This window comes from Lissotriton helveticus, chromosome 1_1 (assembly GCF_964261635.1).
Source record: "Lissotriton helveticus chromosome 1_1, aLisHel1.1, whole genome shotgun sequence".
Lineage (NCBI taxonomy): Eukaryota > Metazoa > Chordata > Amphibia > Caudata > Salamandridae > Lissotriton > Lissotriton helveticus.
Window position 1 is genome coordinate 1,702,127,690 of NC_136057.1, and position 1,076,380 is coordinate 1,703,204,069.

General features: G+C 46.4%; 6 protein-coding genes, 1 long non-coding RNA gene and 4 other non-coding genes across 14 annotated transcripts; 3 read left to right on the forward strand and 8 right to left on the reverse strand.

Annotated features, from left to right (window-relative positions):
* Positions 1-123,341: 123,341 nt before the first annotated feature.
* UTP3 (UTP3 small subunit processome component) lies at positions 123,342-125,605 on the reverse strand. Its single transcript, XM_078689007.1, has one exon. It carries the CDS (start codon positions 125,451-125,453, stop codon positions 123,936-123,938), a length of 1,518 nt encoding a protein of 505 aa, XP_078545133.1. The 5' UTR covers positions 125,454-125,605; the 3' UTR covers positions 123,342-123,935.
* A 1,052-nt stretch (positions 125,606-126,657) lies between these two features.
* HERC4 (HECT and RLD domain containing E3 ubiquitin protein ligase 4) lies at positions 126,658-130,134 on the forward strand. Its single transcript, XM_078689008.1, has one exon. The coding sequence runs from the start codon at positions 126,787-126,789 to the stop codon at positions 129,931-129,933; it is 3,147 nt and encodes a 1,048-aa protein (XP_078545134.1). The 5' UTR covers positions 126,658-126,786; the 3' UTR covers positions 129,934-130,134.
* Positions 130,135-171,128: 40,994 nt separating this feature from the next.
* LOC144774021 (uncharacterized) lies at positions 171,129-709,544 on the forward strand. Its single transcript, XR_013600087.1, has 3 exons — positions 171,129-171,185; positions 358,673-358,745; positions 709,420-709,544. It is a non-coding gene; the product is annotated as an uncharacterized LOC144774021 (long non-coding RNA).
* Positions 332,747-355,536, forward strand: ZBTB39 (zinc finger and BTB domain containing 39). Of its 3 annotated transcripts, none has more exons than XM_078689011.1 (2): positions 332,747-332,854; positions 347,010-355,536. In XM_078689011.1, exon 2 carries the CDS (start codon positions 347,126-347,128, stop codon positions 349,223-349,225), a length of 2,100 nt encoding a protein of 699 aa, XP_078545137.1. In that variant the 5' UTR covers positions 332,747-332,854; positions 347,010-347,125; the 3' UTR covers positions 349,226-355,536. The 3 variants fall into 3 exon arrangements, with proteins under 3 accessions (XP_078545137.1, XP_078545135.1, XP_078545138.1); XM_078689009.1 differs by having other exon boundaries at positions 332,753-332,919; XM_078689012.1 differs by having other exon boundaries at positions 332,807-332,915.
* Positions 402,361-410,523, reverse strand: LOC144774011 (uncharacterized). The gene is made up of 2 exons (XM_078659053.1): positions 407,642-410,523; positions 402,361-403,957 (listed from the first exon to the last, which is right to left on the reverse strand). The coding sequence occupies exon 1, from the start codon at positions 410,318-410,320 to the stop codon at positions 408,338-408,340; it is 1,983 nt and encodes a 660-aa protein (XP_078515179.1). The 5' UTR covers positions 410,321-410,523; the 3' UTR covers positions 402,361-403,957; positions 407,642-408,337.
* On the reverse strand, positions 489,913-590,363 carry ACKR5 (atypical chemokine receptor 5). 2 transcript variants are annotated; one of them, XM_078689013.1, is made up of 2 exons: positions 590,133-590,363; positions 489,913-492,953 (listed from the first exon to the last, which is right to left on the reverse strand). In XM_078689013.1, exon 2 carries the CDS (start codon positions 492,938-492,940, stop codon positions 491,801-491,803), a length of 1,140 nt encoding a protein of 379 aa, XP_078545139.1. In that variant the 5' UTR covers positions 492,941-492,953; positions 590,133-590,363; the 3' UTR covers positions 489,913-491,800. The 2 variants fall into 2 exon arrangements, with proteins under 2 accessions (XP_078545139.1, XP_078545140.1); XM_078689014.1 differs by having other exon boundaries at positions 489,913-492,974; positions 590,133-590,301.
* A 148,859-nt stretch (positions 709,545-858,403) lies between the features above and the next one.
* Positions 858,404-877,712, reverse strand: ATP5F1B (ATP synthase F1 subunit beta). The gene is made up of 10 exons (XM_078689015.1): positions 877,542-877,712; positions 875,073-875,255; positions 874,707-874,881; positions 867,330-867,451; positions 866,889-867,073; positions 862,616-862,774; positions 862,207-862,329; positions 861,306-861,518; positions 859,466-859,667; positions 858,404-858,653 (listed from the first exon to the last, which is right to left on the reverse strand). The coding sequence occupies exons 1-10, from the start codon at positions 877,627-877,629 to the stop codon at positions 858,556-858,558; spliced, it is 1,548 nt and encodes a 515-aa protein (XP_078545141.1). The 5' UTR covers positions 877,630-877,712; the 3' UTR covers positions 858,404-858,555.
* LOC144780867 (small nucleolar RNA SNORD59) lies at positions 862,407-862,478 on the reverse strand. Its single transcript, XR_013600823.1, has one exon. It is a non-coding gene; the product is annotated as a small nucleolar RNA SNORD59 (small nucleolar RNA).
* Positions 867,144-867,215, reverse strand: LOC144780863 (small nucleolar RNA SNORD59). The gene has a single exon (XR_013600820.1). It is a non-coding gene; the product is annotated as a small nucleolar RNA SNORD59 (small nucleolar RNA).
* LOC144780858 (small nucleolar RNA SNORD59) lies at positions 867,523-867,593 on the reverse strand. Its single transcript, XR_013600819.1, has one exon. It is a non-coding gene; the product is annotated as a small nucleolar RNA SNORD59 (small nucleolar RNA).
* On the reverse strand, positions 874,958-875,028 carry LOC144780853 (small nucleolar RNA SNORD59). Its single transcript, XR_013600817.1, has one exon. It is a non-coding gene; the product is annotated as a small nucleolar RNA SNORD59 (small nucleolar RNA).
* Positions 877,713-1,076,380: the final 198,668 nt, after the last annotated feature.

A 1,076,380-nucleotide genomic window follows, 5' to 3' on the forward strand; every position in this document is an offset into this window, starting at 1 on the left:
GAAACGTGGGCTAGCTACTAACTCAACGAAAAGTACACACACAGGATTATACATTGTGAGCAAATCACTTTTCCAAGGTCTCAGGCTTGTAAGAGTAAACAATAATTTGCACCCGATTTTTGCTGTTCTGTCGTGTTCGTGTATATTCTCAACTGTATAGGTTATACTGCCCTCCAGTGGCAGGTACAGGAATTGCAATTTCTTAGAGACCGTTTGTGCATTAGAAGCAGAGCCGACTTTTGGCATGGGCGAGCTGGGGCCAGAGCGCCTATCTTCAGAGGAGCTCACGGAGCATGTTAAAGTTATTCTAATCATTTTTAACATGTTGCATTCGCTGTATTTAAAACAATTTCAGACCATACCCACCCATTCATCTTTCACCCCCTGTCGCCACAGCACACACAAACAACCCCTCTTCACCACAACAAACAATTTGGCACCAGCCTAACGAAGCTAAGCTGTGGGTGATTCAGGTGATTTGGGGAGGGGCAAAATGTTTGTGTTCATAGGCCAGTTACCAGCAGCAGCGAAGGCAATAGCTGCTGCCAAGCCAAGATATATCTTTAGGTGGAAGCCTACCAGACAGCTGAGCAGTCTGCTTTGCTAAAGACATCTAGGGGACTTTCTGAAAGCTGCCCTAGGAATGCATTTTGCCCATTGCTTACCATTAGCTTTCTGTTTTGTTTACTGTATCTGCCCGCCAATGTTCGATTTCTGTCAACCGGCCTTTAATTCAATTCAATTCAAAATCTTTATTCAGATAAAAATATATCCATAAAAGAACAGGGCAAATAGCAGAATAATGGTAAACAAATCAACAATAAGATCAATTCAATTTCCACTTAGTTTATATATAACCTGTATCATAAAAAGATGAAAAGACTGATCTGAAGAAAGTAACCGTATATTTTTTAGCAATAATCGTGAATATAATATTAATATAAAATCAATCATAGCAACCTTCATAAAGTGCATATTGTGTTACGAGCATGTACTGCAGCTTTCAAGAACATGCCTACACGATAAATTAATTTATCCTCTTCCAATTTGATGATTTTTATTTAAGCTTCTTTATGGTGGACAGGGGAAGTTTTTTTGAAAAATGGTATCAAAAACCATTTTGCATATTTTGAGTAAAAATTACAAAAAAATAAAAAGTGTAACATTGTTTGCTCACTTCGGTCATCACAAGGGCATGGCAATTGATCAAGATTGGCAATATGCTCCAAGGGGAAATAAAGTAGAAATTTCACTTTGCCAGACGGAAAAGGAGTCCTCGCTCCCAGCGGCCTATTGGTTATAAGAGGTAACTGGATGGCAAATGGGAGTCAGCCTCGATAGACATATACCTAACAACGGATGTTTTCTAAACCTCCTTTTTGTGTCTTATTTTACTGTAATGTGCATATAGAGCCTCCCGAATTACTTTTTTATTTATGCCATCTAAATCAGTAGGGTTTAGAAAGACGTGCACAAGATTCACACTGCTCAAGCTCTCCCTCACTGTGGCGAGCCATGGTATTTCCCTACCCTTCTCGCACTTGAGACAATCTATTATTATATCTCTGGTAAGGGTTGCTGCCGGGTTTTTCCATATTGCAAGGCAAAATATGGCAGGGCGAGCCTTTATATAATCTTCAACATAAAACAATTTCAATTCGCTATGGCAAACGTATTGTGATGCAGAGATCGGAGCACCCATGAGTTTTCAACAGAATCTATTTTATTTGCCCTGAATACTGTTTCTTTTTGTGACGCCCCAGGCCTCTGCGCCATATGTTGCAATAGGGATGCAAATTTTCGTGATGGCTAAAACTACCTCTGTCTTTTTGGGCTGCGGGAGGCCTAAGATTGAGTTAATAGCTTTAGAAAACTTGATCCTACTGTGCACCACATGATCAGCCCAGGAACCGTAGCTGCAAATACCAGCCCCAAAAGTGCAAGTGCGTTGTAAACTTTGGTTGTCTATAATAATAGAATTTAAAAGAGGCTTTTTCGGTCCACAAGCCATATAAATGATTTTGTTTAAATAGTGCATAAGTCTAAGCTAGCTATAAAATATAAAAAAACCCGCACTAAAACGCGTAAAGCGTTGGGTCTGTGACCCATTAAAACTGCATACAATAAGGTGGGGAGTGTATTGCAATTGTTTTTACGGACATCACTTGAGAGTGTTATCAATGATTTATGTAGATCATTAATATATAGGATAAAACGGAGAGGGGCCAGGACCAATGTTCCCTCAAATTTTTCCTTCTTATGTGCGGCAATAGAATGTTGGTGTGCACTCTTTTATTGCCTGCGTGCGCAACTGAGTGATAAGATGTGCAACAAGGCAAGTCAATAAGCTACCACTTATAGGTAAATAACAAGCATTGGCACTGTCAATAAGCCTTGCTTTTTAATTTAAAGTGACTTCTTAGTCACTGATTGGTTTAAGCACTGAATAAGTCATCACACATACACCCTCTCAATCATCCTTGCGCTTGAGCATCCTTAAATCACTTATTCATTCTTGCATTCACCAACTTACACAACCACAATACAGCACATACACAAGTTGAGACACATTTGCAAGATAAATTGAAGAATAAAAGTAAAAAAATACAACATGCTATCGGCTAAAAATGGCAGACACGTGTGCAATAATAAAGTTAAACAAAGCAGCTCATTTCTTGCCCTCAGTTTGAGCCTTCTGTGCTCATTTATTGCCCCCCATCTGTGCCTTCTCTTGTCGTTTCTTGCCCTCTTTTTGCCTTTTCTGCCCATTTCTTGCCCTCTGTTTCTGACTACACTGCTCGTATCTTGCCCTCCTTTTGCCTCTTCTGCTCGTTTCTTACCCTCGGTTTGTGCCTTCTGTTCTCATTTCTTGCCCTCTGTCTGTGCCTTCCCTGCTCATTTCTTGCCCTCTTTTTGCCTTTTCTGCTCAATTCTTGCCCTGGTGCCTTCTCTGCTTGTTTCTTGCCCTCTTTTTGTATTTTCTGCTCGTTTCTTGCCCTTTTTTCCTTTTCTGTTTGCTTCTTGACCTCTGTTTCTGCCTTCCCTGCTCATTTCTTCCCCTCTTTTTGCCTTTTCTGCTTACTTATTGCTCTCTGTTTTACTTTTTCTGCTCATCTCTTGCCCTCTTCCTGCCATTTTCCTCCTTCCGCTGCCCAGCGCCCATCCCTCCCCCCAGGACACCTTCCCTGGCAGAGTTCAGAAACAAACTCTAAACATGGCTTTTTGATGAAGGCCTTGCATCCCAGCACCAGGACCGGACTGGCTACCGGGTAGTATGGAATGCTGCTGAGCTGGGGGCTGATTTCGTTCATGGAGACCTGCGTGTGCTAAACGAAATTCGGTTTGTTCGAATTATTTTGAAGCTCACGCAGGTCTCCATGAACGAAATCAGCCCCCACCGCAGTGAAATCAGCCCCCAGCTCGGCAGCATTCTAAACTGCCCGGTAGCCAGTTCGGCCCTGCCCAGCACCCAGATATCCTTAGGGGTGACAGCACTGCACACTAAAAATGCTGCTTGATTGATTCAAATAAAGATACTGTAAAAAAGGTTAAGATTGTTTGAAAAATGTTGATTTGCAAAGTTTCTAATGGAGGTGAGTGGGAGAACTTGGTGAACCGGTTTGTGGGCAAAGGCAAGAGCCTATTTTTTGGGAAGTCCACTGCCAGTCCTTGCTTTCTGGCTCACGTTCCGAAGTACTTGACGTTTGTTTTTATAATCAGATAAGTAATATTACAAAATCATTACCCAAATGCCCCTAAATGCCTGATGACCTTTTAAGTACTTAGTGCCTGGGCAAGTATTTTCAGTGGCCACTTAGAGTGTACTCTCTGCTAAGCCTAAAATGTTTGCCTTATTTGTTCATCTTTTGCTTTGTCATGTGCATACAGTTGGCAATAACCTAGTGCACTAATAAAAGATATGAAAAGGGCACTCACTTGTTCCTAATCTGTCTTCAGCCCCAAAAACCATGGAACTAGCCCTGCTGCTGCTGTGTGTAATCACTGCCTAAGTGTCAACAGCACATACTGCAGAGCTCCTGGCAGTTTAGAGAAGTGGAATGAAAACCTTACATATTGAGCAGTTTGAGGCAGGAGACATAAATGTGAATGTCAGCATGCAGTAGAGAGTATTTTATGAGCCACTGCAGATGTAACTGACTAACAATAACAGCTGAAGGTGCTGTACTTGAAGGAAATATCTTACAAACAGTAAAAGCACATGTGAAGCCAGTGACGCCACACAGTGCAAAAAAAAGAGAAGAACTGGAGAAATCAGGAGGTGGTCTGGTCGGAGGCAGTGATGTAAGGTGCAGCACGCTGGTGAAGAGCGTTTAACAAATCACTGCAGAAGTGAATGGCCAGGAAAAATAGCAGAGGTAGCTGAACCGAGATCAACCAGCAGACCGACTGATAAAGCCTCAGACAAGCATGTGTGATGCCGCAGCCAGACACAGAAGGAGAAAACAAAAAGGTGGAGGCAGCTATGCCAAGTACTACGCATCAGGCGTTAGGCTAACGCATTTCAGTGTGGTGATCCGCATCACCGCACTGAAATGCAAAGTCATGCATTATACCTCCTCAGCTGAGGGCTGCTATAATTATAAAGCACCATACAAGCTGCAGTGGCAGCACACGGTGTGCGCTGCTGCCGGCAAACTAAGGCTGCCCAGACTCTATAACTAACACTTTTCTTGGAGTCAAAGATTGCTACAAGTTTGAGACAGTTCTTGACGATATTTTCCCGAATCTGGCCAGGAAATTATATTTGCAATGGCGGTATGGCACTCTTCCGCTAAGAGGCTTCACCAGTAAATGGAAACAGCACTCTCTGGAAAATTGTCCCGGCTGCAATTGTAGGCTTGAAGATGAATTGCACTTAGTTTTCTTCTGTCCTGCCTATACTACTGCTAGAAGGTTTTGGATAATTCCTCTCTGTAGAAATCTAGGGTTTGTCAACTGCTCCGAGGCCTTCAGAATACTCAAGACTGACCTTTCAAGTGCAACTGTCTTTGCAGTGGCCAAATTTCTCGAGGCAGTTTGGCACAAAAGATTGTTTTTAATTTCTAGGGCATTTTAATCTTGATTCAGACAATGTATCAGCCAGTGTAACAACTTACATGTTATTTATGTAAGATTTTTAGCTGTAATGTTAAACTGCTTTTATTTTTTATAATTCGTGATATTACAGATTGTTCATAAATAACTAACCAGTTCTGAACCACTCGACTGTTTTAACACCTCAGATTATTGTCTATGGGGGCATTGTCCTTGAGAACCACTAGCTTGCACCTGTGTGTTATCCCGCTTTTGAAGTAGCAGTGATGTCTGATTTCTTACTTGTATCGATTTTATGTTGTATCTTTCAGGGCAAAATTGCCGAAATAAAGATTAACGAACGAATGGCCAGGAAAAATAGCAGAGGTAGCTGAACCGAGATCAACCAGCAGACCGACTGATAAAGCCTCAGACAAGCATGTGTGATGCCGCAGCCAGACACAGAAGGAGAAAACAAAATGTGGAGGCAGCTATGCCAAGTACTACGCATCAGGCATTAGGCTAACTCATTTCAGTGTGGTGATCCGCATCACCGCACTGAAATGCAAAGTCATGCATTATACCTCCTCAGCTGAGGACTGATTTAATTATAAAACACCATACAAGCTGCAGTGGCAGAACACGGTGTGCGCTGCTGCCGGCAAACTAAGGCTGCTCTTTGGGTGAGCTATAGCTTTCTTCAGCTGTACAGAGTGGTGTGCTACAATGATACAAAGTTACAAATACACCAACTCGCCGCGATATCCCTGACATCATAAGAGGACGGGTGACAGCCCAAATGCTACCTAGTGTCTTGACTGTCAAGTGACTTTAGGCAGGCCTGGCTCCAGCTTCCTGGGGCGGGAGCGGGTGGGCCACCACGCAGATCAAAGTTGGCTTATGGAGCAATCGTGATACCGACCCCAAAGCTGACTGCCGCAAACAATAATGGCTTACTTTTAGTAGCTTGCACACCTGCGGTATCCGGCAGCTGCTACCAGACCCGGCCCGACCAGCGCCATCATGGATACATGTATGTAATCAGGGCTGAGCAGCAGAATCATTGCCACGGGACTGAGCCAGTCATCAGCATAATCATTGCTCACGGCCAACGGGTTGGCCAATTGCTGTTGTCCGTGTTCCCAGTCAGGTCAGTGTTTATTTTATATTGATATTTCCTCTTTGCCTGTGTTCCGCTGCGCCTTGGGTGTCTCTCTGTGAAGCCTTGGGAAAGCGGGTATCTCAAGCGGTTTGTGGCCTGTTTTATTTCTTGGTCAAGGAGCCTCCCCTGTTTCTTGACAGCGGCAGGTCTCTCGTCCTCACAAGCAGAGGGAAAAAAGTCAGAAGCAGCACATGAAGGTGGATTCTTCACTTAGTTAATCCAGAAACCCTCTGTCTGCCCGGCCGGCCAGATCAGCTATCACATTACGTATAGAAGGGGGGTCCCAGTATACAGTCTGTGACAGAGGGAAAAATTAAATAATCATACATGTAAATACACACATAAAAATTGTATGGAGTAAAGCACACTGTTATTTAATCACAATGTGCAAAGGGAAACAAAGCATATATCATTAGCACATTTAGATATAGTGACATTTGTGCCCCAAGGTGTGAGAGAGTACAGAAGTGCAAGTGAAGACAAGATTTGTGCAAACTGTCCTGTGTAGACAAGAAGGGAGAGACTAGTCTTTGACTTCACGATGCTTATTCCTTGTTGGTGTTATCAGAGGGCCAACAGTCAGAGGAAATAAATGTGCAATACAAATTCTGACACGACCATGCTCATTTCGCATCAATATATGTCCTCAGTTTGGGATGGCGTAAGCTGGTAAAGGGGAAGTAAGAAAGTTGACGTTTCGACCCCAAACGTGATGCTAGGTGACGGTGGGACCTTAGAGCGGGGTCTTCATCAGGACGGTGAAGGGAAGGGGAGGGGCTTCCGGTATCCTACAATAATGAAAAGCAGTGAGTATAAAAATTCGTGAATGGGAAGTGAATTATAAAAATACGGAGTGTCAGAAGACATTTACCGTGAAAGAATCATCACTGGGAATGGGCCATCGGTTCCAGAAAACGGGGAGAAACGATCTGTAACACATTAAAAAATGACGGGCATTGTTGTCATTAAAAAGGGGGAGCCAGTCATGCTGAAGATTAACGTTAAATAAAAGAATGCACTCACGAATGATAGTGTCGATGTCAAATCATAGGGATATGGTTCAGGTGGATCAGGGCTGCCGCATGGGTCAGTCGTAGCTGCATATGAAAAATAAAGGACACGGAGGAAGCAACATTGTAAGGGGTTTACGATAGAGGTATTGCTAATTAGTGAGACTCTACGGGAGATGTCCGCAGTAGTAAGCACTCGCTTTAGGTAACGTTGGGGATGCGTATCCGGGAAAGGTAAGAGGATATGAGCTTGCCGCAGCCGTGGTCGGTTATGTCTAAAACAAAGACAAGGAGCAATAAGTTGGTGGTTCTCATAATGTATGGCTGTAGCGCTATGATAACCTAACGGACACAATTGTCAACAGCATACCTGCTTACAAAGAAGCTGCCTTCAATCAATCAAGGGGTCCGGTGTAAAGCCGCATAAATCAGCAAACGCATTGTGGCTCGACTGTGTTGGTTATATGGACAAACGCTGCACGCGTGTACGTATTGGGAGGGAGGGGTGGGGGGGGTGAGCCGACACCAAACCAAATTGAGTGTGTGAAAAAGGCCGCTTTATTGAAACAGGTGCATATTCACAACAGTACAACCCTGGCAAACGCCTTACAAAACGAAACCTCACTAATTAAACTCTCACCTTAAAACCCCAAACGTCAGGCCCGCCCCTAATACGTCACAAACCCCGCCCCCACCCTGCACAACATAATTACAATTCAACAATATAAAACCTGCATAATCATTTACATTATCCCAACCCAAAGCATAACATCACATTCCCAAATTGTCCACCAACAACTTACGTTAACCAAAACAGTGTAACCACCCCACGAAACATCTCTTTAAACTTCTCCAGCCATAGCCCCATTTTAACAGAACCCAACAACCTTCATGTCCCTGCTGGCAAATAACCCCCAATTTCCGCCACCCAGAAAAGAGGGGGGAGGAAGAATTACACCCCTCTCTTTCTGCCCCCCAAAAACAACACAACTAATGACCGCCTAACTTCAACCAATAAAATTCTGAATTTTTAAACACCTGGAAAGGACCTCTCTCAATTCTAACAAATATAAATCCATCCCAAGTCGAGACAGATGAACTCCATCGCTGCGAAAAAACTCCAAAGTGTCATAACGAATGTCTTTATGAGACACCCGCCCAAAACCTAAATCTCTGCAAAAACGGGAGACCTCCAAATTTAATTTTCTCCGCGCTTTGTCCACTGCCCTAGGCTTAATCGCACCCCTCCAAGACCTACGGGGGACCAATTCGGTCCACAAAACATGACAGCCAGACCACTGTTGTTTTATGAGGGAAAGATCTTTTTTCATAGTTCGCAAAAGAACCACCCCTTTTACCCCACAGAGATCGTTTTCACCAAGGTGTAGAAGCAAGACATCCGGACAAATACCACCCACCAACCAGGAATTCAAAGCAGGAATAAGTTCCCTCCAAATCATACCCCCCTTTCCCTTCCAAACAACATTAAACAACCGATGATTAAACCCAAGCGTAAGACCAAAATAACTCTGTTGAGCTTGAGCTTCCGCACGCCTTATGAAGGAATGCCCCACAATCCAGATCGTCATAACAGAAGAACGGGGGCCGGCCACAGAACCTGAAAAAAGAAAAGCAGCATCAGACGTTAAGGAAACTTAGTAGACGCAGGCGCAGCACTAGGATCCGTCCGCACATAGCGCTGAAAACAGTTGGAAGACCAGCGCCCTAAAGACATAATATCCTGTTGCGACCATCCCCTATTGTGCGCTTCCGTTGCCGCCCCAATGCGGAAAGAATGAGTACCATAATGACTTTCATCCAAACCAAGAAAACGCAGAGCTTTTCGCAAAACCATGCGTAGTTGATATTCAGTCACCCTGGAACCACCCAAATGTTGAAAAACAGGGGCATCCTCAACCGCCCCCGAACAAGCCCTCCACCTCCTAGCCCACCTCAAAGTGCACGTCTCAGAAGGAGAAGATGCCTCCAGCCAAATACCCTTCCCTGTGCTTCTCTGATCAGTTTTCGCACGAGCCAACCAAATGTGTAAACCTCCCTTGGAAAATTGAACATCCCCCCACCCCACCCCAGCAGTAACTTTAGAACCTAACAATTCCGACACTCTAAAAGCACCGAAGAACATCCACACCATGAGGGTTGAAAAAAGACAAACCTCAAGCTCATCCAAACAAACAGAAGGCAAAACCTGCAAAACTCGGGCCAAAGTCTGCCAAGACAAAGGTTGACGAACCACCCGCTCCCTTCCCCGCTCCCTGGACCAACCTTCCAACATACGTTTACCAACCTCTCCCGCAGAAGGAGGATAGCCCCACAGCAATTTGCCCATGAACGCAACACCAGCTAATTTACCTGCAATCGTCACACGAGATAGACCTCTATCCATCAAGTGAAGAATAAACTGCACTACATCCTCAGAACGTCTCCAACCAGGTACGCGCCAGCAAGCTCCAGACTCTAAAAACTCTTTCCAGGCCAATTCATATGCTGTCCTAGTAGAAACTGCCAAAGAACCTACAACCAACTGTAAGACCCTGTCTCGCCTACAGTCCAAAGATGTTCCGGCATGGGGGTCGGCGTCCTGTCCGCCTCCGAGGCTAGCCCATGGAATCTCTCCCACTGTGAACGAGACAAAGCATCCGCAATGTCATTGTCCACACCAGGAATGTGCAAGGCCTTAAAACTGATGTCGTATTTTAGACACCCCAACACAAAAACCCTCAAGAGCTTCAAAATTTGTGCATCCCTGGCCGACTGTCTATTGATAATGTCTACCACAGCCTTATTATCAATGCGAAACAGGACTTTTTTGTGAGCAAGCTCATGACCCCACAAAGTCAAGGCAACCACCACTGGAAACAGCTCCAGAAATGCAATACTCCTGCCTCCATTCTTCCACGCCGCAGGCCATTGTTCTGCACACCACCTGCCTTGCCAGTAAAGACCAAAACCAGCACCACCTGCAGCGTCAGAAAAAATCTGAACTTCCCAGACCCAATCTTCTTCCCTGTGTAAAGGAATCCCATTGAAGGAATGTAAAAAGGCCACCCACATCCGCAGATCTTCCTTAACTCCTGCTGATAAGCGAACATGATGGTGAGGCAAATAGTGTCCCGATAGAGCCCTACCTAGACGCCTGCAAAAAGTTCTACCTGCCCTGACCACCCTGCAAGCAAAATTCAGATGTCCCAACAGCACTTGAATCTCTTTGACTGTCACCTTTGACTTAAGCAGCATGGAATGTAAGAGGTCCAACATTTTAACCTTCTTTTCCACCTGTAAATGTGCTTCCATAGCATGAGAATCTATCTCAATACCTAACAAGCATTTACAATGCAATGGTTTTGCCTTTGTTAAAGTTAGAGCTATTGGCATTGCTCTTGACACTCTGAAGCTCCACTCTGAAGCTCCACTCTGAAGCTCCACTCTGAAGCTCCACTCTGAAGCTCCACTCTGAAGCTCCACTCTGAAGCTCCACTCTGAAGCTCCACTCTGCACTCTGAAGCTGCACTCTGAAGCTCCACTCTGCACTCTGAAGCTCCACTCTGAAGCTCCACTCTGAAGCTCCACTCTGAAGCTCCACTCTGAAGCTCCACTCTGAAGCTCCACTCTGAAGCTCCACTCTGCACTCTGAAGCTCCACTCTGCACTCTGAATCTGCACTCTGAAGCTCCACTCTGCACTCTGAAGCTCCACTCTGCACTCTGAAGCTCCACTCTGCACTCTGAAGCTCCACTCTGCACTCTGAAGCTCCACTCTGCACTCTGAAGCTCCACTCTGCACTCTGAAGCTCCACTCTGAAGCTCCACTCTGCACTCTGAAGCTCCACTCTGAAGCTCCACTCTGCACTCTGAAGCTCCACTCTGAAGCTCCACTCTGCACTCTGAAGCTCCACTCTGAAGCTCCACTCTGCACTCTGAAGCTCCACTCTGAAGCTCCACTCTGAAGCTCCACTCTGAAGCTCCACTCTGAAGCTCCACTCTGAAGCTCCACTCTGAAGCGCCACTCTGAAGCTCCACTCTGAAGCTCCACTCTGCAGCTCCACTCTGCAGCTCCACTCTGAATCTGCAGCTCCACTCTGAATCTGCAGCTCCACTCTGAATCTGCAGCTCCACTCTGCACTCTGAAGCTCCACTCTGAAGCTCCACTCTGAAGCTCCACTCTGAAGCTCCACTCTGAAGCTCCACTCTGAAGCTCCACTCTGAAGCTCCACTCTGAAGCTCCACTCTGCACTCTGAAGCTCCACTCTGCACTCTGAAGCTCCACTCTGCACTCTGAAGCTCCACTCTGCACTCTGAAGCTCCACTCTGCACTCTGAAGCTCCACTCTGCACTCTGAAGCTCCACTCTGAAGCTCCACTCTGCACTCTGAAGCTCCACTCTGAAGCTCCACTCTGCACTCTGAAGCTCCACTCTGAAGCTCCACTCTGCACTCTGAAGCTCCACTCTGAAGCTCCACTCTGCACTCTGAAGCTCCACTCTGAAGCTCCACTCTGCACTTTGAAGCTCCACTCTGAAGCTCCACTCTGAAGCTCCACTCTGAAGCTCCACTCTGAAGCTCCACTCTGAAGCGCCACTCTGAAGCTCCACTCTGAAGCTCCACTCTGCAGCTCCACTCTGCAGCTCCACTCTGAATCTGCAGCTCCACTCTGAATCTGCAGCTCCACTCTGAATCTGCAGCTCCACTCTGCACTCTGAAGCTCCACTCTGAAGCTCCACTCTGAAGCTCCACTCTGAAGCTCCACTCTGAAGCTCCACTCTGAAGCTCCACTCTGCACTCTGAAGCTCCACTCTGCACTCTGAAGCTCCACTCTGCACTCTGAAGCTCCACTCTGCACTCTGAAGCTCCACTCTGAAGCTCCACTCTGCACTCTGAAGCTCCACTCTGAAGCTCCACTCTGCACTCTGAAGCTCCACTCTGAAGCTCCACTCTGCACTCTGAAGCTCCACTCTGAAGCTCCACTCTGAAGCTCCACTCTGAAGCTCCACTCTGAAGCTCCACTCTGAAGCTCCACTCTGAAGCGCCACTCTGAAGCTCCACTCTGCAGCTCCACTCTGCAGCTCCACTCTGAATCTGCAGCTCCACTCTGAATCTGCAGCTCCACTCTGAATCTGCAGCTCCACTCTGCACTCTGAAGCTCCACTCTGAAGCTCCACTCTGAAGCTCCACTCTGAAGCTCCACTCTGAAGCTCCACTCTGAAGCTCCACTCTGCACTCTGAAGCTCCACTCTGCACTCTGAAGCTCCACTCTGCACTCTGAAGCTCCACTCTGCACTCTGAAGCTCCACTCTGCACTCTGAAGCTCCACTCTGAAGCTCCACTCTGCACTCTGAAGCTCCACTCTGAAGCTCCACTCTGCACTCTGAAGCTCCACTCTGAAGCTCCACTCTGCACTCTGAAGCTCCACTCTGAAGCTCCACTCTGCACTCTGAAGCTCCACTCTGAAGCTCCACTCTGCACTCTGAAGCTCCACTCTGAAGCTCCACTCTGCACTCTGAAGCTGCACTCTGAAGCTCCACTCTGCACTCTGAAGCTCCACTCTGCACTCTGAAGCTCCACTCTGCACTCTGAAGCTCCACTCTGCACTCTGAAGCTCCACTCTGAAGCTCCACTCTGAAGCTCCACTCTGAAGCTCCACTCTGAAGCTCCACTCTGAAGCTCCACTCTGAAGCTTCACTCTGAAGCTCCACTCTGAAGCTCCACTCTGAAGCTCCACTCTGAAGCTCCACTCTGAAGCTCCACTCTGAAGCTCCACTCTGAAGCTCCACTCTGAAGCTCCACTCTGCACTCTGAAGCTCCACTCTGAAGCTCCACTCTGCACTCTGAAGCTCCACTCTGAAGCTCCACTCTGCACTCTGAAGCTCCACTCTGAAGCTCCACTCTGAAGCTCCACTCTGAAGCTCCACTCTGAAGCTCCACTCTGAAGCGCCACTCTGAAGCTCCACTCTGAAGCTCCACTCTGCAGCTCCACTCTGCAGCTCCACTCTGAATCTGCAGCTCCACTCTGAATCTGCAGCTCCACTCTGAATCTGCAGCTCCACTCTGCACTCTGAAGCTCCACTCTGAAGCTCCACTCTGAAGCTCCACTCTGAAGCTCCACTCTGAAGCTCCACTCTGAAGCTCCACTCTGAAGCTCCACTCTGAAGCTCCACTCTGCACTCTGAAGCTCCACTCTGCACTCTGAAGCTCCACTCTGAAGCTCCACTCTGCACTCTGAAGCTCCACTCTGAAGCTCCACTCTGCACTCTGAAGCTCCACTCTGAAGCTCCACTCTGCACTCTGAAGCTCCACTCTGAAGCTCCACTCTGAAGCTCCACTCTGAAGCTCCACTCTGAAGCGCCACTCTGAAGCTCCACTCTGAAGCTCCACTCTGCAGCTCCACTCTGCAGCTCCACTCTGAATCTGCAGCTCCACTCTGAATCTGCAGCTCCACTCTGAATCTGCAGCTCCACTCTGCACTCTGAAGCTCCACTCTGAAGCTCCACTCTGAAGCTCCACTCTGAAGCTCCACTCTGAAGCTCCACTCTGAAGCTCCACTCTGAAGCTCCACTCTGCACTCTGAAGCTCCACTCTGCACTCTGAAGCTCCACTCTGCACTCTGAAGCTCCACTCTGCACTCTGAAGCTCCACTCTGAAGCTCCACTCTGCACTCTGAAGCTCCACTCTGAAGCTCCACTCTGAAGCTCCACTCTGAAGCTCCACTCTGCACTCTGAAGCTCCACTCTGAAGCTCCACTCTGCACTCTGAAGCTCCACTCTGAAGCTCCACTCTGCACTCTGAAGCTCCACTCTGAAGCTCCACTCTGCACTCTGAAGCTCCACTCTGAAGCTCCACTCTGCACTCTGAAGCTGCACTCTGAAGCTCCACTCTGCACTCTGAAGCTCCACTCTGCACTCTGAAGCTCCACTCTGCACTCTGAAGCTCCACTCTGCACTCTGAAGCTCCACTCTGCACTCTGAAGCTCCACTCTGCAGCTCCACTCTGAAGCTCCACTCTGAAGCTCCACTCTGAAGCTCCACTCTGAAGCTCCACTCTGAAGCTCCTCTCTGAAGCTCCACTCTGAAGCTCCACTCTGAAGCTCCACTCTGAAGCTCCACTCTGAAGCTCCACTCTGAAGCTCCACTCTGAAGCTCCACTCTGAAGCTCCACTCTGCACTCTGAAGCTCCACTCTGCACTCTGAAGCTCCACTCTGCACTCTGAAGCTCCACTCTGAAGCTCCACTCTGCACTCTGAAGCTCCACTCTGAAGCTCCACTCTGCACTCTGAAGCTCCACTCTGAAGCTCCACTCTGCACTCTGAAGCTCCACTCTGAAGCTCCACTCTGCACTCTGAAGCTCCACTCTGAAGCTCCACTCTGAAGCTCCACTCTGAAGCTCCACTCTGAAGCTCCACTCTGAAGCGCCACTCTGAAGCTCCACTCTGAAGCTCCACTCTGCAGCTCCACTCTGCAGCTCCACTCTGAATCTGCAGCTCCACTCTGAATCTGCAGCTCCACTCTGCACTCTGAAGCTCCACTCTGAAGCTCCACTCTGAAGCTCCACTCTGAAGCTCCACTCTGAAGCTCCACTCTGAAGCTCCACTCTGCACTCTGAAGCTCCACTCTGCACTCTGAAGCTCCACTCTGCACTCTGAAGCTCCACTCTGCACTCTGAAGCTCCACTCTGAAGCTCCACTCTGCACTCTGAAGCTCCACTCTGAAGCTCCACTCTGAAGCTCCACTCTGAAGCTCCACTCTGCACTCTGAAGCTCCACTCTGAAGCTCCACTCTGCACTCTGAAGCTCCACTCTGAAGCTCCACTCTGCACTCTGAAGCTCCACTCTGAAGCTCCACTCTGCACTCTGAAGCTCCACTCTGAAGCTCCACTCTGCACTCTGAAGCTGCACTCTGAAGCTCCACTCTGCACTCTGAAGCTCCACTCTGCACTCTGAAGCTCCACTCTGCACTCTGAAGCTCCACTCTGCACTCTGAAGCTCCACTCTGCAGCTCCACTCTGAAGCTCCACTCTGAAGCTCCACTCTGAAGCTCCACTCTGAAGCTCCTCTCTGAAGCTCCACTCTGAAGCTCCACTCTGAAGCTCCACTCTGAAGCTCCACTCTGAAGCTCCACTCTGAAGCTCCACTCTGAAGCTCCACTCTGAAGCTCCACTCTGCACTCTGAAGCTCCACTCTGCACTCTGAAGCTCCACTCTGCACTCTGAAGCTCCACTCTGAAGCTCCACTCTGCACTCTGAAGCTCCACTCTGCACTCTGAAGCTCCACTCTGCACTCTGAAGCTCCACTCTGAAGCTCCACTCTGCACTCTGAAGCTCCACTCTGAAGCTCCACTCTGCACTCTGAAGCTCCACTCTGAAGCTCCACTCTGCACTCTGAAGCTCCACTCTGAAGCTCCACTCTGAAGCTCCACTCTGAAGCTCCACTGTGAAGCTTCACTCTGAAGCTCCACTCTGAAGCGCCACTCTGAAGCTCCACTCTGAAGCTCCACTCTGCAGCTCCACTCTGCAGCTCCACTCTGAATCTGCAGCTCCACTCTGAATCTGCAGCTCCACTCTGAATCTGCAGCTCCACTCTGCACTCTGAAGCTCCACTCTGAAGCTCCACTCTGAAGCTCCACTCTGAAGCTCCACTCTGAAGCTCCACTCTGAAGCTCAACTCTGCACTCTGAAGCTCCACTCTGCACTCTGAAGCTCCACTCTGAAGCTCCACTCTGCACTCTGAAGCTCCACTCTGAAGCTCCACTCTGCACTCTGAAGCTCCACTCTGAAGCTCCACTCTGCACTCTGAAGCTCCACTCTGAAGCTCCACTCTGAAGCTCCACTCTGCACTCTGAAGCTCCACTCTGAAGCTCCACTCTGAAGCTCCACTCTGAAGCTCCACTCTGAAGCTTCACTCTGAAGCTCCACTCTGAAGCGCCACTCTGAAGCTCCACTCTGAAGCTCCACTCTGCAGCTCCACTCTGCAGCTCGACTTTGAATCTGCAGCTCCACTCTGAATCTGCAGCTCCACTCTGCACTCTGAAGCTCCACTCTGAAGCTCCACTCTGAAGCTCCACTCTGAAGCTCCACTCTGAAGCTCCACTCTGCACTCTGAAGCTCCACTCTGCACTCTGAAGCTCCACTCTGAAGCTCCACTCTGCACTCTGAAGCTCCACTCTGAAGCTCCACTCTGCACTCTGAAGCTCCACTCTGAAGCTCCACTCTGCACTCTGAAGCTCCACTCTGAAGCTCCACTCTGAAGCTCCACTCTGAAGCTCCACTCTGAAGCGCCACTCTGAAGCGCCACTCTGAAGCTCCACTCTGAAGCTCCACTCTGCAGCTCCACTCTGCAGCTCCACTCTGAATCTGCAGCTCCACTCTGAATCTGCAGCTCCACTCTGAATCTGCAGCTCCACTCTGCACTCTGAAGCTCCACTCTGAAGCTCCACTCTGAAGCTCCACTCTGAAGCTCCACTCTGAAGCTCCACTCTGAAGCTCCACTCTGCACTCTGAAGCTCCACTCTGCACTCTGAAGCTCCACTCTGCACTCTGAAGCTCCACTCTGAAGCTCCACTCTGCACTCTGAAGCTCCACTCTGAAGCTCCACTCTGCACTCTGAAGCTCCACTCTGAAGCTCCACTCTGCACTCTGAAGCTCCACTCTGAAGCTCCACTCTGCACTCTGAAGCTCCACTCTGAAGCTCCACTCTGCACTCTGAAGCTCCACTCTGAAGCTCCACTCTGCACTCTGAAGCTGCACTCTGAAGCTCCACTCTGCACTCTGAAGCTCCACTCTGCACTCTGAAGCTCCACTCTGCACTCTGAAGCTCCACTCTGCACTCTGAAGCTCCACTCTGCACTCTGAAGCTCCACTCTGAAGCTCCACTCTGAAGCTCCACTCTGAAGCTCCACTCTGAAGCTCCACTCTGAAGCTCCACTCTGAAGCTTCACTCTGAAGCTCCACTCTGAAACTCCACTCTGAAGCTCCACTCTGAAGCTCCACTCTGCACTCTGAAGCTCCACTCTGAAGCTCCACTCTGCACTCTGAAGCTCCACTCTGAAGCTCCACTCTGCACTCTGAAGCTCCACTCTGAAGCTCCACTCTGCACTCTGAAGCTCCACTCTGAAGCTCCACTCTGAAGCTCCACTCTGAAGCTCCACTCTGAAGCTCCACTCTGAAGCGCCACTCTGAAGCGCCACTCTGAAGCTCCACTCTGAAGCGCCACTCTGAAGCTCCACTCTGAAGCTCCACTCTGCAGCTCCACTCTGCAGCTCCACTCTGAATCTGCAGCTCCACTCTGAATCTGCAGCTCCACTCTGAATCTGCAGCTCCACTCTGAAGCTCCACTCTGAAGCTCCACTCTGAAGCTCCACTCTGAAGCTCCACTCTGCACTCTGAAGCTCCACTCTGCACTCTGAAGCTCCACTCTGCACTCTGAAGCTCCACTCTGCACTCTGAAGCTCCACTCTGAAGCTCCACTCTGCACTCTGAAGCTCCACTCTGAAGCTCCACTCTGCACTCTGAAGCTCCACTCTGAAGCTCCACTCTGCACTCTGAAGCTCCACTCTGAAGCTCCACTCTGAAGCTCCACTCTGAAGCTCCACTCTGAAGCTCCACTCTGAAGCGCCACTCTGAAGCTCCACTCTGAAGCTCCACTCTGAAGCTCCACTCTGAAGCTCCACTCTGAAGCTCCACTCTGAAGCTCCACTCTGCACTCTGAAGCTCCACTCTGCACTCTGAAGCTCCACTCTGCACTCTGAAGCTCCACTCTGCACTCTGAAGCTCCACTCTGAAGCTCCACTCTGCACTCTGAAGCTCCACTCTGAAGCTCCACTCTGCACTCTGAAGCTCCACTCTGAAGCTCCACTCTGCACTCTGAAGCTCCACTCTGAAGCTCCACTCTGCACTCTGAAGCTGCACTCTGAAGCTCCACTCTGCACTCTGAAGCTCCACTCTGCACTCTGAAGCTCCACTCTGCACTCTGAAGCTCCACTCTGCACTCTGAAGCTCCACTCTGCACTCTGAAGCTCCACTCTGAAGCTCCACTCTGAAGCTCCACTCTGAAGCTCCACTCTGAAGCTCCACTCTGAAGCTTCACTCTGAAGCTCCACTCTGAAGCTCCACTCTGAAGCTCCACTCTGAAGCTCCACTCTGAAGCTCCACTCTGAAGCTCCACTCTGCACTCTGAAGCTCCACTCTGAAGCTCCACTCTGCACTCTGAAGCTCCACTCTGAAGCTCCACTCTGCACTCTGAAGCTCCACTCTGAAGCTCCACTCTGCACTCTGAAGCTCCACTCTGAAGCTCCACTCTGCACTCTGAAGCTCCACTCTGAAGCTCCACTCTGCACTCTGAAGCTCCACTCTGAAGCTCCACTCTGCACTCTGAAGCTCCACTCTGAAGCTCCACTCTGCACTCTGAAGCTCCACTCTGAAGCTCCACTCTGCACTCTGAAGCTCCACTCTGAAGCTCCACTCTGCACTCTGAAGCTGCACTCTGAAGCTCCACTCTGCACTCTGAAGCTCCACTCTGCACTCTGAAGCTCCACTCTGCACTCTGAAGCTCCACTCTGCACTCTGAAGCTCCACTCTGAAGCTCCACTCTGAAGCTCCACTCTGAAGCTCCACTCTGAAGCTCCACTCTGAAGCTTCACTCTGAAGCTCCACTCTGAAACTCCACTCTGAAGCTCCACTCTGAAGCTCCACTCTGCACTCTGAAGCTCCACTCTGAAGCTCCACTCTGCACTCTGAAGCTCCACTCTGAAGCTCCACTCTGCACTCTGAAGCTCCACTCTGAAGCTCCACTCTGCACTCTGAAGCTCCACTCTGAAGCTCCACTCTGAAGCTCCACTCTGAAGCTCCACTCTGAAGCTCCACTCTGAAGCGCCACTCTGAAGCGCCACTCTGAAGCTCCACTCTGAAGCGCCACTCTGAAGCTCCACTCTGAAGCTCCACTCTGCAGCTCCACTCTGCAGCTCCACTCTGAATCTGCAGCTCCACTCTGAATCTGCAGCTCCACTCTGAATCTGCAGCTCCACTCTGAAGCTCCACTCTGAAGCTCCACTCTGAAGCTCCACTCTGAAGCTCCACTCTGAAGCTCCACTCTGCACTCTGAAGCTCCACTCTGCACTCTGAAGCTCCACTCTGCACTCTGAAGCTCCACTCTGCACTCTGAAGCTCCACTCTGAAGCTCCACTCTGCACTCTGAAGCTCCACTCTGAAGCTCCACTCTGCACTCTGAAGCTCCACTCTGAAGCTCCACTCTGCACTCTGAAGCTCCACTCTGAAGCTCCACTCTGAAGCTCCACTCTGAAGCTCCACTCTGAAGCTCCACTCTGAAGCGCCACTCTGAAGCTCCACTCTGAAGCTCCACTCTGAAGCTCCACTCTGAAGCTCCACTCTGCACTCTGAAGCTCCACTCTGCACTCTGAAGCTCCACTCTGCACTCTGAAGCTCCACTCTGCACTCTGAAGCTCCACTCTGAAGCTCCACTCTGCACTCTGAAGCTCCACTCTGAAGCTCCACTCTGCACTCTGAAGCTCCACTCTGAAGCTCCACTCTGCACTCTGAAGCTCCACTCTGAAGCTCCACTCTGCACTCTGAAGCTGCACTCTGAAGCTCCACTCTGCACTCTGAAGCTCCACTCTGCACTCTGAAGCTCCACTCTGCACTCTGAAGCTCCACTCTGCACTCTGAAGCTCCACTCTGCACTCTGAAGCTCCACTCTGAAGCTCCACTCTGAAGCTCCACTCTGAAGCTCCACTCTGAAGCTCCACTCTGAAGCTTCACTCTGAAGCTCCACTCTGAAGCTCCACTCTGAAGCTCCACTCTGAAGCTCCACTCTGAAGCTCCACTCTGCACTCTGAAGCTCCACTCTGAAGCTCCACTCTGCACTCTGAAGCTCCACTCTGAAGCTCCACTCTGCACTCTGAAGCTCCACTCTGAAGCTCCACTCTGCACTCTGAAGCTCCACTCTGAAGCTCCACTCTGAAGCTCCACTCTGAAGCTCCACTCTGAAGCTCCACTCTGAAGCGCCACTCTGAAGCTCCACTCTGAAGCTCCACTCTGCAGCTCCACTCTGCAGCTCCACTCTGAATCTGCAGCTCCACTCTGAATCTGCAGCTCCACTCTGAATCTGCAGCTCCACTCTGCACTCTGAAGCTCCACTCTGAAGCTCCACTCTGAAGCTCCACTCTGAAGCTCCACTCTGAAGCTCCACTCTGAAGCTCCACTCTGAAGCTCCACTCTGAAGCTGCACTCTGAAGCTCCACTCTGCACTCTGAAGCTCCACTCTGCACTCTGAAGCTCCACTCTGCACTCTGAAGCTCCACTCTGAAGCTCCACTCTGCACTCTGAAGCTCCACTCTGAAGCTCCACTCTGCACTCTGAAGCTCCACTCTGAAGCTCCACTCTGCACTCTGAAGCTCCACTCTGAAGCTCCACTCTGAAGCTCCACTCTGAAGCTCCACTCTGAAGCTCCACTCTGAAGCGCCACTCTGAAGCTCCACTCTGAAGCTCCACTCTGCAGCTCCACTCTGCAGCTCCACTCTGAATCTGCAGCTCCACTCTGAATCTGCAGCTCCACTCTGAATCTGCAGCTCCACTCTGCACTCTGAAGCTCCACTCTGAAGCTCCACTCTGAAGCTCCACTCTGAAGCTCCACTCTGAAGCTCCACTCTGCACTCTGAAGCTCCACTCTGCACTCTGAAGCTCCACTCTGAAGCTCCACTCTGCACTCTGAAGCTCCACTCTGAAGCTCCACTCTGCACTCTGAAGCTCCACTCTGAAGCTCCACTCTGCACTCTGAAGCTCCACTCTGAAGCTCCACTCTGCACTCTGAAGCTCCACTCTGAAGCTCCACTCTGCACTCTGAAGCTCCACTCTGAAGCTCCACTCTGCACTCTGAAGCTCCACTCTGCACTCTGAAGCTCCACTCTGCACTCTGAAGCTCCACTCTGAAGCTCCACTCTGCACTCTGAAGCTCCACTCTGAAGCTCCACTCTGCACTCTGAAGCTCCACTCTGAAGCTCCACTCTGCACTCTGAAGCTCCACTCTGAAGCTCCACTCTGAAGCTCCACTCTGAAGCTCCACTCTGAAGCTCCACTCTGAAGCGCCACTCTGAAGCTCCACTCTGAAGCTCCACTCTGAAGCTCCACTCTGAAGCTCCACTCTGAAGCTCCACTCTGAAGCTCCACTCTGCACTCTGAAGCTCCACTCTGCACTCTGAAGCTCCACTCTGCACTCTGAAGCTCCACTCTGCACTCTGAAGCTCCACTCTGAAGCTCCACTCTGCACTCTGAAGCTCCACTCTGAAGCTCCACTCTGCACTCTGAAGCTCCACTCTGAAGCTCCACTCTGCACTCTGAAGCTCCACTCTGAAGCTCCACTCTGCACTCTGAAGCTGCACTCTGAAGCTCCACTCTGCACTCTGAAGCTCCACTCTGCACTCTGAAGCTCCACTCTGCACTCTGAAGCTCCACTCTGCACTCTGAAGCTCCACTCTGCACTCTGAAGCTCCACTCTGAAGCTCCACTCTGAAGCTCCACTCTGAAGCTCCACTCTGAAGCTCCACTCTGAAGCTTCACTCTGAAGCTCCACTCTGAAGCTCCACTCTGAAGCTCCACTCTGAAGCTCCACTCTGAAGCTCCACTCTGCACTCTGAAGCTCCACTCTGAAGCTCCACTCTGCACTCTGAAGCTCCACTCTGAAGCTCCACTCTGCACTCTGAAGCTCCACTCTGAAGCTCCACTCTGCACTCTGAAGCTCCACTCTGAAGCTCCACTCTGAAGCTCCACTCTGAAGCTCCACTCTGAAGCTCCACTCTGAAGCGCCACTCTGAAGCTCCACTCTGAAGCTCCACTCTGCAGCTCCACTCTGCAGCTCCACTCTGAATCTGCAGCTCCACTCTGAATCTGCAGCTCCACTCTGAATCTGCAGCTCCACTCTGCACTCTGAAGCTCCACTCTGAAGCTCCACTCTGAAGCTCCACTCTGAAGCTCCACTCTGAAGCTCCACTCTGAAGCTCCACTCTGAAGCTCCACTCTGAAGCTGCACTCTGAAGCTCCACTCTGCACTCTGAAGCTCCACTCTGCACTCTGAAGCTCCACTCTGCACTCTGAAGCTCCACTCTGAAGCTCCACTCTGCACTCTGAAGCTCCACTCTGAAGCTCCACTCTGCACTCTGAAGCTCCACTCTGAAGCTCCACTCTGCACTCTGAAGCTCCACTCTGAAGCTCCACTCTGAAGCTCCACTCTGAAGCTCCACTCTGAAGCTCCACTCTGAAGCGCCACTCTGAAGCTCCACTCTGAAGCTCCACTCTGCAGCTCCACTCTGCAGCTCCACTCTGAATCTGCAGCTCCACTCTGAATCTGCAGCTCCACTCTGAATCTGCAGCTCCACTCTGCACTCTGAAGCTCCACTCTGAAGCTCCACTCTGAAGCTCCACTCTGAAGCTCCACTCTGAAGCTCCACTCTGAAGCTCCACTCTGCACTCTGAAGCTCCACTCTGCACTCTGAAGCTCCACTCTGAAGCTCCACTCTGCACTCTGAAGCTCCACTCTGAAGCTCCACTCTGCACTCTGAAGCTCCACTCTGAAGCTCCACTCTGCACTCTGAAGCTCCACTCTGAAGCTCCACTCTGCACTCTGAAGCTCCACTCTGAAGCTCCACTCTGCACTCTGAAGCTCCACTCTGAAGCTCCACTCTGCACTCTGAAGCTGCACTCTGAAGCTCCACTCTGCACTCTGAAGCTCCACTCTGCACTCTGAAGCTCCACTCTGCACTCTGAAGCTCCACTCTGCACTCTGAAGCTCCACTCTGCACTCTGAAGCTCCACTCTGAAGCTCCACTCTGAAGCTCCACTCTGAAGCTCCACTCTGAAGCTCCTCTCTGAAGCTCCACTCTGAAGCTCCACTCTGAAGCTCCACTCTGAAGCTCCACTCTGCACTCTGAAGCTCCACTCTGCACTCTGAAGCTCCACTCTGCACTCTGAAGCTCCACTCTGAAGCTCCACTCTGCACTCTGAAGCTCCACTCTGAAGCTCCACTCTGGCTGAACATAACAGTCTGCAGTTTCACACGTTACATTTGTGTTAGCTGCATTACGTCATAATTTATTGTCAAAGGCTGGTTCAAATATGTTCTTTCAATGTTTCAAGTCACTAGTCAGCCCACTACCGAGCAGACTGACCCGGACCCAGCCCAGTCCATCCAGGGCTTTCAGTGGCATTCATCACAGTGTCTCACCGGAAGGCGGGCATCAGAGAGAAGCGGGAGGGGGCGGGAAAGGGGGAGGAGAGACGCTGACGACGGCCGGCCGGAGCAGAAGACGGGCACCAAAACAAGCGGGAGGGGGCAGGAAAGGGGGAGGAGAGACGCTGACGACGGCCGGCCGGAGCACGAAGGCGGGCACCAGGAAACAAGCGGGAGGGGGAGCAAGGGAGGTGCCGGCAATGCCGGAACAGAATCGGGGGCGTTCCCGGCGTCGCGTGACGTCGGCAAAAGCCAAAGAAACGCGGGAACGCCCCCGAATCTGGTCCGGCATTGACGGACAGGCCCCTCGTCCAATGGCTAGGCTCCATTTATGGAGCCAGCCAATGAATGACGAGGGCCGACCCAAAGCCACACTACAGAACTCATCAGGATTTCGCCTGCGCGAAAAAGATGCGCAGAGCGCATCTTTTCGCCAGGCAAAACCTAAAAAGGACATGGTCGCGCATGGGCCCATTGTCTTTTCTGGAGCCAACGGTACACCTAGGAAATCCATCAGAGTCTGGAATGTCCACAAAGCATTCTGACATGCCGAGGAATTGGGAGCGCCCACAAAAAAGAAATCATCCAAGTAATGTGTTACTAGCTGGTGTCCTGAACAATCAGTGAAAAACCATTGGAGAAAAGTGCTGAAAGTCTCAAACAGTGCGCAGGAGATGGAACAACCCATTGGTAAGGCCTTATCAACATACCATTTCCCATGAAACTGAATCCCCAAAAGATCCCAATCCCCGGGATGTACTGGTAGCAAACGAAATGCAGATTTAATATCGCATTTTGCCATTTCAGCATCAGGGCCGGCAGTCACAACCAGAGCCATGGCCACATCCACGGAAGAATACGACACTGAAGCAGCTTCTTTATCAATAAAGTCATTAACCGAAGAGCCCTCCGGCCATGACAGGTGTTGAATTAAACGAAATTGCCCAGCCTCTTTCTTTGGGACCACACCAATGGGGGAAACAATGAGATTCTCCAAAGGCCAATCATCAAAAGGACCTGCCATTCTCCCCTCTCGCACTTCTTTATCCAATTTTTCTTGCACCACAACTTTATGTTCATCAGCTGACAATAGATTTTTGGACCACCGCCGCAGCCGCGGTCCTGTATAGCCAAGCCGAAAACCCTCCCGAAAACCATCTAGCAACAACTTACGAGCATCAGCATTCCCATAACCCCTCAGAGCCACTGTTAACTGCCCCAACTTAACCGGAGTATGAGCCTTTGGGCCCAGCTCCTTGAGTGCTTTTCCCTCCCCTATGAGGCTGCGGTTGCTGTGCAGGACCAGGGGCGTTGGTAGACTGTTGTGACCATTGTTGACTCCCCGGCCCCCGAAGCCCCCAACACTTGGCCAAAGCATGTTTCCTCCCACACTGAGAACACTCATGCCTGAACTTACAATACTCTCTGGGGCAGTGACCTCTGTTAAAATCCCAACAGGTCCCAGTGGCAGGTTGAAGTGATGTGGTTGTACCCACCCCTCCCCGGGTGGGCTTCCCCTGAAAGGGCCGGTAAATTAACGGCAAACCGCTGGCCGTAAAAATAATTTTGCCACCGGCCGATGCACCCATAGTGTGTTGCCACAAATCCGTGTCCAACTCCCCCCATTTCGCCTCAGGATCCCAAGCCAACCGCGCCCGGAATTCCTCATCATACTGTGCCCATGCAAAACCACTACCCGTTATCTGCGCTTTTCTAATCACGTCCATATACTTGAAAATGGCAACGCAGCGCTCAGGGAATTTTTCGCAGTAGACACTAGCATATATTAGAAATGCCGCCGTCCAATACTCTATCGTCAGAGGAACCTTGGGACGCTTAGCCAGCTCATACTCTTCCTCCTTAGACCCCTCTTTGGAACGAACCTCCCTGTGCAATAATTTCAAAAGCTCGACATATTCCCCCTTCCAAATTCTTTCTTTAGTAGCTAACATTAAATGAGCGCCCAAAGGTTTCGTAACGCCCATGTAAGGTAATTTCTTTATCTTGAGCTCCTTGCTATGTGGGGGATCTTTACCTACCTCCATGGGCTCGGTACCAGTGCTAGAATCCACCTTCGAACCCACACCCCCCTCACTCGTACCTACCCCCTGATCTTTTACATAACAACCCTTGTGAAGCTTAACATCGAGACCTACTGAAACTTGGTCGCTACCCGTACCCACAGACACCATTGTTGGTTTGGCCCGTGGCACAGAAAGCTCACCTGGTTGCAAAGAAGGAACTTGAGCCGGCCGCACTCTCCATGCCAGATGCTCCACATCATCGACCGTCCGAGGAACACTCGCCGAGGGGCCGCTCTCTCGAGTAGGTCTGGAAACCGCAGGAATCGGACGCACCACTACAGGTGCCTGTAAAACATTATCAGAAACGTGAAAATGCCCCCCCCCCTTGAGCCCTCATCACGTAACTCGCCCTCCTCAGGGCTGTCGTCATCATAATCCAACACTAAGGATTCCTCCAACCTAGGAGGGGCCAACACCACTGACGGACTCTGGAAAGCAACATGGGCCTTACCAGCCCTGACTGAGACACGAGGCGGGGGAGCCGACTGAACCCGTCTATACTCCCCCAAACGTTGACCACTCGTACACAACTTATCCAACGACAAATCTCTGTCATGATGAGATAGGGACGTTGGGGCCAGCGAGGACGCGCCGGACCTGCTTCTGCTGACCCTGCTGTGAACCTGAGAAATTGAAGTAGTGGCCAGCGAGGACGCAAATGACCTGCTTTTGCTGACCATGCCATGTCTCGAGAAAACGACGTTGGGGCCAACGAGGTCGCGCCAGACCTGCTGCTGCAGACCGCACCAAAATCCTGAATAAAGGACGTTGGGGCCAACGAGGTCGCGCCGGACCTGCTTATGTTGACCGCGACGGGATCCCTCGCCGGTACGGGGTATGCCGCGCCAGGCTCCACCCTCCCTTCTCCTCGGTGCTGCTGGGCCGCCCCACACCCTACCGAGTCTGCCGCTCCACGACACTCCCTGACCTGTGAAGAAAAAGGCTGGACTGATGTGCCGGAAACCTTACCACGAAAACTCCCAAACATATCAACGCCACTAGCTACACAAGACCTAGACTCCTGAAATCGTGTTTGACCATCCTGCTGAAAAACAACCTCCTTAGCCTGAACAGACAAACGCTGTCGGGGAGGAGACGGTTCCACTTCCTCACCCCCACTACTCCACTCCAACAATTCCTGGACAATCTTAGACGCAGGACCTAACACCTGTCCCCTACGTCCCTCCTGCGGTGCCTCAGACGATGCCTTTTCCACCCTCACAGAAGGTCGACCGCCCACAGGCAAACCCGGAAACTGCAAAGTGCCCCCAAAGCCACTCAACATGTCAGTCCCTTTAATAGGCGCCACACCGCCCGCAGCACGAACCCCTTCTGCCCAGGAAGGAAACACATTCAGACCCTCCCACGACCTGGCACCCACCTGCTTATTGCCACTCCCTTGCAAAGGAGAAAAAACAATACCCCCAACAGCAGGCTCCAGGCGACCGTCTCCAGACCCAGAAACAAGTGACTGAGTACCCAACATAACCTGACCAGAAGGCTGACCAATATAAACCTCCCCTACCCTTCTTTCAACCTGCGCCCACTCCCCTTCTCCCACAGATCCACTGAGCACAGAAACCACCTCCCCACGAGTAGACACAGGAGGAGAAAACAAAAGAGGGCTAAAAGGTACAAATTCACCCCCAGAAACCCAGTGCTCGGCCTGCGCCCCCACATGAACATCCTCAACCAAAAACAAATGCTCTTTTGCAACCCGAGCTGGAGTAGAAAAGCGTGCACCCCCGGCCCCTTCCTGCAACGGCAACAACTCTGCTTTATCAAAGCTACCATGAGCTTCCTGAGTCGCCTGATCTACAGATTGTACAACCGGCCTTTCAGCCGGTAACATCAAACCCCCTGTGTGTGTGGCGACATAAATCCAACCGGCGCATGCGCTCCAACCGCCACTACAGCCGGTGACTTCACAGTCCCCTGCGCGTGAGGGGAAAGAAATTCAATCTGCGCATGCGCGCCAACCGCCGGCTCCCCTGACTGAACCATGGAGGCAGAAGCAGAGCGCTTCCTGCCTCCGCGCTTAGCGGCCCGCTTGCTTTGTGCAGCGGGGACCGAAAGCGCACGAACCGGAGGCAACACGGGGGCGAGGGAAACCAATGCCCCCCCTTCCCCCACTCCCGGCTGACGCAATACACTCGCTACGGCCGCCGAATGGGCCACGGATCCAGGAGCCGCTCCCCTAATGCGCGGGCGGCCCCTCTCGCTTACCACATCCCGGCGGGACCGTTTCGGTGAAATACAAGCCGCGACCACCGCGGAAACACCGGCTGAGGCCCGTCGCTGAGGACGCGCCGGCCCAGCTGCATCTCCAATAACAAGGTCCAAGCGTCCCGCCTCGCTCAAAAGCCGGATGGCTTCGAGCACGCGATAATCCTCCTGAGACATAGTGAAATCTTACACTAAAATTCTACACAAAAATTTTTCCCACTAACTAAATGAGCTCCCGGCCACCAGGTCACCTAGCCTAAAATGGTGGCCGGGAGGAGGATACATCAGAATATATGTAATTGGGCTCCCCTAGTAGCATAAGAGGAGCCCAAAAGAAGCCCAAAAATAGCCCAACAGTTGTTTTCAGCCCAGACCCCCCCCCACGCGCCCCTCCCAAACAGCCCGGGGGGGGACCTCCCTTCGGTCGGCTGCCCCCCCCAAGCCCCCCATCTAACGCAGGATGTGTATGATGATAGTAGAAAGACTTCACCGGGCATGCCGAGAGAGCGGCGAATAGTGAAAATGGTGCCCCATCACAGTAAACTTAGAAAGAGTTGGAGAAATATTGACACAAATCAATTAAAACATGAAAATAAAGGTATTACATCAAATATCCGATGGATGCACCAAGGTTATAATATATCAAAAGGGGCGCGCACCTCTCGAAACACGAGGGTGAGGGGTCCGTGTTGAAGGTAAACCATGATGAAACAATGTAAATAGTGCACCAATCCTAGAATATATAACTTTGAGGCTCAGAGACACGCATCTCTCATACATGAGGATGAAGGCATCACAATGTTATTGATAGTGGCTGGGTAACGATAGAAGTACACAGAAATCATACCATACATACATTGTGGTGGCACGCCCATTCTCAAAACACACGCGGGTGTGTTACCCATGGTTTAAAAAAACAGTCATGTGAGGGAACCATAATATGGACAGCAAACATAGTGTTGGTCACATAGTCTCTAAAAGATAGCTGGCAGGTAAAAACTATCTTTGTATGGGGCCAAAATATTATTAGGTCTCGTGACCTTAAATGCGCGCAAGCGCATTGAGGAACGAGAATTCAAGTGCTCAAAATGCTCATGAAACCACCAGCTTTTTGCTGGCGTTTTCATGCAGTTCATGTGTGAACCACGTGTTCAAACATGAACGCGCATCAGCCTCCCTCCATTTGCCGCACAGCACATCAAAGGGCTTCGCCCAGCGTGCGCTCTGCTGCTTCTCGGCTTCTCCTCCCCTAACTTCCTTGCATTTCTCCTCCCCCTCCCCAGCCAGCTTCCCCCAGGCCGTGTTCCCTCATCCCTTGCACCCCCTCCAATGATCGCACGTCACGACCAGAAGATTTGTTTTTTTAGAACAACCTCGTACAGCTCCTGCCTTGACTTTTCTTGCTCCGTCTCTTCTCCAGTGTCTTCCTTCTTGTCCATGTCTCCATGGTCTTGTTATCTGCCTTTTTTTTTACCTCTACTTGTAATTGCACACATGTCACTTTTTCCTCTTGTAACGTATCGCTTGCTACCTCTTGTATTTTGTTTGCTTTTGGCACATGCACAATTGTCATCTTTGCCTCATGCAATGTAACGTTTGCTTTTGTAACACGTCCACTTGTAATTTTCTCCTCATGTAACGCTACTGTTCCCATTGTGAAGCGCTTTGACACCTTCGGGTAAAGTCCGCGCTATATAAAAACGCATAAAGTAAATAAAAAAATAAATCAAATCTATTCTCCCTTTCAACAGCTGTCAACGTCTAGCCTCCTGTCACTGCTCTTTCGTGTCCATGTCTCCTCCATTCACCCTCTCTCTACTCTGGCTTCTCCAGCGCCGTCGCATCTTTCTTAACCTCCCCCTCTCGCTTGAACTCTTTCTTCCGTGGTCTACTGTTCGGGATCTTCAGGATCTCAGCGTTCCCAAATCCCAAGTCTCTGTCTCCCTCTCTGAATAACAACTCCACGCTTGCCCCTGTTGGTGGGTCTCCCTCTTCGGGACTCCAGCATCTGTCTCCTCACCTCTTCCCGCCCTTCAACGCTCCTCCCTTTATCTGGCCTCACACTGTGTCGCTCCGAACTCCGCACTTCCCTGCCTTTGCATCTCTATCTCTGCCCCCCCCTCACCCCCCACCCCTTGTGCTCTTAGCCTCTCCTTCCCAATTCCGTCCTGCCCTCCAGGTACACCTGGTTCTCACTCCACAGAGTCCACACACCCCTCTGCCACCTCCACTCACCTCACCCACTCCCGCCGCCAGGGCTACAGATGCCTACAGGCCGAGCAGAGCCGGCCTCACGTACACACTCATTATCTGAGCCCAACATGGCCACTCCACTAAAGCAAATACCTCCCCATCTATAAATATTCAACATTTTGGTATCTAACTACCAGTGCAGGTTTGACAACAGCCAAACAATTCCTACTCTGAGTGTGCATCAATCTTAGCACACTTTTCATGAAGAAGTTTATTAAGAAACGATAAAGCCTTGAAAAAGCGACTATTGAACATTGCGTGTTGGCTTTTTTTTATTTTTTAACACTAAACGGACCCTGAAAAATATCTGATGAATATAGATAGGATGCTTTGAACTGTTATTTTTCAGAGGAATAAAGAAGCTCAAAAGAACAAGCATTGGAAATGCAATAGGTCTTGCAATAACGCGAGTCTGAACTATTAGCATGGTAAATGATAATGCCCTTTATTTTTGCGTTCTGGTTTTTGGAACATAAATAAAAGGCTTTGTCATTTACAAGGCCTATAGCTTAAATTTGCGTTAAAACGAGACCTATTGCATTGCAAATGCTTGTTTGGATAGTGCAGCCTATTGTGCATGACTTCTTTCCAATTCATTAAGTCCATTTTTAATTGAATCGAAGAATTACAGCCATTTGGATTCTCGAATGTTTAGGATCATGTTAATGTCCCCACCTCTAGAGCCGAGCGTTACTTCTTCTAGAACAATCCATTTCAGGGTGTCAGGAGTGTGGCCCAATCTCTTGAAGTGTTCAACTAGTGGGGCGCCAGGTACTTTGCATCGTATCCTACTGCAATGTTGCAGTATTCTGAATTTTACTTTTTGCTGGGTTTGTCCCACATATAGTTGGTCACACAGACATAGAATCGCATATATTACGTTCATTGTGTTACAGTTTGTGTGAGATTTCAGGGTAATCTTCCGTTGATTATGTGTAAACTCCTTACATTGTATCGTCATTGGGCAGGCTTTACAGGATCCGCATCTGTGGTGTCCCAGAATAGGAGGGAGGTTCCACATCGATAGTACGGTGGTTGGCTCTGGAGGTTCAAGGAACGAGTGGACTACTTGGTCTTTAATGTTCTTCGCTCTTCTATATGCATGAAGAGGAAATGCATTTTGCTGAATGTCATCTGAAATGAGTGCCCAGTATTTGTTCACAATCTTTTTAATAGCATTGCTTTTGGTTGAAAAAGTTGTCTCGCAAAACATCCTCTCACTGGTGGAGTCACTTCTATCCCTTGGTTGCAGGAGGTTCTCTCTTGGGCTCTACCATGCACGTTTCCGTGCTCGTTTGATCAGTATAGCAGGGTAGTCCCGTTCCAGCAGGCGATTAGTTAGTTCCTCCGATTCTGTCAAGTAGTCTGTCTTCCTTGAGCAGTTCCTGCGTAAACGCAGGAACTGACCAAAGGGTAGGTTGTCCCTTAGTCCCCTCGGGTGGTGGCTATTGTATTGCAGCAAAGAGTTCAGTTCTGCCGGCTTCCTGTAGAGAGTGGTTTGGAGTGCATTGTTGTCCTCAAAGATTGTGATATCCAAAAAATAAATGTGTTTATTATTAGATTGTAATGTAAATTGGATATCCGGGCTTCTTTCGTTCAGGCAAGAGTGAAAGCACGTTAGATTGGGTGTTGTTCCTGTCCAAATAAAAAAAACATTGTCTATATAGCGGACCCATAGATCTATGTTGTTGCTGAATGGGTTCTGGACACTTAACACGTATCACCTCTCGTAGTAATCCATAAATATGATCGCCAGATCTGGGGCAAATGAAGTGCCCATAGCTATGCCCTTCGTCTGCAGGAAAAACTTGTTCTGAAAGATTAAAAAGTTTCTCATCATGGCAATTCTGAGAAGGTCAATGATGAAATCCGCGGGGACCGGCACTGGTGCTCTTCTTTGGTTGAGTGCTCTTTACCAACATCTAATGCACATAGTTGCGGGATGCTCGTGTATAGGGACACGGAGTCACATGTTACCAGGAGCTGTTTGGTCGAGTCAAAAGGGCGTTCGTCCACTATATTGATCGTTTGCATTATGTCAAGAAGGTATGCTTTGGTGTTCTCAGCAATGGGTTTAAGGAAGTGATCAATATATTTACAGAGAGGTTCCAGCATGGAGCCACAGCCAGATATGATCGGCCGGCCAGGTGGATTAGTCATGCTTTTGTGGATCTTGGGCAGCGTGTACATAGTAGGAAGTCTGGGATGGCATGAATTTAGAAATTGGAATTCTTGATCTGTAATGAAACCTTGGTCTCACCCTCTTTGGGTAATTTTTAGGATCTCTTACACCAGGGTCTTTAAATGATCAGCAGGTAGTTTTTGGTAACTGACCCCATTTGTCAGTTGTCTGTAGGTTTCCTCTTTATACTTATCCACATCCTGTACCACAATGGCACCGCCTTAGTCAGCAGGTTTTATGACAACCTTCTTGTTGTCCTTGAGAGCGATCAGAGCTTTCTTTTCGGCAATGCTAATGTTAAATTTAGTATACTTGTGTTCACCCAGAATCTTTTCCACATCTCGAGAGACCACGCTTTCATATGCTAGTATCTTACTGGTCATGGCATACGTTGGTGGGAAAAATGTACATGGTAGGCTCAATCCAGTCTGTGATGTTCTCTGCTGCGTTGTGGAGTTCTTAAAGTAGTATCGTAGGCAGCTTTTCTGGAAAAAGCTGTAAAGTTCAGTTTTCAAAGCAAATCTATTCGAGGGTGAGGTAGGAACGTATGATAAGCCTCTACTTAGAACTTTGATTTCTTCATCCTTTAAAATGTTGAAATATTTATGACCGGGTTAGTTACCACCGGTACACCTTCCTCCTGGTGGATATCTCTCTATGGCTTTCTGGTTGGAATGTGACCTGCTTCTGGACACTAGCTTTTGCATAGGTGCGACCTATTGACTTTGCCAAGGCTTGTTTTTTTGATGTGGCCAGCCAGGAGCTTACCTATGAAAGGTCCCCGTCTGTCTAATTTTATTCACCAGCAGCAGCAAGGGTGTCAGATTTCTTTCCGCCCATGGCACACTCCGATCAAGGGCTGACTCTGTAAAGTATACATTCGCATATTGGCCCAACTTGAAATTTCCGTTACACTGTTCTGCACTCAAAGAATACTTTTGGTAGGCAACTGCAGGTAATCCATCAACTGTAAAATTAGTACTATACCATCCAAATACACACTCAAAGGCCACACTTTCACAGACTCCACACGCAAAATTGTGCTGATCGCTTAGAACGAACTGCCTGCAAAACTGATTTTGACTGAAACTGAAATGCAGGTCCTACCTTGTCTATGCCAATGGTGAACCGACCCAGTCAGTTCTGCTGCACTGAGTCGGACACAGCAAGGGCTCTGTGCCAATGACATTTTTGACGTGGAAAAGTGCAGTTTAGGTTCTTGGATAACTAGTAGTAACCCCCTGAGCAAATAAGTTGGTCATTTCCATGCTCATCATAACAGCCAAATAGTACAAAGGTCATCTGTGGATTACAATGAAAATTATTTTTGGATGCCTATGAATCTAAAATCACAGTGCTCCACCCTTATCTCAAAAGTTGCACTCACTTGGGCTGGAGTACTTTTCAAAATAAATTTTCTGTTTTTTGTTTCAACTTTCCTAGACATAGTATCACACCAAATATTCAAACCTGCGCATCCTTGGTGACCTAAACACATGGTTGCACAAACCAAATATGCCCCATCACAGAACAATCCTTACAGGTCTATTCACCGTCAATCTACAACAACTCATTTCCACACCCATTGCAGGACACACCTTATATGTCCTCTTCAGCAACCCAGAATTAGTCTCAGTTCAAAGGATTGAATCCAGTAAAATGGGCATCGCACCACTTAGTTGCCTTCAATAAAAGATTCCACAACTAACCTTAGCTAAACTCAACCTACCACCAACTACTTCTAGATCTTGGAACAAGCTGAACAAGGAGGACCTAGAAACCCAATTTACCTCTAGCAGGCATCTGAACACCATAAACTCAACTGAGAAACTCTATGGGGGGCTCGATGCGGCTATTTAATACATTTATCCCACAGAAAGCAATGCAACAGAAAAAAGCCCCTTGGATGAATGGAGAGTTAAAAAAGATAAAACAAATCGCAATCCTTTAAATGACACAGCAAAAATTGAACACCCTATACATAATATGCCTATATAGGTTAAATAGAATGTACAAATGCTGTTCAAGTGATTAATCGAAAAAGGCTACTACTCTAACAGAGTCTACAATGCAAAATGTGTAAGACTTGGAAAAAAATACTACCATCAGAATTTTCCAACCAAAAAAAAGCAAGGAGCCCACCCTAAATTTTAGGACTTTTATAATAAACTGGCAAGTCATTACATTAGCAAGGCAGACATGTCGGGTTTATACTTAACATACAAAAAACCACCTGCCCCAAGCCACTTCAAACAAACAGCTCCAGTAGAAGGGGAATAACACTTCTGTTATCTTTTCAAGAACTGTCAACAACAGAATTCCTGGATTTTGTGAAAGCTGGCAGAGCAGCTAGCTGCCCCTCTCACACTTGTCCCCTCATAAATCTTCAAGAACATCCCTCTGTGAACTTCAGCAGCTGATCCAGCTGAAAACTAGCAACAGGTCTTTATCAACAGGCCTTAAATAGGGCGTGGATACGCCCTAAAGAAAAATGATGTGGTCCCTTAAGCCCCCAAACAGCTCCCAACAATTACAGCTGCATATCAAACTTACCATTTCTTCACAAGAGTAGTATTCACAGGATGCAGGCTGCCGGCTGAGTATGCCGTAACCACACCCCACTTCCTCTTCCGACATCAGCCGTTGGATGCAGCTGAGCCGTTGAGCTCCACGAACACGCCAGCGTGAGACAGGAGACGGGGAACTGGAGCTGCACAGGAGCGGAGCGGAGCAGCGCGAATACCGGTGTGCCTATCTGCCCGTTTGAACAGCCCTGATTTATCAACTTTGGGGTGCCTATCCTGCCTGCACTGCTATAATGGGCTAGCAGCATGCTGAAATCATTCTGGCTCCATATTTACCTGAGGCAGTTTACCGGCTAATCTTCATGTTCCACGAGCCTGGATACTTCTTGAGGTGCAGGCGCATGTGCTTCTCGGAGTTGTAGCCTTCTTCTTCCTATTGTTCTTCACTTACACCATTGTTTAACTAAAATTGAAGAAAATATGGCTCAGGTCCCGGCACATCTTCTTGAAACAGAGACTAGGATTTCGCAATTGGAGGACCAAGTCTCAACTATGAATAACAAAGTCGCCACCTTCCTGAGCCACGAACAGCATTGAAGTATAAACTGGAGGAATTAGAGAATCATTTGTAGACGCTCTAATCTCCGTATTCTTGGTATTCCGGAGGGCCTCGAGGGGCAGCAGACTCTACAATGGATTGATGTGTTTATTTTTAAAAATGTCCTCCCGGAGTTTAATGGTGATCTGACTTTTATGCAAGCCCATCGGGTGCCAGCAAATATTCCTCCCAACTGCAAATTTCCATGGACTATCCTTGTTAATTTAAGGGATTTCAGGGTTATGGAACAAATTTTAACGAAGGCTATAAAACAGCGACAGTTCACCTAAACAGAAGTCCCACTTTGTTGCATCTTCCCGGACATGTCAGTTTCCGCAGCCAAAAGGAGGAAAGAGTTTGTAAAAATGTTACATCTTTTCAAAGAGCAGGGAGTGCAGGCAATGATTGCCCAACAGAGCAAGTTAAAAGTGCTAATCAAAGGCAGATTTAATGTATTTTGTAATGTCCTGGACGCGCAGGAATTACTGCAACAAATTTCGTTGGATAAATCCTAATGGCCTGGAGACTTTATAATGTCATAATGTCAATTTAATGTCAAAGTGTTGATGTTATGACTTTACAAATGTTATTAATCACTTATTTTGTCCTGCTTTTCTTTCCTTCCTCTAGTACATTTTGTAGACAGTTTGGCATATATTGCCTTCTGGGGTTTCTCTTATGTCTCTTCTGCTTTTCTCTGTTCTTTTTTTCATTTCTTTTCTTTTTGAAGGAGGGGGGTTGGGTGACCGGTAGCACTGGGCACCAAGTCATAGTGCCAGTCAAGGGGGGGGCCTGTCAGGTGTGAGCAGGGACGGCAGTCTGCTCATGGGGGCTTCGGGGGAGGAGGATGGGGTCACGGGTTGGAAAAGGGAGCATGGGGCAAAAACTAAATCCATTTTTTAAATCCAGACACATCCATTCATTATTAATAGACTCATACTTAACTAGACCTCGGATGGGGCCTTTGACGGTTGTCGTAGTTTTTCAGCACATCTCTGTTTATGTTGTTAGGCTGCTTGGATACTGTCTTGCCTGCTGCTAATGGATTAAAAGGAAATGTTGAAAGTAGTTTCTTTCAATGTTAATGGTCTCAACAATAAGAAGAAAATGCCGGCCATTGAGGCATGGATTAAGACCGAAAATCCAGCAGCCATTTTTTATACAATAGACTCATAGACCAGCGGGGAAGCTAGCAGATTTTCCAATGTTTAGGTCCTGGGCAGCTTTTAGGGGCTTCTCCTCCTCCTCTGCATCTCATTGGGGTAAGGCGATTTTCCTTAGCAAAAAACTTCAGTAGTTAATTTTGTAAATGATCAGAGCAGAAGGTGGTGTTGGGCCACCTGTAACTTAGGGGGTAAACTTTTAACTTTCGCCAGCATATATGCCCCAGTAGAGGATAATCCCAGCAGCAGGATGTCAGACTTGTGTCTGTGGCAGCAGCATCCATTTTGTGATGCTGAGGCTCTGGTTAACTTTAACCGGGATGGAAGTAACATGTATTCTCCCTCTAGAAGGGTGGAATGCTACCTACGTCGCCAGAACTGGCGAGGGGGTAGTATTCCAAAGCGTATGACACCTTACACAACATGTTTTGATAAAGCCAAACCAAAGTTAGCATTTAACCGTGAGGTTCATAATGCACTTAAGAGTATATGGTATGGCAATATCCTAGAACAGCTATAAGGACAGGGTTCCGAAAGCTGCAGACAGGCTCAGCTCATGCTAGAGCACTATCTCACATAAAACCAAGCACTCTGCCTCCAGGATTGTTAAGGCCTGCCATAGGAGTGACTTATAGGTGTATATGTGTCTAGATATAAGGTTAGATATAGGAATACTATATCTATGCAAGGGGTGATTACACGACCTTGCCCCAGCTGAGTGATCAGCCAGTTGTGTCAGTTTGGATGGCCAGCCAGGGGTGGCAAAAGATATGCTGCAGCCCCTGGTAGGCCTTGGGTGCACCTTTGCCCTGGTACCTATGGTACACTGTACAGGGACTCATAAGAGTGACCCAAAAGCCTTTGAGATTTTTGAGCAATTTGAGTCGCTTGGCAAATACAAAATCAATTTTAAAAAAAATGAAATTATACAGTGTAGTTGTGCACCTACGGATCTACATCTCAATATCCTCCCTTGTCTAAACACAAAACCAAAAAGGTATCTGGGGTTTACTTTACGGCTCGAATTTCTGAATTATATGGTTTAAATTTCGTCCCACTTCTGCAAAAAGTTCAGGATTTATTCTTCCGATGGAATTCTCTTCCATTAACCTTTTTGGGCAGGGTTGCATTGATTAAAAAATCTGTTCTTCTGCGGTTTAATTTCCTTTTCTCTGCGATTCCCTGTGTTTTAATGGCTTCTTGCTTTGTTAAATTAGAGTCTATGTTCACATCCTTTTTGTGGGGCAATAAGGCCTTTCAAATTGCACTTAGCACATTATATGAGGAGCTGGAAAATGGTGGATTAGCTCTCTCTAATTTTAGGGATTATTATTTTGCATACTTTGCACAATATATGTCCAGGTATAAGCCAGAGTTACAATCAGGTTTTCATTAAGGGGGGCTAATTGGTGACAGGTGCTATTTTTTAGTAAATGGCTACTTTATAGAACTCCACTTTTTCTATCTAAGGTGTACCCCAATCAATCTGGGCAGGGCTTTCGTTGCCGTAACCATCCTTCTGCCAATTGGACATACATCATATTACAATGCCCCTTGATCCAGCGGTTCTGGAATTATATTTTTCATTATCTGGCAGCTGAATGCTTAATTACATTAGCTTTGAATACTCGGCTGATAGTGTTTGGACCTTCTTCTTTTAGATAAGGTGATCAAATTATTATATATTACAATGGCAGTTGGCAGATCACTTTTGCTTCAGAGATGGCGATCGATTCTTATACCATCTAAAAATTAATGGGTCCGGAAAATGAATCAGGTAAAAAAAAGCGAACAAGCCTATGCACTGCGAATTGGCTGGCTTAAGAAGTTTGAGAGGGTTTGGGCAGCCTATTTTGATTAGATCTCAAAATTTTGCCTATCTCTTAGGAGGTATTATCAGCATGTTTGACTCCTATGTATGGTAATATGAGCACCTTAATTTACTATACTACACCTCATACTTTATTGTAATAGATAATTTAATCAATATAGGATGAAATAGTATTTATTTGCCATACTTGCTGTTTTTTCTGTATGTGCTTAAAGGTTTTTAGGGGTTAATCAATTGTTTAGTATATGTTAATCATTGGCACTGGATGCTGTTCTAAGATATTATGTGTTTCATTTTATGTTTTTTGGCTTAAATGTATATATTGTCTCTTTTTTACTGATTTTACGACTTACTGTTTCCTGGCCTTTGGTGTTATTTAACAATTTTGTACTATTCATCATATTTAACGAATTTTTTTCGGATGTATGTATGGATAAAAAAAAAAAATATTATATGGATTTCAATAAAAAAGAAAAGAGTAGCATTCACCAAGATATGACAATTCTTTGAAGTTAACTCCCTTCTCTCCAACCTTGAACGTGATTCCACCATTCAAGAGGCCCTGAACCAGCCATTTTCGCCACCTAAAACCACTTTAAAAACATGATAGAATAAATGGAGTCACAGCACTACTCCCCCTGGACCTTTTCACTGCATTTTATACAGTTGATCATGACACATTAATCCTAAAACTGAAAGAAATCAGCTCACATACTTGGATCTCGTTCTACCTACACAAAAGAACGAATGGGATGCATATGCCTATGCCTTTTTACTCATCAACGCTCTATTATCTCACCCTTCCTCTTGAACATTTACAAGAACTCCTTATCATAACTAGTGAGTAGCTTTGGCTTCACTTTCTTTAACTACGTCCACAATACAAAGATCCTTCTTAAATTGAAAAACACCAAGGACACTTGAAACACAAAAATATTTAGCTTATCCATTGGCCAATGGATGACAAGGAATCGCCTCCAAGGAAATGCTTTCAAAACAGGCACTTAACTGTGGCAAATGGAAAACTTATAATCCACTACTTGCCCAATGAACTAGGATCACCACCAAAAATATGCAAGAATGTACAAAACCTTAGAATTACCATGGACTCAAATCTGTCCATGAATGCCCAAGTGTATAAGCTATCCCCAGATCAGCTTTTCTTACCATGAAAATTCTGAAATACAGCTTTCCACATTAAGATTTCCTCATAAGGTTCAGGCAACAATCTCTGTTATCTTATCAGAACTAGACTATGCAATAGGCCTATACTATAGCTCATCTCAATTAACCATTAGAAGATTAAAGAGAATTCAGAACTCTGCTGCCAGACCACACCTACATGTTATGCCACAAGCCTATATTAGTCTGCCTTGAAGGCCCTCCACTAGTTATCAGTTGCCAGACCATCCACTCCCAAGCTGCTTTGCTTCACCTACAAGGCAATTAATGGTAACTGCCCGGTATTCCTCAACAACAAAGCCACTAAATGTACACAAATCAGGAACCTACACTCAAGACGGGCACCTCATATTACAATCGGAGTATACAAGAAAACAAGCAATGGCAAGGCCGATAGGTCTCACCTATGTGGGAGCTATTGGCTTTGCCTGTGTCTTTTGGTCATGCTGTACAACAGTGCGGATGCTGTTCAGCATGGCTAAAAGTTAGTGGCACGGTGTAAAGGAGAATGGAGTGGAGAGCGAAGTGGCATAGAGTGGTGTAGAGTGGAATGGTGTGGTGTAGAGTGGCATACAGTGAAGAGTGGAGTAGAGTGGCACAGACTGGAGTGGAGTGGCCTAGAGTAGGTTTGTATAGAGTGAAGTGGCACAGAATGGAGTGGAGTAAAGGGGCATAAAGAAGAGGGGCATAGAGGGGAGAGGAGTCGAGTGGCGTAGAGTAGGGTGGTGTTGAGTAGAGTGGTGTTGTGTAGAGTGGCATACAGTGGAGTAGCTTATAGGGGTGAAGAGTAGAGTGATGTTGACAGAGTGGCATAGAATACAGTGTCATAGAGTGAGGTGGTGTTGAATGGCACGACTGAATAGAGTGACCTAGAGTGCAGCAGAGTAGCACTGTGTGGAGTGGCGTAGAGTGGAGTGGTGCAGAGCAGAGTTGTATAAAATAGGGTGGTGCAGAGTAGAGTGGAAAAGAGGGAAGGCGTAGAGTGGTGTGGGGTCGTGAAAAATGGCGTAGAGTGGCACAGAGTGGACTGGAGTGGCGTAGAGTGCTGTGGAGTGGCATTGGGTGAAGACGAGTGGTGCAGAGTTGTGGCATCGAGTAAAGTGGCATACAGTGAGGTGGAATAGAGAGGCATTGTCTGCAATGGAGTAGAGTGGCATGGGGTGGCAAAGAATAGAGTGGCCTAGAATGGAGTGGGGCGGAGTATAGTAGAGTGGCGTAGAGTAGACTTGATTAGGGTAGAATGGACTGGAGTGACGCAGAGTGCTGTAGAGTGACACTGAGCACAGTGGAGCAGAGAGTAGTGTCGTACAAAGTGGTAGTTTGGCATAGAGTGGAGCATACTAAAGTAAAAAAAAAATCTTCATAATGACAGTAAGATCCCTGTATTCAGAAGTGAAACATTCAGTTTCGATATGGCTACCACTTTTTCATGCATGCAGTGTGCTGAACCGACAGCAGCATCCTTTCCGCGATGCTGGTGTTGCACAACTACTGAGGATGGGACTGTCATGCTATTCGAGCTGTTTCTGATTGGCTGAGGACTCCTGACAGCGTGAGTGTCAGCACAACTGCTACCACTACACACTATGCCGGTGGTAGTATGTTGTTTTCTTTGCTCTCCTTGCTATCTATCACATGTCCTTGTGTCTGCTTGAAGTTAACCAAGTGCCCATGGCATCCGACGCCTGGCAAATGCCTACTGAGTAGAGCATACAATGGGCCCTATTTTTGTGCCAATACCTCTCCATAGAAAAATATTCTTGTGCTGTGCCGGCCTCGAGCATCACACCTGTTCAGAACATGGAACAGTTCACCGCCAAAGAGCAGGCGTGTCCCAGGCCCGGACTAGCTGTAGCAGGCACCGGGCCATCCCCCGGTGCGCCGCACAGGTGGGGACGGTTTTGGGCCTCTGGGGGCCGATTTTGTTACAGGGCCGTTTTTGCAGCAAAATCGGCCAAAAACCGGCCCTGGCAAAGAACTCGGCGGCACCCCCAACCTCCGGAGGGGGGCGGGGGCCGGCCGAGCACTTTGCCAGGGCCGGTTTTGGTTCCCAGTCCGGCCCTGGCGTGTCCCATTATACCTGCTGTTCATGAAGTCTATGAAGAGGCCTTTCTTCAACAGGGCCGGACTGGGAACCAAAACCGGCCCTGGCAAAGTGCTCGGCCAGCCCCTCTGGGGGGTTTGTGGGTGCGACCGAGCTCTTTGCCAGGGCCGCTTTTTGGCAGAGTTTGTTACAGGGCCGATTTTGCAGCTATGCTGCAAAAAACCGGCCCTGTAACAAAAACGGTCCCCAGGGGCCCAAAACCAGCCACCAACCCTTGCGGCGCACCGGGGGAATGCCCGGTACCCGCAACGGCTAGTCCAGGCCTGCTCTTCAAGAGCACTTTAGGCAAACTGTATTTCTGTCTGGGTCAGCATTTTGTTGTTTTAGCGTCAATGCACCTGATGCACTGAGAGGTTGTCTCCAAGTGCACAGAGGGCATTATTTGTGTTTTTTTTCCTGCCTGCACCATCGGGTCTTTCATGGTGATCATGGGCAGGAAGAGCAGTGTTGGGACCCTCTCCCTGAATGGGTCAATTTGCCTTCCTAAAGTTCGTCTACCACAGATGTGACGGTGTTTTGGTGGCTGCTGAGTGGGACAGGGTTTTTTGATGATGGCATTAGTTTAGGTTCCCCCTACAGTAAATGAGACAGGGCAGTGCTTATTTTGTAAAATAAGTGCCAGGGCCCTGGCCAGGAGGTCACTGCAGCTTGAACCACTCATAGCTCTTGTCATTGCTGCCAAAACAATTACTAACCATTTCTCTCTCCTGCAAGTGCAACAGATAAGATTATTGAAATTTCTCTTTACTTTACCGTTTCTGTGCAGCCCTGCTTGGCAACAGGTGTCCGACCTAGGCTGTGGGCTGTGCCATGCTTTTACTAAGTGTGGGTGACATTATACTGTTCGCAAGACAGTCTCACTCATAGAAATTGAATGTCACTCATAATTACACTATAATTATGAAAATGTCACACATAAGCAATCTGAAACCTTGGACAGCCACACAAATCAAACCTTTGTATGCACTCTTATTTTCAGGTCCAAATCTTACTTTTTCTCCAGATATGGACTCATCCCAAACCTTTCAGGTTTCAATAGACTTTCATACCTGCATTTCAAACCTCTCTCAATCTACCATTTATCCAACTAACATGAGCACAAGTTACCCATTACCACAAGTGGCTCATATTTTTTCTCTGCTAATCGAGTTCTTTCTTAAAACTGGAGTACATGCATTAGATCTCAAGAGCAGAAACATAACCCAACTAACCCACAAAGGTAAAGACGGTAGACTAAAAAAATTAACCTATTAACAAACTACCTGGGTTTAAGAGTAGCGTGCTACTTGCCACAAAGCATTTCATTGCCTCATAAGGTGTAGTAAGTGCTGCATAATGGATGCATTATATGGTGCATTTTTGCACCACTTCTGACTGAAGTTTTTTCATTCATTTAACATCTCCTTGTGATGCATTCTCTAATGTTAACTCTCAAGGCCTGCTAGCCTATAATATACCCTCTGGTTCTATGAGTCTCCTCTTCAAATTGGTACACCTCTTGCACTGTCATTATTCCGGTCAGGAATGGGTTTCTCCAAGCTCCCTCCTTCCAATGGTTATTTTTAAATTCTTGAGCCTGTCCTTATAGGAAGTGTGATTGACAACAATTCATTTTGTTTGCCACCCATCTCTTTACTGATTCTCATAACTCTACTGCTTCCAGAATATGCCAATACTCTAGCTCATGGGTACTTGCAAACATTTCCAATGGGGCCGAAATGCACTGTCTGGGCTATCACAAAGGGCCACAAAAATGACTGAGGAGGACAGGGGATGTGGGCAGGGTGTTGCGAGGGTAGGGGGATTTGGGACTAGTGGCTAAGTTAGGTGTGACATGGAATGGTGGGGAGTTTGGTGGACATTTTGTCTCTTGTAGTAGATAGAAACCATGCATGGAATTCACAAAAGCACTTCTTTAAATTATTTTTAGTTACATTTTTAGAACACTTACAGTGGAAAAGGAACACCTGCACACATATGTGAAGCCAAACATGCAAAGTTTTTTTGGTGCCAAGGTAAAAAGCAGAGGGAATACTTTAGAGGGCACACTGTGCCAGAAATCATTTGGTTCCTTCCCCAAGAATGAGGACTGAAGCACAGAGCTGTATTGCATGTCAATTAGTTCCATCTCAGCTTGTGCCCTTTTCAAACCAAGAAGTTCAACAGTTTCAAGATTCCTTGCACTAACCATCTATAGATTTTCTATAAGCCTGAAAAGTGGGGTGAGAACTCTAATCTGAAAAAATCGCCTTTTAATTTCCCCAGAATTTTTTTCCAGATAAGCACACAGATTGAGACTCAACAACATTTTCTGAGCTGTTTTAACCCTCTGGGTTAAAGCCTGTAACCTGGGAAAGTGTGTGAGATCACCATCTTCCAGCTGCTCTCGGAACAGGTCACGTTTACTTTCGAAGTAATATATGGCACTCATCATTGAGGACACAAGTTTCTGTCTACCCGGAAGTGCCAGACTGAGAATGGTGAAAAGTAAAAAAAAATGGGTCATGGTGAGCCATTGCAAGTCATACAATTCTGGGAAGGACTTTCCTTGACTGATTAAATATTGTTACATTTCTGGAGGCAAAGTAATAAACCTTTCTACAACTCTACCTTTGCTCAACCACCTTATTTCAGTATGTAACAACAGGTCTGCATATTCAGTTTCGGCATCCTTCCGCAATAATCTAAAAAGTCTATGGCTGAGTGCTTTTGCGTGCATAAAGTTAACAATTCATACAACTTGCTTCAGAACTTCATAATCCTGGTGGATTATGTAATGATAATCAATGAAAGTGGAAGATGGAAATAAAATTCTTAACAGAGATACAAAGCCCTTCTTATGTCCAATCATGGAGTGTGCCCCCTCTGTAGTGATACTTACAAGACTGTTAAATGGCAGGAGATTAGATTCAAAGAAATTACACATGCTGTCCAATACATCCTCTTCTCTTGTGTGATCATGCAATGGCAAATACCTCACTCATACCATTAACTAAGCCACATCACTTACATCGGTTGACTCATCAACAGCAATGCCAAAGAAAGGGGACAGTTTGACAGCGTTGATGACCTGTGCTAGAACACTGTCACCCATTGACTCTATTTTGTATGTGTGTTTGTGGAATCTGGCAGTTGTAATGCCCCTATTTCCTTCATAATGTTTGATTTATTAGAATAGATGGAAAATATAATGCCTGGTGATGAAGGAAAATATGTCTTAACCAGCCCTGATATTAGTGCTTCACAAATGAAACATCTTGGTATCACATTTCTCTCATACAGCCATCCCTACTTGAAAGCATGTGGGGAATGAAGAAAGGAAGAACATGAGACCATCCTTCTTAATAAAAATAAGTTCACATTTGTACAGTGTATCCACTATCTCAAATCCATATCCCACAGACAGGTGAAATAGTGGCACAGCAAAATAGCTACCACTTGCCTTAGTGAACTGAAGACTAGAGGCCCTGGCGGACCACATATGACCTATGACTGCCATTTAACGCATAGTAATATATGACCTCACCCTCACCTTCTCAAACATTATGAGACATTTTAGAGAGGCCGCAATAGAAAACTTGCATTGGCTCATTGCTGACTCGCCATTCCCTCTCCTATGAGCAAAACACAAATGCACACAAGAGCATATAGTAGGCTTCTCTTTAACTTTATTTCTCCTTATTACTTCCTCATTGTATATGTGCTTCATTCTGCAGCACCCACATAATGAGAAATAGGCCAACAAGATTTTTTTTGGTCCAGGAAAACCTATTCTGGGCACAATGCAGACACCATCGCGTCGGGGCATAAGGGCGCCTGCATTGGCACTAGGCAGCCAGAATCGTGCCAGTGCTACAAGAGAGCAGAACTGTACCATATTTTAGTTCACATGGCATATTTCTGTTCTTTCCCTTTGACACAATGCAGCTACTTTGCTTTCTGTGATGTGCCAATGTTTAGTAAATGTACCCCAATGCTTGGGCCATAAACTTACTAGTTCTTGGCATCAACAAATCTGTCAGAAATGAGTCACAGTTCACTCCAGTGGGAACAGAGGAGGGCTACAGTAACAATACCTGCCAAACGTTCCTGACCAAGAGTTCACATATATTGGGATTTGCCCTTCCTACCCTGTAATACCCAAGGAAGCATTCTTTCCACAAGTCCTCAGGCATGTTACACATCAACGAAGAATGCCAGTTTATGTCAAGAAGTGTACTACCTTATTAACTGAATGGCTCGAGCACCATGATGTGTTTTTTTAGAGTGCTTCATACCGAACTCCTGCTTTTTCTAAGCACTATGCCTGACAGCGGTTACCATTATCATCTTTACTGCAAGTCTGGTAGATTTCGTCACAAACAGAGCCCACGCCTCAGTTTTGCCACTGCCAGAACATTTTATGTACATATTTTGGTGTAGCAAATGGGAAAAACCTGTTTCGCAAGGAAAATAGGTCACATCTTATCCCAAGCAAGATTGCCACTTTTCCCAGAGAAAAATACCGGGCAATTGTTTTTCGATTCTGTAAAGACCTGGGCATGATACTTAAATAGGACTTAGTATAAAATTGTCCATATTCACTTTTAACATGCCTTTGCTACCACTGCCTATCAAGCACGGATCAGGCAGGCAGCTTTAGAACATGTTTTAAGCATCTTCTCACTATGTTTAATGTTCTAAGTGGATAATGGAAACATGATCAAAAATACTGGGCTTGGGAGCTTTTCCTCCTTTCTGTACCTACCAGGACAATACAATGTTAGTCGTGCAAGGAAAAACCTACCACAGGGCAATCCTCAGTAGAAGCAATTCAGGAGATTTTCAGGTGTATTGAAAGTGTTTAGAGATCACTGCAGTGCACAAAAAGAGCTCAATAGTGAAGTTCACCATTGACATGAGCAATTGTTCTACTGGTGCAAAAATGTCACCCAAATTCTTACACAAGGCTGTGAAATTAATTACAAAATCACAATGTGGTTAAGGGACATGACAAAGACGGTGAAATATTTCATGCTAACAATGGTTAAGAGTCCCATGCTTTCTGCAAAAGTAAAATATCATGTTTGCAGTGGCACTTAATGTAACATCTTTTTTCTATTGGTTTTGTTTTTAAAGGCAGTTCTGCCTGTTATATGATTAGGAATAGCCTCATAGCTGCAAAGTTCTCAGACTGCTTATGTGTGACATCTCCATGGTTTTGGAGTATGCATGAGTGACATTCCATGGCCGGGTGTGTGACACTGCGAGTGACACTATTGCAATTTAACCCAAGCATTGAAGTCCATGTAAAGGGAAAAATATTAGAAATTACCCTATGTTGAACAATGAGAATCTGTCCATGCAAAGTCAGTGCTGATCAGAGCCACCCACAGCATGCACATGCTGCTCTCTTTAGCTGAGCTTGGTATTCCAGGCAGATCTATTTTTACAGCGCAATCAGCACAGGGGCATATCTGCAAGAGGACTGAGGATGCTAGGAATTTCTTGAGTAACCATGTGAGGAGACAAGGACTGACCTGGGCCCAGAGGCAGGTGTATGTTACTGAATTCTAACAAAATAAAGGTAAACAACTTGGCCAGCCTAAAATGGACATCACCATAGCAAACCAGTCACATCTAGACCTAGGCCCGGCTGACACTCTGGCGACTAGCAGGCTTCTAACTAAACACCTGCAACCACACTTTGACCTGCTGCACTGCACTGTGTGTTTCATAATGTGTGATACAGCATTGTAGTGCAGTGATGTGGACACCAGTGCTGAAATGTACTACCCTAACCCAAGAGGCATGGTCCGTAGAGGATATGAACTAGCAAATTTTCAGATGCCGCAGCCTGTAGATCACACAATTTGAAGGCGCTGTCCGGAAGGCCCTTATTATTAATGGCACAACTCAGCTCTCAAGCACACCTCGATACAGGGCGAAAAGGAGCATTGTAAATAGGGGACCATTGTGTTTTAGTGCAGTGATGCAAACACCAGCACTAAAATGTGTTAGTCTGATCCCCAATGCAAGGTACTTGGCAGGACTGCCCTTACAATAAGCTCAACTGCCTGTCATTCACAAGCATTTGCAATGCAATAGGTCTCGCTTTTATAGGAGTTAGAGCAGTTGGCATTGTAAATGACAATGTCTTTTACCTATGTGTTTTGGTTTGGAGTGCAGTGGCCTTTGGGATTTTATAAATGTTTAGCGAAGCAATATATTATCCTGGGTGCTGTGCCGCCAGAGATTGAATAGCTATACAATTACCGTACAGTGGGTCATGCAGTCTGATTCAGGAATACATGCTTGCCCCAACTACATCTTTAGCTGACATTTCACTATCAAATTGAGCCTATTGTCAACAGCTGGCCTTTTATTATAAACACAGGATTTCCCTTATTGTTTTTTAATGCACATATATACTCCATAAAAAATCCATAAGTAACATCGAGCTTGTAGTAAGGAAAAGAAAAGTGCACACAGATGCCACAGACAATTTTAGTTTAACGAGCTAAATTCTTTCTATCAGTGAGATAAAAAATTAAAGAAACAATCACGCAGCAGGGCTAATGTTCCAATGGAATCTCTTATAATTTTTTAGAAGCATTTTGTACAGTTTTGAAAAGCTCATTTGGAGTGTTGTTCCCAGTTCTGGGGACCAGTCTAGAGGCTTGTGGCCATTTCTGCAAGCCACAGCTACAGTAGGGTGTGCTTTTGAAAAAGGCCACATTGTGTTTGTGGGTGGGTATAAGAAGCTGGCATAGTATATTAGGTCCACTAATGTAAGTGGGCACCTTGGGCCAGTCCAGGCAACCCTTATGGTGATTTAATAGGTCTTAGACAACCGTAGAAAGCTCTGCAAATGGTAGCTGTGGAGAGCAGCCTTCAGGCTTAGTCCAGAAGGAGTGTAAAGCACTTTGTTTTACCAGAATGCAATCTTATAGTATAGATTAAGTGAAAAGAACCACACCAAGTATTTATAAAAATATGTATTTATTATAGAATACTCTCTAGTTAGTACGTTCCAATATCTCCAACACGGAGATTAACACATTCCACACAATACTTTAGCAAGAAATACAGTAAAAAGCAAGAAATACACAGAGGGCCCCAGGGGGGACCAAACCATACATTAAGAAATTGGTATGAGAACCACAACTCGAATCAGGACAATGTCGAGAGGATGTAGAATTGCTGGGTGTATGAAGTTGGAATCTGATCTTATGGTTACCCCCACTTTTTTCCTGGTGTTTTGCTGGTTTTTGACTAGTCTGACTGTGATCCTGCTATCCAGGACCCTAGTCCATCTGCTTTCTCCCTTAAATTGCAATGCATGTACTTTAGGTACACTCGGGTACCCTTATCAGTCCCTAGTGTAAGGTACACCATGTACCCAGGGCATAGGTACCCCAGATGCCTCCCATGGGCTGCAGCATGTATTATGCCATCCATGAGAGGCCATCCAAATTAACACGACAGGCCTGCTACTGTAAACTGTGTAAGATGGTGCTTACACCACTTACTGAGATATAGGTTCACTATATCTCTCTAAATCACTACACTTAAAAACCTATTAGTCATCCCTTTGGCAGGCCTTATCAATCCTGAAGGCAGGGTGTTTGATTTTACGTGAGGGTGCCCCTGCATGAGCAGAGCCCCTCTGCAGCCTTCGGAGTCCCTTCTCCGGGGTTGTCTGCGATGCAGCCAGACATATATGTTTAAGTGCATTATAACCTCGCAGTAAATACAAACTTTAAAACAGCTTCTTAGAAATATGTTGTGTTTGATGTCAAACACCTTGGAATCATACCTCCACACCAATAACTGGTGTGGGCGGTATGATTCCTCCCTTCTAGAACCACTAATGGGGGTCACCAGTCTACCCGGTACCAGCTTTCTCAACCATGGCAGCACAAAATTGATGTTGCCAGCCACAGGCACGGGTCTGCTCTCCTGCTGCTGAGCCAAGCTCGCGAAGAGGAAGGCATGACAATAGGCATCCTGTCACAGGGAGGCGTAACCACCTCCCAGACAGGATTTAGTGTATTGGGGCTGGGTGGGTGCACTCTCTGAATGCCAGAAAGTCTGCACTTAAGGGACATTTGGTGTCCCTATGCATAGTCCGGTTCAAACCAGTTCTAGCGTGAAACTGGACAAAGGACATGGGCGTAGCCACCCCTCTGTCCTGCCCCTCCCACAGAAGGGTCCACAGAATATTTCCAACCCCTTCCAATGGGTAAAAAGTGGGTTACCTGATCACAGGACTTGAAATTTTACCTGGACAAGATTCTGCTAAGAAGAAACCAAGTACTTTAACTGCCTGCACGATGCTGCACGACTGAAGAATCTCGCTTGGAGTAAAGGAGTTACTCCCCTGCAAAAGCAGGCACTTAAAAGGAGGTGGGTTCCCCAAAGTCCCTGCCTTCTCAGTGATTCTGAGACCTGTATCCCATGTGGGGACCGTGCAACCCTAACCCCTGTGCACCGCGTACTTTTGCAGTTGCATATGCTTAGTGATGATTCCTGAGCCTGTGGTTTGGACTTAGTGTAGTCCTGACACCGAGCAGTATTCGCCTCAAAGATTTCCAGCCTCCACTCCACAAGTGTCCTGTGGGCTGGTCATTTGCTTATTTCCTTAAGGTCTCCTCGCGATCCCTGGTTCGTTGGCCTGTGGGTCCTATCGAGGGTCACTTTGTGCATTCTTGGGTTTCCCTGGTTGCTCCAGATGTGCCCTGACTCTCCATTGCTTGGGGAGTCCCCTGGACCTTGCTGGTCCACCTCGTAACCTGTTTCCTCTGAGTTGCAGTTACCAAGGCTTGTTGGTGCTGCAGACAGACATCGACTCCTCAGTTCTCACCTCTCGACATCCTTTGTGGGACAGCTCACCCCTGGATTCTGGTCCCCATGGCTGCAGAGTCAAACAACCCTTCTTTGCACCTGAAGCACCCAACATCAGTGGGCTTTCGACTACCGAGCCCCTGGTCACCAGAAGTGACCCAGACTCTGTCCCCTCTGCTTTCAGGTTCCTCTCACCTTGAATCCAGGCTTAGATTCCACCGGACACTCTTCGCCTTCCTGGCAGCAGTACTTCTTTGCAGCTCTCCATTGAAAATGACGAAGGTTTCCGACACCACTTGACAGCTATGCACCCGGCTCCTCTGGGATAGGTAACACGGGTACCTCGGTACTCACTGGTGGGTTGGCCTTAGAACCTCATATGTTCCAAAGGGTTTGCTTGAAGTCCTCTTAGAAGTGTCCTTAAACTGTAATTTTCCAACCACAACTTTCCCATGGAGTTGTACGGAGCACGTGTCCGTGTTTCCTCACTGCACCCGTCCTCCTTGGGCTCCCTGTGTCACGTCCTCTAGGCACTGTGTCTATTGAAGTCGTGATTGTTATACCAATTTCTTTTGTATATGGTTCGGTCTCCCCCTGGAGCCCTCTGTGTATTGTGCTATTTACGAATGTTCTATTGATTCAGAAATGTGTGCTTTCCGTTCTAATCTTGTGTAGAGCTTAGTAGAGATAGTTATATTAATAAATAAATATTTTTATATAACTACTGTGTGGTTCTCCATTCTTTTAGTCATTTACGAGGTGATATTCTGGTACAACAAGCTGCTTTACATTCCTTTAAGATTAAGCCTGAAGGCTGCTCTCCATAGCTACCACTAGGATAGCTTTCAATAAAGGTTATCTTTGACCTCATACATCATAAGGGTCGTGTGGACTGGTACAAGGTGCCCACTTTAATTAGTGAACAGCATATACCAACCCACCTTCTCACACTGGGGACCCACAGAACCACCCCAGGTAAGTAGATAGGGACCCCACAGAGAGCGTGTGCAGGGTGGGAACACAACCTTGTGCTCCGTATAAGTCTATGTGCAAGTCGGGGTTGGATTTTTAAAGATTGAGGACCCTTACCAGTGGACCCTAAAAGAGCCCCTTGGAAGACAGAAGTTTGGAAAGCCACTCCACACGTGCATATCCTAGTACCCACATTACCTACACCTGGGAGGTCAGGTGCATATGTGTGAAGTGGTGTTGGAAACCAATGTCTAACCCAATGGAGGACTTCAGGAAAGTGCCACTGCTGGAAGAAGAGAAAGTGTCTGTGGGAATGGAAACATGGATTCTTGAAGAGTAGTACCTGAAAGCAGAGGGGACAGAATCTAAGTCACTCAGGAGTGACCAGGGGACTTGGAAGACGAATGCCCTCAGATGTCGGGTGCTTCATGGAAGATGACAATGACCTTGACTGTTGGACACGGCCTCGTGGCGTGGTCCGACCCCTTCCGCATGGAGGGCCCAGGACGACATCGGCCCTCCATTTACCTACTATCGACCCCCCTGACACGCACATTCACGCCCGCACAGAACTGAGCCTGCTGCTAGCTACCGACGATGGGGTCGAAGACGACTCCGAGCCCTTGCCCGACCTCTTAAAGTGCACTGAGAAGGACGGCTCCGTCGAAGGGATCTCTCTCTCTCCCGACCTGACCCCCGCACAGCGCCGAGACTGCCAAGAACTGTTGGGACAATTCACAGATCTGTTCTCCCTCACCCCCGGGGTTACACAATGGTGTGTCCACGATGTCGACACCGGGGACAATCAGCCAGTACGACACCGGGCCTACCGGGTCCCCGACCGAGTTCGGGCCTGCATCCAGACGGAAGTTACCAAGATGCTGGCCCTGGGGGTGGTCGAACCCTCCGACAGTCCCTGGGCCAGCCCAGTTGTCCTGGTCCCCAAGGCCGCCGCACCTGGCACCCCGCCAGAACTCCGGTTTTGCGTCGACTACCGGGGACTGAATGCTGTTACCAGAACCGACGCACATCCCATCCCCCGGGCCGACGAACTGATCGACCGCCTGGGGGTCGCCAAGTACCTCAGTACCTTCGACCTCACCACCGGGTATTGGCAGATCGGCCTCACCCCTGGCGCCCAGGAGCGATCAGCCTTCTCCACACCCGACGGCCACTTCCAGTTCAAAGTGATGCCCTTCGGCATGAAAAACGCCCCGGCCACCTTCCAGAGACTAGTAAACAAAGTACTGGCGGGGCTAGAAGACTTCAGTGCCGCCTACCTAGACGACATTGCGGTCTACAGCCTCCACTGGGCCGAGCACCTGAAACACCTCTGGGAAGTCCTGACAGCCCTCTGCCGGGCCGGACTAACTGTGAAGGCCAGCAAATGCCAGATAGGCCAAGGGTCCGTGACCTATCTGGGACACCAAGTGGGGAGCGGCCAAGTGGCTCCCCTCCAACCCAAGATCGACGCCATCGTAGCCTGGGAGCCCCCGGTCAACCAGACCGCCGTCCGAGCCTTCCTGGGGCTCACTGGGTACTATTGGCGTTTTATCAAGAACTATGGGAGCATTGTGGGGCCCCTCACGGAACTGACCTCGAAGAACCAGCCCCAGAAAATGCAGTGGACACCCGCGTGTCAGGTGGCCTTCGAGACCTTGAAAGCAGCCATGTGTACCGCCCCTGTGCTCCAGGCCCCCGACTACAGCCGAGAGTTTGTGGTCCAGACCGACGCCTCGGAACACGGCATCGGGGCGGTCCTGTCGCAAATTGACTCCGAGGGAACTGACCATCCTGTGGCCTTCATCAGCCGGCGGCTGCTGGCCCGAGAACAGCGATGGAGCACCATCGAGAGAGAGGCCTTCGCGGTCGTGTGGGCCCTCAAGAAACTCAGGCCCTACCTCTTCGGCACCCACTTCCGGGTGCAGACTGACCACCAACCCTTAAGGTGGCTGATGCAGATGCGCGGCGAAAATCCGAAACTGTTGCGATGGTCCATCTCCCTCCAAGGCATGGATTTCACTGTGGAGCATCGCCCTGGCAGCGACCACGCCAACGCTGATGGCCTGTCCCGGTTTTTCCGCCTCGACGAAGAGAGCCCCCAGGAAGATGGGTGACTCTCCCCGCCTTCAGCTGGAGGGGACGTGTGTTGGACACGGCCTCGTGGCGTGGTCCGACCCCTTCCGCATGGAGGGCCCAGGACGACATCGGCCCTCCATTTACCTACTATCGACCCCCCTGACATGCACATTCACGAAACCGTCGGCGAGAGCAGCCTCCCCGGCCGCCTACAACCCCTCCCTGGTACCCCGGCGGAACCTGCTCGCCAACGCTGCCAGCCTGGCAACCTGACCAGGCCACCCTTTCCGGCCGACTCCATCTCGGGGCCATCACGACCCGAACACGTGGCCGCAGCCATCCCCGGCCCCGGCCCCAGCAAAGCCCCGACATTGAGGCACCAAGATCCTCCTAGGTGGTAAAGTGGCCACTCGACAAGATCCCGGAGGAGGAGAGTTTCGATGGGCCCCCAGCCGCCCCCGGACGCCTGGTATCAATCGCCCTCCAGCCTCCCTGGGCGCTGGCTCCACCCCCCTGCTGGGTGTCTGGACACCTTCATCCCGGCCCCTCTGACCCCCAGGCGCGAGGGTCCGGACATCAAAGCCCTCCAGTCCTATATCTGGGCCAGCCCTGGATTAGGACGGCAGTTGTATCTGGAGTCGAAGCCCTGCTGACCTCGTAGCGGCTGATCCTGGTCCGAACTCTTGCACCTGGAACCTTCGAGGCCCTGCTGACGCTGTCGCGGCCTGACCAAGCTGAACTATCTTCGAGGCCCTGCTGACGCTGTCGCGGCCTGACCAAGCTGAACTATCTTCGAGGCCCTGCTGACGCTGTCGCGGCCTGACCAAGCTGACCCACCTTCGAGGCCCTGCTGACGCTGTCGCGGCCTGACCAAGCTGAACCACCTTCGAGGCCCTGCTGACGCTGTCGCGGCCTGACCAAGCTGAACTATCTTCGAGGCCCTGCTGACGCTGTCGCGGCCTGACCAAGCTGACCCACCTTCGAGGCCCTGCTGACGCTGTCGCGGTCTGACCAAGCTGAACCACCTTCGAGGCCCTGCTGACGCTGTCGCGGCCTGACCAAGCTGAACCACCTTCGAGGCCCTGCTGACGCTGTCGCGGCCTGACCACGCTGAACTATCTTCGAGGCCCTGCTGACGCTGACGCGGCCTGACCAAGCTGAACCACCCTCGAGGCCCTGCTGACGCTGTCGCGGCCTGACCCCTTGAACTATCCACGCACCAGTGGGTGCCAAGACTTTCCCGCTACCCCCTTTCCCCGAGACCACGACTTTAAGGATCCCTCGATCCTTGCCCGCTATCCCGCCAAGAACTTGCTTTGATTACTTATATAAAGATTCTTATGAATATCCTTCCTGTGTGGCGTCTATCTGTAAGTAGTGTGATTGCTCTGCTGTTACGATTGTAGGAGAGCAGCCTCGCCAAGGAGGCCTCCCTACGGCGCTCGGCCTGTTCCAAAAAGAGAGGTGGGTCTCGGGGCGGACAGTCAGACACCTTCTGTCTCCCCTGGGGTCGCCTTTCCAACATTGACTCTGCAGCAGTGAGGACCAGCCAATGCTGACGAAGACCAGGACCTGGGTTCAAGCTGTCCTACAAAGGATGTCGAGTGCTATGGGGTCGGTGTCCGGCAGAAGCCCAACAAGCATTGACAAATGCAACCCACGCAGGAATCAAAGAAGGAGCAACGTTGGGACATGCAAGGTCCAGGGGACTCACCAAAAGTAGCGGAGTCAGGGCAGGTCCCGAGCAATCAGGGGAGCCCAAAAGAAACAAGTGTGACCCTCAAATAGACCTACAGGCTGGAGGCATTGGAGTCGTGAGAGGACCTCAAGCAGCTCACCAAAAGATGCAAGCCACGATGAAAACGATGCGGTGTGGCTGAAGATTATGGTCACAGGAGATGCTCGAGGTTGGGGCTACAGGTAGCCCGAAGGTCTTCTTGGAAGGAAGCCAATAAGCCTTTGCAAATGCAAGTTGAATACAGTGCACAGTGGTTCGGTTATTGCAACCCCTACATGGGATACTGGCCTCAAACTTGGTGAGAGGGCAGGGCAGGCCTCAGGAGCTGTGGAAAATCACCACTTGTGTTGCAGAGCCCACAGAGTCTAGAGGAGCTCAGGTTCTGCAGACCGGTCGACTTAGCTGTGGTGCCTGCAAAAGCAGGAGAGTGACTCCTTTACTCCAAGGGATATTACTTCAGGTGTGCTTGATGCTGCACACTCCTTGGAAGGTTCCTGTATGATATACAGGCACAGACGATGCAGCAGACTGGAAGGGAGATGAAGTCAGGCCCAAGCAAAGTCCAGCGAAGTCCAGAGTGACCAGACGGTAGAAGTCCAGTGGTGTCCTATCTGAATCTTATCCCACAACGAATCTAGGGACCTATACCCAGGGAAACCCTTAAGTACCCTAGGGTTGGGAAGATTCAGGGGACCCTCCCAGGGGAGGGTCTGGCCAGGGGAGAGGTTCCTTCCATGTCTTTTGTCCAGTCTCGCGCCATAGTGGGGGCCGATGGCTCCCAGGACTGCTTTGAACTGGACTATGCACAGGGAAACCAAATGTGCACCTCATGCAGACTTTCTGGCGCTGGCAAGCGCAGCCACCCAGTCCCAATACACTAAATCCTGTCTGGACAGGATGCTATTGTTCCACCTTTCTCTGCTCGAGCTTGGCTCAGCAGCAGGAGGGCAGAAATGTGTCTCTGGTTGGCAGCCACCATTTTGTGCTGTCAAGGTCTAGAAGGCTAGTAAAATCGAATGAGAATTCCAGTTGTGCGGCATTGATATCAGATATCGAAGTTTTCGACTGTTCTGGCATTCTTAATTACCAAACAAAATCGTATATTGCAAGACTCAACCAGACGGTGGATATCTTTAATTTAAATATCCAGCCACTATTGCTTAACACAAGACTCGAACTGGAGGGTGGACCTCTTTAATCCCTTGACTCATGCCGGATACCTTTCTAGGATCCCAACCATGTCCTTTTACTAAAGTAGGATGACTTGATCCCAATCTTCTGGAGGACATCCACACTGGATCTTCATCAGTCATTATGCATCTCTAGAATCCATTTATCGGATTCCTTGTTCACGTGGCTGTCCTCATCGTTTTCCACAGTCCTGAAGAAGACCTGCCTTGACGCTTGACAATCTGTGCAATTTCTGTGTCAAAACATTGACGCTATTTTCATTTATGTCCATAAAGTCTCCTTGACTCGACTTTAAAAAATCCTCATTGGGTCTTGTGAATTCATGTTACAAAATTGGATATAGGACAGAAACACTTAAAATAATTAATTTACCAGGGTCACATATGTATGTCATGTATATAGCCCATCACTGATTTCACTTGTCACCTAATTTCACAACAGTCACCTACTTTGTTTCGCCGCGATTTCATTGTTCCTGTGACAGCCATATTTAATTCTCTTGTAAATAGGAAAAGAGTAAAAAACAGGGCCGAACTGGCCATTGTGGGCACCAGGCAATCCCCCGGTGCACCGCAAGGGTGGGGGCCGGTTTTGGGACCCTGGGGGGCGTTTTTAATTTATTATAGCTGCAAAATCGGCCCTGTAACAAAATCGGCCGAAAACCGGCCCGGCAAAGACCTCGGTCGCACCCCCAACCTCTCCCCCCAGGGGGCCGGCCGAGCACTTTGCCAGGGCCGGTTTTGGTTCCCAGTCCGGCCCTGGTAAAAAATACTCTGTTCTCACAACTCATGTCCTCAGAACCAATTGTTGATTATAGTACCAATACCCAGGTTCTGAGGGACACAGGGTTATCCCATTATCTTTAATGGTCCGGGTCTAGAAGGCTGGTACCGGGAACACTCAGCGCCTAACGGAGGGCTATTCCCATGCTTGGACTCATACCCCCACACCATTTACGATGTGGAGGCATGATTCCAACATGTTTGATACCAAACATGATAGGATTTATTGCAGCCGTTTTCGAGATGGTCATCATCTAATTACACAGTGCCCCTCTACATAGTATATGGCTGCTTCACTTACAATCCAAGAGAATGGACTCCGTAGGCTGCAGGGGTGTTCTGCTCATGCAGGGGCACCCTCTCACTTAGAACCAAGCACTCTGCTTTCAGGATTGTAAAGGCCTGCTATTGGGGTGACTTATAGGTTTTAAGTGAAGTGACCCTTAGATATAGTAAACCTATATCTTAAGTAAGTGGTGCAGGCACAAACTTACACAGGCTGCAATAGCAGGCATGTAGTTCCATTTTGAATGGTCTCTAATGGGTGGCATAATACATGCTTCAGCCCATTGGAGACCTCTGGGGTACCTATGCCCTGGGCAGGCGTGCAACACCCATTGGGCCCACGGGGCTTCAGCCCCCCCGTCATGTGTGTTAGCCCAGCGGAGACAGCTTCACGGGCTGGCGACTGTCTAATTGCAGCCGCACCCAAGTACTTAATAGGTCTTTAAAAGACCATTTACGTGTAAATTAGGGTCTGTTGTGTGTTCACCCCTTCTTACAGCCACTCTGTCCGTGGTTGGAAGAATTAGCCCCCCGAAATATTTTCCATCCCCCCCCCCCCAAATTTGGCTCTAGTTGCCCGCCTGGCATTGAGTACATGGGTACCATACACCAGGGACTGACAAGGGTACCCCAGTATCCAATCTGGGGTATACCTCAGTGCTGAACACAATAGTTTAAGGAGAAGGCAGAGAGACTGAGGTCCTGATTAGCAGGATCCCAGTCAGACTAGTCATAAATAGCCTCACATCAAGCAAAAAGGGGGGGTAACCATAGAAGTAAATCCTACTTTTCTACACAACCCCCCATCCCCCCCGACGTGAAGAGATGAGACTAACCTTACCCAGTTGAGCCTTCATTTTCTAAGTAGAAATATCTGGAGAGTCCATCTGCATTGGCATAGTTACTCCCAGGTCTAAGTTCCACTGTATAGCTCATGCCCTGTAGGGAAATGGACCACCTCAAAAGTTTGGGGTTTTCACCCTTCATCTGTTTTAGCCATAAGAGTGGCTTATGGTCTGTCTGTACAATGAAGTGAGTGCCAAACAAGTATGGCCTCAACTTCTTCAGGGCCCAGACCACGGCAAATTACTTCCTCTCTAAAGCTGACCAACATTTCTCTCTGGGGGTCAACCTTCTGCTGATAAAAGCTAATGGTTGATCCTGGCCCTCTGCATGAAGTTGAGACAACACAGCACCTACCCCCCAACTCAGATGCATCTGTTTGGACAATGAATTGCTTAGAGTAGTCAGAACTCTACAAAATGGGAGCGGTGCTCATGGCCTGCTTGAGGTCATCAAATGCCTTCTGACAGCTAACTGTTCACTGAACTTTCTTGAGCATTTTCTTAGAGGTCAGATCATTCAAAAGGGTCACTATGGACCCAAACCATTTGACAAATCTTCTGAAGTACCCAGTCAGGTCCAAGAAAGCTCTGACCGGAGTCTGGGTAGTTGGAGCAACCAATCCATAATGGTCTGGATTTTGCTCTGAAGTGGTTGAACCTGCCTCCACCCACAAGGTGGCCCAGGTATACAACCTTGCTCTGCCCTAGCCGGCACTTGGTGGCCTTGATAGTGAGGCCTTCTTTCTGCAGAGCCTCCAAAACAATCTTCAGGTGGACCATTTGATCCTCCCAGGTGGAGCTAAAGACAGTTTTATCATCTAGATACGCTGCAATATAGGCTTCCAGACCTGTGAGAACGTTATTCACCAGCCTTTGGAATGTGGCAGGTGCATTTTTCAAGCCAAAGGGCATCACAATAAATTGGTAATGCCCACTAGGGGTTGAAAATGTTTTTGGGTTGGCATCCTCAGCTAGCCTGATTTGCCAATAGCCAGGAGTAAGGTAAAATGTGCTTAGGAACTTGGCTGAGGCCAAAGTATCAATAAGCTCACCTGCCCTAGGAGTTGGATGAGCATCAGTCCTGGTGACTGCATTGAGTCCCCTGTAGTCAACACAAAACCTCATCTCTCTTGTTGCACCCATGGTGTGAGGTTTTGGTAAAAGGACTACTGGACTAGCCCAAGGGCTATCTGAGGGCTCAATTACTCCCAATTCAATCATCTTTTGGACCTTTGTCCTGATGCAATCTCTGACATGTCCAGGCTGCATGTAAATCCTATATTTAACAGGTAGACTCTCACATGTGTCCACTTCATGTGTACACCAGGTGGTTTGACTGGGAGTCAAAGAAAAAATATGCCTATATTGATTGAGGACCTTCCTGCAATCAATCTGCTGTTGGTCAGTGAGGCTACCTGCCAAGGCTGCACCATCTACTGACCCATCATCAGGGTTTTGTGAGAGGAGATCAGGGAGAGGGTCACTCTCTTCATCCTTTCCCTCATCAGTTGCCATGAGCAAGCCCATGTCAGCCCTGTCCACAAAAGGTTTTAGCCTGTTCACATGAAGCCCCCTATGGGGGCTTCTGGGAGTGCCAAGTACCACCAGGTAGGTGACCTCACCCTTTTGCTCCATGATAGTGTGGGGTCCAATCCACTTGTCCTGGAGAGCTGCTGGAGCCACAGGTTCCAACGCCCACACTTTCTGTCTGGTAAACAGTCAGGACAGCCTTTAGGTCATGCCAAGCTTTTTGCAATTCTTGGCTGGCCTCCAGGTTTTTACTTGCCTTCTTCATGTACACAGACATCATGGAATGGAGACCAAGTACATAATCCACCATGTCTTGTTTGGGAGGTTTGAGAAGCAACTCCCATCCCTCCTTCGCCAGGTACAGGGACCTCTAACTGGATGCCTAAACAGAAGTTCAAAAGGGCTGTAACCAACCCCCTTCTGAGGGATCTATCTGTAGACAAAGAGAAGGCAGGGCAGAAGGACATCCCATTTTCACCTAAGCTTTTCTGGGAGGCCCATGATCATACCCTTTAGCGTTTTGTTGAATCTTTCAACTAACCCATTTCATTGAGGATGTTAGGGTATGGTGAATTTATAATTGACACCACACTCCTTCCACACTGAAGTAATATAACTTGACATGAAGTTGGTACCTCTGTTAGTTAAAACCTCCTTTAGGGAAGCCCACTCTTGAACGAATTCCTAAGAGAGCCTTTGCCACCACAGGAGCTGTAGTGGTCCTAACGGGAATGGCCTCTGGGTACCTAGTGGCATGGTCCACCACCACTAGTATGTAACCGTGCCCAGATGCTGTAGGAAGGTTCATGGGACCAAGATATCAATCCCAACCCTCTCAAAGGGAATCCCAACCACTGGAAGTAGAATCAAGGGGGCCTTTGTGGTGCCACCTGCCTTACCACTAGCTTGGCAAGTGGCACAAGAGCGTCTTTGTGTCCTCAGACATGTGGGGCCAGTGAAAGTGAGGGACCTGCATGACCCAAGTCTTACTCTGCCCTAAGTGTCCTGCCAGGGGAATGTCATGTGCCAGGGTGAGTAGGAAGCTTCTGAACTTCAAGGGTATAACCAACCTCCAGGTGGATACAGGCTTGGGGTCTCTATCCTCTGAGTATAGAAGTCCCTCAACCTCAATGTCAGTTGGGTCCTATGGGACCCAACTGACATTTCCAGCAGCCTCAGCAGCAGCTTGCTGTCTGAGGGATTCAAGCGAGGGGCAGGTTTGCTGCTCCAAACTCAGGTCTGCCCTGGAAGGGCCCCCTGCCCCCAAGAACTCAACCTGATCAGACTCAAGTTCATCTGCGGCAGTTCCTTTACAGCACAGCTTTCCAAACTTTTTATGTTGGTGACACACTTTTTGGAGATGCATCATTTTGTGACACAGTAAGGCAGTGTGGCGAGCCAGCGAGCCCGAACCACCAAAGGGAGGCACGGGGGAAGGGGGAAGGGTCTCCCCCGGAAGACAATTTTGAAATAAAAGTGGGCAAATGGTCTTCCTCTTTCTGTCTCCCTCCCTCTGTCTCCATCCCTCTGTCGCCCTCCTCCCTCAGTCTGTCTCCCTCTGTCTGTCGCCCTCTGTCTCCCTCTCTCTGTCTCCGTCCCTCTGTCTCTGTCCCCCTGTCTCCATCCCTCTGTCTCCATCCCGCTGTCTCTGTCCCTCTATCTCCGTCCCTGTCTCCATCCCTCTGTCTCCGTCCCTCTGTCTCTGTCCCTCTGTCTCTGTCCCTCTGTCTCCGTCTCTCTATTTCCGTCCCTCTGTCTCCCTCTCTCTGTCTCCCTCTCTCTCTGTCTCCCTCTCTCTCTGTCTCCCTCTCTCTCTCTCCCTCTGTCTCCCTCCCTCTGTCTATCTGCCTCTGTCTGTCTCCCTCTCCTTCCCTCTGTCTCCCCCTGACTCCCTCCCTCAGTCTCACTCTGTCTCCCTTCCTCTCTGTCTCCTCCCGCTCCCTACCTCTGTCACCCTCTGACTCCCCCTCTCTCTCCCTTCCTCTCCCTCTCTGTCTCTGCCTGTCTCAGTCTCTGCCTCTATCTGTCTGTCCCTGTATCTGCCTCTATCTGTCCATCTGTCCATGTCTCCCTCCCTCTGTCTCCCTCTCTGTCTCTCTGCCTCTGTCTGTCTCTGCCTCTGTCCTTGTCTCTGCCTCTATCTGTCTGCCTGTCCCTGTCTACCTGTCTGTCCCTGTCTACCTGTCTGTCTCTGTCTACCTCCCTCTGTCTCTCTCCCTCTCTCTCTCTCTGTTTCTTTCTCTGTCTCCCTCCCTCTCTCTCTGTCTGTCACTTTCTCTGTCTCCCTCCCTCTCTGTCTCTTTCTCTGTCTCCCTCCCTCCCTCTCTCTCTCTATCTCCCTCCCTCTCTCTCCTCTGTCTCCCTCGCTCTCTCTCTCTCTCTCTCTCTCTCTCTCTCTCTCTCTCTCTCTCTCTCTCTGTCTCTCTCTCTCTATCTTCCTCCCTCTTGCCTGTCCCCTCTTGCCTGTCTCCCTCCTGTATGTCTCCCTCTTGCCTGTCTCCCTCTTGTCTGTCTCCCTCTTGTCTGTCTCCCTCTTGCCTGACTCCCTCCCTCTTTTCTCCCTACCTCTTGTCTCCCTCCCTCTTGCCTGTCTCCCTCTTGCCTGTCTCCCTCTTGCCTGTCTCCCTCTTGTCTGTCTCCCTCTTGTCTGTCTCCCTCCCTCCCTCTGTTTCCCTCCCTTTGTCTCCCTCCCTCTTGTCTCCCTCCCTCTTGTCTCTCTATTGTCTCCCTCCCTCTCGTCTGTCTCCCTCTTGCCTGTCTCCCTCTTGCCTGTCTCCCTCTAGTCTGTCTCCCTCTAGTCTGTCTCCCTCTTGACTGTCTCCCTCTTGTCTGTCTCCCTCTGTCTCCCTCCCTCTTGCCTGTCTCCCTCCCTCTTGCCTGACTGTCTCCCTCTTGTCTGTCTCTCTCCCTCTTGTCTCCCTCCCTCTTGCCTGTCTCCTCTTGCCTGTCTGCTCTTGCCTATCTGCCTCTTGCCTGTCTCCATCTTGCCTGTCTCCTTCTTGCATGTCTCCCTCCTGCCTGCCTCTCTCTTGTCTGTCTGTCTCCCTCATGCCTGTCTCCCTCTTGCCTGTCTCCATCTTGCCTGTCTCCCTCCATGTGTCTCCCTCCCTGTGTCTCCCTCCCTCCCTCTTGTCTCCCTCCCTCTTGTCTCCCTCCCTCTTGCCGGTCTCCTCTTGCATGTCTCCCTCTTGCATTTCTCCCTCTTGTCTGTCTCTCTCTTGTCTGTCGCCCTCCCTCTGTCGCCCTCCCTCTGTCACCCTCCTCCCTCTGTCTCCCTCCCTCTGTCGCCCTCCTCCATCTGTCTGTCTCCCTTCCACTGTTTCCCTTGATGAAGCGAGTTTCAGAATAATATTTCGTTCTGGCTCGCAAAGTTAAACTTCCATAATAATATAACCGAATTAAATGATTTGTGATGAATTATTAACCAACCTAGATTAAAATGCATTTACACGACACAAGGGACTAACTTATGTGCTCTTTGTTGCAAAAGCAAGTGCGTTGAAAATAATAAACTAACCTTGTCTATTGTCTTTGTCAGAATTAAATGCAGCTGTTTTAATTAATGGCATGTGCTTATTTGTGTGCTTACGTTATGTTCTACGTCTTATATGTAGCATAGGCTCGTGGAGAATCTTGCGGTCTAAAAGAAGAAGGTAGATAAAAACTCAGCTTTGTGTGCACAGCTAGGTAACATAAATAATGGGTTAATAATTAGCAACGGGGGTGGGTAACAGAATGGGTCTCAATTTTCTAATTAATTGATGTTTTGTGTTTGTTTAAATAATAGTTTTCGAGTGAGGCCTAAAGGGTACATCGAAAAATGGTGTTGTCAACTCCTGTCCAGAGAGAGCAAGAGCCCTGCATGGAAACTTTTACCACGTTGAAAAATATTTGCAAGCTCAAATAAAAATTGTTTTACGTGCTCTTGGTGAGACTGATTCAAGGACAGGAAGCGGCAAAGTTTGCCAAGCTAAGGAAGTCACGGCCTGTGATTTGCAAAATGTTTCTTTTTAAGGAAGCTGCATGACTTGAGAATAAGAGACAATGGACTCTAAGAAAAGCCCGATCTAGGCTTGGAGTAAGGTGATGACACCATATGAGCTGACATCAGTCAGCCAATGAGGACACTGGATGGCAGGGAAAAATATACTTTTAGTGAGATTAGTTAGACAGAAAGGTATAAAACTTGGCCCCTTTGACAGGAGGGCGCTTCTCGCTTTCCGATTCCTGATGGGCGTGTCGTGCTGTTGGACTTTTGGCGCACGTAAGGATAACAGGCTTTAATGACTTTACATTTTAGGTGGAGTGAGATTTAGTCAGGGAAATAGATTTAGGGATTGGAACACTGTTATTATGCTCTAACTCATACATGCTGATTTGCTTTGAAGATGTCAGTTCAAAAATTCATTTACCTTAAATGATGCTGCTTAATTTGCTAATAAATAAAGATTTCCTAATAAAATGCTTTTTCTTGAATAATAAAGTTAATAAATAGATTATTGAAACGACAAGCTGGTCTTGTTTATTCATGGTCTAGTTATCATCAGCTGATCCATTTGCCAAAGTGACTTAATTAATATGATAAACTGCAGTTGTATATACATTTGTAAATCGTTTGTGAATAGGTTTTATTAATTAGGTCACATGATTCAGTTGCCCAAAAAATTGTCTCGTTAGTATATGGGCCTTGTGAGAGTATTATGATTAATGGTGAGAATTGTGAAGTTGGGTAGCGGTGGTGAGACAGTTTTTCCTAAGGGGCGCTGGATCAATTCCTTGGTAGCAGAGTTCGGTTGCTATGGTAACTGACATGTTACATGGTAATTACATAGGATTGATGTTTAACACATGTTAAGTTTGTTGAGTTTGTTCAGTTGTTATATGTAGTTGAAAGGTTTTTTCCAGCAGTGTGAAAATTCCTAGTTGTGCCGGCAAGAGTAGTGTGACAGGTGAAGTTGCACAGTGCATTTGTTCTGTTTCAAAATAGTGGTATTGTCATATATCACTAGTGTTGTGGTCGTACAGCACACGTTTAGGGATTCTAGGTGTGTAAGGTAAAATGTATAGTGAGGATTGTCTATGAAATTCTAGCTTTTGAGTATAGGGACTTGGAGCCTGTTTTAAAACTCACTGTGAAAAGAGTAGTAGATTTTATCCAAGCTTGAGTGAAGGGTAAGGAAGTGTCGTCTATCTTACTGGCATATGAGGTTTTCTGGTGTGGGTTAAAGTCCTACCAAGATACATGTATGTATGGTTAGGGATTTTTCCGTCTGAATGTGCGTAAATGATTTTGTAATATCGATCGAGTCAAACTTTGAATTGTCACTATATGTGCATTCAGAGAGAAACGAGTTCGTTATTACCTGCTAGAAGGGTAGGGTAGCCTTACTTTATCAACAAATTTAAATATTCTGTGAGAATAGCGTCGTCTATTCCACGCAAAAGAATATCTGAGTGTCAGGAAAAACTATCACTTTATTTTAGCGAAACGGACAAATGGTTTGTTTTTCTGGAGTTACTAACTGAATTTCATTGAAAAGTTTTGTTAAAATGGCGCTGTGAAAATATTTTGTGAAGGAGGGGTGAGCTCAAGGAGCGAGAGACGAGAAGCTGCAGCGGCAGTGTACGTCACAGGGTCAGCGCTGTGATTGGCTAACATACGTCACAGTAAGCGCACTGATTGGTTCATGTGACTAAGACGAGCTGACAGCTGATTGGCTCATCCTGAAAGCAGTAATTCTATTGGTTGAGCAAGGTGGTGACGTAGCTTAACCTGATTGGCTTGTTGGTGTGTTTCGCGCACGGATTGGTTGGTTTTGCAGGACAATCAGGAAACATTTACGATCTATTCTAAAGTAAGCGGAATCATTTAAAAACATGGATTATTATTATATTAAAGAGAAAAAGAAACTTTCTTGGTTTCAGAAATTGAAAAATAAATTGAAACCTGATAAGAAAATTGAAACGCGAGGTGGAAGATTACTTCATAAGTACAAGACACCCGCAGCTTATATGCAAGGTGAATATGGTTATCATACTTGTCTTTGGATTGAGAATTGGATGGATTATACCAAGAATGATGGTGTTTTGGCATGGCCGGAAGATGGATCGTTTAACATTAAAGTTATGAAAAACTGAGACAAAATGATGACTCTTGATCCAAAGGCTAGGCCTACACAATTTGAGGCTTTAGCTGAATGGGAGGATGAGATGTTTGAATCGGAACGAGAGAATAGAGGCATAACAAAAGGTACTAGATTGGACATAAATAGGGAAACTCATGAGGATAGAATGCGTCGATGGAGACGTGGTGCATGTGATGGTTTGTATCCAGCAAGAACTGGTGAGGTAATTAGTCAGAATAAAGCCCAAAAGAAAATTAATAATGCTGAAGAAAGTGAATTAGAAGATGCAGTTTTAGAAGAGATTTATATTACGAAACCGAAAAAGCCTCCTCCTTATCAACCAGCTTGTACATGGTCTTCTCCGATGGTTCCTTCAGGAACTTCTCCTAGTGCTCCTCCTAGAGAAATCGTTGATGAGGCATCACCCAGATTTAGGGCCTCATTATGATTGCGGTGAATCCGCATACTCCGGGCCGGCGGAAGCCACCGCCGGCCCGGAGTATGCGGATTCACCGCCGCAGCCACATAGAACACCCACCGCCAGATTAGGATGGCGGTGGGATTGCGGTTGGACCAGCGGCGGACGGCAGGTCCGTCCGCCGCTGATCCGCGGGGTGGGGAGGGATATTTGGTGATGGTGTCTGCAAGACACCGTCAGCCAAATTAGGATTTGCACAGAGACATGCTTTTCCGCTGCGGCTTTTCTGCCGTGGAAAAGCATGTGGACTTTTGGGGGCCCGTTGCGGGCCCCCAGGGTGTCGGGGGGTGGGGGGTGCACATGGGGGGTACCTATGGTACCCCCCAACATTTACATGCACAAAGCGGCAGGCACCGCGCGGTGCCGGCCGCTTAGTGCATGTAAATGTAATACATGCATTTTTAACATTGCGGTGGGTGCTGCTTGAAGCAGCACCCGCCGCAATGTTATTAATACAGGATGTGACCGCCACCCTGGTGGTCACATCGTAATTTGCACGGAGGGACCGCCGCTGCCCCTGCGGACGGTCCCTCCTACTCTATGGTGGCGGACGGACTCAGGTCCGTCCGCCATCATAATCGGCCCCTGAATCCAAATAATGCAAAAACTCCTGAAAGAGTAGAAACAAGATCTAGTTCCAGTATATCTGGTGAAATTAGAAATTATGCTGAAACCCCAGTTCATAGAAACGATATCTCAAGAAATGTAATGAGAACAGAAAGATGTGAGGAAATCCCAAATACTTCAGAATATTTCCGATCAAAAGATGAATTAATACAGCAGTTAACAAAAAGCATGGAAGCAGTAACGGTACCAGTAACGATTGGACCTGTTCAACCAGTATTTGATCAAAGGGAAATTAGACACTCAGCTTTAACTATTCCATTAAATGCAGAAATTCAGAAAGTGGCTGAAAAATTTTATTCAGATTTATCAGAAATTCACCGAGAGAAAACAATGATGCCTGACTTAACTTTTAATCAAAGCTTCTCGAATAAAACTCCATCTGGTGCAGAATCTGATTCTGGAACTCCGGAAAAGAGCATAAATAAAATAGATTTAACGCAAACTCCACAAAGTTCAGAATTTAAATTACTTGATGTCGCAAAACTGAAAGCAGACTTGGAGGAATTAATTATTGGTACAATTGGACCTGACAATTTAAAGCAATATCAGGATGATGAATTATTGTTTATTTGCAAAAGCATACAATGGAAAACGAAAACAAAGTATGATCAATTAGAGGAATTAGCTGCTGAATTGGAAATTGATTTGAGTAGACAGAAACATTTGGGAAAGAGTTACAGAGTGGATTTCTCTGAAAAAGACATTGAGAGCATGAACACCACAGGTAGAATTATTCACATAAAAGAATTAATTGTGTTCCTAAAAAGATTAGGTGAATTAAGTAAGTGGAGAGTAAAATGGACAAAGAAAAGAGAGGAAGAAAGTAGAGAAAGAGGAGAGGTAGCAGGTCAGTTTCCAATGAGAGAAATTGCTGGTGGTGGATATGTACATGTTTCTTGGTCAAGACAGGACATTTTACTGTTTACAAATGATTTCCTCGGCTGAGAGAAAAACCTGTAGAATGGTATCGTCAGGTAGACAGATTTGTTAAGGTTTCAAAAGTTCTGTGGATTGATCTTGATGGATTCTTTGACATTGTTGTCCCGTCAGATCTTTGGACAGAATGTAAAATTTCTATAGATTGGCCCAAAGAAGAACCTGCTCGAGATAAGGTAACAGGTGATCCTTCAGCAGATGTTAGTAATCTGTATGATAAAGTAATTTTCTGGTTGAAAAACAAGATTCCCCCGAAAGAAGTTGATTGGGTTAAAATAGATAGAACAAATCAAGAGCCAAAAGAATCAGTACATTCATTCTATGAAAGATTATTACTGGTATTTAAACAATACAGTGGTTATGAAAAATTGAGTGAGAAGGACATGAGCCACTTTATTTACAGATTTGTTTATGGCTTAAGACCTGAAATTGGTGAAATGATTAGATCAGGAATAGTTGGCTGGCAATCACTCTCAGTTGATGACATTTTGAGAAAAGCTAAATATTGCAGTGATGAAATAGACGCAAAACAGAAAAAGCTGAAAGAAAAGGCAATGTGGGCACAGGTGAAGGTAGCTGAACAGCAAATAGCAACCCTCAGAAAACAAAAATGTTCATCAGAATCAAGGTAAATGTAAAGGTAATTTTAATAAGCAAAAATTAATGGGAAATATTGAAGAATTAAAGCAGAAACTCCCATGTTTTAATTGCAGCGAAATTGGACACTGGAAGCGCGAATGTAAAAATCCGCCCAGAAATTTAAAAAAATGCATCATTAAATCCACAGATGCAGAATGAGATAAATCTGCAGCAACAGCTACAGCGACAGGTAGTGAATCAGCAGAGTCAGATTCCACAACCGCCACTTCCAAATTGTGTAAATGTGCAGAGATACAATACAGAAACAGGATTCTGCGGAGGTGAACAGGTAAACAGATCACCACGAGTGAATGTGTCAAATGTTTCACAACAGTATTTGTTGAATGAAAATGGAGGGAGTGATTCTGATGATTACTTATGACGGTGCCTGAGAGAGGAGGAAGAGTGTGTGCTTGGAGCCACTCTTGAGGTAGATCAGGCTGGTCCATTTGTAAATGGGAAGGTGCATGATGTAGAAATCACTTTTCTAGTGGACACTGGTGCTACCCACTCTACTGTTAGATCAGTGGAAATAGAAAACCTACCTCTCTCGGGTGACAAGATTCAAGTAGTTGGAGTAGCTAATTAACAAATTAAAACAGATTTAATAGAACCAGTTAAAGTTGAAATTGGTAAATTTAAAGACAAACATAGATTTGTAGTTTGTAACAGCAGTCCTGTAAACTTGTTAGGAAGGGACATACTCTGCAAGATGAACTGCAAAATATATTGCTCACCGGATGGTATAGACCTTCAAACGCAAGAAGAAGATGGGCTTTACAGATTAACAATGTTAATGGTTGAAGGAGAGGAAAGTAAATTATTTCCTGCATTTGATAAAAATAATTTGCCTGAAGAATTAAAAGAGACAGGCAATGCTAAAATTTGGGATCTCACAGGAAGTGAAATGGGTTTGATGAAAAATGTGGACCCAGTTAAAATAACAGTAAAGCAAGGAGTAGATTTTCCAAACATTCCCCAGTATAAAATGAAAGCAGAAATTATTGAAGGTGTTATACCTGTAATTGATAAATTCATAAAACAAGGTGTTCTAAAAGAAATTGAGAGTAGTCCATGTAATTCACCGATTATGGGAATTAAAAAGCCAAACGGAACTTTTAGGATTGTTCAAGACCTGAGAAAGGTTAATCAGATAGTTGTTCCATGTCGCCCAGTTGTTCCAAACCCAGCAGTAATTCTTTATCAGATTCCGCATGATGCAGAATGGTATACAGTCATAGACCTCTGTAATGCATTCTTTACTGTTCCATTGCATCCAGAAAGTCAGCAAATTTTTGCGTTCAGGTTCCAGAACCGTATTCTAGCATGGTGTCGTATCCCTCAGGGGTATACAGAGAGTCCATCTATTTTTAACCAGTTGCTAAAGAAATCCTTGGAGAATCTAGATTTACCTGGAAAATCGACATTAGCGCAGTACATTGATGACCTCCTTGTAGCTGCAAAAACACGAGATAATTGTGTAACAGATACCATTACTCTTTTAAATCATTTGGCAGATGAGGGACATAAAGTATCTCCTGCAAAATTACAGTTTTGCAAACAAGAAGTAAAATACCTTGGTCACAGAATTGCAAAAGGAATCAGGCAAGTGACAACTGAGAGAATTAAAATGATTCAGGGAATGCAACCTCCAAAACACAGAGACAAGTCAGAATGTTTCTAGGAATGGTTGGTTATTGTCGTCAATGGATTAGTGGATTTTCAGTAATTGCAAAACCACTGCAGAGACTGACAAAAGCAGATATTAAAGACCCGATTAGTTTAACAGAAACAGAGTTACAAGCTTTTGAGCAATTAAAAAGAAGTTTATGTGAAGCACCTGCTTTAGGTATGCCTGATTACGAAAAGGAGTTTGAGCTGTATTGCAGTGAAAGGGAAGGATGTGCATTGTCAGTTCTAATTCAAAGACATGGAAAACTGAGAAAGCCAATAGCTTATTTCTCAGAAGTTCTTGATCCTGTTGCAAAAGCATTACCTGGCTGCTTGAAAGCAGTAGCTGCAACAAGTGTAAGCCTTGAACAGAGTGAGGGAATAATAATGGGATACCCTGTAAACGTATATGTACCCCATTCAGTTGAAATTCTTCTTACTAGAAGCAAAACTCAGCATTTGACAAGTAATAGGTTAACTAAATATGAGAAGGTTATTCTGGGATCAGATAATATATCGATCGCAAGATGTGTGAATTTAAATCCTTCCACATTATTGCCTGATGGAATTATAACAGAAATCAGAAATGAAAATGACATTGATCATGAATGCTTAGATGTTTTAGAATATTGTACAAAACCAAGGCAGGACATTAAAGATGTCCCGTTAACTGAATCAGATTTTGTTTATTTTGTTGATGGTTCATGCTTGAGAACAGATGAAGGTGTTTTGAGAGCAGCATATTCTGTCTGTACAGTTGCAGATGTAGTTGAAGCCTCTTGTCTCGAAGGAATTCGTTCAGCTCAAGTAGCAGAATTGATTGCTTTGATTCGTGCATGTGAAAGAGGTCAAAATTTAAAAGTTACCATAGTGACTGATAGTCAGTATGGATATGGCGTAGTCCATGACTATGGCCAGCTCTGGTCTCAAAGAGGTTATTTAACTTCAGCGGGAAATCCAATAAGAAATGCTGATTTGATTAAAAGGTTAATTGACGGAATTCAGCTGCCAGAGAAAATTGCTGTCGTGAAATGTACAGCGCACAGGAAGGGCGATGACTATATAACAAAGGGAAATGCTTATGCTGATGAAATCGCGAAGTTTTGCGCGAAAAATAATATGTCAATCGGGAGAAAAACAATGAACATGTTTTGAACTCACTTATGCTAACATCTGTAGTTGAGACATGGCAAGGAGTAAAAGATTTACAAGATGAGGCAGATGATGAGGAAAAAGACAAATGGTTAAAAGCAGGTTGCAGACAGCGGGAGGAAGATGAAATTTGGGTTTACAAAGATGACAGACCAGTTATGCCAGATAGCATGATTGCTGATATGGCTAGAATGTATCATGGACAAGGACACATTGGAAGAGATTCAATGATTAGGTTATTTAGGCAAACATGGTACAATCCAAAGTTCAGACTAATTGCAGAATCTTTTTGTCAGAGATGCCTGATCTGCCAGCAGATCAACCCAAACAGAAAAACAGTTATGAGTATGGGAACCATAGGACGGGAGGGTGGTCCTTTTACCAGATTGCAAATGGATTTCATTGACATGCCACCTCATAACAAGTTGAGATACGTCCTAGTGATTATCTGTCTGTTTTCGAGATGGGTGGAAGCGTTCCCAACACGTCACAATGATTCGGTTACTGTGGCTAAATTGCTTTTAAGGGAAATCATACCACGGTACGGTTTTCCAGTGACGGTCGAGACTGATCGTGGAACACATTTTGAAAACAGATTGTTCAAATTAGTTTGTGAAGCACTGAATATTAAGCAAAAGCTGCATTGTGCTTACAGACCAGAAGCATCAGGTGTTGTTGAGCAAGTGAATGGCACAATCAAAAATAGACTAGCTAAAATGTGTCTAGCTACAGGAATGAAGTGGACTGACGCACTTCCACTTGTTTTGATGTCATTGAGAAGTACTCCAGATAAAAAGACAGGTTTAAGCCCACATGAAATACTCATGGGCAGAGTCATGAGACAAGCCTTTGTACCAGTTGGTAAAATCATGAGCATTAATTATAGCGTCATTTTGGATTATTGCAAGAACCTTTCTGACGTCGTGACTTCTGTGTTCCATCAGGTGGGAACTGAAGTGTTAACAAGAGAAAAGGAACAAGCTCATGATCTGTTACCAGGAGACTGGGTGAGAACAAAAGTTCACCGGAGAAGAAACTGCCTAGTACCCAGGTTGCAGAAGACAAGACAGGTGATACTGTCACAACTAATGAGGTAAAGTGCAGAGGTTTGAAGAGGTGGATTCATGCAAGTCACACCATTCGTGTACCTCCACCTGAAAATCCTGACGAAGGTGACACTACAGCTGATTCAGTGTGGTTTTATTAGTTTTGGTTTGGTTAATTTTAGCTGTCATTTTTCCTTTTGGCATCGATAAGGAAGAGTATAAGACTAATATGACAAGTAAAGCTGTGGATAAACAAGATAACCGTAATGCTGTGGATAAACAAGATAACCGTAATGTAGTAGGCAAGTCTAACAGAGTTATTGAGCACAAACCAGAGATCCACCAAGATAGATCTGTTGGTGATTTTTCTAGTAATACTTTTTCAAGACTTTTATCTGAATATGTTAGAGTTATGGATGTAAAGGACTGTTACATTTGTGTGAAACTACCTGCTTCTGTTTCTGAGGGGGTTACATACAATATGCTTCCTCTTGCTTATGGCATAACTTGCAGTGTTATAGCTAGTTTATTTTATCAGACGGGTCGTTTAGAGTACTATTATTCCAATTATGACGAAATCTTTGCAAATCTAAAGGTTGACAAAAGCTTGAATAAACATAAACATGCTAAACAGATGAGGGAATTTTTCATTGTAACTAATGAACTTATGAGTATGCTTTTAGAAATAATTTAACTTGTAAATTGAGAGCTGAAGAAAAATCTTTCTTAAACGTAGTTGAAGAGAGAAAAGCGATTTATAAGCGTAACGAAATGCGGAAACAAATAAAATGTAAGTTTTGGCAAATTGAGGATGAAAAGCTAAATGGTAGAACTGAAAATGTTGCTATTCACATAGATAAACCTGTTAGTGGCAAGCTTTGCATTCGAAGAGATAATACTCTATTTGATACTTATTTTGTGGGTGCTAGTCAATGCGAAGACACATATCAGATCTTGGGTGGTTGGGGATTTAAAGGTGGTAAAGATCCAATTTTTCCTGGAATTTATTTTGTGTGTGGAGATAAAGCCTAATATAATCTCCCAGATCACTGGTATGGCACTTTCTATATCGGATTAGTTGTTCCAATTTTTTTTCATGTAGATCGAAATGTAAAGGGTTCATTTGAAATTAGCAATCATCTGAGTACATTCAGAAGGGAAAGTTTTTCAGAAATTTTGGGAGATATTTTTGGTGCAGTAATACCTTTTGTGGGTATAACCCTGAATGCAGTTAAAATCAGAAAAATGTCTACAACTGTTGACAGATTGTCTACTGATACTGCTAGTGGATTTCAATTAGTTGATACTGAACTTATTGCCATGAGATCAATGGTTATGCAGAACCGTCTTGCCCTTGATATTCTTTTAGCAATAGAGGGAGGAGTTTGTGGAATTTTGCATGTCCAGCATTGCTGTACATATATTCCAGATAAGAGTCAAAACATTGAGATGTATATCAAAAACATTACAGAATTACATTCAGAAATTGTACCTTAGAGCAAAAGATTTGCAGCAATCAAAAACTGGTTTCAAGAGATTGGTAGTTCAATTTTAGGCTAAATACTGTGTCCTTTATTAGCTATAGTTTTTGTGATATTTCTGCTAAAAATTAGTTGCATGTTACACAAGAGAAAGAAGTATCTTAGGGAAAAGAAGAGGATTTATAAGCTTAGAAAAGAACAGGAGAAGGAGATAGAATTAGAGGAGTTTCGTAGGTCACAATATGAGAGTTACAAACAAACAGCTGAGTCGAAAGTTTAGAAACACTAATACTGTGATTATCAAAACATGTTCAAGGGTATTAAAATTTTGCTAAAAATTTTGGGTGTAGTTTGGTGATTTTTAAATCACCAGATGAGGGAGTTGATGGAGTGAGTTTCAGAATAATATTTTGTTCTGGCTCGCAAAGTTAAACTTCCATAATAATATAACCGAATTAAATGATTTGTGATGAATTATTAACCAACCTAGATTAAAATGCATTTACATGACACGAGGGACTAGCTTATGTGCTCTTTGTTGCAAAAGCAAGTGCGTTGAAAATAATAAACTAACCTTGTCTATTGTCTTTGTCAGAATTAAATGCAGCTGTTTTAATTAATGGCATGTGCTTATTTGTGTGCTTACGTTATGTTCTACGTCTTATATGTAGCATAGGCTCATGGAGAATCTTGCGGTCTAAAAGAAGAAGGTAGATAAAAACGCAGCTTTGTGTGCACAGCTAGGTAACATAAATAATGGGTTAATAATTAGCAAAGGGGGTGGGTAACAGAATGGGTCTCAATTCTCTAATTAATTGATGTTTTGTGTTTGTTTAAATAATAGTTTTCGAGTGAGGCCTAAAGGGTACATCGGAAACTGGTGTTGTCAAGTCCTGTCCAGAGAGAGCAAGAGCCCTGCATGGAAACTTTTACCACGTTGAAAAATATTTGCAAGCTCAAATGAAAATTGTTTTACGTGCTCTTGGTGAGACTGATTCAAGGACAGGAAGCGGCAAAGTTTGCCAAGCTAAGGAAGTCACGGCCTGTGATTTGCGAAATGTTTCTTTTTAAGGAAGCTGCATGACTTGAGAATAAGAGAAAATGGACTCTAAGAAAAGCCCGATCTAGGCATGGAGTAAGGTGATGACACCATATGAGCTGACATCAGTCAGCCAATGAGGACACTGGATGGCAGGAAAAAATATGCTTTTAGTGAGATTAGTTAGACAGAAAGGTATAAAACTTGGCCCCTTTGACAGGAGGGCGCTTCACGCTTTCCGATTCCTGATGGGCGTGTCGTGCTGTTGGACTTTTGGCGCACGTAAGGATAACAGGCTTTAATGACTTTACATTTTAGGTGGAGTGAGATTTAGTCAGGGAAATAGACTTAGGGATTGGAAAACTGTTATTATGCTCTAACTCATACATGCTGATTTGCTTTGAAGATGTCAGTTCAAAAATTCATTTACCTTAAATGATGCTGCTTAATTTGCTAATAAATAAAGATTTCCTAATAAAATGCCTTTTCTTGAATAATAAAGTTAATAAATAGATTATTGAAACGACAAGCTGGTCTTGTTTATTCATGGTCTAGTTATCATCAGCTGATCCATTTGCCAAAGTGACTTAATAAATATGATAAAATGCTAAATCCATGGTAAGAAATGATAAACTGCAGTTGTATATTAATTTGTAAATAGTTTGTGAATAGGTTTTATTAATTAGGTCACATGATTCAGTTGCCCAAAAAATTGTCTCGTTAGTATATGGGCCTTGTGAGAGTATTATGATTAATGGTGAGAATTGTGAAGTTGGGTAGCATTGGTGAGACAGTTTTTCCTAAGGGGCGCTGGATCACCCTGCTCCCTCTGTCTGTCGCACTCTATCTGTCCCCCTCTGCCTCCTTCCCTCTGTCTCTCTCTCTGTTTCCCTCCCTTTGTCTCCCTCCCTCCGTCTCTCTCTGTCTGTCACCTCACCCCAGCTTCCCAGGCACACACACAGCCGCACCCGAGCACTTCACAGGTCTTTAAAAGACCATAGGGCAGAGTGTCTAGGAATGCCTCTTAATTAGCAGCAGTTATGTGCTAAGTGCCTGTGACACACCCATCATTTGCAGGCGACACAGTACTATGTTGGGACACACAGTTTGGAAAGCTCTGCTTTACAGGGACTAAGATCTTCTCCCTCAAGAGACTAATCCTCACTCCAAGACTGGGGGAACGCACAGCCTTACCCCTCCTGCTCCTTCTCTTGGAAGGCACCTGACCCATTTTTTTCAGAATCCAGGGCCTGTTCAGTGGAGGTCAGTTTGGCTTGTGACCTGGTCACAGCAAACACATTTGCAAAGATGCCCAATATTTCTGCATGAGGCCTGAACTCAACCTCAGCCCAGGCTAAAGTTTTCAAATTAAACAATCTGCTGGTAGGTCTGAAGATACCACAACCTTTTAAGGTCCAGCTACCCCTCCCCAGCTGAAATTAACAACTGCAGAGGAATGGTAAGTCCTGACATTGTTAGCATTGGTCACTTGGTACATTTCTCAAAGTATGATTTAATCAGGAGACACAAGTTTCTCTGCCACCATTGTGACACTGGCACCTGTGTCCCTGGAGGCCATGGCCTTCATTCCATTAATCAAAGGCTGGTGTCTGTACTTGCCCAGATTACTGGGACTGACAGTAAGGTGGCCTGATCTATGCCACCATCACAAACTAGAACAGCCTGAGCTGAAGTTCTAACTAAGCCAGAACCCACCTCAGATCCGAAAGGTAAACCTACTAGTCCCGTGTTCCCTGTACTACTACTTGTACCTCTGCTAGGGGGCACAGTTGACTTAGAGGCAGTGGTAGTAGGAGTATTTTCCTTGGATTTTGGACAATCAGCATCCTTTGTCCAATGGGTTTTCACCTTACAAAAGTAACACCAAGGTTTCTTTTGCCTTTCTTGTTGGATTGTGATTCCCCTCCCCCAGATGCAGGTTTTTGGGGCCCTAGAGAAGACTCCTTTTTGTCTTTACCCTTGTCCTCACCCATATCTTGTGTTTTTGAAGAATCCTGTTTCTTCTGGTCACCACTATTGCTCTGATTTTTCTTCTTGACCCTGGTTCTGACCCACTTATCTGCCTTCTTTCCAAATTCTCGGGGAGAAGTCAGATCTGAGTCCACCAGGTATTGATGTAACAACTGATGTTGACAATTATTAAGGATCTATTCCTTCATAATCAAATTGTACAATCCTTGGTAGTCAGGCACTTTGCTGCCAAGCAACCAACCTTCAAGAGCCTTAATAGCACTATCCACAAAATCTACCCAGTCTGTGCTTTCTGGGTGTCTCTGAACTTAATCATGTATTGCTTAGTTAAACCAAACACATCAATGAGAGCACTTTTCAAAATTGAGTAATTATCAGCAACCTCTTCTCTAACAGTGAGAGCGTATCTCTACCTTTGTCAGCAAAGGAGAGCCACAAGATAGCTGCCCACTGGTCCCGGGGGACCTTCTGAACTTTACAGGCCCTCTCTAAAGCAGTTATCCATTTGTGGATGTCATCCCCAGCATGGTAGGGAGGGGCAATATTGCTCAGGTTCCTATGTTCAAAGGAATGTTCCTTAACACTAGGGACACTGTTGCTGCCACCATGGGACTCTAGTCCCAACTTTTTCCTAGCACTCTGGACTTCTAGAGACTCTCTATCAAGGGCCAACTGCTCTTGCCTGAGCCTAAGCCTAGCTTTCTCAAGCTCAAGAAGTTGGTACTCCCTATCAAAAGAGTTCCCGCTCTTATTAGAAACGGAGGTCCCTACTGAGGCTTTGGATTCTGCAGAGGACGATCTAGACCTCCTTGGTCTACTCTGCACCTTCCCAGGAGGATCAAAGGGGGCCTCCTCTAAGTCACTTGTGTTCTCTTCTGGGAGGTCTGAATTATCCAGGTGAGAGCCATCAGGCTCCCCCGGTCAGGGTTAGAGTCAAAGGCATTGGGGTGCTCCCCTTCTGCCCTCTCCTGCCCATGTCCACCCATCTTCTCCTGTTCATCTGACCCACTAGTTTTCTGGAGGCCATATAACAGTAAGACCTCTAAGAGGTGTTGCGTGTTGGCACCGTTCCCTGTCTTCAACTTTCTAGAGGCACACATGGTTTCAGTTCCTGGAACGAAAGCTCACTGTATCTAGCAGTCAGAGAGCTACTGGCATCTCCTCTGAAAGGCATACTAAGTGTGGTGTTGCACCTACCTAACCCAGTGGGAACTAAACTCTCTTAGGTCGGAGAAAGGGTGTGCTAGACCCTTGACTTAGCCAACCTCAAGTTCAGTAGAACTTACTTATTCTAAGCTTGTATTATATGTGCCTAGTACAGTTATGTTTTTTTCAATTAATCAACACAAAGATGTATCTGGTAAAACAGTGCAGTCTTGAATCCCAACCACTGCACACCAATGTGAGAAGCTGGCCTGGTATACGATGTCCACTAATGTAAGTGGGCACCTTGCACAAGTCCAGACAACTCTTATGGTGATTTAAGAGATATTAGACAACCTTAGAAAGCACTCTAAGTGGTAGCCCTGCTCGTTTATTTGGGGGCATTGAAGCACACAGTACTTTACTCGGAGGACTCCATCTTGCACCTTGCCTAGCGGCAGGAGCTGCTCTCGTCACTGGGACAGCGCCAGGTGGCGCATTTAGGCCGGTCCGGGCTCGCTCATTTATTTGTGGGCATTATAACACACAGGACTTTACTCGGAGGACTCCATCTTCCAGCTGGCCTATCGGCAGGAGCCGCTCTCGTCACCGGGACAGCGCCAGGTGGCACATTTAAGCTGGTCCAGACTCCCGCAGCACAGGCGGGCCTGTCTGCGCCTGTCCGAGACCGGACCGCCACCGCCTTTAATATCTGGACCCCGGGATCACTGAGCGCCATTTTATGAGGTACTGTGCCACTTGTGATTATTAACACTATTAGGGGTGCCAAGATGAGTAAACGAAAGACTATCAATGATCAGTTGGGGCCGAGAGTTGCAGGACACTTGATGCATTCCTTTTGAGGGCTGAGTCAGTCCTCATTCATGAGATAGAGGTAACGGAGCGTCTGCTCTCAATGGAGCCTCTGACTATGCAGAAACGGTCTCCACTCGCCAGTCATTCCCCAGGCAATAATTCTCAAGATGCTCCCCCCCAGTCTTACAAATACAACATACGGCGTCAGATATTGAAATCTCTTCACCTCCTGAGTTAGCAAACAGGCCCATCATAGTTACACGGGGCCAGGTGGCTAAAACAAGACGAGACAGTAACAGTGAGCCACCATCCAAAAAAAGAAAGGGTCGGGTCCTCAGAAACAAAAACAAAAATCCTCAATAGTAATAAATAGCAAAGCTATAAACGGAGACGGATGTCGTGAACTGGTGTCCGGTTTAGCACAGAGGACTAATGAATTTGCCATATTACCTCCAATGCTGAACAATGTGGACTTCAGGAAAAGGCTTGAGACTATGATATCTGTTCTAATTGATCCACTGTCACAAAAACTATCTCAAATCGAAGACAGACTTGTAAAACTGCAGGGGCTGGTTATAAATACCTGTCCAGTCTCCCATGACATACGCCCTGGCAGGGGTTTTCGGCCTTCGGTAAATATGGGGTTGGGAACTGGGGCCCAACCAACTACAATTAACCCTGAGAGTAGCCAAATACACTACGCAAGCACCAATGATAGCGTTGCTGAAGATCTAGCTCGACCCTAGTGGCAAATGCTTCCCCTACAATCTACAGAACATAGTGGGCATTTGCCTAGTATAGTAGGCCCCACTCCCCGTGTATACAGGCTGTTAATACCTATAACAGGACCGCACCAAATATACGGATACCATTGTTGGGTGATGTAGGGAGCGATACTAACACATAGAACCCTTGAAGGTCTAACCCGAGTCATACTATAAATCCAAATCAGACCCTGCATCTTCCACCAGAAGTAACCCCTTATACGATTATGTTGGTAAATGTTTCCCCTCTCCTTCCCCACACCCTCAAACACTGGATAACTCTGAGTAATAAGTCACTACACCTGTTGAGCACCATAACTGGCCTGATTGACACTCTCTTCTTGGAATTTAAAAATGGTTAGAAGAATAGGATGGGTCGGTAAATTAAACAAGCATCTAGCAGGTGATTGTGTGGTTTTAACCTTTAGGTCCCCCCACCTGGAGCAGTCTATCCTTGATAGGGCTGGCAAACACTCTATTATGTCCCAGGAAATCAATATCTTACCCCTAGGGTATTTTTACCAACCCCCAAAGGTATTATGGACAAACCCTGAGAAGGAGAACTATCAACGTAATATGCAGTACAGGTACAGGGTCCCGGTTAGTAATGGTTTTGATACTTTTAACACCCTAGAAGATATAGACTGACTAATTCAACCTAGCGATCCTTATCCTACTCGTAAGGACGACCCCAATAGTAATAGGTCTGATATACTATTTAAAGGTAGAACCACTCCTTAGTATGCGCAAAAAGAAATAAATAACCACCCGTTATTACCGATTCATCCTAACCTGAGAGAAGAGTCATTGGGCACTGGTAATCTGACTGTGCCCTCTAAACTTATTAAACCCACAAGTTCAAATCTGGTATTTATTACCAACTGCGCACTAACTCCTAATAATATCACAGCAGTAAAGCCCTCATGTAACATTCACAGTGTCTCATGAAACCTGGTCTTCTGGAACATCTCCGGTATACGATCAAAGTTGACTAATCCTTTAAGGTATGACTTTATTTCGAATTTCGATATAATGTGTTTTCAGGAAACCTGGGTAAAGGATATAATACACATTAATGGTTTTAAAACTTCACACTGCAGCTGTGGAGGCGGTTTGTGGAAAGGCAAAGGGAGGGTTATGCACTCATATTTCTAACAGGATGAATGTAAAAAAAATAGAGATGCATATAGAAGAGACTTATTTCCAACTGATTTTAATCCATGTTGATAGGAAGCACTGCATTGCCCTGACAAATGCTTACAATAATGTTGTCCCAGATCAAATTGGAGTAGTTGTGAAAAAATTGGGCAACGGTTTGAAAGCAATTTATAATGACAATGCAAAGGACATATTTATAATCTTGGGAGGTGATTTTAATTGTGCTTTATACTCAAATGATGGTGAGAAATGATGTGGATTTACAAACGAGGATGGAATTAACAATACTCACTGTCAACACTCAAAATTGGGGGAACTATTTAATGAAGTAATGTTTGGTCTTGACTTGGGGTTTGTGAATAAGTTATGTGTTATGCCTGCTCCGATGAGTTATACTTTTAATGGTAGAGGGTGCCTTACCACTATAGATTATATATTTCTGTCAAATAGTCATGCATGCAGACTTTAATCATTTACTACAAATGATAACTCATTGAGTGATCATTTTCCATTGAGTATCACTGTCTTATTGCCTAAAAGACTATCCGGTGTAGGGGAGGAAACTGTACACGTCGCACAAAACCTAACTATTGACAAGACAAATGGTTACTCCCTGCGATGGTCGATGGTGGACCCCCTAGAAATTTCAAAACAAGTGAGAACTAGGTGTAAATTAGCCTATGATGTTTGCATGAGTGAAATAGCTCCAACCAACAGTGTTTTAACTTCCTTTCAAGAACTATCAGGAGCTATAAAGGAGGCCCTATTTGTTCAGAACAGCAAAAAAGGGAAAAAACAGGGGTGGTTTGACTCTAAGTGTACATGAGCCTATGCCGATCTAAAGTAGGAAATACATAAGACTCCAAGAAATCCAAGCGATATCAGACAGGCTAGAGGGGCTTGCAGGCTAGCGCTCAAGGAACGTAAAGCATCCGTGGGAAATGACGCTTGGGTAGCATTGCACAATGCCTCTCTATCTAAAGATAGTTTGTTTTTTGGGAAAGCAGTGAAAACTCCCTTTTTGACACCTGGAGATGGTCCGACCATTGAAATAGCCATTACAGAAGAGCAATGGATTGAGCACTTCTCCACAATGTATAATGGTGATGTGAGTGTCGACGCTCCAGGCTTCCAATACTATGGGGATGATGCCCTGGTACCCTTGACTCAATATATTGATCTCCAGTTCACTCTGGATGAAGTAAATCATGCTATTTCAACAAGTTTGGGTGGTAAGGCTCCTGGGCCGGATGGGGTCCCTGTAGACTTATATAAGTCAAATGTGATATTATGAGGCCCGCTAATAACCCAGGTATTCACTGCAAGCTGTTCTTCTCTTTTTTTAACAAGTTGGGTGGAATAGATCATAGTGCCCATTTTTAACAAGCATTGGAATAGCCAATAGGTCTCAGCTTTGGAACCTTATAAGTGCTTAGCCATGCAACAGTTGATGTTGTTGCACCAAGGATATTGTTCTGCATAACACTTATAAGGTCCCAAAGGCGAGACCTATTGGCTATGCCAATGCTTGTTTTATATAGGGGTTCAACAGGGCATAAATGTATCTAATGGGCATATATATATTGAGATTTCCAATACTACATTTGGGAAACGGAAAATGTTGATGCACTCGATACATTACTTCTCTTCAGAATTATCTTTAGAAAATGCATTATTTTAAACATGTTTGGAAGTATGTTATATGATCTGAAACCTAGACTCAAATGTTCAAACAACAAATTCCTATAGAAAACCCATCTGGGTCCCAATGGAAAGGTTTAGCTACCTTGCTATGCTCACTTGTTGTGCGACACAGGCATTGTTAACTAATATGCTATATCTCGGGCAATCCCTAATAGCCTGCTTCCTTTGCTTAATAACTCCCTGAAGTCAGGGATTGTTCCGGATAGTTTCAAACAGGCTTTGCTGATCCCTTTGAAAAAGAAACCTGGCATTGACTCTTCAGACCTCTCAAATTATAGACCAATATCGTTACTGCCTTACTTATCCAAAATATTGGAGGCCCATGTGACCAATTGTCTATCAAGCTTTGTGGAAACCTCTGGTTATTTACAATCTAACCAGGCAGGTTTCCGGCCTGGTCATTCCACCGAGGCAGTGATATTGGCCGTTCAGAACACCTTGAGGTCTAATGCTGACGGGGACCTGCACCAGGCCTTGGTGCTGTTAGATCTGTCCGCCGCGTTCGACACGGTTGACTATACCATCTTGGTCAACCGTGTCGAACAGGCTGGACTTCGAGATTCGGCTCTGGCCTGGATCAGGTCCTTTATTTCAGAACGCACTCAGTCGGTTCGCCTGGGTTCTTTTACAGCTCCTAAAAATATTTCCTTCTGTGGGGTTCCCCAAGGATCTTCTTTGTCCCCCTTATTATTTAATTTGTATATGCGGCCTCTTTTGTTTTCCTTACAACAGTTTAATGTTGAGGTTTACAACTACGCCGACGATCTGCAGTTGGTCTTTGTTTTAAACTCAGACAACGCGGCTGAGGACTTTCGAGCAACCATGTCTTTTATTCAAAGGTGGATGTCCTTAAACCACCTTAAGCTAAACCCGGGAAAAACGGAGCTCATTCTACCTGGGAAGAGTGAGGTCAGTTGGAACCCTTGTTTTTGGCCATCGGACATGGGCTCGCCTCCTAAAAAATCCCGTACAACTAAAAGTTTGGGAGTGACTCTCAGTCAGGATCTCTCCTTGGAACCCCAAGTTGGAACAGTGGTCTCTACGGGGTTTTTCCAACTGAGGAAGATTAAGAAAATAGCACATCTCCTCACAGGTTTGGCTTTAATTCAAACAGTCAGTGCTCTCGTCCTTTCCCACATTGACTTTTCAAATGGCCTCTATTTGGGGGCTCCTGTTGGCCAGTTGAAAAGATTGCAATATTTGCAAAATCAAGCAGCGAGACTTATCTGTAAAGTCCCGAAGTGGGAATCGATTAGACATGGACTGCAGACCTTGCACTGGCTGCCTGTGGAGCAGAGAGTAATGTTTAAGGTGGGTTGCATTGTGTTTAAGGCTTTGGAGGGCAAGGGTTCCATGTTTCTTAGACAACTGCTGCGTAGATATCAACCTTCACGCAGCCTGAGATCTGCCCACAAAGACCTACTTGAGGTCCCCCGTTTTAAAAGGAAACGGCAGGGAGGCAGCAGTTTTCAATTTTTAGCTGCCTCGCTGTGGAATTCACTCCCCCTGACTTTGCGACACAGCAGGGACCTCCTTACCTTTAGGAAGACATTTAAAACTCTTCTTTTTTCTCAGGTTTACTGTAAGTAGCGACTTGTGTCTTTTATATACTGTTATGTTTGACTCTCTCCAGCGCCAAGAAGCCCTCGGGCGTATGTGCGCTTAACAAATAAAAAATAACATAACATAACATAACATCTTTGATGAAATAGTGGCCACCACTCTGCTCCTAAAATTGTCCCAGCACTACTGAGTAAGCAAACACAAGCACTGTGTTTACAGAACATTCATACCTTTTCGTAAGAGCTCAGGATGTGGGGAAAACACCCTGCACGCAGAGCCGAGGGCAGGTGTGGGAAGAGATACATCTAGCCTGCAGCGAGCACCGAAAATGGACTTGGGTGCACACAATGAGCAGACAGCAGGTTTGCCTGTTGGCTGTATGTGTGCAGTGAGTGTAGTGATAATGACAAAGAGGGGAGGACACACTGTGCTGGGCGCGTGAGCACTTAGAGCTGAGGTTTATATCAGGGCAGAGAGGCGCAGTTTACGTCAGAGACAAGTTTGTGTCACATAAGGAGGCAGCCAGGTGTTAAGCTGGTGTAGTAAATACACAAGACAGTGTTGTATCTATGTCTATGTGCATAGAGGTCATAGGGAAAAAGGGGGTAGACGGCCTTGTGCCAGTGTGCAAGATGTGAGAACGAAATGAGGAACCATTCCAGATACTCCATGCCTGTGGGCTCTAGGTGTTTTCCTACACCTGCCATGTGTGCAGTTAACAAACATGGCTGTTGGAAGTAATTACAGAGATGCACACCGCTCATCTGTGGGCGGAAACCGCCTCCCCCTAATGTACCTGTAGCGGCTAGGTGCACAGACGGAGCAGCCCTAATGCATTTGCTTCCAGTTCCACGTGGATTAACCTGGAGTCTTCCTTCCCGGTGAGCTCCATTGGCGGCGCCAGAAGGTGAGCATTCATGTCCCAGAGCTTGGCCTCGGCAAGAAGAGAAGTGCCAGGGGGGCACGGCCAGGCATGCCAACTACAAGCGTGTCAGCAGGCGGCAACCCAAACAGGAAGTGAGCACCTCATTCAGACGCCATTGAGGAAATGCACACGGTGTCCGAACAAAAGAGAGCTCGTACACACCACTTCAAAGAGCAGTCCAACGCTCAGAAACACTAAATTATGCGACAAAAAAAGGCAAATTATATGGCACATTTTGATAGCATTTTTATACTTTTTTATATAAGGTAATACTGTATGGGCAAAGACGTCACTTAATTGGTACAATTAAACAGCCAAATAGAGAGAAAAAAAGCAAATGGTGAACACGAATAAATGGTGCGCGCGAAAGTGATCGCGAGCAAGACGTGAGGCCGTGACCGGGAGTTGGGTGCGCGCGCAAAAAGGAAATGAAAAAAACACGCAAGCTGGCGAGTGGTGTGCGCGCACCATGACGAGAGAGGAAAACCATATGGCGCCTCTGCTCGTCATTGTGCGCCTAACCGCACGTTCTATGCCAGCCAAAAACGTGTGGTAGGACTTTTAAAAGCCCACACACTAAATGTCTCACAGAGCAGCTCATGCGCTGGCTCAGCGAGACCTAAAAAGGGGGGTCGTCAGGATCCTGGCTGTTACAGTCCAATATAATTTTTAGACTCCCTGGTAAAAGTGGCAGGTCGAATTATCTTAGAACGACCACAGGAGTGGGCAGAGGATAACAAAGTTATCTCTGATATCCAGTATGGTTTTTGGGAGAGCAGAGGAACCATCAAACAGAGTTTAAATTTAACCGTTAATATAGGGAAGTATACTCGGGTTCCAGAAGGGGAGGTTGTTTTTAGCCTCTCACTGCAGCCTTTGACTGTGTCAGGCATAGCAAGCTCTGGAAGATCCTCGCGGGCCTGGGAGTGGAAAAGCAAATTATCCACTTTCTTAGACGGTTATATAGTGATGCTAAGGCCAGAGTGCGGTTCGGTGTTAACAGTGAGTGCTCTGCCCCGTTCTGAATAAGGAGGGGGGTAAGGCTGCGTGCTAGCCCCCTTTCTTTTCAATCTTTATATTAAAGGCTTGGGTGAAGCACTGGTCAAGGACTGCCAAGACCGCCCTCAAATAAGTGGACGTCCAATACCTGCTCTCCCATATGCGGATGACGCAGTTCTGATGTCGCGCATTCAGGTAGCACTGCAAAGGGTTTTAAATAGCTTTTCAGTTTTTATGCGCAACCTTGGTCTTAGGGTGAATTCCTCGAAAACCTTTATCATGAGGTCTGGTCATGGCAGTCAAAAGTGTAGGGATATGTATATAGATGAACAGAAGATAGGATTTACTGAGAGATTTTCATATCTTGGTATACTTTTTGATCAGAATGATACATGGTCCCAAGCGGTGCTAGCTATAAAACTGGCTTTTTTAAAGACCACAGCTGCTCCTGCTAATTTCTCAAGAAAGTTCGGTAGGAAGGTAGAGGTTGCTCAGGCAAATGGACTAAAATATGGGGCCCATGGAATGAGTATAGAGGCCTCCTGTGTACCCCCTTTGCGGAGGACGCCTCGTACAATGTGGATAGGGAGTCACACTAGGACTTAAAATTCTTATGGATCCAAATGTTATTGTTATCGTTTCTTTTCATTTATGGGTCGTATATGTGATGCATTTCTTTTTACATGTTGTGCTATCCCTGACGATTGCTCCCTTTTATGTTGTTGTTTTTATTGTATTGTTTTTTTGCGAATTTTCAATAAAAAAGACTGGGGAAAAAAAGAAAGTTGAGTAGGAGGCCGCCGGTAGAGCTTATACAGATTTATATGGCAAAATGTGTCTCCCCGGTCATGTATGGGGCAGGGGTCTGGGGATTTGTTGATATGTACTCCCTACAAATAGTGGAAAATGCGTTCTTAAGGTATATCCTGGTAGTCCAGAGTAGCATATCATCTCATGTTTGCCATTCTGAACTGGGTATGCCATATATTACAGACCTTATAAAAATGGAGCCCATTCATTTATGGCATAGGATTTGGTCAACAAAAACCATGCTTAATCAGGAAATCCTAAAGGACAGTTTAAAATTGGAAGGGGCTCTAACCATCCCATGCCTAAGGTATGTTCGGGACTTCATGTGTGACCTCGGCCATTTAACACATTGACCGCGGTGCGAATCCCTCTACGTTGCTGGAGAATTAATGAATGGGCAGGGTTCGGATGGCCCCTGGCCGTCCTCCGCACATGCCCACTGTGACGTCGGACGGTCCCCGACGGTTCGAACGGGTTAAACTATTACACTGAGCCTAGTATTATGTACACCATCACAACAAAAAAGAGCTAAAGAAAAGAGGGCCTCATGCTGCTAGACACACTTAAGACTATCGGCAGAGATCACAAAGCCCACTGTGCTGTCCAGTCAAATGATTTTAACGACTTTTAGTATTCAACCATATTTAATAAAGGTATCTGGTGGCTATGATAGGTTTTTATTGACCAGATTCAGACTTGGGATTTTCCACAAACTTGTAAGCTTTCCAAAAAAAAGGAAAACTGGTCACGAGCAATGCATTTGTGTCCCTGCGATAACTACTCAGAACAATCCACCATACATGTTGTTTTATTTTGTAGATTCTATGATGAATTAAGGAAAACATGTATTATTACAATCTTAAAATCCTTAGGGATCAGACAGTGTTGTCTTGTATTTATTGTATTACAATTTTTGGAAAACGAACACATTGTCTGGAGGGTAGCAATGTTTTTAAAGAGTGTACTCAGACACAGGAAATGCATTGTAATATAAACGTCTAGTCTACAAAGATAAAAGGGATAGTGATTCAAATGAATTAATTTTATAATTAACTATATATTTAATATTTCTAATCTTTCTTTTATGATTGTCTAAAATAGCAATCAAATAAAGTTTTACTTGACTTGACGTGGTAGCTGTGGAGAGCAGCATTCAGGCTTAGTCCAGAAAGACTATAAAGCAGGTTGTTTTATCAGAATGCAATCTTATAGTATAGATTAAGTGAAAAGAACCACATCAAGCATTTATAAAAATATGTATTTATTATAGAATACTCTCTAGTACGTTCCAATATCTCCAACACGGTGATAAACACAATGCACACAATACTTTAGCCAGAAATACAGTAAATAGCACAAAATATACAGAGGGACCAAACCATATATTAGGAAAGTGGTATAAGAACCATGACTCGAGTCAGGACAGTGTCGAGAGGACATAGAATTGCTGGGGACCCACAGAACAACCCAAGGTAAGTAGATAGGGACCTCACGGAGAGCGTGTGCAGTGGGGATATGACCTCGTGCTCCGTACAAGTCTATGTACAAGTTGCGGTTGGATTTGAAAGATTAAGGATCCTTCCCAGTGGACCCTAGGAGAACCCCTTGGAAGACAGAAGGTTGGAGAGCCACCCCACCAATGGATACCCTAGTACCCACGTTACCTACACCGGGGGAACCGAGTGTATACGTGTGAGTGGTGTCGGAAACCACCATCAAACCCAATCGAGGACTTCAGGAAAGTGCTGCTGCTGAAAGAGGGCAAGGTGTCCTTGGGAATCAAAATGTGGATTCTTGAAGAGGAGCACCTGAAAGCAAAGGGAACAGAATCTATATCACTCAGGAGTGACCGGGAGACTTGGAAGACGAATGCCCTCCGATGTCGGGTGCTTCAGGGAAGATGACGATGACCTTGACTCTGCAGCTGTGAGGACCAGGTGATGCTGACGAAGACCAGCACCCGGGTACGAGCTGTCCCACGAAGGATATCGAGAGCTGAGGGGTCGGTGTCCCGCAAGAGCACCAACAAGCCTTGGCAAATACAACCCACGCAGGCATCAAAGAATGAGCAACATTGGGACCAGCATGGTCCAGGGGACTCACCAAAAGCAGGGGAGTCAGGGCAGGCCCCGATAAATCAGGTGAGCCCAAAAGAAACAAGCATGACCCTCAAATGGACCCACAGGTCAGAGCCACTGGAGTCAGGAGAGGACCTCAAGCAGCTCACCAAAAATTGCAGGCCACGATGCACACGATGCGGTGTGGCTGAAAATTCTGGACACAGGAGATGCTCGAGGTTGGGGCTACGTGAAGCCCGAAGATCTTCTTGGAAGAAAGCCAACAATCCTTTGCTAATCCAAGTTGGACGCAGTGCACAGGGGTTTGGTTATTGCAACCCCCACAAGGGATACAGGCCTCAAACTTGGTGAGAGAGCAGGGTATGGCAGGTCTTGGAAGCTGTGGAAAACAACCACCTGTGTTGCATAGCCCACAGAGTCCAGAGGAGCTCAGGATCTGCAGACCGGTCGACTTAGTTGCGGTGCCTGCAAATGCAGGGGAGTGACTTACGATTTTTAAAAAGCTTTTGAATTGCATTCTGGGTAAGAAGACCTAGTGGGAGGTATGCAAGTCACACCACCCTTGGGCTCCCCTGGGTGCCTCGTTCCCAGAATAGTCTGGGTTAGTAGATATCTCTGTGTGCCTGCCAATCTTGGGCACCAACACCACAGAACAAGTGAATTCAAAAGGGGAAATCTTTATGTTTCCTTGTTGCACTTTCTGACTTTTCCTGACAAATGGTAACAGGCCCACTCACACCAGCAGCAGACAGATTTTGTAGCATAAGTGTGGGAATGCAGAATAGTACATCCTTTGCTGTTACCATTTGAATTTCTCTGCATTTATTTCTGGCTTCCAAAAATAAATCAGTGTGCAAGAAAAAACACATTTTGTAAAATGCCATCTGAATCACATGATATTATGGTAACCCCAAGTTCAGAATTACACAAACATAATTCCTAAACTCATGATGTTGGGAATATTTAAAAACTGCTTAGGTTTTCTTCATAAAAAAACACAACAGGGAAATTAGGGTCAAAGGGATATTTTACCGACCGGCCACAGTTGCAATCCCCAATTTACATAACCATCCTAACCAACTGAACGGGGGGTCCAATAGAAAACAAGCCGGCAAGTGCTATAGATATCCACAACCAGAGTTGAGAAAAGTAAAGTTGAAAAAACAGGAGTAATAAGGGTACCAGAAATCATTAAGCAAGGCTTGGATTCCCATCAATTATCAGAGTGATCAATCTTATCATCTGGTTATCCAGCAATATGGATGATATGTCTCCTGATCTTGGAGACAAACTTCCAACAGAGAAATTTGCTCAATGGAATCTACTTCCGGGCCCCAGAGAGAAGTGAGCCTGACTAAGCAATTTTTTCAGTCTGTGATCACATGGAAATCGAGAAAACAGTGCAACCCAAAACAGAAAATGTGTGATATTAAAATAGTCATGAGGAGAAAATACAGACTTTATTAAAGTTATCACCTCCAGATCCACGAAAGCCAAAAATAACCTCCCCTTTTCCAGATCTACACTCCTCCACTGTATGGCTAAAAAGCATGCAATTTGATCTGTTGTGCTAACTTTACGCCTAAAACCTGCCTGTAGGTGAAAAAGTGCCATAGTGGTCCCAATCCAATCCCATAGACTATTGGGTATCTGAGAACTAAAAATCTCCTGGATATTATCAATGAAGCTAATGGATCTGTAGTTACTCAGGGAAGCCTTATCTTCTTTTTAGTGGATTGGCACTTTTATGGCTCCTTTCCAAGTGTCAGGGACCTGGCCCTGAATTTATATATGGGGCCCAAATCTGCGGTTCATTTCTAAATAGATCAACCAGATTTTTGGCCAGTCCTGTGCCAATACAGCTAGAGTGGTTTCTTCAAGCATGAATTCATCACAATATTCCCCCGTTTTCTACTGGGGCTAGTGATGCACCCACAACATAATGAACTACTGGGGTGCTTGTCAGATAAAGTCTCCCAAGTAGGTAACTCAACTAACACTATATATCCCTGCAAATCAAAGAGTCTGTTTGATGAAACAGTATATTACGTCCATAGATTGGGGGCAAAAACTTATAGATGACAACATTGTCATTTATGTCTATTTTTTTCCTACTTATTTGCATTCGTTTTTTTTTATATAATATATTTTTATTGGTATTTTCACAATACAGAGATATAAAAGGAACACTGTGACACTCAACATAAAGACAGTTAAACTGGGCATGTCAGTGGCGGTACAAGGTTTATATTTGAGTCTGCCCCGCTATTCAAACGAGTGGACGAAAACACTTAACATTGAACATATAGGTAATTGCGTGCGTTCGTGTGGTACATATAAGGACAACACATAGATGGGTGTGGCTGTTGTTTGGTGTTAGCTTACACTACTTGCGGTGGGTAGTTAGCAGTTCATCTGCCGTGTACGTTTGAGTTACGGTGGCTTGTATGTGTCGAGATATTTGTCAAGAGTTGACCACATAGCCCGGTATGGGATTTTCCAGGGTGTTTGCCTTAATGCAGGGATGTCCGCCCCCCTTAGGAATGTGATCCAGTTCAGTCTCCCTTTGAGTACGAGTTTTACTGCTGTTGTCAGGAGGAAGTCTAGTAGGAACCTGTCTTGTCGAGTGGCCAGATCTGTAGTGATGTGTGCGGTGGTGGTTGTGGCAAAAGTGTGCTGTAGCGTGCAGCCTAGGGCTTTACTGATGAAGCTCAGCACCTTTTTCCAGTATCTGGTGACTTTACTGCACTGGAAGATGAGGTGAGCGAGGTCTCCCCCTGCTTCACCGCAGTTCCAGCAGTTGTCGTTGTCTTTGATGCCTATGGATGCAAGTCGGGCCGGTGTCCAGAAAGCCTGGTGTAGGAGCCAGAATTTTGTTGGCGCTAGCACTGGGGAAATCATGTTTCTTGATGGGGCTTCCCAGAATGTCTGTAGTTCATGTTCTGTGAGATTGGAGCCGAGTTGTGTTTCCCAGTAGGTGTTGTTTTTTGTGTTTAGTTTGGATGTGCCTGGTCTGAGCAGCTTGTATAAGTGTGAGACCTGGTGTCCTATCTTGTTTAAGTTCTCCATGTATCTGAATATTGAGGGCTTGTGTTTGGATAGCATAGCTTTTGTTAAGGCTGTCTTTATGGCCAGGAAGTTGTACAGTTTTACCTCGGGGAGGTTGTGTCTGTTTCTCATACTGTTGAAGGTTTGCGGCGATCCCTCCTCTTCCAGCTGAGCTGGGTAAGAGAGACCTACTTTTTTCCATGTGTGCATGTCAAGGGTTTTGACTCTGTATTTGATTTTAGGGTTATTCCAGAGTGATTCCCATGGTGAATTTCTGATGCTGACTTACATCTTTTTGTCTACCTTGAGTAGCGCTTGCCTAGTGATCTTGAAGATAGGGCTGTTTGTGTACGTTTGCTTATTTGTTGTGAGGAGTGTAAGGGGGTCTGCATTGTTTAAGATGGCTCTCTCTATAGCGAACCAGGTGTAGGGTTGTTTGGGCAGTACCCAGTACATTCCTTGTCTGGCTATGAAGGCTGTTTGGAAAGTTCTTAGGTCCGCTACGTTGAGGCCCCCTAGTTTTTTACTTAGTCGCAGTTTTTGGAGGCTAATTCTTGGTTTTTTGTCGCGCCATATGAACTTGTTTAGCATCCGATCAATTTTTTTATGGAAGTCGTCGGTGAAGGCCAGGGGGAGCATACTGGCTAGGTAATTGACTATGGGAGTGATCATCATCTTCACGGTTTCTACACTGCCCCACCAGGTGATGAACTTGGGCGACCAAGTGTCTATTAGGCCTTTTATCTTTTCCAGCGTTGCTTGCTCGTTTTTTTCTAGGGTCCATCTTAACGTCCTACAGAAGTGGATGCCCAGGTATTTCACGGAGCTTGGTTCCCAGGCTAGTCCGGAGGACCCCAATACCACCCTGTGTGTGTGTATGTTGAGAGGCATACATTCCGACTTGTCTCTGTTGAGTTTATATCCAGGGTGTTTTGCATATCTATCGATAGTTTGCATAAGGGCAGGTATCGAGCGACCGGGCTCTTCTGTTATTATGAGCAGGTCGTCTGCGTAGGCAGACAGTTTGGCTGTAGTGTTGTTAATGTTTACTCCCGCTATGTTACCGTTATCTGTGATGTCTCTGATCAGGGGTTCAAGGGCAAGGAGGAACAACAGGGGAGATAGGGGGCACCCTTTTCTCGCTCCCCTTTCTAGATCAAAGGGGGCTGAAGTAGCCCCGTTTATTGCTATTTGGGCTTTGGGGGATTTGTATAGAGCCATGACTTTTCGCACAAAGCCCTCCCCTAGGTTATGAGCTTGCATGCTTTTCTCTAGGAAGTGCCAAGATACCCTGTCGAAGGCTTTTTCCGCATCTAGCGTGATGGCTACCGTGGGGTTAATTGTTCTGGCTGAGTGGTCTATGACTTGGCAGAGGAGTCTCGTGTTGTCATGAGACATGCGTGCTTTTAGATATCCTACCTGTGGGCTGCCGATTAGCTGTGGGAGCACTCTATTTAGTCTTGTGGCCAGGATTTTGGCGTATAGTTTGCAGTCTAGGTTAATGAGTGATATAGGGCGGTAGTTTTTGGGCCAATGTGGGTCTTTGTCTTCCTTCGGTATAACTATTATGTTGGCCTGTGACATCGATTCTGTGACTGCCCCTACCTTCCCGCAGTGGTTGAAGACTTTCTCCAGCACTGGGCTTAGTTGGTCTTGGAATGTTTTATAAAAGGGTGCGGTGTATCCGTCCGGTCCGGGGGCTTTACCGTCTTTTAGAGCCCTAATGGCTGCGGTGACCTCGCTTGTTTATGTCTTGCCCTAGTGCCTTTGCCTCCTCCTCTGAAACCTTGGGTAGATTGAGTTTGTCTAGGTAAGCTGAGCATCCTTCCTGTTCTATGCTTGCGTCTTTCTTGTATAGTTCTTTGTAGAATTCCGTGAAAGTATGGATGATTTCCTTATTTCTAGTATGAGGCTTATTGTTTGTGTCTGTGATTGTTGAAATGCTTTGTTTTCTCTGTTTGTATTTGAGGTATGATGCCAGTGATTTGCCCGCTTTGTTAGCCTCGCAAATGGTTGATTTGTTTGTATTTCCTGATCCACATTCCCGCCCCATCGCTTAGAATTCTGTTGAATTCATATTTTTTCCCCGAGAGTTTAACTCGTGTGGTTGCGTTTTTGGGGTCGTTGATGTGTTCCCTTTCCAGGCCCTTGATCTCCTGTTCTAGCTGGTTTAGTTGAGCTTTCGCCTCCCTGTCTCTTCTAGCCTTGATTTCTATCAGCGTCCCCCTGATGGTGGCTTTGAGTGCGTCCAATAGGCTTTTTGGGTCAGTGTCTGGAATGTCATTGTCTGCAATGTAATCCTCTATGGCTCTCTGTATTCTGTCTTTGTCTTCTTTCTTTGCCATGGTTATGTTGCTGAATCTCTATTTGCGTGTGATGTGCTCGTTGTGTGTGCCTGTGAGTTGTAGGCTGATGCATGAGTGGTCTGATATCGTTCTAGCCGCGATGGCTGTGTGTTCAGTCAGGTGTGTGTGTGAGGCTGAGATCAGGATGTAGTCTATTCTACTATATGAGTTGTGCACGTTAGAGTAAAAGGTGTAGTCTCTGGTGTCGGGGTGTTGTAGTCGCCACAGGTCTTCTAGGTTGAATTTGATGCATACATTTTTTAGTGTGGTGAGGGACGGTGGGGGCGGGTCAGTGATCTTGTTTGTCTGTCTAGGTGTGATCTAGGGCGTGATCTAGGGCGAGGATGAAATCTCCTGCTAGTACATTCATGTCGCACGGTTGGTGTGCTTCTATTTGTCTCCCTACGTCCTCCCAATGGCCAGTGTCGTCTGTGTTTGGGGCATAGATGTTGGTTATCAGTATGGTTTCATCTCCTCTTTTCAATTGAGTGATCAGGAGTCTCCCCTGGTCGTCGCATTGCTCTTTTTCGATAGTAATCTTGGATCTAGCTCTCTGTATTCTGTCTTTGTCTTCTTTCTTTGCCATGGTTATGTTGCTGAATCTCTATTTGCGTGTGATGTGCTCGTTGTGTGTGCCTATGAGTTGAAGGCTGATGCATGAGTGGTCTGATATGGTTCTAGCCGCGATGTCTGTGTGTTCAGTCAGGTGTGTGTGTGAGGCTGAGATCAGGATGTAGTCTATTCTACTATATGAGTTGTGCACGTTAGAGTAAAAGGTGTAGTCTCTGGTGTCGGGGTGTTGTAGTCGCCACAGGTCTTCTAGGTTGAATTTGATGCATACATTTTTTAGTGTGGTGAGGGATGGTGGGGGGCGGGTCAGTGATCTTGTTTGTCTGTCTAGGGTGTGATCTAGGGCGAGGTTGAAATCTCCTGCTAGTACATTCATTTAGCACGGTTGGTGTGCTTCTATTTGTCTCCCTACGTCCTCCCAATAGCCAGTGTCATCTGTGTTTGGGGCATAGATGTTGGTTATCAGTATGGTTTCATCTCCTCGGGGGGGCGCTAGAGGGCGCACTGCGGGATGGCTGGCTGCTGAGTCGGCTCCGCCGGACGGGAGCGGTAAAATCGTCGCCCTTGGCCCCTAAATTGCCCCGAATACTGCGCAAATCGGCTGCATGGACGGCTGAAAGCCCCGGCTCCGTGTTGTGGAGATATAAACCGGATGGAGTGAAGCGCGAAGGAGAAAGCGGCAGATACTCCTCCTGCGCTAAAAGGCTGCTCAAAATGGCGGAGAACCTCCGAGGCGACCACGGACATCAATGAATGGAACCACCCCCAGGTGCTCTCAGGGCGGACCTCACCCTAACCAGACAGCAGCGTGGACTGCGGACCGGCAACAATACGGTACGGAATGCTTGATTTAAGTGGGGATATTGCAGCGGAACTTATGCGTTCCAGGGCTGCCAAAATGGCGGCGGCGGTGACACGCATAATCTGCAAACCCGCGGAACACACTGACAGCGCCTGGTATCACTAGCGCAACGTGGGACCGGCTACAGACACGCTGTACTACATCACAACGGAAAGGCAAAAGAGAGAGCAGTTGCTGGGGGTGCACAGAAAAGCGTGACTGAGTGAAGGGCTCCGAATCACCATTGCGTGCTGATGCGCAGGGCGCCGAACGGGACCGCCGTCTCTCAGGGGATCCAGCCCACACAGCGAGGGCACCCCAGCGGGGATCAGGTCCCACCATACTTACAGCACTGCAGGGCACGCAAGGCGTACTCGCATCAAGTACTGAGCTGGGAAACTATGAGGCTGGGAGCACCATCCAATGCATAAACCCGCGGCGCTGGAGGCGGTGGGTGCTCAACTACGGCGCAAACGGACGGCGGCCAAGCCAGCGACCCCGAAGAGCCCGCAGGTTATCGGCCACGCGGTATCTCCTGGTGAAATGGGGAAACCTGACAAACAGCAGTCAAAACTGCCCTTCGAGACCAGGAAGCAAGCGACGAAAACGGAAGCTGCCTTAGAAGCTGACGGAGAACAGGCACTGGGGGACGGCGCCAACATGGAGACGGTACTGCGGGCTATACATCAAAGCCTGCAGGACATGCATAACAAAATGGACAACGTAGTGGCGCGCGTGGACACTCTGACGGCCAAACTGGAAAACCATGAGGAGAGACTGGTGGAAGCAGAACAGCGGATCTCTGCGGTGGAAGATCGCTCCAGGGATACAACGGCGAGATGCAGTGCAATGGAAAAGACCCTGGACACTCTGAAAGCAAAGGTGGAGGACCAGGAAGCGAGGTCACGCCGAAACAACGTGCGCGTCTCGGGCCTTCCGGAATCCACCAACACCGGCAGGATGGAGACGTACGTAGAAAACATGCTGAAGGATATTTTCGGCGCTGGGAGCTTTTCTGAGGTTTTCCTGATTGAACGCGCACATCGTTCCCTGGCCCCCGTTCCAAAACCCGGGGCTCCACCTCGAATGATCATTGCCAGAGTACTTAACTACAGAGACAGGGACACTATACTTAAGATGGCAAGGGAAAAAGGCGCGATCAACTATCAGGGAAACAAGCTGGAGTTTTACCCAGATCATACTATGGCGGTGCAGCAGGCAGGAAAGGAGTTCGCTCCCGTGAAAAAGAAACTTCGAGAACTGGACATCGGATATGCAATGCTATACCCGGCAAAACTTAAAATCCTAACGGACGGAAAACCAGTAGTTCTCACGACGGTGCACGCTGCGCAGGAGTACGTCAAAACACTTGCCAAACGCCGGAAAGAACGGGAAAATGCGAGCAGAATGAGCGACAACGACTGACAACGATAATGGCAAACATGGGCGGATCACTGCGCTGCTCCTTCAGAGGTGGCCCCAGGTACCGGAGGAAACATTTGGCGCGAGACTCTGGATTGCACTCTGCGAGGGTGCAGATATTGCTGCCGACGGACATTGGGAGGGGGCCACGTCTGGAAGGAACGCAGTGAGTACAATTGGGGATCTTTGTAGAGGGGCCCAAGCGCGAGGCTCATGAGCTGATTGACTTGGGGCGTGCGGACAGCCATTGTACTGAATGCGCCACCATTATATAGCCTCGTGACGCTGACTATGAAGGCGGGTGGCAGGGTGTATGAATGCTTGAAAACACGCAGGGAAGCCGGAGGGGGGTAGGGAGCTGTCCACAACGCTTGTGGGAATTGCGAGGGGTAGAAGAGGGAGAACAAATTCGACACTGCTATTGTTAAAAACCGCGCCCGTCCACATCCACCATGTGGATGGAGATGTGCACCACGGGCGGCACCCCCAGGAGGGAGTACCCCAATTCGAGTTCAATTACAGTTTTGCAGTTCGGGGGGGAATGGCTTTGGCGAAGTTTGGGTGCTGAAGTGGGTGGTGGGGGGGCGGGGATGCTGAGAATGGTTCACATGTTCACACTGTGTCTGAGAAACATTGCGACCTCACTTGTTGCCTGTAAAGAGAATATTAAAAAAGCACTATCAGACAGAAGGCCGCACAGCTCACGCGGCGGTAGATCTCCACTGACATCATGGTAATGGCCCGTCTTGACACACTAAACTTCCTAACATGGAATGTCAGGGGACTAGGGACTCCGAAAAAGATACGACAAATGTTTGCATACTTCAACAGGCATAAAATAGATGTGGTATTTCTGCAAGAAACGCACATGGCGCCTAATACTACTACCAGGTTGGGGAACAAATGGGCGGAATCCACCACTAGTTCCTACTATTCGACATACTCACGGGGTGTCAGTATATTGATAAAGAAAGGGACTCACTTTAAAATCACAGACGTGCACACCGACACGGGGGGACGATATGTCATAGTGGTGGGCGAGGTAAGGCAGCAGAGAGTGGTGCTGGTGAATGTCTATGGCCCGAACGTGGATGATGAGGGTTTTTTTGAACAGATATGGCACAGAATAGCGGATATTCAGGCGGACAACATTATATGGGGGGGAGATTTTAACGTCACACTCCAAGACGGGCTTGACAGAGCCCCACACACACCCGAACAACATACCAAGGCGAGGGAAATGTTGCTGGATGCAGTGACTGAGCTGCATGTAAGCGACGTGTGGAGGATACTGCACCCAGGGGAACAGGTGGCCACACACGTAAATGCGGCAAATAGGAGTTGGTCCAGGTTGGACTATTGGTTGACTACGCAGGACATTACCACTTGGGTAGAGCAGATAACACATCTCCCGAGAACGCTATCGGACCACGCCCCAGTGCTCCTGGGGTTACGAATCCCACACTATGTCCCCCCGCCATATGCCTGGCGCTTTAATGCACAGGCCTTGCGGGATCCACTCTATGTTGACACTGTCATGAAAGCGATTGCGGACTACTTTGACCTAAATTCCCCCACTACGGAGGACCCGTGCCTCCTCTGGGAAGCTTTTAAAGCAACGATACGGGGCGTCTGCATTAGCACATCCTCGGGAATACTAAAAGACATCCGTCACCAGCTAAAAAGGAGGGAGGAGTTGATCCAGGACTTGGAGATGCGGTACACAAACACTGGAAACACAACATTACTAAGCGACATTCAGGTACTACTATCGGAGTACAACACATTTGCTGACGATGAGCTGAAGCACCTCTTCAAGAGGACAACGGCTAGGAGATATGGGGAAGGGGGAAGGCCGGGCAAAGCACTAGCGGAAAAGATCTGCTCAGGTAGGGCACCACAGCATATAACGGCAATACGAACTAAAGATGGCACACGCGCACACGACATACAAACCATAATGGGGGAATTCAGAGGTACATATGGGGCATTATACGAGGCACGGACACAATTACAGCGAGAGGAGCTATTGGAGTACATGGCGGATGTGGAGATAGCCTGGCTGGCAGACAGTCACAGGAACTATTTAGCGCGGCCCATCACGACACAAGAAGTTATAGATACCATCAAAAGACTCCCTAACGGCAAAGCGCCGGGCCCGGATGGTTTCGTCATAGAATTTTACAAAATGTATGCAACCACACTGGCGCCACATTTGGTGAATCTATACGAGGCCGCACACGAAGCCCAAACGCTTCCGCCGTCTATGAGGGAGGCGTTGATCATAGCCCTCCTGAAACCAGGGAAAGACGAAGAGAGCTGTGATTCCTACCGCCCCCTCTCGTTAATCAACGTAGATACCAAAATACTAGCGAGCATATTAGCGGACAGACTAAAACCGCTCATGCTGCTACTCATACGGCCGGACCAGGCTGGTTTAATTCCAGATAGGTCGACCACCCACAACACTCGTACTCTTTTTGCTCTGGCGCACTACTTGGCCCCAACCGTAAAGGCGGTGGCAGTTTTATTGGACGCGGCCAAGGCGTTCGATACTATTGACTGGCCCTTTCTCATCGCAGTCTCAATCCGGATGGGATTCCCGCCATTGTTTATTGGCTGGATCACAATGCTGTACTCGGGCCTGACAGCGCGCATAAGGGTGAACAAACATCTATCAGCCCCGATAGACATCAAGCGTGGCACTAGACAGGGATGCCCTCTTTCGCCAATGCTATTTGCCCTCATACTAGAGCCTTTGGCATGTAAGATACGGCAACACTACCACCACTCAGCTATCCAGCTACCCTCGCGGCCCATACACATAGCATTATACGCTGACGACATGGTCCTCTACGTAAAAGACCCAGAGACGAATCTCAACCCGCTACTGCGGGAATACATTAAATTCGGCCACTACTCGGGTCTCTACATAAATTGGAGCAAATCCCTCATACTCCCGCTGACAGATGGTACCCAGCCCATGGTGCTAGACTACCCCTTGGAATGGCAGGAAGACCCGACAAGATACTTAGGCATTTGGTTCCACAGAGACCCGGAGCTGGTCATCCGCACCAATTACGGGAGAGTCATATCGGAGCTAGAGGACAAGGTAAAGAGATGGATTAGGCTACCGCTATCGCTAGCAGACAGACTTGCCATAGCGAAAATGGTACTCCTGCCTAAATTCTTATATCTCTTCAACAATATACCTATCAAGCCCCCGGCGGAGGTGTTTCGTAACATAAGATCCCTCATGCTCACCTTAATTTGGGCGGGGAAACAAGCTCGGCTAGAACTGCAAACTATGACCCTACCGTATGTAAAAGGGGGTTTCCAGGTGCCAGACATTTACCTGTACTATTTATGCGCGCAGGCGCAGTTCGCGCATTATTGGTTTCACGAGATCCCATTTCTGACGCATGTAGCGGTAGAAAAAGGGGACGCTGATCCCATCCCGCTGTCGTGTATTTTAACACATAAACGTCCCAAGTTACACGATCACGACATCAACCCTGTGAACAACACGTTGGACGCATGGAGGACACTAAGTAGGAAGGCGCAGTGCACACCAATTTACGCCCCAACACTCCCCTTGGCTCACCATCCGGCACTATCTGTCACACAGGAACGGGTGGGAATGGATCTCCTCAAAAGTGCTGGCATAGATACCCTGGGCGATTTATATAGCGACGGGCAATTCATAACGCTAGACAAACTGACTTATATCCAAAATCCAACCCTATTATTTAATTTCAACTATTACAGATTACAGAGGGCGGTGAAAGAACATTTTCCGACATTCCCAGCAGAACCACAAACATTTGCACCGCTACAACTCATGCTCACCACCCCCTCGGCATCTCACTTGGTATCTCGACTGTACCGCAGTGCGCAAACTAGCTTCGGGGGCAACACTACAAAAGCCAGGGAAAAATGGAGCACAGCACTGGGGGACACCCTAACAGAAGAGGACTGGGAGGCTTCCTGCATGCTAACGGGGATGTTGACACCAAATGGAAATCTTAGACTGATCCATTATAAATATTTACATCACATGTATCATACACCTGAAAGGTTGCATAGATATGGCCTGAGGGACAACTCCAACTGTATTCGGTGCGGGCAGGAACACGCAGATTTCCTACATTTGGCTTGGCATTGCGATGCGGTAGCGCAATATTGGGGTCAGGTGGTACAGACTATCAACACTATCTTGGGGGCCACATTACCATGCACAGCTAAACTCTGCCTACTGGGGTTGGTGCCACAACTGAGAGCGAGGCGGCGTAAACTATGTCTGGTCGCACTGCTGATGGCGAAGAGGAGAATATCCTTGCATTGGAACAGTAAGCGGAAACCGAAGGTAAAAAACTGGCTAGAGGACTTGACCTATTGCAGAGATACTTTAGTCACATTTGAAGAGGAACTGCCTATGGGGTCCCGCCCCAGAGACTATTGGGAACCTTTCCGACAATATCTGATGTCGGTGGCTTCTGATGCTGAACCGTGCTGAGCTCACACGCACTACAGGCCATCTATTACTCTGTGAGATACACGCTGGGGCAATAAGGGGGGGAGAATGTTGTGACACAGTACCTTGGGGTTTTGTTTGAAGGGGGTTACTGTTTTTTATGTTATGTCACTCCCCTTGGTTACGGGGGTTCTGACTGAAAAACAAAATGAAAATGTGAGACTGAAAGAACATATATGCCATACGGAAGCATTGTCAAACACTAAGTCTACATTGACACAGAAAATTGCGCCACCGGACCTATGGTTGTCGGCTGATGGGCTGTGTATGGACGACCTCCTAAGTACGTTCTCTGGTTACATGAGCAGCCGGCCTTATCAGGTTGTAGGCGATATATTTGTACCATTTCTATGACAATGTGCAATAAATGTCTTACAAAAAAAAAAAAAAAAAAAATGGTTTCATCTCCTCTTTTCAACTGAGTGATCAGTAGTCTCCCCTGGTCATCGCATTGTTCTTTTTCGATAGTAATCTTGGATCTACTGTTTATCAGGGTGATTACCCCTCTCTTTTTCCCTACCGCAGGGGAGCAGGCAGTCTGACCTATCCATCTTGCCCTGAACTTGTTCGCTTCCTCTCTGGCTAGTTTCGTCTCTTGCAAGAGGATGATGTCCCCTTTGGTTTTTGCTAAATAGTCTAGAACTTTTTTCCTTTTGATCGGATGATTCAGGCCCTTGACGTTGAGGGAGACTATCTTCAGGTCAGTTTACAGAGCGTTACTGTTATTTGACGTCATGTTTTGCCGGTTCCTGGTGCCTGTTGGTGTTTGAGTTGATGAGATGGTGGGGCGAGTGTTATGCAAGTGTGTGAGCTAACTGGGCGCATGCTGGTGATAAGGACATGGACGTAGACTAACGTGAAACAAAAGACGATACAAACGGGACATACTCTATGTACATTCTCTCTGCTTCCCCCCTTTCACCCCTATCCCTTCCCCCCCCTGCTGCCATCTCGTACAGTGGACGTGCGATGGCAAGGTCCCTCCCGCCCCGCTACCTTCCCAGGTTGATCAGGGATCACTGTACGAAGTTCGGGGGTCGGTTTGGCTTTTGCATGCGGTCAACTGATGCCGGTAGCTTTTACTTTAATCCATCAATCACGGCATTTATAAAGCGCGATACTCACCCGGGGGTCTCAAGGCGCTGGGGGAGGGGGACCGCTACTGCTCGAACAGCCAGGTCTTGAGTTGCATTCTGAAGGAGAGATGGTCCTTGGGTCGCCGAAGGTGGGTGGGGAGGGTGTTCCAGGTCTTGGCTGCCAGGTAGGAGAAGGATCTTCCTCCGGCGGTGGCTTTACGGATGCGTGGTATGGTGGCGTGGGCGTGGCTGGTCGATCGTAGCTGGCGGGTGGGAGTGTAGAAGGTCATGCGGTCGTTGAGGTACTTGAGGCCCAGGTCGTGGAGAGCCTTGTGTGCGTGGGTGAGGAGTCTGAACGTGATCCTCTTGCTGACGGGGAGCCAGTGCAGGTCTCTCAGGTGTCCGGTGATGTGGCTGTGTCGTGGGATGTCCAGGATGAGTCGTGCAGAGGCGTTCTGGATGCGCTGGAGTCTTTTTTGAAGTTTGGCTGTGGTCCGGCGTAGAGGGTGTTCCCGTAGTCCAGGCGGCTGGTGACGAGTGCCTGGGTGACGGTCTTCCTGGTTTCAGTGGGGATCCATCAGGAGATCTTGCGGAGCATGCGCAGGGTGTTGAAGCATGAAGATGAGACGGCGTTGACTTGTCTGGTCATCGACAGGGAGGATTCCAGGATGAAGCCCAGGTTGCGTGCGTGGTCTGTTGGCTTGGGAGCGGTGCCCAGGGCCGGGGGCCACCAGGAGTCGTCCCAGGCGGAGGGTGATGATCCCAGGATGAGGACTTCCGTTTTGTCTCAGTTCAGTTTGAGGCGGCTGTTCCTCATCCAGTCGGCGACGTCTTTCATCCCTTCGTGTAGGTTGGCTCTGGCGGTGGTGGGGTCGTTGGTGAGGGAGAGGATCAGCTGGGTGTCGTCGGCGTAGGAGATGATGTTGAGGTTGTGTTGGCGTGCGATGGCTGCGAGGGGGCTCATGTAGACGTTGAAGAGGGTTGGGCTGAGGGAAGATCCTTGTGGTACGCCGCAGATGACGTCGGTGGCCTCGGATCTGAACGGGGGAGGCTGACTCTCTGGGTTCTTCGGGCGGGGAACGAGATGATCCACTCCAGTGCTTTCTCTCGGATCCCGATGTTGCTGAGGCGCTTCACTAGGGTGTGGTGGCAGACGGTGTCGAACGCCGCAGAGAGGTCCAGGAGGTTGAGGGCCGCTGTTTCCCCGTTGTCGATCAGGGTTCTGATGTCGTCGGTGGCTGCGATTAGGGCGGTCTCGGTGCTGTGGTTGGCCCGGAACCCGGACTGCGAGGGGTCGAGGGATCCGTTCGTCTCGAGGAAGGCGGCAAGCTGTCTGTTGACGGTCTTCTCGATGACTTTGGCCTGAAAGGGAAGGAGCGAGATGGGACGGTAGTTCTTGAGGTCGGTGGGGTCCGCCGTTGGTTTCTTCAGGAGGGCGGTCAGCTCGGCGTGCTTCCAGCTTTCCGGGAAGGTGGCGGTGTGGAAGGAGGAGTTGATGATGTTCCGGAGATGGGGTGCGATGATGGCGTCGGCTTTGTTGAAGACGTGGTGTGGGCAGGGGTCGGTTGGTGATCCGGAGTGGATGGAGTTCATCGTGCGGGTGGTGTCTTCGGTGCTGATCGGGGTCCAGTTGCAGAGGGTGGTGGTGGCGGGCGTTGGTTCGGTGATAGGGTGCGTTGTCTGTGCGTTGAAGCTGTTGTGTATGTCGGCGATCTTGCGGTGGAAGAACGTGGCGAGTGAGTTGCAGAGGTCTTGCGAGGGGGTGATGTCGTTGTTTCCGGCGCTGGGGTTGGAGAACTCTTTGACAATGCTGAAAAGTTCCTTGCTGTCGTGGGCGTTGTTGTCCAGTCGTTCTTTGAGTGCCGACTTCTTGGTGGCGCGGATCAGCTGATGGTGTTTGCGGGTGGCGTGCTTGAGGGCGGTCATGTTGTCTGTGGTTTGGTTGAGCCGCCAGGCTTTCTCCAGGGTGCGGCAGTTCTTCTTGGATTCCTTGAGTTCGCTGGTGAACCAGGGGGTTTTCTTGCTGGCGGGTCTGCTGGGGGGGTTCTTTAGTGGTGCGATGTCGTCGGCGCAGGCGGTCAGCCACTTGGTGAGGTTGCTGGCTGCTTCGTTGGGGTCCGTTGTGTTGGTGGGGGAGTTCTGGCTGAGGTAGGCGGTGAGCTGCTCGGCTGTGATCTTGCTCCAGCTCCGGTGGGGAACCTGTTGCGGGTGGTGGTGGGTCGCAGTTTTTCTGAAGCTGAAGTGGACGCAGCTGTGGTCGGTCCAGTGGAGTCCGGTGGCGTGGCTGAAAGAGATGTGCTTGCTGGATGAGAAGACGGAGTCAAGCGTGTGGCCGGCGTAGTGGGTGGGAGTGTTCACCAGTTGCTTGAGTCCGAGGTTGGCGAGGTTGTCCAGCAGGGCGGTGGTGTTTCTGTCGTTGTTGTTCTCCAGGTGGAAGTTGAGGTCCCCTAGGAGGATGTAGTCGGCGGAGGGCAGGGCGTGCGGGCTGACGAAGTCTGCGATGTCTTCGCTGAATTGTGTGCGTGGTCCCGGGGGTCTGTAGATGAGGGTGCCTCGGAGGGTGGTCTTGGGGTCAGTGTGTATCTGGAAGTGCAAGTGTTCGGCGGCGGTGAAGGTGTCCTCGGGGTTGGTCGAGATGCGGATGGTGTTCTTGTGTACGATGGCGATGCCTCCTCCCGACTGGTTGACGCGGTCCTTCCGGGTGATCTTGTATCCGTCCGGGATGGCTATGGCGATGTCGGGCGCTGAGGAGGCGTTCATCCAGGTTTCGGTGAGGATCGCGACATCCGGTGCTGTTGCGTCGAGCAGGTCCCAGAGTTGCACGGCGTGCCTGTGGACGGAGCGGGTGTTCAGCAGGATGCACTTCAGGTGGTTACTGCTGGTGCTCGATTTGGCGGGGGTGGAGCAGGTCCGGAGGCAGGTGAATCGGCAGGCTTGGCAGGAGAAGGGTCCGTGGGTGCGTCTTGGGGTGGCACGGCAGCAGACAGGGTTCCGGCCAGCATTGAGTGCGTTGAGGGTGGCGTCGTCGTAGGTTCGTCGGTTGGTCTTGCATCGCTGGAGACCAGGGGTCCTGGCGCTGGGCGCGGTCCAGGCGCGGACGGGCGCAGACGGGCTTGCCTTTGGCGCACAATCGGCGCGACCGCTGCGCGTACGCGCGGTCGCCATTTATGGCCAAGTGGGAGGGAGGGAGGAGCAGCTGGGAGGCGGGAGCGGGGAGGGCACAAAACGAAAAGGGGGCGTGGCCGCTTGGACGGCGGCGGGAAGCGGGGAGCGGGGCGGGCACAGGGGAACAACAACGGAGCCTACACAACAGCGTGCAGGGGACAGCAGAGACGAGATAAAAAGGAAATAAACAGTTACAAAAGGAAAGAAATAGCACTTAAATACAGTTGGCAAAAACACACGCACGCTGGAAGCGGCGGAGGGGCGGGGAGATACAAAAAGGAATAAACAGTAAGCAAAGGATAAAATAAAAGTTAAATACAGTTGGCAACAACACACACACGCTAGAAGCGGCGGAGGGGCGGGGAGATACAAAAAGGAATAAACAGTAAGCAAAGGATAAAATAAAAGTTAAATACAGTTGGCAACAACACAGGGACGCTAGAAGCGGCGGAGGAGCAGGGAGCAGAGAGGCAGACTCCTTAATAAAGTCAAAAGGATATAGACATTCTTGTGTTTGCTCTCGCTGGTCCAATCACTTCTTGTGTTCCGGTGTATCCATTTGCGCTCCCCTATGTCTAGCGTGCATCTTCTTTGAGGTAGATTTGTTTGTGTCAACGATTTGGAGCTTTCTTGAGGTAGTTAGGTTAAAGTGTCTGAGTTATAGACCTTCCTATGTTTGTTCTCGCTGGTCCCCTCCCTCCTTGTGTTCTGGTGTGTCCATTCGCGCTCCCATGTGTCACGCGTGCATCTTCTTTGAAAAGATTTGTTTGTGCAGACGATTTGGAGTTTTCTTGAGGTAGATAGGTTAAAGTGTCCGGGTACATTGGACCCTTCTGTGTCCCCTGTCCCCAAGGATTATTGTTTCTGTTTGGCCTCTTAGTCCGTGGGGTGTTCTGGAGAGGCCCTTCTTTTGCTGGATGGTATTGACAACTCTATAGCCTGAGTCTTTGGGCCCTCTAGGTAGCAAGCAAGCTCCCTGGGGTCCTCAAATGTCAGGGTTATTCCTTTGTTGGTTATTTTAAATCTTGATGGCCCGGCGAATGAAAAGGGGATGTTCTCTCCCTTTAGCCTCTCTCTTTGGGATAGGAACCCTTTTCTGATGTTGAGCGTTGTCTTTGAGTAGTCTTGCATGAGGAAGATCTTATTTCTGTTCCACATCAGGTTGTGGTTCTTCCTTGCCACTCCGAAGATCGCTTCCGTTTGGTGTGAGTGGAGAGGTTTGCATATAATTGGTCTTGGGCCTGTTCTGTTCGAATGTTTTATGGCTGGCACCCTGTATGTCCAGTTCGAAAGGGTCATCAAACTTGAGGTTGGTCAGTTTGGGAATAAGGTCTTGTAGGAGTGACACACATGAACCTGCCATGTCTTCTTCGCCTTCCGGTATTCCCAGGATTCTTATGTTGCCTTTTCTACTTCTGTCCTCGACTTCTGCCGCCTGTTTTCGGAGATCTGTGGTAGCTTTGGCTATGTTGCCAATTGCCTTACAAGTGAGCTGTGATCTGTCCTCTATGTCGCTGACTCTCTGTTCTTCCTAGGAAAGTCTGCTGTTGGCCGTGTGGATGTTCGCTCTGACCGCCGCCAGTTCAAGCTGGATCGCGTCCGTGTTTTTTTTGTTGTTTTTGCCAGATCGTGTACCTCCGCGAGTTTTTTGAGAATACTTTCCAGAGTGCTGCTTATGTCTGCCTTTTGTTTGATTGGAGATACGTGTGTTCCTTCTGGTTTCGTCTTCTTCACTAGCTGCTTCCCCTCATTGCCAGCCATTTTTCTTTGTCTCCTCTGGATATCCCGCCACCAGGCCACTTGCCGCTTTGTGAATCATTGTCTTCTTGTTCTTCTGACTGTGGTCAGGTCTTGTTGTAGGCTCTTGATTTGCTGACTGATCGGCTCTGTTTCGTGCCCTTTCTAATGTGAGCCCTGGTAGTTCCTCTGTTATTTCTGTTCTGTTTAGTCCTGCTACCTTTCGGGCTGGCTCTGTTTTGTGCGCTTCTTTCGCTTTTGTTGTCTATGTAGTGGTGGCTTGTGATGGTTTGTCTCGTTCGCTGCTCTGCTAGCCTGGCGGTGCGTGTGCTCCTGGGATTATTCTACTCCTGTGCTGGAATGGTTTGTCGAGGATGCATTCTGGGTATATTTTTTCTTTAAACGTGCCTGCTTCGGAGCCGCTTTGCCGCAGGTGGTGGCCGATGTGCCGCGTTGGTGCGGCCTGCGTTGTGCCGTAGTTGCCCTCGTCGCTGTTAGGGGTTGGAGTGCTAGTTTTGTTCCCCCTCATGTGTGTCTGGTCTTGTACCACGGTTTTTGTTGTATGCGTTGGTGTGGGATCGCTCCTTGTGGCTAGGGCTGTGGTTAGCTCCGTTTGCTGTTGTGTTGGTTTGGCTTTTCACTCATGGGCTTTTTCTATCCTCTGCGTTGATCCGGACAGTTGGTGGTGTCTTATAGGTGATTATGCCCCTGCCTGCTATGGACTCGCTTTAGTGTCAGTGGTGGCAAGTGTGTCGCCTTAGTTCGGTCTTTGTTCTGTTATGGGCGCCCTCGTCTTTGTTGTGAGCTGGCGTGTTGTTTTTATTTCCCCACGTGTGCGTCTGGTCCTGTACCTCAGTTGCGGTAGCTCGCGTTAGTGCTGATCACGCTCTCTGTATGCCCGGGCTATGCGATAGCCCCTTCCGTGCTAGAACGTGCCTTGCGATCTATTTGTTTGCCTTCGCGATCTTTAGCTCCTAATGAACTGCGCAAGATGGCGGCGTTCTTGGATGGTACCGATTTCGTTCTGCTTCAGCTACAGCTACGGAGGGCCACCTTCCACCTGGGTTGGTCCAAGATGGCTGCGCCCTATGTTGATTTCAGTTTCCCTCCTCAAGCACTGGATTTTAGGCAGTCTTAGGTTTGCTGTGTGGTATCGCCTTCCGTGCTACATCGTGCCATGCGACTTATTTGTTTGCCTTTGCAAACTAGCTCTTAATGACCTGCGCAGATGGCGACGTTCTTGGGTGGTACCGGTTTCGTTCTGCTTCAGCTACAGCTACGGGGGGCAGCCTTCCACCACGGTTGGTCCAAGATGGCGGCGCCATCTGTTGGTTTCAGTTTCCCTCCTCAAGCGCTGGATTTTAGGCGGAACAGTCTGTTTGTACGTGTGCGGACCTTTGGGCTGCTGTTGTGGTCCGGTTGGTCGCACGTTTACGTTCCCCCCCCCTCCGGTGCCCTCAAGCTGTACTTCCCCTTAGAATGGCTGCTCTCTGTGGCGGTCGCCGTGCTGTGATTTTCCTCGGGTGTGGGCGGCCAGTTGGTATCGCTCTGGGTGGAGGGGGAGGGTTATGTGCATTGACCTCTTGGTGAGTGTTTCCCTTGGTGGCTGTTCTTTGCGGACTCTGTCCGATGCTACGCTGTCTGCTACGTCTGATGTTACCGCGCCGCCGTTTTTTCCTTCCACCTCTGCCGGAGCGCTTCTTTCTAAGTTCGTTTTGTTCGTACTGTCTTGGTTTTCGCCCTGTATGTTCGGTGTCTTTCTGTTCTGCAGGTATTCCGATTTCGTATGGATTGCTTGTGGGATCGTTTGGCTGGCTGGAGACACGCTGTGGGCTTGTTATTTGTCCTGGGTGTAGCGGAGCTCTGGACTTAGTTGATCTGTAAGTGATCTATACAACTGCTCCCTTAATGGATTTGGGTTTTTGTCTTCTTTTCAGAAATCTATTGCTTTCTGGATTCACAACTAGGTTCCACCTCCAATTCCACCACAAACGTTAAGTAGGCAAAAACCAGGGGCGTGGCCAACTGCTGGGAGTAATGGCCGCACATTAGAGCGGCTTCGGCCCCTACCGGCCTCGCCCGATAATTATCCTGAACTCAATCCGGCACATAGCGTCACACAATGTGAGGGGAAGGTGAGAAGCAACGGGAGACCTGACTCCGGCGTTCAAAGGCGGCTCCAGACCAAAGAACAAGGGCCGACAAGAGGGAGGCCAAGTTGGCGAGAGAAGCAGCGGAATCGAGTGAGCAGGATGCCCCACCCATGAGGGTCTGAGATTGGGGCGCCAGCGAAGGTAGGAGAGACTGTGCTGCAACCCGAATAAAACTTGGCTCAATGTCCATCTGAGGTCCCACAGAGACACGCGGTGGCTGAGGACGGCACGCCAAAGCCGTAAGAAATTGAGAAACCTCTGAAGTAAGACCTCTATTTATTGGCGGCGGGAAGGCACACAATCGGCCGGAGCTGTGACGCATAAATTTACTTTCGGTGTTGCGCACCAGAGCTCCCCAGGACATCTTAGTACAGACATAGCTCATTAATGGGGGACACGACAATGTACATTGCAATGTAGCGTGCAGTGGAAGGCCCCAAAACCAAGAGAGGATATGACAGCAGCCCCAGGGGAAATGACATAGAAAAAGCCACTCTTAACTACCAACATTGCGATTTCCGGCCATGTTATGTTATGTTAAATAGCTTGTAGAGCACGCAGCCACCCCAGCAAAGGGGTGTCCCGGCGCTAATCACAGTCAAATGGGGAGACCACTAGAAAGGGCACTGGGACCTAAGGTGACGGGAAAAGATGAGTCTTTATTGCCTTATGGAATGCCAAGTCGTTTTTCAAACTGCAAATAGGCAGAGGGAGAGAATTCCATAATTTAGCTGCCCAAGTGCGGAAAGCCAGCCCACCAGCCCGTACTCTCCTAACCCTCAGAACTACCCCCAAATGTTGGTCTGTTGACCAGAGTTGGTAAGAGGGAATGTAGGGTGAGAGCAAGGTAGCTAAATTGCCAGGAGAAGATGAATTCAAGATTTTAAAAGCAAGGCACAGGGTCTTGAACTCCACACGTCTGGCCACTTGCAGCCAATGTAGTTGGCAAATGGCAGCAGAGGTGGTGCAGGTTCTCAGGAGGCCAAGAAGAGTTCTGGCAGCCGCATTCAGCCTCATGTAGTGGTTGGAGGGGGGCAAACACCGGACTGTCTCAAGTGCGCGGCTTCTGACTGAATTCGCACTGACACACGACCCCTGTAAGTGAGCCGGCTCCCACGGCTGCACGGGGAGAGACAAGCTGCTCATGGCCGGAAACGGAGGAATGCGGAAGCTAACCCACATACTACACCGATAAACGACCGCTACTTAATATCAGCGGGACACACTGAACTGCGCCGTCCAAGCTATCCTGCCGATCGCCAGGCCCTAAACATAATGAACACGTTTTAGATAGGGCAGAGCAGACAGACCATATGAGCAAAACGAGCGCTGATTAATACCACATCTGACTAGGAGCTAAGCAACAAAAATAGATAATTATGCTCTTGACTGGATAAGCACTCTACAGTGACAACCCACTATAACAACTCGAAGAAGTCTGGGATTACTGTGCTATACCCTGCAGCAAAGGGTGAACTCAGCGCTATAGGACTCAACGTATACAGACCACTGCCCTCATACCGAGTCTTGGTGGAAGGGGAAAACCGACAGGCCACGTGAGTCATATCACGATAGACGGCGGAGAGTACCCATTCATATACCTCAGTAGGCCTAACCCAAAATGGCGTCTAGTAAAGGTGGTCATGGCGCGCAGCAGCCGAAGATAGAGAAATTTACCTGTTCCAAATCATAGGAAGGGGGGGGGGTCAGCAAACGTAAACATCGACCAGGAAAATCAATTGAAACTGAAGGAACAGGATTCCGCTCCACTTCAAGACATCATAGCGGTAATTAACGGAGTTCGTACCTCGCTAGAAGGGCGCATAGACTCAGTGTCCACTGATATATCCTTACATAGAGCAGACCTCAGGAAAATGGACTCTAGAATGCGGGAGGTGGAAGACTGCACTAAAAACCTTATGGTCGACACGTCAGTACTAAAGAAACAAGTTGCAGAGCTACAAGACCGCACCAAACTACTCTCAATGCAACTTGATGACTCCGAGAGGCGCTCAAGAAGGAATAATGTTCGCATCCTAGGTGTATCAAAAAGGGCGGAGGGTCCAGCAGCAGACTTGTTCAACGAAGAATTAGTGCTAAAACACTTGCAACCGAAGCACCTCTTCAATTACTTCTCTATCGAGCGAGCACACCGAATACCGGAGGAAGGCCCAAACTAGGGGCACCACCCCAACCAATCCTGGCAAGGGTGTTCAACTTTCGTGACTGAGACGCTATCCTTCAAACTGCTCGAAGTACAACCCCCTCTTAAATACAAAAACACCCCACATCCTTTTTATCTGATTTTACCACCAAGGTACAGAGACGCTCCTTTTTGGAGGTCAAAAAATCTCTTAGGTCACAAGGAATTAAATATGCTATTGTGTTTCCAGATAAATTGCGAGTAGAGTCGGAGGGAAAAAGTTGGTTCTTTGTGTAGCCAGAGGAGGCCCTGGACTGGCTAGAAGGCTGGCAACGAGTGGGATCCAGAGGGAGTCCAGAGCGACGAGGGACCAAGCAATAGTAGCGGCAAGATCTAGCGCAACGGAGACCAGCGTGTTGCGGGAGAATCCTGAATGGCCCGAAAGATCTGTAGCAAGACCGTGACAATGATTACCCCAGGGTGGGGGAGAAACTACACTTGAGCTCAATAATGTTGAACTGGGACACATGAGACTGAAAGCAAAAGGGGGGGGTGAAGTGGAAATGAAGACGAAGAGAGGCAACCGGAGCCCTAATCCCCTCAAGAACTTTTGGTAACCAAATCACAAAACAAAATGAGAGACTCCCGGTGCCTAATATTCAGAAAATAAATGAGTATATTATTAGCATGTGTGATGACTTATGGCCATAATGACCGATTGACTAAGGGGGAGGCTCAGGGAAGTTTGAGGCACGGCTCCACCACACAGGGAGGGGAGGGCGACAGGCACTCTGCGTAGTTGGGGAAGCGGGCCATTGGACCCCGTTAAGCAGGACGGCAGGGTGGCAGAGGGGTTCTTTGGGGTAGGACATTGTTCTGCATTCTGTCCATCAACTGTTGTTTTTGCATTGGGGTAGGAGGTGACACTAGTTTAGTTTATTGTTCTATTATCGCACAGGAAAGAAATGGGTCATGTGAAGCACAGTTGTGACAGAGCACGTATCAGCACATATGCAAGGAGCAGAAAACCCATAGAAAGAAAAGTCACATGGGTATTCCTGCCGGTGCGAAGGCTTTGGATGGGGAGATGGGTAGGGAGGTCTCCAGCCTGGGCAATGGAAGAAACTACACCGAGATCAATATATATCTGAGACAACACAGCTGGGACATGCATTACACTATGCTCCAATACGCACAACACTCCCATTACTATGACGAACAAAGTAGGTAGAGACCTGAAGTTCCTCACATGGAACGTAAACGGCTTGGGGGATAAACGGAAGAGGGGTGTTGTTCTCCAGTTCCTGAGGAGACAAGCACCTGATGTCACCCTTTTACAGGAAACACATCTAGTTGGTAATACATGTAAGGCAGGGGTACTCATAGTACGGCCCGTGGGCCGGTGGTGGCCCGGCAAGCCTTCCCTGGCGGCCCGCGGACCTTGCAGACATAGTACCCGAGTTTTTAATTTTTTTTTATTTTTTAAGAGTGTCTGCAACCAGAGCGCAACTCAGACTCTGCTGCTCTGTGGTGGCTGGGCGATTCCCGTCAGAGTGAGGCTGCAGGGGCGCTGAGAGGTGAACAAAGCCTCATTAACATGCCAATGGTCTTTTAAAGACCTGTGAAGTGCTTGGGTACGGCTGTGTGTGTGCGCCTGGAAGCTGTCACAGCCCGGGCACACACAGGCAGGGTGAGGAGGGAGAGCGAGGGAGGGAGGGGGAGCAAGCGAGGGAGCGGCAGCAAGCGAGGGAGCTAAGGAGAGCGAGGGAGGGAGGGAGGGAGAGCAAGGGAGGGAAGGAGGGAGAGCAAGCGAGGGAGCGAGGGAGGGAGAGGGAGGGAGGGCGAGGGAGGGAGAGGGAGGGAGAGCAAGCGAAGGAGGGAGAGCAAGCGAGGGAGAGCAAGCGAGGGAGGGAGAGCGAGTGAGAGCAAGCGAGAGAGGAAGGGAGTGAGAGCAAGCGAGGGAGGGAGAGTGAGGGAGGGAGAGCGAGGGAGGGAGGGAGAGCGAGGGAGGGAGGGAGAGCGAGGGAGGGAGGGAGAGCGAGGGAGACAGAGCGAGGGAGACAGAAGGAGGTAGACAGAAGGAGAGAGAGGGAGACCTCAGAGAGAGGGAGACCTCAGAGTGAGGGGGAGGGAACGAGAGAAAGGGAGACCTCAGAGTGAGGGAGACAGAGGGAAGGAGAGCGAGGGAGACGACAGAGGGAGGGAGACCTCAGAGGGAGGGAGAGGGAAGGAGAGAGGGAGACCTCAGAGAGAGGGAGAGCTCAGAGTGAGGGGTAAGGAAGGAGAGAGAGGGAGACCTCAGAGTGAGGGAGACCTCAGAGTGAGGGAGAGGGAAGGAGAGAAAGGGAGGCAGAGGGAATGAGGGAGAGAAAAATAGAGTGAGGGAGAGGGAAATAGAGTGAGGGAGAGGGAAATAGAGTGAGGGAGAAGGAAACAGAGAGAGAGGGAAGGAGGGAGAGGGAAGGAGAGAGAGGGAAGTAGAGTGAGGGAGAGGGAAATAGAGTGAGGGAGAGGGAAATAGAGTGAGGGAGAAGGAAACAAAGAGAGAGGGAGACAGAGAGAGAGTGAGACAGTCAGGGTGAGTGAGACAGAGGAAGAGAGGGAGTGAGACAGTCAGAGTGAATGAGTTCAGCATTATTGAGCTCAAGTGTAGTTTCTCCCCCACCCTGGGGTAATCATTGTCACAGTCTTGCTACCGATCTTTCGGGCCATTCAGGATTCTCCCGCAACACGCTGGTCTCCGTTGCGCTAGATCTTGCCGCTACTATTGCTTGGTCCCTCGTCGCTCTGGACTCCCTCTGGATCCCACTCGTCGCCAGCCTTCTAGCCAGTCCAGGGCCTCCTCTGGCTACACAAAGAAACACCTTTTACCTCCGACTCTACTCGCAGTTTATCTGGAAACACAATAACATATTTAATTCCTTGTGACCTAAGAGCTTTTTTGACCTCCAAAAAGGAGCGTCTCTGTTTCTGCACCTTGGTGGTAAAATCAGATAAAAAAGGATGTGGTGCTGTTTTTGTATTTCAGAGGGGGGTGTACTTCGAGCAGTTTGAAGGATAGAGGGAAGGAGCGCGAGGGAGGGAGAGAGGGAGATATATATATATATATATATATATATATATATATATATATATATATATGTGTGTATGCCGGGTCTGGTGGCTCAGTGGACGAAGGTGCCCGCTGCAGTGACCTGTGATCAACCTCATGGTCACAGTTTATTTTTTGCTCTAGCACCGCCCCCTTCCCCACTGACCCCGCCCCCACCGGTGCGGCCCTCGGACACAAAACACACTGTAAATTTGGCCCCCCGAGAGAAAGTTTGTGAGTACCCATGATGTAAGGCATTAAACAGATGGGGCTATCGACTCGTAGCACATGCCGGATTCACATCTGGTTCCCGTGGGTGCATTTACTTCTCCGTAGGAGCCGCTTATACATGATCAGTAAAACACGGGCAGATGATCAGGGCCGATATGCGGCAGCCAACGGAACATGGAAAAGGAAACCACTAACAGTACTGTCTTTGTATGTTCCGCCAGCACTACAGCAATCCACATTGCTGGACCTTAGCAAGCTCATTTTAGACCTTCCCATTGGCACTTTAGTGATCGGAGGCAATTTTAATCTGGCTCTAAGCAGGATGACGGGCCAACTACCCCAGAGCAGTGACCCAAGTACTGGCTCTACGCTAGCAACCTTTCTTTCAGCTCTCAGACTAATCAATATTTGGAGACAGCTTAACCCCACTGCCAGTCAATTTGATTTTGATTCGGGAGCACATAACACCCAATCCCGAATAGATTATGTTAGCACACGCGGACGAAAGTCATGACTTTACAAAAGCCCATTGTCTGGCTAGAGCAGTGCTTTCCAAACTTTTCATGTTGGTGACACACTTTATAGACATGCATCATTTCGAGACACGCTAATTCCGTTTTCCTAGAAAACCGGAGGCTAAATTACCTGCATTTTTAGACATGCATCATTTTGCGACACGATAATTCAGATTTACTAGCAAAACGGAGGTAAAATTAACTGCTAATAAGAGATCAGGACAAATCATTTTGTCATAAATTAGAAATTGTAAATAACAAATAATGAAAAGACTTCGTCCCTGGTAACAGAACTAGGTATGCAGCTAGAACTGTACACCCCCAGCTGCCCACCAAAGCACTCGAAGGGTGCTCCCAGCCTCTTCAGAACTCACTGTCAGAGACCTCCCAACTGATTGTATTTCTTAGCTTTCAAGTTGCCCTACTTTAGTATTGCAAGACTGTCCTGAACTCTATTAACATTTTGTTGTGACTGTCAAAAAATATAAGACTAAAGCATTTGGATTAAAAGTGAAGCAGCATTTTAATGTTAAGCAACCCGCTTTTAAACTCTGCTACCCATTCCCTTCAGGAGTGTTAGCCTGGGGATGAGGAGGAAGGTCAGGGGAGCACAATCCATCTGAGCCCCGGTGGCGCGGAGACGCTCTTGCACTACTGCCACCATAAAAATCGATTTTTATGGTGGCAGTAGTGCAAGAGCGTCTCCGCGCCACCGGGGCTCAGATGGATTATGCTCCCCTGACCTTCCTCCTCATCCCCGGGCTAACACTCCTGAAGGGAATGGGTAGCAGAGGCACCTCTGTGGACTGCAATTTCCATAAGAAACCGATACAGACCATGTCATGCGCAGTACTGTACTAGCCTCATCACGCGACACGCGACACACTCACCCATGGCAGGCGACACAGTATTGTGTCGTGACACAGAGTTTGGAAAGCTCTGGGCTAGAGGCATTTCGGACCACTCCCTGATATTGATTAAGATTAGGGCTCCCGGTTTTATGGTATTTTTTTTTTTAATATTTCCGTATGTATTTATCCATATTTATTTTTTGGCTGTTGCATCTGTATTTATCCATATTAATTTTGTATTTTTTGCGTATAAATGAAGTTGTAAAACTGTACATTTTCATATTTATTTAACTGATAGAGGCGCAATTATACTTTGATGTTTGATGGCCGCCAAATATTACATAGCAATACATCCTCTGGTAAACGCGAGCATTATACAACAATGTATATTGACACATGCCATTATTAAAGGAAATTTCATCCTGTTTTTTTAATTTCCCATGCAGTGCATCTGCTCAGCTGTTGGGCTGTAATTAATGAAAGACAGCACGGAGAGTCACTTAAAAGCAGCACAATTTTCTGTATTTATCCACTTTTAAAAATAAATGCAGACAGAAAACACATTGTTTTCTGTCTGTATTTATCTGTAAAAATACGTTAAAAGGGAAAACAGGGAGCCTTAATTAAGATGCATGGGGGGTTTCAACCACAACGTACCACCCTCACAATTAACCCATGGGCACTGCAAATTCCACATTTTAAGACAAAACTGCTACATAGAGTGGATTTATATTTTCAGGAAAACGAGGGCTCAGTGGCATCAGCCCAGATCCTCTGGGGCACATTTGGTGCGGTCATAAAAGGTTGTGCGCTGGCATTAATGGTGGGCCACAAAAAAGAATTAACAAAGCGAATTGAGCAATTGGAGAGGGAGATCCTAGCAGATGAGGCTAATATAACACAGACTACTGACAGCGTGGCCTAACAGGCGCTTGAAGCTAAGAGACTAGACTATAAACGGTTACTCACAGGGACAGCTAGAGCTAGTAATAAAGGCTATTTGCCATAGGATATATACACATGGTGAAAGAACTGGCAAGCTACTCGCATGGCTGGAAAGAAGGGAGCAGGCGAGAAGATGGGTCCACCAGCTCTGGGGCTCCACAGGGGAGAACATAATTCATCCACAAGAGATAGCGGAGACATTTGCTACCCATTTTGAAATAATCTATAAATGGAGTACGATTGCAACATTCACAGACAGTCAAAACCTTCCAGCCACTATTCAGGTTGCTGATATTTCACCCGGGGAGCGAGACACCCTTGAGGAAGACCGCTCAGTAGAAGAAATACAGCTAGCGATCCGAGATATACGCTCGGGCAAAGCAATGGGACCAAACAGACTTCCGATTGAGTTCTTTAAGTTGACGACAACCAAACTAGCACCCCACTTACAAAAGATGTACCTAGAGAGTTATGAAAAAGGTTTGTTGCTGTTTGACATTCGACTAGCTTCGATAGTGGTTGTACATAAGCCGGGCAAACATGCGGACAACTGAACTGTGGGGCGTACAGGCCATCTCCCTCCTGACAGCAGAGGCCAAAATTTTTGCGAAAGTATTGCCGAATAGGCTCATCCCATTGATTAATAAATTGGTGCACCTGGATCAAGCAGCTTCATGCCTGGACGTAATACGGCCTCAAATCTACGTTGCCTACATAGCGTCCTGGGTCGTAAAGACACATTACGAGAAGATGTAGCCCTGTTATCATTAGACTCCAAAATGGCCTTGGACACTATTGAATGGCCATACCTCTTTGCAATGTTGGAGCAAGTGTGATTTGGACCAAAATTTATAAGATGGATAAAGATTTATATACAGACCCAATTGCACAAATTATACAAATAAATCCTCAGTACACGTCATAGGTGTATCGACAATTTGTTAAGTGCACGATATGAGCACAAATTATAGACAAGTTATTTCAATTCTTATTTTCTTTCTTTATTCTTTTGGTCTTGCTTCAGACAGCCAACACCCGTTTCGTCGCTTACATAGGGAAATCGTCCCGCTATTTTCTCAAGGCTATGTCCTTTTTGATAAAGACCTTTCTTTTGTGGAGAGATTTCCAACCCAAAAAGGGATTCAGTATCTTGCGCGACGTCAATAAGGCATTCCATGCATCTGAGGGATTATATTTTGTCCCCAAATCTTGAGCTTGTGAGTCTGACGGTCTCATCCCAAACGTCGCTCTCCGTGTAGCTAGAGTACTCACAAGTTCAAGTGAGCTAAAATGGACAGACCAACATAAGGACAGAATATCCCTTTATGCGGATGACATTTTATCATACATGGCATCCCCAGTGTCCTCAATACACCGTATATTACATTCTATGTATATTTGGTAACCACTCGGGCTATACGATAAATTGGTCCAAATCACAGCTGTACCCAGTTTATGGCCCTAGACCCAAAGTACCAAAAGACTAAGACATCCATACTGCGGAAAATGGGTTATGCTATCTAGGCATCTACATAACCGCAGATCCTATTTAATTTTATGAAGCCAATCTACATGGCCCCTTGGCACGCCTGCAAACGGACGTTAAGCATTGGCATAGTCCCCTGTTGACTCTGCTGGAACAAGCATCGCTTTTTAAAATGCTAGTGCTGCCTCGCTTTCTATATGCACTGCAAAATACCCCATTTAAGGTCCCAGATTGCTAATTCTCAGATACTGACAACGCAGTCTGCACTGTACTATGGGACAGGAGGCCCCACGGATTGCATTGCAGAAGTTAACGGCTGGATGGTATGATGGCGGGATTGCACTGTCGGACCTCAGGCCGTACTATTGGGCGTCACAACTAACAGTCATCAACCAATGGGTATATGGTGCACAAGATGAGCCAAACACCTGTACTGATCTATGGATGATGGGAAAGGGGGAGAGCCTTATATACAAACCCAAAAAATTAGGCCTAACGAGCCCTATGGCCCGAACAATAGAAATTTGACATGAAGTCAACAGAGAATTGGGTTGGTACAAAAACATTACAGTAGTAACCCCACTCTGGGAGACCAAATGGCTGGGCCGCTTGAGTTCCTGCCCCGGGTTTGACAAATGGGAGCAGATTGGTATTTCGTCTGTAAGGGACATCTGGAATAAGAAAGGACTCACATTTACACACCTTCAGAAAGAATATCAACTGGCACATTCAGAAACTTTCAGATACCTGCAGATCAGCCATGCCCTAAAAGCGCTGACAACCCCAGATGGCTCAATCCCTGAGTCACCTCTGCACGAAGAGAGATTGCTGTTGGATCAAATGCCCAAGAAAGCCATTTCTTTAACGTATAAAAACTGATTAATAACCAACCGGATCCTTTGACTAAACTTAGACAACAACGGGAAATAGATATAGGGGTACTAGACGAAGACGACTGGCGAGATGCTGTGACCGCGCCTAGGGAAATTGCTATCCCCATCAGGCTGAGACTGGTCCAACTTAAGACTCTACACCAAATCTACTTACATCCTGGTAAAGATGGGAGGGCGGTTCAATTCCCTATGCCATCGTCGATGTACCCATGAGGGGACTTTTTTTCACACAATGTGGGCATAACCAATCATTCAAAAAAACTTGGACGCTATCACAACCAAGATGGAGGATGCAGTAGGGAAAAAGCTAAACCCAACTCCCAAACTTTGCCTATTAAACATCTGAGAGGCAACAGATTTAACCCAAACTGAACAATCATGGGTCTTATTAGGGTGGGCTCTGGTGAAACGTAATATTGCGCAAAAAAGGGGAGTTGGGGTACCACCACTATTGAATGGGTGGGTAGGAGACATGGACGGGGCTATGATTGCAGAGAAGGATGTTTTTAAAAATAAAGGGTGCCCCAAAAAATGAGATCGGAAATGGACTACATGGAACATACAAAGAGGCGAGATATGCCTGTCTCCTACAATTGAATTTCGGAGACGAATTGACGAGATACAAGACCTACTAAGTGATAAGGGTTTGTGAAATAATAAATGCAAAACGACGAAGTATTATTTGGCTGCCTGAATGTACCCATATTGTGCTTAACTATGGTCAACTGATGATATATAGGACTGTGACTTTATTGTTTTGTTTAAATAAAAAGAGTTCTAAAAAAATAAGTAGGTAGAAACCACAAAAATAGGAAAAATTAACTTGCACTTAAAAAACTTCAACAAAAAACGGTGGTAAAAACATGGCTTTTTCACAGGCCTGGCTGATCCTTAAAGCTGGGAAGAGTGTGAACTTAGCAAACATTTTGCTGATGACATTCATAAGAAAAATAGCCCACATACTTTCTTAAGAAGCAAATTAAATAAAAACAAACAATGTTACACTTTGCCTATTTTCTCTGTATCTTCCAGGGGAAACCTCAAAATCCTGGGTACTTTTAGAATCCACAACATGAGGGAAAAAAACAGCACATTTGGCCTAAGTATCTTATCTAGAGAATAATTATGATGCTTAAGCACAAACTACCCCAAACATCAAGAAGGGTCTCAGCAGTCGGGGTGGGGAGCACGGGTAGCCTCATCACTTTGAATAACACAATAATCCCAAGAACCAGTGTTCAATTCACACATTTCCACATTAGGTTGATGTAGATGTATTATCCATTTTATTTTCACTCTTCATGTGCATGCAATATATCACATGTGATATGTAGCCAACACATGTTTTGTCTAAGGTAGATATACCAACAACTTCATCAGGGCTAACGATTCAATAGTAAACAACCTGTTGTTGCGTGTACAAGAAATCGTATAGTACCTCTCAAATCCGGCCGTGAATTTTGGTGAGTACTCCGTGAAGTAATGCATGATTGCGGACAATAAACTTGGATGATTTGGACTGAAAGACACTAACTTTGATATGGGTTGGCAGCTATGTCAAAAAATACAGATTTTGAGAGGTACTATACAATTTCTTGTACACACAACAGTTTGTTTAGTATTGAATCATTTGCCTGATTAAGTTGGTATATCTACCATAGATGAAACCTTTGTTTGCTACATATCGCATTTGATGTATTGGAGGCACATGAGAGTGAAAATAAAAGGAAGAATATATCTACATCAACCAATTGTGGCAATTTGTGAACTGAACACTGGTGCTCGGGATTATTGTGATTCTATGGGGGCAAAAGTTGTTGTCACCAACCTAAAAGCATAGAATGGCAGCTTTGTACCCCTGGAGTAACACTTTGGACTTTTTGCTTGAATATCTTACGCAATTAAGCGCAGACAATACCATGCCACACCCTCGTTGTTTTGGATTATTGAATATGTTATTATCGCTCTTCAACTCCATTCAGTTGAGTATAAGAGAAAATAAAAGCCTTTCTTTCAAGTAGTTATCACGATTATGAACATACAGAATGAGCAACAAAAGCAGACATAAAATAATTAAATTCAGTGTGTGATCCGTGCACAGGTCAAATGAGGGCCGCACTGACCGTAGCGGGAACCAGGTATTTTCCCGGTAGTGCTGGAAAGGTAGGGACCGGTTTTGGACAGATGGGGCCGGATTTGCAGCACATCTGCAATATCGGCCCCCTATACCAAAAGCAGCAGAGTTTCCCACCAGACAAACACCAACCACCCTCCCTTTCCCGGTCCGACTTAATTTACCGGGCTGGTTTGTGTTCCCAGTCCGGCCCTGGGTCAAATGGACAACAACACAGCAATTCAGAGACATCCTGAGTTGGCCACACACCTATTCTCCTGTGTTGAATTTACATCCAAAACTCTGCATGTGGCCTAAGAATCTGTGCACAAAACTTGGAGTTGTCTACAAAACTGGACCCAACCCTCCCTCCAAACGTGTCCTGCACATCTGAGAACATTTTTTCAGATAAGGCCTCCAGAAATTACACAACTCTGCTGATGAGGTCTTTATAACTAGATTAATGATCCAGATGAGGAATGGGTGATGCTTATACCGAAATTACAACTCATTTGTTTCTACTGATTAATACTGGTTGTTATACATACCACACTATATTAAAACTCTCGTAATTTTGTTAGACTACATAACTTTGTTACGGTCATTTCACTTGAAAATCACAATATTCCACCCCATTTCTTTGATAGCATTTTACACTTCGCCTCACATCTTTTATTCCTAATGAAGATTGTGTTTGAACAATTGCAGATTTTTATGGCTGCTTTGAACAGACGAATGACTTCCAGAATATCTAAAGCACTACTCATTTTTTCTGTCAATTTCTAGTAAAACAGTCTATACGGCAGAATATTACTTTCTTTAAATAATACCCCCCTCCCTACCAGCAGCTCTGTAATGTCTCTAATGATAAGAATACTTAAGATCACCGTACCGAGAAACAATTTGGTGGAATCACACTTACAACCAACGTTTTACAGAACAAACTCAATTCACCAACAGTCTTCAACTTCTGTTGCAGTCACATCCAAATCCAATTTGCCAGCCTTACTGCTACCCCAAACTGTTTATTGTGTAACACTTTAATGAATTTTTTGGCGATGTTAAACAGATCACACACACAGTCTGCTTATTGAGATTAAAATACACATTCCAAAATGTCAAGCAAGCCTCTGACCACGTCACTGTCGCCTACCAAATAAACTGCAGCTCTAAGTCTTAGCAAACTCAACACATGTACATAACAAAGGAACGTTTTATTCAGGAACGGTTTGACAATGCTGTTGATTAAAAGGCTTATCCAAAATGCATTTAATTTTTCAACATGTATTCAAGTAACTTATTTTCATGTCCACTTCAAATAGAACATGAACAGATGCACCACATCATGCTCATACCTGAAGGGAACGGCCAGTGGTTAGTCTTCTTCGGAATTACCATGTAAATAGAAACATTAACTATACAATTTAGTTTTAGTCAATTTAACAGTGATTTGTATGCTTGTGTGAAGGTGGTCATATATTATCAGTTTGAATACAAAATTGTTTTAGGCTTCTTTTGTAAGCACTCTGCAGATTACCGCCACATGTTCTGGAAGGATCAACATGGAATGAACATTGCCTACACATTTGGGTTTTTTAACGTCTGATGCCCCCTTTAAGTTACTAACGTCACACCAAATGAAGAATGCCATACCTCATCCTACATCAATATTAAGAGGATTGTCATTTTTATAGACACTGTCCACTGGAAAAAAGGACTAGAAAATATGAACTGAAAAGGTGTCTACAATGGCGCTTTAAATATTACCCACAAGTAAATAAAAGGTTCTTTATTTAAGTTTGATACTTTTCTTAATCCCAGCCCGAATGCCAGATAGTTCTCCAGAATACCGTTGCTCTTCTTTCCGAACTTCACGGACCTGGCCCTTACGGCGAATCTTGGCGCGGCGAAACTTTTCGCGGTGCTTGACTCTTGGATTACGGTCAATCTTCTTCCTCTTGGGGGTTAGTCCTTTGTTCTTTGCAATTTGATATGTGATTGCTCGCTTGGCATCTGGGGCAAAGTCTTCTGCTTCGGCCTCGTCTTCCTCAGCAAGGCTATCCACCTTGTTTCTCTTGCGCTTTACCATCTTCTCCATATCATTGTAGTATTGCAAGGCAGCTTCGTCGTCTAGATCAGAATTGTCTACTTTGTCCGTAGCAGTCACCTTGAGAGCAGTTTTCTTAGAAGGCTTGTGTTTTTTCTTCTGTAACAAGTTGGCAGGGTTGCTTATAGCAGATTTGGAGACATTCGCGACCGTATCTTTTTTGTTTACAACTCTATTAAGAAGCAAATCCATTTCTGAAGACAGTCGATGATCCACAACCCCCAGGTCATTGATGAGGTTTCTGTAGGAAACCAGCCTTTCGATGATAGGGTGCCCTTGAACTGGAATTCTCTTTGCTTTGAGAACTAGATAGAAACTAATGTTTGTGCAATAGTTCAAATAAAGTTGATACTTGGTTAGAATGTAGTCGCTGCCTGTGCCAGGTGAGATTAATCCCTTTTTCACCATCTGAACAAGTGGTTTTAAGTCTTTTTCAAGTTCTGTTAACTTAGCCTTCAGATCTTCAAGAAGCTCCATTAATTCCGGTGACTCCTTTTTTAGCATCTTCAGCTTTTCCTTCTCAGACATTTTCTTCAAATTCTTTTCAATCTTTTGACCAGCGGGTTTTTCCTTCTGTGGGAAGGCCTGCAGGAAGTCAAGGCCATAGTCGTCCTCGTCGAGATGCCCAGCCAACCGTTTCTGGATACGATGGGCCTCTGCTTCCTCCTCCTCAGCCTCCGCGTCTTCTTCCTCCTGGCTCACACCTTTTTTCTTGCGGTCGCGGCCCACATAATCTGTGTCATAGTACAACTTCTTTCTCTGTCCCCAGGCCAGCTCACTGGGCATCTCGTCATGCGTTCTCTCTTCCAGGTCACTTCCCATGGACTCCCGTTCGTCGGCATCATCTTTCTTGAGTCTCGCTGCTTTGCCACGACTGAGCTTTTTCTTGAGTCCAGTAGGTAGCTCCAGAGGCAGGTCTTCCTCTAAATCACTCGCCTCAGAGTCGGACTCGTCTTCATCATCCTCAGTATCAAGCGCCATCACTTCATCATCGTCAGACATCGCATCATCACTCTGAAGTTGGACGCCAGCAGCAAGAAGGCTGGCAGTTCTGTCGTCATGAAACTTGTCCACATTGTCAAGATAATACTGAGAAGAAGTGTCCCTGGAAGACGGCACCGCTGCATGTGCATCAGAGTCATCATTGTCTTCTTGTTCCTTGCGGACTTTAGGGACTCGAGACCTCTTGGGTTTAGCCATTGGCACTTGCTCCGTGGAAACAAATTACTGCGACTTAGTTCCCATGTGCACGAAAGCCGCAAGTATGAACGATTATGGTGCGGCGGAAGTAAAGTTTAGCCGGAAGTACAGATGATTGGTTTCGCGCGGACGACAGCCTGAACGTCTGTACGGACTTCTTCATTTCCAGCTCTGTGGCACAGTCCATAGATTTTTTAACGAAGTGATCTGTCATCTTGGAAATATCATCGTTTCCAAACGAACAAGTGAAAGTGGCTAAATAATACTAGTGAAAATTGAAAATTAAGACCAATATTTAAATAATATATTTGGTTCTAAAGCATATTGCTTGACTACTTAGTTGCACATCATTTTTCATCAACTGTCGTAGTTTAGCAAGATCGCAGATTTTTTTTATCAATAGATGACATTTTAAAACGTTTTTAATCGGCGTCCGTTGAACATTAAATGCACTATAGATAACATAGATGGCTGCCACATTTACTTCCATGGTGTCGTGTTGTTTTTGTCCTGCCCTCTTTTCATGTCTCTGAGAGGAAGTGAGCCACTGGCGTTCTGGCGCAGCGTGGCGGTTTTAGTTTGAAATGAGTCACAGAGGAGCAGCCATGTTACGTAAGTGGTGTTTTTCATGTGGGGGCCATGTCGGAGGTAGTTTTATATCAATTAATTGACGAGACAACACGTACGATAAGTAAAAAAAAAAAAGGATACGTTCTGCGTGTCATATACACTAACTCGATTTCGTTGGAATACTATAATTTCTTATGTGCTCCTGCGCAACGCAAGTATTACCGGTCTAGAAGGACCGACAGAGGTGGGCACGCTATGCTGACACCTGGGCCGCTTTTGGTATCTGTGGGTCTCTCTTTCGGGCCGCTGCTCGCGGCTCCGCTCGTTCTTATTCCCTCTCGCTGTTCCTCTAGTCTGTCTCCTGTTCATAAGACCATTTGTATTAGCTATTCGTCAGTTTTGCTTACTTTACGTCCCCCTTCCCTTTATTTTAAGGGTTAGAGGCACCCCCACTGTGACGAAATATTGTCTCGTCATTCCCCAGTGTATTTCCAATAGAATGGGCTACGGCGGCAGTTATCTTTCTATCCCTGTGGTGTGTTCTCCTTCGGTCCTATCTGACAGCTGTTAGTCCTTCCTCGCCGTCGGTGGTTCTTCAGAGTCTTTGGTCTCATTGCATTGCCTGGGGGCAGTACATTTCTCGGCTCTTCCAGCTCCTTCTCGGTGTTGATGGCTGTGCGGAGTCTTTCCTCTCTGTTTATGAATTGTAGAAGTCTGACACAGGAAGTTTAAGTGTGGCTGGAGCTTGAGAAGAGCTGGCGGAATGCTGTGCTGGGGCAATGCCTCCTACGGGCAGCTGGGCCTGGGTGGCACAGAAGATGAGATCGTGGCAGAGCCTAGGTCTTGCCCCTTCTTTCAAAACAGAAGGGTGGCAGATGTTGGCTGTGGTCGCAGGCACACCGTCTTTGTACTGGATGATGGCACAGTCTACACCTGTGGCTGCAACGACCTGGGGCAGTTGGGCCACGAGAAAACGCGAAAGAAACCTGAACAGGTGTCAGCTCTGGATGCTCAGAACATCGTGGCAGTGGCATGCGGAGAAGCCCACACCTTAGCCCTGAACGACAGAGGCCAGGTGTTCGCCTGGGGACTATCTGCGGCAGGACAGCTTGGTTTCCAAGGCACAGAAGAGCCGGTTCGAGTGCCCAGAAACATTAAAAGCTTATCAGAGATGCCTGTTGTACAGGTCGCATGTGGTTGGTACCACTCCCTTGCGCTCACCAAGACCAGTGAAGTGTACTCCTGGGGCCAGAACAAGTACGGCCAGCTCGGTTTGGGCCCCGAACTCAGAAATCAGACTTCTCCGCAGCTTGTTAAATCGTTAGCGGGAATACCTTTTGCTCAGGTGGCTGCTGGGGGTGGTCACAGTTTTGCACTGACCTTGTCAGGGGCTGTTTTCGGGTGGGGGCGTAACAAGTTTGGACAGCTGGGCCTGAGTGATGAGGTTGATCGTTACGCCCCTGCCCTTTTGAAGTCGCTGCGGTCACAGAAGCTCATCCATGTTTCATGCGGAGAAGACCACACCGCTGCACTGACAAAAGAAGGTGGTGTGTTCACATTTGGAGCTGGGGGGTACGGCCAGTTGGGTCACAACTCCTCTAGCCATGAAGTGAACCCACGCAAGGTCTTTGAACTTATGGGAAGTGTGGTCACACAAGTTGCCTGTGGGAGACAGCATACTCTAGCATTTGTTCCATCGTCTGGTCGAATCTATTCTTTTGGACTGGGTGGTAATGGTCAACTAGGGACTGGATCAACCAGCAACAGGAAGAGCCCCTTTACAGTGAAAGGAAATTGGATTCCATTTTCAGGACCATACCCAGCTTCAACAGAAGACAACGTATTTTGTGTAAAAAGAATTTATTCTGGTGGAGATCAAAGTTTTTCGCACTATTCAGTTCCACCAAACATCTTGCCCCCGGATGACTTCAGAATTGTAGACCCTTGCCGACAAATTTGGACTCTCAACGATACTCTTGTTGGGAGGTGGCTGACATTCTTGCCTGGTAGACTTCCTTCCGATGTATCTAATGAGATAGAAGGGATGTTTTCCTCCGCAGGCTGTCTAAATGGAAGTTTTCTTGCAGTTGGTAATGATGATCACTTCAAAACCAGTGCAAAGTTCTCTGGGGTGGACATGACTGCAGCTCGGCTGTTATTTCACAAGCTCATCCACCCTGACTACCCGCAGATATCTCAGCAAGTAGCTGCCAGTTTGGAAAAGAACCTTCTACCAAAGCTAACTAGTTCCTTACCAGACGTCGAGGCCCTGAGATTGTATCTGACACTTCCAGAGTGTCCTCTTCTTACAAATGTAAATAACTTTTCAACATTGTCTATTCCGTTTGGATGTGCTCTGGTAAATCTTGAGAAAGCACCGTTGAAAGTGCTTGAAAACTGGTGGTCCCTTTTTGAGCCACCCTTGTTTTTTAATGTAGTGCAGCTCTTTAAGGATGTTGTGGTTCATCTAATGAAACTTTCTAAAATTGGCATTCCTGTTTCCGAGAGACTCCTCTTCAATAACTTTCTGCACACTGCTCTGAGGGTTTTGGAAGTTCTTCACAGAGTAAATGAAAAGGCAGGGCAGATTGTGCAGTATGACAAGTTCTATATACATGAATTGCAAGATTTTATTGATATAAGGGATGACTATATTAACTGGATTCAGCATCATGCTTTTGGAATGTTGCCTGATGCCCCCCTCACAATGTGCACATATCCTTTTGTTTTCGATGCCCAAGCAAAGACCACACTCCTGCAAACTGACGCTGTGCTCCAAATGCAGATGGCTGTTGACCAGGCTCACAGGCAAAACTTTTCATCATTTTTCCTCCCTGTCGTGGAGTCTGTGAACCCATGTCTCATTCTAATCGTGCGCCGAGAGAACATTGTGGAAGATGCTGTTGAGGTTCTAAGGAAAACAAAAAATATTGACTACAAAAAACCCATGAAGGTTATTTTTGTAGGGGAGGAAGCCGTTGATGCTGGTGGTGTCCGAAAGGAGTTTTTTCTCCTCATCATGAGAGAATTGCTCGACCCCAAATATGGAATGTTTAAATATTATGAAGAATCTCGGCTCATCTGGTTTTCTGATCAGACTTTTGAAGACATTGATTTGTTTCACTTGATCGGCGTTGTATGTGGACTAGCAATTTACAACTTCACCATCGTTGATCTCCATTTTCCTTTGGCACTGTACAAGAAACTGTTGAACAAGAAACCAACTTTGGATGATTTGAAAGAACTGATGCCAGATGTCGGCAGAAGCATGCAGCAATTGCTGGATTACCCAGAAGATGACATTGAGGAGACCTTTAGTCTGAATTTTGCCATCACTGTGGAATATTATGGTGCCACTGAAGTGAAAGAGCTGGTTGCCAATGGTGTCAATACTCCTGTTACTAATGATAATAGGCAAGAGTTTGTGGATGCATATGTCAACTATGTGTTCAACGTATCTGTCGCATCACAATTTCATGCATTTTCTCAAGGCTTTCACAAGGTGTGTGGGGGTAAAGTACTACAGCTCTTCCAGCCCAATGAATTGCAGGCCATGGTAATCGGAAACACAAATTATGACTGGAAGGAGCTCGAAAAACATACAGAATACAAAGGCGACTATTGGGCAGAGCACCCAACAATTAAAATCTTTTGGGAAGTTTTCAATGAATTGCCGCTAGAAAAGAAAAAACAGTTTCTGCTGTTCATGACTGGGAGCGATCGTATCCCAATCCTTGGGATGAAAAGTCTGAAACTTGTTATACAGTCAACGGGGGGAGGGGAGGAGTACCTTCCAGTGGCCCACACATGCTTCAATCTCCTCGATCTTCCAAAATACAAAGACAAACCCACCTTGCAACGCAAGTTGATTCAGGCAATAGACCACTATGAAGGTTTCAATTTAGTCTAACTGTTTCGACCGAGTTTAGATGCTTATGGTGATTTACTCATAATGATGTGAACTCATTAAGAAAAGAACATTTCTAATGTTTTTTTCTTTTTGTGATTTTCTCAAAGTAACCAAGTTACAACCTTAATTTGAGGGGGCAAAAAGGTGTTGCGGTGATGGACACAAGTAATATAGTAAATAAATGCACATACAGGAAAAAAATCCTAGTTTTTGCAGTAATGTATCGGTAGCACGATCTGGCAAATTTTGCCTAATTCAGTGAGTGGGACGAATTCCCCTTGCAAGTTTGGTGATCTTTTGGGCTATTTTTGTCCTTTAAAGTTTGGAACCATCTTTAATTTTATATTCTTTTATTAATATGGTGGATTGAGGTTTGGATGCTGACAAGTATTTAAAATGTTATTTTTTAATATTACAGTTACAAAAAAATATATAGTTTCTGCAAAGGTATACAATTAGGATTGTACAATGTGATCAACACATGTTTTGCAAATTTGTGTCGTTTTTTTATATGTTTGTTAGTGCATTTGTTTCTGAAGGTTAAGCGATTTGCTCATGATAACTTTAAAGGGGAACCATTATCTTTGTGTTTTGTGGAGGGGAAGAGTACACTCCTTCCAGATAGCCCACATTCCCATGATCAGTTCACTCTCCTTACCTTATCTAATTTACATCAGTACGGACAGGAAGAGGCAGATCAAGGTACCAATCATCTCGTTTCCCCTGGTAAGTGCCTCCTTCACTACAGGTCACAAATGTAATTAAATGTCTGTGGAAGGGAGGCCTCAGAGGGTAGGGTTTATGACCTAGCACTTACTTTTTAATGGTCAACAAATTTACTATATTTGGAAACCCTTGGTTTTTCTTAAACAGTATTGTGAATGTGAACCCATTCATTAAAAGAAACATTGTTTTATTTTTATTTTTTATAATAAAAACCAGAAAAGAGAACACAAAAGAGAATCTTACACGGATGAAAATACAGACTAAAAAATATGTTTATTCGTTGGATTGCTTTTTGGGCAAATGGCAAAAAACAGTGGCATCGAGTGCTAGAATAATCTTTCGTGCTGACTAAAGTATAGTACAAATTAACCTTACTTACATTATATTCAGAAATAGCATGGTGATTTATAAACACAGCATATCATTATTTTATGATCTGAAAAATATGTTATAGACTTGGCGTGAAATAACAAGAAATTTTATGATTGAAAAGACGTGCAAAAAAAGTGTTGGGAACGAGGTAGAGAGGAAGTTTGGAGCAGGGGAATGATAGTTGTCTAGTAGATATATTGGACTGGAAAAAGAACGACGAATGACAATCATCTCATGCAGAAAACATTTCACTCATTGTAAGAAATGGCGAACTAGAAATCAGTGGAAGGACTTTGCAAATAGGTCAACAATATAAAAGCAAAAAGTATGTTTCTAGTTTAAAGGTCACAAACCAGTATGGCACTTGATTGCCTGCTTAATAAGCAATCATTGATACTCTTCTGGAATTGGGTGAAGGATAGGGCAATTTTGATATGAGTAGGAAGAGCATTCTGAATATATGGAGCATTTCCGTAGAAGGAGCGTCTGACGGCCAGTTTTTTTCTGAAGCCTGGATTTTCAGGATCTGAGATTTTTAGTTTAAGAGCTAGATATGTCGGGGTCTTCAGACCTAAAACTGTGCATGTCTAGATTTGTTTTTTCTAGTTTTTATTTTAGGTCTTGTCTATTATATTCCGCAAGGAATAAATAGACGAGAGTATAGTGGGCCATCCAAGCTCTGAAACCATTGCGGATTTTGGACAGTGCCTATGGATTACTCGAGCGGAAAGCGCAACCACATCAAATATATCAGCCTCCCTCCCACAGGCATCTGTCACTTCCCCAGTGTGCGCAGTGTGTACCCGACCTCACTTCTCCTCCCCCCTAATTACATCCCTGCTTTCACTTTCACGGCCGTGAGCTTCACTTCAAAGGCATTCGCCTCCCCGCCCCCTGCTTCACAGTACAAAGGAATGCGCATTTCCCGGCCGCTTTTAATGTCATTTTCATTTCGCGGCCGCGTTTTTCTGCCCTTCTGCCCTCTGTTAGACTCGTTGTTCCCTTGTTTTTTTTCTTCATTACACTTCTTGACATGCACTCTTATTGAGTGTGTGTCTCTGCTTTCCCTCTACTCCAGCCCCGCTCTTGATGGTTCCCCCCACCCTCCGTGCTGTCTGTCTGCCCAACCTTCTCCCCATGTCGGTTGTTCTCCGCAGACCTCCTGTGTATCCTGTCACGCCACTGCTGTGGTGCCGGGGGACCCAATCCCAACCCTCCAGAAACCGCCATTCAACCTAGAGGCTGAGAACAACTGTATGTTATCGAGTCTCAGCGGGCCCACACATTATTTGAGGGGCGGGAAGCAGGAAGGAAGGCTCTTATGTTAAGCCAGTGGATGCTGCATCACCACGAAAATTCTGCACAATACTGCACAACATTACCATAGTCATGGTATTATAAGTGATGTAATGCACTGATTGCCTCCATAGGAAGAATGCACTTAAGGGGTCGTATGAATGCACTTACGAGGTCGTTCTCCCACCAGCAGCATGAACTAGTGCTGTCAGCACATGTGACACTTCAAAGGAAGCTCCATAGTAATGCTGCAGCATTGTGCATAATCTACAACGCTACGATTTCGCTGTTGGTCTACATTGTGCCAAATGCACCACTATGTATAGACAAAGAAATACGATGGATTCGGCACTCTTTCTGTATTGTGCAATGTGCCAAATCGGCGATGTTTCCATGACCATGCTGTTGAATTATAGTTTTCCCAGCCAGCCACTGATGGGGAGATTAAGGAGGACGGGCGAGTGGGGGGGGGGGGGGGGGAGTGCATGAAGTCATAATGCGTTCGGTTGATACAAATAACTTGTAATTCATGCATCTGGGCGTGGTAATAACGAACCACCACAACCCCAGCATCACTCAGCGCAACCCCAGCATCACTCAGCGCAAACCCAGCATCACTCAGCGCAACCCCAGCATCACCCAGTGCAACCCCTGCATCACTAAGCGCAACCCCTGCATCACTCGGCGCAACCCCTGCATCACTCGGCGCAACCCCTGCATCACTCAGCGCAACCCCAGCATCACTCAGCGCAACCCCTGCATCACTCAGCGCAACCCCTGCATCACTCAGCGCAACCCCTGCATCACTCAGCGCAACCCCTGCATCACTCAGCGCAACCCCTGCATCACTCAGCGCAACCCCTGCATCACTCAGCGCAACCCCTGCATCACTCAGCGCAACCCCTGCATCACTCAGCGCAACCCCTGCATCACTCAGCGCAACCCCTGCATCACTCAGCGCAACCCCTGCATCACTCAGCGCAACCCCTGCATCACTCAGCGCAACCCCTGCATCACTCAGCGCAACCCCTGCATCACTCAGCGCAACCCCTGCATCACTCAGCGCAACCCCTGCATCACTCAGCGCAACCCCTGCATCACTCAGCGCAACCCCTGCATCACTCAGCGCAACCCCTGCATCACTCAGCGCAACCCCTGCATCACTCCGCGCCATCACAGCATCACTCCGCGCCATCACAGCATCAATCTCTGCAACCATTCAACAACTGGTTCAAATATGTTCTCAATGTTTCAAGCTTTAAACAAATGTCACAAAAAGATGTTAATATTTCACTTCTGTTGTTGGATTTTCATCACAATAAAATACACTGAACATAATCTTCACAAAAGTTATTTACAAAAGTTTAAGCTATTGCCATTATAAATTACAATCACTTTTATTTAAGTATTAATTATTCAAAAAAATTAAAAGCCATTGTTATTTGTAATATCAATACATCTAAGTCACGTAAATACAAAACATGTTGCATTCCAAATGCTATAGGTTTCACATTTGCGAAAGTTATAACTATTGGCATTGTAAATGACAAAGCTATTAATTTAGCTATTTTCAAAACCAACACATAAATAAAAAAAATGTCATTTACAAGACCAATAGCTCAAACTTTCATAATGCGAGACCTAATGCATTGCAAATGCTTGTTTTTTTAGGTACTGCTTAAAGGGGGCATGCAATATGATTAAACATCCTATTGCCCAACACAGGGCAGGCATCAGAATATACAACCTGTTTAAGTGGTGCAAGATAAAATTCAGGTATGTCGGTGAGGCAGGCATTGCTATAGTTTTTCTATAAAAAAACTATGGCTTGTGTTGCTAGGCACAGTTCGCTTTTCGAACGGGGCATCCAACATTGTGTTATAATCTTTAGTTGTTCTCTGGCGTTCTTTGATAGGTGACTGTAGTGTAATATCAAGTCTAGTGGGAAGCTAGCAAATTTGTATAAGAGGCACTTCTGTGTTGGGAAGATTTTAACGTTTTTTTCAAGTTGTTGATCCATTCACTGAAAAGCTTATGGTTTTCGTGAGGGTAAAGGAGGAAGAAATCCGTCTTTCGTGGGTCTTGTTTGAGCTTTATTAGTCTATTGAATCTGAGGGAGTTGATCAGAGTGTGTAAGCTGTTTGTGAAATTAATCAATAGATAACTGCATAATAGGCATATTGGTGAGAGGAGAGCTGGCATTTGTGTAATGTGCCGCCCAAAAGCACAACATAGAAGGGACACAAATATGGAGTCCTGGGTGATGCTGGAATGAACTTGGGCAAGGTTAGCGAAAGTGAAGAAGCGATTAGGTGACCCTTTAGGATTCTTCTCAGTGGTAACCGGACACAGCCAGGTATATAAATCCATTCTGTTATTTAATTTACTCTTAAGTTACTTGTACAGCACAGCCCATCAGGAGGATGGATTCCTATCTCAGCGTCTATCATTCCTCTCAAATGGAACACTGTATGTATGCATTACATCACACCAGAGGCAGCAGGGGTGTAAGGGAAGGGAGGGTAGCACAGGCGGGCACTAAGCACAGACAGTTATACAGCACACTCTGAGGCAAAGGATACAGAGCCTTTCCCAGTCACAAATAATCAAAGTAGTTACATACAGCATTCCATCCAAGTTCCACAATTCCAGTCAAATGAGATCAGACAATCGAGGGAAAACAACTTGTAATGCAGGTTAACAGTCACTGGTACAACAGGAACAGATATGCAGTCTTTCACATGCATTAACACATTTAGTTTGTGTGTGTGTGTGTATATATATGTGTGTGTATATATGTATGTGTATGTGTGTATATATATATACTCTCCTCTATACCACATTTAAACTGCTTGTTCTGGCACTCATTTCCCTTCTTTTGTTTCTTATGTAGCACAACATAATTTTTTTTATTTTTTTGTGTTTACTCTATACATTAAATATTTTGAATGATTGCTTTGGCACGCACACTGCTGTGGTTCATAATTCTGTTCTCAAAGGAACACAAAGCTTGCGCCTGATAATGTGGACTCTTCTCCTTCAGCAGCATTTCATGAAAAGTATTAGAACAATGATATATGGCTTTCAACACGTACTTTTTAACAATCAGCAAATGTACTCATTATGTTGTTTTTAAAGTTTAGCTTCGGAGTGCAGATGCCTACATTCCTTATACTTCAAAGATTTATAGAGTGGGCCTTGGGTCGGCCTCCTGGCTTGATTAGGACAGCACTCTTTAGCCACTGTCCTAAGAACTGTCCGTTAAATCGTGCATCAGTCTTATGCAGTACACGTCTCACTTGAAGCTTTTGGCAGTTGGGAGTGTTTATGTTGCCGTCCATGAGGGGCATTTTTTGAAGGAGCACCAACAGTTTGCCAGGACTATTTCTTGAACATAAGCTGCCTGAGAAATAAGGCTTCCTCGACTACAAGCTACACATGGTGCATGTCAACTAAATGCTTACTTGTTTAAATGCCCAATAATAATTGTCAGTTCTTATGTGTGCAAATAAGCCACTTAAAAATAAAATAAGCATTTGCAGACCTGTTGGTTTTGCCAATGTTTTTTGTAAAATATAAAAAAAAGTAAATGAAAAAAATACTGTAATAAAACGAAGCACGGATCTTACTATGTCTCAAAATTGTGCATCAAATTCAATATTTTCAATCGTCATAAATGGCATGGTTTCCTTTTCAAATACTTCTTACTCAGAAAACTGAATAGAATTAAAAAAAGAATAAGGAAGTGTCAGTATAAAAAGGAAAATGCTTGCCAAGGCCAAATTTACTTTTTGCAGGATTCAGCTATTTTGGTTCATTGCAGTATCCTATAGAGCCGATGTTTGGGCCTCCAGAAGAAGTGTTATGCTAATTACACCTTCTACCTCACATGCCAGCCGAGTGCCTGCCGCAGATGCTTCATTCCCCTATTACCATAAAAGCCTTTCTGTGCTAAAGCTTGGGCTTCGTGCAATATGTGAAATGCAGGAGACTAAAATGTTCCTTAAAGTCTACCAAAGAAGAGAGGGTGAAAACAGATGTATTCCCATGGAGTACTTAATGACGAACAAAAAGTAGTTCTACAACTGTGACCAGTGGAATGATATAAACCATTCAATCAAAAGTATAGTAAATAGGATCTGCTCCAGGGTAGGACAAATAGAAGAAATGGTAGCCAAAACACTGAATATGAAGCAAATGAGTGTGACAATAAAGGCAACCAATGGTAAATGATGAAAATCCTGTAAGCCCATTGTAAGTTCACAGTTCGTCTTTTGCAACCAGACCGCTTGCGCTGTCTGGTAGACGAGATCTAAAACGACTTTCTTAAACAAATTACTTAAACGTTAGAGTACCTTTTACATACATGAATTGCAAGTTCAAGTAATTACACTTTTCTAGTCATTTCCTTGGTATTATGGTTGTGCTGCTGCTGGCTTCTTTGGAAATTGTACTGTAATGTTTTGCATTTGTAGTGCTGGAATTATCCATGGCAAACAAATGTGAGGCATGTTAGTTTGCTTTATAATTGGCTCTTCTCTCTTGTTAAACATGATGAATATTACCTTTTAATTTCTTTTGGTGTGTTATTTTTATTCTAATGCTTTTATACTTTATTCGGACTTCGAAATATCTATGCTTAGTTATGAAAAGTAAATGCTGTTTGTGTGTTTCCTGGTCTGTAATGCAAACAAGGATAATTCTTTATGAAACCCTTAAAATTAACTAACATAACTACGTTATTGTTTTGGGGTGGTATTGCTTGGGCTTCTTTGTAAAGAGAATTTGAGTTGACATTTCTGATCTGGTAACTGAGTGATACTACATTGTTATTTCGGTGTTCTGAGATTTTTGGACATTTTTAAGGGAATTGGTCGTGTGCATTTCAGACATGGTAATCTCTGGTGAATCCCTTTCTTTGGAAAATATAATTGACACCCACCATCGCTTTTTTAAGGTGGGAAGAAAGGGGGAAAAAGCGATTTAGGGAGCTAACACCTGAAATCGTTACACTGTAGAGGTGTAGTGCATCACATTAATTATTTATAACATAATGTGGATATGTGGGCATTAACCATAGTGGGTTTCTTAGTGGCATATATTGGATGGTTATTGTTTCTCAGTTCAGTCATGCTCACTTATTTGACCGGGTTCATGAGTGTCGTAGACCACAGTCTTGGTTCTTAGTCCCTTAGGTTTGTAGAGGTCCCATCTTGTGTTTCACTGTTTGCAAACTCAGCACAGAGGCTGCAAATTATGCAGGGTAACCAACATGGGCTCACACGTTTTGTAGTTCAGGGGATCTGTACAAAATCTGCAAACCTTCAATCACAGTCACATGCTATGACTTTGGGAGGTTTCAAGTTTGCAGTCCACATTCACCCAGCCAATCTTTAAAAAAAAAAAACTTTGGTTGACCCTTTGGTGGTATGACTCACCTGGGCCTCAGGGTGTTCCCGGCTCACCTCTCTATATACTTTTTTTCAGGATCTTTGCCTGGCATCCTGTAATGGCTGTCATGAAAGAACATTTTCTCTTGCAGCCAACCGTTCTGTGGATCCAGCGTAGGGTCTGCGACCCAAGATCGGCAACGGGATCAAAAAGTCTCCTCATCCAGCAGAGGACCTTCTATATTATAAGTTTGGGTACCTGGACAATCTGCAGATTTAAGTCTGAGTCCATAGACCAATAATCTGACTAGTCCTAAATTGTAATCCTTTCAAGCTTCCAGACACATTTTTGTAACAGTGTCAACAGATATATACCAAATCATGCAAATGCACTTAACTGTGTACATTTTTAATTTCTTGCCCAGGTTAGTGTTATTACATTCAGAATATTTCTTCCTGTAATGGAGAGCATGGGAGTAAAAAATCTGAAATGCAGCTTTTTTAAGCTACCCCTTTTATTCCCTCATCAGCTGCATATCACTACCTTCCTGAGACAGCTCTCCATGACACTTACCAAGCCAAACTTAAATCATGTCAACTGGAAAAAAAAAGTTTTATGTAGATTTATCGAATGGTACCAAAGTTATGAGCGAAACAAAATTAGATGTTTAGTGGAAACTCTGTCCTAACCATAACCACAGCGTTGCTGTCTCTGGAGAAACTTACCTTCATGTTCGAATCCATTTTTCTGAGTGCCACGGGGCAAGCAGTAGTTGAGGCCTTTTACGATGGATGTCCCGGGGCCCAAACTACAATAGTCTCTGAGTTACTGGGCCCAGTAGCCCCTCAGTACTTGACTCTCAATTGTAGCGCTGGCAAGTAGTCCAAGGCTTCGAGAGAAGGAAGAAGGTGTAAGGCGAGTGCAGACTCACAACTCAAAATACACCTAGCAACCCCCTATAAATGATTGCCCAGTTAAATACTTGCTTTTATGTTAAAAAAATATATATATCTACTAATACAAAGTATAATACAACACTCTACAAATAATTTAGACAGTCGTCTTAAACATGCCTGCTAGTGTTACTCGAGTCCGCCCCTATCTCACATCCCCGTCTGTGGATGATAGTCCTCATTCACATTTGATGACATCAAAGCGCTAAAAACTACAAGGGATTTTAGCAAAAGTCATGTGTCCCTAAGCCTGGACATAGCGGTCAAAATAAATTCCCCAAGGACCCGCCGGCTTGGTATCAGCCTTATCCGCACTCACTGGGATTGTGGTCCGTAGTCCACAGGCTCTCATGTCTGACCCATGGTGAGCAGGACTCTGTAATCTGCAGCGTGATACGTCCACAGTGCTCTTTCAATCCTGTAGTAAGTCTTCCTTGTTCAGGGAAGGGTCTTGGGTGTCCTCAGACTCAGGCAGTTGAAACTTGGTTCCTACTCTCCGTGTCAAAACCCACAGGCGATCACAGCTGCACACTGTCCTAAGGCGAGAACCCCCTTCCTGGACTCTGGCCCCCTTCTAACTTACAGGGGGTCTTCACAGGGCAAAGGCCCTTTGTTTTCTCCGTGATCCCCTCCAGAATGTGGGGATCGCTTTGAGACATCCATAAGGCAACAGCCCTCTTCAAGTTTAGCACTACCAAGGGCAACAGTTTTTTCTTCGTGGCAGCCTGCTTGGTGCGGCAGCCAAGTCCACTCCATGGCCCCCACTAGCATACGGGCATCAAACAGGGCCCACACGCAGAGAACTCGATTGGCACGCTGTTCTCGACTGACTAGAATCTTGCACTACTCTGACTTACTTTGGCTCACAGAGCAATGAATCACACTGGTCCGCAGTATTGGAGGCAGAGACTTCAAAAATATAGTAAGAATAGAGTATTCAGATCTAATGACCAGAAATTCCTGGCTATCCCGCGGTTTGCAAAGACCAGGACCGGTGGCCGGGCCTTTTCGGTTAAAACTGCGACACTGTGGAACATTTGAGGGAAACCAAATCGGAGTCCATGTTCAAGAAAGCTCTAAAACCATGGCTATTCGGTCTTCCATAGTGTTCCCCGTTTTCCTATTTGCTTCGATAGGTCTTTTGCACTACTATAGCCGGGACACTTCCGTTGAAGGTAGCCGAGCGCTTTATAAGCTGTAATAATAATAGAATCTTGCTCTACTGGGTGATGTCCCCTCACCGATCATGTGTGACTGGCATACCCTTAGTCCCCAGAACTGGTCACAACAGGCAGATCTTTGCTGAGCTTCTCCACGCTGATGCACTGCTTCCATTAGACAATTTGGTAATCTCAAACTTCCCTTTTTATAATCCATTTCCCAGCACACTTGTGCTATATTGTCTCTGTCTTTGAAGTTAGTGTTCTGGGGTTTGGCCACCTTGAAATGCCCACTCTTATGTTGTGCTCTTACTTCAGAGAGCAGTGAATCACAGCAGGACAGTCTCGAATCTTGATAGCCCTAAAGACAGGCAATGGGAGTGACTAGAGGTTCACTCCAGATGTCAGTCTCAACATATTACCAAAGGCCTCGGCTCTTCTTTTTATGATTCTCTTATCACCCCCATCTCCTTCCTCAAATGTGCCCAGGCAATCCCCAAATCTGTTTTATGGAAACCTCTACGTTCCAGCAAACCCTGAGCCTCACAAAATGGAACCCATTACCTTCCAGCAAGCCCTGAGCCTCACAAAACGGAACCCATTGTCTTTATGTGTTGTGAACTTTCCAAGCAGACACACACATTCACCACTGCACACACAAACACATCCTCAGGATAGAATGTACTGGACCCTCCCACGGGCATTCCTACACCCCAGGACACTTACGCAGCAAAACATGTTTTCTCCTACTTGCGGTGCCAGCTCACAGGCCCACGTATAACCCTGCGCGTACATGTGACCGCTCATGATCTGTTCTGAAGCACTGTACCTCTTTGCAGGCACACATGTTTCCCAGCGCACACGCGCCACCAATCTTCTGATACACGGTACCTTCCCACAGGCACAAATACATCTCAGTGCTGCACACACTCCTTTGCAGGCTAAGGGTAAGTTAAGTACACATCAACAGAGCATTACCAGAGTGTGCCACCCCAGTAAAACAGGTGAAAAGAGGACTGTTCGCTCCACTGATGACTACAAATATACTATGCTTCCACTACCGTACTTGTGTTACTTAACTTCCAGTGAATGCAGTAGCCTTCCACCACTTCAGGGTAGCTTTTTGGCTACCCCTTCCTGTCTAAGCAACCACAGTCCATGAGACAGGTCTAGGTCACAGTGCACATGCATAATCCTTGTTCATTAATGACTGAAAGTCGTCACCAAGGATCCAGATATCACTGCAACCTGGGCACTAAGGGCAGGGACACGCAAGGAACTTTTTCATCCCAACACTTTGGTAATGCTCTGTCTGGTGGATACTCGTTTAAGTACAGATTTCTCCGCTTAGAATACTCCCCAAGCGCAAGACTGGATCTGGAAAACTTTTCTTTAGCAATACTTCTGTGCCTTTGTGTGGCTTCAATTTGACTCTACCATCTTTGAATCAACAGAGCGGAGCCAGCTAGATGGGCCACCCTCAGAATTTGTAGTACCAGTGTCCAGATTCTTAACTTGGGACCTTTTCAGATGTTAAAAAAGAGGTAATCTCAACAGATCTGTGATGTGGAAGCATGTGGAATCTGTTGTTAACTAGAGTAACCACCAGAAAGATTGGTGCAAAGGGAAGTACCTTGTTTTTTCTGATTGATCGATACTTTGTTGGAGGTTCATCCCCTTGGATTAGATATCAAAGCAGTACCCCTCACCCCTAAAGTGAAGGGTCTATGGAGAGGGCCAATGAATTGCCGGAAAGAGTGCATAGAAAATTCTTCCTGACGGACTTGCATTTTAAGGCAGTTGTGCTTTGTGAATATATGCACTACCACCAAGGTCACAGCCTGGCAAATGTCAATGATAAGCACTCTACGTGCCAATGAATTGGTTGAATCCTTACCCCTGATCAAATAGGCTCTTAGACCTTTTTGGTGGCTGCTTTTTGGCCAGTGCATAGATCATAATACAGAGGACTATTCACCTCGACCGGGTCCTCTTCCAAGCAACCTTCTCTTTCTTTGCCCTGGAGAATCCCACAAAAAGCTGATAATTCAAACGGTGTAACTTGGTACAGTCGATATAAAAGTTTAAAGCCCTTTTGGGGTCCAGTCGAAGTAGCTTCTCCTTGTCTTTTAAGTGGTGAGGAGTAAAGAAGATAGGCAGGATGATAGATTGCCCAACGTACAAAGGAGTCTCAACTTTAAGCAAGAAGGCTGTCTGAATTCTCAACATCAATTTGTCTGGATAACAACCATTGGCAAAGCTAATTTGTCTTGCCTATGTGAGATATATTGGCTTTTTTTTAGTGGAGTAGCATTGTAAGATGTGGAATAATACTGTGTGGAGTGAAGTAGAGTGGTATTGTGCGGAGTAGAGTGACATTGTGTGGTGTGGTGTGGAGTGGCACTGTGAGGTGCAGAGTGAGACTGGTGTGGAGGGAAGTAGAGTGACGTGGAGTGGCGTAAAGCGTAGTGTGACATTGTGACGCATGGAGTGAGACTGTGGAGTAGAGTAGCATTGAGTGGAGTAGCATTGTGTGGCATGTAGTGGCGTTGTGTGGAGTGGCATTGTTTGGAGAGAAATAGCATTGAGTGGAGTGGCATCTTGTGGCGTGGAGTGGTATTGTGCAGCATGGAGTGGGATGGCATTGTTAGGAATAGAGTGGCATTGTGTGGTATGGAAAGTTGACCCTGTATTGCTTCTAAGCCGGATGCTATATAAAGCAATTATAATACAATATGTTACCAGTTATCTTGACTTACGATTTATGTAAACATCTGATGCTATTGATCCGATATAGTATGTACCATGCTTCTACGAGAACTGGCTTGTTTACAATAAGTGTGTTTTAGGCCGGGAGGGGTTAGTGGGTGAGGGAGCAACATATATCATACCAGTTGGGGATAAAGGACCAAATGTCCTTTATCCCCAACTGGTAGAGGCAGAGGCAGTGTTGTAGAGCTACAAAAGTTAAATGTCTTTTCTAAACAGGAGCAGCAGATGTGCTCAGTCATAATAGAGAATGGTACCAAGTAACAGTTCCCTTGTTGTGAGAAGAGGTGAACAGAACAGGTAGTTTAAACCAAAGATATTACAGAATTGAACGTCTGGGAGCTCTATGATGACTCTCAGACTCTCAGACTTTGGGGTAGGAAATAAACAACGCAGTGAAGTTGTGGCAAGCGAAGAAGAAATAGTACCAAAATCACAGCACGAGCAGCAGAGGGACACAAATTAAGATCAGTCAATCCAAGATTGGTCCTTGCTCCACCGGAAAACAAGCATTGGCATAGGCAATAGGTCTCGCTTTTTGGACCTTATAAGTATTTAGTTATGCAGCACAATATCCTTGGTGCAACAACATCAACTGTTGCATGGCTAAACACTTAGAAGGTCCCAGAGGCAAGACCTATTGGCTATGCCAATGCTTGTTAACACTGGCTGTGGATTTATAGACTGTTTCTTTTATAGTGTTTAGTTTATTTTGAACCATATTTTTCCGTGTTGCCATTGGTCTCTTTTTCGTCAATTTGTCATTGTTGGTTGAATGTTGTATGATATGTTTCAGCTGAATGCTTCTTTGTATATCTGTCAAGTACTTAATGTTAGTTGTAGATCAGCTTGAGCCAGTCCTCACTGGTTGAAATGAAACAATATATCAAAACAGATACCATGTGACTCCCCTATCTTTTTTTCAAAACAAAAAATGCTTTGAAAATTATGGATGTGACGATAAAATGGCCTAATGCCTCCCATTAGTGACATACAGTAATGGTTATCATCAGAAAGGTCATCATGGAAAGTTATATGTATCACAAGATAAAATCAGATGATATACATGCGTATTCAAAAAGTGCCTTACTACATGCTCAGGGTGCTTTGCGATAAACTGCCAAGTGCTCGTCAACATTCTCAAAGTGCTTCATGATAATCTACTGAGGCCTTCTCATGTTAACGCTCGACAAACCAGTAGTGCCTACTTCATGATAATCTACTGAGGCCGTCTCATGTTAACGCTTGACAAACCCGTAGTGCCTGATTGTTTCCTTAACATGCAAAGTATTACCACTTGTGCGCGAAAATGTGAAGCACAAAATAGCGACTTGGCTAAGACCCCCAGATTTAGGAAAACAAACATTCTAGGTTGAGTGGAAATATCACATGCTTGTGGATGTAAAACGTACCCAAAATGCCTCTTAGTGTATAACCGTCATGTCTTGTCACTCGAATACGCCAATAGTTACTTACTTCACTTGCAGAGTTTCACTGTGAGTCTGAGAAGATGTGAAAAACTGAAATGGCGTTCTTATCGAACCACTGGGTTTAAAGATCCTCCAGCGTCGGGAGTAAGGCTCATCCTAACATGGCTAGTGAATACCTGCCTCTTAAAGGTGTATTCAGGGGATGCCATGCCTTTCTCCTAAAAGATTGTAAGAAAAAAGTAAAAGGGTAGATGCTGAAGGATAGGAGGATCCGAAGAAAATGAGAACTGGGGACAATAGAAATAGAAGAAAAAGTAAAACAGCGGATGGATAATGGAAAAGGAGGATAATAAAAAAGATGTATATTAAAAGGATAATGAGACACACAGCTAACAGAAAACTCGGGAAAAATTGCTAAATGAGTGGAGAAAGACGAGGGAAATTGTGAGGGGGCGGGGTATTAGTATTAGAGGAAAAGGAAAACAAGACGTGCGGCCGAGTGCGAGAGTCAAAAGCAAACATGGCAGACCCGTGAAAGACAGATGGCGGCTGCGCGCGTGAACGCAAGCGCTAGGCCAGCCAAAGTGTGGGGTAGCACTTTGAGAACTCACCTACTAAATGTCTCGGAACAACGCATGCGCTGGCTCAGCGAGACCTGAAGAAAGCAGTGACACCTGGCATGTACAGGCAAATTAGGAGGCAGCAAAGAGTGACAATGATGCCAATGAGTAGTTCGCAATGGGTGGGCTCCAAGCCTATAATAGTAAACAATCCCCCTTGCAGCGAGAGCACATGTGCTGTCAGCAGGCAAAACCTAAAAGGGTGCGCTAATAGTTCCTGAAACTCCCTCACGTTATGAGCTGAAGTAATCACAATGTGAAAGATGGTCTTCAAAGTCAAGTTCCAGTGAGCAGCTATGCATCAGCCTGAAGTGCACGCACATGAGACCTTTAAGACCAAATTAAGGTCCCACTATGGCATCCCAGACAGTTTAGGAGGAAACATGTGTCAAGCGCTTTTATAACCTCATCACAACAGGTGTTCAAACAAGAAAAAGTTGGTCTGACAGTTTAAAAAAAGGCAGAAAAGTGCCCATTGCAAGGTATTTGTGTGCCAAAACTAACAAGCATTTGCAATGCAATAGGTCTCGCATTTACATGAGTTTGAGCTATTGACATTGCAGATTAGAATGCCTTTTATTTTTGTTTTCGTTTTTTAAAACATAAATAAAAGGCATTGTCATTTGCAATGTTAATAGTTCAAACTCTCGTAAATGCGAGACCTATTGCATTGCAAATGCTTGTTAATGGGAGGCACGGGGAGAATAAGTGATTTGCCCAGAATCACAGGATGTGTAGTCGACCTTGATTCTCGAACCTTGGTTTCCCATCTCCAAAGTCGGCAGTCTAGCCGTTAGACCACATCCATGTCCGAAGTACAGCAGGTGCTCCTAGTGATAGGTGTATCGTGTCTTAGCGCTTGCTAGTATTTCAATGTAGAACTCTCTAGAGGCGCCTCATGGAAGGTAGAGGGTCGACACCATGGAGACCTGTGCATGCTGAGAAAAGAAGGAACATGCCTGGATTCTGACTGCGATGAAACTCAAGCGAGGGCGGGTGTGGGGGAAGAGGAGGGCAGATGGAAGGGGGTCGGAGGGTTGCTGACAACAACAGTGATGCTGCTAACACGACAAGAGTACATTTAAAAGCACGCTGAAAAAGCGTGCAAGGGGGGAGATAAACAAAGGTAAACGGCAAGCGGAAGGCTTACTTACATTGGACTTTGGTAGAGGAACGGTACTATATGCAGAAGAGAGCAGCCTAGCAATCATCTCTGTATGAAAGAGAGCGCGTCACGGCAAGAACTGATCCATGAGGTTTCCTGCTGAAAAGCTTCACAGATAGCTCCTCCACAGTGGCCACTCTCACAAGCGCTATGCACACAGCGGTTTGAAAGTTATAAGTAGGGCAACTTCACCACCAAGAAATAAAACTGGAAGCAAGAAAGTAAGGCTATTATAGGACGGCAATGTTTGTTTAACGCACAACAGGGAGCGTGAGGAGATGTTTTAAATGGCTCACCTTAAAAGCAGAAGCACGGTCAGCGCAGTTATTGAAAGCGTGATGTTTTGAATGCTGGCAGGAAAGGGTTTTCTCAGCAGGAGGGCAAGCAGCGAGGCGTTGAGATGGCCAACACAAGCATTGAGAGCCTGGTGGAGGGTGGGGGAGCCAGCGAGTCAGAGGGTGGGAAGGAGCATATGGGGATGGGGTGTGAGTGAGGGGGAGCAGAAGCCTTTGATGTGGTGTGCGAGGCCAAGCGCGCGCTGGAGAAGCGTCACGCTTCAAGAGTTAACATGCATTGTGAGAAATCCGCTTGTTCAAGAGAGTTTGTTCCCCTGCTATAGGTTCGAGCTAATTAATCCCTGTGGAATTTAATAGCTCGACCTAAAAACAATAACATCCGATAGCTTGGATTGTGAAGGGCCACCTCAACATGACACAAAGATTTCCCATAGCCCGGCATGAATGGAATTTGTGAAAGGGTATTTATTTATTTATTTATACCATTTATAAAGCGCGCTGTTACCGAGGGGTGTCCTGGCGCTGAAATGATAGCTCCCCTAAGTATCAGGCCCCTCCTAATGTCTGAAAAGCCAAGTTTTAATATTTTTCCGAAAGGCCAAAATGTTCGCACTTTGTTTCAAGGCCAGGGGCAGGGAATTCCAAGCAGTGGCAGCTCCTCTAACGAAGCTTCTGCCCCCCCATCGTGCCTTCCTGATCCTGGTTGTCTTAATCAGCCCTTTATTGGCCGACCTCAGCTGTCTGCCTGGCGTGTACTGGGTATCTGGCAGAAAGGATGACATCCACCACTTGTTATGTTATGTTATAAGCACTTTTATAGCGCACAGCTGCCCCAGCAAAGGGGCGTCCCGGCGCTTTGGACAGGCAAAAAACATAACACAGAAGACATCAGATAGTGAACGGGCAGAATACTAAAATACAGAAGGAAATAAATGGGTTTTAATGGCCCTCCTGATATCCAACAAGTCGTCCAATGCACGAATTTGGAATGGAAGGGAATTCCATAGCTTAGCAGCGAAAACTCTGAAAAAGCGTCCCCCGGCCCGGCAGAACTTAAACTGCGGGACCACAACCAGGTTTTGACCCAGAGACCTCAATGAACGAGATGGTACATAAGGAATAAGAAGGTTCTCAAGGATCTGAGGGGAGGACAGTTTAAGGATCTTAAAAGACAGACATAAGGAGGCGGACAGTGGCAGTGTCTGTCGATCCCGCTTTGATGCTAGGCATAATCATTGCACATTGCACTTTCTACCGCTGGTGTTGTGGATGCGGAAACGCTAGTTGTATTTAAAGCAGATTTTAAATTGATTTTAAATTGATTTGCAAATTTAAAATTTTAAACTGTGTATTATAATTGAGTACAAATTGTAGTACCTATCTCCCTGTGCTTAAACAATCTCCCTCGGCGCTGCCAGGTGCTTTAAAAACTGTAACAACTCAGTGCTCTGTGATTCAGCCTGCCCGCCCCGGTCCGACTTGGTAGCCAATACCGTTGAGCGGAGGGCGGGACAGGTACGAGCCTGAGTGAAACACTTCCTGCTTCCCGCTATAGACTCGAGCGGTTAGCACTCTAGCCTTGATGCAACAGGGGCTATTTAGGCGGCAAGGAGGCGAGGCAAACTGCGGTAAGGCGGACAGTGGCAGTGTCTGTCGATCCCGCTTTGATGCCAGGCATAATCATTGCACATTGCACTTTCTGCCGCTGGTGTTGTGGATGCAGAAACGCTAGTTGTATTTAAAGCAGATTTTAAATTGATTTTAAATTGATTTGCAAATTTAAAATTTTAAACTGTGTATTATAATTGAGTACAAATTGTAGTACCTATCTCCCTGTGCTTAAACAATCTCCCTCGGCGCTGCCAGGTGCTTTAAAAACTTTAACAACTCAGTGCTCTGTGATTCAGCCTGCCCGCCCCGGTCCGACTCGGTAGCCAATACCGTTGAGCGGAGGGCGGGACAGTTACGAGCCTGAGTGAAACACTTCCTGCTTCCCGCTATAGACTCGAGCGGTTAGCACTCTAGCCTTGATGCAACAGGGGCTATTTAGCCACTCGTCGGAATAAGCGCGCAGCGGTTGCGCGCAGGAGTGCGCCTTTAGACGCGCCGAAGACAAGCCAAAGACCTGCCCGTCTGCGCCCGTCCGCGCCAGAACGGGCCAGGGGCTATGGCGGGTCCTGCTATTCCATTGCATGCTTACTCCCCGGTAAAGCTAACATATTCTTCTAACATACTGCGTAGTTTAAATGTTCATTTGCCATCAGGCGCTACATGTACAGCTCAACTAGAGGTGGAAGGCCCCTTTTCTTGTCGTTTGTGTCACACCCAATTTGTTACCACTCTGCCTATGACCCACCGCACACCTTGCTTCAACTCAATGGTATCCACACCATCTCAAGTCACAGATACCCCCCCCCAGTAGGAAGGAGAAATATCCTATGTAACATTAGGTCCCTCTCTAAACATACGGCAGAGGTCTGGGATATGATCACCTCCAAACAACCCGAGGTGTGCTATCTAACAGAAACATGGCTCAAACCTCATTGCACCCCGGCCATAACTCTTGCTATCCCTTGTAACTACAAAATATTGAGACTGGATCGCCCCTTGAAAACTGGCGGTGGAATTGCTGTGGTGTATAAAGAAGAACTAAGAGTTACGATTCTAGAGGAACTTAGTTCCCCTGATATTGAAATTCTGATTTTTAAAATTCAGTCATCCCCTAAAGAAAACTATAGAGGCGCCTTAGTCTATAGGCCGCCTAGTCCTTGCAAGAATTTCACTAACAACTTAGTTGAATTACTTGCCCCACATATCAATAATGATAGTGAGTTCACATTAGTTGGGGACTTTAATGTTCACAGTGAGAGACCAGACTGTAATGAAGCACAATCTCTAATAACAGACCTATCATCGTTAGGTCTGACATTGAAAAACACGGGACCTACCCATCAGGCTGGTCACACCTTAGATCTTATTTTTTCCAATGTGCAGATGATTTCGTGCCCCCCTGCTATTCAAGTGAGTTGGACTGACCACTTCATTGTGGAATTCATCATTCCGTCCCAAGCACCCAACATCACGTATCCCAGTACCTTACCTTGCATCCGCAGACAATGGCACAAAGTCACAAACTCTACTTTTGGAGAAAATTTTAACCTTCCTGTTCTACGACCCTCGGATAACATCGAAACTGCTCTTAAGAATTTCGAAGGTGAAACCAGGAAAGCTATAGACATAATTGCCCCATTAAAGTCTTTTAAATCTAAACCAGCTAAAAAGCAAGAAGTGTGGTTCTCTGATCATCTAAGAACCCTCAAACAAGGAGCTAGGAAATTGGAAAAAAGATGGAGAACATCCCACCTCCCAGAGGATAAGAATAAATATTGGAGTGCACTATCCTCTTACCACAAAGCGATACGCTGTGCGCGGAAAGCACATATTGCCACCCAAATACAAGAGGCAGGAAACTCCCCTAGAGTTCTCTTCCAAATAGTACAAACATTTGCCAAACCCGCAGCGTGCGAAGCTCCTGACATGTCATCCCAACAACTGTGTGATGAAATCTCTTGTTTCTTCATTAACAAAATTGATAAAATTTATGATAAGATAATATGTACCAACCAGGCTCCATTGACTAACATGGCACCCCATCCTAATCCCATTGTTCTTATATCTGACTCACAATCTCTGGACAGCTTTCCCCCCATTTCGCTTCAAGAAACAACGATCCTTATAAAACAGATCAAAAGTGGGAGTCCAGAGGATGTCATCCCTGCTAGATTAATGCCCTCCCTAGCTGAACATCTAAGCCCAATGATGACGGAATTAGTAAACCTTTCACTCATCTCAGGTATTGTCCCCAAGGAATGGAAGAGAGCACTTGTCAGACCAATAAGGAAAAACACCGCCTTATCATGGTCTGACCTGACAAATCTAAGACCTATCTCCCTGTTACCATTCTTCGGAAAAATAATAGAAAAACATGTCAACTGCCACCTATCTGCACATATTGAACAAGTACAAGCCCTGGATGAATCCCAATCAGGATTCCGCCCCAAATACAGTACAGAATCCACTTTACTGTCTGTTACCGATGATCTCCATGCCTACCAGGACAAGGGCCTTTCTATCATCTTGGTGTTGTTGGACCTATCGGCAGCGTTCGACACCGTATCTCACTCCATCCTGACTCAACGGTTGTCGAACGCTGGCCTTAGGAACAAAGCCCTTGAATGGCTAGAGAGTTTCCTAGTCGATCGCACCCAGAGAGTCACCATGGGTGCATACCGTTCGGTGGAAACTAAGATTTCTAAAGGGGTGCCACAGGGCTCATGTTTGAGCCCTACGCTTTTTAATATCTATCTGGCACCCCTGGCTGGAGTGTTGCGTAGACACGGCTTTGTCCCCCTGTCTTACGCAGACGACACGCAGCTCCTTTTCCCCTTCAAAACTCTTTCCACAGAGGTTAGGAACTCCTTCTCATCAGGCATGAGAGAAGTGGCGAAATGGATGTCTACCAACTACCTCCAGTGTAACGTTAGTAAAACGGAGATCATGCTATTTGGGGAGGCTAAGATACTATGGACCCCAGAATGGTGGCCATCAGAGCTAGGAGCAGTCCCTGAACCGAAACAGGTCGTGAGGAATCTGGGAATTCGGTTTGATCACGACCTGTCACTAAAACAACATACCACCTATATTTCAGGGATATGTTTCTACACCATAGGCTTGCTCTGAAAAAAAATTCCACTCCTTCCTAACCTGGTAAGAAAAACCCTCGTTCAAGCACTGATTTTGAGTCGGATCGATTATTGCAACGGTCTATTACTCTCTGCCAATGAAGGAGTACTGGATAAGCTACAAGTCATTCAGAACACGGCAGCTCGCCTAGTTCTGAATGCTCCCCCAAGAACTGCCTCCAAACCCCTCCTTGATCAATTACATTGGCTCCCAGTTAGACAAAGGGCAACATTTAAAATATGCTGCCTTATTCACAAGTGTCTGAATGGACAAGGACCCACTTATCTTGAACGGAAATTTGTTCCTTATGTCCCAACACGATCTCTCAGATCAAGTAACAATCTGCTCCTGGTGGTCCCCCACATCAAAAGAGCCAGACATGGAGGCAGAGCACTGTCTACGATGGGTCCCAAGCTGTGGAACAAATTACCCCTGGCCCTAAGACAATGCAAAGAGCACCTAATATTTCGAAAATCTCTAAAGACCATCTTATTCAAAAATGAAATCTAATACCAATCCCAACAGTATGTCTTTGATTACCGGTCAAAAGCGCAGAGATACTCCTGGCGGAGTGATTCTAGCGCTATACAAACCCATAAATAAATAAATAAATAAATAAAGTCTTAAAATCAATCCGTTGTGCCATAGGCAGCCAGTGTAATGTCCGGATAGTTTCTTTCGCGGAACAAAACCTCGGTAGACTCACCAAGGCTCTAGCAGCAGCGTTTTGAACACGCTGCAGCCGCGCGACTTCCGCCTGATTAGCCCCCAACAGGAGCAAGCTGGCGTAATCGAGCCGTGATAAAATAGTAGCCTGCAAAATCAGCTGCTTGGTAGGGGCATCGAAAAATTTCAAGATGGGCCTGAGCCCTCGCAATATTCCGAAACAAGTAGCTGCCACTTTTTTTGTGTGACTGCAAAAACTAAGGGCAGAGTCTAGCCAGACACCCAGATTTTTAACCTCCGAAACCGAGGTTGGAGTAACACCTAGCTCTGGAGGCCACCACTCGTCGCCCCATAGGCTACTCTGCTTGCCCACGATCAAAACCTCTGTCTTCTTGGCATTGAGCTGAAGACAGTTAGCTGTCATCCAGCCCGCTACTGCCAAGAGGCCGTCCCGGAACCTGGAGGCCTCAAGGTCGGACCTCCCACTCAGTGTCACCGCCAGCTGCGTATCGTCAGCATAGGAGACCATATTCAGGTCCCAAAGCTTGGCGACCGCAGCCAGCGGCTGCACATACAGATTAAACAAAGTGGGACTCAGTGCTGACCCCTGAGGCACTCCCTGTTCGAGCGGATAGGATTTAGACTCAAAGGGCGGGATTGCTACCCTAAATGACCGATCAGCTAAGAATGACAGAAACCAGTCCAGTGCTGTACCAGAGACACCGGCCTGCTCCAGACGTTGCAGCAAAATCGAGTGTGAAACCGTGTCAAACGCAGCACTGAAGTCAAGTAACACCAGTGCCGCGGTCTGACCAGAATCAAGCACAGACCGCAAATGTTCCGTCATCGAGAGCAGAGCTGTCTCGGTACTGTGACCGGCACGGAAGCCATTCTGGGAGGGATCCAAAATTTTAGCCCTCTGTAGATGTTCCGACAGCAAACCATTAACATGGGCCTCTGCCACCTTCGCAACCCAAGGAAGCAAAGAGATAGGTCGATAATTCTCCAATTTAAGGGGGTCTAACGTAGGTTTCTTTAAGATCGGGGTAACAAAAGCCTGTTTCCATTTAGTTGGCACAATGCCTGAGAAGGACAGGTTAATAAGCTGGCGCACAGGAGGGAGACAGAGAATAGATGGTTCCCTAAACTGCGCCGGTCTAAGAGGGTCTACAGGAGACCCTGATTTTACTTTAGTGGCCAACCTGTTAAACACCTTCTCCGACAGGCAAGGAAAAGTCGATAGAACCACATTCGTAGGAGAGTTGGCTCTCTGAACCTCGCTCGAAGGGATAGAGCAAGGAAAAGAACGATAAATAGCCTGAACCTTTCCAAAGAAAAAGGCCGCTAGATCTTCACAATGAGACTCAGAACAGATTTCCGCTGTAGGAGCTCTTTTCACAGTCAGGTCCTTAAGGACTTTGAAGATCAATTTCGAGGCATTAGAGCTGTTTTTAAACTCCTTAGAATAGTAGGCCGCACGGCCCCTACATATGGCTCTATGATAGCTTTTTACTTTAGTGGGATATACGGTCTTTTTCCCAGTATCATAAGTTTTCCGCCAATCCCGTTCTGCTTGTTTACATGCTTTTTTCAGCAGTGTCAGGGCACTGTCGTACCATTGACTTGGTTCAGAGGAGCGGCATTTGCTCCACGTGGCGGGAATCAAAGCATCTAGAGCCCGGCTAATCCAGGCACAGGAAAGATCATAGCCAGTTTCTACCTCGTTGTAGGAATCAAGCGGATTTTCAACAAGAAAGTGGTGGAAATCATCAAGTTTTCATTTTTTCCAAGGACGTTTAAAGATGACTCTATCTGACGGTTTAAAAGGAAGGTCACCAATCGGGAAATGCAGTTTCACTAGAAAGTGGTCAGACCAGGCAACCGGGCTTGGCTGCGGCACCTTAGCACCCACCAGATTCGAAAATATAGGGTCCAGTATGTGTCCACCCACGTGTGTAGGGTGAGTGACCAACTGGCTTAACTGTAGTGCCTCTAGATCTGCAGTAGTACTGCTAATCGATGGAATAAGGTGGCGATCAAAATGGAGATTAAGATCTCCAAGGATACTAAAGTTAGCAGAGCCCATTGCAAGGGAGCTAACCATTTCAGGAAGAGCTTTCCTGAAGGCAGTATCATTGCCGGGCGGGCGGTAGACCAAAAGTCCGGAGAAGGTGAAGTGGTGGCTGACCGTGACATTAAAGTGTGCACTCTCGCAGCCAACCAGGTTCAATACCTTCCAGACGCAAGGATAGCAAGACTTGACTACCATGGCGTTGCCCCCGCCTCTAGAATTACGATTATGGGTATAGATGGAATACCCCTGCGGAAGTGCCAAATTCACTACTGCTGTAGCCTCCTCCTGTAGCCACGTTTCAGTCATGAGGAGGAATATCAAACGCAGTCAACTGCTGCTGCTCTACTCCATGTATGAATGTTTAGATTTCATAAATTCTAGTGAAGACTGCTGTGTTGATGAGACAGAAGGTCCTTGCGAAGTGGTAGCATGATCGGAGGACGGGTACTCATGCCCTGAATCTCCAAGTATCACAGTCTTCTGGCCCAATCATGAGCCACTAGATTGACTTGGACCCCGTCTGTCCTAATCTTTTTCAGAACTTGGGGCAGGAGAGGCAGAGGAAGGCATACAGGGATGCTGAGTTCCATTCCAGCCTGAACACATCTCTACCAAGTGTTCTTGCAAAACTCCAGTGGGCAAAATTTGTGATACTTCTTGTTCTCTACAGTGACAGAAATATGTAGCCAGGGTTCTCACCCTTTCCGGAAGCTGCCTTGCACCGCCCTTGGATGTAATCACCATTCATCGTCTGCCAGATAGCAACTCCTCCGCTATCTGTTCAGGTATTTATGGTCTGTCAAATTCCACTTGCTAAGCTCCACACTCTGGTGTTTTAGGACCCTGCCATGTGGTTCGCAATCTCTTTGATGCATTACACTATAACCTACTCAAGCGGCACAGAACCTCCTGGCAGAGACCCCAAGGCCCCACTCCTCCTTGTTTGTTGCAATACCGCATGAGAAATGGCACCAGCCTTTCTGTGCTAGATGGTAGGAAGGCCTTCAAGGCTAAGCAAATGGTTCTTAACTCCAGCAAATTGATATGGAGGGCTTTCATTGGGGACCAGAGTCCTTGGATCTCCACCTACCCCAAGTGACTGCCTCATCCCAGCAGAGTTGTCCATCACCATCATCAGTTCTTGGGGGGGGGGGAGCGGGGGGCCTGCTGCTGGTCCACTTGCGGCCAAGTAGCCACCACTGCATAGTGTACAGTCTCCATTGAAATCGAAATGGTATCCAATAGATTTATTTGGTGCTAGGCCCACTGGAATTTCAGATTCCTTTACAGAGGCCGTTTATGGCACCTGCTGTAGTCAACAAGGAGAGAGCAGGAGGCTAAAAGGCCAAGAAACCCTAGAGCTGCTTTCACTGAGATCCATGGCTGATGCTAAAGTATTGGGATCATAGCCCAAATGTCCTGGACTCATTGACACGGGGGGAAGGCCCTAAACTGTACAGTATCCAGGACTCTCCAATTAAAGGAAGCCTCTGTGCAGAAGTCAGGTGTGACTTCGGCTTGTTGATCATGAAATCCCAACCCCTTCAGAACATTATCCTTTATCTGGAGGTGGTCTACGACTGACTGGCGAGCCTGCTTTTAACAGCCAGTCATTAATGTAAGGAAAACTTGTTATCCCAACTGCCACAGATGGGCAGCAATCACCACTATCCCTTTCTTGAACACCCAGAGGGCATTGGTGAGGCCAAAAAGTAACATGCCAAACTGAAAATACGTTATGTCCTAACTTGAACCACAAGAAAGGTATGTGGGACTCCAGGACAGGTTTATGAAAATATGGGTCCTCCAGGACCAAAGACAACATCCAGTCACTAGCACCTATTGCAACAGAAGTGACAAGCGTTCGTCTGACATTCACTCTGATATGTGAAGCAATATTTGACAGGGCAGAAAAAAAGGGTAGGGCATAACTATGCCAAAGTATTTGAAGGACCCATCTGTCTGATGTGATGGATCACCACCCTGGGAGAAAGTTCAGAACCCTGTCTTCCACAGTTTAATGTGCACCACTAATGGTAATCTAAAGCAGCTAGGTGGCTGTTGCTACAAGGAAAGGAGACTGGGAGGACTGGTGTAGTTGCTGGACTGCACATTACCTGTTAAATCCATGTCCCGGCCCTTGAAAGAATTGCAGTAATTGCAGGAGTTGCTTGGGGGACGGAGGTTGCTTAAACACCAGCTCCCTAGAGTAGCCTCAGAATTTCTTTAAACTGGTGAAGAAACTAGTAGCGTGCTGTGGCTCCTCTTTATTTTAAACTTTCCAAAATAGAATTAGCTTTCTAACTGTACAGGTGTAAACCATCTACACTCATATCAATGAGAGAGGCTTGTTCTTCTCCAGAACATCCTGCAGAGTGTGTTGACGCATAGCGGCGGAGCACCGCACTGGTGCCAGCCACCATTTCAAGGATGTAATATCAAGGCCAGCATGAATCATATATTTGGCTGCATCTAGACAAGCCTAATTTGTTTGAGCCAAGGTAGCCCTAATTTTGATCTCACTGGCCATGTCCCAAAAGGCATGTTAATATCGGCCAAATAAGCAGACTGCATTTACTATGCTCCGTGCTAGGCTTGCAGAGGAGAGTGTTTCCAAAACCCCTCAATCCTCTTAGACTTCCAATCTGGAGGAGTAATGTGGAATGAATTGGATTTGACGTTGCTGATTGGTTGAAGCCTAAACAGACAGACTCCCTGGAGTAGGATGCTTAGTGAGAAAATCAGGACCACCAGGCACCAGTCTGTGACGTCTGCCTACCTACGTATTTGACCAGGTACTCAGTAAAACATTAGTGAGAGCCTCGTTGAAAGGCACAAGGGCTCAGATGAGGCTAGCCAGGCTGTAAGAGTTATGTACGGACAATAGTCTCAAGGGCCGATTTACATATGGGCAGTTGGTCCGTCCTCTACCAGGGCGAGTAAGTAAATTACTCCATCCCCTTGGCAGAGATGTCGACCAGCACATTTTGAAATTGTCAGCCCGGCCAACATTCAAAGCATTGACAGGCACTTCCAGCCACAGTCACCTGAGGCTTCTGGGAGGGGGTTTTGCAGGGTCACCTGAGGAAGGGGCCCTGAGAGGTGTGTCAGACTGGTTGCTGATCCACACCTTGCACACACCAGCTGTGCTGCCTGACACCTGCACTCATACAACCGTTGCTGTTGAGAGCAACCTGAGGCACGCATTCTCCCGCCACAGACCAGAGATTGAGAAGGCGCAGGTGCCATCCCTGAGCAGGGCCTGAGGTGTTCATCTATCAGCGCACACCACACCGCCTGCAGCTCTGGTCACACTCCAAATGCCCTGATGCAAGACACACGCGGTTAGTCAGATCTCACTGTCGCCCCAGAATTCCCACTGCTCTCCGCAGGATCGTCTCTGAGTTCCCTCCTACCATATGGGAGTTTCCTCTCGATGCTGCTGCAGAGGATAGGGTTTTGGCCCTTTGGAGTCCTCAAAAGCCCAGCAGCGTTTGGAAGCTGTTGTGACTGACGGGGGGCACTTGCTGTGCATTCAGGCATAGAAGAGGTTGCATATATGAACAAAGGCCCATGCCACGCGACAGTCAGTCAGTATGAAGACCGGTAGGAAGCAACTGGTTACACATATTCAGTGGGCTACACTGGCTGCAGAAATGCAAGGGAGCATTTGCAACTAATATGGTCGGTCTTAAGAGACTGCAGACATACAGTTATGGCGTTATTGGTTGCAGACGTGGATGGCAATCACACGCAGATGACAGGCCTGGTGTGATTGGCTACGAATGTCCTGGTGAGGGGGGTCGGGGAGGTTACTAGCTCCAACATTGCATGCTGTGGCCTTTCTTGCTGCAGACATGCCAGGGAATAAGTCACTGGCTGCAGATACGGATGTGTAGAGAAAGGCAGTAGCTCCAGACGCGTAATGAGTGAGATTGTCCATTACAGGCTCAGATCAGAGGGCCACTTGTGCAGTCATGCAAGGGTATAAATGGAGCAGATCACAGTCAGCAGGTAGATTATTACTAGTTGCAGTTACTGGGCGGCTAAAGGCATCCTGAGAGGCCAGTGGTTACATACACACAGGGCTTGGACCTGTCTCGGGATGCAGACATGCAGCTGATCAGTGACTGTGAGCACGTGGTGGTGGTGGTGAGGGATAGTTCCATACATGCAAGGGACACAGTTGAATACAGATGGGGAGACCCGGCCTGAATCCCTTAACTGTACAGGAGATAAGGATATGGGTGCCGGAATTTCACTACCCATTAACAGCAGCAACAATACAATCACACACCTTACTGGGTGTTGTTGTTTAATAAAATGTGCTTTTTTGTGGTTTTAGATTTTGCTATTTTTTTAACTGTCTTTGTTGATAGAAGACTACAATATTTAGAACTTGTGATGTGAACTTCAGCAGTTATTTTGGAATTTCTAAGGTGTGTCTCTCATTGCAAGTAACACTTTAGAAACGTATTTATATTCACTTTGGTGACTGAGACTAAATACACAGACGCACTACAGAAGGTGTAAGCATTATAAAGAGTTATTAATACAGAATGAACCCTATGCTCCGGTACTCAGTACTCAGTTCTTTGTGGAGTATACTATTGGCGCATTATAATTTGGTATACTGTGCATTAACAGGTATTCAGTGATCAATGGAAATATTTTTGTTTGTCTTGCGCACTGGAGTATTTTGTTCCACAAATCACAATCTTTATGTACTCGTAAACGAAACCCTGTTAAGGGAATTTCATTTATATTTATTTTGTAGCCCTGAGGAAGCCTTGGTGACGATGCGAAGCCGGATGAAACTCGTGTTAGCTAGAAGCATTTTATATGAACAAAATGCAATAAAGGAGACCGCCTGGAAAATTGTCCACAAGAATTTGCTCAGGTTTTCTTGTGTGTTTGCAGAGAGCTTAAACAACAGGAATTGGACTACCTGTTAGCAGCGGCAACAATACAAGCAGAAACCATGAGTTTCAAATTGCCAAAATTCTTTCCAACAATCTTTTCATTGTCTCAGTAACTAAACAATAATTTGTCAAAACCTGAGGCACTTTCTTTGTGTTTGAGGTAAACGCGAGTGTTTGACTTGCTGCTGCTCACAAGTTTCCCAGGCCTTCCTCTGTGAGTCTCTTCCAGTGTTTGTTTGATTGCCTAGGCTCTGTAGTCTTGGTGACTACAATGCCCCAATGATTACAAGCCCCTGGGGGGGCGCTCCCGAGCATTTTAGTAGCTGGCTCCTAGTCCAGACCATTCTCAGCTATGTGCTCTGCAGCAGGCAGGCGCTATACGTCGCTACTCTTCCTTCCATCTGCCCTGCCCACAGGAGGAGACCTTGTACATCTTTATTGTATGCTGTGCGTGTTATAAATGTAAAGAAGGGGCATTGCATGGAGCGGGCGGCTTGTAAAACAAGTGTGATTAGGTCTCGCGACCTATCAATGCGCGCAAGCGCATTGAGGGAGCGAGAATTCAAGTGCTCAAAATACTCGTGAAACCACGGGTTTTTCCATGCGGTTTTCTTCGAGTTCACGTGGCCACAGGCACGCGCTTCTGGGCCATAAACTTTCCCCCTCCCCAGCCAGCTTTGCCAGCAGCATTTGCCTCATCAAAGGCTTCCGCTGCCCCGCCCCCCGCCCTCACTTATTCACGGCCGCAGGCCGTGACTTCAAAGGGTGCCCCCTGCTTCACGGCCATCTGTTCCCCAGCACCTCCCCTCTCTCTCCCCTAATTATTCACTGCTGGCCGGCCCGCACATCTAGTTTTCCACGCCGTAGGACAAGCTTCTTTGCTGTTTACAGCGTTTTTTACTTTCAAAATATACGGAATGCTCTCTACATGTGTTTAGCACTCTGCTTATCAACAATCTCTCGTTTTCACTGTTAACTTTCACTCCTACTTTGGGCAATGCTATATTTTCCTTGTGGCTGGAGTTTTGTATCAACAATTAATAAAAAAAAAATGAAGCTACGTAATGAAATATCAAAACGAGCCTTGAGTTTCTTCGTGGTGCAGGGTTAGTCCATTATAATTCATGTCTTCATTATTTTGTTTTATGTGCTCCGTCCTTCAGGTAGTTCTTCTCTATTTTGTTTACTTATTTCTTTTCAAGTTTTACATTTGTAGATTAAGAGGAGGACATTTTAGAGACTAACACCAGTCTTAAATCTACCGGCAGGAGGCGCTCTTGCCACATGGCTCATGTTTATAATCTGAATAATTCATTAGGAAAGTGTAAGCTATTGGCTTTGTAAATAACAATGCTATTAATTTATATATTTTCAGTGCCAACACATATTAAAAAAATAATTGTCATTTACAATACCAATAGCCCACACTTTCCTAATGCGAGACCTATTGGCAACGCCAGTGCTTGTTTTTTTGTTGTTGCTCATTTCATGCATATTGCCTGGTTTGATTTCGCTTTCTTGCTAGATTCGATGTTTATTTCAAAAAACGTGCGTGAGCATGGTTATACTTTATATTGTTTGCATTCGATAAACTTTGGTCATGCAGAGGTACATTTTTTAATACATTGAGTGCTATACTTAAGAATTTACCACTCATCCCCGTTTGGCAGAATAGTCGCATAACAAGTTACAGACGAGGAGATGAGTCAAGTAGGTGCTTGTCACAGCGTGGGGAAGGTCGCTTGTGTGGTAGCCTTAAAGGGCTAGATGTGAGCCTCCTCTACCACCAAGGCTTAAAACCTTCCTGTCTTTTTAGCGCCTCTTCTGGTTAGGGGATAACCCAGGATTTTTAGTCACCCGGTCCCCAGCACACTTTTTGACTCCGAATTCGTCCCCTCCCCCATGTGCGCCTTCAGCTTCTCCTCTGGAAGTAGGTGCACTCTGCTGGGCAGTTTAAGTTGACCCCCACCACCATGAAATTCAGCGTGTGACACTAGTTGACACGTACGTTCCCATGCACTTCTTCATCCGTCTAAGGTATAATGGTTAAAACATCCCCTACCTATGCTAAAAGCAAATGAAAGCACATTTTGATGAGGAAATTTCTCCCCATAGGGCACTTTCATTGGAACAATTTTTGTTGGCATTCTCTACCACTTGGCTGGGAAAATTGAGGTTCTGTGCAGTATTATTTTATGAAGAAAGCAGACTCCTAAAAAGGCACATTACAGCCTTGTTTTTAGGTCTCGCCTGTCAATGCGCATGCGCATTGAGCGGAGCGAGACTATAGGGGCTTAAACAGAGTTTAACCAGACTGGCGATTTGATGAAGTGCATGTGCGCTTTTAGCTCAATGCGCAAGCGCAATGAGTTAAAATGCGCGTGCACAGCATCAAATCGCCAGCCATCTGTTACCCAGCTTGGTGCCGCCAGCAGCTCTTCCCACTCCACCCCCTGCTGCATCAAAGGCTTTCACGGCCGGCCGGCCGTGCTTTCAGTTTCCCGGCCTGGCGTGAAAGCCTTTTATTGCTTTTGCCTGCTGTAGTTCTTGTTTTTGTTGATTCGACGTCCGTCCCGCACCACCTCCTGCTGCGTTTCCTGCTAGTCGGCGCCCGTTGCCATTCGGTTTAAATGAGAATACTTTAACTTCGTTCACCATTAATGCGTTTAATATTCCTTGTGTAGCAGTCTCTTACAAGTTTGTTTCCAGTTTCACATTTCATTTAAGTTATAATCTTACCCAGTGATCATAAGCTTGTCCACAATTACTGAATGGTGAGCCAGCGCTCTGACTCCAACCTGCTTCCTGCAAACTCCGAAACCTCCAACGTTTGCCTTTTGTTACAAATTCGCCCGTAAGAACTAAACCGTTTTTATTACTATTTGTACAGCTAAAGTTTTCTTTTGTGCTAATTATTTTTGTGGGAACAACTATTAAGCCATTAGTCATGGCTGCTTGTACGTGTAATTTAACTTGTGTTACATATATGGATGCACTGACAGGAGTACAAACATGTCAGTTAGGCGGCACACTATGCTAAAACCAAATTTTTCGCTCATTTGTATTTTGGAAGCGTTTTTATTAGTTGCGTATGCCTTCCATATGTTTGATCATTCTTAGCACTACACTTTACTTAAGGCTTTAATTGGGTCGGGTCCAAGCAGGTGCAGCAACATGTGCCAATCGGGCTCTCCGTTTCTACCATCACCCTAGGGGAAAAACAAGATTTTAACTCCACAACATTTCAGGGTTTTACATTTTATTTTGTTTTTGGCCAATGGTAAGTAGCGCTAACTCAGGACTAATGTATTGCACCGTTTTGCATTATTTGTGCATGAACAACTATTGACAAAGCCAATGGCCATGGCTGCTTCTAGGTGTATTTTCGCTTCTGTTACATATGTGGTTGCTCTGACAGGAGTAGAAACATTCCAGTTCGGCGGCACACTATGCTAAAACCTAATTTTTAGCTTATTTGTGTTTTGGAAGTGTTTCAATTAATTGCGTATGCCTTCAATATGTTTAAACATCAGTAGTACTACACTTTACTTAGGGCTTTAAGTGGGCCGGGTCCAAGAAGGTGCTGCAATGGGTGCCGATTGAGATCTTGGGGCTTTAACGTTCACAAAGCCAATAGTTGTGGCTTTTTGTAGATGTAATGTTAGTTCTGTTATATAGCTGATACTAACAGCAGTTACAAAATGCCAGTTGTGCGGTACACTATACTAAGCACTAATTGTGAGCTTACGTCTTTTAAGCCATGCCATTTCTCCTCCCCCCTCCCCAGCCGCCAGCACCTCCCCTCTCTCTCACGGCCGCCAGGCCGTGTTATTTTTTCAGCCTCCCCTTTTTTTTTCAGCCCCTGTTGTGCCGCCCGACTTGTTTCTGTTTGTTTTCGCACCTCCCCTCTCTCTCACGGCCGCCAGGTCGTGTCTCCCTTTAATTCGAATTACCTGATAACAACGTTCATTTTCTTTCTTTTTAGCATCACATGGCAGTCTGAAAATAGAATTCTTAATCAGTGTTGCATTCCAAATGCTATAGGTGTCACATTTGCGAAAGTTATAACTATTGGCATTGTAAATGACAAAGCTATCAATTTAGCTGTTTTAAAAACCAACAAATAAATAAAATATTTGTCATTTACAAGACCAATAGCTCCAACTTTTCTAATGCGAGACCTATTGCATTTCCAATGCTTGTTTTGTATATAAGGTTCCTGGCTGGGACAGCACTGGATGTCAGAGGCTCAACAACCGCAGCCCCTAGCACCCCACATTGGGCCTGTATTTTTTTTGTTATGGCTGGGACGTGTTTGACACTAGATCTGTACATCAGCGGATTTCTAAAATCTCACACAAAGCCTGGGGGTTGCGGGAAAAACAAGGAGATCACAGAAAACAATTATTGAAACCGAAACTGCACTACAGACCCCCGCATGAACACACAAGCTTTCGCAGTTTCAGTCATTTTGGCTTTGTATATTGATGAGGTTTTACACAAGCTTCAATTAGATGGAGAGAGTTTGTCACACATGGTTCTCTTCCAGGGGATACTCATTAATAGTCATAAGCACTGAATTATCTCCGCCCATGAGCGGGAACCCGGAACACATAACAATATACATATATATGTGTAAATATATCAAAAAGTACATAGTACTAAACTAATTATACACATATACATGTATACTAACCATAATATGCAGCCTAACATATATACATAGGCTAATAAAGCCAACATTATACACGTTCTGAAGCATGAAAATATGCTGTATATAAATGCAATAAACAGGCATGAGCCCAAAATGCATTTCATAACCATGAAAAACTTTTATTTTCATCAAAGAACCTGTTGTAAAACAGTTATTAGCCTAAAAGGCTGCATATGAAAAATTGTCTGTGTACAGAAAATCAGACTGGCACCTTGCCTTTAAGGCCCCAGAGAATCTGCACACTTTGCCTTTAAGGCCTCTAGGAGAACTCTGTTCCCATCATGCACCACAGGTGACAGTTAGGTCAGTTCTTTTTTCCGGCTTGTTCTGTGAGGAACCTGGAACTTGAGCTCTGCTCATTTGTAGTATTTTTCTGTCAGAAGTTGGTTTTTTCTTACCTTTTTTGGCAAAAGATTGTTTTGGTGGTGTTTAATATCTTGTTCTGACTAACTGTTAGTGATTTTTTTTGTCAGAATGCCACCTTTATTTTACAAATGTCCTTCCTGTGGGAAGAAGATGGCAAAAACGGATCCACACTCTGTTTGTGTGGTGTGTCTTCCACCTTCTCATAAGGTGGAAGATTGTTATCACTGCCTCAACCTTTCTAGTAGAACTTTAAGAGAAAGAGAAAAAATGAGGTTGCTGGGCCTTCTGGAGAGAGAAAACCGTGGTGAGAAGAGTTCCAAGGGCTTATTATCATCTGCTAAGCCATCTTCTTATCCTAAACGTCGAAGATCAGCGTCTCCAGAAGGTAGAACTAAGAGAAATCGACTCCAGGGAGCGTCGCCGTCAAAAAAGGTGCGGTCGACGTTGAGATCCAGATCGCCGTCAGCATTGTCGGCGTCGAAGAGGGCTCCGTCGACGTCGAGAACTTCGCCGGTGAGGCAAGGTTCAGCGTCTCGACATTCGCCGTCGAAATCCTTCTCGACGTCGAGACATCTGGTGTCGATTGCTGTAAAGACGACGTCGGGGGTTCCACGTTCTACGTCGAAGACTCGTGAGAAATCGACGTTGAGGGAAGAGAGGCGTTCGACGCTGAAGGATGGTGTGTCGACGTCGAAGGAGTTTGTGTCGCCGTCGAAGGATGGTGTTTCGACGTCGAAGAAAGTGTCGACGTTGATGGATAGACCGAGGTCGAGAGAGACTTACGACGTCGTCGAAGAAGAGGTCGACGTCGAGAGAAAGGACGGCGTCGAAGGATTCGACGTCGAGACCTAAAAAGAGAAGATCAAGGTCTCCATCGCGACATAAGTCGATGTCGAAGCTTGCTTCGGGCTCGAAGCATGGAGTGTCTAGGTCTCCCCCACCTGAACACAGGTCGGCGTCGAGACTATCAAGACCGGCCTCTCGGACCTCAATTAGGTCTTTGTCGAGGTCAGATATCAGTCCAGAACATATGTCTTCTCCGCGAGACCAGCAAGACGACAGGTCTGCGGTAGGGCAAGAGATAGTGCACCAGGACTCTTCTGTGGTGGCTCATTCGGGCTCAACCTCAGGGCAGGTGTCGGATGACAGACAATTGGTGCCCAGACAAGGGACTCCATCTGGCTCATTGGTTTCTGAGCACAGTGTAGTTTCCAGAGCCTCCAAGTCTTCCACAGGACTGAATATTGTGCAGGTGTCACCTGAGGCTTCACCTGAGCGTGTAAAGCGGGATGAGGGCTCCGGTCCCTCAGACGGAGCTTCATCGAATATCACGCTCGAGGTCCTTAGTGAGAGAGAAATCACATTCAAGGGAACGAAGGAGGCAGCGATCGGCAACTCCTCAGCGGAGTAGAACTCCTTCACCATCTTCTACGTCATCTAAGTCTTCTTTAAGATCTTCATATAGAGACTATTCGCCGACTATTTCATCTACTCCTCCGTCCAGAGTGTCTCCAGTGGATGATTTGGGCACATTTAATGATGTGTTGTGTCGTGGGGCGAATAAGTTCAAGATCAAGATGGCAGTTCCCCAAATAGCAACGTCAGTCATCTTTGAAACCCTGCATCACAAGACGACTGGTAGGCCTCTTCTGCCGTTAGTGCCCGGGTTGATAGAACCAGCAATGAGAACATTCTTAACTCCGGCCACGGTGGGTTCAGGTCCTTCTAGGATTGCAAAGAAGTACAAGGCTCCAGCAGAAGATCCTTTATTTTTGCGTTCTGACCCTCCTCCAGATTCTCTTATTGTGGCGGCAGTCAGAAAAGCACATTCTGCAGCATCTACCTCTTCTGCTCCACCTGAAAAGGATAGTAAGAGTATGGATTCCTTGGGGAGAAGAATGTGCAACACCTCACGTTCGGTCATGAGAGTGGCCAGTGCGTCAGCCTTATTGGGCCGCTATGATCGTCTGCTCTGGGACTCAGTGGCTCGTTTTGCAGATAAACTCCCTAAGGAGGATCAGAAAGACTTCCTGGAAATAGTGGAAGAAGGAGGATTGGTGGCTAACCAGAGTATTAGTGCGGCTGCTGATGCGGCGGATCTGTCAGCTCATGGTTATGCACATGGTGTTTGTGCTAGACGTACGGCTTGGCTTCGCCTTACGGGGCTAAAGCCGGAGCCTCAGAGGAAAATGGTAAATTTACCTTTTAATGGTTCGACTCTGTTTGGATCTCACGCCGACAACGAAATGTCTAAAATGAAAGTGGAATTGGACACTCTGAAGGCCGTCGGTCTTGAAAAGAAAAAAGAATTTAGACGTCGGGGTAATTTTCGTCCCTTTGACAAAAGATCTTTTCAGCAGAGGGGCCAACAGACGAATTGGTCCTCGCAAAATCAAGGCCAGAATCAACAGAGGTCGCAATTCCAACAGCGACGACCTGGACGAGGCAGAGGCAATGGAAACAGGCAGCAATCATCTGCTACCAAGCAGCCTCAAAAACAATGAACGGATGCTTCCTCCACAACCGTGTGCCACTCCGGTTGGAGGAAGTATTGTGTGGTATCTGGACGAGTGTAAACAGATCACAAAGGACAGATGGGTGCTGAGTATCATTCAGAGCGGGTACCTTTTGAGATTCAAGAAGCCACCTCCTGTTATACGTCCTCTAAAGATGGTTCAGTGGACTATAAAGCGCTTGCATCAGGAAGCGAACGTCCTTCTGAAGAAGAACGCCATAGAACCAGTACCATCTCAGCAGAGAGGTCAAGGCCTGTACTCTCGATTTTTTCTCGTAAAGAAAAAAGGTCCAGCTACGGAGTTCAGACCCATTCTGGATTTGAGACGATTGAACAAATTCATTCGGAAGGAGAGATTTCGAATGCTGGCTCTTCATCAGATCTTCCTTCAATTACACCAAGGGGATTGGATGTGCTCCATCGATCTGAAAGATGCTTACTTTCATATTCTGGTATCCAGAAAACATCGCAAGTTCCTCAGGTTCCAAGTAGGGGTTCATCATTACCAGTACTCAGTACTCCCTTTTGGCCTGAGATCAGCTCCCAGAACATTTTCAAAATGTATGGCGGTAGTTGCGGCTTGTCTTCGAAAGAGACGGATTTTCATATATCCGTACTTAGACGACTGGCTTCTGAAGAGTTCATCCCCATCGCTACTAGAAGAGCATCTATCGATATGCCTCCAACTCATGTGCAAGCTGGGTCTGCAAGTCAACTACAAGAAGTCCATAATAAATCCCACCCAGAAGATCCACTACCTGGGTGCACAACTGGACACAGAAAAAGAAAACGTGTGTCCTTCGGAGGAGAGATGGTCATCTATCAAGGCGAAGTGCGTGCTTCTCCTCCAGTATGCACGTCCGACAGTTCGGCAAGTATCCTCTCTCCTGGGGTCCATGGCATCGTGCATATTCATCGTGCCAAACGCACGTTTGCAGATGCGTCCTCTGCAGCAGTGTCTGGAAGACCTGTGGAAACAGAGGACGGGATGCTGGGAGGATCGAATTCATCTCCAACAGTCGGAAAGAAATTCCATTCGGTGGTGGATGAAGAAGGCACACTTAATGAAGGGAGTTCCTTTTCATCAGGACCCACCAACGCAGACTCTAATTACAGATGCCTCTCTCCAAGGTTGGGGGGCACATATGGGCCCTCTGCAGGTACAAGGGCTATGGTCAGACTTCGAGAAAGGATATCACATCAATCTACTCGAACTCAGAGCGGTCCATCTTGCTCTCAAGTCCCTGGCTCCATCTCTACAGACTCGGTCCCTCCTGGTGCAAACAGACAATACAACTACCATGTATTACCTAAACAAGCAGGGGGGTACCAGATCCAGGACTCTGTCCATAGAAGCCCAGACCATCTGGCATTGGTTGCTGGCACGAAACCTGTCCATAACAGCAGTTCACCTACCAGGGAGTCTCAACTCAGAGGCGGACGGTCTCAGCAGAGACTTCGTCGAAGCGCACGACTGGGTTCTCAACAAAGACGTCGCGCACAGCATTTTTCAGGCTTGGGGAACACCAGACATCGATCTGTTCGCAGACGCGGCAAACACAAAATGCCCCGTCTTCGCGTCCAGGTTCTCCCAGAAAGGGTCTCAAGGGAATGCCCTTTTGATAGACTGGTGTCAAAATTTGCTGTACGCCTTTCCACCGACACCGTTGATACCAGCAGTGATCAACCGGATGTACAAGACCGACTCCAGAATGATACTGATTTGCCCGGAGTGGCCACGCCAGTGGTGGTTCCCAGATCTCCTCCAGTTGTCAATCAGGCCACACAGGAGATTGCCTTGTCGCCCGGATCTTCTGTCCAAACAGGAGGGGCGAGTGTTTCATCCCAATCTGCCCTCCCTGCGCTTGGCAGCATGGCTCCTGAAGTCATCCAGTACGGGCCTTTACAGCTGAATCCGGAATGTATGAACATTCTTAAGGAGGCAAAGCGGCCTTCTACAAGACAATCCTACGGATTTAAGTGGAAACGCTTTTACCTTTGGTGTCAGAGTAAAGGTCTTGACCCTATTCAAGGTCAAGAACAGGTGATCTTGCCTTATCTTCTTTACCTTGCTGAGTCTGGTTTGCAGTTTAGTTCTATCAAAGTCCATCTTGCTGCAATAACTGCTTATAGAAAATCGCCAACACAGATATCGTTTTTTCGGATGCCTGTGGTGAAGGATTTTCTAGAGGGGTTAAGGAAGGTGTTTCCTCCAGTCAGGTCTCCTTCTCCCCCTTGGGAGCTTAATGTGGTGTTGACTAAGTTGATGGGTCCACCCTTTGAGCCCATACATAAAGCGTCTTTGCAACACTTATCTTGGAAAGTAGCGTTCCTGGTGGCTATCACTTCTGCTCGTAGAGTGAGCGAAATTCAGGCTCTGTGTTGCAAGGAACCGTACACAGTTTTTCATGGAAACAGAGTGGTGCTCAGGACTCATCCTGCTTTTCTGCCTAAGGTGGTGTCGGATTTTCATATTAACCAATCCATAACATTGCCTACTTTCTTTCCAAACCCTTCGAGTCCGGCTGAGCGGACTTTGCATTCACTAGATCTAAAGAGGGTTTTGAAATTTTACTTAGATAAAACGAAGTCGTTGAGACACACGGACCGTTTGTTTGTGAACTATGGTCCTACGAATACTGGTTTGGCAGCATCCAAGAGATCCATTTCTAGATGGATAGTGTCATGTATCTTACTGGCTTATCAGCTAGCCCACAAGTCTTTATCAGGTAGACCTAGGGCTCATTCGACGAGAGGGAAAGCTTCTACCACAGCTCTCCTTAGGAATGTAGCTATGTCAGAGATATGTAAAGCAGCTACTTGGCGTTCAGTGCATACGTTTACACGCCATTACTGCTTGGATTCTGATGCGCAGACTGATGCACAAGTGGGACAAGCATCACTCAGAAATTTGTTTGCTGTTTCTAGTTAAACACTGTATTTTTTTAAAAAGTGCAGCTATGCATTTATCTGTTCGCCCGCTTCTAGTGGGTATGAGCTTGCTACTCTATTCAGTGCTTATGACTATTAATGAGTATGCCCTGGAAGAGAAGGATTAGTTACTTACCTGTAATCCTAGTTCTCTTCCAGGGGTATACTCATTAAAGTCATAAGCACCCTCCCGCCTCCCTGGGCGAGCAGTAGCATTTTTTCAATGTATGTATGTATGTATTGCGACTTATATAGCGCACGTATCACCCGAAGGTATCAAGGCGCTTGCTTAGGGAACCCGTCCTGGTATTCCCCTGTGAGATACCTACACACACACCACGTCTGTCTGCGGTGACTGGTAGAGCCACACAACGTTCCCAGACCTGGTCTGCTTCTTTTGTGTATCATGTATCAGTACTAGGGGTATGAGCAGACAGGTCGTTAAAGATTCCCCTCGACCCTCCACGTACCTGTTTTGTTTTAATGTTATGAGCAACTGTTTAGTTGCGGGTCATTGTAGTTACATATGCGAATACACACTTGTGTTCGCAGTCACAGCTCTCCCAACTCTTTTGTGGAAACTACTTTCCTGTCTAAAAATTTTTTTTGACAGTCTATTGTAATTACACCGATTAGGCGCACCAGAGATAATTAACGAAGGGGCTGCATTCAGCACTCTCCTTCTCCACCCCCCCCCCCTTATTTAAGGGTGAAGAGTCATTTTGTATAGACACTTTAATTGCACGATCACATTTCTAGAGACTAATGTAGATCCATCACCGGCTTAGTCAAAGGTTCTTGACTCGTTTTTTTTTTTTTGTTTTTTTCAGACTCGTTTTTTCTGACCGAGTAAAACTAATAATTAATGATATAGTCGGACCCATTTGGAGCCGACTTTATGCTGGTGTGATGAGATTTGGCACGCCATCTCGCATAACACGCAGTTCTAGTATCAGACGAACAGTAAGCTCTGACGCATGAGGTGGGCGTAAAACTCTCACAGCGCATGCGCATAGTTACAACGCTTTCTGGCCATTGCGCATGCGCTGCCAAGTAGTGCTCATTCCTCGCACTTGCTCTCGGTGTATTTGGTGATTACCGAGGGTTACTTAAGGGGACCGGGCGGCATCGCCTACACCTCCACTTCCGCTCGCTGCCAGACGGGAGGTACCGACGGAGAGGTGAGCCGCCGTCCCGCTTGTTAACTTCTCTTTTTTACCGGTCTATAGAATAGTCTTGCTGTGATTGGTTCCTACAAAGCGTGTAGGTCCCCACCATTTACTCTAAGAAAACGGGATGGGCCTGTAAGTTAGGGTCAGTCCTGAAGGCAATAGGAAGTATAATAGTTATTAAGCCTGGGTATTTCTTATGAGTCTCCCATTGGATCGTTCTATCCTTTCTACCCCTCATTGTTGGGGGAACATTGCTACCATGGAGGTCGGAGTTTGGCCTCTCAGTTATGTCAATGAACAGTGGCGTAGGGGGTGCATACTTAGACCTCTCACTGGTGCCTTTTAAGCACACTCTAATAGTAGTGGTTTTATGTCAACACATAGGGTCTTGTAAACATCCCTCACGTACTCCGATGTACAGGGTTGTATGTCAATGTATAGACCTTCAGTGATATCGAAGGACAAGTTTTCTGGATTTACACACTAGTGCCTATAGTATAGCCTGTGATATTCAGAACTGTGCAGGGGACGTGGTCTCTATAGGCTCTGTTAGACCCCTGAAATAGTTCTCTTGTTAGGCAGATAGCTTGTTTTCACACGTTAGTTGGGATATAAGTGTAGAGTTATTAGACTGGGTGCCGTGAAGTTGTGCGCTCACTGTAACCCCCTTTTTTCTACACTACAGAGCGGGGCCTCATACTCCCGAGCGGTCGCCGGGTGAGGTGAGGTCTTCACCCACACAAAGCTGGGTGAGTATCATCCTAAGGAAATGCCTCAGGTTGATGAAGCTAATATGCTTGTTCAGAAATGCAGAATGTAAATTATTCCTGCAGTTGTGGTTTTTCGGTCTATGTGTACTGTTGTGGCTGTTTGTGGATGGTCTGGGTGCTGTCTGATGAAATGTTCTCATTCTTTTAGGAAGAAAACACGTTGATCTCCTTCCAGTGGACACTTAAGCAATGAAGTTCCTGGTAGACAATACTTTATATGTTTTTCTTGTAGTACATGTTTGTATATCCTTCACTTATGGTGCAGTAGTAAACCCATGTTATAAGGTCCTGAAGAAAGCCGGGGTAAATGGCCCCTGTGGCTGAAACATGTCGACCGCTCTGCACGGCGCCAGTAGGTAGTTTTACCACTTGGCGCATTTTTAACTTTTGGCACATTGACTCCTGTTTGAACTCGTCTTAGGAGCATGTGTAGTCATTTTTATCCATCACGATCACTGTAGCACTGCACCCTTCACTACCATCACACTTAGATGTTGATCATGACTACATTTATTCTTATACATTCCTATACCGGCACTATATGGCCGTCTTGAATGTTTAGCAATCCCCACATGACGAAAAATCCGCCAACAAGGGTGGTCTGATGGGAATTGTTTCATTTTGTGCATTACCATTGTTGTTTTGATGTGTTCTCAATGAACTTACACAGACAGCGACCTTTTACCTACACACACACCACGTCTGTCTGCGGTGACTGGTAGAGCCACACAACGTTCCCAGACCTGGTCTGCTTCTTTTGTGTATCATAAAAAAAAAAACGCCATGACACAGCCAGCAATGGACGCGTCATAACGCTTTTTTAATGGCAGTTGAGGGAAGGTAACACGGATAACTGTATGGTGCGGGTGTAAGGGAAGATGCTGGGAGGTTTATGGCAAAACACTTTTTGAGATTCTCACACTGCTTAAGAACGTGCAAGGTGATGTCTCTGAAATCCGTAGAAGGCCTTGTCCTCCAGTGACCAGCATGCTTAAAGAATGCTCTCACACAGGTGCTTTTAACGGTGTCACAACACCTCACCGGAGACAAGCAGAGCACCCTGATTCCGGCCTCGATTTCAATGAGAGAGGCAGGAGGCAGCAGCCAGCAGCAGTGCCAGCTCTACGACTCACCCAAGTGCCTGAGCATCTGGGTGCATCCTTGAAGTCCAGTGATTGTTTCTCGGATATAGGTTGGTATTTGGCAGCACAGGCGAAAACCTCACCTGCTTTAAGTCGTATGTTTTAAAACTCCTTCAGTTCCACTTTTAGAAGCTTGTAATGTTTTAAAAATGCAGAGATGACTGAATGCTATGGTTGAAAGGAGGCTCTTGCTGCTTAAGATTTATGGGTTAAAAATCGGAATGAAAAGCCACAGCAAACTGTTTGTGGCTCCGGGTGGAAATTCGTCCCTCACCTGTCTGTGTATGGTCATGTGGCAAAAAACAAAAGCGTCAGCGCTATGGCAGGAGCAGCAGACAGGAGTGGGGGGGGGGGAGGGGGGGAGAAATAGTACCTCAATCACATCGGGAGCCGCGGAAGGGCACAGATTAACTAGAATCAATCAGTACTTGGTCCCTGCTCCACAGAAGTGATTGGAAATTACTTTTCACTTGCAGTGGACAGTTAAGGAGGCTGCAAAGAAGAGTCACAGGAAGCCAGCAATGGTTTGAGCTCCAAGCCCTTTTTTGTATACAAGTTCGTCTTGCTTACAAGACACTGTTGTATACAAAAAAGCGACTACCATACATTCATGAACTTTACTAGGATAAATGTTCACCTAGCTAGTGTAGTATGCTTCATCAGTGGGTTCCATATTTTGAGAGTAATACTGTTCACTGGCTGTACAGTCTCCTAGTTCTGGGTTCCGTAGTTTGGGTGAGGTTATGTCACCAATGTTGACATTTATGTTCTCCTTTTGTCAAAGTGTCAGACATATTTTAAAATAGTAAGTGAGTGAGCTAAAATGTTTTTTTTACCAGTTTCTGCCTACCACAATATTAAACACGAGGGCTAAGCAACAGACCCTACGTCTCTATTGCATCAACATGTTTAATTGCTCAAATATTGCCCCTGTGGAGTCAGGCGTCTTTCACAGGAATATAAGTGTCTCACATCATACATATTCCTTGAAGATGCCTCGCAAGATACTATTGGCGAGGCTGTTAGCTAGGCAGGATGTTTCGCATGGCAAGGCCCTGTAACTGTGCTATACATCAGACCATGCCCACAACTCAAAGCCACACTCTCAGCTGAATGGGTATGGGCAGTTGGAGTGTAGAGGCCTTGAGACCAAGAGCCACGCTCCCAACCCCAAAGCATCTCCTGCCTCACTACCACAGCCAATAGGGAAGCAGTGGTGAAGTGGCCCCATCTGGTTTGCATCCTGTGTGGAAAATCAGCACTGTGGTGACTGAAGGGAACAGCTCTTAGCTCAGCCTGGATCTCCTGCCCTGCTGCAGACTGTGACTTTATTTGTCGCTGAGGTACAAACCTTTACATGAAAAGTATATTTTAGGTTCACTTTAGCACCTTAGTATATATCACTGCAATAATTGACCCTTATTAGAGTTAGTGAACCACATCATTTCGGCTGTTGCAATTTTATTAATGACTCAAGAGGCAAGTCAGTTATCTTGTTTCTTCTGTATAATCTTTCTGATTTTTTAATAAGTGGAGCAATATTATGGTCTGGTAAACCATACACAAGAGAGCTTGTGTAGCGTGCATCCTGAACTTAATTGTTTCAAGGTACAACTCAGATGTGATGATAATGGAAAAAGATACACATACACCTATATTGTCCCAGATGTACCAATTCTAGTGTGAGAGGAGAAGAGAGCTTCCTTATAGGGGTGACTGGATAGTATCTCCCTAGTACAGCACAAGCACACACAACAATATCCTGTACCCGTATATCGCCTCCGCTATCCGATATGAAGCAAGGTGGAGTGGCCCATGAATGGACAAGCAATGTATTTATTTTAAAGACCCCCGCCCACTCAATTAGTGGCATAAATCTTTATAAATAAATACATAAATGCTTCATCATTGGGTCTCATCGCGCTCCCAATAAACCAGAGTGGGGTCGACCATTTTCTATAGAGCAATTGTGATTTTGTCGAGTGGGGAGGCTGATATAAAAATATCTCAAAAGACGCACCAGTGGCGGGTGTGGCCAAGATGGCGACCTGAGCGGCAGCACTATCCTGAGGCTCCCCGCTCCAAGTCCCCTTCACCGGCCTTAACTTCGCTACTACAATCCAAGGTTGCGAGATTTTGGGCTGCGAGCGAGGGAGAACCGGAGTGTAGGTCGGGGGAGCTGTCGGAGGCCCTGTACAACACTGTGCGGCCAGAGGCGGGCTGGCGATCGGAGTCCGCTTCATGGAGGCCAGAGCCGCCTGCCCAGGAGTAATCTGCTGTGGCCGTCGGAACACTGTCCGGGGGAAAATTGGGCCCGGATTCGGGGCGCGGGCAAGAGAAGCAGCGGCGGGACCTTCCGGGACACCGCGAAAATTGAGCTCTGGGCGCCTGGGCCTAAGACAGTGCGGGCCTACGGCCATCGAGTCAGCGCCCAGACGGCACCCGGCGCCGGCTGTAGCTACCTGGAGCTGAGAACGGAGGTGAGAGGCACCCTCCCGCTGGTGGACGGGGGAGGCAGCGAGCGGCAGGCGGCGCTGGGGGCAGAGCCCACAGACCTCGGCAGTTGCGAAACTCGAGGCCGTGGTTTCGCAGCCTACACATGGGGCACGGGGGAGAGCAGCTGGATACACACCCCTTCAGCACACAGAGAGAGCGGATGATAGATGGGAGCAGGGCTCCCCAGACGCTAGGCAGCATGGATGTGCACAATTTTACCGGAGGCCCAGAGAGTGTGCCGCGCTGCTAAGGAGACCCGCCACGTGCTGTGGGTGGAAGGTCGAGACCGGCGCGGCGTGTAGGGTGACAACAGGAGCCGGGGGTGAGAGGTGGAAGCTACAGGACCCCGCGGGGGGCTACAAACCCCAAGATTAGATTACACCCTGCACCGGCGGCCATAAAACTGTCTTTGTGCACATAGGCGAGGACCTGGCCCACACGGCGCGGTCCGGGGGGGAGGCGGATGGCGGACGGCGCTGGGGCGGCAGGGACATGCAAGAGGCTGTGCAACAGTGGGCGGACACGAACATCGGCGCCGGGGTGCCTGGTCCTGGGGGCCCGGCGCGGAGGCTGCCTGAGCCCTGGAGGAGTGTGACAGTGATGCATTCCAGCCTCTGAGGTGCACTCACATTTGCAGCAGAAAGGAGCGGTTTGGGCGGCCCTGGAAGTCCCAGGTGGTCGAACCGGGGGGAGGGCCGGGCCGAGCCCCCAGGCGTGGAACCACGAGGTGACGACGCCCCCAGAACCTCTGCTGGATTGCTGCTATCCTTAGGGTGCCTGGTCTGGGATTCAGGGGCCCTCAGAAGTGCAGAGATTGGCGTGGGAGGCCCATGGTGTCCCAACACATACAGAAGGAGTCCGGCAGCATACAGGACTGAGACAAGAGCATGATACCTTGCAGAGAAGCCCCCGCGGCAACACAAATCGTCGTGCCATCTGCCTACTGCGACGTGGGTTAGCCATGGCTAACGCACGGAAGAAGGGGGAGAGATCACTTAAAGATATGCTCAGCAAGTCACCCTCTGCAGGGGATGCTGGCGGGGCGTCTCAGACAAGTGCTCGGTCTCAACAGGCCCCGTCGCCCACGGAGACCCCCGTTACGAGGGAGTTCTTAGAGACTTTGTTCAATACCCTCCATGATGACTTTCGGTCCTTAAAGCAAGAAGTGGCGGGCGAAGTAAAGGAAATCCGCCGCGATGTTGATGGACTGGGTGAAAGGGTCGCAGCAGTGGAAGAGAGTGCGCACTCTACCTGTGAGGAAATCGAGTCCCTGCAACAGGAGATTATTCGCCTAAAGGACCAACAACTGGACCTTCAGGCACACGCCGAGGACCTGGAAAACAGGTCCCGGCGCAATAACATTCGCGTCAGAGGAGTCCCGTCACGAGAAGAAGGGTCGGACATGGTGGGCTACTTACAAGGCCTCTTTAGAGACATTCTGGGCGAAGATGCAGACTTCGACATACGCATTGATCGGGCGCATAAGGTGGGCCTGGGAAGGCAAGCTCCGGCTCCCCCCCCCCCGGACATTCCGGCTTTCCTACCTGACTTTGTGTTGAAAGAATGCATTCTGAGGGAGGCTAGGAAGAAACAGCCTCTTCAGTATCAGGGTCATTCTGTAGCTCTCTATCACGATCTTGCCTCCATAACACTACAAACAAGCATTTACAATGCAATAGGTCTCGTAGCATTAAAGTTTGAGCTATTGGTATTGTAAATGACAATGCCTTTTATTAATTTGTTTTTAAAACCTGAAATCGGTGCAGAAACACGCACTTTGAACGTATAGTGGGGTTAGGTCGTTTTTAGGGCTGGAGTGGGGTGCATTGCAAGGCTAAGGGGTGTTTTTAGGGGCTCAGGGCGGGGGCTGGGTGCTGTTTTACGGCTCAAGATGGGGGCAGGGTAGTTTTTTGGGGTGAGAGCTGCTTTAGGGATTAGGGCGGGGGGATGTGGTTGGGGTCATTTTTTAGGCTGTTTTGGAGCTGTGGGCAGGGGGCTGAGGACAAGATAGTTTTTAGGCCTGGGGGGCGTTTTAGGGCTGAGGGTGGGGGTCAGGGGTCGGGATAGCTTTTTGGGCTGGGTGCTGTTTTAGGGCTCAGGGCGGGGGAAGCTTTTGGGGCTAGGGGCCAGGGTTTAGGGTGTCAGGTTGCTTTTAGGACTGGAGTGGAGAGCATTGCAGGGCTATGGGGCATTTTTAGGGGCTCAGGGCGGGGGGTGATATTGGCCATGCCTTGCTTTTACCAATCATGACTTTACAACAAAATTAGTTGTAAAGGCATGCAAGGTAATGGCTATGGTTGAGACTGCGTGGTTTAGGCAAGCATTATTGAGGTATGCGTTGTTCTATCATACAACTCTGCCTAGCTCCGGAGCAGCCGGAATGTTTGGGTTCTCTTTAATTAAAGATTTGATTACAGATAATTACTATAAATGTTCACATGATGTACTCGACCATCAGGTTCAAACTACAATATTTGTAAGGATATTTGCCCTTCATCTGTATGGTTATGTTTCCAATCAGAAAGGCTGTATATCACTACTTGGGCTCCTTCTCTCCTCTTTTCAATTTGGTCAAGACAGTATACATGCGTATGGTAGGATCTGAATGAGCTCAAGAGTCGATGTGAGACCCTACTGTACAATTCAGGATTGTTAATGAGGCAGATAGTAAGAGGTGCTAATGAATTAATGTGGTCTTGCACTTTAAAGAGGTGCATCTTTAATTTATAACTGAATTGAATTGAGTAGGTTAGGTGCGTTCTGATGTCGGTGGTGATTTTGTTTAACTTGCTGGATGGGTTGATTAAGAAGTCAGTGACTTTCCCTCTGGACCAGTTTGCTGCCTCCACCCTCTAAAAACACTTTGCGCACACACACTTCTATACATGATACTGTTAACTGTACTTTTGTTGAAAGAAATAAAAACAGATGAGGGCTTGGAGCTGGACCCGGACCCAAGTGCCATAAGCCTCCTTGGGAACACACACATGAAAGCTTCACAAGCCACAAATTTTAAGTCTGGATAAACTTGAAAAAACACCATCACTAAAAATAACTTTTAGCACTCTTGTCTCCATTCAAATCTACTTTTCGCCTATACACCAACCACAAAAATAATTAATTAAGAACCTGATGTGTACGAGGATGCACAAACTGACAAACAACTCTTCTTTGTTAACAAAAAGGAAAATAAATCATGAAAACAAAGTGAGAATTTTCCATTATAGCCAATGTTGTCTACACTAACGTAAAACACCCTCCAGAGTGCCTAAAGTGGCAATGGGCTTGCAATGAATGAAGAATGTGCAACACCCAGCAGGTCAATTTGATGTCACAAGAAAAATGCATATACTTAGCTATTTCAAATTCTAATTGATGAACTGTAATATTGCTCCCAACAATATTCATATTCAAATAGGTGATTCTTTCGGCCCACTCAACAAGAATGGAAAATAATGGCATGTGAATCGCCATGCTAAGCGATTTTAACAGAAGTCAGTAGACTCACAATTTTCGCAACTCTGCTTTCAGTTCCTCGCTGCCACATCCAGTGGACACTTTGGCTTGGTTCAGAACTTCATCAAAAAACAGCTTAGCAAATTTCACAAAGACGTTACTGCAAAGACAGAGGCCATGCTTGTCCTCTTTCATTTGGTCTTTGGTGTAGGGTACTGGCAGACTGGAAAGTTGATTCACAAGAGTAGAGAGCGATAGTCCGACTGAATACGCTTTCTTGTCACCGAGTTTCAGCAGCACTGGAAACAAGGCACACTTTATTAGCGCTGGCTAATCTCCCCTAATGTCCGTGATTAGCTCCCTCGTGGGCTTCAATTCGTCCTTCCTAATTAAATTAAGCCGTGAAATAATGCAGGCTCCATCGATCCGCGATGACTCACCCAGGGAGAGGAATTGTGAACCAGTGATGCGCGCGCACCACAGAGGAGCGGGGGGAGGGAGCGAGGCGAACGCGCGATGCTGCGGGAGGCGGCCGAAGGGCAGGGTCTGCGAATCCTGCGCAGCCGCCGTCCTGCCCCGTCCGTGCACCGCAGCCGCCACTCCCGTACTAGAAAGTTAACCGGCTGGAAGTTGTTAGCCTGTCCCTGGCCGCGTCGCCCCCGCCCACCCATCCAGCCATCGGGAGCCGAGGACCCGGCACTCCAGATATGATGGTCAGCAGTTGGAAGCAGGTGAGAGGAAGGCCCCGCGGGGGCCCGTGCAGGAGCGGACTCCCTAAACTCAGACTCTACCCTGCGCGCGCACGTGTGTGTGTGTGCGCGCGCGCATGCGTGTTTGTGTGTGCATGCGTGAGTGTGGCGGTTGCGCGTGTGTGTGCGCGGCGGGAGGGGGGGGTCCTCTGTGTGTGTGTGTGCGTGTGTGTGTGTGTGCGGCGGGGGGGTGGGGGGGTTCTCTATGTGCGTGCGTGTGTGTCTGCTTACAAGGAGCCATGGGAGAGAGGAGATTGTGAATGCGCGCGCGCGACCTGTTCCGATTCCGCAAGGTTGCGCGTGCACATCACTTGTCTCCTGTCTCCCTTGACTCCTTGTAAGCAGAACTGATTGCAATAGAGTCTCGCAGCGACGATCGCTTCGCGATCCGTTCGCAGGTGTGAGACCTAAAAAGGAAGGCTTTTAGGGAAGTGACGTCCTATTTAAGGGACAAAGGGATGCCTTACTTGTGTGGACACCCCTTTCGTATAATCTTCAAGTGGAACGGCAAGCTACAACAGCTGAGATCTCTTCAAGAAACCTGCGATCTGCTGGGCATCGAAAGGCGGAACCGTGAGTCCTCTCCCGCCCCAGCGCAGCTCTCGTCGAGGGAGGGCTGGCAAACAGTGGAGCGCGGCATTCTCCCAAACCGGTTATGAAGCCGGACACTCTAGCATCGACCCAAGAAAGAGAAGCGCCCCTAGAGGCCGTGAAGCGTGATACCTCCCATACGGAGTGACGATGTGGCAGCGACTGGGGTGTACACGGCACTACGATTTAGCTGGCCGGGGGGGAGTGAGAGCGGGATGCCTGGACTGCACGTAGACCCCTCATTTTTTCTATGTTCCAAATGCTGGCAACTGTGGATGACAGGTGCTGGACTCTGATGATGGGTTGGTACATTTCTGTTGGGGTTAGGGAGGGTGGAGGGGGGAGGTGGGAGGAGTTGTCTTGTTGGGGTTAGGGTGGGGGGGAGGGCTGGGATGGGGTTGGTGGGGGGATGGGTGGGGGGGGTTTGGAACCGGTGTGCAGTCTGGGGGAGGGTGGGTGTTGGAGATTGAGTGCCATGGAGCTTCTTCATCGTAGAGGCCCACCCACACTCCCCCCGGGGGTCTCCGTGGGCGACGGGGCCTGCTGAGACCGAGCACTTGTCTGAGACTCCCCGCCAGCATCCCCTGCAGAGAATGACTTGCTGAGCATATCTTTAAGTGATCTCTCCCCCTTGTTCCGTGCGTCAGCCATGGCTTACTTACGTCGCAGTAGGCAGATGGCACGACGATTTGTGTTGCAGCGAGGGCTTCTCTGCAAGGTATCACGCTCTTGTCTCAGTCCTGTATGCTGTCGGACTCCTTCTGCATGTGTTGGGACACCGTGGGCCTCCCATGCCAATCTCTGCACTTCTGAGGGCCCCTGAATCCCAGACCAGGCACCCTAAGGATAGCAGCAATTCAACCGAGATTCTGGGGGTGTGGTAAATAAATAAATAATACCTCTATTTTTGAATGGATAAATGAATAACAGATAGCTCAATAAATAAGAGTCAAGATTCGAGGTAGTAGGAGTTTGCAGGTTTAATACAGCATAAAGGACAGGAACAGGACAACCTGCACAGGAATAGGATGACAGGGCCCGGCAGCTGCCGGGGCTGGATCTGGGATGAGCGCGCTAACTTTAATAACAGTACACAAGCATATATACTAAAACAGTTGCATTACAGTGAATACAATAGGCGGAGCAGTGGGTGTGGTCAATAGCAGTCGCGAAAGATAAGGGTGAAAGTAGGTGTAACAGGAGGCGTATACATAGACATGTGATGTAAACGTAACAGAGTATGTCATAAATGGGGCGGAAACATGGAGGGGGCTACCTAAGGAGCCGGGACCTCTAACCTAATGGTGCGCGCAAACTAACAATGACGTGTTACTAGGAGAAGCTGGGGGCTATGAACTCTGTGCTAGGAGTAGAGACTGAAGTCTGGAGAGTCAGGGCGACATGTACCTAAACCCTATCTAGTATCTAATGTTTAGAGAACATGTTGATATAAACTAAAAGTTAGGAGGGGAAAGGCTAACAGACTCTAAGACTGGAGCATGCATTATTCTACATGTAGTGCGTTGAAGAATATTAAATGACCATTAAATGCAGTATTTCTCTTACATGGAGACGTAAAGGCTAGACAATGACGGAAACTATTGATGCGATTCAAGTAGCTTAGGAATGCAGGGAAGGAGGGCTGAACTGATAACTAGAATCATAACATACTCTTGGCAGACTCGTAGGCAGAGCCAGGCCGAGCCGGGCACTGCGAGGCAGGAAGTAAGTGAAGGGTCGAGGATACAGGTGGGGGCTGTATCGCTCCTCAGCGAGGGCTCAGGAGACGGAAGCTGAATCTGGTGTCCGGGCCCATTTGAGGCCTAGAAAACGGGGACTTTACAATGAAATAACGTGCACACTGAGAAACGTGGCAACGTAACTTTACATAGGCCTAATACTCGTAGCTTTCACGAGAACTGGAAACTGGCATACTAGAGATGGACACAACTGTAATTGCGTCTTTAATCGAACATGGGGGATACATATGCATATTAATCATGCACACATAACATAAGATGGAGGACACGTAGGGACACAGAACATGGCAAAATTTACTTTTCCACATTCCCTCCTTGTCACTACGTTTCCATCAGGAAACATCAATATTCATGATACCATCTATCATTTCATACAGTATCATTTGCTCGTCTCGAATTTTCTTGGAACGGGATTTAGAACAGGACTTGAGACTAGGAATACAAGAGGTAGCACAAATGCTGCAAGTCGCGGGGCCACATTGTATACAGAGGCAGCAACTGAATATGATCGCTACTGCAATACCCAGAAATGACAATACTTTCCATCCCCAGGTGGAAATTATATTCCAGAACCAACCGGACCATGTCCAGGTGCCTGGATTTTGGTGTAACATATGGGCAATTTTATGGAGTCTGGTTATAGCTGAATAAACAGACGGCGCGTTATTAGGAATGAAAATGCAGCAACTAGATCCGATGACTCTACATGCCCCGCCCCTATCGGCCAGTATGACGTCAAGGACGAGACGATTCTGGAGCACGACAATTCTCATAAAGGATTGTTCTTCGGTTAAGTTACCTAGAGCAGAGGTAGTCTCAATCACTACTGCTTCAAGGGTTCTGGTTAATCTACGTATCAGTTTACTATTCACGACAGTACCTAAGTAGGGGAAGACACCTTTATTGATATCTATGTATTGTTCTAGAGCAGTTTCAGTATAATCGACAATCGGGAGGTCTCTCTTGTGTCTAGTATGTACTAGGTGGGAATTCCTATGATAGTCAGGTGGGGCTAGAAAAACTGGTGGCAGTAGGAAGGCAATGTAACAGGTTCCCTCCCAATCGAGGGGCAGACGAACATATGCGGTCTGACCACAAACAAAATAAGAATGACGTGAAGCTTTGAAAATAGATTTCCTACTGTCACTATACTTGACAATAGTCGTACAATCACTATGGCCTACATGTATGGAACCATTATTTCGGACACATAATTCGCCTTTGACTGGTAATACTGACATAGCAGGTAAGTCTGGAGTAGAATCAGACTGAACATTCAGGACCATAAAATTCGAAGAATAATTACCCAAATTATAAACTTCATTTTCTAGATCTAACCCTGTTCTGTGGGGAAGACCTTGCTTGCCTGGGAAACATGCACTGTTGAGAAAAGACATATCTGTTGAGGATGACGTTAACGTGGACCATGCTCCACACGAACCATTATGTGAAAATGGATAAGGAAAGAGTGGCAGAACTCCCTTCGGTGTCTGGAAAGGGGGGAGTCGACCACACACCCAACAATTAGTGGCATTGCTGGTCTGGTGTGAATAATGTAACATGCGGATAAAAGAATTATTACGCATAGCAAGACGATATGAGAGTTCATGAGGAGGTAGATCACTAAACGTATGCTCTACTGTAGCATTAGCAGACTTATTTACATGAGAAACTGGAAAACACAAGTAAAATGCATAACATGTGCAGGAAATCATAATGCTAAAATATAGCAGAAAACATAAAATAATAGTGCAACTTTTAGAGTTCTCACTAACTCTCTCTCTGTGGGGGTCTATTATATACATGTCAGAAACCGGTCTAACCGTTTCACCTAGGGGAGGACTTAGACAATCAAACTGGCTGACTTATTTTACTAGACCTTAATTTTTTCTTATACTCCTGCTGCGGAGTTTTCTCTAACAGGGAGGGATTCGTATCATAGTCTTTTGCGGGACAGTCCTTAAGAATAGTACTTTGGCAGTCTTTCAAATCCTCGGAAATGTTCTTGGTAACAGACTTCAATCCAAAAAATCTTTTCACATGTGACAAATGGACCCAGCCCTTCCTGCCTTCCAGCTTGACGGCAGTACGGGTGGCCAGGAGGACCTGTTTGGGTTCTTTCCAGCGAGGCTCCAGCGGACTTGAACGATCAAAGTTCCTCACAAGAACCATGCATCCGGGAACGATTTCATGCGGTGCCACCTCGGTATTGTCTGGAAATGCGGCGGCAACCTGTGAACGACAAGAGTGTAGGGCAGACATCAAGGAAGCTAGGTAATCTGTCAGCATATTACTTGAAACATCGGTAATACTTCGAGGTCTAGGTGTACCCCACATATTAGGGGGGCGGCCGAATACGACCTCATACGGGGACAGACCTGATCTGGAATGTGCGACCATGCGCATATAAAACAAAGCAACTGGCAGAGCTACTAGCCAGTCTACACCTTTCTCTTTACATACTTTGGCAATTCGAATTTTCAGGGTCTGATTATGTCTCTCCACGAGACCGGCTGCTTCAGGATGGCGTACACAATGGAACTTCCACTGGTACCCTAACAACAGGGAAATATGTTTCATAAGCTCGGATGAGAATGGTTGGCCGTTATCAGAATATACGACTCTAGGGAGTCCATAACGGGGGAAGAATTCACGAACCAACTGCTTGGCAGTGGTCGCGGCTGTGTAATCTGGGACTGGATATGCCTCTGTCCACCTGGACAAAGCGCATACAACTACAAGGACATACTTGAAACCTCGACATCGCTCCATCTGAATATAATCCATTTGGAGGACTTCAAAAGGGTGGTCAGGGGGCTGGAATCCACCTTGTTCCACCGGGACACTTTTACCTGGGTTAAACTGGCAACATATCATACAGGTACGGACCTTCTGCTTGGCTGCAGCTCGTAAATGCTTGTTGAACCTAATGTTCTGGATACTGTCTAACATAGCTTTTTCTCCTAAATGTGCTGGACTATGTGCGGTATTGATAATGACTTGAACCATAGAATCGGGGAGAAACCATGTGGCTCTTCCCTTCGTCACCCATCCCTGATCTGTCTGGACCCCTCCTTGTTCGGACCATTTCTTGATTTCATCGGGAGTAGCATGTAACTGGATATCTATGACATCTTGAGTAGGGTCCTTAACTGTCATACAGGTAGTCAGATCTGAAGTATGTGTCTGTGTCGGATTAACTGACATGTCTGGAGTCTGTGCTGTAAGCTTGGCTGTGCGATCTGCTAGATCATTACCTTGGGAAATAGTGTCAGTAACTTTCGTATGTGCTTTGCATTTCATAATAGCAATAGATGTCGGTAAGTGTATGGCATCTAACAGAGCTTGAATAAGGAGACCATGCTGAATCTTGGTTCCATGAGAAGTCATGAAACCTCTCTCCTGCCAGAGCACTCCAAAGTCGTGTACGACTCCAAATGCGTAACGTGAATCCGTGTAAATGTTAACTTTCAGGTTTTTAGCGTGTATGCAGGCTTGAGTCAGAGCAACTAGCTCTGCTGCTTGAGCAGACAGGGTGTCAATACGGTGTGTCTCTATAACTTCAGTGTCTGTAGTCACTGCATACGCGGCTACTAGTTCTCCTGCACTTGTTCTCATACATGAACCATCCACATAAAGTGTCAGGTCGGGATCTGGTAATGGAATATCTGTCAGATCTTGTCTTGGCTTAGTCATAATGTTAACTATTTCCACACAGTCATGTGTGGCAGGATTTAAAGTAACTGATGGTAACAGTGTAGCAGGATTTAGAACGTTGCAGCGTCTGATTTCTATGTGTGGCTGGAACAGTGTCAATTCATAACCTGTTAAACGTGCAATTGTCAAGTGCTGAGTCTGTGTTCGGTTTAAAAGAACTTCCACGGAGTGTGGAACTTGTACTGTCAAGGAATGTCCTAACACTATGGAATCACTCTGTCTGATAGCTAGTGCTGTGGCTGCAACTGACTTGAGGAACGCAGGCAGCGCCTGGGCTACAGGATCTAGTGTGCTCGAAAAATAAGCACAGGGCTTGTATTGTCCTGCTTGATCTTGTGTAAGAACAGATAATGCTGTACCTTCGCGTTCAGTGACGAAAAGTGTAAAAGGCTTACTGTAGTTCGGTGTAGCTAGAACTGGAGCTTGGCATAAAGCTTTCTTTAATTCATTGAAACTAAGTGTATGTTCAGATGTCCAAGGGAGGACAGTCGATACGGCTGCCTCCTGTGTCGTTAACTGTATCAGTGGCTTGGCTAGAAATGCATACTGAGGAATCCATTGTCTGCAATAAGAAGTGAGGCCGATAAAAGCACGTACCTCCTTCTGGGTCTTGGGCTGAGGAAGACTCGCTATTAACTGGATACGGTCAGGTGTCAACTGCCTACCCCTCTTGGACAGTAAGTGGCCTAAATAGATCACTTGCTGGACACAGAATTGAAGCTTCGAAGGGGACACCTTGTGCCCCATCTCTGCTAGGAAATACAAGACTGTAAGGGATGCTCGCTCGCAAGCACGTTCAGAACGGGCTGTGATCAGTAGATCATCGACATACTGGAGCAGGGCAGTGTCAGTTGGCATGTGAATATTGTCTAGCTGTCTCTTAAGTGCTTGACTGTAAATACTAGGACTTTCTGTGAAACCTTGAGGAGCTCGTGTAAACATATAGCTCCTTTCATTTAAACAAAATCCGAAAAGGAACTGGCTGTCTGGATGAATGGGGACACTGAAAAACGCGTTCTTGAGGTCTATGACTGTAAAAAATGAGGCTTCAGAATCAATGGCTGTCAATAGGGAAGAGATATCTGGGACAACTGGGTACTGGGGAATAATACATTTGTTGAGTTCTCGAAGGTCAATCACTAATCGATATACTGGGGGTGCATTTGGATCAGTACGTTTCATGACTGGAATGATCGGAGAATTACATACATTGGAGTCAGTTTCTACAACTACTCCTTGAGCGATGAGCTCGTCAATAATTTTGGATAAGGCTGTTACAGCCTCAGGTGGCAATCTGTACTGTCTGATTCGTGGTAACACTACACCTGGTTTGAGAGTCACGCGATGGGGTGTGATTTGCATATAACCAACATCAGTTGTACCTTGTGCCCATAGATGCTGCGGAACATTAGACAATCTCGGATCAAAATCTCGTAATACATAGTGACCCTTGAAGTCACGTAAGAACAATCGTATTCCCTCTGGGGAGCAGCAAATAACTGCACCTAATTCTTTCAGTGTTTTAATACCTAACAGATTTTCTGGACATGACTTCGTAAGTAACAGATCGGTAGTGCGGGACAATGGACCTACTTCTAAAGTAACTGGCTTAGATATCTCGTTTACAATAGGCTTTCCTGAAAATCCAAGGGAAACATTTCTAGAGCCTGAGAGCGGAGCCCCTGGAACTTCGGCGTGACTTATAGTCGTCCTACTTGCCCCTGTATCAATCAGAAACTTTCTGTCTTTCCCTAATACTTGACTATGAACATAGGGACCTTCTTGATCTACAGGTATCTCGATGAGAGGCAAGCCTACCTCCCTCTCTAGGCTGTTTCATGAATATGGCTGATACTCTGGATACTCGGACTGTGCATACTGGTACATCTGCTGTGTAACATGCTGTGTTGCAGCAATAGGCTGCGGTGCTGGAACTGTCTGTTGTGCATTCTGTGACTGAGAAGTCTGTGAAACTTGTTCTTGTCTAGGCGGACGTGGTCTTTCTTTAGTTTTACCAGTAGCTATATTATGTTTCAGAACTGCACACTCGTTTATATAGTGACCTGGCTGTTTACAATAATTGCAGGTCCCTTTAACGGGAACTGCAGGATGACTGGCTTGATTCGTACCCCTCTTCTGACTGTCTTGAGGAACAGATTGTGCAACTAGTACTTTCATTTTCGTGTCTTTCATACGTTTTCTTTCATGATCTTGCTCTTCTCTGATTCTATTCTGGTGATATTGAAGCATCTGCAACATTTGGGACGGGGTATTAGCTTGCCAGGTACTTTCGACTTTCAAAACTCGGTTCTTAACTTGTGGACTTGAATTCTCGACTAATTTAGTAACAAAGAGATGAGGGTATGACTCGCTACTTGTCTTGAGGCCACTGTTAATACTAAAGCATTTCTCGAATCTAGAATAAAAATCACTAGTGTCTTCGTCTTGTTTCTGTTTACAGGCTGAGATTGCATCCCAGTCTCCCTTTTTAGTGGCTAATAATCTTGGCAAAACTTGTATTAACAGTTCTGGTAATTCTTTACATTTCTCTCCTAGACCGGTACCTGGTACTCGTATCTTATCTTCAGCTTCGAGAACTGCCCAATCGATCTTTTTCTCTCCCACCTCCCATTCTTTTTCCTTGAGTTTCTCGTATACCCCTGCGGGCAACAGGACCTTTAACATTTTAATAATATCTGGATACGTGTATTCTCCCATACGGAGCATGTCTTTTAATTCTCGGTGGAACCCTGCTGGATCTTTGTCATGACAGGGAATTAATTTCTTCATCTCTAAGAGTTCCATCTTTGTAATCGGGGTGTAAACAAACACTCGTTGCATTTCACCATCTGCTGTCCTGACTGGGTGTACTTCTCGTAACGGATTCTGTCTATCTATGTAAAAGGGTTTACTTTCTGGGGGTGAGACATGAACAAAATGCGGGTTCAAAAACGTTCTATATTTGTGACGCTGTTCTAGAATGACACTAACTAAATCGGTACCTAGACCTTTCCATCTATACTGGAGTAACTCGTTCAGGACATCGTGTAACGGACCTGGATCAGAATGTTGACCCTCATACAGAGTAATGAGGTGCTGGATCATATACATACCCACCAGTCGTTGCTCGGCTGGAGGCAGTTTCAGAAACATTTGTGCCACTATTTCGTCTGGAAAAGTGGTAGAATCAGTAGTCCATCGGACTGCTGATCGGGCTAGTTCTTGTTCATGCATAGTACTTAACTCACTGTAACCGATTCGTGATTTCAGAATGTGATCGGTAGCTTGAAATACTTGTTCTAGAGAACCTTGTTCTGGTGCTGGATGAGGAACAGTTTTCTTGTAGTCTAGACGTGAATGTCGGTCGGAAAGTCTAGTTCTACCTACATACGCTATTCTCGTGGGATTCTCGTCGTCTACCTCTTCAGTAGAAGAGTCATTTTCTTTCTCGTTTACTAGTGCTTCTTTGCGTTTCTCGTGTAACCTTATTATTTCTTTACGGATTTTCTTGTACATACTCTCTATACTACTGAGTGTCCTGTGTTTACCCTCGGCTATATTATCACTCCACCTTGTCAGGATTCTCATTTCGGCCGGATCTTTAGTCGGATAATCTTGTTCTCTTATTAGACAATTAATCAGAAACTTTAATATCATGAGCTGGATCTCAGCTTTCCTTTGAGACATAGCTTCGCCAATACTTTCTGGATCATCCCCTGTACGGATGAAACGATATATTCTGTCTAGATCTTCTTGCATATCCGGTAGGGTGTCCAAATACCCGGTCACCCGTCTTACACGGATGGAATATATAACTGTACTATCATCACCTGCAACTGGATCATAGCGGCATTCAGTGAGAGCTCGTCGGATATCTGCAACGGACTTATATTTGGGCGTGCGCTGTAACGCACATTCATGTAACTCGGCCAACGTTCTACGTTGGTGTGGTGGCGGGGTACCAGGAGGACCTCCTCCTGCGGCCCCTAAACTGGAATCGTCGACTGATACTCTTCGTGCTGGCAGAGTGGGAAATTGTAATGTAGGCTGGACCGGGGGTACCGTAACAGGTGCCCCGGTGGCTGGAGGAGCAGGAATTACATTATTTACAGGAGCTGGCGGAACAGGATTTGCATATTCTGGGACTGTGTCGTCCAAATAGGACGAGATGAAAATATCAGCTGCGGTCGGTTTGTGACGTAGCTTGATCGGAACTAATGGTGGCGGAAAATTACTGGATGCCTCCGGGGTCGCTTTTGGCAAGCCCTCGGCAAGAAGAGGATACATACCCTTAATAAGGGCATGCCTCTGTCTGTCTGACTGTTCGGTTTTGACTCGTTCACCTATCTCGATTAATTCCCTTTCTTGGGCTCGTTCTAAAGATTCTCTACTTAATTCTGACTTTCTGATTTCTTTTTCGGTTCTCTTATGAGATTCTTTGCGCCATAACTCGATGGCATCTTTCTGTGACTGTCTGGCTTTCTTTTTCCATAATGCTTCTTCTACTCGCATGATGCACTCGGCATCCCACGTACCTGATACAGGCCATCTATACTTTTCCTCTAACTGTTTGGTATACTCTACCCATAAATCTAAATATAATATGGCACTTATGCCATGCTTTTGATACATAAAATGACCTGGACTGTCCCTAGGCGGGACAGGAACTGCTGCTTCTAGCAGACCTTTTCTGGTTTTTAACTGACGTAGTTTAGAAAATAAGGGCATGACTGAACTGTAACCTAGACACAATACGCAATTACAATACACCATGAACACGATAACTACACCACTTTCATACCACGACATTAAAAATACATGAAGAACATTTAAAATAACAGTTCGAACAGAATACTACCTGGAATACTGAAAACAGAATACATGAATTTTCTCGAGAAACAGAACTGACTAGAACAGAAACTAGATGTACTGCTAAAACAGTACGAAACTCACCGGTCTCATAAAGAGACACGTTAGGACCCGCATCCACCAAAGTGGACACTTCGTTTTGGGTCTGTGTACCACCAACCCACGGACCAGAGTCAATTAGATTGACCCTGTCTAGATACTACCCCAGCAATGGTACTCACCGGGCAGCAAGAACGGAAGGCCTCGGACTGGACTGGACTGCTTCGACGCCGGACGGACGAACTTCGGACTTCTGTTACGGGTGGGCCTCCGGATACCTCGGACCTTGGACTCTCGGCTTGGGCTCTGGTCGGGACTCGCCGCGTTCCTCCACCGCCTCGTCTGGATGCTGGACCGCCACCTCCGTCTCCTCCGTGGGCCTGAGGGATACTTGAAGCAGAAATATCTGCCGGTGCGCAGAAGAGTTCCGTCACGGCTGCAGAGGGTCAGGGGGCCGGCGTGGCTTCACCGGCGCGTGGGGAAAGGGCAAGTCCCTGTTCGGGCGCCATTATGTGGTAAATAAATAAATAATACCTCTATTTTTGAATGGATAAATGAATAACAGATAGCTCAATAAATAAGAGTCAAGATTCGAGGTAGTAGGAGTTTGCAGGTTTAATACAGCATAAAGGACAGGAACAGGACAACCTGCACAGGAATAGGATGACAGGGCCCGGCAGCTGCCGGGGCTGGATCTGGGATGAGCGCGCTAACTTTAATAACAGTACACAAGCATATATACTAAAACAGTTGCATTACAGTGAATACAATAGGCGGAGCAGTGGGTGTGGTCAATAGCAGTCGCGAAAGATAAGGGTGAAAGTAGGTGTAACAGGAGGCGTATACATAGACATGTGATGTAAACGTAACAGAGTATGTCATAAATGGGGCGGAAACATGGAGGGGGCTATCTAAGGAGCCGGGACCTCTAACCTAATGGTGCGCGCAAACTAACAATGACGTGTTACTAGGAGAAGCTGGGGGCTATGAACTCTGTGCTAGGAGTAGAGACTGAAGTCTGGAGAGTCAGGGCGACATGTACCTAAACCCTATCTAGTATCTAATGTTTAGAGAACATGTTGATATAAACTAAAAGTTAGGAGGGGAAAGGCTAACAGACTCTAAGACTGGAGCATGCATTATTCTACATGTAGTGCGTTGAAGAATATTAAATGACCATTAAATGCAGTATTTCTCTTACATGGAGACGTAAAGGCTAGACAATGACGGAAACTATTGATGCGATTCAAGTAGCTTAGGAATGCAGGGAAGGAGGGCTGAACTGATAACTAGAATCATAACATACTCTTGGCAGACTCGTAGGCAGAGCCAGGCCGAGCCGGGCACTGCGAGGCAGGAAGTAAGTGAAGGGTCGAGGATACAGGTGGGGGCTGTATCGCTCCTCAGCGAGGGCTCAGGAGACGGGAGCTGAATCTGGTGTCCGGGCCCATTTGAGGCCTAGAAAACGGGGACTTTACAATGAAATAACGTGCACACTGAGAAACGTGGCAACGTAACTTTACATAGGCCTAATACTCGTAGCTTTCACGAGAACTGGAAACTGGCATACTAGAGATGGACACAACTGTAATTGCGTCTTTAATCGAACATGGGGGATACATATGCATATTAATCATGCACACATAACATAAGATGGAGGACACGTAGGGACACAGAACATGGCAAAATTTACTTTTCCACAGGGGCGTCATCACTGCCTGGTTCCACGCCTGGGGACCCGGCCTGGCCCTCACCCCAGCCCCACGGTTCGACCACCTGGGAGCTCCAGGGCCGCCCAAACTGCTCCTCTCTGCTGCAAATGTGAGTGCACCTCAGGGTCTAGGATGCACCACTGTCACACTCCTCCAGGGCTCAGGCAGCTTTCTGCATCGTAGAGGCCCACTAGTGCGGAGCTTGCACCTTTTTTCCCTACCAGTGGGACGCAGTACGTCAGAGCCAGACCAAGGTCTCTTCTTATGACTCAAGTTTTATCACTTCACATAAAGGGGTTAAACAACCCAATTAAGAGGTGTGCAATCATGAGCTACCTAGAGACCTCCGGGGCTTCTATCTGTTTATTACAGGAGACACATTTGCTACCCAAGGACTGGCATAGAATGAGGTCCTGAGCCTTTCCCCAGCAGCTCTATTCCTCCATGCCGGATAAGAGAGGGGGGTGGCCATACTCCTAGCACGACACTTTCAGGGGAGGGTTGGAGAGAAGGTGGCAGAAGTGAAAGGAAGGCTTTTGGTGTACAGATTTTGGGTTGGGGATACTTCTGTAGTTATAGGTTCTATCTACGCCCCTAACTCTGGACAGGAGCCATTTCTCATCGATTCAATTTTGGATACCCTCCGTCATCACGATAGGCGGATCTTATTGGCAGGGGACCTTAACATAGTAATGGACCCAGATAAGGACAGATCAGGATATATGCAGGGGGCTACAGGGCCTCTTTCTAAGGTGGGGGCTGACTGGCTCCGTGATAGAGGGCTGGTGGATATCTGGAGGGTAGCTCATCCCCATAGCACGCAATACTCCTTTTATTCCCATGTCCACCATACCTATGCTCGCCTTGACCACTTTATAGGGTCTTCCGAAACTTAATGCCCTGGTCAGGTCGGTTGATATCATCCCCGCGGCATTGTCAGATCATGACGCGGTAAAGCTGACTATTGACTGGCGTTCTGCGAGTGCGAAAATGTCTGACGGACTATTTAGCATCTAATGATACTGAGGGCACTCCATTGGCAGTACTATGGGGGGCCCTAAAAGCAGTGGTGAGAGGCGAGCTTATCGCGCTCTCCGCATTTGACAATCGCGTGCAAAGGGGAAAGAGGGAGGAGTTGACAGACAAGGTGCTGGAACTTGAGCGTGTTCATAGCAGAACTGGGGCCCCGCGTATGTGGCGACAACTCAAAGCAGCCAGAGCTCAGTTGGCAAGCCTGGATCTGGACCGGGCGGAGTATGCCGCCCTCCGGCTTAAACACTCCTATTATATAGACGGTGATAGGACAGGGAAGCTCCTTGCCAGAAAACTCAGGGCACGAGCAGAGCGTTGCAGGATTGCGGCTGTCCATACCTCAGACGAGGTTAGGGTTGAAGGAGACGAGCGGATTGCAGAAGCAGGGACCCCACCGGAGCAGGGGAGGAATATCTCGGCCGAGCCGCAATTGCGGCTCTCAATGCCTCGGGGGGTGCGGCGCTGGATGCTCCCATTAGGGTGGAGGAGGTGATCAGCCCGATAACGCGCCTCAAACCGTTGAAATCTCCAGGCCCGGACGGGTTTTCCGCGGGCTTTTATAAGACCTTTCGCAAAACCTTGGCGCCCGTGTTGACGCGCTTGTTCAACTCCTTTACGAGCCCGGGGTCGATTCCGGCAGAAATGTTGTAAGCTGACGTCGTTGTTCTTCCCAAACCCGGGAAAGATCCCACCCAATGTACGGCATATAGGCCGATCTCCCTTCTTACCTACGGGTGTTTTAGCAGCTAGGTTTGGCCCGTGCCTTTCAGGTATAATCAAGCCTGACCAGTCGCGCTTTATTCCCAACAGGCAAAGCAGCAACAACACCAAGAGAATTATGCATCTAATAAATAAAGCCCACTATATGGGCCTGGACGCCCTATTGCTCTCGATCGATGCTGAGAAAGCATTCAATCGGGTGGATTGGGGGTTCCTGGATAAAACACGGGCCCTTTTCGGTGTGGGAGAACGCTTCCGGGCATGGGTGGCGAGTTGTTATGACAAACCCAGGGTGACGATACGGGTTCATGGATTGTGCTCCAAACCTTTTGAGATTTGGCGGGCCACAAGACAGGGGTGTATCCTCTCCCCCCTGTTTTTTGCATTGTATGTCGAACCCTTAGCGCAGCGTATTCGTGACAACCCTCAAATATCTGGCATCCCCTTCAGGGGGAACAGCACACAGTCAGCTTATACACCGATGACATCCTGGCGACGCTCACTTCTCCCCAGCGGTCTGTTCCTGCTTTTCTGGGAGAGCTTGAAGAGTTTGGCAAGGTATCGGGGTTTAAGGTCAATGTGGGGAAATCTATGCTTTTGCCCCTGGGCCTCTACGAGGGTGCCCCGGCAGATGCCTTTCAGGAGATGTGGGGATTGAGGACCCAGGGTGAAATCCCTTACCTTGGGATCACATTAACCCCGTCTACTAGCTCCACACTCACCCACAACTACACTAAGCTCACCCTTCAGGTGACTGCTGCTCTGCGGCGCTGGAGAAAGTACCCTTTGTCGCTGTTGGGTACGGTGGCAGCGGTAAAAATTTCCATATTGTCTAAAATATTGTATGTTTTTCCAACGAGACCGGTAACACCCCTCCTTCTCTTCATACGTGTATTACAGGCTGAGATCCAACATTTTATATGGGGCGGGAAACGACTGAGGCTTCACCGTGATTTGGCCTCTCGCCCCCCGGATGAGGGTGGTCAAGGGATCCCTCATCTTGTGACATGCTACAAAGCTGCCCAGCTCCGCTAACTTGTAGAATGGAGCAGACCAGAATCCGAAAAACGGTGGCTCTTTCAGGATAGAGCTATGGCCCGTGTGGAAGGTTCCTTTCTTGAAGCCAACCGACTGTCCCTCGTATATGCAGAGATCTCTGATTACCCGATCAATGATGAAGGTGTGAGACTTGGTCGCCTTGCAAAGGAATCTCACCTCCTTCCCCTCGCCTCTCACTCCTCTTTTTGATAACCCTGAATTTTCTCTGGGCGCTGACGCGCGAGCTTTTCCTCAGTGGCGTGTATCGCCCTGCAGATCGGCGGGGCACCTTTTTGATCTTCAGGGCTTCATCTCCTATTCGGATTTGCCTGATTGGTATGATATTAAAGACCTCAAACGATTTCAATATTTTCATCTCTGTCACTGGCTGCTCCATTCCGATGTGCGCCCCTGGGTTAGCCGTAAACTTACGACCTTCGAGAAATGGCTCCTCTCCAAGCACTCCGATCGTAAAATCATCTCTGAACTGTACCCCATGCTGCTCCCCCCGGCGTTGCAGGAGAGGTCGGTGGGTCAGCGCCGCTGGGAAGCAGAGTTAGGACGTAGTCTTTCGCTAAAGGAATGGCAAAAGATCTATTACAGGGTGCACCACACGACACGGAACGTGGGGAGTAGGGAAGCGGCGGTCAAGGTGGCCACCTATTGGCATTTGACGCTGGCTCATCTGCATCAAATTAATCCAGACCGTAGCCCTGAATGTTGGAGGAGTTGTGGGGAAACAGGCACCTTGGCTCACCTAATTTTGGAGTGTAGGGAGGTGCAGGGCTTTTGGGACGAAGTTCTTACAGATGTAGACACCTATTTTGAAACAGAGATTCCTCGCACTCCCGCCTACACCCTCCTAGGATTACCTAACGCACTCACCTTTCCACTTAAGTCTGTACTAGGGAAACAAATGGGGATAGCCCTAGGTGCAGCTGTACATCATATCTTGTCTCTCTGGGGCTCTAAAATCCAGCCCTCACATACAGGGTGGTTGCATTAGTTATGGTACAGTATTGGCATGGAGCGTCTGCAAGCCACCCTCACGGCCTCGACAGCCTCCTTCCAGGAGGTGTGGCGACCAATAATCTCGCTGCTGGCGCAAGAATTTAATGAAGTGACTTGCCCCAAGTATCTGCGACTGCTTGGACTCACAGAGGCTTCGACTCTTGCGGCTGGGTCTCAGGATGGGTAATCCATTGTACTTCCATGGCGCATAGCGCACCGGTTCCAGGTTCTGGGGTGGGGGAGGGAGGTAGGGCGTTGGGCTAGGGTGGGCAGGTTGGGAGAGGTGTTTGGACAGGCGCGGCTCGGGGGAAGACATGCTTATTGTTGGCTACAGCACCACTGGCATACATCGACCGGGGGCAGGTACTCCACTTCTGTCCCGGGTGTTTGCTGGTGGGATATCGAATACACATGCTGGGGCTCTGGGCTTTGGTTCTTGAGAATACCTGCAGGACTCTGGTGGGGGGCAGCGGGTGTCTTTCCCTGATGTAATGTACCGTTGTCTGCGTAAATTAATAAAATCAATAAAATAGTTATAAAAAAAAAAAGACGCACCAGTTTCCCTTTGATTTTGGGGGACCTAGGCATTGTTAAAATATGAGACTGGGTGTGAACAGGAATTATTGCCCTTGCACGCTTTACAGTGTTGACATGTTTTAGCCTTTGAAATTACTCACTGTAGGTCCTAAACTTTCACCAGGACCTATATCTTTTTGCTGTTGCAGGGATTTTGTTTTGGAAACAGAACTATTCCTGGGATCATAGAACATAGATCATAGAACATCACCATACCTACATCAGTATCTATGGGCCCGAATCCTGACTAGCTCATAGTGCTCTACCTGTCCTCCTAACCTTCCCAGAGTAACAAATGAGTTGGCACTCCAAGACACAACACTCTAGTCCCCTCAGGGAACCGCTGTAACCGCCCATCACTTTTATCTCTCTCACTCATACAGGTCCATAATAAACAACTGAAAGACGAGGAAAGTTTACAATTTTTATTGAAATTATCATATTCTATCATGTAGCACCTGTGCTGCAATTGGGAAACATATGCAACTAAGCAGAGTGATTAGCATTATCAGTAGACTGTACACAATGAAAAGCCCTATCACGGCAAATAATATATTTTCCTAAGCCTAACCCTCTATGGGAGCACACAGATACATTACAGATCTCTGGGATTACGGAAGGGCCCCATACCTGTAATTTGCTGTTCACTGGTCTGCATCTCAGATTGCACAAGGCTGGCGCGCTCGTCCCAGGGTCTTTCCTATGCAAGAAATGCGCCTCTCTATTTTCAAAAGGGAATTCTCGACTGATATGAAAAGAAATGTCCTGCTAGAAAACAGCAGTAGGGTCTCTTTGTTGTGTCTATATGTTAGTGATGGACCACAGAGAAAAACGTCACAGTGTTGTTTGACCTTGTATGAAATGTTCTGACTGAATCCCAGCAGAAGATCTGAATCACAAAAAACCTGCAGCCAATTTCTAAAATAATAATGTGGCACTAAAACAAACGTGATACTTCGTAACGTGTGTAAAGCAAAAGCGGCCAACAACCGACAGTTAGGCTAGCTAAGGGGAGAACTATAGTGGGCCCTAAAGGGAACTCACAACATTGCTTTGTTAATTTATAGTGGTGTACTTTCCATAACAGTCAGGGGACATGCACAAGGACAAAACTAAACATGAAACATTTAGGCTTACTTTGCCTGCTGTAAGGTGCACTTATTCATGCCCTGGTTAAGCTTAGGGTGCAGCTTCCTAGGAATATAGGGTTAACATGTTCCAATACTCACACTTACTTCAAAGGTACCTTGTTGCATTTGCACATAGTCATGCCCCTCTGCATTCTTACCTGGAAAAGGATGAACAGTGAAAAAAGTAATTGCCTTGGGGCACTCTGTTCAAGCTCAGAAGCCTTAATTGACACCAGGTTTCCTGATTCGAAATGGTGCAATTCAGATCCTGGGAGATGGGTATCACATTCTTTACCCCTTATGCCCTGATGTCAATTTTATTAGTGACCCAAGAGGCAAGCAGGTTGACTTGTGCCTACTATACAAGGCCTTTCTTGTTGTAGATGGAGCAACATTATGACCTATTAAGCCATATACATAAAGTGTTTTTGTACTGTGTACATCCTGAACTGAATTATTTCAAGGTGTTTAAAAATGTGATGATGATGGGGAGGCGTAGCGATGAAAAGTAATTGCCCAGGGTCACACAGTCTAGTCAAGCTGGGAAGCTGTGATTGAAAACAAGGTCTCTGAGTCAGGGCCCGCCGCTTGTTTTTGCCCTAGTCTTTCCCACTAGTTTCTGCCATGGGTCTAACAAAAGCCTTCGACTCTGCTAAGCATGTTATGTAAGTGCATTGAAAATAGCCTTTGTGTTTTCTATTGGATGGGTCAACCGCACCGGAAACACCCATCTTCGTAGAACAGGCACACCTTCGTAGAGCAGGTACACTTTGTGCAGAAACAGTACAATCTTCCCTCCTTCCTTCCGGGGACAGGTATTTTTTTGAAAACTCTTTGATTATTTATGAAAAAGCCATGTGCTATAATTAGAATTCAGGTATTTCAATTCTGTTTTTAAATGCGCCTAGTTCATAGTGCGTAACAGTTGCCATCATTAAACTGTTGATGGTGCATGGCGAGGTTCAATCAAATGAAACATATCAATTACATTCATATCAATTCAAACCAGTGGGGCATCAGTAATCAGCAACATAACATTATATTCTCTTTAGCCTTTTCTCGAGAAGCAAAGCAGGAAAAGGGTTGCCAGGACAGTGTTAGTTTTCTTAAGGGTCCTACAGCATGGTCCCCTCATTTAGCTGTCATGTTCATCGAAAGCTTGTAACACTTCATTCCAGAGATCAGCTATTGGACACCTACGAAAGCCACATATGTGTTCCCTACACAATGCTTCCTCTTCTGCCCATGCGATTGCAGCACATCTTTCCTTCACCTGTCTTATATATATATATATATATATATATATATATATATATATATATATATATATATATATATATATATATATATATATATAGGTCCCCCATAGCTTTCCAGTAGATGGCTTCCAGTCGTTTAGTTAAAATCAATGGCAAGTCAATTAAACTGTTGCCTAGCTTTTTTCAGGTATAAGTCTAGAAACGTCTCCTAAGAGGCCCACCTCTGGGGTACATACTGTCTCTGTATTTAGAGTCCCAAATTTCGAGTGATTTGTGACCAATAAGCGCCCATCTGTGGACAGGACCAGACCCTGTGGAAAAAATCAGCAGTTGATGCATTGCACCTAGTCCTTGGGACTCCACCATGTATCTTAGTTATCTTACAGGGTGTGAGGTAAGTCTGGTGTGTATTATTGAACTGAATAAACTTTGGTATTCCAAGATTCCTTCCGGGGATATGCTAGTATATATCCCATTCCCTCTCTTCAATTACATACCCTAGATTCGCATCCCATCTTGCCTCAATCCTATCCAAGTCACTACGTACCCACATATTTGATGTCTTATAAAACCAGGTCACCAGATGATGTCCAGCTCCATCTTTGCTAATAACTAGTAAACCTCATTAGGATTCTTCTGCACCCGCTCCCCATAAAGGCTTGAATTCTGGAGTCAGGGACCTATATGTCAAGAATTTTCCAGGTGGCAATCCATATTCCTCAATGAAGGTATCTAAGGGGATAAGGGCCCCAGTCAAATAGCATTTGTCAACAGAAAAGATCCCCCTTCATTCCATTGTGTAAACTAGCACACAGCAAAGAATGTGAGGGATCGCCATGTCGGAGTACATCTAATACCAGCGTAGGAGCATATGGTAGACATCTTGGTGACTTTCTAGGACATCTCTTCCAGCATTGTATCCCTATAAATAGTAATAGCTTATGTTGCCTTTTTCATTTTAGCTTGCATTAGAAGCACTATTAAGATGCTTTGGTTAGGTTCATTCCTCCACTGGCCAATCTCCTCTGTGTTTCACCCATCCAGCCATTGTAGCTATGTTGCCAGGTAGTACAGTTCATAATCTGGCATTCCAAGGCCACCCTCTGATATTGGTCTCCTAAATGCATCTCAGGCAACACATTGATGGCCACTATCCCAGACCAAGTCTCTGATAAGTGAGCCCAACTTCTTGAACCATGAGGCCCAGACCCACACTGGTAAATTAGTAAAATAATACAATAGTCTAGCGGGCATGACCATCTGTCTAGGCCAGACTTGCCATGATCATCAGGCGTTGGGAACGCCACAAGGCTACGTTACCCTTTAGTGATCTCAACAATGCCCTCCACCTTTCAGATTTCCTTTTCTAATGTCAGCAATGTCACAATGTCATGATAAATTGTATCCCTAAGTATTTAAAGGTATGAGGGGCTCAGCCAATTTCCAGTTCACCAGCCCCTGGTGAGTGTCTTGTTGGTGACACCGGAAAAAGACACGTTTTAGATTTTTTAATCTCAAACCCAGACACTAACCCAGATTGTAACAAAAATTGCGTCATCGGTAGCAGATACATCTCCCCATTTTTGAGGTAGAGGAGTAGGACATCCGCATAAAAGGATATGACATGCCCGGTCTTCCCCAGTGATATACACCTCACCTCCCCTCCATTCTACTAACCTCAGCTAATGGTTCAATCACAAGTGCAAATAGGAGTAGAAAGTGGAGGTACCCCTGCCACATGCTCTTAAACACAAAGTACTGGTGGAAAATATACTAATCCATCCTAACCCTAACTGTCAGACCAGTGTATGATAGCCGAAACCGGTGAGTTTACCACAACTCTGAGCTCATCCTTTGCATCGTTGATGGACATCATTATCGCCCCAGGGTATGATTCACACTCAAACTCATGTAAGACACTAAACAGTCTTCAGAGGTTAAAAGACATGATGCGCCCTTGGATGAACCTGTTTTGATGTGCACGGACCAAGGCAGTAAGATAGGGACACAATCTGGTGACCAGCAGTTTGCTAAGTAGTTTAAAATCAATGTTGAGCTTTGAGAGCGGCCTATAGGAGGATGTCCTATCTTCCAGTGTTCCTGTCTTGGGCAGTCGCTCCACCATAGCTTCTCAAGTCAATGCAAGGATTTCTCTCTTTTTCAATACTGCTGCAAAGAGCTACCAGCTGGAGAGTCAGAGGAGTCTCATAAGTTTGATATCATTTGACCAGGAGCCCATCAGACCCTGGTGTTTTCCCTCCTGCTAGGTCCTTAATAGCCCCCCTTGTTTCAGCGGCAGTAATGGAGCCTCCTACACTCTTCACCTCTGTAGGAATCAGAATGACCAGCGGAGCTCTGTCTAGAAGGCCTCTGCTTCCCTTATTGGCGCCTCCATGGGAGCTCCATAAAGTTGTACATAATACTCCATGAAAGTATTATTAATCACCCGACCAGAGAGCACAAACTAACCATCCTCTGTCAGTATTTACGTAATTGGAGGGCCACTACTCTCAGGGAGTATTAGCGATGCAAAATGTGGCCCTGCTTTCACCTCCCTCTCATGTACTCTGCAGATCAATTGTTAATAATTATGACACCAAAGCTTCTAAATATTCAGTGCATATTGTTCCATTCAGTCCTCAAGACTCTTCTCCACATCAGGGTTTTGGAGTGTCTCTAATTCCCAAACATGCAGGGTTTTGCCAAGGTTGATCAACTCAGGATCTAACTCTTTCCATAATACCTACTGACTTACACACGCAGTGACGCTGCACCACCAACTTAAATTTCAGAGAACAGGTAGCATCAGAACAAGCTTTTTCCATCACAGGACAAGTTCAAATCAGACAGCAGCAGTGCATGCTTTACTTCCTCAGTTCAGTTCATACGCTTGTATTCATACGCTTTTATTCTGGTGTATTATACAACCATATAAGCAGTGCATATAATCTTCAAAAGAACAATATGACATAATAAAATACAAATCAGACAACATATACCTACAATTAAGAGACAATGAGAATACATAAATCGTCAAACAAGATCATATTTTCATAATTTTGTTAAAAACAATGGGGAAAGTGCATTGTGCAGTTCAAATTTTCAGATTTTCATTGTTTAGACAGTACTATACATACTAAGTATTGAGAAATAAAGTGCATCGTGCCATTTACATTAGTGGTGCCATAACATTGTCTACATTAACAATCAGTGATTTAGGAGCAATTAGCTATACCCTCTTGGTTGTCAGACTACAATAGATTTCCTGATAGCAATAGAATGTAGTAAATAAGATGCTACATGAAAACATAATCCCGGGTTGTCCAAAGAGATCAGCAAATTCATTGCAGTTGTTGTTCATCTTACATTATACTTTAAAAAGATAGGTTTTAAGTAAAATTTCCTTATAAAAAGATAACATTTACAAAATAATAAGAAATGGCAGCAACTTTGTCGTGATATGTTGTCACAAGGGCAGACGGCAGAAGAACGCTTTTTCATGACTGGGATTGCCACAAGATGATGGACAATACCCAGCCGAAGACGGGTCAGAACAAAGCGTTGAGATGATAACGCGCACATATCTTGAAGGCAGCGCACAAGAACAGGTTGCGCTTAGGCTCGTGTAATTTTAATCATCCCGTTTTGTATTTTATTTTGTTATAGTTTATTTTTACCCTGTTTTAGGCGGAGACTTGGCCCTCACTTGCTCCATAATTGTTTTGAACACCGCACTTGGCGGGTCCTTGCTCCCTCACATTGAACTGTTAGCGCCACTGTCAGCGCCATCTTGGGGGTAACTATTGCACGCTCGGCGGCGCCATTGTGGTTAGCGTGCTAGGGGTTTAACACGACAGAGACCTACTTAAGGTGGTCATGTCTGCGCGCAGCGTTTGCGCGCAGTGTGAGCACGCCGGAGTCACGCCAGAGTCTGCGCCCGTCCGCGCACGAACGGGCCCAGGGGCCAGGACTCTTGGTCGGATTTTTACCTATTCTGCGGATTTTTTGCATCAGCTTCATGCAAATGAAGTGAGGTTGGATCCGATCATTATTGATAGGCTAAAAGAAATGCGCATTTTGAGACTCCCTAATACGAGGCCCTATCGTCATCAACATTCATGGAAAGTGGTCAATTTGAACACACGATCTCTTCACAAACATCATCTCGACATATTTACTCTCCTTCAGGAGGGAGATATTGACATTTTAACTTTAACTGAGACGTGGTTAGATGAAAACTCAGCTCCAGATATCATAGCAGCTCTGCCCAAAGAATATGATGCAGTTTGGCACAATCATGCAAATAATTCGCGAGGTGGAGGAGTTGCAATTTTATTTAAGAGGCACCTGATAGTGGAAAACTTAATAGCAGAATCGCTGGATCTTGCAGACTTACTTGGTGTCAAATTTGTCTTTGAAAATTCATGTCTGGTGATTCTTACAATCTATCGACCCCCTAATTCTACGCCACCATTTAATGATCTTTTTGGCCCCATCATATCAGATATCTGTACTAGATACCAAAAAGTGGTGGTAACCGGCGATTTTAATTTTCACTGGGAAAAATCCATCAAAGACTCAGTATCTCGACAATTGGAGCTTGCTCTGTCCTCAATCGGCCTGAAACAGCTTGTAGAAGGCCATACGCTCGATCTGATTTGGACCTCAGATCCCGAAGTTACCATAGAAGGGGTCCTACCTTGTATTTGGTCAGACCACTATCTTATTTACTGTGCTATCCCCATTAATGGGAAACCCCCTTTTCAAGTCCCAAAAATGAAGCGAGTACGTCAATGGAGGAAGGTTGACTCACAAGCCCTGTTAGATACTCTCCCACAACATTTTACCCCGCTTAGTGGAAATTTAGATGAGGACTATTCACGTCTAACTCAGACTCTATCTCAGGCAATCGATCAGATAGCCCCAGAGAAGTTACAAAGAGTAAAAGGGCTGGGGAAGGGTGCACCCTGGTATACTCCCTCTCTGAGAGAATATAAAAAAAAGCTCCGTGGCGTGGAAAGGAGATGGAGGAAATCAAAGGATGAAGTTGATAGGGAGCAATATAAAACTTCATTAAACGCTTATAAGAAATGTATGTTGGCTGCTAAAGCTGAATATTTTGATATCCGCATTAAGCGGGCACATAATGTGCAGAAGGAAACTTTTAATATTCTGTCAGAATTGACAAAGAAACCGGTAAATGCGGATACAAAGATTGAGTGCAATACTTTTCAACAATACTTCTTAGAGAAAGTAGAGACTATCCTCTCTGAGATTAAGAGCAATACAGTAAGCGGGTTTATCCCGCGGCAGAACGCCGAAATTTCTCAGGACTGTATTATTTCAACCTTTCCAGAGCTTGATTCTACTAAGCTTGAACATCTCATATCTTCTATAAAATCAGGATCACCGGCGGACCCTTGTCCCCCAAGTGTCTTCTGGGTAGCACAGTCTATCTTGGCAGACCATATTGTCTCCTTCTTAAATAGCTCACTGCAGATGGGCTATCTCCCAATGAGGCTTAAAGAGACCCGGGTCCGACCTCTGTTAAAGAAACCAGGAGCTGAACCAGCAAATTAAAAAAACTATCGACCGATTTCTCAGCTGCCATTTATGTCCAAAATTTTGGAACAGCATGTGCTACAGTCGATGTCTGCCTTTCTGGAGTCACACAATCTTCTCCAGGGGCGTCAAGCAGGCTTTCGGGCACATCACAGCACCGAGTTGGTGATGCTCTCGGTACTGGATGAGCTCAGAGACATGGCTGACAGTAGGAAACCAAGTGCCCTGATACTTTTAGACCTATCAGCGGCATTTGATACTGTCAGCCATGATCTGCTCCTGGACAGACTGGCTGGGTTTGGAATAAAGGACATAGCTTATAAATGGCTAGAGTCCTTTTTGACAGGGAGGCAGCAGAGGATCCAACTGGGAGAGGAGATCTCTGAGGTGGGCAATGTGGATTGTGGGGTCCCGCAGGGCTCTGCGTTATCACCACTGCTTTTTAACCTCTACCTGCAACCCCTTGTTGAGTCCTTGGTACACATGGGTTGTCGGGTGTTTAACTACGCTGACGACACCCAATTGTTATTTAGTATTGAGAACTCTAATGGGGCACAGTTACATGTGCAGGAGGTTCTTAGGTATACAGTCAGCTGGATGACTAATAACCTGCTGAAAATCAACCCCGAGAAGACGGAGGTTCTGGTGGTGTCAACTGGCATATCACCGTGGGGGGATTTGTTCTGGCCAAAAGAACTTGGGCCCACTCCAACACCAGTGTCAAATGTAAAAAGTCTGGGTATAAAAATTGACAAAGAATTGTCAATGACTGCCCAGATTTCAACCGTCGTGGGAACTTGCATCGGCCTAATTAGGCAATTGCGTAGATTAGTCCCTCTTCTATCCGAATCTATGCTTCGGACTGTGGTTTCGGCCACAATAATTTCAAGACTGGACTATGGCAATGTCCTTTATTTAGGCCTGCCAAAGAACCTGATAAACAGATTGCAGGTTGTTTTGAACGACGCTGCACGTTTAATCTTCAAGCTTCCTAGAAGATCTCATGCGTCCCCTCTACTGTTCAAACTTCACTGGCTCCCTGTGAAACAGAGGGTGGAGTTCAAAAGCCTGTGCATAGCACACAAGGCAATGTATGGGCAGGCACCTGTCTATATAAAGGATCGTCTGATGCTCAGCTGCTGACCTGCCCTCGTTTTAAAATGGCTACAAAAGGTGGAAGATCCTTTTCTATACTTACTCCACTGTTGTGGAATAAGCTGCCAGTTTCCTTGCGCAAAGAGTCTAATCTCCTTCGCTTTAGAAAGCAGCTGAAAACTATCCTGTTTAGGGAGGCCTTTGGATCTATATGTTAATCTGCACACTACTTCATCCTTCCTGCTGGTAAGAATGTGGTGTGGTTCCTTTGGTCTAGAGCGCCTCGAGACCTGTAGGTGAGTTGGCGCTATATAAACCAAAGTAACATAACATAACATGGTTTGGAAACAAAAGTTAAGTAATCCTGGAAACCATCAGTAAGGCCCAATTGCTGATAGAACATAAAAGTTGAGTGGTCACCAATAGCTCTAAAACGGGTCTTTATTTTATAATTAAGAAAATAAGTTTTTATCTCCGATTTGGCAATTAAAGGTGCATAATCTAATTCAGTCTGGGCATCATAATTAAAAAGGAGTCCATACCAATGTTGGATGTAATTTAGCCAAGGGAATTTAAGGCAATTATCTGATCTCATAGAGTCTTTAATTATTGATTGGGTAAAAGCGGTCTCGCTCTTAGCCCAGATAGATCTCTATAGGAGAAGCGGTCGAAGGGCAGCGAGATCTGTAATGTAGTTAATACCCACTTCACGGTGTATGAGTTCCGTTGAAGCTGATTGCGGAACACATAAAAGACGTTTAAGAAAAGTATTTTCATCCTGCTATAGTAGATCAAATTGGCTATGGCCCCATACCCCTGCACCATAGTGGGCAGCGGTAACACATCTTGCATTATAGACAGTTACCATGTCCGCAATACGGACCCAGTTTTGTAGCAAACCTAAAGATCCCGTTGGTGTTCCTAGTTATCTTAGAGCATGTATTTTCCTGTTCGCACACCCATCGCCCCTCGTCTGTGAAAGTAATGCCTAAGTAACAGAAAGACTTTACCACTTGAATTTTTGAGTTTTTTATATAAAAGGAGCTATTTGCTTTAGGCTTCATACCACAGGCCATAACAAATGTCTTTGTCTTATTAATTAAAAGTTTCCTATTTTCAATAACTAAAACAAACTCATTAATCAGACACTGCAATCCAATAGGTGTACGTGAAATCAATACAGCATCGTCTGCATATAGTAGAATGGGTATAGCATTTCCCTCGACCATTTTGGCGTCCGCAGGTATCAATCTCAAGGCTGCATCCACATGATTAATACATACTTTATTTTACTTCCTCAAAGAACTGGGATAGAAGGAGCAAGTCAAGCCTCCCTCTCTCACAAAGGGCAATAAGTGCAATCTTCCATTTCCTGCAAAACAGATTGAGCAGGGTCAACCAGTTCAGGTTTTTATCGCTGATGGAACATGTACACTTCAGTCGTGAGTGACATGTACATTACAGCCAACTCATTGAGAGGTATGTGTAGGTGGATGAGTGAGTGAATATAAGAGTTCTGACATCATTCTCACTTAGGTAATATTCGAAGCCAGCATCCTGAAAGTCCTGTTGCTGTCACTTGGAGAGTGTTGATTGATTGGTGTTCCATATCTTAAGTAGCCTTTACCTTGTACGGCATTGTGCCTCCAACCTAATTAACTATCTCCTCTCGACAGGCACCCACGTGGCAACCTGTTTGAAAAGGGTTGGAATGCGCGCGCACCAGGCTCTGCAATCCCAGCCTCTGTGCTGCTGCACCTGTTCGGAACGTTGGGAGGCGGCAAGGAGCGCATTCCAGAGAGTTCTCAGAACATTCCTGCAGGCTGCGGAAAGTGAGCAGGGGAACATTTGTGACGAGATTGCTATTTATAGACGAGGAAAGTGAACACGATATAGCTGTTAGAAACAAAGACAGAGGCAATAGCGTCAGACAGACCCATTAGCGGCAGACAGACCCATTAGCGGCGCCGCCCACCTCTCCCACCGTGGGGTGAAAGTAATATCAAGAGTTATGGGGAGCTGGCAGCGCAGCAGAAACTGAAGTTTAGTTTGCAAAGATGAAACGGTCTATTGGCAAAACAGCACGAGCTGCTGCTCCTATAAAACATACGCAACGAAGATTATATGTTAAATGTCATATGTTGTAAATGTGAAAATACCAATAAAAATATATAAAAAAATGTACTGAAGCTATTCTGAGAAAAAAGTAAACTATAGACACTGAATGGGATAAGTGTTTTTTGAGAAGTGCAAGGAGAAGCTCACCTCTTCTAAAACAACTTGTATATAATATTACTGAATATCTGGGGGTACACAGCGAAGGGTGACCCTGGCATGAAGTTATTCAATTACCGTGTCATACAGTAATTGAATTGATGCATACACCCAGCTCTATTTCCGTTTTTATTGATGCTGATGAAGTCTCACAAAAGGCACAATCTCACAAATTTAGGAGAAGCACCACAGATTCACTCGAGAGAGTCGGTTTGTGAATTACAGAACTTTAGGGGACCCACCAGAGGAACAACATTTCGAGGCACTATGTTGTCTGATGCAGGAAAACAGATGCATATAGTAATTGGTACAGTGCAGCAACAAAGGTTTCCCTTTAACAAATGATAGCACGAGGTTTTGGGATTGGAGACGGCACATTCCACATTGGGAATTGATTTTAAACCACTGTATCAAGTTCACAGACTTCAGTGGAATTCAACTCATCAAAAACAGTTGTGAAAATAAGAGGGGCAATATTTAGTTTTGAGTCCCAGACCCACTGGAATATTGCTATTTTGAGGCTAGGGTGTTTTAAGTGTAAACATGGCCCACATTTGCCACAGTAGCAACCACCTGCTGCATAATTTGCACACAGTAACATAGAAAGTTGTCTCTAGCTCAAATGGTGCCACTTAGTGACACAATCATGTAAAGTGTACATGTTCACATTTACGTTGCTTTTTCCTGCACTTGGGTGTTAAACTGGCACTGCTGCTAATGAAACTTTGGGCCCAAGAGTATTAATGTGTGGTAAAATAGCAAAATAACGCTGCCACCATATGTGCCCATATTGGGCCGTATAATTATTGGTCCTCCATTGCTGCATGGTGCCAGTGCTCATAGTTGACCAAGTCACCTAACAGAAACAGAGTTTTAAGCGCAATCCGTAGCAGCGAACAGTATTCCCGAGGCTTGGGACAGAGCAAATCTGTAAGCAAAGAGGATCCTGTGGAGTTTGTGGTAGTGGTTCAAGGGAATGTGTAATTTGGGAGTTTGTTGCAGAGTCAAGACAGATCAAGAGTGCCTCAGAGATGTTGGTCTAAGTAGTTGGTATCATTCGTATGCACTGATGACCTCTTGGGGGGGGGAGGTTGAAAGTGCACTCAAACCTGACACTATGAACTGGATGTAGTATGTAAAGTCGAGGATGAAGTTAGTATCAAACACACAGAATGTGAAGGTACGAATGATTGCAAATAGTCTAACCACTGCCAACCTATCAATTGTTTGCCCACCGAGCCACCTCAGATTAGACCCAGCCATATGCATATTAGCCTTCTGACTCCAGCCCGAAATGCCATGCGAGGTCCTCTCTGATCCGGACCTCCAGCAACCCAAGACCGTTTTTCGTCTGTCTGGGCCTCTTCTTTCGTATGCAGCTTTGTTCCAGTGTATTGTACTACTAAATATCGACACCAGCAATTTTGTGGCATACCAGTATTGAGGACAAAAACCGAGGGACAAAATATTGAACTGTTACTGCATATTGGGAAGTATAGATTTACTATTCCTAAATCCACATCTATGTACCTTGAAGGAATATGTATCACTTAGGACCATATATGTGGAATTTATGATACCAGGGTTAAGCCAAGGCTGTGGACATTGCTTGTGTCATGTTGGCACACATGCTTAAATCTCCTTTGAGTGTACTTTTGGCTGAATGGTCTTAGGGATCTCGTTGTGTTTTAACAAACTAAATCTTTTGAATCTTTGTAATGATTTTAATAAAGTTATTCATGATACACTTTTTATCTACATTTGTGGTGAATACATAGTGAAGATTTTAATTAATGAGACAATACACATTTGATGCACATATATGTGGAGCTAGGTATTGAAAATCTATATTTACTTCCTTTCTATATTTTCTTACGATATTCTATTCCATCTATATTTTCGATTCAATATTCAGGAGAACAGTTGCAGTGGCACAGTGAGTGACTGCCAGTAGTCAGACTATCTTCAAACATTACTCCTGTCATCTTTTGTGTGTTTGATGAAGCTCGCATCTACCAAATTGTCTAAGGTGCAAAAAGATATGCTGAATGCAGTACAAGTGATAGCCCCACTTCCAAAACTAAGTCTGGCAAAGCCTTTCTGTAACATGCTTGCCCAGCCTTTTAAACAGCTCGTAGAAAGCGAACAACAACGTGGCTAGGGCATAGATGGCACTGCAGGATACCACCAGATTTAATTTTGATGCAGTGGTGTTGAGAAGAGAAGGAAAGCAGTTTTCTCAGATGCAAAGAGTGGACCTGGTAAATGATGAATCCCCGGGTGGAGAAGAGACGTTCATGTGTAGAAAGTGAGACCACTTACCAGGTGCTGGAAAATGAGAAATTGCAACATTGAAAGTATACCACTCTGGGAGATGAACAGCAGATATAGAAGGGATGCCAGCAAGTGCAAACCTCTCAACACTAAATGAATGGGCCATTCCGTTCAAGTACCAACTGTGTTTCTCTTTTCAATAATGAGGAATCATGGCTACAAGTCTTCACCGCATAAGTTAAAACTGTTCTGTACACAAGCAGTTGTACACCATCAATATCGGATCATTAGGGTTGAAGAGAGTGAGTGTGCTCTAGCATGGCACACGTCTCCATAAGTGCTGACCAAATGGAACACACAGTGAAGCAGAGGTGCCTGGTGATGATTCACAAGAAGATGGGCGCTACAGTGATGAACAGAGAGCCCTCAAATACAAGCCATGTGAAAAAATACGAAATGTAATGCAACATAGACCACCCCATTACCAACAAAAGGAAGAGAAATGATCCCAGAATGTCTAATCAACAGGTGAAGGGGAACTGGAGGTAGAATAGAAATGGTACATGGATAAACAAGGGGCTACAGTGGCCATAGAAAGTCAGCTGGAAGACAACGGTTCTCTACAGAAGAAGTAAGACACTAATGAAGATGAACACCTAGAATAGGTGATAAGAGAGTTTGTGGTGCTGGGACAGGTACAGACAAAAAAGAAGACCTAAGAACAGTGAAAAGATTGGGTAGTACCATCAAAGATGTAACCGAGGAAGCCATCCACTTACCACACGTGGAGGGGTTGTTGTAAGGATTTGAAACATGCAATGATTAACGTGAATCATAGACCAGAAGGACATCAGACTTTATTAATCAGGATAATAGGGCAAAGAGTGGGACAGGTACTTACATTGCAGCATGTGAGAGACACCACAGAGCTAGCACACTCCTACATACATATTGTACATACATATCACATCTGATTGGAAGAGTCAAGCTTAATTGCTCTAGAGGAAATAGTGGGAGAGAGAGTGGAATGAATGCCCCTAGGCATAGAAGGCAGGTGAAGGCCAGACGTCTAGATTTAGGAATGAGGCGGTCTGAGGAGCCGTCAGAAACAAATACTCCTCAGTCAAGTTTAGATGTTTATGCAGAAGTTGGAGAGTCAGGCTACCAAGTAGAGGTCAAAGTAATTCAGCAGAAATAAGTGTTAATAGGTTTATCATATACTAGTCTTATGACAGTACTATATCAATGGTTGGCTTAGACCCCACAAAATACAGAAAGATCAGATCCCCATATATCTCCACAAACAAAGACAAATGCAAGAAAGTAATGCTAACATACTACCCAAAATAAAATGTGGGAAAAGCTTTAGACATGCTAGGTCAAAGGGATGGACGTTACGTATATTAGTGTTTATAAAAATATTTTGATCTGTTTATTTTTATAACAGCAGCGACGCTGGGTGGATTGCAAGGAAAGTGGCGTATTCACCTTCAGTCCCAAGAAAGAGGTGACTAGAAAAACACTGGCATTAAAAGCAACGAGGGAGGAGCTACGCGTGCATCTGAGATGGCCGCGTGAGCACAGGGCTCCCGAGGACCCTCGCTGCCTCCCGCATTTATCCTGGATAATATCCTGATTTGATGGACGATCATTGAAGACACAACCCGGCTGATGTACTAGCAGGTTTTTGGGTCGGAATCGGACGCTGGGTCCCTGAGTTCTGCCGTCTTGGAATTTGTGGCCTTCTCCATAGAACAGCCTGGACCTTGAGTTGTAGCAGTGCCCAGGTCGTAATTTAACAACAACGGCTTGAGGGGATCGTACCACAGCCTCACTTCACTTTCGGTTTCGTTTCTCCAGCGCACTGTCTCCTATCTGCGGTGTGTCTGTTGATCGGACGAGCTCCGATGCCAGCTCATTGAGCTTCGAGCTAGCGACTGTTTGGCTGTGGACTCAAATTGGCCCAACTTCGCCTCCTGTATTCTTGTGTGTGAATTTTTTAAGGAGCCATTTGGACTAGATCCCAAGCCTCCCTCCGGGGCACCCGGCTCGCCATGACGGGCAAGCCCGAGGGTGAAAAATGGAAAGTCAAGACCACTATCCGTGGAGGTTCAACCCAGAAGAATGTCATGGATCGCTACACACTTTCTAAAGGATCCCCTGGTGGCGCAACTACGGCCCGGGAGGAGGCTGTCGACGATCCTGCTGTGTTGGCGGAATTAACGCTACAGGCCGTGATGGGCGCCATTGCTGGTATTCCGTCTTCTATTGGCCAACAGTATGAAGCCCTGGCTCTGAAGTTGGACACGGTGGCTATTGATGTCAACCTCATTCGAACTAATTTGGCCAAGACGAACGAGAAGGCGAAGTCATTGGACCTAAAGACATCCAGCCTTACCACGGATGAGTCCGAATTGCAAACAGAAGTGTGCAACCTTAGATCTGCTAATGACTTTTTTGCTCGTCGCTTGGAGGATTTTGAAGGCCGTGCACGGCGCAACAACGTGCGTATTATTGGGATCCCGGAAGATTCTTCGAGTGGAGGACCTCATTCTTAATCATCTTGCACCCAAGGGCCTGAGCAAATTCTTTGCCATCGAACGTGCGCACAGAGTGCCAGGGGGACAGGCGAAGCCCGGTTTTCCCCCCGTCCGATTATTGCACGGATCTTCAACTTCAGGGATCGCGACGCCATTCTGCAGGCGGCACGGACAAGCGGCCCTACGCAGTTAGAGAACGCTGCTGTGCACTTTTATCCGGACTTTTCTCAATCGGTCCAGAAACAACGAATGGGATTTCAAGGGGTGAAACGACGACTAAGAGACATGGAACTAAAATACGCTATGTTATTCCCGGCCCGACTGCGTGTTGAATATGACAATCGAACATTCTTCTTTGTCAGGCCTGAGGAAGCGAGTGATTGGTTGGACACTTTGCCGGCTCGCCGTGCTGGCCAGGAACATGCTGGTGGTGCTGAGGGGGGACTGATGGACCAGGAATGATTAGGGTGCCTGTGTCCGGAACACTATTCAACGTGTCCAGCTGAGGCTCACTGACTTCCTTGATCATTCCGTTCGTATCTTGGGAGGTAGCGGGGATTGCGGGACCCCTTTCCTCCTCTGGGGTTTTCTTTGTGTAGACTAGTTCTGTGTTTGTAATTGTTAGGGCGACAGGCACACTGCAAATTGGAGTGGCTTTTGAGTCGGTGCAGGGGTGCAGGGTGGGGGGGAGTTGTGTTGGGAACCTTGGGAGCGAGGGCCATATTTTGGGATTGTTTGTTTTTTCTTTTTCAAGGTAAGGTACTTTCATTATCTTTGACATTGGTGTGATGCTCGATTTGCGATGGGAGTTCATTGTGGATCTGGATGGGGGTAGAGGGTTGAGGGTATTATGCTGGAATGTGAATGGGTTGGGTGATCGGATAAAGAGAGGGGTGGTTATGCAGCTGTTGCGGCGCCTCTCGCCTGATGTCGTTTTGCTACAAGAGACACACTTGATAGGAAATACTTGTCACCCTCTTAATAGACGGGGTTATCGTCTTGCTGCTCATTCTGGATTCACATCTAGTTCTAGAGGAGTGGGTATTTTGCTTAGGGTTTCCCTCCCCCTCGAGGTTGACGATGTGATCCTTGATGCCAGGGGTCGATATGTTGCACTTGTTGGGCGGTGGGAGGGAAAACCAATTTCGTTGGTGTTGACGTACTAGGAATCCCCAATCTCCTTCTCAGGGGTCTTACCCATAAGTAGTCCATTCAAAAGCAGCAAAGAAATCAACAGAGAATCTGAAATATGAAAAGACATCTTTATTACATACAACTGTGAGGCTACGTCGCCCAGCCACGCCTAAAAGCGACTGAATGAGATAGCCTGCTGAATGGTCTGAGCACAGACCCTTTATACAGATTATTATGCCCTGGGCACATATTTGAAGTACATTCCCAGAACGTGCACACAGATGCAAAACCCACTTTCAAGATAAGTCCAGGCCATAAACAATGTCCACATAATGAATACATTCTTTAGTTGACAAGGCCGGCTAACCCCAAAACAGTAGGATCACAGCCCATGTCATAAATAGCTCGTGGAGGCAGGAACAGGAACAGATGAAAGTAAGATAGGGCAGGGTGTGTGTGCGATGAAAAGGTTTATGGCATGATGCTATCTTGCTCGGCCACTGGGAGAGGAAGTGACCAAACAGGTCCGGCCTGGGGCAATGGTTCCAACATGCTCAGGTCAGGGGAAAGTCAATCAAGGTGTACGTGGCCTTTTGGAATCGAATTTAGCTGTGTGTTATAGCCTATGTAAAGGGCAACAAACAAAAATGGCTGCCAAGGGTTTCAGAACGAAAATGACGATTTCGGGGCGAAATTGTTACTGGAATATAACGAAAATGCTTGTACATAGTGTACTAGCCATTCTCGGTCTTTTGATATAAAAATCGTCATGCTACGACAAAGTTTATTACACGAGTCCAGAATTTTCAGTACCACAGACGCACCTTTTGCCCTTACATAGGCAATAACCTATACTCACGCTAGTCTGAGTCCAGATCTATATTTTATAAAAATCCTCAAGATGTTACTGAAGCATAATCCTATTACCTAGCGACTCTCTCGGGACAGGTCTCCTACACACGCAGTAGCACAAAGGCCTATCTGTAGTATGTGGTACAAGACCACACGCCCAACAATCAGTGATGTTCAACTACTAACTGGTGTTGATGCAGAAACTGTACAAGAGGACAAGAGGAAAATCAGTAAACTCTGATCTCCTAACTATCCGTGTTCGGGTAAAATCTGGAAAGATGCAAAGAAGTAGAAGTAGGAAAAGACATAGGTTTGGGAGGTGAGTGCAGATGTGAATTGGGCAGCAAAAACAATCCCACCCATAAAAGACAATGCCTGTTTAAAACACACTAGAAAACACGTCATTAAGAACATACAGACAAAGTAGTGACCGCTATTACAAATGAATCATAATTTTCCACAACCCTAAGCAAACGTAAATCCTAAAATTATCTAGTACATTTTAGGTCTTCCAAAGCATTTCTGTAATTCATTATATGCTCAAGTGAAACAGTGGTGACTCTCATTAATGCTCTGAGGTGAAAAGGGAATACTCTTTCACAGAAAATGGACGTTATTCTGCTTTTACTAAACAGAATAGTACTTTAAAACAATGCCAGCAAAGCAGCAAAAATTAGTTTCCAAACTCCAATTCTATACAAGCTCACAGAAAATACCCAGAGCCCGTCAAAGCCTCTCCTGGCAGGCTTCTATTGTCCATCAAATCCGCTTCCAGTGTCTTCTTCGCGTTGGGCCTCTTCATTCAGGCTCTTCATAAAATGATGTTACTCAGTATCCGTTGGAGTGCCCTCCTGGCAAACACTCATAGCTCATTCACAAAGTCTCAATGTCTCAAGGCAGTGCACCAGTGTCTCTTCTTCGTGGCAGACACTACAAATGATGTGCCCTTCATTGATCAAAGGCACAAAGCATTTCGTGCAGATCCAAGCACTACTGAGAAACAACCCAGCAAGATCAGCAGCACTTTCAGACTCCAACACTCATCATTTAGTGTCAGAGGACGCACAAGCTGCTCTCTCATGGGCACCAGAATGTAGTGCCTTTTTCCTCAGGTGCACTGCCTTTCCGCTAGAGCAAAGGAAAAGAGGTGTGTGGGGGGCCAAAAACTCAGGCCAAGGGGATCAGGGGACCGCGCGCTGTCAGAGGTTCAAGCACATGACAGTTGAACAAACTGGATGACAGCCCTGCCATCAACAACAGGGATCCTTCACATCTTTGAAACCAGCTCCTCTTTTCTTTTCTTTTTACAACGCCTTCGGATGAAACAAATGGCTTGCTTGGGAGGTACCATTGGGGGCACGCTGATGATCGCTGTCACGCTGATGATTGCTGAGCACTACTTTCTGGTTGCAGGAATTGTAGAGCCAAGAAGTCTGTCTTTCATCTGTCACTGATGGAGAGTGGGCTTAGTCTCGATCACAGGTCTGCAGGGTATCACTCTTCCTTTGACTCTGGAAGATCCCGCAGAACCTAGTGATATAGGAAATGTGACACAACTGTTAGTTTCCTTCAAATCAAGCACAAAAACAGTTCATGGGTTTTAACAAGGGGACTGCAAGCAGGTGGCCTGCAATCTGCAAGGGAGTAGCCACACGCCATGGGACGATGTTGGTCTAGAATACACTGTCATTTTCAAAAAGTAATTCAAACATAAAGGCAGTAGGCAAAACGGTGTCTCTGGGCTTTTCAATTGGGTTTTTCGTGTGAGAGCATATCCTTCATCATTGAAGGGTAAATAACTACATGAAAATTCTATCTAAATGGATGTTTTTACATATCGTGGCATTGTCTAATGGTGCAAATACATATTTTCCTCAATGATTAAGTGCTCCTAAATTCCTTATCTAGAACATCTCAACTAGGGAAATGACATAATACAGATTATCAAGGACATGAAGAAAAGTCCCTTTAAAAATGTGCATTAAGTGCACTATGCAATACAAAGGCTAATGATCAAATATGCAGACAAAAGGGCAAGAACTAGAGAGTCCCTTGTATTTGTATGATTAGAACACATCTGATCCCACCAAAAATTAAAAGCAGCAGGAATAAAAGAGAACTGAAAAACTAAAATAGACATTGAAAATTTGTTGTGTTCAAAAGGTAAACTTAAGATATCTCCTATTGAGATGGAAAACATGTCTTACTATAATATCGGGTCAGTTAACCAGCATGTCACTACCCCGACAATCAGTCTGAAAAAAACATTTTACATAACATGGGGGTCCCTAATACATCACTTCAATCTAGAAGTGTGCACATAAACAATACACCCATAATAATAAATGGGCTGACTGGTGAAAGGAATATGAAAAAGGGAAATGGAACTAGGACAGAACTAAAATCCCCAATAACTAAGCATGATTTGGGTGATAGTCAAGTTTGTGACATAATACCAAAAGCATGGACACAAAAGTCACAAATAGTGCAGAAATGTGGACTCTACCACTGGCCCTTACACCATATACGGTAATGTCAGTTAATGGTCCAGTTCCTTCTGCACGGAAAAAATGAAAAGTTTAGGTCACCTTTAACAAGAGCCATACATCTATAATTTTATCCTTAGGTCCAATCAAGGATACATAAATTTAGAATTACCTGGTCCATGAGGGAGAGGGCAATATCATGACTCCTGTATATCTCTTCTATTTTACTTCAATACTATTATGGCCAAATTTTGACACACACTGGTGAGGTGTTGTCTATTCGTGTCCACAGCATGCAAACATCATGTCTGTGAAATTTAGTATCAACACAAATTTTACCTAATTGTTGTAAAAGTGACACATATTGTCATACATGCCTCCTTACAATACAGGCAAACTTGTAATAATTTCTTAAGTAGCAACATAAAACACAACCAACATATACCAAGCCATCAAATATACATGCAGTATAGCAAGCACAAAAAGGCATGGACAAATTACAATAGCACAAGCAGTGACGCATGTATTCATGCAGCCCAAAACCCAGAAATGCAGGCCTGCTTAATTTGTCAGGTTTAGAATCAAAAATCTAAATTGCACCACAATTATACTTTCATTTAATCTCAAAATTTACACTTTCACTTACTCCCACCCTTTTGACAGATCATCACCAGCACTGGAGATTGAACTGTCAAATAAAACTTACAGTGTCGACCAGCAGGAACGATTCATAAAGGGGTAAATGCAAAATCATGAAAAAACAACACACAAACATTTCCTTGCAAAGAAGTCATAATAAAAACCCATCTCTTTTCAACATACTGCTGACTTGCCATAACATACAAAATACCAACTTCCATAAACATACTAAATCCCAACTTTCCAAAAGTAAAACACATTCACAGACACTCTACGTCCCCTGCGCCAGAATGCCCTGAGGTCCGAAAGGCCCTCAGCAGAACATCTGGTTTCACTTACTCCTAACCCCCACCTCACTGACCTTCAGGTCAAACTCTACCTGACATACTCCGTGCGTTCCTTGACCACCCTCCTATTCGTCCCTGGAGCTGACAAATGCAAACACTGTCCCACTCTTTTCAACCCTCCAATAATCAACCCTATTGAAAAACCACATGTTATAAATGACTTCTTTAAAGGGTTAAAAGTCATTTATTCTTAGAATTTTAAAACATTCACTGTGAAGAATTTACTGAGCACAACAACACAACATACCAGCTTAAAACAACTGCTTGTTTCATCAACCCTAAACATGAATGTCCAAGTAGGCCCTGCCAAAGCTAGAACCTTCAATCCTGATATTAAACAAAACCCGTGCACCAGTCACATTGGCTCACTGAGGCAGCATAGCAAGCCCAAATAAGAATAACTGGCAAACTTGTATGATACCTAAATGTATGTATTAACTAAAGCCTAAGACACTGTGAGAGTTACTCTAATGGCAAGAATGCCTCTTTAAATAGTCTAATTTACCCATTTTCGACTTTGGAATTTAGGGAACTTAAAAGTTAATATCCTATGATTGCTTTACATATTAATCATCCTCAGAATGTCCTTTACACATGACAGAAGTTGAACATTGGGCATCTCTCATGTAAATCCTAAAAAAAAAGTTTTACGCCTGCGCCAAGCGAAAACCAACATGCAAATTACCTAATTATTCAGTAACACATAACTTAAATCAAATTTTAATGCTAGGGGGTCATAGCATGAGTACTGAGCTTTATAAATATCAAAAAACGATATTAAAAAGCACTTATTTTTTTTTCAGATAATTTTTCCATAATTAATAATTTTTCTTTCAAAGAAACCAATTATCTTTTTATGAGAATTCCACATATAAAGGTACGTTGCATCCCTTGCCTATCATTTTAGATGAATTCATTTATGCGCCGAAGCAAAAAAAGCTTAACTTTAAACATGACATTTTCCTGCGTCACATTTCTGCGCCACTTTCATTTAAAAGGACGGTTATGCAAAGTTCCACCCATCTTTAACTGGAAAAGTGCTGGCTGAATGAACATTCCTATCAAATGTACTGCAGCTGGAAGGCTTGCCTGTAAACATCTAATACAGTGCAACTAAGGAAAAATGCTGTTTATTTTTTTTTTTGCAAAAATAGACAATTTCGTTTTTTTCTTTTTGGGGCCTTATTTATATCCATTGAATGTTTTTCCTAATGTTATCCTTTTTAAGCGTGTAACGGCAGTTTTGTATGCGTGCATATACTAATGCATGTAGGTACGAGAAATGCTATAAATTAGTTTTTCTATAAAACACACAATTTATTTTTGAGGCCTTTCATATTCCTAGTAAATACGAATTTTAACTTTATCTAATTTCAATCCTTTAACATTTTGCACATATGCGTTTTGCTTAATGTATAAATTAAATAGCAACATATAGCGATTTTAGCATGTCGCATGGTAAACTGCTTCATGTTCATGTAATTTTCGACCTAATATTACTTAATCCAACATTTCACTCAACAAACTGAAAAACATCAAAACTCTTAATACACACATGAGCTCATTTCAAACAGAAACAGAAAGTGTTCAAAACATTCAGGACACACAATACAGCGCTTTTAGGCATTTTGTTTCATAAATTCGCGCCAACGCTATTCACAACAGAAGTTACAGTAACGGCAAAAACCACATGTAAACACACATGGAACCCACAGGTCAATACATAGGACGGAAACAGGACAGCCCAGACTGTACTCAAAACCCAACCATTGTAGCTGTGGCCATATTTACAAGAAACACTTCTCAATAGTGTTCAAAAAGACTGCATAAACAGCTCAACAGACCACTGTATGTGCAGGAAACCGAAAATACTCTCAATACACTAGCTTTAGGTGGCAGAACACCAAAAATCGTTTTGCATGTAAAATTGCCCAGAGCGAAGGATCCTTGTTTTGCATTATGTCATATTTTAATTCCCTGGGGATAAAAAAATCACCAAGGAAGAAATATGTTTTTAAATCTAAACCTATTTAGATATTCCCTTTAGGGGAAGCCGGCAAATCCAAACGTATACCAAAGTTGGCCAACACAAAACTCCAAATATGCTAAGATCAGGCATCCTATATCCCACTAATCTAGCTTCTAAACTTCAAGGGGTTATCTCTATCGATACACTCGTAAATTTACAAGACCCTCGGTTATTGAAAATTGCAATGTTCAAATAAACTTAAGCGCAATACCAAAGAACTAAGGAATGGGCGCGACCCACAAATACTTCAACTGGAGCAGATGGAGAAAAGTCTCTTCATTATCCGCCTACACAAATTGCAATTCGCATATCCAAACCTATACAAACCTTCAAAGCTATAGCAAACAAATAGTTGTCCAAATTCTAACTGCCAAGTTCTAACTGCAAAAAACACACTTAAGCCAAAATGGGTTCCTCAGTCGTGAGTGACACCTTTTGGAGAGTTTAAGTCAGAAAAATCAAAAATATACTGGGCCGCAAAGACAGAGAATCCCCCAGAACCTCTGTGCACAGTACCTCTTTGTAGTAGATTTCTGTCTTGCCTTCCCCAGTAGATTTCTGTCCTCTGAAAAGTTACTTCTCCAGATAATCACTGCTTGACGAGGCCCCGCTGTTAGGGCGCCATTTGACGTACTAGGAATCCCCAATCTCCTTCTCAGGGGTCTTACCCATAAGTAGTCCATTCAAAAGCAGCAAAGAAATCAACAGAGAATCTGAAATATGAAAAGACATCTTTATTACATACAACTGTGAGGCTACGTCGCCCAGCCACGCCTAAAAGCGACTGAATGAGATAGCCTGCTGAATGGTCTGAGCACAGACCCTTTATACAGATTATTATGCCCTGGGCACATATTTGAAGTACATTCCCAGAACGTGCACACAGATGCAAAACCCACTTTCAAGATAAGTCCAGGCCATAAACAATGTCCACATAATGAATACATTCTTTAGCTGACAAGGCCGGCTAACCCCAAAACAGTAGGATCACAGCCCATGTCATAAATAGCTCGTGGAGGCAGGAACAGGAACAGATGAAAGTAAGATAGGGCAGGGTGTGTGTGCGATGAAAAGGTTTATGGCATGATGCTATCTTGCTCGGCCACTGGGAGAGGAACTGACCAAACAGGTCCGGCCTGGGGCAATGGTTCCAACATGCTCAGGTCAGGGGAAAGTCAATCAAGGTGTACGTGGCCTTTTGGAATCGAATTTAGCTGTGTGTTATAGCCTATGTAAAGGGCAACACACAAAAATAGCTGCCAAGGGTTTCAGAACGAAAATGACGATTTCGAGGCGAAATTGTTACTGGAATATAACGAAAATGCTTGTACATAGTGTACTAGCCATTCTCGGTCTTTTGATATAAAAATCGTCATGCTACGACAAAGTTTATTACACGAGTCCAGAATTTTCAGTACCACAGTGTCGGTGTATGTCCCTCCGGGCTTACAATCCACGACATTTACGGATCTGGGGCGGATGGTTCTGGGTCTCCCGGAGGGTGTTTTGATACTGGGTGGTGATTTTAACTCCGTCATTTCTGGCAGAATAGACCGCTATCCGCCCCGAGATCTTCCTGCTGCGCAATCCTGGTTGGGTGACTTCCTGGAAACATTGGGACTTATAGATTGTTGGAGACTAATGCATCCAGAGCAAACACAGTTTACTTTCCATTCGGGAGCTCATGGTAGTCTTTCTAGATTGGATTATATCCTGATACCGGCTGCCCTGTCCCCTTCGATTGGAGAGGTTAGACACTTGGCCCGGGGTATATCAGACCACTCCCCTATTTGGTTTCATTTTAATCTTAGCATCGGCGCCGAAGGGAGGGTGGCCCCGATTAACCCCTGGTATCTTCTTGACCCTAAGACTCACACTGAATTGATTAAATCATTTGATCTGTATTTTACTGAGAAGGCTGGTTCTGTATCCTCGCCTGTTTCGTTATGGGAAGCTTTTAAGACTGTGATCAGGGGACAGGCATTGTCTTTGGTGGGGTGTGCTAAGAAATGTAAGAATGAGGCAATTGTTTAGCTCGAGACTGAAATCACAGACCTGGAGACTGCATTGGAACGAGAGGTGTCTCGAGAAACGTTACATGTCCTCCGCCTTAAACAATTAGAATATAAAACTTTGGTTACTGATGCGGCAAAGGTGATGAGTAGGGAACAGCAGGGACGGCTATATGATGTGGGTGATAAAGCAGGAAAATTGATTGCCTGGCTGGACAGAAGGGTGAGAGCGAGTCGAGTGGTTCCGGTGATTGAGACATGTGGTGGTGTGCGTGTAACGGACCCTGTTGAAATTGTTGAATGCTTTCCTGATTATTTTCGAGAGGTCTATACCTCGGTGTCCGACAGGCCCGAGGAGGATTCGCGGTTGTTGCTTCGAGATATAGCACTTCCATGTTTGTCGGAATCGGATCGGGATTGTTTGGATGCCACGCCCTCGGTGGATGAGGTGGCTCTCACGCTACGCTCCATTCGTTCCGGCAAGGCTCTGGGTCCCAATGGCCTTCCTGTTGAACTGTATAAATTACGCCCTGATACTCTAGCTCCCTATCTCCGTGATATGTTTTTGGCCGCGCGAGACAGTGGCTCCCTCCCCAGAGATCAGCGTCTTGCTACCATTGTGGTGATCCATAAGGAGGGTAAACCACGGGATCGCTGCTCGTCCTATAGGCCCATTTCGCTCTTAAATGCGGAGCCTAAGATCCTTGCCAAACTGCTTGCTAATCGTCTGATTACGGTTATTAGCGACCTGATTCATCCGGATCAATCGGGTTTTATCCCGCACCGTAACACGGCATTAAATTTGCGACGTTTGCATGGTGTTCTCGCGAGGGCCCAGACGCTGCGTGAACCGGCCATCTTGGCGTCCTTGGACGCCACGATGGCCTTTAATACAATTGAATGGTCTTATCTCTGGGCGGTACTCGCCAAATTTGGATTCGGCGCTGGTTTTATTGGTTGGGTCAAACTCCTGTATGAAACGCCACTGGCACAGGTGGTGGTTAATGGCCGTGTTTCCGTGCCTTTTACTCTTGGGAGGGACACGCGGCAGGGTTGTCCGTTGTCCCCGCTCCTCTTTGCTTTGGCGTTGGAGCCACTCCCCGCTTGGCTACGGTGGGAACCTTCGATGAAGGGTATACGCTGGACGCCGGAATTTGAAGATCGCATTTCCTTATACGCGGATGATATTTTATTGTACCTTACATCCCCCCAAAAATCGCTCCACGTATTGTTTGACATACTTAACTCCTTCAGGAAGAACTCGGGCCTTACCATTAATTGGTCGAAATCCCACATTTATGTACTCACGGGTGATGTCCCTCGTTTGCCGCGGGGCTGTCCCATCCAGTTGTCGCAGTCTGGCTTTAAGTACTTGGGTGTGTTTATCTCGTTGGATCCGGCGGTTCGCTATGAACGCAATTTACTCCCCCCACTCCAAAGGTTGTGCTCCGATGTAATGCGTTGGCGTAAATTACCGTTATCTCCCCTAGGGCGTGCGGCCCTTTTTAAAATGATGTCCTTACCGCGGTTCCTATACGCACTTCAGAATAGTTTTGATGTCATCCCGTCAAAATATTTTCGGGAAGTAGAATCGTTGCAGAGGCAATTAATATGGGACGGACGTTCACGCATCGCTCTTCCAAAATTGACACTTCCTGGTATGATGGCGGTATAGAGCTCCCGGATATTCGTAGGTATTATTGGGCCTCCCATCTTGCTGCCATCAACCACGGGATGTATGGCCCGGCGTTGAATCCAGCTTTTGAAATGGATAAGTGGCTGCTCCCGGGTGGTGATTACTACAGGACGCTTTATTCGGGACCCTCGCGTTCACAACTCTCGGGACCTACCGCTATAGCCGTGCGAGTATGGCATAGCGCAACGGCGGCTATGGGCTGGAGTGATAAACTAACTGGTGCAACTCTGCTCTATGCCTCTGCGAAGTTGGGTGGCCTATGGAAGACGAAGGGATTTGATAAATGGGACACGATCGGTATTAGTAAAGTGCGTGATCTCTGGGTTAAAGGAAAGGTGAAGACCTTCTCGGATCTGCAAATAGAGTATAAGCTGAGTGACAGGGAACAATTTCGTTATGTCCAGGTACGCCATGCTCTGAACTCTGCGTTGCCAGTGGGTAGTGATATTCCGGAATCCTCCCCCCTCGAAGATCGTATACTAGACGGTTATGTGCCAGACAGTACTATCTCATTGTTCTATAAGAAAATGATTAATTACCGATCGAATCTGCTTGATCGCCTTCGTGAAGCTTGGATTGCTGATGGTATTGAACTGGATGATGAGGACTGGCAGTCTACGATCTCCTCTCCCAGGGAGGTGGCGATTCCGGCCCGCCTCCGTCTGGACCAACTCAATATCCTCCACAGAATCTATGTCACCGGTCCCCGTCTGGTCCATATTTGCTACTCCACGGATGGCATGTGTAGGCGTGGGTGTGGTCTCCTTGGCACCTATCTCCATATCATATGGGAATGCCCTGAAGTGGTGCGATTTTGGAAACGTATACATGAGGTGATGGATGAAGTAACGGGTATTGTGATGATGCCGGAAGCCCGACAATGTTTATTGAATGTGTGGGGTCCGAATGATTATGACGTGTCGCAGCTTCGGTGGGTGACTCTTGCCAATATGGTTGCGAAGAGGGATATTGCACAGTTGTGGGGGTCCCCAAGGCCGCCTACAGTGACTGCTTGGAAAGAGAGTCTGGACTGGTGCATGTTCAGAGAGAAGACAGTGTATATGGCAAGAGGCAGACCCAAAAAATGGGGGAAGATTTGGAACCAGTGGAACTCATACCGTGGAGATATCTGTACGCCCCCACTCACTGTGATTCCTAGTCCTTCCCAGTCGCCCTGACCTGCATTCCTTCTAGCTGTGGTATATTGTGCTGTTCATATGCAATTCTACCTTTGGCACCCTCCCCTCATCTGTATTCAAAAATCTTTTCTCCTGTTGTCAAATATCTCCCGTCCTCCTTGAGCGCAGACCTAATGGCTGTATTATTGCTGTATTGCCTTGATTGTATGTTTGATGTGTTGTTTCCTTTTGTTTTATATAATAAAAAGTAAAAAAAAAAAGAAAAAAGCAACAATGTTCATGTTCATTTTTAGGTCTCTTCGAGACATTTAGTGAGTGGCTTTTAAAAGGGCCAACAGAGGCTTTTGTTGGTTTTAAGCTTGCGGTTAAGCGCGCACAGCCACCAGCTTTCAGCGCCTGATCGCGATCAGTTTCACTTTCGCGCGCACACAACTCCCACTTCTCCCCCTCCCCCACCACAGATCGCGTCTTGCGGCCGCTCGCGCTGCCAATGCTTGTATGGTTTTGGGCATACTCTGTTTTTTAAATACCATCAGTGTTCTCTGCAGGTACCCTGATAACTTTGTTTTACTTTCCCCATGTCTTGCTTTCCCCGCGCATTCTCACTTGCGCTTTAGTTGCTGGTCGTAGACCATGTTCAGAAATGGATCCTGTGCCATCAATATGCAGGCTTTTTTGTCACCGAAGAGACACACTCACGCATCCAAAAGCAGTTCGTAAGTGAAGTAGGATTTTCTTTACTTTACTTTCTCCCAGAGGAAGGTTTTAAAGAGGACAAGATGGCTCTTTCCGTTCATCAATCTGCTGTGGCTCCCTGTGGGCAGCATGTTTCAACCAATGCAGGGGAGACTCAACCTTTCGTTATTACCCGTGAGTTTGGTAATAGTAAAACATGTTATAAGTAAACACACGTCTGTGGTAATAAGCATTCTGAATGGAGGGTAAGTCATTAATTTTCCAGGTCTGGACACATCCATCGACGCCAGACTGCATCTGTGTGACACTCATGCCTGCCCTGTGGATTGGTTTGTGGAAGCTTCATGATAGGTCATCATTCTTTTAATATCCCACCCACCTTCCCACTGCAGATCGATTAAGACAGTGATCCTTTAGGCTAAAAAGTTGACAGCAGGTCTCGAGGAGCATGTCACTGCCATTCACTAATTGCCCAATAATTGTACCTCCTGCTCCCCTGCCCATGAGCTACCATCCTCGCAGGGTGCAGCTGCAGGCAGCATCCTGAGTGCTCCTGTCTCTCCAGCACATTGAGGAGCTGAACTCTGGGGCTGTTCTGTGCATTATCTTCTACATTAAGAGCTACATTTTGGTACCAGCCACCATATATTTGAGATTAAATCAGTGAACTACTCCATACTCAAGATTTAAATATCCATAATGATTCCTAGGCAATACTCACATTCTTCATTAATGTGAGGTTTCAAATGTGCTTTGGGAGCCCTCCGGGGGCTCTTCATGAGAGCTCTGATCGCCCTCCTCCATGACCAAGGTGGCATTTTTGGCTTCTTATCTAGACGTGCACGGCATCACTTTCAGGAAATGCAGTGGTGGGTACCGTTTCTGCACCGTGGTACTTTCAGAGGTACATTTTAAAGCTCACCAGGGTAACATGAAGCACATGCCTAGCCCAGGTGTGTTCACTACAGCAGGGACTTGCCTATTTAAAGCATTCCTCCTGGAATTCCTTTAGGATTTCTCTGTTATAAGTCAAAAAGGCAAGTGTCAAATATACAAAGTGTACACACCATGCTATGAGTCACCTGTTTTTATAGTAGGCATATTTTAATTTGTGACTGAGAATAGCACCACCCCGGGGAGAGGGGTGGGGGTCCCTCAATGCACAGTGTGATGTCCGTTGATTAAATCAGTTTGAAGCAGGTTAATCTGTTTTCAGAAATTGAATTTATTCACTTTGAATAAAGTTTGTAATCCACATTGATTCGATAAGTAGTGAACTTGGAAAAGGAAAATTAAACTGATAATTCCAAGTTCTATCCCAAGTTGGTAGTCCCAATGCATTTCTTGCTGCTGGGAGCCCTTCATTACGTGAATGTTAACCTCCAATGTGAATGGTACGGGAGGTTCAAGGATTACTCCTCGCCTGGTGGTTCCTGTCTTGCATATTTTAATTGGTACCAACTCTATGGTCAGTAGCCACATTTGTGAGTTCGTAGCCCTCTTATGTTGTACAAGGCAATAGGTTTCTTCGAGCTTTGAGAATCCTCTGTTCTTGTATTGCCAACAGACAAGTGCACAGTTTATACCCACAACTTTGACTGACATAGCCAATAGGTCTCGCCTTTGGGACTTATTAGTGTTTAGCCATGCAACAGTTGTTGCTGCACCAAGCATATTGTGCTGCATAACTAAATACTTATAAGGTCCCAAAAGCGAGACCTATTGGCTATGCCAATTCTTGTTTACTATGTAATAGAACAGAGCGAAGAATTACCTGAACAGCCGCCGACGTTAGCATCTTAATTAAATGAGCGTTGTGTTTGACAAAAGGCTCAGGATCATACAAAGTTGTGAGAAACTAACTGATGGAAAGAAAGGTCATATGCTGATTACTTCTATAAAATGTTAATAACTATATCTTTTTATATAGCTTTTGGATATGAAAGCAAGCCACATGAAGCAGTAGTGTTTGCCTTTTGTAGAAAAGAGTTTTATTTTCTGTAACTATGGTAAGTTGTTGGTATTTGAATAATGGTTTATTAATGACATGTAGGAGGTAGAATGCTTTGCACACAATTTTTATTGTCCAAGCATTATGATTATTAGTCACAAATGTATCTGTTTAGTTATTGCAGTCATTTTTTAAAGTCCACAGAAAGATTCATTTTACGCTTGCTATAATAAACTCTAGTGCGCAAGAATGAGTAGTTAATTTGCTAATTTGCTAATTACTCTTTTTTCCGGTTTGTTCACACCACAGGCAGGTTTCTTAATGGGTGGATTGTCATATATATTGAAAAAACTTTCTTGTGGAACAAAACCTGATGAACCATTAGATGAATTATCGGCATATAGCTCCTTTCCATACTGAATGTTGATTATAAAATACTTGGGAAAATCCTATCCAGGAGGTTGCTACGGCATAGGCTGCACCTTATCCATGTTGATCAAAGTGGTTTAATTCTGGGCTGTAATACACCACAGAACATCCAGCGTCTATTTCTAGCTGAAACAGCACCCATGTCAAGGCACAATGCAGCTTTACTGATGATAGACGTAGAAAAACCATTTGACTCTCTTGACTGGCAAAACCTTCACTGTGTCCTGGACCCCTTCGATCTCCTGCATATCTTCCATAGATGTATATATATGTCTTTTACATCCTTCCCGTTGCATGAGTATGCAAGGGCTGGGTGATCTGTGAGCAATATCACATCTGCTGAGGCATCAGACAGGGCTGCCTACTTTTGCCCCTCTTATTCACATTAGCGATTGAACCATTTGCTGTGTGACTCCAAGTGGTTGGTAAAGACAGGGGAATCCAGAATGCAGCAGAATCTTGCAAAATTATTTCACTCTATATCAGCATTTAGCAACCATTTTAGGTTGAGCTTTCGAGACCTCTTGTATATACTTTACAACCAAAATGGCGGAGAGATCCTTTCAGAGAGAAACTAAAGTGGATACGTACTCGCACTGAAACAATCTTATCTCAAAAATAGTATCATCCCTTCCAAAGAGCAGTGATTAAGGTAAAAAGGAAAAGAAAGCCTATACTCCCCCGCACTGAGAGAGAACCTCTTTTTATATATAATCCTCACCCACTCTAATAGTGATATTCTTCATCATTGGGTTCACCCTAACTCCTAAAGGTCAGGGTGGTCTCAACTATGTTCCAGGGAGCACTTTAGTATATACTTCTTTGCGGGCTTACAGCCTGCCCACTTATTTTCATTAATTGTTTTAGTGACCTTTAAAAATTCTTGCTTGCTCAATTCATCCTCTTTGTCCCTCCGTTTTGTCTCCTGTTTCCTCGCACGGAGCAGGGACCAACTACTGTCTCTTAATGCTTTGGTTGTTTATCTGTTGGTTTGGGGGACTATTTTTTATTTCTTTCCTTCTGGTGGTACACTGTGGGTGCATGTTCAACTTCTTCGCCTGTGTTTTATTGCATCTTCCCTCTCAAACGGCCCCCCTACAGTTGTTGCTGCCATACTTCCTGCTGCATTGCTTGTTGTATTTTACTTTCTCTGGCTTAATCATACTCTTCTTTGCCTGGTAATTGGATGGCTACATAAAATACCCCTTTTTTGTTGCAAGTGCTCCCATTTGCGAGTTTCTAAAGTGATGGCATGTGTGTGCATGCCTTAAGAACTGCGGTCCGCTGCCTCCAGGTACTGGGACTGTCACTCCACATCACCGAGGGGAATGTGCGCCCTGTGGGGGAGCACTGCTCTCAAGAAATATATGCAAACTATGTGGAGACATGCATGGTCTGTGAGTGGTAACACGGCCACAGCATGGCTTCATAAGCAGGGCACAGCCACGCTGGCCAGTTGTCACTGAAAAGGAATGTGCCTCTTCTTGCTGCTCAGGCTATGAATAAGCAGGCAGTGCACAGTGAAATAGTCCAATCTCCCCGGTCACCCATTTCCTTAGTTTAGGAGTGCAGCAGCCCCATACCTTTTGATTTCATTTGAATATTTTTTTCCTGGAGCAGGATGCGACTATAACCGCCTCGCGGAACTGCAGTGTAGCATATTAATGCCCATCGCCCTCTCAGGAGGGTACATTAATGTGGGACCCTGCTGGAACAACAAGGAAGAACTTGAAACCACCATAAGAGGCAATGACATAGATATATTGGCTGGAAATAGCTACAGAGCCCTAGCATCTCCAGCCTTCCATGATTACGAGGAAGAAGGGTGCTTGAACGAGAATGATTGGGAGCAAGGGTCGTCGCACAGCCTGTCTATATTATCCTGGAATATAAATTGTTATAAGAGGATATCGAACCAGGAACATTTTTAAAAGATCATTGAGAGTAACGACATTGTATGCTTACAGGAGACGTGGCTGTGCGACAAAACCCCTGCACCCGTAAGATTTGCTCAACAGTCAAAAGCGACAAAGAACAAATCCCTTGGTAGACCCTCTGGGGGGCAATTGACGCTGATTTCTACAAAAATTGCCAGGAAGGTAGATTTTTGGGAAATAAAATGTAAACGGGCATTAGGGTGTAGAGTATAATTGTTGGTCCCCGTTCCTCGCTATGACGGTATAGTCATTGTAAATGTATACATACAGAAGGAGAAGGAGGATGAATATAAGGTGGAAATAAAAAATGTAAAAGAAGATTTGATGATTGTTTCTGATAAGTACCAGAAAGATGTTCTCTTTGTGCTGGGTGACTTCAATCACCATAAGGCTTTTGGTCAACTATTGGCCTCTATGGGTTTGGTATGCGTGAATGGAAGAATGATGACTGTTCAACTGGCAAAGTGCACATTTATGATAGGCCAGCAAGCCTCCCCAATTGATTATCTGTTCACGCATGCCTGGAATTTTGAATTAATTAAGTGCTTTGAGGTGGTAAGTGCGGAAAGCAGTGACCACTATCCTCTTAAGTTGGAATTATACGGCACAAGGGGTAAACAAAGATATACCGCTCTTCAGGTATGTGTGGACTATCCAAGGTGGCTTACAACCCGTATATCGGAGGAATTTATTGCAAAATTAGTCACCGTTCAGCAGACCCTTCCACTAAAAAACGTTCGGATTAAGAATGGAATTGACTGGTTTGAATACACAATAAGACAACTGGTGGAATGTTTAAGGGTGAAAATGAAATTTGGTAAATCTGGGGTAGGTAGTAAAAACAAAACCCATAGCAAAGAACAACCCTAGTTTGACGACAAATGTCGCAAAGTAAAAGCAAGAATTAGGCAAAGGGAAAGAAGACTAAGAGTGAAATATAATGCTGATTTGGCTCCTACTCTCTTGAAATTAAAGAGAAAAAATAAAATGATCATTCGGGATAAAAAAAGAACTTATAGAGATAGGAGCTGGGCAAAGATGTTAACTCTTATAGAGTCTTTCTTTTCTTTCAGATAACTTTATTTCGATTCCACGAAGGAATCATAAAAGTATACACCAATATAAAATACATGAATTGTAGTAATAAAAAGCATACATTTAGAAGATAAACACATTATGACAAAAATTACATACAAAAAACACAGCATGACAAGAGGATAAAACATTTGTGTGTGCTACATCAATAAATTCCATTCTTTCATAGTAGCAATCATGATTTCCCATACCCTTGACCAAAATACATTGTTTCGGGGTGGTTGAAGGCGGAAAAGCCATGGCCACAGAGTACACTGGTTATTCTGCCCTTCGAGTGAGCTGACTCTGCCCTCGGTTTTAGGCGAGTGGTATATGCCGTACTTGGGTAAAAGTCACAAAGGTCCCAGACGGATATAGGGCCAACACCTTCACGGGGGTACAAAGTTCGCATGTAGGGAACGACTAAACTGCTTCTAAATTTTATTAAAACAAGATCACCATCAATGTCTTTTTTAAGGGGACCTAGCCAGCCCACCCTTCTCACAGCCATGATGGTACCGTCCAAACCTAAGGGCAGGGGCCTGTTTTTAGTTAACCAGTGCATAGTTTTGTTACGTAAGTCCTCGTCCCGCTCAATGTTCCCACGTTTGAGTGCTGGAACTCCCGCAAGAACACACACAAAGGGTGCAGCCTCCGGGGGTAACTGTATGTGTGCTGTATTGTTAAGCTCTACTCTTGTAGCAATATGTTGTATAGGACCGGATTTGGGGTTAGCTTTAGGGATATTGGAGGGTGAAAGGATGGGGACTACATGGTGAGTTTGATTATTACTGCTTGTACCAGGTGGATTGGGACAGGTTGATGTTAAAGGTTTATCGGTACATATTTGGTTGGACTTGATACATTTCTCTATTCCCAACAACCTATCCTCTAGGGTGGAAATTTTAGCAATCAGTGGAGAAATGAGTGAGCCGACCATTTGTTCAATCTGGGACAGAAGATTTGAATTAAAGGTTGTTACCAATTGGTCCATTTTTTCTTCTAGTTTTAGAAAGGGGTTAGTTGGAATCAGTGGGGAGCTAAAACACAGTTTTTGTTGTTTTGATTTTTTCTCTGTGAGGTTAGCCCCATCCCACTTCCTTTTGCTAGTTGCGGACTGGGGATTGACTATGGTAGGTGTAGTAACATTATTGGATTTGGGAAGATGTACCAGAGGACTAGCAATTGGGGTTGACATAACAGGGCAAGGTGAGAGAATTTTAGTTTCGTTTCTCGATTCTACAGTGACATAACTTGTTTTACAAAGGGAATTTAGCTCGTCCAACAACGAGAGTTGTTGCACTATACCATTAATTGGATCGAGCGGTTGGTTAGTGAATATGCTAGTCTTTACAGAATCATTTGTTAGGGTGGTGGGCGGGGATGGCGTACCAAAAACTTGTGACCCTGGGTGCAGACCTCTATGGCTGATGGATTTGTTGGTCATTCCCTTGTGAGTCATAGTAAAATGTGCAGTCATAGTAAAATGTGCAAAGTTCGGCTCTAGCGAGGCTGCAGAAGAATCAGAATAAGGGAAAAATAGCAACTTAAAGCCAATGGCTATTCCCTTGCCGGAGTGTCAGGAAGAGCAAAAAGTTATTACCTTGGCAGTATAATAGAGTCATGGGGGGTGGCCCCGTCCCGTCCTCCTCGTGCCTCTGAGGGCCACAGAGGGCCCGCCCTTTGCCCGGGCTTAGCCCCGCGCTGTGACCCGCGCGCGTCCCGCGGGACAGAAACAAGGAGTGTATGAAAAGGTCAGGTAGGCGGGGCCGGCTGGGGAAGAGTACCAGCTGTTGGTAATCACAGGGAATGCTGGTACTCGCAGTCCCCGGCCGCCGCACCCGCCGATTCCCCAGAGCCAGCAAACGGCAGCAGGCAGCAGAAAACAGTCCCCAGATGGCCAAGAGATTCCTCCGGTCTCCCACAGGGTCACAATCCCGGCAGACCTCGAGCCGCGAGTCGCTCCCGCGAAGCGGGGGCGGCAAGAGGTAATAGCAGCAGCAGGCAGGAGGCGGGGCCGGCTGGGGAACAGTACCAGCTGTTGGTAATCACAGGGAATGCTGGTACTCGCAGTCCCCGGCCGCCGCACCCGCTGATTCCCCAGAGCCAGCAAACGGCAGCAGGCAGCAGAAAACAGTCCCCAGATGGCCAAGAGATTCCTCCGGTCTCCCACGGGGTCACAGGGTCACAATCCCGGCAGACCTCGAGCCGCGAGTCCAAAGATGTGGAAGTCTTTTGGAAACTGGTCCAAGAAAGCTCTGGGAAAACGTTAGGAACTTTGCTTTGTGCTGTCCCTGAAGATGATTGGGTGAGCTATCTGGGGGTAATCTATGGAAAGTGGCCGTTAGTAGAGAGAGGGAGGATAATTTCTTGGCCAGGAGTGAGGGAGGAAATAAAGGAGTTTTTTATCCCAAGTTATATTAGAAATGTTATCAAGCTTCAAGCTAACCCGTGCAGCAGGCCCTGACAATTTGCCAGTAGTGATTTAGAGTTTTTTGCCAAAATGTTTGTGGAGAATTTTAATACAGGCATTATTCTAGGTAATTGGATAGGAGCAATAATAAGACCAACCCATAAAAAACGAGATTTAAAACCCCCGAAAAATTATAGATTAATAAACCTGCTTGATATAGGTGAAAAGATCTTTGCCAAAGTAATTTTGGAAAGGCTTAAGGACTGGGCTACAGTAAATCGGATCCTACCCCCAGAACAGGGGGGGTTTAAAGAAGGTCACTCAACGATTGACCACTGTTTTGCACTCTGGTCCATTGCGCAGAAGTCGATAGAGCGTGGGGAAGCATGTTCTGCTGCTTCGTGGACTTCCGCGCAACATTTGACCTAGTGGACCGTGAGTCGCTGTGGGAGACGTTGATTGGGTACAACATCCTATGGATCTGTTGGGGTTGATCCTTACCGATAACTGGGCCCAGATAATTTTAATGTGGAGGGGAGTTTATCTCAGAAATTTCAGATTGGCAATGGGCTGAGGCAGGGGTGCATATTGGCCCCCCTGCTTTTCTCCTTATTTATTGTAGACCTGCCCCGTATCCTAGGTAATGAAAGGGGGCAAGCCCAAAGCTGGATGGCAAACATATCTCATGTCTGTTATTTGCAGACGATCTTGTTATAATTGACTAAAACAGAGATTGGCTTACAAAGAAAGCTAAATAGGTTTAATGAATATTGTGGTGTAAAAAAACTTGTCAATATAGACAAGACAAAGATTCTATGCTTTGGTAGGAGGATTTACATGGTTTCTGGGATCTGAGAAGTTGGAAAAGGTAGCGGAATACAAGTACTTGGGGATGTTGTTTGAGAAAAGTCTGCATTGGCACACACACCTTGACGCTTTAAAGCTCAGGACAACAGCATTGGTTAGTGGATTGAAAAAATTCAATGGAGTTTATATTGAAATGACGGATAGACCGGTCCTAAAAGCCTACATAGCAAGTCAAGTCAAAAAAGTCTTTATTTCGATATTTCATCATAAAAGACACACTACACAAATCAACCATATAAAACAATCCCAGCCCCTAAAATCAACCAATTAGAGTGGGTTTGTTACCCTAGTGTGCAAATTCGCAATTATGAGTATGATTGTGTACTATGGTTAAAACAATAAATTAATAGGCATTAAGAACAGGATAAAATAACAATAAATCACAATATACAAGACTTCATTTACAATAGAAACTCATAAAAAGTGACATTTATGGTGCAATATAACGTTCCCCAGTACGTTAAAACTGTACCCGATCTGGCAGGTTAGGGGACATTTAATAAAGAATGGATCAACCTTAACCGCAGGATCCAGGCCCAACTAGTAAATTTTGCAACCCCAATTACCCCCAATAATGAGGTGTCGGTCTTCAAAATTCTGCTAGCTGTCTTCGCCGAACGTGTACCCAATGCCCTACAGACTGGGCGTGACCACGTATGTCTTGGGGCATGGTACAAAGGGCAGACGAAGAGAAAGTGGTCAATTGATTATTCAGACTCTGTACACAGTGGGCAGTATCATTGCCACTATTGGCCTAAGACTTCGTTAGACCCCGTAGTTGTAGTGTCCCTACCCTAAGCTGATGGAATCGCTTGCGATCCAGAGGACTGGTAATAACATTCCAGTAGTCTTCAAGGCGACAGTCGTCCTTCACCGACACAAATGATGCCGTCAGTGAGCCAGCTGTCAGTGAAGCATGTCTTTTAGAGACGGCCCATCCCCAGTACAGATCTCTCAACAGCTTTTTCGGGGGGAAAATAACTGTGTCCGGATTAGACCAGAGTTCCCCAACCCCATGTCAGACAGTGTGGTTCTAAGGTCACTCAACCAGCCTATCCTGTAAGAACCCTGGAGATTTCTAACTTCTAGCAGGGCTTTAGCATAGAGGGATAGTTCAGGCGCCGCCAAAACGCCAGTGGTCTATAGCGCACAACATCCTCAACCGGTTGGCACCCTAGATCATATAGAAGGGGAATACGGGGTGTAGACTGCAGAAGGCCTGTGGCTTCCCTAAGGAATTTATTTTGGGCCACTTTAAGGGGATCCAAGTTACTGTAACCCCAAAGCTCTGCACCATACAACACCGCTGGCAAGATTTTGGAGCCACAGATCTTCATAAGGGGGGACATGGGTTTTGTTTGGGAGCATCTATGTTCTTTAAGGAGAGTTCCTCCTAATTGGGCATGCTTTAAAGTAAGGAGGTATATCTGGGGGTTCCAGCTTAGATTATCACTAAAAGTGACACCAAGATAAGTAAAGACCGATGTCTGTTCAAGGGTAGCCCCACCCATTGTTACCCTGGCAGTAATTGGGCTCTTCCCCCGGAGAACCATAAACTTGGTCTTGGCCACATTAACCTCTAGCTCATGCTCGCAGCAAAACAATTCAAACCTAGACAGGGCTAACTGTAGTCCCTGCCTCGTTTTGAATATCCGCGAACATGAGCAGAGGAATTTTCATACCAGCCAGGGATGGTGCATCAGTAGGGTGGTTTGTAAAATAATTTAGGACCCCGTTAATGAATAAGGAAAACAGAGTAGGGGCCAATACACACCCTTGTCTGACACCCTTGGAAACATCAAATCTGTCAGTCACCTCGCCTGGCTTACCCCAGCGAACCTGTGCATACGTGTGGGCATGTAGATTTACCAAAACCCTCACCAATTCTACTGGCATGCCCAGTTTTAATAAACATTCCCATAACTTTACCCTTGGCACAAGGTCAAATGCAGACCTTAGATCCACAAAGGCCGCATATAGTTTGCCACCCCCAATAAAAACTACCTTCCAATAAAGCAGCACAACTCTGAATGCCTGGTCAAGGGTCCCTACATGGGTCCGAAATCCCGCCTGTAGGGGTGTTAATATATCAAAATCAAGCATCCAGGACTGTATACGTCCCAGAACTAGACGGACCGTGATTTTTTGTACCACATCTATTAAGCTGATCGGCCGATAATTGGACGGGGCTGAGCGATCACCCTTCTTATATATAGGCAAAATCTCAGCCCCGAACCAAGAATCGGGGACCTGCGCACCATTTGCTATTGCATTGGCTAAGATGGTTATATAAGGGACCCACAGATCCTGTTCTTGTAAGTACAGGTCCGCCAGAATGAAGTCGGGGCCTGGGGCTTTGCCACTCAGGATAGATTTCATAACAGATTTTACCTCTGAGTGTGTAAATGTTAGGGGTTCATCAAAATTTGGAGGGGGAACGGTTTTGAAAAAAAAAAAAATTTGGAGGGGGAAGAGCCACTACAGCCCCAATATTAGTCTTGAACTGATTTTCAAAAAAGCTGACCCACTGTTGTGGTTCCACATGGGCAGACCTGGGCCGCTCGTCAGGACTATTGCCCCATTTAAGATGGTGCCAAAACTGCGACAAGTTCCTGCCATTGCAAGCCTCTGTAAGGACCCTCCAGCGGTCCTCATCCCAATTTTTTGGGGCATTTTTCAGTGCTAATTTGTAGTCTGCTCTGCAGGTTTGTATTGAACCCGGAACTCTAGATTTAATTGCGGCAATTAGTTCACGGTGGGCCAGGCTACACTTTTGATCGTACCAGGAGACGTTCCTCTGGGTTCCCTTTCTACCCTGGTTTGAGATACTCTTAATAAATAGCTTTTTAAGTCCCTGAAATAATTCTCTATGGGCACTAGGAATTCTAGCGTTAATCGAAACCTGGGTATCACAACTCCTCAGGGTCTCACACGGTTTGAGTGACAAGTGAACTTATTTCAGCTCTGGCTACCTCATCTGTGGCTATCTTGGACCACCGAACCCTTCTCAGATCACTTTTTAGTGTGACCTGAGCTTGGACGACATTAGATTCGTCGGGGGGCAGCCTTGAGAAGCTATAATCTGTTACGGCCAGTACTAAAGGGTTGTGGTCGCTTTCTAATCTTGTCATGACTTCCATATCGACAACAGCAGACCATAGCTGCACATCGATCAAAATATAATCGATTCGGCTACCATGTCTGCCATTGTTGAAAGTATTTTTACCCATCCTATCTGATTTTACCCTACCATTTACTGCCCTCAATCCTAGGTTAAGACACAGCCCTTTGAGATACATAGCTGATTGTGTCCACTTCCTTATGGGTACCAGTTCCAGCTGTGGAATTCCCCACACCATGTCCTCAGCTTCGGAGAGCTTCCTGTCTTCTCCATCCAGCGGCTCAAAGCAGGTATTAAGGTCTCCCACCACCACCCTATACCCCTCACTCTTTGTATTAGTGAGGAAATTCTCCAAGAGTTTAATGGTTGGAGAGACTTTCCCACCCTGGAGACCCCTTACATAAACATTCACAAGCAGAATATTAAAACCCTTGGTCGAACGGATCCTAATAATCAGTATATCAGGGCTATCAATTGTAATCTCTTCCACTGTAACTCCTTCATGCTGACGGACCCAGGTGGTCAAACCGCCTACTGGTCTCCCTCTATGGCCTTTAACTGACGGTTTAAAAAAGTTTAAGAACCCAGTGCGGAATAAAGGAGCAACCGCCCACGTTTCCTGAAAAGAGAAAATATCCCCTTGTTCTATGAACTCCACCCAATCAGGCACACAAAATCTGGACTCCAACCCGGCTATATTCCAACCGGAGATCTTGGTGTGGTGGGGGGATGGCGAAGGCACATTTCCCGTCATGGTGGGGATGTTTTGATTGACTAGTATAGTAGAACTCAAGTTTACTGAGGAGGGGTACGATACTGGATAGTCATTAGACCTTAGGCATGGTGAGACTGGTGAGTCATATAAATACTTCTCAACTGACGCAGTAACGTGGTTTACCCTTGACAGAGGGGAGGCATTACCAACCCTCAGTCAGTCGTTTTCTTCAAGGGTTGACAGTGGTGCATATCTGTTATGAGACAGAAGGGACTGTGTTGGGGCAAATCCCACATTCCCCACAAAAGGAGCATTTTCTGTTCTGGGTCTTACGGATGACATATATGGTGCTTTGGGGTAGAAATCACATAGTTCCTATGTTACTATGCATCCATCTCCCATTTATGGTTGCCAGCTTCGAAGGTAAGGGATCACGCGGTTATTCCTAAAATTTACTATGACCAAGTCACCTGGTATGTCCTTGGTCATATGACCTAACCACCCGACCCTTCTAACATTTAAGATTCTCCCATCAATATTAGGGGGGAGCGGTCTATTTTTGCTTAACCAAAATGCAACTTTATTTTGTAATTCTTGGTGTCCCTCTATTTTCCCGTTTGGAAGCTCTGGTACCCCAGAGAGAACACACACAAAGGGTGCAGCCTCTGGCGGTAAGTCAATACGAGTGGTGCTGCTGTTAGTTCTGCCATGATTTGTGCTTACCCCATCTGAGTTAATGCAATTATTAATCTGCCCCACTATAGGGACAGCAGTCTTTGATGGGGTGGGACCTTTATTTGGTTTTGGGTCCTGTATGTTAGGAGGTGGGATTTTGTGAACAACAGATTGACTTGTGTTTGTTTTCGAAGCCCCATTTATTTTAGCCACTGTAATTACAGCTGGGTTCACAGTGTGGTTGTTTTCAACCAATTTCTTAATTGATACGGCGTTGGCATTAGTTACTTCCTCAATATTCCCCACCTTTTCACCTATTCTTTTTAGTCTTTCTACCAGGGGCAGAATTAGAGATCTCACTAGGTATTCAATTTGCGCCAGTAGGTCTAGTGGAGGGGTTAATAAGGGCACTTGTGGTCCTATATTACTCTTCATGGATCTTGGGGTACTATTAATAACCTTAGGGGGACTTAGATACAATTTAGCTTGTTTAGCCAACCTCCCCCTGTGCTTAGCACCCTTACGCTTCCTTTTTGTAGGAGGAACCTGTCCAGATGCAGTAAGTTGGCTATTATCTTTATTTAATATAGTGGGTGGAGTTCCATGGAAACTTTCCTCCAATAAGATTTGCTCGTCTGGTACAGCACTTGTATTCCCCATATTTATGTCAGGGCTAGCTACCCTAATTGATCCATGTTCTCGCTCCACAGAAATACCAATGATATTAATGAGCTCATTTACATCCCCTAGTGTTGGAGGAGTTTGGGGAAGTGCAGATAGCCCTAAGGAGGATCGTTTATTGGGTAGTGTTTCTAGAGATAAACGTTGTTCGGCCCTCACAATTTCCCGTTCTATGGCAGATGTTGCCCGCGTTAGAAAATGATCAATTGTCCCCTTAAGTGACCCTCCCTGTGAGATAACATTTTTAGGTACCCCTTTTGTGGTCATAATGTTGGTAGTATTTCTAAATGTGACAAGATGTTATCAGACACGGAAGCAAGCAAAAATACACCCCCTACAGAGTTATGGAATCGTATTAACAAATACCATGGAGTGTAATAGACGGGTCACCTAATTTAGGCTTACTTAGTTGTGAGGTCCATAGAACAAAATCAAGGGGGGTGGCCCAGCCCAGCCTCCTTTGGCCTCCGAGGGCCACAGAGGGCCCGCCCTTTGCCCGGGCTTCGCCTGGCTCGTCCCGCGCGTGACCCGTGATGGGCGGTGCAGATCTCCAATTAGTAGCACCTGTGGAGGGCGTGACGGGGAGGTGCTTCCTGGCCCCGATGAACTATGGGCGTTGTAGTACGGCCTCCCTCATGGTCACACTTCCCCCCGGCAGCGAGCGGGAAACGCGAAGCGGGAAACGCGAGAGGTGGAAAGCTCAGCTGCACAAGGTACCGGGGAGCGTGATTCTCCTCCTTTCGTGGCCCCCATGAGGTACTGGGTTTTTCAGAACCGGTACCGAACCGGTAACCCAGCGGTGTCAGGGTACACCCAAAGACCTCGAGTACTTTCCTGATTTAGACCACAGAAACTCAGAGTCTTCTAGGTGAAGTCAAGGATCGATATTATTGGCTGCAACCAAGTAACAGGTCCTAGAAGTACAACAACACGGGATGTATATTCTCAGGAGACTGCTCAAACTTACAAAGCCAGGCTTCTCTTTTTATACAAAATATTAAGCTTCAGGCAAACGTTCTTGGATTTACAGTATACTATTCACATATTTTCGTTACAAAGGAAAAGCAGAGTCATGATGACAAGCCCATATTTCAGTTCGTCCAGCCCACAACAAATTACCCGGCAAGGCCCAGCATTTCCATCAGATACCGGTGGACCCCCAATAAAAACGGGCACCCCCCATCATAAAGCAAGTGAGAGAGAAAACAGCAGGGACAGGTGTGAGCAAGATTCGGCAGGGTGTGTGTGCGATGAAAAGGGTTTATGGCCTGTTGTGCCTTGATGCTATCTTGTTCGGCCACTGGGAGAGGAACTGACCAAACAGGTTCGGCCTGGGGCAATGGTTCCAACTTGCCCAGGTCACAGGAAAGTCAATTAAGGTGTATGTGTCCTTTGGAATCGAATTTAGCTGTATCATAAGCCTATATAAAGGGCAACTCACAAAATGGCTGCCATATACAAAATGGAAGCCAAGGGTTCAAAACGAAAACTGCGATTTCGAGGTGAAATCGTCACTCGAATATGACGAAAATGCTTGTACATAGTGTACTAGCCATTCTCGGTATTTTGATATAAAAATCGTCATGCTATGATAAAGTTTAATTCTCGAGTCCAGAATTTTCAGAACTACACATAGTGTACTAGCCATTCTCAGTATTTTGATATAAAAATCGTCATGCTATGATGAAGTTTAATTCTCGAGTCCAGAATTTTCAGAACTACAAACCCTCCTTTTGCCCTTACATAGGCAATTTAACCTAATCTCATGCTAATCTGAGTCCAGATCTATATTCCTAAAGTCATTGAGGTGTTGCTGTAACATCATTCTATTACTTAGTTCGTCTCTTGATACAGGTTTCCTTACACATGATGTAACACAGAGGCCACATATTGCAGGAGCACACTGTACGCACAGACAGAACAGGAAAAGAATGGCTAAGACCATCCCAATGACCATCAGAATTTTCCATCCCCAGCCGGATATCAGTTCCCAGAACCATCCCATCAAAGACCAATCTCCTTTTTCCACATGAATAGATTCGGAAATCTTATGCAGTTTAGAGATGGCCTGGTACACTGTTGGAGCGTTATCTGGAATGAAAACACAGCAACTCGATTGGATCAATCTACATACCCCACCTCGGTCTGCAAGTATGACATCTAATGCGACCCTGTTCTGAAGGGTCATAAGACGATCCGACTGGAGCTCCGCCGTCAAGTTACTAAGGGCACCAGCAGTTTCAATTACGGTGGACTCAACCACCCTTGTCAATTGCCTTATGTTCCTGCTGTTAGCCATCGGTCCCCAGAACGGCAGAAAACCCTTTATGAAGTCCCCAAATTCTTGTCCTGCAGTGTCTTCTTTACTCAAGACACCTCTAACTATCCTTGTCTTGTGGTAATCTGCCGCTGCTGTGTAGGTGGGAGGCAACAGGAATGAAACAAAACATGTGCCCGAAAAGTCAGGGGGCAACCATGTATAGGCTCTATCATGGCAGATGAAATAGGTACCCTTAGCTGCTAAAAACGAAGGGGAAGTCTGGGCTGCAAAAACATAAGTTTTAGTGCAGATACTCTTCCCTAACTGAGCTCTGGGATTCTTGCCATTACCTTGCAGACACAGGTGACCCTGATGGGGTACAATCCAAATCGGGGAAGATCTCTTAGCTTGCTGTTTCTCACTCAGAGTAGCTCCATATCCGGTCACGTTCCATCCTATGTATACTAGTGTCTCATCTCTCGGGATAGTCTCATAAGAAATGTCTTCCTTTATCATATCTACTATACCCTTAACTAGAGCACTATTTTTAGGATTGTCTGTTACAGAACGTAGGGGGTAGATTTCATGTGCATATATGAACATTGTTCTGTATGCCCACACAGAACTATTGTGACTGAATGGCAGGACCAGATAAGGGATACCTTTATCCGTTGTGTGAGGCATAAGACCACACACCCAGCAGTTAGTCGTGTTCATTACTAGTTGGTGTTGATGCAAGAGCTGAACAAAGGAGTTATTAATAAACTCTAATCTCCTAGCTGATTCGTGTTCAGGAAGGGGTTGAAAAGAGTGTGGGGAAACAGTAGAAGGAGGAGGTATGGGCGATGTAGTGGGTGCAAATGTTACTCGAAAAGAGAATAAAACATAACTTATTAAAAATATCATCACACTGAATAACATGAAAATGCACAATATCAAAAAGCTTTTCTTTGTCATTATTTTACAAATCTTGTGTTTAAAGTTCATTTCCTTGGCAGGTCTCTCCATCTCGAAAAACTCCATCCTCTCTAAAGTGCTGCCCGCGAGGGGAGGTTGTTTCTGCTAAGGAATGCTTCTGTCAGTCTAGGGCAACTCCCTTGGACCAACCAGAACTGCCGACCTAACGTCGTCAGCTGTACCCCAAAGACTTTGGGCAATCGCGGCCCTAGCAGCGGAACCCGGATGGCGGTTCGAAAAACAAAAGTAAGCAAGTTTCTCAGATGGGAGAGCTGCACTTTCAAAAATAGTACTTGGAGGGGGAATTTTTTTTTTTTATTTGTCCATAGGTCTTGGCCTCAAATTATAGCGCTTTTTTCCAAGTACTGTCTGATCCTGAAACAGGAGTTCAGGCTCTGTAGTGTTCAATCGCTTTGATGGTGATACTGCTGGTTGCAAAATTTCATCACTCTCTTGTTCAGTCAGTGTTCCTTATACACGTGCATCACTGAAAGGCAGGAAACGAGGCACGGTTTCAGTCTCTGAGTCAGCGACACCCTTCTGGACCCACTGGTCGTACAGCAGAGGCAGAGGGATCCGCTTGCAGTGGATCCCGTGGATCCAGTTTTTCTTCCCTTCCACTCGAACAGCTGATCTTGTGGAAAGAAGGACGAGGTGTGGGCCGGTCCACCTGGGCTGGTCGTTCTTTGTTTGCTGAAAGTTCTTGACCAGCACCCAGGGTCGATCTGATGTCCTGGAGCTTCAGAGACTTGAGGCAGTGTATCATGCACCTGTTGGTGTAAAACACGCAATTTAGCCGTCAATTCATACAAATAATCGAGCAAAACAGGGTGTTCTATTTCACTGAACTTAGTGGGCCTTGGCACTCCCCATATGTTGGCCGGGCGGCCGAAAACTATTTCGTAGGGACTAAGTCCCACTCGCGAATTCACAGTCATTCTGGTGGATAGGAGTGCTAAGGGTAGAGCGTCAGGCCATTTAAGACCAGAGCTCGCTTGGATTTTGGCCAGTTAAAGTTTTAAAGTGCCGTTGTAGCATTCTACTAATCCAGCTGATTGGGGGTGATTTGCAGCGTGGAACTTTTGCTGAATGCCTAGCCCTTCACATACTCTCTTTATCACACGACCCACACATTCACTCCCATTGTCACTCCAGACCATTCTAGGCATTCCGAATCTGGGGAAGAACTCTTTCACAAGGGCTTTAGCTGTGGATAAGGCAGTGTTGTCATTTAGGAGATAGGCTTCCACCCATCTTGAAAAGGCACAAACAACGAGTACGTATTTTAAATTGTTGCACCTCTCCATGTGGATGAAATGTAGCTGCAAAACCTCAAACGGATACGTAGGAGGTGCAAAATGACCAGCTGGAGTTGGGGTTCCCCTACCAGGATTGTGTTTCAGACACACCATGCAATTCTTGACGACATTCTCTGCACACTTGGGAATTCCTGAATTTTGCCATACTGGAGCCAACAACTTACAAATCCCTTTCACACTGATGTGAGCCATTCCATGAGCCATTGTAACCACTGCAAGCACATATGCATCGGGTAACAACCATCTCTGATGCTCTGACAATTCAACCCAACAACCATTTGTATCCATTCTACCCGTACTTTCTCTCCACATGTTCAACTCTTTCTCTGTAGCCTCAGCTTGAATAGACTTCACACTCTCTATCGTGTCTTCACACATTCCAACATCACCAACCCATCTTGCAGGGCCTGCAACATACATTCGGCTCATCACATTCCTTGCAGTTTCTTTCGCGATTTCGTCAGCAAATGCATTTCCACGACCAACATCATCAGTCACCTTCTTGTGAGCACTACATTTCACAATCGCCACTTGCAGAGGCAAGGTCAGTGATTCAAGAAGCTCATTCACCAACTGACCATGCTGAATCTTAGCTCCATGCGAAGTCAGGAACCCACGTTCTTTCCAGTCGTCCAAAACTATGAGCCACACCAAATGCATACTGACTGTCGGTGTAGACAGTCACTTTCATTCCTTTTGACAACACACATGCTCTCGTAAGTGCAATCAATTCTGCTGCTTGAGCTGAATTATGTGGAATACGTGCAGCTTCAACAATTGTATGCAAAGTCGTGACAGCATATGCTGCAGTCGTATCACCATTCGGGAGCTTGAAGCATGAACCATCCACCCACAATGTACCATCACATTCAGCAAGAGGAGTGTCCTGGAGATCTATTCTCCCTTTCGTTTCTTCTTCTGTTCTAAGAAAACAATCATGCTGTTCTGAAGAATCTAATTCCTCTACAATTGGCAACAACGTAGCTGGGTTTAATGTGCTACATCTTTTTATGTGCACATGACTTGCTAACAAGCAGACCCTCCAGCATTTCGCGATTTCGCGATTCACGAAAAAATCGCGAAATCGGCAGACTACCGCGATGGCCGCGATAATAACAATATTGGCCGCGATATTTACTCTACTGGGAGACAGCATAACAAACAATGCCCTTTAATTGGCTGTGCGCCCCCTCCCTTCGTGTGTGTCAGCCGGGGCCCGAGGCAGCTTCCGAGCACACACAGAGCCGCACGGAGCTCTTCACAGGTCTTTGAAAGACCCATTCACCTGTTAATGAGGCTTTGTTATTCACCCCTCTTTCTCTCGTGGGCTCTCGGGGCTGAGTCTCGCCGCCTCTGCTGGGCGGCGGGGGAGGGGCTCTGCTCGTCCCTTTCTCTGCCCTGTCTTCTCGGCCGTGGTGCTGCTGAGGACCGAGCCTGCTGCTGGAGCTTCCCTGCTTGGAGGCAGCCGGGAATTGCGATTGGCTGGTGCGCTTTCAATCTGGTGCAGCGCGCTGAGAGAAAACAGCGCTAACGGGAACTGAACCCCCTCCCCACCAGGGACCAACTTCAGGGCTTAGGACTGAGGCAGGAGACAAAGCCCGCGCACCTAGCAACGCGTGTGCCCCAGAGGAGACCGGCCCTCGCCCACCTACCCCTCCAAACCTCACACTCCACCTCGTCCCTTTTCATTTCTCAGAAACTTCTCTACCCTCATCTAACATCAGTCCATCTCTCCCTCGCCCACCTCTCTCCAGTACTCTTATGATTTCATCTAAAAGGAATGTGAAGAAAGCATACAGTGTCAAGTATGAAATATGTTCATGAAATTTAAATGTGTAAATCAAGAGAAAACTAAGAATGTGACAAGTTAAAGAGCAATTGTCGGATTTTTTGTTTCGCAATATGGGAAACGTTGTTCATATTATTTTGACACATATTTCCCAAACGCTATTAGACTTTTTTCAGCCTGTGTTTTTATTGCGTGCATGTGAGGATGTTTTGCTCAGCTGTTTTGTAATGCTTGTTTGAAATATGCTGTAAAACGCAGGTGGGTGTGGAACCTGTCAGGAGGGCTAAACAATGGCCTCTTGGTTACTAATGTTAGAGGAGAGCGGCTTTCCCGTGGCTTGGGTTTAGACAGTTAACTCCACTGAAATAACTTCCATCCATTCACGAAGATGATGATAATGGAGATAAGGAGGCAGATGAGTATGATGCTACATTAAACAATTTTAAATTGGGGGGGGGGGGGGGAATGAAGTGGTGACGAGGTTCAGGGCTTGCTGTATGTGAACCAATAATGAAGGTGCCTCCACGATGGCACAAGTGAAGACAGAAAACTGAAATCGTGTGCATTTATTATTCATTAACATTTTTGTGTCCTATATGCAGCCTTGAAGTCAAACAAAGTGTCTACATTGTAAATAAACCAAATATATGTGGTTTCATGTTGTTAAACAACTAAAAAACGAAGATATCTGTGTTTGTTGTAGGAAAAACCGCTAAATAAAATGCCGCTAAATTGCCGCTAAATTTCCATATTTGTGCCGCTAAATTTCCATTTTTGTGCCGCTAAATTTGCTAATCAATGCCGCTATATCCTGGGGGGTCTGAACAAGGTTAATTTGTAACCTGACAATCGAGCACTAGTTAAGTGCTGTGTCTTGGTTCTGTTTAACAACGTGTCCACTGCATGTGGAACCATCACGACTAACATATTATTCATCACTAGACCCGCAGACTGTCGAATAGAAACAGCTGCTGCCGCTGTTGCTCTTAAACAACTTGGCAATGCTTTAGCTACCGGATCCAAAGTCGACGAAAAATATGCACATGGACGCTGTTTGTCTCCAAACAACTGTGTCAGCACTGACAATGCACAGCCTTGTTTCTCATGGACATACAATGTAAAGGGCTTACTGTAGTTGGGGGTACCCAACACAGGAGCCGAACATAATGCTGTGCGCAATTCAGAAAAACTTTTCTGACACTCTTCAGACCAAGGAACAGGATTGGGTGTATCTTTACACGTTAATGCCACCAAAGGTTTGGCTAATAACGAAAAATTTGGTATCCATTGCCTGCAATATGATGTAATGCCCAAGAAAGCACGCACTTCTCTCTGTGTTCTTGGCACACTTAATTTCGCAATTGCCTGAATTCTTTCTGGGGTCAGTTTCCTTCCCTCCTTCGATAAGAGATGACCTAAGTAGGTCACTTCTTGTCGACAATATTGCAATTTGGAAAGGGACACTTTGTGATGCAAGTCGCACAAATGACGCAACAAAGAGAACGTGGCTTCTTTACAGATTTTCTCAGTATCTGCAGCAACAAGCAAATCATCAACATACTGAATGAGAGTAGCACCTTCAGGTAAAACAATTGTATCAAGCTGTGTCTTTAGAGCTTGACTATATATTGATGGACTTTCACAGTAGCCCTGTGGAGCTCGTTTAAAGCGGAAGCTTCGTCCTCCTAAACTGAAGCCAAAAATATCCCTGCTCTCCTCAGCAATCGGGATGCTGAAGAAAGCGTTCTTCAAGTCAATCACCGAAAACCATGTTGCAGAAGCTGGAATCATAGTCAATAGGGCAGTAATGTCGGGGACAACTGGAAATTGTGGTACAACTATTTTATTGACCTCTCTAAGATCAATCACAAATCTGTAAACAGGTGGCTGGGAAGGATCAGTTCGTTTTAAAACAGGCAGAACAGGGCTATTGCAAACGTTGCCTCTTGTCTCTTCAATGGCATCTTTTTCAATTAGATCGTAAACGATCGCTAGCAAAGCTTTTTCACCTTCACTAGAAATTCTATATTGGGGAATTCGTGGCATTTTAACATTGGCTTTCAATGTTACAACATATGGTGGTATTTATAAAAGACCCACATCATTAGGACCAGTAGCCCAAAGAATCTCAGGAAGAAACGACAATTCTGTCGGAAGTTTATCCCTTGACAAATACATTGGAGAAACCACTTTCTTACCTAAAGTAACTTGTACTCCCGAAGGAGAACAGTACAAAGTCGCATACAATCTTTTTTACAGATCCAATCCCAACAGGTTTTCACCACAACCTGTTGTCAGAATAAGGGGTGCTTCTAATTCACAAGGACCAACAGAGAGGGACATAGGACTAGAAATCGGGTTCCTAACCGGGGCGCCAGAAAAACCTACAGAAACATTCATTTCGCCAGACAAAGGTGCGCCAGGGAGTTTGGAGTGCATAATAGAACTCTTTGTAGCACCAGTATCCAACAGAAAAGGCTCTGACACACCTGATGTAATCACCTCGACGTATGGTCCACTCTGAGCTACTGAAACTGAAACAACTCCCTCTCTTTGTCTATGGCTGTCCTAGCAATCATTACCTTCCCAATGCTCATCTTCTGTATAGTAATCATCAGCATAGTACTGAGCTGTCCTACCAGATGCGTTATTCTGCTGATCGAACCTATTCATAGAATTTTGAGGTGGAAGGGGACGTGCGTTCTGGGGGACGTTTCCACGTCCTCTACCTCTAGGCGCTTGCTGAACACCTCTACCTCTTGTGTTTGAAACACCATTCGCGCGCTGTAACAAAATAGGGCAACTATACTTAAAATGACCCTCTTCCTTGCAATACGAACACTGGTTGGGGCCTACAGGAACCCGTGGCTGAGTATACTCGACTCTTTGCGAGTTCCTTCTGGTACTGTTGAGGCTGCTGATAATTACTCTGATAGTTATTCTGACCACCATTATTCTGGCCACCACCACCACGTGGCGGATATGCTTGCTGTAACAAAAGCTTCGTTTTCAGCTCCTTAGTTTTCTTTTCTGCTCTATCTTTCTCGTCTTTGTCTCGATTTTTATAATATTGTGCAGTAGCCAATATCTGTGCTGAAGAGGAAACTGCCCATGAACTCTCTGAATCTTTTAACTTCTTACACAACTCCGGAAGCAGATTGTGCACGAATTTATCGACAAACAAACGCTGACCACCTTCTGTGCTCATATCTTGACCACTGTGGTCGACAAACGTTTCCTCAAACCTGGTGAAGAAATCAGACACCGTTTCATCTTTCTTCTGCTTACATGCAGACAACTTATCCCAGTTTACACGTATCGCAGGCATTATCGTTTTCATGTAATCAATTATTTTACCAGGTAGTTCAGCTACTAAAGGCTCAGGCTTAGCACCACCAACTTGTCGGCCATCTGCAGCAGTAATATTAGCCCATGAGTCACCTAACTCCTGATCATGATCTGCATGACGAATCTTTCCCCATAGAGGCTGTGGAACAACGTTCCCAAACAACATGTCTATGTCTGCTAAATTCATGATACATGACCCAGCAGTCTGTGACAACTCTTTGTAATACACTGCGGGATTTTTACGGGGATCAGGCAATGTCTGTTTAAGGGCCAAAACTTCAGCTCGCTTCCAAGGAACATGTACCCACACACACTGAAAATGTGCTGGCACAAGTGGTGGAACATTACCAGGACCAGCGGCCACTTCCTCCTTCCAAACCGGAGGAACTTCTCTCATGGGGTACTGTCGCGCCTTTTTCCTACCGGATGCATCACGCTCAAATAGTGATCGAGAAGTGCCCCCCTTACTCCGATACGACAACAAAGTCTCAACCGCTCTCTCGACATCGGGACCTACGATCATGCCTTCTGCGAACTCGAACCGCACACGACACAACTCGGGCGGGTTGTATTCCAGATCATTGTCTTCCAAATCTTCACAGAGAAAAACACACATTTGTTCAAAAACATATCTCTGCTTCGGTGCTTCACATTGACGGAAGACTTCCATGACAGACTCTACATCATACCTTACAGCGTCGATAACCCATTTATGCGCTAAACGATTCAGTAAATCGCTCTCTCGATAGTCAGGCAGTTGACTCCGCAACTGTCTTCGTTCCGTGTTAGGGGTCGTATTAGGCGACCCGAAGAAGGGTGAGAAAAGATTAGTAACAGTGTTGGCCATTCTCTGTCGAACGGAAGGAGAAACCGACGGAAGAACGGGCAGAAAAACAGGGTGAGATAAGGCAGGAGCAGAGGCAATAGCAGAGGGAGCATTAGGAGAAATAGAAGGTGCACTAGGCAAAGTCGTAGAAAGCACAGGCGAAGCAGATGTGATCGGTGGGCCTTGAGGAGGCTGCACCGAAGGAGCAGGAGCCAGCTGAAGAGTAGCTGGTGGGTGCTGTGGAGGAGCAGGAGGCAATGCAATCACAGGTTGCGCAACTAAAGGTTGCGGAGGTGCCGTAGCATTTTGCGCATAGGGGGGTGGCGAACTTAACAAATGCGACATTAAGGAATCTTTTTCAAGCTCTTTTGCTGCATCTTGCTGAAGAGGCGGCAAAACTGGATAGCATTTATCTATCACCATTTTACGTTGCCTGTGCAACTGCTCACTCATCTGTTCTTCTTCATTGTCTTTAAACTGCATAGCAGCTTGCATTATCGAAATACCCCTTTCTCTCTTATTTTTCTTCGCTAATTTAATTTCCTTCTGTTTGGCTTCCTTACGCCATAGGCGGAAAGAGTCAAACATCGCCGTCCGGGCTTTCTTCTTGAAAAGTTTAACTTCGAGATTGTCTAAGATTTCCGTGTCAAAGCTACCATATTGGAGCCATTTTAAAACACCATCTTTTCTGGTGTATCTGATCCACACTTCATTATATGTGATGAGACCTACGCCATGTTTTACATATAATACATAAGTTGGAGTTCCAATCGGAGGAACCGGACACGAGTCCTCCAATCGGGAGTCCCTATTATTACAACCAAGACAAAACAAATTTCCAAGTCTGCTAAGACCAGGCATCTTCGCTCTCTAGTCTAGCTCCAAACTTCAAAGGATTATCGATTACGATATTCTCGTGAATACACGAGTCCTTCGGCTTTGGCACTTGCAAGTTCCAAAAATGATCCCAAAGGATACCTAAAACTAAGAACCAACTAAGGACTGGGAGACGCTCCACTTATACTTAACTGAGATATCGATGATGTCACCAGAAGACTCGTCTTATCGTTTTGCTCTACCAAACTTCACGGGTCCAAATCAGGGCGATAGCCAGGGCAGCAGTCCTTTGTAGCCATCGGGAAGCGGGGAACCTCGCAGCAAAGACTTTCAGACCACGTCGACATGCAGGGGTCGATGAAGTGGCGGCCTTCCTCCAGAATTTTCACACGAAGCTCCTCACGAACCTCTGGCTGGACCGGTACCGCTGGTATCGCCCCGCGTTGGGCGCCAACTGAGGTACTGGGTTTTTCAGAACCGGTACCGAACCGGTAACCCAGCGGTGTCAGGGTACACCCAAAGACCTCGAGTACTTTCCTGATTCAGACCACAGAAACTCAGAGTCTTCTAGGTGAAGTCAAGGATCGATTTTATTGGCTGCAACCAAGTAACAGGTCCTAGAAGTACAACAACACGGGATGTATATTCTCAGGAGACTGCTCAAACTTACAAAGCCAGGCTTCTCTTTTTATACAAAATATTAAGCTTCAGGCAAACGTTCTTGGATTTACAGTATACTATTCACATATTTTCGTTACAAAGGAAAAGCAGAGTCATGATGACAAGCCCATATTTCAGTTCGTCCAGCCCACAACAAATTACCCGGCAAGGACCAGAATTTCCATCAGATACCGGTGGACCCCCAATAAAAACGGGCACCTCCCCATCATAAAGCAAGTGAGAGAGAAAACAGCAGGGACAGGTGTGAGCAAGATTCGGCAGGGTGTGTGTGCGATGAAAAGGGTTTATGGCCTGTTGTGCCTTGATGCTATCTTGTTCGGCCACTGGGAGAAGAACTGACCAAACAGGTTCGGCCTGGGGCAATGGTTCCAACTTGCCCAGGTCACAGGAAAGTCAATTAAGGTGTATGTGTCCTTTGGAATCGAATTTAGCTGTATCATAAGCCTATGTAAAGGGCAACTCACAAAATGGCTGCCGTATACAAAATGGAAGCCAAGGGTTCAAGACGAAAACTGCGATTTCGAGGTGAAATCGTCACTCGAATATGACGAAAATGCTTGTACATAGTGTACTAGCCATTCTCGGTATTTTGATATAAAAATCGTCATGCTATGATGAAGTTTAATTCTCGAGTCCAGAATTTTCAGAACTACACATAGTGTACTAGCCATTCTCGGTATTTTGATATAAAAATCGTCATGCTATGATGAAGTTTAATTCTCGAGTCCAGAATTTTCAGAACTACACCCAGGGAAAGGACAGTTCTCCTTCCAGCAAAACACACAGGCAGGGTCAAAATCCAATGTCGTCCCGCGATGCGCGGTGCAGCTCTCCAATTAGTAGCACCTGTGGAGGGCGTGACGGGGATGTGCTTCCTGGCCCGATGGACTATGGGCGTTGTTGTACGGCCTCCCTCTTGGTCACACTTCCCCCCGGCAGCGAGCGTTTCCCACGAAGCGGGAAACGCGAGAGGTGGAAAGCTCAGCTGCACAAGGTACCGGGGAGCGTGATTCTCCTCCTTTCGTGGCCCCCAGGGAAAGGAAAGTTCTCCTTCCAGCAAAACACACAGGCAGAGTCAAAATCCAACCTACATAGCAATGGTTCCACCACAATTCCTATATGGTCCTGAACTGATCTATTTGAGTGGTAAAAACAGTTGGGACGTTGAGGAAGGTAAAACCTTAAAAAATGTATTCTCATTGCCTAAGTTTTCAATGGTCCAGGCGGTGAGATTGGAATTGGGAACCACCTCATGGAGCATATTAGCTTGCATGTCCTTAGTAAGTTTCTGGCAGCTCCAGGGAATGGGAGAAGAGCTTAAAATCTCACAATGGTGCGGAAACGATATCTTAAATAGTGAGTTAACATGGGCAAAAGGCATAAGAGCTATCATTAGTAAAGCGTGTTGCATGTTGAGCTTTAAGCTGTGTCCCCAGACCCTCCAAATTGAGGTAGATAAGAGAGAACTTAGGGCTCAGGGAAATGAGATTTCCCGAGCACAGGACCAAGATTATCTCTTACAGAAAAGTTCTGTATGTTTTATGGCCACTGCGTGGCAAAATGAACAACAGTTCCCCTACATTGATAGGTTACACTGCCACGGGCTAAGAAGGGAATTATTAAGATTAAGAATTGGGGTTAACCCCTGCTATGCTAATAGCGGAGTAAAAAGATTGATGATTGATAATAAGGGTAAGTGTGGCTGCTCTTTGGGAACAACTTGTGACATTTTACTTATATTAATAGACTGTATAAAGGTTGTAGATATACGAAAATAACTTTTGCGTCCGATTTTTAAAAAGTATGAGTCCAGGCAGTAAACCTTTTAACGGAAATGAGTACATTGGACATAGCCTGTGCCATGGGGAAGTTCATTAAAAAAGTTAAAGAATTCCTCAAAAGTGACTATAGCTGGAAGATTGTTTTATAGTTTAGGTGGCCTGTGTATACGCATCGTGGATAGGACAATTGTGTGTTTTATATGGAATTTTGTATGATGTTTTAAGAATTGTGATTTTATAATTTGTATTAATGTAGTTTTAAAAACGTTTAAAGACCATTGGTCTAAATAAACTTGTTATTGAATTGAATTGAATGTGGGACACATGCTTGTCGCTGGTTTATGTATATTTTTCCTTTATTTAGGGAAAACAACCTTTTTCTGCATTTTAATTGACGTGAAAGTATTTCCATCTTCCTGGCCAAAACATTTCTCGTTTAACTTTTCGGCATTAAGAGGTAGAAAAAGGGGCAGGAGATTTCTCAGCTGAGATCCATAATTGCTTTAGTTTAGATTTTGGACTAGGTAAGGCCACCCGAAAAACAACTGATTTTCTACTGTGTAAAAAACACCTATCGAATCAACAAAAAAAACTCCAAGGAATGGAGGCCAGTAGACTTTTCTTCATATCAGCTTATTAGATGAAAAAACATGTGTAGTTGAAATTCTAGATGGCTTATAAACATTCTTTTATACACGAACAGAACTGTTTTTTGCATTTGTTGTGAAAACACCCACATTTACTGAAGACACCATTTCTGATTGATCTGTTCGGAATTTCTCCTAAGGCGACTACCCAGTTGTGTTCATCCATCAACATTTGTGTTGATTTAGTGGATTTCTTTCTCTTTCTAGTGATGCTTAACGCTTACAGCGGCACGAGGCTGCAGGACTGACAACAAGCACTTTATAAAACACATTGTAAATGTAATTAATCTGTTCATCGAGACACCGGTCGATCAACAGCACTCACATTATGTCTTGCCTGTTCCCTCATTACTAATCTGGGTCATAGCTATCCAAAGTGCAACAGATGCAGTGGCACTGGTGACCAGAGGCTTTAGGGACCTGCTGAAACCCAATTATGGCTATTTTACTAGCCATCCAGTGGATTGGGCCCATTTTCCTTACTTGCACCCAGGTGAGTGATGCCTTGTTAAGTCACTGCTACTCCTGTGCTTCTTCTCGGCTTGGTCCATATGTGCTGCCACGGACTATCAACGCTGTGGTCTGGAGGTTAACGCGTTGCAAGTTGTATAGATGGGCTTGTCCCTCCTTTACATCCTAGGTTGGCCGGGATGGGGGCTCGCCCTACAGGCGACCCAGGAGTGGCGTGTGGCAGGCTTGTCATGTACTGATTCTGAATGCTACCTGGACTGTAGCGCCTAGCTGAGCGGGACTGGAACCTGACACCCTGCAAGGCGAGGGAGAGCCCGGCTTCTTACGGTCCAGGGAGAGCTGGTCAGGGAGGTGGTGAGCGCCTGTATCTGGGGCTGAGGCGTAATGTGGGCCCTGTGTCACCCATGGCACGAAGAGGCCTGCCTGCTCTACGTGTCTTCTTGTAGGATATGAGTAATGGTGGACAGGTGTGGTCGTGAATCCGAAGAAGCACCAACAGGCCTGTGCCTCAGAAAGTCTGATAGCTGAGAAGGCAGTCACTGTCTGTGCCTGCCCAGTCCCTCCCCACTTCACCCAGTTCAGCAGGTGCCCCCCTATCCCCCGATCTGAGGATGCTGCAAAGTACAGCATGGCGGCACCACATGTGGGTTTAGCTGTGCCAATGCTTGTTGAGATACTTCACAAACACCGTGTTTTGGGTGTCGATGGTGTGAGCTATTACGTGGCTCACAGTGACCGATTGTTCATAGCAGACCAGCCAAGACTCGTCCACGCAGAGTGACAATTTACAAATGTCTTGCATTCCAGGTCTTGCCTGGTTTTTATTTAGCACACACTCTGAACTAAATTCCGTCAATGGGCCTCATATTTGGTGCTCAGTCAAAGTAAGGCACAGTGAAGTAAGGGTGGTGGACATAGGGTCTATTTGAAGACAGCACGTTAGACCCATTCAGTTCGGTAATGGAGTCCCACCTGGGTTGTTTTTGAAGCACATGGCAGTATCGACAACTATGTGCATTTTATGGGATATCACTAATGTGGAACCTCTCGCGCACAACTACAGGGTAACACTTTAACATGGGTACTAGCGGAAGGCTCATCGACTGGTTATAGGGGAGCCATGTGTACCACGACCTCCCCGTTACTTAATCTGAAACTACGCTGGGGTAGAGACTTAGCTCACCCCTCAAAAAGAAGGATAGGGAAAAACTTCTCGAATATCCCAAATTTTGCATGATGCTCAACTTCAACAGATCCAATATTACCAATTACACAGGGACTACATGTCCCTATCTATGTCAGTAAATTACAGCTGCATGGGATGACCATTTGCCCCTGGTGTCATACTGAAAAAGAGGACTTTTTCCAAATCATGCAGGTTTGCCTCAATGTCAATGTAGCCTACTTCTGACAGGAGGTTAGAGGCACATTAATGAAAATAGTAGGCAGGGGGAATTACACGCCAGTCGCTTTTCTCGGTCATGCCCTCCGCCTTCAGCGAGGCAAAGCTGGGACAACGTTTGCAGACTTATTACTGATTCTGGCAAAAAGGGAAATAGAAATGCAATGGACATCCACTTCAGGTCCATATATCAGATAGTGGGAAGCAGCTGTTAAATGTTTTGTCAGCAAAAGCCATAAAGACCCTATAGCCTGGCCATATAAGAAGATACAAGGAACCCCATGAAGATTAGGACAGCACACCCACTATTCTTTTTGGGTGAATCAATTGGGGGGGGGGGAGGAGGGTTGATACTATACTTCACAGACCAGCCCCACGATTCATATTTTATGAAGCAAACCCAGAAGTAACTCCAGACCCCCCCCCGCCACCCCCAGATTGTTCTTTCAGAGAACTGTTCACTTTTTATGTTACTGTTTTGAATAAGGTCATGAATTGTACTGGCTCGGAAATAGCACTTAATCTGCACTACAATATGAACAGCAGAGAATCAAACTTCATCATGACGTGTACAGTAGCAATTGTGATTTGCTCCTAATTTACAAACCTTGTGATATATCAAGTTTCCCTATCTCCAAACACCCTCCTTAGTTGCTGACTACATGTATTACTAGCTGTTGTTACTTAAATTAAATCTGAAATGTACTTGATTCTTGATGAAATGCAAATAAAAGCATTTCATTTAAAACTTGCTTGTAGAACATATTTTTTATAAAAGCATTTTTTTGATTTTTGTTACATGACAAAGCAATAGGCAGTGAATAAACATATCCCATTACAGTGATTCTTCTGGATATTGACAAAGTCTCACTAAAAGCATTCAAGGCAGTTAATTCATACTGTATACAAAAAGTTCCAGAATTTGGCATGCCATTAACAAGCAGCAGGGTCATTGATCAGACCTCACATACAGTTCACTCCTAGTTACAGTCACAGAGGAATTTGCAGACAAGTTCCTATTATTAATTATCAATATTACCCAATTCCCATCTTGATTGTCCAAGTCCCCCAAATGTTCTCGAATTTGTTGGGATATCGCGGTTTTGCCACACTATCAGTTCAACAGCCCTACACCAGCCCATACCCCATAGTCCATTCATCATTCATTGGTACCGATTAGCTACTCCATTTTCTGACAATATTTATTTTTGCTTCAATATGGCTTTGATTTACAAGGACGTTCTGGTATCCGATTAGATCCCATTAGGGGATATCTCCAAAACGCGTGAAAGAAGGCGCCTACTTCTCGGTATCCCTATATACATCCATCATTTTTAGATGTCCCAAACTTGTATATTTGTTTCCTGGTGTGGTACACCCTGTGTAAAATCTTGAGTTGGATTACCCTGAAGCTGAATTTGATCGATACTTCTCTAGGGAAGTAAAGGTGTTCTTGCTACATGCCTGCTACCTGATCCAATCTGTTTCTCTCTGTCGTCATGTCCTTGCCTGTGTTATTCATTAGAGTGATGTATTGTGTCCAGTAGCCTGGTTCCTAATGCCAAGTATTCCTCTATGTCTCTGCCATTCCCTGCGGCTGCTGTCAGTCAAATTTATAAATTGTAGGTACATAAACATCTGGGATTTGTGCATGTTGTGTTCACTTTAACGATACACGAATGGGGCCATTTCATCCTTACATCCTTACTCCATTCCTCCCCCAGTGTTGATAGCCCTGGGATATCTCGGTGTCTAAAGCTGGTCCATCTGGTCACATCCTTTAGTCATGTGCTCTGTTCTTGAAAAGGAGCATCCCCTATGGGAAATTCCTGAGAATTTGGAGGAATTGCGCTAGTGACTGAGGATGAGTTTGACAAGTGTTGTCTGGAGGCGACTACGTGATTTGAAGAATGGGGATATCCCATGAGCCGTACAGGCCGATTTAGCAGAGGCTATAGGTAAAAACAGACAGTTGTGAAGCTCACGCAAAACAAACAGCAACAATGAAAATGAAAATAACAAAGAGAGAAATTTCATGACTTACTCGCTAAGAAAATAAAAATATTTCAGAAACGCATGAATTGCTCATGAATTGAGTGGACCTCCAACCATTACATATAGGAAAACCGAGAGTCCAAGAGACAGACTAACTCGCAGTCATTTTATGAATAAGAAAAGGGAAGCATGGATGACTATACGAAATCGAAGCTTGTAAAAGTGGAATGAACAAGAAATAATATGTAGAAGTCAAAGGTTAAACAAAATAAGTCAAACAACAAATAAAATGAACCAGTAAATTTGTAATCTATGTCTTGTTGTGACCTTGTGGAATGCAATGTATTGTCACTACAACTTGCCAATTAAAAAAGAGGATCTTAGAGCATTTAATTAATGTCTGTAAGAAACAGGCAGGAGTTATTCTGTAGCCAAACATATGGAAACACATGACAGCAAATGGGTAGATCTAAGACATTTTGCAATTGAACACAAACAAAAATCAAAAAGAAGTGGCAATAGAACGAGAAAACGTAGGCAATTGGAATCCAGATACATAATCTTGAAGAAATCTAAACACCCCTCAGGCCACCACGTACATTTAGAATAAAATATTGTTTGACGTCCAATCGTTCTTAAAAACTCAGATGATGTCACACTTTAATGTTAGGTAAGAGGACTAACGTTGAAAGAAGGAATGCGCATCAATAACCAGTATTCACAACTGACAATAAATCCAAAAAGCAAACAAAGATATCATAGAAAGGAGCAAATCAGATACAATAATACTTCTGCTTCCATCAATTGAACACCGATGGGGTCATTTGGAATCACGATACATGAAAGGAGTGCAATGAAATAATGAAATATCACTGGAAGTAATAACTGATGTGTTAATGACCCCTCCTAATGCGGTCTGTGCACCAAAACAGCCAAGAAGGGTGTCATAGAAATATTGATAAGGAATCTTAACCACTAAATTGAATAAGCCCACCAGAGGGTGGTAACCTGTTAATGAGAATGGAGCACTGTTCACTTCTAAGTTTGGAACAAAATTGATTACTAATTGATGGTGATTCACATACTCTACAAATACATAAACAATCACAGTCCTGGAACGTACTGGAGAAAATCATTGGAGCATGGACAAAGTTAATTAATCACGTTGAATTTGACATCAAGTTGCACATTAATATTCTCTTAACTGATTGATTGGTGTATCATAGGTTTCAATGAGATGTAAATTGAATATGCAATTTTAATGATCATATAAAGAACAATGTTTGGCACTTTAACTGTTGGGTTCAGTTTTAGCACACTTGCACTTTAGTGGACTGCACTAATAAAAAGAGCTGTGAACCTATATGGGTACTTTGGACAAACTGGAAAAGTATTCCTAAAAAGTCGCCAGTTCTGAACTTCTACTCCCATGAGACTCAGGGAGATAACAGGAAGTGACGTAAGATGCTAAGATTGTTTTTTAAACTGAAAGGAAAGTTTGTGAAGCTAACCCATGACCAAGGACAAAGGAGGCCAAAATGTAACAGGGCACTTTTGGTGAATAAAACTTGGCACACTCCTTCTTGCAGTGCAGGTCTCATTATTGCTAATCGTCAGCAATAATTTCCTTATTGGTGTCAGATGGGATGGGTCACCTAGACCCTGCACTCACCAGCTGCCAGTGTATGTATGTATGTATGTTTGTATGTATGTATGTATGTATGTATATATATTTACAAATATATATACAGATAGATACGTATGCTAAACAAAAAGCAAGGAAATCTGGATAGTTCCCAAGTTTAGGCGGAGAGCAGGTCCTTTATATGGAGCACTCTACAACACCAGCGACACTGAATCTGCTCACCTCAATTTTATGTTTTTCTAGCAGAATTTTTAAGCATAGGATTAGCACAGTGCCATCCATGCATTGCTAGAGATGGATAACGCCTTTTGCCACTTTAATTTCAAGTTGTTAAGTCGTTAAGTATAGTATTAGCAAAGTACAGTCCACACTGAGCTGAAAAATGACAAACGCCTTTTACCATTCCAGGCACAGCATCAGAGCTTTGGATTGGTAAAATCCCATACAAGCCAACCTGGAGTGAATAAAAGCTACTCCTGACACATGTGTTTTGCTCTATTTGGAGCTAATCAGAGAGGTACAGCTTTCTCCAGACACATGGCGGCACCCAGTATAAGTCAAGACAATACCCTTTCAAGCTTAGAGAGAGTACCGCATAAAATATGAAAAACAGCAAGGAACTCTGAGTAGTAAAAGTCTAGGCAGAGAGTAGCTCCTTTATATGGATCAACCTTCAAAGCTGTACCTCTCTGATGAGCAGACATAAACAATTGCCACAGAAATGGAAGGTGGTATACTCTTTGGTACTGTGCATGAGGTAACAACTCCAAAACCTGTTTCTTAAATCCAGTGAAGAGAATATTGTGTCTTTGGGGCAGATCTTTGCAATGAGTTCAGGAAAAGTAGACACTATCTGTGCCAAAGAGGCCAAAAGGTTATTTAGTCCTCTGTAATTTACACATAAGAGGCAATCTCACTGTCCATTAGTGTTTCTCTTTTTGTCTACTGGCCAGCAGGGGGCGTAGAAAATTACATGTGCGGGTGCCATCACACTTTGCTGCAATAACTCTTTACTTACTGTACTAATGCTGGGGATACTGCCTCGAGGAATGGGGTACAGATGTTTTGTACTGGATCTTTCAATTATCTTAATCTCTTTCTGTATTTTGACCCTGCCTATGTCCAACAACAACAACAAATAAACTTTATTCGGTTACACAAAGGCAACCGTACAAGTAAAAAATGAACAATACATAGAAAAAATTCATACATATTAAAAAACAGCATAAAAAACAAGCCCACTACAAGATACTACTCGATATAAAGTGCGAGGTGCCAAAAATATCAAAATGTGGTGCCAAAAATATCAAAATGCCTGCCTATGTCCATTTTATTTGTACTCTATATTGGGCTGTATGTTGTAAGGCTGTTTAGGAATCAGTGGTCTGTGGTGGTTGTAGGAGTGGAATAGGCAGATGCAATCATTTTTGTGAGAGGTTGTGATAGCAATGTGAATTGGTATGGCTGCACACCCTGTGGTCGCTGCCATAGGATCATATTGGACACATCCACAACAATATTGTGATGCCTCATTTCTTGTGCCCCAGCAATTAATGAGTCACCCTGTTGCCACTCCTGTACAAAATTGTACTTCGATTCCTAGTATAAATGTCAGGGTTTTGATGGGTGGTTCATGCAGTGGGCCATATACACCTGGTAACGTCACAGTGTATATTATTGGTTGTTGTGTATGATCATGTTACCATTGTGTTTTCGGCACGAGTATCTAGTAACAATGAGAGTAGAGCCGTCTGTATGGTGGCCTTTATTTGTGCTTGACTCCTCTGATCTGCTTATAAAGAAGCTATTTTGATTAACACTTCAGGATAGGGGGGCTTATCACTTTCACAGTCTGTTAACATCAAATCTCCATCTAAGGTGTCAAGAAACAAGACATCTTCATAATCTTCGGGGTTAAAGACAGCTACTGGTATTGCGTCTATTCCTTGGACATGATGTTATAATTTCTGAACTCTGTCTAGGACATCTTCTGCAGCCTTTGATTCCTGGTACTGGTTATAATGCCTTTTTTCTGATGAGGTCCTCTGCAGTTTTGACCATTAAATTATTCTTTTCTGCATCTCCTAATCACCTTCGGATTGTTCCTTCATCCTTCCTTTTAGGTATATATCCGACTCCCCTGCCCCTTCCTCGTCCCCTTTCTCTACTGTTATATTGCTACCAGGCAACGTGGCACAGCATTTTGTATTTTTCCTTTGAGGGGTCTAGGTCACGCACTGTATGTAATGGCTGATAGGATTGCTGTGTTCTTTAAAACACATCTGCTTTTTGAAGAAATACCCCATTTTTAGCTGATTTTATTATGGATATTAGACCTGAAGTGTCTACACTGGATGCTCGCTTTGTGAAGTATGCTCACAGAGGACAGATTCAAATTCCACTTGCCATCATATATAAATCCTGGCCTCTCGAGAGACTTCATTTGGATTCCCAGTGTGGGATTGCTCAAAATCTGAATCCAGCAGGCTGATCCTTGGAGTTAGGTCAACTGCTGCAAAAGATCACACTAGACTATAAATCAGCACCTTCTGATAACTTGAAACTCATTATACACTGCTTCCCGCATGAAGACAAACACTCTCAGAGGCTCAAAGTATCCAGATTAGGTGTAATGAGTGTCCCTGTTACAGAGCCTAAGCATTAAAGCTCTAAACTGAATGAGTTTTGACCAGGCAGAGCTGACTGGTGTTCTTTGCAGTATCTGGAAAACCAAGAATACATTTTGTTCAGCAAGCACTGAGCAGAGGTATATTTTTTTAAAACTTGCAGTTGCAGCAATTGGTACTCGATGTACAACCTTCTATGAAAATTAAAAATGCTAAACGTGTGGGGGATGCCAGCTGGCTAGTTCGTAGTGGATCTTCACATATTTCATGTACACATGCTGGAGCCTATTTCCTACTTCCATGCACATTACTATATTTACATAATTGTGTGTCTGAGACAGTGGTTCAGTGCAAATGCTATTTTTGCTTAAGTTTAAAAGTTGAGTGCTGATTTTTCCTGGTGTATATGTGTATATGCTTTTCATGTTACAGCTTGCAGTGATATCATCAATAGTCACTTATAATGTCAATATTGATGTTATGTGTGGTGTCATACACAGCGCAAGTGGGCTACTTGAGTAGTGGTTTATACAGAAAACCACAACTGACTCATTTGAGTAGTTTTAGCCTTTAACATAATGCCCCTTTTTGCATGATCAACCCACATTTTGTTTAATTTTATTGCTGTTTTTTGGATACTGCACTCTGGGACAATACTGTCCACTGCATGTGTTCTGACCCCTAAAAACATGTTGAATTATTAAATGCCTATTTAGCATTAGTATTTACCTATACCTCCCTTGTATATTGTACAAAATGTACCCAGTGCCTGTAAGTTAAATGGCATTTATGGACATCTTCCAATATTGTGCTATCACTAAGGTGACAATGCAAATAAATGTCTGCAGGCCTGCCACCAGTATCCTGGCTGTGCAGGTTTAAAATGCAAACAAAATGCTAATTCAACTTATTGAAATACCCCCTTTTGACAGGCCTAACCCCGCCTTTTACATTTTAATAGGTCATTCCTAAGTAGCCTTAAATGCCAATACTGTAGGGTGCATGATATTTACAAGTAGGACATGTAAAAGGTTAATTTTAAAAATGTCTTTACATTGACAATGCACAAAAATCTATTTTCACTGTAGTAGGGTTAGATGTTCCACATGAAAGCATTGGAATAAAAAGTTTATAAAGTTTTCTATGCCTGGGAAACACTTAAAGATATTCATCCTTTGACTTTTTAATATATACATTACAAATCAATTTCAATGCTAAAGTTGAAATTTTAACAGAAGGTACATTTAAAAAGGCACTTTTATTCTGCCTAAAGCCTCTAGAAGCAGATTTGTCTGAGGATCGAGCTATTACCCTGGAGCTGCATAGCTCCGTGCTTAAGTGCAAATTGGCTCCCAGAGCTGAGACAAAGAACTTGGGTGTGAAGACATGCCATATTCTTCCAAAAGGATGACCATCTATGCAGTGCACAGGCACTTAATTCTCTTCAAAGGGGCCTGTCCTGTCACAGGCAAATGAAGACCACACCTGGGCTTGCCACCCTCTTTTGTAGTTCTAGCCAGCCAGGCACTAATCTCAGCTGGAGAGGAGTTGCTCCCAGAACCAGTTTTTAGTGACCACAGTGGAGAGCTTTGCACAAGGGAGGAAAGGTTCTGCCATGTTAGATTTAGGTAGAGAGAGGCACTGTCTGCAGTAGGGCCCAACGGAACTGTAGCAGAAGTGGTTAGGGATATCCGTGGGCGCCTTTTCCCTATTGGTCGGGAAGAGGCGAGCCAGGAGTTACCCCCACCACAGGCTAGTACCAGGCATGAATGTGGCACCCCACATTTATGTCACAACTGGTTGTTATGACCTGCAAGAAGTACCATAAGGACTGAACCTGGTCCCACATCTACCCAGAAGAAAGAAGTGGACTACAAGGGTCACTTGGTTGACCTGTTAAGCTGCAGGGACAAAAAAGCTACAAGAAGCCCGCTTTCCTGAAGGAGTCCAGCTGACCAGTGTCAACTGAACACTTTTCTGGACCTAGCAGGAATAGTGGCATTATTGCTAGTGGTGGACATCTATCTATCCCAATGAATAATCCGCTTTCTCACATAGCGTTTTGAGCTATATTCATATCTTGGATTTGTAGTGAAAGGGCCACTTTTGTAGTCTGGCACACTATGATGACCTCCAACTATCACCATTTTAATTGATTTTAGTGTGTTATTTTACCCTAGCCTTAATGTAGGATGGTCCTGAATTTGCCTGCTTCTCTTCTGTTCTCTAATCTTGCTGTCTTTCAGTGGGAGCTGTTACTGAGTGGACAGTCTTGCCAAAAGCAGAGCGTGTGGGATGTGTATTTGAAGGTGTGCAGTTGTGCAGGAATGTGTATTGTATTATGCATTGGTGAGAATTATGAGTTCTTACTTTTGGCTTTGACCATTCTGTTTTCTGACTTTATCTTGCTTAATGGCAGGGCTTGCCTATTAGCTTTGGCATAATCTTATGCCATCTTGCATTAGTGGCCTATGCTTAAGCGACTCCATCTTCTGAGCCTTTCTAGGTGAGAAGTGATGTTTTGCTTTCACTTGTTTGTTTGCACTCTATGTGCTAGTAGAAACCGTTTTTTATCAGAGGAATGTACAGGCTCCTTCTCGAGGTCATAGCAAAGGCCGGATCAACCAATGCTGTCTCCCCGGGTAGGGAATCTGATGGGAAAAGGAGGCGGGGCTCGCTAGAAGCTTTGACCAACGTTTTCACTTGTATTAAAAGGGGGAGCCCCCACTGGTCTGGTGGAAGTGGAAGTTTGGGAGTTTGGATTCCGAGTGAGGGCAGACGTGTCTATCTCGGATTCAACCCTGATTGCTGAGCTCTGATCCCCAGCTGTGTGAAGACTTCCCCCGGCCAGAAGTGGGCAATGTATGCATCAGGTGATGTATTGAGTTTTGTGATTATTGCCATTGTGATGTGAGCCAGTGGCTGTGAACGTTTGAGGTGTTTTCTTTCTGATGTGGGAGGTGCACATCCAGAGTGATCCTCTACTCTGTGTATATATACCTTTCTGATCTCTTGCAGGACGTCCAGTGTATCTTATCTTATATCAGTTATTGCTTGTTTATTAATCAGTATTATAGTTTGCTCAGTTATTGATTCATGCCTTTAGATTATAAGTTTGCTACATATATTTGAATATAATGCATTTGGTATCTGAGACAGCCTTTGTTTAGAGAGTATTATGTAATAAACCCCAAGACTTATTCTAAAAGTGATAGTCTTTGCATTTTGTTAAATAAAACACCTTTTCAAAAGGTGCTGTTTGTTTTGTGTTGCAGTCTTGCTGTGCCAGGGGTGGTAGGACATGCTTAAAAGTGTATGTTATTCAAAGGTGTAATGATATATTTGCCTCCCAGGTGGGAGTGTAGTGATTGGGTATGGCTTATTGGTGAGAAGCCACATTCAAAACAGGATTCTAGAAATGATTTTTCATTGAATATCATAGGTTTTTGCAATAAAAAATAGCTTGAATACAAATGTTATACATTGTCTGCATTTCATACATTTAAAGAATGAGCACTTAACAGCTCTTTTTTATTTCTTTTACCATAGTTCTTTGATAATATGTATTCCTTCAAGCTTAGCAACCGTTTATTCTGAATTATATAAAACATGTTTAATTACTGTAACTTTGACTCCATTGGCGTGTCATTGAGTCAATAACCGTTAGCTTTTTCTGGTCCCTCCATGTGTATCTGAGTGGGTGGCAGTGGGCACACACGTCAACTATGTGAATCCGACATCACTGTCCCATTCACTCCACTGGTGTGACACTGATTTAGTGAGGAGGATAATTTTGCGGTCTCTCAGAGCGTGTCTGATAAAGTGGCAGTGGGTGAATACTGTGTGTTTGACTGTGTGTGACTCTGATTAAGCCACTGTGCTTTCACTCCATTGGTGTGTCACTGAGTCAATGACAGCATATTCAGATACCTCAGTAAATGCCTCGCCTGTGTGTCTGAGTGTATATTCGCCAGTCATGTTGAAATCGAAATGGAGAGAGTTTCTCCTTTATAAAATGGTGACTCTTCCAGCCAATCACATTTGATGAAAAATGTAAATGTTATTCACAGAAGTCTGAACAACAGAGATATACAAGAGTGTTAGCCCTTTCATACCCTACTGGCAACTTTTAAAAATACTTATTTCTCTTAAATTACTGAACCGATCTACACCAAACAAACAAAAATGCTCTTTCGCAGTAAAGTTCTACTGTCTTGTCAACTTAATGCAAATCTGTTCCCTGGTTTAGAATCTAGGCACAAGCAAATTGTCCTATGGGAAAAGGGAATGCAACTTTCTTGTCCCTACCCCACTTAACTATTATCATATACAGATGTGCACAACATTTCAAATGATGGACCCTACCTGAACTAGTGATTTGCTAAATTTCGTGTAAATCCATCCACGGGGTTGCAAGTTACAGGCAATTCTAGAAATGAATCTAAACCATGACAATACAGTTGCAGTCGCCACTATGCTAAATATATTTTTGTATAATGTGGATCACGAAAATGGGTCTTGATGTCGCCACTTTGTGTTTAGAGGTCTTTCCTGTAGCGGGTGCTCGACCCAGCCACACAAGTTTTCTGAGTTGTCTTGTTTTAGTGGAGTTACCTTGTTGCCAGCTGACCCGGAGTACGAATAGTGCACACATTAGACAAAATTGGGATTTACCCACATTCTACTGACCAGTATGTCAAACTCACACCAAAACAAACCATATTTTCTCTTACTTGCCATAGGAATGGGGGTGCTGTAGGCCCAGATGGACAGAAAGACTGTTAGGGCTGAAGGCATGGGGGATAATCCCGAAGCCTGGGCGGTCAACTCCATATTTTCTTTCTTAAAAAAACAAAATTTGATATATTTTCATGTTGTCTAGCAGGCTATCTGCATCCCCTCTCTTACAGTAAAACTCTTCAATCTTCCCCCCAGAGAGGAAGAAAGATTGTTGGACCCATTCTGGGTTGCGGACACAGCCTGATGCCTTCGAAGGCTGCCCTATTCCGCCCCTTGATTTGCACTTAAAAAACAAACTTTAAGTCTATTGTGCTTTCTAACCCTCTCCCTGGGGAAAGCAGATTGGGAATAGACCCTCAGTCTGTCCCCACATGGGCAGAAAGACTGTATTGCCGGTAGATCGCTCCCCTCCCGCTGCAGCTCCACCTCTGACTTCGCCTCCTGACTTGCCTGTGCTGTTTTCTCCTGGTTTCCTGCTTGGGTTCGCCGCCCTCTGCCTGCTGTGCCCGTGGCCCCAGCCCCCTTTCGTTTCTGTACCCCGCCCCCCTCCCTCGCGCCCCGCACTTCCTCCTGAGTTCCTGCTGCTGCCTCCTCTGCGGCCCCGCCCCTCTGCTGCTTATTCGCCGACCTCTCAGCCCCTCCCGCCTCCTAGCTGAGCCTTCCTTCCCACTCCTGCATTCATGGCGGCCGCGCCGAAGGCGCGCCTAAGGCAAGCCCGTCCGCGCCTGCTCGACTCCACTTCACCAGACATCGCCTTCCTGACCGAGACCTGGATGAACAAAGCCTCCGCCCCAGACATCGCAGATCACCCGCAGAGACCGTACCAATGGAGTCGGCGGAGGAATCGCCATCATCCACAAGAGCACCATCAGGATCTCTACTAACACCTCCAACACCCTCAACACCGCCGAACATATGCACTTCCAAATCCACACAGACCCCAAGACCACCCTAAGAGGCACCCTCGTCTACAGACCACCAGGACTCCGCCTCCAATTCTGCAACTCCATCGCCGACTTCATCAGCACGCACGCACTGATCTCCACCGACTACATCCTCCTCGGCGACCTGAACTACCACCTGGATAACAACAACGACAGCAACTCCTCCACCCTGATCGACAACCTCACCACCCTCGGACTGACACAGATCGTCACGACACCTACCCACATCGCCGGCCACACGCTTGATGCCATCTTCTCTTCCAGTCCCCACGTTGCCTTCAGCCACGCCTCCGAACTCACCTGGACCGACCACCACTGCGTCCACTTCACCTTCCGGAAACCCGTCTCACATCACCGCACCCCACAGACCCCTAGACTTCGCTGGGGCAAAATCACCAAGGAACTACTACAAACACTCCTCGCACTCAACCCCCCGACCAACCCCACAGACCCCGAGGAGGGGGCCCGCACTCTCAGACTCTGGATGGACGATTGCGCCAACACCCTAGCCCCAACGAGACAACACATCCACAGAGATACCAGTCAGAGAGCCAGCTGGTTCACCCCGGAGCTCCTAGCCTCCAAACGCACCTGTCGGAGACTGGAAAACACCCGGCACAACGAGAAAACGCCCGACAGCCACGCAGCCCTCAAAGACGCCATCCGCAACCACCACCACCACCACCAAGAAGGCCTCCTTCAAGGACCGCCTTGACAACAACGCACACAATAGCAAGGAGCTCTTCAACATCGTGAAGGAACTCAAACCCCAGCTCCTGCACCAACGACATACCGCCGTCACAAGCCCTGTGCGACGCCCTCGCTGCCTTCCTCCACCACAAGATCACCGACATCCACGACAGCTTCAATCCTCTGACGAACCCCGCCAACCCCACCACACCGGACCCACCGATACCCGCTGATCACGACCGCCTCACCGCATGGGCCAGTGTAACCACCGAGGACACCATCAAAACCATGAGCACCATCCACTCAGGCGCCCCTTCTGACCCTCTTCCCCACCACATGGTCAACAAGGCCGACAGCTCCATCGCACCCCACCTGTGTAACATTATCAACCTCTCATTCAAGACCGCGACTTTCCCTGAGAGCTGAAAACACGCCGAGATTAACGCCCTACTGAAGAAACCCAAGGCGGACTCGAGCGACCTCAAGAACTTCCGGCCCATCTCCCTACTTCCGTTCCCGGCTAAGGTCATCGAAAAGATCGTCAATACCCAGCTCACCCGCTAACAGGAAGACAACAACATCCTCGACCCCTCCCAGTCAGGCTTCTGCAAGACCCACAGCACCGAGACCGCCCTCATCACCGCCACAGACGACATCAGAATCCTACTCGACAACGGCGAGACAGCAGCCCTCATCCTCCTGGACCTCTCCGCCGCCTTCAACACCGTCTGCCATCACACACTACGCACACGCCTCTACGATGCAGGGATCCGTGACAAGGCCCTGGACTGGATCACCTCCTTCCTCTCCTACAGAACCCAAAGAGTTCGCCTCCCCCCGTTCCACTCTGGAATCACCAAGACCATCTGCGGGTCCCGCAAGGATCATCCCTCAGCCCAACGCTCTTCAACATCTACATGGCTCCACTCGCACGCATCGCCAGACTTCACAACCTCAACATAATCTCCTATGCCGACGACACCCAGCTGATCCTCTCCCTCACCAACGACCCCCTCACCGCCAAAGCCAACCTCCACCGCGGTATGAAGGCAGTCGCCGACTGGATGGAAGAAAGCCGGCTCAAACTTAACACGGACAAGACGGAGCTCCTCATCCTCGGACCCAACCCCTCAGCCTGGGACGACTCCTGGTGGCCCACATCCCTGGGGACCGCCCCTACACCAACCAACCACGCCCGCAACCTGGGAGTCATCCTCGACTCAAAACTCACCATGACCAACCAAATCAACGCAGTCTCTTCAACCTGCTTCTACACCCTCCGCATGCTCCGCAAGATCTACAGATGGATCCCTACAGACACACGAAAAGCCGTCACCCACGCCCTCATCAGCAGCAGACTCGACTACGGCAACGCCCTCTACGCCGGAGCCCCGTCCAAACTCATCAGCAGACTTCAAAGAATACAGAACGCCTCTGCACGCCTGATCCTCGACGCCCCCCGCCGAGACCACATCACCCCCAACCTGAAAGACCTGCACTGGCTCCCCGTCGACAGAAGAATCACCTTCAAACTCCTGACCCACACACACAAGGCACTCCACAACTCCGGCCCAGAATACCTCAACAACCGACTATCATTCTACGTACCCAACAGGAGACTCCGCTCCGCCAACCTCTCACTGGCCGCCGTCCCACGCATCCACAGGACCACCTCCGGGGGTAGGTCCTTCTCCCACCGCGCCGCCAAGACATGGAACTCCCTCCCTCTCTTCCTACGACAGACAGGAGACCCTCAGACCTTCAGGAGACTACTTAAGACCTGGCTCTTCGACCACTAGCTGCAGCCACCCTCCCCCCCCCCCCCAGCACCTTGAGACCCTCGTGGGTGTGTAGTGCGCTTTATAAATTGACTGATTGATTGATTGCCCCAGATGGGGAGGGAGTGCATTGGCCCCTATCCGAATGGCCACCCCTCCCATCAGAAATCCATGGTATCTAGTGGACTTTCTACCCCACCAGAGGCAGGTTATAGACAAACGCTCTACATTCTCCCCAGGGAAGCAGATACAATTTATACCCCTTTAGGAGTGTGGGCATGCCCTATGCCAGAGTGGGCCATCCCACGCCTTTTGTTTTATGCCATACTGAAACTCCTGGAATCTAGTGGACTTTCCAACGACTCCCCTGGTAAGGGACGCATTTGGGGCAAACCCCCAATCTGCCTAAAGGGGGCTGAATGACTGGATTGACCTGGGTGGGAAGGGAAGTACTGACAATTGCCCAAGGGGCCTGTCCCCCCTAAAAAAAAAACAAATCCCTGGTGTCTGTTGGGATTTCTACACACCACCCCGTGGTTGGAGGAAGAATGAGGGTAAACCCTCCTATCGCTCAGTGGCAAAAAATATCGTATACCTCTTCTAGGGTGGGAGAATGGTCTGATGCCTTTTGTTTTTTTACCACACAGATATCTGCTCCCTCCCAAAAAAAAAGAAATTCTTGGTGTCTAGTGGGCTTTCAACCCCCCTCTCCTCGTCCCACACAGGAGTGGGTCAGGAAGCCTCTATTAGCCTTGGCTGGGGGTGATGAGCACTGTCACTTGCCCAAGAGGCCAAAAACCCACAATTAGTTCGGTATACTTTCACTTTCTTTTGCTGAGATGTCAGTGCACTGTGAACGCTGGTGTTACAGCAAAAGGGCATGTGGCCATGCATTCCCTTGGTGATGTTCCATCACCCAGCAGGGAGACTACCAGACCTTAGCCCCTAGTCTTGGTCATAGGCAGTAGTCTTGCAGAGCACTCATCTTCACACAACTTATTTGGCTGCTTGGCAGATGACAACTTTTGGGGTCACAGCCTCCCTTCTTATTGTCCATTTCCACACACCAAATTGTATTTAGGATCTAAGCCTTTTTAAGTTTTATGTTCGGTGCTGCTTCTTTTGAATGATCTGCTTCTCTGTTCCCTCTTCCTCTTGAAAAGCAGTTGGTTACAGCAGGAGTGTCCCCAAAGCTGTAAGTCTCATAACACAGGCTGTAGGAGTGACTAGAGTTCACATATGGATGTTAGCCACAGTGATATGTGTCTCAAAAGGTTAGACCCAGGCTTTGGTCCTACTCTTTATGATTTTCTTGTCAACCGTATCTGTTCTTGAGATGTGCCCAGGCCCCTTCCTTGTGATCTCTCATCAAATCAAAGAGCACATTTTAAAGTGTGCAGGGGAAGTCTGGTCCCTGGTCCGATACTGCATTCTCCCTGTATGGCACCTTCCCCAGGCTCACATATACCCAATGCAGGTATGCCACTTCTGCGCTGCGCAGCTCATCACAACAGCCTAATGTAGGAAGTGAGTGAGACTGAAGGCCTCACTCCAGTAACACAGGTTAACAAGCATTTGCAATGCAATAGGTCTTGCATTACTGAACATTTGAGCTATTGGCATTGCAAATAATAATGCAACGCTGATGGCTCAAACTTTCAGTAATGCAAGACGTATTGCATTGCATATGTTTGTTCACTCTCTGTAGCCCCACTGTCATACTTTGCCTACTTAATGCTATTGTGAAAATGCAGTTTTGTGCATTAGGTGTGTTAACCAAAAGAGCTATATATGGTAGGTATCATCAGTTGTTGCAGATGAAGCGCCATTATTAAAGTTAAAGGGCGGAGTGGCACGGTGTTTGAAAATTTTAAAAAACAGTTGTAAACGTTTATGTAGGCGAACCGTGCAGCATAAAAGAAATGCGTGCAGCCGGCTTGTTAAATTTGAATCGCGGTGTGTTTTATTGTAAACAAAATATAATATTTAAAGCGCAACGTTGCGGTGAGCACTTTGTGTAAATATAAAGCGCCCACACAAGAGGTGCTGCCACCATATTTTAAGTTGTACTGCGGCGTCGCGCTTTTTGTAAATATAAATCGTCCAATAATGCACGAAGACTAAATCAGCTGTTGGCAAGGAGGATGAGCAAGTGGTAAACGAAAAAAAGATTGCTCAGACACTAATACATACCATGCCGAATAACACATCACAAGTAAGTAGGGTAGTCCTCATGGGAGGTTACAAAAGTAAAAACTGAGGGACTAGTGACCGTATTAACCAATGAAAAGCAGCCATTTAGAAAGGACAGTAAAATGAACCAATTACAAAGATGGGTGTTGCTTAATGCCCATATCCTGAATACAGCATGACTCGGAGAGACTGCACAAGCGCTGCCTAGGCGAGGACTACGGGAGACTGAACTAGGTTGATGAAAGTGTGATTACAGATGGTACCCCTCCAGGGCCCTGAAACGCTGCCATACACTTCATTTGAGTGTTTCCTCAAGTGGAGTTGTAAGTATCGACACCACCCATCCTTTCCAACACATCTTAGCACGTGTGCTGAGTATTCACCATTCACATGGGTAGATTTTGCCCCTCACTCACTTTTATTCACACTGTCCTGACGAAAGCCCACTCTAAAATCCTTTTTCCTGGGCTGAAACATGTAGACCTACTGCAGACAAATCACTCTACTAGTTGCGCTCTTGGATTTTAACCATATCCTGGGCCGCCATGAATAAACACATTTGGCAAGGATTCCCAGAGATATTTTTAATTTGCACATTATCACATCACACAAATACACCCACCTGCTCCACTGTAAACATACGTTGTAGCACTACTGGGGGGCATTCTGCCACCTGGTTGGGACCCCAATGATGAAGCATGACACAAACTAGGTTGGTGTGTGAGGGGTCTTTTAATAAAACCTAATGGTACCTCGGCACTGTTTACTATTACAGTGAGTCCAAGAGGGCTTTGGGAGGGGCAGCCAACCGGAGGGAGGCCTGTTCCTCCCGGGGGGGTTTTGGGGCCCAGGGGGAGGGAGGTAGTAGCCAGCACCGTAAGTGGGCTGGTTTTGGGCTGGGAGTTTGTCATTGGGCTGGTTGGGCTGGGAGTTGGGCGGTATTTGGGCTAGGGGACATAAAACCGGACATTTTTGGTCACTGTCCACCATTTCGGTGGCAGTGACACAGTAGCCGGCTTGGGGACTGTGGGGAAGTTTTTTCAATGTCCTCGCGTGTATTGGACGCCGTAATTGCCTTTGTTGTACACGGCGTGTTGGGTGCTGGGCGGCAGGCGTGAGTGCTGAGGCCTTGCACGGAGCCAAGTGGTGCCGGTTTTGGTGTCCCCGGTACTGCGGGTTCGAGGGGAGCATCTGGGGCTCGTGGCTGCGAGGTTGGAGGCCGCGTGTGGGGCACAGGGCTGCGGGGCTTTGCGGAGTGAAGGAGACGTTGTTGTGATCCGTGCCTACCTGAAAATGGTGCGTCTAGAAGATCCCCGGGTCATTGAGGCTCTCCGCCTCTTGGAGGACGCCGGCCGCATGGACCTGTTGCGGCCGGAGGTCAAGGTGAGACCGCCGCGGCGCGCCACCAGCGACAGCAGTGCTTGCTTCAGAGCCGCCTCGTGTGCTGCAGAGAATGGAGGCGGGGGGAGGGGGGCGGGCAGGAGTGTGAGAAGTTGGCCTGGTATATGATGTTCACTATTCTAGTGAGCACCTTGCACCAGGCCAAATAACCCTTATGGTGATGGTTGTAAAGTCAACCTTATAGACCAGCTATCCTAGTGGTAGCATTGACAAAAGCAGTCTTAGGCTAAACTCAAGAGGGCATGTGAAGCCAGCTGTTTTACCATATGCAAACCTTTTAATACCAAATGAAAGGACACCACACAGGTTATATATTCAAAATATATATGTATTTATTTCTAAACAACCCCCTGTACTCTTTATGAGCACAGAAGCACAAGCGTATAACAAGGAACTTAATATAACATACAATAGGTTGCACAATATGGATAGGCCCTGGTGGCCCGTTAAACCATATTCTAAAATAGTGGTATAAGTACCACGTCACGAACAATGGTAAGGCCTAGGGCCTTGGGAATCGCTGGGGCTACACTGGACTAACAGTAGTTAGGGAGCAGGAGGCCCACAGGTTGCGGGTGCAGTGTCTAAATGCACACGCGTGCACCAATAGAAGTCAATGGGTGCGTAAAGTTAGAAAGTTAAAGAGTTAGGAGTCTTCCGACTGGACTAGAACTAAACCACTTGAAACTAGGATACTAGGAGAGTAAACCTACACAGGAGCACCGGAGTACTTGCATTACCTCACCCACAGGAAGCGGATGCATAGGTGTCAAAGTGCGTCGGGTTTTGTCGTGTAGTTCTATGGAGCCTTGGAGAAAAGATGCTGCAGGCGACCAGGAGAGAAGAGTCCGGTTGGATCCAAGGATGGATCGAAGATGTAGAGTACCTGAAAGCAGAGGGGACAGAGTCTGGGTCACTAGCCAGTGACCAGGAAGGAACCAGGAAGGAACCAGGCGATGCCGGGTTGCAATCAGGTGATGTCGTGAAACTTGTCTCCGCTGCCACGTGGACCAGGAGGTGTCGACAACGACCAGGAGCTGGGCACGAACTGTCCCATGAAGGTTCTCGTTGATGGCGGTGTCGGTTCTCGATTCGGAATCAACAGGCCTTGGCAAATGCAACCCACGCAGGAATCGAAGATGGCTTCTGGATCAGACCAGCAAGGTCTGATGGGCTGCTTTTTTTCAGGGGAGCAAGGCCAGTCTGGAGCAACCAGACCAGCATTGGAAAATCAAACGTTCATCGTCACAGAGGCCACTAGCCAACGGGCAAGTGACCGGATAGACGCGTCGAGCAGGAAAATGCAAAAGGGCCCCACGCAGCACTCGGTGAGTGTGGAGAGGTGATCTTCGGTGCAAAGGATGCGCGGGGCTGGGGCTTCTCAATCCCCAATGCACAACTTCGAGGGTGCCTCAGAAGTTGCACGGAAATCAATTTGCTGCCTTTCCAAGATGGCCGGTCCCACGTCTCTCGTCGCCTCCACGGGTCTCAGCTTTGCTGTGGCTGTGGATCGGGCTGTTGGATGTCTGGAAGTCCGGTTCTTGTCAGGCTCTGTCCTTCGAGCTCTGGCGGGAGCAATAACAAAGCAAACCGTTGAGCGCTTGATGGTGCCTGTTTGCACAGGGTGGTCACTCCTTGACCACAAGGGAGATTCTTCAGTCTTCTGCGTCGAGTAGGATGTCGAAGGGTCCAGAGTTTCGTATCAGAGTTTCAGTCAGGATTATCTAAAGTCTAAGGACACAGCTCCTACCTTTATTCTAAATCAAGGGGCTGGATTACTTGCTAGGTCCCTCCTATGGGTGGGACCCAGGAAGGGGGTGGTTACACCCCTTTCCCTTTGTTCAGTTTTGCGCCAGAGCTGGGGCTGGAGTGCCCCAGGACCGGTTTGAACTGGACTATGCATGGGACACCTTGTGTGCCCCAGACAGTGTCTCATTTCATTCAGCCCTCCCTGCCCCAATCCACTATCTCCTGTCTGAGGTGGTGCTAGCAACTCCCTGTGACAGGAAACCTATTGTCCAAGATTTCCTCGTTGGAAGGGCTCCCAGCAGCAGGAGGTCAGACTTGTGTCTGTAGCAGCAGCATCCATTTTGTGATGCTGAGGCTCTGGTTAACTTTAACCAGGATTAATGGAAGTAACATGTCTTCTCCCTCTAGAAGGGTGGAATGCTACCCCTGTCACCAGAACTGGCAAGGGGGTAGTATTCCAAAGGGTATGACACCTTACATGACATGTTTTGATAAAGCCAAACCAAAGTTAGCAATAACCGCAAGGATTATAATGCACTTAAGAGTATATGGTATGGCAATATCCTGGAACAGCTATAAGGACATGGTTCCGAAAGCTGCAGACAGGCTCACTCATGCTAGAGCACCATCTCACATAAAACCAAGCACTCTGCCTTCAGGATTGTTAAGGCCTGCCTTAGGAGTGACTTATAGGTGCATATGTGTCCAGATATAAGGTTAGACATAGGAATACTATATCTAAGCAAGGGGTGATTACACAACCTTGCCCCAGCTGAGTGATCAGCCAGTTGTGTCAGTTTGGATGGCCAACCAGGGGTGGCAAAAGATATGTTGCAGCCCCTTGTAGGCCTTGGGTGCACCTATGCCCTGGGTACCTATAGTACACTATACAGGGGCTGATAAGGTGACTCAATATCTAATTCGTTATGTACCTAGGGTACATGGAGTCCATTTTACAGAGAGAGCAGATAGCCTGGAGCCCTGATTAGCAGGATCCCAGGCCAACTAAGTCGAAAACCAGCTAAACACAAGGCAAAAAATCTGGGGTAACCATAGTCAGGTATCCACCTTCCTACACAACCCCCCCCAAACGAAAGGAGATAAGGCTATCCTTGACCAGGTAAGCCTATATTGCCTAAGTGGCCATATAAGGAAGTACCTGCACTAGCATGGTCACCCCCTGTCTCGTGGTCCACTAAGCAATCCCTCACTCTAGGGGTATCAGAGGGTCTCCACCATAGGGAATTTGTACCTGTGGTGTGTTTTGGCAAAGTAAAAGGCGGGGGTTGAGATGGAGTACTGAAGTGAGGCTCCATTAATGTAGGCCTCAGCTTCCTCCAATCACTATCCACCATGGATGCCTTTCTTTCCATGACTGAGTTGCACTGTGCTCTCAGGGTCAACCTCTGGCTGCATACAGCTGGAGGCTGGGTCCCTTTTGTTGGCTTACTGGAGGGACTGGTCAGGTTTGGGGCCTTTGGGTCCCAGTTGTGGCTGTGCCCAACAGTGTCCATCTGGGGGAGGTTCCTAACTAAGTGTAAGGGAGATCCCTCAGGAGTTTTTGAAGTTTTCACCTTGCTAGGGCTGCTAGCGTTGGTGCCCCTAATCCTCTGATGGGGGTCCTTTGGAGTCCACTGACCTCCCTGACCTCTACAGCCCTGGGCTGACTGAGGCAGGGTAGAGAGGGGCAGGTTACCTGCTCCAGACTGGTTTCCACCCTGGAAGGGTCCACTGACATCAGGGGCTCTGCCAGGCTAGGCCTGACTACATCTGGGGCAGTTCCTTCACAAGGGGTAGGGTCAGTTCCCTGAGGAGGCTGACTCTCACCTAATGTCTGGTGGGAGGGAAACGTTTCTTCCTCCCCAATGCTCTCTGTCTGAGTGGAGTGATCCATAGTTTCAGGCTTCACAACACTGAAATCTGTCTGAGTTTGGGCTGTGGCCATCACAGCCCCACCAACCTTTTCAGGAAGGGACTCAGTTTGGGCTTGGGCTGTTACCATTACAGCCCTGTCAATCTGTCTAGGGAAGGAGTCTGTTTGAGATTGGGCTGAGACTAGCACAGCCCTACCAACCTTTTCAGGGAGGATATCCTGGGCTGGGGCTGTGGCCATCACAGCCCCACTAACCTTTCCATGGAAATTTACCATTTTAGAATGGGTTTCTTGTTCTACCTCAGCCCAGGCTGAGATTTCTAGATCATTTCCCAGTAGACAATCTACAGGCAAGTTTGTAGACACTGCTGCTCTCTTGGGGCACGTGACACCTCCCCAGCTGAGATTAACTACTGCCATGGGATGATCTTTCTGTACTCCATCAATGTTGGTCACCTGGTATGTGGCTCCAAGTAAAAGTTGCCTTGAGGGGACTAGACTCTCAGTCACCATAGTGATGCTAGCCCCTGTGTCTCTATAGGCCTCAATTTTCTGACCATTGGTGAGGCGCTCCTGTCTGTACTTGCTCAAAGTGTTGGGACAAGCAGTGAAGTTGGCAAACCCCATGCCATCCTCACAGACAAGAGTAGCTGCTGTAGGGAACCTGGTTAGGCCAGAGTCCACCTGAGTTCCAAAAGTAAACCCAGCCAAATTCTTGGGGGCACTCCCACCACCTGGGGGATTACTACTAATAGTAACAGGAGGTGTTGGAGTCTTACTTGGAGGAATATTTTCCCTATTGTTGTTCCTTGGGCAACTGCTATCAGTCTTCCAGTGGCCAGGCTGTTTACAGACATGGCAATAAGGTTTCTTGACAGAGGAGGTGTTTTGGGATCCACCCCCACCATTGGAGTTTTGGGGCCCTGTGGAGGACTTGTCTTTTGATTTATCCCCACCCTTCTCTTGAGTCTTGGTATTATCCTTATTTTTGTCACCACCCTGATTTTTAGGCCTAATCCTGGTCCTGACCTATTTGTCAGCCCTCTTACCCAATTCTTGTGGAGAGGTCAGATCTGAGTCCACCAGGTGCAGGTGTAAAAGCTGTTTTTGACAATTACTAAGGATCTGCTCCCTCATAATCAAATTATACAATCCTGTATAGTCATGTACTTTGCTGCCCGGTAACCAACCTTCCAGAGCCTTAGTAGCACAATCTACAAAATCAGTCCAGTCCTGAGTCTGAGCCTTTTGGGTATCCCTGAACAACAACCTGTATTGCTCAGTGGTTAAGCCAAACCCATCAATCGGAGCACTCCTCAGGACAGTGTAGTTTTTAGCATCCTCATGTCTAACTGTGAGGAGCTTGTCTCTTCCTTTTTTTGAAAAGGAAAGCCACAATATTGCTGCCCACTGACTTTGGGGAACCTGCTGTACCATGCAGGCCCTCTCCAAAGCAGTTATCCACTTGTGGATGTCATCCCCATCTTTGTAGGGGGGCACAATCTTACTCAGGTTTCTAGTATCATAGGACCTGTCTCTATCCTTAGGGATACTGCTGCCACCAGTGGAATCTAACCCACTTAACCTTTGCTCCCTTGCTAAAGCAAGTTTAGCTTGGGCCAGGGCTGTTTCCTCTTTCTCTAACTGAAGTTGGACAGCTCTCATCCTAGCCTTGTGTTCTCTTCTCTGGGGGGAAGTCATTCCCATTTGAGAATCCCTTGAGGCATTAGAGAGGAGAGACTCCCTGGAAGGAGATCTTTCCCTTCTATTGCCTGGATTAAGTCTACTGTTAGGTCTGGGAAGGTGCAACCCTTCTCCATTCCCATGTAAGCTTAGGTTAACCTGGCTAAGCCTCCTAACTTGGACCTGGCTATCATCTCCATCTGAATCTTCCTCCACTTCCTCACCATTTTCTGGGGTTAGGGAGTCATCTTCTGTGGAGGGGACACCTTCACCTGTATTATCTGGGGGGCCTGGTTTAGAGGCCTTCTCAAGATCAGCAGCCTCTAGGACTTCTATCAGGTGTTGGGTGGTAGGGTTGGAACCCTGTTTCAACTTCCTGGAGGTACACAATGACCTCATCTCTCGGAAGTTGAGCATCTCATATCTGGAGGGTGCCTTGGGAAGGTCACTTACCACAGGTAGAGAACCAGAGGGTTCACCTGTGCCAGACATGTCTAGTGAGGTGTGATGTGTGCACCTACCTACACTGAGTGTTTACCTACTAGAACCTCTCTAGGAGTTGTAGTCAGGGTGTGCGAGGCCCTTTCCTCTACAACAACTAAGTTCAGTAGAACTTAAGTATTTTAAGCTTTGTTATATGTACCTATGGTACCTAATGTGATCTTTCAAATGATGTCAAAGATTACAATTGGTAAAACAACAGCAAGCTCAAATCCCAACCGCTGCACACCAATGTGAGAAGTTGTCCTGGTATATGATGTTCACTATTCTAGTGAGCACCTTGCACCAGTCCAAACAACACTTATGGTGATGGTTGTAAAGTCAACCTTATAGACCAGCTATCCTAGTGGTAGCATGGACAAAAGCAGTCTTAGGCTAAACTCAAGAGGGCATGTGAAGCCAGCTGTTTTACCATATGCAAACCTTTTAATACCAAATGAAAGGACACCACACAGGTTATATATTCAAAATATATATGTATTTATTTCTAAACAACCCCCTGTACTCTTTATGAGCACAGAAGCACAAGCGTATAACAAGGAACTTAATATAACATACAATAGGTTGCACAATATGTATAGGCCCTGGTGGCCCGTTAAACCATATTCTAAAATAGTGGTATAAGTACCACGTCACGAACAATGGTAAGGCCTAGGGCCTTGGGAATCGCTGGGGCTACACTGGACTAACAGTAGTTAGGGAGCAGGAGGCCCACAGGTTGCGGGTGCAGTGTCTAAATGCACACGCGTGCACCAATAGAAGTCAATGGGTGCGTAAAGTTAGAAAGTTAAAGAGTTAGGAGTCTTCCGACTGGACTAGAACTAAACCACTTGAAACTAGGATACTAGGAGAGTAAACCTACACAGGAGCACCGGAGTACTCGCGTTACCTCACCCACAGGAAGCGGGTGCATAGGTGTCAAAGTGTGTCGGGTTTCGTCGTGGAGTTCTATGGAGCCTTGGAGAAAAGATGCTGCAGGCGACCAGGAGAGGTGAGTCCTGTTGGATCCAAGGGTGGATCGAAGATGTAGAGTACCTGAAAGCAGAGGGGACAGAGTCTGGGTCACTAGCCAGTGACCAGGAAGGAACCAGGAAGGAACCAGGCGATGCCGGGTTGCAATCAGGTGATGTCGTGAAGCTTGTCTCCGCTGCCACGTGGACCAGGAAGTGTCGACGACGACCAGGAGCTGGGCACGGACTGTCCCACAAAGGTTCTCGCTGATGGCAGTGTCGGTTCTCGATTCGGAATCAACAGGCCTTGGCAAATGCAACCCACGCAGGAATCGAAGATGGATTCTGGATCAGACCAGCAAGGTCTGATGGGCTGCTCCTTTTCAGGGGAGCAAGGGCCAGTCTGGAGCAACCAGACCAGTGTTGTAAAATCAAAGGTTTGTCGGCACAGAGGCCACTAGCCAACAGGCAAGTGACCAGACAGGCGCGTCGAGCAGGAAAATGCAAAAGGGCCCCACGCAGCACTCGGTGAGTGTGGAGAGGTGATCTTCGGTGCAAAGGATGCGCGGGGCTGGAGCTTCTCAATCCCCAATGCACAACTTCGAGGGTGCCTCAGAAGTTGCACGGAAATCAATTTGCTGCCTTTCCAAGATGGCCGGTCCCACGTCTCTCGTCGCCTCCACGGGTCTCAGCTTTGCTGTGGCTGTGGATCGGGCTGTTGGATGTCTGGAAGTCCGGTTCTTGTCAGGCTCTGTCCTTCGAGCTCTGGAGGGAGCAATAACAAAGCAAACCGTTGAGCGCTTGATGGTGCCTGTTTGCACAGGGTGGTCACGCCTTGACCACAAGGGAGATTCTTCAGTCTTCTACGTCGAGTAGGATGTCGAAGGGTCCAGAGTTTCGTATCATAGTTTCAGTCAGGATTATCTAAAGTCTAAGGACACAGCTCCTACCTTTATTCCAAATCAAGGGGCTGGATTACCTGCTAGGTCCCTCCTATGGGTGGGACCTCGGAAGGGGGTGGTTACACCCCTTTCCCTTTGTCCAGTTTCACGCCAGAGCTGGGGCTGTAGTGCCCCAGGACCGGTTTGAACTGGACTATGCATGGGACACCTTGTGTGCCCCAGGCAGTGTCTCATTTGATTCAGCCCTCCCTGCCCCAATCCACTATCTCCTGTCTGGGGTGGTGCTAGCACCTCCCTGTGACAGGAAACCTATTGTCCAAGCCTCCCTCGCTGGAAGGGCTCCCAGCAGCAGGAGGTCAGACTTGTGTCTGTGGCAGCAGCAGCATCCATTTTGTGATGCTGAGGCTCTGGTTAACTTTAACCGGGATTAATGGAAGTAACATGTCTTCTCCCTCTAGAAGGGTGGAATGCTACCCCCGTCGCCAGAACTGGCAAGGGGGTAGTATTCCAAAGCGTATGACACCTTACACGACATGTTTTGATAAAGCCAAACCAAAGTTAGCAATAACCACAAGGATTATAATGCACTTAAGAGTATATGGTATGGCAATATCCTGGAACAGCTATAAGGACATGGTTCCGAAAGCTGCAGACAGGCTCAGCTCATGGTAGAGCACCATCTCACATAAAACCAAGCACTCTGCCTTCAGGATTGTTAAGGCCTGCCTTAGGAGTGACTTATAGGTGCATATGTGTCCAGATATAAGGTTAGACATAGGAATACTATATCTAAGCAAGGGGTGATTACACAACCTTGCCCCAGCTGAGTGATCAGCCAGTTGTGTCAGTTTGGATGGCCAGCTAGAGGTGGCAAAAGATATGCTGCAGCCCGTGGTAGGCCAATCACTATCCACCATGGATGCCTTTCTTTCCATGACTGAGTTGCACTGTGCTCTCAGGGTCAACCTCTGGCTGCCTACAGCTGGAGGCTGGGTCCCTTTTGTTGGCTTACTAGAGGGACAGGTCAGGCTAACAAGGCAGAAGTGATTCGCCTTCAGCGAGTCCAGAATGCAGCTGCCCGAGTCCTGCTGAGGCTCCCCAGAACTTGCTCCACGTGGGTACAATGTGCCGTCCACACTGGTTACCCTTGTCTAAAAGGATCTAATTCAAAGCACCTTGCTTGACCTTCAAAACACTAAAGCTTTCTCCCCCCAAGATTTTGTCTAATCTGCTGGTCCCCTATGTACCTACCCGCCAGCTACACTCTGCTGAGCAATTTTTGGCTACGGTCCCTCGGGCGAATCGCATCAGAGCTGGGGGCTGGTCCTTCCGGTATCTTGCCTCTAAACTGTGGAACTCCCTCCCTATTCAGATCCGCCGCCTATATTGCTTGCTACCGTTCCATAAGGCCATCAAAACCTACCTGTTCCCCACGGTCTATCCCCTAGCTTTCTACTGACACTGCTACCAGCGCCAGGACGCCTCTTCGCTAAGGCAGCTGCGCGCTATACAAGATTACCTAACAATAACAATAACAACATCTCTGGGTTGGGCTGGGTATTTCTGGATGCCGAGGCATTCTGCTATCTTGGGAGTGGGCAGATTGGTGCATCCTGGGTTAGGCAGATGCCACACTTCCCATGAAGTTGTCATCAGGAGTCAGGGAATCTAGTAGCCCATTGGTTACTGACTGCGTCAACACTGAGGGCACTTTCGGAGCACAAATAGGGCACCCCTGGCACCCTGAACTCCAATCTTGACAGTAATGTAATGTAATTGGGCACTTCTATAGCGCAACTGTCACCCAAGGAGCATCATGGCGCTAGGCGGCAACAAAAAACCTGGCTGGTGGACCCATAAGATGATTGGGGACGCAAAGAGTAGACATTAGATTAGAGTTCTACATAAGGCGTCAGATGTTGCGACTTTCCTGAAGAGTCTCAAATTGGATTTGACAAAGCTTATTGGGCAGTTTGTTCCAAGCCTTAGAACCTATTACTGCAAGCGATTTCCCTCCTTTTGAAACAAGTCTAAACGCTGGAACCTTCAGCAAGTTGGCGTTGAACGACCTAAGATTTAGAGCGGGTATATAACGCCTGAATTCGATTCGGAGATAGTGGGGGCCTGTGGAATGTACTGTCGTGAAAACGATTATCATGACCTTGAACAGGACTCTTTTATGAATTGGCAGCCAGTGAAGTGTTTCTAAAGCTGCTGATGCAGACGACTTCCTAGGTCATTTCAACACTAAACGACCAGCTGCATGTTGGACCATTTAAAGCCTGTGGAAAATGAACTTATTAGTATTACCATACAGACTGTCGCAGTAGTCCAGTCTGGACGTGACTAGGGCCACAGAGACTGTCTGTCTGGCAGAAATGAGAAGCAGGTCAAAGAATTTTGTAAGTGTTTTTATAATGTGAAAACAGGTACCAGCAACTGCCAGTGATTGTTGTTTAAAGGAGAGAGTGGCATCAAATGTAATTCTTAAGTTTCGGACAGAGTTCACAGTGTTAGGCGGGAGGGGTAGCGTCAACTGGCCACCAGGTCTTAGGGTAGAAAGAATTCCCTTTCCCTAGTGGTAGTATTTCTGTTTTTTCAGAATTACACTTCCAAGATGGTTAATTTTCATCCAGTTGAAGGTAGCCGTGAGACATAGGCGTAGATTTTCTTCTGCCTGAGTGGTATCGTTATCCAAAACCAGAATTAGCTGCGTATCGTCAGATAGTCTCTATGTTAAATGACAATATCAGCCTAATTAATGGGGCCATGTAGGCATTAAAAAGAGTGAGGCTGAGACTGGACCTCTGAGGGACACCGGAGAGTAGTGTTTTTTCTTCTGATTTATATGGACATAGAGTGATAACTTGTCTTCGGTCCTGCAAGAAATACAGCCAAAACTGTGTGTGACAAGCCAAAGGAAACGAGACGGTCTAGAAGAATGACATGTGAGACCGTGTTGAAAGCTGCCGACAGGTCCAATAAGACACGGACAGCGTTTTTTTCCTTAGTCCAGAGCTCCTCTGAGGTATTGAGCAGTATACAGTAGGGCTGACTCAGTGGAGTGTTGAGGTCTAAAACCGGATTGATTGGGGTGAAGCAGATTTGCATCTTCCAAAAATGTAGTAAGTTGGCGGTTGACAAATGTTTCTGTAATCTTGCTAAGGCAAGGTAGAAGAGAAATAGAGTAGAGGGGTCTACAAGTTGTTTCTTTTGTAGTGGCTTTACAGCTGCAAGCTTCCATTCTGCAGGAATCCTAGCAGTTGCCAGAGAGGCATTTATTATTTGGTTTATGATGGGATTTACGATGTCAATTATGGCATGTAAGATCAAGGGGTACAGGGATCAAAAGGGGATCCTGATTTAGAGGTAAGGATCATTTGACGTGATTCTTCAGGGGTAATTGGTTTAAAAGTTTGTAAGATCACCCTCTCTCTTTATCAAGAGTGGTGTCATTGTTGATGGGAAAAGAGAGGGGAAGTGAAAAATCTTTTTGTAGTGTCAAGACTTTTTGTTCAAAGTAGTCTGCTATGCTGTTACAGAGTTACTGCGAGGGGGAAATTTCTTGTTGTACTGCTTTAGGATCAGTAAAGGTGTTGACAATCCTAAAGATGGCTTTCTGGTTAAAATTGGTTGTTTTAATTACTTCTGTGTAGTATACTTTTTTGGCTAATTTGATTTGGATATTGTATTTTTTGAGGGCCTCTTTAAAATTGCTTAGTTCAGTAAGCTCATAATTCCGACGCCAATAGAGTTCTACACTAGGTTTATAGATTTTACAGAGTTTGCAAGTAACATGGGGCGGAGATCTTCTTCTTGGGGTGGCTGTTTTGTGGGCCAGAGGGTACAAAGCGGTCTCTGAGGGTAAAGATCCACTGTGTGAAAAGCTGGTTATCTACAGTTGGATCGCATAACAGGCTAGGTATGCAGGCTTGCGCAACTGGGAGAAGGTCAGGGTGAGTTGTCATCTCCTTCCACCTAGGCTTGTTTAGTTGAGGGAGTCTGGCGTGCCCCTTTATGTTTTGTTTACTCTCGGTTACAACTTCAAAAGGGATCAGCTTATGATCAGTCCAGGTTAAATCTACTGGAGGCTTATCGTTAAAGGGTTCTGAGGTTGGAGCAGATACAATCTAGCGTGTGACTGGCTTTATGTGTGGCAGAAGGAATCCGCTGCTCTTAGCCAAGAGTGTCCATGATTGCCTTGAAGCATATTGCCCCTGGATCATTAAGTGCGTCGAGATGAATATTAATATCTCCCAGCAGAGTGAAATTGGAATATCTAAGGGTAAATGAGCTCACAATGGGCCAGATGTAGGTCGCCAAATACCGGTCGGTAACGGCCGATTTTGGCCGTTACCGACCGGTATTTGGCTTTTGAGATGTAGGTGGGTCTGAATTTACAGAATCGGTATATTTACCGATTCGGTAAATTTACCACTTCGGTATTTTACCGAATCGGTAAATATACCGATTCTGTAAATCCATATGTAGGTGACACTCCTAAGAGTGCCACAGGGCCTTAAGAGTCGGTATTTTACCACCCAATCCTATTGGGTGGTAAAATACCGAATTCAGGTGTGCATGCACATCTGTGCATGCACACCTGTGCCATGTGACACACAGACATGCCCTTAGGGCATGTCTGTGTGCCACATGGCACACATGCCTGTACTTGGGGTGCTAGAGGGTGTCAAAGTGACACCCCCTGCACCCTTGCAGGATTCGGTATTTACCGAATCTGTAAATACCGAATCAGTATTTCACATTGATTCCTAAGGGCTTCAAGGCCCATAGGAATCAATGTGAAATACCGAATCGGTATTTACAGATTCGGTAAATACCGACTCTTACAGATTCGGTAATTTTTTACCTACATCTGCCTCCTTCCTATTTACCAACTCTTAAATACCGATTCGGTATGAGTCGGTATTTAGGAGTCGTAAATAGGAATTACCTACATCTGGCCCTATGTCTCCAATATTTTCCAAAAATGCCTTGTAGGGCACTGGCAGGTGGTAAAGTAATGCTCCTGCAAATACAAAGGAGTCTTCTATTTGAAAGCAGAAGCTAATACCTTCTGCTCCTTTTAAATCTGATAATTGAGATGTACAACACCCCAAGGAGCTACGATGGATAATTGCTAAGGCACCACCAGGTTGTTCTGGTCTATCCAGTCTCTGCATTAAATAGCCAGGGGGGAGGGCATTGACTATATCTGGATTACACCAGGCCTTTAGCCACGTTTCAGTTATGAAAAGGCAATCAAGATTGTCATTTATTGTTAGATCATAAATATGTTGGGCATGCTTTCACATAGATCAAGCGTTTATTAGCCCACCGCATAAGCAGGTAGTTGTGGTGCAGTTTGCGGCTACAATATCCTGTAAAGGACCAAGCCGGTTTGTAATTTTTGCAGCAGATTGGCCCTTTCCAGTTTCCGCCTTGGCCGATATGGTCAGTCCTATAGCATTGGGCTGTGCCAACTTTAATATTCTGGGTGACCTTAACATCCATTTTGATAATGGGTCATCCACTACCGTTAGCTCCCTGTTGGCTGACTTGGAAGCTCTCCAACTTATTCAGCTTGTCACCCGTCCAACTCATGTTGGAGGCCATATCCTTGACCCCTTCTTTTCCACACTCGAGGGGTTAAGGGTGTCAGATCCAAGGAGGATAGGGTGGACTGATCATCTACTTGTAGAGGCACTTTGCCCGGTCCATGACAAGCCGTTTATATCCAGGGAAAGGCTAACTCTTAAAAGGCCGTGGTATAAACTTACGCTGGAGGAGTTCTACGGTATATTAGAGCGGAAACCTCTAAACAATCTCACCAATGTGGAACAAGGCTACCAACAGTTTTGCCTGTGGATAACTGACGCCTTGGACTCTCTGATACCTTTACGATGGGCGAAAGGCCGAACAAAAGTACCTAGCCCCTGGTATAACGAGTCTTTGGCAGAATTGAAAAGATCCTGCCGTAAGACAGAGAGGGAATGGAGACGATCATATGACCCGGCCCAGAAAATCCGGTATTTCACTGAGTTAAAGTTTTATCACAGAGCTATATGCAGAGCTAGAGCTGCATTTTATGCCCAGGAATTTGCCACCAGTACCAACCGCTCAAAACTGATTTTTAAGGTACTGAAGGACCTAATGAAAAATAGATCCTCAGCAGAGGCGATTTGCACAGACTCACACTGTGATAAACTGGCCTCTTTTTTTGTGGAGAAAGTGGAAAAAATATATCACGGGTTCGACACACTCCACCAGGATCGAGAAGCCACTGTCTCTGATACATTGGATCATGAGCCTCTGGCTATCTTACCTGAATTGTCGGTTGAGGCTTTTGACAGACTCAGCCTCAAGGTCAAATCAGGTTCCCCGGCGGACCCGCTGAAGCCTGCCTTCATTAATACACTCTCCCCGCTGTGTCGTAATCCCATACTGGATCTCATTAATATGTCCCTGTCCTCTGGAACTGTACCCGCGGCCTGGAAGCAGGCAGTGGTTACCCCCATATTAAAAAAAGCAAATTCTGACCCCCGACTGCCAGAAAATTACCGACCTATCTCCCTGTTGCCGTGGATTGCCAAGGTAACAGAAGCGCATGTCAACTCGGTTCTGTCCGAGCATCTGGCTTGCAACCAGATCTTGGACCCCAGCCAGAATGGATTTAGGTCAGGACACAGTACCGAGACGGCATTACTTTACATCTTGGAACATCTTCGCCAGGTACTTGACATGGGTCATACCGCAGCGCTTATATTATTAGATTTAAGCGCTGCTTTCGATACTGTGTCCCACCAAATACTTATCCAGCGCTTACAGGAGGCGGGAGTGACGGATGTCGCTCTCCAATGGTTCCGGTCCTTTCTGGCTGATCGTACTTTTAAAGTGGCTATACCACCTGGCCAATCCACTACTTACCCCCTGAAGACGGGGGTTCCTCAGGGATCTTCACTGAGCCCGACTATATTTAATCTCTATGTGAAACCGTTGGCTGGTGTCGTCAAACAGTGGGGCCTTACGATGGCCTCATATGCGGACGACACACAGCTAGCGGTGACACTTAGCGGAGACCCCGAGGTAGCAGCTTCGAGATTCCGTGCGGGTCTCTTGGCAGTAGCAAGCTGGCTTCGCACCAACTGCCTCCAGTTGAATGCCACCAAAACGGAGGTATTGGTTCTTGGGAAGCAAGCTGAGCTATGGGGTAATCAGTGGTGGCCGTCAGAGCTTGGTGTCACACCTATTCCAGTGGCTGGAGTGAGAAATCTAGGAGTCTGGGTAGACTCTGCGCTTTCCTTCAAGGACCACACCATGAAGGTGGCTGCCACATGTTATGGAATACTGCGTGGTATTAGGCCAGTCTTGAAGTACTTTGATCCCCCTACCAGACAGCTCGTAGTTCAGGCCTCAATACTATCTAGGCTGGACTACGGTAGCTCACTGTTGTTAGGGGTGAATCAAGCGGAGGCCTCTAGGCTCCAAAGAGTACAAAATGCCGCGGCACGAGCCATTGTGGGCCTTCCCAGACACTGTTCGGTGTCGGGTACCATCATGGCCTTGCATTGGCTCCCGGTCAGACAGCGAATCAAGTTCAAGGCGCTGTGTCTGGCCTTCAAAATTTTGAAAACTTCTTCGCCACCGGCACTTGTTACTCTGCTTACACCCTATGTGCCATCGAGATCTTTAAGATCGGAGGGTCTCCATTTGGCTGTCTGCCCACGCTTCAGGTTGAGCAGGATGGGTGGCCGTTCTTTTAGGGTTCTAGCGGCTGGCCTATGGAACTCGCTACCAGTCCACATTCGTGCTCTTGAGGATATGTTTGCCTTCAGGCAGGCCATTAAAACTTTCCTCTTTCCAGTTTCTGGCTAATCTTTTTAGTGTGTTATGTTATAGCATCTGTCAAAGCGCCAGGACGCCCCTTTGCTGGGGCAGCTGTGCGCTCTAGAAATTTTAATAACATAACATAACATACATGCAAAACATTTTTACAGTTTGGGCCTGACCTGGGAAGCTTCTATTTAGGGCTAACATGCATTCCCTGTTAAGGCCCTGCCCTGTAGGACAAAAGGCAGCATTTCTGGCCCTGGCCGGATCCGGGAGCAGACGGGCTTGCCTTTGGCACGCCAGCTATGTGCATCCGCTGCGCGCTCGATTTTCCATGTGCCCTTAATGCTCCCCCACCCGGAAATAGAGTTTAGGGCTGGACAACCAACCACAATCACAAGATGGCGACTGTCACAGCCCCAAGCAATAATGAAACACCCTCTCCCCTCAAACGAAATACAGCGGCGGACCGGAGAGTGCAATCTAAGCAGGTAAACTAATGTGCAGATATTACAGGCTAAAAGCAAGTATAAAAACTAAGAGCAGAATTTTGTTAAAAGTAAAAGGTACTACTCTGCCCCAGTGAGGTGCTCCCTACTGTCCGCCACGCATATTTTTTTCAGATTTGGAGGCAAGCGTTGCGGAGGATGGGCTGATGGAACAGACTGACTCGGGAGACCCCATTATGGCATAACGGCCGCTTTCCGCAATTGGTGAGTGTCTCTGGGTTTCGCGACTGGGACAGTATTGGGATATCTACTCTGGGGGCGTTATGCGGGGCACAATTTTAAAATCCTTCCAAGACATCCAGAAAGATTTCCAGATTCCGAAGACCCAATTTTTTTAAATATTTGCAATTTAGGCATGCTATCTCTCCCAGTTTGGAGGGTCTAGATTCGCTGCCGGAGTTCAGCCTGGTGGAGGCCAAGGTATTTATGGGGGACCTTCTGGACCATAAGATTTCTAAAATGTATCAGTCCCTGGTTACGCACAGTTCCCCTTCATTGCAGCGTCTAAGGGAGGACTGAGAGGGAGATGTGGGTCAGATGGAGGAAGAGGATTTGGCAGAAGCTTTGGCTTACCCGCGAGGGGCAGCTATTGCGGTGAGCCGGCGGCATATTCAATTTAAGTACCTTCATCGGATTTATTATACCAGGGTCAAGCTCTGGAGGGCTGGCTTGGAGGCTTCCCCGGTGTGTCTCTGTTGTGAGCTCGAGGAGGGGACCCTGCCACACACTATATGGCATTGCGCAGTGCTAGCACGATTCTGGAGGGGGGGGTTCTGGCTTGTCTTTCTGAAGTGCTGGGGTGGGAGCTCCCTAATTCACCGAAGCTTGTCCTCCTACATGTGATGGAAGGGATCGGGGGCAATATCTATAAGCATCATCTCATACTCCTAGGTTTTACCCTAGCGAAGAGAGACATAGCTAGAGCCTGGAAGGTGGTGGTTGCTCACTCGGTCTCGGCCTGGAAAAATGGTATGGACTTTTGTATGGGCCTATAGATTCCAATATTTGAAGGTAGAGGGTGCCCCCGGAAGCACTATAAGATCTGGAAGCGCTGGGCGGATTACCGAGGCCTGGAGCTTGAACCGCCAAGGGGGGACCGAAGCCGAGACCCAGGGTGAACTCTGTGTCTTTTGTTGTTGGTCTCTCCCGTTCCATGCACCCCTTTGTGTTGTTCGCAATTCCTAGGCAGGGAATCGTATTCTGGACGGTGAGCTCTTGTGTTGATCAATGGCAGTTCGAGTCAGTGATATGTTGTTTCAGAATAAGGAGACGGTGTGCCATTGGGGGAGTTGGTTGTTTGGAGGGTTTCATTTTATTTGTATTGCCTTTCATATTCTCCCATCTTTCAAGATGCAAAATGGTCAAAGTCAATGTTTGTATCTTACATGTGACAGTTGTCTCTGGGATTCAGAGGGCTGCGTCATATGTGCTATTTTTACAAATAAAATATGCTTTAAAAAAAAAAGTAAAAGGTACGGCGATTCACTTTTAAATTTAATAGTGCAAATAGCAAAGTTAAGCTAGTACAAGCCACCTCTACCAGGACTAGCGTCCGCTCTGGACTGGACTAGAAGAAGGACCAAACAATGACTGCCCCGCTGCACCATGGAACTAGCAAAGAGAGGCTGCACCAGCGTGGACTGCATATGTTGAATCGGTGGTTATGAAAGAAGAGGGTCCGTGTCTGCTGTTTCCTGCTCAAAGAGAATGCATCTCTAGAGCCCAGCTAGAGCAAGAAGACTCCAGCGCTGAGCTGGATGACCGCCTATTCACAGCACAGGGCCACAATACCTTAGAAGCCTGCTGGGACATGTTGGTAGCCCAGAATCTTCAGATCACCGCCAACCCCTGCTGTGCAGCACCAGGGACCAGGCCTTGATGCTCAAAGTTGCACCGAGTTCTCACTGAGCCCGGGAGAGTTGTCTGGATGCAGTTTTGTCACCCAGAAGATGAGTTATAGCCCAAGGAAGGATTTGGTTGTGACTGGAATTCTACTAGCACCTAGAGCATGTTAGGGATGTCTACCCTTTCACCAGGGCCACCTCACCCTCTTCATAGACCGAAGAGTAGCCACAGCAAACCCCCCATCTATTGCATCGCATCCATAGCATCCTTGAGCATCTTCAGTGTCATATATCTTTTGCATCAGGAACACTTCCATAAGAAGCCACTGTAACAGATAAAGGTGGCTGGAACTGACTGGAGACTGCTTCACCTGCCACATTAACTATTTCTGAGGGCCTTGCTGGTTCCCCTGACTGGCTCCCTACTGTAGTCAGTCATCTAAAGTGAGTAACTGTCCTCATTTCAACTAGCCCGTTTTGGTTAAAAACATTTCTAAGATTAAAATTTGTTGAATTTGCCAATGCTTGTTCACGATATAGTGAAATTCCTTGATTTACTATACTTTTAAAATTATACATCTCTGGAACCCTCTGGTGAATCATGTTCGCTGTGGTGTCTAAAAATACAGTTAATTTTTATAAATTGGTCTTGTACTTCTTGGGTGTCTTGTCAATTTCTTTTTCAATTGTTTTGGTGCTTTGTAAATGCTTTACACCTGTTCATTTGTGTAAGCCTTGCTGTTCAGAGCCACAGTTACACAGGATTGAGCTGAAGGTTTAACAAACGAAACCTACTGATGCTAAGAGGGTTGGTAAGTGTATTACACTATGAGGTTGGACAATCACACCATATAATACACCCAATTTTCTCTTATTGGTGTTTAGCGGTGGGATCCAGAATGAGTGTTTAGCAATACCTTACAGTTGTTGAAGTCTAAGACCACTGAGAATCCACTAAAATGGACACCTAGAAAAGAAGTTCTTGTACCTCCCAAGCAGTTGCTGAGTAGTTGTCAACTTCAAAGGATTGTTTCACAGGATTACTCAAACCTTTCAAAGAGTTGAGAAAAATGTGAAAAAATGGTGGCAAAATTCCGAAAAAGTTTAAATAAATGTTTACAAAGTCTCAGGAGTCACATTTTCAGCAAGAAAACACAGAGCTTGTCATGGCCAACCTGTCCTTCAATAGAGATGAAATGAGGGCCTTTTGTAGGGACAGGAAGATCAACATAGGAGCTAAGGCCAGGAAAAATGAGTTGATCAGAACCCTCAAAGCCTAGGAAGCGGCCCACATAGTACCTCCGCTCCTGAAAAAGAAATTGTCCCAAGGTAGTGGGGACGATAATGATGTGGAGGATGATACCAATAATTACTTTGGAGGGTACATGTGGGCATCTACCCCCTCTACACCGGCCAAAGGTGACTTCCAGAGGAGGCTCCATCATTAACCAGAGGTCCATGCAAAGAAAGCATAGCAGCACTGGACCTGGAGAAGAGACCCACAGCCCTGGCTGAAAGAAGACTGGCCCTGGAAGATAAGAGGCAGGTTGGGCCTAGAGTCCAGAGAAAATGGCTGCAGCAGAATTGTAACTGGAAGTGCTATCAGGGGTGACCCTGATGCCAGATTGCTCAAAGGGATTGTCGTTAGTTATGTCCAGGGGGATGACACAGACAAGTGGCTGGCATCATGTGAGCGAGCTCTCAAAATGAAGAAGGTGGGTACAAAATATTGGGGAACACTACTGTGGGAGTTAGTACCACTAGTTGTTAGGGAAGGATTGCTCACACTTGAGGATGGGCTAGCGGAGGTCTACCCACACATGAAGGCAGCTCTTGGGGACCTCTTTGGTTTGTTCTCAGAAGAGGATAGACAAAATCACATAAGGGGGCTTCACAGACATGGATGGACTTTGTTGACACTTCAGTTAAGGAACTAGATGGTTGGATTAAAGGCAACAAAGTAGACAATTGAATGGATCTACAATTTGATTTTCAAGGAAAACATTTTGACAAATTGTCACTTGGAGAAGTTGCACCAGCCACTTTGTTGCCTTTAATCTCCTGTGCCCTCAACGGTTGCACAAGTAGCCTGTCCCCGGACAGCTTTCTGCCCTCCTGGGGTGACATGCTAACGACTTACAGGAAAGGAGACAATAGAGGCTTGCGCAGGAGAGAAGTGTTACCTCCCTTCTACAGGAAGCCACAAGGGTGTTGGCCGAAAAAGCAAGCTTCAAAGGAGAAGCCGTGTTTAAAGTGCATTTGGGTAACACTTGGGAGAGGTGCTGCTCCATTGTCTAGGTAGACAGGCTCACACAAGGGACAGAGAAGGGGAAGGGAAAACCAGTTGCCAAACCAGATTTCAAGGGGTGTGTAGCCCTCTTGGAAGCCACACTCTGGGTTGGTCTAGGGAGCTCTGAACGTTGAGACGGGTTCTGCCATCTTGGGAGTGGGCAGAATGGTGCATTCTGGGATAGTCAGATGCCACACTTCAAAAGGAAAGGGTCAGCAGGAGGGAGGGAATCTAGTATTCTACTGGCTACTAACCGCGTCTACCCAGAGAGCGCATTCTGAGCATAAATAGAGGCCCCCAGAACTCAGATTTTGACTGAACTGGACGAAGTACCGAAGGTGGACTTTCCTGCTGCTGCACTCTGAAACCAGCAAAGAGAGGCTGCACCGGCATAGACTGCACCTGCTGAACCTAGTGACTAGCTAAGGAAAGGGACTGTGCCTGCTGTGTACTTGCACAAGGAGAAGGTGTTTCTAGAGCCCATCCAGAGCAGACAGCCTCCAACGATTATTTGGGGGACCTGTTCACAGCATAAGGCCACAACAGCTGAAAAGCCTGCTGGAGCAATTAGACAGTCCAGAATCTTCAGATCACTGCCATAGAGCACCAGGGAACAGGACCCAATGCTCAAAGTTGCACCCAAGTTTGCTTAGCCCAGGAGATTCGTCAGTGCAGCTTGGTCACCCAGAAGATTATTTATCGCCCAGGGAAGGATTTGGCTGTGACTGCGATAACCGGGCTGACTAGTGGCATGTAGACTTCTACCAGCACTGAGAGGACTTCAGGGACCTTTACCCTGTGACCAGGACCACCTCAGCCCCTTCATGGACTGAGAAGTAGCCGCATAAGGACCACCATCAACTGCTTCTCATCCACAGCATCCTTGAATATCTTCAGCATCCTTCATCCCTTGCATCAGAACCACTTCCATAGGAAACCTCTGCAACGGACAAAAGGGCCTGAAACTGGCTGGAGGCTGCTTCACCGGCCGAGGTAACCGCTTCCGAGGCCCTTGTTAGTCCCTCTAACTGGCTCCCTATTGGGGTTAGTCACCTAAAGTGACTCTAAGTGTCCGCATTACAACTATCCCAACTTTTGGGTGAAAATATTTCTAGGTGTCAAATTTGTTGAATTTGCCAATGCTGGTTCGTGGTTCAGTGAAATGCTTTGATTTACTATACCTTGTAAATTATATACCTCTCGAATCCTTCTGTGAATCTTTTTCATTGTAGCGTCTACATTTTTTTTTTAAATAGTCTATTTTTATAAATTGCTGTCAGATTTCTTCTGTGTCTTGTCGATTGCTTCAATTGTTTTTGTCCTGTTTAAATGCTTTACATTTGATCCTTTGTGTAAGCCTTGCTGCTCAGAGCCACAGCTTCCCAGGGCTGAGCTGATGGCTTGACAAACGAAACCTTCTGGTCCTAAAGGCGTTGGTAAGTGTATTATACGATGAGGTTGCACAGCCACATCCTGTAATACACCCCATTTTCTCACAGCTAGGTATGGCATTTCAGAGGAAATGATTGCGGACAACAGGGTGCAATTTGTTCTTGAAGAGTTGTGAATTTTTAGGAGTGTAACTTTGGAAAATCTTACAATAACATTGTATTCTCTCCAAGCCAATGAATCAGTAGAGAGAAGGATTTGAATTACGTTGCTTAAGTACAAATGCAAGGAAAGAAAGTGAAGTCAGCTCAACGAGGCCTCAACAAATCTACAAAAGGCTGACAGACTTGCAGGTCTAGTAACCTGAATGACTCACTCACCGTAAGAGTAAAAAACTCGACCAAAATCTTGAGGTAAACGTGCCAGAGTAGAAACGATTTGGTATGAAAAGCTGTGACCTACTATTGGAGTACTCCTTGCATACAGTAGTTAGCCAAGAGGGCTACAATTGTAAGTCACAGCTTCTCAAAGCAACATTATAGTAGGCGGATGGGTGGGTACTGTCGGGGATTACGCCAAGAGCAGGGTCAGGACCCAAATTAGTGATTGGCACAACCCCCTCATGTGGCTACACTCAAGGGCCACTGGGTAGAGAAGCTTAATTGAAATAAAGAGGGAGGTTGTTGTGCCTAATGTATCAATAATAGTATCGTGTTGCGCCCGTGGGGCCAATAGGCCAAGTGCTTTTTCATGGCCAAAGCCTCTTGTTAATAGTCATGTGACTGGTTAATTATCGTCACAATGCAGTCTCTGCAGTCCCAAAATGGTGAAAGGTCCAAACAAGAAAACCAGAGAATTTATTTTGGATTATACTATCACAGGTTACTATTATTGATATATTCGGCACAACAACCTCCCTCTTTATTTCTATTAAGCTACTCAAAGCAACATGTTTGTGACTTAAGTCCAATACTTTTTAGGTCAAAGTGGGTTTGCAAAGACATCTTGGGGACACTCTGAAAGATTCCCTGGAAGTGCAATTCGCCCATTGCTTACCATTGGTTTGTAGTTTGTAACTGACATTTGCTTTCTTTCTATCTGCTGGCTTTAGTTGTTTTAGGCTGTCCAGTCTGTCTTTGTCCCACCTGTGGACCTCTGACTTCTAAGTGGAAGGATTTATGTGATAATCCTGCTGGGTACCCATTTGAGATGAAAGGCTGTAGGATATTTTTTCGCGCACACAACAAAATGTAAATGTCTTTAAATTAACTGAGCAAATATTTCAGAATATATCAGGATAAGAAAAAGACAAATGAAGCACATTTTTCAGAAGTGTGGAGGAAACGGATCAATACACTTGATGATGCCATTAGCACGCATTATCATTTGTATGCTGTATAGTTTTATCTGTAAAACTCTATGGCTGCAAATGTAATGGTCATTCCTATTGAAAATGTGTTGTCTGTAATTGCAGTCTGCTACCACACCATGCATACTCCACTCTATGCAACTTCCCTCTACAACATGCTACTCCCCTCTACCCCACACCACTCCACTCCAAAACACTTTCCTACAATCTATGCTACACCACTTTAAGCCCCTCCACTCTACAACAACACTCCCCTCTATGCCACTCCATTCTACACCACCATGCAGGGCTTTCTGTGATACTGGTGGTTTCTTGGAGTCCATAAAGGCACAGAAATTGTTTCAAACTCACATAATACCAGCCTTTCAGGCTACAGTGTCCTGCTATCCTTCTTCTAATTTTACAAATAAGGTTTGTGAAAGAGATTTTTACTGTTTATTCAACAGTTGCTTCAATATTATACAATTTATATGAGGTTTTTCCACCCTTGTGCAAGTACAATATAAAGAATTCCTCCAGTGTAGCCTATTTTTATAGGCTGCATAATATGTTCTTTCATAAGTGTTTCTGTAGGCCTTCCTGTAGAAAGGTGAATGTCTACACTTAAACTTACTATGGAAAAGTGCTCTGGGATTCCCACATGTGGGCGGAACTATTCAAAGGCTTTAGATCATCATTGGAGATCCCCCCCAAGACAGAACTCAAATGATGTTAGTAACAAGCGAGATGGCAATCGCTTTATATCTAATTAGCTATGCTGCAAACTGGCATTTATACACTGCAATTACCATCACCCTTGTAACATCACATTTTCAAATTCTAAGCGCAGTTACATGATTCGTCTGGCGCAACAGAAGACACAAAGGCAATATCCACCTAGATCTGTGTTTGGAGTCCTTTAGCACAGAAGAATAAGAACGTTTTTCCATCTCGTCAGCATGACCGCATGCTGGGCACAAAATAGACTTATCCTGAAATAGCAATCATGTTGACGTGGAAAAAAAAATGGGCAAAATGCTGAACCGAAATTACAATGAGTGATCTTCTGCGCACAGGGCAAATGAAGTTTAGGAATTCTTCAGACGTAGGCACGTTTTTATGCAAAAGAAAAAACATGGTACGGCTGCCTGTGGAACTAGATGACACGCTATGGGTACCAAATTGTGCCCAGAACCTTGATTTAACAACAGCTGCAGTGGATGTCAAAATAGAGGAATATAATTGCCTAATCCCAAATCATATAGGGACTCTGACATAGACCAACCCCTGCATTTTCCGAGTGCTACATAAGCTCAAGATATCTAGAAGGCAATCTCCATATGGTTGTAGTTCCTCAGTAGACTATATACGAAGCTGATAGTGTTGGCCTTGGTCTAGCCAGCTCTGAAATGGGATTGATTGCAAGAACTAACCTAAGGGGAACCAAAGGGGTGCCTCTCCCCATGCGCACAAGGCCGTAAATGAACTTATGCTCACCAATCCCTAGGGAAGCTGTAGAGCAGTGGCCCATTACCTCGGCTCCATATAAGGCAACACTACAAGCTTGAGCCTAACGTATTTCAAATTGCTGGAAGGATCTAATACCATGGGACCCTCTTAGCAAATCTAAGGATAATAGATCTGAGAGCCCCACAATTCTGAGTACAACAAACAAATCCTTAAATACTCTAATTCCTTGACCCTCTCCTGAACTTCCCTTCCGAGGCTGATAGTTCCTCTGGCATACCTCCCCTTATGATAAATCCTGTGCTTACTATTAAGGTGTTAAATTTTGAGGAAATATAACTCACAAAATAGAATAATTCTATCAATAAGGGTTTGCAGACCGGATCCTGTCTTGGAGAAGAGGAAGGTATCATACGCATAAAAAAGCAAGAAACCTCAGGCTATCCAAAATTGGGATAGGATTTGCACATTTTATCAAAAAGTCTAACAATCAATAATGCATAAAAGAAAAGGTTGGGGCCATAAAACACCCCGGTTGCACTCCTTTTTCAATGGCAATTTCAGGGTCAATTCACAGTTTGGGCCTCAGCGAATCTGTGCATAATTCCACTTATGGAATCGCAAAATAATATTGAGCAGTCTCCCAGGAATTCCCAGGCCAGAGAGTGCCTCTCATAATTTCCCTCTCTGGACAAGGTCAAAAGCTGCTAGATGCTCAATAAAAGCAAAAAAATGTGCCGCTCCTCTACCAATGTCAACTGCCTTCCACTTGGCCGTCAAAAAGCGAAAGACCTGATCCACTGTTCCAGTCTTAAGTCTAAAACCACTTTGCAAATAGGTGTGAATACGGTTCTATTCGACCCACTCCAATAGGTTCCCCAAGACCTGCTTATAGAAGAACTTTTGCAAGTTGTCTAGCAAACTGATAGGACAGTATTTGATCGGACAATTAAGACTTCCTTTTTTAAAAACCAGGACAATCTCGGCTTCCTTCCACATTGTTGGCATCACAGTCCCAGCCACGATTGCACTGGAAACCACCTTAATATAGGGCCCCCAAATATTCGGATCGGATATGAATAGGTTGAATGGAATCTTGTCCCACCCAGAAGCCTTACCATGCTTCTGTGAAGAAACCGCTGGCAAAGGAAACCGGGGAAGATGACAACTCTAAAATTTGGACAGCTCTATTCTCATTGCAGGGTTGCACCTGAGCGAGCTGTGATGGAAGGGAATAAAAGTTTTCAAAATGAGCCATCCACTCACTCGGGTGGATGGACATCTCCAAAGTTTTGGCCAAATTCCAAAAATCCTGGATCACTATCCGCTAGATTACATTTAACATCTCTACTGATAGGAGGCCACTAATTAAATTTTTTGTTCGCCCACATTGCTTAACTGCTGTTCTTGCAGCAGCTCTATATTAGATTCTAGAGTCCCTAAACTTGTGACTTCCTCCTTTTTATACAATTCCCTAATTTTCAAAACATCGGAGCTATGCGGGTAGCCACATTTGCATAGATGCCTGAAATAGGCCTACGAGAAGAGCCTACACCATTCCACTTCACATTCCTATGGTTGTTAGTCACCGCCAAAACGTTCTTGCTTGGCCAGATAGTTATCATCTTAGCACATGGTAGCATATCCCAGACAATTAATATCAATGGGCTATGATCACTCTCATCACCTATATACCACTGCCATGTCCTGCATGAATCTCCATGCTCTGATGTGATGAAGAATAGTCAATATGGCTGGAGTACATCCATTTCCGGAAGGTGGAAGAGGAGGGGGAGCTGATTTACATGCTCGAAGACTATGTACAAGGGTTAGGTCAACCATTTGAACAGGTGACTCCTCACTGGAGATGACAACTCATGAATGCCCCACAATGCATCTTCATTGTAACAAATCCTGGGTAATGCCATTTGTCTCATAGATTAAAGTCAGGTCACCAGTAACCATAACACAGTAGGACCAGATATATAAAGCCAGGATTGTGTCCAATGAATGAACGTTTGGAGATTCCATATGTTGCCAGAACTTCTAATATAGAAGTTAATTAGCCAAAGAGGTGTGCCTATAAATGTAATTATCAGCTCTTGGATGTCAGGCGACGCAGTAACTCTTAAATCTCCTTCTCTAAACATTTTCAACTGCATATGTCTTCAGAAAAAAGATGGATCCTTGCCATCATGAATTAGTCCCACTCTGTGTCCCCTAATTTAGAATCAAACATTTTTATTATGCGGACAGAACATCGTTGTACACAGCCCAGCTGCCTAAATCAAATCGCCGGCAGGGCGCATTCCTACTATAATCATACACAACCCGGAGGTCGACCCCGCGTATCTGTTGCTGCACCCTCACCCTACCGGATGCAAAACTCCCGCCATTTTAAATGAGAAGTGTCCAAAGAAAACAAGGAAAAACATTGAAATCTCCCTCTCCCTTCCCCGCTCCCCCCACACATCCCCCCCAACCACCCTCCCCCACCCATCCAGACCCACCCCGCTCAGCATCAGCCCTATCTAGCACCACCTGCTCACTGGGGACGCCTTTCTCCCTGAGATGCAACCCACCAATTCTCAAGTGCGTGGAGTGGCGCCTACCGGCTCAAGAGGAATAAGTTGCAGGATTTGTAAGTACTTCGGGCACGTCACCTCCTGGAGATCCTTGGACAGGCGCTGTAGAAATGGTGCCCAAAGAGTAACATATTCTTAACCCTTCCCATCCATACCCAGGGAAAGCCGTTCCATAGCAAGGGTGTGCCACAAGCGTTGAAGCCAATTCCGAAAGTCAGGAATCGCTGGGGAGCCCCACTGCGCTAAAAGCACTTGCTTCGCAGCCAGCAAGGCCAATGCAATTTGCCTGCCAATGAGCGAGCGTAAGGGAAAGAATTTAGGATGGGGCAGCCCAAGTATGGTGTGTTCAGGAAGCCGGGGTAGTGTAATCTTAAACGCTGCGTCTAACTCATCAAGCACCGTTGACCCATAGCGTTCTAGTTTTGGGCAACGCCATAGCAGGTGAGTCAAATTCCCAGACAGCCCACAACCCCTCCAACAGAGGCCTGATTTGGCTTTATCCCACTGCGTAACGCGCGCTGGAGTATAATACCAATACGTCGCTGTTTTATAAGCCGACTCAGTCCCTGCTGTGTTAGAGGTCATATGGTGCGCTCGGTAGAACACTTGCTCCCACTCTTTAGTGTAAAGGGGGCGCCCTAATTCTATCTCCCAACGAACTTGCGCCTTCATTTGCTGTTTCCGGGAGCAACGTAGATTCAGGGCGTACAGCTCCGAGATAAGGCTCCGGTCATCTTTCTTGCCAACGAGCCATCACTCAAAAGTCGTGAGCGGTCGCGACATAAGGGCCACATTGGCCGGGCGGGTCACCCAATGTGCCACTTGCGCATGATAGAATGCGTCCTCCTCAGCCAGAGGGTAGTAGAAAATGGGATCAGCCCATCCAAATCAAAGAGCATACCCACCCGTTTACAGCCTTTCTCTCACCTTCGATGGAAGAACGGCGAGGCACGTCCTGGGGGAAGTCGGAATTATCCACTATTGGTGTCATTGGGGAAGGGAAGGATGTCCATCCCTTACGAAGCGCCAACTGGTCCCAAGCCTTTAGCGTCGGAGATGTCACTGGAGAGGAGTAAAATTCCCACGCTCTGCATTTACGCGGCAACCAAAGCTCACGCCAGATATTACATCCAGCAACTGTTTGGTCCATGAAAAGCTAGTGCTTACTGGACATGGGTCTGTTCCACTCCACTATATATCTTAGACAGGACGCCTGAAAATATGCCGCAAGCTGAGGGAAACCCAGGCCCCCATCCGCCTTCGGGGAGGTGGTCACCGTGAACATAGCACGCGGCCTTTTGTTGTTCCATAGGAATTTATTTAGCAACCCCTGGAGTTTCTTCAACATACCTGATGGCGGCGTTAGGGGCAGCATCTGAAACAGGTAGAGTATTCTAGGGAGGATTGTCATCTTAATGGCGTCCAGCCTACCAAACCATGCCAAATTAAGGCGGGACCAATCCGATAGGGACTTAGTGACCTGTTCAGCTAACACAGAATAATTCAAGGAGAGCGTTCTGTTTAGGGTCAGGGCGAGTCGTATACCTAGATACGTGATATCTGAGTGCGTCCATTGAAACTCAAAGTCCCTCCGTAGATCTGCTACCTCAGCAGGCGGGATCGAGATGTTGAGGATCTGTGATTTAGAGAAGTTAACTTTAAACCCCGTCGCCTTATGGAAAGCCCGAAGCTCCGACGATAAATGCCGTAGGGAGGAGTAGGGATCTTGCAACGCCAAAATGACATCATCCGCGTACAGACTTATTTTATGCATGTCGGCTCCGAAGCGGATACCCGAGATATCAGGGTGGGACCTGACACGCTGGGCAAAAGGCTCCATATAAAGCGTGAAAAGAAGCGGTGAGAGGGGACACCCCTGTCGCGTCCCCCTAGTGATGGAAAAGGGGCCTGATTTGCAACCATTTACTCTTACTACCGCTTTGGGAGTTGCATAAAGGCTCTGGACCCAGCGCAAAAAGTTGTCACCTATGCCGAACGCCCTCAGCACCTCAAAAAGAAAGCCCCAGTTCACCCGGTCAAAGGCCTTCTCCGTGTCAATAGACAGCAGAAAAGCCTGTGACTTGGAGCGATGCACCAGGTCAATCAGATGGAGTATCCTCTTAGAGTTATCCCCCCTGCCTGGTTGGGATAAAGCCTGCCTGATCAGGGTCAATCACGCCATCCATGTTATGTTATAACATTTTATAAAGTGCACAGCTGCCCCAGCGAAGGGCGTCCCGGCACTGAACTCCAGAACAGAAAAAAGAACCATGAGCGAAGTAGTGAATAGGCATCTCCCCAAAAATTTTACAGAAATAGATGAGTTTTTATAGCTTTCCTAAAAACTGACAAACTTTGAATTTCTCTAATGTAAGAGTGAAGAGCGTTCCAGGCTTTAGCTGCAAGAAAGTGAAAAGAACATCCTCACGCTCTACTACGTTTGACCCGAGGCACTTCGACCAAATTTTGGCCCGCAGAGCGTAATGTACGCAGAGGAGCATACAAGTTCAGAAGCGGGCAGAGCATCCTGGGAGTTGTCAGTCTTAAGATTTTAAACGAAATACAGAGAGTCTTAAACTGTATTCGTTGGGCTGCAGGTAGCCAGTGGAGCCTTCGGATGGTCGCAGAAATCGGGCTGAATTTAGGCAAGCCTACTAGAACTCTAGCAGCCCATTAGAGGACTAAGCCGCGCTGCAAGTATTCTCGCAAAAATTTAGCATCTATGTTAAGGAGCGATATTGGCCTATAAGAGCCGCATTCGGTAGGTCCTTCCCGGGCTTAAGAATGACCGTGATAGCCGCCTCAGACATGGAGGGGGTAACTGTCCCGGTGTCAAGGAAGGAATTGAAAAGCCGGGTTCGAAAGGGGGCCAATTCCCTGCAGAAGGTCTTATAAAAAATGGTGGAGAACCAGTCGGGCCCGGGCGATTTAGCCAGCTTGAGCCGGGAGATAGAAGAAATGACCTCCTCCACACGGATCTCCGCATCTAACGCCTCAGCCGATTCGGGGAACAGGGGCGCGATACCGGCTGCCGCAAGATATCGCTTTATATCTTCAGGGGATGCACTCTCCCTCGTGTACAAAGAGTGATAAAAGTGGCGGAAGGAGTTAACAATGTCTGCATCGTTGGTGTGGGATGTCGCCCGGTGGTCCTTAATTTCCGTGATGGCATAGGCCAGGGCACGCGCACGTAGCCTGTGCGCAAGCATCTTACCCCCTTTATCCCCACACAGGTAAAATTTGTGCCGCAGGCGCAGTAAGGCATAGGCTGCCCTATCAAGGTCCAGGTGTTTGAGCATGCGTCTCATCGTTTCTAGCTCTCTCCATACCCTAGGCACTCCTGTCCTCTTATGTATCGCTTCCAAGCCTCGCACTTCTCCCTCCAGTTCCTCTCGCTTCTCTCTGCGCAGCCTAGCGTATGTAGCCGCAAGCGCAATGAAATCCCCTCTGACCACTAACTTCAGGGCCTCCCAAATTGAAGCAATCGCAGTGTCCCCCACCGTATTTTCATCTAAGTAGTGAGTGATTGTGTCTCGGATCTTCGTGACCACAGAGTCAGAGTGTAACATGGAATCCCTAAGCCGCCAGCCGGCTGAAGGCCGCCGGGCGCAATTTTGGGATACCTTCACCGATATGAGTGCGTGATTGGAGAGAGAGCGTGGTGTAAGTCTGCCTCAGATAGGTGTGGTAAAAAGGCTGTCGTAGCTAGAAAGTGATCGAAGCGCGCATACGCCTTGTGTGCAGCTGAGTAATACGTAAAGTCGTGCTCTTGGGGATGCTGCACACGCTACACATCATGAAACCCACATTCATCAAGCCATTGCTTCCCTTCCCTAGTCCAGGTGCCAGCATGGGACGTCCTATTTTCTGACCTATCTAACCCCCCATCCATCACAAGATTAAAGTCCCCTCCCACCATAATTAGCTCATCAGGGGATGCTAAAACTTGTGCCAGGGCAGTGCGAAGGAAGGGCTCTTGCTGGAAGTTCGGGGCATATAGAGATCCTATTGTGAAGATCGTGTCCCCCCCCACTGAACCCTCACCGCTAGGAACCTCCCTCTAATATCTACAACTTGGGCCAAGACCTTACAACGCACACGGCAACTAAACAACAGCGCTACACCATTTTTCTTATTTGGGCTCGAGGACCAGAGCTGTAGGGGATAACGCTTGTCCTGCATGCGCCAAACATCTTTAGTGAGAAGATGGGTTTCTTGTAAGAGGCACACATCACTATCCGCGCTCTAAAGAAGGGACAAGATTGCAACTCGCTTCACAGTGTTATTGAGCCCCCGGACATTAAGGCTCACCACCTTATCTCTCTAGCCATTGCACACTACAGAGGAGAGGAGGGCGATTGCACTAGACTCAGCTAGGACCAAACAACATAGCACACACCAATCAAAGGGACTGTTCCTGTCCTCTTGATCCCCCCATTGATAGCTCACCATGACCAATATCTCAGCCACTCTACCATAGCAGGAGGAGAGTATCCTCATCCCAATCCCTTCCAATAACCCCCTGTGGCTGATGCGGAGTCCCTCCCCCACCCTCCCATCCCCCCACCCCCAACCCTCCCCCCTCCCAAACAGCAAAACCTCCAGAACTTAAAACATAATAGGACAAAGAGAAAGCAACAAACGATAGTTCGTAAAACAGGCCCCAAAGGCAGGGGGACATGGCACCAGTCACCATTCCTCCAGTTCCTGATGCAGGACTCCCTCGGTTACCTCGTAGGGGCACCCCCTACGACGCCCGCAATCAACCCTCTCAGGACCTCACTAGCCTGCATCACTGTCTTCAGTTGCTGCTTCAGTCACCAAGGCCACAGAAACCACCACAGCTCCTCTCTCCTGCAGGCTGGCGGACAAGTCGGGTCTCCGTGCAGGCACAGGCCTGCCCACTCTCTGCCAGTCCGCAGAGCGCTGCCGTCGTCTATTGGATGAACTGCTACCTTCGGATGGAGATCAGGCCTCTCCAAACCCAAAATGTCCATGGCCACCTCTAAGGATCGTACTTGGACCAGCTTATTCTGCCACCTGAAGACGAGCCGGAACGGGTGCCCCCAGGAGTAGGGCACATTTTGCTCACGTAGGTGAGTGGTGACAGGCTTAAATTCCCACCGTTTCAGCAGTGTAGAAGCCGCCAGGTCCTGAAATAACAAGGGGCGATGATCCCGGAATTGCAGGGGACTGAAGTTGCGTGTCTTACGGAGGATCCGCTCCATCAGCTGAAAGTCATGGACGCACACCAATATATCAGGGGAAGGGGCTTTGGGACCCCTCGGTAGCCCAACCCGATGCACTCGGCCCATCCGTATGTCTTGCAGGTCTTCCTCATTCAGGATATGCTTAAAAAGGGCTTCCACATACTCCCGCAAGTCGGATCCCTCTCCTTTCCAAGGCACTGCACGAATACTAATGTTGTTGCGGCGGGACGTATTCTCCAGGTCCTCGGCGTGGGCTTGTAGATCCAGGTTCTGTTCTGTCAGACGAATCACGTCCTGCTTGAGCCGATGGATGTCCTCCGCCGCCCCCAAGTCGTGCTCCTCCAGCGTTGCTACACGCTCCCCCACTCCATCCACGTCCCTCCGTACCTCATGCAGATCAGATGCCAGCTGGGAGCGCAGCTCCGATATGTCTTCTTTAATAGCCGCAAAGAGCTCAATCATAAAGGCCTTAATTGCGGGTTCCTCGTTTTCACCCCGTCGCGTTGACCTGTCGGTAGCCGGAGATACAGGCTGTGGCGTCCCCTTCGGCACCCTGTCTTTAACTGGTTTATCTTTCTTCAGTCTAGTTGATGCCATGTCGATTTCGCCTAGGACCAATGCCAAAGCACGGGGAGTACAGCGGGGGGTCACCACGCCAGTCCAGCGCCGCCCTGCGCTCCACACAGCAACAAAGGCACCGACCGCTGAAACCGGCTAGGCCCAAACACCAATATCCAGGCCTCACCTAGCAGACCACTAGCTCTTCAACTCCTGCGCTCCACTCAGCCCTTCCTCCTGCCCCTGCGGTCAAGGAAGCAATCGCGCTCAATGAGCAGTGAAAATTCTATACAATACTCCTGACCCCTGGGACTAGCCGTGAACGCGGGACCCAAAGCTGTCAGCGTTGTGCCACTGCCGTACTCAGACCTCTTCGAGCAGCCGGCCAGAGATAGGGGGGTGACCCGTTGCAAAGGCCTCGCTCTCCGCTCCTGCCGTCCAGAGCACCGGCCAAGCCCCGTCCGCCGAGTCGCAGAGCATGAATTGCGTCCTCCCCCACTGCCTCTCACCTCCTTAGGCGCCCCTCTGTCGGTCGGACGGACAGGCGCTAGGCCTCCCTAGGCCGCAAACCACCCCGCCGTGGGCGCACACCAGCGTCTCAACTCCGGACCTCCCCGTTGCGCTCCAGACTCCTCGCCAGGGAGGGCCCGGTCCAGCTCACAAGGATCCTGCGCCTGCCAATAGCTCCTCACCACCGATCTCGCGGGCGGCAGCTTCCTCCACTCCTCGTCGGAGTCCGCCGGATCAACACCATCCAACGTAGGGGCCCTCGGAACACACCTCACCCTGAGCAGGCCCAGACGCCCCGACCTCCGGCAGGCAGTGCCGCGGTCTCCTCCGCTCCGGACCCGGCCCCCGCTAACGTCGCCGCACCCTTCCAGGCGCCAAGGGATGCCGCTGCAGATCCTCACGGCGGAGTCCTCGCATAGGCAGTCAAAGGTGCCCCTTCCGCCAGCCCCCGTCAGGGTCTTAGAGCACTATCGATCCGCAAGGCAGGTATTCGCAGCCCATCGCGGCCTCGGCCGTGCTCTCAACTGCCACCGGGCCCAACCCAGCGCCCAGGCTCTGCCCGACTGTAGGCCGCACTACAGGCCGCAGCGGTACAACACTCCGGCGTGACAAAATGGGGTCTCCAGCCACTTCAGGACAGCAACGGGACACCCGGCGGCTCAGATTCGCGGGTGGATAGGCCCCTAAGAGGGTGCTATACAAGGTGATGTTTCTCGTGGCGCCGGAGGGACTGAAAAGCACGTCCTACTCGGCCGCCATCTTGGCCACGCCCCCCTGTGTCTCCTAATTTAGACTTGATTCCAGCGACATTCCAACTAAGGATAGCTATGGTATTTGAATACATTGATAATGGGTCAGGAAATGTCACTGTTGCTAAAATCAAATGATGGAGGATCAGCTAAGACAGTAATTATTCAGAATGTATCCAAATGTGTGCTAGTCTGGACCACAGAGATCAATGGAGATTTTAGCATCAGCAATTTGGGCCATGGGTAACAACGGATTTACTGGCAACTAATTTTGGAAGCACATTCCCAGACTTGCACCAATGGAGGGGTGGGGGGGGAGGGGGTGGAACAGAACAATTCAGGGCCTTGTGAAGAGCAAATCAATCAGTTTCTGGGAAACAGTTAAGTGCCAAGAATCGATTTGCAGTGGGAATAGAGTGGAGGGACGCCCTCGGTAATGAACTGAACTCAAGAACTCAGGTTGAAGAGGACAATAAAAATATCCCCAGGGAAGGGGGGGGGGGGTTAATGGTACCCTGGTTCAACAAAATATGGGTGCACTTATACAACAGCGACTGGGCAATGGTTGGATGCCTACAACGTATAACCACACAATCTCCTGCTGAACTCTTCTTCAGGGGGCCCACCCAACCAACCCTGCGAACAATCAAAATATTAGACACAGAGGAAAAAGAAATGTATGCATAAGTGGGAACACAGAGTCGGACCCTGTTGTTTAACTGAGTGGGAGATTCAATAATAATTGTGTCAATTGCAGGATGTTTGACAATACTACCACATACGCACATGCCTCAGGGGGAAGACTGGTTGTAGCGAGATAATCCCTGCTAGCCCAATTTCCCATTCACCCCATTCTCCCTCGCCCTGCTCCTCCCACAGACTGGACCATCACTGCACATTTACAGTGGAGTATGCATGTTGTGTTGAGAGGGCCGTAGTTACCCTTTGTCTGCAGGCGAGACAGAAGTGAAACTAGAGCTACCCTGAACATGTTTGTTACAATTGGGAAGTGCTACACCTCCCAAGCCAGGCTCAACAATCTTGAAGGGAACAGAAGCAGGAGACAGCCTTAATGGCCCCTAGGCATTCGTACATGGTTTTGTACTTGGCCTCCAAGGTGGCAGTTATTTTTCCACACAATACTCCTTCTGTGTCCACAAGATCAGTCAAGCTACATCCTGAAGGCTCCCGCTGCACAGCCAGTGTAGAGAACCCATTGCTCTTCGATCTGACAGTTGACTGCCCTGAATAGTACTGGACTAACCCAATTAGTTCAAGGTCCCACATATAAGGCGGGTCACACCTTAGACGGCATCTTCTCCAATCACCCACACTTAGTTTACTAAGGGGTACTGCCCCTTATGTGGTCGGACCACTCAGCTGTCCTGTTTGAATTGGCCCTTCCAGAAAGACAGCAGGATAACAATGCCCTTAAAAATGCATTTGCATTGTGGGAATGGAATAAAATCAAGGGACTCTCTTTTGGAGACCACCTCTCTTCCACCACGACACCTCTGCACATCGATTTAGAGGTGGCTACATCCTGGTATCCACACTGGTTGGATTCTGCATGTAGAGACATGGCCCATGAAATAATTACCAAACCTAAATGCTCACACCCTACGGCTCCATGGTACTTGGAGAAACTTTTTGAACAAAAACTTATTTGAAAACGCCAAGAACGAATTTGGAGAAAGAGCTAGAACTGTTCAGAAAAAGCTAAATATAAAGAAAATTTCATGGCATATAAAATGCTGGTATTCCAAACGAAAAAAGATTATTTTGACAATCAGATCTCATTGGCTAAACACTCTACTAAAGAACTCTTTAAAACAGTATCTAGATTAGCTTCTCCCTGTCCGCCAAAAATAGCGAGCAGCCAAGCACTTAGCAAAGAAATCGTATCCTTCTTTCTACATAAACAGATTTTTTCCATGTTCAATCATCCTTCACAGGTAGAGACAGTGACCCCAGCAAACCGGGCGGCTACGATTTACAGACCATCTCAGGGGTAGTGAAAATCCCAATAGTCTTTATAGAATGTAATCCTCTCTCTTACAAACAAATGTTGGATTTATTCTTAACTGTCAGGTCCGGCTCCCCTTATGATCCTTGCCCCGCCTCAGTGATTAAACTTGCTCCTCAACCAGTAGCAGAGATTCTTACCTCAATTTTCAGTGCCATGTTTACCTCTGGGCAATTACCTAAAGCATGCCTTCTGTTGAAAAAACAAAACCTTGACCCAAATAATTTTCGGCTTATTTCTCGGCTCTGGAAGCTACTGCGCTCCTTCCTGACTGACAGAAAGCAAACTGTGGCCCGGGATAAGTTTACCTCCAAACCTTTTTCACTCTCTTGTGGGGTCTCACAGGGATCCTCTATGAGTCCCACTCTTTTTAACCTATATGTTTAGTCTCTGGCAATTTTGATATGAACATTTGGCTTTCAGTCAACTTTGTATGCGGATGACACACAAATAGTGGTGTCTCTTCTACCCAACCAGGGATCAGAAAATGATGAGAAATTTCATGACTGTATTAGGTAAGTAAAAACATGGATGACGAAAAATTGTCTAAAATTAAATTCGAGCAAAACAGAGTTGATCATCTTTGGAAATAACGCTAATTTCTTGTCTCCTAGATGGCGGCCAGAGGAGTTAGGGACCCTTCCAAATCCAGTTAGGAAAGCCAAGACCCTAGGAGTAGTAGTAGATAATAAGCTCATCTTCGGAGATCAGGTGTACGTGGTCACCTCTACAACCTTCCAGACACTTAGGATGATAAGGAAAATATTACATCTACTGCCTCAGGATAGCCAACAAACAGTGATTACCTCCCTTATTTTATCTAAACTAGACTATTGTAACAGCTTATACCTGAACATTCAGTAGCAACATTTGAATAAACTACAAGTACAAAATGCGACAGCCAGGCTGCTAACAGGAATCCCGAAATAGAACATCAGTCAAAAGAGAAATTAGAAAGCTCCACTCGCTGCCAATGAGGCAACGGGTCATATTCAAATCACTCTGTTTGGCCTTCAAAGTTCTGCATGACGTAGGACCCGACCACCTTAGGCAATGTTTAAGTTGGTACACCCCCACCAGAGACCTGCGGTACTTAGGAGTAAAGATGGTGAAAATGCCCAAATTCAAAAGTGCCAACTGGGGAGGTGGGAGGGGGGGGGCAAGACGTTTTGTTATCTGCACTGCCTATCCATGGAATGAACATCCTTTCCACATCTGGGCATCCCCAGACCGGCTGTCCTTTAGGAAGGCATTTTTAGCAATTATTACTCTTGTTCTCCACCTTAACCCGTCTTCTGTAGAGCAAGCACCAGGACACCTCAGGGTGACATTTGTGCTCTATAAATATAATTAACATAACATAACTGCTGCCTCTTCCTTTTCGCTGGTGGATCCCCCAACTGGTGTACAAGCCAAGCAGGGCAATGGTGCAGAAGGCACAGTGGGAGAATTACAAGGAGTTTCAGCTGCAGGAATATTAGTTCGTTACACAGTCACCTATGGAGATGGCAAACAAATCTGCAAAAGAAAAGTAGCTTGGGCTGGTTGATTAGATATAAGAGAAAGGCGTTGTTCTGCCAGTTCAATGTCGTTACAGATTACACCTATTGAACACTGGAGAAAACCATCTTGCGAAGTGCTCAAGGCCAGTTTAGGTGGGTTAGTTACAGCCTTATGCTTCCCCATTCCTAGCGATAATGGCTAGATGGCCAGAGACAGTCAAAAACACACGTTGGGATGGCAGAAAACAAAATAGTTAAAAAAAAAAGCAGCACATCAACAAAAGGAATGGAGAAACTGAAAATAAAACCATGAGGGATGGCCAAGCCGGCACTCCTCAGCTGTGCCTTGCAATGCCTCTTGGGACCTGCAGTCCCCACCACCAACAATGGCTAGACTCTGAAATCGAATGTAAGCACAGTGAAACGTCCTCGTTTTCTAGAAGGTGCCAGAATTGAGAGAACATGGGAATAACAGTAATTCCTGGAGTGTCCAGAAAAGGATGAAAGGTGGCCCAGAAATGTCATGGTAAGGCCTAGTGCTGGGTGTAAACTCTATGACCTCCGGGGCTTTTTGTTGGGGCGCTCCTGGAATGGATGTAAACACTGGTGGATTGAGCTGGGTGCAAACACTGCAGGTTCCTGGCAGATGAGTGATTGGTGGGAGAAGGATGACGAGGGATCATCTGCTTTGCTCTGCAGGATGGCTCTCAGTCTCCAGGTTATGTGGGTGTCCGGGTCATGAGCACACATGGGCTGACAGTAGCCCAGACAAGGCCCGCTACTGGGGTAGTATTACAGCACCAGCTGCTGGCTATCTGGTTCTGGCTGTGCTTCCGCTGCCAAGGTTTCTTTGCAGTCTGTCACATCACAAGTCCGAGAGTGGCACTGGTAGCGTTGCGGATACCCAGACCGCTGCAACGCCTGGCAGCAGGCTCTTGACTTGGTAGAGATGACCTTTTGATGATTATTGCAGGAAGGTTCTCCAGTGACTGCTGATCCCCGCTTGCCAGAGTCTAACTGCTTTTAACTCCGCAATCCCTCAGCCGGGTCGCTTACCTTTGGGGGAGGGTCGTTGGGCAAATCCACTTGCATTCAGGAAACGCCACCATGAGCACTTCCTGTGCAAGAGCAAAGTGCCGACCAGAGCCTGCGATCACTAACGGGCGCTGAGCAAGTCATTTGTTTGAGCCTATGAAAGTCATGGTTGGCAGGCAAAAGCTTATGAGAATTATGTCTAACACTTTGGAACCCACGGCGCTAAGAAATGGATATAAGTCCTGGGTCCCATATGCATGGATGCACATCAAGTGTGCTCTATTTCTGACAACCAGTGGCCAAACCAGACTGCATTTAGGTGCTTTATAACTAATGACTATTACAGGCTTTCATTTTCTAGGTTAACTTACAGGTTGTTAACTTGGTGGACAGGAGTAGGCATGGCATCACAGTCCAGCTGTAGAAATCGCCAGTTTTCAAAAATAGGATTCAGACGCCAATTGAAGAAAGGACCTCTCCTCCCACCCAAACCAACAAAAATATGCTCCAAAGTCTTTGTGGATTTCTCCTAGTTTTTAAGCTGCAGCAGAACTTCGGCGTGACATCTGCAATGGTGTACTAGGTAGAATCAACAAGCCTTGGCAAAGCCAATGGCTCACGCCTTTTGGCTTTGCCGTGCAGAACTATTTGCTTTGCCTATACTTTTTTGCCAGCGTTGTCCCCTGTCCACGAAAACTTTTTAAAAAATTAAAAAATCGCTTTGGCTGATGGAAGTGAGAAATCTGAACAGGATGGGGGTGGGTAGGGAATGACCAGAAGATGAGCTGGTAGTCGATTGGGAACAACACAGAGTGTCAGGTTTTCAACGGGGAAGTTGTATACAACGGAGAAAGCAAGAAAATACATGCACTTGCATGGAGTGCTCAAAGAAAGAGAAAAAGCTAGCTCCCTTAATGTAAGCAGTGGAGGGATACAAGTCATCCAATTAAAAGGATGCTCTAGGGAAGGACAAACAAGACGAGGAAGAGGAAGGAAATATATGGAATAAGCAGCAAATGACAATGATAAGCAAGTCAACCAATGGTAAGAAATGGGTTTGACGCAAAGTGAACTGTAAGTGCTGGTATTGGCTGGAATTCTTGAATTAATCTCAGCCACCGATAATAACTTGGGGCCTGCATCCCGTTCCATTGTTATTTAGTACACTGTGCCAACTCAATTTGGACCCACCCACATGCAAATCAATCTTGATTCTGCTCCAATGGAAACAATGCCGTCTGAACTGCCGCACCAAGTCAGGTCATGAACCAGAACACAAACAACCCAAGACCTGCTTTGCCCTTATTAGGGCTCATCAGTCAGGTACAGCTTAGCATTAGTGGCACAGTGTGCACAAGACCCACGTACGAGTATACCTGTCCCAATTAAGGGGGTCACACTGAAGTATGCAAAAAAAATATATATGGATGAAATGCTTGAATTAATTTCAGCCACTGGTAACTACTTGGGCCACATCCAAGTCATCATTATTTTGCACACCATGCCATTTCAATGTGGACCCAGCCATATGAAAATCAGTCTTTTTTTCTGTAAACAATTTTTATTTTGTAGAAAGAAATGCACCCAAAACCCATGGCGGCACAATGTATCTCGTAGGATACCACAACAATGTAGCAGTTAAACTCTCCGGTATTGCCGCTCCAATGCAGAAGCCCCACCCTCATTGGCAAAGGGTACACGTCACCCATGATTGTCAACCCTGTTGGCATATTTACTCCAGTTCCAACGGGCCACTGGTGAGGCTCAATAGCTCCCCCACATTCTCCACACCTTCACCCACTTACGAGGGCATCCTCTGCCTTTATAAACCTGCCGTTCCGTGGTCCTGCACCAATCCATGTCAATTTGCCACTGCTCCACACTAGGTGGACCAGATGCTCCCAACATGCAAACAATATTGGGCTTAGCCACTGCAAACCCTGGAGTGGACAGCAGTCTAGGGTATTTTCCGTGACTCTCGTCGTCGTCCCCCCCAAACGTTCAACAGGCATGCAAATCAGTCGTGACCCTGCTTCAATGGGAAGAGTCCAGCCTGAACTGCCAGAGCCAGGTCCTCCCAGATCCAGAACACAGACAAGACTGATTTTTCCCTTATGGCTCATCAGTCAGGTATAATTTGGCTCCAACGAAGTGCCTAATTTGAATAAAATAAAAAAAAAACAATATGTATGTGCCAGGGCCCTCAAAGAAAAACCAAAGGGGATGATGGACGGAGCGTTGACAATACAAACACTCACCCCCAGTCGACTGATCTGGGTTTAATCCATCATCGTTCTTTAGCTCACTCCGCCACCCCAGTTCAGACATGGCCATATGCAAATCAGTCTGACCCTGTGCCTCATGGGAACAGTCCAGCCCGAAATGCCAAGCCATGTGTTCCCTGGACCGGAATCAAGCTTCCCAGGACCGGTTTCTGGCATTACAGCCGTCTTCAGCCGGGCTTGCTTGACTCCAGTGCCAGGGCCCTCGTCAGGAGGCCGCAACATCTTGCACCACACACTGCCATTGCCAGTGCTGCCAATGACAGTACTTACACAACTACTAACCACCACACTGTTACAAGTATGACATTTCAGACTGTTTGGGGTCCCCAAAGCTATAAGAATAGCTTGGGCGTCTCATAATAGTTTTTTTTATATATATTGAATTAATAAACAATTGTTGTTCTGCTCATCTTTTAATTGCTGAAACAGAGCCACCAGGTGGCAGCTGTCATGAGTTCCGGCTCTGACAATTAAGTGCTTGTGCCGAGCACAGGCTCAAGTTAAGCTCTGCTCCAATGGCCCAGCGTGTTTATTTCATTTAATTCCCTAAGTGACAAGGGTATACCCAGACCTGGGTCTCACGATCCCTGTGCCACTGGAACTAAGCTACACCTGAATGATGAGCCCCAATCGGAGTGAAACTGGTCTTGAGTTGCTTGTGTTGTTGTTCAGGGAAGACCTGACCTGGCAGTTCGAGCTAGACTGTTCCTAGTGGAGCAGGGTCAAGACTGACTTGCATATGCCTAGGTACAAACTGAGGTGGCATGGTGGACAAAGGAACGACTTTTTGAAATGCTACCCTGAGAGACTGCCTGTGGATAGACTTACATCAACAATTCCTCTCATCACCTTTTGTGCATTTACTTCACATGACTGAACAGTCCCGATATTACCTAGGCGAAAGCAACAATAGTTGTATTAAATATACCAGAAGAGTTTAAAGAGAAAAGTCTGTGGTTGCTCTACTAGAAAAACACAAAATTACAGAGGAGCTAAATGATAGATATGGGTTAGTCAGGGGAGGGAAATTGTAGCCATGGGTCTAGTGGTGAGATCCACCAAGGCTGGGTGTGAGAAGGTGGCTCTATATATACTGGACAATAAGGCAGTACAGTGCGTATAGAGTCCACAAACCCCAAAGGTTTAGCAGAGGGTAAAGTCAGAACTGACCATACTCTCCAAAGTGGTTGCTTGGTCGAGCAGTAAGGCAGTACCCGAGGACAGTGTAAAGCATTTGTTGTACACACTCAGTCAGCAAAAGGTTTCACACACTCAAGAACTGAACTCCAGGCCAATTGTTATTATATCCTAAAATATAGTTGTTTTATTTTTAGAACCAACAGTTATAAAAATATACTTTGAGATACGAGTAGTCTCAGGTAAATACTTTGTAGAGGAGCAATACGTTTGTACACACAATAATTACAGGTTAGCTAATAGCAATACAGTTTTGAAACACACTCTAGCATTCAGCTCAATGGGTTTTCATAGGAAAGTACAGTTGATTACTTTATGGATTACTTTGGTAGTTCCAGGACTAGATCTTGGATTCAGTCCAGGGGTCTAAGCTGAAAACAGATTAGCAAAAACGTTTTAGTTACAGTGATGATTATTCCTGAATATAAAGCTGTTTTAAAAGTTCACACTTAGAAACTTTTCGAGGTGATTCTCACAATGTTATTCAATGGGAGGAAATTCAGGTTACAGGTAAAGTACGATCGCGTTACTTTTGTAACCCAGCACTAGTCTCCTAGGGCCAGCACTGGGGGCTTAGCTCAAAACAGGTAGGTATTTGCGTTTCAGTATGTCGTACGATTTTTAAAGAATATTTGCAGTTTTCAAAAGTAGACACTTGGAAGAAATTCCATAGAAAGCAGACAATGGGTTCCTATGGAGAAAATACAGGTTACTAGTAACCCAACTAGGGATTACTTTTGAGGTTCAGTACTGGGCTGAAAGGTACAGTACTGGCTTCTCTCCTGATCACAGGTGAGTATTTTCGAATTCGGACTTTGGCTGAATTTATAGGAATATTTTCAGTTTTCAAAACTTCACCCTTAGAAAATTATCGAGTCAAAAATGGGTCAATGTGTATTGATTCATGCATGAACTCTTAATAAATACGGTTTTGAAAAAAAAAAAATGGGTCAATGTTATCCAAAGGCAGGTAAGTGAATTACCGGTTTCCAGGTGAGTACTTGGTTGGTAAAGTTAGGGTTCTGGGCATAGACTCAGGGGTCCCCCAGGGTCAGGTGAGTACAGTTAGTTCAGTCCCAGCGGCGCAGGGGCAGCCGGTGCAGAGGTAGGTAGGCCCAAGGTTATCCAATGAGGGGAAGGGGGCCTTCGGTTGGTGGCTGCTGGCTAGCAGGCCACGCGGGTCTGGGAGCGGGGCTCCTGGTCACTTGCTCTGGGCAAGGGGGGGGAAGTAGGATAGGGCAAAGAGGTCACAGCCAGCGGCACTCGGGCGGCTGGGTGCAGGGTGCTTTTGAGCCGTCGGCCGCTCAATGTTATCCAATGAGGATCTTGAAAAAGGAACAAAGGATGCAGGCTCGGGGACAGTGACTCTCCAGGGGCGACCAGCACTTCGAGAGGTAAGTTGGGATGTTGGAGCACAGGTAGGTACACCAAAGGGAGGCACAGGGGGCTGTCGGGTGCAGGGGTGTCTTTGGATGTCGGAAAAGCTTACCCTCGGCTGGTCGCGGTTGGGGTGGCCCCTGGTTCTGAGTCTGCAGGCGTTGGCTGGTTCGTCGAGGAGGGTCTTTGGGCACTGGACTTCGGGTTCTCGTGGTCTTGGTTCGGGTTGGTCCGGCCCGGGCTCGGCTGGTCCGGAGCTTCCTGGTGGGCACCAGGTGGGTTGTTGCAGCAGAGCCTCTGCTGATGGGAGTCCCAATCTTCGAGAGGGTCAAGGCAGGCAGGTCCTCTGGGTGTCCCACGGTTGCTGTCCGCGGAGGTCGCCGGGTTTAGGCAGGAGTAGGTTCCAGGATCAACAGGCCGGTAGGGCTGGGGACAAGCCAGTTGTTGTTGTTGTCCTGTTAGCAGCTGCACGGCGGGTCTTCTTCTTCTTGATCTTTCTTCTTTATGATATCGGGATCTGAGGAAGGAAGGTTCAGGGAGCCCTTAAATACTGAATTTAGGGGCGTTACAGGTAGGCAAGGGCAGGGACCAATGGGTCCCTGTCCTGGGGTGAGTACACCCCCTAGCCTGCTCCTCTCCTGTGGGAGGGGGACAGGAGCCTAGCTGGGATTGGGCAGGACTCCCCATCTACAAGATGGCCGGGGTCCGGGGTCGTGCTTCACCTTGCATCCTCCACCTGAGGGGTGGAGTTGGCACCCCCCCTTCCTGATATAGTTTTTCCCGCCAGTCTTCCCGCCAGGGTGGGGGCTGGTTGCTGGGTACAGCAAATGGTCTGGAGAAGCTCTCAGAGGCGGTATGCCTTTGAAGCTTCCCCCTGTCCATCCTGGGGGAGGAGACATATCACCTCGCCCAGGATGTGCATTGTTGCAGGCCCAGGAGAGCGCGGGGGCTCTCCACCCAGGGGTCCAGCAACATGTCTGCTGTGTGGCAGCCTCTGCAGTCACTCAGCCCAGACGTAGATTGTAGGTTCGGGTTTTGGAGGGCATCTCTAAGATTCCCTCTCGTGCATTTTACATGAATTCCCAAACTGGCATCAGTGCGGGTTTAATGTGCTGAGAAGTTTGGTACCAAACTTGTCAGTCTTCAGTGTAGCCATTATGGTGCTGTGGAGTTCGTAATGACGACCTCCCAGTACCATATACTCTTAAATGGCATCACTGCACTTACAGTGCCCAGGAATACCCTAGGTACTGTAGGGGCACAGGGCTCATGCCCCGGTGCCCTCACCTCTGGCATAGGGCACACAGTTAGAGGGGTGACTGAAGTATGCCAGAGCAGTGGGTTCTGTGGGCATGGCACACAGGGATGAGTGCCATGTCGACTCTTGCTTTAGTTCTGTACTTAGGCACTCGGCCTGCAAAGGCAGGGTGTGGGTGCCAGGGTACAGGGTCCCTGAGGGTGGCACAATAAGTGCTGCAGCCCTCAGAGGTCTTCTCTGGTCACCATGCCCTGGGTACCATTTACTAGGGGCTGACAGGTGGCCAGAGATGCCAATTGGGTGTTTTGTTTTAGCATAGCTTTTCTTTGTAGGGAAAGAACACAGGCCCTGGGTACCTGGTTGGCAGGGACCCAGGGCGCACACAGTCAAAATACATCAGCAGTTCAGAAAAAAAGTGGGGGCATACCAAGGCAAGAAAGATGGCACTTTCTCACAATGGGAATTCAGTATTTCACGTTTTTTAAAAATTGTTCTCATTAATTCAGTCACTGTCTCCCTCTTTTCCTTTCCCTATCTTTTGCTAGCTCCTACTCCTATGCTTCCCTGTCCATCATATGTTCTGTATAGAATCCCTCAATCTATTTTATGAGGTGCACTCTTCACAAGATTCTTGTTTATTAAAACTCACGGTTCACTTCTAGTCAAAATTAAATGACTGAAGACTAAATCAGAATATCATTTAAAACTCATCATAACTTATCCAATGTTCTATTCAAAAATTATATTGGCAGTAAAGTCACCTCTCACCCTTTCAACTCCACTTCTGACACCAAAACCCTTCTAAACAACTTCAACACTTATTTGCAAAACTATGCAAACATCCAAGTACTAACTAAAACAGGCAGGTGCAAGGCAAAGCCCTCAGCACCCTGGTATTCTTAAGATCTTGCTCACAATAAACAATCTATCCGAAGAAGGAAAGGAAAGAAAATGGGGGGGGGGTGAACAGAATACCATAAGGGATGTATGACGTTACAACGCATACTTTTACAACGCCTACCTTTACATCGCAAGTTTTACAACGCATACCATTACAACGCATAATGCTTTTGGGCGCTGGATAGTGAATAGTTTAATTTACTATTCCAACTCCAGTCCCCGTGGATAGTAGGGAAGGTGTTGGATAGTACATTAAACCTATTCCCTATCCTAGAGCGCCCCCCAGCGATATGCGTTGTAATGGTTTGCGTTGTAAAAGTTGCGTTGTAATAGTAGTTCGTTGTAAAAGTTTCGTTGTAAAGGCTGTATTCCTACCATAAGACCTCACGATACTGATGTCCCTCAATGTAACATGAAGACAGCTCATCACAACAGACAAAGCAAAGAACTGTATCAATGCCATCGATTAAGCCACCAAAGCAAGCAGAACGCTTTTTAAGACAGCAAGCAGAATGCTTTTTAAGACAATCACGTATTGAATCAGCCCTCTGCCAGTTCCACCTATTGGCAATTTCGAAATGTGGCTGGGTTAGAGTCTGCACATAACCATCAATGTAACAAGCTCATCAAATTATCCCATAAGATGCTCAAAGGACAAGCATTGGCATAGCCAATAGGTCTCGCCTTTGGGACCTTATAAATGTTTAGCCATGCAACAGATGATGTTGTTCCACCAAGGATATTGTGCTGCATAACTAAATACTTATAAGGTCCCAAAAGTGAGACCTATTGGCTATGCCAATGCTTTTTCTTAGCGGCATCCAAACTCAGAAGAAAAGAGAAACAGATATAAACAGAGATCAAGAAAGAGACAAAACTTAGGAGTTATGAGATGTGGGGTTTTTTGGGATTGAAGCAGATGGTGGCTCACCCCAGCGGCTACTTTCTGACTGGAAAAATTAAGCCTTCTAAGAAAAGTTTCAAAAGACATTCCTCTTTCTCGCATGGGTCCAGTTCCAACCTACTTCAAACGACTCAGTATCATACGGAATGAAATCATCAGTCTTAAGATACCAGACATGAAAAGGACCACAAAAATGTGACATATATTTCAATTGGCAAGCCTGGTCATGTCTCTTCTGAGGAACCAGTGGGATCCTGGGTCAGCAATATATGTGCCAATGTGGTCTTACAATGACCTCAGGGCACAATTCTTTGGCTGGTCATACTGCCTTCACAAAATGTGTTCTTGTTGCACGTTTAACAAATGATGTCAGATTGGACGCGCGCTCATTTACCGGGTTTGGCATTAGCATGTGAGGGCCCTCACTGTGCAAACAGTCTAATCTTAATTGCAGGATTAGGGACTTGGATAAGCCACCACAAGGCAGAGATGTTTTGTTTTTCGCAAGATATAAAGATAACCAGACATTTATTGCTCAATTCAAGGATTAAACATGATTCGGGACACCCTGGTTCTGGTAAACCAGTGCTTTCTGGAAGATGTTGTCTTCTTGGTTCAGTTAAAATAAGCCAACTGGAGGAACGCACCTGAAAATAATGCTTTGTAAAAAGAAAAAAAGAAAGACCTTGTTTGTAAAAATTGTGTTATGGTGACAGAAGGTATTATGGTGTCCCTAGTACTGATTGCTGCTTATAGAAATATAGTACAGTTGTGACTGCAATCCGGGCTTGCGCTTTAAGCAAACATTTCTTATCATACGTGCAAGCCCAGTGTGAATTCAAACTGCTTCCTCACGAAAGCTTCCAAAAAGCAGGCAGGATATTGCGCTAGACAAAAAGTACAGTAAAAAAGAAAATCTTTAAATACAGTCAAGTAGGCACGTCACTCATTGCGGAGGGATAAAAAAACCCCAAGAGAACAGACAGCTGAATGGAGACAGCGCGTCGAGGGTGCTGCAGACAGCTGGCTGCCCACAAGGGCAGCGTCTTTCCACGACTTGAGGGTCGGGCTGGTTCAAGCCCTGCTGCCATCATGGAACCGGTCAGGACCGGAGCCGCTGCTGGAGTGTGGGGGCGTTTAGCAGGGCAAGGGGGGGGGAGGGTCACAAGGGAGCTCTAATGCACAGCTGGCACCGAAGCTAAACAATGTTTGGGTAGGAAAAAGCAAACACAAACGTCTTATCTTATTACTGTTGAAGCATTTGTATGAAAAAAGGCACAAGCATTCCTTAGAAAGCAGATATGAAACAATCCGACTAGAGTCAGCCAAGAAAATGTTTTCTGGGGGCGTGGCCAACCGAGCAGCGAGATGGCCGCTCTGTGAGTGAGCTCCGCCCGCTACACACAGTAATCCTTATTGATCCTGCTCCGTGACCTCGAGGGGCCTGACTCTGACCGGGAATCGGCAGCGGACGCCGAGACACGACGCTGCAGACTTTCGCGCTCTGACCGGGCTGTGCGACCTAGGAGACCTGCTGCGGCGGAGCCCACTCCGGGCGCCGCTTCCCACTGCAGTCCGAGGATCCGGAGGCCTCCTGGGACCCTACGAGTGGCGACGCACTGACCCACACGCGTTCGCGCTGTCTCCCCAGGTTACACTGGTGAGTCGCTGCTGCGCTGAGGAAGGGATCTGCGGCTGAGATATCCCCATCGGCGTGTGCGACTTGGAGTTGAGCTCCTGGACATAGACGGGGACGGGGCACCTGAGGCGGACCCGCCATTTTGTCTGCAAGCTTGGTGACCTGAAAGACATTGCACGTACATTCGGCCCAGCAGCCGGAAACTAGGACTGCTCCCCGTGCCTATGGGTGAGTCGGTGCGGACCAAACCCGCGGGGGGGGGGGGGGGGGGGGGGGGAGGCGTCTGCCTGATAAAGCCCCCTCCGCTTGCACACGGAAGCCCTCGCTGATCTGTTAAACTGGCGCAGTTGCACAGCGTTGGGGCTCGTAATTGCGATGGTGCTCTAGTGCCTAAGACTGCCCACTGTCTAGCTGAGTGCCCCTGCTCCTGTGCGGCGGTCAGATCCCTGCAGCCGTCGGGTTGCTCTGGAGCGTGCAGACTTTGATGCTTCTGACATCTTGAAGATACCGGCGCGCTCGACGAGGCGCCCCCACCAGCTTGGCTCCCCCCTGCCCACCCGAGCAGCCCTGTGGGGGCGCGCGCGGGGGAGAGGACGCTTAACGGTGCTTTGGGCGCCGGTGCCCCCCGAGTGCTTCTGGAGCGGACGGCTGCCCTACTTGTTATCGAGGATAGGCTCACGAGGCCCTATATATTGTGCGCCATAATCCTCGCCAAACAGCTAAATCCAAGATGGGAGGGAAAAATGACGCACGGCAACCCAAGCTCAATTTCGAACAAAAGCGCCAGAACAGGCAAAGTGGGGCTGATCGGGATGCAGATGAATCCTCTTCGCAAGGTACTACCGCAGACATAGACTTTGGGGCACTGATGATGGAGGTCAGATCGAGCCTCAAGAGCATTGACACTAAATTGGATGCAATGCCCTCGCAACTAGAATCGGTCAAGACCAAGGTGGACGCGCATGAGACGAGACTGGACTGCCTGGAAAATAGGCAAACGGAGTGCTGCGAGTTCCGACAACAAGCCAAGCAGCACATCACAAACATGGAGAAAGAATTGGAGTCCCTGCGAGCCAAGACAGACGATTTGGAGGCGCGCTCCAGAAGGTCGAATATTCGCATCACGGGAATTCCGGAGACGGCGAACACAGGCAAGATGGAGGTGTTTGTGGCGGACCTCCTGCACGAACTCTTTGACCCGAACCTATCCCAGGTATTCACGGTCGAGAGGGCGCATAGATCACTTGGGAAGATACCACCGTTGGGCACTCCGCCACGTCCCATTCTTGCTAAACTACTGAATTTTCAAGATAGAGACCTCATCCTGCGCCTTGTTAGGGAGAAAGGTAAGATCACGCACAAAGGTAATAATATCTCCTTCTACCCTGACTTTACCCCCCTGGTACAGGCTGCACGGAAAGAATTCATGCCAGCCAAGAAACTACTGATGCAAGCTGGTTTCCAATACTCGCTCTTATATCCAGCAAAACTGAAGGTAGCCCATGAGAGCACTACGCACTTTTTAACAGATGCGAAATCTGCGCTAAAATTTGCGCAACACATTTGTGGACCAGGGGCCCGACGTAAATCGCCGAGACTGGAAACTGACTCTGACCGGCTCAGTGATAATGAATAAGTATATGATTGATGGAAGAAATGTGACAATATCTATTTCTACATTTCGGGCTTTGCTTGCCTGGTCCGGCCCTCCCCCACACTTTCTATTGCTATGCTTGCCTTAATTTGGGTTGGGGGTGGGGTCGGAGATGTGACCCTGTCAAGTGTTTGAGGCGGCTGGTGCGCACACCACTTCTTACGCTCTGATGGAGGGTCAAGAGTCAGCCCCGTGTTGGGGTGGCCGTTTAGGTCATGGAGATTTCAATTTGAATGTAGCCACCCTGTGACAACGGGGGTGTAAGCCGGGAGCACCACGGCCCCATGGGGTGTCTCCCACTGTTCTTGTTTCTGGTTTGTCACCACAATATAGATGTCTTTAAGTGGGATTTGTCACAACCTGATTGGGGGGTTGATGAGGGAGGGGGGAGGTGGGGGGAGTTGGAATGTTTGTTGATTGTTAAACATTGGTGCGATAGAGGATACTGTCCAGTAGACGGAATGCGCGTAATATTGCTCTTCTCGAGCTGGGCCGGGTTGTTTGGAGGTGATGGGGCGGGTAGCGGGCTGGCATTTGTGGATTTTAAAAACATACCAAATGGGGAGTATTAAGCTGTGGACATGGAACATTAGAGGCCTTGGGGACCATAAAAAAGCCAGGTTGATGCATGGTATGCTGGCTAGACATAATGTGGATATCTGTTTTATGCAGGAGACGCACGTTAACTCCATTCCTTCGCCTAGGTTGAAACACTCACGATGGACACATGTGTACTCTGCTATTTATTCCAATTACGCTAGGGGTGTGGCGATACTTATCCGCAGAGGCCTGGACTGGAGGGAACATGCCATTGTACTGGATGGGGAGGGAAGATACGTGATTGCGCATGGGTCACTACAAGGCAGACCGATCATACTTGCGGCCATTTACGGCCCGAATGTGGATGATCCGGAATGTCTGGGCACAAATAATGTTAGATTGTTCACAGATTGTCCTGGGGGGAGATTTCAATGTGGCACTCAATGATGACTTGGATCGCAGGGGCGTGGGTAGGCCTACACACACTGGGGCTCGACAGGCGATTCTTGATGTGATGGAGGAGGGACTATTGTCAGATGTGTGGAGGGCTAGACATCCAGGGGACACAGTGGGGACATGCATAACGTGCCATCACGCGGCCTGGTCCCGCCTGGACTATTGGCTGGTATCTCCTGTAGTGGCATCCTGGACGGTGGAGGTAAACATACAGGCCAGATCTCTCTCGGACCATGCCCCCTGCGTGCTGGAGTTGAAGATACCTGGGGTTCCTCGAAGAGCATTTTCCTGGCGCTTACCCCCCATGCACTCACTGACGCTGTCTTCACTGAAGAAATTAGGACAGATATTGTGAAATACTTTGAAGAAAATGAGGGATCGGCATCCACTGAAGCTATAGTATGAGACGCATTCAAGGCGGTCATTCGAGGCCAGTGTATCGCTAGACAAGCCGGGGTGTTGCGGGCTATACGTCAAACCCTGACTCAGCTTGAGCGGGAGCTAAAAGAGCTGGACCTGGCATTCTGTTGGGACCCCTCGCCGGAGTTGGCAGGTCAAATGAAAGACAAACTGCTTGCCTTCAATGAGGAGGCACAGCGGGAGATTAAATTTCTGGGGAAACAGGCGGAGGCCCGCAGATACGGAGAAGGGGACAGGCCGAGCAGAACCCTGGCGAGACTAATCTCTCCTCGCTCAAACTCGCACTACATACACGCCATCAGAAATAATGAGGGGACACTGGTTGTAGGTCAGGAAGCTGTACTAGACACATTTGCTGAGTTTTACGAGTCCCTATACACCACTAGGCAGACCGCGGTCCCAGATTCCCTAGAGAGTTTCCTGGACTCCATTGCTGTCGTTTGGTTTAATGGCCTTCACCGCCGGTATATGGATGTCCCTGTCACGGTACAGGATATAGCTCAGGTGATTAAAAGCATGCCTGCGAACAAAGCCCCGGGCCCGGATGGCCTGACTACAGCCTTTTACAAGGCTTACGCTGAGGAATTGGCCCCCAAACTTCACTCAGTTTTTGTTGAGGCTCAGGAGTTGGGATCTCTGCCTGAGTCGATGCGCGAAGCTTTAATCATAACCCTGCTCAAACCGGACAAAGACTGCCAGGCCCTTGACTCGTACAGACCCCTATCCTTAATCAATGTTGATGCTAAGATATATGCAAAAATCATTGCGGACAGACTTCAACCTTTGCTGCCGATGGTGGCACTCCCAGATCAATCAGGCTTTATACCTGGCCGAGCGACGTCTCACAACCTCAGGACAATATTTTCCGTTCTACACTACTTGCATCCCTCTGTACAGGCCGCAGTTATCTTTCTTGACGCTACTAAAGCGTTTGATTCGCTTGAATGGCCCTACCTCTTTAGGATTCTGGAGAGGATGGGCTTCAGTCCACTCTTCATAAACCTGATCAGATTATTATACGTTGCACCCAGAGCGCGGGTGAGCGCCAATGGGCTTATATCCCAGTCATTTGCTATATCTCGCGGGACCAGACAGGGCTGTCCTTTATCCCCGTTGCTGTTTGCGATAGCCATGGAACCCCTTGCAGCTCGAGTTCGACAACATCATACAGCGAGAGGGATAGGATTCAGTTCGCGCAGTCTGCTGATATCCCTGTACGCTGATGATGTCACGCTATACGTCCTAAATCCTGAGGTCAACTTGAACCCCCTGCTGCGAGAATTTGTTCGCTTTGAGGGTTTGGCTGGGGTATCAATTAACTGGTCCAAATCTGTCGCTTTTCCACTAACTGATACCACCCGAGAGTCGCCCTCTGACTACCCACTGCGCTGGGAAACGGACGCAGTTAAATATCTGGGGGTTTGGATTAGCCGTGACATACAGGCTTTGTGGACTCTAAATTTTGGCAGGGCAGTGGACTGGCTAGAGGGGAAAGTGGACATCTGGAACAAGCTCCCCCTTTCGCTGGTCGCAAGGATAGCTCTGGCAAAAATGGTGGTCCTCCCCAAATTTTTATATTTATTTGTAAATATTCCCATACCATTGACAGCGCACTTTCATGCACGTGTACGGTCGTTGTTGCTGGCACTTGTGCGGGCTGGTGGTCAAGCGAGAACATCTTGGGCGTTGCTTACGCTCCCGCTGCGTCAGGGCGGCTTGGGAGCTCCTGACATGAAACTATACTCACTATGTGCGCAGGCGCAGTTCTTGCACTTTTGGGCTTTTCCCACTCCCTACCAGCCACACGTTGTGGTGGAGCTGGCTGCGGCGTCCCCGTCCCCGCTGAGCGTGGCGATATATGGCAAAGTGTCTCGTCCATCGAAAGACGTGGACACGGTGGAGATGCTTCGCTGGACGTGGCGCGAATTACGAAACAGGGCGAGACTCCCCCTACTATACGCGCCAGCCATTCCGCTGCGAGGGAATCCTATGATACCCTGCTTGCGTGATGGGGGTGGCACCATTACACTTCGGGGGCAAACCCTTCACACTTTTGCCGACCTCTACCCTAATGGCACCTTCAGGGACTTGGGTTTGCGTGAGGAGGGACATCCCGAGTTGTTTTCTGACCTCTTCCTGTATCATTCACTTAAGGCGACCTGTAAAGCGCTGTGGCCCCAGTTCCCTGAAGAGCCGCCGCAGCTCCTAGCGCTTCAGGACCTACTTTCGAGACCCTCCCCTAGGAAGCTGGTGTCCCGGTTGTACAACTGTATGCAGGATCAATCCCCCATAACTGTGCCCTCTTCTATGCATGCCTGGAATGCTGACCTGGAAACGCCCCTGTCGGAGGAGCAGTGGGAGTTCTGCTGCAGGCAACTTATGACGTTATCGCCCAACTATAGGCTGAGATTGATACACTTCAAGTTTCTGCACAGGTACTATCGCACACCACTGTTACTCCATCGTATGGGTCTTAGAGATGACTCTTTGTGCTGGAAGTGCGGCTGCGAAAATGCCTCTTTTATACATGTGGCATGGAGCTGCCCTAAACTGGAGGAGTACTGGTCGGACACCTTCACTGCTATTAACCAGATACTTCACAGGGCAGATACACCATCACCGCTCCTGGGGCTGCTGGGTTGGGTTCATGACACCTTGCCCAAACACAGAAAACTACACGCGCTACTGCTCCTTTATGCCAAGAGACAGGTGGCGGTGCACTGGGGTCGACGTGCATTGCCTACATTTAATGCATGGGTTAGGGATGTGACATACGGAAACACACAGCTTGAACATTACTGGGATACGATGCCTACCGCTTCCCGACCTAGAGACATCTGGGAGCCTTTCACGCAGTGGACACGGGAGCGCGCCACCTCCCCTGACTCTGTACAATCGGTGCCAGGAGCGGTGTCTGACGATATGGGTTGACCCCCCCTTTGTCATATACTTGTATTCTCCTGCGATGGTATAGCCTAGGGCGTGGCTGCATTCCATGGGAGCACTTTGGAAGTGGTGGAGCCCTGCGTGTGTCTTTGTGCCTATGTATCTGCATGGTCTGCTGGGTCGCTCCCAGGGCCTGCCCCCCCCCCCCCCCAGCTCCGCTCATCCCCTTCCTTCACACTGTCATGGTCCCTTTTGCTACCGTGATTCCTGCTGATGCCTGCGCGTTCACTTTGCGGCGCCTCGCCCGGAGGCACTGATCCTTACCTGCCATTGACCTTAAGCCCGTTTGTAGCTCTTCCTCTGCACCAAAGTTGGGTTCTGTTGTTGTTTTTAGGGGGGGGGGGTAAAAAGGGTTGGTAGGCATTGCTTGATTTGTAATGTTTGCTTTCTGCTTATAGCGCTTATACATTTGCATTGTTGCACCGTTTCCTTTTCTCCTCCGATGGTGCGCTGCATGTCTATTGACCAGAAAATTGTGAGACACATTGATTTATTACTGTTGCATGTGCTCACTGTCGACACACCTGAGATGTGAATGATGATACTAAGATATATGCTGTTTGCTACGATTCCTGGAATATGATGCAATATGATCGGATGGCGGCCAGCCTCAGGGATGTCGGCGTGACGCTGTGTAACTAATTCAAATTTTTTTTTTCAATATAAAAAAAAAGGAAAATGTTTTCTCTTTTTCATTCACTTCTATAACTAAACGTATTTTTTTTTACTGCCCCATGAAGATCGAACTCCGACTGGGAAGTTACAATTTTCTACACACTTTTTGACAGATAAACCCTAGTAAAAATGTATGCAGGGGAAATCTACACTGTTCCGAGTTTCCCCATCTCATACTTAGATACTTAGATCGCCTTACCATTTCTCCCTGCAATCTATGCATGCTTGGTACCCTAAACATAATCAAACAAGCATTGGCATAGCCAATCGGTCTCGCATTTGGGACCTTATAAGTGTTTAGCCATGCAACAGTTGGTGTTATTGCACCAAGGATATTCTTCTGCATAACTAAATACTTATAGGGTCCAAAAAGCGAGACCTATTGGCTATGCCAATGCTTGTTGTTTTTTTTTTGCGGTTTTGTTTAAGTTGCCAGATCTACAATAGCTGGACATTGTTTTTGTTAACAGCTCTTTGCATCAAATGAACTTGTTTTCATTGCTCTGAATGTTGTTTCCATTCTGGTTGTAGGAAGCAGTCATTCTCAGGGGTGTGGGGGCTGCCTAGCTGTGTGCATGCGCCGAACTTTGCAAATGAGAAAAAGCCTGGTGCAGGTGCAATTTTGAAGTGTGGAGTGAGTGAGCACCAGGCAACAAGACTCACTCACACAGGATTTCATGCACTGCACCTGCATACTCAGCATGGTTTAAGGAAACTCGACCCACTCCCCCCCAGACATCAAACACATATTTACCAAGGAACTCTGAGAAGAGCCTGCCTGCTGCACTGACGGCTGGTGGTGTGTGTGCCTGGTGAAAGCGTGCACGGACGGCTGGTGGTGTGGGTGCCCGGTGAAAGCGTGCACTGACGGCTGGTGGTGTGTGTGCCCGGTGAAAGCGTGCACTGACGGATGGTGGTGTGTGTGCCCGGTGAAAGCGTGCACTGACGGATGGTGGTGTGTGCCCCCGGTGGAAGCGTGCACTGACGACTGGTGATGTGTGTGCCTTGTGGAAGCGCGCACTGACGGCTGGTGGTGTGTGTGCCTGGTGGAAGCGTGCACTGACAGCTGGTGGTGTGTGTGCCTGGTGGAAGCGTGGTGTGTGTGCCTGGTGGAAGCGTGCAATGACGGCTGGTGGTGTGTGTGCCTGGTGGAAGCCTGTAATGACGGCTGGTGGCGTGTGCCTGGTGGAAGCGTGCACTGACTGCTGGTGGTGTGTGTGCCTGGTGGAAGCAAGAGCATTCACAGTGATAGAAGACACAAATGAAACTGACGAAGAGGAGGGGGAGAAGGGAGTGGGAGCAGAGGAGCATGATTCACAGCTAGAAGACCGTGTGTGTGCCTGGTAGAAGCAGGAGCATTCACAGTGATAGAAGACACAGCTGAAACTGACGAAGAGGAGTCGGAGAAGGGAGGGGGAGTGCCAGCAGAGGAGCATGATTCACAGCTAGAAGACACAAATGAAGCTGACCAGGAGCGAGGGGGAAAAGGGAGGAGGGTAGTGGAAGCAGAGGAGCCTGATTACAGCAATAAAAACACATATGACAGCTGTGCACATGCACAAGCTCGTGAACGCGAGCTGTAGGCCAGCAAAAGCCTCTGGTGGCACTTTTAAAAGCCACTTACTATATGTCTTGAAGAGACAGCGCATGTCTCAGGCGAGACCTATAAATCGGCAGAGCGGATAGTCGTGTCACTGGCACCTTCTACGTTTTGAAGCTCACGGTGGGGAACGGGGCGTGGCTTTGAGGCTCAGTACATGTACAACGTTTACCTTGCGGGAGCGAGCAGCGGCGCCATCTGTTATCAAAGCACGATAATTGCAAACAGATGGCGCAGGTGCTCGTTCGCACAAGGTGGATGCCTTACATGCACGAGTACTCATTGAAAACAGTGCAGTACATGCATGAGTTTTCCAAAAAGGACAGACCCATTCCAAAAGGTCAGATCCTAAGCAGCGATTGCGCGCGGATTAGGCTCGACTTAAATAAGGGGAAACGGCCACCCACGTTTCCAAGTATTTCTGCGGACACTAGTTCCCAGAAAAAGAGTACAAGAATAAATCTTAATCCTGAGCATACATATGTCACTAGTAATCAAGAGTTCATAGGGTCATATTATTCCAAATCTTCGTCTTTATTTCCAAGAAGTCATCACTTCTAAGAGACACAGGTGATTCACAGATGATTAATGTTATTACTTTGACGTAGCCAACACATATTTCGTTTTGGGGGCATCACCCACTGACTTCCTCAGGGCATATAGTAAATAAAGTATCTGTTAATCCTCAATAAGATGCATCGCGATAGCATCTAAAAGTAACCTGTATCCACTAGTATTCTGGAAAACAGGTACGGTAAAAATATGAATCTGACACATTGAGAGTGATCCAAGTAAAACAGCAATATGATCCTATGAACTCTTGATTACTAATGACATAGGTTTGCTCAGGATTAAGATTTATTCTACTTTCACCTATTGCTCTCGCCACATAAACGTGCAATGTCATGACCTTGTCAGTGAAAAAACACAGAAGTTTCAACAGGACAGCAAGAACACCAGGCCTGCTTCATCTCTTAGGCCTGCCCTTACCCTTGAATCCCATGATGGTCATCCTACAAAGCCCCATCTCTTACAAGATCTCATTGACATACTTCACTTCCTCAAAACCACTTCTTAAGAAGATGATGTCTTACCCTCGTCCTTTATCAAAGCTCTCTTAGGAGATGCCCTCTCAACCTATTCTCCATTGGCAATGGTGACCTCACTCAACACACTTTCCCAGAAGCTCTCAACATAGGCCACATTCTCTCATTCTCAAAGAAACCTTCACTAGACAATGATGACCTCGCCAACTACTGGCCCATTACTCACCTATCATTCAACGGCAAGATAGTTTCACAAGCATTTACAATGCAATAGGTCTCGCAATGACATTGTTTTGAGCTATTGGCATTGAAAATTGTATTGGTTTTTCCCCTTCCTGAAACATTAATTAAGTATTGGCGTTGTAAATGACAATGTCTGTTACCCCCGGTTGTCCCTCACAAAGCTCATCAGCATGTGCCAGTCATAAAAAGGAATATCTGACAATCGCATCTTAAACATTTTGCAGCAATTCTATAGCTGTGTCGGGTGCCATCAGCAAAGGGGTGTAGATATTACTAGTGCAGCAGGCGCAGTGGCACCAAAACCTAGAGATCTGTGAGGGGCCGTCTGTACCTTAATTAATGGTTATTTTTTACTATCAAAACAGAGGATGGGGGAACAAATCTAATTTCTTACAATATTCAATTAAAAATTAGCCACCCTCATACACACTCATGAGTCTCAAAAGTGATCCATCCGCAACACCCTTCACTAGTCCTCCTATCTATCTACCTAGCCAACTGACACCAGTTTGTTAAAATGGGACCTCCATGTTCCAAAAACTTCCCCATCATCTGTGGAGTCCTACAGAGTTCCTTACTGTCCCGTGATCTTCAACCTCTAATGCAGCCACTTGGTGCTCTACTCACAGATATCATGGACGCATTAACTGTTCACTGACGAGCAACTTCTATTATGTTAACTTTATGATTATTTGGCCCTGTACCATGCTCAGCTGCCTTTTGGGTGGGTTTGCGCTATAGAAATGCCATAAAAATACACACAAGAAAAGAATTGGAATGAAATTATGGATACAACGGAGAATGGGACCTGTCCACTCAGTCTGCCCAGAAAGTTTGGTATGAGGACTGGCCAGGTAAGAACCAATATAGCAGCATGGCGTAAAAGAAGCAGTGTCACACAAAACAGTTTCTGTCGATAAATGCTAAAAATGCTACACGTGCCATGGAAACGTATCAACCGGTATCTCTATGGCCACAGCTGGGACCCGTATGAGTAGGGTGACCATATTTTCATGACAAACCCAGGACGGGCACAAACATATATGATCACAATTAAACAATCCCCTCCTCCCTTGAGGCGAAGAGCTCCAAGGTCGGGCTGCTGGCGGGTCCGGTCTTGGTTTACAGCTGCAGCGTTAATTCCCCAACCTTTAAACCGACTGTGCTGCTTGAAAGAGGCGATGAATCACAGCAGGCAACTCTAAATAAGTTGTGTCCCTGGTGTGAGGAGAGGGCCCGTTCAAAACGTCAGCCTGCTGCACAACGAAGTGATTAAAGTGCACGCTCATCCGACCAACGTAAAAGAAAAAATAAAGTGTCCGGAAAACGGGACAGCCCTTGAGAAACAGAATGTCTGGGACATCTGGTCACCCTCAGCATGAGTCACTGGTCCGAGCACTCATGACGTGGGGGCAACCAAAACAGCATTCCGGACTGTCATACTTGGAGAGACAGAGATAGGTCCAACCAGCCTTCACTCTTCACCTTCTCGCTTCTCCACCTTCTCTCGTACATCTCTTTCTTCCAAAAAACAACAGCCAGCCAACTCTGGCCTGTCAGGAGCGAGACAGACTGCCTTCGCCTGGTCCATGACCGACTCACCTCAAGTGCTACACACTTTAAAAGGTTACACCCCAATGTAGAGTGAAAGAAAGCTTGGGCTGAAGCATATGCGGACTTCACAGCCAATCAGCACGTCGCAATTCTGTGTAGCGAATTTGGATTGGGCGCGGCGCCACTTGTGTTCCAATCCTAGGCCACGTTACAGGTTAGCAATACCTCGCACTCTCGTAACATGTTGATCTGTGGGATAGGCTGGTCTACGACCCGGAAGTGCTAACATTATGGCCAAATGACATCCGTTAGAAGATGAACAACGGACGAGGAACATTAGGCTAAATTCACGGCGGTCCTTGTAACTAGCGGACCATACCTCCGAAGAAGGGCCAAAGTGGTAAGGATGGATGGCTTGGAGATTCGAGGATGGAGAACTATGGACAGCTAAAAGAAGAGATGTAGGTAATTAGGGAGAAGCGTACAGGAATGTGGTGGGTTATACGGGAGGATGGATGCTTAGGGACAGAAAAGGACTTTAGGTGAACATTCGTGTGTAAAGTCATGAAGAAAGCCGGGAGACATTAATGGAATTTGGGGCAGGGATAAAGCAGGCATGGGGGTAGGAGGTGGGCAAAGGAGGAGAAAGACTGTGGCAAGAGGGTTAGTTAGCTCTAGAGGGAAGCCTAGTTGTAATTAGGGTTTGGGCCGGGAGGGGGATGGGCAGGAAGTTATATGAAGGGACTCATAAATATTTTGTGCGTGTGGAGATTAAGCCTGGGCTTAATTCGCATAGTTACATTTGGAGTAATTACCCCAAATGTCCCTAAAGAAGTTACGCATAAATGTATAATATAATCAAATATTGAATTTGGGATTTTGCACTAATTTATAGCACAAAAGGCATCCTCGCATCTGTTTTTTGCTTTTAAAAACTGGCGCAATCGTGCTTGACGTGAACAGCAGCCACTCTTGTTAGGTTCATTCACATTCATCCTGTGCTCCCTCAATACGATTTTCACCCGATTGACGACTGAATTTCATTGCCTGACGTAATCTCAGGTATTTCCCTTAACAATCGTAATCCGAAAATTTGGAAATAAATTAGGATTATGCTAGTGTAAATGAGATTTCGCCTGGGTCTAGTGGAAACCTTACATTATTGTGAAGAGTGAACTGTGATTTGCGAAGCTTAAATTTGGAGGCTTCTTTCATAAGGCCATCCTGTAAAGCAGTCCTCTAGCCTTTTTAAAAAATTATAGTTGTAATAATGTCGAGCCTATTGAATATGGTTACTGTGTGCCACCTCACGGAGTTAGCCTTGGTTGCTTGCCATTCTTGACCTTGCGGAACTAAGTTTATAAAATGAAGAGCTTGACTAGCCAGCTACTGAAACACCAATAGTACATTACAGTATCTGCCAAGAGACCAGCTCCAATCCGGTTGCTAATGATATTAAAAAAACTTTACTGGATCTCTTGGGGGGACCTCTCTACTAGATAAGGGCCAAGCGGCAAATTTTAGCCATGGAACGGAGTCTTGCCATCCAAACCCAGTTTTACAATTTTGCTTAACTATACTTGTAATAAACATTATAATGAAAAAGTTAAGTAGGGCTTCCGGAGCAATGATGTTCTGTGGAAATGATAGTCCCTTGGCCTGTCACCTTAAAGGTATCGGACAACCCTGTGGTGTCAGCTCTGTCCTTGATGTTCATCCGGGACTGAGCTGGGGACAATATAGATGTTTCCAGCAGCCTGGCACTCTTGGGGCATTAATAAGTGCGTTTATAAGAAGCCTAGTCTAGTAAGCATGGCATGTATGTTTAATGTTACATGTTATCATTGTTACCCTGACTCTGATTAAGTAGGATCTGGAGACAGTATATCACAGGGCCTCTACATTTAAGTCCTGACGAAAGCCTCTGACCCATATTGGCCTAACCACAAAAGGCTTAAGCATGTTTACTGAATAAGTGAGGTGTAATAATACGTTACACTTTACTTTGACATACACGAATTACCTGATTTTAGCTTGACCAGAGGCCCCGGAATAAAAGGATAGCTTGGTGACCTCTAGGTATTTTTATCCATACTATAGTAGACCCCGTCTAGAGTTACATATTAAAAGTGCTTCTTGAAACATAGTAGAGCCCATCCTGGTTTAGAAGGACCAGGATGAGACCCGATGATAAACCACAACGCCGATTATGGGGCGTGAGGGTCAACAAAAACAACACTGGATTGCTTAGGCCAGTATTGTTACCCAATCAGTTATTTGACTGATACCACATGGTTGTAGGATAGTGCTTTCTGAAACATAGTAGAGCCCATCCTGGTTTAGAAGGACCAGGATAAGACCAAATGATAAACCAAAACACCAATATGGTGTGTGAGGGTCAACAAAAACAACACTGGATTGCATAAGCCAGTATTGCTACCCAATCAGTTATTTGACTGATACCACATGGTTGTAGGATACAACCAATCTATAGATTGGGAGAAGGTATCCTATATCTCTCCAAAAATGTCTCACCACATTCCTGAATAATTAAGCATCTTTGTATATTTTTGCGATACAATTCAAAGGCCGTGCCATCAGATCCATCCAAACTTGGTTGTTGTTTAGTGAGGAGGCTGGATCATGTGGAATTAGGGCAACGTTTTAAATTCAGGTTTACTCGCATGGTGGCCAAATAGATTTCAATAGCTTTCAATAATTGATACCGCCTCTAGAGATTTGGCAGACTGATGCATATTTAGGCTTGAACTCTTCCCCCAGAATAAGCTGGAAAGGCAATTTAGTATACCACCCGCCTGGACCTTAAAAAAAAGTTTCATCAATGCTTACTCGAAATATTAGCCCCATGTACTAGCGTCGCAACAGTTTCTCTTGTTGAGAGAATTCGATAATCATGGGAAAGAGTCCCTTAACTTAGAGACAATCCAAGTATATGCTATTTAGCAACACTTGGACTATACCAACAAGTTTTTTGTTTTGTTTTTTTTGTAGTTCAACTGTTTATTGCATCGTTCATACAGTACACCGCTTTTGCGCCTACAACTCTGGGGCCGGCAGCATGTAAATTGTGGCGATAATGAGGTATAAACGGATTGACACAGCCTCGTTACCGGAGGCCCGGTGGCGTTAGGTATTAATATTTGTAATGTACTATGTACCGTGTGCAAAACATATCAGAAATGGTAATACAGTAGAACCTTTTTGAAGATTTTCATGCATAAACATACTTGAAATTTAGTTAGATTTTTCCCCAAAAGAAACACAAAAATCAAAAGAAGTATCTAAATGCAATATAAAATAACGTCTCATAAGGTGTCACTCTAGTCACAATCCTTAATAGTACAATCGTACAAACATACTCCCAAGTACACGGCCTAGGTAGGGTTAAAGGTCTACAGTGGGGGGACATATCCACCTCAAGCACTCTAGGCAACATTACCACCCAGCTTTCCCATTCGCGTACGCACAGAACGCAATTCCCCATTTCGGCAAGGCGCCCGGCCAAAAAGGGTGGGGGGCGGGGAGATCCTATAAAGTGCGCATTTATCAAATGATGAACATTTGGGTTTCCTCACAGCCCTCAACCAACACCCTCCGGGGCCATCTCAGGTGTAGGGGTGTGTTGACTATTACCCATGGTACCTGCTAAATATTCGCGGTACGGGCCCCAAATGTCGACCGGTCTGGATGCGGCAGGGACCATGTCTGAGTATTCGGTACTGTTGAGATTGCAGTGTGCCATACTCCGGAGCCAGGAGCTGTGAAGTGGGGGTCGTCGGTCGCACCATCTCAGTGCAACCTCTCGTTTGGCTAACAGAAAACCCATTGCCGCCAGTCTGCGCGTGGACTTTGGAAATTCAGCTACATATCCCAGGAGAGCGATCTCCGGAATTGGGGTCAGGGTTAAGTGGAGCATTGAACTAAGTGTGCTGTGTACTTGGGACCAATAGTCATGCAACCTAGGGCAGGTCCATGCAAGGTGAGCGAAATCTGCGAATGGGCCGCCGCATTTGGGACAGGTGTGCGGCCTTGATGGGTCTATCCTGTGGAGCCGCGCTGGAGTGAAATACAGCCTACGCAGAAACTTAAAATGTAAGAGTTTGTGTTTGGCATTGATAGAAACGTTTTTTGTTGCGCTACAGCACCATTGCCATTGATCATCCGAGATGGCGTATCCCAAGTCTGCCTCCCAGGCAGCACGGACCACCTGATCTCGAGAGGGGAGGAGGCCGCAGCACATCCGATACAACTTAGAGACCAGGTGTGTGCCCGACGGGTGTTGTATGATAAAAGAGAGGGGTGTCATCTCCTGGGGGGGGGGGGAGGGGGACGAGGCGAAGGAAGCGCGCAGCAAAGATCGCAGTCTGGTAAGTACAAAAGAGTCCATGAACGTTCTCTCCGCAAAACGATGATCCTCAGTTAGCGTGAAGGCATGACCTTCCGGGAATAAATCCCCAATCGTAGTTATATGGAACTTGGTCAACATGTGTCGCACCACAGTCTCTCCGGTTACCGGGAGCCAAGAGGCGTTTGGCAACAGGAGGGCCTGGGAATACAGCTGTGGAAGGCCCACCAAGCGGCCCAGTCTCCCCCACGCCCAGCACGTCGCCGAGACCGTTTGGATATCTTTCGGATCTCTCGGGAAGCCCGACTGGAGTGTGGTAGATAGTAAACCCGGCAGCACCAAATCGGCCTCTGGTTTCAGGATTCTGGCGTCAGGGTGGAACCACGGGTATGCGTAGGAGCACTGCGCCACCAGAAAATCGAGATAAAAGTCAGGGCCGCCCAGCCCCCCCCCCCCGTTCATATCGGAGCGTTAACACGTGCCAAGTCACATGCGGGGTCTTGTTGCCCCATACCAATTTCAGGAGTGAAGAGCGGAGCTGCGTGAAGAAACTTTGGTGAGGGGAATAGGAATGTTGTTGAACAGGTAGAGAAACCGTGGCAGTACTATCATTTTAATGATAGCGACGCGGCCGGCCATGGACAATGGGAGTCTATTCCATCGTTCAACCTGCCCCTCCAGGGCTGTCAGCGCAACACACCGTAATTTAGCCTGACGATGGATTCCGTATCCAAGTGTATATGGATGCCTAAGTATCTCACGGAATCCCGGCACCACGCAAGAGGGAAGGAATTAGGCCATTCGACAGTACTGGGCGTAAGCGGGGATATGACCGACTTGTGCCAGTTAATACGCAGGCCCGAGTATTTGCCAAATCGGGTGATTTCCAAGAGTAATGGTTCCAAGTTGGTTTGGGGTTGTCGAACATATAGGATGGTGTCATCCGCATATAGCGAGATCAGTAGTGGACCGGTGCGAAACTGGAGGCCGCGGTGTAAATGCCTTTCCTGGAAATGACGGACCAATGGGTCCATTGCCAGAATATACAGCAGCGGGGACAGTGGGCAGCCCTGTCTCGTGCCGCGCGCCATTCGGAACTGGGCCGTTAGTGTACCATTTAAGCGCAGACGAGCGACGGGGAGAGTATATAATAATTCCACTGTGTTGACCAAGCATTCCGGTATTCCCATGCGGCGCATTACAGACATTTAGAAAAGGCCACTCCAAGGAGTCAAACGCCTTCTCGGCATCTAAGAGAATCGCTGCCGCCGGTGTATCTGGGTCTACCCGGTGTAGGACAGAGAATAGAGTGCGGAGGTTGAGGGATGTGGAGCGGTGTGGGATAAAGCCCGACTGGGCAGGAGAAACTATGGACTCCATCAGGAGCGAGAGGCGAATGGCGAGAACTTTCGCCAAAATCTTGTAATCAAGATTTAGTAGGGACAGTGGGCGGTAAGATTCACAGAGCGTAGTGTCTTTGCCCGGCTTAGGTAATAGCACGATGACCGCCTCCCGTAAAGTGGGGGGCAGACACCCAGTTTCAAGTGCCTCGGCATACATTTCCACCAAATGGGGAATCAGCAGATCCTTGAAAGCCTTGTAGAAGTCGTCTGAAAACCCATCCAGCCCAGGGGTCGATGAGCTCTTCATGGAGTCAATGGCCTCTTCTACACTATCCGACGTTATGGGATCCGCCAAAAAATGAATCATCCATTTATCTAAATACACCATTGCAATCTCATTCAGATAATCTCCTCGCTCCGTAGCGTCGCCCGTCAATGTGGAGGTGTATAGTTTGGTGTAATAGGATAGAAAAGCGTCGCAGATCTCAGGCGTGGTGCGTAATGTGCCTCCCGTTGACCCTCTAAGTTCAGTGATGTATAAAGAGGAGTGAGGGGGACGGAGTAGTTGTGCTAATAGCCTGCCGGGTCTGTCACCCTCCCCATATTGTCTGGCCGTGTATGACCTGGCCAAAAATCGGAGCTCTCAGTCTGCTTCTTCCCTAAACTCCACCAATAGTTGTAAGCGCCTGCGCTCTCTCTCCTCTGTGTGCTGTTGAAGCTGTGCCATGTCCAGCGCCGCTATGTCGCGCTCTAAGCGAGAGAGGGCAGCCCGCACTTCGCGCAGCATTCCCGTGTGTTTAGCGATGCTCACCCCCCTGATGGTTGCTTTAAAGCCCTCCCATAGGACAGCCCATGTGTCCACCGTGCCCGTGTTCAACTCGAAATAGTCGACTATGGCCTCCCTGATCCCCTCTGTGAAGGCTGGATCCATTAAAGCCCTCCCAGGAAAGTGCCACTTCCTTTCATAGCCCCCCTCCCACGGCATCCTCAATCGAAGCACAATTGGAGAATGATCTGATAGCGTGCGCGGCAATGTAAGTAGGTCCGTTACCCAACCACCTCCGGGGATATCAGCCAGTAATCGATTCTGGTCCAAGTGTCATGAAACCCAGAGTAGTGGGAGTAAGCCGGTGTGGCAGTGTGTAACAACGCCTCAATGTTTACCAGGGAGAAGTGTGCGCAGATGTCACGTAGGACTGGGCGCGAATGGGGTCTCTCGTCCGGGGTGGTTGCCGTGCTGTCTCTTGACGGATCGAGAAGTAGATTAAAATCACCACCCATCAGTAGTAGGCCTGGGTCCGAGTTCAATAAATGTACCTGCAGATCATTGAAAAACGTGGGAGTGTCAGTATTTGGGCCATATATCCCAACAAGCGTGGTTCTGTGCCCCATTAAGGTACCCGTGACGATGACGTATCTGCCATCCTTGTCGATGACAGTGTGATGTAGTGCAAATGGCAGACGTTTGTGTATGTAAATCGCCACCCCCCTAGAGTACCTATTGTAGTTAGCAAAGAAGCGATGTGTGCCCCAGCTTCTGGCCACCCTAGTGGCGGAGTCGGTGGTCAAATGAGTCTCCTGCAGGAAGACAATGTCTATTTTATGTCTGGCAATGTAGTTCAACACTTGTTTACACTTTCTATCGTTGTTCAATCCCCTAACATTCCAGGTCATCATTGACAATTCCGAGGGGCCCAATTGCAATCCTAAGGTGGCCATGGGAGCAAAGTAGGGCTAAATGACCTATAGCATGAGCAGTTTAGTACCAAGACTGTATTGGCAAAGATTTTTGGACACCTGCAGACAAAACAAAACCCCGTTCCCACCCTCCACCCAACCTCTTACCAAACCCAAAGAGGGACTATACCAACAAGTTAATGGAACAACTCATATCGCAGGTCATACTCTGGACCTAATTTTTACTTGCATCTTACCATTGACTTGTGAACCGCCCAAACATTTACTCTGGACAGACTACTCACTCGTCTGCTTTCAGATTCCTAATCACAATGTGACGGGAAAAATGAACACACGTTATAAAAATATGTCTAGACCGTGGTAGAAAATTACCCCAGACTCGGTGTCTTAGGAGCTGAAGCTCAGATGATGTAAACGTAGCTCAAGCACTTTCTGACTACAATAGAGCTCTGAATTCTAATTTTGAAAAAATAGCCCTTCTCAAACCTTATTACTATCTGCTACATAGACCCCACACGCCTTGACACTCGACAGAACTAAAAATAGAGAATGCCTCTTGTAAGAGATTAGAAAGATGGTGGCGTCAGACTAATCATCTAACCGACAAGGAGGCTTATAGACTATCCTTAAACCTGTACCATTGCAACATCAAGAAAGCTCGTAAACTGTTTATAGCAAACTAAATCACAGAGGCTAAAAAATCCTCCAAAGCCCTCTTTAAAGTGTTTAATATGTTTAGAAATCCTGATGCATTCTCGTAAGAAATAACTACTTCACAATCACTTTGTGACGTCTTAGCTAACCACTTTGAAGACCAAATCAAAATGATTTTTCAGAATTTCTCCTGTCCACTTCATCAGGCCTGTAAAGAGCTTGATTTTTCTGCACTTCCCCCAAACTGTGCTACCAGCCTAAGAACATTTGAATGTTTTTCACCAGAGACAATTCAAAAATGTGTTGTCTCCGCTACGTCAGGATCATGGCAGACCTCTCATATGAGCTTGCCCCCTCAATCTGTTCCTTATTTAGTTTATCTATCGATACAGGTAAAATTCCTTCGGACTGGAAGGCAGCTCAGGTCAGACTAATTTAGAAAAGGCCACCTTGGCACTGAACAATCTTGTCACCTATAAACCCATCTCGCTGCTCCCGTTACTGGGAAAGCTATTATAGAAACACATGCATAAACAACTTATAGAATATCTGGAGGCTAATAGAATCTTGGATTCATCACAGTCTGGCTTCAGATCAACACACACCACATAGACCGCTCTGGTAGCGGTCACTGACCATATCACATACCATCAGTGCTGATGCTGCTGGACTTGTCTGCAGCATTTGATACTGTATCCCATCCTAGGGTACTTGGTAGACTGCAAGAGATTGGTATCCATGTAACAGCATTACAGTGGCTTTATGACTTTCTTTCCAACAGTACCCAAATGGTTATTCTGGGTCCCTATAAGTCTCGTACCATGACTCTGGCCAGAGGGGTACCACAGGGCTCATGCCTCGGCCCTACACTTTTTTGGTCTCGCCTACCGAGCGTGCATGCTTTGCATAGGAGGAGACCTCTTGGAATCGATCAGCTTTTTTGTCCAAAAACGTGCACGATTTGCATTGCTTTCTATTGCAACGCGTGCACGTTTGGTGTTTCCCTGGTGGAGGAGGTTTGACGACATCTGTTTGTAATTATCTTGCAAACAGATGGTGCCCCTGCTCGCTCCCGCAAGGTAAACGCTGTGTTTTCTGTAAACAGCGGCATTCCTCGCTTTCACTTTTGCCGTTGCGTGTCTAAATTGCTCTGAACTGCCGATGGACTTTAACTTGAGGGGCCGCGCTAGTCTTTCAGCACTTGTTTTTTTTAATTCCAGCTCTGAGAGTAACCATATTACCACCACCATAGTGAACGTTAATATGAACTCCGACTCCAATGTTTACACTGCAACATTTCAGCAGCAGAAAAAAATGTCCCTCCTGCGCCTTCCTAAAACGCAGAAACATTTAACTTTCTAGCAGGTTTCCCTGAGACCACCAACTCTGCTGAATTAACAGTAAATTCCTGAAGCGAGCCCGAGTGGCTTTGTAACATGACCCTTCTCTTGCCCGGGCATGCAAGGGGGGGCTCAGGGATGCAGACCCTCGCGGGAGGGCCGCCTGGTGAAGACTTTACACAACTCAACATTGCTCAGCAGTCTCACGAAGACTAGTGCTGTTCTGTACAAGTGCTACCACCATCTACGAAGAGAAGGGCGCCAGAAAGATGGACGTTCACATCACTCGACTCGGTAACAAACACACCTGCTAGACAGTCGAGTAAATCACGGGCTTGCGCCGGATGCTGCAGCCGACAACTAGACAGGGAACTAAAACGAGGCTGATCACCTTATCAATTTCCACATCGAGACAGCACCATGTCAACAGTCGACCCTAGGTGCCCAAGTGGACAATAGCTTGCATCCGCTCACCCATCCCCACCCAATACAATTCGTATTTATTCTACAAGTGGGCAATGTCTCAATGTGTGCCATTACAAACCAACCGTAACGTGCCAAAGAGAGCATATGTAAAATGAAGTCAGTTAAATTTCAAGCAGTGCTTAGTCAAATCACCCCTACTTCACTCACATCCCCATGCAAACATTTCTATTTTCAAAAAGAGCACTCGGAACAGATTAGAAAGAAAGGCATTTTCATCCAATGGAATCATTTGGATACCTCAAATGCTTTTATGACCTCGTGTTTTGAGATTGTAAACACATTTAACAACTGAAATGCAGAACTCCTTTATATTAGGGCTTACTTGCACTGAAATCCGAATCCACACAATGGGTACAAGTACAGTGTTTAATGACTTAGGTGCCCTCCAGCACTTTGGGGCTAGGGGGGGCAAACACATGTCAGAAGCAGGGGCAGAGCATGAAATAAGGTATCACCTCCTCTCTTCTGTGACTGCGAGGTGCCTGAATAAGGCCTCAGAGCTACTTTAGAAGGTGTAACGCTCAGCGGTCGGTCTCCTATACAGGACATCTGGGTTTCGCTCTGGGTAACAGGTCGATTGTGACGAAACTTCATCCTCCACTAAAGGACTCATGCGTGGACCAGATAATGGCACAAGGGCCCATTACTTTCGTAAAGGAAGCTCCCAATTACAGGCATGGCAATGTCTGCCAGAGACTCCCAAGTGCAACCAGGGAAGCGTCCACCAGCCCAAAGGCAGACTACAGCACGTTACCTTCAGTGGGACGAGCAAGACACCTCTTGACTACCCGGCTCACCTTTGGACTCGACTTCAACGCTGTATTACTGCCTTGTGCATGGGAAGGCTTAAATGACCAAGCAGGCTAGGCCATGTTTAATGACGACCATGCTCCTGGCCTCGTGATTTCATCATTACAGGCAAGCTAAAGCAGAGAGAGCGTTGTACTCTCAGCTGACAATAGTCACCAGCTACGTAAAATATTGCTAATGTCATTTAAACACAATCCCCAAAAACCGAAAGACTCCAAAGACGTCCACCTAAGATACACCGGTATGATTGCCCTTCATTTTGTACACAAAGCTGTCTCTCTGCTTTTGAAGGGCTGTTTATGCAAATCAAATCGAATTGCCAGGAAATGCCCCTTGTTAAACAATTGTTTACTCGGATCAGTATAATCCTGCCTGACTTAAGCAAAACAACGCCCTAATTATGCAGGCTTTACTCCAGCTCTCCCAGAATCCCACGTGTTTCCGAAAGGGAAAGGCAGACTGCCCTGTAAACACCGCGTAGTGAACCCCAGGCAAACGAGCAGGCATGTCTGCAGCACATGCTCACTGAAACCCGCAAACAAACCTCCCATGATTTTGAGGCTAGCTGTTTGGAATTTCCCATTGTGTTCACTGTGTATAATTAAGCCAACAAACCGTGAAAGCAAGAAAGAAAAGCAAGCATTGGTATAGCCAATAGGTCTCGTCTTTGAGACCTTATAAGTGTTTAACCATGCAACCGTTAATGTTGGTGCACCAAGGATATTGTGCTGCATAAGTAAATACTTATAAGGTCCCAAAAGCGAGACCTATTGGCTATGCCAATGCTTGTTTAACTGTTATGTTGCCCCCTTGCCAAAATTATCAGAGCCTTTGGCTTTGGTATTATATCATATGCAGACGATGCACATCTACTAATGTCCTTAGACAAAAATCTGGTTAAAATTAGAGAATCTTTTTCTGCGAGGATGAATGCAATTGCTACCTGGATGACTGAACATTTTCTCCAGTTAAATGCACCAAAAACTGAGATTATGCTGTTTGGGAAGGCCCAACAGCTCTGGAAGCCTGATTGGTGGCCCCCAGAACTTGGATTGGCCCCTTCACCTAAGCTAGTGGTTAAAAAGGTGTGAGTCCGGATAGATCAATCTCTTACCATGAACGAACAAGTTTTGGCCACCATAAGCTCCTGCTTCCACATGATGCATTTGTTGAGAAGAGCCTTTTATTTATTACCACTTACAGCAAGGAAAACAACAGCAAGGAAAACAACAGTCCAGGCACTGGTTATCAGCCTTCTGGACTATGGTAATGCACTCTTGCCCTCAGCTAACAAGACTTTGCTATATAAACCTCAGGTGGTACATAACGAATCTGCACGTCTCATCTGCAAACTTCCTTCTGGAGCTGCATCCTCCCCTTTTTTAAATAAGGATCATGTATGCAATTGATATTACCGCAGGCAAGAGAGTACCCAGCCTTAACATCCATCCAACAAAATGTGTTCAAGTGAGAAAGTTATGTCCTTTGGCGCAAGCAGTAGCGCTTTGGAGTCTTCGGAGGATATTTTTAATTATACTGAAAAGACACTTAAAAAAAAAAATTCAAAACCAAAAATAGTACCATTCAGGGGTAGGAAAAAAGCTATACCTTTTACCTGGGAACTAGGAGGAATAACAGGAGAAATAGCATCTACTTACATCTATTTAGGGAGAGTTTCTCTCAGTCCACTAGTACTGCCTCGCACTTTCAGCGTACTGAACAAAAGACAGCATCTTATGTAAGTGCTATAAAAAAGTTTTATCTCTACCGGGAGGCGACATATTTCGGCTCTCCTTGAAGTTTATCGAACAAAGATCACCCCGATTCTAACATATGGCTTAGAGTATATTCCAATAAACCATTTTGGTTTTTTTAAATCTCAGGGAGGGAAAACTCTTTCCCATTGTTACGACGCCAAGCCACTCCCGTTCAGGAACTTCGACTGGAATTAGGGGTAGTGAGTGCATACGCAAGAGCTAAGGCAAACCTTGTCAGATGGGAATATAACATTCTACATGAACCTGACGGTACATTAAGAGCAATTTTACATCAGGAAACTTTAAGCCTGATCCAGGAGTATATACTTTAGAACAAAATTTAGAGTTCATTCCGAGAGCCTTTTACAAAGCTGGTCTCCAGAACTCTTGTAGTTTTTTTGAAAAAATCAACCCCCGAGACTGACCTTCGAAATGGATAAACTTTATTGTCAGCAGTTATCGCATTACAAGCTTGCGTTAGCTAGTGTGGAGTATAAAGTGATCCCAAAATATTTGAATTTTACTTTGGACCACAAGGTTAGGCGTTGCATTCTGATGTTAAGGCTGAGGATACTCTTGCTAAAAGATGTAACAAAAAAGTGGGGCGGTAACTTTAATAAAACAGGCCAATGTGATTTGTTTAATGGAGGAATCCAAGACTTGGCACATGTTTTGTTTGTCTGTCCAAATAGCAGTTTGGTTGAGGCACTTTCACGATTTTTAAAATCTATTTGTATAAAATATAATCTTTTTAGAAATACGGATCTGATTGAGATCATGAGAACCCTTCCTAATGAATTTGACTGCTACAAAGTTTTAAACTTTTTTTAAAGTGTTACTCCAGCTACTTTAGAGTTATATAAGCTAAGAACAATAATCAATTTTGCTTATAAAGAATGTTAAGGTATATTGTAATACAATGGGATTGTAAACTTGTATATATTATTTTACTATATTGTGGCTCTCAGATGAGGTCTATATTATCAATACATTTTAGTAAATTACATTTCAATTTGGAGTCTGGTCTACTGTACAAAAGGGTATGACTTTTGAGCAAATTAAACTCTTCCTGTGCCCCTGTCCCCTAATCTACTAATATTCAGGAACTTCAAAACGGTTTTAGTATTAAGTTCTGTCTTTGCTTTTATATTGTAATTAAATTAAGTGTCTGAAAGTGTGCAAAGTCCAGCACATTGTAGTGTTGGGAAATAGATTCAAAAGATAACTGAGGTCATACAGTTGTAGTTTCCTTTTTCCGATACCACAAAATTAGTCAAACCCATTGCTTAGCACTATGGTCTCAGGCTAGGCTTCCAGGGACTGACTGATAATTCAGCTAGGTCCTTTATTGCTTTACAGACTCTAGACAGTGCCATTTTTTCCCAGCTCCTCCCAATGGTTTATGGTCACTTCGCAGTAGGAGTTTGCATTCCTCTTCATTAGTGTTGTGCAGTACGTCTGTGCTGTCGCAGTTGTTACAGCCATCCTGTAAAGAAACAACGGTCACGAAAAGGTACCTCTGCACATCTCATGAAGTAAACCGCATTTAGGGAGTAACAAGCCCAGTTGGGCTCCCTGCCAGGACACACAAAGCTTTCTGCCCAGCTGCTGCAGTTATCATATCTTCCTGCTTCTATGCCTTTCTTTGCTGTGTCTTCTGTGACTGACTGAAATAGGGACATTTGGTATCCACTGCTATGGGGCATAGAACAGAGCCCCACAGCAGTAGCACATTAGGAAAACAGCACTGGAGGCCACCTCTAGTGGCCACGTGCAGTACAATAGATACCAAGGTGCAGAAAAGGATATAGCACAGGGTCTTGGGAGGGAGATTTTGTGAAAAGGAGCTGGAGCTGGGGCTGGAAGAAGGTGGTGGTTTAGGAAGATGCCTTGTGGTAAAAGTAGAGCAGAGGGTTAGTGACTGGGAAAGTATTAGTGGGAGGAGTTCTCAGCTTGAGACTTAAAAGTTAACATAGGATTAGTTGAGCGGTGTCCTAGCAACCAGGAATACAGCAAGTAGAATATTGGTGAGCAAACTTGTAATCGTACAGTGCACAATTCTTTTTACAGGTTTTAAATTGTGTTTTTTTCCCCTCTACAGAATATCTCATTGGAAGGACTGATGGAAAGAAGTCTGTTCTGGGAGCCTATGAGCAAACTAACAATTTGTTTTCACTCTTAACTTTTAAGAAAAAGACCCATAGCAGAAAAGCTAAGATGGGTATGAGGATCAAACTGCACAGCACAGATCACCCCAACAATCTGTTAAAAGAACTCAACAAATGCAGACTTTCAGAGAATATGTGTGATGTGACCATAGTTGTTGGGCAGCGTTCATTTGCTGCACACCGGGCAGTGTTGGCTTGTGCTGCAGCCTATTTCCACAACCTCTTCATGGACTCTGGTGCCAGCACCTATGTGGTGGACTTCATCACCCCAACCAACTTCGAAAAAGTCCTCAGCTTTGTCTACACTGCAGAGCTCTTTACCGATCTCATCAACGTCGGTGTCATCTATGATGCAGCTGAAAAGCTGGGAATGGCAGATCTCTTGCGCGCTTGCCATGCCACCTTCCCAGACCTAGAAGTCTCTCCAGTTGTTAAGCAGTCTGCCACGTCGAGTGATGGACATAATAGTAACTCTGTGGACCTCAACCATTCTGTAGGTGATCCTCGTTGTAGCAGTTCAGACAGGAGCTATGTCTCGCCTGGAGAAACAGCTGGTTGCTACAAAGGGGACGATAGAAATCCAGCCTGTGAACCTAGCCAGAGTATTGCGGTTCCATTTCCGGTCCCCCCAAAGATAGAAGAGGAGGACGAAGAGGAGGCTTTGGAGCATTTTCCCTCACCTCCCCCTTTGGCATCTCAGTCCAACATCACAAACACTAATCTGGGGCTTCCGACAAGCACAACCTCTTGCCAGCCCTATAAGATCCAGAGCAATGGGGATTACAGTAAGAATTGTTTCTTTGCTACTGGCTCAGCATTGGGCTATTCCACTGGTGGCAATTCCTGTTCAGGGAACACAGAGCACCTACCTGATAGGGGGTTTCGACAGATGGATGATCTTCAGTTGGAAGAGCTGGAGGAGGAAGATCTGCAATTCGAAGATGTTGCGGAAGGCTTGGGCCCACCAGAGGATGTCATTGAGCTCAGTGATGCAAGTGAAGATGAAGTAAGCATTGGCCATGGAGGACGTAAAGCCATGCCCTGCCAGGTGTGCAAGAAGGTGCTAGAACCCAACCTACAGCTTATCCGGCATCATGCCCGGGAGCACATCGACCTGCAGACCGGCAACTGCAAGGTATGTAAGACTCACTTTCAGGATCATGCATCACGGGTCACTCACGTGCTCTCACATGTTGGTATCTTCCTCTTCTCCTGCGACATGTGTGAGACCAAATTCTTCACCCAGTGGCAGTTGACGCTACACCGCAGGGATGGGATATCTGCCAATAATGTGATTGTTCATCCCAGTGACCCACTGCCAGGTGAGATCAATTCTTTTGGTGGTGGACCAGGATCACAGCTAGCCTGCAACATATGCCGGAAGACATTGGTCAGGGATTTTCACACTGTGCGAAGTCACATTCTTGAACATGTGAACCTGAAAGGCCTAACATGTGGGCTGTGCGACCAGCGCCATCCAAACCCATGCAGCCTAATGTGGCATGCCCTATCCCACATGGGCCTTAGCATTTTTTCCTGTTCAGTCTGCGCCAACAGCTTTGTGGACAGGCACTTACTGGAGAAGCACCTGGCCGTCCACCAGGGCACAGACAGCCCTGTGTTCCGGTGCCACCTCTGTGGCCAAAGCTTTGATTCAGATGCCGCTTGCCGCCATCACATCAACCAGCACCGAAGTGGCATGGGGGATGACCATCGGCAGGGCTTTGTTGAGCAGCATGGCATTCTAAAGCGTAAGGTCCCTGAGGAGTTTCTGACCGATGATGCCTCTCTGCAGGCACAGACTGGACACAGTAAGTACAGCTGTAAAGTCTGCGGCAAGAAGTTTTCCCACACCAGCGAGTTCAACTACCACCGGCGTATTCACACTGGGGAAAAGCCCTACCAGTGCAAGGTGTGCCAAAAGTTCTTCCGTGGCCGCTCAACCATCAAATGCCACCTCAAGACTCACTCTGGCGCCCTCATGTATCGCTGCACAGTTTGTGGGCATTACAGTTCCACCTTAAATCTCATGAGCAAACACATTGGTGTTCACAGAGGCAACTTGCCTTTGGATTTTACTATTGAACAAACATTCATGTATGTTATTCACTCCAAAGAAGGGGAAAAACCCGCAGACAGCGGACTTTGAGCCCGAAATTTACACTGTTTTTCTATTTTAATGTAACTTTATTTAGCCTTTTAAATTTTAATCCTTGGGCGTTCTGTCGTAGTTTCCTAGATATAGGAATATAATGTTGTACCAAATGAACCAGTCATTGCAAAGTCTGTGGCAAGTATGTCGGCAGCCACTGTCGCTGTAGGCCACTTTCAAGAAACCTTGATGCCTGCAATGTATCTCAAGACTTTTTCCAGTCACTCATTTGACATAAGGCATTTTTTACTTTGCAGTGCATTCAGTCGCAGTGGTGTGCGTTCTTAATGTGACTAGGGCTGGATAATCATGTTTGTTGTCACTGCCCATATAATAACCCCTACCTCCACCAGTTCTTTGTTTTCAGGCTGAGGTGGTGCAGTCTTGTGTTCTGTGTACACTGGCTTCAGATTTTTAGTCCTCGTCCAATTTGTCCCATATTGTGATGTAATTTGAAACCAATCACCTTCAACTGCCAAATGTAATTTGACATTTGGAAAACAATTATCATGTTTTAGTCGCTGAATAGAGGTTTCTTTATCATTAGTTACTGAAAAGGCATGTGTAGTGACCAAAAGAAAGGACAGGTCCGTTTTAAGGTGATGCATACTTTCCAAAACTTCTCTGATGGGAATTGGAGCTTTTTCTTACCTTTGTCAGATTTGATACATTAAAATCCTGCTTCTTTTGAGTATATGAAGTATTTAATATGGGCATCTGTTTGTAGGACAGCAGCTCATGCGTGTAAAGCAAGCTGTGGGAATGTTGATACGGTTATCTAATCTTCAGTAAAGCTTCTTCACATCACACTGGAACACTTCAACTTGTAAAGAAATTAAAAAAGACACTACCGTCATTTTTAAAGTGTTGCTCGCTGCCCTAGGGACTTTTTAGCCTGCCAGGAACAAGAAGCGAAATGTCTGTTGATTCTGGCTTTATTTATTTAATTTATTACGCAACTTCCCAGTTTTGGTCTGTCTTTAGAGAAGAAAAACACTTGTTGGTGAACATGGATTCCACCTCCCTCAAATTGGCCTGGCCCATTCTCGAGCCTCTTATGAAGCCAGTCCATCACCAGCCTTTTAGCTACGTGCAACAATCTGGGAATTTGTGTGCTGTTAAAAATCCTTACACAGTTATGAAGTATACGTTTTTAAAACAGTATGCGTGTTCCACCCGTTTATGAAGGAAAAAGCTGGAAGGGAATTAGTTCATTAGCTGGTGTCCTCAAAGTTGTCTTACACTTGGCATGGTTTTCATCTGGAAATATAGTTCTGGGTGCAACGCCTGCCTGAAAAAAGGGGTTTAAAATGTGCAGCTTTTATCAGGCTAGTTAATCCTTCTGGCCTCGCAAACGTAGTGAATAGATGCTATTTAAATAGGCTTTTTCAGAAAGGGCTTATACACTGGGCTGTATGGTAAAAAGAGCGCAGAAGTTTTGAAACATTGAAACTCAGCCAAGTAGATTGAATGTTAACTTTGGACACGTTCTTTTGTGAGACTTGTTTGTGCTAGAAATGATACACCGTGTTGGGATATGGAGGAGGAACGTTAAACACCCCCTCACTCATTTGCCTCCAGTAAAATGCTGCTTTTTTTTTTAGATTACGGAAAAGAGGAATGAGAAAACAAAATCTCGATCTATCTCATCTGGTACATCATTAAAGAGAATGGTGCCATCAGTTGTTTCTCTTGGCTTTTACTAGTCTAGTTCTAAACAGTTTTAAATAATAGGTGTCTTTCCTTTTAAAATCATCTGTGTAAGAGTGTCCGCAGAAACTTGACTTGGCTCCCAGGTGCCTGCTGATCGTGGATGCAAGCTGCCAAGACTTTGGAGGAGGTTTGATGCAGCATGTGAAAGTGTGGGGACAATGGTGCTAACCAGAACACTGTAGTTTCATTAAATACAAAATATTGATCTGTAGCTTTACATGAGTGACGTATTGGAATTTCCTCATGCGCTGATGAAAAAATAGGGTTTTCTCATTCGCTGGTGGAAAATGAGGCCATGATCAGCATTATTTCAGGAACATTTGGATCTTGCTTTTGACCATGTACATTTAATGAATAGGTGCAGTTAAATGGTTTTTAAAACCTAAAAATATAGGAATTCTTTTCTGACCATTTTGTTTTCTAAAGGATTTTTTTACTGTAAGTAGGTCTGATATTTTCCACGTGGTTTATTTATATTAATATTAGTATTGTGGCAGAATGACAGAAGCCCCATGACTATCCTCGCCTTAAAATAAAGTGCCCCATTAGGCCTAAACCTCCTTCCCTCTTTTCTGCCTTCTGGATCTTTCAACTTGTGGGGTCTTATTCTTAATTTACATTTTTAATGCAAGGAACGTCTACTTAGTTGACTTGTGCCATCCATTGGCACATGGTGTCAGGCTGCACCTGATCTTGTTTTGGAAAAAGAGATCACTAATTAACCTTTGCCCACGCCCTTTTGAAGCGCCATTTTAGTAAATAAATAAAGAATGCCATCACATTCGAAATGTTTCTCTTGCTATTCTAAATGCATTTTAAGATTCTTTCTGCTTGTGGTAATGCAGTTTAAAAAAAATAAGTAATTTCTGCTTTTTAACTTCTCACCGGGGTAACATTTTTACACTTAAGCTTGACCTCTTAATAATTAGTTAGTGAGAATGTAATGTTTAATACGCTGTACACCACCTTTTTTCAAAGGCTAGCTATGACTTAAAAGTACAAGACTGATGGGGATGAGATGTGGGCTAGTGGTTAAATTGTTAACCGTGAAACCCAGAGTTCAAACATGGCAGCTTCCCTTGCTGACTCTGGGCTGCATACCTCGTTCTCCTTTTTTTCTTTATATGCCAAAATTGAAGGCACTTATAAGTGGCTAAGCATTGGCTTTGGTAATTATATAAAATGGCTGTATACAAGTGCCAGCTGGACTGGGTGGCAGCCATTTTTCCTGTGGATATAGTAAAAAAAAAAACAATCCAGAACACACTAAATCCTTTACCCCTTCTGTAGCCTCTCGCCTACTTACAAAAATGAGAAGTGATATATCAGTGACCCTAACTGGCCACTAAACATCCTGGACGCTGTCCTTTTTCTCCCCCCTAAGTTATTCTCTAGCTTAAACGTGTTAGTTTTTAAAGGGTAATATAAATTCAGGGAAGCTAGGATACCTGAAAAGAAATGCTTTTAAATATGTGCATTTCCTCTTTGTCTCCGCGTATACACTCTTTATTTGTATTTTATTGGTAGGAAACGGATTTATATTTTCAAGGCTAAGCAGTCCTTGGTAAGACCATTTTGCAAATTAATTAGGTTAAGAAAAGTGAAATTGTTCTCATAATAATGTGACAGCAACTACATTTGAAACATTAGGGCTTTTCCTTGTTTTGATTGGGTAAGACCTACATTTGAGGGTAATGCTCGAACTTCCCTCAAGAAGGCAGGGCAAGGAGTCCTGCATATAATTTATAAACCCAATCAATGTCTTTATGACCTATATGGTCATGTTGCCATGAAAGAACTGAATCACTGTATCCATGCTCCTAGTGGGTTGGAAATATACCATATTATTCCAGTCTGACCTTTTGATATTGGACTCTGGTGGCATGGAGGTCAATTTAATCAATGTTTCCTGTTAAGAAATTGGTATTCTTGCCTCATGTATGGCTTCACATTCGGCAAAACTGTTAAAAAAAAATACGAGCTGTGCAATGCTTCTATTCAGCTTGGTCTGCAGGCTGTGGAGTTTCTTAAAAGTAAGTTGGAAATCTGATTTGTTTTTTGGGAGAGTTGATGTGGAGAGTTTATTTGCAATATTGACTGGTACAGTTCCTCTTGTTCACTGATGGAGTATCTCTTAATTTTATGTTGCATTGTGATAACACCAACTCAAGGGAACAAAGATTTTATCCTTATTTCAGGTGTTAATTTGAAGGCAATAATTCCACACAGTTTACCAACAAAGCAGATGTTTCATCAAGGCAGGACCACCGCTCAGACTAGAAGTGTTGGTATAACGTGTATGTGTTTGCTATCCAGTTCTCTGTTCAGGCTAGACCTTTGTATGTTTCACTATGTGGACTTGTCATTGATTTCTACTGGGTGGATATCTTGGAGGCAGGCTTTCTTAAATTTGCATTGGGATCATTTCTCTTAGTGTCTGATTTCTGGGCATTGGTACCCTTCAAAAATGTAAGTTTGAATGATTATAGTAAACAAATGCTAATGGATTGATACCAGGTGTAAGGGAAATGGAGATGAAGCGCAGTGCTCTTCTGACTTTCTTTCCACTCCTACATAAATATATTCTTAGAAGTAGAACATCTGTATACGGGGGTTCTTGATTGGTTCTTTTCTTTGTATCCTAAAAACATTTGCATTGCTTTTCAGGCAGGCAAAAATCTATTTTAAAAAAGGTTCATTTTTTAGATGAGTTTTTTTTTTGTTCTCGTGAAACCTACTAATCCGAAGGTTTACTGTCTTATTGAATCACCTCTTCAGTCCATATCCTACATTTTTGGTGGGATGCTGTGAATGAACCTGACCGAAAGATGCGGCTTCTGGTGAACACGCCCTGTATTTTTTAGTTCTTGTTGAACGAATATTAGATTTATATTTGAGAGTAAATTGTTCATGGTCCTTGATCTTGAACCCGAACCATTTATTTGTGTCATCTGTTTGTGCATAATAAACTCCGGCACAGGTAATCACAAACTGGCGCAGCACCCATACCATGCTTTTCAATTCTGCTAGATGAGTTTAGAAAGCAGCTTTTTCTTTTGCCCCTCTATTGGTACTGGGCTCAGTGAAACTGTAATCCAAGAGGTTTTTTAAATGGTGTTGATTTTTCTATTTTGTTAAGAAACAAACCTTGTGAAGTCCTCCTTTCCCACTTACAAAAGATTGCAGAAATTTAGCCCCTTGAAAGCCTTAAGTATTGTACATCTAAATCCTTTTTTTGCTACAAGAAATACTAATGATCAGGTAGATGTTTGCCCATGGGCGATCGTGTCTAACTGTTCATTTTCTATAGATTGAAGGACTCTGATCTTAGTCCTCTGTTCCCCCCGCCCGCCCCTTCCCTAGAGAAAGATGAACATTTTGTTTTAAAGTAAAACACTAATATAGAAATGAAAGCTAGCCAAGGAGTGTTGCAAGTGACGCAACAAGACTGTTCTGTAATAGCCGAATTCTGTGTTTTTGTATACTGTAACTGTAATGAAGGATGAGATGAATTTTGCCTGTGCAGAGATAACCTTGACAAAGCGATTTAAATTCTTCCTTTCCCTGAACTGGTCCGAAAACAAGTTTGCTAAATGTATGTTTTTACAGGCTGGCACTTATTAATGACATTGAAGGTCTGGCGTTTCCATCAGACGGTACTGTGTAGAGACATCATTATGTTAATTTGCAGATGTCTTTTGTGCCCCTTTGTACAAAAGGCAAGGGCATGCTGCACCCTTGTGCTTTCTCCACATCACCTCCTTCAATCCTTTTGCTTTATCACAATGTGATCTGGCTTAGAAAATATTCGTTCTTAAACCCCTGCTTCTCACACTGCAGCTCTGGGCACTTATTTGGGAAAACAATCACTCTTATCTGCTCCCTTTGCTGGGAATTAATAAACTGCGCTATAGGCAGGCGAATAAAAAAGATGTTGAGTGGGGGTTGCAGGGGAATGCAGTGTGTGTATAATTGTATTATTAATGGCAACATCATTACTTTGTGCCAGCCTGTAACACTTTTTTCATGCTTGTTGCCAATTGAGTACAATATGGTAGTTATCTTTTTGTTTGTGTGTAAATGTATAAAAAGTTGATTGCATACTAGCACTTTCTCTGGCACAATTGAGCCATTGTTTCCACTTCATCAGAGCTGTATGTGGTCAGACAAATGTCAATCTGTCATGAGATTGGGAGTGTGTTTGACAAATATGCAGCACCCCATATCCTCTGTAGGGTGATGCAGTAAAAAAAAGATTGATTTAGTGTGAGGAGATTATGCAGAATCTTATTTTGAGATCCAAAAGGAGTTGAGTCTAGCATTTCCTGTTCATTCACGTGTAGTCTAAAATGACAATGACCAAGACTGTTTCTATATTTTATTTGTTTTTACAGTTAAATATTTGAACCAAAACTGCATCCACTAATTCACAAGTGTGGCTAGAAACAAGCTGTTCGAGTTCTGTATAAAAATGTCAATTACTTTTAATGGGGATTGAAGGATGCCTTATTCTCAGACAAGTGTCCTTTTGATAACTTGTTTGCCAAGATGTTGAATGTTCTAGTATGATTAGTAAATTAACCCAGATTGCAAAACATGCAAAGTTGATAGTATTTCTTCTGCTTTCACGGTGTTCTCAAATTGTGAGACTTTTTAACAAAGGTTCTAAAAAAAGCTATGTGCAAAATTTCTCGTGGCATGTATTTCACTCTGAGTGAAAGAACACATGTAAAAATTGTTTGCATCCTAAATCTTAGAAAATTCAGTTGTTTCTTCTGCCTGAAGCCTCTCTAAAATTGTCAAGCTGATCTCTGCATGGGCTCTCTAGAGTTGTTTCTCTGTATTTGTCCCTGTTAACAAACCTGTTTCTCTTTGGAAGTTCCACTGAGGGATTTAATGTACATTGTTTATTTTTTACATGAAAAATGTGTCTTATTTTATTCTTTTATTTCTTATTAAAGGTAATTTTGTACCTACAGAAGACCTGAAAATCCAGCGTTGCATGACAGAGGGTGGAGGTGGAGTTCAGGGGCATGTGGGAGGAGGTGGCAGACGTAAATTGTACTCCCATCTTTATCTTTGACCCTCTCTATTGGGCTCATCAGTGCCGAAGATTGAAAAAAAATCCGATCTACTTTCCTCATCATTATTGATATCCAGCCCAGTAAAAACTGACCAATAATTTGGGATTTCAAAATATAAACCGTGCCTTTGCTGCCTTTTGGAAGGGGAAGAAGCATGCCCATAATGATGAATTGCTTTTGCTGAGTGTATGGATGAACCGAAGGCCTTAGATATGCTTAATGTGGCACAACTATTACCACTTGGTAATGTTGAATTGGAAAAGGTACATTTCTTTTATAGGTTAAGTACGCAAAGGTTAGTCTGTGTTAAGCATGAATCTTGAGCAAGCTAGGAAGCAGCAGGCACAACCCTCTTTTTATTTGGTTGGGCAGGGCATGCGGTATTAGAGTATAGACTTGAAGCTCAGCCCATATTGTTAATTGGCTTGTGTCATTGTCCTTTGTAAATGCTGGATTCTGATTTGTTAATAGGCTTGTAACCTCCCATGAGGACTGGCCCTTTTACTTCTGTTACACGGTATGTCTTATTTAGTCTGTAAGCACTATTTTCTTTAATGAGTTTCTCCTCCTGCAGGCACGACATGCTTTTCTGTAACATTCAGCTCGCCATGCACACTTTCACTTTCCAAGCAGGCCGTAACAATGGCGGTCGCTACTTTGAAGTAACATGGGTATCGCATTTACAAAAGTTTGAGCTATTGGCATTGTAAGTGACAATGCCTTTTATATGTGTTAATTATCAGAACAGAGAAGTATTCTGTAGAAATAGTTACATTCAGAAGCCTTCCTGAACCAGGCAAGTAACCTATGAGTTCCCAGGTAATCTTCATTCATTAGATGGGCAGATATGTACCTTGCATTTGGAGGGAGTAAAGAAACTTGTATGAGACATGAAAGACCATATGGGAGAAAAGGTGAGTGGGAATTCACCATGAATTCATTTAAACAAGGGACAAAGGAAATTGAAACCAATAAAAAAAGAATCCTACAGAGTAAACGGAGAGGCATTTTTTGAGAGTGAAAATTTAAAGAAATGTCTTGTAGAAAATGTACAAAGATCTAAGAGGGGCTAGATGGTAGTCTTGAAGATCAATAATTGCAATAGTCCAGATTAGGAAAATGAATAGTGAACGTGAGGCTTTTATGTTCATTGACTAGAGGACCTGTTTGTGAACTTGTAGTGCTAGAAAATAGATAGAAAATAAGAACTGTGCTGTGTGAGAGGAAAAAACAAGGCATTACAATAATTCCAAGACCCACAAAGCCCATGGTTCAAGACCCATGATCCAGAAAGCTCTGGAAAGTGGATTTATTTGTGTTGGAATGTAGGCCTCGAGTAGTTCATAAGTCAGCTCCCCAATGACTTCACAAATAATTAGGACTAGAGAGTCCTACTGCAACTACAAGAACTCTGAACTTGAAAAATGGCAGCCGTTTTAAATGAGAACTAACTAGACCATGTGTGGGGGTGAAACATTTGAATGGTTTTGTTCTATAAGATTGGCTGCCTTATTCTTAAAGTCTATAAAAAAATTTATAGCGTTCCCTCGAAGTAATGAGTCTTACTTCTTGAATTCTACATATAGCTACTTGGAGAATAATTAAACATTCTAAACCATGTTACTACTAGCATTTTTCACTTCACATAGATTTCAGCTGCATAGGTAAACTTTACAGATGGTTTCACAAGGGAGTACTTTGCACCTTTTTAGGCCTTGTCCACAGACCACTTTTAGTTAAAAGCTATCTGTGTGCAAAAGACGTCATGTTGACCATACCAACAATTTTGAATTGGCTTTGTGCAAATCCTTTGCTTACAAATGTTGGGCCTTCTTGTGCCTCTCATTTGGCTTTTTCTTATTCAGTGGTTTTGATTCCTCTTTATCTTTTTGCCCATTCCATGGAACATAGCTTCTCTACCGTCACTTTTGATTGGACGACATGTATACTTTCACTGCTCACTTTCCAGAAACTAATTTTTAGATGGGGCACAAGTTCTCTAGTTGCAAAACACCTATTGTCAGCTTACCAAGATCCTACATTGGGCTTAAAAGCCTGTATATTGCTTACCATTGGTTGGCTTTGTCACTCTCATTTGCTTCTTAGTCAATGACTCGTCTTGTGCATTCTGTGTTTGTCCTTTTTCCTGGAGCATTTCCTCTTTACTGGTGTCCTTTCTCCGGCACACTTTTTGGGAACTACTTTCTTCTTTTTAAATAAGCACTCCATGAGTGTGCATGTGTTTTCTAGCTGTCTCTCGTGTGTGATTCTCTCTCCCTTCCTCTGTGTTGCTCCTTTTTGCACAAATTTGTTGTACCAGCAGCGCTCTGACTTGCCCTCACCGTTGGGCTTATTCCTTCACCCTGTGTTCTGTCCCTCGTGTGCATCTCTACACCTTTCTTATTGCTCCCTCTGAGTTGTGACTCTTTTCCTTTTCTCCCCAACCCGCTCCTTTGATGTCGCCCTGTACTTCCTTGCACCTCTTTTTTAAAATTTATTTTTATTTGTAAGTGTAGCATTTTTTTTGTAGTGAAGATAGCAAATTGTTGCCTGCCCTTACACTTTTTAAATAAAGCTTTGACAGTGGTTATTTATTTTGCATTGCCATTTAGTGCATGTGTTTTTATTTCCCCTCCTTTCTCCTTAGCCTCGAGGTTGCCTGTTGCTTTCTCACTGTTGCTCTCCATTGCGTATCTGCACCTGCAAGTGTGGAGGGGCTGGTAGGTGACATTTATTTAAAAAATGTTTAAGGTAAAAACATTTTTTATACCTAAATATATATTTTTTTATTTACTGGTCTAAGTGGCATCTGCCAAAACATATTTTAAAAAATAACAAAATGAGTACAACAAGAGCTGAAGTTAATTTTATTGAGGCAGTAAATCTATGTGAACATTATCTTCAAATGCAGTCCTGCAAATGCCTTCCTGGTTATATAGGCCAAATACAATGAATACCTCTTTCGTCATTAACGCAATTGATCTAATCTGTGACATTGTTTCACCCAATCTACCCAAAATCAATGACCACTAGGAACAGCCTTGTATTAGGGACGACAAACAAACTATTGAAAAGAGTAATCCAGCTCAGAGCCACTCAATAACATCACGATAACCTATCAGTTCACAAGTTCATCAATTCTAATTTCTATCTCATTGAAAATGCAATGTGTCAAATGATTAGTTCGTCAACCGCTAAGGGTGTTTTTCATCATTCTGTAAAAACAGGCAAGATCACTCCAATTGTGTAAAAGTCAAACCTTGGCCCTAGCCTGTTGATTAGTTTCAGACCAGTCTCCAACTTACCCTGACTAGGGAAAGCCATTAAATGGGGTGCCTCAAAAACAGCTAATCAAATATAGAAATGGCGCCCACTTGCTTGCTGAATACCAATTGGGTCATCACTTATTAACTGAGGATAATCCAAGCCTACTCATTGCTAGATATATTAGTGGTGTTCAACACTATTGACCACCCTAGGCTGCAAGATACCCGGGTAATCAAGTTCTGAATTGCTTCTCTTCCATTTTAACACATCTTTTTGTAAAAACCTTCTGTATCAAAGAGATTCTGACCTCAAAGTCCTCTCACAAAACTACAGAAGTCAATGGCAAACTACTTTCTCAGACTGAGTCTCTGGAAAAAAGTCCATCCTCATGATCGCAAGCTGAAAAATACATTCAAACCTTTCCTATGTGATGAGCTTAAATTGAATGGTTCCCATCCATTCCCCAACAATACAATCTTAGTTTCATAATGAATAACATCTTATTGCTATCTTCACGCATCAAAAATCGAGCCAATTCTGTAAACTATTTCCTGCACTGACTTGAAATAAAGACCTTTTGGCCTCTGACTGAAAGCAGTTGATCATCATTTAATCATACTCTGACTAATCTTTGGTAATGCCAACTTAGCATCGTGGTTCCTCCAAGTGATTAAAGCTGCTCGTCAGGCTGTGGCTCAACTTGTTTCTCAAGAGCTTCCCCTCAGTTTTCTGTGACTGGCACTGGCACGCAATCAAGGTCAAAGTTGCATTTAACATATGGTGCCTTCCTGGACCAAGGTGGCCATGAATCCCGGTGGCTTATGATCAGCTCTCTGTTCTAATGCTATGGTGCATGGCTGGGGGTGTAGCAGAATCTGCTGCTGAGGTGTAGGAATGTGGCATGCCCTTTGAGGTGGTGTGCACAGAGACCCACCGGCAGCAGGACCTGGTGATGGTGACTTTTAGCCTTATCCGATCTGGCTATGAAACCGCAAAGGATGATGTAGAGCGGATGGTGGTGTTTCTTGTTTGGCTAAGTACCCGGGTGAGAAATGTTGACTGGGAGATGCATGCAGCGGAAGACTGTGGTGAAACTAGGAATGCGATTCCCTGTAGCTGCATTCCGGTTGCTTGCGGTGACTGGAGATGAGCAAGAGAGACAAGGCTGTACCCTCATGGCTGGTGACTGATACCATTATGACACTAGAGGCAGATAATTCTACCAAACAGCATGCTGGAAGTGATGCCCTGTTAGCAGTGACCATGTAGGCTTCTCCTGTACTCCAGAGACCTGCGTTGATTAATCCTTTTTGTGGATTTTCTACTGTGTAGGATAGAAGCTGAGGCGCTACTTCTCTGATGTAGCCCTGACACAGTGTTTATGAAGAGAAGTAAGGAGGACAAACTGACACAGAGAGGTAACAGACAAAATGCCTGGAGGAAACCCTCCGAGACTTAAATGACTGAAGGTGACACGACCTTACTTCAGTCTGTCTATGCAAACTTGGGGGATAAGAATGCAACAGTAGCTTCCATGGAAAAGAATATAGTGCAAGATGGAGAGCTTTGCAAACTGTACACACAGTGGAATGGAAAGTAGAAGCTACAGAGAATGGGGTACAAATTCTGCAGGATCAGGTCGGCTCCTTGCACTTTATCGTGGGCATTTACTCCCGGGGTCCGCTCCTAGAACGCGGGACCAACATTTTGGGAGTTTTGTTTAGCGGGACAGACTTTACGGCCCGGGGGAGATAAAAGTGAGGATGGCGCAAACGCGCAGCGGGTGCGCCTAAGGCAAGCCCGTCTGCGCCTGGCCCCCGCCCGGCCCACGCCCTGACGCCATAACCCCTGTGCATTTCTCCACAGCACAGAATCTTATAACATACTCATGAGACGATTTGCTAATGCTGAATCAAAAGAGTAAAACCTCTTGTGGTACGCCTCTTGATCTCAGAAAAGAGCCAAAGAGGTGCGAACACTGTAGGCTGCAGTACAGATATACGAAAGTGAAGAACTTGAGTATTCAGGAAAAACCAACACACATGGTTCATATTAAGGTGATTAAAGCAGTGTTAATTAATGCACGCTCACTAGTAAAACATAACATAGAACTATCAGAATTGATAGAAAGTCACAAGTTAGATATGGCCTTTATAACCGAGACCTGGGCAGATGCAGCATTAGATCCAGAGCTGACATTAGCACTCCCTGCAGGTAACTATGATTAGAGCTGATAGAAAACACAAGCGGGGGGGGGGGCTTGCCATCATCTCCAGAGAAGGATTGAGAGTGGTTGGATGTTCGATAGGCAGCTCACCGGACTGTGAAACATTATCTTTCCAGATAATACTTAATAACAACTATGCGCTAAAAGGACTTCTTATAAATCGTCCACCGAATGCACACACCCCGCTGATGGAAAATATTAACCCCTTTTTGGAGTCCAGTATAAACTGTTCAGACTTTACAGTATTAGGTGATTTTAATTATCATCTAGAAAGGGAAAATGACAATAAATCAGCAGCGCATATTGATGCAATGGCGAGTTTCTCTCTGGGGCAGATAGTCAGGCAAGAGACACATATTGCAGGGCATACCCTGGATGGAATCTTCACTTCTAATCCCAGGGTAGAAGTGTCGGAATTATTCCTGTTCCGTGGTCGGAACCACAAAGCCATAATATTCACTGTACAGTATTACCTGGCAACAAACAATATTAACCGACACCCAGGCCACAGTCGTCTATCAGGACTGGGCAAAAATTAACATCCCAAATCTACAGGCCCTACTACGTGCATCAAAAACAAATTTAGAGCTTGATTCTAACGCTATGGTTAATAGAGTAAACACCTGGGTTAAAGCAGCGGTAGATATAGTAGCCCCCAAAAAGAGCCCTCGCCCCAAAAGTAAAAAACCCTCTGAACCTTGGTTCTTAAAAACTTAGGGAACAGAAAAAAGCATGTAGAAGGTCCGAAAGAAAGTGGGGAGTTAACTATGATGAGGCGAGGAAAGCTTAATATGCACACACCTTGTCAGAAAATGATTTTAGAGGAAAAAAGCAAATATTTTACACAGACCATTTTGGAGGCCAAGAACTCCAGTAGAGAGTTGTTTGACACAGTGAAAAAACTAGCCAACCTTCCAGGGAATTCTCAGAAGATGAATAGTCTGGAGTTTTGCAACACTCTAGGACGATTCTTTACTAACAAAGTGGAGACAGTATACAAAACCTTTAAAGATAGTAACAACCCATCTTCTAATAGAACCAAGCCAGGGCCACATACATTAGCATCTGGCACTCATTTTTCCTTCCTCCCGCCCATGGAGGAACAGGTTACCCAAGTGGCAAAGACTACTAAGTCAGGAGCCCCATCTGACCCATGCCCTCCTAAAGTTTTTCATATCTTCACAGAAATGATTAGTGAGCACAGTTCCTAGAAAATTCACCGTCCAAACAGGTAGAAATCAATAAACTGAAGAACCAACGCAGGAGAGAAAAAGAAAAACATAAGAGAATAACCCAAGACAAAAATTGGGTGGACCTGCAGATAGCAGCGAAACAAAACAATCAACGCGCATATTGGAGCATAATTGCCAAAGAATCTGGCACGAAAAAAGCACTACAAGCCACTCTGGTGCCCCCAAAAGAATGGGAACTCTACCTTGCTAATTTATATAAAACTAATACCAACTCAAAAATGGACCATAATTACGATAGGAACTTAGAAATAGAAATAAAATCATTAAACAACGTAACATCTACCCCTTTTTCTATCGAGATACATATAAGAAAGGCGAGAACAACAGGAGCAACTGGTCCTGACCAAATTCCAATCAAGGTCCTCCAGTCCAATCCCAAAGAATGGAGCAAGATGCTATCTCCCCTCTTCAACTACATTTTTAAAGCTGGGGAAATCCCCAAATCTTGGAAAGGGAGCATCATACCTATACACAACAAGCATTGGCATTGCCAATAGGTCTCGCTTGGGGACCTTATAAGTATTAGTTTTGCAGCACAATATCCGATTATGCAACAAGGATATTGTGCTGCAAAACTAAATACTTATAAGGTCCCACAAGCGAGACCTATTGGCAATGCCAATTCTTGTTCCACCTTGGCTTTATTTCTCTACTGCGCATGCGCATCGGGGCTCCTATGAGGCCACAGATAAAATGATGGGGGGCCGGTGTTTACGGTCGGAGGGGAGATTAACACCCAGGCGGCAGAAGAAGAAAGCGGAGAAACTTCGGGGGTGTCTGTGGGGGTGGGGGGGAATTGGTGGCCACGAAAAGTGGAAAGTAAAGGAGCACGCACACACACACACAAACGCTTTGACATACACAGGCAAACGCACACAGATGCTTTCACATACATAGGCAAACATACACAAGCATGCACACACAGATACACACACACAACCCCAGGCACGCACACAGACACAGATGCGCATACACGCCCAGGCATGCACACACAGGCCAAGGTACGCACATGCACACACACAGATTTATTTATTTATTTTATTTTTAAAGTTGTTTATAGCGCTAGATTGACCCGTAGATGCGCACACCTATACAGGCACACACACATTGAGACGCACACGTCCCAGAGTGCACACACACACACACACTGATGCACACACACACACAGATGCGCACACATACACAGGCACAACACTGAGCTTTGATGTTCGCTACAGAGATGTTTTCCAATTACTGAAAACTGGTTGAATACTCGTTACAATCAACAAGTAGAAACCCTTAGTGCACAATTTGCACCACAGCGGGGATTCCATCTTGGATGCAAATTTCTTTTGCAGCACATCGGGATGTCGTGCGCCTAAGATGGAACGGAGAAGGGGATCGTCTCTGCGTCTAAAATGCAGTGGGCAGCCTTGCGCCTCAGTGAGAGAGAGAAACTGAAAGCAGAAAACGTCTGCAGTAAATAACCTTCCCTGCACTGAGATTAATTTTAAACACAGCGAAGACAAAGTGCAATCCAACTGAGGGGGGGCAAGATAATGCAGCAAACATCCAATCTTAATCCAACCAAAAAAAAAAAAAAAAGCTTGCCGATTTCGATTACTGGCACTTTTATATACAGTGCTGCTCAGAATTGTAAATGCAGCTTTGTGAGAGGTGGTAGCACCAACAACCGTGTTAGGTGACAGGCAGAGGCCACGCGCGGCGGACATCAAAGGAAAAACTGATTAGGGGGAAGCAGATTGCCTTCAAGCAAGCCCCTTTAAAGCTCTCGCGTTTGACGTGGCCAGCAAGTGGGGGTAGGAAAGGGAGTGAGGGGGAGCAGAAGCCTTTGAGCACTGGATAATTAATGTTTCTGCTGACGGAAGGCAAAGAGTTGTCAAATATATTCAGTTTCTTGTTTGGATTGTTGCTTAAGTCCTGTGTTAACAGTGGAAGAAGGAGAAGTTTGAAGTAAACTGGAAATCAAAGCGGCCCAATTAACCACTTAATTTAGGGCAAGTACGCAGAGAGAGAAGGCAGGCGCTGGAGAGGGAGGGGGTGGGCTGCCCATATGGAGAGGGGAGTGGGCTGCCTGCTGGGCTGGGCTGCCTCTGATGATCTAATGCGAGTCACGGAAGGCAGGCTAACAGGTTACACAGTAGACCATGGGCTCACGAGGCGGTAAAGTAGAGACTCTTATACGGGGTTCAGTCAGTAAGGAAATTGTGTTCACGTCACATGCGCTATCACATTAAACATACAAAAGAAACGTATAAAAACACAATGGGGAGGGTGGGACTGCAACGGTGGATCAGGTGGGGTTATTGGAGGAAGGACGGGCAGGGAGGCAACATAGAAGCTGGCGTATTAGGGAAAAAAAGGTGTGGGACTGCGAGGAGCAGTCGAAGCAAAGATGAGCTTGGAGAGTGTGGGGATTTACAAGGAGAGCATGGGGAACAGGGATGTGAGGGGAAGCAGTACAGAGTTGAGGCCTAGAAAGCACATGCAGTCCAATGGAGTGCTGTAAAAAAGTAATTCCCGGAAGTGGGAAAAATGTAAGTCATCCATGCAAAATGATGGTAAAGAGGTTACCCTACCGAAAAAGAGCAAACACTAGAAGAGGAAGAAAGACGTTGACTAAGATGCTAGAAAAAAACATTAACAGCCCAGTATCGTCCTGTGCTCGATGTCCTGGTGCAGTTTGCGCTATGTAGCGTGATTGGGCGAACGTCCCAGTAACCCGGTACTGGAAGCCAATAAACCGTTCTCCCCCACTTTTTGGGATACATCTGATTACAATGTCACATAGAAACATGTCCAAGCAGAAGCTTCCCTGTATATCACATCGTGCATCATCTATGCCCCGTTCTATCAGAAGCGAAGTCTAAATCGTCATAGTTTCTTGTTTGGATTGTTGCTTAAGTCCTGTGTTAACAGTGGAAGAAGGAGAAGTTTGAAGTAAACTGGAAATCAAAGCGGCCCAATTAACCACTTAATTTGGAGCAAGTACGCAGAGAGAGAAGGCAAATGGTGGGGGCCTGAAGGAGGAGGGGGTGCGAGGGATGAGGGAACACGGCCTGGGGGAAGCTGGCTGGGGAGAGAATGCAGAGCGCACGCTGGGCGAAGCCCTTTGATGTGCTGTGAGCGGCCGGGAATGAATGATTAGGGGAGGAGAAGCGGGAAACTGAAAGTACGGCCGGCCTGCGGCCGGCCATGAATAATTAGGGGAGGAGAAGCCCTGGCCGTGAATGCGCGTGCATGTTGCTCACGTGGTTCACATGAACTGCATGAAAACGCCATGAAAACGCCAGCAAAAAGCTGGTGGTTTCATGATGTTTTCGCCACTTGAATTCTCGCTCCGCTCGATGCACATGCGCGCATCGATAGGTCGCGAGACCTAAAAAGGGATCAAGACTGCAACCTGGTAATTACAGACAGATAGCCCTTCTGGACGCCACAGGAAAGATCTTTGCGGCAGCGGTATTAAATCATCTTAAAAACTGGGCCTTTTCATCTGGACTAATTCCTCTATACCAGGCAGGATTTAGACCAAAGCATTCGGTCACTGACAATATTGCAATGCTGCAAACCATACTAGACAAATACGTGACCATTAAATCCCAGCCAGTATATGCCGCTTTCATCTTCTTTTTTTTTTTTTTTTTTTTTTTTCTTTCCACCGCGTTCGACCGAGTGGATAGAGGAACACTGGAGAAAACTTAGCAAAATGGGCATCCCGGACCAGCTATTACGTATATTAATCTCACTGCACACAGATACCTGGTGCCAGGTCCAAATGGGAAGAGAAAAGGGATTAACTAGACCCATCCCGATCCCAAACGGCCTTCGACAAGGATGCCTTCTCGCTCCCCTATTGTTTTCACTTTACCTCAGTGATATGCCTCAATGTCTTCAGCAAGTACCCAACTTTCCACCAAAAATAGCCTCCCACAATATAAATACTATGTTGTATGCAGATGACATAATTATATTAGATCTAACTCCATTCGGTCTACAAAGAAGCCTTCATGCACTGCATAACTACACGGTGGAAAATTATCTAATGCCTAACATCACAAAAACAAAAATAGTTTCATTTTCAGGAAGGAAAAAGAGCACAAAATTCAGTTGGACCCTAGGGGGGAAAAAAGGTGGAAGAGGTAAACGAATATAACTATCTAGGCAGAATTTTTACTAAGTCTCTTCAAAATCGGTCACACACTCTGAATCTGACCCGGAAATCTGATGTACACGCGGGAGCTCTCTCAAGGTTATATGCAGCATCAGGACAAAGGCATTTTTCTTCTTTGCTCACAGCATATAGCGCCAAGATCCCGCCAGTACTGTCATATGCTCTGGAATATATTCCAATAAACCAATGGAGCTTCTTGGATTTGAAAGCAGGAAAAATCCTATGGAAGTTAACGAAGGTGTCGCAGGTTGTACCAGAACAAGCTCTCCGCCTTGAGTATTCACTAACCAGTTCCTATTCCCGAGGAATCGCAAATATCATCAGGTGGGTGTATAATCTCCTTCACGCGGAAGAAGGAACGCTTTGATCTCTGCTCAAAAAAGAAACATTTGACTGCGACTCCTTCAAACATGTATTCTCAAAAAATGTGTTGGTTGCTTTGAAGTTATCAGAGACTAACATCAACTTGTTACTAGTTTGGACATCAGCCCAGTTGAAACTCTTTTTAAAGCACTTCACTCCAAGACTTAGTTTCGACCTCGACTCCCTGTATTGCTCCAAACTGTCTTTATATACGAATCTTACTGAAACTATAGTTTTCAAGAAACCTCAGCAATATATTATTTTTTATTTAAATCATGGGGTCAGGAAATCGATTGTTCTGCTTCGATTTGGGATACTACCTGTAAAAACCGTAACATCTAAATGGCACTCAAAAGAAAGCTCTATGTGTAATTTGTGTGAAGGCGGGGAGCAGGATTTGGAGCACTTGATATCTATTTGCCCAAATGCGAAAGTGGTAATGGCAAGAAAGAGGTTTTTATAACCAGTATATACCAAATGTGCAATTAACTCAGCAAAGGAACTGATTATTTTATGTAAAGCACCACCTAATGAATTTGTTTGTTACAATTTTTATACATTTTTAAAATAATTTTTTACTTTGTATTAGAATGACAATTTTAGCAAAATGGTGTAAATAATGGATTATTATGGATGCAATATTTGTGGTTCTCAGTGGAGTACCAAATAAAATAAAATAAACTTGTTTAAGAGTGTTTAAGATTAGTGAGCAACTCAGAATAGTATTCTCTGAAATAACACAGTCAGGTCTGTTCCCAGAGTCATGGAAAACAGCCTCAGTTCGGCCTCTATTAAAAAAAAAAAAACCTCGATCCTAGTAGCTATCGGCCGATTTCCAGGATTCCCTTCTACTTTAAGGTGTTGGAGAAACTAATTAACAGGCAGATTACAGCCTTTATTTCCGATGGAGATCTAGACCATTCACAATATGGGTTTAGAGAAGGCCACGGAACAGAGACTGCTCTGGTTACGGCAGTAGAGGAACTCAGAAGAACATTGGATGCAGGAAGGAAGGCTGCCTTCATTTAGTTGGACCAATCGGCGGCCTTCGATACTGTCAGCCATGAAATTTTAATTGGTAGACTAGAGGAGTTGGGTTTCCAAGACACCACCCTCACTCTACTGTCATCCTACCTAACAAACAAAACTTTTGTAGTAGAAATGGATGGACTGGCTTCTAAATCTTTCAAACTGCCATGTGGGGTGCCTCAGATTTTAATCCTTGAGCCCCACACTTTTTAATATTTATGTGGCCCCTCTGGCAACGATTATGAGGCAATGTGGCTTCTCAGTTGTCTCCTAAGCCGATGATACGCAGGTGGTGGTATCAGTGTCAAATAATAATGAGGAGACAGACAATTTTTTTTAACATCTGCATGTCACAGATAAATATATGGATGCAGAACAATTGCCTTCATTTAAATGGTGAAAAAACAGAGGCTTTGCTACTAAGGTCAGACACCTCTTTTTGGTCCCCAAGATGGTGGCCGGCTGATTTGGGCAAGTGCCCAACTCCTGTCACAAAGGTCAGGAACCTAGTGGTAGTATTTGATGAAAGACTGACATTTGAATGTCAAATCAATAAGCTTGCCTCCACCTTTTGGGGCATTTTAAAAATGTTTAGGAAGATCCGTCCTTTCATCCCCTTGGATGCATTAAAAACTGGGTTCACAGCACTGGCCCTATCACGACTGGACTACGGCAATGCCCTATATGTGGGACTTCAGTCACAGTTCCTACTCAAACTTCAATGAATGCAGAACTCAGCGGCAATACCGATTCTGGATATCCCTAAATATGAACCAGTCTCCCATCGACAGATCTCCACTGGCTCCCAGTGGGAAAGAGAATTACATTTAAGTTGCAATGCCTAGCATATAAGGCCCTACAGGGGAAAGGGCCACTGTATCTGAGGACACACCTCAGGAAATATATGCCAGCTAGGGGTGGGGGGGGGGGGGGGGAGGGGCAGGAGCTTCCAATTAGGAACAGCAAAGATCTGGAAGTCTATACCTATGTCGATAAAAAACAGCAAGTCACTGATGTCATTTAGAAGACTGCTGAAAACATGGTTATTCACTAACTGAAAGGTCAGAAGTACAATGAATCTGCAAAATGTCAGCGTTCCCGCCATTCCCAGCGCCAAGACGCCCTTGGGCATACCCGCTCTCTATAAGTCTGTAAATCAAATCAAATACTATCACTACCTACAATTACGTCACTGGGCATAGCAGCCAAAGGTGATAGAAGCGGCAACAAGAGATGTGACACAAATTGAACACTTTGTGAAAAGCACAAAAGGGAGCAGAGGCGCAATCTCTTTTCTATACTCTCTACTGCCTCACATGCTACCCTCCCCCAAAGCCACGGTACACAACTTTTTGGGAACAAACATACGGACACGAAATACAGCACAACCAATGGAAGGCACTATGGAAAGATATAATACGACATAACTGCTCCATGGTCATGAGAAAGGCCCACTACAAAGTGCTGTATGATTGGTACCTCTATCGTACGAAGCTACATAAACTTTTCCCCAACACATCAGAACTTTGTTGGAGGAGTTGTGGACTGCGGAGAGATTTCCAACATATATGGTGGTATTGTCCTTTGACCCGACCTTTCTGGGCCAAGATCCTGGCTCAACTCAAGGAGATGCTAGGCTACCCTTTGCCTCTTACCCCGGACTATGTCTTATTAGGCCTTAGAGATGACTCTCTATGCCACCAGACCTGATCGGATCAAGCAGTAATTTGGTTATGCCTGGGGGCAGCCAAGCTGGCATGGAAGAAAATGGAGGCTCCCGCCCTCACGCAATGGCTTGCGAAATTATGGCATGCCATCACTGTGGAGAGAATAAGCTCCATCTTTCTGAACAAATTCAAGAACTTCAAGAATATTTGGGGCTCACTGGGCTCCTACTTGTCATGGGGCCTCCCACTCGTGCTCGAGCACTACACCTATTTCAGATCTAGGGTTACAGTCTGCCTCAGATAACACCCATGAGCAACCTTGCTCTAGAGATTTCCCCTGAGTACACAGTCTTATATTCGTATCTTTTGGTTTCCTTTTTTTTACCTTTTCACTTTTTGTTGGATTATTTTGGATTAAGGAGGGAAGGGGGAGGTGAGGGATGTAAGGAAAATTTAAATGTTAGTTGCGTTTGATATTAACATGTTGATATCATTGAGGCAGGAAGTAAAGTGGTATCATTATGGGATATGCCGTGATACTACGTCTGATGCTGTACCTATTATTAGCTTTATGAAAGAAAAACACGGGATGTATACGAGATGTAATATGTCTCCAACGATTACACTGCATGTTATATTTCTCACAATTGGCAATAAAAAGATTCTTGAGGAAAAAAAAAGAATTGACCATGTGATCCAATTAAAACTTTTAACATATTGGGTATGAATCTGGAATACTCTGGAACTTGAGATTTTTAGAAAAGCCCTGGAGGAGATTCTCAGTTTGGATACGTGAGTTCGAACCCCTTGGTTAAGGAAGATAAAAGCACTGTGTGAACCTGTTAAGATGGAGGAGGTATGGCTCACTCATTCCTAATAAATGGCTACGGGTGTTATTGTAAATTTTAAACAAGCATACTATAAAAGTGGCCCGTGCTTTGAGTCATTTCCAGATAGAATATGCCCAGCTCAGGCCAAAACCCTGTATATTAAGCTTAGAATCGGCACACTACCATTTAATTCCTGTACACGGTCATGGGACAAAATCAGCTCCCTAACTCCCCAAATGTCCTTTTCTGGTGATCACTTTTTAGGTTTTGCCTACGCAATGCGTACGAAGTACGCATGCGCTAGCAAAATCTAATGATATCCTCTATGTGGGGTCGGGTATCTGCCCCCTCCTCCCATTGGCTAGCTCCATAAATGGAGGCTAGCCATTGGTAGAGGGCTCTGTCTGTCAATCCCAGACCAGATTCGGGGGCGTTCCCGAGAATTTTTCCCTTTTGGCTACGTCACGCGACGTCAGCCAAAAGCCGGGAACGCCCCCGAATCTGGTCCGGCATTGCCGGCACCTGCATCAGCCTTCCTGCTCGGGACGATTGCACAAAAGTCGCTCGATAGCCCCTCCCTCCCGCTCCGTGGCAGCCCGTTTCCCTCCCTCTCCTCAGGCCGGCCAGCCGAAAGAAGCAGCTGTCCGCCTCCAGCCAGGGCCGCGCTGGGATTGGCCCAGCCGGCCGAGCCTCCACCACGTCATCGGGAGGAGGAGTGGAGAGCAGGAAGCAAGAGATCTGCCGGAAGATGTCCAGGTGAGTGCTTTGTTTTTTAGTTTGTTGCTTTGTCCGTGTGTGTGTGTCTGTTCCCGCCCCTCACCCTCCCGCTGTCAGTGTGTGGCCGTTCCCGACCCCCCTCCCGCTCTTCGTGCCTTTCCGCCCCCCCCTCCTCCGTTTACCTCGTGTGTGGCCGCAGGACGCAGTAACCCGTTGCAAGGAGCCTTCCGGTGCTGTAAAAAGCGGGATTAATACGTGCTCTAACCTCCGCGCTGCTCCTCAGATAAAACGCTGTGCACAGTGGCACGCGGATGTTGTAAGCAGCTTCACAAGAGTTTGCACCCGAGTTAGGACTCTGAGTTTTACGGTAATTACTAGACCGCTGTGTTTTTGCTCTCACACTTTTCGTCAGGAAAAACTGACAGCATTTGTATGGGCACAATACTCACATTCCGAGATAGCACACCTGGTAAGAGCGAAAGTACAGTGTATTCCCGCAGTATTCCTAAATAGGAGGCGCAGAAACCAGAATACGTTAAACCCACCCCTGGGTAATAGGACACCCATAATATCTGTATTTACCAGGTGCGGTATTACCGCACCAAAATACCGAGGCAGATCTAACGAGGCTCTTAGTAGGGCCTACGCCTGATAGGGGAGAGGCAGGTGTAAATCACGGGTGTCATCCTAAACGCTTTACATAGTGCATAACAGAAAGAACCCCTAAATCATTCTGTATCCAGTGAAGAAGGCCAAGTTAGATCCAGGCATACAATGTACAGCGCTGCGAGGCGTCCTATTATAAACTAGGCTCTTTATAAGCATACACGTGAGAGGGCCTGGTGGTCGGTCATGAATTAGAGCACCTGGTGTATCTAGCACAATCTATTAGTGGGATAAGGCGAAGGAATGCCATATTTCCTCTCAAATGACCTAGGCTCGTTCCTCACAATTAGCAATGCACCGGCTGTGCACGAGGAGCTAAGCAGCAGAATGAATGCAAACAGTTACCATGACAATGTGACAGGGCATTCCCTATTGTTGTCATTATTGTTTTCTTTACAATGTTTGTCTTGTTTTCCGCTGACTGGGCTGAGGTCCCTGGCTGTGTTTGCTAAAAGCCACTGTCAGGAATAACAGCTGTGGCATCTGACAGCCTTAGACGGGTGTCTGAGGTCCCGCCTGGGGAGCAGTGTATCTGACACGTCACAACGAGAGAGAGTGTGCGTGAGGGCGAGGGAGGGAGAGAGAAAAAAGAGGGACAGCAGGAGAAAGGCAGAGAGAGATAGAGATTGAGTGAGAGACAAGAAAGACAAAGATGGCGAGACATAAAGTGAAAGGGAGGGGTGTGTAAGTGAGAGGACAGAAAAGAAGCAAGAGGAGGGATCAAGATAAGTGGTGCATGTGAGAGAAATAATGAGGGAAAGAAAGAGAGCGGAGAGAAACGAGACAGAAAGGGAAAATAAATATCGAGAGGATGTGGCCTAATGGCCAGACCTGGCGATTTTGGCGCCGGAAAACCAGATTCGTGTCTCGGCTTCGGCTCAACCTCCAGTGATTCTGGGCACATCACTTAATCTCAACTTGCCTACCTAAAATGAATGCGTCCTTGTGTAAGGTAACTGGTGCTCATGTAAAGCTCTCCAATACCTTCTGGTCGAGTTCGCACTATATAAAACTGCAACAAAAAAAGAGAGAAGGGGACAAAGAGGTGAGTAGGTGAGTGAGGGAGTGTAAGAGCAGGGTTAAAGAAAGAATGTCAGAGAGAAAAAAGAAAGGAAGAATGATAGATACAGATCAAGAGAGGGTCCTGTTAAAGAGAAACACAGAGAGAGGTAGAAAGAGGGAGGAGAGAGAAAGGGAGAAGGAGAAGGAGAGAGAGAGAGAGAGGTATAAGGAACAAAAAGAAAACGCGAATGGGTGGGACAGGTAGAAGGAGGGGGAAGAGAGACAGACTGAGACGGACTGAAAAAGAGAAAGAATGAATGTCAGGTAGCTAGATCGATCAATAGATAGGTCGATAGATAGATAGATAGATAGGAAGATAGATAGATAGGAAGATAGATAGATAGATAGATAGATAGATAGATAATGCGGAAAATTCAGAGAGAAAGAGTGAGAGCAAAATAGACCGAGATAGACACAGAGAACAAGACAAGGAAAAGGAGCAAGAAGGAAGTTGGAAATCTCCCAACAAGCATTTGTATTTTGCTGAAGGCTGCTTGGTTCTGTGGTAGGTTTTAATGACATTCTGCACTCCAGCCTGCAGCACTCTTCACCGATGCATCAATGCTCTGCTGGTAAATGTACCAAGATGAGAAGAGCGTGGAGAAATCGGTCGGTCTGCTTAAGGGATTTGATCTATATATGGATGAAACAGAATCAAGTTGACTCATAGTTCAAGATTTAGGTTTCTTGTACAGGGAGTGCTTTATTTACTTCTTTATTTTAGTTAACATACTGTACATTTCTTCATAAATATACACTTGCAAACCTACAATAATATTTAAAATTTAAAATAATCAATCGATAACAGATCTAGTCGTCAACAACCCTCGTAATCACACTATGTATTTTCTCCTGTGTCTGCAAATCCCTCTCTCCTGATTGGTCACATTAACTTTGATCGTTGGGCATCTAAAAAGAATAAATTGCACATATTCTATCTCCTGTCACACAACCTACTCATCTAGTTTTCATACTTGAAAGCCACCCCAGAACCCTCAGTTTCACGAACTGGAATCAATCCCAGTGGGTACCAGGTACAATCATGTTGCTTCGACAGAGTGGGCCATTCAGAGCAGAGAACATGAAATAACTTCTCAGGATTATATTTTTACAAGATGGTCAATGTTTGATGATGAGCCATAAAATAGCAACTTGTCTCATTAGCAATTTGCAGCATCCTCCAAGTTATACCCAAATCGCAAGACCCGATCAACCAAGGGTGTCTTACAACACCTAGTACTCCTTCACTGCTTGTTTGCCACCATGAGCCATAGTCTCTTTCAACTAGTAAACACGTAGGCGGCTATTGAGAATTTAATTGTATAAAGACAGGAGATGCTGCACCACCATTGTTGTACAAGAAGTGAGTCCCTTTTCAGATCGAATCAGGGCACAGCTGGTCTTGCGTTGCTTCTTTTCCAGTTCGGGGAGTACCCGTCCTGGCAGTTCAGGCTGGACTGTTCTTACTGATTTACATATAGCTGAGTCCAAAATGAAATGGCATGATGAGCAAAGAAGGAACGATAGATTGGGATGCAAGCATTCCTCCCATCATCTTTGGTGTGTTTATTTTTGGTTACTGGCATTAGTATTGTGCTCCCAAGGAATTACTTTTATGCATTTGGTCCTGTTTCCTAGTGGTAGATTAGATTAATAGGCGTTGGGTGTGATCAATAGTGGGGGTTGTGTAAGGTCATGAATATGGTTGGTGGGATGAGTAGATAGGATGGAGATGATTATGCACTGTAAGAGTGCAGGATATAGTCCCCAAAAGGGGGTGGTTGAAGGTTTTCAGCCAAGTTTACATTTTTATGCAGGGTGCCTCCGTGTGCCCCTGTTGCCTGCTTGTGCTGTGTGGGTGTGTGTGGAAGGCTCTGTGTGGGTGTGTGGAGGGCTCTGTGTGGCTGTGTGTGTGGGGGGCTTTGTGTGGCTGTGTGTGTGGGGGGCTCTGTGTGTGTTTGTGTGTGTCATTTGCGAGAGATAAAGCTAGTGGGATTGTAAATGACAATGCCATTTATTTATGTTAAAAATAAACATAAATAAAAATAATGTCAAGAGCAATGCCAATAGCTCTAACTTTAACAAAGGCAAAACCATTGCATTGTAAATGCTTGTTTGTTCTGTTGTCCTAGCTATGTCTTGCCTCGCAAGAAATTGATTATTCCAGTGTGCAAGTTGCTGGGCATAAATAACCTTTGGGAAGCTTCTAGGATCTTTAGATGTGACACAAAAGAGCTAATTGTGTTTAGCATGTCTAGATTTTTATTATGGGTATGGAGAATTAGAACTAATAAGTTAACTGTGATATTTTAGGGGACGGTCCATACCCTGTTTTAATAATTACGAGACACACATGTACTTTAAAAGGTTGTCGAGGATGAAGATCCTCCTAATTGGTTGACATCTGAGGGGGGTAAGTAGGGTTATTAGATGTATGTACTGTATCAGATCTAATTTTTATGTGTTTTAACTTGATGTTCCTTTAAAATCAAATTTTAAGTCTATTTATTGTATTATTGTTACTCTCGTATCTTAATGAGGCATCGAAATGCCAGTTTTATCTCATGAACTTTCATGGTTGACAAAGCCGAAATAAAGTATTGAATTAAATTGAAAACGTATTTTACTTTTCACCCGAAAATCTTTTTTAAACCTATACTTTTAGGAAATTATTCTTCCAGTGTTTTTCCCATCTCCTTCTTCTGAAGAGGAAAGGTTGTTAAGCTTGTTGGATGTGAAAGATGTTATAGCTATTTATCTTGATTGATTCAGTATGCTCAGAAAGACAAACTCCCTGTTTGTAACCTTTAACCTTTCTGGTCAGGTTAAAAAAGATGCCTAAAGAACTTTGTCATGTTTGAAGGAGACTATTCGATGAGCCTATTGTGACTCAAAATGAGACTATCTCAGAAAGTGTACTGTACAAGGCTGTACATCCAGATCAATGAAGGCCCGCACGCTAAAGTTCAAGGGGTATTATTGGAAGAGATTTGTAGGGTTGCTACCTGGGCCTCAGACCCCACCTTCATCAAACATTATAGATTTTAGAATGTACAAGCAGAACAGAAGAACTGATGTGTGGGAGTATTTCACTCAGCAATGGTATGATTGGTATTAGTTTTAACAGTGGTGTATTGGTTTATTTACTAGAAAGCAAATAAAGTTCACTGGGACTACATTGTTGTTTGTGGTGACGTTTGAATCAAAGGCCTGTCGTTGCTTTGGTATGCCTCAAATAGTAATGCCTGGGATGGGGATAGTAGAGATAATGACTTAATTACTTACTATCGTCATTACTCTTAGTCCAAAACATAATCTTCCCTGTCATTACAGCCATCCCACTCTCCCAGGTCCAGGTCTTTAATAAAGCTTTGAATTACAGTAAGTGCTTGGTAATTCCAGCCTTTTTGTAGTACCCAGTTGAGGGTAGGTGTTGTTATAGTTAGCATTTCCTGTTTTGTTTCCTGTTCCTTGTAAATGGTTACATTCCTTTTGTATTAAAGACTGGGACGAGGATGGGTTGGACTAAGAGTAATAAAAGTTACTGGTAAGTACTGGGGCCATTCAGGTACAAGAATGTATCCCACCACCAACCAGATGCTCAAGGCGAAATGGAAATAGCAGGCCAGACTCACAGGGGAATCTGGTATCCGGAAGGGGGAGGCTCCTTACCTTCGACGGAAGTAGTAGCAATGAGAGGCTCCAGGGGCAACATCACATGGCACAAAAGGAACAGGCATGGAAAAGGAACACAAAGAAGGTAGACAACAGGGCTACAGCAGGAACAGCTTCAGCAGAAGATCTAGGGTCAAGCTCAGGCCCTGAAGAAGAGGCAGGAGCTCCGTTGTCTCTAGAAATAGCAACTGATTTGCAGTGGGAAGAGTGGAACCAGTCGCCAAACCACAATAGTTAATTGCTGTATTTGAGATGAGCAAGATTTTCTAGGGTCTACAACAGCGAGGCTGCAGTGGAGTCTTCCTCTGGTACACACAAATACAGACCCAGCCATCAGACTAGAGAGAATGGCAGGCCTCAGTCGGAGACTCAAATAAGGTTGCGTGCCTGAAGCGAAGCAGTAAAAACATGATATAAGCTTCCTGCAATATTGTAAGACAGCATCATCATTTAACTGTAAATCCAACTTAGCAGTCGAGACAGGGGGATTTGAGGGGCGCATCATGGGTCAGCCCATGGTTGTTTCATGCGGACTCAAATTGGTCTCCTGGTAAGGAATTGCTCTACGGCAGAGGTCTTTAAACTGGGAGGCAGGCCCCTCTGGCGAATCACTTTGCTTATAAAAAGTTGGAGTTGCAATAGGCCACTCTGTAATGTTCCATCACTAACAACTTTTGTCACTCATTGCCTTGCTGGGAGTAGGCGTCAAAGGGTGAGGGCCTCCAAATAATCCGTAACCCCCCTCCCCGCCTTCTCATTTCAGTGAAAGAATCACATTTTGAATAGTTTTACACTTTATTAATACCAGATTGCCGCTAGCATGCTGGCAACCATGTACTTGATTACATTTTTAAAAGGGATAATGGGACACAATGGCACTGTTCAAATAGGGAGGGTTAAGGGCATTTAAACATTGCCAATCTTCTAGAATAATTGTAAAATATATTCTCACACTGGGGAGGAGGGGGCGATTACTTTTTTTTCCATGTGGGGCGCACCATTGAAATGGTTGAGGGCCACTGCTCTAAGGGATCATATTGCTAATGGGAGGGTACAGGACCATTATAACTGTGTCTCCGAGCATATCGTCAGTATCTTCTTAAAGGTACCATTGCTTCTTTCTACTTTGCCTGTGGGCAGTAGGTGATCAGCGCAATGAAAATCTTGATCTAACCATAGGGCCTTACAAGCTGCCTGAGGTTCCATTGATGAAGCGTGTTTTGCGGCCACTGTTAATTTGGCATGGTCACGGGGTATGCTTTTACACGTCCCGAAAGCATGCACATAATGACAAGAACATAAGAGTAATTTCCAGATTTTGCATGCATCTGTATAAAATCTGTCTGCGTGTACATAAAGGGGCTCCATGGGTGTGGGTGAGCAGTGGGGATAGCCTTTGCTCCCTTTTTAGACACTATATTAGACATTGTGTGACATGGCAGATTGTATAGCACAGACTGTGACTCAGGGCTATGGATAAAAGAAGGGTTCATATCATTCGGTTGCAGTGACATGTATCATGCCATCCCTGCCAACATGGGCTGCTCAGTGATAGAATCTTTTACTTTCAGGAGCTCAACTTAGCAAATTAAACAAATAATTTATTGTCGGTATGAGAAATAGATCAGTTCTCATAAAATACATAGCAACATTAGCACTTTTAGACAATGTGGCATTCTTAGGAGCCGAATCGGCCAGGGTACTGTCCCTTGAAACATCATCATGAGGATGCTGTGCAGTGCACTTCACTACTGCCACCGGCTCTGGTAATTGTAAATCATTAAAAAAGTTTTGGGCACATTGCCTATTTTTGTAGGGAGTTCCGGCAGAGATTAAGAAACCCCTGTGAATCTAGACTGTGAAGGACGAGCGTCGCCATACTGCTCAAAAGGAAAAATAAAATGATAATAACATAAGGTTAGTATCATTTGATTTTTCATATTGCAGTCAGTGGTGGGGCGGAGCTGGCCAGAGCAAGAGGAGGAGTGATTGGCAGTCCTTAAGTGCTCATGACTGTTTGGCCAGCCCTCTTGGGCCGGCCAAACAATCATGTGCACTTTGCATGTTCCCCACCAGGCTGCTTTACCCAGCCTAGTGAGGAACATGCACAGGCTCCCTGTCCCCGTCTGAGCGCTGAACCACGGTGCTCAGATCAATCACAACGCTGCATTTCAGCGTTGTGATTGGCTCAGGAGAGCCTGTGTGCCCGGGTGCTTCCTGCTGCCGGATGGAACAGGAAGTAGGAAGATGAAGAGGACGAGGACAGAGGAGAGGCGGCGAACTGTTGCAGGTAAGTTCTTTCACTCGATGCCACCCTCGCCAGGCCATCCCCCGGTCGCCCCACCACTCCCGTCGGATATCAGCCAATACTGCATCCAGAGGAGCCCAAAGTTTAACATCACTGAAAAATACGTTCTTTGAGTCCATGTATACAGGAACATTCTTTTCCTGAACTTGGATGCAAGTTCAAGAGACAGCGATAAGCCCTGCAACTTGAACTGATTTCACAGTTGGTAAATGACAACTCTTCACACAGCATACCCTGGTACTAAAACACCCTCACAGTTTTTGAGACATGATCCATCCATAAAATATGTTAACTCGATGTCAATAATAGGCACATCAATCAAATCAATACAGGTTTTAGTAATGTGGGCTGTAACCTGGACATATGCATGGAAATCTCCATCGTCACTAGAGGGCTTTAGAGAGGCAGGGTTCACAGCTGGATAATAGATTATGGTGATATGGGAAGTAGACATTATTTCATATCGAAACCGTTGAGCAGTGGAGAGGTGCTGGGTATCTGTAGCGAGGAGAGTGTAACCACAGAATGGGGCATAGCAACAGTAAAAGAAGGGAACTCAACACAATATTGTCAAATATTTCAACAAGATTGTCGAACTGTAAACTAGTTGGGAGCCCATCCTCGACTTGGTCCAGAATTGGGAGCAATAAGCTGTGGGCTTTTCTGATCCTCATGACTTTGTACCAACACACCAAATGTACGTCCATGATCAAAGATCGCCCGACCGTACTATGCTTCCATGTGGTCGATCCACCACTGGAGCCCCGTCCTGGCTTCCTGTGTCAGAGCCACCAGCTCGGAATAAGTGAGTCCCCTCTGGAGGTGGGATGCCTTCAGTCGCTGCAATGCTCTGTAGGGCAGCTGCCCCAGAAAGATGGCCTGTATCGATGATGATAACAAACCAACAATCCTGGCTAGCTGACATAGAGATATTCTGTCCTGTCTGAGAACCTTCCTCAGTTCCTTCTTGATCTTGGCAATTTTGCTACTCCGTTAGATACAGGGTCCACCGCCTTGCAGTTGATCCCGAAGCCCAAGAATAACATGCTCTGCTGCGGGACCATATCTGATTTCTGCTGGTTGATGGTGAACCCTAAACTCTGAAGCAGAGACATGGTGGTGTTCAGATGAGATATCAGACAGCCTCTGGACTGATACATCAACAGGATGTCGTGCAAGTAGATAATCAGCCTAATACCTAGGGTTCGTAGATGCTCCACCACCGGCTTGAGGAGCTTGGTAAAGCACCAGGGTGCTGATGACAGGCGGAACGGTAGGGTCCGGAACTCCGAGAACTGCCCCCTCCAATTGAATTGGAGAAACCTTCAGTGGGGGCAAAAGAAGGGGACAGACAGGTATGTGTCCTTGAGTTCGAGACGCGCCAACCAGTCGTCCTGCAGCAACAGATCCCGGAGGAGGTGAATCCCCTCCATCTTGAAGTGGCGGTAAATCAGCCACTCGTTGAAAGACCTGAGGTTGATGATTGGGCGGAATCCTTTGTCCTTCTTTTCCACTAAAAACAGGTTGCTTAGGAACCCCCTGGGATGCAATTCTGAGAGGCAAACTGCCTCTTTTGTGAGAAGGTCCTGGACCTCCCGAACTATACAGGATTCGTACTGAGAGGAAAAGACCAGTGGACAGGGTTTGACTGTTTGCACCGGGGTTCCGTAGAACTCTATGTGGTACCCCCTTACTGTCTCCAGAACCCAAGGGTCTGAGGAGAACTCTGCCCATTTGTGAGAAAACATGGTTGTTCTCCCTCCCAAATGAAGAGGTGTTAACAGACTGGTGCTTACCATTGTATCCGCTGGAATTGTTGTGGGCCCCTCCGCGGCCTCTGTTGTTCTTGCCTTTTCCGCCACGGGAGGGGTAGAAAGTTCCTTGCCGGCCATCCTGCCAGACATTGTTTCTTCTTGCCTCGACTCTGATAGGGCCTTATTAGGATTGGCAGCCGGAAGAGTGACCCCTGCCTCTTCCAGCCCCACCAAAATCCTTTCCAGGAAAGATTTTTTTCATCAACGCCTGTACCTTGTCAAGAGCTGAGAACATCGACACAAACTTGCCTAGCTCCTTGACGAAGGGGTCGCCGAAGAGTGAGCCCTGGGCCAAGGGCCCTGCCTCTGAGGATGAGAGCTCCCCCAACTTAGGGTCTATCTTCAGAAGGAGGGAGCGACGATGTTCTGCGGAGAGGGTGCAGTTGGCGTTGCCCAGAAGGCATACCGCCCTCTGCGCCCACCCCGAACGTCGTCCGTGGGAAGGGGTTGCCCTGACTCCCTGGACCGCTCTGCCAGCTATATGATTTTAGTTAATGGACCCACCACATCCAGGAGCTTGTCCTGGCTGGCCTTCCATGATCTATCGATTCCCTTCTTGGGATCCCTCATCTATTTATTAAAGAAGGTGCACAGCTTAGGATCTATCTCTGGGGTAGCTGTGGCCTTGTCGACCAATGATGGTTGGGGACATTCTGACCTGAGGCGGGCCATCACCTTCTTGCTTAGCGGTTCTCTCGTCTTTTTGCCCACATAGTCAGCCACCTTCCTGTCAGGGACCCACTCCGCAGAACGCGGGCTAAAAATACCCTTGGGGTCAAACATGTCAGAAGGGTCACCTTCCCCATCACCCATATCAGAGTTGGATGACTCCGGGTGCTAAAACCTGCCCGAATCCTGAGTCTCATCTGAGGAACCCTCTTCTTCCTCAAAATCACCCTCCCCATGTCGGGTAACCCCTCTTCGGTATCATAATCTGTGGCAACCTCGTCACTGGTAACCCCAGGTAGCTCTTCCTCCCAGTAGGGTGCCTCTTTGCAGTCTTTCACAAAAGTGCACCAATGCTTAGTCAGCCGACTGAAGCCTTCAAGGTGCCCCGCGTCACGCTCATTAGCATTTTGAGGGTGAGACTGTGTTACCCCACTAGGCTCAGTCCCCCGTCTCCCAGTATCCCTGTGCCCTTGAAGACCTGGGCAGACAACTTATCAACACTGTCCTGTAGGGGGCCAGCGTAATAATCCTTAAAAGGAGCTTGTCCACCCCTGCAGGAAGGCGCTGTTGGGGGGCCTAGTCCTCCTCTGAGGAGTGCGAGGGCGCATAATCATGGTCCCGCTGGGGTTGCATTATACAAGAGGGCAAGAGCACTTGAATTCCAAAATACGCCCTTTCATTACTGTGGGCAGGCCACTCGCCGGTGCTCCTTCAGAGATCCTGCTTGGGCTGCTACGTTAGTAGCTGCAGAAAAATCCCTAGACTGCCGGTAGCATAACGAGGGAAATACAATATGTAAATGGGCTATGCCTGTATAACCTACCGCAGCGCAGTGTCAGGCGAGGGTTAGGGGTGAAGTAGGCATGAGCGGGCAGCCACTCAACTTCCCCAAGCGCACGCAACCACGGGAGCGCAGCAAGCTGCTCTGTGGAGAATTTGAAGCACGTTAGAGGCATCAAAGAGCGCCATCTAGCGCACCTGCACTGGAGCCTGAAATTGACACGCTCGGGCCAGAGAGCCTGCCGCAAGGTCGAGAAGCGGGGAAACACCGCTTAAAATGACGCGCTCACAGAGCGTTTCCCCAATAAACCAAAACAGATTAAATTCAAAATATACACGCACAAAACGCCAGATAAGCCTTATACTCCAACTCCCTTAAGTTATGAAGAAGACATGAAGGGACTTAATGCAGGCCGACCGACTCGTCCCCGCAGGGGACACAAATAAGAGGGCGGCCACCGTAGTGCCACAAGATGGCACACGGGGCAGCCCAGCTCTTTGAGACCCTGGAGGGTCCCTCGCATCACTTCCTTCCTGGGGTGGGCGGGGGAGAGTATATATTCCTCCCCTGCCCACCGAGCGGCCTCTTTGTCCGCTGTCCCCTCACCCTGACACCGTTTTTGGTCGCCTTCTGGTCACGTAGTCCAGAGTCCTGGTCTAGCGTGGTTGTGCTGTTTTGTTTTGCTGCCGGGCGACGGCTTGGCTTCCCCTTTGCGGTGAGTCGGTTTGTTAATGGTTTTTGATGTTTTCGCCGTTCAGGTGAGGGGACAGTGGGGGTGCAGAGGCGAAGCCGCGGGTCGCGTGTGGGATTCCCCTGCCCTGCACCCTGGGAGGTACACCGGTGCATGGCCTCGGTAATTGCGGGGGCATGTGGGGTCGCTTGTGTGGGCCCGTGTATTGATTGCAGACTGTGCTTTGGTGAGTTTGTGAGCAGAAGTTTCTAGTGTGCCATTATTATCGGATTAAGGTGTCATACCGAGTTAATAACTTTTCCTTGCTTTGGAGATGGGTGCGAAGAAGTTGCATCAGGAGTGAATCTAAAGTGTTCGATATCTTTTAGCGCAGTCTTTACTCACGCGGAGATTCTCGCCATCGCCTGAGGGAGCTGCAAGGGAGGGGAGTCGTCTGTTAGGCCCCCACCCCCCTTCTAACCCCTCGTGGGGAAGGAGCAGTCCGGTCATTGCTGTATTTGTGATGCCTAAGAGGAGTGGTTAGGATTTCCCCCGAGACTTTCACAGGATCACAAGGTTTCGCGATTCACCTCCAACGGTATGCCCGCCGAAGTTAGTTCTCTGGACGGGACGTTTATTTGTGAATGGATCATGATAAGCGGTTGCAGGGGTCTCGTTTCGGACGGTTGTTGGACCCTGTGGTCCGTGATGGTTTCGGTGTCTGTTTTGCCGGTCCCCCGCACTGGGGCCTAGGGCGCTCGGTAGGACGGCCCGAGGGAAGATTAGTGGTAAGTGTAGTGGCCGATTTGGGAGAGTCCACTCATTTGTGTTAACGCTGAGGCTCCTCACTTTCACTGGGGGATTGTGGCCTTTAGTTTCTCTTGGGGCTTAGTCGAGATTACCGTGACATATCAGGCCTTGTGTGGTTGGTGGCAGATCTTCTTGAACACGCGAACAATGGCGCCAGGGAGCGGCCATCTTGGCGATCATGGCGGCTTTCTGTTTCTGCCTACGTGGGCAAGGACGCCAGGGTTCGGCCATCTTGGCTACAAGGTGACCCTAGGGTACTGTGCACGGGCGCCTGGGTGCTGCCACTTTGCTTCCCTTTCCTTCCGCTGTGTATGTGAGGATGGCGCGAACTGGATATATGCTTTCTTCTTTGAGCTGTTATTTGTCTTTTCATGCGCAAGGGGGGTTACCATGCCGGAGACTCCTTCTGTTACACTCTCCCAGACAGCTCCTGCCTTGCGCTGCTGCCCTTGGTCACCGGCATCATGGCAAGGCTGCGGTGAGCCACTAATTTTTTAGGAGTCCACGCCCATCGGACCAGTTAAGCAAACTTGCAGTTGTTCCTGCAACGCTCCGCAGAGTAGAGGGCATGGCATCCGTCGCTATTCATGTTGTCACGTTGCTAGTCCCTACTGCGATTAGGCCCCAGGTTTAGGGAGTAAGGTTCATACATACAAGTAATGAACATTGGTTATGCAGTGGTTATGCGGGACTATCATGTGTCTCTTTCAGGAATGGAGTTCCTTATGTACTTTATGTATGGACCACCTGGAGGGAAGCTGGGCCGGGGATCGACGAGGCCAATGCTATGAAAGGACTATTGAAAAGGATTTCAATATTTGAAAGGACTTCTTTCGGTTCATAGAGAGGGCTAGGGTGCTTTTGTAAGTCCGGCGTTCATTGTGCAGCTTCTCTGGGGACGGACGGCTTGGCGCGCGCTGATTCCAAGTATTTGAGATTACCAGCACATGTTGGTTCGGTCCCGCCGGCCGTTTAATATCTCAGTGTCAGTAAGGTGGACTAGGTTCTATTTTCACCGGGCGGGTGCGATCTGGTCGTCTGGCGGGGGGAGGTCTAAGCGGTAGTGTCATGGCGCCCCAGGCCGGTGGCCATTTTCCAGCGTCGTCGCGTAGGCTCGTCTGCCATTTTTGGCCTCCCCCACCCCCTTCCCTACGGCCTTCTTCTTTCTTTAGGGTCAGAGGCCCAACGTCGATCAGGCGGGCTTACGCTTTCGTCCTGTTCCTGCCGCGATCGCTCTGGATTCTTGTATCCTTCCGGAATTTTGCGTTACTCAGTGCAGCCTTTTCTTTAGGCCGCTTTCTTTTACCGGAGATTATCCGCTGCAGCCGTCGGTTTAGTGTTATTTGGCTGCTAGGTCCGGGTAACTCGTGGCTTGGCCCCTGCCACCTCGAGGGGAATTGGGTTCCCATTTCACTTCAGGCTGCGTGCTGATTGTCTTCGGTCGACAGATCTTGTGGATAATTTTCACCTGCGGCACGCACGTGTTCATATGGCGCGTTCAGCATGGAATGGCTATGCATTCTTGCGTCGTTCGATCAGGTTTTAGTTAGGCATATCCGGACGGGACAGTGGGCTGTCGCCTTCCAGGCGAGCGCGCATTGTACTCAATGGCGCAATTATTGCTCACACTCCACATAGGTGGTGGCTACTAGTGCGACGAACACCTCTGCTTCTACCAGTGTAACCTTGCACAATGTTCGCTTTTTGGCGTGTGTTCATGTATATTGTTATGCTGTGTGGAGTCTCCACATATGGGTTGTACGTATTCAGTGGGACTTTCGGTCCACACACATTTATTGGTGTTGCTTTTGCCTCGCCGGTAGTTTTAGCAACACTTATCTGGAGCAGATGGTTTTTAGCGCTTGGCACGGCCGCAGGCACTTATGAAGGTGGCCTTTAAAGCGCCTCATGGTGGTGTTTTGTTCTATTGCTTTGCATGATTCGAAAAATTATGAGCGAAGGTTGTTGTTGGTAAACTTTGAGTTTAACTAGTGCCTTCTCCAAGAAGTCGGAATATTATGCTCAGCGCAGGTATGTATGGCTCGGTGCAGTCTTTTCAGGAGAGCCCCGGCTTGTTGCGGGTGTAGTGGGGATACACCTTCGGCTGCTTTTGCTCTGTAAAGGGAACCTGCAAGCCGGAAACTTTAGTTATTAGTCCTATGATTACATTTTCAGCCATCTTTGTGTGCGCTTACCGACTGTGGGCCGCACGTGCAAGGGCGGCCATTTTTATGGGCCCCATTGTCTGGCGCAGTATGTTAATGGCGCCTGGTGCGGCCATTTTCAGGGGCATCTTGTTATATGGTCCGACCCACGCGGTGTAGGGCGGCGGGGGCGGCCATTTTATGGGCTTGGTATTTACATTCAGCGCATGTATGTTTGGCTCGGCATTGGTAATTGGTGAGTACTGTTTTATTGCCCGCAGCTCGGCGGGGCAGGTTGCACTGGCTATGCCACCGCCGACTGGGCGGCTCGAATGATATCCCCCAGGTGACGGTCTGTCATTAAGATGCACTCGCACGGTCCTGCCAGCTAGCCTAGGGCCTCGTTGGGGGACGTTGCTTCTTTACTGCAGTAGCGCTAGGAGTTTTACTTGGGAATTTTTTATCCCGGATTTTTATTTACGCCGTACTACATTTCCTTTAGCTGAGAACGTGCTCAGGGTTACGCCACATTCAAAATCCGGTAGCATGTCTCTCCATTAAAGTCTTTGGATGATAGACTCCGGTGTCCTAGTGTGTTGGACAACCATGCAGAGCTAGCGCGCAGGTGGATGCCGCACGTGTATCCAATAAATTTTTAATATCCCAAAGTAGAGTCCCATATCAACGAGTATTATATAGTATAGAGTGAATTTAGGTCTCCTGCCTACGAAATGGAGTACCTTGCGAGGTACTTGGATGCCATGGCGTTTAATTTTAGGCCACACCGGAAGTAGCAATAGTTTCTATGTTCACGTAGAGGTAATTTCTGTAAATGCTGGACAGGCAGTCGTACCCATGTACAAATGTTTCCGCAGACTATGGTAGGAACGTGTACGTCAAGGTCTCTTTCCTCTCCTACGTTGGGGTCTTCCTTCTCATAGGAGAAGGCACGGATTGATTTTGGAAGTGTCTTTTAGGGAGGAGAATTGTTTTAGATCAGCCGGCAGGACTGGGACGTAGAGGTGTGCCTGGTAGAATAGTAAGGGGACTAGTTTTTTGTGAGTCTTCATCTCACATACAGGCTATCGGTCATCTCCGGACCTAGCACACGTCCAGTTGTCTTACGTTCTAGACACTATACTACACTCCTGCCTCTGTCGCCACGCAAGGGTTGGTCCCTCCGTACTCCTTCCTAGTATGTAATAGAGACTACTATTTTTCTTAACAGATAAACAGGCATGTTCTTGGTAGCGTGGGGGGCATTGTTGGCCTCTGACTGATTGCAGAGAACATAAGTGGTATGTGAGGGGGGGCTGGGCCGCTAATCGACGTTTATTGTCTCACATGCAGGGACCGCGCTGTGGAACCGCATGACCTACATGGGGGGCCACCTTTGTATCTCAAGTGTAAGGGTTGGCACACTGGGGAAGGGGCAGTAAGCTGGGGCCTGGGTCGCCCAGGTCCACCCCAGGAGTCATGGCTGGCCCTATTGTGGGGGGCGCAGGTTCCCCCCCCATGGAAGGATTACTTTGGTAGTCCACTGTTGATGCTGACCAGAGCAGGTTGCCCTGTGCAATATTAGGATGTTTTCTCGTTCGAGACTAGAGATGATCCTATTGTCACTCACCATTGTGCAATGGTCATTACAGTCTTCGCATTTCAAGTACCGACTTAGTAGCATGAAACAACTCTCTCCTGCCTCTGGCGTTGGATGGAACTTGTGGAACTAAGAAGCATGGACTAAGCCAGAAGGGGCTGGTTGTAGTAGTAGTGCTCCTCTTGTAGTAATTACAGTGTGGCAAGGGTTAGTAGGGATTTCCCAGGTAATCTTCAGCACTCTGCCTGAGCATGCTGGGTAGCCCTGTTGATTAGTTGGGCCTGCAGATGCCACACGTATCGTCCTTAACTGGCCCACACTGAGACTCTTTCCCAGCTGTAGCTCAGAATCACCAGTTTCTCTTTCGCAGGCCCATTGGTATGCAGATTCTGGCTGATACTACGTAGCCTCTACCTGGCTCCATCTCACTGGTCACTGGCTGGTGTGTTTTGGCCAGTTAGGAGTTGGTTTGGCTGACCTCACTCGAGGGGGCCCGAGTTTGGCAGGCAAATTTCTACAGTATAATCTACTGCTCAGTATCCTCACGCAGTGGAGTGGCCTTGTCTATGACCACGGGTATGTTTTACCTAGACAGTAGTTTTTGGGGGGTTATTCGAGGATTACGTAGGGTTTTCGTTGCAGTGTTCTCTTGCGGGGAGACCCCTCTGTGACTTTCAAGTCTGGCCCCGCGCCGGGTCTGACTGATACAACAAGCCTCTACCTGGCTCCACCTCCCTGGACTCAGGTTAGCTGGTCCGTGGCCTAGGAGGCGCCTGGTTGGTTTACTTTACTTGAAGGGTCCCGAGGTGGCAGGTAAAATTCCACAGTCTATATTCCACAACCAGGGTTGTCACGCTGGGAGGGCCTGTGGTGAAGTACACGGGTAGGCTGTTACCTGACAGTAGTTCATTTGTGGTTTTTTCAGGTGCCTAAGTAGGGTTCCTTTTGCAGTTTCACAGGCCAGGAAGCAAAAGTGAGGAAGTATTAGTTCCCCTAGCGGGACTACATGTATACACAGTTGGATAGGCTGTTTGTTTTAAGCTTCATAGGGTCCAACGAAGGACAGGCAAAGGGGGACGATTTGTACAAGTGACAAACATGGGGAGATACTATTCTCAGTGTTAAGGGATGTTGCCTATGCAAATCTCGATACGGCCATATACGCTGATGTGAGGCTTGCGGCCACAAAGTGAGTTGTCCAACTAAGGTATTGGGCACCAGGCACCTTTTGAGGCACGTCGTCTCTTGATGCATTGTATTTCGACGTCCTTGGTGGGCCCAGTAGGGGCAGGTCTTAGCTGTATGTTACAACCTACAGGGAAATATGCCTATGCCCCCTTTGGGCACTGATCTAATGGAAATGTCACAATAGCATTTGATCCTGTGAGCCTCGTCATAGGGTGGCCAGCTTGTGGTCGGCTAGGCATGAAAGCCTTTAGTGTGGCTTCTGTAAGTGGAGCAACTAAGCCGCATTATATATGTCTCATATGGGCTGTTGGAGGAACAGGCATGCACCACGAGAGGGTTCAGCGAGATCAGCCTAGACAGTCCAAAAGTCCTCCCCTTTGTGACAAGTTTTAGCTAACGCGACCAACTGTCTTGCTTGGTTGGGGTGCATTATGTTGTGGGGAACAATGGGGGAGAACTTTATATGGCTCACTTTGCTGGAAGTAGGCTGGAGGGGCACCTCCCTGCTCCTTTTCTGACATACTTTCGGTCATTGACCCCCCCCTGCGGGTTTCCTGCAAGTTTCTTTCCCCGGGGTAGGTAGTCAACTAGGGGCGATCTTGCCGGATCAGGGGTAGCCCATTTGTAGCTAGATCCTGTGAGGGTGATAGTGTGGGACAATCAGTCCTGGGGTTCTGGGCCACTTTTCCCTCGACATGCGCTGCGGGTGGCAGCGGGCGCTAAGTGCCTTATGGTGGATCAGGCATGGGTGTTATGGACTGATGGGCTTGTCACTGTATTTCACGTTCAGACGGGTTCCAGCGGACGCTCCTTGTCCACCAGATCGGGAACCTTGTCGACTCACTAGCTTTCTAGACTACACCTCCGGGGTGTGTACATCAGGGTCTTTAGCGTTTATCAGGGTCCTGGCATATGGACCAGTCCCTGGTCAGCAAGGCGTCCAGGTGACTCTTGTTACGTATTTTGCGCTGGCCATCTCCTGTGAGAATGATCACTTTTTACCCACGGTGGGGTTCCTGCCATCAGTGGGGGTCAGGTATTTTCAGTGGTTTTCCTTGTCGCTATCTTGTAGGCAAGGCGCTCGCTAGGGAGGCGCTGGAGCCCATGCGCAGGAAGTCCTGCGCGGCTTACAGTCAAAGAGCAGAGGAGACAGGATGGCTTTAGACCTGGGAGACCGTATGCCTAGCGCAAGGGGCTCTGGGCGGATTGCTTGGCACTCCTGCCCTATTTAAGATTGACTGATTCAGGCTGGTTAGGGGAAGAGGCCCTAGAGATAACAAGCTAGAATTAGTAGGAGGAATGCCGGCCTTGGTGGGGTCCCTGGCTGCGACGGTCGCCACATCCAGGGCTGTGGCGGAGTTTCAGGGCGATCCAGAGGCGGAAAGGTACCTGGGAGTACCCTCTTCAGGAGCACAAAGGATGCTGAGGCCTATTATCCCCAGGAAGTCTGTGCGGTGGACCCTGGGGGTGCGTCGGCGCCCCGCTATCCTACGGGCGGTTGGAAACCTGTACAACCGGGGGTTGCTTGAACGCTCCGCCCCTCGTAAGGGGGGGGGGGCGTGAGCAAGAGGGTGGACCAATGGTTCACCGGAATTGGGAGGGGCTATCTCCTCCCATAACCACTAAGCAACGATTGGCTAAGGCCACGTTGAAAATTGGCCCATCAGGTGATAGGTAGCGAGGGGCAGCTTGCCTTTTGGATCGCCTGTAAGATAACCCACCTTGTTGGCATGTGTGTATGCTAATAAACCTGCAGCTACTTTTCTCCAACAAAAAAGTTGTCTTGTCTGCTTATTTCTGCGACATGCATGTTACTGCGAGCGGGCTGGTGAGTGGGCCGATATTGGCACTACTGACTAGGCAACAGTGAAGAAAGAGGAAAGACTACGACATCACCAATAATATATGGACTATCCAGACCCCCCAGGATATTGCGGCATGGATTAGCAAATTTAGCGGCACAAATATGGAAATTTAGCGGCACAAATATGGAAATTTAGCGGCATTTTTGCGGCACTGTATTTAACTCATAATCATCAATTTTCAACGTTAAAACAATGGAAACGGTTTAGCAGAGTATTCCACTTTGGGGGAAGAGCCGCGGCTGATCTTATCACTGCCTGGATGTTTTGTAGTCAACCCTGATTTTTTAAGAGTATATGGCCCCTGGCTGTTAGGACACATCCTCTCATTGAGGGTATTGGTAATTCCAGGAATGCTGTGGTATTCCAATTGAAACCTCAGAGTCTCCTTAAAAATGGGTGATGGAAAAGGAATCGCTTACTTCACCTGATTACCATGGTGAGTCTGCAATCTGGGGCATTTTCAACCCGGATTTTTTTTCAGCTTTTAGTTGGTGTAAGGTCAAGCTGGAATAAACAGGGAACGTGGTATTCCTTAACCCAGATTCAGTTGGTATCTCCTGCATTCCAAATGAATCAAGGATGCCTTTTTTTTGGAAGTTTAATATAGGTATTGGAGTGCTTTTTCGAGATGGGGGCCTAAGGGTAGAAAGCATACATATGTTAAGAGTTAGCTGATTTGGTATAGTTGGGTGGTATGTGCCAATTGTCATTTTGATAATGCAATGTTATAAATAAATCAGAGATGTGCTCAGTTCTTTTTGCCATTGGAATAAAAACTGCTACTTAGTTCAAGTGCTTAATATAGGACATGAGAGTTTACGTCAGGCTTAATAATTACGTTTTGTTTTCCAAACCGACACGGGCACCTGTCAAGTAACCGACCAGCCTGTCAAAGGCTTGTTTAGTCATCTTTCCAAAGCCGTAGTGAGTGCTAAAAGATTAAAGTGTCTCAGACACATTCAGGCGGGCAACTAGAGCCACATTTCGAGGGGGGCTGTAAAATATTTCGGGGGTGGGGGGTGTGGTATATAAATAAATAATACCGGATCTAGGTTTGACTAGGCATAGCAATAACAGATAGCTCAATAAATAAGAGTCAAGATTCGAGGTAGTAGGAGTTTGCAGGTTTATTACAGCATAAAGGACAGGAACAGGACAACCTGCATAGGAATAGGATGGCAGGGCCCGGCAGCTGCCGGGGCTGGATCTGGGATGAGCGCGCTAGCTTTTAATAACAATACACAAGTATATATAGTAAAACAGTTGCATTACAGTACATATGACAGGCGGAGCAGTGGGTGGAGCAAAGGGTGTGACGCGTAGCAGTCGCGAAAGATAAGGGTGAAAGTGGGTGTAACAGGGCGTATACATAGATATGTGATGCAAACGTAACAGAATATGTCATGAATGGGGCGGAAACATGGAGGGGGCTACCTAAGGAGCCGGGACCTCTAACCTGATGGTGCGCGCAAACTGGCAATGACGTATTACTAGGAGAAGCTGGGGGCTACGAACTCTGTGTTAGGAGCAGAGACTGAAGTCTGGAGAGTCAGGGCGACATGTACCTAAACAGTATCTAGTATCTGATGTTTAGAGAACATGTTGATAGAATCCAAAAGTTATCGGGGTAAAGGCTAACAGACTCTAAGACTGGAGCATGCATTATTCTACATGTAGTGCGTGATGAAGAATATTAAATGACCATTAAATACAGTATTTCTCTTACATGGAGACGTAAAGGCTAGACAATGACGGAAACTATTGATGCGGTTCAGTAGCTTTAGGAATGCAGAGAAGGAGGGCTGAACTGATAACTAGAATCATAACATACTCTTGGCAGACTCAGAGGCAGAGCCAGGCTGAACCGGGCACTGTGAGGCAGGAAGTAAGTGAAGGGTCAGGGATACAGGTGGGGGCTGTATCGCTCCTCAGCGAGGGCTTCAGGAGACAGGAGCTGAATCTGGTGTCCGGGCCCTTTTGAGGCCTAGAAACGGGGACTTTACAATGGAATAACGTGCACACTGAGAAACGTGGCAACGTAACTTTACATAGGCCTGATATTCGTAGTATTCACGAGAACTAGAAATAGACATGCTAGAGATGGACACAACTGTAATTGCGTCATTAATCGAACATGGGGAATACATATGCATATTAATCATGCACACATAACATATGATGGAGGACGCGTAGGGACACAGAACATGGCAAAATTTACTTTTCCACATTCCCTCCTTGTCACTACGTTTCCATCAGGAAACATCAATATTCATGATACCATCTGTCATTTCATACAGTATCATTTGCTCGTCTCGAATTTTCTTGGAACGGGATTTAGAACGGGGCTTGGGACTAGGAACACATGATGTAGCACAAATGCCGCAAATCGCAGGGCCACATTGTATACAGAGGCAGCAACTGAATATGATCGCTACTGCAATACCTAGAAAGGACAATACTTTCCATCCCCAGGCGGAAATTATATTCCAGAACCAACCGGACCATGTCCAGGTGCCTGGATCTTGGTGTAACAGATGGGCAATTTTATGGAGTCTGGTTATAGCTGAATAAACAGACGGCGCGTTATTTGGAATGAAAATGCAGCAACTAGATCCGATGACTCTACAGGCCCCGCCCCTATCGGCCAATATGACGTCAAGGACGAGACGATTCTGTAAAACGACAAATCTCATAGCAGATTGCTCTTCAGTCAAATTACCTAGGGCAGAGGCAGTCTCATTAACTACTGCTTCAAGGGTTCTGGTTAACCTACGAATTAGCTTGCTATTCTGGATAGGGCCTATAAAAAAGAAGAAACCTCTATTGAAATCTGTATACTGTTCTAGAGCAGTTTCAGTATAATCGACAATCGGGTACTCGATCTCCCTTCTATGTCTAATGTGTACTAGATGTGTATTTCTGTGATAATCAGATGGGGCTAGGAAAACTGGTGGCAGTAGGAAGGCAATGTAACAGGTTCCCTCCCAATCGAGGGGCAGACGAACATATGCGGTTTGACCACAAATAAAATAAGAATGACGTGAAGCTTTGAAAATAGATTTCCCACTGTCACTATACTTGACAATGGTAGTACAATCACTATGTCCTACATGTACGGAACCATTATTTCGGACACATAATTCACCTTTGACTGGTAGTACTGAAATAGCAGGTAAGTCTGGAGTAGAATCAGACTGAACATTCAGGACCATGAAATTCGAAGAATAATTTCCTAAATTGTAAACTTCATTTTCTAGATCTAACCCTGTTCTGTGGGGAAGACCTTGCTTGTCTGGAAAACATGTACTGTTAAGAAAAGACATATCTGTTGAGGATGACGTTAACGTGGACCATGCTCCACACGAACCATTATGTGAAAATGGATAAGGAAAGAGTGGCAGAACTCCCTTCGGTGTCTGGAAAGGGGGGAGTCGACCACACACCCAACAATTAGTGGCATTGCTGGTCTGGTGTGAGTAATGTAACATGCGGATAAAGGAATTGTTACGCATAGCGAGGCGGTAAGAGAGTTCATGAGGAGGCAGATCACTAAACGTGTGCTCTACTGTAACATTAAAAGACTTATTTACATGAGAAACTGGAAAATACAGATAAAATGCATAACTGGTGCAGGAAATCATAATGCTGAGAAATAATATGAAACTTAGAAAAACGATACATCGGATTGAGTTTTGACTAACTCTCTCACTATGGGGGTCTATTTTATACATGTCAGAAACCGGTCTAACCGTTTCACCTAGGGGAGGACTTAGACAATCAAACTGGCTGACTTATTTTACTAGACCTTAACTTTTTCTTATACTCCTGTTGCGGAGTTGTCTCTAACAGGGAGGGTGTAGTAACATTGTCTTTTGCGGGACAGTCCTTAAGAATCGTACTTTGGCAGTCCTTTAAATCCTCGGAAATGTTCTTTGAAACTGGTTTCAATCCATAAAACTTTTTGATATGCGAAAGATGCACCCAGCCTTTGCGTCCCTCCAACTTCACGGCTGTACGGGTGGCCAGGAGGACCTGTCTGGGCTCCTTCCAGCGAGGCTCCAGCGGACTTGAACGGTCAAAATTTCGCACTAGGACCATGGATCCGGGAACGATTTCATGCGGTGCCACCTCGGTATTGTCTGGAAAGGCGGCGGCAACCTGTGAACGACAAGAGTTGAGGGCAGACATCAAGGAAGCTAGGTAATCTGTCAGCATATTACTTGAAACATCGGTAATACTTCGGGGTCTAGGTGTACCCCACATGTTAGGGGGGCGGCCGAAAACGACCTCATACGGGGACAGACCTGATCTGGAATGTGCGACCATGCGCATATAAAACAAAGCGACTGGCAGAGCTACTAGCCAGTCTACACCTTTCTCTTTACATACTTTGGCGATGCGAATTTTCAGGGTCTGATTATGTCTCTCTACGAGACCGGCTGCTTCAGGATGGCGTACACAATGGAACTTCCACTGGTACCCTAACAACAGGGAAACATGTTTCATCAACTCAGATGAGAATGGCTGGCCGTTATCAGAATATACGACTCTAGGGAGTCCATAACGGGGGAAGAACTCACGAACCAACTGCTTAGCAGTGGTCGCGGCTGTGTAATCTGGGACTGGATATGCTTCTGTCCACCTGGACAAAGCGCATACAACTACAAGGACATACTTGAAACCTCGACATCGCTCCATCTGAATGTAATCCATCTGGAGGACTTCAAAAGGGTGGTCAGGGGGCTGGAATCCACCTTGTTCCACCGCGACACTTTTACCTGGATTAAACTGACAACATATCATACAGGTACGGACTTTCTGCTTGGCTGCAGCTCGTAAATGCTTGTTGAACCAAATGTTCTGGATACTGTCTAACATTGCTTTCTCTCCTAGATGTGCTGGACTATGTGCGGTATTAATAATGACTTGAACCATAGAGTCGGGGAGAAACCATGTGGCTCTTCCCTTCGTTACCCATCCCTGATCTGTCTGGACCCCTCCTTGTTCGGACCATTTCTTGATTTCATCGGGAGTAGCATGTAACTGGATATCTATGACATCTTGAGTAGGGTTTTTAACTGTCATACATGTAGTCGGATCTGGAGTGAGTGTCTGTGTTAGCTTAACTGAAATGTCTGGAGCCTGTGCTGTAAGCTTGGCTGTGCGATCTGCTAGATCATTACCCTGGGAAATAGTGTCAGTAACTTTCGTATGTGCTTTGCATTTCATGATAGCAATGGATGTCGGTAAGTGTATTGCATCTAACAGAGCTTGAATAAGGAGACCATGCTGAATCTTGGTTCCATGAGAAGTCATGAAACCTCTCTCCTGCCAGAGCACTCCAAAGTCGTGTACAACTCCAAATGCGTAACGTGAATCTGTGTAAACATTAACTTTCAGGTTCTTGGCATGTATGCAGGCTTGAGTCAGAGCAACTAGCTCCGCTGCCTGAGCAGACAGGGTGTCAATACGGTGTGTTTCAATAACTTCAGTGTCAGTAGTCACTGCATACGCGGCTACTAGTTCTCCTGTACTGGTTCTCATGCATGAACCATCCACATAAAGTGTCCGGTCGGGATCTGGTAATGGAATATCTGTCAGATCTTGTCTTGGCTTGGTCATGATGTTAACTACTTCCACACAATCGTGTGTGGCAGGATTTGGATTAACTGATGGTAACAGTGTAGCAGGATTCAGAACGTTGCAGCGTCTGATTTCTATGTGTGGCTGAAACAGTGTCAATTCATAACCTGTTAAACGTGCAATTGTCAAGTGCTGAGTTTGTGTTCGGTTTAAAAGAACTTCCACGGAGTGTGGAACTTGTACGGTCAGGGAGTGTCCTAAGACTATGGAATCACTTTGTCTGATAGCTAGTGCTGTGGCTGCAACTGACTTGAGACACGCAGGCAGAGCCTGGGCTACAGGATCTAATGTGCTCGAAAAATAAGCACAAGGCTTGTATTGTCCTACTTGATCTTGTGTGAGAACAGATAATGCTGTACCTTCGCGTTCAGTGACGAAAAGTGTAAAAGGCTTACTGTAGTTTGGTGTAGCTAGAACTGGAGCTTGGCATAGGGCTTTCTTTAATTCATTAAAACTAAGTGTATGTTCAGATGTCCAAGGGAGGACAGTCGATACGGCTGCCTCCTGTGTCGTTAACTGTATCAGTGGTTTGGCTAGAAATGCATTCTGTGGAATCCATTGTCTGCAATAAGAAGTAAGGCCGATAAAAGCACGTACCTCCTTCTGGGTCTTTGGCTGAGGAAGACTCGCTATTAACTGGATACGGTCAGGTGTCAACTGCCTACCCCACTTGGACAGTAAGTGGCCTAAGTAGATCACTTGCTGGACACAGAATTGAAGCTTCGAAGGGGACACCTTGTGCCCCATCTCGGCTAGGAAATACAATACTGTAAGTGAGGCTCGCTCGCAAGCACGTTCAGAACGGGCTGTGATCAGTAGATCATCGACATACTGGAGCAGGGCAGTGCCAGTTGGCATGTGAATATTGTCTAGTTGTCTCTTGAGTGCTTGACTGTAAATACTAGGACTTTCTGTGAAACCTTGAGGAGCGCGTGTGAACATATAGCTCCTTCCATTTAAACAAAATCCGAAAAGAAACTGGCTGTCCGGATGAATGGGGACACTAAAAAATGCGTTCTTGAGGTCTATGACAGTGAAAAATGAGGCTTCGGAATCAATGGCTGTCAATAGGGAAGAGATATCTGGGACAACTGGGTACTGGGGAATAATACATTTATTAAGTTCTCGAAGGTCAATCACTAATCGATATACCGGGGGTGCATTTGGATCAGTACGTTTCATGACAGGAATGATCGGAGAATTACATACATTGGAGTCAGTTTCTACCACTACTCCTTGAGCCATGAGCTCGTCAATAATTTTGGATAAGGCTGCTACAGCCTCAGGTGGCAATCTGTACTGTCTGATTCGTGGCAGGACTACACCTGGTTTAAGAGTCACACGATGGGGTGTGATTTGCATAAAGCCAACATCAGTTGGACCTTGCGCCCATAGATGCTGCGGGACATTAGACAATCTCGGATCAAAATCTCGTAATACATAGTGACCCTTGAAGTCACGTAGGAACAATCGTATTCCCTCTGGGGAACAGCATATAACTGCACCTAACTCTTTCAGTGTTTTAATGCCTAATAGATTTTCTGGACATGACTTAGTAAGTAACAGATCAGTAGTGCGGGACAGTGGACCTACTTCTAGGGTAACTGGCTTTGATATTTCATTTACGATAGGTTTTCCTGAAAATCCAAGGGAAACATTTCTAGAGCCTGAGAGCGGAGCCCCTGGAACTTCGGCGTGACTGATGGTGGTCCTACTTGCCCCTGTATCAATCAGAAACTTTCTGTCTTTCCCTAGTACTTGACTGTGAACATAGGGACCCTCTTGATCTACAGGTATCTCGATGAGAGGCAAGCCTACCTCCCTCTCTAGGCTGTTTCATGAATATGGCTGATACTCTGGATACTCTGACTGCGCATACTGATACATCTGCTGTGTAACATGCTGTGTTGCAGCGATGGGCTGCGGTACAGTAACTGTCTGTGGTGCATTCTGTGGCTGAGAAGTCTGTGAAACTTGCTCTTGTCTAGGCGGACGTGGTCTTTCTTTAGTCTTACCGGTAGCTATGTTGTGTTTCAGAACTGCACACTCGTTTATAAAATGACCTGGCTGTTTACAATAATTGCAGTTCCCTTTAACGGGAGCTGCAGGGTGACTGGCTTGATTCGGACCCCTCTTCTGACTGTCTTGAGGAACAGATTGTGCAACTAGTACTTTCATTTTCGTGTCTTTCATACGCTTTCTCTCGTGTTCTTGCTCTTCTCTGATTCTATTCTGGTGATATTGAAGCATCTGTAACATCTGGGACGGGGTATTAGCTTGCCAGGTACTTTCGACTTTCAAAACTCGATTCTTAACTTGTGGACTTGAATTCTCGACTAGTTTAGTTACAAAAAGATGAGGGTATGACTCGCTACTTGTCTTGAGGCCACTGTTTATAATAAAACATTTTTCAAATCTAGAGTAAAAATCACTAGTGTCTTCGTCTTGTTTCTGTTTACATGCTGAGATTGCATCCCAGTCTTCCTTTTTAGTTGCTAATAGTCTGGGCAAAACTTGTATTAACAGTTCAGGTAATTCTTTACATTTATCTCCAAGACCGGTACCTGGTACTCGTGCCTTATCTTCAGCTTCTAGAACTGCCCAATCGATCTTTTTCTCTCCCACCTCCCATTCCTTTTCCTTGAGTTTCTCATATACCCCTGCGGGCAACAAGACTTTTAACATTTTAATGATATCTGGATACGTGTATTCTCCCATACGGAGCATGTCCTTTAATTCTCGGTGGAACCCTGCTGGATCTTTATCATGACAGGGAATTAACTTTTTCATCTCTAAGAGTTCCATCTTTGTGATCGGGGTGTAAACAAACACTCGTTGCATTTCACCACCGTCTGTCTTAACTGGATGCACTTCTCGTAACGGATTCTGTCTGTCTATGTAAAACGCTTTACTTTCTGGGAGTGAAACATGAACAAAATGCGGGTTCAGAAACATACTATATTTGTGGCGCTGTTCTAGAATGACACTAATCAAATCGGTACCTAAACCTTTCCATCTATACTGGAGCAACTCGTTCAGGACATCGTGTAACGGACCTGGATCAGAATGTTGACCCTCATACAATGTAATGAGGTGCTGGATCATATACATACCCACCAGTCGCTGTTCGGCTGGGGGCAATTTCAGAAACATTTGTGCCACTATTTCGTCTGGAAAAGTGGTAGAATCAGTAATCCATCGGACTGCTGATCGGGCTAGTTCTTGTTCATGCATAGTACTTAATTCACTGTAACCGATTCGTGATTTCAGAATGTGATCGGTAGCTTGAAATACTTGTTCCAGAGAACCTTGTTCTGGTGCTGGATGATGTAAAACTGACTTGTGTTCTAGGCGCAAATGGCGATCTGGAAATCTAGATTTTCCTACATACGCTATTCTGTCGGGATTCTCGTCCTCTACCTCTTCAGTATCTGAGTTACTTTCTTTCTCGCTTACTTGTGCTGCTTTACGTTGTTCGTGTAACTTTATTATTTCTTTACGGATTTTCTTGTACATACTCTCTATACTACTGATAGTCTTGTGTTTACCCTCGGCTATATTATCACTCCACCTTGTCAGGATTTTCATTTCGGCTTGATCTTTGGTCGGATAATCTTGTTCTCTTATTAGACAATTAATCAGAAACTTTAATAGCATGAGCTGGACTTCAACTTTTCTTTGGCACATGACGTCACTAATACTTTCTGGATCATTCCCTGTACGGATGAAACGATATATTCTGTCTAGATCTCCTTTCATATCTGGTAGGGTGACTAGATACTCGGTCACCTTTCTCACGCGTAATGAATATAGAACCATATTATCCTCGCCTGGGACTGGATCATAGCCACATTCGTTAAGGGCTTTTCTTATTTCTGCAACAGACTGATACCTGGGCGTACGCTGTGACGCTTGTGCATGTAATTCGGCTAACGTTAAACGCTTGTGTGGCGGCGGGGTTCCTGGAGGACCTCCCCCTGCGGCCCCTAAACTAGAGTCGTCTACTGATGCTCTTCGTCCTGGCAGAGTGGGAAATGGAAATGCAGGCTGGACTTGTATGGCGGGCTGGACCGGGGGTACCGTAACAGGTACTCCGGTGTCTGGAGGAGCGGGAAGTGCCTGATTTACAGGGACTGGCGGAGCGGGATTTGCATATTCTGGGACTGTGTCGTCCAAATAGGACGAAATGAAAATATCAGCTGCGGTCGGTTTGTGACGTAGCTTGGTCGGAACTAAGGGTGGCGGAAAATTACTGAATGCCTCCGGGGTCGCTTTTGGCAAGCCCTCGGCAAGAAGAGGATACATACCCTTAATAAGAGCATGCCTCTGTCTGTCTGACTGTTCGGCTTTAACTCGTTCACCTATCTCGATTAATTCTTTTTCTTGTGCTCGCTCTAAGGATTCTCTACTTAATTCAGACTTTCTGATTTCTTTTTCGGTTCTTTTATGAGATTCTTTGCGCCATAACTCAATGGCATCTTTCTGTGACTGTCTGGCTTTCTTTTTCCATAATGCCTCTTCTACTCTCATGATGCACTCGGCATTCCACGTACCTGATACGGGCCATCTATACTTTTCCTCTAACTCTTTGGTATACTCTACCCATAAATCTAGATATAATATGGCACTTATGCCATGCTTCTGATACATAAAATGACCTGGACTGTCCCTAGGCGGGACAGGAACTGCTTCTTCTAGCAGACCCTTTCTAGTTTTTAACTGACGTAATCTCGAAAAGAGGGACATTGCAAACTTGAATCTGAACACAATACAATACACGAGGAACAATAACAATTGAGAAAACAATTCAGGCATACCACGACATTGAAAATACATTGAATAACATTATGAAGCAACAGTTCGGACAGAATACTACCTGGAACACTGAGAACAGAAACACATGAATTTCTCGAGAACGGAACAGGCTAGAATTACTGGATGCGCTGCTGAAACAGCACGGAACATACCGGTCCCATAAAGGGACGCATCAAGACCCGTATCCACCTAGGTGAACACTTCGTTTCAGATCTGCGTACCCAGACCCATCGGACCAGAGACAATTTAGATTGACCCTGTCTAGATACTACCCCAGCAACGGTACTCACCGGGCAGCAAGAACGGAAAGCCTCGGACTGGACTGGACTGCTTCGACGCCGGACGGACGAACTTCGGACTTCTGTTACGGGTGGGCCTCCGGATACCTCGGACCTTGGACTCTCGGCTTGGGCTCTGGTCGGGACTCGCCGCGTTCCTCCACCGCCTCGTCTGGATGCTGGACCGCCACCTCCGTCTCCTCCGTGGGCCTGAGGGATACTTGAAGCAGAAATATCTGCACGTGCACGGTATGGTTCCGTCACGGCTGCAGAGGGTCAGGGGGCCGGCGTGGCTTCACCGGCGTGTGGGGAAAGGGCAAGTCCCTATTCGGGCGCCATTATGTGGTATATAAATAAATAATACCGGATCTAGGTTTGACTAGGCATAGCAATAACAGATAGCTCAATAAATAAGAGTCAAGATTCGAGGTAGTAGGAGTTTGCAGGTTTATTACAGCATAAAGGACAGGAACAGGACAACCTGCATAGGAATAGGATGGCAGGGCCCGGCAGCTGCCGGGGCTGGATCTGGGATGAGCGCGCTAGCTTTTAATAACAATACACAAGTATATATAGTAAAACAGTTGCATTACAGTACATATGACAGGCGGAGCAGTGGGTGGAGCAAAGGGTGTGACGCGTAGCAGTCGCGAAAGATAAGGGTGAAAGTGGGTGTAACAGGGCGTATACATAGATATGTGATGCAAACGTAACAGAATATGTCATGAATGGGGCGGAAACATGGAGGGGGCTACCTAAGGAGCCGGGACCTCTAACCTGATGGTGCGCGCAAACTGGCAATGACGTATTACTAGGAGAAGCTGGGGGCTACGAACTCTGTGTTAGGAGCAGAGACTGAAGTCTGGAGAGTCAGGGCGACATGTACCTAAACAGTATCTAGTATCTGATGTTTAGAGAACATGTTGATAGAATCCAAAAGTTATCGGGGTAAAGGCTAACAGACTCTAAGACTGGAGCATGCATTATTCTACATGTAGTGCGTGATGAAGAATATTAAATGACCATTAAATACAGTATTTCTCTTACATGGAGACGTAAAGGCTAGACAATGACGGAAACTATTGATGCGGTTCAGTAGCTTTAGGAATGCAGAGAAGGAGGGCTGAACTGATAACTAGAATCATAACATACTCTTGGCAGACTCAGAGGCAGAGCCAGGCTGAACCGGGCACTGTGAGGCAGGAAGTAAGTGAAGGGTCAGGGATACAGGTGGGGGCTGTATCGCTCCTCAGCGAGGGCTTCAGGAGACAGGAGCTGAATCTGGTGTCCGGGCCCTTTTGAGGCCTAGAAACGGGGACTTTACAATGGAATAACGTGCACACTGAGAAACGTGGCAACGTAACTTTACATAGGCCTGATATTCGTAGTATTCACGAGAACTAGAAATAGACATACTAGAGATGGACACAACTGTAATTGCGTCATTAATCGAACATGGGGAATACATATGCATATTAATCATGCACACATAACATATGATGGAGGACGCGTAGGGACACAGAACATGGCAAAATTTACTTTTCCACATTCCCTCCTTGTCACTACGTTTCCATCAGGAAACATCAATATTCATGATACCATCTATCATTTCATACAGTATCATTTGCTCGTCTCGAATTTTCTTGGAACGGGATTTAGAACGGGGCTTGGGACTAGGAACACATGATGTAGCACAAATGCCGCAAATCGCAGGGCCACATTGTATACAGAGGCAGCAACTGAATATGATCGCTACTGCAATACCTAGAAAGGACAATACTTTCCATCCCCAGGCGGAAATTATATTCCAGAACCAACCGGACCATGTCCAGGTGCCTGGATCTTGGTGTAACAGATGGGCAATTTTATGGAGTCTGGTTATAGCTGAATAAACAGACGGCGCGTTATTTGGAATGAAAATGCAGCAACTAGATCCGATGACTCTACAGGCCCCGCCCCTATCGGCCAATATGACGTCAAGGACGAGACGATTCTGTAAAACGACAAATCTCATAGCAGATTGCTCTTCAGTCAAATTACCTAGGGCAGAGGCAGTCTCATTAACTACTGCTTCAAGGGTTCTGGTTAACCTACGAATTAGCTTGCTATTCTGGATAGGGCCTATAAAAAAGAAGAAACCTCTATTGAAATCTGTATACTGTTCTAGAGCAGTTTCAGTATAATCGACAATCGGGGACTCGATCTCCCTTCTATGTCTAATGTGTACTAGATGTGTATTTCTGTGATAATCAGATGGGGCTAGGAAAACTGGTGGCAGTAGGAAGGCAATGTAACAGGTTCCCTCCCAATCGAGGGGCAGACGAACATATGCGGTTTGACCACAAATAAAATAAGAATGACGTGAAGCTTTGAAAATAGATTTCCCACTGTCACTATACTTGACAATGGTAGTACAATCACTATGTCCTACATGTACGGAACCATTATTTCGGACACATAATTCACCTTTGACTGGTAGTACTGAAATAGCAGGTAAGTCTGGAGTAGAATCAGACTGAACATTCAGGACCATGAAATTCGAAGAATAATTTCCTAAATTGTAAACTTCATTTTCTAGATCTAACCCTGTTCTGTGGGGAAGACCTTGCTTGTCTGGAAAACATGTACTGTTAAGAAAAGACATATCTGTTGAGGATGACGTTAACGTGGACCATGCTCCACACGAACCATTATGTGAAAATGGATAAGGAAAGAGTGGCAGAACTCCCTTCGGTGTCTGGAAAGGGGGGAGTCGACCACACACCCAACAATTAGTGGCATTGCTGGTCTGGTGTGAGTAATGTAACATGCGGATAAAGGAATTGTTACGCATAGCGAGGCGGTAAGAGAGTTCATGAGGAGGCAGATCACTAAACGTGTGCTCTACTGTAACATTAAAAGACTTATTTACATGAGAAACTGGAAAATACAGATAAAATGCATAACTGGTGCAGGAAATCATAATGCTGAGAAATAATATGAAACTTAGAAAAACGATACATCGGATTGAGTTTTGACTAACTCTCTCACTATGGGGGTCTATTTTATACATGTCAGAAACCGGTCTAACCGTTTCACCTAGGGGAGGACTTAGACAATCAAACTGGCTGACTTATTTTACTAGACCTTAACTTTTTCTTATACTCCTGTTGCGGAGTTGTCTCTAACAGGGAGGGTGTAGTAACATTGTCTTTTGCGGGACAGTCCTTAAGAATCTTACTTTGGCAGTCCTTTAAATCCTCGGAAATGTTCTTTGAAACTGGTTTCAATCCATAAAACTTTTTGATATGCGAAAGATGCACCCAGCCTTTGCGTCCCTCCAACTTCACGGCTGTACGGGTGGCCAGGAGGACCTGTCTGGGCTCCTTCCAGCGAGGCTCCAGCGGACTTGAACGGTCAAAATTTCGCACTAGGACCATGGATCCGGGAACGATTTCATGCGGTGCCACCTCGGTATTGTCTGGAAAGGCGGCGGCAACCTGTGAACGACAAGAGTTGAGGGCAGACATCAAGGAAGCTAGGTAATCTGTCAGCATATTACTTGAAACATCGGTAATACTTCGGGGTCTAGGTGTACCCCACATGTTAGGGGGGCGGCCGAAAACGACCTCATACGGGGACAGACCTGATCTGGAATGTGCGACCATGCGCATATAAAACAAAGCGACTGGCAGAGCTACTAGCCAGTCTACACCTTTCTCTTTACATACTTTGGCGATGCGAATTTTCAGGGTCTGATTATGTCTCTCTACGAGACCGGCTGCTTCAGGATGGCGTACACAATGGAACTTCCACTGGTACCCTAACAACAGGGAAACATGTTTCATCAACTCAGATGAGAATGGCTGGCCGTTATCAGAATATACGACTCTAGGGAGTCCATAACGGGGGAAGAACTCACGAACCAACTGCTTAGCAGTGGTCGCGGCTGTGTAATCTGGGACTGGATATGCTTCTGTCCACCTGGACAAAGCGCATACAACTACAAGGACATACTTGAAACCTCGACATCGCTCCATCTGAATGTAATCCATCTGGAGGACTTCAAAAGGGTGGTCAGGGGGCTGGAATCCACCTTGTTCCACCGCGACACTTTTACCTGGATTAAACTGACAACATATCATACAGGTACGGACTTTCTGCTTGGCTGCAGCTCGTAAATGCTTGTTGAACCAAATGTTCTGGATACTGTCTAACATTGCTTTCTCTCCTAGATGTGCTGGACTATGTGCGGTATTAATAATGACTTGAACCATAGAGTCGGGGAGAAACCATGTGGCTCTTCCCTTCGTTACCCATCCCTGATCTGTCTGGACCCCTCCTTGTTCGGACCATTTCTTGATTTCATCGGGAGTAGCATGTAACTGGATATCTATGACATCTTGAGTAGGGTTTTTAACTGTCATACATGTAGTCGGATCTGGAGTGAGTGTCTGTGTTAGCTTAACTGAAATGTCTGGAGCCTGTGCTGTAAGCTTGGCTGTGCGATCTGCTAGATCATTACCCTGGGAAATAGTGTCAGTAACTTTCGTATGTGCTTTGCATTTCATGATAGCAATGGATGTCGGTAAGTGTATTGCATCTAACAGAGCTTGAATAAGGAGACCATGCTGAATCTTGGTTCCATGAGAAGTCATGAAACCTCTCTCCTGCCAGAGCACTCCAAAGTCGTGTACAACTCCAAATGCGTAACGTGAATCTGTGTAAACATTAACTTTCAGGTTCTTGGCATGTATGCAGGCTTGAGTCAGAGCAACTAGCTCCGCTGCCTGAGCAGACAGGGTGTCAATACGGTGTGTTTCAATAACTTCAGTGTCAGTAGTCACTGCATACGCGGCTACTAGTTCTCCTGTACTGGTTCTCATGCATGAACCATCCACATAAAGTGTCAGGTCGGGATCTGGTAATGGAATATCTGTCAGATCTTGTCTTGGCTTGGTCATGATGTTAACTACTTCCACACAATCGTGTGTGGCAGGATTTGGATTAACTGATGGTAACAGTGTAGCAGGATTCAGAACGTTGCAGCGTCTGATTTCTATGTGTGGCTGAAACAGTGTCAATTCATAACCTGTTAAACGTGCAATTGTCAAGTGCTGAGTTTGTGTTCGGTTTAAAAGAACTTCCACGGAGTGTGGAACTTGTACGGTCAGGGAGTGTCCTAAGACTATGGAATCACTTTGTCTGATAGCTAGTGCTGTGGCTGCAACTGACTTGAGACACGCAGGCAGAGCCTGGGCTACAGGATCTAATGTGCTCGAAAAATAAGCACAAGGCTTGTATTGTCCTACTTGATCTTGTGTGAGAACAGATAATGCTGTACCTTCGCGTTCAGTGACGAAAAGTGTAAAAGGCTTACTGTAGTTTGGTGTAGCTAGAACTGGAGCTTGGCATAGGGCTTTCTTTAATTCATTAAAACTAAGTGTATGTTCAGATGTCCAAGGGAGGACAGTCGATACGGCTGCCTCCTGTGTCGTTAACTGTATCAGTGGTTTGGCTAGAAATGCATTCTGTGGAATCCATTGTCTGCAATAAGAAGTAAGGCCGATAAAAGCACGTACCTCCTTCTGGGTCTTTGGCTGAGGAAGACTCGCTATTAACTGGATACGGTCAGGTGTCAACTGCCTACCCCACTTGGACAGTAAGTGGCCTAAGTAGATCACTTGCTGGACACAGAATTGAAGCTTCGAAGGGGACACCTTGTGCCCCATCTCGGCTAGGAAATACAATACTGTAAGTGAGGCTCGCTCGCAAGCACGTTCAGAACGGGCTGTGATCAGTAGATCATCGACATACTGGAGCAGGGCAGTGCCAGTTGGCATGTGAATATTGTCTAGTTGTCTCTTGAGTGCTTGACTGTAAATACTAGGACTTTCTGTGAAACCTTGAGGAGCGCGTGTGAACATATAGCTCCTTCCATTTAAACAAAATCCGAAAAGAAACTGGCTGTCCGGATGAATGGGGACACTAAAAAATGCGTTCTTGAGGTCTATGACAGTGAAAAATGAGGCTTCGGAATCAATGGCTGTCAATAGGGAAGAGATATCTGGGACAACTGGGTACTGGGGAATAATACATTTATTAAGTTCTCGAAGGTCAATCACTAATCGATATACCGGGGGTGCATTTGGATCAGTACGTTTCATGACAGGAATGATCGGAGAATTACATACATTGGAGTCAGTTTCTACCACTACTCCTTGAGCCATGAGCTCGTCAATAATTTTGGATAAGGCTGCTACAGCCTCAGGTGGCAATCTGTACTGTCTGATTCGTGGCAGGACTACACCTGGTTTAAGAGTCACACGATGGGGTGTGATTTGCATAAAGCCAACATCAGTTGGACCTTGCGCCCATAGATGCTGCGGGACATTAGACAATCTCGGATCAAAATCTCGTAATACATAGTGACCCTTGAAGTCACGTAGGAACAATCGTATTCCCTCTGGGGAACAGCATATAACTGCACCTAACTCTTTCAGTGTTTTAATGCCTAATAGATTTTCTGGACATGACTTAGTAAGTAACAGATCAGTAGTGCGGGACAGTGGACCTACTTCTAGGGTAACTGGCTTTGATATTTCATTTACGATAGGTTTTCCTGAAAATCCAAGGGAAACATTTCTAGAGCCTGAGAGCGGAGCCCCTGGAACTTCGGCGTGACTGATGGTGGTCCTACTTGCCCCTGTATCAATCAGAAACTTTCTGTCTTTCCCTAGTACTTGACTGTGAACATAGGGACCCTCTTGATCTACAGGTATCTCGATGAGAGGCAAGCCTACCTCCCTCTCTAGGCTGTTTCATGAATATGGCTGATACTCTGGATACTCTGACTGCGCATACTGATACATCTGCTGTGTAACATGCTGTGTTGCAGCGATGGGCTGCGGTACAGTAACTGTCTGTGGTGCATTCTGTGGCTGAGAAGTCTGTGAAACTTGCTCTTGTCTAGGCGGACGTGGTCTTTCTTTAGTCTTACCGGTAGCTATGTTGTGTTTCAGAACTGCACACTCGTTTATAAAATGACCTGGCTGTTTACAATAATTGCAGTTCCCTTTAACGGGAGCTGCAGGGTGACTGGCTTGATTCGGACCCCTCTTCTGACTGTCTTGAGGAACAGATTGTGCAACTAGTACTTTCATTTTCGTGTCTTTCATACGCTTTCTCTCGTGTTCTTGCTCTTCTCTGATTCTATTCTGGTGATATTGAAGCATCTGTAACATCTGGGACGGGGTATTAGCTTGCCAGGTACTTTCGACTTTCAAAACTCGATTCTTAACTTGTGGACTTGAATTCTCGACTAGTTTAGTTACAAAAAGATGAGGGTATGACTCGCTACTTGTCTTGAGGCCACTGTTTATAATAAAACATTTTTCAAATCTAGAGTAAAAATCACTAGTGTCTTCGTCTTGTTTCTGTTTACATGCTGAGATTGCATCCCAGTCTTCCTTTTTAGTTGCTAATAGTCTGGGCAAAACTTGTATTAACAGTTCAGGTAATTCTTTACATTTATCTCCAAGACCGGTACCTGGTACTCGTGCCTTATCTTCAGCTTCTAGAACTGCCCAATCGATCTTTTTCTCTCCCACCTCCCATTCCTTTTCCTTGAGTTTCTCATATACCCCTGCGGGCAACAAGACTTTTAACATTTTAATGATATCTGGATACGTGTATTCTCCCATACGGAGCATGTCCTTTAATTCTCGGTGGAACCCTGCTGGATCTTTATCATGACAGGGAATTAACTTTTTCATCTCTAAGAGTTCCATCTTTGTGATCGGGGTGTAAACAAACACTCGTTGCATTTCACCACCGTCTGTCTTAACTGGATGCACTTCTCGTAACGGATTCTGTCTGTCTATGTAAAACGCTTTACTTTCTGGGAGTGAAACATGAACAAAATGCGGGTTCAGAAACATACTATATTTGTGGCGCTGTTCTAGAATGACACTAATCAAATCGGTACCTAAACCTTTCCATCTATACTGGAGCAACTCGTTCAGGACATCGTGTAACGGACCTGGATCAGAATGTTGACCCTCATACAATGTAATGAGGTGCTGGATCATATACATACCCACCAGTCGCTGTTCGGCTGGGGGCAATTTCAGAAACATTTGTGCCACTATTTCGTCTGGAAAAGTGGTAGAATCAGTAATCCATCGGACTGCTGATCGGGCTAGTTCTTGTTCATGCATAGTACTTAATTCACTGTAACCGATTCGTGATTTCAGAATGTGATCGGTAGCTTGAAATACTTGTTCCAGAGAACCTTGTTCTGGTGCTGGATGATGTAAAACTGACTTGTGTTCTAGGCGCAAATGGCGATCTGGAAATCTAGATTTTCCTACATACGCTATTCTGTCGGGATTCTCGTCCTCTACCTCTTCAGTATCTGAGTTACTTTCTTTCTCGCTTACTTGTGCTGCTTTACGTTGTTCGTGTAACTTTATTATTTCTTTACGGATTTTCTTGTACATACTCTCTATACTACTGATAGTCTTGTGTTTACCCTCGGCTATATTATCACTCCACCTTGTCAGGATTTTCATTTCGGCTTGATCTTTGGTCGGATAATCTTGTTCTCTTATTAGACAATTAATCAGAAACTTTAATAGCATGAGCTGGACTTCAACTTTTCTTTGGCACATGACGTCACTAATACTTTCTGGATCATTCCCTGTACGGATGAAACGATATATTCTGTCTAGATCTCCTTTCATATCTGGTAGGGTGACTAGATACTCGGTCACCTTTCTCACGCGTAATGAATATAGAACCATATTATCCTCGCCTGGGACTGGATCATAGCCACATTCGTTAAGGGCTTTTCTTATTTCTGCAACAGACTGATACCTGGGCGTACGCTGTGACGCTTGTGCATGTAATTCGGCTAACGTTAAACGCTTGTGTGGCGGCGGGGTTCCTGGAGGACCTCCCCCTGCGGCCCCTAAACTAGAGTCGTCTACTGATGCTCTTCGTCCTGGCAGAGTGGGAAATGGAAATGCAGGCTGGACTTGTATGGCGGGCTGGACCGGGGGTACCGTAACAGGTACTCCGGTGTCTGGAGGAGCGGGAAGTGCCTGATTTACAGGGACTGGCGGAGCGGGATTTGCATATTCTGGGACTGTGTCGTCCAAATAGGACGAAATGAAAATATCAGCTGCGGTCGGTTTGTGACGTAGCTTGGTCGGAACTAAGGGTGGCGGAAAATTACTGAATGCCTCCGGGGTCGCTTTTGGCAAGCCCTCGGCAAGAAGAGGATACATACCCTTAATAAGAGCATGCCTCTGTCTGTCTGACTGTTCGGCTTTAACTCGTTCACCTATCTCGATTAATTCTTTTTCTTGTGCTCGCTCTAAGGATTCTCTACTTAATTCAGACTTTCTGATTTCTTTTTCGGTTCTTTTATGAGATTCTTTGCGCCATAACTCAATGGCATCTTTCTGTGACTGTCTGGCTTTCTTTTTCCATAATGCCTCTTCTACTCTCATGATGCACTCGGCATTCCACGTACCTGATACGGGCCATCTATACTTTTCCTCTAACTCTTTGGTATACTCTACCCATAAATCTAGATATAATATGGCACTTATGCCATGCTTCTGATACATAAAATGACCTGGACTGTCCCTAGGCGGGACAGGAACTGCTTCTTCTAGCAGACCCTTTCTAGTTTTTAACTGACGTAATCTCGAAAAGAGGGACATTGCAAACTTGAATCTGAACACAATACAATACACGAGGAACAATAACAATTGAGAAAACAATTCAGGCATACCACGACATTGAAAATACATTGAATAACATTATGAAGCAACAGTTCGGACAGAATACTACCTGGAACACTGAGAACAGAAACACATGAATTTCTCGAGAACGGAACAGGCTAGAATTACTGGATGCGCTGCTGAAACAGCACGGAACATACCGGTCCCATAAAGGGACGCATCAAGACCCGTATCCACCTAGGTGAACACTTCGTTTCAGATCTGCGTACCCAGACCCATCGGACCAGAGACAATTTAGATTGACCCTGTCTAGATACTACCCCAGCAACGGTACTCACCGGGCAGCAAGAACGGAAAGCCTCGGACTGGACTGGACTGCTTCGACGCCGGACGGACGAACTTCGGACTTCTGTTACGGGTGGGCCTCCGGATACCTCGGACCTTGGACTCTCGGCTTGGGCTCTGGTCGGGACTCGCCGCGTTCCTCCACCGCCTCGTCTGGATGCTGGACCGCCACCTCCGTCTCCTCCGTGGGCCTGAGGGATACTTGAAGCAGAAATATCTGCACGTGCACGGTATGGTTCCGTCACGGCTGCAGAGGGTCAGGGGGCCGGCGTGGCTTCACCGGCGTGTGGGGAAAGGGCAAGTCCCTATTCGGGCGCCATTATGTGGTATATAAATAAATAATACCGGATCTAGGTTTGACTAGGCATAGCAATAACAGATAGCTCAATAAATAAGAGTCAAGATTCGAGGTAGTAGGAGTTTGCAGGTTTATTACAGCATAAAGGACAGGAACAGGACAACCTGCATAGGAATAGGATGGCAGGGCCCGGCAGCTGCCGGGGCTGGATCTGGGATGAGCGCGCTAGCTTTTAATAACAATACACAAGTATATATAGTAAAACAGTTGCATTACAGTACATATGACAGGCGGAGCAGTGGGTGGAGCAAAGGGTGTGACGCGTAGCAGTCGCGAAAGATAAGGGTGAAAGTGGGTGTAACAGGGCGTATACATAGATATGTGATGCAAACGTAACAGAATATGTCATGAATGGGGCGGAAACATGGAGGGGGCTACCTAAGGAGCCGGGACCTCTAACCTGATGGTGCGCGCAAACTGGCAATGACGTATTACTAGGAGAAGCTGGGGGCTACGAACTCTGTGTTAGGAGCAGAGACTGAAGTCTGGAGAGTCAGGGCGACATGTACCTAAACAGTATCTAGTATCTGATGTTTAGAGAACATGTTGATAGAATCCAAAAGTTATCGGGGTAAAGGCTAACAGACTCTAAGACTGGAGCATGCATTATTCTACATGTAGTGCGTGATGAAGAATATTAAATGACCATTAAATACAGTATTTCTCTTACATGGAGACGTAAAGGCTAGACAATGACGGAAACTATTGATGCGGTTCAGTAGCTTTAGGAATGCAGAGAAGGAGGGCTGAACTGATAACTAGAATCATAACATACTCTTGGCAGACTCAGAGGCAGAGCCAGGCTGAACCGGGCACTGTGAGGCAGGAAGTAAGTGAAGGGTCAGGGATACAGGTGGGGGCTGTATCGCTCCTCAGCGAGGGCTTCAGGAGACAGGAGCTGAATCTGGTGTCCGGGCCCTTTTGAGGCCTAGAAACGGGGACTTTACAATGGAATAACGTGCACACTGAGAAACGTGGCAACGTAACTTTACATAGGCCTGATATTCGTAGTATTCACGAGAACTAGAAATAGACATACTAGAGATGGACACAACTGTAATTGCGTCATTAATCGAACATGGGGAATACATATGCATATTAATCATGCACACATAACATATGATGGAGGACGCGTAGGGACACAGAACATGGCAAAATTTACTTTTCCACATTCCCTCCTTGTCACTACGTTTCCATCAGGAAACATCAATATTCATGATACCATCTATCATTTCATACAGTATCATTTGCTCGTCTCGAATTTTCTTGGAACGGGATTTAGAACGGGGCTTGGGACTAGGAACACATGATGTAGCACAAATGCCGCAAATCGCAGGGCCACATTGTATACAGAGGCAGCAACTGAATATGATCGCTACTGCAATACCTAGAAAGGACAATACTTTCCATCCCCAGGCGGAAATTATATTCCAGAACCAACCGGACCATGTCCAGGTGCCTGGATCTTGGTGTAACAGATGGGCAATTTTATGGAGTCTGGTTATAGCTGAATAAACAGACGGCGCGTTATTTGGAATGAAAATGCAGCAACTAGATCCGATGACTCTACAGGCCCCGCCCCTATCGGCCAATATGACGTCAAGGACGAGACGATTCTGTAAAACGACAAATCTCATAGCAGATTGCTCTTCAGTCAAATTACCTAGGGCAGAGGCAGTCTCATTAACTACTGCTTCAAGGGTTCTGGTTAACCTACGAATTAGCTTGCTATTCTGGATAGGGCCTATAAAAAAGAAGAAACCTCTATTGAAATCTGTATACTGTTCTAGAGCAGTTTCAGTATAATCGACAATCGGGGACTCGATCTCCCTTCTATGTCTAATGTGTACTAGATGTGTATTTCTGTGATAATCAGATGGGGCTAGGAAAACTGGTGGCAGTAGGAAGGCAATGTAACAGGTTCCCTCCCAATCGAGGGGCAGACGAACATATGCGGTTTGACCACAAATAAAATAAGAATGACGTGAAGCTTTGAAAATAGATTTCCCACTGTCACTATACTTGACAATGGTAGTACAATCACTATGTCCTACATGTACGGAACCATTATTTCGGACACATAATTCACCTTTGACTGGTAGTACTGAAATAGCAGGTAAGTCTGGAGTAGAATCAGACTGAACATTCAGGACCATGAAATTCGAAGAATAATTTCCTAAATTGTAAACTTCATTTTCTAGATCTAACCCTGTTCTGTGGGGAAGACCTTGCTTGTCTGGAAAACATGTACTGTTAAGAAAAGACATATCTGTTGAGGATGACGTTAACGTGGACCATGCTCCACACGAACCATTATGTGAAAATGGATAAGGAAAGAGTGGCAGAACTCCCTTCGGTGTCTGGAAAGGGGGGAGTCGACCACACACCCAACAATTAGTGGCATTGCTGGTCTGGTGTGAGTAATGTAACATGCGGATAAAGGAATTGTTACGCATAGCGAGGCGGTAAGAGAGTTCATGAGGAGGCAGATCACTAAACGTGTGCTCTACTGTAACATTAAAAGACTTATTTACATGAGAAACTGGAAAATACAGATAAAATGCATAACTGGTGCAGGAAATCATAATGCTGAGAAATAATATGAAACTTAGAAAAACGATACATCGGATTGAGTTTTGACTAACTCTCTCACTATGGGGGTCTATTTTATACATGTCAGAAACCGGTCTAACCGTTTCACCTAGGGGAGGACTTAGACAATCAAACTGGCTGACTTATTTTACTAGACCTTAACTTTTTCTTATACTCCTGTTGCGGAGTTGTCTCTAACAGGGAGGGTGTAGTAACATTGTCTTTTGCGGGACAGTCCTTAAGAATCGTACTTTGGCAGTCCTTTAAATCCTCGGAAATGTTCTTTGAAACTGGTTTCAATCCATAAAACTTTTTGATATGCGAAAGATGCACCCAGCCTTTGCGTCCCTCCAACTTCACGGCTGTACGGGTGGCCAGGAGGACCTGTCGGGGCTCCTTCCAGCGAGGCTCCAGCGGACTTGAACGGTCAAAATTTCGCACTAGGACCATGGATCCGGGAACGATTTCATGCGGTGCCACCTCGGTATTGTCTGGAAAGGCGGCGGCAACCTGTGAACGACAAGAGTTGAGGGCAGACATCAAGGAAGCTAGGTAATCTGTCAGCATATTACTTGAAACATCGGTAATACTTCGGGGTCTAGGTGTACCCCACATGTTAGGGGGGCGGCCGAAAACGACCTCATACGGGGACAGACCTGATCTGGAATGTGCGACCATGCGCATATAAAACAAAGCGACTGGCAGAGCTACTAGCCAGTCTACACCTTTCTCTTTACATACTTTGGCGATGCGAATTTTCAGGGTCTGATTATGTCTCTCTACGAGACCGGCTGCTTCAGGATGGCGTACACAATGGAACTTCCACTGGTACCCTAACAACAGGGAAACATGTTTCATCAACTCAGATGAGAATGGCTGGCCGTTATCAGAATATACGACTCTAGGGAGTCCATAACGGGGGAAGAACTCACGAACCAACTGCTTAGCAGTGGTCGCGGCTGTGTAATCTGGGACTGGATATGCTTCTGTCCACCTGGACAAAGCGCATACAACTACAAGGACATACTTGAAACCTCGACATCGCTCCATCTGAATGTAATCCATCTGGAGGACTTCAAAAGGGTGGTCAGGGGGCTGGAATCCACCTTGTTCCACCGCGACACTTTTACCTGGATTAAACTGACAACATATCATACAGGTACGGACTTTCTGCTTGGCTGCAGCTCGTAAATGCTTGTTGAACCAAATGTTCTGGATACTGTCTAACATTGCTTTCTCTCCTAGATGTGCTGGACTATGTGCGGTATTAATAATGACTTGAACCATAGAGTCGGGGAGAAACCATGTGGCTCTTCCCTTCGTTACCCATCCCTGATCTGTCTGGACCCCTCCTTGTTCGGACCATTTCTTGATTTCATCGGGAGTAGCATGTAACTGGATATCTATGACATCTTGAGTAGGGTTTTTAACTGTCATACATGTAGTCGGATCTGGAGTGAGTGTCTGTGTTAGCTTAACTGAAATGTCTGGAGCCTGTGCTGTAAGCTTGGCTGTGCGATCTGCTAGATCATTACCCTGGGAAATAGTGTCAGTAACTTTCGTATGTGCTTTGCATTTCATGATAGCAATGGATGTCGGTAAGTGTATTGCATCTAACAGAGCTTGAATAAGGAGACCATGCTGAATCTTGGTTCCATGAGAAGTCATGAAACCTCTCTCCTGCCAGAGCACTCCAAAGTCGTGTACAACTCCAAATGCGTAACGTGAATCTGTGTAAACATTAACTTTCAGGTTCTTGGCATGTATGCAGGCTTGAGTCAGAGCAACTAGCTCCGCTGCCTGAGCAGACAGGGTGTCAATACGGTGTGTTTCAATAACTTCAGTGTCAGTAGTCACTGCATACGCGGCTACTAGTTCTCCTGTACTGGTTCTCATGCATGAACCATCCACATAAAGTGTCAGGTCGGGATCTGGTAATGGAATATCTGTCAGATCTTGTCTTGGCTTGGTCATGATGTTAACTACTTCCACACAATCGTGTGTGGCAGGATTTGGATTAACTGATGGTAACAGTGTAGCAGGATTCAGAACGTTGCAGCGTCTGATTTCTATGTGTGGCTGAAACAGTGTCAATTCATAACCTGTTAAACGTGCAATTGTCAAGTGCTGAGTTTGTGTTCGGTTTAAAAGAACTTCCACGGAGTGTGGAACTTGTACGGTCAGGGAGTGTCCTAAGACTATGGAATCACTTTGTCTGATAGCTAGTGCTGTGGCTGCAACTGACTTGAGACACGCAGGCAGAGCCTGGGCTACAGGATCTAATGTGCTCGAAAAATAAGCACAAGGCTTGTATTGTCCTACTTGATCTTGTGTGAGAACAGATAATGCTGTACCTTCGCGTTCAGTGACGAAAAGTGTAAAAGGCTTACTGTAGTTTGGTGTAGCTAGAACTGGAGCTTGGCATAGGGCTTTCTTTAATTCATTAAAACTAAGTGTATGTTCAGATGTCCAAGGGAGGACAGTCGATACGGCTGCCTCCTGTGTCGTTAACTGTATCAGTGGTTTGGCTAGAAATGCATACTGAGGAATCCATTGTCTGCAATAAGAAGTAAGGCCGATAAAAGCACGTACCTCCTTCTGGGTCTTTGGCTGAGGAAGACTCGCTATTAACTGGATACGGTCAGGTGTCAACTGCCTACCCCACTTGGACAGTAAGTGGCCTAAGTAGATCACTTGCTGGACACAGAATTGAAGCTTCGAAGGGGACACCTTGTGCCCCATCTCGGCTAGGAAATACAATACTGTAAGTGAGGCTCGCTCGCACGCACGTTCAGAACGGGCTGTGATCAGTAGATCATCGACATACTGGAGCAGGGCAGTGCCAGTTGGCATGTGAATATTGTCTAGTTGTCTCTTGAGTGCTTGACTGTAAATACTAGGACTTTCTGTGAAACCTTGAGGAGCGCGTGTGAACATATAGCTCCTTCCATTTAAACAAAATCCGAAAAGAAACTGGCTGTCCGGATGAATGGGGACACTAAAAAATGCGTTCTTGAGGTCTATGACAGTGAAAAATGAGGCTTCGGAATCAATGGCTGTCAATAGGGAAGAGATATCTGGGACAACTGGGTACTGGGGAATAATACATTTATTAAGTTCTCGAAGGTCAATCACTAATCGATATACCGGGGGTGCATTTGGATCAGTACGTTTCATGACAGGAATGATCGGAGAATTACATACATTGGAGTCAGTTTCTACCACTACTCCTTGAGCCATGAGCTCGTCAATAATTTTGGATAAGGCTGCTACAGCCTCAGGTGGCAATCTGTACTGTCTGATTCGTGGCAGGACTACACCTGGTTTAAGAGTCACACGATGGGGTGTGATTTGCATAAAGCCAACATCAGTTGGACCTTGCGCCCATAGATGCTGCGGGACATTAGACAATCTCGGATCAAAATCTCGTAATACATAGTGACCCTTGAAGTCACGTAGGAACAATCGTATTCTCTCTGGGGAACAGCATATAACTGCACCTAACTCTTTCAGTGTTTTAATGCCTAATAGATTTTCTGGACATGACTTAGTAAGTAACAGATCAGTAGTGCGGGACAGTGGACCTACTTCTAGGGTAACTGGCTTTGATATTTCATTTACGATAGGTTTTCCTGAAAATCCAAGGGAAACATTTCTAGAGCCTGAGAGCGGAGCCCCTGGAACTTCGGCGTGACTGATGGTGGTCCTACTTGCCCCTGTATCAATCAGAAACTTTCTGTCTTTCCCTAGTACTTGACTGTGAACATAGGGACCCTCTTGATCTACAGGTATCTCGATGAGAGGCAAGCCTACCTCCCTCTCTAGGCTGTTTCATGAATATGGCTGATACTCTGGATACTCTGACTGCGCATACTGATACATCTGCTGTGTAACATGCTGTGTTGCAGCGATGGGCTGCGGTACAGTAACTGTCTGTGGTGCATTCTGTGGCTGAGAAGTCTGTGAAACTTGCTCTTGTCTAGGCGGACGTGGTCTTTCTTTAGTCTTACCGGTAGCTATGTTGTGTTTCAGAACTGCACACTCGTTTATAAAATGACCTGGCTGTTTACAATAATTGCAGTTCCCTTTAACGGGAGCTGCAGGGTGACTGGCTTGATTCGGACCCCTCTTCTGACTATCTTGAGGAACAGATTGTGCAACTAGTACTTTCATTTTCGTGTCTTTCATACGCTTTCTCTCGTGTTCTTGCTCTTCTCTGATTCTATTCTGGTGATATTGAAGCATCTGTAACATCTGGGACGGGGTATTAGCTTGCCAGGTACTTTCGACTTTCAAAACTCGATTCTTAACTTGTGGACTTGAATTCTCGACTAGTTTAGTTACAAAAAGATGAGGGTATGACTCGCTACTTGTCTTGAGGCCACTGTTTATAATAAAACATTTTTCAAATCTAGAGTAAAAATCACTAGTGTCTTCGTCTTGTTTCTGTTTACATGCTGAGATTGCATCCCAGTCTTCCTTTTTAGTTGCTAATAGTCTGGGCAAAACTTGTATTAACAGTTCAGGTAATTCTTTACATTTATCTCCAAGACCGGTACCTGGTACTCGTGCCTTATCTTCAGCTTCTAGAACTGCCCAATCGATCTTTTTCTCTCCCACCTCCCATTCCTTTTCCTTGAGTTTCTCATATACCCCTGCGGGCAACAAGACTTTTAACATTTTAATGATATCTGGATACGTGTATTCTCCCATACGGAGCATGTCCTTTAATTCTCGGTGGAACCCTGCTGGATCTTTATCATGACAGGGAATTAACTTTTTCATCTCTAAGAGTTCCATCTTTGTGATCGGGGTGTAAACAAACACTCGTTGCATTTCACCACCGTCTGTCTTAACTGGATGCACTTCTCGTAACGGATTCTGTCTGTCTATGTAAAACGGTTTACTTTCTGGGAGTGAAACATGAACAAAATGCGGGTTCAGAAACATACTATATTTGTGGCGCTGTTCTAGAATGACACTAATCAAATCGGTACCTAAACCTTTCCATCTATACTGGAGCAACTCGTTCAGCACATCGTGTAACGGACCTGGATCAGAATGTTGACCCTCATACAATGTAATGAGGTGCTGGATCATATACATACCCACCAGTCGCTGTTCGGCTGGGGGCAATTTCAGAAACATTTGTGCCACTATTTCGTCTGGAAAAGTGGTAGAATCAGTAATCCATCGGACTGCTGATCGGGCTAGTTCTTGTTCATGCATAGTACTTAATTCACTGTAACCGATTCGTGATTTCAGAATGTGATCGGTAGCTTGAAATACTTGTTCCAGAGAACCTTGTTCTGGTGCTGGATGATGTAAAACTGACTTGTGTTCTAGGCGCAAATGGCGATCTGGAAATCTAGATTTTCCTACATACGCTATTCTGTCGGGATTCTCGTCCTCTACCTCTTCAGTATCTGAGTTACTTTCTTTCTCGCTTACTTGTGCTGCTTTACGTTGTTCGTGTAACTTTATTATTTCTTTACGGATTTTCTTGTACATACTCTCTATACTACTGATAGTCTTGTGTTTACCCTCGGCTATATTATCACTCCACCTTGTCAGGATTTTCATTTCGGCTTGATCTTTGGTCGGATAATCTTGTTCTCTTATTAGACAATTAATCAGAAACTTTAATAGCATGAGCTGGACTTCAACTTTTCTTTGGCACATAACGTCACTAATACTTTCTGGATCATTCCCTGTACGGATGAAACGATATATTCTGTCTAGATCTCCTTTCATATCTGGTAGGGTGACTAGATACTCGGTCACCTTTCTCACGCGTAATGAATATAGAACCATATTATCCTCGCCTGGGACTGGATCATAGCCACATTCGTTAAGGGCTTTTCTTATTTCTGCAACAGACTGATACCTGGGCGTACGCTGTGACGCTTGTGCATGTAATTCGGCTAACGTTAAACGCTTGTGTGGCGGCGGGGTTCCTGGAGGACCTCCCCCTGCGGCCCCTAAACTAGAGTCGTCTACTGATGCTCTTTGTCCTGGCAGAGTGGGAAATGGAAATGCAGGCTGGACTTGTATGGCGGGCTGGACCGGGGGTACCGTAACAGGTACTCCGGTGTCTGGAGGAGCGGGAAGTGCCTGATTTACAGGGACTGGCGGAGCGGGATTTGCATATTCTGGGACTGTGTCGTCCAAATAGGACGAAATGAAAATATCAGCTGCGGTCGGTTTGTGACGTAGCTTGGTCGGAACTAAGGGTGGCGGAAAATTACTGAATGCCTCCGGGGTCGCTTTTGGCAAGCCCTCGGCAAGAAGAGGATACATACCCTTAATAAGAGCATGCCTCTGTCTGTCTGACTGTTCGGCTTTAACTCGTTCACCTATCTCGATTAATTCTTTTTCTTGTGCTCGCTCTAAGGATTCTCTACTTAATTCAGACTTTCTGATTTCTTTTTCGGTTCTTTTATGAGATTCTTTGCGCCATAACTCAATGGCATCTTTCTGTGACTGTCTGGCTTTCTTTTTCCATAATGCCTCTTCTACTCTCATGATGCACTCGGCATTCCACGTACCTGATACGGGCCATCTATACTTTTCCTCTAACTCTTTGGTATACTCTACCCATAAATCTAGATATAATATGGCACTTATGCCATGCTTCTGATACATAAAATGACCTGGACTGTCCCTAGGCGGGACAGGAACTGCTTCTTCTAGCAGACCCTTTCTAGTTTTTAACTGACGTAATCTCGAAAAGAGGGACATTGTAAACTTGAATCTGAACACAATACAATACACGAGGAACAATAACAATTGAGAAAACAATTCAGGCATACCACGACATTGAAAATACATTGAATAACATTATGAAGCAACAGTTCGGACAGAATACTACCTGGAACACTGAGAACAGAAACACATGAATTTCTCGAGAACGGAACAGGCTAGAATTACTGGATGCGCTGCTGAAACAGCACGGAACATACCGGTCCCATAAAGGGACGCATCAAGACCCGTATCCACCTAGGTGAACACTTCGTTTCAGATCTGCGTACCCAGACCCATCGGACCAGAGACAATTTAGATTGACCCTGTCTAGATACTACCCCAGCAACGGTACTCACCGGGCAGCAAGAACGGAAAGCCTCGGACTGGACTGGACTGCTTCGACGCCGGACGGACGAACTTCGGACTTCTGTTACGGGTGGGCCTCCGGATACCTCGGACCTTGGACTCTCGGCTTGGGCTCTGGTCGGGACTCGCCGCGTTCCTCCACCGCCTCGTCTGGATGCTGGACCGCCACCTCCGTCTCCTCCGTGGGCCTGAGGGATACTTGAAGCAGAAATATCTGCACGTGCACGGTATGGTTCTGTCACGGCTGCAGAGGGTCAGGGGGCCGGCGTGGCTTCACCGGCGTGTGGGGAAAGGGCAAGTCCCTATTCGGGCGCCATTATGTGGTATATAAATAAATAATACCGGATCTAGGTTTGACTAGGCATAGCAATAACAGATAGCTCAATAAATAAGAGTCAAGATTCGAGGTAGTAGGAGTTTGCAGGTTTATTACAGCATAAAGGACAGGAACAGGACAACCTGCATAGGAATAGGATGGCAGGGCCCGGCAGCTGCCGGGGCTGGATCTGGGATGAGCGCGCTAGCTTTTAATAACAATACACAAGTATATATAGTAAAACAGTTGCATTACAGTACATATGACAGGCGGAGCAGTGGGTGGAGCAAAGGGTGTGACGCGTAGCAGTCGCGAAAGATAAGGGTGAAAGTGGGTGTAACAGGGCGTATACATAGATATGTGATGCAAACGTAACAGAATATGTCATGAATGGGGCGGAAACATGGAGGGGGCTACCTAAGGAGCCGGGACCTCTAACCTGATGGTGCGCGCAAACTGGCAATGACGTATTACTAGGAGAAGCTGGGGGCTACGAACTCTGTGTTAGGAGCAGAGACTGAAGTCTGGAGAGTCAGGGCGACATGTACCTAAACAGTATCTAGTATCTGATGTTTAGAGAACATGTTGATAGAATCCAAAAGTTATCGGGGTAAAGGCTAACAGACTCTAAGACTGGAGCATGCATTATTCTACATGTAGTGCGTGATGAAGAATATTAAATGACCATTAAATACAGTATTTCTCTTACATGGAGACGTAAAGGCTAGACAATGACGGAAACTATTGATGCGGTTCAGTAGCTTTAGGAATGCAGAGAAGGAGGGCTGAACTGATAACTAGAATCATAACATACTCTTGGCAGACTCAGAGGCAGAGCCAGGCTGAACCGGGCACTGTGAGGCAGGAAGTAAGTGAAGGGTCAGGGATACAGGTGGGGGCTGTATCGCTCCTCAGCGAGGGCTTCAGGAGACAGGAGCTGAATCTGGTGTCCGGGCCCTTTTGAGGCCTAGAAACGGGGACTTTACAATGGAATAACGTGCACACTGAGAAACGTGGCAACGTAACTTTACATAGGCCTGATATTCGTAGTATTCACGAGAACTAGAAATAGACATACTAGAGATGGACACAACTGTAATTGCGTCATTAATCGAACATGGGGAATACATATGCATATTAATCATGCACACATAACATATGATGGAGGACGCGTAGGGACACAGAACATGGCAAAATTTACTTTTCCACAGGGGGCTACTTCTTCCAACCAGGGACTAAGTGGCTGTTAAAAGGTGTGAACACACAACAGCCTAATTTACAACTAAATGGTCTGTTAAGTCCTCGGGTGCGGCCGCAATTAGGTCCTTGCCAGCCCCCGAAGCTGTCTCCGCTCGGGCTGACAGACACGACGGGGAGGAGGGGGAGGGGGGGGGGCTGAAGCCCCGTGAGCTCAATGGTGTTGCGCGCCCACATTACACTTGTAGTTTTTGTTTCACATAATCTGGCCAAAACGTGTCTAATCTGTCCCTCGGTTTCCTAACTTCACAGATGTGACTGACTTCAGCTTCTGTGCCGTAACAGGGATCTTTTAGCACACTATTCCACTTTTTTCTGCCTATAATATTTTGTGTGGTGATTCCATGGTTTCTGACAAAGGCAATTAACTTTCCACAGGCAGCGAATACCATACGGCCGCACAGAGCAGTTTCAAGGGGCGCACAGAGCAGTTTCAAGGGGTGACGAAGGCACGTACAGCCAAAACAATGGCATCATGTTTTTGATGCCTACCGGGAGACTCTTTTTCGCGGCCAGTTTGTTAAATATCGCGGCCGTCGCGCTTGTCTGCAAATTTCGCGATTTTTTCGTGAATCGCGAAATCGCGAAATGCTGGAGGGTCTGACTATCTGACTGTTACATGATTGGACTTTTGGTGGCTATGGTTACTCCTAGTGTTCATGAGAGTTGTATTTATTTATTTATTTATTTTCATGGATGTGTTTTTTTACTTTATCTTTGAACGTGCTGTTAATAACGAGTGAAGAAAGTGATGAATAATCCTTGCCTCGGTCCTGACATAGAATATTGAAATCCCCAGACGCAGATGTGCTTACCTTAGGTGCGCCTGGCGCACCAGTGCCATGCCTGCTGCACGTGCCCACTGCATGTGTCTGCTGCGCTTCCGCGCTGGGCCGTGTTAAAGTAGGTGTGGAAGATCATCCTCCTAATCCTCCCAGCAGTAGAGTGCATCACTCTCAAAATGGTGCCTCTCTCTATGTCCAGTTACCTCCCTCCCTTTGGCCAGTGCACCTCCCTTTAGGAAAATGAAATGTGGCGCAATAACAGTGAGAGCGTGTTCTGGTAAGACCAACCTAAAACTTAACGCGCTGATCTAACAAATCGCTACCAAAAAAATGCGGGGTAGTTCTGGCACGATCAAAGTGCAACATGCAGTTTTCAAAGTGCAGGTAATTAAAGACATCAAATTCATACAGTGCAACAATTTCAAAAAAAGATATTTTAAAAAGTTAAAAATCACCCCAATCAACTGTATCCTTTCTACAAAATCGCCCCAGCAGCGTATTATTAAGGCTACCGGCAGTAACACTAACCAGGCCTGCCTCTATCAACCCAAAATGTTACACTAACCAGGCCTGCCTCTATCAACCCAAAATGCTTAGCATTGCGCTTCTGCCATGCTAAAATAGGCATGGAAAACTCCTCCTCCTTATCCTCCGCGCACTAGAGCTTGGAGATTATAGCTCTATGGTCTTCTTGGTTGAACCTGTACTTGTTTGCTTTCCCTGCCTTGCGTAGCAGGATAATTAGGGTGTTACATCTGCTGACAATATGTATCAAAACCCCTTGTTTAATTAAGTCTAGTATTATACGTCAGATTTTTTCCTCTGCCTCAGGTTGTAGTGGGTACTGACGTATTTTGGGCAACTTCGTCTGAGGTGACTGTCACCTTTACTGGTCACATCAAGGAAATGAATCCTACTTCATTGTTCTCCGTGGATCACAATGTTCATGGTACCTCGAAAGCAATTCTGATAAATCAGGAGTCATGGCAACCGTGCCTACTTCCCCTGAACAAATAAAGCTCTCACATAGTAGTGCAACTAACTTATTCTCCTGTTGTTGACCTATATTCAAGGGTTGTTTATGTTGTAATTCTGAAGAGCTGTTTTGGCTGTAGTGGAGAGCAAAGTTTACTATGGGAATCCACATTAAAAACACTAATGGTGTGACAACCTCCCATCGATTTTTCTCCCCACGACCGATCTGCAGCAAACATGACATGCCAAAATGTAACTACTAACACTATTTTATTGGAAAGATTTACGCATATTTGTCAAATAGCGACAAAAAGTATTAGCAGCAGCAGTTACTATATGGGTGTGGGAGAGCGTTGAAGCTGCGTGCCGGGTGCTCTCTTGCCGCGCAAAGTGTTAAAATGCCAATGAAATGATTTCATTGCCATTTTATTTTTAACCAAGCCACCAGCCTGCCTCCGAGACAGGAGGGCATGTCCTCTGCTGCCAATTGGCAGCAGGAAGACTGGAGTAGTAGTGGCCGCGCATTTCAAAATGAGCATGTCACTTTGGCTGCGATCTTGCGCCAGCCAAAGTGACATGCTCACTTTGAATGCCAGGTTCTCTGGTCTACCAGATTGTGCACATCATGTGAGTCGATAATCTACAGGAGAGGATTCCTCTCTTTCTAGTGTTCAACTTCAGGTGCTTTATGGTCATTCAGTCAAATGTGGCTTAGAGGCAGAACCTGAAAGAAGAATAGATAGTTACGGTATTTAAGAGCAAACAACCCCAAAAGTCATAGGATGACACAATGCCTTAACTCACCATGAATAGTGCATTGGATTTTAGGCAAGTCAAGATTATGTATTTAGCTACGTAATTTTTTTTTGTAAAGCACAGAAAGGTAGATACTTCACTACTTTAGAGACATTTTCTTTTTTGGTTCTATGATACAGATCGACTGTAACCTAGCTCCTTTCAAAACTTTTTGGATGGATTCCTTTATTTTTTTGCTTAAGTGAATAAAATTGATTAGCTAAGAATCATACAGTATAGATAGACCCAGGTACTCAGTTCTAACTGGTTACAGTTCGCTTCAGGTCTGGGTGAGGTGCGAATACAGGGCATGACCTTTATCTATGACTAGCAGCTCGTCCCGACGCTGTCCGGGTAAGAAAAAGAATGTCTTAAATAGTTAGAATAGGCAAGGCAAAGATTTTTTTAAATATCATGGAAAAGTACACTTATTGTTTCATGCGACTTGCCTGTGCGGCTGCTCAGAACCCCTCTTTCTGCTGCGCGGAAGGTGAACGTGTGCTCTGCGGTTTGTTGTCCTTTCCGCAGAATGCGATCGTGTGTGTCCGCTCCTGCCGACGCCCCTGATCAGTCCTGGCATACACACTGAGGTCGTGTGCCTTAGTAGGTTCACGCACTCCCCAAAGACTTGCTTGGTGCACTTAGACACCCCACATAGCGTCACTGCCAAACGCCACAACTCCAAGGCGCTATTCCCTCTCGCCGCAATGCTTCCGGCGTCTTTGTGAAAGCCGTGCCCCTTTCTTTATGCCTGCCCCGTGTGAAAACGCCGAGGCTCACAAATGAGTGAAGCTTTGTTTTTGTTCCCGCTGCAAATACTGTGAGGGTTATCATTAATGGAGCGTGAATGGGCTTGCACAGTGAGATCGGCGGCCATTTCTTTATGCCACCCCGGCCCCTCTGACAACGGTGATGCCCACAAAGGCGTGAATGTTGCGCCGAGTGAAAAGTGCGCTTTTGAAAGCTGCGCCCCTTTTTTTATGCCAGCCCTCTCTGCCAACGCAAAGGCTCACAAATGAGTAAAGCTTTGTTTTCGTTAGCGCGGCAAGTACTGTGACTGTTATCAGTATCAGTAATGGAGCGTGAATGTGCGCGCATATTTTATTATCGTTTTTTGTTTTGGGCCAGGCCCCTCTGACAACGGTGTCGCCCACAAAGTGTAGTTTGAGATGCCCATCGCTACTTTGACACGCCCACGCTACTTTGACAAGCCCATCGCTGACAGCAGAACGCCAACGCCCACAAGGGACTACTTTACGCCTAAGGTTGTTTGACCTTTGTAATGTATATGGTTGCCAGATGTATAGCCTATTTCCATCTGCTGCAACTCCCCTTTACAATGCTGTATTGGGTGTTGTGATTGGTGCTGTACTTCTTGAGATTACCCGCCTCAAAGGTTTCAGCTCTCTCTTTATAATAGTAGTATAGATTTGTGGCAAGGACGTCAATGCATCAGCCTTTCAAACTGACTGCGAAGCACATCACGCATTCATGTATCGTCCTTTGTCCAGCTCTGGTTCGTCCTTTTTTTTTTAGCTCCGACTAATTGTGAGGAACCCAGCTAAAAGTTGCACTGCCAAACATAATTGGGTAGAAACTGGGGACAATAAATGGTCAAACCATTGAGCACCAAACTAGACACTGTGAAACCTAATTATGCATTCCTATTGTATTATACTCATATATTCCTACGCATTACAGTATTGTTCTTTTTTTCACATATACAGGAATGTATCAATATTTAATAATTTAATATTGATATTGTTTTTTGTTAATTTGAAACATCAAGTGGCTTTGAATATGCCTGCTAATTTTCATGGTTTAGTAGCCCAGAAGCCATGTTATTCATGGTACATTTGCATATTTATGACAAGCATAACCTCACTTTCAAACCTGGCAACTAGAAGCTGGATTTTAGGAGAATAATGAGCTCGGTATTGTATTTATGAATTATAGCTTCTTCTCAATGACATATTGGGCTTCCACTGGAAGAAAAATGCATCCACCTGCTCAGTACGTAACACATTTCTGTCACTTGATTAGGTTCTATAGTCTTGCACTGTGAGACAACATATATATCCTGACCTAAATATAATGAATTTTAGCATTATGCTTAAACAGTCTTGTTTAGAGTGTGAGCACGGCTCAGATAAAATGAGAGTTGTCTTTTAATTATTTTCTGTGCTGCTTGCTATTTTGCTTTAAATGCTAGTTTGACTTGGGGCTTCCAGACATGTTGTGTTTTCGTTTTAATAGATGGTGCATGTAGTGTCAGGAAACGTGTCAACCGAAAGAAGGCAGGAAAGTGCTCGATCTAGCTTCACGCAATGGGTCCAGATGCCAGAGTCAAGGGAGACTTTTCTCCAAGGGAACTGGGGTGGGGAACGGATAGCTCTAGACCTGGTGAATTGGTAAAATTATGAGTGTGAATCAAACCAAAACCTTCTATCTAACGTCTAACTGCGCTTACCATTTATTTGTTGCTTGCTTGCATGGCTTATACTGTTTTGTGGCAAAAAATGTATTTTAAAAAGTGTACATAAATGTTGTCTGGTTAGGTGACGACAGGCAAATATAAAAGCAAAAATGGTTGGGTAGGTAGGATTTGGAGGAGTACAGGAGTGCGAGTGCTAACCCATAGTATAGAGTGAGGGGGCTCTAGAAATAGTGAGACAACGGGGCAGAAAAGACAGGAGAGCCAGTACCTGGAGTACAGACCCCTGAAGGATGAATGTGTTAGAGAAAGAGATGGTTTGATCTTGTCGCCCTGACACTTTCATGAGCCCGTCCAGGTGTTAATTGAAGTTCCATCAAATGCAAGTAGGTATTTGTCACAATACCTCTTCCCTCATACAAAAAGATCAGTTAGAAGAAAAAATAAGTGAAGGGAACCTTATCCCATTATCTGTTTCCTTCCATCCCTCCATGGCCTGAGCTGTGGGCACAAGGTCTACAGACCTTTTCCCCATTACCTGAGTGTGAATGAACGGTGGAGACTGGTGATGGGGGCCGGTCAGTCTAAATGTAGTGAGCCCCCACCAAAAGGGACTCCTGACCATACGATGTACCAACAATATGGTAAACGCACATGCAAATATTTAGGAGAGTAGGAGGACTCACTAATGAGGACAGGAAGAAGTCCTTTCTTAAATATGGTGCCTTTGATATAGAAAGACGAGCTAATTCCTAGAAGCAACTGAAGGATCCCCAAAATTGGACAGAGGCCGAGCAATGGCCAGACTTCGTACAATGGCTTGAGGAGACACAGAAATGTAAATATGAATTTCAAGTCTGGGGTATGAAAAATAATCAGGAGAAGTTGCAGTACCAAATAAGCCACCTTAGAGACAGAGTTAGGGCTTATGCTCCAACTTCTGCGCCTCCTCCGTATCTATTACCCATAACACTGAACAAACAAAAAAGAGAGAAGAATACTGTTGTATGACAACTCCCCTGACCATTACTGTGAGAAAGTGCCATCTTTCTTGCATTGGTATGCCCCCACTTTTTGCTGAACTGCTGATGTGCTTTGACTGAGTGTGCCCTGGGCTACTGCCAACCATGTACCCAGGGCCTGTGTTCCTTCCCTAAAGCTGTATTGAAACAAAACCCAATTGGCATCTCTGGCCACCTATGAGCCCCTAGTAAATGGTACCCAAGGTACTCAGGGCATGGTGACCAGAGAAGACCCCTAAGGCCTGCAGCACATATTGTGCCACCCCTAGGGGCCCTGTACCCTGACACCCACACACTGCCATTGAAGGCTGAGTGTCTAAGTACAGAACTAAACAGAGAGTCGACATGGCCCACATCCCTGTGTGCCATGCCCACAAACCCCACTGCCCTGGCATACATCAGTCACCCCTCTAGTTGGGTGCCCTATGCCAGTGGTGTGGGCACAGGTGCAGGAGCCCTGTGCCCCTACAGTACCCAGGGCCATTCCTGGGCACTATAAGTGCAGTGCTGCCATTTAAGAGTATATGGTGCTGGGAGGTTTTTATTACGTACTCCACAGCACCATGATGGCTTCACTGAAGACTGAGAAGTTTGGTATCAAACTGCTCAGCACATTAAACCCGCACAGATGGCAGTGTGAGGTTTAATTTAAAATGCACCAGAGGGCATCTTATAGAGGCCCCCTGAAACCTAAACCTACAATCCACGTCTGGACTGAGAGGCTGACTCGACTGCCACACAGCAGACTTGTTGCTGAACCCCTGGGTGGAGAGCCCCCGCTCTCCTGGGCCTGCAACAATGCACATCCTGGGCGAGGTGCTAGGTCTCCTCCCCCAGGATGGGCAGGGGGAAGCTTCAAAGGCATGCCGCCTCTGTGAGCTTCTCCAGACCATTTGCTGTACCCAGCAACTGCCCCCACCAGTTCTGACCCCCACTCTGGTGGGTAGACTGGCGGGAAACCCTACGTCAGGAAGGGGGTGTGCCAGGCTGTGCCAATCCCACCCCTCAGGTGGGGGAGGCGAGGTGAAGCACGACCCCGGGCTCCGGCCATCTTGAAAATGTGGAGCCCTGCCCAATCCTAGCTAGGTTCCTGCCCCCTCCCACCGGTGAGGAGCAGGCTAGGGGGTGTACCCACCCCAGGACAGGGACCTATTGGTCCCTGCCCTTACCCTACCTGTAACACCCCTAAATTCAGTATTTAGGGCCTCTCTGAACCTTCCTTCCTCAGATCCCGATAAGAAAAGAAGAAAGAAGATCAAGAAGAAGACCCGCCGTGCAGCTGCTAACAGGACGACACCCGCTGACTTGGCCCCAGCCCTACCGGCCTGTCGATCCTGGAACCTGCTCCTGCTTAATCCCGGCGATTCCTGCAGACAGCAACCTTGGGACACCCGGAGGACCTGCCTGCCTTGACCCTCTTAAAGACTGGGACTCCTATAAGCAGAGGCTCTGCTTTAACAACCACCCCCTGGTGCCAGCCACGAAGCTGAAGACCTGCCCACTCTGCACCCGCCGAGCCCGGCCCGTGCCCGAGTGATCCAAGATCACAAGGACGACCCCCGGCGACTGGGACCCGAAGTCCAGTGCCCAAAGACCCTCCTCGATGAACCAGACGACGCCTGCAGCCTCAAGAACCAGAGACCCCCACAACCGCGACCAGCTGAGGGTAAGATTCCCGACACCAAAAGACACCCCTGCACCCGGCTCCCAGCAGCCCCCTGTGCCTGCCTTTGGGGTACCTACCTCTTCTCCAAGATCCCAACTTACCTCTCGAAGTGGTGATCGTACCTGAAGAATCACTATCCCGAGTCTGCAGCCTTTGTTTCCTTTTAACTTTTCCCATTGAATAACATTGAGCACCCGAAGGCTCAAAAGCACCCTGCACCCAGCCGCCCGAGTGCCTCTGGCTGTGCAACCTTTGTCCTATCATACATCCCCCTTTGCCCTGAGCAAGTGACCAGGAGCCCAGCTCCCACAGCCACGTGGCCTGCTAACCAGCAGCCACCAACCGGAGGCCCCCTGCCCCTCATTGGATAACATTGGGCTTAACTACCTCTGCACCCGGCTGCCCTTGTGCCGCGGAGGGTGAACCAACTGTACCTACCTGACCCTGGGGGACCCTTGAGTCTATGCCCAGAATCCTAACTTCACCAGTCGAGTACTCACCTGGAAACCTGTAACTCACTTACTTGCCATTGGATAACATTGACTGGTTTGACTCGAAAAATCTTCTAAGTGTAAAGTTTTGAAAACTTAAAATATTCCCATAAAATCAAACAAATTCTGAATTCCGAAGTGCTCACCTGTGATCAGGAGAGAAGCTAGTGCTGCATCTTGTAGCGCAGTACTGAACCGAAAAAGTAATCCTAGCCGGGTTTACAAGTAACTTGAATTTTCTCCGTAGGAATCCATTGTGTGCTTTTCTGTGAAATGTCTTCTGTCTACTTTTGAAAACTTAAAATATTATTTAAAAATCATACCAAATACTGAAACGTAATTACTTACCTGTTTTAAGTTGAGACCCCAGTGCTGGACCTAGGAGCCCACTACTGGATTACAAAAGTAACAAGATCGTACTTTAACTGCAACCTGAATTTTCTCCCATTGGATAACATTGCCAGAGTGTGAACTTTTAAAATAGCTTTATATTCCTTAAATATCACTGCAATAACTAAAACGTTTTTACTAAACTGTTTTCAGCTTAGATCCCAAGACTGAATCTAGGATCCAGTCCTGGAACTACCAGAGTAATCTACAAAGTAATCAGCTGTATTTATATAGAAAAATCCATTGAGCTCAATGCTAAATTGTGTTTAGAATTGTGTTGCCTACTGCAACCCCTGTACCTATTGTGTTTACAAAGTTTATTGCCTTTCTGCAAAGTAGTCATCTGAGACCTCGCATATTGAGAACAGTATATTTTGATTCTAAAAATAAAACAATTATATCTTTGATATAAAAACAATTGGCCTTGAGTACAGTCTTGGAGTGTGTGAAACCTTTTGCTGACTGAGCGTGTACAACAAATGCTTTACACTGTCCTCTGGTACTGCCTTACTGCTCGACAAAGCTACCACTTTAGAGAGTAAGGTCACACCTGGCTTTAACCTTTGTTATACCTCTGGGGTTTGTGGACTCTATACACACTGTACCTGATCTTGGTCCAGTATATATAGAGCCACTTTCTCACATTGGTGGCAGCGGTGGGATACAAACTTGCATTTGTTGGATTACTTGGTTACCATCTGATCACACGACAGAACTCATAAAGTGCCTTGAGAATTCTGAAAATGGTTTTTCCAAAATACTAAAAGTCTGGTAGGGCCTTGCTTAAGTCCCATTAGAATTTTAGAAAAATAAAAGTCACTATAGTTAGGGTAGAGGGTTAGAACTGTCAGGTTAGAATGTCTCAACAGAATCCAGCTATTAGTGGAGATAACATGGACCTGGTTGAGGAGCTCGACCTCACACCTTACTTGCACTTGAATTTCAAGAAATTGATGTCCCTATCTAAACTTACAAATATAGTTATGGGCCTACATCCAACCAAACAAGGGCTCCAGGAGCTCCTGGCTGAGTATGCAAAAGGCCACCCCTCTGAACAGGGTGACACCCAGTCAGAGCAAGAGGAGGTAAAGGAGGAGGATGATAGTAAACCCCCCACCATCTCTAGGGAAGTAAGGGTCCGTACCCTTAACTCCAAGAGTCAGCTTCTGGGTGCCTGGGAACCACACAGGTGGACTAGGCCCCAGAGAACACATTCGGGAGAGCCCCAATGAAGAGGACAACTTCTTAGCAAAGTTGGCCAAGAGATTAGACCTAGAGTCCAGACTCCTGGCTCTGGAAAAAGAAAGGAAAGAGATGGGCTTAGCCCCCATCTCTGGTTGCAGCAATACCAATAATAAGGATAAAGAGCAATCTTATGATCCGAAAAGGGATTGTCCCTTAATTTGAGGAAGTTGATGATATCACCAAGTGGTTCACCGCCTTTGAGAGGGCTTGTGATATCAGAAGACTAAAGAAACCTCTCTGGGGGGCACTCCTGTGGGAACTGCTCTCTGGTAACTGCAGAGACAGGTTTCTGACCCTCACTGGGCCAGATGCAGGGTCGTATGACCTCATGAAGAAAACCCTGATTGAGGGATTTGGACTCACTACTGAGGAGTACAGAATTAGGTTCAGGGGGGCTCACAAAACCCAGACCCAATCCTGGATAGATTTTGTAGACTACTCAGTAAAGACACTGGATGGTTGGTTAACTGGACACAATGTGCACGATTTTACTGGACTTTATAATTTGTTTACGAAGGAACACATTTTGAGTAATAGCACAAATGAAGTTGCATCAGCATTTGGTAGACCTAGGTCTAATTTCTCCCCAAGAATTGGGAAAGAAGGCAGACCATTGGGTCAAGACTAGGGTGACAAGGACAGCCACTGGGGGTGACCAAAAGAATTTTGCACAATGGCAAAACATTCAACCCCAGTCACAGATATGGGTTTCATCCATCATTATTTTGCTCACCACACCACCTCAGTTCAGACATGGCCATATGCAAATCAGTCTTGACCCTGTGCCCCATGGGAACAGTCCAGCCCGAACTGCTAAGCCATGTCTTCCCTGGACCGGAATCAAGCATCCTAGGATCGGTTTCTGGCTATCAGCCGTCATCAGCCAGGATAGCTTGATTCCAGTGGCATGGAGAGCACCGGACTCACGTCTGAGCATACCCGTCCTACTCGGGTATGCAATACCCCTCCATTAATGGAACTAGAGTAGAAGCCCTTAGGGATACAGGTGCCAGTATCACTATGGTGAAGGAAATGCTGGTTTCCCCAGAGCATTAATTGATTGGGAAAACGTACCCAGTCACCAACGCTGACAGCATTTCCACCCAACGCCCTTTGGCTATGGTGACATTAGGTTGGGGGGAGGAAACTGGTAGTGGTCTCTCCACAATTGCCAGCTGACTGTCTGCTTGGAAATGACCTGGAAACCTCAGCCTGGTCTGAGTTTGAGCAAATAACCCATGCAGCCATGCTGGGAATCCCTAGACTGGTTTGTGTGCAAACCAGAGCGCAGAGCAAAAAGAAGGGCAAAGAAGTAGGTTTGAAGCCTGAAAGTATGGCCCAACCAATCAAGAGAAAAAGCAAGAAGACTGGGGGACCGGCTTCTACACAGCAAGTCTCTCAGGAAACCTCTCCTCAGGGAGAGGACTTAGAAACCCTAGAGGCAACTGAGCCCATGGAGCTTGAGCCTTACCAGGTTGGACTCCTGGGCCCAGGGGGACCCACTAGGGAAGAGCTGTGCCAGGGTCAGCGAGACTGCCCCACTCTTGAAAGCCTGAGGCAGCAAGCTGTTTCAGAAGCACAGGGAGATGTCAGTGGTACCCACAGAGCTTATTGGGAAGAGGGATTATTGTATGCTGAGGCAAGAAACCCCACTCCTGGAGCTACCAGGAGGTAGGTAGTGCCACAGAAGTACAGGGAGTTCCTCCTAACTTTAGCTCATGACATCCCCCTAGCTGGACATCTGGGGCAGAACAAAACTTGGGAAAGGCTAGTTAGCCACTTCTACTGGCCCCAGATGCACCAAAAGGGGAAGGAGTTTGTGAGCGCCTGCGTTACCTTTCAGGCCAGTGGCAAGACAGGTGGTCACCCAAAGGCCCCCCTGATACCACTTCCAGTGGTGGGGGTACCCTTTGAAAGGGTAGGTGTGGACATCGTGGGTCCACTAGAACCTCTCACAGCCTCAGGGAACACATTCATTCTAGTAGTAGTGGATCATGCTACTAGGTACCATGAAGCAATTCCCCTTAGGGTTACTACAGCTCCTGCAGTAGCCAACGGCCCTCCTGGGTGTCTTCACCAGGGTAGGGTTTCCTAAGGAGGGGGTTTCAGACAGAGGTTCCAACTTCATGTCTGCTTAACTGAAACACATGTGGAAGGAGTATAGTGTGCAGTACAAGTTTACTACCCCATACCACCCACAAACCAATGGTCTTGTTGAAAGTTTCAACAAGACATTGAAAGGTATGATCATGGGACTCCTTGAAAAACTCAAAAGGAGATGGGATGTCATGTTGCCATGCCTGCTTTTCGCTTATAAGGAAGTGCCACAGAAAGGAGTGGGGTTTTCACCCTTTGAACTTCTGTTTGGTCATCCTGTAAGGGGACCACTTTGTCTTGTGAAAGAGGGTTGGGAGAGGCCCCTCCAAGAACCCAAGCAAGACATTGTGGACTATCAGGCATATGCATCAAAATAAATACCGGTCGCAAATGGTCAGATTCTCAGAATCTGCCCATTTGCGACCGGTATTTTTGCATTTGGGATGCATCATCCCAAATGCAAAAATCGCAATTTAAGGAATCTCTAAATTGAGATTCCTTAAATTGCGATTGCATTTAAGGAATCCCAAATTGAGATTCCTTAAATGCAATGCATGAAATTTAAAAAAATAGCGAATTCGCTACTAAGAGTAGCAAATTACCATGAAGTTGAACTTCATGATAATTTGCTAAAACTTTGAAAAAAGCACTTTCGTGCATTTTTCAAAGTTTCATGTTGCGCACACACATGCCCTTAGGGCATGTGTGTGTGCAACATATGTGCAGAGATCAATTTCAGGGGTGCAACAGGGTGTCATTTTGGCACCCTTGCACCCTTGAAATTGCATGAGCAATTTGCGAGTACCTACTGGTACTCGCAAATTGCTCATGCAATCTCCAATTCATTCAGGAATGAATGGTACAGCATTCCTTAATTGTGACTAGCAATTTGCGAGTAGCAATTGAGGAATGTTTAGGAATCGCTATTTTAATAGCGATTCCTACATGCATAGGCTTTTGCTATTCCTATATAGCGATTCCTTAAAAATCGCTATTTAGGAATAGCAAAAGGCTACGTTGATGCATCTGCCAGCATGTGCTTGGCCTAAGGTCCAGAATGGCTGAGTATTTGGAAAAGGCATCCAAGAATCTTGAGCTTCAGAAGCATTGGTATGACCTACAAAGCTGCCATGGGTGAATTTCAACCTGGACAACAGGTGTGGGTTTTGGATCCAGTGGCACCAAGGGCCCTCCAAGACAGATGGAATGGTCCTTACCCTATCCTGGAGAAAAATAGTGAGGTCACATACCTAGTGGACCTGGGCACCAGCAGGACACCCAAAAGGGTTATCCATGTGAATCGCTTTAACCTCTACAATGACAGGGCTGACCTCACTATGCTGATGGTGATTGATGAACAGGAAGGAGAGAGTGAACCTCTCCCTTATCTCCTCTCTTCCAGCCCTAAAGATGGGTCAGTGGATGGAGTGGTCTTTTCAGACACCCTCTCTACCCAACAGCAGACTGACTGCAAGCAAGTCTTGCAACAGTTTGCTAGTCTCTTTTCCATGACCCCTAGTCTGACCAGCTGGTGTACCCATGATGTGGACACTGGTGACAGTAACCCTGTCAAAAACAAAATCCATCGACAATCAGACCAAGTCAAGGAAAGCATCAAAGCCGCAGTCAGCAAGATGCTGGAGCTAGGGGTGATTGAACCCTCCGAGAGCCCCTGGGCTAACCCAGTGGTTCTGGTCCCCAAGCCTCAACAACAGGGTGGAAAGAGAGAGATGAGGTTCTGTGTGGACTATAAAGGACTCAACTCTGTCACCAAGACAGATGCTCACCCCATTCCAAGAGCAGATGAGTTGATAGACAAGTTAGGGGCAGCCAAATTCCTCAGTACCTTTGACTTAACTGCAGGGTACTGGCAGATTGGCATGGCCCCAGGAGCCAAAGAGAAAACAGCATTCTCCACCCCTGATGGGCACAATCAGTTTACTGTAATGCCTTTTGGGTTAAAGCATGTTCCTGCCACCTTCCAGAGGTTGGTGAACCAAGTCCTGACTGGGTTGGAATCCTTCAGTGCAGCCTATCTTGATTATATTGCTGTCTTTAGCTCCACCTGGCAGGATCACCTGATCCACCTTGGGAAGGTTCTACAAGTCCTGCAATCTACAGGACTTACTATCAAGGCATCCAAATGCCAGATAGGGCAGGGCAATGTGGTGTACTTGGGCAACCTTGTTGGTGGAGGTCAGGTCCAACTCTTACAGCCCAAGATCCAGAGTATCATGGACTGTGCAGCTCCAACAACCCAGACCCAAGTCAGGGCATTCCTTGGCTTGACTGGATACTACAGGAAGTTTGTGAAGGAATATGGGTCCATTGTGACTCCCCTCAAAGAACTCACCTCCAAGAAAATGCCCAAGAAAGTAAACTGGACTGCTAGCTTCCAAAAGGCTTTTGACACTCTGAAAGAAGCAATGTGCTCAGCACCCATTCTAAAAGCACCAGACTACTCCAAGCAGTTCATAGTGCAGACTGATGCCTCAGAGCTGGGGATAGGAGCGGTCCTATCCCAGGTCAATGAGGAAGGCCAAGGCCAACCTGTTGCTTTTATAAGCAGGAGGCTACTCCCCAGAGAGCAGCGTTGGAGTGCCATTGAGAGGGAGGCCTTTGCTGTGGTTTGGTCCCTGAAGAAGTTGAGGCCCTACTTGTTTGGAACTCACTTTCTGGTTCAAACTGACCACAGACCTCTCAGATGGCTAATGCATATGAAGGGGGAAAATCCAAAACTACTGAGATGGTCAATCTCCCTACAGGGAATGGACATTGAAGTGGAACACCGACCAGGGACTGCCCATGCCAATGCAGATGGACTTTCCAGGTTCTTCCACTTAGACAATGAAGACTCCCTAGGGCAAGGTTAGTTTCATCACCTTTCGTTTGGGGGGGGGGGGGGTTGTGTGAGAAAGTGTCATCTTTCTTGCATTGGTATGCCCCCACTTTTTGCTGAACTGCTGATGTGCTTTGACTGAGTGTGCCCGGGGCTCCTGCCAACCAGGTACCCAGGGCATGTGTTCCATCCCTAAAGCAGTATTGAAACAAAACCCAATTGGCATCTCTGGCCACCTATCAGCCCCTAGTAAATGGTACCCTAGGTACCCAGGGCATGGTGACCAGAGAAGACCCCTAAGGGCTGCATCACTTATTGTGCCACCCTTAGGGGCCCTCTACCCTGACACCCACACATTGACTTTGCAGGCTGAGTGTCTAAGTACAGTACTAAACAAAGAGTCGACATGGTCCACATCCCTGTGTGCCATGCCCACAAACCCCACTGCCCTGGCATATATCAGTTACCCCTGCAGCTGGGTGCCCTATGCCAGTGGTGTGGACACAGGTGCAGGAGCCCTGTGCCCCTACAGTACCCAGGGCCATTCCTGGGCACTGTAAGTGCAGTGCTGTCATTTAAGAGTATATGCTGCTGGGAGGTCGTCATTACGAACTCCACAGCACCATGATGGCTTCACTGAAGACTGAGAAGTTTGGTATCAAACTGCTCAGCACATTAAACCCGCACTGATGCCAGTGTGAGGTTTAATGTAAAATGCACCAGAGGGCATCTTAGAGATGCCCCCTGAAACCTAAACCTACAATCCACATCTGGATTGAGAGGCTGCCTCGGCTGCCACACAGCAGACATGTTGCTGGATCACTGGGTGGAGAGCCCCCCGCTCTCCTAGGCCTGCAACAATGCACATCCTGGGCGAGGTGCTAGATCTCCTCCCCCAGGATGGGCAGGGGGAAGCTTCAAAGGCATGCCGCCTCTGTGAGCATCTCCAGACCATTTGCTGTACCCAGCAACTGGCCCCCACCAGTTCTGATCCCCACTCTGGTGGGAAGACTGGCGGGAAACCCTACGTCAGGAAGGGGGTGTGCCAGCCTGTGCCAAACCCACCCCTCAGGTGGGGAGGCGAGGTGTAGCACGACCCCGGGCTCCAGCCATCTTGAAGATGGGGAGCCCTGCCCAATCCCAGCTAGGTTCCTGCCCCCTCCCACCGGAGAGGAGCAGGCTAGGGGGTGTACCCACCCCAGGACAGGGACCTATTGGTCCCTGCCCTTACCCTACCTGTAACGCCCCTAAATTTAGTATTTAGGAGCTCCCTGAACCTTCCTTCCTCTCATCCCGATAAGAAAAGAAGAAAGAAGATCAAGAAGAAGACCTGCCGTGCAGCTGCTAACAACAGGATGACACCCACTGACTTGGCCCCAGCCCTACCGGCCTGTCGATCCTGGAACCTGCTCCTGCTTGATCCCGGCGACTCATACGGACAGCAACCTTCGGACACCCGGAGGACATGCCTGCCTGGACCCTCTTAAAGACTGGGACTCCCATAAGCAGAGGCTCTGCTTCAACAACCACCCCCTGGTGCCAGCCACGAAGCTTAAGACCTGCCCACTCAGCACCCGCCGAGCCCGGCCCATGCTCGAGTGACCCAAGACCACGAGGACGTCCCCCGGCGACTGGGACCCAGAGTCCAGTGCCCAAAGACCCTCCTCGACGAACCAGACAACGCCTGCAGCCTCAAGAACCAGAGACCCCCACAACCACGACCAGCCGAGGGTAAGATATCCGACACCACAAGACACCCCTGCACCCGGCTCCCTGCAGCCCCCTGTGCCTGCCTTTGGGATACCTACCTCTTCTCCAAGATCCCAACTTACCTCTCGAAGTGGTGGTCGCACCTGAAGAATCACCGTCCCCGAGTCTGCAGCCTTTGTTTCCTTTTTACTTTTCCCATTGAATAACATTGAGCGCCCGACGGCTCAAAAGCACCCTGCACCCAGCCGCCCGAGTGCCTCTGGCTGTGCAACCTTTGTCCTATCCTACTTCCCCCTTTGCCCTGAGCAAGTGACCAGGAGCCCAGCTCCCACAGCCGCGTGGCCTGCTAGCCAGCAGCCACCAACCGGATTCCCCCTGCCCCTCATTGGATAACATTAGGCCTAACTACCTCGGCACCCGGCTGCCCCTGTGCCGCGGAGGGTGAACCAACTGTACCTACTTGACCCTGGGGGATCCCTGAATCTATGCCCAGAACCCTAACTTCGCCAGTCGAGTACTCACCTGGAAACCGGTAATTCACTTACCTGCCATTGGATAACATTGACTGGTTTGACTCGAAAAATCTTTGTGTGAAGTTTTGAAAACTTAAAATATTCCCATAAAATGAAAAGAATTTCGAATTCTAAAGTGCTCACCTGTGATCAGGAGAGAAGCCAGTGCTGCATCTTGTAGCGCAGTACTGAACCGCAAAAGTAATCCTATCCGGGTTTACTAGTAACTTGAATTTTCTCCATAGGAATCTATTGTGTGCTTTTCTGTGAAATTTCTTCTGTCTACTCTTGAAAACTTGAAATATTCTTTAAAAATCATACCAAATACTGAAACGTAATTACTTACCTGTTTTAAGTTGAGACCCCAGTGCTGGACCTAGGAGCCCAGTACTGGATTACAAAAGTAACAAGATCGTACTTTAACTGCAACCTGAATTTTCTCCCATTGGATAACATTGCCAGATTTTCATTGGAAAGTTTCTGAGTGTGAACTTTTAAAATAGCTTTATATTCCTTAAAAATCACTGGAATAACTAAAACGTTTTTACTAAACTGTTTTCAGCTTAGATCCCAGGACTGAATCTAGGATCCAGTCCTGGAACTACCAGAGTAATCTACAAAGTAATCAGCTGTATTTATATAGAAAAACCCATTGAGCTCAATGCTAAATTGTGTTTAGAATTGTGTTGCCTACTGCAACCCCTGTACCTATTGTGTTTACAAAGTTTATTGCCTTTCTGCAAAGTACTCATCTGAGACCTCTCATATTAAGAACAGTATATTTTGATACCTGTTTGTTCTAAAAATAAAACAATTACATCTTTGATATAAAAACAATTGGCCTGGAGTTCAGTCTCGGAGTGTGTGAAACCTTTTGCTGACTGAGCGTGTACAACAAATGCATTACACTGTCCTCTGGTACTTCCTTACTGCTCGACCAAGCTACCACTTTAGAGATTAAGGTCACACCTGGCTTTAACCTCTGTTATACCTCTGGGGTTTGTTGACTCTATACACACTGTACCTGATCTTGGTCCAGTATATATAGAGCCACTTTCTCACAATTACAAATTGTGATACAACACAGTTTAGTATTAAACTATCCCCCAATTTTACCTTCTCAGGCACACTCCTCTACAGGCCCCCTGGTTCCTGTAACACCTTCCTAGAGGATTTCCCTGACATGTTAGCAACAACCATAGCCAGTAAAGTATCCACCACCACACTTGGGGATTTTAACCTACACTTCGATGAACTTGGTAACACCTCCTCAAATAGATTTACTTAAGATATGGAAGCCATGCAACTTAGACAACTTGTAAGTTCGGGCAAACATGAAAAAGGTTACTTACTAGATGCAATCTTCTCCAATGAACCCAAATTAAAATTAGCGACTCCCTTGCCAGTTCCATGGTCAGATCACTATGTTATACCGTTCACTTTAAACAACCCCCATTCTCTACACACATGCAGTAAATCCTTCAAGGGTGTTAGTAAATGGCCAAGAATCATACCAGCAGGCACGGTCAGCGCCCTGGAAGCCCAAGCCCCGAACCTGCAGACAGCCCAGAGGGCGCAGATAAGATATGAGCCGATTGGGTCAATCGAGTAGCAAAACAGTGCACTCAGAAAGTCAGGCCAAGAATTCACCCAGTCAGGTCAAATCGAAAGGCAATGTAGAAAAATCTATGACAATGTCCCTAAAGTCAAGGATACCCGTAGCAGTAATCACCCGGGATTTACTACCCACAGCGCTAATATAATTCAAAGACACAACCACCAGGTATCTCAGAAAGTGTTGTCTGAATTGCATCAAATCCTATGTCTACCAATTTTATTATTGAACACCCGCATGCAGTAATATGGAACACTCAGTGATAGTTTCATAAAAAAAATTCATTAAAAAAAATACGTTTTGTGACAGGTTAACACTACAACGAAATAAAAATTAAACATAGGTTTATTATGTGTAAAAAAACCTAGTGGTTGTGTCTTGGAATTATATTAGCGCAGTGGGTAGTAAATCCCGGGTGATTACTGCTACGGGTATCCTTGACTTTAGGGACATTGTAATCTTTCTTTTCATTCCCCTGGTCCCAGACTGTACTTCAGGGGGCCTCCTATACTTTCTTTATGAGAAATCTATGACCCCACCACCAAAAGTCAATATAAATTGGCCATTAGACAAGACCACAATGAGATTGTACAAGCCCAAGCCAAGTAATTTGAGGACAAAATCAATTTAGCCCACAACTCCTCCAGGGAACTATTTATGGTTGTGTGTTCCTTAACCTCCACCAATCAGGAGACGGCCCCTCAACCGTCCTCCAAAAACAGATGCAACGAGCTTTTTTAAAAACAAGGTGGAAAAGATATGTAATTCCCTGCAAGGGAATACTGATTCAAACAAAACTGTTGATCAATCAGGTACCAGTGCTATTCCGGGAATGGAAACAGGACCAAGTTTAGATCATTTCACGGGGCTAAGTGAAGAAGCCATGACCTCAATCTTGCAGAATATCAAAACGGGTTCCCCGCAAAACCCGGTTCCACCACATATCCTACTGCAGGGAGGTAAAACTACAATGACTATAACAGCTGAACTTCTCTCGCTCTCTCTCACATATGGGATAATTCCCAAAACCTGGAAACACGCCATAGTTCGGCCACTGCTGAAGAAACCTCACCTAGATGCATCAGTTCTGGGGAATTATCGACCTATTTCACTTCTACATCTGTTAGGTAAAATAGCAGAAAAGCATGTCAATCAGACCTTGTCCCAATTTTTGGAAGAAAATGAGGTGTTGCACCACACCCAAATGGGTTTCAGACCACAACATAGTGCAGAGTCCGCCCCTGTTGGTAGTCACGGAGGAACTCAAGAGAATACTAGATCAGGGGTGTGTAGCTGCAGTCTTGCTTCTTGATCTTAGTACAGCCTTTGACACGGTTGATCACAACACTATGATCCCCAGGTTAAAAGAGGCGGGCATTATAGACATGGCTCTAAAATGCCTGTACTCATTCCTAGAAGATAGATCCTTCCAGATAATGGAAGGCGAGCACCTCTCAGATATCCTACAAATATTGTGCGGAGTTCCACAGGCATCTGCCCTGAGTCCCACCTCATTCAATTTATATATGCTACCTTTGGCAAAGATAGTGCAGGAATTTCGTTATCTATTGTATCATATGCAGATGATACCCAATTGGTACTATCAGTGACAGAGGGCCCAGAATCCAAGCACACCAAATCGGCCCCCTGCATGGTAAAAGTTGCAGAATAGATGAACAGGTGCAGCCTAAAACTGAATGGAAAAAAACAGAACTTATAGTCCTGGGAAATAAGTCTGTTCCTAGAAACATCATCTGCTGGCCTCCAGAACTAGGCAACCCCCCTGTCCCAAAAAATTCTGTTAAAAATCTGGGAATATGGTTAGACTACAATCTTTCTATGGAGGCACAAGCCAAAAAACTGTCAGCCACACATTTTGGAATACTCTGTGTGATCCGGAAGAACTTACCTCTTATCCCTGAACAAACCCGGAGAACCGTGGTTCAGGCCATGATGATATCACAGCTGGACTACGGTAACTCCTTCTATCTTGGCTCCCCGAAATATGTAGTGAACAGACTACAGCTGGTTCAGAATGCCGCAGCCAGGATTCTACTAGGCATCCCCAGACAAAACTCAGCGAAAGCTGCCCTGAAAAATCTGCACTGGCTCCTGATCCAAGCCAGGATCAAATTTAAGTTGCTTTGTATTGCCCATAAAGCCATGAACGACAAAGGCCCTGCCCTAATAAGAAAGCTTGTAGCTCCTTGTGTTCCGAGTAGATCTCTAAGATTCTCATCAGATCTGTTCATGAAAAAGGCCAAGAATAAATAGATCAAGATAGGGTGGAAGATCTTTTGCACATCAGGCTCCTAGTCTGTGGAACTCCCTACCTAAAGTAATGCGATTGCTAAGAGATGAACTGGTATTTAGTAAAAAAACTAAAAACATAGCTCTTTCCCTGATAACTTCTTCGCCCTGACTGCACCTTCTCCTCAGCGCTGGGAAGCCTTCGGGCAGCCATGCGCTTTATGAATCTATAAACATAAACAAGAACACATCGGAGGAGGATTTGTTGAACATGTTCCACATGCCAACCCATGGAGACTGTGGGTCGATCTAGAGTGCATGCACATTCCGCCCCAGGACATACAGACCGACAAGAACAAAACCCCATTATTACCTTAGAAAGATTGTGATAGACTGCAAGAACACTTCTTCCTCCATCATCCTCTCCTTGATGGACTACCCTGCAGCTTGTGATAAAGTTTAGATTTATGTCCCATAGACTCCCTCTTCTTTCACAAGCATCAAGAAACAAACCCCCAATATTCAGGAAACACCCACTCAGTTCTAAGAAGAACTACTGAGTGTGTGTTGAGGTACACAGACCCAATTGGGCAGCTGTGAATCAAAAGTAATGTCTTTAAAATTGCAGAATGTGCAAAGAGAAAGAAGGGAATGGGACGAGGGGCCCCTGAAAGAAGGAAAGGCAAAGGAGGTCACTGAGGGGGAAGAATTGTGAGAGGGAACTGGAGGGGGAAGGGGGTCTCTGTTTTGCTTGTGGTCAGCTAGGGCACTGGAAACAAGATTGTTCCAAAACAGTGTCTCATGCATCAGGTCTCCCTGAGTGGTCTGGTTATCATCAAATTGCTCAAAATCCTGACCCTGAATTCAAGGACAGCCTGAGAGGTTCTGACTGTGTTATGTAGACTCTAATCCCACATGATCAGGAGAACCCTTATGTGAATTGCATCATCAATGCCTTATTGACACAGGTTTAAGTTGCTGGGCTCTACAAACATCTGAATTCTCCCGCTCAGGCATTTCCACAGACGATGTTGGTATTCCCAATTAGTGAGCTCCCCACTATTTTACTGATCCTGTGTCTACATTGTAGGGCCTATTAGTGGAAAGCATTCCTTTTTACTTAGCCCAGCCTCCTCAACAAATTTGCTCTACATAGATATTTTGTGTAAGCACAATTGTATTGTGTTTTGTATCCTGGTTGTGTCATTCTTGAATATCAAACACAGAAAAGGTGATGGTAGAAAAGCTTGCAATAGGTATAACCACTGGAAATTGCTCGGGGTAACATTCCTACCCATCCTTCTTTTGTCCACCATGCAACCATTTTGGACCCAGTCCTCTGGAAAGCAGTTTTGATCCTGTTCCTATAGGAACAGTCCAGCCCAAACAGCCAGGCCAGGTCCTCCCTGAACCGGAACACAAGTAACCCAAAAACGGTTTCACCCTGATTGGGGCTCATCAGTCAGGTGTAGCTTCGGTACAGTGGCACAGTGAGTATGGGACCCACGCCTGGACATACCCTTGCTGCTTAGTGTGGTACATCAAACACGCAAAAGGTGATGGGAGGAATGCTTACAATAAAACTAGCCACTGGCAATCGCTAGGGGTAGCATTCCAATCCATCGTTCTTTTGCCCATTCTGCCACCTGAGTTTGCAACCAGCCATAGGAATGGTTCCACTCAAACTGCTAGGCTATATGCCCCCTGAATTAGAACATAAACAACACTTGAATATACATCACCCACAACAGAATACGTTCCTTGCACTACTGTGTGAGCCCTTTCAAAGTAAAAACTGATGAACTAAGAGGACTAACATAACAAGCATTTGCAATGCAATAGGTCTCGCATTAGGAAAGTTTGAGCTATTGGCATTGTAAATGACACTTTTTTTATTTATGTGTTGGTTTTGAAAATAGATACATTAATAGCATTGTCATTTACAGTGCCAATAGCTTAAACTTTCGCAAATGTGACACCTATTACATTTGTAATACAATATGTGTTGAGAGTGAGTGAGTGAGTCAGTGAGTGAGAATGAGTGGGAGAGTCAGTCAGTGAGTAGGAGAGTCAGTGAGAGAGAGAGTGGGTGAGTCGGTCAGTGAGAGTCTGGACAGTGAGTGAGTGAGTGAGTCAGTGAGTGGGAGAGTCAGTTAGTGGGAGAGTGAGAGTGGGAGAGTCTGTCAGTGAGAGTGAGAGAGTCAGTGTGAGTGAGTCAGTGTGAGTGAGAGTCAGTGTGAGTGAGTCAGTGTGAGTGAGAGTTAGTGTGTGTCAGTGAGAGTGTGAGAGTCTGTGCATGGCTTCAAAGGATATTGCTCCGTTTGTTGCTCGTCCCAACTATTCTTCCATGTCTGATTAATTAAGAGATCTGTTTCTTTCTTAACTCTCATGTATATTATTTACTGCTACGTAAATAGCTCACTGAGGCGTCTGGCTAATGACTGTCCTTGTAAAAGGTGCGGAACATATGTTTAAAAGTGTATACATTGGCTTAGCCATTATCTGATCATATCCTGGAAATATCCCTGCTTTATCTGGTTTACAGAACTCTCCATGTATTATTTTTGAAACTAGCTCTTCCAGTCAAATTGTATTTAGTCATAATGGTGAATTACAGCAAAAAAGAGGTGCAGAAATAGTTCTCACAATCAGTAAACACATGCCGGGAGTGCGTGTTTGGGACTGTTGCACTGCTGAAAAGGTTTCCGTTCGAAATGGGAGGGATACAATGACTAAAAATAGATCAGGCTTTGGCAAGGTTTGTCATGTCCACACACTGGTCCACTGCCTGAAACTGCTGACTCAATGCGCTTCAGCTACGGGGATGGGAACTGTCGCCCTGACATGTTCAGTCAAACAACATTAAATACAATTCAACAAATCTGATAGAACCACATTTTAAACAAATGTATGCAAAGTGTAATTGAACGAGTGAAACCTTAGTCATATGTAAGCCGCATGTGGGGGAGTCCGATACGCTAATTTCAATCATTCAATTTGATGTCATTCAAATTCTCGGACTGATAGTGTGCTTCAATTAGTGCAAACATTGGAGTGCAGGAGAGTTGAAGTGTTCCTTGGAGTTGCAAAGTTTCAATAGGTTTCGCTTACGATGGATATAATGCGTCAATCACAGGTAGGCGCATGTAGGGACTCCGGTGACTTTTAAAAAAACAAGTTAAACGAGGGTGAAATAAAAAAAAGCTCTTGGCATTGCTGTGGGGAGGATAAACGCAAGACACGGCCTGGCGGCCGTGAAAGTGAAAGTATGGCCGGCCGTGAATAATTAGGGGAGGAGAAATGCCTGAGGCAGAGCGCACGCTGGGGGAAGCTTGTGGGAGGGAGGCTGGTGGCTTTGATGCGTGCACGCGCTTTTCACGGGCACTGCATGAAATCGCCTGTTTGGTTAAGCTCTGGTTAAGTCCCTATATCTCTCACCAGCAATGCGCAAGTGCATTAGCAGGCGAGACCTAAAAACCATAACCTGCTCTCTAATGCACTGTTCATAACCTCACACATGATGTGGCAGATCAAATGAAATCTCTGGGGACAGAATATAACAATTTACCATTAACATTACAGGTGACATCCCTATGGATATGGTATCAGTTCTTTGTTTGAATCAATTTTTTATTTAAGGATGTTAGGTTGGCTGACAGCCAGGGATCTGCGCCAAACCTCTGTGTCACTCAATCCTGCTCCAAGCCCACATATCTGCAGTGCTCACTCTAGGTTTTCTGATTTCCTATTTCCAGCCTTTTTTTTGGGGGGGGGGGGGGGGGTCGTCACAATTCTGTACTTAAGATACTTGGATCCACAACTGCCCAACGAACACACATTTCTGGCCAAAATTCTCCCAGAGGCCACACTTGCATCTCCACATTTTATACAGCAAGCTTTCTTCAGCACATAGTATTCTGTAATGGCTGCACAAAATCAAATTTCACATGTGGCCGGGCCAATCAGTTCAGCCATATTCACAGACCATCCCAGGGTTCATAAAAACCCACATTGGACCAAGAGAAACACATTGTACATTGTTTGTCAGATATCATTATTGTTCGAAATTAGATTGACAGACATAAATTCAACCCAGCCGTGCAATATTCAGCATAAGCATCATTCTTTTTACCGCATTTAACTCTTAGTTTATAGGCTTTTGCAAAAAACACTAATTGAATAGTCACCAAAGCATAAAGGGGTCACTTCTTCGACCAAGCCACTATATGTTGTCCAAGTTTGCTTAAAATTTATTTTTTGCTGTAAATGCGCCAGAAATGTCCCCGTGGGAATTAACATGGCATCAGTCAGTCACTCACTTGGAGCCAGTAAATGTGGATCATTCAAACTTTCATAACTTTTCTGCTCTTTGACAAGTCATTCCTTAAGATGCAAACAATGCCATTGATGTGGGAAAGAGTAATGTAACCATAATTCGAACTGTTATTGCTGGTTGTAATATTAAATATACACATTACACACTAGCGATAACCAGTGTGTAGCTATAGTTCAGTGTAACTTTCCTCTGATAACATGGTGTTTGCTTTGCTTTTAAGTTTGACGCTGTTTGATGAATATGCATGAAACTTTCCAGTCCAACAGCATGTGTGAGTAGGTTTCAGTATGCCAAGCCTCGTGCAGGTCCGTCCAAGTGATGGAGAAAAAAAGTGTTTTCCATTTTACTTTCTTTAGGAAACTTTGTTCTTTACTACAACAAAAACACTTATCAGAATTACACAACTTGGAATAAAAGTAAGTCTTTAGTCGAATATAGGTGTTTACATTGCATGCGATTACAACGCGGTCGTTAGAACGACCGCGTTGTTACATCATAGTACCATTATAACGCAAGTCGTTACAACGACTTGCTGTAGGGGGCGTGCTGTACTTAGGAATAGTATAATTGACTATTCCAACTCCAGTGCAACAGTAGGAAAGGTGTTGGAATTGTAAATTATACTATTCCTTAGTTTAGAGCCCCCCTTCAGCAACTCGTTGTAACAACTTGTGTTGTAATGGTACTGCGATGTAACAACGCGGTTGTTGTAACAACCACATTGTAATCGCATGCATTGTAACGCATGCGATGTGATGGCTGTTTCCCCTTTATTCATGTGTGTCTTCGCTTGGTTCGATGTAAATACACAAAGTCGTTTTTGAAATATTTGGCACTACAAAATTTACCGGGTGAGCGTCACATGATTAATTATAGAGACCGTGACAGATTTGAGTTGCTCATAAATAACTTTGCAATTATTTGATGACTTTGCACACAATTTAGCATATACTTAGTAGTTTCACTTAATGTATTTTAATTTTCATGTGGATCTGTCAAAGGGGGCTCCACTCTAAGAGAGGGGCGTCAAATCCACACAATATTTGGCCAGCATTTATTGAAACATTTTAGATGTCTATAAGTATGTCACGTTTCATCTTGGTCCATCAGGGGTGGAAAGCGTTAAAGGTGAGGGGGCAAAAATATCGCTCTTGCTAATGTTTGGCGCAATTTTACAAATATGCATAAAGCTTTCCAATCAAATGGTGTTAGTAACATTTTGACATGCCACGTTTCATGCAGATCGGTCTTGGGGAGAAACATTTAGGGGAGGTTGTCACACCGTTAGTGTTTTCACCATTGTAAATTTTGCTCTACGCTACAGCCAAAAAAGCTGTTCAGAATTTACTAAAGGTGGCATGAAACTAGAATTTTACACAAATGTGTTGGTTTGGGGTAAATTGTTTAGTAGCATTTCAGATATTTACATTACAAAATGGGGTTGGTGGGCTTTGGAGTGTTAATTGCTGTTGGCCAGTTCCCTGCTGTATTTTGGGCATTGGCAGTTGGGCACATCAAAGAGGTATGCTATTTGTCATTAAAAAACAAAACTTATTGAAAACGGCAAAGGAATATTTATGGTTTCTTCTACACTTTCCCCCAGATTCATGAAAGTCATGTTTTGCGAGTCCTTAATAGCGAATTGTAAGGATTCGCTATTAAAGACTCGCAAAACGGGATGCATGTAGAAATCGCAATATTTTTAGCGATTTCTACTGCTTCCTTATTTGAGATTCGCTAATTGCGTAAAGGCCCATAGGAATGAATGGGGAGTCAATCCTTATTTGCGATTAGCAATTAGCAAATCGCAAATAAGGAAGCAATTTCAAGGATGCCAGGGTGTCCAAAGGACACCCTGTTGCACCCCTGAAATGGTAATGTACACTGGTGTTGCGCACACACATGTCCCAAGGACATGTGTGTGTGTAACATACAACTTAGAAAAATGCACTAAAGTGCATTTTTCTAAGTTTTTGCTATTTACCACTTAGTTAGACTTCGCGGTAAATAGCGGCCCCACATTGCGAATTCGCAATTTTAAAATAGTTCATGCATTGCATTTAAGGAATCTCAAATTGAGATTCCTTAAATGCAAATAATCGCAATGTAGCGATTTCTAAAATTGCGATTTCTGCATTTGGGATGATGCATCCCAAATGCAAAAATACCGCTCGCAAAGGGCCAGATTCTGAGAATCTGGCCCTTTGCGAGCGGATTTTGGTTTGATGAATCTGGCCCTTAGTACATTAACATATTTCTGCGAAAATATAACAATTTAAAAAAAAACACAGTTTATTGTTACAAACAAAAACTTAAAATCCAATGAAATTTCATAGTTACGGTTAGCTATGCATATTATAACTTGTAAACCGTACAACTATAACTCACAAACCAGTTCTCATACAGCAAATGCAATGATCATCACCTCACGCACAATGTGATAGATGACAACACTGGTGACATGATATATCACCTACCATTGAAATAATTATTCACAACAATGGCTACAGTATAATTTCTTTGGTACGTATTGTTATTTAATAATGCTGTGCTGTCCAGGGTTTGGTTGTGTGAAATCTAGATGTGGAACAAGAAAGCCTCTGCACCCATACATATCGTGTGAATACATTGATGGTTGCTCTATTAACTGTGTTTAATATCACTAGTTTGCATTTTGAAATAATGTGATGGCGGGGTGAGCTTTAATATAATGTTTCCATGAAAGTGCTCCAGGCCATAGTTTATTTATTTGAAGAGTTTTATATAGCACTAGCTAGACCCAGAGGTATCAGAGTGCTTTACATGAGGATCAATGAGTTACAAGGAACAAAAAACACATAGTGTCACTTGAACCCCAACAATACACACACTAGCCCTATACAAGGAAGATGCTTCTCTGTAGGTTTAGGGACTATGACAGGAATCCACACCATCAGTGGCGGCCCGGACAGGTAACGCTGTGGGGTGGCAGGGGCGGGGCTGGGTGGGTGGGGGGTAGTGGAGTGTGACATACAACGGGAAAGTGTAGAGTAAAGAAATAAATAAAAGCACTTACCTTTCACTCACCGCATTGCCGAGTCAGCGATGCTGCGAGCGAAACGTAAGTGCTTTTTTTGATTTATTTCTTTACGCGGCACTTTTCCGTCGTATGTCACACTCCACTCCCACCCAGCCCCGCCCGGCCTCGCCGCCCCACAGCGTTACCTGTGCGAGCCACCACTGCACACCATACATTGGGGTGAAGGGCCCTGCTTCTGGTGTTGTAGGTGATTAGAGGGATTCCAGAGAATTCTTGTGCTCGTCACGTGCATGGCAGATTTCCCGTGAGGGAGCCCACATTGAGTCTTTCTTTTAGCAGAGATTTTTTCCCCATTGGTGCCGGCCAACAAGCACTGGAAGGGTGGGGTGGGAGAAGAACCAGACGTAAGTAACATCCCAGGGGTTCCTGCCACGAGGGTGGTGTGGTCCCTGAGAAATTTTCCTACGGTAGGGGGTGTGAGAAAAAGTTGTTACCATGGGCCTCATAGGTTATCTGTTGGATAGGAAGAGCCGGCCAAGAGTGGCTCATGGTGGTGGGTGGCCCAGTAGGAGAATAGTTTCTGAGTGAGGAGGTGTAGTGGTAGCCCCTGTGGAACATAGAATGTGTAGTGAGTTCCCTAGTTTCCCTAAGGCGATCTGAGAGGACGTGGTGGACTCCCAAGATTCCTGGCATGGGTTTGTGTTGGATGCTGAGATATCACAGTACGGTAGGCGTCTGTCTGAGTACCATGAAGGATGTCATCCTAGAGACCGTTTTATCTGAATCTGAGGTGGCAGCTGTGGAGATTCCCAGCCTGGTGTCCAATCAGGCACGTTCCATGGGGTTAGACCTCAGGACAGGGGGGGAGGCCCTGTTGATGGATGGTGTGCTGTAGAAGGGTGAGTCCACCCTAACCTACCCAGGTGGCCGGGTGGTGCCTACTCTTGGCAAGGACCCTAAGCATCAGTCTGGAGTGAAGGTAGCACGTTTGTTAGGGATTGCCGCTTTGAGCTGTCACAAAGATAGCCTGCCTATGCTCTTCCTTAGCAGAATCCTACCTGGTGTACTGTAGGCGTAAAAGACTTGGGCTGGGGCCCTAAGGCCCCTGAAACCCTGGCTTGCCAATCATTCATTTGAATGCTGGGCGTGGCCACCAGCATGATGGTGCAGAAGATTTGTGCACCTGCAGTGGCACAACCAGGTGGCCTGGTAGGGCCTTTCTTGAGTGAAGTCCATTGGTGCTGAACACTTAGGGTTTGTCGCTCTAAGCTGTCAGAAGGGCAGACTGCGGAGGTTTTTATCCAGCAGACTTCGGGTGAGTACACTTTCGGTGTACTAGCTGGGGCTTATGCCCATATAGTGGTGGTGTAGGAGGCATGTGCACCCGCAGTAGCACAGCCAAGTGGCCAGGTGAGACCTACCTTGAGAGAAGGGACCCTGTGTATCAGTTTGGTTTGGTGCTAGACACGTCTGTTAGAGTTTGTCACTCTGGGCTGTCAGAAGGACAGGCCTCAAAGGGTTCTGCCTTAGCAGACATCTGCCTGCTGCACTTTGGGTGTACTAGCCTTAGAGTGTGGTGACTTAAGGCCCATCGAAAGTCCTGGTTTGCCAGGCTAGGACTCAGCAGGTGGGAGTGGCCCCTCAGCTGAGTGAGGTGAAAGGCAGCAGTGTGTGCCTTCAGGATGGCCTGTCAAATTTCACTGAAGGTTCTTTAGGGTCCCTGGTTGGTCCACAGCTTGATCACTTGGAGGCAGGGAAGTGGCCCTGAGTGGGGCCTGGGTAAGGCATGGTCTACACAGTGCCCAGTAGCAACTCCATTTGACCTGGTGGGGCTTGAGAGTCCATGTGTGTGGGACCTGGGCTCTGTTCTCATAGAGGACAGGGAAGGGCAGAGTTCCCAGTGTGGTTCCTGTGGTTCAGATTGCCTGGAGTTGGCTCTCTAACAGAAGAGTACTCTGTGTTAATGTGGCTGTTGTTTCCTATAAAGTTAACTGACTTTATAGATGGTGGCAGCTATAGACCCCAGTCGAACTGTTTTGGGTGAGACGCAGAGGTCCGGTGAGGGTCAGAGATCCAGTGAGAAACCCGTGTCTGCTACTTTAGGTTGTAGTGGCCCAGATGAGTAAGGATCCTGGTTTGTCTATTTTCCAGTGGGAGAACAGCCAGTGACCTGTGGGACAGATTTTAGACTTGTCTGTTGTGATGGCATCAGTGCTGATCCCCTGAACCATTCCCAGTGTGGTGCCTGTAGAGTTGTGTGACCCAGGCAAGAGAGGTCTATACCCACTCAAGACATGTAGGCACTTAGTGTCCTGGGTGCGTTTGACCTAGAACCAGAAGCATTCTTAGTGTAGTTTAGATGTTTTGCGGGGAGAGGTGGCCCTACGGTTAAGTTAAATGGGTGGTCTTGATGGAGGAAAGCCAGCGTAAGATCTCAGTGGTGCCAAAAAACTGCAGAATATGTTTCTGATCAGAACCCATTACCACTTGAGCAAGCTCACCGGTACTCTTGCCTAGTTGCCTTACTGCTGACTAGGCAAGAGTACTACTGAGCAATGGCTAGTTCTTTCCATATTTTCAGTTAGTTGTGGTGTATGTTTCAAATGGGTTCCAGCCATTTAGCCAACCAGGAATTTTCTCTTTTGGTCGCCCGGTTTTTGGAACTTTACTGTGGGTGAGTCTCACTATCTGTTTCTCACTCGTGGTAATTTCATGGTGATTGAACTGAGTGTGTTTACTTCCAGTGTCCACCTTTTCCGATCGGGGCGCTGCAGCGCAGCTAGGGTAAGAGGCACTGGGTTGGTTACATGTGAACATATGAATACATGCATGTATGCATGTGTGTGGGCTGCACATGTGAGACTACAGTGTGGGCAGTCCGGTAATTGTGCACAGGTAGGCTTGCATAGAAGGGACTTTTCACTAAGAGGTGCTGACCTGGGGTAGACCATATAATATTAGTGGGCATTCACATATAGGTTAGTAGAGTTTAATGCAACATCTGTAGGGTGTTCACTGTACTATACATATAGGTAAAATATGCCTTAGAGTGCAGTTTCACTCCACTTAGGCCTACGCAGTCCAGCAACATTTCCAGCTGGGGAAAAACTTGCATGCTGAATTTGATTTTGCAGGATCCAGTAACATAGATATACATCTTATGAGTTGTTGATAGCTCATTATCAGATTCCAGGTCTTTGTCCCACCTGCTGGGCCAAGTTAATTACTCTGCTCACCAGCAGAGGGAACAAAGGCCTTTGTACACAAAGGAGGCAAATATCAGTGCTTGACCTAGTTCCTGGGAGAAGGAATGGGCATGGAAAATCTGAATCTGATAGTTAGCTGTGATGCTGCACCTGGGCTTCACAGGTCTGCCCAGATCCATTGACCAAAGGACGAAACCCAGACCTCTGGAGTCAGGGAGGATACCCTTCAAAGGTTCGGTGGGAAGGTATCTGACAGTGATGTCATCTATGGAAGGGGAGCTGAGGCCCTCAGAGGAGCTTCCACAGGGAAAACTTGGCGGCACTATTTTGGGTTGTCCCAGATTGCTGTGTAAGAGAGTTCGAACAAGGCTGAAGGAATAATGTTGCATCCTATGATTATCCACAGGTGCTTGGCATTTAGAACTTTCCACCCACACTTATAAACCTCTGCACAATGGTGAGGCAGTGAACACTGCTAGACTTGAGGAAGTTCAGAAGAGGACCGAACCTGCTGCCTGCAACCTGAGGAAAGCCCTGCAAACTGAGATAAGCCCTAGGGCACTGGATCTGCTCTCTTTCTTGTACCCAGAACAATGAGATGGTCTCCAGTGATCACAAGGCTGACTTTCTGTTAAAGCTACAGAAACACAACAAATCTACAAGTAGCCTTTTACTGCAACTAACCAGCTGACCAGTGGCAACTGGAGATGTACTGGACTCTCCTTTTGGCCTCTGCCTGCTAACCTGTGAGTATCTAAGTGCCTCCCCTGAGGTCCTGGGGGGGTCTTTCGATGTACACTCCTGTGGTGGATTGCAACTTAAAGGACTAAAGTCAGAAGACAAAATCTTTAACTAGGACAAACCTGGTTAGTGTAACTGGCCAGGTTTCATCGTCGGCACCATCAAATTGGGCTAGGTCCTGTTCTGCCGCGACCATGAGCACATGGTATCATTCTTGGTGCTATTTCTACTTAAAACAATAAAAATAATATCTTGGGTTATTGGAGTTTTGTTATTTTGGTGTCGTTTCATTTAATAAGTAGTATTCTATTTTTCTAATTCATCTTGGGATTTGCATTTTTTGCTTTTCTACTTTATTACTGTTTTAATACTGCATAGATACTTTACCATTGCCTTTAAGTTAAGCCTGTCTGCTCTATGTCATAGCTACCAGCGGGTTGAACTTAGGTTAATTTAGTGACTTTAAGGGCTCTCACCCTGACAAGGATTTTGAATATAACTTGAGGGGGGTACTTACAGCCCTCAACTAATATCCCAATTTCTTACAGCCATAAATTGGACTGCTGTCAAAGTTGAAAAAGGCTGCGGCACAATTGACGACAGATCTTTTGTCGGCACCAGCATGCCCTCTATTGTCAACACAACTTGCTGCAAAGGGGGCAGGTGGGTGTCTACATACTCCCTCATTGACTGCTGACAGTCATGAGTACACAAAAGTATTAACAGTATATTCATACCTGTGGCTGTATTAGAAATCTCAACTGTCATCAAGGATGGGATGTGCACCATAGGGTGAATTGTTTCTTTATCAGTGTCTTTAGCAATGTCGTTGAAACTTTCTCTGTTGTCAAGCCATCTGTCAGCTGCGTAGAAACAGGCGGTGTTGCTGTCAGGTGATTGGTTGTTATAATCTACATTTGCACACAGTATGTAATAAGGTTGTAGTCAACGTGTAACGTACCCTCTTTTGAACTGTCATAGCTGAGAGATAGGATTTTTTATGTACTGGGATTTTGAAGGAAGGTACGGATCAGTTGTCCTGTCAGTCCTTTTTTTTTTTTTTTAAATCTGTTTTTAGGCTCTGAAATGCCCTTGAAATTTGAAGAATACTGAGGCTCCTTTTTTCTTCTAAGATCTGATGTTGAGGGTTGACCGTGCGACTGAACCTTAGCAGCAGGTTCAGCTGGGTCACTTCTTTTATGCTGTTGCCTACTTTTTAGGTTTTAAAAACTCAACATGTAATTTCATTTTCTTGGATGTATAGGGCTTGAAGGTGTTTGAATGTCCTCACTCACACATGGCATCACAGAATAATCTCTTGACGTTTGGTATATTGCTTTTATCTAAAACTGTTAATAAAGAAATTTTGAACAAAAACTTTTCCTCACGTATCTGATGTAGCACTAAGCGCCTGTCGCAATCCTACAAGGACTTTGGAAATGTGATACAAATATTGCATTTTTTGGGCTCATGGTCAGGATGAAGACAAGCTATGTTAACCTGTGCCTGTCCTTCACATAAATATGTCTTTTGTTACAAGCATAACTCTTTTTAAAAAAATACTTCTTTTATTGTTCTCAGACATTGTTGCTTTTTAATTTTAGTCATAAAAAGAGAAAGTAATGCAAGCAGTAGTTGAGAAATCACCAAATAGTCCAAATATTGGAACAGAGTTTCATAGCATTCCCTTACACAAATGTGCAGCAGAAAATCTAGGATCCGGCACTTCATGGCAGAGAAGTGCGCCTCACATCATTGGCCAGAAATTGGGTCACATAATGAGGTGGATTTACGGCATGTAGTCTATGGAGTTGTTCAATGCTGGTTGATACAGTAGAAAGACTGTTATTTAACATTATTGTACGGAGGGATCCAAGCCTAACGACAGGGAGTATTCAAACATATGAATCTGTGAAAGATCCCTCATGATTCCCTTTATTTCCGCTCTCCTGGAATTATCGGAAACCTGCAGTAATGGTAATTATGGAGCTGGGAAACAACAGAAATTACAATGGGACACTCATAATGAGAGCCTTAGTGATAAGGTAATTATTGTGGATTCACAATGGGGCCTGATTTACACAGAGAAATCTGAATGAGCTATCATGCCCCCTTCAGTAACTCACAGAGCATGTGGACATTGAGGGACTCTAACATGCATATTGTTTGGATTTGATTAGGAGTTTACACTGAAAAAACATAATATTGGATTGTGAAAGACATGTTGGCATTTGACTAATCAATAAAAGAGGCTAGGAACCTGCATTGAAAAGTACTCTAAAGGAGGGTTGATCTGTTTACATATTTTATTGAAGCAATTGATAACTGGTTAAGTGCAACCAGTTCAATGTTTTGACGTTCTTGTAAGTGCAACATGAGTCACATACAGGGTGGTATAAGTCACTGGCCTTATTCACTGTTCTTAGTAGTATTGAACAAGTTGCTTACCTTCAGTAATGCCTTATCTGGTAGAGACTCTATCTAGCCAAAGATCTCTTACAGTAGAATATTCCCTGGGGTCAGACTGGGTCCAGAAACTTTTGACGAGTAGAACCCCTGCGTGGCAGTAGGTGGCGTCGTTTGCCTCTGCATGGCGTGGTCGGCGTAGTTCGCACTGGTAATGACGTACTTGGTGCCTAGGCACCATCCAAGCATGCTGATATCAGTTTCTCTTTGCAACTTTCCACACCAGAAGCCCAGAGCCACGAGCAACACTGACCACTGGTGTTCAAAGCTTGTGCCCTTAAAAGGGTTAACCCTTTACACTATAATCCATTTACAAAGTAGGAAGAATGGGACGGTTGGTCACGAATCTGCGAGTCTCTACCAGATAAGGCGTAAGTAACTTGTTCATCTGATAGAAACTTCTAGCCGCAGATTCCTTACCTTAGAATAGATACCCAAGCAACACCTCCCCAGAGGTGGGACAGCGATACGGATTATACTAAAAAGACCTGTAGGGCCATACGGGCAAAGTGACCATCACATCAGACCAGACTGTCCAGGCAGTAGTGTTTTGTAAACATGTGCAAGGAAGCCCATGTTGCTGCCTGACAGATATCCAGGACGGGGAGTCCACGAGTTAACGCAGTTACCCTCAGGGGGGTTGATTTTAGCCAATGCATAGCAACTTTTGATGCAGCACACTGTTCATCACAAGATGGTCTTCTTCTGTATTGCCTTCGCTTTCTTGGCCCTGATATACCCCTCAAAGAGTTGATTGTTTACCCTGAACTGGCGTAGACAATCAAGGTAGAATGACAATGCTCTTTTTGAGTCCATCTGGTGGAGTCTTTCCTCTTTTTTAGAGCGCTGAGGCGGAGCGTAAAAGGTAGGCAGAGTGACCACCTTCATGTGGGGTGCTAGGTGAGGAAACTGGGGTCCAGTGGGGCGCGGCAATGGTGGCAGAAAATTGTCCTGTGCACAGAAGTCCCCATGTAGGGCTTTGGACCAGGCTCCAAGCAGGGCATCGGTGAAAGCTTCATTGTAAGGGAAAAGTGGTTCTGATGAGGTGACACCTGGTTGAAGCACCTCCGTCAAGACATTCGTCTTGACTGCCAGTGAGGGAAATTGAAAGTCCAAGACCTCAGCTGCCTTACTCACCAACATAGCTAACAAAGCACACTCCTCCATAGCCATGGTAGGAGGAGAGGCCAGGCCAGTGTCTGGCGAGGTGTACAGTCCACTGGCATCAGCCAGATCCTCATACCAGGTGCTTTCAAGGTCTTTTAAGGGCTGGTAAATATAAGGGGCCACAGACCCCTCCCCTTCATCTCCCATTCCAGGCCAGCCATAAGAATAAGGCACTAGCTCTGACATGTTGGTGTGTCTGACCCCAGTCAGCTCTGGAACTGATGTCGTACGATGCCCATCCGGCTCCATGTTAGAATCAGAAATGACGATGGGGACGGTGCTTTTGATGGACGTTAGTGGCGCTGGGGGCATCAGCACTAGGATACACTTCCTCTGAGCACCTAGATCTCCGTTTTGCCCGGCGGCATTTAAAGGGCTTATCGAAGTTCCCCTCGTGTCACGTAAGGACGTACATATAGAGAGCTACCTTCTACTGCTTAATTGCTGTACAATCACCGCGTTTGGAATATAGGATTTATTACATTCCGACCCACAGAGATACCCCACAAAGTAGCATGCTGCCGCAGCCGGAGGAAATTATTGGTCATACATAATCACCACATAGAGCACATAGGATCCATCGAAATCCCATTGTTGGAAAGACTTATAAAACAACACGCCGTCGTTCTTTCAGGATCATCTAATGAACCTCCCTTTTAATCGCAAATCACTTAGGAGAAACAAACTTTGCGCAGACAAGTAAATCTCCAAGAGAGAATTACATTTATCTGGTCTTTGGGGGTACGACAAGTCACTTTTACTGGATCAGGAGGCAATGTATCCTTCTAAATAAGGTCTTAGAACTTATTTCGTCTTGAAAAATCTTTGACAAGACTATGATGTTTCCCAATCACAAGATAAATAAGCCTTGAGGAAGTTACGTTTAGTAACGAAACACGTGTCGGCTGCCTGCATCAGTTCTTCGGGATCAAAGCAAAAAAGAACTTGTAACAATAATACTGTATCATGTGTTGTTAACAAGCATTATTTTGAGAGGAACTGTTTCTAATAAGACACTAAAACACTAAAGGAATGCCACATTTTTGATGTTCTCTTTCTACATATAGGCACTGGTACTGCCCATATTAGAGATCAATAGTCGGGACACTATAAACAGGTCAGGACTGGGAATAAACTCCCTTAATAGCACATGCTTTTATGATAATAAACATTGGAGTGCCTAGGTACAATTAGTTCTAAAAAAGAACGCTCCATATCCGTCATTGGATCCCAGGAGGCCGAATGGTGCCAAGGGCAGGCACGCTTGCAAAAAAAGATAGTAGGGGCCCCTCCCAAAGTTGCTCCAGAGGAGTTGGGCCACCCAAAGATGAGATGCATTGCCTCATAGAATTCCTTTAGCAGGGGTTGCTTCGGCTCCCAAAAACTCAGGGGACAGCCCAGACGCAGGCTCTACCACAGAACTAGGCCTCAAGTGCAGACGGCCCTGCGTCTCGCTGAAAGACTTGTGCAGCAAAGTTGAAAACCTCCTCAACTTCTTCTTCTCTTGTGGGAATTTACCCCAATGACTTTCAAGTGGGATAACGTTCGCCAGGAGTGGCTCCGTGAACAATCTCAGGACCTTCCTCGCAAACAAGTTCTGGAACATCTTGGGGTCGTCTGCCATCGGGCAGCGAGGAGCTTGAGGGACCGCTCCCTCCATGCAGATGCATGGCGTGGCAATCCTTGCACGTCTTGGTGTGATTGCGCTGCAGACACCAAAGGCAACCCAAGTGCGGGTCTTTCATAAAGTCAGACATCTTTATCTTCCCTCCAGACTATCAATCAATCTGTCATTTGTAGAGCGCACTACATACCCGAGAGGGTCTCAAGGCGCTGGGAGGGGGCGCTACTGGTCAAACAGCCAGGTCTTGAATAGCCTCCTGAAGGTCAGCAGATCTTGGGTCTGTCGTAGGCTCAGTGGGAGGGAGTTCCAGGTCTTGGCGGCAGGGTGGGAGAAGGATTTGCCGCCGGTGGTTGTTCTTTGGATGCAAGGGATGGTGTCGAGTGCAAGGTCGGCGGAGCGGAGCTGGCGGTTGGGCATGTAGAAGGAAAGTTGTCTGCTGAGGTAGGCTGGGCCGGTCTTGTGGAGTGCCTTGTGTGCGTGGATGAGGAGCTTGAAGGATATCCTCTTGTTGATGGGCAGCCAGTGGAAGTTTCTCAGGTGGGGGGTGATGTGGCTGTGGTGTGGTATGTCGAGGATCAGTCGTGCAGAGGTGTTTTGGATGCGTTGCAGTCGTTTGATGAGCTTGGTCGTGGCTCCTGCTTAGAGGGCATTTCCGTAGTCGAGTCTGCTGCTGACGAGGGCCTGGGTGACTGTTCTTCTTGTATCTGTCGGGATCCACCTGTAGATCTTGCGGAGCATGCGGAGGGTGTTGAAGCAGGAGGAGGAGACAGCGTTGACTTGCTTGGTCATGGAGAGCGTTGAGCCGAGGATGATTCCCAGGTTGCATGCATGGTCGGTGGGTGTCAGGGCTGCCCCCAGTGCCGTCAGCCACCAGGAGTCATCCCAGGCTGAAGGGTTGGAGCCGAGGATGAGGACCTCTGTCTTGTCCGTGTTCAGCTTCAGTCGGATGATCTTCATCCAGTGAGCGACATCCTTCATTCCTTCGTGGAGGTTGTATTTGGCGGTGATGGGTTCCTTGGTGAGGGAGAGGATCAGTTGAGTGTCGTCGCCGTAGGAGATTATGTTGAGGTTGTGCTGTTGGGCGACGTGTGCAAGCCGGGCCTTGTAGATGTTGAACAGTGTCAGCCTGAGGGAAGATCCCTGGGGTACGCCGCATGTGATCTCGGAGGCTTCGGATCGGAATGGAGGAGGCGGACGCTCTGGGTTCTGCTGGAGAGGAAGGAGGTGGTCCATTCCAGAGCCTTGTTTCGGATCCCTATGGCTTGGAGGCGTGCGCGTGGTGTGCGGTGGCAGACAGTGTCGAAGGCGGCGGAGAGGTCCAGGAGGATGAGGGCCGCGGTCTCACCATTGTCCAGCAGTGTCCTGATGTAGTCGGTGGTGGCGATGAGGGCAGTCTCGGTGCTGTGGTTACTGCGGAACCCTGACTGGGAAGGGTCCAGGATGCTGTTTTCTTCGAGGTATCGGGTTAGCTGTCTGTTGGCGATCTTCTCGATGACCTTGGCCGGGAATGGAAGCAGAGAGATGGGCTGGAAGTTCTTGAGGTCTCTTGGGTTTTTTGAGTAGGGCGTTGATCTCGGCGTGTTTCCAGCTTTCTGGGAAGGTTGTGGTCTTGAGGGAGAGATTGATGAGGTTGCGCAGATGGGGTGCGATGGAGCTGCTGGCTTTGTTGAATATGTGGTGCGGGAATGGGTCTGACGGGGAGCCGGAGTGGATTGTGCTCATGGTCTTGATTGTGTCATCGATGCTCGTGTTGGTCCCCAGGCTAGCAGGGGGTCGTGGTCTATGGTGTGCGGAGAGTCTGTTGTGTTGATGTCTGTTAGGGCTGTCTGGGTCTTGAAGCTGTCATGGATGTCTGCTATCTTGCAGTGGAAAAAAGTGACGAGGGAGTCGCACAGGGCTTGCAACGGCAGGATGTTGTTGGTGTTGGAGCTGGGGTTGGAGAGTTCATTCACGATGTTGAAGAGCTCCTTGCTATTGTGTGCGCTGTTGTTGAGGTGTTCTTTGAAGGAGGTCCTCTTGGCAGTCCTGATGTGGTGATGGTGGTTGTGGATGGCGTCCTTGTGGGCTTTGTGGCTATCCGCAGCCTGTTCACTGTGCCATTTCTTCTTTAGTTTCCTGCAGGCTTGCTTGGAGGCTAGGAGTTCTGGGGTGAACCAGCTGGCCCTCTTTCTTGCTGGTGTCTCTGTAGGAGGGTTTTTTCAGTGGGGCGAGGGTGTTGGCGCAGTCATCGATCCAGCGTCTGAGGCTGTGGGCAGCGTCGTCAGTGTTAGAGGGTTCAGTGGGTGGACTCAGAGCGAGGTTTGCGTGTAGTTGGTCTTCGGTGATTTTGCTCCAGCAGCGGTGGGGGATCTGTTGGGTGCGGTGGTGTGTGGTGGGTTTCTGGAAGGTGAAGTGGATGCAACGGTGGTCGGCCCAGAGGAGTTTGGTGGTGTGGCTGAAGGAGACGTGGGAGCATGAGGAGAAGACAGGGTCATGCGTGTGGCCGGCGGAGTGGGTAGGCGTTGTGACGAATTGCCTCAGTCCGAAGTTGGCGAGGTTATCGATCTTGGTGGTCGAATTGCTGTCGTTGTTGTTCTCAAGGTGAAAGTTCAAGTCTCCAAGGAGGATGTAGTCGGTGGAGGTCAGGGCGTGCGCGCTGATGAAGTCGGCGATGGACTCGCTGAACTGGGGTCAGGGTCCGAGGGGTCTGTAGATGAGGGTGCATCTGAGGGTTGAGTTAGGGTCTGTGTGGATCTGGAAATGCATGTGTTTGGCGGTGTTGAGAGTGTCGTTGGTGCTGGTCGAGACCCTGATGCTGTTTTTGTGGACGATGGCAATTCCTCCTCCGACTCCATTGGTGCGGTCTTGGCAGGTGATCTTGTAGCCGTTTGGGATGGCAATGGCGATGTCCGGTGCGGAGGAGTTGTTCATCCAGGTCTCTGTCAGGAAGGCGACGTGCGGGGATGCAGTGTCGAGCAGGTCCCAGAGCTCAATGGCATGTTTGCGTGCTGAGCGGGTGTTCAGTAGGATGCAACGGAGCTGATTGTGGCCTTTCTTGGTGGGTGGTTCGGCGGCTCTTAGGCTGATGTAGCTGCAGTTCCGGCATGTGAAGGGGCCCGGTGTGCGTTTCGAGGCGGCTTTGAAGCAGGTGTGGGTCGTCCGGATTTGAGAGCGTGGAGTGTGCTGGCATCGTAGAGGTGGCCGTCATCGTGGCGGGCGCGGGGACCCGAGGTTCTGGCGCTGGGTGCGGTCCAGGCACGGACGGGCGCAGACGGGCTTACCTTAGGTGCGCCAGCGGCGCGGCCGCGCAGTGGCCGCCATATATGGGGAGGTGGGAGGGTGGAGCAGCTGGGAGGTGGGAGGCAGGGCAGGGGCAGCAAATGGGCGGTCGGGGGGGGTGCACGGGACGAAGTGGCTGGAGCGGGAGCGGTGAGGGGCGACTAATGGAGTAGAAGGCAGAAGGGCACCGAATTACGGGGGCAACAAGGGAACAGAAGGCAAAAGCGAGCACTGAATTACGGGGGCACCAAGGGAACAGAAGGCAAAAACAGGCAGAGAAACACGGGGCAATGAAGGGAACAGAAAGCAAAAACGGGCAGAGAAACACGGGGACAGCGAGGGGCACAGAAAGAAGAGAGGACACGGACCAAATACAGGCACCGGGGGAAAACAGACCACAGCAGTCACAGATACCAAAATAACAATATGGCAATACAATAAAGATACAGATGATGATACAAACCTATGGCCTACCACTGGCCACCAGGGATGAGGTGCAGGTGGAGGAGGGCCCCGAACTTCCTCAGCAGCAGCAGCTGGGGCTAGGACACACAGGCGGTGCTGTGTGGAGGGGGAGCGACCTACCTACCAGGGTCAAGGGTCGCTCTCCTCACCGCGCAGCAGCCGCCATATATGGGGAGGTGGGAGGGAGGAGCAGCTGGGAGACGGGAGGCAGGGCAGGGGCAGCTAATGGGCGGTCAGGGGAGCGGGCTGCAGGGGACATAGCGACTGGAGCGGGAGCGTGAGGGGCGACAAAGGGAGCAGAAGGCAGAAGGGCACCGAATTACGGGGCAACAAGGGAACAGAAGGCAAAAACGAGCAGAAAAACACAGGGGCAACGAAGGGAACAGAAGGCAAAATGGGCAGAGAAACACAGGGACAGTGAGGGGAACAGAAGGATGAGAGGGCAGGGACCAAATACCGGCACCGGGGGAAAACAGACAACAGCAGTCACAGACTCCAAAATAACAATAAGGCAATACAATAAAGATACAGATGATGATACAAACCTACGGCCTACCACTGGCCACCAGGGATGAGGTGCAGGTGGTAGCCTGCTGGTGGAGGAGGGCCTCGAACCTCCTCAGCAGCGGCAGCTGGGGCAAGGACACAGGCGGTGCTGTGCGTAGGGGGAGCGACCTACATAGCAGGCAAAGAGGCAAAGAGTGAATGGATAGGGAGAAACATGGTGAGGGGCAAAAAACCTGGAAGCATGAATGAGCGAGTTGGAAGGAAGTTATGTGTAGTTGGCGTAATTGAGATGGGGATGTTTATTTGGTACTGAGGGAATCAAGGATTTGTAGAATGACTGAGGCTCAGAGTATGAGAGGATGTGCAGCAGTGAGAGTGGCACAGTCTTACAGTAGAGTAAAGAGGCTCTTGAAAAGAGACAGAGCCAAGGCAGGGAAGAACAGAATGTGAAGGTGAGGCATAAGGAATCATATGATAAGAGACAATGAGCAGCACGGAAGCAACAAGAGTAAGAAAGCAACAGATGGGCATAAGCATCACTTCCTGATAGACACATTTAATTCCTCATTGGTGATTGTTCATTTCAATGGAACTCAGAAATGCGGTGGATAAGCCCTGCTATTCACATCTGTAAGAAATCTGTTTTTCTGTATGGTCATTCCGGATTTTCACCTTTTACTGGATCATATATTTGTGCTTTAAACCCCTGTGCACTTTGCCACTACTAATCTGTATGGCGCCTGCCCCCTGAACATGATTGAACTGACATAATTCCAACAGGTATATTTAACTTACTTATATGTCCTTAGTATTTGATACAAAATGGACCCAGGGGCATGGAAGTTAAATGCTGCTAGTTGACTGCAGCACCTATTGTGCAGGGGCGACTGGTGACATTTGAAAGTGGTGAGGCGTAAAATTATTGTCGCAATGAGAAGTAGACCTTACAACATGTAAAATGAAGTTTCCCTTTAAAGTCCTTCCTAAATTGAGTAGCACTCTGACTTTGACATCACCCCTGAACGCATGCACGCTCAGGAGAAGTGCCAGCTAAACAGGAAATGCCCACCTTTTAGATTTATTACTCCAATGATAGAGCTCGGAATCAGTAGTGTTTTTAAATAATTTTTCTCACCAATGAATTAAAAGCAGAATGCGGTAAAATGTACAATAGATCCCCACATACAGTAAACGTTGCACACACTTAAATGTGAAAGATTAACTCAGCACAGCCACGACCTCTATACCAAAACACCCAGTCGCGGCTCGGGGGGAGGGTCACGCGGGGGATCTGGTTCCGGGGAGTGAAATAATATGAAGTGATTTAATTTTAAAAAGTAAAAGAAACTTACCTTATAGCCGGACCGGTCCGCGCCATCTCTGCTCACCGACCCCTTGGCGCCTCACATCATGCACGTATGGGGACTGGCAGCCCCTCGCAGCCAATCCTGGCGCTTGGGGCACAGGTTTCTCTTCGCCCGGAGCATGCCCATTAGGAGCCCTAAGGGCTCCTAATGGGCATGCGCAAAAAAGTCAAACACAGGTGCGCATGCGTGGGCACGGGTAAAAAATTCACCCTCCGTCCCCACTCATGCGCACTTGTGTTGCTTGCCCTGATGACATGACATCATCATGTCAGTCAACATGACGCCACCCCGCCCACCCCCTTCAGACTCTGAAGGGGGTGGGCGATGTGATGTCATGCTGACTGACATGATGATTGGAATGTCAGTTCTGTGGTTCTGAAAAATCTGGATTCATATAATAGTACTGGACTCGAGAATAAAAACTTCGTCGAAATAGGACGAATTTGGTATCAAAAGACCGAGAATGACGAGTACATCAAGTACATGTATTTTCGGCGTATTCGAGTGACGATTTCACCTCGAAATCGTCATTTACATTCTAAACCCTTAGCTACATGTTGCCCTTTACATAGGCCTTAATCCAGTTGAATTTGATTCCACAAGGACACATACTCCTTAATCGACTTCTCCCTGACCCCAGTACAAGTTAGAACCATTGCCCCAGGCCGAACTCGTTAGGTCAGTTCCCTCCCAGTGGCCGAGCAAGATAGCATCTAGGCTCAACCAGCCATAAAACCATTTCAGCGCGCACACCTGCCATATCTCGCTCACATCTTTTCTCCATTCCTTTTCTTCTTTTGCTTTATGATGGGGAGGTGACTGTTTTTATTAGGGGTCCAGCGATATCTGATGAAATGTTGGGCCTTGCCGGATGATTTGTTATGGGCAGCACGACGTGAAATATGTACATGTCATCATGACTCTGCTTTTCTTTTGTAATCAGTAACTATAAATGAAATACCACGAATCCAAGGAATGTTTTGCCCAAGGCTGAAAATAATGTATAAGAAGAGAAGCCTGACTTCGTGAAAGTGTGCAGTCTCCTGAGAATATACCCGTGTTGTACTTCTAGGACCCTGTTACCTTGGTTGCAGCCAATAAACTAATCTTTGACTTCACCTAGAAGACTCTGAGTTTCTGTAGGTCTGACTCAGGAGAACCCGAGGTCTCTGGGTGTTGATCCCCTGGCACCGCTGGGTTACCGGTTCTGTGCCGGTTCTTAAAAACCCAGTACCTCAATTGGCGCCCAACGTTTGGGGCGATTCCAGTGGTACCAATCAGCCTGAAGATCGTGAGGAGCTTCGTGTGGAAATTCCGGAGGAGGGCCCACCACCTCATCGACCCCTGCATGTCGACGTGGTCCGAAGGTCTTTGCTGCGAGGTTCCCCGCTTCCCGACGGCTACAAGGACTGCTGCCCTGGCTATCGCCCTGATGTTGGACCCTTGCAGTTTTCGGTAGAGCGAAACGCTGAGACGAGTCTTCTGGTGACGCCATCGATATTTTTCAGTTAAGTATAAGTGGAGCGTCTCCCAGTCCTTAGTTGGACTTACTTTGTGGTATCTTGGAGATACAAAAGGTTTTTATTGGTTCTTGCAAGCACCATAACCGAAGGACTCGTGTATTCACGAGAAATATCGTAATCGATAAATCCTTTGAAGTTTTGGAACTAGACTAGAGAGCGAGGATGCCTAGTCTTAGACTTGGGAATTGGTTTTGTCTTGGTAGTAATAATAGGGACTCCCGATTGGAGGACTCGTGTCCGGTTCCTCCAGTTGGAACTCCGACTTACGAGCTATATGTTAAACATGGGGTAGGCCCCATCGTTTACAACGAAGTATGGATTAAATACACTAGGAAAGATGGTGTTTTAAAATGGCCCCAATATGGTAGCTTTGATTCTGAAATCTTAGACAACCTTGAAGTTAAACTCTTCAAAAAGAAAGCCCGGCCGGCGATGTTTGACTCTTTCCGCTTATGGCGCAAAGAAGCCAAACAAAAAAAAATTAAATTAGCTAAGAAAAATAAGAGAGAAGGAGGACTTTCAGTAATGCAAGCTGCTGTGCAGTTTAAAGAAAATGAGGAAGAACAGATAAATGAGCAGTTGCACAGGCAACGTAAAATGGCTATAGATAAGTGTTATCCAGTTTTGCCGTCTTTTCAGCAAGAGGCAGCAAAAGAGCGTGAAAAAGACCAATTAATGTCGCAATTATTAACTTCACCACCCCCCTATGCGCAGAATGCCACAGCACCCCCGCAACCTTTAGTTGCACAAGCTGCGCCTCCTGCTCTTCCACAGCACCCACCAGCTGTTCTACAGCCGGCTCCTACTTCTTCGGTGCAGCCTCCTCCAGGCCCACCGACCACTTCTGTTTCACCTGTGTTTTCTACGATTTTGCCTACTATACTTTCTACATCTCCTAATGCCCCCTCTACGATTTTGCCTAGTACCACATCTATTATTCCTGATACCTCTTCTGCCATCTCTACACCCGCCTTATCTCACCCCGTTTTTTCACCTGTTTGTCCTTCAGTTTCACCTTCCATTCGGCAGAAAATGGCCAGCACTGTCACTAATCTTCTTTTACCTCTTTTCGGGTCGCCTGCTACGACCCCTAACATAGGAAGAAGACAGTTGCGAAGTCAACTGCCTGATTATCAAGAGAGAGATTCCCCGAATAGTTTAGCTCGGAAATGGGTCCTGGACACTGCAAAATATGATGTACAGTCTGTCATGGAAGTCTTCCATCAATGGGAAACAGCGACACAGAGATATGTTTTCGAACAGATGTGTGTCTTTCTTGGCGAGGATTTAGAAGACAATGATCAAGAATGCATCCCACAAGAGATGTGTCGTGTACGATTTAAGTTTGGAGAGGGTATGATTGTAGGTCCCGATGTGGAAAAAGCAGTTGAAATGCTATTATCATATCGAAGTAAGGGAAGCAGTTCTGGGTCACCATCGGAATTTAGTGCATCTAGTAGGAAAAAGGCACGACAATACCCTATGAGAGAAGTTCCCCCACAGTGGAGGGAGGGTGACGCGACAGCTGTCCCACCTGTCCTGCCACACTTTCACCGTGTATGGGTACATGTCCCATGGAAGCGAGCCGAAGTTTTAGCACTCAAACAAACACTACCAGATCCGTGTAAAAATCCTGCAGGGTACTATAAAGAATTGTCGCAAACTGCTGGGTCATGTATAATGAATTTGGCCGATATCGATATGTTATTCGGGAACGTTGTTCCGCAGCCTTTATGGGGAAAAATTCGTCATGTAGATCATGACCAGGAATTAGGTGACACGTGGGCTAATATTACTACTGCAGATGCACGCCAAGTTGGTGGTGCCAAGCCTGAGCCTCTGATAGCGGAAGTACCTGGTAGAATAGTAGATTACATGAAAACGATAATGCCTGCAATACGCGTAAATTGGGATAAGTTATCTGCATGCAAGCAAAAGAAAGAGGAAACTGTTTCAGATTTCTTCACCAGATTCGAAGAAACATTCATTGACCACAGCGGTCAAGATATGACCACGGAAGGTGGTCAGAGATTGTTCGTCGATAAATTTGTGCACAATCTGCTTCCAGATTTGTGTAGGAAATTAAAAGATTCGGAAAGTTCTTGGGCAGTCTCATCTTCAGCCCAGATATTAGCTACCGCACAGTACTACGAGAATAGAGACAAAGATGAGAAAGATAAAGTAGAGAAGAAAACTAGAGAACTCAAAACGAAGGTTTTGCTACAGCAAGCCTATCCGCCACGTGGTGGTGGTAATCAAAGTAATAATGGTCAGAATCACTACCAGAATACTTTTCAGCAGCCTCAACAATATCAGAGAAACTTGCAAAGATTCGATTACACTCAACACCGCGTAGGTCCCAACCAGTGTTTATATTGCAAACAAGAGGGTCATTACAAATATAACTGTCCTGCCCTACCACAACGTACGAATGGAGTTCCTGGCGTTAGAGGTCGTGGCAGTCAGCAAGCGCCTAGAGGTAGAGGGCGTGGAAACGCCCCTCAGGACGCACGTCCCCTTCCACCACAAAACTCTATGAACAGGTTTGACCAGCAAAATAGCGTATCTGACAGGACAGCTCAATACTACGTTGATGAGTATTACACAGAAAATGAGCAGTGGGAAAATGAGGATTGCTAGGACAGCCATAGACGAAGAGAGGGAGTCGTTTCAGTTCCAGTAGATCAGAGTGGACCTTACGTTGAGGTGATTACATCAGGTGTGTCAGAACCTTTTCTGTTGGATACTGGTGCTACAAAGAGTTCTATTATGCACTCCAAACTCCCTGGCGCACCTTTGTCTGGCGAAACGAACGTTTCCGTAGGATTTTCTGGCGCCCCGGTTAGAAATCCGATTTCTGACCCTCTATCTCTTTCTGTTGGTCCTTGTGAATTCGAAGCACCCCTTATTTTGACAACAGGTTGTGGTGAAAATTTGCTAGGATTAGATTTGCTAAAAAGATTGTATGCGACTTTGTACTGTTCTCCTTCAGGAGTACAACTTACTTTAGGTAAGAAAGTGGTTTCTCCCATGTATTTGTCGAGAAATGCACTTCCAGCAGAATTGGCACTTCTCCCAGATATTCTTTGGGCTACTGGTCCAAATGATGTAGGTCTTTTAGAAATTCCACCATATGTCGTAACATTGAAGTCGAATGTCAAAATGCCACGGATTCCCCAATACAGAATATCCAATGAGGGTGAAAAAGCTTTGCTAGCGATTGTTTACGAGCTGATTGAAAAAGACGTGATTGACGAAACACGAGGCAATGTTTGCAATAGTCCTGTTCTGCCTGTTTTAAAGCGAACTGACCCTTCTCAGCCACCTGTGTATAGATTCGTGATTGATCTTAGAGAAGTAAATAAGATAGTGGTGCCACAATTCCCAGTTGTCCCCGACATTACAACATTATTGACTATGATTCCAGCCTCTGCCTCCTGGTTTTCGGTGATTGACCTGAAGAATGCTTTCTTCAGTATCCCGATTGCTGAGGAAAGCAGGGATATTTTTTTCCTTTAGTTTAGGAGGTCGAAGCTTCCGCTTCAAACGCGCTCCTCAGGGCTACTGTGAAAGCCCCTCAATATACAGTCAAGCTCTGAAAACACAGCTTGACACGATTGTTTTGCCTACAGGTGCCACTCTCGTACAGTACGTGGACGATTTGCTCATCGCTGCGGATACTGAGAAAATTTGTAAAATGGCCACGTTGACATTACTACGTCATCTATGTGATCTGCATCACAAGGTGTCACTTTCCGAGCTTCAATATTGGCGACAAGAAGTGACCTACTTAGGTCATCTCTTATCGAAGGAGGGAAGGAAACTGACCCCAGAAAGAATTCAGGCAATAGTGAAATTGAATGTGCCAAGAACGCAGAGAGAAGTACGCGCGTTCTTGGGCATCACATTGTACTGTAGACAGTGGATTCCAAATTTTTCGTTATTAGCCAAACCCTTGTTGGCACTAACGTGTAAAAATACACCCAATCCCATTCACTGGTCTGAAGAGTGTCAGAAAAGTTTTCTTGAATTACGCACAGCATTATGTTCGGCCCCTGTGTTAGGTAACCCCAACTACAGTAAGCCTTTCACATTATATGTCCACGAGAAGGAGGGCTGTGCATTGTCTGTGCTGACCCAGTTATACGGAGATAGACAGCGGCCATGCGCCTATTTTTCGTCAACTTTGGATCCGGTAGCACGAGCATTGCCAAGTTGTTTAAGGGCCACAGCAGCAGCAGCTGTTTCCATTCTACAGTCTGCTGGTCTAGTAATGAATAATACACTAATCGTGATGGTCCCGCATGCAGTAGACACATTGTTAAATAGGACCAAGACACAGCACTTAACTAGTGCTCGACTGTCCAGTTATGAATTGACGCTACTAGCGAGCCACGTGCACATAAAAAGGTGCAGTACCTTGAACCTAGCCACATTGTTACCAATTGCAGAGGAATCGGATGCTTCAGAACAGCACGATTGTTTCCTTCGAACAGAGGAAGAGACGAAAGGGAGAGTTGATCTGTTCGACACTCCTCTTGCTGAATGTGATGGTACATTATGGGTGGATGGTTCGTGCTTTAAGCTCCCAAATGGTAACGTGACTACAGCATATGCTGTCACAACTTTGCACACAGTCATTGAAACTGCGCGAATACCACATGGTTCAGCTCAAGCCGCTGAACTCGTGGCACTGACGAGAGCATGTGTGTTATCTAAAGGAATGAAAGTGACTGTCTATACCGACAGCCAGTACGCTTTTGGAGTGGCTCACAGTTTTGGACGATTGTGGAGAGAACGTGGGTTCCTGACTTCGCATGGAGCTAAGATTCAGCATGCTCAGTTGGTGAATGAGCTTCTTGAATCACTGACGTTGCCCCTGAAAGTAGCGATCGTAAAATGTAGTGCTCACAAGAAAGTGACTGATGATGTTGGTCGTGGAAATGCATTCGCTGATGAAACTGCTAAGGAAACTGCAAAGAATGTGATGAGCCGAATGTACATTGCGAGCCCAGAAAGATGGACTGGTGAAGACACTATAGAAAGTGTGAAGTCCATCCAAACTGAGGCCACGGAGAAAGAGTTAAGCATGTGGAGAGAAAGTACAGGGAGAATGGATGCAAATGGTTGTTGGATTGAATTGACAGAGCAACAGAGATGGTTGTTACCCGATGCATATATGCTTGCAGTGGTTACAATGGCTCATGGAATGGCCCATATCAGCGCGAAAGGGATTTGCGAGTTGTTGGCCCCAGTGTGGAAAAATTCAGGGATTCCCAAGTGTGCAGAGAATGTTGTCAAGAATTGCATGGTATGCCTGAAGCACAATCCTGGTAGGGGAACCCCAACTCCAGCTGGTCATTTTGCACCTCCTACGTATCCGTTCGAGGTTTTGCAGCTAGATTTCATACACATGGAGAGGTGCAACAACTTAAAATACGTGCTCGTGGTTGTTTGTGCTTTCTCAAGATGGGTAGAAGCCTATCCCCTAAGGGACAATACTGCCTTGTCCACAGCGAAAGCCCTTGTAAGAGAGTACTACCCCAGGTTCGGAATGCCTAGAATGGTCTGGTCTGACAACGGAAGTGAATTTGTGGGTCGTGTGATGAAAAGAGTGTGTGAAGGGCTAGGCATTAGGCAGAAGTTCCACGCTGCAAATCACCCCCAATCAGCTGGATTAGTGGAATGTTACAATGGCACGCTTAAACTTAAATTGGCCAAAATCCAAGCGAGCACAGGTCTTAAATGGCCTGACGCTCTACCCTTAGCACTCCTATCCACCAGAATGACTGTGCATTCGCGAGTGAAACTCAGCCCCTATGAAATAGTCTTTGGTCGGCCAGCCAACATATGGGGAGTGCCTAGGCCCACGAAGTTTAGCGAGCTGCAACACCCTATTTTGCTTGACTATTTGTATGAATTGACGGCTAAATTGCGTGTTTTATATCAACAGGTCCACAACACCTTGCCTCCGGTCTCTGAGACTCCGGGTCACTCCATTGAACCCGGTTCATGGATCCTAGTCCGCAACTTTCAAAGAACAAGAAACGACCAGCCCAGATGGACCGGGCCTCACCTCGTCCTTCTGTCTACAAGGTCGGCTGTTAGGGTGGAGGGGAAGGCCAATTGGGTCTACGGGATCCATTGTAAGAAGATACCCTTCCCTCTGCCACATGACCAATGGGTCCGGAAAAGAGGCACTGACTCAGAGCGCACAACTTATGAACGTGTAAAAGAAGCTAATCCTGATTGTGAAAGTGAGAACATTTTTCAAGAAACTGTGCTACCGCCAGAACAATTGAACTCTGTGGAACCTGAACTATTATTTCTGGACCAGACAGTGCCCGGAAAAAGACGCTACAATTTACGTCCAAGAAAAACAGACTAAAAGTAAAAGTGATTTCTTTTATGATCCGAGAGAAACCTGTGGACTAATAAAAAAATGTGTGCTTCCCCACATCCTATTTTTGAAAGTGCAGATTCTCCCATCTAGGTAACTTGCTTATTTTTGTTTTTTTCGAACCGCCATCTGGGTTCCGCTGCTAGGGTCGCGGTTGATTAAAGACTTTTGGGTTCAGCTGACGACGTTAGGTCGCTGGTTCCGGTTGGTCCAAGGGAGCTGCCCTAGACTGACGGAAGCATCCTTTAGCAGAAACAACCTACCACCGCGGGCAGCACCTCAGAGAGGATGGAATTTCCTGATGTGGAGAGGCCTGTCAAACAAATGAACTTTAAGCAGAGACTTTTTTACACGATGACGAAGAAAAGTTTTATAATAGTGTGTATTTTATATGCTATTCAGCGTAATGGTCTTTTTGATAAGCTATGTTTTATTCTCTTTTCATGTGACATTTGCGCCCACTACATCACCCATACCTCCTCCTACTGTTTCCTCTCATTCTTTCCACCCTTTGCCTGACCACGAATCAAATAGGAGATTAGAGTTCATTAATAACTCCTTTGTTCAGTTATTGCACCAACACCAACTTGTAATGAACACAACTAACTGTTGGGTGTGTGGTCTCATGCCCCACACCACGGATAGAGGTATCCCCTATTTGGTCCTGCCATTTAGTCACAATGGGTCAGTATGGGCCTATAGGACAATGTTCATATATGCACGAGAAATCCAACCCCTACGTTCTGTAAAAGACAACCTCAAGACTAGCGCCCTAGTCAAAGGTATAGTTGACATGATCAAGGAAGTAACTTCTTACGAAGATACCCCGGATGATGAGATACTCGCATATGTAGGTTGGAATGTGACCGGATATGGCACTACATTAAGTGAGAAACAGCAAGCCAAAAGATCGTCCCCTATCTGGATCGTACCCCATCAAGGTCACCTATGTCTGCAAGGTATTGGCAAGAATCCCAGAGCTCAGCTAGGGAAGAGTGTCTGTACAGAAACGTATGTTTTTGGATCTCAGACTTCCCCTGCGTTTTTAGCCGCTAAGGGTACTTATTTCATCTGCCATGATAGAGCCTATACATGGTTGCCCCCTGACTTCTCGGGCTCATGTTTTGTTTCGTTCCTGTTACCTCCCACCTACACAGCAGCGGCGGATTACCATCGGACAAGGGTAGTTAGAGGTGTTTTGAATAAAGAAGACACTGCAGGTCAAGAATTTGGTGACTTTGCAATGGGTTTTCTGCCGTTCTGGGGAGCCATGGCTAACAGCAGGAACATAAGGCAATTGACAAGGGTAGTTGAATCCACCGTGATTGAAACTGCTGGTGCCCTTAGTAACCTGACTGCTGAGCTCCAGTCGGATCGACTTATGACCCTTCAGAACCGGGTCGCTTTGGATGTAATACTTGCGGACCGAGGTGGAGTATGCAAATTGAGCCAGTCCAGTTGTTGCATTTTCATTCCAGATAATGCTCCAACAGTGTACAAGGCCATCTCCAAACTACATAAGATTTCCGAATCTATTCATGTGGATAAAGGAGATTGGTCGTTAATGGGATGGTTCTGGGAACTAATATCTGCCTGGGGATGGAAAATTCTGATGGTCATTGGGATGGTCTTAGCCATTCTTTTCCTGTTCTGTCTATGCATACAGTGTGCTCCTGCAATATGTGGCCTCTGTGCTACATCATGTGTAAGGAAGCCTGTGTCAAGAAATGAACTCAGCACTAGAATGATGTTGCAGCAACATCTCAATGACTTTAGGAATATAGATCTGGACTCAGATTAACATGAGGATAGATTAATTGCCTATGTAAGGGCAAAAGGAGGGTCTGTGGTTCTGAAAAATCTGGATTCATATAATAGTACTGGACTCGAGAATAAAAACTTCGTCGAAATAGGACGAATTTGGTATCAAAAGACCGAGAATGACGAGTACATCAAGTACATGTATTTTCGGCGTATTCGAGTGACGATTTCACCTCGAAATCGTCATTTACATTCTAAACCCTTAGCTACATGTTGCCCTTTACATAGGCCTTAATCCAGTTGAATTTGATTCCACAAGGACACATACTCCTTAATCGACTTCTCCCTGACCCCAGTACAAGTTAGAACCATTGCCCCAGGCCGAACTCGTTAGGTCAGTTCCCTCCCAGTGGCCGAGCAAGATAGCATCTAGGATCAACCAGCCATAAAACCATTTCAGCGCGCACACCTGCCATATCTCGCTCACATCTTTTCTCCATTCCTTTTCTTCACTTGCTTTATGATGGGGAGGTGACTGTTTTTATTAGGGGTCCAGCGATATCTGATGAAATGTTGGGCCTTGCCGGATGATTTGTTATGGGCAGCACGACGTGAAATATGTACATGTCATCATGACTCTGCTTTTCTTTTGTAATCAGTAACTATAAATGAAATACCACGAATCCAAGGAATGTTTTGCCCAAGGCTGAAAATAATGTATAAGAAGAGAAGCCTGACTTCGTGAAAGTGTGCAGTCTCCTGAGAATATACCCGTGTTGTACTTCTAGGACCCTGTTACCTTGGTTGCAGCCAATAAACTAATCTTTGACTTCACCTAGAAGACTCCGAGTTTCTGTAGGTCTGACTCAGGAGAACCCGAGGTCTCTGGGTGTTGATCCCCTGGCACCGCTGGGTTACCGGTTCTGTGCCGGTTCTTAAAAACCCAGGGGCAGATTTATGAGGCACTTGCGCCACGTTTACGCCGCTGTTGCGTCACGCAAGGCGGCGTAAACGTGGCGCATCCCTACGAACGATTTACAACGTGACGCATCTAGGCAGATGCGTCACGTTGTAAAGCCCTGCGCCGCTTGTGGGCGTTCCGGCGCAGGGTGGGCGTTCCGGGGCAGGTGCGCCTCGCAAAAGTGGCTGAGTGAAATCTATAAGATTTCACTCAGTCACTTTCAGGCCAATGCTGCGTCAAAAGCCTGCGCCTGCTTGAAGCAGGCGTAGGTCTTGACGCAGCATTGTGGAGATGGGGCACCCCCGAGCCTTGCTGGAGCTGCGTCGCGCTTGCGACGCAACTCCAGCAATGCGTCACCTTTACGGCACAGATGCGTCACGCATCTGTGCCGTTTTTGCCCCATGGTGCGCCGCATCATAAATGCGGCGCACCATGGGTGGCGGAGCTGTGGCGCACTGTGGCGCATGTTAACTGGCGCATCCCTGGGGATGCGCCAGTTAACATAAATCTGCCCCCCAGTACCTCAGTTCTCCTGAGGCCCGCCTGCCTTGGTGTCTGCGTATTTACTTTGAACTGTAAACCGCCGAGGGAGCTGCGGGCGGCTGCGGGCAGCCGGGGGGGCTATGCCCCCACGCCCCCACGCCCCAATGGACGCACCACGCCTGCTATTGTGCCATCCTCTACATGGCTTCAGGCCTACCACTATAGCCTGACTATAACAGTGCAAACTATGCACTGTGACCTATGAATACAAACCCCTTTTGACAGGTGAAAACCTTCCTTTTAAATGTTAATAGTAATTGACCCCTGTGTTGGCCTTGTAGCCCATAAGGCAGGATGCATGGTATTTAAAAGTAAGACATGTAGAAATGTAAATGTATTTTTACTGTAGAATGGGTGGCTGGCCCAAACAGAAACCCTGGGAAGCAATTTTAAATAATATTATCTGTATATGTGTATCTTGGAAATTGGACCAGCTAGAAAAAGAATGAAACCACTGTTTTAAATAATTATTAAACTTCCAATGCAATATCGAGGTCAGATGTTCAATAAAAAAAGGAAAAGTAACTTTTAGAAAACTACCCTTTACCTGCCTGAACTGTTAGAAGGCTAATTAGCATAATCCTCTGCCAGCTCTCAGCCTGTGCCCAGCCTTGAATAGGTCTGAAATGACTCCCAAAAGCAAGCAATAGGGTAACTGAATGGGCAGAGCTGATTCTCCAAATGCCACGGGAATATACAGGGTGGAGGCTGTGGGCCCCCTTTTGACAGCAGAGTATCAAATCTTGCTTGACAGGTCTAATGAGCAACATGTAACACTTGGGGCACCCTTGAAAAGGAGAGAACAGGATGCCAAGACAATGTTTGTGCATTCATTTTCTGGTTGCTGGAGGTCCCTGCTTTTGTCCTCTCAGACTTCTGTATTGGGGTTTGTTGTGGGTATGGTGCCTGCCTCAAACTAGATTTTAGTGTTAGATGTGGGAGGTTTACTATTGTGCACTTCCCACACAGAGCCTCAGACATTAGAGCTCTAATTTAGTGTGGCCAAAGGTATTTGTCATCTTCAAAATGCCCTGACACATGGAATTTTGGGCTTGTTTGCAATTACGGGAAACAAGAACTATTGGAATAGTGGGTAGGATTAGCCCTCTGAATTTTTACTGCATTGGTTAGGTAGTGCCCAGGTGTCAGCCACACCCCCTAGCTGGTTGCAGACATTGATATGGCACCTCCCTGCACCCACTTCGCAACACTTTCTGGACTTGAAAAAGATCAATGGAGACATTGACATGCTGTCTGTAACCTGAAAGGATCTCTGAAGGACTGACCCTGCTTCCTCTGGTGCTCAGGACAAAGAAGTGAACTCCAAGGGTCAGTTGGCAGACCCCTTGTATGGCTGCAGGTGATCTTTTCCTGGATGTACACAACTGACCAGCACCAACTGGGCCTGCACTGGACCCTGCTGCTGAAAACTGCCTGACACCCTGTGAATCTCTAAATGCATCCGTTGTGGAACTGGAGGGCTTTGGAAGTGTACTCCTGTAGTGGAATGGAACTTAAAGACTACGGGCCTGATTACGATCTTGGCGGATGGGGTACTCCATCACAAACATGACAGATATCCTGTCCGCCGTATTACAAGTTCCATAGGAAATAATGGAATTGTAAGTTTGTGGACGGGATATCCATCATGTTTGTGACAGAGCAATCCTGTCCGCCAAGATCGTAATCAGGCCTAAGTAAGCCGGTAAAATCTTTGACCAAGATGAACCTGGATGGTGTATCCGACCTGGTCTCCATTGCAGTCAGCGCCAAATTGTGCATAGGTCCCTGTCTACCCGACCATTGACTATCACTGGTGCTTTGATTGTGTGCTATTTCTACTTACCACTTATTGCATTTTTGACATGTGGGTATAATCGTTATATTTTACTCTATTATTCTAATTTGGGTTGGGTTTTTTATTGTTTTGCATTTTTACTTTATTGCTGTTTTGGTACTGTCTACTCTGCTTTAGCTATCAGGTGGTTGAGCTCAGGTTAATTTAGTGGCAAGGACTGTAGTTATTCCTAGAAGAGGGCAGTCGCCACCCCAAATAATAATCTATTTTCTTACAATGTTGATGTGTTGCAGGCTCCCTCAAACCTCCATCTTAAGTGCCATTCACACAGAGAAGATTCAAAATTGAATCCCAGGCTGCAGTAGTGAAGTGCAGCACCGAAGCTTCGCGCTCAACATACTACACATACACAGTGTAAATGTACATTCAAAATCCAGTCCCACATGTGTGGACCAATTGTCCTGGGTGCAGGAGCTTGGTAGATAATTGTAAAAAGGAGAAGTCAATAAGCAAATTTCCCTGTGCAGACAACAAGTAAAACAGCCTTCCAGAAAGTATAATTAATCTCTTTCACTACTCCTAGTGATCTGGCGGTGGACATGCATCGAAAAGAAGGGGTGCATGTTGTGTATCCCTCCTGACCACAGGGCTCACCTGAGTCATGCAGTGGGCTTTTTCCACTAACATCCATCATGGAAATTGCTTCTCTGAACTTTTCTGAAATAGCAAATTGCATTAGCGGAAGAGTGTCTTTGGAATCCTTCACCGATGGTCATGGCGGGAAAAGAACTTGAAGAATTCAAGAAGCTTCTGGGATGAAGCGATGCTTTCATTACTGGTCGCTTGAGGGGCTCCTTCGCAGCACAGAAGTCCCTTTGGGTGTTCGTGGTCCCTTGCAAGTTATCTCAGATGAGGCTGCCCTGGGATTCCCCATCACAAAGGTTCCAGAAAACCCTGTGCCAGGATATGATACATCAGAAAATGCTCCCTGTGTGTAATCAATAATGACTTCTGGTGAGCTAGGTTCCACAGCTTTTGGGTAATGGGTTTTACTTGGGATAGGGTGCAGCCCCCAATCCCTATGTTATTTACAACAAGGGGTGGTGATGGACAGAGTCTCTGAATTAAGCAGAGTACTCTCACCCAGTCAAGAGATCAGGGCTAGATCCAACACCGTTTTTTAGCTCATTGCACCATCCCAGTTTCAGAACCTGGCTGTATGCAAATTAGTCTGTCCCTGGCCCAGTGCATCATGGGAACAGGGCAGACCAGACTACAAAAGCCAATTCTTACACTGGGAAGGAAACAAGCTTCCGGGGACCGGTTTCTGCCATTTCAGGCGTCTTCGGCCCGGCTTGCTTGAATCCTGATGGTGCAATGAGCAAGGGACTCACATCTGAGTATACCCTTCCACGCTTAGGGTGGACAAAATTATTTACAACAAGGGGTGGTGATGGACAGAGTCTCTGAATTAAGCAGAGTACTCTCACCCAGTCAAGAGATCAGGGCTAGATCCAACACCGTTTTTTAGCTCATTGCACCATCCCAGTTTCAGAACCTGGCTGTATGCAAATTAGTCTGTCCCTGGCCCAGTGCATCATGGGAACAGGGCAGACCAGACTACAAAAGCCAATTCTTACACTGGGAAGGAAACAAGCTTCCGGGGACCGGTTTCTGCCATTTCAGGCGTCTTCGGCCCGGCTTGCTTGAATCCTGATGGTGCAATGAGCAAGGGACTCACATCTGAGTATACCCTTCCACGCTTAGGGTGGACAAAATTATTTACAACAAGGGGTGGTGATGGACAGAGTCTCTGAATTAAGCAGAGTACTCTCACCCAGTCAAGAGATCAGGGCTAGATCCAACACCGTTTTTTAGCTCATTGCACCATCCCAGTTTCAGAACCTGGCTGTATGCAAATTAGTCTGTCCCTGGCCCAGTGCATCATGGGAACAGGGCAGACCAGACTACAAAAGCCAATTCTTACACTGGGAAGAAAACAAGCTTCCGGGGACCGGTTTCTGCCATTTCAGGCGTCTTCGGCCCGGCTTGCTTGAATCCTGATGGTGCAATGAGCAAGGGACTCACATCTGAGTATACCCTTCCACGCTTAGGGTGGACAAAATTATTTACAACAAGGGGTGGTGATGGACAGAGTCTCTGAATTAAGCAGAGTACTCTCACCCAGTCAAGAGATCAGGGCTAGATCCAACACCGTTTTTTAGCTCATTGCACCATCCCAGTTTCAGAACCTGGCTGTATGCAAATTAGTCTGTCCCTGGCCCAGTGCATCATGGGAACAGGGCAGACCAGACTACAAAAGCCAATTCTTACACTGGGAAGAAAACAAGCTTCCGGGGACCGGTTTCTGCCATTTCAGGCGTCTTCGGCCCGGCTTGCTTGAATCCTGATGGTGCAATGAGCAAGGGACTCACATCTGAGTATACCCTTCCACGCTTAGGGTGGACAAAATTATTTACAACAAGGGGTGGTGATGGACAGAGTCTCTGAATTAAGCAGAGTACTCTCACCCAGTCAAAAGATCAGGGCTAGATCCAACACCGTTTTTTAGCTCATTGCACCATCCCAGTTTCAGAACCTGGCTGTATGCAAATTAGTCTGTCCCTGGCCCAGTGCATCATGGGAACAGGGCAGACCAGACTACAAAAGCCAATTCTTACACTGGGAAGGAAACAAGCTTCCGGGGACCGGTTTCTGCCATTTCAGGCGTCTTCGGCCCGGCTTGCTTGAATCCTGATGGTGCAATGAGCAAGGGACTCACATCTGAGTATACCCTTCCATGCTTAGGGTGGACAAAATTATTTACAACAAGGGGTGGTGATGGACAGAGTCTCTGAATTAAGCAGAGTACTCTCACCCAGTCAAGAGATCAGGGCTAGATCCAACACCGTTTTTTAGCTCATTGCACCATCCCAGTTTCAGAACCTGGCTGTATGCAAATTAGTCTGTCCCTGGCCCAGTGCATCATGGGAACAGGGCAGACCAGACTACAAAAGCCAATTCTTACACTGGGAAGGAAACAAGCTTCCGGGGACCGGTTTCTGCCATTTCAGGCGTCTTCGGCCCGGCTTGCTTGAATCCTGATGGTGCAATGAGCAAGGGACTCACATCTGAGTATACCCTTCCACGCTTAGGGTGGACAAAATTATTTACAACAAGGGGTGGTGATGGACAGAGTCTCTGAATTAAGCAGAGTACTCTCACCCAGTCAAGAGATCAGGGCTAGATCCAACACCGTTTTTTTAGCTCATTGCACCATCCCAGTTTCAGAACCTGGCTGTATGCAAATTAGTCTGTCCCTGGCCCAGTGCATCATGGGAACAGGGCAGACCAGACTACAAAAGCCAATTCTTACACTGGGAAGGAAACAAGCTTCCGGGGACCGGTTGCGGCCATTTCAGGCGTCTTCGGCCCGGCTTGCTTGAATCCTGATGGTGCAATGAGCAAGGGACTCACATCTGAGTATACCCTTCCACGCTTAGGGTGGACAAAATTATTTACAACAAGGGGTGGTGATGGACAGAGTCTCTGAATTAAGCAGAGTACTCTCACCCAGTCAAGAGATCAGGGCTAGATCCAACACCGTTTTTTAGCTCATTGCACCATCCCAGTTTCAGAACCTGGCTGTATGCAAATTAGTCTGTCCCTGGCCCAGTGCATCATGGGAACAGGGCAGACCAGACTACAAAAGCCAATTCTTACACTGGGAAGGAAACAAGCTTCCGGGGACCGGTTTCTGCCATTTCAGGCGTCTTCGGCCCGGCTTGCTTGAATCCTGATGGTGCAATGAGCAAGGGACTCACATCTGAGTATACCCTTCCACGCTTAGGGTGGACAAAATTATTTACAACAAGGGGTGGTGATGGACAGAGTCTCTGAATTAAGCAGAGTACTCTCACCCAGTCAAGAGATCAGGGCTAGATCCAACACCGTTTTTTAGCTCATTGCACCATCCCAGTTTCAGAACCTGGCTGTATGCAAATTAGTCTGTCCCTGGCCCAGTGCATCATGGGAAAAGGGCAGACCAGACTACAAAAGCCAATTCTTACACTGGGAAGGAAACAAGCTTCCGGGGACCGGTTTCTGCCATTTCAGGCGTCTTCGGCCCGGCTTGCTTGAATCCTGATGGTGCAATGAGCAAGGGACTCACATCTGAGTATACCGTTCCACGCTTAGGGTGGACAAAATTATTTACAACAAGGGGTGGTGATGGACAGAGTCTCTGAATTAAGCAGAGTACTCTCACCCAGTCAAGAGATCAGGGCTAGATCCAACACCGTTTTTTAGCTCATTGCACCATCCCAGTTTCAGAACCTGGCTGTATGCAAATTAGTCTGTCCCTGGCCCAGTGCATCATGGGAACAGGGCAGACCAGACTACAAAAGCCAATTCTTACACTGGGAAGGAAACAAGCTTCCGGGGACCGGTTTCTGCCATTTCAGGCGTCTTCGGCCCGGCTTGCTTGAATCCTGATGGTGCAATGAGCAAGGGACTCACATCTGAGTATACCCTTCCACGCTTAGGGTGGACAAAATTATTTACAACAAGGGGTGGTGATGGACAGAGTCTCTGAATTAAGCAGAGTACTCTCACCCAGTCAAGAGATCAGGGCTAGATCCAACACCGTTTTTTAGCTCATTGCACCATCCCAGTTTCAGAACCTGGCTGTATGCAAATTAGTCTGTCCCTGGCCCAGTGCATCATGGGAACAGGGCAGACCAGACTACAAAAGCCAATTCTTACACTGGGAAGGAAACAAGCTTCCGGGGACCGGTTTCTGCCATTTCAGGCGTCTTCGGCCCGGCTTGCTTGAATCCTGATGGTGCAATGAGCAAGGGACTCACATCTGAGTATACCCTTCCACGCTTAGGGTGGACAAAATTATTTACAACAAGGGGTGGTGATGGACAGAGTCTCTGAATTAAGCAGAGTACTCTCACCCAGTCAAGAGATCAGGGCTAGATCCAACACCGTTTTTTAGCTCATTGCACCATCCCAGTTTCAGAACCTGGCTGTATGCAAATTAGTCTGTCCCTGGCCCAGTGCATCATGGGAACAGGGCAGACCAGACTACAAAAGCCAATTCTTACACTGGGAAGGAAACAAGCTTCCGGGGACCGGTTTCTGTCATTTCAGGCGTCTACGGCCCGGCTTGCTTGAATCCTGATGGTGCAATGAGCAAGGGACTCACATCTGAGTATACCCTTCCACGCTTAGGGTGGACAAAATTATTTACAACAAGGGGTGGTGATGGACAGAGTCTCTGAATTAAGCAGAGTACTCTCACCCAGTCAAGAGATCAGGGCTAGATCCAACACCGTTTTTTAGCTCATTGCACCATCCCAGTTTCAGAACCTGGCTGTATGCAAATTAGTCTGTCCCTGGCCCAGTGCATCATGGGAACAGGGCAGACCAGACTACAAAAGCCAATTCTTACACTGGGAAGGAAACAAGCTTCCGGGGACCGGTTTCTGCCATTTCAGGCGTCTTCGGCCCGGCTTGCTTGAATCCTGATGGTGCAATGAGCAAGGGACTCACATCTGAGTATACCCTTCCACGCTTAGGGTGGACAAAATTATTTACAACAAGGGGTGGTGATGGACAGAGTCTCTGAATTAAGCAGAGTACTCTCACCCAGTCAAGAGATCAGGGCTAGATCCAACACCGTTTTTTAGCTCATTGCACCATCCCAGTTTCAGAACCTGGCTGTATGCAAATTAGTCTGTCCCTGGCCCAGTGCATCATGGGAACAGGGCAGACCAGACTACAAAAGCCAATTCTTACACTGGGAAGGAAACAAGCTTTCGGGGACCGGTTTCTGCCATTTCAGGCGTCTTCGGCCCGGCTTGCTTGAATCCTGATGGTGCAATGAGCAAGGGACTCACATCTGAGTATACCCTTCCACGCTTAGGGTGGACAAAATTATTTACAACAAGGGGTGGTGATGGACAGAGTCTCTGAATTAAGCAGAGTACTCTCACCCAGTCAAGAGATCAGGGCTAGATCCAACACCGTTTTTTAGCTCATTGCACCATCCCAGTTTCAGAACCTGGCTGTATGCAAATTAGTCTGTCCCTGGCCCAGTGCATCATGGGAACAGGGCAGACCAGACTACAAAAGCCAATTCTTACACTGGGAAGGAAACAAGCTTCCGGGGACCGGTTTCTGCCATTTCAGGCGTCTTCGGCCCGGCTTGCTTGAATCCTGATGGTGCAATGAGCAAGGGACTCACATCTGAGTATACCCTTCCACGCTTAGGGTGGACAAAATTATTTACAACAAGGGGTGGTGATGGACAGAGTCTCTGAATTAAGCAGAGTACTCTCACCCAGTCAAGAGATCAGGGCTAGATCCAACACCGTTTTTTAGCTCATTGCACCATCCCAGTTTCAGAACCTGGCTGTATGCAAATTAGTCTGTCCCTGGCCCAGTGCATCATGGGAACAGGGCAGACCAGACTACAAAAGCCAATTCTTACACTGGGAAGGAAACAAGCTTCCGGGGACCGGTTTCTGCCATTTCAGGCGTCTTCGGCCCGGCTTGCTTGAATCCTGATGGTGCAATGAGCAAGGGACTCACATCTGAGTATACCCTTCCACGCTTAGGGTGGACAAAATTATTTACAACAAGGGGTGGTGATGGACAGAGTCTCTGAATTAAGCAGAGTACTCTCACCCAGTCAAGAGATCAGGGCTAGATCCAACACCGTTTTTTAGCTCATTGCACCATCCCAGTTTCAGAACCTGGCTGTATGCAAATTAGTCTGTCCCTGGCCCAGTGCATCATGGGAACAGGGCAGACCAGACTACAAAAGCCAATTCTTACACTGGGAAGGAAACAAGCTTCCGGGGACCGGTTTCTGCCATTTCAGGCGTCTTCGGCCCGGCTTGCTTGAATCCTGATGGTGCAATGAGCAAGGGACTCACATCTGAGTATACCCTTCCACGCTTAGGGTGGACAAAATTATTTACAACAAGGGGTGGTGATGGACAGAGTCTCTGAATTAAGCAGAGTACTCTCACCCAGTCAAGAGATCAGGGCTAGATCCAACACCGTTTTTTAGCTCATTGCACCATCCCAGTTTCAGAACCTGGCTGTATGCAAATTAGTCTGTCCCTGGCCCAGTGCATCATGGGAACAGGGCAGACCAGACTACAAAAGCCAATTCTTACACTGGGAAGGAAACAAGCTTCCGGGGACCGGTTTCTGCCATTTCAGGCGTCTTCGGCCCGGCTTGCTTGAATCCTGATGGTGCAATGAGCAAGGGACTCACATCTGAGTATACCCTTCCACGCTTAGGGTGGACAAAATTATTTACAACAAGGGGTGGTGATGGACAGAGTCTCTGAATTAAGCAGAGTACTCTCACCCAGTCAAGAGATCAGGGCTAGATCCAACACCGTTTTTTAGCTCATTGCACCATCCCAGTTTCAGAACCTGGCTGTATGCAAATTAGTCTGTCCCTGGCCCAGTGCATCATGGGAACAGGGCAGACCAGACTACAAAAGCCAATTCTTACACTGGGAAGGAAACAAGCTTCCGGGGACCGGTTTCTGCCATTTCAGGCGTCTTCGGCCCGGCTTGCTTGAATCCTGATGGTGCAATGAGCAAGGGACTCACATCTGAGTATACCCTTCCACGCTTAGGGTGGACAAAATTATTTACAACAAGGGGTGGTGATGGACAGAGTCTCTGAATTAAGCAGAGTACTCTCACCCAGTCAAGAGATCAGGGCTAGATCCAACACCGTTTTTTAGCTCATTGCACCATCCCAGTTTCAGAACCTGGCTGTATGCAAATTAGTCTGTCCCTGGCCCAGTGCATCATGGGAACAGGGCAGACCAGACTACAAAAGCCAATTCTTACACTGGGAAGGAAACAAGCTTCCGGGGACCGGTTTCTGCCATTTCAGGCGTCTTCGGCCCGGCTTGCTTGAATCCTGATGGTGCAATGAGCAAGGGACTCACATCTGAGTATACCCTTCCACGCTTAGGGTGGACAAAATTATTTACAACAAGGGGTGGTGATGGACAGAGTCTCTGAATTAAGCAGAGTACTCTCACCCAGTCAAGAGATCAGGGCTAGATCCAACACCGTTTTTTAGCTCATTGCACCATCCCAGTTTCAGAACCTGGCTGTATGCAAATTAGTCTGTCCCTGGCCCAGTGCATCATGGGAACAGGGCAGACCAGACTACAAAAGCCAATTCTTACACTGGGAAGGAAGCAAGCTTCCGGGGACCGGTTTCTGCCATTTCAGGCGTCTTCGGCCCGGCTTGCTTGAATCCTGATGGTGCAATGAGCAAGGGACTCACATCTGAGTATACCCTTCCACGCTTAGGGTGGACAAAATTATTTACAACAAGGGGTGGTGATGGACAGAGTCTCTGAATTAAGCAGAGTACTCTCACCCAGTCAAGAGATCAGGGCTAGATCCAACACCGTTTTTTAGCTCATTGCACCATCCCAGTTTCAGAACCTGGCTGTATGCAAATTAGTCTGTCCCTGGCCCAGTGCATCATGGGAACAGGGCAGACCAGACTACAAAAGCCAATTCTTACACTGGGAAGGAAACAAGCTTCCGGGGACCGGTTTCTGCCATTTCAGGCGTCTTCGGCCCGGCTTGCTTGAATCCTGATGGTGCAATGAGCAAGGGACTCACATCTGAGTATACCCTTCCACGCTTAGGGTGGACAAAATTATTTACAACAAGGGGTGGTGATGGACAGAGTCTCTGAATTAAGCAGAGTACTCTCACCCAGTCAAGAGATCAGGGCTAGATCCAACACCGTTTTTTAGCTCATTGCACCATCCCAGTTTCAGAACCTGGCTGTATGCAAATTAGTCTGTCCCTGGCCCAGTGCATCATGGGAACAGGGCAGACCAGACTACAAAAGCCAATTCTTACACTGGGAAGGAAACAAGCTTCCGGGGACCGGTTTCTGCCATTTCAGGCGTCTTCGGCCCGGCTTGCTTGAATCCTGATGGTGCAATGAGCAAGGGACTCACATCTGAGTATACCCTTCCACGCTTAGGGTGGACAAAATTATTTACAACAAGGGGAGGTGATGGACAGAGTCTCTGAATTAAGCAGAGTACTCTCACCCAGTCAAGAGATCAGGGCTAGATCCAACACCGTTTTTTAGCTCATTGCACCATCCCAGTTTCAGAACCTGGCTGTATGCAAATTAGTCTGTCCCTGGCCCAGTGCATCATGGGAACAGGGCAGACCAGACTACAAAAGCCAATTCTTACACTGGGAAGGAAACAAGCTTCCGGGGACCGGTTTCTGCCATTTCAGGCGTCTTCGGCCCGGCTTGCTTGAATCCTGATGGTGCAATGAGCAAGGGAGTTCGTGGTCCCTTGCAAGTTATCTCAGATGAGGCTGCCCTGGGATTCCCCATCACAAAGGTTCCAGAAAACCCTGTGCCAGGATATGATACATCAGAAAATGCTCCCTGTGTGTAATCAATAATGACTTCTGGTGAGCTAGGTTCCACAGCTTTTGGGTAATGGGTTTTACTTGGGATAGGGTGCAGCCCCCAATCCCTATGTGACTCGCCTTACTTCTTCAAAGACTAGGAACTCTACCATACCGCAAATCAACACGACCAGCCCTAGTCGCATAAACCTGCATCTAGGTTGAGGACACTGGAGCACAACCTCTCCCGGCAGCACGTAGCATGCATCTGGGGCCATGACTCAAGTACCAGATAATAAAGCGAGTAGGACTGAACTGAACTGCAGAATGCAATTCTCCTGCACCCACCAATCCGACACACACTGCGCAGCCTCTAATAGAGTCCAAAACAAAAGCCTCTCTGGTAAGTAACCGACATATCTCTGATTGTGGGCTAGCACATTTTGCGGTACAACATCCCCTTCATTTACATACTTTTTTCTCTGACATACACAGCAAAGGCTCTATATTTAAATTATTTTGCACGTCTCCCCCCAAATACCTACATATTCAGATTTGGTGCAAAATTGTTCTATTTAATTTAGGGGCAGATTTACAAGCCCCTTGCGCCTCATTTACGCCGCCGCTGAGTCACTTTTGTGATGCAGCAGTGGCGCAAATCCTGCACCATGGTGAGGGGTACCTACAACGTGACGCATCTGGGAGATGCGTCACGTTGTAAAGCCATGCGCCACATATAGGCGTTCCTGCGCAGGGGGGGCGTCCCGGCGCAGGAACACCTCCTAAAAGTGGGTGAGTGAAATCTACTGCAGGCGTAAGGATTGACGCAGCATTAACTAGATAGGGCCCCCAGAGCATTGCTGGAGCTGCGTCGCGCTTGCGATGCAACTTCAGCAATGCGCCACTTTTATGGCACAGATGCGTCACGCATCTGTGCCGTTTTTGCCCCATGGTGCGCCGCATTGTAAATGCGGCGCATCCATGATGGCGGAGCTGTGGCGCACAATAACTGGCGCATCCCTGCTGATTTGCAGGGATGCGCCAGTTATTGTAAATATGCCCCTTAATATCTACTTTTGGTAAGGGTTTACCTTGATTTTCCGAGCACGTTTGCAAGTCGAAAAAACGAAAAACAGGCTAAATATTAATTTTTTGGACAACATGCAATCTCATCCATGCCAATACAGATCAATCCAGGGCCCCGCTGCAGCCACCCTGGTGCAAGCCTGAGAAGCAATGACACACAGAACCCATATACCTTTTTCACACCTGTTTTGTTTTTTAATCTTTTAATACAATTGCACAAATCTGTAATATTCAATTCAAACGTTTCAATACAGCATCATCATGATATATAAAACCATGAGCACAGAATAAAACATGTTCACGTCATTGAAGTGGTAACAGATGACTCCCACAATGGTTTTTTTTGGGAGGGTCTTCATGTGCGTGCATGCAACAGGCGAGGCTTTTGTCGACTGTGGAGTGGTTGGGGAAAAACATCTATCAGCCCCAAACTGTCCTCAAAACAGTCAGTGTTGGAATATTAGATCACCAAAATGAGTAAAAGTGGCATCATACATCCATTGATCCCTCCCAATGACATTAAAGCATAGTCCCCATGCCTCACCCATAGCACCTTAACCAAAACCAACTTCTATTTGCTGCTACAAGGGCAGAGGCCATGGGATCAAGGGGCAAGCCAGTTGTGTGCTACCCCTAATCTCTGACTCCCATGCAGCTCTGAAATGCAGCTGTTCACACCCCACCTATCTTTCCCAATGCAAGCTGAAGACCCCCCTGTGCCACGCAAGCCCACCATGGATGCTGAAGGTGAATTCACACAGCTGAAAGAAATCATGGGGACAGAGCAGGGGTGGAAAATTGCATTGAGAGTCTACTCAAACAGGGAATGTATTTCACATAGTTTGTGAGTGTGGCCACTTCCTTGCTTGGCCACCATTGGCGCCAATGGTCTGAAGAGAGTATTAGGTAACCGGCAATCTTCTGTTGCATGCACCTGCTTACAATCTGTAGTCACTGGCCCATACCTTGTGTCCACAAATTCAATCTTCACGATCCTTCAATACAAACCTCATGGCTTTGACCTAGAAGGCTTCGCGTGTTAAGAGATCCAGAACAGCCTTACTGACCTAATAATTCCATCATGATTGGGGCCAGGTCTTTTTTGAGAGGCAACAGGAAGGTTTAGGATGTCTTAGAGAAGATTTGTGTACCATTGAATGTGACTTAAAAAGAACTATGCTTTCTAGGCTATGGTTCAACCTGGTGCAAAATGTGTGGCCATGAAGCCATGGGGATGGAGTTATAATACTGCATCCCAACTCCACTGGCAAAATTGTGTAACCCTCTACAAATCATTGAATCTTCCTTTGCGTTGATTCCTTTATATATCAAACCGGGAACACCTCGCAACAGGCTATACACCAGTACTAAGCACATTATAAAAATACATATATGTACATTTACATGTTGTGAGCTGTTTTTTAACGCATCAAGCTGACGTGGATTTTAACGAGATGGATGGATTTTTATTTGTATCACCGCTATTCAATTTTTTATTTATTTAGCTCCCACTTGCAAACATGGAAAGGGAAGTGGAGTATTTTGTTTAAACGAATCTTTTATAGCTATGAAGATTAGGCCTTCAGTCTAACTCATTTTTCCAAGTGCCTATCACAATCATGAGCAGGTCCAGTGTAATAGAGTTAAAATGTGTTTTAGACCATTGTTTTACTCCAGAACAACCCCCATGGCAAAGCTGAAAAGGCAGAATATGATATTTTGAATTTGCCACTAATTTTGAAATCATGCATGCTTCCTCCTCTATTTCATTGTCTTTCAAATGGCACTTAAATTGTTTAATTTCTAATATAGACTGTTTGTCGGTCATTAGTGTGGTGACGTGAGTCTTAGCAAGGCCATCTTCTGACGGGATAGGATATGAATCATATGTTATTACCAATTTATATAGTGCCCAGTTCAGGGCCAGTACATGCAGCCACTGAGTGCCTTGAATGTTCAGTGGTTTTACAATGTTGAGTACATTTTCCAGCCAGTGACACACTCGTTCTGAAAGGTTGAAGTCAATGGCTGTAGATTCTGATCAAGTGTAAGGTTGCCTTCAAGGCATATTAGAATCTTGTCCTGTCTCTCCCCACTTCACAGAATTACTTTGGAGGTTGTCCTTCGAGATGACAATGGAGTGGCCAGTAGTGGACGTGGAAGGCTCTCCCTCCTTTCTGGTCATGTGCTCCTTGGGGATGTACTTCACCACTGCGGTGATGAGTTTACCCCGAAAGTTCTTACTGAGGAAATTGTATAGGATGGGGTTGGCCAGACAATGGAGGAGGGAGAAGCAGTCTATGAGGTCATAAAAGAAGTAAAGGAGATGCACAAAGTAGCAGTTGAGGAAGATGTGGGTCCCCTGCAGGGTAAGGAGGGTTAGTGTCATATGGTACGGTAGCCAGCTGATGAGGAACACCACTATGTAGGCATAGATCAGACGACAATGCCGTCTGCTCTCTGGCTTGTTGGAAGACTTGATGTACCTTGCAGTTAAGATATTGAAGATGGCGATGATTGGGAAAGGGATCAGAAATCCAATTATAGTAGTCATTAGGCTGACAGCAAGAGCCCACTCATCATATGTTTCAAATGGAGCCAAGAAGAGACAGATGGGGTCGGTTGTGTCCACTATCTGCATGTGCACCACCTCAGGCAAGGGAAGAAGGACAGCCAAGACCCAAATGGTTGCACAGATGGCCCAGCGGATTTTTTTCTGGTTTTGCCGCCAGAATAGTGATGTAGAGACTGTAGATAGGTAGCGGTCTATACTGAGGCCCGTCAGGAAAAATATGCTTGCATACATGTTGGAGAAATAGAAGTAGTGGGTGAACCGGCAGAGGAACCCACCCCAGAGCCAGGTGTAGTCCAGCACAACCTCCAGCATCCAGATGGGCAGGGAAAGCACCACTCCAAGGTCCGCAAGAGCCATGTTCAAGATGTAGATGTTGATGGTACTCCGACTCCTCCACGACTGCCAGTTGACCCATACCACCAGAAGGTTTGCCACCAACCCTCCAACAAAGATGATCAGATAGAGGATGAAGATTACCACCCGCTTGGCATTTTCATCCAACTCCACATCACAGTAGGCAAATGTGTGGTTGAGGAACTCTAGAAGGTCCGTCCAGTTGTGAATATCTGCAAACTCTGCAACGTATGTGTGGCTCTCCGGAGCCACTGTCGTCAGTCCTTCCATCTGGAGCTGGCGTCTGCAGGCAAACCAGAGAAATCTATGAAGTCAAGGAAACAAAGATGTTACAATGTGTGTATGATTTAGGTCTATACAACAACCCGCTCTATTCCATTTTTGGCCAAAGTAAGCTTTATGAGCAGAGCTTTATGTGAAAAAAGTCATTTGCTTAATGCATTTAGGATAACAGTCATAAATCATGAATAGTACACACCTGCCTGTCCAGAATCTCGTACATAAATTACTGAGATAAAAATGTGCGCAAAAACTGATTTATGTAGTCCAGTGGGGTCATGTGGCAATGCCGCTAATTTTACATATGATTGGCACCTCAACCATCCGGTGAATCGGACTGAACGGTTCATTATTGCCTGATGAAATCATAACATGTCATATCCACCTGGTATTGGTAATTCTATAGCCTGTGTCTCTCAGTAAGGTCTTTTAGCATAATAGTCTATCTAGAATGTGAGATGCCTCACCCCTCTGCATAGGGCTCATGAATCTTTGCTTTCTCCTGCTGTAAAACTAATTGTGGCTTACGGCTTGAAAGGGTTTATACCTTTGATTATCTTGGCCTGACCCTCAATGAATCATTTAATTGGGTGCATCACCAAGTAATATCACAACTTAAGCTGACCCAGATAGCCGGGGGCATCCTGAAATTGTTGAATAAATCATCAAGTAAGCTGCTCGGCCCCCCTCTTGAAATATACAAACTGAGAGCACGTGGGGCTGTGACCTACGGGGTGGGGTTGTGGGGATTTAAGGTTGCCCCGGGAATTGCAATTGCCGAAAACAGATTCCTTAGGCAGTTGGTAGCTTTACCTCCAAGCACGCCCTTGGTTCCATTGAGACTTGACCTGGGCTTACGGCCGATTGAAGAAGAGCTGGCCTTAAGACCATTAACTTTTTGGAGGCGGCTCTGGGTCTCTCCGGAGTTGAGTGTATACAGGGGAGAGTTAACCGAGATTTTGCGACTAACAAATGTTGCTAAATTATCCTGGTTTAAGCATGTTAGAGGGGAACTTGGGAATCTAGGCCTAGAGGCAATGTGGTCTGACCCAGAGCAAGCATGTGCAGGGATCTCGAGACTGAAGCTGGTCCAGTTGTACCGGGAAACCAAAAGGGCGCGTTTATTGTCCAACATCCAAACGGGAACACTTACAGCTACGTTTTTAGTAATAAAGGACAGCTATTTTTATGAGAAAGATTTGGATGATATGGGCCCAGCTACGGCGAGGAAGCTTTTCCTACAATGGCGACACGGCTCTCTTCCGATTAGAGCGCTGACTTCAAGGTGGAGCACTTCATCCCCTGGGAATTGCCCAGGTTGCAGTGCCAATCTAGAAAGTGAGGCCCATGTTGTCTTTTTTTGCCCTGCCTATGTTAGTCCAAGGATGAGGTGGGTTGCCCCATTATGTAAAAACTTGGGGTTAACCCACTGTGCCCAAGCATACAGGATTCTTAAGTCCGATCTCTCGCTGGTTGTGGTCTTTGCTGTAACTAAGTTCTTAGCAGCAATGTGGAACATGAGGAGGTCACTGCTAAGCACCCTCTGAGATTTTAATTGCGCTACTTGGTTGGACCACAGGGGATTGGTCCCTCTTATCTCTGTTGGGGCGTGAGGGACGATGTATATTGCACTTCTCGACTGTCTAATCTACATTGATTGGTTGAAATGTTTTAACTTTTTTATCCCTGTTTTAACTATTTTAGATGTAACAAATGTTTGTATTCTCTCTTTTATGACAAACAAATTGTCGAAATAAAGAAAGAATTGTGGCTTAAAGGTTTAACTTCATAAGAATATGTCCTTATTTTGATATGGTATAAATAACTTGAGTTCCAAAAAGGGTGCCAGTAGGATTTTAAATGTTGGTAAACATTTTGGAAACAGTTTGAAAACACCTGGTTTGCGATACAGTGTGGAACTATAGTTAAAATTCCAAACAAGGGGAGGCGTGGCCTGACTCATGATGGAGTAGGACACGAGTTTCAACCTCTTCGGGCCCCAGTGATGTTTTGAGTCCCATCCGCAGCACCAGGACCAGCCCGACTGCTGCCCAGGATGGGGGAGGCACCTGCACTAATCTCTCCATGTGGCAATGGTGGTTTGAAGTCTTTCAGCGAGCTGGTCCCGGCCAGAGAGTGCGGGCTCCGACTTGAGGCCTAGCTCTCCCAAAGTCGCCATCTTGAATGCAGACGCATGGACTTTAGCGCTGCCGCCACTCTACAGGGGCGACGAGCCCTGGCCTGGAGGTCCAGCCCCAGCGAAAGCCTGCAGTGGGGGGCCCTGTGTGATGCCCCCCGACAACAGACATGGTAGGTTGCTGGCCCAGACGCTTTCCGCACTACCCCTGTCGAGCTGAGGTGGGCGCACAGTGAAGGCTGCAGTGCTGCTGGTGTGCATCCCCGCCTTGGCTGCCCTGCCGTGTGAAGCTGGCTGGTGCTGTGACGAAGCTGCGGGGACAATGCAAGCACTTCTGCCTGCATGGAGAGAGAGCTGTGGGTGAGCGCACCCTCCGGCTTGCCTGGTTGCCCCCGGGGGCAGTATGCCACTCCTGGACCTTGTTGTGGCTCTCCTGAAGATAGTGGCACTGAGGAATACCTATATACTGGGTCCCCGGCGAGCCTGATTAAAGGCATGGGGGCCTGGAACATTGAGCTGGACCATGTGGCACTGTCATGGGCCTGTGAGCCCGCCGGAGGAGGGGTGGTGCTTTCCGCATGAGAGTACCGATGACTGGCTGACTCACCGCAAAGGCTTGAAGGAACTTTTATGCACTACCCCTAAGCACCCCCAACATGAGCTTTGTGGACTGCAGAGTGGACGCAGTGCCTATTGTTGGTGTGCCTTGGGTGGCAGCCTGCGATATATGATTGGGGAGACACTGCCACATCCCTGGCATACTCTGTGCCGTCTCAGCTGTGTGCTGGGGTATAGCACTGCGCCCCAGGATGCATATCATCCTCCATCAGCCACGAGAATAGGCCGATGACTGGACCTGGGTGGTGGCAGGATCTTGCCCTTGTGACTCTGTATCAGTCTGCCCAATTGCTGCTAGCCTTGGGAGATGCGCCGCTACTAGGTGCCTCTTGGAGCGTCCTCCCCAGTTTGGTGCTGATGTCCCCTCATTGACATGCTACGCACCAATAAGGCCGCCAATGAGACATCAGTGACTTTCTTCTGGGGCAAGGCAGCACCCGCAGAGATGGATAAGGCCCCTTTCCACAAGAAAAGAGTGAAGGCATTCCTGCAGCTTCTCCCATTATTCAGGACTTTATGAACCACTTTCTCCAAGAAATCAGGTCTGAGATTGGCTCGCTTAGGGCAGACGTTAAGGTGTGCATCTAAGACATCAATAGTGAAGTATCAGACATTGGGGAGTGAGTGGATGAGTTAGATGGTGGATGCCCAGGGGGGAGATCAAGACATGCTCTGGCGGCATGTCACAGCCATCGAGGAACAACATATTGACATCAAGGCCAAGCAAAAAGACCTGGAAAATCTCGGTCATTGGAATAATATTCATATTCGGGAGATGCTGAAGGGACAGGAGGGCTTAGAAATCATGGCATCCACAACGGTACTCCTGGAGGCGATCCGAGGAGATGAAGAGGCAACCTCCTTGTCTTGGATAGAGCCCTCTGTGTAGCCTCTGCCCATGTGCATCACCGGACATCCAGATTTTTCACCAACAACCTTGAGGCGCAGATGGGAGTTCAAACTGATCACAGACAAACTGCGCGCCTTGGACATTAAATACCAATGGTGCTACCCCTTCGCTCTACTATTCACTTGGGAGGGCAAGCGGCAACCCATCTGGTGCACGGTGCGCCCCCGCTGCCCCGGCGGCTGCCCGGTGGGGGAGCTCACCCTGGAGGTGAAGAGGGACATTATTCAGCACCTCTGTAGCATGGACAAGGAAGTGTTGCCGGCAACCTCCACTATTGGGTCTGTTTAGCCAGGACGTCTTTGTGGTCGCTCGACTCACCCTCAGCACACAAACTGGATGGACATCGGGCCGTGATCAGGAATTTGGGATGGCGATGGTGAACGGGGGGGGCTGGAGGTACCCGGCCGTCCCCTGCTCTGAATTTCCCTCCCTGTGGGCAGGACCCACCAAGCATCACGCACCCAGTGGGGGTGACTTCTCTGGCGAGATGCCGGCAGCTTGGTTCAGTCTCAGTCGGAAACAGATGCAAGATTTGGGCTTAGTTGGCCCGCAACTGTTTTTTGGTTTGTTGTAATGTTTTTCCTTTACAGGTCTCAGCACTACTGTGTACACTACGATGATTTATGAAGCTCTGCTTCATGTCATATGTCATGGGTGGGATGAGGCCACTCCAGGGATTATCCCTCGACATGTTTAGAATAGCTGCTATCATCCCCTTCCCCCTTCAAGAACGAGGGTCTTAAAGTACTTTCTCTGAATTTCTGTGGCCTCAAGGCCCTCAACAAGCGCAAACATGTTTGGGCATACATCCTCCTCCATGACCCCGATATGGTCTTTGTACAGTAGACTCACCTTTGTGGAGTAGACCTTTATAGGATGACACACCATCTATATCCTACACGCCACTGGACCTACACATATTCGAAAACACTGGGGGTAGGAATACTTTGTAAACCCTGCATTGGCACCACCGTCACAAAGATAGTGAGGTACAGGGAGATGTTTTTTGACACTGCATTTGACCGAAAGTCAAAACCGTCTCACCTTGGAAAATGAGGCCCAGTGGCTTCATATGGAAAGGGCTGTTGCTTGTAGACTACTTTGGAACTTCGCGTGGATACCAAACACGCCCGCCATCACAGTGTATATAGCCACCCCTACCAAGACTGGCCTCGACATTTGGGACAGACTGGCCCTCGCAAAGGGATTGACCATCTTCCCCTCGCCTAACACTTCTATTGCGCGCAACCCTGCATTTGCTCCTGCACTGGCCCCCACTACTTTTAGGGCCTGGACTGACAATGACTGTCGGACCTATTTATAGGGACAGATAGGAAAACCTTCAACCAGTGTAAAGTGGTTTCACCTCCCAGAAATGGCTAGGATACAATACCAACAAATGGATTCTATCAATTTTATCAATGTGCAATGGTGACTATTCTTAAGTTGATTTTCAATATATTGGGATACTAGGCTCTCTCTTAAATCTGAAAAGAAGAGGGCACTGTGTGCTTTTTAAAATACCCCTCACACACTAAAAAGTCCTTTAGTGTCATGCTTCATCATGGGGGTCTTCCCGTCCCTCTACGGGGCGGGGCGTGCTACGACCTACGAACTACGCGGGAGCACTAGTTGTTGTGACAGAAGGCTATGTGTAGGTGCTGTGTGGGTGATGTCAGTGAAGTGTAGGGACCTAAATACGTGAGTGTAGATAAAAAGTTAAAAATTCCCTGGCTAGTAGAAAAAATAAATTTTATTAGCTTCTCTGGCTGGGAACATTAAGAAGGGGGTTTTGTGGGGTAGAGCAATTAGCTTGCTACCTGGTCGACATGTTTCATAAGCAGTCCCCTACTGCTTACTCATCAGGACCATCTACTAGTCCCTACTAATAAATACTCAGTTCTAATATGGTTAGCCTAACGTCCTATAAACAAACAGTAAAAATAAACTGCCTGTTTTTGCTTCTGGGCATGAGTTGGTCCAATGGTGAAGCGTGAGAAATTTCTCAATAATAATGACCTATTGCGGTCTCTGTAAAGAAAAAGAGGAAAAAAGGGAGAAAAACAGAACATATTTATGCATATGTAAAGTTACTGGCGTATAGACAAAGTCGTCTATGACAGCACAGATCATACATGTCCCATTTTTTGCTTCTCTAGGGAGATGTATTCACACTTGCCTCCAAAATGGGGAGATCAGTTTCAATATAAATTGGGCTTATTGTTTGCTCAATTATGGCAATAAACCTCTCGAGTCGCCCCTCTAATATTCAGGGCGGATTCATCACAACAAACACACATGCATGACTCGATACATTCGAGGGAGCACCTCATACACGGGAGAGACTGTTTTCTGAGGGGAGCACTCAAGATGTAAAAACAAAGTTATTTAGACAGAGTAAAGTTAATATACATACTAGTTCGATAAACGTTGCATGCCCCATGAGCTGGCAGGCGAAGGGTTATCACTCGGCGAACTGGAAGAGAAAACCGCACCCTTATGTTAATTACGTGTTAGTCCGTAATTTGTTCTCGCCTCTTGGACCGATTTATTTAAAGACTCATGGTCGGAGTCTATTACTTACATTTACCGCATAAGTACAATGCCTCGTTCCTACCCTTGTGCCGCTCCGTGGGTTACTGACGTCCTGCATCTGCCATCTTTTTAAGCCGTGCAGTTTGCATTGTCATCTCAGGTAGTAGGTTCCGGCAAACACTAGTGCGCTAACTCAAGATGGCTGCCGTCCACGGGACATTTAGATCGAATAAGGTGATTCCCTGAAGTCTGTTTACTATTTCAATTTTTTCGTACGGAGTTCATATTAAAATAGCGATGTTAAAAATGTTACAAATGTATAAGTGGTGGTTGCACTCATATATCTAAGAAATATCTGTATTAAAAAATCTGGCGGGTGAGGTCTGGCATGGGAAAATATAGCCGGTTGTCTTCAAGGCATTATACAGCAGTGGTAAATGGTATACATCATAAGGTGATCATGATATGCAATGATAGCTGGTATAGATCATCAGGTAATCATGATGTGCATATAGAGCATGGACTGTAATAGAACTGGTCGGAAATGAGAACCACCTCCTAGAAAAGGAACAGAGGTGGGTTTTCCGCATCAAGTCGCACAAGGATGGCCTAAACGATGACATACCTTGGGGCCAGTTATAAGGGCATGCTAACTTCCATTGAATTTCTGCAACGTACCACTAATAACCATTGCGGCGTAACATGAGTACATAGCCACTCTGGTTAAAATGAATGTAAAGATACTAACGGTAGTTGAGATTAACCATCTCCATCTTCCTCCTTGTCTATGCCTAGTCTCTATATGCACATCATGATTACCTGATGATCTATACTAGCTATCATTGCATATCATGATCACCTTATGATGTATACCATTTATCACTGCTGTATAATGCCTTGAAGACAACCGGCTATATTTTCCCATGCCAGACCTCACCCCGCCAGCTTTTTAATACAGATATTTCTTAGATATATGAGTGCAACCACCACTTATACATTTGTAACATTTTTAACATCGCTATTTTAATATGAACTCCGTACGAAAAAATTGAAATAGTAAACAGACTTCAGGGAGTCACCTTATTCGATCTAAATGTCCCGCGGACGGCAGCCATCTTGAGTTAGCCCACTAGTGTTTGCCGGAACCTACTACCTGAGATGACAATGCAAACTGCACGGCTTAAAAAGATGGCAGATGCAGGACGTCAGTAACCCACGGAGTGGCACAGGGGTAGGAACGAGGCATTGTACTTATGCGGTAAATGTAAGTAATAGACTCCGACCATGAGTCTTTAAATAAATCGGTCCAAGAGGCGAGAACAAATTACGGACTAACACGTAATTAACGTAAGGGTGCGGTTTTCTCTTCCAGTTCACCGCGTGATAACCCTTCGCCTGCCAGCTCATGGGGCATGCAACGATTATCGAACTAGTATGTATATTAACTTTACTCTGTCTAAATAACTTTGTTTTTATATCTTGAGTGCTCCCCTCAGAAAACAGTCTCTCCCGTGTATGAGGTGCTCCCTCGAATGTATCGAGTCATGCATGTGTGTTTGTTGTGATGAATCCGCCTTGAATATTAGAGGGGCGACTCGAGAGGTTTATTGTTATAATTGAGCAAACAATAAGCCCAATTTATATTGAAACTGATCTCCCCATTTTGGAGGCAAGTGTGAATACATCTCCCTAGAGAAGCAAAAAATGGGACATGTATGATCTGTGCTATCATAGACGACTTTGTCTATACGCCAGTAACTTTACATATGCATAAATATGTTCTGTTTTTCTCCCTTTTTTCCTCTTTTTCTTTACAGAGACCGCAATAGGTCATTATTATTGAGAAATTTCTCACGCTTCACCATTGGGCCAACTCATGCCCAGAAGCAAAAACAGGCAGTTTATTTTTACTGTTTGTTTATAGGACGTTAGGCTAACCATATTAGAACTGAGTATTTATTAGTAGGGACTAGTAGATGGTCCTGATGAGTAAGCACTAGGGGACTGCTTATGAAACATGTCGACCAGGTAGCAAGCTAATTGCTCTACCCCACAAAACCCCCTTCTTAATGTTCCCAGCCAGAGAAGCTAATAAAATGTATTTTTTCTACTAGCCAGGGATTTTTTAACTTTTTATCTACACTCACGTATTTAGGTCCCTACACTTCACTGACATCACCCACACAGCACCTACACATAGCCTTCTGTCACAACAACTAGTGCTCCCGCGTAGTTCGTAGGTCGTAGCACGCCCCGCCCCGCAGAGGGACGGGAAGACCCCCATGATGAAGCATGACACTAAAGGACTTTTTAGTGTGTGAGGGGTATTTTAAAAAGCACACAGTGCCCTCTTCTTTTCAGATTTAAGAGAGAGCCTAGTATCACAATATATTGAAAATCAACTTAAGAATAGTCACCATTGCACATTGATAAAATTGATAGAATCCATTTGTTTATATAAGTCTGCTAGGAGGGTGATTCTATCAATTCCTCTATACTTCCTTTATTGTTTAGGATACAATACCTTCAGCTGAGACATTAGGCACTTCATCCCACTGTGTACCCCGAGGCTACTCGACCTTTTGAAAAGTTAATGCGCACCAATGATGGTTCGCGTGGTCTTATTTCTAACACATACACCATGATACAACACTCCACACCAGGCTGTACCCATCCATATCAGTTTCGGTGGGATGATGTTGACCCAGGAGAGATAATGCCTAAAAAATGGGACACTGTGTGGCGCGACATCCTCAAAACATATCATAGTCTCTTCCTTCGTGAAACAGCATATAAACTCATGTTTCAACATTATTACACACTATCCCAACTGTCCACCATCTACACTGGGTCCCCTGACCTCTGTTGACGATTCTGCAATGCTCTTGGTGATTTTTATCACATTTGGTGGGCGTGCAAGTCAATCACTACCTTCTGGAAGGAGGTCCTTAGCCATATTAAAGCCACAGTGGGATACCCCCTCCCTACTTCCTATCAGACGGGATTCTGGAAAACCATCCTTCGACCCTAAAAGCAAAGACTCAGGTGGAATGGATGCTTATTAGATATATGCTACATGCAGTCTCACAGTTGATCTCCTTGCACTGGAAACAGCCTTATCCCACCCACCCTAGCCCAGTGGATTACCTGATTATGGCATATTTTAGCCATGGAGCAAATCTCAAATAACCTTACTAGAACCAACACTAAATTCTAAACTGTGTGGCGTCCCCTCCTTCAATATTTTATCCGCATAGAGTTCACTTGCTTTACACCTCCTCGTCTTAGGGCATTGCAGCTGCTCCCTTGACACTTACCAGGTGCTGGTGCATACAAAGTGACCCCGCATACACATCGTGACCTTCGGTTATGCCCCCACCCCCACAGCATGTGCCAGTTCCTCACAGTTACGATATGTCACCTAACAGGACCTGTACTTTATTTGTAGGAAACTTTGTTGTTTCACTGACTATTTGTTGTTTGCCTCTCTTTTTCTTCCCTTTCTCTTTCCTTTCTCTTTCCTCTTTTGCTTTTCGTTATAATATGCCTATCAGGCACCTGGCTTCTGACTGCAATGTTTGGCATGACCTGCGTCTTCATCCCCCCCCGTTTAAAAATGTTTAAGGTGCAAAAAGCATAGTGGCAGGACTGATGTAATGCTAAACCTTTTACTATTCATTTCTGTCATTGTTGTACAGTATATCTGTTATATGTCATCTTTTCAATAAAGAGATTCAAACAAAAAAGAAATTTCCAAACAATTCTGATTGTCCCAAAAAGCAAATTCTTTGGGTGACCATTATGGGCTATGCATACCCATCAAGGGTCACTGACACCTGATCTCTGGCACAATCAGAAAATGGTTTGTTACTGACACTATTTTCTGCAGGAGAAATCCATTAGGGACTGGGGTTTTCGCACCATTTACTGGGCCAAGGACTTCACATTTTCTCTCTCTCTGTGATAACTACTTCCATTGCACCCCTGTCCTCCCTACTCAATTTAGTCACTGGGAGGTCGCCCACAAACTTATGGATGTTCGCTTCCTCTGTCTGGGAGCAGCGGGATGTGTACAACCCCTGTAAATATTGTGCGAAATTCTGAGCTATAGCTACTGGAGTTCCCCGTGCTGGGTGCGTTGACCTCCTCTTTCTCTGCCAACCGTGCCAGCGTCTACCCCATCTTGTTACCAGTGTCATAAAGTCTACTCTGTTGTGAGCTAAATAATGACCTCTTCTCCTGGTTGACTAAGCATCTATATTCCGCCCTCAGCCGGGCTAGCGTCTGTGCCTGCCCTACTTCCAGCAGTGGTGCATAAGCTGCCTCCCCCTCCATCATTTCCTGCTCCATTTCATTCATCTTGCAGAGTTTCTCTTGATTTTTTTCCCACCACATACTCTAACATATGGCCCCGTGCCACAGTCTTATGAGCCTCCGAAAGTACTACCCCGAGGTCACCGAGTAGTCAATCTTGTGAAAATACCAGATAGTCATTTTCAAAAGAGAGCACCTGGTATCCCAGTCAGTCAGCTCCCAAGGGTACAGGTGCCACCCAGGGCTAACTCGAGCCCTAGTCACCCTCCATTCCATGGTGATTGTGGAGTGGCCCAAAATCCCCCTCGGCAGGAAGCCTGTGTTCCTGTATCTGTGTACCAGGAGATAATCAAGCCATGCCAAAGAGCGGGACACATTGGCTGTGTAGGAGAACTGTCTATCGCTGGATGTGTGGCCCACTACAGATCATCCAGTTCCATACCCCCAAAAAAGAGCGAAGACATGGGTTATCTCTATGTTTCCCCCCCTCTGTGTGTACTATGCCATCTATCTTCCCATGAACGGTCAAACTGAGGCCCTCCCAATCAGTAGCATTCTCTCCGGACATTCAGTAATCCAGTTCCCAAATCCCTCCAAGCCTGGCCCCTGCAGACCTGGCGATAGATACCAGGAGGCCTCAATCACCATCCCAAACTCCCCCCACAGCCGCCCAATAACTCAGAGCATCTTCCCATGTGTTGGGACTTGAAAGGGGGTGGATCTCCGGGTCATAATTCCTTCCCCCACTCGCTCTGACAGAGTTTTCCAAATTTAGCAAAGTTTTGTACCTTCCCCTTCCTAGAAAGTAACAATGGGAACCCTGCAAGTTAGGCTAAGCTCTCCTCTGGACCCTGTGCACCCTTTCCACAGAGACCAAGATTGACAACTCGCCCCCCAGCACCTCTGAGGCCAGTCATTGCTCTACAGATAGCCCTGCAGAGAGTCCCTCCGTCTTCTCCAACACTCCCACCAATCTTACATTATTACAACAGGAGCGCCCCTCAAAGTGCTGCACTGTAGCTGATAAGGCCTCCACTTCTCCTTGTAATTGGGACAATCTGGACTTGTGTACTGTCACAGCTGGCTGAAGCTGAGCTGCGGTCAATTCTGTATCCTTGACTTTACCCCCTAGTTTGGCATAGTCCACTCTCAGGAGGCCCATATCTATGACAACAGTCTGAATCTTGTGTTCCAATGTCTCCTTGGTGTCATGGATTGTTGCCAGGAGTTTGGCCGTGTGGATCTCCAACTTTGCCTCTGAGCCCCTCCAGGGGTGGCCCTCCGGGGCCACATCGCTTTTAGACTGCCCCGCACCTCGCAGCTTGTTGTGGATCATCATGGGTACCAGACACCGCATGTCCATACATGTCAGTCAGCCAACGGACAGTAGCTACAGCTGCTAGGACCCTCGGCTCCACTCCTTTCTAGATTCCCGCAACAAGCCGGGGAGGAAAGCCACACCCAATCAGCACCCGTTCCTCGATGGTCATCACACCGAGCTGGATAGGTAGGCCCATCTCCCAGGACCCCTCCTGAACTTCTAACCAACATAAAATGTCCACGGGTCTAACAATAGAAAAAGAGACTACCTCTGTGACATGATAATCCTAACAAAAATCAACAACATCTTTGAAGTTAAGGAAAACCCATCCGTCACCACTCGATACCGCCCTAGTCATCATCTGGGGCTCCTTATGGTATCACCACCATGTGACATAAATGATGGTACTGTGGACCTGATGACAGTGTCCTACATCCAATAATGTCAGAACAGATGTACTTCTAGATGTTGGCTGGTGGAGAAGAGTGATGGAAAAGGAAATTGCAGTGCACGAAAAAAAGGTGTGGAAAAGTTATTTTAAATTGGGTAGATGAGAGAGACATTATGTTTTATTATTTTCACTCAAATGCCGAAGATTAAAAACAGAGCAAAATAAGGCAGTTATAAAAAATATCTGCCCAAGTTAATGTTCTTAGGTCGACATGTTTCAGCCATATCAATGGACCCCTTTGTCCTTACCTTCCTCAGGACCTTGTGAAATGTAATTGCTACTGCAATGTGTGACAAACACAAGAATGTGAATAAAATGAAAAAATATCACCTGGACTCCAAGGTGTATATCAGTATCCTTCTGCATGTGGGTTTATTAGGCCACTGGAAATAGATACATAGTTTATTGTTATTGATTTGCAGGTAATCTGTCAAAGAGGTAGACACAAAATCACAGGTGTCTCCTTAAATAGACATCCCAAATAGGTTACAGTGCCCTAAATTTACGTGTCTCTGCGTACATTTTGTAAATCAAATCCATCATGTAATATTCTTTACATGAACGCATTGATATCCCCGCTTACCTATTCTGCAGGAGGATCAGGCCTCACCTCACCTTGCTGTGGCTCAGGGAGAGGAAGCACCGCTCTATAAAAATCAGGGAAAACACAACATAAGACCAAATGGAATGTCCTGCCGTCTCTGATAAGCCCTCCTGAACTTCCTCATATCCTGGGCCCAGCCGTCGCCCCATGGGCCACTTCCGCCACTCCACTGGATCCCAGGGCCCCCTGCCCAGATGGGTTTTCCTCCTCCCACTTCAAGGAGGATGGGAGCTCTTACCGCTTCCAGGCACCGTGCCCCTCTAAGTCACCAGTCAAAAAAAGCCCCCACTGGGACTGGGCCGCACTGTCACCTTTTCAGGGACCTCTCTGTCGTTTTCTTCGGTGACCTCACCTTTGCTTCCACTCTGTCCTGGGGCCCCGCGACCGCTTCCAGTGGAGCCAACTCGCTCTGTCTTCTCAGGGCTCCCAGGCTTCACCTTAGGGGCTTCCGGGCCCTCCACAGTCTCTTCTGGCCTCCTGAAGTTCCTCCGGGGCTCCCGTGCCACCCTTGTAGCAACAGTTGAGTGGGGGCCTCCCTGCTCCTGCCAACACCCCCATGGGCCAACTCTTCCTTGCCACCTAGGTCACAGTCTTGCTGAGCCACCGTGAAGCTGCTTGCACTTAATTCTCCATGGCCACAGTCCTCCCAGGGCCGATATGCCCCTCGATGTTTCTGTGGGCCCTTGGTGCCCAGTACTGCTCTGTGTGACCCCAGGCTGAGGCCAGGCAGCACGACTCCTCCTCGTGGCCTAGCTCACCGCACCGAGTATGACCGCCATCTTGTTGAGCTACCGCTCAACCACTGCACCAGATTCTCCACAGCCGGAGCCCTCCCTCGGTCTGATATGCCCCTCTACCATCTCTATGGGCCTTTGGTATCCTGTACTGCTTCACAGGGCACCAGGCTGAGGTCATTCGGCGAAGTATCTCCTCCAGCGGGCCAATGCATCATTGAGCTCCGGGCTACATGACCTTCTCCATTGCTGCCGTGGCTACATCCCTGCCCATTTCAGATATTAGAGGGGAATGAAAAACCTCCAATTTCTTGAGAAAACTCTAAATATGGAGTAGAATTTTCCAGCGCAATTTTGTAAACCATGGAGATTTTTGCATGTATCATTAAATGGCCGAAGTGTCTGTTTCTGTGCGTGGTTGAGGGAGTATAAATGTGGTTTGAATTCTATAGTTTTATGATAGACCTAGAATGGTAATTATCTCTGGGTTTGAAGATTTAAAAAGAAATACTGCTCACTCTCTTTCTATTTATGGTATAACTTTTCCCAATTCCTTATGAGCATAATGTATTGACGACACTCTCATATTGCTTCCATTTCTCTTCCACCTGTTTCCTGTGGATTACCTGCGGAAGCCCAATGACCAAATTGGGATATAGTTCCAGACCTGCAAGAAGTAATATGGTGTCTTTACGCAGGTATGAGTCTACATAGTCAATGTCTATTGCACATTATTCCTTCAAGGTTAAATAAACTCTTCTGTCAGTCCATGCGTCGGACGGACCCCGGCCGTCCAACGTCACGGTGGGTGTGTGCGGAGGACGGCAGGGGGCCGTCAGAACCCCGCACACTCATTATTCCGCCAGCACCACGGCGGAATTCCCGCCGCGGTCAAGCGGTTAAGCTGATACCTTCCGCGCATAAGACAGAGTTCCACCTGGAACTGTTCCAACATTGAGGATGGGATCTAGAGGACATGATAGGGAAAACGATAGCCTAAACTCCATGATGCCAACCGTGTTGTTTGCTTTCCTCAAACTTGCTGTAGTGCTGCTCTGTGGAGGTGATGGATTCAGTGGTGTAACGAAACTTGAGGGGTCCCCTTGTGAGGTCCATGGAGGGGCCCCCCTCCGGACTCCACCGGGAGCTCTCATGCCAGGGTTCTGTGCTGAGGGGGAACCCTGGAGCTCGGGCCCCCCGACCCACAGGGGCTGTGGTTGCCTATGTTACGTGCCACTGAATGGATTCCTCTCCATGTTGTCCCTCACTCTGAGTTTAAAGGGTTTAATAAATCCAAATATGTGTATTTCCCTTGTAGCCACAGGTTATTTGTATATGGTAGGGCACAATGCTTGGACAGACGCCCCTCTTGTTTCCATTTTTTTTTTTCAAAACAAATTTCTTTAGGTTTTAGCAGTTGACAGCATAATAGAAATAATCCACCGCTCCCTAAGTAGCAGAGAGGCAGTGGGCATATCAAAAACATCACATTCATATACAGCCAGCTAATATTCCCCCAGTTCCCACCCACCACTAACCCACCCGGAACCCTCCCTCCACCCCGCACGGTGTCTGTATTGTCCATCTAGAGGAGCCTAGCAATCGTAAACGCTGCACGTGAGCCACGTCACCCTAAGCCAGTACAGACGCGATCTGCGTCGGTGACCCGAGGCTCCGGGGGGTCCAGCAGAAGGCCTCTGTAGTCAGCCCATTTCTTCCCGATCTTATAATGTTTTGCAGGACACCCCCTCGCCTCAAATATCGGACGTTCTAGACCCATATTAAAGTCCAAACCTCGTTTCCACACCTCCAGCAGGGGGGCTCTAGTAGCCTTCCAGGCCCTAGCTATGTCCCTCTTGGCCACTATAAGGCCCAATAGGAGCAAATGCCGCTTGTACAAATTCCCCCCCACCTGTTCCATGACATGGAGAAGGCCCAACTTCGGCGAGCAAGGGAGCTCCCAGCCCAGCACCTCTTCCAGGCACTCCCACACTCCTGTCCAAAATCTCTGCAGTCTCACACACTCCCACACCGTATGAAGAAAGGATCCCACTGCACTGCCGCACCTCAGACAGTCCGGGGAGGCAATCAGACCCGCTCTCCACAGTCGTTCCCTCGTATAGTATGCCCTATGGAGGTACTTGAATTGAATGAAGCGCAGGCGCACCGCAATCGCTGCTCCCCTAGGGGCCTCCAGGGCCTCCCTCCAATCCTCTTCTTCCAAACTCCCCAACTCTCCTTCCCACACCAACCGCAATTTGTCTAGGGAGGGGGAACAATGGGTGACCAGTGTCTGGTATATACTAGAGATTTTTTTTGTTTCCAATTCCCCCATGAACAATTTAGCCTCAAGAGGACTGAATTCTGGCAAAGAAGTCAAGTTCGCTATGGTAGGGGTCAGGGCATGTCGAAGCTGCAGGTATCGAAAGAATTGGGATTGGGGCATATCATACTCATCTCGCAGAGCCTGAAACGACTTTAGGACCGGGCCCTTCATAACATGACCCAGCGCCGAGACGCCAATTGCGTCCCAGCCACCAAAGCCCCGCAGGGAAGCCAAAGCCGGCAGCCTCCCATTGTGCCACAGCGGGGTTTCCCCGTCAGTCTGTTCCACCATCCCATACGGCGGAGCGCATCGCGCCACACCCGGAACACCGTCTGTGTGACTGCCGGGAGTCTTTTGCGGAGTGCCACAGAGTATAATATCGTATGGAGCGTGTGCGGGTCCATAAGGTATCTCTCCAGGGCGTAAGTCGGGTCACCGCGATCCCCATACCACCACTCATTGAGGACCAGCAGGTGTGACGCTTGATAGTATGACTGAATGTCTGAGGCTGCCAGACCCCCACAGTACGTCGAGAGGAAACATGTGCGGAGCGCCACCCTCACTGCCCCTCCCGTCCACAAGAACCGGCCCAACGCCGAATCCACCTGCCGAAACCACTGCCGCGATATCGGGTATGGATAATTTTGAAGCTGATAAAGGAGGCGAGGTAGGGCTACCATCTTAAAGATGGCCGAGCGTCCATACACATTTGCGGCATCCTGGACCATATTTGCATGTCCGATCGTATTCTATCCCACACGGGTAGAACATTGCGGGACCACGACACTCCCGGCACGTCCGTCAAAAAGACACCTAGATATTTAAGGCCTCCCACCGCCTCCTGCAGGGCCGAAGCCCAAGGACCCAAGTCACTACTATCTCCCAGGACCCACAATTTGGACTTCTGTACGTTCAATGTGAGGCCGGACACGTCGCCGAAGATGCGCATTATGTCGAGGACCCTGGGGCCGGATCTGTTCAGGTCCGTAAGAAAGAAAAGGACATCATCGGCATAAAGCGCGATTCTGTCAGTCGGTCCTCCCACCCATTCCACACCACGCAACTGTGCATCCATCCTCACCCAGGCCGCCAGGGGCTCCATCACTAGTGCAAACAGGTAGGGCGAGAGGGGGCACCCCTGCCGCGTACCCCGGCCTATCAGAAAGGAACTGGACACCGCTCCCGCAACCCGCACCGCCGCTGTCAAGTCAGTATAGAGTAAGTGAATATAGGACAGAAAACGGGGGCCTAGGTTGAGGCGTAGAAGCAGCGCCCGAAGATACGGCCAGCTCAGGGAATCAAACGCTCTATCGATATCTGCCAGTAAAAGGGCCGCCGGGATATCAGCCGCTCGCGCCGCTTCCACCACCAACTGCGCCCTGCGAATGTTATGTCGAGTCGCCCTGTGGGGCATAAAACCGGCCTGGTCTGGATGGACCAGGTCCGATATATAGGGACAAAGGCGTTTCGCCAAGGCTTTTGCTAAAATTTTTGCTTCGAAGTTCAGCAAGGAAATCGGACGATATGACTCAGGGCGATCCTGCGGCCGCCCAGGCTTGCAAAAGACGACCACCTCCGCATGTCGCCAGTCCGCCGGAAGGCATCCACTGTCCCGAGCCGCCTCTAGTGCCTTCCTATAGCGCATCCCCAGTTGAAGATGAAACATTTTCATAAATTCGCAGGGGAAACCATTCCAGCGTTCAGTTCACTCAGAGCCTCTCCCAGTTCCTCCGCAGACAAGGGGAGGTCCAGTCGGGCTCGGCCCTCATCCGAGAGCGCCCGAGGCGGGAGATCAGCCAGGAATCTGTCGATGTCCTCCGCCGCTAGAGACTCCCGGGGCGCGTACTGCGTCTCATAGTAACGAGCAAAGGTCTCAGCCAGGACCTCCGGGTCAGTGATAGGGCTTCCCGCGTCGTCTCGGAGTCCAGGCAAGGGCTGGGCCTGAAAGGTACCTTGGCACAACCTGTAGAGCATCGAGCCGGACTTATCCCCCCATTGACAAATTCTACTCTGCATAGCCAGCCAGGTATGGCGGGCTTCATCTAACAGTAAGGAATGATACATCTGTTGAAGATAAAGCAGTTGCCCCACCGCCGCGCCACTCTCTCCCGACGTGCAGTCGGCCTCCTGGCTACTAATCCGACTCGCCGCCTCCGCTATGGCCCGCCCGCGGGCCCTACGATTCGCCGCGCACCACGCTATATCCACGCCTCTGAGCACCGGCTTTAGAGCCTCCCACAAGGTCATGGCATCCGTGTCAGGGCCGTCATTTTCGGTCAAGTAGTGCGCTATAGCCTCCCTCATGTGCGATTGGTAATCATCGCGCTGTAAGTGCCATGTAGCAAGGCGCCAACGGAACGGCTGTCTCTTTGTGTTTAAAAGCAGTGTCAATGAAACCGGGGAGTGATCCGACAGTCCCCTAGGGAGTATTGCGGTAGAGCCCACCCGTCCTATCCAGGGCTGGGGGACAAACAGGTAGTCGAGGCGAGAGAAGGATTTGTGAACAGCAGACACAAACGTGTACTCACGACCACATGCATGCTGATAACGCCGAACATCCACCCAACCCAGGCCCTGCACCAATCTGCTCAGTTTTGTCGTATTCTCAGGCGACTGATCACCCCCTGGCCTACAGCGATCCAGCCTCCCATTCATCACGTCATTCCAGTCACCGCCCACGATAGTTAACATATGCGGGATTTCAGCCCAAACATCAAACAGCCGCTCCAACAGGGCGTCCTGCAGCGGGGGCGGCGCATAGACACTGCCAAACACCACGGGCTCCTCCCCAACCTTTCCTTTGACCAAGGCAAACCTGCCATGCGCATCCAGCCACTGCGTTTCATGCGTATAGTGCACACGACGGTGTATCAATATTGCAACTCCTCTAGAGCCCCTCGTAAACCCTGCATGGAACACCTGATCATAACCATATCGACGTAAGCTAAGGGTTTTGGTGCCCATGAGATGAGTTTCCTGGAGGAGTAAAACGTCCGCCTTCTCCTTCTTCCCCATACGCAAAACTGCTCCCCTCTTAATTCTGTCGAGCACCCCTCTTACATTCCAGCTCAAAATGCGCAATGAAGCTCGTGGGGGTTCCGGGCCTTGTCCGTCAGTCGCCATCAGGGGGCCAGATCTCCGGTACGTCGGGCATCAGAGGCCACATACAGACTCTTACCATCCTCCAGACACTCACATACACCGTGCTTACTCTAGGCCACAGGTACTCATAGTACGGCCCGCGGGCCAGTGGCGGCCCGGCAAGCCTTCCCTGGCGGCCCGCGGACTGTGCAGACATCGTACCCGTGTTTTTTTTTTTTTTTTTAAAGAATCTCAGCAAACACCCCTGCTGCAGTGTGATGCAGAGACTCTGTGAGGGCCGGGCGAATTCCGTCAGAGTGGGGCTGCAGGGGCCTAAGAGGTGAACAAAGCCTCATTAGCATGCGAATGGTCTTTTAATGACCTGTTAAGTGCTCGGGTGCGGCTGGCTGGCTTGCTGAGTGTGTGTGTGCCCAGAAGCTGTCTCAGCCCGGGCACACACACGCAGGGTGAGATGAAGAGGGAGAGGGAGGGAAAGGGAAGGAGACAGAGATAGACAGACAGAGGGACAGCGAGGGAGACAGAGGGAGAGCGAGAGAGGGAGACAGGCAGACAGAGGAAGAGCGAGGGAGGGAGACAGGCAGACAGAGGGAGAGCGAGGGAGGGAGACAGGCAGACAGAGGGAGAGCGAGGGAGGGAGACAGGCAGACAGCGGGAGAGAGAGAGCAAGGGAGACAGAGGCAGGCAGAGCGAGGGAGAGCAAGTGAGGGAGACAGGCAGACAGAGGAAGAGTGAGGGAGTGAGACAGGCAGACAGAGGGAGAGTGAGGGAGGGAGACAGGCAGACAGAGGGAGAGCGAGGGAGGGAGACAGCAGACAGAGGGAGAGAGCGAGGGAGAGCAAGGGAGTGAGACAGGCAGACAGAGGAAGAGTGAGGGAGTGAAACAGGCAGACAGAGGGAGAGCGAGGGAGGGAGACAGGCAGACAGAGGGAGAGAGAGCGAGGCAGACAGAGGCAGACAGAGGGAGAACGAGGGAGAGCGAGGGAGGGAGACAGGCAGACAGAGGGAGAGAGAGAGCGAGGGAGAGCAAGGGAGAGCAAGGGAGTGAGACAGGCAGACAGAGGAAGAGTGAGGGAGGGAGACAGGCAGACAGAGGGAGAGAGAGCGAGGCAGACAGAGGCAGACAGAGGGAGAGCGAGGGAGAGTGAGGGAGGCAGCGCGAGGGAGAGCGAGGGAGACTGAGGCAGACAGGGAGAGCGAGGGAGAGTGAGGGAGGGAGACAGGCAGACAGAGGGAGAGCGAGGGAGGGAGACAGGCAGACAGAGGGAGAGCGAGGGAGGGAGACAGAGGGAGGGAGACCTCAGAGTGAGGGAGACCTCAGAGTGAGTGACGGAGACCTCAGAGTGAGGGAGGGGGAAGGAGAGAGAGGGAGATGGAGGAAGGAGGGAGAAGGAAGGAGAGAGGGAGAGAGAAATAGAGGAATGCAGAGGGAAACAGAGAGGGAGAGGGAAACAGAGAGAGAGAGGGAGACAAAGAGAGAGTGATATAGTCAGAGTGAGTGAGACCGAGGGGGAGAGGGAGTGAGACAGTCAGTGAGTGAGACAGAGAGAGAGAGGGAGTGAGAGGGAGTGAGACAGTCAGAGTGAGTGAGACAGAGGGAGACAGAGAGACAGAGGGAGAGAGAGGTAGAGAGAGGGAGGGAGAGAGGGAGACAGAGAGAGTGAGAGAGGGTGACAGAGAAAGAACGAGAGAGAGAGAGAGAGAGAGAGAAATGTGTGTATGCCGGGTCTGGTGGCTCAGTGGACGAAGGCGTCCGCTGCAGGGACCTGTGATCAACCTCATGGTCAGTTTTTTTTCCTTCTAGCCCCGCCCCCTCCCCCACTGACCCCGCCCCCACTGGTGCGGCCCTCGGACACAAACCACACTGTAAATTTGGCCCCCGGGAGAAAGTTTGTGAGTACCCATGCTCTAGGCCTACCCACTCCCACAACTCCCCCCCTACCCCCCAATCCGTCCCCCCGCCAACCCCCCCCCGGCCTCAAACTATACCAACATCCCCCCTCCAACCCCCCACCCCATACCTCAGCAACATTGAAGTACCTGTCGCGGTGCAGGCGATCCCAGACCCCCAACGGGAGGTCGGAGATCCACAACACCAATGGATCCCTCCCAACTACCCACTAAGGGGCTCATTAGGATGGCGGACGGACTTGCGTCCGTCCGCCACCCTAGAGGAGGAGGGACCGTCCGCAGGGGCAGCGGCGGTCCCTCCGTGCTAATTAGGATGTGACCGCCACTCTGGCGGTCACATCCTGTATTTTTATCATTGCGACGGGTGCTGCTTGAAGCAGCACCCGCCGCAATGTTAAAAAAGTAAGTAGTGCATTTGCATGCACAAAGCGGCAGGCACCTCGCGGTGCCTGCCGCTTTGTGCAGGCAAATGCAGGGGGGTACCATAGGTACCCCCCATGTGCACCCCCCACCCCCCTTCACCCCTGGGGGCCTGCAACGGGCCCCCAAACACAAATCCGTATGCCTTTACACGGCGGAAATGCCGCCGTGTAAAGGCATCTTTCCGCTGTCATCCTAATATGGCTGGCGGTGTCTGATAGACACCGCCAGCCATGTTAATGCTTTTCCGCCGCGGGAGCAATCCGCCCGCAGCGGAAAGGCGGCGGACAGATAGGAAGACCCACCAGCCATCCTAATATGGCGGTGGGTCTTGCAGGGCTCCCCGGCGGATTTCCCGCATCCTCCGGGCCGGCGGTGGCTTCCGCCGGCCCGGTGGATGCGGGAAATCCGCCATCATAATCGGCCCCTAGGTGTCCAACTACCCTCTACCCAACGTGGGAACTAACTCCGGGAGATGACCCGCTCACTCTCGAGCGCCTCCCGACCCATGATCCACCCACGGATCACTATGTATTTAGCAGTAGTCCAGATGGCAAGTCCGATATCCGAATCTGGCTGTCCGGCACCTCTAAGCACCTTCACGGCCCCATGAGCCGGAAACATCTATTAGGGCCAGTATATCACAGGGACTCAAGACTTCAGGGGGGAAGAATCCGTCGCCTCCGTTTCTTCCACAGTGTTCTCCTGGGAAGGCATGCGCTTCTTGGAGCGCGCTCTCCAGTTACTCCTGCTTCGTGACCTGCGGGGCACCTTCTTGGGCTCCGATGTGGATGACGAATCCGAGCCCCTCCTCGGAGGAGTGTGCACCTTAACCCGCACCGATTCGTCCGTCCATTCAAATACATCCTCCGGAGAGTTGAAGAATTGAGTGCGAGACTGAAACACCACCCGTAAGCGGGCCGGGTAGAGCAGGGCATACGGTATTTTCAACTCACGAAGGCGTGCTTTCGCTGCCGTGAAGGATTGTCGTTGCTGCTGGACCAGTCTGGTGTAGTCCGGGAAAATCAGGATTTTGTGGTTTTCAAACATGAGGGGGTCCTTGGCGCGAGCCTGACGTAGGATGGTGTCCCTGTCGTGATAGTTGAGCAGTTTGGCTATCACGGCCCGGGGGCGAGCCCCGGTGGGCGGCTTCGGCATCAAGGCCCGGTGGGCCCGCTCGATGATGAAGCAGCTCGAAAGGGATTCCGGTGGAAGCCACCCCTCCAGCCACTGAGTCAAGAAGGCCTCCATATTCCCCTTCTCACAGTCCTCCGGAAAGCCCACAAAGCGCAAGTTATTTCTCCTGGCCCGTCCTTCCGCGTCCTCCACTCGCAGCGCCAGGCCCTTCTGGATTCCCTCCATGGCAGCTACCTTCTTCTTGAGGATCACTACGTCGTCCTCTACCTCCGTGATCCTGGTCTCAGTTTCCGTGATGCGGGCGACAGCGTTGCGCAAATCCTGTCGAAGCAGAGTAACATCCGCTCCGACCGCACCGATCTTCGCATCCAGCATATCTCTAGATTGCGTGATGGCTGTCATTAGCGCCGCATTATCTGGTCCCGAGCTCTGCTGTCCTCCTGAGGCCCTCGCACTCCCACTCGGCCCCGCAAATTTGTCCATCGGGCCCTGCTTGGAAGAGCCGCCGCTGTTGTTTCCTCTAGTCATTGTTCTCGTGGGGCTCACGCCCGCCTGCCGGGGATGGCGGGGTATAGAGACAGCCCCAACCGATCCCGTAGCGTCCAATGAGTAGCACCCCAAGCAGGCTCGGCGCACTGCACCACAGGAGGTGTCCCACACCACCACACAACCAAGAGTCAAGCCACTTTAGGAGGGCCCCGTGGTGGAGTCAGGATATCTGAATGTGGCTGTGCCCACCGACACGGAAGACGCGGAAGGCAGCCCCGGCCCCCCCTCGTGGCACCCAGCAAAGACGGCCGTCAGCAATCCACAAGCGCACCAGAGTGCCGTCGTAGTTGGCCAGTGGCCCCCACCGCGGTCCGGCCCGACCGCCGAGTGATGGGTAATGCCCCACCGGCGCCCAGGGCACAGAGGGCTGGTGCAGGATCAATTGAAGGTGGTGGGGGGGGGGGTGTTGGTGCTATGGTGGGGAGTAGCGAGAGATCGGATGACTGCCGTCTCCCGGCGCTCCGAGGGCCACTAACCCCGCGGTCCGACTCGGCCGCCGATCTGGGCCAGGCACCTCCGCAGGAGCGTCCCCTCCCCCACCAGGCCGCACACCACGCGGCTCCCCCTTACCGCACCGTAGGAGTCTGGACGCTGGTTTCACCGCCGGGGGGTCTCTGACGCCGCTCACTCTACGCCAGGTATGCTTTGCCGCGGCCCCACAGGTCGCGCGGGCGGGGCGGCTCCCCACACCCCAGCCGGTCCGGCGTCGCCTCACTGCCGGGCGGGGCGCCCACAAATCCAGGCCCCGGCTCCGGCGCTCAATGTAGGCCTCACCGCTGTCTCGGCTCTGCGCTGTTGGAGGCGGCAGAGATCACGCCTCCGGGGCCCCGAAATCGCTGTCGGGCCGTCTCCCCCTGCTCCCGCGGACAGCCTCTCACTTTTAGGGCGGACAGAGGTCGGGGCGACGCAGGATATTAGGAAGGATCACTGGCGGGGGGACGGAGCTCGCTCAATCCACGTCCGCCATGCTCGCCGTCTTGGCCACGCCCCCCTTGTTTCCATTTTTGATTGACAATATTTCCCTTGTACACAGCTAGGGGGGTGCCTTGTTCTCCTTCCTTGTATGCAGAAATACAATTGTAGGATCAAAGGAATTCATTAGAAGCATGATTCATACAGTGCTTCCTCTCCTCACATACATGTGCCTTCACAATTATCTCTTAGATGTTTACCTGTTTCCTTGGAGGAGGTAGCGGAGAGGATCTGAGGATCTTATCGGCCTGCTCTCTGCCCAGGATAGACATATCTAAGAGCACATCCAAATGCCATGCCATGCCCTGCGCCTGATGATGATGTTAAGGGCATAGGCAAAGAATAGCCTGTTCGGAGGGCATGGGGCGCTGTGTGCATGAAATAACTGAAACCCAAGCATTGAACCAACCTTCTACTTTAATGACCAAGCCTATGCAATTTGAGCTCGGAGTAGGGGCACTGGGCACAGGACATGGCCAAAGGCTAGGAACATGAACCTGGCCCCCATTAGTGCCATCTACTCCTAGTCCTTCATTCCAAATTTGCCAAAGATTGGTCAAGGGATGTTAAAGGTTATCAGATAGGGTAACCACCTGCCCACAGGTCCTTACAGACACTGGATGATCTAATGCATTCTCCCTGGTGTAGTCTTATTTTGCTTTCATTGAAGTCACTAGACAAACATTCCTGCTATCATTGATTTGTTGGCAAAAAGTTCAGATCTGGAGACAGTGGTTATCCTATTTTTGAGGGGTGTGTACAAAATCCCATTATCATTTTTGCTTTAGACTCCAACAAAAACGACTTCATAAATTGACATGAAAATGTGCTGGTAAAAACAATATATAATTTTAATTGTATGAACCTGTAGAAGATGTTACTTACCTTCAGTAACGCCTTATCCGGTAGAGACTCTATCTAGTTGCAGATCCCATACCTTACAATGCTCCGCAGGCATCATATTCGATTTGGAAAATCTTGAGCAGTACTTCTATGTGCCGAGAGGTGGCGTTGATCGGCTCTGTGTCATTGTGGTCTATGTCGGAAGTTGACGTGCACAGTTCCTATGTTGGTGCTACCCCAGCGCGCTTACATCAGGGTTTTTTTTCATGACATTTCCGCACCAGATATATAAACAAAGGGGGTCATGCCCCAGTAACCCTTCTTATACCTGGGCAAAGGACATACGCACCAGAAGCATGGAGCCATGTCAGAAGAATGAGGGACAAGTGACACTAAGGAGCTACTTGGACCTTCCTAGATAGAAAAGCTGGACTAGCAGATTGGAGGGTCGGTAAAGAATATGTGGCTAGATAGAGGCTCTTACAGATAAGGCATTACCAAAGGTAAGTAACTTGTTCATCTGATACAGACTTCTAACTAAAAATTCCTTACCTTAGTATAGATACCCAGGCAATACCTCCTCGGAGAGGGGTCTGCAAACAGTCAGACCAAGAAATACTGGATGACCAAATTGGCAAAGTGCCTGTCACAATAGACCTGACTGTCCAGGTGATAATGTTTAGTAATAGTTAGTAGTAATAGCAATAGTCTGGACTAGTAGTAGCCCAGGAAGGTTAGCTCACGCAGTGGTCGCAGCCTTGATTCTGGTGGAAAGAGGCTGCAACACCTCATAGTGTTGCCTCTTGCTATTGCGTTGCAAATTTTAATGCAGAGCACAATCCATCTGGAGATTGTTAATTTCTGCACGGCCTTCCCTTTCTTTGCTCCGGCGAACCCAGTAAGAGTTGCTTGTCTACGACAATGCTCTTTTTGGATCCAGGTGATGGAGTCTCTCCTCCTCCTTGGAAGAGTGAGGCGGAGCAAAGTGGTTGGCAGTGTGATACTTTGACTGACTTGGAAAGGCGTCACCACGTTTGGTAGGAAAGAGGCCGGAGTACGAAGAACCAGTTTGTCTGGAAAGAAATTGTTGTACGGAGGGTGCACAGAGAGGGCCTGAAGCTGGCTAACCCTCTCGGCGAATGCATACCCACTAATGAGGAAGTTTTGATTGTCAAGAGACATAGAGGGCAAGTATGCATGGGCTTGAAGGGCGAGCACATCAATTCTTGAATTAATCAACAGGATTGCATATGTTTAGATATATGTTTCGATATGGTCATGAATTATTTGCCCAAAACTTGGTCTTGAAGAGATCAGTCCTAAAAGTTCTGATGCATCCCAATTGAAAAAGGATTTCAGGATGAAAGGCTGTGTACTTGCATGGATCATGCCTCAATCCATATTAAATTTGGGATGCATCGAAACTCTTAGGCCGATCTCTTGAAGACCGAGTTTTGGCAAATTATTCATAACCATATGTAAATATGTGCAACCCTGGTAATTCATTGAAGAATTTACGTAAGCTGACCGACTGGGGCTCTGTAAAAAAGCTTGAATGGGCTTGCTCTATGGAGGTGGTCATTTATAAATCTGGCTCGCAAAGTTTTCTTGGCCTGGCGGACGTAAAGTCTTCTGTCAGTTCAATGGAGAATACTCCATAGGCTAAAATATAAATCTGTCCCATTGTTTTTATAGATCAACACCAACGTCCTGTCTCGCGAGTTTTTAATGCTGTGCGTTGAATTTTTGTAACTTCTTTTTTTCTGTTAATTGGGTCTCACCTACACAGCACATGTGTTGAGCTGCGAGACAATTGTTTACAATTCAGTGGGCTTACAACCACCCACGGTATACCATTAGTCGTTTTCGTTGTCACTCTCATTTGCAATCTTTCAATTGCTTAGCTGCCGTAGGCTTCTTCCCTTCCTTTCTTGTGTTAGCTCTTCCCTTTAACATGGACAGAACACACCTGTTCTTCCACGTTTTAAAAACAAAAGGTGCTCACCGCGGCTGGTAGTTTGTGAACAGTGAGTGATAGCAATTATTTATATGATGCTTTAGATTCATGATCCGTGATCCACCATTAAGTACAATCAAAAATGACAGGGGTGAGTCTAGAGGGGCCAGGTACCCCCATAATAATGCTTTCCCACCTCTCCCCCAGATCTAACTGGCAGCAGGAAGTGCTCAGGGGTCAAGGTCAAGTCATAAATCCCAGTACATGAGCTCCGCTAATACTAATACTTCTTCACCTGTAAAAATATTCAGCATGCAAGTTGCATTTAAAGACATGCATTGTACTGTGAAGCAATTTTCAAACCCTTTCCTTAATTTTCAAATGATAAGTGACGGGTCTCCTGGATGGTCATCTATAAAAATGAGTGTCAAAGAGGCGATAATCATAATACTGCACGATTTACTGTAATGTATGCATTAGTGAAATGCATATTTTGCTTGTCAAGTCTCCCATGTTTGAAGTGGACCTCTCTCTCTCTCTCTCTCTCTCTCTCTCTCTCTCTCTCTCCCTCCCCCTCTCCAACTCCCTCTCCCCCTCCCCCTCTCCCTCTCCAAAACTATGGTACAAATGTACTACCCTCTCCCCTCCCCCTCCCCCTTCCCCTCTCCCTCTCCAAAACTATGGTACAAATTTACTAAGACTTTGCAGAGCCACAAAGCCATGCAAAGTGGTACAAAGTCTGGGAAATGGATTTACTTCTCAGCACAAAAGGTATTTTGCACTGGAAGGGTGCCCTTTTCTTGGTGAAAATTGCGTTTGTACTGGCTTCCATCACTTTGCATCAAGGTGGCAATGCATGAGTGGAAATTGGATATGGAGAACAAGCACCCTTGTTTTAACACACATCCTGATCTACTGAAATAGCCAGAATGGACTTTTCATAAAAAATACCACATGCTTGAAGGAGGCACAAAGTTGGTGAAATGTTTTTATTTCTACTAACATTTCACGCATTGCTTGTGTGCTACACTGTACAGCACACATTCGAGGTGTGGAATGTGATGAAAGTTGCCTAGACGTAGGATTCTGTATTGGAAGGGAATATTTCCAGTACAATACCTATTCTAGACATCATAAACACACCTCTTTGCGCCATGGTGCTAGGATGTGTGTGTGTGCGCCAGTGCAGGCGAAGACAGCAACGGCAGGTCATTTTTAGTAAATATGGCTATGCGCTGCTTTCTCCCCAATGCTCAACGCGGCGAAGCAACTTTGGTTCATCAACATTGGCATTGGAATTTTGATGTGGGGAAAATGAAATTGAAACATTGATACGGTCACAAACATTGACATTAGGACATTGGCAGAGGGTGCTAACCCTGACACTGGAATACTGACATAGGGGCACCAGCAATCACACGGCAACACTGACAAAGGACACAGACACAGGGGCACCAACACCAGCAAGGGGATATTAACTTGGAAACTGTGATAATGGAATGCTGAAAGAGAGCATAAACTGGGTCCTGACACGTGTTTGCTGACATGGTCACTAGCACTGGGATACTGACATGGAGACAATGAGATTGGGGCACATGGATTGATACTGACACAGGGACACTAACATGGACACTGGACACTGAAACACTGCCAAGGGTTGCTGCCACGATGACACGGCCTGGGAACACTGGGTAGTGGGTTAAAGAGGCATGAGGTGTGGAGTCCAGACTATGCAGCCTTGGTATGCGGCATCCCTGCATTAAGTAGCACTGATCGCGGGCATTTAATCAAAACCAAGGGCCTATGCACTTATTCTTTTACAAATTACGCACATTTAGTATTGAGTCCTCTGTTTTTGTTTGGGTCAAAGTCTGATGATGAAAATTAAGTCTAGTTCCCCTAAAATGAGTGTTGGTGCCTACCAGCTCCAGCCACCTGCACAAATTAGACACTGGGTCTAGGCCCTTGAACGATAGATGCATGACAGCCGCCGCTAGTTCTAGGCCCTTCGACTTCTCGAAGTGGGCACATTGCAACATTCACTACGAGAGATGTGTTCAGGCACCCCAACAACCTATGCCTAGCGTATTGTCCTATCCTACTGACTATTCCATTGATGTCTCTCCCACAGGAGCCCGGTACTGTCAATATTTTTATGCATCCTGTCTCTGCACTCTGGATAGAAATGCAGCATCTGCCACAGATTTCACCAAAGGTGATTGATAGGGAATATACAACCCCCATGTATAATTGCTCGCTGTGCCACTGGATTCAAGCTAGCCTGGCTGATATGGGGTGATGCCCCGAAACCGGTCCCAGGTGGATTGTTTCCATAGGAACAGGGTCAAGACTGATTTGCATATGGCCGGTCCAAATTGGGGTGGTATGAGGAGCAAAAAAACTATGGATTTAATCCAGATCACTGGCTGGGGGTGAATGTTTGAAACGTTTTAGCACTCCGTCCATCATCTCCTTGTGTTTGCTTTGTTCACCCTAAATTAGCAGGGTATGCCCAGACGTGGGTCCCATGCTCACTCTGCCACTGGATTCAAGCTAACATTGGCGATGAGTGGAGATACTCCAAAACTGGTCCCAGGATGCCGGAAACTGGAGAAGATATGGCTCCACGAACGCACTCCGGACAACCACGCAGCACACAAGGACGCCACCCGCAGACATCACCACCTCATCAGATTATCCAAGAGATCCTCCTTCAAAGACCACCTGGATAGCAACGCACACGACAGCAAAGAGCTTTTCAGCATTGTAAAGGAACTCTCCAACCCCAGCGCCAACGCCGAAATTCCACCCTCACAAGAACTGTGCAACTCACTGGCCATCTTCTTCCACCGCAAGATCGCTGACATCCATGACAGTTTCAACCCCATGACCGCCCCGACTACGCCAGACCCCACCTCCCATGTGAACACCACCAGCGCCAACCGCCTGACCTCCTGGTCCAACGACGACGAGACACGCAAGATCATGAACTCCATCCACTCAGGATCTCCGTCAGACCCATGCCCACACCACGTATTCAACAAAGCAGACGCTGCCATCGCACCCCAACTACGGAAGGTCATCAACATCTCCTTCGAAACAGCGACATTCCCGGAAAGCTGGAAACACGCCGAAATTAACGTCCTCCTCAAGAAGCTCAAGGGGGACCCAAGGACCTCAAGAACTTCCGGCCCATCTCCCTGCTCCTGTTCCCGGCGAAAGTCATCGAGAAAATCATCAACATGCAACTGGCCCGCCACCTGGAAGACAACATCTTGGACCCGTCCCAGTCCGGGTTCAGACGAAACCACAGCACCGAGACAGCCCTCATCGCCGCCACAGACGACATCAGGCGCCAACTAGACAACGGCGAAACATCAGCCCTCATCCTCCTGGACCTGTCAGCCGCCTTCGACACGGTCTGCCATCGCACTCTAAAGACACGCCTCCTAGAAGCCGAGATCCAAGAGAAGGCCCTTGACTGGACCACGTCCTTCCTCTATGGCAGAACCCAGAGCGTCCGCCCCCCACCCTTCCGATCCGAGGCCACCGACATCATCTGCGGTGTCCCCCAGGGCTCATCCCTCTGCCCGACGCTGTTCAACGTCTACATGGCCCCCCTCGCACAAGCGGCCCGCCAACACGACCTCAATATCATCTCCTACGCTGACGACACCCAGCTCATCCTCTCCCTCACCAAGGACCCGCACACCACCAAAACCAACTTCCACGAGGGAATGAAGGCCGTCGCCGACTGGATGAGGAACAGCCGTCTGAGGCTGAACTCGGACAAGATGGAGGTACTCATCCTCGGACCCACCACCTCAGCCTGGGACGACTCCTGGTGGCCGACCACACTGGGAACAGCACCGACACCCACCGACCATGCACGCAACCTAGGATTCATCCTCGACTCCTCCCATTCCATGTCTAAACAGGTCAACGCTGTCTCCTCCTCCTGCTACAACATCCTCCGCATGCTCCGCAGGATCTACAAGTGGATCCCGACCGAAACAAGTAAAACTGTGACACAGGCCTTCGTCAGCAGCAGACTGGACTACGGCAATGCACTCTACGCAGGAATCCCAGCCAAACACCTACGAGGACTACAACGCATCCAAAACGCCTCCGCCCGACTGATCGTCAACGTCCCCCGCCGCAGTCACATCACCCCCACCTGAGAGACCTACGCTGGCTCCCCGTCGACAAGAGGATCACCTTCAAGCTCCTCACCCACGCACACAAAGCACTCCACAACGCCGGACCAGCCTTCCTGAACAGTAGCTTCTACAGCCCCACCCGCCAGCCTCACCCTCGCCGCGGTCCCCCGCATCCAACGAACAACCTCCGGCGACAAATCCTTCTCCTACCTCGCCGCCAAGACCTGGAACACCCTACCTACCCACCTACGGCAGACCCAATACCTACTCGCTTTCAGAAGAGTCCTCATGACCTGGCTCTTCGAGCAGTAGCGGCACCCCCTCCCCTTAGTGCCTCGAGACCCTCACGGGTAAGTAGCACGCTTTACAAGTACTCTTATTGATTGATTGATTGTTTCTGTAGTAGGGGATCTCTGTGTATAGTCACAATCTAGTGAATAGTCCCGCCCATGTGCGTGGACCCCGGAGCAATCAAAAATAATCTCTTACAGTGTCAAAAAATGCAGAAAATGCATAGACACTTAAGAGAGAATTTAAAGACAGATAATGCAGCCAAAAGGCTACACTGTCCAGTACTTCAACTAGAAATTCCACCATAAAATCCACAAAACAGCAAAGCCTGTACAGATTTCCCTTGCTTAACAGCAAAATCCCTCAGGAATGATAGAGAGAAGAACCTGGACAGACAAGCCCCATAGGCTGCCATTATGTGGCTTAATCAGGATACTGCGCCTTTAAGGAACCTTCCAGAACCTTCTCTCAGTATCCCAGAATGCATAGCAGGTCCAACTTAGCCTCAGTTCTTTTTTCCGGCTCCTGCAAGCAGGACCCTGGAGCATTGAGCTCTCCCTTTTCAAGGGTTTTGTTGGTGTTTTTACACTGAATTCGATTTTTGGTACTTTTAAAGTACTTTGGTGACTTTCTTTCTGTGTTCTGCACTCTTTGTTTGTCCATAATGCCTGCATTATTCGATAAATGCCCTGAGTGCTCAAGAAAGAAGGCCAGGTCAGACTCCCATGAGGTCTGTATTCTCTGCCTTCCCTCTTCCCACATCCCTGAGGAGTGTGTGATCTGCAGAAGCTTCTCTGGGAGAACCCTGAAGGAGAGGAAGAAAATCAGGCTTCAGGGACTTGAGGAGAGAAAGCTGAAGGCACGAGGTGGGTCAGGAGGGGCTCCTTCTACCCATGCTGAGGCCTCTGGGGGGCTCCCCAGGGGCAGGAAGACCAGCCCTCGCCCAAGGTCTCCGTCTGGGTCAGTTGCGCTGACCACGACGTCGAGGGGACGGTCAACGGCCAGTTCCAGGTCTCCCCAGGGCTCTGGGTCGAGAAAACGTCGCCCGTCGACGTCGAGGAACGTGTTCCGGCCGCCGTCGAAGCCGGTGTCGATATCCTCGTCGTCGCTGTCGGCGTCGAGTGGTCGACATCGGAGGGCCCGGCGTCGGCGCTCGCCGTCGAGGCGACACCGCCGGTCGCCGTCGAGGACATCGTCGTCGAGGGGATCCTCGTCGTCGAGGTCACCGTCGAGACGGAAGGCGTCTCCGGCGCCGAAGAGGTCGACGTCGAAGCATTCCAAAAGACCGACGTCGAGACGGTCAAGGAGATCGACGTCGAGAAGGTCAGAGAGGTCGACGTCGAGGAGGTCGACGTCGAAGCGATCCAAGAAGTCGACGTCGAGGCCGGCGAAGAGGTCGAGGTCGCCGTCGAGGCACCATCGCCCGTCGTCGAGGTTTCGTGGCTCGTCGATCTGGTCGGGGTCGACGTCGAGACGGAGACACGGTTCGACGTCGAGAAGTGTGATTCGGTCGACGCCGAAGGACCGTTCGACGTCGAGGGGACATCGGTCGTCGTCTGGACACCGGTCTTCAGCGTCTGGAGGTCCTAAGGACAGGCCCAGGACTGTGGGGGGCTCCCCACGCTCTGGAAGAGATGGTGGCTCGCCGGGACCGGCGCATTCCGGGGTGGATACTCCGATGAAGCCGTCTACACCTCCTCCGCGGCCTGCTATGCCGAAGGGTCCTCCTCCGAAGGCCCCTACCCCGCCTCCGAAGCCGGCTCCGCGGGACCCGCGTCCGGTTGCTCCTCCACCCCCGATCCCACCGAGGGCGGTGTCGATGCCTAAGTTCCCGACGCCTCCGAAGAAGACTCCTAAGAAGCCTAGAGCTCCTGACCCTGGGAGGCCGAAGGAGCGTCCGAGGCCCAAGAGGTCGAGGTCTCGCTCGGGGAGACGGGACAGATCAAGGAGTGGCCGTGGATCTTCCTCACGATCCAGGCGTCATCACAAGAGACGTCGGTCCAGGTCGCGTTCTCCATCTGGGACCCGTTCCTACTCGCCCACGCTGTCCGATTCGCCGGAGACTAGGGTGTCTCCGATAGACGATATTAGCACATTTCAGGAGGTTCTCCTGCGTGGTGCGGCGAAGTTGGGCATTGAGGTTGAAGCACCTACGGCTTCTACCTCGGTGATATTTGAGACTTTACACAAAAGGCACTTGTCTCGCCCACTGTTACCTCTGGTGCCGGGGCTCCTTGAGCCCGCCGAACAGCTATTCCTGACGCCGGCAACGGTGAAATCTGTGCCTTCCAGGATCCTCAAAAAGTACAGGGCTCCGGACTCAGACCCAGCTTTCTTGAGGAAGGACCCGGTACCGGATTCAGTCATCGTGACTGCTGCTCGGAAGCTTCATGCCACCTCCCCTGCGTCCACGGTGCCTCCGGACAAGGAGAGCCGGTGGATCGATTCTGCTGGTCGCAAGGCGTGTGGGACATCCGCCTCGTCCATGAAGGCCGCCAGTGACTCGGCTTTGCTGGGACGTTACGACCGGTCCCTGTGGGACTCGATGGAGCAGTTCGCAGACCTCGTCCCTCGAGACCGCAAGGAGGACTTTGTGGAGATCGTCAAGGAGGGGATGCTGGTCTCTAATCAGGCCATCGGCGCCGCGGCGGACATATCATTGCTGTCCGCGCACGGATATTGCCACGGGATTCACCAGAGACGCCATGCTTGGCTCAGGTTGACGTCATTGAAACCGGAAGCACAGCAACGCGTGGCGAATCTCCCGTTTTCCGGAGGTACCCTCTTCGGGAAACACGCGGATGATGAGATGGCCAGGATGAAGGCCGAAGCGGAGACCCTGACGGCAGTGGGCTTGGAGAAGCCCAAGGAAAAGAAACCCTTCCGACAGTACCAACGTCGGTTTGGGTCGCAGGGTCGTGGAAGGGGGCAGTCTGCTGGACAACATCAACAGCAGCAGCAGCAGCAGCAGTACAGGCGGCCCTTCCAGAAGCGACAGGGTGGTAGAGGTCGTCAACAGTCCTCTACCGCGACCAAGGGCCCGGCCGGGTCCCGTCCCTGAGCTGTTACTTCCCCCTCGTCCGTTACCCGCTCCGGTGGGGGGAAGCGTTCAATTTTTTCTGGCAGAGTGGAGAAAAATTACTCAGGACAAGTGGGTGCTGAATATTGTTTGCAATGGATACAGTCTACGTTTCACCAGCCCTCCTCCATCGATTCCTCCCGTCAGCTCGCAGTATCAACTGCACGAGCTTCAGGCGGAGGCGGACGTTCTGCTAAGGAAAAGGGCGATCGAAGACGTGCCTCTGTCTCAAAGAGGAAGAGGTCTGTACTCTCGGTTCTTTCTTGTCCGCAAGAAGGACAAAAACGAGTTCAGGCCCATTCTGGATTTGCGGCAGGCAAACAAGTGGATTCGCAGAGAAAAGTTTCGCATGCTGTCGTTGCATCAGATCTACCCTCAGCTGCAACGAGGAGACTGGATGTGTGCCATAGATCTACAGGACGCATACTTCCACGTGCCCATTGCATGCAAACACAGAAAATTTCTGCGCTTTCAAGTCGGCACCAATCACTATCAGTACACGGTGCTACCCTTCGGACTGAAGTCTGCACCCAGGACATTCTCAAAATGTATGGCAGTGGTAGCGGCGCACCTGAGGAAGAACAAGGTGTTTGTCTACCCGTACCTGGACGATTGGTTGATCAAAGCCTCCTCCTTCTCGGAAGCTCAAGCACACTTCCAGAAGACGTGCGTTCTCTTGAACAAGCTGGGGTTGCACATCAACATGTCCAAGTCGGTCCCGATTCCGGTGCAGTGCATCCAGTACTTGGGGGCCTCCATCAATACGCTGTCAGCAAGCGTGTCTCCTTCGGAAGAGCGACGTTTATCACTCGTTCGGAAGGCTCAGGCTCTCATGAACACTCCGTCTACGACTGTGAGGACGGTGTCTTCTCTACTGGGATCGATGGCCTCTTGCATCTTTCTCACTCCTCACGCACGGCTACAGATGAGACCTCTGCAGGAGTGCTTGGAGGATCAGTGGGACCAGAGGAGAGGTTCTTGGGACGACAGGATACGACTGTCTCTACATGCTCTTCAGTCTCTGAAGTGGTGGTGCTCAAAGGAGAATCTCCTCAGAGGCGTTCCCTTCCACAAGGACATTCCCACGCAGACCATCGTGACGGATGCGTCTCTCCAAGGTTGGGGGGCGCATTCCGGAGACCTGCAAATTCAAGGGACGTGGTCCCCGACGGAGTCCACGTACCACATCAATTTCCTGGAACTGAGAGCTGTTCACTTGGCACTGAAGGCCTTTCATCCGTCCTTTCAGACCAACTCTCTGCTTGTTCAGACGGACAACACGACGACGATGTATTACCTCAACAAGCAGGGGGGCTCGAGATCGCGCACTCTGTCGCAGGAGGCGCAGGCGATCTGGCACTGGCTTCTGGCTCGAGGACTGTCGATTACGGCTACCCATCTGCCAGGTGTGCAGAATGTTCAGGCAGACGAACTGAGCAGAATCGTGCAGGAAAACCACGAATGGGTCATAAACGACGAAGTACTGGGAGAAGTCTTCGCAAGGTGGGGAACTCCAGACGTAGATCTGTTCGCCACCGCCGAAAACAGCAAATGCCGAGGCTTCGCCTCCAGGTACTACCAGCCAGGGACGCTGGGGAACGCGTTATGGATCAACTGGTCGAACAGCTTTCTGTACGCTTTTCCACCAATTCCCCTGATTCCGGCGGTTCTCATCAAGTTGTCTCACTCCAGGGCGAGGATGATTCTGATTGCCCCGGAATGGCCCAGACAGTGGTGGTTCACGGACCTACTTCACCGATCTCTCCTTCCTCACATGAAGCTGCCGTGCAGGCCGGACCTTCTCACGAAGTTCGGGGGGCGGATGGTGCACCCCAACCTCTCGTCTTTGAGTTTGGCGGCATGGCTCCTGAAATAGTACAATATGGCCATCTGAATCTTCCAGAGGATTGTATGGGCATACTGAAGGAGGCTAAGCGACCTTCCACTAGGACTTCCTATGCTTACAAGTGGAAGAGGTTTTGCATCTGGTGCAAGTCTAAGAACTATGACCCTACGTCATGCAAGGAGGATGTCATCCTTCCATATCTGCTTCATCTGGCGCAGTCGGGCCTTAATGTCCATTCCATTAAGGTTCATCTGGCTGCTTTGACTGCCTACAGGAAAGGACCTTCACAGACTTCCTTTTTCCAGATCCCTGTGATCAAAGATTTTTTGGAAGGCTTGAAGAAAGTGTTCCCTCCTGTCAGGCTTCCTTCGCCTTCATGGGACTTGAATGTGGTGCTGTCCAGGTTGATGAAGGAGCCTTTTGAACCCATCCATAAGGCTTCGTTGCAGCACCTGTCCTGGAAGGCGGCGTTCCTCGTGGCCATTACATCGGCCCGCAGGGTGAGTGAGATTCAGGCATTGTGTTGCCAAGAACCTTATACTGTATTTCATAATGCTAAAGTTGTTATGCGTACTCACCCTAAGTTTCTTCCCAAGGTTGTCTCTGATTTTCATATCAATCAGACTATCACTTTGCCTACGTTCTTTCAGAACCCTTCCTCTCCAGCGGAAAGGTCTTTACATTCCCTGGATGTGCGGAGGGTGCTGAAGTTTTATCTTGATAAGACTAAAGATATTCGTAGGTCAGACCAATTGTTCATCAATTATGGCTCAGTCAGGACAGGTCTTGCTACCTCTAAACAGTCCATCTCGAGGTGGATTGTGTCCTGCATTCAGTTGTGTTACTGCAAAGCTAATAAGTCCTTAGGGGGCAAACCTAAGGCTCATTCCACCAGGGGCAAGGCTGCTACGACAGCTATGCTCCGTAATGTTCCCATTGCAGAGATCTGCAAGGCGGCCACTTGGAAGTCGGTCCATACCTTTGCTAAGCATTACTGCCTGGACTCTGATGCCAGGGCAGACGCTCAGGTTGGGCAGGCTTCGCTGCGGAATCTGTTCGCACAGTAGTGGCGTTATTTTACTCTCCACCGCCGCTTGGTGTGGGGATGGGCTTGCCATTCTATTCACTAGATTGTGACTATACACAGAGATCCCCTACTACAGAAGGAGTAGTTTCTGTCCTGTAACTCCAGTTCTGTAGTAGGGGTATCTCTGTTATAGTCATAAGCGCCCTCCCGCCTCCCCGGTGGAGTGTTGTTCATGATCATAATGCTACAGGTCTGGCGTTTTCTACGCCTTCGAAAAGAACTGAGGCTAAGTTGGACCTGCTATGCATTCTGGGATACTGAGAGAAGGTTCTGGAAGGTTCCTTAAAGGCGCAGTATCCTGATTAAGCCACATAATGGCAGCCTATGGGGCTTGTCTGTCCAGGTTCTTCTCTCTATCATTCCTGAGGGATTTTGCTGTTAAGCAAGGGAAATCTGTACAGGCTTTGCTGTTTTGTGGATTTTATGGTGGAATTTCTAGTTGAAGTACTGGACAGTGTAGCCTTTTGGCTGCATTATCTGTCTTTAAATTCTCTCTTAAGTGTCTATGCATTTTCTGCATTTTTTGACACTGTAAGAGATTATTTTTGATTGCTCCGGGGTCCACGCACATGGGCGGGACTATTCACTAGATTGTGACTATAACAGAGATACCCCTACTACAGAACTGGAGTTACAGGACAGAAACTACTCCTTCCGGTCCAGGAAGAACATGGTCTGGGAGTTCGGACTGGACTGTATGGGAGCAGGTTCAAGACTGATTTGCATTTGGCTAGGTCCAAACTGGGGTGACACGGTCAATTATTATGAATGGTTGTTATTAAAATATCAATAGAAATGCAGCAGCTGCCACAGATTTCACCAAAGGTGCTTGATAAGAAATATAGAATCCCAATGTATAATTGCTTTTATATTCATTCAGCTGACATCAATTTGATTGCCCACGAGTGCTTTGAAAACAGCATGTGGCACATATTTACTGAAAAATGCCCCGTCTCTTGCTTTGCTTATAGTAGCACCATTCAATGCTACTTATCAGAAAGAGCTATCGAGGTGCGATACTTAAAAACAAATACTGCCAAATGCATCGCGCCCTTTAAAATCTGACTGCATTATTCCTCTTTTTAAAAGCTATTGTCGGGGAACCACTTCCACTCTAGGCCTATTTATGACGTAGATATTCTTTGGGGCCACGCCGCCAGGCTCCCAAAATCATCTGGCCCTGACTACAGGCCTAACTTCACCTCATATACCCCATACACTGGATTAGAAATCATTCCTCCCAGGCAGCATGGTCATTCTAGTCAGATGAAACAATCCTCGTGTAATGTTCTTATCAGTGAAACGCATTCATCATGGCTTCCTTTCCCACGCCGGGCCTGTCATCGAAGGGGAGGCTTGTTCTCTGATCCCGCCTCTTCGCCTCCGGATTCTCATTTCAGCGCGGGTTGTACTTCTTTTGTTATCCTTGTTTTTTTAGGCACCGCTCTCGGTTTTAAATACATACTGACTCTCGTGGAAAAATATCCACATTCCTAGAGTCACCATTTAAGAGCCCTGGAAATGGAAAAGATAACAGGAAAAAGTGAGTTTGATGTTATGCACTGCAAAGCAAAGGATGTGAGTGAGATTATGATCCTTATTTAGTTATTTTTTTAAGTGTGTATAGCGCTTGCATTCCGATGCCGTTTTTAAGCGGTATAAATAATACATTAACTCTCGCCCGATGTATTTCTAAGTAAAATTACGAATTTCAGCACCGGCTCAATTAGCCAAATTTTTGGGGGAGGGAGTGGCTGGGGGCTAATAACAATTTCGGGGGGGTGGGGGTGTTAATTCTTCCAGCACTAGGCAGAGTTCAGATGCGGGGGCTCTAAGAAGGGGTGAAAAAAACAATGCCTCGTTAACAAGTAAATGGTCTTTTATAGACCTGTGAAGTACTCTGGTGCGGCTGTGTGTGCGCCCGGGAAGCAGTCTCATCCCGGGCTGAAGTGCACGACGAGGGGGGGGGGGGGGGGGCTAAAGCCTTTGAACCCTATGGGCGTTGCGCGCCTGGATTTCCGACGGATTATGCGGCCTTGCTCGGATTTAAACTTCAGAAATGTAGGTCATGGCGGGTGACGCCAGTTGAGCGGCTGGCCACGCTTGAAATGCCACCAGACCGAATGGTACTGAAGTGTTTCCATGAGCCCCCACTTTTTCTCTGTTTTAGGCCAAATCACCTCTATGGAAACTGGAGAATGTGAGGAACAAGTGCTGCGCAGTGCTTAATTTGAGCCGGTGGTTTCCGGCGCACCAGCACTTAATTGTTAACTGCGGCTTTAGTGCAGTCTGCCTCAATGTGGCGCTTTCTAGCTAATTCAGACATGACCACAACAATAGTTAATTATTCATTCAATATACATTAAAAATTATTATATCTGTCTTACTTTTTTCTTATAGCTTCGGGGGCCTGAAATACTCCAAATTGTCACACTTGTAGGACTGTGATGGTTAGTAGCTGTGTTGTTACTATCACTGGCAGCAAAGCAGGGCAATGTGTGGTGCAAGCTGCAGTGGACTCCTGGTGAGAGCCCTGGCACTTAATTTGTTTTACAAATTATGCACTAGTGCTACATCAGAGACACATCAAGTACCCATGACACCTTTAACAAGACAGAAAACAAGACAGGAATCGTATCTGTGGAAAGATGCACAGTCAAGACAATATCCACTTGTAGGCGAGCAATGTAATTTTTCCATAGATAGTAAATTTATGTAGCAGGGTTACAAAATTGTCAGAGGGGATAGTGGCACTGGGAGAGGAGGCGGGACGGCAGTGGTGTTTAGGGACACCTGGTCCTTTACCAGCGCAGTCATAAAAGACTGGGGGGGGGGGAGCCTTGGACTTCGCCTTTACCCTTTTCCCACACTTCACCCTGGGCGGTACTCTGGTCTATCTTCCTCCTGGCCCTTCTGGAGCGTTCCTGAAGGCCCTCGACGATATCATCGTACCCCTACCCTCCGCTACCCTTAGTTCCTCCTACTGGGGGACTTCAACATTCACATGGACTCCCCGACAGCCCGCGATGCGGGGTCGCTTCTGGATTCTTTGGAACTAGCGCAGCTGACACAATATGGGAAATTGCCTTCCCATATGGGTGACCACCTTATTGATTTGGTCTGCACTAATTTTCCTATTAAGGTTGAGGAGCCTGAGCCTGTGCCCTGGTCGGACGACCCAGATTCTCCTGTCCCTTAGGCAGGCCGGTTTGTAGCCAGCTCTTGCTGCCTGATCAACACCCTGGGAATTTTCCGGCGCTCTCGATTGCCCTACTCCAGTCCTGTCCTAACCCCGCCTCCGATCTAGAAGGGGCGGTGGCTAGTTTCGAGCGCTGGATTAGTCAGGGGGTCGGCGCCAGTTCTAAAACCACTCGAGGTCGCGACCGGCGTTCTCTCCCCTCGCAGCCTTGGTTCTCTAATCAGCTCAGGTATATGAAACTGGGGTGCAAAAAGCTGGAAAACATTTGGCGTCAGAAGTATTGCCCGTCGGCCAAGAGGACACTGCGCCTGGCTCAGAGGGACTATTATGCGGCCATTAGGTTAGCTAAAAGCACCTACTTTGCTGGGAGGATTGTTTCGGCTCAGAACAATAGTAAGGAAAGCTTTGCTATCATTAAGAGCTTTCTATCCCCCGTCGCTGAACAGAGGGTGCTTCCTGCTTCACAACAATGGTGTGAGGAGCTGTTCTCTTTTTTTGTGGACAAGATAGTAAAGATTCAGGACAGTGTCAGCTCCGCATCCTAGAATGAGGGAGCCTTTTTCCCCAGGGTCCCCTCCTACTTCGGGCGCGGCTGCCCATCAGCTGATCTCATTTGTACCTGTAGCCACGGCAGACATTCTGGCCATCCTCAGTTCCCTTAAATCTGGCTCACCTGCTGATCCATGCCCGGCACGGGTTCTAGCGGGGGTAGCCACGGAGGTCTGCACAGCAGTTGCTGACATTGTCAATCTCTCCCTCCAGACCGCTCTGGTTCCAGCCCAATGGAAACAGGCTAAATTGCTCCCCCTTCTTAAAAAACCTTCTCTGGACCCGGCGGTCCCTGCCAATTACCGGCCTATTTAGCTACTTCCAGCCTTGGCCAAGGTCTGTGAAAAGGCGGCTTTTAGGCTGCTGGAGAATTTTGTGGAATCCCCAGGTGCTCTGCATCCAGCTCAGTCTGGGTTCAGATCTGCCCATAGCACGGAGACCGCCCTGGTGGAGGTGTCGGAGGCGATCAGGGAGAGTCTTGACGGGGGAGGTAGGGCGGCCCTGATTCTTCTCGACCTCTCTGCCGCCTTCGATACGGTGCCCCACCAGCTGCTCCTGGCCCGGCTTTCTGCTATTGATTTTTCTAGTCAGGTCTGGGAGTGAGTTAGATCTTATCTGGATTCTCGCACGCAGCAGGTCTGTATGACCTCCTGCTCTTCCTCTCTCAGGAACCTTGCTACGGGGATCCGCAGGGTTCCACCTTGAGCCCCCTTTTTTTCAACATCTACCTTACCCCTCTGGTATACCTAGCAGAGAAGCTTGGTGCGAAAGTGATAGCATATGCTGACGATACTCAGCTGCTATTCACTTGGAAGGACTCTGACCTGGACACTACCACCGCCCAGTTGTGCCTAGCATCGGTATTCTGCTGGTTAGCCCAGGCCTCCCTGAAGTGCAACGAGGACAAGTCTGAGGTTATTTTGTACAGCCAGTTTCCCTCGGACTTCAGACAAGTTCTATGGCCGCCTCAATTTCCTTGCCCGCTTTTTAAGGACGGACCCGTAAAAAATTTGGGGATGTGGTTTAGCAAGGACCTCCGGTTTATCCATCACGTTAAAAAATTGACCGGGGTCTGCTTTGGCACACTCAAGACACTCCGAAGGATCTTCCCCCTGCTCCAGAGGGTGGCTAAAGAGGCAGTGGCTCGCGCTTTAATCCTCTCGTGGCTGGATTATGCCAATGCTCTGTTCATTGGTTTACCGGGCTACCTGCTGCAAAAACTTCAAACAATACAGAATGCCATGGCCAAACTCTTTTTTAATGCCATGAGCACATCCAGTGCTAGGCAATATCTTCGGGATTTGCACTGGTTACCGGTGGCGCAGCGAGTACAGTTTAAAGCAATTACCCTGGCCCACCAGGCCCTACATGGGCACGGTCCCACCTCTCTTAGGAAGCGCTTCACCTTCTTTGTACCGAACCGACCCCTGCGATCTGCCTCCTCTCGCCGGGTGATTGTCCAGCGCTTCCGCAGAGTCCGTAATGGAGGCCAGTCACTCTCTGTGAAAGCTGCTGCTGCCTGGAATTCGCTTCTTCTGTATCTTCAGCTTCTTCAAGAGTTCCATCTTTTCAAAAAACGTCTGAAAAGAAATCTGTTTAGCCTGACCATCTAACTGACTTACCTTTCTGCCCCTGCCCGCCCGCGCCAGGACACTCATGAGTATTAGTGCGTGTTATAAATCCTCTATAACATAACTTTACGAACTGACTGATCTCTATGAGCTGAAACTGGTGTTATCGACCTGAAAAAGATAAGATGCGCTATGAGCTCGTCCAGAATGCAAACATGCGAGCTAAAGCTGCACATATATCTCTTAAACGGATGCACTAGTTCACTGGGAGAGAGGCTCACAACTCCACTTAAAGTTTAAAGGGCCGTCCAGGAAATGATGTCACAATCGTGCCATGTTTTAGGCTGTGCACCATATGACCTCGAGAACAGGAGAGGTAAGCACTCCAGTTGGACACACAACACCACTTCCATTGGGGCACGAAAACACGAGAACCTAAAGAACAAAGACAACTGGGCAGTTGCGGAAGGGGACCTGGAGCAGATCGCACACGGTGGAGACTAGCTCCCCAGCCATATGTCATTCCGGTGTAGGAGTGAGGACAATAGGAAATGTAAGGAAATGTCTGTTTTTGCATGATCACCCCCAAAGTTTTGGACTGATACTGATAGTTATTCGACTCTGAAAGTGCACTGAGACCTGCTAACCATACCTCAGTGCCAGTTATCTGACCCTTAAAATGTGTATGTTTGATTGGTGCACTCACAATTGCCATAGGTTAATTTACTTATACGTGTCAATGTCATAGTTCCACGGGCTCCCAGAGCCTGTAAGTTAAAGAGTGCTTTGTGGATTGCAGCACTTATTGGGCCACCACAAGTTTGACAAAGAAGAGCATGACTCCGGCCTGCCTTTGCTGGCTGGCAGGTCAGTTTACAAACTGCTACCTGGACTTTGCCATTTAAAATAATGACAAAGTCCAGACCTTCCTTTTAGGTTTCGCCTGCACATAAAAACAAGCATTAGAAATGCAATAGGTCTCGGATTTTTTTGAGTTAGAGGTAATGGCATTGTAAATGGCAATGTGTTTTATCCATGTGTTACCCCCTGCACACTCATACACTGCAGTCACTGTCACTCCGCAGTCACTATCACTCTGCAGTCACTCTGCACTCACTCTGCACTCACAGTCACTCTGGCACTCACTCTGCACTCACAGTCACTCTCGCACTCACAGTCACTCTTGCACTCACTCTGCACTCACAGTCACTCTTGCACTCACTCTGCACTCACTGTCACAGTCACTCTGCACTCACTCTGCACACACAGTCACTCTCACACTCACTCTCGCACTCACTTTGCACTCACTGTCACTCTCGCACTCACTCAGCACTCACTGTCACTCTCGCACTCACTCTGCACTCACTGTCACTCTCGCACTCACTGTCACTCTCACACTCACTCTGCACTCACTGTCACTCTCGCACTCACTCTGCACTCACAGTCACTCTGCACTCACAGTCACAGTCACTCTGCACTCACTCTGCACTCACAGTCACTCTGGCACTCACTCTGCTCTCAATCTGCACTCACAGTCACTCTCGCACTCACTCTGCACTCACTGTCACTCTGCACTCATTCTGCACTGACTGTCACTCTACACTCACTGTCACTCTGGCACTCACTCTGTACTCACTGTTACTCCTGCACTCACTCTGCACTCACTCACAGTTACTCTCGCACTCACTCTGCACTCAGTCACTCTCGCACTCATTCTGCACTCACTGCGCCGTGAAACAGATGGAAGTGTTATATGACAGCCAACAAGTTGTATACAACGTGGCAGCTTACACAGATGGCACCCGAAGAACAGAATTTATGAATAAAATTCCACATTATGCTTTAACAAATCCCTACTGTAGAGCACGAGACTTGGGTGAAATTTATGGCGGCAACAGAAATCCTGTTTATCTTACTCCGAGGATTAGGCCGGGTTTAGGAGGAGGAAATCGGTTTTTAGCTTCACAAAGCTGGTCTTGAAGCAGTGAATCATGTTTAAACCGAGGTTAGTGAACGAGCCGGCCGCGAGCTGCTGAATATATTAAACACCACTTAGAAGCGTAAATGAAGGATTCGGTAAAAGATAGCGAATTAATATGAAGTGGATTAAAGGGTTGGTATCCTGTTGTCCAATAGCATACTGAAACTTTGGAGAAAGCAGCAATATACAGCGTGTAATATAGTGCTATGGAAAAGTACCACGGGCTGGGGCGGGAAACCTGCTGATTGATGTGTTGTGTGGATTCCTCGCGGACAGATTTTTAGATGCTTGTTCAACAATCTCTCACGCAGGCAACATGTAGTGCCTGTCGGGTGAGCGGTGAGCGGGGTGCAGTGAAGACACGCGTTTGGAAGTACGAGTTAACGAACACGGCGGCTGGCGAAAACATAAGAGGTGAGTAGGGGGCGGGGTGAAGTGTACAAGTTTGTGACAATGCTAGTGTTTTGGGATTGCACACTGTTGCTTTGTATGGAGGTAAAACTGAAGTTTGAGTAGCTTATCTCCCGGGACTGTTTTCCCGTTATTTGACACAGATATAGGAGACACTGAAAGAAGCTGGCGGCACAAAGACATGGTACAATTGCCTATGCACATTTTTGAATGAACGCTTGTTTCCTTGAGCTCTTCCCTGACGCTTCTTCTTTTAGATGAGGTCTGCAGTTTATAACACGAGCGAATACCCTGCAGAGGAAATTTGCAATTTAGTGGAAAGCCTTGTTTCCATTATAACTTTGAACCATTTAGTTTGATGTTCTTAGTTTGAATGAGGCAGTGACCACAAACTTCAGCATTGTCTTTCAATTATAATTAGTAAAAAAAATGAAACTGTAACATAAACCGAGGGTTTAAAAACAACCTTTTTTTAAAAGAAACTTTCATTATTAGTTGATAACAAAACCTTTGTCAGAGGCACAGACCAACGCCAAACGCCGGCACCCGAGAACCTCTATTTGTTTACCTCTGCTGAGACTGTGAATGCGGGTAATGAGGGAAACATACGAGCTGCCGATTTGAATGCTGCGTTTTAAAAATAACGCGCACCACTTTGGACAATCCCTGGAAAGGAAACAAGCTTTTGCCGGGAGCCAGCATGCGCACACACACAGCTGAAATAAAACAAACTGGAGAGTGGTGCACGCGCCCACAGCATCTGTCTTCAATTACCGCGGCCCCTGACAGCTGGTAATTGAAGAAATGTGGCCTTCTGCTGTGCGTGTCCGCACGGAATATGCACGAGGCGGAGCAACTCTACCGCCTATGGCCTATTGCGTGCTGTCTTCTAAAAAGACAGGCATGCGAGGCCCAATTGCCATGCAGCTGCCAAAACAACATTGCAAAAATCACGAGCTTTCTGGAATTTGGTAGGTACGATTTTCGCAGCCCTCACAAAAGGACTCTTCAGCCACGCCCACTTTGTGGGGCGTAGGCCGAGCCCTAAAAAAATCTTAAAAGGGACTTACAGCCCACCAATTACTTGCCATTCGTAGGCTTCTTTGTCACTCTAATTTTCTGACTTCTTACTGGTCAGTAGCATCAGGGTCATGTCTTCAGGTTTCACCTCCATCAAGCCTTGGTGCTTCTTGATTTGTCGGCCGCGTTCGACACGGTCGACCATAACATCCTGCTGAACCACGTCGAACAGGCCGGCCTCAAGGGACCTGCACTCAGTTGGATAGCCTCCTTTATTACTCACCAGACGCAGTGGGTGCGACTCGGAACTTTCACAGCTGAGAACCTGTCTTCCCCCTGTGGGGTGCCGCAGGGCTCGTCAATCTCGCCACTCCTATTTAATTTGTATCTCAGACCTCTGCTACACTCTCTAAAAAATCGTAAAGTCACCATCTTTAACTACGCAGACGACTTGCAGTTAATAATCCCCCTGAACTCTCCGGATTCGGTCGATGAGTTTCAGGCAACAATGTCTCACACTCACTCTCGCACTCACTCTGCACTCACTGTCCCTCTCGCACTCACTGTCACTCTCGCACTCACTCTGCACTCACTGTCACTCTCGCACTCACTCTGCACACACTGTCACTCTTGCACTCACTCTGCACTCACTGTCACTCTCGCACTCACTCTGCACTCACTGTCACTCTCACACTCACTCTGCACTCACAGTCACTCTTGCTCTCACTCTGCACTAACAGTCACTCTGCACTCACTCTGCACTCACAGTCACTCTGCACTCACTGTCACAGTCACTCTGCACTCACTCTGCACTCACAGTCACTCTCACACTCACTCTCGCACTCACTCCGCATTCACTGTCACTCTCGCACTCACTCTGCACTCACTGTAACTCTCGCACTCACTCTGCACTCACTGTCACTCTCGCACTCACTGTCACTCTCACACTCACTCTGCACTCACTGTCACTCTCGCACTCACTCTGCACTCACAGTCACTCTGCACTCACTCTGCACTCACAGTCACTCTGCACTCACTCTGCACTCACAGTCACTCTGGCACTCACTCTGCTCTCACTCTGCACTCACAGTCACTCTCGCACTCACTCTGCACTGACTGTCACTCTGCACTGACTGTCACTCTGCACTCACTGTCACTCTGGCACTCACTCTGCACTCACTGTCACTCTGCCACTCACTCTGCACTCACTCACAGTTACTCTCGCACTCACTCTGCACTCAGTCACTCTCGCACTCATTCTGCACTCACTGCGCCGTGAAACAGATGGAAGTAGTATATGACCGCCAAAAAGTTGTATACAACGTGGCGGCTTACACAGATGGCACCCGAAGAACAGAATTTATGAATAAAATTACACATTATGCTTTAACAAATCCCTACAGTAGCGCACGAGACTTGGGTGAAATTTATGGCGGCAACAGAAATCCTGTTTACCTTACTCCGAGGATTAGGCCGGGTTTAGGAGGAGGAAATCGGTTTTTAGCTTCACAAAGCTGGTCTTGAAGCAGTGAATCATGTGTAAACCGGGGTTAGTGAACGAGCCGGCCGCGAGCTGCTGAATATATTAAACACCACTTTGAAGCGTAAATGAAGGATTCGGTAAAAGATAGCGAATTAATATGAAGTGGATTAAAGGGTTGCTATCCTGTTGTCCAATGGCATACTGAAACTTTGGAGAAAGCAGCAATATACAGCGTGTAATATAGTGCTATGGAAAAGTACCATGGGCTGGGGCGGGAAACCTGCTGATTGATGTGTTGTGTGGATTCCTCGCGGACAGATTTTTAGATGCTTGTTCAACAATCTCTCACGCAGGCAACATGTAGTGCCTGTCGGGTGAGCGCTGAGCGGGGTGCAGTGAAGACACACGTTTAGAAGTACGAGTTAACAAACACGGCGGCTGGCGAAAACATCAGAGGTGAGTAGGGGGCGGGGTGAAGTGTACAAGTTTGTGACAATGCTAGTGTTTTGGGATTGCACACTGTTGCTTTGTATGGAGGTAAAACTGAAGTTTGAGTAGCTTATCTCCCGGGACTGTTTTCCCGTTATTTGACACAGATATAGGAGACATTGAAAGAAACTGGCGGCACAAAGACATGGCACAATTGCCTATGCACATTTTTGAATGAACGCTTGTTTCCTTGAGCTCTTCCCTGACGCTTCTTCTTTTGCATGAGGTCTGCAGTTTATAACACGAGCGAATACCCTGCAGAGGAAATTTGCAACTTAGTGGAAAGCCTTGTTTCCATTATAACTTTGAACCGTTTAGTTTGATGTTCTTAGTTTGAATTAGGCAGTCACCACAAACTTCAGCATTGTCTTTCAATTATAATTAGTAAAACAAATGAAACCGTAACATAAACCGAGGGTTTAAAAACAACCTTTTTTTTTAAAAGAAACTTTCATTATTAGTTGATAACAAAACCTTTATGTCAGAGGCACAGACCAACGCCAAACCCGGCACCCGAGAACCTCTGTTTGTTTACCTCTGCTGAGACTGTGAATGCGGGTAATGAGGGAAACATACGAGCTGCCGATTTGAATGCTGCTTTTTAAAAATAACGCGCACCACTTTGGACAATCCCTGGAAAGGAAACAAGCTTTTGCCGGGAGCCAGCATGCGCACACACACAGCTGAAATAAAACAAACTGGAGAGTGGTGCACGCGCCCACAGCATCTGTCTTCAATTACCGCGGCCCCTGACAGCTGGTAATTTAAGAAATATGGCCTTCTGCTGCGCGTGTCCACACGGAATATGCACAAGGCGGAGCAACTCTACCGCCTTTGGCCTATTGCGTGCTGTCTTCTAAAAAGACAGGCATGCGAGGCCCAATTGCCATGCAGCTGCCAAAACAACATTGCAAAAATCACAAGCTTTCTGGAATTTGGTAGGTACGATTTTCACAGCCCTCACAAAAGGACTCTTAAGCCACGCCCACTTCGTGGGATGTAGGCCGAGCCCTAAAAAAATCTTAAAAGGGGCTTACAGCCCACCCATTACTTGCCATTTGTAGGCTTCTTCGTCACTCTAATTTTCTGACTTCTTACTGGTCAGTAGCATCAGGGTCATGTCTTCAGGTTTCACCTCCATCAAGCCTTGGTGCTTCTTGATTTGTCGGCTGCGTTAGACACGGTCGACCATAACATCCTGCTGAACCGCGTCGAACAGGCCGGCCTCAGGAGACCTGCACTCAGTTGGATAGCCTCCTTTATTACTCACCAGACGCAGTCGGTGCGACTCGGAACTTTCACAGCTGAGAACCTGTCTTCCCCCTGTGGGGTGCTGCAGGGCTCGTCACTCTCGCCACTCCTATTTAATTTGTATCTCAGACCTCTGCTACACTCTCTAAAAAATCGTAAAGTCACCATATTTAACTACGCAGACGACTTGCAGTTAATAATCCCCCTGAACTCTCCGGATTCGGTCGATGAGTTTCAGGCAACAATGTCTCACACTCACTCTTGCACTCACTCTGCACTCATTGTCCCTCTCGCACTCACTGTCACTCTCGCACTCACTCTGCACTCACTGTCACTCTTGCACTCACTCTGCACACACTGTTACTCTCGCACTCACTCTGCACTCACAGTCACTCTTGCTCTCACTCTGCACTCACAGTCACTCTGCACTCACAGTCACTCTGCACTCACTGTCAGTCACTCTGCACTCACTCTGCACTCACAGTCACTCTCACACTCACTCACGCACTCACTCTGCACTCACTGTCACTCTCGCACTCACTCTGCACTCACTGTCACTCTCGCACTCACTCTGCACTCACTGTCACTCTCGCACTCACTCTGCACTCACTGTCACTCTCGCACTCACTGTCACTCTCACACTCACTCTGCACTCACTGTCACTCTCGCACTCACTCTGCACTCACAGTCACTCTGCACTCACAGTCACTCTGGCACTCACTCTGCTCTCACTCTGCACTCACAGTCACTCTCGCACTCACTCTGCACTCACTGTCACTCTGTACTCACTCTGCACTGACTGTCACTCTGCACTCACTGTCACTCTGGCACTCACTCTGCACTCACTGTCACTCTGGCACTCACTCTGCACTCACTCACAGTTACTCTCGCACTCACTCTGCACTCAGTCACTCTCGCACTCATTCTGCACTCACTGCGCCGTGAAACAGATGGAAGTGTTATATGACAGCCAACAAGTTGTATACAACGTGGCGGCTTACACAGATGGCACTCGAAGAACAGAATTTATGAATAAAATTCCACATTATGCTTTAACAAATCCCTACAGTAGCGCACGAGACTTGGGTGAAATTTATGGCAGCAACAGAAATCCTGTTTACCTTACTCCGAGGATTAGGCCGGGTTTAGGAGGAGGAAATCGGTTTTTAGCTTCACAAAGCTGGTCTTGAAACAGTGAATCATGTGTAAACCGGGGTTAGTGAACGAGCCGGCCGCGAGCTGCTGAATATATTAAACACCACTTAGAAGCGTAAATGAAGGATTCGGTAAAAGATAGCGAATTAATATGAAGTGGATTAAAGGGTTGCTATCCTGTTGTCCAATGGCATACTGAAACTTTGGAGAAAGCAGCAATATACAGCGTGTAATATAGTGCTATGGAAAAGTACCACGGGCTGGGGCGGGAAACCTGCTGATTGATGTGTTGTGTGGATTCCTCGCGGACAGATTTTTAGATGCTTGTTCAACAATCTCTCACGCAGGCAACATGTAGTGCCTGTCGGGTGAGCGGTGAGCGGGGTGCAGTGAAGACACACGTTTAGAAGTACGAGTTAACGAACACGGCGGCTGGCGAAAACATCAGAGGTGAGTAGGGGGCGGGGTGAAGTGTACAAGTTTGTGACAATGCTAATGTTTTGGGATTGCACACTGTTGCTTTGTATGGAGGTAAAACTGAAGTTTGAGTAGCTTATCTCCCGGGACTGTTTTCCCGTTATTTGACACAGATATAGGAGACATTGAAAGAAACTGGCGGCACAAAGACATGGCACAATTGCCTATGCACATTTTTGAATGAACGCTTGTTTCCTTGAGCTCTTCCCTGACGCTTCTTCTTTTGCATGAGGTCTGCAGTTTATAACACGAGCGAATACCCTGCAGAGGAAATTTGCAATTTAGTGGAAAGCCTTGTTTCCATTATAACTTTGAACCGTTTAGTTTGATGTTCTTAGTTTGAATTAGGAAGTCACCACAAACTTCAGCATTGTCTTTCAATTATAATTAGTAAAAAAAATGAAACCGTAACATAAACCGAGGGTTTAAAAACAACCTTTTTTTAAAAAGAAACTTTCATTATTAGTTGATAACAAAACCTTTATGTCAGAGGCACAGACCAACGCCAAACCCGGCACCCAAGAACCTCTGTTTGTTTACCTCTGCTGAGACTGTGAATGCGGGTAATGAGGGAAACATACGAGCTGCCGATTTGAATGCTGCTTTTTAAAAATAACGCGCACCACTTTGGACAATCCCTGGAAAGGGAACAAGCTTTTGCCGGGAGCCAGCATGCGCACACACACAGCTGAAATAAAACAAACTGGAGAGTGGTGCATGCGCCCACAGCATCTATCTTCAATTACCGCGGCCCCTGACAGCTGGTAATTTAGGAAATATGGCCTTCTGCTGCGCGTGTCCGCACGGAATATGCACGAGGCGGAGCAACTCTACCGCCTATGGCCTATCGCGTGCTGTCTTCTAAAAAGACAGGCATGCGAGGCCCAATTGCCATGCAGCTGCCAAAACAACATTGCAAAAATCACAAGCTTTCTGGAATTTGGTAGGTACGATTTTCACAGCCCTCACAAAAGGACTCTTAAGCCACGCCCACTTCGTGGGATGTAGGCCGAGCCCTAAAAAAATCTTAAAAGGGGCTTACAGCCCACCCGTTACTTGCCATTCGTAGGCTTCTTCGTCACTCTAATTTTCTGACTTCTTACTGGTCAGTAGCATCAGGGTCATGTCTTCAGGTTTCACCTCCATCAAGCCTTGGTGCTTCTTGATTTGTCGGCCGCGTTCGACACGGTCGACCATAACATCCTGCTGAACCACGTCGAACAGGCCGGCCTCAGGGGACCTGCACTCAGTTGGATAGCCTCCTTTATTACTCACCAGACGCAGTCGGTGCGACTCGGAACTTTCACAGCTGAGAACCTGTCTTCTCCCTGTGGGGTGCTGCAGGGCTCGTCACTCTCGCCACTCCTATTTAATTTGTATCTCAGACCTCTGCTACACTCCCTAACAAGCATTTACAATGCAATGGTCTCGGCATCATTAAAGGTAGAGCTATTGGCATTGCTCATGACATTTCTTTTTTTTTCTTCAAATCATAAATAAATGGCATTGTCATTTACATTGCCAATACACCGCACTCTGCACTCAACAGCACACAGCACTCAACAGCACACACCACTCTGCACTCAACAGCACACACCACTCTGCACTCAACAGCACACACCACTCTGCACTCAACAGCACACACCACTCTGCACTCACTACTCTGCACTCACTACTCTGCACTCACTACTCTGCACTCACTACTCTGCACTCACTACTCTGCACTCACCACTCTGCACTCCCCACTCTGCACTCCCCACTCTGCACTCCCCACTCTGCACTCCCCACTCCCCACTCTGCACTCCCCACTCTGCACTCCCCACTCTGCACTCCCCACTCTGCACTCCCTACTCTGCACTCTGCACTCACTACTCTGCACTCACTACTCTGCACTCACTACTCACTACTCTGCACTCACTACTCCCTACTCTGCACTCCCTACTCTGCACTCCCTACTCTGCACTCCCTACTCTACACTCCCTACTCTACACTCCCTACTCTACACTCCCTACTCTACACTCACAACTCTGCACTCACTACTCACTACTCTGCACTCACTACTCACTACTCTGCACTCACTACTCACTACTCTGCACTCACTACTCACTACTCTGCACTCACTACTCTGCACTCACTACTCTGCACTCACTACTCTGCACTCACTACTCTGCACTCACTACTCTGCACTCACTACTCACTACTCTGCACTCACTACTCTGCAATCACTACTCTGCACTCACTACTTTGCACTCACTACTCTGCACTCACTACTCACTACTCTGCACTCACTACTCACTACTCTGCACTCACTACTCACTACTCTGCACTCACTACTCTGCACTCACTACTCTGCACTCACTACTCACTACTCTGCACTCACTACTCACGACTCTGCACTCACTACTCTGCACTCACTACTCTGCACTCACTGCTCTGCACTCACTGGTCTGCACTCACTACTCTGCACTCACTACTCTGCACTCACTACTCACTACTCTGCACTCACTACTCACTACTCTGCACTCACTACTCACTACTCTGCACTCACTACTCTGCACTCACTACTCTGCACTCACTACTCTGCACTCACTACTCACTACTCTGCACTCACTACTCTGCACTCACTACTCTGCACTCACTACTCTGCACTCACTACTCCCTACTCTGCACTCACTACTCACTACTCTGCACTCACTACTCACTACTCTGCACTCACTACTCACTACTCTGCACTCCCTACTCTGCACTCCCTACTCTGCACTCCCTACTCTACACTCACTACTCTGCACTCACTACTCTGCACTCACTACTCACTACTCTGCACTCACTACTCACTACTCTGCACTCACTACTCACTACTCTGCACTCACTACTCTGCACTCACTGCTCTGCACTCACTGCTCTGCACTCACTGCTCTGCACTCACTACTCTGCACTCACTACTCTGCACTCACTACTCACTACTCTGCACTCACTACTCTGCACTCACTACTCACTACTCTGCACTCGCTACTCACTACTCTGCACTCACTACTCACTACTCTGCACTCACTACTCTGCACTCCCTACTAACTACTCTGCACTCACTACTCACTACTCTGCACTCACTACTCACTACTCTGCACTCACTACTCACTACTCTGCACTCACTACTCTGCACTCACTACTCACTACTCTGCACTCACTACTCACTACTCTGCACTTACTACTCACTACTCACTACTCTGCACTCACTACTCTGCACTCACTACTCTGCACTCACTGCTCTGCACTCACTACTCACTACTCTGCACTCACTACTCTGCACTCACTACTCTGCACTCACTACTCACTACTCTGCACTCACTACTCACTACTCTGCACTCACTACACACTACTCTGCACTCACTACTCACTACTCTGCACTCACTACTCACTACTCTGCACTCACTACTCACTACTCTGCACTCACTACGCTGCACTCACTACTCTGCACTCACTACTCTGCACTCACTACTCAATACTCTGCACTCACTACTCACTACTCACTACTCACTACTCTGCACTCACTACTCTGCACTCACTACTCTGCACTCACTACTCACTACTCACTACTCTGCACTCACTACTCTGCACTCACTACTCTGCACTCACTACTCACTACTCTGCACTCACTACTCTGCACTCACTACTCACTACTCTGCACTCACTACTCACTACTCTGCACTCACTACTCACTACTCTGCACTCACTACTCACTACTCTGCACTTACTACTCACTACTCACTACTCTGCACTCACTACTCACTACTCTGCACTCACTACTCACTACTCTGCACTCACTACTCTGCACTCACTACTCTGCACTCACTACTCACTACTCTGCACTCACTACTTTGCACTCACTACTCTGCACTCACTACTCTGCACTCACTACTCTGCACTCACTACTCTGCACTCACTACTCTGCACTCACTACTCTGCACTCACTACTCACTACTCTGCACTCACTATTCTGCACTCACTACTCACTACTCTGCACTCACTACTCACTACTCTGCACTCACTACTCACTACTCTGCACTCACTACTCACTACTCTGCACTTACTACTCACTACTCTGCACTCACTACTCACTACTCTGCACTCACTACTCACTACTCACTACTCTGCACTCACTACTCACTACTCCGCACTCACTACTCTGCACTCACTACTCTGCACTCACTACTCTGCACTCACTACTCACTACACTGCACTCACTACACACTACTCACTACTCAGCACTCACTACTCTGCACTCACTACTATGCACTCACAACTCTGCACTCACTACTCACTACTCTGCACTCACTACTCACGACTCTGCACTCACTACTCACGACTCTGCACTCACTACTCACTACTCTGCACTCACTACTCTGCACTCACTACTCTGCACTCACTACTCTGCACTCACTACTCACTACTCTGCACTCCCTACTCTGCACTCACTACTATGCACTCACTACTCTGCACTCACTACTCACTACTCTGCACTCACTACTCACTACTCTGCACTCACTACTCTGCACTCACTACTCTGCACTCACTACTCTGTACTCACTACTCTGCACTCACTACTCACTACTCTGCACTCACTACTCTGCACTCACTACTCACTACTCTGCACTCACTATTCTGCACTCACTACTCACTACTCTGCACTTACTACTCACTACTCTGCACTCACTACTCACTACTCACTACTCTGCACTCACTACTCTGCACTCACTACTCACTACTCTGCACTCACTACTCTGCACTCACTACTCTGCACTCACTACTCACTACTCTGCACTCACTACTCTGCACTCACTACTCACTACTCTGCACTCACTACTCACTACTCTGCACTCACTACTCACTACTCTGCACTCACTACTCACTACTCTGCACTCACTACTCACTGCTCTGCACTCACTACTCACTACTCTGCACTTACTACTCACTACTCACTACTCTGCACTCACTACTCACTACTCTGCACTCACTACTCTGCACTCACTACTCTGCACTCACTACTCTGCACTCACTACTCACTACTCTGCACTCACTACTCTGCACTCACTACTTTGCACTCACTACTCTGCACTCACTACTCTGCACTCACTACTCTGCACTCACTACTCACTACTCTGCACTCACTACTCGGCACTCACTACTCACTACTCTGCACTCACTACTCTGCACTCACTACTCTGCACTCACTACTCTGCACTCACTACTCTGCACTCACTGCTCTGCACTCACTACTCTGCACTCACTGCTCTGCACTCACTACTCTGCACTCACTACTCTGCACTCACTACTCACTACTCACTACTCTGCACTCACTACTCTGCACTCACTACTCACTACTCTGCACTCACTACTCACTAGTCTGCACTCACTACTCTGCACTCACTACTCACTACTCTGCACTCACTACTCACTACTCTGCACTCACTACACACTACTCACTACTCACTACTCTGCACTCACTACTCACTACTCTGCACTCACTACTCACTACTCCGCACTCACTACTCTGCACTCACTACTCTGCACTCACTACTCTGCACTCACTACTCCGCACTCACTACTCTGCACTCACTACTCACTACTCTGCACTCACTACACACTACTCACTACTCAGCACTCACTACTCACTACTCTGCACTCACTACTATGCACTCACTACTATGCACTCACTACTCACTACTCTGCACTCACTACTCTGCACTCACTACTCACGACTCTGCACTCACTACTCACGACTCTGCACTCACTACTCACGACTCTGCACTCACTACTCACTACTCTGCACTCACTACTATGCACTCACTACTATGCACTCACTACTCACTACTCTGCACTCACTACTCTGCACTCACTACTCACGACTCTGCACTCACTACTCACGACTCTGCACTCACTACTCACGACTCTGCACTCACTACTCACTACTCTGCACTCACTACTCTGCACTCACTACTCTGCACTCACTACTCACTACTCTGCACTCACTACTTTGCACTCACTACTCACTACTCTGCACTCCCTACTCTGCACTCACTAGTCTGCACTCACTACTCTGCACTCACTACTCTGCACTCACTACTCTGCACTCACTACTCACTACTCTGCACTCACTACTCACTACTCTGCACTCACTACTCACTACTCTTCACTCACTACTCTGCACTCACTACTCTGCACTCACTACTCTGCACTCACTACTCTGCACTCACTACTCTGCACTCACTACTCACTACTCTGCACTCACTATTCTGAACTCACTACTCACTACTCTGCACTTACTACTCACTACTCTGCACTCACTACTCACTACTCTGCACTCACTACTCACTACTCTGCACTCACTACTCTGCACTCACTACTCACTACTCTGCACTCACTACTCTGCACTCACTACTCACTACTCTGCACTCACTACTCACTACTCACTACTCTGCACTCACTACTCTGCACTCACTACTCACTACTCTGCACTCACTACTCTGCACTCACTAATCACTACTCTGCACTCACTACTCTGCACTCACTACTCTGCACTCACTACTCACTACTCTGCACTCACTACTCACTACTCTGCACTCACTACTCACTACTCACTACTCTGCACTCACTACTCACTACTCTGCACTCACTACTCTGCACTCACTACTCACTACTCTGCACTCACTACTCACTACTCTGCACTCACTACTCTGCACTCACTACTCTGCACTCACTACTCTGCACTCACTACTCTGCACACTCACTCTGCACTCTGGACTCACACTCTGCACTCACTACTCTGCACACTCACTACTCTGCACTCACTACTCTGCACTCACTACTCTGCACTCACTACTCACTACTCTGCACTCACTACACACTACTCTGCACTCACTACTCACTACTCTGCACTCACTACGCACTACTCTGCACTCACTACTCTGCACTCACTACTCTGCACTCACTACTCACTACTCTGCACTCACTACTCACTACTCTGCACTCACTACTCTGCACTTACTACTCACTACTCAGCACTCACTACTCACTACTCTGCACTCACTACTATGCACTCACTACTCTGCACTCACTACTCACTACTCTGCACTCACTACTCACTACTCTGCACTCACTACTCACTACTCTGCACTCACTACTCACGACTCTGCACTCACTACTCTGCACTCACTACTATGCACTCACTACTCTGCACTCACTACTCACTACTCTGGACTCACTACTCACTACTCTGCACTCACTACTCACTACTCTGCACTCACTACTCTGCACTCACTACTCTGCACTCACTACTCTGCACTCACTACTCTGCACTCACTACTCACTACTCTGCACTCCCTACTCTGCACTCACTACTCACTACTCTGCACTCACTACTCTGCACTCACTACTCTGCACTCACTACTCTGCCCTCACTACTCTGCACTCACTACTCACTACTCTGCACTCACTACTCTGCACTCATTACTCACTACTCTGCACTCACTATTCTGCACTCACTACTCTGCACTCACTACTCACTACTCTGCACTTACTACTCACTACTCTGCACTCACTACTCACTACTCACTACTCTGCACTCACTACTCTGCACTCACTACTCACTACTCACTACTCTGCACTCACTACTCTGCACTCACTACTCTGCACTCACTACTCACTACTCTGCACTCACTACTCTGCACTCACTACTCACTACTCTGCACTCACTACTCTGCACTCACTACTCACTACTCTGCACTTACTACTCACTACTCACTACTCTGCACTCACTGCTCACTACTCACTACTCTGCACTCACTACTCTGCACTCACTACTCTGCACTCACTACTCTGCACTCACTACTCTGCACTCACTACTCACTACTCTGCACTCACTACTCTGCACTCACTACTTTGCACTCACTACTCTGCACTCACTACTCTGCACTCACTACTCTGCACTCACTACTCTGCACTCACTACTCACTACTCTGCACTCACTACTCTGCACTCACTACTCACTACTCTGCACTCACTACTCTGCACTCACTACTCTGCACTCACTACTCTGCACTCACTACTCATTACTCACTACTCTGCACTCACTGCACTCACTGCTCTGCACTCACTACTCTGCACTCACTACTCTGCACTCACTACTCTGCACTCACTACTCTGCACTCACTACTCACTACTCTTCACTCACTACTCACTACTCTGCACTCACTACTCACTACTCCGCACTCACTACTCTGCACTCACTACTCTGCACTCACTACTCTGCACTCACTACTCACTACTCTGCACTCACTACACACTACTCACTACTCAGCACTCACTACTCTGCACTCACTACTATGCACTCACTACTCTGCACTCATTACTCACTACTCTGCACTCACTACTCTGCACTCACTACTCACGACTCTGCACTCACTACTCACGACTCTGCACTCACTACTCACGACTCTGCACTCACTACTCACGACTCTGCACTCACTACTCACTACTCTGCACTCACTACTCTGCACTTACTACTCACTACTCTGCACTCACTACTTTGCACTCACTACTCACTACTCTGCACTCCCTACTCTGCACTCACTACTCTGCACTCCCTACTCTGCACTCACTACTCTGCACTCACTACTCTGCACTCACTACTCTGCACTCACTACTCACTACTCTGCACTCACTACTCACTACTCTGCACTCACTACTCTGCACTCACTACTCTGCACTCACTACTCTGCACTCACTACTCACTACTCTGCACTCACTACTCTGCACTCACTACTCACTACTCTGCACTCACTATTCTGAACTCACTACTCACTACTCTGCACTTACTACTCACTACTCTGCACTCACTACTCACTACTCTGCACTCACTACTCTGCACTCACTACTCACTACTCACTACTCTGCACTCACTACTCTGCACTCACTACTCACTACTCTGCACTCACTACTCTGCACTCACTACTCTGCACTTACTACTCACTACTCTGCACTCACTACTCACTACTCTGCACTCACTACTCACTACTCTGCACTCACTACACACTACTCACTACTCACTACTCTGCACTCACTACTATGCACTCACTACTCTGCACTCACTACTCACTACTCTGCACTCACTACTCACTACTCTGCACTCACTACTCACTACTCTGCACTCACTACTCACTACTCTGCACTCACTACTCACGACTCCGCACTCACTACTCTGCACTCACTACTATGCACTCACTACTCACTACTCTGCACTCACTACTCACTACTCTGCACTCACTACTCTGCACTCACTACTCTGCACTCACTACTCTGCACACTCACTCTGCACTCTGGACTCACACTCTGCACTCACTACTCTGCACTCACTACTCTGCACTCACTACTCACTACTCTGCACTCACTACTCACTACTCTGCACTCACTACTCTGCACTCACTACTCTGCACTCACTACTCACTACTCACTACTCTGCACTCACTACTCACTACTCTGCACTCACTACTCACTACTCTGCACTCACTACTCACTACTCTGCACTCACTACTCACTACTCACTACTCTGCACTTACTACTCACTACTCACTACTCACTACTCTGCACTCACTACTCACTACTCACTACTCTGCACTCACTACTCACTACTCTGCACTCACTCACTACTCTGCACTCACTACTCTGCACTCACTACTCACTACTCTGCACTCACTACTCTGCACTCACTACTCTGCACTCACTACTCTGCACACTCACTCTGCACTCTGGACTCACACTCTGCACTCACTACTCTGCACACTCACTACTCTGCACTCACTACTCTGCACTCACTACTCTGCACTCACTACTCACTACTCTGCACTCACTACTCTGCACTCACTACACACTACTCTGCACTCACTACTCACTACTCTGCACTCACTACTCTGCACTCACTACTCACTACTCTGCACTCACTACTCTGCACTCACTACTCTGCACTCACTACTCTGCACTCACTACTCACTACTCTGCACTCACTACTCACTACTCTGCACTCACTACTCTGCACTCACTACTCACTACTCTGCACTCACTACTCACTACTCTGCACTCACTACACACTACTCACTACTCAGCACTCACTACTCACTACTCTGCACTCACTACTCTGCACTCACTACTCACTACTCTGCACTCACTACTCACTACTCTGCACTCACTACTCTGCACTCACTACTCTGCACTCACTACTCTGCACTCACTACTTTGCACTCACTACTCACTACTCTGCACTCCCTACTCTGCACTCACTACTCTGCACTCACTACTCTGCACTCACTATTCTGCACTCACTACTCACTACTCTGCACTCACTACTCACTACTCTGCACTCACTACTCTGCACTCACTACTCTGCACTCACTACTCTGCACTCACTACTCTGCACTCACTACTCACTACTCTGCACTCACTACTCTGCACTCATTACTCTCTACTCTGCACTCACTATTCTGCACTCACTACTCTGCACTCACTACTCACTACTCTGCACTTACTACTCACTACTCTGCACTCACTACTCACTACTCACTACTCTGCACTCACTACTCTGCACTAACTACTCACTACTCACTACTCTGCACTCTGCACACTCTCTCTGCACACTCTCTCTGCACACTCTCTCTGCACACTCACTACTCTGCACACTCACTACTCTGCACACTCACTCTGCACTCTGCAAACTCACTCTGCACTCACACTCTGCACTCACACTCTGCACTCATGGAATCTTCCACCACACTTTCTAAAACTCTATAGTCCGAAGCATAATAGGCACAGGACCAAAAGCAGGGTAGACATTTGCTTAAAATAATCTTATTGTATTTATGAGAAGCAAAAGCGAGACTGTGAAATGTGCTGAATATCAGTTTGTTACGAATCAACAGAGTGGAGTTAGAGAACCAAGAAATAGTAATTTAGAATCCGGGTTAGAAGGAGTAGTAATCACAAGCTGAGGATCAACGGGCGCGAAACAGCGTGGTGGGCGCGCACGAGACGCAGCGTGGGCGTGCACATCAGCTGAAGATCGCCGGAGAAGACACCGAGTCTGCCTGCTGCCATGACTGACCCGCTGCGGAGGGAAAGAGCCCAGTGAGTGGGGGTAGAGGGGGGGCGGCAGAGAGGGAGTGGGCAGAGAGGGAGGGTGTGTGTGTGTGTGTGTGTGTGTGCGTGTGCGTGCGTGTGTCTGTCTGTCTATGTGTGTCTTTCCGTGCCTGCCTGCCTGGGTGTGTGCGCGTCCACAGACCCTGGTCGGCTCGTGCACCGCTCTGTACTCCCTTGCGAGCTTACTCGGTGACAATAGTTCTCGTTGCCAAGACCTAAAAAATCGTAAAGTCACCGTCTTTAACTACGCAGACGACTTGCAGTTAATAATCCCCCTGAACTCTCCGGATTTGGTCCATGAGTTTCAGGCAACAATGTCTCACATACAGAGATGGATGAACCTAAACCATCTTAAACTCAACCCGGGCAAGACTGAATTAATTCTGTCCGGGAAGAGTGAGCTTAGCTGGGGCCCCCATTTTTGGCCACCAGACATGGGTTCTCCGCCTACGGCTTCTCAGTCGGTCAAAAGCTTGGGGGTTACCCTCAGCGCCGACTTGTCACTTAAAGGACAGGTGGGAGCTACTGTCTCTTCCAGCTTTTTCCAATTACGGAAAATTAGGAAAATCAGACACTTGCTGACTCATTCGGCACTTGTACAGGTAATAATAGCCTTAGTACTTTCCCGCTTGGACTTTTCGAATGCTCTGTACCTTGGTCTTCCAGCCGGACTGCTGAAACGACTCCAGATGGTCCAAAATCAGGCGGCAAGACTCATCTGGTATCAACTCAAATGGCAGTCAGCCAGGCCAGGTATGGAAAAACTCCACTGGTTACCGATAGCCCAAAGGATTGCCTTTAAGACCGGTTGCACTGCCTTTAAGGCACTGCACGGCAATGGCCCAAAATTTGTCAGACAGATGATAACTAAGCATAAACCCCAGCGCAACTTACGTTCTGCCCATCTCAATCTGGTCACTATCCCATCATTCAATAGGAAAAGACAAGGAGGATGCTGCTTTTCCTATCTGGTGGCTACCCTCTGGAATTCCTTTCCCCTCTCACTCTTAGACAGCTGGGTTGGAGAGGTTTGAATTGTGCATGTCGGTATGACTGTAGCACGGTAGCCGGCCAAACCAACATGCACACTTCAAACTTAAGTGGCCACTCCTCAGCAGTGACGCACTGGCTCCGCCCTCACACTCCGTTTGCTGTCAGAGAGTAAAAAATAAAATGATTTTATCTATTTTATTTTTCACGCCTTCTGTGCAGCTGTGTTCGAGCGACCTCCTCCACTCCTATGAAGGAACTGCCACCAGGGCCGGACTGAGAACCAAAACTGGCCCTGGCATAGAGCTCGGCCAGCCCCCCTGGGAGCGGCCGAGCTGTTTGCCAGGGCCAGTTTCGGCCGATTTTGTTACAGGGGCCGATTTAGCAGCTATGCTGCACAAACGGCCCTGTAACAAAAACGGCCCCCAGGGGGGCCATAATCGGCCCCCACACTAGCGGCCCACCGGGGAAATGCCCAGTGCTAGCTACAGGCAGTCCAGCCCTGACTGCCACTGTAATATTTGCCAAACGAATGAGTGATGGAATAACATTGGAGGAAAAAGAAGGATGTGAAAGAATTTAATGTTTTTTTAGATGTGGTTGTTAGGGTAGCACTTATGTAGTTTATTTTCAAGCTCACAGTTAGCCATTTTGTTTTACTATGCTATGTCGTCCGCGAAGCACCCAGACACCAACTGCATGATGCCTTGACTCTAGGAGAGTTGTATAAGATCATACCCTGTCAACAAATAATTAGGGAAACTAATTTAATTGAACTATGGAGAATGTGCGGGAATTACTGATTCATGGCTTGCACATCAACAAAAAAACTTTAAGGGCTGCGTCATAGATTACAGTGGAGAAATTCTGTATTGACATTTGGACCAAATAATCGATATAAATGGGTGTTTTTGCACGGGCCCCTGCACAGTGGCGGTTCGCATAGGGCGTGCTGCGGGCGGTGAGGTGGAGCGGGGCGGGGAGGGGCAGGGTGGGGGGAGGTAAACTTGGAAATAACGGAGGAACTTAATAATTACTTTCCTCCGTTCCATCGTATGTCCGTGTTTACTAACCCCTCACCCTGCCCTCCCCGCAGCACGTTTTTTGTGAGCCGCCACTGTCCTTGCAGCAGTTTTCCTCATTGCAATGGTTAAGCAGTGCAATTTCTCAGGAAAAACTGTGGCAGGACCTGTGTAGCCTACGTAATTTGGAAAAGTGCACATTTGTACTAGCACATGTGTTTTCTATTTAAGATATTTTCTATTTGTTTTCCACTTCGTGAAGGACCAGTAGAGCAAGATCATATGTACCAGATTTGTTTATTTAAGAACTTGGCTTTTATCACTTTTCTTAATTTTCTATACTAATTAAACCTTCACTTCTGATTTTCACATTATTGTGTAAATATTGAAACACTCTACATGTAAATAGCTACAGAAAGCTATTTAACACTGCAGGCGTGTGTTACATTTTGAATGACTTATTTCTCTTTCGATAAGTCCTAAGTACTGCTATTTTTGGGTATATCCTGAGATGGCGCATGCGCTGTCGTCAAAATCTTTTGTTAATAACAAAAAAGCTTAAAATTAGCTTGGAGCTCTCACGTTATGTACTATGGCTTACCACTGGTTGGCTTTCACGTCACTTTCATTTCCGTGCTTCTTATTGGTTAGCGACTCCTGCTTGCCTCCGGCTTCCTCTCTGGACTTCCGTGGTTGTCCCTGCTGTGGAGCACAGACTTAATACAGCTTTCTGTCTGCGGCCACTGTCCTAGTGCCCTTCCACTGGCCGCGCGCTCCTGCAGGTACTTTCTTTCTTTTTAGGGCTCGCCTGGCGTTGGAGCGCGAAGCGCTCCCGCCAGCGAGTTCTATAGCCGCCTTGCTCCCTGTCAAGGGAGTAGCAGCTGTGAACGAGCCCGACACAGAGCTGGGAACGAGCCGACCCAGGTCTGTGAACGAGCTTCAAGGTTGAGCAGCTTGTGCACGTTTGTTGGACGTCAGGCGCTGCAAGCCCGCCAGACCAATTATCCCAGCATGAAACTCTACTTCCTGAGGCGCCACAAGACCAATTATCCCAGCAGGAGTCTCCACTTCCTCAGGCGCTGCAACAATTATCACAGCATGAGACCCACTTATCACAGCATGTCAACAGGCGCCCCAGGCTGCTGGAGCACTCAACTATAATGAATGTGCAGTTGAGTGCTCCAGCAGCGTGGGGCGGCTCTCTGCATGCTGTGATAATTATCACTTTGGGGCCTCATGCTGTGATAATTACGGCGGCATGCTCTATTTGCAGCACTGAACATTTTCAAAGAAGGCGAAGCAGTGACATTCATTGAGACACTCACCCTCACGCCCTCACCCCCTCACCCCTCACACACCTCCTCACCCACCTCCTCACCCTCACACCCTCACCTTCACACCCCCTCACACACACCCTCACATACCCTTACCAGCACAGCAAAACACAACACAGCACAGCAAAACACAACACAGCACAGCACAGCAAAACACAACACAACACAGCAAAACACAACACAGCACAGCACAGCAAAACACAACACAGCACAGCAAAACACAGCACAGCACAACAAAACACAACACAGTACAACAGAGCAAAACACAGCACAGCACAGCAACACACAGCACAGCAAAACACAGCACAGCACAGCAAAACACAACACAGCACAGCACAGCACAGCACAACACAGCACAGCAAAACACAACACAACACAACACAGCACAGCACAGCAAAACACAGCACAGCACAGCAAAGCACAGCAAAGCACAGCACAACACAACACAGCACAGCAAAACACAACACAACACAGCACAGCACAGCAAAACACAACACAACACAGCACAGCACAGCAAAACACAACACAGCACAGCAAAACACAGCACAGCACAACAAAACACAACACAGCACAACAGAGCAAAACACAGCACAGCACAGCAACACACAGCACAGCAAAACACAGCACAGCAAAACACAACACAGCACAGCACAACGCAGCACAGCACAGCACAACACAGCACAGCAAAACACAACACAACACAGCACAGCACAGCAAAACACAGCACAGCACAGCAAAGCACAGCAAAGCACAGCACAACACAACACAGCACAGCAAAACACAACACAACACAGCACAGCACAGCAAAACAAAGCACAGGACAGCACAGCAAAGCACAGCACAGCAAAACACAGCACAACACAGCACAGCACAACACAACACAGCACAGCAAAACACAGCACAGCACAGCACAGCAAAACACAACACAACACAGCACAGCACAGCAAAACACAACACAGCACAGCAAAGCACAGCACAGCAAAACACAGCACAGCACAACACAGCACAGCAAAACACAACACAACACAACCCTCACGCCCTCACCCCCTCACCCCTCACACACCTCATCACCCTCACACACCTCCTCACCCTCACACCCCCTCACACACACCCTCACATACCCTTACCAGCACAGCAAAACACAACACAACACAGCACAGCAAAACACAACACAGCACAGTACAGCACAACACAGCACAGCACAGCAAAACACAACACAGCACAGCACAGGTCAGCACAGCAAAGCACAGCAAAACACAGCACAACACAGCACAGCAAAACACAACACAACACAGCACAGCACATCAAAACACAGCACAGGACAGCACAGCAAAGCACAGCACAGCAAAACACAGCACAGCAAAACACAGCACAGCAAAACACAGCACAGCACAACACAGCACAACACAACACAGCACAGCAAAACACAGCACAGCACAGCACAACACAGCAAAACACAGCACAGCACAGCAAAGCACAGCACAGCAAAACACAACACAGCACAGCAAAACACAACACAGCACAGCAAAGCACAGCACAGCAAAACACAGCACAGCAAAACACAGCACAGCACAGCAAAACACAGCACAGCACAACACAGCACAGCAAAACACAACACAACCCTCACGCCCTCACCCCTCACACACCTCATCACCCTCACACACCTCCTCACCCTCACACCCTCACCTTCACACCCCCTCACACACACCCTCACATACCCTTACCAGCACAGCAAAACACAACACAGCACAGCAAAACACAACACAGCACAGTACAGCAAAACACAACACAGCACATCACAGCAAAACACAACACAACACAGCACAGCACAGCAAAACACAACACAGCACAGCACAGCAAAACACAGCACAGCAAAACACAACACAGCACAACACAGCACAGCAAAACACAACACAACACAGCAAAACACAGCACAGCACAACACAACACAGCACAGCAAAACACAACACAGCACAGCAAAACACAACACAGCACAGCACAACACAGCACAGCACAGCAAAGCACAGCACAGGACAGGACAGCAAAGCACAGCACAGCAAAACACAGCACAACACAGCACAGCACAGCACAGCAAAACACAGCACAGCACAACACAACACAGCACAGCACAACACAGCACAGCACAGCACAACACAGCACAGCACAACACAACACAGCACAGCACAGCAAAACACAGCACAGCACAGCAAAACACAGCACAACACAGCAAAACACAGCACAGCAAAGCACAGCACAGCACAGCAAAACACAGCACAGCATAGCAACACACAGCACAGCAAAACACAGCACAGCAAAACACAGCACAGCAAAACACAGCACAGCACAGCAAAACACCGCACAGCACAGCAAAACACAGCACAGCAAAACACAGCACAGCAAAGCAAAGCACAGCAAAACACAGCACAGCAAAACACAGCACAGCAAAGCACAGCACAGTAAAACACAGCACAGCAAAACACAGCACAGCACAGCAAAACACAGCACAGCAAAACACAGCACAGCAAAACACAGCACAGCAAAACACAGCACAGCAAAACATAGCACAGCAAAACACAGCACAGCAAAACACAGCACAGCAAAACACAGCACAGCAAAACACAGCACAGCAAAACACAGCACAGCACAGCAAAACACAGCACAGCACAACCAAGCACAGCACAACCAAGCACAGCCCAACCAAGCACAGCCCAACCAAGCACAGCACAACCAAGCACAGCCCAACCAAGCACAGCATAACCAAGCACAGCATAACCAAGCATAGCGTAATAAAGCACAACAAAAAATAGCATAACAAAAAATAGCATAACACAACACAACAAAACATAGCATAGCAAAACAAAGCATAGCATAGCAAAACACAACACAACATAGCATAGCATAACAAAGCATAGCATAACAAACATAACAAAACATAGCATAGCATAACAAAACATTGCATAACAAAACACAACATAGCATAGCATAACAAAACACAACATAGCATAGCATAACAAAACACAACATAGCATAGCATAACAAAACACAACATAGCATAGGATAACAAAACAAAGCATAGGATAGCAAAACAAAACATAGCCTAACAAAACATGGCATAACAAAACATGGCATAACAAAACATAGCATAGCAAAACATATAATAGCATAGCAAAACATAGCATATCAAACACAACAAAACATAGCATAGCAAAACAAAGCATAGCATAGCAAAAGATAGCATAGCATAACAAAGCATAACAAAGCATAGCATAGCATAACAAAACATAGCATAGCATAACATAACAAAACATAGCATAACATAGCATAGCATAACAAAACACAACATAGCATAGCATAACACAACATAGCATAGGATAGCAAAACTAAACCGTGCATAGCATAACAAAACAAAGCATAGGATAGCAAAACAAAACATAGCCTAACAAAACATGGCATAACACAACATGGCATAACAAAACATAGCATAGCAAAACATATAATAGCATAGCAAAACATAGCATATCAAACACAACAAAACATAGCATAGCAAAACAAAGCATAGCATAGCAAAACACAACACAACACAACACAACATAGCATAACAAAGCATAACAAAGCATAGCATAACAAAACATAGCATAACAAAACATAGCATAACAAAACATAGCATAGCAAAACAAAGCATAGCATAGCAAAACACAACACAACACAACACAACATAGCATAACAAAGAATAGCATAACAAACACAACAAAGCATTGCATAGCATAACAAAACAAAGCATAGGATAGCAAAAAAACATAGCATAGCATAACAAAGCATAGAATAGCAAAACAAAACATTGCATAGCATAACAAAACATAACATAACAAAACATAGCATAGCATAACAAAACAAAACATATCATAGCCTAGCAAAACATAGCATACCAAACACAATAAAACATAGCATAACAAAACATAGAAAAACAAAGCATAACACACACAAGCACACACACACAACCACACACACACAACCACGCACACATAACCACAACCACACACACAACCACAACCACACACACAACTATCTATCTATCTATCGCCCTCACTCTATCTGTCTATCGATCTATCGCCCTCACTCTATCTGTCTATCTATCGCCCTCACTCTATCTATCGGCCTCAGTCTATCTATCTAATCGCCCTCACTCTATCTGTCTATCTATCGGCCTCACTCTATCTAATCGCCCTCACTCTATCTATCTATCGCCTTCACTCTATCTTATCGCCCTCACTCTATCACCCTCACGCTATCTATCGCCCTCACTCTATCTATCGCCCTCACGCTATCTATCGCCCTCACTCTATCTATCGCCCTCACTCTATCTATCGCCATCACTCTATCTATCGCCCTCACTCTATCTATCTATCGCCCTAACTCTATCTATCTATCTATCGCCCTCACTCTATCTATCTATCAATCTATCTATCGCCCTCACTCTATCTATCTATCGCCCTCACGCTATCTATCTATCGCCCTCACTCTATCTATCGCCCTCACTCTATCTATCTTTCTATCGATCTATCGCCCTCATTCTATCTACTTATTTAGATACTGATCACCATCACTCTATCTATCTGTCTAGCTATCTATCGCCCTCACTCCTATCTATCTATCTACCTATCTATCTCGCTCACTCAATCTCTCTATCGCCCTCCCTCTATCTATCTATCCCACTCACTCTATCTATCTATCCCACTCACTCTATCTATCGCATCACCACAGCATCACTAAGGGGCACAACAACATCACTATGCGCTACCACAACATCACTATGCGCTACCACAGGATCATTGAATGCCACAGCATCACTAGTCGCCACCACAACATCTCTCAGCCCCACCACAGCATCAATCTGTGCAACCATTTACCAACAACTGGGTCAAATATGATCTCTCAATGTTTCAAGCTTTATTACAAATGTCACAAAAAGAGGTTAGTATTTCACTTCTGTTCTTGGATTTTCGTCACAATAAAATACACTGAACATATTCTTCAGAAAAGTTATTTACAAAAGTTTAAGCTATTGCCATTATAAATTACAATAACTTTTATTTAAGTATTAACCCCTTCAGTGCTAATGACAAGGGTAACTCGTCATGGAGTTTCCATTGATTTAAATGGAAATTACATTGAAGCGGCGCAAGATGCCTAGCATCCAAGTGGTTAATTATTAAAAAAATTCAAAGCCATTGTTATTTGTAATATCAATACATCTAAGTCACGTGAATACAACACATATTGCATTACAAATGCTATAGGTGTCACAAGTTATAACTATTGGCATTGTAAATGACAAAGCTATTATTTTTGCTATTTTCAAAACCAACACATATATAACAAATGTGTCATTTACAATACCAATAGCTCAAACTTTCCTAATGCGAGACCTTATGCATTGCAAATGCTTGTTACTTTTTGTCATGCACTCTATAAGAGTGCATGTGTCTGCAGTCCATCTCCCTGCCTCACCTCTTCTCTTGATAACTGTTCCCCCACCGCTGTCTGTTATTGCTGCGCCCTCCCTCCTACCACGAACCTCCATTGTGTTGCTTTCCCCCGCTGTCTGTCCGTTGTTGCCGCTCCCCCTTCTCCCCCACACTTCCCTCATGTTGCTTGTGACTCTGTACTTTTTTATGACGTATTGCACAGTAGCGCAGGCATGCACAAGATAAAAAAAAATCACTACGGTGCAGTCAATGCTGGGAGCATTTCAGCAGTTTTTTTACCTGTTACTTTAAGTTATGTTACACAGCAGTCCACACTGCTGTGCACCATGTCTGAAAACAAAATTGACAAAGCCAATAGATCTTGCATAGGTGAAACCTATTGGCTTTACCAATGCTTGTTAAGTCACCTGTTAAGGCAGGTCTATCGAGCCATAACGGAGAGTGCAGTATATTAAAAAGTAGACCATCTGTTTTTACATGTTCTAACACAGTCGTGGCCAGTGCAGGTAAGCACGGTGGGGAGGTGGAGCATGGCGGGGCGGGGGAAGTCGACTGCCGCTATTCTAACAGTAAAAACCCAAATTGTCGTTTTTGCTGTAGAAAGGCTAGTAGTCGCCTTGGTGAGTAAATGGTTACATATCAACCACTCAGCTATGCAAACTACTGAATGGCACTACTAAAGTTGTTACTTCAAGGTATCAAAAGAACTGTTGCATTAAACCTGACTTGATGCCTAAGTCGAATTTAATGTAACTTTTAAGTAAATGGCAACTTCAGAAAGTTGCCACTCATTTGCCCAAAGCTTTTCAGTGACCATTTATGGTTGGTGGCCACTAGACAACCTTCTGCCCTCCTGTGGAGAGGGGTGACCAACTCCCAGGAGGGAACAAAAAAGGGATTGCCATTGGAAGGGATGTTACCTCTTAACGGTAGGAAGGCCAAACAGGGTCTGAGCTTAAAAGGCAAGCTTCAAAGGGAAGCCACGTTTGAAGAGCAAATGGTGTGTACACTTCAAAAGAGGCTGCTCTTTTGTTCTAGTAGCCAGCTTGCATTGCGGACTGAGAGGGGGAAACAGTACCCAAACAAGTTTACCTGTGGGTGTTTAGCTCTCAGATAGCCACACTTTTAGGTGTGAAACCAGACTCTACACATTGAGAGTGGGGTACTGCCACCCTGAGAGTGGACAGAATATAGCATTTTGTGATAGATAGATGCCAACTTTGCAGGAAGTCGTCACCTGGCGGAAGGGGACCTGGTAGGCCATTAGTTAGTAGTTACTGCATCCTCCGAGGGAAAGTTGTGGTCTTAAAAACTGCACCCCAGGCACCCTGACCTCAGATCACGTCTGCACTGGAGAGATTACTGAAGAAGGACAGCCATGGCTAAGAGAGGCTGCACCAAGACTGGACTGCACCTGCTAATTTTAGACTAGCAAAGAGAGGCTGTGCCTTTGGGGCTCTGCTCAAGCAAAAGACGTCCCTGAGCTCCAGACAGACGAAGTGACTCCAGGAGTCCAAGGTGACATATTGTTAAGCCTGGGCAGCTCCGCTGCTAAGGTGGAGTAGCGTTGCCCCACTGCCTTTCAGCGCGGCAAAAAAGGAAAAATAAAATGATACTAACGCAGTGTTATTATCATATTCTTTTTCTGTACTGCGACAGTTTTGTAGGGCGGGCCTTGTCTGCGCCGGGAAGAGGAGTGGTGACACCCTCCTAAGGGCGCATGAATGTTTGGCCGGCACTATGCATGTTCTCCATGCAGGCTGCATTACAGCCCGGGTGGAGAACTTACAAAGGTTTCTATTCCCCATCTGGGCGCCAAACCACACCACTCAGATCAATCACAATGCTGCATTGCAGTGTTGTGATTGGCTTAGAGGAGCCTATCCTGCTTCCTGTTTCACCAGAAGCCAGGAAGTGGACGGAAGAGAGGCAGTGGCTGGCCAGCAAGCCGGCCGGCAGGGGTTTATTATTTTTTATTCTCCGTCCTTTCCCCCCTCCCCGTCCCACTACTGATTCGCGGGAGCAGACGCAGCTGTGTTAAGCTCCAGGCCACAAAAGCGGAAGAAGCCTGCCTCGGCAAGTTGGTAGCCACAAACGCTAGATTGCCACTGACTGCTGAAACGCAGCCCAGGAGACCGAGTCTAGACTCTGAAAAGTTGCACCCAAGTCTGCTGGATCCAGGAGAGTCATCAGAGTGCAGCTTGGTCACCCAAGATGGACAATAGCCTCAGTTAATGGGAACCGCTGGTTTCGCTGTGACGGGAGACCAGTAGACCAGTGACAATTGTTTTTTGGGTGAACTTCACCAGGACGTTGAGGAATATCAACACTTGTGGGCCAAATCACACCACCTCGTGGACCGAGGGGTGGCCTCAGGAAAACGCCTGTCTCCGGATCAGCAATCTCAGCATCCTGTATCTCTAGCATCAGGACCACTCCATTGAAGTCTATGGTAGTTCCCCCATAGAACCTGGAACTAGACTGCAGACTGCTTTGACTGCGAAGGTAACAGGGCTATCAAGCCTTATTCTTCAATGTAATGTGCTCCCAGTCGGAGTTGGTTGCCCAAAGTGTGCCAGAATATCCAAACACAACTTCATAAATGTTTCCAAATGTTTTCAAAGTTACTGCTAACTGCGGTAGTTGCCAATACTTGTTTTAAATTTGAGTGGAAGTAGTGATTTACTATTTGCTTAATAATTTATATCTCCAGAACCCTTTGGTGGATTTTGTGTATTTTGACGTTAAAAATGTATCAAAATAAGATCTATTTTTAGAATTGGATTTTTTAAATGTTCTGTTTCTTTCTTGTTCAGCTGTTTTGATACTTCTAAATGATTTACACTTGTTAAGCCTGACTGTTTGAAGCCACAGCACGTTCCTTCAGAGCAACAATGTACTTGATCCAATGCAGTATGGCTTCCGTACAGGACACAACACGGAGTTAGCTTTGATCAAAGCTACAGAGGAGGTACGAGAGGCTGTGGACCAGGGAGGTGTAGCGATCCTGATTATGCTGGATCTGTCAGCAGCCTTTGACACAGTCCATCATTAAATTCTGATGGACCGTTTGTCGATGGCGGGGCTACAGGGTAAGGCCCGGAACTTCCTGAAATCTTTCTTGACCAATAGAACGCAAACGGTAGACTTGGGGAGGGATAGGTCAAAGCCTTTTCCCCTTCGTTGTGGGGTGCCACAAGGGTCCTCCCTTAGTCCCATGCTTTTTAACATATATGTCAGCCCTGATAAGATCATTCGGGCTGCAAGTTACATCCTATGTGGACGACACACAAATTGTGTTGTCCTTACAGCGAGGCAAAGTAGCCAAAACTGCCTCAAGATGCCATGATTGTATAAAAACAATAACAGGGTGGATGTCTGCAAACTGCCTGAAACGTAATGCTGGCAAAACAGAGGTTAATATTTTTGGGAATAATCCTAACCTCTGGACGCCAGACATGTGGCCCGTCGAAATGGGTAAACCTCCAGGACCATCAAGTGAAAGCCAAGAATCTGGGGGTGATCATGGATAATAAACTTATCTTTGGCGATCAGGTCAGGGGGGTGGTTTCGATGTTCTTTTTCCTCCTCAGAATCCTGAGGAAAATAAAATGATTCCTACCAGAGGACAGCTTTAGGACTGCAGTCTCAGCCATCAATTTGTCACGGCTGTACTATTGTAATAGTCTGTACTTAAACATTTAAAAGAATGAACAGACTCCAGAAGGCGCAAAATGCAGCGGCCAGGCTGCTGACGGGCACGCCAAGGTTTGTTTCAGTCAGAAACAGACTTCGACACCTGCACTGGCTTCCAGTTAAAGAGCTTGCGCAATTTAAATCGCTTTGCGCGTTTTTTAAGTCACTGGTCCAGAATATCTGAAAAGGTATGTCCCTGGAAGAATATTGCGCTCCTCGGTAGGAAAGCAAGTGATCGTTCCCCGAATGAAAAGAGCAAATTGGGGCGGCAGCAGTTTCATAGTTGGTGCCGCAAAAGCTTGGAACAACCTACCAGTGCAGCTCAGGAACTCCACTGAACTCCTTTCCCTCAGGAAGTGGTTAAAAACGTGGCTATTCTCTGAATAACCCTCTGCACCCATGGAAACTGGTTAGACAGTGCTCAGCGGCAGGACACCCTTGGGTATAAGCGTGCTTTAAAAGCTTTAATAACATAACAGCTACTCAGGGTTGAGCTCAGGTTTTACAAACACGCCTGACTAGACTAGAGTTTATTGGGGAACATCCTTTACAACGCAACTATTACCCCGCACTACCATTACAACGCGAGGATTACAACGAAAGTCGTTACAACGACTTTCACTGGAGGGCGCTGTTGGATAGGGAATAGTTTAATTTTCTATCCAACACCTACCCTACTGTCAACGTGGGCTGGAGTTGGAATAGAAAATTAAACTATTCCACTGTCCAGCGCCCCCCAACGCAAGTCGTTGTAATGACTTGCGTTGTAATCCCCGCGTTGTAATGACATGTGGGGTAAAAGCATGCGTTGTATTGACATACAACCGAGTTTATTACATGGTGAGGTCGCACAAGCACACCATGTAATAAAGCGCTTTCTCACATTGGTGCCTAGCAGTGGGATCCAGAACTTATGTTTGGCAGTACCATACTTTTTTTAAACTGCCAAAAGTCCACCAAGTATCCACCTAAGGATACATTCTTGTGATTTCCAAACAAGTTGCCATCAAGTTCTGGAGTCTCCTAAGTACTGCTTCTGAAAGTTTGTAAACTTTAAAAAAGTTTTGAGAAACGTTATGAAAAGTTTGCCAGCGTTTTTGAAAAGTTTTTACAAGTTGCAAGAAGGGCTTGGAAACATGGAGATCATCTTGGCTACCCCGTCCACCCTCAGAATCAACGACTTGAGGGTAATGTGCAAGGACAGGTAGATCAGCTTGGGGGCCTCAGCAAAGAAAGAGGATCTACAGAAAGCCCTCAGGACCTGGGAAACGAGCCCCAGAGTCTACGCACTCATGGAGAATGGGATCACCCTACACAGTGGGGAAGCAATTGATTACAGAGAGGTCATCAATGGTGAGGATGAGGGGAACAATGACATTGTGACCCCCCAGCAGTCCTCTGAGGCTCCTTTCAATATCTGGGTCTCTTACATCACTCCTAAAGCATGTAACAGCCTTCCAATCCACATCAGAGCCACCTCCTCTCTTCTTCAGTTCCGCAAGAAGCTGAAGACCTGACTTTTCAATTAACCAGCCTTCCATAGGCAGGGCTAGGCACACACATCTGCTCAGTGCCAGGATACCCTTGCAGGTGATAGTGCACTTCACAAATACACATAACATAACATCTGTTAAAAAGCCATACTGAAATCAGGCAGTCACACAAACATCAATCAAGACACCAAAAAGACCTTGATGAATACAAATCTGCATGAAATCACATAAGCTATATGAATAAACGAACAAACACATAAAAATAATGAGAAGAAGGGATACCCCGACAAAAAAAAACATGTCGACTAACAGAAAATCAAGGAAGGGGTCAGTTTCCTACCTTGGACTCCAATCAGCTCTCCATATTCCCTGCCTTTGGCTGAAATATGTTTCTGTATTAATTAATTAATTTATTTAGTCCATACTAATATTATAAAGAGAGAGCCCAAACCTTTGAGGCGGGTAACCACAGCACCAATCACAACACCCAATACAGCGTTGGAAAGGGCAGTTGCAGCAGAAGGACATAGGCTATGCAGACGGCCACCATATTTTTTTATTTTTTTTGCAGAGTTTTCTATAGCGCGAACTTGACCCGAACTGAATCAGGTATCAGAGCGCTTTACATAACACCAGTTACGTTACATGAGGACACACATTCATTTTTGTTAGGCACGGGAAGATTAAGTGATTTGCCCAGAATCTCAGGATATTTGGCATCGTTACCAAGACTCGAACCCAGATCCCCTGGTCCGAGGTCCAGCGCCTTAGCCGTTAGGCCAACTCCTCTATACATTTAAAAGGTAAAAGAACCGTGCAAGCAAAGTAGTCCCTTGTGGGCGTGTCTGTGTTGTCCTGTGGGCGTGGGCTGGGGGCTTGACTAACGCTTGCTCATTGCACCATCAGGATTCAAGCAAGCCGGGCCGACGACGCCTGAAATGGCAGAAACCGGTCCCCGGAAGCTTTTTTCCTTCCCAGTACAAGAATTGGCTTGGTAGTTTGGTTTGCCCTGTTCCCATCATGCACTGGGACAGGAACAGACTAATTTGCATATAGCCAAGTTCTGAGCTGGGATGGTGCAGTGAGCTAAAAAACGGTGATGGATCAAGCCCTGATCTTTGGACTGGGTAAGAGTGGTCTGCTTAATTCAGGCACTCTGTTCATCACCACCCCCTTTTCTGAATCATTTTGTCCACCATAAGCGTGGAAGGGTATACTCAGATGTGAGTCCCTTGCTTATTGCACCATCAGGATTCAAGCAAGCCAGGCCGACGACGCCTGAAATGGCAGAAACCGGTCCCCGGAAGCTTTTTTCCTTCCCAGTACAAGAATTGGCTTGGTAGTTTGGTTTGCCCTGTTCCCATCATGCACTGGGACAGGAACAGACTAATTTGCATATAGCCAAGTTCTGAGCTGGGATGGTGCAGTGAGCTAAAAAACGGTGATGGATCAAGCCCTGATCTTTGGACTGGGTAAGAGTGGTCTGCTTAATTCAGGCACTCTGTTCATCACCACCCCCTTTTCTGAATCATTTTGTCCACCATAAGCGTGGAAGGGTATACTCAGATGTGAGTCCCTTGCTCATTGCACCATCAGGATTCAAGCAAGCCGGGCCGACGACGCCTGAAATGGCAGAAACCGGTCCCCGGAAGCTTTTTTCCTTCCCAGTACAAGAATTGGCTTGGTAGTTTGGTTTGCCCTGTTCCCATCATGCACTGGGACAGGAACAGACAAATTTGCATATAGCCAAGTTCTGAGCTGGGATGGTGCAGTGAGCTAAAAAACGGTGATGGATCAAGCCCTGATCTTTGGACTGGGTAAGAGTGGTCTGCTTAATTCAGGCACTCTGTTCATCACCACCCCCTTTTCTGAATCATTTTGTCCACCATAAGCGTGGAAGGGTATACTCAGATGTGAGTCCCTTGCTCATTGCACCATCAGGATTCAAGCAAGCCGGGCCGACGACGCCTGAAATGGCAGAAACCGGTCCCCGGAAGCTTTTTTCCTTCCCAGTACAAGAATTGGCTTGGTAGTTTGGTTTGCCCTGTTCCCATCATGCACTGGGACAGGAACAGACTAATTTGCATATAGCCAAGTTCTGAGCTGGGATGGTGCAGTGAGCTAAAAAAAGGTGATGGATCAAGCCCTGATCTTTGGACTGGGTAAGAGTGGTCTGCTTAATTCAGGCACTCTGTTCATCACCACCCCCTTTTCTGAATCATTTTGTCCACCATAAGCGTGGAAGGGTATACTCAGATGTGAGTCCCTTGCTCATTGCACCATCAGGATTCAAGCAAGCCGGGCCGACAACGCCTGAAATGGCAGAAACCGGTCCCCGGAAGCTTTTTTCCTTCCCAGTACAAGAATTGGCTTGGTAGTTTGGTTTGCCCTGTTCCCATCATGCACTGGGACAGGAACAGACTAATTTGCATATAGCCAAGTTCTGAGCTGGGATGGTGCAGTGAGCTAAAAAACGGTGATGGATCAAGCCCTGATCTTTGGACTGGGTAAGAGTGGTCTGCTTAATTCAGGCACTCTGTTCATCACCACCCCCTTTTCTGAATCATTTTGTCCACCATAAGCGTGGAAGGGTATACTCAGATGTGAGTCCCTTGCTCATTGCACCATCAGGATTCAAGCAAGCCGGGCCGACAACGCCTGAAATGGCAGAAACCGGTCCCCGGAAGCTTTTTTCCTTCCCAGTACAAGAATTGGCTTGGTAGTTTGGTTTGCCCTGTTCCCATCATGCACTGGGACAGGAACAGACTAATTTGCATATAGCCAAGTTCTGAGCTGGGATGGTGCAGTGAGCTAAAAAACGGTGATGGATCAAGCCCTGATCTTTGGACTGGGTAAGAGTGGTCTGCTTAATTCAGGCACTCTGTTCATCACCACCCCCTTTTCTGAATCATTTTGTCCACCATAAGCGTGGAAGGGTATACTCAGATGTGAGTCCCTTGCTCATTGCACCATCAGGATTCAAGCAAGCCGGGCCGACGACGCCTGAAATGGCAGAAACCGGTCCCCGGAAGCTTTTTTCCTTCCCAGTACAAGAATTGGCTTGGTAGTTTGGTTTGCCCTGTTCCCATCATGCACTGGGACAGGAACAGACTAATTTGCATATAGCCAAGTTCTGAGCTGGGATGGTGCAGTGAGCTAAAAAACGGTGATGGATCAAGCCCTGATCTTTGGACTGGGTAAGAGTGGTCTGCTTAATTCAGGCACTCTGTTCATCACCACCCCCTTTTCTGAATCATTTTGTCCACCATAAGCGTGGAAGGGTATACTCAGATGTGAGTCCCTTGCTCATTGCACCATCAGGATTCAAGCAAGCCGGGCCGACGACGCCTGAAATGGCAGAAACCGGTCCCCGGCAGCTTTTTTCCTTCCCAGTACAAGAATTGGCTTGGTAGTTTGGTTTGCCCTGTTCCCATCATGCACTGGGACAGGAACAGACTAATTTGCATATAGCCAAGTTCTGAGCTGGGATGGTGCAGTGAGCTAAAAAACGGTGATGGATCAAGCCCTGATCTTTGGACTGGGTAAGAGTGGTCTGCTTAATTCAGGCACTCTGTTCATCACCACCCCCTTTTCTGAATCATTTTGTCCACCATAAGCGTGGAAGGGTATACTCAGATGTGAGTCCCTTGCTCATTGCACCATCAGGATTCAAGCAAGCCGGGCCGACGACGCCTGAAATGGCAGAAACCGGTCCCCGGAAGCTTTTTTCCTTCCCAGTACAAGAATTGGCTTGGTAGTTTGGTTTGCCCTGTTCCCATCATGCACTGGGACAGGAACAGACTAATTTGCATATAGCCAAGTTCTGAGCTGGGATGGTGCAGTGAGCTAAAAAACGGTGATGGATCAAGCCCTGATCTTTGGACTGGGTAAGAGTGGTCTGCTTAATTCAGGCACTCTGTTCATCACCACCCCCTTTTCTGAATCATTTTGTCCACCATAAGCGTGGAAGGGTATACTCAGATGTGAGTCCCTTGCTCATTGCACCATCAGGATTCAAGCAAGCCGGGCCGACGACGCCTGAAATGGCAGAAACCGGTCCCCGGAAGCTTTTTTCCTTCCCAGTACAAGAATTGGCTTGGTAATTTGGTTTGCCCTGTTCCCATCATGCACTGGGACAGGAACAGACTAATTTGCATATAGCCAAGTTCTGAGCTGGGATGGTGCAGTGAGCTAAAAAACGGTGATGGATCAAGCCCTGATCTTTGGACTGGGTAAGAGTGGTCTGCTTAATTCAGGCACTCTGCTCATCACCACCCCCTTTTCTGAATCATGACTAACGCTGGGGGCGTGTGGTACGGCCATCACATCGTGGGCTGGGGTCGTGACAAACGCTGGGGGCGTGACAAACGCTGGGGGCGTGTGTCTGCCCTTCATGCCATGTGAGTCGTACATACAAGCGCCAATTACGTTGCTGCGCAGCATCAAGGGGCACGCTGGGGGCATGAGAAACGCTGGGGGCGTGTTTCCGGCCTTCATGCCATGTGAACGCAATTGCGCCGCATCAAGGGGCACGCTGGGGGTGTGTGCTACGTTACGCCCTTCATGCCATGTGGGTCGTACATTAATCAGAAGTTCGTCTGCTGTGGCCATGTGCTGGGGGCGTGACAAACGCGTTCACCTGGAGGCCTGGTAAGTAACGTTACTGCAGCCTCTCCTGCGCGCTGTTACTGAACTCTCTCATTCAACGAAATTACACGTGCCTGCTACCATCAACCAGGGCTCTAGCCGGGCTCAGGCGGCGGATTAGTACACTAATTACACGCGCCTGATAACATCAACCAGGGCTGCAGCTGGGCCTCAAGCGGGGGAACACGTGCCTGCTAACATCAAACAGGCCTGCATCTGGGCCTCAAGCGGGGAACACGCAAATGAGCGTGTCTGCGGGGACAATTACTGCAGCCTCTCCTACTCGCTGTCACTCAACTCTCTCAATAAAAGGTTTTACCCGCGGCTGATAACTCTCTCATTCAACGACATTACACGCGCCTGCTAACATCAACCAGGGCTGTAGCCGGGCTCAGGCGGCAGATCACTACACCAATTACACGCGCCTGCTAACATCAAACAGGGCTGCAGCTGGGCCTTCTCCGTCCCCATTCTAATGAAACAAAAAATGTTGTCTACTGCGAGATTTTGAAATAAATTGCCTTTGCCAAATACACACATTACGCACATTCTATTTCATACCCGGACAACGTCGGGACAGGCTGCTAGTGTTTTATATAGCACGAATGTGACCTGTTAGGGTGTCACAGCACTTAACAGAGATAAAGCGGTCCCGATTGCTACAATAGCAAGCATCATAATAAACGTAAGAGTAAAGATCAATACAAAAAAGTGGACAGGAAAATACAATCCCTTACAATAATATCTGAGACTGAAAGAAAACGTTGAATTACAAATTTTCTTTTTAACATCATAGGTATCACAATTCAAAGTTCAGCTGAGCATTCACCTCAGTAGCTTAACGTGATAGGGGACTCTGGAAGAGGTTGTATAGATCCAGATGCGCTTCATTAAGGAAGTCTTGAGGGGCCCTCTGGTGTATGTTTCCTTCTTCTGGAAGAACGATGGTTTCAGCACAAGATCTTTGTGCCCCAGGAATACCTGTCTCCTCAGGATTATCCCCACTTTCTGAGCTAGATATGCCGGTGTTTTTGAGTGTAGCGCGTTATGAGTGAGACAGGCCAGTTTTAGTTATATTCTGGCTTTGTAAGGTAGCCAGTTCAGAGCTTTTAAGTGCGGAGAGATGTGATCACATTTTCTAGTGCCAGTTATGAGTCTTGCGGCTGTGTTGAGACAGGCTTTTAGCGAAGCTGTTGAGATCTTGGGTAGTCCAGATAGAGTGGTACATCCATATTCGATCCTCGCAATGACCAAAGCCTGAACTGTCATTTTGAGGTCTGACATTTCTAGGTATGGTTTTCATTTTCTAAGATAGGGCAGGTGGAACCAGGCATTTTTAGCCAACAAGTTGATGTGGGTTTGCATGTTCAGCTTCTCGTCCAGCGTGATTCCTAGTGATTTGACTGAGTCCACTAAAATCGGGGTGCAGTTAAGCGCAGTGATCAGTTTGGTCCATTCCTTTATTTCTGAAGTGATTTGAGGGGGGGGGGACATTAGTAAGCATTCTGTTTTTTGCTAATTTAGTTTAAGCTGATAACTTGTTAGCCAATGAGTAGTCATCTTTAGTGCTTCATTTATTGACTTGATCTCCTCCAGATAGATAGAATGGTTAGATACCTTTGATGCCTTAATTGAGGCATTCTAGAAAAGATGAGGATCAAATGTTGCTGACAATGAAGAACCATATAGTCCATAACATTTATAAGATACTTAAGGTCCCATTGCCTGCTCAATCTGCAATGTACCAAAAAGGCGAGACACATTAAAGGCAACATTTTTCCCAAGAGGATTGTGGACTATGAATAGGACATGTTCAACCTTGCATCGCAGAAGAAAGGGGCACCAATCAGTGAATTCATCACCTGACTTTGTTAACTAGTTCAACACTGCAAAGTCAGCAAGTTCTGATGAAGATGCCATCAGACTGCGAATTATTGACAGATGTCAGTCAGAATCAGCCAGATGGTGACCATTAATAAAAAACTACTAAAAAGAAATCAAGGAGATGTCACATATCAATGATTAAGTGGAAGATTTAGCAAAATAAATTAAAGTGGGTAAAGCAGAAGAGTGAAAACAAGCATTTTGGTTACAAACTCACCTACCAAAGAACCATCCCAAGGGACATACCAACAATCCAGATCAAAAGGCAGTCATGGATGCAAAGGAAGGAATCACAGTTCCGTCAAAAAGATGTGGGCTGTCATACCCCCATCAATCACAGAAATCACCATCCAGAGGCTCATACAGAAGCTTACTGTTGTCCTTTTACCAAGGGAATGATGAATATCTATTTGTGGCGTCTGATAAATAAAGTACAAAAATGAAATGAAAAGAATTTATAAAGTGAACAATACCATGAGGTGCTAGCGGAAAGCACCCAAAAGCAATGACAAATCGCCCCAAGTGACTAAAGGAAATGGGAGGAGAAAAGCCATGTTTTCAGAAGTTTTTTAATGCGGCAAGTGAGTCAACTTGCGAATTATGAACGGGCAGAGTAAAACAAATGTCTGTTTAAATTGCCTAATTGGGAGTCATTCCACTTGTTTTGTTCTAGATAGTGGAGCATCTTTACACCTGTGCTACTGAGTAAAAGAAGCAAACCCCAGGTCAAGGCTAAAGCAATCTGATGTTCGGTTATACATGTGGAAGGCCAAAGAACCACTAACATCCCTTAGCAAATTCAAAGCAGCACTTCTTCATAAAGATACTTCAATTGAGGCTGAGATACACATGATGAACAGAATGTATCTATCTTGGCTGATTCCCTTCTCAGCCTGCCCATGGCTGAACATCTAAAACTAATTGCCATGTTCCACATGATGGGCAAAGATCCGCCCATAATATAATGATACCCAAAATTCTTCACAACGCTAGGAAAAATGAGACTTGAAAGTACACTTACACATAAACAAGGACACCAAACAGGTGACTCATCACTACAGAAGAGTGCAATTTTATTTACAAACAACAATAGACCAGGAACTACAAGAACTACTATTAGCTGACAAAATCTTGAGGGCTAACTCCATGGGAATAACCAGTAGTGCCTAGAGAACTCGAGAGGGCATTAGTTTGTTGACTGAACACTCTCAGCCATGCAAACAATACTAGGAAAGATCTCCGGCTAAGAGCTCCCTTTCAGTGGCCCGTTGGGCATTGCAGCACCCGCCCAACGAAGAGCACAGCGTCATGATAAAGCATGCCACCTCGGTGGGTGAGAGCTTGTGCATCCTGAAAGGGATGCTCTTAGACCAGTGGGAAGCTCTTAGAGCCTTATGGTGGCCGATGAAGCTTCCCATGTGTATCAGAACTGCACACTTGATTTATATGAATAACCACTAGTGATCATGCCCAAACACCACACATATGGCAAGGTATGCCATTGCATTGACATGAGAATACCCAACACTGCCTTTTTAGAACAACAACCAGAATATATGTAACGAACATGATCACACTCCTGTATGGGGCCACAGTATTCTCTAAATTGGATCGCGACAAAGGTTCCCACCAATACAAGTAACACACAGATTACAATACATCACAAAACCCACCATCACCATGCATCTTGGTCTGCTCTTAAACAAAAGAGTAAGTTTTAGAAAATTATCAGCACCAGGACACATCAGGATAATGATTAGCCACATCATGAATGCACTGAACTACAATGATGACATCCTAGTATTTGGAGCCTTTGTGAATGAACACAACGAATCGCTTTCTACATACAAACCTAATTTAGAATACTGCAACACGTTAATTTCTCACAGACTACAAAAGATTGTATGAATACACATTCTAAGAGAAAGGAACGGGACCGGACCTGGACAAGTTATATCCTACACCAGCAGCCTTCTCTCTGACATTGAGAGGGAATACTCACAAACAGAGAAAGAGAGCCTGGAGATAGTGTAGGTGTGCGAGCACTACCACATTTTCATTTATGGGAAAAGGTTTATCATAGTCGCCGGCCATCAGACAATTTTAACAATATCTGGAAATCTGATAGCCAAGATGCTTCAGTGAATTGAATGATGGAAAACCTACCAGCAAGAATACACATACGCTGTCACACTCAATTTGGGAAAAGACAGGAGCCCTGCAGACTACTTGTCTGGATACCCTCCAACCACAATGAGAAAAAACACCTAATAAGCAGAAAAAAACGTTAACTTCGTTGCAAAACCATGCAGCACTCCAATCCATGTCCCTTCATGCTATTACAAAAGCCGCTGAAATTGACCCCACCTTGGTGGTGGTCAAGCAAAGGAAACAAAATGAAATCCGGCGGCACATTCACAATGAATGCCTACCAGTAGGTGTAGATACCAAAGAATTATATCTCTTCTTGCATATATACAATGAGTTAGCTGTATCCTCAGGTGGCATTTTACAGAAAAATATAATAACTGTGATCCGCACTGCTCTTAGAAGGCATGTTGTCAATCTGGCACATGAAGGACACAGAGGGATTGTGGCAACCAAGAGAGCACTATGTGACCGTGCAAGGTTCCCCCAAATGGATCAAATGATCAAAGACGGGCTGCAGTTGGGTCATCAGTGCCAAATGGTCTGTCGCGGAGACAGCCTCCACCTCTCCAAATGTCCCATCTCCAGCCTCGCAATTGACTTCTTTGAACCTCTTCAGTCAGGCAAATTTCTGCTTGCGGTAAAAGATCATTATTCACGATTCCCACCAGCTAGGCACGTTTCTTCAATCAGTGAGAGACAGTAATCCCAGCAATGGACAGAAACTTTGTAGCGGGGGGCATCCCAGGAGCTGTGAAGACTAACAATGACCCTCCTCCAGGCACCAAACCCCGAAACTTTAGACACTGAAGAACACGTTGGCCTCAAGCTAATGCCCTGACTCATGTACTCGCTCAGAACCAGGCATCAAACAAGACAAGAGCGCCTACCAGTACAACAGGCATGAACACAGTACTACAGGCATATTGAAAATCCCAGCACAGCATCACTAGTCGGTGTCCAGTAACCCTAAGTTTGGTGTGAAACCCAGACAAGACTACTAAACTAGAGCACCAGATTGAACCACAGATGGCATTAACACATGAACTAGAGTTACACTATAAAGACCAACATGAACAAGAAAAAAGGCTGACTCCTGAAGACAACTAGGTCCTGGTCAAACAAACACAGGCAGGATAAATGGATTTCAAATATGCCAAGATGCCAATGCGGAAGAAAACCCCTGGGCAAGTAGTTTACTCATAACATATCACACTTGAAAGCATATCGACAGTCTACTCAGGTACCACTGCTGTTGAGATGACTGGATCAGACAGTGATGATGAGCCAGGTGACGTTCCCCATGAGAAGGGGACGTATCCAGGACATCAATCCGAGCAGAATCCAGGATAGACCAATGAGGCTGGTTGAAGAGGTGTGAGCGTGTGGAGCAAGAAAAAGATTTCACGAATCACAAAGTCAGGGGAGATGTCATGTCATCAGTATGTGCACCATAGGACCGCGAGGACAGGAGAGGTCAGTCCACCAGCTGGACACCTGACACAACTTCCTTTGAGTAGAGAAAACATAGGAAGTGAATAAAAAAGAGGCAGTTGGGGACGGAGAGTTGGTGCAGATAACATATGATGGAGAAAATCTCCCCAGCTGCAGGTCATTTTGATGTGGTAGTGAGGGCATTATTAAATAATGAGGTTACACAGAATACCTTTGTGGGGTGTGGATCCTTCCCATGACCAATATAGAACAAGCTAGTCCAAAATCCTCCAAATCCAAGCAACCATCATCATCATCAAACAGGTGTGTGTTCTAGAATTCCAACTGGTGGTAATTGTTGGTGGAGCAGGATTGGGTAAAGAGCACTGGTTTACTTTGATACCACTGGAAGGTCCCGTTAAAGTCTACAAGGTACGTCCCATAGTAAAGTTCATGCATATCATCGCAACCGGTTGACAGACTAGAATGTCCCATTCGACAATGAAGAAGGTGCTTCCAACGGGTGGATCCCAATCATGCAACGGAAACCTAAGCATTCTTGTTTGAAGAGCTAGGTTCCGCTGAAGTACTACAGATAAAGGGTGGGTGGTTACAAGAGTCAATGATCTCCTTTGTGTTTCTCAATTTTAAATATAAGTTTACAGAAGCAGCACTTGGAACAGTCGCACTACGACAATACATCACCCACCTCTACACTAAGTATAAATTGACTATTCTTAACTCGTCATTAACCGCGGCCCACGCAAGTAAGAGCGGTGGCCCGGGTTTTCGACGGCCGTTGACGAGCGAAAAATTAATTATATAATTTGCCCTCGTCATTGTCGGTCAAAATCCTCCCCACCCAAACCCACCGCCCCAACGCTCTTACCTGCACAGGCCGCGGCTGCTCATCATCATCATCTAGTTACCTAGATTTACCATGCAAAGTAGTGCTTGGGTTGATATAGTGAGTGCTATAGCTTTGTGATAAGATATAACACATGTGACATAGTGAGGGTATAACATGCTTGGCCGGTATGTCAATGATGGGATAAAGGAGTCATATTGTATGGCAGTGTTTGTTTATATTTGACTAGCAGCCTGTTCCGACCTTGTCCGGGTATGAAATAGAATGTGTGTAATGTGTGTATTTGGCAAGGGCAATTTATTTTAAAATCTCGCGGTAGACAAAATTTTTTGTTTCATTAGAATCGGGACGGAGAAGGCCCAGCTACAGCCCTGGTTGATGTTAGCAGGCGCGTGTAATTGGTGTAGTGATCCGCCGCCTGAGCCCGGCTACAGCCCTGGTTGATGTTAGCAGGCGCGTGTAATGTCGTTGAATGAGAGAGTTATCAGCCGCGGGTAAATCCGTTTAATGAGAGAGTTGAGTGACGGCGAGTAGGAGAGGCTTCAGTAATTGTCCCCGCAGACACGCTCATTTGCGTGTTCCCCTGCTTGAGGCCCAGATGCAGGCCTGTTTGATGTTAGCAGGTGCGTGTTCCCCCTCTGGAGGCCCAGCCGCAGCCCTGGTTGATGTTATCAGGCGAGTGTAATTAGTGTACTGATCCGCCGCCTGAGCCCGGCTAGAGCCCTGGTGGATGGTAGCAGGCGCGTGTAATTTCGTTGAATGAGAGAGTTCAGTAACAGTGCGCAGGAGAGGCTGCAGTAACGTTACTTACCACGCCTTCAGCTGAACGCGTTTGTCACGCCCCCAGCACACGGCCACAGCAGACGATCTTCTGATTAATGTACGACCCACATGGCATGAAGGGCGGAACGTAGCACACGCCCCCAGCGTGCCCCTTAATGCGGCGCAATTTCGTGTACATGGCATGAAGGCCGGACACACGCCCCCAGCATTTCTCACGCCCCCAGCGTGCCCCTTGATGCTGCGCAGCAACGTAATTGGCGCTTGTATGTACGACTCACATGGCATGAAGGGCGGACACACGACCCCAGCGTTTGTCAGGCCCCCAGCATTTGTCACGCCCCCAGCCCACGATATGATGGCCATACCACACGCCCCCAGAGTTAGTCACGCCCCCAGCCCACGCCCACAGCACAACACAGGGACTACTTTGCTGGCACGGTTCTTTTACCTTTTAAATGTATATGGAGGAGGTCTGCATAGCCTATGTCCTTCTGCTGCAACTGCCCTTTCCAACGCTGTATTGGGTGTTGTGATTGGTGCTGTGGTTACTGAGATTACCCGCCTCAAAGGTTCGGGCTCTCTATAATATTAGTATGGATGGATATGGATATGGATGGATAGAGTCGGTCTTGTAATGGGATTTGTAGTTATGCAATCACCGTTGGTGCATTGTTCCATGTCATTCCAGATTCCTCAGAAGCTGGCTTGGTATATGATGTCCACTAAGTCTACCCAGTCCTGATTCTGTGTTTTCTAGGTGTCTCTGAACTTAATCCTGTACTGTTCAGTGGTTAAGCCAAACCCATCAATGAGACCACTCTTCAAAACTGAGTAATTGTCAGGGACCCTCTGAACTTTAAAGGCCCTCTCTAAAGCAGTTATCCATTTGTGGATGTCATTCCCAACATGGTAGGGAAGGGCAATCTTGCTCAGGTTCCTATTGTCAATGTCCTTAATTCCAGTGACACTGTTGCTGCCACCATGGGATTCTAGTCCTAATGTCTTCCTTGCCTTCTGGACTTCTAGGGACTCTCTGTCAGGGGCCAACTGCTCTTTCCTGAGCCTAAGCCTAGCTTTCTCAAGTTCAAGCACTTGGTACTCCCTATCCAAAGAGTTCCCTCCTTTACTAGAAATGGAGGTCCCTACTGACTGTCCAGAAGTATTGGATTCTGCAGAGGAGGATCTAGACCTCCTTGGTCTACTCTGCACCTTCCAAGGAGGATCAAAGAGGACATACTCTTGTCCCTCTGTGTTTTCCTCTGGGAGATCTGAATTGTCCAGGTGGGAGCCATCAGGCTTCCCCTGGTCAGGGTTTGATTCTAGGTCAAAGAGGGGTTCCCCTCCTGCCCTATCTTCATTCCCTGACCCACTCACTCTGTCTTGTTCATCTGACCAAGAGGCTTTCCTCAGGTTATCCAACAGTAACACCTCTACCAGGCGTTAAGTGTTTGCACTTCTCCCTGTCTTCAGCTTTCTAGATGCACACAGGGCTTTCAATTGTTGGAACAAGTTCACTGTATCTATTATGCAGAGAGCCACTGGCATCTCCCCTGTAGTAGACATACTAAGTGAGGTGTGGTGTTGCACCTACCTAACCTAGTGGGAGATAAACTCTCTTAGGTTGGAGAAAGGGTGTGCTAGACCCTTGACTTACCCAACCCCAAATGCAGTAGAACTTACTATTCTAATCTTATATTATATGTGCCTTGTACTAGTGGTTTTTCAGTTAATCAATACAAAGATTCATCTGGTAAAACAATGCAGGCTTGAATCCCAACTGTTGCACACATTTATATCTACTGTGAGAAGCTGGCCCGGGTATATGATGTTCACTAATGTAACTGGGCACCCTGCACCAGTCCAGACAACCCTTATGGTGATTTAGAAGGCCTCAGACAACCTTAGAAAGCTATCCAAGTGGTAGCTGTGGAGAGCAGTCTTCAGGCGTAGTCTTGAATAAGTGTAAAGCAGCTTGTTTTACCAGAATGCAATCTTATAGTATAGATTAAATGAAAATGAACCACACAAAGTATGTATAAAGATATGTATTTATTATAGAACATTCTCTAGTACGTTACAGTATCTCCTACATGGAGATAGACACAAAGCACACAATACGTTAGCGGTAAACAACCTTCACAACGCGGTCAAAACACCGCAGTGCCATCACAACACAGTTTTTACAACACAAGTCGTTACCACGACTTGCACTGGAGGGCGCTCTAGACTAAGGAATAGTAGATTTACTATTCCAACATCTATCCCTACTGTACGTAGGATGGAGTTGGAATAGTAAATCACACTATTCCTGAGTCCAGCACCCTACAGCGCAAGTCGTGGTAACGACTTGCGTTGTAAAAGCTGCGTTGTGATGTACCGCGATCATTTTGATCGCGTGGTAACATCATACATCCACTTTAGCAAATAAATCACAGTAAATAGCACTAATACACAGTGGGGCCCGGTGGGAGGGGGGGGGCAAAACCATATACTAAGAAAGTGGTATAAGAACCACGACTCGAGTTAGGGCAATGTCGAGAGGACGTAAAATTGCTTGGGGCCCACAGAACCACCCAAGATAAGTAGATAAGGACCCCACGGAGAGCATGTGCAGTGTGAGAACACGACCACGTTGCTCCGTTCAAGTCTATGTACAAGTCGAGATGGAATTTTAAAGGTTAGGGATCCTTCCCAGTGGACCCTGAAGATACCCAGTTGAAGACAGAAGGTTGGAGAGCCACCCCACCCGTGGATACCATGGTACCCAAGTTATCTATCCCAGGGAAGCCGGGTGCATGGGTGTGAAGTGGCGTTGAAAACCGCAGTCCAACCCAATGGAGGAGTTCAGGAAAGTGCCGCTGCTTGAAGAGGAGAAAGTGTCTAGGGGAATCCAAACGTGGATTCTTGAAGAGGAGTACCTGAAAGCAGAGGGGACAGAGTCTCTGTCACTCAGGGGTGCATGTCATCACTTCTTGTGACGTCACTTCCTGCGACCTCATTGTGATTTCATATGATTGAAAGGCATTTGCAGAGCTGGGCGTACACCTTTGTTTTAAGAGTAGCAGGTGCTGCAGGCCAGACCTGGTTTACTTTGGTAGAGCTTTGTGAGGGTTTCAGTTATGGAATGGCACAGAGTGCTGAAGGTCAAGTCTGATGGGCACTGAAAAAGTTGATGGGTTCAGGTTTGGAATAGCAGGGCGTGCTGCATATCATTATTGAAGTCCTGAGGTAAAGTCATGTCTTTTAGCTTGAGTACTTGAATATCAGGGGGTTGCTGCAAGTCAGGACTGGGGTTCAATGACAGATGTCTGCATGGTCTGAGAATTGAAAAAGCACGGAATGCTGCTAGTAAAGGTGGACGCGGACTGGAAGATCTGTGATAGCTGGAGAGACCTTTGGAATTCTTTTTCATTAGGTTGAGCTTAGCGCAGCGCGCATGTGCTGCTCTGCTGGACTTTAAGTAAGGGCTTTTTGAAATCTCACCACACACTCGCACACGCTTGCGCATGTGCTTTTAGTTTTGGCCCAGGCTGTTGGCGTTTGCGTGCGTCTTTTTAACAAAGACAGCACGCAATTGGCCAAAGGCTCTTTTTGTCCCACCCATGTTCACGCCCACGGCCTAATGCTTGCGGTTAAGTGCAGCAGCAGGATATGTTTCCAATTATCGTGCCCAGACACGGGCGCGATATTCGGAAACATATGCTGCTGCTCGCAACCGCGCGCGCGCGCACACACCAGCAGCTCCCGCATCTCGCTTCCCATGGCTCCCAGTATACACATGCTGATAAAATCATCCAACCCACTCTCAGTCAATCTTCACCCCCAACAAACTCGGATCCTCACCATGATGGAACACACCCATGCTGATCTAAAGTGTTCCAGTTCAGACTGGGCTTCCACGCGCAACTCGTATTTCAAAGTTCAGTTCAGTTAAGGTAAACAGAACTGCAACTCCAAGCTATATTCGTTTCACTTTCACAAGCACTCCACGGCCCCTCTCTGCCTGCAGTGCATAGCCCCTCTGTCTACAGCGCACGGCCTCTTACTCTCTTCTCGTGCTCATTTCACTCTCCCATATCCCCCACGCACCTTCTTTGCCTGGTCTCTAAACCCCCTCCTCCACCGCTCTATCCGTGTGCCTCGCATTCTCATTCACCTATTTCCTCTACCGCCTTCACTACCTTTTACCCCTCACTGCTTTTCTACTCCTCCTTTTCTTTCACCCTACTCTGAGCTCTGCCATTCATTCCTTTCTTAGCTCGTTTCACCTCCTCCCTTCTTTTCTACTTACACCGTCCCTCCAATTTTCTTGCCATCGCTGGTTGCACTCTCTCCTCTCCGCTGCTAGTAATACCCGATGCCAGCTGACTCTGCCCGCCCCCGTCCCTTTACCTCCCACCTCGATGGCTGCGATTCATGCTCCCAGTTCTGTCTGCCCCTGCTACGTCACCTTTCCCCTGATGTAAACGATCCCAGTGTTCAGGAGCAAGGTGCCCTCCCTGCATCCCCCACCCTCCTCCCCATTCCTGCTTCCCGTCTTGCTGCACAAGCCAATGTGTGGACATGACAAGCATTGCCACATAAAATCCATAGGATGCATGGAATGTTAGTCTTTCCATCAATGGGTACATTAGTGCCCAGAATATTTACATTGATCTGTCCCCTCTCCCTTGTCAGGCCACTTGGACTGCTAATAATGGGCTTAGTCCTCTTTCTCCTGCTACTCTTGCCTCCATCATTGACTCCAGCCTGGCAGCCGCGGACTGTAGTGGGAGTACCGGACGGGCGGTGACGTGGGGAGGGGGAGGGGCAGGGTGGGGGCTAGTAATTTATGGAATCCGGACCTTTACAGGTAAGTAAACATAAAAATAAATAAAATGAATTTCGTTGCACACACTGCATCACCAAATGTGATGCAGTGCACGCAACGAAATTCGATTTATTTATTTTTATGCTTACTTACCTGTTAAGGTCTGGATTCCATACATTACTACCCCCACCCTGCCCCTCCCCACGTCACCACCCGGCCGGTACTCCCACTACCGGCCGCGGCTGCAGCCTGGGCTCCTTTCTTCCATCTCTGCCGTACAGCGCTCCCACTCTGCAGCCCCTAGCCCCAACCACCACTTCCATACCACCCACTCACCCTTTTTACCTCACAGCCTTTTCGAAACCCACTACTCCATTTCCTGTACCTCCTTTATATTGCCCAGTTACTTTCTATCTCCCATGCGGCCTTGGCCTTTCCTCCACCCATACATCCTCTACTTCCCATGTCTACATTGTTTGATGGTTCTAGTGAATTCTCTCCCTTGCACTTCCCCGTCTGTCGATCCATTCCTCCGTCTCTTTCATTTCCTGTATTTCCACTCTCCGCCCCTCAGGGGACCAGCACCACCAGTCCATGCTGTATGATCTCCAGTTTTACTGACCATAACATCCTGCCTTTGATTTATATTAGGAAAATAAGGTGATCATGCTGTTCTCTGGTCCAATACATGTGGTTTTCTATGCGATTGCACAAAAGGTGGGTGGCTTTCTCTTTAGTGGGAGCAGTGACCTCCCTAGGGTGCAGAAGACCCAGGTTTTAAACCTCAACCCTGCAAAGCTTTTTATGGTCTAAGTTTGGTGACTCTGCTTTGCCCTCCTCCGTGTTCCCTACATTAATGCCCTGATGTAATTGCATTATAATAGATCCTAAGCACTAGCCAACACAAACTCCCTTTAATAGGCCTTCAACTACACTACAGCTGTAAACTGCTGCAATTGGTAAAAAAAAATATTTAACCAAAAACTACTTACATCTACCAACGGCGAGACCTATTGGCTATGTCAATTCTTGTTATTATAGCCATATAGCTCACTGCCAAGGGCTATCCCAGTTGTTTAAGGCCCTGAACACGAGTTATAACCTATAACGAGGGAGAGGGCCTTTAACAACTGATGTAGCCCGAGGCAGAAGGGCTAAAAGGCTATTAGAACATTCCGCCCAAAAAGGGCAGAATCCTCTAAATTAAAAAGCGACAAACATGAAAACAATTATTGAAATGTTTGAGCTCTGGGCTTATACCAGCCATTATAAGCCTGTACCATTCCAGTGTTTTCAATGGAGCTTTCAACATTCCAGTGTTCTAATACACATTAGGGACAACAATGTAGTACAGATTGCACCTTACTGCCTTAAAGATCTGCACACTAGTGAAGGTAAGATTGTAAAAAAAGAACAGGGCAACTTCAATAGCATTGTTCAAAAATGATGACTTACATTTTTATTGGCATTATGGTGGATAATAGCGGGGTTACTGTGGGGTTAATATGACATTTGAGAAGGAAACCAGAGGAGATTTATTTTTATATATATCAGTAACACATATTGATGAATAAAAAATAAATCAAGCCTTAGCTAATTTACTTTCGGTAAAAGTGGTACGGGCATTCAAAATATATCATGCGAACACCGTACCTAAAAAAATGAAAAACTCGTACGTTGTTTCAAATTGTTTTGTCTTTTTGTTCTTCCCGTAAAGCAGAAGAGAAAATCACTGTTAAGGGATCAATGGCCACGTGTGTCAAAATGAAATTAGATGAAATGAATTGATGCCTTTGTTGCTTTTTTTCCAGAAGAATGTATTTAAAGTACATAATGGTGTAAGACAGCACGTTGACACATTGGTGTAAATCTGATTGGCATAGAGACCAACCAAAGTGATACAACACAATCAGAGGAGACAAAAAGACACTGAAAATGCACAATCAGTTATCACAGCCCGGGCAATAAAGGGTATAGTAATAATTAGATTATGTAACCAGTTGTGCTGTGTCAAGTAGAACACACGTTAAACACATAATGTGACTAAAATGAATACATTAGCAACAGCCTCTGCCTGTAGATGAGAAGAAACGAGATAGGTCAGAGAAAGAAACAAAAAGAATAACAGAAAAGAAAAAGAAGGTGCGAAAAGCAGACAACCATGTAGGAGGAGGCGCTTATTCCTGATATGTTCTGATGCAGTACAAGAAAGGAAAACGTGATTGAAGCCTTTATCTACAGAAACCTTCAGTGGGACAGTTGCAATGGCTTATAATTATCAATAAGTATTATGAACTGAAAAAAGTAGCGGTTGCGCACTTTTTTTTTTAAGTGAATAAATGGAATATTTAAATAACGATTTTTAAGGAATTCATATGTAAATGTTTATTGTAAGTATGTAAAGATTTTAAATATTATAATGTTTAAATTAACTTATAAACAGGGCTTTAAGTGGGGCGGGTCCTGCGGATGCTGAGCACAAGCAGTTCTAAAAAGTAGATGCTGAGACGGGTCCCTATCGAGCTCTCCATTTTTGTTCTCATCCTAAGGGCAGTGCTTTAAATGGGCCGGTACTGTCCGGTACGGAGTACCAGCATTTTTTTATTTTGAGAAGGAGAGTACCAGCACTTCTCAAGAAAAATGTAATACTTTTAGTTGGAGAGTACCAGCACTTCTCAAGAGAAATGTAATACTTTTAATTGGAGAGTACCAGCACTTCTCAAGAGAATGTAATACTTTTAATTGGAGAGTACAGGCACTACTCAAGAGAAATGTAATACTTTTAATTGGAGAGTACCAGCACTTCTCAAGAGAATGTAATACTTTTAATTGGAGAGTACCAGCACTACTCAAGAGAAATGTAATACTTTTAGTTGGAGAGTACCAGCACTTCTCAAGAGAAATGTAATACTTTTAATTGGAGAGTACCACCACTTCTCAAGAGAATGTAATACTTTTAATTGGAGAGTACCAGCACTACTCAAGAGAAATGTAATACTTTTAATTGGAGAGTACCAGCACTTCTCAGAAGCAAGCAGGTACTCTGGTAAAGAGTACCTGCACTTCTATTTTACCATTTCAAGCACTGCCTAAAGGTGAAAACATGTCTTGACTCTGCAGCAGTACCACTGCTCAAAGCCTTTGATGTAACTTCAGAGAGGCTCGTTATAGTTCTTTCGCACTCTCCATTTCAGAACTGAAGCATTTTCAATATTCTATGCAACAAAGCTATAGTTGTTGCTTGTTTATCTTATGCAACTATTAACCATTGACAAAGCCAATAGTCCTGGCTTCTTGTAGGTGCAATGTTACTTGTTGTGTTATATATCTGGATGCACTGACAGAAACAGCAAAATACCAGTCGGGTGGGACACTATACTAAGCACAGATTTTTAGTCTATGTATTTTTAAGCCACACCCCTTAATTACATTGACCACGTCGCTTTGAGAGACCTCCCCCCACCCCAAGTTTTTTCAGCCCACTTAAAGCCCTGCGTATAACTCTTAACAAATTATGTTTTGATAGCGACCTGTGTATGCTTTACGTATATGCAACGACAGATAATGCTGCACGTTGGCTCAGGTGATGGCAAGTCCTTTTAATTGAAAGGAACGGGGCGGGGTTTGCAGGTAACGACTAGGGCATATTGCAAAGTTATGTGTGGGTCAACACTAGGAAAGCGGTGTTTGTAGGCCTGCATTCAGGTTCATTGACAACGCTATGCATGGGTCAGTTCTGGAGAGGCGAACGGCTGCACTTACTGGTGCATCGGCAACGCTGCGAGCGGGTTCCAGTTCTGCCGGGGCAGAGGGTGTTGCAGGTCGGTATGGAGGTACATGCATGCAATGCATTACCAGAGCAGTGTGCGGGCCCTGTTATATGAATATGTCATGCTGCAGCCAGTGGTTAATTTGAGCCAGCGCTTTCCGGTGCTCAGCACCGGGCGCTTAATTGGTTTCCGGTGCTGGGCACTGTTCTAAGTATGGTGTTGACAACCTATCGCATGGTGGCGCTGCTCATCTAATTTAGAGATGAGCAGAACAACGGTTGTTTCGGAATACAATATACATTAAAATAGTGCTAATACCTGCCTCGCCAGCCATTCCTTTAGCTTTAGGGACCTGGAATAATCTGACTGTTGCATTTACATGCGAGAGAGATGGTTAGTAGTTGTTTTGGCAGGAATGGCAAGGGCAAAATGTGGTGCAAGCCTCAGTGGCCTCCTAGTCAGAGCCCTGGCACTTAATATTTTACAAATTAAGCACTACGGCCTCTTCTGAACGCTGTAGGTCACAGCCCAGGTACGTCACTACACTTTGCACCGCACCTTCCCTGACGTTGCACTTTTAATAATTCCCCTCCACACTTTTAAGCTTTGTGTAGAGGCACTGCTTCGATGTATTAATTGCTTTCCTATATCATTAAAAAGATAAGGTAAAAATCCCGAAAATTCTCATTTTAATTTTCAGAAATAAAAAATTGAAAATTGGTGACGGAAAAGCCGAAGCACGTGTCTCACCTGAGGCTGCAAGTGTGTAAAACGGGTGCGGCCAAGGCGATACTTCTGTTCCCTGTGTTCAATCCAGGGACTCCTCCGGTGCAGCCCGGTACCGTCGGCCCCGCGCTCACTGCCAGCTTTCCAAGAACTGAGGCTGGAGTTTCTCGGACGCTCGGTTTTCCCCCCTCCCTGCGAAAAGGTTCTTCCGTCCCGGAAATGTGACATCCTGTGCAAATCCAGCTTCGCTGGGCGCGCTTTCAGAGAGCCCTGTTCGCGGGATTGCCCCATTCATGCATTTTACCCTATCTCTTATTTGGAGTGACGTCTAAACGTATCTTTCCTTCCAGCTGCACCCTTCAGGACTTGTTCTTAGTATTAGGTGGGCACAGCGGTGAGAGTGAGACATGTGTTGTGGGATGTCGTGGCTTCTCACAAAATATGCGGTAAAGCCTCAAGGTTAGGACTTTAAGTCGGAAGAAAAACTGTGGGTGGGGGGGTCTCTCAAAGGGGCGTGGCTGACGTAATTAAGGGCGGGGCTTAAATACCCTCAAACTATAAACCTGTGCTTAGCATAGTGTGCCGACTGGCATTTTGCTGCTTTCTGTTATTGCATCTAGATGTATAATACAAGTAACTTTACACATACAATAACACAGGAGTATTGGCTCTGTTAATGCTTGTTAGTTGCATAAGATAAATAAGCAACAACTATGGCCTCGTTGTATATAATATTGAAAATGTCTCAGTTTTGAAATGATGAGACTATGAAAGAACTATAGCGAGTCTCTGAAGTTACATCAAAGGCAGTGAAGTGACTGCTGCAGAATTGATATTTTTTTTTCATCCTGAGGGTAAGGGCATAAATGGACAGCCCCATAGGAACCCGCCTCAGCACCTGCTTTTTAGAACTGCTTTTTAGACCCGGCCCACTTAAAGCTGTTCAAGGTAAAGGTTTGTGGCCTCTCAAATACTGAAAGCCTCCGGTCTAGGCTCTCGGTAACGTATGGGTGAGATGTTAGATAACGTGGTGCTAGCGAGAGCCCCCACCCTCTTTTAATAACATATACATGTTGTTCAGTACATCCTCCTCAGGGACCTGAACTTCCACCTCGAGACCAACAACAACGCCAACTCCACCACCCTGATCGACAACCTCGCCAATCTCGGCCTCAGACAACTCGTCACAGCACCCACCCACGCCGCCGGCCACAAGCTGGACCCTGTCTTCTCCACAGGCTCCCACGTCACCTTCGACAACACACCTCCGAACTCCACTGGACCGACCACAGCTGCATCCATTTCACCTTCAAGAAACCAACCACTCACCACCGCACCCAACAGCTACCTCGCCGCTGCTGGAGCAAAGTCACTGACGACCAGCTGATCACCACCCTCGCCCAAAACCCACCCACCGACCTCACCAACCCAGACGCCGCAGCCCACAACCTCAGACAGTGGATCGACGACTGCGCCAACACCCTCGCCCCGCTCAAGAAACCCTCCAACAGCCACGCCAGCAAGAGAGCCACCTGGTTCACCGATGAGCTCCAGTCCTCCAAATGCGCATGCCGAAACTGGAAAAGACATGGCTCCACGAACGCACACCGGACAACCAGGCAGCCCACAAGACGCCACATGCAGACATCACCACCTCATCAGATTAGCCAAGAGATCCTCCTTCAAAAACCGCTTGGACAACAACGCACACGACAGCAAAGAGCTCTTCAGCATCGTAAATGAACTCTCCAACCCCAGCGCCAACACCAACGACATCCCGCCCTCACAAGAACTGTGCGAATCATTAGCCATCTTCTTTCACCGCAAGATCGCTGACATCCACGACAGCGTCAACACCACGACCGGTCCTACCACGCCAGTCGCAACCTCCCCTGCGAAAACCACAAGCGCCAACCGCCTGACCACCTGGGCCAACGTCAACGACGACGAGAGACGCAAGGTCATGAACTCCATCCACTCAGGATCTCCGTCAGACCCATGCCCACACCACGTATTCAACAAAGCAGACGCAGCCATCGCCCCCCAACTACGGAACGTCATCAACATCTCCTTCGAAACAGCGACATTCCCTGAAAGCTAAAAGCACGCCGAAATCAACACCCTCCTCAAGAAGCCCAAAGCGGACCCCAAGGACCTCAAGAACGTCCGGCCCACCTCCCTGATCCAGTTCCCACCAAAGGTCATCGAGAAAATCATCAACATACAATTGGCCCGACACCTGGAAGACAACAACATCCTAGACCTGTCCCAGTCAGGGTTCAGACGCAACCACAGCACCAAGACAGCCCTCATCGCCGCCACAGACGACATCAGGCGCCAACTAGACAATGGCGAAACAACAGCCCTCATCCTCCTGGACCTGTCAGCCGCCTTCGACACAGTATGCCATCGCACTCTAAAGACACGCCTACTAGAAGCCGGAATCCAAGAGAAGGCCCTTGACGGGACCACTTTCTTCCTCTCAGGCACAACCCAGAGAGTCCGCCTCCCACCCTTCCGATCCGAAGCCACCGACATCATCTGCGGCGTCCCCCAGGGCCCATCCATCAGCCCGACGCTGTTCAACGTCTACATGGCCCCCCTTGCACAAGTGGCCCGCGATCACAACCTCAACATCATCTCCTACGCCGACGACACCCAGCTCATCCTCTCCCTCACCAAGGATCCACACACCACCAAAACCAACCTCCACGAGGGAATGAAGGCCGTCGCCGACTGGATGAGGAGCAGCCGTCTGAAGCTGAACTCGTACAAGACGGAGGTCCTCATCCTCGGACCCACCCCCTGGGACGACTCCTGGTGGCCGACCACAATGAGTTCTGCACCTACACCCACCGACCATCCACGCAACCTAGGATTCATCCTCGACTCCTCCCTCTCCATGTCTAAACAGGTCAACACCATCTCCTCCTCTTGCTACAACACCTTCCACATGCTCCGCAGGATCTACAAGTGGATCCCTACCAAAACAAGAAGAACGGCGACACATGCCCTCATCAGCAGCAGACTGGACTATGGCATCGCACTCTACGCAGGAATCCCAGCCAAAGACCTACGACGACTACAACGCATCCAAAACGCCTCCGCCCCACTGATCGGCAACGTCCCCCGCCGCAGCCTCATCACCCCCTGCCTGAGAGACCTACACTGGCTCCCCCTTGACAAGAGGATCACATTCAAGCTCCTCACCAACGCACACAAGGCACTCCACAACACCGGACCAGCCTATCTGAACAACAGACTCAGCTTCCAGACCCCCACCTGCCAGCTCCGCTCCGCCAGCCTCGCCCCTGCCGCTGTGCCCCGCATCGAACGTATGACCTCCGGCAGCAGATCCTTCTCCTACCTCGCCGCCAAGACCTGGAACACGCTCCCCACCCACATACGGCAGAAGCAAGACCTACTCACCGTCAGAAGACTCCTCAACACCTGGCTCTTCGAACAGAAGCAGCACCCCCCCCCCCCCTTAGCGTCTTGAGACCCTCACGGGTAAGTAGCGCGCTTTACAAGTACTCTGATTGATTCAGTATCAGAATCGATTGAGTGCTTGTTCCAAATCAAGTTTAGAAAGAAATCTTGCCCTCCTCTCTAGAATGTCAAATGCCAAAAGTTAACTCCAATTCAGATCTGCAGTTCTGTTCTGATTGCCGATCGAGTAGATCAGTGAGTTCATTCTCCAGTTACACGAATTTGGTGGTCCCCGATTCACTTCTTGGGAACACCGACTCCAGTGCCCATTTTTTCCAGCAGGATGGAGAAGGAAGCACCATTGAGTTGAGTAACAGTAACATAGTAACAGTTACAGCAGTTGAATGTGTGTTGTTTTCTATGAAAACAAGTTATTTACCTTCGATAACACCCTTTCTGGTGAATACTCTATCCAACCCTAGATTCCTCAGCTTAAGAATATCCCATGGTATCTCCTGGCACCTGACTGGATCCCGAGGATTTTTTCAACCATGTTTCCTTTTGTTGATAGATGTTGCCAGATATCGCTCAGAGCTGCAAATAAGCATTCTCCTTGCTTGCTGAGATCAGTCTCTTTTACGGCCCTCAGACATGAAGTGCAGTGACGTTTTGGAGTATGGAACCTTTTTATGATGTTCGTGAGTCCACTCCAAAGGAATGGAAGGTGGCAGGGCAGTGAGGCATCTGTAGTTAAACAGACTTCCACTGGACAGAGTGTTAGCACAGGTAAGTAACTTGTTCTTCTGATAGATACTTCTACCCGCAGATACCGCTTCTTAAAAGTAGAAACACTGTAGTACCTCCCAAATCAAAAAGTCCTGCAGGTTTGAGCCGGCAATGTCCGTGCAATAACACTGCCACTGCAAGCACATTGCACTTTATTGTATTTTGCACTCTGTATTGCTCATGCTAGGGAGCGATTTCTGTGTATTATTTTTGGCCCCTTTAATATTAACTCCTATGAGGGAGTTTTTGAGTGTTTGCAAAGGCTGGTGAATGAGACAATTTGCCTGGCAGTTGGGAATTTTGTCTTCCCTTCACAGTGGGTTAGAAACAAATATGTCTCAACATAACTACCCCACCCTTCTAATATTTGTATGTCATGATAGGATCCAGCTTTTAACTTTTTAAAACTTTTTAATCATTGGTCTGAGACCCTTCAGACCTGTATATGTTTGTTGTATGTATCTTATCATTGGCATGTACAGTATGTAGTGTTTCCCTTAAAACTAACTGTACTGTATCCCCAGTCCCCTGATGTGTCTTGAACCTCATAACTCTGCTCTATTTATGTTTTTTTTCATCATCTGTACTTTTATGGCCGCAATTGGCTGAATAACGTTTTTGTGACTGACTGAGCCGGCAAAATGGCCTTCCTGTTGTACTTGACTGTCAATATTGAGAACGAAGAAGGCTCGGGTCCTAAAACCTCCTGGACTGTAAATACAAGAGAAAAGAGTGTGTCCAGAAGGACTAGTTTTCACCCTTTAAAGAGAATACCCTTTCAATGTTAATGTTATTTCACACGATTGTCTAAGTTTGTTTCACTTGTCATTTTTGTCTTCCGATTTTTTCATTTTTAAGCGGAATATAACATTGTGTATAAATGTGTTTTTGTAAATGTGGTGTTCTGTAAATGGAAGGTTTCTTTTCTAAGACATAAAAAAATATTTATTTGCTTCGCTAATCTAAATAATTTAAAATAAGCTAAATAAAGCAATAAGAACCCTAGAATTGATGGTCTAGGGTATACTCTTTAAAGTATGCAAACTAGTCCTTCTGGACACACTCTTTTCTCTTGTACTTGACTGTCAAGGCAGTAGTATTTTGTGACCATGTACACCGATGCACACTTTGTTGCCTGGCAGATGTCCAGACTGAAACCACTTTTTCCAGTGGCATTGTTGCAGCCTTGACCCTGTTAGAATGAGCCTGCAGGTCTTCAGGAGGTTACTTCCTCACGCGCACATAGCAGGTTTTGATGTAGAGGGCTATCCATATTGACAGGGTCATTTTCTGCAACGCCTTGCCCAGCTTTGTTCCAAAGAAACCTACAGAAAGCTGATGATCCACACTATGGTCGTTTGTACAGTCAGATAAAAAAAACTGAAAGCTCCTTTGGCATCGAGCCAATGGAGTCTCTCCTCCTTCAAAGGATGAGGGGGAGCGAAAAAAGTTGGTAGAGTAATAGACTGGCCAGCACGGAAAAGCATTACTGCTTTGGGTAAAAACCTGTGCAGGCCACTTATGCAGTGTGCATATGTGATGGCAATTAGGGAGACAGTTTTTAGCATCAGCCATCTCAGTGAGCAGCTGTGAATTGTCTCAAAAGGCATGCATATAAGAAATTTCAATACTAAATTTAAGTCCCACTGTGGCAAGATGGACGGCTTTGGGGCAAGAAGTTAGTCCGTTTTGATAAACCGCAGCCCACCAGGTGATTTAAAGACATGGTTGTTTAGGTAAATAACTCAAGGTAAAATGTGTATAAAAATAACTCTTGACTGTGCCCATTGTAAGGCCTTACTGGGCCAACGGTAACACAAACAACAAAAACATAAATATGTTTGGCTTGCAGAGGCTCAATATGAGGTGCTCCACAGGAAAAAAAAAATCCCAGCAACAGGCACAGATGGAATTTGCTGAAGGGTGTCACACAGCAAGGATAACATGAGCTACGAAGGATGGCAGGTCAGACACATTCAACTGTGTCTGCCCAATATTTATGCATGCAGGTGTAGGTTGAAGAGCCTTGAGTCCTGCATATGTTATTGAGGCAAGTTAGCTGGATCAGGGAGCAAATGCTCATGCGTAGGAGCTCTGGCTACTAAACCCTCATTGCTCAGTCCAGGGCTAATAAGATGACTTGGGCCTGTTCTGGCTTGACTTTTCTCAAACTTGCAGCAGTAGAGGCAGTGGCGAAAAAACATTTTGGAGGCCTGTGTCCCATTGCAGCTGAAATACATTTCCCAGTCACTCCCCTGGAGTAAAGTCCAGTGTACAGATCTAACAAGACATGCCCGCTGATCAAAGATACCCTGTGCCTCAATGTAGAGATGCCACTCATGATCCAATAGCAGACGTATGCTCAGCTAGTCTGCTCTGCCATTCAGAGACCCTGCTAGATGGTTGGCTACCAGAAAGAGGTTCTGCTGGTCCAGCTACCTCCAGAGACGTAGGGCCTCCTGGCACACGGCCTAGTACCCCACAAAGCCCTGCTTGTTGCAGTACCACATCGTGGCGATATTGTTCATCAGGACCTTCACCATCCTCCTCTTGATGGATGGCAGGAAGGCTTTCAGACCCAGAAAGTTTGTTCAAAGCTCCAAAAGGTTGATGTGAAGCTGTCTGTCTGCTAGAGACCAGAGTCCCTTGATGTCCACCTCTCCCAGGTGACCCCCAACCCAGGAGTGATGTATCATTCACAACTGTGAAGTCCAGTTGAGGGAGGGAGAGTGGCGTCATCACAGCACACATGTGCCATCTCGTATTCGGGACAAGGTGGATTCCAGAGGCCAAGAAGCCCAAGAGCCATCCTCACTGAGATCCTGAGATACAGGATTGATCCTAAAATGCTAGGATCATTCCCTGATTGGACTTGCTACTGGAGTGGAAATTCCTTGCTTGCCACGATGTCCAGGACAACCCTAATTGAGGGAATCCTCTACGTCAGGCAAAGATAGAACATTGGCTCACGGATGGAGCACCCCAAAGATATCTAGAGTTTGTCCATCATCCAGAGGCGGTCCACGACTGACAGTACCGAGCATGCCTCGATGAGCCAGTCATCAAGATATGGGGACAAGCGATTCCTGACCTTTGAAGGAGGGCAGTGACCATCACCATCACTTTCATGAACATAACTGAGTGGCTGAAGTAAGGCCAAAAGGGAGTCCCTCAAACTGACCTCACTGTGAACTGCATATAATGACTTTGGGACAGCAGAATATATTAAATATACATATCTTGTAGGTCCAGGGACACCATCCAGACTCCTGGGATCAGAGCGGGAAGAGTCTGAGACACAGTGAGCATCTTGAATTTATTTTTCTGCAAATGTCCTTTGTGGGACTGAGCCCTCCATATTTCTATGGGATGAGATAGTTGCGTGAATAGCACTTCTCTGCGAAGCTGGCAGATACTAATTGGCACCTTGGCCAATAGAAGGTCGAGTTATTGCAGCAAGATTGTGGAATGGCCACTGGCAGTAGCTCTGCTGTGGAGGAAAATGGAGCAATGAGGTAAAAAAGGCCAGGGAGTAGCCCCTCTGAATTATTTTAAGACTCATCTGACCGACCAGATAATCCAAAACCAGAGAGGAAATGGCAATCCTGCCTCGTTCCAGCTGAATATGTGCCTGAGAGGATAAGTTAAAGTGGCTTGGCTGTGGCTACCGCAGAGGAAAAGTAGCTAGAGTACAGCTGTCCGGGTCTCTATGAATGACTTCAGCCTCTGCCACACCCTTTCTCCCTAAACAATCTAGAACCATCAAAGGGCATGTCTTTAAGGGACATCTAATCATTCCCCCTAAACAATCTGGAACCATCAAAGGGCATGTCTTTAAGGGATATCTAATCATCCCCTGAATATCCCTTTACAATCTGGTTGATCGCATCTATGCATGTCTTCTAAGAACTACACTGGTGCCAATAGCCCTGCCTACACAGCCTGTGGTATCTAAATCATAATGCAAAACGTTCTTTACTGAGACCTGGCTATTATGAGCCAGCCAGGGTCTGAGGTCTTCCAGGAAGGCCAGCCAAATCTTGTTGTCTATGTCCCTTAAAACACTGATTTACTTGCCCAGACACACAGCGTTAAATAATCTTAAGGCTAACCTGTCCCCTTGGAACATTTTCTTTCCGAAGTTATCAGTATGTTTTGACTGTCTAGGTTGGTCAGAAAGGCATTCTGAGTCACTTTACTTTTCAACACTTGACCTACCAGGCTATCATGCATAGTATGGCTTGTCAGAAAATAAGGATTACTGGAGGCCGGCCTATGCTACCTAACTGGAGCGTATACACACTTAAAGAGGGGGGGACTGGGAGCTTAAATAAGAAAAAGAGGCGAGGTCCAGTACCCTTGCTCCCAAAGGCGAATATGTCTACACAGAGGGGGTAAAAGTTCCTCAATGAAAGGTCTGTAAACCCACAATTCGGCCTACAAAGTGGAAAGATAATAGACAGTTGTGTTTGCTCACAGGTCAGATCCTTGGTGGGTTGGAGATCTTAGAAGTGTAGTGAAGGCGTTTCTCCTTGGGTACCTAGTGCCCTCAGACACCCTTGCGAGTGTCCTTTATCATCATAGGGTGTTGCTCCTCGTGTGGGTGGCGCTGCAGTCCCTCACAGGTCCCACGAAAGGGCTCTTTAGCTGAGTTATTTTATAAGAGACGCCGCAGTTGTGCATGTGGGTCTGGGGGCCTATGAAAAATAGTGAGTGTGGGGGTTAAAATGGACACTCAGTATCCAGAACACAATTGTATTCAGGGACCTGGGCAGAGCCGGACTGGCTACCGGGCAGTTGTATGTGCTGCCGTGCTGGGGGCTAATTTCGTTGATGGGGACCTGCGTGTACAAAACGAAATTCGTTTTGCTTTTTTTTTTTCAAATCGCACGCAGGTCTCCGTCAACGAAATAAGCCCCCACCACAGAGAAATTAGCCCCTAACTCGGCAGCACACACAACTGCCCGGTAGCCAGTCCGGCCCTGGACCTGGGTGGTCCTTCACTACACTTCTAAGATCTCCAACCCACCAAGGATCTGACCTGTGAGCAAACACAGCTGTCTATTATCTTTCCACTTTGTAGGCTGAATTGTGGGTTTACAGACCTTTCAGTGAGGAACTTTTACCCCCTCTGTGTAGACACACCTAACTGGAGAGCCCAGGTACTGCTGGGAGCAAGCGGCTTTACGGGTGCCTAAAAGAGTCCTTATGAATGGCAGAAATAGCTCTGAAGTTGGACCTGGCTGAAGGATCTCAATTAACAGGTCCTGTTGCCGCGGAAGAGTCCCCCCATGTCCAAGTAGAAAATATCAACATCTGGTTGGACTCGGCCAGAGACAGAATAGCACCACTGAGGAAAGTTAAAACAAAGAGGTCTCATGATGCCCAACGCTTCTTTTCGGCGGATCTGAAGGCAAAGAAACTAGCCTTGAGGAAAGCAGAACGCAAATAGCGACGGAACAATAGCCCTAATCAAAAGGCCGTTTTTGTGTCTCTATTAAGAGACTACAAAACAGCCATTCCTCAAACCAAGGCAGAATATTTTTCGGCTAAAATATTAAATTCCACCAATAAAGCTTAGGACATTTACTCCATAGTAGACAAACTCTCCAAACTAGATCGAGTCATTGCTGAGCCCGTTCCATCACAATCTCTATGTGATTCGCTTGATACCTTTTTTATCGAGAAAATCGTCACCATTAAAGCTAGCATCCCCAAATCTACCACACCTCGGCTCCCCTTCATTCTCGCATGAATTCGGTGCTTTTTGATCACATTCCCCCCATCACTAAAGATGCTTTCTTCGCCTTACTAAAAAAAGTTGGATCTGGCTCTCCCACGGATAGTTGTCCTCCCTATGTCCTTCGGGAAATTTGTTCATACTGTCCAGATCCTCCTTTACTGCTTCTCAACAACTCTCTTGTCCAAGGGATTGTCCCCAATCTATTTAAGATGGCGGAAGTTGTCCCCATTCTTAAGAAACCCAGTCTAGACCCTCTGACACCCGGCAACTACCGTCCGATCTCCTTGCTACCCTATCTGAGCGAAGTTTTAGAAGCCCATGTTGCCACCTGTTTTAGCTCTTTTGTAGAGCAGACCCATTATCTGTACTCCCACCAGGCAGGTTTTAGACCCGAACACTCCACCGAGTCTGTTATTATGGCAGTTATGGATGAACTGAGAAGGGGCCGATCAGGGTACTACCCAGGCCCTGGTGCTTCTCGCACTGTCAGCGGCCTTCGACACGGTCAATCACCATCTTCTGATCGACCGTGTCGGCCGCGCTGGGATTCAGAGTTTGTGTCTGAAATGGAGCTCTTCCTTTCTCAGCAACCGCTCTCAATCAGTGCGCCTTGCTAGCTTTAGGGCAGAGCAAAAAAAAATTACCTGTGGGGTCCCGCAGGCCTCTTCCCTCTCACCCTTACTTTTCAAACTGTATGTTCTCCCCTTGGTTCTGGCCCTGCGTAAAAGAGAGGTCGTAGTCTTTAATTGCGCTGACGACCTTCAGCTGGTATTTAACATTGACACTTTCGCATCATCTGTGTCCAGCTTCCAATCTACCATGAATTTCATCAGCGATTGGATGAATATCAATCAACTCAAGTTAAAACCAGACAAAACGGAGTTGATCCTCACTGGTGGCCTAGCCAACCCCTGGAATTCCGACTTCTGGCCTCCGCTATTAGGGAGCCCCCCTCTCCCGACTAGCTCGGTAAAAAGCTTGGGAATCGCCATTAGTAACGATTTAACCATGAAGAGGAAGGAAAGCACACATACACTAAGGAATAAGCAAGTAAGCAAATGTGAGTGACAATGAAGATAGCAAATTGTAAGCAGTGGGCAGGCTCTAAGTCCACTATTAAGCTAATAGTACGGCTTGCAAGAGACAGAGCATGAACTATCTAGTAGTCAAGACCGAAAAATTATTAGTTCATGTATACAATACATCTATGAGATAAAGAATTAAAGGTGTATATGGTCAACTTTTTATGAGTTAAATCTTTTTATTGAAATTTATCAACATTCAATATGTTCGGGATTTCAAGGTCTGTATCATACCTATGATTACACGACTGACATATGTCATGGCTAAGAAGTCAAAGCATGTGAAGAACACATTGAAACAAAGGCAAAACATAACATAAAAAGGAAACATATTTTAACCCCTCCCCTCACCCCGCCCCATTCCTCATCCACCAAATAAACAAATATAAGCTTTGCCTGGTTTCTGTTATTTGAGTGTGAGCCTCATGTCCCTGCCAGCTGCGGATCAGAAAGCCGTAGGAGGCGGGGATACCTGGGCAAGTGATTTCCCTGAATTCGGAGGAAAGAAGGGACAAAAATGGTTGCCATAATTCACCAAACATGGATCCCTTCCCTGCGAGTGTCAAAGTCAACTTCTCCATCCCAAGGACATGCCAAAGGTGGTGTAGCCAACCTGTAAGGGTAGGGATTTGAGAGGTGCGCCAATGTGTTAGTATGTTTTGCACTGCGGAACCCAGCGCTAATGCAATCAAGCGGCCTTTGCGGGATCGGAGCAGGTAGGTCAAAGGGTTTGGAAGGCCTAGATGAATGTTGCTGGAAATCGCGGTATTTGTATGTCTAGGTGTTTGTCCACTTCATCAAGTACTTGAGTCCAGTACGTCTGGAGCTGTTTGCAGTCCCACAGTAGGTGCACTAGGGTACCCCCGCTCCCACATCCCCGCCAGCAGTCCGCCCCTCGGGTGGGGGCCACTAGGTGAAGACGCTCAGGGGTGTAATACCAATATGTGGCCAGTTTGGTAAGGGTTTCGGTCAATCCAATATGGTATGCTGAGTGGCGAGCTCTTTAGTACACCCCTCCCATTTCTTGTGGCTGAGTGTTCTGCCCAGCTCCCTTTCCCATCTCGCGCGAATGGCACTGTACATGTGTGTATTTCTGGCCAGTAGGATTTTATACAGATCCGAGATGAGTTTTTTATCCGATGTGTGGGTGAGAAGCCATTTCTCATCAGCGGAGAGGTCTCTATGGGCAGTCGGCTTAACCCGGGTATGTAAGGCCCAGTGCCTGATCTGGAGGTACCGGAGCCGTTCAATTTCAGGTAACCCATATTCCAACCTAACCCGTTGAAATGGTATGATCGCATCTACATCAAAAAGATGGCCCAGGGAGTGGCACTCTGAGGACCTCCACTGTGTAAAAGTTGCTATATCCATGCCTGGCTGGAATTCGGGGTTATCAAACAAGGAGTAAGTGGCGAAGGGAAGGTAGTTAGATTGTGCTTGAGGTTGGTTCGGTCCCACGTTTCAAGGGTGACCCGAGTGATATATAACGCGTATAGTTTGGGTGCTCTGTGAACCCTCCGAAGAAAGGGGATTCCCTGTAGGGGCCAGACAGCCACCGCTTGATCCTGAAACAACCAGTGCTTCTCCGACTCCAACCGGCTCCATTCAACTAAATGGCGCAATTGTGTCGCTTGAAAATAGAGTTGGAGATCGGGGATACCGAGGCCCCCCTCCTCCGGTGGAAGCACCACCAAGGCCTGCTTCATCCTTGGCTTGCGACCATTCCAAATAAATTGTGAAATTCAAACTGAGTTTGTTGAATCCACCCGTTTGGGGGCCGGAGAGGAGGGTTTGAAACAGATATAAGATCTGAGGCAATATAGTCATTTTAACTGCTGCTATTTTACCGAGCCAGGAGAGTGGGTAGTGCTTCCATTGGCTCAGCTCCTTGCAGATTTTCAACCTCAGTCGTGCGTAATTAGTGGCTACTATGACCGGTAGGGAAGGAGCTAACTGGATCCCCAGATAGGGAACTGTGTCCATTGCCCATTGAATGGGGTGATGTTCCTGGAGGTGCGCGCGGGTGGAGGGTGCTAGAGAGAGGTCGAGCCCTACCAATTTATACATATTCACATTACCCTGAGGCTTGCGCAAAGGTCTCTAATTCTGCGAGGCACGCTGGCAGTGCAAGAGTTGGATTTGACAATGAGATCAGGACGTCATCTGCACATAAACTATTTGTGTGAATACCTCCCCCAAATTTAATCCCTGTTATCGCTGAGTTGTGTCGAAATCGGTGGGCCAAAGGCTCCATATATAACGCAAAGAGAAGGGGCGACAAGGGACACCCTTGCCTCGCGCCTCTCTCTATGGGGAACCGGGATGACGTGTAGCCATTTACTTAAACCGTGGCTGTTGGGAATCGGTAGCAATTTAAGATGTGTGTTCAAAACCTCTCCCCCATCCCCATCCGCTCGAGAACCTGTTCTAGGTATGGCCAATGGACTATTTCAAAGGCCTTCTCGGCATCGATAGTGAGCAACATATACTCCCCCTGTGTCCGTGAGGCCTTCTCAATAAGGTGAAGGGCCCGCTTGGTATTAACCTCATCACAGCGGCGCGAATTCCGCCGCAGTGCTGAACATTTCGATCGCGGGTGTGGTCATGACGGCTCCCGGCCGTCATCAGCACACGCCCACCGTGACTCATGACGGCCGGGAGCCGTCATGAGCATGGAAGAGGTTAATGCTTGTTTGGAGCTGGGGGATAAAACCTGCCTGATCCGGGTAAATCAGACCCGGCATGTGAGGCGCAAGGCGCGCAGCCAATATCCCAGTATATAGTTTAATATCAATGTTGAGAAGAGATATGGGGCTGTAGGCTATGCATGTATTCTTGTCCCGTCTCGGCTTTGGGAGAACCACTATGGAGGCTTCAAGCATGTCTCCCGGTATCGTTTCAGGTTCGACGAATGAGTTAAAAAGCTTAGTCAGGACAGGGGCCACCAACGTACCAAATGTTTTGTAAAATGTTGCAGAGAAGCCATCGGACCCGGGGGCCTTTGCAGGCTTAAGGCGTGAAATGGCTGCAATTACTTCTTCTATTCCTATTTCTCTGTCCAGGTGATCAGCCTGTGCTTTGGTCAGAGTGGATAGGTCAGTGGTCACGAGATAAGCGGCACCGTCCACATTAGTCAGTGGTGAACTGGCATACAGACGAGCGTAAAAATCTCGGAACGCCTCAGCGATCTAGGAATCCTCCGAGACTCGCCGACCGTCCCCACGGTGAATCCCCTGGACCCCCTGTCTCTGCCAGGCCTCCCGCAATTTGTGAGTGAGGAGATGACCCCCCTCTATCTCCCCCAGTGTAATAGGCGTGTCGTAGCAGGAGGGCCGCATACTTCCCTCTGTCTTGGTCCAGTGCTGCGAGCTGTTGTCGCATGGCTTTCAATTGACGCCACACCCGGCCGCCCCTGTCCGTTGATGCATCTGTTCTCACTCTTTTGTTTTTTGGATAAGATCATCCCTCTTGAGCTTACGCTCTGCATTTTCTGCTGCTGAGATGGCTACACATTCCCCTCGTATGACAGCCTTAAGCGCTGCCCATTGTGTAGATAGGGAAGTGTTGTTATTAGTGTTATGGGAGAGGTAAACTTTTATGGAGCGCTGTACCTGTTCTACTACTGCTGCACGGTGTAAAAGAGTATCGCGGAGGAGTAATTGTCGGAGAGGGTCGCTGCATGGGAGGGAGAGGGAAGGTAGCGATTACAGGTGCGTGGTCAGATAGAGAAGCTACTCCTATCTCTACGTCTGTCGCTAGCGCATGCATAGATGCCGAGGCCAACAGATAGTCAAGTCTAGCGTAAGTAGTGAGAGTACTCACGACTAGTGAAGGTAGCGATTACCGGTGCGTGGTCAGATAGAGAAGCTACTCCTATCTCTACGTCTGTGCATAGGTGCCGAGGCCAACAGATAGTCAAGTCTAACAAAAGTTTTGTACTCACGACTACGGGGGTGAAAGCAGCACCACAGGTCTTTGAGGACTAAGTCTTGCAGTCGCGCTATACCTGCCGACGATAGTGCACCTGTCTGACTTGTGCCTCACCATAATTTGTCTGTTTCATTATCGAAGACCAAATTCAGGTCGCCCCCCAATAGGATCCTGCGTTCCGTCGTTGCTGTCGCTTCGGTGAGCGCTGTGTGTAGAAACTTTTCTTGTACCTCTTTAGGGAGGTACACCGAACCTATGGTGAATGTTAGACCCCCTAGAGTAAAGCGATAGGTTAGGAGCCATCCCTTAATTTCCGCTTCCTTCTGAAGGATCTCCTCTTGAAACCAATGGGCAACCAAGGTGGCACGCCAGCGATTTGGTGGGGCCAGAGTAAAACAGCTGGGTCGGGAACCTGCAGGATTTAAGGCGGTGGTAATCCCTTGGCAACAGATGCGCCTCCTGCAGGAGGCATATATCTGCCTTGGTGTTCTCCAAACATGACAAAACTGCTTTACGTTTAACAGGATTGTTAAGTTCCCTCACATTCAGGGTGAATATCCTAAGCGTGTTGGGGGCCATTTACCCATATAAGGATGGATTGGAGCAGTTACGGGATCCGGGATCCGGGATCCGCTGCAGTGCAAGTAGGGAGGGAATTGTGACACGGGAAGGCTCTTCCTATGAGGAACCTTGCTGTCAACTAAAAAGGGTGGTCGAGGGACCCCAAAGCCCCTAAAAAATAATCCCAAACAAGTATCCGGATGAAAACCATCTGCAAAGAGCAGAAATAAGAAAGGGGAATTGTGAGAGTCCATCATCCTCGGATGATCGGATCAGAGTTTCCATGGGGGACATATTGTGGCCAAGGACGTTCCTTCACCCTCCCGCTAGCCGCCCACCAGCAAGAGGGATACATCAAAGAAATCGGCGGATCAGGCAAATGTCAATCAGGTTGTGTCTTTGCAAATTTTCCGGGCAGAGTCTCTAGTGCCGCTCTCTGTCCCCTTGAAATTTCTGCGGGGTCTGGTCGCTTACGTTGACGCCGTTGTCCCTGTTGCTTCCATCGTGGTCTTGTATCCTCTGTGCCGGGGGTAGGGTCGTCGTCTCCATACTCATCAGCTGGGGGATCAACTCCCAGCAGGCGGCAGGCATCTGAGAGGGAGCAGAGCTGGAAGAGCTGGCCATCCATATGGAAGATCAGACGAAACGGGTGGCCCCAGCTGTAGGAAATGTTCCGTTGGCAGAGGTGCGAGGTAATGGCTCTGAAGCTTCTCCATTTTTGCAAAGTGAATGCTGCCAAGTCTTGGTACAGGACAGGGTTCTGTCCACGGAATGTTAGGGGGTACATCTGTCGGGCTTTCTGTAAGATTTCTTCCTTGTTTCCGAAGTATTGTACCAGACCAAGATGTCGGATGGCGGAGCTTTGTCAGGGCGTGGGGGCTCCACTCTGCGCCCTGTCCAACTTAAGATCGACCTCTAGCGGGTTGCCCAAGATATGGTTAAAGAGTTCCCTGGTGCACTTGAAAATGTCGCCCGCCTCCTCATTGGTCTTCACCCCCCGGATCCTGATATTGTGGCAGCGGGAACAGTTCTCCAGGTTTTTGACTTGCAACTGTAGGTCCACCTGCTGATCGTGGATTCGAATGACTTCTTGTTGAAGAGTCGACAGCTCCGCGCCCCTCCCGTCACTTTTCTCGTCCACCTCGGCGATCCTCTCACCTATGCTGTCCATGTCTCTTCGGACATCCTTAATTTTGGTTGTGAGGTCCCGTTTGAGTGTTTGCAGGTCCTCTCCTAGTGACATGAACAGGGACTCCAGGAAGGCCTTCGTTATTGGCTCCCTACCGTCACCACTCATTTGTGCAGAGAGTGCGTTGCTTGCGGGTATTTCCCCCGTTTGGTTTCCGCCTTGGGACTTTGCGAATAAGTCCTTTAGGGTTTTGTCTCTCCTCCCTCGGGAGGAGGATATGCTGTGTCCAAACAAGTGGCTGGAGCGGAATCTAGTGGGCCCCGTAGGAGCCTTTATGGGCCGTGATGCAGTGGCACTGGTCCCTGATGCCTTCCCGCTGCCCCCTCTCGAAGGCACAGCGTGTCGACTTGGCTTCACTCAGCCCCGGCTGTGGCTCGTGGTCCTCAGGTTGGCCCAGCGATCCAGCGAGGGGCCCCAAGGCACGCCGGGTACCGCCACACACCGCCACCCCTCTTTCTGCGGGCCGCGATGTGTTCCGTCTGGTCAGCTAAAGTGAGACTCCGGTGGGTCCCTCTCACTCCCGGGTGTTAGGCCTGCTTACGTCGCTCACCAACTGATGCACCACTTTCTCTTCAGCTTGCCTGGTAGCTACTCCCGGACTCCCCGCTCCGGTGCCGGTCCAGTGACACAAGGAGGGCTCCGGGGGGAGGGGGGAGGGCACAGGTTCCCAGGCAGCATGTGCAGGCCTTGACCGACGTGCCCCGGGGCACACTGGGTCTTCGGCGTCAATCTTGTGGGCGACCCCTGGTAGGGTCGGCGGTCCCCGTGGGCGGCGGCGCTCAAATCAGTCCCCTCACCAAGCGTAGCTCGGCGTCACAATCCTCATAGGCCAGGCACAAAATGGCAGGTGCTCCACCGCTGGCTTCACCTCAGCGGGAGCCTGCTAGCCCTCCCCTCGGCGCAGGGCGCGTTCGCGGACACTTGCTGCACTCCGGGCACTGTTGAGTCAGCTATCTGGTCTGCCCCCTCCGCCTCTGGCTCATCAGGAGAACCAAATCGCTCTCAGGCCTCGCTTTCTCAGCCGCTACCGCACAGGTACGAGGCCGCCCACAAGTCAGGCCACATCCCTGCAGGGTCGTTCCTGGCGTTTTTGCCATTAGTAATGCCGCGGGCTGGAAGTTCGATGACTGCTCACCACCTTGACAGCCTCTGCACTGGCCGTGACAGGTAGACACGTTTTGTCGAGGATCCATCTGCTATTAGTGGAGGAACGCTGGTGCTTTGCTAGGCCGCCGGCGGGAGAGACAGAGCAGTACGTCCTATCGAGCCACCATCTTGGCCATGCCCTGGTCTACTTTTTAGATTTAAATTTCTCACCCAAACATTATTGGGCAAACACTTCCATATAAGGCATTATTAAATACCACACAGCCAATACCATGTGGTGAGACAGTTATATTCCTCTGGGCAGAGCCAAGCACTGTATGAATATTTTAAGGAACTGGTAAAAATAGTCTCTCAAATTGCTGCCTTGTCAAGCCAGACCAAAAAACAGGACAGGACTAGGTAACAATGTTTAACATAGGACACTTCAAGATCTCCAGAGATTTTGACTGGCGTCCAGAATCTGAGTGTTAAAGAAAAGCTCCCTAGGCAAATATTGGTCTATTGGATGTATAAGACCATAATTCTTAACTAATATGAGAAGACTCACTGTATAATAACTATCAATAAAAAATATTTGTATTCATACAAAATCATTTAAAAAGATCCTACACCCTATTTGTGAAATCAATGCATTGGCCTTATGAAGAATTAGCCAAACTCCGTTTTTGAGGGTGCAGAACGTTCGTTTTTTTCAAGGATTAATAGGACTAAAGTATTACCGTAAAGCCTGCAGCGAGCGGACCTATAAAAGAAATAATTCTATCTAAGGCCACACTATAATGAATAATTTGAACATTGAAATATGTGTTGTCTATTTAAGTATTGTTGCGAATGACGGTCACCTGATGAAGGCAGTTGCCGAAACGCGCCTAGCTCGAATCCACCGCTTTGCCTACCTCAATAGTACATCGACCTCAATGAAAAAAAGTCTTATATGTTTTGTATTATATGGGTTTTATGTTTTTGTGTATGTTAATTAATACAAATTTATGTATTGAAGTATAATGAATTTGATTGTTGAATAATTTGATAAATTGAACGATAAAGAACGAAAAACAAATCAGAAAATTAAAACAAAATAAAAAATATTTATATATATTTTTCTAAATATTGGTTCTGACTCTTTAGTCATGTACATTTGGTCGCTACAAGTTTGAATTTTTCACCCAAAAATGAGATGGCATATATTAATTGAATGTTTGCTATAGTTTTCCATTTTCCCATGAAAAATGTGTTTAATGTAAGTGTTTGTTTGGAGTGGAGTGGACAAAGTGAGGAATAAATACAGAGGGGAAGGTTGAGAGTGCACCGCGAGATGTAGTGGTAGAGGGCAGGGTTAGAGGAAAGGAGGGACATGGGGACATCAATTAAATAAACGTGAGGGAGGTGGAGAGCGGTAGATGCAGATGTGGATTAATGAGGTAGTGTTTGAGGAGAGACAGATATTAGACGAGATAGGCTGAAGAGGAAGAGAGGCCATGAGACAATCCTATTATCCTGGCCGAATTAGTAGCATTTGACAAATCCGCCATTAGTGTAATTATGTATGCAGAATAAAGCTGAGCAGGACCCCGGCCGCTTTTTGTGTTTTGAACCATTTTTTTCTCTCTGCCCAGGCTGCACCAGGTATTTTTTTTTTTTTTAATTAGTACTTTATTCGATAAAATTTTTATCATAAAAGATGACATTCATTACAGTACTGAGGAGCAATGAGAACCGTTACGATGCTAGCGAGGGTGGTATCTATGAACCGTAAATGACGAGATTAATAGGTGTACGCATTTTCAATACGCTACTTAGAAGGGTTCGTCTTATTTACAGGTTTCTTCATCTTTACCCTCGGGTTCCATTTTAGATACGGCATCCATTTTGTTTCTTGCCCTCGCGTAGCCAGCGAAGGGACAATGTCCGCTTCGTGACCCTGGGATTCCCAAGCTCTGGCGGAAGATGAAGATTCTTTGGGGTCGTCTTTACGACCGGGGGAACGACACGGCAAGGGCAGATGGCTCAGCTTGGGGCTTATTCTGCCGCGTTGGTCTATTGTTTCAGCCTTGCATGCGCTCGGCTCGAATCCTTTGATCCTGGGATTACGCTTCCGATACTACCTCCACACTCCTTCTTCTCCTGTTGTCTGACTTCCTTGCACCTGTTCCTGTCTCTTACTTTCGTCCTTTTACAACTAGAGTGGAATGTGCATAGCAGCAGGATAATGTGCTTTTACAGTTGGGAACCGACAAATGTTACTGTGATTATGTTCCGGGTTTCCGACACCATGAATGAAGCCTTTTAAGTTTATTGTGGGAACTGAGTTGTAACCTTTTGTTCGTTACGTTATTGAATGCTGAAAATGTGTATAAAAGGAGCGACGCACATTTGCAATTTGAAGCAGGCTCTTGGAACCTACACTCTGTTGTACTTCCCATGACTTTTGCATCCCTGCAGTAATAAACGCTGATCTTTGACGCCGAAGGAAGTGTCCCGTGTCTCTGTCACTTGTGCGCCGAACAGGTATCCTACGAAGGTTTCGGGTGTTGTCCCCTGGCACCGCTGGTACTTAAAAGTCCAGTCCTTCAGTTGGCGCCCAACGTGGGGCCACATCAGCGGTACCGGTCCAAATCCTGACGATTGCGAGGAACTTCGTGTGAAATCTCAGAGGAAAGGTGCACCCCGCTTCATCGATCCTGTTGTCGAAATAAGTGGTCCAAAGATTTTTCCCGCGAAGATTCCCGCCTCCTGACGGCTGCGACGGATCGATGCTCTGACTGTCGACCTGTTTTTGGTGCCTGGCGTAGTCGTTTGTATGGCGAGACGATAGACGGGCCTTCCTGGTGACGCCATCGAGCTCTCAGTTAAGTATTTGTGGGTTGCTCCCAGTCCTTAGTTGTTGGTGCTTAGTTGTTTGCATGGTTCCATTGCATTTGTGGTGCTTAGTTGTTGGTCCTTAGTTGTTATTTGACAGTTGCAATTGCCAAAAACCGAGGGTTTTGTCTTTCACGAAGATTTAGTACTTTGGTAACCCTTGAAGTTTGATACTTGGTTAGTGTGCATGATGCCTAGCCGTAGTGGTTTCATTGGTTTCTTCAAATGTTGCAACAAGGATTCCCGGCTGGAGGACTCGTGTCCGATACCTCCAGTTGGAACTCCGATATATGAGCTCTATAGTCGACATGGTGTGGGCCCTATTATATATAGTGACTATTGGGTCCGTTATACGAGAAAGGATGGTGTCCTTAGTTGGCCACCACATGGAAGTTTTGAAATGGAGATTTTAGATAATCTAGAAACTAAATTATTTAAGAAGAAAGCTAGGCCAGCTATGTTTGATTCCCTTCGGTTGTGGCGTAAAGAGGCCAAACAGAAAGAAATCAAACAGCTTAAAAAGAATCGTAAAGAAGGTATCGTCCCGATAATGCAAGTTGTACAACAATGTCAGCGAGATAAAGAAGAAAAAGAAATAGAAGTTTCTACTAGACTACATCACATGAGAATAGACAAATGTTATCCGGTATTATCAACTAGTCTTGATAAGACAAAAGAGGACTCGAAGGAGGATCCTCTGTTAGCGTATTTGATGAAATCGCCACCTCCTTATGCACAGGGTGCTACAGCCCCTGTAGTTCCCCCTGTAGTTCCTCCTGTAGTTCCTCCTGTAGCTCCTCCTGTAGTTCCTCCTGTAGTTCCAGCGGCTGCTGGTCAGCCTGTTGTTGGTCCTGCGTTTGTCCTACCACCTGGTCCTATTCCTACTGCTCCTTTGCCTGTACCCCCTCAGTCAATTGTTCCTGTTACCTCAGCCGTCCCGGCTACCTCTGCTGCCCCTTCGTTCACTTCTAATGTTGTTGCTCCTGCTCTTTTTTCTCCTTCTGTTCGTAATCGTATCCCTAATACTGTCGCTACTCTTTACTCCCCACTTTCTGGATCGTTATTTCGACCCGATGTCTCTGAAACTCCTCAGAGGCGCAGTCAAATCCCTGGTGGAAGGGAGAGTGCCACGTTGGTAACTATGGCGCGTAGATGGATAAGACACCCTGCTAACTACCCGCCGCGCGTGGTCTTTGATACAATTTCTCAGTTTAATGAGCCCACTCAGAGATTTGTGTTTGAAGAAATGTGTAACTTTTTGAGAGAAGAATGGTATAATGATGATTTAGATAATGTACCGCCCGATATGACTGAACTTCAGAGTCAATTTTCGAACGGCATGATTGTAGGTGGAGATGTACGACGTGCATTAGAGCGATTATTAGCCTTACGGCGCACGGTGTTTTCTCGAGTGTCGTTTGATGACGATTCCGATACTCAGAGAACGAACTCCGGTCAGTATCCTATGAGAGAGGTTCCGCCAGTATACATGCCAGGTGACCCGCAAGCTAATCCTGTGATTCTGCCATACTTTCAGAGAGTTTGGATACACCTCCCATGGAAGCGATCGGAAGTTTTGCAGGTGAAACAATCTTTACCTGATCCACGCAAGAATCCGGCAGGTTATTATAAGGAGTTGTCTCAACTGGTAGACGCTACTATTATGAATCTTGCGGACATCGACATGCTGTTCGGCAATGTCGTACCACAACCGATTTGGGCGAAAATTCGCCAAGAGAATCATTTAGTTGAGTTAGGTGGTGACTGGGCTACACTAGTAGCGGCAGATGGACGACAAGTTGGTGGGGCTAAGCCTGAGCAGCTAATTACGGATCTGCCTCAGAAAATTATTACACTTATGAAAACGCTCATGCCAGCGATGAAGGTAAATTGGGATAAATTAGCAGCTTGTAAGCAAAAGAAGGACGAGAGTGTCTCCGATTTCTTTACCAGATTCGAAGAGGCATTTGTCGATCATAGTGGTCAGGATATGGGCACCGAGGGAGGCCAACGGTTATTTGTTGATAAATTTGTATTGAATTTGTTGCCTGAGCTATGCAACAAATTGAAAAATTCAGAAAGTGCTTGGGCGGTTTCAACTACTGCTCAAATATTAGCGACAGCTCAATACTATGAGAATAGGGAAAAGGAAGAAAGTGATCGTTCAGACAAGAAAACGAAGGAGCTTAAAACGAAGGTTCTGTTACAGCAAGCGTATCCTCCACGGTCAAATCAAAATGATTCTCAACAGCAATATCGACCACAATTACAATCTACCAGGATGCAGTCACGATCTGACTTCTCCGACTTTAGATCTACGCTTGGGTACAATCAGTGTGCATATTGTAGAAGAGAGGGCCATATAAAATATGATTGCCCAGCTTTGCGTGACCGGCTTAACGGTGTGTCGGCACGAGGGGGTCGTGGTGGTCCTCAACAAGCACCCCGAGGTAGAGGCCGCGGTGCCCCTCAAAATCAAAATCATGAGCGTCCTCATACCCCATCAGACGCGAATAATTATTTTGACCAACGAAATGCGAGGTCCGATAAATCAGCACAGTATCATGTGGACGATTATTACGTCGAACATGAGATTGATGCAGGTAACCACTACTAGGACAGCCACCGACAGAGAGAGGGAGTAGTATCAGTTCCGGTTGATCAGAGTGGGCCTTACGTCGCAGTTGCTACATCTGGCGTAGTTGAGCCTTTTCTGTTAGACACTGGTGCAACGAAAAGTTCCATCATGCATTCGAAACTCCCTGGCGCACCTTTGTCCGGCTTAACAAATGTTTCCATTGGATTCTCTGGCGCCCCTGTTAGCAATCCTGTCTCTAGCCCTTTGTCCCTTACGATTGGTCCTCATGAGCTAGAGGCCCCACTGATTTTATCTACTGGTTGTGGTGAGAATCTTTTGGGCTTGGATTTGTTAAAACGGTTATATGCGACTTTGTACTGCTCTCCTGCGGGAGTGGAGCTTACATTAGGTCAGAGAACGATCTCTCCTATGTACTTATCAATTGATAAGTTCCCACCGGAATTGAGTTCCCTTCCTGCGTCGTTATGGGCTACGGGTCCCAATGATGTAGGCTTATTGAACATCCCACCTTATGTGGTTCAGTTGAAATCGAACGTGCGTTTCCCACGTATACCACAGTATCGTATCTCTTTTGATGGTGAGCGAGCACTATTAGCGATCATTTATGACCTGATCGAAAAAGATGTCATTGAAGAAACTCGAGGCAATGTGTGTAATAGTCCTGTGTTACCAATTTTGAAACGCACCGATCCAACTAAACCTCCTGTATACCGCTTTGTAATTGATTTACGAGAAGTAAATAAAATCGTGATTCCCCAGTTTCCTGTGGTGCCTGACATCACGGCTTTGTTGACCCTGATTCCGGCTTCGGCCTCCTGGTTCACGGTAATCGACCTAAAGAATGCTTTCTTTAGTATTCCGATCGCTGAGGAAAGCAGAGACCTATTCGGATTTTCACTGGGTGGTCGCAGTTTTAGATTTAAACGCGCACCACAGGGCTACTGTGAGAGTCCATCGATCTATAGCCAAGCACTTAAAAGTCAGCTTGATGCATTTGTGTTGCCGACAGGCGCAGCCTTAGTTCAATACGTTGACGACCTATTAGTGGCAGCTGATACAGAGGCTATTTGCAAAACCGCTACAGTATCATTGTTGCAGCACCTATGTGACTTACATCACAAGGTGTCACCTTCTAAGCTACAATATTGTTGTCAAGAAGTAACCTACTTAGGTCACTTACTGTCAAAGGATGGGAGAAGGTTGACCCCAGAGAGAATTGCAGCGATTGCTCGAATGACTGTGCCAAAGACTCAGAGATATGTACGTGCCTTTCTAGGCATTACGTCATACTGCAGACAATGGATTCCAAATTTTTCATTGTCGGCGAAACCATTGATAGCCCTTACGTGCAAGGATGTTTCATCTCCTTTGCCATGGACTGAAGAGTGTCAGAAAAGTTTTTCTGAATTGCGTGATGCGTTGTGTTCGGCTCCGGTGTTGGGTACTCCTGATTACAATAAGCCGTTCACACTTTATGTTCACGAGAGGGACGGTTGTGCGTTGAGTGTTCTGACACAACAATTTGGCGACAAACAGCGTCCATGCGCATATTTTTCTTCGACCTTAGACCCCGTAGCTAGAGCCTTGCCGAGTTGTCTGAGAGCAACAGCGGCAGCTGCGGCGTCCATTCGACAGTCCGCAGGTCTGGTCATGGATAATATGCTCACGGTGATGGTCCCGCATGCAGTCGACACTCTCTTGAACCGAACGAAAACTCAACATTTGACGGGCGCAAGGTTGTCTGGATATGAGTTGACGTTGTTGGCAAGTCACATACGGATAAAACGGTGTAATGTGTTGAATCCAGCAACGTTGTTGCCGATCGACATGGAATTAAGTGATGTAACACCACATGATTGCTATTTGAGAACTGAAGAAGAGACGAAGGGTCGTATTGACCTGAAAAACACTCCATTGGTAGATCCCGATGGTACCTTGTATGTGGATGGTTCATGTTTTAAGTTACCAAATGGGGATGTGACGACTGCGTATGCTGTAGTAACATTGAGTACGGTTGTGGAATCTGCGAGATTGAGTCAGAATTCGGCCCAAGCGGCTGAGTTGATCGCCTTGACGAGAGCGTGTGTGTTATCCAGAGGGAAGCGGGTGAATGTGTTTACAGACAGCCAGTATGCTTTTGGTGTGGCGCATAGTTTTGGTCGATTGTGGAGAGAAAGAGGATTTTTGACGTCGCATGGTACGAAGATTCAACACGGACAGCTTGTGAATGACCTTTTGGACGCACTTACATTGTCTAAAGAGGTGGCAATAATCAAATGTAGTGCGCATCGGAAGGTGACGGATGATGTTGGCCGCGGTAATGCGTTTGCGGATGAGATTGCGAAGGAGACGGCTAGAGATCTGACAAATCGAATGTACGTTGCGAATTCAGTAAGATGGCCAGCGGAGACTAGTATGTGTGAGGACACAGTTGAGAGTGTGAAGAAGATACAGGATGAAGCTACTGAGATGGAAAAGACTCAGTGGAAAGAAAGTACGGGAAAGTTAGACGAGAATGGATGTTGGGTTGATTTGTCGGAAAAGCAGAGATGGATGTTACCAGATGCATACGTGCTTGCTGTTGTTACTATGGCTCATGGTACATCACACATTAATACGAAAGGCATATGTAAGTTGCTGTCGCCCGTATGGAAGAATGATGGAATTATTAAATGTGCGGAGAGAGTGGCTAAGAATTGCATGGTATGTTTGATGTATAATCCTGGCAAGGGCACCCCCACTCCACGTGGTCATTTTGCTCCTCCCACATGTCCCTTTGAAATTATTCAGTTAGACTTCATCCACATGGAGAGATGCAATAATTTAAAGTTCGTCTTGGTTGTAGTTTGTGCGTTCTCCAGATGGATTGAGGCTTACCCCCTAAAGGATAATACTGCCCTGTCCACAGCAAAGGTTCTACTCAAAGAGTATTTCCCCAGGTATGGAATGCCGCGGATTGTATGGTCAGATAACGGAAGTGAGTTTGTGGGAAGTGTAATGAAGAGTGTATGTCGTGGTCTTGGCATAAATCAGAAATTTCATAGTGCTAATCATCCTCAGTCTGCGGGTTTAGTGGAAAGGTATAATGGCACTCTGAAACTGAAACTTGCCAAAATCCAGGCAACGACTGGTCTATCATGGCCCGACGCTTTGCCTTTAGCTCTCTTATCGACCAGAGCTACTGTGCACTCTCGAGTAGGGCTCAGCCCATATGAGATTGTGTTCGGCCGTCCTGCGAACATTTGGGGAGTTCCGAGGCCTAAAGAATTTGACAGACTTGAATATCCAATGTTAATTGACTATCTCTATGATCTGACTGCTAAACTGAGTTTGATTCATCAACAGGTCTTTGAGGCTCTACCGACACAAACAGAGGGTCCTGGTCATCGTCTCCAACCAGGTGATTGGGTTCTTACCCACAACTTTGGACGAAAACGAAATCTTGAGCCAAGGTTCGTGGGACCTTACCAGGTGTTGCTGGCAACGAGGACTGCGGTTCGGCTGGAAAGGAGAAAACACTGGGTGCATGCCACCCACACCAAGAAAATTCCGCTCCCATTGCCAGCAGATAGTTGGATCAGAAAAGGATTCGGCTCGTCTGAAACTTACGTCCCTCTAAATTACGTGCCGTTTAGTGACGCGCAGCTTGTAGGAGATACCACAGTAAGACCCGACACCCCTGTTGAACCATCCGAAGTTAACCCTCTTTCAGCAACATTGGAGAATTCAAGTTCTGAACAATTGCATGGACAATCGAACACCCCTTTGCCGTCTGATCCACTGTTTGAAGAGCAGACTCGCCCCGGAAGAAGTCGATACTTTCTTCGACCGCGCTAACAGACTAATAAATTATTTTTTTATTTTTCGAATCTACATCACCTCTATTGTTGCCATAAAAATTGTGGACATTACATATATATATATATATATATATATTGTGTACCTTTTTCCTTACAGCTAGGAGGCGTATATTGAATTCAATGAACTCTTGATTAAAAACCTTTTCATCTGGGTTAACCGTAAGGCCGTGCGGGTACTTCCTCCTGTTTAGCAGGTATCTGACACTAGGTCGATTACTTTTGTCGATTTCTGGGAACTCCTGGGGATTGATAATCGCTACTCAGAACGAAGTGCGTCAAGAACGTCACGGACGGTTTGTAGAAGATGGAGTCTTCTAAGCTGTTGGAAATTGAGAAAATGGTGGCGCAAAGATCCAAACTGCACAAGACATTTCGAAAAAAATGTTTTTTGTTACAGGTTTTTATGTTGTTCCTAACTGTTTCTATGCTGCTGGTGGGTGGTGTATATTTTGGTTTTCAATCATTGATGCCTTCTACTTTACCTACTCCTCCTTCTCTTGATTTAAATTCTGTTTCCACTATGTCCCCACATTCCTTTCATCTTCTGCCCCAACATGAACAGGTCAGACGTGCGGAATTTATGAACAATTCTTTTGTTCAACTTCTACATCAGCATCAGTTGGTGATGAACACTACCAATTGTTGGGTATGTGGGTTAATGCCACATACCATGGATAAGGGTATCCTGTATTTTGTTCTTCCTTATAGCCCCCAGGGGTCAGCTCGAGCATTCCAGACCATGTTCCGTAGTGCACTAGATTCCTACCCCCATCGAGAGCCTCGCTCTGCAGACCTTGGTCCTGGCCCGTACCACAAGTCTTTGGCAATAGCAATTGCAGATTTAAATAGAGATATTTTTGACGCAACACTTATCCCAGAGGAAGAGGTGCGAGCTTATAAGGATCTGAGTGAGGTCGAGTATAGTACATCAGTGAATGATAGGCAGTTTAAAAGCTCATCTCCAATCTGGATCGTACCTCATCTCGGTCATTTCTGTCTGCAAGGTCTTGGTCGAAATCCGAGAGCTCAGCTTAGGAAGAGTGCTTGTGTTGATACTTACGTTTTACCAAATGCTCTCGTCCCCTGTCTTTCTGACTGCCAAGGGTACCTATTTTGTATGTTATGATCGCGCATATACGTGGTTACCTCATGACTTCTCGGGTACCTGCTATATCGCGAATCTTTTGCCTCCAACTTTCACTGTTGCCTCAGATTATCACAAACCCAGAGTTGTGAGAGGTGTCATTAGTAAAGAAGATACTGCCGGTCAAGAAGCAGGAGATTTCTTTAAGGGTTTCCTACCGTTTTGGGGCCCTATGGTCAATAGCAGGAATCTGAGACAGTTAACTCGTGTAGTGGAAGCAACTGCTAACATAACTGCAAGCGCCCTTGGTAATCTGACAGCAGAGCTTCAAGCGGATAGGTTTATGACGCTGCAGAACCGTATGGTTCTAGACATAGTACTAGCAGACAGAGGTGGTGTGTGCAAGGTCATCCATTCGAGCTGCTGCATTTTTATACCTGATAACGCTCCAACGGTTTACCAAGCCATCTCGAAGTTGCATAAAATCTCAGAGTCCATAGACGTGGACGAGGGAGATTGGACGCTTCTAGGATGGTTTTGGGGTCTGATGTCAACTTGGGGTTGGAAAATTCGTTTCTGTTCACGTGTTGTCTTTGTGTGCAGTGTGGTCCTGCCTTATGTGGCCTTTGTGCTACAACGTGTATAAGAAGGCCATCTGTTACCGGCGAGACATTGATGAATAAGATGATGTTCCAACAACACTTGAATGATCTGAGGAATATCGAAATTGATTATGATTCCGACTAGTGCTTGCCTACATGAGGGCAAAAGGAGCGTCTGAGGAGCAATGAGAACCGTTACGATGCTAGCGAGGGTGGTATCTATGAACCGTAAATGACGAGATTAATAGGTGTACGCATTTTCGATACGCTACTTAGAAGGGTTCGTCTTATTTACAGGTTTCTTCATCTTTACCCTCGGGTTCCATTTTAGATACGGCATCCATTTTGTTTCTTGCCCTCACGTAGCCAGCGAAGGGACAATGTCCGCTTCGTGACCCTGGGATTCCCAAGCTCTGGCGGAAGATGAAGATTCTTTGGGGTCGTCTTTACGACCGGGGGAACGACACGGCAAGGGCAGATGGCTCAGCTTGAGGCTTATTCTGCCGCGTTGGTCTATTGTTTCAGCCTTGCATGCGCTCGGCTCGAATCCTTTGATCCTGGGATTACGCTTCCGATACTACCTCCACACTCCTTCTTCTCCTGTTGTCTGACTTCCTTGCACCTGTTCCTGTCTCTTACTTTCGTCCTTTTACAACTAGAGTGGAATGTGCATAGCAGCAGGATAATGTGCTTTTACAGTTGGGAACCGACAAATGTTACTGTGATTATGTTCCGGGTTTCCGACACCATGAATGAAGCCTTTTAAGTTTATTGTGGGAACTGAGTTGTAACCTTTTGTTCGTTACGTTATTGAATGCTGAAAATGTGTATAAAAGGAGCGACGCACATTTGCAGTTTGAAGCAGGCTCTTGGAACCTACACTCTGTTGTACTTCCCATGACTTTTGCATCCCTGCAGTAATAAACACTGATCTTTGACGCCGAAGGAAGTGTCCCGTGTCTCTGTCACTTGTGCGCCGAACAGGTATCCTACGAAGGTTTCGGGTGTTGTCCCCTGGCACCGCTGGTACTTAAAAGTCCAGTCCTTCAGTACCAGATAAGCTACCAATCCATACATACATTCAGCTATAGATTAAAAATACAAAAATGTACACGCATTATTTCATAAAAGGAGTAAAATATACAATAAAAACGCAATATAAAATTACATAAAGACAACGTACCAAAGTCCATAAAAAGAGTCGTCTATTGGGGCTTGAACTTTATCCTGCGCATGTGAGTCTGCCATGCACTACCCAAAAACTTTGCTATTCCACAGATCAAGACTAGGGAGGAAGTATCAGTAATAAATACCCGCAAGGCCATCCTGTGACACCTAAGGCCCAGCTCCTTACATATTGGCTTTAGCCATGTCTTTCTTGCACCCCTGTATGCTGGACATGCGAAGAGGAGATGAGCCACAGACTCTTTAGGGGCAGCACACCCAGGGTAAGATTTAGCCGGAGAGCTGGAATTGTTCCACCTTTCCGTAAATTCATTCACCGGGAGGGTCCCAAATCTTAATTTTAAATAGAGTGATCTATCCAGGCGTTTTTGTATGAAATCGAGAAACGGTTCAAGTTTTCTTCCAGGTTTAAATTCTAGGAACCGCTCTGAAAGGGTACCCCCTTTCCCTCTACATAGGTCCTCCTCCAATACCCAATCCCAGTATAGTTTCTTCATTACTTGCTTGGGGGGAGGGGCTTGATTGGCCCATACTTCATACAATCCTAATTTTAAGACCAGCTGTCTAAGATTATTCAACCACTTGATCTTATTACTCAAAGTGAGTGTGATTAATTCGTCCAAGACAGCCGCGTAGGTTGAGAGTTCTGGGATCCTCCTTAGTCGAACCCAGTAAAGTAGTGGGCGCAGACAAGCTTTGTCCCTTAATGACCATCTACCCATATCTTGTCGTAATGATTTTAACGGGGTGGAGTTGGGGAGTGACACCAGTTCATGGAAAAACGTATTTTCCGATCTCACTAGGTCAGTAGTATTCTCGAACCCCCACAACTCTGATCCATAAAGTGCCGAGGGCAGAGCTTGGCCTTCATACACTGAAAGGGCCGGAGCGACAGGTTTGCTCATTGACTCTCGCTGCTCCCGCAGGATCGCTCCAGATACACGCTTATGATTTAAAAGCATTTTGGCCAAATGGTCCCTCCAATTCATCCGACTGTTGACCCTTACCCTCAAATAGTCGAATTAATCTACCAACTCCAGTGGGGTGCCATTAAGGGAGACATTATTCTTAAATCTCTTAGAAGGGGAGAAGGCCATGAGCTTTGTCTTAAAGGTATTAATGGTGAGACCTCTATCCTTACAAAATGAGCTGAAGCGGTCCAACAGCTTTTGAAGGCCAGCGGGCGTTTTAGAAATCAGGAGGGTGTGGTCCGCAAAGAGCAGGGTAGGTGTTTTTCCCCCCGCAAGGGATGGGGTGTCGGCTGGGTCCGCCCTCAAATGGTCCACCACCCCATTCACAAAGAGGGAGAACAGAGTCGGCGCCCTCACACATACCTGACGGACTCCCCTACTCACAGCCACCCTCTCTGTCAGCTGGCCCTGAGATCCCCATCTAATCCTTGCATAGTTCGCCTCGTGTAATTTCATAGTGAATACAAGGAGGGTGACAGGGAGCCCCATTGTTTGTAGTACGTTCCATAACCTGGAGCGTGGCACTAGGTCAAAAGCTGTTTTAAGATCTATAAACGCCAAGTACAGGCTACCCTTCCCGATGGTCACGGTCTTCCAATAAATAGTAAAAAATCGGAAGACCTGGTCCATCGTGCCCACCTTCTGTCTAAATCCCGCTTGGAAATGGGAAAGGATGTTCTCCTCTTCTATCCAGGACCCTACCCTGGAGATAATGACCCTGCCAACCACTTTCTGAATCACATCTATCAGACTAATTGGTCTGTAGTTGGCAGGGTCATCTCCCCCCCCCTTTTTAAACACTGTTACCACCTCAGCCCCCTTCCAAGAATCCGGGACTGGGTGGCCCCTTGAAATCAGGTTCATTATTAGGGAAATAAGGTTTGCCCATGTTGCAGGGTCATTTAGAAGGAGATCCCCGGGGAGCCCATCGGGCCCTGCCACCTTTCCCGGGGCCAGATGTTTAATGGCCGTTTTTACCTCATTAACAGAGAAGGGGTCTTCGGGAACCCTGAGTACTCTACCAACACTATCAAGTACTAATGGTAGAGAACATGGCTCGACTGATCTGCCGTATAACTCATAAAAATGTGAGTGCCACTGTTGTTCCGTTATATGATTCGAGATGGGCTCTGCGTCCCCCTCCTGGATTTATTGATTAGGTCCCAGAATAGGGAAGAGTTCTTCATCAGGGAAGCGGATTTAAGATCCTGCCAATGTTGTTCATCCCATTCCCTTTTAGCTAGCACTAAGGATCTGGCATAGTCCTTCCTAGCCGCTCTAACTAGTGAAGGATTTTTTTTAAGCAAAGCTGCAGTTAGCGCCTTCCTTTTATCCCTACAATGAGCCGAGTACCAGGGATTACTTGATTTTACCTGAGTGTGGTTCTGTCTGCCACTACTACCCTGTATGATGAAATATTGGCCCACTTTCTCTATTGCGCTTTTGTACACTAATGGGAAAGAAAGGCCCTGTGAACTTACAGGTTCAACTGCAAGTTGCTCTAGGTCAGCGATCATCTCTACTAAGTGCTCACTATTCTTGCTCAGATTCCCTTCCTGGGATTGCACCCTTTCCCATTTTAGTCTGCGGTTGGAATTAAAGGGAACAACTTCCTTGGTTTGCATTAGGGGGGCTTTGATTCTTGTTTCATTTTTTGGGCTCCACCTTAACTTCATGCACAAGGGGTTATGGTCACTATCCTGTGATGGTATTACCTCCATATCAATTAGATCTCGCCACAGGTCAATGTCCAGCAAGATATAGTCTATTCTTGGTGGGCCAATAAGCCTATTAAAGGTGTTTGCCCCATCTGGATCAGAGCTTGTCCTTCCATTTACCGCTCTCAGATTGTATTCCAGGGTCAGGGCATTGATTTGGATTGCCCTCGGGGACCATTTTTTAATTGGTTCTAGCGTCAGGGCCGGTATAAACCGTCTAGAGTCTTCCTCCTCTATCCCCAGGGAATCTTCCCTACTTAAGGGTTCAAAGGTGCAGTTAAAGTCCCCTCCTACAATAGTTTTAGATAGCGGAGTTCTGTTAGCTATTTCTGACTCTAGAACTGTTATCGTGTGTGACATTTGGGCCCCAGCAGATCCCCTTGCATAGACATTGTATAAATCTATCTTGCTGTCCCTATCTTGCCCTTGAAATGAAAGATGTAAAATATCATCAGATGCTGATTTGTGGACAGTGATGTTCCAGTTTAATGCAATCTTAATCCAAACATGGAGGCCCCCTGCTGGTCTACCCTTCCCTGAACTTGTTGCAGGGGTGTAAAAAGTAGAATACCCAGATTTATATATGGGGAGCAAACTACATGCCTCTTGAAACATGCAAATATCAAATTTGTCAATGAAGTTATTCCATTCTGGTAAAACCACTTTTTTTGTAGCCCTGCAATATTCCAGGAGAGCAATTGTATCACCTTCTGTTTCATTGCAGGGACAGCAGGTTTAACTCCCTTACTCCCATCTCTCCCGCTTGGAATTGATTCAACATTATCTGTGCTAATACTTAATTGATCCCGAGGGGTACTACTGGCAACATTACCTACCAATTCCCCTTGACCACTACGTATTTGGGGTAAGGGATTCTGCCACGCCCGGCGTCATTCGACCTGTTCCAGCACACTGTACCTGTTTCTTTGTGGGAATTGAAAGAGTAAAGAGGAATGCGATCGGTGGACCTCCCAAGGTATTATTCCCTGTCCAGTTTTTGGTGGCGCAATAATCTGGCCCTCCTCCTGTCGGATACCTCTCCTCTGACCAAGTCTCTAATGGGGGGGTGGGGTAGAAATATGTTAAATGTAGAGGGAAAATGTGGGTGTGTGACCAGAATTGCGACCTGTTGCAAATGTATTCTACTGCCCGGGTACTCCTAAAATTAATTACTACGCAGTTTCCCGCAATAGTTTTAGGCCCCGTCCCTATCCAGTCCACCCTTCTTTCATTCAATATTTCGCCAGAGGTGTTGGGGGGAAGTGGCCTGTTTGAGTTAAGCCATTGTATGCATTTGTTTTTTAATTCAGTGTGATCCTCGCTTTTCCCCTGACTTAGTGGGGGAACCCCGGCATGGACCACAACATATGGTAGGGACTCAGCCAGAAGGTCTAGGTTAGGCAAAACTAATTAGGTCCCCTCCTCCAGACTAACTCTACTAGATCTCGGATGGCGGTTTGCTGCATCTGTTCTATTTTCTATAAACCCCCCCGGCACAGTACTTTTCCCCTTCTCAACTATACCAGCACTAGTCAAGGGTAACACAGAATCATGGGTAGAATTAGCAGTTCCCTGGGTCAGTGGGGCTGATATATTTTTGCCGTCTGGTAATATTTTAGGGTCGGGGATAACAGTAGACTTACTGGTACTGGGGTTCCCTGGCGGGCTACTTGACTGGGCTCTCCCTAAGCCTGCATTATTAATCGTAGAAATCAATCTATCTAATCTTGATGACAGTGGTTTGAAGTAAGAACCAATGATCTGCTCAATATGGGCTTCTAAGTCAGATAGGAGATGCGTCACCCAGACTGGAGTACCCAAATTATGTAAGGGGGGACCAGCGACAGGCTGCACATCATCCGATACAATTGCAAATGTTTTAACCAATTTTTTATTTTTGCTTTTCTTACTTTTCATACGAGGCTTAGGGGATTTTCTAGCTACAGCTTGTGGGGGAGAGTTAGAGGCCTCTGGGATATCAATTACATCTTGAACTATTTGCGCGTAAGGCAAATCAGCAAAAGAGCACATAATAGAAGAACTAAAGTCTGGGGGGTAATTGTACCAGCTGAAAAATCCCCAACGACTTGAAGAGGGGGAATAGCGGGAGTGATAGATAATCGCCTCTCCGTATTCTCTATTGCAGAAGCCACAACTCCAATAGTCTTCTGTAACATCTTATCAATGGCTGTGAGACTTGGAAGGGGTTGTGCCGTGGCAACCTGAAGTCTAGTAATACGGCGAGAGGAAGCGGACTTAGGCATGTTACCCTTGTCACTCATAGCTACAATATGTTGAAAGGTCACACAATGCACTTTACCCAAACTTATGCACCAGAATAGTCACAATAACTAAATACAAGCGATAAAATGTTAGGGTCAAAAACCTCCTACTACTGAAGTTATACAATATTTAAACAATTGGCCAATAAAATAAGCATAATTACAAGCACCTCAGAAGCAGTTCCCAATTGTCCTGGTAAAGTGTTAGGGGGGTGGCCCAGCACAGCCTCGTCCGGCCTCGGACGGCCGCAGAAAGGTCCCGCCCTTGTACCGGGCTTTGCCTGGTGCACGCCCGTGCGCGTCCCGCGGTTCGCGGATATGGGCGCCACTAAATAGGAGGAGATAGGGGCGGGAGGAGGTCCCAGGTGCGGCGGATGAGAGCCCGCAAAGAGTGCTGGTCCTCGCAGTCCCGCGCCCTCAGGGTTTCGTCCAGAGTTCCGCCCAATTCGGCGAGAGTTTTGAAATGCACAAAAATGGTCCCAGGAGCAGTATTGAAGCAGAGTCACAACACCCAAACACTACGGGTGCGAGCCGTAAAGTACTGCAGGGAGATGGGGGCGGGAAGAGGTCCCAGGTGCGGCGAATGACAGCCCGCAAAGAGTGCTGGTCCTCGCAGTTCCGCGCTCTCAGGGTTTCATCCAGAGTTCAGCCCAATTCGGCGAAAGTTTTGAAATGCACAAAAATGGTCCTAGGAGCAGTATTGAAGCAGAGTCACAACACCCCAACACTACGGCTGCGAGCGGCTCCCGCAAAGCGGGGGCCGCGAGCCGTAAAGTACTGCAGGGAGATGGGGGCGGGAAGAGGTCCCAGGTGCGGCGGTTGACAGCCCGCAAAGAGTGCTGGTCCTCGCAGTCCCGCGCCCTCAGGGTTTCGTCGACAGTTCAGCCCAATTCGGCGAGAGTTTTGAAATGCACAAAAATGGTCCCAGGAGCAGTATTGAAGCAGAGTCACAACACCCAAACACTACGGCTGCGAGTACCTCTTGGAATGTTGCACGTCCTTATCTGGTGAAAACAATGTTGTTTTAAGAAAGGGGAGAAAACTAACTCTGTAAAGGGGCGCTAATGTGCAGGCCCTGCTGTACATGCATTTACATTCCTACAAGCGTACACTTGGCACTGGAAACGTTAAGACTAGATGTCTGCATGGGTATACGAGGAGACAAGTTAAGCGTAAAAACTCTATGTGTATAGTAATTATGTGATGTAGATTGAAAAGCCCGATGAGAGGGAAAGGCGAAAGTGTTTTCCTGAGGCAGTTTGCATGGGGGTGAGGCATTTGTAAAACCCTAAAAACTGTACAAAGACTGCAAACATTGTTCCACAAACTCTACCTGCGTTGATATATTTATGTAAAATTAGCAAATTACCTTTGTAAACAAAATTTCTTACATGGAGGGGTTACTCACGTTCCTCAAAAATGTTTTTCCCTTCTAACGAGTCCTTGAAGCATGGGCGGGGCTGATGGGGAAATACTGGCACCCTCCCAGGAGCAAACGAATGAAGCTCACCAGACACAGCAGGTTTGCTCAGAAACAGAGTGAAATGTATTTATTGGTACCAAAAGCATGCATCATTGCTAATTAGCAAGGAAGAAGTCAGGTCTCCAGCCTTAGGGGCTATCAGACTGCTTCTTCCCAGAGTGACACGTTTCTGGGTGCTATATACAGTTTGAAATGCCATGTCAGCAGAACTAGAATAAGGAACCAAGCCACATATGGCTAACATGGATGTGCAATGTCTGCACCATGCAAATTATAAACAGCCATGTATGGACAGACCAGAAAGGCTGGCTCGGCACTGTGTAAACAACTTGCACAATCAGATTAAGAAATATCATGTAGTCAGGACAGGCAAGGTGACCCCTAAGGGGGTACAGAATAGCTTGTTGAAGCTTGTCCAGTTCAAGGTCTGATAGGAAGCCCGTTTGAGCTCCAGGCCTCATGTTAATGTGATCTATCTAAGCATGATATCTTTTGAAGTGCATACACATGAATTTATATGGATATTCATATATATTTTGCAACAATGCTCCCTTTTGGATAGACCTACCCAACATTAGTGTAAAACCAAAATATATATCTATACTACTAGTATAAAGAGAGAACAGAAACCTTTTGGCAAGGTAAACACGGGAACCACAGCGCCAATCCCACACACCCAATACATTGTTGGAATCCTCAGGGTGCGTAGATGGACATAGGCGACATAAAATAAAAATAAAACGTAAATTAAAAAAATAAAATTTCAAAACAAAGTAGTCCCCTAAAACTAGCGCCGGCCGCGACGTAGCGCTGACCGCGACCTAGACGTGATGACGACATGTGGGGAGGAGCGGTGATGTGCGGCGAGGAGTGGCGGTGAAGTCTGGAACGGGCGGCTCAGGTAAGGCAAAGAGCGGCGAGGAGTGGCGGTGAAGTCCGGAGCGGGCGGCTCAGGTAAGGCAAAGGCAGGCAGGAGGTGGGAGGCGGGAGGCGGGCGGGAGGCTCAAGGCGCGAGGCGGGAGGCGGGCTGGGCAATGTCGGGGCGGGCGGCGGCGAGGCGGGAGGCGGGAGGGATGCGGTCTGGGCAATGTCGGGGCGGGCGGGAGTGCACAGACGCTTAAAATGCTGCCCCCAGCCCCCTTCTGCCCCGGGCAACGCCGGGGCGGGCTGCTAGTATGTATATATAAAGGAAACATTAGTTACATATCTTTGGATGGCATTACACAGTGTTTGCATAAAATGCATATATTGTCACAATAATACATCTTGATGAGATCAATATTATATCAGCAGGCTGTTGTGATACCGGCAGCATACTAATTAAGTGTCCGACTATTTTTGTTTTCTCTGTGCGATGCATAGTGCTACAGTGTCACTTAGTCACTCAGTTCCCGGGCACTTTCAGCAAGTGTCAGTAATTTAAAGGCACGCAGTGAGCGGTCATCTGCTTCTCCTCCTGGTCCGCAGTCGTCTTGTTCAAGGGTGGTTTCACGGACCTGCCCTGCGTTGTCCTCGTCAGTCTATTTTTATGCAGGTGCAGACCATCACCTTTCTTTGAAACTGGGTCATGTATTTCACTCAACAGCATCAGTTGATGTCCTGTCCCTCTGACACTTTATGATGGGCCCCCATGGATTGTGGAAATGGTCTGGTATGTCCTCTTCTTAACTGCTGTGTTGTGCCGGTCCTCTGGTGACAGATGGTCATCACTTTCTGGTACCGTCCTCTCAGGTGTTGGGGCGCTGCCTTGCATCTTCTCCCCTTAATCCATTCATGGCGTTGGTTCACCATCTGTGGCCCAGTCCACCTAGTACTAAAAGAAACAGCTTTTATTTTTCTTGCAATGACCATGTATCCATAATCACTTTAGAAGTCTTTGTCACATTGCAGGCAGTCCTAAAGTCAGAGCATCAGGCCATTTCAGGCCTGTTCCATCAGTTGTCTTTACTAATAATCTATTATTTTTTTTGGGAGCTCAGTTACTCCTCCGGGCCTCAAGTTGGAGGGTGGTATGGGGTATGCATGTTATACTTTATTCCCCAAAACAACCTCTTTAGCATAAATGTAGTTACTAAGTGATCTCCTTTTATCGCTTTTTTTATGCCCTGGTGGGTCCTAACCTTGGAGAGATGGCTTTACTGAAGTACTGTGCCCTAGTTGCTGTATTATTCTTCCCTGTTGGATACACCTCCATTCATTCTGAAAACATATCCACCAACACCAGCAAATATTTAAATCCACTCACTGGGAAACAATATGCATCTGTGCATTCATCCTCCCTTGTGCAATATCAGAGGGTCCCTGCTCCAGTCTTGTAAGGGAAAGGAACATACTGCGTGGGGACACAGACATCTCATCCTGGAAGGCCCATACTCTCTTCATTATTCGGCTCACATCCATCATCAATCCTCCCTCTATGTTCATCTGGTGTTGGAGACCATTGAGCTTCCTTTACATTAGCTTACAACAATTGTCTCAGAATGAGCTGTATTTTTGGAATGCTTTGTTCATTAGTCCCATCTGCACTGGCTGTAACATGCTTTCATTTAATGCTGTGTCAGTGATGACATCACCTTTGGCTAACTTAGTATTAGCTCCTGTGTAGGCTTCACATTTTATTACTGCTACCCTGGTGTATAATAGTATTGCTTTTAACAAGATCCTTAATAAAGGACCATTTTTAATAAGGCGCCCTGCTTCTGTTATGAATCCGTGATACTTCCACAGCTGGCCACAAATAAGAACTGCAAAGCATAATGTGAGTTAGTGTGAATGTTAACAGTTTTACCCTTGACTAGTATTCATGCTTTTGTCACAGCATACAGCTCATCTTATTGATAGATGTTCCAAGTGGCGGAGCTGCACTTCAGCTATTGCTATAGCATACCCTGCTCTGTAATCAGTGTCTATCAGTCTGCTGGAGGAACCATCAGTGTACCACTCATAGTCTGTCTTTACTAATAGTGTCTAATCTAGGAGTGGCGCCGTTTTCTACAATCTCAACACCAATTTACTTAGGGTCTCATCTGTTTCTAAAAGAATGGATCTCATCAGAATAACCTATTGCAGGTAATACATTTGCCAAATTAACAGGTAGGCATCTTATTATGACATTACAATTTAGAGAACATGGTGCCATTATAACCTACGTGCCTTCCAGCAGAAAATGTTGTGCCGATCCAGACAACAACAACAACCATACCAAATGTGGCACCTAGACAATACAGGTATAATCCAACACAATGAGAGCCATCCTCCTCACTATCACAGCTGCTGACCCCTAATCATTGCAGAAAGCAAAGTCACATAGTTGTGTCCGACAGGCCTTCCTTTTCCAGCAGTGTCAGCACACCATTGGCAGCACCACTTCATTTGCAATGTTATTTTGCTCTGAAACAGAGATGGAAAGGCAGTTTGTAGTCAGGCAGTCCCCGTGATGGCACAGTACACAATGTCTTTTTCAATTTCTTGAAACAGTTCGCAAGTTCATTTTGTAACAGTCATAGCATCTGCATTCATGGACCCATTGGTGGCAGCAGTTCATGATCAACTGACCTGCCTTTCTATTGCTATTGATAGTTATTCTTTCAAACTATCAGCACTTGGTTTTAGTCTTGACACTAAGATAGCGCCTATTAAAGTTTATTTGAAGTGTCTTAGTAGTCAATTTTAAACTTTTGCAGACTTTTTCACCTTTTTGCACTGCAAATCATCAGCACCACTGATTGCAATATAACTGTGACCTCATCGATCACTGGTTATGAATTGAGTGTAGCTTCCCACTAATAGGTGTGGGCCGCACCATTCATACAACCTACAAAAACTCCCAGATGATGATGCTCTGCCACTGTGGTGGGCTGATGGGATTCATTTTGACTCAGTGAGTGTGTGTTTGCATTGATCCAGATATCACAGCTTCCTTGCCATCCCCTTTCTCATTGTTTGTAGACTTGTAGTTCCTTTTTTTGTTTCAGCAGTTCATTATCCTAAGGAAGGACATCATTCCTTTCTTGGTGGGCAAGAGCTGAATGCCCTAAAATAATTTTATTCTGTCAGGTGATATGATGTGTGTACCTTGGAATATCACAAAACCCAGGTAAGTCACCTCTTTTTGGCAGCACTGGCATTTTTACAATAAGGCTTCTCTTCTGGAGGTAGTTCAGCAGAGCTACAGTGTCTTTTTCACAGGCCTCAAGTGAAGGAGATGTCACAAGGAGGTCATCAGCCTACTGCAAGACGATGCTACCACCTTCCAGGCATAGGTGGTCCAAGTCTCTCTTTACTGCCTGCGCATTGACATTGGGACTCACAGTGAACTAAGTGGACTTGGTATCCCAGTATGACGGCAAAGAGGCTTTCACCCTGTGGATGGACTTTAATGCTAAAACCCACTGAGGAGAGAAACATACTCTGTCTCTACAGGTATAAATAATAATATAGTACTGGTGTCAGGCACAACAGGCTCTAAGGGAACCACAAGTTCATAAAGTAATCATTTTATGGGTACAGCATGTTTTCACCACCCCTCTTTTATTTTTAATTTTATTTATTTTAAATATCACTTTATGGTGAGGGCATTTATCCAAAACCTCTCTGTTCCCTAGATCTATAACCTTATTGTTAGTTATGTGTACATCCATCCATTTCCTTTTCATATGTAACAAACTGCAGTCTAACTGCATCATTCATCATCTCTCAACACATCCAAAGGGCGCTACAGAGGTTGTATACAACAGAGAATCCTTACTGAAGCTGCAAGCAGTAAATGCCCTGTTCTAACTTATCCTTAGGTATTTGTAAGTAAATTCCATTTATTAAAAAAAAAAAATATATATATATATATATATATATATATATATACTGCTGCAAATAATTATATTTATTTATATTACAATTGTGAAATGTATCCCTTTATCTCCCACGTTAGTAAAAACATCTTCCACCTTAGTGGAAACATGAGATTCTTCTTGGGCATGTCTGATATCTTCCTCCTGTAACACTGTGCAACAATAAAACTGATACCATACTCTTATCTACTCTCTGGTATCTACGCTGCACCCCTTGATAATGTTATTCAGTGGAATAAACCCACCCTGCATATCTCCTACAAAGGTATTATTTTTCAAGAAAACAGTGATACCCCCATCTGCGCCTAAAAAATATGCAATATTTCCTTTAGCTAATGGCACCTAAACAGATCTGTGGTGTCCAATCTAGTTCCAGGAAGGCTTAACCAAGGCCATAATTTCATTGTAACAACTAGGTAAATTCTTCGATCTTACAATCACGCTGTTTGAGTTTGGTTTGAGTAATGATGGGTTTTCAACGGCCAGCCATCACCCTGTCCAGTGGAAGGAGAGCAGCTGGGTTCTTCCTGTACTACGGCATCGTGGGATCCATACTCACTGACACCAAGCGGAGCTCCCCCACTACAGCTGCCAGGGCCCCACAGCCACTGACGCAGAGCTGAGCTTCACCAAAAAATAACTGCATAGGAGGCCCACAATCAAAGACACGAACCGAGCTCTCAGCCCTACAGCATCACGGACCCCACAGTCACCGACGGCATGGAGCAGGTGCTCCTGTTATTAGAGCATCAAGGGCCCCACAGACACAAGCGGTGATCTCCCACTACTAACGGCCTCTGAGACCCCCCCCAGCCCCCCACCCAGAATAGTTTTGTATGCCTTACATACCAAATATTGTCAAGGGTCGAGTTAGCTCTATATAAATCGGCATCAAAAATAAAATAGATGGCTTTATACACGGAACTTGAGCTGCACCAGCCTCAGCCAGGCACACAGCAGCGAGCCAGCGGGGCCCTTCGCCCTGGAGACAGGCTCACAAATCACCCACTGCCGCCCAGCAATGCCCATAAGCCACACCCACAACGAGCTGATACTCATCTCTACCTGAGACATCTGGTACACAAGATGAAAAGAACTCGTGCTTGAAACTCACAGAACGAACCTGTCCTGAACACCATGATGCCGAATAAAAGGCTGTAAAAACCCTTCGCTTGCTTAAGTAGCAGACGGACTCACCAGTACTTTAACCCACAAATTAGTAATCCCTAATGAATGCGCAGCCAGCCCTGTCTGTTTTACCCTGGATCTTAGCACATTTCCTGCATTACAGGTGTGACAATTAATTATCTAAGAAGCGATCCCCCGAGTATGAACGCTGATTGTTCCTGTTCACAGGTTGTAAAGTTTGACTTTGATCTTCAAGGTACCTGATAGTCACGACGAGTGCAGATAATTAACATCTCCCCGCCCAGACGCCATTAGTGGTGCTAATTCCTGCTCATGTGTTCGTCATTTTGATTTAGGGACAGTCTGGCTTGCGTGGGAGCCCGCCGGCTCCTGGTGCGAGAGCTCACGCCTCGCCGTGCACAATACACTTCACTACCACTCAGCACGCGTGATCATTCTCAGCGTGGGACCGATGACATGTTGACTCGGCCCAGGGGGGTTCGAACCCGCGGGCTACAGCTTGCACCCACATCTCAGCGGCGAGAGCTCAACTCGTTGAGCTGCCTCGTATTTGTATGTATTTACATTTATAAACGCTCTGTAACCCTACGGGCATCCTAGCGCTGAGACACAGTAGACTAAGAATAGAAGTGCAACTGCAGGAACTAACTGGCCGGCTGTTAAACTCTGGGAAAAAGCCAGGTCTTGACTTTCTTATGAAACAGCAGCAGATCCTGTATTTGCCTCAGCTCCGGGGAAAGGCTATTCCATAAGCGAGCAGCAGCTACGCTAAAAGCTTGTCCCCCCATTGTAGATCTTTTAATCCTTGGAACAATTGCCAGATTCGCTGCTGAAGAACGCAAACTACGTGCAGGTCCATACCATCCAAACCTAGCCTGAGCGGTTTGGGTCCAAGTCTGTGAAGCGCTCTAAAGGCAATACACAAGTACTTGAACAATATCCGTTGTCTCACTTTAAGCCAGTGCAGGTCAGGCAAGGCTTGAGATGTAGAAGACCTGCACGTTCTCATAAGGACCAGTTTTGCTGCTGCTGCCTGGATACTCTGGAGCCGCGAGATCAGATAACACGGAGACTCCAGTAGCAAAGCATTACAGTAATCCAGGCGGCTGAGAATAACACTCCTAACCACTAAGCCTCTGACCTGAGGCAGCAGTAGTGGTAGTACCTTACATAGTCCTCTGATGAGCATGTAACAATGTCTAACTACTTTGTTTACATGTGATTCCAAGTTAAGCTTCTCATTGAAGCTAACCCCCAGGATGCGAACCATGCTCACGGGAACCGGAGGTGTATCTGTAGGAATGGGCCAGAATTCAGAGGGCAAAACTGATGGCATTCTACCCACCCCACAGTGCAAGATCTCTGTCTTGTCACTGTTGAATTGCAGAGCGTTGTTTCTCAACCAAGACACCATTTCACGCATACACTTATGGAATGTTTCTTCACAATCAGTTGAGTGTCGTCAGCATAATTAACTACACTTAGATTATTGGCTTTAATAACATCCAGTAATGGCCACATGTAAACATTAAATAAAATGGGGCTGATTGAGGACCCCTGAGGGATCCCATGTTTACTGACACAAAAATCTGATCAAAAGGGGGGCAAAGCGACGGCCTGCTGTCTGCCTATCAGATAAGACTGAAACCACCGCAGAGCCACGCCTGTCACCCCCACCTCTTCCAGTCTTGCCAGTAAGACAGCGTGGTTCACAGTATCGAATGCGGAGGACAGGTCCAACAGAATCAAAGTCGCCGATTGCCCCCTGTCCGCACGCATACGAAGATTGTCCAACACCGTGACCAACGCTGTCTCAGTCCCATGCCCTGGCCAAAAAACAAATTGATCTTCCCCCAGCTTGTTATTACCTCCCAAAAAGCCAGAGAGAGATCGGCTAACCATGCGCTCCACAATCTTTACCGGGAATGGTAGAAGGGAGATAGGTCTGTAATTCCCATGGCAGCCAGGGTCCAATGAAGGTTTTTTAAGCAGGGGGGTTACTATTGCCTCCTTCCAACACAATGGGACCACCCCACTACTAAGTGATTGGTTACACAACTGGTGAAGCAGTGGGAAAATCTCGAGGCCCAGCTATTTCCACATTTTGTGGGGGATGGGATCGAGCGGAGAGCCAGAAGAAAATACCCAATGCCGCCCTGACAAACTCATCCTCCGTAGGCAGATCCCAATGGTCAAGGGCAGCCCCTTGCCTCCCTGGCTCAGGCCCCCCATTCCCAGTACCCATTTGATTGGCTATTCCCATTTCCCCCCTTTCCCAAGTGCCCAGTGGAGTGTCTCGTCTCAAGCCCTCAATGAGCCTGTTAGTTTTATCCTGAAAAAAAGTTGCCAGGCCATTACAGAGCTCTTGTGACGAGTGATCTTATTACTCGTACAATCAGGATTTGCCATATCTCGCAGTACAGTAAAAAAACATTTGGCACTGTTTGGAGATTTTAAAATAAGATTTGCAAAGTATGCTGCCTTAGTAGTTACTATCTCTTTTTTATACTTTGTTAGGCATTCCTTCCAGATTACCTTGTCACCGTCAGCATAGTACAATCTCCACTGTCTTTCGGCCCGTTTACAGTGTAGCTTACAGGCTCTCAATTCCTCCGTGTTCCACAGGGCTTCCCCCGTTTCCTAATCTTCTTCAGGGGAGCAAGCTGATCGTTTATCCTAGTTAGTTGCCCACAGAGACTGTATAATTCTCATCCACCACCTTCCCTGGGTCGAGCAGAGACTCCATATGGAAGAGCGGGGCCGTTTGAGCTTTCCTCGATAGGGCCTTCCAATCCCTACCCAGGACACACCTTTCCTCCATAGGGATAGGCCTGGTCCTTCTACCGGAATTCACTCGAAATTGGACCAGGTAATGATCAGACCAGCTAACTGGTAGGATATTACCCATTATGACCGAATCATCCTCAGAGAATACCAGATCCAAGACATGTCCTGCTTTGTGGGTAGCTTCTTTGACCCGTTGTACCAAGTTCAAGTTAGCACAGGACTGGATACATTTTTTATAGATTATGTCCATCTTCCCATTAGGCCAAAGATTAAAATCACCCAGTAGCAGCAGTCTACGATGGGAAAGCGTCAGATTGCTAATCACCTCCACTAACTGTTGCTGCTTTTGAGCATTCACTGCCCCCAAGGGTCTATAACAGACCATGCCCGTCAGGATATACCCAGTCCTATCCTTCAGCAAGAAACCAAGAATTTCCACATGTGCAACCTCATCAATATCCAGAGGAGCGAAGTCCCAGGAATCTTTAAATATGATCCCGATCCCCCCCCTCTGCCACTGGGTTTTGCTTTATGAAATGCTGTATACCCTGCAGGGCACGCTAACCCCAACTTGAGATCCAGACCTGCGTCCGTCCATGTCTCGGTCATGAACAGGATGTCCAACTTATGCATTTCGATCAGGAGTTGAATTTCTGTGGGGTGTTTAGGGAGAGACCTCACATTGAGAAGGCCACAATTCAGATTACACATTTGTAGCGAATCCAAATTGCTCCCCTCTAAGCGGTCCAAAGCAGATACTCTGTGTACGTTGCCCCGCTCACCTATGTCATACAACTGCTTCCTAGTGTAGCGATAGCTAGGGGTTACTGTGGTAATTTGATATATACCAGCATGGTGGCTTGCGCTGGGCGCTACCGATGCACGGACGGGTGCAGACGGACTTAACTTTGGCGCGACTTTGGCGCGCCGCCGTCGCGGTCGCTCCAGTGTGACGCTCGTTCGTTCACCCAGCGCGGCTCATTTTAAAGCACTGCTCTTGCACACAACGTCATACAATGTAGCACAATACATTAACACGATATCACGTTTTAGGGCACAGCAAGGCATTCTGAGGTAGCACACAAGTGAGAGATGGAAGGACCCTTCACCATTGCCCACTGTAACAAGATTTCCTACACGAAGACCTCATCCATTCCACTGAATGTGCTGCAGTGATGTGCATGTAGTGCTTCAACAAGCACAAAATCGAAACCAGTGGTGCGCGTGCACCACAGAGGAGCGGGGGCAAGGGAGCGCGGCAGCAAAGCGAACGCACGCTAATTATAAACACATGTTTATAATTAAAACCAGATGCCGCTGCTGCAGGTAACAGACACCGATAGGCCATGGGCGGTTACATCTCTAAAGGAATCTGAGACATGCATACAACCTTTCACCAATTGCGTGCTGTCTTTTTTAAAAATGCAAAAACACCGAGTGGGACGGGTATGCTCAGACTTTAGTCCCGTGCTCTCCACCCCACTGGAGTCAAGCTATCCTGGCTGAAGACGGCTGATAGCCAGAAACCGGTCCTAGGATGCTTGATTCCGGTCCAGGGAAGACATGGCTTGGCAGTTCGGGCTGGACTGTTCCCATGAGGCACAGGGTCAAGGCTGATTTGCATATGGCCATGTCTGAACTGGGGTGGTGTGGGGAGCAAAAAAATGATGGATTTAGGCCCAGATCTCTGTACTGGGCTGAATTTATGACATTGTTCTGCATTCTGTCCATCAACTGTTGTTTTTGTCTTTTTTTAAAAGACACACGCAAAAGCCTATTGCAGCCGACAAAAACAAAAGCACACGCACAAGCGTGTGGTCAGCTTTCAGAAGCCCATACATGAAGTCTCTCGCTGCGCGAGCATTGCTGCACACTGCAACGCTAAGCACAAGACATAAAAAGTACCTTCAGGAGAGCACGCCTGTGGAAGAACACTGGCCACAAACAGAAAGCTGTGCTGGGTCCATGCTCCACGGCATGAACAGAAGCCTGCAGAAGACTGCAGGAGGAGGTGAGCAGCCAGCAGGAGGCATGACAATAAGAAGCCAGGAAACTAGGGTGACGTGGAAGCCAACCAATGGTAAATATAGGAAAGTAATGGGTGGGCTCTAAGCTCGTTTTTACAAAGCTTTTTAAAATTGAAACCTACCAGACAGGTTGCTAAAGACTTCTTGGTGACATTCTGAAAGCTGACCTAAGAATGCATTCTGCCCATTGCCTACCATTAGCCTTGTGGTTAGGAATTCACATGTGCTTACTTTCTATTTGCTGTATTTGTTTTAGGCTGTCCAACATGTCCCTCCCATGAAGCATAGCCTCTTTACTGTAATCTTCCATGAGTGTTCACTTTCTGTAAACAGGACTCTACATTGTGTTCCTTTTGTGTTACATTTGCTGTGCATTCAAATACAGAGGTCAAATGTCAGGCTCTGTCTTCTGACTGAGCTTAGTGTTTTACTTTTCTGTCTCTGAGTTCAAAGTGAGAGGATTTAAATCCGATAAGTAAGGCTTTTTTCTAGCACACCACAAAATTTAAATGTCTGGGAATGACTGGAGACAAATATTTTAATATGATCAAAACAAATCAATCCACTAGGTGATGCTGTTTCTACAAATTATCGTTTGTGTGCTGTATCTTTTTTATCAGTAAAACTATGTCTATGCAAATGTAATGGCTGTTTCAATTAAAAATGTGTTGTCTGTAATTGCAGTGCACTATCACACCATGCATACTCCACTGTACGCCACTCCACCCTATGCCACTCTACCCCTCTGTATGCCACTCTACTCCTCTGTATGCCACTCTACTCCACTCCACTCTATGCCTCTCCACTATGCCACTTTCCTATGCCACTCCACTCTACTCCGTTCTTCTCTATGCCACTCCACTCTATGCCACTTCACTTTGACACTCTATTCCACTCTACACCACTCTATCCTACGACACTCTACCCTATGATACTCTACGCCACTCTATGCCACTCCACTCAACTCTAGGCCACTCTACTCCACTCTACTCTATGACATTCTATGCCACTCCACTCCACTCTACGCCACTCCATGCCATTCTATGACTCTCCACTCTATGCCACTCCACTCTACTACACTCCACACCACTTTACTCCATGCTACGCCACTCCAATCTAAGCCATTCTACACCACCACACTCTACAACATTTCACTCTGCAACATATTATGCCACTCTACTGTATGACACTTATTACCACTCCTCGCTACAACACTCTATGCCACTCTACAACACACTAGTCCACTCTACTCTACTACACTCCATTCCACTTTTCTCTATGCCACCTCACTCTATGGCACTTTGCTCCACTCTAGCTATGTCACTCTACTCTAATCCAGAGCACTTCACAACATCTTACTCCACTCTATGCTATGCCACTCTACGACATTCCACTCTACGTCGCTCCACTCTATTCCACCCTATGCCCCTGCACTCTATGACATTCTATGCCACGACCCTCTTCTCCACTCTAAGCCACTCTGCTCTACATCACTCTACTCCACTCTAAACTGCTTTGCTCCACTCTACGCCTCTCACCTCCATTCCACTCAATGCCACTACACTCTATGCCCCTCAACTCTACACCACTCCACTCTACGCCCCCACTCTGAGCCACTCCACTGTACAACACACTGTTCTTTTCGACTCTATTCTTCTACATTCTACACCACTCGAGGCCCGTCTAGGCCACTTCACTCTACGACACTCTATCCTACTCCACTCTACTCCACTCTATGACACTCTGACATACTACACCACTCTATGCCAGTCTACGCCACTCTACTCAACGCCACTCTACACCATTCCAGTTTACAAAACTCCACTCTATTCTACTCCACACGATCCCACTCTACTCTATGACATTCTACTTCACCCTATGATACTACTCCACTCTCGAAACTCTACTCTACTCCACTCTATGCCACTCCACTCTATGACACTCTACACCACTTCATTTTAGGCCACCTCTATGCCACTCTGCAAAACTCTCGCCACTCCACCCTACATCACTCCAGTCAATGCCACTCTACGACACTCCACTCTAAGCCACTCCACTCTGACACTTCACTCTTTGACACTCTCTACCACTCTACGACACTCTGCTCTATGCCATTCCACGCCATTCTATGACACTCCATTCTAAAACACTTTACAACACTCCACTCTACAACACTCTTTGCCACTCTTTGCAACTTCACTCTATTCCACTCCACACCACTTTACTACATTTTATACCACTCAATGCCAGTCTACGCCACTCTACCCTACGTCCCTCCACACCACTCCAGTTTGCAAAACTCCACTCTATGACACTCCACTCTATCCCACTCCACTCAATGACATTCTACTCCACCCTATGACACTCTGCTCCAGTCTACAACACTACTCCGCTCTATGCCACTCCATTACACATCACCCTACACCACTTGACTCTAGGCCACCTCTACACCTCTCCACTTTACTTCACAACACTCTCACCACTCCACTCCACTCTACGACGTTCAATGCCACTCTATGACACTACACTCTATGCCACTCCACTCTAGGACAATTCACTTTATGACACTCTCTGCCACTTTACGACACTCTACTTTATGCCACTCTACGCCATTTAACGACACTCTATTCTACGACACTTTACAACACTCCACTCCAGAACACTCCATGCCATTCTGTGCACCTCCACTCTACTACACTCCACACCACGTTACTCCACTTTACGGTGCTCCACTCTATGACACTCTCCTCCACAACACTCTAAGACAGTGGTTCCCAAACTTTTGCCTCCTGAGGACCCCCAATGACTCGCCACTGGAAGCCTGGGGCCCCCCAGCAATTTGTATGATTTAAATTTTAAACATTACAAGAGTATTTCGAAAAAAAATAAACACGTGCGTACAAAACAAATAATCGAATTACTAAGGATTTTAGTATTTGATATTGAAAGAGTTTGCAAAAAACTGAAAATTTGAATGGCAAGGTTGGTGCTGCATCTCTGTAATTACCTTTTAAATGGTTACTTTTATTTGGCAGTACAAGGCTCCTGCTCCGGCCAGGGCCAGAGTGGAAACCCAAAGCAGCCCAGGCAAATGTTTTCAGACCAGTCCCCATACAGTGCACACCAAGTACAGTGAGTGAGGCTGACCACTACAAAGGGAGCTTTGGGAGGCTCTCCCTCCCAAGAAAATTTAGGATACAACGGTGCATTCTACAACACATTTATCATTTTACATTGAATTGTATTATCTTTTAAAGAATAGTAAATGATTACCTTACTATGCATCAGGATACAACAATCTTTGTTGGGATTCTTCAATGATTCCCTTATTAACACCCTTCAACAGTGCCTCTCATTTCTCCATTGCACATCTGTCACATGTATTTCATTTGTTTTATAGCATCTCTCATACCATTGTAGGATTTCAGAGCACTTTACATCACACACATATAGAGACAATGAATCATACTTGTAAATCAGTGTAGAGAAAATGTTACATGAGGCAAAGGGGACTACAAGATGTAGGATTCACACGTCATTTATACTGGTAGGCATTTTTAAAGAGTGCTTGGTCTGAAAAAGCCCAAACTCAGGATTCAGCACCTAATACAGTGGTTAGCATTGACTTTAACAATAAAAATGTATTTCCACCCAAATAAACCCCTTTAGTATCATCAGGATAACGAAAGACTGGGAAAAAAGCATAAGTTACTAACTTGTACCATGCAGTGTGTAAGCAGCTCTTTGATGACAGTTTATAGGTCACAGTGCTAGATTATGATTGTCTCTTATGAGCTGAAGAGTAACAAAAGAATCTCTGTGACAAAAGAAGTAATGCACTGACCTATACACATAAAATACAGTTTCTTTTAAATGCATGGTACGCGTTTTTTGCAGCAGGCATATTAACCCTCTGTGCTACATTAGATACGTCAAACCTGCCACTGGACAAAACTATCATCTCTCTCCAGCAGGTGCACTAATCACAGGTGTTATCTTGACACTTTTATTGTTGCTCGAAAACTGCTAATTCTACAAGGAATTTTGGAGTGGTTTTAAAACTACTGCCTGAGGACCCCCTGGGAATGTGTCACGGACCCCAGTTTGGGAAACACTGCTCTAAGACACTCTATGCCACACTATGACACCCTATGCCACTCTACAACAGTACACTCTGTAAAACTCAAAGCCACACCTCTCCATGACACTCTATGCCATTCTACGACAATCCACTCTAAGCCACTCCTCTCTACACGTCTTTATGACAATCCACTCTACAACACTCTATACCACTCTGTGACACTACACTCTACAGCACTCTATGCCACTCCACCCTATGCCACTCCACTCTGTGCCACTCTGCACCACGCCACTCTACTCCACTGTACTATTCCACTTGACACCACTTTCCTCCACACTACGCTGCTCTACTCTATGCCACTCTACTCTATGCCATTCCACTCTATGCCACTCCACTCTACAACACACTATTCTACTCAAATCAATGCCATTCAACAACACTATGCCACTTCACTCTACAACTCGCTACTCCACTCTATGCCACTCCACTCTTCTCCACTTTAGGCCACTGCACTCTACGACACTCCCATCTATCCCACTCCACTCCACCATACATACTCTACTCCACTCTATAACATTCTATCCCACTCTATGCCACTCTAAACTATACCACTCTACGCCACTCCAGTCTACAACACTCCACTCTATCCCACTCTACTCTATGACACTCTATAGCATACAGAACTGGGACAGAAGTTAGGAGTCCTAACTCCTAAATGCCTTCTGTGAATACCGAAAGTCTTAAAGTTAGGATTTTTCACAGTTTAGGAGTAGTAAAGTTAGGACTCCTAACCTTAGGACTCCTAATTGCCTTCTGTGAATACAGAGTCTTAAAGTTAGGATTTATCTCAGTTTAGGAGTCCATTCCATTCTATCCCATTCCACTCCACTCTATGACACGCTGTTCCACTCTACACAGCTTTAGCCACTTTACTGTATGACACTCTACGCCACTTCATTGTAGGCCACTCTACTCCACTCTGCACCACTACACACTACTTTTTCAACACTCTATGCCACTTCAATTATGCCACTTCACTCTACGCCACTCTATGACACTCCACTGTACACCATTCCACTCTATGCACTCCACTCCACAATACACCTTTCTACTCCACGGTACGGCACTCAACAACACTACGCCACTTCACTTTACAACTCTCTACTCTACTGTGTACCACACTCCACACCACTTTACTCCACGCTATGCCACTATACTCAATCCACTCTACGACATTCTATGCATTCTACACCACTCTATAACACTTTATGTCACTCCACTCTAGGACCCTCTACGCCCACTCCACTTTATGACGCTATGCCACTCTAGGACGTTCTATGCCGCTCTATACCACTCCACTCTCCTACACTTCATACCACTTTACTCCACTCTACGACACTCCACTCTATGACACTTTACTCCATCCTACAACACTTTACTGCATTCTATGCTATGCCACTTTATACCACTCCACTCTGTGTCACTTCACTCTACTACACTGTACTCTACTCTGCTCCACTCTGCACCACATAACTCTACAACACTCTACTCCACTCTACGCCACTGTACTCCACGCCACTCCACTCCATTCTCTCTATGAGCCTCCACTCTATGACACATTATTCTACTCCAGTCTACGAAACTCCACTCTACGCCACTTCACTCTACAATACTCTACACCACTTCACTCTACAACTCTCCACTCCATTCTATGCTACTCCACTGTACACCCTTCTAGGCCAATACAACACTTCACTCTATCCCACTCCACTTTATGACAGTCTACAACACTTTATGACACTCTATTCCACTCTATGGCATTCTACGCCATTCTACTCTATGCCACTCTTTGCCATTCTACACCACTTCACTCTAAGACACTCTGCTCTATCCCACTCCACTCTAAAATACTTTATGACACTCTATTACATTCATCTCCACTCTACACCAGTCTACTCTATGACACTATATGCCACTCCACTCTATGACACTCTACGCAACTCCACACTACACCACTCCACTCTATGCCATTCCACTCTACATCACGGTACGATACTGCACTGTACGCCACTCTATGCACTCCACTTCATGCCACTTTACAACACTCCATTCTATGCCTCTCAATTTTCACCTCTATAACACTACAATCTATGGCACTCAATGCCACTCTATGACACACCATTCTGCCGTTCTACAAAACTCCTCTCTATGACACTCCACTCTACAACACTCTATGCCACTCTGTGACACTCTGTGCCTCTCTGTGCAACCCCACTCTACTACACTCCACACCACTCTACTCAACTCTAAGACACTGCACTCTACGCCACACCACTCTACAACACTCCACTCTATGACACTCCACTCTATGACACTTAAATCCACTCTAATCTACTCTACTCCATTGTATGGCACTCCACTCTATGTCACTTTACTCAATCCTACAACACATTGCTCCATTATATGCTATGCCACTCTACGCCACTCCACTCTGTGTCGCTCCACTCTACATTACTCTACTGTACGCCACTCTGCAACTCATAACTCTACATCTCTCCACTGCTGCCACACTACTCCACTCAACACCACTCTACTCCCATCTACACCACTCTACTCCCCTCTACGCCACTCCACTCTACGCCACTCTACTCTATGCACCTCCTCTCTATGACACACTATTCTACTCCAGTGTACGAAACTCCACTCTACAACACTCTACTTCACTTCACTCTACAACACTCTATGTCACTTCACTCTACAACTCTAAACTCTGTTCTATGTTACTCCATTCTACTTTATTCTAGGCCACTATGACACTCCATTCTATCCCACTCCACTTTATGACAATGTACAACACTTAATGACACTCTACTCCACTCTATGGCATTCTAGGCAATTCTACTCTATGCCACTCTTTGCCATTTTCCTCTTAGGCTTTTTCCTCCGTGTTTAGCGATTTTGTCATTCACTTGTGCCTGTACTTTTCTCTTAGGCTTTTCTCTCCGTGTTCAGCCGTTTTCTCAATCACTTGTGCCTGTTTTTATGCGTTTTTCCCCGCTTTAGCCTGCTTTACATTCCTCGCTCGCTTTCCCGCCTCCCTCGCCGCCCCCGCTTCCCGCCACTACCACCGACCCCGCCCCTTTTCCCTTCTGTTCCCTCCCCGCTCCCGCCTCCCAGCTGCTCCGCCCACCCGCGCACTTGGCCTTATATGGCGACCGTGCGACACAGGTGAGTGTGACCCACTTGTGGGACACCCCCGCGCCGCACGGCCGCCAGCTGCTGCGTGTGCCCCCCTAACTGCTCCTAGCTGCCTCGCTGCCTCGCTGCCGACTGACCCTGCTGCCGTCAGTTTGCCTTCCTTTGCCACGCGCTTGTGCTTGTTTTTATTTTTCAAATCCCTCCCCCGTGTTCAGCCTGTTTTGTCAATCTCTTGTGCCTGCATTTTCCTCTTAGGCTTTTTCCTCCGTGTTTAGCGATTTTGTCATTCACTTGTGCCTGTACTTTTCTCTTAGGCTTTTCTCTCCGTGTTCAGCCGTTTTCTCAATCACTTGTGCCTGTTTTTATGCGTTTTTCCCCGCTTTAGCCTGCTTTACATTCCTCGCTCGCTTTCCCGCCTCCCTCGCCGCCCCCGCTTCCCGCCACTACCACCGACCCCGCCCCTTTTCCCTTCTGTTCCCTCCCCGCTCCCGCCTCCCAGCTGCTCCGCCCACCCGCGCACTTGGCCTTATATGGCGACCGTGCGACACAGGTGAGTGTGACCCACTTGTGGGACACCCCCGCGCCGCACGGCCGCCAGCTGCTGCGTGTGCCCCCCTAACTGCTCCTAGCTGCCTCGCTGCCTCGCTGCCGACTGACCCTGCTGCCGTCAGTTTGCCTTCCTTTGCCACGCGCTTGTGCTTGTTTTTATTTTTCAAATCCCTCCCCCGTGTTCAGCCTGTTTTGTCAATCTCTTGTGCCTGCATTTTCCTCTTAGGCTTTTTCCTCCGTGTTTAGCGATTTTGTCATTCACTTGTGCCTGTACTTTTCTCTTAGGCTTTTCTCTCCGTGTTCAGCCGTTTTCTCAATCACTTGTGCCTGTTTTTATGCGTTTTTCCCCGCTTTAGCCTGCTTTACATTCCTCGCTCGCTTTCCCGCCTCCCTCGCCGCCCCCGCTTCCCGCCACTACCACCGACCCCGCCCCTTTTCCCTTCTGTTCCCTCCCCGCTCCCGCCTCCCAGCTGCTCCGCCCACCCGCGCACTTCGCCTTATATGGCGACCGTGCGAACGCGCAGCGGTCACGCGCAGCGGGCGCGCCGATTGTGCGCCGAAGGCGCGCCAAAGGTAAGCCCGTCTGCGCCCGTCCGCGACCGGACCGCGACCAGCGCCAGGACCCCTGGCCCCCACCGACGGAAGCCGACCCGACGAACCTACAGCGCCGCCGACCTCATCGCACTCAACACCGACCACATCCCAGGATGTCACCGAGCCGCCCCGAGGCACACCCATGGACCCTTCAGCTGCCTCGCCTGCAAGTTCACCTGCATCCGGACCTTCCCTGCACCCGCCAAGCCGAACTCCAGCAGCACCCACCTCAAGTGTATCCTGCTCAACACCCGCTCCGTCCACAGACACGCCGTAGAACTCTGGAACCTGCTCGACACCACCGCCCCCGACGTTGCCTTCATCACCGAGACCTGGATGAACGCCTCCTCAGCCCCGGACATCGCCATCGCCATCCCAGAGGGATACAAGATCACCCGGAGAGACCGCGACAACCAGACCGGAGGAGGCATCGCCATCATCCACAGAGACACCATCCGCATCAGTACCAACACCGATGACACCCTCACCACCGCTGAACACCTGCACTTCCAGATCCACACCGACCCGAAGACCACCCTCAGAGGCACCCTGATCTACCGACCCCCTGGACCGCGCACACGATTCAGCGAGGACATCGCCGACTTCGTCAGCCCGCACGCTCTCCCCTCCGCTGACTACATCCTCCTGGGGGACCTCAACTTCCACCTGGAGAACAACAACGACCACAACACCATCAGCCTGCTCGACAACCTCGACAACCTCGGACTCAAGCAACTGGTGACCACCCCCACCCACCTCGCCGGACACACACTCGACGCCGTCTTCTCATCCAGCAAAGACGTCACCTTCAGCCACGCAACAGGACTCCACTGGACGGACCACAGCTGCGTCCACTTCACCTTCAGAAGAACGACGATCCACCACCTCCAGCAACAGGTTGCTCGCAGAAGCTGGAACAAGATCACAGCCGACCAGCTCACCGCCTCCCTGAGCCAGCACCCTCCCGCCAACTCAGCGAACCCCAGCCAGGCCGCCGAAAACTTCACGAAGTGGATCAGCAACTGCGCGGACGAACTCGCCCCTCTGAGGACCCCGCCCAGCAGATCCTGCAGCAGAAAAACACCATGGTTCACCGACGAACTCAAGTGCTCCAAGAAGAACTGTCGAGCCCTCGAGAAAGCCTGGAGAAGGGAACCAACGACGGACAACATGACCACCCTCAAGCTCGCCACCCGGAAACACCACCAACTGATCCGCGCCACCAAGAAAAATGAATACAAGGACCGGCTGGACAACAACGCACACAACTGCAAGGAACTCTTCAACATCGTGAAAGAGCTCTCCAACCCCAGCGCCGGAAACAACGACATCACCCCGTCGCAAGACCTCTGCAACTCCCTCGCGTCCTACTTCCACAACAAGATCACGGACATACACAACAGCTTCAGCAACCAACCAACGCAAGCCACAACCGCAACGACGCCACCCACCACCACCCTCCGCACCTGGACCCCGATCAGCACCGAAGACACCATCCGCACCATGAACTCCATCCATTCCGGATCTCCGACTGACCCCTGCCCTCACCACGTCTTCAGCAAAGCCGACGCTGTCCTCGCACCCCACCTGCGGGACATCATCAACACCTCCTTCGACTCCGCCACCTTCCCTGAGAGCTGGAAGCACGCCGAACTCAGCGCTCTCCTCAAGAAACCAACAGCAGACCCCACCGACCTCAAGAACTACCGTCCCATCTCGCTCCTCCCGTTCCCGGCCAAAGTCATCGAGAAGACCGTCAACAAACAGCTGGCCGCCTTCCTCGAGACGAATGGATCCCTCGACCCATCACAGTCCGGCTTCCGGGCGAACCACAGCACCGAGACCGCCCTCATCGCCGCCACCGACGACCTTCGAACTCTGATGGACAACGGAGAAACAGCGGCCCTCATCCTCCTGGACCTCTCCGCGGCTTTCGACACTGTCTGCCACCGCACCCTAGTACAGCGCCTCAGCAACATCGGAATCCAGGAGAAGGCACTGGACTGGATCACCTCCTTCCTCGACGGAAGAACACAAAGAGTCCGCCTACCACCGTACAAGTCAGAGGCCACCAAAGTCATCTGCGGCGTACCCCAAGGATCCTCGCTGAGCCCAACCCTCTTCAACATCTACATGAGCCCCCTCGCGGCCATCGCACGCCAACACAACCTGAACATCATCTCCTACGCCGACGACACCCAGCTGATCCTCTCCCTGACCAACGACCCCGCCACCGCCAGAGCCAACCTGCACGAAGGGATGAGAGACGTAGCCGAATGGATGACGACCAGCCGCCTGAAACTGAACTCAGACAAGACGGAGGTCCTCATCCTGGGCTCCACGCCCTCCGCCTGGGACGACTCCTGGTGGCCCCCCGCCCTGGGCACCGCACCCAAACCAACAGACCACGCACGCAACCTGGGCTTCATCCTGGACTCCTCCCTCTCCATGACCAGACAAGTCAACGCCGTCTCCTCGTCATGCTTCAACATCCTGCGCATGCTACGTAAGATCTTCCGGTGGATCCCCACCGAGACGAGGAAGACGGTCACCCAAGCCCTCGTCACCAGCCGACTGGACTACGGCAACGCCCTCTACGCCGGAACCACTGCCAAACTCCAGAAGAGACTCCAGCGGATCCAGAACGCCTCGGCGAGACTCATCCTCGACATCCCCCGACGCAGCCACATCTCCGGACACCTGAGAGACCTGCACTGGCTCCCGGTCAACAAGAGAATCACCTTCCGGCTCCTCACCCACGCGCACAAAGCCCTACACGACCAAGGCCCGAGCTACCTCAACAACCGGATCAACTTCTACACTCCCAAGCGCCTCCTCAGATCAACCAACCACGCCCTCGCCGCCGTCCCCCGCATCCGAAGAGCGACAACAGGAGGAAGATCCTTCTCCTACCTGGCCGCCAAGACCTGGAACTCACTTCCGACCAATCTGCGCCTGACCCAAGACCACCTCTCCTTCAGGAAGAAGCTCAAGACCTGGCTGTTCGAGCAGTAGCAGCACCCCCCCCCCCCCCTCCCTCCCAGCGCCTTGAGACCCTACGGGTGAGTAGTGCGCTCTACAAATGACCTGATTGATTGATTGATTCTACATCACTTAACTCTACGACACTCCGATCTATCCCACACAACACTTTAAGACACTCTATGACATTCTACTCCACTCTACGACAAACTACTCTATGACACTATATGCCACTCCACTCTATGACACAGTATGGCACTTCATGTTAGGCCACTCTATAACACTCTACTCAACTCCACACTACGCCACTCCACTCTATGCCATTCCACTCTACAGCACTCTACCCTACTGCACTCTACGCCAGTCTATGCCAATCCATTCTATGCCACTTTACAACACTCCATTCTACACCACTCAATTTTACACCTCTCTATGACACTCCACTCTATTTATTTATTTGATGATTATAATACATTCTTTATTTAGATATATAAAACATATCTTTAAAAGATTCCTCGAGCACATTAACACAATTTTATAGATTAAAAGAGATTAAGAAAAAAGAAAATTTAAAAACAGAGTAAAATTTGGCCTTCTTTTCAGTGGTTACTGCAGCGTCTCAATTTAGAAATTAGCACTCCCGCACTGTGCAGGTGTGGTTAAAGTACATGTTTTTCTGCACAGTTGTACAATTTTTCTAGGAGACTATACACTTGCTGAATGAATTTGGCCAATTTTATGTTAACACAGTGTTCTCTGGGGACAGAGCGGCAATAGTGGCATGTCTACAAGTCCGAACTCCCAGCCTGATCCATTCTGGCCTGAGAAGGCGTCTACGTTGGAGAATAAAAAAAGGGCATGTACAAAGCACGTGCAAAAAAGTTTCATTTGCTGACCTACACGCTCTGCACGTTTGATCATCCCTTTTTCGACGCCATACAGGAAGGTTTTGAAGGAAGCGCCAGTCTCCCAGTCTTAGGGCGATCAGACATCGCTTTGACAGATAAGAAAAAGTAGTCGAAAGGTAGTTAGCCTGGGATAATCGTTTGTAGGAGTTGACTACTGCCCATGCATGGCTACGTTTCACAAGGAGAGCTTTGTCCGTAATCAGAGATTTAAGTCTTGTGGCTTTTTTAATTGTGATTTTGAAGGCAGTCTGACTTGGATTAAGGGCCCAGAGGTCCGCAGCAGACATTTGTTGGGTGTAGTCATTTAAAGGCGACCAAATGACCCCCCCGGATTGCTCACACTGATTTCGTTCCAAACCAAGAGTTCCAGGGTGCCTTCTTCTGCCTGTCTTAGTTTGTGAATCAGGTTAAGATATGAGCCAGCGTTAGAGAATTCGTAGTTAATTAAGCCCAACTCTAGTCTGACCTGGGCTGGCGAGGAGGAACTCGGCAGATGGAGCAGTTTCTTATAGAGTTTGATTGTCAGTTTGTTTAAGGAATTGTTCGTTTTACCCTTAAAGATCTCAATGCCATACGAAAGTGTGGGCCCGATCTTTGCTCTAAGCACATCCAGTAAAGGCAAGAGCGTGGGGCCTGAGAGTCTCCTCGATAGCTTAGCCAGGGATACCCTTAGCGCAGTGGCCTTGGCTGCAATCACAGTGCTCTGCTTGGTGAAACTGCCCCTGGAATCCAAATGGACCCCTAAGTACTTGTACGACTGGCCAATTGTGATGCTTTCTTTGTTAATTGTCCAGCCTCCACCGCTGTAACGTTTTTTGCCGAACGGAACAACCATCGTTTTTTTCATGTTAATTTCTAACTGGTTGTTGACCGTGTAATGCATTAGGGCATCAAGGAGTCTCTGGAGCCCCACTCTAGTGAGACTGAACAGTGCCAGGTCATCGGCATACAAGAGATTGCTTAATGCCGTGCCTCCTACTTTTGGTGGATGGCTAATTACTTTCTCCAACGTACTGGATAGATCAGCAATAAATAGATTGAAGAGAAGGGGGGCTAACACGCATCCCTGTTTGACACCACGAGAAGTCCTGATTTTACGGGAGAGATGTGAGCCAGCCCCTAACTACACTCGGATCCATGTGTTGGAGTACAGCATGATGATGGGATTCAGGATGTTGTCTGGGATTCCCCACTCCCTCAGTTTTTGCCACAGAGCAGTCCTAGGCACCCTGTCGAATGCTGCTTTGAAGTCGACAAAGCAGCAGAAAATCAACTTGGAATTTGTGAGGGCTTTGTCAGTGATGGTAGAGATTGCCAATAAGTTTGTCATTGTTCCTGATTTGGCGGTGAACCCTGTCTGATTCAGGGGAATCAGATTTTTGTCCTTTACCCATTTCCTGAGATCCTCCAAAATGAGGCCTGCAAAGTGCTTTGCCTCTATATCCAGCAAGGCAATTAATCTGTAGTTGTTCAGGTTGCCTCGTGATCCAGCTTTGTAGATGGGATGGATAATGGCACCTCTCCAAGAATCAGGAATGGTTTGATAATGCAGGGAGTAATTAAAGAGATTCGATAGGACCTTAGACCAAAAGGGGACGTCGGACTTGAATAGCTTTTGGGGCAGGCCATTAGGGCCTGGTGCTCCGTCTTGTCTCCCTTTCATCAGTGTATTTTAATTGATTAGTTTTATATAGTGCTGGCTTGACCCGGACATATCAGAGCGCTTTACATAAGGAACAGCGAGTTGCAAGGTACAATAATTAAACATTAGTTACACAATGATTACAAAGTAAATGGCAAGTCATAAGGGGCAGAGAAGGTAAGGGGGGACAAGAATCAGAGTCTGTGATAGGTGAGAGAAGAGAAAGGAGCCTGAGGGGGAGTTAGACTTAAGGCAGTCTAGCAAAAAAGAGAAACGTTCGAGGGTCACCAGGATGGAATCCAGTGGGAAGAAGGAACGGACAAAGGTCAACAAGATGGCGGATCCGGGTCGTGGATATCGATGAAGTCTGCCTGGGAGTTAGGGTTCACCCAACAACTCTCCAATACCCACGCAGACACACACAGACAACAAACAGCAGCCACAGAAACTACGCGAGAGATCAAGCCATGAGGCTTCTCACACCTCATGTATGACACTCTATGCCACTCTATGACACACCACTCGATACTGTTCTACGATACTCAACTCTATGACACTCCACTCTACAACACTCTGTACCACTATATGACACTCAATGACTCTCTGTGCAACTTCAGCCTACTACACTCCACCCCACTTTACTGAACTTTAAGATACTCCACTCTACGCCACACCACTCTACAACACTCCACTCTACGGCACTCTATGACATTTTACTCTACTACACTCTGTGCCACTCTACTACACTCTACTCTACTACACTACAATCTATGATACGCTATGCCACTCCAGTCTACAACTGTTAGACCTGACATCCTTGGCATCCTTGGTGTGGTTACCCCTGACTTTTTGCCTCTGCCTCCAGTGTTTTTGATGCTAAGCTGGATTTCACATTTGCTGGTTTAGATGCTTTGGTACCTTTGGCCACTACTAATCGGTGGCCAGGGGCAAGTGCTCCCTGTATAAACTATTAAACGTGATTGGTCCTCCATGATTGGCATATTTGCTTTACCTGTAAGGTCCCTAGAAGAGTGCACTGAGTGTGCCAGGGCTGGTAATTCAAATACTACTAGTGGGCCTGCAGCACTGATTGTGCCACCCACATGAGTAGCCCTAAAATTGTATCTCAGGCCTGCCACCGCAGTGCCTGTACGCAGTATGTGAACTGCCATGTTGTCCTGGCAAGTGCCCACACTTGCCAGGCCCTACCCTTCCCATTCTGTGCACATAGGACACCCCTATAGTAGGCCCAAGGTGCCCCCCTGAGCAGGGTGCAGTGTATGCGAAAGGTAGGACATGTACTGATGTGTGTAACATGTCCTAATAGTGAAATACAGCCAATTTCGTTTTTTCACTATTGAAAGGCCATCTTGCCCATAGGACAGAATGGGGAAGGCTGTGTACCATTATACCAGCCTATCTTCCCATAGGAACAAGATGGAGACATGGAGTCTGGTACCCTTGAATTCAGAATTTAATAACACATCTTTTTGTGAAGATGGTTTTTAAATCCTGCGTTTAGAAATGGCCCTTTTAGAAAGCTGCTATTTTTCTGTTCAAATCTTCCTATGTGCCTTTGCCTGGTTGTGGATTGACTGTCTGGCTTTGGGGAGTGACAGGGGCCGGTGAGGTGTCTTGGCTCCAGGAGTCTGGGTGTGTAGCCCTAGGCTGAATAGGCCCATCTGCATTTAGAGAGGTGGGTGGGGAAATCCCTGTAGCTGAGTTGGGCTGTGCCTGCCTCCACAAAGGACTGGCTCCACCTTCTGCTGGGCATCTGAGGACCCTGGCCCCCTTTCTCAAAGAAGAAGTTGTGCCTCCAGGACTGGTTTGAACCGGGTCCAGAACCCCCAACACATGAAGAACAAAGACTTTAGGGGTATACAAGTAGGACAGAGACCCCTTGAAAATCAGACAACTTCTGGAGTCAAGAGGAATCCCTGCTGGAGAAGATCAGCAAAAGAGACTGAGGAGGAAGACTACCCTTGCTGTGTGTTCTGTGGCTGACCTGCAGTAGCTGTTCTGCAAAAGAGGGAGGACAAGGGACTTTGCTGTGTGCTGTGTCCCTATCTTGCAAACAAGGACTTTGCTGTGTGCTGTGTCCTAGAAAAAGAACAAAAGTCTCCAAGGGCCAGGAAAGAGCTGGCCTCCTGTTATTGGAAACTCAGGGTCATAACAGTTTCCACAACAACATTGTTTTTACTCTGCTATGCGCTTGTGCCTGCGCACAGCCTGTGCCCTTCGTGAAGCCTGCTGGGACTGTGCGTGATTGCCCCCTCAGATCGACTCTGGTACTCGGTGTGCATGTCGGCACACAGCTGTTGCGGGTCGTGCTGCCCCAGAGTCGTCCCTTCAACTTTGAGTCCAACCGGTACAGTAGGATCTCTGGGGGTGGGGGGAGTCTACTTTTCCACAGGGGATTAGCCTACACTCTACGCTGTGGTAATTATTTGCTGCGCAGTGATTGGCTCCCGCCTGCCAGAACTCCCAACGCGTCATTGTGGCGCCACGCTGGGATTGGTCCCCGGCTCGAGGGCTTCCCCACGCACACCCAGGAAGCAGAGCGGCCCGCATAGAACCGGAGAGCGCCCAGAGAGAAAAACCGACCGGGACTGATGCCGACCAGAAGCCCCGCCTGCCCCACAAAGTCTGAGGTAACTGCGCTGGGGGGAATAGTGAGCACGGAGCAGTGGTACTGGCCGCATCTCTCCTCTGGGGTACCTTTCGGAAGCCAGCACGTCCCGCGCTCCAGTCCTGTGCTACCTCAAAGGGTTTTGGTGGCAATTGGAGCCTGCTCATGCACTTGTAGGAGAAAGAATACCGCAGTGGGGACACTCAGCAGAGCAGGGCCATCGCGGGGCGGGAGGCACCTTCCTTCCCCCCTTTGAAGTACTAACTGTGTATGCCCAGAGATTAAGGTGAACTGGGTTACAAAGGTGTACTGCGAGGCCACAGTTAACAAGGGCCATTGTAGGAGTGAAATTAACAACAGAAACCTACCAGTTTATTTTATTAAGGAAAACTTCTAAAAGAACAGTGCAAGTGAACATTTTTCAAAAGACCATTTCTGATGAAGGAATAATTTATGTATGTGTATTTTTGGGCGTTTTATCTGACCTAAGCTATATAAAGATATTTATATTTCTACAATAACTGGTGTAGTGTCCATTTGTGGTGTTTCACTGTATTACTGTGCGTGTTGGTGCAAATACTTTACACATTGCCTTGGGGATAAGCCTGTCTGCTCGTGCCAAGCTACCAAGGGGGTGAGCAGGGGTTATCATCAGTGTGTGTTTCCCCCTTACCCTGACTAGAGTGGTGGTTTCTGCCTGGCTTTGGCGCAAGCCCCAGCCAACCAGGAATCCCATTTCTAACAACAGCACTCTACCCCACTCCATTCTAAGCCACTCTGTAACACTCCACTCTATGACACTCCATTCTATGACATTCTATGCCACTCTACGACACTGTATGCCACTCCACACCACGTCACTCCAGTCTATGACATTCCATGCTATGCCACTCCACTCAGACTTTACTCCACTCTATATTACTCTGCTCCACTACACTCTATGGCACCCCACCCTCTATGCCACTTAGCTCCACTATATGACACTTTAATACACTCTACGCCACTCTAGAACACTCCAACATCTGTCCCTCCTCTCTACATCGTTCCATGACACTGTACTCTAGGACACTAGTACACTACATGACACTCTACGCCACTTCACTCTGCGCCAATCTACTCCACTCCACAACACTCTACTCCATTCTATGCCACTCTACTCTACTACACTCTATGATACTCTACTCCACTAATTTACCCTCCACTGTACCCCACTCCGTTCTAAGACACTCCACTCTACGCAGCTCCCTGTAGGCCATTCCACCCAACTTTACTCCTCTGTACACCCTTCTACGCTATTATACACTACTCCACTCTACTCCACAACACCACTCTATATTACTCCAGTCTACGCCACTCTATACCACCCCACTCTTTGCCCATCAACTCTATAATACTCCACTCTCGCACATCGCTCCAGCTTACCCGCACCAAACTAGAGACCAAAATAGACAGTGTGGCGATCGACCTCACCCATCTCTGAGCTGACCACAAGAAACTGGCGGAACGCACTACGTCTCTGGAAGGCGCAATGACAGATCTGAAGCCCCGAGTCAGCCAGATGGACAAGCACGTACGGGATCTCCTGAACAGGGTGGAATTCTTAGAAGACCGCGCCGAGGATGCAGAAGGACGGGCTTGGAGAAACAACGTCCGAGTGGTAGGTGTGCCGGAACGATGGGAGGGGAAGGACCCTACGCAGCACGTGGAGGACTGGCTGAGAGCACTGCTGCCGGAAGGCGCCCTGTCTCCGCACTTCGTGGTGGACCGCGCGCACCGAGTGCCGACGAGACCTCTCCCCACGGGATCCAACCCTAGACCACTGCTCCTCCAGATTTTGAATTACCGCGACCGGGACTCAATCCTGCGCGAAACCAGGAAGCTTGGGGACGTCCAGATAGACAACACTAAAGTAATGTTCTTTCCTGACTACACAGTCCAGGTACAGCGCCAGAGACACTCCTTCCTTGCTGGGAAGCAACGGCTGCGCCACGCCGGCCTCAAATACTCCTTTCTCTTCCCAGCCAAACTGAGGGTGGTGTCACAGGATATAACGCACTTCTTCACCAGCCTGGAGGAAACTGAGGCTTGGCTGGACAACGGTGTAGATACAGCACCCAGACGGGCACCAGGGTCCACCACAACGGCACGCGCTCGCGGACCGCGGCAACGCCGCAGGCACAAGACACCACCAACCCACCAGTCACAGGGGTCAACAGACCACTCCCCATCCGCAGAACTTGTTCTCCTTGAGCAACAGGACGCTCTCCGCAAAGTAACAGAAATTAGCAGCTCCCTAGCATCAAATCCCGCCCTGGAAACCAGCCCCCCGGGCTTTCCCGAGTGATGACGAAGCTATCTACAGGCTAACTGACTCTCAGCAATCCATGGAGCAACCGGATGTTACACCGCAGACGGCGGATTTGATCAATTGACAGGTGGCATTGGTCTCTGACAGGATGCATCCGACCAGTGCAATTTAGATTTTGAGCCCAGCAGATATCCCTGCTGGATTGCGAATTGGCGCACGCCCAGGGCGGGGCCCTCGCCGCAGCATACGACCACGGACACGGAACGCAGTGAGTATTACTTTTTGATGCTTCCCCGGTGGTGCGGTGCCCCACTGGTGTTGGCCCCCTGCTGCCCCCGCCTGTCGGGCCTTGACTCTTGGTGACCCGGCCACAGGCGTGGCACACAGAACCATCCCACCAGCCCAGCTATGACCCGATCCGAATGGACGTATGCATGGAGAGCCATGCCATGATAGACTAGCAGATTCCTTGCCGGACATTACCTGCTTCCTGAGGCCTGGGGAGGGGCGATGCCCTCTCCGTTGACTATCCTGTTCTAACGCCACAGCTGTACCTACCATATAGCGACCCCCTGAATTGAAAGGTTACTTATCTCACTTGAGAGTTTGGACGGCGGCATGTTCAGCAACCGACCTTTTGGTATTTTTTACTGGTTTAGCCCTCTATGGTCTGTCATGTCCTCTAACCCCCGACCCCTTTGCCTTTTTGAGGAAACAATTCTAGTGTCAATGAAGATGTCTTTGTGGATGGACAGAGGAGGTGCGCAGAGGCTCTGGGGGTGGGCTCCTGGGGCGGGGCAGCGGTGGAAGGCGGATGTGGGGATCACCTAATGTGGTAAAATGACTGCGATTCATATATGTACCTGGATTGTCAGAGGTATGCACACGCCTTCGCGCAGGTATCTAATGTACTCCTACCTCATGCGTCATCAGGTACACATTGCACTCCTACAGGAGACACATTTAAATAAGGCGGAAGTGAAAACGCTGCGCCGTAGATGGAGCGGGCAACTACATGCCACGGAATACTCTTCCTATGCCAGCAGAGCGCTGCTATGGGTGAGACCCGGGACCCCCTTCACGGTAATACACTCACACATAGAGCCTGAGGGTAGATTTGTGATAATTCAGGGCAAGCTGTATGGGCAACCGGTGGTTCTGGCTTCCCTATATTCCCCCAACACTGACCAGGGAGAGTTCTTTGCGCAGCTGTCCACAAAGCTGGTGCCCTGGCATGGCATCCCCTGGATACTGGGAGGCGATTATAATTGCATACTTGATGCCGCACTGGACCGCTCCTCCCCACCCCAAGCCGGCACGCCGGCGCGTGGAGCCATAAAGGCTCTCACTAACTGGGCAGCACAATGGGGATTGCACGATATCTGGCGCACTCGCAACCCAGCCTCCAGGGTATACTCCTACTTCTCGGGAGAACACACCTTACAAGTACGGTTAGACAGGTACATGATATCCACGGACCTTCTTCGCCATGTCATAGACACGTACTACAAGGGTCGCACCCACTCCGATCACAACCTGCACATACTGAAAATAGCATGGGAACGCCCGCACCTGCCCGTCCCCACCTGGAGACTGCAGCCGGCTCTACTCCTAGACGCCCCTTTCCGCGACTCCCTTTCTGCACAAACGGCGCAATACTTCGAAGAAAATACCGGCACGGCGTCCTCCCCCCAGATTGAGTGGGACGCCTTTAAGGCTGTAGTGAGGGGACACTGCCTGGGCACGCAGGGGCATATACAGAAACAGCTAGAGAGGGACCTGGCGCACATAGAGGCCGACCTACTCCAGCGGGAACAGGAGGCGATAGGAGGTGCAGATGGACCACTGCTCACAGCACGCGCAGAACATGCGGGATTACTGGAGCGGCTATGCCATGGCAATTACGCAGCACACTCGGCGCGCACGCACCCCCTCAGCGATAAGCCCGGAAAATTGTTGGCATGACTCATCAGGCGGGCAGATCGCTCAGCGCCTGTATCTGCGATATGCACTGACAGGGGCGAGGTGGTGTATACGCAAGCTAAAATACACATGGCCTTCACAGGTCACTACCAGGCTTTACATCGCTCCCAACTCCGGGTCTCCGCTACGGATATCGCGGACTATCTCTCGGGCATACAACTACCGAGACTGACCGCTGCGCAGCAAGATGACCTAGGGGCGCCACTTGCGCCCGAAGAGCTGCGCACCGCCATCTTTGCCCTGTCGAATGGTAAGTCCCCAGGTCCCGACGGGTTACTGGCAGAATACTACAAAGCTTACTCAGATATTCTGATTCCTGAGCTGCTAAAAATGTATGCAGCTGCCGCTGAGGACTCCACTCTCCCCCCACGCTAAATGAGGCCACACTCATCTTCCTCCTAAAACCCGGCAGGGATAGCACGCGCATGGGTTCTTACCGGCCGCTTGCTCTGTTGAATACCGATGACAAAATACTCACTTCTACCTTAGCTCAGCGCCTGGAACCCCTAGTCTCAACCCTCGTGCACCACGACCAGAACGGTTTTGTACCCAGGCGCAGTACCTCCCACAACATACGTAGACTGTTCAGAGTGCAAACCTATGCCACCCACCAATTGCCCGATCGGGATGCCTTGTCCTGGACCTCGAGAAGGCCTTTGACTCTGTCGAGTGGCCCTACATCAGGGCGACGCTGGAGAAATATGACCTTGGGGCCGAATACATTGGCATGGTGAGACTACTTTATCAAAAGCCGACTGTGCGTGTGCGCACGGGCAGGCTGTTGTCTGACGCAATCCGGGTGCGGGGAGGGACTAGGCAGGGTTGCTCCCTGTCCCCGTTGCTCTTCTCGATGGCCATGGTACCCCTTGTGGCGTTGTTGAGGGCGCGAGGAGAGGAGTGGGGGATCCCGCTGGCGGATGGCCTACACACGGTCTTGCTCTACGCGGATGATTTACTCATGTACGTCAGAGACCTGACCCGCATACCGCAGTCCCTGTCTGATATTTTTCGGACGTTTGAGGCCATGTTGGGACTCAAAGTCAACTGGGCCAAATCTGGAGCGTACTCCTTCAGCCCAGAAACACGGGAGTGCGATATCCGCATCAATGGCGGGAGACTCGCCTGGTACCCTACAACGTTTAGGTACCTCGGAATACACATTTACAGAGATCCGCTGGACATGCTGGAGGGAAACCTGGTCAGAGCTATCTCCTCCCTGCAAGCGCAGGTGACGTTTTGGAAGACCCTCCCCCTAAACGTGCCCAGCCGTGTTGCTCTGACAAAAATGATAGTCTTGCCAAGACTATTATATTATTATGCCAATATCCCAGTATATGTTCCAACTCGGATATTTCGGGAGCTAGAGACGTCTCTCCCGAACCTCATTTGGAACACCGGAAGGCCCCGTGTAGCATTGACAAAGCTCTATGTACCCACGGAGGCTGGGGGCCTCGCGGTTCCCAACCTGGAACTGTATTACCTGGCAGCCCAGATGCAATGGGTGACAGGATGGCTGAGTGGCAGGAACCTAGAGGACACCGCCACAGACGTTACAATCTGGACCCATACGCAGATATGCACGCTGTTTCACCCCCTGACCAAAGCTCCCTGCCCGACGCAGCTACATGTGGCTGTAGCTCGCAAGTGCTTCCTGCGTAGCTTGAAATTTACACGCAAGGTGAAGCCTTATGCCCCAGGGCTCCCGCTACTAGGCACCCCCAGAGACGGTGGGGTGGTGACAGAGGCAATGTTGGACAGGTGGGTGCAGGCTGGGTTGGAGACACTGGGCGATTTGTATGTGGATGGCGCCCTGCTTCCCTTTGAGGTGCTGGCCAGGGACACAGGCCTACCAGCCGGCAATTTCTCCTTCAGGCGTCTATAACGCACACACTTGCGCGCCCTTGGGGAGACATGACTGTAGAGCTGCAGATACATCATTTTATACAATACCTCCATGTCATGGGCAATGGCACCCACGTAGTCCACTGGCTGACGCAGGCCCTCCTGATACACACACAACACCCTACCCAACAACTACGAGACAAGTGGGCGGTAGATAGAGGGAGGACATGGACGGACAAAGAATGGGCAGTGGTACTGGCCAGCCCAGTCAATATCCCACGCAACTCCCGCTTTAAAATCATACAATTTTACATACTACACCGCGCTTATCTGTCACCAGATAAGATCAATAAATACTTCTCGGCAACCACCACTGCGTGCTCCAGATGCTCCCTGGTTGATGCGGACCTCCTACACATGCTCAGGACCTGTCCTATCATATCAACATATTGGGATACAGCGACCACCCTGCTGAAGCAAAGTACTGGCGAAGACCTGCCACACACATGGGAGGCTTGTATTCTGGGACTATACAAGAGGACCAAACTCAACCGGGTGCCGGCTAGGTTCTGGGACCTGGGGCTCGTCACAGCCAAGCGCTTGCTCACCAAGCGGTGGAAAAAGGGCGTACCGCCAAACACTGGTACGCTTCCTTTGACAACTGGGCAAGAGCGGAAGGTGTCGTACTGCGCAGGGAGGAGACGGCGGGGCTGAGGAAATTCCCCATTGCACAGCTTTGGGACGAAACCCTGAAATCCTTCCAGCAGGCGAGCTTGGACCAGGGGATCACTTAAATGGCACCCCTCTCCAGGCCGGCCCTAGGCAACGGCTGGGACACAAAACATTATGCCGCCACTGACACCCCACCGACTCAGTTTGGTGAACGACATAACCCGCACCTGTATGACGAGGCGCTGTTGAAGAGTAGTGACACGACAACTGCTTAGAACCCCCACCGCCCGACACCACCGACGCCCCGGTGCCCATCAGGCACTGCCAAACCGCTCTCCTCCCCCCCCTGGGAGGGACCTACCCCTCACATGACCTCGATCGCCCCACGCCTTTGCCCCGGAATTGGAAGTTTACCTCTGCAGACACACATTAACACTCTTCCCACTGCACCAGCCCTTCCTCTTTAAGCTATCTTCTTCACCTTAATCTTTCCCTCTCGGTTAAGTTTGGGTGTCAAAACAGTTTCCCTTTGACACGTTTGTTATAAAGTTGTGAATATAGCATTAGTTGCAGATGACTGTCTAATCCGGATCATTCACGTTGCGACTTCACGATGGGGGATACACCACAAGCTAACTAATAGACGAGATCAGGGGAAGGCGCACGACCGAGAGAACTTGCCGCCTCACATCATATCTCATCCCAGTACCTCAGATTACAATGCGCAAAACACCATGCGGCATCACGTTTGCAGAAACAAAAAGTCACCATTTCTTTTCATATACTCCATCGAATCTGCCAAGGCAATGTGATGTCTGTTAAAAAACTCACCATGTATTACCATTGTGTTGTATAGTCGTTATGATGTTATGCAGATTATGTATATCATTTCCTCTTGCTCAATGCCTAAGTGTGCACTGAAAATAAATGCTGGAAAAATAATAAAATATATTTTTTTTAAAATGGCTAAAACACAGTGGCAAAGGCAATACCTCTCGCATAGGCGAAATCTATTGGCTTTTGCAATGCTTGTTTTTTTAATAACAATACCTTCTGCTGACAGCGCAAGCTTAGTATGTAAAACCTACATAGGGAGAGGGACAGAAGATTGTGCAATTTCTCTCCGATGTTTCTCTGGTTTGAGTGTGTGAGAAGGTTGTACATTTGCTGTCTGTGCCATGTGTGCTCTGTATGTGAGGGAAGCTTGCAATCTGCTGCCTCTGGTGTAACTGCTGTTTGTGTGGAAGAGGAGATTGTTGTTACACATGCTTCTGTGGTTTTTTTACGAAAGCGTGCATTGCATACATAGTCTGAGAGGAACCTTGCCCTACCGCTTCTAATGTTTTTCTTTGCATTATAAAAGGTGTTCCCACAAACCACGCATTATAAGTTTAGCTCTCTGCTGAGTGTTTCTCTTTAGGTATTGGCTGGGACAAACCTTGAAAGCCTAGCTTGTTTGCTTGATTCTGTTTTGAATAATGATATCTTGATATTTCCTTGTCCCAGGAAACCTTTCCTTCCTATTACTTTGTCGACCCCCAGGTCTTTCTTGTGTTGGAAAGCGAGATTTCCAGGAATTGTCCTGCGATCACTGTCCCCACCCCTTCCTGGCCTGGCCTGACCTAGAAGCCAGTTGGTGAAGCGGCCCTGTTAGAAATGGGATTTTTATTAGGCTGGGGCATGCGCCAAAGCCAGGCAGAAAGCATCACTCTAGTCAGGATAAGGGAGTTACACTCCTAAAATAACCCCTGCTCACCCCATTGGTAGCTTGGCACGAGCAGTCAGGCTTATCTTAGAGGCAGTGTGTAAAGCATTTGCACATAACCAACAGCAGTACATTGTAAGCACTACAAAAGGACACCACACCAGTTTAGAAAAAAAGCCAATATTTGTATATACTTAAGACAAGATCAAAACGATAAAAATCCACAATACAGTGCTTAAAAATCTTCTGTTATGAAAACAACCTTGAAAAACAGTTCCTTGAAGTCGATAGCTCGGTCGGGGGCTAGGGTGACCAACTGGCATGGTTGCAAATTCAGGACGGTGAGTGTAAAAATTCAGGATAAAGGGTCAAAATTCAGGACAAAAATTCAGGACAGGAGTTCAAAATTCAGGACAAAACTTCAGGACAAAAGGTAAGTTTTACAGGCACGTCAGAGGAAGTCGCGCAATAGTATAAAAGCAAGTAAAATAGACAACCACTTAAGTACAAGTCAAAAGAAGTTTAAATTAGGTTGCGAAAATTCCTGCACTTCACGGTTTTTCAGTATGCCCGCAGCTTGCTACCTTAGATGATTCAAAACTTGCATCTCGCTCCAGCAGGTATTAGTCACCAGACAATGGTGGACCACACCTGAATACAAGTGGGGCCGCTTTTATTGTTGATTGAAAACTACTGGATATACAAGGAACTTTGTAGTGCCAGCCCACCGTGTCACAACCCCCACCCTTTCCAACCACACAGGGAAACACCCGATGCCTGGTCTACCACCCTCCAATGGTGCCACTCATCTTCACATAGACCGTCTCTCATGTGTATTTAATTTCTTTTATAGTGCTACTCATCCCAAGTATGTAGGGCAAGGTGTCGGAGTGCGTTACATCACACACACATCATATAGAGACAATGACTCATATAAACGTGAAAGTGAATGTATAGGAAATGGTACTTAAGATAATGGGTGCTACAAGGTGTAATCATTCTTTTATCTATCATTCAGTTGTTCACCATTCATTCTGTCCTTCCATCTGTCTGCCCATCTATATCCAAACATATTCAACCATTTGCAAACCTATCCACCATGTATCCTTCCATCCACCCTTTCATTCATCCATCCATTATTCATCCATCCACCCTTTCTCCCCATCCAGCCGTACACTCATCCATCCACTCTTCCACCCATCCATCTATTCACTTATCCATCCAGCCATTTACCCTTTCACCCAACCAGCCATCCTTTCACTTAATCATCCATCCACCCAGTCACGTATCCTTCTACCCATTCACCCTTTCAGTCATTCATCCTCCCGTTCTCTCTCTCTTCATCCCCCTTTCACTTATCCATCCATCCTTCCACCCACCCATCTATTCATCCATTCATGAATCCGTCCAGTGACCCTATTACTCATCCATCTTTTCACTCATCCATCCATCCGTTCTCTCATCCACCCATCCTTTCACTTCTTCACTCATCTAGCCATCCTTTTGTCCATCTAACCCCCTTTCACTCACTCATCAATCCTTACATCCACCCTTTCACTCATCCATCCATTCACCCTTTCACTTATCAATTCATCCATCCATTCATCTTTTCTCTCATCCATCCACCAATTCACTTGCCCATCATCTACCCTTTCACTCATCCATCCACCCTTTTACCTATCCATCTACCCCTTCACCCATGCATCCATCTATTTACATTTTCTCTCATCATCCTTCCACTCACTCACTCATCTATCCTTTCTTTCATTATCTATCCATTCACCCTTTCATTCGTCCTTTCACTAATCTATCCAGTCATTCACACATTCCTTTACTTATTTACTCACCCACCTTTTCACATTCTGAGCTAAGCCTTTGTCTGCAGAGTTGCAGATAGAAGAGGCCCATCAAGAACTTCACCTCACTGTAGTTCCTAAAGCAAGGGGTGGGGGAGGGTTCACTATACCCTGCACATAGGCAATCTGAAAACTTAGAAGTCATGCATGATGCACAGTGCCAGGATGTGAGGTGACAGTGACATGGTGTTGTTTCCAGGGCCTTAAGCGGAGTAAAAAAAAACTGGGGGGTCTCTTCAAAGGGGGTCATAGATGTTATTAAGAGCGTGGCTTAAAACACCTAGGCTAAAAATATGTGCTTAGCATAGTGTTACGCCAGACTGGTATTATGTTATTTCTGTCATTGCATCCAGATATATAATACAGCAAGTATCATTACACCAACAACAAGCCAGGACTATTGGCTTTGTCAATGGCTGTTAGTTGCTTAAAATAAAAAAGCAGCAACCATAGCTTTGTTGAATATAATATTGAAAATGCGTTAGTTCTAAAATGATGAGACAGTGAAAGAACTATAAACCATTATTTTTAACTTGTTTCACAGGCTTCTTTATATAAACAGGGTTCTCCCGTTGCAGCATAGGCGTTTTACCTTTCAACCATCTAACAGAATGCCCTGCTGTACTGAACAAGAGGGATAACTAGCTGACCATTTAGATAGGCTGTCATCAGTTAAACAGACTCGGACCAAAATCCTTAACAATTTGATCCAATCATTTAATCGTTGATTTTTTTCTTTTGTTTTTGATTAGCTTCAATAATATTAAGTACAAAAGAAGGACAACACTTAACAAATTATACAACTTCCTTCACAAATTACAAAAATTCACATTACCAAATTCACATTAAATGCAATAATACAATACAAAGTTCACACAGAGAGACAAATTGTTAAATTATAAACATCCAGACTTAAACACATATGTACAAATTCAAATTGCTACCAGTCAACAACAGTACATCGCAAAGGAAACCCTATAGAGCAAACTCAGAGTACCATCCAACTGGCATATTTTAGTTTTAGCAATAGAATATCATCAGATTTAGAATAAATGTTGTAAATTGCTACTTAGTTAAAAAACTTAGGGACAGATTTACAAGCCTCTTGCGCCACTTTTGCATCACTTTTCCCATGTTAAAAGTGACGCAAAAGTAGCGCAAAGGGCTTATAAATCTGCCCCTTAATCCCCTATTGGTTATTAGTGCCAACGCGTTTCAAAGCCCTTCTGAATCAAAAGGCTTCTCTTCAGGGCTGTGACTGGCTTCTGTAATTGTATTCGGAAGGCTCATCAACTTTGTTGGGGGCCCAATTTTTGACGTGATTGCTTATTCCTTAGATTGATGGAAGTATTCAGGTGTTGCGAAAGTTGCTGTTTGGAAGCCAAATTCGCCCAATGTGCAACCTGCCTCGAGAGGTGGAAATAATTCAAACCTCCACGTTGAAAGTTCTTCAAGCGCGGGGAGCGCATGCAAAAAAGATAGTTCAAGAAGTGTGCAGGGCAGTGAAGGCAGTGAAATCGACTTCACATCAAAGATCGGTCTCAAAGACTAATTACACTTGAGACGCTGAGTTCAAGAGTTCCTAGCACTGTAAGGACGTTCCAAATCTATTAGCAAGGTTAAACACAAGTTATTTTGTTCCTGGTACACTGAGGCAGGAGGAGGCCACCACATGCTTTTACAGCCAGAGACTGCCCCATTGTCATTCTGTATGTGACAATCAGCCACATACAGAATGACAATGGGTCGAGCTGCTCTTTTGCTTCAGGAGGAGTGCGAGGTGCCGCAGCAGGGAGCAGAGGCCTCTCACAGGGGAACAGCTCTGCTCCCTGCACCTCCCAAAATTACGGACAAAAGGCGTCCGTAAAAGGGATCCTCACGGACAACGGATGTGAGGTCCAAATTACCGACAGCCCGTGAAATTTACGGACAGTTGGTGGTGACCCTATCCGGGGCTTTCACGGCATTGTGAACAAATCAATCCAAACCGTTCTGGCTGACGGCGGCATCGCGGGCCAGCTACAGTGTCGAGAAGACCCGCAAGCAGTACCTTTTAAAAATGCAGGGCGTCAGCGACCTCTTGTTGAGCTTTCAAAAAGCATGTCGTCCACGTCAGTTTCGGAGGCCGGTGCAGGAGTCGTCGGGGCCCTCAAAGTCACACGTGTTGCAGATCGAATTCCTCTCTGTTGAAGTCAGGAGCGCTAGCGTCGGCAAGCTTCAGGTGTTGCGAGGCAAAGTGCAGCAGAGTCCTTCCGAAGAGAGCTTGAATGTGGCGCATGGGGCTTGTAAATATGCCCCTATGTGTGTTTCTGTGTTTGTGTGTGTGTGAGAGAGTGAGAGTGGCATGTCACTTTAAAATGCAAAAAGATTTACATGAGTGAAGAGACTTTTATAGCGCCTACTCTAAACTCAGCTATTCCTAGGTATTTGCAGATAAAAGTAAATATGCCTTTTTTAGTGTATACATAGCACCTAACATTATTCAACCCGTTTCTAAGCACCTTCAATGTTGACAGATAAGGAAACTGAGGCATAATTTTGGTTCGTGACAGAAAAGTCAACATTGGAATGTTGAAAATTAGTGCGGTTTGGTGAACATTATCTGCGCCATCTTGCCTCTTCCCCTGATGCCACACTTTTGTCGTGCGCACCCGCCATTTTAAGATGCCCTGAGCCGAACAAACCCTTTTGCATGCCGCTGGCCCCTGACATAGCCCTTCGCCCTCACCAAGCCTGCACGCTGATCAACCCCCCTGCTTGCACCTGCCTTGAATCATAAACCCCTCTTCAGCGCTGCTCTGCCTCAGGCCCTCATCCTGTTCCCAGCGCAACACCTCCCTTCTTCCCTTTCATGATCCCCGGCCCTTTGATGCAGACCCCCTTTTCTCCGTGTGCCCGTTTGTCTCCCCCGTTCCCAGGCCGACACCCAGCTCTGCCGATACCATTCCTTGCCCCTCCCCGTACAATAGAAAGCTTCCCCCATCAAAGGATCCCCGGGCTGATCAAAGCCCCCACCCCATGAGATCCAATCGACCCCCACATTCCATGAATTGACGGAATATCCAGCTGCGCGATACTCATCACCTGTTGTGAGCAGGGTGGGGACCTCTACTGTAAATGTGTGTGGGAACGGGCCCGGAAGGGGGGATTCCGGGAATGTCTTTCCGTACATCAAAGCTTTATCATGAGTATGTAAACTGTAATAAAGTCATAAAACAGTGTATAAGAGGCCAGGCTTCAAAAATGTAGTTAGAGCACCTCAGAACGATACCTGCTGTCCGTTTTGCTGTGTTTCTCCTCCGGAGAGAATAAAACCTTGTTTCCTGCTTTCCAGTCTCCAGCGCCTGCCTCTTCATTGATTAATATTTAGAGGGTCACAGAGGCAATACCGCCGGGCAAATATCGATTGTCCCCGACCCAAGACTTTATTTTTAGCAATTGGCGTCCCAAGCGTGGGGCCCATCAGCGACTCGTGGATCCAGTGGGAGAGGTCCCGACGACAGAGTGAACGACTGCAACGATCGGGAGAGCTCTTGCCCAATAGTCCCTCGTCTGGCAGCCGATCATCCGAACTTCACTAGTTCCGAACAGACCTCTCTCGAGTGATCTACGGTCCTGACTGGGAACCATTAGGAGTGCCGCGAGGAATACGAGAAAAAGAGGACGAACGGGCGCTGGATTCGGAAGACAAGAAACTGTCCACACGGTCCGGGTAAGGTCGTGTAAACACGACGGATTGCGAAAATAATTGATTGCTTGATTGTTTACAAAAAATACTAATATTACTCTTTGTTAACTTATTTGGAGATTCACTGTCTGCACGCGGAGAAACAGTAGGCTCTTTCCCTTCTGCAAACAGTGAAGGATAGGTAACGCAACCGTCGCGCCTATTTTTCTCCCCCACTGACTCTATTATTTCTTAAACGGTTTTTGGGAGACTCCCTCTCCCTCACTGATTAACTGGGTTCTTTGACCCCGAACTACTGTTCACAGATTGTCTTCTGGAGATTCTCTGTCGGCAAACCGGAAACAACAGATTCCTCTTTGCGGATAGTGAAAGGGTAGAGGACGCAGACTTTTGCGCCCTACTTACTCTCCCCATTGACCTTACTCTATCTTATTTATTTATTGATTGTTTGATTGTTCCTCGTTATTGGTTACTTTTTATTTTTTTGTTCATGAGGTATTCACTGCCTGCAAACAACGTAGAATAGGAATATTCTGTCTAGTCTTTGCACCTAGTGATAAGATAGGCAGTGCTGACTTTTTAGTCCCTCGTTACGAGTCGTCATGTCTGTCTTCTCCCCACTGATTGATAATTGGTTCAGCCCGGACCGTGTATTAGAGGTGGACCATATAGCTCCACTAGAAGGCACCCCTAATAAGGACATGTTCATAAACTATGGATTAGTTACCATAGCCTATAATAAATTGTGGCACAGGTATACCAAAGAAAGTCAAGACAAACAGTGGCCACTGGCAGGATCCTTTGACCTTGATAAAATAGAAACGTTGGAAATAGCCCTTCGCAATAATAAGACAACGCCTATTATGCTCGACAGTCTCGGTATGTGGCGCAGAGAGGCTATGCAACGACAGAGAAAAGACGAGGACAAACCAGGTAGAGAAATATACCGACAGGACAACCCCGGGGTACCACGACCCAAAAGTTATCCCCCGACACTACGCAAAAGACGGCCAGACTTAGGGCAGGACCAATGCGCTTTTTGTAGATATGTTGGACACTGGAAAGCCCAATGCCCGACTCTACTGAGCGTGAGTAAGGGCAAAGGGCCGACAGGAATGACAGGCCGGCAGAATGAGAAAAAGCACGAGACAAAGAAAAATCCGACTCGCACGGACAGACCAGATAGAACCACCACGTTTGATTATGCCCGATGGCACAGGTTCCGCCAGAATGATTTCAGCGACATGTTCGAGTTCTCCTAGGTCGGACAATATAAAAACGGGAACCCAGCCTAGCTCTAAATTGACAGACGGAAAAAGATAATTTTGGCCAAATAATCACTGTTTTATGTTTGTCTTTGGATCTTGTGTGTCATACTTTCCTACTACCCCCGTCTGAGTTTGCGTGTACGTAAATCTGCGTCATCCCCCTGCACGTGCTTCCATGTTACATAAACTATGATAATAGAAATTTTAGCATGAAAACAACCTGGAAAGAAAGAAATGGGAAACGAAATCAGTAAGCCACTGATAAACACGAACTTAACATAACAAGCAAAGAAAAACACAATAACGCTAGAAAAACAAGAACGGTAAACTGTAGAACATGAAAGCCAATAGAACATTCGCCCCCCCCCACCTTCTGGAACCTTCCAAAGTAGGGTAGGGTTACGGCTACGCCCAACCAGCGGCAACCCATATAAGGCGGGCCCTGCTGCCAACTCTTGGTCAGGAAATCTTAACGTATTGGGGAGCCGGAGGAGAAGCAGGGACCAGCGGCCTGGGCAGTTGTAGGTAGTCCCGCCACATGTCTCCTCGGCCCAACCGCAACGGGCCTGGATAGTCTTAGGTAGTCCCGCCACATGTCCAGAGAAGAACGAGACTCCTCTTCCTTTTCCCTTCCGTAACAGCCGCAGCAGCTCCGGACGGCGGGATGTCCTGCACGTACCTCCGCAACAATTCGTCCAAGTTGGGCTGGGAGGAAGAGGCGACGCGGACGAGCCTCTCCCACCTCCACGGATAGGAGGTCTCCCAGCCCCCGGCCCAACGCCGAACACCCCCAGCCAGGCGATGGTGCCCCAATACTTGCGCAGCACCGAACGTGCAATGGTGCCCATATTTTCGGAGCACCGAATATGCAATGACTGCACCGATACTTGTGCGGCACCGAGTGCGCGCCACAGGTGGCCATGCTCCCACAGCACTGAGCACAAGACTTGGGGAACACCGGATGTGGAGAGACCTTCGTGCGGGCCGATGAAAAAGAGCAGCATGGGGTGCACCGGAAGAAGGAGACGGCGCGAACGAGTCTCCCTCGCCCCCCCCAGGTGGGGGCATCACAGCTGCACCCCAGCTGAACGTCCCGCTTTCACAAAACAGAGCCCTCTTCCTTTCACTCCGAAGGATCTCTTCCACTCTTACAAACTCGACGAGAGTGGCCCCTGTAGGGCCCCAAAATGGCGTCTGGGTCCGCTGGAAGGCGGGCCTCGGCCGCTAGAGTAACTTTGACCAGCAATATAACTCGGTCGCTCGCCCACTGGGGCACGAGCCCCCACCTCCGACAGCATCTCCGCAGCCTTGAAGATTCTACAAAGGTCCCCGGCGGAGCCTTCGGCCCCTGCAGGCTTCCGGTAAGGGACGGCTGCCTTGATCACTAACGAAACAGGCATGACATTGCCACTCCTTCTGTTAGCATGAATTCTTGAATTGCCGAAAAGGACTCTGGTCCAACTGCCAGTTATGGGAAACATTTCCCCCTGATGCTACTTCCGGAATGAGCCGGCCCGCCCAAAATGGCGCTGGTATCAGTAGGAACTTACGAACACCTCGTGGTGTTCCTTCGCGCTAATACAAACTTGATGTTCTGAGACTTTTATGATCCTTTGTACACTTGGCTAGAAAAGACAAGGAGAGCTCACTCGACGAATATTGTAAAAGGATCGCGTTAAAAATGATGATTATAAATGTACAATGTATTGTATTTTTATAGCCGATGTATATCCTCGCTTATGATGCACGCATACGGTATGCATATAGGAAATCTGATTGCAACTATTCTGACTATGCTTCTAAATTATTAAATAAATGCCCCCGAACCCCCGGCCAATTAATAGACGTTTTTTCTTACAAATGAATGAATAAAACTTTCTAATGTTTTTATTGCTGCAAAACGACACCCCCCCCACTGTACGCACTTTAGCCCTTGCCGTGTCTGGCCAAATATGACCGCACCCTCATAATCCACGTGCTGAAATGATTTTGCAAAATAAAGGTTTTCGAAACTATGAACGGGTATTGCATGCTTTACTTTAAGAAAATGTGGGATCGGCGGGAGAATTCTTTTCTGTGCACCCTACTATGCTCTCTCTTTAAGGTTATTAAGAAGATGGCTGCCCAGCCCTGGAGGACGGATCGGATCGACAACACGACACTCTGCCCTCAAAGTACGCGACTGACTCATGAACTCTCGCATGGAGGAAGACCTCGACTTCCAAGGATGGGTAAAACGAACGGTATAAATGAGGGAATGTAAAAGAAGGGTAAAATAAAACGATGTAAATGTTTGTAAAGTACGACGTTAAAAGGTATTAGGGAACAGAGCTGACCCAAGAACCGAAGAACCTTAGAACGTCACAGCGCTGAAGGAGGTTTAAGGATCCCGATAGTGAGATACATCTTCCGACTAGATACCTCGAACTAGACACCTCTGGTTTCCTTTTTACGTTTCCCCGCACACGACCTATATGGACACTGCCCCCCGACACCAGAAACCATATCCCCGGGGACTCTGCCCCGAGGAAGAAAGACGAGTAAGAGGTAAGTAAAGGACTCTTGAATCCATGTATTTGAATATGCGCGAATGCTGTTCCCCTCCCCTCCCCCCTTTTTTTCTCCCTCTGCAGGTTACATCAGAGATTACAGCCGAGGTGTGGCGAAGATCTGAAGCCTTGCCATGTCTAATACACGAAGCAGACTAGCGCCGCAAGGTGGTGCCTAAACACGCCTACAAACTACTCACGTATCGAACGGACCCGTAAAATTAGCATGACCTGATAAAAAGTGATCACCCTTAAACCAGACCGCACGAATGAACCCATGTCACGTATGATGCGAAACTATGAGAGAATGTGTGTGTGTGACTGAGGCGTTGACCCAACTGGTCGAAGGACCGAGAATGCAAGAAAGTGCGACAAAATGGTACCTCCTTTCTTTTTCCTTTTTCTCGAAGCATGTCCCCTCTACCCTGTCTAATGCTCAAACTGCATGATTTCAAGATTCTAACGCAGACCCGTGAATGTCCTTTACTGTGTAATGCACTAAATAGCCTTCCTTAAATACACTGCCACTCTCTCTGTCGCACGTGTACTATTTAGCCTGCCGTTGCACTCTCTCTCTCTCTCTCTCTCTCTCTCTCTCTCTCTCTCTCTCTCTCTCTCTCTCTCTCTCTCTCTCTCTCTCTCTCTTCACACTCCCACTCTTCCGAGCGATTAGCCCCGAAATTGACAGACTGCCACCCCTAGCACACCACCCAATTGGCTTCAAATACCGCCAGTATTTGCACAAAACTTGTCTTTAACACAATCACCCTGAGACCGTGTCATTACCTCTCCTTTCCTGCTAAAAGTCGATGAAACCGAGGTTGGACCGTAAGGGAAAGGACAGGTAAGACGACTGAGGTTCCCTAATCTGACCCGCAATAAGGGAACTACAAGTCAGCGGCTCCTGTGTTATAATAAAGGACCTCAGACTACGCGACCTTCCCCGCCCCGAATTGTCGCAATACCCAAACAGTAAAAATGATCAAAACATCCTCATGGTCCATGAACGCCCCTGTCCCCGTATCAGCTGCTCCAGACGGGAATTATGAAACTGTCCCACGTTCCCGGTTGTGAGAGATGGGTCAATTTGCGCCCTTGCCACAAGTTTTCTATGTCCATAGTTGTTTAATTAAGTAATCAGGCCGTAGGAGGCTACGTAGGAACCAGAATGATGTTTTACAAAGTTAAAAGACTAGACAAAGGTGAAGAAATCATTGCAATGAACCCTAGTGAAGAACTGAACCATGTCGAAGGCGAAAATGTTTAGTTGAAAAGCAGGAGGCATTGATAGAAAATAAATGTTTAGCCTATGTTCGTCCCTCAGCAAAATACCTGTTTAGTACCATGTTGATAGCTCACAGTACCCTTGGTAAATATAGAACCCTAGAGAACGGCATATCTTTGTCAAGCTTGTCTTACGAAGGTGGGTCTCCATCAGATGAACTGTCGTAACTGTAATAAATAATTGTGAAGGAAAGTCATAGTAAATCCAACAGGCCCGTCATCGGTCATTCATATGTCAGTTGTGAACACTACTATAACGGACGTTTTCGTTTTTGCCTGGAGCTGGGAGAGAAATAGACTTTTGTGATTACCTTCCTCTGCTAATTCTCTAAAGACTGTCTTTTCAAACTCGTTTAAGGGTATGGCTGTCGGGAGAGAGAAGGACCGGATGTGGGAGCACGAGGCCTGACTGCAGACTATGGAACACCTGCGACATTGGCCAAGGCGAGACCACGACAGAAAAGAGCTGCAGGACGAGGCACTGTTTTCGACAAAATGAGAAGGAAGGGCCGACCTGATGCCCCTGCTCGATGTCCAGTGTTTGCCGACAAGTCCCCGCTCTCTGAATTCGGTCATGAGCCTGCCTATCTGAAATTCTCCGTCCCCCTAGTCTGTACCCGATCTGGCCCTGCTCCATCCCCCTTTTTCCTCCGACCTACCCGAAAGGACTGCTCACATGCACCCTTCTTCCATCTGAACTTTTTGACAATCACCTCAAAGGACACAGGGCGAAAAGGACCTTTCCGACCAGGAATGCGAGGGAAAGGTCGTGCCCTGCAACGCGAGACCCAGAATAGAGCTGGACCCGTAGCTCCACCGCCGGTGCTCCACAGCGCCAACGAAAGACAACAAAGAATACTGAGAACTCGTTAACTGCAAACATTTTGACATCCTCAATCACCGTTTCTGCTGCGCCTCATTTCTCTCCCAGCCGCCATTGTATTGATTATGCTCCAATCCGAGTCTGATATATGTAATAACCTATCAGTTCACATTATGAAATGTACTCGCTGCTCTCGCTACAGAATCGTTTTTGTATTGCATTTCTATGATTTTCCTGCTAAACAAATTTATCAAAGTTTATCAATAGGTCCGCCTCCAAAAACTAGAAATCTTAAAATGTATTGTTTACAACTCTTTCATCTAGGGTTCCTACTGCTTTCTTTCTCATGCCCACCACAATAGTACCGAGTAGAAAATGAACCAGCAAGATGTCTTGAATATGTTAAAGGGAGGACTGTTGAAAATTAGTGCGGTTTGGTGAACATTATCTGCGCCATCTTGCCTCTTCCCCTGATGCCACACTTTTGTCGTGCGCACCCGCCATTTTAAGATGCCCTGAGCCGAACAAACCCTTTTGCATGCCGCTGGCCCCTGACATAGCCCTTCGCCCTCACCAAGCCTGCACGCTGATCAACCCCCCTGCTTGCACCTGCCTTGAATCATAAACCCCTCTTCAGCGCTGCTCTGCCTCAGGCCCTCATCCTGTTCCCAGCGCAACACCTCCCTTCTTCCCTTTCATGATCCCCGGCCCTTTGATGCAGACCCCCTTTTCCCCGTGTGCCCGTTTGTCTCCCCCGTTCCCAGGCCGACACCCAGCTCTGCCGATACCATTCCTTGCCCCTCCCCGTACAATAGAAAGCTTCCCCCATCAAAGGATCCCCGGGCTGATCAAAGCCCCCACCCCATGAGATCCAATCGACCCCCACATTCCATGAATTGACGGAATATCCAGCTGCGCGATACTCATCACCTGTTGTGAGCAGGGTGGGGACCTCTACTGTAAATGTGTGTGGGAACGGGCCCGGAAGGGGGGATTCCGGGAATGTCTTTCCGTACATCAAAGCTTTATCATGAGTATGTAAACTGTAATAAAGTCATAAAACAGTGTATAAGAGGCCAGGCCTCAAAAATGTAGTTAGAGCACCTCAGAACGATACCTGCTGTCCGTTTTGCTGTGTTTCTCCTCCGGAGAGAATAAAACCTTGTTTCCTGCTTTCCAGTCTCCAGCGCCTGCCTCTTCATTGATTAATATTTAGAGGGTCACAGAGGCAATACCGCCGGGCAAATATCGATTGTCCCCGACCCAAGACTTTATTTTTAGCAGGAATTGTAATTTTCGGGTTACAGAATCAGCTATTTATCCAAAAACACATATTTAATGTTATAATCTATATTTATTGTACCTGCAAATGTTCCAAAATAGGCAGTAACATGGCTCAGTGGGGTGAGAATTCACTGCTTCATATTTCTATGTGAGTCGTAGATCACGAGTTATGATTAGGCATGGCTAGCTCAGACCCTCATCCTTGTGAGGTCAATAAGTGGAAAACTCCTAAATTGATTATCAGTAATGGCCCTGCTCACTGTGTTAGTCACCTGATATATTGTTGTAACTTGTAATACATGTAAGAGAAAGGTGTTCAAGGATATTTTTAATGTATCTTTGCCGCTAAAGAAAACAAGCATTGAAAATGCAATCGGTTGCGCCTCTGATTAAGTGAAAGCCATTTGCTTTGCTAATGGTATTGTATAGCAAAGCAAATGGCTTTAACTTAATAAAAGGCGAGACCTATTGCATTTTTAATGCTTGTTTATGTTGGCGTTATACGAGTAAAAAGGGCAAGTCCCTCAAGTAGATTCCAAGTCAACTTGGAAATCAAGATGGAAAATATTACATACCTTATGCACTTTACTTACGAATAAATTCATATGTTAAGGAGTTCTTCAAATGTACAGGTCAATGTTTGGGTTAATTGTCACACACCGTATCCTAAAAGGAGGAGGAAATGTGTTAGTTAAAAAGAGGGACATTCTTCCCTTATGAATGAAAAAGTAAGGGAGACTGCACTTTTGACAATTAAACACACTGGTCTGTGTTAATTTAATCGACACCCAAACTTTTCCTTGACCTGAAATATTCTGAAGGATTACAGGTGCATGCATTTAACAAGTTAGAATGCACTTAAGGTGCATGCGGATATTGCCCTACTCACTTGGTATCCACAATACCTTCCAAACTATGAAAGGAAATGTGGATATTGACATTTGACATGTATTATACTAACGCTGAATTTCAACGGTTTTATGACCATGTGAATGCTTAAGTAATGGGACACTGATATGTTGTTCGTTATAAATGTACTGTATGAACGTCACTCTCCTCTTGATTAGAACCTAAGGTGAAAGGGACCGTCCTGTCTTTTTTGCACTTGTAAAGGGAGTCTCTTCAGTACGTGCAGATGCATATAAAGAAAGGATGTATTATATGGCATGTGTGTCTTTCCTAACCCTGATGAAGTCATTGGGTTACCACCTGCACGACGAAACATGTCATCTGGGTTGGAGTACCTTTTAAATTGGGTTGTAGTCTGGAATAATAAAATGACGGATCAGTGGACCCTTTTTTATTATACTTTATTTAAGACTGCTATAAGATTAATATTGAGGTATGAGAGAACTTTTATGTATTACAATTTACGTGGGAAAGGCCAGAATTTGGTTAGTCCTTTAAGTTTTACATTTTTAGGTCTTGTCTATTGACAGCTGTAACCGTCAAAGACCCAATGTTACTTATATAAAATTAGATACATACAACACACAATACAAAGAGAGGGGGCTATTGGTCACTTCCCTTCAGCCCATTGGCTGTTGGCAATTTTTTTAAGACTTAACATTGGTTGAGTGGACTGTCTTTAGAGCAAAAGCATTTCGTGCAAGATTACATGGATTTTCCTTTAATTCTACCATTTGTTTTTGTGACACTACTTTAAGTAGTTCTCTGTGATTATGGCATTTACCTTTTTCCTGTTGCTCAGATCATTCTTTTGTCTCTGCGCCAAGGCTGTGGCCATGCTGGTGTCTGCTGCCACCCACTACTGCTTGTCTTTTTGTCATTGCCAATGCTTGTAGAATTGCAACACAAGCACCGACATAGCCAATAGCGTTCCCCAGTCATCTAATATTTTCATACTTTGAAAGTGGCTGTGATGTTGCCACATGTTGCGTCACGCTATGTGATGGCCATATTGGAAGTATAAAAAATAGGACTCCATGATGGACTTAATATTGTATCCTTGCACAGCATCTTAGCCACCTTGCAATTATATATTAAAAAAGCAGTGGTCAGACACCGGTACTGGCGTTATCAATGCTTGGAGCACAAATCTATAACCGTTGGCAAAGCAAATAGTTTGAACCATCAATGTATTGGCAAACGTGAGACCTACTGACTTTGATTGTTTTGTTTACTGTCATTGTGTTGCTGCTTCGTAGGACTGGCGCACTTTATTTCAATTTCGTGGTTCTAGTTATACCGACCCCCGCAAGAGCAGAATGCTGAATGGAGTTCACCGAGATTTGAAACCCACGGACTGCACGCCATTCTCTGCAGCAAGATATTAACCAGCCATGCTGTCTTGCATCTATGCCTGTGGGATTTATGTGTTGCTATAATCTGGCCAGATTACAGATTGTTTTGGGGGCCGTAGAGACTACTGAAGTGGATGTGGTTACCACACTGAGTGTAGTGACACAGTTATCAGTTGATTTAAGAGTAGTGTCCAGTTTAACATGCCTAGGCGCATTTGCACACTGAGAAGTCTTTTTGCATGGATTTCACCCATTCTACTCAGATATTACAGTTAAACGACCATTAAATCGTCTCGCTTGTGACGCAGGCATCTATGGGCAGTTATATTTGTCCCTTAAAGTTTTGGTGCTGTCCTGGAGCCCGCCATGGGCTCGTGAGTTCGTGCCCTCAGGCTTCAATCAAGTAAAAGTCATATTGTCCATTTGCGTTGGCAGTTCCTCCTGAGGTGACTGAACTGCCATGGCCAACTTCCTCCCTCACGCGGTCGCACTTCCTGCCACCCTTGCTCTAATGTTCTTCCTGCCATTGTCCTTTTCCCAGTAGCTCGGTGTTCTAATCTGTGCAGGGGCCCTGGATACCCCACTCCTGAACTCTGGCCGCGCCTCGCCGTGGTCCCCTGGTGATAACCCCTCGCTGGCGCCTCCGTTCTGTCACATCGGCAGTTGCTATGGAGGGTGGATACAGGGTATATATTATGTTACACCGGACTTCACGTGCACTCTTTCTTGAGGCGGACATGTTTAGGGTGACCAGATTTCAGTGGGTGACAACTTCTAGTCGCGTGGCCTTCTCGTTAGAAATCATTATCCGTTTGTACAGTTTGTTAGATTGAGACAAGACTACAACTTCCAGAATCCATCGTTGTGTAAAAGCAAAAGTCACCGCTGGTAAAGTGGGGGCATATTATCAAGGGCCTTATCTCCGCTTTTTTGGCTTTAAAAGCCAGAAAAACGGAGATAATGGTTTCGCCCTATTTACAAGGCAGTGCTAACATGCATTAGCGCATGTTAGCAGCCTATCTAATGAGATGCAAAGTAGGCGTTTCGTCAAAAAACAGCAGGGAAAATATCGCTAACAGCGCTTCTCCCTATTAACAAGATGGCACAGGAAACCCATAGCGATAAAAAAAAGCCACGCTAACCGCGGTTATCGCCATTAGCTAACGTCTGCAAATTGTCAGACTTAGCTATATTTATAAAGGGAGGTGGATTCTAAGCCTGAATCAACATCTCCCTATTTACAAGGATTCCCTGATCGCCGCGTTTGTATAGCTGGATTTCCAGCAATGTCCCCTTATTTTGCCGCTATGACCGGATTGTTTAACGCTGTGGAGATAAACGTTGATAATACCGCATTATCTCAGCGTTTCAATCCAGCGATAGCCAGCGTTACTAAAAATAGCGCTAAGCGAGCTCAGTGATATTTTTAGCTGTGTGTTGTTAATATGCCCCCCAGTGTCTTGGTGAGTCAGTGGGTGAGAATGGAGTCACGGCACCCTAAGGTGCTCAGCTGTGTCTTCCATGACGTGTAATCTTCCTCAGATCTGTGCCTCCCTACCTGCTGTCTTTTATGGGCCCGTTTATCTGTTTTTTCCTTACGTCAACAGATGCTAAGGGGTCCTCTAGGAAACAATGTCACAATATTTCTTTACAGGCATTGGAAAAGGCAATAGGTCTCGCCTATGCAAGTGCTATGTTTCCACCGGTATCTTCCTCCACCGTGGCGAAAAATCTGGGGGTCAAAATTGATAATGGCCTGACGATGAAAGCCCAAATTCTTGACCTTGTGGGCGTTTGCTTTGGCCTGCTTAGGATGCTGCGGAGGTTTCTCCCTCTGCTCTCAATTGACCATCGCAAAATTACCGTCCATGCCCTCATTGGCTCGAGGCTGGACTACTCCAATGTTCTCTACCTGGGTTTGCCCGACTACCTGCTGCAGCGTCTTCAGGTAGTCCAGAACTCGGCGGCCCGCATCATTTATGGTCTTCCCCGCCGTGCCAGTGCCTCTGACCTTTTATCCACCTTGCACTGGCTCCCTGTCAGAAAGCGCATTGCCTTTAAGACCCTTACTTTGGCCCACAAGGCGCTCTATTCTACGGGAGCAACCTATATTCGGAAAAGGCTAGCCTTTTACAAACCTACTAGGGCTCTGAGATCAGAAACTCTCTCTCTTGCGGTGGTGCCAGCGGTGAAGAAAGCCCGGACTGGTGGACGCTCCTTCAAACGGCTTGCTCCTCAGCTCTGGAACACTCTTCCCTTATCACTCCGCAGCACTGCCAATTTGCTTGCTTTTAGAAAGGGACTTAAAACCTGGTTGTTCTGTCTTTAGTTTTCTGTTTTCTTTTTGCCGGTCTTATTTCCTGTTGTGTTATGTGTTAGCTGCTGACCTGTTGGTCTGAAAGCGCCGGGACACTCCTTTGGAGTAGCTGAGCGCTATACAAAACCTCCCTATAACATAACATATTGGCTTTGCCAATGTGTTTCAGCCATGTTGTACAACAGCGTGGCTGCTGTTCAGCATGGCTAAACGTTTTTTGTTTTTTTAAGTTTTCATTCATTTTCCTCAAACAAATAACAAAAAGTTACAGTACAGTGTTACACTGCAGTATATGCATGTCACAGGACAGTATGCGGTATAATATTATGCCAACATGAGTACATATATACAGGTTTTACAGTCTGGTAGTATGGTGTATGGTCATTCAAAGGCAATCGATAGGGTAAGAGAGTAACCCTTTTGATCTATGCAATTTAGTAGCGTATAGTTGTTGTCGATCCCTAAGGAGCGGGTTCTTCAGGGTATCTGGGAGTAGGAGACCTACACTGCCTTGAAGCTAACAAGGAGGATTCTGTGGCAACAGCATCATCCTCTGCCTTTGCTCAGCAGCTAGTATCCGAGTCAGTAGTCTGAGCCAGATAGGTTCTCAGGAGTCTGCAGATGTCCCTTGTTCTGGAAGTCGGGGCTGTAGGTCTGCAAGGACTTCACTGTGGGTATTACACTGTATTAGATCTCTTAACCATTCCTGTTTGTGTGATACTTTCACTCCACCTCGCAATTCGTTGTTTCGCCAAAAATAAAGCTTTGCTGTGTAACTGCGCAATCTTTTTGGTATCTGCTTTACAAAGCCTAGGAGGTCATTCCTCCGAGGTGTAAGATCTAACTGGAAAGCAACCATGTCTGCAAGCATGTCCTCCGCATGGCTAAAAGTTAGTGGTGTAGAGGAGAGTGGGGTAGAGTAGGAGGGGCGAAGTGGAGTAAAGTGGAGTGGAGTGTAGTGGAATGGCATGGAGTGCCATGGACTGGAGTGAAGTGTCGCGGAGTGGAATAGAGTGGAGGGGCGAAGTGTGGAGTAAAGTGTCATAGAGAGGAATGTAATAAAGTGGAGTGTCATACAGTGGAGTCATCAAGTGGCTTATAGTGGAGTAGAATCATAGAGTGGAGTGGTGTAGGGTGGAGTAGAGTTGAGTAAAGTAGAGTGTCATAGAGTAGATGGCGTAGAGTGCAGTAAAGTCTTGTAGAGTGGAATAGAGTAGGGTGCAGTGCCTTAAAGTGCAGTGGAAAGGATTAGAGTGGGGTGGCGTAGTTTAGAGAGGAGAAAAGTGTCAATGATTGGATTGGCATACGGTGGAGTGGTGTAGAGTAGAGTAAAGTAGCATGGAGTGTTATGGAGTGGAGTATCATACAGTGGAGAAGAGTGGCCTGGAGTGAAGCGGCATAGAGTGGTGTAGACTGGAGTGGAGTGTGGTGAAGTTGAGTGTCATGTCATAGAGCGGAGTGTTGTAGGGTGGAGTGGTATAGAGTGGACTGACTTAGAGTGGAATTTGCATGGTGTGTTCGCTCACTACCATTACAGACAATGCCTTTTCAATTGAAATGACCATTACATTTGCACATACAGTTTTACTGACAAAACTATACAGTGCACAAAGGATAATGTGTGGAGATGGCATCACCTAGTGAACTGATTTGTTTTGATCGTATTAAAATATTTGATTCCACCATACTTCAGAGTCATAAAAAAATGTGCTTCATTTTTGCTTACTAGATTCTTATATATTCAGAAATATTTGCCCTGTTCATTTGAAGACATTAAAATGTTGTTGTGTGCTAGTAAAAAACTTTTTCTTGCACACTACCTAGCAAGATAAATCCTTTCACGTTGAAGTCCGAGAAAGAAAAGTAAACACGAAGCTTCCTCGGAAGACATAGCCTGACATTTAACCTCTGTCTTTGAAAGCACAGCCAATGTGTCAATATAAGAACAAAATGTAAAGGCTTGTTTACAGAAAGGGAGCACATCTGGAAGAATACAAGGAGTGATGGTGAATAAGCGATGCTCCATGGGAGGGACGAAGATGGGCTGGACAGTCTAAAACAAATACAGCCAGCAAATAGAAAGGTAGAAAATGTGAGTTACAAATCACAAAGCCAATGGTAAGCAACAGGCAGAATGCAATCCCAGGGAAGCTTTCAGAATGTGCACAAAAAGTATTTTCACAACCAGACAGCTGTGTTGTCTGGTAGACTTTGCACTAAAAAGGCATCAAACATCATAAAAGACGTGGGATTGGGGCAAATACGTAATTTTTTCGTTTAACCTGAAAGTCCATTAAGCATGCTTGTCTGCAGACCCGATTCAGACAGGAGACTCCGGAATGTTTAACGCCAAAAATGTTTCTTCATTAATTGTAACCTGCCTAAAATAGCCACTGCTACAATATAGCTCAATGGGGAGAATACATTCTCCAGATTTTTATTTCAAAATCTGCCACTTGCCAGTTGGAAAATGTTGGCATGAATGCTTAACCCCTTCCACACTCATGACGAGCTGGGCTCGTCATGAGGTAGCCTCCTGCTACGCTGGTGACGAGCCCAGCTCGTCATGTAACATGTGTTTTTGTTGTTTCCAGCACACCACGGGAAAATGCATAGCATCGATGTGGTTAAGATCTCAACATCTCCACTTCTCCATCCTCATTTATGCAATGAGGGTATGTGCCCATTGACTGCTTACTGCTAGCCACTTCCCAGAGTAGGGATTACCCATCTCCTCACAGTACTGCCTGTCCTTTATTGTGTGCCCTTGTTGCTTTCTGATGGCTGGTGGGAAATTTGCTGAGGCAACTCCCTTAATTATTGCCGATGCTGGGGCCCCTATACTGAGTAACATAAAAAGAGGTATGAAGTCCCCTTTTTATTCTTTCACACAGTTCACGCTGAATTGGGTTAAAGCACTCTGTGTGGTATTGCGAGGAAGGCATCTATTGCTATGTGACGCTGCTGTTAACATTCTCAGTGTTAAACAAACATAGGGGTCGATTAGGATGGCGGACGGACAAAGTCTGTCTGCCATCCTGCTGTAGGAAGGGACCGTCGGCCACAGGGGCGGAGGTCCCGTGCGTCGAATTAGGATGCGCCCGCCACAGTGGGGGGTGCATCCTGCATTTTTAGCATTTCAGCACCACCCGCCGCAATGCTAAAAATGCATGTTGTGCGTTTCAAACCACAACATGACAGGCACCGCGTGGTGCCTGCCATGTTGTACTTTGAAACTTAGGGGGGTACCATAGGTACCCCCTATGTGCACCCCCCACCTTCACCCTGGGGGCCCGCAACGGGCCCCCAAAGCTAAGACGGTATACCTGCCGCCATGGAAAGGCATAGGACCGCCGGCATCGTAATATGGTTGGCGGTGTCTCGCAGACACCGCCACCATATGTAAGCACTTTTTCCACTAGTCGCAAAGGCGACTGGCGGAAAAGCGGCGGACGGTCTTGCCGTCCGCCGCGGACCCCCCAGCCATCCTAATGTGGCAGGGGTCTTTTCTGTGAGGATGGCGGACGGATTGCCCCTGCCGGGCCGGCGGTGGCTACCGCCGGCCCGGCGGGGGCAATCTGTCCGCCATCCTAATCGACCCCATAGTGTCCAGATAAACCATTCATGGTAAATGAATATTGAAACGAAACCTTGGATGACACTTCCAAAGTACGTGTGATTTATTTCACGTTTCTTTAGAAATTTTTAAGAAATAGCAGCATGTCCTAACATTTTTATCAAGTCATATGTCTGACAACACTTTTTGTTTTGAAACATAAACAAAATCATATGGTGTAATATTCAAAGCATCATACATTGAATAAATAGTGAAACAACACAGTGAAACACATTGAGACACATTTACATTTAACATACAAAAATATACAATGTGAACAGAGCGACCAGTCCTGGCTTGAACTACCACTAGGCGGACATTTAATTGTTCATGGACTGAAGCTACAGAGTAAAGTCCTGCTGTGTACAAAGCTTTCTCAGTGGCACCTTCTCCCACGGTTGCAGTTTGCACCACTCGGGAGCCACGCTCTTCTTCTCACCTCCCTGTTGGTGCTGCTAAAGAGGTGAAAGGACGGAGGCTTGCACTCAAAGGGGGCATAAAGGGGCCTGCTGGTTAGACCATGCTAAGGCCCAGGAATGTGGTGGGTCCCAAAAGGGACAAAAAACAACAAGATTGTAAATGGTACCCCCGTACCCCAGAGGTGGAGGAAGGGGGGTGAGGGGGAAACGGTGCAAACGCGGGAGGAAGGGCTGTGGGAGGGCCAAGCGGCGTTCAGAATTACCCTTGATGGCAAAATATGCCCAAATAAGCACAACACACGCTTGCTATCAGGACAGAATAGCCGTGACATCGAGAAGATCCACCCACCCACACCTAACAACGAACTGTCGCAGCAAACGAAGTTCACCGGTAAAGGACATACATTAGAGGAGCTTAAGGAGGGTTGGAAAGGCCACTCCTTACTCCGGCGGGGTTGCAGACCAGGCTGCTTACCCTGGGATGTCTCACGGCAGGTAAGGCGACCAGAGATGGGGGGACGAGGAACACGGCACTTGCAGCCCAGGCCCACCGGATGGCACCGAGTAGGCAAAGCTATGCTTAAAAGAGATTGTGGAATTACCGTCTGCACAGAAAGTAGTCTCCAGCTCAAATACTCCATTGAAGTAGCTAACTGTGAAGAGGATTTGTCGCATGATTTATGATTTCATGACAAGCCAGCAATATTTATGTTTAGTTGCTTTATGGCGTTGTCAGTGCTTTAAATGGTCCAGTACTCACCGGTACTGAGTACCAGCACTTCAGAATGTTTTTGCCGTCAGTACCGGCATTTCTCTGTAGCCAGGAAGAGTACCAGTGCCCTGATTCACGGCATGGCAGGCGCAGGTTAGGTTTCTCCTCTAGTGCAGGACAGATTCCGCTCTGCTTCCGAGGAGCATGTGATGAACCGAGCCGCAAAGAAGCCTTTTGTAGAGTTGCTGGTGAAGATTCCTGCAGCGTTCATTTGAATGTCTCCAAACTGCAAGGGGATTGAGAGGGCTTGTGTCACGCTGTGATTAACAGGACAGGGTCTCAAGACAATCAGGTGCGCAGCGACCATTCCGGTGAAAGTGCAATCATGGCTTTCATTATATGTAATGATTTAATTTGTTTTATTGACGTAAACACATTTCTCGTGTGTTTTGATATGTGCTACAACTGGTACAGAAGTCATTATGTATGATCATATCTTGCCCTTAGCCCCACACCTAGCCCTGTCCACTTGTTACACCTTTATTTTAATGATTACCTGCACTTATTTCTTCCCCATTTAAAGCACTAGGCGGGATGTATGATGACGGGACTAGTCTAATGCTATACAAAAATTAGTTGTGTAGTCAAATGCACAATTTCTTTTAGGCTAGGTCATTCTGGTCCTGATTAACTAGGACGTGCCAATGAATGGTGTATTCATTGGCATGTCCTACTTAACCCGAATGTTAGAAGGTGGTTCTGAATCTAGGGGCAGCCCGGATTTTTCGCTTTTGGAGCACCTAAGTGTTGAGCTTTTACTGTGGGGGAACCTCATAATCTGAGACTCACCCACAGTGAACTCCTAATGAAGGAGAGTGCATGGAGACACTACTGGTGTCCCCTGGCTTGACTAGGCCGCTGCGCAGCAGCTGGAGTAGGGGGCACTGCGCTGGTTACATGCAGACACAAGTGTACATGTGTGTGCACACGTGTAGGCACTGCGCAGGGGAGATTCCTAGCGTGCGCAGTCCAGGAGCAGCTACAGAGTGAATGGTGTGGCAGGACTTATGAAGAGTTGGGTGGTGATATGGAATAGGCTTTATACACTGGAAGGAAACATGCCAGGGAAAGTCAGTGTGTTTTACTGTGTCTTTCACTTCATTATTCCCTTATGGGGAGGTGGAACCCATGGCTAGAGTAACTTTCACAAGGCCTACAGATTCCAGACACGCACTAAAGTCCTGTGTAGTGGATGTGAAAATAAGTATTCTGCAGAGTCCAAAGTCATATTTGTACTGCTTTTGGGTCGTCCAGAAATGTCATATTTCTCTGAGTCCCTGGTTGGGGTCTGGCCCTGTCAGGTTAGATTAATGACCTTTCTTCCCAGAGCAAAGCTCTTCCCTCCAAGGAGAAAAGATAGGTGGAGCTACAAGCCAATCCATCAACTGCTGTCGCTGGGTGCCAAGCACCAAGCAGAACCACAGTGGAGGCAGTAAGGGGGGAAGGAGTTGGGTTTCAAAGGCCATGTGGCCAGAGACACTGGACGACGCCATTTTGAACAAACCCAGAGGCTGGACAAGAAGGAGGGAGCAGGGGCAGGGAAGTGATGTGTCGCTGTTTGATAGGACACACAGAGACTTCCTGCCAGACCCCTACTCAACTTTTAAAAAGTACTTGCACAGGAAGAGAAGCTCTCTCTGGGGTGTGGTCTGCTGAGGCAGAAGGTGCTGGAGCCTGGCAATGGGCAGTTGGAAGGAGGACATCCCAGACTGCCCACCCAGGTCCCTAACAGCACCAGAAGAAGAGCCCAGGACCGGTGCGCAGAAGCAGGGGCCTCTGCACAGGGAGAAGAGAGGCGCAGGGAGCCAGTGAAGATCGCTCCCTGCAGAATGCACCCTCTTGGAGACCCGGAGGTTGAACGAGTGTGCTTCCAGTGGCTGGGGGACGCCACCAGGAGCAAGAAGACGTGAAAATGGAGCAGATCGGACCCCCAGGGGCTGAGATATGGCCCCCCGAAGGTAGGCGTCTTTTAACCCCTAAGAAGACCGACGACGAAGTGTGTGGGGCTCCGCCGCCGGTCTCAGAGATGCCCCCGGGGAGGGTGAAGTCCCGGGGGCTGCCCCCAAGGAGAAGTAAAGCCGGGGCCGTCGCGCTCCCCATGAAAGTGGCCTAGGGGGCCCGGGACCCCATCCCCGGGCCCTGATGTGCAGGAACAGGCAGCGGAGTGCGACAGCGACCCAATTCTTGTGTGCCGATCGGTAAGTAGTTTGTGCAATGAGGCTCTGCTTCTACCAGAAGTCAGTCACATGTTGGGAACTGGAAGGTGGAAGTAGCTCAGAAGAACTGTCTGCTGAGAATGCCCCTCTCAGGTACCAACCTCTTTGGCTAGGAGCTGGAGGAAGTTCTGTGGAAGTCTTTCAAGAGTCTATAGCATACCCAACCATTTCACCACAGAGATATTTGGGAAGGTTGCAAGAAAAAGTCTGATCATTACAAAAAGAGGAAAATGGCTATCTAGCAAAAGAGAATTGGTTTCAGCTTAAAGGAACTCAGTACGGTTCCTCTTCTCGGCAGGCAGGTGGGAGAGGCAATACAAAACAGAGTTCTTTACTATGCTGGAACCTTCCCTTGACCACTGGGAGGTCCTCTATGACTTCTACATCAGGTTTGGAATGACTCAATTTCATACAAGTGGGTCAAGCAGATTGTTTCTGAAGTTAACTTCATAGTGGTTCTTCCAGAATGTCCAGAGCTGCAATATATGCAGACCTCTTAGCCCCAGGACAAAATGAGGGAGAAGTTCCTATGGGACAGTATTTTCACTCTCAGGTCAAGGGGGACATCCTTCCTGTCCCTTTAGAGGAGAGAGATCTGGGATGCTACTCCAGAGTATTCCTTGTCCAGGAAGCTTCAGGAGATTTCAGAATGATTTTGGACCTGAGATTCCTGAACCTGTACATTCCCACAACCCATAAACACACTGCAACAAGTCAATCCTAGGAGGATTTTCTTACAAAGATCGATCTGCAGAATTTCTATTTGCACCTCCCAATAGCACTTCTCCAACAGAGATTCCTCAGATTTGCTGTCAGGAATCACGACTGGCAGTTTTGGGTATTACCTTTTGGGCTTAAGATCTCTCCTATAGGTTAGCCAAGGTCCAGGATTTAGTCTTGGGTCTCCTTCATGCCCAAAGGTCCACCCTGGGCTTTAAGTGGGATTAAAAAGCTGGTGGTCTCTCAAAGGCCGTCACACGCCGGAGACCGTCGAACTGACTCACTCCTGTTCGCGTCGGATGCCGAATTAAAAGGTCAGCACATGCCGGAGAACGCTGAACAGATTAACTACTATTCGTGTCTGATTCCGTACCAAGGGTCAGCAGTACCCCTCCCGCGATCTCCCGATTCACCCGTGAGCTTCCCAACAAACACGCCTTCGATGTTTGTCGACTCTTTGCAAGTTCAGGAATTCCGCACTGAGTGAAGCCAGTCTACACCTCTGCAGTTCCTGCACGATTTCTGCAGATAAGGATTCACCCAGTCCACGTCCTGAGGAGAACCCTTAACTTATCAGTGGTTCGAAACGCGTTGACTCCCAGCCTGTGATAAGGAAGAAGGATGCAGCTAGGGATTCATTAATATCACTGTCACTTTCCCTAGCCGTTCAATCATACAAAAAATACTTAATCACAGGTGTATTGAGACAGGCAGGCAGTTGTATTCACTTTCTTGCATCCGCCTGTCCATTGGTTCGTTATTTTAAGGACTGGTGTTTTGTGAAATGTCTTCATGTTTCAATTCATTTGTACAAAGTGTATTCTTTTTCGGTGTTTGTAAATTTCAGTATGTATTGTGAACTGTTTTCACTCTTGTATATATTGCGCACATTTTTTGTCTGAATGTTAACTTGATTGTTTTGACAAAGGTTTTCTTTTTGTGCATACAGATGAACTAACGATATTTGAATAAAATAGATTAACTAAAAATTCTATGTGTAAGCAGACTTGTGGTTCACACAGCACAGACAGGCTGGGTGTTTCCAAAATAATTACAAAACGATCCTGATCAGCTACTTTGTTCTGTTTTATGAGATTGTCGAGGTCCAAGCTGGTCAGTGACAGGACCCAAACCTTCTTTTGTTCGGGTCACTCAAAGGGGCGTGGCCAATGTAATTAAGGGCGGGGCTTAAAAAATGTATGCTACAAATCTGTGGTTAGGATAGTGAGTCGCCCAACTTGTATTTTGCTCTTTCTGTCGTTGCAACCAGTTATATGATACAACAAGTAACATCATACCTACAACAAGTGAGGACTATTAGCTTTGTCAATGGTTGTTAGTTGCAAAAGATAAATAGGCAGCAACTATGGCTGGTATATAATATTGAAAAAGCTTCCACTTAAAGCCCTGGTGACACCACGACAATGTTGCTGCTCCTGAGTTTCAAAAAGAGAAGGGAAATCCAGGTAGAAAATGACTCTTTAAAGAATTTCCCTTCCCTTACAATGATCACCTGGCATGACGTCATGCCGTAACTTCTCCACTAGTGAGAAACGCACATCGATGTGCCTACTGTCACTGTAAACCGGGAAAAAATGGACCGTTTGTGCCAGGGCACAAAACAGAACCCTTTAGAGACCCGTTTCGAGGCCTGCTTTAAAAAACTGCCGGTGCTCAGCACCGGTGAGATCCGGCCCACTTAAAGCCCTGAGTCCACCCATATTTGGATGTTCTGCTAATCCAACCACCCTCTAAGAGCTAGTCAATGAGGGCCACAACATTAACAGTCCAGACCCTGAAGTGCTTTGATGTTCTGCTCAGCTAGCAGAAATCACACCTCAATCATTCTCAAAGATTCAAATATACAGGGGCACTATTCAACACAATCCAGGGAATGGTTTTTACTTCCAGAGCCCAGGAAGGACAAACTCAGAGGCATCTTACAGAGATTGTTAATGAGACCGGAAGCTTCAGCGAGAGAGTGGCTTTGAGCCCAGGCAAATATAGTAATTCACAATTATTTCCCCAGGTATTAGCTTATCTAATGTTATACTCATGCCTTTCTTCCTTTACAGGCAGCGACGCTGAGCATCATTCCTTGGGCACAGTTCCACATGGGCCCTGTGGTACATCCCATTTTGAATCACTGCTTACCTCTCCAGGAGAACTATGAGGATCCAATTCCTGTAATTCTTAATCTGGCAGAGTCTTCCCTGGTGAATGACGCCCACAGCTTTGAACAGAGGGGCTCTTTGCTTTCTCAATTCAATGGTCTTAACAACTGGTGCCAGCAGCAGAGGTTGGGGATGAGTGTCAGCAGACCAAATAGTTCAGGCTGTCTGGGAGGGATAAGAACTGGAAAGATCCTGCAGCTGTAGGGAATTAATGGCTGTCTTGAGAGCAATATAGGTGTTTGTGCATCTAGCGCAATATTTACGAAAACATTTTCCCATAGACACAGAATAGGTAAAACCATTTGATACATCTGGTCCCTAGTGAGGGGAAAGCCTTGGTGGTACAATAAGGTAACAATATCTTATCTGAACCCTCAGTTCGTCATTGGTTCCGCCTCCCTGAACCTGATAGTTCAGGAGATTTGTATCTAGGCTGAATACAATTTACTGGACCTCAGAGCTATTTACATCAAGGGGTCCCTGAACTCAAGCAAGGGATGATCTCAGCAGAACATTTCCAAGCACCCAGGACTTTATCCTCAGCCCCTTAAAATTTGGGAAATTTGCAGGAGATGGGGAATTCTTATAAATGACCTATTTGCAACATACCAGAATTATCATCTCCCACAATTCCTGTTGAGATATCAGCATCAGCCACCTGCCTTTGGCTTGATGGGCTTCTTTATGCCTTTACCGATTTCATTGATCCGGAGCTTCCTGGCAAGAATCCAGAGAGAGTAGGCAGAAATTATCTTGGTCCTTTCCTTCTGGGATAGGTGACCATGTTTTCCTCTTCTGAGGATTCTGGCATTTGAGCAGAAAGGGATCTTTTTATACAGAATATTCTGCTTCAGGCAAACATTCTTCGAATTTGCAGAATATTATTTACAGTTCTTGGTTACAAAGGGAAAGCAGAGTCATGATGACATGTACATATTTCACATCGTGCTGCCCACAACAAATCACCCGGCAAGGCCCAACATTTCATCAGATATCGGTGGACCCCCAATAAAAACGGGCACCTCCCCACCATAAAACAAATGAAGTAAAGAGAGTAGAGACAGATGCGAGCAAGATACGGCAGGTGTGTGCACTGAAATGGTTTTATGGCTTGTTGAGCCTTGATGCTATCTTGTTCGGCCACTGGGAGGGGAAACTGACCTAACGAGTTCGGCCTGGGGCAATGGTTCCAACTTGCACAGGTCATAGGAAAGTCGATTAAGGTGTACGTGTCCTTTGGGAATCGAACTCAGCTGGATTAAGGCCTATGTAAAGGGCAACTCACAAAATGGCTGCCATACATAAAATGGAAGTCAAGGGTTCTGAACAATAATGACGATTTCGAGGTGAAATCGTCACTCGAATATGCTGAAAATGCTTGTACGTGGTGTACTCGTCATTCTCGGTCTTTTGATACTAAATTCGTCATGTTACGATGAAGTTTTTATTCTCGAGTCCAGAATGATTACACAAGTCCAGAATTTCAGAACCACAAACCCTCCTTTTGCCCTTACATAGGCAATTAATCTATCCTCATGCTAATCTGAGTCCAGATCTATATTCCTAAAGTCATTGAGATGTTGCTGTAACATCATTCTAGTACTTAGTTCATTTCTTGATACAGGCTTCCTTACACATGATGTGACACAAAGGCCACATATTGCAGGAGCACACTGTACGCATAGACAGAACAGGAAAAGAATGGCTAAGACCATTCCAATGACCATCAGAATTTTCCATCCCCAGGCGGATATAAGTTCCCAGAACCATCCCATTAACGACCAATCTCCTTTATCCACATGAATAGATTCGGAAATCTTATGTAGTTTAGAGATGGCCTGGTACACTGTTGGAGCGTTATCAGGGATGAAAACACAGCAACTCGATTGGATCAATCTGCATACCCCACCTCGGTCTGCAAGTATGACGTCTAATGCGACCCTGTTCTGAAGGGTCATAAGTCGATCCGACTGGAGCTCAGCAGTCAAGTTACTAAGGGCACCAGCAGTTTCAGTCACGGTGGATTCAACTACCCTTGTCAATTGCCTTATGTTCCTGCTGTTAGCCATGGATCCCCAGAACGGCAGAAAACCCTTTGCAAAGTCCCCAAATTCTTGACCCGCAGTGTCTTCTTCACTCAAGACACCTCTAACTACCCTTGTCCTGTGGTAATCTGCCGCTGCTGTGTAGGTGGGAGGCAACAGGAATGAAACAAAACATGAGCCCGAAAAGTCAGGGGGCAACCATGTATAGGCTCTATCATGGCAGATGAAATAAGTACCCTTAGCTGCTAAAAACGCAGGGGAAGTCCGGGCTGCAAAAACATATGTTTTAGCGCAGATACTCTTCCCTAACTGAGCCCTGGGATTCGTGCCATTACCTTGCAGACACAGATGACCCTGATGGGGTACAATCCAAATCGGGGAAGATCTCTTAGCTTGCTGTTTCTCACTCAGAGTAGCTCCATATCCAGTCATGTTCCATCCTATGTATACTAATGTCTCATCTCTCGGGATAGTCTCATAAGAAATACCTTCCTTAATCATGTCTACTATACCCTTGACTAGAGCACTTTTTTTAGGATTGTCTGTCACAGATCGTACGGGGTAGATTTTGTGTGCATATATGAACATTGTCCTATATGCCCATACAGAACCATTGTGACTGAATGGCAGGACCAGATAAGGGATACCTTTATCCGTTGTGTGAGGCATAAGACCGCACACCCAACAGTTAGTCGTGTTCATTACAAGTTGGTGTTGGGGCAAGAGCTGAACAAAGGAGTTATTAATGAACTCCAATCTCCTATTGGATTCATGATCAGGAAGAGGGTGGAAGGAATGAGAGGAAACAGTAGGAGGAGGTATGGGTTATGTAGTGGGTGCAAATATTACACGAAAATAAAATAAAACATAGCTTATTAAAAATATCATTACACTGAATAGCATAGAAATACACAGTATTATAAAACTTTCACGTTACATAATTTGCGTTTAAAGTTCGTTGGTTTGGCAGATCTCTCCATCTCGGAAAACTCCATCCTCTCTAAAGTGCTGCCCGCGGTGGGAGGTTGTCTCTGCTAAGGGATGCTTCTGTCAGTCTAGGGCAACTCCCTTGGACCAACCAGAACTACCGACCTAACGTCGTCAGCTGCACCCCAAAGACTTTAATCAACCGCGGCCCTAGCAGCGGAACCCGGATGGCGGTTCGAAAAACAAAAATAAGCAAGTTTCTCAGATGGGAGAGCTGCACCTTCAAAAATGGTGTTTGGAAGGGGAAATAATTTTTTTATTAGTCCATGGATCTTGGTCTAGAATTGCAAAAGAAATCGCTTTTTATTAGTTCGTTTTTCTCGGTCTCAAATTATACCGTTGTCTTCCGGGTACTGTTTGATCCTGGAACAAAAGTTCAGGTTCTGTAGTGTTCAATCGCTTGGATGGTGGCACGGCTTTGTGCGAAATGTTCTCATTTTCTCGTTCAGAGTCAGTTCTTTTTACCCGTGCATCACTGAAAGGTATGACATGTGGCACGGTATCAGGTTCTGGGTCAGCGACACCCTTCTGGACCCACTGGTCATAAGGCAGAGGAAAAGGGATTTTCTTACAATGGATCCCGTGGACCCAGTTGGCCTTCCCCTCCACCCGAACGGTTGATCTTGTGGAAAGAAGGACGAGGTGCGGTCCGGTCCACCTGGGCTGGTCGTTCTTCGTTCTCTGAAAGTTCTTAACAAGCAACCAGGAACCAGGGTCAATGGCGTGACCCGGAGTCTCAGAGACCGGAGACAGGGTGTCGTTAACCTGTTGATGCAAAACACGCAATTTAGCCGTCAATTCATACAGATAATCGAGCAAAACAGGGTGTTCAAGTTCACTGAATTTTGTGGGTCTAGGCACTCCCCATATGTTGGCTGGCCGGCCAAAAACGATCTCATACGTTATGTTATGTTATGTTATGTTATGTTACGAGCATTTATTACGCGCACAGCTGCTCCAGCAAAGGAGCGTCCCGGCGCCTGACAAGGAAGCAACACAACACAACTTTAAAAGAGTGGACTAGTAAAAAGGAACAAACTAAGGAAACAGAAAAGTCTTAACAGCCCTGCGGAATGAGAACAGGTCAGCAAGGGTACGTATTTCGAATGGAAGGGCATTCCACAGAACAGCAGCACGTACACGAAAAGAGCGTCCCCCAGCCCGACTACGCTTAAACCGTGGAACTACTGCTAGTTCAACGTCCGATGAGCGTAGTGAGCGACATGGGATGTAGGGAGACAAAAGGTTCTGGAGAATCTGAGCAGGGGAACCTTTAAGGATCTTGTGGGACATACAAAACACTTTGAACTGGATCCTCTGCCTAATCGGTAGCCAGTGTAAAGAGCGCAAGGTGTTGGAGACGGAGCAGAACCTGGGTAAGCCTACGACTGCTCTGGCGGCTGCATTTTGTACGCGTTGGAGACGAGTGAGTTCGGACTGATTTATCCCTATCAAGAGGGAGCTGGCATAATCAAGCCGAGACATCACCGTCGCCTGTACCACGAGCTGTCTAGTCGAGGCATCAAAAAATTTAAGTACAGGTCTCATGCTGCACAGGATGCCAAAGCAGCAGGCCGCAGTGCGTTTAGTGTGGCATACGAAGCTAAGGGTGGGATCTAACCACACCCCTAGGTTTTTTATCTCCGAGACCGGAGTAGGGGTGGGACCTAGCTCTGAGGGCCACCATGCATCGCCCCAGAGTTCCGCTTGTTTGCCGAAGACCATGATTTCCGTCTTTTTTGCGTTTAGTTGGAGACAGGTGGAAGTCATCCAACTGGCCACCGCCCGTAGTCCATCCTGGAATCTTGGGGCCTCCACCACAGAATCCCCGCTGATCGTGACCGCTAGCTGAGTGTCGTCAGCGTATGACACCATGGTCATACCCCACTGCTTGACGACCTCAGCCAGCGGCCTCACGTAAAGATTGAACAACGTGGGACTCAGCGAGGATCCCTGCGGGACCACAAGAGCCAGGGGATGTGATTTGGACTGATGGGGCGGGACGGCCACGCAAAAGGATCTATCAGCAAGGAAGGAGCGGAACCACTGAAGAGCGGAGCCAACCACGCCCGCTTCCTCCAGGCGCTGTAGAAGAATCCCGTGCGAGACGGTGTCAAAGGCGGCGCTCAGGTCTAATAGAACAAGCGCCGCCGTTTCACCCTGCATCAAGCACAGCACGAAGATGCTCCACCATGAATAGGAGGGCTGTCTCCGTGCTGTGGCCGGCTCGGAATCCATTCTGCGTGTCATCTAGGATGTTAGTACGCGAGAGATGGTCTGTAAGGGCGATATTAACATGCGCCTCCGCGACTTTAGCCGGCCAGGGAAGGAGCGATATTGGCCGATAATTCTCCGGTTTGCTGGTGTCGAGAGATAGCTTCTTTAGAATGGGCATTACCACTGCCTGTTTCCACTTCAGAGGTACCAGACCAGATGTGAGCGAGCTATTAATCAGAGAGCAGACTGGCACAAGATTAGAAAATGCCAGGTCTCTAAACACCGCAGGCTTTAACGGATCTACCGGAGACCCCGACTTAACTTGAAGGGCCAGTGTCTTAAACCTATCCGGTGTAAGGCAGGGGAGAGAATCTAAAACAACCTGCCTTTGAGGGCTTTGGAACCCCTCACCAGAGAGCGTGGCCGTAGGAAAGGCTCTATAGATGGTATGGACCTTTTCAAAAAGAAAGCCGCCAGAGTTTCGCAGTGTGCGTTGGAACCAATAGCATCCGCAGCATCCGCACGGGCTAAGCTTCACTCGTGAATGCACAGTCATTCTGGTGGACAGGAGTGCTAAGGGTAGAGCGTCAGGCCATTTAAGACCTGTGCTCGCTTGGATTTTGGCCAGTTTAAGTTTTAAAGTGCCGTTGTAGCATTCTACTAATCCAGCTGATTGGGGGTGATTTGCAGCGTGGAACTTCTGCCTAATACCTAGCCCATCACACACTCTTCTCATCACACGACCCACAAATTCACTCCCATTGTCAGACCAGACCATTCTAGGCATTCCAAATCTGGGGAAGTACTCTTTCACAAGGGCTTTCGCTGTGGACAAGGCAGTATTGTCTTTTAGGGGGTATGCTTCCACCCATCTTGAGAAGGCACAAACAACAACGAGTACATATTTTAAGTTGTTGCACCTCTCCATGTGAATGAAATCTAGCTGCAAAACCTCGAACGGATACGTAGGAGGTGCAAAATGACCAGCTGGAGTTGGGGTTCCCCTACCAGGATTATGTTTCAAACATACCATGCAGTTCTTGACGACATTCTCTGCACACTTGGGAATTCCTGAATTTTGCCATACTGGGGCCAACAACTCGCGAATCCCTTTTACGCTGATATGAGCCATTCCATGAGCCATTGTAACCACTGCAAGCACATATGCATCGGGTAACAACCATCTCTGATGCTCTGATAGTTCAATCCAGCAACCATTCGTATCCATTCTGCCCGTACTTTCTCTCCACGTGCTCAACTCTTTCTCTGTGGCCTCAGCTTGGATGGACTTCACACTCTCTATCGTGTCTTCACACATTCCAACATCACCAGTCCATCTTGCAGGGCCTGCAACATACATTCGGCTCATCACATTCTTTGCCGTTTCCTTCGCGATCTCATCAGCAAATGCATTTCCACGACCAACATCATCAGTCACCTTCTTGTGAGCACTACATTTCACAATCGCCATTTGCAGAGGCAAAGTCAGTGATTCCAGAAGCTCATTCACCAACTGACCATGCTGGATCTTAGCTCCATGCGTAGTCAGGAACCCACGTTCTCTCCACAATCGTCCAAAGCTGTGAGCCACTCCAAATACATACTGACTATCAGTGTAGATAGTCACTTTCATTCCTTTAGACAACACACATGCTCTCGTGAGTGCAATTAATTCTGCCGCTTGAGCTGAATTATGTGGCACACGTGCAGCCTCAACAATTGTATGCAAAGTCGTGACAGCATATGCTGCAGTCGTGTCACCACTCGGGAGCTTGAAGCATGAACCATCCACCCATAATGTACCATCACTTTCAGCAAGAGGAGTAACGGATAGATCTACTCTCCCTTTCGTCTCTTCCTCTGTTCTGAGAAAACAATCGTGTTGTTCTGAAGCAACTGATTCCTCTACAATTGGCAACAGCATAGCTAGATTTAAGGTACTGCACCTTTTTATGTGCACATGACTCGCTAACAGTGTCAATTCGTAACTTAACAACCGAGCACTAGTTAAGTGCTGTGTCTTGGTTCTATTTAACAATGTGTCTACTGCATGTGGGACCATCACGACTAGTGTATTATTCATTACTAGACCAGCAGACTGTCGAATAGAAACAGCTGCTGCGGCTCTTAAACAACTTGGCAATGCTTTGGCTACCAGATCCAAAGTCGACGAAAAATAGGCACATGGACGCTGTCTACCTCCAAACAACTGAGTCAACACAGACAATGCACAGCCCTCTTTCTCGTGGACATACAATGTGAAAGGCTTTGGAACCCCTCACCAGAGGGCGTGGCCGTAGGAAAGGCTCTATAGATGGTATGGACCTTTTCCAAAAAGAAAGCCGCCAGAGTTTCGCAGTGTGCGTTGGAACCAATAGCATCCGCAGCATCCGCACGGGCTAAGCTTCACTCGTGAATGCACAGTCATTCTGGTGGACAGGAGTGCTAAGGGTAGAGCGTCAGGCCATTTAAGACCTGTGCTCGCTTGGATTTTGGCCAGTTTAAGTTTTAAAGTGCCGTTGTAGCATTCTACTAATCCAGCTGATTGGGGGTGATTTGCAGCGTGGAACTTCTGCCTAATACCTAGCCCATCACACACTCTTCTCATCACACGACCCACAAATTCACTCCCATTGTCAGACCAGACCATTCTAGGCATTCCAAATCTGGGGAAGTACTCTTTCACAAGGGCTTTCGCTGTGGACAAGGCAGTATTGTCTTTTAGGGGGTATGCTTCCACCCATCTTGAGAAGGCACAAACAACAACGAGTACATATTTTAAGTTGTTGCACCTCTCCATGTGAATGAAATCTAGCTGCAAAACCTCGAACGGATACGTAGGAGGTGCAAAATGACCAGCTGGAGTTGGGGTTCCCCTACCAGGATTATGTTTCAAACATACCATGCAGTTCTTGACGACATTCTCTGCACACTTGGGAATTCCTGAATTTTGCCATACTGGGGCCAACAACTCGCAAATCCCTTTTACGCTGATATGAGCCATTCCATGAGCCATTGTAACCACTGCAAGCACATATGCATCGGGTAACAACCATCTCTGATGCTCTGATAGTTCAATCCAGCAACCATTCGTATCCATTCTGCCCGTACTTTCTCTCCACGTGCTCAACTCTTTCTCTGTGGCCTCAGCTTGGATGGACTTCACACTCTCTATCGTGTCTTCACACATTCCAACATCACCAGTCCATCTTGCAGGGCCTGCAACATACATTCGGCTCATCACATTCTTTGCCGTTTCCTTCGCGATCTCATCAGCAAATGCATTTCCACGACCAACATCATCAGTCACCTTCTTGTGAGCACTACATTTCACAATCGCCATTTGCAGAGGCAAAGTCAGTGATTCCAGAAGCTCATTCACCAACTGACCATGCTGGATCTTAGCTCCATGCGAAGTCAGGAACCCACGTTCTCTCCACAACCGTCCAAAGCTGTGAGCCACTCCAAATACATACTGACTATCAGTGTAGATAGTCACTTTCATTCCTTTAGACAACACACATGCTCTCGTGAGTGCAATTAATTCTGCCGCTTGAGCTGAATTATGTGGCACACGTGCAGCCTCAACAATTGTATACAAAGTCGTGACAGCATATGCTGCAGTCGTGTCACCACTCGGGAGCTTGAAGCATGAACCATCCACCCATAATGTACCATCACTTTCAGCAAGAGGAGTAACGGATAGATCTACTCTCCCTTTCGTCTCTTCCTCTGTTCTGAGAAAACAATCGTGTTGTTCTGAAACATCTGATTCCTCTACAATTGGCAACAGCATAGCTAGATTTAAGGTACTGTACCTTTTTATGTGCACATGACTCGCTAACAGTGTCAATTCGTAACTTAACAACCGAGCACTAGTTAAGTGCTGTGTCTTGGTTCTATTTAACAATGTGTCTACTGCATGTGGGACCATCACGACTAGTGTATTATTCATTACTAGACCAGCAGACTGTCGAATAGAAACAGCTGCTGCGGCTCTTAAACAACTTGGCAATGCTTTGGCTACCAGATCCAAAGTCGACGAAAAATAGGCACATGGACGCTGTCTACCTCCAAACAACTGAGTCAACACAGACAATGCACAGCCCTCTTTCTCGTGGACATACAATGTGAAAGGCTTTGGAACCCCTCACCAGAGGGCGTGGCCGTAGGAAAGGCTCTATAGATGGTATGGACCTTTTCCAAAAAGTAAGCCGCCAGAGTTTCGCAGTGTGAGTTGGAACCAATAGCATCCGCAGCATCCGCACGGGCTAAGCTTCACTCGTGAATGCACAGTCATTCTGGTGAACAGGAGTGCTAAGGGTAGAGCGTCAGGCCATTTAAGACCTGTGCTCGCTTGGATTTTGGCCAGTTTAAGTTTTAAAGTGCCGTTGTAGCATTCTACTAATCCAGCTGATTGGGGGTGATTTGCAGCGTGGAACTTCTGCCTAATACCTAGCCCATCACACACTCTTCTCATCACACGACCCACAAATTCACTCCCATTGTCAGACCAGACCATTCTAGGCATTCCAAATCTGGGGAAGTACTCTTTCACAAGGGCTTTCGCTGTGGACAAGGCAGTATTGTCTTTTAGGGGGTATGCTTCCACCCATCTTGAGAAGGCACAAACAACAACGAGTACATATTTTAAGTTGTTGCACCTCTCCATGTGAATGAAATCTAGCTGCAAAACCTCGAACGGATACGTAGGAGGTGCAAAATGACCAGCTGGAGTTGGGGTTCCCCTACCAGGATTATGTTTCAAACATACCATGCAGTTCTTGACGACATTCTCTGCACACTTGGGAATTCCTGAATTTTGCCATACTGGGGCCAACAACTCGCAAATCCCTTTTACGCTGATATGAGCCATTCCATGAGCCATTGTAACCACTGCAAGCACATATGCATCGGGTAACAACCATCTCTGATGCTCTGATAGTTCAATCCAGCAACCATTCGTATCCATTCTGCCCGTACTTTCTCTCCACGTGCTCAACTCTTTCTCTGTGGCCTCAGCTTGGATGGACTTCACACTCTCTATCGTGTCTTCACACATTCCAACATCACCAGTCCATCTTGCAGGGCCTGCAAAATACATTCGGCTCATCACATTCTTTGCCGTTTCCTTCGCGATCTCATCAGCAAATGCATTTCCACGACCAACATCATCAGTCACCTTCTTGTGAGCACTACATTTCACAATCGCCATTTGCAGAGGCAAAGTCAGTGATTCCAGAAGCTCATTCACCAACTGACCATGCTGGATCTTAGCTCCATGCGAAGTCAGGAACCCACGTTCTCTCCACAATCGTCCAAAGCTGTGAGCCACTCCAAATACATACTGACTATCAGTGTAGATAGTCACTTTCATTCCTTTAGACAACACACATGCTCTCGTGAGTGCAATTAATTCTGCCGCTTGGGCTGAATTATGTGGCACACGTGCAGCCTCAACAATTGTATGCAAAGTCGTGACAGCATATGCTGCAGTCGTGTCACCACTCGGGAGCTTGAAGCATGAACCATCCACCCATAATGTACCATCACTTTCAGCAAGAGGAGTAACGGATAGATCTACTCTCCCTTTCGTCTCTTCCTCTGTTCTGAGAAAACAATCGTGTTGTTCTGAAGCATCTGATTCCTCTACAATTGGCAACAGCGTAGCTAGATTTAAGGTACTGCACCTTTTTATGTGCACATGACTCGCTAACAGTGTCAATTCGTAACTTAACAACCGAGCACTAGTTAAGTGCTGTGTCTTGGTTCTATTTAACAATGTGTCTACTGCATGTGGGACCATCACGACTAGTGTATTATTCATTACTAGACCAGCAGACTGTCGAATAGAAACAGCTGCTGCGGCTCTTAAACAACTTGGCAATGCTTTGGCTACCAGATCCAAAGTCGACGAAAAATAGGCACATGGACGCTGTCTACCTCCAAACAACTGAGTCAACACAGACAATGCACAGCCCTCTTTCTCGTGGACATACAATGTGAAAGGCTTACTGTAGTTGGGGGTACCTAACACAGGAGCCGAACATAATGCTGTGCACAATTCGAGAAAACTTTTCTGACACTCTTCAGACCAAGAAATGGGATTGGGTGTATTTTTACACGTTAATGCCACCAAAGGTTTGGCTAATAATGAAAAATTTGGAATCCACTGTCTACAGTACGATGTAATACCCAAGAAAGCACGCACTTCTATCTGTGTTCTTGGCACATTCAACTTCGCTATTGCCTGAATTCTTTCTGGGGTCAGTTTCCTTCCCTCCTTCGATAAGAGGTGACCTAGGTAGGTCACTTCTTGTCGGCAATATTGCAGTTTGGAAAGTGACACCTTGTGATGTAAATCACACAGATGACGCAATAATGATAGCGTGGCCTTTTTACAAATTTCCTCAGTATCTGCAGCGATGAGCAGATCATCCACATACTGTACAAGAGTAGCACCTTTAGGTAAAACAATCGTATCAAGCTGTGTTTTTAGAGCTTGACTGTATATCGATGGACTTTCACAGTAGCCCTGAGGAGCGCGTTTAAAGCGGAAACTGCGACCTCCTAAACTGAAGGAAAAAATTTCCCTGCTCTCCTCAGCAATCGGGATGCTGAAGAAAGCATTCTTCAGGTCAATCACCGAAAACCAGGTGGCAGAAGCTGGAATCATAGTCAATAGGGCAGTAATGTCGGGGACAACTGGAAATTGTGGTACAACTATCTTATTCACCTCTCTAAGATCAATCACGAATCTGTACACAGGTGGCTGAGAGGGATCAGTTCGTTTTAAAACAGGCAGAACAGGACTACTGCAAACGTGACCTCGCGTTTCTTCAATCACATCCTTTTCAATCAATTCATAAACGATCGCTAGCAAAGCTTTTTCACCCTCGCTAGATATCCTATATTGGGGAATTCGTGGCATTTGAACATTGGCTTTCAATGTTACAACATATGGTGGTATTTCTAAAAGACCCACATCACTAGGACCCGCGGCCCAAAGGATATCTGGAAGAAACGACAATTCTGCTGGAAGTTTATCCCTTGACAAATACATGGGAGAAACCACTTTCTTACCTAAAGTAAGTTGTACTCCTGAAGGAGAACAGTACAAAGTCGCATGCAATCTTTTTAACAAATCTAATCCTAGCAAGTTTTCGCCACAACCGGTTGTCAGAATAAGGGGTGCTTCGAATTCGCAAGGACCAACAGAAAGAGACAAAGGGTCAGAAATCGGATTTCTAACTGGGGTGCCAGAAAAACCTACAGAAACGTTCATTTCGCCAGACAAAGGTGCGCCGGGGAGTTTGGAGTGCATAATAGAACTCTTTGTAGCACCAGTATCCAACAGAAAAGGTTCTGACACACCTGATGTAATCACCTCAACGTATGGTCCACTCTGATCTACTGGAACTGAAACAACTCCCTCTCTTTGTCTATGGCTGTCCTAGCAATCATTACCTTCCCAATGCTCATCTTCTGTGTAATAATCATCAACGTAGTATTGAGCTGTCCTATCAGATGCAATATTCTGCTGATCGAATTTATTCATAGAATTTTGGGGTGGAAGGGGACGTGCGTTCTGGGGGACATTTCCACGTCCTCTACCTCTAGGCGCTTGCTGAACACCACGACCTCTTACACCAGAGGCACCATTTGTACGCTGTAACAAAATAGGACAACTATACTTGAAATGACCCTCTTCCTTGCAATACGAACACTGGTTGGGGCCTACAGGGGCACGTGGCTGAGTGTACTCGACTCTTTGCGAGTTCCTCTGATACTGTTGAGGCTGCTGAAAATTATTCTGGTAGTGATTCTGGCCACTATTATTTTGATTACCACCACCACGTGGCGGATATGCTTGCTGTAACAAAACCTTCATCTTCAACTCCTTTGTTTTCTTTTCTGCTCTATCTTTCTCGTCCTTGTCTCTATTTTCGTAATATTGTGCAGTAGCCAAGATCTGGGCTGAAGATGACACAGCCCAAGAACTTTCTGAATCCTTTAACTTCTTACACAATTCTGGAAGTAGATTGTGCACGAATTTATCGACAAACAGTCTCTGACCACCTTCTGTGGTCATATCTTGGCTGCTTTGGTCAACGAATGTTTCTTCAAACCTGGTGAAGAAATCTGAGACAGTTTCTTCTTTCTTCTGCTTGCATGCAGACAACTTATCCCAATTTACACGTACTGCAGGCATTATCGTTTTCATGTAATCAACTATTCTACCAGGCAGTTCTGCTATCAAAGGCTCAGGCTTAGCACCACCAACTTGTCGGGCATCTGCAGCGGCAATATTAGCCCATGAGTCACCTAACTCCTGATCATGATCTGTATAACGAATTTTACCCCATAAAGGCTGTGGAACAACATTCCCAAATAGCATATCGATATCGGCTAAATTCATTATACATGACCCAGCAGTTTGTGACAACTCTTTGTAATACCCTGCAGGATTTTTACGCGGATCAGGTAATGTCTGTTTGAGTGCTAGAACTTCAGCTCGCTTCCATGGGACATGTACCCATACACGCTGGAAGTGTGGCAGAATAGGTGGGTTAGCAGTTGTGTCGCCCTCTCTCCATTGTGGGGGAACTTCTCTCATCGGGTATTGTCGCGCCTTTTTCCTACTAGATGCACCATGCTCAGATTGTGAGCCAGAAGCGCTCCCCTTACTCCGATATGATAACAATATTTCAACCGCTCTCTCGACATCGGGACCTACGATCATGCCCTCTCCAAACTTGAACCGCACACGACACAACTCTTGCGTGTTGCATTCTAGATCATTGTCTTCCAAATCCTCACAAAGAAAGACGCACATTTGTTCAAAGACATATCTCTGCGTCGGTGCTTCCCATTGATGGAAGACTTCCATGACAGACTCTACATCATATTTCACAGTATCCATAACCCATTTACGTGCTAAATGATTCAGTGAATCTCTCTCTTGATAGTCAGGCAGTCGACTCCGCAACTGTCTGCGTCCCATGTTAGGGGTCGTAGTAGGCGACCCGAAAAGAGGTGCGAAAAGGTTAGTAACAGTGCTGGCCATTTTCTGCCGAACGGAAGGTGAAACTGAAGGAAGAACGGGTGGAGGAACTGGGTGAGACAAGGCAGGGTCAGAAGCAATAGCAGAGGGGTCATTAGGAGAAACAGAAGGTGCACTAGGCGAAGTGGTAGAAAGCACAGGTGAAACAGAGGTGATCGGTGGGCCTTGAGGAGGCTGCACCACAGGAGCAGGAGCCAGCTGAAGACCAGCTGGTGGATGCTGTGGAGGAATAGGGGGCACAGGCTGCACAACTAAAGATTGCGGAGGTGCAGTGGCATTTTGCGCATAGGGGGTGGCGAGCTTAATAAATGTGACATTATTGGATCTTTTTCACGTTCTTTTGCTGCCTCTTGCTGAAGAGACGGCAAAACCGGATAGCATTTATCCATTGCCATTTTACGTTGCCTGTGCAACTGCTCACTCATCTGCTCTTCTTCATTGTCTTTAAACTGCATAGCAGCTTGTATTACTGAAAGTCCCCCTTCTCTCTTATTTTTCTTAGCTAATTTGATTTCTTTTTGTTTGGCCTCTTTACGCCATAGGCGGAAAGAGTCGAACATCGCCGCCTGGGCTTTCTTTTTGAACAGTTTAACTTCAAGGTTATCTAGGATTTCGGTATCAAAGCTACCGTATTGGGGCCATTTTAAAACACCATCTTTTCTGGTGTATTTAATCCACACTTCGTTGTATGTGATGGGCCCTACTCCGTGTTTGACATATAACTCGTAGGTTGGAGTTCCAACCGGAGGAACCGGACATGAGTCGTCCAATCGGGAATCCCTAATATTACAACCAAGACAAAACAGATTTCCAAGTCTAAGACTAGGCATCTTCGCTCTCTAGTCTAGTTCCAAACTTCGAAGGATTATCGATTACGATATTTCTCGTGAATACACGAGTCCTTCGGTTTTGGTGCTTGCAAGTACCAACAATTATCCCAAAGGATACCCAAGACTAAGACCAACTAAGGGCTGGGAGACGCTCCACTTATACTTAACTGAGATATCGATGACGTCACCAGAAGACTCGTCTTAGTGTTTCACTCTACCAAACTTCAAGGGTCCAAATCAGGGCGATAGCCAGGGCAGCAGTCCTTCGTAGCCGTCGGGAAGCGGGAACCTCGCAGCAAAGACCTTCGGACCACGTCGACATGCAGGGGTCGATGAAGTGGTTGGCCGTCCTCCGGAATTTTCACACGAAGCTCCTCACGAACCTCTGGCTGGGCTGGTACCGCTGGAATCGCCCCACGTTGGGCGCCAACTGAGGTACTGGGTTTTTCAGAACCGGTACTGAACCGGTAACCCAGCGGTGCAGGGTACACCCAGAGACCTCGGGTTCTTCCTGATTCAGACCACAGAAGCTCAGAGTCTTCTAGGTGAAGTCAAGAATCGATTTTATTGGCTGCAACCAAGGTAACAAGTGTCCTAGAAGTACAACACACGGGGAAGTATATTCTCAGGAGACTGCTCGAATTCACAAAGTCTGGCTTCTCTTTTTATACAGAATATTCAGCTTCAGGCAAACATTCTTCGAATTTGCAGTATATTATTTACAGTTCTTGGTTACAAAGGGAAAGCAGAGTCATGATGACATGTACATATTTCACGTCGTGCTGCCCACAACAAATCACCCGGCAAGGCCCAACATTTCATCAGATATCGGTGGACCCCCAATAAAAACGGGCACCTCCCCACCATAAAACAAATGAAGTAAAGAGAGTAGAGACAGATGCGAGCAAGATACGGCAGGTGTGTGCGCTGAAATGGTTTTATGGCTTGTTGAGCCTTGATGCTATCTTGTTCGGCCACTGGGAGGGGAAACTGACCTAACGAGTTCGGCCTGGGGCAATGGTTCCAACTTGCACAGGTCATAGGAAAGTCGATTAAGGTGTACGTGTCCTTTGGGAATCGAATTCAGCTGGATTAAGGCCTATGTAAAGGGCAACTCACAAAATGGCTGCCATACATAAAATGGAAGTCAAGGGTTCTGAACAATAATGACGATTTCGAGGTGAAATCGTCACTCGAATATGCTGAAAATGCTTGTACGTGGTGTACTCGTCATTCTCGGTCTTTTGATACTAAATTCGTCATGTTACGATGAAGTTTTTATTCTCGAGTCCAGAATGATTACATGAGTCCAGAATTTCAGAACCACAAGTTGAGCCTTTAATGTCAAAGGTTTTTAGAGTCTTTGGTCTCTAACTACCCAAGATTCAAAACCCCTTTCCAGCTTGAGATCTTCCTTTGGTCTTATCTTTTCATCAGAGGTCCCCATCTGAACTCCTGGAGTCATCATCTGAGCAATGTCTTACTTTTAAGACTTTCTCTCTTATGCCAAGGCCGTGGGGCTTCAGGTGCAGGGGTGTCTTTAGGCGTTGGATCTTCTTACCAGCTCCGGTTGCGGTTGCGGGAACCCTTCAGGTTGAGGCTGCTAGTGTTGGCCAGAAGCTCGAGGTAGGTTAGGGACCACCTGATCCCAGGTCATCATTGGCCCAATCACTTCAGCTAGGTGATTAGGTTGGTGAGTTGGGTTCTCTAGTATGTCGACAACCTAGGTCCCAGATTTCTTGGAATCAGGAGATCATCGTCTCTCCCCTAACTCCAGATGGGACCAGGGAGGCCCTTTTAGGTTGTCTCTTGGGTGTAGTCAGGGCAGTCAGAGTTTATGTAAAGAGCTAGCAGAGTATAAGGTCTCAGATGCCCTGTTTGTTAATTTCGGCCAAGTTAAACAAGCATTGGAAATGCAATAGGTCTCGCAGCATTAGAGTTAGTGCATTTAGAATTGCCAACAAGGAAAAGGGGCACGGTTAGCAGCAGGAGACAGCCAATGACGAGACTAAGCCCCAGCGAAACCTTTTGTAAATAACTCCCTTTCACTGTGTATGTTTACAGACTTAGCAATTTGTTCCGCAATCTCTTTCACGTGGGATCGCAATATGCACTGGGCGCATTACCCAGAGGCATATCTATCAGGAGTGAAGCAGGTGCAGTGACACCGGGGCTCAGCAGTTTAAAGGGCCCGTCCCCCCTACTTATTGCTGATTTTTGTTACCAAATCAGGACATGGAGAGATGGTGTGGTGCATTCTCCTTTCTTGCATTCGGGCCCCTGGCACCCTGGTTACTGCTCTGCTGGTAGTACCACAAGTCAGGGCACATTTCCGCGAAGGAAATCTGTGCGACATTGTGTAAAAGTACACAAGCTGTTTTTACATATATGCTGTGTAAAGCATGGATGTGTGAATAATGAGTTCTTGTTTATCCAGGGATGCAGAATCGAAAAAAACGTAGTGATTTCGGGCACGCACATGTCCTTTACAAGTCAGTTCTTGACTGTTTGGGTATCGGAACAGGGAGGAGGGATGGCTGTCAGATCTGGTGTTGAAACCCAGGAAGAGGTGTTTGGTGGGTCCGAGGGAGCACCTGAAAGACAAAAGTACCCAAGCTGAATGTGGCCTGGTGCCAGGGGGTCAGACCCAGCAGGGAGAACTGATCTGCTGAGCAAGTCGGCATACTGAGACAACACCTATCCGGGGATAAGTGAACTAGGGAGGGTGAGAGATGGGAGAGGGGCGAAAGAAGAGAAAACAATAGTTGGGGAGGGACTCGAACAGTAGGTGAAGAAAAACAGTGGAGCGGGAGTAAGAGACAAGCATAATCATGGTGGGTGAGAGATAGGAACAGGGGGAGGGGGCAAGGGGGAGTGATGGAAACAAAGTGGAGGGTTTGAGGTGGGACCAGGGTGGAGGGGTGAGAAGAGGTTGGAGGTGATGAGAGATGGGAGAGGGTGAAAGTGAGAGATGGGTGGAGGGTGAGTGATGAGAAGAGGGTGCAAAGATGAGAGGAAGACAATAGTGAGGTGGATGTGACATATAGGAGCCGGGTGCAGAGGCTGAGGTCGGGGTACAGGGCGCAGAGTTAAGAAAGAAACAATAGTGTGAGGTGACAGGAGAGGGAAAGGAACCGGACGGATGAGTGAGAGAAATAAAGAGCAGTGGGCGAGGAGTTCAGATTGGGACAGTGCGGAGGTTGAGGTGGATGAGGTGAGAAAGAAACAAGCGGATGGAGAAGAGATGTTTGGGGTAGTAATAGGCACCGTAAAGGAAGGGTAAGGGTTGATGGGTGAAGGATCAGTGGATAGGTGAGGGACTGACGGATAAACCGGCGAGAGTCCCGGTCGGGGTGATTGACGGGTAGAATGGAGAGAGAGGATGCGAGCGGATTAGGAGAAGCAGTTAAGAAAAGTGAGAGAGGCGGGTGCAGAGGTGAGAGCGATAGGTGGATGGGGGACTGCGGGAGGGAGCGGAGGGCCGATGGGTGAGTACACAAATTGAGGGATGAAAAGCAGAGGAGTGACTACTTGGGGAGGAATGAGCGGTTGGAAAGTGTTAAGGGGTGGGAGGAGGAGTGGAACGGTCCAGTGGTCGAAAGAAGTGTGGTTGAGTAGACAGAGCCAGGGTGGAGCGGTAGTGCATGGCTGACAGTGGTGAAAGGGGGAGACCTGCAAAAATGTTGTGATGGGCGGTGGGGGAGGCAGGGTAAAAGTGTGAGCGGCTTAGGCAGGACGAAAGGCAGAAGTGTGTGGGAAGAAGTTAAGAGAAACTAGTAAAGGCTATAAACCTCCGATGTTTGGCATTCTGTAGCCCCACGGACAGAAATACGCAGGGAAGAACACGCTTGTGAAAGAACATGCTGACCAGTTAGAATAGAACAAGTGAAAGCGGGATGTAAGTAGGGGGGAGGAGAAGTCTGGGCAGGCAGGATGACTCAGGGGAGGGGGCGGAGCGGGGCAGAGCGGCATGTGGGTGTGAAGAAGCCGGGCCTTTGAAGTGAAGCTAAGCTTCACTTCAAAGGTGTCGGAGGAATGCGGGCGGCTGTGCACGCGCTTTTAAGCTCAATGCACATGCGCATTTAGCTTAAAAGTCACGGGCACTGCAAGGAATCGCCACGATTCCTTGCAAGTTAGATAAAGAGTCGATGAGCCCCTATAGTCTCGCTTGCTCGATGCGCATGCGCATCGACAGGCGAGACCTAAAAAGGGGAGAAGCCTTTTTCTTCCACTTTAGCAAAGTGGATAATAACAATAATCTCCTCAGCTTATCAGTTTATCAGGATTGTGGAAGGGAAGATCCCCACACAATATGAGCTCATTTCACCAGGGGAACGGCATAATCCTGGGCCGAATGGGTGGGGGGTTTCCATTAGCAAAATCTGTAAGGCTGCCATCTGCGTTTCTCTTTCCAGATTTATTTTAAATTATAGATTACATGTTGCTCAAAATTGTGTTTTAACCTTTGAGTCAAAACTGATTTTGGGATCCATATCGGTTTAAGACTTTTTTTCTTTTCTCTTTTTCGCCTGTTGCGATACAAAGCTCCAGACCGACATCTGCAGCCTCAACCTGAAGGGTCCCTATGACCACGACCGGAGCTGGTAAGAAGATCTGATGCCTAAAGACACCCCTGCACCCGACACCACATTGCCTTTCCAGAGCCTGCAACATTTTCTTCAAACTGGAGATCTCCATTGCAAACCACAAGGCTCCCGGCATCATCTTGGCACTCTGCATCTGGCTGCTTCATGCCGCTGCTGGTGCAGCTACGGTGCCGATTGTTGGCCCCAGCAGTGCAGACCGTAAGCAGCTCCTGACTGCACGCAGCCCCGCCCCATTGGCTAACGATGGGCTCTTGCACTCTGCATCCGGCCGCCCTAGTGCCACTGGTGGTGCGATTTGAGTGCCTAAATGAACCTTGGAGAACTGTGGTTCTAACCCTCTAAAGCCATATTTGCAGGTTGTTTACTTACCTGTAAACCGTTAACCCTCGTTTCCTCTATAAGAGCCAATGTTATGATTTTTGTTCCAGAAATGTCCTTTGTCAAACCGAATTCTTGTATGAAAAAAAGTATCTTTGCTTTAAACTCAACATTGTTGTACTTACCTATATGTTGTAAGGTCCAGTGTATGATATCTCGGCATATCACTGCAAATATTTAATATATTTTACTTACCTGTACCAAGTCCTGCTTGGTTCTAGAAATAAAACATAAGTATAACTTTTTTATACTTACCTAATTGGTCCGGATTCTGTCTCTGAGTGTGTGCCTTCAGCCTTGATTGTGTGAATACAGTAAATCTCTAACACACCCTCCTGATAAGCCTAACTGCTCGACCAAACTACCACAAAGAGAGCTGTTAGGGTTTATCTAATTTAGCCTCTGCTATACCTCTGGCGATCCACTGGACTCTGTGCACACTGTAACTTACTTTGGTATTGTATATACAGAGCTAGCTTCCTACAGAGAGGTAGTGCTGTAATTACTGATCAGTAATCTTCATTACTCCAATTTGATTACAAGGCAGGAGGCTATCATTATACAATACTCTTTATTGCCACCTAAAATCAGCAGCACCTTAAAATAACTTCATGCAGCAAAAAGAATCCAGAATCAGAACACCACACTACACAAATGTCTCTGCAATATAACACTCTTCCTCCTTTAAATGCTATTTCAGATCAATTAAGTACCTTTTTTGATTTACATATATTTGAGAAAAGAAGTTTGAGAAGTGATAGAATATATGAAAGGAGGGCTTCTAATTTATGGCAGCTAGTGTGTGACTGTATGTATGAAATGCCTTTTAATGTTGTTGAAGTGAGGGTTTTATAAAAATAGAAAAGGAGTTTTACATGTTGGGAGCGCAACTATTGATGCAGATGTTTTTCTTTCCACGTAAATTGGTGCCGGAATATAGTGGTATTGGGCTTACCGGTTGAGGACTTAAGAGTAGTGCGCTTGTGCTTAATTCTTTACAAGTGGTGGACGGGGGCTCATGTGCGTGCTGTCTGATCGACTCTCTGTGAACTTATTCCCTACTGAGAAGGCACAAGGTAGCGTGCTGTGGATAGTTGAAAAAATAATGAAGGAGCGGGGCAGATGAAAAGTAGTTACTTCTCGCGTAAGGAGAAAAGTGTAATGCGCAGAGATTGACTCCCATAATCTCACGAGATTACAGGCGCCATCTTGGATTAGGCCTTATTGGATAGATTCAAAGGAAAAAAGGTTCACGCTGCGAAAGTGTATCGGCATTTCTGCGAAGGGAGGTTATATCAGCTGATTGGACAGTCGAGACAGCTTGATTAGAAGAGGAAGTTAAGAAGGGGATATATTTTCAATATCCAATTGTAGAGAAATAGGAGAAAATTATATTAGGGATTTGATTAGTGATTGGAGGTTCAATGAGTAAGGGCAATATGTCAGCAGAAGGTAATAGTAATGAAAAAAATGGGGTGGAAGGAAGAGTAGGTGAGGAAAGCTTGAGGAGACTTATTCAAAGTGAGGTAAAAGCCTCTATGAGAGAGGTGGTGGATTTGGTGTTGAATAAGAAAAGGAAGGATTGCGCCTCAGGTGAGGAGTTTTTGTCCATGTCTGAGAATGAGGAGAGTGAAATATATGGGAAAAGGGAAAGACGCTTAGGAAAACTAAGTATATGGATAAGAGAAATAAAGATGGAGTGAACTCAAAGAGAAAGAGTGGTACCCGAGGCTGTACGCAGCGCAAAGGTGTCTTAAGCGACACACAGGAATGGTCAGTGGATCAAATGACAAGAGATTCAGAATACAATGTCATTCAAGGAGTAAGTCAAAAATGTGATGAATATGTTTTGAACATTAACCAAGACGATGATTTAAATGATGATATTAAAAATGATCTATCTATTTCTGTAAATGGTATTATAAAGTACCAAAATTGGGGGAGGACGTGTTTAGTCCCTATAACAGACTCCATCTTAGAAGTGTGGATTTGTGGCCCTTGGACCATGTGGGTTAATTTATTAAAGAGTGGATTAGGAAACCGTTTGAGAGAGCGGTGAGGAATATTTTAAGAGCAGAATTCTCAAGACCGCAGATTGTGGATAAGGTTTGCTACACTCCGAATCTAGAGCCAGATATGATTTCATATCTTTTTAAGATGGGAAGAGACCCACATAAGGGCCTGAAGAGATCACTGAAACAATGTCATGATCGTTTGCTAGATGCTTTGGGGCCTTTGGATAGGATTACGGACATGGCAGAGGAGGTACATTTAAATGATGTAAGTGTAGATGTTAATTTGTTAAGAAGTTGGAGCCAAAGAGTCATTGTTTTTTTAGGCAATGTGAATTCTGGTCTATTGGCAGAAAGGAGGAAATCGGTATTAGTAAAAATTAATGTGAAGTTAGGCGATATGGCTAGTAAGGAGCCAAGTTCAAGTGCAAAAGGATTACTTTTCGGAGAAGGAATGGTGAAAAGCTTAGGAAAGCATGTTGCCACACTCACAGCACTAGACAAGGCTCAACATAACATGCATAAAGTATTTGGTGGTGTTTTTGAAAGGGCCAGCAGACGAGGACCTTATGCTGGCCGGGGATACCAGAGGTCCCAGTTTAATTACTACAGCAGAGGGTCTAGAAGAGGCTTTCAACCTTCGTTGGGCTTCTTTCCTCAGCGTGGACGATCCACAAGATCAAGAGGTATACAGGAAAGAGGACAGGCTTCCTCAAGTTCCCACGGTGAGTATGGAGATTTGTTTTGTTTCTTCCCAAAAAAGAGTAGGAGGACGATTGAGAGAACATGCAGAAAATTGGGAACGTATTACGAATGATCCTTGGGTTTTGATTATGTTCAGGGTTTCAAAATAGATTTTATGGAGTTACCATGTCAGGAAAAGGAACCGGAGGAATTAAGGCTAAATCAGGACAAAAAAAAATATAGCAGATTTGGAGGTAAAGGCGATGTTAGAAAAGGGAGCTATATGTATGGTGGAAGAGCACTAAAAAGGTTTTGTAAGCACGCTGTTTTTGGTAGGAAAGAAGGACAAAGGATGGAGACCAGTCATAAATCTAAGAATTCAAAACAAATCAGTGATATACAGACATTCCAAGATGGAGGAAATCCATCTTTTGAGAGACATGCTCCAAGGTCGAGACTGGTTTTGAAATTGGACCTGAAGGATGCGTATTTCACAGTGCCTATTGAGGTAGAAAGTCCGAGTTTTCTTCAGTTCAGATGGAAGCAGAAGTTGTATCAGTTCAAATGTCTTCCTTTTGGTCTTTTTTCGGCACCTTGGTGCTTTACAAAGGTGATGCATGCAGTGGTGGCATATTTGAGAGAGAGGGGACACAGTTTGATTATCTTTCTCGACGACATTCTTTTAATGTCACAGGATGTGGCAGTGCTATTATCTCAGCTGAAGGTTACGTTTCCGCTTCTGGAAAGTCTAGGTTTTGTCATAAAAGAGGAGAAATCTATTTTGATACCATCTCAAATTATGGAGTTCTTAGGTTTCAAGAAAGACACAATTGGGGAATTGTTTTTGTTACCTGAGAGGGAGATAAAAAGGATTAAAAAAAGGACGCTTTGCGTGTTTTAAAGAAGGAGGATGTGACACTGATGGATCTAGCGAGGTTATTTGGATTGTTTTCCTCATCGATCCAAGCAATATTCCCAGGCCCTCTGCAGGATTACATGCCCTAAGGAGTTTCAGGAATATATTACAGGGACAGACAGTTTTGATGAAGATTTACATGCACAGAGAATCAGTTTTTCATTAAAGACATGGAGGCTAACATTATCGCCCCATCTCACCCGTAAAAGAAATAGAAATCACATCTTTTTTTTTTAAATGGGCGAAAAAAGGTAATAATAAAAACAGAAATGATATATATATTTGCGAAAGGTTCAATTATAACATTGATCAAGTTTTTTGTTTATATAGTGTTTGTTTCTTTCAGATTTACAATCTTAGCAAGTTGAAAATTTGGAGCTTCAAATTTTGGATGGAAAGGAGAATATCATTTACTTCACAGTTTTACATTTAAAAGAGGAAGAGTGTTCTATTACAGAGACATTTATGTAGTGTGGTGTTCTGATTCTGGATTGTTTTTCTGTCTGAAGTTCTTTTAAGGTGCTGCTGATTTGAGGTGGCAATAAAGAGTATTGCATAATGTTAGCCTCTGTGTTTTTAATGAAATCTTGATTCTCAATGCATGTAAATCCAGGGGCGGCTGGTGACATTTTACAGTGGTGAGCGCAAACTGATTTGCGAGTTTGGGCCCCAGGCCACTCAGGCCGGCGGCGACCCCCCCCCTCCCTCCCCACATACACAACACACAAAGAAATGTATTCACACACGCATACACACAAACACATCCATTCACAACACTCTCCACCAAACATTCATGCATACATGCACGCTAGCACCAAACACTTTAAAATAATAGAAAAACACACACTCTTACCTTGCTGCCGGTCCCGGTCCGCGCCACCTCTGGGCTCTGCTCCCCACACGTCACAGGCTCACAGCGCCCCTGGCCAATCCTGGCGCCAGGGGCACAGGTACCTTCTCGCCCGCAGCACGCCTATTAGGGCTCCTAATGGGCATGCGCAACGCCGCAAAAACACAACTGCGCATGCGTGGGCACGAGTAAAAATTCACCCTCCGACCCAACGCATGCGCACTTGTGTTGCCGCCTGTACAATCATGTCAATAAATCAACATGACGCCCGCCCGGCGGTCTGACGTCATGTTGATTCATTGACATGATTGTCACTGTCTTAACTAAAAAACGCAGAGGGAGCTGCGGGCGGCTTCGGGTAGGGGGGCTACGCCCCCACGCCCCAATGGACGAACCGCGCCTGTGTAAATCTGAGAATCGTCATCCTACCTTACTCGTACCAATACATACGACCCCCGCTCCCTCTCTGTTTTCCTTCCATAGCCTCTAGCTAAGGCCTAGGTAGAGAACAGGCAGTTATGTGAGGAGGAAGGGTAATTATGGGTATTCCCTGCTCTGTGAATAGAAATAGAAAACAGCTCTGGAAGTGGTAAGCAGTGAATGGACTTATTCACACATTACATAAGGACTGGGGTGAGTAAGAAAGAATAGGAGTAATGAAGATTGACAGTTAGTAATTCGAGCATTACAGCTTTTTTACTGTTATTATCCCACTTCTGAAATATTTGCGGAAAAGTTAAAAGTCCCTTTATTATTGCATAACAGAGTTGAGATGTTGTAATTTGGCTCCCAAACGCAGTGTCAGCTACTGCCGCAGTTAGAACACTGCTCTTGGCACACAAAAACAGAGAAAAAACTGGTTCACCTTTTGAACCACAGCCTGCACATGTTCTTCAAAGACTGGCCTGCGTCAGGCTACACAAGAGACAATAAAGCACCCACCAGCTTCATCTGTCGCCATCATTTACCATCTTACACCATGTAACCCATGCAAAATAACAGAAAGTCATGTTTGATTTTTGGGCACTCCCAGTGGCGGCTGGCTCAGGACAGGGGTGATTGAGTGAGGGGAATGGATAACATTTAAAAAAAAAAAAAAACTTCCCTTCCCTTCGCTGCAATCGTGCAGCACGCCTCTCCTCCGTCGTTATATATATATATATATATATATATATATATATATATATATATATATATATATATATATATATATATATATATATATATATACACACATACAGCCAAAACCTTCTCCTGGGTAAGAAAAGCAATCCGGGCCACTTAGAAATGAAAAGCGTGTTTTATTCAATGGCTTCCTCGACGCGTTTCGCAGGTAAACCTGCTTTATCACGAGACAGAAACCAAATACCAAGTGCTCTTTAAATACAGTCACATGTTTGTTCAATTCACATCCATGGAAAACAGACTAGTAGGTATATCTGCGGGCTGAGTTTGTTACTCTTAGAGGTTGATAAGTGACAAAAATAATAACTGTTGCAAAATACGTTATTAAATCAGACACGCAGAATGCAGTAAATTAAATTAACTGGACTAAAGTAATACAAGTGCATAGTAGCATAGGTCTGCAGAGCACGTTAAGGAATTCTGACACAGGCTTTTCAATGTAAACCCAAGGAGCTAATACATCATTATTTTTGCATTGTGCTACTGCCCAAGTGGGCAAAATACGTTAATCATAATTCCTTACACCATACACACTGGCATGAAGCGGTAAAGCCCAAGTGGGCGTACGTTGCTCATAGTCTTAATTCAAATAGTCCATATCAATAGTCTTATGTAATCAGGTGCTCCCAGAGGTCCAACAGATTCCCAATTATGATCACCAACAGATTCTGTAGACCAAAATTAAAAAATACAAAAATCAGTGACTGTTCTATCAGTTCAAAAGTGATAAATAAATGGTTAAAAACAGCAGGTAAGTATATACATAGTAAGCTCACAATTTAACCCAAGTGGACATTTAATTCCTCATGCAAATTATGACCATTAGGTTGGGTCGTCCTATATTTGATAATGAGTCTGGACTCAAGTCTCCTCATTTCCTTTATACGATCTCCTCCTCTCTCTCTTATCGGAACTGTTTCCAGTACACAAAAGGACAACATATTAACATTGCTATTGTGGTGTGTAGCAAAATGCCTAGCAATGGGGTACTGTCTGTCTACGTTTGTTATTGCCCGCATATGTTCCAATACTCTTTTCTTGGCCTGATGTTTAGAGCTACCAATATAGCATAATTGGCAGGGACATTGCAGAGCGTATATGACATGGTCTGTAAGGCAGGTAACATGTTTGGTGATTTTGAATTTGCTGGTGTCTTTCGATAACTGTATCTCTTTTAAGTTTTTACTGTTGCGACAGGCTTTACACCTGCCGCAAGTGTAAAAACCTTGCACCGGAATTCTAGGCTTCACTATCTTGGGTAAGAGAGAAGGTTTTGGCTGTATGTATAGGACCCAGGAGAAGGTTTTGGCTGTATGTATAGGACCCAGGAGAAGGTTTTGGCTGTATGTATAGGGACTCGCTATCCCATCCGGGGCCCGCCTTTGGAAAAGCGGCAGCGTTCTAAAGCGACTCGTCTTGTTGGAATATATATATATATATATATATATCCTTCTCCCATTCCTTGATTCATGCCGGGACCCATATGCGTCGGTGCACCGTAGGGTTCAAGGATACCCCATGCCAAATTCCATTTCTCACCGTAAACACAGTTACGCGGTGCACTCCACACGAAGAAATGAACATCCACAAATCAAAGGAGCTTGGAAGTTTTATTCATATCCAGCCCAAACAAAAAAAACAACGCGTTTCGACGACACAATCGTCTTGGTCACGGGTAAATGTTTCTCATAAAGCAGAATGCTTCCTTCCTTTTTAAATGTGCATCCAAGGAAACAGCCACACCAACGTAGTTTGTCGTTTATCGGGTATTTATTCAGCAAATAGAAACAGACGCGTTTCGATCTTGCGATCTTTTTCACTTATATATATACTATTAATTTCTAATACAATCTGAATATTCTGTATCTGTTTTGCATTTCATGTTGTGTTGTAATCTTGTGTCTACTCTTCGCGTCTGACAAATAAGATCTATCTATCTCTTGTGGATTGGTGTAATTGTATTGTGATAGCATAAGTTAATTAATTAATTAATTTAACTTGTCTGGATTGTCAGTTAGGACCAATTTTGTTGTAGGTATCACATCATGTCTGCGCATACAAGCAGCATTTCTTAAAGGTGAGAAACGCTGCAGTGTGTCTACAAGCAGTTTACTAAATCCAAAAGAAACACAGTGCTGCTGTAGTGCTTCAATACTCCTTGCAGGATGGCTGTGGCTCAAAAACAGTTTGCTTGCACTTAATAAAGATGCTTATATTTGTACCCTTTTAAACCAACATGTCAGAGGCTACCGCTTACAACTACTGCTGAGTGGGGAAGAGGGGAGCAGCACAGATCACTGACACCAGGTTTGTGCGGAAAAGGCAATTTTTTTAAACAGGTACACATCAGAGCCTACCTCTGGGAGAAAACTTTTGACTAGAGTAACTGTTGATATTTTCCTAAAGTACTGGAGCAGCAAGTAACCTTGTCATCCGCTCAAAAACAAGTATTTTTAAATTATTTAATGATCAAGTTGAAATCCTTAGCAGAATAGCAGAAAGTGCTGCAGGTCCCATTTTAGCTTCAGGTATACAAATGTGGCCTTCCCAGGGTTATGTAAGGCGAATGGCGTTAGGAAACCCAATAAACAAAAGTTCAGTCAACTTCTAGGAATGCACATGGCTGCACAAACCGTATCTAGGACGTGATAAAAAGAAACAGGGAGAGAGGGTAAGGATACCTTTAAAAACTAGCCATTTAAGTGCTATGACACGACGTTGACCACATCATAGTGCATAAATGGTACCTGAATTCCAACACAAGCAGCAGCAGAGAAAGTGCTGTAAGGGACTGAGCTGCCAACTTTCGGGCTAGAGAACCAGGCACGAGTTTTGGCGTTGATTCAGCATCCTGTGATTCAGGGCAAATCACTTCATCTCGCCGTGCTTCATAAAAAATAAATGTGTCCTTGTGTAACCTAACTGGTGCTCATGTAAAGCACTCCAATACCTTAGGGTTAAGTTTGCGCTGTATAAAACTGCAAAAAAGAAATGATGGTCAGCAGAGGGGCAATTATCAAAGTTATTTAATCAGTGCTTGGTCCATGCATCATGGCAATAAAAGGAAGTGACGCACAGCAAGTGCTGCCAAATGAGAATGCAGCAAAGAAGAGCGACAATGGTGCCAGTGAATGGTAAGCTATGGGCGGGTTCCAAACCCATTATCAAACACAAGAGTCTCACAAGCGAGGGTGCATGCTCAACCTAATAAAAACGACAAAACAATAAAGTAATACTATCCTACATCACACTGCAAAATTCCGTCAACCTGCTGCGTCATTTGATTCTCCACTGTTGCTTAATTCCAGAGGATGAGGATCTTTCTGGTCCTAAAATATAACAGAGAGAAGGGCGAGATGGAGAGCAAAGGTGAAGCAGACAGATGAGAGGGTAACAGGGATATTAAGAATGAGGCGGAGGCAAGAGGGAGGATAGTGAGAACAAAAGGAGGAGGGTGATTGGGAGAAAGGGAGGGCAAGTCAGAAAGACAAGGAAGAGTACGCAAGAGTGAGTGGAGGGGAGGGCGAGGAACAGAGAAAAGGGCAAGGAAGAGTGAGATGGGTGAGGTGGAGAGAGAAGAGGGAGGTGGAAATAGAAGGGTGAAGTGTAGTGAGAATACATTGATACACAGTGAGAGGGTTGCGCGGTCAGGCGAGAGAGAAAGTAGGATGAGGTGAAAAGAGAGGAGTGTGAGGTGAGAGAACTATGAAAGTGAAGTGGAGAAAGTGAAGAGACATACGGAAACAAGTAGCTAGGGTGGAGAGAGATTATGATGATCTAAAGAGAGAAGCGAGTGAGATGGGAGGATGTAGAGGGTGAAATGAGCAGGACAGCAAGGTGAAGTGGAGAGAAAGGAGGGTGAAGTCGGAAGAGAGGAGGGTGACACGGAGAAAAAGGAGGGTGAGGTGGAGAGAGCAGAAGAGATCAAACCTATAGATTTAACCCCCTAGAAATTCACAACTAAAACTAGTAGTCAGACCCCGGCAATAGATATGGTATGCAGCTCACCCAACATGCACAGACTCAGTTATCAGCCCCACTTATCTTTATGGCCTACCCATACTTCTTCATGGCCCATCCAGATCCCAAATCCTAGAGCCGTGCCTGGCAAGAAGGTTAAAGTGACAGACAATGGCGAGGGGGAAAGGGTCTCGAGTCAAGGCAAGTCCAGCCATTGACAGGATTCAGGACAGTGACTTCAAGTTCCCCCCAGCCAGCCCTCCAACTACTCAAGCCTCAGGTAAGCAAAACATAAACGGAAGGGGGCTCCTGAGACTTGCACAAGGGGATCCAAAACTACGAAAAATCATCAGCTAGCATTAGGGTGCTCTCGATTGTGGCGTGCTCCACACACCAAGCTTCCGCAAGCCCCTGGAACTCAATGCCCATCTCAGTGCTTTGAGATCACGGTAGAGGATAGGCGGCGGGAGGAGCTCTTCAGCAGAGACCTTTTAAGGCATGGGCGAAGGGGGCTCTGTCTCAGGTACCCACCTTTGAAGGAGGGCCCTTGACAATTGGTCATGACATGGCCCCTCAAATTATCTGAACAATCACACTGTAATAACTACTTTAATAAAACCAGTTACTTCCTCCTTTCATTTTGTATTGTTTTGAGAGCCAGCCGCGCCCAGCTCACTAAAACCTGCAAGGCTGAGCAAGATTTTATAATGGCATCCTGGTTCTAATTGGGCTTGGTGAAGCTTCTGGTAAGTTCTCAAGATCAGCCCAACTGGACATGTCTTTTATTCTGCCCTCAAATCTAACTGAAGGGGAGGACTGTGCAACAGTGCGAGTTTACTATGGAACTACCCAGTGCAATGCATTTGCAGCCTTGCAGGCAGTAAACATATGTATGTCCAAAAAAGTGTTGAGGCAGGATATATAAAGTAGGAAGGTGGGTGTGTTGCCGAAAGCTATTTGCTGTTCTTGCCTGTATGCTAATCATGGGTTGCCATAATGTGGGCCTAGTGTCCGGCCAGTCGAGTCCACTGGGATTCTCCCAGTCCCACAAGTTATGTTGTAGAGGGCAGTGTCCACTGGCATTCTTTTGTCAGAGGCTGTTGAGCATTTTTTTTTAAAAACAGTTTAAAAAGATCACTTACCTGCTGGCCACCTCTCTTCAGTCCAGCCTGTCCTCTTCCTACCTTCTGTTCAAACAGGAGGAAAGAAGCACCCAGGCTCCCCTAAGGCAATCATTGGTCTAAGCACTCTGGTTCGGCGCTCAGATGGGGAATGGGAGCCTGGTCATGTTCTCCACCGCGGCTGTAATGCAGCCTGGGTGGACAACATGCAAAGTGCGCATGGCTCTTTGGCCGGTCTGAGACGGCCGGTCAAACATGTATGCCAACTCCGAGAGTGCCACCACCCTCCCACTGACCAGCCCAGCTCCGCCCCACAAAACTGCCTCAGCATGGAAAAATAAAGTGATAACAGTGCGTTATCATTTTATTTTTCCTTTTTTGCAGTGCTGAAAGGCAGTGGGGCAACGAGGTAGAGGAGCTACCCTTGTCCTGTTTAATCCTGTTTATTCCTTTCTCTATATTCCTTTATATTACCCTCGTTTATCCTTGCTCCTTCTTTCTTTAGCCCCTTGGCCTTACATTCCATGCCTTCTCTTTTTACTTCCTCTCATCTCTTCTGCCATGTACCCCCTTTATTGATCTACCTCCTCTTTAATTCCCTATTATTTTCTATCCCTATCTCCTTTCTCTAATTACTTATTTTTGCCCCTCAACTTTACTCATAAAACCATAAGAACGTGATAATAGAGCTACTGTAGGAAAGGATATGGCTGGAGAACACTGTTAAAATGGTACAATCTTCACTGGTAGAAGTGTAGACATTTAATCCAAGCGCAAAGCATATAGAACATAATCTGGTTTCATTGGTCCCTTTACCATAGAAGAATGTGGTGAAGGTTGATACAGGTTGCATATGAAGCATGTCTAGACTTGTGAGGTATACTGGAAGATTTTTGGATTCATCTCCAAGTTTACATGTGCCTCCTATGGATGATTCTCCTGATGATCATGTATCCTCAGATATGAATGTCAGCTGCAAAGATGTTTTTTTCTCTGGAAGATGTAAAAACTTATCTGTCAAGTTTAAGGATTTTCCTTTTAAAGAGTGTCTGGGATTTTTCACCATGACATTGTCTCCAAGGTGCCATTTCTTCCACTTCACACACATTTTAGAGTCATAACTGGATTTGTGTTTTTTCTGATACTCAGAAATTCTAGCACGCCTAGTCTCAACAGAAATGCCACCTTCAACACAAACCGGTAGCCAAACTGGATTCAACTTTGAAACAACTTTCCTTCCTCTGAAAGCTTCAAAAGGTGTCTTTTGCGTGACTACATTGGGAGTGGTACGGTGTGCCCACCAAGTATCCCTTAAAACACTATTGAAAGGCAACTTGGATTCAAGAGCACGCTGGGCACAACTTTTGACAACACGGTTCATCCTCTCAGTTAAACCATTAGCTTGAGGCGTATATAAAGCTGTTTTCTGATGAATGATGTTATGATCTTTAAGAAGCTTACACATTTCATGGGAAACAAATTGCACCCCATTATCTGTAACTAAGAATTTGGGTACACCTTCTGTGGCAAATAAATCTCTAAGAAAATCAATCACATTCTTGGTGTTCACAGTGGACACACATTTGGTAGCTGCCCATTTTGAAGTGTAGTCCACTAACAAGATAACAAAACATTCATGAGAAGGCAAGAGTTCAAACAGGCCAGCAACATCCAACCCCAGTTTTGTCCACACAACATCACAAACTTCCACAGGGGACAAAGGTGCAAGGCTGGTAATGCTAGACTTATCACTGGAGGCACACAACACACAGTCCTTAACAACATCTTCCGTTAAGTGATCCATCCCGGGCCACCAGTATCTTTCTCTCACTCGGGCCTTGGTGAGACTCCTACCCAAGTGTCCTTCGTGCGCTATATTAATTATTCTGTTCCTAAATTCCACAGGTGGAATTACCCTATCTCCTCCATAAGATTTCCTCCATAAAATGACAATTCATCCCTCGCAGACTAATATGATTTAATTTCTTGGTCCAAAGTTTTATAGTCAGGCCAGCCGTGACTTGTCCACAACCTGAGGGAAAAAAGAATCTTATCTTTCTCTACACCATCCAACCATTCTTCACCAGACAAAGTTGACTCAGCCACCCAAAAAACATTCTCCATGTCGTACCCATTCTGCTCACACTCAACTGGTAAGTGTGACAGACAGTCAGCAGATTTGTTACTCTTTCCAGATATATGCTGCACGTGGAAATTATATTCCTGAAGTCCCTCACTCCAGCGTTGAGTGTGGGCGTGATATGCTCACTATGGCGACATGAAAAGATTTGAATCAAGGGACGATGATCTGTTCTAACCGAGAATGGAATGCCCCAAAGATAAAACTGAAAATGTTGAATAGCCCAAAATACACTCAGAGCTTCACTCTCTATACACGAATAGTTGGCTTCTGCATCCCTAAGAGCCCTGGAAGCAAAAGCGACTGTTCTCTCTTCACCATCCACAATCTGGGAAAGCACCACCCCCAACCCCTTGAGGCTGGCATCAGTGGTTAGTACAGTCTTCCGTTTGACATCAAAGTGCCCTAAAGTCGGTAACTTTTCAATGTCAGTCTTAATGTCAACAAAAGCTCTTTGACAATCATCTGTCCACAAAAAATGTGTGCCTTTCTTAAGCAAAGCTCTGATGGGTTCGATAACGCTGGCAAATCCCTTCACAAACTTGGAATAGAACTCAGCCAGTCCCAGAAATGACCTGACTTGATCCTTATCCTTGGGTGCAGGAGCCTTTACAATACTTTCTGCAAGTTCTAATTTGGGTTGAATCCCATCACCAGAGATTACATGTCCCAAATAAGTAACTGACTTCAACCACAACCAAAATTTCTGTTTCTTTACAGTAAGTCCCTTCTCTTTCAACTTCTCCAAAACAGACGTGAGCGTCACACTGTGTTCAAACTCATTCTTCCCATAGACTAAAATGTAATCGTGAAAGAACATGATGTTAGTTATACCTTTCAGGACCATCTTCATTACCCTCTGGTAGTATGCCGCTGCCGATGATAACCCGAGAGGCATTCTCAGGAAGCGGTAAGCTCCCAGAGGCATAACAAAAGACGTAAGGTGCCTAGAGTCTTTGTGGAGAAGTACCTAGTGGTAGGCGGACGACACGTCCAACACACTAAAAATCTGCGCCCCCTTGAGCATGCTAAGTGATTCAGAAATGTTAGGCAGGGGTTGGCGATCTACCCATATCCATTCGTTCAGGCACCTCAAGTCCACACACATCCTCACGCTGGTACCACCATCCTTAGGGGCCAAAACGATGAGGGCCAACCACTCCGAGCCTTCAATTTCTTTGATAACTCCCAAATCCAAGAGTCTTTTGAGCTCAGACTCTAATGGTGCCATCATTATATTGGGTACCCTTCTGACCTTATGTACGCAGGGTACAGCCCTATCATTGAGGACAATCCGGTGCTCAAACCCCTGAAGGCATCCCAAGGTGTCTGTAAAAACGTATGCGAATTTATTGAAAAAACTCAAACCCTGATCTACATTTCCACAGTCTACTAACATTACTTGGTCTTTGGGATCTTGCGCACTGGGATTAAGTATGATGCCCAGGTCACGTTGGTGTCTCCGTCCCAAAAGATTATCTCCTCTAACAGCCACATAAACCTTTCCAACACTACATCTCCCTTTAAAACAGGCGTTAGCTTCAACATATCCTATAACATCAATTTTTGCGCCATCATAACTGACTGGGTTTATATCAGGTGTCAATAACGTCACATTGTCTAAACCCACAATCTCATCCCATTGCTTATTGCCTATCATAGTGAATGATGAGCCTGAATCAGCAAGAACTACAAAGTCATAGCCATCCACTGAAATGTCACATTCAGGCATCACTATCTTTCCAGCATCAACTTCTCCATTGTTTTGTCCAACCTTCATTACTATTTTCTCAGCATTAACTTCATCCTTGCCATGGTTGATGTTCAGTATCACAGTACGCACAGTGTCAGTTCCTTTTTCTGGGTTGTGAGTTTTGAAAGATGAAGATGATGATGATTTACAAACTCTGGCATAGTGTCCTTTCACAGCACATTTGTTACAAGTCGACTCCCTGGCAAAGCAATGAGGATAATTTGAAAAGTGCGAAAAGCTGCCACACCTAACACACTTAGGTTTAGGGAACTCACCAGAAGCTTTGTCATTGGCATTACCACTATTGGCATTAGGAGATCGATTCTCACAGTCTGGTTTCGTTGACAACCCTCTGGGAGAACCACCTGACCGTGCATCTTTTTCTGAGACCTTATGTTTCTCTATAGGGGAGACCTTGGCGACACTACCACAACTTTCCAAGGTTTCACAGTCGACTAATGCATGGACGTCACTTTGCTCTTCTTTTTTTACCTCTCGGTTTTTTTCTCATCTCTTTCACCCAAGTAGAAGTGTTCTCCATACCCTCTGCAATGGCAACAGCCTCAATTAACAACGGGTTCTTTGACAATAATTTTTCTTGAACTCGAATGCTATTAGTGCATCTCACAAGCTGATCTCTGACAAGTGAGCCCGAGAGTTCACCAAATGTACAAGTCCTTGCTAAGGTCTTAAAAGATGCAATATAGCTCCCAACCTATTCAACAGAGCCTTGAACTCTACTGAAAAACGTATGTCTTTCTAAAACCACATTAATGCGGGGACCAAAATGTTTCTCTAACATGGTCATGGACATTTCGTAGGCGTCAGCAGTCTCTCCGTCCCCACTACCAATAGGGATAAGATCCATGCTATCATAAATGTTTCTTCCCTCCACTCCTAAATTATGAAGAAGAATAGCTTGTTTTCTGAACGCTGAGAACTTCTCCCCTCCTATTGCTAATATATAGGAGTCAAATAGGTTTCTCCATCTTTTCCAAGGGAGAATCGGTCCGCCTTCCTCAGACAAAAAAGGTGGTGGTTGGGACATACTTATGAAAGCCATGACCAGTAAAAAATTGAAAGTGGTATAGAAAGATTGGCCACAAAACAGTTCTCACAGCTGCAACAAGCTAAAAATATTAAAAACACAAGTAAAACAAAATATGTAAAACAGTCCTTCTTCGATGTTAACGTTCTGTATAAAATAGTAATTGCTGTACTAAGCCAGAAATATTAAAAACATTGCCTAGTCTCACCATGCATGTACTTGCGTGGGATCGATGAAATATGATGACAGTCAGACCACTTCAGATCGTGCCGGCAAGTAATCTGCAGTCGGCTGAATAAACAAAGGGAATTCAAAATGGCCGCTCTACGTAATCACGGCATAATCACTGTTACGTCTTGATATTAAGCGTGCATTTCACTGACGAACAAGCAGGCACGCCGCGTAGTCACAGCGTTGCTATTCTGGAGTGCGGCGTTGCTATGCTGAAGTGTGACGTGCGTTGCGAAGACAACAATGGAGAAGTGAGCGCGAGCAGGATAGAAAGATGGCTCGCGTCGCGGCAGTTAATGGCAAGCCAGAGCCAAACAGCACATCACACTACGCTCCTCCAGGAAAGTTCAAGATGTGGAAATCAATTTCAAAAACATAGTACTTACAGTACATCCATAGTGCAGGAATGGCCTCTAGTTGTTGGTGAGGGCAATGGAAAAATCAAAAAAAATAGGAAAGTTAAGATGAACAGGGGAGCTGGTGTTGAAGGCTGCCTGTCCCCAATCAGGCTACAATACCTCGTCCCTGGTGTTAAAATGGTACAATCTTCACAGGTAGAAGTGTAGATCTTTAATCCAAGAGCAAAGCATAACACCAACTGTACAGCAGGAAGGTCCGGTCTAGAATGCCTGATCTGCCAGAGGCATGCATCACAGCATTCTGTGACATAATAGGGTTCCAGGCATGACATGGTAGCTTCCTAACAATTTGCAAGATCACAACAATCACATATGGTTGATAAATAAACTGTGGGTATCAAATGTCTAGACTGGATGGGGCTTGCAGTCCTCATCGACTACTATGTTTCTAGGGTGCACAATAAAATAGCTATAAGTTTAGCGTCCCTCTTCCACCCCGTGGTGATGTCCTCTGAATCAAAGGGCACCTAGTCTTGTGCTGTGATGAGTTCCAAGTCATGTGTTGTGTGGTCATTTCCTGTGATCTCATGGTCAGTTGAAAGGCATTATGATACTATTTTCACTATGCAAAATAGGATGTTAGAAATCTGGAAAATCCTAGCTCTTCTGGTCATAGAATGTTGGCAAGTCTGCTGGAGCATCAGTGAGGGCTGCTCCACGCTCCACAACCATGCCACCAGTGTGCAGCATGTGGATCAAGGGAGTCTTGGGCAACTTGAGAGAAGGAAGAATGTTAAAGGGTACAGGTCCTGATTTTAAATAAGCGATCACCTAATATTTGTCTTTCTTCTTTTACCATTTCTTCAGTGTTAAGGTATGGCTCACTGGGCGTGATTTAGTTGAATATGGATCATAAATTCAAAGTTGTTGGAAAAAGAGGCCCCCAAAATAGTTATGTCCTGGGAACCCCAAAATCCTTAAGATGCCCTTGCACACCAAGGGTGGTTGTGCATGATGCACCCTTGCAGAGTCGGTAGACGGAGACTGCACATAAAGAGAAGAGGAACTCTGATGAAGTTGTGGCTGCCCTGCCTAGCAGTAGGCACAGATGAAGGCTTCTAGTGGTGAGAAGCCCTAAGTACCACAAACCGCCATCCAATAAGGCAGTCGTGGGAGCCCTGCCTGATCTGTACATCAGGGGGTACAAAGGGGAAAAGCTTGAACCGGTATGCCAGATTTCCAGGGAGCTGACTACATGAGTACACCGTAAGAACTCTTCTTACTTTATTTTCAGGCTGTGAAGTTGAATAAGATGGGGACACATTCCCTTAGATTACAAATACAGCAATAACAGTAATAATTTTAAGCTGGCACAATGAAGCCAAACCCCCTGCACAGAAAGGTGCCAGTACAGAAAAAAGTGTGATTTTTTTAGATCCAACTGAGATCAAAACTGAAAACATTGCATCAGTCAGGCGGTAAAGGGGCTGCGAATCCAGATAAAAAGGAGAATCTAGGGGCATATTACCAAGGGCCATTATCGCCGCTTTAGCGGGACTTTTTCCCGCTAATGCGGCGATAATTTTATCGCCCTATTACCAAGCTGTCGCTAACACCAGTTAGCGACAGCTTGTAGGCGATAGCGGGCATTTAGGGGCCCACTTTGCATGTCAGCGATAATTATCGCTAAGGACATGCAAAGTGGGTGTGCCAAAATGTCAGCGACTGAAAACTGTCGCTGCAATCGCTATCGCCTATGATCAACACAGGCGTAGTTTTGGAAATATTCGCGCTAAGCGTGAATATCTCCAAAAGCTAACGCCTGCCCTGACCAGTTCCTAGCCATGTTATCCAATGAGAGGTGGATAACATGGCTAAGAGCATTATCACGGTAATGCCTGAATATCGCTGTATTGACAGCGATATTCACGCATTTCGCCTGTTTTTTTATCGCTCCTGAGATAAACCTTGCTAATAGCAAGATGTCTCCGCGATAAAAACAGGGGAAGGGCGGCGATAGAAATATTCCCGCTAAGCCAACCTAGCGATAATTATCGCTAGTTGTTGGTAATGTGCCCCCTAGTATTTAAACGCTGAAATGGCAGACAGTTATCTCAAACACACAGAGCCCCCTTTTCCTTGATAAGGATGCAGTTTCGGTGGATTTCTCCTTTAACCCAAGTTTAGTGAAAGATCAGCAATCAAAGATCATGCTGGGTTTAATGTCCACCTCGGTGCTCTAAAACCTACCAATAGTTCACAGTAAGGCTCCACCAGCAGTAAAACAAATGCCTAGTGGTTTGCATTATTTAAGAGTAGAGATCTCCCCTCCTTCAGAGCCTAGTACATTTTCACTTCAGCTGCATAAAAGACCCTTAGATGGACCGAGTAGTGATCTTCAGGTACAGGCAGGGGTAACAGACAGACTGCCTCTGCTAGAAATATCACCTGCCTTGGAATGGGTGAAGAAATTCAGTAACTCTTCTACTCAACTCGAAATTAGTAAGGTAGCAGTAACAATAATATTATAATGCTGCTATAAATGATCCAATTTACCCCAATGCAGAAAGTCTTTTAATAAGGAGGACAAAATGAAAAGCTCTTACTCCCTATTTACCAAAAGGCAATGGGGAGTTGATCAACATGAAAGCCTAAAACAATTTGTAACTAGGGAAACTTCATCGGTGATAGCTTTGCTGTCCTATTAGATGGGTGAATATGCCAGATTGGGATGTAGCAGTATCAAGATTTATATCCACTTTGCAGACCTCCTATAAAGAGGAAAACCTTGGTCAAGACTAGCAGCGACTTGTCAGACCTAAGGGCTAACAGAACGGCCTGAGGAAGGCTTGCTCCTTAATAGACTGCAAGAGATCGGAGTGTAAAAAATATCTCAAGGAAACTCAGTGAAAAGTGTTAGAGTGCCTTGATGAAGTCAACAAGAAAACTGATACCTTAGTTAGATTGCCTAGACCAGATTTAGATGACATACAGACAAACGTGACAAAAACAAAAATGTTTTTGAAAAAGGGCTGACTGAATTCATAGTGAAAGAAGACAATTTAGAAAATAGATCTCGTAGTTTGAACCTTTGTACTATGGGGATCATAGAGGAAGCAACTGTGTCATTCCAGAAGTGGAAATGCTAGACCAACTGATCTGATTTTGACCTAATTTTGAAGGGGGTCTGACAATAACGCAAGCTCAAAGAGTCCTGATGGGCCCAGCAGGAAGTACCAAATCTCTTTGCACAATCATAGCGAACGTTGAAGATGTTTGACACAAGGGGGGAGGGAGCACACTGCCTCTCATCCCTGGACAGTTCACCCCATTGCATTCTGGTAAATGCATTACGATTACTTCAAAGTTGCTATTGTTTTTCACCAACGTTGGTGCAGGTAGTGCTGTTATCTTTAGACATGTGTTTCTGGGTTTAGCCCTACATCAATGGAGAGCAGGGAAAAGTCATCTGGGGTTGCTGAAATGCTGCCCAAGTCATCACAGGTCACAGTACCACTCCACAGACATACAGTTGCATCCCAGTAGAGCTTGTCAGCTTGTTGGCTCAAGGGAGCCTTTCAAACACAAGGGGAGAGGGAGCACACTGTCTCTCATCCTAGAACAGTTCACCCTATTGCATTCCTGTAAATTCAGTATGATTACTTCAAAGTTGATTTCGTTTTTCACCAAAGTTGGTGCAGGTAGTGCTTCTATCTTTAGGCACATGTTTCTGGGTTTAGCCCTTCATCAGTAGAGAGTAGAAGTAATAGAGAACAGAGAAACGTCATCAGGGGTTGCTGAAATGTTGCCAAAGTCATGTCAGGTCACAGTGCCAGTCCTCACTTAGGCACACAGGTGCATTCCAGGTGAGCTCGTCGGCTCAAGGAAGCCTTTAAAACACAAGGGGGGAGGGAGCACACTGCCTCTCATTCAAGAATAGTTCAACCCATTGCTTTCTGGCAAATGCAGTATGCTTACTTCAAAGTTGCTGTACTTTTTCGCCAAAGTTGGTTCAGGTAGTGGCGCTATCTCTAGATATCTGTTTCTTGGTTTAGCCCTTCATCAGTAGAGAGCAGAAGTAGTAGAGAGCAGAGAAAAGTCATCTGGGATTGTTGAAATGCTGCCCAAGTCTTCAGAGGTCAAAGTAGCACTCCACAGACACACAGGTGCAACCCAGGTGAGCTTGTCAGCTCGTTGGCTTAAGGGAGCCTTCTAAATACAAGGGAGGAGGGAGCACACTGCCTCTCATCCCAGCACAGTCCCCCCCATTGCAATCTGGTAAATGCAGTATGATTACTTCAAAGTTGCTATAGGTTTTCACCAAAGTTGGTGCAGGTAGTGCTCCTAACTCTAGGCACGTGTTTCTGGGTTTAGCCCTTCATCCGTAGAGAGTAGAAGTAGTAGAGAACAGAGAAAAGTCGTCTGGGGTTGCTGACATGCTGCCAAAGTCATCTCAGGTCACAGTGCCACTCCTCACTTAGGCACACAGGTGCATCCCAGGTGAGCTTGTCAGCTCGTTGGCTCAAGACAGCCTTTTAAACACAAGGGGGAGGGAGCACACTGCCTCTCATCCAAGAATAGTTCACCCCATTTCTTTCTGGCAAATGCAGTACGCTTACTTCAAAGTTGATGTACTTTTTCGCCAAAGTTGGTTCAGGTAGTGGCGCTATCTCTAGATATGTGTTTCTGGGTTTTAGCCCTTCATCAGTAGAGAGCAGACGTAGTAGAGAGCAGAGAAAATTCATCTGGGGTTGCTGAATTGCTGCCCAAGTCTTCAGAGGTCACAGTACCACTTCACAGACACACAGGTGCAACCCAGATGAGCTTGTCAGCTCGTTGGCTTAAGGGAGCCTTCTAAATACAAGGAAGGAGGCAGCACACTGCCTCTCATCCGAGCACAGTTCACCTCATTGCATTCTGGTAAATGCAGTCCGTTTACCCCAAAGTTGCCGTTGTTTTTCACCAAAGTTGGCGCAGGTAGTGCTGCTATCTTTATACATGTGTTTCTGGGTTTAGCCCTTCGTCAGTAGAAAGCAGAAGTAATAGAGGGCAGAGAAATATTCCCACAGGCTGTATAATCTTTTTCTTTCTTAAGTGACCCTGCAGGCCTTCCTGAAGAAAGACGAACATCTACACTTAAGAAGATATATTGTGAAAAAAGTGCTCCGGGGTCCCCGCACGTGGGCTGGACTATTCTGTGCTTATGACTATAATGAAAATACCCTACGAGAGAAAGGTATAATCAATTGTGACTTGTGCAGATCGGGCCCCGAAATTTGTTTTGGCAGATTGATCATTTGCCAGACTGCCATTGAGTGATCTATACCCTGAGTTAACAAATGTTTATAGGTACATCTATTTAATGAAGTCAATCCTTTGTTTTTACCCGGCAAAATACATGCGGATATTTAATATTGTAAACTGAGCGAGGGTCCTTTGAACTTAAGACCTGTGATGTTGGTGGCAGAATGTTTTGATTAAAGTCCCTGGTTACGATAAAATATTAAAGCACTTTTTCATGAGCACGCAAGCACTTCACATACTGCTCTATAAAAGCATGCAAGCGCTTTGTTTTGCATCTCATAGGAACATGTAAGCATAGTTAACTAGATAAAATCCGGAAGCTATCATGTGCTTGTTAGCGCTGGGTGCCAGCAGAAAACCATTAAATAAGATATGACAGTAGCAAATCTAAATATTCTTCCATCTAATACAAATTAACTAAATAATAACTCCAAAAGGAAAGTGATGGAGTCGTAGGTTATTACACACAATCCTGCCATCTGACACATATCCTTAACAAGCATTTGCAATGCGTAAGGTCTTGCATTAGGAAAGTTTGAGCTATTGGTATTGTAAATGACACATTTTTTATTTATGTGTTGGTTTTGAAAATAGCAAAAATAATAGCTTTGTCATTTACAATGCCAATAGTTATATAACTTGTGACACCTATAGCATTTGTAATGCAATATGTGTTGTATTCACGTGACTTAGATGTATTGATATTACAAATAACAATGGCTTTTAATTTTTTTAATAATTAATACTTAAATAAAAGTTATTGTAATTTATAATGGCAATAGCTTAAACTTTTGTAATTAACTTTTGTGAAGAATATGTTCAGTGTATTTTATTGGGACGAAAATCCAAGAACAGAAGTGAAATACTAACCTCTTTTTGTGACATTTGTAATAAAGCTTGAAACATTGAGAGAACATATTTGACCCAGTTGTTGTTGAATGGTTGCACAGATTGATGCTGTGGTGGCGCTGAGTGATGTTGTGGTGGCGACTAGTGATGCTGTGGCATTCAATGATCCTGTGGTAGCGCATAGTGATGTTGTTGTGCCCCTTAGTGATGCTGTGGTGGTGCTGAGTGATGCTGTGGTGATGCGATAGATAGAGTGAGTGGGATAGATAGATAGAGTGAGGGCGATAGATAGATAGAGTGAGGGCGATAGATAGATAGAGGGAGGGCGATAGATAGAGTGAGGGCGATAGAGCGATTGAGTGAGCGAGATAGATAGTAGATAGGTAGATAGAGTGAGGGCGATAGATAGATAGCGTGAGGGCAATAGATAGATAGAGTGAGGGCGATAGAGTGAGGGCGATAGATAGAAAGAGAGATAGAGTGAGGGCAACCGATAGATAGATAGAGTGAGGGCGATAGATAGAGTGAGGGCGATAGATAGAGTGAGGGCGATAGATAGAGTGAGGGCGATAGATAGATAGATAGAGTGAGGGAGATAGATAGATAGATAGATAGATAGATAGATAGATAGATAGATAGATAGATAGATAGATAGATAGAGTGAGGGCGATTAGATAGATAGAGTGAGGGCGATAGATAGATAGATAGATAGAGTTAGGGCGATAGATAGAGTGAGGGCGATAGATAGATAGAGTGAGGGCGATAGATAGAGTGAGGGCGATAGATAGATAGATAGATAGAGTTAGGGCGATAGTTAGAGTGAGGGCGATAGATAGAGTGAGGGCGATAGATAGATAGAGGGAGGGAGGGAGATAGATAGATAGTGAGGGCAATAGATAGATAGATAGAGTGAGGGCGATAGATAGATTGATAGAGTGAGGGCGATAGATAGAGTGAGGGCGATAGATAGATTGATAGAGTGAGGCCGATAGATAGAGTGAGGGCGATAGATAGAGTGAAGGCGATAGATAGATAGATAGAGTGAGGGCTATTAGATAGATAGATAGAGTGAGGCCGATAGATAGATAGATAGAGTGAGGGCGATAGATAGACAGATAGAGTGAGGGCGATAGATAGAGTGAGGCCAATAGGTAGATAGAGTGAGGGCGATAGATAGATAGATAGAGTGAGGGCGATAGATAGAGTGAGGGCGATAGATAGAGTGAAGGCGATAGATAGATAGATAGAGTGAGGGCGATTAGATAGATAGATAGAGTGAGGCCGATAGATAGATAGATAGATAGATAGATAGATAGATAGATAGATAGATAGATAGATAGATAGATAGATAGATAGATAGATAGAGTGAGGGCGATAGATAGACAGATAGAGTGAGGGCGATAGATAGATTGAGTGAGGCCAATAGGTAGATAGAGTGAGGGCGATAGATAGATAGCGTGAGGGCAATAGATAGATAGATAGAGTGAGGGAGATAGAGTGAGGGCGACAGATAGATAGATAGAGTGAGGGCGATAGATAGAGTGAGGGCGATAGAGTGAGGGCGATAGATAGATAGATAGATAGAGTGAGGGTGATAGATAGATAGTGAGGGCAATAGATTGATAGAGTGAGGGCGATAGATAGATAGATAGAGTGAGGGCGATAGATAGAGTGAGGGCAAAAGATAGATAGATTGATAGATAGTGAGGCCAATAGATAGATAGATAGAGTGAGGGCGATAGATAGATAGATAGATAGAGTGAGGGCGATAGATAGAGTGAGGGCGATAGATAGAGTGAAGGTGTTAGATAGATCGATAGATAGATAGATGGATAGATAGAGTGAGGGCGATAGATAGAGTGAGGGCGATAGATAGATAGATAGATAGATAGATAGATAGATAGATAGATAGATAGATAGATAGAGTGAGGGCGATTAGATAGATAGAGTGAGGGCGATAGATAGATAGATAGAGTTAGGGCGATAGATAGAGTGAGGGCGATAGATAGAGTGAAGGCGATAGATAGATAGATAGATAGATAGATAGATAGATAGATAGAGTGAGGGCGATTAGATAGAGTGAGGGCGATTAGATAGAGTGAGGGCGATAGATAGAGTGAAGGCGATAGATAGATAGATAGATAGATAGATAGATAGATAGATAGATAGATAGATAGATAGATAGATAGATAGATAGATATAGATAGAGTGAGGGCGATTAGATAGATAGAGTGAGGCCGATAGATAGATAGAGTGAGGGCGATAGACAGATAGAGTGAGGGCGATAGATAGATAGACAGATAGAGTGAGGGCGATAGATCGATAGACAGATAGGGTGAGGGAGATAGATAGATAGATAGATTGATAGAGTGAGGGCGATAGATAGATAGAGTGAGGGCGATTAGATAGATAGAGTGAGGCCGATAGATAGATAGAGTGAGGGCGATAGATAGACAGATAGAGTGAGGGCGATAGATAGATAGACAGATAGAGTAAGGGCGATAGATTGATAGACAGATAGAGTGAGGGTGATAGATCGATAGACAGATAGAGTGAGGGAGATAGATAGATAGAGTGAGGGCGATAGATAGATAGATAGTTGTGTGTGTGTGGTTGTGTGTGTGGTTGTGGTTGTATGTGTGTGGTTGTGTGTGTGTGGTTGTGTGTGTTATGCTTTGCTTTGCTATGCTATGTTTTGTTATGCTATGCTATGTTTTGTTGTGTTTGGTATGCTATGCTATGTTTTGCTAGGCTATGGTATGTTTTGTTTTGTTATGCTATGTTTTGTTGTGTTTTGTTAAGCTATGCTATGTTTTGTTGTGTTTGGCTATGTTTTGTTATGCTATGTGTTGTTGTGTTTTGTTATGCTATGCTATGTTTTGTTATGTTATGCTATGTTTTGTTATGCGATGCAATGTTTTGTTTTGCTATTCTATGCTTTGTTTTGTTATGCTATGCTATGTTTTGTTGTTTTACTGATATGTTTTGTTTTGCTATGCTTTGTTTTGTTATGCTAAGTTTTGTTGTGTTTTGTTAAGCTATGCTATGTTTTGTTGTTTTTTGCTATCCTATGCTTTGTTTTGTTATGCTATGCAATGCTTTGTTGTGTTTTGTTTTGCTATGCTATGTTTTGTTATATTATGCTATGTTTTGTTATGCTATGCAATGTTTTGTTATGCTTTGTTTTATTATGCTATGCTATGTTTTGCTATCCTATCCTATGCTTTGTTTTGTTATGCTATGCTATGTTTTGTTGTGTTTGTTATGCTATGCTATGTTATGTTGTGTTTTGCTATGCTATGCTATGCTTTGTTTTGCTATGCTATGTTTTGTTATGCTATGTTTTGTTATGCTATGCTATGTTTTGTTATGCTATGCTATGTTTTGCTATGCTATGCTATGTTTTGTTATGCCATGCTATATGTTGTGTTTTATTATGCTATGCTTTGTTTTGCTATGCTATGTTTTGTTGTGTTTGATATGCTATGTTTTGCTATGCTATTATATGTTTTGTTTTGCTGTGCTATGTTTTGTTGTGTTTTGTTGAGCTATGCTATGTTTTGTTGTGTTTTGCTATGTTTTGTTATGCTATGTGTTGTTGTGTTTTGTTATGCTATGTTTTGTCATGTTATGCAATGTTTTGTTATGCTATGCTATGTTTTGTTTTGCTATCCTATGCTTTGTTTTGTTATGCTATGCTCTGTTTAGTTTTGCTATCCTATGCTTTGTTTTGTTATGCTATGCTATGTTTTGTTGTGTTTTGTTATGGTATGCTATGTTTTGTTGTGTTTTGATATGCTATGCTTTGTTATGCTATTTTTTGTTATGCTATGCTATGTTTTGTTGTGTTTTATTATGCTATGCTTTGTTTTTCTATGCTATGTTTTGTTATGCTATGCTTTGTTATGCTATGCTTTGTTATGCTATGTTTTGTTATGCTATGCCAAGCGTTGTTTTGTTAATCTATGCTATGTTGTGTTTTGTTATGCTATGCTATGTTGTATTTTGTTATGCTATGCTATGTTTTGTTGTGTTTTGTTATGCTATCCTAGGTTTTGCTATGCTTTGCAATGCGATGTTTTGTTATGTATGCTATGTTTTGTTGTGTGTTGTTATGCGATGCTATGCTATGTTTTGTTGTGTTTTACTATTTTGTTATGCTATGCTTTGTTTTAAGTTATGTTATGCTATGTTTTGTTCTGCTATGTGTTGTTGTGTTTTGTTATGCTATGTTTTGTTATGTTATGCTATGTTTTGTTATGCTATGGTATGTTTTGTTTTGCTATCCTATGCTTTGTTTTGTTATGTTATGCTATGCTATGTTTACTTTTGCTATCCTATGCTTTGTTTTGTTATGCTATGCTTTGTTGTGTTTTGCTATGATTTGTTATGCTATGCTATGTTTTGTTGTGTTTTATTATGCTATGCTTTGTTTTGCTATGCTATGTTTTGTTATGCTATGTTTTGTTATGCTATGCTATGCTTTGTTATACTATGTTTTGTTATGCTAAGCTTTGTTTTGTTATGCTATGCTATGTTTTGTTGTGTTTTCGTATGTTATGCTATGCTATGTTTTGCTATGCTTTGCAATGCTGTGTTTTGTTATGTATGCTATGTTTTGTTTAGTTTAGTTGTGCTACGCTATATTTTGTTGTGTTTTGCTATGTTTTGTTATGCTATGCTTTGTGTTATGTTATGCTATGTTATGCTGTTTTGCTGTGTTATGTTATGCTATGCTATGTTTTGGTTTACTATGCTATGTTTTGTTTTGCTATTCTTTGTTATGTTATGCTATGGTTTGTTTTGTTATGCTATTCTATGTTTTGCTGTGTTTTCCTATGTTTTGTTATGCTATGCTTTGTTTTATGTTATGTTATGCTATGTTTTGTTCTGCTATGTTTTGTTGTGTTATGTTATGTTATGATATGTTTTGTTGTTTTACTGATATGTTTTGTTTGGCTATGCTTTGTTTTGTTATGCTAAGTTTTGTTGTGTTTTGTTAAGCTATGCTATGTTTTGTTGTGTTTTGCTATATTTTGTTATGCTATGTGTTGTTGTGTTTTGTTATGCTATGCTATGTTTTGTTATGTTATGCTATGTTTTGTTATGCTATGCAATGTTTTGTTTTGCTATTCTATGCTTTGTTTTGTTATGCTATGCTATGTTTTTTGCTATCCTATGCTTTGTTTTGTTATGCTATGCAATGCTTTGTTGTGTTTTGTTTTGCTATGCTATGTTTTGTTATGTTATGCTATGTTTTGTTATGCTATGCAATATTTTGTTATGCTTTGTTTTATTATGCTATGCTATGTTTTGCTATCCTATGCTTTGTTTTGTTATGCTATGCTATGTTTTGTTGTGTTTGTTATGCTATGCTATGCTTTATGCTATGCTATGTTATGTTGTGTTTTGCTATGCTATGCTTTGTTTTGCTATGCTATGTTTTGTTATGCTATGTTTTGTTATGCTATGCTATCTTTTGTTATGCTATGCTATCTTTTGTTATGCTATGCTATGCTTTGTTATGCTATGCTATGTTTTGCTATGCTATGTTTTGCTATGCTATGCTATGTTTTGTTATGCTATGCTATATGTTGTGTTTTATTATGCTATGCTTTGTTTTGCTATGCTATGTTTTGTTATGCTATGCTATGTTTTGTTGTGTTTGATATGCTATGTTTTGCTATGCTATTATATGTTTTGTTTTGCTGTGCTATGTTTCGTTGTGTTTTGTTAAGCTATGCTATGTTTTGTTGTGTTTTTCTATGTTTTGTTATGCTATGTGTTGTGTTTTGTTATGCTATGTTTTGTCATGTTATGCAATGTTTTGTTATGCTATGCTATGTTTTGTTTTGCTATCCTATGCTTTGTTTTGTTATGCTATGCTCTGTTTAGTTTTGCTATCCTATGCTTTGTTTTGTTATGCTATGCTATGTTTTGTTGTGTTTTGTTATGCTATGCTATGTTTTGTTGTGTTTTGATATGCTATGCTTTGTTATGCTATTTTTTGTTATGCTGTTTTGTTGTGTTTTATTATGCTATGCTTTGTTTTGCTATGCTATGTTTTTTATGCTTTGTTATGCTATGATTTGTTATGCTATGCTTTGTTATGCTATGCTTTGTTATGCTATGTTTTGTTATGCTATGCCAAGCGTTGTTTTGTTAGGCTATGCTATGTTGTGTTTTGTTATGCTATGCTATGTTGTATTTTGTTATGCTATGCTATGTTTTGTTGTGTTTTGTTATGCTATGCTAGGTTTTGCTATGCTTTGCAATGCAATGTTTTGTTATGTATGCTATGTTTTGTTGTGTGTTGTTATGCTATGCTATGTTTTGTTGTGTTTTGCTGTTTTGTTATGCTATGCTTTGTTTTAAGTTATGTTATGCTATGTTTTGTTCTGCTATGTGTTGTTGTGTTTTGTTATGCTATGTTTTGTTATGTTATGCTATGTTTTGTTATGGTATGCTATGTTTTGTTTTGCTATCCTATGCTTTGTTTTGTTATGTTATGCTATGCTATGTTTAGTTTTGCTATCCTATGCTTTGTTTTGTTATGCTATGCTTTGTTGTTTTGCTATGAATTGTTATGCTATGCTATGTTTTGTTGTGTTTTATTATGCTATGCTTTGTTTTGCTATGCTATGTTTTGTTATGCTATGTTTTGTTATGCTATGCTATGCTTTGTTATACTTTGTTTTGTTATGCTATGCTATGTTGTGTTTTGTTATGCTATGCTATGTTGTGTTTTGTTATGCTATGCTATGCTTTGTGTTTTCTTATGTTATGCTGTGTTTTGTTATGTATGCTATGTTTTGTTGTGTTTAGTTATGCTATGCTATATTTTGTTGTGTTTTGCTATGTTTTGTTATGCTATGCTTTGTTTTATGTTATGTTATGGTATGTTTTGTTATGTTATGCTGTTTTGTTCTGCTGTTTTGTTGTGTTATGTTATGCTATGCTATGTTTTGTTTTACTATGCTATGTTTTGTTTTGCTATTCTTTGTTATGTTATGCTATGGTTTGTTTTGTTATGCTATTCTATGTTTTGCTGTGTTTTGCTATGTTTTGTTATGCTATGTTTTGTTATGCTATGCTTTGTTTTATGTTATGTTATGCTATGTTTTGTTCTGCTATGTTTTGTTGTGTTATGTTATGCTATGCTATGTTTTGTTGTTTTACTATGATATGTTTTGTTTTGCTATGCTTTGTTATGTTATGTTTTGTTTTGTTATGCTATGTTTTGTTATGCTATGCTATGTTTTGTTGTGTTTTGTTATGCTATGCTATGCTTTGTTGTGTTTTGCTATGCTATGTTTTGTTATGCTATGTTTTGTTTTGCTATCCTATGCTTTGTTTTGTGATGCTGTGCTTTTGCTATCCTATGCTTTCGTTTGTTATGCTATGCTGTGTTTCGTTATGCTATGTTTTGTTATGCTATGCAGGTGAGGGTATGTGAGGGTGTGTGTGTGAGGGTGAGTGAGGGTGAGGGGGGTGAGGGTGTGTGAGGGTGAGGGTTTTTGAGGGTGATGGTGTGTGAGGGTGAGGGGGTGTGAGGGTGAGAGGGTGTGAGAGTGAGTGAGGGTGTGTGAGGGTGAGGGGGGGTGTGAGGGTGAGGGGGTGAGGGAGTGTGGGAGTGAGGGGGTGTGAGGGGGTGTGAGGGTGAGAGGGTGTGAGGGTGAGTGAGGGTGTGTGAGGGTGAGTGAGGGTATGTGAGGGGTGTGAGGGTGAGAGTATGTGAGGGTGAGGGGGTGTGAGGGTGAGGGGTGTGAGGGTGGTTGAGGGGTGTGAGGGTGAGGGTGTGAGGGGTGTGATGGTGAGGCGGTTTGAGGGTGAGGGGGTGTGAGGGTGAGAGGGTGAGTGATAGTGAGGGTGTGTGAAGGTGAGGGGGTGTGAGGGTGAGAGGGTGAGAGGGTGAGGGTGAGGGGGTGTGAGGGTGTGTGAGAGTGAGGGGGTGTGAGGGTGAGGAGGTGTGTGAGGGGTCGGGGGTGTGAGGGGATGACGGCGAGTGAGGGGGGTGAGTGTCTCCAATGAATGTCGCTGCTTCGCCTTCTTTGAAAATGTTCAGTGCTGCAAATAGAGCATGCCGCCCTAATTATCACAGCATGAGGCCCCAAAGTGATAATTATCACAGCATGCAGAGAGGCGCCCCACACTGCTGGAGCACTCAACTGCACATTAATTATAGTTGAGTGCTCCAGCAGCCTGGGGCGCCTGTTGACATGCTGTGATAAGTGGGGTCTCATGCTGTGATAATTGTTACTTGCGGCGCACAAGCTGTTCCACTGTGAAGCGGGTTCACAGACCTGAATCGGCTCGTGCCCATACTACAATCGGCTCGTGCACAGGTCTGTCTCCCTTGGAGGCAAACACGGTGACTATAAGTCTCGTTGGCGGCAGCGCTTCGCGCTACAACGCCAGCGAGACCTAAAAAGGGATAATGAGATTTGAATATTCTTGAATCTTGGGCTCAATACAAGTAATTGTCCCCCAATTGTAGTACGAAAAGGGATTGTCATATTTTCTTCTTAAAAATGCGACATAAATATCCACAATTATGAAGTGATTTCTGGGGTTCAATGGGTGGGTGATTTACTCAGTCAGCTCCAGGCACTTCATAATAGTAAATATGTATGCCTCTATATAGGATGATTCCATCCCATATGAGAATCTGCTACTAGCTGTAGTCCTGTTGAAGGGTGAAATATTTATAGAGGGAGATTTTAACTTTATCCAAAACGCAGTGCTAGATTTCTCTAACAAGAACCACAAGCAGAATACAAATCAGACAGCAAAAATATTCACTAGAGATTTAACTCTCTATCAGCCAGATTCATCATTGTTAAATCGGCTCGCAAAGGGCCAGATTCTGAGACTCTGGCCGTTTGCGAGTGCAATTTTTGCATTTGGGATTCATCATCCCAAATGCAAAAATCGCTAATTGCGAAATCGCATAATTGTGAGGAATTGCATTTAAGGAATCTCTATTTGAGATTCCTTAAATGCAATTCATTAACCATTTTTTATTTGCGAATTCGCTATTTCCGGCCGCTATTTACCACGAAGTCTGACTTCGTGGTAAATAGCGAAAACTTAGAAAAATGCACTTAAGTGCATTTTTCTAAGTGGTATGTTACACACACACATGTCCTTTGGACATGTGTGTGCGCAACATCTGGCTACATTTCCATTTCAGGGGTGCTACAGGGTGTCCTTTGGACACCCCTGGCACCCTTGAAATCGCATCCTTATTTGCGATTAGCAAATTGCTAATCGCAAATAAGGAATGACTCACCATTCATTCCTATGGCCTTTGGGCCCATAGGAATGAATGAGGAGTCATTCCTTATTTGCGATTAGCAATTTGCTAATCGCAAATAAGGAAGCAGTAGAAATCGCAATTAAAATTGCGATTTCTACATGAATCCCGTTTTGCAAGTCCTTAATAGCGATTCCTTAATAATCGCTATTAAGGACTCGCAAAACAGGACAATGATGAATCTAGCTGTTCCTTGTAGGAAAAAATCCAGAGGAAATTGAATTCTTGTGTCTATCCTTGAGATATAAATCTGCAGCGCTGTTAGACTATTATGGCTTTATGGATCATGCTGCAATTGAATTAAATATGAGAATACCACCGAAACGCAATCAAATCAATAAGTTACTGCTGGAAGATGAAATTTGGTTACAAGACATTGACGCTTTACTACATGACGCCTTTGCTAGAAATATTGGGTCAGCAGGTCCTGCATCTCTGCATGGCCAGATCATTGGTCAAGAAGCAGCAAATAGAAAATGAAGGGGGAATATAGAATATTTACAAAGGTGCGTCTTTCTTAGTGAAAGTTAACAGCAAACGACTTGCCGAGTAATATAGAAGAGTGGGAGGTGTGTAGTATCCCGTGTGTCCCTATTCTCAGTATGTCTGTACTCAGTGGCTGCCGGCAAGGCTTGTGGGTGGCAGGGCTGGCGTGGGGAGGGAGGGGGGTGTGAAGGGCGTGCAGCGGGGAGTTTGTGCGCAATGTAAAATAAAAATTAACGCTTACCTTGCAGCCGGGTCCCGCGTCTCTGCTCCTGTGCTCCTTGTCAAGACTCGAGGAACAGGAAGCACAGCCAGGCTCCCCTGACCAATCACAATGTTGCAATACAGCGTTGTGATTGGTCTGAGCGTCCTGGTTCGACACTCAGCAAGGGAATAGGGGCCTGCGCATGTTATGAACGTAAGCTGTAATGAAGCCTGCATGGAGAACAGGAAAAGTGCGCATGAATATTTTGGGCGGCCCAACATTCATTTGCACTTAGGAATGGGAAAATCACTCCTCCCCTGCAGCCCCGCCCACCCGCAAAGCAGCACAGAAACATAAAATGATAATAACTCAAAGTTATTATCATTTTATTTTTCCTTTACGTTGCACTGCTTAAAAGCACTGGGGTGGAGAAGCGAGAAGTCGCCACTGTCTGTACTGGTGTCTCGAATGCTGAGAGTGATTGACCTAAAAGAATGTTGATGTATGGTGTGGAGTCGCAGTTAGGATAGAAAGAACTGGAGGGAGAATGGAGCCCCGACAGGACCTACCAGCTGTTGCTGTAACCCAATGGCCAAATCAATTAAAGAAATGAACTTCCTATCTGATTGGCTCTAAACTATTGTGTGAAGACCTTGGGGCATATTATCAAGGGGCTTTATCTCCACTTTTTTGGCTTTAAAAGCCAAGAAAGCGGAGATAAAATTATCTCCCTATTACCAAGCTGTCGCTAACACCAGTTAGCGACAGCTAATAGGAGATAGTGACCATCTTGGGCCCCGCTTTGCATGTCAGTGATATTTATCACTAATGATATGCAAAGTGGGCGTGCCAAGATGTTAGTGACTGGAAACAGTCGCTAACATCGCTATCTCCTATTACCAACTTTTGGAGATATTCGCGCTAAGCGCGAATATCTCCAAAAGCTAACACTTGCCCAGGAGCAGTTCTTAGCCATGTTATCCAATGGGAGGTGGATAACATGGCTAAGAGCATTTGCTCGATAATGCATGAATATCGCTGACTTTTCAGCGATATTCATGCATTGCGGCCGTTTTTTATCGCATTTGCGATAAACCTTGCTAATAGCAAGGTTTATCTGCTATAAAAATCGCCGATTTGCGGCGATAATTTTTGTCTCTAAATAAGTTAGAGACAAAAATTATCTCTATTGGTTGGTAATATGCCCCCTTGTCCTCTGACTTCAACAATTTCCTTCTGTGAACTCTTTCATTATTTGCAACAATTTGCGCGGATTCTTCACATGTGGCTATGGTTATTAAACTATTGAAATAAAATATTTTCGTGTGGACTACTCGAGTCAGCCTATAATTATAAAGTATTTTGTATACCGCTCTAGTAGCACGGAGGGATTTACGGGATGGGTTGGGTGCTGCTGAAATGGGAGAAACTGAGGGGCATATTATCAAGACAGGTGATAAAATTATCGCCGTTTTAGTGGCAGAAAACTGCCGCTAAAACATCAATAATGGGCTTGATTATATGCTCTATGGAATTCCAATTGAAGTCCATGTTAAATGTGAAGGACATCTAACATGGGCTTCAATTGGAATTCCATAGAGCATATCATCAAGCCCATTATCGCTGTTTTAGCTGCAGTTTTCTGCCGCTAAAACGGCGATAATTTTATCGCCTGTCTTGATAATATGCCCCATAGATTTTAAGCACTTTTTTGAACTTCAAAAAGAACACAAGTGCCCACTGATAATTTACTGCAATTTTACTGTACTGCAATAAGGAAGACTTTGGTGGTAGTTACCTTTTTCTGGTAGATTCCGAGAGTAATTTTGTCTCTGCATATGGAAAATATGAGGTAGATTTTACTTTTGAGGGCAGGGGGCACCGGTTTTGGCAGGAGAGAGAGGGCCTGCAGGAGAACGTTGAACATGTGATGACTCACTCTAGAGAGAAGCTTGTAAACACTCGTGACAGGAGATCACTGGGACCTGGTCTATTCTGTGCTGCTGAGCGCCCTCTGTTGGAAGAAAATCGGTCTTTCTAATTGCAACAACCCATAATAATGGACACATTCACTGGTTTGGTGTTCGGAAACGTGAAAAATGATGGTTCAAAATATTTAGGCAAATCAGCCCATGAACGAGGATAGTTGGATTCGTCACTATGAAATACACCATGTATTAAGAAACACAGAAAACTCAATTGTTTTTCCTTAAGGCATTATTTTTGTGTAATTGCCTCTTTGGAGTTTTCATTTGCATAATTATTCATCAGTAAATATACAACCAGCCACGCAGATGCTTCGAAATGTGTCAGGAACTTATGCAACAACGTACAGATCTTGCATTGAGAGCTCTGTTGCTAAATGCTAAAATGAAATAACCCTCTAGTTGAATAACAAGGACTTTGATTGAGTGCCAGGGCTCTGAGGATGCCAGGGATCATCCTAATTCAGAGAATTTGTATCATATTCTAGGCTCAAACTAAGGGGTTCAGGGCCTGAGGCAGGAAATGTGAAAATAGTTCAGTTCATTATCTTTTATTCGGTTACCACTTATTTGCAACCATAAAAAGTACAAGTTAAAACAATAAGAAATAAAATTATTTTGCATAATAAGAAAAGATAAAAATGTGAAAATAACAAATTGTAATTTGCGACAAATAACAATTCACACAAAGTGAATCGTTTTAGCATAGGTACAAAGCCACAGTGAATGAGATAAATAATCACTATGTTTGCATTTGCTAAATATTGAGGGCCTCATTTACAAGGCCCCTACTGGCACTTTTGCGCCCCCCGGAATGTAATTTTTTTGATGTCCCGGTGCCACAAGTACATTTGTAAGGCCATGTAAAGCCACGTAAAATTTCATTGCCTTATAAATATGTGCGCCTTTCACAATTGCGTGAAAGGGGCGTTTCATGGGTGCAGCTGTGGGTGTTCCTAAGCAACACCCATGGAACCTGACACATTTCAAGATTTACGAGGAATCGTAAACCTAGGAAGTCATCAGAATCTAACGCCACCCCAGGGGTGGCATTAGGGAGGAGCAGCGAAGATAAATGAAATAATTTCTCCTCGTGCTTTCATTTTTTTATGTGTGCCACATTTTGTGATGGATCTGATACTGGGAATGGTGCAGCAACAGTAGCTGTCTAAGAAAGAACCAAGAAAACTACCTACACTCAAAAGCTGAATTTAGACCATATATTTGACGGTGACAGATACAATCAATCCCCATTTGACAGTGAACAGACCTTCCTACATTAAAACAACAAGAAATGATCACTCCATTATAAAAAAAACTGCTATGGCTACACCAACACATAAATACACTGTCCATCTCAAACATTCCCCTCTTTGCAAAAAATGTCCGAACAGGATGTCACGCAACACATCCATCCCCACCTAATGTGCCAAACCTTCACTTGCGCCGTATTTCTTTGTCTAACCATTAACCCCCTGTCATCACTTTGACTACGCTTTCTTCGACCACCATTAGTGAGACATCTCATTGGTCCTGCCAAATCATCAGAAATTCAAGGAAGGTTAGAATTAGTTTAATTTAAATTATTTCACCTTTGCTTAATGTATGATTAGAGAATAGTATTACTTTGATTTGCATGGGGATTAGGTTTGTGGTTAGAATAAGGTTAGTTCTTTCAATTTAATGTACAATATTTTAGAGTATATTTTAGTTTTAATTATTTTTTAAATTTAATACCGGGCTGGAGTTATAATAAGGGCACATATTATTTTAATTTCAATGGTTTTTTGTTGAAGGGTTAATATGAATTTAAGTATAATTTTATGCAGTTTCATATATTTTATTTTACCTTAAGGTTAACATTAGGATAAGGTTGCTTATATAATAGCTTACTTTAGTCTAGGGTTCAGTTTAATAATAATTAAATGTAATATGATAAGTTTAGATATTGGAGACATCCCACACAGATGACGACACTGGGCTGCACAGTTTGCAATACAAGACGAACCATGCCAACAAACAGGTTCTTCAGCAAGTTAAGATCTAGGTTGATCCCACCATCAAAAACAAACTGCCTAGATGGGGTGACAAGGTTTCTATGCAGTCTATCCTGCGAGACCAATTCGGCTAACATTGTCAAAATGCACAGCACAGAGTTTTAAAACCCTCCAAGTGACCTGCAAATTTTCACAAACATTCTGAAAATACTCTTCAATTGAAACAATGTAGTTTTCTGCTCTTCCTAAATCAATCTCTTTGATGCAAGGCAACTGCCTCATCATTTTTGGGGACACGTTGACATTATAACAAAAAATAAATACGAGTAGAGTAGAAGAAAAGTTTCCCCATGTGCTGTGGCATACTCTTAAGAGCCTTTTCCTATTGCCAGTTGCAGCACCAGGTATACACAGAAGGTGATATTCTCGAGAACGTGTGATAACTATTGCAAAATTAGCTTAACGCAACTTTCAACATCGCAGTCTATCGCTGGAATATTATGCCGTTTTAACTAAGTATTCACAACACAGTGGTACCATGCGGGAGGTACACGATAACGTGTCAAATGACCGCGTTAAAACGAACGCGACGCCGCAGAAATGCGAAACACGATTGCAAAAAAAGCTGCGATGAGGCCAATTGCTATACAAAAATCAGTGAAAACTAGCGACAGGCCTGCAATTCACACACGTCAGGTGGGAAAAATCACCATAAAAGTTGAAAAAAAACAGACAAACAAATGCCAAACAACAGCAAAGCACAATGGATGTTGCCGGAGCAAGTATGGAGGAGAATCAGAACCCCACAAGCCCCCCGGAGGACCTGCCTGGGACCTCAGGGTCAGGGAAGGCCAAGGAAAAGAAGAATAGGAAGAAGCAGTTCAGTCCACAGGAAAACAGGATCCTGATAAGGGAGGTTGTCGAACACCCTCAACAACTGTTCGTCACCTCCACTGTGTCATTGGCAACCAAAAATCGACTATGCCAGTCCATCGTGGACACGGTGAATTCAGTGGGAGTGCTGAAGAGCACAATCAAAGAGGTCAAGAGGCGCTGGAATGATGTCAAGCGCAAAACCAAACTGAAACTCGCCAACAACCGGACGGCAGCAATGCAGACTGGAGGTGGGAGTCCAGCTCTACAGGAGGAGCTTGACGATATGGAAGAAATGGTGTCCACAGTCATCAGTGGGGAGACGGTGGCAGGAGTTGGGGGACCGGACACTGCTCAACATGACCAGACACAACAGCACCAGGGTGAGTAATGACCAGAGACTTGGGGGACAGGGGAGATGGGAGATGGGCGCAATGGCACACATGTACAATTGAGCTGAGCACATCTGCGGACAAACCATGCCCCAGCCCCCAACTCCTAACAAGAGACCAATGTACCCAACTGTGCAACATCTCAGCACTGTATAGGCACAGAAGTCAAAGGCACATTGCATGAAATAGAGAAGGGGCCGCAAATCAGAGCCGCAGGGGTGACTCCCCCGAAATGCAGCACACACACATAACATGCAGAGCACATCAACACTGACAACAATGTGGTACAAACCACAACATGTCCTCAACAGGACACAACTGGTGCCACCTGGGTGTAGACACTGGCCAATCACATTTGGCATTGCAGGGAAATGTGAGTTGATAATGTACAAGTACAAACACACACACGTCATCTTGTCGAAATGTCCACTGTCCCCCATCAAATAGGCAGCACCTTACAAACAGCCACAATGTACACAGTCATGCAGTCTGTATGAAAACATGTAAATGCGACAACATACATGTGGACACATTGTTAAACTGCATCTCCCCTTCACATTGCAGAGGGAGAATCAACACCTCCTGCAGAGAAGCCCGAACCTCTCTTCTCTGATGACGAAGAGTACTACCACAGCTTCAACTCCGATGCCCTCCAACAGCTCGTGGACAACCTCCGATGCCTACCTCCAGGGAGCAGGGCAGCCCAGCTGCTACGAGGAGACCCCACCCCCTGCACAGACCACACAGCAGGCAGCACCCACCACCATGGCTGCATCCCAGGACCCCCACAAAGAACACATGGCATTCCAATGCCGTGTGTTGGGGTGCCAGGAGAATCTGGCTGAACAGATGCGGGTAGGCTTCGACCGCATGGCAGGTAAACTAGATGCCATACGTGGGTGTCTAAGTCCCATCAGGGACCACTCACAGTCCCTAACGGATACCCACAGTCCGCTCAATGCTCACCAATGGACCATGGCTGACATCGCTGGAGCCCTGACTCAGAGGATAAAACAACTGTCCAGTCAGAGGGGCTCTAGCGATGTCACCCAGGAGTTGGGAAACATGCGGAGGTTAATGGGGACCATGGAGCAGGCGATTGCGGAAAGAGCGGCTGCCACGGTTGCACACCAGCGAGTGGTAGCTGGGTTCCTCAATGATCTCACGGCCATCCTCATGGCATTGCTGCCACAAGGCCTGGTGCTTATGCATGCTGCTGCTACCACTCCATCCACATCTCCGCCCCCTGAAGTGTCAGTGCCACACAGTGCAGCAGTCATTCTACCTCCGGCCCCTGAGGTGTCACTGCCACACAGTGCAGGAGACAGAACACCACCACCCACACGTGAGGCACATGCAACAGCAGCGGACGAAGATGCGATGAACCTGCGTTCGTGGTACGTAGGACACAGTAGCATTCTTCTCCGTCATATGGCCAGGTTCTGCTTGGTCCTGTCCTCTGCATTATCACCTTCCACTGTCCCCCGATGCACTCTGCGACACTCACCTTGGACCTCGACATGGGCTGCCATGTGGCGTTTGATCGCCAAGGACACAGCAATCAGACTGCGGACTGAACTCTTCCTCTTCCTTTGGACTTGTCATTCCCTGGAGGACTCTGGCAGGCCCTCCACAGCCCAACATCATCATGTGGGCTTTGTATGGCACTGTACTGCTCCAGATGCAACACTCCACTGAATGTGCATTAAACATTCCCAATCACACAGATGCATCATGTCTACGGTCTTTCAAGTGTGGCAGTATGGATGAATGTAGGCTCAGCGAATTCCTCTTACATCCATGTGGCTCATGTCATAGAACTTGGGTCACAGGGTGACACATTACCAAATGCGGTCGGGGTGGCGCAGACACAACAACGGTGACACACGCATTAGTCACTTCCTTGTCCAGTCCAGTACGGAACCACACCCACAACCCCGGAGTCATTGTTCACACCCTTACGCTGGACTGGCATACGCCAGAGCAACCCACTCTGCCTACACTCAACGCTACATGTCCCAGGTCTTCCCTGTAGTGATGTGCTGGTCACTTGTCTAGTTGTCAGCATGCCACAGCCACTCCCTCACGGTTGGTGTACACCCACACCACACCCATCCAGCACACACGTCACAGGACATGTGACCCTGCCAATAAAAAGAGCCGGGCGTACATGCTCTACGCCATTTCCTAACTCTGTCTGGGTGGTGTTCATGTAGGCATGAGTCCCTAGGGCCCTGCAACATCACTTTCATTCAGCCCAGAGGTGACATGATGGCGTCCGCACCACGATACCCAATCATACAGGGTCCATGACTTGCAGAGCACAGACTTGGTGGCACCAGATGCACTGCGGCCAGCACAGGCACACCGCCACAGGACTGTGACTTTCGGTGCACTGAGGTTGGGCACCTTAAGTGCTGAGCGGGTGTTCAGCCTGCGATGATACCCCGTCCCGGCGGTCCGGTCTGCTCAGTATTTGTGTGCCCTGATGGACAGCAGTGTAGGCCAGGGCCAGCGGACAGCGCGGGCCTACCGCCATGTGGCGTCGCCTCCTGGATCACAGAGTTAGTGGCACCTCCAGGGCTGAGCGGGTGTGCAGCCTGCAATGATGCCGGGTGCACTGGTATGTCCTCTGCCATGGCAAAATCAAGACCCAGAATCAAATGTGAGACCTGGTGGCCAGCGGGGCTGCATGATGTGGAGGGTGCCATGTTCGCAGGCCCCGGGCTTGGGGCTTGCACCAGCACATGGTGGGCCCTCATTGCGACACGCCGGAGTCAGAAGGTGAGCAGTGAGGCCTGGGTGTGCAGGGGCGGGCATGCACCGCTGGGCGGTGGGAGGGGCTAGGGTACAGCTGCCTGGGTGCACTGGGGCGGGCATGCACCACTGGGTGGCGGGAGGGGCTGGGGTGCAGCTGCCTGGGTGCGCAGGAGTGAGCATGCACTACTGGGCGGTGGGAGGGACTGGGGTGCAGCTGCCTGGATGCGCAGGGGCGGGCATGCACCACTGGGTGTTTGGAGGGGCTAGGGTGCAGCTTCCTGGGTGCACTGGGGTGGGCATGCACCACTGGGTGGCGGGAGGGGCTGGGGTGCAGCTGCCTGGGTGCGCAGGAGTGAGCATGCACTACTGGGCAGTGGGAGGGGCTGGGGTGCAGCTGCCTGGGTGCGAAGGGGCGGGCATGCACCACTGGGTGTTTGGAGGGGCTAGGGTACTGCTGCCTGTGTGCGCTGGGGTGGGCATGCAACGCTGGGTGGCAGGAGGGGCTGGTGTGCAGCTGCCTGGGTACGCATGGGCGGGCATGCACCGCTGGGCGGCAGGAGAGGCTGCTGCAGCTGCCTGGGTGCGCAGGTGTGGACAGCCGATGATGGTGTGTGCAATTGTATGTACTTTGCCATTCATGTATCTGGACTCTGTTACAGATGACGGATCTGTTTCAGATGTGGGACCTGGTGGCACTACATACCGGCACGTGGTTGGAGACACACCAGTGTCAGCAGGTGAGCAGTGAGGCCTGGGTGCGCAGTGTCGGCACTCTCTTTCCCTGTCTGTCTCTTCTGTTATCTGTGTCTCTCTCCCCCTCTCTTTCTGTCTTTCTCCCTCTCCCCCTCTCTGCCCATCTTTCTCTCTTTCCCCCTCTCTGTCTGTCTTTCTCTCTCTCCCCCTCTCTGTCCGTCTTACTCTCTCTCCCTCTCTCTGTCCGTCTTTCTCTCTCTCCCCCTCTCTGTCCGTCTTTCTCTCTCCCTCTCTCTGTCCGTCTTTCTCTCTCTCCCACTCTCTGTCTGTCTTTTTCTCTCTCTCTCTCTTTCTCTCTCTCTGTATCTCTCTCTCGCCTTCGCTCTCTCTCTGTCCTTTGATGAGCACAAGTCACACCTTCTCATCTGGATTTTTTGTCTTGCAGGCTGTGACCTACAGATTGTCCTGAGGAAAGCCGCCATATGTCTTCATTTCTGTTCTGTGTTCTGTTCTGGGTTCATTTGAATAACTTTTCGAAGGTGAATGTGTGATTCTGATTTTTGTGAAGAAACATGCATGTCACCAAATGTGATTGTGTGACATCAGGCAGAATATTTGGTACATATTTTGTGTAGTTGATGTGGCATGTCTTTGCCCAGGAGAGGGGGAGTCCTGGGGGTGGCGGCGGTGGGTGTTGTGGCCCTCTTGGGTGTCCGAGCTGCATGTTTGTTGGCTCCATGGCATCTGTTGCTCTTCAGGTGTGGCTCTGTGATGGGCTCCATTTTCTGGTGCAGGCTCTTGTCTGACTATACGCCAGGTCAGAGCAGGTGTTAATTTCCTGCTGCTAACGCGCCTTATCGCCTGTTTTGGGTTCTTATCGCTGATCTGGCTGGTCGTTGAGAATGTTGCGGAGTGGTGTTGTCGTGGCTTTTGGCACGGGAATGCCTACTCTGCATTTCATTAGCGATAGTTTCGGGGGTCATCTGTAACTATGTTTTTTGAGGCTGCTATCGCAGGTTAACTGGTGATATTGGCTGTTTGCACCAGCTTGTGAATAGGGCGAAATATTTATTTCCACTTTGGATGCGATAAAGTGCTGTTAACTAGGCAATAACTCCTTGAGAATATGCCCCAGAGTGCCTAATGATGCCTAATTTACATGAGAGGTTACGAAACAGACAAGAAATGCATCCCGTTTTCCTTTAAGCAAAACGGGCTGCATTTAAAAAAAACTGCTTTATGTAATAAGCAGTCCCAGACATGGTGGTCTGCTGAACCCAGCAGGCCACCATCCCTGGGAGTGCTAGCCATTGGCATTGGGGTCGCAAATTGCGCTTTCCTCATGAATATTGATGAGACATGCAATTTGCGACCCCATAGGGAATCACAACAGTGTCTGTAACACTGTTGTACATTGCATTTTGCGACTCGCAAATTGTGAGTTACAAAGCGATGCCATTTGCGAGTATCAAAATGCAAGCGTCGTACATCTGGCCCTTTGTGTCTCTCAGAATCGGAAACAACAGAATGGGACAAGGAGGCCGCATTAACTGTGCCTTAGCACAAGGTCACACTGTTCGCCTCTCACGGACATGCCACAGCATTTGTGTGTCTTTCTTTCCCTAATTCTTGCTTTTTCCTCTCACTCTTTCCTTCTCTCCCGTCCCTTCTTTCCCTCTCTCATTCTTGTGCCTGCCCATGATCTGCCTCTCTTTCTCTCCGTCTTCCTTCCTTTTCTCTCATCTCTCTCCCTTCCCGCATTATCCCCTCTGTCACTTCTCTCTCTCTCCATCTCTTTCTCTCCTAGCACCTCATTGTCTGTTACTTTCTTTGTCCCTCATTTCTGACTCTCTATCAACTCTTCCTATTCCTCTCTTTCCCACCGTGCCCCACTATGTTCTCAGTTTTGTATTCGTTTTTTGCAAATTTATATAGCGCGAACTCAACCCGAAGGTATTGGAGCGCTTTACATGAGCACCAGTTACGTTACACAAGGACACATTCATCTTTTGGTAGGCGCAGGGAAATTAAGTGACTTGCCCAGAATCACAGGATGCTGAGCCGACGCCGAGGCTCGAACCTGGTTCCCCAGCTCGAAAGTAGGCAGCTCTAACCGGAAGGCTACATCCTGTCCCCAATACCTCCCCTTTCTTTGCATTGCCTCTCCCCTTTGTCCTATCTATCTATCTATCTATCTATCTATCTATCTATCTATCTATCTATCTATCTATCTATCTATCTATCTATCTATCTATCTATCTATCTATCTATCTATCTATCAGTGGTGGCTCCTCCGCTATGACAGAGGAGCGTCACCCCATTGCTTTTAAGCAGTTGGAAGCAGAAACATAAAATGATAATAACTGTGTTATTATCATTTTATGCTTTTTGCTGCTTTGCTGGGGGTGGACGGGGCTGCTCTGCTCTTGGAGCAGGGGGAAGTGGTTTGCCCACTCCTAAGTGTGCAATGACTGTTTGGACTTCCCTCTCAAGCTAGCCAAACCAGTCAAGTATACTTTCCCTGTTCTCCATGCAGGCTGCATTACAGCCTTCATGGAGAACGTGCCCAGGCCCCCATTCCCTGGTTGAGTGTCGACCCAGGACACTCAAAACCAATCACAATGCTGCATTGCAGCGTTGTGATTGATCAGGGGAGCCTGTGTGCTAACCAATCACAATGCAGCATTGCAGCGTTGTGATTGGTCAGTGGGGCCTGCTTCCCGTTCCTTGATGTGCAAGAGGAGAGCAGTAGCAGAGACGGAGGACCCGGCCAGCGGCAAGTAAAGTTAATTTTTTTATTTTTTATTATTGCACCAAGCGCGACCCCTACCCCAGCGCCTGCCCCGCCAAGCTCGAGCCATGCTGGCCACCACTGGACCCTGTTCCCGGAAGACACTCTGGAGGTGGTGTTGGACCTGTCACTCACAGGAGTTGAGCTCTGACTGACTGGGATAAATACTTTTTTTACAAAGGTAGGCCTCTGGTTCTGAGTATTTAATTGGCCCATCCTCTGACCAATACTTGGTACTCTGACATTGTTTTCCTAATCCGAACCTCTTGTATGTTTCCAATCTCCTATGTACACCTTGTCATTCCTTACAATGGATTGCCATTCCATTCAATCTGAGAGCCACTCCAGCTTTGGACACTGCTCTGAAAGCATACCCTCCAATCTTCAATTTCACTGATAATGCCACTCTTTGTGTTTGAACACAGTAATGCACCAATATTAGTCATATTATTTGTTCCCCAATTTTTCTAATTGTTCATTTTCAATCCCATACTATGTCTGGCAAGCATAAGGAATAGTTGCTTAATTGTAACTCCAGTTCTCTCGTAGGGGAATCTCCATTGAAGTCATAAGCATTTAAGTAGGTGTGCCCACTTTTGTGAATCCCAGAGCACTTTCCATAGAAAATCTTCTGAAGTGTAGACGTTTGCTTTTCTTCAGGAAGGCCTGTAGAAACCCTGAAAAAAGAACATATTATACAGCCAATAAACACAGGCTACTATGGGGAAATTCATCAGATTGTTCTTACACAAAAGGGTCAAAATACCCATATATATGTGTATAATTTTGAAGAAAATATCATAAACAGCTTAAACAAAGCTCACAAACCTTTTATTTTAAAGAAGAAGATGAAGGATAGCAGGAAAGTGTAGCCCCAAAGGCTGCTATTATGCGAGTTTTAGCAAGCATATGTGCCTTTAAGAACCCAGAGACCACCAGTATCCCATCATGCCTAGCAGGTGGTAGTTGCCTCAGTTCGTTTGACAAGATGCATGAGTGATAGGTAAGTCCAATGATTTAGGGCCAGATGTAGGTAGGCTTTTACCGGTCGGTAACGGTCGAATTTGGCCGTTACCGACCGGTAAATGGATTTTGAGATGTAGGGGGCATATTTATACAGAATCGGTAAATTTAACGATCGGTAAATTTACCGATTCTGTAAAATACCGAATCGGTAATGCCCATTCATTCCTATGGGCTTCAAAGCCCATAGGAATGAATGGGCATTACCGGTCGGTATTTACCGAATCGGTAAATACCGAATATTACCGATTCGGTAAATGCCCATCTGGATTTACCTACATCTCCCTCCTTCTATTTTACCGATTCATAAATACCGAATCGGTAAAATTCGGTATTTATGAGTCGGTAAAATAGATTTACCTACATCTGGCCCTTACTCTGTTATGTCCACCGGGAGGCAGGAGGGTTGCTTATGACTTCAATGGAGATTCCCCTTAAATAGAACTGGAGTTACAGGTAAGAAAGTATTCCATCTTTTATAGGGGATCTCCATTGATAGTCATAAGCATTTGAATAGAATAGCAAGCCCAGTAAGAGTGGTGGAAAGAAGTAGTGACGATATGAGTGAATTAAGCAAATACATTTCTGGTAGAGGCCTGTCCTACTTGAGCATCTGCTCGAGCTTCCGAATCCAAACAATAGTGCTTGGTGAATGTGTGAACAGATCTCTATGTAGGTGCTTTGCAGATGTCTGGTGTAGGGACATTTCTCAATAAAAGTGGCTGTAGCTGATTTGCCCCTAATAAAATGGGCCCTAGATCTAACTGACAAAGTCTTGTTGGATTAATGATAACATAACAGGAGGCAAGACACTCTCCGTCAGGAGATGAATTCTTTAGAAGTGGCTAAACCTGTACGGACCGGGCCATAAATGGCAAACATTTGGTTCGATTTACGTATGTTGCATGTCTTATCTAGATAAAACTTCGATAAATGTCTCACATCCAGGGAATGAAGTGTTCTCTCAGTCGGGGTTGTAGGATGCTGAAAGAAGGTTGGTAATGTGTTCGTCTGATTGACATGAAAATCTGAAAGAACTTTCTGGAGAATTTCGGGTGAGCCCTCATGACTACTTGGTAGAGGGGGGAAACTGTGTATGGTTCATGAGAACACAATGCTTGTATTTTGCTAACCCTATGAGCTGGTGCGATTGCTAGCAGGAAAGCAGTCTTCCATGAGAAAGACTGCAGGGATGACTTATAAAGGGGTTTGGCTGCATAAGACGAAAAAGGACTATGCTTAGCTCCCAGGGAGTGAAAGGATGCTTAATTGGTGGGAAAACTTTCTTCACCCCTTCTAAAAAATCCTTTATTACATGGATTTTGAAAAAAAGAGGTTTGTGGGAGACATTTCCTGTAGGCAGTAAGGGCTGGCAAGTGAACCTTTATGGAAGAGAATTGCAAGCCATATTTTGCCAAAAGGAGAAAGTAGGTAAGAATTACATCTTCCTGACAAATCGTAGGGTGTGCGTTCTTGGGCGAGCACCCGATGCAAACTCTCTATCACTTCAAGGCATACATAGTGAATGGGTGGACAACCATTTTAGCCTCCTTGTGGATGTACACGCCGTCTTGTGGCAGATTCAGTGTCCATAATGCACTAGCTCAGGAGCCATGCTGCTAAAATCAAGGAGGCGATATTGGGGTGAACCAAGTGGCCTCCGAACTTAGTTACTAGGTGTAGTCTGCATGGGAGCTTGGGATGTGGAAGCCCTGACCAGTGAAGAAGATCCGTGAACTACCATTGACATGACCATTCCGGCTATTAAGATCATTCTGTCTCTTGAGCATGAGGACTGACAGAATCACTGGAAAGGAGTAGAGAAATTTGACAGACCAGTCGATCCCTAGGGAAAGCCCCAGATTCTCTGGTTGGGAATATCTCGAGATGAAGCCTTTATATTTTTTATTTATGCTGTGGCAAACAAGTCAATGTGAGTAGCGCCCCACAGCCTGAAGATGTCTTTCATGACGCTGTTCGGAAGGACCCATTCATGGTCTTCTTGCAGTACCATGCTGAGAAAACCATGAATTAACATTTTGTACACCTGGGAGGTGCGTTGCTGAGAGTTGCAGGTTCTGTACTATAGGCCATTTCCAGATTGTCTGGGCGTCGTGGGATAGGGGTATGGACATCAATCCCTCCTGCTTGTTGAGGTAGAGCATGATGGTTGTGCAGTCCGTGTGAACAAGCAGGGACTGGAACTTGAACAAACAGGCGTATTGCTTTAAGAGCTCAGTGAACTGCCCGGAACTCAAGGAGATTGATATGATAGGTAATTTCTCTTGGAGACCACTTGCCATGATTCTGGAGATAATCTTTGTATGTTCCCGTATTTATTCTGTTGCCTCGACTATCAGAGGTCAGAATCGAGAACAATTCCATTGCTGGCTCTAAGAGGCCCGGCACTAAAGGTAGGAGTTGTCTCGACATTGACCATGGTATGTTGAGCTACGCACCTCCTCTTACCAGGGCCTCCTGGAAAAAGAAGTGGCCCAAAAATGACTGCAGCAGAAGGCGTAGCAACCGACATCTGTAAATTCGTCCACCGAAGAAATGTGAGGCAGTGAAGAATCCAACAGAGCCGGCGAATATCTCCCACTAGAAAGGGAGGAAGTGTATCCTGACCAACTCCTAGATTTTGTGCGTGATCTGGACCTGGAGCGAGATACATCACTTCGGTGGCAAGAGCGCCTGGAGGATGTGATGGCGCGAATGATGGCACGTTCTTCAGTGCAGTCTATGCATTGGGAGAGGTACCTTACCAAGCAAAGGACTTGGTGCCGATGTGGCGCTGAAAGCAGATGATAGAGGGAGTGGAGTCGGAGGTTGAGGAGGAGACTCGAGTATCTCGGGAGTGGAGATGTATAGATGTATTGCACCGGCAATATTGAACGTTTAGGGACTATTTCAGATGTCTACTGTAGCATCAGTATTAAACTCAGCTACTCCAGAGACATATCTTAGCGGCAGGATCAACCTTCCTTGCTGGTGTAGAAGCAAACTCAGTCCTTCCGGGGCAGAGGGTGTGGTGGCAGCTGAAGCCATTCACACCCGCAGGGACAGCATTCCTCCAACCTCTCCTCCCCTGCAGCAGCGCTTCCCAAATAACGTTGATTTTCCACACACCTCAATCATGATGCACTAAATCAATATCCACCTGGTCAAAGGAGAACATGTGGGGGCCAAACTCTGAGAGGGGCAAGAGAGGCTGTTTACACTATTTCCCTGTGCTGAAAAATGACAGAGGTCTCCGCCCTACACTGGACCCCCAGACTTTTAAAGTCTATCTGAATCAGGACGGATTTGAAATGCTCAATGTGTCTCAGCTCGTCTCTGCTTTGGATGTATGACGGTACAACGCGTACCGTTACAACGCGTACCGTTACGACGCAGGTTTTACAATGCAAGTCGTTACAACGACTTGCGTTGGGGGGCGCTGGATAGTGAATAGTTAAATTTACTATTCCAACTCCAGTCCCCGTGGATAGTAGGGAAAGTGTTGGATAGTAAATTAAACTAATCCCTATCCTAGAGCGCCCTCCAGCGAAAGTCGTTGTAACGACTTTCATTGTAAATCCGGCGTTGTAACGGTACCGCGTTGTAACGGTTCCGTTGTTCAGGATGTTCCCCCTCTGCTTTAGGTCCAGGGGGCTGGAGAGTGTCCCTGGATTTGCAGAATGTGTATTTTCCACACTGCAGTCATACAGACACTATCTGTGGTTCACAGTGGGGATGGACAACTTCCAGTTTTCCTTGCCTGCATTCAGCCTTTCTTCAGAGCCTAGCTGTTCATGAAAGTGATGGCAGTGGAATACCTATAGATGACTGGCTACTCAAGGCAGGCTCACCTCCGGACAACAGCTGAGTTCTTTATTTTCTTTGGGTTTCCCATCAACGAGCCAACGAGTGTTCAAGGCCGTCCCCGCTCCCATGAGTCTGTAACATTCAGGATATGATCTTGACATTTCAATCTCAATCGAGGGTCAATCCTGCAGTGGAACCTAAGATTTTTTCAGAGGACCCAGCACCAAGGTTGCCTCTCTGACTTCATCCATATCTTGCAAGAGAGAGCTCAGTACCTTTTTTGGTAGGAGAAGAGTTGAAACCTGACAATTGGTGGGACACTGCCGGTTATGGGGGGTCCTACTCCATGTTCGCTGGATGGGGGGACCCATGGGGGTTTATGGGAAGTCCCCGTGCCTAGGCTGGCTCCCTAGGTTCGCTGTCTTATATTGTATGATATTCTACCATTGCTATAAGCACCATCTTGAAGTCTCACACTGTGTAATATGACTGAAAATGGTGATAAATACATAGTTTAAAAAATCGCAGGGCTCTCTCCCTTCCTCACCTGGATGTTACAGTTGTGAAGGATGAGTCATTACTGAGTTGGGAATGCCATCTGAGGGAGGTGGAGATCAGAAGCTTCTGGTCGTCAGTGTAGAGCCAGCTCCACACCTGCATTTTGTTGCTGTGGGTGATCCGCCGGACCCTTAAAGACTTTCTACCCACTGTCAATGAATGGCTGGCGCAGGTTCCCATAGACAATGTAACCACTAATTGGTACTGCAACAAGCAGGGTGGTGTGGAACCCTGGATACAGTGCCGAGAGGGTCAATGGGTCCAGAGGTGGTTGGACCAGCAGAAAATATTTCTGGTAGCCAATAACCCAGTTGAGCTGAGCAGACATCAGCTATCTCAGGTGGCACAAGACATCCTCTATCAGTAATGCATCTGTTCGCCACCAGTGAGAATGTGTAGGGTCCAAGCTTCAGCGCAGTGGAGTTTCCTCCAACAATGCCATTATGAGGCACATTCCATCTGTGATGGGACTTTGGTCTTCTGTACTGCTTCATCTCCTTACTTGTGTTCTGAGGAAATTCAGGACAGCCAGGAACCCAAATTATATTAATAACCTGAAATGGGCCAGGAAAGCATGGTACCCAGAGCTCCTGAGTCTGAGCATTTGCCCTCCAACAGGCTACTAATTTGTGATGACCTCCTGTCTCCGCAACAGGAGAGGGTTCTACACTTGAAGCTTTGCAACCTACACCTCCATGCTTGGAGATTGAGAGGCGACAGCTAAAGTCTTTTGACTTGCCACCAGAAGTGGTAGACATCATAGTTGCAGCTAGTTGCCTATCCTCAAAATCCTTGTGTCAGGCATTGGGAGAGGTTTGTGGCATGGTGTGGGATCTGTGAACTTGACCCTCAGAAGGTCAAACGTTTTGGTGTATTTTTTGTTTTGCTGTTAGCCCAGCACAATCTTGCTGTTGGTGCACTTAAAGGTTACTTATCAGCCCTCTCTGCCTTTTTATGAATGTCTGACCAGTCATCTCTTTTTAAATCACTAGTTTTGATGCTTTTCTCTGAAGGGCCTGAGGAATACATTCACTCCAAAGCCATCTGTCCTGCCTCTGTGGGACCTAGAACTAGTCCTGATGTTTCTTGTGTACACGCAATTTAAATCTATGCATAGTTGCTCACTACAGCTTCTGACAAGACAGTTTTAATTATCTCATTACTTCTGAGCCCCACATGAGTGAACTATAGCCACTCTCTGTGCTACCTCCCAACACTTTCTTCACAGAAACATTGGTGCTAAAGGCTTGGGCTGCCTTCCTGCCAAAGTTGGTATCACCCTTCCAAGTCAGAAAATCAATCATCTTGCTGCTATTTTTTGTTCTCTCATAACTCTTGAAAGAGGAGGAAAGGCTCCATTGGCTAAACCCTGAGAGGACTTTGAGCTTCTAAATTGACCATATGAGACGGCTGTGTAGATAACCAGCTCTTTATGGTGTTCATAAGGACAAGAAAGGCTAGGCGGTGCAAAAGAGGTGGCTAATCTTCTGCATCAAAAGTGCTGGCTAAGAAGGCAGCCCCGAAGGCCAGTGGGCTCATTCCACCAGGGCCAATGCCACTTTGATGGCATTGGCAAAGGAGGGTGTCAGTTCTGCACATCTGCCAAACTGCAACGTAGGCGTCGGTGCACACATTCACTAAACACTACTTCCTTTTTTTAACTGTTTTATTTGGTTTTTATCGTTCATAAATGAAGGACTACAACAACTTTGATCAAGATATACATAAGAGTTTGTGCATTCAATTGGTTGACATTTCGTAATATCTACTGAAGCATGCTAGGTTTGATGTTCTGATTGATACCCAGTCCATACCCTGTTACCTAGCAAGGGGTGTGATTTCAATGTTATTATTATATCGTAACTGCGTCTTGTCCTCATCTTGAACATGGATAGATATTAGAGACCATTAATCATGGCGATGTAACCATAAATAAACTGGAGGATTAAACTTAACTGGGAGTACACAGTGGGAGAGGAGGTACAGGCGTATAGTCTTGGAGAGAAGTGCTGAGAGTCCACATTTGTGCTTGCGTGGAGAGGGCACCGGGAATGTAGGTTTTAACCCCTTCCATGCTGATGACGGCCCCATCTGTCATGCAACACACTGGGCGTGTGCTGATGACGGCTGGGGGCTGTCATGATCCCGCCCACTCTTCAGAAGTGCCGCACAGGCGCAGAATCGCGGCCGCGCCCAAGGGGTTAATGAGGGTCGGAATGGGTCATTTGTGTTTTTTACTCATTCGCCGCTTATGTGTTGGGTTTGGATGGGGGGTCTCCTCATCCGCAATCAGAGGAGGGTGCATTCGAAGTGGTTTGCGGGGGTTCGCTAGCGATGACAAGGGGGACCTTGTGTGATCTAGGGTATGTTTACATGTATGTAAGAGCATCATCCATTGCATGGAGATATGGTGTTTAGGTATGCCTTGGGCTTCCTCATATCGCAGGGCATGTTCTTCTGATGCTCCTCATTTAGGCACTGCTCCTACACAGGCTGCTAATGGAGGCCCCGCTGGAGTTCTCCAGTGCATGGTAATTCCCCGCTTAGCTAAAAGTAGGGCCAGAGACGCAAACCGCGCCTCGACCTTGTGGTGTTTCCGAAGTTAGAATATGCCCAATGCACAGGCATCCCATGTGGTCAAGCCTGTGAGTCTAGTTACTTCTCGTAGTGAGGTATGTATTGCATTCCAATAGGAGTGCAGCGCTGTGCAATTCCACAACATGTGAAAGAAAGTTGCGCTGGGGATTTGACATCTCGTGCATGAGAATGGTGTGTTAGAATAGTATCTTTGAAGGTGCTTGGGCATTAGGTATGCACGATGTAAGATGAAAAATGTAATGTTTTTAAATCAGGGATTGCAGGATACTTTCTTTGGGTACTTTAGCGCTTGCTCCTACTCTTTATCATGCAGCGGACTCTGGAGTTCTGGCTCCCATTTAGCCCGAACGGGGGGCGAGGGGGGATGAGTGACACTGCTGTTGGGTCCCGAATGGACTTCTTCCTTGATGGTAAGGTCCGATGGAAGGGCTGCAAGACTAACTAATCTGAGTCCAGTTCTCAAACCTTGCAGATTTGGGAGGTACTGTTGTGGTATCTGTTCTAAAGATGAGGAATCTGCAGCCAGAACAAGGTACATACATTCCATAATGCTCTTTCTAGTGGATGCTCTACCTAACCTAAGATTCTTCACTGCCCTCCTATCTCCCCGTTCCCTGGAGCTAATCAGATTCTAAATTAGGTTATGGCACACTGTAACCTGCGATTTGTTCGAAGTGCACCAGATCTGAGGGGTAGAAGAAGAGGGGTGGAGAAAATGAAGACAGCACGCTGGGGTTGCACTTATATGCGGCTTCAGGCCGTCACTTCCTGGGAAGTATGAAGTCACCATACAGTGCTGCCTACTAGTACCATGGAGCATTCCTGAAAGAATCTCCAGATACAGTCTCATGCCTGGGAATAATATACTACAGGTGAAGAATCTCCAGTTAGATGAAGTATTCACAAGAAAGAGGATTACCAAAGGTAAATAAGTTGTTTCATTGTTTTAACTAAGATCACATACTCACCGACATGTTATTAAAAATAAAATTTCTCTGAAAAGACTTTGGGCATTATTAAAAGTTTGGTAGAAGGGATAATCCATCAAAGCCTGATTGATTTCCTGTCTGCCCTATTGCAAGTTCCATAGGCTGCAGTGAAACTGTGCTATCTGCCACACTTGTGAAGGAGTATACCCTCCGCCAAGCTCTAAATAAGGCCTTAATCAACAGACCAGGATCCTTTAGCTGACCAAAACCCAAACAGCACTATTTTCACATGCCTATAAACATAAATGGAGATACAGGACATCAACAATAGTCTTCAGCTGAATATTCAACATCGACCACAACAAAGCACTTTAATGGTCTCATAGCCAAGACACTACCATAAGAGGTTGGTTACTTGTACTCCTGCTGAGATAAAGAGAGATTACTTTATACTACTACGTACTATGTACATGCTTCAACTCATGAATGCAAAGTTTGCCCTGTACACAAACACTGTGCCCTTTGAAATACATTGTACTTTCACACACAAATTGCATTACCTTTTGTCAGAACTCGGGGGCCCACAGTACAGACAGGGGTTACTGGACCACAACTGTGAAGGTTGCCATCGTTTGTCATTGGTGTCCTGGGGCCCATCCTACCATGGCACCGCAAATTGGGCCAAATACAACCCTTTCCATGAATGACTCTAAAAGAAGTGAGGGTGAGCCATCACAGGCTTTTCAGTGTAGTAGTGTCGCCTTCCTGAAGCAGTAATCAGAGACAAGCAAAACAACAGGGCAGGACTATACATATCCCAACCTTGAATACTGCACTCTCACCTTTGAACCCTACCATCTACCAATTAGCAGAGCTCAGGAAGAACGAATAGCAATCCTCTTGCCAACAAAGTCTTCATGGGATTTCTAAAGGTAGCCCCATGTCTCCATCCTTCTAACTTCGGTGTCTGGGTCTCAAACCTCCAGCAACAGGAATACAGGCAATAAACTTCCACTCTCTGGGAAAGCTATACCTATTTCCAACTAATGCCATGCCACAACCAAGGGCATCTAATATGGATCTCACTAGCTTCAGTACTCAGACATAGAAATGCAGAGTCCTACTTCCTGTGCCACAGGCTCTCAATATGCACAAACACACTCATCATGGAACGAGGATGTCAGTGCTAGGTGTAAAGTAGCAAATGTACTCACATACATTGCCCAGTGTAATATTAGTTACAGCAGTATCCTAGTACACTTAATTTGCACAGTGGTCTAATTTGGATTTTCAGATATTTATGACTCTTGGACATTGTTGTATGAATTAGAGTAAGATATTTATTTGGTAGGTGTGAGAAGTTGGCCTGATATATGATGTTCACTAGTTCTAGTGACCACCTTTTATCAGTCCAAGCAACCCTTATGGTGATTGGTTGTAAGTCAACCTTATAGACCAGCTATCCTAATGGTAGCGTGGACAAAGCAGTCTTAGGCTAAACTCTTTTGGCATGTGAAGCCGGCCGTATTACCATATGTAACCCCTTGAACACTAAGTGAAAGGACACCACATAGGATATATATTCAAAATATATATGTATTTATTACTACAAATAGTCCCCTGAACTCTTTATGAGCACAAGAGCAAACACGTTAAAACAATTCAATTGATAAGTATACAAAAGTTGCACAAATATGAATAGGCCCTGGTGGCCCCTAAAACCATATACTAAAGAAGTGGTATAAGTACCACGAGTCGAAAGGAAGTAAGGCCTAGGGCCTGGGGAATCGCTGGGGCTGTGCTGTATTAATGCCAGTTAGGAACTAGGAGGCCTACGGGATCTGGTTTGCAATGCGTAAAGTTAGAAGCAATTTACATTGAAATCAATGGATGCGTAAAAGTTAAAAAGGTAAAGGTAGGAAGACTTCCGGTCAGTCTAGAACTTAACCCTTTGGAGTCTGGACACTAGGAGTGTTAAACTACTCGGGGGCACCGGAGTGCCAGCGTTACCTCACCCACAGGAAGCGGGTGCAGTTTGTGCCAAAGAATGTCGGGATTCTGCAGGAGTTCAGATGGAGCCTTGGAGTGTTGATGCTGCAGGCAACCAGATGTGAAGAGTTCCGGTGGATTCAAGGATGGATCTGAAGTGATGAAGACCTGAAAGCAGAGGGGACAATGTTCAAAGTCAATAGCCAGTGACCGGCCCACAGTACAGACAGGGGTTACTGGACCACAACTGTGAAGGTTGCCATCGTTTGTCATTGGTGTCCTGGGGCCCATCCTACCATGGCACCGCAAATTGGGCCAAATACAACCCTTTCCATGAATGACTCTAAAAGAAGTGAGGGTGAGCCATCACAGGCTTCTCAGTGTAGTAGTGTCGCCTTCCTGAAGCAGTAATCAGAGACAAGCAAAACAACAGGGCAGGACTATACATATCCCAACCTTGAATACTGCACTCTCACCTTTGAACCCTACCATCTACCAATTAGCAGAGCTCAGGAAGAACAAATAGCAATCCTCTTGCTAACAAAGTCTTCATGGGATTTCTAAAGGTAGCCCCATGTCTCCATCCTTCTAACTTCGGTGTCTGGGTCTCAAACCTCCAGCAACAGGAATACAGGCAATAAACTTCCACTCTCTGGGAAAGCTATACCTATTTCCAACTAATGCCATGCCACAACCAAGGGCATCTAATATGGATCTCACTAGCTTCAGTACTCAGACATAGAAATGCAGAGTCCTACTTCCTGTGCCACAGGCTCTCAATATGCACAAACACACTCATCATGGAACGAGGATGTCAGTGCTAGGTGTAAAGTAGCAAATGTACTCACATACATTGCCCAGTGTAATATTAGTTACAGCAGTATCCTAGTACACTTAATTTGGACAGTGGTCTAATTTGGATTTTCAGATATTTATGACTCTTGGACATTGTTGTATGAATTAGAGTAAGATATTTATTTGGTAGGTGTGAGAAGTTGGCCTGATATATGATGTTCACTAGTTCTAGTGACCACCTTGTATCAGTCCAAGCAACCCTTATGGTGATTGGTTGTAAGTCAACTTTATAGACCAGCTATCGTAATGGTAGCGTGGACAAAGGACTTAGGCTAAACTCTTTTGGCATGTGAAGCCGGCTGTATTACCATATGTAACCCCTTGAACACTAAGTGAAAGGACACCACATAGGATATATATTCTATATCCTATGTGGTGGCCTTGGAGTGTTGATGCTGCAGGCAACCTGATGTGAAGAGTTCCGGTGGATTCAAGGATGGATCTGAAGTGATGAAGACCTGAAAGCAGAGGGGACAATGTTCAAAGTCAATAGCCAGTGACCGGCGTGGAACCAGGAAGGAACCAGGCGTTGTCGGGTGCCAACAGGTGAAGTCGTGAAGCTTGTCTCTTCAGCAGCGTGGACCAGGCGATGATGACGATGACCAGGAGTCACTCACGAGCTGTCCCACGTAGGCTCTAGTTGATGGCGGAGTCGGCTTCTTGATCGGAGCAAACAGGCCTTGGCCAATGCAAGCCACACAGGAAACAAAGAAGGCTTCTCACTCTAACCAGCAAGGTCAGAGGGGTTGCTGCTTTTGGGAGCAGCAAGGGCTAGTCTGGAGCAACCAGACCAGCGGTGTAAAGTTGTCGTTTGGACGCCAACATGGCCACTAGCCAACGGACTATTAACCGGATAGGCGCGTCGAGTGGAACAAAGCAAAAGGGCCCCACGCAGGTCTCGTGAGAGTTGGAGGGCTGGTCCTTGGTGCAAATGTAACTCGGTGGTGGGGCTGTTAGATGTCTGGGAGTCTGGTTCTTGTCAGGCTCTGGGCTCCGGCTCCGGCGGGAGGCGGCGGCAAAGCAGTCGTTGATCGCTGGATGGTGCCTGTGTTCACAGGGTGGCCACTCCTTGGCCACAAGGGAGATTCTTCAGTCTTCTGAGCAGCAGGATTGTTAAGGCCTGCCATAGGAGTGACTTATAGGTTACTGGGTGTCCATATATAGGTTAGATATAGGAATACTATATCTAAAGCAAAGGGTGAGTACACCACCTTGCCCCAGCTGAGTGATCAGCCAGTTGTGTCAAATAGTAAGGCCAGGCCAGGGGTGGCACAATAAGTGCTGCAGCCCCTGGTAGGCCTTGGATGCACCTATGCCCTGGGTACCGAGGGTACACTGTACAGGGGCTCACAAGGTGATCCATGTTCCAATTGGGAATGCATCTAAAGTGCATTGGCATACATTTAGAGAGAGAACAGCATGCTGTGGGTCTGATTGGCAGGCCCACAGCCACATTAAGTCATAAACCAGTGAAGCAAAAAGCAAAAATTAGGGTGACCATAGGATAGCAGACTCTACTCTCCTACAGTAGGTACTGTTGGTTAAAATATATAACAATATGTATGCACTTCATAGATATGATACGTAATTCTTGCTTTCACCCACACTACCCTCCTTCTCTCTGTAACAAGTTGCATGGAGCTGCAAAGGCTTCCAATTTGACCTTGCCTGGACAAGTTTCAACAGCTGTGCAGAACTAACTTAGAGGTCACTTTCTTCTTCCTGACTTCCATGTTAGTTTGCTCATCAGGTTGTACGTTTCGGCTTACACTGTATGTCTGTATTATAAGTAAGGCTCCCGGTTTTCCGTTTTTACTGATTTTTACAGATAATTACAGACAGAAAACAAATGGGTCTATTAGGATGGAGGGCGGATCGCCACCGCCCATATGGCTGTGGCGATCAGCCCGCCATTTCCATCCGCCCGCCTAACATTTCCCCCCGCCATATTACGATGAAGGTGAGGACCCAGGTGGACGGAAAGACCGTCTGCCAGTTTTCCGCCGGTAGTCAATCCGCCCGATTTATTTATTTAGTGTGTTTTATATAGCGCACAGCTACCCCAACGGGGTGTCCCGGCGCTCCTGTGTGTTCATGTGCTGAGCTAGATTTTAGAGGGAATTTTAACAAAAGAGAAAGGTTTTTAAGGCTTTCCGAAAGGGGAGCTCTTCCTGGATCATCCGGATGGAAATGGGTAGCTTGTTCCAGAGGGCATAGGCGCATACTTGAAAGGTTTTTCCGTCGGAGCGTGCTTTTTTGAATCTAAGGGTAGTGAGGAGGATTTTGGAGGAAGAGCGAAGGAGCCTGGCATTACTGTAGGGGGAGAGGCAGGTGGAGAGGTAGGCAGAGCCCTTTCCTCTCACTGCGCGGTGGGCAAGTATAAGTGCTTTAAATTCTGCCCTTTTTTGTAGAGGCAGCCAGTGTAGTCTACGGCGGAGTGACGAGATGTGCTCACGTAGGGGAATGCCACCCACCAACCGTACTGCAGCATTTTGGACTGTCTGGAGTCGGTGGCAAAGACCAGAAGTCAGTCCAATGTACAGGCCGTTGGCGTAGTCCAGATGGGAGGTAATCAGTGCATGAACTATGGTCTTCCTGGTGTTGCTAGGTAAAAAGTTGATGAATTTTTTCACCATCCTGATTTTGGAAAAACAGGCAGCAGATACCGTGTGGACTTGTTGGTGGAATGAGAGGTTAGAATCCCATCTGACCCCTAGATTTTTTACTGATTCTTTTTTGACGGGGGGGGGGGGCACTCAATTCAAGGAGCCACCAGATGTTGGGGTCCAATGGGGATGGTTGATGAAAGAATAATACCTCCGTTTTCCCGGCATTAAGCCGGAGAAAGTTGTTATCCATCCATTTGGCTATGGTGCGGAGGCAGTTTTTTAGTGGGTCGAAAGTGTGTTGATTGGGGCTGTCAAAGGTGAACAGGAGTTACATGTCATCTGCATAAGATGTTACCTTTATTCCTGTTTGAGCAATGATTTCAGATAGGGGCGAAAAATAAACATTGAACAGGAGAGGGCTCAGTGAGGAGCCCTGAGGGACCCCCCACCGAAGCGGTCGACTGTCCGAGGTATAGGGAGGAGTGAACACTGCTTGCGTCTGATTGGACAGGAAGGATGCAATCCATTTAAGGGCCATACCCTGGATGCCTTTTGATCGGAGGCGGTCTAGGAGGAGGGGGTGGGAGACGGTGTCGAATGCTGCCGACAAGTCGAGCAGCACCAACACCGCTCTTGATCCCTCGTCCAACTTCCATCGTATGGCGTCGGCCATCTCAATCAGTGCTGACTCAGTACTGTATCCCGGTGTAAAACCGTGTTGTGAGTCATGAAAAGCACTATGTGTTTCTAAGAAGCCTGCTAATTGCTGCTGTACAAGTTTTTCGAGCACTTTAGCAGGAGCTGGTAATAAGGAGATAGTCCTGTAGTTGGTAGGTTCACTAGGGTCGGCATTAGGTTTCTTCAGTATGGGGACTAGTCGAGCATGCTTCCAAGAGTCTGGGAAGGTACCTGTACGCAGGGAGTCATTCCATATCCCATTTAAGATGGGATTGAGAAGAGGGGAAAGAGATTTATATTGTTTAGCTGGCCAGGGATCCATGGGTGAGCCAGATCAGCATTTTGAAAGTTCTATTAAAGATTGATCAATGGTAATCTCTTTGAAATTAGAGAAGATACAGTCAGAATCCGTAGAGACTGTGCTAGTTACATGGCTATCTGGGCTGGTATTGCAGGGGAAGGAGTCGTATATAGTGGCAATTTTGTCCTCAAAGAAATCAGAAAGGCGATTGCAAAGTGTCTGAGACACCAGAGGGGGACGTTTGAGAGCTAGTGGGTCTGTGAAAATTCTGACTGTGTTAAATATTTCCCTGGACGATCCCTGTGCTGGGTTTATTTTCTCTTCCAGATAGTTTCTTTTGTGCTCAGTTATCCTTTTCCTATAATCTTTAAGGGCAGATTTATACTTGATCTTACTGTCGAGGGAGTATGATTGTCTCCAACGTCTGTCTAGAAGCTTGCATGCCGACTTGCATTTACGGAGCACATCGGAGTACCAGAGGGCAGAAGGGGTAGCACGGACGGTTTTGATAGGCCTGATTGGAGCAAGATGGTCAATGGCGGAAGAGATCCAGCCATTGAAGTTGGTCAGTCTGGTATCCAGATCAGAAACTATATCTGGGGGGTTGATAGGGGTGAGGTGGGCAGCAAGCTGTCAGGAGAGATCTTATTCCAATTTCTACCTAGTGTTTTGGCTGGGAGTCTAGGTCGGTCTTGATGGTGCAGGGAGAAGGAAAACGGAATGAGAAAGTGATCGGACCAGATCATCGGAAGAGGTTAATTTATGGAGATATCATCCAGATTGGTACAGATCAGGTCCAGGGTGTGTCCGGCCTTATGTGTTGGACTGGTGATAAGTTGGTTTAGCCCTCTGTCCGATAAGGTTGAGAGGAAGTTGAGAATGATGGAATCCGAGGGATTATCAACATGAAGGTTGAAATCCCCAAGGAGGGTAAAGTTTGCGTAACGCGATGTTGCCTGCAAAACATAGTCTAAGAGGGCCGGGAGATAGGATGTTTTGGATTTGGGAGGGCGGTAAACCAGAAGACAGGAGTAGGTGAGATTGGCAGCCATTTTGACGCAGAATGGAAGTGCTTCAATGCGTTCTAATTGTGTGTATGGGAAGGAGGAGATAGTCCACTGAGATCTATATATAATGGCTACTCCTCCTCCTGAGCGTGAGCTCTGTCTATTAGCACACTGTATACTATAGCCTGGTGGTATGGCTAGGCATATGGCAGGGTTGGTTTCGTCCCCTAACCAGGTCTCGGTTAGAAAGAGGAGATCCCACTTATTGTCTTCCAAAGTTTGGGCAATATCAAGAGAGTGTTTCGCTAGAGACCGACAATTGATCAGGCCTGCTTTTATACATAAGGTTTTACTAGTGGGGGGAATAAGTGCGGGGGTCCGTGGTATGGGACATTTTTTCCTTGTGTTGTCTTCGATCTGTCCCAAGCTGCAAGATGTAAATGGCAGGTGAGAGGTAAGAACGCAGGGAGAGATTAGCATAGAGGTGCAATTATTGGGTTTAAGGGTCATAAGCATGTCACGGTCATAGGAAATGAGGCATGAGGGATTGCGGCAGGTGAGAGTACTTACGGCCGCGGCCGCTTCCTGGTCGCGGACGGGCGCAGACGGGCAGGACTCTGGCACGACTCCGGCGCAGATCCGGCGCATCCGCTGCTCGCGTGCGCTGCGCGGAGGCATGCCCTTCCCTTTTTATACTGGCCAATCGAGTGCGTGCGAACGCTTCCCCGAGCTAAGATGGCCGCTAAGATTGTTCAGCCCGCCAGGGACCCAGCTATCTCAGCGCCAAAGTCGGGTGTGGTTGGTCCAAGTGGCGAGGAGGTGCGGGAAAGAGTCAGTAAATTCGGAGGTAACGCTTATTAAATCAAGCGGGGGGCGAGGGAAATATAACCACCACTTTTTAGTCAAGCGGGGGAAATCACACAAAGTAATAGTAGAGTTTTCCAAAGCTTCGTAATCAAGCGAAAATGCAGGCAATGTTAAAAGCTGAAAGTACAGCTGGTTTTAAAACGTGCAAGAAATGAAATTAACTCTAACAAAATAAAACAGCTACCTCCCGGCTTCCGCATCAGGAGGAGATTGAGCACACAGCGAGTTAGAGAGCCTGGGCTGGGGTGCCCTTTTTATACTGGCCAATCGAGTGCGTGCAAACGCTTCCCCGAGCTAAGATGGCCGCTAAGATTGTTCAGCCCGCCCGGGACCCAGCTATCTCAGCGCCAAAGTCAGCTGATGTTGGTCCAAGTGGCGAGGAGGTGCGGGGAAGAGTCAGTAAATTCGGAGGTAACGCTTATTAAATCAAGCGAGGGAAATATAACCACCACTTTTTAGTCAAGCTGGGGAAATCACACAAAGTAATAGTACAGTTTTCCAAAGCTTCGTAATCAAGCGAAAATGCAGGCAATGTTAAAAGCTGAAAGTACAGCGGGTTTTAAAACGTGCAAGAAATGAAGTTAACTCTAACAAAATTAAACAGCGACCTCCCGGCTTCCGCCTCAGGAGGGGATTGAGCACACAGCGAGTTAGAGAGCCTGGCCTGGGGTGCCTTTTTATACTGGCCAATCGAGTGCGTGCGAATGCTTCGCCGAGCTAAGATGGCCGCTAAGATTGTTCAGCCCGCCCGGGACCCAGCTATCTCAGCGCCAAAGTCGGCTGATGTTGGTCCAAGTGGCGAGGAGGTGCGGGGAAGAGTCAGTAAATTTGGAGGTAACGCTTATTAAATCAAGCGGGGGTGAGGGAAATATAACCACCACTTTTTAGTCAAGCGGGGGAAATCACACAAAGTAATAGTACAGTTTTCCAAAGCTTTGTAATCAAGCGAAAATGCAGGCAATGTTAAAAGCTGAAAGTACAGTGGGTTTTAAAACGTGCAAGAAATGAAATTAACTCTAACAAAATAAAACAGCTACCTCCCGGCTTCCGCCTCAGGAGGGGATTGAGCACACAGCGATTGTCTACCGGGTGGAAAAGGCCATCAATATAATGATGATGGCGGTCTCATGCCTTTCCATGGCGGAGTCTCCGCCATGGAAAGGAATGCGGAGAATGCCTTTGAGGGCCTGTTGCGGGCCCCCAGGAGGTTGGGGGGTGGGTGGCTGTACTTGGGAGTACCCATTGTACCCCCCCCGACATTTCCATGCACAAGGTGGCAGGCACCACGCAGTGCCTGTTACGTTGTGCATGCAAATGCACAACATGCCCTTTTAACATTGTGGCGGGTGCTGAATACAGCACCCCGCCACAATGTTAAATATACAGGATGCGACCGCTATGGTGGCGGTGGCATCCTAATTGGCGGTGCAGGACTGCCGCACAACTGGTGGCCGGTCCCAGCACCACTAGGGTTGCGGGCGGACTCCGGTCCGCCAGCCATCCTAATAGACCCCCAAAGTGTTTCCTGTCTGTATTTATTTTCAAAAGTGGAAAAATACAGAAACGTGTGCTTCTTGTGGGTGACTCTCCATGCTGTTTTTCATGATTTTTCAGCTGAGCAGATAGGCAGCATGGGAAGTTAAAAATAGTTTGAGATTTCCCTAAATGCAGGTGTATGGTAACATATATTTGTATTATAATGCTCATATTTACCTGAAGGTGAAGTGTTCTATATTTGGCTGCTTAATTTGCTAAAACGCGACAGGCAGCAAAGTATGAGTGCATGTTTATCTGTTAAATAAATGTCGAAATATACCACTTTATGACTCCATATGTTTGCAAAATGCAAAATAAATATGTATAAATACCAACAAGATGGGCAATAAATAAATATGGATAAATACAGACGGAAATGTAAAAAAAACCCATAAAAACGGGAGCCTTAATTACAATTGGCACGGTGCCGATTTTGCATTTCTCTGTTGCCCATGTTTGGCACCTTGTCCTTTTTCAGTTCTGCTGATGTTGCATTACTAATTATATATATGGCCCAAAAACCAGTCATGTAGGGAAGAAGCAGACGGAGAGCACCATTATGTGCACTGACTTCTTCCTTTCCGGCCAGCAAATAATGGTACCTACAAATACATTTCATTTTGTTTCTGAGCAACTGCTATGTCTGGTATGTTTCTTTCATTGCTCCTGGGACGGTGTAAAAGTATTTCCCTAACAGGTACCATGGCCATATATGACATAGGTTCACTTATGGGTAAAGTCAAGTAATAAATCTGGTTGTATCCTTGCTTAACCTCTATCTACAGTAATTCCTGGCTACTTAAGTATGTTTTATGCCATTAGTATTTTATGGATTAAGGGATTTACAGAGATGTTCACTTATGGGTAAAGTCAAGTAATACATCTGGCTGTATCCTTGCTTAATCTCTATGTACAGTCCTACCTGCCAGGTATTTTTTAACATTCACTCACTATTCACCTCTGACCCTACCACTCACTTCCACTCTCTCTCACATGCTACACATAAAGGTCATATCAAGTGCTCCAGCGTATTCGCTAGTTAGTAGCACGCCGCGCTCTGTAGAGGGGTGCGAAGACCCCTATGATGAAGCATGACATCAAGGGCCCTTTTGGTGGGTGAGGGGTATTTTAAAAAAACAATGTGATTCCCACCAAAGTAGGAAACACATTACTAGGGAGATTGTAAGTTGGGTTTCACTTTATACCTTGTGGGTGGATCCCCAAGAGGTGTCCCCGGGGCCTGAACCTGTGGCTGGCATCAGAGTATACTCCTCCTGAAGAAAAGGTGTAGAAACAAGCAATTTGGGATCCTCTTGACCACCAAGTGACCTCTTTGTGTTGAGAACTGACTGCCCTTGATGAATGCCAATGCAAAGTTTCAGGAGGTCCACCTCTTCGCGCCAACAACCACCCCCTACAAGCACCAACTCGAAGCTCCAGTGAACCCTGTTCTTCGCACTGACAACGACTGCCAACATCAACCAGCAACATGAATCTCCAGCGACGACAGACTCTTTGCTCTACAGCAGCGACAGTCAGCGATGCTTGACCTGCTCCTCATGCCAACAACAACCTCCTTGTGGTCCCATCAATGGAAACAGTATCTTTTGAGATTTGAAAAGGTAACTCTTCAGCAGAACTAACCTGGTTCCTGTGTCCAACTAGCAATCCATTGCAGTAGGTATGAACTTGTGACTATCCCCTGGCCAGCCAAACCAGATAACCTTAAGTGGCATCTTGTGCTTCCTGGCACTATTTTTACCTAAAACTTTCTAAAAAATCACATCTCCTGTTCTACTGATTGGGATGTTTGTTGTTTTGGTGTTATTTTATTTATTAAAATATATTGGGTTGGGATATTTATTGTGCTGTGATTTCCCTTTATTAGTGTTTGTGTGCTGCATAAATACTTTACACATTGCCTATATATTAAGTCTGACAGTTTTGTGTCAAGCTACCCGAGGGTTAAGCACAGGTTTATTTAGTGACTTTTGTGGTTCATCCTGACAAGGATTGCGTTTATTAGATTTCTTACACAATTTTGCTGTATATTAGCTTTACACAACTAACAGAATCTGTCCATAATATCTTCATTTAGATGGTAATTAAGCACTATTTTGGATAATATTTTGGCTTTTCACCAAGTAGTGCATTACAAGAATGGACTTTGCTGGTTAAACATGTCACGTGTTAGTTGAAAGTTTTATCAATGAAGATGATTCAAGATGTGAATATATGAAGAACCCTTTTACGAGACATCTTTGAGGACTTTTTGGGAATAAGTTCTTCATATTTTTTTGATGTGCGAACATCTATTGACTATACTTGGAACACATAGTACTCTTGCTTAGAAACCTATCAAGGTAGCTGGCGCAGGGTCCGTCATTTCGTTCCTCCTACTCAGCATATGCTAGAGGGACTTTTGTGTAGGTGGCCCTGGGTATCCCGTTCACCCCGCAGTATGTGGGGGCAGATGTGGGTTGCCGGAATGCACTACTAAGAGGCATCCTTGATGGGCGTGAACTTGCAATATTGAACACTTATGCACCAAACACAGACGAGCCTGCCTTTTATCAGACAATACTAGACCTGGTAGCTGCAGATCTGGATGTGCCACTTCTGTGGCTGGGGTACTTCAACTGCATCCTAGATCCCGACTCGGAAAGGCATACACCCAGAAGCGGCACGGAACCGCAAATGACCAAGAACCTGCATGCTGTAATGGGGGGAACTGGGCATGCACGATGCCTGGCGGGAACGGCACCCAACCCAGACGGTCTTTACGTGTTACTCGTCCACACACAATATGCACAGTAGACTAGATAGGGTGCTAGTATCTGGCATACTGGCCTTACTGGAGTTGGAGGTGACCCATTTGGATAGATTGGCTCAGTAACATTCTCCTTCACTGGGACCCCGGAGATGGAGGTTGTCGACTGACATATTGGAAGATCAGGGGAGGGAGATGCTTTCCTGGGGTACAACAGACTATATGTTGCATAACTGGAGGGTGGCCTCTAACAGAGCCACGTAATGGCAGGCGCTGAAAGCAGTGTTAAGGGGGCAGGCTATGGGGTTGACCTGTGGGATTAGGTGTCTGCTGTAACGGGAATTAAGAGAAAGGGAAGACAAACTAGTAGAGGCCTAGATGGATAACTCAGCACATTCTAAAGCTGACGGTCACAAGTACGAGATTTGTGAATGGATTAGCAACAAAAGGGACAAGCTGGAAAAATACACGCTCTGCCGGTATCGCCTGCGGCTGTACGCCGAAGGGGATGAATACGGCCACCTACTGGCATGGATAGCCAGATGGGAACAGTCTCCACCATTGCTGACCTGTCTGCAAGATTTCACTGGGGAAATGGATTACACCAGGGCGGGCACAATGGAAATCTTTAAACAGCACCTACAGAAGGTTTACTCAGCAGATTCTACCATTTGTGTGGAACGTTATGTCCATTGCCTGCAGGAAATGGCATGGATCCGCCTCCCTCCAGAGGGGACAAAGGAGTTGGATGCATGGTTGACGCTAGAGGAAATTCTAGAGGCACTGAGGGAGCTCCCTAGGGCTAAAGCACCGGGGAGAGACGGGTCCCCCCACCAGAATTTTACTAGACCTTCTCGGAGAAGCTGGCCCAGCCCTTGTTACAGGTATTTGATGAGGCGTTTGACAGTGGAGTTTTAGCCCCAACCATGCTGGAAGGGGAGATTTGCATGTTTTTGAAACAGGGGGGCGACGAACGGGGCCCAGCAGCATATCGCCCACTAACTATGATCAACACTGACGTTAAAATACTGTGTAAAGTTCTGGCTAAGCGTCTGTCTCCATACATGCCCCTCTTGATACATGATCAATGCAGGTTCATCCCTGGCCGCAACACAGGCATGAAAATACAACATTTAACACGTCATGCATGAGGTTCGGGGCTCATACGAGGAGCTGGCACTAGTGAACGTGGACTTCGAGAAGGCGTTTGACACCATTGACTTCGGGTATCTTCTGGAAGTTCTGAGGTCGGTGGGGTTTGGTCCGTGGTTTTGTAGATGGGTAAAACTCCTCTACACAGACCCTTGTGCCCGGGTATGAGTGGGCCCATGTTGGTCGGAGAGGTTGAGGAACACACCAGGGCTGCCCACTCTCCCCGCTACTTTTTGCACTGGCCATTGAACCACTTGCAATCTGTGCATGCAGGGACCTCGAGGGCTGGGGCATAGGGGTGAGTGGTTGCCCACAGGTAGTCTTTCTATAGGCAGATGATGCCCTTTTCTATACATCCTTTCCCAGTGATTCGATACCTAGGCTACTTAAGCTCTTAGAAGCCTTCGGAATGTGCTCTGGCTTACAACTAAACAAGCGCAAATCTTTACTCTTCCCTCTGGCTAGCCTATCTGCTTGGCTGTTGGAGCGACTTCCTGATCTGGGGCTGAGATGCGAGACTAGTCACTTCAGATCTGGGTGTGCAGGTGACTCGTGATGATTTGCAATCCCTGCACCTCAATGTCTCCAGGGTGGTGGAGGTACTGAAGGGGTCGGTGGCATTCTGAAACTCTCTGCCACTCTCTCTTATGGGCAGGTGTGCAGTCGCTAGGATGTGGTGCTGCTGCGATGCCAATACGCGCTTCAGAATTCGATGTGCAATGTTCCTATGCGCGTAGTGAAGCAACTGAATTTGGTGTTGGTCTCCCAGTTCTGGCCGGGTCAACGCAGCAGAGTTGCCATGCTTGTATTGACACAGAGATATGAGATGGGGGGACTTGAAGCCCACAGGTTGTATCTCTACTACTATGCCCCACAGTTGCAGCATGCTGCCCGATGGTTGGACGAGGGAGACAACTGGGGAAAAAGGCTCCTGAGGGGTCGAGTTCAGCCAGAGAGACTTCAAATGGCTCTGATGGAGGGTGCTGGAGCAGTAGGTGACATGCCATATGTGGTCAAACGGACCACACAAGTTAGACAATTGTTTGTAGAACGTATATTAAAGCACGCGTCTTTCCACAGGGAACTCCCCATACAGATACTCTCCCCAGTGCGAAAAATGATGGAGGGATGTCATTCCAGGTATGGAGGGAGGGGGGTTGCCATGTGTTGGCAGACGTGTACCCAAACGAAACGTTTATCTCATACGAGCAGGTTTGTGACTGCTTTGGGTTGGGTAGGGGCCGATTTATTCAATTTGCTGGTCTCTTAGACCTAGCTAAGGAAACATGGATCACACACCCCAACATCCCGCCCACAACGCAAACGTTGGACATAATGCTTACTTGCGGCTCAGGCCATCGGCTTATTTCCCTTCTTTATAGTGCTATGAGATTGGACGTAGTGGGACACCCCCAAAGGCTCGCTTGGCATGGGCTGGAGACCTGTCAAATCCCTTGTCTGAGTCAAAGTGCAGAGCCATAAACACCCTCACACGTACAGTGTCCTGCAACACGTGCTTCAACTTGATACACTTTAACTACTTACATCGCACATATATGACTACGTTGGACCTAAGCCGCATCGACCCCACACGTTCAGATACGTGCACACGCTGTGGTGCCACGGGGGCAGACTTTTTACATCTGGCCTGGGGCTGTCCTGAGATACACTGCTTCTGGTCCTGGGTTGTGGAGATGATAAGAAAGGGCACAAGTTTTTGGGTGCAGACATTGTCTACTGGGTCGTTACAAAACCCAGGAAACACAAACTGGAGTACAAATTACTACAACTCCTTCTGGTCCTGGGCAAGCCTCCCTGGATGCATGGTTGAGGGATGTACGTGAGTGGACTTTGGCTGAGGAGATGCACATGAAGGCTAGTAGAAGGGATGAGAGGCTGGAGGAGGACCTCAGGTCTTGGAGGGAGCTATGCTATGTGTTATTGAACCCTGTGGGGCACTCGAGCGATCAGGTTGAATTAGATGCCTTTGGATATACAACCAAGGAGGATGCCTGTTGAGGCTTTGATATTCTTACTATAATGTTAATGCTGTTTAATGTCTGCTAAAGCTGATAATTTATTATGTACTGATTTGTGATGTTGTGCGATGACAAAGATCTGCTAAAGCTGTATTCCCCCCACTGTTAATTTCTGCCTCTGTTGGTGATGCTGTTCATTAAACAGTAAAATAAAGGTTTAATAAAACAAAAAGGTAGCTGGCTCGTTCAAATGTTGACCACCCAATGAAAGAATTGTTTGTGTTCAGTTTGTGGTTAAAAATAAATTATATGAACAGAAGGAGGTATGCACCGTTTTCCCTTTTCCTGACCCAGCATGTGTTAATATAGTCAAATGTGTTTGCAATTGGTATATATATACCTCACCATTTAGAAAACTTGCTGGCCTGTACACTATGGTTTACCAGAGCTGTAGAGCAGTGGTATGCATTGCATTCAACTAACTAAGAAAAGCTGACTACCTAAAAACACAACTACCATGTATTTAATCATTACCTCTACGTCCCTTGTCCCCGACCCAGTCATAATACATGAGGTATATTCCACTGACAAAAAACGAAACTGGAAATGCTTTTAGGCTTCACCCACCCTCCTGCCAGAGGGCTATAACACCATAGCCAGCAGAAAGCACTTCCTGTTTTGTTTTCTGTCTGTGGACATAACGGGGGACGCTGTGATAATTGCTGGGCTCTTACCTTATTGTTTGATGTCCTATGGGAGGAAAAGCGGTACTGATTCTCTTAGACCTCTCTGCAGCGTTCAACACCGTGCCCCATAATCGCCTATTGCAGAGGCTACAGGTGTGTGACCTAGGTGGGACGGTGTTGAAATAGTTCTCCTCCTTTTTAAAGGATAGAAAGCAAGAGGTCTTGTCCCCTCCCTTTGCAGCCAGCATTCCTCCTCTGAATGTGGGATTCCCCCCAGGTTCTATTCTGAGCCCTGTATTATTTAATCATTACATGGCCCTCCTGGCCACATTGGCGGAAGCTGGTGAGGCGAAAATAATATCCTACGAGGATGATACTCAGTTACTGTTTACGTGTAGGAAGGGGGAGGATTTTATTGGACAGAAGATCAGAAACTGTCTGACAGAAATGTTTGGAAAAACACGGGGGAGAGCAAGGGATGGTGTTCACCCAAGGTGAACAGAGAGTACTCCTGTTCCCCTGATCAAGGACTGAATTAAACAAAGAGAAGAATACCACCAAAAGAAAAACAGAAGGTTTCCTAATGGGGTGTTTTGACTGACAAAAGGAAAGGATTCATCCTTTTGTAAAAAAAAACTCACTCACCAGCCTAGTGGTGACATGCTTCATCATCGGGGTCCACCATGGTGGCCTAGCGTCACCAGGGTGTGCTACAACACCTGAAGTACAGTGGAGCAGGTTGTGAATGTAAGTGCAAAAAAAGATGTTAAAAATTGTCCTGGTTTAACTTATAAAAATATGAATTTTATTTTAAAGCAACTGGACAATATTAAAAAAGATGGGGCGAGATACTGAGAGGGAAGTTACGACCAGAGTATCTCTATATGTGTATTGGTCAACATGTTTCTACCTTACGTTGGAAATACCAGGTATTCTTCAGGACCATAAACAAGGAAATGGGCGGTATGTACCCCCTAAAAGGCACACCCTGTCCTAGATCCTCATGTACCTATTAGCAAAAATCGCTAATGGTGGAATGCTCGGTCAAAAGTGGTTGAGCATGTGTTGTAAAAAGCAAAAGGTCTGTGCCTTTTAGGGGGTACATACCGCCCATTTCCTTGTTTATGGTCCTGAAGAATACCTGGTATTTCCAACGTAAGGTAGAAACATGTTGACCAATACACATATAGAGATACTCTGGTCGTAACTTCCCTCTCAGTATCTCGCCCCACCTTTTTTAATATTGTCCAGTTGCTTTAAAATAAAATTCATATTTTTATAAGTTAAACCAGGACAATTTTTAACATCTTTTTTTGCACTTACATTCACAACCTGCTCCACTGTACTTCAGGTGTTGTAGCACACCCTGGTGTCGCTAGGCCACCAGGGTGGACCCCGATGATGAAGCATGTCACCACTAGGCTGGTGAGTGAGGGTTTTTTTACAAAAGGATGAATCCTTTCCTTTTGTCAGTCAAAACACCCCATTAGGAAACCTTCTGTTTTTCTTTTGGTGGTACTCCTCTCTTTGTTTAATTCTGACAGAAATGTTTGCCTGGTTTCAACTCAATCAATTGAAATGTAATCCAGAGAAGTCGGAAATTATCTTCTTTGGTACCCCGCCTCTTGATGTTTGGAAGCAATGGTGGCCAAATGACATGTCACCTCCACAGACGGCAGTTAATACGGTCAAAAAGCTGGGAGTAAAGATGGATGATACGCTATCCATGAAATCTCAGGTGCAGACAGTGGCGGGCACCTGTTTTGGACTGTTGAAAATGCTCAGGAAATTTCTCTACCTGCTACTAATTCAGCATAGAAAGATGGTGGTACAGGCACTTGTTTCCAGATTGGATTATGTCAACGTTCTTTATCTGGGACTGCCGTAGTATTTACTGAGCAGACTTCAAATTGCCCAAAACTCTGTCGCCAGAGCCGTCCTTAAGCTAGGGACTAGAGAACTAATTTTGCATCATTTAAAGAATATACATTGGCTGCCTGTGCGGTCCAGAATCCTTTTTAAAGCCCTAGTTCTGACTTTTAAGGCACTGCATGGAATGGGGCCCATTACATTCGAAAAAGAGTTCTCCTCCACACACCACACAGATCGCTTAGATCAGCACATCATCATCTAATTAAGATACCCACGTTTTGTAGAGTCCGTTGTGGTGGCCGCTCCTTTCAAGTGCAAGTTGCCCGTGCATGGAACAGCATGCCACTATCACTAAGGCAGGCCATGACTCTGTTGGCTTTTAGAAAACAGCTAAAAACGTGGATGTTCCAACAATTGCCAATATGTATCAGCTTGTGTTCGGTCTCTGAGCTTTCAAGTCCCCTGCCTCCACTGTCATAGCGCCGGAACACTCTACTGAGTAGCTGTGCGCTCTATAAATTTTGCTTAACATTAACATCTCCTTTGCTGGGTTCTGGGGGTGCCTTTTGATTTTCGTGGGAACAGCTGGAGTCAGGTCACATGACCTCCCAGACTCGGTGAGTGGCGCTGGGTGCCTGGGTTGCTTGGCTTGTCAGGCTTCGGTGCCTTCTTCTTCCATCTGGTTGTGGTCCCATTCCTGTGCGTGCTCTCTGCACTCATTTTGGATGCCGTATTGCTGTATGCTGAAATGATTCGGGTGGTTCTCTGATCTGAGTCGGCACCCCCGCGGTGTTCTCTGGCGCAGTGGGGTACCAACATCTTTTTAGCAAAGCTCCAGCTGGTGGGGTGATTTCGGGCCTTCCTCGTGGACTCCTCCGCCCGACTCATCCTGGACATCCCCCGACGCAGCCACATCTCCGGCCACCTGAAGGACCTGCACTGGCTCCCCGTCAGCAAGAGGATCACGTTCAGGCTCCTCACCCACGCACACAAGTTTCTCCACGACCTGGGCCCCAAGTACCTCAACGACCGCCTGACCTTCTACACGCCCACCCGTCAGCTACGCTCTACTAGCCTCGCCCTCGCCGCCGTACCACGCATCCGAAGAGCCAACGCCGGAGGCAGATCCTTCTCCTACCTGGCGGCCAAGACATGGAACTCCCTCCCCATCCACCTTCGGCTGACCCAGGACCATCTCGCCTTCAGGAGACAACTCAAGACCTGGCTGTTCGAGCAATAGCAGACCCCTTCCCCCAAGCGCCTTGAGACCCTTCCGGGTGAGTAGTGCGCTATACAAATGGTATGATTGATTGATTGATTGACTTCCCCTTCTTCGCTACGTTGTAGGAAGAAGCAAGGTGGGGCCTCATTGGTGTTGGGATGGGAGGCCACCTCGCTCAGCCAGTTGTCGTTCGGCACTCGTGTTCGGCCTCCAGTGGGAGGAGACCGTCCGGAGGGTGTGCTGGCCCGCTTCTGTGTGTTGCGGGGGGACCCCTCCTCTTACGGTCTGGCCTATGGCAGCAGCTTCCTTGCCTAATTTCTACGACAGCGTGATGTCATTTGCCATGCCCCCTTCATTCATTTCATTCCTCGCGTTAACTGGCGGCGGGGAAGGGGGCAAGTTTTCCTTACTTAAGGGTCTATCGGTGGTTCCTTGGTCACTTGCACTTGTTTCACTATGGGGAAACATCATCAGAAGTGCAGGCATGTTTCTCTTATTTCTTCTCCATCTTCGTCAGGAGGCAGTGTGGATTTCGCTGCTCCTTTCAAGCAGAGTAAATTGGATGATGCAACTCGTCTGAAAAAGCTGATTTTGAAGACTTTATCTGATAAGAAGTACTCCATGAAGGCTGCTGGTGTGCGCTTTGGTGGGGGTCATGACCTCTACTCCAATATTTCCTGCTCTGAGTCTTCCGATGTGTTCTCCTTGGGTGCTGTGGACCTTAAGGGGAAATATATCGCTAAGGATATGTTGCCGGACATTCTGTCCCATGTCAGTGATATGGTCTTATGCCAGTTTCGGAAGCAGGCTACGAAGGCGTTGCCCATTCATCCTTTTGTGATGGACGTGCTTTTGAAGGAATGGAAAGATCCTGACCACATTATGATGCCTCTCTTCATGTCTAAGCTATAATCCTCTTTTGTTCCCGGATTCCACAACAGGGTGTGTGGGGGTGGAGGTCTTGTCCCTCCCGTGGCCCCCTTGGTTGCTGTATGCCTTTCCTCCTTTTCCTCTCATTCCTGAGTTTTTGTTGAAGGTTCAGAGGGTGGAGGCTCAGGTGGTGGCTGTGTTACCTCACTGGCCCAGGAGGGCTTGGTTCCCATTGTTTCTGAGTCGGTGGTGGGTCCTCCTTGGATCTTGCTGAGATACCCTGATGTCTTCCTTGACTCCCCAGCTGGTTCCTCTCACCTTAGTGGTCAGGAGGTTGAACGGCGGTCGCTAGGGGGCCGAGGTTTGATTGACCACATTATTTCTGTGGTGCAGGCTGTTGTGTTTACTTGTTCACTGTACAATGTAATGTACCAGCACGCGCCTCGTGCTGGATGTGTTATGACGTCAGTGTGTTCTTACCTGGAACGCTGGCAAGGGTAATGACAGTTACTGCGAGGGCTCTTGGCAGTAAGACGTACTTTGGTGTCAGTGTGCTTTATGAATAAAGCCTTTTCAACTTACCTGTTGTACTGGTCTTCTCTACAATTTGGCGACGATACGGGATCACTGACACCGCGACGAACCCACGAGCGGTCAGCTGTTCCACATTTTGATCAGAGGACGTCTTCTATCAGCCGAGTCCTGCCATTCTCCTTTTCCTTCTGCAAGTCATCTATGGGTGTTTCCAGCACTTCGCCAGCGGTTTCTTGTGGAGTCTTCAGGGAATTACTGGCTGTGTGATTTTCCTTTCACGACCTGCATTGTTCTTCCGTCTTTGAGGGCAAGCTCTGCTAGGCGGCAGTTCTGTTGCCTGCAATTAGAGGTCGGCCATCCCTGCAAGCAGTAAATTGGACTTTGCTTCCTTCACCGATTATCAGTCCGGTGAGTGTTGCTTCTGCCCACTAGCAGGGGGGGATTCTGCGCGCTGTCAGAGTTCCTGAGGTCCTGTGCTGTCGAGAACCCGAGTAGAGGGTGCTGCCACCTCTAGGGTTTCTGTTTTGGCCATATTATGCAAATTGTGGAAGTTTTTGGGGTGGTTTCACTCATGGCGCATTCCTGTCAGGGCTCCTGTAAACGTCACACCACAGGCAAACGGCGCATTCCTGTCAGGAAGAGTGATGACGTCATTGGAACGCATACGTAGATCGACGTCTGACGGCCATTTTTGAAAGGGAATTTCTATCTTGGCGTGTCTCCGGCTTCGGTGACACGCACACCAATCCTTTCAGTATCTCAGAGGCGCCTTTCCTACAGATGCAGTTTGAGCTCATTTTCAACGGTGACACACACACACCTGTGGCATATTTGAGCGTGTTTAGATTTGAGCGTGTCTACTACAGCGGTGACACGCACACCAATTCTGTCAAAAAAATTGGTTTAAAGGCTAACAGGAAAGATTAGAGCGTGTTTCCTGCGGTGACACGCACACCAGCAGGCGGCATATTTAAGCGTGTCCACTACAACGGTGACATGCACACCTATTATGAGCATAATCAGGGCGTGTTTCCCATAACGGTGACACGCACACCATTTCCTGTGAATATTTCGTGCAACAAGTATTGGCAACAGACACACACACACCTGGGTTGGTTATTACATACATTAAGAAAACTATCGACAGATTCACACATATATATTTCTGTTTTGGCCATTTAAGAACCATTTAACGTGTTACCTAGCAGGAATACACATTTTGGCCATCTTTCCACAGCGTGGTCACCACAGATGCGAGTAATAAGGGGCTAGGAGCTGTACTGTCACAGATCACGGAAGAAGGAAAAGAGGTGACTGTAGCCTTTGCCTCACGTTCGATCACACCCACAGAAGAAAGGTATTCTGTGATTGAGAGAGAAGCACTGGCGTGTGCTTGGGGTTTGGATCATTTTAGGCAGTACATATGGGGTTACAGGTTCACCCTAAGAAGTGATCATAAACCTCTAATAAAGGTACTTTCTACAAAGGGTCTCCAAATTGCATCCCCCCGCTTAGCTCGCATCTCAATGAAGTTGCTAGAGTTTAGAGTTTAGAGTTTAGAGTTTAACTATGAGGTTGAGTACCTTCCGGGGAATAAAAATGAGGTTGCAGACCGTCTAAGTCGTTTACCTTTACCCAACACTGATGGCAATGTCTCGGACATTGATACTTTTTGCATAGCCAACATTGTAGATGAGATACCATGTATTCCTGGTGCAGATTGGTCTGCAGCTATGGAGGAAGACGTTGTTCTCCTTCAAGTAAAAAAATATATAAGAGCTGGTTGGCCTGTAAAGAAAAGAGTGCCTGAACATTTGCATTAGTTTTGGGAACTCAAGGATGAACTGTCTGTTGAAGGAGATTTGATACTGAGGAATGGCAAGGTCGTTCCTCCCAAGTGTTTACGTGCCAAACTGCTCGTGATTTGCCATGAAGGGCACCTTGGCATAGGTAAAACCAAGAGTAGAGTCAGGAACTCGTACTGGTGGCCCGGGTATGACATCGAAATTGAAAGGAGTGTCAGAAATTGTGTGGCATGTGAGAATTCTGACAAATCTAAACACACATTGAGGCCACCCCTTCAACCCCTTTCTTGTCCATCCATGCCCTGGGTCAGATAAGGGATTGACATTTGTGGACCCATTCAAGAACACGATGAACTATTGTACCTTATTGTGTTGGTAGACCATTTTTCTAAGTGGCCAGAAGTAGAAGTGGTCCAGAATGCTGAGGCCAAAAGTGTGGTGGGATTCTTACGTAAGTTATTCCTCAGAGAGGGCCTTCCAAATTGTATTGTATCGGACAATGGTCCACAATTTACATCTGCAGTATTTAAAGAATTCATTACTAAACATGGAATCAAACATAAAACCACTTCTGTATCCCATCCTGCTGGTAATGGTGCAGTAGAGAGGTTCAATCAGGTGATTAAAGGGGTTATTCAACTAGCTAACCAAAATGACCTGTCATGGAGAAAGCAACTCATCAACAATCTTTGGGCTTTCCGGGTAACTCCTTGTGAATCCACGGGTGCCAGTCCTTTCGTGCTTTTGAAAGGGAGAAACCCAATAACTAAGGATAATATGGGTTGGGCTACCCCCAAAAGAGAGTGTTGGTCCCCCGAGGAGATTCAATAAATTTGAGGGAGTCACACATTATAGGGAAAAGATACTATGACTCCAAACATGCTTGCAAAGAGGTTTCCATCCAGGTGGGAGACAGAGTTAGAGTGAAAAAATTGAAGGGTACGATCAAAGGGCAGAATCAATACTCACAACCAATGGAAGTCAGGAAAGTTTTTTGTAATTCTGCGCTACTGAGTGATGGTAAAACATGGCATTTTTCCTCATTGTCAATGTGTAAAGATGGGGTGGCCACGTCTCATTCTCAGTGCGTGCCTGTTGACCGAGATGGTTCCTATGCTCAAGACTACGATTGGATTCTGGATCGTGAGGTGTGTGGAGGCTCTCACCCACATGGTACAAATGATGTATCTTCGGGTACAAATGATGTATCTTCTGGGGGCGAGCATACTTCTGACAGTTCACTGATTCGGGATGACAGTAGTAGTAGGTTGAGCGAGGAGTTATCGGAAGTGTACAAAGGATATCAGGCCACTAGTGATACCAATGTTGATTTAGATGATTCTGTTGTTGAAGATCTTATGGCCCGGGACATCAGTTTAAATGACGAGCCTACTGTGAGCAGATTTGGAAGAGTGGTTAAACCGCCAGCTAAGTTACACGACTTTGTGCGCGATTAGCGGTTGGTCTCATCTCTGTTCCAAAATATCTCACCGGTTGGTTCCACACAGTCCTGCTTTGTTTTTATTGATAAGGAGATGTGTTGTGTTTACTTGTTCACTGTACAATGTAATGTACCAGCACGCGCCTCGTGCTGGATGTGTTATGACGTCAGTGTGTTCTTACCTGGAACGCTGGCAAGGGTAATGACAGTTGGGGAATGACAGTTACTGCGAGGGCTCTTGGCAGTAAGACGTACTTTGGTGTCAGTGTGCTTTATGAATAAAGCCTTTTCAACTTACCTGTTGTACTGGTCTTCTCTACACAGGCCTCCCGTAGGAGGTCAATGTTGTCTACTTATTCTAGGCATTGGTCTTCTTTCGACTCCTGGTGCTCCGGTCTTGGTCTATCTTCTAGTTCTTGTTCTGTCTCTGATATTCTACTGTTTTTGTACCCTGAAGGGCCAGTGGGTAGGCATTTGAGCTATTTGTGATCCAGTTTCCTTGTCCTCTGTGGAGTTTTTCTCTCTCCCATCCTGTTGTTCATTCTTCAGTGCTTCCGTGGGACCATGCTCTGGTCCTGCGTGCTCTCCAGTCCTCTCCCTTTGAACCCCTGTTGTCTGTTGATCTCAAGTTCTTGTCTTTTAAGGTGGCTTTTCTGGTGGCCATTACCTCAGCTCGGAGGTTGGGTGAGCTTTCTGCTTTGCGCTGTCCCCCTCCCCCTTTTGAGGATTGTGGGTGACGCTGTGATCTTACGTTTGGGCCCTGGTTTTTCTGCCTAAAGTGCGTTCTAGGTTTCAAACCTCTCAGGAGTTGTTCTTGCCTTCTTTCTACCCTTCTTCTTTTTCTCCTGCTGATCAGTTGTTGCACAGTCTAGATGTGAGACGTGCTTTGACAATGTATGTGGACCGGCCGGTAGCTTTCCTTTCCTCGGACAGTCTGTTTGGGATGTTTGGCCTGGCTGGTGGGGGGAAGGCTGCTTCTTGCCTTATTCTGGGAAGTTGGATCAAGTCTGTTATCTCTTTGGCTTATCAGGGCTCTGGTTTGCCTTGTCCCTCAGGGGTGCAGGCCCATTCCATGAGGGGTGTTCTGGCTTCCTAGGCTGCCTTTCATGGGGTGTCTTTGGATGATGTCTGTTATGTTGGGACTTGGGCTTCTGATTCTATCTTTGTTACACATTACAAGTTGAATTGCTCGCTGGATGACCATTTGAATTTAGGTTGTGGTGTTTTGAATACTGTGGAGCCTGTTACCCCCCCTTGATTCTGATGTGTTATTAAACATTTCACTGAGATGCGCTTCCATCTTGTGTGCTGACTGATTTGTTTTCTGGTGGTGTTGCAAAGGTCTTCACTCAATTGGTGCTTTGGCATACCTCATGTGTTATGACGGGGTCGAGGACAAGGGACGTAGAAGTAATGTTCTTATTACTTACCGTAATCCTCATTACTCTTAGTCCTACTCTTTCTCGGCCCAGTCCTATTTCCCACCCACCCTCCCTGGTTCAGACCTTTGTTGTGCTTGATGTGTCAGGAAGTGCTTTCTGCTGGCTACGGTGTTATAGCCCCTGGCAGAAGGGTAGGTAGAGCTTAAAAGCATTTCCTGTTTTTTTCCTGTCAGTGGAATATACCTCATGTGTTATGACTGGGTCGAGGGCGAGTAGTACTAAGAGTAACGAGGATTACCGGTGAGTAATCAGAACATTATTAACATTGTGATTCAACTGCCAGTGTGTTTAGCGGTATACAAGGCATCTGCACTGTTTTACTATTTGTTGGTTTGTATTAGCAAAGCACTTTGGGAAAAAAAATATAAAAAGAACAAAAAGGGCTGAAAATCAGTTTTTCATGTGATGAATTGTAATGTGTTTGCTTTAACAAAGATATGGATGCTACATCTTTGTTAAGTCATTTCAACACTTGTGTTTGCATAACATATATTTAGTGGTAGTAAAAAAAAAAGCTGGTGAGAGTTGTGGCCCTGTGAGTGCAGTGGGAGAAATGTGCCCGTGTGAGTGCAGGGTGAGAGGTGTGTCGGTGCAAGTGCGGTGGGATAGGCTTGACCAGGTGAGCAGGTGAGTGCAGGGGGAGAGATATGCCCAGGAGTGGTGCTAGTGAGAACAGCCCCCCCCCCCCTTCCTGGAGCTTGTCAAGCAAAATTGCCAAGGCTGCTTTGGGTTCCCAGTCCGGGCCTGGGTGCAGCACATTAAAGCCAGACCTTTTGCCATTACCAGTTGTTGTCTTTGTGGGTGTATATTAAAAACGTGTCGTATTGTATTTAGTATCTTATCTTCATCGCCTGTTGTCAACAATTCTCATACCACTAGATGGCACTACCGAATTACTTTTCAAAGTTGCGTATTCATGCCACAATTATTGGACCTAAATAAATTCCCACTTGTAGCTTGCAAGAAATTGAATTATTTATTCGCACGTTCTATTTATATAGTGCCACTGCTCAGAGTAGAAAAAATGTCCACTCTCAACTATTCTAATGTGATTTATATTTGCCATTTTGACAAATACTTCGAACAACTGGAAATATTCCAGGCTCAGGCAGGCTACTCTTGTATGCTTCCACCCTGGAGTTTGCTCGCAAGGTCTGCAGTGAACGTCATCTGGTGGCCTACGCCAGTAGGTCTAGTATTAAAATCCTTTGTGTGACATACAAGACTTTGTGGCAGCCATCGTCTTTCTTTGATAAATGAATTAAAAAAAACATTATACAGCAAGAAACCTACTATCGCTAAATGTATTGAGGCACATGAACTGTAAGGTTCTCAGTACAAGTTCAGGTCTAAATGTTGATGTTTTCACAGCGATAGGAATTACGAGGCGGTAATAATGATCGCGCCATCGACGTTTTCCCCTAATAAATTTGTGCAGGTTAATCCTATCGAAATGTGTCGATGGGGGGATGATAGGCCAGGAAAAAAGCAATACATGGGAATGGGGTGTGTTAATATCTAGTGTTGCATGTCATGCTTCATTTTCTTGTTTAAAACTGAGAACAGAAGGAGCCTCATTTATGAGAAATGACGCATCGCTGCGTGAAAGCAGCGATGCGACACTTCTGTGCGCCCTCCTTGCGACATACCTGATGCGTCATATTTAATGTATGACGCATCATGTCGCAAGGAGTTACAGATACGTCAGTATTTCTGACGTATCTGTAAGCACAAAAGTGACGCATTGCTGGAGTGTGTCACAAAAGTGACGCAACTCCAGCAATGCGTCCTTTCACATGGGGCAAGTCCCGTGTGAAAGGGCCTGCGTCAGTCTTACGCCTGCTGTGAGGCAGGCGCAAGATTTTGATGCAACGGCATCCTAGAAGTGACGCAGTGAAATCTCATAGATTTCACTGCGTCACTTCTACGAGGCTTTTTGCGGGAGAACGCCCCCCCCCTGCATACATTATACCTGACGCAGGTATAATGTAGCGCAGGGGTTTACAAAGTGAAGCATCTGCTTAGATGCGTCACTTTGTAAAAAGTGCGCAACAGGAGGCATGTTTTACGCTACCGATGCGTCACAAAAAGTGACGCATCGGAATCGCAAAACTGACACAAGGCCTCATAAATGAGGCCCAAGGTATTTACCACACGTGGTAAAGATCTCATCGGGTAAAGGCGTTTACCATGCAGCCGCTGCCTCTGCAGGTGAGAGCGGTGGAGCCGGCTTGAGGGGGGAGGAGGAGAGGGTTTCGAGAGATGACCATAAGGGGAAATTAATGAATTAATTAATTAATTTTCGCTCATAGTCGTCTCTCGAAATCCCCCCCCCAGCCGACCCCACCGCTCTTACCTGCAGCGGCCGCATTTCTCATAAACCAAGTTTTTATTCAAACTGTTTCCAAACCAGTCGCCATTTATTCACTGGTCATTCACTTGGGGCAAACGTTTTCTGCACGGCCTTGAAAAGTAATGCTGCTCCGGCCTGTCAAGTTTTTTTTCTTCTTCTAGATAAGACAGTATTTCTTTCTGCTCCAGTGAGCTCGACAATCATGCAAGTCCAATTAATTTAATGGATCTATGACATTACAACGCATGCTTTTACATCGCATGCTTTTACAACGCGGTTTTTACAACGCATACCATTACAACGCATAGTGCTTTTAGGCGCTGGATAGTGAATTGTTTAATTTACTATTCCAACTCCAGTCCCCGTGGATAGTAGGGAAGGTGTTGGATAGTACATTAAACCTATTCCCTATCCTAGAGCGCCCAACAGCGCAATGCGTTGTAATGGTTTGCGTTGTAAAAGTTGCGTTGTAAAGGCACTGTGTGGTAAAAGTTACGTTGTAAAGGTTGTTTACCCTAATTAATTTGCTTTACATTCTATGATCCAAGCACACTCGATGTACCCACTTACTGGTGGTAATGGATTTATAGTAGAGGTATGGTGCAGAATTGCACAGTAGGCCCCCTGATTGGTTTTAGGTTTTCACCCTGGCAAGAAATTATACAATAACTGCTTTCTTAAGCAAGTACAGGTTAGAGATGGAGCATCATGGGCAGTATTGTGGATCATCGAAAAAAAACATTCAGCTCACAATATCCTACATCCACAACGGACAAATAGAATGCCTATACCACCAGTCCTCTGCCACAGCAGAACCAGAAGGCACTCCATGTTCACATCATAGGCATGGGGTGGGTGTCCACAGACTGAGGAGATAATCTTGAATACAGAACATTTCCATGACCCTTCAATGGCACCAGACATATGAACTTTAAATATGCATTCACGTCCCTGGAGCACAAATCCAGGGGGTAACCTATATACGCTGCACACGGCTGCCCCTGAAAGCACACCATGTTTCCATGGGATGTGGAGCTGTATCCTTTGTTCCTTTCATGACCTATCGCATTATAAGAGCATTCATTGTTGTGTTCAAAACAATAAAAGGTTTTACCATAATTAAAAAAAATTAAATGCAGTCAAGCGAGCAGCTGCCATCATTGCAAAATGTTGACTACAGCTGGTAGATCCAGAGACAAGGGACACTTGATATTAAAGTCCCTAGATACTCCATAGTGGGTGGCGGACCACTAAAATACCAGATTACTTGAATAATACCACAAATTTGGTTCCCAAGCCTCTCATGACATGGCAATGTTCCCAACTGTGACCCCGCTCACTATTGACCCCTTGTGGCAGCCTCCATAGCTGTTCCTCCCATAGCCTATGCCACCCCCCCCCCCCTTTCTTGGAACAAAACAAAGTTCCGACATGCCATTCCAACTGTGGGGAGCGTGTCCCCTTGGTGAAGAGTTGTACCTGTGCTGTGGCTTTGGTTTACCAATAAACATCCCTTCAAACACCTCGTTCTCCTAGTCATGTATTCAATGTCTCTGCACTGGCGACAGAGGATGGGATCATGCTGAAGAACACGCCATTACAGGCACAGTTTTGACTGAACCCAGAAGGTGATCGGGGAGAAAGTGAGAGATCATTTGTGGCAACTCTCACAGTGAGGATGTACATGTCTTAATGAGTGCACATTAATGTAAACCATGGGTACTCCCCCAAAAAATTTCGGCGACCAAAAATACAGCTTGGGTCATGTCCACGGGCCACATCAATGCAAGGACGCTCCCCATCTCAGTCAACGTTTTGTTTTTTAAGCCCTTCCCTGAGCCACAAATTCCGCCGCGGCGCGGGAGGGCTAGGGGTTGAGCGCGGCGCTTCGGTGCTCATGACAGCTCCACGAAGTCATGAGTCACGGGCGGCGTGTGCTATGCTGGCGTGGTTCCGTCATGACCTTGCCCGCTCATTAATTCGCCCGCACAGGTGGGGAATTAGTGCCTCGTGGGCTGAGCGGCATGACGGAACCATGCCGTCATGAGCACACGCCGCTCGTGACTCACGAAGGCGTGATTCCGTCATAAGCACCCAAAGGGTTAAAGGGTGCATTGGTACTACCAAAAAGCGCATTTGTGCTATATCAAAAAAGTGAATTTTTTATGGAGCTTTTATTTACTAATCTATCTGCAATTGGTGAACAAAAAAGAATATAATTGTTCATCCAGGTTAGCGTGTGCCAACAAAATAATGCACCTGCCACATCATAGTACCTACTTTTTTTGTATCGATTTTCGCCATGCTGTATAGGAGTTTCGTGATATACACCATGGCTAAAAATGACTGCAAGCACCAACAGGTGTCATACATGAGGCCTATTGGCTTTGTCAATGCTTGTACATTTAAAATACAATTACATGTATGTTAAATACCACATTTAAATTACAGAATACTTTGCTCTTTTTAGCTACCGGACTGGGCCCTCGCTCACTGACCCTGCCCATCATACTATCAATCAAAATTCCCATTCATTTTTCAGGTATGAGCAGGGCTGCCTTGAAGTACAAGCTAGAGTGGCTGTAGAAACAAAGCCCATTAGCACACAAACGTAGCCTCACATTGTTTTGGGTCTAGACTTTGTTTCTAAAGTCATTTTAGCTTGGACTATAAGCGGGCCAGCCCTTCTCAAAACAAGCTACACCAACTTCAGAAAGCAAGCTCAGAATCACAAAAAAGTTGTTGCTTGGATAACTCAGGCACCAAAAACACGACATTCTAGCAGCTTTCTATGCTGCACTCTCTGCTTAACAAGGGGGGTTCCAGAGGGGAGATCTGCTGGTCTCAAATAAAGGTGTGCCAGGTCTCAAGTGGTCAGCGGGCTGTACTTTGATAACCACGGATCTAAACTGTGCTTGTGGTGCCTCCAAGCACTAGACAGCTGGTGAACAGTGCGAGTTTTTCAGGAGGTAAACTGACTGTCTAGATCCAGCTTCTCCAACGTGAGGCTCTCTCTACATACATACATATATATATATATATATATATATATATATATATATATATATATATATATATATATATATATATATATATATATATATATATACACCAACATTAAAAAAAAAAGAGTATTCAAAATAAAAGTGTATTTTCAGAACTCACAAGCTGATGTTGAACTTCCAATTGTTATTTCTGTGGCAATATACCCATTAGGATGCACATGAGAATACAAACCATGTTATATCTTAAAGCGAATGATGAAGTGTGAAATGCAGCATTGAGGAGACATATATTTACCTTGGTGCCGGGCATACACTGAGACGGTTATGTAATACCCATGTACAGACACTGCAAATTGACAAAGCCTTTTTCACATTACAGCTGTTCGCCCTGCCTGATGCATTGAGGTGATCACTGCTGATAATCTTACCAATGTACTCTTGTCTGATGTGATTACTATTACAACACTAACAACATTAGTAGCTCAGGAAGATTTTCATTGAACATAAGTAACTCTTACTACAGAAAGGGTTGGCGACCCCTGGTCTATATAATGTGTCTAGACCCTCCCACCATTGGAGTTCTGCGTAACTCTGAGCTTCCCAGCCTTAATCCCACTATGAAGTGCCCCAGCAACATTTGACTGTGACTACAAGTATCATCTGCGCTCATTTACTGGTGCCTGGAATTTCCATGTGGGCTGCCTGCTGGGTGACAGACTATCTTTGGCAGACAGCTACTTCAACGCAGTCGTATCAGAGTGTTGCTTCTCCCTAAGCCCATCCTCTCACTTTCAGCTCCAAGACAGCACACTGAACACGAGGAGCTGGCAAACTAGACGCTGGCACCTGTAACGCTTCATGGTCTGCTTATCAGTTATCGCTGCTGCCTTCATACTCTTACCAACTGTGCTCCTAGCTGCTTTGCCTCAGGATGTCCTCTGCCTGCCACTACAGGAAGGTTTGAAGAAGGAAAAAAGAAAATACAACGGGGAAAGGAAGAGAGGGTTATTATGGCACCTGTTGTAATCTAGAGCATTTGTCATTATTCTGGAAACCAATACAAATAAGTCAGTAGTCTATTTGTTTGGGTCCATAATCCAGGTTTTGGTTTCTCTAAACAAAGTAAATCACAAAAGAAGGAACAGTGATTCACTGTTTTGCTCCATAGTAAGCAATGTATTAAAATGGATATAAATTACTTCAAGGGTCCACACTGTCTTTGCTTCTTTATTGCTTTTTCCACCATATTAATTGATATGTCGGTGATATATATGACATTGATTATATCTATACAGATGAATGCTTATTTATCTATTTATTTATTGTGTAACTCTCATTTTGGTTGTATTGCTTATTATGGTATTTAATTGTTGTTATTTCTTCTCTCAAACTAATAAAGATATTAGAACAAAAAAAGGATCCACACTGGCCAAATTGCCATCCAAGTGCAGTGGATCGCATAAGACAAGGAAGTGATTCACATACTATTGCTCCAGAGACTCGCAGTCCTTAGTTATCATTGCTCATACTATTGCTTTAGAGGCGGAGTGCACAGCTCATCAAAATTATAGTAAATATACTACAATTGGTACAGTCGGGTGTACAACTGCTTTACAATTCCATCAATAAATGTATATACATAAAAGAAGAAAAAAACTGAATTATTCAAAATTAGTATATTGTAAAATCTTTTCTTTTTCAGGTTTTTGTTTTTCCAAAAATGGTATGGCTATCACAGGACAATATACATAATTGAATAAGGCGATGAGTGACTTACGTGAATAGGTGATCTAAAAGTGCCACAGTGTTTTGAGTGAAGACAATATATACAGTGCTATACACGTTTATAAAGTGATGAGATCAATGGACATCCATCCCATGGCATATGAATCTCCAAGAAGTCTCTAGGATATTCTGGTATTTTTCATGGGATGGAGAACACAGAGGCAAGGATTCTATTACAGGACCGGAGGCTTCGGATTATGCTTCTCTTTCTTATATTTGCTACTCACAGCAGCCAATGAAAAACGTTTTGTATGCAAATAAAACTACATTTCCCATGATGCTTGTACATACATCACATCCTGTATAGCCCAATAAGAGCTGCTGTACCCTGTGTCTCCTCCTCTTTCTTTGCTGCTCACGCAGTTAAGTGCTCAGAACATTATGCTATGATTACTGTCTTAGTTGACTGTTGGATTATCTTTGATGTTATTACCAGTATGTTTGCGCTCATATCGCGCTATATTAAATGCTTTGCACTTATATCGCGCTATGTTAAATGCTTTGCGCTTATATCGCGCTATGTTTAATGCTTGTGGCAAGAAGGTGCTTTGGTACTAGGAGTATGTATTTGTCGACTTAAGCAGAATTGCCATATTTTTCTTGAGACAGCGCTCGCGGGCGCCATTGGTTGTTTTTATGGTTAATAAGGGCGGAGCGGCCCCCACTGGGAGCAGCGTACTCCGTGGACGCTTTTGCTTAATTAACGGTGCGGCCTCTCCGGCCAGGTTTTACGTCCCCCGATGGCCTGCGGGCATGGCAGTGTTTTATCACGGGGAGCGGCGTACGGGTGTTGAGCCTCCTCCCGCAGCAGAGTCTGTGGATTGCTATGTTGGCCCGTTCGGGCGCGGCTTCAGTCCCTGCTGGCCGCTGAACACCGCACAGCTTCATGGCTCACTTAAATAAAAGGAAAAACAGAAAAAGTTGGCTGGACAGGAAAACTTCTCAAAGAAATTCTACAGTCACGCAGTCACACTGTACCACGTGACCAATGGATTATTATTCCAAACACATTTATTTTGTCGTATTTTAAGGGTTTTTTTACAATTCAAAACATAAGCACAAACAAAATGGCCATCAGAATAGTGGGTTCATGTACACAGTATCTACAAAAATTCAAATATACAATATTTACAACAGTCGAATCAAACGACACAGGTAGTGACACACCAAAACAAATAAACATGTTTTGGTGTGTCACTACCTGTGTCGTTTGATTCGACTGTTGTAAATATTGTATATTTGAATTTTTGTTTCACCCACCGATACAACTTTCAGATCGCTCCTGCGGGAGTGCAGATGTCGCTCTGCTTATGCCGGCGACATTGATCCTCATGGGAGGCCTGGGCTCGGCCGCAAACTGAATCAAACGCTTCCTCTAGAGCTGAAATGCGGCGCTAGCGTTGCGCCATGATGAAATGGGTAACTGTGGTTTGTGTCTAGAATTAGGTTCCAACGATGCTGTTTCCAAATTGCAAAAGATTTTCCTGTCACTTCCATAAGGTTGTTTGAATTATTGCGCGGCCTCGCGCTTTCTCCGCCAAAGGCTTTCCCTAGTAGCCGAGTGCGGTTATGGAGTCATAACGCTCCGGTGTGCGTAACCCACTTGGGCTTAATTTCGGGCGATTTGGCCTACGCACGTCGCACGCGTCCCCTGTTTGTTTTGTTTAGAGGTCTCAGTGCCTCCTGCTTTACCTGAGCAGATTTCCTGGTAGCCTCCAGGCTTTAACAATAGGCTGGCCCACGGAGTGCGCACACGCTCCTTATATTTTACAATGACTCCGACGCCCTTTGGGCTGGTATAATGACTACAGCTTTGCTGAGGAGCCGATACATTATTAATTTCTCTGTTTTAGTGTGCACAGGGTTGGCTCCCCCTCTACTCCTCCATTGCGCTGTGCTTTGCACTACTATATATTGAATACGGATATCCCTTGAGGGTGAAGGTGGGATATATATATATATATTGGAGGATGACAACTAACCGATAGGAGCGCAAGAGCCTCCTGAACTAATTATGTTGACACCCAGGTTCTCCACGTTCTTGTGTGGTCAACAGGGCCTCGAGTATGACTTTCCCTAACTCAGGGTTACAGGGCTTGATTGACGCCCATTATCGCTCTGCTACCACAAATCCTTGAGCATGATTTTGTTTTTATTTTAATTTATTTATTATTTTTATTTCGTATTTCCTTTTCGCCAATACGTAAGGCAGTCGCGCGCGTGTGACGGGATTTGGACTAGGGCGTTGCGACCTCCCCCTTTTGGGTATAGCTGAAGAATAGCCAGACGGCGTTGCCAGGCTTCTTCTTTTCTAGTCGTCTCAGAAAGGGATTCCCAGACTTGACAGGCTGCAAATCAATGTCGTAGTCAGCCACGATCGGCGATAGGCATCGGTATGACGCCATTGGCGCCAGATCGTCCGAGAGGCGCAAAGCCTTTCACAAGGTTGGGCACCAGGACATCCGATCCAGGTAGGCCCTTTGCAACAGGCCCCTCTGGGACAGATTTGTTATTCGTTGCGTATATAAAGGGTAGACGTATTTTGCTTGTGGTCACATTCCTACTATGTTTTCCATCATTTTCCGCAGCTTCTGGCACATAGCGTTCAGGAGAGAGTCTGGTGGTCTCCTCCTTCCCTTCGTTGGCGGTTGTTCCGGTGGCGGTTCTAATGGTTGATGCTAGGTATGGTTATCCCAAGATCTTAACTATCTAGTACTCTACGAGTACCGAGTTATTTTACCTTTCAATTTAGTGGGATATATATGTATGGATAGGTCTATCTTAACAGGCCTTGGCCTCACACTTCCAGACATCGGATTATGATGTGCTGGAATAGCCCGGTTATAACCTGCATACATTTGTGACTCTTAGATTAGGTTTCCAGGTTTATCTCAATCCTACGCGACTCAGTTATTGTACGACCCAATCTACAGTGCGAGGAAGAATTTCAGATGGTATCAGTGCAAGAGTTTCCATTCGGGTGAGTGCCACAGTAGCGGTGCGTTGGGCACCGTCATTCAAACAGTTTTTCCAATCTTTCAGTTATTCGGGTTCTTTATCGTGCAAGCCTCTGGAGGCTTACTGGTCAGCATGCGCAATATCTCGACTGCGAGAACGATCAGCGGGTATGGGCATATAGGGCATCTTCTTAGTGGACTTGTTCCAGGACTCAGGCCATTTTGCAGAAATTCTCATATTTAGGTTGTTGCGGAATACCTCCTTAGCGTTCAGGACAGTAAAGGATTGTTCCATCCGGTTTCCTAGTATTTCAGGCGACAGGGTCGCAACTTTCGCGCATGGAGGACTCCATTTTGAAATTTCCAATGCTCCTTGGGTCGGCGGCGGCCGGCTCGGTTTCCTGCCTTACCTTACAATTTTCCCTTTTTCTCATAAAGCAGCACTCATGTAGATCAAGGCAGATGCCTTTATGGTTCACCAGGGAGCAACGGCTCGCAGGTTAATCGTTGCTGTTTAGTAAGCACGGGTCTGGGTTTGACACATGGCAATGTGGTAAGTACAGTTTTCCCCAGCTGGTATGTATTCCGACTTTGCTTATTTACGATCAAGTTCTGGTATCTACAATACTTTCCAGGTTTTCGAACGCGCTGAGGGCGTTCATTTCGTATTTCTGGGTCCTTCCACTCCCGCCATACGTTTCGGCGATAGAGGGTCGCTTTGTTGATATGTACGCCATGTGGCGGCTTTGTGAGGACTGATTTCTCTAATTGTGAATTATTTACCAAATAATGTACGGGGACTTCAGTAGCGTTCACCTTATAACGTCCATTTTGGCCGTTTTTCTGCGGCTCATTCTCGGTTCAGGGCAGGTTGCTGAACTTGCGTCGGGTTTTCCTTTCGAATTCTTTTTGGTGGCGTAAATATCCCGAACCGTAATAATTCTCGTGATTTCCTTTTCTTTTAATAGACATATAATAGTATGTCGACTGGACATTAAATATTGCCAGGCTGTGTTACGAAGCATTCCACCTTTAGGTGTTCCTATGGCGAGGCAAGCCCGCGTTTTACAGGTACAGTATATACTCTAGGAAGTTGCTCTGTAAGCAATGTCTGAACTGCATGTGGTCAGGGCCTGGTCACACGAATTCGAGATAATGCACTTTATGGGTGTTTCTTCCCATTCCTTATGGCTTACAACGATGATTCTCGGATTTACTATCTGAGGTTTTCGCGTATAATTGTTCATATGATTGTTGATGATTATTGACATTTTATATGTGGGTCCGAGGCTATTATAGCCGATGGTTGAGGGCTTTTTGCCAGAATGGGTGTTTAGAACCAATTGTGAGACGCAGTTTGTTCAAAGAACAATTCTTATCATTCTTGTTTTGATAATTCCCATTGTTGAGCAAGTTTTAATTCTTCTGATGGAGTTTCTCAGACTCTATTTAAACAGTATATTATGTACCGGTGGGAGATTTAAGACTGTAGTTGTGTTGATAAGGGTTAAACTAGCATAATCCGAAGCCTCCGGTCCTGTAATAGAATCAAAAATTAGCTAGCATTAGCGCCAAGAATTTTCAATTCTATTAAGGACACGGAGGCGAGGATTATCCCACCCGGTTTATTACAGTATTGGTAATAATTACCCTCCCGCATGTACTTGATATTCTGTATCAGCAGAAGTTACGGGTTTTCCTGTCTCATTCCTTTCAGCTTCGAGTAAAGAAGAAGGAGCAGGTGTTCTTCTGGCTCAGAAGACGTAATCTTTCCAGTTTGAAGATGGTTCTCCATGTTGAGGATGTTTATTGGGACTCATATTCCATGGAATGGACTGGATTTATTAATGTGTGGACTATATAAGTTCGAGCAAAGAAAGAGGAGGAGACACAGGGTACAGCAGCTCTTATTGGGCTATACAGGATGTGATGTATGTACAAGCATCATGGGAAATGTAGTTTTATTTGCATACAAAACGTTTTTCATTGGCTGCTGTGAGTAGCAAATATAAGAAAGAGAAGCATAATCCTCGCTTCCGTGTCCTTAATAGAATTGAAAATTCTTGGCGCGAATGCTAGCTAATTTTTGATTGTCATGGTATGTCAAAGAAACTGCTACCCTGATTACCAGACTGAAGGAAAGAGGTTACCTCAAAGGCCTACTCAATAGAACACGGAAAAGTGCGTGGTACTACCCTAGAGACACCTTGCCAGAAGTTCGCACAAGGACAAACACTGAAGAAAAGTTGGTCTGTGCTACAACTTTCAACACCAGGAGCCATGAAATGAATAAAATTGTAAAAAAATATTAGAACCTTGTTTCCTCAGAAATAAATTAAGTGACTGACCCGATCTAAGCCTTCAAAAGGGAAAAGAATATGAGAGACCATGTAGTAAATTCCTACCTGCCCCCACCCAGAGCTTCAGACATTAGGAACCAATTGCACTTACCACCACTAGTGGGCGATTTTAAGGGGCATATTCTCAAGGATGTATCGCCGAGTTAGCGGCACTTTATCGCAGCCAAAGTCGCAATAAATTTATCGCCCCATTCACAAGCTGGTGCTAACAACCCATATCACCAGTTGACCTGTGATAGCAGCCGCAAAAAACATTGTCACAGATGACCCCCACAACTATCGCTAATGAGATGCAGAGTAGGCGGTCCCGTGCAAAAAGCCACAACAACACCACGCCGCAACATTCTCAACAACCAGCCAAATCGGCGATGAGAACCCAAAACAGGCGATAAGGCACGTTAGCAGCAGGAAACTAACACCTGCTCTGACCTGGTGTAAAGTCATACGACAGCCTGCACCAGAAAAAGGAGCCCAGCCCAGAGCCACACCTGAAGGGCAACAGATGCCATGGAGCCACTGACCATGCAACTGGGAGCCCCAACGGGGCCACAACACCCACCGCCACCACAACCTGGACCCTCCTCCACCCCCCCAGCAATGACATGTCGCATCAACTTCACGAAATCATGTAAAAAATAATTTGCCTGATGTCACACAATCACAAAAGGTAACATGCATGTGTCGTCACAAAAATTAGCATCAGACATTCACCTTTGAATGACCAAACAAAACATTTTTATAAAAAAAACCTCAAAACAACAATTATGAAGACTCATGGCGGTTCTCCTCAGGACAATCTGTAGGTCACTGCCTTCAAGAAGGTGTGTCATGCGCACATCAAAGGACAGATAGAGAGCGACAGAGAGAGCGAAAGAGAGAGAGAGAGCGAGAGAGAGAGAAAGACGGAAAGAGAGGGAGAGAGAGAAAGACAGAAAGAGAGAGAGAGAAAGACGGAAAGAGAGGGAGAGAGAGACACAGTAAAAAGAAGAGAGGGATAGGGACAGAAAGTGCCGACACTGCGCACCCAGGCCTCACTGCTCACCTGCTGGTAAAGGTGTGTCTCCACCCACTTGCCGGTATGCACTGCAGTTCACCAGGTACCTCATATGAAAAATATCCCTCATCTAAAACAGAGTCCAGATACATGAATGGCAGAGTACATACAATAGGGAGGGGGAACAGAAAGTACAAGGACAACGTGTAACATATAACTGTAAGTGACAACAGTGTTCACAAACAAAAACCAACAACTCAAGACTGAGTACAGTGAAAGACAAAAAATGCAGTAGGGAATGGTTAAAACTGGCTCCTGGATACCAAATTTAAACTTTATTAGTAGGTTCCAAGGTCAGGATTAAAAATGAGTGGATGGTGGTGCTAGGGTAGGGTATTAGGACCCCCTAGCCCCCCTCTCCTTTACTGCTGTAGTCAACATGTTTCGACCTCTACTTGCCCAAAATAATGGGTCACCTAAGTCTTCATCAGGATGTCTTCCTGTCCCAGTCTAATATAATACTACCCTTACCTTAATTAGATGTTAACAGGGGTATAGGTCACTCTTGCCCATCAGTAAAAGGCTGTGTTTGCAGTCACCTTCCGCCACCAGCATGTCTCCAAGAGGGCCCAACACGTGCCCCAAGCCCCCAGCCCCCAGCCCGGGTCCAGGAAACAAGACACGATCCACATTATTCAGCCCGCTCCGCGGGATACCAGGTCTCACACTAGATTCTGGGTCTTGATTTCGCTATGGCAGAGAACATATCCATGCACACGGCATCATCGCAGGCTGCCAACCCGCCCAGCCCTTGAGATGCCACTAACTGTGACCCGCGAGGCAACGCCACGTGGCGGAAGGCCCGCACTGCCCGCTGGCTCAGACCTACACTGTGGTCCAGCAGGGCTCACAACAATCAACACCAGTCCGGGCAGCCAGGACGGGGCATCATCGCAGGCTGCACACCCGCTCAGCACTTAAGGTGCCCCTACCTCGGTGCACTGAAAGTCACCGTCCCGTGGCGGTTTGTCTGTGCCGGACGCAGTGTATCCGGTGCCACCAAGTATGTGCCCCGAAAGTCATGGACCCTTTATGATGGAGTATTGTGGTGCGGACACCATCCTGTCACCTGGTAAACGTGACGTGGCAGGGCCCTAGGCCCACATGCATAAATGATAAGTACATGGATACACACAGTGGAAACGGTATCCAGCACGTGTGCCCGGCCTTTTTATTGGCATGGTCACATGTTCTGTGACGCATGTCCTGGATGGGTGTAGTGTGGGTGTTTACCCTAGTTGTGAGGGAGTGGCGGTGGCATGCTGACAACTAGACCTGTGATCAGCAAATCACTACAGGGTAGACCTGGGACATGTAGCATTGTCGTCCCCACCTGTGAGCGTAAACGGAGTGGGCTGGCGTATGCCAGTCCAGCATAAGGGTTTGAACAATGACCCCGGGGCTCTGAGTGTGGTTCCGTACTGGGTTGGACAAGGAAGTAACTAACGCGTGTGTCCCTGTTGTTGTGTCGACGCCACCCGGACTGCAATCAGCAATGTGTCAACCTGTGACCCAAGTCCAACGACATGAGCAACATGGACGTAAGGGGGAATCAATGACCCTACATTCATCCTTACTTCCACACTTGAAAGATCATAGCCATGACACATCTGTGTGATTATAAATGTTTAATGCACATTCAGTGGAGTGTTGCAGCTGGAGCAGTACAGAGCCATGCAAACCCCACTTTACAATGTTGGCCCGTGGAGGGCCAGCCTGAGTCCTTCAGGGAATGACAAGTCCAAAGAAGAGGAAGAATTCAATCCGCAGTTTGATTGCGGTGTCATTGGTAACCAAACAGAATATGGTAGTCCATGTCAAAGTCCAAGGTGAGTGTCGCAGAGTGTATCGGGGGACAGTGGAAGGTGATGATGCAGAGGGCAGAACCAAGCAGAAACCGGCCCTATTGCGGAGATGAATGCTACTGCGTCCTTTGTACCACGAAGCCAGATTCATCCTCATCTTCATCCTCTGCAGTTTCATGTGCCTCACGTGTGGGTGGTGGTGTTCGGTCTCCATCAATGTGTGGCAGTGATATCGCAGGTGCCGGAGATGGAATGTCTGCCGCACTGTGTGGCACTGACACTTCAGGGTGCGGAGATGTGGATGGAGTGGTAAAATCAGCATCATGCATCAGCGCCAGGCCTTGTGGCAACAATGCTATGAGGATGGTCCGGAGGTCATTGAGGAACCCAGCTACCTCTCGCTGGTGTGCAGCCGTTCTTTCCGCCTGCGTCAGCTCCATGGTCTCCATTAACCTCCGCTTGTGTCCCAACTCCTGTTGCTCTAGTCTCTGAGTCAGGGCTGCAGCGATGTCAGCCATGGTCCGTTGGAGAGCATAGAGTAGACTGTGGGTGTCCATTAGGGACTGTGTGTGGTCCCTGATGGGACTTAGACACCCACGTATGGCATCTAGTTTGGCTGACCAGCGGTCAAACCCCACCTGCACCTGTTCAGCCAGATTCTCCTGGCACCCCAACACACGTCGTTGGAAGGCCATGTGTTCTTCGTGGGGGTCCTGGGAGGCAGCCATGGTGGCGGGTGCTGCCTGCTGTGTTTTCTGTGCAGGGGGTGGGGTCTCCTCGTGGCAGCTGGGCTGCCCTGCTCCCGGAGGTGGGGTGCGGAGGCTCTCCATGAGCTGTTGGAGGGCATCGGGAGTCGAAGCTGTGATGGTCCTCTTCGTCATCAGAGAAGAGAGGTTCGGGCTGCTCTGCAGGAGGTGTTGGATTTCCCTCTGCAATGTGAAGGGGAGATGCCGTTTAACATTGTGTTCACATGTATGTTGCCACTTTGTTACATGTTTTCATGCAGACTGCAGGACTCTGTGCATTGTGGCTGTTTGGGAGGAGCTGCCTATTTGATGCGAGACAGTGGACATTTTGACAACATCTCAGATGTGTGTTAGTACTTGTACATTATCAACTCACATTTCCCTGAAATGAAAAATGTGATTGGCCAGTTTCTACACACATGCAGCACCAGTTGTGTCCTCTGTTCTGTGGTGGACGTGTTTGGGTTTGTACCACATCGTTGTCAATGTTGATGTGCTCTGCATGTAGTGTGTTTGTGCTACATTTTGGGGGAATCGCCCCTGCAGCTCTGATTTTGCGGCCCCTTCTCCCTTACATGCGGTGTGACTGACTTATGTGCTTATACGGTGCCGAGATGTTGCATACTTGGGTACATTGGTCTTTTGGTGGGAGTTGAGGGTCTGGAGCATGGTTTGTCTGCAGATATGCTCTACTTAATTCTGTATGTGTGCCATTGTGCCCATCTCCCCCAGTCCCTGGTCGTTACTCTAGCTCGTTGGCTGTGGCATATCTGCACGTTGACTGTGGCGTATGTGATAACTGCAACCCCCCCCGCTGTTGCATCAGCTTGCTACGGCCTACCTGAGTACCGATACATGGTTCCTGACAACGCCAATAGACTATAGTGCGGTGACTGATTATTACAGTACTGCCTGGCTGCTGCGGCAACGTGTTATATATTTACAGTGCTGCTGTGAGGATTGGTGCGAAGTATTTGGACAGCTGCACATTGATGACATACCTTCTCACTATGGGAAAGCCGGACGCCAAGCAGCCAAAACTAGTTTGAAACTATGCACAACACCCGTGCAGCCGAGCCATGGGTGACCAATCTGCGGCGCAGGGTGAACCGGACGCGGTGGAAACTCCGGAGGATGACACCAGAACTATCCTACTCGAACTGTGCTCAGGCCTGAAATCTATAGATAGCAAGATAGATGCACTCACGTCCAGCCTCGACGTGGTGAAAAAGAAGGTGGACACACATGAGCATAGACTAGATGTCCTGGAGACGGGCTATTGGATACGCAGGACTAGCAAGCTGAATCACGAACTCAGATACTGCAAATGGAAAAAGTCTTAGAGATCAAAAATGCAAAAAAACGAGGATTTGGTAGCACGATCCAGGCGTAATAACCTTCGTATAATTGGTCTGCCAGAATCCGCCATATCAAAAATGGAACCGCACATAGACAGTCTCCAGCGTGAGCTTTTTGGCCCAGTTTTATTGTCAGTAATGATTGTGGAGAGAGCACATCGCTCCTTGTGCCCTAGACCTAAACCGGCGCACCACCACGTCAGATAATAGCACAACTACTAAACTATGCGGATAGGGACGCTATATTGCGGGAGGCCAGAGCCAAGAGTCCCATAAATCATGGGGGAAATACCTTGTCCCTTTTCCCGGACTACACCCGTGCAGGCGGAACGCAGGGAGTTTGTACCAGTGAAGAAGATTCTTCAATCTGCCTCTGTACAGTATGCTATGTTGTACCCCGCTAAATTGAAACTATTGCATGATGATCAAGCGCACTTTTTCACAGACTCTAAGTCAGCTCTGAAATTCACCAAACATATCTGCAAATCTAAACCACACCGGAACGGGCAGGGTAGCTGGACGGCCCAGTCCAATCCGGAGGACTCGGATTAGCTATAGTGACTTCATTTCATTATGTACACGTTTGGTATGATAACGAAAATATATATCATGGTTGTTCTGAGTGCGCTCCTAAGTTTGTGACACAAGAAGTGTTTTTCTTTCTGTTGTTCTGCATGGTTGATGGCGTGCAGTTGTGCCATACAGCTGTAGCCTGGCACCCTCACCATATGGTGTGTGTACGTTGCCGTTCCCTTCCCCCGAGCGGGTGATCCCCTATTGTCAGTTGTATGGAAGATTGGGTAAAAGGGAGGGAGGGGGTAGGAGATGGTCTCGACCTAATTGGGAGGTTGGAGTGGGTGGAGGGAGGTGGAGGGGGGGTTGGGTGTGGTGTTTTTTATGATTTGTTTTTTTGTGCGATTCTCGTCTGGATTGAGAGTCGATGTATATTGTCATTTGGATACATGTGGCGTCGCTGCCGCTCTGCTGGTCTGGCTGCTCTGCTGACTAGGAATGTTGATGTGATTAATGGGTGAACGACACGGATTATTAACCTGGAATGTAAGGGATCTAAATTCTTCTAAGAAAATACAACAGATCCTGGCCTATTTGTCCCAACATGATATCCATGTTGCTCTGCAGCAGGAAACGCATTTAACTAAACATACGGAGCGGGGGTTGCCAGCAGGTGGGCAGGTTACAGGCTTGCTTCTTCCTACTCTTCCTATGCTAGGGTTGTGCTGATCTTGAGCCGTAGAGGCGTTGTGTTTGCCCCACTCCAGACGCATGTAGATGGGAAGGGGCGCTGCGCAATGGTTCAGGGGAAGCTGGGAGGGTCCTTGGTGTCCAACGTAAACATATACGGACCAATTGTAGATGACCCAGACTGCTTCTTAAGAATGTATGCTAAGTTGAGGGAGTGGCCAGACGCGGACATCTTGTGGGGTGGTAAACTTAATACCTATCTGAACCCTGATCTAGATAAATCTAATTCACTGTGGAATCTGACTCCCATGGTGGCTCAGGCTGTACGGAGTGCCATGTTGGAGTTTGGCTTGATGGATGTGTGGAGGGATCGCAACACCTCGGTGAAAGAGGGTATCCATGCTACGTCGTCTCACAATAGATGGTCTCGGTTGAATTATTGGCTACTGGGTGAGAATGCGACTGACTGGGTATCAGAGGTCACTAATTTACCACACACTTTTTGAGACCATAACCCAGTACTATTAGATATTACTATCCCGACGGGAGTACATCGTCCCTTCACGTGGCGGCTGCGGTCGGAAGCACTACTGGATCCAATATATGAGGCTGCGGTTCAGGAGGCAATAGGACAGTACTTTGAGATCAATAAAGGCTCTGTGGATAGTGCCTCCACTTATGGGAGGCACTCAAAATGACCAGTCGGGGTGTACGTATCAGTACCACGGCAGACTTATTGAAAGATCTCAGAGTGCAACTTTCTAAAATTGAAGCTACACTTCACGACCTAGAGCATTATTATACAGCCGCCCCATCAGCGGATACCCTGTATACCATATACATTAGCTTATACAGGAATACGACACACTGGCTGACACTGAACTACGATACACCTTGCGTAGGCACACAGCCTGTAGGTATGGCGGGGGGGAGAGACCAGGTCACACCCTGGCTAATAAAATAAGAGATCGAGTGAAGCAACCTCATATTGATAAGATCACAGACTCAGATGGGATAGACCATTACCACCCGCTTGCTATCACTGTACAGTTTCGCAGTTTTTATGCGTCTAGGGGTGAGGCTGCAACGACCGAGATGGAGAGATACTTGGAGGATGTGGCGTTTGCCTGGCTACGGATCGGAGCCTGCCAATCGATGCAATGAGCATTAGGGCTGCGATTCTGGCTCTGCCTAATGGGGCACCGGGCCCTGACGGCCTCACGGTTGAATTTTATAAAGCATACACAGACCCTTACCTGCTGGAGGGGTTTGCGGTAGTGCACGATTCCGGGGTATCGCCGCCGTCGCTTCGGCAAGCACTGATAATAACACTGCTCAAAAGAGATATACCTCCTGATAGGTGCGATTCATACAGGCCCGTCGCTGATTAATATAGATGCCAAGATACTTGCAAAAATGTTGGCCATCAAATAACAGCCCCCGATGCCGTGCCTGGTTTTGCTGGATCAGTCGGGTTTTATACCTGGCCGCTCCACCTCGCACAACTTGCGGACCATATTCTCCATGCTTCACATGTTGCCATGCCCACAGAACCCACTGCCCTGGCATACTTCAGTCACCCCTTTAGCTGGGTGCCCTATGCCAGAGGTGTGGTCACAGGTGCATGAGCCCTGTGCCCCTAGAGTATCCAGGGCTATTCCTGGGCACTGTAAGTGCAGTGATGCCATTAAGAGTATATGGTGCTGGGAGGTTGTCATTCCGAACTCCACAGCACCATAATGGCTACACTGAAGACTGACAAGTTTGGTACCAAACTTCTCAGCACATTAAACCCACACTGATGCCAGTGTGGGATTTAATGTAAAATGCACCAGAGGGCATCTTAGAGATGCCCCCTGAAAACCTAACCTACAAACCACGTCTGGGCTGAGTGGCTGCAGAGACTGCCACACAGCAGACATGTTGCTGGACCCCCTGGATGGAGACCCGCCCTCGCTCTCCTGGGCCTGCAACAATGCACATCCTGGACGAGGTGCTAGGTCTCCTCCCTCAGGACGGGCAGGGAGAAGCTTCAAAGGCATGCCGCCTCTGTGAGCTTCTTCAAACCATTTGCTGTACCCAGCAACTGGCCCCCACCAGTCTTGACGCCCACTCTGGCAGTAAGACTGCAGGAAAAACTATGTCAGGAAGTGGGGGGGCCAGCCTGTGTCAACCCCACCACTCAGGTGGGGGAGACGAGGTGAAGCACGACCCCGGGCTCCGGTCATCATGAAGATGGGGAGCCCTGCCCAATCCCAGCTAGGCTCCTGACCCACTCTGTGGTTCTGAAATTCTGGACCCTGCTGTTATCCCGGTATCGAGATACAACACTCGTGCCAAAATATCAACGTACCATGACGAATTTGGTGTCGACGGACCGGTAATGATTAGGACATCATCCCTATACATTTGCATCATGATTGAGGGATGCCAACACCCCTAAATCGTAGTTTCCGTCCCCGACCCCTTAGACTCCATTTTGTAAACGACATCCATCTTGTATCTTGCCCTCATGATAAGTCAATGGAGTAAGGTCGAGCTTGATCTAAAAGGACACGTCCACCTTCCCTGACTTCCCCCTGACCTGTCCCAACTGACTCCATTGCCTCCAGCCGAACCTGTTTGGGCAGCTCCTCGCCCAGTGGCCGAATAGGATAGCATCAATGCATAACATGCCACAAACCATTCACTACGTACAGAACATGTTTTCTACACACACACACACCTGTCCATGTTCCTTGTTTATGGCCAGTTTTATGACTAGGAGGTACCCTGCTTTATTGGGGTTTCATCGATATCTGATGGGAGTTCCGGGCCTGGCCGGGTAATCCGTCACGAACTGGACGTCTGAAATGTGGGTTGGTCTACATGACTTCGCTCTTTGTATTATTGTAGAAATATGTGTATAACCATATCGTAAACTCAAGAATTCTTGCCTGCAGCTATTATTTCTGTATATAAGGAGAAAGCTGGTTCTGTAAAAACGAACAGTCTCCTGGGAATACGCGACCCGGGTTGTCGTGTTTCTAGGACACGTGTTACTTGGTAGCTACCAATAAAACTCGATCTCTGACATCAGCTAGAAGACTCCGTGTTTCTGTGGTCCGGAACAGGGAGAACTCAGAGGTCTTCGGGTGCTATCCCCTGGCACCACCGGGTTCCTAAAAACCCGTTACCTCAGTTGGCGCCCAACTCGGGGCGGTATCAAGCGGCGACGGTCCAAGCCAGATGTTCGTGAGGAGCTTCGTGTGAACATTCCAGAGGACGGCCAGCCACTTCAGCGACCCCTGTATGTCGACGTGGTTCCGAAGGTCTTTGCTGCGAGGTTCCCCGCGTCCCGACGGCTACGAAGGACTGCTGCCCTGACTATCGCCTTGTTTTGGACCCAGTGATCCTTGGTAGAGCGAAACGATAGACGAGTCTTCTAGTGACGTCATCGATCTTCAAATACTTCAGTTAAGTATAAGTGGAGCGTCTCCCAGTCCTTAGTTTGATCCTTAGTTTTTGGTATCCCTTGAGATACGTTTTGATTTGGTACTTGCAAGCCCCAAAGCCGAAGGACTCGTGTATTCACGAGAAATATCGTGATCGATAAATCCTTTGAAGTTTGAAGCTAGACTAGTGAGCAAAGATGCCTGGTTTTAGCAGACTTGGAAACTTGTTTTGTCTTGGTTGTAGTAAGGACTCCCGATTAGAGGATTCTTGTCCAGTTCCTCCGATTGGAACTCCAACATATGAGTTATACGTAAAACATGGCGTAGGTCCTATCACATATAATGAAGTGTGGATAAAATACACCCGCAAGGATGGTGTTTTAAAATGGCCCCAATATGGTAGTTTTGACTCCGAAATTTTAGATAACCTCGAGGTCAAATTGTTCAAGAAAAAAGCCCGGCCGGCGATGTTTGACTCTTTTCGCTTATGGCGCAAAGAAGCCAAACAGAAAGAAATAAAATTAGCAAAAAGGAATAAAAGAGGTATGTCGATGGTGCAAGCTGCCGTTGCATACAAGGATAACGAGGAAGAGCAAGAAAGCGAACAAGTGCTTAGGAGCAAGAAACTAGCAGTAGATAAATGCTACCCAATGTTACCTCATAAGGGACAAGGTCAAGAGGAGAGATCCGAGAAAGATCCATTGATGTCCCACCTATTAAGCTCACCACCGCCGTATGCGTTAGACGCTACCGCACCCCCAAAGCATTTTATTATACCGCGCCCCTGCGCACGAAACACAGCTCTTGCACACACGCCAGCTACTCTTCAGCTGGTTCCTACGTCTCCGGCGCAGCCTTCTCAAGGGCCGCCGCCTCTGCTACATACTCCATCTACTTCTACTACTTTGCCTACCGCTCCAACTGTTCCCTATGATACTACGTCTGCCACTGCTTCAACTTCCTCTGCTATTGCCTCGATTTCTTCTTCGCATCAGCCTGTTCTTTCTGACGCATCTGCCCCTCCGCAAGCTTCTCCTTCTATTAGACAGAGAGTGGCAAGTACTGTCACTGGTCTGCTTTCACCTTTCTTTGGGCCACCTAAAACGACCCCTAAAACAGAACGTAGACAGTTACGTAGTCAGCTGCCTGATTACGAGGAAAGAGAAGTGCTGAATGAGCTAGCACGCAAATGGATTACGGACACTGTTAGATATGATGTTCAGTCTGTTATGGAAGTTTTCCGTCAATGGGATGCACCCACTCAGAGATACGTATTCAAAGAGATGTGTGTATATCTGTGTGAAGACTTGGAGACAAATGATCCCAAACGCAAAATGAACGAACTATGGCGTACGCGTTTTAAGTTCCATGAAGGTATGATTATAGGTGCCGAAGTTGAGGAAGCAATAGATTTATTGTTCTCTTATAGGAGTAAGGGAAGCGTCTCTAGATCATTGTACGAAGACGACGTATCAGGTAGAAAGAAAGCGAGACAGTACCCCATGAGAGAGGTTCCTCCGGTTTGGAGGGAAGGTGATGCGAATGTAAACCCACCAATTCTGCCACATTTCCAGCGTGTATGGGTACATGTCCCCTGGAAAAGATCCGAAGTCTTAGCACTCAAGCAGACATTACCTGATCCCCGTAAAAATCCGACTGGGTATTATAAGGAGTTATCGCAGACTGCCAGCTCATGTATAAGGAATTTAGCGGATGTAGATATGTTGTTTGGGAATGTTGTTCCACATCCTTTATGGAGTAAAATACGTCATACGGATCATGATCAAGAACTAGGTGACTCATGGGCTAATATTACCACTATAGATGCTAGACAAATAGGTGGTTCGAAACCTGAGCCGTTAATAGCCGAACTTCCCGGTAGGATTATCGCGTACATGAAAACATTAATGCCTGAATTACGCGTAAATTGGGACAAGCTATCTGCGTGCAAGCAGAAGAAAGATGAGAATGTGTCTGACTTTTTCACGAGATTTGAGGAGACTTTTATGGATCATAGTGGTCAGGATATGGCTACAGAGGGTGGTCAAAGATTGTTTGTAGACAAATTTGTACATAATCTGCTTCCTGAACTGTGTAATAAACTGAAAGATTCAGAGAGTGCTTGGGCTGTCTCTACGTCAGCACAGATTTTAGCTACAGCCCAGTACTATGAAAATAGGCGCAAAGACGAGCTAGATAAGGTAGACAAAAAGACGAAAGATTTAAAAACTAAAGTTCTTCTCCAGCAGGCCTATCCGCCTCGTACGGCTAGTCAGCCTAATTATCACCAACCAGAGCAGTATTCGAGAAACGCGCAAGGAAACGAGTTGTCCCATCAGCGTCTTCCGTATGGCCCGAATCAATGTGCATATTGCAAGGAAGAGGGTCACTTTAAAGGTAATTGTCCGGCTCTTGCGCGACGTTTAAACGGTATTTCAGGTATAAGGGGTAGAGGTGTTCAACATGCTCCTCGGGGTAGGGGCCGTGGAAATTTCCCCCAGAATACAACTTCTTTTCCGCCTCAGAATTCCATGAACAGCTTTGACCAACAGAATAATGCACCGTCTAGGTCAGCTCAGTACTATGCTGACGACTATTACACCGAAAACGAGAATGAGGGAAATAATTGCTAGGACAGCCATGGACAAAGAGAGGGAGTTGTTTCAGTTCCAGTAGATTAGAATGGACCTTATGTCGAGGTGATTACCTCAGGAGTATCAGAGCCATTTCTGCTGGATACTGGTGCTACAAAAAGTTCTATCATGCACTCGAAACTTCCTGGCGCACCTTTGTCTGGCGAAATGAATGTTTCAGTAGGTTTCTCTGGCGCCCCTGTTAGAAACCCGATCTCTAGTCCCATGTCCCTTTCTGTTGGCCCATGCGAATTAGAAGCACCCCTCATTCTTACAACAGGTTGCGGTGAAAATTTGTTAGGTTTGGATTTGCTAAAGAGATTATATGCGACTTTGTACTGTTCTCCCTTGGGAGTACAACTCACTTTAGGTAAGAAAGTCATTTCTCCAATGTATTTGTCAAAGGAAAATATTCCAACTGAATTGTTATCTCTTCCGGATATACTCTGGGCTAATGGTTCCAATGATGTAGGCCGTTTAGAGATAGCACCGTATGTCATCAGGCCCTGAAAACACAACTAGACACAATTATTCTACCTAATGGGTCAACTCTGATTCAGTATGTCGACGATCTGCTGATCGCTGCACACACTGAAGAAATTTGCAAGCAAGCTACATTGTCCTTATTGCGTCACTTATGTGACATGAAGCACAAAGTCTCCCTTTCAAAACTGCAATTTTGTCGACAAGAAGTAACCTACCTAGGTCACATTTTATCGAAGGAGGGAAGGAGACTGACACCAGAAAGAATACAGGCAATTGCAGACCTGAGTGCCCCAAGGACACAAAGAGAGGTTCGGGCCTTCTTGGGCATAACATCTTACTGTAGACAATGGATACCGAATTTCTCACTACTAGCTAAACCCTTGCTGGCACTACTCTGTAAAGACACCCCCAATCCCATGCCCTGGTCTGAAGATTGTCAGACAAGTTTCCACGAGTTGCGTGATGCATTATGTTCGGCTCCTGTGTTGGGAAACCCCAACTACAGTAAGCCTTTTACATTATATGTCCATGAGAAGGAAGGTTGTGCATTATCAGTCCTAACACAATACTTTGGGGACAAACAGAGCCCATGTGCATATTTTTCGGCAATTCTAGATCCTGTGGCTAAGGCACTACCAAGTTGTCTGAGGGCCACCGCCGCAGCGGCTGTCTGCATTCGACAGTCCGCTGGGTTAGTCATGAATAATACTCTGATCGTTATGGTTCCGCATGCAGTAGACATTTTGCTAAACAGGACGAAGACACAACATCTTACTAGCGCTCGACTATCCAGTTACGAACTAACACTATTAGCAAGTCACATTCACATAAAGAGGTGTGATACACTTAATCCCGCTACGCTACTACCCATCCCGGCAGAGACAGACGAGGTTGAAAAACATGACTGCTGCTTTAGGACAGAAGAAGAGACCAAAGGGAGAGTAGACTTACAGGACACTCCCCTTCCTGAATGCAATGATACTTTATGGGTTGATGGTTCATGTTTCAAGTTGCCGAATGGGGATACGACTGCAGCATATGCCGTAACGACATTACACACCATTATAGAAACCGCGCGCATTTCCCACAATTCCGCACAAGCCGCAGAGCTAATCGCACTTACAAGAGCATGTGTGTTGGCGAAAGGAAAGCGAGTGAATGTGTACACTGACAGCCAATACGCCTTTGGCGTGGCTCACAGTTTTGGGAGATTATGGCGTGAACGTGGGTTCCTGACGTCGCATGGTGCAAAGATACAACATGGTCAGCTAGTTAATGAGCTCCTCGAGTCACTGACCTTACCACTACAAGTTGCAATTATAAAATGCAGTGCACACAGAAAAATTCAAGACGATGTTGGCCGTGGGAATGCATTTGCAGATGAGGTTGCGAAAGAGACTGCAAGGAACACAATGAGTCGGATGTATGTTGTAGGTCCCGCTAGATGGATTACTGATGTGGGGATGTGTGAGGACACCATCGAAAGCGTGAAAACTATCCAAGCTGAGGCCACCGAGAAAGAGGTGAATGAATGGAGAGAAAGCCAGGGTAGATTAGATGCGAATGGTTGTTGGGTCGAATTGTCAGAACACCAGCGATGGCTATTACCTAACGCATATGTACTTGCAGTGGTAACAATGGCCCATGGAATTGCGCACATCAGTACGAAAGGAATCTGTAAACTATTGGCCCCAGTATGGCAGAATAGTAATATCCCAAAATGTGCAGAGAATGTGGTCAGAAACTGTATGGTGTGTTTGAAGCACAATCCCGGTAGGGGAACCCCAACTCCAGCTGGTCATTTTGCGCCTCCAACGTATCCGTTCGAGGTTTTGCAGCTCGATTTCATCCACATGGAGAGGTGCAACAATCTGAAGTATGTGCTCGTTGTTGTTTGCGCTTTCTCCAGGTGGGTGGAAGCGTACCCCCTTAAGGACAACACCGCCTTGTCAACTGCCAAAGCCCTTGTCAAGGAGTTCTTCCCTAGATTCGGTATGCCTAGAATCGTTTGGAGTGATAATGGAAGTGAATTCGTGGGACGTGTGATGAGGAGAGTGTGTGAGTGTCTAGGCATACACCAGAAATTCCACGCTGCAAATCACCCCCAATCAGCTGGATTGGTGGAGTGCTACAATGGCACGTTAAAACTCAAACTAGCCAAGATCCAAGCCAGTACAGGTCTTAAATGGCCTGACGCCCTGCCTCTAGCACTCCTGTCGACCAGAACGACTGTCCATTCCAGATTAGGACTTAGCCCCCATGAAATAGTGTTTGGCCGCCCAGCCAACGTCTGGGGCATGCCAAGGCCAAAGAAACTCAGCGAAATAGAGCACCCCGTACTGCTTGACTATTTGTGCGAATTAACAACTAAATTGCGTGTTTTACACCAACAGGTTCACAGTTCCTCTCCGCCAGCCTCTGATGATCCAGGTCACTCCATCGAACCCGGCACCTGGGTGCTGGTGCGGAATTTTCAGCGCACGAACAACGAACAGCCCAGGTGGACCGGACCATACCTTGTTCTTCTGTCCACGAGATCAGCCGTTCGGGTGGAAGGAAAGAAGAACTGGATCCACGGGACCCACTGTAAACGGGTCCCTCTGCCCCTTCCATACGACCGGTGGGTCAAGGAAGGAATTGCCGACTCAGAGACAGAGTCCATACATCGCTTCATCCCTTTCAGCGATGCACGTTTGAAAGGAACTGGTACCGAAAAGGAGAGTGATTATATTTTACAAGGACTTGTGCCACCGTCAATGCAGTTGGACACTACAGAACCTGAGACATTGTTTGAAGACCACACCGTACATGGGAAACAACGATATAATCTAAGGTCGAGACAAAGAGACTACTAAAAAGGCAAATTAATGCGATTTTCCTTTCCCCCAAGAACTATTTTTGATTTTTCAGCTCTCTCGCCCAGGAAACTTGCTCATTTTTGATTTTCGAACCGCCATCCGGTTCTGCTGCTAGGGTCGCGGTTGAAGTTTGGGGAGTGCAGCTGGGGACGTTTAGGTCAACGGTTCTGGTTGGTCCAAGGGAGTTACCCCGGACTGAACAGAGCGCACTCCCTGGCAGAATCAATCTACCACCGCGGGCAGCAACTAGAGGATGGGGTTTCCAAGGGTAGAGAGACCTACCAGATTCACGAACTTTGAAAGGCAATTATGCAAAGTACTGGCCAGAAAAAGGTTCTTTGATAATATGTATTTTAATGTTGTGCAGCATAACGATGTTCTTGATTGGCTATACTCTATTCGTATTTCAAGTTACCTTTGCAAATGACACTCAGCCAACACCTCCTCCTACTATCTCTCCACACTTCTTTCACCCTCTACCTGAACACGAGTCTGCCAGAAGACTCGAATTTATAAATAACTCATTCATCCAACTCCTACACCAACACCAGTCCATAATGAACACTTCGAACTGTTGGATATGCGGACTCATGCCACACACAACTGATAAGGGTATCCCATACTTCATCCTGCCATTCAGTTATTATGGTTCTCTGTGGGCTTTCCAGACTCTGTTCCTGTTCGCCCTAGAACCATACCCGCCCCGTTCCACTGAGAGCGACTCCAGCAACAAGGCACTAGTGGCAGGGATAAGAAATATGAGTAGGGATATTGACTCATATCAAGCGATTCCCAAAGATGAACTCACTCCATACAGTCGTTGGAACGTAACTAAGTATGGGGTTTCCTTGAGTAAGGGCCAGACAGCGAAGAAATCCCACCCAGTATGGATAGTGCCCCACCGAGGTCACCTATGTCTGCGAGGTATCGGCAGGGATCCTAAAGCACAATTAGGGAAGAGCATATGCACACAAACATATGTATTTGCTTCCCGAACTTCCCCTCTATTCTTGGCAGCTAAAGGCACCTATTTCGTCTGCCATGACCAAGCCTATACATGGTTGCCCCCCGACTTCTCGGGCACGTGTTTTATCTCATTTCTGCTGCCACCCACCTACACGGCCAGGGCCGATTACCATCGGACAAGAACAGCTAGGGGTGTCGTGAGTAAAGACGACACTGCGGGTCAGGAATTTGCAGACTTCGCAAAGGGTTTTCTTCCATTTTGGGGGCCTATGGTGAACAGCAGGAACATTCGCCAGTTATCAAGGATAGTTGAATCCGCCGTGACTGAAACGGCCGGAGCCCTTGGCAACTTAACGACTGAGCTTCAGTCAGATCGACTTATGACCCTTCAGAACAGGGTTGCCCTAGATATCATACTTGCAGACCGTGGTGGTGTATGGTGAGTGATCCAATCCAGTTGCTGCATTTTCATCCCTGATAATGCACCGACAGTGTACCAGGCCATCTCTAAGCTACACGAAATATCTGGTTCCCTTCACGTAGAAAAAGGGGATTGGTCGCTGCTAGGGTGGTTCTGGGAACTGATCACTGCCTGGGGATGGAAAACACTGATCTTCATTGGGATGATCTTAGCGCTTCTGTTTATGTTCTGCCTATGTGTACAGTGCGCTCCTGCACTATGTGGCCTCTGTGCTACTCCATGTGTAAGGAAGCCTGTGTCAAGGGACGAACTGAGCAACAGAATGATGCTACAGCAGCATCTCCACGAATTCATTTATACAGATTTGGACTCAGATTAACGTGAGTTATTGCCTTATATGAGAGCAAAAGGAGGGTCTGTGGTTCTGAAATTCTGGACCCTGCTGTTATCCCGGTATCGAGATACAACACTCGTGCCAAAATATCAACGTACCATGACGAATTTGGTGTCGACGGACCGGTAATGATTAGGACATCATCCCTATACATTTGCATCATGATTGAGGGATGCCAACACCCCTAAATCGTAGTTTCCGTCCCCGACCCCTTAGACTCCATTTTGTAAACGACATCCATCTTGTATCTTGCCCTGATGATAAGTCAATGGAGTAAGGTCGAGCTTGATCTAAAAGGACACGTCCACCTTCCCTGACATCCCCCTGACCTGTCCCAACTGACTCCATTGCCTCCAGCCGAACCTGTTTGGGCAGCTCCTCGCCCAGTGGCCGAATAAGATAGCATCAATGCATAACATGCCACAAACCATTCACTACGTACAGAACATGTTTTCTACACACACCTGTCCATGTTCCTTGTTTATGGCCAGTTTTATGACTAGGAGGTACCCTGCTTTATTGGGGTTTCATCGATATCTGATGGGAGTTCCGGGCCTGGCCGGGTAATCCGTCACGAACTGGACATCTGAAATGTGGGTTGGTCTACATGACTTCGCTCTTTGTATTATTGTAGAAATATGTGTATAACCATATCGAAAACTCAAGAATTCTTGCCTGCAGCTATTATTTCTGTATATAAGGAGAAAGCTGGTTCTGTAAAAACAAACAGTCTCCTGGGAATACGCGACCCGGGTTGTCGTGTTTCTAGGACACGTGTTACTTGGTAGCTACCAATAAAACTCGATCTCTGACATCAGCTAGAAGACTCCGTGTTTCTGTGGTCCGGAACAGGGAGAACTCAGAGGTCTTCGGGTGTTATCCCCTGGCACCACCGGGTTCCTAAAAACCCGTTACCTCACCTCCACCAGGAGGGTAACAGGCTAGGGAGTGTACCCACCCCAGGACAGGGACCTATTGGTCCCTGCCCTTGCCCTACCTGTAATGCCCCTAAATTCAGTATTAAGGGGCTCCCTGAACCTTCCTTCCTCAGAGCCCGATAAGAAAAAGACCAAGAGGAAGAAGACCCCCCGTGCAGCTGCTAACAAGACGACAACAACTGACTTGGCCCCAGCCCTACCAGCCTGTCGATCCTGGAACCTGCTCCTGCCTAAATCCCGGCGACTACTGCGGACAGCAACCTTGGGCACCCAGAGTACCTGCCTGCCTTGACCCTCTTAAAGACTGGGACTCCCATCAGCGGAGGTTCTGCTGCAACAACCCCCCCCTGGTGCCAGCCAGAAAGCTCCGGACCAGCCCACTCTGCACCCGCCGAGCCCAGCCCGAGTGATCCAAGACCACAAGGACGTCCCCCCGGCGACTTGGACCCGAAATCCAGTGCTCAAAGACCCTCCTCGACGAACCAGATGCTGCCTTCAGACTCAGAACCAGGGGCCACCCCAACTGCGACCAGCTGAGGGTAAGCTTTTCCCAAACCCAAAAACACCCGTGCACCCGGTGCCCTACAGCCCCCTGTGCCTCCCTTTGGGGTACCTACCTGTGCTCCAAGATACCAACTTACCTCTCGAAGTGCTGGTCGCCCCAGGAGAGTCTTCGCTCCCGAGCCTGCAGCCTTTGTTCCCTTTTTGCCTTTCCCATTGAATAACATTGAGCGCCTGATTGCTCAAAATCACCCTGCAACCAGCCGCCCGAGTACCGCTTGTTGTGCCACCTTTGCCCTATCCTGCTTCCCCTTTTAATCGACACGAAGGCGAATGCACGGAGGAACAGGGAGGCCGGTCTGTAACCTACAGATATCCTTGAACTGAAACTGCAAAGTGGAGGTGCATAAATTCAAAAAGCACACCGGCAAACCCAACCATTTTAAGTTGGACATCAATTATATTCCCAGACCTAGGAGATCCTACTGATACACGGTGGTTCCTCCGTGCAATGTGAAAACGCTGAGGCATACTTAAAAGCTTCCAAGCGTGACTGAATCATCACAAGCCAGTCTACGCCAAGCCAATAAGAACTGAAGAGAGTGACTAAACTCAATTCTGTAATCAAACTGCAGATACTCTGAATTACATATGTTTGTCCTGATGAAGGTGTAAAGATTGAGTAGACACCGAAACGCCGCGTCGACTTTTTTTGCATATGGATTTGTTTTGATATTTTTACAGTGTAATATATATTGTATGGTTAACCTTTTCACAAAAAGGTTTTTAATATAATTTTAATTTATTTTAGATTGTAACCCATTTGGGAGGTTGAAATAAATCACAAATTGATTTTTTTATCTATTCGTACATGCTTATTATTTTAGCACAGGGAAATTTTGTTGCTTACTGTTATTGGTTTATTGGTTTCTTGATGAGCTTGCCCCTCAAAAACATTCTCTGTAGAAACCCCTTAGGGACTATTTCCCTCAGTAATCTAAGGCTGCTACAAAACACAGGGATTTTTTTTGCGATATTCCTATCCTGCTTCCCCCTTTGCCCTGAGCAAGTGACCAGGAGCCCAGCTCCCACAGCCGCGTGGCCTGCTAGCCAGCAGCCACCAACCGGAGGCCCTCTGTCCCTCATTGGATAACATTGGGCCTAACTACCTCTGCACCCGGCCGCCCCAGCGCCGTTGAGGGTGAACCAACTGGTCCTACCTGACCCTGGGGGACCCCTGAGTCTATGCCCAGAACCACAACTTCACCAGTCGAGTACCCACCTGGAAACCGGTAACTCACTTACCTGCCATTGGATAACATTGACTGGTTTTGACTCGAAAAATCTTCTAAGTGTGAAGTTTTGGAAACTTAAAATATTCATATAAAATCAACCGAATTCCGAAGTACTCTCCTGATCACAGGTGAGAAGCTAATACTGTACCTTGTAGCCCAGTACTGAACCGCAAAAGTAATCCTTAACGGGGTTACTAGTAACCTGAATTTTCTCAATAGGAATATATTGTCTGCTTTTCTATGAAATTTCTTTTAAGTGTCTACTTTTGAAAACTTGAAATATTCTGTAAAAATCATACAAAATACTGAAACAAAATTACTTACCTGTTTTAAGTTGAGACCGGAGCCTAGAACTGGTTTACCAAAGTAACAAGATCGTACTTTACCTGCAACCTGAATTTTCTTCCATTGGATAACATTGCCAGATTTCTGTTGAAAAGTTTCTAAGTGTGAACTTTTAAAATAGCTTTATATCCCTGAAAAATCACTGCAATACCTAAAACGGTTTTACTAAACTGTTTTCAGCTTAGACCCCAGGACTGAATCTAGGAGCCAGTCCTGGAACTACCAAAGTAATCTGCAAAGTAATCAACTGTGTTTATATAAGAAATCCATTGAGCTCAATGCTAAATTGTGTGTAGAATTGTGTTTCCTACTGCAACCCCTGTACCTATTGTGTTTACAAAGTCTATTGCCTTTCTGCAAAGTACTCATCGGAGACCTCTCATATTGAGAACAGTATATTTTGATACGTGTTGGTTCTAGAAATAAAATAACTATATCTTTGATATAAAAACAATTGGCCTGGAGTTCAGTCTTTGAGTGTGTGAAACCTTTTGCTGACTGAGTGTGTACAACAAATGGTTTACACTGTCCTCTGGTACTGCCTTACTGCTCGACCAACCTACCACTTTAGAGAGTAAGGTCACACCTGGCTTTAACCTCTGTTATACCTCTGGGGTTTGTGGACTCTATACACACTGTACCTTATTCTGGTCCAGTATATATAGAGCCACTGTCTCACAGCTACTAAGCCCCGAGCACCATCTGCACCAAAGATTGGGGGCTTACACTCCACGATTGTTCCGTGGGCCAGCTTTTAGCATTTCTGCTAAAGGCCCCTTCGCGGTCCCTGGTCCATCGACTGGTGGGTCCCCACCAAGGTAACTTTTGTTTCTTGGGCTTCCCTGGTTGCTCCAGACATGCCCCCTACTCCCCTCCAAAGGGTGAGTCCCCCAGACCTTGCTGGTCTGCTCCAAAGCCGATCTTTGTATTCTGCATGGGTTGCTGTTGGCAAGGCTTGTTGTGTCCAATCCGGATACAGACAGCAGCACGCGACATTCAACGTGGGACAGCTCGAAACCAGCTCCTGGTTGTCATAGATGCCTCCTGGTCCTCACGGCTGATGAGTCAAGCTTTACCTTCTGCACCTGCAAGCCCCTGACATCGGTGGGCATCCGCTCATCGCCTTCCTGGTTACTGGCTAGTGACCCAGACTCTGTCCCCTCTGCTTACCGGTTTTTCAGATCTTCGATCCACCCATGGATCCATCCGGACACTTTCCACTTGGACACCTACAGCACTTTTTTAGCAGCTCACCATAGAAAACTACGACGAAACCAGACACGAAGACACCAATGCACCCGGCTTCCCTGAGAGAGGAAACACGAGTACTTCGGTGCTCCCGCGGGTCTCGACTCTCGAACTGTCTTGCTCCAAGTCCACTTCTTAGGGTCCCTAATCTTTAAAATTCTAATCGCAACTTTCTCCATAGAAGTCAATGGTGATTCGCGGCTCTGTTTAGACACTGCACGTGTAACCCATGGGTCTCCTGCATCACTACCATGGGTGGTTCCTGGTTGCTCCATCGGTTCTACAGGCCCTAGGCCTTGTCTCAATGTCCCTCGTGGTTCTTATACCACTCTTAATATATGGTTTGTGATGCCCCTAGGGCTAAACGTATAATGTGCTGAATAAGTTTACTGTATGTACTTTTACCTCTAGCCTCATAAAGAGACTAGAGGGATGTGTTTAGATTAAATATATATATATATATATATATATATACACACACACACACACACCTGGTGTGGTTCTCCTTTCCTTTAGATTTGTGCTTCTAATGGTCCATTAGTTGCATCCCCTGGTGCACACCTGCTCTTCTTGATATGAGTCAGGGATTCCTTTAAAAATATATATATCTATGACTCCGTTTTTTAGGTATATCAAATCTTGTTTATTCAGAAGTTCATTTTTGTTATTGTTTTTTCTGTATCTTTATGAAATTGCATTCATTCCATATATATATATTCAAATTGACATCATCGCTTCTTGCTTATCCAATGCATTTCGGGCAGTGCGTGCCCTTCATCAGGGAGCATGTGCTAAAAAATTAATCAAAAATATATTCACAATTACACTAACATCCTATGTCATAAACATGAACAAACATGAGCAAAGTATCTGAAGTCTATGGTACACTTCATGCATCTATAACGTGCTGACAGTGCTCGTGAGGTGTGTGCTCGACGTGGTCAACGTGAATAAAACGAGTGAAAGGAAATGCGTGCGAACGTGCATGAACTTACATGTCAATGGTGGCATGAGTTTTCACCACATTCAATAAGATAGGCGTATCACGAATATTCGTGAGGCTGAAAAGTAAAAATTACAGTCGTAAGTGTTATCTGGCATGCGCTAACAATGCGCTTGTCCCGAAGGGATTAGTGAAGACTTACTGTCAAGACGCGAAGCGTCTTTCTCCGATTTGCGTGTGCGAGGTTCCCGGCGTCTGTCTACGCTGTGGATGTGTTTGTGTACCTACTTCCTCATAGCGAAGAGGACTCACTCTGATTGGCTAGCAAGTGCCGATCACATGATCATTGCAATAAACAAAAGACTGGAAAATGGTTATATCAAACAAACGAATAACCACTAAAAAAAATAAAAGAGGATGATCGTGTAAAATGTGCGGAGCGAAATGATGGTGAAACTAAAATAAAAATAAACGAAGGTGAAGCTGAAATAAAACGAAGGTGAAGCTAAAATAAACACTCAACAATACATTGCTCGGATGCACCTGCCATCTGAACAGGATCAAGGAATTCAGTAACAATAAACGTCAAATGTTCAGAAGATGCAGTCACAAATTATAAATAACATGAGAATTCTATACGATCATTTAAACGGAAAGGTTTGCTTGAATTCATAGTGTAGATCCAGCTATTTTCTCTCTGGAGTAACTGTTTGTTGTTGTCCAAACCTTCTCTTTTACACACCGTTTCTAGTAAGAGAAACTGTAGTTGAGACACATTATGGTGTTGTTCTGTGAAATGCAGAGCTAATGAGGATTTCTGGTTGTGGGTTCTTATGTTTGATTTATGTTCATTAATCCTCATTAGGTTGAGCTAGAGTTGCGCATGCGTAGCATGCGTGTCTAGCTCAGTACCTATTGTTCTCAGTTTCCTGGGAATCTGAGACAGGACTCGGACACGCGCTCCGATTGCACCTCGTGGGCGCGCACGGCCGGCACCTATCCTATCTCAGATTCCCAGGAAGTCAGCCATGCCGCAATGCAATACAGAAAAGGGGGTGGTGATGAACAATGCAGTCGCGCGCGCACACATACACACAGCCACACTCACACACACATAGGCAGGCACGCAGGCAGGCACACACGCACACACACACACACACACACTGCATACACACATGCTCCCACCCCCTTACCTCACCGGGCTCTTTTCTTGCTGGAATCCCTGTTTTCTTGTGGGCTCCGATGGGCGGGGGGGCGGGGGCGACGCGGCCAGGGGCTCCAGTGCTGCTACGGCGGCCCCTGCGGTGCACGAGCTGGGCAAGACGGCGGCTGCGCAGGATTCGGCTGGATGACGTCAGCTTCCTTCAGTGTGCACGAGCTGGGCAAGACGGCGGCTGCGCAGGATTCGGCTGGATGACATCAGCTTCCTTCAGTGTGCACGAGCTGAGCAAGACGGCATCTGCGCAGGATTCGGCTGGATGACGTCCACTACCCGTGGAGGAATCGTGGCCTCCACCTGCATCGGCCCTCCCTGCCTGGAGCTCCCGAGGTCTCAATGTTTTCTAAAGTCAATAGCTGAGAGCACATGCCCTACCAGTCAACAGACGGAGCCATTAAAGGCTGGCACAGTTCTCGCCTGGAGTGTACTCGGCGCCCTTTTAAATCGTCGACCTTATGTTTCGTTTGCGTCTCAGTCCCTGAAATCTCGCATCCGTTTTGCAAGCCCACGTGCTGCATGCATAAAAAAGTTGTTCCCAAGGCAAACAAAACATTTGTGAAAGCAGAGAGATCCGGAGGGGCTGAAAGAGTTGTCTCCGGTACGACACCCCCCTCTTGCACGTCGAGGGAGATGATAGTGTCGCCTGTCAGAAAAACTCATTGTGACCCCACATAAAGCATCTGGCAGCTGGAGAGGAGTCCCCACAGTAAAGAGTGGAGGTATTTAATGATATGCTCATTGATGCTTAGCGTGAACCATGACCAGGCCTGCTCAACATTTCATCCGTCTGATGTCGATAAACTGAGGACTCTAAAATTCTGTAATATCAAAAGCTGCTCTTTAGATCACATGTAAATGGTGTGACTGCAGTATTAACTGCTGCAATAATTAACGGGCCCCGGAAGGCAGACAATACAACCATTATCTGCCGGCAAGAGGATTTCGAATATCACATGCATCGTTTCATATGACTACACGTGTGTATGGTTCAGTTATGCAAAAATGTTATTAGGGTTACGCACACCGCTAATGATTCAATTGCAAGTTTGTGGCGTGCACTAAAGATATTACTCCCTGACAGGAGTGTTGTGATCAATACACGGTCCGCGACACCCAGTGTGAGTGTCAGCTCTCCAGGCACAACCTCAAAAAAACTAACAAAGCGTTTTAAACAAAATAATCCGATGAGTTTAGTTCATTTAGTGATATCCTTCATTATCACGAATATTTATTTCATGTTGTTCATCACATGTTTGTCAATTCATAGCATCAACTTAAATCATTGATCCAAGTATCATTCCAGATACAAAATATTCAATCCATCTTTAACATCACCCAATGCATTTCGGATCAAATCCTTCATCAGGGGCAGTTAAAGGTTTGGCGTAGGGAAACCCCACAACATTGTGCGTCCTGCTAGGATACTGATACTTGGATCAATGATTTAAGTTGATGCTATGAATTGACAAACATGTGATGAACAACATGAAATAAATATTCGTGATAATGAAGGATATCACTAAATGAACTAAACTCATCGGATGATTTTGTTTAAAACGCTTTGTTCGTTTTTTTGAGGTTGTGCCTGGAGAGCGGACACTCACTCTGGGTGTCGCGGACCTTGTATGGTTCAGTTATGCCATATTCACATGTGCAGCTTCTCAGTATAAAGATAGGCAAGCCACACGTCGAGCAAATGCGACCTAGTGGTTAAATCGCAGTCTTTGAAACTCTGAAACAGGTGTTATTAATCTCGGCATCATTCAACTTGATCGCACATTGTGTGATTATAGGCGACTCCCTTTGTGCTCCGAATGGGAAATGTGACTGTATAGATCTGTAAAATTGTATATAAAATCAACTGCACGTCTTGCTGTCTATCACTGTACCAAATGTTTCTCCACGCCACTTTCCCATCACATTCTGGATTCAGCAATCCAGCCACTACAAAATCCCTACAAACACACACAACACTGGTCCACATTCATGAATCTTGTTTGACACTTTCCTGCTCGTATACAGAACAAGCTAGCATAAGAGACGGGTGGGATCCTGTGCGCGAGGGGGAGTGGGGAGCTACCATTAAAAGCCTGTCCATGGGGCGCTTTCAGGAGCAAGCACGGCCTGTTGCAAACAAACATTTTTTTCATATGCGGATATGGTGATTTTAAAGCAGTTTACGGACAAATGTATGCGTGTAACAAGAGGGAGAGAGAGGACTAGATAGCTAGTCCGAGTCCCCGAGAGTTTATATGTGATTAATCAAAAAGGACTAGCTTAAATTGACCAAAGTGTTGCAGTACTCTAATTAGTTCTGTCACGGGCACCTTGTTGGTGTATTCATGAAGCCCTCACCCACCAACCTAGTTGGTGGTATGCTTCATCGGGCCCACCCAGTGACACCTAGTATGTCCCGGGTAAAACATGTCGACCATCTGAAGGACGCAGGGGGCAGTAACTCGCCACCCATACGCGTCCTGTAGCCTTACTTTTAACCGCTGGTGACGGCCCAGTTATTAAAATTTAATTTACCCTCGGGTACTGGGACCACCACCAAGCCGTTTTAAATCACAACTCACTCAACCTCACTCACTGCACTCTCAGCAATATACCAGCTCCGCTGTAATCAGGCGTCGTAGCACACCCGGGACATACTAGGTGTCACTGGGTGGGCCCGATGATGAAGCATGCCACCAACTAGGTTGGTGGGTGAGGGCTTCATGAATACACCAACAAGGTGCCCGTGACAGAACTAATTAGAGTACTGCAACACTTTGGTCAACTTAAGCTAGTCCTCTTTGATTAATCACATACGGACAAATGTACACAGCAGTGCTGATGGTGTGTGTTTTCTGCTACAAATTCACATTGGCGAGAACTAAAAATGAACAAAGACAGGGTCATAAACAAATGGATGTCTCAAGTACAAGATCCCTAGAATGGACAGCCTCCATTAGTCAGAGTGATCTCCTATGTCATTCCTCAATATTTTTCTTCCTGTATGCCAGAACAAGGTTGTATTTCAGCCTGTCTTCTAAAAACATGAGCTCATGCAAAAATGCTATATGGTAGCTTCCGAGAACAGTAAAATAACGGAGACCAGCGTTCTGTGCCTCATTTATCAATTGTCTACATCTTGTATCCACTCCATACTTTAAGAAATACAAGTGCAGTACATATCATGATTTTAGTAGGTTTGCTTTTCCTTCCTTTAGTGCTGTGGTCTGCGTCCTGTGCCTCATTTATCAACTGTCTACATCTTGTATCCACTCCATACTTTAAGAAATACAAGTACAGTACATATCATGATTTTAGTAGGTTTGCTTTTCCTTCCTTCAGTGCTGTGGTCTGCGTCCTGTGCCTCATTTATCAATTGTCTACATCTTGTATCCACTCCATACTTTAACCACTTCGACGCTAATGACAAAGCCAGCTCGTCATGGGCGTTACCTGCCCTGCGCTCATGACGAGCTGGCTTTGTCACAAACAAGCCATTTACTACTTTTTCAGCGCACAGCAGGTAAACGCAGTAGCGCTGAAGCAGTTAAGAAATACAAGTACAGTACATATCATGATTTTAGTAGGTTTGCTTTTCCTTCCTTCAGTGCTGTGGTCTGCGTCCTGTGCCTCATTTATCAACTGTCTACATCTAGTTTTTAATTGAAGTAACAATTGGAGACACGCTCATCCTCTTACCCTGCTGTCAGCCTTATTTCCACCGGCTTGTTCTTTCCCTTCATTTTGCATGTCACCCGAGAACGAGTAAATTGTACAGGAAACGTTCACAGTGAAACATTACAAAACACGTGCATTTCTGGAGTGTAATCCCGTATGAGACATCAGATGTCTCAACTGACTGCAGTTTATCTGCGCTCCATCAGATGCCAAGACTCGCGCATAAATATGGGCCCAGGAGAGGCGCTTCGCATCACTCCCGGCGCCGGCACAGCATCTGGTCCTTTTAAGAGCCCGTCCACGTCTGCCTGCATTGAGACCACATGCACTCCGCCATGATAATGTTCTTCAGTCACTATTGAGCTAAGAGTGGCCTGTCTCTGGACTCGGCCATGGCTGGGGAGCAGCAGCTGCAGGACAACCAAGCAGTGAGCCCCGGCCCAGGCTTTCCTTCAGCAGTGTCAAGCAGGACCTCGGACGTTCGACTGCACCCAGGGACGTTTCCAGCATTTCGAGGACCTGGGGCCACACGTATTTTGGGAGGCCCCGTTTGTGGCAGTTTTTAAAATGTATGAAACAATTTCAGCACTTTCATGCCGTCCTTGACCAGGTACTGACTGCACAGGCACACGTCAACATTCTAAATGTGTTTACCTCAAATATTCATTGATAGTGACCTTTGCTTTCAATATTATAACTTAGCAGCAGCACACTAACATTATTGCTAATATTCTTTGAGACCTCCTGCGATTTCTGATATTTAAGATCCAGTTTTGATCTAAAGGAAACTGTTTTTATGGCTGTCCCATGGTGGTGAAAAACAAACATTTCTCTGCCAATACATCACCCACACTGAAAATAAATTAAAGGAATATGTATTTTAAAAAATCTGTTCAGAATGAGAGCAAAAGCAATGCTGGCTCTATCGGGGCGCCCTGAAAGGCTGGGGCCCTGGGTCAGGGCCCACTTTGCCCGTGCCTTAAAACACCTCTGGTTGAACCTTTCAAACACTTTAGGAGAACACAGTTATCCGTGTTACATGGGATTAACAATATTACAATTTTTGTTGGTGGTCCTATGTTTATGATTACTATTATTATTATGTAGATGCCGAGCTGCTCTCTTGCGGACCTGGATCTTTAGCCCCAGCTCCTAGTAACTGACCTGAAAATGTGGGATTCTGGACAGACCACTTACTCTCCTGTGCTAAAAATTGAAAATGTGTAGAATTTGATATAATTGTAAACATAATCCACCCTCACTCTACCACTCTATCGCCCTCACTCACTATCGCCCTCACTCACTCTAACGCCCTCACTCACTCTATCGCCCTTACTCACTCTAACGCCCTCACTCACTCTATCGCCCTTACTCACTCTATCGCCCTTACTCACTCTATCTCCCTCACTATCTATATCCCTCACTCTATCTATCTATCGCCCTCCCTCACTCTATCTATTGCCCTCCCTCAATCTATCGCCCTCCCTCACTCTATCTATTGCCCTCCCTCTATCTATTGCACTCCCTCCCTCCCTCTATCTATCGCCCTCCCTCTATCTATCGCCCTCCCTCTATCACCCTCCTCCTATCTATCTATCGCCCTCCCTCTATCTATCGCCCTCCCTCTATCTATCTATCGCACTCGCCCTTCATCTATCTATCGCCCTCCCTCTAGCTATCTATTGCACTCACTCTATCTATCGCATCACCACAGCATCGCTCAGTACCACCACAGCATCACTCAGGGGCACAACAACATCACTATGCGCTACCACAGCATCACTGAACGCCACAGCATCACTCGTCGCCACCACATCACTCGTCGCCACCACATCACTCAGCGCCACCACATCACTCAGCGCCACCACAGCATCAATCTGTGCAACCATTCAACAACAACTGGTTCAAATATGTTCTCTAAATGTTTCAAGCTTTATTACAAATGTCACAAAAAGATGTTAATATTTCACTTCTGTTCTTGGATTTTCCTCACAATAAAATACACTGAACATAATCTTCACAAAAGTTATTTTCAAAAGTTTAAACTATTGCCATTATAAATTACACTAACTTTTATTTAAGTATTAATTATTTAAAAAAATTAAAAGCCATTGTTATTTGTAATATCAATACATCTAAGTAACGTAAATACAACACATATTGCATTACAAATGCTATAGGAGTCACATTTGTGAAACTTAAAACTATTGGAATTGTAAATGACAAAGCTATTAATTTAGCTAGCTTCAAAACCAACACATAAATACAAAATTTGTCATTTACAATACCAATAGCTCAAACTTTCCTAATGCGAGACCTATTGCATTGCAAACGCCTGTTTTTATTTTTCTCTCGGTCTTTCCAATGTATACTTTGCCACACGGACATTTCAGCTGTATATTACATTTGAAGTGTCACAGGTTGCATTTACTCGTAATTTGATATTGTCTCCTTTCATAGGGTGAGTTATTGTAGTGCCTCTTATGATGTTGTTGCAATTGCCGCAGTGTAGACATGGCCTCGTTCCTCGATATGTGGTAGGTGTCTCCGTTTTTGTTTGGAGTAGTTCACCAAGGTTCTTGCCTCTTGTGAAAGCGAAAATGGGAGGTTTGTCAAAAATGGCATTAAAATCTGGTTCTGCTTTCAAAATCCCCCAATGATTTCTAATGATTTTTTAAAACTTCATACTGGATGTGGAAAATTTGGATACAATAGTTGTTCTTGCCTCATCGGTTTTTCATCGTGTCTTCAAAAGGTCGTTCCTTTTCATCAAGTTCACCCTTTTTTAGGGCTCGGCGACTTCACCACTTCGTCAGAAGTGGGGCGGAGCTGCGAGCCGTATTGTTAAGGGGTTTCTGGATCGTGCTTGAAAAATTCCTCAGTGCGCGAGATTTTTTCGTGGTGTTGTGTGCCATCTGCATGGTAATTGGTCCTCTTACATATGTGTTTTTGTAAGGCTTCACGCAATAGGCCCCAGGAATGTTGGTCTGTCTAGTTCCTGCATATTCCGTGCCAGAACGCGCCTAAGATGCCATCAATTACCAATTACCAGATGTCAGGTCCGTTCGCGCATTCACGACTCTGTAGTTTTCTTGAGCTGTGCCTTTGTGTGCGTGCATGCTGTCTCCCCTTCCAGGAGAATGCCATAAATTCTCAATTAGCAGCTGTCAGAGGTGCCGGTAATTGAAGGCAGATGCTTTGTTTTTCAATGCTGCTTTAACATGCCGGTTCTTAGTAAAGTACATGTCCAAGGCTAAGAAAATCAGGTTATTGCAGTGAACTATTTCAATAATGGCAAACCCTTGTTTTTCAATGCTGCTTTAGTCGCACGTATTTATATATTTATTAACATGCCGGTTCTTAGTAAAGAACATGTCCAAGGTTAAGAAAAGTAGGTTATTGCAGTGAACTATTTAAATAATGGCAAACCCTTGTTTTTCAATGCTGCTTTAGTTGCACGTATTTATATATTTATTAACATGCCGGTTCTTAGTAAAGTACATGTCAAAGGCTAAGAAAGTAGGTTTTTGCAGTGAACTATTTCAATAATGGCAAACCCTTGGTTACAGGACATAAGGATTATTATAGTGTGAGTGCAGAGTGGTGAGTGCAAAGTGGTGAGTGCAGAGTGGTGAGTGCAGAGTGGTCAGTGCAGAGTGGTCAGTGCAGAGTGGTCAGTGCAGAGTGGTCAGTGCAGAGTAGTGAGTGCAGAGTAGTGAGTAGTGAGTGCAGAGAAGTGAGTAGTGAGTGCAGAGAAGTGAGTAGTGAGTGCAGAGTAGTGAGTAGTGAGTGCAGAGTAGTGAGTGCAGAGTAGTGAGAAGTGAGTAGGGAGTGCAGAGTAGTGAGAAGTGAGTAGTGAGTGCAGAGTAGTGAGTGCAGAGTAGTGAGTGCAGAGTAGTGAGTGCAGAGTAGTGAGTGCAGAGTAGTGAGTGCAGAGTAGTGAGTGCAGAGTAGTGAGTGCAGAGTAGTGAGTAGTGAGTGCAGAGTAGTGAGAAGTGAGTGCAGAGTAGTGAGTGCAGAGTAGTGAGTGCGGAGTAGTGAGAAGTGAGTGCAGAGTAGTGACAAGTGAGTGCAGAGTAGTGAGAAGTGAGTAGTGAGTGCAGAGTAGTGAGTGCAGAGTAGTGAGTGGAGTAGTGAGTGCAGAGTAGTGAGTGCAGAGTAGTGAGTGCAGAGTAGTGAGTGCAGAGTAGTGAGTGCAGAGTAGTGAGTAGTGAGTGCAGAGTAGTGAGAAGTGAGTAGTGAGTGCAGAGTAGTGAGAAGTGAGTGGTGAGTGCATAGTAGTGAGAAGTGAGTAGTGAGTGCAGAGTAGTGAGTGCAGAGTAGTGAGTGCAGAGTAGTGAGTGCAGAGTAGTGAGTAGTGAGTGCAGAGTAGTGAGTGCAGAGTAGTGAGTGCAGAGTAGTGAGTGCAGAGTAGTGAGTGCAGAGTAGTGAGTGCAGAGTAGTGAGGGCAGAGTAGTGAGGGCAGAGTAGCGAGTAGTGAGTTCAGAGTAGTGAGAAGTGAGTAGTGAGTGCAGAGTAGTGAGAAGTGAGTAGTGAGTGCAGAGTAGTGAGTGCAGAGTAGTGAGTAGTGAGTAGTGAGTGCAGAGTAGTGAGTGCAGAGTAGTGAGTGCAGAGTAGTGAGTGCAGAGTAGTGAGTGCAGAGTGCAGAGTAGTGAGTGCAGAGTAGCGAGTGCAGAGTAGCGAGTAGTGAGTGTAGGGAGTAGTGAGTGCACAGTAGTGAGAAGTGAGTAGTGAGTGCAGAGTAGTGAGAAGTGAGTGGTGAGTGCATAGTAGTGAGAAGTGAGTAGTGAGTGCAGAGTAGTGAGTGCAGAGTAGTGAGTGCAGAGTAGTGAGTGCAGAGTAGTGAGTGCAGAGTAGTGAGTAGTGAGTGCAGAGTAGTGAGTGCAGAGTAGTGAGTGCAGAGTAGTGAGTGCAGAGTAGTGAGTGCAGAGTAGTGAGTAGTGAGTTCAGAGTAGTGAGAAGTGAGTAGTGAGTGCAGAGTAGTGAGAAGTGAGTAGTGAGTGCAGAGTAATGAGTGCAGAGTAGTGAGTAGTGAGTAGTGAGTGCAGAGTAGTGAGTAGTGAGTGCAGAGTAGTGAGTGCAGAGTAGTGAGTGCAGAGTAGTGAGTGCAGAGTAGTGAGTGCAGAGTAGTGAGTAGTGAGTGCAGAGTAGTGAGTAGTGAGTGCAGAGTAGTGAGTAGTGAGTGCAGAGTAGTGAGTAGTGAGTGCAGAGTAGTGAGTAGTGAGTGCAGAGTAGTGAGTGCAGAGTAGTGAGTAGTGAGTGCAGAGTAGTGAGTAGTGAGTGCAGAGTAGTGAGTGCAGAGTAGTGAGTAGTGAGTGCAGAGTAGTGAGAAGTGAGTAGTGAGTGCAGAGTAGTGAGTGCAGAGTAGTGAGTGCAGAGTAGTGAGTGCAGAGTAGTGAGTAGTGAGTGCAGAGTAGTGAGAAGTGAGTAGTGAGTGCAGAGTAGTGAGAAGTGCGTAGTGAGTGCAGAGTAGTGAGAAGTGAGTAGTGAGAGCAGAGTAGTGAGTAGTGAGTGCAGAGTGAGTGTGCAGAGTAGTGAGTGCAGAGTAGTGAGTGCAGAGTAGTGAGTGCAGAGTGAGTGTGCAGAGTAGTGAGTGCAGAGTAGTGAGTGCAGAGTAGTGAGTGCAGAGTGAGTGTGCAGAGTAGTGAGTGTGCAGAGTAGTGAGTTCAAGGAGTGAGTGCAGAGTAGTGAGTGCAGAGTAGTGAGTGCAGAGTAGTGAGGAGTGAGTGCACAGTAGTGAGGAGTGAGTGCAGAGTAGTGAGGAGTGAGTGCAGAGTAGTGAGTGCAGAGTAGTGAGTGCAGAGTAGTGAGTAATGAGTGCAGAGTAGTGAGTAATGAGTGCAGAGCAGTGAGTAGTGAGTGTAGAGTAGTGAGTAGTGAGTGCAGAGTAGTGAGTGCAGAGTAGTGAGTAGTGAGTGCAGAGTAGTGAGTGCAGAGTAGTGAGTGCAGAGTAGTGAGTGCAGAGTAGTGAGTGCAGAGTAGTGAGTAGTGAGTGCAGAGTAGTGAGTGCAGAGTAGGCTCTCTCTCTGCGTCTAGTTGAAGTCTGCAGTTACCTTGAGTGCGAGTGAACGAGATAGCTCAGCGGTTGATGCCCCTGCTGCTGAGATCTCTCTGTACCCTGCAGAGCACTGTGTGCACGTCCTCGAAGGCCAGCGACAAGTTAACATTTATGTTTGATGAAAGCAAGTGCAGTTTCAGAGTGCAGTTTCAGAGCGCATTTTCAGAGTGCAGAGTGCGAGTGCAGAGTGCAGAGTGCGAGTGCAGAGTGCGAGTGCAGAGTGCAGAGTGCGAGTGCAGAGTGCGAGTGCAGAGTGCAAGTGCGAGTGCAGAGTGCGAGTGCAGAGTGCGAGTGCAGAGTGCAGAGTGCGAGTGCAGAGTGCGAGTGCAGAGTGCGAGTGCAGAGTGCGAGTGGAGAGTGGAGAGTGCAGAGTGCAGATTGAGAGCGCAGAGTGCAGATTGAGAGCGCAGAGTGCAGATTGAGAGCGCAGAGTGCAGATTGAGAGCGCAGAGTGCAGATTGAGAGCGCAGAGTGCAGATTGAGAGCGCAGAGTGCAGATTGAGAGCGCAGAGTGCAGATTGAGAGCGCAGAGTGCAGATTGAGAGCGCAGAGTGCAGATTGAGAGCGCAGAGTGCAGATTGAGAGCGCAGAGTGCAGATTGAGAGCGCAGAGTGCAGATTGAGAGCGCAGAGTGCAGATTGAGAGCGCAGAGTGAGAGTGCAGATTGAGAGTGCAGAGTGCAGATTGAGAGTGCAGATTGAGAGTGCAGAGTGCAGAGTGCAGATTGAGAGTGCAGAGTGCAGAGTGCAGATTGAGAGTGCAGATTGAGAGTGCAGGTTGAGAGTGCAGGTTGAGAGTGCAGGTTGAGAGTGCAGAGTGCAGGTTGAGAGTGCAGAGTGCAGGTTGAGAGTGCAGGTTGAGAGTGCAGAGTGCAGGTTGAGAGTGCAGAGTGCAGGTTGAGAGTGCAGAGTGCAGGTTAAGAGTGCAGAGTGCAGGTTAAGAGTGCAGAGTGCAGGTTGAGAGTGCAGATTGAGAGTGCAGATTGAGAATGCAGAGTGCAGATTGAGAATGCAGAGTGCAGATTGAGAATGCAGAGTGCAGATTGAGAATGCAGAGTGCAGATTGAGAATGTAGATTCAGAGTGCAGATTGAGAATGCAGATCGAGAATGCAGATTCAGAGTGCAGATTGAGAATGCAGATTGAGAATGCAGATTGAGAGTGCAGATTCAGAGTGCGAGTGCAGAGTTCAGATTCAGAGTGACTGTAAAGTGACAGTGAGTGCAGAGACCGTGTGTAAGGGTGCAGGGTGCACATTGTGTTAGTGTGCAGAATGAGTGTGCAGGATAAACAGTGTGTGACTATGCAGGGTGACATTGGGAGTGTGCGGGTGAGCAGTGTGTGAATGTGTAGGGGCAGTGTGTGAGTGTGCAGAAAACACCACATACACCACACACACATACACCACACACACACAACACACACACAAACCACACACCTCACTCTCAACACCACACACTCGTCACCACTCACCACAACACTCACCACCACACACTCACGCCCCCAGGCTCACCCCCACAGACTCACCACCACACACTCACCACTACACAGAAAACAACACACACAACAACATACCCCCAGCCGTCAATGAATGCTTTCACGAGGCACAAACACCAACAACCATCAATGTACGCTTTCACCAAAAATAAAAACATGACCATGCATCAGTGCCGCTAAACACTCACGCACACAACAAACAATGTCAGTGCAACTTTCACTAAACACACACACACCAACAGCTGACAGTGCACCAGCCACTCTTTCAGTTGGCACAATCATCAACAGCTGTCAGTGCACCCTTTCACCAACCACATGCATTACCATCCAGCTCTGTACGCTTGACAGCCACACTCACTAACAGCTCTTACTGCATGCTACCACCAGTCATACACACCTCAAGCCACCACTACACGCTTCCACCAAACACACACACCAACAGCCATCACTGCACAATTCCTACAGGCACACACATCCACCACCCATCAATGCACTCGCCAATTGATAACGCATCCACCAATTAATATTGTACCTATCGCACTATGCTGCACTTTACCTTTTAAAGATAATGCGTTAAAGTGCGTCATGCCACCATTGATAACATTCCAATCCAACACACATATCTCCAACACACACCACATGCTTCCACTCCAAAACACATGCCTAAAACACATTGCCATTTACAAATGCCATTATCTCTAACTCAAACAAACCCGAGCCCTAATGCATTCGTAATGCTTGTTTTGCTGTAGTGATGATCTCATCAGGATACCCTCTGTTGGCAAATCTGTCACCCATCTCCTCAATCCTTGATAACGCTTTGTTGGGATCTGATGTGATTCTTTTGACTCTCATCATTTGTGAGAGAGGAAGATGTTGTTTGAGGGCTGTTTGGTGAAAACTATTGTAGTGTATGGTGTTGTTTTTATCCGTGATCTTCCGATAAATATCAGTTTCAATACCTTTCACAGATAGAGTAATGTGAACGTCTAGGAATGTAATGGTTTTATCAGAGATTTCCCAAGGGAATTGAATCCTTTCATCAACTGAGTTGAGGTTGGTCAATGCTTCTTCCAAACTATCCTTCGTGTTGGTCCAGATAATGAAAATGTCATCAATGTATCTTGCTAACATTTTAAGGTTGGACGTCCAATTAGGATTGTTCAAAATATTGTTCTCTTCGTACATCTTCATGAAAGTATTCGCATATACAGGGGCTGCGCAGTTTCCCATGGAAGTTCCTACGAGTTGCTGGTACCACTTGTTATCATACTTAAAATAGCTCTGATATAAGGTGAAAACCATAAGTTCCATCAGGAAAGATTGCATAGGTACGTCATAGTCAGTTGTTAGTATCATTTGTTCAATGGCTTCTAGTCCTAGGTTATGCGGAATTGAAGTATACAGTGACTTCACGTCAGCTGTACATAATATTAGTTGTTCATCCTTTCTGAACTCTAGCATGTTGAGTCCTGTTAAAAAGTCTGTAGTATCTTTAATGTAGGTGGTCATTTGTTTAACCATGGGTTGAAGATATTTGTCAATGAATAAACCGACGGGTTGATGCAAGCTACCTCTTGTAGAAACTATTGGTCTTAAGGGAGGGTCTTCTCGGTTTTTGTGTATTTTCTGTATCATATAGAATGTGGGACTCTTGGGGTTTTGTTTTATTAGGAAGTTCTTGGTCCTTTCATTTATGATCCAGTTGTCTTTGGCGCTTAGGATGATCTGTCAATTTCTTTACATATTCATTGGTTGGATTGTGCTCCAATGGTGCATATGTGTTGGGATCTGATATATGTTCCAAAACCTTCAATTGATACATACATTTCCTTTGGTCATTACATGAGATTATAGGCTGGTAAAACAAGCTGCTTTACATTTCTTCAAGACAGCCTGAAGGCTTCTCTCCACAGCTACCACTAGGATAGCTTTCTATAAGGTTGTCTTTAACCTACCATCAATAAGGGGTCATTTGGACTGGTGCAAGGTGCCCACTAGAATAGTGGACAGCATATGCCAGGCCAACTTCTCACACTATGGACCACGCTTACTGGTAAGTCCCACTAACCATCAGTTTTCTTCAGTATCCTGTGAAACACCACACTCATTGCATTTTCCATTATATTTAGACCGGCTGTCCTTCCTTTGTCCTGAAGACACGCTGTGACTTCTTCGCAATCACGGACATTTCTGGGTCGAAACGTCGACATAGCAGGACAATCCTTGCCCTGTGTTGTCCATCCCATGAAAAATAACAGAATATCCTAGAGGCTTCTTGGAGATTCATATGAATAGGGGCGGATGTCCATTGATCTCATCATTTCATAAACTTATATATGACTGTATATATTGTCTTCACTCAAAACACCTGGTCACTTTTAGACCTCTTCACATAAGTCACTCAACGCCATATTAAATTATGTATATTGTCCGACAGCCATACAATTTTTTGAAAAAACTGAAAAAGAAGATTTTACAATATACTAATTTTGAACAATTCAGTTGTCGTGTTTCCTCCTTTTAGGTATATACATTTACTGATGAATTGTAAAGCAACTGTACACCAGACAGGACCAATAGTATATTTACGTAAACGCCCAGGTTCTGAGGGATACTGGGTTACCCCATTACATTTTATGTATATTGGTGCAGGCGGATGCCAGTGAGGGTTTCCTTACATGAATTTGAGCTTTGAAATACAATTAAATTATGTCAGATAAATAAATTCCGTCATATAGCGAAGAATACATTGCTAAGCTTATTAACGATCAGACCGACCGTAATTTATTGGGGCCAGGTCTCACACCACTTGATAAAACTGAGCGAGAAACTAGCCAGACTAGAGAGGTTGGAGAGAAAAAAACTAAATCAGGTCCCGCCTACACTGCCACCTCCTGGCCGAATATTTACAAGCAAACATACCCAAAGGTCTCCAAGTGAGAAATGAGCCTGCTATCTTCATTGACTTACCCACATTTAGAGAAGGGTTTAGCTTTGTAGCAAATAACTTTCGAAACACTAAATGGTCCTAGGCGTTGAAACTGCCTCGGAATATGTCAGAAAATTAGGTCAAGAAATCGCTGATCTGAAAAGAGATCCTTGAAGACAGAGCACTTAGCAACGCTAAAAAAGTCTATGAACAGGCTGAGAAAGCAATTGTAGAATTCAACTCCATTACATCTAACAGGAAATTAGAGCACTTAGCAACGCTGAGAAGTCTATGAACGGGCTGAGAAAGCAATTGTAGAATTCAACTCTATTACGTCTAACAGGAAATTGGTAAAACTCAGTAAAGACATCAAGTCCTATGACAAAAAGATAACGTACCCATACCTATCAGACTATTATTACCAACAGGACAATCAGGGTTTTTTCACTAACAAGGGAAGATATGGACCCAGAAGGTTTAATACTTTCTAAGATTCCTCATTTAGAAGCAGTTCTGATAGTGAAACTGATAGACCAACTACAAGCGGGGGCTCCTGTCAATATAACCAGGGTCCCAGATTACAAAACACATAGTGGTCCATCGAACAAGGGCCGGAATCAAGAATCAGGACGGGACAGACCCAAGAGATGGAACAGGGGGAGAAATGCACAGAGGGGCAACAGGGTAAACTTCTGTCCCCAAGAGAGCCACGGAGAGATCCAAACAGGACGCCAAACATACAGGTGGTAGAACCAACTCCCAACATCATCAATGTAACTCCATTATCAACATCTATGATTACAATCTTACCAATCCTGAAGGAGCAATACTATCCAGATGAATCTCATTTATACCTATAGTACCCCCCGACTCATTTAACACCAAACTGGAACTCCAGCAATTCTCTAGAAATATCAGTGAATATTTCTTCCAAAATAATGAACCAAGCGCCAAACCCTTAACTGCCACTGGCTTCAAACCACCATCCATTTTTACTCCAACAGCCTAGCTCATGAGCAAGAAAATACCCGCCTTCGAACAGATTGTACTCTTAGAAGTTACGTCCCTATGGGACAACAGAAAATGCATTCAATATAACATGAGCAAAGAAAACAAGCATTTACAATGCAATAGGTCTCGGGTTAATTAAGTTTGAGCTATTGGCATTGCTTAATATTGCAACACCAATTGCACCAAAAGTCTATAAATTGTAGGCCAAAAAAATGTGTATTTATTTTTGTAGCAGTGGTGGCATGCTGCGCTTTAGATGAATATGTTTGAAAGTAAAGTGGAATGCCCCACTATTTTGGTGTTTATGTTTAACACGTGCAGTGTGGGCTTGGCACGAAAAACAGTGAGCACGCCACTCGGAAAAAATTGGGTTTAAAAGGACAAGTAAAATATGGTTGAAAAACGGTGTGCAACCCGTTTCTTATGTGAAATTGTCGAATTTAGCCCCCAGGGGTTAGCACCCAGCAAAAAATTGTACATTCTAAAAGAAACAAAGAGGAAACATCGAACACTTCATGCGAGGCGGAAAATCTTGGTTCACCTAGCAAGTCTGTTTTGAAAAAGAGTCAGTTGGAGATGTGAAATAATTACTTAATGTTGGACATATGACCAATTCACTGTGGACAATTTACTTATTAATGTCTTAATGAGACAGTATGTGCTGCAGAGGCCTGGTCACGCTGGAGTAGTGGCAAAATATATTCTGGTGTTTTATTATGTCAATATAGGGGATTATGGGAGATGTAGTTTTTCCTTAGAGCGTTCGTCCAATCAGGTGTAAACTAGTGGGTATAATGAAGGGGCGGGTCACAGTTACGATGGCGGGAGTTTTTGTATTTAAAAGAGGGGGAGTAACTAAGAAAGGAGCGCTTCTATTTTCACAAAAGAGAGGAGGATGTTTGCAGTCAAGCAGGTATGCTGAACGCGAAAAGCTGAGAGATAAGAAAGAGGGAGGTTAAAGAGAAGGAGTGACCTAGAGATGAGACGGTAGATTGTGGGGAAACAGAAGATTTGGTTGAAAGGTGAAGGGAAGACTGTGGGAGGAAGAGGGGGCTGGAGAATAATTACGGAAGAAGAGCAGAGAGTAAACCGTGTTGACCCGAAGGGAGAGTGAAGAAGCTTAGAATAAATAATTGAACACACGAAGGGAGAACTGACAAGGTGGTGAATTAGATGGTAACAGAGTATTTAAAATGTTACACTAAGGACATATTAGAATGGCACTTATGGATTATGTGCAGTACAAAAACGATAGAGTTTAAAATGAATTGGAGTCCATGGTTTTAAAAGTTGGTTGCTAATATATGTTTTATTGTTATTTACAGTATGTTCCCTGACGAAGGACCAAATGGGTCCGAAATGCATTGGATAAATAAACAAACTGCTTGAAAGGAACCATGCTTTAGTACGTGTTTTTGGTTGAGAGGTTCGGATGGCCTGCCATTACATGAGAAACCTGGGAAATTCACATTTGCCTTGCATGAGGAGGAGTTTGAGAAAGATAACTAAAAGCAAAGTGATCGTGCAGCGCATTACATAAGGATTAAGATATGGAGTGAAAAAGTTTCAGATGAAATAAAGGAAACAGATGCATTGTTGAAAATGAGGCTGTCGCCACTGAAGTGGGGTTAAAGGAATGCCCCACTATTTTGGTGTGAAAGTAAAGTGCGCCATACTGCGATTGCTACAATAGTTATTTGTGGATGCGTTAACAATTGATGTGTGCACTGATGGCTGGTGGTGTGTGTACCTGTAGAAATTGTGCACTGATTGCTGGTGGTGTGTGTGCCTGGTGGAAGTGTGCACTGCCGGCTGGTGGTGTGTGTCTGATGAAAACGTGCACTGACAGCTGGTGGTGTTTGGGCCTGGTAAAGGCAAGCACTGATGGCTGGTGGTGTTTGTGCCCAGTGAAAGCGTGCACGGACGACTGATGGTGCCTGTGCCTGGTGAAAGTGTGCACTGACAGTGTGGTTGTGTGTGTGGTGGTGTGTGTGTGTGTGTGGTTGTCTGTGTGTGTGTGTGGTTGTCTGTGTGTGTGCGGCTGTGTGTGGCTGTCTGTGTGTGTGTGGCTGTCTGTGTGTGTGGCTGTCTGTGTGTGTGTGGTTGTCTGTGTGTGTGGTTGTCTGTGTGTGGCTGTGTGTATGTGGCTGTGTGTATGTGGATGTGTGGATGTGTGTATGTGGCTGTGTGTGTGCGGCTGTGTGTGTGTGGGGCTGTGTGTGTGGCTGTGTGTGTGTGGCTGTGTGTGTGTGGCTGTGTGTGTGGTTGGTTGTGTGTGGCTGTGTGTGTGTGGCTGTGTGTGTGCAGCTGTGTGTGTGCGGCTGTGTGTGTGCGGCTGTGTGTGTGTGTGGCTGTGTGTGTGTGTGGCTGTGTGTGTGTGTGGCTGTGTGTGTGTGTGGCTGTGTGTGTGTGTGGCTGTGTGTGTGTGTGGCTGTGTGTGTGTGTGGCTGTGTGTGTGTGTGTGTGTGTGGTTGTGTGTGTGTGTGGTTGTGCGTCTCGAGCTGTGAATCATTTTAAATAAAAGGAGAGGCGCGCGCACTGGTGCAGTGTGCGCTTCTGGGTACACAGACACATACTCTCTCTCACTCACACATACCCATACGAACACACTCTCACATCACACACACACACACACACACACACACACACACTGTGCTGGGGCAGGGCACAGGACATGCCGTTCTTGCCTTGAGACTCCATAGAGTTAGAGCGCATGTACCCCGTGAGGCACACACAACACAGGCGTGCATGTGCGCCTCGAGCTGGAATGCTTTTAAATACAAGCATTTGCAATGCAATAGGTCTCGCATTAGGAAAGTTTGAGCTATTGGTATTTTAAATGACACATTTTTTATTTATGTTTTGTTTTTGAAAATAGTGAAATTAATCCAGTTGTTGAATGGTTGCACAGATTGAGTATGTGGTGGCGCTGAGTGATGTTAAATTAACCCTTATTGCAATAGCAGGATAACGAAAGACAGGGCAAAAAACACATAGCTCTAATATATTCCTTGCCGTTTGTATGCAGCTCTTTGATGACAGTTAATAGCTCATTGCTCTATATTAGGATTTTAACTTAGCGGTATCCCATTTACCTTTTCCTTCAGCCTTTCCTTTCAATTGTAATAAAAGTGCCCAATACAAAATTAAAAAGTCTCGCACTTACTTAGTCAAGCCACAATAAATTTGTAGAACTGCTAATTAACTTTCTCCTAAAACACCACTACAGATGTAGAAGTGCTGAACTGAAAATTCAAGTAGCAGTAGTGGGTGCTACACTAAGACAATGGTTTCAGTCAAATGTAGTACCAAAGTATGAGACTGTACCTTAATAAGGGCCAAAGTACAAGTCGAAAGTACAAAGTCAAGTAAAATGAGTGCCGTAGCAAAACGAGTTGGGACCAGCGACTATAGGAGACCCTAGCAGCAACAATGTTATAGCGCTGCAGTTTGTCGTTCTTATAAAAACATTACAATGGGTATTAAAGTGCTTGTGTGCAAATTCAAACTGCAAGAATAGATATAACATTAAGTGGTCAACAATAGGTCTCGCCTTTGGGACTTTATAAGTGTTCAGCCATGCAACAGTTGATGTTGCACCAATGATATTGTGCTGCATAATTAAATACTTATAAGGTCCCAAAGGCGAGACCTATGGGCTATGCCAATGCTTGTTTGTAAAGCCACTTTGTTGAAAGGTCACCTCAAAACACTGCAAATTGATATTAGAAATAGCAGGTGTGCTGAACTCCAAAGGAAGAGCTTGGGTAGAGGAACCTGGCAGACCTCAGGCAGTTCATAGAAGGGTTTCTTCTTAATTGTACCCAAGATCACATGGAAAGGACGCAGCCCCAGAGGCTCGGCCTTCTCCTCGCTGCCCACTGGACATTCCCACCACATGTGTATTCACAGCGGACAGACTGGACCGGGCAGACGCTAAACACTGAGGAAGGCAACTCACAATAAGGGGAGGCTGTCATACCTGAACACTATCAGAGAGAAAGTAATGCGATATCCCAAATCTTTTAGAACCAGGAGAACTTACAGCAGATCTCAGAGCTCAGCGCCCAGAAGTCTGAAAAGCGTCACCTGCAGAAGTAAAATGAATCCACTGAACTGGATAATAGGAGGTAGGAGCCAAGATTCGAGCTGGGAGAATACCCTCCAGCCTCCAAGTGCGACCACAGAAGGCTTAGAGGATGCCTAAGAAAGGCGGGAAGCCAGCGGAGAGCGGTGCGTGGAGGTACAGGCCACCACACCTTGTAAGGATTCACACGATATATAAAACGCAGGGCTCTTATACTAGGTGTCTACCCGCAGAGATCCACAGTTGTGTCTTCTCATTGTGCAATCTAGGCAGGAGCTTGTTAGATCTTTTCATCATGTACACAGAAAGACAAAAGCTGCATGCATTTATGGATGGTGGTCTTGCCGCACACCCTACGTGTGCTGGGTATGCCCGAGACGTGGGTCCCTTGCTCACTTTGTCGCTGGATTCAAGCTGTCCTGGCTGATGAGGGGTGTTACCCTGAAATCAGTCCCAGGATGCTTGTTTCCGGTCCAGGGAAGACCTGGCTTTGCAGTTCGGGTTGGACTGTTCCAATGAAGCACAGGGTCAAGACTGATTTGCATATCGCTGGGTTTAAACTGGGTTGGCATGGTGAGCAAAAGAACGAGGGATTTAAACCAGATCTCTTGACTGGGGGTGAATGTTTGATTTGTTCCACATTCCGTCCATCATTTGTGTGTCTTGTGTTTCAAGACACAAGCGGTGTGTTCTGTGTGAATGGTCATCTCCAGTGAGATGGACACCCTGCTTCCAGAATCACACATGGACGACTTGTCTTCCCAGCATGGATCACCAGAGGCAAAGACAGAAATGACCAGAGGGCAGGAACTGGAGACTTTAGGGGCGACACTGAGAACACTGTTCAGCCTCTAGCAAGGCTAGTGTGAGGCTGTGGCATGACCTATCCCAGGAAAGGGAGGGAGAGTCCGCAAGAAAACCAAGGAAGGGCCTACTCCTGAGACAATTTCTCAGCAGAACTCAGTTGGATCATCAGGAAAGGAGACGCTGGAACATCTCAAGGCTGAAAGATCCCCAGACTACAGAGAGGCCCTTGACTGGGGACAGCGCTATGTGGAGGACTGGCCACTGCTGTAAACTATGGATGGCCACAGAGGCCATGGGCAAAACCCCCAATTCAGAACAGACTAAAGTGCCTGATAAGACGTACTGTAATGGGACAAAGCGAAACTCATGAATATCTGGGAATAAGTTAAACTGTGCCAGTGGTGTTGGAACCATGTCAGAGTGGGGGAGCTGGACAATGACGTCAGCGCTCTAAGGTTACAGGGAGATGCAACCATACTGGGGTTACTAAAAATCGGAGTCTAGCAAATCTGCAGAAACCTCCAAGCTGCAGAGCGTGCTCACAAGTGTCACAGGTGAGCCAGATCCCTCAATGCTTCTTGTGTAAATGTGGGCTCTGATGGTGCATTCTGAAGCTCGTGTTGCTGCACCGTGGCATGAAACTGTATGGCTGTTATACTGAGGCCCAGCCTCCATCTAGGTGCCTAGAGATGTTGATGATAAAGCGCTAGAAACCACGGCGGAGCAGATGCTTCAGTTTGATCATAAACAGGGTGCTTGGAGACACAAGGCCATCCAGAAAGTGTGCTATGATTTGAAACTGTTTGCGAATACCATGAGAATACTGTCACCAGAAATGTGCAGGGCCAATAAAAACACAGGACAAAATAGCGCTGGGCCGGGCAATCCTGTCTCTTCGATATGTCGTCATTGAGCCCTGGCCCTCAGAATATGGGGGCGAGAACACGGGTCTCTGAACCACAAAGCATGGGCTCACAAGCTTGTGCAACAGAATAAAGCCCCAGACATGGGCCTCATGAAACACTGCCTGATGTCAAGAGCTGGAACCCACACCACAGCAGGACATACTAGTGACATGAAGGCATTTATGGTAAAGTAAACACGCCTGATAAACCCTGTGTACCTAAACATCCCTGGATGGGCCCAGAAGTGAGAGAACAGAGTGGACTGCCCATCGGGTCCCATTTCTTTAACAAAATGTAGCTGCAACTCCGCTGAGGGCCGGCTTTAGGGCACTGCGACTGGTGCGGCCGCACTGGATGCTGTTAGGGGGGGGGGGGCGCCCACTACAGGAGGGGTGCTGACCTCAGGAGGGTGGGGTGGGGGGCGCTGACCTATGAGGTGGGGCTGTTGAGCAATAACTTATGACTGAAGAGATATGGGGCACTTTTGCCTGGTGGAAGTAAGAATCCGAGGAGGTCATGTGGGGGGCGCAAAAAATGGTTGCTGCACCAGTGCTAAAACCGCCTCGAGTCTCCACAAAATATACTGCGAAATTAAAAAAACAGACCATAGTATCAAAGATTGGGCAAGAATACCCAAAGCAGCGAACCATACACCTTCCATCTCTTGGAGGCATCCACGAGAGGAAGGTTAAATTAAAAGGGAAATACCACAGTAGACCGCATAAAATAAGCGACAGACAACACCACTGCGACAGGATTAAGCAGGCGTCCACTACCAAAGAATTTCAGCTTCTTATTCACTCCACATGGGGGGGGACCCAAAACACACAACTGCGCACACTGCTCGGCAACAGCAAGACGTTGTTGTCTGCGTGCAAGTGCAGTGCACTCCCTCAACCCCAAGCACGGCTTTCGAAAGATCCACCATTCTCGCCGCCAGGTGGCGCTGGCTCCCTGCAGGTGAAGCAAAAGAGACTTTAATGAAAGTGTCGGAATACGCCTATGCGAGGGGCTATACTCAGAAAAAGAGCTCTTCGCCGGGACTAGAGGGATTCACAGGCAATCTCAGTACTACCACAAGCACGGAATCGAAACCAGTGGTGCACGCGCACCAGAGGAGCGGGGGCAAGGGAGCGCAAAGACACGCCGAGACGAGCTAGGGGATGTGCGTGTGTGTGAGTCTGCTTCCAAGGAGCCATGGGAGACCGGAAGCACGCGTGACCGGATCCGGTCACGGGCGCGTGACCGGATCCGGTCACACGCGCGTCACTTGTCTCCTGTCTCCCTTGACTCCTTGAAAGCAGAAATGATTGCAATAGAGTCTCAGAGCGACGATCGCTTCGGAGTCAGAGACCTAAAAAACAAGCCCTGAACTCTTTTGAAGACTAACAATGCATTGTAGTCAAGGCCGCTGACAGATGGGTGGTAGTCCAAAATACAGAAGATCAGTGCTGAGATTCAATTGCAATTGAACTGCCAAGACAGCTATACCAAATTGAATAAGGACCATACATCAGACGTTTTGTAGTATATTTACGTTAACGCCCAGGTTCTGAGGGACACTGGGTTACCCCATTACATTTTATGCCTCAACATTATAGAGCACATGCCATTCTATGCATCAAAATAGTAGAGCACATTGGATTTGCTATCCTGTAATAACTCACTGTACGAATTACACTGAACATAACAGTTTATAACCCCTTTAGTGTATTTTTTACAGTGCAAAACATCAAACACCCTACATTCTTCATGAACATGCTGGACAAACCCCCAATGATATGAAGCAAAGGGAAAAAGTGTAATAATTACCTCAGTGTGTGGTCCAAATATAAATGTGGACTGAAAAGTAGCGTTGCCAGGCCATTGCCTAGGAGCAAAATGTTCTAGTCTACTCGGTCTGAGGAGGAGGGAGAAGATTCTAATGTTTATGAAATGTGTAAAGAAATTGGATAAACACTTTTTACCTAGAATTAAGCACCATCCTAGAAAGGTATCCCTATGGTAAGAAGAGCCAGACAAAGCGGGATAGGATAAAAGAATGTGTCTGAGCTAAGAAAACCAACAGCAACATGCAAGTACGGTGCTTCTTTAGACAAACTTATCCAAAATCAGTTTATTAAATTGTAACAAATAGAATACTTGGAAGAATTATGGCTCAAGGGTGACCCCCACCCCCCAAGTGTTAATAGTTTCAAAGAAAGTGGAACACATGTCTTGTATGAAAGAACTGAAAGGTGAGAATAGCAATTCATGAAAATACGAGGAAATAATGTGAAGGAGATATTTTAAACCAATGATCGGAGCTTCAAAGGGCAGTGCTTCAGGGGGTGGCATGAAAGGCCATATGGCCAACTGGAGGGAATGCCCTGCATGGAAGGCAGAGGTGTAAGTGATGTGGCAGGAAGGTGCCTAGTGTTGTGTGTTGCATATACATGAAAAGCAGGATAAAAATTATATATAAAAGCTCTAAAGTATCTGAAATGTGAGAAAATTGTTCTGCAAATGAATGATACATGTAAAGGCATTCCCAAAGACAAAAATAAAGGATGTAACAGTAGATGCAATGTTTGATTCGCGCTCCTGACTAACCCTTATTTCCAACCAGGAATTAAAAGAAAAGTGCATTAAAATGGGCCAATCGATGAACATGGACATACAACTCAGTGGACATGGGGGCCAACCCATCAACATTAAAGGCTACTTTGTGGGAACATACAGTATGGTGGGAAGAAAACCCCAACTAAAGCTTATGCCTCGGAGAAAGTGGACCACATCTTAGGTTGTCCAGTTCAGAATACTTTGGTAGTAGTTCTGTACCTTATTGCCTCACCACAAATCAAAGTTCAGGAGAACTCTTTTGTACAAAAGTTCCCAGAGTATTCAGTGTAAAACCAAGATGCCTCAAATTCTACATCCACAAAATAAAGTTAAAACCCAACACAACCCCTGTGGTAGCAAAAGTCAGCAAACTACAGTAAACATACAAGATGCGGTGAGAATTCTACAAACCTACCTGGGCATTTTCGTTGTTCATTTTGTTGGCAGCCTTCCTGCATCCTGTCCTGCAGTCCTCCCGCCGCCGCGTTTTAGATCATCGCGGCCGCCGAGAGGAGGACTGCAATCCCCAGGGGGCAAAGCGCCACAAGCCGCGCACGCAATTTCCCTCGCCAGGAGGCGCTTAAAACCGGACCAACTCCCCGCGTCGCGGAAACGTGCCGGGAGAAGCCCGGGACATGGGCGGGACCGTCTGCGGCCGTCCGCAGCTAGTCAAGGCCGGGCTGGGCCCCGTCTCTTCGCTCTGCTGCACCGGACTATGACACAAGTAAGACTTTATTGCCTATTTTTGACGCCCGTATGAACTTCAAGATTCTTCCCGACTACTCACCTGGGTTAAGTCCATAACATAAGACTGTCGATCTGGATTCTTCTTGCCTGTCTAGCCAAGAGTGTATTGTAGTGCCTCGGACTATTGACTTTGTGCTAAATCTTTTCTCTTTTACCCTCGTGATTCTGACGCTCAAGGAGCATTGTCCCAGTGTGTCCCTGTTGCTGCTGGGAACTGCAGCAGCGTCAAACCTGGCCTCGGACTAATACTCATAGGCTGTCGAGGGGACGGGACTGCGAGGACCAGCACCCTGTGCGGAGTGATTTGGCCGTAGCTGGTCCTCTTCCCGCCCCTTCTCGTTTTCAGCCATAGCTAGCGCACGCGGAATTTCCCCCTCTTACACCTGTGTAAACCCCTTCTACTCACACGGTTATTTTAATAGTTATTTATTGTTTGTACTTGTGACAGTGGACCTTCTGCTTTTTTAGACCATGAGTACGCGCAGAAGTAAAACAGCGGCTGGGGGAGTTTCTTTAACGGGCACACGTGATAATTTTATAATCAGGGCAAACACATTGATAGACCAAGAGATTGTTCACTTGGAGCGTAGAGTGTCTCAGGATTTGGCTGTGGCGAGAAGATCTTCACTGGGGCTTCTTGCCACAGCCAAAACCCCTGAACAGCATAGGGTTACCGCCTTGATTGACACTCATGCTGTGCGTTACAGCCTGCCCAACACGGTCGACCTGTCCGCATCTCACATACTATCAGACTCCCAAATCAGCTTGGAATTAGAAAAAACTTCGACATTGGATGTTAATCTCACCCAAGAGGAGAAAAGCCCTAGCCAGTCGAGGCAGAGGAGGGAGGGGGCTATTTCTAAAATCCCCAAAATTCCTAAGTTAAGAAAACCCAAGGGCAGGGGTGAAATACGTAAAGGAAATCGGGGTGAAACTGTCCAAACCTTGCAGGTAGATAACGATCTTCTAGGTACCGCTGCCTCAAAGGAGGGTACCTCTGAAGCGGTAGTGGTACCAATTAATTTAGCTGAGTGGTGTGGCTCACTGGTTAGAGGCGGCAGACCCGTCAGCAGAGAACGGCCCGGGACCAGGGTTCAATTCCCCAAGCAGCAGGGTCGTGGACCAGGGTCAAAACGGACTCGATAATTCTCGCCTCGGTGCCTACGCTAACCAAGGAACACACTCAGCAACTCTGGGCATTAAGCTTGCCTCATCTCTACAACGGCCCCCCACAGACGCCGGGGATGCCTGGTTTCACCTTGGAGATACCCAGAAAGGGACCATCTCACAAGGAAAACCAGGACGGGTTCCCCAGCGGTCTTCAGCGCCAGGATACTCCATTGAGTCGCAGTGCACTTTACAAGTACACCAACAGGAGTGTTAATGTGGACAAGGATGATAGTATACTCTTGTCAAAGATGGGGGAGCTCTTTAAACTCTATTTATCCCCGATTGAGACAAGATTATCTCATTAAAAAACTTGTCGCCAACTTAGGTGCTTTGCCTAAAAATACCTTATCCCAGGCAGCACCTAAAGTAGGGAGCACTAAACCAATCAACACTAAACCTGCAGTCCCAGTAGCTAAAAACCTGTCAGCCCCAGCGATCACCACCAAACCCAAAACTATACCTGCCCCTGAGAAGAAAACTGCAGACAACCCCAAAGTTTGTGGTCCTCCCCCACGAGTGGGGACTACATCACCGAGGGCGAATACCTTACAATCCAGAGAGTCCAGAAATAAAGGGCCACTTGACAGGGCACGAGTTGTAAATTTGACACTCTAGGCAAACCCCATGGTCGTAGTCAAGACCGGAGTACCAGAATTGGGTGATGCTGTTGAAGAACCAAATTGGTCTCTAGTAAATAAGGTACAACACTGGCTCAATTCTAATCGCCCCCTACCCCACAACCGCACAAGTAAGATTTTGACGGTACGCAGGGTACCTTGGGTGGGTCATGGGAGGAAAACTGTTCAGGGCGATTGCATCCTGATCAATTTTGAGGATCCGTACTTGGCCGAGCACGTATGTTCTTGGAACACGCAAAACAACCTTGAGGGAATCCAAACCAAAAGACTTTCTTCCTTTTACCCCTCGAGAAATCGCCCTACTCGTGAGGTAAATTATGATGAGAATTGACACAGAATAGGGCAGCGTGAGCGGGGAGGAGATTGGAGGGTAAGGGGGAGGTGGCCCATCAGGGACTTAGATTATAGAGAAGATTGGGAAGGCTTCAAGACCACAAACAGGTTTAGCTGTTTGGATTTGGTCGATTGACAGTCACCAAATACTAGCCTGACAATAAGAAAGGATGTACATACTACAAAATCTAATAGTACAGCCATTGGTTTTACAAATGCTTGTCTAAACACCCAAATTGTGCAGTTGTTGAAAGACAAATCTGTAGTCCTAAACATAAGCCCAATAACGACAGTCAGACATTGTTGCCGATCCACCGACCAATTTTATTGTAGAAGCAGATGTAATTCCTATGATCAGTCCTAATTACCTTGATGAATTAACGGTGGGCGAGGGAGCAATAACATGAGACGTTTTAGAAATCTTGCCTTTGATGAACATAACCCCATCGTTGGGAGTAGATCTTCCACCAGATGTAAATAGGGGCAGGTGGGCTTTGACTTCCTGGAACGTAGCGGGTTTGTCCAGCCAAGTAAAAGACCCAATTGTCCTAGTATATATATATATATATATATATATATATATATATATATATATATATATAATAACTTCTTGATGTAATTGGTCTCCAGGAATGCTGGGAACAGTCAGATTCATTTAAATGGGTACTGCACCTTCTTTTCCCCAGCACAGCAGTCCAGCACTGGTAGGGCTTCAGGTGGTTTATGCACTTTCATATCCAACACTGCTAACCTGGCAGCTAAATGGTCGCCCAGTAACAGTAATAACCAGTATTATCAGGCACTTACTCTTAAGGTAGGAGGGAAGCAGCCCATCAGACTGATCAATTTATACAATAATATCCCTGGAGGGGATTGTAAACGGGTTTTAGACGATTTAAATACAGAATTATGTGGAGAAATTGGCACAGCGCAAGAGGAAAGGTGTACTGTGGTGACAGGAGATTTTAACTGCCACCTCTGTCCCCACGGAAACCTAGATATATGCGGCATGGTTAATCTGAAGGGAGATCCATGTACCCACTTTGAGCACTCCACGTTGGGTAATTTGCTCAATAACTTGATATTCGAACAAGACCTAGGCTTTGTAAATGAGCTTTGTATCCCCCAGGAAAAGTTCCAACCAACCTTTAACAGCAGGGGATCTAAGTCAGTGATTGATTATACCCTGATCACTACAAGTTATCACTGCAATGTCATAACGTTTAAAACAGAGGACATTGCTCTTAGGGACCATTTCCCTATTAGCTCAACTTTTAGTTGGGGCGAAAAGTGTGGCCAACAATCTAATGTAATAGATAACCTGTACAGCCATGGGATTGCTATAACAGAATTAATGGCTATTCAATAAAGTGGAGTAAGGTGGACCCCATAGGGTTTCTTCAAAATCTGGTAACAGATTATTTATCAGACTTTATGATCTGTCTCGGGGAAACAGAACTCCCAAAGAGGTTATTGTAGCTTTTCAGAACATCACCCTTCAAATCAGTAATAAGTTAACGAGAACTATACGGGGAGGGGGGTAACCCTAAGGCTGAGGGATGGTTTAACTCCGATTGCAGCAAGGCACACTCACTTAAAGAATACCCTAAAGAGCGTCCCCAGAAAATCCCTAGATATCAAGTCTGCAAGAGCAACTTACAAATCAGCGCTGCAGAAACGGAAAAAGGAACTAAAAGACCGCTTGGGCAGCCTTGCTCAAGGCATCCTCTTTGAGGGATAACACCGCCTTTTGGCACGCAGTAAATGCCCCTTTTTTCGCAGAGAGGAAATGTGATACCATGGAGATCGCCATTGAGGAGACTGTTTGGGTCAATTATTTTACAGAGCTCTACAAGAAGGACAACCTGGTCATCCTGGGTAGCGCTAGCACTGATCAGCTCGTTATTCTGAAGCCTGTTACCCAATCTTTCTTCCCATTGGACAGTCTTTTCTTTGGAAGAGGTAGAGTTGGCTGTTGCAGATAGCTCAAACTGTAAAGCCCCAGGCCCAGACGGCATTCCTATTGATATTTTTAAGGCGAACATTCCTCTCTGGGCACCGCTCCTGACCAACGTGTTAAATAGCTATAATAAAAGCGGATTCCCTTCCACTTGGCAGGATGCGATTGTAGTACCCATAATTAAAAAGGGAGATCGAAATGATCCAAAATGTTATCGCCCCATCTCCCTGCTCGACTCCCCAATGAAAATTGCAGGTCGAGTTATTTTAAACAGACTACAGATATGGGCCAATGAGGAGAGTATTTTATCTAAATTTCAATAAGGTTTCAAGCCTGGTTTGGGTACCATCGAACAAGGACATAACTTGGCGATGTTGATAGAAAAATACAAGACAGCCAAAAAAGGAAACTTATTCATAACATTCGTTGATCTCAGTTCGGCATTTGACTGTCTGAGCCACGATGTTTTATGGGATACCTTGGAAACCCTGGGAGTTGATGTAAATATCTGTAACTTTCTCAAGGAATTATACAGAGGGGCGGGGCAAGGGTACACCATGGCAAGAAAGGTGAATGCACAAAAAAACATTTTAATAAGGAAGGGTGTACGCCAGGGCTGTATCCTTGCTCCCTTTCTTTTTAACCTTTATATTAACAGCGTAGCTGACCATCTAAGAAAATTGGCTGTGGATTTCCCCAAATTGATGGTGCCACAGTCCCTATTCTGCTATATGCAGATGATGCGGCTATCATGGCAAGAACCCAATTAGGCCTCCAGCAGGCATTAGTTAGTTTCTCAGAATGTATGGGATCTAGGGGCCTGAAAATGAATATTGGGAAAACATTTACCATGTGTTGTACTTCAAAAAATAAGGTTGCTTGTAATAGCTTTTTAAACCAGTCAAAGATCGAAAATACTAGTACCTTCTCTTATCTGGGGGTGGTTTTTAACAAAAAGGGGACATGGATTACAGCCAAAACTACAAGGTGCCTAGCTTTTTCACGTGCGATTGGGGCACTCATACAGTTAGCTAACAAACTGGGAGGTAGACCGACTCGCATTCTCCTCGATATTTACAGAGCTAAATGCGTGTCGACTGCTACCTACGGAGCTGGTATCTGGGGCATTGTAGACTGTCACGAAACCCAGTTGAAGGAAAACAGTTTCCTTAGATTTGTTAGCTGTCCCCAGATCTACCTCAACTTACGTCTGCCATGTGGCACTGGCCACGCCTTATATATCTGATATAATTAGGATCAGCCCTGTGCTGCTCTGGCATAAAATTTGGACCTCTGTCAAAACTGATTTTAATAGGGCAATTATCAGCGACTGTATGCGACACGATGGGTCCAAAAACATCCAATGGCTTTCTTATGTGAAGGAATTCCTAATAAATATAGGGCATCAGGAATTTAATACGCCAGCATCCCTCTCCTCCATATCGAGAAAAATGCTAAAAGATCAATGTTCTGTCTTTTTGGCTGATCAACGTTGGTCAATGGAGGGGAAGAAGACCTCAGTCCTGCATCATCATTCACTAATGCAGGATTCTGGCTGGCAGCTCTGTCTCCTGAGTTGGCCAGCTACGATAGAATGCTATTGGCACGCTTGAGAATGGGTATTTATTTTAGGATGGTCACCTTCCCAACAATCAACAACTGGTCAAAAAACGTAATTGCCCATGTGACAATCACTCTGTACAGTCCACAATTCATTGTATTCTTTTTTGTAAATTTTTTGAATGGGGAAGAAAAAGATATCCAATTCCACTGTTAAAGCTTTGGGGATTGAGACCGTGTAGACCGGCACTTTTTAAAATTTTTATTACAGGACGAAATGACCATAAGCGCTGTATCTAAATTCCTAAAATTCATTATCAGATGTAGATCCTCCGTGGCTTGAATGAACTTAGCACTGCACCCTTGCACTTTAACGGTAACTGTATTGTACCCTATTAGTGAGACAAATGAACTTGGATAGAGAAAGCCCTATCTTGCACCTGCTTCCTGTCCCCATATTTTTATAAATATTTGCTTGTACTTTTCAAAATTGTAATTATTTTTTGTATTATAATGAAATTGCATTTTAAATTCGTATGTTTTTTTATGCTGTGCTTATATGATCTTTTTTATGGCATCGAATAAAGCTATCTTTGACTTTGAAAGGATGAGATTGTGTGATCAGAACAATATCAAACCAGTCGAAGCCATGGAATGGTTAGCTCCCATTCTGGTCTCGTGCAAAGCGGACAAAATGGGGAGATTTTCGTTTATCTAAGAGCGCTGAACAAAGTAGTGGTGGACAGATTTCTTCTACTCATGATTTCAGAAGTGTTCCCAGCCTTAAAGGGAGCCAAGGTTCTCAACCTGTGATCTGGCTTTAGCTTTAGCTTATTAACAGATATGGTTGCACCCAGTCATAAGATCTCACCGCCTTCATTGTACCGATAGGCGTTTACAGGTTCAAACGTTTGCCCTGCGATTAATTTCTACAGCCTCAGTGTTCCAACGGGCTGTCAATGCTCAAAGACATTCCAGATGTGTTCCATTACCAGGATGATGCATTTGTTTGTGGGGCACCCAATGCAGAAAACGATGAAAGGGACGAGAAAGTACTGAAGAAGTTTGGAAATGTTAGTCTCACGGTGAAGGCAGGCAAATGCAAACTCACATTTGAAGATGTAACCTACCCGAGGCACAACATCTCCAGCAAAGGGATTGAACCAAAAGAGGAGGTGGTAAAATCCATCATGAACTTAGCCTCTCTAACTGACAAAGATGAACTGCGATTATTCCTTGGCATGGTGGAGTTTTAAAAGTTAAACACAAATTTCGCAAACAGAACATTCCATAGGCAATCGCTAATCAAATCATAAGCAGAGTTAATCTGGGACAACATGTGCAAAAGTAGGTCAAGATGTCAAACAGTATGGAAAATGCACTGCAACTCTATTCCTTTGTACCAGGTAGAGCAGTGATAACCACAAACTCCTGCACAAAAGAATTGAGAGCGGTACTCACAAGCAGAGGAAAGAATGAGTTAACAGTTGCCTTTGCTTTGAAGTCATTACGGGGGGGGGGGGGGGGGGGCGCACAAGCTTACTACTCCGTAATAAAAAAAAAAGTACACCCTAGCAGTATTCTTGGCCATACAAAAAGTTCAAAAATGTTGTTTGAGGTAGTGATTAAGACCAGAACCGACAACAAACCACTGAAAAAGCTATGGATTAGCAAATGGATGGACAACCTACAGGAATACATATTCGGAGTGGAATACATTACTGGAGTAAAGTATAGTCTCTTTAGTCAACCTCCCAACATGAACAGGGGTAAAGATGAACAAACACAGAATGATGAAGTAGCCGCCTTATTGAATGCGCGAGTCTTTCCTGACGGTGTGATAAGAGACTGGATGAAAACAAGCCTCAGATAAGATTAAATCCTGGAGGCAATACGACAGTTTGTAAAGAGTAGTTGGCCAAACACTGTCAAGGAGCAATTAAAAGCATATTTGGGTTTCAAAGTTTAACTTGCAGAACTAGATAGATGTCGGTTTTGGGGCACCACACTAATTTCCCTTGGCCAAGGTAAACTCCAAGCACATGACGGCCACTTTTGTATTCCTAAGTCTTAGGGACTTTGAATAAACTTTTGGTGGCATGGCCTAGACATTCAAATGGAAAAGATCTGTGAGGGGCTGTGCACCATGCGGTGAGAGCTACAAGACCTTAATCACAAGGAAACCACCCCCAACCCACATACGCAAACAACCCATGGGACAAATTGGACAATTGGTCCCATAGTTGGGAAAAACAGAATACCCTAATTTATAGTCCTGTTAGATCTTTACTTCAAGTGGCCAGAAATCAGATTTACTTCAGACATTAGGTCAGAGTGTCAAAATGTTTAAACAGAACGTTTTGCTAGTGAAGGGCTACCATCAACTATCCTATCAGATAAAGGAATGCAAATTTGCTCTATAGAAATTCATACATTATAAGAGAATGGTTTCGCCTATCTGCACTTGCCACTATACCTACCAGAAACAATGCCGTAGAATGCTTCAACAAAACACAGAAGCAAGGAATACAATCAGCAAAAGTTAACCATAATTTGAAGGCGGAAGTTTAAGAGAATGAGTATTTTGCCTGACTACACCAAAGCACTCCGAAAACTCCATTGAGTTATTCCAATGCGGTCGTTGGAGAACAGGTAAAGATTAAGTCTCAAAGTGGGGGTGTCAAAGTCTTCAAAAGCCATGAAAACAAACTGTTTCACAATGTCGGAAAAACTGATGGTAGAATATGAAATTTGGGAAAGGTGGCGAAAGTCAGTTACCCTCTCTTCAGAAAGGATGCCAACCATCAGCCAGCAGTTGGAGACTCAAGCACAGACAACCCTCCTGACAGAGGGAATGTTTATCCAATACTGCTCACAACAAACATTCCAATGAGTTTCTCTTATAGAGTACGGACCGATCCAATCATACCACCAACATACTTGAAAGACTGTCTGGAATTAAAAGGTAATTTTAATTGTGTGCGACAGATCCTATAAAGCGTATCTTATACACATGTTCAGACGTCAATGACTGGGATTATAAATGGTATCACGTGTACCTTGTATCCCATAATTTTCTTCTACAAAAGTTTACTCAACTGTTTGTATAGTATTATGCCACCATCCGTGCTAAACCTCAGGACTACCGCTTCTCTCGGTTGTCAGATTGGGCAATTCCCTCCCTCTATCCTCCCCCTTGCATCTGGTTTGGTGATGAAGGGGGGGCGGGGGGGGGGGGGTTGTGTGGCATCCTCTATAGTGGTCCCTCCCATTGCCTATGACCCCCCCTCCCCCGTTTCTTGAGACCATAGAACGTCCCAACATGACATTCCAACCGTGGAGAGTGCACTCTCAGTATGGAGCTGTACCTGTGCTATGGCGTTACCAAATAACCTCTTCAAACACAGTCTTCCTGGTCTTTCATTCAACATTTCTACACCTCTTGGTCTTTGGGAGCAGCACTGACTAATTTAGTAGGGTGTTGGATTTTAGGATCATAGGCAGTTTGTAAAACTCATCTTAATATTTCGTGGGTATCTGGAAACTCGACAGCTGAGACTTAAACCCACCAGGTTGCCTGGGTTGGTGGGGCGTTACTAAAAATTGGACCAGTACCAAACCTGGGACCAGAATCCACACATGTATCCTTTGTACACACCAGATTCCCCTGTGACATTACATAAGCAATCAAGGATGGGATGTTCAAAGCTGCATTTAACATTTCACCGCACGATGCCAGCGGAGCAGTAAAGTCCCAGTGCAGTTAATTACTCTTCCTCCGTGTTTGCACCATGATCCCAGACAGACACAATACAGGGCTCTTCGGACACAGAGGTTTTATTTGAAATGTTAAATACTCTGTAGACAGACAACAGGGGTTTCAAGGTGGGCAGTCCTCCAAGAACTTTACAGACAGATACGAACATCCCTCTCAGAGAGGGGATTGAGTGCTTCTGGGTAATTTGGAAAGTCTTTAAGAGTGCTCCTCTGCCATTTTCTCTGCCTTGGCAACAGCTTCTTCAATTGGGCCAACCATGTAGAAAGATTGTTCAGGAAGATGATCATAGTGTCCTGGAGGAGAAAAACCAGCATGTGAAAAAAGGAGACCAAAGCACTAACCACTCGCATTGCATAAAAATAAAATGTAATGCATGGCTAGATATGCTCATGCAACAGTACACCACTTTTCTGGAAAGACCACCGGAAGAAAGGAAATGTGATTTTAAAAAACATGACCCTGTGCCAACAGACACAGACACCAGAGGATAAAGTTAATAAAAAGAACTGGATTAAACGTCTAATTTGTTACATTGTAAATATCACATCTAGTGTTACAAAAAAAAAAAAAAAACAGGTGGGCATAACTCAATTTATGTAGAGCAATTATGCAAAACTATATAGAATGCAAGGAGCGCATCCCTGCATGTAGCACTATTTCATCGTGCAAAATGTACTTTGCACATAAAATACACCAGAGTATGCATTTTGCACCACGTAAATAGTGGTAAATGCAAATGAGCACAAACAGTAGCTGCTGCTCACACTCTGGTCTTGTTCTCTCGTGGTAGGCATTTCCCCCCGAATTACAAGAGCAGGAGTAATCATTCAAGTTTCAGTAATTTTGTATTACAAGAGTTACGCAAAATTACTACATCACTCCAGCTTAATTAAAATTTCGAACTGCAAATAAAAAAAGAAGTCCTACACAGGAAAGAGAACTTGGTAAATAGTGGTGCATATAGCGCACAAATAATTCACTTTTATTCGTCCTAGTCTCATCTCACCACCTACAAAGCAGTACCCCAGTGGTGGTAAAGAGCAAGTTAGGCCCAATTTTTCCTACATGACAGATCACTGCAATAGACTTGCTTGTACGTTCTTACCTGAAAGAATTTCCTTGAACCCTTTGATGGTTTCCTTCAGGGGGACTAGTTTTCCCATATGACCGGTGAACACCTCAGCAACTTGGAAGGGTTGTGATAGGAATCGCTGGATCTTACGGGCACGGGCAACAGTCAGCTTATCTTCCTCAGACAACTCATCCATACCCAGGATAGCAATGATATCCTGAAGGGATTTGTAATCCTAGTAAGACAATAGGAAAAACCTTGAGAAAAACAAAAAGCCTCTCCCCATGACAGAGAATAGCAAGCTACTGCTCTATCACAGCTCTTATCTAGCAAAATCGTTGGCAAGGACAACACAACTATGGACTTTGTTGAAATAAAACTATTTCCGTATGCCACAAGCAGGATTTTGGCCATGGTAGGCCTAGGAACAGGCAACTTGTTGCAGACGACCAGAGAAGGATTCTGGAACTTGGATAAACCAAAGGACAGGTATATTATTAGATTCAATAACTACAGTTGATACCATTGGACACCATGTTGTGATTTACTGGTTAGAGGAGGTGAGCACTGGGTTCCAGGTTTGCCTTCTAATGCTTAATCCTTAAGTCAGTATAGCCCCGTAATTCACTAGGGCCAGTCCACTCAGAAGCTAACGATCTAGGGAGAAGAGGGGCGGGGGTTAGATAGCTCCTCTAAGAGTAAGGAAATGCACTGAATAACCAAGCAATTTGGACTGACAAAGCCAACCAATAGTAGGCAGTGTGCTGGACCATATCCCTTTGTAAGTACTGTGCTGTCCACACTAAGTTTTCAAACAGCATCAAGTGATCTGTAGGAGATAAAAGTATGGAAGTATGTACTTTATTTAACCGCATGCGTGCGGGCGGAATTCCGCTCGTACGCTGAGATTTTTCAAAGCGCACTTTACGTGACGAGCTGGGCTCGTCATCAGCGTAGCAGGAGGCTACCTCATGACGAGCCCAGCTCGTCATCAGCGTCGAAGGGGTTAACCACCACTGGCTGACTTGCTCAGGTTCTTTCCCAGCACAGAGTGGACAATTCTGATAAGCACCAAGGACCTTCCCTACCTGCACCAAGAGACTCCTTGAGTATACACTGCACTTTACATATCCCGCCCCCCCCCCCGAAATCCACCCTATAAAAACGAAACTGACGTCTAGTTACACCAGTGCTGCCAAGCCTAACGGCCTCACAAATATCTGTTGCTGCGTGCTCCAGCACTCGCATCTCAACCGGTATCTAAAGGCAATAGGCCTGACCTTACAAAACACCTGGAATATAACAATTCCCACCAATGTGAGACCCTTCCTTGGGGTCTTTGGCTACTAGGCAACATCTTTTGGTTTTCTTATTGTGCCCCTGGCCGCAGTACAACTGCGCTTCAACTGTCTAACCAATAAACGATTGGATTAGTTGATGGCAATTTGAAGAGAGCACATCATTTCACTTACTCTAGTTGATGGGACCTGGAAAAGATTGTTCTAAGAAAAGTAGATCAGACTGCTCGTCAAATAGCAATGTTTTAATTGGTTCCCTCACATACAACGAATTTTTGACTTCAACTGCATAAAGTACTATATCCGCTAAGGAAATTTTAAACACTACAGTAACTAGTGGAAGTGACCCCAACCAACTAGTGGAAGTGACCCCAACCAACTAGTGGAAGTGACCCCAACCAACTAGTGGAAGTGACCCCAACCAACTAGTGGAAGTGACCAACTAACAGATATTAAGGAGTGAACCACAAAGGAAGTAGATTTGAGGATCCGAGTGTAAAATATTTCTGTATTGTTTACTGATCAACCCACGTCAAGCTAAAGTTGGCAACTACAGCCTTGTCCCCCCCCTTTACCTGTAGAATTTTCTGCACTCCACGGGCCACCTCATAGTGCTCAGCTCCAACGACGTTGGGGTCCATGATACGAGAAGTAGAGTCAAGGGGATCAACAGCAGGGTAGATACCCAACTCAGAGATGGCACGGGAGAGTACAGTTGTGGCATCCAAATGGGCAAAAGTGGTGGCTGGGGCAGGATCAGTCAAATCATCAGCAGGTACATAGATAGCCTAAGAGAAAATTATAAATTAGGTTAAAATGAGCAGGGCTTCCATGCAAAAATCACCCAATGCGTCATTCCACTTGTGGAAAGGAGTCCAAGTGAGTCAGACTATGCTTTCTCTGCATCAAAAGTTGCTCTCCCGTTTAAAATTTAAAGAAAAAAAAATTACGTTGGGTTGTGAATTTAATTGTTTCTAGATCGGTTTATAGTCTAAAACTAAGACAGCCTTTGACTGTAACCAGATTGAAACCTGTGGATGAATGCTAACTTGTGGTATGGTTTGTATAAAAAAAGCATTATATAACATTTTAACTACGAAACTCTTAATTACCCTTACTACACTTTTATCATACTTCGATAGGACTAATTATACTCATCTTCTAACATCGCCTCAGATTCATATTTAAATGTTTTTCTTTCAGACCATACGCCAGTTCCCACCACTTAGCCGTAGGGATTGTGAAATCAATAACTTATGGAATATATTTAAATAGTAGCTTAAGTATATCTATGAATTAGAAAGACAACCAGGACCCATAATGTGATATCGGCGAACAAACACTTAATAGATGAGGATAACAAACTGTTGCAGACTAATACTCCAAAGACTGAGCTAGGCTTTCTGAATCTGCCAGAAGGATATAGTTCATGCCTTAAAAACAGAAAGGCTCATAAGTTTACACAGATTCAATTACCTGCACAGACGTGATCGATCCTTTCTTGGTAGTGGTGATTCGCTCTTGCATGGTACCCATGTCAGTAGCCAGGGTTGGCTGGTATCCGACAGCAGAAGGGATTCGGCCCAGCAAAGCAGACACCTAAAAAGTGAAAGTCAAAGCTTTAGGGACAAATTGGATACTTTAAAACAAAGTTGCACAGCTCTACGGTTTGGTTTCTTTCTCAGATTGAACAATTGGCTTCAGATAACTCAGAAGAACGAAAGTCAAGGATTAATCATCACAGAAAGAAACTTTGAAACGCAAGGAATACATTTAAGGCGTTAAAGCTGAAAAGCACAGAAACATGAAAATTCATATAAAATTGGTAAATCAATGCAAATAATGGAAAACCACTAGTGTCTTCATAGATTTGCTTTGGACTCACCTCTGAGCCAGCTTGTGTGAACCGGAAAATATTGTCAATGAAGAGCAGTACATCCTGTCCCTCCTGGTCTCTGAAGTATTCTGCAACAGTCAAACCAGTCAAAGCAACACGAGCACGTGCACCTGGGGGTTCATTCATTTGTCCATACACAAGGGCCACCTGACAGAAGACAAAAAGCCCTGTTAGATTTTGTTTAGAGACAGAAGCTAGCATTATCCTGTGTATTGCCTCTCTAAAAACACCATCTACCACCATTTTAAACCTAAACTTGCAGCAGAGCCTCACAATATTTTACCTCTACAGGATACTTCTAACAAGTTTTCTGGTCACACCAGAGGTGATGGCGAGAGTTGCGCATATTGCTTAGGGTTAGCCCACAGGAAATACAAAATTTGAAAGACGAGAACAGGACAAATTGATTCTTTTCTAATCAAAAGTATAGTTGATAGGATTTTGAGACGAGAACTTTTAAAAGCCAGCACATTACACCAACTGAAAAAAAATGAAAATAAAGTACACAACTCAAACACATAAGATTAATCTTTGGAAGACAGAATACCATCTTCTTACAACTGTAATTTGTCTTGGCTCTTCAAGAATTAAGTTACCCTAATGTTAAGATGGGTTCTAAAAGTAGCAAAATGTAAAACATTTAAAGTATTTGTTCTCCTATGCTTCACCCGATCAGATACTCTTCATTCACCCTACCCCCAAAAAAAAGATCCATCCTCCATCCACAACTTGCTCCGCAGGTTCAACTGCATTAAACTGTATACTAGGTCAAGTCTGTCAAACCACTGGGGATTACCCTAGACAAAAGCCTGAACATGAAAGATCACACCGCAGCAAAAAGATGACCTCTACACGCAAACACAAAAAAATACCCACAAATGTTTTACATCGGTCCTGAAGACTGCGATTCAATCACTTGTCCTCTCCAAGCTGGACTTAAAGACCTAGGTAATTCAATAGTCACAGGCACCCCAAAAATCCACCTTCTGCCGATGAAGTCCACACTCAACACAGCGGCTAGATTGCTTTCTGGAGAGAGTTGATTCAACCACATCACTCCCACCCTCAAGAAACTCAACTGGCTACCAATTGAAGTGAGAAGTACATTTAAAACAGCTTGCATAAAACAAAAAGCACTCTACTCTGGAAAAATAACCTGCCTCTCCAATAAACTCTCAAAAGTGGGCCCCAAAATTATTATTTTTTTTAAAAACCTCTAGGAAGCTCCCAACACTCCTCTCCCCCTCCTAAATTAAATTCAAGTCAACCAAATCTCTCACTTTATCGTTCTCTGAAAACAGCCCTAGAATTTGGACTGCCATTCCAAAGGAACTTCATGACAACCAATCCTATCTTCACCTCAGGAAATTGTCCCTACTTAAATTCCCAAACTCGCTCACTTAAATCTTGTGTTTGACCAACCAAAAAATACCACGTCTAATCAAACTCACTGCTCACGGACCTCTATTCCCAACCCACCCTCTGTATACCTCACAATATAGTCTCGAGAAATGCCTCACTTTTATCTATCTCCTGTAATTGACTAGTTTACCCCCTTCCTTACTTATATTGTAGGACTTTTCCCATCCCACTTTGGTAATACTTTCTATAAATGAGGTATATGTAATCCACGTAAAGCCTTTCAATAATGGCCTGACCGAGGAGGAGCTACGCTACGAATCAAGATGGCCGCGTAAGCTCCCGGCTCCGCTGACCTCCGCCAGCAGCTCGATTATCCTGTCTTTAATCCTGACCGTACACCCGATTTCCTTGTTTATGAAGGTCTACTGCTTCCAGAGGTGCAATCCCGGGATTTCTACCTCATCGGCTGACGAAGATACACCGTGTTTCCATTCTCGGCCTAACAACGTGTGGAAGCCGGGGCCTCGATTTCTAGACTACCCGAGTCAGAGTTGAACAACATCGGCCGTGAGACCTGGACTGAGCCCGGTCTCCCGAAGAGTGCCTGTATTGTTGACTTTGTGACAATCCTTTGACCGATCTACACCCGGGACACGTCATCGTGCCACACCGGCTGCTGTGGTGGGGGCCCAGAGACCTTGCTGCCCCCTCGGGGGTCGACGGGCTGGGGTCCTCTGACAGCGAAGGTGTGTTCTGTAAGACGAGGAGCGCCCATTATTTGTTCTCAGATTTGCGTGGCCTGCGACTCCGGAGCAGCCGGCCTCCGGGGTTCAAGTCCGGCTCTGTCGCCTATTGAGAGGAGATGGAGCGGACGGAGGGCACGCCATCGCTACAGGCCGTTGTGGCCGCCATTGGGGCGCTCCATTCGCACACAGTCGCTGTGTTCCGGACACTGATGGTGAAAGTGGACGATATCCTGGAACCTGAGGACGACACCTCGTTTAGTTTCCAGCAAGTGATGGTACCAGCGGTGCATTGCATATCAGAAGTCGAGGTCCCCGTGCATAACCCGGAACTCATGAACCTTGACGGTCCCCTATCACCGGCAAGCCAGCCCGTGCTTCTCGCTAGCGTCTTTTGTCTGACTCTGCTGCCGCCTAACACATCTATAGACGGTCTTCCATGTGGCTACGAGTTCCTTGGTGATGGTCTCGGATACTCGCTGTTCTTGGACACCTTTCCTCGTTCGAGTCGTGAACTTTTATCCTGTATTCGATCCTCCTGTGCTGAAAAGAACTTTTATGGACGCTGTGCCTTTTTCCTCAAAATGGCGGCTCGAGTGGCAAAGACTCTTCTGACGGACCGTACTGGCCAGGGCTGAACTTTATCGCTGGGATCCGATATACTAGCTTTCGTAGTGCCAGGGTTGTGCCTGTATTGTGATGGGAATTGGGTGGTTGTTGTTTATCCTCCCCTGACTGGTTTGTATAATTGCTGAATATTGATTTTACCAGGTCTCCGGGTGGTTGCTGTTGGCGGGGGTATGGGAGACCGGGAGTGTGTTTGCTTTCTCCTCCTCCGCTTTCTCTTTTCCCTTCCTTTAGGGTAGTTCTTGGGCGACAGGCACGCTGTTAGTGGGGTTAGGCCGTAGCCATTGCAGGGGTGCAGGGTGGGGGGTTAGGGGTGGTTTTTTTTATTTTGCCTCTCTTTTGTTCTATGGCCCCTTTTGTCTTTCCTTTTCCTTCTACGAGAGATGGGCTGTCTATTTTCCATGAATCCTTTATTGTCCGGGTGTCTTCGCAGGCTTAATTATCCTGTAACATTGTGGACGAGGTCACGCGGGTGGATTGCTTATTTCCTTTTTCCGTTATGTGTACCAGTGATGGGCCTTTTATTTCCTACAGTGATTATTGTTTGTATATTTCCCCCGCCTGGCCCATGTTCTGTATTTAACTGCGAAACACCTGATGTTTGTATTGCCTACTCTTGTCTTACTGTTAAAATAAAAAATATATATTAAAAAAATAATGGCCTGACCTTTTCCTTCCCAAGTTATACCTCCTGTAAATGATGAATATGTAATCCTTGTAAAGTGATCCGATGCCTTCGGGTCAAGTTTACGCTAAATAAAACTCAAAAATAAATATATACGCCTAAGGAGCCATGTAGCAAACTTGAGAGATTTTTCAAGTTTAAAAACACATGGTTGAACAGTGTGAGTATTGTAACTCAGCTGCCTAATACTTAACGGTGAAATGTAAGCTGTGCACATACACTTAAAAGCAACATTAGTTGAAAATCATACCACATAAGCAGCTGCGCACCTTACATTAGAAATTTTGCTAAAACCTATTTTTGACAAATCCGGTCAGTTTTAAAAGCAGAAACTGTTTTATCACTACAAACAGCCAATTAGGAAAAATACAACTCATTTGCCCCAATAAATTTTACAACTCATTTGCCCCAATAAATTTTACATAAGCTATATGAGCATTCATATGTTGTAATAATTGTGTCTTTAAAGTAACCAGTCTAGGCTTGTGTTCTCAAGTCCATGGCGGCTGTGAAAAACAATGCGGTCACAGATAGTTTCATTCAAATGGACACTGCAGACCTATGAGTGTATTTATCCCAAAGTGTTGAAAAGAAATGCACTATGGGTGAGGTTTCACTTTGTGTTGGTTTGGAGGTGTGAAGCGGAGAGCCTTAAGGAGAAAGAGAAAAGTATCACCCAAGCTCAATACCACCCTTAGTTCAACAAATCTCCACACTGAAAGAAAATAAATGTTTCAGATACACAAAAAATAAAAACCATAAAAAATTATATATAATATAAAAAAAAAACGAGAACCCTAATCTACGTGCATTGCGAACGCTAAACGCACCAGGATGTGCTCACCTTGGATGTGGTGTCCTTCAGGTTGATAACACCAGACTCAATCATTTCATGGTACAAGTCATTTCCCTCACGGGTCCGTTCACCAACTCCAGCAAACACAGAGTACCCACCATGGGCCTTGGCCACATTGTTGATGAGCTCCATGATCAGTACAGTTTTCCCAACACCAGCCCCGCCAAACAACCCTATACAGAAAAGCAAGGAAAGTTAAAGATCGGACCAAAAGGAAGAAATAAAGTGTCTTATGATCAATTTCCTTCTCAGATTTGAGGTTTGGCTTCAGAAAACTCAGAAGAACGAAAGTCAAAGATTGTTCATCATCAAAGGATATTATAGCTGTATGTATATCAAAATTTACTGTAAAACCCTTAAAAAAATAATTCACCCAAAAAACAATTTAACATTAGGAAATTTAAACTGAAAAACGTTTCCTCAACATACCAATTTTTCCACCTTTTGCATAGGGAGCTAGCAGGTCAACAACCTTGATGCCAGTAACTAAGATCTCCTGCTCAACACTCATTTCCACAAACTCTGGTGCTTCAGCATGAATGGCTGCATACCTGTGGTGGAGAAGATATGAGATTAAAATGCAGAAGAGAAGTCAGTTTGAGGCTCCGATCTCAGCTATTTCCCTTCTCAGATAATAACACTGGCTTCAGAAAACTCAGAAGAACGAAAGTCAAGTTTAATCATCACTGAAGGGATTTGCGCAAGTGTGTGCGCAGAGTCAAAACTGCAGCCATCCTAGTTGCTTTATTTGCACCCACACCCCTTCCTGCCTTGCAAAATATAAGAGAAAGGTGTTAGTCCTCCACTCACATTCTAGACCCCAACCAACTTTGCCAGAGAAAGTTGCGACACCCTCGCATTTAAATGTAACCGTATCTCCTACGAGACATAAGCATAAGCTTTCTGTCACAGAACAAAAGCAGCTGGCCTACACAGATGTCCGGTTCACAATGCATAAACCATAGACTAATCATAGTGATGTCCATAAAAGCCATAACAGTTGTAAAGACCAACAGGCAAGTAAGCTTTCAGCAGTCCTGGCTGTCGTCTTACCACCAATGAATGTGCGACATGGGCAACAAAGGCAGCAAACTGTTGTCAAGGAGCCAATACCACCTCGCCTCCCCCCCAAAAAAACTGGGTGTTTGACATTCCCACAGTGCAACATTTAAGACAAGCATTTGCAGTAGTCAAATTTAAAGCTAGTGGTGTAAATTCCTGAAACATCCTAGCGGTAGCATAAGTAATAAAAGAAAATCCATTAAGCAAGGAACAGGTGGAGTACCTTCGCCTGTTAGTAGGTGTCCCTGTGGACGCCTATTAGCCATATAAGGTACTGCACCCTGCAATAATGAAGACTACAGCCCATCCCCAAGACTGGGTCCAGTCATGCCTTATTTATTCTGGAGTAATGTAGCTTGCTGACGCACACAGGTAGAACAGTAGAGCATAGCCTGCTGCGGCCATTGTATTGCTGAAACTCGCTCAAATCCATTATGCACGCACTGACATTCAGGAGCCCAGGATGGAGGAAGATGCAATACTGCGCAAGAAAAGACTGCAGAAAGCCATCCGCTTAACGACAAGCTTTAGACGTTTAGAGATAAAACGAGGTGTGCATTGATTGCTACACAACTAAATTGAAAAAAGATGCGCAGCCGCTGTATTTTTTTCTATTTATTTACTTTTGTATCAATCGTGGCATGCCAGGCTTTAACTTGAGATGTTTTTAACTAAAGCCGGCGTACTGTCATCAATACGAAAGTAAATGGATGGAGAAGAAATGCGGGGGCAGTCTGCCTTTATTTATTGACTTTTGTAGCAATAGCTTAACACCGTGCTTTAGCTTCAGATGTTTAAAGCTAAAGTGCAGCATGCCGCCATTGCTAAAGTAAATACATGGAAAAGAAATGTGGTGGCCAACCATGCAGCAGGTCATTCCTGCTTGAGCAAGACATTAACTAAACAGTGCTCACTAACTGTTAAAAAAAAACTAGAGAGCAAGGACACATGTAAGAGGGGTTGTCCTCATTCGAGGAGACAACAAGGAGGTACTATGGAGGAACTACTAAGCCTATTCACAAATCAAAAGCCATCATTTACAAAAAGGCAGTAGGAGAAGCCAGATGAAAAGATGGACAAGCGTAAAGTCCATACCTGAATACAGCATGTATCGAAGCAACAGCGCAAATGCTGCCTAGGCAAGACCTAATAAAAAAGTGTGCCAACAAAGCCCCTTGGCGTGGATTCCCACTTACATAAAAACCAAACATGGTGTGCTCTTCAAATCACTACTGCTAAACAACTACTTCAACACGTGCAAAAGTTGCTCTACATTTCCCTCATTAACTGGACCCATCGAGACTAAGGGAAATCTGAAGGTGCTGCAGAAAATCCCACCCAAGGTACTTTCTGATTAACAACGTGAGGAATTAGATTGCCTGCTCATGGCGGATGAACTGGGGGCTGTCCGGGGGGGATCTGAATCCTGGCAAGGCCCCCAGGTCCGAATGGTTTCCAGAGCAAATTCTTTAAAATTCATGGAAATGCTCAAATTAATTTGATGTATATCGATGTGGCAGAAGCCTCTGGGTCACAGAGCTCTCCATCATATGTGAGGTTTTGACAAATAAAGTCTGTTTAAAAAAATTAATAAATCAATTGTAATCAAAAACCATACTGTGTAAGACATTTGATCATTAAGACATTCACACAATATTGCTTTAAAAACAATAAGGAGTTAATCTCCACAGCCACCCCTCGAGAGAAAAACAATTGACAGTATAATTTGTCATATCCTGAGACACATCTGTAAGACAATCTATTGACTAGACCACGATGTATGGTTGTCACGGCTTGTCTGTGGGCACCAGTCAAATGAGTGTGAATAATAGCTGCTTCAACGCGTTTTGATGACCCTCTTAATTTACACAATCTTCATCACGACTAACATATCAATCTCTCGATTTTGTAAGAATCTCCTTTAGATCAAGACCTTCATATAAAAGGCACACACAGAAGAGTAAACCAGGTCTAAGGGTGGTGTGTGTCTGAGCAAACGGCTGTGAATCAATTGGATGTAAATGTAAGTGAAAAAAGGGGGACTGTTAAATCACAGAGGTTTGAAAAAATCCCATCAGACCACCCCGTTGGTGGAATATCATCATATGGGGATTAATAAGTGTTCAAAACCTCTCCCGGCCTTATAGTGCCAGGATACTATCAAGAACTTTGCTTGACTATATATATATCGTTCCTCAGCATTATAGTGTTACTAAAGTGCAGTGCTCAAGTGATCATGGTGAATAAAATTAACTACTAAGACTCAAGAAACTATCAAATAGAAGTCTAGGTGTCAAAAATTTAAAAATACGCCAAGTAGTTCAATATGGATACTACCTTGTGGCGCTTAGCAGGACGGTCGACATGTTTCAGCCTATTGGGGGGGGAACTACCCCGGCTTTCTTCAGGACCTATCATATGGAGTTGCTACTGCTACTGACAGACATTTATGATATGAGGAACAATAAAAAATGTACTTTAAAAAGTCACATATCTACCAGGAACTGTGCTCTTCAATGTTCACTGGAGGAAGAGAGAAGACCTCTTCCCAGCTTTGTGTGGGTGAAGACCTCACCTCACCCGGCAACCGCTCGGGAGAATGAGGCCCCGCTCTCTCCGTCGTTGCCCCTCGCATTTACCGAGCGGAAGTGGAGGGTAGTTCCCCCATAGGCTGAAACATGTCGACCGTCCTGCTAAGCGCCACAAGGTAGTATCCATATTGAACTACTTGGCGTATTTTTAAATTTTTGACACCTAGACTTCTATTTGATAGTTTCTTGAGTCTTAGTAGTTAATTTTATTCACCATGATCACTTGAGCACTGCACTTTAGTAACACTATAATGCTGAGGAACGATATATATATATAGTCAAGCAAAGTTCTTGATAGTATCCTGGCACTATAAGGCCGGGAGAGGTTTTGAACACTTATTAATCCCCATATGATGATATTCCACCAACGGGGTGGTCTGATGGGATTTTTTCAAACCTCTGTGATTTAACAGTCCCCCTTTTTTCACTTACATTTACATCCAATTGATTCACAGCCGTTTGCTCAGACACACACCACCCTTAGACCTGGTTTACTCTTCTGTGTGTGTCATGTATTCAAAGTATGGGGAGCGAGTAGACAGGTCGGTAAATATTCCCCCGACCCTCCACACCCTTTTGTTTTTCGAGTCTTCATATAAAAGGTACAAAGTTCATTTGATCCAAGGGTAATGTCAGAATTATATTAAAATTCTGACCAGGTAGGACTTTTATCTCCACATCCTCTATTAAACAGTCTTTCATTGTGTGGGTTATATTCCAATTTATATATCGCCAATCATTCTGTCGCTATAAAAATGGCACTTACCACAGCTTTGGGGAAGAATGGATATTTTAAAGGCTACCCATTATCACCTTCCCTTGCGAGTTGAGATTTATTTAAAGACTACCCGGTCTGTTAAAGACTGGGGGTTTTATTCCACAGGCTCTTCAAGATCGGGTTTCGAGAGAACTGGAGACAGGCAGTCTTAAAAATAGTGGCCATAAAAGGTCCAACATGGGAATAATTTTTATAAAATTCAGACATTACCCTGGAAGCAAAACAACTGTGTCACTTTATTTTAAGGTCCTGATCTAAAGGAGATACTAACAAAAATCGAGAGATTGATATGTTAGTCTTGATAAAGATGGTGTAAAGGAAGAGGGCCATCGAAACGTGTTGATACAGCTATTAGACACAATCTAACATTTGACTGGTGCCACAGACCCGCCGAGACATCCATACATCGTGGTCTAGTCAATAGTTTGTTTTACAAATGTGTCACAGGATACGACAAATTATACTGTCAATTGTTTTTCTCTGGAGGGGCGACTGTGGAGATTAACTCCTTATTGATTTTAAAGCAATATGGTGTGAATCTGCCTTCATGATCAAATGTCTTATACAGTATGGTTTTTTATTACAATTGATATTAATGTTTTCATTCTGTGAAAAATTGTTAATTTAATTTGTTAAATAAATCTGCTAATATTGATTTTGATATTGGACCTTGAGTTTTTGGTTTACTGTCTGGGCTTTAGTTCCCATGTTGGTCTTTTCTAGGGTACTGTTCTTTCCATGGTATGGTTTTCTTTTACACAACAATGCGGTGGTGAATGGATGTGGCACTATATGTATGAGTTGGTACTAGCAACCAAGGAATTCCCTACTTTTCAAATCAGAAGGTGCACCAGAGAATAGTAAAGGTCCATTATGTATTCCAAAATATACCCTTTATTGTATTTCTTCTGTCAAAGGTGAATAAAATCACAGATTGTATTTGTCTTATGTAAGAAATATAATAAAGGATATTTAGGACATTTACTATTCTCTGGTGCACCTTCCGATTTGCCTTAATATTTGATCTGCTGTATAGTGGCACCGAACAGCAGCAGGTGCTGGGAAGGTTGTGCACAGGACACAATATAGTATATGAACTATGACTGAGGTACGGTTGCTCAAGTCAGACAGTTTTCTACCTGGTTCCATCGAGACAGTAGCCCAACGCCTTATGTCTTACGTCATTCCTCAATACTTCCGTGTTATATATTTTATGTGACTTTTTGACCACTTAATGCTAAACTGTTTAACTTCTGACCAATATGAATCCACACATACCTTTTGTAAACGTATTCACAACCTGTAAAGTGATCAGCTACCCTCAGACTTCGCTAGCACTATATAAAACTCAAAAATAAATAAATGCTAAGCAAAAAAAAGACATGGTCTGGGTGTGCACCAAGTGTATGCACAGCAGGTGCATACCAGGGTCTGGGTATTAGCTTCTTAGTCTGGCCTCAGATCATTACTATAGTCTGTGTTTGCATCCAAAGCCCACTTTGCAAGGTGTTGTGCTGCAGTTAGTTTAAGGGGTCTGGGTGAAAGGCATGTCCAAAGGCCTTTCTGCGCAGTGGATGGATTAATTGAAGATTATATTAAGGGTTGACACATTGAAGATGTTGCATGAGCATACACCCTTGATAAGGATTCAGTTATCAACTTGGGGGAAACTATTACCCCATGAAACACTGGACCAATTTCGAGTCTTTATAGCAAGTATAAGTTCTTGCCAGACTTGGCTACAAGAACATGGATCTCATGGAACCAAATTGTGGAATCAGGAGACAATTACTGAGTCAGAAGAGCCCTGATAAAGTTCAAATGTCTTTTAGAACTTAACACGTTGGCTTGATGTTCTTTTGATGGGTTTTATAAAATATCTCAAAATTTAAAAAAATTTGAAGACAAGAAACACAGATTTGTGGACTTGTACATCTCTGGGTGCACCATTCCACTTCGTTTTACATTACGGTTGCACAGCAACCAGTCTGAATATTAACTGGACAAAAACCAGCTATGATGCAGTGCCTACGACAAAAAGAATACATAAAAGAAAAATCTACCCAGCTAAGAGTCGCCCCCGCCTCCCCTACACCCCTTTTGCACCGCTAAAGAGGTCTTGTTAGGCGACATCAGAAATAGACCTTATAGCACCACTGAAGCATCCACAGACCAGATATTCAGCACATAATGCAAGAGACAGCCATACCCCGCTTCTACAGCCTGCTAGACATTGCAAACGACAATTCAAGTGGGCACCACTGAACGAAGTGATGCTTCAAGGACAATCTTGTTAAAAATCACCTAGGGTAGAGGCAGGCATTTAAAGCACAGCGTGGTCGGAGTTGAAGGACACTAAGGTAGCATATTTACGCCAACAGATGTATTTTGTAGGTCTAGGTATTGCATCAGACACTGCATCTTTGTTTGATTAGGCTGTCAAAACTGCTTGCAAAAGCAACAAATAGTTTTTTTCGGCCTCCTATAGATGTATATAGGAACAAAAGCAATAATACATATATGGATATGCATAAGTTAAGATTCACAAAGGAAATGCCACTTTCGTTCGTGAATAACTTAAGCTGCTCAAGAAATTAGGAGATGCTTGAACATTTTAACCAGAGAGGACTGAGCCAAGGATTTAAGAATTGAGCAATGGGTTTTTAGGGGTGTACGAATATAATAACCTTGAAAGTATCACCTACTGACAGTCTATGGACCGATTCAAATTTCGAAAAATCTTATGGTTTGATTCATGCAGTATTCGCAGACTGAGTATACTTTGGATTCAGGGTGACTAAACAGTCATATCGAATCCATGATTACATTTTATATAAAATAAAACAGTTAATTACCTGTATTTATTATGAACGCAAAAATACTACTCAAATAAGAAACTACTGGTCAATTTACAGGAATTAGTACAGAGGAAAACGTAAGAACCTGGGTACTTTTGGGATAACTAAACTGTACTATGTGTACAACGGACATGAAGCAATTTAGCTAAATTGCTAAACATGTCAGCTACTCAAGTGAAGCATTTATCCAATTAAATGCCGGCCAATGTTCCGTCATAATACCATTTGTTGTGCGAATGAGTGCAGCTCGAGCGGATAATGTTTAGAATAGACCTGGCTATTGAGTCCACTGGTCCCCGCACACAAACCAGCCAGTGCACTTTCCCAAATCGGTATTTCTGAACCCTATGTAGATACATTCCTATCAACGGAGGAGCTAGAAGCAATTTGGGTGGTGAGGCTGTGTTAAATTGGGCCAAATGAACAAAATTACAAGGTTTAACTATTGCTATAAATCAAATTTTAAAAAAGTGCGTGCCACATTAAGCTACCAAAATATTAAAAAGACAAGACGTACTGTTTGGTAGTAATTGGGCCTCTCTCATCAATAGGTTCGCCAATTACGTTCATGATTCTTCCCAATGTTTCGGGGCCAACAGGGATTCGAATGGGAGTGCCAGCATCCAGCACCTGCTGTCCCCTCACCAAGCCTTCTGTGCCGTCCATGGCAATAGTCCGAACTGTGCTCTCACCTGGTATGACAGAATCAAATGTCAAAACAGCCCACCCAGGATGGCTAAGAAAAGAAGTTGCCACTGACACAGCAGGCCTTCTCAGAACATTGTAATGGCTTCAGCAAACTCAGAAGAACGAAAGTCTTGTTAAATCATCAGTGAAGGGCGATGCTTAGGAAATGTACTTCACATCAAACTATCACACTCACCTAAATGTTGAGCAACTTCCAGAACCAGCCTGGTATCCCTGCCCTGGACTTCGAGGGCATTAAGAATAGGGGGGAGCCCCTCATCGAACTGAACATCCACAACAGCGCCGATGACTGCCACGATACGGCCAGTGGCAACGCCAGCTTTGGGAGCTGGAGTGGTCTGCGCTGCATAGTCTCTCCCTAAAGAAAAGAATAAGACATACATCACAAAATTAGCACTTTATTTAATATCTACTTTTTCATTTGACAGCACGTCTTCCTGAAACATAGGTTCAAGATACAGAGCTGCCCTGAAAGTAACTTTTGACGCCTACTAGAAACATACAGCCTACGTGTAGGCCAGTGTTGTGTATATTGTGTATCCAATATAGGTGGCACAATGTCTACATGTGCCGAATTTGACATTTAGTTTTGAACGATGGGGGTACGACTGGCCTAACGATAGACCAACGACTGGCCTATCGATGGACCAATCTATGTAACTTTATTCAGTCTGAATGGAATTAGACCATAACAGTACATAGAAATATTGCACATATCTTATACATTAAGCACTGGTCTATCAGTTACTATCCCCACTCATGGACTACCGCAACGTGTACCCGTATTAAGGGGGGGGTCGTATGTTGCTTAAGTGTTATTGGCCTATTTATCTCATCGATGGCACTAATAAAACCGCTAGAAGAGTAATCTATGACAGCTTGGTAAATGGGCAGCTGATAAAGATATGCTACCCCCCCCCCTTTTAATTTTGGTTTTCGGGCATAATTAGGGACTAACGAACAGCGTTTTAATTTGGCCTAACGATATACATTGTGTTGTGGCAATAGCTGCCCTTTCAAGTGTCACTGGTGTTGCCTATACAGCACACAAATCTACCCACCGTTTACCTAACATTAATAGTAAAGGTAATTATCTTTAATTGCACCCATCTTAAGTCAACTGCAATCGTGCTTTCTCTTTGTGAAATGATATGCTAGGAGTTGAAGGACACTTTAATACCGGCAGGCGACAGCAGAGGTAGCGTAACAAATGAGTGAATTCGCTGCCCCAAACTTTAAGGCATATCCCACTGGAAATCTTTTTAGACCCACCTCCAATGACCTGGTACTAGAGAACCTCTCATGAGTCTTGCAGATCATCATAAGGCTTTTAAAATTACGAGATCAACCTTTTCCTTGAATAACCTTGGATTCTCCCACAGCTGTGTTCAAGGTGGGACCAGTGTCGTACTCTAGCATAAGGAGGGACTCCGACTGTTGTCAGAACAACAACAAAAAGTTGTTCCAAACTGATATACAACAGCCACGCACACCTACTATGGCTGCGAGTGTACTGCAGATAGAAGGTGACCTGGAGACTGAGTATTCTCAAAGGGTCATGGTTAACACCTTGAAGTCGGACAAGTATGGGACAGAGGTCATATTTCCACCGTCAACAGGTCATAGGACAATACGGAAAGAACCAGCATAAGCAATACTTTGACAGCAACATGACCCTAAATTCTACGAGCTAAGAAACAGCTTATTAAAATCAAAGACAACGTACACGATCATAGAACGCTTCGCAGTGCATCTGTAAACATATCCTTTTAGGATGTCGTTGGGAGCTCGTTAACCAAATCAACAGATGGAGGACTCTGTTGCATTTCTTGGTCAGGTCACAGGTAAATTACATTATAATGCGAAGTTACTTATGAACACTACTTTTTTTTCCCTTAATCTACCCTCTCACGTTGGAAATGTTTCTGGACAGGATATTATGAAGTTTACCACTTCCTGGGTCCCCTTATACTATTGAAACGGGGGGGGGGGGGGGTTCAAATGTACGGCCTTGACAGCTCTGGGGCTAGCTCCCGCGCGAACAGTTGGCAGGCTCAGTCAGCCAAAGCCCAAAAACAAATTAATTCGCTTCCCGCAATCCCCGATCGCCCACTCTACACCAGAAAGACGGCACCGAGATGTCACAATTTGAAACTTATAATTTAAAAAAACACTGCTTCTGTAACTTGCACATCCCGCCTACCTATACAAGACTAACCCCCATTCCCCCTATATGCACATAACGCCAATAAAACAGAGAATCTATATGCACCTAACGCCAATAAAAGAGAGACAATCTATATGCACATAACGCCAATAAAACAGAGACAAGCCCACACAAGTGACAGGCATGATCACTTTCCGGATGGTGGAGGGGGTTAGTAGGAGGGCCGGGCGCGTACACTGGTCGTTTTCCTGCCGGGAAGGCGCAGGGGACTGAGACGTGGAAACCAGCACAGGAGAGGAGATATAACAGTTATAACTTATTATTTGCCGCTGCGTTCGGTCAACGGCCCCAAGTGCAAATAGGGTCTGGGCGAGGCCTACGCGGAAATCAATGACAGTTGTAGGTCATGAAGACGATAAGGGCCCGGAACGTTTGCATCATTTTCTTCCACCCTAAGCCTTCCTACTTAATACTCACGGGCACATGCCGCAGCAGGACCACCCTTCAGCAACGGGGCCAGGCCTCTCAGGGCCCCGGCGGAGCAGCGACCTACAGACCCCAACATGGCGGCAGCAGAGAGAGGAGAGAGCGGCGAGGGCACTGCAGGAGGCAAGAGAGGAGGCGGGGTCAAGAAGGGCCGGTGAGGCGGGCCCTGAGCGCGTCACTCAGTAAAGGCGAATGCGCTTGAGTCTAGAATAAATCATCCAGGAACGGGATTGGGCAGAAACTAGAGCCTAGGTGCTATTGGCGTAGAGTAGGCACGTCCCAACGCAATTGGGTTAAAAATATGTCTTACAGAAAAACAGCGACGGTATTAGGGGAATGTCCGTGAGACGGAGACAAGGAGGCAGCCATCTTGGAAGAGGGATTTTGTTGAACTACACTAAAGGGCATTTCAATAGAAACAAAAGAGGGACATTAAGGACAAAGGCCATGAACGTGGCGGTCATCTTTACAAGAAATAGATCGTATAGTGGACAGTCACTAATGTCATATTTACACATGTTTTCAGTAAGCATATGTGTGCATAGCTGCTAAGGTTTCAGATTGCTGTGAGTAACATTTTCATAATTTCAGTGTAATTATGAGTGACATTTCCACAAATATGAGTGACGCTTTCTCGCAAGCAAATTAAGCAATGAATACAAAGGAAACCTATAAATATCAGAAATTACACCTATTTGAACATAGCTGCTAATGTTTTAGATTGATTATGCGTGACATTTTCATAGATTCAGTGGATTTATGCGAGACATTCAGAGACTAACTGAGTGACACCTAAAGTGACACTTTCTTGCAACCAAAATCATGCAATGAAGTCCATGGAAGCAGGTAAATATCAGAAATCACAATCATTTGAGCTACAAGAAAGTCAAACTCTGAAGCGGGTGCTTTTAAAGCTATTATTTAATTTCTAAATAATCAGCACCCTCTACCCAATCTCAGCTCTAGGTGCGGCTGAGAACCATAAGTAAAAAAGAGATTTCTGTGACAAAAGCAGCAACCCACTGAGCTATCCACATACAATACAGTTCTGCAATATGTTGGTAGACTTTCTTTATAGGAGGCGTATTAACTCTCCGCACTACTTTATGGTGAGAGTGAAAACTGCCAGTAGAGAACACTGTGACCTCTCTCCCGCGGGAACATTAATCACCCGACTAACTCATAGTGCTGGGAAAATAAAGCCCGATGCTTCATACTGTCAAGAAAGGGTATTTAACCAATTGCAAAAATAAATCAGCAAAACTGCTAGTTCAATTAGACAAAATTAGATGGGGCCCTGCAATTACAGAACAGAAAGGCAACTTTGAATGAATGAATGAATATAGGATTTGTATTGCGCAACTTTGCCCGGAGGCATCAAAGCGCATCAGATGGAAACAGCTGAGTGATGGGTGCAAACAGATGACGAGTTACAGGTAGACTTCTGCAAAAAGCCACGTTTTTAGACCCTTGCGGAAAAGGGCGAGGGACGCCTGGCCCTTAAGTTCAGCTGGAAGCATGTTCCAAAGTTTCGGGGCAAGGGAGAAAAAGGCCTTCCCTCCCCATCTGGCCTTGGTGGTTCGAGGGACACACAGAAGGTTTTTGTTGGCAGAGCGCAAGGCCCTGCCCGGGGTGTAAAAGGACACAAGAGACCTAATGTCTTTTGCACCAGATCCGTGAAGAGCACGGGAGGTAAGAACTAGTACCTTGACATTTATCCTGGCCTGCACAGGAAGCCAGTGAAGGTTTTTTCTGATCAAGGATCCTGAAGAACGTCTGGGGGCATCAACAACAAACCTTGCTGCTGCATTCTGGACAACTGTAAACGATGGACCAGCCTTTTTCCCATACCTAAATAGAGGGCGTTACAATAGTCCAGGCGAGGAGAGATGAGAGCCACAAGACTTGTTTCCGGGCGTCAGGGGAAAGATAGTGTGTGAGTTTTCTCAGGATCCTTAAGACACCACAACAGGTGGAGACAGTCCTGTTGACTTGCTTGTCAAAGGCAAGTGTGGTGTCGAGAATAACACCCAGATTACGGGCGACTAGAGAAGGCTTGGGACACATTCCAAGTCAGCCGACCAGACATCTTGTTTACCTCCAAAGATGAGGACCTCGGTCTTTTCCCCATTTAGTTTGAGGAAATTTGAGGTCATCCAGCCTGCCACTGCTTCCATGCAGTTCCTGAAGTTTGAGGCCGTGTTCTTCACAGATTGAGAGAGGGAGATCATAATCTGGGTGTCGTCAGCGTACGACAATACTTCCAGTCCGAAGGATCTTACAAGTCTGGCAAGTGGGGCCACATATATGTTAAAGAGTGTAGGGCTCAGGGATGAGCCCTGAGGGACCCCACACTGCAGAGGCTTGGTGGAAGAGAGGAAGTCGCCCAGTTTGACCCTTTGTTCACGCTGGTTGAGGAAAGATGTCAGGAGGCTCAGAGCCGACCCATCCACTCCCATCTCACTAAGACGGGTGGCCAGAATGGTGGGAGACAGGGTGTCAAAGGCAGCTGAAAGGTCGAGCAGGATCAGAAGGGTGGTCTGACCACTGTCGACCTTAGCGCGGATGTTATTGCCCACCACTGTAAAGGCTGACTCTGTGCTATGCGCCTTCCGAAAGCCATGCTGAGAGGGATCTAGCAGGCTAGCTTTATCCAGGAAGGCGCTGAGATGGTGATTAAGGTGGGCCTCGAGCATCTTAGCGGGAGCAGGGAGTAGGGATATAGGGCGGAAGTTTTTTAGAATCCCGGGGTCCATGGTGGCCTTTTTCAGAAGGGGCTTAACAATGGCCATCTTCCAAGGCGCAGGGAAGACACCATTTGGGATTGCCAGATTCATTACTTCCACCCTTATCCGCATTGATCCTTAAATGTTGTTGTTATTTTTGTTTTTATTTTTATTGTATAGGACTTATAAGGATCTACAAACTAGGTGCAAGGTTTTATAACTACAAACTACCTGTATGGCTTATAAGGATCTGTAAAATAATTATTTCACAACTGCAAACTGAAAAACTATAAAGTGTTTTAATTGTAGATATTACTTCAGCTCCTTCTCTAAATAGTCCCTCTTGCATCTCACAAGATCTGTTCCCTCACTCCCCCACACCCCTTTAGGATGGCCACCGTAATCTACACGTAGCCACACCCCCTCCCAAGTGTAAACAGGTCACATGAATCTGACCATGTGACTTGCCTTAAAAACATCGCCAATTCAATTCACCGACCACGACTAGCCACAGTGCCATCGTGTTCCAGGACCCCATTACCAGGTCTGGTGCCGTGATTCATTCGGTAAGTGCCGCCCGTGTTCTTTGCAATCCATCCCACCCCCAATTCAAACCTCCAAGCCCATGTTTTTTCCCCGACCTGACCCGCCCATTTTCCACTACAGGTTGCGCCCTGATACCAACGCTGCAAGCGCCGAGGTTACCTCGGTAAGTGCCGTAGTTGGCTGTTTGTTTAATTATTCAACACTACGACTTGCGGTTTTCCTGACCTTATCCCCGCACTTTTTCAATTATAGGCTGTGCATTGAAATCACCAATGCTAACGGCTACGTGCCATCGAGCACCTAACTTGGAAAGCCGCATTATCACTGTATTCGTGTGTACACCGTATTATTTCACTTTGCCGAGGCCCACCTTCACAAATGCCCTCCATCTCTTTTAGATTTCCACCGAGGATACCCCTCCTTTAAAATACCCAGAGGAACCAAGTATTCTGGAGCTTACTCTGTTAAGCTTGTCTCCTGGTGAGCCGCCATCTGCTCTTAACGCGCCGTTTCCAATAATTACTTTCACTTAAAATTTCACCACTACCATGGGTCGGGCACAATACCCTGTCTCAAATTGAATCACTGCTACCATAAAGTATTTGACCACCACCTTCACGGCCAATTGTCTCCTACATCGCCACAGCACTGCTGTCTGTTCTTTTATTCTTCCTCCTTCCTCACGGCCATTGAACTTGTTAGATTGGTTATTTTTCGCCACCTTAATTTTTTGCCTAATTATACTCCACAACCTTCTCTGTGATTACAAGGTTCTCCGCACACTGTTAACCATTTGATTTTTCCTTCTTTTTTCCCCCCTTCTTTGATTCTCCCTCCCAAATCTATGGTTTGTGCCGAATGTAGTAAATTAATGCTAATTGCTCTTAGACAAAGAAATAGAGTCTGTCTAGGGCACAATTTATACAGGCATGAATTATTTATTATCCTGAGGATGATCCCCATATTTTGACGTAGGGATCGAAACGCCGTCGACTGATTGTACACCATATGCATGTTAAACACACTGTATAGCGTTACCGGCAATGGTGTCTCCATGTTATCTAAGTGTACTCAATTTTTATGTTTAAAGACTTTTTGTTGCCTGAACTCTCTTTTCCCTTAACTGTTGTTTGTCCAAATGTGGTAGTAGGACTCTGGTTGTGTCCCACTTGAATTTTTTTGAATGTTTTTCCATGTACTTATTAAATATTAAAATTCTGTCCGACTGGACAAAGAATATAGAATCTATTTAGCCTATATTTATTATCCAAGATATTGAGAAGCTGTCTGGGGACCACTGTCTTTAGTAATTATATACGTACCCAAGGTCCCTGACCAATTGCATATTGGGTTCCCTTGTCTTTTCTTAAAAAAAGGGGATTGTAGTATGGCAGGCACATGCTTCCCATTCAATCTGTATAATATGAGGGAGTGTGTCTGTGTAGCCCTAGTCTGACCCCACCTCACTCCTGCCAACATTGTGATATTAGTTCCCATTAGGTAAGGTAGGTGCACCATCTCACCACACTTAGTATGTCTACTAAAGAAGATGACAGTGCTCTCTGCCCTCTAGATACAGTGAGCTTTCATTCCAAGTATTTAAAGCCCTGTGTGCCTCTAGAAAGCTGAAGACAGGGAGAAGTGTTGACTCAACGTCAAATTGAGATGTTACTGTTAGATAACCTAAGGAAGACCCCCGGGTCAGATGAACAGGACAGAGTGGGTGGGACCGGGAATGAGGACAGGTCAGTATGTGATACCAATTATGACCTGGAATCTAACTCTGACCAGGGGGACCAAGATGGGTCCCACCTGGATAACTCTGATCTTTCAGAAGGCAATGGACAAGGCCATGATGGCCCCCTTTTCACCCCTCCTGGCAGAGTGCAAAGTTTACCAAGGAGTTCTACATCTCCTTCTGCAGAGTCTAATCACTCAGGACAGTCTGTAGGGAACTCTGTATCTAGCAAGAGGAGGCACTCTTGCGATAGGGAGTACTAATTGCTTGAACTTGAGAAACTAGGCTTAGGATCAGGCAAGAGGAATTGGCCCTTAATAAAGAGTCCCCAGAAGTCTAGAGAGCTAGAAAAAAGATGGGACTAGAGTCCCATGGTGGCAGCAACATTGTCCCTAGAATTGAGGAACACTCCTTTGATTATAGGAACCTGAGCATGATTGTCCCTCCCTACCATGGTTGGGATGACATCCATAAATGGATAACTGCTTTAGAGAGGGCCTTTAAAGTTCAGAGGGTCCCTCAAGAGCAGTGGGCAGATATCGTATGGTCCTCCTTTGCTGACAAAGGTAGAGATAAGCCCCTCACTGTTAGATAAGAGGATGATGACAACTATTCAATCTTGAGTGCTCTCATTGATAGGTTTGGCTTAACCACAGAACAGTATAGGATTAAGTTCAAAGACACAGAATCAGGATTGGGTAGGCTTTGTGGATAGGGCCATTAAGGCTCTGGAAGGCTGGCTGTTTGGCAGCAAAGTGAATGATTTTAAGGTATTGTACAATTAGATTATGAGGTAGCAGATCCTTAATAATTGCCAAAATCAGTTGTTGCATCAGTAGGATAGAATAGAAATTTGTAAAGCGCACTAAACCAAATAGGTGTCAAGGCGCTAAGCGGGACAATAGGGAAGCAGACAATCACCAACTATCTGACTTCTCAGCAAGAATTGGGAAAGAAGGCTGATAAGTGGATCAGAACCAGGGTGAAGCAGAAAAACCAGAACAATGGTAGTGACCAAAAGAAACAGGATTCTAAAACTCCAGATAGGGGTGGGGACGTGGTTACAGCTCAGAAGTCTTCATCAGGACCCCAAACACCTGCATCTTGGAGGTGGGGGGTTAAGTAACAATCCTGGGCATCACTGCAGATGTGTTAACTGTGACCAGGTAACAGGCCAAGCTGGCTAACACTGAACAGGCCTTGGATCTTGGAACAATGGACAAAGGACCTTCCAAGAGAAGGAGCAGCAGGAGTAAGGCTGTGTCTTCCCCAGACTCAGTGTGAGAATCAATCTCATGAGGGAGATGATCTCAGTCCCTATGAAGGAACTGTCTCAGATGAACTGGAACCTGACCAGGCGGAGTTCTTGGGGACAGGGGGCCATTCCAGGGCAGACTTGAGTTTGGAGCAGCAAACCTGCCCCTCTCTTGAACTCCTCAGACAGCAAGCTGCTGCTGAGGCTGCTGGGAGTATCAGTGGATCCCACAGGATCTATTGGGATGAAGGACTTCTCAGTCAGTCAGTCAGTCATAAGCTTTTATTCGATATGCAAGATATCTTATAAGCACTTTTATAATACAATTAATACAATGTACAAAAAAATCATTGCCGCAAGAAGTCAGTAATAAAAATATTAAAAGAGATAAAAAGGGTGTGAAAAACCGTTAATAAATTAACTAAAAAAAGAATTAAACAGCTACTGACAATCTCTTACATCGAATAAGCCAAAACTGTTTTAAAAATTTAGCTATTCCGCACACAATAGGGGGGGAAGTGTCCGTGCTTAGAATACGCAAGGCTACTAAATGACTGCGTGTGCCCATGTTCCGGCAGAGTGGTTTCAACCAGAAACTCCTAGGCCTTGCGTAGTCCGGGCATTCAAATAAAACATGGGCAATGGACTCAATCTTACTCGGGCAACATGCACAGTTGGGAGAAGTACGGGGCACAAGAGACCATTTCGATACCAGAGCACCTAGGGGAAGGGAACCAACTCTGAATTTAAAATAAAGTGCTCGGTCAAAGGGGAGAGAAATCAAGTCCAGGTAGGGTTCAAAGGCCACAGTGTCTTTAATTAGTAAAAAGGCGGCAGTGGACCTGCAGTGGTTAGAGGTTGTAATTAGACGCTCCGCAGTCCATTTCCAATAAAACGCCTTAACAACTTCTTTTGGAGGGGCTGAGCGAGATGACCAGCAATCTCCTAGGCCGATGTTCTCCAAAAGCTTTTTGGTGTCACTTAACCATTTTATATGAGCCCAACCCCCCTGGCTCATTATATCTCCCAGGGCATCAGCATAGGATTTTAATTCTTCGCTCCTCCAAATCCTTGTCCACAACAGGAGCGGGCGAAGCTGGGCCTGGTCTTTGATGTTTTTACATCCCATGTCCATCCACACTGGTACAGATGGTGTGCTCAATGGAACAGAGATAAAAGATTTTAGGAGCTTGCTCTCTGCTGTCACTAGGGCATCCAGCCGACAGTGGCCCCACAATTCTGCCCCATACAAGGCTGATGTCACTACTTTGGCCTTGTAGATTTCGAGTACTGGGGTAAGTGATCTCCTGGTTGAGGCCCTGTATTCCCTCATGAGAGCTCCTCCTACTCTCCTATGATTTATGACCATTTTATCTATGTGGTTAGCCCAAGACATCCTGTCCGTAATCCGGATACCTAGGTAGTCGAATTCGGGTACTCTCTCTAGTGGGATAGAATTAAGTGTAGGTGGGCAGCCCAATTTTTTAGGTGGATTTACAACTAAGTATTTCGTTTTGTCCACATTTATTATTAACCCTTTTGCCTCACAGAACTCCTGGAATCGTGTTAATAATTTCTGCAGGCCTTGTGGGGTCTTCGAGATCAGGAGTGTGTCATCCGCAAATAGCAGGGTTGGGATGCGAACACCTCCAAGGCAGGGGGCGTCGGCTGGTTCTTGTTGAAGATGTTTTACCACCCCATTCAGATATAACGAGAATAGGGTGGGCGCCAAGACGCAGCCCTGTCTTACGCCCCTGGACACTGGTATCTTGTCAGTGAGCTCTCCGTTTTTACCCCAACGGACCTGTGCAAAGGTGTGGGCATGAAGGCTTATGAGAAGGGACAAGATGTAAGGTGGTAATCCCATCTCATAAAGGACCCTCCAGAGCTCTTCCCGGGGAACTAGGTCAAAGGCAGTCTTCAGATCTATAAAGGCTAAGTAAAGACTACCCTTGCCTAGTTCCACCACCTTCCACCCCAAAAGGAACAGCCTAAACACCTGCTCTATAGTCCCCATACCAGCCCGGAAACCTGCCTGAAAGTCTGATAGGATTTTTCTCTCCTCCACCCAATGGAGAATCCTGCCGAGGATAGCTTTACCAGCTATCTTTTGGGTGGAGTCAATCAGACTTATAGGGCGATAGTTGCCCGGAGTTTCCCTACACCCTTTTTTATAAATGGGTACAACCACAGCCCCTTTCCAGGATTCTGGCACTTCTCCTCCCCTCATAATATCATTTAGGAGAGCTGCTATGATCCTTCCCCAATCCGCTGGGTATGCCCTCATTAAGTCACCCGGAAGGCCATCCGGGCCCGGTGCCTTTCGGGGTGCTACCCAGCCTATAACCCCCTCGATCTCTAGAGGGGTGAAGAGGTCATAGGCATGAGGTTCAAATGTTAGTATGTGATCCCTCCCCACGGTCAGTTCCCCGTCTGGAGGGAGATATAGGGACCCAAAGTGTTTTACCCAGCTTTGAGGCGGGATGTTACAGGGCCTCATGGCTGCGTCGGGTTTACTCCGCTTATTTATGAGATTCCAGAAGGCCCCCGAATCCCTGATTTTACTAGCCTGGAGTAGATCTTCCCAATGTTTAACTTCCCACTCCCTTTTAGCCAAATTAAGTGACTTTTTATAGGTCTTCCTTGCATCCTGGATCAGACTAGGGGATTTGGATTTAACTGCCCTAACTAACTTTGCCTTAAGGCCCCTACATACGTGGGTGTACCAACCATCAACTGGTTTGTTAGTTCCTTTACTACCCGGCTTTTTAGGGTAGAGGGTAAACACGTTAGTTAAAGCTTCAATCAGGGAGACAAAACACCCACTAACGTTACCCACCCCTTCTAAGGAGGTTCCGAGAGATGTTATCGCACGGCTTAGATGGGATTTAATTTCCCCAACCTTTGCCTCGGATAAAACCAGTTTCGCCCATTTAATTCTTCTACCACATGGGGAGACTTCCGATTCACCTGGTGGTACAGGTGCCAGGTTGATGTTGGTCATCCTTAACGGTTGCCACCATTGTTCAATTTTTAGGGAGAGTGAGTTGTGATCACTATCTGTTGAAGGGACCACCTGCATATCCCTTACATAAGGCCATAAGCACACATCTATTAGAATATAATCTATCCTAGAGGTGTGATCTGGTCTATTGTAGGTATGGGCACCCCCCCTATCCGAGGAAGTCCTTCCATTCACTGCCCTAAGATTAAATTCAAGACTCAGGGAGTATAACTGGAGCGCCACTTCTGTCCACCTTTTAATCGGTGGGAGGTCCAGTGCCGGGATCCCCCATCTAGCATCCTCCTCATCTTGGTCGAGGGAAACGTCCGAGCCCAAGGGCTCGAACGTACAGTTCATATCACCTGCAACCAGAGTGCGAGTCTTATGGGGGGTATTGTTTAACAGGGTCTCAAGGAGAGCTATTACTGGCGACTTCCTCCCACCTTTTGTACCCCGGGCATACACATTATAGACATTTAGAACAATTCTTCCCCTTTGATCTATAAGGGTGATGTTTTGTATGTCCGGGGAACCTGTGGGAAAATCAACTACTCTACAGTTTAGAGAAGCCGCGACCCAGATGAGAAGGCCACCCGAAGGTCGCCCTCTCCCAGATTCCGAGACTCGCGCAGGGGAGGAATATGAGGAGAATCCCGCCCTATGGACCGGCACCAAGCTTCATGTTTCCTGGAAGAGGCACAAGGAGTGCTCATCAGCCCATGCAGCAAAATCCGGAAGAGCCAGTTTGCTTGCAATCCCTGCGACATTCCAGCTGAAAACCTTATAGACTAGGTCCGTCACAGCTGGAAGGTCGCTGGGCGTCTGAATGCCCCTATCTATAGAAGTCCTCCTGGATATACAAGGAGAACAGGGATGTTGTGAAATTACTATAGGGTCTCCCATTCCACTTACGAGGTTTGTTTGGGGGGGTAGTGCTCCCACAGAGTCTTCTCTGCTCACTGTTTCCAGTCAGCAGGGGCCTATTGCCCACATTTGATTCTCCCTATTGCCCCCTACAACCCCTGCCAAGTTTTGACCAGAATTAGGGGAACTTACACTTCCTCCATTTGGGCTAACAAGGTGTCTAGGGTAAAAATACGAAAGGTCTACCAATTTAACCCCCGGGGCCCCCATATTATTGATAGGAGTACAAATGGATGGTATTACTCTGGGGTCTTGGAAGTTTATAATTACACAATCCCCCTCCTGCAATTTTTTCCCTTGCCCTACCCATCCCACTCTGCGGACACTTAGGATAATACCGTCCACACCCTGGGGGATTGGCTTATTTGCCTTCAGCCAGTGGATACACTTATTCTTGAGTGATTGATGGTTTTCCAACTGACCTTCCTTTAGGGGGGGCACATTAACCATGACAGCAACGAAAGGTTGACAGTCTGGTGGGAGGTTAATCGGGGGGATCCGTCGTGCTGGATGACTGGGGACCGATGGGGAGATAGATGGGGCAGAATGTTTGGATACAGGCCTAGGAGCTTCCCCTGTCGTTAACCCACTGGGTTTGCTACTCCCCTCTGGTTTTTGTTGAACTTCCTTTTTACCACTAGCTATCTGTTTCTGTTTTTGGGGAAGAGGCTTGGGCTTATTTCTCTCCGACTCTGTATATGTTAAAGGTCTCTTGTAACTTGAGCCTGCTTTGTGGTGGGGAGGAGATTTAAGTGTTAGGATTACTGGACTATTTGGGGCAACTTTGTTTTGAGATAATAGGGGCTTAGGGCCTCTCTGAGCTGATGGTTCAATCCCCTTTGTACCCCCGTCCTTGTTTTCAGTCACTCTAGTTATTTGTTTAATTGTTGTTTTGAGTGAGTGAAACCCGTCCAGTGTTGACTGCTCTAATTTGTCAAACCTCTCCCCTAAACCCTTGACTTGCGCTAGTAACGGTTTCAAGAGGGTAGATACCTTCTCCAGAATATTTTCAACTGTTACTAAGTCAGATGACTTTGGGGCCTTGGTTGAGTATGACCCCTTGGGAGAGTTCAAAACATCCCCTTCTATATCCGTTTCGTTCAGCATAGGGGCACCCCTTGTAGTTCTCGTACTAGATACAGGAGACTTCCTTACTCTTTGGTAGAGGGTAGCCTGTCTCACTAGCCTACCCTTTTTACGTTTACGCACTTTTCTACCCAAGGGGAAGGACTCCTGCCTAATATCAGGAGTTACAGTATTTGGTGAAGCCTCAACTGAACTCCCGTCTAATACAACTGTAGGGGGTACAAGCAATTTTGGGGACTCAGGATCTCTGTTGACATCACTTGTAGGAATAAATGGTGATGATGTGGACAGGTTACTAGGGCCACCATCTTCCATTGTAACTATAGGTAAAAAAGCGGCCAGATTTTCCAGCCTATCTATATTTTGCTCTATACCAATCAACTGAGGGGGGTCTGAGGAAACGCCGACCATACTAGAGGGGGTACCCGCTTGCACCCGGACAATGGCTGGTGTGAGCGACTGAGCGGCTACCCCCAAGGATGAGCGTCTTGAGGGGAGGTAAACTTCAGATAGTCGCCGCTCAGACATAGCGATCTCCTTTTCAATCACCGCCGCCACCCTGGTGATAAAACGGTCCATAGATCCTATGACCGGGCTTGCGGCGTTTGTCCCCCTTTCAACCTCGCCCCTAAGTGGCTTCCCTGAGCGGGTGGACATGGTTTGGGCAACAGAGTGGGGACGGGCGCCGAGGGTGTGTCGTCAAGGCTGGTAGAATGTAAGGGACGTGGCCCAGCACAGCCTCTGACAGCCCCGGACGGCCACAGACGGCCCGCCCTCTGCCTGGGCTCTGCCCGGCGTCGCCCGCGCGCGTCCAGCGACGCGGAGGTCAAGGCTCCGCTTTGTAGCGCCTCCGGGCGCGAAGACAGCGGGGACAGGAAGTCAGCGCAAAGCCCACTGGGAGCTGTAGTCTCCAGCCGCTCCTGGATGTTGATTGCGGCGAGACCTACAGCGTTGGCAACCCAGGGGCAGAGGCAGAGTGCTGGCGTCTGTGCAGGTAGGCTGTGTGGCTTGAAAAGACCCCCGCTCCACCGAGGTCAAGGCTCCGCTTTGTAGCGCCTCCGGGCGCGAAGACAGCGGGGACAGGAAGTCAGCGCAAAGCCCACTGGGAGCTGTAGTCTCCAGCCGCTCCTGGATGTTGATTGCGGCGAGACCTACAGCGTTGGCAACCCAGGGGCAGAGGCAGAGTGCTGGCGTCTGTGCAGGTAGGCTGTGTGGCTTGAAAAGATCAGTGGATCCCACAGGATCTATTGGGATGAAGGACTTCTATACTCAGAGGGTAGAGACCCCAAGCCTGGTGCCACCAGGAGGTTGTATTGTATTGTATTTCATGCTTATATAGCGCAAACTGTCACCCTACGGGTATCCTGGCGCTGTAACCTAGACAGATGGATTCAAGAGAAACTGACCTGATAGTTATTGGGGGGCATTGCTCTCATTCCTGGGAAAAAGCCAGGTCTTCAAGCTCTTTATAAAACATAGCAAAGAGTTAGCTTGTCTGATGCTCGGAGGTAACTTATTCCAGAGGCGTGATGGTACTGTGCCAAAGGCACTGGCTCCCATCCTGGATTTCTTGAATCTGGTAGTTGTTAACAGGTTTGCGCTGGATTGCGAAGATGTCTGGTAGGCTTGTACCAGGTAAATCTCTCTTGCATGGAAAGAAGGCCAATACTGTGCACTGCTCTATATACAATGCATAGAGATTTAAAGCTTACTTTGTCCTTCATGGACAGCCAGTGAAAATCTCTTAAAGTCATTGTGGTAGAGGAGCTACATTGCCTATTAAGTGCCAGCTTTGCTGCTATAGACTGGACTTTTTGCAACCCCTGTAAGATGTATTGTGGAGCTACCAGATACAGGGAGTTGCAATAGTCCAGTCTACACAGAATTATGCTCCTCACCACCAGAGGTCTAACCACATTAGGTAAAAGTGGAAGAATCTGTTGGAGCGTTTTAAGCAAGGCAAAGCACACACTGATCGTTTTATTAGCCTGTGACATAATTTGAAGATTTTCATCACCAGTGCTAATCGCTCCCGCACTGGTGGCTGCCCCGCTGCTGACGTTGACCGCGCTGTAGCTATTGATTCTCTGCCGAGAAATTGTGACGTATGTCCAAACAGCGATTGAAGTATCATAGCTTTGATGAAAGGAAGCAAAAACTGATAAAAGTGACCTTCTACTTTCTGCCTCCCGAGATATTTATCAAAGGATCTCCTATGTTGGAGTCCCTGCACAAACATTTCTGTCCCTTGAAACTCGAACATTTGTTGAAAATAGGACTTTGATGCTTGATATTTGTAAGGGTCATCAAACATATGCACTTAAATCTATGTCCTGATGATGGTCTTTTGAATTTATTTCGCCAAAGACCGAAACGTCGACTGTTATGTCTAATCCTGCACATCATTGACTGACTACTATTGGCTGTCATTTATGTTTGATTTGAAGTCATTGTTTTATCTTATGTAGCAGTTTAGACTTATTCTTAGATGTATTATAGGAATATATTATCAACTCCCTTGTACATCTAAATGCATTTTGCTTTGTACCCCTATTTTATTCTGTATCCCGTTACACAAGTAACATCTTTTCGCAAGAAAATAACAATCTTTTGATAAAAAACCTGGTCTTTGTATTTATTGTTTCTCGTTATATGTGTGGTAATATCATTTACTGGTCTTTGATTATTAATTTCAGCTATACAAATCAAAACAGTGAGGGTGTTCCAAATTAAATTCATTCCCCTCCGAGCTGGTATTTCAATATCTTAACAAAATCCCTTGCTGGCCCATTACTTTTCAATAAACTTGTTTGCCCAAGCCCGCAAGGGTATATTGGGTTGCTCACTCTATTTCATAAAAAGACGTACAAACAAAGCCAGGACTGCACCTGGTAACAACAGGCTCTTGGATTGGCCACCGTTGACTCGTGCTTCAGGAAGGGATTCTGATTCAAACTGGTGAGTGCTCTGCCATCCACGTCGTGCTCTACCTATGGATTTTACCTTCAGTATGCTGTTGTATGAACTTTCCTTATGCCAGTCTTCTATCTTATGACTTTCAGATTCATACTCTTCAATTCACAAACAGGAAAGTTTCTCTGAAGTGGTAAGTGACACCCTAACGCACAGTATATGTGTTTGCCGCCACCGCCCCCCCCAGCGCAGTCCCAAGTCATTAGCGCTTGTCATTCGGTTGTTTTAGATCATCCAACCACGACGCTTGTAACCCACAATTCCTGCAAAATCGGGAACCTTGTGACACATCCATATGTAAGTGTCTTTTTGGGCCAGTATGATTCTCCTGAGTCTTTTCGAGTTTTTGGACATATGACTAATAGTCCTTTCTTCTACTCTGTTTATCTCTTTTCCTTAGACTTTTCCATTTTCATCTGTAATTGGTGCCATTTTTGGCAACTGACGGTCTTAGAGCTCACTTGGAGGTCAGCTTATGTTGTAGACTGGTATAGCCATAATATTAGCGGTTTAACTGAGGTCATTTTCTGAGGTAATTTTCTGATCAGTTCTTCCCTTTTTTCTTTTCTTGTAGTGAGTTTGGTCCTGATGAGAACCTCTCAAACAAAGAGGTTTGAAACGCGTAGGCCATTTGATAAACCAAACGCTTGTGCTCTATTAAAAAAAGTGTATTAAACCCAGTAGGGGATTTATACAAAATCCATTGAGTGCATTAGTTGTATAAAATGTATAGAACTTGATGTATTGAAAAAGTGATATAATGTGCATGATTACTCAATGTTTGGTTTATTATTGTATAACTTGTGTATTCTTTGTGTATGAGTATGGATGCAGTGTGTTTGAATCAGTGAGTGTGATGTGATGTTGTCTTGCAAATTGTGAAACTTGTGTACAGTGTTTGTGGGATATTGTTCAAATTTGTTGTACATATGGGTATAAAAATGAAAAGATTTTTTTCTCTAAAAAAATTAAATAAGACTCCAAAAAATAAAAAAAGCGATTAACGAGCTTACAGATGTATTGATGGTTCTTACATTCGGGTAAACTTTATTGGAAAAAAACAGCAGCATTGGCAACTGGTTTGGTTTCTTGTTAAGCAAGGCAAAGCACACACTGGTTTTATTAGCCTGTGACATCATTTGAAGATTTTCATCAACCAGGACGCCCAGGTTACGTACTGTTTTGACTGGGACCAGGGTTTCACCCCCCAGGTGAGTCTAAACTCGAGCGGTAATAGCTGTGTCATTTTAGCACCAGAGCAGTATACCACCTCTCTTTTCCCCACATTGCACTGCAAAGAGTTTACTTTAAGCCAGCCAGAAATCCGATGCATGCATTCCTGGAAGGTGTCCATGGACACTGCATATTTGCCTGCCAGGGAAAACACGAATTGAGTGTCATCGGCATAATTGACCAGATCAATCCCATATGATTTTATAATGGGGATCAGGGGGCGTAGGTATATATTGAAGAGAATGGGGCTTATTGCCGAACCCTGTGGCACTCCATGACATACCGGAGACTTGGGTGAAACGAATGGTGTCATGGTTACAACCTGTTGTCTTCCTGACAAGTACGATGCAGCCATTTCAGGGCACGACCTTTCACACCCAGTCTCTCAAGCCTTCCTATCAGTACTGCACGGCTTACCATGTCGAATGCAGCAGACATATCCAGTAACACTAACACAGATGAGTTACCCTTGTAGGCTCGCATTCGCAGGTCATCCAATACGGTTACCAGAGCTGTTTCCATCCCATGGCCTGGGCGGAAACCGAACTGATCCCTATCCAATAGGTGGTTATCTTCAAGCTAGCTCGATAGAGACTTGCTGACAGCCTTTTCCAGGATTTTTATAGGATAAGGCAGGAGGGAAATAGGCCTAAAATTAGCTGGATTCGTTGGATCCAGCGAGGGTTTTTTGAGCAGGGAAGTTACCACTGCCTGCTTTCGCCTCTGGGACCACGCCATCCTCCAAGGATTGACAGCAAATCCGCTGCATCCATGGGAATACTTCTGGTCCATACTCCTTCCAGATCTTATGAGGGAGGGGATCTAGAGGGGACACAAAAGATACACTGTGAGCGAGACTATTAAAAAGCTCTTTAGTGAGCGGTTGAAAGCACTCAGTAGATGTTTTTGCCTAGGATTCCTCAGTTAATATCTGGGGTAGTGTATCCTGGCTGCTAGTATTACCTGGATCAAGGTCCCCAACAATTTTTTCATAAAAAAAAGTGGCGATTTCGTCGCAGAGTTTCTGTGATGCAACCACTTTATTGCTCGTACAAGCGGGACTGGAGAGATCTCTTATTATATTGAAAAGGGCTTTTGTACTATTAGGTGCTTGTAGAATGGAGCGCTTTAGACTTGGCGATCGACTCCCTATATTGAGCCTGCACTAGTCGCTGCTGTTTCCTGTCTGGTTCTAGGTAAAATCTTCACCCCCTCCTCTCAGCCTGTCGGCATGTTTTTCGCATTAATTTCAGCTCCTCGCTAAACCAGGGGGCTAAGGGTTTCCTTCTATTCTTTATTCTTTTCATAGGGACATGCCTATCTAAGATGCTGGTTATATGATTACAGTAGGTTTGACAGTTCTTGTCCACTGAATCACCTGGAACAAAGAAGGTCTGATTGGGGAATACTGGGTCTGTTCTATCTTTTGACAGTTTGTCCCAATCTCTTCCCCTTCGATAGGTCACTGAGCAGTTAGTTTTGTTCATAGAGTTGGGTATAGTAATCCTAAAGTTGATTAATGAATGGTCAGTCCAGCTTTTGGTCAGTATATCAATCACCTTCGTAGGTTGATCCTACCTCTGAAGTTTAGGGGCTTTCTACTCACCTTGGCACATGATATTCACTTAGCAGGACACCTAGGCCAAAGTAAGACTTGGGATAGGCTTGTCCCTCACGTTCACTGGCCTCAAATGTCAGAGGACACAGAGGAGTTTTGTCGTTCCTGTACCACCTGTCAAGCCAGTGGTAAGTCAGGTGGTACTACAAAGGCCCCCCTCATACCACTACCTGTGGTGGGGGTTCCCTTTGAGAGGGTTGGGATTGATATCATTGTTCCCATGAGCCCTCCTACAGCATCTGGACATAATTATATTCTAGTGGTGGTGGCCCATGCCACTAGGTATCCAGAGGCCATCCCCCTTAGAACCACCACAGCCCCTGTGGTCGCCAGGGCCCTCCTGGGAATCTTTTCCAGAGTGGGTTTCCCTAAGGAGGTCTTAACGGACATAGGTACCAACTTCATGTCAAGTTATATTACTGCAATGTGGAAGGAGTGTAGAGTGAACTACAAGTTCACCACACCCTATCACCCACAATGCAATGGGTTAGTTGAAAGGTTCAACAAACCCCTCAAGGGCATGAGCATGGGCCTCCCAGAAAAGCTCAGGTGAAAATGGGATGTCCTGTTGCCCTGCCTTCTCTTTGCCATAGAGAGGTCCAACAGAAGGGGGTTGGCTACAGCCCTTTTGAACTTCTGTTTGGGCATCCAGTTAGGGATCCCTTGTGTTTGGTGAAGGAGGGATGGGAGTTACCTCTCAAACCTTCTAAGCAAGACATAGTGTACTATGTACTTGGTCTCCGCTCCAGGATGGCTGAGTACACGAAGAAGGCCAGTAAAAACCTTGAGGCAAGTCAAGAATTGCAAAAAGCTTTGCATGACCAAAAAAACAAACTGTCTTAACTGTTTATCAGCCATGACAGAAGATTTGGGTGTTGGGGCCTGTGGCCCCAGCAGCTCTCCAAGACAAATGGAGTGGACCCCATACCATACTTGAGCAAAAGGGAGAGTTCACTTACTTGGTGGACCTTAATACTCCCAGGACCCCCACATTGTGCTCCATGTGAACAGGCTCAAGCCATACATTGACTGGGCTGACATGGGCTTGCTCATTGAAACTGATGAGGGACAGGAGAAAGAGAGGGGAAACGCCGTTTACAACGCGGTGTTTACACCGCACAACCTTTTCCACGCAGCTATTACAACGCAAGTCGTTACTACGACTTGCGCTGGATGGTGCTGTGGGATAAGGAATGTTGTAATTTTATATTCCAACACCTTCCCTACTGTTACGGGGACTGGTGTTGGAATATAAAATTATAAAATTCCTAAATCCGCGCCCTCCAACGCAAGTCGTTGTAACGACTTGCGTTGTAAAATCTGCGATGTCAAGTACCGCGATCTAAAAGATCGCGTTGTACTGACATACATCCGAAAGAGAGTGACCCTCTCCCTGATCTCCTCTCTCAGAACCCTGATGATGGGTCAGTTGATGGTGTAGCTTTGGCAGGCAGCCTCACTGACCAGCAACAGATTCAGTGTAGGAAGGTCCTTAATAATATAGACACATGTTCTCTCTGTCTCCTAGTTAGACCACCTGGTGTACCCATGAAGTGGAGACAGGTGAGAGTCTGCTTGTTAAAAATAAGATTTACAAACAGCCTGGCCATGTCAGAGACTGCATTCGGACTGAGGTCCAACAGATGGTAGAATTGGGAGTAATTGAGACATCAGATAGCCCTTGGGCAAGTCCAGTGGTCTTGGTACCAAAACCCCCCACCCAGGGTGGTAAAAGAGAGATGAGGTTTTGTGTTGACTACAGGGGACTCAATGTACTCACTAGGACTGATGCTCATCCAATTCCAAGGGCAGATGAGGTTATTGATACTTTGGCCTCAGCCACATTTTTCAGCACATTTGACATCACTGCTAGATATTGGCAAATCATACTAGCTAAAGATGCCAAATCAAATACAGCATTTCCAACCCCTAGTGGGCATTATCCATTTATTGTAATGCCCTTTGGTTTGAAGAATGCACCTGCCACATTCCAAAGGCTGGTGAACAAAGTCCGCACAGGCCTGGAAGCCTATAGTGCAGCATATCTTGATGATACAGCTGTCTTTAGCTCCACCTGGGAGGATCACCTGGTCCACCTGAAGAATGTTTTGGAGGGTCTGCAGAAATCAGGTCACAATATCGAGGCCACTGAGTGCCAGAAAGGGCAGAGCTAGGCTGTGTACCTGGGCCACCTTGTGGGTGGAGGCCAGGTTCAACCATTACAGAGCACAATCCAGACCATCATGGACTGGGTTGCTCCAACTACCCAGACTGAGGTCAGAGCTTTCTTGGGCCTGACTGGGTAATACAGGAGATTTATTAAAGGATATGGGTCTATAGTGACTCCCTTGAATGATCTCACATCAAAGTGAATTCCCAAGAAGGTTCAGTGGACAGTTAGCTGTCAGAAGGCATTTGATGATCTCAAGCAGGCCATGTGCACTGCTCCCATTCTCCAGAGTCCTGACTACTCCAAGTAATATATTGTCCAAACAGATGCATCTGAGTTGGGGGTAGGGCATGTGTTGTCACAACTTAATGCAGAGGGTCTTCATCAACCAGTAGCTTTTATCAGCAGAAGGTTGACCCCCAGAGAGAAACATAGGTCAGCTATAGAGATGGAAGCCGTTGCTGTGTTCTGGGCCCTGAAGAAGTTGAGGCCATACTTGTTTGGCACTCACTTCATTATTCAGACAGACCATAAGCCTCTCTTATGGCTAAAACAGATGAAGGGTGAAAATCGCAAACTTTTGGGGTGGTCCATTTTCCTACAGGGAATGGACTATACGGTGGAACATAGACCTGGGAGTAACCATGCCAATGCAGATGGACTCTCCAGATATTTCCACTCCACAGAAAATGAAGACTCAACTGGGCAAGGTTAGTCTCATCTCCTTACGTTTGGGGGAGGGGGGTTTGTAGGAAAGTAGGATTTGCTTCTTATGGTTACTCCCACTTTTTGCTTCATGTGATACTGTTTTTGACTAGTCTGACTGGGATCCTGCTAATCAGAACCTTAGCCTTTCTCCCTAAACTGTTATGTCATGTACTGAGGTCCACTCCAGATTGGATACTGGGGTACCATAGTCAGTCCCTAGTATATGGTACCTATGTACCCAGGGCTTAGGTATCCCAGAGCTGAAGCGTTTATTATGCCACCCGTGAGAGGCCATGCAAAATGGAACCTACAGGCCTGCCATGGCAGCCTGTGTAAGTTGGTGCACGCACCACTTACTTGAGATATTGGCTTACTATATCTAAGGGTCACTACACTTAAAACCTATGTCACCCCTATAGCAGGCCATGACAATCCTGAAGGCAGGGTGCTTGGTTCTAAGTGAGAAGGTGCTTGAGCAGGGCCCCCCTGCAGCCTATGGAGTACAGTCTCTTGGGCTGTTTGTGCTGCAGGCATTTACAACATATAGAGTGGCATTATGCGACCGCGTAATGACCAATGAAAGTAACCCTACCGTGTTTGGTGTCAAACATTGTGGAATCAGGTGTGGGAGGTATGATTCCACCCCTCAGAAACGAGCTTTGTGAGGTCCCTGGTGTTCCCGGTACCAGCGTTCTAGTCCTGGGCAGCCCAAAGTGGTTGCTGCTGACCAGAGACACATCTCTGCCCTCCTTCTGCAGAGCCAAGCTCGAGCAGCCAAAGGCAGAACAATAGGCATCCTGTGACAGGGAGGTTTGACCACCTCCCAGACATGATTTAGTGTATTAGGCTTGGGTGGGTGTGCTTGCCAGTGACCTAATGTCTGCATGAGGGGCACATTTGTTGTCCCTATGCAGAGTTCAGTTAAAACCAGTCCTGGGAGCTGTTGGCTCCTGCTCTGGAGTGAAAATGGACAAAGGACATGGGAGTAACTACCCCACTGTCCTGACCCTCCCCTGGGAGGGTCCCCTGAATCTGTCCAACTCTCTCACGTGGGTACAAAAGGGCTTACCTGGCTGTCGGACCCTAGATTCGATATAGACACGATTCTGAACCAGAAACTACTGAACTTCGACCGTCTGGACACTCTGGACTTTGTTGGGCCCAACTTCATCGCCCTCTCAGTCTGAAGCATCATCTGTGCCAGAGCACGATACAGGCTCCATGCAGGACTTGTGGAGCATCAAGGACAATTGAAGTTATCTCCCTTGGAATGAAGGAGTCACTCCCTTGCAACCCCAGGCACCACATCTCAACTGACCAGTCTGCTTCTCCTGAGCTCCTACACACTCCAAAGGCTCCAGCAACACAGGAGGCGGGTTTCCAAGTCCCTCGAGGTCCAAGCAGCCCTCTTACCAAGTCTTGAGATCAGAATCCCTAGTGGGGGCTGCAATACCTGTACCCCTGTGCACTGTGTACTTTTGCAAGTGCATATGCTTGTTGGCATTTCCAAAACAAGTCCACTGGGCTTCGAGTAGCCCCAACCTCTGGCACCATTTCCTACAAAGAACTCCAGCCTCCTTGCACCGAGTGCTTGGTGGGCTACAGCTTTGTGAAACTGCTTGAGGTTCCCTCGCGACTCCTGTGTTTCTGGCCTGTGGGTCCCCTTGAGGGTCAACACTGCTTTTCTTGGGCTACCCTGGTTGCTCCAGGCCTGTCCTGACTCCCCTGTGTATGTGAGTCTCCTGAACCTCGGTGGTCCAAACCGTAACCTTCCTTGACCTTTCGCATGGGTTGCCGCTGCCAAGGCTTGTTGGTGCTCCAGCCGGACACTGACCCCCTCAGCACTCAACATCCTTCGTGGGACAGCTCGCATCCAGCTCCTGGTCATCCTTGACGCATCCTGGTCCCTGTGGCTGCAGAGTCAAGTACCCCCTCTACGCACCAGACCATCCTGACATCGGTGGGCATTTGTCTAGCGAGCCCCTGATCACTCCTGAGTGACCCAGACTCTGTCACCTCTGCTTTCAGATTCTCTTCATCAAGAATGCCCCTTTGGATTCCAACTCACACTTTTCTTCTTCACTGCAGTGGCTCTTCTTCGAAGTCCTCCAAAGAGATCGACGGCAGATTCCGACGCCACTTCAGACCTTCGCACCCGGCTTCCCTGGGATTGAAGTCCACTTAGAAGGGTCCTTAAACTTTAAAACTGCAACCGCGACTCTCCCATAGAATTGTACGGCGCATGCTGTCATGTTCCCACACTGCACCCGTCCTCCGTGGGGTGCCTACGTACTCACCTTAGGTGGTTCCTTCGGGTTGCAGCGATTCTACATCCTCTCGACACTGTCTTGACTCGAGTCATGGTTCTCATACCACTATTTTAGTATATTATTTGGTCTCCCCTTGGAGCCCACTGTGTATTAGCGCTATTTACTATTGTTTCTGTGCTACAGTATTGTGTGCTTTGTGAGTATCTTTGTGTAGAAGATAATGTGTCATACCTAAAGTGCGTCCTAGTAATAAATACATATTTTTATAACTACTGTGTAGTCCTCCTTTCAATTAATCAATACTACAAGGTTGCCCTCTGGTAAAACAAGCTGCTTAACATTCCTTCAAGACTAAGCCTGAAAGCTGCTCTCCATAGCTACCACTTGGATAGCTTTCTAAGGTTATCTTTGACCTCTTGAATCACCAAAAGGGTTGTTTAGACTGGTACAAGGTGCCCACTTTAATTAGTGGACAGCATATACCAGGCCAACTTCTTACAGCTCTTCAGCAGTAACGGACGATTTTACATGGCACAAGCTATACTTAGAAGCTTGCAACGCGCTCAGTTATAGAGAATTCTGAACTGGAGTCTACATTATTTTAGGTACTCTTGTTATTCATTTGTATTAGTTTGGGTATCAATTAATGCAGTGTTCAACTAGCCTTTATTAATGGCTGCCTCTCACCAAATCACACAGCCTCCACCTTTCTTGTCCTCTCTTGGGAAACCATGCATAAAGTAGACACGTTGGTTTCATTTATTCAAGAACCACTTAGTGGCTGTTGATGCATGTGGCTATTCTCCAGAGGGTAAATGAGCTCTCTTGTACGGTAGCTTAGGGCTTGCTGCTCAACAGATATTTGATAATCTGCCTCCTGCAGTAAAACCCCGTGGTCAATCTGGAGACAATCCCTGGAATTTTTATTTGTAAGCTCTTGAGAGATTATGGAAACAATTCACTGAGGAGCCAAGCATCATTTTAGAAAGGCATCATTTTGTTAAACACCAACAACTCCCAGATAAAGGAATTGAGGAATGTCTTTCAACTCTCAGACTTCTTGCTGTTACATGTGATTTTGGGTCAAACGTTGACACACACATTCGTGATCCATTCATTTTCAACTGTGCTTCAAGAAAAATACAAGAACGTCTCCTCAGTTGCCGCAATCCCACACTATATGAAGTCTTAAACCTAGCTAAGAGCTTTAAAAGATCACTGTTTTCTTCAAGAGCAATTAATTTGTCACCATCAGTCCGTTCCAATTGCATGTACATCGTCCAACATTGAAAATGATACTCTGTGCGTACTCTGTGCGTAGTATATAACAAATTTAGACCGAACATGAATAGAATTTCCATCAAAAAGTCTCAAACATATTGTTACCGGTTTGACTCTAGACGTCACATCAGCAATCATCCTGCGTGTCCTGCTCTTGGGAAATGATGCACGTCATGCAAAAAACAAGTTCATTTTCAACCGTTTGCAGAAGCCGCAAGAACCCTCTACGAATCAACAACATAGATGCAGAACTTGATACATGCACTGAGTCAATCAGCAACATTGTTTTAACTATTGATTGTAATTTGGTTTACACTACAGTGAAAGGACCAAATTGTGAAATATCAATTGATGAATTTTCTTTACCGGGCATGGCAGATTCTGGGTCACCCATCACTATCTTACGTGATACAACATTCTTTGAAGTGTGGGGTAACAGTAAGACGTTGCATACAACTGATGTTAATCCCCTAGCATTTGGTAAAAAACCTATTGACATGCTTAGTTTTTTTTTCTGAGAAGGTACAATGTTTAAGTAGAGAAACACTCACTAAGGTTTGTGTTGACATCAAGGGTAAGAATATTGTGGGTTAGCAGAATCTAGCCAAAATGGGTTTATACCTGGTACCCAGTTCAGACAACCCCATCAGGGTTGGAGATTCCCCAAACATAAATGTATGTAAAATTGAGGAACAACTGAGTGCAATTTTAGATAGACACAAACCTCTTTTCTCAGAGAGGGTTGGTACAGTCAAAGGCTTTGTCCATCAAATCAAACTTAAGGCCAATGGCAAACCTTTTGTGCCCAAGGTTTGCCAAGTCCCGTTATCTGTGAGAGAGAATTGAAACAACTTCTTAAGGACCTATGTGACCAAGGTATCATAGAACCTATTGAATCCTCTCAGTGGATTGCCCCGATCATGGTCGCACACAAAAAATCAGGGGCGATCCGCTTGTGTGCCGAGTTCAGGTCTCTTAATTCCAAAATCATAATTGATTGTCATCCTTTGCCAACAATACATGAAATGCTGGATAATTTAGGTGGTGCTAAATGGTTTTCTTTAATAGACTTAAGGTCTGCGTACCACCAAATTGCTTTAGATGTTAAATGTCAAGAACTAACAACTTTCGTCACGCTTTTTGCTGCTTACAAGTACCTCAGATTACCTTTTGGGCTGGCGTCAGCCATCAGCATCTTCCAGAAACTCATGGATGTCTTATTTGCTGATATACAAGGGGTACAAGCCTACCAGGATGATATTTTGGTCTTTACGAACTCCCTCGAGGAACACAATGTAATCTTGGACAAGGTACTTACCATACTAATGCACAAATGTATAACTGTCAGAAGAGAGAAATGTAAATTTGCTACCCAGAAGTTATATTATTTATGGCACACCGACTCTGGTTCTGAAAGTAAACCCAAACTATCTCTGATCATAGCTATCAAGGATGCAAGTCAGCCCACAGACCGCGATGCTGTCCGCTCATTTCTGGGACTCACTGAATATTATGCAAGATTAGAATGACCAAACTAGTTTCTAAACTACATAAATATACATTTACCATAAGTCACGTGTCTGATGGAAGGAATTTTAGGGCAGATTGCCTTTCTCGCATGCCCTTGATTGAGTTTGATGATGAAAGTGAGAATGACAAGATTGAATGTGTAGCAACCATAGAAGATGTCTTTGCTTTGCATGATGAGGATGTTATTTGTTCTGCTGAGGAATGGAAAACAGCATGTCAGGAAGATGCAGTACTGAAACAAGTTGGTATGTACATTACTGTGGGTTGGCCTCTTGTTCGATGTTTGCACAATTAATTGAAAACTTTTGCACATGTTTCCAGTGAACATTCTGTAGTAGATGGCTTGATCATAAGAGGTGACTTTGATATTCCTCCTTTAAAAATGTGTCCTTTTATTATTGCCAAAGCACATAAAGGGCATCTTGGGACAATAAAGACATGCATGCGCATCAAAGAACACTATTGGTGGCCTTCTTTAGAAAATCAAGTTAGGCTCACGATTGACAATTGCCCTGAATGTCTGGTGTCAGATAAACGCTGGAAATTAAGCAAAGGTGATTTACACCCAGTTGCTCTTCATGAGGCTCCTTGGGACAAATTAGACCTTGACTTCTCAGGTACATATATCAATCTACCTGGGGATATGAGGTATGTATTACTATTAGTAGACAATTTTTCAAAATGGTTGTATTTTTCTTTCACAAACTCTGATTCTAATGACTCCTCTATCACATTTTTAGAACAAGGTTTTTTCTATAGAAGGCTGTCCTGGGTCCTTAGTAACTGACAATAGGACGCACTTTCTTTCTGATCAAATGCATCAATTTTTTGCTAAATGTGACATCAAGCACTTGCGAGTGGCACTATGTTCACCATCTTCTAATGGTATTGTGGAGAGAGAAAACAAGGTGATTAAAGAAGGTATACAAATGGCTATTTCATCTGGTTTAGATGTCAAATCCTTCCTTAAAAAGGAAATTTCGGAATATAACTCTGTGCCACATTGCACCACAGGAGTTACTCCATTTCTTATGCTAAGAGGAGGAAACCTCAGTCAGGGTTATTTCCAAATTGGCATAAAGATCAACGAGGTGTCAAAGAGCCAGATATTGAGGTGGTGGTCAACCAAGGGTGCAGGTGAAGCAAGCTAGAATGACCACAAATAAGCAAAGTCATTGTGATAGTGTCAAAGGTCTCAATGTTGGGGATTTTGCATTGATAAAGAAACCTGTTATGGTAAGGAAGGGAGATTCCATCTTTTCCTCTCCTAATAGAGTACTCAAGGTTTAGTGACTCAAGGCAAAGTACAAGCATTACTGATCTCAAAGCTGGACTATGGTAGCGCAACACTTTGCAGCTTGTCAAGAGTGAAGATGGCTCCTCTTAAAGCTGCCCTCAATTCCGCTGCTCTTAACTGGCACTACAAAATACCACCACATCTCACAAGTCAAGTCAAGTCAAATAATTTATATAGCGCTCTACATACCCAGAGGGTCTCAAGGCGCTTGAGGAGGGGAGGGGAATTACTTGTCAAATATCCACGTTTTAAGTTGCTTTCTGAATGCTAGGTGATTCTGAGTAAGGCGAAGGTGAGTGGGAAGGGAGTTCCAAGTTTTAGCTGCCAGGTAGGAGAAGGATCTACCTCCCATGGTGGATTTGTTGATGCGGGGTACAGTGGCAAGGGCTTGGTTGGATGATCGTAGCTGGCGGGAGGGGGAGTAGAAGGACAATCGTGTGTTGAGGCATTCTGGTCCGATTTCGTAGAGTGCTTTGTGTGCGTGGGTTAGGAGACGGAAGGTGATCCTCTTATTGACGGGTAGCCAGTGGAGGTTTTTCAGGTGACCAGAGATATGTTCTTTACGCGGGATGTCTAAAATGAGCCTGGCTGAGGCGTTTTGGATTCGTTGGAGTTTTTTCTGGAGTTTAGCGGTAGTGCCGGCGTAGAGGGTGTTTCCGTAGTCCAGTCGGCTCGTGACCAGGGCGTGGGTGACCGTTTTCCTAGTTTCGGTGGGGATCCAACAAAATGTTTTTTTGAGCATGCGAAGAATGTTGAAGCAGGATGAAGAGACGGCGTTGACTTGTTTGTACATCGAAAGTGAGGAATCAAGGATGACGCCCAGGTTCCGTGCGTGGTCTGTCGGGATGGGTGCTTTTCCAAGGGCTTCTGGCCACCAAGAATCGTCCCATGCAGAGGGGGAGGTACCTAAGATAAGTACTTCTGTTTTATCAGAGTTCAGTTTCAGACGGCTATGTTTCATCCATTCGGCAACTTCTTTCATTCCTTCGTGTAGGTTAGTTTTGGCGGTGTGAGGGTCATTGGTGAGTGATAGGATCAGTTGAGTGTCGTCCGCGTAGGAGATGATGTTGAGGTTGTGTTGGCGTGCGATGGTTGCGAGGGGGCTCATGTATACGTTGAAAAGGGTGGGGCTGAGTGAAGATCCTTGTGGGACGCCGCAGATGACTTCAGTGGCCTCTGACTTGAATGGTGGAAGGCGGACTCTCTGGGTTCTTCCGGTGAGGAACGAGGTGATCCATTCTAGTGCTTTTCCTTGGATTCCGATGTTTCTGAGGCGCTGTAGAAGGGTGTTGTGGCAGACTGTGTCGAAGGCTGCGGAGAGGTCGAGGAGGATGAGGGCGACTGTGTCTCCATTGTCCAGTAGGGTTCGAATGTCATCTGTTGCTGCGATGAGGGCGGTTTCAGTGCTGTGTTTGGCTCGGAAGCCGGACTGTGAGGAGTCGAGGGAGTTGTTGGCTTCGAGGAAGGCGGCGAGCTGGTTGTTGACGGCTTTCTCGATGACTTTGGCCGGGAATGGAAGGAGCGAGATGGGACGGTAGTTCTTGAGTTCGGTGGGGTCCGCTGTGGGTTTTTTCAGAAGGGCGCTGAGTTCTGCGTGTTTCCAGCTTTCCGGGAAGGTGGCGGAGTTGAGGGAGCAGTTGATGACGTCTCTGAGGTGCGGTGCTATGATGGAGTCTGCTTTGTTGAAGATGTGGTGAGGACATGGGTCTGTGGGGGATCCTGAGTGGATGGAGTTCATCAGGTGGATAGTGTCAGGGGTGTGGAATTTATTAAAATATATACTTGTCCATGGAGCAGGTTGCTTCATAAATCTACTTGTCCTGTAACAAAATCCACTTGTCCCTTTGGTGCCATGTAGTCCTGCCACAAATTATGGCAGGAGTCTCATTATATAAGAGCTCTTATATAGCATCTCTGATTATGCCAGGGCATATCCCATAGTAGTGTTTGAATACTATTAATCATTTTATGTTGCCACGTTTCTGCAGATCCACATACTGGGACTGAAGATGAGGTACGCATTAGTTCCAGGGTTGGCATGCCCTATTGAGTCTGTGCAAACCTACTAACTTGCATGTTTTAAGGGTTTTCAACAAATCTTCTCTAATCTTTCCCATACTGAGAGATGTTGGAAATTTACTCCTGAGAGTGGCAGACGTAAACCTTCTTTCAGAGTTGGGAAAAAGTAGTTGGAGGGAAAATTAACTTTCAAACATCCAGGTTTTCATATGAGCAAATCTACACATGCAGATTTGCTCATGATAAAATGCAGTTCACAAATATTTTGTAGAAGTACAATTTCTTGCCCTACTAATGTAAATTCTTGTGAATTCACAAAAGCCATTTACCAAAGGTGCACTTTTGAGACTTTCTTTAATAATTGGGCCCCTAATTTGGTCTGGCGTTAACCATGACATTTTGTGTTTATTCAAATTCTCTCTCTCTTTCTCTGAATCGGCTGGCTTCACTGTGAGTGACCGCATTCTGCTCTTTCACAAGGAGCATATTGGTACACAAAATAGTTTTGTTCAGTGCCAGTAACTAATGTGGCAGTGTGTACTTTTTTGAGACCAAACATTTTTTTGCGTTTGCCAATGTTTGTTATAATGCTGAGGGCCCGGCAGCTCACATAAATAAGGTTTTACAAAAGCCATACCAAAACAAGTCACGCATTGCCAAAACTAAAAAGCTGACCACCAATGTCAGAACTACTGGCTTTGCCAAGGCTTGTTTATTTTTGTTTCCCATAATCCTATTGAAACTGGTTACACACATTTTCCAATATGAATATTTTTGGGAAATACTAGCATGCATCAACACATTTTACTAAATGATGCTGCAAAGAAATGGCACCTGAAATTTTACAGTAGTTTAGCAAAAAAACTTGTTCCCACTTTCATTTTTTAGGAACATTTTAAAATTGAAAACAAAGAAACCTTAATCTTGCTTTCAAGCTTCTGCAAATATTTGCATCTAATCAGAGAGCATTCTGTGAGCATCATGCAGAGCCTCATGTTGCTAAACTTTGAAACTGTGTGTACACATTTTCATACTGGCACCACTATCAGTAGTGCAGTCAGAATGTACATTTACTTGAAGCGCTCTCACTAAATATAAAGGCTTTCAATTAATGAACCATGAATACAAGTTTGAACAGCAATAACACATGCACACAAATATTAACTTAACTACAGGCAGTACCTTTCCCCGACCCTTAATGTGGTACTGCAAACTGGCAGCCAAAGGGTTTGTGCTGCAGGGGGTTGGGCCTACTTGTCCCAAGGACAAAATACACATTAAAACTTGTTGCCCTTGACCCCAAACAATATGTCCTGGGCGTCGGGCTATAGGAATTCCACATCCCTGAGTGTCCTCAGTGGAGATTGGGTTCCAGTCATTAAGGGTGTTCGAAGGTGGTGAAGGTCCAGCGGATGGTTGGGTGGAATGGTCTTCGGGTTGGTTGTCGAAGCTGTTGTGGATGTCTGCAATTTTGTTGTGGAAGAATGAGGCTAGGGAGTCGCAGAGGGCTTGAGAGGGGGTGATGTCGTTGGAGTTGGCCGAGGGATTGGTGAATTCCTTGACGATGTTGAACAGTTCCTTGCTGTTGTGGGCGTTGCTATCTAGTCGGTCTTTGAAGGCGGTTTGCTTGGCTTTTCGGATCAGTTGGTGGTGTGTGCGAGTGGCGTTTTTGAAGGCTTCCTTGGTGCTGGTGGTTGGGTCTTTTTTCCAGGCTTTCTCCAGGGAGCGACAGAGTTTCTTGGATTTCTTAAGATCATCGTTGAACCAGGAGGCTTTCTTGTTGCCAAGTTTGATTTGTCGTTTTTTCAGTGGTGCTAGGATGTCGGCGCTGTTGGATAGCCATAGGGTGAGGTTGGTGGCGGCTTGGTCGGGGTTTGAGGATTGGGCGGGGGGCTTTTGAAGAAGCGATGAGGAGATCTGGTCGATGGTGATTTTGTTCCAGTTTCTTTGCAGAGTGGGTTGGGAGTGGTTGTTGGGTTTGGGCTTGTTGTAGGTAAAGTGGACGCAGCTGTGGTCAGTCCAGAGGAGAGCCGTAGTGTGGCTAAAGGAGACATGGTTGCTGGAGGTGAAGATAGGGTCGAGTGTGTGACCTGCGATGTGGGTGGGGGAAGTGACCAGTTGTTTGAGTCCGAGGTAGGAGAGGTTGTCCAAAAGGGTAGTGGTGTTGCGGTCGTTGTTCTTTTCAAGGTGAAAATTGAGGTCTCCCAGAAGGATGTAATCTTTGGAAGGGAGGGCGTGTGGAGTGATGAAATCCGTGATGTCTTCACTAAATTGTGCGCGAGGTCCTGGGGGTCTGTAAAGGAGGGTGCCTCTGAGTGTGGTTTTGGGGTCGGTGTGAATCTGGAAGTGAAGGTGTTCAGAGTTGGCGGGACCTGAACTGGCTTCCATATGAAACTCAGATACAGTTACACATTTCATGCATGGCACACAAAGCCATCCACTTCAAGACCCTGCTGTACCTTGCTCAGAAACTGGAGCTCTCCTGTGGTTCTAGAGCCTCCAGAAGCGCCAGCACCCTTTTGCTCAAACCACAAAAATTCAAGAAATAAAAGACCTATAATCAAGCCTTCTCAGGTATGGCTCCGAGGATCTGGAACTCCCTTCCCCCCGAAGTCAGGGTGAACCCTTCCACTGTCTTCTTCAAAAAACAATTCAAAGGGCTCCTGATGAAGAAATTTCTGCCTCAGCCTGACTCCTCCATTTGATTCTGGGCCCATAGCTGTTGACTTTGGCCCAGCTGCCTGACTCACAAGAATGTCGGACAATTTTGGACTGTGAATTTTTTGCTTTGTCGATTAATTTGTATTTGCAGGTACCCTTCGTGCCGCATATTCTGTAAAGCACTCTGATACCCTCGGTGGTCATGTTCGCCCCATATAAAACTTTCTAAATAAATAAATACAAAATAAATAAGGTTGGTAAAGGTTCAGTGCTCCTGGAAAACAGAGGGTGCTGGAATATTCAAAGTGTTGTCAGACTATCCCATCAACAGACTCAAGTAATTAGCAAAAAAAAGTTAAACGTTTTCCATAGATTGGACATAGTGAGTTCAATCTCATTTAGAAAAAGGGAACAATGAAAGCAATGAGCATACAAATGTAGATGCCATTAGGTCCTCCTGTACAGGCTCTGATGCACAGATTACAAGGTCTTCTGATATCAGAAGACCCAATAGATTTAAAGACTATGTAATGTGTTAGCATTTTGTTAACCATGTTTTGATTACTGTATTGTATATTTATTTTGTTTAAGGGGAAGGTGATGTAGCATGCTATGCATTGCGGAGTGCCTTGCGGCAGTTGTGTGTCTCGTGGCAAGCTCGTTCCATTCTTCATGAGCTCTTCCTCGAGACCCACCACCACGATATGTTTACATTTAAAGTTGTTATTATTCTATTTTGTTATGTGTTTGTGGCAGAGGAGGCCGGTTAGCATGTATATGGTGGTGCGGTCAGTGGACTCGACATCTCCAGCTGACTGGTTGCTGTTCGTCATGGGCGGAGTGCTTTGTATCTAATAAAGCTTGTTATTCCCATTAAGCTTGTTAGGCTTTATGGGTAATGCAAGCTGTCTTTAGGATGCATCTTCCTTCTATGGGAAGCCAATTTAGACTCTTTAGGGGCCAATGAGATGTGCTCAGATCATTTAATACCTGAGATGAGTCTGGCGGCTGCGTTGAGAGTTTCTCTCAAGGGTGCAAGGTGACTTTTGAGAGTCCCACTGATGATGGCATTGTCGTAGTCAAGTTTCGAGGATACTAGTGATTGCACTACCTTCTTCAGATCATCAGAGGGGATAACCGGTTTCAATTTCTTGAGGTGTAAAGTGATCTTTTGGCTGAATTGTTGAAGTGTTCTTTCAAAGACATGTTTTGTCAAGGGAGATTCCCAGGGACTTTATGGAGTTAGAAAGTGAGAGAGAACTGTTTAGTGTGTCCAGGTTCTCGATCCATTCTTGAGTTTGTAAAGGTTTATATTTTTATGGGGAAAAGTATTAGTTCAGTCTTGGAGGGGTTCAGCTTGAGGTGATTGGTTTTTAACCAGGTTTGTATCTTAAGTGTGGTATTCAGATGTTATATGTATCGGAGTGATGGTATTTTTTAGTAGAGTTGTGTGTCGTCAGCATATAAGTGATATTTAACCCCTGCTTGGTTTAGAATAACTTTGGGGAGTTCTATGAAGAGATTAAATAAGGCTAGAGAGAGGATTGCACTTAGTGGTACACCTTGTGAAACTGGTGCAGGCTGAGAAAGACAATTGTTGATTTTTATTTGTTGGGAATGATGTTGTAGATAGGAGATGAGTCTTCTCATGACTGTGCCATTGATTCCAATGCAATTGTTGAGGGTTTCAATTAAAGCTAGGTCATTTACTGTGTTTAATGCCACCAATAAATAGAGTAGGATTAGGAGGCAGGAGTCAATGTTGTCGGTGCCCTGCACTTAAATTACGATGTACTCAAAATGTAGATGACTAGAATCCTTTATTACGTGTAATACAAACAGAGCCCCCAGCCGGCACAGCCACTACATCGGAAAGTCAAAGGCAACTGAAACAACCGATGCGCCAACCATACCTGCAAAGCTCTAACATTTTAACTCATAACAATTCCATCACATATAAGAACAATAAATGCTTGAATATCTTAATTCAAAAACAATTCTATGCCATGTCTCGAGCCTGTTCTCGAGCATATGAGAGTGCTAGCATAGGAACAGCATGACACAGGGATATAGAAATAAACAAGTAGATGTGCAACAGCCACCTTCATCTAAGGTTCTAAGAATGTCATTTGATATATTGAGCATATTAGTTTCTGTGCTGCATCCTTTTCTGAATCCTGATTGGAAGGTGTAGTGGATATTGAATTCTTCTATATGTTGGTTGAGTTGTAGCAGGACTTCGCAATAGCTTTAACTGGGAAACAAAGGTTGGTGATAGGTCTGAAGTTATTGATTGTAATCTGCCCCGGGTTTTTTGAGAATAGGTGTAACTTGGCCAAGTTAGAGGGATTCAGGTATATAGCCTCAGGAGAGAGAGAGGTGTTGATGATTTTGGTTTAGAACGGAGAGATGATGTGGTTGAGGTTCTGTACTAGGGTGGAGGGAGGTGATCAGAAGTCCGGAATGTGGGCTTTAAGTTTGCGATGATATTGAATACTTCACCTTCTTTCATAGGTTTGAATTCAGTCCACTTAGCATTGTTTTTTAGTTGGAGGAGATAATTCTTTTATTGAGCTTTGTGTGGGCCGCGCCGGTCTTTAGTACAATTGGGGAGGGGGGCTGTGGTGATGGGTGTCACTGGAGCAGGAGGGCTGGGGTAGCTCACTTATGTCATGTATAGGAGATCATTACATTTTTCAGAACTTTGTAGGTGAAGAAGTTAGCTATTTCTTCTGGATGTTCATTGGTGGCGGGGAGTAAGGGTAGTTTGTTGTTTTATTATATTGAAGAGCTCCATTGGTCTGTTCTTTCCACGGTCTAGTCATTTGCGTAAGAAAGCAGCTTTTTCTCCAAAGATATGTTTCTTATAGGAGAGCAGTTCAGATCTGAGGAGTAAGAGGTGTGCTGGTGAGGGGTTCTGTCTCTACAGCCTTTCAGTTAGTCTTAGTTGCCTCCTCTCTTTGTTTAGATCTAAGTTGAACCAAGATCTAGATTGGATTTTTCTAGGTCTCTTGAGTTTGAGTGGGCCACTTGGTCAAGAACATCTGTCATCACTGAGCTGTAGTGGGCGGTGAGGTCATCCAGAGTAGAGTGGTGCAGAGCTGAGTGGCGCAGCGTGGAGTGCATTGGTGTAGAGTGGCATTGTAGGAAGTGGTGATGTGTAGAGTGCAGTGGCATGGAGTGCAGTGGCATAGAGTATATTGTTTCGGAGTAGAGTGAAGTGGCATAGAGTGGAGTGATGCAGGGTCGGGTGCAGTAGCATAGAGTAGTGGTGTAGAGAAGAGTGGCGTAGAGTGCAGTGGTGTTAAGTAGAGTGTGCAGAGTGAGAAGAGCACAGTGGCGTGGAGTACATTGTTTCAGAGTAGAGTGAAGTGCTGTAGAGTGGAGTGCTGCAGGGTAGAGTGGATTGGCATAGAGTAGTCTGTAGAGTCCAGTGGCATGGAGTGAAGTGTTGCAGAGTAGAGTGGCATAGAATGGAGTGGCCAAGACTGGACTGGTGTAAAGTTCAATGGTGAAGAGTACAGTGAGTTGCATGCAGTAGAGTGGTGCAGAGTAAAGCGGAGAGGCATAGAATGAAGTGCCATAAAGTGCAGTGTTGTAGAGTGAAGTGGTGCACAGTAGATTAGAGTGGCATATAGTGTAGTGGCATAGAGTACATTGGCATTGGGTGCAGTTGAGTGGCATAGAGTAGAGTGGTGCAGAGTAGAGTGCAGTGGCATAGAATATAGTGGCACAGAGTAGAGCGGTGCAGAGTGTGCAGTGCTGCAGAGTAGAGTGGCAGAGAGTGCAGTGGTGTAGAGTGGCATAGAGTGCAGTGGCGTACACTGTTGCAGAGTAAAGTGATGTAGAGCAAAATGGTGTAGTGCAGAGTGGCGTAGAGTGCAGTGGGATAGAATAGTGTTGCAGAGTAGAGTGCACTGGTTTTAAGTAAAGTTCTGTAGAGTGCATTGGCATAGCATGCAGTGGCGTACACTAGAGTGGTGTGGAGAAGAGTGGCGAAGGGTAGATTGCAGTGGAGTAGAGTAGAGTGGCACAGAGTGGAATAGAGTGGCGTAGAGTGCATTGGGGTAGAGTAGGTTGTTTCAGACTAGAGTGCAGTGGCATAGAGTGCAGAGGCATACAGTGCAGAGGCATATAGTGCAGTGGCACAGAGTGCAGTGGCACAGAGTGCAGTGGTGCAGAGTAGATTGGAGTGGTTTAGAGTAGATAGGTGTAGAGTGAAGTGAGGTAAAGTGGAGAGATGCAGAATAGAGTGGTGTAGAGTGTAGTGGCATATAGCGCATTGGCGTAGAGTGCAGTGGAGTGGTGCAGATTAGAGTGCAGTGTTGCAGAGCAGAGTGGTGTATAGTGAAGTGGAGTAGAGTAGAGAGGTGCAGAGTATAATGGAGTGGTGCAGGGTAGAGTGGAGTGGCATAGAGTAGAGTGATGCAGAGATTGTGGCGTAGAGTGCAGTGGCGGAAAGTAGAGCACAGTGGCATAGAGTAGATTGTTTCAGAGTAGAATTAAGTGGTGTAGAGTGAAGTGGTGCAGGTGCATTGGCATAGAGTACAGTGGCAAAGAGTGCAGTGGCAAAGAGTGTTGCAGAGTAGAGTGGCATAGAGTGGAGTGGCATAGACTGGATGGGAACAGAGTTCAGTGGCATAGAGTACAGTGTTAAAGATAGGTGTATGGTGAAGTGGCGAAGAGTAGAGAGGCACAGAGCATAGTGGAGTGGTGCAGCTTAGAGTGTAGTGGTGTTGAGTGCACTGGTGGAGAGTAGAGCGCAGTGGCATAGAGTGAATTGTTTCAGAATAGAATTAAGTGGTGTAGAGTGGAGTAGTGCAAAGCAGCATGGATTGGTGCAGAATAGAGTGCAGTGGCTTAGAGTCATGGCATAGAGTGCATTGGTGTAGAGTACATTGGCATAGAGTGCAGTGTTGCAGAGTAGAGTGGCATAGAGTGGAGTGGTGCAGAGTACAGTGGAGTGGCCTAGACTGGACAGGAGTAGAGTGCAGTGGCGAAGAGTACAGTTGTGCATAGTAAAGTGGGATAGATTGTACTAACATAGAGTGGAGTGGTGCAGAGTAAAGAGGCTTAGACTGAAGTGGTGTAGAGTGCAGTGTCATAGAGTGCAGTGGTGCGTAGTAGATTAGAGTTGCAGAGAGTGTAGTGGTGTAGAGTGCATTGGCAAAGAGTGCAATAGAGTGGAGTGGTGCAGAATAGACTGCAGCGGCATAAAGTGCAGGGGTGCAGAGTAGAGTGTCAGAGAGTACAGTGGTGCAGAGTAGAGTGTTGTAGATTGGAATGGTGTAGAGTGCAGTGGCGTAGAGTGTTGCAGAGTAAAATGACGTAGAGTGAAATGGTGTAGAGCAGAGTAGCGTAGATTAGAGTGTCGCGGGAGAGAATATAGTGGCTTACAGTGCAGTGGTACAGAGTAGATTGGCGTAGAGTGCATTGATTTTGAGAAAAGTGGTGTAGAGTACATTGGGATAGAGTGCAGCGGCATAAAATAGAGTGGCACAGGTAGATTGCAGTGGGATGGAGTGGAGTGGCATAGAATAGAATGGCACAGAGTGCAGTGGCATAGAGGGCAGTGTCGTAGAGCACAGTGGTGTGGAGTAGATCAGAGTGGCGTAGAGTGCATTGGAGTAGAGTGGCATAGATTCTAGTGGCATACAGTGCATTGGCGTATTGTGCAATCGAGTGGTGCAGAGTAGAGTGCAGTGGCATAGGGCCCAATTCGCAGAACAAACTTAAGACAAAATCCTAAACTTACTACCATTTCGGTATTCACAGAAGGCACTTACTGATTTTGGTATTCACAGAAGGCACTTAATCATTTTGGTATTCACAAAAGTTAGGAGTCCACTTACCTGGGAGGAATCTGCACTGCCAGCTGTTTTGTTGGTCATCTTGATTGGATGTTACCAGCTGGATCTGACCAGCTGAATCCTGTGACTATGCGGGATGTCATGTGTTTGCTTTGTTCGCCCTAAGTTGCAGGGTATGCCCAGATGTGGGTCCTTTGCTCACTTTGCCACTGAATTCAAGCGAGCCTGGATGATGAAGGGTGTTACCCAGAAATTGGTCCCAGGATGCTTTTTTTCTGGTTCAGGGAAGACCTGGCTTGGCAGTTCGGGCTGGACTGTTCCCAAGAGGCACAGGGTCAAGACTGATTTGCATATAGCTGGGTCTGAACTGAGGTGGCGAAGTGAGCTAAAGAATGATGATGGATTCAACCCAGATCTGTGACTGGGGGTGAGTCCAGAACTTTAGCAAGTGGATCTCTGACTCACTTGATTCTGTGCTCCCTCTCAGATGCACTGAACCCAAACGCAGCAATGCGACCGCCCCCTGGTACTCAATGGAACTAAGGGAACTGAAGCGTACTTGCAAAAAGACGGAACGGAAATGGCGTCTTGACTATTCTCCCTCCAAGGTACTAAGAAGAAGGGGTCCCAGTGTGGAGTAGAGCTAATTACCAAAAAATTAAATAGTAATCATACTGCACTGAATGGGACTACTATGTTTTATTCACAAAGTAGACACAGCTAGGATATAGTATCCCACAATAATCATTGTAAAACGGTAGGTTAGTGCCCAGGAATAAGGGAGGTGGTAAGGTGAGGATAGTGCGGGTAGGGAAAAGTGACCATAAAATCAGACAATTATCTGACACAGTAGTACAATAATTGAAATGTACACATGAACATAAATCAAAATGGTCAATTAGACATCACATGCCCCATAGAGTTCATAAATGTCGCAATTGTGGAAGAAGGGGCTGGAAAGTAGAGACAGTTGTCGACGTTTCGACCCACTATTATGCAGGGATCCTGAACGAGAAGACGCCGTTCCGATTTCCTCTCCACGCGGGTAACTGCTGATTCATTCGCGACGCCACGCAACCTCATGGGGACCACCCGGACCAACGCTTAAATCTCTGATCCTTGAGTCTCCTGTGCCTCCCGTCCCCGGGCCATTTTTGATTTCCGCTCCAACGTGGTGGACTGCAATTAATATGCAACCATAATCCTCCCTGGATATTCCCAGACTTTCATACAAGATGGAGAGCACCGAATAGATAGGTTGTTAGTCCCACACCTGTCCTGATGAAGACCCCACCGCAAGGGTTCCATTAATCCCTGCATAATAGTGGGTCGAAACGTCGACAACTGTCTCTACTTTCCAGCCCCTTCTTCCTACCGTTTTACAATGATTATTGTGGGATACTATATCCTAGCTGTGTCTACTTTGTGAATAAAACATAGTAGTCCCATTCAGTGCAGTATGATTACTATTTAATTTTTTGGTAATTAGCTCTACTCCACACTGGGACCCCTTCTGCTTATTACCTAGTATGACCCAGGTCCCAGTGACTCCCAGTGACTCATTTTGGGTAAACCCACTTTCTATACTCTACTCTCCCTCCAAGACACAGAATATAGAGCAGCTATCAAAGCCTACAAGGACAGAATTAAATGCGTGCAGGCGTCTTTCTTTGAGGAAAAAATCACCATGGCCGCCACACAGCTCAAGGAAATTTACCACATAGCGAAATCCCTCCTGCAACTCTGTGAGAAGTTGGCCTGATGTATGATGTTCACTATTCTAGTGAGAACCTTGTATCAGTCCAAACAACCCTCATGGTGGTGGTTGTAAGTCAACCTTATAGACAAGCTATCCTAGTGGTAGCATGGACTAAGCAGTCTTAGGCTTAACTCAAGAGGGAATGTGAAGCTAGCTGTTTTACCATATGCAATGCTTTTAATACAAAATGAAGGGACACCACACAAGTTATATATTATAAAAATATATGTATTTATTACTAGAATAATCCTCTGTACTCTTTATGAGGACAGAGGCACAAGCGTTTAAACAAAAGCACAGTTAAAGATACAAAAGTTGCACAGTTACGGATAGGCCCGGTGGCCACTTAAACCATATACTAAATAAGTGGTATAAGAACTACTTCTCGAACAATGGTAAAGCCTAGGGCCTTGGGAATCGCTGGGACTACACTGGACTAACAGTAGTTAGGACGGGAGTAGCCCGCGGGATTCAGGTGCAGCGCTAAAAGCACACGCATGCACCAATGCAAAGTCAATGGTGCGTAAAAGTTACAATGTTACTGTTTTGGAAGTCTTCCGACTGGACTAGAACTTAGCCACTTTAAACTAGGACACTAGAGGTGTAAACCACTACAGGAGCACCGGTGTTTGATCCTTACCTCACCCACAGGAAGCGGGTGCATAGGTGCCAAAGTGTGTCGGGTTTCGTCGTGGAGTTCAATGGAGCCTGGACTTGAAGATGCTGCAGGCGGCCAGGAGAGAAGAGTCCGGTTGGATCCAAGGGTGGATCGAAGGTGTAGAGTACCTGAAAGCAAAGAGGACAGAGTCTGGGTCACTAGCCAGTGACCAGGATGGAACCAGGAAGTAACGAGGCGATGTCGGGCGCAATCAGGTGGTTGTCGGGAAGCTTGTCTCCGCTGCCACGTGGAATCGGGGGCTCTCGCTGGCAGTGGTGTCGGCTTCCGGATCAGAGTCAACAGGCCTTGGCAAAGGCAACCCACGCAGGATCTGAAGATCGCTACTTACTCAGACCAGCAAGGTCAGAGATGCTGCTCCTTTCCAGGGGAGCGAGGGCCAGTCTGGAGCAACCAGACCAGCAAAGTAGTTTTGTAGTTTCGTCGTCGTAGAGGCCACTAGCCAACGGGCAAGTGACTGGACAGACGCGTCGAGCAGGAAAATGGAAAAGGGCCCCACGCAGCACTCGGTGAGTGTGGAGGGGTGATCTTCGGTGCACAAGCTGCTCGGGGCTGGGGCTTCTCAGTTCCCAATGCACAGCTTCGAGGGTGCCTCAGGAGCTGCACGGTCAGCACTTTGCAGTCTTTTCAAGATGGCCGGTCCCACGTCTCACGTCGCCTCCACAGGTCTCAGCTTTGCTGTGGCTGTGGATCAGGCTGTAGGATGTCTGGGAATCTAGTTCTTGTCGATCTCTGTCGCTCGAGCTCCGGCGGGAGCTGCAACAAAGCAAACCGTTGGGCGCTGGCTGGTGCCTGTTTGCACAGGGTGGTCACTCCTTGACCACAAGGGAGATTCTTCAGTCTTCCACGTCGAGTGGGATGTCGAAGGGTCCAGAGTTCTGTATCAAAGTTTCAGTCAGGATAATCTAAAGTCTATGGACACAGCTCCTACCTTTATTCCAAATCAAGGGGCTGGATTACCTGCTAGGTCCCTCCTATGGGTGGGACCCAGGAAGGGGGTGGTTACACCCCTTTCCCTTTGTCCAGTTTCGCGCCAGAGCTGGGGCTGGAGTGCCCCAGGACCGGTTTGAACTGGGCTATGCATGGGGAGCCTTGTGCGCCCCAGGCAGTGTCTAGTTTCACTCGCCCTGCCTGCCTCAATCAACTATCTCCTGTCTGGGGTGGTGTAACACTTCCCTGTGACAGGATACCATTTGTCCAGGCCTCCCCTGCCGGAGTTTCGGTCAGCAGCAGGAGGCCAGACTCGTGTCTGTGGCAGCAGCATCCATTTTGTGATGCTGAGGCTCTGGTTAGTTTTAACCGCGTTTACTGTTACCCACATGTCTTACCCCTCTAGAAGGGTGGAATGCTACCCCCATCACCAGAACTGACGAGGGGGTAGTATTCCAAAGTGTATGACACCTTACACGACATGTTTTGATAAAGCCAAACCAAAGTTAGCAATAACCACGAGGATTATAATGCACTTAAGAGTATATGGTATGGCACTATCCCAGAACAGCTATAAGGACATGGTTCCGAAAGCTGGAGACAGGCTCAGCTCATGCTAGAGCACCATCTCACATAAAACCAAGCACTCTGCCTCCAGGTTTGTTAAGGCTTGCCATAGGAGTGACTTATAGGTATATATGTGTCCAGATATAGGTTTATATATAGGTATACTATATCTAAGCAAGGGTTGATTACACGACCTTTCCCCAGCTGAGTGATCAGCCAGTTGTGTCAGTTTGGATGGCCAGCCAGGGGTGGCAAAAGATACGCTGCAGCCTCTGGTAGGCCTTGGATGCACCTATGCCCTGGGTACCCATAGTACACTGTACAGGGGCTCATAAGGTGACCCAATATCCAATTGGGTATGTACCTAGGGTACATGGAGTACATTTTACAGAGAGAGCAGATAGCCTGGGGCCCTGATTAGCAGGGCCCCAGGCCAACTAAGTTGAAAACCAGCTAAAGACAAGGCAAAAAATCTGGGGTAACCATAGTCAGGTATCTACCCTCCTACATACTCCCAGAAAACCCCCGAGACCCTTCGAATGCACAAACCAGATGTAACAATCTGGCAGATTTCTTTTTTCAAAAAATCAAAACAATCTACACCTCCTTCCCCCACCCTGGGACCCCCACTTTCCTCTCCTAGACCCCTCTAGACTCGACTCCATTATGCATCAGGTAAAATCCGGCACCCCCAACGACCCTGCACCACCTCGCACCCTACTACCAGTCACTAGCCACATTCTACCTACCATCCTGGAACTACTTAATGCCTCGCTATCCACTAGCATCATTCCACCTTTAAACGAGCCATGGTCAAGGCTCTCCTAAAAAAACCTAGTCTTGAACCAAACAACCCCGCCAACTACCGACCCATCTCCCTGCTACCCTGGCTTAGTAAAATCCTGGAGAAACATGCCAACACAGTGTTGACAGAGTTTCTGGAAGCCAACAAACTCCTAGACCCCACTCAGACAGGGTTCCGCCCCCTACATGGGACTGAAACCGCCTTGATCGCAGTAACGGAGGAGGCAAGGAACATTTTAGACCAGGGAGGCTCTGCAGCCATCATCCTCCTTGACCTAAGTGCCGCCTTCGACACTGTGAGCCACGACATCCTACTGCACCGATGGGGGTGGGGTCGCACACTACTCACACACCGGCGGTGTCGCCCCTAAGGACTCTGGTCAATGTAGTAAAGTGTTCGCGATGCATCATCTTTCGATCTTCTGCTATCTTCTCTGTCTTCGCCATCCCTGGACACGTGTTTCGGGGTATTACCCCTCATCAGCAGGGATAGGCCGTGTACTGGGGTTGCCGATGGCTGCCAATATCTGCCAGGTATAGTACCACTCAGGCACGTAGGTGCGGGATCCCAGGCTCGTCAGCCGGCTGCTCAAGGGAGCTTTAAAGTTACAAATGGGGGTGGGGTCGCACACTACTCACACACCGGCGGTGTCGCCCCTAAGGACTCTGGTCAATGTAGTAAAGTGTTCGCGATGCATCATCTTTCGATCTTCTGCTATCTTCGCTGTCTTCGCCATCCCTGGACACGTGTTTCGGGGTATTACCCCTCATCAGCAGGGATTGGCCGTGTACTGGGGTTGCCGATGGCTGCCAATATCTGCCAGGTATAGTACCACTCAGGCGCCGCCGGTGTGTGAGTAGTGTGCGACCCCACCCCCATTTGTATCCTACTGCACTGACTTAGCAGCAAGGGAATATCAGGGACTGCAATCACCTGGCTTAGATCTTTCCTCTCCAACCGCTCCTTCCAGGTTTTTGAGGGTGACGTAATCTCCCCTACCAAGCCCCTTGACTGTGGGGTGCCACAGGGCTCCTCCCTGAGCCCTACATTATTTAATCTATATATGAGCCCCCTAGCCAAGATCGTCCGCCCTTTTGGAGTGAAGATTGTCACTTACGCGGACGATACCCAGCTAGTGGCGGTTCTCAACCCCTTGCAAGCCACATCCAACGGTCTGAAAGACTGCTTGGAAGCAGTCGCTGAGTGAATGACATCTTCCTGTCTCAAAATGAATGGGTGCAAGACGGAGCTCATGCTCCTTGGTAGCCCCATCTACAACACTATCAACCCATTCTGGCCCCCCTGCCTCGGGCCTGCCCCGGTGCATAAAGACACGATCAAAAGCCTAGGCATCTGGCTTGACAAATCCCTCAATTTCAACTTCCACGCAACCAAACTCTCAGCCATCTGCTTTGGGCTGCTAAGGCTTTTGCGAAAAATTCTCCCTCTGCTGCCTTATCATGCTAGACAGATAATGGTCCAGGGTCTGATTTTATCTCGTCTGGACTTCGGGAACGCCCTCTACCTAGTGCACCACAAATGACCTTAAACAAGCTGCAGATCATCCAAAACTGTGCAGCCAGAACTCTCCTCCAAATCCCCCGCAGACTCCCAGTCAAACCCAGACTGAAGGACCTCCACTGCTTCCAGTGAGGAAAAAGGTTGAATTTAAAGCTATGTGCATTGCTCACCGAGCTTTCTGGAAGAAAGGCGCCACCATCAACCAATCTCTGATAACAGCCTACCACCCTACTAGACAGCTCAGATCCGAATCTGCCTTTCTGGTCATAACACCAAGTTTTAAGAGAGCAAGATGTGGAGGCCGCTCGTTCTCCCTCAATTCAGCCAGACTCTGGAACTCCCTCCACATCCGACTCAGATCAGAACCTAAACTACTCACCTTCCGTAAACTCCTAAAAACCCTGCTTTTTAACATACCAGAATAGTCTGAAATGTTGTGCACTAGGCCTGTTGTCCGCAGCGCTAGGATGCCTGAGGGTAGCTATCGCGCTTTATAAATGCTCTTTTCATTTCTTTTCATTTCATTTCAGTGTCTGAAAAGTTTCAGCGCTCTGTCCATCTCATTGTGTTTGCTCAGGAATCTGCCCTGGCAGCTGTTTTGTTGGTCATCTCGAATGGGTGTTACCAGCTGGATCTGACCTGCGGAATCCCGTGACTATGCGGGATGTCATGGAAATCACGATTCAGCAGGTTGTACATGGTGGCCTTAGAACTATCAGTGTGCTGTGACCACTCCAGGGAGAGCCTAGCTGGTGGGTGACACTGCTGTATGTATTTAGGGCTGATTCACAGAACTAACTTAAGACAAAATCCTAAACTTACTACCATTTTGGTATTCACAGAAGGCACTTACTCCTTTTGGTATTCACAGAAGGCACTTACTCATTTTGGCATTCACAGAAGGCACTTACTCATTTCGGTATTCACAAACGTTAGGAGTCCTAACTTTAGGACTCCTAAATGCCTTTTGTGAATACCAAAAGTCTTAAAGTTAGGATTTTTCTCAGTTTAGGAGTAGTAAAGTTAGGACTCCTAACTTTAGGACTCCTAAATGCCTTCTGTGACTACCGAAAGTCGTAAAGTTAGGATTTTTCTCAGTTTAGGAGTAGTAAAGTTAACTTTACTGCTCCTAAACTGAGAAAAATCCTATCTTTAAGACTTTCGGTATTCACAGTAGGCATTTAAGAGTCCTAAAGTTAGGACTCCTAACTTCTGTGAATACCGAAATGAGTAAGTGCCTTCTGTGAATACCAAAATGAGTAAGTGCCTTCTGTGAATACCAAAATGGTAGTAAGTTTAGGATTTTGTCTTAAGTTAGTTCTGTGAATCGGGCCCATAGAGTTTAGTGGTGCAGAGAAGAGTGGCGGAGAGTTCAATGGCGAAGAGGGCAGTGTTGCAGAGTAGAGTGGTGTATAGTGAAGTTGCGTAGAGTGGAGTGGTACAGAATAGAGTGGTGCAGGGTAGAGTGGAGTGATGCAGAGTCTAGTGTCATAGAGTGCAGTGACATTAAGTGTTGCAGAGTAGAGTGCTGTGGCTCATGGTGTTGGAGAGTAGAGTATAATGGTGTAGAGTGTAGTGGTGCAGAGTAGATTGGCATAGAATGTGGTGGCATACAGTGCATTGGTTTTGCATAAAGTGGTGAAGAGTGCATTGGCATAGAGTGCAGTGAAGCAGCATAGACTGCAGAGGCACTGAGTGGAGTGGCACAGAGTAGAGTGCAATGACGCTGAGTGCAGTGGTACAGAGTGCAGTGGCACTGAGTATTGTTTCAGAGTAGTGTGGAGTGGCGCACAATAGAGTACAGTGCCCTTGAGTGGACTGGCGTAGAATGCAGAAGTCAAACACCAGTTTTAGTGAGGATCGAAAACAGGGGAAGCGAGCCGGTGAGCTCCAGGGCTTTGAGCCCCGTAACCCGAGGATCTCGTGCTGGACGGAGTGGAGCGGAGTAAGGGGGTGCCTGTAAGCCGTGCTCCCCGAGTCCTGTGCCCCCATTCCGAGACCGACGTCCTGAGGGTTTCATGTTGGGCGCCGCGGCCATTCTCTGATTGCAGTGAGTCACGAGCCAGCCTCAGCCACAGTCCATGGTTTTGTCAGTGGTCAGCAGGAGAGTCCTTCGGCGGCATTTGGCTCAGCCTCCAAACTTTCTTCTTCTGTCAGTTTGCGGTATTTGCTTCCCTCACTCCGGAAGTCAGGAGGCAGACAGCAGTGTCGGTGACGCAAGGCATTGTTGGCGTTGGGGAGCTGGGCATTGTGACCTTGTGCTTCAGTAGCACATTAGTGCACAGTAGAGGATTAGGCCACAGGCCTCCTTAGTGGTGCGGAGGTGGCCAGCATTTGGTCAGTGCGGCTTATGCCTCCTGGGGGGGAGCATGCTCTCTGTACACATATTCATCTATTGTTGAACCATTGCTTGCCACCTGGAACTGGGCCTGCTGTTTGCCTGCTCTTTATCACTCCTGTTCTCAGTTAAATTTGTTATCGCTGCCACCTAGGCCTGTTGTTTATTTCCTCGTTGGATAGCAACAGCTGATTCAAAGTCACTAATGCCTTTTTGCATTGGTATAGTTGACGCAGATTATCTAGTGTCTTACTGGTATTGCTGAGTGTTTTTTTCAGTGAGTTCTTGATCAGTGCATGTGAGCTATATTTTTCCGGACTGTTCAGCAGACAATCAAGATTGTAGGTGTGGGCTCTGAAGGGGTTTGTGTGAGAATACAATGAATTTGAAGAAATTGGGCTCCGAGCGAGTAAGTTCTTCTTCCCGTAGGCCGCGAGGCGAGCAGGGTGGCGGCTGCGGCGGTGGTTGTGGCTTGAGGGACAGTGTGCTGGTGCTGCGGGGACCAGGAGCTGACATTACAGCACAGTGGGACAGTTAAATCGGAATCCGATCCTCTTGCTCAAGCGGAACTGATGTTGATATTGTCTGGTGCCCCCATTTTGGGTCTGCCGCTATCAGAACATATGTGGTGACCTTCCTTTGGTACTGATGGTTGAGTGACGCGGTGCTCTGTTGTTATCGCTTACAATTGGATATCGCAGTCCATTGGGGCTATCTGGAGGCTGCTGTGAGTGTGAGGGGCCCTTCATTTCGGGATTGCCATCTCGGACCGAGGTGGGCTCTCTGGTGGGTGCACGCGGCGAGGTCTGAGATGGCAGCGGCTGTTTGTAGTCATCGCGACACTGTGAGATGCACTGCCTGTGGCTGGACGTTGCTTGAAGTGTGGAGCTTGGGCCCTCGAGGCTTGGACACTGCGCTGTGATTCGCCGCCCTTTTACAGCTGTTGAGGCCTTTCTGACGCTGTCCATTTGCTGTGCCTGGCTGTTGGCCCCCCGGTAGCACTGCCGTCACCTTGGGCCTGTCTGCCAGTAACGCTGTAGCTGGTGCATTGCTGGCGGGGCATTGTGCCTTTCCAAAGTGTGTTGGATCGTGCCACGTGGTGGTGCAGTCTTCGCTGAGGCACGTGGTGCGGTGTCTGACGCCCTTTCGCTGTGGTGCTGCTGCCTCTGCTACTACCTACGTCCTACATTTATGTGGAGGTGTGGGGCTGCGCCCTGTGTATAGCTGTGGAGGTGAGGGGCTTGAACATTCTGCTCTATTTGTTGACTGGCGCAGTACCTCCTGGTGGATGAGGGTCTGCTGAGTACCCTGAAGCCCTGACTGTGCCGGTGGATAGTTGTGGCACATCGTCGGTGGTCGTTCTGCAGCGGAGTTACTTGGGCTTGAGAGAGGCGACGGGGTGACCTGGTGCAGTCAGTTGTTGCTGGTGTGTGGCTGCCATGGGTAAGACAGACCGACAGCTGCAATCTAAGTTCTCGTTTGAGTCCAAGCGACAGAAGAAGTCCACCACCCCTGCGGTGTCGGACACTGAACAAGAAATGGAGGCTGGCAGCTGTAGCAAATTGTAGGGCATGATGTTGGCCATGCAGCAAAGTCTGCGTACGATAGATGGAAAAATAGACAATTTGAATCTCCGCATGGACACTATGGCCTCCAAGCTGGATAAGCATGGTGCCCGCTTGAAGGAAGCTGAACAACGGATATCTACTGCGGAGGGTAGGGTTGAGGCGGTCACCACCTCCTGTGTGCAAATGGACAAGCTGCTGGCGGTAATACAATCCAAGAATGAGGACTTGGAGGCCAGATCGTGCCGGAACAATTTGCGCATTACGGGAGTGGCGGAAACAACCAATGTGGGGAAAATGGAGCTGTATGTGGAAAAAATGCTTAAGTCTATGCTTGGAGCGGAGTACTTTTCTTCGCTTATGGTGGTAGAAAGGGCGCATCGATCTTTGGCGCCGCGCCCTGTCCTGGGAGCTCCTCCTAGGCCAATATTCGCCCTGCTCCTCAATTATAGAGACAGGGATATGGCTCTTCGACTGGCATGGGAGATGGGCAAGGCCATGTACCAATGGATGGAAATTGCGTTATATCCGGACTTTACTACTGCGGTGCAGCAGGCCAGGAGGCAGTTCCAGCCAGTCAAGAAGAGACTGCAAGCGTTACAAGTTCAGTATGCAATGCTCTATCCAGCGAAATTATGGATCCACCATGGCAGAAAACCGAGGATCTTCACCACACCTAAGGATGCCTTGCAGTTTGTTAAACAACTAGAGCGTAAGGACAAGGCCAAGGACACAGAGGAAGTGTCTGATGCTGAAGACTGATGAGTTTATAGGATATGCTATTGTATATCTTGTGTTCTGACATATGATTCCTTGACACTGTTGTAATATGTGTACTAACTACTTTTTTTCTCCTCTAGCAGGGTGTCAGTGCTCTATATTGTAGGGTTGTATGCTCATTGCGTCAGGACATGTTGGAGGCATCTTACAAGGGCGCATTGTTGGTTATGTTGCCGCCTTGGATTGACTGTTCCCTGATGATTTTTTTTTGGACCGAATCATACGGACGGGGGTGTTGCACTGCATACATGTGTACTCATTCTGTCCAGTTCTCACGGTTTCATGGAGGGGTGCTTTAGTATTGGTTATTGAATATTGTACTCAGCATGGTTTGGGAGGGCGTCCTCCTCTGTATGGTCTTTTATTATGCAGGTGCGTAATCATGCTTTTGGATGTGTGGGGTATGTCATTAGAGAGTAGCCCTGACCTCCCCTCTTTTTCTTGAGGGGATCCATGGGCCGCTGGTGTCCCTCCTGAGGGAGTACCCCAAGATGTTTTGTGTTGAGGAAGGGATTGGTGAGCGGCCCGGTGACTCACGGTGGGTGGGACTGTTCTGGGTTCTGTGTTTCTGGTTACATGGTTGGGGGGGTCTTGGCATGTATGGAGCTGTGGGGGGTATGTGGGATATGGGGATGTCCTTGGCATGGTTATGGTGCTAAGGTGGGAGGGAGGGGTTTGTTGCAGGGGGGGTTTTTAAGTGCAGCTTCACCGCTTGGACTGTTAATGTACTGTCTCATACATCTGGTAGTGCGCATTATGATTCTTTACACTATGTGCTGAGACTGTATAGCATACAATGGAGGGGGCAGGGTTAATCACCTGGATAACATGGAATGTCAGGGGGTTAAATAAAACTAGGCAGGTCCTGGCATATTTGGACCGTCACAATGTTCAAGTTGCGTTTCTTCAAGAGACCCATCTTGGGCAACATGCGGCCTTGGAGGTGGCTAAAAGGTGGGCTGGTGCACGCTTTGCCTCTTCCTATTCATCGTATGCAAGGGGAGTGATGATATTAGTTAAAAAGACCATTGACTTTAAAAGTTGTTATGAAGAGATTGATGGGGAAGGTCGGTATATTATTGTACAGGGGAGGTTATGTGGCACTCTTATCATAATGGTGAATGTTTACGGTCCGGATGTAGACGATCCTGAGTTCTTTCAAATACTGTGGAACAAAGTTTATGAGCTACCACCTTCTGCTATAATTTGCTGGGGGATTTCAATGTGGTGCTCAATCAAGGGCTGGATTGGTCTGCGCGACTGTCTGTGGCTGTTAAAAAGGCTGTGCAAGCTGCATATGATGGTATGAATGCCCTGGGACTTCTGGATGTGTGGCAGCTGCGACATCCTGGGGAAAAGGAGGGAACATGCTATACATATGCACATAACACCTGGTCCCGATTGGATTTTTGGCTTGTGACGTATGATGTAAATACATGGGTGTCCGGGGTGGTGCATTTGCCCCGAACTCTATCCGATCATGCCCCCGTGCTGCTTGTTGTGCAGGTGCCCACATATGCTCCGGCCCCGTTCCTCTGGAAATTGCGGCCCTAGGCTTTACTAGATCCGGTGTTTAAAGAAGGTGTTAGGGAAGCTATTGAGAATTATTTTGCTGATAACATTGGCTCAGTGCAGCGTAAGGGCACTCTGTGGGAGGCCTTTAAGGTAACTATCCGGGGAACATGTACTGGCCTGCGAGCGGGTGTGCTTAAATCTTTGCGCGGATCCATGAAGCGGTTGGAGCACGATTTGGTGCGGCTGGAGCGGCAGTATGAGCCGACACATGATGGTGTGGTTTTGGCTGATATACGGTCGCGGGTCACTGAATATAACGAGCTGGCAGATCAGGAGGTGAGATATTTATCAAAGCGTTGCAAACCTAGATATTATGGTGAGGGGGGTCGCCCAGGGCGGGTGTTAGCTGGTAGGATTCTGGAACCATGGGAACGGTACTGTACAGTACAGGGGATTACGGAAGGTGACACTACTCATTCGGACTCAGATGGTATCCTTGCCCAATTTGTTAAACATTACTCAGATATGTATGGGAGCAGGCAGACGGCTGGTGATGAGGACATTGCCCAATATTTGGAGGATGTGGCTTTGGTTTGGTTGTCTAAAGGATGACAAGATTTCCTGATGCATCCACTCACTGCTGATGAAATTAAAGATGCCATTTCGTCCCTGCCAATGGGAAGGCAGCGGGCATCGATGGGCTACCGTTCGAGTTTTATAAAGAATATGTGGAAGTGTTACGGCCTCATTTAACGTCATAAATCAGTTGAAGGGGGGAAGGATCACTTGTCCTGCTAACCTGGATTTTGCAGGTAGGTGGTATGTCCCTTGGTAAAAAAACCCTCATGCACGAGAGTAGATGTTTTCTGGTAGCGGTATATCTTGGTTCTCCGCTATATTACTCTCGTGTCTGCATAATCACAGGGTTAGTTGGTATGCAGCCTCCACCTGGAGGTATTAACCCAAGGTTAAAAGCAGTAGTGTCCAGTGATAAGTGGTGATTGTGAGATTAAATTAACTCGGACAGCCAGATTACGATATTTATTGTTCTGGATTCGAGTTAACAGTGAAAATATGGTAGATATGCGTAAAGAGAATTGTTAAGATTCTCACGCTATCGATTTTCGTGAGATTAAAAGGTCCTTTTAATCTCACGAAAATCGATAGCATAATTTGAGGGCACTGTTTGCGGTCATGCATCTTCTGAACCCCGAACTTCCGGCTGCAGCGTTCCTTCAGGATGCCGCTAAGGCCTTTAATTCTGTAACCTGGACCTATATGTTTGCTGTGATGCACCGAATGGGGGTGCCTTTCTTTTTCACTAGTTGGATTAAGCTTCTGTATACGGATTCGGTGGCCAGGGTGCGCATAAATGGACACACGTCGGAGTTGTTTCCGATTAAGCGGGGTACCAGGCAAGGCTGTCCGCTGTCGCCGCTGCTTTTTGCGGTGGTGTTGGAACGCCTTGCGTGTATTCTGCGGCAGAGGCATGCAGGGTCTGCATTGAGCTTTCACCAAAGACCATTAGCTGTATCCATGTATACTGAGGACATGGTTCTGTATTTTGAGGGAGCCAGCTCAACATCTAGAACAGGGTATTAGAGAATACATTCGTTTTGAGTGGTACTCGGGGCTTGCCAGCAATTGGAATAAATCTATAATATTCTCTCTTACTGTTTGTACTCGGCCGTTTGTGTTGAATTACCCTTTGGAGTGGGCTACGGAACCTGTAAAATATCTTGGAGTGTGGATGCATAGGGATCCTCAGGTTATTATACGGGCAAATTATGGTACGGCGATTTCGAAGCTTGAAGATCAGGTGCCTCGATGGATTCGCCTACCTCTCACATTCGCTGATAGGGTTGCATTCATTAAAATGGTGGTATTGCCTACATTTTTATATTTATTTGCTAATGTACCTATTGTGTTGAAGCAACATTTTTTAACTACATTACGCTCACTGCTGATCACTCTGGCATGGGAGGGGGCAAGAAATCCTGCATTAGTTGGGACGCTTTGACGAAGCTGTATGCTATAGGCGGATTTGCAGTGCCAGACATGTACTTATATTATTTATGTGCTCAGGCACAATTTGCTTATTATTGGCGGAAAGCGCCGCCCTTCATGCCGCATGTAGCGGTGGAAGTTGGCGCGGTACACCCTTTACCTTTACAGGCTATGCTGGTCAATCCATATTCAGTGTTCGAACGGGATGAGGTGGACACGGTTGGGTGCACGGCTCGGGCGTGGCATGCCCTGGGACAGCGGGCGAGGCAGTTTCGGCTGTACCCGCCGGCTTTGCCTTTACTTCATCATGCCGCGCTGTCTGTAATGGGGGAAGCAGGTGCCCTTAAAGTGTTACAAGCCGCGAAGGTACTGACCATGGGTGATGCATTAGGGGTGGTACTTTTATTTCCCTACAGGATTTTCTCAAAGATGGGGCGAATGAGGTTATGTCCACCTTTACATATGCCAGGCTTCGCTCTGCTATGTGTAGCTTATATCCATGCTTTCCTGAGGAACCCTCAGTGTTGGGGGCCTTGCAGCTCATATACACTACGCAAACCCAGACTAAACTAGTTTCACGATTGTATCACCTCTCACAACTTGATGAAGGTATGGGTCTGCAGGCCTCTAGGGCTAAATGGGATGTGTGCCTAACACAGCCGCTGACAGATGAGGAATGGGGAGAAAGCTGTAGAATGAGTGGGAGCTTTGCAGTCAATGGAAATTTTAGGTTCCTTCATTACAAATATCTACATCAATTATATGATACTCCCGTACAACTATATAGGTATGGTTTAGGGACTTGCCTTGCTGTAAACGCTGTGGTATGGATAGCGCAGACTTTCTGCACTTGGCATGGACCTGCCCCAGAGTGTCTGCTTTTTGAGTTGAAGTGGCAACGGTGCTGACTGAAATGATGGGTGTTCAGATTGTCAATGATGTGAAGCTGTGCCTCTTGGGAAATGTCTCTAAGCTTCCACCAGGTGTACATAAACTGCTGGCGTTAACCCTGCAACTGGCTAAACGCAGAGTAGCCTTAACTTGGGATGGTGGCCTGTACCACTGATAAATCAATGGCTGCATGATATTGCTTATTGTCGTGATCAACTTCTTTGTTATGCAGAAGAGCTATCAAGTGTATCAAGACCCCGGGATGTGTGGGGGCCGTACACTGCCTATATGTTGACCTGTTCTGTGGACGATTGAACATTGTGATATGTACACATTGCTAATGATGAACTGCTTGTACTTCCTGATTTCATGTTCTTAATCAAACAATGTAATATTTCCCCCTTGCTATTACGGATCTGTATGTGATATCGCTTGAATGTATGATGATCAGCTGCACTTTATTTTTTGTTTCCTCTTGGTTTGAAAATGTGTAAACAAAAATAAAAATAAATAAAAAAGTGATGCACTGGCGGCGCAAAGAATCTGTAATTAAACCCACTAGACTGTAGCTCTTCCCCTTTTGAGGGTTTGCTTTCTGAATTAGATCATGACGTTTTTCTTCTATGTACGCAATTGAATATTTTCAATGGAGGGTGCTCCATCTGATATCATATTTTGCATTGAAAAATCCTATATGCTATTTTGTCTTTATTGAAAAAAATGTGCTAAGTTCTCATCACTACTAGAAATGATGTCTGCAATTTTGTGTGGACTATAGAATGTAAGCAAGTTTGGCCTTTCTATATCAAAATCAGCAGTAAACCCCTTTAGGGATAATATTGTGAAACAAAAGTCTGCAATGGCTGTGCCCCTAGGAGTGTTAAGAGATGTTTCTGTTCAAGCTGGTAAACCATTACATGACTTTCTTTCATAAAAAAATGATTGTAATCTTGAAAATGATTGTAATCTTCAAAATAAAGAGCTGTGTTTACTTATGTTGTTTGGGGACCGAGATCAGTGCTCCTCATTGGGTAAAGCTAAAATAGAGAATTTCCCAATGTACAAAAAGGGAATAAAAAAAGGCACAACAAAAACTTGGGAAGGTAAATGGATCAGCTCTGCAGTTAGGTGTGGGCCTGGTAGGGGAGCCAGCAATTGCCAGTACATTGATTGCATTGTATCATAGTGTATCCGAGTCAAGTGGTGTGCCAAGCAAGACCTTGATGGAGGGAAAGGTGGGTCAGAAGGGTATGACTAAGAAAAGGAAAAATAAAAGAATAAAAAGATTCCATAAACCAAAAACAAAAAAACAGCATTTCCTATGGATATTGATATTCAGAGTTTGAGGTTGGGGGGGGTTGTCGAAATTCCCTCCTGAAGGTAGTGCATTGATTGCACCTACTATGCGGAATTTCCAAAATGATGATCTTATTGGGGTGGAGGCGCAAACCGGAGCAGTGCCAGCTATTCCCACTCTGCCCTCCTTCACTCTTCAGGGAGCTTCGCTTTCCACATCCAATGTTCCGTCTGAGCCTCTTGGAGTGGAAGGGGGAACGGGAAGTGAGGTCCCCTGCGCTTTCCGGAATTAGGTTGTAGTGATGTTAGCAATCAGGGTGGGTAGGTAGTCTCGAGTGGAACGTCCCCACCTAGGAAGGACAAACAAGGGCTTTGAGGTGTCTAATTCATCAAGTATGAGAAATGAAGAACATGGCACCACAGTAGTGTCTGTCTTGCACCGTCGTTCCTAACGTAACCGCGGGGCAAAAACTTTTTGTCCGAGGGAAAGGGAACCATATGGATTCCCCCAATAGGCCCTCAACAAAGAACCTGTGGAGAGCAGAATGCTATGTCCTCTGTTTTGGATTTTATCTCATTATTTGACAGTGAGTTTCTTCTGGTAAATAGAAGCTCTATCCTTAATTCCTTCACAGAGGTTGATGCCATAAAGTTGGTGAAAAGTGGCATTGTAAATGTAACTAATCATTAGTTCGGTCCATCCCCCTACTCTAAAGTCACCTTTGGCCATTAGGTTATTGCAAATTTGGGGCCAGATGTAGGTAAATCTCATTTACCGATTCTTTAAAACCGAATTTTACCAATTCGGTATTCATGAATCGGTAAATGAGATGTAGATAAAAAAATCAGTTTTTTTACCGATTCGGTAAAATTCGGAATCGGACTTTCTGAAGTTACCGATTCTGTATTTACCGAATCGGTACTTACCGAATCGGTATTTGCCATTCATTCCTATGGGCCAAAAGGCCCATAGGAATGAATGGGAAATACCGATTCAGTAAATACCGAATCGGTAAATACCGAATCGGTAAAATCCAAATCGGAAAGCAAACAAAAGTGAAACTTAAGAAAACAGCCAATCAGGTGCTACCACCCTCCCCCTCCCTACCAGGAAGTGGCTACCCAGGCAGCTGCAACTAATTAGAAGGTTCTGGGGAGGCAGTCAGAGCTGAGCAGAGACACAGAGCAGCAGGGAGAGTTTTTTTGAAACTTTACCAACTGAAAAATGGCAAGCAGCAGTGAAAGCCAGAAGGCAGATAGAAAGAGGAAAATAAAGTTCAGCGGCATGGAGCTGCAGGTACTTGTGGAGAAGGTAGTGAGAGTGCACATCAAACTTTTTGGCAGGCACTCCCTCACTGTTCCTGAGTCTGCCAAACGAAAAATCTGGCTGGCAATTGTTGAACAAGTGAATACTGTGGGAGTCACACCCAGGAATACTGAGGATCTCAAAAAAAGATTCTATGACCTCAGGAGCCTCACCAAGAAAAAAATCGCTGACATCCACAAGCAGGCTGGCCTAACCGGTGGAGGCAGGAACCCAGCGCCCCCCCCTGACTGACCTTGAGGAGTTGGTGGCCTCAACCATTGAGGCAGACAGTGTCTGTGGACTGGGAGGTGTGGACAGCTCAGCCAGAGCTGCAACAAAAAAAGGTAAGACGCATGCGCTGCATTACACCCCATACCAACCTGCTTCCCTTTACCCTTTGTGGACAAGCAAACCCCAGTCCAGTACTGCTACCACTACACAGGATCAATGCATTATGGGAAATGTAGTCAGCAAATGTAAGACCATGTGTAACACCGCAGATATCAGCAAGTTAGTGAAAGTAATGCAGATAAATGAAAGTTAAATGTGTAAAGCATTTATTGTAGTGACTGTGACACAGTAGCACTCAGTTGATATACGCTTTTTCATACCTAGGGGCTAAATCAGGCAGTCGACCCACTAACACAGAAGGGACTGCACCAGCGAGGGAGGAGAGTGAGGAAGCAGGTCCAAGCCAAGTGCAAGCCTCGCAGGAGGAAGGTGACACGACTGGCATCTCCCATGAAGATGACAATGTTCATACCCCAGTGTTGCTGCACTCCCCACAGCTTTCCCAATCCTCTTCCTTGGTATTCTCACCAGAAACTTCACCAACACTGCTCCAGTCCACTCCTGCAACCCCACCAGCCAGGAGGCATGTCGTGGCCCCACTACCAGTAATGGAGGCAGCAGAGGGTGAGGGTGAGGCTCAAGTCACCGTAGATGTGAGTTCAGCAGCACTGCAGTCTACAAATGAGACAGTCACAGCTCGTAGGAGACAACGCAGACCCAGCAGTGCAGGTGGACGTGGTGATGGCACTGTGTTCCGTGGGCTGGAGGGCAGCATGGTGCGCATTCAAAGGATGCAGGGCAAATCCATCCAAGTCTGCCAACGCCAATTCAGAGCCCTGAATGTGCAAATAGGAGACATGGGGAAAGGCATGAGAGACATTGTGGAGGCAAATAAAGAGGTTGCAAAAGAAAATACTGACATTGCAGCAGGGATGCAGCAGATGAGCAACTCAATTACGCAGCTATGCTCAAAACTTGACAGTCTGTCACACACAAGGCGCAGGGATGCCCGTGCCCACAATACGGCCATCAATCGCTTGGCCACTGCCACATCCCTGCTATGCAGGAGGGGCATACATATGCAGGAGGCTTTGACACAGAATACAGCTGAGGTCACCAGGGGCATGGCCAGAATGACAAGTGCACTAGAAGCAATGTTGATTTCACACACAGCACAGAATCCTGCCCTGGACGTGGCAGAGGCTGAAGACACTAGTAGCCGGAGCAGCCTATCAAGCACTATTGTGGAGACACGGAGGAGTACCAGGCGCCAAGCTGAGGCTGCTGGGCACGCTGAACAAAGCGAACAACATCCTAGTGGCTCAGGGAAGCGCGGGCGCAAGTGACATTACCGGTCATGGGTGAAGTAACCCGGGACATACAGTCCCCAAATGTATGATGTTTCGTTTGTTGCACTTAAGTGCTTGAACGTTGTGGCACCATTAAAATACATTGGTCGCATACACAACCTGTCTGTGTCTCATTACTTACTCAGAAATAGTTGCGCATAATCTCCTCACGTCTGTATCTGCCATCACTTGGTGTTGACACTCCAGCAGGTTGGGTTCAAGCACAGCAATCTCGTCGTCATGATCATCAAAGTCTGACAACTCCACCTCAGTGCCCTTCTGCACAGCAAGGTTGTGCAACATAGCACAGGCAGCAATTATTTTACAGCAGGTGATGGGGGTATACTGCCGGGCACCTCCGCTCTTGTGCAAGCACCGGAACCTGCTTTTCCATATTGCAAAGGTACGCTCCACCACATTTCTTGTGCTCTTGTGGGCCCTGTTATACCTCCTTTGGCTGGGTGTTGAGGGGTTGAGGTAGGGGGTAAGTATGAAGGAGCGGAGGGCATATGCACTGTCTCCTAAAAGGAAATGGGAATACATTACTCACATGCATACATGTACTTCTTACTGCAATAGGTGTCAAACGGGTCGCACACTGTGTCTTACCTAGGAGGTATCCTTCACCAAATTCCCCTGCTGTCAGCCGTGAATAGATTCCGCTGTTCTGGAATATAAAGGAGTCGTGGGTACTCCCAGGAAATTTTGCAACAAGGTCATTGATGGCGCACTTGGCATTGCAGATCACCTGCACATTGATGGTGTGAGTGGACTTCCTATTTCTGTATATATACTCCGTGGCAGCAGGGGGACAAATCGGAATGTGGGTGCCATCAATGCAGTCAATGATATGGGGGAAACGCGCCTTCTGGTAAAAGTCATATTTTGTTTGGACCAGTTCTGCAGGGGTTGCAGGAAAAGATATATAATGGTCCATCCTCTGTAACATGACGTCAAGGAACTTGTGGAAAAACCGTGACAGGCTGCTCTGGGTCACCCCACCTACCGCAGCAACCACACTCTGGTAGCTCCCAGACACAAGCAGGTGTAGGCTGCACAGCACCTGCACGTGGGGTGGAATAGCGTGTGCCCTTGTGGCAGTGTGCTCCAACAGTGGTTGGAGGTCCCTGATGAGGTCCAAGATGGTGTCTGGGGCCAACCTGTACCCCTGGAGTATCTCTGCCTCTGTGAGCATGAACAAGGTGATCCTCTGCCTGTAGACCTGCTCCTGTCTCTGTCATTCCCTCTCTCCTTCCTCCTGTAGCCGTAGCCGTCTCGCAATGACATAAAATGCCACCATTGTGAAAAAAGTATTGCATTTTGGGTCCTTTTTTATGGGCTGCACCTGGTTACCACCTGATTTCAATCCATGGTAAATACTGACTCTTAAATACCGAATTTCAAGCAAATTCGGTATTTAAGAGCTTACTTACATCTCAATATTCAATTTTACCACTTCTTATTTACCGAATCGGTAAATTTACAGAATCGGTAAAATTATCGATTCGGTAAATTTACCGATTCGGTAAATTATACGATTCGGAATGTTTACCGATTCGGTAACTTTACCGAATCTGTAAATTTACCGAATCGGACGATTTTCTGTCTCCTACATCCCGAATGCTCAATACCGGTCGGTATTGGGCTACCTACATCTGGCCCTTGGTTCTTCAGAACTGTGAATATTTTCTAAAGCGAGGGACTGGTGTTGTCCCTGTTGCCGAGTACTAGGATTCCCTGATCCAACAATCGAATGGTCCAAAGATATTCAAGTCAATGGTGATTGAGACAGTGAGGCCTGATTCTGATTTTGTAAGTGGGAATCCCAAAGATATAGTTATTTTACTAGGGGAAGGGGGTTGAGTAAATAACTTGGTGGCGGATCCAGCAACCATTCCCGGGCTACTGATTTGAAGGAAAATCTTTTTCAGTGGAGCTGGGTGGCGGGTGCTTTAAATAACACCCACCCTTTATCTACCATCAATGAGGCCTTTAGGTAGCCAGGGTGGGCTGTTTCTGACATGGAATATGTCGGCGTTGGGACAAAATGAGGACAAATTAAATCATTTGAAATCTTTTAATCACTTAATCAGGTGCCTACAATAAACTTGGTCATGTATAAAGTTTGATTTCGGTGGCTATTTTGAATTCTCCTGTAATGCAAGACATTCTGAAAGGGGTCATGCTAGTGAGGGTTGCATTCCTGCTCAAGAACACGGTTGCTTGGAATCATGTGGTTTATATAAATCCCTCAAATTTGTGTTTTGTGTTTGAAATTTGCCTCCCTAGGGAATAATAGTGGTCCACCTTTCTTTTTATCAGACAATATGTATATTCCACCTGGGAAACTATTTGATTTCTTCTTCAGTTCACTCTTTTCTTTTGTTCATGATATTTCCATTAGGGAAGATTGCCCCTGGGTTATATTTATGGTAAACCTAAATGCCACGGTGCCTCATCTGACAAAGAAAATATATGGTCCATTCCAGATATTCTGTTCTTTGATAAAATTAGAACATACAAATCTGAGTTCCTTCTACGTAAGACTTTTAGAAAATTTGACTAGATTATATTAAATGGGAGATCTCCTGTGGGTGAAGCTGCTTCATATTCCTTTCATGCTTCCTCCGCTAAGAGTCTACTTGATTAAGTGGTAGTCTCCTTCCAAATCTTTGGGGATATGAGAAACTCACTGTTTATCCATCTATTATGAGTGATCATAGTTTAGGTGGTACATCTGTGGCCTTTAAACTCCAGGAGTTGGACTCTGGGTACCTTCGATTGGGTATGATTGGTTTTAATAAGTTGAATGGTTGTTCCTTTTGGACAACTAAGAATACGGTTGCCGCAAGTTTTAAAATCAAGGAAACTTGTGGCGATCCGGTGGGACTTGGTTGTGGTGATCTATTTTTGTTTTTGACTCCCATATGGAAGAGTTCTGTAAATTAAACTCCAGACCCGTTGGTCCTTGGTTGCTGAAATTGCGCTAATCCTCACTTAAAGTAATAAATCAGGAAATGAACTTAATACGAAAACAGCATCTGCTGTTTTTCTTGGGTCGACACAATGAAACTGACTGTCTCAAATAGTTAAGAACCCGACGCAAACTTCATGAAAGTAGAAGGGACCATAATTTAAAAAGGATCAAATTAAGAGAGGCTGCAAGTGCTAAAGACACCAGGAAGTATTGGTGTTTGATCGCCGAATACTGTGACTCTAGGGTGAAGGCACAAGCAAACCAGATTCCTGAAAATACTTGGCTGGACTATATTTCCCAGTGGTAGACTAGTAATACTGAGTTAGACTACCCGTGACTCTTTGTGTGGAGGAGGGTTCCTGGTGTATGGTGCCCCATCTGTGGATGAGATAGTGGGGTTCATAAATAATGCCAGAATTTCCGGTGCTTTGGGGCCAGACGAGGTTCCTATTGCGGTTATTAAAAAGGAGGCTGAAGCTTTGGGATCTCTCCTTGCCCTGTTTTTTTAACTATTGCTGCCATTCTCAAATGCATCCAAACTCAAATGCATCCTACTCAACTGCAGATCGGCCCAGAGACACTCCTCCGACATCGCTGATCTCGTCTCAGCAATGGATCTGGACCTAGCCATTCTGACTGAAACGTGGCTTACTGAAGCCTCCACCCCGATTATGGACATACTAGTCCCCCCCAATTATCACATCATTAGACTGGACAGGCCTCGCAAGACAGGCGGGGGTATTGCATGCATTTTTAGGAGCAACCTCTCCGTTACTAAAGCCACCTCCCCCTCCCTTACTTCCTGTGAACTCCTCTGCCTCGACATCACCAGCGAGGGCAAACAAGTTTGTGCTTTACATCTCATCTATCACCCGCCTGGTGACAACCTCATATTCACCCAACAACTCATGGACACGATCACATCCAATGCCGGTCGGCAGACCACCCAAGTCTACCTGGGTGACTTCAATCTCCACTGGAACGATCAGAAAGACACAGTGGTGAATAGTCTCAAAACTTTCCTTAATGCGCTTGACCTCACCCAAATATGCGATAGACCAACACACGACAAAGGCTCGATACTCGATCTCATCATCGCCAAAGAGGACTCTACCCAACTGGAGGCGATCCAACCCTGCAACTGGTCAGATCACCACATTATCTCCTTCTTTATCAACGAAAAAGTTAAACCTAACCCGGCTCAACCAACCAAATCCAAAACCTGGAAAAGGGACATGAAGAACCTTAACCCCACTACCCTGCCTCCCCACATCGGCAATCTCTTCCTTCCCCCTTCAGGTGCCTCGGATGTTCAATCACTGACCGACCACTACCTTGACTCTATGAATACAATAGTCAATGAAGTCGCCCCATTGCAACTGAAGAGAGTCTCCACCAGAACTTCTAACCCCTGGTATGACGGCAGACTCAATGACGACAGGCGTACTATGCGAATGGCAGAGCGTACCTGGAGATCTGACCCTTCATCACTGCATCTCAAAACGCTTAAGAACAAGAGAAATGCTTACTTCAGGAAAATAAAGCGCACAAAGTCGGACTACTTTAGCCGGCAGTTGGACCAAGCAAAAAACAGGCTAAGAAAGCTGTTCGAACTAATCAAGACTCAAACAAAGACACAACCCTTACAATCAAACAGCACAACAAGCGACACCCCACACTGTGAAGCCTTCTCTGCTTTCTTTAAGCTAAAGACTGACAACATAAGAAATGACCTCATCATGGATGTAAGCCGATTCCCCAACCACACCAGAATGTCTAACACCCAACCTAAAAACAAGGCATCATGGCTGTACTTCGACACCTACTCGGAGGAAGCAATACACAAACTGCTCTGCACCTTGAAGCCCTCTAATCACCTCATAGACCCCCTACCGGCTAATGCTGTAAAAGACTTCATCCCCTTGCTCCTCCCTCTTTGGACCAAAATCATCAACAGCTCCCTTCAACAAGGTCTCATTCCAGACTCCCTCAAGGTGGGGCAAGTCACGCCTATATTCAAGAAACCTACAGCTGACCCGTCTGACCTAAACAATTACCGTCCCATCACCAATATCCCCACCCTGGCCAAACTGCTGGAGAAATGTGTCCAACTCCAACTAACAAAACACATTGACCAATTTGACCTCCTCAACCCTCATCAATCAGGCTTCCGAGCGAAACATAGCACGGAAACAGCTATGACACACATAATTGATGACGCCCTCCAAATCCTTGATCGCAATGAGTCTTGCCTCCTCATCCTTCTTGACCTCTCTTCAGCATTTGACACGGTCAAACATGAGAACTTACTGGAGCTGCTAAGCACTAGAATGGGTCTATCGGGAACTGTTCTCAAATGGTTTTCGTCCTTCCTTCATAACCGGTCTCAGAAGTTCAAGATCGACAATGTGCTATCTACACCTGTGCCTGCAGATCTAGGTGTTCCACAAGGATCCTCCCTCTCCCCCACACTGTTCAACCTCGTCATGGAACCGCTCGCCACCTTGCTCCAAGCATCCAATGTTCAATTCCATATGTACGCAGACGACACACAACTTTACCTAAAGCTACAATCCCCGGAAGATATCAAACTTCTGAATTCCACACTCATTAACACTCAATCTTGGCTGGCCGATAATCACTCAAACTAAATGCTCTGAAAACTGAGTTCCTACTCATCTCACCCCCGACGAAAATTTCCACCACCCAAACCTGACTCAATAACCTAACAGCACTCAATGTCCAACCTACCATCGTGGACTCTGCGAAATCCCTAGGCATCACACTCGACGCCAAGCTCAACATGCAGCAGCACGTTAGCAAAGCCACAAAAGGAGCTAATTTCCAAATCAACACACTGAGGAAAATTAAACCCTTCCTCCCTGCCGAAGACTTCCAAACTGCTGTACAAGCTTTATTCATCCCTCGCATAGACTACGGAATTGTGGCCCTCAGCGGACTCCCGCTATCCACAACAGCACCCCCAAGAGCCTCCTTGAACGCTGCCGCGAGACTCATTACTGGCTCAAGAAAACATTCGCATATATCCCCAGACTTAAAGTCCCTAAAATGGCTGCCTTTTGAAGCCAGAATACAGCTAAAAATTGCAGTTATGACACACTCGGCCGTGCACCACAATGCACCCAACTACCTGGCTCAAAAGTTGTCTATATCAGGAGGTTCGAGATCCAATAGAAGTACAAAAAATCTACTCCTGAAACCTCGTAGATTCCGGAAAGAAAAAACATACAAGCGCTCCTTCTCAGGAATGGCACCCAGGATCTGGAATGCGCTCCCTCCTGAAACCAGGCTTATCTCCTCCACTGCACTCTTCAAGAAAGAGGTGAAAACCATCCTTCTGGCCAAGATCTCCTGAACTTTATAGGTGCTAGATCAGAGACTCTGCATCGCTTTGTATCACTGATCACCTTGTCCTTGGCACTATACTCCTACTTGATGGTGACACCACTACGCTACTCTCTTACTACCGACCAATATATGACACACTTTGGATTATTGAATCACCCTCCAGATGCCCCCACCCAGTGTTCTCTCTATCCTAAGAAATTGATATAAGCCATCCACACATCCAAGGTTTACCTGAACCCTTCTGTAGTGGGATCAATGACTTGTGCAGTCTTATATTACTTGTTTACCTGATTGTATATTGCTATGTTTTCTGTACGTTACTGTTATCCTATTATGTTAGTGACTATTATATTGCTCCCATTATCTCTGTCCATTCCTGCTGCCCCTACCCCTGTCTCTGTGAAGCGCTCTGATACCGTAAGGATCTTGTTCGCGCTATATAAAACTTTGAATAAATAAAATAAATAAATAAATAAATTCTGAGAAAAAACCCCATTCATGGAAGGGCAGTGTCATTGTACTTCTGTATAAGAAGGGACCTAAATCCTCTTCAGCAAGTTTTAAACAGATAGCATTGCTGGACGCTTCTGGCAAGTTGTTTGCCAAGAGCGTACTCTGTCATTTACAGCAGTGGGCTCATGATCAGAATATCATCCCCCTGGAACAAGCCAGTTTTAGGAGGGATCATAGTACACTGGTTAATATCACGGCCTTGCAAACAGTAGTGGGAAGATATGCCTTTCCTCAGAGTATGTTGTTATATACGTCATTCATTGATTTCTCCGCAGCGCTTGATAAAGTGGATCGTCAAACGCTGTGGAACAAGCATCTTCTTTTTGGTGTTCCGCACCACCTTTAGGGTCTTATTATGGAGTTACATTTGGATTCTTGGTGTCAAATTCTGATGGAAGGGATGCAGGATTTATGTCGTGAGATCAAAATACATAATGATTTTAAGCAAGGTTGTTTGTTGGCTCCCCTTTTGTTTTCTTTACATATTTCTGACCTTCCAGGCACCTTAAATCAAGTGAGGAGTGATCCTTCCAGGATTGGCATGATGTCTGTAACTATTATGGACCTAACTCCTATTGGCTTGCAACTCCGTCTTGTAGCACTGTCAAAGTATGCTGAAGCACATTTTCTGAAGAATAGGATTTCCAAAAGCATAGTCTTGATTTTTCGTAAGAATGGGTTAAGACTAAAGAGGAATTTTAATTGATATTTGAGTACTGATAAACTTGAAATAGTTGACTCATATCTTTATCTCGGGCAGGTTTTCTCCAAGAAAGTGAGGGACATTGACATGTAGCTTTGAGCGAGCAGGGCCCTCTCTCACGCCAATGCTTTGTTCAGATTTTACATAATTCGTGGGAGACGTCATTTTGGGCATGTCTTGTCAGTGTATATGGACAAAATCCCTCCCTCTATGTACTATACATGCAAAGTGTTAGATATGAGGTACTGGCACTCTTTCAAGGGGATTGAAGGTGGAATTTGTTTCGTCAAATGTGCAATTTGAACACACTTCTTGCGCCATCCTGCTTTGCGCTTGGAGTTTGGATTACTATCCTCTTATGCTTTTTTCCTGGCTGCTGTATTAAGGTGGAGGACATAAACTTTTATGTGGAGGGGAGGGAACATTCTGGGCATCCTTTAAGGCTTAAATGTTCTCCCTGCTGAAAAAACGGAGCATGGTTTTTAGATCTTTTGAGAAGTCTAAATAAAGTTTTGTGATTGATTTGAATATAGATTTTTGTTAGGCCCATTTCCGCTCTGAAGAGCTTAAAAAAGGGCTCTATATTCAAAATAAGTTTGGGCAGGGATATTGCCCAAATCTGCGTAATGAGATGGTGCATGAGATCAATCTGGGGAATAAACCTCAGCCTTATCTATTATGGAATTTGCCCCATGGGATCAGAAGGTTGATCCTATTGATGAGATTGGATTTGCTCCTTTTACGTGTGATTACTGGCATTTGGGAGAAAATCCCGAAAATGGATAGAAGAAGCGAGCTGTGCCGGTTACATAATCAGGATCTTAACCACGTATTATCTGTGTGTCTTATGTTTCAGCATGTTCAGCGCCATTTTTTAAAGGCGTATGCTTATCAAATATAACGTACATTCTGCCTTGGAGGCTCATACATTTATAATGTCTCCTTCAAATAAAATAATATGTAATAAGACCTGCGAATTTAAAAATCCTTTGTGAATATCTATTAGGAATATGGGATAGGACTGGTGGGCGTATAACATTTTTTTCTAAGATCCTCTTAGAACATCTCTTAGGGCTTTGGTGTATTATCGGTGGGAGTTTAAAACTAATGTAATGTTTCCCCTGAATGATTTATTACAGGATGGCAAGTGTAACAAGACCTACTGTTGTATCCTACCCATGCCACCCCCCTTGCACCCATGCGCATAGTACCTTCCTTTCCCCTGCGCGTGAACCTTCCCAGCTCCTCCGCTTCCCATTGGTTCCCCCACATTCCATTCCTGACTCCAGCTGATTGCGTTGACACCAACTGATTTTTCTGATGTTTCGTTCACCCACGCATCATCATCGTGTGGGGCTGTTTAATAAATCCTACTTCTCACTACTCCAGTCTGCAGACTACTTCTTAACAGTGGCGACGAGGTTAGCGGAAGACTACAGCCTCACACCGTGGTACAGATGATGGACTTCCACCTTGCTACTTTCGATAATTCTTCAATTCATTGAGGCAAATCTTCTTACCTGCCTTTCCTTCGTGGCGAACGAAGACGTGAGCAACACAGCTGAAGTGGCCGCGCATCTGCTTCGGAGATTTGAGCATCTCACAACGACCGGCTGCTGCGCCACACGGAGGTAGGACCGCTACAGTTCTTGGGGGACTCTCCTTCGTGTGTGCCTTCTTCATGCGCTCGACGCTCCTCCATAGTTGAGCTGTTGCGCTTCGATTCCTGTCAGGGGTACTGTCTCTCATGGCGCTTTCGTAACGGATATTCCAGTCAGCTGTGTTCGCGCCTATAATTCTTTGCTTCTGCGCATGCCTGGTGACGCGTGACGTCACTGGAACGCAGCGCTGGGCACCATTTTGGAAAAAAAAAACTCTCGTTTTCTTCATGTTAGTGTTCGAGCCCAGCCTAAGTTCTGAATTCGTGTGACTTTATTACACCTAAACAAAGGAAAACCACCAACTACAAGGCAAGCATATGGCTATGAAATTGAGTGAATAAGTGTCACACACTCTAGCGGCACATCGTTTAACCTGAGTTGTTGGTTTGAGGTCACTCATCACAAGGATTGCGTACTAATAATTCTCGCAGTGTGAATCTTGAGCCTTTAATTAATCAACCGTCATGTGTGCCCTCAGTTCCTTGAACCTTTCTCAACCTCAGGCATTTCTTCCTCTTAAAGGTGCACCTTGCATGCCTTGGAAAGAGTGGAAGGAGTATTTTGTCAATTACATTGAGACAGTTGAGGATGATGACTTCACTGCTGAAAAGAAGAAAAAGGTGCTTCTGTACTGTTTGGGTCCTGGTGGTCTTAAGACCTACAATAACATTGAGAAGAAAGTGAGAACAGGTGATAATGTCTATCAACATGCCCTAGATGATCTAGACGATCACTTCTCGCCCATTGTATGTGTTGCTGTTGATCGATACAAGTTCTCAAGAAGAAAGCAGGGAAAAGATGAGAGTGTAGAGGATTATGTGGCTGCTCTGAATAACTTGGCCCTGACCTGCAGATTCGGGGCGCTACAGGAGGAGTTTGTGCGTGACCAAATAATAATGCATGCAAGCAACCCCAACATCCAAGATAAACTCTGGGTCAATGGCGAGGCTTCCTTGAAGGAGGTTGTTGCTCTTGTCAAGAAAGCTGAACTCACGGGCAGATGTGCCAAAGCAGTAATTGATGAACCAGCGGAAATAAAAGCCATCAGATCCTCCAAATACAAACTGAAAGGTAACAGAAATGAAATGAGTCATGATCATCACAAGAGAAGTGAATCTACCAGATCGAAACATAACAGCGATAGACGCACAAACACAAGAGACAATGACTTTTCTGATCTCAAATGCTATCGCTGTGGGTCTCCAACTCATCTTGCCGATTCTAAAAAGTGCCCAGCTCTACATCAAAAATCCTCGTCTTGCGGCATGACTGGTCACATCGCTAAGGTTTGCAACAAGAAAATGTACAGACAAAGCAGACAGGTGCGACAAATACAGGAAGAGAGTGATTCCACCGAAGAGGACTCGGAGTACTCTGACTCAGACAATGTCAGTTATGTTTTCTCAATTGAATACGACGTGTTAGAAGTCACGCCCACTAAGAAAAAAAGACCCATGTGTGATGTTAGCTTGGGAGGAGTGACAGTCAATCTGATGGCAGACTCTGGGTCACCCTTCACGATCATCAATGAAAACATTTGGAAGCAATTCACGGATAAATTAGGTTCTAATCTAGAAAAACCCAGAGTTATTGCTAGAAGCTACACTGGGAACAACATCGAATTCCTAGGAACACGTGACTTGGAGTTTGAATTCAAAAATCGGAAAGCATTTTGCCGACTGTATGTTGCAAAAAAAGGTCCCTCTGTCCTTGGATGGAGTGATCAAGCTGATCTAGGCATCATGCTCGATCCCAATAGTGATGATCCTGTCTTGTCCATAAATGATTCATGTAAGCTATCCATACAAAAAGACTTCCCCGAAGTGTTCTCAGGTAAAGTGGGTTTGCTTAACAGTTTCGAACACAAAATTGAACTTAAAGACTCAGCTGTTCCTTGCATTCACAAGGTAAGACATCTACCAGTTTCAGTGAGAAATGATGTACAAGCGGAACTGAACAAGCTTGTCAAGGATGGCATTATAGAAGCAGTGGAATCAGCGGAGTGGGTTTCCCCCTTGGTTGTTGTCAAACGCCCCAACGGGAAAATCAGACTCTGCATCGATCTCAGGGACCTCAATAAGAACATTATTGTTGATCAATATCCCCTACCACGTATTTGTGAAATGTTTAGTGCCACCAATGACATGTGTGTATTTTCCATAATTGACTTAAAATCTGCATATCACCAGATTCCCCTGCATGCAGACAGTAAAAAATTCACTACCTTTATCTCACCCTTTGGTTGCTATCGGTTTACCAGGGTACCATTTGGTTTAGCCTCTGCCGCAGCACTTTTCCAAAGGATCATGACATCTATTCTGGAAGGTGTTGAAGGTATCAGGTTTTTCCAGGATGATATCCTGGTCATGGGCAGCAACCAATCGGAACACGACACACGCCTCAGACAAGTGTTTTCCAAACTTAAAATGCATGGTTTAACAGTGGAATTGGACAAATGTAAAATTTCACAGGACAAAGTGGTCTACCTTGGGCACACTATCAGCCGTGAAGGGATCAAACCCAAACAGGGTTTGGTGGATGCCATCCTCAATGCCCCATGTCCCTCAAGCAAAGAGGATGTAAGAGCCTTTCTCGGTTTGACGGAGTATTACTCCAAATTCATAAGAAACTTCTCTGAAAAAACCTATAGCATAAGACAACTATTGAAAAACAAAACCAAATTTGTTTGGTCATCGGACTGTCAGAACACTTTTGTTACCATCAAAAAAGAAATCAGCGAGGCGCCTTTCCTCAAAGGTTTTGACCCCAAAGCAGATATTTACCTCACCACAGATGCAAGCAACAAAGGTATTGGAGCAGTGCTAGCACAGAAGGACACCTCTAACCAAGAGTGGGTAGTAGCCTTTGCCTCCAGGTCACTCACCCCTGCGGAGGAAAAGTACTCTGTCATAGAACGCGAAATGCTAGCTTGCTCGTGGGCGCTCAACTACTTCAGAGCCTATGTGTGGGGTTACAAGATCCATCTCCGCACTGACCACAAACCGTTGTTAAAGATTCTGACAGCCTCTGGTCTACAAAACGCTTCACCAAGACTCAGCAAGATGTCGATCAAGCTGCTGGATTACAACTACTCGGCAGAATATTGGCCAGGTGTGAAAAACAAAATCGCAGATTTTCTCAGCAGATTACCTCTGCCTCACATGGAAAGCATAGTCGCTCAAGATGATGAGGAGAAGGTTGCCCTACTTTTCAACACGGACCTGGATGGAATTTCAGCTGAAGAATGGAGTCAACACATGTCGCGCGACTCCACTCTGCAAATGGTATGCCAATTCATCAACACTGCATGGCCAGATAAGCGCAACCTACCAGACAATGTCAAGGTGTTTTGGGAAACTAGGAATGAACTCAGCTTGGAAAATGGCGTGTTGTACAGAATGGGTAAAGCCATAGCCCCTGCCACGCTCAGAGACAAAATCCTAAGTTTGTGTCACGTTGGCCACTTAGGCATCACCAAAACCAAGCAACGTGTCAGAGCAAGTTATTGGTGGCCCGGGATTGACAAGCAAATCGAAGTCCAGGTCAGGAACTGTTTGGAATGCTCTGACTCGGACAAAACTCTCAAAACGTCAAAAGTCAGTCTCTCTCCGATTCGACCCCCGCAAATGGCATGGGAGAAATTGGGTTTGGACATCGTGGGGCCTGTAGAGGGACATGATGGAGCACTCAAGTACATCTTGGTGGCAATAGATCACTTCTCCAAGTGGCCAGAAATTAAAATCGTAGAGGAAATTGACAGTTCTAAATGCATAGACTTCTTGGACAAGCTCTTTCTCAGTGAAGGATTACCAAAATCCGTCCTCACCGATAATGGCCGGCAATTCTGTTCTGAAGCATTCAAGTCATTCCTTGCTAGGAACTGATCACCCACTACACCACATCAATTTATCACCCTGAAGGAAACGGCCTCACTGAACGATTTAACCGGGTCTTGAAGGGACACATTCAACTATCCAGAAATGCAAACTTAAACTGGGAAGAGGAAATATACAAACTCATCTGGGCATTCAGGATTGCTCCTTGTGCTAGCACACGCACTGCACCATTCATTCTCATGAGAAGCAGGCAGCCCATGAGCGTTGATCTAGGATGGATGTCCGAATCCAAACAAATTGAATGGTCGCCTGAAAACATAAGAAAGAACATCATCAAAGCACAGAAGTACTACAAAGAATGGTACGATTCTAGACACAGTGCAAAAGTTCATTCATTCAAGGTTGGCGATCTGGTGAAAGTTCGTTTGGAAAAAAAAGTAAAGAAAGGAGAAAGCAGATTCACCGCCCCACTTCACATCGATGAACTGTTCAACAATGCGGCAAGACTCAGTGATGGGAAGGTCTGGCACATGAGCAGACTAGCGAACTATCATCCCAGTGACAAGGCCCAGGGTCACCAGCAGCATGTTACTGTTAGCAATGATTTGTGGGTAGATGTTGATAGATCTAGTACTGATGAGAATAATAGGCCCAAAAACAACAGCACATGTGACCTCCAACCCGACTCTGACTCTGATGATGGCCAATCGACAGATCGGTCTGCAGGTGTCCATCCCAGCGCTTCGACTTGCAATCGGAGTTGTCAGGATGACCCTCATTCGGATTCTGAAGTGGTATCTGATGGTCACGGTTCCAGTGGTAGGTTCGGCAGATCTGTTCTTGACTCCCATTCGGACACCGAATGTGCACCACACTCACCAACGACCTATGGGAGGTTTGGTAGGACCATCCGCAAACCTAAACGTTTGGATGATTATGAGTGTGACTAACTACCCTACTGTTTATGCCCCATATCTAATTGCCACCGCTTCCTGTGGCGCTGTTGCCAAAACTTCATAGAGAGGAAGATGTGTTGTATCCTACCCATGCCACCCCCCTTGCACCCATGCGCATAGTACCTTCCTTTCCCCTGCGCGTGAACCTTCCCAGCTCCTCCGCTTCCCATTGGTTCCCCCACATTCCATTCCTGACTCCAGCTGATTGCGTTGACACCAACTGATTTTTCTGATGTTTCGTTCACCCACGCATCATCATCGTGTGGGGCTGTTTAATAAATCCTACTTCTCACTACTCCAGTCTGCAGACTACTTCTTAACACCTACTCTATTTTTTAAGTCTCACATTGTACCTCTATCTGTTCATATTGTTTAGACATGCAATATCCGGTATATTCTAATTCAGTTTATGTATGCTGCTATTCTTTAAGGTGCATTTATAAGTCTGTTTTATGCACTATTTGTACTTCGCATATTGCACAACGCACATTGCACTTTACAAAGGTTTGAAAATGAATTTACTGAAAAAGCTCTTTATATGTTATATTGCTTTTCTATTCTCTTTTGGAAATAAGTGAGTGTAAAATGCTTCTAGTGTGTTGTGAACTGAAAGGTGATGTTTATACTTTTTCTATTGCGTCATTCATGATGATATTTTTTAAGTGGTTGCACCCACAGAATTGCAGTCATATAGTACCTTTTTCATGGTGCTATGCATGTTGTCACTTTAAAAAGGACAATTAATGACGTTTTCAGATGATGTATGTAACAGACTGGAGGTTTTACACCTTTTGTAATTGTTGATCTTAATATGTACTGTGTATCATTGTTTTCTTACTGTTTTATATTATGTGGACCTTCATAGGAGTTCCATATCATAATAAAGTTAAACTTTCAAACTAAATGTACAGTAGATTACAGTGGCATAGAGTGGATGGACATAGAGTGCACTGACATTGAGTGGAGTGGTACAGAGTAGAGTGCACAGGCGTAGAGTGCTGTGGCATAGAGTGCAGTGTTGCAGAGTAGAGTGCCATAGAGTGGAGTGGCGCATAGTGGATTGGTGTAGAGCGCAGTGGCAAAGAGTGTAGTGCTGCATAGTAGAGTGGGTTGGGGTAGAATACATTGGCGTAGAATGGTGTGAGTAGAGTGGCATAGAGGTAAGTGGCGTAGAGTGGAGTGATGCAGAGTAGAGTGCAGTGACATAGTGTGGAGTGGGCATGGTGTGGAATGGAGTAGGGTAAATCGGAGAATGCATGGTGTGGTAGTGCACTGCCATTATAGACAACACATCTTCGATTGAAATGACAATTACGTTTGCACATACATACAGTTTTACTGATAAAAGTATACAGTGCACATTTAATTACCTAGTGTATTTGTTTCCATCACACCAAAAAATGTGCTTCACTTGTGCTTTTATAATTCTTATATATTCTGAAATATTCGCACTGTTCATTTACAGACATTTAAATTTTGTTGTGTGCTAGAAAAAACATAACATTGTACAGCATTCCTCAAGCACACACCCAGGAGCCAGCATGATTGTTGCATAAATCAACTCAATTTGAAGTCAGAGAAAGAAAAGTTAACACCCTATAAGACAGAGCCTGACATTTGAACTATGTCTTTGAATGCACAGCAAATGTGATAAGATAAGAACAAGATTTGAAGGTCTGTTTAAAGAAATTCAGTAGTGGTGGAAGAATACAGTAAATTGGGTTTGGGCAACGGAAGGGGCACACTCAAGCTGGACAGTCTGAAACAAATAGAGCCAGCAAATAGAAAGCAGGCAAATGTGAATTTCAAACCACAAACCCAATGGTAAGCAATGGGCGAAATGCATTCTATGGGAAGCTTTCCGAATATCCCCAAAATGTGGTTAGCAAACCTGACAGCTACGCTGTCTGGTAAATTTCGACCTAAAAAGCAAGAGGCATGTTTGTGTTGCTTATGTGATATAGTAAGTGAAGGACAGAGTCTGAAACAACATGTTTGTAATTTTTTTTCCAGGCTGGAAGGGCATGAAGGCTGCAGTGTTATTGTTGTTAGAGCGTGTGGTGGTTACGAGAGATGTAAGTTGCCACAGTGTCGGCCAAAGTGTTTAAAAGAACCTAAAGCTAGATTGTGAAGCTTTGAAGTTGGAAAGGCAGAGAGAGATTACCGTTGAGGGGTCCGAGGGGCTTAGACCTCTGGGTGGGTGAAGGAGAGATTTTCATAGTCGCTCTAAGATTGTGGTGGCTGTTTGTTTAGAAGTAGCCGGAAGCTAAATGCAATAAAAAATTGCACATTTGTGTGTAAAAGCACAAAGGAGTTAAATTACCGCCCTGGAGCCAGTAGACGTGCTACCTGAATGGCAGTCAGGACTTTGTAAAAGCATGGGGGAGTGGGGAGGGGTTATGTGAGGCTAGGGACAGAAGAGGAATATGTATATGGGAGAAATGAAACTTTGGTTTAGGTTCATTACGTTTGTGTTGGGCACGGTGCGACTGTACCTGCTGCACAAACGTAATGTACGGTCTGTTAAGTGTTGTTCAGAATGTCAGATAAAGAGAGAGGTGTGTTGTTGGTGTGTGTGCTCCAAAGAAGGGGGATAAGTTGAGGTGTTAGTAAACAATACCATAATTAATTCCACATGGCAATATTGTCAATTTTCAAAAAGGGAAGAGGAATCTCGTTCGTTTTATAGTATGACCCTCACCCACTGTAAAAGTGGCATGCTTCATCATCGGGTCCACCTTGGACCCTAAAAGCCAGGTGGGCTCAACCGTATTCCAGGGAGCTCTTTGAAATTTTTATTTTTACCAGGAACATTTAACAATGGAGTGAGCTTCAAAATGCATTGTTTTTCGCTTTGAAGTAAGCATTGTGTGAAATCTCATAGTATATTGACTACATTTTTGCTCTTTGTGTCCTGAGTGTCGTCCAAAACTAAGCATTATTTTATTTGCAATGGGTTCTTGAGGTGAAATTGTGTTTGAGCATCTGCTCCTGATGCACAAATGTAAAGTATTGCCATGGAATTGCGGTAGCAAAGCGTGGGCATTAGATAGCACTAAGCTTAGTGATGGGCCAATAAATAGTACTGATGATGGTTTTTTTTTTTTTTTTTTTTTTTTTAAAAGACGTTTATTAAAGTTTCAGTTATACACAGCGTCTTGCACACAACCCGGAGGCTGGCCGCTATTTACACTGATGATGGTTTGATGCTGATCCCGAAGGACACATTTGCCTGTGTTTGAGGTCATAATGCAAGAAAAATTAAGTATATTTTAAAAAGTGCGCAGTGGCATAGGTAGTGTGTGTTAAAGTGTAGTTGAATTAACTAAATGTGCTGCTGTGGTCTTGTGACAATTACAAAAAATAAGTAATTATCAAGTGCTGATGTTGGCTTTGGGCCAGGGTGTTACTGCACCTGCTGAACATATTATAATTGCGGTCTAGAACGTGCCTTTCCCAATGACAGATGAAGAGAGAGAGGTGTGTTGTTGATGGGTGCACACTGAAGAAGAGTGTGAAGCTGTGGTGGTGTTCTTGAAATCTTGTCATCTTGCACAATGGTGTAAGCAGTCTGTTAACCACTTGTGCTACAAAATGAATTTTGTCCTTAACATTTCTGTATTAACTATAAATTAAATCAATAAAACATGTGTAATGTGTGTATGATTCCTTATGCCCTTGTGCAATTGCGCTTGTTGTCAGAACTGAAAGCCCAGTCCTAAAATGATTGCATGTGCAGAGGGTATTATTATTATTATTATTATTATTATTAATAGGGACTTATAAAGCGCAACTTAACCTGTAGGCATCAAGGCGCTATATGTACCGAAAAGGTGTGTTGAGGTCCGTAGAAGAGCAGTGATAGTCAGGGCTGGCTTTAGGGCAGTGCAACCGTTGGCAGGGCCGGGCCTGACAGTGAGCTCGAGTGATGCTATCTTTTCACATTTTTATGCGGTATAAAAGCACCTTTCTCAAAGTTCCTTGTATTTCCAGCAAGGCTCTGACATCAATAATAATATCACTATAACTCTGTGATTCATGTATCTGCGGTCGAGAGATCACACTTATGTCAGAAGCTAGTTGCGCAGAGGGTTAATATGCCTACTGCACAGAAGGTGTGCTATGCAGATCCCTACAAAATGTATGTTATATAGATAGCTCAGTGTGTTACTGCTTTTGTCTCAGAGATCCTTTTGATACTTTCAATTTTTTAAGTTACAACCCTAATATTGCACAGTGAGCTAGGAACGGTCATCAAAGAGCGGCGCGCAAACTGCAAGATCTAGGTTCGAACTTTTTTCGCAGCCTTGCATTATCAAAATGTTAGTAAAAAGGTTTGGTTAAAAATCAATTCTTATTAATAAAGGCAACCCCAAACACTGTTGTGTTTGAATTCCTGGGTTTCTGCTTCCCAAAACCAACCACCAAGTGCCTCTCAGAATGGATGACATGTGACTTGTACACCCTGTAGGCCTCATTGTTTCATGTAAAAGCTTGTATACAGTGATTTACACAATTAATATTAATTTTCTCTGTATGATGTGTGGATGATGTAAAGTGCTGTGACAGCCTGCACTGTTATCAGTAGGGCTATTGAACAAATGAAAAACATGTGAAAGAAGGGAACTGCTGGAAACTTGTAGGCCGAAATCTGTGGAGAAAGTCATCAGGGGGCGCCAACAAAGGGTGCTGCGCCAGCAGTGTTACAGCCACCCCTGGTGGTTGGCCCTTGTTGTTTCAGTGGAACACGTTCCCTATTTCATTGTGGACAACACACGCACCTGCCAAATAGTATAAAAACGATGTTTTGACATTGGCAGGATGTTTAACCCCTTCCATGCTGGTGACGAACCCCAGCCGTCACGCTCCGCGGCGCTCGTGTGCTGATGACGGCTGGGGTTTGTCAGGGCCCCGCCCTGTTCGTTTGTTTACCGCACAGCGGCGGAAACGGGCCAGCATGGAAGGGGTTAAGTCTGTAGTGTAAATAATGTAGTGGGTTCTGGGCACCTATTTGTAGTCCTCAGGAAAGCAGTAATCTGTGTTGTCTAAGTTTTCATGGCATGGTGCTACTGCATGTGTTGCACACACTGAGGCTATTGCTTCTTAAGTGTAGTTGTGTAGGCTACATCTTTTGGCTTGCCAATGCATGTTATTTTTAAAAGAGTTTGGTACTCTGATTTGCTGACAGTAAACCGAAAGATCATAAGATATTCCCTAGAGGTGAACCCCCACCCAACAGTGCTTTGATTGAAGTACTTTGACATGAATATTTGATTAGCACCGCCACAGAATGCACATGCACCATCTCCCTGCAGGCCCGATTTAAGGAGTATGTTACAGACATAAACTGGAGCAGCATAGGAGGGGCACAAGCAGGCTCCATAGGGAGATTAATCTGCATTCCTCTTGCTTTCCTATAAATGCTCTCACTTTGAAGTCACAGAAAGAAGAGTAAACACCAAGCTCCCTTGAAAGACTGAGATTTGTCTTATGCTTCTAAAGGGAGACATCCTCTACATCGCATGCGATACATGGCATGCTGTTACAACGCAGTTGTTGCAACGACTGAGTTGTTAGATTGCAAACCATTAAAACGCAAGTCGTTACAACGACTTGCTGTAGGGGGCACAAGGTGTTGGATTTAAAATCCAACACCTTTCCTACTGTTGCACAGACTGGAGTTGGATTAGTAAATGATACTATTCCAACATACAGAGCCCCCTACAGCAAGTCGTTGTAACGACTTGCATGTAAAGGTTGCGATGTAACGGCACGGTCGTTGTAACAACCGCGTTGTTATGGCATGTGATGTATCGCATGCAATGTAAAATTGCATATTTGTTTTTAAATGCACAGTAAATGTGACAAAGTAAGAACAAGATTTAAAGGCCTGTTTACAGAAAAAGTGAGATCTCGGAAGGATACAGCAAACAAGATTTGGGCAAGGAAAGGGCCAAACTCTAGCTTGACAGCCTAAAACAAATACAGCCAGCAAATGGAAAGCAAGGAAATGTGAGCTACAAACCGCAAAGCCAATAGTAAGCAATGGGCCAAATGTATTCAAAGGGAAGCTTTCTGATGCTGGTGCTGTAACATTTTGTGTCCCTGCTGAATTACTGACTGTATGTTAATCAGCATATAGAAGCAACCTAATAATCAACAATCCACAATATGTGTCCGTCCAACATATCCCATCCACACACGCCATATCACATCTCAAAAACTAGGATATGTCCTGTAAGAACCTGTATTCCTCAGGAAAGGAACCTTTGTCCCATTGATACCTACCTCCACACAAATCAAGTGGTATTTGGATGATGTGTTTTAGAGCATCTGGGTTCCTTTCTCAAATATCCTTTGGTACTAGGTTTAACGACAAGAGGCCCTCCCAGGCCTCCTCACCCATAATCAACAAATTATGTATATAGGGTACAGCAGGTACAGGGTCTGTGACCTCACAGTCCCTTTTGTAGTGCCCTTCCTTGTGACACCTAATACAAGTAATCACTTTGGGCTTAGAAAAACCGTCCGGTTCCCCCTTTTCTTTGTGATTCTTACTTGGAACCAAATCCTCTGTTTGTTGTGTCCTACTTTGGACCATTGGAAATTGCCCCGGCCTCACACATTACATCACTTATGACATGTTCTATGACATCATTGATAACATCACTGTAACATTGGAAATTACATCATTATCAACAGCACTGTTCATCGTGGGGGCAAGAGGTATAGTTACTTTAGGGCACAAGTTATGGTTGCTTGAGAAAATGATAACTGGTGAAAAAATTGTATTATTATTTGGAGTGAGTTACAACCCACCACATGTAAAAATTGCAACCCCTGGGAGGGTAAATTACTATTGTCACTAAATGAACCGGAGATCTACCCCCAGGTAGATATGGCACAGAGCAGACAGGATTAACCCGGAAATGTGTAAAGTATATGTGCAGTACCAAAATAGTATTAGAGTTGAAATGTAGAAATATAAAAATCCCAAACTAAATTTGAAAAATAGGGACAAATGTAATAAATAAAATTAAAAAAATCCAATAAGGAGAACTGGAGATATGAATTTGTAAGGTTTTAAGTCAGAATAGCGCCAGGAAGCACAGAGTACCAATGATAGTCGATCGTTGTGGGTGCCCAGGACTTAAGTGCAAATTGACACTGACCGCAATGGAAGGCAGGCTGGATACACTAACCAGTTTTGCCCTGATCAAAGATTTTCTAACTTTAGTCCTTTAACAAAGCAGGAGTACACATCTGAAGGCCTCCAAGACATCAGAGTAGGCACTTAGATACTCACAGGATGTCAGGTAGAGCCCAACAACAAGGTCTAGCCCAGGACCAGTTGCCACTGGCCAGCTAGGCAGTTTCAGCAAAGGCCTCTTGTACCTTTTTTTATCCCTATAGCTACAAGAGGAGGTCATCCTTATAACCCTTTGGGTCCTCTTCTTTGCTCTAAGTAAATGAGGGGGCAGGTCCAGTCCTTCAGGGCTCCTCACAGGTCACATACAGCACGTCCAATACTCTTCTGTTCTTCCTCAGGTCCAGGAATTCTCTGAAGTGGGTACCTGCAGGTGCCACATTTATGCATTGCATGATCCAGTGGGTGGCAATTATTCATAGGCTTGTCTTTACCAAAGGGGTATGAGTTCTCCAGACCAGCCCTACTTACTTTGGACATTTTCAAGATGCTGAAAGTCTTTGGCCACACTAAACTGGGGCTTTGAGGGCTGGGTGTGTGTGTCTTTGGGGAGTATATTATGGTAATGTTAGTGTGCTTCCATACCTAACACCAAAATCCAATTTGAGGCAGCCACTGTACCTACAATAAACCCAAAGACAGAATTCTGGTAGATCAAAATAAGTATTTCCAGAAACCAGGTAGTGGATACACAATAATTGTTTTGCTATCCTTTTTCCCTTCCTTTCAAGTGTGCACCCAGTGTCATATGTAAACCCAGAGACAGAAGGTGAGTGGGACAAAGTAAGTTCTTCAGCAACCAAACAGTGGATACACAAAAATTATCTTGGCATCCTGTTCTTTGCCTTTCAAGTGCACCCCAAAGTGTTATATGTAAACCCAGGAGACCTGCGGACGGCCATCTTGGCACTCAAGAAAACTCCTGAATGAGGGGGAAAATGGCGGCTGCTAGCTAGTAGCAGTCGCAGGCTTGCACTCTGTCTCCAGGCATATACTAACGGACACACTGATGGAAACCAAAATATGGGCAGGATTTTTTAAACCTACCGGCATCTTTTCTGTGCGGTTGTGATTGCAGCGGAGTTCTTTCATCCTCTTTGAAGCGTCCGGTGGGCTGCCGGTGCGGGGGAGACTCGGCGAGTTCCACGCTCGGCGTTCGGCGCCCGGCATTCCGACTTGCGGAGGTGGCGGTCGGAGGAGGGGTGGTACCTTGCAGATGGTCGGAGGATGCTGCAGGTATTTCTCGAAGAAGGGGCTGTGCAGCGGGGTTTGTTATGCGGAAGAGCTCGGCGCCGGCCCGTTTTTTTTGCATGTTTTCCCGCCAAGCAGGATGATACTCTCTCCCAGAAAATACGAGCTCCAGGGGGCAAGAAAGGGGGAAATTCGAAGAACACAGAGGAGTCTGAATTGAATATATGGCCAACTTCAATGAGTCCAGTAAGGAGAAGGGGGAGAGACTGGGGGCCAACATTGAATTGTGAACGTGGAGTGGCGGGCAAGGAGAAACAGGACAAGGACTTGTGTACTGAAAATAAAGTAAATAGGTACACCCTCAGAAGTAGGGATATTTGGGGGGCAAACAAACCCTCCCCTGACTCACTTGAATCTCCCGATAAAGAGCTGTCACAGTTAGAGGCTACAGAGATACAGCCAAAACTGAAAGCAGTAAAAACCATCAATACTGCATCAAAGCCAAAAGCCCCCCAAATAAATACCCCATCTGAAAAAGAACGTAGACAATCTGCAAAAAATTAATCCGGAAGTATTCGAGTCACCCCTTCATTAAGGTCTTATTTTAAAGTGCAGGCCACCCAGTCTCCTTTAAAGGAATCAAATCACCTACCTGCACAGATCACAGACTTAATAGTGTCTGAAAACAGCCCTCTGATTTTTCAAATACCTCCACTACAACTTTTAAATAAAAATGATAGGGAGGTAAGAAAGGAAATGGAGCCAATACCTTTAAAAAATATATATGCACTGCTCACACAAGAGCTCAATGATATTGCGAACGGAGGGTTACCCTCCGCTTCTTTGTCATCTCCAGAAGAAATCGGCTCATCAGGAAAGGGGGGTCTTTCTAAAGAGTCAAACCCTCCAAGTACTTTAAATCCAATATGTGATAAGGGAGCTACTCTCCCACGGAGGGATTATTAGCAACGCTGCTCACAGAGATAAGAGACAAGTTTGCAATCTCTGAAAACAATCATTTAAAAATATTAACAGTCTGTGAGGCTCTTGAATCTAAAACAAATGCTATATCATACAGAGATGGAACAATGGAATTGGTGTTTGATGATCGATCAAAATGGGTAGATAAAAACACCCAGGAAATTCAGGCTCTAAGGGGGGGCGATAAAATCCTAAAGGAGAAATTGGAGAGTCTGGAAAATGCCGCCTGGAGGAACAATATTAGACTCTTGAATGTGCCGGAAGATGCAGAGGGGGACGATTTAAGGTCATTCATTATTAATCTCCTGACTGAACTGCATTTAGATATCGATAAAAAGACACTAGAAGATGATATACAAAGAGTTCACCGAGATCCGTTTTTCAAAAAATCAGGGAAGAAAAATCCCAGAAAAATTCTGGTTCATTTTAAATCATATATGCTAAAAGAAAGGATCCTGGCAGGAGGATTAAGAGCGGGGGTCTATAAAAAGGCTGGTTTGACATTACGCATTAGATCAGACATATCTCATATTACTCAGGAAAAGCAATGGGAACTGGCGAAAGCAATGCAAGAACTAAAAAGTGTAGGTGCTACAGCTAATTTACGCTTCCCTGCCTCGCTCAAAGTAATGTTGAATAATAAAATGTTTAACTTTAAAGACCCAGAAGAAGCGAATGCCCTGGTAAATCAAATAAAGAGCTCATCATCCATATAAAAATTGATAAGATATAGCCTGGACAGAGATAGAGCCTATAATTAGAGGAACACCTCTAATAGTAGCAAGGGAGGTTTCCCCAAGGGGTGAGGTGGGGGGGGGGTTAACTCGAAATGTAACAAATAAATATTTTTACTACAACATTGGGTGGGAGAGCATGTGAGAGAAAATTCTAAACAAATGTTCTCATTTAACAATGTTAACTTAAAAAATCTCGGGCCTTTTTTCTTAAATAATAGTTACAATCGTTTAACACTATATGGCTGAAAATGACAGAGTAAAAGACCTGGAAATCATGTAATGGAACGTAAATAGATTGAGGGTCCCCCGTAGAAGAAAAAGGGTACTAGAATATTTAAGACTATCCAAATGTTAGATTTTCCTTATCCTAGAATCTCATTTACTCAAAGAGGAATGGTTAATGATTTTAAAACACCAGAAATGGATTGAACATTGTATTTGCACAACTCAATCCTGTACAACAAAGGGAGTAGCCATTCTGATAAAAAAAAACGGCGTCTGTCATGTTGCGCGAGTGTACAGTTGATCCTTTGGGGAGGTGGGCGATTGCTAAATCAAAAATTAATGGAGTCTGGATGACGTTTGTAAGCTATTACCGACCGAATCTGAATGACCCAGCCTCCCTATATACTTTACTTCTCCATCTAACTGAATTTAATGACTTCATAGTGCTAGGAGGCGATTTTAACTTGGTCTTAGACCCTAGTCAGGATTCTACCTCACGCAGAGTAGCTTGTAACACACAAAAAATGAGAATGGCCACAAGACAACTAATGTCAGACATAGGGAAAATAGATATTTGGAGAGAGATGGCCAGTAAGTCTAAAATAAATGGAATGGTGGAAAATTCACGGTTACAATATAAAAAATGTGGACATCGCTCAAGAAATGATTTTTTTTAGTGAGTACAGCAATGAGTAGAAATACTAGCCATATTAGCTATGTTCCTGAACATTTGTCAGACCATTCTGCAGTCATTTTAAAAATAGCTATGCATACATAAAATAGGAAGGATAGATCATCCCTACTGCTTGAGAGGCTTCGGGGAAGAAGGGACCTTTTACCACACCATATGGGATTGTCCCAGAATAGCTGAATACTGGACACAAGTGTTAAGAACTATGTCACAATCAGAAGGTGTCTCGCTGCTACCTGAGGCCAAGCGTTGCTTATTAAACATGTGGGAACCAAATGACCTTACACGTTCAGGGCAGAGTTGGGTTACGATGGGCATGATGGTGGCCAAAAGAAATATAGCACAGGTGGGGAGCTATAGACAGACATACTCTAGCAGCATGGAGCAAAGACATGGATGCAGCCATGATAGAGGAAAGGGCAATGTTCAGTAACAGGGATTGCCCCAAAAAATTGAAGAAACTTTGGGTGGCATGGAACGAATATAGAGGAAATATTTGTGAGCTGCCATCGGACCGAGATGACAGTAGTTCGAATTCAGAGGAGGTCTAAGGACCCAAGAATAACTGTGAAAAGTTTGCTCTCAGCTGTTATAAAAATGCATGCGTGAGACTTTGTAATATTTGAAAATGTTTCCGGTGATAAGATACTGTGCTCAACTACATGTTTATGTTCAAGACGGTTTCAATGTACTAACAGACAAAAACGAATGCAAATATATTTTAAAAAAAAATAGCTATGCATAATGCTCAAACACCTTGGAGGTGGACTATTAATCAAGCACTTTTATTAGAAGGTAACATAATTGAAAAATTAAAAGCAGAAATTAAAGAGTTTTTTGACATTAACATCAATTCTGCCCTAATTCAAACAGTTTGAGATACGTTTAAGGCCTTCTTGAGGGGCTCATTAATAGCTATATCATGCTCACAGGTGAGGAAAATACAAGAAGAGACCAAAAAGCTGGAAAATGAGATACGTAGATTACATGAAAGCCTTGAAAGGGAACAGGGGAATTCAAATACTCTAGGAAGTTTAACTATTGCAAAACATAAACTTGCTGACTATTTAGAAACTATAATTTTAAAAAAATGGGACGCCAGTAAATTGGCTCACCATGAATATGGGGAGGGGTGTAGCAAGCTTCTCGCTTGGAAAACAAAAACTGACCAAACGAGAAACTGGATAAAAGATCTTAGATGTGTAGATACTGGCAATATAATCTCAGATGAGGCTGAAATTGAGGAAGCCTTCGTCCAGTTAAAAAAAAATGTATATACAGAGGAGAAGACAATTGATGAAAATCTCATGGATAAATGTCTATCAGAGTTGGTCCTTCCTTTGCTGCAACAAAAAGAAAAAGAACAAGTAAATTGCCCTATAACCATGGAAGAAATAACTCAGGTTATTAGAGCTTTAAAAAAGGGAAAAGCAGCAGTCCCTTACTCTATCCCGAATGAGATTTATAGTATATTAAAAGAAGAACTGACACCTGTTCTTCTACAACTATTCAATTCTTCCTTTGTAGAAGGTCACACCACCCTGTATATTGGGAAGAGGCAACCATTTCAATTATTTTAAAACCAAATAAAAATCCACGACTGCGAGTCCTAAGGCCTATCTCTCTCCTAAACTGTGACCACAAGATTTATACACAGATTATCACCAAACGATTGGATAAAGTAATGGGGCCGCTTATACACCCAGATCAAAAAGGGTTTATGAAAGGGAGACAGCTCAGTGAATTAATACAAGATCTTATTGGAGCTATAGACATGGCCCAGATGTATAAGACCTCCTTGGCAGTAATGACATTCGATGCTGCCAAGGCTTTCGACCGGGTTAATTGGTCGTTTTTGTTTAAAGTTATACAGCCTTTTGGTCTGGGTGAAACATGTCTGAAGCAATAAAAGCCATTTATAACAACCCCTCAGCAAGAATTCTGGTTAACGGGAAATTAACTAGACCGATACAAATTGGAAGACGGACTAGACAATGCTGCCTCCTTTCCCCATTACTTTTTAATATCTATATCGAACCGTTGGCCTGCAAATAAAGAGATTGCCGGAATATTACTCCCTTTCAGTGCAACGGATGGGAGAAAAAGAAATTGGGCTATATGCCGATTTTCTTGTCATTTTTTCTGGTGATCTAGAAACATCATACACAGGAATTTGGTCAGAGATAGAAAACTTGGGAAAGATCTCAGGATACCTTCTAAATCAACATATGACAGAATTAATGAAATCGAATTCAGATTTTGAGAGTATCTACACAAAAAAAGAAATTAGGTACCTGGGGATCCAGATAGTCCAAAACATCGACAAAATAGCACTGGTTAACTTTGATAAAGTGACAAAGGAATTAACATCTCAATTACAAACATGGGGAGCACTGTCACTTTCTTTTTTGGGTAAATCTAATTCAATAAAAATGTCAATCCTCCCTAAATATACGTTTTTATTTAACACTATCTCCTTAGAGTTTCCAAAAGTTTGGTTTAAGAAAGTGCAGGGCCTCTTCTCAAATTTTATATGGGTAAATAAAAGCCCGAGAATAGCTCTAAAAAAACTTAGAAAGAGAAAAGAATATGGATGTCAGAGTTCTTATATTGTGCTTCAACCACTATACGCTGGAACAGTATGTCGCAAGTTCCCAATTCTCTCCTGAAGCTCCCTCAGCCACATACAATAATAAGCATGTAAGCCAGTTGAGTTCCACGGGGGAAAGGGGATGGGACAGAGAAGAGACTGCCACACACTCGTCTGAGTGATCTCCTACTCTTCAGACTTCTGTCTTCAATTGTTTCTTCTTCACAGGCTGCTTGAATTGTGCTGCAAAAGAATTATAATTACTTCTCTTTAAACTTCCTATACCTTTCCTTATTTTTCTGGGGATGCAGTCTTTTCTATCCTACCTGCCCTTGTGTGGCCTTTGCTTCTCTTCTATAATTTTTTCTTGATTTCTTGTTCTTCTTTTCCTGTCTGCTGCAAGCTGTAATGTATTTAAATTATTATTCTAGTTTCTCTACTCTTCCTATTAATCTTGCTTTTAATTTATCGTCTTGCAGGGATTCTCACCTATTATGCTGCTGCACTAGCTTCTATTTGGATTCTGTCTTGTAGGTAAGTATTTATTTGTATGTCACCTGAGCGTGAACCTTCTTGTTTTTATTGCCAAGTAACCCCTTGTCTTTTTTCTTTTAGGGAGTTTTCTAATGTACTCTAAACTATTGCAACATGCATTTATATCTCCCTGCCACTAAAGAACTAAACTAAGATTCCTCTCTCTTAATTATAACCCCTTGAAAAATGAACTCAAACTCTCATTTCTTGTACGCTTGGGTTAGTATTTGCTCGCAACCTTAATACTTGTTCTGTCACTAGAAATAACTCGGGAGCGTGTTATGCTCTATGCGCATGCTCTGCTCGAGTACACAATGCCCTTCTCCTGCGCACTCCTGACAAACACCACAGGAATTATTCATGAACAAATTGGAATGGGCTTACTTGATTCGGAAGTTTCCGCTTACTCTCTCTCTCAAAACGAACTTGGAATTATTTCTCTGGTAATTAAATAGCGCGAGGCATTTAATTCCCTAACTACGCGGCGCTTCTTGGTGAGCGTCCTCTCTCCGTCGTTACTCAGGTGAAGTGTGCCACTCTTCACGGGCTTCTCTGCTTCATGAAAATTGGGGCTGGAGACTAGACTGCCAACCTTCCTTCCATCGGCATAAACTTTGGTGGGAATTTTGAATGTCACTCGAGATCGCTTTTGAACAGACACAAGTGTTTTTCTACATTTTCTGAGCTTGCCTGTTGTAAGTACATTAACTGATTGCCTTTTTGCCTTTTGTGATCTTGTGTTCCCGACAATGGAGGAATTGCAACCCCTGATTTGGATTTGGATTTGTGCGTGTTCCAGTTAAAAAATTTCCGGCAATTAATGATGGAGAGTTCTATGTTTTCTTCCCTCCATAAAGCTCTAACTTTTGATTTTACCCAACAAGCTGGGTGCTTCCTTCTAAAATTTGGTCACCCAAAATTTAAAAAAAAGGTAAAATTAAAGTTTCTATGGTTCGCAATAAAGCTCTGGTGCCAGGTGAGACGTCTTTTAAAAATCCCATACTACAATGAGATCACACCAATATGGGACTCTCCCGGGACACCATTGTGTTTACAAGATGCCCTTGTAGCTCCTTTGAGGAGTTGCAGGATTACCACTTGGGGGAAACTCTTATTTGAGGCAAAACTGATCTCTTGGCCTCATTTATTGGCGATTTGTGAAAACCGTGTCTCAAAGTTTCAATATTATCAACTGTTGAGTTGGAAAAAATCATCTGGAAATGAGCTAAAAAGGAACTCTAATGTGGCACTAAGGATAGTCTCTCTGCAAACAAAAATAAAAGAAGTGGCAGAGTGGTACTGGTTACTTGTCCAAAGTGGGGAAGAGGATCAGGCCTCATTCATGGAGATATGGAGGAAGGATCTGCCAGAAGAAGATCTTGAAAACATCGGGCAAGTATCTATGTCTACATTGATTGTCTTGTATAAATGCTGCTTCTTAAAAGAAGAATCACCTTTTTACAGTTCACATGGCCTATTGGAACCCCCAGAGAATATCGGAAATGGGAAACCGAGAAATCAAGAAGTGCCCCAAATGTGGAGAAGATAGAGCAAAAGAGGTCCACATGTTTTGGAGTTCTCCGGTTTATACATGCATATTGGAATAATGTGGGTAAGACCATATCAAATATATTGGGGTTGGATATAAATTGAACAACTATGTCGGTCATTTTCGGGCTACCTCCAAGGGAGATTGATGGACTGGCACTAAATAAAAGCCATAAAGTCCTATTTTTACTCTGATTTTATTAGCCCGTAGGGAGTTCTGCATTAAATGGATTTTGTCATGTTCGGCCACAGAAGAAGAAGGGATTCACTCCATTCAGAGGATATCCTCCTTAGATCAATCGGATAAATCTACTAAAAAATCAAAATATTGGGAAATTTGGGATACATGGGTGGAGAAAGGTGCAAGTCATATATAGTGTTTTATGAAACAAGCTTTACCCCTCCACTCTCTTAAACTCTTAAATCTTGATGAGTGGAGGACAAAAATGTTATGGTATTATTTGTATTTTTATAATTATGATTTTTGGGTCCAGTGATTAAAAATATGCCCTAGACAGAGTCCCAGGATGGGATTGTTTTGTTTCTTCCCTCTGTAGAGAGAGAATATAGTAGTCTACTAAGATTTCAAGACTAAGGTTGGAGACCAACTCAAGTACAAGAAGGTGCGGCTCTGGAGATACGTGGTATCCCTCTCTCCCTTGGGAGTGTGACCAGGCCGGTATAAATTTGCCTTTGAAAGCTTGAAAGGGTCAGAGTACTCTCTTCTTGATTTCGGAGCATATTTTGGTTAAATGAGGACTAAAAAAAGAAGTAAAAAAGGCCTCTTGTACCTTTTTCCATCCCTATAGCTACACCAGGAGATCATCCTTATAACCCTTTGGGTCCTCTTCTTTGCCCTAATTAAATGAGGGGGCAGGTCGAGTCCTTCAGGGCTCCTCACAGGTCACATACAGTAGGCCCAGTATTCTTCTGTTCTTCCTCAGGTCCAGGAGTTCTCTGAAGTAGGTACCTGCAGGTGCAACATCTATGCGCTGCATGAATTAGTGGGTGGCAATTACTCATAGGCTCGTCATAACCAAAGGGGTAAAAGTTCTCCAGGCCAGCCCTACTTACTTTGGACATTTTCAAGATGTTGAAAGTCTTTGTCCACACTAAACTGGGGCTTTGAGGGCTGGGTGTGTGTGGAACACTGATCATATGACATAATATGATTCAAGCTTATGATTGAATACATTTGGGACCATCCCAGAAAAGTCAACTGGCTTTTTCTTTCAATTTTTCTTTCAATTTTGAACCCAGTGATCGCCAAAGGAGTGGTCAATATTTTAACCTTTCAAGGTTTTTCTGTTGTGTCTTTGAGGAGTATACCATGGTAACTTTAGTGTGTTTCCATACCTAACACCAAAATTCAGTTTGAGGCAGCCACTGTACCCACAATAAACCCAAAGACAGAATTCTGGTATAACAAAAGAAGTATTTCCAGAAACCAGGTAGTGGATACACAATAATTGTTTTGCCATCCTTTTTCCCTTCCTTTCAAGTGTGCACCCAGTGTTATATGTAAACCCAGAGACAAAAGGTGAGGGGGACAAAGCAGGTTCTTCAGCAACCAAACAGTGGATACACAAGAATTATCTTGGCATCCTGTTCTTTGCCTTTCAAGTGCTCCCCAAAGTGTTATATGTAAACCCAGGAGACCTGCAGAGCAAGCTTTGACACTCACACAGGATTTGACACTGTCATGTCAAAAAGGATGCTCACGCCCCACACCCCGCATATTCTGGAAGATTCAGAGGAGTCAGTCTATTGTTTGCTCATGGGAAGCATTTCACCTCTTTTTCTCACCTATTCAAATGCTAATCAGTGGCTGTGAGATGTTTGAGACCAAATGAAAATTAGCCTCCAGGAACTTCAGACAGGTAAAAGGTATCTTTTAAAAAAAATATTTATTAAAAATCCTCAAATTATTTTCCTAGCCAGTCTCATTCCCATGATACCGTAGTCAGATTCTAATCTGTACTCTGGTTTTTTATATAGGACAGCTAGACCTGCTAAGTGAAAAATAGCTTTTAGGTGCTAGTTACTGTTAGCACACGTTAACATTATAATTCTACATGTCCAACTTAAATACCATGCTCCCGGCCTTCTGGACCACAATGCGTACATAGGGGTGGCTTATTAATATTTAAAAGGTGGTTTTGACCTGTCAAAAGGGTTTATTTTGATAGGTCGAATTGGAGTGGTCAAACTGCTGTTGCAGGGATTCTGTGCACACACAGAACTATGTGTAGGTTTATGGGACCTAAGTGTATAGTGACTGAGTCATCCTACCTCCTTAGTACCCATCAGCCCAGGGCCGACTAGCTAAAGTGTCTCACTTGCTCTCCTACTCACTCACAGAGAAACAAGTGATGATTAGACACCCCAAAACACAACAATCTTGACTCTCAGTTGCAAGACACTTAATTTTGCTCACACTCTTGTACTTGTCCACAATAAGAGCTGACAGACACAAATACGTTTTAAATATTTATTTTAACTAACATGCTCTAATGTGCAGTATACGTGCCACAATAAGCAAGACAATGCATGACACAAATATGGTAAGCATAGCAATTAATCCGTAAATCATGAAAGGAGCTGTCATTAAGAAAAGACAGTATAGCCTAACTTGCCTCCCATTGTATAGAAGCAGAATGATTATATGTTAGAAGATCTCTGGGCGTTATTTGCAAACCCTGTACCTCAGTCTATAGATGGAAGATCTACATCATAGGTTCTCTCTTGCTCTTCTCCCTTGAAAGGTCCTCCTCCAAGTGTGTGCTGCCTATTTGTGTATTCCAATAAGATCAAAGGACATATTCCCATACAACAGCTGCATCAGTATGTTTTGTCTAGGTGCTAGGGCCTGACCAGAACAGAATAACAAGGGGCATTGTTTTTTGACCTTGCACATAATGCTCAGACTAAATCCCAGGTACCTGCAGAATGTGAACACAGCGTTAGGTTCTCATTTGAAAACAGCAAAAGAGACATTTGCTAAATAAACGTGTGTAGTGACATGCGCAAAGCAGCGGACCATCTGCAGCGTGCTCATGCTAACTTAGAGAAGACGACAATGTCCCCATGGGCCATGTGAGACTGCTACAATCAGGCTGTAATGGGAGGCCTCCATCCATGTTTTACTTTGTCACTGTAGTAGTTGGCACAATAAGTGCTGCAGTACACTAGCAACATTTAACTTACAGTCCCTTTGAAATATGCCAATTCAACCATGTTTAAATGGGGAGCATGGGCAATTTACCACATATTAGCAGGGATAAAGTGTACAGAGTTCTAACATCAGCAAAAAAATAGAGTCCAGCAAAAAGTGAAAAATACAGAGTGACCTTGCATTTATCCATATGTATTAAAGAGACTTGTACTGCGGTAAATACAATGTTTTTCATCTGGGAACACATAAGGAGGAGGGTGGTAGAATTCTGTGGTCCCCTGGACTACTGTTTGCTCAATCCAAGGCTAGCGGCATAATTCCCAAAGGGGAATCGGTCAATGAGGATAGCTTTCCCTTTGCTAATCGGGTCCCACACCAACTTAGTAATCGATAACTGATCAATGGTTTGTAACTGCAGTTACAGTTGCAAACCTTTGAAAAATTCAACTGTGACTTCAAAATAGGAGTTGGGCACTTGTTTCACTCCATGTCATATTTGTGATTCATAATGGATCACAAAACACTATTTATGAATTAGTAAGAGGTTTCCGACTTGTTAAATGGCTGTGATACCCGGTGCTTTTATGAATGGTTTGCTTTGTGATCAGAAAGCACCTTCCTACAGGAAATGTTGCCTTTAACAAAGGTTTTTGAACAAAGAGCCTTTTTAACGATAGCGGAATTACGCCAGAGTCATTACTACACCTGTGGTTATGCCGAATGGCACAACAACGCTTATCATAACAACGAAGCGTATCCACTACGAAGGCGTCAATAGTATCCCTGTGGTTATGCCGAATGGTGCAACAAAGCCTGTCATTACAACTGAATTAATAACGATGTTAGTGTAACTACGCTTGTCATTACAACAAAGAGTAACTACTATGAAGGCGTCAGTACTACGCCTGTGGTTATGCTGAATGGCGCAACAACTCCTGTCATTACAACATATTTAATAATGGTGTTAGCGCAGCAACGCTTGACATTACAATAAAGTGGATCCTTTAATGGGTTTCTGCCTATGTAAACAAACACTGCTCTTACACAGCCCTCTGCCTGTTCAATGTAATCCCTCAGTGAAGTGGGAAGCCAGCTGTGCACTGAATGAAAGATTTCCTAGTAAACATGAAGGAAATTGCAATTCTATTAAGGACACGGAGGGGAGAATTATGCTATACTTTCTTTATTTTCACAACTAGCAGTGTTCAACTTTCATGTAAAAAACTATCTTTCCCATGAGTCCTCGGAAAAGGTTAACAACAAAGGGGAACCAATTGGCATCACTGGACGTCCTGATAGGCATGAGGCTGCTGGGATACGTCCTCCTTCTTGACTGCGACCCTTCAGGCCATCATTGAATTCCACAACTCCGTTTTAGCCGGCTCGGAACCTACAAGAAGAGGAGAAACAGATGAACCTGAACTGGATAACCCTGGGACTTTGCACAACCAAGGGAAAACAGCATAATAGAAGAATACAGTCTTACACATTGACCATATTTAGGAAAAACTCTTATCTTGTTTAAGTACAGAGTTACAAGGAGATGTGAACTCGTGCTTTTACCCTACGAAGGTACCGAACCCTTTAATTCCTATATGTCTTTTAAACTGGTTGGGAAAGAAGGCTGATAACCTCAAGAAAACACTCCTCTCCTCCGTGTCCATAATAGAATTGAAACTTTCCTTCATGAAAACTAAGACATTTTTCATTTTATGGCAGGACCGGAGGCGAGGATTATGCTCGTTCAAAACTTGGCAACCACCAGGGAGGCCATGTCCACGACTGGTTTGAAATAGAATCTCTTGAACAAGGAATCTGAAGACCAAAACGCGGCATTAATTATATCCTTGCGGCGGGCCCAGAGAGAAAACGCTTTGGGGGCCATCGCCCCACTGACTGAATGGGCACCAAAGTGCGAGATGTCAATGCCCGTCTCCTGCATGATCCATCTAAGCCATCTAGCTATGGTGGAAGAAGAGACAGCCTTGAAGAGTTTCCTGAGAGAGATCAATAACCGGTTCTCTCCGTGAGGGTGGATTTCATCTGTCATACTTTCGTAGGCTTTGAGACAATGCCATACACAAATCTTAGGGTGCCCGTCGAAGGCAGAGTACGAAATAACTTTGGAGCCCGACTTGGTACACGGGGAAACATGGAAGGTAACTCTTTGAGGGATGAAGATTCGAACAGGAAGGGCCAGGGCCCTCACGTCAGACACTCTCCAGCAAGAGACCAAGCACAGAAGCATGGCTAACTTCCCCGACAACTCCTTCATGGATGGATATTTATTCGCCTGCCAGGATTTAAAAAGGGATAGTGCCTTGTCGACATCCCAAAGTTTGGAATATCTGGGCTGAGGGGGGAGTGACAGGCGAACACCTCTCACGAGTTTGCATACAAAAGGGTGTTCGCCCACCGCTTCTCCCTGAGTTGGGGCATGGCCTGCCTAGATCGCTGATCGGTAGGAGTTGATGATGCGATACGCCAAGCCTTCTGTGGCCAGGGAAGCCAGGAAATTCAGTACGTAGACCACTTCGCACCACACGGGATCTTGATGTTTCCCAAGGCACCAACCCACCCATTTGGACTAGGCTGATCTGTATCGTTTGTTGGTGCTCCCTGCCCATGCTGCTGACAGGATGCTCTGACCTTCTCCTGATAGGCCTTGTAGTCTCCAACGTTGCTTGAAATCCACCAGGCCATGAGGGGCATCCAATTCTGTAGGATCAGGGGGTGTGAATTTCCCTGGGGATCCCGGAGAACCATCCGATCTTGGGGTAGAAGGATTGGAGAATCCCAGGAAAGTTCCAGAAGAACTGGAAACCATACTTGCGATCTTCAAAACGGCGTGATCAGGACCACTCTGGCCTGCTGTCTGCGGACTTGAGCTGACAGGTGCATTATCATGGTGAACGGAGGGAAGGCATAACCCATCTCCTTTGACCAATCTTGAAGAAAGGCATCCCTGGCTGCCGCCAGAGGGTCTGACTTTCAGCTGAAGAATTTGGGAAGCTGATGGTCTAGGCGAGAGGCAAAGAGTCCATCAAGAAAGAGCCCCAGAGGGATAGCAACCTCCGGAAGACTCTGGGGTCCAGCTGCCACAGGCTCATGTCTGTCCATGCTTTGGAGCACCAATCTGTGCTCACATTGGATGCACCTGGAAGGTATTCTGCTGTCACAGTGATGTTGCGATTGAGGCAAAAGGTCCAGAACTCCTTGGCCATGTCCGCTAATGCCTTTGATTTCGTGCCGCCTTGAGGAGGACGCTGCAGCTGACTTTGTCCATCGTCCAGCACTTGATGGCTTTGTCCGGGGGCTTTGTCTGCATCAGTGATTTTAAAATTTGTATTTTCATTGGCATTTTGCGCACTGCATATTATTTGCTTTTAAATTACCTACACATTCTTCAGCCTCTTTGAACCCCGATTCCCGGCGCACACGATTAGGTGGTGACGCTCGGGGAGAAAGGGTTGTAACCGCCATCTTGAGTGAGGAAAGGGTTGCGGTCCAGCTGCTGGCCGCCTCCCGCCCTCCCGGGAAACTTAATCAGCCCGACAGTGCAGCGCACTGACTCTACTCGTGTCTCTCCCCTGAGGGGGAAGCCGGGGGGCTTTGTCTGCATCACTGATTTTAAAATTTGTATTTTCATTGGCATTTTGCGCACTGCATATTATTTGCTTTTAAATTACCTGCACATTCTTCGGCCTCTTTGAACCCCGATTCCCGGCGCACACGATTAGGTGGTGACGCTCGGGGAGAAAGGGTTGTAGCCGCCATCTTGAGTGAGGAAAGGGTTGCGGTCCAGCTGCTGGCCGCCTCCCACCCTCCTCACAAACGGATATAAGGAAATGGCTTTCCGTCTGCGCAGCGGGCGGGCGCAGCGGGCGCGCCAGCGGCGCGCCAAAGGCAAGCCTGTCTGCGACCGTCCGCGCCGGGACCGGGCCTAGGGCCTAGACCCCCGGTCAATCGCTGACGCGTATTACTTACTCAAAAACCACCTTAATGCAATATCGACCAACCCTTATTAATAACTGCCCCGTGTGTGATCCGGAGTCTATCCCGTTATTAAATATTAGCAGCTGCCCTCACTGCAAAACATTGCTACCCTTTCTTACAAGCACATCATCTAGTAATAAACAGAATATCAAATTAAAGCTAAAAATATCTACAGCACTCATTAACGCTCGATCGCTAGGTAAACACAGACAGGACATTTCAGACTTTATCACGGACAGGAAATTGGACATATTATTCATCACAGAAACCTGGATGGATAACGCCTCTGATCCTGATCTAGTGGTCGCCGTTCCACCCGGATATAAAATCCATCGATACGATAGACAAAGAAAAAAGGGAGGTGGTTTAGGAATTATTGTCCGCAACACCTTGAAGGTGACGCTGTCTCCTATACTCTCACTATCGTGCAAAGCTATTCTTTTTTCCATTTTGTTGACACCCTCCCACAATTTTAAAGGAATTCTTTTGTACAGACCTCCAGGAGCTCGTACACAATTTCTGTCCAATCTGAATCACCTGCTCGAATCACTAGCAACAGAGGACTGTTTCACGGTCCTAGGTGACTTTAATTTCCATTTAGAAAAACATGATGACAATGAAACACACACCTTACTGTCGGATATGGAAATCCTAGGACTATCCCAACTGGTCACTTCCCCTACACATGAGGCAGGTCACACGCTAGATGGCATTTTGTCCAGCTTTAAAGGGATTTACTTACAAGACATTCTCCCGCTTTCCTGGTCCGACCATCATGCCGTTCTCTGTGAAATTTCCATCAATGATGCCTCACTAGGCAGACCAATCATTCCTTGCCGAACTCCATTTAAAGCTTGGAACGATCTAAATAATGTAGACTTCAGAGAACTATTGGACAGCACCTGCCCGACCATTGCAGATGACCCCAATACTGCTATGAGTCAATACACAAACTGGTTAGGTAATGCCATAAAGAAACTGGTACCACAAAAAACCATATCCAGAAATAGGACCGCTCATCTGCCCCATGGTTCTCTGAAAAGCTTAGAATGCAAAAACAAATTTGCAGGAATCGGGAGAGGACCTGGCGCAGATCCTATGACACAGAAAGCAAATCTCGCTATAAGGAATCTCTTGCAAATTATAAAAAATGATCACTGAGGCAAAAAGAAAGTATTTTAGCACCCAAATTGATAATGCAAAAAACTCAAATAAACAACTGTATGATGTATTTAAGCAATTAGTGGGGAACACCCCCGATTTGGCCCCGTCCCCCTCTCAATCATTCTGTGATGCGTTGGCCAATTTCTTTTATACTAAAGTCAACGACATCTATGTAGCCTTTTCTTCCAAAGATAACTCTACCATATACCCCACCTGCTCATCCCCCTCTGCCAGTTCATTTTCCCAATTCAAAGATGTTAGACGGGGACCTGGAGGGTCGGCCGAGCACACGGGGAGAGGCCTCCGGTGAGGGCCGTCTCCAGCGATCGTACAGACAAGTAACTCCCCCCCCACAGATGGACACCACACGAAGATCAGATTAACACCTTTTATAGGCAGTTCTTGAAGTAAGGTAGTACGATACAAGGAGATCAGGACACGATGATCCTCTCAATTCTAGTCTCTAGTAGGGAAAGGGGGTAGCGGGACAGTCTTGGTACCTACGGGTACTGAGGTGAAACGGTGGTAGCTCACAATCCTCGAGCTCGGTGGTCGGACGGGTCGGACCGCGGCAGCGCCAGCAGGTCCCGAAGAGATCGTAGGTGGCAACGGGCCGCGGCAGCGCCAGCAGGTCCCACGAGGATGAAGGTTGCAGAAGGCCGCGGCAGCGCCAGCAGGCAGGACGATAGTTCACAAGGCAGGGCTGCGGCAGCGCCAGCAGTCCGTCAAGGATGAGTTCTTCTCGGTGTCTCTCGACTCCAGGATACAACTGCCTTCCTGCTCTGGGGCTGCCTCGGTTATAGGTCTGGCGCCCTTTGATGTCCGGACCCTCGCACTGGGAGGTCGGGAGGTCCGGGATGAGGGAGTCCAGACACCCAGCAGGGGGGGTGGAGCCAGCACCCGGGGAGGCTGGGGGCGATCGGCACCTGGCGGGGGAGAGCCATCGACGCTTCTTTCTCCCATTAGCCTGCCAAGTGGTCCGTTCACCTCCTGGATGGATGGTGGTGCCGGATGGCGGGGCCTGGCCGGGCCCAGGGTTGGGGTCGAGCTGAGGCCACGCGGCCGCGTGGTGCAGGGTCCAAGATGGCGGCTGGGCCGGGCAATGGGGCTGACGGGGGCCCGGGCCCGTGACACAGAGATATCCGGGAGCAGGCGTCCCGGAGGGGCCGGGTTGCGGGTTGCTTCTGCGGGTAGCCCCCTGAGAGCCGGTGTCTGGGCCCTGTCATGCAGGGAGGGAGCGAGCCCTTCGTGGGGCCTGTCCAACATGCGTCCCCCCCAGCTGAAGGCGGGGAGAGTCACCCATCCTCTTGGGGACTCTCCTCGTCGAGGCGAAAAAAGCGGGACAGGCCATCCGCGTTGGCGTGGTCTTGGCCAGGGCGATGCTCCACAGTGAAGTCCATCCCCTGCAGGGAGATGGACCATCGCAATAGTTTGGGGTTCTCCCCCCGCATTTGCATTAGCCATTGCAGGGGCCGATGATCTGTTTGTACCCGGAAGTGGGTTCCGAAGAGGTAAGGCCGGAGCTTCTTGAGGGCCCATACTACTGCGAAGGCCTCTCGCTCAATGGTGCTCCAGCGCTGTTCTCGGGGCAGGAGGCGTCTGCTGATGAAGGCCACTGGTTGGTCGACTCCCTCGGGGTTCAGTTGGGAGAGGACGGCCCCGATGCCATGGTCTGAGGCATCAGTCTGGACGATGAATTCACGGCTGTAGTCGGGGGCCTGGAGCACAGGAGCGGTGCACATGGCGGCCTTCAGCCTCTCGAAGGCCGCTTGACAGTCGGGAGTCCAGTTGACTGTTTTTGGGTTGGTCTTGGATGTGAGTTCCGTGAGGGGCCCCACAATGCTGCCATAGTCCTTTACGAACCGCCGATAGTATCCGGTGAGCCCCAAGAAGGCTCGGACCTCGGTTTGGGTTACGGGGGGCCGCCAGGACTGGATGGCAGCGATCTTGAGCTGGAGGGGGGCCACCAGACCGCTCCCCACTTGGTGTCCGAGGTAGGTCACGGACCCCTGGCCGATTTGGCACTTGCTGGCCTTGATTGTGAGGCCGGCCCGTTGGAGGGCCTGCAGGACCCCTCGGAGGTGGCGGAGGTGGTCTGACCAGTGGCGGCTATACACCGCGATGTCGTCCAGGTATGCGGCGCTGAACTCTTCGAGGCCCGCCAATACCTGGTTCACAAGTCGTTGAAACGTGGCTGGAGCGTTTTTCATGCCGAATGGCATCACTCTGAAATGGTAGTGTCCATCCGGGGTGGAGAAAGCGGATCGTTCTTGTGCCCTGGGGGTGAGGCCGATCTGCCAGTAGCCCGCCGTCAGGTCGAAGATGCTTAGGTAGCGGGCCGCCCCCATGCGGTCAACTAGTTCGTCGGCTCGGGGGATGGGGTGAGCGTCGGTTCGGGTGACAGCGTTCAGACCCCGATAGTCGACGCAGAACCGGAGCTCGGGTGTGGTGCCCGGGGCCGCAGCTTTGGGGACCAGTACAACCGGGCTGGCCCAGGGGCTGTCCGAGGGTTCGATGACTCCGAGTGCGAGCATCTTGGAGACTTCTTCTTGGATGCAGGTGCGTACCCGATCTGGTACTCGGTACGGCCGGTGTCGGATAGGAGGACTGTCGCCAGTGTCCACGTCGTGCAGACACCAGGGGGTGACCCCGGGTGTGAGGGAGAATAGGTTTGCAAATTGCAGCAGGAGGGCCCGACAGTCTTGGCGCTGCTCCGGGGTCAGAGCCTCGGAGAGTTGGACCCCGTCCACCGAACCATCTTTTTCCCCGGCCCCCAGTAGGTCAGGGAGGGGCTCGGAGTCCTCTTCCGCCCCACTGTCTGTAGCCATCAGTAGGCTGAGCTCCGAGCGCACGAAGTGGGGTTTGAGTCTGTTGGCGTGGAGGACCCGGAGGGGGTTCCGGGGGGATTCCATGTCGATGAGGTAGGTGACGGGTCTCTTACGCTCAATCACCTTGAAGGGCCCCGTCCATTTGTCCTGTAAGGCACAAGGTTCGATGGGGGACATCACCCATACCTGCTGGCCAGGCTCGAATTCGATGGAGGAGGCATGTTGATCGTACCACTTCTTCATGTCCTCCTGACTGGCTTCAAGATTGGCTTTGGCGAGCTCTCTGAATCGCCGGGTCTGATTACGGAGGGTCAGGAGGTACTTGTAGACGTCTGGAGGGGTCTTCAGGGGGGCCATTTCCCACTCTTCTTTAACTAGGCTGAGAGGCCCGCGAACAGGGTGTCCGTACAGGAGTTCGAAAGGGCTGAAGCCGAGGGACTTCTCGGTAGGCGAAGAGGAGGCACGGTAGTAGCACGTCCCACTGGCGGCGTAGGGGTTCTTCCAGCCCCATGATCATCCCCTTGAGAGTGCGGTTGAATCGCTCGACCAGTCCGTTTCCTTGCGGGTGATAGGGGGTCGTGAATTGGTAGGTGACTCCGCACTGTTGCCATAGGGATTTCATATATTTTGAAATAAAGTTCGTGCCCCTGTCGCTGACGACTTCCCTGGGGAAGCCCACTCGAGAGAAGATCCCCATTAAGGCTCGACCTACTACTGGTGCTGTTACAGTTCGAAGGGGAACCGCCTCAGGATAACGGGTGGCGTGGTCCACCAGGACCAGGATGAATCGATGCCCTTGTGCTGTTCGGGGGTCCAGGGGCCCCACAATGTCTATTCCCACCCTTTCGAACGGGGTGGTCACAACGGGGAATGGTTGCAGAGGTGCCTTGAGTTTGCAGCCGCTCTTCCCGCTGGCCTGGCAGGTCGGGCAGGACCGGCAGTGGGTGGAGACGTCATTTCTCATTTTGGGCCAGTAAAAGTGAGTCACCAGGCGGTTGTATGTTTTGTCTTGCCCCAAGTGTCCAGCCAGGGGGACATCATGGGCCAAGTTCAGAAGGAAGTCTCTGAAACGGAGGGGCACCACCAGCACTCGACTGGCCCCCAGTTCCGCTATTCTTTGTTCGCTGTACAGTAGGTCATTTTCCCAATAGATCCAGTGGGCCCTTGCGGTGTCTCCTGCGCCCTGGGCGAGCGCTTCCTGTCGCAGTCCCTCGAGGGAGGGACATGTCTTTTGCTCTTGCCGGAATTGTTCTTGGGTGGGCCCCCCTTCCTGACGCCACTGAGCCAGGTCCGGAAGGTCTTGGGGCTGAGCGGGCTCTTCGTGGGTTTGTTCCGGGGTGTCGGTAGGGATGGAGTCTCCCTCCGGAGCGATCGGGGGAGGAGGTGCTGGCCATTCGGGTTCTTCAGATCTAGGGATGGTGTCGGCGGCCATGGACCGGGTTGTTACGCACGCCCAGCCCGGGAGGCCTAACATCCCCAGGTGCTCTCTTCTTTCAACGGTTGCCCACGGGGAACTCTCGAGATCGTTCCCCAGGAGGCAGTCCACGGGGGCATCGTCGCGGACAGTCACTTTTAACATACCGGAGACTACTCCCCATTCAAAGGGGACGCAGGCCATCCGACACAGGCTCTCCGAATTGTCGGCCGATCGGACGGGGCAAAGAACGTTTGGCAGAATTTGTTCTGGGGTCACCAGGTGACAACGGACGGCCGTCACACTGGCCCCTGTGTCACGCAGGGCTTCGGCCTTACGCCCATTTATGTTCACCCACTGGCTGTATTTCCTGGTGTTGGCTGGTAGGGGAGCCCGCGGGATCAGGTCTCTTCCCCCTAGGCAGGCCAGGGTCATGGCGGCAGGTTCCCACTCGGGCTGCTCCTGCTCATACTCTTCAGGCTCTTCGGAGACTTGCTCTTCTCCTAGGGCGGCGGCAGCCACCTGGCGGGGTCCGGGGGTCTGGTTCTTTGGGCAGGTCGGGTCACTGGCATAGTGGCCGACTCGCTGGCATCGATGACACGTAACGTTGGCTCGGAACCCCGGGCGCATCGGGGGGTTGCCCCGGCCGGCCGGGGCGGGGTGTTGTTGGCGGGAGCGGCCAAGACGGCGTCTCTGCCCCGGCCCTGTCCTCCTCCTCCTCCTCGGGGACGATGAGGACCTTGGTTGGTTCTGTTCTGCTCGTTTGGCCCACTCCGGGTCACTCGGGTGCTCTCCCATCGGTCAGCCTCGGCGGCGAGCTGCCGTGGGTCAGTCAATGTACTGTCGAGGAGGTGCTGCCTTAGCTCGACGAAGCAGTTGTTGGAGAGGTGCTCCCACACAATGAGGTTGAAGAGCTGTTCATAGGTTGTTACGTTGCTACCCTTGATCCATCCCTCGAAGGCTCGGCTGAAATAGTTCACATATTCTATCCAGGTTGTACCCGGGATCCGGGTGCAGTTGCGGAACCTCTGGCGGTACATCTCGGGCGTCAGCCCATATCGACTGAGGAGGGCGGCCTTCATGTGGTCATAGGACGTCATTTGATGGTCCGGAAGCTGCAGCAGGGCATGCCGGCCTTCATTGACGAATCTCCCTCATAGACCGGCTCCCCAGTCACTTCGAGCGATCCGGTGGGCAGTCATGGCGATCTCGTAGGCCTTGAACCACTGCTGTATGTCGTCGTTCCGATAGTATTCCCGGACCACATCCTTGGGGATGTGGACCTTCTGTTCGGTAGTCCCTGGGGGGCGCGGTTGCTCGGGCACCCCTAGGTCTTTGTTCTGTTTGCGCATTTCTATCTCCGCTAGCTTGCACTCGTGTACGTATGCCAGTCTTTTCTCTTCGAGTTCTCTCTGTCTCTGCTTTTCCTCTCGCTCTTCTTGGAGCCGTAAGTGTTCTAAGTTCATCTTTTGTTCTGCCAGTTTCAATTCTCCGTCTAATTTGAGCCGTGCCAACTCTAACTCGTGTAGTCTATTTTTCTCTCGTTCTCGGATCTCTTCCCGGGAGAGATCCGTTCTCCTTTCTTCCGTCAGAGTGGTGTTTGTCTCCGGGGCTTCGGGGTCCCGGGGTCCGGCGATATTTGTCTCTGCCCAGGATTCTAGGGCGTGTTTGAAGTCCTCTTTCGTGCTCAGACCGGTGGTGGCAATGCCTAGTTCTATGCAAAATTGTTTTAGCTCTCGGTGGTTGTACTCTTCCAGTTTTTCCATCTGGAATTTCTCTGCAGATCCGCTCTCTCTGGTCGTCATTGTGGATTAGTCGTAGGGTGAGTTACTCTCTGTACGGTTACGCGTTGGTTCGGATCGCGCCGCTGGCCACCAATGTTAGACGGGGACCTGGAGGGTCGGCCGAGCACACGGGGAGAGGCCTCCGGTGAGGGCCGTCTCCAGCGATCGTACAGACAAGTAACTCCCCCCCCCACAGATGGACACCACACGAAGATCAGATTAACACCTTTTATAGGCAGTTCTTGAAGTAAGGTAGTACGATACAAGGAGATCAGGACACGATGATCCTCTCAATTCTAGTCTCTAGTAGGGAAAGGGGGTAGCGGGACAGTCTTGGTACCTACGGGTACTGAGGTGAAACGGTGGTAGCTCACAATCCTCGAGCTCGGTGGTCGGACGGGTCGGACCGCGGCAGCGCCAGCAGGTCCCGAAGAGATTGTAGGTGGCAACGGGCCGCGGCAGCGCCAGCAGGTCCCAACGAGGATGGAAGTTACAACGGGCCGCGGCAGCGCCAGCAGGTCCCACGAGGATGAAGGTTGCAGAAGGCCGCGGCAGCGCCAGCAGGCAGGACGATAGTTCACAAGGCAGGGCTGCGGCAGCGCCAGCAGTCCGTCAAGGATGAGTTCTTCTCGGTGTCTCTCGACTCCAGGATACAACTGCCTTCCTGCTCTGGGGCTGCCTCGGTTATAGGTCTGGCGCCCTTTGATGTCCGGACCCTCGCACTGGGAGGTCGGGAGGTCCGGGATGAGGGAGTCCAGACACCCAGCAGGGGGGTGGAGCCAGCACCCGGGGAGGCTGGGGGCGATCGGCACCTGGCGGGGGAGAGCCATCGACGCTTCTTTCTCCCATTAGCCTGCCAAGTGGTCCGTTCACCTCCTGGATGGATGGTGGTGCCTGGATGGCGGGGCCTGGCCGGGCCCAGGGTTGGGGTCGAGCTGAGGCCACGCGGCCACGTGGTGCAGGGTCCAAGATGGCGGCTGGGCCGGCCAATGGGTCTGACGGGGGCCCGGGCCCGTGACACAGAGATATCCGGGAGCAGGCGTCCCGGAGGGGCCGGGTTGCGGGTTGCTTCTGCGGGTAGCCCCCAGAGAGCCGGTGTCTGGGCCCTGTCATGCGGGGAGGGAGCGAGCCCTTCGTGGGTCCTGTCCAACAAAAGAAATAACAGAGCAACAAACTATGGACATTATTAAAACTATTAAAACAGGATCGGCTTTAGACCCTTGTCCACCAAAAAATTTTCGGCCGGTTCTGGACCTAATAGCACCAGTAATCACGCAATTATGTAATGTCATGTTTAACTCAGGGATTTATCCCAAAGTTTTGAAGAATACTCTCTTAAAGCCACTTTTAAAAAAACAGCATCTGGCCATGGACGAACCGAAAAACTTTAGACCAATAGCTAGTCTTCCTTTCTTGGCCAAGGTGGTAGAGAAAGCAATGAACCAGCAGCTGTCTGAGTATATCGAGGAACATCAACTGCTGCATAACACCCAGTTTGGGTTCCGTAAATTCCACGGCACGGACACTGCCCTCATTAAAGCCGCCGATGACATCAGAGTCATCAGAGATCAAGGGGGCACAGCAGTACTTGTACTGCTGGACCTCTCTGCGGCTTTCGACACGGTCGATCACTCCATCTTAATCGACCGTGTCGGAAGGATGGGCCTACAACTGGGAGCTAAAAATTTATTAGCCTCTTTTTTGTCCGGCAGGACTCAGGCAGTCACACTAGGGCCATTTCAATCAGCCGAGCTGTCTCTACCATGTGGGGTTCCCCAGGGCTCATCCCTTAGTCCGACACTTTTTAATATCTATGTGTCGGACCTTGCCAGAGTCATCAAACAATATGGGATGGGCCTTACCTCCTATGCGGATGACACCCAGCTAGTCCTCGCCATTAACAACGACGGAGAAGAGGTAGCGGAGCGCTTCCAGGAGGGCATGCAAGCAATTGGAGATTGGATGTCCTCCAGCTGCCTCAAACTTAACTCCGAGAAGACCGAGGTGGTCATCTTCGGGAAACTTTCTCCACGCTGGTCATCCGTTTGGGGGCCTTCTTCATTTGGAACCCTGCCCAAGCCTGTCTCAAAGGTCAGGAATTTGGGAGTTGTGTTTGATGAACATCTCAACTTTTCCACGCATGCTAATCAGACAGCGGCAAAAGCTTTTCATAAGCTAAAACTTATAAAAAAATTCATGCCGTTTTTGCCCGACAGTGCAGGCAAAACTCTGGTCAGCACACTTGTACTTTCTTCACTCGACTACTGCAATGGCCTTTTTGCCAATGCTCAAGTGCGGGTCGTCAACAAAATGCAATCAGTACAAAACGCTGCGGCAAGATTACTATCCAAAACTCCCAAATTCATGCCCATTGCCCATACCATCCGGAATTATCACTGGTTACCAATTAAAAATCGGATAAAATTTAAAACACTCTGCTTGGTTTTCAAAGCACTGCACCACCAAGGCCCGCAGTTTCTCAGAAACCAGTTTATACCATATCTTCCATCACGGCAATTGAGATCTGTGTCCTTGCACCAATTAACTGTTCCCCGCACTAAGACTGTTTCCTGGAGTGACAGACGCTTCTCAGTCACGGCAGCCAGACTCTGGAATTTACTTCCGCTGTCAATTAGATTAAGCCACTCTCTTTACTCCTTTCGCAAAGGTTTAAAGACCTGGCTATTTACCCAGTAACCTTTCAGGAATTACATCAGAAGAGTCACGAGTTGAGTTTTCAGCGCCAAGACGCCCACGGGCATACGTTTGCGCTTTATAAATCTCAAAAATAAATCAATAAAATGGCGAAGGAGTCTGCTAATAGTTCTAGGCAGTTGATGTGGAGTCGCTGCTCCTCCGTAGACTACTTTCCTCCTGTAAAGGAATCACCGCTTCTCCCTGAGTTGGGGCATGGCCTGCCTAGATCGCTGATCGGTAGGAGTTGATGATGCGATACGCCAAGCCTTCTGTGGCCAGGGAAGCCTGAAAATCAGTACGTAGACCACTTCGCACCACATGGGATCTTGATGTTTCCCAAGGCACCAACCCACCTATTTGGACTAGGCTGATCTGTATCCTTTGTTGGTGCTCTGGCCATGCTGCTGACAGGATGCTCTGAGCCAGTGGCGTCACTAGGGTTGGTGTCACCCGGTGCGGGTAACTCATGGTGTCACCCCCTCAGTCCAGACCGATGAGATAGCTCAGTCTCTTGCGCTGTGCACCTGCTGCAGCGGTGTATCAGTCATTTCTGTGGTCAGAAGCATTTCCTCAAGACCGAGGCATTCTACCTCTTACTCAAGCTTTCCTGTGGGGATGTGGGAAGTGATATCTGTACTGGAGGGGTGGGGGGGGGTCATCAGTGTAAGACCAGGGGCAGAGGGGGAGGGGGTCAGCGCAAGACCAGGGGCCTGATTCACAAATGTAAATTTAGACCAAAAGTCCAAGGGCCCCATTAGGATGGCAGGCGGATTGCCCGCCTTCCTAATGGGGCCCTATGTTTAGAGCCCAAAGCTAACTTTACTCCTAGTAAAATAAGACTTTTGGTCTAAGTTTCCCTTTGTGAATGAGTCCGAGGAGCGCTGAGGGTCACTCGGTGCGACCTCTCAGTTTGCAGATGTGCATGATGGTGGGAGGGTCATTTGTGTCTGGAAGAGGGTCGAAGGGGCATATGCAGGCATTGGGGTTGAATGTATGCGTCCAGGTGCCTCGTTCCTAAATCTGCCTTCTAGTTCAGGTCAGATTCCCACGAGCCAATAGCCTGCTTTCCTCGTATTACAAACTCATGAAAGTAGATTACACAGTCGAAAAGTGCTTTACACACACACACAGGTGTCTGTGCGAGTTACTCCTCTCCTGAGGGTGGGAAGTGGGCGATCCCGGGTGGAAGTGCCCTGAACTCCTGGACACACTCAGAAACCTACTCATTTGCAGATATACACAAGTTATTTTCCTGCCCCTTCCGACCCTAAAAATCTTAATAAACCCTTTTTTGGGTGGGAAGGAAAGGGTACGCCACACACAATTGGTGCTAGGAAGGAATTTCCACACAGGGGGTGTAGTTAGCCAGTGCCCGGCTCTGGGGTTGTCACCTGGCATGGAGTACATTTATTTCATTCTGTAATTCACAAGATTTGTCCTTATTAGGCTGGTAGTATCATCCCAGGAGTAAACCTCGAACCCTTTTGTGAACTTTATTTTCGTATGCCAAAATGTTGTTTTGGCTTTTACCCAGAGAGACACTCTATATTGCCCCCAAAGCAGTGCTTAATTTGTTTTGAAAAAGACACACACATTGCCGCTGCCAATGACAGTCCCTATGCAAACACTCATAATCATGCTCCTGCAAGTGTGACCCTTCAGTCTATCCAGGCCTCCAAAGCTGCAAGATAGGTTTGGGCGTCGGGTGCACTCTGCACTAGAGTCTAGACCTGCCCGTCGAAGAGGGCCGTGTTTTAGTTTGTGCGAATGCAGTAAAAAAGCATTGTACTGAATCCGATTAATTTTGTTTGCACTGCCACATTTTTAACTTAGTTCATTATGAATGATTCATATTCATTTATAAATAAATGATATTATTTCATTCTTGCTCACCGTCCGGTCCGACTGCTGCCTCGCTCCGAGTCCGGACCCATCAGCAGAAGAATTTTAAGGGGAGAGGAGACGACGACGGCGCTCGATCTGATGTCGTCGGTAATAATTCTTTATTCCCGGCGGGCGCGTGACCGCCGTGACGCAGAGCAGGAGCGCACACTCGCACAGCGCGGGGGCTGTCCCAGGGCCGTCATTGGTAGCACTAAAGATTGACGGCCCTGGGACCCACACACTGCTGGGTACGCCGCGCATGATCCTCATCGCACTAGTGACCACTGACCAGCACAGTCGTGTGCGTGCGTGGTGACCGACGTGCTGCTGCAGTGTGAGTGCACACACACTGCGCAGTGCGCACTGTGCAGCAGACAGTATTTTAAATTTGTTGTAAGAGGGTCTGAAGGTGCTCAACTGCGCACAGCACACCGTGGTGGTGGCGTGCGCCCCGAGCGGTGCGCTTGCACTAAACTAAAGCAAGCAGCACTATGACTAGTGGCCAGCTAACTAACCTGATTGGCGTCACCCCAGATGGGGTGACACCCGGTGCGGTCCGCACCCCCCGCACCCCCCTAGGGATGTATGTCAGTACAACGCGATCTTTTAGATCGCGGTACATGACAACGCTGCCATTACAACGCAAGTCGTTACAACGACTTGCGTTGTAGGGCGTGGATTGTGGAATATTATAATTTTATATTCCAACACCAGTCCACGTAACAGTAGGGAAGGTGTTGGAATATAAAATTGCAATATTCCTTATAGAACAGCGCCATCCAGCGCAAGTCGTAGTAACGACTTGCATTTTAATGGCATCGTTGTAAAGGCATCGCGGTGTTTTCACCGCGTTGTAAATGATGTTCCCCCCCCCCTAGTGACGCCACTGCTCTGAGCTTCTCCTGATAGGCGTTGTAGTCTCCAACGTTGCTTGAAATCCACCAGGCCATGAGGGGTATCCAATTCTGTAGGATCAGGGGGGGTGAATTTCCCTGGGGATCCCGGAGAATCATCCGATCTTGGGGTAGAAGGATTGGAGAATCCCAGGAAAGTTCCAGAAGAACTGGAAACCATACTTGCGATCTTCAAAACGGCGTGATCAGGACCACTCTGGCCTGCTGTCTGCGGACTTGAGCTGACAGGTGCATTATCATGGTGAACGGAGGGAAGGCATAACCCATCTCCTTTGACCAATCTTGAAGAAAGGCATCCCTGGCTGCCGCCAGAGGGTCTGACTTTCAGCTGAAGAATTTGGGAAGCTGATGGTCTAGGCGAGAGGCAAAGAGTCCATCAAGAAAGAGCCCCAGAGGGAGAGCAACCTCCGGAAGACTCTGGGGTCCAGCTGCCACAGGCTCATGTCTGTCCATGCTTTGGAGCACCAATCTGTGCTCACATTGGATGCACCTGGAAGGTATTCTGCTGTCACAGTGATGTTGCGATTGAGGCAAAAGGTCCAGAACTCCTTGGCCATGTCCGCTAATGCCTTTGATTTCGTGCCGCCTTGAGGAGGACGCTGCAGCAGACTTTGTCCTTCGTCCAGCACTTGATGGCGAAGGAGTCTGCTAATAGTTCTAGGCAGTTGATGTGGAGTCGCTGCTCCTCCGTAGACTACTTTCCTCCTGTAAAGGAATCTCCGCAGCGAGCCCCCAAGCCTGATTTACTGGCATCCAACTCTATAACTATGTCCAGTGCTGAGCCAAAGATGGCGCGCCCGTTCCAGGCCTCCATATGGCCTCACCACCACCTCATCTCTAATTTCACCTCCTTCATGAGGGGAACCTGTTCTGCATATCACAGGCCCTTCCTCAAGTGGCTGGCTTTTAGTCGCTGAAGGGCTCTGTAGTGGAGAGGGCCCTTAAAGATGGCCTGTATCGAGGATGACAGGAGGCCCACTATCCTGGCGACCTGCTGGAGAGAAGTGGCTAGGGTCCTCCTGAGTTCTTGGTGGATTTTGGAAATCTTCCTGGTTGGTAAACTTAAGGTTAGGCTGACTGAATCTATGACAAAGCCTAGGAAGGTAGTCTGCTTTTGCGGTATAAGGAGGGACTTCTTCTCGTTGATTACAAAGCTGAGTCCCTGTAACAAAGCCGCTGTCGTCTGAAGTTGGCTCAAGAGTAAAGATGGGGACTAAGCCAACAGGAGGAGATCGTCGAGGTAAATGATAAGGTGGAAACTTGAGCTCTGAGGTACTCTACCGCTGACTTGAGGACCTTGGTGAAACACCAAGGAGCGGAGGACAGTCCGAAAGGGAGGGGAGTGAATTCGTAGACCTAACCTTCTCACTGATACTGAAGTAAATACTGGTGTGGGGGAAAAAATCGGGACCGTCAAGTACACATCCTTTACATCTAGGTGCACCATCCAGTTGTCTGGGCATAGGAGGTCGCACAGCAGGTTGATCGCCTCAATTTTGAAATGGGGGTACACCAACCAGCTGTTGAACTCCTTTAGGTTGATAACCGGCCACTGGCCACCATCGATTTTGTCCACCAAAAAGATGTTGCTTAGGAAGCCTCTTGGATGGAGGGAGGAGCAGGTGAACGCCCCTATGCGCAGCAGGTCTCCCACCTCCTTGTCCACTAGGGCGGTCTGGGCTTCGGTGAACACTAACAGACGCGGGCGGAACTCTTGCACTGGGCACCCGTAGAATTCTATGTGGAACCCCCTGATAGTCTGGAGAACCCATCAATCTGAGCTAATAGCCTCCCAATTGCTGGCGAACTGAGCCAGCCTGCCCCCTACCTTCAACCGGGGGGAAAGGCAAATTATCACCTGTTTGGGACTGGTAGTGGCCTCTGGCATTGCCTCTGGAGCCTCTGCCTCTGTAATTTTTCCTTGACTGGAAGAACTCCTGCCTGGGCTGCTCCTGCGTTTTCTTGAAGCCTCTGGAAGGGACTTGGGTGTAGAAGCGTCCGGTTGAGCGCCCCCTGCCACGACCGGCCCCAACGAAAACCTTATGGTAGTATACTCTCTTTATGGAGGGCTACGCCTTGTCCAGGGTAGTGAATGTTGTCACAAATTTGGTTAGCTCCTTAATGAAAAGCTCCCCGAAGAGCCCCCAGTGAGCCACTGCACCAGCCTCTGAGGAAGAGAGGTCCCCAAGTTTAGAGTCTACCTTTAGTAGTAGGAAGCGTCGAGAGGGTGCAGTTGGGTTTGCCTAGAAATACAATAGCATCCTGGGCCCAACCGGACACGGACTCGGAAGGAAATTGGGAATTGGATGCCTTGGCTTCTTCTGCAAGGTCCAAGATCTTAGTGAGTGGCCCGTAAGCGTCAAAGAGCTTGTCCTGGCATGCCCTCCAGGACCTATCTATCCCTTTCTTGGGGTCGTGAATGTATTTCTGTAGGAAAGTGGACATTTTAGAGTCGATCTCAGGGTTGACTGCCACTTTACCCGCGAGGGCGGGTCGTGGGCATTTTGCCCAAAGGCAGGCCCTACCCTCATTCTTCAGAGGTTTCCTAAGGCGGCTCGCTAGGAACTGGGCAACGTTATCCCCAGGGGTCCACTCCAAGGAACGCAGGTGGAGGAGGTCTTCAGGGACCAGCATATCTGAGGGGGGTTCTGCACCACTCACCGGAGGGCACCATGACTGCAAAGGGCCTGCTTCCTCTGTGAACTCGGTGGGCGATTTGTCACCATCGTCCTCCCCGCCTTGCAGGGATGGAGAGGCTACCACGTCTAGCTGCTCGGGTTCAAGGGGGGTGGGCTAGGAAGGACTTTTTAAGGAGCCAAGGTCAACGGTCAACTCCTGTTTGCGCTTAGGGTCGCACATGAGGGGAAGGGCGTGACCTCTTGGAGGGGGGTTATCAGCGTAAGAGTACACTATCTCCATAATGCTCCTTTCAAAGGGGCCCATGGCCCCCACGACTGCCTGCTGGATGAAGGCATCCACAGCCTCACAGAACTCATCGTCCTGGGTGAGGACTTGTAAGAACTCCTCTTCAACATGATCCCCATCCATAGCACCAGAAAAAGGGTTTGACAGGTCTATGAAGGAATGGCAGGCACAAAAAGGCTGACTGGGGAATTCCTTGTTGTCTTAATTATTTCGGTGAACCAGTGGTTCTAGGTTTTGGCGGGTTTGATAGCCGTGATTTTTATTCGCAAATGCGCGGGAGATACGGAGGCTAGGATTCCCTCCCGGGGCTGGACTCACCCACTTGTAAGTGGTATCCACCACCCCTGGTCCGGGCCCCCGAATGGCAGCCGGAGAAGGAACACAGCAAGTGAAGAACAAGTTGTTAAAGGGTGATTTTACTGACCCAATATTCACGGGCATCAGGCGGCCGAAAATCTTAATACTGACCCGCTCTAGACAGGCGTAAGGGCTTCCAGACTGTCCAGGCTGTGGCTCTGCAGGGAAGTGCACTGCTGACAGGTTAGAACCTGACAGAAAGGTATGCGTGTCCCCTGCAGAGCAATGAGATGCGGTCCATGGTGAACACATCCCGGCCGCTACCCCGATGTCCGTCAAAGTGAGGTGCCGCGAATGGAGCGACGAGGATTGCTCTAGCGGGACCAAGGTTTGCGGCGATATCATTGCGCTACAGGCAAGGACATTTTCAAACAGAACTTGCCATGAAATCAAAAAACATACAACACATTTTAGAAGGAAAAAAGGAAATTCATGACTTAACTGCTGGGGAGCAGGAAAAGAAAGAGGATGTATCCCAGCAGCCTCGTGCCTCTCAGGACGTCCAGTGATGCCGATTAGTTTACCTTTGTTGTTAACCTTTCCCGAGGACTCATGGGAAAGATAATTTTTACATGAAAGTTGAATACTGCTGGTTGTGAAAATAAAGAAAGAGCATAATCCTCGCCTCCAGTCCTGCCATAGAATTATGGTAAGTATTCACCACCTAATCCATGGCGACCAGAATGTAGTTTTCCTGGTTCCATTAATAACAAATCCTGCGTGGTACAGATATATGCAGAGTCAGTTGTAAAGTTACCACTGTGGGTAACAGCGCTCGTCTGTACCTTTGTCTAAAAGGATTTGAACTGAATGAAAAAAAAACTTTGGCTGAAAGGCTGCCTACCGTCCATCATCCCCTTTTGTATCACCTTCCAGATTAGAGCACAGCCGCTGAAATTTACGGGACTGCACAAATGTCTGCTGTAAGGCAACTAATACATCTGATTCAATTGGAAATCTCCCAGCATGTTCACATTTTAAGAAAATCTGTTTTCAAGGGTGGGATGCCAGAGGAGAAAAGGGGTTTTGGGTGGGGTGGTGGGGTAGTGTATTAATACTCGGGTATTTTGTTTTATATCTGATTATCAATGTGAATATATTGTTAACTTATTTTGGAAATAATTATGCAGCAAATATTATTGTTTCATAAAATAGGCACATTTAGTTGAAGGGATAAGGAGACTTACTTTAAGGGATGGGTTGCTAAGTGAAAAAGGGGTTTTAGGTGTTAATGCGCATCTCTACTCAGGGATTTCGTATTTGTACCCGAATATCAAACATTTTTTTAAAATTTAAAATGGAATTTACGTTAGGGCATAAGATAAGGGCAGGATGCCAGAGGGTTAAGGCTTTTTTGGGGCGGGGTGTATTGATACTCAGGTACTAATATGAATACCAGAGTATTAGTCTAATTATTTAAACAACCCAAAAAGCAATATTTATTATATTAAAATTAAAAAGGGCATTTACTTTTAGGAAGAAGGCACTTTGTGTAAGAGGCGGGATGTAAGAGGAAAAATGGGTTTTGGGTGGGGATCTGTATTAATATGCAGACACTAATTTTAATGCCCGAGCATTAATTTAAAACTGTCTGTGTTCTGTAGGTAAAAACACACTGACTTTAACTGACTGTTTACTTTTAGGGGCAGGATGCCGGAGGAAAAAAGGGGTATTGTGCAGGGAAGTGTATTAATACTCGGGTACTCATTTTAATACCTGAACAGTAATCTAAAAATACTTATTAGTAATTAAAAAGAAAATAAGTGCTTATTTGTAAAAAAAATAATAAAGTAAACACTTGCTTTAATTGACTAGACACCTACGTTTAAGGGTAGGATGCCAGAGAAAAATGGGATTTGGGTGGGGAAGTGTATTAATGCTTGGGTACTCATTTTAATACCTGAATATTAATTTGTGCATGTTTGTGTTTTGTAATTTAAAAAATAAGTGCTTATTTATAGTAACTTAAAGAAAACACTTGCTTCAATGGACTAGACACTTACTTCTAAGGGTGGGATGCCAGAGGAAAAAGGGGGATTGGGAGCAAAAGTGTATTAATAATTAATACTCTGGCACAAATTTTAATACCGGAGTATTAATGTGAGAATATTTGTTTTGCAATAAAAAATAAATATGTGCTTATTTGTAATACCTTAAAGAAAACACTTACTTTAAGGGAGTAGAACCTTACTTTTAGGTGTGGGATTCCAGAGTAAAAATTGAGTATTGGGTGGGGATGTGTATTAATACTCAGACACTAATTTTAAGCATTATAAACCTGAGCATTAATGTAAAAATATCTGTGTTTTGAAATTTAGAAAAAATTAAGTACTTATTTTTAAATATTAAGAGGAAACACTTGCTTTAGCGGATTAGACACTTACCTTTAGGGGTGAGGTTCCAGAGGGAAGAGGGGTTCTGGGCGGGGAAGTGTATTAATACTTGGGTACTGATGTTAATACCTAGGTATTAAAGATTTTTTTGATATAATTTTAAAACAAAATTATGCCATTGTGAACCAATGAAACTAACTGTAGATATTTACGTTCTGGGTCGGGATACTTTATAAAAGAGAGATTTTGGATGTTTAAAAGAACTATCACTTTTTTTTATTACCTAAATGATTTCTTTGGGAGTCTATAAATGTAAAAAAAAAAAATTTGAAAAACAAAGCACATTTTGTTCTACAATTAAATAAAAACGATATTAAACGTACCCTTTTTAGACAAGTATATTTAAAAGAACAAATACATTTACAGAAGACCATCAACATAGTGCACAAAAAAAAACATTGTTTGAAAGTCATTTTTTTAAATTTAAAAATAAAAATGTTGAACTAAAAAGCAAAAAGTTATTTATTTACATGAAAGAATAATATCAATAGAGTGAAAAATTTATGTACAACCCTAAAATGTCTTACAAATTATCTTTTAATAAAAATTAACACCTATTTACATTAGATCAAAGGGTAAAAAATAAAAATTTTCAAGCACAACAAACAGGCCTGATGAATGGCTTTGAACTTTAAATAGTCCAATTGAGTATGGTTACATAATCAAATGGAAGGCAAACAACAGTAGTGGTGGGAAAGAAAGTGTTTAGGTACATTTTTATAGAAAACTGGTTGATATCTTTACTGTAAATTAGACATGGGGAGGTATTTAGTTTGCCGGTGTGTTACAAAAATATGTAATGTATGGCTAACCACAAAATGATATCTCATGCATGTTTTAGCAGCTCACCCTCACAACAGAGTTTAGGGGCATTTCTTTTCAAAATAAATATAAAACAACAAAAGCCAATGCAGAAGAGATGTAAACCACTAGGAATCCAAAGAAATTCTGAATTTGGCTTAAAAAGAATTTCAAAAATGACAATTTGTGGAGAAATATGAAAACAGGCAATGAATCTACTGGTAAGGGCAGTAGTGTTAGTAATGTAGTATGTATGCAAGACTCTCCAGGTCGTCTGAAGCCACCACCAACGAAAACTGTTGTAATTTGGCAAATAGTTGTTCAGACATTCCCTTGCTTTTTTAAAACACTTGGGTACAAGCTACCTGAGAGAAACTGCGCAATTCTCATTTCTTAACAACTTTATACCTTCTTCAAAATTTCCAAGAAATGGTACAGATTGGGATGCTGTTTGCCAATTGCTTTGTTGAAGGAATTGTGTCATTCCTCAATGGCATTGTTAGTTTTTGCATCTCCCTCTAAACAGGTGGTGTAGCATTTCCACCATACTACTGCGTATTTTGGTTTCCTCCTGCGACTCGACCTGCTTAGAGAGCCAATCTAGGTGTTCTTAAAGTAATTTAGTAAGGGGGGCCAATTTTTCTTCACTTTGGATAAAATATTCAGATTCAGAAATTGCAACATAAAATTCTTATACACTTTCAGAGGGCACAAATTTTAACACAGTTAACTTACGTAATTCAAATTGAAGTTTACTGTTTGAAAAGTAATCCTCAACTAAGGATGTTTTTTTAACCGCTTCGACACGGAATACATTCCGCTGCGGGCGAATTTCACGCGTGTGCAGATTGGACTCCGACACACACGCCCACCATGACGTTAGACGGACGGGGGTCGTCCGATGCATGGAAGTGGTTAATTTTATGCCAAAATGCCTGAGAAACTGGAATAAACAATCTTGAATTCGGCTTTCACTGTACAATTTGCTTATTGTGTTTATGTTTGTTAATTCAAAGTCAATTAACACTTTTCTAGGACTTTTACTCATTTTTTTAGCTTAAACTACAGACAAAAAGTAGGTTGAGGATTGCTTATCAGGGAGTAAACTATATACTGATGGCAAAGTGGTATTATTAATGTTAGCATGAATAGTATACATTTGGAAAAATGGATTGGGCGTGGGCTTAAAGGTCCCATCCAGCATCCAAATGTCACTATTCTCAGGGGTTACCACATTATGGGCAGTGCTAAAAACTAGTATTCTTTTTGGAGAGTTTTGGTTGTCATGCAGAAGAAATGGTTCATTACTAAAAGTTAAGGTTAGTTCAAAGGGTATGTTAATGTTGGAGTGTGTTTGGACGGCTACACGTTGTGTATTACTTGCCTGTTTTCTTATTTGGATCATTCTACGGAGATTGGGGATGGAGGGCATACTGCTAGCAACATGCATGGGAATGTTTTGTGATATCTCCTGCAAAACTGAGTCACAGGGATCATTGGAGGTGGATGCACGCATTTTGTTGCACTTGTTCTCTCACTTCAATCTCCATTGCAGAGGCAGGGTGGTTATGCTCTGTTGTACTAAGAACAGTCTGCTCCAGAATAAGAGCTCTGCCTGTGCAATAGGATGAGTGATAATGCACACACTCCAATAAGTCTTGGGCTCAGTTATCTTCTCCTTACAGCAAAGATATCCATTGTATTTCAGGAGCCTGTTTCCGGGCCTGGATTCGATGTAAAATGCTTGTCAGGAAGATGCCATTTTGCTCAGGTCTGCAAAAATAAAACAGAAAAAAGAACAGAAATCTTAATTTCAATTCAGTTTTTGTTTATTTTTTTCACCTGTTGTAAGAGAGGAAACAATACAACTACTTACAATCTGTATGAGGTGGGAAATTAAAAAATATATATTTTGGAAGGCTATAATTTAGATTTTTGGAAATCCACAAATTGCCTAGTGGGAGGGAAATACAGTTATTTTTCTGCTTAAAAACAATGAGTTGGGGCGTGGCCAAGATGGCAAATGGGTGAGACGTGCCCTGATCGTCTCCCTGCTCCCGTGAGCCCAGCTCGGCCATAACATCGAGTTTTTCCCCTCAAAGACAAGCAAATACAGGGGAATCAAGCGAACTTCCCTGAACAGTCTTGAAGGCTCCCTAATTCTGGTCCCGGGCCACCAAGGGACGACAAGAAGCAGCAAGTCGGTAGAGAGTAGACAAATGAAGATGGCGGCGGACCCGTAACGCGTCCAGTGCGTGGGCCAGCCACTACAGCTGCAGGGGGGTACTCAGCCGGAGGTGAGCCTGGTCCTGGACCAACCACTGGAGTCAGCCTGCATAGCGGAGGAGAGCGGTGAAGTGCAGCGATCAGAGCTGCAGCGGAGACCAGTGAGACACGCAGGAGGGCCCGCTGTTGGAGTGCTAGTCCTGTGAACTGTTAAACAGGAGGGCCTCCCCAGGGACGGTGCTGGGACTTGCTCGACGGTCCGGCATGGGGCTTGGGCAGCAGCGGCAGGCCCCACAGCGATAGCGAGCAGGCGGAGTCCTGTCTCGCCACACAGGCATTGGTCACAGCGGGTGGCTACAGGGCGGTGGAAGGCTGACTGAGTCGCGAGCGAAGGCCTCGGGTCAGAGACCTAGTCCGGACAGCACGTCAGCGGCAGATCCCACTAGAGAGAGGCCTGCCAGCAGGCCCTCCCTGTCGGGGCCTAAGTGAGCACACCAGCTGGCCATGAGGACCACGCGAAGTGGGCTCGCTGCCGTCTGGAGGCACTAGACAAAGAGGGTGCCCCATTGGAGATCCGGGCCCGCTGACTGAGGGAGCAGGAACCCTCGGGGGGACTGCGTGCCGGCGGAACGGCCCGAGATGGATGGGAGACCCCACTCCTGGGCCAAGAGGTGAGCGATTGGAGGACCAGAAGCACAGAAAGGGAACTGATTGGCGTTAGAGGCTCAGGAGCTGGGGGAAGCGGCAGAAGGTGGCCTGGAAGGCGCTCACTGGAGCAATCAGCAGCGCAAGACGAAGCAGAATACAGGGGCACACGAAGTGTGGGCTGGCGAGGGAGGGCCTGTAATCGGTCAGAGACAGACAGGAAGGAGTGTGAAGGGGGGTTCACTGCAGGCCTAACCCCTCTCGATAATCCATACCAGGGCAGATCGGAGAGCGGTCAATAACGGTCGGTGAAGGGCAGAAGATTGTGCAGTTGCCATGGCGGCGGGCCGGGGAAAAAAGGACAGGTCCCTCAGAGACATGCTGACCAAGCCTCTGCCATCCAGTGGTTGGGATGTGTGGGTATCTACGCCGACGCACGCAGGAGCGGACACCGATCCTCATGATGCCATGGTCACCGTGCCTTTCTGGAGTTGCTCTTCAGTGCCCTAAGAGATGATTTCCGCACATTAAAGGGAGACATCGCGAGGGAGATCAAAGAAGTGAGGAGGGATATCGATGCTGTGGGCGAGCGGGTGGCCTCCATCGAGGATCAGGAACAAGTCAGGGACGAGGAACTTGAACACTTGCAGCAGGAGGTCCTACGGCTCAAGAAGCAACAGATCGGTCTCCAGTCCCACATGGAGGATTTGGAGAATCGTTCACGCCGGAACAACATCCGCGTTAAGGGGGTGCCATCGCAGGAGGAGGGGTTGGACATTACACAATACCAACAGGGCCTCTTTAGGAGTGTGTTGGGACTATGAAGTTAGAATCACCAGGGCACATCGCTTCGGGCTCCAGAGATGTGCACCGGCACCCCGAGCGCATACTACGTGCAGCTCGGGACAAACAACCCATCACCTACCAGGAGCAACCCATCACCCTATTTCAAGACCTGGCCTTAATTACCCTCCAGAAACAGAAAGACTTCCGGGTGGCCACGACACATTTACGGAGCCAAGGGGTGCCGTACTCGTGGGGACACCCTTTCAGGCTCATCTTTAAGTGGCAGGGCAAGCTGCACCAGCTCCGCTCGCTGCAATACCTGCCGGGTGCTGGGCATCGAGCATCCACAGCCGGAGGACAGGGAGACCAGGAAGGGTAAACCCCTCAAAGAGCGCTGGCAGAAGGTGACAGGGCGGAGGAGCTCAGAAAGAGAGCTGCAACCGGACCCATCGGCTATGGCACAGGAAAGGCAAGCATGGCCACACGATGCCCTTAAACTTTGAAACTACAATGGGCTCGCAAAATGGGTTGGCGGGCCCTGGACAATATGGGACTCAGTGGGGTTTACAATTGGGGTTAGGGTGGGAAAGGGGGCCCACGGTGGTTGGGGTTGGGACAATTGTGGGATTGGCTCCAGGACTATTGAAGGGAGAAACTCTTGTTTGCTTGTTGGGGTTAGGGAGGGGGGTAGGTTGTCTTTGCAGGAAGTCTCCGGTGTTCATAGCGCACTTTCTCACAAATCCATTGATTGGCATACATTGCATCACTCGATAGAGGGGGAGAGTTGTTATATAATGTTAAGTGCAATCCTGTCCTATTTGGAGAATGAAGAGGCCGACATTTGTCTCTTGCAGGAGACACATCTCCTCGTCAAGGATTGCCACCGCATGCGCTTGAGAGCATTCCCCCCAGCAATATTTCTCCTCTGTAGGAGAAAAGAAAGAAGGGGTGGCTATACTTTTATCTGTAAGGGGGTGGTGAAATAGAAAGTAGCAGACATAGAGGGAGACTTCTGGTCTACACTGTACAATTCGGATCCACCTCAGTATCAGCTCCGTATATGCCCTCAACTCAGGGCAGGAGAGCTTTATTAAAGCAGCTCTAGCAGACGCAATGATTCCCCAGAACCGCATTGAGATCAATTGCGGGGACCTGAATATGGTAATGGACTCGAGTAAGGACAGATCACAAACCTCCTACTCCCACAGGGGCGAGATGTCAAGGGAAGGGAAGAAATGGCTACAGGAGATGGGTCTAGTAGATATTTGGAGAGAGGCCCACCCAACCTCCACAAAATACACCTTTTTATCCCATGCACATAGATCCTACACACGTATAGATTATTTCTTAGGTACGGGAGAGATCAACAAGGTAGTCAAGGCAGTGAGCATCAAACCAACTGCTCTCTCAGATCACGAAGCATTGACCGCAAATATATTGCTGACACCAAGCCTTTGCCAGGCTGGCTGCTGAAGACTTGAAGAAAATATGCTTCACAGGAAAACAGTGGCGCAACAACTCACTAAATGTATCCAGGACTATTTCACTCTCAATGACACTCCAGACATAGCAACTACGACCCTCTGGGAATTAATGAAAACAGTGGTAAGGGGGTAGTTAATAGCCCTAGCAGCAGCTGATAATAGAGCGCAAAGAGTTGACAGCATCCCTGTCCGCTCAAGTCCAGGAGCTCGAGAGGGTACACAGTCGGACTGGGGCGCCAAGGGTTTGCAGGCAACTGAAGGCGGTTAGGGCACAGCTAGCTGGGATAGACCTGGACAGGGTGGATTATGCAGCCAGACTGAAACACTCTTATTAAGTGGGGGTGATCGCACGGACCAACAGGCTCAGAACCCAAGACAACGGGCCCAGGTATTCTCGCTATGGGAGAGCAGTCTGGGGGAGATAACCGGGCATCAAGAGATAGCTCACACTTCCCGGGAGTTCTATGAAAAATTATACGCAGCCGACGTTGCATCGGACCATGACACCTCAGCCTACCTCCAAATCTATCACTATGTCTGCACTCACCCCAGACCATGCGGCAGTGTTAAGATGCTCCCATCTGGGTCGAGGAAGTAGTCACAGAGATCTTGCACCTCAAGGTGCTCTAGTCTCCTGGCCCAGACGGGTTCCCTGCCTTCTTCATGCTAAATTTGATAGAGCCAGACCAGGCAGGGTTTATTCAATCTCACCAATGTGGGGACAATACCAGGAGGATACTCCACCTCATTGACAAGGCCCAAACAATGCAAATGGACGAGCTCTTGCTGACGGTAGACGTTGAGAAAACGTTTGACCGGGTGCTTCCTTGGCCACACGATGACTAAATTCGGAATGGGGAGAAATTCAGGGAGTGGGTGGGCTGTTGCTATAACAGACCTACAGCATCTATTAAAGTGAACTGCATTCCCTCACGACCATTTGCCATACAGCGGGGAACCCGTCAGGGATACCGGTTGTCACCCTTGCTGTTTGCCCTATACATTGAGCCTTTGGCGCGGAGAGTCAGAGATAATCCTAACATCCGTGGGATCCCATTCGGGGGAGAAACACATCCGATCAGCCTCTACACGGATGACGTGATAGTGGCAGTGACGGATCCGAGGGACTCACATCCCACCTTTTTAACGGAATTGGATATCTTCGGCAAAGTCTCAGGCTTTCGGGTCAATGTGGGCAAATCGCTCATCATAAACTTAAATCCATCGTCCCCTACACTCAACCCGAGGGAAGAATGGCTCTCCGGAATCCACATAGTGGACTCCGTTCCCTACTTGGGACTAGAGTTAGCGGCAACGGTGCGCCAAACAATTCAGCTGGATCACACCAAGTTAACACGACAGGTGAAGAAAGACTTTGGCACCTGGAGCAAACACCATCTTTCATTGCTAGGAAGAATAGCGGCGGTCAAAATGTCACTCTTGCCCAAAGCACTCTATCTGTTTCAAACTCTCCCAACGGTGCCTCCCCCTGGAGTGATCGCCTCACTGCAGCGGGACATTAACCAATTCATCTGGGCGGGGGCACAACCACGGATGAGCAAAGCTTTGGGATATGTGCAGCCCGAGCACAGGGGATTGGGGATATCTGATCTCCTCAGTTATTATAAAGCAGCCCACTTGTGATATTTAGTGGAATGGGCAAGGACAGAGTCTGAAAAACAATGGCTATTTCAAGACCCCTGGCGGGAATCCCTCTTTGGAAGGTACCCTTCTTGAAGAAGGCCCAACCCCCAAGCAGTTTGAAGGGGTTCTCAATCATCAAGTCGGTGATGTCGGTCTGGGATGGGGTGGAGACAACAAAGAAACTTTAAACTGTTCCATCTCCCTTGACTCCCCATGTTTGGTAACAGCGAATTTATACCTGGTGTGTCTGACAAATCCTACAGGGCTTGGCGGGACACCTACTGCCGCTCTGTGGGGCATCTATTTGACTTCTCAAGAGCCCTAACATTTTCTCAGATGAAGCTCGAATACGGGATCCCTGAATCCGAGGGATTGTGATACTGGCAATTGCGGCACTGGGTACTTCAAAAGGAGATGAGAGAGCAGGGGGGCCGATGACTGACTAAATACGAGAAATGGCTAATCACTAAACTCACTGATAAAGGACTGATCTCCGAAATGTACGCTGTGATTAGACACAACGCACAATCACAAGCCACTCCGAGCAAACGTAGATGGGGGAGAGAATTGGGAGGGGACCTCACACAGAAGGACTGGGAAGGGATCTGTTATAGGGCAAAACATACAGCCCGCAATGTCGCTACTATAGAAACAGCAATGAAAATAGCCACCTATTGGTACCTCACACCGGAGCGTTTACATAGAGGTAATCGGGCCCCACTTGCTGGCGCGGCTGTGACAATGAGGTAACACTATTACATATACTGTGGGAGTGTCCGCTGTTGACTAATTACTGGACCGCGATCCTAGACAAGATAGACAAGCTTTTCGACACACAGATCCTGAGGCTTCCTGTCTATATTGTTTTAGGCCTTCCTAATCCAATCTCATATCCACTCAAGAGCACGAGAGAACATCAAATGGGGCTGGCACTAGGGGCTGCGCTGCAAAACATTTTGTCACATTGGGGATCCTCCACTTCTCCTGCACATACAGGTTGGCTACATAGGCTATAGTATATCTTGGGGTTGGAACGTATCTCAGCACTCTGAATAATTCAATGACTCCTTTCAGAAAATTTGGGGTCCATTCCTAAAGCTGCTCTCGTCAGAATTCAACGAGATTACCCAGCCCAAATACCTAAGAGTGGTACGTCTATCAGACCTCTGGAAAGACTAACCAACTTCTCCTACTGTTTAGCTAACGATGCCGCAATTGCAGAAATGGGACTAGATCAATGTGTTACAGGGATTACTGGACGGGGGGAGGGGAGGGGTGGGGGGGGGGGGAGTATGGAAGGGGAGGGAGTTAATGTTCTTGGTTTCCTGCAGGAGCAGAGCTTTTCAAGATGTAATTCACTCATGCCAGTGTACATGCTTTCTTTATTTCGTATCTTACAATGACGATATGTTTTATTCCACTGCAAGATCAGCTGTGGATTGTATATTCTTTCACTTTGTGTTTTTTATTATGCCTCTGTATGGTCTTCCAATTTTGAAAAACTCAATACATACATTTAAACTTAAAAACAGTGAGTTAAGCATTGTGTTTACCTTCCAAATGTTTTGCTTTGAAGAAAATTACAGGTTGATTGGTTGTTGCACTGCAAATTCAGGCTTGTAGAAGCAAGGATGAGACTCTTGTTTTGGCAAATGGGTCATGGATTTTTGAAGAAAATTTAACTTGAGAAAAACAATTTCTTTCTGTGTGAAAAAAACCCAATTCCACAAAAAAATAGGGCCTTATTCAGAGTTTGGCGGTCTGGCCGCCCGAGAACTGCATCCATGCCCGCCAGTAGACCACAGCAATGGCGGTCGCAAGACAGCAGTATTATGAGTTGACCTCGGTGTTGGCATTGCGGATGCACATCTAATGCGGCAGTGGGGAGTACTTTTACCTAATATTTCGATACATGTGTGATATATGTGGAAAAATACCATCTACCCATTGCCGTAGTCCATATGTGGGCAGTCCTAGCAATGGGTATATAGTACGAAAGTGACTCATCTGTAGATCGTTGCAAACAGGGTTGTAATCAACGGGGTGAAGATCCTGCTGTGAGGGGGGACCTGAAGGGAGGGATCCATGTTGGACTCTGCCTGGAAGAAGAAGAAAGGGGTGAGTATGCACCCAAAATCCTTCATGTTCGCCACCTTGAAGCAGGAGGTCTGCTTGTGGAAAAGGGAACTCATTATACGGACGGCAGTGTGACTCTTCTGTACCGCCGTATGGCAGCTGCCTTTCCCCGACTGCAGACCCAGTGGTTTGCTATAAGTGTCTGCGGTTCAGCCGCAGTGTTCAGAAACTCAATCTGTCCAACTCGTAATACATCAGTCGGACCTTCGAAACTCACCACCGATATGGCGGTCCACAGATCGCCAAACTCGTAATAAGGCCCATAGTCTACACCCAACACCAGCTCCAAAGGTAAGTGATTAGAGAACTTTCAATAGTAATATGGGGGCCTGTCAGTCTCAAGCCTCTGCTTTGAGGGACACCATGGTGGAGTTAGAATAAGTAATTAGACCCCAGTGGCCTGGCAAAAGTAAAATACAACTGCAGTCATTGTCTTGAGTTTTGTCCACAGAGGAGTTAGAATAGTAATGTATGCCTCCGGTCACTGTCCAGCGCCTGCCCGGAATTTTGACCCCAGTGGAGTTAGAATAGTGATTTATGGCCCGTCACTGTCCAGCGCCTGCCCTGAGTTTTGCCCCCAGCGGAGTTAGAATAGTAATTCATGCCTCTCGTCACTGTCCAACACCTGCCTTGAGTTTTGCCCCCAGCAGTGTCAAAATAATAATTAATGCTCTCCTTTGCTGTCTGGTGCCTGCCCTTAGTTTTGCTTCCAGCTCAGGTAGAATAGTTATTTATGTCCCCTGTCACTGTCCAGTGCCTGCCCCGAGTTTTGCACCCAGCGGAGTTTGAATAGTAATTTATGCCCCCGGTCACTGTCCAGCCTCTGCCCTGAGTTTTGCACTGAGTGAGTTAGAATAGTCATTTATGTCCTCGGTCACTCTCCAGTACCTGCCCTGAGTTTTGCCCCCTGTGGAGTTAGAATAGTAAGTTATGCCTCTGGTCACTGTCCAGCGCCTGCTATGAGATGTGTCCCTAGCACAGTTAGAATAGTAATTTATGCCACTGTCCAGCGCCTGCCCCGAGTTTTGCCCCCAGTGGAGTTAGAATAGTAATTTATGCCCCTCCCCACTTTCCAGGACCTGCCCTGAGTTTTGCCCCCAGCAGAGTTAGAATAGTAATTTATGCCCCCATCACTGTCCAGTGCCTGACCTGACTTTTGCCCCCAGAGGAGTTAGAATAATAATTTATATTTCGACATGCTCTGCTTCCCAGTCTGGCGGGATTGGAATCTTTGGCTGAGTTTAGTCCCCTGGAGGCCAAAGTTTTCATGGGAGAACCTCTGGACTGTAAGATCTCCAGGATATATCAAACCCTGGTTATCCACTGCTCCTCCACGCTACAGAAACTCCGGGAGGATTGGGAGGGGGATTTAGGCCCCTTGGAGGAAGAGGATTGGGTGGAGGTTCTAGCTGCCCCGTGAGGAGTGGCCATAGTCTTGCGCCTGTGTCTGGTTCCGTTTAAATATCTACATAGGGTCTATTATAGACATATGTGTTTATGGAGGGCGGGAATGATTGCCTCACCTGTATGTCTCAGATGTGAGCGGTAGGAAGGTACATTAATGCACAAGGTTTGGCAGTGTCTCTCCTTAGATCGTTTCTGGAGGGGGGTTTTCAATTGGCTATCGGAGGTGCTGGGATGGGATCTTCCCCGCTCGCTGAAACTAGCGATCTTACTCATTATGGAGGGGATAGGCGGCAACGTCTATAAACGCCACTTGTTGTTGTTGGTTCTTCTATTAGCCAAAAGAGACATAGCAAGGGCGTGGAAGGCACCAAGGCCCCCTGCATTAGCCACATGGAAGAATGGCCTGGAGTTTTGCCTGGGCCTAGAGAAACCCATATTCATTGCCAGGCGGTTCCCCCTAAAACACTTTAAAATATGGAAAAGGTGGGCGGAATATCGGGGATTGATCCTAGACCCGGTTCCGATAGAACGGGACCAGTGTTTATAAGATTGGGCTCGTAGGGGAGGATTTAGGGAGAGGGGTGGGTGGTGGAACCCTGTTGGGTATCTTCATTCTACCATTGGAATAGTTCTGTCTAGAGTGGGTGTATAGTGCGATTGGGGAGAGGGTTGGGAGGGGGGGGAGTTAGATTTTGATTGTATTGCCTTTAATGTTTCTTGGGTACTACTCTGCAAAATGTCAAAGTCAATGATATATGTTCTGATTGTGCAGATGTCCCTGGGGTACAGGGCCCTGCAATATATGTGCCACTTGACAAATAAAATGTGTTTTTTAAAAAAGAATAATAATTTATGCCCCCATCACTGTCCACTGCCTGCCTCAGTTTTCCCCCCAGCGGAGTTAGAATAGTAATGTATGCCCCAGTCACTGTTCAGTGCCTGCCCCGAGTTTTGCCCCAAGCGGAGTTAGAATAATAATTTATGCCCTCGGTCACTGTCCAGTGCCTGCCCTGAGTTTCGCCACAAGCGGAGTTAGAATAGTAATTTATGCCCCCAGTCACTATCCAATGCCTGCCCTAAGTTTTTCACAGAGTGGAGTTAGAATAATAATTTATGCTGCCGGTCACTGTCAACCACCTGCCCTGAGTTTTGCCCCCAGCAGAGTTAGAATAGTAATTTAAATCCCTGCTCACTGTCCAGTGCCTGCCCTGAGTTTTGCACTCAGCGGAGTTACAATAGTAATGTGTCACAGTCCAGCACCTGCTCTGAGGTACGTCCCCATGGTTTTAGAGTAGGTAAATTACATCCAAATGCACTGGACAACACCTGCCTGGAGGGCTGCTTCAAATTTAGTAAGATTCGGAAAGAAAAATCATAGTTACTAAACACAACATGTCCAATATAGTTCCTCTTTTTTTTTTTTTAAGAAAATGCACCGCATGTGGTTTTTTTTTGTGCTTGCTATTTATTACTATTTAATAGTTACAATGACAGCACAGTCTTTTTCTGTTGTGAAAAGGAGGAGTTTTCCCTTTGTAAGCACGTCTGTGGACGCTTTACCTGCCCTATGGGGAAAACTGTCATTTGTAGATAATGTGTAATCGTAATTGCCATGCATTGTGTGACTGAGTAATCATCAAAATTGTAGCACTTGCTCTATCTAGAGCAGCATGCACATAGGGCAGTTTTTCTGCCTTGCGAAAAGCCCCCGAATGACACATAAATCTAATTTAACTCCCTTCTGCCACTCTACTCTAGATGATAATAAAAACTCCATAGCAGATTTTATTTGTACCATTGTCATATTGGCATTTTCTGAGACCAATTTTGGGCATCTCCTTTCCTCAATTACTTTACACAATTAGCTGATTTTTACCACATTACGTTGGAAATTCTCTTTCTCCGTATTGAGGTTTTTGGGTAAACATTTTGTACTTCACAATAATCAACAGTACATGACAAGAGGTTACGTTAATTTTACATTTTTTTTTACCTCTTAAAATTGTTGCAAAAAGTAAATTTTGTCGCTCAACGTTGAATGTCCTCACCCAAGTGTTTTTTTTCTTCGTTACGAACAAAAATGAAGAAAGAAGAGTAATCAGCAAGGAGACTGGAAGAAAAGGAAGCTTTAAAAAAACACATTTCTTTAACTATTATTGATGAGTTGCCACATATGTTTTATGATTTGTGTACTTACATAACCACTAGGTGGCACAGTCTAGCTCTTTTTATTTTTTTATTTTTATTAACAGCACGAAAATGGAAAACAACAAAACAAAGTAGAACAAAGCACATCAAAAAAAATATATATATGATTTAACCATAGTGTAGCAGAATGAATATGATAACAAAAAAAGGAGAAATAATACAAATGCAATACAAGAAAAAAAGTAAAGAGTTAACACATTGCATATTAAATTAAAATAATTTTTAAATAAAATTACCCCAGATTTTTTCAGATTTGTAGAGAGACCGGAGACCTCTGAGCCTGGCCAGAGCCGCCTCCATGCCATATATTTCGTTAACCAAAGACCATTCCATAATATGTGGAGGCTGTGGGGAAATCCAGGCACGAGCGATAGTCAATTTAGCACATGATAGTAAGATAGTAATTAAAGCCTGTTTAGGAAGGGAGACATCATGTATGTCTAAAAGAACAGATGGAGCCGAGTGAAAAGGAGGCCTTGCCAATTTCATTCTCAGGACCTTATCCAAAGCAAGCCAGAACTCTTAACCTTAAGCAAGAAAACAACATATGTTCTAAATTGGCACCTACAAGATCACATTTGGGGCACTTGAAGTATTTGCCGACCATTTAAGAATCACTTCAGGAGTATAGTGTAACATACACGTGGTTTTAAATTGTTGCAGTCTTAGGCTTGATGATTGTACAATATTAAGATTCGAAAAAGAGTGGGCAATCTGATTGGAATTAATCATGAGTCTCAACGTGGAGCTCCATTTCTCGGCTAATTTAACACAATTACTTGTCTTGTATGAAATAAGACCACTATACCCTTCACTAATTAAAGATTTCGTCTTGGATGAATATAAACAATTCCAGATGGCGGAGTCTAAGATATCAAAAATGTTCATCTTACGTATCAAAAAATCATCAATTTGGATATACTTAAACCTCATTTCCTCGGTCAGATTATATACATTTTGGAGTACGGAGAAATCTAAAAAGCCAGTAGAGCCGTAAAGATCCCCCAATGCAACAATCCCATGAGCAGACCATATATTTGCCCGACCATCATTAAAAATCCCAGGGGGACCTGGATTTCCCCAGAGCCGCAATTTAGAATGAAAAAAAGATGTTTTACAGAAAGACAAAATATTAAACCAAATCTTAGCAGTGTCTCTAGCAGTCTTAAATGTAACCTTTTTGTAGTAGTTTGGGTCGTTCAGTCGTAACAAAAACATTCTGGAGTCTAAGTTTAACATAAAAGTATGAAAAAAAAGTTGCATGTCTGGATTAAGCAGAGAACGCAAACAACCAATAAAAGTAGCCCAGAAGTATAATTTAAAATCTGGAAAATTAGGCCCCCCCGAATCTAAGGAGCCCTTAAGTAACGTCAGAGATCTGCGAACCTTCCTGTATCCCCAGATGAAGCTACTGAACATTCCATCAAGTTTTAAAAAAAAGGAATTATTGAGCGCCAATGGTATAGAACAAAATAAATAAAGGAAATTCGGACGTTTTTTCATTTTAATCAAGTTAATTCTACTTATAATATTTAAAGGGAGTTTGTGCCATTTTTTTAATAGCAAAGCTGTTGATTTTAATAAAGCATCGTAATTTATTGTAGTTATATCCCTGATTTTTGAAGAAATTTTAACCCCTAAATAGTTGGCGACCTTACAGATTCCTGAAACCGTAGCCGATGGGTTATAATTGGCCACTATTTGTGTTTTATTTATATTTAACTTATATCCGGAGATGGCTCCGAATCTGTTAGCCTCAGCCGTTATACCCTCAAATTTTCTATAAACATTAGTAGAATATATAGCAATTTCATCCGCATATGCAGTGATTTTCAAAATATGCGGACCAAGCCTAAATGGAATTATTCGGGATTGCAGCTGAAGAGCAGAGAGAAATGGTTCCATTGATAATGCAAACAGCAGGGGTGACAGCGGGCACCCCTGCATAGTGCCCCGGGAGATAGCAAAAATGGATGAAGACAAACCGGCATAACTAATACTAGCTGTGGGTCTATCATATAGAGCTCGTTTCCAGCTGGCAAATTGGCCCCTAAATCCCATAAAGGACATAACAGACCAGAGATAGTCCCACCCCACTCGGTCGAAAGCTTTCTCAGCATCCAATAAGATCATACCAAGTGGGGTGGACTCTTTCGAAAGCAGTAATAGCAGTGTTAATATGGGTCGTAGTATCCCTACCTAATACAAATCCGTGTTGTTGAGTATTAACAATCTTGGGCATAAACGGAGCCAGTCGACTTGCCAAGACCTTAGCAAAAACCTTGGCATCAGTGTTAATAAGTGAAATGGGTCCGTAAGAACCACACTCGTCTGCCGGTTTGTCTTTTTTCAAGAAAAAGACCATTTTCGCTATGTTCCAGGAGTTAGGGGCCTTCCCAGTATCCCCTATAGACTGAATTACCAAGGGAAAAAGCGGGATTAGTTCCTCAATACATATTTTATAAAGTTCAACTGGAAGGGTATCTTCCCCCGCAGCCTTTCCCGATGGTAAGGATAATATGGCTTGTCTAATCTCTAACAGAGTGATCTCCTCCGATAATTGCTCTAACTCAGATAAATTATATTTTTCCTTACTGTTGTTGTCCAAGAAGTCTAAAATATCTAATGCACAAGGTTGATTCACTGGAGTATACAAAATTTTATAGAATTCAGCAAATTGGGCCAGTATCTGTGCAGGTTGATTAAATGTAACATTATTCGTACCTCTAATACTTTTTATCAAGGTCTGGGCTCTGTCATCCACCACTTTTTAGGCCAATATTTTTCCAATTTTATCCCCCCCTTCATAGTAAGAAAGTTTTAATTTATGTAACTTGGCACTACTCTTTTAAAAAAGAATTGTTTTTAAGTTAGACTTAAGAGATCCAAGTGTTAGTCCCAATTCTACCACATTGGAACCAGTTCGTAGAGCATCGGCCAAGAGTAACTCTTGAGCCAAAATGCTCGATATCAGCTTTGTAGTAATGCTCCGACGATCCGAATTCTGTCTAAAGACATATTGTTGGGTAAACCCCCTGATGCTGGCTTTGCAAGCATCCCAAACAATTATATGAGATGCAGAATGAAGAGTAATTGTAATAAATTCACAGAGATGTAATTTAAGCTGTGAGATATAACCTGCATCAGAGTAGATAACGATGGTAGGAAAACATGGGGCCGCTTGAGCTTGTGGATTATTAAATACCTGTAGAATTGGATTGTGGTCCGAAGAGACCCGGGGACAAATCTCCATAGAACTAGTTTGTATTATGTTATCAATTGCCCAAGCCATATCAATACGGGAACATAGTTTATGGGGCGCAGAATAATACATGTAACCAGGAATATTAGGATGAAGAGAGCCCCAAATATCTTTAACCATGTGTATCCGACTGATGTCTAAAATTGCAGCACGGACTTTACGCATGCGCTGAAAAGCACCTTGTCTAGTGGTATCCTGCTGATAGTCCATGATGCAATTAAAATCCCCCATAATAATGAGTTCCCCTTCCCACCCAAGAGCTCAATATTCAATTGATCAAATAAAGAATCATCGTCAATGTTTGGTCCATAGATCCCACAGAGACTGTATTTAGAGTGCCCTATAGATACTTAAGCAATAGCTCACCGACCATTTTTATCTGACGCAGTTTTAAGCGTTTCTATTCTGAATCGTCTATCTTTCAGAATAGCGACCCCTCTAATTGATACTTGTTGAGTAGAGCATATTATAGTGTCATAACCTAAATGACTAAATAACTTCCTATCTTTATAGGCGATATGCGTTTCTGATAGAAAAACTAACTGAGGGTCGTAGAGTCTAAGTTCTTCAGTAACGAGTTGTCTTTTATTCTTGCTATTAAGGCCAGAAACATTCCATGCTAAACAGTTTAGTTTATACATTTCAAAACATAAATTACACCATTTCTACCATTCTGCTCACTGAAAATCCATAAGAATTCCTTCCCATCATTTTGATCAATTTTCCAAATTTCCCAAGTCGTGCTGTTACTTTTAACATTTTCACCCCCACCCACACCAGCCACCCCTCGGAGAGCCCACTACCGCCCCCCCCAACCCCTCTCCCAAGGCGGGGGGGGGGGAGACCACTCTGCACCGGCTGCCGCTGGAGAGGCAGCCCAAAGAGGAGCAGCCTAAGGACTACCTTACCACCCCACTTCTCTTCTAAGATAGAAAAGAAAGGAAAAGAGACAGGGGGAGGGAAGAAAAAGTAAAAAACAGACAAACTAAGTACAGACACAGAGAATCCTGACCTAGTTCCAGGAAGGCAGATAAGTAACCCTTAACCAAACCTAGAGAGCACACTCTCTGCTTCCTTTTCATCAGTGAAAAAATAAGTATGACCTCCCTTAATAACTTTAAGGCGGGCAGGTTCCTGTAAAAACACTTGCCCTCCAATTACGTAGGACCTCTTTGCTTGCTCCGAGGGCCCCTCCAGGTAAATTTACAGAGGCCGTAACGGGGATAGTAGATGACGACCCCCCAACAGGCAGAACAGGTAGAACCGTCATCACAGGCGCTGCAGGAACCACGGGCACAACCAAGACCGGAGAAGCCACCACTGAGCCCGCCGCCGCTGCTTTATTTGCACGCGTGGATCTAGGTACATTTTTTTGAGCCATTACCTCCGGTGATCTTGACTCTGGGCTCCTGGATCCCCAGGCAGGGACCGAAATCATCCGCCAGCGGCCTGTCCGCAGACCCGACCAGCCGTGCACCGACCCACTAGCCAGACGCGGGATCGCACGCCGCACAAACTTCAAAGGGCGCCAGGCCAGCCAGAGCCACAGCATTCGCGGTCCTCACCGTCTCCCCAATCCGCTGGTCCGCCGGTCGCCCAGGAAGCAGAATCGACAAGGACCGGGAGCAACCTCAAGTCCCGACCCAGGAGAGCCCACCAGCCCGGACTCTTCAGCCCAATCCAGCCGCTCGACCATGCGGTAAGTTCTTCAAGGCGGCCGATTTAATTCAAATTTTCAGTTTTTTACTCAGGAACCAAATCAGAAGAATCTCTCAGTCATTCTCCCTACTCTCCCCCTAAAGTCACCAAGTAGGGTGGGGTCGGTAGGAGCCTTAGGTTAGGCTGCTGCTCTACAGTGTCCTCACTCTGCCATCTTGGACGCCAGTTCCCGGCACAGTCTAGTTCTACAACATTTTCCCACCGCCGATGTCCCTGAAGCGTCTGGTGCTCATCAGTGGCAGACAGCAACTGATCACAAAATGGTGTGTGGCTATCTTTATTAATTTTCATGTAGATTAACAATGCTTTAAATAAAATATGATTTGGAGTGCTTTTTTTAACGTGATTCACTCCTGACATAAGTTATTGTTTTATATATATTATACCGTTATTGGCATTCAAGCAGCGCCATTTTCCTTTGGGGAACGTTCTACAACATCCCTAGACAGAAAGGTAGGACTACTGGACTTTACCCCTTACTGATTATGCGTGTTAGAAATAAGTGTTGGCATGGTGGTGTTTGCTGAAATTCAACATTTATTTACAGCAGATACATTGTTTTAGTGCCTAAAATTCTGTCAGGACCGGCGACTCTGATTATGCTTCTCATTTCTTTACTGTTTATTCACAGCAGCCAATGAAAGAAGAGTTTATAAATATTACATTACCCATGAACACACTGTCACATGTCCAACCATAGAGTATTGTTGTATAGCTCCTATATATCCTTATATCGTGTTAAGTTAGCATAGGTACATTTGAGATTTAAACGCCATTTTTCCTTTCTTGCAACTTCTGCACACGACCCTTAATTGTTGACTTAGCTTTCAACCTAGTGGTTTGCCGTGGTGTATGTGAGAATAATATGTTATTGCTCTGATATCAGTTTTGTTTGTTAAACCATGTCTGCACGGAGAGTGCTGAAGTTTCAGGAGCAACACGATATGGAATTGTTATGAGGTCTGATCTCCACGCCTTCATAGTCATAACACAAGTGCAGCCTTTGCCAACTTGGGCTTGAGGCGGGATTGATATTGCTTTGCACGAGAATTGTTAACACACTTGATGCGGTGCACATGCAGAGAGAGCTGGTGTATGCTGATGTGATTCCTTCATGCTAGGACACTAAGGTATGGGCCCGCCCTAAAACAACCCAAAGAGACCTTCTTAGCTAATAATATAATATATGTGTTAGGGAGGGTGAGATATAAGTGTTGTTGACTCTTATTCATTACAGCATGTTAACATGCTGTCACCATTCGCTTTTTATGTCTTAGTAACTATGCTGATAATTTTGCTACTGATAATAAGTATACTTGTATTATCTAAGATACTGCGCCTGAGAAGACGGCATTAGTAAATAAACATTTCAAATGCACATGTGTCTTCTTTACTCCATGTTCTGGTTTGTAATGATAATATAACGAAAGAGTGTTCATGAGTTCCACGTACCCTGAGGTACTGTAAGTTCATGTTCTGGTTTGTCTAAACATTGGGAGTTTGATATGTCCAATGAGACACTGTAGCTAGCTCGGTAAGGGGTGAGTTGGTTGCTGAGGTAAGTTTTGGGACACCCTAATTTGCCGAGGTTCCACTCCTCTGTGCACAGTTCTGTGTGAGTACAGAAACCCTGCAACATGGCGCCCAACGGTTTCGGTGGTCTTATATCATGACACTCGAGTAGTTTATCGTTCATGCCTTAACCCCTTCACATCCGTTTCCGGAAAACGGGGTGTCGGTGAAACCTACCTATTTTTTGAAATAGGTCTTTATTCAAGCTTGATTCTTTCTTAAACGGTTTCTTTGAATTACTACCCAGTTGTGCTACAAAGTATTCTTTGTGTGTTCTTGTTTCCAGTGTTGTCATGGCGGCGGTGGCTATTGCGCAGCATAGTCGCGTAGCGGTACGCAACCATCTTCAGACGTACCAGGTCCCAGTAGATGGGATGGCTGTGATTTTCGTGGTATGTGCAGATCCGGCGTTTCCTTACGAGTTGTTTTACTCTTGGGTTACGTTTCCGGCTGTGGACGCTAATTCTGGTTTGTTCCACTCCTACACCGCCTCGGATGTCCCGGCTGTTTATACGCCGTACAGGGCATTGGAAATACCTATTGATCATTGGCAGCATCGAGTTTGGTTTGATGGCGCCCTCCCCCACTCTTTGTCCGCTGCGAGGTTGGGTCCACTCTCAATTCCAGGTACAAATTGGCCTGCGTTGGGTGGCTTTACCCCGCACCCGAATCACGGGGCTTGTACCCTAGCAGAAATACGCTGGCTACATGTTGTTTCCATTTCCGTGATTCGTGCCTTAGTGCAATACATCGGTCGACATCTTCCTGGTGGTCCCCAGGGGGGTGCGGCCGCTCCCATGGAACGAGGCGGAATGCGTCTCAATCCAGTGATGGTTAATTCGGTTTTTGGTGCGCGTCCAGTTGACAACGATGACTTCCCATTCTGGCTAGCAGAGAAGTTTGATCAACTGGAGGCGGTTTTTCCGAATTCTACTCCTGCTGATAAACATAGAATGTTAACGATTACTCTACCGAAGGATATAACTCCTGAACTTGCTGACTGTGAAAGCTGGGGAAAAACATTTGCGGCAGTTTATACGAGGTGCTTCGGCACCCCGTCTATGAATGCCCTGCCTGAAATCATTAGACGTGTTCAGAATGATCACGGTCCAGAGGCAGCGGTTGAATTGGGTATGCGCCTGTGTGGTTCTTTTGAGATTGTAAGTGATCTCATTCTCTCCAATGTTAAAGGAGATGCAGTTAACTTTCAGGTGTCGAATGCTTTGGCTGCTCTGCCCGATGCCGACAAACCCCGCCAGTTAGCAAAGATTGTGGTGGCCGCTTATAAGACAATTGGCCGCACAAGTAGAGGTCTGAAATATTTTCCAGTGAAGGACAACAAACAACCTCAAGGACAATCTGCAGTGACAGATGTCCAGCCCAAGTCTAAAAAACAAAATTGGCCTAAGAAACAGACACAGGGGAGGAAGAATACACAGACTCAGGATTCTTTTCCTGCAGTACAAGCACCTGCGCCGACTGAAAAAGTTTATGATTTGCGCGATCGCGCGATGATTAAGTCACCTGATCGTTTTCAGGGTTCTGATCAACGCTCTCCTCGTTCCTTTCAGGACACATCGGCCCCGAAGACCGGTGGAGGAGGAGGGGGTGGACGTGGACGTGGTGGCCAACAAGGACGTGGTCAGTCCCGCCAGACGGACGGCGCAGTGAAGCAGGAGGATTCTACGCCTAGGCGTCCGCAGTTTGCGAAAAAGAAAGTCGCAGCCTTAACAGCGCATCGATATGCCACAGATAGTGAGAACGCGGCTTCGGAATCTGACGTGGGCTCTGACCTTGCTGGGCAGCGCGGCGGAGATAACCATAGTCAGAGAGGCGCTGCGTCCACTACTGAGGGTGACAGCGACTGATGTCTACGTTGTGATAGAAACAGCGGATACGAGACTTGCTCCCCCTGAAAGACTATATGAAATTGTCCTGTTAATTGAAGGTGACATACAGCGTACCGTTAAAGGTGTATTTTGGGAGAATCTGTCTTCTACATATGATATTTTACTTTCCGAGGCTGACTGGCCCCCACCTTTTGTGCTCGCAGCGCCGCGAGGGGAGGAGGTAATCCTTCCCAGTTTCGCGCACACTGTCTCAACTGAGCATGCGCAGCATTTTGCAGAAGAGTGGGCTCGGGCTCTTGCACCGGCTCTCTACCGCAACCAATGTGGTTGGGACAAATTGTCGCCTTGCCACGAAATTCCGTTGCGGTCTCAGCCGCAGCCTCAACCTCAATATCCCATTCGCCGTGAAGCTAAATCTTCCGTCGCGGAAATCCTTGAACAATTGGAATATCAGGGAGTTATTGAAACGTGTGTGTCACCGATGAATAATCCCCTTTTTACTGTGAACAAACCTGACGGATCATATCGTTTGGTTTTGGATTACCGGCATTTAAACTCGCATTGCCGTAACTGTGCTGTACAGAATACCCACGGCTCTGCCCTAGTGGATAGTCTCGTGCGTAAGCGTTTCAAGACAACGCTTGACATATCCAATGGTTTTTATGCCCACAGATTGGACAGCTTTAGCTCCCAATGGACCAGTTTTACGAGCGCTGGAGTCCAAAAGCAATTCCGGCGTCTTCCAATGGGCTATAAGAATAGTCCTGGAATCTTTACCGCTCGCATTGTCTCTATTCTGGAGGCACTCGACCCTGATGCTTTTTCGTATGTGGATGACATATATCTCACAGACGACGATATTTGGGAGCATCTGTGTCGTGTAAATTCTGTTATTTGCAACTTCGCTGACATGGGTTACAAATTTAACTTTGCAAAATCGCACATTGCTGAACACACAGTGTTGTTTTTGGGCTATGAGCTCAACAATGAAGGTAGAGGTTTGGCTCCTCACTTCTTAGATAAGTGCGCTCAATTGCGCGCTCCTACAACACTGAAAAAATTACAATCTTTACTGGGCTTTTTGAATTTCGGCAGAACTTACATTCCGGAATATGCCCAGCGTATCAAGCCTTTGTATGCTTTGATACAACCAACTTTCTCAAAATCATGCTGGCTGCCTGAGCATTCAGCCATTTTGCAATCCTTGCAGGCTGATCTGCTCGCTTCTAAATATTTACTGACTCGTGATAACCACACCAACCTGGTAATAAGAATAATTCCTGGGACGGTGGGTTTCACATACCTCACTTTTAATGAAGGTGACACAGTACCTATTGCTTACAAGTCACACTTGTACACTTCGGCTGAGATGCGGTTTCCCACAGTGGAAAAGGTTTTAACTGCTGTACAGATGGCAATTCTAAAAGAACGAGCACTGTCTCAGGGGAAACGCATGCTAGTGGTAACACCCTGTCCTCACTTGGAGGCAGTCACGAAAGCCAGTGTACCGAATTCGAAAGCTTTGCACCCTCGGTGGATTCAGTGGGCTGCGTCATTGTCATCCACGGATGTCATGTTTATTTTTGACGCCTCCTTACGGTCGCAAGAGTACTTGCAGTATGAATTCGTTCATCCTGCTCCTCTGGCTATGCGACCTTTGGAGGACTTCCATTGCATCATTTACACTGATGGGTCGGCGCAGGTTGCGCATGGCTCTAAACATGCCTACGTTTCCGCATGCGCCATTGTGGTCGGTGCTATGTTGAATGATGAGTTCGTTTCCAGGGAAGTGCACACGTTGCCCCTGGGCGATTGCACCGCACAATTGGTGGAGCTTCGTGCTCTCTTACTAGCTTTGGAGTACGCAGATCCAAGTGTTACTACTCTAATTGTAAGTGATTCTTACTACTGTGTCCAGTCTTACAATGAAAACTTGTTCTTTTGGATTCAAAATGATTTTCATGATTCCAAGGGTAGCACAATAAAACATAAAATGATCTGGGTTCGAGTGGCAGAGCTTAAGGCTAAGTTGCCACTCGTTTTTGTTATTCATACTCTCGGTCATCAGCGCGTAGGAGTTCACGCTGTTGGCAACTCGCTTGCTGATGAAGCAGCGAAATCAGCAGTATCTACATACTTAGTTGCAGCAGTTACTAGGTCTAAAACCAAGATTGATAGCGACATCTTGGCAGCGATTGCTGCCTCTGAGAAGGGAAGTAAACATCCTGCGGGATTCCCTTCGAAGTATAAATACCACTTAAGTCCCGAAAAGGTTCCTTTTGTGACAATTCCTGATGTTGGGGAACGGCTGATTCCCAACTCGGATCGCAGAGCAGACTTGATTACAGCGGCTCATGAAGGTGTGGCGTCTGCGCATGCGGGCGTCTCGGCCACTGTAACTCAATTACAACTACGTTTCTGGTGGCGGGGACTGTACAAACAGACGCGTGATTATGTCCTTCTTTGTGACATATGCCAGCAGATTAAACCTTCAACTGCTACGCGTCCGCCACAGACTCAGTTGTACATATCTAATAAACCGCTAGGCTGTGTTTATTTAGATCACTGCGGTCCTTTTTCATCTGATACTGCGTATAAGTACATCTTAGTAGCAGTTGACTCATGCACACGCTTTGTGTGGGTATGGCCACATCGCAGCGCTGATTCACGGACTGTCATTAGAGATTTGCGTATCTTTATAGGGATTTTTGCCTGTGGTACCTTCCATTCGGATCAGGGTCCGGCTTTCGCCTCTAAGGCGTATAAGGATGCCATGACTTCGATGGGGGTCCAAGTCAAGTTTTCGTCACCCTACAGACCTGAGGGTAATAGTGTAGTTGAACGAATGAACCGTGATTTAAAGCAATCTTTGACAGCCCGAGTTATAGGCACTGGCAGAAACTGGCTGGCTCACCTCTATGGCGTGCAGCGTGCTCTTAATAATCTCCCTAGAAGGTCTCTGGGTGGGCGGACCCCATACGAAATGCTCTTTGGCATCAAGATGTACGTCCCTGACCTTGACGGTCTAGACTTTGTGGTTCGCGCCACTTCCTTTGACGCAGATGAACATTGCAATGTTTTACAGAATCTACAAAAGACCAGAGACAGTCTTGCAAAGGAACATTTGCCCTCCACATCGGATGATACGTTGCAGATCCCGGTAGTTGGCTGGCTACCCCAAGTTGGAGAACTGGTTCGAGAGAAGATCGACAACAAGAAAGAGTTTGGTCCCTCCTATCGAGCTCCGGTCCCAGTGCTTGGAGTGAAGGGAACAAGAACAGTCATTTTACCACCACTTCCAGGTCGTAAGGAAAACAGGTTTATTTCTATTGACAATGTCAAGATACACAGAGTGGCCGATTCTTCTTAGCATGACACCAGCTGTTTCCTGTCCTTCCATTGTGAGAAATTCAATTATGCCCACTGCTTCTAATATTGAACCTGAAGTGGCCATCGAATTACCTGCTGTTTCCAGTCCATTATTAAATAATTTACCCGGAACTAACGTTGATGAATTGGACTATACATACCCCACTGATTTGTCCATGCCTGACCTGCAAGCTCGTTTAGCCACGGAATCCAGATTTTCATTTGACTCTGCTTCCCTTGCCTCGAAAAAACCCTCTCAAATTGCAGTATATGCTAGCCTGTTTAAAAAACATTTTTTGATACCTCCTTGGATATACATTTGGCTGGTCCTTTTTTCGGTTTACCTTTTTATGTCAATTGGTTTTGTGTTTTATTTTTTTCGGATTATGAATGGACACTATGTCGAGGAGAGAACTTGCATTACTCATTTAAATGGAACTTTGGCCCCACTTTCCTCTTCACATTCTACACACAGATTAAAAAGAGACTTGACTTTGGTTAACATCACAGCATGGCCTGTTCTGGATGGAATCGCGTGGGATGCAGTTCGTTTTCAGATTCATGGCCCAACGGAAGTCGTTAATGTTCCTAATGTACTGAGAGTTAATATGGGGGATGTGGTGAAACAAAACATTCCTTCTGATGATTGGGATGTTAATGCTGTGGAAAGTTTGTTTTCTGATTTAAAATACTATGCTGCTTTCGATGCTGAGGATTTATATTTAGAATCTGCTAATTATGGTGAATTGTTCTGTTACCAACATTATGGCAATCACTTCTTACACAAGACATCTTCCCGAAGGGATGCTGTTAATTTTACACAGTGGGAACATTGCCCGGCACCTACACAAGGGAGTTCAGAAACGTTTCTTAAAAAGTATACTTATTTCACTGACTTTAACCAGTCCAATCCCGAGTCCTTTTATTTTAAATTTCACAAACAGCCACTGTCCAAGGTTAGACTTACCGATACAAAATTGTTGTATTCGAGGGCCTTCCTAGATCAATTAGTTACTGGGGGCTATGAGTTATGGAAGGAAACAATAGACCTTAAATCGGTTTGGGGTTCAAGGGCCTGGCAGGTACGAGGCACTGAGGCTTTGCACCGTGCATGTCTCATCCCGAATCATATGTTGTTTTTAAATGAAACCATTTCCCAGACCACATGCTTTGGATTGGCTACATCTAAAAGGTTAAACACCCCGTCTTTCCCGGAGTTGGAGGAATATGAGGATTGGAGTAATTTTACTCAATTGTCCATTAAAGATATACAGGCTCTGCTTCTTGATTCCTCCTTTAACATTTCCAGTATGAATCCCAAGGGTTGGCTGCTTTGGCACCGTAGTGCTGATTCTTGCCAAAAAAGGTTTTTAAATATAACTGACGGTTTTAAGACTGTTAGATCTGATCCCCGGTTTGATTTGAGTCATACTGTCACCTCTTACTCTGTGGGCAAGTTGTGTCAAGCTTGGCTGAAACATTCAACTTTACCTGCGGTTAAGTATCACCTTTCCAAACTGAATGCAGACGTGGATTTGAATGATTTCATTAAAGGCCCAGCTAGTGGCAGGTCGAAAAGGTGGTTATATGGGGTTTACAATGAAATTTGGAAACTCTCACAGATTGAGGCTGCTTCACGCCTTAGGGCTATTGATCAGGCGAATCTTGAGAAAGTGCTTGCAGTGGTTGACAATAGCATTAATGTGCTTTCCTCTAGAATTTACACATTAGATAATATTGTGTCGTCTGTTGTTGATATTGTGCATGATGAAGTGTCAGTATTATACCATGGTCAAAATCAATTACGGTCAATCATGCAGTTTGCATGGACACTTCAGACTCTGAAAATGGGTAAAGTTCCCTGGGGATACATGAACGTTTCCTCTTTATTTGCACCGTTTAATTTGACAGACAAACAACGCTTGCTTTCAATGCGTGATGCTTCCTTTTCTATGCTGCATATTGAAAGGTTGGAATCTTTACCTTTTTCTGTGGCAGAAGCCACTGCTGCTACGTGGCTTATCCACGGTTTAATAACGCTGCCTTTTGCTTTATATAAGTTTTCAAATTGTATGAAATATGTGCCAATAGGTCGTTTTGAACCCTTAGGTAGCGGTTTTCTTCATGAGGTCTGGTCACTCCCATACACATACAGATGTTTCAAGGATGAACAAGAAGTTTATCTAACAGGGGATGAGTGTACTGAGACGCCAGATCATTCTTTAATGTGCAGACACATACAGTTACACGGTTCATGTAACAAGGACCGACCGAATATGGCTTGCGTTTTACAGGGCACGCCAGTTCCTGCTATCATCCCCACGTTTAAATTGTTAGAGAATGGTAGTTATTTAATGCTCAATAATGAAAACTGTTGTGGTTTAATTAAAGGTATAGCTTTCATAGTAACAGTAAGTGAGCGAGTTATTTGCTGCAGAAATGTTCTTTATCCTCCCACACGTGAACATAGGGAGTCTTCCATTTGGCCACAGATACCGACCTTGGGAGCAGAATTCAGCGGCATGGCTAGAATAAGAGCTCTATTGTCCCAGAAAGAGGTGGCCTTGAGCTCGGCCCGTGAAACTTTCGTGCTTCACATTGCTAACACCCGTACGGAGGTTCAGGCTCTTTTAAACACTGATTTGCCTTTGCATTTCGGAGCCATGGTCCGTTCTATCTTTAACGCATCCTCCACAACGGGCCTAGCACATTTTTTTAAAGTTGTTAGCGGTGGTCTCGTGACTTCCTTTGAGAAGATTTTTGGAGTCATCCCTGCCTTCTTCCATTCTATTTTTTCGTCCTTATTTGGAGGGTTCCCGTTTTTACTTGCATTAGCGGCTGGCGCATTGGTTGTTTTCTGCCTTTTTAAATATGGATGCCCTTCCTGTGCAAGACCACGCACAGCTGCTACTGACGCGGTTTCGCAACCGCATGCTTGATTATTATGGCACACTGCCGTTGGCGACTCTAAGCACGGCGTTTGGATTATCTTTTCGGTTCTCCTATTTCACCTGTGTCCAGCCTGTATTTCGCTGCCTGACCTGTGATTTCCTTTGGGCCATTGATTTGTGTCTCTGCGGACCAATATCTTCTGACGTCGATTTTGATCAACTGATGAGTCCTATCATTGCTCACGAGTTGGTTTGTTCTGACGAAAGGATTATGGCCTTGGCGGTGGCACATGGACTAATGGGTCCCTGGGATGTGTTGTCGGCAGCGCATAATTTCTTGGAACAAAGTTTTCTTGAAAACCCACCGAGCTGTCCTCTGATGGTTATAGAGGATCCGGTGCTGGAAGATCACGTATGTTCCTTTCATCTTTTAAATTGGATGGCTGAACTGTTTTCGGATGAGGACAGTGACTTCCTCCTGGAGGCTGTTGCAGCTTACTTTTCATATACAGTCTTATCATAGACACTGCCTCAAATTGACATGCTGATTGATAGCATTTCCTTGATTTTATTGACTTTTGGTCAAGACATTTTTTTTTTTTCTTGCCTATTGGCTTGAGCCACATTATACTTGTGGGCTATTTTTTAGCATTAGTTTTTATAATTGAATTTTTATTCATGCTCGTTTATAATTGGATTCTGCTCTCATGTGATGGCACTTCTGTTATCTTATTTAGTCCGTTCTCGGATCATGGGGGGGTGTTGTATAGCTCCTATATATCCTTATATCGTGTTAAGTTAGCATAGGTACATTTGAGATTTAAACGCCATTTTTCCTTTCTTGCAACTTCTGCACACGACCCTTAATTGTTGACTTAGCTTTCAACCTAGTGGTTTGCCGTGGAGTATGTGAGAATAATATGTTATTGCTCTGATATCAGTTTTGTTTGTTAAACCATGTCTGCACGGAGAGTGCTGAAGTTTCAGGAGCAACACGATATGGAATTGTTATGAGGTCTGATCTCCACGCCTTCATAGTCATAACACAAGTGCAGCCTTTGCCAACTTGGGCTTGAGGCGGGATTGATATTGCTTTGCACGAGAATTGTTAACACACTTGATGCGGTGCACATGCAGAGAGAGCTGGTGTATGCTGATGTGATTCCTTCATGCTAGGACACTAAGGTATGGGCCCGCCCTAAAACAACCCAAAGAGACCTTCTTAGCTAATAATATAATATATGTGTTAGGGAGGGTGAGATATAAGTGTTGTTGACTCTTATTCATTACAGCATGTTAACATGCTGTCACCATTCGCTTTTTATGTCTTAGTAACTATGCTGATAATTTTGCTACTGATAATAAGTATACTTGTATTATCTAAGATACTGCGCCTGAGAAGACGGCATTAGTAAATAAACATTTCAAATGCACATGTGTCTTCTTTACTCCATGTTCTGGTTTGTAATGATAATATAACGAAAGAGTGTTCATGAGTTCCACGTACCCTGAGGTACTGTAAGTTCATGTTCTGGTTTGTCTAAACATTGGGAGTTTGATATGTCCAATGAGACACTGTAGCTAGCTCGGTAAGGGGTGAGTTGGTTGCTGAGGTAAGTTTTGGGACACCCTAATTTGCCGAGGTTCCACTCCTCTGTGCACAGTTCTGTGTGAGTACAGAAACCCTGCAACAGTATAGCCCTATATAAGCTCTGACCAAGGTAATAGTGTCCTCTTTCTTTGCTGCTCTGCAGCCAGTTAAGTGCAGTCACCTTTTACTTTTATTGATTGATGTATAATTGAATTCCGCTTGAATGATTGCATGGTGCGATAAGATTTCTTTGATTCAGAACGTATCGTTAATATATGGTTAATGCTAATTATGGAGGTTTTACATCGAATGGTAATTTGGTAATTGCGGCTTACTTGCTCGCCCGCATTCGGTTTCCGCTTACAGCCGCTTGTGTCAGCGGTTTCCAGGGAGTGCTCTGCCTCCCTCAACGGACGCCTTACACCCATATTGTTTTCCTGGTGGAGAGGGGAGAGAGGACGCACGCCGGTCAAATGTGCAGTCGTCGTTGGATCTCCACAAGTGGCTCGCATTGTGCATGCGCAGCGGCCATTTTAGGTGTTTTTTCCTGAGTGTGAAAGCTTAAATGAGCGCGGGAGCAGCGTTTCTATGCCTGATATCCCATTTGGCTCGTGTCCACAGTAGATCTGCTCCCAGTGATGCCCGGTAAGTAGTTGGTTTGCTGGGCTGGATAATTGGCATAGGCTCTGCCTAGAGTGGGTGTTAGCAAGCCCTCCCTCCAACTATTATTTGATATTGCTTATGACTTGGCTTGCTTGGGGTTTCTCCCCTCTCCTTTGATTCTATATATTAATATAGGTACGCCTATTGGGGTATACTCCCCTTTGCTTGGCCCCACTCTCCTCCTGTGGGATATATAGCTGCAATGCAGTGCTACACTATGTCTGAAAACTTTTACGAGGAGGAATATTTTGAGGAGAAACCCTCTGAGTCCTTAGAGCAAGATCTTGTGGAAGCACTTGATGCAGGGGTACAACATTCAGCAAACAAAGCACTGGTGAGAGCCATAAAACCCCTAAAGCGACACCTTTGCGGTTATGCCCAACAACAGGGCTGGCTCCCCACCTCTGGCAGTCGCCCCAGACCTGGTGGGAAGTGTGCCAAAAATAAACTCTGCTGATTTTGCAAAACTGGCCAAAGCTATGCCAAGTGACCATAACTATATCGCTCCCCCTCAAGAGGCAACATTTACAGAATCCCACCACAATGATGATGAGTAATCCTCCTCAGCCCATACGTCAGATCAGGAGGAGGCCCCTAGACCCTCCAAACGCTCACAAAAGGAGCGCCACGTGGACATTCCTACCCAGCCTAAACTACTTACGTTCCAACCAACTGAGATTGTACACCCCAACTCCATCGCGTGGTTTCCACCTGGAGGTGACAGATTATGTCCAATCCCACCTTTGGCAAGTATTTGACAAGGATGTCAGAGCACGGCTGAGATCGGAGTGCCCACGACCAGACCTGGCGGGTAAGGTAGCAGAGACTCCGAAGGTAGATCCGTCTATGTTAACAGATTCAAAAAAGTACTCCAAAGACCCTAAAAAGGGCATAGACTAGGCATGGCGATTGTGCCAAAACAAACTTTTAGACATAACGTGTCCTTTGACAAAAATTTGGAGTTGGGTTTTAAAGCCAAGGAGTTCGCCATAGCGATCGACCCAGGGGAACTAATTGGATGGGCGCAAAGGGCAGTTTGCCAGTTAGGAAATGCGAATTGTGCAATGTCCAGCTAGAGAAGACTTTCGATTCAACTAAAGCTGGACCCCAAGTTGGATGAACTTTCTTCCTCGGAATCTGGTTCCCTAGCTCAGGGCCTTCTATTCGGTCAGCCCTTCCTCAAGGATCTCAAATACGTCGCCACACTCAGTGGGCTGGATAAGGCACAGGGCTCCCTCAGCCATGCCTTCAGGTCGATTTTCGGCAGGGCCGGATGATACAGAGGGCGGTCGTTCGGCAGGGGTTATAATCAAGGCTCCACACGTGACCAGTACCACGAACAACACAGGTGTTACCAGGATCCCAACTACAACAACAACTGCTCTTTCTACCTGACCCGACGTGCCAAAAATTGCTTCCGAAAGGAATGATACGGAGGAAACCAGGGTGGAAACCAAGATACTGGAAACACAGGTGAGACTGATCCTATTTTCAGAAGTAATGTTGGGGGCAGGATTCAGTCCATTCTACACATATGGCACACAATCTCACAGAATGCCTGGGTTCTAGAGACCGTGTAGGGTTAAAAGTTAGAACTGTACAGCTCTCCCAGTCAGAGTTCCCTTCCGCCTCAAATGTCTTTTTCCCGACAAGAGCAGGACTTCATCTCTGAAGAAATACATTCTCTGCTGAAGAAGGGGGCCATGGTAGTCACAGACCCTCATCTGAGGCTTTACCAGCAGTATCTTCCTAGTCGAGAAAAAAGGGGGTGGATCCAGGCTGGTTTTAAATCTCAAGGAGTTCAATGAATGAGTAGTCTATCGTCATTTCAAGATGGAGGGCATCCATCTTCTTCACTATCTTCTCCAAGAAGGGGATTGGATGGTCCGTTTGGAACGGATGGACGCATACCTGTCTGTTCCCATCTTCAAGACACATTAACGCTTCCTGCAGTTCTGCTGGCAAGGGGTTTGCTACGAATACAAAGTTCTCCCTTTCTGTTTTTCGTCAGCACCATGGTGCTTCACCAAGCTCCTTCGTCCAGTGGTACAGTCTTTGAGAGCCCGGGGTGTTCAGCTAATCATCTATTTAGATTACATCATTATCATGGCACGTTGCCCGCAGCTAGTAGTGACCCATCTCGGCCGGTCGATTCTGGGGTTTATTGTGAACCCACAGAAATCGACTGACTCAGGCGCAGTCAATAGAGTTTCTGGTATTCCAGATCGATTCCCGGAGCTGCCAGCAGGACAATTGTGGACAGCTCCTCCCAGCACAGGAAGGTCAGATCAATCAATAGAGAGTTGAGGTTGATTCTGAACAAGCAGATTGTATCATTGAGATCAATAGCCCCGGTGGTTGGTCTTCTGGTCTCTTCGATACAAGCAATTTTCCTGGGCCTTCTTCCCTATCGGGCACTCCAAAGATTAAAGATTCAGCATCTCCGGAAAGGCTTTGGGTATGCAGAAAGATCCCTCTTTCCGAGGAGGCGAGGCGAGGTTGGAGATGCTGTGGTGACTAGACCACATGGAGGCTTGGAACGGCAGAGCCATCTTCTGGTCCTCTCCGGAAGTGGTGATCTAGTCCAATGCCAGCCGTTGGGGTTGGGGAGCCCGTTGTGGACAGACTTCCACTGGGGGTTGCTGGTCCTAGGAGGAACTCTCTTTACATATCAACCGTCTGGAGCTTCTTGCGGGCTCCTTTGCGATCCGCAGTCTTCCCCTCAGAAGACAGACTGTTGTATCTTGCTTCACATGAACAACGTGTCAGCATTGCAATATGTGAACAAGCTGTGAGGGACAAGGTCCGGGGTGCTAGCAGAGATTGCAAAGGATTTTTGGCACTTCGGTGTAAAACACAGAATTTCTGTAGCAGCGGAAGGTCTTTCAGGTTGCAATAACAATGTGGCAGATTGGCACTCCCGGTATCTACAGGATTTCAGCGACTGGAGACTCCAGCCTCTGATTTTCCAGACACTGAACCACCTTGGGGCCCCTGTCAGTTGTACCTGTTTGCTTTGCACCTCAACTCCCAGCCTTTCTCAGCTGGCGTCCGGACCCGGAGATGATTGCCACGGAGGCCTTTCTTCAGATCTGGCCAGCATCTCTGTGTTGCGCGTTTCCCCCGTTTATGATGATTCCCAGTGTTGGCACAGACCGGTCGTCAACAGGCAGAGTTAATATTGATCACCCCACTGTGGAGAGCGCAGGCATGGTTCCCAGTACTGCTGGAGATGTCTTGTGCATTGGTGATCCTCCTCCCACATCGGTGGAACCGGTTGCTGGACCCTCGGGGAGCTCCACATCCGTTGGTAAAATCGGGGCAACTCTCTCTGTTAGCCTGGTGTGTTTCTGGGACTGATGGAAGGTCCCTGGCCTTTCGGGAGACGCTGACAGATTGATCAGTGAAGCCTGGTCAGCTAATACCCACAAGCGATATTCATCAGCTTGGAAACGATGGTGTCGCTGGTGCTCTCATTGGGACGTTAATCCTGCTAAGGCACATTTCTCTTTGATTGTACATTTTGGCATCCGTCACTTCAACTGGTTTGGCTTACAGGTCTGTAAACCATTTCCGATCAGCCATCTCGGCAGGGCATGATCCAGTGGATGGCAACCCAGTAGGAGAGCATCCCTTAGTGTGCAAACTGCTTAGGGGTATCAGGATGGTCAAGCCTCCTTGTCCTAAATTTTCTATCTAAGTAGATGAGTCTATTTTCCTGGAGGTTCTTGGAGGCCTGGCCTTCCAAAAGTATTTATCAAGAAAGCAACTGTCCGGCAAGTTGACCGTGTTACTGTGTCTGGTTTCCTGCAAATGAGTTTCAAATGTCCAGGCTTTAGACCTAGAAGGACGTAGATATTCCCCGGAAGGGGTTACATTTGCTATCACAAAACAGACTAAATGCAATACCTCTTCGGTATAGTACCCAGCTTTTCCGGATAACCCTAAGCTGTGTATTGTGCAATGTTTAAAAGAGTATGAGGTAAGTCCAGCTGAGTTTTGTTCAGACATTAAAGGTCAATTATTAATTGTGCTGCAAAAGCATTTCCGTCCAGGGACCCTGGCCACCCTGTCAACATGGGTGCGTTGGCTTATGGGCGAAGCAGGCTTTGATGTTTCTAAATTTGGGGCCTACTCGGCTCGAGGAGCTATGGCATCTAAGTCTTTCTCCTTAGGGGTCAGCCTTACAGACATTATGAATGCAGCGGATTGGTCAACAGAGACCACTTTTAAATCGTTTTATTATAAGCCTATTGTTGATGTGGTATCTGTGGTGGTGGCAAAACTTTGAACAAGCATAATTGGAGCCTCAGGTCCTGACATAAAATAAAAAATGTGCAAACATTTGTGACAAGAATTTTCAATTCTGTTAAGGACTCGGGGGCGAAGATTATCCCACCCAAGTTATATGTTTTTGCATTGTATTATTATACTGCATAAGTTATGTTCCTATTTTTCTCCCTTCCCTTTCTGATTGTTACAATTACTGTATCAGATATGGAGACCTGAGTTACGGTTTATCCTTTACAATTTCAGGCGCTGATAGAAAGTAGAGGGTGATGGATTACAACGCTGTATCATCTTCATCTTGCAGTTGGTGGCGAAAGTATGTCACTGTGCTCAAAGAGACTACTGGACTACGTTAGTTCAAGAGCAGGATCAATAGTTGAGCCCCGTTGGGTTACAAGTTGTCTCTTTGTGAGGAATTCCTATAGTGAAGGCTGGATCTATGGGATCAAGTTCTTGGTTTTACTGACTTAACTGTTGGATGGTTACTCAAAGAAAGAGGAGACTATTACCTTGGTCAGGGCTTATATAGGGCTATACTCTATGGTTGGTCATGTGACAGTGTGTTCATGGGTAATGTAGTATTTATACATTTATTTTCTTTCATTGGCTGCTGTGAATAAACAGTAAAGAAATGAGAAGCATAATCCGCGAATCCATCCCAGTGGTTATGTCCTTTATTATTTGTAAAACTAGCACGTTACTTTGCTTCGATATGTGCTGCTAAATACCACAAGTCATCGTAATGGTATTCGGCATAAAGGAATGCGTTGAAATGCCGCTCGTTGTGATTATATTGGGTTATAACTCATGCCGTACAAAAAAATACAGCGGGGTAATGCCTGCATCGCTATAATTTGTTTGTTGTAAAAGCGGCTTTCATTATTCTGTCATATATTCCCTTTTTATACGAGGCCCCTGGAATAATATTACTATTAAGTGGCTCTGTTATTATCATAAATATGGCTGCATGTTTTATGGTATTTATTTCTTAAACTTTTGTCTGTATTTAATCATTTTGTTTTCTAATTTAATCTGTATTTAGTCATATTTAGGTTATATTTTGTGGAAACAAAACTGCAGTTAGTACATTTCCACTTTTATTTAACTCAGTGCATGCACAATTAGATGGCTTGTGAGTTTTAGTGCTACAAGAAGATATATACAAAAGCACTACTCGTATGTAACTCCCACTTGGAAAAACATCAGCATTGTAGTATAAACACACTCACATCTGCAGTTCTGTATTGCTTCATTACAAAACCTTGCCCTATTTTAGGTCTCGCCTGTCAATGCGCATGCGCATTGGCTTGCGAGACTATGGGGGCTTAAACAGACTTTAACCAACTTGCGCGATTTCATGGCGATTCCTTTCAGTGCCCGTGAAATTTAACCTCAATGCGCAAGCGCATTGACATTAAAAGCGCGTGCACATGAAAGCGTCAAGGCTCCCTCCCACGGCTATCCCCAGCATGCGCTGTGCCTCAGGCATTTCTCCTCCCCTAATTTATTCACTGCCACGGCTTTCGCTTTGACGGGCGCCGGTCCGTCTCTCCCCTCCTGGCCCCCTCTCCCCTTTCTCTAGCACACTCATACAGTCCACAATAAACAAACGACTTGAAACTGAAATCGCCGCCGGTCCGTCTCTCCCATCCTGGCCCCCTCTCCCCTTTCTTTCTAGCACGCTCATATAGTCCACAAAAATCGCGGCCTAAAGAATTAAAAGAAGACGTGCAAACTCCTTTCTGAAATCGCCGCCGGTCCGTCTCTTCCCTCCTGGCCCCCTCTCCCTTTTCTTTCTAGCACGCTCATACAGTCCACAAAAACAAACGAGTTCAAACTGAAATCCCCGCCGGGCCGTCTCTCCCCTCCTGGCCACCTCTCAGCATACATTGTATACATTCATACTCTAGGCTCGCATCACAACTTCGAGTCACTGTAGGGGTGTATAACTTTCAGTACAAAATACTTGGGCACAAACAGGCACTGCAATACAGCCGTGCTCACATTCAAGAATTAAAAGAAGACGTGCAAACTCCTTTAGGAAATCGCCGCAGGTCCGTCTCTCCCCTGCTGGCCCCCTCTCCCCTTTCTTTCTGCACTCAAATATACAGACCAAAGAAATGAAAGAAGACGTGCAAACTCCTTTAATTCCTCTTCAGCCAGCCTCTCTCCCATTGAGCAGCATACATCAGCTCATACGATTTCGCAACACCTTTGTATAAATTTCCCTATTCACACACAAATCAACCAGCATCTCTCTCATTCAACATCATATATTCGATACATTCACATACATCGGCTCAAAACAAAGAAAAAAAACGTGCACATTATTTTAAATCAGAAGCATCCACCCTCTGTTCCATTCAGCAGCATACATCAGCTCATACCACTTCGCCACACCACAAACACAAAACTGAGAGCAACTTCGATGCACAGGAGGGATGGCTAGCTTTACTTTAAACATACTTGTGTACAAACTTAATAAAAGACACAGACTCACCACCATTCAGCAGGCATACTATTTCCCCCCTCCCTCTACAGCGTGCTATGGAAATTTGGGGGGTTGTATCTCTAGGCTTGCACCTAATAAAAATTTCCGATGTTGCCATCATTGGAATAACGTTACTATAACATTTACAATGCTTGGGGACAATAAATACATGCGAAAATTTACAGTATGTCTTTTGGGTCATAAGGGAGATTGCTTTTTACGAACGAAACAAACACAGAGCCTCTCTCCCATCCCATCCCCTTCACTAAACACTCCACCCAACCCCCACAACACCCACCAATACGTCTGTACCGCTCGGACCACTCTTCAATTCCATTTACATAAACACACAGGCCCCAGACTCCAAGGCTTTCGTAAACAAAACTACAGGATGCTAGAGTGCTTTAAGCGCTGTCGTCAAGATTCTAATCAGTTGTGAAGTTGCTTTTGGGATATGCTAATTTGAACAGCAGGATGCGAGCCGGTTGTTAGCCCTAGAACCCCAACAACAACAACAACAAAAAACACATCCCACTGAAAGAAAAAAAAAAACACTGGAAACGTGACGCTTTTTTTAACAAAACTCCTATAGTTCACATTTTGCACACAGACTTCAAGCTTACAAGTTACGACTTACGTTCTCTTAGGGTACATACAGCCTCAATCCCATTGACCAACATACATTTGATACTTACAGACTCTAGCCTCTATGCTTACATTATAAAACTTTGAAACACTGCAAGCAATAAAAAAATTAACTACTTACAGTCATAGGAGGGGGTGCTGGCTTTCATTAAACATACTTATCTACAAATACAATTAAAGACACACTCACTCCCATTCATACATCAGCTCATACCATTTCGCCACAACTTTGTCCACCTTTACGTCTTTCGAAATAAATCAACCATCCGCTCTCCCATTCATCAGCATACATTCGATACATTCAGACTCTAGCCTCAAATATACAGCCTAAAGAAAAAAAAGACGTGCTAACTCCTTTAATTAATCATCAGCCAGCCTCTCTCCCATTGAGCAGCATACTTATGCTCATACCATTTCGCCACACCTTATGATAAATTTACCTATATACACACAAAACAACCAGCAACTCTCTCATTCAACATCATATATTGGGTACATTATTTTACATCCGAATTATCCAGCCTCTGTCCCATTCAGCAGCATACATCAGCTCATACCATTTCGCCACACCTGCTCTCCCATTCCTCAGCATACATTAGATACTTTCAGACTCTAGCCTCAAACATACAGCCTAAAGAAATAAAAGAAGACGTGCTAACTCTTATTTCCTCATCAGCCAGCCTCTCTCCCATTGAGCAGCATACACCCCCTCACCCTCACACCCCTCACGCTCACACCCCTCACCCTCACATCCCTCACCCACACACCCCTCACCCTCACACCACTCAAGCCACAGATGGGTGTGCGATGGGAGGACGCTCAGCTTGCAGGGCTGTGCTTCTATCCCCTGCTGCACTCTCCTGCTCTCTAGAAATGTGGCATAACAACAAGAGCTGCCATCAAAGTCACGTAAATACAAATCATGTTGCATTCCAAATGCTATAGGTGTCACATTCACAAAAGTTAAAACTATTGGCATTGTAAATGACAAAGCTATCAATTTAGCTATTTCAAAAAACTACACACAAAAAAAACAACATAATTTACAAGACCATTAGCTCCTACTTTTCTAATGCGAGACCTATTGCATTTCCAATGCTTGTTTAACTTAACTGTCTGGCAGGCTGCACAACCAATGGCCTGGGAGTCATGACTGACAACAAAGAGAATACATTAAAACAATTACGTATTTTCAATTTTTCCCACATTTAAAAATAATAGCATGAAGAGAGTTAGAAAGGGAGCCTTAATCAAATCATGAGCCATTAACTGAGTGGTTTATAAATCTCACCAGAACACCAAGCTGCCAATATATATGGGATGCATTTTCTCCTGTAGTACATTATAAGAATATTGCAAGTCACCAAGGAGTTCCCTGACCTTATAGAGGAAAAACACCTAAGGTCGAGTTCCTTTATTTATGTGAAAATTGGGTCCCGAGACATACATACCGAGAAGAGAAATAAAATTATGTGCCCCTAGAAAGGTATCCCATGTTCCAATCCGTGTTCCCCGCTTCTGTACCTCCTTTGTTAAACAAGGCGAGAACCCCCGCCTCCAAGAGGCACCAAAGAGGAAGAAGTGCAGTTCGTGTTGACAGGTGCTATGTCATAAAAAAAAATCCTTCACTGTTTTATCCCTCCACTATCCTTTTCAATCGAAATTAACAGACTAACATGTTCACTCCTCAAATTCCATATTAAACTATACTGATATACTACCCAAATGACTGAATAACATAGCCACTACTTAAATTACTTCATTTTTTTTTTTACTATACTAATTTTCAACAATAATCCTTTATGGGTTCCGGGGTGGCGTGCTACTTGCCAGAAAACCGCTTCAACACCCATCAGGGGTAACAAGTGCTATATGAATGCAAATCTTTCTTCCCCTTTTATCCCTCTGCTAACCTTCTCACTCCAAGTAACTGACTAATATCCACTCACTCTTGCACTCATACTAATAGGCACTCACTCTTATTTTAGCGATAATAGTTTAAACTTTTAAACAGTTATATTTTAAGAACACTGCACTTTGATTAGGGTTAATAGCTTAAGCCTTTTTTAATCTAGTTAAACATATTTCACTGTATTCATTGTAGAGGCCTGCCAAACATCTGTACACATATGGACTTTTTAATAGGCACCTGTCAATGACAACAGCCTTTGTCACTTTATCTGCCGCACCCGCACTTTCTAGGTTCAGTGTTTTCAATGATCTGCTTTTGTGACCTTGCAATGCTTGGGGTAGGAGAAGTTTATTAAGAGAACTGGTCATACTCTACTGACATCTTATTTTTTTGTACTTTTTGCTCTCCCCGCCAGGGTGTGACGATTGGTATTAACAGGCGTGGGGCAGTATTACCTCAATTGTTTACCTTAATTTATAGGGTGTGCAGTGAGTCTCTTTCCGGGGTTCCGTCTTTCAAAAGCAAAGGGCAATGGGACCATGTCTTTGAGTCAAAACACTTTTTAAATGTGACTTATGAATGTGTTTTATGTATTTATTGTGTAGTGTATTGAAACGGTTTTAATCAAGCAATAAAGATTCATTTTCTTCAACTGACCTTCTAACTCCTTTCTTTTGGCCACCTGTAATCATTGTTTCCACTGGTGGCAACCACCTGTTTAAATTGGGCAAGCATACTCTCCAATTAAAATTCTTTTCAGAGTTTTGCTAGGTCTATTTTTCTTTTTTTTAAAAAAAGTTTTTATTGAGACCAAAATACAGTCACACAGCGTCATGCCGACAACCCTGAGGCTGGCCGCTATCAAGCAACAAATCGACATTAAGGATGTATTATAGTCCACAGTATGCAATGAACGAACAGCAGCAGCATCCCAGGCGCATCAACAATGAGCATATGCAACAGCAAAAAATCATAATTGTTTACAATTGTCAGGCAGATAGACATGCAGCATGCAATTGGTAATGAAAAGGAGAACAGGTTAACTGTATATATACGAATGCCCAAGGAGCGGAAAGCAGCACATTTCAAATCAAGGAACGTCTATCCACCAATTTCTCCCTCCACCCTCCCTCTCCCCCTCTCCCTAAAAAGAAAATACAGTAATAAAACCGAACTATGGTGCATAGGATAAAACTACAAACGGGCATTGGGTCGGGTGTATGGAAGTATTAATGTCTTTGGGCGGGGCGACACAGAGCGAACATACCGGCAGAAGCAGAAGTCCATACAGCAGAGGGGACCATGGAAGCGCAGGGGAAGAAGAGGGGTCTACTCGTACAGGGGGGGGGGGGGGAAGGCACAGTGTTCGGGAGAGGCAGAACAGACCCCGGCCATGTACAGACGCAAAGCCACACTCATGACCCCATCATATCTGGAGCGCTCACATAAAATGCAGCCACTCCCCAGGGCACGCTGTCGCAGCGGAGTGCAGCTGCAGGGAAAGTGGGGTCATCCCATATCATCGGATATCGCTCCTGGTAGCGATTGTGTAGAGTCAGGAGAGGATGTGTGCTCACGCGTCCACAGCGTAAAGGGCTCCCAGATGTCTCTAGGCCTGGAAGCGGAAGGCATCAATTCCCAGTAGCGCTCAAGCTGTGTGTTACCGTATGTCACATCCCGAACCCATGCAGCAAATGAAGGAGTCGCTCGCCTACCCCAGTGCACCGCCACCTGCCTCTTAGCATAAAGGAGCAGTATCGCATGTAGCTTTCTGTGCGCGGGTAATGTGTCATGAACCCAGCCCAGTAGCCCCAGGAGCGGGGACGGTGTGTCTGACCTATGAAGTATCTGGTTAATAGCAGTGACGATATCTAGCCAGTATTCCTCTAGTTTAGGGCAACTCCATGCCACATGTATAAAAGAGGCATTCTCGCGGCCGCATTTCCAACATTCAGAGTCTTCCCTAAGACCCATGCGGTATAGCGAGATCGGCGTGCGGTAATACCTGTGCAAAAACTTAAAATGTACTAATCTCAGCCTGTAATTGGGCGATAACATCGTAAGTTGTCCACAGCAGAATTCCCACTGTTCCTCTGTAAGGGGCTCCTCCAGGTCCGCAGTCCAAGCCTGCATTGAAGAAGGCACTATGACGGGGGATTGGTCCTGCATACAGTTGTACAATCGGGACACAAGTTTTCTGGGGGAGGGTCTCGAAAGCAGATTTTGAAGAGCCTCGAGCTGCGGCGGTTCGTCGGGGAACTGGGGCCACATCTCCTTACAGGACGCCTTCAGTGAGTGGTATAAAAGTAAGTCAGAAAATGACTCCGGGTGCCCCTCCTCGCATGTACCCAGGTCTCGAAAGGTGCCATCAGGGTACAGATCAGCAAATGTGTGTAGTGTCTGCCCTCGAAGCTTAATTGTGCCACCGCCTTCACTCAAGCAGGGTAACATAGGGTTGCCGCGTAGCGGGATCGCTGGCGCATATAGTAGGGGTAGTCTGGCTCTGTTTCGCAATTCGCGCCACGTCCAGCGAAGCAGTTCCACCGTGTCCACGTCTTTTGAAGGGCGAGACACCTTGCCATATAACGTTACGTTCAGAGGGGATGGGGCCGCCGCAGCCATCTCTACCGCAACATGCGGCTGGTAAGGGGTGGGAAAAGCCCAGAAGTGCAAAAACTGCGCCTGTGCACATAGTGAATATAGTTTCATGTCCGGAGCCCCCAGACCGCCCCGCCGCAGTGGAAGCGTGAGTAGCGCCCAAGACGTTCTCGCCTGGCCACCAGCCCACACAAGTGTCAGTATTAGCGATCTCACTCTTGCATGAAAATGCGCCGTCAGTGGTATGGGAAGATTGACAAATAAGTAGAGAAACTTGGGGAGGACAACCATCTTCGCCAGAGCTATCCTTGCGACCAGCGATAAGGGTAGTTTGTTCCATATTTCCACCTTGCCCTCGAGCCAGTCTACTGCTCTCCCAAAATTGAGAGACCACAATTCCTGCAAATCACGGCTTATCCATACCCCAAGGTATTTCACAGCATCAACTTCCCAGCGTAGTGGGTAATCAGAGGGTGTCTCTCGCGTGGTATCAGTGGGAGGGAAGACTACAGACTTCGACCAGTTGATGGATATCCCAGCCAAGCCCTCAAAACGGACAAATTCTCGCAATAGGGGGTTTAGGTTTACCGAGGGATTGAGAACATACAGCGTGACATCATCAGCGTACAAGGATATAAGCAGGCTCCGTGAACTGAATCCTATCCCCCTCGCTGTGTGGTGTTGTCGAATCCGAGCGGCAAGGGGCTCCATTGCTATCGCAAATAATAGCGGGGATAAAGGACAGCCTTGTCTGGTCCCGCGGGATATGGCAAATGACTCCGAGACAAGCCCATTTATGCTTACTCTAGCTCTAGGTGCGACGTACAGCAACTTAATCAAGTTTATGAAGAGGGGACTGAATCCCATTCGGCCCAGAATCCTAAAGAGGAAGGGCCATTCTAGTGAATCAAATGCTTTGGTAGCATCCAAAAACACAACCGCAGCTTGTGTAGAAGGATGCAAGTAGTGAAGAACGGAAAAAATCGTCCTGAGGTTATGGGACGTCGCTCTGCCAGGTATAAAGCCGGACTGATCAGGGAGCGCTACCATCGGTAGCAAAGGCTGTAGCCTGTCCGCAATGATCTTAGCATATATCTTCGCATCTACGTTGATTAAGGAGAGAGGACGGTATGAATCTAGGATCAGGCTGTCCTTATCTGGTTTGAGCAGCGCTATAATTAAAGCTTCACGCATTGTCTCGGGTAGGGAGCCCAACTCCAGAGCTTCAACAAAGACTGAATGCAGTTTGGGCGCCAATTCCTCGGCATACGCCTTATAGAAGGCCGTAGTCAGACCGTCTGGGCCCGGGGCCTTGCTTGCAGGCATGCTTTTAATCACCTGAGCTATATCTTGGACAGTGATGGGGACGTCCATATATTGGCGGTGGTAGTCATTGAACCAGACAATGGCAATGGAGTCTAAAAAGTCTTCCAGAGATTCAGGAACCGTGGGTTGCCTGGAGGTGTATAGAGATTCGTAGAATGCAGCAAACGTTTCCAGCACTCCCTCCTGACCAACAACCATATTCCCAATTTAGAAAGAAGGGGACCCCTACTATTGGTGAACTCACTAAATGTAGGGAATAATATAAACTATATTTATAACGTACCTAATAGTGAGCTAATTAAATAAGCCAAAAACAACCTAGGAAACTAATCTGACAAATGACTGAATGTAATCATGCATAAACAGAAATGATAACTATAGTGATTATGTAGAAATATATTTTTGTTTTATTTTGATAATTTTCTTGTGTTCTGATACACATTTCATATTTATCTATACATATTATTTTAAAATGACAAACATATGTGAATATAGCAATTGTGCAAAAATCAGATAATCAATAAAGAAACATAAATGAAAAAACTAATGAAGGACAGAAAAGGAAAACAGATATTCAAATGACAGTGATGGTACACAGGGCTATTGGAGTAAGCAAAGCGGTGAGTGGAATCTCTACGCGCGTTTCGGCATTTGCCTTCTTCAGGAGTCCGTCATTTGCACTAGGACATATACATAACAAAAAAAGGTGGGCGTGACTCTCTTCTATAATTGATATTCTGATCAGATAGTGCAACTAATTGGTATTTGTTATCAATGCTCTGTAGGGTTATGTGGAATACCCTTGTAGAAGTAATGTTATTTCTTATGTCTGCGCTTCATAAGCAGGACACTGATGAATAGAGTCCAGTAAGTACGATGGGGAACGCTTAGCTCATAGTGGATATTTCTTATTGTTGTTTGATCCGCGGTATTAATAAAATCTTATAAATCTCCAAACCTCTCAGTAAGATGTTCATACAACCTGACGTAGTGGCATCGATGTTTATATTCAGCTGGGAGGGCATAGAAGGGCGCCACACGGACCTGACAGTTGTAACCTTGTTTATGACTTAAACTGCATAGTATTCAGTAATTAGGTAATCTATACCAAGAGCTGGCTCCATCTAGCACCATAACGAGGAGGGACGCTTTTGAGAACCCCGCCTGACTTTCGGCTTTTGTTGCTAACGAAGCGCAACTGCCGACAATCACTAAACGTCTTAGCTCGCCTCACATCAAGAACCTAATTACTGAATACTATGCAGTTTAAGTCATAAACAAGGTTACAACTGTCAGGTCCGTGTGGCGCCCTTCTATGCCCTCCCAGCTGAATATAAACATCGATGCCACTACGTCAGGTTGTATGAACATCTTACTGAGAGGTTTGGAGATTTATAAGATTTTATTAATACCGCGGATCAAACAACAATAAGAAATATCCACTATGAGCTAAGCGTTCCCCATCGTACTTACTGGACTCTATTCATCAGTGTCCTGCTTATGAAGCGCAGACATAAGAAATAACATTACTTCTACAAGGGTATTCCACATAACCCTACAGAGCATTGATAACAAATACCAATTAGTTGCACTATCTGATCAGAATATCAATTATAGAAGAGAGTCACGCCCACCTTTTTTTGTTATGTATATGTCCTAGTGCAAATGACGGACTCCTGAAGAAGGCAAATGCCGAAACGCGCGTAGAGATTCCACCCACCGCTTTGCTTACTCCAATAGCCCTGTGTACCATCACTGTCATTTGAATATCTGTTTTCCTTTTCTGTCCTTCATTAGTTTTTTCATTTATGTTTCTTTATTGATTATCTGATTTTTGCACAATTGCTATATTCACATAGGTTTGTCATTTTAAAATAATATGTATAGATAAATATGAAATGTGTATCAGAACACAAGAAAATGATCAAAATAAAACAAAAATATATTTCTACATAATCACTATAGTTATTTCTGTTTATGCATGATTACATTCAGTCATTTGTCAGATTAGTTTCCTAGGTTGTTTTTGGCTTATTTAATTAGCTCACTATTAGGTACGTTATAAATACAACAACCATATTCCCTTCACTATTTTTAATGGAGTGTATGTAGTGAGGTTGAGTGCGAGGAGCTATCAGTCGCGCCAGAGTCCTGCTCGGCCTGTCCCCCTCACCGTATCTACGGGCCTCGGCCTGCTTTCCCAGGAAGGCAATCTCCCGTTGAGCTTCCTCATTAAAGGCTAGCAATTTTGCCTTCATCTGGCCTGCCGTTTCCGGAGACGGATCCCGGCAGAATGCCAGGTCTAGCTCACGCAGTTCCGATTCAAGTTTAGTCAGCGAGAGCCGTATAGAGCGCAGCACTCCGTTTTGCCTAGCAATACATTGTCCGCGGATAACTGCCTTGAAAGCGTCCCACACTGTAGCTACCGTGTACGTCGACCCCTCATTTTCTTCAAAATAGTGCACAATATCTGCTCGGATTTCCTCTGTGAAGACAGTGTCAGTTAGGGCATGGGGGGGCAGTCGCCAAGCAAACGCTCGTTTAGGGGCCCCGGGTATCCTCAATTCTAACTGGCAGGGGGCATGGTCAGAGAGGGACCTAGCCTGTATGGATGTGTCAAGCGTCCACGACGCCACGGCCGGTGAAACCAGCCAGTAGTCTAGTCGGGACCAGGCTGCATGATGGCTGGTTATGCATGTACCCACAGCGTCAGCTGGATGTCTAGCCCTCCACACGTCAGATAACACCCCCTCCTCCATCACATCCAGAAAGGCCTGTCTGGCCCCAGTGTGTGTAGGCCTGCCCACACCTCTCCGGTCCAAAGCATCATTTAGTGGAACATTAAAATCCCCCCCTAGGACAATATGCGAGCAATCCAACATCGTTATCCGGGCCCAGATATTTCTAAAAAACTCCGGGTCATCTACATTTGGGCCATAAATGGCGGCAAGTATTAGTGGTCTGCCTTGTAGAGAACCATGCACAATGACATATCTGCCCTCCCCATCTAGTATAACATCATGCTCTCGCCAGTCCAGGCCTCTGCGAATGAGTATCGCTACACCTCTAGCATAGTTTGAATAAATCGCAGAATACACCTGTGACCATCTCGAGTGTTTCAATCTGGACGAAGGGGTAGAATTTACATGAGTCTCCTGCAAGAAACATATGTCAACATTGTGTCTAGCAAGCATGCCATGCATCAATCTGGCCTTCTTATGATCCCCCAAACCTCTAATGTTCCAAGTCCACAGCTTAACACTCCCCATGTCGCTTTACATTTAGAACACCAATTGTTAGTCCGGTATCCGCCCTCTCTCCACCAAACCTCTCAGCCCAATTTGAGTGTAGAAATTTTGCATGTGTGCCAGCAATCTGATCGTATCCTGTAAAGCACCAACTTTGAACATTTAGCAAACAATTCAACCCCCCCCGCCACCCCCCACCCTCACTAACCCCCAATCAGGTCGTGACAAAGCCCAACTATCTAAACCCATGTCGTGTCGCAAACTAGACACTCAAACAGAGGGAGACACCCCGTGAGGCGTGGTGCTCCAGGCTTACACCCCCGTTTACACAGGGTGGCTACATTCAAGTATGAATTTCCATGACCCAATTGGTTATCAGTACATAGGGCCGCAACAGGATTACACAGCAGGACACTGAAAAATCGTGCGCCCCAGCAGTCTCTTCAGCGTTACAGGGTAGCAATTCGGACTATACCTCCTCATCCAGGCAAGGCACTCATGACAATAGGGTGAAAAAATGAGGCCTAGAGCAGTAAAGCAATACTTTAGAATTGAAATAGAAAGCTCAATAGTGTATCAATGCTAGCATATTAGTCATTATCTCTTAGGCGATCAGAGTCAGTTTCAAGTCTCGGCGACTTTCGCCTCGCCCCAGGCCCACTAATGTGTCTTGCAAACTTCAGTGCGGATTTTGCGTCCGTAAAAAAGTGTGAGGTGTGTTCATGAATTACCCTTAGCTTAGCTGGATACAAAAGTGCGTATTTGATGTTAGCTTGCAGAAGAATTTTCTTGGCTGGCAGGAACTCTTTTCGCGCCGCTTGGACCAGGGGGGTAAAGTCAGGGTAAAATGAGATGTTATTACCTTTATGTGTAATCTTACCCTTCTCCCTAGCGAGGCGTAGTATGAGGTCTCTGTCTTGGAAATTAAGCAGTTTAGCAAGAATGGGACGGGGCGGTGTGCCCGGCGCCGGCACCTTACCAAGCGATCTGTGCGCTCGTTCAACCGTGAATACCTGCGAAAGGTGTGGGTCGAAGAGCTCGTGAAGGAGATCCGCCACAAACACCTCCATCTTGCCAGTGTTGTCCGTCTCAGGAATTCCCGTGATGCGGATGTTCGACCACCTAGAGCGCGCCTCCAAATCATCCGTCTTGGTTCGCAGGGATTCTAGTTCTTTTTCGATGTTAGTGATGTGCTGTTTGGTGTGTTGCTGAAATTCGCTGCACTCGGTGTGCCTGTTCTCCAAGCAATCCAGCCTCGTTTCGTGGGCATCCACTTTGGTTTTTAACAGATTCCAGTTGTGAGGACATTGCATCCAGTTTGGTGTCAATACTCTTGAGGCTCGCACGAACCTCCATCATCAGTGCCCCAAAGTCCATGTCCGCGCCTGAACCCTGTGATATCGATGTGCCCGCAGCCTGGTCCGCCGAATTTGGTTTGTCAGGGCGTTTTTGCTCAAAAGTGATCTTGGGCTGTTTTGCGTCATTTTTCCCCATCTTGCAGAGAGGGGAATGGCGCGTGAGGAGATACACAGTGGAACAGGCCTCTTGGCGGCCCTCACAGCGAAGAGCAGGGCAGCTGTAGGCTTTAGGTTTTCACAGGTTCGTAGTGCACCCAGCTCCGTCAGGCCTTCTAGCCTATGTACGATCGTCCGCAGAGCAGTGCAGGCAGATAGGGGGTGATAGAGGCACAGCGCGGTCCCAGGCGGGCGCCCCAGGCCTCCAAAATGGCGGCAATATTAAAGCCTCCTTACTCACCGGTAGAACCGCGGCCTTCAGCAGTGGTTCGCCACGTTGGATCCCATACAAGGCGACCAGCAGTCCCAGGGCATCCGTCCCATCAACAGGGAGAAGGAGCTGGTGCGATAGGATCGGGTCCTAGCTGCAGCAGGGGGGGCGTAGTATGCAGGTTTAGAGGGCGACGTCTAGGGGGGCCCCCCCTACACCAGGGAGACCCCAGCGACACAGTCCCCCAACTGCGGGAGTCGGCCCAGGTCCCAGCCGCCGCGCGAATCACACAGTCAAACCGCCGTTAAAATGGCGGGCTCACCGCAGGCTCGCTCACTCAGTCTTCACCGGGTCTCTCAGCGGTATTCTGTCCAGAGCGATGGGGACACTCCTGGTTCCCGTTCGCGCCTCAGCCCAGCCGCGACTCACCGGTAGTCTGTTCAAGTGGCGGCACAGAATCACCGTGGATCTCGCAGCAACCCCGCCTGGGCTCCGGAGGGCCCGTCAATCCCCGGCCCTCAGCTGGTGGTGCAGCCCGGCGGCGGCTCCACAGCGGCGGGGTCTCTCAAGGAGCGCAGAACGCTAAAAGTACGGGAGGCTGCATCCGTGTCCCGCGGCCATCAGCATGCACCAAACTCGGGTCGGAGGCGGAGGTAAGCGTCGTCCACCAACGCGTTGTTATGTCGAAGCACTTCTGGGTCCTGGAAAAGGATTTATCTGTGTAGCCGGCGGAGCGCGCTCACAGAGCGGCCATTTCGCTGCCTGGTTGGCCACGCCCCCTTGCTAGGTCTATTTTAATTTACATCTCAATATGCACATACACCTATTTTCAACAATATACATCCAGGGCCTATAGTTGCACTTCACATACGGCATTGGGACAAAAGCTCTCAGACAGAGAGACCCCTTGACGGTGCCTGTCGAGCATTGCAGCATCTGCCCATCAAGGAGCAAGCCCTATGATGAAGCATGACACCCACATGGGTGTGTAAGGGTCCTAGTTCCAAAAGTATTATTGAGTGCCTCTTCGAAAGAAAGTAGGGGCTTAGTAGTGGTTTGCCCTGGCTAGTGTACTTTGGTCAGAACACTAGTTTTGACCTCTAATGTAGCGAGCTGGATGTCAACGACTTCAGCCATTCACTGCATGACCACAAAAAAAGAATATAGGATGTGGATGTCATTTCTGGAGCGGAGTGGACGGCGTCAGTGCAGAGCTGCATGGTACCACCAACCAGCACACAGACATACTGCTGAAAGTTTTCTGGATCCAGGGGAAATATCCAAAAGGTGAGGAATTTGCATTAGAAGTCTATCAGAAAATACCTAACCTTTTAGCCCATCTACACATCCCACTGTTTGCAAGAATTCACTAATTACCGCACCAGACTCCTATTAAGCTAATCTATCTTTCAAGAAACTGCATACAACTATCTCCTTGGGAGCACAAGATTAATAACCAACAATAATGAAAAAAAAAGTGGATTAACCACTAACCTTGGGTTCCATAAAGAACTAAAAAGCCTCAAAAGGGGTAGTAAGCGCAATATAAATCCAATTACAATACAATAGCAAGTTACAAGTGCAAAATTGTATGTTGTGATCCGGACTCGACTGCTGCAGCACATGGTTTGTGGGAACCTCCAAAAAACAAGTATATCCCCACCCACAGCAAATTCTCCCAGGACAGGCAGTTGCAAGTCTCAGGTCAAAGTTACTATGGGGAGGCTTCATTGGCTTCCAGCTTCCCAAAATGTTTCTTAATCTGCTTCACAGTATCATCCACCAAATGTAAGACCGTCTGACACATGGGAAGTCCATAATAAAACTGTATGTTTTTTGTTGATCAAAATAAATCATGCTAGATTCCAACATGTTAAAAAGAAGTACTCCAAGATCTACAATATATTCTTGTGGAAGCTGGAATATCTAAACTTTAAGACCTAAGGAGCAATACCGCCATAATGAGTGGCATGGGATCTGGACGTAGAATTAAGCCCTGGCAACTCTTGGTGTGGCTGGACACACATCTCAGAGGCTGGAATACTAGGGCTATCTTGCTCATGTTGGAGCAATGGGGATTATCATGATCACCAGTCTCATTTTGCACATATTACATCAATGAACGGGGGAGGTTTGAATGTGCCAAAATCCTTGACCAATGAAGCCACAAAGCATTTCCTGGGAAATGGGCTTGTGGAGACCAGAGTGTATACTTTTGGCATTTCTGGTTTGCCTTTGTTGTAAAGAGATCTACCCATGGGGTCCCTGGCTTATGGAATTAATTATGTTGTCTTTATCATCTTTATTTCGACAAGAATGTCATAAAAGAAATCACAATGCATCGACAATAAAATTTCAGCTCAAATCATTACATTTTAGCATGAGAAACCAAAAATACATCTTGTCAGATAAAACTATTTCATCATGATAAGATAGAAAAGCATTATAAACAATTAAAAGAAAGTCAACTCAGAGTCCCTCCCCTCACTAATAACCTTCAAGGACCCTGGGCTATACAAAGGTACACTAGATCTCATTTTACCACATAATTCCTTTTGATGTTCCACATAGCAGCTAAGAATTTAGTTGCAGCAAAAACAATTACTGGAAATAAATCAGTTTTCAATATTCGGTAGGAGTGAAGACACTGCCTAATCCCCAAGTTTTTGCAAATTGGAACAATCCACTTCTTCCCGGGCGTCAGGTAGGAGGGGCAGAAGAAGATTACATGCAAATCGTTTTCTAGCTCCGCAGTGCAGGCTGGACAGTTTTCAGAAGTAGGTGGGCACCATCGGCTGGTAAGGGCTCTAATTGGCAGAGTCGTGTCTCCATTGGAGATACAACTTCCTAAAACCAGTAGGACTGATCTCATCAAGAACAGTCTCCATTTTGTAGTAGTCTTTCATTACTAAGAATGTGCTCGACAATGTCCTCGTTTGGGCATTCGATAAGCGGGCAGACAGATTATAATCATAGTACAAGGTAACCAGTTCTTTACGGGATATGCTTCTACAAGCTTGTTCCGGGTTAATCCACAGTAGGGGGCAGCCTAGCCTCTCAAATTCCTGCCTAATATATTTTAGCCAGGGAAGTTTCCATGCATTCGGAAGATTTAACAACTCTGAAAGTTCTTGCCTATAACTGGCGAGTTCTGGGGTTACCCAGAGTCGCCTCCAAAAAGTTAAGGGCTTAAGGCCCAATTACTCTTTTAATGGTCTCAATCCCAGGTCGAGCCTAAGGGGGAGCAGGGGCGTACTTGAAGGCAAAGATACCAACTGCCTAAGGAACTTATTTTCCGTGACGGTGATTGCAGGGCCACAGTTGACCCCACAATTCACAATCATAAATTATCGCCCCACGTGCCTGCATTTTATAAATTTCAAGCGGTGGGCCAATAGGTTTTAGCATGGATTTATTTAGTAGTTTAAGAATGCCCCCCGCCTTTTGAGAGAGCTTTAATTGAGATTTAATCTGGTGTTGAGCCCAGGTCATATTTTCATCGAGTCAGACCCACATACTCAAACGTCTGCACTCTATAAAGCCGGGCACCTCCTATAGCAGGGTTTGGGCGTGATGTTTTCGGGGGGATTGAAAATCATGAATTTCGTTCTAGATGTATTTATTTCCAGCCCCCGATCATGACAGAAGGTGACAAAGCCATCCAAGACTCGCTGTATACCCATCGGAGTCTTAGAGAGTAACAAGGTATCATCTGCGAACATAATCGCAGAGATCCCCGACCCAGCGAGCCTTGGGGCATCTCTGTTGGTGACCGCATTCAGATGGGGCATTACTCCATTGACAGAGGCAAAACAGGGTAGGCGCCAACACGCAACTCTGCCTTACCCCCCTGCCAACGGAGAAGCTAGATGACAAATTGCCTTCTCTCCCACACCTGACTCGTGCGAAATTCGTGGAGTCGTATTATGATGTTCAGAAGGGAGACTGGGATACCCAAGTCCCCTAGAACGCTCCAAAGTTTCCTGCGTGGGACCAAATCGAAGGCCGCACGGAGGTCTACGAAAACAGTATATAATGAACCGCCCTCTACCTTGGTCGTACTTAGGATTTCAGAGTCCTCTATCCAGTCCAAGAGGCGGTTCAAAATCAGTTATGTTGTACTTTACTGCCAATACATTTGTGAACCTCAAAATGCTTTCAGCCATGTTGGACAGCTAGGTTTGTCTTTGCATGTATCCAATACAAGGCTAGTTTGTTTGTACAACAAGTTTATACTGATTAGCAGTTTAATTAAACATTTATAACCATATTTTAAGGCTTTACGCTCTACCCTATTACTGTGTTTGTGATTCCATGTTTCTTGGCTGGTCAGTCATTTCTCCCATGTGAACTTCCCAGCCTAGTAGGTTGGAGACTGTATGGACAGTTGTGTGACAGGCAGTCTAAAAATGATCTGCCTGTTAGTAAGCTTGTTGGATTTCCCCACTGGAGTTTATGCAGAACTAAGGCTCTGGCTTACTTCTATAAAGCTTGACTTTCCCATCCACCAATGCCTGAACATTATTTCAGCACACCAATGCTTGTGGTGAAAGTACAGGTTGTTGTAGGCCCGCACAACCCCACTCAATACATAGTTGATGTAGTGTCTGTGCTTTTTGGGTTACTACCAGTCCCTAATGAGCATTTGCAATGCATCAGGTCTCGCATTTGCGAGAGTTAGAGCTATTGGCATAGTAAATGAAAATGTCTTTTATTTATGTGTTTTGGTTGGAGTGTAGTGGATGAGTGTGGAGTGGAACTATGTGGGTTGTATTGGAAATGTTAGTTGTGCAATTGTGTGGAGTGTAATTGTATAGTTGAATTATGTGGTATAGTGGATAGATAGGGGTGAGAGCTAGATAGAATAGCTACAAAGCAAGGTAGCGAGGGATACGTAGTTTGAGTAGGAAGTGGTGAATGACTTCGGCATGTATGTGAATGCGGCACGGAAGTGACGATAGAATGTCGAAGTATATTTACAAAAGGGGAATTGGTGCAGTTGCCTTGGTGGCCGTAGAGGGGGGGGTCGGGGGGGGCCTTAACACTGAGACAGCTCCTGTCTGGGAGCACAGAGAGGAAACCGAACAGAGGAACACGCACATTCTTCACAAAAAGGCATACATGGTTTTAAATGAACACTGCAGTTTTTTATAGAAAGCGGAATAATGTGAAAACATAGCGAGTTCAGGGTCTAAACAAATTACACACCTTGAAGCCTGTCCTGAAAGCATAAAGGGCCTTTATGCGTCCCTAACTTTGGGAGCTGCTGTTGGAAAACTTTCTATACAGCTACGATACACTTGAAAGCTCGGTGATTTTTATTTTATCAGCAGATTTGGCTGTTTCCAGCAAATGGACAATATAAGTCAAATTTAAATGAACCCCTTGGCGTGAGGCACCGACGAGTTTAAAAACCAGTTGCGATGAAGACAGGTCTCCAATTTAGCGTTAGGGCGGGTTGAAAGGAGACACTGTCGCCGCCATGAAAGACGGAGGTAGAGAGGTGCGAGAGAGTAATGGCGGGTAAACAATTGGAAGGAGCAGAACTGCCTGCAAACCGTCCCACCCACAAAGTAGGTGCAATGTGAAGTTGGAGCCACAAGATGTTGTTAGCCAAAAACACTGCTATTCTTCAGAATGCCCACCCAACTCTTCCACCAGCATAGCCGCTAGGGTTTCAGATTGCTTATGTGTGACATTTGTAAAGTTTTAATGTACTTATTAGTGAAACTGAATGACTATGAGCAACACTGTGAGAAAGTGATATCTTTCTTGCACTGGTATGCCCCCACTTTTTTCTGAACTGCTGATGTGCTTTGACAGTGTGCCCTGGGTTCCTGCCAACCAGGTATCCAGGGCCTGCGTTCCTGCCCTAAAAAGCTGTGTTCAAACTAAAACCCAATTGGCATCTCTGGCCACCTGTCAGCCCCTAGTAAATTGTACCCTAGGTACCCAGGGCATGGTGACCAGAGAAGACCCCGGAGGAGTGCCGCTATTCTGCCACCCTCAGGGGCCTCTACCCTGACACCCACACACTGCCTTTGCAGGCTGAGTGTCTAAGTACAGAACTAAACGAAGTCGACATTTCACACAACCCTGTGTGCCTTGCCCACAGAACCCACTGCCCTGGCATACTTCAGTCACTCCTCTAGCTGGGTGTCCTATGCCAGAGGTGTGGGCACAGGTGCATGAGCCCTGTGCCCCTGCAGTGCCCAGGGCCATTCCTGGGCACTGTAAGTGCAGTGATGCCATTAAGAGTATATGGTGCTGGGAGGTTGTCATTACGAACTCCACGGCACCATAATGGCTACACTGAAGACTTGACAAGTTTGGTACCAAACTTCTCAGCACATTAAACCCACACTGATGCCAGTGTGGGATTTAATGTAAAATGCACCAGAGGGCATCTTAGAGATGCCCCCTGAAAACCTAACCTACAATCCACGTCTGGGCTGAGTGGCTGCAGAGGCTGCCACACAGCAGACATGTTGCTGGACCTGCAACAATGCACATCCTGGGCGAGGTGCTAGGTCTCCTCCCCAGGATGGGCAGGGGGAAGCTTCAAAGGCATACCGCCTCTGTGAGCTTTTCCAGACCATTTGCTGTACCCAGCAACTGGCCCCCACCAGTCCTGACCCCGCTCTGGCGGGAAGACTGGCGGAAAACTACGTCAGGAAGGGCGGTGTGCTAGCCTGTGCCAACCCCACCCCTCAGGTGGGGGAGACTAGGTGAAGCACGACCCCGGGCCATCTTGAAAATGGGGAGCCCTGCCCAATCACAGCTAGGATCCTGTCCCCCTCCCACAGGAGAGGAGCAGGCTACCTATTGGTCCCGGCCCTTGCCCTACCTGTAACGCCCCTAAATTCAGTATTTAGCGGCTCCCTGAACCTTCCATCCCCGGATCCCGGAAAGAAGACCAAGAGGAAGAAGACGCGCACGTGTTAACCACAGGACGACAACAACTGACTTGGCCCCAGCCCTACCGGCCTGTCGATCCTGGAACCTGCTCCTGCCTAAATCCCGGCGACTCCTGCGGACAGCAACCTTGGGACACCCAGAGGACCTGCCTGCCTCAACCCTCTTGAAGACTGGGACTCCCATCAGCAGAGGCTCTGCTGCAACAACCCCCCTGGTGCCAGCCAGGAAGCTCTGGACCAGCCCACTCTGCACCCGCCGAGCCCGGCCCGTGTCAGAGTGATCCAAGACCACGAGGACGACCCCCCAGCGAATGGGACCCGAAGTCCAGTGCCCAAAGACCCTCCTCGGCGAAACAGAGGACGCCTGCAGACTCAGAACCAGGGCCACCTCCACCCCCAACCGCGACCAGCTGAGGGTAAGCTTTTCAACACCCAAAGACACCCCTGAACCCGGCGCCCTACAGCCCCCCGTGCCTGCCTTTGGGGTACCTACCTGTGCTCCAAGATCCCAACTTACCTCTTGACGTGCTGGACGCCCCTGGAGAGTCTCCGCCCCCGAGCCTGCAGCCTTTGTTCCCTTTTTACCATTTCCATTGGCTAACATTGAGCGCCCGACGGCTCAAAAGCACCCAGCCACCGAGTACCGCTGGCTGCGCCACCTTTGTCCTATCCTGCTTCCCCTTTTGCCCTGAGCAAGTGACCAGGAGCCCAGCTCCCACAGTCGCGTGGCCTGCTAGCCAGCAGTCACCAATCAGAGGCTCCTTGACCCCCATTGGATACCATTGGGCCTAACTACCTCTGTACCCGGCCGCCCCTGCAGCGCGGAGGGTGAACCAACTGTACCTACCTGACCCTGGGGGACCCCTGAGTCTATGCCCAGAACCACAACTTTACCAGTCGAGTACTCACCAGGAAACTGGTAACTCACTTACCTGCCATTGAATAACAGACTGGTTTTGACTCGAAAAATCTTTTAAGTGTCTACTTTTGAAAACTTAAAATATTCATATAAAATCATCCGAATTCCTAAATACTCATCTGTGATCAGGAGAGGAGCCAGTACTGTACTTTGTAGCCCAGTACTAAACCGCAAAAGTAATTCCTAGCGGGTTTACTAGTAACTTGCATTTTCTCCATAGGAATCCATGGTCTGCTTTTCTATGAAATTTCTTCAAAGTATCTACTTTTGATAACTAGAAATATTCTTTAAAAATCATACGAAATACTGAAACGTAATTACTTACTTGTTTTAAGTTGAGACCCCAGTGCTGGCCCCAGGAGCCCAGTACTGGATTACAAAAGAAACAAGATCGTACTTTACCTGCAACCTGAATATTCTCCCATGGGATAACATTGCCAGATTTCTGTTGAAAAGTTTTTAAGTGTGAACTTCTAAAATAGCTTTTTATTCCTGAAAAATCACTGCAATACCTAAAACGTTTTTGCTAAACTGTTTCCAGCTTAGACCCCAGGACTGAATCTAGGAGCCAGTCCTGGAATTACCAAAGTAATCTACAAAGTAAACAACTGTGTTTATACAAGAAAATGCATTGAGCTCAATGCTAAATTGTGTGTAGAATTGTGTTGCCTACTGCAACCCCTGTACCTATTGTGTTTACAAAGTTTATTGCCTTTCTGCAAAGTACTCACCTGAGACCTCTCGTATTGAGAACAGTATATTTTGATGCCTGTTGGTTCTAGAAATAAAACAACTATATCTTTGGTATAAAAGAACAAGTTACTAACCTTCGGTAACGCTTTTTCTGGTGGATACAGTATCGGCCGGTGGATTCCTCACCTTGTGAATATCCCCCTGCGTCAGCAACATTCGGAAATTCTTTTGTAGCTCTTCACGCCGACGACGTCACAGAACGCACGGCTTCGCGCGTGCAGCTCCGCTGACTCCATAATAGGACTCCGTCGGCGTGATGACATCAGTTCCCTTTTTTTCCCGCGTCGACGCTAACGGTTTTCGAGGGATCCTCTGTAGCTATTGAGTAACTCTGTTACTGTTTGTTGCTTTCAGTGTTTTCTTGTTTCTTTGTCTCCTGTCGAGATGTCCTCGAAGAAGATCGGATTCAAGCCGTGCGGAGAATGCGGGAAAATGATGTCAATCACGGACCCGCATGAAGATTGCATATGGCGCCTGTCCTCAGACCATGATGTCCAAGGGTGTCCATGCTGCAAGAAGATGAACCCCAAGGCCCTTTGTGAAAGAGAGGCAAAGCTCCTGGTTGCCAAAATGAAGAGTAAAAAGGACCGGAAGAGCTCGAAGTCGCGGTCGAGGTCCCGTTCGAGGTCCCGTTCGAGGTCGTCATCGGGGCATGCTTCCAGGTCGACTAAAAAGAAGCATAAGAAGAGGAAGCACGGATCTCGACACCATTCTGGGAAGGATTCGGATTTGTGGCCGAAGTCACCAGGTAGAAGACATTGTAAGGATGATGTATCTCCGACGTGGACGACGTCACAGAACGCACGGCTGCGCGTGGCTCCGCTGACATCACTGACTCCATAATAGTACTCCGTCAGCGTGATAACATCAGTTCCACCCTTTTTTCCGTGCCTTCGAGGCACACAGACGGACCGACAACAGTAGATATACACACAATGTACACAGTACCAAATAATCAAAATAACACACAGTGTGGAGACAATGCAGGAAAGCAATTATAACACATTTCCTTTGACAATAAAATATTTACATAAAAACCATGACACTAATACAGGTATAGAAGAGTGAACAACGGGGAGGCGGGTGGGCCAGTGAGGAATTCACAGGCAGATACTGTATCCACCAGAAAAAGCGTTACTGAAGGTAAGTAACTTGTTCGTCTGATGGATACATCTGCCAGTGGATTCCTCACCTTGTGAAAAGGGTGTCCACTCTCCTATACCAGAAAATCCTGGAGGACAGAACGCGCAAAGTGGCCGTACCTCCTCACTTCGGAACCTAAGCAGTAATGCTTCGCAAAAGTGTGGAGGAAGGCCCAAGTTGCCGCTCTACAAATGTCCTCTACAGGCACATCCCTAAACAAAGCAGATGTAGCAGACCTTGCTCTAGTAGAATGAGCTCTTAAACCTTCAGGAGGTTCCTTACCCGCCAGAAAGTAGCATATCTTGATACACAAGACAATCCATCTTGACAACGTGCGCTTGTGCACTGCCTTGCCTCTTCTGGCTCCAACAAAACCCACAAAGAGCTGGTCATCCACTTTGAACTCTTTGGTTCCGTCCAGGTAGAAGCTCACCGCCCTCTTAGGGTCCAATCCAAGCGGTGAAGTCTCTCCTCCTTAGAAGGGTGAGGGGGAGGATAGAAGGTAGGAAGGGTAACGGACTGCCCTAGATGGAAGGGAGTTACCACCTTAGGCAGAAAAGCAGCCCTGGTCCTGAGTACCATTAGTTCAGCATGAATGGTCAAGAATGGGGGCTTTGGACTAAGAGCTTGAAGCTCACTTACCCTCCTTGCCGAGGTAATTGCAATCAGGAAGACCGTTTTAAAAGACAACAGTCTCAAGGGACACTTGTGAAAAGGTTCAAAAGGTGAACCCATCAAGGAAGTGAGCACAAGATTCAAGTCCCATTGAGGCACAATAAAGGGAGTAGGAGGAAAGTTATTTGTAAGGCCCTTTAAAAACCTTAAAACAATAGGAGATTTAAATAAGGACGGCTGATCCGGCAGACAGAGTAATGCCGACAAGGCCGAAAGATAACCTTTGACCGTAGCTACAACAAACCCTTGCTGAGCCAAAGAAAGAGCAAACTGAAGTATGTCAGACAATCGAGCCTTCAAAGGGTCAATGGACTTCTCCCCACACCAAGAGACAAACTTAGACCATCTATAAGAGTAGATAGAATTGGTGGAATCACGCCTGGCCGATAAAATGACATCCACCACGTCATGTGGGAGAGAAAAAGAATTCAGGTTGCCCCGTTCAATCTCCAGGCATGAAGGTGTAAGGTGTGGAGGTGGGGGTGTAGAACCTGCCCCTCCATCTGAGTGAGGAGATCTGCCCTGAGAGGGAGACGGAGCGGCAGGCACGAGGAGAGGTAGAAAAGATCTGTGTACCACACCCTTCCTGGTCAATCCGGGGCGATCAATTTGACTTGGGCCCAGTCTTGACGTATCTTCCTCAGAACCCGAAGAATCAAGGGTATGGGAGGAAACGCGTAAAGGAGTCTTGAGTCCCAACTCAACTGAAACGCGTCCCCCAAATCTCCCTGCATCGGATACTGGAGACTGCAGAGTGACGGGTAGTGAGCATTCTCGTGAGTGGCAAACAGGTCCACCCGAGAAGTTCCCCACGTCCGAAAGACGTGACGAACCACCTCCGGATGAAGCCTCCACTCGTGATAGGCCAAGAACTGCTGACAGACTGTCTGCACGTACGTTCAAAACTCCAGCCAGATGATTTGCCATCAGACAAATCTGATGGTCCTGAACCCAGGACCAAAGACACAGAGCCTCTCTGCAGAGACACTGTGATCCCACTCCTCCCTGCTTGTTGACATACCACATCGCGGTCGTGTTGTCAGTCAGGACCTGCACCGACTGACCGCAAAGGGAAGGGAGGAAGGCCTTGAGCGCTAAACGAATGGCCAGCAATTCCAGAAGGTTGATGTGGAGTAACCTTTCCTCTGGAGACCAAAGATCCTTGATCTCCAGATTCCCCAGATGAGCACCTCACCCTAGGGTGGATGCATCAGTTATCACTGTGGCCACCGACTGAGGCAGTTGAAAAGGCTTTCCTTGAGACAGATTGCCTTCCGCGCCCCACCAAGTCAGATCCGCCGCAGCTTCTCTTGAGATGCTCACAGACTCCCTGAGATCTCCGTTGTGTTGATACCACTGCCTTCATGTGCCAGCGTGCATGGTTGACCAGCAGAATGCAGAAAGCCATCAGTCCGAGCAGACGAAGAACCTTCAGGACTGGAACGACCACTCCATTGTAAAATAAAGGAATCATTTCCTGTATGTCGCGAATCCTTTGAGGAGGAGGGAATGCCCGACACACAGTTGTATCCAGTACAGCACCTATGAACAGGTTGCGCTGGGAGGGCACCAGGTGAGATTTGGGTACATTTATTGAAAATCCCATTCTGTACAACAACTGATTTGTGACTTGCAGATGATGGAGCACTTTCTCTGGAGATTCTGCTTTGATCAGCCAATCGTCCAGATAAGGGAATACTGGTATCCCTGACCTCCTGAGATGTGCTGCCACCACAGCCATCACCTTGGTGAAGACTCGAGGTGCAGTAGTAAGACCAAACGGAAGGACCGCAAACTGGTAATGCTGCGAACCCACCGTAAAACGGAGATACTTCCTGTGTGACTTCAGGATGGGGATGTGAAAATATGCATCCTGCAAGTCGATCGACACCATCCAGTCTTCTTCCAGCAGCGCTGGAAGAACCTGCGCAAGGGTGAGAATCTTGAACTTCTCCTGCTTCAGAAATGAGGTTCAAGATCCTGAGGTCCAGGCTCGGACGAAGTCTGCCATCCTTCTTGGGTATCAGGAAATACCGAGAGTAGAATCCCTGACCCCTTTCCTGCTCCAGAACCACCTCTATCGCACCTTTTCTTAGTAACGACAGGACTTCCTCCTGCAGAAGTAGCAGGTGGACCTCTGAGCAAAACCCTTGGCAAGGAGGGAAATTGAGGGAATTCCTGAAAGGGAAGAGCATACCCATTCTACACGAGATTGAGAACCCAAAGGTCCGATGTGACCGATTCCCAATCTCGTAGAAAGTAGGTAAGCCGAACCCCCACAGGACCCGCATGATCCGGAATGCCGGATCTAGGGCTGCTTTGCGGAGGTTGGAGGTGGGAAGAGGAAGAGGAGGAGGAGGAAGATTGAAGACCTCGAGGACCCCTCTGGAGCCGTAAGAGGCCTACTCCACACCTCCAAGATTGGCTGTGTCAAAGCTTCATTGAAAGGAAGCATAGGCTCTACCATTGAAGATGGTGAGTGGAGGACTTCTGTTAATACATTTGACTTGTACTCCGCAGTAGGCAGATTTAGATTTAACAGATCTGCTGCCTTCTTGATGACCACATGATATGGCGCCACATCTTTTGAAGGGGCATCTGGGACAAAGGATAACTCCCAATCCGGAGACAGTTCCAATCCACGAGCCTCCCTTAGGTCATCAAAGAAATCTTCAGATTCCTGCAGCTCACCTTCTTCCATCTCCATTTCTCTGTACCTCTGTTCCTCTAGAAGTCGCTGACCCTCACGTCTTGACCTCTCCTTCCGGAACGGCGCCGGCGGATCCGCAATCAACTCCGATGGAGCCGGAGCCAAACTCGGAGCCGAAGGAACAGGCCGCTGTACTCTAGGTCGAACTGGAGCCTGTGCCGGTGACGAAGGAATCTGCGTCGAAGACCTCGGCGGCGCCGAGAGATGCAAAGGCGGTGTCGGAGCTGGCATAAATGGCATGAACGGCGCCGGAGCATACGTCTGGGGGACTCCAGATTAAAGGCCATCGAACCCATGGGACCAACCGGTGCTCCAGAGTGGTACATGGCTCTCGTGAAGACACCATACATAGCATTTAAGTGCTGTGTAGGTTCTTGCCCCGGGCCAGGAAATGGAGGGTATAAACCCACAGGCTGCTCTCGAGGAGGCACCAGATTAGTGTTGACTTGTTCCTCGGGTTGGTGAGCCGAAGTCGTCAAACCCTCAGGCAAGGGAGCCTCTTCCTCCTCTCGAGTTGGAGTTCGAGCCGGCGCCGGAGAGGGATTCGACACCGGAGCCGGTGAACGCTCGGTGACTCCATGGGCGAAGCCTCACCTTCCGGATCCAGAACATTTGGAGAAGGAGATACATCATCCTTACAATGTCTTCTACCTGGTGACTTCGGCCACAAATCCGAATCCTTCCCAGAATGGTGTCGAGATCCGTGCTTCCTCTTCTTATGCTTCTTTTTAGTCGACCTGGAAGCATGCCCCGATGACGACCTCGAACGGGACCTCGAACGGGACCTCGACCGCGACTTCGAGCTCTTCCGGTCCTTTTTACTCTTCATTTTGGCAACCAGGAGCTTTGCCTCTCTTTCACAAAGGGCCTTGGGGTTCATCTTCTTGCAGCATGGACACCCTTGGACATCATGGTCTGAGGACAGGCGCCATATGCAATCTTCATGCGGGTCCGTGATTGACATCATTTTCCCGCATTCTCCGCACGGCTTGAATCCGATCTTCTTCGAGGACATCTCGACAGGAGACAAAGAAACAAGAAAACACTGAAAGCAACAAACAGTAACAGAGTTACTCAATAGCTACAGAGGATCCCTCGAAAACCGTTAGCGTCGACGCGGGAAAAAAAGGGAACTGATGTCATCACGCCGACGGAGTCCTATTATGGAGTCAGCGGAGCTGCACGCGCGAAGCCGTGCGTTCTGTGACGTCGTCGGCGTGAAGAGCTACAAAAGAATTTCCAAATGTTGCTGACGCAGGGGGATAATCACAAGGTGGAGAATCCACTGGCAGATGTATCCATCAGAAACAATTGGCCTGGAGTTCAGTCTTTGAGTGTGTGAAACTTTTTGCAAACTGAGTGTGTACAACAAATGCTTTACATTGTCCTCTGGTACTGCCTCGACCAAGCTACCACTTTAGAGAGTAAGTTCACACCTGGCTTTAACCTCTGTTATACCTTTGGGGTATGTGCAGTGTACTTTTGGGTTACCACCACTATTTAAGTAATGTAGTGCCGATATAACTACTGTTACCTTAAAAACCTACCAATCTTTATGGTCCTCTTTAATCTATTGTGGTCGCCCATATTTGTGTGCTTGACATGGACTTGTTATACATTGTACTTGTCTTACTTAATGATCACTGGTCTTTTGTTACCACACAATGGTGTGCAGCTCTTTGAATGAAAATGTAGTACGATATCTTAGCTGCAGGAGAATGTCTTAAATAGGTAACAGTCTACCTGGTTGTCATCAGCTGAGTGAATGCAAGGATAAGTTACTTACCTGAAAGAAAACAAGTTACTTACCTGTAACTTTTGTTCTCCAGTATTGGTAACTTTCATAGATTCCCATGGCTTGTATTATTCCCCGTCGTGGGAATGGGAGTCTCGTAAACAAAATAACATAGCAGTAGGTACAAAAGAGAAAGAAAACGGCCTAGGCCTCATTCCCTTTTGTAGCATATCCACCCCATTTTGCAAAAGAGACCAAAGTAACGCAACAACCAATCAGATTAGCCTCACCCCATAGAACCCTCCTGAGAACCTCAGATTTTCGTAGCCGTTGTGTAACAGTATAACCAAAACAGGCGGATGACTGAGCTTTCCTAGGGAGGAGGTTGGGCGCATGGGAATCTATGAAAGTTACCAATGCTGGAGAACCAAAGTTACAGGTGGGTAACTTGTTTTCTTATTCCAGTATTGGAACTTTCATAGATTCCCATAGCTTGAATCAGAGTATTTAGCAGTCAGCGAGCACATTTTGCTCCCTCTTTGACATCTCTTCCTCCATTATGTTAAAAAAAAATATATATATAACCTGAATCAACAGTGCAATCACATAAAGAACAAATAGCAAAATGTGCAAGTAACAGTAAGAAAAGGAAGGAGGGAAGGAAAGCTCACCACTCAATGGAAGAGGTTCCTCAGGACTGCCTGGCCTACAGTTGTGTCTTCTTGTGCAGAGGTCTCCAGGCAGTAATGTCTTGTGAAGGTGTGAGCGCTGCTCCAAGTTGCTGCCCTTCAAATGTCTTTAATCTGAACTCCCGCAAAGAGCCGTAGAGGAAGCCATGGATCTTGTCGAGTGTGCTCTAACTCTGCCTTCAAGAGGCTTGCCCGCTGCAGAGTGACAGTACAGTATGGCATTGGAGATCCATTTGCGATACCCTGCTTAGACAGGGGTAAGCCTTTGCGGGGCGCACTAAATGCAATGAACAATTGAGAAGATTTTCAAAATCCTTTAGTGAGGTCCAGATAAAATTTCAAGCACCTCTGCACATCCAGTGAATGAAGTGTCCTTTCCGCCGGCGTGGAAGGATGAGGAAAGAAAGCCTTGAGAATCACTGGTTCGTTTAAATGAAAGTCTGAAGGCACTTTTGGTATGAACTTTGGATTAGTCCTTAGAATTACTGTATTTCTTTTGAATTGGAGAAAAGGATCCTGTATTGTGAGAGATTGCAATTCTACAATAAGTCTTGCAGAAGTGAGAGCAAGAAGGAGCACCAGTTTCCACGAGAGGAATTTCATATCAGCTCGATGAATCGGTTCAAAGGGATGCTTCATCAGCTGGGTGAGAACGGAGTTCAAATGCCATGTGGGAGGCAGAGGCCCCACTGGAGGAAGAACTGGAAACAGACCCTTGAGAAATTGTTTGACAATTCTGGATGACCAGAGAGCAACTGCTGCTAATTGAACCTCTATGGATGAATGAGCCAATCCTGCCTTAGCCAAGGACAGGAGATAAGGAAGAACCTGATGAGGCTGAGATGAGAAAGGGTCAACACCTTTCTGCTGGCACCAGATGCAAAATCGTTTCCATTTCAAACGGTAAGTCTTGTTAGAGGAAGGAGCTCTAGCCTGAGAGAGAACTCTTGCTATTCAGGAGCCATGCTGACAGGTGCAAGGAACGAGGATCCGGAAACCAGATCTGGCCTTGGGACATCGTGAGAAGATCCAGAATCGCCCGCAAAGGACGTGGAGGGGATAGAGAAAGGCGGTGAAGCTCCGTGAAACAAAATTGCCTCTGCTTAGCTGGAGCTATTAGGATCATCCTGCATGGTTCCGTCTTGATCTTCCTGAGCAGTCTTGGAATTAAAGGAATGGGGGGAAAGGCGTATACAAATGCTCTTGACCAGGCTATTGAAAGCGCATTCCCCAGCGATCCTCGATGGTGTAGTTTGCTTGTGTAAAACTGGCATTTTCTGTTCACCGGGGTGGCAAAGAGATCTTCCACCCATGGAAAATCTCCAAGACCACCTGGTTTAGTTCCCATTCGTGGCTGACTGACGAAAGCCTGCTGAGCCTGTCCGCCTTTTCGTTTAGCACACCTGGTAGGTGTTCTGCCTGCAGCGATAGTGTGTAGGACCGCCCACTCCCAAATTTTTTGGGCCTCCTGTGACAACGAAAGAGATTTGGTATCCCCTTCATTGTTTACATAGTGCATGTCCGTGGTGTTGTCCGTTCAGACGAGAACCACTTAACCCTGCAATTGTGGAAGAAATGCTTGTAGCACCAGACGGATCACTCCAGGAGGCTGATGTGAAGAAGACGGCGCTGGGGCAGCCAATGCACTTTTACATGCAAGTCCTGAAGCACAACAACCCCGCCCTCCAGCGAGGCATCTGTCGTTAAAACCCGAGGAGCTGGATATCTTACGAAGGATAGACCTTGGGATAAATTCTCTTCCTTCGTCCACCACAAGGCTGCTTTTCTCATTGCAGCAGTAATCACCACCTTGTCAAATGAGCCATGAACTTGCTGCCATTGCATGTCTAGTTGCTTCTGAAGAGATCGCATCCGCAACCTGCAGTGGGGTACCAGAGGGATGCATGAATAAATAACTCCTAGAAGGGATTTGTAACGGAGTACTGAAAGACACCTTTTTCTGAGCAAATGAGCCATGGACTTCAGTTTTTCTTGCCTTTCGAAGGATGGAGAAGCCTTGCTGAGAGATGTGTCCAGGTTAGCCCCCAGGAACTGTGCTTTTCTGGAAGGGAAGAGAGACTACTTCTCCCTGCTGAGAGTGAGGCCCAGATTGCTGAACAGTTGTACATGCCCTGACCGTTTCCTCTGCTGCCCCCCTGGATGGGGACTTCAGTCACCAGTCGTCCAGGTATGGAAAGCTTGAAAATGCTGTTTCCTTAGGAAAGCTGCCACCGGTGGCAGCACCTTGGTAAAGATCCTCGGGGCAGAGCGAAGTCCAAAGGGTAAAACTTTGAATTGGAATTGGCTCTTGGCTACTGTGAGTTTAAGAAACCTCCTGTGGGCTGGATGAATGGGTATGTAAAAATACGCATCTTCGAGATCGAGAGTGGCCATGAAATCTCCCGGACTGAGGAGACGCAAGATATCCTGGAGAGAGACCATCCGAAAGGATTGAGAAATGAGATAGGTGTTTAGCTCCCCGAGATCTAAAATGGGACACAATTTCTCCAGCGTCTTCTTGACCAGGAAAAACCTGGAATAGAAACCTTCCCCTTTTTGAGAAAGGGGGACCAGCTCTACAGCTCCCTTGAGGAGCATCTGATGAACTTCGAGCGGCAAGAGACGCAGATGTTTTGAAGGCATGGCGGCAGGGGGCTTGGAAGGTGGCATGTGAATAAACTCCAGTGTATGGCCATCTTGAATGATGTTGAGCACCCAACGGTATGATGTTATCCATTTCCAGTTGTGGAGGTATTGAGACACCCTGCCTCCCACAGATGGGGAGGTGGGTACAGCAGGCAGAGCCAGAACGCCGCTATTGCCTCTTGGAAGTGTCACGTCCCTGGCGATTGTTTTCCTCTAGCATTGGATCTAGAGAAAGATGAGGTCTGGCCTGGTTTCTGCTGGTATGATGGCCGATATGATTGAGGCGTTGAACCATAAGAAGAGCACCGTTGTTGTTGGTATGAACCTCTGTAGGAAGTAGTACTCTTTCCCCTGGCCTCCCCGGAAAGGAACCTTCCGATACTGAAGAGTACCAAGAGATCTTGCCGTCTCTGTATCCTTCTTAATGTCCAGGAGGGCATCATCGATATGCTTGCCAAACAATGCCTCACCATCAAATGGAAGGTCCAGGATCTTGTTCTGGACCTCCAGCCGGAACCATGTCGCCCTGAGCCAGCCTTGGCGACGAAGAACAGCTGCGCCTGCCAGCGAACGGAAAGCCGTCGTGGCAATATCCATGGCACAGTCTATCACCTCTGCAGATGTAGCCGCTCCCTCCTGCAGGATCTTCTTGGCCTCCGCCTTGGACTCCTGAGGGAGTGGGTCCAAATATGGCGAGAGATCGCACCACATTTGGCGATTATATCTGCCAACGATCGCCAACGCATTCGCTGCTCGTACCAAAAGACTTGCCATAGAGGAAAACCTCTTCCCCGCATTATCAAGGCGCCTGCCCTCTTTATCCAGAGGAGTTGTCAGGGGTGCAGAAGGATTGCGTGACTTTCTCTGCGCCGCCTGCGATATTACCGAATCCGGCTTCGGCTGACCAATCAAAGACGCCGGACTATCCTCGGGGGCCTTATACTTTTCCAGGCGTGGCAAAACTGGAATCACCGTAGCCGGGTTCTTCGTTGCCTTTAAACCCTCATTCCAGACATGGCTGACAATGGGAATGGACCGGACTACTTTCCTGTAGGGCGCCTTAAAATCATAAAGGAAGCACTCCGTTTGAACAGAAGGCATCGGAAGTTTGAATCTACTGGAGGCTCTTTCCACCAGTTTGTGAAATCCCCCAATGTCTGCCCGGGGAGAGTCCACTGGGTCCGGATTAGGTGAAGCTGGGTCCGGGATCACATAATCATCCCACTCTATCCCTTGGTTAGACCTGTTGCCATCGTCCTGATAATCGTCCGAGGAATCATCTTGTACGTTCTGGACCACTGGAGGTATACTTGGCCCAGGTATCTGCAGCTGTGACATTATCAAGGATGGTTCTCCCGGAGAACCCACTGCAGAAGCTGATGGTGCAGGCACAGCATGTACTGCAGAGAAAGAGGAAGCAGGAGGAGCAGTTTGAGAAAACTCTGTCTTATAATCCTGCAACATGCCCTGAAGATCTGCCAAGAGGGAATAAGGAACTGAAACCATCTCCTGTCCTGCGCCTTCCTGTCGACTATAGGATTGCTGGTAAGAGCCCTCAAGAAGGTATTCACCCTTAGAATCTTGGCAGAATCAGTGTCTTGGCATTTCACTAACAATTGTGAGGGGCTATGGGCATAGCCAAAAGAGTCCTGATCATTCCCCCGTCAGAATCCTCTTCTTCCTCAAGTAACAGGCCTGTACTGGACGTTCTGAGGATGGTGAAGGAGAAGCACTACCCTTTTTCACTGACCTTCTAGAGGAGGTGGCAGAGTTTCCTTCCTCGACTTCAGCTTCTGGAGCCAAGTGAGGAGGCACCCTCACGGTCCCGGAGGGTCTTCGTAGAGAAGGTGCGGCAGATCTTGCAGTCCGCTGCCTTGTGATCAGGGTACAGGCAATAAATGCAATCCTTATGCCTGTCCTCCACATACAGCCTTTTCTTGTCACAGGTGGAAAAGCCTGAAAAGGACTTTCTTCTCCTTGTCAGACATTTCCAGATGAAACCCCAAACAATTCTGAAGAAAAAATGCTGAAAAAAGGTCAACTAGAGTTGAAGTGAGCAGAGCTCAAAGGAGACTTCCTTAGCACAACGTGCAGTAGGAAATCTGAGGTTCTCTCAGGAGGGTTCTATGGGGTGAGGCTAATCTGATTGGTTGTTGCTTTACTTTGGTCTCTTTTCAAAAAGAGGTGGATATGCTACAAAAGGGAATGAGGCCTAGGCATTTTCTTTCCCTTTTGCACCTACTGCTATGTTATTTTGTTTACCGAGACTCCCATTCCGACGACGGGTAATGATACAAGCTATGGGATTCTATTAAAGTTCCAATACTGAAGTAATCCTAGTTCTCTTCCAGGGGTATACTCATCAAAGACATAAGCAATGAATTATTTCCACCTACGTGCAGGAACCCGGAGCATATACAAAAAAATATATATATGTATGTGTATTTTGTAGAAAAGGAGTACATAGTACGAAATAAAAACACACATACATGTATAAAATAGAAAATATGCAGCCCTAAACATATCCAATAGGCTAAGAAGCTAGAGTTACATGGATTTCTCTAGTATGAAAATAACATACATATAATGTAAGAGAAGGACATGTACAGTAATAGCATTCCGCAATAACTATTTTTATAAAAATAAACAGGTAATGGCAGGCAATTAGCCTAAAGATGGCTGCATAAATAAATAACATCCTTGTACACAAAAGGAAACTGGCACCTCGCCTTTAAGGCCTCAGAGAGCCTGAGCACTTTGCCTTTAAGGCCTCCAGGAGCCGCCTGCTCCCATCATCTTTGATGCAGGAATACCGCATAAATTGTTAATGCTCGTCCGGGGGGGGGGAGTGGGGGGGGGGTTTACTTAGGACTAATGAGTATACCCCTGGAAGAGAACTAGGATTACAGGTAAGTAACTTATCCTCCCCTTCCAGGGGATACTCATAAATAGTCATAAGCACTGAATAGAGTAGCAAACCCATACCCACTTCCTCACGGACGAGCAAAAAACAGCAAACAAAATGACGTACATATGTTAAACGGTATTAGCAAACAGGTTTCTCAGCGAAGCTTGCCCAACCTGAGCATCTGCCTGCGTGTCAGCATCTAAACAGTAGTGGCGAGTAAACGTATGAACTGATAGCCATGTAGCTGCTTTACAAATCTCAGCCATGGTGACATTCCTCAGGAGAGATGTGGTAGCTTTCCCTCTAGTGGAATGGGCCTTAGGCTTCCCCGGAAGGGATTTGTTGGCCAATTGGTATGCCAGTAGAATACAAGAAACTATCCATCTCAAAATGGATCTTTTGGGAGCTGCAGAACCTGTGTTAACAGGACCATAGTTAATAAACAAACGTTCGTTCCGATTTACTCAGTGTCTTTGTACTGTCCAAATAAAACTTCAGAACCCTCTTGAGATCTAGTGAGTGGAGAGATCTTTCAAGAGGATTTGAAGGGTTCGGAAAAAAGGTAGGTTAAGTGATCATCTGGTTAATATGATAGTCCGAGACTACTTAAGGCAAAAAAATAGGATGTGCTCTGAGAACTATGTTGGCGTGAAACAGTGTAAGGTTCCTTACAGCAAAGAGCCTGGATCTCACTCACCCTGCGAGCAGATGTAATATCCACCGGGAACGCGGATTTCCATGCTAAATGTTGTAAGGAAGCTTTATGAATAGGCTCGAAAGGGCCCCCCATCTACTTTGTTAACACAATGTTAAGCTCCCATGGAGGAGAGGGAGACCCGACTGGTGGGTAAACCTTTCTCAAGCCCTCAAGAAAATACTTTACCACAGGAATCCTAAACAAAGAAGTCTGGTTGGGAGACTTCCTATAGGCTGTGATAGCTGCAAGGTGGACTTTAATAGAAGCAAACTGAAGACCAGATCTAGCCAAATACAGCAAGTAGGGTAAAATGACCTGTTCCTGACCCCGGATGGGATCATGGCCATTGTCCACACACCATAGGATGAAATGCTTCCACTTGAAGGCATACGATCTCCTCGTGGAAGGTCTTTTCGCTTCTTTAAGAATAGCCATACAGTCTGGATTCAATTGTATGTGTCCTTATTGTATGACTTCAGGAGCCATGCTGTCAACCGGAGGGAGGACAGGATGGGATGGAATATTCTCCCTGCCTGTTTGGATAGGAGATCCGGGCGGCACAGCAACCTCCTGAGTGGCACTTCCAATAGTTGAAGGAGGTCCGCAAACCACCACTGGTGAGGCCACTCGGGGGCTATTAGGATCATCCTGGCGTTAGTCCTGTACAGCTTTTTTATTTTTTTTTTAAAAGACCTTTATTGTACTTCAGCAGCATACACCGGGCCTGGCCTACAACCCCGTGGGCCGGCCGTTACGTAGTCAAAATTACTTTGCAATATCAGTAATAACACAGCCCCTGTGCCGACATCCCTGGGGTACGGCGGCATTCCACAATCATGAGTGTACACAATTCACAGAAGGATCATAAATCACATAAGGTCCATTTTCTATTTTTAAATTAACTAAATTGACTAAACTCGGTAAGATCGCATCGCACACAGAAGACGACATAACATTTATGTGTGTAGTAGTTTGTAAACACGTAGAGCCAGTACAGGTAAGTCCCCATCAGTAAACCTTCTGCAGCCACTGGCCGAATACCTGAATGAGCAAAAAGAAAAACCCACCATACAGCACTAAACCTCGGGGAGGAGACTCTCAGTCCGAAAGGGCCTCTTCCGAGTCAATCTGGGGCGGTTCACAAATATCCCCCCTGAACTTGTTCCACGCCCCCCAGATCTGCCCCCATTTCCTGGGGCAACCCCGATGGATAAAAACCGCTTTCTCGGCAACCATTGATATATCCATGTCCCTGCACCAGTCCCTAAGCGTAGGTGAAACTTCAGCGCCCCACAGTCTAGCTATGTTTCGCTTCCATCATCCCCAGCATGGCCCAGTCCTGTTGTCGAAGGGTTAAATCCGTTGCGTCCCATACGTTTAACAGGCAACGCCGGGGTTCAGGCAGCAGGGAGACATTCATGGTCTGAGACACGGTACGCATCACAGCTGCCCAGAACCTAGCCACTCGACCACAGTCCCAAATAGTGTGGTAGAACGTTCCCCTTTCCCCGCAGCCGCGAAGACAGTACTCGTGTGAGGCCCTCCCCATCTTATGTAGGAGTGTTCTGGTGTAATACGTGCGGTGCAGTATTTTCAGTTGTACCAATTTAAGTCTGGAGGGGATCGCTGTTTCCCGCGGCGAGGAGATAGCCTCCTGCCAATCTGAATCCTCAAAGTCGCCCACATCCCTCGCCCAACTCAACCTTAACCTAGTCAGCCTGTCCGGCAGATTGTTCACCAGCTTTCGATACGTGAATGACGTGGCTTTGCGGGGCATGTGTTCCGTGAGCAATCTATCCTCAAGAGGAGTGGATTCTGGTAGGGCTGTCTCTGCCGGGATGGCTGCCTGCAATGCATGGCGGATTTGCAGGTACCTATAGTGTTCAGATCGCGCCATCTCATATTTGGTTTGTAGAAACGTAAAGTCCACTACCCTGCGTTTCTTCCAAAGGTCTCCCACAACTGATATTCCTATGTTGTCCCACGCCTGGAACCCCTTACTGTTGCAAAAGAGGCCTAGTCTGTATGAGTCCCACAGAGGTGTCATTTGTGTGATTGTGTTAGCGCATCGAAGATATCTGTGCGCCTTGTACCAAATTAGAATCGTGTGACGTGTCGGTCCAACCAGGTCGGTTGGAACACTACGGCTATAAAGGTTTCGCAACAGACCTCTGGGCTCCAGGCCGTGCCTATCAGCTAAGTAAGCAGGTTCGGTCTGTGGGGAGTGCAACCAATAGTTAATTTGTTTGAGATGGGCCGCCCAGTAATATAGTTCTATGTTTGGAAGTGCTATGCCACCATCATACCAATCGTTTACCAGTTTGCACTGTGCAATCCGTGCTGGCCTACCGTCCCACAGCAGAGCCGAAACCGCAGACGAGATCGCCGCAAAGTAGGAGGGGAGGACCGGGAACGGGGTATTTTCAAGAATGTACAGAAAGCGGGGGAGCGTCATCATTTTGAACAGTGCAGCTTTGCCAAGGAGAGTAAGAGGGAGGGAATGCCATACTTTCACATCCCGTTTGAAACGGTCCAGTGGGGGTTTCAAATTCAGGGTGTGGAATTCGTCCGGATCTGACGAAGCGTAAACACCCAGGTATTTGAACGCCGCGTCAGTATAACTCAAGGGGCAGCTCGCCGGGAGAGACGGTGGGTGACCCGCAAGGACGAATAGGACCGATTTGGACCAGTTAATCCTATATCCCGACACTCTCCCAAATTTCTCACAGACGTTGAGAAGCTCAAGAATCGATTTTTTGGGAGAGGTGAGATAGAGCAGGATATCGTCCGCATAGAGAGATATGCGATCTTCCCACGTCGGCGACCATCGGATACCCTTAATGGATGGTTCCCATCTGATCCAAATTGCCAACGGTTCCAGGGCCAAAGCAAACAGTAGGGGGGAGAGTGGGCAGCCCTGCCTTGTCCCTCGACCAAGCGGGAAGTCCCTAGAAATGTGGCCATTGGCTACCACCTGGGCCAGGGGCCCAGTATAAAGTAATCAAACCCAGGCGCAGAACTTGGGGCCAAAGCCCATATGGTGGAGCACAGCAAATAAGTAGGGCCATTCCACGGTATCAAATGCCATAGTGGCGTCAAAGGAAAGGAGAACAGCTGGCTCTTGTATGCTGTCCCGGCGGGCCAAAACGGCCTGCAACCGTCGAAGGTTATGCGACGTATTGCGAGATGGCATAAAGCCAGACTGGTCTGGGTGCACCAAGGTGGCAAGGTGCGGGGCCAATCGCTGAGCTAATAACTTGGCCAGGATTTTTGGTTCCGCATTTATTAAAGAAATAGGGCGGTAAGAGGGTCAAGCCTCAGCCGCCTTACCGGGTTTATGGATCGGAATAATTGTGGCGAGGCGCTGATCTCTAGGGAGTTCACCCGCTTCCAGACTATCGGTAAACATATTAAGAAGATGGGGGGCCGTAATTTGAACCGAGCTCTTGTACAGCTCCACTGGGAACCCGTTGGGGCCCAGTGCTTTGCCAGAAGCCAACGCGTAGGTTGCCTCCTGTATTTCTTCCACCGTGATATCTGCGTCAAGTTGGAGCACCGCTTTTGGAGAGAGGCCAGGGATGGTTAAGTCTTTGATATAATCATATGCCTCCTCGATCGAGTATTGCGCCTGGGGGGTATATAGGGTCTCGAAGTGGTCTGCGAGCAGGTCGACTATGGTCTCGGGATCCGAGGTCGTATGACCGGAAGGCGATGTCAGCTGGGCAATGACTCTGCCCGCCCTCTCATTTTTGTCCAGCCAAGCCAGCATCTTACCGGCCTTGTCACCTAGCTCGTAAACCCTGTGACGGGTGGCCTGGATTGTGCCCAGCACCATTTCTTTCTGGTACGTCATCCACTCATTGCGCCGTAGCCGGACAGCCTGGGCCGCCCCGAGGGACGGTCGAACCTCCTGATCCCGGATCGCAGTGTTAAGCACCTCCTCCAAAGCGTGAAATTCCCGTCGCTGTGTTCGTTTGTGGTCAGCAACGGAGGCTATGGCCTGTCCGCGTAGGACCGTTTTGTAAGCCTCCCACAAGGTAGTGGGTGAATCCACCGATCCAGAATTTTCTTGGAAATACTGTTCAGTAGCCCTAGTGAAACCTTTCGATAGAGAGGGGACCTGCAGGTAGCTCGCGTGGATAGGGAAAAGGCGGCGTCTATGTGCACGGTGGTGCGTGTATGAGAGTTGCAGTGGAGAGTGATCAGATATTCTCCTAGGACGGATACCTATCTCCTCAATGCCCTGCAGCCCCTCCCCTGACATCAGGAGGTAATCTATCCGGGAGAGGCAATTGTGGGCAGCCGAGTAGTAAGTGTATTGCCTATCATAAGGGTGTTTGTGTCTCCAGCAATCCGTAAGTCCCAGGGCGTCTAGTAGTCCGAGGAGACGTCCAGCTCCCCGCACCGTCGCCGTATGAGGGTGTCTATCGAGGTCCTGATCAGCAACGTCATTGAAGTCTCCCCCTACCACCAATGTCGCGGCTGGCAGAGTCAAGAGAAAGGTCGTGAGGGCTGTGTGTGCTGTGGCATGTAGACCTGGTGGAATGTATACGGACACAAAGTTAAAAAGTTGGCCCTCCCACTGTACCGTTGCCGCTGCAAACCGCCCCGGAGTATCTACACGTGTCTGTTGTACCACCAACTGGGAGTTATTTCTTATGAGTATCCCTGTCCCCCTTGAACCTGATGAGAAGTCTGCATGCGCAATGAGCTTATATCCCCCCATCTATCCATCGCCTTGGTCGCCGAGCCTACCAGATGTGTTTCCTGCAGTAACACTATGCGCAACGCTTTAGGAATTGCAGCACCAGGCCACGCTTCACCTTGTCTCCTAATCCCCGAACATTCCAAGTCAGGATTGTTAAAGCTGACTGGCGGGCTAGACGAGTTTCAGGTACATCTGCCATCTGTGCAGCCATCTATCAGAGTGCGTAACCTCGCGGGGGATAAAACCTGCCAGGCCTCTACTTTCATGAAACATGACGTCTTCAGTACAATACAAGAAAAAGGAAAACAAAACATCCCTCCTTGCACCCCACCCTCAACAAGATTAAATGTGAGTCCTGTCTCATCTCGCGATTTGCGTTTAACGTTTAAACATTCCCCCCACGCCTCCCCCCTCCCTGCTAGACGGACCCAGAACTGCCCGCCCCCCCAACTCAGCAGAGTGCTTTACCCAACCCATGAACAGTTACTTGCTTACTGGGGTGAAGTGTCCCCCGGAGTAGGCAGCTCCCCTGCCCTCCCCGGTCTCACCCGGGTCAGTGACCATTCCGGGTCCCACCCAGGAAGTCTTTTTTGTGGTCATCTTACGTGGCGCCAGGAGTCTATTCTTTCACGTCTCCCAGTTCGTTAGAGTTGTCCAGTGCCTGCGAGTGTGGCGATCCGTCTCTGTCCGAGGCCTGTGATCTCTGTTGACTGTCTCCCCGTTGGTTCCGGTTCGTCCTGTTGGATCGGCGGGGCCGTCCCGTTTGTCGCCATCCATCCAGCCAGTCACGGGCCGACTCCGGTGTATCAAAAAACCAAACCTTACTGTCCGCTACCACCCTAAGCCGCGCCGGGAAAAGCATGGAGTATGGTAATTCCTTGGCTCTCAGTTCCTTCTTAATTGCAAGGAAAGTCTTCCTCCGGCGCGACACCTCGGCAGTATAATCTGGAAAGAAGGCCAGTGTGGAATTGTGAACCTGTATTGGTGTGGCCACCCTTGCCGCCTGGAGGATCACGTCGCGGTCTCGAAAGTTAAAGAGTCTCGCAAGTATTGGTCTAGGGGGTGCTCCAGGTTTAGGTTGTCCCCCAGGAACCCTATGCGCTCGTTCCAAGGAGAAAAATTGCGATAGTCCCTTTGGCTTAAGTCGTGTCTTGATTAGGTCCTCCACATATAGGTCCATGGCTCCAGTGCCTTCCGACTCCGGAACCCCAATAATTCTCACGTTGTTACGTCTGGAGCGCCTTTCCTGGTCGTCCAGCTTCTCTTTTAGTGCCTTGTTCTCCGCCGTCACACGCTCCATCGCTATTTGTAGGTCAGATAAGTCCTCCACTAGAGATTTTGTGACTACCTCGACCTGTTTAACTCATTCGCCCATCTTCTGGAAGTCCGCCCTCAGAAGCGAGACTTCAGTGGCCGTGGATCCCACTGTTGCTTGTACTTGTGCCAACGCCTTCATCACATCCTCCAGTGTTGCTTTCTTTGTTCCGTCGCCGTCCGGTATCTTCCCTGTGGACGTGCGATGCTCCGACTGGGATTGGGTCTGTGTCAAAAGCAAATTTCTCCAGCCTGGACTGCGATGAGTTGCCTTTCGGGCCTTTGCCTGCCATGATTCCCTCAGGTGCGCCTGTCGGCTGCAGTGTCTATGGTATGCGGCCCCAAGGGGGATTTCTGCGCTTGAGATGTGCAGGCCGTGTCGCAGTGGCGTTTCCCACCTGTTTCACCCACTCAGAGAGGGGGTTCGTTGAGCCCCGATGTCAGGAGCAGCCGCTTCTGTCTCCTCCGCTTCTCAGTGGCCTTGACTGCAACCTTATGCCTTATGTGAGTAGGCCAGAGTCACTAGTTCAGCCCGTGATGTGGACGCCTGCCTTGCCTGCGTGACGCTCAGTACAGACTCCCCCGACCCCTGGGTGCGGCCGCGGTCCTTCCCACCGCTTCAGGGCGCTCCAGGTTCTTTCCGTGGTCAGCCGTGCCTCCCTGCCCCTGGCCCCCGCTGTTTCTGCCTCCCACCGTGCTCCCTACTTCCTCGGCGTGGGTGAGGCCAGAGTCCCCCCGTCTAGGGCTGTCGTGGTGCACTACTGAAATGGCGCAAATGGGGCCCTCGGAGCTAGATTGCAGACGTTGTCACTTGCACGGGGGCCCGCACGACGAGTCACTGCAGAGGGTCCCCTCTGGTCGGGCACTTCGCCCCCCTACCTCGTCGCTGCGGCGCACTGCCGGGGGGGGGGAACTGATCCCACAGTGCCGATCCCGTTGCCCCCAGGCGCTCCACCCAGGCGCCGACGGTATTAAGCAGGCTTCCGATGGGGGCGAGGGGGAAGCTCCGGCGTCCGTCGATGAGGTTCTCGGGGGGGGGGGGGTCCAGGTGGCGCACACTTCCGGTCGCCCACCGCCGGCTTGCCCTCACTTCCGGCCGGCCACACCACAAATCGGAGCCCGGCGTCTCAGTGTCAGTTTAGGCCCACCACTGTCGGAGTGCAGAACTTCACTTCCCGGCACCCGATTTTGAACGCTGTCCCTTCCGGTGGTTCCGGCCCGGTCCCGGACCCAGGTTCCTCCGGTCAGAGGTCGCAGAGATGCGGATCAGTGTACGGATTTATGTGGGGAAGCCGCCTCACAGCTATGCCACCGCCATGCTCGGCTGCCAAAGACCTGTACAGCTTGTTGATTACAATTGGGATAAATGGAATCGGTGGAAAAGCGTACAGTAAGCTCTGAGACCATTCGATCAAGAGGGCATTCCCTTGAGATCCTTGTTGGGGAAACCTGGACGCGAAGACGGGGCATTTCATGTTTACCGCGTCTGCAAACAGGTGATGTCTGGCGTTCCCCATTCTTGAAGGATGCTGTGAGCGACCTCGTTGTTGAGAACCCAATCGTAGGCTTCATCGAAGTCTCTGCTGAGGAAGTCCGCCTGGGAGTTGAGAGCTCGGTAGATGAATGGCTACTATTGACCGGTCTCTTTCTAGAAGCCAATTCCATATGGTTTGAGACTCTATGGAGTGTTCTTGATCGGGTACTGCCCGTTTTGTTCAAATAATACATAATCGTATTGTCCGTCTGGATTAGAATGGAGCGAGACTTGGACGGAAACAGGGACTTGGGAGCTAGATATATGGCTTTCGGCTCTAGCAGGTTGATGTGGTAACTTTTCTGAGTCGGACCATAGACCTTGTACTTGCAGAGGACCCAGATGAGCACCCCAACCCTGGAGAGAGGCATCCGTGAATATAGTCTGGGTTGGAGGGTCCTGGTAGAAAGGAACTCCCTTCATTAGGTGTGATCGCTTCATCCACCACCGGATGGAGTCTTTGGCTGGTTGGTGGAGAATTACAAGTTCCTTTATGTCAAAAAATGTTCCCTTTGGGCAACTTAATTTAGAAACAGTACTTATAACTGACACAAACACAAACATAAAATGGATCATACACAGGCCTATCAGTTGAAGCAATGCATAAGAACAATAATAAAAACCAAATACATTCAGCTAGCACAGTTTATTCTTTTACATAAAAACATATCAAAATATAATTACAATTAAAATTAAAATTGGGAACACAGACAATATATTGAAGGACCAAAGGATACACAAATATTTATCAATACTGCCTATTACTACACATAAGGGGAGAGAACACATTCAAGGTTAAAGTTCTGCAATAGTCAGAGTAGTCTTTGATATGTGGTGTACTTCTCCCTTAATTCAACGCGTTTCGACGGACAGTAAACATTGAGCCGCCTTCATCAGGAAAATATTAACTGTATTCCCAAGACTTCTGAAATTTAAACAGAATGCGTTTTACAATCCAGAATAAGTTCAGTTAAAACCACTATTTAACACCAAGGCAGTTAAATCTAAAAGGAAAATAAAATTGTCAAAGCATAGCTCCAAAAGTAGACATAAAACATAACTAGACACCATGAACATTAGACATTGCCTACCAATTTCTTAGAAAGTGCATACATGATATAAATCATATATCAACTATAGATCACATAAAAAACATAAAAAGCACATTCCGTATGTCAACATTTAAACCCATATTAGGGGAACATCGAAGAAAGCACAATTGTATTTTAATCTAAGCTCACATGAGAGTTAAGATACATTGATTTTGATAAATATTTTCCAGATATTTTATTGCCTTTAGTGCATATCTGATAAGAGATTTACTACCCTTTTTAGATGGTTCATGCTGGCCAGAGATATGTAATGCACAGATCGGTAAGTACAACCCACAGATAGATCATTAAGTATAGGGACATACACATACCTCAGGATGACCAGTATAGGATTGGGTTAAATAACCTCTTTCCCAAATATAAAACATCTCTTCCAGCGAGACAGTAAAGTTCTATTTCTAATCCAATCAAAGATCTGTAATATATAATGTGTACACATATTTAGATGCTGAACATGCCCTGCTATCTGATGGGTCTACCGCGTGAAAAGTTAATACTATTTTAGTAGTTTTTTTCAGTAAGTATGAATACTGAGTTTCTCGCATAGCCTGCTAGTCTGCTCGAGCTAGGGGGCTAATGTAGATTCTAATGTATATATATATATATATATATATATATATATATATATATATCATTTAGGTATTTGTCTCCAATACCAGAGATATACTTCGAGATTACTCTAACAACATATTATATACTCCCAAACATCCATATGGGAACAATGTGTGAGGATAATGCCATTTGTCGTGTACTTTGTAGATTGTCTAAATAAAGATAGATGCTATCCAAATAAAAAAAATTATGTTCTCTCTTTTTAGCATCCATGAGATTTATTCATCTGGGGTTGTTACTAGCTGAAGCAGAACTTGCCCATAACTAAAGCCCTCATAAGGTAGACATGTGTTTTTTTTTGTGTAATCCTGCTGGATATAGAAGTAGTGAATGCACTTTATGTCCTCTCATATCCATTACTTGTATTATATATTACAGATCTTTGATTGGATTAGAAATAGAACTTTACTGTCTCGCTGGAAGAGATGTTTTATATTGGGGAAAAAGGTTATTTAACCCAATCCTATACTGGTCATCCTGAGGTATGTGTATGTCCCTATACTTAATGATCTATCTGTGGGTTGTACTTACCGATCTGTGCATTACATATCTCTGGCCAGCATGAACCATCTAAAAAGGGTAGTAAATCTCTGTTATCAGATATGCACTAAAGGCAATAAAATATCTGGAAAATATTTATCAAAATCAATGTACCTTAACTCTCATGTGAGCTTAGATTAAAATACAATTGTGCTTTCTTCGATGTTCCCCATATATGGGTTTAAATGTTGACATACGGAATGTGCTTTTTATGTTTTTTATGTGATCTATAGTTGATATATGATTTATATCATGTATGCACTTTCTAAGAAATTGGTAGGCAATGTCTAATGTTCATGGTGTCTAGTTATGTTTTATGTCTACTTTTGGAGCTATGCTTTGACAATTTTATTTTCCTTTTAGATTTAACTGACTTAGTGTTAAATAGTGGTTTTAACTGAACTTATTCTGGATTGTAAAATGCATTCTGTTTAAATTTCAGAAGTCTTGGGAATACAGTTAATATTTTCCTGATGAAGGCGGCTCAATGTTTACTGTCCGTCGAAACGCGTTGAATTAAGGGAGAAGTACACCACATATCAATCAAGGACTACTCTGACTATTGCAGAACTTTAACCTTGAATGTGTTCTCTCCCCTTATGTGTAGTAATAGGCAGTATTGATAAATATTTGTGTATCCTTTGGTCCTTCAATATATTGTCTGTGTTCCCAATTTTAAGTTTAATTGTAATTATATTTTGATATGTTTTTATGTAAAAGAATAAACTGTGCTAGCTGAATGTATTTGGTTTTTATTATTGTTTTTATGCATTGCTTCAACTGATAGGCCTGTGTATGATCCATTTTATGTTTGTGTTTATGTGTCAGTTATAAGTACTGTTTCTAAATTAAGTTGCCCAAAGGGAACATTTTTTGACAAAGTCAGGTCTGGTACCCTATCCCTTTGGTGTTGGGGTCCCTCTCTCTTTTATTACAGAATTACAAGTTCCTCCCAGCACCCTGATACTTGCATCCACTGGTCCTCCAAAAATTGCTGTAGTGGACGCATGTGCAGTCGTGCGTTTGGTACTATAAAGATGCATGACGCCATTGAGCCCAGTAGTGATGACACGTGTCGAACTGTCGGAAGATGCGTGTGAAGAAGGGTCAGGCATTTTCCTTGGATTGATGACAACCTCTCCTCCGAGGGACACATGCTTGCTTTTTCGGTGTCCAGGAAGGAGCCTAAGATATGGATCAGTTGCGTTGGATTTTGTATGGATTTCTTGAAATTTACATGAAGGCGTAAGTTGTTGAGAAGCTGAAGGCAGCACGAGAGATGATCCTGCAGCAGGGTTGGAGATGAGCTCTTCAGGAGCCAGTCGTTCAGGTAAGGTTATATGAATATTTTCTGCTTGCAGAGAAAAGCGGCCACCACAGCCATACATTTGGAGAATGTTCGGGGGGCTGATATGAGCCCGAACGGGAGACCTGAGTACTGGTAATGTTGAAATGACACTCGAAATCATAGAAATTTGCGATGTTTCTTCGATATTGGTACGTGGAAGTATGCATCCTGTAAGTCGATGGAGCACATCCAATCCCCTTGATCAATCTGTGGGAAACTTTGATGGAGTGCTAACATTCGAAATTGCTCTCTGCGAATGTATTTGTTCAACAGTCTCAAGTCCAGTATAGGTCTGTATTCTGTGGTGGGGCCTCTTTTCTGCACAAGGAAGTAACAAGAGTAGACTCCTTAAATTCATTGAGGAGCAGGGACTTTCACTATAGCCCCTTTCGTCAATAAGGTGTTTACCTCCGTTTGTAACAATCGGTGGTTTACCTCCGTTTGTAACAATCGGTGGTTGCGGTGAGAAATGCCACTCTGAGGTATAGATGGAGGAGGCGTTTTGAACCTAAGAAGATAGCCATTTTGTACAATATTGATGACCCATTTGTCTTTTGTCATACGTTTCCACTCCTCCAGATGGAAGCAAACACTTCCTCCCACCGGAGTGGACAACAGCTTTGGAGGAAGACACACCTCATTGCTGTTGTGGCTGCTTTGGTGCTGCTGACTGCTGTTTGTTTCCACCTCTGCCACGTCCCGGTCTACGTTGTTTGAACTGGGACCTTTGTTGCGTCTGACCTTGGGTCTGCGATGACCAGTTAGAGGATTGACCGCGCTGCTGGAACGGGCGTTTGTCACAGGAACAAAAGAGACAACGGAACTCCTTTGAGCCTACAGCCTTGAGAGTATCCAACAGTTTTCATTTTTGCAATTTAGTCATCCGCATGTGAACCAAATAACGACGAGCCATTAAAGGGCAGATTGATTATCTTCCTTTGAGGATCGGGCTTGAGACCCGTGAGTCGAAGCCATGCTGATCTTCAAGAGCAAATTCCATGTGCGTATCCATGGGCTGCGAAATCTGCAGAGTCGGCCGCTGTACTAACGATCCGGTTTGCTACCGGACCACCTTTCTGTGCAATCGCTAGAAAATCCCTTTGATCGTCTTTGGGTAATTTTTCTGTAAATATTGTTAAAGTGTCCCATAAAGACCGGTCATATCGTCCCAGTAGAGCGGCTGCGCTAGCCACTCATGACAGATCCTGAAGTACTGTACATTCTCCGTCCCAAAGAATCCATGTTTTTGCTGTCCTTCTCTGGAGGAGCAGACGAAATAGAAGTATTGGAATGAGCCTTTCTGGCAGCGCCAACTATAAGGGAATCCGGTGGCGGATCAGACCGCAGAAAAAGGATCTTGGTCTGGGGCCTTGTACTTTTTTGAAATTCTTGTAGGACCCGAGCCCACTGTGGCAGGTGTCAAAAAGGTTTTCTTCGCATGCCCTAACAATCCTGGCATCAAAGAAAGAAGAGGCTTTGCCAAAGCTCGATGGTGCAGAGTTTCAAATATGATGGAAATAGTCACCTGAGGAACAGTCATGGTTATATTCAACTTGCTAGCACCTCTACAGAGTACCTTGTTGAATGTCCCAATATCATCAACAGGGGAAACCCTGGATGGTGGCGTGGCTGAGATAGTCTGGAAATAATCTCTATACGAGGACCTTGTTGATAGGGTCGTTGTAGGAGACCTCCGGCTTCTCCTTGGTGTATGCGATCGGCGGGACCTTGAACACTCTTGAGCGTGAGCACAGTCTTAAGGGAGATCTGGATCACCTCGGGGACCTACCAGCGGACGTTTGTGAGGATTCCGTGGGAGGAGGTCTCTCAGAAGGTCTGGGTTGGATCTTCCAGTGCCTAATGTCCTCCAACCAGCTTGGTGACATTTTGATAGGAGGGGACGTGTTCCCACAAGCCGGAGAGCCCTTCGATGTTACCTGTATGATATTTATACCAAGCGAGGAAGAAGCTTCCCTCGACGTCAAGCGGCGTGATCGCGACATCGGTCTTTCAACGTCTTCCGCAGGAACTAATTGCCTGTCCCTCGATGTCGATTGCCTCGACGTCGAACCGGAGTGAGCCACCATCGACAACGACCGTGGTGGTGACACGCTTGACGGTGGAGATCTATGAGACAAAGCCCTCGACGTAGACCGCTGGTGTTCGTGCGGCATCTTCGATGTCGATCGTGGCCTCGACGTAGACCGCTGACGGGTCCGAGAGGGTGATCTGGAGTGTCTCGACGCAGACCTTCAAGAAGGAGCGGAAATCTCGACTACCTCTGAATTCATGTCGACGAGCACTTCGACGTAGACTGAGATCTATCATGCTTCGAGCCCGAAGCATGGCTCAACATAGACTTACTTCTCAACGGTGATCTTGTCTTTGACATCCATCTCACTTGCGTCGTTGGTCTCAACGTCGGCTTACTTTGATGGCGATCTTGTCTTTGACATCGATCTCACTAGTTGGTCTTGACGTAGACGACGCGCTGTGATGTTTTCTTAATTTTAGCACCTGGTAACGTAGTTCTTCGCCGTTTTCTCGTAGAGGGCCCTCTAGAGGAATGTTGACTCTATAGGCCGCTTTTATGATTTTTCCTCTCCATCAAGCCTAGAAGTCTGATCTTCTCTGTCTTTCAATGTTCTTCTTGAAAGTTGAAGACAGTGGGAGCAGGTCTCTGTCATGAGAAGAAGGTAGGCACACGACGCAGACTGAATGACGATCCGATTTGGCCATCTTCTTCCCACAGGAAGGACATTTATAAAATAAAGGTGACATTTCGGACTAAAAAGAATGACCAATTTGTCAGAAAAAGACTGGTAAATACAACCAGTAACAAGAAATGTGAAAAAAAGTAGTTAGAATATCAATTCTGACTGAAAAAAGTGGAAATCAGTTAAGCTCAAGCACCAGGTTCCTCACAGGAGCCGGAAAAAAACTGACCTGTCACCTGTGGTGCATGATGGGAGCAGGGGGCTCTTGGTGGCTTTAAAGGCAAAGTGCTCAGGGTCTCTGAGGCCTTAAAGGAGAGGTGCCAGTTTCCCTTTCTGTACAAGGATGTTATTTATTTATGCAGCCTACTTTAGGCTAATTGCCTGCCATTACCTGTTTTCTTTTATGAAAATAAAAGGTTATTGCGGAATGCTATTACTGTACATGTCATTCTCTTACATTATATGTAGGTGTTATTTTCATACTAGAGAAATACATGTAACTGGCTTCTTAGCCTATTGGATATGTATAGGGCTGCATATTTTTTTTGTTATACATGTATATGTGTGTTTATTTCATACTATGTACTCCTTTTCTACAACATACACACATATATATGTATTTTTGTGTATATGCTCCGGGTTCCCACACGAGAGCGGAGATAATTCAGTGCTTATGACTATTAATGAGGATCCCCTGGAAGAGAATATGTATTCCATTTGTCAACTTGTTCTAACTGCGGGCCATGTCTACTCTCAGCATCCTCAAGCCTTTTAAGTATGGGTGCTAATGTGGAGATTGACAAAGTGGGTGTTGAGCAGGTGTGCCCAATGCTTAAACATTTCTGTGGATTGTTTAACCTCTTTTCTTAGGCTTATAGCTGCCTCAAATATCAGCGCTCCGTGGTAGGTGTATCCGCCACTACTCTTTGATGCGACTGTTTTAACTATACATGCAGTGTTTGAATCAATATGAATTCTCTTTTACCCAATATGTTTTGGTAGCTTTTAGAGGTGGCTGTTGAGGGGCAAGGTGGATTTAGAGTCTAATGTTCAGGATTCTTCAAAGAGCTCATCTGTGCTCTTAAGGCCTCAAGAGTGAACCTCTTTAAGCCAAGATGGGCCTCTCCTTGAGGCGGTTTACGAGCTTGGAACAGAGTCTCTTTTTTCTATAGGTCAAACTCTGAAGATTGATCTTCTCTTTAAACACTTGTCTTTGTCTCAATTAAGGTAAACTCGGTGAGAAATTCTTCAGCTGCAGTGCTAGGCTTTGCTAAAAGGCTGGGGGGGAAACCCTATGAGGCAATTTTAACAATCTACAAAGCCAAGACTAGCTCTATCGCAAGGTACAGGGCCTCAATATGGGGATTCACTAAACCCGATGTTATTCAAACTGAGGAAAACAAATTCCTACGGTCCCTCCTAGGCCTCCCTCAATCTACTGCTACCCACTCTGTCCATCTAGAATTGGGGATTGGTTACCTAGCAGATATAATTAAAATAGCCCCAATGCTGCTATGGATCAAAACTTGGTTAAACCCGAACCTCTCCCTAAATCATAAGATCTTAAAGGACTGTATTATGCTCGATAATAAGAACAAAATCCAGTGGTTGTCTTACATAAAAATGTTAGCAATGTACATGGGGCGACCAGAGATCTTTTTCAATCCGGAATCTCTTTGTAAGGCAGACTTAGAGTGGGTAAAAACTAATTTCATCAAGTTAAGGGAGGCAGAGCGGCAAGAAGTTGAACTACGTAAATCTTCGGTTAGGGGCCATGTTTTGGTTACCCAGTCAATAGCTATGTCACCTTACTTGACCATTGTAACAAACTCTTTCCATAGATTATTGACTAAACTTCGGTTTAACCAAATTTACACAGTACTTGGAGGGTTGGAGTAGACCTGAAGACGCTGCTCCATGCAAATGTGATGATTTTTCCCCGCAAAACACTATGCACTTTATGATCTTTTGTCCATTGTACCAAGATGCCAGGAAAAGGTTTATTCTTCCATTACTGAAAAAGATGAATTTTATTCAGTGTAAACCGGCTTTATTGTTTTTACAGCTGTTAGAATCCCCGGTAACTATGTTCTGTGTTGCCAGTTTTCTTGCCGCGTCTGCCAGAAATAAAAGGGTTAGACAGAAAGCTATCCAAGAACTTGAATCCTCTTAATATCCAGACAATGTATTCCTATCAATTGCTTAAACATGGGATTGAATGATTATGTATCTTATTCAATTTTGAATTGCATTTTTATCCTGTATACTACATTTAACAGATATTTTTAATGTTTTGTATTTGTATAGCATACTTTTATGATTTTAAATAATCGAATAAAGTGGTTTTGACTTGACTTGAAACACTTGTCTTTGTCCTGGGTAATAATGTTCCATTCAGTCAGAGCCCTTTGTTGTGTGGTAGGGGCTTCTCTCCTCAATGTTATCAATCATCCTACTTTTATCCTCTGCAGTGGGATTATGCAACTCCATGATCATGGCACCTTCCAGAGACTCAAGAATGTTGTTGATCTAAGACAGTGTTATGTGCCCACTCTGTACCAAATCATCTTTTTGCAAATAAATGGCTTACATTTCATGCTAATGGTCTTCTTGGTTGGTTGTGTTTTTCTTTCGCCATCAGTGTCCTAGATTCCAGTCTGATCCCAAAGTGAGCATCTTGATGGATTTCTGAACCCAATGTTAGAAAAAGTTAGCTAGAGTAAAATCTATATCCTAGTGCATTGAGGACTTTGCTGACATGATCACAAGTTATAAGCCACTCGCTGGAAACTGAAAAAGTGTGTGCAAATATACAACTTGTGATAGTCCAAACCCCCCCCAACCACAAGATGGCAGGAGAGCACAACATGAGATCATACACAAGTGCCCAACTTGGCTTTACTTTTAATAGTTTATTTTTCAAGTTTAAAATTCTAAGAATAATCTAAGTATGGAGGTAATGATCACCC

What these genes read in the sequence shown, in the direction of transcription:
- ACKR5 (XM_078689013.1), bottom strand. Translation starts at nt 492,940, where the DNA reads ATGGAAGGACTGACGACAGTGGCTCCGGAGAGCCACACATACGTTGCA.
- LOC144774011 (XM_078659053.1), bottom strand. Translation starts at nt 410,320, where the DNA reads ATGGTTCTATATTCATTACGCGTGAGAAAGGTGACCGAGTATCTAGTC.
- HERC4 (XM_078689008.1), top strand. Translation starts at nt 126,787, where the DNA reads ATGCTGTGCTGGGGCAATGCCTCCTACGGGCAGCTGGGCCTGGGTGGC.
- ATP5F1B (XM_078689015.1), bottom strand. Translation starts at nt 877,629, where the DNA reads ATGTTGGGGTCTGTAGGTCGCTGCTCCGCCGGGGCCCTGAGAGGCCTG. An exon ending in GGCCCAATTACTACCAAACA is followed by an intron (nt 867,452 to 874,706) that starts GTACGTCTTGTC and finishes TCTCCACCACAG; the next exon opens with GTATGCAGCCATTCATGCTG. An exon ending in GATCGATCACGTCTGTGCAG is followed by an intron (nt 861,519 to 862,206) that starts GTAATTGAATCT and finishes ATTTTCTCTTAG; the next exon opens with GCTATCTATGTACCTGCTGA.
- UTP3 (XM_078689007.1), bottom strand. Translation starts at nt 125,453, where the DNA reads ATGGCTAAACCCAAGAGGTCTCGAGTCCCTAAAGTCCGCAAGGAACAA.
- ZBTB39 (XM_078689009.1), top strand. Translation starts at nt 332,865, where the DNA reads ATGGCTTGGAGATTCGAGGATGGAGAACTATGGACAGCTAAAAGAAGA. An exon ending in AGCTAAAAGAAGAGATGTAG is followed by an intron (nt 332,920 to 347,009) that starts GTAATTAGGGAG and finishes TCCCCTCTACAG; the next exon opens with AATATCTCATTGGAAGGACT.